This window comes from Anser anser (genome assembly GCF_964211835.1).
Source record: "Anser anser genome assembly, chromosome: 12".
In the NCBI taxonomy this organism is placed as follows: Eukaryota; Metazoa; Chordata; class Aves; order Anseriformes; family Anatidae; genus Anser; species Anser anser.
Genome location: NC_139733.1, coordinates 10345358 through 11337936, shown reverse-complemented (window position 1 = coordinate 11337936; position 992579 = coordinate 10345358). Strand labels below are relative to the sequence as shown.

Here is a 992579-nt window from a genome sequence, read left to right as displayed (position 1 = left end):
CAGTGTTGTACTTTGACCAATTTCAAGTAGAATAAACTTAATGCTATAGTGTACGCACAGCATAAACTTTTACATAACAAGTGGATCACAGTTATCAAAAAAATCTGCTTTTAAGTGCTTGGATAGAATTTTTTAAAACATGACATTGTAATCCTGCTATAAGAAAATGCTTTTGTATGATATTTCATATCATCTTTCTAAAAATGTCTTATTTAGATAAAGTGTCACAATTGTATTTTTATGAAAATGTGTATTTTAATACTGTTATGGTTTGTATACAATTATTCATGACCAAAAGTTTAATGTATCTATTATGTTACTTAAACTACTTCACTTTAGCATTACTTTCTAACTTGGAATTTCTTTTGCACACCATGATGAATATAATTTCTAATGTAGAAATTAATAAGTGGCCATTCTTATACTAAATTTAACTTGGAGCACTGTGTAGTTTCTTGGAACCGTATAAGCTGGTAACAACTGATAAATATTATTACATGACTGCAAATATGTATTTTTGTAAAAGAAAATAAACTTTTTTTTTTTTGGAAGTTATGTGTCTTAGATGCAGGGTGTGACTTTTTCCTTTTTTTCCTCTCAGCTCTTAGAGAGAGACCTCTGCTTAGTCTGACTTTGTGAAGCTGTATGGTGTAGGTGACCAGAAATACATGATACAATGGAGTGTTGCTGTAGTTTGATCATGCATCATGGTTATGGTGTGATAGAGTCCGCAGATCCTTAAGAATCCAAATAGCAGGGACTGATTCCAAGCAACATTTATCCATTCTTCAGTTTCCTGTACACAGCTGATGGGCCCTGGAGAAACATGGCAGTGGGAAGCAGGTTCCAAGCGAAGTTCAATTCGCCTTTCTTTAATGGAGATGGCATTAGGTTAAATGCCTGAACTGGATGTTTAAACAGAATTATTTGAACCTTGCTCAAAAGAAAGGCAAAAGGGAAAGTTGTACTGGGTTGTTTGCCATCTTTGTCAGTGCTCTGTAATGCTTTTTGTAAGGGTGGTTCAGAAGGCCCTTAAGCTAGAGCTGCAAACCCTGGCCAGAGGTGGTCAGGATGGTGGGAGCAGCCCTGTCCTGCTCCCTGCAGCTTTCTGGTTGCCCCTTGCTCTTCCACCTGCCCCTTTCACCAGAGGGCTCAGAACCCAGGGCCAGGCTTGAAAATAAACACAGTTCTACACAGACTAAAGAAACCTTTGTCTGGGGATTGGAGATTTTCCTTTTCACGTCATACCCTCCAAAAAGGAGCACGTTGCAACTAAAACGTGGCTTGTTTCGGTTTTCATTCCTGCGTTTGTGTGCTGCCTCCTTCCTGCTGGGGCAGCCGCACACATGCCGTTAGTGCCAGCATCACCCTTGTTTACGTTCCTTCTGCGCCTTCCGGCTCCAGTCAGAGAAACAACGTCAGGAAAAGTCCTGCTGCAATCAGCGCTCCTGGGGCTGGGGGTTTGGGGTTTTGTTGTTTTTCACTTTTTTGTTTTTTACTGCGTGTTCTGTTCATTACTGGGACATTTTTGGGGTCTCGCTGGGGCTGTTTTACCCCCAAAACCACCCTCTCCCATGTTCTGAGCAGCCCTTTGACCCTGCTGGCTGTGCCAGCGAGGCTGGGGGCGAGGTGGGCGAGCCCCAGGGGCCGGTGGGCGAGCCGGGGCCGCGCGTGGTGCAAGGCCTGGGCCTCCGCGCGCCCCGCGGACTACATTTCCCGGCATGCCGCGCTCCGGGGGGCAGCCGGAAGCAGCGGCGAGGCGGGAGCGAAGCCCTTCGCCTACATCCCCCGGCACGCACCAGCGGCGGCGCTGAGAGGCGAGCGAAGCGCGGAGCGGCCGCGGCGCCTGCTGGGAAGCGTAGTCCCCGCCGCCGTTGGGCGTTCGGGCAGGGCGGCGGGCGGGGATGTGGCGAGCGTGACGTGATTTTGTCCGCGTTGGAGCCGGGGCGGCCGTGGCGAGCGTGACGTGGCACAGAGCGAGCGAGGGAGCGACGAGGCTCCGGGCACCGAGCAGCCGCCGCCGCCCGCCCCGTATAAATCGGCGCCGCCCGCCCGCCGCCAGCTGTCCCCGGAGCTGGGCCGCGCTCCCCTCCCGCTGCCGCCGCCGCCATGGGCCTCACCATCTCCTCGCTCTTCTCCCGCCTCTTCGGCAAGAAGCAGATGCGCATCCTCATGGGTAAGGGCCCGCCGGGCCTCGCGTCCTGCCCGCCGCTGGGCCTGGTGTCCTCCTCCTCCTCCTCCTCCTCCTCCTCCTCCTCCTCCTCCTCCTTCCCTCACGGCTGGGCCGGGCGCCTCCCTCCCGCTCTCCTCAGGGTCGTTGGGGAGCGAAGGGTGGGGATGGGGGTGGCGGAGGGGCTGCCCTTCCTTCTCCTCATCCTTGTTCTCCTCACCCGTCCTCGCCCTCTCCTGCCGGCCCCCAGACAGCTGTTTGAACCCCGAGGTTCGCCCCTCAGGGCTGGGGAGTCCTGGGGTTCGCCCCTCGCCCCCGCCATGGCCGATGTTCTGGCAGCCGAGGTCTCGGCGCCGCTGCCTTGCGAAAGGAGGCCCTGGCAGAGCATCTGCGCGCTGGGATTCCTCCCGCTCGGCGCACGAGACCGTAAAACCCCCTAGGTTGGCTTTTTTAATGCTTAATTATTTTTACTGCCTGGCCGTAATTATTTACTTCGAGTTGGATTATGGTTCTTTGGGAGCAGATCGTGCAGCAGCTGAAGCCAGGGGCTGTTGAAGATTCCCACTGTAAGGTTGCAGTTCAAAAGGTCAAAGCGAGCACACACTGCCTGCCTTCACCATTTCCTCCTCCGCTCCAACTCTTCCCTTCCTTCCTCCACCCCGCCGAGCTTTATGCACAACCGGATCTTAACCCCCCATTTTTTTTTCTCACATTCTTTTACCAAAGCGACTGGAACTTGACTCGTAGTTGACTGAAGTAGCTTGTCCTAAGAAATTTTATGAATTGTTCTGTTTGACGTAGCCAGCAATAGGACTGGGTCCTGACTATGAAACTTCTTGGCACACTTGCTCAGCCTTAATGCTGCACTGCAGACACCAAATGCACCTTTTTTAAATGATACTTTTTCATGCTCTGCATACATTTTGTGATGACGAAGTTCTTTGTTACACGCGCAGTAATTTTTATTGTAAATTCTGTGCTTGAGATGAGAGACTCTCATCCATTTCAAAATAACCTGAGTAATTTTTGTGTTTTGAGACAACACAGGGCATCTGTTAATTTCAAGGAAGTGATTTGACTGTCTGCCTAGCAGTCGGACTCTTCATATGACTCTAAATGAGTGATGCGAAATCTTCAAATGAGCTCGACTGTAACATGAGATGGTGTCAATGATGCTTGTAGCTCTTTTGCATTCTGCAAAATAATGAAAACAGGCACGCAATGCCAGACAAATCAAAAGAACTTGCCAGGGCATTAGTTTCTTCACTGGTAATTAGCTCAAATGAGGTTAGATATGGGTTAGGGAGTCGTGCTTTCTACTAGTTGGTTCAACTGCATCAGTTTCTTCTGACTATGATTTCAGCGCTTTTACCCTCTTCAAATATAGGGCAGGGCGAGAACAGGAGAGTGCTCCATGTTTGTTATGCAGCATGAGAGGGAAAAACGTTTCCTATATCATGATGAGGGTGTAGTGGAGTTCCTAAACTGGGTGTTTAGAAGAAGAATATGTTCTGTGAATTGCATAATTTGCTTATACCTGGCGAAGAAGCTCTATGTAGCATTGTACATTGTATATTGGCACTTTGAGGAGAGATGTCTGAACAGTGAGACTGAATTAAACTTTTCCTCAGAGGTGGTAACTTTAGACTTACGATTTGAAAATGAGCTCAGCAAGGTTGGGCAGTTAATATTTTTGCATGTAGTGTACTGGTGAAGTAACTGCATGGGGTAAGATGTTCATGAAGAAATATTTAGGGGGGAAATATCATAGGAGTGAGTTGGTAGTGAACAGATGACTCATTTATAATTCATACTTCCCTTTCACAGCTTTCTTTTGTTTCTGTGAAATTGAAGTTAAGTAGAATTAATCTAGTTCTTAAAACAGACCCGATGTTACTGAGTTCTGCAGAATTCGAGTACATATAATTGGGTATTTTGAGGGCACCTGAAGCTTTCATTGCCAACAGCAAACAGCACGTTATCTTTCATAGTCTCAAGCTACATTTGTAGTGAAAGGTGGCTGGTATGTCATTACGGAGCTTTCTTTTCAAGTGCACTTGAGTAATAAGGTATATTTCAGAAATATTAAGTTAACTTGCTTTTGAAGAAAGGAATGTAAAATAATTCCTGGATCTACTTTATAAATGGAAGTGACGTAAGAGAAGAGAAAAGAAATAACAAAAGGGAAGGATCAAATGACTTAATGTTAGACAAGGCAACCGGGGCATTACAGCGGAGAAACCAAGTCCTGATCCTTCATGTACATGTCTGTAAAACTTTACTCGTACTTCTCATGCTTAAAAAGGAACAGTACTCGTTGTGCGCCTTTCAGTGCCATAATTCAGCCTCCTATCTTCTGGTGTAGTTGTGTGAATGTTAACCAAGATAATAGCTACTCAGAAGCTTCAAATACAAAGGTAATTGTTAAATAAATTTTTTAAAAAAAGGCCAGATTCTTTGGGGAACGTTATCGTGGAGGACACAACTATTTAGCAGTTTTTGTTGTGTTTTTTTTTTTAAACTACCGTCCACTTGCATGCTGTTGGCTTTCTTCATGCATGTGTTTTCTTGAAACTGTGTTGAGAATTGCCCCTTTGGGGCCTCCAGAGAGTTACCACTTGAAACTAAGCCTGAAAGAGGACTAGTATGTAAAGGATTAATAAAGACAAGTGTTGAGAGAACTGGTACCAAGGTAAAAGAAAAGTGAAGGAGTAACCATCTCTAATGAATTGGGCTATGTTAATTTTGTGTATCTTTAAGCTGTTGTTTGTCACAAGGTAGACTTCTTTAATTAGTTAAATCCAGTGGAAGCTCCCCCCATCCCCTCCTCTGATCAAAGTAGGAAGCTGGGGATTGTTGGAGGGATGTGGTGTGGTGGAGTTGCTGTTCCCACAGACAAGCAAACTCTACACTGGAGATGTAGAAGCGTGATGGACAGACTATAAATAAAACGTCCTGAAGAGAAGTAAAGGACCTACAACTACCCTTGTTTTAACAGCAGCTGGAAGCGCTGTAGGTGTTTTTTCTCTAGCTAGAGGAAGAGGATGTTTGACTTAAATTGTTTCAAGTGCAAGTCTGAGCTTCCCATTTGTACTTGAATTGTAATCTCAGTGCTTTGTGCTGTAACTGTTGGCTGTAATACCCTACATCGAGATTCTTACACTTACACCTTGTCCTCTTGGTGATGGGTAGTCACAGTGGGAGCAGAGCGGACATCTAGAGTTGGAAATTTATATTATTTGAGGGTTTAAGACTTAAATTGAGGTTACTCTCAAGATCAAAACCTGAACTTTATGATACGGAAGTAACTCATAGATTTACATTTAGTGTTACAGAGTAAACATAAATGTGTTTATTCTTGGAAAACACATGATCCAGCAAGTAGTGTAAACTGCTGGACTCCTAAAAGCAATAGATACACTTCCTAGTGGCTCTAAAAATTAAATGTGACTTGGTGCTCTGACCCCTTTTGTCCTTAAAAAAAGGGGTAAATCAGCAAACTGGTGTATGAACAGAGGCTATGCTGCTGGTAGCTATTGATTATTTAAAATTCAGGTTTGTAATTTGACTCAAAGTGGCAGTTTCTGCAGACGGGGTCATGGTGATTTGCAGAAACTCTTTCCCTCTGTTAAAAGCTGCTGTCTCAACAGTGGAGTCAGAAGAAGAAAACATCTTTCCATAACTCAGCCTGCCTCCGTGCAAAGTCCAACGGCTTAATTAAAATTGTGGATAAGAGTGGGTTTAAGCAAAGGCTCTGGGCTTTGTGCTCACATAGCTAACGTGGCCTGCCAATGCCATCGAGGCAGCAGTAGGTTCTGGAGCAAGAGCAGGGTGGGTAGCTGTGGCAGTCATTTCTGAAGGTCAGACAACTTCAAGTCCTTGACTAATTTCTAACTGTTTTTTTTTTGTTGTTGTTGATTGGGGAGAGTTTGTGAGTATGTGTAGCTTTAATTTGGTGGTTCACGTCAAATTCACTTACTGGAAAACTTTTATATATGATGCATGTACACCATGTGCTTTCTTGTAGATATCTAGGCATCCTAGAAACATTTGCTTGAGGATGACCTACATAATAATATTGGGTTTCAAGCACTGAGCTATTAAAACATTGTTTTTCAGCTTAGATGGAGTGTATGAGGGTTTCAGAGTTTGCTTAAAGGGTTTTTAAGGCTACCTGGCACTTTACTGATACAGGGGAAAATGCTAATGCTTACAAGTTTCATGACTTGTTCCTGTGAAACTGCACTCTGTTTTTTGTTCTTGTGCGTTTGGTTCTAGACCAATGCTGAGACAGTGACTTTAAGTAAGACTTTAAGGCTTTTAAGGTTAATTTGAGCATTTGGGGAGTCTATTCGTCCTCAAAGAGCTTTGTTCATGATCGTAGGTTTTTTTTTCCCCTTTTACTCCATTATATTAGTAATTAGAACAACGTTTGTATTTATTTTTTTTACACAATGACAATACCAAAGAAACTGCATTCACATGTATGATCCTGTTCGTGGTATTGAAATAAAGGACGTTTAGGTTTTGTAAATAGTTTCCTGTAACAGCAGTTTCTGTCTTGAGAAGGAGGCAGCTTTTTAAGAGTTGGGTTTCGTTCTGAATAAGTAGGGTATTTTCAATTCCATGTTATTGCAATGCCAAGGAAACGGTTGTATTATTAGCAGTCAAGTCATCAAGCACTCAAAGCTTATGTATGGCAGCCACCAAGTAGGAAATTAATGGAGAACACTTAGCAGTGTTATCAAGCAAGGATGACAGTTGGTTTCTGCTACAAGTATTATTTAATTCTTCTATGTGGGTTTTATTTTTGCTTGGGCAAAAATTTTGAATTGCACAAATAGACATCTTATTCAAGCTGTTGCTTGCTGAGTGCTTAGAACCTACTTTTTATTTAGGTGTTTGTGATCAGCATTGGATTATAACATAAATAATTGTATTTTGAGTTGCTCTTGCAAGCTCTGAAATGTCTAACACTAAGCGGTTGCACAAACAACTTTAGGAAACTACAGTGTGTGCCTACAATCTCAGTGATGTTTCTCAAAAAAACATCTTCAAGGCTCCAGTTTCCTTTTTTTAAGGATCGTGTTTTTACCCTAGAACTTGCCTTTTTAAACAGCAAGCTTAATTTTAGTTGTAGCACCAGAAGAGCAAATTCCAGTGCAGCAGGCCTTCTATAAGGATCAAAAGTGGAGAGTCTCCTAAAGAAAGCATCCTTGGGGGTCTCAATGAGTAGAAGTGATGTCACGGAGAGAATTACAGCCCTTATGGTCTACATGGAGGGAGGGCAGGATTTACATAACATGCTTGTGGTTTTGTTACTGCAAAAGAAATATCTTAGTGAAGGAACAAGGGGCTGCAGTGAGGGAGAGTAGCAGTTGTGTGATCAGTTAGAAGTGACATTCTGCTTGTAGAATGTTTCCAGGCACTTAAGACCATCCTGACTTACAGAGAAGAAACTTTCAAAGAGAATGAGAAAACTTAAGTAGCACAAACATGAGGGAAGATGACTAGAAGCTTCTGCGTCTGTAGGTTGTGGTTGAAAATGTGTTACTGAGCTTGTTTTCTTTGCTGCCTGTGTTCTGTCTCAGTGCTGGGTAGAGAAGGTGGGGCAAAGCATACAGTACTATATCAACAGTGACTTAAAGTATTTAAACAGTTGTATCCTCTTGGGGTGGAAAAAAAGAAAGCTAATACTCTATGTTTAAAATGGCCTACCTTTGAAATTAAGAGGTTGTAGTTCGTATTGTGAACTAAACCAAATTTTCTGTTTCTTTTAGTTGGTTTGGATGCTGCTGGTAAGACAACCATCCTTTATAAGCTGAAGCTAGGAGAAATTGTCACCACAATCCCCACTATTGGTAAGATAACCAATTCTCATGGTTTTTAACCAGTTCTTGTCTTCATTCTCATTACTCTGTATTTCTGTTGTGGAGGTGGGTTGCTGAAGCGTGTAGAAATTTGCTGTCCTTGCTGTTAGTGAAGGAATTAAGACAAACGTGGGCTTTTCAGAATAATCTGTAAGATCTGGTAATGCCGTGGCAGAGTAACTGTCCTACTGTGTCCCACCAAATATGCACCCAAACTGGAATCCGGTGTCTGACAGTGGCCAGCAGCAAGTGCTCAGGAGTATGGGAACCAACGAGGTATCAGTACTTAGCCCAAACACCATGAGCTCCCAGCAGGTTGTGGCTGAAAGACTCTGAACTAAAAGTGGTGAACTTGGGTGTGAGTAATTTTCTTTTTTTCCTTCAGTCTGTTTTTGCTTTGATCTCCTAAAAGATAAAATGGCTTAACAGGAATAAATTGCTAGAAGTAAAACTTGAAGTTGCTGTCCTTAACATGATTAGAATTACATTTTAGCAATAGCATTAACTACTTGACTCTTTGTTTCAGGTTTTAATGTGGAAACAGTAGAATACAAAAACATTTGTTTCACGGTTTGGGATGTTGGTGGTCAAGATAAAATTAGACCTCTTTGGAGGCATTATTTCCAAAACACACAGGTAAGAGTTTTAAGACAACAGTAGTTAATGACCTGTTCTGTAAAGACTCATTGTTCTGTACTCTACATACTCCATGTTCTGTAGAATAAATATGGGAAGTTGTCTTCTGTTCCTTCCTGTCAGAAGGGTTCCTCATTATCTTCCTCAAGTTGTGAGGATACCCAGATTTTATTCTAGTGGAAGCTAGGTTGTTACCGTGAAGGCTTCAGGTCTTAGTCATGAGCGTAGTCTGGCAAGGATGAAGCCCTTAGAATCTGTCAGTATTCAGTAATATGTTAGCTTATGAAATCTTGCTGTTTTTTTTTTTTGGCTTGTTTTTTTTTTTCCAAATTACCAGTTCCCAATCTAGCGTATAAACTGACATTTCTGGGTTACATTTTTTTTTTTATTTAAAAGATGTAGCTTAATTTTGCAGTTGCTACTCATTGTGTAGTTGTTCAGACAGGTATCTTGCATTCCTTGAACAATTTTTTTTGTCAAATTTGCTTCCATAAGAGGGGGGACATTCACAATATTCCATAAGAGTTCTTTAATTTTTAAAATGATATTGCATGTTTGCATTTTACAGTGGTTTTTCAAAACTGCTTAACTTCTTGCAGGGCCTCATTTTTGTGGTGGATAGCAATGACAGAGAGAGAATCCAGGAAGCAGCGGAAGAGCTGCAGAAAATGGTAAATGTTGATACCTTCCTTTTTTTTTTATGTATCAGATTCCTGAACAGATTTTTTTTTAAGTTGAGGGAGTTTGTAGAGTGCATATTGTATGCACCGGCTAGTGCTAGATTAAGTAGTGCATTGAGTTGTAGTTACGACTCCATGGAGAGCTTTAGCTCAAGAACTACCAATGTGTCAAAACCTTTCTTTCATTTGCTAGAACATTAAGAGAAATGCAGCAGATGGAAGAACAGTTTTAGTAAAAGAGAGTTTTGTGGCAATGTCTTAATAAATTTAAATGCCTAATGAAAGAATATTTCATTACCTTTGGAAATTAAGTTGGTACCAGATAAATTTCACTATGGACTTGCTAGTGACTTCAGGAGCAAGAATTAAAAAAACCTATGCTTTAAACAGTATTTAGATTTCTTTAGTGCTTGTTGACGTACTTAACTGAGATAATTCAATAATGTGGCCATTTTTTTTCCTGTTAGCTTCAAGAGGATGAGCTGCGAGATGCAGTGCTGCTTCTGTTTGCAAACAAACAAGATCTGCCAAATGCCATGGCAATCAGTGAAATGACAGATAAACTAGGTCTTCAGTCCCTGCGCAGCAGAACTGTAAGTGCTGAACTTGCCTGGTTGCTAACTCTAGCTTCCCTTATTATATATCATAAAAATAATTTCTCTTTAAAGGAAAGGGAAGTTTCTACCTCTTTTTGTAGAATACCAGATATACTCATCTTTCAACTCTGTGGATATTGCTTAAGGTTTTCCTTCAAAATAGGTGATTTAGAAGTATAATCCAATTTGTACAGCTGTTGCAGGTGCTTCATCTCTTACCTCTTTCTGGAAAAATAGAAATACTCCAGGCTGTTACTGAACTGTAGCTGTCAATGTTTGACAGAGTGTGGTGGGCTTTCCTGTTGTCCCAGTACTAGCTATTCTTGGGGAGAAAATGCATTCAGCATTCTTACCTCTACAAAGATGGGAGGAAATTAAGTAGCTCCGGAGCCATTAGATTCCATCTATGCAAGCCGTAGAGATCATATGGTTGTTTCACATAAACTGTCTATTTTTAGGTAATACTCGATCTCTTTGTTGACACACCAAGATTATAATTTAAGATGTCTTAGAGGTCCATTAAATTAGATAATTCCACGCCCATTTCTTGGCAAGCTGTCTTGGAAAACCAAGAAGCTATCTTTCTGCATAGAAGACAAATGCAAATTCTGAATTATTTTTTTTCTTGATGCACTAAACGGTGTTCTGGCATTTGGTAGGCCAACACTGAGCTTTTGGATGATGTCTAAACCCTACCTATCTTGCATATATTTTTCAAAACTTAGAAAATACCCTCTGCTCAATATTGATTCTATGGTGCAAAATGATGCTTAAAGAATGCTCTTTGAGCATTGATCTGAGCGTCACATACAGTGATATTTTAAATACTAGCAAAATGCAAACTAAGTTTACTCTTTTTGTCTGTTTTCTGTGTTAACAGTGGTATGTCCAAGCTACCTGTGCTACGCAAGGAACTGGTCTGTATGAGGGACTTGACTGGCTGTCAAATGAACTCTCAAAACGCTAACTCAAACTGGATGACTCTTTCACCAGGGACATGTTTGATATAAGTGGTCTAGGCTTGTTACAACAAAATTAGTTTGCATCTTGGTTATTACAGTATCTGGAACTGATATTTGGGCAGGATATTAAAGCGTTTCAACTTATTTTGTTGCCAATTATTGTTTACCGAGCTACATGTTGCAAAGGTAGCAATATGCTTGGGTAAAAATCTCCTTAACTTGGAAAAAGTGTATCTTCTGATTTTATTCCCCTTGTTAGTCTAAATGCCTGAATATAGTTATTGTGACATCTTTGAGATCTGTTTTGAATACTTTTTTTGAGCCCCGATAAATTAATGTTTTAATTTTTTTCTCCCTGCTACTTTTAGTTTACTGATGCCCTGTTTCATTCCTCAGACAGTCTGCTGATTTAAAAATGTAGCATTCTGTATGTATTTATTTCTATCCCTTGCCAAGAAGAATTCCTAATATTGCTTGTTCCCGCCAAGAAAATGCTCTAAAACACTATTCAAATCTACTGCACTGAGGAACATTTTTATTAATCTTTAGGTTCTATTAGCCCAACTTGCCTTTGTGTGAATTGGATTCGATGGGTAGAATAGTTCTGTGCTGGTTGCGAAGAGCTCATGTTGAGGTTGTTTTTAATATTCAGCAGATTGTCTTCCTTTATATTGTATCTTTTTTTATGTTGCATGTTGCTTTTTGGTATCAGCCTGACTATTTTTGCCCAGTGTATAATAGTTCTGCTGAAGTTTTACTGTTTGTTGGTGAACATATCTTCATAAAGAAATTTTGGAAAATTCATCAAACTCAATGGATTAGTTTATTCATAACCCACTTGGAATTATTCCTAATAAAATGATAAAATGTATAGTTCTGTGTATGCTCTTCTTGATTCCTGAAATAGTTGAACTGCAAGTTGTCGCTTAATCATTTTCTATAAACTAATTTTTCCTGCAGCTTGAATGTGAACATAAATCTCATTTTCACTTGTTTGGAGCTATATAGATGGGGACACAAAGTGGGCAACAAAGTTGTATACAGTGCAGTAGAGTAGTTGTCGTAAAGACATATGATTCTGTAAGTGTCTTTTGAAGTTGTAAATCTAAAATTCTTTTTAAGATGTCCAGATATGAAAATACTAACAGTTACAAAAATGGTAATAAAACAAGTACGAACTGCCTGAAAAGCATGCATGTCTGTTTCGTAGTTGTTTCTACCTTTAAAAACAACCTGGGGGCTAGCAGGAGAATCACAAATTCTGTTGGTGGCTAGCTAGAAAGCTAACTCAAACGCTTATACAGGGCTTTAACCAATACTATGTTTATGGTGATGGTCACCCCCAAAAATAAGGCCTATGTAACTGCTACTTGCGTGCTTTCATACTTCTGTCCCCCCTCATCCCTACCATGGTTCCAAAATATTTAAATTAACATGTTTTTTAGAATGTTTTTCTCTTGTTCTGTCTGCTGTACAGATGCAAACATGGCTCAATCTTGCATATTGATTATATGTCTTTAGGAACCCAAAGCATGATTTCACTGCAGATTTAGCTCACGCTCTTCTCTTATTTTCAGACCAGGTCTTGCTATTTTGCTACAAGAAATCCCAGTGACAAGGTCTGATAAACTCAAGCAAGTTTAGATTAAGAGCAGCTCCCAAGGCAGGCTCTGCTGTAGCTGAGACTGAAGTTTCTAGGAAGTAGTGTTACTGCAAACACACATAACTGGAGGAAATTCCAGAGCTCTTGAAACGAGTCATTGACTCTCCTCAGTATGTAACAGAAACCCAGGGGATAGTTAAGGTGAGTAAGGTTTTGCTTGCACCTTTAATGGGTTGCTGATTACATATTAACCTGAGTGGATACATCTGCTCTTTGGATCAGCAGCTGTTAATACCCGTATTTCTTGTAAGGCAGTTGCTTGGAATAAACCTTGAAAGGAACACCTTGCTCAAAAGAGCTGGTTGGTCTGTAATGTGGGATGTATTGTTAGTCCCGGGGGGGTAAAATGAAATGATTATTGTGACACATTAAATGCCATCTCCTCTTCCAAGGCAGACATTAGACTAAAAACACGGCAGGTACATGGAAAAAAGATGACTTTTCTTGAAAGAAACATTATTTTCTGTACAGATAGATGACTGCATTGTTTTAATTCTTTAAAATACTTTTGAGTAATTAAATGTGGTAGCAACTACACTTCTGAGTTACGGCATGTGAGTAGCAGTTAATATTGCAAAGGGTCACCATGTCTGGCATTTGTACCAGTAGGTTGTAATTCTGCTATAAAAGGAGTGATTTACAAAATCAGTCAAAGTAGTAAAGATCTTCAGCCTCAGTTAAAAGTGCAGGGAGGTCTGCACGAGGTGTGAGTGAAAACTACAGCTTACACTGGAAGGCAGGAGCCAATGAGAGAAGAAATGTCTGCCTCCTGAGATAGCAGATAGAGCATATGCTGGAGCAGTGCTCTCCTGAGTTTATTGCATCCTATATCAGAGAAGGGAAAACAGAAGGCAAAATGAGATGTTCCTTTTTCCTTTAACTGGCTAGAAAGGTGTAGTAATGAACGTACTTGAAAAATGCTAAAAGAATACTGCCCGATTTCTTTATGTTTTATGTGGAGGATATGGAGAATTCCAATTGCTGGAACCATAGTTGAGTTCGGGGTTATGAAATAAAATGGCAACAAGCTTTATAGGGCTCCTATTAATGTGGGATCTAGAGCTGCTTAGGGAAGAATTAATTGCTAGGCAAGATATGGGTAGCTGTATAGGGTGAACTAAAATGAGATCTAAAAGCACCTTGTGTAGTTGTGTAGAGTGGGAAGTATAGTAGGAAGTATGATGCGTAACTTCACAAGAGGTAAAAACAGGCTGGGAGCATGGGAGGTGTGGGTAAGTGATGTATCTAAGGCTTGCTCCTTCCACCATTCCACTTGTCCCTTACCTCCCAGGAAGAAAATCAGAATTCTTTTGTTTTTCCTTACCTAAACCCCGGTGCTGTGTTCTCACTCCAGAAATGCCTGCCTAATGCCTGACACATTGCTGCTATTGGCAGTCAGCCCGGGCTGCTGCATTTTACTAATTAAACCAGGGATACTTGTGCTGGAGAACAGCCAGCGCTAACTTGTGGGGCTCTATTTCTTCCCAAAGATATTAAGGGATTAAATGCCATGTGCAAGGACCATCTACTGGGCCATGCTTTCCCTTATCAGTTGCTTCCTCCAGATGCCAGCTGTTCTGTGCTCTTCCTCTCCCTAGTCTGCAAGGAGGCAAAAGAAGCAACCCAAATTACCATTATGGGGATTAAGAAGGACCTGCTGCTTCTTGGAAGGGAGACACACTATCAGGCAAGTCTGTTCTCTGTGCAGCTCCATCTTGTGGTACTATGGAGAAATTAAAGTGGTTTTTTTCAATGTTTTAGATACAGTAACACGGTTGTAATGGACAGGTATTAAAAAGGAGGAAAAGCATGCTTGTTCTCAATTTCTAAGGGGAGCTTAGCCTATGTAAGCAATACAACTTCACATCCAAGCTTACAATTGCAATAAGGGATCTTAACATGGCTGAGAGGTTTCTCTTTAACTTGCCATATGCTTGTGAACATTAGGTCTTCAGCTGTAAGCTTTCCCTCATTTACTAAATCAGTATTCTTTGACCAGGTATGAGGTTTCCAGTCTCCATTCTGTGCACAAAACTTTCTCCTTATTTCTGTATCTTGAAGTTCCGTTATAAACCATGGATGTTTTTTACTATCAGCTCTGTAGTGTACAAGAGGACAGATACCACCACCAAATAGTATGCAAAGCTGAATTTCACTTCCCTTTTCAATTAATTAGCAGAGACCAGTAACTGACCAAGGACCAATCCAAAGTACTTAGGGTCTGATTTTACAGGTTGGGTACTGTCCTTCACTCTGTATTGCAATGATAATGTCATTTGTTGTCATACTTTGCGTTCTGCTTCCACTTTAATCATTCAAAGGCCTTTGGCTACCATTTGGCTTGGTTAAAATGCTAATTAGCAAAAACTGACATCTGAAGGTTTTACATATAAGCTTACCAAAGCTCTTTACTGTAAATGAGAGCACTTTCAATGATGTTGAAATGATGCTGAAGCAGGTACTGCCTTGATGACTTATTCCCACTTCCAAGCCTGAATCTTGTTTTTAGGGCACAAGATGCTTATGGTGAACCAACTCAGGAAAATGACCCAGTGAAATGTTAATTAAGAAAAGACCTGGATTTTAGCTGGATCATTTCCGTATTTTAGTCTGGTATGCATAAGCAGGAACAAATAGCCAGAACTCAGAGGTGGTGGAGTAGGATCAGGTAAAAGAGGTTGGGATGAGAGGGAAAATAGAAAATGACTGCTTACATTGCTTGAAAAATGAACAAAAAAACCCCCCACATATTACTGGAACAGTCCTTTTGTCAGTTCCTGTTTACCTTTGTGGAAAAAGTTACCTCTCCCTGCAACTGAAGCCAGTTACAAGCACCCTTTGTGACTACAGGGGCACAAGTTTCAGCTCCTGTTTATTTGAAGGTAATCCTTACTTGATTTTTTTTCCTATATAGTAGGAAAGGGTTCAGAGATCCGCTTTGTCTGCAATTCCTTAACCCTCTCCTTTTAACTTTTTAGATCCCTTTCTAGCCTCTCTTAAGAAAGCATTTCTCATGCCCTCTGTGAGGGTATTTCACTAAGGTCTCCTGCTATTAAAGGTGGCTTTATGAGCTACAGAATGAGGGATAGCATCAACTCAATCTGGAAAGGCTCTGGACAAGTGGTACACTCAAGGGATAGTATGTATGTCAAGGCAAGTTATCATACTATGCTTGCTCTTACACCAGCTCAGTGTCAGAGCCAGCTGCATCTATCCAGCTGCTTTTTCTCAGAAATAGCACAGCTACAGTCTTTCTACAAGGAGGAAGCACCCAGTTCTGCAGCACACCTACAAGGCAAAAGCACACGCTCTCATGAACCCTTATAAGGTTAGATTATGATGTTTCTCAAGGCTACCAGCTATCCAAGCAGGACTAAGTTACCTCCTGGCTTTTTCCAGAGACTTTAAAAACTGAATAGCAATTTCACCATTAGCATGGAAGGCAGAGTTTTGAAGTATTGTAAGCACAGAACTAAGGACAGCATTGGATTTTAGCTCTACTTCCTAGAGAGTTACCCAGCCCACAAAGTTCTGAATTACCTTTTTTATTCTCTTCCTTAGCATTTTTCTTCTGTTTAAGCACAGATTCTGTTAAATCTTTTTACTTGCTATTGTAAGTTTTCAGTCTGCAGATACGTTACAGTTCTGCTTGTTTCTTTTGCTTCTTAGAATATAGAGAACTTTTTTTTCAGTAGCACTTTAGGACATCTTTTGCCATGAGAGATACCAGTAACTAGAAAGAAGTCAAATGAGAACAGTGACAAACAATTGAAAAGGGAACTTTATTCAACATCTAGTGGAGGTGTTTTTAAATGGTGTTTTGTTTCATATAAACTAATTATGCAAGGAAATAATAGTTAATGATTCATACCCCTCCAACACCTTCAGTGATGGTATGGATAAAATACATTTCCCAACATCCAAATTATCTCCTACACAACAGGGAATTCAGGTCTAGGCAGGAAAAAAATACAGAAAAAAACTATTCAAAATATTTTTAATAGAACCTTATGAAGGTTTTCAATCACTTTTTTTTTTAATTTAGGCATAGATAACATAGCACCTTAATTATTCTGCCCCTTCCCGTGCTTGAAGACAGGTTGTTAGACTGAAAAAGTTCCCTCCCACCAAGTCAGCTGCCTTAAACTTAAATATTTCTTATATTCCTAATGACAATAGACAACAGAAGAAACATGTGGATGCAGCCTATATATGGAATCCAGTTTTAACAGGTGCTGAAATTACCCTCATTACCCATACTAGGTGGGCAAAGTGCTTCCAAATGAATGATGATATTCAATTTAACACAGTTGTTGACTGAACAAGACCTTCTTTTCAGAAAGTAGCCAATACATCCATCATGCTGCTTGCTAAAAAACTAGGCACAAGACAATTTCTGAATTTATTTTAAAAGTTTTGTCTTCAACAGTGATCACCATAAGATTGAACTAACTGAAGTAATTTTTTTTCAAGTTCTGTATTTGGTTCTGAATTAAACAGGGTTCAGTTTGTACACTTACTAAATTCATATAGCTTTTTTAACAAAGTTTTTAATCTTTAAAAACCTATAAAAAGGCAAATGATAATCCAATTTTCAAAACTCCCCATCTTAAATATTTTCCTATTAGCATATAAAAAAGGGAAAAATTATCATGCAAATATTCTGAACAGTGAGTTAATGTTTGGTAGAACCATTAAACACATTTTTCAGTAGTTCTAACTTTCCTTTTAGTAGCATACAAGCCAGGGCACAACCTCAGTTTCCCAAAGGTAAACGAATGATTGAAAACCCCAAAAAGCACCATAGAAGAACTGATCTATTTCCACTTTAGGTCACATATTAGTGCTATATGATCAGAAGGATGTGAAACACTTGGCAAAGCCTGATGGGTTGTTACTTCTTCATGACTTGGCAACGGAATGACCTGTTCAACCTCTAGAGCAGTTTTGTCAATGAAAATGTAGTCCAGACATCCATGAAACCCACCAACATAGTTTGTGTAAGCAGGTTCTCCACAAGCGCTTTGCAGTTTGAAAGGATGGGTTAAAGGCATATTGCACCTTTCTTCTTCCCCATTAGAGACCCAGTCTTCATGATCTTCAGCAATGCCACCGCTGCTGATAAAACTGTAAGTTCCAGATGATGGCGTGCTGTTAAAGTCTCCACAGAATATGACAGGTATACTGGGATGCAAGTCACATGCTACATGCTTGAGGTGAGACAGGGCTACAGCGATCTGGATGAGACGGATGTTCCCACCTGAGAATGTAAGAACGTATTGCTTAAATTACTTCATAGTAGCTCTGGAAGAGTTTTCAAAAGTTGTTAATTTAGACATACGTCACGCATGGCTCTAAAACGGTAATCTTGCTTTAAATTCCCTGTGCACTTTATTTTAGAATAGTTTTCATACATAAAGACGCCTTTATTCGCGACTACAAAATTTTGCAGAAGCAGACAATGTTTAACTTCAAATTCACAAATCTAAGTACTACAAACCTTAGACATCCATATCACAGGAGTTTTACAATACTTGGAAACCATCCTAGTTCTGTTCCTTTTAGGAACAGTATTAAGATAAAACTAATTTAAAGAAGGAGAGCCTTTTCTGAAAGCTTCTCTAGGCAAACCTGGTTCCCTTTCAGGTACAAAAGGACTGGGGAGCCATGAGCACACACAGGGCTGTATTTTATAGTCTGTGCTTCAGGCAAATTGTGCATAGCATGACTGACTTTCAGCTGTATTCTACCAACTTCCTGGCAAGCTAGAACAATCTCACTATATGGAAGATAATAAATCTAATAGCCTGGCTTGGTTTTATCTATATAAGGAATTGAGCAGGAAATCTCACAAGATCTTTCCACAAGAAAAGGTAATAGCTGAAAAAAAATAAGGTTAAATCAATTCTCCCCAGGAAGGAGAATGCAGTCATCCCATATACAGGAATGCAGGAAAGTTACCTTTTGGATGCCAGTACAAATGGGTGTTAGCTACACAAATCTTCTTGGAAGGATCAGTTGCAGACTGAAGAACAGAAACCTTTAAGAAAAAGAAATCTTTGATAAATTTTCAATAAAGGCACTAGACATTTTTTTTTTTAAAAGTGCATTAGTTAGCTTATGCCTTGATGCCATTCCAGACAACAGAATCTAAGACTTATAAACCAATGAATGGTACGGCTCTTAAATTGAGTCTGTTTATCCTCTATGTAAAGTGTAGATATCAGCCACTTATATTGTCAGTATTACCACTACAGAATTCCACTGACATCAGATATTTGACAGATTTTCTCTTGTTTTTAAGTTTCTGGTTCGAATGGACTGAAGGAAAAAATATGGCCAAGATTTTTTCATATTATGTTGCTAATACCGTACCATTCTTGGTTATTTTACTTTCTCTTCCCCTACCCCGACAACAGCTTTAGCAAGCAAACAGCAGCACTGTACTGTTGCCGAATTAAACTTAAATTTGAGATGATTTCAGTTATCAAGGAAAGTTTGTTATTCCTACCCACACCATAGAAAACTTGTAGCAATAAGCATTTCTGAAATTTCAGACACAGACCTAGCAGGCAGCCCTTCTGCCATCCACAAGCTCACAAATCCATCCAACTTTATTTCTCTACCCCCTGTCACTTTGTAAAGTGGCACCATTAAAGCAAGCTAAAATAACTTAATCTCACAACTGGCAAGATTAAGTTCTGTGAAATGTGTTATGACATGAGAGTAAATAAGTGGTGAACAACCAGGCAGCAAATGCCACAAACCAGCAATCAACACCAAGCCCAGATTGATCCTCAAACAGCTGATTTCATCTTCAAGCACAGTAAGCTTGCATTTTTTCCAAATTTTATGTTGTTCCATATATCAAGTCCAATTGTCAACATTTCCTTCACGTTAAGTTGCTCATTTGCCCTACTTGTTATTGTTACCCTAGCTGGTGGGGAACATCCCCCTGTTCTGTCATTGTTTCACATTCCTAGTGCTTTGTCTCCCTTCCTCCTGCAGCTGGGCACTCAAACACACCTGGCTCAGCTGCCAGGGTACAGCAGGAAGGGGAAGGAGGGAGCAGGCATATAAAAGCTGATACCTGCAGCACGGATGATCTCTGCAGCACCTTCTCCCGCACCGCAGGGTATTCAGCCAGCTTATCACACAGCTCCTTGTGCAGCGGGTCCGAGAGCAGGGCTTCACTGAACGCTATGTCGTGCTGGCTGAGCAGGCTAAACTTGTCCCTGCGATAGAAAGTGGCCAGGCCCTCGTGCTGTTTCTCCTTAATCTTGAAGAGCCCTTCGAGTCCGAACGCATCCAGAGCCGGAGCCAGGCTGTCCACGAAGACGGACTTGTCCACTTCTTGCAAGCAGATGAGGTCGGCGCTGTAGCCCGCCAGCTCCTTCTTGAGCAGGTTCTGCCGGTAGTCGATCTCCAGCGCGTACGGGGCGCAGTACGGGTACAGCACGGTGCGGGAAAACTCCGTCTGGGCATAGGTGTCGGCAAGGATGTTGTAGGAGACGGTGCGGACGGAGCCGTGGCCGCACACCTTCCTGGTGTACAGGTGCCGCGAGTCGAAGGTGCAGGCGCCGGGGCCGGCCTCCACGGGGCCGCTGCTCTCCACCTCGCAGGGCTGCCCATAGCGCCGCTCCCCGTCGCCGGGCGTGCAGCGCAGCTTCAGCCGCAGCCCCACGAGCGCGTTGCAGGGCGTGAAGACCCGCTCGGTGCCCGCCGCCTCCTCCACCCAGGCCGCGTCTCCTCCACCGTCTTCCCCGTCCGCGGGCCGCCGCTGGCGGTACCAGCGGAAGACGCAGTGCCTCGGGGCGGCGAACTCGGCGCTCACCTTGGGGCACACGGGGAAGCCGGCCAGCAGCGAGCGGGGCAGCCGCAGCTCGGTGACGGCGGGCGGGTTGCGCTCCACGCGGTACCGCGCCTCGCCCACATGCAGCACGGCGCCGTCCTGCCACGCCGCCGCGTTCGGCACCTCCTCGGCCACTGCCAGCCCGTCACGGGAGAAAAGCCGCACGGCCGGCACCGCCGCCGCCTCCCCCCCGGCCGCCGCCGCCGCCTCCTCCCCGGGCTCGGCCCGCGCCTTCTTGCTCTTCTTGGCCGCCTTGGCTCGGCCCTTGGCGGCGGTGGCGGCGAGGCGGGCCAGCGCCCGGCCCAGCGGCTCCGCCTGGTCGCGCTGCATGTGCCTGGTGCTGCCGTCGGGCAGCACGAGCCGCAGGCTCAGCTTGGGCTCTGCCGGCACGCAGCGCACCACGGCCCGCTCCATGCCCGCGGGGACGGGGCCCGGGGCCGGGCCGCCCGCGCGGAGCCGGCCGAGAGCGGCGCGCAGCCGCTGCCACATGGAGACGGCGCCGCCCGCCCGCTTCCGGCCGGAAGTGACGCCACACGCACAGCCTCGTGGCGGCGGGGCGGGGCGCACAACCGCCGCGGCTCGTGCCCGAGCGGGGGGGCGGGGCCTGGGGGAGGCAGGCGCGGCTGCGCTGAGGCGGGAGGCTGGGACGGGGCGGTGACGTCACGGCCCCCCCGACGCCTGCTTCCCCCCCTCAGGGGGCTGGGGGGTGCGGTCCCGCCCGTCCCGCGGGGCTCCCTGAGGGCGTCACCTGCCCCTGTGCCACGGGTTTGGGGCTTGTGTGCCGCTCAGAAACGGTTATGGAAGCTGAAATGAAATCGTCCTTGTGAGAAACACTCTGTAGCCAATAACATAGGCTCAGGCGAGGATCTCAGTGAAGTAGCAATTTTATTCGCGATTGCAACGGCGGGCGTCCCACAAGCAGGAGCGCGCCTACTAGTTCCATAACACAGTTTATATATATATATATTTTTTTTTCTCGACGACCGGGACCCTCCCCTGTTTCCCCATTGACTGGGTAATCCAGGTTCACAATCTATCCGGTGCTTCACAGACAATACGTGGCTTTCAGTTACCGGCCTGTTATAGGTCAAATTTGACTTTTTTACTCTTTGAGGTGGTAATGTTTCTTACACCGTGATTTCCGCCTAATTGCCCTAAGGATTGTGGTTGTCTGCATTTTACAAGGTCGTCTGTTAACCTTTCTTATCGCTGCAAGCGTATCTCAATACCACATTCCTTCCCTCCACACAGTGCAACTGCGCAAAAACATTTCTATTCCCACAGTCCTGGGCTGCCAACGTCCGTTATAAAGGCGCTCGGCTCTGTCGAAAATGGCTCTCGAGCTGCTGCCCCCACGGCCTCAGCCCCCACACCACACACAGCCCCCGCCGGGCGCGGCTCGCTGTGGAGGCGGCGAGCCGAGATGGCGCCGCTGAGGGAAGGCGGCCGGGCGGCCCCCGCGGGGCGGTGACCAACGGTGGCGGCCCCGGGCCCCGCCTCGCCCCGCCCGGCAGCGCCGCCCGCTCGGCTCCCGGCAACCAGGGCGCTATCCCGACCGGCAGCCGTTGTGCCCGGCAGCCCCGGGGAGGTGAGGGCGGCGGGGACCGGGGGTCCTACGGGGAGGCTGGGGCTGGGCTGGGCTGGGCTGGGCTGGGGCTGCTGTTCCCCCTCTTTCTCAACAGGGCTGTGTCCGGTCCTGCTGGGCCGGGGGAGCTGACAGGAGGAGCCCCTCGGCTCTCCCCAGCCCAACTGTGTTTCTTTTGCCGGGCCCTTACTCGTCCCTCTCCCCGTCCCCGTTTTAATTCACTTTTAGGACGTAGCACTAATGTAGGAGGCGGCTCTGGCTTTCTGTTCCCCGGCGGGAACCTGAGGAAACGCACTGTCGAGTTTGGGCATCGTGTTTCCAGGGGAACCCTGCCGTGAGGCTGTGGGGATTGCCGTGCTTGGCTGCACGCAACACTGAAGCCCTTGCAGAAAGACATTCTTTTAGTGCACCTGAATCCAGTCATACATCAGTGTTTTTTCTATTTTCCAGTCCTTATACGAGGAGATTAACAAATTTTGTTTGCTAAATGTCTGTAACCGTGGTGGTTACTATTCTTTCCTCACCTCCTTTTCCTTGCTACACATCTTCATCCGGCCCCCTGACCAAGATTCCTACTTCAAATCCTTATCGGTCTCCACTCTCTTGTTGCACAGCCCAACTACTTCGCAAAACTGTGATCGCAAACCAAAACTCCTGTCTGTCTCTCAGACACACCACTTAGTTTGAATCCCATATCCACCCGCCCAAATTACAGCCCCCTGTGAAACCAACCGTAAATTGAATGGTAATTCACTCTGCACACACAAGCCAGGACTTAACCACATTCCTTCAACCACGTTAACACCTCACTTTTCTCTTGTTTTAGTAATCTCACTTTAGTCTTTGCTAACTCACGCTGAAGTTGCTTCTTACCTATTTGGGCCCCATATTCAGTAACATTGTTTGAGGCCACAGAACAGGAACTGTGAGACTGAGCTGTTTTGGTGCAGTCTGCCCAGGGCTGCGGGTTGATAGACTCATTTGCTGGTATCTTCTGTGCTTTGTACAGATGGTGGGTTAGCACCTGAAGAATTTTGTAACAGAACTTGACTCTTATGCAATGTACAAATCTTGAGTTAATGAAATGTACCATCATTTTCTACGATTGCAGACTTTGTATGTACCTTCTGTTGAACTTTGCAATTTTAGCATGTACTGTATTTTTCTGTTTTCTGAAACATAAATTTTCATATCTAAATTGTAGATATCCTTGTGGCTACCACATTTTGTGTCTTATGTAAATTCAATTTAATATATGCACCTGTTAAGTTGCTTTCTGGATATGAATAATTGTATTCTCATATTGCCTTTTTGTTATGGCTTTAGATGCTACACTCAGGTGGAGCACCTTCCAATAAAAAGACTTTGAGAACTTTGTTTCTTCCTACGGTTTTACCTTCAACAGTCACATCAGATATGTCACCATTACAGAATAAGCTACTGACATACCGAAGAAGCAAAGAACAGCAAGAGATGCTTAATCAATTACTGTGAGTTTCATGCAATTCAAGAAATGCTGAAGTTCAAATGAAAGAAACATCACAGTCTAGACATCAGGGAAATAATAATGGTGTTTGTTAATTTTAGTAGAAGAGCATTTGTTTGTTGGAATCTCTGATTGTTTTTATTTTACAGCACCTAAAATCCGATTGAGGTGTGTTTGTTGGGGCTAGTCGTGAGGAAAAAAATAACCTTCCAGTTTTGAACATTGTTTATGACAGGCTGCGAAAAACAATTCAAAGAGAATCAAAATCTGGATCACTTGTTTTCTTTTGTATGAGTGATCCAAATATGGGTCTCCTTCTAAAAGGCTTCTTTGTCACTAACCTTAGTGGATTTGCTCCTGAAGTTAGCGATCTGTGTTACTTGCGGAGGAGCACAGCTGCCAGGATGATAGGTAAATTTTTTTTAGAGGGCTGATTATTTCATATAATTTTCTGACTAGTGTATACTCAAGATTTAAAAGTGTACCTTTTTAAGTATACATGTACAATGTGAAACCAAATAGTATTTTAAACAGAAATATGCAAATATTATTATGCGAAATCTTTTAGTAGTGTGATTAAAGAGCCAAAAGTGTTCCTGGAGAGTATTTCCATACTGTATGTACTCCTGAATTCATTTTGCCCAGTTCAGTTCATTTGCATGGATAGAGGAGTTGCAATCTTAATTTCCTTGGTCTGATAAATTAAAGAGCCTGCAAGAAGGATCCACCTTGCTGAAAGTGAATAAGAAGTATATTTTTGCATGTGTATCTGCTCAGTAAGTTAACTGTACTGTTGCTCTGTTTCTAGCAGGGGGTTCTTGTAAGTATAATAGATCAGTAGGACTTTGCATCTTTTTGGCTTTTTCATGAAGTGTTAATATACGCGTATACTTGGAACTGGCAGTCTTACTTCTATTTGGGAGTTTTTTAGCTGAGTTATATTGAGGTGAAGCTGGAATACTCTTTGTAAGATATGCACAGGCTATATCCCAGAAGGATGGACTGAAATATTTTAATGCATAAGGTCATGCCAACGTTAACCTTTAAAGTTTTCTGATAGTTATTTAGCAATTTATAACCAGAGGCAGTAAAAAAGAACTAGGAGTTCTATTCTGTACATTATTTCTTGTTTCATAATACAGTTGGGCAAGATCTGTTGTAGTTTGTTGAGGAAAAGTACGATCCCAGCAGGAGCACTGGGCAATTGGTGAGACTGATCAAGATGTATATATAGAAATACATACGTATGTGTATATTGATTGTGATTAAGATAAATGTGGCTCTTTCTGTAAGAGAAGACAGAATATGCAAAAAGAGCCTCACTTTTTAGTGATCAGACAGTTGGCAAACATGAAAAAACAGGTTAGATCAATTAAAATAACTGCATTATTTTTAATATAGTATTTGTATTTTTTCTGAACTTCTGACTGTACATTTTACTTTAGAATTGATCGAGCTTTAAAAGTCTATTCTGAATCCATGGAAGAAAAATATCACAGAGTTCCTGCACCCCCTATCCCAGAACTACCTGCCACTGTGAGTGTGTATTTCTTCAGCATTATTGCCAATTTTATGCTTTGTTATTGGGCATTTATGCTCTTACTTCTCAGTATTTACTTGAAGATACTTCTTATCTCAGTTCTTAGTAATTCATAAATAGATTTATATGCACAAGTAGTCCTATTGAAATTGATACCTGTATATATACAGTTAAGTCTTTACTTAGGAATCATACCTGTTAAATTTAAAAATCAACATTTATATTTCTGACTTTTTTTTGTGTATATGTTCTTAATACATTAGGATTTTTTGTTCTTTTTTATACAGATGAACAGTGAGCAAAAACAACGACGAGTGAGTTAAATTCTTTCTTCTGCTTTTTTAAAGTGGAATAATAAATTATATCTATTCAGAAGAGTTGAGTATGTTGTGTGGAATTCGTATCTGTTAAACAGAAAAAAACTTTGCAATAGCCTTGTAGGGGGAAAAATGCAATCGAAGGCAAAAATGGGAATCCTTTCTTGTGATCCAGAAGGAAAGAGTTTTCTGTTACAGAAAGCATGTGTATGTCCAGCAGTAATTAAAGTTTTGATCTAAAATTTACTTAAGGTCATTACATAGAAAATATCCTATGAGGCTTCAGAGTTTTTTTCAGTTGAGGTCATAGATCATACTTTAGCCTTTACAAAAAGTAGTCTTTGACATTGTTCATTTGATTTCAACAAGGAATAAAGATGTGCGAATATTGGTATAATTTTTAAAATTGAATTGTGTATAGTTTTAAAAATAATTTATCTCTGAAAGCCACTTTCAACTTAAATTAACATTGAAATACTTGTGTTAAGTAACCTAAGGGAGCTTCTGTTTTTTTTTGGTCGATGTTAGGTAAACTCATTTTGAAGACAATATATATACCGTTTTATAACAAATGCATCACTCAAAAGCATAGATACCTATTTGTTTGGCAAAACAAAACCAAAAAAACACACCTATTTGTGCATACTCTTTGCTAGATGAATGTTTGTCCAAAGAACAGTAGTATGAACTTGGAACTCTTTTATTATCAGTCGGGAACTTCTTCAGAGAAACAAGGAAAATACTAAAAAGGTGCAATACTTCGTACTTGAGTACTAAGACAGGGAGACCGTTTTATCAGCTTGTGAGTAGCTTTTAGTGCACTACTGAGTGAATACTTAAAAGATTTGATTATGTCTCCCACCCATAGGTATAAAAAATGACAAATAAAAAGGAACTTCATTGTGAAACCTAATGTAAAAAAATATTTACACAGCCCATTATTAGACCTCTGATAATACTGTCCTTTCAGACCAACTATCTCTTTATGAAGAAGTGTGTGCAAAGTAACCCGGTGGTTCCCATTCAGCAGCAATGTCTAAAGTCTGTGCTTGCGCTGGTGCCACAGTCACTCATGGAAGGCAAAGACAGAGAGCTGTTAGTTGAAAAGCTTTTAGGGCAGATAATAAAGGACTTTGAAAAGAGCATGAAAAGATGTGTGGGTAAGTACCACAAGCTCCACAGTATTAATATTACTGTATGTGTGTGTATGTGTATATGTGTGTGTGTATATAATATGTAACAGCTTATAATGTGATATGTTATCTATGATAATAATATATATAGCACATGTGTATTATATGTACACACGCATATATATTATATAGATATTATAAGCTGTTACATATTCTCCCACAGAAAATATTTTTCTAGATTGTTCTTTCAGTGAGGCATGACTTCTGCAATTAGCCATTCATTTCTTTCATTTGGACTAGTAAAAAGTTATATAATCCTATCTTAACCAGTCTCAAGCTATGGCTCCGGCAAAGGCAGCTGTAGATTTCACACTCACGTCCGTATTTCATTAAGCCTTTAACCTTTTTATATAATTTGGTGCATGAATGTATGGCTGTTTTCTACTAAAGACAGTAGAATCTTTCTATGTACTAGTCATCCTTTATTTTTTTTTGCAGCTTTAAGAATAGCAGTTTTTTTAAGCTGTTCGTCCACAAGTACATGCATAATTTTTCTGATGCTGCTTTCTCTCATGAATAAGATCCCAATGAAAATTTGCAAAGATAATTAACTATTTTAGAAATTACTCACAACTCATCTGAAATTTTAAACTTTTAAAAGAGATTCATAAACTTGAATTTTGAAAGTGGATTCCCTTGAATTCATGTCTTAACATCTTTATTTACATCTTTAATATCTGAAAACTAAAATTTAGCCATTTTTTGTCAATATTTTAGTGAAGGGTTGATCTTTTTTAAAACACCAATTAAAAAGATCAACAATTTAAACTGTGACCAACTTTATAATGTCATCAGTGGGATAATTATAGTATCCCACTATATTTATATGTAAAAAAAATGCCATTAATACCTGATTATTTAAATACTAGTTTATCTAGTGAATAAGGGACAGAGTGGCTGGAAGTTAGCCACCTGATTCTGTATGGGTATTTTCAAAAGCTGTGATTTTGAGCTACCTTTGGGAGAATGATTTTTTGCAGACTTGGATGTACAGTTACCTTTCCATCCCATTACGTGTGTAGGCCAACATGGAGAATGACAGAGGAAGTACAGTGCCTATTGAACATGCTCATACATTTATTGATTTTTACTTTTTTTCTTCGTAGTGCGAAGTGTTCTTATTAAGCCAGATGTAAAAGGGCTTGAATACGAAGAGGAGGCACCTTTGCCTTTATCACCTTTGTGAGTGGATTAAATTAGCAAATTACCCATAGGCAAAACACTCGGTTGCGTGTGAGAAATTCTAATTGAGCTGCATGAACAGAGTTATGGTATAATATTAATCCTGGAGACCCTTAATGAGGTGTTTTTTTCTGTTCATAGTGGATTTTATATCTGAAGTTCAGAATTACAAAGTTGACAATGTTTTAATGCTTTTGCTACAGTTACACTGAGTAGAACCAATGAGTGCAAATGAGACTTCCAGCCCTGAGAGCCTAGATACTAAAGTTGCTTCTGGAATGAAGTGTGTCCAGGCAGGACACTTTACCCACAGGCAGCAACATCATGCAGTAGGTTAACATGCTGAAACTGCATCCAGTGCCAAGGTTTCATTTGGCCTTGGTGCTATGGGGTGAAACCTTGAGACCAAATGCAAAGTAGAAGAGGAATTGAGGTAGACAGAATATAATTATCTGAATTGTACAATTTCTGGAACATTAGAACATCTGCCACCTAAACGTTGATGATAAATACTTCCTGTTAGCAGTTTATTGAAGTTTGAAGTTTACATTGATAGAGCTTCTGGAGGAGCAGGTGATTTGAAAATACTCTGGAGTATAAAATCATGGATGATTAGACAGATTATGGCTTCCACAGCATTATACTGAGGATGTATGTATGGCACTTAAGTAAATGTTTGTTTTCATGAATAAGGTTTTTGATACTTTTGTTTATCTGTAAGAATGTTTTACTCGAGTATTACTTGAACTCCACTTGTGTTTGTTTGTTTGTTTGTTTATTCAGGGGCCTAAATTTTTCTAGACCATGGCATAACAGTTTTATCCACGCAAAAAATCGGATCCTTTCTAACTTGCATATTCTTCACCCCACAATGAAAACTTTACTGGATTTTGGTTATTCAGCATTTTCTACCTTTCTTATAGCGGATTTTTCAAGTTTCAGGTAAAGTCTGTTTTGGTGAATTATTAACCGATAGATTTTTGAAGCTGGTAAACAAAAGAGTTTGTGCATTTCTATTACTTACTGTGTTTTGGGGCTTTTTTCTATAATAAATTTGTTCAATCTGTCATTTAAAGTTCTTTGAGCAGGTTACTTTGTGCTCATAGAATCATAGTGTTGTGTTGTCACAACTTTGTGTTGTCACACATTTAATTTAACTTTTCTTCTAAGCATAAATATTTTACTTGCCCTTAAATTTCTGGTAATATCAGCTGTTTCGGTTGATGTTTTATCTGTAATTCTGTTAAGGTCCACTCATTATTTAGTTAATGTCAATGCCATGATCTCCATGAAACTCTGGTTTAAGTGGATCATATTTCTTATTCTTACTATTTTTCATCAGTTATTGAATTTTATTTTTAATCTTGGAACTTCATTGTCTTTACCTCATTTTTTTTCTGGTAACTGTTCTTCATTTTCTAAGGTTTGAGGTATTGTTTTTTTTCTTTTAAGACTGCAGAAGTGGTACTTAGGTTCCCACTCTGCTTACTGCTAAGAAAGAATGTGTTTCTAATACAGTATAACATTAGTATTGCTTCACTCCTTTTTTTTTTACTATTTTCTGTATACAGTAGGCTGCAATTTTCTTTTGTAGATTGAAGGGGCCAATTGACTGTGAATCTTTAAAGACCGATGTCTCTTTATGCTGTTCAAAAGCAGAAGAGAAGATACTGAATACATGGTATCAAAGAGTTATCAGCCTCTTCGCTCAGAAGGAGGCATTGAATAGTATAAACTTAGATCAGGTTGACTCTTTTTACAACTGTGTGGCTACGCTCATGATTAATCAGGTAAATATGCTTCCTCCTTGTGATTAACTTCATGTGAAGTGTAGGGGGGTTTTGAGTTTACCGAAAATTAACAGTCCTTTAACATCAAGTTAACTTGAAGCATCTGTTGTTTACATTGTTCTGTTTATGAATATAATAATCAGTGGGAATATCTAAGTTCAGCATTTCAAGAAGGCAGACATTTTTAGGATCAAACCTTTATTTACTCTGTAGAAAAATAAAGGAAAATATTCTAATCAAATTATTGTCATATTAAAAAAAACACAGCACATCAAAAACCAAACAGAAAAAACAAACACCAAAAAAACCACCACCGCATTTAGAGGAAAATGCATTCCATTTATTTCATTTATATTTAAGGCACATATTACTAATAGACTTACTTTTGTAGCAAGAATAGATGCATGGACTTTACTGAAGTGTTTGTGTACATGTTTATTAGTTTGCGCTCTTAAAGGGTTGAGACTAATACCCACTGAAGTCATCAGAAAGATTCATACTACTTCAGCTATCTATGAATCAGGCCAAAAGTACTACAACGAATGGAAAACCTGATTTACTGAATGAAGGGAAGGTGGGATGGGGCTCCCTGTTCTTTCAACTAGTAATAGGAGATATGTTTTATGATCTAGCTGAAAGAATTCTTGAGAAGAAATGTTGAAGCATTTGTGAAACTTTTTGATCCTGAAGACAGAAGTCGTCTGCCTTTATTTAAGATGGAACTGATTCTTGATGAAAAAAAAATGGAATTTTATCCAAGCTTCCAAGACCTGGAAGAAGCAATTCTGTTTATAGTGAATCGTATAGGACAGACTCTCCAGGTATGCTTTTATCTTTATTTAAATATGTAAGTGCTAAGCAGCTCAGCATGTGTAGATATTAGTAATTTAGGATGACGACTATGATGGTAATGAGAAGCAGAATGCATCTCCTGATAATTATTTTCCCTGAGGATTCTGCAGGTCTTATAATGAATCGTGATGCTCAGCAGAACTCTAGGCTCTGAAACTCATTTTGCTATTCCTTGTTCATGAAAAATTGGCACATTTGCTACTGGTTGTTTTAGTCTGCTGTTTTAAACTGCAAAACTGTGTATATGTCCACAAATGAATAGTCGGTCTGTTCATTGAATAGAAATCAGTCTGAAAACTTAACCAGGAAGGAAAGCTAGCTAGAAGATAACCTTTTATATATTTTTTTTTCTTTTGTATGTTTAGAAAACCTGGAGGTGCTTTAAATACAAATAGACACACTTAACAATTTATTTATGTATTTTTTAAGGCATGTCTTTTTAACACTGAAAATCAAGTAGTTTTGCAGTGTATACTGTGAACTAATATTTTGCATAGAAATATCTCTAACACCTTATTTATGTGTGATGATTTACCATAAACTTGCATTAATAATTAAGATCCACAAAGAAAAACAAAGAAAATCAGAGTTGATATGCCTTGCTTAAAAAAAAAAAAAAAGGCACCAAACAACTAGTATATACAATACCTAAGGATTTATATTATAGGAACCAATCTGTGACGCAGGGAAGGCAAGCCTTTTCTAGTGGCTTTTAAGTGTATCCCTGCAAACTGAGTATTGGCCTTTAATCATATGTGATAGCACTTTCAGAAAAGTGTTTTGGATTTAGTTGTGTTATTTTGCATGTAGGACAGAATTCCAATTTATGTAAGATTGGATAATGTAGTTAATTTTTGTCCATCTTACATGTTTCTTGTTAAGCTTCTTGAATCTGGAGGAGTTGTTCTAGGTCCGTGTCACGTGCCTGGCCTTAATTGTGATTAGGGTCTCATACTTTTCTGATATAGTGTCTTCTGGAGATTGCATTTTACTTTTAAAATAAATGTATCCCTGTATTGCTTTTATATTTAAATTAAATAATCAGAAGTTGCACTTCTATTAGAATGTCCAAACAGTACATTCTTGGCTAGCGGGAGACACTACTTGTCTGGACACTGAGCTTCCTACTCACGTCATATCATGGGCCGCATCTACACTGAAAAGCTCTATCAAAGGCAACTTAGAAGGTCCAAAGGAATATTTTGAAAACTATGGTGAGTGATAAAAGAGTATGTTTAAATAATGGCTGTGTTACTTTGAAATAAGTAACTTACTGTACAGTGTGTTATAAAATGTGTATTTCTCAAATTGCAGTTGAAAAGTATGGCTGGCTTGTGGATGGAACTGCACAGGCACGTGTAGAAAGATTTGAAGCAGAACAACACAGTTTTGGTGAATACACTGCTGTAAGTTTTTATTTCTACATTTTGTAAGTAATATTTACTGTATGTATAGCAGTAATAAAAAGGGATCAGAGAATAACAGGTATTCAGCCTTTAGCTAAAAGTCATGTTGACTGCCTCCAAATGTACAAAATAAGCTTTTTCTTTCTGTAGAAGTGTATGTGGTAAATAGAAAAAATGAGTATTTATTTTCTCGGATGTGTAATACTTTTTCATTTAGCCAACTATTTAAATAACAGCCCTGCAATGTAAAATCTAATGTTCTTTTGAAGTTCATAGATGAATTCTTCACCCTCGAGAAGGAAATCTTGAGTTTACCAGAGATGGCTTATTTTCCAATGATCTGTTTGAATTGTGAGGATTTAAAGCAAGGTTTGGCTAGTAGTGCAAACACCTTTGCAAAAATGTTGATGGACAAAATAGTTGCAAATTACAGAGAGGAAAATGAAAAGTAAGTAGAATTTTCTGTTTGTGAACGTTATGTGTGCTAAATCCATAGTGGAAATATTTAGAAGAAATGCAAAAATACCATACTCTTTTTAATGAAGGCTCTTGGCTAAGTAAAAATTTCATGGAAGTTGCTCCAGCTGATGCATTTTTTCCTCTGCTCTAGGCTTAAAAACTAGTACAGGAAATTATTATTAAGCTTGGATAATGGGAGAGCTAAAAGATCAAAGGGCTTCATTACTACTACGGCTTTTTAAGTGTGAAATACAGTAGTACAGCACTGTCAAAGACTGGATGGATTCTTGTATTACATGATAGATACCTCTAGGCTTTCATAGATAATGCTAGATAGTAATACTAATGGATTCTAATGGTTAACTTGCAGGTATAGATTAGATCATTAGTGAAGTCATATTAAATTGTTCAGTTAAAATGGACAAATTATAGTCCTGTTTTACAGTGATTCCATATTAGCAGAATGAAAGAATATGTACTAGGGATGTGTTTGAGTGTGTGCTAATGATACTGTGCTTAAGTTACTTAAGTACTTTACATACTTATGAAAAATAATTGAAGCATTTGTTGCAAAAGAATACCCCAAATTCAAACAAACCTATTATTGTAAGTTAATAAATAGTATTTTGCTAGGCTTACTTGTTCATATTCTCTATTTAATTTCATATATTTAATTTCATAAAGTAATGGAGCTGTACAGGGGTAATACTTAAAAGACAGTGATTTGAACTTTAGTTCTATTCAAGCTGAACTAAAATCTTAAAAAGTTTTTTAAAATCTTTAAGTCTTTAAAATCTTTAAAAAGCCAAACTAAAATATTAAAAAATTGATAATTTATGTAAAAATTAATTTATAGGATATGTAGAGAATTTGAAACAATTAAAGAACGTGCATTAAAAGTTCCTGAGACCACAGAGGAAATGATGGAAACAATAGCTTACATAAAGGAGGTCAAAACCAAAGGTGTTCAGGACCTCTTGCTAAGGATCAAGGTAAATGACTATTCTTTCATTCTTATTTTTTACCAAACGTGCTGGTGTATACAAATACAGAATTCATTCTGGAGTGCAGAGAATTTAGTCTAGTCTTATTGCGTGTATTAATAAACTGTACCCTCAGTGTTGCTTCATATTAAAGTGGAAAGTTCTGCTCATTCTTTGACATATGCCTTTCTTTGAGAAACAACCTAGGCTTGTGATTCCGCATTCCCATGTGTTCTGCACATCAGTGAGGAAATGCAGCTTTTGATAAAATAAAGCAGACTGAAAGGCATTCAGGTTATTGGTTGTGCCTAGAAAGCTATTTCAGGGCTGCTTAAAAAATCTATTTCTGTAAAAGCAAAGATAATTTTAAAATTATTACTTTAAAAGTAAAGATAATTTTATGTATAATAAATCATGGCTTTGAACACACAAGAAGCAATTTGCTATTTGAGCAGAACATAAATGATGATACGTTAGCACTAGTACCACATGTGTGCTTGGAGAACAAACCTGGAAAATCGTGTAAGGTGTGTGTCAGCCAAAAACATTATTGGATAAGAACCTCTGTGCTTTATTATACATGAGGATGATGTGCATCAGATTTTCTGGTTTGGTAATACGGCTTTAAGGATAACATATTTATGTTGCATAATGTTATAAAATGATATCTGAAGATTTCACACTTATATTAAGTGGTCACAGAAGTCATATTTAGAGAAAGAAGTTCATGAAGGGGGCAGGGATTTGAGTAACTTTTTACATATTTTGAATGTTCATATTCAATTGCCTGACATAGCTCTAAATTCTGAGAAGTCCATGAAATGTAGATTCCTATTGCATCATTGTAGATCATTTTTTTCCTACCTTGTGTCTTAAATAGGCCTATGATACATAAAGTTCTGTGATATGTCTATTATAGGAGTGCTGTTGGCAAATGAATTACTTCTTAGATGTTTTTTTATTTGCTCCTGAAGACATTGCACTGAATGCAACAGTTCTTCTATGGCCAAAGAAGATTGACCCTATTTTTGATGAACATGATAATGTAAGGGTATTTTCTTTGTTTATGGTATATTTTGACTTGTTAGATTTTTCACTTTTCTTGAGCTATTTATTTTTTCAGCAGCTAGATATATCTGTACATATAACATGAACCTTACTCATTTTGAAGAGCTTAAATAATGCATTTCCAGGTTTTTATATCAAAAGAGGGCTTTTTGGAGTAATTTAAAAATGCAGAAAATTGTCATTGCAGCTTAAAACACTCAACAAATCCTAATATCTTAATTTGTTTGTGCTCAATACTACGTAATTCATAGGAATGTAAAAAATTACTACAATGCAATTGACTGTTACTGAAAATATAACTGCCAGCCCTTAATAACATTTGTTAGTAATGAACGGTAGGAATTGTGTTACTTAGGTAGCTATCACTAATAGAAAATACACGACATCTACAGTTACAAAGAGAACATTAGATTATTAGATTACTTTTTTTTTCTTTTTTTTTTTTCTTCCTCTGGTCTACATTTGTCTTGCTAGCATTCTTTCTCTCTGGCTAAGATATAGTAAGTCAAGCCTTTTGGTGTTCTTTTTTCTCTATGTAGTAATTGTGTAGAATTTGTCCTTGGATTTATTAATGACTTTTAGAAATGGCATTTAACATTTTTTATAAAAATAGCAATACCTTTTAAATATCACAGTTGAGGATTTCTCTTCCGCTATGTTTGATTTCCATACTACAGAATATGTCCAAGGATATTGAATATATCTCTAACTTAAAATATACCCAGACAGTGAGATTGTCTGATAACATGCAAACAAAATATTTTACATTAATGTAACACCCCCCCCCCCCCCAAATGAGTGGAATTAATTTTATACTTGTACACAGAGAATTCATGACGCTTGTTCAAATTATTTTAATGAAAATGTTGCTACAGAGTGTATCTGACTTATTAATGGGAGTCCCTCAGAAGTGTATCTCTCGGTAGCTGACTATCTGGCAACTTGCATTATGCTAGAACTTAAGGAAAAGAATATTTTTACAACAGATCTTCACGAGTCTGCAAGTTTGAATTTTATACTGCTATAAGTCCATTCCTCATAGAATCCCAGCATCATAGAACGGACCCTTAAAATTCATCTAGCCCAACCTCCCTGCTGAATGGGATCTTTCACTAGATCAGGTTGCTGAAAATCCTGTCCAAACCAACTGTGAACATTTCCAGTCATTGGGTACCCACAACTTTTCTGTGCAACCTGTTGAGGTGTCTCACCACCTTCATTGCGGAAAATTTTGTCCTTATATCCAATCTAAATCTACCCTCTTTCAGTTTAAAACTGCTGCCAATCATACTGTAATGCAGTTGAAAAGGACTGGTTCCCCTGGAGAAGTTCTGTTTGTCCTTCACAATTTTTGTGTGGCGGTAGTATTCTTGTCTTAGCAGATCTCCTTTGCAGAGATTGATTTCTTAGTTGATACCTTAAAAGTAACCCACTTTTGTGCAGATCCTGTGCTTTAGAGTTTTCTTGTGTTCTATAATTTCTGCCTTTTATAGCAGTAGATACATGTGGGATAGCATTGGCCTTCAACAACTGTAGATGTCTCCTTTTTTGGCAATAAAGCATTGAATCCTAAAGATGAGAATCTCTTTATTCTTTGCTGTAATACATCTGGTCTTTATGGTGTCAACATTTACCCTGTGCTGTAGCAATTGGAGCTTCCCTATCTTTTTCTGAAGGAGTCCTTCATGCAATTCTAAGTGCTATGATTGTTGAGGTACGGGTTCCACATTACCATACAGAGGCTGCACACACTTAAATGGGACATACAGGAAGCAACTCATCAAGAAATGTGTTTATTTTAAGGGTAATAACTTATCTGTATCATTTATTTCCTGCCTGTGCTAAATATTTAATTTAGACAGCACTGTGTATGTTAATTATTGTGGGGATTTACAACCGCTTCTGCATTGCTTTTTACTATAAAAACAATTACCTGTTTTGTAGATGATTGAAGAGTCCAAAAGTAAAGGAGAACAAGAATTAATACAGAAGTCTGAGAAACTGATGGTGGAATTAGAAAAGCTGACACATTCTGTAACAGAATTTGAAGAATACTCAGAACTGGACTGCATGCAACAGGTATGACCAGCATTTAGCGTGAAATGGATAGAAATGTTCTGTATGTTTAAAACACAGGGGTCCTGGAAGGAATTTAGAATTAAGTAATCAATTCTGTTAGCAAATGTGAACTACAAAGTGTATTACCCTCTTGCCACAATGTCAAAACTCATTAAAAGCTCTACCCCCACCTGTCTGTTTTCTTGGGCTATACTGGTAATAACATTTGACTCAAATGAAAGTTTACTATAAAATTGTGCTTAAATTAGCTGATAGGTTCCTTCCCCTTGGGAGGAAGCTGCAGGCTGCCATGAGGCCTCCCCTCAGCCTGCTCTGCTCTGGGCTGAACAAACCAAATATGCCAGGAGCAGAATCCAGCATTTGTTCTTAAATTTCATATGTCTGGTGATTGCCCAGCACTCTATCAAGATTTCTCTGCAAGGCCTCTCTACCCCTGGGGGAGTCAACAGACAAAAATACGAAGACTTACTATGTTTTGATGCTTTATTTTGATAGCTGTTCAGAGTATAGCTTAGTTATTTCTCAAGACATTCAATTATTTGATTTCAGTATGTAGCTGACCTGAGAGCATTACAGAAACGCATACAAGAGGCAGATGAAACAGTAGCTCATATTAATAAAGAAGAGACTCTGTTCAAGTGGAAATTGAGTGACTTCCCACTCCTCAGCAACTTAAAAGTTGATATTGAACCATATCAGAAACTCTTCCAACTTATACTGAAATGGCAGCAAACACAGAAGAGGTATTTCAATATTATATACTTGAGGGTAAATGAGGGAGAGTGGACAAAATACTCATGCTATTTTTGTTCGTGTCAGATATAGAACATGCCATTTGTTTTCTTGTAAGCTTTTATCAGTTGCTAGAAATCCAAGTTTAATGGTACTATAGTTTATATATTAGGGTTGTTGTTTTTAATTCAGTTAGAAAACATCTGTGGTTTTTTTTTAAATGCAATACAAATAAGTGTATTTCATATTGGATTCTAACTGTATTGGTCACACTGGTAAGTCTATAAATAAGACATGTTCTGCTAAAGAAATGTATTGGAACAAAAAACATGGTTAGGTATGAGCCATTTTGTATGCCAGAAGAGGAAGAAGTTTAATTAGGAAGGTCACAGTCTGCATGTAATGAAAACCATAATTTATCTAATGTCCTTCCAAAGTGCCATGTAGATGTGCTCAGATGATTATGTTGCTCTCCAGTGGTTAGATATTACGACAAAAATTGTAATATGACTCTAAATTAAGTGAGATTTCTTACCAGTTCTTGCATTCTTTCAATAAAACTAAACAGTATTAATCTTTTTTGAGAGCAGGACAGAAATACACAGAAGAGCATGATCAAGCCACCCTTAGTAGTGCGTTAGAATTTTGTGTAAAATGATGGTAACTGGAAACAAGAGCTTTACTCTCATGTAAATAACTATTAAATTAATCTGACTCATTTGTGTTGCAAAACAAAATGTTAAATGTTTGTGGAGTACGTTTTCTATTCTGTTTTTTAACTTGGTTTTTTTCTCAGATGGATGGATGGTGCCTTTTTGGAACTAAATGGGGAAAGCATGGAGGCTGAGGTTGATGATTTTTCTCGAGAGATATACAAAATGTCAAAACTCTTCCAACAAAAACAGAAGAAAATTCAGCAGGAGTTGAAAAAGACATCACAACACAGAACTGTAGAAGAGAAGAAAGGAGAAGAAATAAAGGCAAATCCAACTCTTACAATGTGTTCTTCAGTTCTTGAGCAGATTAAAGACTTTAAGGTAAAAATAAAATGGCGAGGGTCATTAATATTTAATGCTAAGGGACAAATCCTAAATTAATTACTCAGTATGGGTAAATGCTGCAGTGTCAGAGTTTTCCTCTTTAAGTTAGGATATTGATGTTTCATACAAGTAAAACTCATTTAGAACTACTAACTCTTCTAGTAAGTTGGATGGTGCACCAGGGCCAAATTTCTTCTGATCTCACACAAATGTTCAGAGACGCAGGAGGGCAAAACCTTTCCTCTTCCATTCCGTCCAGCAGGGCCTCAAAAGGAAGGCCAGATACCAGAAAGCTACTGCTTGTTTGAGTAATAGTTATGGCTATGCAATTTTTTTTAAGAATGTCTGTTAAACTTGCATTGATTAGACCCTAGATGAACTAGTGTACAAGGATTTACTCTTTTGCTACTCTGTGTTTGTGGACATCTAAATCTAGTCACGGGAAACTAAAGAAAAATGCTTGAACCTAAGCACCCTGAAGTATCCTCTGTAAGTTATTTCTTCTTCCTATTGTGATAGAGAGAGCCAGAGCTCCGAATCACCATGCCTATATTGTACTGTCACATTTATTTTAATAGGATTGTAGATTTTTTAGCAGTTTTAGGGATGTGGACAGTTAAAGAGTGAATGCATACAGGGGAAAAGTGTTTTGGGGATTCAGGGAAACATTTAAGAATGTAGTTAAGAATTTTGACCTGGGACCATGTATTATATTAAGTAGAAGTCTGATTTAACATAACATAGTTGAAATTTTGTTCCTTTTCACTTTCTTGCCAAGACCTTTGCTTCATAGTATTATATTTCTTCTCCAGTAATTTAATGCAATTATTTAGGAATGGAATGGATATGTCTGCACTTTTCAGAAAAGACTTTTCATGTCATCAGCTACTGCAACAGAATTTTAAATGCAAAACAAGGATGAGAAAAAAGTTGAGAAATAATGCACATTGCAATGTTTATGTTATAAATGTTTTTTCCTCAATTAGGAGAATATTCCCACTGTGAATGTCTTTTGTAACCCTGGCATGCGAACTCGGCATTGGCAGCAGATGTCAAATATAGTAGGATATGATTTAACACCAGACTCTGGAACTACCCTGAGAAAAGTTTTAAAGCAGAATCTAGCCCCTTATTTGGAAGAATTTGAAGCTATAAGTGTGGGTGCGAGTAAGGTAAGCATGGAGATTTGATAGTGACAAATATAATGTCAGGTCACTTTGTGCTGGCTTTTATGACCTGCTAGACTTTTTGCCTTTGCTCTTATATTAAAGAGATTTGGTGAGACTTTGGCCCATTAAAAGATATCTGTGAGTGTGTAAACATTTTTCTTTCACGTTACGTTCTTTGTATTTCCTGAGGGTACTGCTTTCTATGCACTAGAAAGTGAATTACTAAGAAAAACATTAAAAATAACTTATGCTGTTAGATCAAAATAGTTTATTCAGCTCAGTAAGATTATGTACTGAATTAATCAACCTGAAAAAAATAATAAAGTAAGTAGAATAAATTATTTTCTTTTCATATGGTAGGAATTTTCCTTAGAAAAAGCAATGCATGCCATGATGGAAACCTGGGATTCGATTTCCTTCAATATGACTGTGTATCGTGAAACTGGTGTTCACATTCTGTCTGCAGTGGATGAGATTCAAGCCATTCTCGATGATCAGATTGTGAAAACTCAGACAATGAGGGGATCGCCTTTCATTAAACCATTTGACAAAGAAATCAGAGTATGATGAGAAAAACATACTTTTTTTTCCATTTTGATTTGCCTAATAACTGTAATGCAAGAGTAAGCCAACAGTGTTACAATATTATTATTTGATGTTAGTGAAATGCATTATTGTTTCTTCAGCAAGATTCTTTGGAGTTCATTTAAGTCCTTCCTACATTATTTCTCAGTGTTGCAGTTCCCTCTACATCTCAAGTTTTGGTTCCTCTCTTTTGCCATTCAGATACAAGTGCAACCAAAAAAACTTTGGTTCACATACTTTGAAAACTGCTGTTTCATTTATGGTCTTTAACTTTGCTTCTTAATATCTTCAAAGTAAGATTTCATTATTGTTCAAATAATCGACATTTAGTGATGTAGTCCTTGAGTTTTGGAATCAAATTTTGAACTATAGTGTTTACTTTTGGGCAGGGAAACTTTTGGAGGGCTGGGAAAATTTTTCTTTTTTTTTTTTTTTTTTTTACATCAGGCCTCAGAACAATGATGGGATCAATTTACAGCTGCTTGTCTATTTGCAGAGATAGAGTAGTCTTTGTGGTGCTAATGCTTTGTCTGCTGTCAGGAGAGAAGGTGGTCAATTTGCTATGCAGTTACCCTCTCTAATTCCTTCTATTTGTTTAGAAACAGGTGATTCAGGCAGGGCCAGTTAACATGTAATAATCCTGTAAAGGGTACTTATCCTTTACAGACAGCCTCTTCCAGAGTCATCAGCTATTGTCTACTTTTGAGACAGGATACTGGTCTGGCTGGATTGGTCCTCTGATCTAGTGATCTTTCTGGTATGCTTGTCCCTACTATAATTCAGCTGCAAACCAAGAGCTCCTTGCTGTGGGAGATGGAATATAATTTGTCACTGGTAACCTCCAGGGTGTTACTGAACCAGTAAGTTATTAAAAGATCGTAACACTGAAGTGATAACTGCATTTTGGGAAATTCATTTCCAGATATATTAAATTTCTGAACTCCTTTGGCCATCTATATAAGTGAAAGAACCTAAATACTCCTAAATATTTTTCCATTATTTTGCAGACTGCTAGACAGTTTTGTTTAATTTCCTTCTTGGGAACTAGAGCATCACAGTGTCCTCTTTTCCTCTAATTATTCTCTTTAATACTATTTGCGTGGAAATATCCATGTAACATTCTTTAAATATTTATTAAGGAATGGGAAAATCGCCTAATTCAAATTCAGGAGATAATTGATGAATGGCTGAAAGTGCAAGCACAATGGCTTTATTTGGAACCCATTTTTTCTTCTGAGGATATCATGCAACAGATGCCAGAAGAGGGGCGTCTCTTTCAGACTGTTGATAAAAACTGGAAGGATATTATGAAATATTGTGCCAAAGACCCAAAGGTAAGGAAGAAAGACTGTATTAAAAAGAAACAGTAGTTTCTCTGTTTCTTTTTGGCATTGTTTTTGTTTATAGAATATACGATGATCAGCTACGTTAGCTGCCTAGGCTTTCTAGGAATAAAACAATGTTGTACCTTAGTTGAGCAACTTTTGCTGTGCAAAGTATCTTATTTATAACTTACAGTTTGCATGTGTTTGTTATTACAGGTTCTTGTTGCTACTTCCTTGCTAGGGTTGTTGGGGAAGCTTCAGAACTGTAATGAGCTTCTTGACAAAATCATGAAAGGGCTTAATGCTTATCTTGAGAAAAAGCGTCTCTTCTTTCCCCGGTACGATGTGCTTAGGCTATTTCAAAAACAAAAGTTTTGAACATTTATATTGTTGTTCAGTAAGGTCGGCCTTTAAAGTAGCTTGATAATTCAGTTAGCTTCCTTTCTTTTTTTTTACGTTTTTTTTTTTACTCTTTTTTTTTTTTGTTCTCAATCTTTTTCTAGCTTCTTTTTCTTGTCTAACGATGAAATGTTGGAGATCCTATCAGAGACTAAAGATCCTCTCCGAGTTCAGCCTCACTTGAAGAAGTGTTTTGAAGGCATTGCTAAGCTACATTTCCTTCCCAATCTGGATATTAAAGCAATGTATAGTTCCGAAGGAGAATGTGTTGAACTGATTTCAAAGATTTCTACTACTGAAGCTCGAGGTGCAGTGGAGAAGTGGTTAATTCAAGTAGAAGATATTATGCTGAAGAGTGTACATGATGTTATTGCTAAGTCAAGAATGGTATGGATTTTGTAGTATGTTTTTTGTAATAATTTAATAACAATGGCACAAAGAGAAATAGACCTTTATTTTAAGGATGTCTCTTGGCTTCCTAAAATTCTTACTGATCACAAGTGTTCATATAGATGAAGTTAAGGCACCAGGAACGAGTTAACATGACTTGCATTTATAGTGAGTTAAGTAAGAGTTTACTTTGAATAAGAATTAAGTTGTTTTCCTGTAACAGTGGATTTAATCTTTTTTCTTTTTTTTTTAAAGATTCACAGCAATACGGTGTTTCTAGGATATATAATTTGAAGTTAATGAATTATTTAGCATTTTTTATTTAACTAGAAGTTAGAAATAAATAAAACATTTACAATATGCTTGCTCCCTCCTAAAAGAAAATCATTTACCGGAGTATTTATATAATATGGAAAGAGAAGTACATGAATCTTAAAAATTATTTGATAACAAATTGCAAATCTAAAGGGAAGAAGGCATTTAAAAGATAATTTGGACTTGGAAAAAAAGAATAGATTGTTTTCAGCAAAGAATGTTAATAGGATCACAATATATGCTTCTGTATTATAAAAATACAAAATACAAAATACAAAATACAAAAATACAAAAAAAACATAGAATGGTTTGATTTGGATGAGACCTTAAAGATCATCTAGTCACAAGCCCCCTGCTGTCAGCAGGGACACCTCCCACCAAACCAGGTTGCCCAAAGTCCCATCTAACCTGGCCTTGAACAATTCCAGAGATGGGGCATCCACAACTTTCCTGGGCAGTCTGTTCCTGCACCTCAGGACCCCCATAGTAAAGCATTTTTTCCTTATATTTAATCTAAATCTACAGTCTTTTACTTTAAAGCCATTACCCCTTGTCTGTTGTTACACTCCCCGCTGAAGAGTCCCTCTTCAGTTTTCTTGTAGGCCCACTTTCAAGTACTGGTAGGCCACTAAGGTCTCCCAGGAGCCTTCATTTGTCCAAGGTGAACAACACCAACTCCATCAGCCTTCTTCATAGGAGAGAAGCTCCAGCCATCTGATCATCCTCGTGGCCCTCCTCTGGACTCACCCTAACAGGTCCACATCCTTCCTGTGCTGGGGGCTGCAGAGCTGAATGCAGGGCTCCAGGTGGGGTCTCATGAGAGTGGAGCAGAGGGGGAGAATGACCTCCTTCAACCCGCTAGCTGCACTTCTTTTGATGCAGGCCAGGATACAGCTGGCTTTCTGGGCTGCAGGTGCACATTGCCAGCTCTTGTTGAGCTTTTCATCCAGCAATACCCCATTATTTAAGTATGCACTGACACTGTATTGGTACACTGTATTTATCTCTTTCAGGCATATCTAGAGACAGAGAGAAAAAGTTGGGTTCTGGAGTGGCCTGGACAAGTAGTTTTGTGTGTGTCTCAAATGTTCTGGACAAGTGAGGTACATGAAGTTCTTTGCAATGGACCAGAGGTACTATGTAATGCATATTTTATTTTATTTTTAAATTTTTATTCATTTTTCATTTCAGCTGATGTATTTTGCCTAGTTAAATCTTCTCTTTCTACAATCAAAATTAAATTTGATAAAACATCAGCATATGAGTTTGATATGCATGAATATCTGTAAAGTGATTTATACCTTTGATTCAGGTACTTGAATACTCTTGTTTAGAGCAAGCCTGGATTAAAATGTAGTTTTGGAACATACATGAAAAACTGTGATTGAGAGAAAAGTTGATGCAAAAAAAAAAAAAAAAGATGATGTATGAATATATAGGTTTAATAAGCAATCTCCATTAAGGTATTTAGTTACTGTGAAGAAGTCTGGAACACTTGAAGCTGTCATATACTCAGTTTCATAATTACCTTTGTTTTTCCCAGGGGTTAAAGGATTACTATAATACACTTCAGCTTCAACTTAGTGATATCGTAGAACTGGTAAGAGGAAAACTTTCAAAGCAAACAAGGACTACACTGGGTGCCTTGGTTACTATTGATGTTCATGCTAGAGATGTCGTCATGGAAATGATTCGAAGTGGTACTTCTCTTTTAAAAATATTTTTCTTTCTGTGTGTCTTTAATTCCATAATGCTGAATTAATCAAAAATAGCTAACCAATCTGATTTTGCTGCATAAAACACCACGGTTTTAAGACGTGAGCATCAAATGTATGTGAGTATTTGGATGCGAACAGAAACAGTAATAATTTCAAAGTTGTTTTAAATTTAAATCTAATAGAAAATCCAGTTATCTAAAACTTCTTTTACTTTTAATTATGCATTTATCAGGTGTACAGAGTGAAACAGACTTTCAGTGGCTTGCACAACTACGGTATTACTGGGAATCTGAGAACGTTCGTGTCTGCATCATTAATTGCAATGTAAAATATGCTTATGAATACCTTGGAAACTCACCACGCCTTGTCATTACTCCTCTAACAGACAGGTGTTATCGCACCTTGGTATGATCTCAACAATAAGTGGTACTAAATACCATATTTGCTGTAGTATGTTATTTTTTGCATTGTTCATTATAGCCATACTTTTAGGGCTTTCAGTTGTTGTGAGACTGCTATTTCTGTAAAAGGCAATTTTCAAAGATCATAATTTCTATAGATTATTGAAAATGAAATTGAGCTACAGTAGCAAATCTGGACAGCCCATCAACATGACTTAAATTTTAGTGGATTGTTTTGTTGTGAATGTGATTTTTAAAATATGTACAGAAAAACTTCCCTGTTTAGGTTTCGTCGCTTTCTAGGTTACGAGAACACGAAATCCATTTCTTATGCCCTGTAGTTGTTAAATGAAATGGAGAAGGAACCACTTGTGATCATAGCTTTCCTAAGGCTAGTAGGAGTTTAGCAACTTTTTAGTCTCCCTGCTCCTGCTAGAGGTGTTTATCTTTGTACTGTTCTATCATCAACTAACCTGACAATGGAAAATTACCATGCATACCAAAATGATATACTGTGAGGAGTACAAATGCAACAGAGGGGGACAGGGTAGGAAAGAAAAAGAAAAAAGGAAAAAGTATATTAAAGTAGAAGTGGAGGTAGAAAAGAGTAAACTAATTGCTTGAAGTCTGGTGTGAAAGATGTATCTAAACAAGACCTGAAAGACTGGATTCAATAAAGTTCGAGTAACTAATCATGGTCATGATCATAATGTATAAAACTAAATTCTCTTTTAGGGAAAATTCATTTCTCTTGTCTCTATTTCTAAGCCATAAGTAAATTTCAGATTATTTTTAGATTTGCATAATATATAAATGTACTTTTTCTTTTAGTTTCATACAGTCATTTTATTTATCTAATGCAATTTAAAGTAAGACTTTCATTCAGAATAATTTCATATGAATGAAGTACTAATAATTTCCATAAACTATTTCTGTTCCTTAGATTGGAGCTTTTTATTTAAATCTTGGTGGGGCCCCAGAGGGTCCAGCAGGAACAGGTAAAACAGAGACCACCAAAGATTTAGCTAAAGCTTTGGCTGTGCAGTGTGTTGTCTTCAACTGTTCTGATGGCCTCGATTACCTGGCAATGGGAAAGGTAAATAGAATTAAATGTTAGGCTTTGTATTTTATTTATTAGGATGAAAAACTGTAGGGTGCCCACTTTGCAGGGACACTTGAATAAATGAGGCTTGCTACCCTTGGACACAATATAATGGTCCCTACATATGTTAAATTTTCTATGCATCATGAAATCCTGTAAGTCACTAATTAAAACACAAAAAGAAACAAGTTTGCCAGAACAGAATCTTGTGATTTAGCTTTCTTTAAAACAAAGACTTTGTCATTATATCACTGACTTTTGCTCTAAACAGGCTTAGATATTATCAAAATTGTATCTTTCATATAATTAAACTTCCAACATGATACTCTTAGTTTCTTTAGAATCCTTGAAAATTGTGTTAGAGATGTTATTGCTGTCTTTCTTAATTTAACAGTTTTTCAAGGGATTGGCTTCGTCAGGTGCATGGGCATGTTTTGATGAATTCAATCGCATTGAACTGGAAGTATTGTCTGTTGTGGCACAGCAGATTCTTTGCATCCAGAGAGCCATACAGATAAAGCTAGAAAAGTTTGTTTTTGAAGGAACTGAACTGAAGCTTAACCCCAACTGTTTTGTAGCTATCACTATGAACCCAGGTTATGCAGGACGTTCTGAACTTCCAGATAATCTGAAGGTAAAATTGTAAAATATATGCGTTTGCTTAAAAAAAATATTTTAAAAATAGTAATAAAAAATACGTATTTCTGGTATTATTTCAGGTTTACTTCATATTTTACCACACACTTGTTTTGTGATTTACACATACCAAATCTCTTTTTTCCTAACTACTTCTGTTATTTCTGAAAGAATTTAAACCTTTTTTTTTTTTTTTCCTCTTGTGTCTATTTCTGTTTTTCATGCTTATTTTTCCAGGCCAAAGACTTCAATACCGTAACAAGTAAACTGGCAAGTGTCAGACTGTTATTAGATTGTATGATTTGGATGATAACTTTGTTAAGTTGGAAGGATATGTTGGAAGAATGCTTTAAGAAAAGTATTTTTACATAGCATTTATTGTAGGCTTGCTTAAAAGAAGTTCTGGTGAACTACACTTCATACATATAATGAGTTTGCTTAGATTACATGGTTAAATAAAAACTAAGGGATTATTTTTGTGACTAGATTAGCTGTTTCATTGAGGAGGTTTGGCTTTAACAAAGTAATTTGGAGCCTTTTGGAAGCAGTGCTACAGTGTACTGTTCCTTAACACTCAGGGTAGGGCAGAGTAGGTGCTATACTATACATGTCAATTTAAAGCAGACTTAATATGGTATGAAAATATGTCAAGCACTGATTACCTCAGGAAAGGAAGTGCATTCTCTCATGCTATCTACATCACTTACTGCTGTGTTGGATGCGTCAGTGTTAAGCGGCAAACGGCACTTCTGAGGCAGTGTTGAGGGGAAATAGCTGCAGAGTGTCTTTCCTGCATTGACGTGTACATGGAGATGGATCTTGATGGTGTTGTGTTTACATTAGCTTCCTAGCAAGTCATAAACTGTCTCTGCATAAATTAGCAGTTTTTCTATTTGATTGGCTCCCAGTGTTCTGCACACTACTGCTTTCCAGTGTGACAGTGTAAATGATCCACAGCTTATCTACATAATCATATTAAGTAGTACTTCAGTAGAAAGTAGAAATGCTGTGGTGGGATGATCCATTACCCACAAAAATTATCTAAAGATATTTCTTTGGGTATGTGTTTCAGGTTCTTTTCCGAACAGTAGCCATGATGGTTCCTAACTATGCTCTGATAGCAGAAATTTCTCTGTATTCATATGGATTTCTGAATGCAAAGTCACTGTCGGTGAAGATAGTAATGACCTACAGGCTTTGCTCAGAACAGCTTTCCTCTCAGTATCACTATGACTACGGTATGCGAGCAGTTAAAGCTGTTTTGGTGGCTGCTGGGAATCTAAAATTGAAATTTCCGAAGCAAGATGAAGATGTATTGGTGAGTTCAAGGAATAATTCATGAGGAATTTTACTGGTGCATGCAGTTCTGAGTTCTGAGGGTATTTCCACCACATCTTCACTGTCATGTCACTGCTCCACTTTATTTAGGTTCCCTATTTGTGAAACAAAGATTGTCTTTTTTTATTTTTTATTAACATCTGTTAAGTACATGCTGCACTTTCCAGTGCTCTTCTGCTGATTGCACAGTTGTGTTTAACTGCTTATCAAAGGCACCATATAATTAATAATCTTTATTACATATTGTTTTAATTTCTGAACAGTTTATTCTTTGTTTCTAATGAGAACAATAAGCTGTGTAATTGTTTTCTCTAGCTTCTTAGATCAATTAAGGACGTGAACGAGCCCAAATTTTTGTCGTGTGATATACCTCTGTTCATGGGTATAACTAGTGATCTATTTCCTGGAATCAAACTTCCTGATGCAGACTACAATGTAAGTATATTTGTAACTTTTTGTTGGTAAAAATTATCAGTTTTGCTTGTTTATCTTGTAACCAAGTGTAATTAATACAGTAATCTGTGAGTTGTTGTGAGATATGGAAAATTGTGAATGTTTGCAATGAAACTTTGTACCACAGAAAATTCTTGGATCTGTTGTGAGTTTAATTCACATCTGAGTTCCCTTATGTCCAGAAGGGCTGTGTAAAAGCATCTTACAAATCAGAAACTGATCTGCAAATTTACCGGATTTCAGAGTCTGGCTGATTTCCATCCTAATTTTGGATGTAATTGATCCTAATTGTTGGATATATTTCAGTGAGATTAAGCTTTGTGCTTGCATTTTCTTTTGCTTATAACAACAAATAAAGCACAGTTCCTTTGTAGGAGGATCACTGGGAAAAAGATAAAGATGGTGGAAAAAACAGAATGGATTCACTTTTAAAAATTTTCCAGTAAATACTAGACTCCTGTCAAAAGTGTAGTATACTGATGCACAGTGTTGGTTTGCTGCTGCTGATATGCCTTTCCTGCAGGATAAAATTTGTAGTTAACTCCTGTTCTAGCATAGGAAGTACAGAAGTGATTTTTTTTGCAGGGATGTTTGCTGTATTCTGATTAGTAGTATTTCAGTTATTAATTAATGTGAAACCCTTGACAATGATCATAAACTGTTCTACTGTAGTCCAAGAGATGAATTTAATTGATATGGTGCAATGAATATTTACTTGTAATTTTACTAATGAATAAAATTAATAAATATACTTAATCTGGAATTATACATTTATAATTTGTAAACACGAGAACAGGGTTTTAAAAGTGGGAGGGGAGGAAAAGAAAAGAAAAACTTGTAGCAAATGATAAGACTGATTTGTTTTGATTTTAGGATTTTCTGGAATGTGCAAGTGAATGTTGTATTCGACATAATGTCCAACCTGTAAAAGCTTTCATAGAGAAAATGATACAGACGTATGAAATGATGATTGTTAGACATGGGTAAGATTCCCATTGCTGTTTCACAAGCTGTATTTGTTGTCATTTGGGTTTATACCGTGGTTGTCTATATCACATATAAAAGGTTTTAATGGTGGCAAAATGTTTGTGTTGAAACAGTTGGTTACCAATACTACTTTAACGTGTACCAAAATTCTTGTGAATCTAGTGTCCAGATTTTGGCCTGGATAGAGCCAATTTTCTTCATAGTGGCTGGCATGGTGCTGTGTTTTGGATTTAGCATGAGAATAATGCTGGTAACACACCGATGTTACAGTCATTGCAGAGCAGTGCTTATACTGAGTCAAGGACTTTGCAGCTTCTCATACCACTGGCTAGTGGGCAGGCTGGGGGTGCACAAGGAGCTGGAAAGGGACAACCAGGGCAGCTGGCCCAGCCTGGCCAAAGGGATATTCTTTGCCATGTGGCATTGTGCTGAGCAATGGAACTGGGGGCACTTGGCCAGGGGGGCTGCCATTGCTCGGAGATTGACTGGCCATCAGTCAGCTGTAGTGAGCAATGGTGTTGTGTGTTGGTTATCAGATCTCTGCTGTTGTGTTCCTAGGGGGTGGGTGGGGGTGATGTGTGTGTGTGTGCGTGTTGTAAAAATCAGGCAGATACACAATATAGGCTTGCAAGTTCATGTATGATTTTGAATGCAACACCTTTAAAAAGTTATTTTCTAGGTATATGGGCCAGATCTACCAAAATATTTAAGCATATGGATGATGATGTTGGCCTTCATGTGGTCTGTAAGAGTAAAAATTGCAAGGCATCTATTAATAGCTTTTTTTTTTTTCTTTCCTCCTTTTTTTTTTCTTCCATCTAACAGCTTTATGCTGGTAGGGGAACCATTTTCTGGGAAGACCAAAGTTCTACATGTGTTGGCGGATACGCTGTCTCTTATGAAAGAGCGTAGTTATGGTGAAGAAGAAAGAGTAATTTTTAGGACTGTGAATCCAAAATCAATCACTATGGGTCAGCTTTTTGGGCAGTTTGATTTGGTATCTCATGAGGTAATGCATGTTTTTAAAATAGTGTGTAGCAATTGCCTGTCTTTATCTGTTTCTTCCTGTCACATGCTGTGGCTTTCATGGCGATTGTATGAATGTACTTTTTAAACTGCATTTTAACTTTAGGTTAACTCATGGTGTTATTGCACAGCTGTTTTCAGGCCAGGAAAGGCTTCTGCTTTTTTAAGTCCCGCTTCCAAACAGTGTTTCTTCATTCTCTGGAATCCAGTGTTTGTAGGGTTGTATTGTTAATAACATTACTGGTTCGTTGGTTTTAAGAATCAATAAACAAACATAACAGTATGGGTTCTTTCTTTTTTTTTTAACTTTTCCCATATATGTGAGACCTCCTTGATCCTTGATAGTAAACAGTTGAATTTGTGGTTTTATCACTTTAAACGCACATGAGAACACTATTTTAATTAGTGTTGTTCTAACTCATACTTAGATGGCTGGTTTCAAATTAGTGTTGAAAATAATGCAGCAGTAAGTGTGTATGAAGTTATGTAGGTTTTAATATGCAAAAGAAGCAATGCCATTCTGAGAGGCATTGTCCTAATATAGCTCTATCCATGCTAGGGAGACATACCAAACTTAACTGGATTCATTTCTCTGTCAGTTCTGAACTAGTGTAATCAAAGTAGTGCCAAAACTATCTGGAAAAACTTACAAACTCATCAGTTCCCCACTGTAAAACTTAGGTTTGGAGAAAAAAGGATATAGAAAAGTGAATATGAAATACTGAAACTTAGGATGAGTCTGGGAAGAAGCCAATGCAAGCCAGATAAAAAAACACTTCTAACTTTCTGTGAAATGAATTCCCTGTCTTCTGTTTATTTTAACAAAATGGATTTTTAAAGGCGAAAGATCACCGTCTGTTTTTAAATTTGCTGATGTTGCATGGCCCTTTGTGAAACTGCAAAGCTGTACTCTGCTCTCTGCAGAGCAAGAGAATAGTTAAAGAGAAGAAAAATGAAAAGGAATAGTTTACTTTTTTCAGTTCAATTAAAAAAGCCTTTGACAAATACTTACTAATAGGATTACTGGTAGTTTAAATTGAAATATGTATACTATGTCTTTTTACCTTTCCTTCCTACATTCTCCCCTTCTAGTGGACGGATGGTATAGTTGCTAATACTTTCAGAGAATTTGCATTATCTGAGACTCCTGAACGCAAGTGGGTTATCTTTGATGGCCCAATTGATACTCTGTGGATAGAAAGCATGAACACCGTTCTGGATGACAACAAAAAGGTATCAGTGTAAATAAACACCTAAATGATATATGACATTTTGAAAGTATTCTTCTACCTATAAAAACACAAAAGCAAACAGACAAACTTGGCATTTCAAATGCAAGGTGGCTTTGGGAATAAGTCATTACGTTTTGTGTTTGGTTTTTGTTGTTTTCTTTTTTCTTTATTGGAATCATAATCATAGTATCAACCTGTAAGATGTTTAATGTATAGTAATCCCTTAATATAAGATGTTCTTAATGAAAATGAATAATTCAATTTTAAATTAAAAAAAAATTAAATTACAATTAATGTAAAGTCCACAGTTTCAAAAGTTGTCACTAATTGTAAGTGCTTAAATTTCTGCAATCCCAACTGAAAACAAAAAAGGTTGCATTTTCAATATTAAATTCTGAAGTTAAAGTTGTAACCATACAACTTCTAAAAATGGGCCTTAGGAATTTGCAAGTGTATATAAAAATTACAGACAACATTTTGCATTTGAATTTTGGATAATTTGTGAAAATACTCAATTTGAACTATTGTTCTTATAAGCAGGAAAGGTGGATCTCCAACTGGAATGCTTCGTTATTAGCAACAAGAGTAGCAGATATCCTTTCTGCTTGCTGCCTTTCTTTATCCTGTCATATATAGGGTTGATAGTTATTGGTAATGAACCTACTGGTGGGATAATGTGGAGTAATATGGTGTAAGTGAAGAATTTAGGTATTTCTTGTAAACTACTGGTTATTGCTCCAAATTATTAAACATTTTATGTGGTTGGCATTGCTTCTGATTAAACTTGGATTTGCTAATTTTCATGTATATCTCCAGTGTGATAGGAAGGGTAATTGACAACTGCATGTTTTCTTTTTTTGTAATCTTCCTTTTTTTCTTAATTGAAGCTTTGTTTGATGAGTGGAGAAATCATCCAAATGTCCCTTCAGATGAGTCTAATTTTTGAAACAATGGACCTTTCCCAGGCATCTGTAAGTTCTGTATTTAATGGAAATATAAAACTAAGTTCAATAAATTAAATATATAATAAAGCGAGTTTACTGTTCTTCCCTAGCCTGCTACAGTCAGTCGCTGTGGCATGATTTATTTGGAGCCTTCACAACTGGGCTGGACACCACTTGTTACCTCTTGGTTAAGTAAACTGCCTGAACCTCTTAACCTAAAAGTACATCAAGATCTTCTGCAGGGACTTTTTGATTGGTTAATACCACCAGCATTACAACTCCGTCAGAAACAGTGCAAGGTATTGTTTGTAATTTTTTCCTGCAGTAGTTAGGTATCCACCTGCATTCTTGTTACTTGGGTAGTGAGAGCTGTTCTCTTTTGATGAGGATAATTACAGTGTCTATGCAGCAGCCACCCATTATTTTGGGAAGTGCAACCCTTGTGTCCGGTGTGAAAAGTTGGAAAGAGAACATTAGGTAAGATGTGTTGTAAGTTCATCATAGTTTCCACCTTGTTCTTTTCAAAAATAAATTAATCATTCAAAGTACTGAGTGGAAAGTCACCCCTTTTTGCATTTTTGGTGATGGTTTTCTGTGTGTTGTGTTTTTTTTTTTTTTTCTCTTTTATTTTCCTTTAAAGATGTTGTTTTGAATAGAGAAAGCACTTTTTTAAGTTTTAGGGAAATGTACGTGTAGTTTTTTTTGCAAACTATGCATTTTTTAGTGCATGCTTTTTAGTGCATGGGCTTTTGCTTGTTCATTGTTGTAGTTGTTTCTGTGTGTTTTCTTTTTATTTTAAGATGTAAGAATAGGAGGTCCCATGGTAGCTCTGAACATGGTTAACAACCTATATGTTGTGACATTTCAAAGGTAGAGAGAAGTAAATGATCTTTTGAATGAAAATCAGTGAAAATCTTGCCTTCGAGTATTTGTTCTGAATTAGCTAATCGTTTAATTACTTCAGTATTTTGACTCCAAAATGTAAGCTAACTTAACTCGTAATGTATAATACCCCTCCTTTTGCATCTCTTAGGAACTGGTACCTACAAGCAATAGCAGTATTGTAGTAGCTCTTACACGGCTTTTTGAAATGTTGATTTGTCAACATGTACAAGAAGATCCCACCAACAAAAACATCCATGTGTGGATTATGGTTGGTTTTGTGTGTTTTTTGTTTGCTTGTTTTTTAATCATGCTGTAAAATGTGTATGTATCTGTTTCTGCATATGCCTGTTTTCAAAACTAATTGGACTAACAAAAACAATTTAGTTTAGGAGTAAAAGATATGAGAAACAACTTTGCTTCTTTGTTGTTCCCTTCCCACAAACTTTGGAAGTACCCAGGTGTGACAGCAGCAATGCAAGTAACAAATGTGATTAGATATTTTACTGTTTTTCCAGTTATCTGAGATAACTACTGTTACCAATTGACTTGTTTGAGCAAAATTTCCTTGGGACAAGTTTTCTCTAGAAGTTATAGTAGGTGGACCCTCTGTCTAACCCTGTTTGGTGGTTCTTAAGATAGATGGGGAAAAAAACAAACACCAGAATGTAGGAACCTGTATTTAAAATTGAATTTGAAAATTCCTAGATTCTGGTTTGCAATTAGAGAATCCATGAGACCACAACTGAGCTATTCTCAGGCTCTGTCATGTGACATAATAATTTACTCCATGGCCTCTATTTTTTTTTCTCAAGTTGGTTTTAGTTTGCTCTGTCATTACTCAGATTTCTAGATTTCTTTAGACCAAGTTTATTCAAGGGCAACCTGTAACACCTTTATGCTTAAATACTTTTCAGAATTATGTTTGTTAATGAGACTATACAGTGTTCAGATTATGTCATCTTTTTAGACAGTTGCTCATCTTTTTGCCTTTGCAGGGTTGCTTTGCTTTTGCCACAATCTGGTCCATTGGTGGAACTTGTGATGGTGATAGCAGAATTATTTTTGATAGTTTCTTGAGGGAAATTTTGGCTGGAAAATCTGGAAGAAATCCTGTACCAAAGGTAGTGGGAAAATGGGAATGTCCCTTTGAAGAGAAAGGCTTGGTCTATGACTACGTGTTTGAGGTAAGATTGCTTGCTTCTGTCTTGATTGTAGTAAATTTTTACAGTCTGAAAGGAAGGAAAATAGAGGTAGATGTATATTTTAACTTTACAAAGATTGTTGGATGTTGTAAAGTGTTGGTGTTGAATCAAATCCTATAGTGCGTATTTCATTTATTATTATTTTTAAAATACTAATATGCTGACCAATTTGTTTTTTCAGACAATACCTAGCTGTGCACATCAGTTATGGTCCCTTTTTAGATAAAGCTAAGCTGACAGGGTCAAGTCTGGTTTTGCATAGAAGGAAAGATGGCTACTTTCTATAAAGATGGATATTGTGTCTGTGGGCAACTTGTTTATGTTACAGTTGTGTTTATCGTATCCATTGGAAATGTTAGATTCTACTTGCTGTTTTAAAGTTAGGCATATGTTCTTCTTTTTTTTTTTGTCTGGTTGCTTTTTGTTTTGTTTTGTTTTTTCTTTTCCTAACCAAAAGCCTTAATTTTACCTCTGTATTTTTTCCTAGCTGAAAGGCAGAGGATGTTGGGTTCATTGGAATGGATTTATTAAAAATATTAATTACAGTGATAAAAACTTGAAGATTCAAGATATTATAGTCCCAACTATGGATACAGTCAGATATACCTATTTGATGGAACTATTCATTGCCCATGGAAAGTCAGTAACTTCAATACAAATCTCAGAACTATTTGTCATATGTAGAAACATCTTTTACTCTTTCCATTGACTTCATGTTTTTTATCAAGCCCTCAAAGTTTGTTTGGCATGTTAAAAATAGGCATTTATTATGAAGAATACAATTTGTTGCCTTAAAGTCTAGGTTTGTTTTGTTTTGTTTCAATGAAGTCCTGTTATAATTCTGCTTTAGTGTGTTCATTCTGTGTCTTTCTGATGATTCAGTTACAACAACAGCTTGAGGAATTTTTGTACTCTTTCTTCTTTAGTACTGAAATATATATTTTTTCTTTGATATGTCCTAAGTTAAAATCAATTATATTATATATATGTGTGTGTATAAATATATTATTATATATTATTATACAAAAGAAGGAAATGTAACAATTTCAGGTTGAATTTCAAGGCTGAAAGTTTTATGAAGTTTAAATTACTGAAAGACCTATCAGGATAAATTTAAGTTCCACATAAGTCCATATATACTCCAAAGCCAGTAGAATGAGAGAATGAGAAATGTCTCTTTCTCCACCTCTGATCCCTTTGTCAATTACAAAGAGGTTATGTGAATGAGTATTTTAAAACATTATAGCTTCTTTTTTTAAGGCTTTTAATATTTTTAGAGATAGGAAAACTTAGAGCCTTTGTCTTCTAGTTGTGATTAATTTGTAGTTGTTTAGATTTCTGTGGTCTATGCTTTCTTTTCTTTCTTTCTTTCTTGGTGAAGACCACTGCTTTTAGTGGGACCAACAGGTACTGGGAAATCTGTATATGTCAAGGACAAGTTAATGAACAACTTGGAAAAGGAGCGCTATTTTCCCTTCTTCATTAATTTTTCAGCTCGAACCAGTGCCAATCAGACTCAGGTTGGTAGAACAGACAATTAGTGCTTCAAAAAGATGATCTATATGAATATTTAATCAGTGTTCTGAATATTCCTGTCTGCATTGTAGAACATTATTATGGCCAGGCTGGACAAGAGGCGTAAAGGAGTCTTTGGCCCTCCAATGGGAAAAAAGTGCATTATTTTTGTAGATGATATGAATATGCCTGCTTTGGAGAAGTATGGTGCACAGCCTCCTATAGAACTTTTAAGACAGTTCTTTGACCATGGAATTTGGTAATTATTTGAAATAAAAGTGAAAAGTTCAAGTTGCTGCCTTTGGTGATATTATTATTCGCTTGAATTTTCTTTTTAAAACTTTCTTAAAATACTTTGTAAATTTTATGATAGCTTTGGTTTGTATGAAAAACATATTATTTAAAGTTGAAGCAACTTTTATGTTGCTCTTTAAGTGATTTTTCGATTTAGGAAATTGATAATCAGGTTTTTTTTTGTGCATTGGCTATTGCTGAAATTCAGTATTTTTACATATAAATAAAATCCTTCTTTTACACTTTAATTTTTCTGTGTCAGCATTTATCTTTGTTTTTATTTTTTTCAGTGTTCTTTGTTACTTTCCATTCTCTTCCTCCCCCTCACAGTGAATTGGCAGACCTATTTTTTAGAATGCAATTATATGTAACTTTTGATTTTACTCAATACATTGTTTTTTACTGATATCCAAGATTCTCTTGGTCATTAGAATATTTTTAATTAACTTTTTTTTTTTTAATAACATTGAAATCAGATCTGGTAGTAGGCATGAAGAGAAACAAGCTGTATCTCTTCCTAGCTTTTGAGATTTTTTGGTTCAGCTTTGATTGGAAGATTGAACCAGGTGGTCTCCTGGGGTCGCTTCCAGCCTGAATTACTCTGTGTTTCCAGGCATTTCTTGAATACTGTTACTTTTGTGATTCCAGGCACTGCTCAAATGTCTGATACTCTTGTATAGAGAGAATATATATTTTGCCACACTACAGTTTTAAATATTTGTTTCAAAATTTCAGATCAGGTTTTATTTAACCCTTATTAAACAAATAATCTTTCTTTCAGGCCAGCTTGATGTGTTAAGATGATCTGGGGCATAATTAGTTACAAGACTAGTTTGGGGTTTTATTGTTTTTTGGCTTTAATTGTTATATTTTTATATGTATGTACATATGTTATGCACACAGAGCATTCTGTAGTATGGGTGCATTTAACCTTTAACAAATGTGTTATATCTTTCTCTAACTAAATGTCACATTACAATTTATTTTGAAGGTACGATTTAAAGGATACATCCAAAATTACACTCGTTGATATACAGTTACTTGCTGCTATGGGGCCTCCAGGTGGTGGGAGGAATCCTGTTACTCCTCGATTTTTGCGACACTTCAACATTTGCACTATTAATTCTTTTAGTGATGAAACAATGGTCCGCATCTTCTCTACTGTAGTAGTTTTCTACCTACGGGCTCAGGAATTTCCTCCTGAGTTCTTCTCAATTGGAAATCAAATTGTCACTGCCACTTTAGAGGTAAGAGGAGAGTACTTTAATGGAAGTTTCCTTTAGTTTGTTTAGTAAAATTCCACTAGCTCTATAATAACTTAATTGGTGAAATAGAGATTTTATATATTTTGTTCCTTGTTGTTTTTAACATACAGCCTCATATGCTGTGATAAAATTGTCTTAGCTTTATGGCTGCAGTAACTTTCTTATTCTAGGAAAAGTCTTTTTGAATGTATGTTAATAAGGGCTTCATGGTACCTATCCACATACATCAAGTAGGTCAGACTGCAGTCTCTTTGAGGTTAGACAGGCACAAGAAGCTATTTCATGCAAAGGCAAAATGAAAATAGCAGTTGCAACACTCCCCAGATCCTTCTTTGAGAGACTAAGATTGAAGAAATCATGCTCTCCACTTCTGTGGAGACTCTTCCAACTTCCATGTTGCAGATTTTGGCAAGTATCATATTTGCAAGGTACCACGTGCAAAAAAGGAATGGCAATTGGTGACATCTTTGCAAAGAAGCATCAAGTTGAAGACAACGTCTTACACATACATATAGCTTTAACAGCTTATGTAGCCCAAACTAGTAGCAATGTTAACAAATCTAATGCCTACCATTAAGTATTCAAAATTGAAATGCATCAGGTAGCTCATATTTGACCGGTGAGGAATTCTGACAAAAAATCCGATAAGCTCCAAAGGCAAAATCAAGTGGCTCAAGTTTCACAGGGGACATGAGTTTGGAATTATAGCAAGTGACTTTCTCTTCTGCAGCAGAACTGAGGCCTTTCTTACATGTACACACTAGTTCTGCTTATACCCAAGGCTGTATTCAAGACAGAATCCACCTTGTTCCAAGGCCTTATAGAGCTGATATTTTGGAACTCCTGTCAGATAAGACATTCAAAGTGTGAATGATGAGGCTGACTGAATATTGCCACTGGAAATCTCTTTGTGCTTTCAGTTATCCTTCTAAAAAAAAGGAAGAAATTTGCAAGAAAGTTTTGCTTCTTTGGGCAGAAAATAATAGTAGCAGCCCAGTACAGTTATTACATACAGCTGTTTGAGTGCATTTGACTATATATGCTATTTAAACTGTTCACTGCTGTCAGGATAGAGAATCTATTCTAGCATGGATTTACATCCAAGTAAGTAGTATCTTCTGACTCCTAGGATTAAAGTGTAATGGAAGAACTAGGCTTTGGATATGAGATAACAGGTGAAATAAGTGTGTAGACAGTACCATGGATATAGTATGACTGTTAAACTTTTGTTTTAGCATTTTGTTTTGTTTTGTTTTGCAAGTTTAATGTTTGATAATTTTCTTCACATAAGTACACAGAGACAGCTCAAAAGTGTCCTCTGCTGGCATTCCCTTAACATGTTACATATGTTAAATGTAATGTCAAATGACATTATTTCCATCATACAACATAAGCTATTGACAACTGATGCATTCAAAATTACAGTAAAACATCATCAAAAATATTTTCTTAATCTGACCATTGATCATTTTTGTGGGTTTTCTTTTTATTTTTGAGTAATTTGTAGGTATACAAACAAAGAGATTCAAACACCTGAAAACTGGGAAATTAGCATTAAATAACTGATTACTTATCCCATTTGGAAATTTAGATTAATATTGCATATATGTTCCAGAACTTCATGAGAAGAATCCGATATATTCACAGGACTTTGAGATCTTTAGATATTATTAGGAAATATAAATGTTTTCCTTAGAAAAATACAATTTTGGAAGAAAGATGTTTTAAAATATTTATTATAAGAATAATTATAATAATTATAATTATAATAATACAGTCAGTGTTAATGTCTTGTCAATTTTTGCTCATTTTTTTTTTTATTGCCTTTAGGTGTATAAGAAAGCTATCAAAAATCTTTTGCCCACACCAGCCAAATCTCATTATACATTCAACTTGCGTGACTTTTCACGTGTTATCCACGGCTGTTTGCTCATTAAGAGAAATTCAGTTGAAAGCAAACACATAATGATTCGTTTGTTTGTACATGAGGTATTTCGTGTCTTCTATGACCGTCTAGTGGAAGACGATGATAGAGCATGGTTGTTCAATTTAGTTAAAGATATTGTCAAAGAACATTTCAAAGAAGCATTTGATTCAGTTTTTGCACATCTGAGGCAGAAAAACACCCCTGTGAGTATCTCATTTAAGCGGTTGCAAAATCATTGTTTTTGTTAAAAATTTAGGACTAGAAAATTTCTCTATCACAAGTGTGACTTTGGATTATGTATGCTTGAAAATTAGAGTTGAATTTGGCAAAATGACTTTGAAAAAAACGAGTGAAAATGTTTGGAACGTGTTTGACTGTCATATATAAACTTCTTTTTCAAAATAACATTTAATTTAAAATGTAACTTCCAGAGACCTGATTTACTGAGAAAAAAGACATTCCCTTTTTAAATCTAGCCCATGTTTGAATTATCATGTGGTAAGCTGCGTTCTGTAATTGTAACGACATTTTAATATTTTGAATGTTGTATAAGTCATGTCATATTCCTTGACCCCCCCCGCCCCCCCCCCCCCCCCCCCCCCCAATTCTTTGCTGTATAGAAGAAATAACTTGGTGGTCGTAGTTGCCCATTTCATATGTTGAAATTTGTGAAACATACATCTTACAAATTTGGTATAATCTGGCAGTTACTATCATGAGACTATAAATGGCTAATCAAGACAATTATGTTCAAGAACAAATTTTTTTAAAAGAATATTGTTTAATCTGGGAAATACAGAATTTTGAGGTGGTTGTTGTTTGTGAGTTAAAATATTTCAGAGTGCTTATTTTGCTCTCTTGAGTATTTGTCTAAATTCTCCTTTCTTTCCTAAAATTCCTACTGAGAAATATTATTATTAAACACTACTTCATAATTTGTTGTATATATACAATAGGTGACAGAAGAAAACATGAGAAGTTTGTTTTTTGGTGACTACATGAATCCAGAACTTGAGGGAGATGAAAGACTTTATGTTGAAATTCCAAACGTTCAGCTGTTCGGTGATGTTGTAGAGCAGTGTCTGGATGAATATAATCAAACGCACAAAACAGGAATGAACCTTGTGGTTTTCAGGTGTGTACACTCTGTATTATTGTAATACAAAGAGCTCTGACCAGTAGTTGCTAATTCAGCGTATCCAATTTTGCAGGCTGTGTTTTTTGTTTCGTCCCTTTTATGTGTTCCTGGTATTCCACTTTTTTGGATGGAAATGAACTAATTTTTCTGTTACGGCTCTGCATTTTTCTATCAGAGAGTAAATAATGAGAAGTTTTTTTTTTTTTTTTTTCCTGAGAGACTCTTTGAATGTATTCTTCAGCTGTTACAGAAGCCTTGTGCACCAAATCTGGTGGGTGCTTGACTTCTGCTGGGCTTCTGTTACCAGTGAAGATTGATGTCAGTTTAGCCTGCAGCCACCTCCCTGTTGGTAGAGGTTACTGTCCCGTCATAATTGCCAGTGTAATTTGACCTGTAGATGATCTGTGAAGATGACTAGTTCGTTTACACACAGTTTATTTAGTCTAGGTCATTTTGACAATCTGGATTTGTAAGTACTTGTATATACAACTGTACTGGGAGTGTGAAGAGCTGACAGCCTCAGATTGAAGGCTTCTTCCTGAGCATAGAAGCAATAACCCAGTTACCTCACAGAAGGGCAGCCAGGAGGAAGGAGAAACATGTATGACTTTAGCCTTAGAGATACATCTAGAGATTATCCCTCTCATGGATAACATCCTCATTTGACTACATTATTTTTCTAATCAATCAAAATGAACAAGACTTCTTTGAAGTGCTTTAACTATTTTTAAGACATATTCCAAAATAAACCATGGTTGTGTTTCCACAGTAGGCAGGGCTCTCAGTGATGTGCAGATACTGCTTTCTGAAGATGTTGTTCCCTTCTCTATTTCACATATAAATTATAAAACATTTGGTTTTGATTTTATTTTATCGTGGTGTATATAACTCCCTTTCTCACCCTCCATGTGCCTTCAGAAATTTGTTTTGGAGATGGCACTTCTGTACATTTTTAATGGGTTTATTGGTGCACAGATGTATATATATTTCTGCCATTCTGGTAATCAACACATTTCAAATTTAGGTATGTGTTGGAACATTTGTCTCGTATAAGCCGTATACTGAAGCAGTCAGGGGGTAATGCTTTGTTGGTTGGAATGGGAGGAAGTGGACGTCAATCTTTGACTCGTCTAGCAGCATTTATGTCAAAAATGTGCGTTTTTCAACCAGAGATTTCAAAAACCTATGGCACAAATGAGTGGAGAGAAGACCTGAAAGTGAGTATTAATAACCTGTTTGCATTTTGACTTGATTTTGAGAAAGGATGTTTCAGACTATACAATATTTTAACTGTCTTGCATTTTTAGAGGCTGCTGAAGAACGCAGGTGTAAAGGGCTTGAAAACTGTATTCATAATCACAGACGCACAAATTAAAGAAGAAAGTTTTTTAGAAGACATTGACAGTGTCCTCAACACTGGGGAGGTACCCAATCTTTTTGCAGCAGATGAAAAACAAGAAATTATAGAGGTATCTTTATAAATTCTCTTATTCTCTGTCATTTCCCATTTAAGCTATTTTATCAGTTCAGTATGAAGTATGCCTTAATTCAAAGTCGCTTTTGGATATATGCATTCAATTTTGTGAGTTTTTTTGAGATTTTTAGATAAATCAGCTAGTTATTAGTAAGCTGGAATAGCTTATGCCTACTACATGCTTTAATTCTAACCTCACACTCTGTTCACAAACCCCTTAAGATGTGCACATAGGGAACGTTGTTCACAAATACGTTAATATGCTGGAGCCATAGTTATTTTTTGCATTATATTGTGCAGAAGAAGAATGTACCTCATAATGTTTTCATTGATCCATTCAGGACAAAGATGTATTTTGAGAAAAAGACAGCCTGTCTTTGTCAGTAGACTCTTGTAGTCTAGGGCACTGTTTGACAGCATTTCATAGTCTTGACACATCTGATCAGAGAGAAGCTGGGAGAGGGTGCTCCATGAAATCAGGCTTAGAAGTAAAGATGCAGTGTACTTGGGCAATTAATAAATAAACAAATATAACTTAAATCATGCTTGGAATTTTCAAAATAGCAATCACTGGTTGGGGGAGGTAGGGGCATCAATCTCTGTATATCTCAAGTTGCATACATAATGTGTCCCTTTTACAATTTTACAGTTTGTACAAACATACCCAATTCGTGTATGCTAGCACTTGGTAGCTACCTGTAATATGCCAGCTGGGACAAAGTTACTTGTTACTCATTTAAATCTGCTTCATCAAAATATTTCCACTTTATTGCTACTAATCTGATTTTTGTCATTTATTTTAATTGCAGGGTTATATAAAGCATACATGTTCTTGTGGTGGAATAAGTTGAGTTGTAGGGAGTTACAGTAAGGCCTAAGTGTTTCATGGATTGTTAATTGAGGATAATACTTTCATGAAGTAGTCTTTTTTTTAGAATATGTTTGAAACTTGAATATTCCTCTCCAGTTAGGTAAATACAGCATATTTTAGTGTAATATTAATATTGAAAATGTTCTCAGTAAGTTAATGTCTTGAAGTGTTGTTTAGGGAACTTATATAGCACTTAAATGTAGATGAGAACAACATGTGTTCTTGTGTAATGGGAGTACTAATTTGCCTCATCTGTTCATATATCCTAAATCTGTTTGAGTGACTGAAGATGGGTTGTAATTAAGTCTAATTTTATTTGTTCATCACCTGAAGACTTTGGCCCTTTATTTCATGAGGGAGCTAATTTAAATTTTTGATTTTCAAAATGTGTTTTAGCCATCTGTCTTATCCTAACGTGTCTTGTCTATCTGGCAGTTGGAATCTATTTTTTTTCCAATTTTTGTTCTGATGTATTCTCAGTTGTTCAGCGCAACAGGTGATCTTTTCTAGAATTATTTGTTAGTGTCACAGATTTACAGTAAATGTAGTATTTACTCATGTTTACATACTCATAAATATTTACAATATTTATTCATTTACTTATTCTCAACTAGTACTTAGTATTCATTTTTTCTTTCTAGTTTATTCTACTTATTTCATTTATCAATTAAAAAAATATTTCATGGTGTTACTATCATTAACAGGATTGTTAAAGGACTTCAGAAGTACTTAATGAGAAATTATATAACAGCTTTTACCCTATGTATCATTCCCAAGGGTGTTCGTACACTAGCTCAGGCTGGCAATAAACATGAAGAACTCAGTCCCTTGGCCTTATTTGCATTTTTTGTGAACTGCTGCAAAGAAAATCTCCATATCGTGGTAGCATTCAGCCCAATTGGAGATGCTTTCCGCAATCGCCTGAGACAGTTTCCCTCACTCATCAACTGCTGTACTATTGATTGGTTCCAGGTATGTGAAAATATTTATGTTTGTGTTTTTTTTTTTTTGTCAATAAACTATGTCAGTTTTTTAACCATGTCTGTGTTTTCATGATATAGAATTACTCTTTTTCAAAATTTTGAAATAGCATAGACAGTTTTGGTAATATTTTGGGAGCTCTTTGGTGTGTAGTCTCAGTATTTCTTGAACTAAAGAAATTCATGTTTTGTTGCTACAAATTTTACACTTCTACAGGAGTGAGTAGTCTCAGTTTGGTGATGGTAATTTGTCATTTTTTTCATAATATATATGTTTTAAAGGACTAGAGAAAACATTTCAGTGTGATTGCACAATGGTCGTAATTTCTGCTGTCTGTTAAGCAAATACAAGTCCTGTTGGAATACTGTAAGTAAATCTTTTATATCAGAATAAAACCTGGAAAACTACTGATCCTTGCTAAAAAGAAAAGTTATTCTCAGTTAAAGTGCAGTTAACTTTATAGGTTGGCTTGGTGCTGAAGTCAATTGATTCATCTACCAAAGGATGACATAGATGCAGAAATGTTTGGATAGCGTGACAATATGCAGCTTTTAACTAGAAGATCATCCAGGAGTCACCAGAACAGATTGCATGGGTAGTGACCTTGCTGCCTGATGTAACTCTCATATCAGTTCATCGTTCCTGAGACCTAGTTGGGACTAGTGTGTCTCATACTGGTATTTCAAATGGTGAAAAATCTCTTTAAATTATGAAGACTGCTAACAGCTAAATTTTACACATTCTTCTCTCCTCATTTCTCCATCAGCCATGGCCCGAAGATGCCCTTCAGCGTGTGGCAAATAAGTTCTTAGAAACACTTGAGCTCACAGACAGTGAGCGTCAGGAGGTTGTGCCCATCTGTCAATACTTTCATACTTCAGTTTTATCACTTTCCTCAAGGTCAGTCTGTTTCTTTTAAAAACAACACATTAATTTCTAGAAATATTAAGAAGAAAAAGATTATGCTAATGAAAGGAGTAAAATGAACATCAGAGAACTCAAAAATTGATTTGTAAGGGGCAAGGAACAAGATAGGTGGCTGAGTTTCATTGCTACTCATTTCTGTCTTATAAATTAATGTATAAGCTTTGTCTGCCTAAAATATATAAAATTGTGGAAACCATTTACTTCTGTTAATTGACAAATAGTTCACTGCATACCTTTTCTACCAATAGTTAAGCCAATAACAATAATAATAACAACAACAATTAAAGGTATTCTTTATTTCTAATAGGTTTTTTCAAAGCCTCAAACGCCATAATTATGTTACTCCCACTTCTTATCTTGAACTTATTGCTGCCTTTCGGAAACTTCTGACTGAGAAACGAGACTCTGTAATGACAGCCAAGAAGAAATACGTGAATGGACTAGATAAACTAGCTTTTGCTGAATCACAGGTGATTTGGGACGGAAGTGGAACTGAAAATACAGAGTGGTTGGCAGAAGCAGGTCTTTTGCTAGAGAGATAAGTCAAAAGCACTACTTCAGATCTTTAAGTATGTGGAGGTTTAGAAATGGATTAAAATCCTTAAAATGGGGAGCAGCCTTAATTTTCTGGTTCCAAATCTGGTTAAAATTAAGAAATGATTTGCATTCTAGTTTGGGTCTGTGTGAACAAAATATTTATTGTTTAAAAAATATATTTTCTAATAATGAGGGGCAGTACATTTCAGCAAATATAAAAGTGACCCATACAGGTTTTTTATGATATATTATTTTTCTGTTATACCTAATAATTTGTGTGATTAATTTCAAACAAATTATCTCAAGATTCTGGTCAATCTTAAACAGTAAAAATACAATAAATTTGTTTTGCCTTTTTTTCCTGCATTCATAGCTGTCATGTTAGAGTCCAAAGGCCTCTAAGCATGCATTTCTAAGCAGTATGTGAACAGAGCTTCCCTTCCTAAATAGTTATGTGAATGTACTAAAAATGAATGTACTTCGTAAAATTAGTGATTGTACACGAGATAAAAATAAGTCTCTGAAGTGTTTTGATTTGAAAACAAATGTTTTTTTTTCTTCCACCAGTAAATTAGTCATTGGATAAAATCTGGGTTCTAAATAAATTGTTGGAAATTATATTTTGCAATTCAGAATCATGGTTAATTCTTTTGCATATGTATAGGTTGGTGAGATGAAACAAGAGCTAGTTCAGCTGCAGCCCAAACTGGAAGAGGCTAAATTGGATAATGCAAACATGATGAAGGTAGAGTTGCATAAAACATTGTATTTTTAACACAGGCATGTGCATATATATATATATATATGTGGTATCCATAATTTCACCTTCATAGTAATTAGTTTTGAATGAGGAATCTAATCATACAATGCAGTTCTGTGTCTCAGCTGACTGTTGACAGATTCTAAAGAATATGCCTACATATGGTTACCGATATGTATCTTTTAGAAAATAAGAGCTGAGTTCGTGTTTTTGAGCTTCTTGTTTACTGCGGTTAGCAGTACGGTAAAATTTGCCGCTGTTTGTGCTTATATCCTTTGAACTGGAAGAAAATTTTACTTTTTATCTAAAATACATATACAGTCAAATGAATATACATTCCTTGCCTAAGCTCCGTGCTAAAGGATGTTAGAGAAACATTCACGCTAATAGGGGTTAGACTGGGTTTCTCGCAATTATTCACAAACATTGTAGTTTTTCAGCATACAAAATAAATAAGGTAAGTATTGCATGGTTTGTCTTTGCGTGCACAGGGATTATACAGTTGATATTTAAAAGGATCCTAAAAAGGAGTAACTTCATAAAAATTTATTGGGATTTGGGAACAGTCTCTTAAGTGTATTTGAAAACTCTAACTTGAGAAAAGACACTTATCTAGTAAGTTACTGTTGCATCACAAAAAAGCGAAATTTGAGTAACATTTCTGTGCACCTGCTTCTGGTGCTTGTAAGTGTTTTTACAGATACAGTGGTATGTCTTCTACCTACTCTAAGAAACTGAGGTTTCAGCTCCACCACTACCAGCGAACAGCATCTAAGAAAAATAAATACCACTTCTGCAGAACTGAAGAGGGAGTACTTGGTTGAAATGTTGACTTGTCCCTGAACATAAAATAAATTTCTGTAGTCAGTATTACAAACTGAAGCTATGAAAACTCACTGTAAAAGCTAGTCATTTTTGAATTACAGCCTTATGCACAAACTTGTTTTCTTTCATGAACTTCGAACATACTTTAGCTTTTATTGATGGTAATCTGATTACATGCAGTGTACCTACTGTTAAAGATCCATAACAATGCTGCAAGATCCATAACAATGCTAAGAAATACATTATTCCATTAAGGTAAATTGAAAATACATGAAAATATTGAAATACTGAAAAATAAAGAGAGAATATCAAATTATTCCATAACTGCTAACCTAGGTAATCTCAATTTGTTTCATCATTCAATAGGAAGCTCACCCATATCTTTTTCTTTAGACTATAGAAATAGAATCTGCAGAAGTAGAACAAAAAAGAAAAATTGTAAAAGTAGATGAAGAAATTGCAACAGAAAAAGCTGAAGAAGCTCAGGCTTTGAAAAATGAGTGTGAAAGTGATCTGGCAGAGGCGATCCCAGCACTGGAGGCTGCACTTAATGCTCTTGACACTTTAAAGGCAAGCTAATCTAAACTTCAACAGTCAGGAGAGTTACTTAATATGATGATACTCTTTCATTTATTTGGGAAAGCATGCACTGAAATGAAAGGATATTAAAAAGTACTAAATTTCCTGGGCTTTGGCGAAAGAGATATAATACCTGTTAACGGTTGTGGTTCAGTAGATGTTCATTCCAATGTACTCAGATTACAGGAGGGGGGTGGGTAGGGGAGGGAAGAGAGGGGTTGTGCATTAAAAATTTTTTTTGTTCCTTTGCAAGAAAGTCCACCTCTGGGGAAAATACCCAAAACCTGAAGTTATCAACAGTGGTATCAGCTGAATTTTCTCTTTCAGCTAAGTTAAAGTTGACCACCAATGTGTAAGAAGGCCTATGTTTGTGGCTAAGAATTATCTGGATCTTTAAGTGCTCTTTATCATGACTTTGTCATGACTTAGACATGATCTGAAAGCAGTATTTTTTACAAAGTCCTGCAGGACTTGCTTTGTAGGAGTTACAAAGTATATGAGATGTATATTAGATGATGCTTATGAAAGCATATAAAAGAATTCTGACCTAGACTTTTAAAAATATAATTTTAGTTAATCATTAGTTTACAGTTACCAGTATTTCTTTCATTTTTATTACCTCTGCATAGGATAATGTTTTTTTTTAATTGTCTTGCTAATGCTGTATCATCCCTTCTAAAAGTCCTTAAAGTCCTTTATAATTATGTTCATTGGCAATGGTGCTATAATTTCCTTTTTTTTTTTTTCTGTTCATTTATCTTAGTGGTGAGAAAAGCATAACATCATTTTTTTTAATGTGATTTTTATTTTAGCCTTCTGATATATCAATTGTCAAATCAATGAAAAATCCTCCGTCTGGTGTCAAACTTGTCATGGCTGCTGTCTGTGTCATTAAAGACATAAAACCTGAAAGAATTCCAGATCCTTCGGGGACTGGAGGCAAGGTAATATGACAGACTTTGAGTTTCAAATAAAAGTGTAATTCATGTTCTTTGTCACAACACAGAGCACTTGTTCAATAAGTAAAATAACCTGACGTCCAGTAAAGTAAGAAAGTATTTACAGCCTCCATTCATTATTTTGCTGAAAACTATGCTTCAGACATCTTAAGTGTCCAACTTACATAATTTGGAATTCTGAAACATGCAAAAGAGAACTCATGTAATTTGCTTAACTCATATATAGGTAAAGAGATAATAAATAATTCTTCCTTGAGTCACTGCCTGGTTTTTAGATATGGTTGGGGGAAAATATTTGATATGATAGACTTCATTCCTGTGTCAATGAGATACAAGATCATCAGTATTAAATATACATGAGCTAATTAGAAAAGGTTTCTCTTTTTTGTGTGTGTTTGTTTTAAAGTTTGAAAAGTTATTTCCTGCTTTCTTTTGTAGATTTTAGATTACTGGGGTCCAAGCAAGAAGCTGCTTGGTGACATGAATTTCTTAAAGGATTTGAAAGAGTATGACAAGGACAATATTCCGGTATGGTTTTTGTTTAAATTTTCAGTAGTTTTTGCCATGTATATGTTTTCTTCCAGGGGGAAAAAATTAGAAAATATTATATTAGTGGCCACATTTGGCCCGAATTTGTCAACTTATTATGACCAACAATGTTTACAAGATTACAAGGCATCTTTATAGGATGAATATTGTCATGGCAAATGAGTTAAATTTTCTCAGGGTGACCCTTGTAAGTGGCATTTCAGAAGGATTTAAAATTCCCTTTGGGAGTTTCTAAGGCTTCTATTTTGCCTATTTTCTATTTGAATGAAATGTCCTTCTGTGCACAAATTTTTCTAACTTTGCAATTTATAAGTACTATCTCATAAAAAAAGACATAAAAATAACACAAACTGTCATCTGTCTTACCCAAAAATGGCCATAATTAGGTGCCTTGAAAAGAATAGTGTGTACGATACTTTCACCAAATATTTTTCCACCCTCCCACAAATTAAATGAAGGATGCCCTAAGTTAGGTAGTTTCTGTGTTTAGTAGCTTTTGGTGGATCACTCTTCTTTAACTTCTCTAGTCCCCTTAAGATCATACCCGCTTTCAATAGCCACAAGATCTTTTCACAAAGCACTCCAGAAGTCTATTTTAAGTGATATGAAAAGCTGTGTTGTTTCTTCTGAAGCTTGGTCCTCTTAGGCACATTTCATGTATTTTGTTTTGGTTTTATTTTTAATTATTTATTTATTATTTATTTTGTAAAGACAGTGGACTTATGATCCCTGTCCAACCTTTCCATGCCTTTTTTTTTCAAGATAGTTTTTCTCAGTCAATTATTCCAGTATTATAATGTTTTCATTTTTTAAAATAACTGTCTACATTGGTTCTTTTTATAATGGTTTTTTCTAATTGTGTAATTTTGATTTTTTCAGCATGCATCCAATGGGCAATATTTTTTTACATATACTAGAAGATACACAATAAACCAGGAAGTGTACTAGCTACATAACTTTAAATTATGACCTTCTCCCCTAAAGATCATACTGTTCAAGAGTGTGATTCTTGCAATTTTCCAAGTTCAGTAGAGATTGAACTTGCTTTGCCCTTTAGAAAGCTGGTCCCAAAAAGTAGGCACAAGCAATGTAATTCATTCAGATCTTATGTTAGTAGATACACATTCTTATAATCAATCCCAATAGCTGTGTCAAGAAATGATAGCAAATAATGAAATTAGCATGTTTTGCATCAAGGGACAGTGTAAATTATGGCTTCTATATGACTGTTATGCTCTTAACACTTAAGTAACTGCCAAATGGAAGATAGACTAATTGTGTGATTATGAAGGATAAGGATAGGATTAGGATGAAAACATGAAGGACTGCAAAGAGTGACAGGGAAATTTAAGGAAACAAATGAGAAGTGGTTTCTACAACAATTAATAAATGCTGAGCAGTTCTTTACTATTTCGGTGTATAGAGAAATGGCAACCAGTGTCAGCAGCAAGCCTTTGCCATATGAAAACTTTAATGACCTGTAATGCATTCATTATCCAGGCAGCTGTCATGCAGAAGATTCGGGCTGAATACCTGACTAATCCAGAGTTTGATCCACCAAAGGTGGCTAAAGCTTCCTCAGCAGCAGAAGGTTTGTGTAAGTGGATAATGGCAATGGAGGTATATGACAGGGTTGCAAAGGTAAGTTTTTGATCCTAATCCCACAGTGATTATTAAATTTTTCCTTTGCTTGGTATCTTTACCTTAAGCATTGTTATTAAATAATAAATATACAAAATGTGCATTTGTGTATTGTTTGCAATTGAATAGGTGGTTGCACCCAAGAAAGATCGTTTGAGAGAGGCACAGCAATCCTTAGCAGAGACACTGGAACTTTTGAATCAGAAGAGAGATGAACTTGCAGCAGTTGAAAATCGTTTGGCTGCTTTGGAACGAACCTTTACTGAGAAAACTGAGGAAAAGGCTCGTTTAGAATTCCAGGTTGATCTGTGTGCTAAAAAACTAGAACGAGCAGAGAAGTTGATTGGAGGCCTTGGTGGAGAGAAATCAAGGTCAGATTAAAGTTCAAATGTCAGATATAGTATCTATTGTAGAAACATTAGTTTCTACATCAGTTCCCTAAGCCTTTAATGCTGTATCTCTGTCTGAAGGCTATATAGTTTGGGATTGTAACTGTTTGGGCCCTTGAAAGATCCTTAATTATTTGTAATATAAAAATGCAGGCAGCAGCATTGGGAGAATTGTAGAGAAAGTCTTCAAAATGTGAAGAAACAACAATGTAATATATAGAACAACATCTCTCTAGAGATACAGATATAACATGTACATACATATATGATATAAGAACAACAAAAAGGTTGATGTTTGTCATCAATGCCATAAATGTGGAGGTTTCAGCACCATTTTATTCTTTAACTTCTGCTTGTCATAGATGGAATAATGCTGCAAATGATCTTCAAGACGCATATGATAATTTGACAGGAGATGTTCTGATATCAGCTGGTGTGATAGCTTATCTGGGAGCATTTACTGCTGGATTTCGACAAGAATGTACGAAAGATTGGAGCAAGCTGTGCAAGGTTAGAACATTATCTTATTTTTTTAATAGTGGTTTGTTGTTGTTTTTTAGACTACTGCAAAAGGCTTCTTAATGTGGGCCTAAACCTAAAATCCCTTTTAATTTGTTTATTACTAGCCTAATAAAACTCATTAAAATAAGTGAGATAAATTCTGCTAATCCAATATTCTGTAAATTTAGGCTTCACTGAATCAGTGAATTTACTTCAGACTTAAAGTAGCATATCTGAAATTGAGAGCACATCATTGACTTTGTGAGGCCTGATTATTATTTAAATATAATCTCAGAATTTTCTCTCGTTTGCCTTTAAATGGAAGAATTAACTTTAAAATCTCTTTAAAAAACTCTTAAAAGGAAATGCACTTTGCCTGTCTGAATTGAAGGCATTTAATAAAAGATGTAAAGAAACATGTAATAAAGGTTCATTTTTTTTCTTTCTTTCTTTGTTTCTTTCTATTTTTCTTTTCTTGCAGGAGAAAAATATCCCTTGTTCTGATAATTTCTCTTTGAGTAATACTCTTGGTGACCCAATAAAAATAAGAGCCTGGAATATTGCTGGTTTACCAACTGATGTCTTTTCTGTAGACAATGGGGTCATTGTTGAGAATTCAAGACGTTGGTAGGTGACAAAAAGGTTTAATTTTCTAATCCAAACAAAAACAAGATTTCACTTAAACACACACACACGAACAAACAAAACAAACAAAACAAAACCTTAAACATCTAGAGACACTTTAGCCTCTGTAAATACAATGTACCAGAAAGCAGAACTGGAAACCTTTTATCCTGGTCCTGTGAATTTAATAAATTTGAGAGGTATTAGACTAGAGGAATTTTAATATGTAGTTACTGGAAGCTTTCTGGAGGTACAGTGCTCCTGCAGGGGTGTGTTACTGGAAGTAACTGGAAGCTTTCAGGAGGTGCAGTGATGTGAAAGCTCCCATTAACTATCTACAAATTGTCTGCACTCAGCTGGAACATAAGATTATAAAACTTCCTAGTAATGTTCCTGTGATCTGTGTTATCTTAAGAGTCTTAACTATAGATTCAGATTTGGATTACAGTGTGTAATTCCATTCTTTGAATGTTACTGAAATTCTCTGAAGGGTGCAGTAAGAGGAGATGTTTTATGTTGTTCATTCTTGACTTCTATTAAAATACATAAATATGGATAAAATCAGCAAGAGTAAAGGGGAACAAATTTTGTTCAACAAAATTAAAATAGTCATCTTGCCCTGCCCTTCTTACAATTCCAACCTTATACCAACTAACACACTAACGTCTCAGATTCAAATTGCAACTGATTGTTGATTTTTTTTTTTTAGGTGCAAAGATATGTGAGAGAGAACTCAAAACTATCAGAATTTGTAAACATAAATTTAATTTAAAAATACAGATAAATAAATGGTAATAAATGGTGGTAATTCTAGTGGAGGGACAGAACAAGATTTTCATAGAATTCTGCATTCAGGTGTATTTTATGAAAAAAGTTGTGAACGTTTTTTGCACCCCTTAAAACTATTTTTGCTATTACTTTTCAAGTTGTGATAAAACACTTGTACCTCCGTTTGTCAATGAAGTTTTAAAATAACTGAAATCAAGATTTTATCACTTTTCCCTTGACAACCTGACACAGAAGCATTTTAAGATAGTTTTCTCAGTTCTTGCAGAAATTTCAAGCTGTCTTGTATATTCTAGGCCATTAATGATTGATCCTCAAGGTCAAGCAAATAAATGGATCAAGAATCTTGAGAAAGAAAACCGCCTGAATGTTATCAAGGTCAGTGACGCAGATTATATGAGAACCCTGGAGAACTGCATTCAGTTTGGAACTCCACTTCTGCTGGAAAATGTTGGGGAAGAACTAGACCCATCACTTGAACCTCTACTACTTAAACAGACTTTTAAGCAAGGTACATCAAAATTAATTTTGAACCATGGATTACATTACTGTTCGTCTTTTAGTCTATGATGTTGTCTGGTTTACTTCCTGGTTTACTGCTACCTCCACAGTTTTCTTGTGCTTCTCTGAAACTTGCTGAGTACCTGTGACTTTGGTTTTCAACTTTTATTTCTCTTTTATCTGGAAAAAGACGGAAAATGCAGACAAACACAAGTATGTGTTCCGCCCTTCTGAAATAAAAAGGGGAAACGTTGAAACACTGTTCACTGGAGTTTATTTCAGAGAGATAATTGAAGGAAAGGGTAGTCCCTAAGAATTCGGTGTTTGAGAGTAATTTCACTGTTCTCAATTACCATCTCTGGTATTGTATATGTACATTGAAAATACAGTAGAAATTGGATTGAATCAGTTTGAAAATTTCACTCAATGTGAAAATTTTGCAGAGTATCAGATTTATTTATTTGTTTTTACTTTTCAGAAAATTGACATTGAAAAGAAATTTGCTTTTAATTCATCATAGAAATAATGTTTTTTCCTTAAGCAATTGACATAAAGTTTTTCTTAATGTTTCTGATCTTAACTTTAGGAGGCATGGATTGTATCAGGCTTGGTGAGATCATTATTGAGTATTCCAGTGATTTCAAGTTTTTTATTACCACAAAACTGAGAAATCCACATTATTTGCCTGAACTTGCTACAAAAGTTTCTTTACTCAATTTTATGATAACACCAGAGGGACTTGAAGACCAATTGCTAGGTATTGTTGTAGCGAAAGAGAGGTAAGTGTCTCTGTATGGCAAACGGCCATTTAAAATATTTTATGGCATAATTCCAAGGAATCACAGAATCACAGAATTGAAGGGGTTGGAAGGGAGCTCGAAAGATCATCGGGTCCAACCCCCCTGGCAAAACAGGTTCTTTAGAGCAGGCTGCCCAGGTAGGCATCCAGACGGGCCTTGAATATCTCCAGGGAAGGAGACTCCACAACCTCTCTGGGCAGCCTGTTCCAGTGCTCCGTCACCCTCACCGTGAAGATCTTTCTCATGTTCGTGCGGAACTTCTTGTGCTCCATCTTGTGGCCATTGCCTCTTGTCCTGTCCCCACAAACCACTGAAAAGAGGTTGGCCAAATCCCTCTGTCTCCCACACCTCAGGTATTTATACACATTGATGAGATCAAAATGGAAACGAGAGGTGAATTTATTGTAAAGCATAATGAACGTTACGTGTTGTAAGTGTTGCTCAGTAACAGCTTAAAAAAAATTTTTGGTTTTCTAAGTTGTCCTATACAAAGTTTACTAGGACTTCACTGAAATGCAAGTAGATTATGTCACGTTTACTGTGAGGTAAGTGTCAACAGGATAATCAAAATAGCAGATGTAAAATCATTGTGTGTTTTTTTTTTTAATGGCAGTTTTCTCCTGCAATATTCCTTGATTGTTTAAATAATATTAACATAGTTTTCTATGTTTAAATCATTACTGTGTTTTTGCAAGTCAATTAAGCTGCCAGACATAGGTGCTGAATTATAGGACTTACTTTTAATTTCTTACGAAATAAATACAGAGTACCTCTGAAACTTAATACAGGTCTTATCTGAACCTTCACAGAGACATAAAGTAGTTTCTGGGTCATACAGAACTGTCTATGCAATTGGGCTAAATTCTATTTGCTAAAAAAGTGCTTCCAGGAGTAAACTTACTCCGCATATCACACTTTTTTTTCAGACACCAGAAATATAATAAAGTAAAACTTGGATGTGCCGACATTTGTAAAGTGCTAAGATGTTAAAACTCAGTAATTCATTTCCAAATACTGAACTGAAGTTATGCAAAGAAATCTGTACTCTGTTATAAATATATGCTCAACAGTAGCAACCCGTTTAAACTGATGAGAATACTCACAAATATTTATGGTGGGAACAGAGAGTTGTCTTCATGGGCTTCCTTTATAGTCAGTGGAAGATGAGAATTGACTGTGTTTGCTATATGTGTTTTTCTTCATCAGACCAGAATTAGAAGAGGAAAGAAATATTCTCATCCTTCAGTCTGCAGCCAATAAAAAGAATCTAAAAGAAATCGAGAGGAAAATTTTAGAAACCTTACAGTCATCTGAAGGGAATATTCTGGAAGATGAGAGTGCTATTGAGATCTTGGATTCTGCTAAAATAATGGCTAACGAAATCACAAAAAAACAGCAGGTAAGGAATAATAATGTTTTTTCCTTAATAATATGTAGAAATTAAATGTAAAAATGTAACTAGCAAAAGAACTGTGGATTAGATGCAAGGAGGAAATTCTGTGCTTGTGAAATATGAAGAAATAAAGTTTGGACTATTCTAGAATCTCCACAGGTTGTTTATTCAGTCTCCAATTTACAAACGTCTTGAAGAATACATATCTATCTAAAGGACTGAATAAAAAGTGGCAAATCCTGAAGTTAAGGTAATATGTTAAGCTAGAGGAAGGGCCTAATTTTAAAAACAGAAAGAAAATTCAGACAGATTAATAATCTGGGTGACTAATACAGGTATGCAAGCCTAGATTCTTTTGTTATATATAATGCATAAAGTACCATCTGAAGTCAATGAGAGCCAAGTAATAAGAGAATAAAGATGTTTTTAAAATTAATATAGACTCAACAGAAATCAGAATTTCTTTAAACTGATGTTGTCCATTTGTTAATGCCTGTTAAGGGTAATCTTAGAATATATCTAACGGTTTAATTCTGAAAAACCTTTTTATATTCAAAGTATTATTTTGTATAAAGCTGATTTATACTAGAATAAATAGAGCTTAAATACATGAGCAGTCTGAAATTGCCCATATTTTTTAATATTGCAGAGATAAAGATTGATACAGTTGCTGCTAAATGATGCATCAGAACTGTTGTGCTGTGTTTGTCCTTTGTTTTGACTACTGCATCCTGCAGTATAGATAAATAGATTAGGCACTACTGCGTTAAAGTGCTTATTTTACTAGTGTAGGCATCACCTGTTGTGATTGTGCATTTTGGAACATTAAAATTGTCTTACTGTGGTGTTAGAAAGTGCTGTGTAGAAATAATTTAATGATGTTATTAGATAGGAACATTGTTGTTCCAAAGAGAATATTGAAAGATTGTCTTTGGGAAAAAAACTTGAAATTACTATTGATATGTAGGTTGCAGAGAAAACGGAACTTAAAATAGCTGAATCTCGAGAAGGCTATCGACCAATTGCAAAGCATTCATCGGTGCTGTTCTTCAGTATTGCAGACCTGGCAAACATAGATCCCATGTATCAATACTCCCTTAGCTGGTTTGTTAATCTCTTCATCAACTCTATTCATGATAGGTAAATACAGTATTTGTGGTGTAAAATAAGATGTTTTCATTCTCTTCTGAACAGTTCCCTCTGTTTTTAAACCATTTACCTCTCAGCCCTCTTTAAATGTAGGCTTTTGAAACAAAATATAATTTGTTAGTAAAATAAATGTTCTTTTTAGTCACTGTTTGAGCAAATCATGAACTGTAAGCATGCACTGGAGACTAATACTTAAGTATTTTTAAGAATGTTGCTTATAGAAAGGGTGTTCACTATGAACACTACAAGAGTGCTGCCACCTAACTCCAGCAAATCAGTTCATTATTTTGCTTGGAACTCTCAACAGAGCTGTAAAGCATTGAGTATAATTGAATTTGGGGGGAAATGGGCATCTAAGTCTCTTGTGGAGCATGCAGGCTTAATATGATTCATCCACAAAGTTAGATTTAGATTCTTAACTGATTTGCTTAAGTTATTAAATCTGAAGTCTCACCTTATCATTTGTTTCTTTTTAGTAACAAATCCAAAATTTTGGAGAAGCGACTTCGATACCTAACCGATCACTTTACATACAATTTGTACTGCAATGTATGTCGGTCACTGTTTGAAAAGGACAAACTACTCTTTTCCTTTTTACTCTGCTGTAATCTTCTCATGTAAGCTCATTTTTCTGAAGTTTTTAATAATAGAAACTAATGATTTTCTTATTGGGGAAAAAGTCAAGAATATCTGGGGGTTTTAATACTCATAATATGTATAGGTGAAAGATATAGGTACATGTATCACTACTATAGCCTTTGGGCACATTATGGAAAAAATGTTTGTGTTCATCTTTAAACCAATGGCTTTGTCACTGATACATCTTTTAAAGAAAATACATCCCTTTAAAGAAAATGGATAGTGCTACGTAGTATCAAAAGCTATTGCTATTACTTAAGACCAAGTTTATAAATAGAAGTCTGACACTATTGTGCCATTCTAGCAACTTCTAGGCTTTTGTCTTTTTTTTTTCCATTTTCCCTCGTCCTCCTCTTATACCCTTTTGCATCCATCATGAGATCTCAGTTGTAGTCTTCTCTCTTCTACTGTCTTATTATTTGTCTTCCTGTGTTTTTTTTTTTTTTTGTAATTTTCTGCTAATACATTCTGAAGGGAAAGATAAATTCAAAATTGCATGGTCATGACTATAATGCGCATATCTATTTAATAGCAGTGTGTACACACCTGTTTATGGACCATTCTTCCTGGCACAATTTGTTGCTTTATTGTGTTCCCAGAATCTATTTTTTCTATTAAGCCTTTAAAAATTAGGAATAATAGCACTTTTTAAAAACAAATATATAGATATATACTTTTAAATCTTGAAACTGTTACTGTAGTTGTTATCAGTCATTGTTTACCGTACAGTTTATTGATTGTCTAGAATACTGTGATCTGATCTCAGCTTTTACTGCAGTAGAAGTATTGCTAAATGGTAGTGAAGTATAATTCATTAAAACAACTCTTTGTTATATAAAATTATATCTCAATAACAGAATATTATTCAGTTCTTTTTTTTTTTTTTTTTCCCCTGCCTGGAATATAGGGCTAAAAATGAAATTGAACGTCAAGAGTTTATGTTCTTACTGACTGGTGGTGTGGGTCTCAAGAATAAATACAAGAATCCAGATCCGTCTTGGCTACCAGATAAGAGCTGGGATGAATTATGTCGTGCAAGTGAAATCCCAGCTTTGAAAGGACTGAGGTATAGTAAAATGATATGAATTATCCATAATTGTTTTTGACCAAATTACGCATAACATGCTGAAAAGAAATGTTCTAAAGTGGAGTTTTTCCTGAAATACAAGAAGCCAAAAATTCATGCCATCATCTCACACCTATGATTCTTTCAAGTACCACACAATGCTGTATAGAAGAGGAAGCAGAGCTTACTGTCAACTCAGAACCTTTCAGGTGAAGTCTTGTATTTCTGAAACAGCATGCTGGGAAAAGAGCTTCATTCAGCTGTTGGATTATTTTCTGATATAGATGTATTTTTGATAAACATCAAAATACACTCCAGGTATTTGCAGTAATTGTAAGCACTTTTTCCTCTAGGAATAATGTGACTGAGAATATAGGCGAATGGCAAAAAATTTATGACAGCAAAGAGCCACAAAGCTTTCCATTACCAGAACAATGGAATAACACATTAAATGAATTACAAAAGATGATAATTCTTCGGTGCTTAAGGCCAGACAAGGTAAAATGATACATTATCATGTGTTTCTAGACTGTTGCAGGTCTTGTACCATAGTTTGCAATAGTTGTTAAAAGAAAATATGAAGAACAGATTGGTTATTAAGTAAATAAATGCTATTCTTATTTTTCAATAAAACAGTGAAAACACCAGAAGCATCATCTGAGATATTCTGTTTGATGTGATTTTAATGCATTTTTCAGAGTATACTAATCGTTACAGTTTTCTTCAAGTGCTCATTCGTGTTCAGTCTGTTCTTTGATGCACCCCATATACATAAGACGGGGACATGTTAACAAGAAGAAATGCAGTGTCCAGTACCCTGTACTTTCATACTAAAGGTTAAATGTGAATAGAGAGATGAAATGTGTTGAACAGCCAAATAGAACTTTTAACACATTCTTCTTTATTTCACTTAGCAAATTGTATTGTGTGCTGTTTAGGAACAACCAATGTTAGGATTTAAAGTACATATTGCAACTGCTTATTAGTGAACATTAGTGTAATTATTTGTAATTAATTCTAAGGGGGAAACATGCTGGTCCTTCACACTAGGCCTCAATTAAAGTTTTAATGCGATTCAGTATTGCTCATATGAGTTATTTTACCTTTTATTTACTAAAAACATTTTTATCACCTGTGGGGGAAAAAGAAAAAAAAAAGAAAAGAAAGGGAGGGGGTGACAACATGAGCTGAAACCTATGCTTCTGAAGCATTCAGCAAAACTACTCTCACATCTGTGCAAACTAGAGAGGTCTCTCTAGGTGTTTTGCTGAGGAATTTAACTGAGTTAGGGTACAGTGTACTTTGAAGATGCTGTGAAATAATCATTTATGTTTGGTTTCAGTTAATAGTCTGTATTTACTTCACCAGATTGGTCCAGCTATAACAACGTTTGTAACAGATAAACTGGGGAAGAAATTTGTAGAGCCACCACCTTTTGATCTAACAAAAAGTTACTTAGATTCAAATTCTACAATCCCTCTAATATTTGTGCTATCTCCAGGAGCAGATCCCATGTCCAGTAAGTATATACACAAAGAGAAAATGAAAGCCAAGAACAATTTTTCAAATTAGAGACCTGCGCTTCCTCTTCAATACACAGTGGGGATTATTTTGCCCTTAGCACAAGTAGATTTGGGTGCATTATATCAGACTGATACAATCATGTGCTCCCTAAAAAGGACAATGGTATTTAATACTGAATAATTACATTCTACACCAAAGCTATACCTTCTTGTTTTATGTACATTTTTAAAAATAGTAATTAACGATTTTTCATTTTTTTATAACTTCTTTTTAATGAAGAAATGCTGAAATCGTATGCTTTCTGTTCAAGGCCTTCTGAAATTTGCAAATGACAAAGAAATGGTTGGAAATAAGTTTCAGTCCATCTCATTAGGACAAGGACAAGGACCTATTGCTATGAAAATGATTCAAGAAGGAATGGAAGAAGGAACCTGGGTTTGTTTACAAAATTGTCATTTAGCTGTCTCCTGGATGCCGGTACTGGAGAAAATATGTGAAGAGTTTAGCAGTGAAAAATGTCATCCAGCCTTCAGACTTTGGCTTACTAGTTACCCGTCCCCAAAGGTACATGTATTGACAAACAGTATTTATTTATTCATAGAAGGGTAAAGCTGGTGAAATTTTAACCAAAATTTTCATATCCCTGAAGGAACTAATAATGTGGAATTCCTCTAAAATGATTAGAGGCTGTTGAAAAGATAATTTAATCAAGAAAGGTCATTTGAAAATTAGTTCTAAAAATAACAATAGCAATCTTCTTTTTTAATACTTTGATATTGTGATGTGTGATATTTTGTATAGTAGTGAATGGAACTGCATATTGCCAGCATGTGTAATTAAGGAGTTTTTTTGTTCTTTGTGAGGTTTTCTTTCACATAAATTGAAAAAATTAATTTCGCAGCATACATTTTACCTGTAAGGTATTGAATACCAACAAAACTCTTTAAAATACAGGTTTGTAGTTTACAGCACGGTCTTAGCTTTCTTTATCTTTGAGTACTTTTTTAAGCTGTTGATGTTTAAAATGTGATCTCTTACAGATAACTGATAATATAACAAACACAATACAATAATATATTGTTATAATAATATAACGTATATTCCATACTTTCTGAGTGCAGTTTTGCTATTTTTTTAATTTCTAGTTCCCAGTAACTATTCTGCAAAACGGAGTAAAGATGACAAATGAACCTCCTACTGGTCTCCGGTTAAACCTACTTCAGTCATTTCTTTCTGATCCTATTTCTGATCCTGCATTCTTCTCCGGATGCCCTGAAAAGGAGCTGGTAATTTTCTCATCTCTTTGTCTCTTGACGGTTTGTTTGTTTGTGTGTGGTGGTGGTGTTTTTGTTGTTGGCTGTCTTTGTTTTGATCCACAAATACACTGATTTCTGTCCAATGAATATCATAAGCTGAAGTGATTGTGAGTTTAGGTTTTAGAATGATTAAAATGATGAGCTGAGAATTGCTATACTGGGTAATTTCATGTGGCAATAGCTAGAATGTTTTCTTTGGCTTTATTAAATTACACAAAACTAAAATGTTACATGTACATATTACACAGTTTGCATAAATTTTGAACATTCATTAGTAGATGATACCTGTCCAAGTTGCGTAACTGAGGGGCAGAACTCAGCCGTAATGAACAGAAGCACATGCAAAGCCAAACTTCCTTTTGAAAGTATAAAATTAGGATAATATAAGCATTATCACTATTGAGATGGTAAGGGTAAGCACTCAAATCCTTTTCTTGCTCACAGGGACTAGTACTGCAGCGCCCATATCTCTTCCTGATAAGTAAGGAGCCCCTTAGGTAATCATCACCTGTGAAGGAAGTGAAAAAATAGTGGGATTAGTCAGCAAAGAATATTGTAATCATTATATACAGCTGTGAGTGGTTGCAACTAAGGGTTTACATTTAACAGTACAACTTTATTTTATATGTTTGTCTATTGAGGCTTAAAATTAAATATCTGATATTTGAATTCTTACGAAGTCAGCACCCCTCTACATGGAAAAAGAGATAAAAAAAACTTTAACGTTTTCATTGATCACATGGACAGTGGGTTTGAATGTCCTCTCTGCAAGTCTCCAGATGACATCTAGCTGGGTGGTGCAGATGACACTTTAGAGGGAAGGGATGCCATCCAGACGGACCTTGACAGGTTTGAGAGATGGACACATGCAAAGCTCATGCAGTTCAACAAAGCCAAGTGCAAGGTGCTGCACCAGGGTCAGCAATCCCCAACATCACCAGACTGGGTGATGGATAGATTGAGAGCAGCCTTGTAGTTAAAGACATGAGGTTCTTATGATTGAGAAGCTCAATATGAGCCAGCAATGTGTATTATCAGCCCAGAAAGCCAACTGTGTCCTGGGCTGCGTCAAAAGAAACATGGCAAGCAGGTGAAGGGAGGTGATTCTCCTCTACTTTGCCCCCTCATGAGACATCACCTGGAGTACTGCATCCAGATCTGGGGCCTCCAGCACAAGAGAGATGTGGACCTATTAGAGTGGGTCCAGAGGAGGGACACAAAAATGATCCAGAGAGCTGGGACAGTTCTCCTGTGAAGAGAGGCTGAGAGAGCTGGGAGTTGTTTAGCCTAAAGAAGCTTTGTGGAGACCTTCAAGTACATAAAGGGGGACTACAGGGAAGATGGGGATACTCTTTATCAGGGTGTGTAGTGACAGGACATGGGGAAATGGTTTTAAAATGAAAGCGAGTAGATTTAACTTAGATATAAGGAAGAAATTATTTACTATGAGGATGGTTAGATGCTGCAACAGGTTGCCCAGAGAGGCTCTGGATGCCCCCCTCCCTGGAGGTGTTCAAGGACAGGTTGGATGGGACCTGGAGCAACTGGTCTACTGGAATGTGTCCCTGCCCATGGCAGGGGTATTGGAACTAGAGGATATTTAAAAGTCCCTTCCAACTCAAACCATTCTGTGATATTTATGATAACAGCACACCTAAGTGTGTTTGCATACGTGGCAAATGTGTGCATATCTATTCCCAAGTCAAATAATCACAATGTACTTCATAGTTGCCTGTATTTGCACACTAGACAGAGAGTGGTAATCAAATGGTGTGTTCTTGGTATAAATTCCTGAATAGCATGAACATGTAAGTCAGTTAATGATACTTTTTTGTTTTGTTTTGTTTTTCTTGAAGGTATGGGAGAAACTGCTCTTTGGAGTCTGTTTTTTCCATGCTCTGGTTCAGGAGAGAAGAAAATTTGGGCCTCTTGGTTGGAATATACCCTATGGGTTTAATGAATCAGACTTGAGGATTAGTATCAGACAGCTGCAGGTAAAATCATCTATCACTGCTTGTATTTAATCTCTGATCTTATGAACCATAGGAAAGAGCCTGATAGTCAGAAAGGAGCATCCACTTCAGTTATATCAAATGTTCACAGAATTTTAATCAGACTTCCATGACTTCACTTCAGCCACAAAGGCAAGGAATGTCAATCATATTATAAATATTTTCAGAATGACAAATGAAATAAAATTGTTCTGCATGAGATTTTGGTGCATACGGACTTCTGGCGTATAATAAGTATATATGAGTACAATAAATTTTTAATTGTCATATATAAGAGCTCACTGTCCTATAAGTAACACCATGTTAGTAACAGTCACCTGTTGTGGTGGCTTTTGTGATTAGCAAAAGGAACTTTGTTTTTATATATATAACGTTAATTAAACAGAGTCCCAGACTGTTCTTGTCCCCTAAAACAAAGTACTATACGCTTCTTGGCCTTGAGTCTTCTGCAGGCCCGTTAATAAATCAAAATCAGGACAGCTAAAACTGAAGTCAAGGTTGAGCTGTTAAAGTTATCAAGCAGTTAATTAAAGAGATCAGAAGGTTCTGGAGGTTGGAAGAAAAATTCTGTGAAACACACATTTCTACATGCACAAGAAAGAGAAGTGTCCTTCTAGAAAGTTTAGGTTGAAGAAACTATCCATTTGTAAATAATTCAAGAATTATTTATTAATTTTGGTGTTCATGAGAGGTTTTTACTACTAAGCCCTGTTAATTTTAAACAGTAATTTTACCTGGGAGGGGTGTTGGGGGGTAGGGGGTGGGGGTGTCAGAACTTTGGAAATTCTAACACTTAAGTGGGGAGAAAACTGTAAGTGGCAGTTTTGCATGCACTACAGCTTCCAGGCCTTCACTTTGTAGGTCAGACTGTTGCTCTGCAGATATTTCAGATATTCTCTCTTGTGTTTCAGTTATTCATAAATGAATATAGCCATGTTCCGTTTGAAGCTGTATCTTACCTGACTGGTGAGTGCAATTATGGAGGTCGTGTGACAGATGACTGGGACAGACGCTTACTGCTGACGATGCTGGATGACTTTTATAATCCTGAAATAATTGAAAATCCTCGTTACACTTTTTCTCCCAGTGGAATCTTTTATGCTCCACCAAAAGGCACCTATGAGGACTACATTGAATTTATTAAGGTAAAAAGTAGCACTGTCATAATGAAGATGGGCTAAGAACACATCCCTTAAAAGCTTCACTGCATTAAAAAAAATAGGTTTGCAGCATGTTTAACTGGGTGCTTGGCTTCTTGCCTAACATCCTTGTAAGATCCTTGCTATGGTCTAGTATGTGTTTCTGCGGGGGAGAGGGACTCAATAAAGTAGATAGGAGGATGTAGCACAGATAATCAAGAATTCCTTAGAAATGGCTTTCTGTGTGTAAGTTGATGGCTCTATCACCAGTAATATTGTCTATAAATACCCATCATTGAGGTCCTTATCCACTTTCTGTTGAAGTCAGTAGTAGTTTTTCACTCAGCTTCTTAAACAAGTCTTGGATTTAATTCTCAGTCCATTGCTTTATCTCATGCAAATGTTTACTGTATTTTGTCCTAGAGTCTTCCCTTTAGTCAGGAACCAGAGGTATTTGGTTTGCATGAAAATGTGGATATTTCGAAAGATCTTCAGCAAATTAAGATCCTCTTTGAATCTCTGCTTTTAACACAAGGAGGAGACATTCAGGGAACTTCTTCTGTAGGTGGTGACAGCACTCTTTATGAAATTGCAGATGATATTCTCAGCAAGGTATTGTAGTATACCAATGACTCCAATTTATCTTTTTACAAAGCAGAAATTCTTTAGACAGAATTTTCAGTGTAAAATTGATTTCATATTGGAGGAAAAATCTACTGGAAGGAATTAAGTGCAATATGAAAGTAAGAAATTGTGTGGCTGTATTTCATTTGATACTATTTTTACAAAGTAGACAGGAGATAGGACAGAGAAAACAGCAAATGAAGTTTGAAAGAATACTTGTTTCATTCATGTGAACAAGTTTAAAATTAAAGAAAATGGAAATGTATTTATAGTTTTTCATGGTAAGGAAAAATCTTGGTGGTTTTTAAAAGATAAATATAACTTAATTGCTTTTGTTTGGATTATGCTACTACAGTATCGATTAGATACTCATGAGCAAGTTTAACGGTGTCTAATTACTCTGCAGTTTTTCATATCTGCATGCTTTTAGTATAACTCCAATTTATAACGATATGTGGAATGATTTCTAAATATGTTGACATTTACAGCTTCCAAATGATTTTGACATTGAAAGTTGCCTGACTAAATATCCTGTGAGATATGAAGAAAGTATGAACACTGTGTTGGTGCAAGAAATGGAAAGATTTAACAAGTAAGAGAGTTCTATTTTATTAAGTGTAAAAGTGTAACCCAAACCACTCCATTAACAGAGGATGTTTTTCTGCCACTCATATACTGTAAACACTGGAAATTCAGAGTGTAGGATAGATTTTGGGAAAAATGATCTAGTGGCAAAATGAACTGAAAGAGAAAAAATGCATGATAGAAGACGGGAGTCTTAAGAGTCTAAGTAGCATTTTAAAAGAATGTGAACAATATTTTTATGTTTTTTATTTTTTTAAAACTACTTTTTCAATGTATTTCATTATATTTTACTTTCTTCCTTCACATTTCTGGCCTGCAGGGCAAAGGGGTAAGAAACTGTAATATACACACAGTTTATTTCCTTTGTAGCTGGAAGTATGTCTGCTTATTTCTATATTATCTCATATGCTTTTGTTTTTAAATTCTTACTTTTTTTTCCCCTTTCCTGATGCCTTTCTTGCTATAATTCTCTTTAACGTTTTTTTTTTTTTTCCTGGGATTACATATCTCTATCCATTTTTATTTTTGTCTTTGGGTCCTTAGTCTCTCTCTTGTTTTGTTTTCCTAGTTTTCTTTCTTATCTTTACCTGCTCCTCCATTCTTTCTTTCTTATTTTTCTCTGTTCTACTTTTTCTTTATTTCTCTGTTCATCTCTTCTACTTCAGTTTCTCCCAAAATTTTAATAATACTCTGTGGCCTTAATTCTCCAAGTTTTCCTTTGTTTCAGACCTTACCCACCCTTATTTTATAATTTAAACTTTTTCCTTCATCTAGTATACAGTGTATATACATTTGGAGTTCCAAATTTATCTTCTTACCATACAGTATAGGTTATATTAAAGATTAAAAAAAGAATGTATTAGACTCTTTGTAGTCTCAAATAACTTTTGTAACTTTAAATACGTGTCTTTAAAGAAGTAATTACAGTTATATACCAGTCATACAAGTTCCGTAGATCATTCCATAGTCCGTTTTTTTTTTTTCAGTGAGGATTTAGTATCTTACAAATCATAATTCTGTATCTTACAAATCATAATTCTGTGTTATTTTTTAATTCTAGTTTAATACGAACTATTCGTATTACGCTAATTAACCTGAAGAAAGCCATTAAAGGATTGGTTGTTATGGATGCAGAATTGGAGGCTCTGTGTGGCAGTCTACTTATTGGAAAAGTTCCTGAGAATTGGGCTAAGCATTCATATCCTAGTCTAAAACCATTAGGGAGCTATATTCTAGATTTTCTGGAAAGGCTGAAATTTTTACAGGTAAAGTACAAGAGGCAGTACTACTAATTATTTAATCTACTTTTTTTCATATAACTTGCCATTTATGTTAAAGGAATATTGGGAAAGAAGTGATAGAGTTTGCTAGATTTTCTAAATCCAATTATGTAGAAAGTGATCAAAGAACATAGAATTTGTCTCTTTCTTATTATTGAATGTATCATATTCCTCTTTCCAGGATTGGTATGAATTAGGGAAGCCCACAGTTTTTTGGCTGTCAGGATTCTATTTTACTCAAGCGTTTTTAACTGGAGCTATGCAAAACTATGCTAGGAAGCACAGAATCCCTATTGACCTTCTGGGATATGAATTTCAGGTACAGATAAATTATAAGCATGTATTTTATTAATCTGGGTCCTGATGTCACAGTGAGATGCACTAAGTAAATCCTGACTGAAATGTTCATTTTGCAATTGTCACGCTGCAATTGAAGACATACATTTAATTCTGTGATAAGGTAGGCACATTTCTGTAAAATAAATTTTGAAAGTAGTTCTCTCATTGGACCTGGGCCTTCACTCAGAGGAAAAAAACAGCCTACACAGTGTGTATTTGTCTGTGTGATTAAAGCCTTATTTTAAAACCTACAGTAAGGGCAACTAACAAACCACAGAAAGCTTCTGTCTTTATGGTTTTGTAAAAAAGTAGTACCCAAAAGAAGGTACTACATTATTCTGATTTTGGATTGATTTTCTGAAAATTGGCAGTAGGTATAATACCCGAAAAAGCAAACACCTATGAAAGTTTATTAACATGGATCACTTATTTCTTGTAGGTTATTCCTCAGGATACTGCTGATACTGCACCAGCAGATGGTGTTTATATACACGGATTATTTTTAGATGGAGCTCGCTGGGACAGGACAAAGTCAGTAACAAATTATTTTAGTGCAGTTCTAGAAAGCTTTCTTAAGTCCTCAAACAAGATTTACGTATTTTAAGTGTTACTTTTCATACTACTACAATAACACACTTGAAAATATATTCATTCTTCTCATGGTCTCAAGAAAATAAAACAGTGACTCTTTTAAATATTATTGTGCTGGAAGTGTTGGGATGTGCTAATCTGCATTAAAATACAAATCCTTCAAAAAATCGTCTGGCAGCATGAGCTGCAGAAGGATTTCAAGCAGATGCTCCAAATTTTTTTAAAATAAGCAATAATTGGTATCTAGCCTGAGTCATCTTAAGACTGTGAGACTGTTGCGACTGTAGCACTTTCTTTGCTTTTCTTACAAGTTCTTCAAGTAAATGTTATATTGCCAGACAGAAGTGTTTTATATATAAAAATACTTTTTCATGCATGGAAAATGGAAAACAAACATCAAAAAAGAGCACTAAAATGTTGTTCTTTCTCTCACCCTTGGCTTGGTTTAATACCAAGCCACAAATAATGACTTCGTTGCTTTCTCTCACCAGGGGAATGTTAGCTGAGCAGCATCCCAAATTGCTCTTTGATATAATGCCAATCATCTGGATAAAGCCAAGTGAGTATAATTACCTTGAAGTATGTGCTATTTGACAAGATATTTGAACGAGTTCCTTTGTTACAGAAGACCAATGCTCATACCCTCACCAAAGCACCCAAATGTGCAGTTGACCTTTGACTTTTACATAAAAGATTGAATGAGTCAAGCTGGCAACCACAGTCTCATCTCATCTGAGCAATAGACCTGTCCCCCTCTCCACAGGTGTTTGCAATTATTAATTTGAAAAATGGATTATTTAGATTTACCTGATCTGTTTCTCAATCAAAAGGTAATTTTGGTAGGAAAAGCACATGGTGTTTGAATTCCTGGCTTACTCAACTTGAGGAGAACTTAGAATTGACTTACAGAGACTTACTGTTTTATTTCGCATGATTTAGCAAGGTTTGCTCAGATTATTTTTATCTGCTCCTAGTTTTCTGTGATGCCAATAAAATATTTTCTATGACTCTTTTCCTTGATTAGGAACAGTAAATAGGTGATTTTCATTTATTTGCTTAAGCAAGACTTTATATTGCAGTTGTTGCAACTTAGATGTTTACATCTAATATGCAGTCACACAAAGTTTCCACTTTTTCTGTCTGTGCCTTCTTTTCGCATTGGCTGAATCTGCTCTCAGAATTGCACAATTTTAAACACTGTGCAAGTTGCATGTGAACAGTCTGGTTATAAGAGGATTGTTGAATCTCCAGTGATTTGAATTGCAGTTAGGCTCTGTGGCTGCTGGACTATAATTCTTAGGGAGATTCTAAAAGCTTCGTCTAAATGTTAACCCTAACATGAAAGCAGAATGCAAAATGCTTTAATTATGCAACTATTCAGATTTTAATGTGTTTTTGAATTATTACAAAGTTTGTAGAATTGCAGAAAAGCATAAATTCCTGAAAACAAATTGTAATTAAACTAGTTTTCTGGCTTTTTTTAAAGGAGGAAAAAAAAAAAAGATATTGTGTTGCTCACAAAGCAATATTGCTATTTTTATTTAGCTTTAAAGATGTTACTGTAAGTACTTAATGTTTAGATTAGTACTTAATGTGGAGGTTATATTCCTATCAATAAATCTGCTGTACGTAGTATCTTGGTTTCTTTTGTTTTTTTAAAGCTGCAAAATCGGATATAAAGAAATCTAACGCGTATGTTTGCCCTCTCTACAAGACAAGTGAGCGTAAAGGAGTCTTATCTACTACTGGACACTCCACTAACTTTGTCATTGCTCTGACGCTTAACACGGATAAACCAGTCCAACACTGGATCAAGCGAGGTGTTGCATTGCTCTGCCAGCTGGACGACTAACTTTGAACAGTTCAGATACAAATGTCAAAAGATACCTTTCTTTTTGTTTGCTTACAGAGGTGGAGCATGCTGTATAACAGAAAGTTACAGATTTATTTTTTTTTAATTTTAAAAGAGGGCATGTGTTTTCTGATCCTCAGTATTTTGCCTTAAAAAAGTATGTGTTATTAGCACCTTTACAATCTGTAAAAGGTACGGTTATGCTTTTAGCCTTTGGAAACATTATTAATGTGTAAACATAAATTTTATGCATTACTAAAATATCACTAAATACATCTTAACTGAAAGTAAAGCATCTGCACTTTCTGTGAGAAACATTACAGTTAATGAACTTGAAGCATTAAGAGTGCTTAATTGTGTGAGTGGAAACCCAATAGATAGTAAGTTTGGGGATTTCAGTCTTGTGTTATATATAGCCTATGTTCTGTTCTGCAATAATGAAGACTGCAGTATGAGAAATTTTTAAACTATCTGTACTAGGCACTACCAAGTCTCTTCCTTGCTCAGCAAATTCATCTTTCCAGCATTTAATTTGGATTTTTTTTATTTTATTTTTTTTACTTTTCCAAACAGTTTCCATTAAGCAGAAACGATCAGAACCTCCCTTATGACTGCCTGCCATAAAATGTTATTTCTGCTTCTTTGTTGCTCCAGAGAGGCAGTCCAGTTTCAATTCCTTCAATTCCTTTTGTTTTCTTAAAAAAATAGTAATAATTAGTCAAGCATTCTACCTTAGCTCTCCTCTACTAAAGAACTATTTCCACCTTGCATGCAGACACAGCTATCATCATTTCTTTGTGAGAATCCCTCCACAAAATACAGTGAGTGAATTAGGCACAGAAAAGTCTCACTCCAGCCTACCTTCACTGTTATAATTAGACAACTTTGTTTTTCATTTCATTGCTTACTGTGTGTTACACATAGAAGAGGTTTGGGATGTTTCTTTTTGAAAAACTTTTCCCTCTACAGACTCTATACTGTCTTTTGTTTGCTGTTCTATTTCTATTAATATTTATATGTAAATTGTGATTAGGCAATCAGAGGTGCATAGTAATTTTAATAGGGTCATCTCTTTATTTTGTCTGATAGTTTATACTTACTTTTATTGGTTGTATTGTTTTCTTTATGTGTCGCCTTATCCATTTTTAAACAAGCTCCTGCCAGTATCTGTAGTTAACTCTTGTGAAGTACTAATATTTTTTTTCTCTCCGTAAGGTAATACTTACCACTTGCAGTTCTCAGCTTCTCATTCCAAAAACTTAAACAAGAGTATTTGGTAAATAAACAGAACTTCACATTCCTTCTTTTGCTGTACCATTTGTCAGATCAGATTATGAAATGTAGCTAACCTGTATGAAAGAAACATGGAGAAAGTCCCAGAGTATCTTATGATAGGTTATTTATAGTGAGCTATTAACGGACACAAACTCTACTGAGATCATTTTCTAGCCTGCAAATATTGCTTTCAACTTAATAATCACTTCTTCAAAGTGTGAAGCCTTCCACAAGGTGAGGAAAAACTGCTTTTTCTCAATTCCTAGGAAAATTAGTACTTTTTAAAAAAGTGTTTATGTACACATTGTGCTACTATAGGTATAATTGAATGCTAATAGATACTTATATGTATGTTTTCTTACTAAATTTCTCTTTCTTGATACATATGCAATTACAGAGCAAGGCCTTGCAATCACACATTAGGGGGATCGCATAACAAATGAAACGACGCAGGATTGCTATGAGTTACTGCTGCTCAACTTTAAGACATTTCTAGGATTATTCCAAGTGTTGTATTGACATTTCTTCATTTTGCTGTGCTTATTCATTTTCTCATTTATTTATTTGTCTTCAGTTTTATTTGTTCATTTTATTTTATTTTGCCCTGTATTTTTAGTGTTTTGTTTTGTTTTCAGGTCAACTCTCTTGAAAGACAGAAGTGCAAGTTTTGATGAGGTAAAATGGATGAAAGGTTTGAGTCTAACAGAACATCTTTGATTTTAATCTATAGTAAATAATTAATATACAAAGGAATAGGGCTACAGATTATGCATATAAAAAGTGTACATCTACACACATAATATTTAATGATCGATTTGAGTGTAAAGATTTTCTAATTTTTTTTTATTTGAACATTTAGACTTGAATAGTATAAATTGGATTTCTGTGCTACATTGTTTGTATTATAATCTTAAAAGATTCCTAAAAACATTCTTAATTGAATCCTTTCAATTTGGTAAACATTTTCTTTTTCTTTTCTTTTAACTGTGGTGATGTTCTTAAGCTTTTTATTATTATTATTAACTCCATTGTGATTACACCAGTGTTTTCTGATTTCTGCATATATTTGAATTTATATTGTTGCAATATTTTTATATATATCCCTTACAACTGTTAGGCAAGTACAAGTATGCATTAACAAAGAATGCACACTTGTAGGTTTCTCTCTGCCAAATGGCTGCAGGTGATGTACATAAGGTGGCAGGTTTGGTCTTTTTTCAGCCATGGAGTATGATGTTGTTTCAGTTGAAAGACTGAAGTACATGATGTTAGCACAAATTTGCAGTATTTTTTCTGACTACAAGATAGGGCTCCAATGATATCTTTGTTGAAACACATTGAGCAAAAGGTATTAGTAACAAATCTCGTATCTTTCAGCTACTTTTCACTACCAGGCCCTCTGTGAACAAAATGAAAAAACATCCCAAATTTTGTTGCAGATCTGCTTTCCTATTAAGGAAGCATCAGAGCATGTTTGTGGTATTTGAGTGTCTGAAAGATTTAAGGGGGGAGGACTATTTAAACTATCTGGAAATCGTATTTTACTTATTTTTATTCTTTCTAGTAGTAATGCCAGATGAAGTACCAATTCTGTATGTTCAGCCTGTGGAATAGAGATAAAATCTGGAACATACTATTGGACTAGAAGACCTTTATTCTGTTCTAGAGTAGAACAGCTCTCTTTGCAGTGTTCCAGACTAAATACCTGGGAGAAGATGATAGCTTGAGAAGGAGAAGTTCCGATTCATTTATTTTAGGCTATGCTTTGTTTCTCTTGATAGTTAAAAAAAACAATTGCTGTTTCTATTACTGCAGACATTACCTGAAGACTTAACATCTGTGTCCAATTAAAAAGCAGTGTTTTCCTACAAAAAGGTGATCCAAGTTGTGCTGATTGGCCATGTATAATGCTGTATATATATCTGATGATAATTCTGATGATGAAATCCCTACCCAGCAAGCTATTCAGGAAAGCTTACAAGATATGCATAAAAATGAAACAAGTGCCAATGCAACAGAGGATGAAAGGTAAGGTGTTATTAGTTCTGTTTTGGGTGTTTTATTGGCATTATTATATGTCTGGCCTTGTGTCATGGATACTAGAAACCACCTGTAGCTTGCTTGTTCTGAGTTCTCCCTGGAAAAGTACGTGTGTTTCCTCAAAAATATGGAATGTATGAAGCTGTCAGGTGATGTTTTATCTAATATCTAGATGAGTACAAGGCTTCACTGAGGTAGATTAGGATGTGATACAAGACATAGGTTGGTGTGGTCTTTGGGTGGAAACCCAATATTTCTAGTGGCACAGGCAGACCAACAAAAATGCATTTTAATGTGTTAAAGTCTGACAAAACCTACATAACTCAAAGAAATCTAACGTGGTCTAGTCTTGAGTATGTAAGTTAAGGTATAATTATATACTGAACTTCTCATTAATTATAGCACTTTATTTTTATTGTGTTTATGCAGTTTCCAGTTTGTTGCCAGTAAAGAACATGGAATGATAATTGCAGCAATTCGGACAGTTAAGTACAAATACACTGCACTAAGCCTATACCCTAGGAATCACTTTGGTTCTGCATTGTTGAGCAATGCCTACATTTTATGTATTTGATCAGCTGATTTAAGTGCAGTTTTTCATGTAAACAACCGCTAGATTAAAAATTGCTTTCTCAAAATCATTTTTTTATTCTTGATACACTTGGATAAATAGCACTCAATATATTAGTTGCGTTAATTTTGTTTTATGATGAGTAATCAAATGTGTGTCTCTCTCAAAATATCACAGGCCAAGAAGAGGTCCTGAAGAAGCTGGTGAGGCACACTTCTGCTTTTGAGGAGGCAGATCAGCAAGGCTGGCTTCCCGTGCATGAAGCTGCATCACAGCTAAATATGAACATCCTTGAAATAACGTTCAAAGGTATGGAGTCCTCCTGGTTTTCCACTAAAAAGCATTACAAAGGCAGGGCTGTTGAAGAATTCAGCTTCAGATGTGTTCTGCTTTTCTGTATTTCAGCCTCCCGTGCCATTACGTGGGAACAGACCACACTTAAAGGGGAAACACCTCTCTTGGTGGCAGTAAGAAATTGCTTTGTAGACCATGTCCGCTTTCTCCTGTTCAATGGCTGCAATCCCAATGTTAAGAATGAAGAGGGAGATTCTCCTTTAGTTGTAGGTGAATATCTTGTTTGGGGGTGGAGAGATGAGGGAATGAAGTGAGATTATAGTTAAATGTTTTAGGTTGCAATTTGACTTCTTTGACTTGTGCAGTATCTAAAATATTTTGCTGTAAGGAGCAAAAAATGTTAATCTCAGTATTTAATGTGTTTGTTTGTTTTTCTTAAAAGATCTAAGGCTTTAAATGAGCTTACATTCCAAGTTAGGAACTGTCACTACAAGGTTCTTAGCATTATTTATTAAAGTATTGTCCTTATTGGTCTATTGAAGCGTGGGAAGCACAGAGCTAGGAGAAACTGATCTAGTGCAAGGAGCTCCAGGTGACCTATTTTCTGTCTATCAGTTGCAACAAATTTGAGGTTCAGGTTGAACACGCATCTTTTTCCTTAAAGAATCAAATAATTTTCTTCATAAAGTACTGGAGTGTCTTCCTCTGCTTTCCTTGGCATCACTTATGTAGTTGTGCCAGATAACCAAGTCCCCCTGCTTCTTCATACTATCACTGTTCTTCATGTCTGCGGGCATAAAACGTTCACATTCTCTACTTCCTGGTATCACTTTTGTTGTATCAATTCCTGTTTCTCAAACAAACAAACCACCAGAGTAATTGGTTTTGATTTTCAAAAGTAGTAGCAAAGCAGCCTGATTTACCAGCACTACGTTGACCATAAAGCAGTTCAGGCACTGCTGGAATTAATCCACATATAAGTGATGAGGTGAGCCAGGCCAAAATTCTTGATTCACTTCTGTTTGAATTTTTTAAATCTAAGGAGAAAGTCCTATAGCTCATACCACTCTCCATGTGGATGCCATTTTAATTTAGTCATGTACAAGTACTATAAGCCTTGATTTGTAAAGAACCAGTCCTAGTATTTTGCCAAGATGATTTTCAGAACACTTCTATGTACAATGTCTCCTCTGATTTGGACTACTGTGCTATTGTTATTGCTGAGTTCTAGCCAATAAAAGGAAGGTCTGTTCTCATTATCTGAGTTCTGAAGGAGCTCTGTAAGTTTATGGAACAAACCTGTAAGTTTTTCCCTATTAGAAGGGTGGCTTTTTTCAAAACAATAGTCAAAGAAAGAGGAAAAATCCTATGAACCATCTGTAGGACTCTCTGTTCATTCTTTTGAAATGACTAAAGCTTCTGTTCAGGGCTACCCATTTAGAAAAGATGCAGAATATTCCTAGATACTTTTAAGTGCACTATATTAAAGTACATCATCCCCCAAGAAGGGGATGTATGAGATTTACCTAAAGCAGCCACACAGGTTACAGATGATGGAACGTCACGGGTTACAGTGTGCTGTCAATGCTATTTCAGGTAGCTGTGGCACTCTATTCAGTCCTGCACAGCCAGGAAGATCAAAGAGAGGAGAGGAAGGTGTTGCCTATAAATTCCATTTTCTGGAGCCAACGCAAATCACTCTTAAAAGCTCCTTACTGTCTTGACAGATGAGGCTTATTAAGATGAGAAGGTATATGGCACAGTCATTGTAAACTTTTTTGTATTATGGTAACTGCCTATGAAATTTAACTATAGCAGGCCGGCTTCTGACTAGAGTAAGCCCATGTATATGAACTCCATCTAGTGGCAGGAAACCTTGCATTCTGTTACAAGAGCAAACACAACAGATGAGTAGAGAGAGGAAAAGAGATTACCGTAAAATTATTCCTTTGTATAGTTTTTTTATCCTGAAAACGAAGAACAAACGTGGTGAAAACTTAAACCTTTCAGTGTAGCTTGGCATTTCTTGCAGTATAAATAGTGACATTGCTTCTTGTATAAATAGCAGTGTGGGAACAGTTTGAGCATTCCTGGGCTGCCACCTACCAGAAGCCATGCTGCACGGAACAGTGTGGGCTAACAGTCTGGCTAATGTTTTTTTTTGTTTGTTTGTTTTTATTTTATTTTATTTTATTTTTTTATTATTATCTTACAGCAATTAAATACAATTCATATGAGATTGCCACCTTGTTGATAAATTCTGGTGCAAAAGTGAATTTGCAGTGTGTCCACAAGAGGACTGCTTTGCATGAAGCAGCCAGACTAGGCAGAAAGGATCTGGTGAAGCTTCTGCTTCGTTCTGGAGCAGATCCTGACCCTCGCAGCGGATATGGGCTCACACCTCTTGCACTGGCTGCACAAGCTGGACACACAGAAATCATGGAACTCTTATTGCAAAAAGGTGAGACTTGATTATACAGGATGTTACAGGAAATGAAGGCTCAGGGCAGAGGAATCTTGCCAATGTCGTAAATATCTGAGGGGAGGTTGTAAAGAAGACAGACCCAGCTTCTTCTCTGTGGTGCCTATTAAGGGCAGGAGGCAATGGACACAAATTGAAACCTAGGAAGTGCTTGGAAATCCTTAAAGCCAAGCATGGACCTGGACCGTCTGCTGTAGCTGACACGGTTTGAGCGCAGGGTTGGACCGGACAGTCTCCAGAGGTCTTTTCCAACCTCAGCTGAACAGTGGACCTGTTTTAAAATGCAGTAGATTCATTTAGTAACATATAGGTTCACTGTTGTTCCAGTGAGTAGAAATTGTAAGCTACACGTTATATGAAATGTTTAAAGTCCAAATGGAACAAAATGAATCCTCTTTCACTTACAGAAGTGAAAGGAAATAAAAGGATTGTTATGTTATTGATTATACAGTCTGTGATGATAACAGAAACAAATATACAATAAATATTTTGAGAGATTACTTTTCTACAGCCAACTATAGTCAGCAGTGAGTGCTTTGCAAAACTGATACATTGCAGGAGAGTTTTGTTTGCATTTTTGGGTGATTACTAAATTATGTCTTACATTATTTGAAACTTTTAAATCCCAAATCACATGGATTGAGGTATGCCCGGAGAATTCTTAGTATCTAAATTTCATGATGTAAGACATCTATATATATTACCTCTAAAATAGTTATCCTAGTTACACACATTTTATTGGTCTTTGCAAAGCTCTGTGATTGGATTATAACCAGTTGTTGTAAGACATGCCTTTAGAGTTATCAGCAAAAGTAACTTTCATTACTAAAGCAAGTAAAATGCTATCTGTGCCCCAGGGATTGTTGTGATTTAGTTAAGGTCTGAAAAAGACTACACCTTTTGTAATATTCAAGCCATACATTAATGTCTTAGTGAGTAGTTGTAATTTTTATTTAATATGCAATATTGTTTTCTCAGGTAGACAGCTAACCTGAGGGAAGGCCTGACAGACTTTTGTGGTGGGAAGTTATATGTGATGCTCAGCAGCACTGGACTAGATTGTATGACCTGTTTCGATACTGGATTCTCTGACATTTCCTGTTATATCTGTTAGGCCTTTGTAAAGGAGAGCTGAAATTCATTGTGTGTAAGCCAAAAAAAAATTATTTTTATGAATAAGAACTAAACCTCTTGCTTGCGTAATGCTCTCCTATCAGGTCTTATTGTGTTATAGAGTTCAAAGTAATTTGGACCTTCCTGTTTCCAGATTACATAATCACTTTTAAAATCAAGGATCCAGCATAAAAGCTTATGACATGGTTTTATGTGGTGAAGACTAGAATTCGCAATATCTTGTCACTGGAGGAGAAGGGTTGGAGATACTAATTATTGCTGAAAATTTACAGTGAATACGGTGAACATCCTTGATGCTTCTTTTCAGGTGCTGATGTTCTTTCACAGGCAATGGACTGTTCGTCTGTATTATTTGAAGCAGCAGGAGGAGGAAATCCTGATTCCCTGAGCCTTTTGCTAGAATACGGGGCTGATGCCAATGTACCAAAGCACTCAGGTCATTTGCCAATCCACAGAGCTGCATATAGAGGACACTTTCTGTAAGTTAATATACTTAAAAACCAACTAAAAATGACATCAAAAATATCACTTTTGCGAATTCTGCCATATTCAAAGCAGGTGGTGAATCTGTAGTTTTGTTGAAAAAAATTCTAGCCAAGTAAATAGGAGTTTTCTGTGTCTGAACGTAAGAGACCAATCAGGATAAAAGCTTCACCATTTTAGGATGAACATACTCTCTTTGGATAAATCTCATCTCCATCCTATCATAGGAACAGAAACATACTAAATACTTTAATAGTTTGAGGAGATATGGATTATCCCTATTTTAAAGACATGAAAGTCAGTGGAAGATAGTGATGTTAAAATCGCAACCAATAAGTAAAAAACAACTCTTTGATACTGGGAATGTTCCATGGTGCTTAAGAATCTAAGGATTTTTAATTCCTCTATTAATACATATATTTAAACTATTTTTAAATATCATGTATTAATTTAAACATTATGTTGTACTATGTAGGTATTAATATTAGAATATATTGTATTAATTCCTTGATTCCTATAGATTAAACAACAACACGTTGCTCTCAACATTCACAGAAAGCTTTTTTTTGAGATGGAACAACTATTCCTCTAGCAAGGACGGGGCTGTCCATGAATAATAGTATACAATTTTATGAGAAGCTGGTGTAAAGTCATAGTATCCATTGCTGGCTAACTATTTAATTCTTAGCAATTAAAGTTAATGCAGAGGTATAGCATGCCATGGTACTGATTTCTTAATTAAGACATTGAATACCGTCAGGATAAATTTTGAAGCCCAGCAACACAAAAATTCAAAGATTGATGTAGGTGAGCCAGTGTGCTTCAGATTCCAAGAGTCTCTCTCTTTTTTTTTATCTTCTTCAGTGCCTTAAAGAATTTAGTTCCAGTTACTAATTTTGATGCCATTAAAGAAAGTGGAATAAGTCCGATTCACTCAGCAGCAGCAGGAGCTCATCCTCAGTGCCTTGAGTTTCTTCTCAAATCTGGGTTTGATGCCAATTTTATGTTGGATCAAAGAATTCGCAAAGGCTACGATGACCGCCGGAAATCAGCGTTATACTTTGCTGTTTCAAATGGGGATATCTGTTCAACACAGCTGCTGCTGAATGCTGGAGCCTTGCCAAACCAAGATCCCATCAACTGTCTGCAAATAGCCTTGAGAATGGGCAACTATGAGTTGATGAATCTACTGCTCCGACATGGGGCTAATGTCAATTACTTCTGCAGAGTGAATACAACGCATTTCCCATCAGCTCTACAGTATGCTTTGAAAGATGAAGTCATGTTGAGAATGCTGATGAACTATGGCTACGATGTGCACAGCTGCTTTGATTGCCCTCAGGGAAACACTTCCCATTCACAGTACGTGACTGATGGATGGACTTCTACTGTTATCAAAGACACAATGGTAAGTGTATAAGGTGGCTTCGTATGTTGGTGGTTTACTGCCAGTATCCTTCATACAACTGTGTGAAAACGTACTAATGAATGTGATCTGTCTGAAAAGGAAATGTTGGAACAGTAAGACAGTTTACACATAAAGTTTTCAAAATTAGATAGTTTGCTGTCATGAATGAGGCTTCATGGCAACATCTATCATAAACAATGTTATAGAACTGTGAAAATACAGCTAATGATATGCTGTTGATAAGTACAGAATTTGCTCTCCAGGGCAGTCTTGTCCATGCTGTGAAAGCAGGGACTTGCATGGTGGCTCGCTGGGTTGTCTTGTATCACATCACTAATAGTGGAAGCCTGTTGTAGGAACCCCCTTAATCTGGCATGATAAACACTGAGCAAAAATTAACAAACCTGGATTGACCTAAGCAGGTTCCTAGAGACACCCATCAGAGTTACTGTATTTTTTTGTAAAGTCCATTTGAATGTAATAAATCTTTATTTAACCTGAAGATCATAAAATCATAGAATACCCCGAGCTGAAAGGGACCCACAAGGGTCATTTAGTCCAGCTCCTGGGTCCCTAAAGCACCACCAAAAATCAGGCCATGTGTCTGAGAGCATTGTCACTTTGTCAACTCCGGCAGGCTTGGGGCCATGCCCTGGGGAGCTTGTTCCAGTGCCCGACCACCCTTTTCCTGATACCCAGCCTGAATCCATCCTCCGTTGCACCTCAAACTCTTTCCTCAGGTCCTATCTCAGGTCACCAGGGTCCTATCCTCAGGTCCTATCTCTGGTCACCAGGGAGAAGAGATCAGTGCCTGCCCCTCCACTCCCAAGATAAAGGGGTGCAGCATGCACCAGGCTGGAAGGTCCCTCTTCAGCATGTTGGGACATAGGTGTCCTCCAGCACTGTCCATAAGTTTAAATTCCCAACTGAGGGTTTGGCGTTTCTCTTAGGGAATGGTAGTACTTCTGTTTAATCACTTAGTGATGCAGCTGTTTAAGTTCATTTTTGGGTATAGTACAGAATAAGTCTCTCAGATTTTCAGACTGTACTAGTGAGGCTTAACACAAGCTGTGACAACCTCTAAAGCTCCTCTAACAGACTGAACACTTGCTCTTCCTAGCGTTCTGCTTAAGTTAAATAATTGTTCTTGTCCTGCAGAGGAGGAAGTCATTTACAGGAGTATTGAACGTTTTCTCATTAAACGTTTTTTTTCCCTCAGTTCTGTGAAGTGATAACCTTGTCATGGCTGAAGCATCTTTCTGGGAAAGTGGTGAGAGTAATGTTAGATTATGTTGATCACGTTAACATCTGCTGGAAGCTAGAAGCAGTTCTTAAAGAACAGGAACTCTGGGCAGACATCAATTCAATTTTAAGTAAGTATCTGATATTTAGATGTGAAATGACACGCAAGTTGTTCTGGGATTGGGACCTTTGTTGTTGGCGTTATTTTTATTTATTCTTGACCCTTGTTAGGCCAAAGTTATGTTTTGACAATAAGGTATCTCTGCAACAAAACTCAGTCTGTGTAGCATTTAAATTAAGTCTCTTTCAGAAGTCTGACAGACTGCACAGTTCATGTGGAGTACTGGGGAACTTCAATTACAAGGTAGACAACACAATCCTCTTCAAGGGGAGAAAAGCTCTTCCCCCATCTCAAGATGATGGAATAACTAATAAATTACTGTCTTTAACTAAGTGATTGGAATTCCAGTCTAGATTAACTCTGTCCTTTTCATTTGTACACAGATTAAAAAGCAGTAAGTAAAAATTCTACTTTTAGTAGCTTCTTCAGGTTGAAAGAGAAAATTGAACAACTATTTGGGGTTAAAGTATGTTTGCTTGACTTAGACTACTTCTACTCCATTACCATACATTTAGCTAACTTGACAGAAACACAGTCTGTTGCTTTAGCTGACAGTACTTGTAAATATAACTGAGAAAGGCATGGGCTGAGGTAAAAATGCTAGACCCTGACAGGTCCGGTCATCCAGGGACAGTCACGTTGATTTTATCCATCAATTCACAGAAAGAACATATGGCGAAATCTGGAGCAAAGTTTTTGAAAGGTGTAGGCAAATAATTGCACAGAAATGAATAAATAACTTATCAATCTCACCTTCCTATTTCTAGCAAATCCTCGCTCTCTAAAGCACCTTTGTCGGCTGAAGATACGGGAATGCATGGGTCGGTTGCGTCTCCGTTGTCCTGTCTTCATGACCTTCCTTCCACTGCCAAACTGCCTGAAAGACTACATACTATACAAGGAGTATGATCTTTATGGACAGAAGAACTTCCTGGGAACCTCCAACCTCAACTGCACTTAATTATTAGCTCTATAATTTGGAGGGAATGTTGAAGTGGATAAGACTACCTTATGCATCTCTTTTTTCTTTGGGGATTTTTATCTCATTTGTATATTAAGGAATATGAAGCTTCAGCATTTCCCCCCCTTACCCCTGAAGAAAATGGGGACAATCTCAAACTGTAAGTATTGGTGATCCCATTCTATATGAATATGGTGGAATATAAAATATCTGAAAGTTATGGCCATACTGCTTTAAATGCTTAGCGTGAAAATTTAAAGAACTGTTAAAATCACAGGTAGGGCTGTAAACCTTGCATTATTGCTAGGTTAAAGGCTGTCATAACATGTAATGCTACCTCCAACTGCAAGGTTAAACTCAGGGTTTGGTTGAAAGCCATGAAGTTAACTAAAACCAGGAAGGGACATAATTGTTTTTAAATCTTGTACCTTCCCTTCTCTTGCCACGAAGTAGAGGTTTTATTTATGAAGACCTACAGCAAAGTTCTAGAAAGCAGCATAAGTAGATTTCTTTTTTTTTCACCCAGTTACATGATCCCACTTCCTAAGCGTTAAACTGGGATTAACAGCTACAGATGCCTGCTTATTATAGCAGCTAGCGTGAAACACCAGTGTTTCAACAAGGCAACAGTACTTCTGAAACAGGTTAGTTCTGCATCTCAGTCTCAGGTATTGACATGTCTCATCCACTATGTATTGGATTGCTCTCTCTAGAACTAGCTTCCTTTCACAGTGCTGTCCCAAGCCATGCTTGCATTTTTTTTGGAGTTGCTCCTGAAACAGTTGCAGCTTAAGCTTTGGAAGCATTTACCTGAGAGCAATCACCACTGTTGTCTTAAGAAAGTCTTACATGATGCACACAGACAAGGCAAAAAAGCCTTGGAGACTGACTGACTTGCAAGAAATTTTATAAAACAGAGCAAAGGAAAGAATACAAAATATCAGCTCTTGCTGTTAGACTAGATGTTATCTCAGTTAAACTCAGTAAGCAGAGGCAGATTTTCGTTCTCTTTCTGAATTCTGAAATAATAAAAGACTATATAACAAAACTTCCTCCAGTGGCTTCTCCTACATTCTGTGCAACTGTAATTCATCGGAATTCACCTTAAACATATGCACAGTCAGTTTTGTTTCTTTATATCAATGTACATCAATTACATCTTTATAAATGGTTTAGCAGTATTAGGTTTTTTTAGCTGTGGGTTCACATCCATATAAAGATGAAATTTGACTGGATTGTAGAAGGGAAATATTTCTGAACTCTTAAACATTAGTGACTGTTAGATAGTAAGTAAATTGTCTTGATATAGTTTGAAACCTAAAAAGATTAAGGAAATAATAGACTATCAAATCTACGTTAGCTAATATAACACACTTGTTACCAGTTCTCTGTGGCTAAGTTGCGTATGACCGTTAACTTGTCCTCTAGTTTAGACTTCAAGAAATATATTCCTGGCCATAGAGGGAGTGCTAGGTATTATCTGTAATGCAATAAAATGTATTTTCATAGTTTGCCCATGCTTCTTATGTGTTTTGATATTCATGACGTTATATACATAAAGAACGTAGGTAGCTTGAAACAACTGACAGCAAGACTTGCATGGTCTACATAGTGTAATAAACTTAATATCCCTTACCCAAGGGGAAAAAAACAGCAGTAACCATTAGGCTGGAATTAGCAACATAACTTAGTCCTAAAAAAACACTGCTGACCTATGCAACATCCTTTCAAAATTGTGTACTTGAAAAAATAGTTTCTGAAATAATACCAGGTTCACATGAAGCAAACTACAGCTTCAGCTGAAAGTGCCTGGAAGTTCAGTCCCTAACTAAAAAGTAACAGGAAATATTAATCAGGAGAAATAAATTATGGGAACAGAAACCAATCGGTAATTTACTTACAATAATAGGCAGTGAAATTCTACCCCAGTAGCTTCCAGGAGAACTTGAGGTGTTTATGTTAAAAATTGTACTTTCAAGGTAAATATTAAGCATTTTATGTTTTTTAATTAACAAAAATATTTTTTAATGAATTAGTTCTGTTCTACTTTAATGTCCTGATCTTCCTTGACTTGCCATTTGCTCCTGTAGCTTGTGTCACTCTCCTGGATGTATTTCTATATTTTTACTCATTTTATACCAGCAAAAGTCTCCTAAACAAGCAAAAAACCCTGATTTCATTCACGTTATCTCGTTGTTTTTGTTAAGCACTGCTCTCCTCATTAATTTCTCTTCTTTTCAGTGGTTATGAGAGAAGAATCATCCACTGCAAGTGAAATGCAATTCACTCCTACACTGTTTTAGAAAACTAGATTTAATGGCAATAGATGGGAAAGCCTGAGCTAAAAATGAAGTAATTCCAGTCATAAATAGTGGAATCTGAAAAATTCCTTAAGTTATTTCATGTCTCATCTTTTTCTCCTGATTTCCTCCTCATAGTTACATGCTTAAATCTAAGACATTAATGGTAGGGGTCAAGAAAAAATATATCCATTCTCTGTCAGCAGTGCTTTCTGGTGGGATTGCTCATCTATTATCCGTTTTCCCCGTGGAGCGGTGGCTATTGCAGCTAATCTTACTCTGACAGCTCGGTGACTAGCTTCTAGAAACTGGATACCACTAATCACATTCTTCCTGAGCTGTTTCACACTTACTTTGTCTTCAGCATGTACTTAAGGAAGACACAATAACCTTGAGCTATGTTGGCATGTTATTTGATTGACAGAAAGCAGAAATAGTGCAAAAAACAAAGACCATAAGAGAAAGAAACACAAACTAGATCAGTTTCCAGAAACTGACTGCCATGCAACTATTTGTAAGTCTGTATTTAGGCACAAAAAGGAGAAAAAAGATGCATTTGCTGCCTTTCTGTACTTTTTTTCCGAAAGAATAAAAACAGTCTCTTACAGATGAGATGAGAATACAAGACTATAAATAAAATAAAAATGCCATTTAAGGTGGTTTTTTTTTTTTAAAAAAAAAAAAAAGCCTCAGATTTGTATGGTCCATGTGACAGTGTGCTGGCCAAATCTGGCCACAGACTGATGCCATTGGGCCTGACTGGGCAACACCAAAAGCAGGTACTTCTGCAACTGGCTACACTGGGGATGAAACATGCTGGAACTGGAGCTGCTAACTACCTCAGTAAGAGAGCCTCAAGTCTCTTTGTTGCTCAGCCTCCCACGCCACCTCCTCTTTCAAGGCAGGAATATTGTGACCACTTCCATGGCTGCTCAGTCCCTTCTATATGCTATGGGGCCTGTGGCATCACAGGAGCTGCTCTAGCTCCTGTTGCAGTAGCAGCCCCAGCGCAGCAGACTTACTCCTGCAGCAGGCACTGCTCCCTTCTCTCTTCTGCAACAGGAGTCAGATGCAGTTAAGTTTCTGCATAGAACTTTTCATCTCCAGCAGAAAGAGCAGGAGGAGATTGCCGTTATTAGCCACAACTCCTGTGTGCGAGGAGAGTTAAGGATAGCGTTCCCTCTGTGCACCTACAGATGTCTAGCAGAGAGGTCCTGAGCTTCCTCCCTTACTTACTTTATCAGTGCCAACTGACTCTAGCTCTGAAGGACTGGGCCATCACCAGCTGATGGGAAATATTCTGAAAATTGCTTCCATTCCTGAACACCAGAAACACCCTGCAATAAACTGTAAAACAGTCATAACTTATAATACAACTTGGAATATAAGTATTTTCTTTTCTTTTTACATTTCCTATTACTTTCAGGCCCCTAGTAGAGAGACAACTGTTTCATTGGAGTTTAGTACTTACAGTAATTAGTGCAAAAATAAATATTTCTTCTTTCTTCAGACAAGTTTTCTCTTCTGGATCAAAAGATGAATGCACATTTAGTATTATACAAAATAAATATTACACAGGGTATGGACCATGGAGTTCACACTTACGAGGTGTAAACAGACATTACTTTGAAAAACACGTTATGGGATTTGACTCTAGGATGTAGACTAGCATAGTCTTTTACTTCTGTTTGCAAAATACAGCTCCATAAAAAGGCTTTAAAAGCCTTAGCTCATTTTCAGTAAACGTAGTGTACTGGTAGCAAGGCATTTATAGATTCAGAAGATTTTTCAAATGATAAAATTCAAGATGTTCCTGCAACGCTAAGCATGTTTTTTTTATAAGAAAGTGAACTCAAAGGCTTACAGTTTTTTATCACATATAGTGGGGAAAACCAAGAACATGGCACTTGTGCTACAAGAATACATACATTATTCTTACTGTTTGATAAGGAATGTTTTATACATTACTCACGCAGCGAAGTGCAACTGCATCTTTTCAGCTCTTATATAGGTCTGACAAAGTATTTTTTTCTCTCCTGTTCAAAGAAGCCTTCCAGTATTATATTCAAAAAAAAAAAAAAGAAAAAAATCAAGACATGCAATACGAAACAAAAAGTATGATCTTTCTGTTTAGAACTATTGCACATCTCATTGATATTAATAGGGATTTTTCTTTCTAAGAACAGCTATGTGCAACAAGTTATGTAAAGCTTAGCACTGCCTTATTTGGACATCCACTTTTGTTTCCAACAATGTGTTCTGCATACTTGTGTAAAGAACAAATTTCACCATACTGTTTAAGATTAGTGAGAGTTTAAGTCTTGTTTCAAAAGCAGTCAATTACGTAGGCAGGTAAAAGGGAAAAAATATAAGAGTTTTTCCATACTGCAGAGAATTTTTTGAGAAAACAATTTTGTAATAAACATGGTAGCATCACCATGCTTTATCTGGCATACAAAAGAGAAATTATACTGACATGAAAGTGGAAATCACTTAATTGATAAAGAAAAATCAAGGCATATAAGGGTCTACACATCATGAAGTCTTTTATACAACAGACCCTCCACTTACATTTCACTACTTGTAGAACTTAAATCCATGATTCCCATTTTAATTAAGTAGGCAACCTTAGGTTTCAGATTCTCTCTTCTTCTTTCCATCTTCTCCTAAATTGCTGTCTTCTGACTGGCTTCTTCTAAGGACAACAAACTGTCCTTCTCCCCCACTTGGGTTTGATCTGCTGGAAGCAGCTATCAATCGGCTTTGCTCCTCTAAGTCCTAATTTGAGAAGAGGGGGGAGCAAAGGGGAAGAAATCAGCAAAATAATACTCATTTTAAAGTTGTCTAAAGTGGAAACAGGATACCATTATTCTGATTTGTAAACTGTCTTTTAATATTTTCAATGGACAAGCTTTGTAGAGACGGAGTTAAAAGAACAAGCAGGAAACGAAAATATTTTTGTTTCAGTAGCTGGCATTATTAGAACAGCTAATGCATTTAACACATCTGTAGCAGCAACCCATAAAAAAAAGCAGGTCAGAACAAAGAGCTTGGCCTACAGCCTGCAGCCCCTTCCTCACTATGTAGCAAACGAACAGCCTCGGTACATGGCAGATGGTTACTTGCCACAAAAGGGGCAGTTCATGCACGTGACAACAGAGTTTTTATTTTGGGCCTGTGATAGTCTTTCAAGCACTGCTCCTGAGTGCACCTATAAAGGTGTTCTGTGGTTTATCTCCTCAGAAGAGCTCTTTTTAAAAATGACTGTGAAATTGTACAAAATCTGCACAGGAAATACTTTCAACAATTAACTTCATTCCACAATGTTCTGTGAATTTGTACTAAAGACTGTGAGACTGTAGCTGGAAGTAAAAAACTAGAAAATAAAGATAGTAAGTAGGAAAAAAAAAGCATTAAGAAATAACGTACCTTTTTGATTTGTTTTTGTTTACTTAATTCTTTTTGTTGTTTATCTTTGACTCTCTCTATTTCTTTTGCCTTTTCTGATGCTTTTCGATCCTGAAGGGTAAAAATGTAAACAAAAGTAAGGGACAACAGTCCGATGTGTTTGATACAGTACTGATTTATATAAGTTTGTTCAAAACCATTAAACACTTAATTAGTCTTCTTTTAATGAACAGGTATGTTTGGTAAAGGTATTAAGAAGTCATCTTGAATATTGTTCCAAAGTAAACATGGCTCAAAGTCTTTTTATCTCGGGTTTAAGTTCAATAAAACAAATCCCTTCGAGTACTCTACAGCAGCATTCACTGCATCTAGAAGCATCTTGCAGAATATATTCTATTACACATACTAAATATACCATCTCCATTCCATTCATGAGGGTACCTTCCCCTAAAAAAGATTCTTACCAGTTCTTCATGAAAAGCTATCTGTTTAGCCAGTCCAACGGAGTCACAAATCTAAATACAAATCAGATTTGAAATAATCTGTAAAAATCTAATAAAAAATGCCTTTAAAAATACACCATATTGTCATGTCAGATATGACAGTATATTAAAACATTTTGTGGTACTATCAGGTTAACTCTTTTTCAGTACATAAACAAAATACTTAGCCAGCTTGAATGGACTGGATCTAACATCTTGGAATCCATGTCAGGTTCCAAACCGATACAAATATAACTATCACCAATACCTTTTCCCCTTCGTTATTTGATTCAAATATATAGCAGACAGAAGTTTTTCAGTTGTCAACTCTCCCTCCTGAAGTTTTAAGCACAAATGCAAAGAGGCGCTTGTTCTCCTGGTACGTAGCATACAAGACTACGTTGGGCAAAGGAAACTGCCAGAAAGGATCAAATATGGAGATATTAAAACCGGTTTCAGATACTTTCTATATGAAGTTTCACTGTACTGCACATTACTTTGTTATCAAAAACATGCAACCACACCAGAGAAATTTACAATCTGACTGGACATGCAACTGCCAAACAAAAAAATAAGTTAGAAGGGAAAGATTAAATGATTTAAACGAGAGAGGAGGGAATTAACATTTGCCATGAGATTCAGTCATCTTTCTAAATGCAAACAAGCATTTTATTTATTTTTATTTTTAAAAAACAGACACATATACAAATTGCATTTTTGACTAAACTTTCAGTATTTGGTGCACTTCTCTAAAACTTTAACTGCAAATAGTTCAGCTCACCTGAACTATATAAGCAAGAAAACAAAGAAGAAAAAAAATAATAAAAATCCATATAGCCTTATTATTTTGTCACAATAAAAATACTTTGCATTCTCAGTTCCTAAAAGAAGTCAGACTAGACATTTCAAATAATTTTTTTAAAACTTAGCAAAGGATAAGTTTTTAAATTCTGAAGGTCCCTATTGCAAGTGTTATAAACTGACAGGATAAGAGTTCTTCCTAAACTTAACTGCACACATTTAGAATACTAGACATTCGCTCCGTTGCTTTATCTCACCTTTAATAGCTCCCAGCTTTGGGGCACTGTTGAACTTAGTGTCACAAAGGTAAAGAAAGAAAAGGGGAAAAAAAAAACACAGCTTGAAATATTAGAAAGGTTTCGTACGCTTAGGATTTCTTTTTATGGAAATGATAATTTAGAGTTCCTGACAAGTTGAGCATCTTTAAAAGACCCAAAGAAGTTAAATGACAGACCTGAAACTGTGCAGAAACAAAGGGCAGAGAGGGGAGGAAGAGTTTCGAAATACGAAAAATAAAGATTGCTAATACTGAAGAATCAAGTTTGCCACATTTCATATGCTATGAAGAATTCCACCTTTTTTTCATGTATATTTATTGCAAAAAATTAAATAAACAACCAAAAAACATACAACACTAAACATAATTATGGATTAAAAACAACACACAAAAACAAACACCAACCAAAACCTGTTGGACTTCTGAACTTACTTAACTCCAATGTTAATGATACTTCTCTACCACACATATATTTCAAAACAAACACATTATTAAAATAGAATATTCTTATTTTCTTAAGATTTTACCCTATCAAATCACAGGAAAAAGTGTTTCAAAAACCTATTTCTCCTATTAAGATCACTCCACTTAAACCTGATTTTCTAGTGTTTTTCTGTTTATGTTTAGATGTTTGCATCTGTCTCCCAGTTTTCATGAAAATTTTTGTGGAAATTTCATGCTGTCAGTGATTTTTGCTAACATTTCATAATATTTTCAAAGTAAGAGAAATATGTTGCTGGGTATTTATCTCAAAATGTAAAGTTACTTACTCGTAGTCTTGTAACTTGTGTCTGTGGATTGATTAACCTAAAAATTGTTTTTAAGAACAAATCAGAAAGTAAATTTTATCAAAGTGAATGAAGATTACAAGTAAACATCAGTAGCAGTCAGAAGCAAACTTACTTTAAGCAGTCACAAGTGACTAATAAATGTGATTCTGTCATCCGGAAAATGTTATGGATAGCTCGAGCTGCTAGTATTTAACGCATTGATTCATAAACAACGTCTGGGCTTTCATCAGACTTCACCACCATAGAGCCAAGAAATCTTACAATAAACAACTGATAAAGAATTGAATCTAAGAGAAACAGAAGTAATGAGTAAGTGATCTCCACTTTGGGTCTTCTATTCAAAACTACTTCTTCCAAGACCAAAGATGGACTGCAGTCAGGAAAACTCCAGGCTTCCAATAACTTGAGAAGAGTTTTCTTGTACTTATGAATTACAGGTACAATTACTAAACAGCAAGTCACATATCTTTTCATTTGGTTTCATGAGTACAAAAGATGCAATACAGTGATTAAACAAAACAGGACTTTCAGACAGTCTGATTTAACTTGTCTAATAATACATTGCGAGTGTAATATAACTAAGCACTCTAAAACTGTTGTTAAATAAGAAGGTACAGATGAAAACACAAAATTAATTTGTAAATTCTATTATTCACTCTGTATTTAAGTTTTGTTTTTTGTTTTTGTTTTGTTTTGTTTTTTAACCTTCTGTTTCAGATTTTGAGCCTCCAGATTCACCAAAAGAATTTGTGCATCTATTAAAAAATGAAAACATTAAACCAGGAGTCAGATTACAAGAACCACTAATGAATAATGTTGCAGTCTCATGCTGCATCAAATAAGATCAAGATGTAATGATTTCACAATTTATAATCTGGAGGAATAATGTATTATAAATCATAAGAGCAAGCAATTTAATTTGAAGAAAGACATAAATTGCTATATTTGAGGGCTCAAATTATGGGCAAAGTACCAGGTATTACTGTCTTATTGCTACCACAGACAATTTGACTCACACGGTATTTCTTATACTCGAATTAAGCCCAAGTCAAAGCTTTGTTAATATTTGAAAAGGTACAGCTTTAGGCAATGAAATATAGAATTCAGGAATTACAGCCTAAAACTAGTACTTTCATTATTCCATAGGAGCACCACATCTCTCATCACTGTCTCAAGCTGTTGAATTACTTACTGAAAAAAGTCACTGGTTTTATTTCAAATGCAGCTTTCTGAAAACATCACTGGGGTTTTACTCCTAGAGAGTCAAGAGAAATGTGTCTGTTTCTGGCTCTCAAAGACAGAAGTGCTATCATTAACAACAAAAAGTGAAAATACTCTAGGCTTCCAAGTCTACATTTTCAGTAACACTATAGCAATGCTGAAAAGAATACAGGGAATGGGAAATTAGTTAAAACTTCTTAACCCTTTCTCCTTGGCTAACTGGCAGCTCAAAAACTCTTGTCAAGGGTTTGTAAACTTTGAATTAGGTTTTAATAGGGGAGTAATGAAGCTATCGCCTCTCAACGGTTAACATTCTAAAAGCAAATTTTGGAACGAAGAGAAAAATTATGTCTACATGACAGAAATCTTAACTAAGAGATGTCCAGTTTAATAAAATTGTTCTAGATTGAACTCTGAAGTCAAGATTGCATTGCTACAATGCTTAAATAACATGGACTCAATAAAGAATCCTCCCAGTGGATGTTGACCTCTGTAAATATACTGCAGACAAATTCGTTCTATTAGCATCTTTTATCACTTAGATTCTTCTGGACATTTAAGACTAGATGGGAACAGTAAATGCAAAATCTCACAGGATCTCACAAAAAAATTAAAAAAAAAGATTAAATATATGTCATCAGTATCAGAAAGTAAGGAAAGCCTTTTTTTTAAAAAAAATAGTTATAAAGTTGCAGTGTTTGGTACAGATGGCAACACTATTCTTTACTGATCGTGTATGGTTAATTGAAAATACTGAGCACAACTCTGAATCATTTTTGCTATGAAAAATATGATTTTTTTAGAATAACTGATGACTTTAATTTAGCTCCAATATTAAGCTTTCCAATTCCTGAAATACAGTTCAAGATTGATTTTAAATCAGTATGTTCCCACGGGTCTAGTTAGCCAACTGATTATCCCCTCTAATACCAAACAACAACAACAAAAATGTCAAAAAAATGTTAAATGTATACCATTTTAACTCTTATGTATCTGTGGTACAACTGAAAGTTATTTATCTAGAGGACAGGGGAATACAACACACATTACTGTGACTAGAGTCACATCAATTAGTTTTCAGCCATTTTTCTTTTTCTACAAGAGCAACTGAATCTGCAGAAGTTTTCTCAACGTCTGAATTCTGTACGTACAGTTCCAGAAATGCAGTGCAGATTGACAGGGTTTTATTATTATTTTTGAATGGGAAGGTTTAAAAAAATTATAAAAACAGGAAAAAGGGTTTTTATTTTTGGGATGAGCTCTTAGACAATTTTAACTTGTCTGTATGTCAGATTACTCTAGAAGCCTAGATCATTTTCACTCACCTTTCAGGTTAAGAAGAGTGTCATCGTATGCCATCATCACCTGGAAGCAGGGCTACCAGATTTCTCTTGAATTTTCAAGAGGAAATAACCCAAGCTGCTGGGTAAGCAAGCAATAGGAAAGGAAAATACTTTGTTAAACCAAATGATTAAAATAAATCAATAAATAAATCATTAGCTGATAAAGTAAGAAGAGCTGCCGCAAAGTAGAAAATAACATTCTGAATCTAATGTATTTAAATAAGCCACATTTTACAACCAAATTTAACCAAAAAATACTTGTTTTGCTTTCCTGGTCACTGTAAATTTTTTGACAAGAGAGTAGGGACAGAGGCAATATGTGTGTTGGAGCTGCTGCCTAAACATATATTTTTTTTAATTAATATTTATTTGGGGATTTTTTTTTTTCCTTCTCTCTACATTTTCTACCTGCCTGCCTGCCCTGAAGATTTTGCTTGACCAGGCAGATCTTCACTAACTGGAGATATTATGTCAAATTGTATAGGAGTGTCAGGGGCAACAAATGAATCCAAGGGAAGTGCAGATAAAGTTGCTGATTCAGATCCCAGTGACCCTGTGCTGCTAGTACGAGCTGCAGTAGGATGAGATTGCCTGAAACAAAACAAAAAATGAACATGAAGATGTGTTAATTTCAGGTTGGTTGATAATAAATTCAACTATATGGAGGACGAATACAGTATTCCAAAACAAAACCTAAGAAACTGAACAGAATTAGGATATAGTAAATACAACGGAGTCTACCTTCCAAACAAATCTGAAAACTTTATAGTTACTACTTGCATTAATAATGCCATCAGATGGTCTTAACACATATGAAATATACTACAATCTGAGGTCTGCTTCCAGGAGTTGTACACATTAAGAAAAATCTCTTCAATACATAGAACAAACAAGCCAGATGTGATAAAACTAACAAAACTGTCCATGCTCAGCTGGAAGTCTGAATTATTTGTAACATTATTGGATGCTAAACAATGATAAAAAGATGAATTCAGGACACGTTCCTCTAGCCTATGAAAGCATTAGTTCTGAACATTTTTGCAATTTTTTTTTTTTTTTTTTTTTTACTGGAGCTTTATCCAGGATTCTTTTTATATAAGTGTTCTTCAAATGATCCATAGTTCAGCAACTTACACAATTGGACGCATGATCTCGTGCCTCTGCTGAAAGGAAGGGGATGGAGTAACAGCTTCTAAAGCTGACTGATTTACACGTGCAGCAATTTCCTGCAATAGAGAGGTGGGAAAAACTAACTGAAAACATTGCCCTCACAGCACATTTTCAGATTTTAGTTTTACATGCAATTGACAGAAGTTATAAACTGTCCCCTTTCAGTAACATAGTTGTAGTATTTTCTTTAACTTGTAACATTTCCTGCTATTGCACTTGCATTATAATACTATATATGTTAGTAAAAGCCAGCAGTAAAATTGTGATGGTAAGTCTGACAAAATAAGCAAACGTAGCCATGCAGAAAAAATAAAAATCTCACTTGAGTCACGTTGTCTTTAACTACTAACTAACAAAACATGGAGATTCAAAAGTCTGCACTTGAAATTAGGGAACATTTATAGGTTTCTGAAAAACCAAGACATGAATGACTATCAAGTAAGCACCATGTAACAATGTTATTTCATCAAATAATGGACCTTGTACAGCTGAAGAATTCCACTTTAATCTTTCATTAAATCACTAATTCTGAAGTATTAGTATTTAATATTGATGGCTTCACTTCATAGGGTAAAGCCAGTGGAAGAAATCACTGGGTAAAGAGGATTTTAGAGAGGGAAAATATCTGTATCTGTCCAGATATTTGTCATGTTAATTTGCAACAAAGTATCATATATACAATACAACTAAAAGGTCTTGGAGCTGTCAAAATGTTATAGCAAACAAAAGCCATACCATTTTAATGCTTTCTACATAAGCATTCAGATGAATGAAACAACGGAAGTATGCTTTCATTAATTCATGAAGCACCATCAACCCATACAATGACAAGCTTCAGATTAGGCATGTAGGAAGTACTCAGCTTAATCCCATGCTACCCAATTAGGTCCAGTTAATCCCTTTTTAATTTTCTGTACACCTATATCTGAAGAGATTACTGATGCTAACAATTTTAGTGAAGTTACCTCAGGGTTTTCGCTTAGATATATCTGTTTAGATATGTTGTTTATTGTGCATAGCCACTGAAAAAGAGAGGGAAAAGGAAAAAAAGAGAAAACATTAATTTTTTCATAACTTTTTCAAGAAACTTGATTAAATACCTGAGTTGACTAGTTTCATCTTTGTCACTTCCTTTGTAATTTCAGGAAGCCAAACCAGTATTCTGCACACACAGTTTGCCATTAAATTCACTGCTATCTGCATACTGGACCTTACAACATCAGATTTTACTTATAGAATTGTTTCAGTCACACTGAAGACCAAAACAAAAACAAGCTTAAATCATGATTCTATAGAATGCAATTAAAAAAAAAAAAAGTATTGTTCCTGCTCCAGCAGGGGGATTGAACTAGGTGATATTTCAAGGTCCCTTCCAATCCCTAATTTTCTGTGTAATTCTGCGTCTGTGTGTGTATTCTCTGAACTCCATTATTTACTGACTGCAAATTACATTGTTTCCTCCAAATACTATAAAAATTCCATCTGCTCTTGCACCTCTAAGCTAAAACCTCTTTTCTCACTGTACTATGAAAAACCCTTTGTTCCTGCTCCTTGGTTTTCAATTTTTGGATTATAACTCCAAATTTTCAACTAACTGGATTATATATATGCATGCTAGCACCGCTGTTCCACTGAACCAGAGCAGCTTGTTTTTAGGCTTGTCACCTGAGCTATCTAAAAGCACAGAAGCTACAGCCCAGGAAATCACAATTCTGAGCTACTGAGGCTGACTACAAGCTCCCTTCGTATGGTGGGCCTTCCGAGGGTAAATGTTTCACTTAGGCTATACAACTTCAAGAGAACAAACGGACCAAGGCCAACCTGACACAGCCCAGTTAAATACCTTAGAAATAGCATCAAAGGTTTACATCAATGTACCATTAAAGATCTCAGAGGAATGTGAATCGAGGCTGAAAGTACCATATTTTCTGTATTTCCTTATTCTGTATTCGCAAGCAGTCTTGAAAGCAGCCCAAAAGCAAATTATGCCCCACTTCTTGATTCAACTATCATTTATTAAGTATGTTTCCCTAACTGTGCATCGGGGGGCACAAAACAGTTTTTCCTCACTTTTCAGCTGCTTGTATCATTCATTACCTGTGTCCTAACCTTTATTTTCCTTTATTTTCCATTCCTGACAAGCAGGGTTGTTTTTTTTATGTGGGCTTTTCTTTGTGGGCTTTTTATTATTCTGTAGTACTGAAAACAAATTGACAATAATCAGAACAAGATTTTTTTTCCTCCAGTATTTAAACACAGTAATATTTTGTCAGACCCCCTGAAACTTATTATTATTACGGATAGCAAGTTCACTATTTATTACCTAAAACATATAAAACGTGCTCTCCAATTTTTCTTACTAATTTATTCCCCTCTGTGCTACAGAAAATCACTGGACTCCATGCGAACCTCCTGTAAGCTTACCTCTTCATAGTCTTTTTTACTCTCTGCCTGTAAGATTGAAGACCCGAAAGAGGAGAATGAAAAAGAAAGTTTTGTCTACTTAAAATGCCTCAATTCCATTTAGACAGGAAACCCCATTTTCATGTTCGTACATTGCACAACAAATTAATAAAGTCTGAAGATTCTGCATACATGCTGAGCACAGTCAACATTTAATGAGTAAAAAGTCTCATGTTTTCAATTCAATTGAAAATGAACAAAATTCTTTTCCCATATAATAAGCACTCACATAATGTAGTCAAACCTTTTTATGTATTTTCTACCACATTCACACAGCTACAGCAATTGTGAGTACACTATTACTTAGCAGATAGATAACAGTAATGTAAGAATACTTACTTTTTACCATCAAAAGATGTTATCTGAAAACAGTAATGTCTGTCTTCGCAGTCCACAGCCATTACTGAGCAATTGTCTATATCCATGACAAGTCCTCCAGCTACATCACCTCTTGCTTGGCTCATCAAATTTCCATCTTGAGTGAAGGAAAACTGTCTCCCCCAAATGGAAGATACCAGCCCTTTCTTACTAAAACACGAAAGGAAATCCTTACTTAGTAGGTTAGGAGTTCAGCTGATCTGTATAAATTAGAAAAAATAAATAAAAATTTCATGAGCAAGCCATCTGGGCACTTCAGAAAAAAAAATATTCCTCATGCTTTAAGTTAACTTTACAGCTAAATTATTCTGTTTCCATCAGTTGCTTTTTTTATTCTGTATCCACTGCTGGGCAAAGTATACATAGATTTGCTTTCTTAGATTATATGAAACTTAATTCAGAATAAAAAGGCATAAATTACTTAGTTTTCATTATCAGTTCTTACAGTGTTGCTTAATAAAATACGCATATTCAACTGATACACATTATCAACATCATTTCTAAGACCTCTGAACCCTACGCAGCCTTACGTTGTTAAAAAGACTAAGTGTTGGAGAACTTTGTGTTAAGCACTAGAAAAGACATGTAATGCAAGATACCTCAATTTTCCAAGTATTTTGTATCATTCAGTAAGATTCCCAAAATTTTGCTTTGAGCATTTTTTAAAAAAAAAAAATTTAATTTTTCTTCCAGAAGGAAGGAAAGGAACCCAAAACAAAAAGTCACTAACACTTGTGGTTTAGCCTTCCTTTTTGGTCAGATGCTCCTTCAATATTAAGTGCTGCAATGGGTCTTTATGGATCACTTTATGGATCGATCGACTATAACACTATCTTGCAATTAACGTTTTTGAGGCGAGAAGAAAAATAGGATGAAACGTTGTATACTGATATGCTGTTTCAGCATCTTAGAGGGAAAAGGTATGGAATTAAGTTGGCCCCTGACTGAGCCTTCGGTGTTGGCATTAGAGAAGTACAGGCTAGAGAAAGATAAAAGAAGTGTTAAAAGGGTTGTCGAAGGTGTTAAAGGTGTGGCATGTAGTATCTGACAGAGCTGTTTGAAGTTGAATGAGCAGGGAAAGAGGATGTAGGAATGTTAGTAGTTCTGCCTCAACTGCTGGTTATAAAAATGAAGCTGGGGAAGGAGGGAAAAGAGGTGGAACTTATGGTGGATACGGGTGCAACATATTCAGTTTTAAATAAAGCATTAGTACCAGTGGGGAATGATTACGTTGTAGTGAAGGGGGCAACTGGCCAATCTGAAATAGCACATTTCTGCAAATCATTGAAATATAAATATGGGAAACAGTGGGGTATTCACAAGTTCCTATACACGCCCAACTCTCTAAAGTCACTCTTAGGGGGAGAGTGCCTAGGGGCCCTAAAAATGAGGGTTTGTACTTTCAAATAAGGTTTGAACTCCAAAAAGGAGGATTTGCACCTTAAGATAAGTCTGTGGACCCTAAAAATAAGGCTTTGGGCCCCCAAAATGAGACCATGGGCCCAAAAACATGGGGGTTTAGGTGATAAAAAGAAGGCTTTGTATCCCAAATTGAGGTTCTGGTCCCTGAAAATGGGGGTTTGGACTGTCAAAAAGGGGGCTGGACACTTGAAGTAAAGCTTTGGGCCCTAAAAATGGGGTGTTGGAGCTCTAAGAATTATTTTTTGAACATGAAATTGAGGTTTTCAGCCCTAAAAATGAGGCTTGGGACACTAAAAAAGGGGTGTTTGGATTTTTTAAGGAGACTTTGGGGTTGGAACCTAAAATGAGGCTTTTAACTCTAAAAATCAGGCTCAGTGTCGTTTCCGTTATCTCCAGCAATTGGGAACGGGCCCGAGCAGTCACAAGGTGGCGACTGCGGCCCACGTCTTCATCCTCTGCCTTACCACCACATCCCACAAACTCAGCCTTCCCTCTTGTAATTTCCTCCTCTTCTGCGATAGCAGGCGTGGATATTTACCACGGAAGGCATCAGACCGAGACTAGGTCTTGAGTTTCAGACAATAAAGATCTCACATCACCCGATTGCATTGTCCTCCCTCAGTGAGCTTCTGGCTGAAGGGGGCTGTCCACGAGGCTGTTAATCCTACAAATGCTGAAATGAGCACATGTCCCATGGTGTCTGTAGTGCAATGGAGGTGGAACAGCTGAACATGTAATCCATCAAGGCCACTCAAAACCCATCATTGGAGAAATTTAGGAATACAGCTTTCATAGAAATCAAATCCTTCTGCTTTTCTTGAAGCTAAAGAGCCTTTCTCCCCCACTATTATATCTGTGTTATGTGTATATAACTGGAAGCATTTTCTAGGGAAACGTGCTTGGATGATTAGCAGTAATGCCCATGGGAGCCTACAGTAAGCAAAGTCCTCCTGTGGGCACTGAGACATGCAGGTGCTGTATGAATAGATAAATGGAAGCAATGCCATTTTCAGATCATTGCCTCCAATAAGTAGGCCCAAACCCCTTTTAAGGCCTCTTTGCCTTGGGTGGAAATCTAAGATGTGCTAAGAAACCGAAGCATGAGGTTGCAAAGGAAAGTGGGCATAAGATTTTCTTCCTGGGCTGACTTCCCATTTGGCATGTGTTAAAAATCAAGCATGGTCTTTGTTGCAGTATACAGTGGCTCAGAGAAGCACTGAAGCCTACTCCCACATACCCAATTTCTGACTCTTCTGCAGCCCCTCCACCTCTGACATGTACCTGAGACAAGGCTCTGGCAGTTCGCAGTCCACATGTGGTAGACAGAATCAGGACAGAGCTGCAGCTGCTCCTGAAAGGAACAGCTTTTGGGCTTGTTGGTTACATGAGGAAGCCAGGGGTGTAAATACAAGGGATAGAAACAAGTTCCAGACCTTTTCCAATTCCACTTTCCTTTCTCACCATTATATGGTAATTCCCTGGGGGTAGTTTGTGTGACCATGAATCAGGATGAGACCAGAAGCCCCAGGATCTGCTACCTCTATCACAATGACCAAGAGCCCTATGCTGGCAGCACAGTTTATGAGTGGCTGTGTACAAGGCAACAGGCAACCACGTTGGGTTGAAATTACAGCTAACCTTTGACTTCGAGCCCAGTTCAGAAAGCACTGAACTTCTTCCTAGAGTGGGTCTAAGTTTAGCAACTAAGCTGAATGTTTACCTTCAGTATTGCAAACCCCACTTTTCACGTGTCCTATTAATACTTAAAATACTGAACACACCAGTCTCTGCTCATACTTTTGCATCATTAAGAATATGCCAACTGGGGGATAGTGCTAGGCTTTAGACAGCCACGGTGAAACCATTTTTTTAATGCAAAAGCTGAGGTTCTCAGTGAGATCAGTGATGGGGAGAAATATTTGCAGCGTAAAGAAGAGGCACAAAGAGAAATGGAGTTGGTCAAGGCAATGCATGCTATCTAAGGTGGAACCAGCAACTGCTCCCAGGTCACCCAGTCACTAGCAGCACTCTCAGAGCAAGGTCATCCTGTCTTCCTGACCACAGTATGGGTCTTCCATGGCTGTTTTGTGTCCCATGCCAATACACCTTGAAGATGGACACAGGGGCTCAAGCAACCAACTCTGCAATACTTTGGAGGGTGTCAGCCCAACCAGCTGGGATGGGACAGACGCACTGTAATTGCCACTTTCCATCCAGAGATCACAGCAGAGATTTAAGCAACCTAAGCAGGCAGCTACTAGGAACCAAAAATCACAGGTAAAGATCAATGTAGTTAAGACTTGCTGTCCATACCTCCCTCATTGCTGTTGTGAAAGGAGGCAGCTCCAGACAGCTTTGACACCCCAGAAGAGATTAGGTCTACCAAGGTGGGAAGCTCACCTGATGACAGTGATGGTCCCATTGCTTCCATGGGTAGATATTGCTTGTGATTTTCTCTCCTCCTTATGACTTCATCCTCACATCTGTGCCAAACCCATTTGTTCATAGGCCATAGTTGTGTTTTTTTGTTGTTTGTTTGGTTTTTTTCCCCTCCCACCTGCCTTTCTGATTACCTTCCTTTCTTAGGGAATTAAGAAAAATGACAGTAGGACAAAACCTTTACCTCAGGTAAATCTCTCACTGTCCCACATGCAAATTTGCTCAAGCAAACTGGGAGAGATTTGGCCTGTGAAGGTTAAATGGGGGAAGGAGAGGGGAGCAGGCTCTGTCTGTATCAGAACTGATCTTTGCTGCTGGGTTACAACTAGACAATGAAGCAAAAGCCAGCAGAGTTTGAAGAGGAAGCTCAGCCAAAGGTCACTAGGCTGTCCTTAGAAGCTTGTTATCAGAACCTTGAAAACAGGGAGGAAGGTCATATGAGTTGACTGTAGCAATAACCAGAAAAGGTTGACAGAGTTTGGGGAGCTTATCATGCTTATTCATCTAGCTCAAATGGTGAGGGAAGGGTGACAAGGGGACAGAGACATACTGACACAGGGATACAGCTAACCCTGGAATGCCAGGGGAATACACTGTCACTTTTTGTGTGAAGGTCTCGGTGCTTTCGGTCAGTTGTTCAAGAGACGTAGAGGGAAGGGAGTTCAGACATGCCTGTTTCCAGAACTGGCCTAAAGGGGCAGAAAGATTCAGGAGTGAGAAATCCTGGCAAGCTGAATCTGGGCAGAACCTCCTCGACATCTTTCTGGTCACCTGTGAAGTTGTCCCTGACCACTTGCACTGTTTCTAGCATCATAAGGCACTGTAAGACCTTCAAATCTGTTGCATGAATGTAGATCAAAACCACCTTAAAAATATTTCCTAATATAGGTGACCCCAGATATGGAGCTGCTCCTTCTGGATACACACACCTCTTTTGTCCATAGGTTTCCCCCTTCTGTGGCATGAATAAGAACTTTCTTCTCTACATTACAGGCTAGCCCCAAACACTGGCTCCAGAGGCATTAGTTTTATTTAAATTTAGGTGCTTGCTAAGCAAACGGAGTCTCTCTGCTGATGTCACTGACCAAGTACATGCAGCTGCTTTCAGTCCCTGAACTTTGTTGTTTCCCACAGGGGTGAACAGAGTTCAGACTTGGCTGAGCTCCCGAATGCATGAACCCAGACAGCATGGAGATCAGTACCAGGCAAGCGTGTGCTGCGTGCACAGGAATGTAGCAGAGACCTCTGGGGCAAAGAGTTCCCTGCTCACAGGGCCATCACTGAAGAGACCCTGATGGTGGAACAGGACTGGTCAGAGTGGGTAATGCTGCACCATCCAGCACCACCTGAGTCCTCAGCATGCAGATTAACAGAGGGTAGGAGGAGGTCGAGCTTTCCAGAGAAGCTCCTGTTGGGAGCACCGAGTTTGATCAGGTGAGCACAAGTCTGCTCCTTGCTGTAGAACCTTTATGCACCAGTGGTCTTGCACCTCCAGAGGACCCAGGGATGCCGTTTGGTCTCCTTTCTGCACCATTTCTGCACACCATAGACGGAAACAGTTCAACACAACCAGGGGAGACCGCAGAACAAAACAAAGCATCTGTTACATTTGCTGCCTTTACATACTGAAAGGAAAGATTCAACAGAACATCTATTAGCAGGAGGTCAGGGCAGCCCTGTCTCAAATGAGCATTAACTCTGTAGCATCCTCCTAACCATCTCCCCTGCAGCTTCTTTCCCCTCTCTTAGCACTACCATAACAACACATGCTTGTGCTGGGATGTGTTGCCATCACCACTAAAGGGAAAGTAGGAGCATTAAAGTCACAGCAATATAAGAACAGTGTTTTTCCTTTGACGTTCATGTTGTATTTGCACAGTGGACCCCCTTCCCTGACAACCAAGCTACAGCAATAAGAAAGGTGGCACAAGCAACAGAAAGCATTATTTTCATATAGTTGTTGGCCAGCTTGTGATCCACTGGAGAAACATCTTAAAAGCCTTGGCTGCATTTTTTTTTTTTTTAAACCAAGCAAAATTCTTCCACCTCTAAAAACACTGCAGGACTGCACACTAATTTCTAGTCTCCCCATCACTGATTATATTTGTGCTGCCGGAGAAGCCTAAGAGCTAGTGGAAGATCAACATCTCCCCCTCTGAGCTGCAGATCGTCTTTTAGAGGAGCCCAGCACCCCGGGGGGGGGCAAGCTGTGACTGACATGCCATGTAGCGACCGCCGTCACAGCCACCAGTCACTGTCCAACCCTGGCAGTTTCCCGCATGCTGCAGGCACGCGGCACCAGGATGAAGCTCCAACCTTTCAGAGCGCTCCCACCTTTCAGAGCACTTTCTCCTGGGGACTGGCTGTGTTGTGACCTTCACGCTTTGACTTCTCCAGGCTCAGAGGAGTTTAACCAGAAAGAATATGTTTGGCCTTATATTGGACAAGAAGGGGAAGGGGGTGCATAAGGAATCTTGCCCCAGAATACCCTCCCTGGGTTTGAAGAGCTGGCAGCAGCTCCTGCTGAGCCAGCTTTATGTCTTTGACACAGGCTATTTTGGCCCAATGCTGATAAAATTCTTTCAGGCCAGAATCTAAAGACCTGTGAACAAGGACTCCCCATATGCCCCAAGATCTGCAGCTGAAAAAGCTCCCCAGTAACAAACTAACCTTGCAAAAGGGCTGCAAACCCTTCCAATGAGCGAGGAGAGAAGGTTCCCATGTAGAAACACATCACAGCAAGCATTTGTGTATTATAAACCCTCTTCGTGTCAGCAGGAGTGATGCAGAGAAGCAGCCTGTCCTGAGCACCAGCTTGGAAACAGTGCTAAAATCAGACTTGCCACTATCATGCCAGAAAATGAAGAGCTTGGCAACAGAGGGAGATTCACCAGCAGCAGCACAAATATTTCCCATACAGAATGCTTTATTTCTACACCTGAGTCCTTCAAAACCCACTGGACTGCACTGCAATAGAGCTTTAATAGTGTGATGAGTACTGGGAAATGAGAGGAGCAGAGAGCTTCAATTGATTTCAATCTCCAATGCACAACGATTCAACCAACAAGCCCATTCCTTACATGTTCAAACCCTTGAAAAGGGTCTGTATTGAACTTTTGGCTTTCACTACACATCCAGAAACTCCTCAGCAATTTAAGTTTGCTGCAAGGTTGAAGTTCCCCGAGTGTTTACACAAGCCAAGGAACAGTAAGCAACGTGCAGTAGCTGCCAGCAGGACAAAGCCTTCAGGGTGGAGCACCAGGACCCAGAGATTGCAGCCACCTCTCCTAACTCTGCCTTCAGGAACTGACTCGTTCCTTTTTCTCCTGGGAAAGCAGAGATGGGAAAACAGGAGCTGGTTGTCACAGGAAGATGGAGAAGTCAAAGAGAAGTGCTGTAACTATCTTCAGTTTGAGACGTGCTGCTTTGTCATCCTAAGGTGCAGGAGAAGTCACCGCCCCCTGCAGCACCTCAGAGCAATTTCCTTTCCACTACAAGTCAAGCAGCCCTGCATCTCTTGGTCAGGTTCCCTCCTTCTTGGAGGGCAGACACATTCCTTTGCCGCTGCCTCTCAGCTCAATGTCAGGTCTGCAATGCGCCTGGTAGATAAAGCAAGCCCTATCAAGACCAAGTGCGTTCTTGTCTATCACTGTACCTTGATCCGTTGTACCAGATCTTTTTTTTTTTATCAGCTCCTGGAGCTGTGGGAAGCAGCTGCAACTCATGATCTGTGGGAGGAAGGGACAGCACATCAAGCATCTCAAAAATAGAGCAGAAAGATTAGACAGGCTAGACTCAAACTAAGTGAGGCAGACAAAGCCCATAACCCCTGCCAGTAGGGCAAGCAATGCGAACAGTGGATGCCTATATCTAAAGAAGAGATTTTTTCCCCCAGTCACAGCAGAGGAATGTGTTTTAAGTAGCTGCCTCTTGGCCTTTTGTTTTGTTTACTCCTCCAAAGACAAACACAAGTGTGATGCCATATCCCGCATTACTGAAGTGCAGAAGGAAGTAGCTGGGAAGGAAGGGCGGATCACAGTGACAAAATCCAGGCCAGCCTAAAGGCAGACAAGTACAAACACTCCTGCTTAGCCTGCTAAATAAGTAGATATTTATCTACACAGCCTGCTACCACTGCCTGTGGATTTTTTCCAAATGGAAAATATGTGCTGGGCTTTGGGATGCTCCAAGCAGCCAGGAGAACACAGGGAGTTCAACTCAACTGCTCCTCAGGTTTGCTTGGTTTCTTTAATGAGCATGCCAGCACAGAAGGACCAGACCTCAGCTAACCTGAGCAGGCTTCACAGCCTCCAACATGACTGCGTTCCTATTTACACCAGTTCAAGAGCTACGTGGCCGCTGCCTGTTTTTCACGCTCAAAGTAACTTTGAATCTGCGCAAGTACAAGCAGAAGAGCAAAATGAGGAAGTGACCCACAGAAACTTGTCCCATATGAGGCATTTCCATGGAGAAGCAACGCAGGAATGGTGCTGCCTGCCCGGGGTACTGGTTCAAAGTGGGTGCTTCATTCACAGAAGACTGTACCTATGCCAAGTGTGGGTAGTGTCTGAATACTATTATAAATAATTATAGATAAGGTGCCAGGGAGTTGTTTCCAATTCCTGCTGTTTTTATTGCACACCCTTCTGTATTTTGTAGTCTCCTGAAGATCACCAGTGTCTGATTTCAGGGTGTAGGAGAACTTCGTGCTAAGAACATCCAGCCTTTTGTTTTCATAGTTATGCAGAATGGTCCTTGTCACAAACCCAAGTACACCATAAAGGATCACAACCAGAAGGCAGAGGGAAAGGACCCAACTTGAACCACCCTTCAAATAATCAGAGAGATTAAGTCAACTTCTTGAACAATTAGGCTTGGCAGCATTTAGTTCTGTCAAATTACTCCAAGGGTATTTTTCTAGTAAGCAAACATTTATTAGAAAGTGCAGATGTACAGTAAGCACAAGGAGGGTTACACAATTTTATCGTCAACTGTCCTGACCTTCAGGGAAAAAACTCTCCAGCAAAGCACAGTTGCCATAAATACTTACACTATGACAAAAGATGTCTGAAATGCAAGCTATTGACTGCATACTTAGCCAGAAGGAAACCTTATACCTTTCAAACTGTGAGCTGTAAAGACCAGCAAGCTTTATCACAGTGTGATACACTGGCCTAGAGTTTAGAGGGCAGGAAAACTGCAGCTGACATTTAGCACACAATAATTTATTGAAGGAAGTACTTTTTCAGATGATACAGGACTAACTTCTTGCCAAGTTCTAGAGCCAACCCAAGCAAGTTCATAAAAGGGTTAGGCAGATCAACAGGGAACTGGCTCACCAGCACTCTCAGGTCTTGGGCTGTATCAGGGGATTGCCACAAGTATAGTGCACACCAGCAGGACATCTTTTAGCGTCTGATGGATGAGCCTTTGGTGTGACTCATTTGTTGCCTACACTGAGCTGAGAAACAAGACGTGACACTGCGCTTCTTACCAAGTGTTTGAAGCTCAGTTTTGTTTGCACAAAGTAAAGCGTCCTCACCTGGAGCAGTGGGATTTTGCACACTTGTTTCTCAAGGTGTCTCATGCATTTAGTTCTTCCTTCTGTCTCTTGTGAGCCTGAGCAGAAGAAAAGCCACTGTCTCCGACAAGAGCAGACACCTCTGCACTGGGCCTGCTCTGCTTCTTGTTTGTGAAGTATTACAACACACGGTGCAAACAAACAGTCCAACCTTGGAAGAAACAGACATCTTATACAAATCCCATGCATGGGATTAGTCATGCTAATGTTGCAATCAGTGATATCATGGGTAAAAACAACCCAAGGAAGAAGAGTTTGAAAAACTTACGTCACTGATTACTTGAATTATAAACAAAGATTTCCAACTGTCTTGTGCGAGCCCGACAAGCAGTTGTACCTACCTTTTGTCTGCCATCTTAGCTCAGGACTGCACTGGGGCAGAACCTCTGCCCCACCTCTGGAGTGGGCTGCCTTACTATCGCAATTGCGACCAAACAGCAAAAGCATGATTTTACTGCTTTATATATGTTTATTCAACAGTTATAGGTACAATTCTTTGCTGTCGTAAAGATATACCCTCATCTCACCTTCAGATGAGGTAATTATAAGGTAGAATTCCTGGTGCAAACCACACTGTAAGATCTTACATGGGTAAAGAACTTTTTTTCAGGGTGGTGTGGCACCAACACAGACCTCGAGCAGAGTTGCTGCTATGCCAGTAATATTACCACTCATTGCTTGCTCTGGGTTTAGAGCATGGAGAAGAGTCTTAAACAAAATTCACTGGTAACCTCATTAAATTCTTTCAAGTTAAACATATCTTTTATTCATCCCTCCCCTTCCCAAGAAAATACAGCTGTACAGCTGTGATGCTCTTACAGCTTTTAATTTAATCTTTTTATGCAGTAGAGGAGGTGGAAAGATGTGTGTTCAAATACAGAAAGAAAATCAAAAGATTTACATAGCAAAAGCAACTATGGAGAGTCAGGTCATTGGACTACAGCTGTACGTCAGGTGGATAAACAGATATTGGACTGATTTTCTTAGGAGTAACCAGTCACACGGACTGTGCAACTGCTCTGTCTCTGCTCTGCAAACACAGCCTGCTATCCAAACACCCGTATAAGTACTGGCGTTAGCCTGTATTCCTCTCTTTTGCATGCATTTGTCTATAAAAAGTGACTCACAACTGACGGGGCTAAGAGAAACCCAGGGCAGAGGTTATAACACAGGTGAAGTCATCACCTCCTCATTTGTCTGACAATACCACCACGTGTAATGGGACTGACTGCAGCAGGGTAACTCCTGAGAAGAAGCAGCCCTGGGTACCAAGAGCAAATCCTCCTGGCCCATGCTTGCCACGAGGAGCGCCTTGCCTGGGACAGAGTTGGGACAGAGTCCCAGCTCGGTTGTGTTTGGTACGGCCAGCCACAGAATCGCATGCCCTGCAGGACATCCTGCGGAGGTGGACATCCACATTGTATCCTCACCCAAAACACCTCTTCTTCCCCCCCACCCCTGTGTATGCCATCCCACCCTCCAGACAGCCATGCTGAATTAGCATGGAGCAAATGAAAAAGAAAAACAAAATCAAAAAACAAAGCTGCATCTCTTACTGTAGAAAATACTACGTAGAAATTAACCTTTCCCTGCCTTACGTTACTGGCAGATAGTTGCAGTCAATCCAGAAACTTTTCAGCTCACTTGGTTTCTAATTTGGAGGATGGTGGCTCCTCTGCCATGCAAGGAGCTCCATCAACAGCAGGAGTAAAGAATCCTAGTCCCTGATGGATTTGCTATTTGGGTAACTAGTTTTTGTATGTTTTTTGTTGTTGTTGTTGTTGTTTGTTTGTTTTTCCTCATGGCTGTGATGGTTCAAATCTGCTACAGCCTCTTTCATGGTCAGGGTACCGTAAGGACTCTATCCTCTAGCTATGCAGTTTTGGAGATCTCTTAGAGACCTTTAAAAGCTTCACTGCTCTTTGAGCTTTTCAAACTGCAACATTGCCACTGCATTCAAAGCTGCTCGCAGGCAGTCAGCACAGCCACAGCACAACCATGCCATCACAAATTTCAGAATAAAACAGCTGCCAAAAGAAGCCAGTAGAGAATCATACAGTAGCCAGCAAAAATCCTTTCACTTGCAATAGAATTGCAATGCCAAAGCTGAAAAGGCATCACATCAGAAAATCCTTGCTTGTATCTCACCTCCTCAATTTCCAGAGATGCAGCCTGAATCTCCAAACCAAACAGCTTGAGCAGTCTTGATCTAGCTACCAGCTCTTTAGCTCTGAAAACCTAGACAGTAGCAAAGCTCTTCGGTCCAGATCCAGAGCCTTGTTCTTCTCTTGTGAACACCAGCCAGTCACAACTGCCTAGCATGAAACGTCCTGTCACAAGAGGAGAGTTGGTCCTTTATGCTTTCAGCCCGTCACCCTGCAGGACTAACTGGTACCATCGGAGAAGCAAGTTGCATGTAAATGGATGGCTGATTCACGCTGGGACACTGGTCTATTTTCCTGTCCCCATACATAATGTCACCCAGCACAGAGAGCTGTGGAGCTGCGTTAGCCTCTCTGCACCCTCAGGACTCTTCTGCCCTGGGCCGTTCCTCTATGAAGGTGGTGGGCTGAAAGATGTTTTTATGAAACATGCTTTTTGCGATGCTTATAAAGCCGGGCCACCCCAAAGTTATCATTTCAGGCAGAGAGACCACATCATCAGCCAACTTGAGCCTATCCATTGGGGTTCTGGGACATGTCCAATGCTGGACCTGGTGTTATGGCATTACCACCACCTCTATTTTTAGTACCACATGGAGAGTACAAGAAGCCTCCACCCAACAGCACACAGCACCCTTCCATACACATCAGAGGTCAGTGTCAGGATGTCAGAGGGAACAGGGGCACAGAAATCAGCACAGAACACCACCCAGGCAAGAAGTGGTATAACAGGGGACCAAATCCATGAGTCCCAGGCCCACACAAGCCATGCCACAAAGGACAGTGAAGAATTTGAGCCTGGGATTCACCTAGAGCCATCTGAGGGCACATTTGACTGATATAAATCAAGGTTTTTAGTCCCTGCTGAACTGTTTTCCTCTAGCATAGATCAAAGTGGTGATTTTTAGGTGGTGACAAAGGAGGTGTAGCTGCAAGCTGTGTACGAGCCCCTCCCTGCTTTAAGATGCAGCGTTCCAAACAAACAAACAAACCTTGCACAGATTTGTCCTCAGATTTCATCCTTACCTACTCCCAGTTATTTTAGTTAATTATGCCCCACAGCACAGCCCGTTCTGGACTAAGCAGACTAACAAGCATTTATTTACATCCCTAAAGAAAGCAGCAGCACCAAGTACCAAAGCCTCTGATAACAGCCTGCAAGTGGGTCTCCTGCACAGGCACAAACATATTTCACTTTCCCTGCATGGTCTCACTCCAAGCTGCTGTGGCTGCACTGGGCTGAGCTCACAGAGAAGTCAGTGGCCAACAAGGGGCTGCCATCCTTATGGGTTTGTCTGGTTTTAATTAAGCCATGTCATTCTTCTTGAGGTAGGCTTGGTGGGGAAGGTGGCCTGCTTGCTTTCTTTGAAGAACAAAGCTTGTGAAAGAGGAACAAAGAAGAACAAAGTCTTGTGAACAAAACAAAGTCTTTGAAGAACAAAGTCTTGTGAACAAGCGAGCAGTGCACGGTCACTACAGTTTGGCAACACATGGGGCTACAGTAACCGTTAAACTGTTATCCTGTGGTTTGGGTGAAAACCTGCATTAAAAAACATCACAACTTATCTTGATATGAACTAACTGAAGATGAGCAAATAAGCGATATGCTCTTGCAACAGAGAGCTGCACAGAGCCCCGGGCTATGCAGAGTATTGCCAGCTCCTCCATCACAAGAAGCTGAGTCCAAGGGCCACCTAGCCTTGTCCCTTATCCTGAGCAGCACCAGATGCTTCCCGAGGACATGCAAGAACCCCAGCCTGCTTGCACAGATCTCAACCTGCCCTCCAACACCTTGGGACTGGTTTACGTCTGGACCATAGAACCCATTAACCCATTGGGAAAGCATCACCATTCATTACAGCACCAGATTGCCTCACTTCGCACTCAAGAACCCGAGTTAAGACACTCCATCTCATTGCATTTATGGCCTCACCAACTTGTGGACACAATGGGACAGACATAAGTAAGCTCAGTTAATCAATGGTTAAAATGATTTATTTCACAGCCGAACCATCCAATTTTGTGGAAACAAGCCCCAAACAGGCTGAAGATGTTGGAACAGGAGGTTCTCCCCAGCTGCCATACAATACATACCATCCCTGGGTAGTTACTTGTTGCCATCAATTGTGCTAGAAGCATCACTGAACCCACTGACACAGAGGATTTGAAGCTTGATTTAAAATAAAAACAGAAGGAGGAAAAAAAAATAAGGCAGCCTTGACAAGATCTGCTTGACTCACCCTGGCTGCGGTATTTAATGTTGTTGGAGAATTGCTCCATGCAGGGAGTGATTCAGAATAAGCTCAATGAGGAAAAGCTTGTGACGAGGGAGGCTCATCTGCCTTCCTTCAGAGCAGCTGCCTGGCTGCCGAGGACAGATGCTCTTGGCACGTTTATGGAGATGGCTCATATATAGTAAGTGAGCAACGCATTCAATAACCACACATTTATGAGACAGTTTCTAATCAAATCCTTCCTCCAAGCAAAGATAAGAGCTATCCTCCATGTTTTCAGCGTGAGTACATGACAGCTCCAGCTGTCCGCATTGTGCACAGCCACTGCATTGCGCAAGGATCCACCAGGCTGACGTGACAATCCCAGCTCCAGGGCACCGATCACTGCCTAACTGCGAAGATCTTGTGCTAGGAACTTATCCTAATTCTGCTTCTCGAGTAAGACGTCCCAGCTGTCTTTGGTCCACCAGCAGATCACACGTCAGTGCCCTGAGCTGGGACACGCACTTGCTTTCTGCTTTCCTGATGTTCTGCTCCACGAGGGCATGCGAAGCACAGGAAATGTCTTCTTACTGTGGGTGAAAGACTATCATTCTGTTGAAGCTGTCGTTGCTCTACTGCTTCCTACATTGACTTCTCTACACTACTGTGGTGTGATGAGACAAGGACTGCCTACCCTTGGGTGAGACAGCTACAAGCAACAGGAGCAGTCCTCGAGACTTTCTCCTAGAGCCACAGCTGCCTGCCTGAGCCAAGGGGAAGCATGCTGCATGTTAGTTGAGTCTGCTCAGATAGTGGGAGGAAGTGTGATTCACCTTGCAGATGAACAAGTACATTGGTGCCGTCCTTAAAGGAGTTGAAAATAGGAGGAGGAGGTTTCTTCACTGCTTCGCATTGCCAGGTTGGTGTCTCAGGAGTCAGAGAAAACCCTTCATGGTCTGGGTAAGGATCAACAAGGCAGAGGAACTGAGGTCTGGGGAGAGATCTTCATGAGCTAGAGACCACAAAAATCAAGATGCTGAAGAGGAAGGACAGTCCAGTCAGACAAACGAGTGCATTTTATCTAGATATCACAGCGGATGCCAGTACAAAATGAGGTGTAACGGCTGCAGGAGATAGCACATGTGAAAGAAAGCAGCTTCACAAGAAGCCATGTTCTGGGAAAAGATCAGCTGGACCTTCAAGGTCTGTGCCAGGAGCCTCCTGCAGCTGGAGAGGCTTCAAACACTCAGGCTTTGCAGGGGTGGACGCGGTGAGATATGGCTGTGATGGAGACCCAGTGAAGGACCTGGCCAACACCAAGGCAGAGGGGGCAGAGCCTTCTGCTCACCGCACACCCACCACACACCCACGCTCCTCTTCACCTCCTTTCTGATTACTAGTGAGGCCTTTTAGTGGTTTCAGGCTCTATCAAGGATGTCTGTCTCAAACACATCACATTCCTACACATTTTGAAGGAAAGGAGAAATCCCTCAGTGAGCAAGTAGAACGGGGAGGCACATCGGTGCTCCTGCACAGGAAAGGGCTGCAGCTGCCTGCCTACCTGCCTGACCAGCAAACACACCTCCCCTAGGAAGAAGTAGCCAGGGCGCAGGCTGTCTCCAGCTGATATTTGGGGGATTAGTGAAGGAAAAGAGGATAGCGAGGGGTAGTAAGAGTTATTGCATCACAGGTTAGCATGAGTGAAGTTGGACTTCACCAAACCTCCTCCCAGCCACACAGCAATTTGTCCCTTGCCTAGGTTCCAGGTCCCCCTAAGGGCTTTCTCTCTTCTCAGTGAGCATCACAAAGTGTCAGCTAAGCTGCAGGCAAAGCGGAGCAGTCCCAGACTAAAAGCATTGGCACAACGCAGAGAGGAATTTTGGTCCAGGTCCCAGTTTTACTATTGGCATCCAGAGGCATCTGCTTATTCCATGTCCCCTTTTTATAGTGGGACTGTCCCGTCTCCCAGCAGGGACTGCTCCCCCCGCACACATGGCAGAAGTCTCTGCTGTACAGACACACGACTGGCAGGACGGGCCTCCTAATTACTGAAACCAAGCTCAAGGAAGTCATTAAAGGACAAAAATCCCAGACCGCTGGACTCAAGTCCCTGTTGTCTGCCTTAATGCACTGTTCATTCGTCCCAGGGGACACTGGATCCTGGGGAGTCTGCCTGCTTTCAGGGTATCACACATCCCTCCAGCTGCAGTTTTCCTCCTCCATCATCCTAAGCAGAACAGGTGGAGAGGGGAGAGGCCAGGCTGCCTGCCACCACAACTCTCTGTGCTTTTGCAGAAAGAACTGCTCAGTGGAGGAGCCCTGCTGGATTTCTCCTACTTCTGAGATTGTTTTTTCCTTTCAGCTGATGATGACCTACATAATAAGCAGGTCACTGGAACATAAGAGATTTTTTCCGAGGCAGAGGAGAAAAGCCAAACACAATTCCCCCGCTGTGCGTGCTTCCAAGGACAAAGCAAAACGCTGCTTCCCAGGGGTCCCATTCAGCTCAAGAGCCATCTCTTCCCATCTGAAATCAGTGGGAGCTGCTGGGATCCCACTGTGGAGACCACCAGACCCTGCTCAAAACAACAGGCTAGTGAAGGACCATCTCCATGGGGGGGGGACGAGGAGAGTCTTGGGAACATGAGCCATCCTCACGTGGGCAGCAAATGCACCACGTGCAGCCCCTGTGCACATGGCTGCGAGCCCATGCAGTGGCCTTACTGCTCGAGATTCAACCCGCTGTGCAAGGCAAACTCATCGAACAAGCAGCAAAGGGAGGGAAGGAGAGAGCAGGAAGATGTGGAGGGGACAGGTCGCCGTAATGGTCCTCGTGGTGCAACCCATCCCCAGCTGGAGGAAGCTCTCGTGGAAGTAAACCACAGGAACACAGGACTGAATCATTCCCAGATGGAACAGTGCCTTGGCTGAAATTCTGGCAGGCAACAAACAGTATTAGAGGAGCCTGAACTTAATTTGCTTCTCATTCTCTAGTCATTTCTGCTCCTTTGCAAAAAGCATTCCTAAAGGTTTGCTGCAGTAAAGTGTAAACTGGAAATGAGAAGGAATTGCGTAGCCTTGAGGAAGGAAGACCCTAGAATATCCCTTCAGCACGGTTTAAGGCTTGGTAGCACAGAACCAGACCATCCCAAGCCATTGTCTTCAGCACTGCTCTCCCTAATCTTGCAGCTGATCTCTCCCCACTTTCAGCCCCCCCAAACAGGAGACAACACTGCAAGATGTAGGCCAGCATCCCTAATCTCACCCCCCCGAGCTGGTGCACTGCTGGCAGGAAGCTTGCAGCTCCCTACCCCACAGTCAGGGGAGATTATCTGTTACAGAAATGGGTGCAACACGATCCCACCTGGGGCTCAGCAACGGTCCCAGAAGGACAGAGCAAGCGGGTAACCAGAGCAGAGAAGGGTTAGAAGCTCTCTCAGCCTGACGGCTCCCGGAGCTTCGGTAACAGTAACACCAGCTTGGTAACTAGGTCACAGTTATGATCCTTAATTAATCCTGAAGAGCCCCCATCTGCCATGGGGAAGATGACAGATAAGTTAGCTCATTAAGCCCACAAACAGGCCAGGGGGAACGTCATACCCTAGCCTAACCCCCGGAGGCATGGGGACAAAATCCTGTTTGGCAGCAGCGACTGCTTTGCCCAGCCTGCGCTCAGCCAGCAGACGCACCAGGCTCTCCCTATTCCCCCTGAGGAAAGGGAGGCAGCCTCTTCACCAACCACCACACAAACCACACTGATATAAGCCATGAAACAGGAGAGAGCTTGGACCAAAACCAGCCTGGGGGCAGGCAGCGATTGGCTCCAACAAAGGAGCCTTACCAAGTCCCGAGCCCCGGGTCCCTGTGCTGCGCTTACTCCATCACCCCACTCTTCTCCCCACACCTCTGGGTGCTGTGCACCCCCCGGAGCCCATCTGCCTGTGGGGTGGCTGTGCACATAGCTACAGGTGGCTGATACCTGGCAGAACTGCCCAGGTGCCTGTGATCTGTCCTGCCTCCAGAGCCTGTGTTTGGCATCCACACATGATTAATATTAACGTCTTGATCTGCTTAAATCCCCTCCTTCACAAGCAGATAAGCTCAGATAATGCTGATTGAGTTTTCAAGTCCCACTTCTCACACCTGGGCAATGAAAAAGCAGCCACCATCAGCAAAACATAACAGGGCTTCTGAGGACTCAGCCCAGAGCAGGAGTATTAAAAACAATGTTTTCAAAGAAGCAATGGGTGACTAATAAGCCGTAAACTAGCAAAAGGTGTTAGATGGGGGCAGCTTAGTACTGAAGCCATGTCTCCAGAGACCCTTATTAAGGCATCACTTGTGCTCACTACCACCCTCAAAGGCACTGCGTGCAGCACCATGCACATCTGACAGCACACCAGGGATCAGATGTAACTGCATATGATTAAACCAGAACACATAGCAGGTAGAAAAGTTGCCAAGTAAACATAAAACAGTATTTCTACCCAAAGAAACTTTACGTAGCAGAGCAACTGAGCTCCAGCCATATGTACCATCCCTGTACACACACATTGTTCCCTCTGATCCAAGTGCAGCTTGCTGAGGGACCACACTGCTAAGGGGTCGATCCGTGAAAACAAGGTCACTGTCACATTGGGTCACTAGACCAAGAGCTAGTGCAAGGACCTTAGGAAGGTTGCACTGAAATCACTTCTTCCAATTATAAAGCACACTTAGAGAGCAGTTCTAGTTTATTTCCTCTTGCAATTGGAGTTTTAAGTCTCATCATTCTTCATGGCAAATATATCTTAACAGGGAGGTTGCTATGAAGGAGACACGCAGTTTTGGGAACCACACCGAAGCAAACATATGAAAGGTTATCACCTTTCTGAGGCAGTCATACAGAGAGCACAAGTAGTGTGGAGCAAGCTGCAATCCCAAAGGCTCACAAGAAAACTGAGAGCTCACCCCCTTTGCTCACCTGCAGGTGAGCAGCACACTCCTTTGGCATGCCCAGCACCAACCTCTGGTCAAAGTGCAACTCCAAGCATTAGGCCAGCCCTGAGGACCTTCTGGATACCAACACACAAGGATCTGGAGGGCTGGCACATCTTTGCATGTTAGAACTGTGGGCTCCTGTTTCATGACTGAAGCCACAGCTGCTCCACTCCCAAATGCCCCACTTTTCACTACAGGTTCTCATTCCTGCTGCAGGTCAGACAGGGTGAACACCAGCTTCATATCTTACAGCCTGGCCTGGTAAAGGTGTGTTGACAACTGCCTAAGCTACCCCAAGCAACACCTCTCCCCACCATCCCCACCGGACACCCCAGTTCTTCACCTGAGATCTGCTGCAGCAGGAGGTCAGGCAGCTGCTGACTTGGTGGGTAGAGAACACAACTGCCTCCACCAAGGTATCATCACCACACAAAATGCAGCTCACAAGGAAAATCCCTACCCCATACCACCCCAGTAAGAATTAAATAGTGAATGGCCTGGGAAAAACTTGGTAATCACCTCCCTACTTGTTAAACAATGAACTTCAGCTGTGCTGCATTTGTAGACTTCAACATGTGAACCAATAGAAGAGAACAGATTTCAGTTGGTGGGGTCCTACAAAGATCATTGAGTCCAACTGTCAGACTGCTTTGAGGCTGACCCGAAGTTAAAACATCATTAAGAACATTATCCAAATGCCTCTTAAGCACTGACAGGCACGGGGCACCAACCACCTCTCTAGGAAGCCTGCTCCAGTGTCTGACCACTTTCATGGTAAAGAATTTTTTTCTGAAGTCCAGGCTGAACCTCCCTGGCACAGCTGTGAGCCATTCCTGTGCATCCTGTCACTAGATACCAGGGAGAAGAGACCATCACCTTTGTCTCCACTTCCCCTCCTCAGGAAGCTGTGGAGAGCAGTGGGGTCACTCCTCAACCTCCTTGTCTCCAAGCTCAACGAACCCGGTGTCCAAGGCCTACCAGCCTTCTAACCAGCTTTGTTGCCCTCCTCTGGATGCATTCAAGTATCTTACCATCCTTTAAACTGTGGAGCCTGGAATTGCACACAATATTTCAAGTGAGGCTGCAAAAGTAATGCAAAATTGTCATCGGGGCTTTTGGGGAAAGCGTTCAGACACTGCTTAAGCCCTAGCGTCCCAGCACTATCATTGTGCAGTGGAGTTAGTCTGAAAACTTGCTGGTGGTGCTGTTGGCTGGAGAGAGCCAGTTACCCCTCACCCCAAACTTCTTCTCTGGGTAGGGGCATCAGCCCTCCCCACCACATTCTCTCACGGCTTGCTACTTTCTCCCTGTTTGAGCCAGGAGATAAACTTGGACCAATCAATCAGCCTTTATCAGTGCTGAGGGGGCTGTCTCAGGAGAGATATCCTGTACTAACATTGATCTTAAAAATAAATAAACAAACACATTATGAAATATCGCACTGGAAACAAGATGCTGCATTTTAAGAATGTAAACTCTGAATTGCTTTTTTAAGTTAAACTTTGAAGCACAGACTTGCCAAGACTAGAGGTCAAGTTTGGAAATACTTCAAAAAAAACCATCACAGCTACACTCCAGTTCACCTAGAAGCTCATGGGGCGGCTGCAGGAATCTTTGGGCAAAGTGCTGTAACCTGCAAGAGACTCTTCTCTCTGAAGAGAACAGATTTTCTAACGTATATTAAAGTTCCCTAGGGTAAACAAAGCTCTATATATAACCACAGCACAAAGGTCGATCAAATGATCCGTCACTAATGCTAAGCCAGCAACACACAGCAACTCTCCACCCTCCCTTGGTTTGATCCTGCATTCAATTCAACATGAGAAACTGGGCATGGAAGTGAAGAAAATTACTTAACCCTGTGTTTTGATTTTCAACATTTCAGTCTTAATTGCATATCTGATCCCTTTTAACTTCTTTGTTTTACAGTCTTTGCATTTCCATCTCTTTCTAGGACGTTTCCTAGAATCAGCTTTTATCTTCCTTGGCAAGGGCTGGGGCAATGCACAGTTATAAGAGAAACCAAGTGAACTTCACCCCATTAGGTGGAGAAATTCCTGAAAGACATTGGAGGCTCCAGGTTATTTACCATGTCCCCTGGAGATACAAGAACAACACAATAAACCTTTTCCAGCCATTACCACCACCCCAGGCCAATACCTGACAAGACTCAGCACACCAAGTCAGAGACTTCAAAAGTTTGTTCCTCTAGGCCACCTAATGTCATAGATCTAAGCTGAAATGGCGTTCAAATCTGCTGCAAAAACATCAAGTCAAATAACCCGCATGCAGAAGAAGCTGCCAGCTGGGTCACAGTACCCCAGGAAACTCCCATCCCCAGCTCTCCTGGCTGATCTTCACTTGTATTCCTCCTGGTACTGCCTCTGCTGTTTGGCAGGCAGATTGGCCCAGGAGCGTTGAAAATAGAGCCCAGAGCTTTGCGTGACTTAGGTTGTTTGTGAGACAGTGCAAACAGAGAATTTGCCAGCTTTTTGAAGAGTTCAGTACAAAGTCAAATGAGGAATGAAAGCCTGCTGTACTCCAGTAACCCAAATACATGGTAGAGTTTTTCTGGTCTGCAGCTCACATTTTGGAGTTATAATATACTAATTTCCTTCCTTGATATTCAGCACTGGCTCCTTCTCATCTATTGCTGACGCTCTTATCATTTTAATAACTTATTGATGTCCTCTAACCTTATCTGTAATCTTTAGAACATGGGGAGGAAAAATAAGTCTTGCACCTCAAAGGTTAAGCAACAAGAGCTATTGCAAAACAGCAGAGAAGCCTCATGGGCAGCAGGAACCAACACACTGGGAGATGAAAAGATTTGCAGAGGAAGGGGCTGGACACCAAGCTCATCGTTCCAGATTTCTGCAGGCTAGGGCATTACACAGACTTTTCTCCCACTCATAGGAGTGGGTTTGGCCCTGTGATGTTTTGTGCTCCCATATTTTTTGATTTCTGGAACATGTCCACTTAGTGAGGCATCCTTCCACTCTCCTGCTTCGCCACTTTCTATCACCCTTTGGATTCTTTCTTTCAAGAAGCTAATTCAAATTAATTATACAACTATAACAACTTATACTACTAACAATTAAATATAACAACTAATTTTGTAATTATAAAGTTTTCCTGGCCATTGATGGAAACAATAAAAGATCGAAACTGCTTTACACTTCCCTTGGTTTATTGCTTGCTTTCTCTAAGACAGTTCTTCAGACAATTTCAAGACAAGCAATATCCAACACTGGATAAGAGGAAAAGTCACGCAGATAACGGAAGAGTCCTGTTGCCTCAGTGTGTGCTCGTTCATGGGACAACCCACACTCAGGAAGTCATGGGTTGGGTCTAGTCAGGAGGGGGTTTTCCTCACTTTCTCACGTCATCAGCAGGTGTCCTGTTCTGCTGTGCTTCTACTCTTTACTTCACTGAAATGTTGATTCTTGCAGAAGAAATTAAAATACCAGATGCATAAGAAAAGATTAGACTTTTGCTGAAACAAACCTCAATAACTGGCCTTGCTGGTAGGTGAGAGAGGAGCAAACAAGAGAGTGAGGGCAAATGTGAGGCAAAGCTCACAGCAGATGGAAAGAGCTGCATACGACTTCCTGCTGCGTACTGCACAAAGCTAGACAAACTTGAGGATGCAAGATAAAAACAAGACTCTCAGATTTCCAAATCTGAAGCAACTTGAGGGAAGTCAAGGAGATATTCTGGAATCAAGATAAATCAGCTGGGCTCTAAATTGCAGCAGCCCCCATGAGGGAGTGGTGCCCTGCAGCAGAAGGGCAGGGTACCTGTAAGAGGGAGGCATCAGCTTCTGCTGTCCCAGCTGAGTGTGAGTCATGCCCCTGTAATGGGACTTTACCAAGTGAATGAACCCCTCCACATTCACGGGAACTATCTGGGGCCTGGCAAACGGGCAAAAATGCCCTGACCCCACACCCTGTGAGGACTCACAGGCCGATCGTCAATTTTAAATGACATCCAGCACACCGGAGAGAAAAACAACTTGGTGCTTGTTTGCATGAGATGGGGTAAGAAGCTTGCCTCACCTGTGCCTATAAAGCAGGGGTGCTGCTCAGTCACTCGGCAGATCATGGTTGCCTCAGCATTTAATAGCTCCTCCAGACAGATTGAATTATCTGGTGATCACAGGGTCCTAGAGAGAAATGAGATTTCCTCTTCCGTCATGTGAGAAAGACATGGAGGGCACTGGATTCAAATGAGGAAAATCTGCTAAAGAAATTCAGCATGGGAGGAATTGTTACTATGCTACTCTTGCAACTCTAAAGTTTTGCCTTAAAAGGTAAAGTAAGTTCTAAGAAATGCTGGTCTCAGCACTGGAGATGAAAATTCTCAGATCTAAGCCTGGAATTTGAGTCTGGATTAAATCCAGATGTCAAGTTCATATCCACTCCCTTAGAAGATTCAGCTCTCAATATAGACAGTGGCTTGTGCGTGGGGAGGGAGAATTGTTTTTCTGTCTTGCCCTCTTGTGACACTGACTGGGTGGGAAAAAATAAGGAATGTGTGCATCTGAGTTGAGAAGTGGGCAAAATGTTGCTAATGTTACATGCTTTCATTTGGACAAGCTGGGTATAGAGGGGCTTTGACTCTTGCTTTTCTCATGAAGTACCTAAATGCTCCCTTAAAAGCATTAAATCCATTAAAATTCCAAGAAAGGAGCTAGCTGCTGACAGATGTGAGACTGGGTGAAGGTTACACACCTGTGCATCACATTTTGCTTCCAGGAATACTTGGAAAACTTAACCAAGAGATGAGGAATGGGAAGGAAGTACTGAACGTACCTTCCACCTGAGCCTCCCTGATAAACCAGTAGCATGAAAAGAGACCATTTTCCACAGCAACTGTTCATGGACAACTGCAGAAAACCCCTGTGGTAGGGGATTTTTTTTTTTTTCCATTTAAATTTCAATATAGGAAACACTTTCTATGGCTTCTCATCCATCTCCCAAATTGCTGGAATTTAACCTTTTTTTTCCCCTCTTGCAACTTATTTAGCAAAGAAATGGACAAATCATCAGAATGGAATGGGTTTAAAAAAAGATAAAATCAGCAGAGACTCTCGGGGTGGCTGAGCCCTTCCCCTGACCTACACCACAGATCCATCTTCCTCTGCTGAAGCCAGCTGGTACGCAGCATCTCAGGGACTCTTCCCAGAAGGCTGCTCTGAAACATGCTTACAGCTAGGAACTACCCAGCTTCCAACCCAAACTTTTTGAAGGTCACTTGAGTAAGTTTGTTCTCACACCAGCGCTATCCCTTCAGCTTAAATAATTTTCCTGCTCTATGACATGCTGCTCCATCCCTTCAGAGGCAGCCGTTCCATCTCCCCTGTCTGCCATACCTGCCAGCTCCCCCTGAGCGGGCTACATAGGCCCACTCTCTCACAGGATGGGCTCCCTGTTCTCCAGTCAGCCAAAATGGTGTTGCCCGTTTTGTGGCTCCTCTTTATTGGAGTATGGCAAAGGGTGTTTGTGTGGCAGTCCAAGCTAGTTTCTCCTTAGCCCTGTGGGATTACAGTAACATGTTGCAGCAATAAAATACCATTTAACTAATCCACTGAAACCCTAAGAAATTCTAGTTAATGGCAGCTTTATTAGTATTTCCTTTACTTCCAACATATAAACTCTGGCAATACTCGGGGATTGTTCAGAAGACACCCTTTTCCCCTGATTTTCCCCCGTTTTGTTGGTCCCAGAGCTCACAACCTTCTCTGTGCGCTGACAACGACATGTTCCTTCGGCAACTCTCCAAGATCAGGGTCAAGTTAATGGCATTCCATTGCTGTTTAGCTCAGTGCAACTCCTGTCACGTACAAGGTTAAATAAATTCACCAAACCAAGCTCTAAAGAAGTGTTATTATGGCATCTGATTAATAGTGCAGATTGCAGGGAAGTCTGATAGGAAAGCTGAGAGCTCTGTTTCACTTGGAGATCTCTGTATTGTAGCCAAGGTCACTGTCTCAGCTTCCAACCTTGAATCAAGTTTGAGTAAAAAGCAGATGTTCTTCAGGCTTCCTACTTGACGTGTACACTTCTGAATACAAAACCAGAAGTTTCTGAATTCCAGCAACAGAACAGACTAATTTACTTCATCTCTCAACCTTGCAACATGCTAAGGTGCTGCTATTAAGATAATCAGGATAAAGAAGCATTATCAGATTTTTGTGGGATTGAACCTGCTGTGGCAGGTGTCCACAAGCGATGAGCTCTGCGCTCTGCTGCAGTCCTCTGCCAGCGTACTTGCACAACGCCTCTCTGGTGCATCTTACAATGAAACAAGTATTCCCTCTGCCCCTCCTAAGTCAAGCATCATAGTCACTGAGTATGGGAGGAGTGGGAGGAGAAAGAAAAATACCGTCAACATTCTGTAAATTAAGCTTATGTGACTTGATTTCCATTGTTAAAACCAAAATTAATCCATTGCACAGAAATAACCCCTTAGGTTCAGAGACATTAACTCTGCTCTAGGAACACTCACCAGATATCTGCACTGTAGAATTTTGTGATGTTTCCTCATTTTTAAAAATAACCGATGTGATTCAAAGATTCAGGGTAGGGAGACAGATGTTGATGGTTGAACATTGAAGAATGGTAATCTGAAACACAGATTAGGTATATTTAAATTTGAAGTGCTTAACTATTGTATCTTGCAAAATGCAAATAGCTAAGGCATGTAACACTAACTGAAAGCCAGTGACAAAAAGAGAGCACTCTCCATGAGCAAGCTAGACTAATAAATTGAAGCCTATTCCTTGTGTTACCAGGTGACCAAGACTCCTGTTAACACAACCACTATACAGGCTGAGGTCAAATGCCATAGCTTTAGTTCAATCATTTATTTACAGAGCAAAATAAAACTGTTTTATGTTTTATTTATTTATTTATTTATTTTAGTTTAATGATGGTCACTGATGAAAGAAAGCTTATTGCTTAATAGTGACTTCTGCATTATGTTGTTGGAATAATGAGTTAAGATCAAGACTTCTTGACTTCTTAAGTCTTCATCAAGACTTATTAAACAATGCCATAGATTCCTAATAAGCAACAAGCAAACTGTGCTTAAAAAATCATTCAGCCCTATTAAAGCCCAAATCCCATGCCTCTGCCTTGTAAAGTCTTCTACTTCCTTAGGGCTGCATGAAGAGGGCAGAATTCTGTCCTCTTTCCAGAGTTTAGCAACGTGCTGAAGTTGACAGCAAGCCTGTTATTGAACAGCATTTGTGAAGCTTGCCTTCCTCTGGATCTACTTCCTTAGATCATGTTTACATATTGTGACCAGCACCCTCCAAGCAAGTCAGTAACAAAGGGAGGAGGGCCAGGCAAATATCCTGCTAATCTTCCCCCTGCCTTCCTACACAGGAGCTGTCTAAAGCTTGATCTGCGGCATGTAAATACTGACCAGTGCTTCCTGTGTGCCTTTTGTACCCAAACGTCAGTTCAACAGCGAGTTCTATGTCAGTTTTGTATTTCCCCCATCACCGTACTATGAGTGCCTTCTAGCAGCTATGTGACTTGTGAGATACTTGTCAAGTAAAAGTGAGCTTTAGAAGCCCTCCTCAAACCTCTGTACCTGTTACAAAAAGTACATTACCTCAAAGGGCCCTAGGGCCGGCTCCTTCCTGGGTAAGAGGTATGTGAGGCTGGGCCTGGCAGCACTCTGCCCGAATCCTGTCTTCTGTAAAATCATTATTTCGCAAGATGGGGGAGAGGGAAATGCATCATCTTCCTTCTCTGTTCCTTCCACACTTCAGAAGTTAGCATATCCCTTACGGGAATTAGCACTATGGCAGCTTGGATAGCCAGATTTATCAGGGGAGGTCCTTTTATCACTACCCGCTTGTAAATATTCTAAAAAAAAAAGAGAGAAACTTCACCGTTCACTGCAAACCAGAGGATGCAAGATTCTACTTCGCTTTGCCGCTGCCATTTTCACGAGGGTATTATTAACCTCCAAACCCTGACCGTTGGCACCGCGCCTCAAAAACGAGGCAGCCTGAGCACCTCCGCCAGCGGAACGGCGAGGGCCGGGGTCCTGCCGCCACCGGTGAGACCCCCGGCTGCTCGAGGGCTCTGCGGGGCAGGGGGGACAGGCGCCAGGGGACACCGGAGGCGCTGGGTTTCCGCCAAGGGCGCCCGAGCACCAGGCACAAGCCCAGAAGCTGGGCTTTCTTCTTTACGGAAAGGGTTGTGAGGCACTGGAATGGGCTGCCCAGGGCCGTGGTTCAGTCACCATCCCTGGAGGTCTTTAAGAGACGTTTAGATGTAGAGCTCAGTGATACGGTTCAGTGGAGGACTTGTTAGTGTTAGGTCAGAGGCTGGACTCGGTGGTCTTGGAGGTCTGTTCCAACCTAGATGATTCTGTGATTCTGGGGTTCTAGAATTCTGTGAAGCGCTGTCGCTGCCCACTCACGGCCCCCTCACGGTCCCGCCCCGCCGAGCTCCCTCAGGCCCCGCCCCCACCCCTCAGGACGCCCCGCCCCACGCGCTCCCGCGCCTGCGCCCTTAGGGGCTTGGCGGCGGGTTGGCCGCAGCGCGCCTGCGCGGCGCCGGGCGGGGCTATATAAGGGGCAGCGGCTGTGCCCGCGAGCGGGCGGTGTGCCGGGTGTGCGGCCGGGGCGTCACTTCCGGGCTGCCAGCTGAGGCGACGAGGAAGCTGAGGCGATGGAGGCGGTGGTGCGGCGCTGCCCGTTCCTGGCCCGCGTCTCGCAGGCCTTCCTGCAGAAGGCCGGGCCCTCGCTGCTGCTCTACGCCCAGCACTGCCCCAAGATGATGGAGGCGGCACCCCCGGCCGCCGCCCGAGGCCTAGCCGGCTCCGCCGCCCGCGGGCAGCAGGCGGGGGAGACCCCCGCGGCCCAGCCGGGTGAGTAGGAGCCCCCCCGCGCCAGGGGCAGGCGGCCCCTCCGGGGGCCGCGATCGGGCCCTGCGGCCGCGGAGAGGCCGAGCTGCCCTTGAACGGCAGCTGTGGCACGTCGCGGGAGAAGCTTCTGGAAGGGCCGGCTTTCTCGATAAGGGTTGCTTAATGCCCCGGGCGCCCGCGGTGATTAAACGCGGGTGCTGTCAGCCCGTCTCGGAGATCAGGGACGGGCAGCTCTGGCGTGGTGACGGCGAGGCCGTCGGCCTCCCTCATGCCCGAGCGGCTTGTCGTTGGACTTGGTACCGCCCCTTGGGGCGCTCCTGCCCTGGCACTAAGGACAAAGAGCTGAGGCAGTGAAGGGGTGGCAGGAAACAACTGAAGCCTTCGAAATAAAAATCTGCTCTTTTGGGATGAAGGAGAGGTTTTTATCCTGAGAAGGGTACTTTGCTGCATCAGGGATCTTAAATCAGGTGCCCGTTGGGTGTTCATACTTGTATAAATAAGATGTGAGCACTCGGTTAAATAATTCTTAGTGGCTTGTGCTAAATTATTTGCTAGAATAGTGGATAGGAAAGCTCAAGTCACTATTAAGATGATGAAACTGAAGTGCTTTCATTTCTGTGCCTTCCTCAGAGGGCAAAAATGCCAAAGATGTGGCCCAGCAGAGTACAGATGGATCCCAGCCACCTGCTGGCCACCCGCCTGCTGCTGCTGGCCATAGCTCTGCTATGAAATGCCCGTTCCTGGCAGCTCAGATGAGCCACAAGAACAGCAATGTATTCTGCAAAGCCAGCATTGAACTTCAAGAGGATGTGAAGGAAATGCAGGCGGACAGGAAAGGTATGTATTGTGTGTGCCAAAGTGTTGGCTCCTTCCTAGAACCTTTGGTGCTCGACTTTCCTCTGTTGTGTGCCAAGTCTGACAGTTGCTGCTTACCCTGTGTGGGTAGGGTTATGGTAAATTGCAGTAAAAACTTGTTGAGGAATGCACGTGTTAATGGCATACCTGCAGAGTTGTGCGGTGATTGCCCTCAGTAATCTTGATGCAGGAATTCTTTAGACCATATTTTGATGCCTTGGTTCTAAACGTGTGAATCAAGCTGTTTGTGCACCCAAAGCAGGTGCTTGGGATTGAAGAGAGCCTTACCAGGGTGCTGGTATAAATCAGGGTGGTATATCCAGAGACGGAAGAAACACTGTCGGGGTATTACACAAATAGCAGAATGAATCCAAGCTGGAAAGCAAGCAAGCAACTAACTGGTTTTTGGTGTATGGAACTACTGGGTGTTACAGGCTGGCTTGCAGTCTGATGTAGAAGGGCTGTCCTTCAAAGGAAGGAACTTTTCACCAATATTTGTAAAACCTTGCTGTCTGTCTCAGAGAGGAAGCCTGTCTTCTTTTTATTTCTTAGCAGAACAAAGTACTAGAATGGAAAGAAAGCTGCCAACCTTAATTCTGCCTTCAGTTACCGATGTACTGATTTTCAGATGAGTGCTGTAGCTCTATAGGGTGGGTTTTTGAGTCATGCTGAATCAATTGTGTTATAAGGTAACTACATCAAATGTTGTCATTGATTAGAAAGATTTTCCTTTTGTCTCATACAATGCAAAGTTAGAAGCAGATGCAGTAGCTGATCCCAGCAGGAGTCTTTAGATTCAGGTATGTGCTTTCTAAAGAATGAAGAGTTAAGCTACTTAAAGTGTTGCAGTGTTGAACTCAACTCAGAAACCTCTATTTGAAACTGATTAGCTTGACATAATTCATTGACGTCTGTAGGTAAAGAATTTGCCGATGTAACAACTACTTCCACAGTGAGGAACACTGAGACAGAGGGAGAAGAGCAGAGTGGCTTGCTCAAGAGGTTTAACGATATTATGCTGAAGCAAAGACCTGAGAGTGTGTCTCATCTGCTTCAGGATAACTTGCCAAAATGTAAGATAATATAGCAAAACCCTCACAGACCTGATCCCTTGTGATTTTTTTTCCTGTGTGCTGAAGTCTGTCTCATTTCAGCCGTATCCACCTTCCAGTATGATCAGTTCTTTGAGAGAAAGATAGATGAAAAGAAGAAAGATCATACCTATCGAGTATTCAAAACAGTGAACCGAAAGGCACAGATCTTTCCCATGGCAGATGACTACTCTGATTCTCTGATCACCAAGAAGGAGGTGTCCGTCTGGTGCAGCAACGATTATCTGGGCATGAGTCGTCATCCCCGTGTGTGTGGAGCAGTTATGTGAGTAGTGCCGTATTAAGGGTCATTCACAAGCCTAGGGTGCTCTGCAGAAGCTTTTGTAGGAAGACGTCTGAAGAACTGACCTCTGCGCTATGCTACGTAACCTGCTTCTAGTGTTGTTATAATCAAGTTCCTCTTGAGTTAGAGTAGATAAATTTCTACTGCTGTAGAACCAAATAGTATTTACTTGCCAGTCCATGACCTCACTTGATTTTTTTCCTCAAACTTCTAAATACTACTGGACAAACTGGATGGTACATTGTAGCTGTACTGATTCCTTAGCTTATTGAACCCCTGAGTTGTGCTGTTTGCTCAAGACCTTAAAACTAACAGCAGCTTTTGACAGCTAGTTCCACTTTAAGACAATATTGATTAGGTACTAGAATGTCTTGAGCAATGATCCTGTGGTGCTCAGTAACACTGTCTTTCTCTGGGACCTTTGTAGGGATACTCTGAAACAGCATGGTGCTGGAGCAGGAGGCACAAGAAATATTTCGGGAACAAGCAAATTTCATGTTGATTTGGAGAAAGAACTAGCTGATCTTCATGGAAAAGATGCAGCACTGCTGTTCTCCTCCTGTTTTGTAGCCAATGATTCCACCCTCTTCACTCTAGCTAAAATGCTGCCAGGTGAGATCTCAAAGTGCATCTTGTATTTACCACAAAAACAAACTTGCACTGAGCAGTTGGGAGTATGTTTTGCAAATGGCCACCCAAAGTGTGTGTGTGGGGGGGATTCATCCTACTCAACCAGAAGAGTATATTTTGTTTAAATGCTATAAATTGTGTGCAGATCGTGCGAGTCATAGTTGTAGCCTACTGAGACTGAATAGGCTGCTATGAACTGCAGAAGGAATTGAGCAAAAGCACTGGGTCTCTTACTTTCACTTAAATTCTACCTGAAAATGAGGCAGCAGGGATGTAGTAACCTTACACCTGAGGGTGTGAACTTGTCTCTCTCTGATGTAGTTCAGGACAGGTTTGCTTTAACTCCAGAAGTTGTTACATAAAGTGTTAAGGACTTGGAAGAACCCTTCTGCACTTCTGTAGGCTCAAATTTCTATTGGTTTAGACACAAAGTAAGCCTTAAATATTATTTTTGCCTTATGATTTTTAACTTTTTCCTCTGGCCAAGAGAACTTTCTAGAACTTTCTCTTGCTGCTTGAGCGCTTAACCGTGTGTGAAATGATGCTGGGAATTAGCCAGTGCTTTCTGTACTTGACTTGTAACTGGGTTGTTCCCTCAGGCTGTGAGATCTACTCTGATTCTGGAAACCATGCCTCCATGATCCAGGGGATTCGGAACAGCAGGGTACCGAAACACATATTTCGCCATAATGATGTCAGTCATCTTCGAGAACTATTGAAGAAGTCTGATCCATCTACCCCTAAAATTGTTGCATTTGAAACTGTGCACTCAATGGATGGTAAGGTGGCATAAACTCCTCTCTCCTTCCAGTGCAGTCAGCGCTCAAATCATCTGTGTTTTGGGTCTAAAAGTAGATTTGTTATCTAAACCCTTACAGCATTTTAGCGCAATGTTTATCCAAGTTGAATACAGGGAATCCTAAGCTGCCTACTGGTGCTTTGGTCTGTAGGTGCTGTCTGCCCTCTGGAAGAGCTGTGTGATGTGGCCCACGAACACGGAGCAATCACTTTTGTGGACGAAGTGCATGCTGTGGGGCTGTATGGAGCTCGAGGTGGCGGTATCGGAGACCGGGATGGAATCATGCACAAGATGGACATCATCTCTGGAACGCTTGGTATGCGTGGCCTGGTGGTTTCACAGCAGCTTATGTATTCTAAGGCAGTAAAGCTTCTGAGCAGCCAAATTAAGTGGGTTAGCTCAAAATCAGTCTATTGAAATGAACTTGCTAAGGATTTATGGGGGGGTAGTGTTTTTCAGAAAGCCCAAAGGATTTAAGTATGTACTGCATTTTGGAAAGTATTTAAGCTACTTACCTTGCCTTACTAATCAGCAAAGGCAGCATTATTGCTTTAACAAGCTAGCAAAAAAAAATCCTTTTTGTAGCATATTGTACAAGTCCTGAGGAAATTCAGGTGAGAAGGATAGTAAGGTAGTACTCTATACTTAGTAGTACTTGGTTCTTTTATATGAAATGGAGTGCTCCTAATCCAGAAACCTGAGATGGGGAGTTACATAAAAAGACTTGGCAAGAACGGAAGCAACTGCTATTATCAAAGTAGAATGCAGGCTTGGGTGTAAGTTTACTGCTGCAAATTGGAAAGGTTTTTCTAAACAGCTTCCCAAACATACAACTTACCAGGAAAGCTAATGTCTCAAACTCTTACTGACTTGTTACAGCCTAATACAAATAGAATTCCTCACCAGACACCATGTTTTTATTTGTTGCTCTGTTCTGGTACCTGAGCATTCCCCCCTTGTTTGGAAAAGAGGGACTTGTATTCACCACAGTAACAACGTGTGCTCCTTAGGAGTGTAGACTATTTCTAGCATCTCTGGAACAGATTACTTTAAATCTGTTGAGAGACTTAGTGTTGATCTTCTAGGGTCACTACAGAAGTCTGTGCTTGATGATTGTACTTAAAAGTTCTTTCCCAAAATCAGAATTTGAATGTTTGAGATGATCTTGAGCTGTGCTTGCTGTGTAATAACTGTCCCAATTGTTACTGGGACAGGTTTTAAAAACAAAGCTGCAACATGTGCTGAGTAAATACAAGATTGGGGGGGGGCTGGAACTGTTGCCTGCTGTGTACTTAATGTTGTCAAAATAACTCAATCCTTATAAGTGAAAATGAAGTAAGGCTGTAATACTTCAAGCTGTTCTAATGGGTGGAAGGAATAAGTTGGGATGATTTTACTTTTCTATTTTCTTAGGCAAAGCATTTGGTTGTGTAGGAGGATACATCTCCAGTACAAGTTCCCTGATAGACACTGTTCGTTCATATGCTGCTGGCTTTATCTTCACAACATCCCTGCCACCCATGCTCTTAGCTGGTGCCCTAGAATCTGTCCGAACTCTGAAGAGTGCAGAGGGGCAAGTGCTGAGGCGCCAGCACCAACGCAATGTGAAGCTTATGAGACAAATGCTGATGGATGCAGGGCTTCCTGTGGTGCACTGCCCAAGTCACATCATTCCAGTAAGGGTGAGTACTAGGATATCTCTGACACAGGACCACGGTGCCTGTTTTCATGGCTATGATCACATTGTTTCCAGGTATTAATAAACATTCACAAAGTTCAAACCTGCCATAGTGTTCAGCAGTGATGTGCTAGGAGTCTGGCTTACCTTCCTTGTCTGAATAAGGCTGTGATTAAGCAGACTTCTGCCTGATAAAAATGTTGTAAAGCACAATGGTAGTGTACAAAACCCACCATCTAACAGTATAGAGAAATCAAAGATAGTGGTAATAAGCCAGTAAAAAGAAGAGTTCAGGTATTAACAGTTACCTGCTTAGGCCTGGAGGGCACTAGAGTAAAAGCTTTTAGTCTGTCTGATGCATGTTCTGTTTAGTGGGCACAAGGAAGCCTAGTCGTGCTTGACTCATGTGGCTGGCAAAGTTGGGCTGACAACTCTGCTACCTTACATGTTTTTGTTAATCTTAAAACTTTATGATTTTGAATTTCAGGTTGCAGATGCTGCTAAAAATACAGAGATCTGTGACAGGCTAATGAGCCAACACAGCATCTATGTCCAAGCAATCAACTACCCCACAGTCCCCCGTGGAGAAGAGCTGCTACGTATTGCCCCTACACCTCACCATACCCCTCAGATGATGAGTTATTTTCTTGGTGAGTGGTGCAGTGGAAACTCTGGGCTGTCTATGCGCTCTCAATATTAAAGACTAGGAAATAGTTCAAATTTAAATTGTATTAGCTGGACAATGTCTTTCCACTGCTGCAGCATACATAGCACACTTCTGTACTTAACTGGCTTTGAGCATGACCTGTGAAAGCCAGCATGCTGTGACCTAGAATAGTGTGCAAGCCCAGTGCAGTCCTACATACAGCTGGTTCCATCCCAGCCATTTCTGGGGATCTGTTTGCATTGTCCAAACCAATCTTTACTTGTTAGGAGGGGGAGGGGTGTCCATAGAAATCTGCTGTGCTCAGCTGAGCTTTTAATCTGTCTTAAACACTGATCTTTATGGGGGAAGCAGTTACTCTTGTATCCTGTCAGAAGAGGTAGTGTGAGCATACCTTTTTAAGGTGAAGGCTTTACTGCAGTCCAGTCACGTTGTGTCAGACAATTCCTATAGCTTCCTTTGCTAGGAGAATAGGTATGCTGATGCTTCTGTTGTGCTGCTTCTCTAAAGTGATTTGATGTTATATGACTTGAACTTTTCTGTTTATAACAGAAAAACTGCTGGCTACATGGAAGGATGTTGGTCTGGAGCTGAAACCACACTCATCAGCTGAATGTAACTTCTGTAGAAGACCCCTACATTTTGAAGTGATGAGTGAACGGGAAAGATCTTACTTCAGTGGAATGAGCAAACTAGTATCTGTCAGTGCATGAAAGTAATGGTGTTAATCTTACTCTCATCTAGTTCTAGTACCCAGTCAGTAGCATTTTTAAATTGCTTATAAGCATTTTAATCATAGTTAAAGCACTAAGCTCTGAAAATAAATTTCTAGAGCCACTGTTTAGTTGTATTTTTATTTTTCATATTCAGCTTCCATAAGGTGAATTGTCAGTGGTTAAAAGGACATCCCTGGAATAAAGTGATCTACACTGACCTTCATCTGAAGTACTGCCTTCTCAATGAGTGTAAACCAGAACTTTCAGTAGCACTTCCTTGTGTAGTGTGAGGTATGAGTTTATCTATTAAAAGAAGGCTTACAGGTACTTAAAGCTCCTCAGGAACTTATACCTTAAATTTGTTGAGACTATGTCTAGGCTCCCCTCTGCTTCTCCATTCTTTCACATGGATTTTGTGGGCATCTAGCCCTGTGGTACACTCCATGTACATCCTAATTCTATCTGGGAGTGGGTGTAAAGCATTATGCCTTATCCCTGGGCTGTTATTTTTTTAGTCAGTCCCAGGGCATCTTACATGTTGGGAGGTGCTAACCCGTATCAGTACAAACAAAGGTTAGGATAGTGCTATACAGAAGCTGAGATGGGATGTTCTTAACCACTCATGAGCTACAGAAGGGTGCAACATTCACAACAGTTCTGGCACCACATGGGTGCTACTCCCCCAGGGCCCTGAGGGAGCTGAACAGCCTGTGCCATGTGGGCAGGGAAGCAGGTCTAGTGTTCGCCAAGGCAGCTACAGTCAGCAAGCAGAAATCAGCTGTCAGGTGTTGATAGCCCAAGAACTAATGCAGTTTAGGTTTTAGGTGCTTAGGTTTTGCAGTAAGCCAAGTCTCTAGAGGTTGCCCCTGAGCTGTAGTCAGAACTTTAAAGCTAGCAGATGTGTTGATGTATGCACAGAAACTTAGTATATTCTTACTTAAGATACGCTGCAGTATGAGCAGGAGAGCACTTAGAAGGGGTTCTGCTAGCAGCCCTCTGCTGCTTTACTCTTGGTTAGCTGTGTGCAGGATAGTCTCACACAGGTGCTCCCACCTGAGTGCTCAGCAGAGTCCTTTTTTGTACCTGAGAAGCATTCTGTTGTTTCAAGAGGAAAATTGCCAATGGGATTTAATAAGTGGTATTTTGTGACTGCTTGACACAGTTCTTTTTTTCTTTAAAAAAAAGTCAGGGTGTAATGCCCTAGGAAGGGAGGGCCTATATACCATGATATGGATGGGAGGTGCAAGGTTGCTTGTGGTTGCCCAAGTTCACTCCAGTTGCGTGTTCTTTCATGTGCGCTCCACGCTAACCTTCAGTGGAAAATCTGCTTATCAGTGAGCACTTCCTAATAATTCAGGTCTTTGAGAGAAGTAGCTTGTAATAGAATATCAATGCAGCTTTTGCAACCTCTGACAATTTGCATGTCAATTAGGCAACAGGCCTACGTAATGCTTTCATGAATAGCAAGTGCATACTTTAATCAGGGAGAAGTAGTTCCAAGTATGTATGTAGCAATATGGGTGAATATATGTATTGAGAGGACACTATTGTCATGAAGTCTAGAGCAGAGCACAACACTACTTTTTTCATGCAGTGGTGTGTCCTTTAACTGCTACAGGCACGTTTTCACAAGTTACTGCACAACTCTTGCTTTCAGGAGGTAACAAGTCCCCCTGGCACTGGCTGTTGCTGTTATTATTGCTGTCAATATTGCAGTAATATTACTGTAATATTACAAAGCCACTTTTGGGAGTTAGACTGTAGTCAATCTGCAGACATCACCTCCACCCATTGGCAATCACCAGTACTTTCAGTATGTACTGAAGGACACTGTTTTTCCTGAAAGAATTCCTTTCAAAAGACTCAGCTTCCTAAGTCAATGAGTTCCATTTAAAAAGTCACTTGCAAGCCAGGCAAGTGCCTACTGCCTCCGCCTGGCACAGTGTCGCACAGAAGGGCAGGAACTACCTGACCTCAGGCACTAGGATTAATACGGCAATTTAGGTCTATTGCTAAACAAGGCAGTTGATAAAGTAGCTTGCTAAAACCCACCCCCAGATTATGGTGTATGCAAGCAGTTTCTTTGCTACTCCCAAGGGATTAGCTTTCACTTGCTGTGACATTAACCTGATCTTACTAAGGCATGTTCCAGAGCTACTTGAAGGAAAATGTAGTGCCCCACCCTGGTTTCCTTGCATTGCAACAAGCAGCTTGTGGCTAAGGCTTCGTGAATGTGCAGCTCCATTGCACATCTCTTCTCATTAGATACTAAGTTGTATTAGTAACTTGAGACATAGCTATAAAGCTGCAGGTCCTTCAAGATCCTCATCATCCTTTGCTTGATGAGTGTCCTAATGCCATAATGCACCTTTGATGACGTTTGGAGTGTAAGCAATCCATATGTGGATGGGGACATGTTAACTAATCTATAGCCACAAGCCAAAAGTATAAGGTTACTTGCATTTCTAGTTTCTTCACTGATAGCATTCAAACTTGGACCAACACATTTTGTATACCAGCTAATAGAGCCGATTTTTTTTTCTTCTAGTTCTCATAGCAGGTTCTCCACACTCCTTCATGGTGCAGGGGAGAAGAAATAAGACAGAGAGGGCTCCAGCTATCAGAAATCTCAAACACAATTCCAAATTAGTTGCAGGTGAGAGCAGAATCCCAAGGTTCAAAACTAGCATTGTTTGCAGTGGCAGGAGCACAATGAGCATCACCACGTGGTAGTCCGTCCCTCTGCACCCATTCACATCCCATGTGATAACTTATCTTCCAGTGCTGGTAAGCAAGGGTGTGAAGGTAGAAGCAGAGCGCAGTAAGAGACTGGCAGAGATGTTCGTCACAACTGCGAAAAGTGACAGAGCCAATGGCACACAGGATATATTTCCTCCATTGAAAAGGACAAAGAATGAATAAACAAACACATATTGTTTCCCAGCAAACAAAGCTTGAATGGTGGGTTGCATAACTACTGATGGTTACATAAGCACTAGTTTGGCTTCTGGAAAATAACTGGTAAAAGATGTTTAAAGTTGGGGACAAATAGTCCATAGCACTGACAGAGTAAGCAAGCAAGAACGCAGCTGTACAGACTGTTAAGATTTGTCTGGGAACCCATAGGGGCAAATAATTCATCCAGCTGAGTGTTGCATAGCCTTAATCTCATATCCTCTATTTCTCAACCTATTTACGTAACAGAGAAACTCCAGGCAGTGCAATGCAGTAAAAGCATCCTGAACGCAAACAAAAGCACCCACCACTGGGGCTGTGGTCAGGCCAGCAGGCCCTGACATCCTCTGCCGCCTCCACCCAATGATGTGATGGCCTTCTAGGCCTGGAGGTAGTCCCTCTGGTGGGGAGGAGGAGATACTCGGTGCAGACCTAATGCCACAGCCCCCTCCAAGGCAAGCCACAAGCCTGCCTGGTCAGCGCAGCTGGTCCTGAGCTGCTGTCACGAGACACAAGCACCACGGGGCAGAGTCCCCACAGGGATTTCCGGCCATGCCATTGTCCTTGTGTCACTGCTGGTGGTCATTTGTGCTGCTGGATGCTGCTTGGGGGCCACCTGAGCAGGAGCAGCCCTTGCCTGGGCATCGAGGCATCCTAGAAAGGAATAATAATAATAATAATAATAATTAATAATAATAATAATAATAATAATAATAATAATAATAATAATAAATAATAGCATTATTAATGCTGCCAGATCCACACCTCTGTCATATCTCTGCTGCCCTGCAGACACATATTTTGGGGCACATCTCTTGCTGTGGTGAACAAGGTGGTGAAGAAGTCTTCTCTCCCGGCACAGACGGGCCCACAAAGATCTGAGCGGGTGCTCCTGAGGGCCTGACCAGCCCACGTCGCCTGTATTCACATGGGCAGCTCTCAGCTACATGTCGGTAAGGGGTCGGTCCTGGGTCCAGTGCTGTTTAATATCTTCATCAATGATATAGACAGTGGGATTGAGTGCACCCTCAGCAAGTTTGCAGATGACACCAAGCTGAGAGGTACAGCTGATACGCCAGAAGGAAGGGATGCCATCCAAAGGGACCTGGACAAGCTGGAGAAGTGGGCCTGTGAGAACCTACTGAGGTTCAACAAGTCCAAGTGTAAGGTGCTGAACCTGGGCTGGGGCAATCCCAGACAGGAGGACAGACTGGGAGAAGAGCTCATTGAGAGCAGCCCTGCAGAGAAGGACTTGGGGGCTCTGGTGGATGAGAAGCTCGACATGAGCCAGCAGTGCGCGCTTGCAGCCCAGAAATCCAACCGTGTCCTGGGCTGTGTCAAAAGCAGTGGCCAGCAGGGGAGGGAGGTGATTGTCCCCCTCTGCTCTGCCCTCATGAGGCCCCACCTGGAGTGCGGCATCCAGGTCTGGGGCCCCCAGCACAAGAAGGCAAGAAGGATATGGACCTGTTAGAGTGGGTCCAGAGGAGGGCCATGAAGATGCTCAGAAGGCTGGATCAGCTCTCCTATGAAGAAAGGCTGAGAGAGCTGGGGATGTTCAGCCTGCAGAAGAGAAGGCTCTGGGGTGATCTCACTGCAACCTTTCAGTACTTAAAGGGTTCTTATAAAAAGGATGGAGAGAGACTCTTTACTCATGTAGATAATGATAGGACAAGGGGGAATGGTTTTAAACTGAAAGAGGGGAGATTTAGGTTAGAGGTTAGGAGGAAATTCTTCACTCAAGAGGGTGGTGAGGCACTGGCACAGGCTGCCCAGACAGGTTGTGGATGCCCCATCCCTGGAGGTGTTCAAGGCCAGGTTGGATGGGGCTTTGAGCAACCTGATCTAGTGGGTGGTGTCCCTGCCCATGGCGGGGGGGGTTGGAACTGGGTGATCTTTAAGGTCCCTTCCAACCTGAGCCATTCTGAGTTTCTATGAGAGCCGGAGCAGGGTGAGGCGGTGGCACAGTACACCCCAGCTGGGTGCAGAGGGGCAGCAGTCCGGTTTGCGGGTGCTTGAGCTGAGCCAGGGAATTGCTGTGTGTGGAGCTGGGACTGGCTTTTTAACCCGGTTTCCAAACAAAACTGATCACATGCAATAATTGGTGCTCTGCCTGCTCTTTATCCAACTCCTCTCCTGCCCCCGTAACTCTTCAGCACCCTGTTTCAACCCAAACTGGCAGAGGGTGAGTTTCTGATGCTCTTGAATCCTGCCAGCCCTCCTCCCCGCCATACACCAGGGTGGCAAACCTGCTCTGGGCGCAGGATTCATGACCAGGGCACAGGATGCAGCAAGCACCCAGAGCAGAGCCAACCGACTGGAGACACACTGTCATTATTTGGATTACCCAGAAATGCACCGGGAAGTCAAGAGGACAGCTTACTACATATGAAAATGAGAACTGCAGACTATATGAAAAGGAAAAAGTGCACAGTTCTGACCGGGGCTGGGGGTGAGGACCTGGCCCAGGATGCAGGCAGACCGTCTTCCCAACCGATCTCGGCTCAGCATCCCCTGGCCTGATCCAGCATTAAAATGTTGCTGGGTGCAAAAGGACTGCCCCTGCCCCAGCTTACAGCATAAAAGCCCCTTAGGGATGGTTGCACCCATGAAGCAGAGCGAGGGAAAGCAGGGCTGAGCACCACAGGCGGCTGCAGGGGAGTGCAGGGGGTGACGGTTGCTCGCTCAGGGCTGGCAGCACCTGAGCAATTCCCTCTGCAGAGGGACAGGAGAGGACCAAGGGGACGAGACCGCCGAGCCGGAGCCATCAGAGGAGCTTCATTTCCTGATATAAGGGCAAATCTGGGGACTCCGGCAGCCCCCAAAGAGTGGCAGGGCAGCAGACTGTTTTAAAAATACTTTATTCTTTAGAAAATACAGCGTTCAGTACAGTATGCTCTGCTCCCCCCAGCCTTCACACCCCACCTTGCCAGGGCACCCTGGCTCCTGCAGCCAGCACCCCAACATGGTCAAGGCAATGTCGGCACATTCACCGGCGAGCAGGGAAGGGCGGGGGGCACAGCCCCGGTGTTTCCAGTGCCTGGAGAGTGCAGGGGGGGAAGGCAGGCAGCTCTTGAGACCTCACTAGTACCCAGCAGCAAGGCACGCTCCCCCTACAAAATCCCCTCATGAAGCCAAAGCTGCAGCACCAACCTCGGCCCTTGGTGGCCAGGGACGTGCACCGTGCCCTAACCCAGCCCTGAACGGGAGAGGGGACAGCCCGCAGGCTGGGCAGAGCTGCTGAGGGACATGCCAGGGCTGCCAGCCTTCCCCACACCAGGATTTGGGGTAGCCCACAGAATTTTTAAGACAGGCTCAGGGCTTTATCCCATCTCCCACCCTGTTTCCTTGCAATTGTCCGTCCATCCCCTCCATCCCACAGGTGCCAGGACCAGAAGTTTCTCCCAGGAATGACAAAACTGAGGATCAGGGCAGAGTCAGGCCAGCCCCAGCCCCTGCTGCTGGCTTGCGATCACACCACAAACACCAAGACCCCCCCCCCCATGCCAGTAAAACACAGGGAGGCGGATGAAGCAAACGGGGGAGGCTGAAGAACAAGGAGACGGTGCAGGTTGCAGGGATGCCATGGAACCAGTGCCGGCCCCCATCCTTAACCCAGCCTGGGCAGCGGGGTCAGGGCTGAGTCCGGGCTGTAACAGCTCCCTCCAAGGGAAAAGAATGTAGTTGGGTGAGGTCAAAAAGGGATCCAAACTGCCAAAAGGCAGAGTAACCCTGTTCCAGGGTCAAGCTGACCTCAAGTCTCACGGAAGACCTTCCACCTTACCCTTTTCCACCTAAAGAGAGCGATCAGAGGGGGAAGAAGAGCCGGGTGCTGTCCTTCCTCCTCCCCTGCCCACCATCTGCATGCATGGCTGTGAAAAACAGGCTTTAAAATCTGCCTCTCTCTGTCCTGCCAGCACCGAGGACCAAGCTCAGACCTGAGGGGCTTCACAGCCACCCCGGCATGGGAGGCACTGGAGCAGGGCTCAAGAGCAGCACAGGGGGGCTGAGTGGGGCAGCTTCCTTTGCGGGAGCCCCCAAGGCAGCCACAAGCAGCATCAAGAGCAGGGCAGCTGGAAAACAAAAGCTGCTGCTTGGTTTCCAGTGCTCTGGCCACAAGGGCTGCTCCGTATGACATCAGGGAAGGAGAGGGGAAGGGAAGAGACATCTGCACTGCCTGAACTTCAAATTCCGATAAAATACAGGCTGGCTCTCATAAGAGACAAACTCTCCTGCCAGACGCTGAGGCCACAGCAGCAATGCCCACCCTGGAGGCATGGGGGCTTGGCTGCAGCCTGGCAGGGCCTGGATTACCGCAGGACTTGCATAGCAGGACTGCGCGCACAGATGTGGTGAGCAAAGTCTGTAGGAAGGGGGAGCAGGGAAAGAAGCATTTCATGTTTTCAGCTATCAAGTCAATGCCAGATGTCATCTCCTTCCTTTGCATAGAGCAGCTTGCAGGTGAGTGAGTCCTTCACTTGGTGCAGGTAAACCAGGGGAAAGCAAGAGCAGCAGCTGTGATCCCAGGTGGGACCAGAGCAGGCTGGGGACGTGGTCCCTGCTGCTCCTATCCTCCTCCAGCTGCCCCAAGGCTTGTGCAAGGACAGGGGGAAAGCAACACAAACACCTAGAACCTGCCCCCTCCCCACCACTCTACCCGTGAGTGAAACAGCCCGTCCTGATGCTCGAAAAGGAATGAGAAAGGAAAAAGGGGATGAGGGGGAAGGCTGAGATGGAGGGAAAGATCTCCAGGTCAGCAGAAAGGCCTGGAAGCGGAGAGGTGGAAGCCGGGAAATGCCATAGGGATGCTGTCCGTTCACTGCCCGGTCCTGCCCCATCCAGATCTAACTGTCTTCGCCATTCTCTCCCGGGCCTTTGATCAGCCGCTTCTGTCCCCGTTTCCCCACGGGCCCCTTGGGCTTGGCGAAGGCCTGCTTGAAGGCGTGCTGCTTGGGGTGCACCTCGTCATAGAGGAACTCGGCCGTCAGCTCAGCTCCATCATCGATCTCAATCTGCACACGGCAACAGAGCGTTAGTGGCTCCCGAGCTCTCCCCACCATCTCAGTTACCCAGGCTGGAAAAGGCCTTGAAGGTCACCAGGTCCAGCCACTGGCTGAGCTACCAAGTCCCTTGAAGTCCCCTGGTGCCATGCCCACATGTCTCTTGAATACCTCCTGGGATGGGGACTCCACCACCACCCTGGGCAGCCCGTTCCAGTGCTCCATCACCCTCTCCTCTCATCCCCTGCCTTGAGGGCACCAAAAGGCTGCTCCCCTCAGGGCCACACAAAATCCTCTCTGAGTTCGTTGATAGGTCTGGGCACAAAGGGCAGGAGTGAAGGGGGCCTCCACCTGCACTGAGAAGCGCCACGGCCCTGCGAGAGAAAGTGTTTGGGTCATCTCACTCTCCCAAACCTCTTGGGCCAGGGAAATCCATCCTCTCCCACTGGGTAAGGGCCTCAGACCACAGATACTGGGACACCTCTTGGGGCTGGGTTGCACAGGTCAGCGCAGGACTGTTCCCCTTTTTCTCCAGCCCTTTGTCCAGGCCACTTTGAAACAACTCTAGCGACACTCGAGGCTTCCCAGACTTGAAAGAGGCCCCAGTCAAAGCCACGGGTAATGCTGCCACCTGGACATGCCTGTGATTTGGCCGCAGCATGTTCCCCTGCACATGCCCTGCACAGGTTCCGCAGTCACCTCCGGGTGGCTCGGACTTACCTTCTTTGCTATCTCCAGACAAAACTCTTGCTCCACAGTGTCAAGCAACCGGCTCTTGCAGCTGGAGTAGAGCATGCGTTCCTTGATGCTGCACTTGTACCCAGGCATGGAGTAGATAAACACTGCAAGAGAGAGGAGGGGGGCTCACAGCGCTGCCCAGGCTCACAGCCAAGGAGCAGCCAGATCTTCCAGCCCACGGAGTCCCAGACCACCCAGGTAAAGAAGCCAAGCCCTCCCACTGACCAGAGGCCCTGCCCAGTCAGCCCTCCCCAAACCTTTCCTGGCTTACTGTGCAACACAACAGGCGCCACGCCACCTGCAGAAACCCTCTCCAGCATCTCCCTGATGCATTGTGCTCAGACTCCTGCACCGTGAGCTCACCACGTTGTCCAGGCCCCAAAAGGCTTGCTAACACCCATCATGGGGGGACAGCAAGTGCGAACCCACTCAAGATCCCCCCGTACCACCCACGTCAGAGACGCGGGCAGGGCAGGGACCAGTGCAGCCTGAAGGAGGAGCAGGGCAGCCGTGACTCACCGACAGACTCCAGGTAGTCTCCCTCATGTGAGTGCTTGTACAGGAAGAAATGGTAGCGAGCTGAGTCCTGGGGGATCCGCTTGGGCAGGTCAGCTATCTCTGTGGGGCTTGTGTGCACCAGGTCAATGGTCTCCCGCTCCAGATCCAGCTTCTGGTTGATAAAAGGGGATGGGGAGCAAGATGCTGCGGCGAGGAGTGCTCAGAGTGGGTAGGAGGAGATGCAGCAGGGACTTACCAGCTGGATGTAGTTGATTTTCTTCTGCTTTAGTGCCTGGATAGCCTGCTGCGCGTCCAGCTGCAGGGGGAAGGCCAGGCCCTGCAGGGTCTGGTGCTTGCTCTCCACGCTGATCTCTGTCTTCACCTGGGGACAGAAACAACCCTGCGTGTCAGGGCAGAGATGGGCTGGGTGGCACAGGCCACTGGTGCATGCCAGGTGAGCCCAGACATCTGCGTCTGCCCCACGGTGTAGCAGCGGCCCTGTGCTTGCCTCTGCTGGGGCCATGGAGGTGCAGGCACAGAGTACAACAAAAACCTGCCCGCGCTGGGGCTGGGAGCATCCCTACCCTCCCACGGAAGGGATCCTGGGGGCAGGACTGCCCTGCCAACCTGTGGTGCCTGCCCCAGAGCTGCCTGAAAATACACCGGCTTGACTGGGAGCAGACGAGACCACGCAAAGCTCCCAGGCAGCGGTGACACTTGGGACCCAGCACACCGCGAACGCAGCACTACCATTTAGGTGGTTAGCCAGCCTCAGGGCTGCGGTGCTTCTCAGAGCGTGGAAATCACCTGGAGCCTGCCCCACGCACTCCGGAGACCCCCAGCTCTGCCCTCTCCCCCTGCCCCATTACTCCTAGCAAAGAGCACCTCGACCAGCCCCCAGCATCACCGGGGGCTCCCAGCACGAGGCTGTGTGCAGCGAATTCCCAGCAGGGGACGGGGAGGGGTGCCGTAACCAACCCCACGGCACGTTCACCTCATCCTTTCCAGCTGCAACGTGCGCGTGAGAAGGGCAGGGAGCCCTGAAATCACAGCGTTCGGCTTTGGGCGTCCTGAGCTACCCGCGCTGGGATTAATGGTTGCAGGCGGGTGCCCCCTGCTCCCACCAGAGCGGGGATTTAGAAACCCGCAGCTCAGACAGGTCCCGGTTTCACGCCAAACCCTGACGAGCAGAGGCTGCAGCCCTGCTTTGCGAACCCCCTTTCCAGAAGGCCAAACCCTCTGCAGAGAGGAAGAGACGCGGAGCGGTTGCATCACCCCAGGCACCTCCACCCTGAACAGAGCTGCCACGGCCGGGCGATGCGGTCCCGCGGGAGGGAGCGGGGAGCAAGACAGGCGGCAGGCACGGCGTACCTCCTCGGGGCCGGGGTACTCTACCAGCGATGGGCAGCAGCAACAGCCCCCTACCATCTGCCACAGAATACAGGGAGACGGAGTCACACCGACGGCAGAGGAGCTCTTCCCGCCCAGCCCGCACAGCTCCAGGCGGGCAACTTGCCCCACAGGCGAGTGGCCCGGCAAGCGCTGACCCGGACGCTCGGCAGTGGGTGGGGGTTGGTTTCATTTGGGAGCAGGTCAGGGGATTTTGTGCAAAGATGGAAAAAGGCTTTTTTTTTTTTTTGATGGAGATAAGGAAGAAAAAAATATCAAAACATGCCAAGACAAATTCAGAAGACAGCAAGAGTCTCAAGTACAGCTCGGAGACAGCCAGGGAAGTTTGGCACGTGAGCAGCTCGTGCCTGAGGTCTGGCTTGCACCAGACAGTGCTCAGGGCACGTGCAAGAGCTGCACTTGTCGGTGCAGGGCTCCCCACACTGGCTCCTTCCCCCAGCGTTGCAGGGTTGCTGCTCACCAAGCTGTCTCAGCAGCCCCGGCAGGACCAGAGCTCTGGGAAGGTGGTGCCGGGTGCTTGGGTGCATGCTGAGCCCACCCGACCCAGGTAGGCACCCATCACCGTCTTGAAGTATCAGAAAAAAAAAAACCAAGAGTGATACGATCCCCGCTTCTAGCCCGGTTCAACACAGACCTTTGTCACCAGGTCCCTTGGGGATGGTTTTGGGAGCCTGGCGGCAATCCCATGGGAGCGAGCGAGGGGCTCGGCTCACCGGGACGGAGGGAGGAGAGGGTAGAGGGAGCGGGGCATGCAGGAGAACAGCGCCGGGCGTGGGGCGGCCGGGCAGCGAGCAGGCAGAGCAGCCTACCACCTCCGTGCTCGAGTCCTGGGAGCAGGAGCCCTGCGAGCGTGGGGAGAGGAGACACCGTCAACAGCACCCCACGCGGGGACAGGCCAGGGGTCTCGTTCGAAACGAGAAGGGGGAAAGGAACATGCTGGGAGGGTGGAGGCCTACCATGTCTCTGCTTGCAGCCAGGGAAGGCAGGTCCTGGGTGCGGGCATGGAGAGCGACAAAAACGACACAGCAGACATCAGCACCGGGGAGGGATGGAAGGGAGAATCCCCTAGCACGGCGTCCCCAGCCCTCGCTGCTAGGCCCACTCGCACCCAGCATCCGCAGGGACATCTCCACCCCTGCCCTACCTCCTGCCCAGCCCGGGCGGCCCCAGGTGGTCCCAGCTCAGGACGTGGAGACGAAGGAGTTACAGGAGCAGATCTGGGGCTGTCGCCCCCCACGCAGCGTGCTGAGTGAGAGTCCAGTGAATAGGAGCACACCAAAGGTCTGGGAGAAAAATTGCCCAAGCTCCTTTCCAAGCTAAGCGCCTCAGAGGATAAGCAGGGCGGTACCTGGGTGTAAGCACACAGCTCTTGGGGTATAATTATTCAAGGGTGAGGTGAGGGCAAGCAGGAGGTCTGGTTGGCCCCCGAGCTCTGCTTTCTCCAGCCCTGAGGACACCACGGGCATCAGCAAGGGACCAAAGGCAGGGCAAGCACACAGGCTCACCCTGTCCTACCCTGCAGAGATGCATGGCACATGGGATTTACCACTGCCAACACCTCCAGACCTTCATGTTTCTCCCTGATAAATGCCTTGGAAATTAAACGAGGCTGGGAGGAGGAGCAGGACTGAAGAGTGAATGCTTCAACACTAAGCATGCTCAAGTCAGAAAACCCCAAGGGACGGAGGGTTGTCCCAGAAACGTTAACTCTGCCACATGCCCTCGCCCCCAACAAGGGCTGCTGTCTGCGTGCTCATCAGCACTCGATAAACCTGGCTCCTGGAAGCCTCTGCATGCCTCTAGAAAGACTTCCACGTGTGGGTATTAAAATACCTCAATCTCAATTCAAAAGCCACAGGCTGCTGACAGCTTCCCGCTCAGGAAGGATGCATTTTGTGACTGTTTAAAAATAAACAAACCCAAAGCAAACGGCACACTTCTGAGACCTCCCGCCATACTTCACCCGGCGACCGAGGAGGAGGATAGCTTCACAACAGCACCTCTTTCTGTGCAGTTTTCAAACCACAGGAGCAGCCCGCATCGCAGGTGAAAGCTCACAGGGCATCTTGCTTTACAGAAGGCTGTGCAGCTTCCTGCGAGGGACAAACCCTACTTGCAGAGGTGCATTCCGGTTCGATTCCTTCCTCTCCTGGCGTACCAGGCTGCTGAGCTGGCACTGAAGCCGCTGTCATGCAGCCGCCACCTCCACCCTCCTGCTTTGCTGCTGCCTTTTGCCTCCCACTGCCGTTTGCGGGATCCCAGAGAGCTGCAGGGAGCCCAGAAACACGGGCACCTTTGGGGTGAAAACTGCAAAAGTGGCCGGCACCTCGGGCAGGCGCGCGTCAGGAGGATTAGAGACCAGTGATGAAAGATGCACCAACAGCGGCAACTCCAGGCAAGGGGGAATGACATGCACAGCAAAGCACTTGCAAGCAGGTGGCTTTTAAAGAAACAGTGTCCCTTGTGTCACTTCCAAAACCCTGATCGATTTGTCAGACTCAGGGGTACGTGCAGGGTCCTGAACCGCTAGCAGTGAGATGGCCAGAAACGCAGAACTGCTGAGGCTAGAGAGCTTGCTGCCTTCCAGATCACTGCCAGTCTGGGCTGTTCGCTCACAGGTGTAGTTTTCTCCTCCCAAATGAGGGAGCTGCCCGTGTTTCAGCTGCAGAGGGCACAGAGCTCTCTGTCCCCCCGCCACGGTACGTTTGGGTGGTGGGGGGACAGCAAGGGAAGGGAGGAAAGCAGGCTCCGGAGCGCCGTCGTGCTGCAGAGTAAATGCAAGCCAGCAGCACGGCGCTCGCACTGCACACGTGGTCGCCGCAGCCCCCCATCCAGGGGCCCTCGTGCAGCAGCAGGATTGGGGTTTTGCACAGAGACAGCCTGCTGTCACCCTGCTTCGGGAGCACTGCACGTGCCCACGCAGGGCACCACGGAACGGGACGCCGCAGGCTGAAAGCTGCTCGCAGAGCCCCTCCCCTGCATCGCCCTGCTCCAGGAACTGGCTGTAAATTGAAATTATTGCAGAGTTGTGAGTTCTCTGCCACCCTGGGGAAGTGAGCGTGGCACCGGGCCACGGAGCAGTAGCTCCCAGGAACTCCTGCCTGGGGCAAGGGGACAAGCAGGGGCAGCACCAACACACGGACTCTTCAGCAACCTGAGCATCCAGGTGCTTCGCACCCTTAAATTCACGGGCAAAATATTGATTTTCCCTCTCTTTCTAGACGCAGATGCCCACTCCCTGCGGTACAGGCTTACACAGGGGACAGCGTTCCTTTAAAATGAAACCCAACCAAGCAAAACTTCAGCAGCTCATCCACTCAGGAGCCACTTCTTGCAATCATGAGGGTGGGAAGCAGAGCAAAGCAGATCAATCACAAAAAAAAAAAAGGCACCGTGAGCAACACTTACCTGGGCCACTTTACCCTGCAAGACACAGCCAAGAAAAAGCACTTAATCCTACAATATCGGCAAGCTGGGAAGCTGGCACAAGTGTGACTGCAGAAGCCCAAAGGAGACACGAAACAAACAGCAGAGTCCAGAGCCGCTATCTCAAGGCACCAGCACCTCTCTCTTCTTCAAACATGGGAAGCACCTTGGATCCTCCGGCGCAAATCCTGCCCATCCCCTCCAGGATGGGAGCTGGGACAACTCCACCGAGCCCCATGTGGTGGGGTCTCCCAAAAGCCGCTCATCTCGTCTGCCACAGCACCACACCAGCAGCTGTGGCTGTCACGCCACAGGACAACGAACCCCACTGTTCTCCAGGCTTACAGGGAAAGGAGGTTTTAGACATCACCCAAGAAAGAAGGATGCGGTTCTTGCCCTTCGGTGCAAAAAGAGGGCCAGAACCTGGTTAGGCCCTTCCCAGTTTGTAAGGGAAAGCATGAGTGGGGAGGGGAGGACTGGCAACAGCACTGCACTGGGGGAGGCACTGGTCACAGATCTGCTCGGGCAGGTGGGAACCTCCCACCTTGTCCTTGCCACTCCCAACCAGACTGCTGGGCTCCGCGTCTCCCAGGCCTGTCCCGATCCACCTGCAAGCTCCAAAAGGCCCAGCACAGGAGGAAGAGAGGCATGCTCTTTCCACGACATCCAAATGAAATTCTGCTCCCCCAAAACACAGCTTCCATGTGGCCTTCCCACCCCACGAACGGTCTCAGCGCTCCCACAGCACCACGAAGAGGTTGGCACGGGTGCCCCACAGCGCTGGCTGGGAGACCAACGCGGTGTTACAGATGTGCCTGGCCCCCACCCTGCCCTGTGCCGCTTCCACACCTCCTTCCAGCACAAAAAAAAACACACAAAAATGTAGGTTAAGACCTCTGCCCTTTGGGCAGCGTCCCTCGTACTTACAGCCCCAGAGGAAGAATATGGGCAGGTACACCTCTGCAGCCAAAAGATGAGCCAGAATTCTTCCTGATTTCCCCCCAAATTCACATTCAACTCCGGGTTTTGCCCCAATACCTGAAGACTAGATAACACTGCCTGCTTTCAGCCTCAAACTGTCTTCTAATTGCCAATTACAGCAAGCAAAGCAGATATCTGAGCTTGTGTCCTAGTGAGGAAAAAGTCTGTAAATTCCTCTTTACACCATCAAATTGAGCACGAGACCACACAGACACTTGGTCCACCTCGGCAAGTTCAGGCACGGGCTAAAGAGCATAGGTGTGAGAAAGCTTTGTAAGAACGAGCCACCTTTGTAGCCCCAAGCTCAGCCCAGACACGCTCACCCCTGGGCCCCCAGGAAGCCCACGCCGCGGAGCGGGGCCGGGAGGACGCGCACCTCGTTGATGCGGATCTGCTGGAGCTCCTGTTCGGCTGCAGTCAGCGGGGCGGGCGCAGAGCAGGAGGAGACGTGCTTCTGGTAGCCGCTCAGGGACACGTCCTCCTGCAGGCAGACAGACGGGAAGGAAAGCGTCAGGGGTGGTCACTGCCATGCAGCGGGCAGGGCAGCGCTGGACGCGACCCCAGTCCCGATGGCGTGTCAGAGCTCCCGAACTGGTCTCTGGCATTCTCCTTGCTGAGGTGTAAGGTCAGTCTGAGTTACGCTCTCCGACACCTCCCTGCAAATCCCACCTTTGATTTAAGCTCTGCCTGTTCGGGCCACCCCACCCCGCTCTGGATGCCTGCAGCACACCTGCGACCTTCGCTGCAGCAGCGTGGCCTCTCTGGGCGATGAGCGAAGCTTATGAGCACAAAAGCAAGAAGGAAAGAGGGAGATCGCAGCCTGAGTGCAGCAGAGAGGGGATGTGAAGCAGGGTGGCAGCAGCTGGAGATGCTCAATGGTTCCCATCAGTACCAGTGCAGGTACCCTAAGACCTAGAAAAGGTCTGATGCCTCAGAGGCCCTTAAAATGTAGTTCCCTTTGCACAAAGCCTATGAAAATAGGAGGAGAACCTCCCACCAACTGCTGCCAGACAGAGAAGTGCAGTCACATTGCTGCAACTGCTCTGGCTCCACAACAGCCTTCTGCTGGAGTGACGCTGCTGCTGCGTGCCACTTCTTTTCTCTTTAAACATAAACGTCTGGACCTCTCTAGAGCCTTCCTCCCACCTCTTTCACAATCACAGCCAACCCCGCCACCTCTGCAGCCTCTCCATGCCTGAACAGCCAACCCCTTGTCACACAAAGTGGCAGCAAACTACCAGGAGACCAAAGCAGCAGGGGCAAAACCTCAGTGCTGCCCTCCCCAAATGCCAGCACCCCACGTCCCACCTGACTTCAGCACTGAGTTTTGGGCAGGCTCCTGAAGCTCAGCTTTTATTAACCCAACAGGCTTGAGGGGGGAGTGTGACTTTGCAGGAACCACGTCTGTACCTTTACTGTTCCAAACATCTCGTCCTTTATGTGCCCCCCTCCAAACTCCTTCTTCACCGTTGCTCTGGTTGCGGCATACAGCATCTTCAGCCTGACCTGCGCAAGGAGGGAGACAGCAAACACGGTCAGAGGGAGGTGGTGGGACTGGAGAGCACCACCTTCACCCAAGAGGCACCCGATGTTCTCCGTTTCCCCCCTGCCCATCGATGGCTGCAGCACTGCCTTCCCAAAGTTTAGCCTACCTGGTTACAATCTCAGCACGCCACCGCTTCCGTTTGCAACTAAAACCACATCTGATGTTGTCACTTGCTACTCGACCCATCCCCGGGAGCTGGCTTGCTCCAGGAACTCTGTGGCACGACAAGGAACAACGTCACCTCCGTGCTTGTTGTTTCACGTTCGTTAACCATGGGCTGTTCTGGTTACCCACACACACACAAAACCAGAACTGATGCAGAGAACCCAGGTTCTCCCTTGGAGCAGAAACCCCTCAGTAGCTACTTGCACCACAGAAAACTGTACTACAAACCACCTGGAAACAACCGCCTGGTTTCTACCTAAGCCTCATTTCTAACTGCAGCATCTCCAGCTCCAGGGGATTGCTCCAAGCACAGAGTGGGCACAGGGCCACCAGGAAAACCTATCAGCTCTATTTCTGTGACTGCGCATGTATGCACACACATGCCGCAGCCCTGATAAGCTCTGGCCGCAATCCACAGCCCGCTGGTTTATTCTGTACTTTGCTGTCTTATCACAGAGCTCTGGAACATCCGTCACAACGTTCTTCGTGGCACCTGAGTGAAGGTGCAAATACTGCTGGAGTCCCTTAAAAGCAGACGGACACCCTGTCAAAGGGTGTTGTGTGCTTCAGCCAGCGCTTCTACGAGGAACAAAGCTCCTGAGGACATACTGGACACATTGCCCTGGAACACAGCTGGAAAATCCCACCCGTGAACCAACAACCAGTGATGAACTATGAGACAACGGTACTGAGGGGTTTGGTTTTGTTGCTGCTGGGCTGACATAAGGGAACACACATTTCGAATGAAAACTTCCTGCTGACAAAGAAAAACGCTGATTCCATCCACCAGCACTTCTCCTGCAAAACCCTGCTCAGGGGAGAACATTTGCAAGCGCTCCCCAGTTCCTCTGCAACGAGCCCCTCCATGTTTTGTCGAATACCCACCCGATGACAGTGGCTGTCAACGCAGCAGGACAATTTTATGCTTGCTGGAAGCCCATTAGGGAGATGTGCTCAGCAAAACAGCGTTTTCCAAACAATAAACCATACTTCTGAAATACCCTACACTAGCATCAAATGCAACTTTGTCCTTTTTGCACCGTCTCTCCGATGCTGCCTTAAGGTTTCACCTTCCTGACAAGGGTAAAACAAGCAACCTCTCTCTCATGGTAGCTTCCAGACCGTGAGATGCCCTAGGGACACCGCCGCACGCTGCAGAAACACCAACAACAGCCCAAGAGCCAGCAGGTGTCGTTGCTGCCCTACAGTCCTGCACCTCGGAGGGAAGCGGCCATCCACGGCCCATTTAAGGGTGGTTTTTGGGACAGCCCAGTTCCAAGGCACAGCCAAGAGCTTGGGCTGGGGAGGCGAGGGCCCGGAGGTGGGCCATGAGCTCCGGCACATCAGGTCTCGTGTCGAGGACTTGGTGCCAGGGCCTGCCCCACAAGCCAGCCCTTCCTAGTGGTGCTTTTGGCCAGGGCGGAGGCGTCCCCTTCCCGCCAGGGCGCCTACAGCTCCCCGGGCCCAGCTGCATCGTCACGCAGCGCCGCAAGGACAAGGAGGCGATCCTGCACACACTGCTGTCTTAAGAAATACTCCCGTCCCCAAAAGCAATCTGCGTGGTCTCTACTTCTCTTCAGCTGAGGCGCAGCGATGGAGGGCGCGAATGTTCCTCCTCAGGCTCAGCGCAAAGTCGGCTGCCTTGGCTCACACCTCCTTCACTCCTCAGCCCCAGCCGTGCCTTTGCTGCCCTCTGCTCCCAGACAAGTCAGTGCCACAAATCCTCGCGCACAGGTGACCAGAGAGCGAAGCTTACCGGGGAGTTGTCAGGGGACCAGGAGATGAAGAGCCACTCGTAGCCCTGGGCATTCTGGCTGTCCAGGCGATATAACACATAGCACGGCTGCTGCTCATCCAACAAGGGCAGCACGAAGGCATCGTAGTCCATGTCCCAGCGCCGGGACAGCTCTTTGTGCGCTCCCAGAACGAGCTGCTCTGGAAGGAGAAGGAAGAAAAGACAGCGTTATGCAAAGGCCAGGCTTAGCTCACCTCCAGGGCTGCAGAACGGCTCGGCCAGGGCTCGCCGCGACTCCAGCGCTGAGAACGACCCCGTTCTGCGGAGAACCAGATCAAGGTGTTGGAGCATGCACACGTGTACATTCCTCCTCTGTCTTCAGCTGGGCTTGGTGAGGACCTCACAAGGAACCACGTCAGGGCAGATTTTGAGTGCTGAGAAAAATAAAAATGCCCATAGCAAAAGCCAAGCAAGCCGGGAAGATGAGCCAAAGCTGAGCCAAAGTTGCTCTTACCAGAGGCCCTGTAACCTAAGATGTGTCAAAACCCCTGCTCTGGGGGAAAAGGAGCTTGGGGTCCCCACTGTGCCCCCCTGCAGCAGGCTGTGCTGCCAGGACAGCCCAAGTCTCTGGAAGTGACCTACATATTTCACGCACATGGTAGCATCTCAAGTGTCCGGAGAGTATTTTTTCCCTGCTACGCAAGCATCGATGGGGCTGGAAGCAGCAAACGAGAGGACAGCAAGCTGGACAGTGCGGTGCTGGGACTTAAACATCAGCGCAGGCATCATAAAACAAACACACAAAGAAACATCTGAGAGAATCAAAGCAGAGAATAAAGGGTTTGCCACTCCAGGCCTGGGGTAACTTACTCCCACCCTGCAGTACCGTCAGCCAGGGGTGCTTCCCTCCAGGCAGCAGTTTCCCCCCCTCCCTCCAAAACACCGCCCTGTACAGCTGTGATGATTTGAGGGCCAGGTGCTACAGGCAAGGGCCTTCAGGGGTGTAATGACAAGAACAAACACCAGTGCAACTCAAAACACTCGCAGCAGATGTGGTCCCACCACCTCGGAGCCAACTCCTCCACCAAGACAGCTTTCCCAGGAGGGAGCCAGCTTCTGTCTGCTCCCTCCAAAGCCCACTCACAAGAGCTCTGATAAGGCAGGAACAGCACGTTTCTGCGTGCCTGAAGCGCAGCAGTGAGGTTTCGCACTCATCGTGGGTCTGCTCCTGGGTTGCAGGGCACCCTAAACCCGAGAGCTGTTTTTAGCAAATGTTCCCCCATCCAATTTGCAGGAAAGAAAAGAGGCCTCGAGCTGCAGGACAGTTAGCAGCTTGCCTAGAGCTGCTCTGCCAGCGCTGCTCCACAGAGTTGCCATCCCCAGCCTGCACTTTTCAGCACAGAAAAGGGTACTGAAAATACTTTATCTTCAACAAAACCACCTGTTTGGAGAAAGCAAGGACAAAAAAGCATAAAAACCTCAATGTACCCTTAAAAACCACAAAGCAGACATGCAAAAGGACATGGCTTTTTGCAAAGCCCCAAGACCTAGGCTCCCAGAGACCACAATAAATTTCACCTGGCCAAACCTACTGGCAGCTCCTAACTACTCCCATCTGCTAGGTGTCCCAGCATCTTATGCACGAGGCAGTCAGGCCCAATAAATTCACTGCAGGTGAATTGGGCTGCGTTTGAGCCAGACCCAGCAGGGTCCTCAAGAGCCAGCAGCATCCAGGTGTTCCTTAGGCAGAAAATGCCCAAAATGCCATACCAGTGCCAGCATCGGCACCCACCTCCAGCCCTGCAAAGTGGAGCTGAATAGCTGCAAGGATTGTCTTAGTCGGCAGATTCTGGGAAACACGGAACTTATTTAGAAATTAAAAAAAAAAAAAAAAGAACAGAAGTGTGTTTGCACTTGTGACTTCTCTCTGCAGAGCCAGCAGGACTTCCTGAATTGCATCACCTCTCCTCAAAGCCGGCGTGGGCAGGAGCTCTGAGCAGCCACGAGCAGCGAGTGATGGAGAGCTGCGAGCGCCTCTGTTACTGCTGAAGAAGGGGAGAGTTGTGGATCAAATCCCAAGTGCCCACCATCCCCAGAGAGCACCCTCCACAGGACCATCTGCAGCATCGCCCTTTTCAGCCTCCCTCGTTTGCTCTGCGACTTATTCTGCTTCCTCCCACTGACTCCCTGCAGCTCAGCTTGATCCCTTCAGGGCAAATTTTCCTCCCTAGCCCCTGCAGCAAAGGCAAACACTGCAGCAGCCTCCCACGGCTGGCGTTCCCATTAGCTTGGAAAGCGTCAGAAAAGGGAAACTAAAAGCTGCAGCGCTTCACCAAACCGTCACTGGTAGTGATGGAGACTGTTGCCACCTCTTTCTGCAGCACCCTGGGAGCACTGCTGACCCTCAAGAGGTGCCCAGCACCCAGCTGTACGCAGGCAGCTTTGCTCTGAAATGCCCGTGCAAAGCATCGGTCCCCACGGGGACATCACAGGAGACAGGCAGCCGCAAGACTACCGCACAGCGCCACTTTTGTGCAAAGAACCAGAAACCTGCTGGGGCAGGACCCAGCAAAGCATGTCAAGAAACCCATGGACACCGCGGAGTGACTAGAGCAGATTTCCCCCATCATTTAAAAATGTTTTGGACCACAAGTCACTCTCAGGCCAGGAAAACATTGCTGAGCCTCGGCATGGAGCTGAGCTCACAGCGACGGCCCGAGATGACGCTAAGGAAGCGTCACTGCTCTGCAGGTGTTCGGCACGTCCAGCTTGCACGGCCGTCGGGTCCTCGCTCAGGTCTCTCTGCACCCACTCCTGACGCACCGAAGCGCCCCAAATCCCCTGCAGCCCTGCCCTGCAGGGCAGAGGGTCCTCTGCACCCACGAGCAGAGCAGGAGGCTCCTCTTGCAGCGAGGTTACAGAGCGGAGCGGTGGCACGGAGGGGCTAAGCGACTCGTCCCAAGGGTCCCCGAGCCAGGCTGGTGGGGCCACCGCTGACTTGCCCCCAGCAGACCGAGCCCCTCGGGCACAGAGGTACTCCCAGCTCTCCTGCTCACCGCCAGGCAAGGCTGGCGTACAAGGCAGCTGCTGACAATGACACATCACGCAGATAAATATAGCCCATTCAGCCAGAGCAGGGCTGGTGGGACGTGGTTTCCATTGATGGTAAAAAGTCGTCCTTGCTGCTGTCGTCAGCCACAACCCAAAGCCAACAGCACGAGGCCTCGCACTCTAACTACAGGCTGGGCTTCTGTGATTTATCCTAACAGGACCCTGGTTCACGCTTTTTAAAAGCAAATGGTGACAAGAGAGCAAAATTATTGAAGATGCTCCTGGCTCCCATCGATGAAGCAGACGTAGCAACCCAGCACGCAGGGAAGGAGTAATCGTGCTGAGGACAGAGCCAACACCGGCGAACTCTGCGGTGGCACTGCCGCCATGTCCCCCGTGCTCCAAGCCCAGGCCACATCCCTCTCCCAGGAGGGGCTCTTCACCTCCCAGACCCTCTGAGGGCTGCTCCCCGAGCACCATCCAGCTCCAGGCTGAAGCACAAATTGCACATCTGCAGTCAGTGGGGTCTTGCTTGTTTTACTCCAGCTCCTAACATTCAGCCAGACACAGAGAGCTGGACACGGGCGTGGGACATCCCCCAGCGCAGTGCTGAGGCACCAGAAGAAGGCAGGGTACGGACGTGAAGTCGGCTGCTGAGCTCCAGACTGGCTGATGCCACCTTGGGCCTGATGGCCCAGCCGTGACCAGTGACAGCAGCTCAGCAGGGCAGTAACCTCGTGCGTTCACCGCGACACAAGGCATCCATATGTAATCGCACCAGGCTGAGGCTACAGAAAACCTACACCGTGGAGGTTCCCTGCTGGGATGCTAAATCAGTGCACTGTTCCACTTGCTTATTTGATCAATATTGAGGCCAAAGTCACCTTTTGCCGGGCCACAGCCTGCAAACGGCTACACGCAGCACAGCGGCGGCAGAACAGAGCAGACACTGGAACTGGGGGCACTGAAGAGCCCCCGCAGCTGTTCTAAAGAGCTGCAGAGAGCCTGCAAACAGGGCCAAGCGCAGCCTCCTGCCCACTTCTGCTTGCACCTGGGGCAAGGCATCTGCTTGCCTGGTTCGGGATGCCACATCCAAGTAGGACAGACAGCCGTGGGACAGGCTGCACATCGCTCCTGAACGTCCTTGGACCCTCTCCCTCACTGCAAGGGGCATGGGCTGCTCCACTGCTCTGGGAGGCTGCCACCCCCTTCTCCTGTGTTTGTGCCAGCACAGCAGCCTCTCGCTGGGCTCCCCAAAACAACACGCCTCACTCAAAGCTGCCCAGCACCCAGCACCGCCTCCCTTTAGCAAGAGAAGGCACCAGCATTGAGAAGAGCTGGTCCAAAGTCAGCGGAAAGCAAAGGCACTGCTTTTCCCAAGCTACGGTAGCACAGCAAAGCCGCTCTGGCAGAGGCTCTAAGGCTGTTGCTGCCAAGAGCTCGCTCACCAGCTCACATGAATTTTATGCTTGTATTTCACCCCAACCCCGCAGCAGTCTGCTGTGTGCCAGGAAGCCCCGGCAGGATTTTGTACGGTGTTTCCAGAAACGCAAGCTCTTCTTTGGCACGTTTGACCACGGTGACAAAGAGGAAAGAAAGGAGGAGAGGCGAACTACAGAGCTGGTATAGGGTGAATCAAAGCACTTAAAAATGGGGCTTACCGTCCTCAATGATGACCTTGATGAGCCGAACCGAACCATTTCGGGCTCTGGCAAAAAAGTCCCTTAACTCCGTGGTGGCTGAAAGAACCAGAAACATTGTGATCAGATTTAACAGGCAAAGCAGGCGCTGCTTGTTGATGGGCTGTGGGGACAGGCAACTTGGCAGGAGAGAAATTGAAAATAATAAAAAATTAAAAAAAAAAATCACTGGTGCCAAAAGAGTTTTAATAAAAATAATACTACAAAATCCAAACAGCTGGCCTCATCAGTGGAAGTAAAGTGCTGCGTCTCCCTGAGGCTTCAGAGTTAAATAGCAGCTGGGAGCACATGTGATCCAGATAACTTGATACTTGGCCTGGGTGAACATAATCACCCAAATTTAGATGATGGCTTGGCCAGTGCAGGCGGGCAGAGCTCAAGTGACAAGTTTATTAACTTTACAGAGCTGCGAGGTTTGCATACAGGGTGGCTGGAAGATGTCACAACAGGCAGAGCTCTGACGTCCGGGGCTCACGATGCGCAGCGGGGATGCTGCTGAGCTCTGACGCCACGCACCAGGATGGGTCCAAACCAGAGACACCAGTTTGAAATCCTCCAGCAGGTAAAGAACCTCAGGGCGCTCCCCGCTTGCAAACCTGCAGCGGCAGGCGATGGCACCCTGCAAATTTTGCTCCGGAGCCTGCAGGGCTTTGGTTACAAGGCTGTTGGAAAACTCGGTGTGGAGCCACACTCCTCCATATCCCCCTTGACCGCTGGGAACAGACAACTTCGTTGTCCCATCAGAAGGGACCATCAGGCTCTGGCAGTAGACAGATACCTAAGTGACAGCCCACAGTTGGCATTACTCAACCTGGAGGCACCACAGGCACACATCTCCCCACCCCACCAGGGATATTCTACCTGCAGGCCCTCGGGCAAAGGCAACGCCAAAGAGATGCAGCTTGGAGAGGGAAGCCCCAGGGGACAGAGCATCTCTCTGCCCCAGAGAGCGGGAGGTCTGCAGGGATCCTGCCTGGAGAGCTGGGACCGACAGGGTTTGAACCTCACCTGGAACCCAGGCTAAGGCAGTCAGTGGCTGCCTGTCACCAGGAGGCTCACAAGGGCAGCACGTGGAAGTGCAAACAGTACTCATTTTCTGCGCTTCTTACCTGCCTCTGTTGGCAGCGCCCAAATTTGCCTTGCTGCCCGACAGCCTCAGGCTCCCTGAGGACCCCTGGAGCCACTCACTCATTTCAGCCCCCATCAGGCTCCCACGTGCAACCCAGACTCTGCATTTCTCTCCAGCCGGGTCCCTGCTCGCTCCTCCCACCCATGCACCCCATGTAACAGACCCTTTCATGCTGGTGCACATCTTCTTCCCCAGCCTTGCTCTGTGCGCACCCATTTTAAAGGAACGGGTACCCAGTCAGGGTGTTGATTCCAGGGGAACCTGGCTGGAAGATCCCATTCCTGTGACTTAAAAGCTGCAGAGAGCTCCAGCACTCAATAGAAATACCGCAGAAACCAGCAATGCAAAAGTAAGAGATGCTTCTCGCCAGGCAGACACCCCACTTAGGCTGCACCAGGACCCATGCTTGGACCCAGCAGCAGCACCGAAAGGGGATATCCCACGGAGCCCCATGCCTTGTGTGGGCCACCAGCAGGGTGGCTGGTGCAGACTGGTTTTCCCCCCTCCCGTGTGACAAATCTGAGCTGCATCTGCTTCACCAGCTCAAGAACCGTCCCGGTCAGAGATCTTGAGGTTCTCCCTTCCCTTCTTCTGCGCAGAGAAAAGGCACGAATGGAACCAGCTCCCAGGCTGGTGTTCTGCAAACAGCAGAGGTCACAAAGAAACCCAGAGATTACACCCAAGCAGGACGATTTTAGAAAAACCACCCTTTCTTTCCCCCCTGTCAGCATCAAGGCACGCAGCTCCCCCAGTTTGCAGCACGCCTGCTCAGACCTTTCTCTTCTCCCAGCAGCAGCTCGCCGCTCAGCCCGCTCCCACCAGTACCACCCAAGGCGGCTCGGTTATTTTTAGCCCTTTCCCTGTTGAGACAGGCTGTTTCCTTCCGGCAGCATCTGCGGTTGTTGCAAATACAAGAGGTTTCTCCCAGGGCGGAAGAGGAGGAGAAAAAGAGATGTTCATACGCCCAGGAAACGTAGCACAAGAGCCAAAAGGTCCTAATAAGCAGTAAGCTTCACTCACGGCACTGCCAAAACAGGGAATAACAACGTTGGCCTTGGATATTCCTACAGCATCAGCTGCTGAGAAGAGAGACAAAAGCCCTGCGGTGCTAACAGGCTTGCAAATCCCTGCAGATGGACCCACCCTTTCTAGAGACCAAGGGCGTGCAGGGCTCGGGAAAGCCAGGAGACTGGGCAAGTGTACGCCTCCTGCACCTGGAAATGGTGGGACTGGCCAAAACCATCGGACTGACAGACCAGGCACTGGCACTTTCTGCACAGACAGAAGGATTTAAGCAGGTACAGAAAAGCATGCACGCTTCCTGAGGACCCTGCTGCCCAACGAGAAGCACTGCAAGGTCTGCCAAGAGGAGGAGCACTTTCCAGAGAAGACAGCATCAGAACCTTCAAAAAAAAAAAAATAGATTTCTGTTCTTTAATTCTGCTGAAAAAAAAGTAATTTTCATTAAATAAAAAAAGTCACTGGGGTGTCTTTGGCATTCCCTTCTGTCTCTTGCAACACAGAGCAAAACCCAGGGAAGAGGAAAAGGAACAAGCTAGCTGTGAAGGCTTTCGGCATGAACTCAGCCACTGTTTCATTACAGCATGATTATGACTTAATTGGCACAGCAGACTTGATGAGACAGCTTGCGTGCCTGAAATATTAATATTAAAGTCCACATCCTGCTCTGGAAGAAAAGCAGGGCGAAGGGAAGAGGCCTTACCCTGGAGATGGAGGTGAGCAGCACCTTTGCCCCAAGGTGTGGGGTGACACAGAGAGCAGGGGAGTCTCTCGGATGCAATTCGAGGGCTGAAAACCCTGCATGTAATCAAACAAGAGCATCTGCAAGGCATCTGGAGCCACAGGAGGTCAGAGGGGCAGGAGGTGGGTGAGTATGGAGGCAAGCCAAGAAAAGATCCTTACTGTGGGCAGTTCCTCAGGGAAATCAGTTTGTGCTCACACCTCTGCACCTTCCCCATTCGGGATGGGAAGAGGCCACTCAGGGTAAATCACAAGAACTGGCTTTACTCCTGACGCTTCCCTATCAGCATTTGACAACAAGACAAGGTGGGAGAGGAGGAGAGGAAGGAGAAGCTGGGCACACACCAGCACACCCGACGTCAGCCAGGATCTGCACCAATCCCCGCAGTGACGCGGCTGCTGGGGCGAGCCGACGGCGTGCAGGCAGCGAGCCTGGCTGATACCCACGGCAAAGAGGGCATGACCATGGGGAACGGTGGTTTAGAGAGCGCTCAGGTGAGGCAGGTGCTTTCCAGCTGGCTGGAGCTCGTGAGCTGCACAGATTGCAGAGCTGCAAGTCAGGGAAGGGAGGAGCAATGGAGCTGAGATGGGGCAGGCTACACACGTCTCCTGCCTTAGAAGGGGAGGGCGGGGAAGGGGCAAGCAAACTCACCCGCTTAGCAGGGGTTCCTGGAAAACCCCGGAACAACCCATCAGTCCCGAAACAAACACACGCTGGGCTGCAGCCAGCAGGGATCCCTTGAGGACAACTTGCATCACACCAACCTAACTTCTTCCAGCAGAGCCACCAGCCTGCAGGCCAGGCAAAAGCAGGGCGCTTCGAGGATCGCAGCTTGCTATGTGTCTTGAAGTTTCAAAAGCTGTGGTGTTGGTGAACCCCTACAGCACCAGCACAAAACCGTGCCGATAACTCGCTCTGAAAGTTACTAAAGGCTGGATCAAGCAAGAACTCCTGGGGATCTGTTGTGGGTCCGGTTACAGTCCACACTTCCATGATCAGCTCTGGCAACTGTAATAGCGTTTTCTGCAGATGAAAGTTGGGAAGCTAGAGGAGGTGCAAGTGTGCACTGGAAGACAAGGAGAATTCCCCGTACTCTCAGCAGATTGGAGAAACAGGCTGGAAAAAAAGAAATAGGATGAAACTCAATAGGAAGCAAAATACCACAGTAGGAGAGCAACCTGCACAGACGGAGGGTCCAGCCACTCCGGAGAAGAGAGGGTTACGCTGGGTTGCAAGCCAGACACAGGTTAATTGCTTCATGTCACTGCAGGCAAAGTCATTCGCCAAGGCACAAACAAGAGCATGGCTCTCAAGCTCAGCCGTGTTATTTGGTGCTGACAAGGCTTCGGGCTCAGCAGGAACAACGCATCCAGGCTCGGCATCATGCAAGGAGAAAGGCACAGGCACACCGCGAGTGCCCAACAGATGGCAGCTGTGGGAGCGCAGAGTGCAGGGCAAGCCTGAAGGAACCAGGGTTGGTCAGCTCCGAGAGAAGAAAAACAGTGAGCAGCAAATTGTACCAGGTTTTCAACCCGAACAGCCACACGATCTGAGGTCCCACCTCAGCACTTGGGAAGTCTCGTAAGGATGGTGACCAAACCATGATGCCTCCATCCCTGCCCAGCCTGAAAGACCTCCAGAAACTGGCCAGGGATGCTGCTGCTTTGAGGCAGGGCAGGCTCAGTGGCATCTGAAGAAACCTTCTGGTCTTTCTCCAACAAAGCCCTGCCGTGGACCCTCCTCACGGAGAGCCCACTTTGACCAGGAGCCCCGCAGAAGGCTAAGCGTGGTGCGAGTGCCCGCGCCTCCCCCTGCACCTCCCACCACACGGGACAATACATCAGGCCTCGTGTTTCGGTGAGCCCAGAAACTGCCTCCGGCCAGCCCGAGCCATGCAACGCCTCCCCTCTCCCACCCGTCTGCGGATGAGCTGCCCACATTGCATTCACGACGTGCTGAAACATTCAGCTGCCAGCACAACGTGCTGGACGTGCGCAGTGGCCACGTTGTTGGGCCTGCTCGGCAAACACGCCTCTCGCAGCCTGACTGGGCTGCTCGTCTCTGGTACGGGGCCTGTCCCCCGGAGATTTTAGTGCGGGGCCTGATGTCTTTCATCAGCTGAAAATGCTGAGAGGCTGGGCACCACCCCAAGCCGGGCCCAAAGTCGATCCTTTCCAACGTTTACAGCCCCAAACAGCTTATCTGAGAAGAGCTGGGCTGTAACAAGGCCCAAGGCGCGGCACGCCACCGCTCTGCTCCCTCTCCCCGGGATCACCGGCAGCCCGAACCATGAGGGACAGGCACCGCTGAGTGATGCCGGCCGGCCTCCCCCCGCGGACGTGATGGCGTTAGAAGAGCCGCTGCCTGCACAGCACCTGGGGGAGCCCCGGGGGACCGGACCCGCCAGGGATGGAGGTGACGGAGCTCGATGCTCACCCCAAAGCTCTGCACGCTTCAGCCCTCCCGCTCGCCCCCCGTCTGCACGACAGCTCAGTGCTCCCGGATCAATAATACATGCTCCCTGAAACAGATGCCTCTCTGAATATGTCGAGTCCCCTTCGTCCTCCTGACAGGAAACCCGAGCCTCTGGCCATCAATCTTTCATCCTCCAGACATAATCCTCAAGTTGAAGCAACTCCAAGCAGCTGCTTCCCTTTCAGTGCCGCAGCCCCTCCAGCCAGGGGCACAGCACCCGCAGTTCCCCGCGTGGCACGGAGGCCAGCCCCATGGAAGTGCACGACGGCCACAGGCACAGGATTGCTGCTGCTGCTGCTAAAATGGCTCCTGTTCAGTCCATTCCAGCCTAACTCCATCGTGCACCACCTGCTCACCCTGCTTGCTACTGAGCGCTTTCACACTGATAGGCTTGGCTGGCTGGCTGAAGCACTAAGAGGATTTTATTTCTCACCATAAAATATATATATATATCTACCTATCCTTGCAGGTACTCTTTTATCTGGGAAAAAAAAAAAAAAGCTACAGACATCAGAAGAAAATAGAATGAAAGGGCAAAACATTCTGAGCAAGAGAGGACACAACGGAAGCTTGTTCCAATTTTCCATGATGCTGGGCTCTGCTCCACAGAAGGATTTCGTGCGGATGAGTCCTGGCCATATCGCAAATCCTGTCTGGGGACGTCCAGCCACTTGCTCACTCCCGTGAAGCCATTCGCCTCTCAGCACCTAATTTTCCATGCGTGTCCCTGGGAAGCCATCTTCTCTCCACTCCAGCATCTCCGAGTTTCCGATCAGAGCCAGGCCTCCCCCTCCCCACCCTGGGGTCAGCAATACCCATTTGGCAGCCGCCGAGAGCAAAGCATGCTGCTGCCTCACCCCCGGAATCGCCTTGCTGGTCCCTGCTCCTCTTCTCTCCCAGTCTCCCAAGAGCAAAGGCACAACTGGGAGCACTGGAGCAGGTGTCAGGAGCCTGGTAGTGATCTCGTTGCATTTAGAGACTCCTGACACACACTTTCCAAGGGACTTCCTCTTCTCCACAGCTTTCAGGGGCATTAATTATTTACACATCCTCAAAATTACAGCTTGAATGGAACTTCTGCAGGGGTGAGAGCTTCCCTCTGCGCTTTCTGAGCCATGGGGGCATTTGCTCCACGTTTAGCATATGCCTAGGGCATTCGTCTGGCCTTTGCTGCGAAGCGCAGTGAGGCCAGGAGCTGGGGCATTGCTGATTGTCACCCGCCTGGCATGCCACCTGCCGTCACCCCAAGCAATGGGGCAGCCTTCAGACCCAATAATGCAGGTGCTCAGCCCAGAAAAAGCAGCTGCTGCTGCCAAGTGGGGACCTGCTCCCCAAAGACATCTTTGCAGCAGGTCAACGGCCTCTCCTCCGTGTGGAGGCCAGAAACGGGGACATTTCCCTTCCTGTACCTCAGTGGAAGCCTTATCACCCCGGCTCCTCCCTGCCTCCCGCAGAGCAGACCTACAACCACATCTGCTGCAAGTCCGGATCCAGCTTCTGGCACAGGGCAAGCACAGCATAACGTCAGAACCAAGATAACGGGAACCACCTAGCCAAACCCATCACTGCAACGTTTTCCTTCCCGGCACACACCAGCCCTACATTCGCACCAGTGACCTTCCCATCAAGGACCACGCACCCCTCCTCTCCATCCGCTGAAGGTACAGTGGGATGCACCTGGTTAGTGAGTTACCTCCCATCCCCAAAGCCACCATCAAAGTCAGGCAGCCCAGCACAGCCAGGAGGACAAAGGGACCAAGGAAGCAGTAGGAGGAGTCGTCTTCTTCCTTCTTGGGCTTTCTTCTCACTGAAGAGCCAGGAAGCTCTTGCAGGTGGTCTTTGCACCTCCGAGCAGACGCAGCAGCTCCTGCAGGGCCACTGCCCCCCCAGGGCCGCGTGGCCAGGCAGAGGGACCTGCTGGGGATGGGCAGGGGACAGCCCAGGAGCCACACCATCGCCACCCCCTGCCAGGTGCGGTGTTGCAGGGTCTGCTCACAGCTTCAGGCAGGCCGGGAGGGGACACGGCCAGGGAAGGTCCAGCTCTCTGAGCTCAGCGTATTTAGGAAACAAAGCAGGATAGGAGATACGCCTATGCTCCCCGTTTGCTCTCCAGTTTCACAATTACCTCCCCCCCACACACAGAAGCAGGTGGTAGACACCACACGTGGGCATGGGAAGGTCATCCCCACGCTCCTACAGCCCCACATCTTGTCCCTCCCCAAGCAGAGCAGGAACCAAACTCTATTTTTTTTTTGGTTGACGGAACACAGGCATTTGCAGTCTCCCACAGAAACTACAAAACTGATTTTTTTTTCTTTTCAGATGAAAAAAAAAAAATCACCCCGAAGTAACTTTTTCTCTCTGGATGGAGGTTAAGAAAGAGCACCCAGAGGTAACCAAAAAACAGTGGGTAACTTCCCACCCATGCCAAAGCCTTGGTTCAGCACCTCCTTATTACAGCACAACAGCCAGTCCTGCCAGGACAGAGAGTGCTGTCCCCATCTATCACAGCTCCGGGCAGAAGAGACAGCAAAACTACCCAGTAAATCCTCGTAGTAGCTAAAAAGCAGGTTTCCAGCCACAAAAAACCCTCAGCAACCCTTGCCAGCTTCCTAATGCCCGCAATAATATGCTACAACTTTTAGTTAGCCCCGAAGCGGTCAGGCAGTCGGAGGGGATAATCTCCGAAGGTCCCTGCCAGCTGAGCTGCTGTTCTATGGCATCTCCCCAGCCGGGCAGTCTCCGTGGCAGCCCGGTTTTCTCATCAGCACCTTTGAGAGAGGTGCCACAGATACCTCAAAAATTAGCCTTTAAGGCAGAGGCAAGAGGCTGAGCCCTGACGAACACCCCAAACTCTTCACCCTCGTGTTCCTGCAACCCGAGCAGGCGCCGCTATCGCCTCCCTCTTCCCAGGACCAAATATCTTTTCCCAAAAAGTCGGCACACACAAAGCAGTGATGCTCCTCCCTCCCCACGTCCCGTGGCGTGCCTGCTTCTTGCTGCCAGCTGTGCAGGGAAAAGGAGGTCACTCGAGTTTCTGAGGCATTCAGGCCCGGCCCTCCCCTGTGCCACTTACACCAAATTCTTGCTTTTGAGCTACCACTGAAAGCTGGGCTCACAGATGGAGCTGGGTCGATTATCCACAACGTCTTCCTCAGGTGCCCGCTGGATGCTCTGACGCTGGAGGCATCCAGAATGCAGCAAACAAAGCTTTTATTCCTACGGAGCAACTGGGGGCAGACTGATGGCACCGACGTTAGCCATAAGCTGAGGACAGGAGGAAACCTCATGCCCACCTCCGCCTGTTGCTGGGGGTGCCCCACAGCTCCACCTGCCCCATGGCTACAGCTCCTGCACCACCTCCAGCCCCCCGGGCTGACTGGGGCGTGCCATCCTAGTTCCCCCGGATGGCAGATGCCTTTCTGTAAATGGGAGAGGGGAAAAATAAAAACAAAAACAAGCAATGCATACCCCAAAAAATTCATAACGAGGCCTGTGAAACTGGGAAGAGCTGGAAAATCCCTCCTCCTTGGCAAACAACAGAGCTCAGATGCTCAGCAGAGGAGAAGAAAGCAGCAGTGGGATTGCTAGTTCTCATCTGAGAGTGAGTCAGCTTGCTGCCAAGGGAAGGAGTTAATTCGACCGCTGTGCCAGGGCAGGGAAGACCAAAAGACACCCAGACCATTTGTGGGGTTCCCCGATGTGCCGACTGCCTCTGACCCAGCTCTGCATCGCAGGCGCTCGCCCAGCAGCTTCAGGCAGCAAGAAAACTGCTTTGCCTGGAGGACAGGGCGCACAGCACAGGCAGCGAGCGGCTTCGGAGAGCCATCGGCCCTTTTGTCCAAGGCAAAGAGAATGGACAAAGAGGCAGAACGAAGGGGAACACCGCAGAAAGCGCTGGACGGCTGCCTGCATCACCACTGCTTGTTTCTGCTGATGTTGATCCCAGAGCAGCACGCCAGTTCGGTTATCGGAGGTGAGCAAAATTGCCTCAGAGACCTGCACACCCAGGAAGACATCAAAGATGCCGCAGGACTGAGACCACCCAAAGCAAGCTGCTCTCTCCAAAACCCCGAACGAGCAGGGAAGTTTTAAGTCCGTCCGTTTCCTCCCCAAGGAGGGAACACGGTACAGGGGGGCACCCCCCCACACCCAGCCCAGATGCTGAGGCAGAGCCTGTGGAGCCGTCCAGGCCCATCTCACCCTGCACAGGCTGCGGCTCCCGGTGGGGAGCACCAGTCCCTTCCCCTTTCCACCAGAAAGCTGCTGACAGTGCACCTTACGAACTACAGACAACAATGATCCGAACCGATAATCCCGGCAGGGTTTTCCAAGCACCGCGCTGCAGGAATGGGATGCGGCCACCTTGCTGCCCCCCCTGCCCGAGGCTGGCAAATGTTGGCGCTCCCCGAGAGCAGCTCAGCAGCTTCGCAGGGCCGGCACCTCTCTTCCAGCTCTGTTTCAAGCCCCAGGGCACCCATAGGGCCCGCCAGGGTGGGTGGCATCAGTGAGCGGCCACGGGGCCGAGCAGCAGGGGCACGGGGCAAGCAACAAGCCTCACCCACACCAAGCCCCAGCGGAGAGCTCTGGGTGCACCAAGAGCTCGGCTGGATGCTGGGGTCCACCCCGCTGATTTATTTCTGGTTTTATTTTTACAATAGAGTGAATGTTTAAGCAGATCCTGGACTTCGACATCTCAGCTTAAACTAGAGGCAATGAGTCTGGACCCAACCGTTGTCAGCTACCAGCACTCCCAGGCAAAGCAGGAGAAGCGCCTCAGCACCACCCCTAGCACCTCAGTGGATGCTCCAAGAGCATCTGAAGGGGAAGGATGCTCCCGACTGTCCTCAAGCGAAGGCAACGTGCACAAGGAGAGAGAGAGGTGGTGCTGTGAAGGAACAGCAGCCGTAAATTCACCATGCTTGCAGACAGACATTTGCCACGAGGAAGGGCGCCGCGATGCCCACGCACGCCTCTGCCCGTTCTCCTGCCGGGAGCAGCGGCGCTAAGTTCACACCCGACCTGGCACAGCTCGGGCCGGCACCTCTCACATCTCTGCTCGCATATTGATTCACTCCCATCAATTATGCAGCACCCCTGGTCCTGATGAACGCTGCCAAGCGAGCCGGCAGGCGGAGAGCAGGGGGGAAATGCCACGATGACGCGCACCGTCACGTCCAGCTGCACTCACAGATCCGCGAACTGCCATCGCTGCCTCTTGGAGCCCCTCCCCAGTTATTTATTTTCTTTTTTTTTTTTACAGAAATCGGCCTTCTCCATCCGACGTAAAAGTTTCAGAGACACCTCTTTGCCGTGCTTTCCTTCCCTTTGTTTGAACGCGCTCCTCCCGCGCTGAGGTGGGAGAGACGCGGGCGATGGCACGGCAGGACGCTGTCCCCCTCATGCTCCCCCCCTTCCCTTCGGCAGCTGGTTTTGGCTGTCCCGGCCCCTCACAACGGGGAGCACCCTCGGGGCCAGGCTTTGCGGGGCCGAGCGGCCGGGGGGGAAGCGGGCCTGCCCTGCTCGCGGAGCTGCCACAGCAGGAGGCGGCTTCGCGCCCGAGCCCAGCTGCCTTACGGCCTCTTTTTTCACCGAGCGGCAGCCAGACAAAAGGATGCGCGAAGCCACCGCCGCCGGCAGCGCCTGCGGATCGGCCGAGCTCCCCCAGCCGCCTCCCCGCAGGGCCGGGCTGCGTGAGCCGCCCCCGGGCCCCCCCCCCATCATCCCCGGGCGGCGGAACCCGCCCGCGGCTCCGGGCAGCTCCGCGCGGTGATGCCGGCACCGGCCTCCCGCGGGGGGCGGACCCCGGCCGCCGGGGCCCGGGGCCGGAACGGGCCCGCGATGCTCGGGGGGCGGCCCCCGGGGGCTCCCGCCCGGGGCTCGGCGGAGCCGCTCCGCGGTGCGGCCCGGGGAGGGGGTGGGAAGGGGGGCGGCCCCGGAGCGGCCCGCAGCGGACCCCGCTGAGGGGGCGGCGGCCCCCGGGGAGCCGGCGGCCCCGCTTACCGTGGATGCCGGTCTGGTGAGTCATGGCTCCGAGCCGCTCCGCTCCGCTCCGCCGCGTCCCGGGCAGGAAACGGCTCCGCAGGCAGCGCCTCCCGCTTCCGGAGCCGGAGCCGGAGCCGGGCGGGGCCGCTGCCCGCACCGCCCCCCCCGGGAGGAGCCGGCCCGGGGCGGCCGGGGGCTCGGGGCGGGGCTCGGAGGCCTGCGGCAGCGCTGTGTGTCCCTGCCCGCCGCGGGGAGGGGACAGCCCCCCCCCTTCAAAACCAGCCCCCCCCCCCCCAAACCATCAGCCCCCCCGAAAACAGCAGCCCCCCCCAAAACCCAGCAGCCCCCCCCAAACCAGCAGCTCCCCCCCAAACCAGCAGCCCCCCCCAAACCAGCAGCTCACCCCCCAAACCCAGCAGCCCCCCTCCGAAGCCCCATCTCTGTACACGGTGGCGTGCCCGGCGTCTGAAATGCAGCGCGTAGGTGCGGAGCTCGGTGACACGGTTTAATGGTGGGCTTGGCAGCGCTAAGCGAAAGGTTGGACCGGATGATCTTCAGAGGCCTTTCCAACCTACGTGATTCCGTGAAATGCCAACTGAAATGATTCTGTGCTTCTGTGAAATGCCACAGCTTCCCTCTTCAGGAGCCCTGAGCCTGCGGTGGCAGAACCTGCAAAGCCCTGCCCAGGAGCTTGCACTGCTGTGATGTGGAGCCCGCCTGCACGAACCCGTCCCCATCGCTGCCAACGTGCCACACCACGCAGGTGGCGTTTGCCACCAAGGATCCTGTAGCAAGGCCAGAAATAAAAATGGGGTTTGACCACGGTGGCTTTTCGATGTATCTGCAGGCACCATCTCCTCCCCGCCCACAGAGCACGCAGGATCGGGTGCTTGTGTTGTGCTCGCCGAGAGCTGCCCAGGGAGCACGCAGCCGGGCTGCGTGGGACTCACCGACATCACTGACTCAGCTGCAGCTTCCAGCAGCTTCCTTCTCCTACACGTGCCAGTGACATCCGTGATCGAAGCACTGCTGCCACAGCTTGGCAAGCTCACGATGCTGACTGTCTTTGCCAGAGCAACCCCCAAGCGTGGGCCAGGCTGCGCTTCCCTCAGGCTCACTCTGGAGAGGAGAGGGGCTTTGAGGCAGAGCCACCAGCCTGCGCCGGGGCCGCTCATCGCCCCATGGGACCCGAGGACATCGGCACACGGTGGTATGCAAAACAAAGGGCAAAGGGGCACCGCCACTTCCTCAGCCTTCATTTGGGCCTGCACACATAACCTCAGTGCAGAGGGAAAGTTACCAGCAAGTGCCTAGCGCCACCCACCTGGGAGAGGTCTGACTCAAACACAGATGGCTTTTTTTTTTTTTTTGCTGGGGACTCAGTTTGGACCCTGCAGACAGCTTCTGGTTTTGCCAGCAGAGGCTTTCACTTCCTGCAGCAGCACAGGGCTGGAGAGGGAAGAGACCAGGGATGGGTTTTCAAGCCAAACAGGAACAAGAGTGCTCTCTAGGCCAGTTTTGCCATTCCCTCTCTGGCCTTACCCACCCTAGACAATGTTTTAGGGGGGCTCTGGGGCCGCTTGTTCACATCTCCAGTGCCTTTGTGCATCCTTTCCACCAGCCCCACCAACATGTCTGTGGGCTTTCAGTTCTGTTTCAGTTCTGTCTTTCGGTGAGCTTCTCTGCAGAACCCATGAGGGCTCCGTGACTGTGGTGCGTGGTCCCCAGCCCACCTTCGGAGGCCCAGACGCTGTTCTGAAGGCCTCTGGTCGGTCGCCGAGCTGAAACTGGACCTGGGGAGCAAGTAGCATGAGACAAGGGGCCGTGTAAGCGATCCAGCACGGAGGAGCTGGGAACCTGAGACCCGCTCACCTCCGAGATGTGCTGACCCGCAGCAGGCTGCTGCTTTGCGCGCCCAGCAGCTGCGGTGGCACACCGAGCGCACGACAGGGTCGCTGCCAAGCCCCTCTCCCGGCTGCCGGGGCTGCCTCTCCCTCGCCTTCCTGTGCTCTCCTCAAGTCTCTGGCCGTGCAGGAGGAAAATCGTGGGGACCCCGCGCTAGCCCACCCCCGGGCGCTTTGGGCAGCGCTGCTCGGGGCTCCGTCTCTGCCACCCCGCGGCTCCAGCCCTGGAGTCCCCAGCTCCGAGGAGAGGCGACGCGGCTGTGGCGAGGAGCCGGCCGGCAGTTACCCCGCTTCGGCCCGGAGTTGGGAGCCTGCCCCGCGGCCGCCATCCCGGCTCGCCCCTTCCCTCCCTCCCGCGGCGGAGGCAGGGCCAGGGGGCGGGCCGGGGCCGGGCACGGGAGGGAGGCGCCGCAGGCCGGGCCAGGCCGCGCCGGGCCCCGGCGCCCCCATGTCCGCCGAGTGGCTGCGGTGGGTGCGGCGGGGCGGCCCCGCGGAGCGGCCCGGAGGCAGCCAGGAGCCGGGGCCGCGGCCCCCGCCCGCCGCTCCGTGCTACCGCCGGCCCAAGTTCCTGCGCGGCGGCGGCGGCGGCGAGGAGAGCCCGCGGGGCGGGCGGGGCGGGCGGGCCGTGCGGGGCACCGGGCCCGAGCGGCCCCTGCCCTGGGGCTCGGGCTACGCCGAGTGAGTGCGGCCGCTGCCGGGGAACGGGGCCCCGTGGGGGGAGGGTGGGGGGGGTGCGGGGCCGGCTGTGCGGCGCTGGGGGGCTCCCAGGTCTGCGGGTGGCGCGGGGGCCCCGCGGGTCTCTGCGGGATGGGGGGCGCGGTGTGCCCAGGGGAGCGGGGCTGTGGGGGCAGCCTGGGCACGGCCGGGAGCCCCCCCCCGCTGTGCCTTGTGCTCTGCCGGCCGTGCTGCGGTGAGGGGAGGCCCTCGGCCTGGATGGCCCCGCAACTTTTCGGGGATCCGAAAGCAGGATCCCGGCTGCTGCTGCTGCTGCTGCTTCCGTGAGGAGAGGGGCACAGGCCGGGCGGGTTGGCCCCGGGGTGCGTGCACCCACCCCCAGCCGATTGCCCGGGCACAGCGGGGCGCAGGCAGCTCCTCCTTGCCCCTGCTCCTTCTCCCCGTCTGTGGCCGCCCGCCGCAGCGCTCGTACCCCGCACTTGGTGGCTGGGGCAGCCCCAAAAGCAGCGCTGGGGCAGCAGCGGATCAGCTCAGGCGTCTCGTCTCCTAACCCAGCCCTGTGATTTTACTGCTGGGACATCGCCTGTCTGCTGTTCCGCGCTCCTGGAGCAGCGAGCAAAGAAAACCCTCCCTTGTCAGGGGAAGGGATTTCTGACCGTTGAGTACGAGTCACTGCGGCGTGCCTGAGAGCCAGGCTGCCAGCGCTGCCTGGAGCAGGTGGTGGGGAGCAGCCTCCTGGGGCAAGCAGCACCAGAGAGCTGTCCCCTGGCTCCTAGCAGAGTGCCGTAAAAGCAAAGGGCAAAGCAGAATATCAGAAATCCCTGGTTTTGCCTCGTTTATGGGCAGAGGCGCGTTGTGGTAGGCCCACGGTGTGACGTGGTGGCGGTGGGGTTGCGATGTGCAGAGCGATGAGCTGTGCAAGGAGACAAGGTGTTCACCCAGGGACCAACATCAGCAAGGCTAGGACACTGCCAGCAGGTGTGCAGCTCCCTGTGTCACCAGCACAGCCCAGCTGCCTTGGCTGCCAACAAGGGCTGACAGAGGCAGGAGTGCTTCCAAACCACTTCTGCCCCATAACTCACGGTGTCCCTGGCGGAGGCGTTTCTCACCGTTGTAAAGGATCCGATGTTTATGTTGTTACCAGCAAAGAGATCCTTGAGTTTGAAAAGGGAGCAGCGAGCTTGGAGCTGGAAGGAAGGAGCAGGGGATCATTCCCACGCGCACCTGTTGGATGGGCAGTGCTTCGTGCCTAATCTGGAGTGTTTGAACCTGCAGGGTTATCAATGCCGAGAAGTCGGAGTTCAATGAGGACCAGGCAACATGCTGCCAGATCTCCATCCGCAGGAGGGAGCTGGGCCTGGAAGAGGACAAGGAGTGGCTGATCCTGTGCTCCACACAGGTATGGCCCATGGTCAGGCTGTGTTAACCCTGCTGCCAGCCCTGCCTTGAATCCAGGGGCCCAGGTATAGAAAATACAGAATTATGGAATGGTAGAATGGTTTGGGTTGGAATGGGCCTTTAAGGATCATCCAAATCCAACGCCCTGCCACAGGCACAACACCTCACACCAGCCCCATCCAGCCTGGCCTTGAACACCTCCAGGGATGGGGCATCCACAGCTTCTCTGGGCAGCCTGTGCCAGTGCCTCACCACCCTCATGGGAAAGAATTTCTTCCTGGTGTCTAATCTAAACCTACCCTCTTTTAGCTGAAAGATGTTACTCCTTGTCCTCTCATTATATTCCCTGATAAAGAGACCCTTCCCAGCTTTCCTGTAGGCCCCCTTTAGGTACTGGAAGGACAATGTAGTTGCCCCATCAGTCCTGCACACCCCCAGGCTGAAACCCTTTCTTGGATGTGTTTAAGGGAGCCGTGACTGGCCAGCAAAGGCACAGCTCTGCCCATATATACAATTTCTATTTCCTTGACCTGTGTCTTGCAGCGTTTGTGGTTGTCCTAGCCCTTTACTATGTTCCCTAAGCTTTTTTTTTACTTGTACTTGCTCTGCTTCCAAAGACTGCATGTTAGTCATCATCACTTGGGCACAACAGATGCTCTCACCTTATAAAGACTGGGAACAGTGCTGCCTTTTCTCCTGTAAACAGAAATTCTCCAAATGCGGAGGAGGAATAGCATGTGAGGGTGCGCAGTGATGCCTCTGGAAGCTCAGAGCTGAGCTGGCAGGTCTGATGGAGCAGCACATCCGTCAGCGTGGTCATCATATGAGTTTGAGCTGTGCAGGGGATTCACCAGTGGTCGGGAAGGGTGGCTGGGATGGAAGAGCCAGGCAGAACACATTCAGCGCATCCCGGCTGTGCGCCCACTGTCCATATGGCCTCTCTCCACCTCTCTTCCCCCCGTCTTCACTCTTTTCGTTGCAGTTTTTGACTGGTTACTACTGGGCACTCTTTGACGGCCATGGTGGCCCAGCAGCTGCCATCATTGCCTCCAACTATTTGCATTACTGCATCAAGCAGAAGCTGGAGGAGGTTGCGGGGGCCATCACAGAGGCCCATCCCCCCATGCACATGAGCGGACGCTGCGTTTGCGACAGTGACCCCCAGTTCGTGGAGGAGAAGCACATTCGTGTGGAAGACATGGTGGTGGGAGCCTTGGAGAATGCCTTCCAGGAATGCGTGAGTCCTCCGTTCCTGCTGACACAGGTGGACAAGTCTGTCCCTCCTCCCTGCCCCACGTGGGCTCCCTCGTTCTCAGCTCTCTCCTTAGGAAGTGCCTGGGCGCTGGTCACCCAGGTGCTTTAGCCTGCCACATGGACAAGGCTTGGCTGAGGGTGCCCAAATTAGTTCTGCAGCCTGTCCTTAGCATCTAGTCCAGTAGCAACAGCTTCATTGGCTGCACTGAAGCAATGCTGTCTTCGGCCTTGCTGATTTTCTGCTGACCATTTTCCATCAGTTTTGGCTCTAGATTTCTGCTAGGAGGCACAAGGCAGATGCAGAAAACAACACCCCAGTTCATGTCATTCTGAACTTGTTTAAACCAACAGGATGAAGTCATTGGCCAGGAGATGGAAGCCACTGGCCAGACAGGAGGCTGCACTGCTCTGGCTGCTCTTTATCTCCAGGGAAAACTGTATGTGGCTAATGCTGGGGACAGCAGGTGAGCAACAAGAAAAGGGAGAAGTTGCTTGGGACCCAGAGCTGGGAGATGAGCAGGGTTTCCAGCACCTTACATAATCCTACAAAAGGTGAACGTGCAGCCCCTCTGGCCGCAGCATGGCTGCCTGCCTGCTACAGGAGCTGTTGGGTAGATGGACGGATGGATGCTCTCATGTCTTTAGATGGGCTTTAAGATTTCAAAGGACTAATGCTGCCTGGCCATGGGGCAGTGCTGAGGCCTTAGTGCAGCAGTAAGCTCATCCAGGCAGGAGTTAAAAAGTGGGAGGTGATTTCAAAGCATCTTAAAGAGCTTCCTCATCTGTCCTTGGCTGCCTTTCCTCTGAGGTGTGCCATTGTTAAACCAGGCAGGCTCAATTCTCTGCTGTGACAGCAGAGTTGCAACTGAGTCACTTGAAATACACAAGCATTTTTAAACATTCCTAGGTGCGTAGCTGTTCTCTGGGATTGCTCTGCTGTGAGTTGTGCTGCTCCCACAGCTGGCTGACCCTGGTGCCTTCCTCAGTAAGGGGAGGTCAACAGAGATGGGGCTGCAGCGATGCTTATATGGCAGGGGACAGATCAGCTCTTTACCTCTTCCTCTTGTAGGGCCATTCTTGTTCTGAAGGACACCGTCGTGCCCATGAGCTGCGAGTTCACACCCGAGACAGAGAGGCAGCGACTCCAGCACTTAGTGAGTGACTCCTTTCACACATCAGACAACCAAGTTTGGTCCAGGAGAGCTTGTGACAAGGGCATCACTTGCTTCCTTAAGGACTGTAAGCACTGTGGGGCCAGAATGTCATTTGACACCTGCCATGGAGGGCTGTGAACAAGATTCAACTAACAGCATTTAGTATTGGAGAGGCTAACGTCCAGCTTGTCCCCTTGTTTTCCTGGTTTTGTTCCCATTCTGCAGGCAGGGGTGCCAGTCCCAAGGCAGGAGCAGAGCACGGGCTTGGTGCTCATCTCTGCTGAAGCGAAGCCTGTCTATCCTCGTGCCTTTGTTCCCTCCTCCAGGCTTTTCTCTTCCCCAAACTCCTGGATGGAGAGTTCACGCGCTTTGAGTTTCCACGGAGGTTGAAGGGAGATGACGTGGGTCAGAAAGTCCTGTACCGGGATTACTTCATGGAGGGCTGGTGAGTCCTTTCTGTGTGAGGACAGGGCAGTGGCGCAGGGCAGCTTTACCTGCTAGTAGCAATGGGAAGGTGAAGGGGAAAGGGAGTGTCTGAATGCAGCAGCAGGGAATGTGAGAGCAGTGGGTGTAAAACCGTGTTATCTAAGTAAAGGATGCTGCAAGCAGCCTCCCAGCAGCAGCTCTGCCCTGCCTGAAAGACTGGGACCAGTGGAGGGAGGTTAAGGAACTTCTGTGAGAGATGGTCCTGGGCTCTTACAACCTCAGGCAGCGAGCCCCAGCTTGGTGCAGGTACAAGGAAAGGAAGGGGAGAGGGAGGAACAGTTGGGCATTCAGCAAAGGGTCATTCTTTACTGCATCTGCTTCAACAAGTCACCTTATCCCTTCTTCAGTCAGCTCCCTGTGCATGGGCACACCACGAGGGTTGAACCGCAGTTGAAATGCTCAGACTGAGTTGTACCACCAAATGGACAAATCTAAATCAACACTCACTCCTCTGTTCTAGGGGATACAAGCTGGTGGAGAAAGCTGACCTCAAGTATCCTCTTGTCCATGGTCATGGGAAGCAGGTAGGTCAATGCTTTACACGCTGGGAGGGCAGAGACAAGTCTGCTGGGCGTTCTCAGAGCATCCCAATCACTCACATTCATGCTCTGAGGCTCTCCAGCATGGCACAGACACGCAGCTCTGCACAGCGCTGACACAGCAGCTTCCATTGCAACAAACTGCCTGTGAGCAAGTGCAGAGCAGGAGGAGGTGTGTACCAGATCCTCCAGAGCCAAGAGGTTTCATCCTCCTCCAAAACACCTTCTAGTGGAGTGGATGGCAGCCCCGATCTGGCCTGGCCTTTCCTCCTCTCCATTTGCACACAAGAAACCATTCCAGCTCTCATTTCCTGTTGCTGTCAAAAGATCCCAACTCAGATGTTAACCTCCAGCTCTAACCAGTGCCTTTCCCAGAGGAGCAGCTGAGGAAAGGAGTCTGGAGAGGGAAGGAGGCGGGGAGAAGCAATGACTGCACACAGCCAGTGCTTGCCCTACCACCACCAGTGGTGCAACCCACGTGCTGGCCCTTTGCAAAGATTCGGTGCAGAACCTCCTTTGCGAAAACGAAGGACCATTTATTTCAAGGCAGCCTAATTCTCTTCCTTGCCATCTCAAATCAAAAACAGATACCACCATGGGCTTCCCAAGGTCTGGAGTACACACCACTGACTCCGGAGCACACCACGGGCCATCACCGTGAGCTACTACCATGAGCGGCCATCCATGTGCTGGCTGTCCATCTCCATGCTCACATTAGGGCATCACTTCTAATCACTCCTCCATCTCTGAAGATTCCAGGGGCGGCTCTGGGTGATATTTGGATAAAGGTTCTAAAGGCAGTGCATAAATCATTCAGGACAAACCGTGCATCTGCCTTTAAAGGTGACACGTTCTTATATTTGCTTTCTTTGGGGCCAGGCTCGCTTGCTGGGGACTCTGGCTGTCTCTCGAGGTTTAGGGGATCATCAACTCAAAGTCATCGACACCAACATTGAAGTGAAACCTTTTCTCTCCTGCATTCCTAAGGTTAGTCACGGCATGTGGGAGTTGCAGGGTGGTGGTGGAATTATGCCGCTCCTCCTCTCTAGCACCCACGTTTTGGAGACCAGGCAGGTCTCAGCCACGTCCTTTTTCCATCTTCCTTCTCTCCGCATACTGCCCAGAGAATCCCCAAGGCAGAATAATCTAGAGGCACAGCAGCAAGGGGACATAAAACATTGAAAGCATCCTGATTCCACTGTAAGTCCTCTCAGGGGAAGTCATCTTCCTTACCCCTCCTGTACGTTGCAGCAATTGAAGTTACTGTCAGCGTCCTGACCAGAACAGAATACACTCACCTGCTAGAGGAGGTTTTAGAGGAGGTATACACTCACCTACTTGGAGGAGTTTTGCAGTCTGTGATTACCCTCACACAGGGAAGCCAAAGAATCACAGAGCTGTTTGATGCTTCCCAAAGCCAGGTGCAGTGTGGGAAACATGACAACCCTTGGTAAATACCTGGAGTTTTCACACGTGAGAAAATCCTCTGATTTACTCCTGTGCTTTCCAGGTGAACATATTTGACTTCGCTCTGCATGACATTAAAGAAAACGATGTCCTCATCATGGCAACTGACGGCCTTTGGGACATTTTGTGCAACAAAGAGGTGGCCCACATGACCAGGAGCTTCCTTGCAGAAAACAGGACAGATCCCCACAGGTAACAACAGTCTTGCCATCATTTCTGTTTCCAAAGAACCTGTCTGGACCAGCAGGCTGAGATCACTTGGCTTCTAGGTCAGCTCCAGCATGACCAAGCGCTCTTTTCTGTGACTCTGAAAGGACTGGACACCAGTCTTTCCCAATCCTAAAGAAGCAGCGACAAAGCTGGTGTCTTAAGAAATCTAGTAACGCAAAGCCCCCTCTCAGTGTTGTTCTTGAGAGGCAGCGTTGTGTTAGACCAAAACTCACTTCTCTTTCTACACACAGATTTTCAGAACTGGCCAAGTGCTTGGTATACAGGGCAAGAGGAAAGAAGATAGGCCACCAGTGGATGCTGGATGATAGCCGTGAGGCATCCTACGATGACATCTCTGTATTTGTCATCCCACTGCACAACAGGGATGAGGACTGTTAGCATGATGTGCAGCATCTTGGTGCTCCCCTACTGCGGCACCGTTCAGCATCAATGCAAGACTGAGGGATTTCTGCTGTGCACGCACACTCTTCCAGTAAAACCACCTGATACAGAACCTGAAATGCACAGCCAGCCTTTACGCAGAGGATCAACACGAACATGAACTTCTTATAAACATGCACAAGAAGAACAGCTGACAACAAGTCATTCCTCGTACTCCCTTTTTTTTTTTGTTGTGCCAATAACAAATGGCCAAAGTGGCCACACAAGCCAAAGAGCAATATTTAAGGTCTTTGCAGGACAATGAGCCTCAAATCCACATTTCTAGTGGTTCTAGTGGCCTGTCCTCTTTTTTAATATTAAAGAATGAGGATCAACTAAGATCCAACCAGTCTTGAGTGCTGGATTTTAATCAGACTTGAACTGAGTTTTGTAAAACTGGATGTATAAGCTACGAGTGTCCCTCATGTCCATTTGCTGCAACACAAGATCAACAAAAAAACTAGAAGCTGTTGCTAGGACAGCATTACATACAGCAGCGGCCCAGACCTCTACCAGCTGAGAAAGTTGCCATTTATAGGCAGTATCACCTCAAAACAGAAGATGTTATCGGATGGAGCTACACATCAGTGCACAGAAGCTTCCCCTGCAAGGGTAGATGCCTTACTTATTTAAGAGCATGTGCGTAATGTGCTACGTACCCAGCGTACAGATCTCTATTGAAATTTTAGTCCAGAACACTCACTAACACTTTAGAGGTCATTTCCACCACTGACAGCGAGGCTGGTTTCGTAGCAGTAGTGCTGATGAGGACTGTTTAAATACAGCAGCTGATTTCTTAGAAGAGCTCCAAGCAAGATAGAACTGGTCAAATTTGTCTGGAGTGCTGAACCGCAAGTGCTATGCTCATTACAACAGCAGACAAGCCCAAATGAGCTGTGCCTTAAACTTTTATGATATGCTCTTAACCTGTTCAGTAGCCAGGTGAATTCAGGTCTGGACAAGCTTCCCATCTCCCCAAGTCCTCACTTTGTTTTCATTATTCCTTGCACAAGTTGCAGTGTTCCCGAGTGAAGTGGACAAACCCACACATCTTTGTTAAGTGCTTGAGTTCCGTAAGGATGAAAGACCTAATAAAAGAAAGTTTTCCTATCTTCTTCCAGCTTTGTTCCTGTTCAGTTTTACGCAGACCTGACATGAAAGAAAAATGGCCGTAGAAAACCACAGGGGAGCTTTTGCTTCAGAGTTGTCTTTTGCCCCTAACCTATTTGTTGCTAGAAGTATTCCCCAAGCAGTACCACCCCAAAAGGCTTGGTGTCAGATTATTTCTTGCAGTACAAGGCCTGGACCCAGGAAGGAGGCAGCCTTCTAAGGTATCTCCTCATGGTTTAAGCAAGCAGTATAAAAAACAAAAAAAAAAACAAAAAAAAAAAACCTCTCCAGCTTCACTTTCTCCCATCCTCTTGAGTTTAACCGGAAAGTAACACATGGGATTTTATCTAGGTTAACTCAGTGCTGCCATCCCCTGTACGGAGCTTGACTGTAATGATCCAAGTCTCCTGTTACACCAACTCAGCAAGCTATTTCCCCACCTTCCTACTGAGAGAGGGCTCTGCTCATATCCAGATCAGTCTCCTGTGAACACTCCTCTACCTAGAGCACTGTACCTCAACAAGACTGCTTCCCTATCCCAATACATTTCTAGGCAAGGAAGTCCTCTTAAGGTTATATAGGCATAGCTTTAGAGCCTCACAGTTTGCACTACACAGCTTCTGACTTTCCAAAGTAAATGAGATTTTTAAAATAGATTTCTCCCGATCCCCTCTATGAAACCAGCAAGTCGTATCACACCAGACAAAGGCAGAATTTACAGCACTCAGCAATCTGTCTACAAAATATTTATTGGTAACAGCCACAATATTGAATTTTCCACATATGTAATATTTCGTGACAAAGAATAATTTGACTTCATGTATTTACACTCATCTGCAGATACCACCTAGCAGTAAAATTTACAATACCAGCTCAAAACCAAAGAGACCAGCTTCTTCTCAACAGGAGACTCTTAAAGTGCAAATATAGTCAGAAGCAGCACTGGGAAAGATACACTGCTGCTTCCAAATTTGTTCACTCAAGTGCTTCCATGTCCTCCAGAGCAGTAGCTGGGACATTAACCAAGGATGTGGGAGCCTCAAGAAGTCAGAAAGACTAACAGCCTCCTACAGCCCAAGCAGATGAGCTCAGCCAACATCACTCATTCAGGGGTGGGCTGTTGAGTCTCGGTTCCCCCTCATTTTTATTTCATCCCCAAAACCAGAGGGCTCCTCTTAAAGATCTCAGATTTGGGTGGTGGGGCACAGAATGCTGTTTCCTGCTTGGCTTTACAGAAGTGCAGACACCGCTATATTCAGGAGCGCTGTTTTTAATGAGGTATGTTTCTCATTAGCTGGGTGCCAGGAAGAGCATGGGAGGTACAGTCCTGATACTTTCAGAGAAGCATGTAGAAGCTGGAAGCCAAAACCTTTATTCGCCTAGTCTAGAAACGCACAATACTGAAGTTTCTTGACAATCCTTGGCACACTTCCCTCTTTTAAAGGCAAACGGAAAACACTCACTGCTACATCGACCAATAAAGATGTCTTTACCACTGTGTAGGTGGCAGCAGGCCTCTGGAAAGCATTGTTTTAACTTTGAACTGAGCATTAGTGCAGTGTTGTGCACAAACCTGTGAATTTATCATCACTCCAGAATGCCGCTGATATTCTTAATGTGTATGTCCTTCTAGATTGGTCCTTTGGTCCTCTTTTTAAAACATTTCATGCTGCAATGCACACAAAGTTTACAACACTGCAAGCAGAAGAGAACTGAACGTTTCTTAAACAAGCACTCAAACCACATCAGCAAAGAACATTTTTAGAATAACAGACTTCCAAATGCTTCCCTGTCAAAAATAACAAGAAAAAACATTTGGGGGGTATCCATTCACTTCTTCAGGCATCAGACTTTAAAACCCTGAAAGACCATTTGCTACTGAAAGTCAAACTGTTAAAATGCACTACAAATCCCAAATAGCTGCATGTTACAAACCACTGCAAAATACGGCTGCTTACAGGAACACTGACAATGGTAAAATAGCACCAAGCAGCCTGAAGTGCAACAACACTGAGCTTAAGAGGTGGCTGTGGAAACTTTGTCAACCGTGAGGACTGAGATACCCTTCTCCCCGGGCATTTATAGGTGCTGGTGGGACAGTACATGCTGGGAAAAGGGATGCTGGTGTGGCAGCATGAATCTCTCATCTGCAACTCTAACAGCCCAATAGCTTGGTGAGATCACAACTACTGTTCCGTTGTTCCCTTCAGTCCTCCACCCTGGGGGAAGGACACGCTCACATCACAGGTGATGCCATTAGAAATGGCTCTAAATATGTGCAAGAGCATTAGGGTAGGCAAGCCAGAGCCTAAGCAGAAACCAACCACAGCATTGATTCAAACATCAGGTTTATCAGGCTGCCTCGTGCACAGCAGTCTTTCTGACAACTGTCACAGGCAGATACTGCAGCTGGGTGCGCACTGCTGCTTTAAAGGAACCAGCAGTGGAGAACGCTCGTTCCAAATCCCCAGCTCTTAGCACAGCACATTTCCACTTGACAAGGGCTAAAAAAAAGAAAAAAAAAGGGGGGGGGCAAGGAAAAGCAAAACAGAAGCTGTTCTATAAGCCAATTTACTTGCGGAGAGAGACATGTTCTGAATTATATACAGGGCCCCACAGTCGAGATGAACATTGGTGTAATATGGAAGACACAGACAACTGACCTAAGGCAAAATGCTCGAGCACTGTTTTCCAGTACGGACTGAAGCTTGAGAGCACAGAGAACATGCCCATTATTGTTTGCCACCTTGCCAGCATTTTGCATTTGGGAGAGGGTATGTACGTGTGACAGTGAGGGAAAGAATGGACTTTCCAAGCTGTGACCCAGTATATAAAACCAAGCACACCGAGAAAGGTAAGAATACAATGAATAATGAATTGCTGAGCCTGTCATGGCCTACCGTTGGATGCATCTGATCAGCAGTGTTTCAGGAGAAAGAACCTGGAACCAGGCCTGAAGACTGGCTTGCCAACATTTCTGTACCGTTTGCCATCGAGCCCCTCTGGGACAGGAGAGCGCGTCCCTCCCATCTCCCTTGGTGCAGGGCCACAGCAGAGCGAAGCCACCATGACCGTGTTAGATTTCTTTTAAATGCAACTCCATCTAACAAAGGAGGCATCACTCTTTCGGGGCTGAAAACCTGCAAACCCTGTTAACAAGATGCATAATGGACTAACCGCACGCTGTTGGCGTCAAAGGGATACAGGTCTAAGCCCAGTTCGGGCTTAATTTAATGGAGCTTATTTACAAACCAGGAGGGGAAAATTGCATTGGTAGGTAGGTAAGGTAAACAGCCTAGACACCCCACAATACTGGCCCACATCAAGTTCTTTAATATCTAAAAGTAAAAAAATATGGCCCATTCCCACTGCCCTCCCCCCCATATTATTTACAAGTAAGATCAGCCAAGATGATACATAAGGAAGATACACAGGCAGACTGTGCTTTCAGTCTCAGTTTGGTTTCTCCATCTTCCTGCTGACAGACTCCTTTATTGCTTGGGACACTGACCAGACCTCATCAGTACTGTGTGCGCCCTTTGGGATGCTGGCACAGCGAACAGCAGGGAGGCTTCTTCAAGCTCTGGCAGTGGAAAAAAACTGCACGGTTTGTTGCACGCTAAAATCGCCAAAAAAGGATGATAGGATGTATGATGTAAATTTACAGTCACCCACTCTCAGCATGTGTTCAACGGCAGGAGACTTCAACATCTGCTATTTGAGTTGAAAATTGTCAGTGTTCACATTTGGCACAGAAGTAACTTTCCATCTGTGGATTGCAGTGAAACAGAGATCCCAGATGTAAAAAACGTGCACTTATGGGAAGTAACTGCACAATCCACCTCGGAACATCAATTGCCTTGTGCACTTACAGAAGAACAAACAATTACAGCTTAAAAACTGCCACAAGCATTTTGTAAATATAGCAGTCTCCATTGCTCTCAGAAATAATACTGTGCCGGTTCCAACTTCAGCTGAAGCCTGCTGGGCATGGACTGGAAGGTAAGAAAGCATTGCATGGTACTTCCGAGCACACTAGGAGGTCAAGTGGAGGAGTCCTTGGAAAGGAATGCAGCCAATAATGTAAGACATACGGAAACATACATAGGAATGGGAGCACAGTCTAGGAGATGTAGGCAATTCCAATACTATTCTTGCAAGAATATGCTGCTGTTAGCAGTATGGAAAGTCATCTGACAGTAGCCGCAGTGTAGGAATTAGTCATCAATAGTTGGCAACCAAAAGGCCTATAAAAGAGGAAAGAAAGAACATCTTTTACAGAGCAGAATATAAATCTCTTACAGAACAAGGCAGGAGGTGCTCACTGCTCCCCTCCACAAGTGCTCAGGCAGAAACTAGTGGAGAGGCACTAACATCCTCCCAGGGCTTTAAATCCTTTCTTATACTGGTTAGGTTTGCATTGCACATTCTCCAGAGCAAGCCAGTCTTTTGCAGAATGAAAATACCAGCTATGTACAGCAACCTAAACACTCACACTTCTGCTGGCACATCCGTTCACTGCCCCATCTTCATGCCCCTGTTTTCTTGCCAGTATCTGGTGTGCTGCCCCATGTACCTACCCACCGGGTAAGGTGCAACCAAGGCATGACAGAGGCCTGGCTGTCACCAAAAGCCCAAGGTAATGCCCACCAGCGGCACAGAACTTTGAGATTCCTTTGCAAAACGGTCAGCACATCATCAAACTAGGAGGAACTTACCATATTTGAACATGCACTAGCAAAAGTCATGAATTTGGGGTTGAACTGCAGACAGGTTATAGGACCTGTGTGTTTCCCATCCAGCACAGCCACTTTCATCCCGCTTTCCCCGTTCCATACATGGATCTTTCCATCCTCTGATCCTACAGAGAGGAATGGAAAAACAAGATGCACAAGATATATTGGAGAGGCCAGAAGAGAAAGTAAAGTTCATAATCTGTCAGCAAACCATAGAACAAGCAGAGCTCCTCTTCATAGCTTAACTTTCCAAATTCTCAAAAGCATCGCTACAGCAATTACAAAATATCACTGGAGTTCACACACCTGTATTCAAACATAAGGTTTGTATCTTTGCACCATGGAGACCCAACACAGTGCAACACTTCCTGGCCTGCATAAGAAGCAGTGTGGCCAGCAGGTCTAGGGAAGTGATTGTGCCCCTGTACTCGGCTCTGGTGAGGCCGCACCTCGAGTACTGTGTTCAGTTTTGGGCCCCTCGCTACAGGAAGGACATGGACGTGCTCGGGCGAGTCCAGAGAAGGGCGACCAAGCTGGTGAGGGGTCTGAAGAACAAGTCTTACGAGGAGCGGCTGAGGGAGCTGGGCTTGTTCAGCCTGGAGAAGAGGAGGCTCAGGGGCAACCTTATCGCTCTCTACAGTTACCTTAAAGGAGGCTGTAAAGAGGTGGGGGTTGGTCTGTTCTCCTACGTGCCTGGTGACAGGACGAGGGGGAATGGGCGAAAGTTGCGACAGGGGAGTTTTAGGTTGGATGTTAGGAAGTACTTCTTTACCGAAAGGGTTATTAAGCATTGGAATGGGCTGCCCAGGGAGGTGGTGGAGTCACCATCCCTGGAGGTCTTTAAAAGACGTTTAGATGTAGAGCTTAGCAATATGGTTTAGTGGAGTACTTAGTGTTAGGTCGGAGGTTGGACTCTATGATCTTGAGGTCTCTTCCAACCTAGAAATCTGTGATACTGTGAACACTATTCTGGCAAAGACATTAACAGCCACAGTCACTCATTTGAAAACGAGAGCTGATACCAACCAAGTAAGGAGGAAAGACCCTTGTCAACTTGCACTGACATATGAGAGGACAAAATCTGTGTGTAAGAATCACTGTTCATACAAGTTCTCAGTTCAGGCACAGAACTAAATAAATATTTCATTAGGTAGGCACAGAATCAACTCAAAGGCTTTCCATTGAAGCTTTCAGTGCGCTATGCCAAATACCAGAAGTTCAATGCAGACACGGACTCCCAAAATTACAACAATAAGGTAGGTTTTTTCACTTTAAAATGTCATTTTACAAACATCACTATTTTCAGGATGAACTCTGAAGCTTGGTGCTTAACATTTTTGCAGTTTAGCTTTGTTTCACTATTTTAAATAGTATTCCCAATAAAATGCATGGAATTTTCTTATGCTTCTGTATTTACACATGTGGCCTTTCAGGTAGGAAAGATTAAGGAGCACAAGTTACAACTTATCTGTTCAAGTTTTAAATACGGTTAAGAATTTTGGAACTTCTTCCACCGGAATTTTCATTTGCAAGGCCACAGTAGGAAGATAAGTTTATCCAATAAAGTGCCCCCCATAAACAGACGAAACATCAGGTTGAAGAAAGTAAGAACAATCTCTTCTTCTCCACAGTGAGGAAGTTCTCAGCCAGAACAAAGTAAAGTTTTGCCAAGACATATACAGGCTCGTGTAAATTTCATTCTCAAAGAGTAAACTACTAATGAAACAGAATATTCCTGCCAAACTAAAGGGGGCTTACAGCTACATTGTGTTATTTAAATACTTTGTTTCCCAACAAAGACACAATTGGAGACCTGAAAAAACAGACAATTTAAGAGCACTTAAATTTCTTCAAAGAAGTGTCTTACCTATCATGATGAACTGGGAGTCTGGTGTGAATGACGCTTCCAGTGTGACAGCCTTACTATTGTTGTATCCCTATGGCACAAAACGGGAGAATATGTGGTAGAGCGTTCAGTAAACTCACAACCAAAGGGCAAAACCCCCTCTATGATACTGCAGAGCTCCGCATGCAGGTGGGCTGGAAGGCTACAACTGCTTTCTGTCATAACGTGCCTAAATTTATTTGCCCTCACTGATGAGAAACCAGAAACCTGCACAGAGGTACAGCACCAGCATTTAAGGGGGAAATAAAGCTTCAAAGAATGACTAACAATCAAAATAAATTAGAAGACCAGCCAGCTGGCAAACATCTGCCTTTCGTACCTGTACAGGAGACTGAGACAGAGCCCAGAAGCTGTCAAAAAAAAATCCTACTTATTTATCATTTGTGTTCATCTCATCCCAAACCAGCACCTAATGCTGAATTCCAAGCAGGTAACACATCAACATGCTCACCCCAAACGTATGCAGGACAGCTCCTTTAAAGGCATCAATCAGTCGAATGAAGCCTCCGTTAGTTGATATAAGGATGAGTTTGCCATCGTTACTGAACTTCAGGCCTGTCCACTCACACGTTCGGTCATACTGCATCTTAAACGTAGCAAACGGCCCCTTCAAAGAAAAAAGGAGAAATATGATGCATTACTGCTAACAAGAATCCGCTTTTAACCTTAGCTCAGAAAGAAACGATGTGAAATGAAAAAAGAAAAGAACAATGACAAAGCCTGAACCTGTTGGAACAGGTTAGAGGTAGTGGATATGAACTTTAACATTGGGTTCAAGAGTGGATTTCAGGAACTGGTGACGTCTCTGTCTACTAGACATGCACCAACCAAAAACTCTCTAGGTGCTAAGTAGAGGCACCCCAGATAGTGAGTTGGAACAAACAAAACGAGTCTCTGAGCACTGAGTTTGTTACTTCTTGCAAGCTGAAAAGTGTAGGAAATGAAGTTAGAGTAGCTCACCTTGTCAAAAGAACGGAGATCATAAAGCTTCACCATTTCAGAATTGACTCCAGCAGCAAAAATCAAGCCTTCTGGGTCAAAAGAACACACAGGTTTCCCCTGGAGATGCATTAAACCCTACAAAACAGAGGAACTCAAGTTAGTTTGCTGAACTGATATTTGCATTTCTACCAGCACCCTTGGAGAGCCCACTGTGAGCAGGACAGCAGCCTACAGGCGGAATGACTGAATTTCAATTATGAATATTGAGGTTTTATGAAGTTTCAAAGTCAGCTTCTCAAAAGCAACATGACTATTTCATATCATCACACAGAGCTTCCAGTTTGCTGCAATGACAAAGATTACCTTGGAACAAATCAAGATCTCATTAGAACTGTCATTCACTCAAAAAGTATATTGGGGGGGGGGGGGGGGGATGTTGTGGCTGTATCAGCAATCATATCAGGCAGTTCCACAAAACACTGCAGCTGGAATCGATAGCGATGTGCTACCAATTATGGTTGTGAAGAAGGAGGGAAAAAAAAAAGGTTTTGGAATTTTGGAAGCAAGTTGAAACAGCTCTGGTAAACACCACTGCTGAACTTTCCATGCCAGCTTAATGAACACTCATACTCTGGAAGCTATCAGACCTTACCTATTTTTATGGCTTACTTTTAGTGAGAATTTTTCCTTAATTGACATTAGAAAAGACCTGAGATATATGATTTATGTATATATGTGTATGTATATACACATATATATATACACATATATATATACACACATATATACATATATATATACACACAGCCCTGATGAGAAAGACCTGGGGGTGTCCTTCCAATGGAAAGGACCCGTCCAACCCAAATTATTTTATGATTTTCTGTAAATTGACTGGCAGGCCTATGCGTTAGCCAAATGTTTTTATGCCACTGTTGATTAAAGTGAACAATACACTTAAGAAGTTTCTGCATTTCTGGAACACCGTTCCTCAGCAGCATTTACTACTTCTCTATTTTCTAATTTAGGTCAGTTTCTCCCTGACATCTCTGAAGGCTAGGCAGTAAGCTAGCCAATGCTCAGGACCCTCAAAATCGGGACATCCTTGAGGTTTCACGATCATGTTTCAAGCCACTGTGGCTGCCATCTGATGGGCAAATGGAATATTACAAGTAACGCCTCCTCAACCCATTTCCCAACCTCTGCTGGATGCAGCTTCTAGTTACAAGCCTTGGTTTTGCTATTCTTAAAACTTCAAACATTAGTGTAAATCACAGAGCTGCCACCAAATTTACAACCTAGGCATCTGTTGCAACTTCAAGACTGAGATCCATTCCAAAGCAAACTTACACGTTCACATTAAAGGCACACTCCCACAGACAGGCAAAATTAAAATCTCTAGTTAGAAAGAGGTTATTTTTAGGGCCACTAAAACAATTTTGTGAGAAACGTAACCTTTATTTCCTTTTGCACTTACAGCTACAACACCTGAAATCAGTAACTAGCCCTCTTATGGGTGGTCTCAGTGAGATGAGCATACAGTGCTACGGTATGACCTATAGGGAACTGACAAACAGCTCAGCACCACTGAAAGGTGGAGATTTACTGCCAGTCTTATTTTCTTGCCACCTGCTGCCAGCTTGGATTTTTTTTCACCATGTGCAAACATACATCCATTTTGCATCCTTCTAACTGAAAACACAGCACACAAAGTATGCACATTAATTTGATATCGTACCTGGCAATTTGGAGAGCGGAGATCCCAAAGGCGAATAGTTTTATCAAGGGATCCAGAAATAAAAGTATCATCCACTGGAGACATTGAAAGGGCAACCACTCTGCAACACAGAAGATAACATGCCTCAAAGACAGAGGAAAGGAGTTAATGGAGCAACACAACCCACCAGCTGTGTACAAGCCTGTAATTGCCATGAACGGTTCTACAAAGCAAAAACCAGAGTGAATTGAGCGCCACACAATTCAAGCTCATCACAGGCATTATTTCAATTTCTCCTGTACTGTCCCCAAGCCACATCTTACCTTTTGGTATGCCCCGGGAAATACCGGATGTATTTGTTGTCATGCAGCGAGAGGTATCGGATTGTATCTGAAACCATAAACAAACCATAAGCTTTATTACACCATGAGCCTAACCTTATCTAAAAAGCTGTCACACGGTAAACTTGCTCTCCACAGCAACAGCAGTTTTGCCACAGTGAGTAAGTCTGGTCATTTGATTTCAAGTCAGACCTCAAGCAAACAAGTTTCCAAGGCAGAAGAGGAAGCCAAGCACCAGGAAGGATACTTCCCACAGCCTGAAGTCCTATTACATCTTAAAGACAAACCTTCATGTGATTTTTACACGTCAATTTCAAAGTTGTTCAAATTAAAGCACCAGTAGGTTTTATTCCCTCATTCTCACAAAATCAGGACATTCTAAGTTGCTAACATTTTTATTTTTTGCTTTACAGGATGAATATTGCTGTTTTACCTACATACCTAACCATCAAGTAAGCCTCCAACTGAACAGTAAGCTTAAGAAATATGTGAATTTATCCAGAGAGAAGAAAATATAAACTTCAAAGCCAGGACAAGATCGTTTCAAAAATTAAATGAGAGCAGCACTATTTCTCAATTGATGACTTTATTCTGAATAAAGACTAACATACTAAGAGTAGCCCAGAATTTTGGAAGACATTGTTGAGACTTTTGTCCAAGATTCAAATAAATCCTTGTAAGAGAAAGCAATCTGATGACATATCAGAGCACAGAGGTAATTTTTTTAAACCTTTCTATGCAGATGCATTTGAGCAGTGAAACATGAGGAGTGAAAAGCTAAACATCTGACATCCGAAGGCAGCTTTCAGAAGGAAGGACTAACAGCATCAAAATCATTTCTAACGCTAGTTAAAGGAAACTAGTTTAAGCTACTGCTGGATGGAAAAGATTGGCATGATGCACCTGCTCCATACAGTGCTGAGAGACGCCACACTGCTGTAACAAGAGGCTCCAAGGAAACCGAAGGAAAAGGACATTTTTACTTTTGACTCAGGAGAACAAGAGTCAACAGGATGCAATATGCAAGGAGCATTTTAACACTCGGGCTACGGTGTTTGGGTTTCTTTTTTTTTTTTTGAAAGGATCATTTTGCAAAATGTGGTCTCTGAAGAAGTTACCATTTTTGCCTGAAACTTCACATCAGAGATCAGAGTTCCAAACCATCCTCCAGCATTTGACAATATGACTGATCAAGCAGGAAAGATAACGCTGGTGACACACTGTTCTAAAAGCCTCTATGTGACCTTGGGTGGCTATCCAAAACACAAATCCCTAAGATCAGTGTCACATTCCGCCATGACAAGAACCAACCTGCTTCAAGCACGCTGTTAAAGCACATCTGTACTTCCTCCCACGAGACCCATCGTTACCTGATTTCCAAAGTACCCATGCAGAATTCTTGGCAAAAGAGGAAGCCCTTGGGAACTGCAATCGCGTGATCCATTTTGTTGCCAGCGCTCTGTCCCAGGCAAGGCAGTGGCCTGTACAGTTATCTCCTGTACCGGGTGGTATCATAGACCCTCAAACTGTACAAACTACTACCTCAGCCTGGAATCAGGCAAGAGGAACTTGATTCGAAGGTCTTGAGGAAATCTTCAGAAATAAATGGATTGGTAGCAATTCCAACGTGCAGAAAATGCTTGGGAGCAAGCGGCAGCAGTCCTACACATTCCTCAGTTTATTTATCGAACTTCCCATAAGTGCAGGAAGGGCTACCACATACTTTGCCTGTATTAGAGGCTACAGAGTGTCTGGAATCCTACAGAACACACTTTTGTTTTTATTACACTTAGATATACTTACACATTCTACCTTTTTATTTCATTCTAATTCAGTATTTATCATAATGTTTTAATTCAGGATCAACACATTTTAAGTTTTGGTTCCTCAAAGACTTAGCAATGCTTATAAACAAAAGCTTCAAATGCAAAATAGCATTAAAAACTGTTGATTCCATTGTTAATCATTAATTAATTGCAAATTAAAATAACAGCCAAGTCAGAATTGCTACATAATGACGTAATACCATAATAAAAAACAGTAAGCAGGCTGTGAAAAGGCAAGTGTTTCCAGTCACACGCCTAATCATTAAATCCAATTCTATTGGTAACTTCCTTGTTCCTACAGTTTCAGGCCCAGCTTGCTCTAGTTTAACTCAACTTCCTAACTCTTGACTTTCATCTGCTCCAGATTCATACTCCTTTGGCAACTTAGCACACGTACACACACACACACACAACCAGTATCTCCACCTCCGCATAGGCAAAAACCGAACTACTATTCCAGAAATTGAGTTTACAAATACAATGTTAGAAACAATTTATGAAGTGCTGTGCTAAGACACTTGGTCACCGAAGAACAGTTAGATACCAACAGTGAGACAGAATTTGAAGAACCAATTGACCCTAGCTGGTTCTAGCCGTGGGAAGAAGCATTGCCTTATAGAAGGATTAACGATCTATTTATACATGTCCTTTTATTTGAAAGTCAAATTAAACTCGATTCCTTACATTAACAGAGTCTGTCACGAGGCTCTATAAAGCCGCTCGATGTCGCTGAGTTAAAGAATGTAGCCACCACGGACAGTGACTGTGGGAAATGTAAGGTGGAAACCAGTGCTTTGTCTATGCCTATCACAAAAAAAGCAGTGAGCTTCGCTTCTGTTCAGTAGCCCCATCTCGGAAGAGCTCTACTACCTCCTCCAGGCTTGTCTGGTGATTTGCAGAGTTACCTGATTTTCCTGCCCTCCGTGCTGCAGAAGGGCAGAAGAACCATTCCCTTTCTTTGCAGCTGACTTGCCAGTGTACCAGGCAGGGCTATAGCACCTAGCCCACCTTTTGGCCTCATTCTCCTTCTTTGGCATTTCACAGGAGGAAGAAAGTAAGGCACACAAGCTGACTGACTACACTGGTAGCAAAGTGAATTTTGAATTTTTATTTTTCTCAGCTCCCCAGAGTCAGGAACTGATTTTTACCTCATTAACCATGCCTAAACACTTTGATGCTGCAGCAATATAACTCATGGCAGTATGCTTGAGGGACTTTCAGTGAGGTGTGCATTAGAGTTGAACATTAAATCCCATCTCAGACAGCATGCTCATCACTTAAAAGTTGCTCTAAGGTTTTTCCAGCTCTTCAGTGCTGTTTATCTAGGCTTGTAATTTCAAGTGTACAGAGATTAAAAATGCTGACCTACAGTGGATCACTTACCATCTATTTTGTTGGAGCTGTACACGACAGTGTTGGCTGCGTGCGTGTATCTGATGAGGTCCACCCCATACTTCTTACTGTACAACGTTCTCTTTGGTCTGTCAGAAGAAAGCAGAAATAATTGTACCCACTGCAACAAAAAGCTCAAACCGAAACTGCTCACACTGACAGTGCCCGTTTTCATTACCATATTACAGGATTGTTTCAAGAAGTCAGATGTTTTTATACAAAGAGAAGCATTTGTATTTCATTGTCAAACAAGTACCTTGGTACTTTCTCCAAGACCATCCCTAGACTTGAGTTCCCCATGACGCTCATGAAATTCACTTATTAGTCTCCTTCAAAAATTCCCCCCCAATGTCTACTATAAAGAGTTGGAACAGCTACCTTAAGAAGCCCTTAATGTCAAGCAGCACTGCTTCATCAGTACATTGCCCTTCAAAATCTCTAGTCCATTTGCTGCGTATTTTAGATTCAGAATTTGTCTTTTCATTCTATGCTAGCTGAAAACCTAGAACAAAGTGTCTCATTCATACTAGGACTTCTTGGTATTAACACAAATATATAGCAGTGGTATAAAAAAAGCACTGGTAACAGAGTAGCTCTCAAACTGCTGGAGAATTGTACTCAAATCCTATCTTAATTAGAGCACAAAACTCAAGTGTAACATTACATGACAGAATTAGAGACATTCTAGAGAAAAAAGACATAAATAACTGTGTTTTTAAAGGTCCAGTATGCAAGTGATGTACTGCAGTAAAAAATTTAAACTGCAAAGTAAACGTAGAAGCAGCAGTTTAGTAAGTGTATCTTTCAGGAGTGGCAGCACTGAAATGTGGTGCGAGGTCTCCACTGTGCTCCTTCCTCTTTCTTTCTCAGCTAAGGCAGCACAGTGATTCCCAAGCTGGGCAGTGAGCCATCACGGGTACTGATCAGCATTAGAAACAGTAATTCCCGGAAGAGATTGTATTTTGAATCCAGAAATTGGTAACTCTCATTATTACCCAGGCCCATAAAACGTTTTACTAATGCAAACAGAAGATGACAGCACGGGAATGGAATTGAGCAACAGGAGCAGTTTAAACCAATACTACTGCCAAAGAAGAGTTCACCAGACTACCCCCTCAGACAAGGGATTGCTAAAATGCTCAGCCATTTCCTTGTTTCCATCAGCCCCAAACTGACACACCCAAACAAGAGGAGGAGTCAGAGACTTGTCCTGTCAGAACTAAAACAGACATCAATTCTTAAAGACTGATTCTTAAACAGCAGAAGCCATTGGGCTTTACTTCAAACGTGCTTGCTACGGACAAGTTTCCATCAACTGAAAGCCAATACAGCACGGTTAAGTAAAAACCCTACACCACCTGTACCACTTGCACCCAATCCCAACAGATTCTTCCTCAGTTTCTTCCAGTATATCACTGTTTCAAAAGCGTCGCAGATGCAAACACGGTACAAATTTAGAACTGTACATACATAGTGTACTTTAAAATACGAAATTTGAATTTGGACAGTGAAATTCTGTAATTTTATGCCTGACATACTTCCCTATACTGTTTCTGTAGCTATGTCAGTTATGCTGTTGACCAATTTTGTTAGTGAAAAAACCATACCAAGACTCAGGTCTATTCCGGCTTTCCCTTATCAATGAAAAGTTTAAAGCTTAGAAGCTCTATTCAGAATAGAAAAGCAGATTATCGGAAGACCTGCTACAAACAAAAATAACTACCAGCAGCAGCACAGCACCCAGGGAACACCTGAAGGAGCGCGGCGACAGGAGCTGGCAGGAGGGAAGGCGCAGGCGCGCTCTGGCAGAGAACAGAGAGCACGCACAGGGCAGCACTGATTCACTGGAGCGCACCTTTTGAGACAAACTTTGGGATTCCGTGTCAGTACCCAGAGCGCCAGGTACGAGGCCTCTGGGCTACACAACGGTCTAACCAGAAGAAAAAAAACCAGGGGAGTGCCATGGAAAGCAAGCACTAAAACCACCTTGGTAACTCCTGCTTTATAGGAGGCTGAGCTCTGCTAGCTCTGACAGCTCCAACTAGTTGAATTTGCAAGTTTCTCCACACTAGTTAAAATACTGTAGTAAAGAATACCCACACATACACAAGTGTGCTCTGAATGTGAGAAATGCCATGGTTATACGTAGCTGCTTTTGTCTCCCTACTTTTTTTAAACTGAGAGGAAAAATCCTTTAAAAGCCTGAGAATACAAAATGTTAACTCCAAGAGCCAAAGTCAAGCAAGCAAAGAATATGCACAGAGATAAAGACTAACAGATAGACAAAAGCCCCAATTTGCCAAAAAAGGAGGAAAATACTTCTATGTTTTAGGAAAGGTGAAGTTTTCATGTAAAATGATACAAGCAAAAACACGTCACTCCCCATATAAGACTGCCTGTTCCCAATTTACTTTTTAAAAATAAAACCAAGAAAACTAAATTTTACTTAAAAAAAATCACTATCAGTGACCATAACCCAAGTTTAAGGTCAATCTATCCAGCCCACTTAAAGACCAAGCAACATCCCCAAAGTGAAGTACTTTAGGAGATTACAAATTTGCTATAAAGAATAGACGAAGCAGGCAAGGTTTGTAATATCATCCATACCTTGGTTTTTGTCACTCCTACAGCTACTGCTGGTAAAACCATCACCCAAAAGCAGGCTCCCTGAACACCCAGCAAACACCACAGCCATGTAGGAACACAGCTCCAGCACCTCTCGATTTGTACACAACTGATACTTACCAGAATACAAACTAAACCTTAGCTGAACCACCGTTACATCATTCCGGGTTACAGATTCACAGCCATGAGCCTCCTGGTCGAGTCTCAAGGACCACTCACTGCACATCCCCACACAATTCCATTCCGAAACTTTCCAGCATTCATTCTTAAGCCCTCACGGATGCAGCTAAGCCTCTTGGTTATGCTTTTGAGGCAGCCTATTACAGCGGTATTTCTTGATGCAGAACAGGTTAAAAAAGAACCACCGCTTAGTTGTTTACACGCTTTGAAATACAAGTGGAATCTCACGTCCAGAATTATTAGGTGTTCATGAAGAAGCAGCACACCGTTTTCGAGCTTGTCTATGCTCTGACTAGACATGACAAGAGAATCTGTCTTTCAAGGAGATGATCTTGTCCTGTCGGCTCTTTGCTACACATCGCTGTTCAAACTGTCCCAACACATTCAGAAACCGAAGTTCACTTCTGTGGGCTTGCTTATGCTGACAACACGATTCTCATATTGGTATGGCTTATGCCTGAATGGCAAAACAAAGCAAACCAGCATACCTGTACTACAACTAAACACAGCTGCATTTTTAATTCAACCAACAGAACTCTTCGTAACAAGGTGGGAGGACTTGTCACTTTTACATGGGAAAAAGTTTTAACTCTCGGACCATTTGCTTAAGCAGGGTATGGCATACCAAAACCCAGCACACAGGAAGCTTGAGTTCCATGGCCTTGAAATGCTCGCTTAAGATAAAGAAAAAAGAAATCTGCAGGCCTAAAAATGTCAACTGCTCACAGCAACGATCATCCACAGACTCAACTTTTCACTGGGAAAGCGTGCCCTGCATCCCTAGGTACCTCTCAAAATCGCTTACATGTTGAAGTCAATTGACAGTACAGCAATTTTCAAATTAATTTTATAACCACTAGAGAAACACAACCTGAAACCTGAGTTACCTTGATGGAACGCGTCTGCCCTGTCCCCCTGCAGTAGAAAGCCATTATCTTCTACATTTAACTTAATTAAAGCAAACCCTCTCACTGTAAAGCATATTTCATTATTAGATGGAGATGAAAGCACCAAATGCCTCCCAACCCATCAAACTATTCTTTACAAGTTTGAAAGGGAAAAAGCAATCAATAGTATCTACATTAGCATCACTCAAACCTTCTACTGTTGTATATAATTAGGATCTAGAACACAATCCATGGCAGAAACCATCCATACAACATTACCTACTCTTACAAAAATGAAAATGAATTCATTTCAAAAAGAAGTTCACTGTATCAGATTGGGAACAGCAACAAGTTTCAATTGAAGAGCAAGCAAACTAAACAGAAGTATAAAACAACTGTCAAAAGCGGTCTGTATACTTAAGAGAATATGCAGGACGTAATATTTCAAACACATTAAGCCTTGGTCTGCTGGAAAAAAGCAGGAGGGTTAGGAGTACCTGGCTAACTAGAAAACACATTACACTGACACATCTACCACCTGGTACTCCCAGTCACTTCTTTTTCTCCCCCGCCTTATTACCCTGTCCTTTTCACTCTCTCCTACAGTACACACACTTGTTTTCCTTTCACTTTCTGCATGGATATGATGCTGCCTAGTCTGATTTTACCCCCACCCACCCAAAAAATCACCTGTGAATTAAGTCTCTAAGACAAGCAGCACATTAAAATTTAAACAAAATGTACAAGAATTTAAAGAAGCCAAGTGTGTATTTGTACCAGTGAGAAAATGCAATCTCTAGTCTTAGCTTTTCTTTGCATCATCCCCAACGTTTCATTGCTATTGCACGGTACATCAAAAAAGCAGCTCAGGATCTAGGTCCTCTTTAGCTTCCAATCCTCAACTCCAGGATCAGCACCATTCTCTGCTACAGCTTTTACTGAAAACCAGCATCGAAACCATGCCAATTACTTTTTTTTTTTTTTAGAGCTTGAAATTATCCAAACACTGAGTTTTTAATGGAATAATGACATCATTTGGATCCATTTGCTTCAACTCTTACAGAATGTAAATGTCTTTTGCTTACTTTCCAAAACATAAACCACCAATTCATACTATTGTTTGTCTCATTTTTATGTTTTTATCTTCTGAACAGCAGCACCATGTCTCAATGGCTGTACAAATTTCTGGAGTTTTATCTATAACTCAGGACAACCATCTCATGAAAGAAAGAAAGAAAACTGGGTAATTCTGTTCAAGGAGAAACAAGCACATCTTAGTTCATCAGCATGAAGTAGTATCAGTAAATAAACATCTTAGTTCATTAAATTGATATTGAATAGTGTTTGGGGATGTATATTTCAAGTGTCCTTTACAGATAAAAATACAACTACCAAAAGACATTCAGAGCACAGAAGACCACCTTTACGCACAACAGTCCCAGGTGCCACTTGGGAACTAGGCTTTACCGAAAATACCATCAAGCTTTTCTAAGTTATAGTGAACACACATTGCACCTTCTCAACCTTTCAGTTTGCTTACCTAACAGTTGAATGAAGCTGATCAAACCAAAGCATCCATACGCTGCTCACAGTAACTGCTACTATTTTAATGAGCGAGACTTAGGGCTGGAGAAGCCTGAGAATTCAGTTTGCATCCTTGTAACGATCTCTAGGCCTGGAAACGCGACTGGATTCAAACCCCCTCAACTTCAGCACTATTTAGTTCTCGCTACAGTGAACTCTCTATCACACTTGGGAAATTACCAGCTCCAGCCTAATTACCAGCACCAACCTAGCGGAGATAACGAGCAGAGACACCCACCAGACTGCAGCGCTCCCACCTCCGCACCCCACTTCACCCCTTTATCCAAAGCCTCCCATGGCATATCGCCGCCCTGCTGCTTCCCAGCCTCAACTAAAAGAGAGGGAGGAAGAAGCGGGGGGCGGCAGCCCAGCAGCCCGCGGACAGCCCCGGAGCCCTGAGGGCCTCGCCCCCGGCGGGGCCGGGCTCCCTCACTCACTTGCCCTCCTGGCAGTCGTAGAGCACGATGGAGTCGTCGTCGCTGCTGGAGATGACGGTCTCGCCGTTGGGGCTGAAGTCGAAGCAGTTGATCTTGTCGGAATTCTCGCGGAAGACCTTGGCCACGCGGAAGCTCCGCAGCACGTTGTCCGTCAGCTTCATCGCGCCGAGGGCGGCGGCGCTAAGGGGAGCCGGGCGGGGCCGGGCCGGGCCGGGCCGGGCCCGGCGGTGCGGCGGGGAGGAACGGTGGGCCGGGCCGGGCCGTGCCCTGCCGGGCCGTGCCGCGCCAGGCCAGGCGGCGCCCCGCGGCTGTGCTGTGCTGGGCCGGGCCGGGCCGGGCCGCTTCAGGCGGCGGCGAGGCGGCTCCCCCTCATTGTGTCCGCCATCTTGCTGCAACGCCTGAGGGAGGGGCGGCGCGCGGGGCACCCTGGGGGAGAACGGCGGGGCGCGCGCACAGCCCGCTGGGATTGAGAAGGGCACCGGGGTGTGCGTGTGGGGGGTGGCGGGCGGCCATTTTGAGAGTGGCGGGCGGGACGCGGCTGTCAGCCGGCGGGGGCCCCCTCACGGCCCCCTCACAGCTCCCTCACGGCCCCCTCACGGCCCCCTCGCGGCCCCCTCACGGCCCCTCCGGGCGCTCCGCAAACGTGAGGCGAAGCTCACGGCGCGGGGCTCGAGTGTGCGTGTGTGTGCGGGGGGGAAATCAGCGGAGAAGTGGGGTTTGGGGGGCTCAGAGAGGCGCGGGGCGGTTTTCCTCAGGGGTCCTGGCCCTAAGGGGGTCGGGGTTGGTGTGGGCTGAGGGCGCCGTGCCTTGGCGTGGGGGGCGCCTCCTGGATTCCCCTCCGAGAGCAGTTTCTCTTCTTTACATCCCCGCTGTAGACCCGTCGTTGAAACGTGATAGATTTCGCTTTTAAAATTTTATCTTCAGTTTTATTATTACGCTTTAATTTCTTGGTATTTTTAATTCTGCCACAAACTGGCCTTCGCAGCAATACAAGTGCTGTGGCACCATGGTCTTATGAGTGACAAACACAAAAACCTCTACGAAAGACAGCCTGGGCTTTGAGGTAGGTGTTCTGGTACAGGTACCTTGGGGTTGTTTTTTATCCGTTATAGATCTTGCTACCAGGTTCTGTTCATGTTTTTATACTTCTCATGCCTTAAAGAGTTATTCCTGGGGTGAGAATCTCCAACCACCGCGAAGATTTCCAGCACCCTGGTATTTTAGAAGAAAACCAGGTCATTTGTTGTTTCAGTCCCCAAGAAACTTAGACTCAAACCACAACAAACAAACAAACAAAAAGAACAAACAACAAGAACGAAAAAAACAGCGCCAAAGCCCCAGTCACTTCATAAATGGTAACTGCATTTTCCTTCCGTAGTCTCCAGAACAGTTTGCTTTAGGATAATATTGCCCTCTTGTGGACAAAGAACAGTAAGTCTGGGACCTGTTGTCAGAGGGCTGTTCGCATGTCATTCAAACACGTTCAATTATTTTCCGTGCATATGTGATTTAGTCAGTGAAATAAAAGTCTTTTCTGAGATAACTGGCTCTTACCGTTTGTTTCCTACAGCTCACCATTACAGGTTTTGACATCTAGCCTGGTTCACCCCCTCATATTGCGATCTGATTGGCCTGTCAGAATGATTCACTGAGCTTTATTCTGGAGTGGACGCGAGATTTTAACACGGGAGCTTAGGGAGACCCAACAGAAGACACATTCATTACTTCAGAGGGTCTCGGGGTCAGCTACTCCATTACAGGTCAGTTTGAAACCTACGATCGATTTTAATGTAATGAAAGATTTTAGAGAAGTTCAGAACAGCATGCCTCTTGCACACTGTAAATTGCATGATGAAAGCCTGGATTATCTCATGTGGGCCCAGAAGATGACTCACCAATACCATCATAAGACAATTTACTTCAAAACACCTACAATACTTAGCCAAGTTTTAGAGTTGTATAACACCGTGGGTTGTTGATTTGATATTTTGTCACTCCCTTTTTATTCTTTCTTCTGCCTTTTTCCCCAATCATTGGAGCTTAGTTTGTCAGTTTATACGGAGCTGGAATTTATCTGGCAGGATAATTGGATCTCCTAGCAAAATGTCACATTAGGTAGGAAGTATGGATGATGCCCTTGCAAAACTAGTTAATAGAAAAAAGGCTTAATTGCTGCTTGAGTAATATTGATCAAATGCAGTCATTCTACCTATGCATTTCTATATTAGGTACCACTGTAACCTGCACAATACAAACAGTCCCACGCTTGCATTTGCTCAGATGAGTGGATGTTAATTTCCTAGAGATGTTTCTGGAAACAGTGCTACTCAGGTGAATAAATTTTTGTTGGCCTCTGCTGGGAGTGATGATTCTCAGTGGGTGACAGCTATGACTGAAGGCCTGTGTAGAGAACTTGTGTCCCACAATTTGGCATCTCTTTATGGGCTCTTGAAGCTAAACGTGATGCTCTGGGGTCCTTGCTGTTATCTCTGAGATTATCTTCTGAGATTGTATGTAATCTCAGAAGTGCTGGTGGAAGGGACCTCTGGAGCTGCCTGCTCCACCCTCCAGCTCAGTGCCAGACAATCACCAATGCAAGGCTGGCTTGACCATGGCTTTGTCTAGCCAAATCCTGAAAGACTCCTAGCTCAGAGACCACAGCTCCTCTGGGCAGCCTGATCCAGAGCTGCGCTATGGTCACTATAAAGAATATTTTGCTCACAACCAGCGTGAACATCCTGAGTCGCAAATTGTGGCCATTTAATACTTCCTGCCACTGCCAGGAAGGTTTCATCTCTGCTGTCTTCATAACTACCTTTCAGGTAGTTGTAGCTGCTGTCGGGTTGCTTCTAAGCTGGTTCTCAGCCTGCCCTGATACACAGAGATCCTGCCCCAGCAGCAGAACCTCATACTTCTTGTTGAGCATCATGAGGTTTCTGTTGGCCCTGACCTAAAGTTTATCATCATGGTGCCTCTGGAAGGTGTTTCCACTATTCAGTATGTCAGCGCTTTCCCTAAATTAGAGTCAGCCACAACGTTACTGAAGAGGCACTCTTCGGTAACTGTGCCTCCAGCTAACTAATTAATTGTAGTTTTATATATATAAAAAAAATATATATACACATATATAATACATAGAATATATAATTAATTCTAATTACTAAATACTTAGTGCCCTCAGGTTAGTAATGAAGCAATGGGGCGACACAAACCCCAATAGAGACCCAGGTCTTCCCTGTTCATTACCGGCCCTCATCTGGACAGAGAATCACTGATGTCTGCGCTCTGAGCCCAGTGGCCAAGCTGTTTTTCAGCCAGCATAACAGGTTGTTTACCCAGCCCAAACTTCTTCAGCTTGCTAATGAGTGTGGTGTCAAAAGCCTCACTGAAGTCAAGGTAGATCACATCTGCTGCTTTCCACTTTCCCCATAGCCTGTCGTCTCAGCCTAGAGGGCAGCTGTAATTGTCATCCTGACTGATTAATATTCCTGGCTCTTTCTCCTCATGTTACTTCCACCTAAGGAGCTCATAATTTTTTGCTGTTAATCCCAAAGGCTGTGACCTTGTATTTTGCAGTACTGAATTTTGACCCTTTTCGATCATTTCAGTCCTCAAGGCTAGCAACTTTTTTTCTTCTCTAGAATACTATGATCCTTCCCCATGTTTTAAATGGCTCTCAACCATGATTGCGAGTTGACTCAGAATAGGGAGTTTGAGAAATTGCAGCATGAAAGGAAGTAGACTTGGCATGGACTTGGCTTCAGGGCAGGACTGTTCTGCATTGAGCTACAGAAGGATTTTTTTAGTGAAAAATTTTTCTTCCATACAATCCCCAGTGCAAGGGAGAAACATTTCCAAAAGGTATGCAGGGAGTGAAGGGAGTGTGACCTAGAAAAACTAGTACGATGCATATGTCAAATACAGTTAATTTTTTTACTAATGATACTGATCTATATGTATAAAATGCTGAACAGAACACTTACTTCTCTGTGTTTGGCCTTAGGCTACATTCCTCATCAAAGGCAAAGAAACCCTGTTGACACTTTTCCTGGTGAGTAAATCAGTCATAAGAGCACCATATTTCTTTTCCAAGAAACATACAGAAAAATGTACATTGGAAATCAGGACTCCTGGGTTTTTCCCCAGAGCTCAGCATATTCTTGAAACGAAGGTGCTCAGATTCCTTCTTACTTTCTCCCCTGCCTGCCTAGCAAACTTCCTGTGCAGCTGTCTGGTCTCATTGCACTTCTTCTGTCCACCATCTTCCTCTTTCCCAGTGAATCCTGAAGGAGCACCATGGTGAGTAGGGGCAAAAGGACTCTACACCCCATCCCTGCACACCTACTTGTGTACTGGACTCTTTGTAGCAGACCGGTGAGCAGCTGGTCCATCCTAGACATGTTCCCTTTTACAAAGTGTGAAGGAGGCAGCACGGTAATTTTATGCAAATCCATGTGCAGATTAAAAAATTAATCAAATTCTGAAATTTTCATTTAAAGAGATTAGTCTTGAAAAATCCCCCATCTAATCCTCCCCAAATAGTCACTTGGAACAAACCTTCACTGCTTTGTTTTCCTCCTGGGTTCAGTGCATCTCCTAGAAAATTGTCTTGTGATGCTTTTGGGACCATCTGGAACAGCAAGTTTGAGTTTGAGCAGGGCTCAGCAGGCAAATTAAATTTGATATATCAAATGATAGAGAAGATGTGTCAGTAAGTGGGGACATGGGAGTTGAACGCAGTGAAGTCTGTGCACGCAGTACACTGCGCTGTACTTCACAGGTAAACTCCCACGGTAGTGCATGAAAAATGGAAGCAGTAAGCCTCGGTGAGTCTAACGGTAATTTACATACCAAGAGGCCAGAAGAAAGTCATGTAGCAAGTAAAACGAGTAGCAAGAGACACAGTTAAAACTTGCTGTATCTGGTAGTTTGCTACAGTAACAAAGATGTAATCTGTCTTTTACAGCTTGAGCTCAAAATTATCCTCAAGCAATTGGGGTTTGATCTAGTGCCATCTCAGATTTTTTTCCGATCCCCTCAGGGCTTTTGGAGTCAACTCGGTACGCGGTGGGCCAACCACCAATCATTGCCACACTAAAGGAAAACCATGGAAGTCCTGATGACATTAGAAATAAACTACCTTAGAACACTGAAGATCTCAATTAAATCATATGTCCCAGAGCGTTAATGTACAGCATCCTCACATCTTGCAGCATGTGAAACTGGGGATGTGTGGCTGAATCAGCCTGCAGCAAGCCCAATTGCCCCAGCTTTAAGAAAACCCCAAGCCTGTGACGCAAACCCTTAAACAAACCTCTGACCATAGCGCCCAGAATAATTCAGCTCTGCTCAGTGATGGCAGACTAGTCCCTAGAAGGGAATATTTTCCCACTTTTCAAATACCTGCCATGGAGTCTGGCACTGGCTCATTTTTCTCACTGCATAGGCAGCTCGTTTGTGAACTCTTTTCCTCCCCAGTGTGACTCCAAGCTTATGGCTTAGACTGTTCCCCTCTGTGCCCATGCTTTTGGTCTCATGCCACCATCCCGTTTACCTGGCAGCTTGCCACGTGTCTGCCCCTGGTGCTGGATTGTTTCTGTCTCCTTCTGACTTTGGCTCCTAGCCTGCAGAATTGCTTTAATTAAAAAGTTAATGAAAGGTAATGCAAACGAGTGTTTTGCCTGTGTTTTATCACAGTCCAGCTCCTCTCCCAGAGAAGGTGAAAATGAGGAGCTAGGGTTTTGCTGCTTTTTGTGGTAAGAGTTACCAGTGGAAGTTTCTGCAGTCTTAGGAGGAGTCCTATGAAGAAAAAGCTTATCATGGTAGTGCATGCAAACAAGTGTGTTGATGGTGAACATTATTCACCAATGAAAGCTGAGGAAGTTTTCATTTAGAGGGGATTGATCTAAGCCCCTTCCAGTCTGCCAGCTCGCTTTGTAACAGGTAATTCTCAACATCATTTTCCTCCTAAGATTAGTGCAAACTTCTGGAAAACTTCCTAAAAGTCTTTCTAAATATACCACAATCCCAAAAATGTCCCATGCAGGGACAAAGCGAAGGCAAAACCTCAGCCCCGCTAGTGCCCATAGCGTGACCGTATATACAGAGAGAAGAGGGCTAGTGCATCCCTATGTGATTTCCCTGAGAAACTGGGAAATGGAGGTTACTACATGAAGCAACGTAGGTCATATCATAAGCCCCTTTTTCCAGCCCAGGTTCCTCCCAGCCAGCAGTGGGAAGGGGAGTAGCAGCAGTAACTGGCAGTTACAGCATTTCTATACCCTCCATCTATGGAGGTAATCTGAGAGCTGCCATTTAGATTATTTTTCTTTCCTATGCTGTCTCTCCCCGGGTGTGGGGTGATATTCGGTTCTCTTGATCTTGTTAAAAAAAGCCCTGGTAAAATGAGTAGGAGTTTTTATTTTTTTAATATCTACACTGGATTTCATAGCTCTGATTTATAGCTGTTCCCTGATGACATTTAGTACCTGGTGCCTGAGACTATAAATAAATTACATAAAAATGGATTTGTGACATCATTAGTAGCACCCCCATTCCAAGGGGAGCCTCCAGTGAGCCTGTGTGTCTAATCAGAGCTGACAGGGAGCAGAATTACACACGGAGACCTCCAAAGCTGATGGGTTTGTGCCAAATTCAGCCCTCCATTGCATTGGTGTAAGGTTGGATAACCCCTGAATGCAAGGAGATTTGCACCGGATTTATTCTGCTTTTACACCTGTGCACTGAGGTCGGTCTCAGTGACGGTGTGCCTTAAAATCTTCCGAAGCAATGGAAGGACATGCACTGACTTCAGCAGAATCTGGATCAGACCTTGATGGTTAAATTATAATCTGAGTTCAGAGTGCAGAAAACAGATTACATGCCTGCTATTGTAGTGAAATGCTTTCCAGACCAGAGCAAGCATTAGCAGTATGCACACAAGTACCAGATGAATTAAGCTGGCATTTATTTTTTCATCTCCAGTAGGAGAGGATTGCTTTTAAACGACTCACGCCTGCTGTGTCATGTCTGGAGCTGGAGCTGAGAGGAGCCGCCGGGAGGGTGCATGTGACAGGATCCGCAGTTGCAGGTCTGGTTGTACTCAATTCCCCTGGTCTTCAGGGTCAGTCATGCACAGAAACATCAAGGCAGAGACAGAGCCTGTTAAAAGCTTTGGGGGTTTATTTTCTTAAACTTGCCTGTCTCTATTTAGGCCTTTTTTTCTATCCTTCTCTGTAAACCCTGTATCACAACTCGGACGAGGCGACCTGGAGCATGATGCACCTCTTGTTTTGTAACACCTTTCTCTGATTGCACTATGCTGCCTGCCAGGTGAATTAGAGACCTCCTGGGAAAGGAGATGCCAATCTCGGTTCCTGAGAGGTGCATGGTTCACTTCACTGGTATTAGCACAGTTACTCAGGCCCTCATTGTGAGATGGCTGAGGCTCAGTGGTTTAAAGTGCTTACAGCACCAGCTGCCATGAGATTTAGGAACCTAATAACAAAGTGGTCAGTACACCTTCTCTTTCCCATCTCTTCTCATGATTGAAGAGACAGTCTGGAGCGGTATCTAAGGGGAGCTTAGATAGGTAGCTTATCTGCCCTGGGTTTTACCTTTAAAATATGTTTCTCCTAAGCATAGAATCTTTTTTTCTTTTTTCTCCAGCAAACCTATGATTCACCACACTATGGTTTTGCCTGCGAGTCCTTTGTCCAACGGATTTCAGAGTGTGCCCAAGTTTCATTGCCTGAGAAGGTGCTTGGGTGGAGTTTTTCACAGAGCCTTTGGGTCTGTCCTCTGTCTTTGCAGCAAAGGCTGATTTAGACCCAGAGGAGCTGTTGGAAAGCTTGTTGGCTTAATGATTAACACCTGTCAGTGCTAGGGGAGCATTAGGACAAAGAGACCTCTGAACTTGTGTGTTCTTACAGAAGAGGAGCCAGACGCTGGCCTTGTACTGAAACACATCCTTTTAGTAGAGAGAGAATTAACTGGCAGGTAATTTGAATGGTTCTGTGATTAAGCGTGTTGCAAGGGCTGCCTCAGCCTCCTGGCACCCTTCCCTAATTGCCTGCACCATAATTGCCATGAGCTAGAGAGATGCAGATCGCAAGGGTCTTTGGTTCTGAGAAACCAGCAACGAGCTTGCTGCCAGTTAATGGAGGGAAGAAGTGCTGTGAGGGAACAGACACGTGCACGCTGGCAGTGGCCGCCTTTCCTCTGTCTGGGTGAGCGTTTGCCCTTGAGCAGTTGAGATTCTTCAGTCCATGCTCATATCTGCTGCATGTAATTCTGATACTTAGTGGAGACTAGCTCAAATGGACTTTCACAGCCCCAGCTGGGAACTTTGCCTGGATCCAAAGTCCTACTTGATCTCTAAATATGACTTTAATGCATAATGAGAGGACTGAAAAATAAAGGAGAATGAAGCCCTGTGTTAATTTGCTGTTTGGTGGGGAAACCTCATTACTGGTCTTTCTGTGGCCACCAGCAGCAAGGGATCAGGCAGCCAACAAGCACGTTGTTTTTGGTTCTGATTCTCCCAAGTCTGTACGTGGTACTGTGGGGGAAAACGGGGCAATGCACAGCCATAGAATGAGGTCAGCATTTGGCTAGCACATGGAAGGGAGTTTATGTAGTGAAAAGCTGTTCCACTCGGATGCCCTGCTCTCTCCGGGACAGAGAGCAGCTTCCATGGTTTGGAAAAGTGTCAGACACGGAGCAAATTGAAATGATGGCTTGCCAGTGGCAAATTTACAATGACAGAGAAGCTGTCTGGCAGGGCTCACCTTCCCTGTGGGAGGCGATGAGATTGCAGGGGAACCACAAGCTGACAGGTAGTTTGAATGTGACACTGTCCTTCTGTCCCTCCCGCCTGGGGAGAGGTTGGAAAATGCAGCTGATAGAGCACCGTAATCTTAGGAGGAAACAGGAGCTAGTGTTCCAAGGGTCACGATTTGGCTTCCTTGCTCTCCCTGTAACAGCCCTGTCTCTTTTCCTAGTGAACAAAGTGCCTTCCCTTGCAGGCTGGAGGGTGCTGTCTGCCTGAGCTCCTGAGGCCTCGTCGGCGTCGGCAAAGTGTGTGCAAGCCCACCCCGCTGAGCAGCTCAGCCCGGCCACCCTAGGAAGCATGTCCCTTCGCGAGCACGCGCTGTCCCTCTTCCGCAGTGCGGTGGGCACCGTCCGGCCGGCTCCAATGCTGAAGCGGGCTGTGAAGCTCCAGGGAGATGCGTGCCCTCAGCTGGTAGTGAAGGGCCGGGCCTTTCCAGTGAAGAGGAACCTGTACTTGGTGGGTTTTGGCAAGGCTGTGCTGGGGATGGCAGCAGCAGCAGAAGAGATCCTGGGGGACCACCTCATTCGGGGGATCGTCAGTGTGCCACTAGGCATCCAGGAGAGCCTGCAGCGAGCGGGAATGCAGTAAGGGAGCCTATGACTGGGCAGTTTGGGTGGGGGTAAACTGCCAGGTTTGTCCTCTGGGGGATGTTGCTGTGAACCCTCTGAATCCTTTCCATCTGCCCTTGCTCTGTTGCCCGCCCTGTCCACCACGCCCTGACCTTCAACCTCCATTGCTCCATCATGTCCCAGTGGCACCAATGACAGTCTTTTGCACTGACTGCGCTGCCTCCCCAGCCCTGGGAAGAGATGCACAGCAAAGGCCACCTCCCTGTCCTGGTCACTTGCCGTTTCCCTCTGGTGCACCAGGCCTGTCTCCCTGCCGGGCGACAGCCTGGCTGCCTGTGTGGGTGCTCGTGTCAGCGGTGTGATTGCCTTCCTTACCCCTCCAGGGAGATGCTGCTGAAGCCGCACAGCAGAATCCAGGTCATCGAAGGTGCGAAGAACAACCTCCCTGACCCAGAGGCTCTGAGGGGAGCAGGTGCCATTCAGGAGCTGGCTGAGGGCCTGACAGCAGACGACCTGCTCCTTGTGCTCATCTCAGGTGGGGATCCCAGGGAATGGGCCCTGCTGAAGGCCCCTGTTGCTGCTGTAGTCCCTCCAGATGCATGCGCGCATGCGGCTGTGCAGCAGGGGACTGCTGTGCTGTGCCGGCCTTTGCAGTGATTTTTCCTCTCCCTTCTCCCCCAGACTTTTCTCCAGGAACGCAGCAGGGGAGAGCAGGGGGCTGCCAGCTGCTGCAGTGGATGCGCTGCCTCCCAGCACTGGGGAGAGGCTGAGCTGTGCAGGCTGGGCCCACTGCTGTGAGACTGTGGCACACAGCTTCTCAGCTGCCCTCACCTTCTGGCAAGGGTGGCACTTTCTTCCTGCCCCCTCCTTACGGCTGCAGGTGCAGGCTTGGGAGAATCAGTGCTCAGTTGATTCACAAGCTCTGAATTTTTGTAGGGATGTGAGTCTGTAAGCTGAAGTTTGGGACTAGCCTCCCTAGGGCTTTGCTGTTTCCCCGGACTCTTACTGTGGCCAGTGGAAATGAAGCCCCTGAGGGAGCCGCACACCTCGCAGGGGCAGCCCTGACCACATCCAGGGAAACGCTCCCAGGCCTGGAGCATTGGGTCAGGCTGTCCCCAGACCGGGAACTGTGTGGGGCAGCACATTGCCACAGCCTGAGCTCAGCTGGGTGGATCGGGGCAAAAGCAAGCAGCAGCTTGGAGCAGCTCTGTTGAAACCCCTTGGTCTCTGCTTGGTAATTTTCACCATTTGCTCTGTGGATGCTGGAGCACGATCTAGCGCAGGGAGCGCAGTGCCGCCAGGCAAACACCCAAGTGGCTGGCATCTAGCTGTGCTTGCTGGGGATTCCCTTGGGTTTCCTCCTGTCCTCTGGCTACCGGCATCTCCAAGAGCCTCCTCAGCCCTTCAGGGAGCCTGCACAGGATCTACCCGTGGCTGCAGCTCCCTGTGCACGTGCACTCCCACACAGCAGCCGGTCCCCAACTGCTCCTGCCTCTCAGCTAGATCCCTGGCTATTGACTGAAACACAGGCATTTGCATTTGTTTTTCTTGCTCATCATGTTTTATTGATGCTGATTTGTCTCAAACCTCTGAGCAGGTTTTGCCTTTTGACGGTAGCTTTCAGTTGTACTTTTGTGCATGTTCACTCTGTTCAGATCTTGCTCTTTTCTATTCTGTATTTTCCATCCATTTCACTTCTCCGTTCTAGTCTTTTTTCTTGCCTTCTTTTCTGCATTTCCAATGCCCACTTGTATCAGTTCACTGTCAGAATTCCCATCGATAAGACTGTCACCCTGGGTGTGCTTTATCTTGTTATTCTGTCCCTTTTCTTTCCTCCCAGGCCTAGATGAGTGCAGTTTCAGGGGTAGTTTCTTATCTTGCTGCAGCCATAGCTGGTGTTTTTATAAACCGTCTTGAATAAATGGAACCAGTAAAGCAGGCAGCGTCTCCGTGTGCTTAATGCTGAGCACCGTGTGAGTCCTGAAGCCTGTGGTCCCCACTCACCCATGCAAGTAGCCCTTGAAAATCAGCGTGGCAACCCACTAGTAGTCTGATGTAGTGGGGATAGTAATTACTGGCCCTTCTCTGCATTCCCCACCACGCTGCAGATGTGCGGTACCATGTTCCAGTGAGGTTTTTGCTGCCCATGTGAAGTGTAGCTGACTGCAGACAGTGCAAGGCTGCCATGATTCACTCCTGTTGGTGAAAAAGCCTTCATTTTCCAGAGGTGCTGGCATAGTTCCCCAACCAGCTTTGCCTTCCCGCCACTGACTGCTAAGGGAAATGGAAAGGTTGCTGCTGCTTAGGTGTTGGGCAGCCCAGCTTTACTCGTGTCCTGATGGAAAACGTGCTCAATCCCCACTACCTCTTCCGCATTCTAGGGGGTGGTTCAGCCCTCCTGCCTGCTCCCATCCCTCCCATCCTCCTCGAAGAGAAAGAGAAACTGACAAAGATGCTGGCTTCCAGAGGAGCTGCCATACAGGAGCTGAACACTGTCCGGAAGACTCTGTCCTTGCTGAAGGGTGGAGGGCTGGCCCGGCTCGCATATCCCGCACAGGTAACAGGGATAAGCCTCTGCTTGTGCAGAGATCACCCGTCCGCCTTCAAACAGTGGTTTAAGCAAGTCCCAGGGCTTTTTTCCTCACTGAGTGAACAACATACGTGTGTTATTTTGGAACTGTGCCTCAGATTTCACTGAGGATCCAAACTCTCAGGGAGATGGGTGTAAGGAGGGGAATTCAGACCTGGCCATCCCATCACAGCACTCAGCAGTCCCCAGCCCTCCCCCAGCAGCAGTTTATGATGTGCTGGTGCATTGCTGTGCTGACTCCCACAGCGTTTTCAGGCCAGCTCTGACCCTTAGCTCACCCAGGGGCTGTTTTCAGTGTGCGCCATCACTGGCACGTAGGCTCAGCCTGCACTAGGTTATCAGCCTAAGAGCCGGCTGTTTTCTAACATGATGGTCCAGCATCAAAAGACACTGTAGGTCTTTGCGTTCAAGGAGGGCAAGGTGACTCTCACGGGACTATAAACAAAAATGGGCCAAGATCTGCCTGTTTGTAGCTGCTTTGAGATGGGGATAGCACAAGTGTAACTCAGAGCAGCACTTATGCCACGACTCTGGCGTGGTCACCTGCCTCTGCCTTCCACAATAATCCTCTGGTATTGCTCCTGGTAGGTGGTGAGCCTCATCCTTTCTGACGTGATTGGCGACCCTCTGGACATCATAGCGAGCGGGCCCACCGCTGCCAGCTCCCACAGTGTCCAGGACTGCCTTCAGATACTGGCCAAATACAACCTGCTGCACAGCCTGCCCAAGTCAGTGGAAACGGTCCTCTCCACCTCTCCCACCACGCGCACTGCTCCAGAAGACTACTCCCACGTTTGCAACGTCATCATCGGATCAAACACGCTGGCTTTGGATGAGGCCAAACGCCAGGCTGAGGGCCTGGGCTATGTGGCCCTGATTCTGAGCGCAGCAGTCTGCGGGGACATCGGCCACGTTGCTGCGCTGTACTGCCAGCTGATCCGGCTGCTCTGCCTGGGCTTTGCTGGCCTCGGAGAAGGGCCTCTGGGCAACGAGGTGAGGGGGAATCTTCTGCAGCTGGCAGCAGAGCTGGATATCCCGGGCTTGAACCTGGCTGAGTTTCTGCAGGCCCTCCGAGGATTAGGGCCTGAAAAACCAGTCTGCATCCTTGCTGGCGGAGAAACCACGGTTCAGCTTCAAGGAACCGGGAAGGGAGGAAGGAACCAGGAGCTGGCCCTGCGAGTGGGGCTGGGGCTGCACAGGGCACAGGGCGCTGAGGCCAGCAGCCCCCTGGGGAGGTGCGAGATCATCTTCCTCAGCGGGGGGACAGACGGGCAGGACGGGCCGACAGGAGCGGCAGGGGCCTTCTGCAGCCCGCAGCTGGTGGACGAGGCGTTCCAGGAAGGCCTCGATGCGGAGGCCTTCCTCAGCAACAACGACTCCTATACCTTCTTCAGCCACTTCCAACGTGGGCGTCACCTCCTGGTGACAGGCTTGACAGGCACCAATGTCATGGATATCCAGGCTGTTTTAATTAGACCCACAGACAGATCGTAAGAGCTCCCTCTGCAGATATTCAGATGCATTTAATTAGGACCAGGGGTAAATGAGACAATAAGCACTGCAGACAAAACTACTAAAATTAGGGCTAGCTGTCAAGGGTGCTAATATCTTTGATAGAAAGATTCCACTAATTAATCACGAGTGGATGGCCACAGCAAATGCACTGGGAACCGTCAAGCAGTTGTAATTGGGATCTGAGAAAGGTAAGCAGTCACATTGTGGACATGGAGGTTGCAGTTAGCACTTCTGCTCAGAGCCACTGCTACTGTGACAGCTTCATAGAACAAAATAGAATGGCCTGCGTTGAAAAGGGCCTTAAAGATCATCTAGTTTCAACCCCCCCTGCTCCAGGCAGGGTTGCCAACCACTAGAGCAGGCTGCCCAGAGCCTCATCCAGCCTGGCCTTGAATGCCTCCAGGGATGGGGCATCCACAGCCTCTCTGGGCAACCTGTGCCAGTGCCTCACCACCCTCTTGAGTGCTGAGTGAAAAACTTCCTCCTAATATCTAACCTAAATCTCCCGTCGTAGTTTAAAACCATTCCCCCTTGTCCTATCACTATTAACACATGTAAACAGGCATTCCCCCTCCTGTTTATACGCTCCCTTCAAGTACTGGAAGGCTGCAATGAGGTCTCCACAGAGCCTTCTCTTCTCCAAGCTAAACAAGCCCAGTTCCCTCAACCTTTCTTCATAGGAGAGGTGCTCCAGCCCTCTGATCATCTTAGTGGCCCTCCTCTGGACCTGTGCTGGGGGCCCCAGGCCTGCATGCAATATTCCAGGTGGGGTCTCACAAGAGCATAGTAGAGGGGGACAGTCACCTCCCTCTCCCTGCTGGCCACCCCTTTTTTAATGCAGCCCAGGACGCAGTTGCCCTTCCGGGCTGCAAGTGCGCACTGCTGGCTCACGTCCAGCTTCTCGTCCAGCAGGACCCCCAAGTCCTTCTGCGCAGGGCTGCTCTCGAGTTCTTCTTCACCCTATCTATATAAATACTTGGGATTGCCCCAGCCCAAGTGCAACACCTTGCACTTGGCCTTGTTGAACCTCATTAGATTCTCACGAGCCCACTTCTCCAGCCTGTCCAGGTCCCTTTGGATGGCATTCCTTCCCTCTGTTGTATCAACTGCACCACTCAACTTGGTGTCATCTTGGTGTCACTCGATTCCATCGTCTATGTCATTGATAAAGATGTTGAAGAGCACCGGTCCTAAGACTGACCCCTGAGGGACACCACTTGTGTTTTTTGTTTTGTTTTTTTCTGGAATACAAAATTTATTTCAAGCTTGTAAAAGACTTCAACATTGCAAATTCTGTTTCAAAACACAAACTGTACACAGATATTTTCCATAACATTCAGGATAAAGATCATTGATATCAGATCTCCCCAGATATACCATTTCAGCTGAGAAGCATCAAGCAATCACACACAGATTTTTACCCTCTTCTCCAAAATACAATAGACTCACATCTGCCTTGCCATATATTAATGTATTAATGCAACCCCAACATTTAGTACAGGGTGAAAGGGCCAGAAATAGAACCAGCAATTAAATCATCAGCTCTCTTTCCAGCCCGACATTGTTCTCTGCACACGTGCCAACTGCTGGGCTGTGCTACTATTGCCTGCAAGTGCCATGAAAAGCTTCAAGTGTTTGGAAATGCCTCCACACGGGCGGCAGGCCATCCTGCAGGAACTTCCTGCAGCGCTGGCATGGAGCCTGGAACAGCTTTATGTAACTTCTTAACCAGGTCATGAAAGACCTGACTACCACATCGGGCATCCAAGGCAGCTGGCAGGGCAATAGAGCAGTGGTCGCATGATCCATCACCTTCTGAAAAACCTGGTAGTTGGATTTGGACCATATGTCAAGCTTGCCATCTTCGGTATAGACATTTTCATTGAAGCCTTTTACTGTTGTCGGGTCAATGAAGAGGCTCCGCATCACCACTATCGCTTTTAGCACTTTTCCTAGGGTAACTAGAAACATTGGTCCCGTTTGGCTGGGATAGCTGGATAGTCCTTTCAGGGAACATCCTATCAATGCGGCTGATCACATCATCGACACATTGAGGAGGCGAGATGAGAGTTGTTGCCTGGGCTTTTGGTCTGCGTTTTGCAGATACTCCCACCTGGTTGGCCGACCGTCTCAAAGACTGCTGACTCAAAAGGCCAGCTGCTAGCCCTGCATGGTACTGCAACTTATTTGACCGCTTGTAGGCTTGAAGAAGTTTGTTGTAAAGAGGTCTTTTGTCCTGAACAGGCTCTAGGCTCAACAGTCCACTGCTGTGCAAGGGACAGTTCTTGGACAGTTCACCAACTAGACTGCTCAGACACTCCAGCTCACCCAGGTCATGGCTGACGGAGTGCAGGCTCTCCTGGAAGGCGGCCACGAAGCCCTTCTCGCATCCCTCCAGTGTCTCCTTGTTCCGCATGCCATCCTTCAGGCAGTCAAAGACCCTTTTCATGCTGGAGCGCAGCGCCTGGATGGCGGCAATAGCCTGGGAGGCCTCCAGGTTCACGCCAGGGCTCAGCACCCCGTCTGACATCTTCGCCCAGGCCCAGCTGGCCTCCCTCCGCTCCGGAGCATGGCGAGGTTATGGTTAAAAGACATGAAGAAAGCGAGACCATGGCTTGGCTGCTGGGGAGAGCTCCCACTGTGGCTTTTGCAACCCCCGCTGATCCCAGGAGAGCTTCCGTGCCAGCAGTGTGTATGTTAAGAGCTTTCATGGTGATGTTTTCCAACCGGCCGGAAAACAGTCATGCATCCAGCCTGAGCCAGTGACCTTTCTTCTGTGCTGAGGCAGAAGTCGCTGTCACTCTGATTAACTCCGCTAATTCTGCAGAACAAAAGGCAAGGAAACCTTCACACTCAGCTCTCCTGACCCATGCTGCTGAGCTGATCAAAGGGCAAAGCTGCTGGAGCCTTGCTTTGACAGGGAGCTGCTCCACCACGCATAGGAGAATGCCGTGGTTATCACAGTTTCACCACTGACTGCTGCGCAATGCATGGGAGAGCAGAGATGAGATGGCTTTCCCAGGACATGGAGCCCACGGTAGAGCTGAATTTTAGAAGGGCTCTGCCTGTAGCGACAGGCATGGTGATGGTTTTGGCTAGCTATTCAAAGGACTTCAGCTCAGCAGCCAGTATGACCCAACACGTTCAAGTCCTTTTGAAAAACCTGCCTATTTGTCACAGAGCCTAAGTGGAAGCTGAGCTCCTTTGAAAATCCAGCCCTAATTTAATAGGACACGCTTGACTCAGACTCTTCCCAGACAGACAAGCCTACTGCATGTGGCTGATCTAATCTCGTGACATAAATACACTGTCCTGCCAACGCTGCGAGTAGTGGTGTCACTGAACAGCTGCTATACAGCAGCACTGAGCCGCTCAGAGATGGATGGGAGGGTGGATTTCTGAGAAGGATGTGACACCTCCTGCTTTGTTTTTTTAAGCCAATGTCTAACAAGTAGGGGTATCAGCAGGACTGCCATGGGAGCCAGCCCCTTCCCCTCGGTATCAGTGCCAGGCTGGCTGCTGGACTGACCGGGCCACAGCCAGAGCCGGGATCAGTCCCTGCTCACAGCCCAGGGGAAGTGGCAAGGCACAAGCCTGGAGATTTCAAAACCTGGGTCTTTCCCCTGGTATTTAAACACATCCCCACATCTCCTTTGTGCTCTGAGTCTGAAGGTCTTCTGTAACATGCCCGAACTTGCTCGTGCTGGCAGACGGCTTTGAGGTCTGCTGCAAGAGACCTGCCAACCACTGCAAGGCTGGCCGTGCCGCTGTAACGCTGGGTGACGATGGCGGGGGAGAAGCCGCTTCGTGTTGTGAGTTTTCTCCAGAGGTTGCCAGTGGGCTTCAGAACATTTGGCTTTTGCTGTGTGCCCGGCATGCCAGCACCGCAGGGGCACTGACACGAGTAGCTTTACAGCCAAAAAGTGGTCTGGGGCCAGATTAACTGGCTGAAGCTGGCCCTGCAGTGCTGCTAATGCTTCCTGTCAAATTCTGCTCCACTGCAGTCCCGAGTGGCTCCAGCTCCAGCTCTTCCCAGCACAGAAGTGCCACGGGTCTGGTGTGCCAGCTTGGGCAGACCACCACGGACCCTGCGTACCCCTGTGCTCTGCCTGCAGCCTTCCACATCACCGAGCACCGTGCTAGTCCTTGGAGCTGCTGCTTGTGCTGAGCTGCACTCAAGTTCAGAAGACCTTGGGTGAGCGCTCGCTGGCTTTCCCTGGGAAATGCCTGTGCTGTTAACACCGCGCGTACCCTGAGCAGTGTCCTTGCTTTCTAAACAGTGGCTTTTCACTAATGATTAAAAAGAGTTTGCAGCGGTGGGGAGAGAAGGCTGATAAAAGGTTTGTTGAAAGGATGGAACTGTTTGAAGTGCATTTCACATCTACATTCACTTGGCCTCCATATACGGTTTTATTCTTGTTCCTTCTCTTCTAATGAGGAGATAACAGGACAGGGGGAGGTTGACCAAGGACACCCAGGTTACAGAGACATTCTTCATCTTCTGATGTTTCTACCTGGAGACATTGAAGCTTTTTTTTCTGACTGATTGCTTGAGTGGGCCATATCCATCTGTCCAGGGAGGAAGGAGCTCTGCAAGACGTAACTCTCTTCAGCGTGTGCATCCCTTACAGACAAGGCATCGTTTTACTCCTCTAGAGGATGGTGAGCACAGAATCGCACATTAATGCTGCCACCCTGACTAGTATTTCCTTTGCTGACAGAAGACCCCACGCACAAGGCAGCCTAAATTTGGGCTGCACTGGTCAGGGCTTGCAAAGATTTGTTAGTTAGCAGGTGCGTCCGAAGATAGAGAGCACCACTTACCTGCCGAGTACCGCTTTGTCTCTGGGCTGTTGCAGCCTGTCAGGAGCAGTGACTTTGCAGGTGGGGACCTGGGGCTGTACCTGCCCTGGATGGGACACCAGCGTCACTCGAGCCTGCCTTGGTAAAGGAAGAAGCCAAGGGGGGGACTGTGGTTGCAGTGAGGGATTCCACCATGAGAGCCGTGCTGGGGCCAGCTCCTCACCATCCTGGCTCCGGGGTGCACGTGCCTAAGGAGACAAGCCACAGAGTGCAAGGACACCAAGAGCTGCTTCGTTTTGATGCTCCCAGTCCCTGCTCTTTTCACCTGAAAAGCAAATCTCTTCTATGCCAGCCTCTGGGCAGGAAGAGGGGGCCAACAGCTCCCTGCTCTCATCCCCACGCGGGAGGCATGGGGACAGCTGTCGGAAAAAGCACAGGCAAGGGAGAGAGCAAAGCTGGGGCATACGCGTTCAGGGTGGGCTTGCTCTCCAAAGTGGGCTGCTCGTAGCCAAACGGCGCTAATGGCCAGGAGAAGTAACTGTGTTATTAACAGTGCAAGCTTTTGGCAGTAAATTAAAAATCTTGGCTGCTGCCCTTGGCTCTGCTCTTGCCTCTTAGGAGACATTAATATCACAGCTCCCCAGCATTCCCATTATCACTTCATTAAGGATCCAATAATGATAAATGTGGATGGTTTTATTTTGTGCAGAGCCTGATTAATGGCTAATATTTCACTAGGTGTTAATGGGGCCCTTCCTTTATGAAGTGATCGGAAGGGGTCTGCCTTTAATCTCCTCCACAAGCTGGGTAATTTCCACTATTTTCGCTAATGTGACAGATTTAATGCAAACCTTTAAAGAGCAGTGGCAGCCTCTTGAGAAACTTTGAAGAGCGTTGCATTTGGGGCAGCCCTCACTGCTGCAGCCGTTCCCCAGCTTCTTCCTCCTCCTTTCCCTCCACCTCCTGCATCCTCGGTGACGAAGCACAACCACGTCAGAAAGCCACTGGCGACCCCGGGAACCCCGGGTGCAGGGCGGAGCTCAGGCTGGCTTTGGTTGGTTCCTCCAAGGTTGGCTCCCGCGGTGCACGGGCTGCTCTCCGCTGTAGGACCCCAGCGTATTGCACGGCTTCAATCCCTATATGAAGCGGGATGTATAATCACATAGGAATAAAAAGCCATACAAGACAGTGAGGTGCTGCGCGCCGGCAGGGCGACAGGCCGTTCCCTCTGCAGCTGGTGGCCGGGATCAACCCAGGGAGCCCCTGGCCCTGTCGTGGGGAGGCAGAGGAGCCCTGTGTTAAACAGAAGAGAGGTGGCATTGCAGTCAGGCGGGGGACAGCAGCTGGAGGGGGGGTCCTGCAGAGCATTGGTGCTTGCTCCCAGCTCTCCCAGCTAACAGGGGCCCCATCCCTGCATGACTTCCCCCTTGGAGCTGGGACAAGCATCACCGTCTTGTCCCAGAGCGTCACCATCCTGGGTCTGCTTGCACCACGGCTGTCCCTGGGCTTTTCCAGCTCCGAGCATCCACCCATTGCAAACGCGGGGTGGGGAGAAGAAGGGGGTTCGCGTGCAACCAGCCCCCTCCAAGCGGAGCACCGCTGCTCATCCCTCTGCTGTCTGAAGATGAGCGAGCAATTTCCAGTCCCACGGGCGGAGCGAGCCGTTCCAGGGAGCTGTCAGCGCCCGGCGCACGCTACTGTCAGAGCGCAAATCCCCTGGCAGCCCATTAGGAGCAGCTCCAGGCTGCCTGCAGGAGCTCTTGACAGGAGGCCAGACAGCGGCGCGAACAAACACAGCTTCTCCACTAAGAAGGTGGACGTGGGTGGAATGAAACCAGGGATCACTTCCCCCGGTCGCGGCCGTTTGATGGATGCTCAAGGAGTGGCTGCTGCGGGCAGGACCAGAGCGAGCCCTGGGGGCACCGCGGTGCCGGCTCCCCGAGACCACGGAAACCCGTCCAAGCAATGCCGGGGAGAAGCGCTAAGGCCAAGTGGGGGCAGCAGAAAGGATTTGTGTCTCCTTTCTTCCTGCCTCTCCCTAGGAACTGCTCACATCCCAGCATCGATTCGGGCATCCGCAGGAGGGGAGACCTGGGGCTAAAAGCACGGGGTGGCAGCAGAAGAGAGTGGGCTGCGAGCGCAGCCTCGTGCAAGGGCAAAGCTCCTTTTAGCCAGAAAAGCAAATGAACCCTCAGCTTCTAAAACCTCTTTTTCTTCTCCCGCCTGATGGGTATAGCATCTGACCTGGCGCTGCTGTGCAAAGCACCGGGAAGCACCAACACTCAAAAGCACCCTCAGAAACCTTCCTCCGTCTCGGGGCTGGGGTCTCTCCCAAGGCCAGGAGCAGCTCAGCGGGTCGGGTGCTGCAGCAGCCGGTCTGACCGTGCTGCCGGAGCGCACGGGGCGCGCGGTGGGTGCTGCTGGGCCCTCGATCGCTTCTTCAACACCTCCGAACAAAGTCAGCAAGGAAGGGGTTGTTGTGTGATGAATTGTAAGGAAAGATGCAGGCGTGAATCACTGTACCCAGGTTGGGTAAGAACACCGATGGTGCTGTGTTTGGGAGTAATTACTCTCCACGAGCATGTGAATCATTAGGTATAATTGCCCTAATAAATAAAAGTGAGATAACTTCAGTCTCTAGCCTAATCTGTAAGAGCAGCGCAAGTTACTGTCAGGGTGAGCCTGATAAAAGAAAACCAGGAGAGGGAAAACGGAAAGAGCTGAGCTTCAAAACCTGGGTGCACCATGGAATCGTCCCGCACCCACTGCGGCAGCAACGCCTAACGGGGCCTGGCCGGTGCGTGCCCGCTGGGGGTCGGCAGCAGAGGAGTTTCTGGACCTGGATCAGGCGCGGCTGAGCCACGGCCGTCCTGCCAGTGCCAGCGCCCACCGAGGACTGGAGCCGGGGCACAACTTCTCCAGGCAGAAGTTTTCCCCGCTGCAAAAAAGCAATTGAATCGTACAATCGTTCAGGTTGGAGAAGACCTCTAAGATCATCCAGTCCAACCTTGAACCTAGTACTGAAGTCCCCACTACACCGCACTACTGAATTCTACATCTGCACGTTTCTCAAACACCTCCGGGGATGGTGACAATTGAGTTAAAAAGGCCTGTATTTGGGGGTGGCAGTGGGGTTACTCAAACAAAACCATTTCACTTCTCCCCTGGGGAATGCTGGAATGAAAAAGAAAAACCCACCCCACTCTAAGATGACATTTTGAAACGAAGCAGAAATTTTCTTCTCCACTTAAAATGTCATCACAGACTTTTGCTTAAAAAAAGAAGCCTTCTCAGAGTGACATTTTAAGGGGAAATGTTGACTTAAAACCAGAAAGAAACCCCCCAAACCACGCAATGAAACATTTTAAGCTGCAATGAGCCTACTTGCAGGGAAATCAATATTTTTGCAGAAAAAAAAAAGAAGAATATCTCAAGGAAATACAGATCCTTAGTGGATTGAATTTCCCACGGGACAAAACCAGCCTCGCTCTGCCCAGCCCTGAGGAAGCAATACTTCTCTGTGTTCAGCCCACAAGGAGAAGGATGAAGCAGCAGCATCTCCCTTCCCGGGCAAGCAATTTTTCCCCAAATTCCTGCCTGGCAGAGGGAGACAACCTGGTGCCCGTGTGTCACCAATCGCACCAGATCCTGCCGTCATCAAGCAGGGTCTTGCTGCATCCCCAGCCCTGCCAAACCCAGCTCCAGCTCTGCCCAGAGATGCTCCAGGAGACCCAAGTGGACCGAGCAGAGCCATGCCGTGCCGCCCCTTCTGCTGGGGGAGGTCTGGCCAGCAGCAATCCGCGCTTCAGCTCTCCCCGTGCCGCAGTTATCGCTGCCTGGCTTGTGGTTTTTTAATAACCTGTAATATGAGAAGCCCGCCCTGGGGAGCGGAGGGATTATTGTCAAATACCACCTCCCATTTGCTGGGCTTCGAGGGGCTTTAGCCACGTAGAAAGGCGTGGGATTAGCCGGCAGTGGGGAGAGGGACCCAAATCGCCAGGCTGGGGCTGGCTGGGACCGCAGCGAAACCTCGCAGACAGCAAGGATCCTCCCAAGGAGAGTGCTGGGTGGAGAGGGCTGCAGAATCCTAATTAGATTTTCAAAATTAATGAATTGGCACCAAAACAAACAAAACAGAAACAGCGGCTGGTGCGGCTCCTGCCGCCACCTCCCGGTCCCAGGGGAGCAAGCACAAGGGGGCTCGGTAGCACAGGCCCCCAGGGTGGTAACAGATGGGGACGTGGGGACCCCAGGGGACACAAGCCACCCTGCCAGGGAGAGGAGTCCCACGCGCTGCACAGACACACAAGATCACAGCCGCAGCGGGGAGGACACAGCGCCTTCAGGACCCTGGCAGCCCCACGGTGCCCACCCAGGGGAGCGGGGATGCCGCCTGCCTCAACCCCACGGGCTCCAGGCTCCGCTGCCATCCCGCGCCCCACAGCTGATGCTGGGGCTTGCACCAGGACACCACGGAGGCCAGTTGCAGCGCCCATCCTGCTGGCTTGGACATCTAAAAGCCGGTAGCTGGAGACACGAGGCATCCTAATAACCTCTCACAGCAAGCATCCATGCCCCTGGCTGTATTTCACGGCTCCGGGGCAGCCAGCAGCCAAGCCAGCTGCGAGAGGGCGCAAAGCATCTCCCAAGGGACTGCAGGGGCAAGGCCGGGCTGGGCTTGAAACACGGCTCTGCCATCTCCCTATTCATCGGGGCCCCACATCCCACAGGGATGCCCTGCAATATTAATTAGCACTATTATTTATTAAATGCTGTTGGTCTCCCAGGCCCCAGGGAGAGCAGGTGACTGACAGCTCTTTTCTTCCCTCTGGGGCTAAAGGCTGCTAAGGGGGAGGGCAAAGGCAGCTTCAGGGTGGAGGCTCATCCTCCTGAAGAGGCCAAGGCACATGGCAGTGGTGGCTGGGCTGTTCCTGGCTCTCCTTGCCCATCCCAGGGTTCTCCCGCTGCTTTCCTCGGCTGCTGTTGAAAGAGGGACCCAGACCCTGTTTTAAGAAGGTCCCATCTGTGCCACCACCTGACACCCGCACTGGGAGCCTGGGGTGCTGGCAGCCCACAGGATACCCCACGGACCTGGCACCGTGGCTCAGTGGCCTTCCAGACGTCCCCCCAGTGCCTTGGGAGCATCCCCTGACGTGCCAGCGAGCCTGGACAGTGGCTGCGCGACCCAGCTGCGGCCCCACAGCTAGCAGGGAGCACCCCGAAGCACAGAAGCCCTGGTCTGGTAGGGGCCATGGGGGACGGTGCCCTGCTGAATCCCCTCTGAGCTCAGCATAATGCAGAAAACAAGCAGCGAGGGCATTTTTGCCCCAAAGCATGGGCTCCTTGAACCCATCTCACCTGCCTTTGCTCCAGCCTGGAGAGATACGCGGGGCTTGTCCCCGCCCTAAGCTCACTGAGACCCGCCTGCAGGACCCTACCCTGAAGACTCCATCCCAACCCTCCCCCGGCTGCTTTAACCTCCCAGAAACCCTCCTGGAAAGGCAGGAATCGCCGTGTGCTGTGTACAGCCACCAGAAGTTGATTAAGCCCTAATTAATTGCATTAAGGTCAGCCAATGTACTCTGCTAAGGAAGAAAGCCAATAATTAAACTCCACGTGGGGCATGCCTCTGCCATCAGCTCCGCAGGCTGCAGGAACAGCGCCGGGCTCAGCAGGGGCACGGCCAGCGCCGCTCGCCATCACGTGCCGGTGGGAATCGGGAAATAATTAAGTGCCACACATAAAACTATCAGCACTTCACCAGCCTCTTGACAAAACCCACCCCGCGGCCCTGCTGGGGCCAGCAGCCAAGCGCCAAAGGGATGGACAGGCGGACGCGCGGACGGACGGACGGACAGAGGATGCAAGCAACGCAGCAGACGGCCACCCTGGGTCTTCCACCTTCCCGGAGGCCTCGAGCCCAGCGAAGCTCCGTCTTTTTCCTCCCCGCACTGGGCGAAGCGTGCTGGCAGCTGCTTGGTGCCCCCGGCGCCACCCGGGATGGCGCGAGGCGGAGGGACCGCAGCGGCTCCAGCTGCTCGCGGGGCAGCACCAGGTTGTTCCTCGCTGCTCCGCACCCCGGGCAGGTGAAGATGCTGCAGGGAGCCCAAGCCCTGAGCTGAAACCTCGCCCGGCCTCGGACCTCCCGCGGGGGGAGCAGGGAGCATCCGTCCTCCCCGCCAGCTGGGGACGGGGCCATGGGGCAGCGCCAGGGGAGGGACGGGGTCCTGCTGCTTCTGGGGAGCAAGGGGGCACCGGGGGCTCTGCCCATCCCATCCCTTCCCAGGAGCGAGCTCATTTAAGGCTTTTCTTTGCTCCTGGCTGAAAAAATAAAGGCCAAAGTAATCTGCCTGCCTGTCCCTCTTTGTCTCAGGGATAATAGCAGCCAGTGCTGCGTGCAGCCCCCCAGGGCTTTGCAGATTGCAGCTCTCAGAGATGCGTGGACAAAACCGAGAGGTGCCGAGAGGTGCCGGAGCAGGACGGTAGAGACGCCACAAGGTCGCCCGTGCCCTGCCCAATTGTCCCCTCCCTCCGGTGCTGGTCCAGGCGATGGGATGGCACCAGGCAGGTGACGGGGACCCGGCGGGTGCTGGGCCACGCAGCCAGGCACTCACGGGCCTGGGATTTCCAGTTCCAGGGCCTGACCCTCGGCTGAGGGCAGAGCTATGAATATTTCAGGGAGGTCTTAGCTTTAAAATTTACACTCCGCTGATTCTGATAATTACCCTTCTGATCCGGTGGGGAAATGGAGACAAAACCATGTAACCCAGCGCAGTAACCACGACAGTCGGAGCTGTCACTCTCATCCTTACAGTGACTTGTTTGCAAACCACCTACAGACCCAAAATTACCGGCTGGAGACACGCATGAATCATTTCATATGATTCTGCAGCTGAACCTTGAATAATTCGAAGGGTCAAAACAGGGAAGAAAAATCACAGAAACCATTCCCTCATTTCCCATTAGTTTCATCTGATGGGTGCTGTTTTGGCCCCAACAACTGAGATCTACTCAGGAATTTCTCCCAACTAATCACGCCTCAGATAGCAGGAAAACAAAAACAAAAAAAAAAAAAAAAGGAGGTGGGGAGGAAACTCTCCTGCATCCCCCTCTGCGTTGGAGAGGTGGCTGCCCCACGGTGATGGAGAGGGCAGAGGCTGGGTGCTTCGTGTCACGGAGCAGACCCAAGGAAGACGACGGATGCTTCTGCATCCCTCTCTCTGGCTCACCTCCTCCTTCCCCATCGCACGCTGGCAGCCAAGTCCCCAGACGTCCCCGCCAGCACACGGCCTCAGTGTGGTGAGCTCGAGGCTTGGTGATGGGCTCCACCTCCCACCCGTCCCCAACTCATCGCTCCTCCAGACACAGCCCGCGGCACCGCTGCTGACACCGGAGCTGCTGGCTTGTCCCCTGCGCCTGCCAGCCCAGCGAAACCTCCAACAACACGGGGCGCTGCTCAGAGCCCCCCGCAAGCCAGCGCCTGAGGTGCCAGCCCCCACCTGGGATCACGGGGCTCAAGGTGGCAGCGGGAACGCGCCAGGGTGGCTGGGCTGGGCTGGCCTGGCGCTGCTGGTGTGTTTGCAGCAAAACGAGGATTTTTGCAGCTCAGCTCGCAGAGTTGCACTGAACGAGTACCCAAGACACACTGCGGGGTGGCTGTCCCCTCCTGCTGCGCTGCGGTCACCCAAGCCCCATGGAGCAGGGTTTCGGTGGGCTCAGGTGTGCTCTGCCCTGTTGTTTTGGGGGGGCTGGTGGGGGTTGGTTGAGACCATCAGGTTCCCACAGCCACAATGGAAGCCTTGAAAAAAAACTTCCTGGGGAGAGACATCGGTGCGTGTGCTTTGCAGACGTAGGCACAAAGCCCCGCGTGCCCCGCCAGGCCCCCACCACGTCCCCGTGGAGTGCCACGGCCACCCAGAGCTACCTCGTTTTGCGCCTTTTGGAGCCAGCCCTGAGATAGAGGAGAAAGCGGAGGGAGCAGAGCAGGGATGGAAACACCAGACAATGAAACTGCAGCGACCCCGAGCTCCTCCAGCAGAAGCTCAGTGTCCATGCTTGTGTCTTCCATGAGCGTTTTGGGATGACCGTGCCAAGCCCGGTGTCACCGCATCCCCTGAGGGACCCCTGGCGCTGGCAGCCCCATCCCGCTGCCACTCACAGCATCCTGTTGAAACCCTAGCACCGGGACGGAGATAACGACAGAACTACTCCTGGCGATAAACAAGGGGCCAGATTCTGCTGTTGGCATCCGGCGGGTGACACCTGAGATGATGACACGAAACCGAGCACCTCCCCAAGAGCTGGCCGAGGCCACAAAGCAGCCCCTGTGCAGGGACGCAGGCAGCGGCGGCACCAGGCCAGCTCTGTCCTTTTTCACCTGGGGATGCGCTAATCCCACTGAAAGCAAAGGTGGCTTTGGGAAACGGGATCCCCTCCCAGGGACACAACGCCGTATCGAAGACGCACAGAAATGGGAAACAAATACAAGACTGACTCCCTCCCCGTTCCAGCCAGGCAGACAAAGGCAAACCTGGGCACACATGAAAGGCGACGCTCGCCCCAAGCCCCGCGGGACCACCAGTGCTGGGGGGAGCGGCCCCACACACAGCCCTGGTGGGGACACAGTGCTGGGAGAGCAGCCCAGCCCTGGGAAGCAGCGGCGTGGAGCTACCTGTGCAGTGCCTGGCGCCGTGCAGCCCCGAACTGCGGGGACCCCAGCGCTGCCTTTTCCCCCGCTGTCCCTAGGAGGTGACAGGGATTTATTGGGGCGAGTGGCAGCTGGCCCCAGCACTGGGGACTGAGGCTGCCTCCCGTGCCAGCCCGGGCAGCATCGCTCTCCGGAGGCTCTGCCAGGGCCAACTTTACAAGGGAAGCTTTTTTTTTTTTTTTCCCCAGCTGAAACAAAGACGAAGGCTCGAGCAAGCGAGAGCACGGATGAGAAAACAGGCGGCGGGGTGGGGGGGGAGGTGGAAAAAAAATAATAAAAAAAAAACACAACCCACAGATCCTGAGACAGGAGAGAAAGGGAAAAAAAAAAAGAAACCGGAGGCTGCAGAGGTAGACGCGGAGATGGGAGGGAAGGGAAGGCAGCCGGGAGCGGAGCGGGCAGCGCCTCTGTGTCACGCGTGGCACAGCCCCGGCTGCCGCCGGCCCCTGGAAGGCTGCGGGGGGGTCCCGTGCCCCACAGGCAGCGCCCGGTGGGGACGGGGAGAAGGGGGCGCGGGGCAGAAGGAGAAGGGGCGCAGCGGGATGCCTGTGTCACCGCTGACAAGGGAGAGACCCCTGGGGACGGGGGGAGCGCCCGCGCCCCCGGGGCCCTGCCCGGCCCCCCCCCCGCTTGCCGCCGGGCTCCCGGCGCCCCGAGCCCGCCCCGGCCGCGTCCCACCGGGGCACCGAGACGTCGCTGTCACCCGGCGGCGTCCCGGGAGCTCCGGTTCCGCCTCCCGGCTGGCGACCCGGAGCCGTTTCTCCCCGACCACCCTCAGCACCGCCAAGGCCGGGGAAGGAGCCGCTGACCCCCGAGCTCCGGCCCCGGGATGCTGCGGGGAAGGCGGCCGCAGGGAGACGGGGGCCGGGGGGGGCACCCCCGAGACCCCCGGGCAGGCAGCGCTCAGCCCGGGGGGGGGTCTGATCCCCGACCCCCGCCGCTGGGGACCCCCGGCAGCCCCCCCCCGGCAGCCGAGCGCAGCGCGGAGCCGCCCGGGGCTTATTTCGGGGCTCCCCCCCGGGCAAGGGCAGGAGCCGGTCCCGCTCCCCGCCTTCGTCCTGCACCCGCCGGGCCGGGCCGGGCCGGGCCGCACCCTGCGCGCCTCCTCCCCGCCCCGCTGCCGCAGCGGAGCCCCCGCCGGTGCCGGTGCCGGTCCCGGCCCTACCTGCGCGGCGCCTCCGCCGGCCCCGTCTGCCGCCGCCGCCGCCGCCGAGCCGCGCTGCCGCGGGGGTGGGCGGGGAGGGGAGGGGACGGGGGGAGGACGGGGGGGGGGAGGACGAGCGCCCCCTCCCCGCCCCCGGCCCGGCCCCGCGCCCCCCGCCCCCCGGCCCGCCCCGGCCCGGGCACCCAGCCGCTGCTCCCGCTCCCACGGGAGAGCCCCGGGGGCGCCCACGCGTGTCCCTCTCGCCGCCGCCGCTTCGCCTTTCCCTGCGGCTCCGGGCTGGGCCTTCGCGGGGAGGGGGCTCGGGGGGCTCCGCGGCTTCCCCTTCGCCCGCGTCGGTCCCAAAAAGCGCGTGGGGGGTGGGGGGCGGCTGGACTCGGAGCGGGGCTTCGGTCGCTTGCCGACAGCCGGGGGCAAATGTGGGGCGAAAGCCCGGGGGGCCCCAGCCCGAGCATCCCCCCGGGCCCGGGGTCCCACCGCTAACGAAGCTGTTAATGAACGAACGGGCCAGAGGCACCTGTTAGCACGACGTGCCCGGCTTGGCATCACCGAGATATGCCCACTCCTGAAGGCGAAAGGCGTTTGCATGCCAGGACGGGTGCTTAGTGCAGGCAAATCCTTCCCACCCTGCACACCCCGAGCGCAGCCCTGCGAAGGAAGAAGCACCAGATTAGCTGGGTTTCCCAGAAGAAAAGCCCCAAAAGGGGCAGCCAGCTGGGCACAGGGGGGACTTGGCCACTGTGCTGCACGTCTCCTTACAAAGGGCTCAGCTCTGCCCCTATGCAAGAGGGATTTTCAGGCTGATGCGGCAACAAAGGCACTTAAGCTGGCCAGGTAAGAGGCTTTCGAGGTTAGCTGGCCATTCCCACAGCACAGGCTTTTCTTTTTTTCCCCTCTTTTTTAAGGGGAATTATTTTTTGTAATCCGTGTTGCTGCCGGCTGGGCGCTGGAGCAGAAGTAAGCAGGTAACCGGTGCTTTCATCCCCGAGCTGGCTTCCCACCGCGGCCGGGCTCCAGACACAGGCTGGGAACAGCAAAGGCAGCCGCAAAGGCAGCCAGAGTGGCAGGAGGCTTGTGGCAGCTGGGAATCGCTTTTTTTCTTTATTTCTTTATTTTTTTTTATTTTTTGGTAAGTGCTGGCAGCAGGAAGCTACCTGGGGATTAACAGCTTTCGCCCCAAACGCCTGCTGCACAGGCGAGTTCCCTGCCGAAGGCTGAAGCCGTCTCACCCCGATGGGGACACTCGAAGAAGCCGAGTCCAGCTGGGTGGCAGCTGCATCCCTTTGCCCCCACTGGAAGCACCCCTGGGTGGCTCGGGGTGCTGGCACCCAACGGGACACGGCGCTGGGGGGCTGGAGGAGGGTGCTCACAAGATTTGCAGCTCCGGTTCGTGTGCTTGGCAGCCCCCCCGCATTGAGTAGTCTCCCCTTGCCTGGCAGAGACGGGGGGATGGAGCTGAGCTGGGGGGGGGGACGCAACTTGGGCCCCCGGCAGAGCTCATCCTCCTCCTACAACCCCTGGAAGGTCCCCGGGCAGAGGGGAGGTGAGGGAGAAATCCTCTTCCTCTCTCCTCCTCCCTGCTTGGCCGGCATCCGCTGCTGCACCGAGATTAAAACAATCTCACCGTTATTTGTTTCATATTTAATAACCAATTGAGCAGCAGATCTCCCAGCAAGCCCCTGCTATCAATCAAACCCGCACAAAGTCCCCCTCCGAGCCCCTGTTTCCAAGAAGAAAGAAAACAAAATTGGACTAATTTATTATTCATTTGTTCATTAAGCCTGCATTAACCAGATATATTATAAAGGAAAACAGGATTTTGATCGGCGAACTCTCTGCTCATGAATATCCATCAGGAGTGGGCCAGTGCGGGACCGGGCCGGCACCAGTTCCTCCGTGGGGATCATCCCTCGCTCCCAGGTGGGGACGAGCAGGGCCCAGGATGCTGTCCAAGCGGGAGGGAAAAACGCTGGGATGCCGAGCAACTTGCCCAGCTTTAAGCCCCCGGTGAGGCACAGCGGCGGCAAGCACCCACGTGGCCACCAGGAGCTGTGTCCTGGCCCCACGGGGCTGCGGGTGCCAGCCTGGGAGGATCGGGCACCCATGGTGACACCGGCACGGGCAGCACACCCAGCCGGACCTGTATCTGCACATATGGTGCAGCCGCACCAAAAAATAGGTTGGTTTAAAAAATGCATCACTTTGAAGTTATGTAAATGCAAAGCAGCGGCAAGCAGAGCACACTGGCAAAAAGGTTCCCTCTTTTTTTTTTTTTTTTCTTTTTTTCTCTCCCCTCTTTGCCAGCTTCCTCCGGTTAAAATTGGGTTGCAATTCATTAATAAAGGAACAGTTGTATTGAATAAGCTCCCATGCTTAAATCAGGACAGAGAGGCGTAATTAACCCAGCTCCGGTCTGATGTGATGGGAGAGGAAAATGCGCCTCTGTTTTGGGCCCTTCTCTTAAAAGCCCGGCGCGTTCTCCCGGCCTCCTGGGAACTGAATCGAGCTTCTTATTTAAAAATGAAGCTTGCAGCCTGGCGGAGCAGGTTCATGTATATATATAAAAGCTGTCACGATGATATTTTATTCATACCCCTCTCCCCTTCCCTCTGCTTGGAAAATCCAGGAGCAGCCAGCAGGCAGCATGGAGAGAGAGAAAGCAAGAATCCCCTTTTAAAAATAAATTACACATGCAAGTCACATTAGTTGGAGCCACAGGATGAGCCAGATTCGCAAGGCGGGCAGGCGAGCGGCACCGCTGGCGCTGAGCATTTGTGCCAGCCCCAACCGGGCTCTGCGGTCTCCCGTTGTCCCCTGCCTGAGGCCAGGGGACGTGGCAGCTGGGGTGGCCACAATGTCCCCATCCCCTCCCCGAGCATGACAACGGAGCGGGACCGGAGCAGCGTTGGGCTGAGACCTCCCCGGGAGACATCCGCTGGCGCAGGGGGAATAAACAGCCAGGAGGATCCCTGGGTGTGGGGTGGGGAGGGGGCTGACCCCTCACTGCTGCTTATGGGGGTGGCTTTGCCACCTGTCCCCGCTGCGGCTTGTCTCGGTGAGCGCGGTGCCGTCCAGCCACTGCCAGGATGCTCAGCATCGGCGCGACGCTGTGCATGTTGATGCGGCATCCCTGCGGCTCGCCGGAGCCCTTCCCGTCTGTGCCCCCCTTCCTCTACCGCCGCTTCCTCACCTGTTTTAAAACTAGAAAGGCAAAATTAAAAGGCAAAGCGCGTTTTGGTCGCGGCAGGGAAAAGCTGCCCACGCAGCCTGTGCCGCTCCCCAGGCAGGCTCTGACCCACTGGCCGCATCCTGCCCCTCGCTGCCTTTCCACATACTCCCCAAAGCATTGTTTAGCTCATTATTTACTTAATTAACCTATCAGAATAATGAACATGGCTCTATTTGACCCCAATATCAGGATGGGACTGGCCACAGCTGCAGCAGCGTCACCACTGCCCCGGCCAGTGCAAGTGGAGGAGCCGTGACGGCCCTGGTGGCACTGGGAGCAGCACGGGGCTGAGAGCCTGGGGGGTGTGGCACAGCCGTGCCATGCAGGGGCACCCACCTGAGGGGGATGTGCACCCCTGCACAGGGATGAGCAGGAGCTGCCCTGCAGCCACCTTCCCTGCCCTGCACCCGGAACACTTCGGGGGTGGATTGCAAGGAGAAAACCTTCCAGGAATTCACACTCCTTTTTAATTCCCCACGATCATTGAGCATCCCAACACGTCCCCAGTGCACACGGTGCTGGCCAGCCACCTCCTGCCTGTCCTCTGTCATCCCGCATCACCACCCCAGCCACCGGGGACCTCCTTGGATACCTTCCCCGTGCTGCCCCTGCATCCCGCACCCCTTCCCCGCAGGGATTCGGTGGCTGCAAAAAAAAAAAGGTTGTTTGTTTCTTTTTGGGGAAGACTGTTCTCCATGCGCTCCTTGTATTTAGTGATTATTATGAGTTGTTTTGCTGTCAGTGAAAGCCTGCAATTATGTGCTTGCTCTCTTTTTTCCTGCCTGTCACCGCTTTTCCCCATAAATGCGTTGCCCACAATTTCAGCGCTTTGCATTGCAATGTGGGGCTGCCCTAGCTTGGTGCTGGTCTGGTGGAGGCGTGGGGGCTGGTGCATGCTCAGCAACGACCCGGCTTTTTCTTCGACAAAAAAGGCTACAGAAGTGGGAGAATAAAACGCATTTATGATCAGGAAAGAAAAATCCTAAAACTTCCATCTGAAAAGGCAGGTTAACGTGGTGACCTTGCTGGAGCCAGCTCCACAAAGCTGGCTTTCACTTTTGGTCCATGAGCACTGCTATGGGGAAAAAAAAAAAAAACAACTATTGTTTTCATTAAAATCCTTGGGCTAAATCTCCCCATTTTGAGATGAGCTGCCATTTGGTCAAAAAAAAAAAAAAAAAAAAGGCAGCTGATTGCTAAAACCACGCTTAATGCATTGCCTCTGCCTAGGACTTCGCGCCACCCATGCTGTAAATCCCTGTGTGGGATGTCCCCAGACAGAGCCGCTGTCCCTGCAGGACGTGGGGACACCACAGATGGAGCAGCCCTGGCTCTGCCAGACCTCGCTTTCCTGCTCTCCCTGGAGAGACCCCCAGCGCTCAGAGGCTCGCTGCAGCCCACCTCCCCGTCTCTGGCTGCTCATCCAGCGCGGCTAATTTTAACCAGAGCTGCCCTTCCCCTGACATCCGTCTCCCTGTGGCATTGAAATTAAACGTAGGCTGTAATTTGGCATTTGAGAAGCGAAAGGGATGGTGGCCCTAAGGGAAAAGCTAACAGCTTGGCTGTTTGTGTTAAATAGCTGTCTGCAAGCTTCAAACCGCGGCGTGCACGGGAGCCGGCCGCCGGGCGGGCTGCCAGGAGCTGCGCTGCTTCCCCAGCCCGGCTGCCTCGCAGCAGGGTGCTGGGCAGGGGTCCGGACCCTGCATCTGCTTTTCTGCACCTTCCACAGCTTCTGCTCCCAGCTCCGGAGAGGGCTGGCTGTGGGGATGGAGCCATGGCTTCAAAGCAGGAGCCCCCCAGGGGGGCTCCGCAACCCGGCACGGGGCAGCGCAGCCCGGCGGGTATGGCCCTGTTGCACCTCGCATGGTGCATAGAGGGGAGCCCAGCAGGTACACCTCTGGTCCCTGTTCACCTTGCGGGGACAGCCCTACAGGGTCACCCCCCATCGCACATCACCCACTCGTGTGCTGGCTGAGGAGGGACAAGCCTGGGGACACCGCACACAAGTGCCCCGGGTGGCACCGGCCCTTGCGCCAAGCCAGGGACGGCAGCAGGTGGCTGTGAAGGCTGAAGCTGCAGTGCAAAAGCAAAGCCAGGGCAGGGACAAGCCGCCACCAAGGGAGCAGCTTCCACCGTCCTGCGTGGGTCCCCGCTCCCGACACCAGCAGCCCCACGTGCAAATGCTGCTTGCGACAGGAGGCAGGAGCTCGGCAGCTCCAGCCCCGGCTCTCCTCTAAATAAAACTTTGCTTCGGTCAGACAAAATGTTTTCCTTGGCCTTGGCCTGCAACAAAAAATAATTCGAATTTCAAGCTTTCTTCTTTAAATCAAATAGATGTTGTTAATAAAAGGCAGACTTTGAAATAGTCATTTCCATGCCTGCTTTGGGGCTAGTTTGCTTTAAACCGGTGAGATTTGCCAAGCCAGTGTGAATTTGCCTGGGTTTGCACTCCTCCCAGCCCTTTGTACGACTCGGCTCCATCCTCCCCTTTGTTTAGCATTTTAATTATTTTAATTACCTTGTTTGCCAGCTTATCGCGGCGCTCAAACCCATCTGCGTGCGCACACGCAGACACCCAGACTTTTATCTGCAGCCCTCTGCCAGTGCTATTTGCATTTTTTGCTCCGGCGTTTGGTGGAGGAAAGGAGAAATTAGCATTTTCTCCCCTCACCAACAATACCTCGTCTTGCAGGGTCGCTTTATTCTTCCCAGAAGAATGGGGCTAATTTATCTTTCTTCCCCCCCCCCCCCCCCCCCATATCCATTTCAAATGAGGGATTAGAAAATAAACACAAAGCCCGGACTGGGGGATGCTGCGCCCTGCCCTGGGGCTTTCCCTCCAGGGGACGCCGGAGGAGAGCGTGGTCCCAGCCCCGGGAGCACCCGGCAGGGCTCCACGCACGAGATGTCACTGGAAGCATCCGTGTCAGCTCCGCTCCACACACAGTCCCGCTTTCTCTCACTGCGGCAAAATCAAAATACAATAAAATAATAAAGTAACAGGGATGGCTTGGGGAACGGCTGGAAGCATCACCGGGAGGTCCGCGCCTCGTGGTGGCTTCGGCTCTGTGCTCTGCTGGCTGCAGGCAGCCTCCGGCTCCTGGTGCTCCCTCATCCTCAAGGACAGCCGGGTGACGGTGCCACCTGCTGAAAAGCCACCTTGGCCCAGTAAAGCCCCGAGGACAAGTGCCCCCGTGCCCCCATGCCCAAGGCACTGGTGCCACCGACACTGCAACACTCAGGGCTTGCTGTCTGGGCTCAGTCACCCAGAGGGCATGGGGGCAGAACGACAGGGTGGGACAGGGCACCCCAGGGACAGGACCCTTGTCCGGTGCCCCCCAGGAACATGAGTGTCCCTCTGCCAGCCCTCCCTGCTCAACACCATCACCTCCACCTGGGCACGCTGTCACACCCGTGGCATGCTTCAACGAGTGTGCTCCTGAGCCATGCCACTGGGGAGAACAGAGGGAATTCAATTCCAGATAAGGACAAATCCCCCCAAAGCTGCCTTTCAATGAGCCCAACCTGGGCTTCTCCTGCAGCTGGTGAAATCCTTTAACACCCAGAAAAGGCAAATTTCATCATCCAGAGCCACCTAAACCCGCTGAAGGGACACGGAGGTGTCCATCGGGGCAGGCTGGAGAGAGGCAGGCAGGGAAGCGCTGCCTCTCCCAGGTACGGCCCGCTTCTCTGAGCTGTGGGCAGCGAGAACTGGAAGAGGAAGAAGTTAGAAATAAAACCCCTGTTAAAAGAGCATTGATACAGGGACATCGTCCCGCCGAACAGATAGTACGAGCATTCCTCCCTGGGCACAAAGCCAGCTTGTCCTCAGCTGGCACCAGGAATGCTACGAGAGCTCTGGGGGCAGCAGGGCTCAGAGCCCCAAAACGGGAGCACTCAAAGTGCTGGGAGGAAGGCGCTGCCCTGGCAGGGTGCTGCAGCCACCGGCATTGGGTGCTGAGGAGGCCACGGGGCCAGCTCCGGGACCACAGCCTCCTCCCAGCCCGCCACTGGCTGTCGTGTCCTCCTGCTCCCCACCTGGCTCACTGCCTCTTTCACTCCCCCAAAACCCAGGGAGGGGACGGAAGGCCAGGAACCACAGGCGTGGAGGGGCAGGGTGGAGAAGACCAACAGGGACGAGAAGTACAACGTCCCCGTGTTCCCCAGGGCTGACTATCCAGCAGGAGAAACCTTTGCCAGATCCCAAGGAGCACAAAACCCCAGCCAAGCCCTACATCGCCATTTCCATCCTCTCTGCCCCCTCCTCTTGCCCCCCGTACCCCACATTCAGCCTCAGCAGGGAGGCTGGGGAAGCCGTGGTCCCTGCCACCCCCGTGAGCCAGGCTGGTGCTCGCTGGGCACCCCGCACGCGGCAGCCCCACTCCCCAGGATCAGGATGGATGATGTAGCACCCTGCCAGAACGGAGGAAACCAGGCAAAACCTCTCCATCCATCAGGACCCCCACTTTCTGCCAAGCACATTAGGGGATAATTAAGTAAAAATAGGCCTTCCGACCAGTGTAGCTCATTAAGGGCTAATTAAGTTAATTAGTGCCAGGTGTGGATTGCAGCGCTTGTGTGCGTGGCTGTTGTTTTCTGTAATTGCATTTGCTCAGCAGCTTCCTCTGCCAGGCTGGAGTGCGGCCAGCAGGGAAGGTGTTGGGTGCCCACGAGCTAACGAGCACCTAACAGCAGCACCCAAAGGTGGCCAATTAACCCTTCCCTCCCCGCAGCCCCCAGTGTAGGTCGCCCACCCCAAAGCCAAGGCTTGGCTGGGGGGCAGCCCTGCTGGCGTGGTTCCACCTGCGTGCACGGGAGGGATGAGGACACTTTTCACGTCACCAGAAGCAGTGGACAGCAGGTCACCGGGATCTGTGGAGGCATTTGAAGGGAGATACGGGCAGGGAAGAAGCAGTGGAGGCAGCTGAGCGCGCCGCTCGTGTTGGTGCCAGCAAAAGAAAGAGGGAAGGCAGGAGGAGGGGGAAGGAGGGAGAGAAGAAAGCAGGAGACAGCGAGAAGAGGCTCTGATCACTGCTCCCAACACCAGGGAGCAATTAGAGCTGCTCCGCCTGTGCCCGCAGAGATGCTGCAGGGATGAAGATGTGACAAAGAGCAGGCAATTTTTCGCGGAGGTCATCCTTGCTAATGAACGGAGAGCATCCCTTGCCACACGCTCCAGCTCCTTCCAGTATCTGGGCGCTTTGCGTCCTCCCCCATGCGCAGCAGCCCCACTCAGCCCTGAGCCTGCAGAGAGGCAAGACTCAGAAATAACCCCATGAAATATGGCCCGGGAGGGGATGCTCGGGCATCTGCTTTTGGCAGCGTGCCCCAGCCCCACCACGAATCGGTGCCAGCGAGGCAGGAGCTGTGCAGAACCCATCCGTAACCGATGCCGAGGAGCATCGCAGCGTCCCCCCAGGGGGCTGTCTGTATGTTCAGGCTGGTGCAAAGTCGCTGCTGCCTCCACTGCCCTGCCAAGGAGGAAGGGGAAAAGGGGGCTGGAGGGGAGGCAGGTCAGGAGCATCCCCGCCGCTACCTTGCTGTGCGGAGATAATTGCCTGCGGGTGACAGCTGAGGTCAGGCATGAGCGGTCTGTCCCCGTTTCCAGCCTCCCCACAGCCCTCCCCAGCGCTGCTGAAGGCTGCTGTAGGCTGGGGTGGAAACAGGGCAAGAGCAGCCCCGAGGAACCCTGCACGGGGAGGATGCGGAGCGGGGCGCACCCAGGGTGGTGGGGCCTGGGGTGGGTGCACCCCTGGGCTCAGCAGCGGAGCAGGTGCCTGGGCAGGGGCTCTCTGGGTGAAAAGCCTGGTCTGGCTAGTCCAGAGGTGCCGGAGCAGGTGCTGGCATGGGGCACGGGGAACAGGGCATTTTGCAAGGCTCCATCCACCTCCAAATCCTTCCCTTGTTTGACCCCAGCATACCCATTCTGTAGGAGGGTTGGGAAAAAATAACGGCTAAAGCAGACAGTGTGCTGACTGAACAGGGCATCTTTGCTCTAAAGTGCAAGCTAAAGCTGCTGAGCACCAACAGGCCCAACAAAACCCTCTTCATTACTGGGGTTGAGCGACAATTTCCCTGATATCCCCAAGCGCGCGTTGCCTCTGGGCACATGGGGCCCGGGCATCCATCCTTTGCACCCCCCTGCCTTCAGCCCACCTGCAGCCTCATCAAATGACCCGACACAGGCTCCCACAGTGGTCTGTACCCCTGGAGACAGATGGGGAGGGATGGAGGAGGAGGTGGGTAGAAAGCTGCAACCCCTGGAGCTTCTGGAGAGCCCCCAGAAGCAGGGGTAGGGCAGGCGAGGGAGCCAGCATCTTGCGCTGAGCATCTCCTACCGTGGAGCCTGGTGCAGATGCTGGCAGGATTGTTGCAGCTGCTATCTGGGCTCCCTGTCTCGTCCCTCTCCCCTTCTCCTTTTGCATAATGGATAGGCTGTGAGTAATGGGAAATGGCAGGCCAGCCGCGTTCACTGGCAGCCCCTTAATGAAGAATATGGAAATCTCATCAGTCCAATCAGGCCAGCAAATGAAACCGCTTTCCCCCGCCGATGTGAGCAGAAGGCTAACGACCCGCGCTTGCCGGCTCCATCCCTCTCCTAGGAAGCCCCCCCCTTCCCCTTCCCCTGGTGACAACCAAGCTGTGAACTTAATCTTTATTGCAAGCAGAGCCCCATCTCTTCTTCCTTGCTGCCCTTTTGCAGAGCCTGTGCCACTTCCTGAGCCTTCGTCCTGCTCCTTCGCTTTCCTCCCATGGTGGGCTTTAGCCGGGCTCCGTGGGCTGTGTCTTCCTCTGCAGGCACACCTGCAATGAGCTGCAGCAGAGGGAAGCCACTGTTTCCTCCCTTGTCCATCACCGGCACCATTTGCCTTCGCTCTGTAGCCCCGAGCCCGGTGTGGAGAGGACAGGTCCACCTGCGCTTACCTGCTACACCTCCAGGCAGGGCTTCTGCCCATGCCATCCGTGCAGCGATGCCTCCTCTTTTGGGGCATCTTTCAAGAAACCGTGTGCTTCTGTCATGCGGGGGCCATCCAGCAAGGAGCTGGAAACAGCACCTGTCCCCTCCAGCCACGCTCCCCTTTGGTGTCATCTGCAAACCTGGAGACATGGCTTTTGTCTCCTCCTCAAAATTAGGGGTTCTGTGCTCTCTTGGTCCTGAGCAGCCTGGAAATGCCTCCAGATCCCATCTGGTGGCTTTTGCAGTTGCTCTGGGCTTCTGAGCTGCTGCCTCCGTGCAGGCAGTTTCACACACAGAACTGCGAAATGGTGTCCTTCAACATGCCCACCATGCGGGTCTGCTAAAGGCTCTCCTTCAGTGTGCTCATCATGGTGCTTCAGTAGTTCGGCTTCTGTATCTTGGGTGGAAGTTTACCTGAGGATACCTGCCCCTGTTAGTAGTGGGACATGAGCCATAGCCAGTACCGGGATCTCAGTTCATCCCGGGACGTGCAGAAGGATGCGGCTTTGGATAAGGACCTGGGACATCCAGGCTCAGCTCTGCCTCAAACTCCTTGCACACACCATTGCCCCAAAATCCACACCAAGACTTCGCAGCTGGACTTTCTGGGTCCAAAACAGGGGTGGATATAGGTGTCTACAATGCACCTTGCATAAGCAGGTCCTCACCTCCATGGCAGTATCTTCACTCTGTTGCAGTGCTTCAGGTAGGGGAGTGCCCACAGACCAGCAGCTTGGTGCGCTTCATCTGCCTGCTCCATGGGCAAAGGTGGGAGCTGGCAGAAGAAGAGCCTCTTGCTGGTTTAGGGGAATGTTTAATTGCTGGCTTTCACAGCCAGTGCAGGGCTCCTAAACTGATGATGTGCTTCAGCTGTGAACTTGCCCAGAAGCACTGAGGTGGGTAAGTGTTTTAATAAAATCCACCCAGGGCATTTATCTCCACATAAATATATACATAGTGTACGCTCTTTGTACAGCAGAGGATGCTAGCTCGAGGCTGGAGGAAACCATTTGTTTCCGTGAGTTATAAGATCATATCTGCAAACACCCCTAACAAGCAAAGATCGGCGCGGCGGCGGAGCTGGAGCTGGTCCCCAGCACAAGCTGTTTGCATACAGCAGTAATGATGCAAACGGGCTGCTGTTCAACATGCTGATCAACATAAAACCGTCGAAATTAAAGGCTGAGGAGACACAGGAGCATGGCCATAAACATTTATTGCAGCTCTCTGTGTATCATCAGCTGCTGATTTTGAGGCAATGGAAGTGTGCAGCTGAAATAATGGGGTTTATCAGAGGCTGTGATGAACCGTTCTTGATGGATGGTCGTAGAAGCGAAGCAACGTGTCATCTCCAGCACAAGACTGTTCTTAAAATAAAGTGAGAAGGGAGGATTTGTTGCCTTTATTAACACTAATCTCTTATGATTTTGGAGTCCACGCAAGCAGTCAGGACCCGGCTGCTGCTGAATGAGAAAGGCAGCTTGAAGATGGTGTGCTGGAATATCCCAGGGGAATGGAAATAAAAGTTGTGGTCGCTAAACTCCAAGTGTGTCATCTGCTGGAAAGTTGACACCGCTTCTGCTTCGTCTCGATGCGTTTTTCATTTGTTTGATCTCCTATACATTTTTATCTCCTTTCTTCAGACAGAAAAGCAAACTTAGAAATTTATTCAGCTATTTTCTTTTTTCTTCCTTACTGTGGGGAGACAACCCAAGTTCACTAATAGCGATAGTGAAAATTTGCCTATAGACCTGACGCCCTTATGTATCACGTCACCCACTGCAACAAGGATGCACACCTGGGGGGGGGGGAAGCTGCTGTGCCCCCTGCCCCGCAAGCAGCATTTCTGCCCAACAGGCTGAGGCAGAGACACCTGCACTTGGAGTGCAGAGCCGCTGTTATAAAGTCATCTCCTGTCAGCTCGGAGCACCCTGTAACGCTGATAGAAAACCATTTAATAGATATTTTTCTTACATCGATCTGAAAATCGAGGATATGGATTGTTTTATAAAAGGGAACTTCTGATAAAATCTCTCTCTCTGCTAGAGGTGATCCCAAGGAAATATTTTTGTGCCAAAGTCTCTGACTTACAGATCATCCAGGGGTTTTCTGTACCTTATATTTGAAACCAGAGACAACCCAATGGACTTCATCGGAGTTGCAGATGGCTTAGCTCTGGCTGCTTTTAACATCTTCAGCAAGCCACATGAAGAACTGTCTTGTACCCCGCACCTGCTCCTGTTTTGGAGACTCCTGGGCATGGTGGATGCAGAAGGGCTGCCGGTGGAGAAGCTGGCCATAGCTTGTCCTCCAGAGGGGGATCAGCATCCCAGATAATGCCTTGTCAGAACTCTATGGCACAGAAAAACTTGAGCCAAAGCAAGAAGCAATGCCATGACATCCCTGTCCCAGCTCCACGTGTCAACCTGAGACATCCCTGACACCCCATGATTTAGCGCAATATTGATACCACACTGGTTTTCTTACTACTCCCTCGACACCAGCCTCTCTGATAAAACCAGCCTGCCCATGTGCCTCTACTGTATCTCATTTTTCTCGTTCAAATGGGTTGCAGAAGGGACTTGATTTTGTTTCCACCAACACAAAGCTGAAAAAAAAACAAGGCTACATCAGTAGGGGATGTGGGCGGTTGGAGAAAAATGGGTTTCCTGCTGCTTTGTATGTCCTACAGCCTATTAACCGGTACTCTGTTTCAACTGCTGCTTGTTTTGCCTGACAGGTTAAGCCCGTGTTGGCTTGATGAGACATCAGTGGAAGAGCTTTTGTTCCAGCCTGCCATGATTTCCACTCCCAAAATTCAGAAGTTCAGCATTTAGCCGCTGTTGAAGACAGCTTTTCCTTTGAAGACAGTCATCACTTGATGTCACCGCACCACATCTCCCTCACTGAGACCTCATGCAGACCCTGCTGAAGGCTGCCGCAGGCTACGGAGAAAGGAAATCAGTTTCTTCAAGACAAGGGTGGATGCAGTGAGCGATGGAGGCAGTGTGGCGGTACAGGGGCATCAAACCAGAGTTTTGCTGCCTGTGTGACGCTTTGGGCATTTGGATCCCTGCTGCCCCAGTCCCTGCAGCACGCCTTCCTCACTGGGACATCGCCACTTCGCAGACCTCTCTCGGAAACGAAGCTGCTAATCCCACCTCTTCACGAAGGATTCTTTGAGGAGTAATCCATGAGATAGCTAAAAGGGCTGAGGTCTGGAGAGGGTCTGATCCATAATGCTGTGACAGTCTTGCCTTGATGATGTAGGTCCCAAGAGCAGCCGCCACTTGGCATCCTTTCCCTGGGGATGTAACCTGGGGCTGGAAGATCTGGGAGCAAACTCCCCTTTGACGTTTTGAGGAACATGATTGAGCAAATTTCAACTAGTCACTGTCAGTGAAGAACACCTCTTGTGATTTCTGCTGGTTCTGCTGGTTTAGAAGCCTGGAGCTGAACTCATCACATCGGCTCTCCCTAGCATCAGGAGAGAGAGGGTCTGCCACACAAGGCAAGTCTCCCCCTGTTCAAACACATGTCCTGGGGGGAGATACATTTCCCTTTCTCAGCAGCCCCTTTCTAAGAGAAAGTCTGAGATCGGGTGGCCTATGTTTCTAAAGAGCAGTCCCTTCTCTTGGTTCCTAACACTACCGTGGGATGCTTGGACAAGCATCTGTCAAGTCACAGGTGCCATCCCAATCCCACAGGTGGGAGCTGGCTAGAAATCTTGGCTCCACACCAGCACCTTCAGCATCTGCTCGAGTTTGGAAAGGTCTCCGGAGAGCAGAGCTACGGTGGAGGTTTGCGGGGCAGCAGCCCAGCACACACCCCTGCATTACGTGATGTCCTAGGGGAGAGAAACATTTGCCATAGCTAAACTGTGGAAAGACGACGAGGTGGAAAAAGGACATCTGTGCTCTACCTCCTGCTCACTGAACGAGAGTTTCTAGACTTGCTTTTAAAGGAAGACACTCTGCCATGACTAGCAAAACTTCAGCCTGCCCAGCCAAGCCAGCTGGACAGCCATGTATCATCCAGGTCTCTATCGCAGTACATGGAGGAGGGAAGCTTTTGGGGCATCACTTTGAGAAGCCGGTGCAAGATGTTGCCAAAAATTTCTGGGTTTCTGGTGTCATTCTGGAGCCCTGCTCTTTACACATTTCCAGCCAGCTGTCCCCAGACATCAGAAGGAGCCTGAATCACTGGGGACCCTCCCTGCTTAGGTGTGTGGAGGAAAAGGGAAGCTGGCATCTTTCTCTACATTATTATCCTGGCCAGTGCTGCTTCTGGGCTGCAGAGAAGTTTGGAGAGCCACTTGCTTGATGACACACTATGCCAGTTTCCCCTGTGTCTCAAAACCTTCCCTACCATAATACCTTGTTGCCTTCTCTTTTGTGCCTTAAGAATTGCTGCCTCAGCCCTTGCTTTTCCTCCTGAACTGCTCATGCCTCCCCCAGCCCTACAAGAGCCCTGTGCCATCAGCGATGGCCTCTCCGAAATTCACTCCCCATTCCTTCTCATCCACTCCTCACTTCTTAGTAGAGATCCAGACACCTGAAGCTGCTTCCTCTAACCTGCCCTGAGCTCTTCTTCAGGGATGGAAACCTGAGAAACATGGACACTAGCGCTCCTAGGAGTTCAAGAAAAGGGACCTTTTCAGCATGGCTTCAATCTCAGGGGTTGCTCAGAAGCCATTTGTCAGCACTTGAGTTCCCATGATGGAATTTGCAGCTCTGGCAACCTTTTGAAAGGGGGCCAGCACTTGGAAACTAAATCCTTGGGTAACCTGATTATGTCTGTGGACATACTCCGTTTGACTGTGACCCAGGAGGGCTCACCTTAATAGCAGCTTTCGGAAAGAGTTTGCCAAGAGTGGACTAAGGGAAAGGCTGCAGCGTGTTTCTGTTTGCATTGACACATTTGCCCCATTATTCATGGCTGGTGTGTGTTTTGTTTCCACTTGGTTCCCAGCATACTTTATAGATGGGTTTTCATGCCTTCAAGGCAAACAGCATTGAAATGGTGCCAGCACAACAGTTCTTTGCCAAGAGCCAATTGTGCTTGCCCTGGGCTTTGGTTTTCTTTGGCTATAGTCCCAGGAGAAGGTGTCTGTGGTCCTCCCTTGTCTGTGCTGCCTCTCCTCTCCCCTGCCTTGCTCACTAATTAATTTTTGAATCCATTGGCTGTTTGGGGGTTTTTGGTTTTGTTTTATGTTTGTTTGTTGTTGGTTTTGTTTTGTTTTTTATTAGATGTGATGGAAAAGCAGGAGTCCCAAAGATGTGTGCTATGAACACAGGTGTCTGAGTCTTTTTTCTCCATTTTCCTTCAGTGCCAGCTGAAGGGCAAGGCTGTGACATTGGAGCTTCCCTCTCATTAGACACCAGCTAACGCAGCTGGGAGAGAACGACACCAAGCAGACCTGTTCGGGGGTGAAGGAAAGCTGCCACCAGCACCCCTCAGAAGCCATAACGTGCCCAGTGGCTGCTGTGAGTTGCAGACCCTCTGCCGCCACCAGGAAGCTGGAGAGAGGAGCCCCGGGATGGTGCCCAGCCCCATAGGACTGCTCCACAGGTCCTTGACCAGTCAGATGATGGTGACCTGGGCCCTGCTTTCTGTTCATCTCAGCAGAACTGGAGAAACCCCGCTCACACCTCACTCACCAGGGCTCTCTGCAAGAGGAATCGCCTCCATCTCTCTGCTTAGAACACAAAAAAATGGAACAGGGGGTGGATGGGAACATTGGAAATGCCACCAACAGGTCTTCAAAGTCTTTTACCCAACCCCAGTCCTTGTTTGCCTTCTCCTAAGACTTTACAAGGCCTGGAGGACAGGAAGAGAGCCGTGCTGAGGGTTTCAACTCCTCTGAAATGAGCTACACTGACCAGCCCATGTCTGCTAAAAAGTTTCTCTGGGGGCTTTTTGCTGCTGCTGGAGCTGCTCAGCAGCACAGGGGGACAAGACAAAGGGTTTGCCTTTGCCCTCTGTAAAGGCACAACTCACGGCACCCGTGTGGCTCCTCTCCCGGGCCGGGAGGGTGCTGCAGCTCTGCTGGTGCCTGGCAGAAGAAAAGCAAACTGTCTGCCGTCGGCATTTGATGGAAGGCTTTCCACAAACACAAGCTAATGGGAATTCCTCAGCGGTGTCCCTGGGAGCTTCAATATTGGATCTGGGGGCAGCCTTTTGTCCTCTCAGCAGGCAGCTGGACCCAATGGGCTTAACCCTTCACAGCCTACGCTGCAGCAGGGTCTCGCTGCAGACAGGGGTCCTGCCCCTGCCTTGGCCCATCCTCACGTCGTGGCGGCTGCTGCCCCAGCCCCAGAGCAAAGCGCTGCTGCTCCTGCAAACCCTTCGCTTTGCTGGCGAGGAGCCGAGAGCATCCCACAGTGTAGTGTGGGCAGGCGCATGGGGCAGCTGGAGGGTTCTGCCTGTGCCCGAGGAGAGCAGCTGGAAGCACGAGTGGGCAAGGGGGGAAGCGACAAAAAGAGAAATAAGGAAACAAAAGGAGCTTTTTTTGGGGGGTGGGGGATGTTTGCATGAGGGAGGGCAGGAATTTCTTTTCTTTGCCCGAAAGTCTGAAGTGCTTTCTTCAGTGCCTCCGTCGCTGCATGGGGCCCCGGTCAATAACATTCCTCGCTCGGCCTGCGGAAGGAGACGGGCCAAGCACGGCGCGACTGAATGAAATTCCTCTCACCTCACCCCGTAAACATCCCAAGAGCCTGGCCCCATTACGGCTGGGTACAAAAGTCCGGGTCCGAGGCCCAACAAAAGGATGGGGAAGAAAGTGCTGGTTGCCACGGCAACGCTGTCCAGGCCGCCTGGTTTTATCAGCAAGGGGCCCGGGTTTTCTGCCTGAGTTGCAGGAATCCGAGGCAATTTATTTCCACTGCAAGACGGAGGCTTTGGAGAGAGGGCAAGGGAGACTGCAGTTCCGCACAGGCCTTGGGCTGGGAGGCCTGGTGCCGGCACTCTGTGGAGAACCAGGCCCCGCAGTGCCGGCGACACCCCAGGGAGCAAAGCGACCACCCAAAGCCGCTCCTGCAAAGGTTACAGCATGGCAGCCCCTCCACGGGGCTCCGTCCCACCTTCCTGCCCCACGACATGCACTCGCCCCAGCCTGCTCTGCAATGCATGGAGCCCACCCGTCCCCCTCCGTCTACACATGCCCAATGCACCCCTTTGTCCCTGCTCCCAGAGCCCCGGTGGGTTCAATTGAATGGGGAAAGTCTGATTCTTTAGTAGCCTGAGAGCAAGGGTTTGGGAATTTAATCAGCATATGCTTTATTATTTTACTTCCAAATAAACTCCGGTGAGTTCCAGTTCCAGCATGGTCTCTACTGCTCAGAGAGCATCCAAGTGGCTTCTGATCAACCTGGATTGTGGTGGGAACATCTGTCACCCAACACCCATGGGCCAGAAGAAGAGGGAATACTTACTGCCCTTGCGTATCATTTAGCTAAGCTAATGTAAAGTATTAAAGCTCCCTCAACCCCAGCTGATGGCTGGATTTGGGGTGAGATGGCTTTGTGTTGACATGAGGAGTTCAGCTGCAGGACCTCCCATTCTAACTGGATCCATGTCCACCCCTACCACTTCTGGTGACAAGAGAAATGATGTGCTAAAGGCCTGGAAGCAGTAGGGATAACATCGCAAGCCGTGCTGAGATAAATCTTACAAAGGGTATTAGACAGAAGAAAAGATTGTTCAGGCGTCACCATGGGGAATTCAAAATAGTATGTGTATTGGGCATCAAAGATGCTTGGGACATGACCCCCAACCAGCCTGCAGGAGACAATAGTGCTGGTTGCAGGGTCAATATGCAAGATAGAGAATGACAGTATAAAGACAGAACAGTATAACAAAATGACAGACAAAAGTCAGATATTTGGATGTGCTGAGGTCAGCATAAGCTTGCAGATTCCAAGCAAAAGTGTCAGACTGCAGGTTTGGTGGCAAGGTTTTCAGAGGCAGAAGCTGTCATGGAAGAGGAAGAACCAAACTGAAGATTGTAAATGTAATTCCACATTTTTATTTTTTTTTTCACTTTTTGGGGGATGGAGGGGTTGTAGGATGGGTCGGGAGCATGCAAAGCTTTACAGCAAAACTTGCAGACCAAAATGATTAAGCAGCTAGAGGAAAACTAGATAAACCCTAGCTAGGCATGCCACAGATAGCGTTCAACTGAGACAGCCTGCTCACCTCTCGTAACTGATTCTTTTATCCAGAAAAATTTCTAGACAAATGCAGCAAACTGTGCTCTGTGCAGTAAGAGGGAAATTACTAGCTAAGCTGAAGATGATGTAAGAAATAGAAGACAACTACAGAAGACATACCTCGGGAAGGAGGGGGTAGTGGGCTAGACAGAGTTCACCACTGGAGTCTCTCTAGAATCGATCCTGGGATAGATCTTGTTTATTCTCTTCATGAATGATGTTGTCATCAGCAGTGGAGGTGCTTAGGCTAAGCTGGCTGATGACGCCAAAGAGGGAGGCACTTTGAATGCAGAGGATAAGGGGAGATCTGGCAGAAAGCAGCAGACAACCCTGAGCAGGAGAAGCAAGAAAAAAAGTTGAAATTCAAGAGCATGAAATGCAAGACTAGTCCCAGGGCTTTTTGTGATAGACAGGGAGTGTGTCAGCTGGACATGCCAGAGGAGGAGGTGAATTTCATTGCAGCAGTCACAGGTAATTATCAACCACCAATGAGCTAAAGACACAAAAAGGCAAAAGATGCCCTAGGGGCCTGGGATATTTCCAGTGGAAGCAGAAAATTATTAATAACACGTAAAAAGTACTGACAAGACCTCATCTAGACAAGGGTATAAGTCCTGGGCAGGTAGGCTGAATTCACACCAAGAAGCTGTGCAGAAAATCCTTCTGGGATGGTGAAGAGGCTGGAGATGTCATTTCACACCTGGCCTTATGAAACAAAGGCTGCAGGGAGTTTACGTCTCCATAGGCTTGCTAGTCAGGGTGGTAAAAGAACCCACGGGAGGAAGAAAAGCTCTATAAAGTGATGGGTGATGCTGGCACATGAATAAGAAAGATGCAAGCAGTCCATAAAAAATTGGATAGTGTTTGGGAGGCAGGTCCTGACCAGGGGAGCAAGGATGCTCAGGAGCAGCCCTTCACTAGACTAGGGGAAGTGAAGAATTCTTGGATAAGTTAGAAAAGACTTCACTCTGCAATTGCCTGAAACATCTGAGCAAAGACCTTGATGACACCAAAGACCCTGTGCCCCCAGTGTCTCTAGCCCACCCGAAGGACATCTCTGTCCTTACATTCCCCTGGGCACTCTGTAGGGTCTCCTTTGCAGTGTCTGCCTGCGCCCTGCTCTGTCTCCCACACCGCATGCTTGCCTGGAAACTGATCCCCACTTCAGCTTTACAGAGGAAAAAAGAAAAGGAAAGCCAGCAGACTGGGCCTTTTGTACTGCAAAGCAGATTAGGGGCCTCCCAGGGACCTGCAGCTTGTGCTCAGTGGAAGGGAGGGCTGGGAGGGCAGGAGGGAGGGGAGGCTCTGCTCTCAGCCCTGCCTTCACTCTGCTCCTTGCAAACTCTTAAACTCTTTTCTGTCCAACTTCCTTCCTTTTTTTTTTTCTTTTTTTTTTCCCTGCTTGTCACTATGGATCAGCATCTCGGGCATGAAGATCCTTCCAGTTCCTGTAGCGCATTTAACTCCTGAAACGTGTGTCATGTTCCCCCGCTCCCATCCTGAATAAGGAAAGCATTCACCCAAACAAAAGCCAAATCCCTCTCCTAGGGGCAATCAGGAAAAGGGGTCCCCGTAGTAGTCTCTAGTCTGATGACAAAAGGTTTCCTGGACTATAGACAAGAAGGCCAATGCTGCCTGGGATTATAGAAGCAGCTGTGGGCAGCAGGGATTAGCCACCACCTGTGTGATGAACGCGACATGGCTCTGGTCCTGGGGCCAGGAGGCCACATGCCAGATGCTTGGTGCTACCTGTCTGCCCAGGCTTGACTCCACAGTTACCTTCTGTATTTTTGAATGATTGATACCTCCTTGTTATAGCTTGTAGGAAAGAATCTGGCACTGGTGAGTGAGGCAGAGTGATGCATGTGTAGGATGCCAGCACTCACACATCTTGTTGCACTCAGGCACAGGGCTGCTTCTAGGACAGCAACTTGGTTTAACACCTCCTTATGTGCTGGCTTGGGCTTCGTTTTCCAGGTGCCTGCCATAGGGTGGCCAGCTTTGAGAAAGACGGAGCACCCCCAGCATAACCCTCTTTAAGTGCACCCCAAAATCTCTTCCCTTAACCCTCTTGGACTCAAGTTTTCTCATTTGTAAAACAGCCATAGTACAGACCTATCCTCTAGCAAGGGAGTTGCAAAGCCAAAATCATTAACAGTTTTGAAGCATTCAGCTATTATAGTGAGCTTGGTTGAAAAGATCTTTAGGAGACTAATAATTTTACCTCCTTAGAAGAGATTGAATAATGTGCAGTGAGTCCTGCCTGAGGCTTCGTGCACTGAACAATGAGGTGGAAACAAAGTATTGTGAGAATTTTTGTTCACTGTGCAATGCTCGTCCTGTGAGCAGGATGAACTGGGGTCCTCTAAAAAATGGCTCGATTGTGTAATTAACATTAAAATTAAAAATCAGTGCATTTAAAAAAAAAAAACTGTGAAAATGACTTTGACCTTGTATTTCTCATGCTGCAAACAGCTTGGTCTTTGAGCATTTTGCATGTGTATGCTTTGTTCAATAATAGTCAAACTTTATAACCTATACGACTCTTTTTGCCTAAGATTTTAGGATTTTGGCTGAATTTGGGTATATTTCACAAGTGTAGCAAGAACTGGGATGAATGAGAACTTCTCTTTGAATGTTAAAAAAACACCTTGTGATTGAACACCTGCACTGGTTGCCTGGGAAGGTTGTGGGGTCTCCATCCTTGGAGATACTCAAAACCTGATGAGACACAGTCCTGGTCAGTCTGCTCAAGCTGACTCTGTTTTGAGCCAGGCAGTTGGACTAGATGGTTTCCAAAGGTTCCTGCTAGCCTCAACTTTTCTATGATTTCTAAATAGTTGTAGGTGGTAGAGTAAATATATACATATACTTCCCCCAAACTCAGGTAGATGCTCTACAGAGAAAACTCACTGAAAAAAATTGAAGTTGGGGAAAGTTATAAGCAACTGAAAAATTGGCCTTCTATTGGGAAATGCTGAGCAGTCCCAACTGATACTTCTGAGCCTGCTGAAATGGGATCATCTCTTCTGTTTTAGTTATTTTCTGCAAACTCGAAGGCTATGTTAGGTGTTTGGAGATGCAACCTGCTGCGATAAGATAAGCACAGCAACAGAAGCTTGAATTTTGTTGGGAGATGTGAACAAGCTAGCTTTTCCAATCCTATTTCAGAATATTTTAATCAGGTTTCTTCATCGTATTGGACCGGACCCCAAAACTGACCTCTTGTAGCACTACTTCTGCTGGTGGCCATGTGTGGCTGCTTGGAGCAGAGATGGTGTGTCATCCTTCCCCAGGCTCCTGACAAGCAGGTTTGGAGAAGACGGTTTAGCCTTTAACCTTCAGGCGCTTAGGTTGGCCCTGGGAATTGACCATCCCGAGGTAATGGCACTGAGCCCTTGTGAGCCGAGTTCAGGGTGGCATCCTGATACCCACAGCGTATGAAAAGCCTCTTCCCTTTCCTTCTTCCATTCAGTGGACAGAAAAAGAGAGTGCTGGTGGCAGACCCTGAATTATGGCACTTGTGGCTTTTTCCTGTCACTGACAATAGCAAGGGGCATCATTAGTTTCCAAGCAACTGGTTTAGTGGCTTTCCAAAGGCCTTTTGCACTGGGGTTTCTCTCTGAGGGCCCTGTTTTCTTTCCCTCCCTTTCAAAACATTATGCTTTCAGCCAAATCCAGATCCCACTCTTCTGCTTGCAGGTTTTTTTGCTGTTCCTTGGCTTTGATTTTCAGACCCTCATAGGTGTCTTTTTTTCCAATAACAGCTAATATGGGCTCTCTTCATGGATGTCCCAAAAGGGATTAGATCTGCAGAGGTAGCAACATGAAGTGAGGATGGCAGAGATTACAAAACTGAGCTGGTGAGGTTGGCAGAAGAAGACACAGTGGTAAGGCATAGTCCCACATAAAGGCTTGTAAGCTTGGTGCTTCTCATAGCCTGGAGTAGTCAGACTGGAGGAGAAAGACAATGAACTGGACGGAACTGGGATCAGCACACAGCTTTGGTGAGACTTCATACCTACCAATTCTAGAAAGCCACTTGAAAGAAATTTGGCTGAACTCAGCATAGTCCTCATCTTGGGTCACAGTGACATCACAGCAGGGAAAGAGACACCGATGATGATGCTAAATGCCATAGCATATTCCCTGCTAAAATCAGGGTTATCTCACTGATGAGCCTGGGGCTTCTGAAGAAGAATAAAACTAAAATACCGGTCTTTACCATGTAAACCTGAATAAAGCTGGGTATTTCTAGGGATGAGGGAAATGAAATTCTCCAGACTGCATTGTTTAAGTGGTCCCCAGCATTCCGCTGGCCCTAAAACACACAGAAATGTATGTGCGCATCTTTCAGCCAGACTTTTCAGAACCAGAATGATGAGTATTTTGTTCCTGGAGCTATACTTTTCTTTGTCTTTACGATGTGAAATTCCAGAAGAGAAGGAGAGCTTACAGGCTTCAAGGAGCAGTAAGGAGCAGCAGCTCCCTAAAGGAAAGCCAGACAAGAGCCAAAGGTGACCCCATTACAGGCAGTGCCCTCACAATCAGGGCACTGTCCTACAGCACCTGAACCTGGCAGGCAGAAGCAATGGAAATACCTTAAACCCTACAAAACCCAAGAGGCAGATGCTGCACGTGCCACTAATAACTGCTAATAACCCCCTGAATTTTTCCTGACGCCCTCTTGTGTATCATGTGCATCTGGGAAATGGGGGGAAATAGAGCTGGGAATCAGAGAGCTCGGGTCAACCCCAGAGACACAGCAAACATACTAGATGTGCCCAACATGAAACAGGATCTAATGAGGAAAAGAAGAGGGAAGGTGGAGGGGGATCCATTATTCATAAAGGCAATAGTAGTACAACACAGTCTCCATAGACCGATGTGGCACTGGATAAGGTTACTGCAGAGACATGGGTTGGTAATAGCATGCCAGACTGGATACAGAAAGCAGAGAGGTGCTGAGCCCTTCCCTTCCCTTCCCTTCCCTTCCCTTCCCTTCCCTTCCCTTCCCTTCCCTTCCCTTCCCTTCCCTTCCCTTCCCTTCCCTTCCCTTCCCTTCCCTTCCCTTCCCTTCCCTTCCCTTCCCTTCCCTTCCCTTCCCTTCCCTTCCCTTCCCTTCCCTTCCCTTCCCTTCCCTTCCCTTCCCATCAGATAACACTCTGGGGTATATGACAGAAGAAATAAGCTCCCTTGGAAAGCTCTGCTCTTGGTCCTCTGGGGAAGATTTGGGAAATCAGAAGCACACACAGCACAGGAAAAGGGAGAAACAGCTCCCCAGAGAGGAGTGAGGCAGAGGATGTCATGGTAGCAAGGAAGCAAAGGAAGCATGAGCATGAATCAGACCTTAGAGGTCAGCCTCAGAGCATGGGGTCCAAGAGCTTTGGTGCAGGCTTGATGGGTGTATTGGAGCTTCCTGTGTTGCTGTGAGTGTTGTCTGCTCCCCTTCTCTGTCTCTCACCAAGGGTGATCCCGATTTTATCAGGAAATCTATCAGGGCTTGGCACTTGTCTCCAATTACAGCATGTATTTGCTATGGCTTTGCCACTTCTCACAGAACAATGATTTCTATCACATCTCCTGGACTTGCTGCTTTCTCTCTTTTCTCCCCTTGCCACCTGTCTCCTGCTCGGAAGGCTGGTGGCCAGACATTTCTGACACCAGGACGAGTGAGCAGGCATCTGTGTCATGCTGACCGTGACACCACGCAGGAGATATCCCAGCCAGTGTCCTCAGGAATTAAACATCTTGTCTGGCTGGGCAGGAGCCTGAGCTCTGGCTTTGGAGCACTCAGCTCACAAGCATCCTTGGAGTATGCTGGAGTGTTTGCTGCAGAGAGGGCAGCGGGTGGCTAGTGGCAAGGTGGAGGTTAAAGGGAGAGGGAGCAATTTCCAGAGAAAGGGCCGTAGTGTTCGCAGCTCTTGTTTCCCTTGGATGCGTCACCTGCAGTGGTTTCTAAACCAGTGCTACTTAAATCGTGTATGATTAGCTAGACTTAGCTCCTATTTCAGGTTGTGAATGGCAGCTATTATCTGCACTGCAGCGGATGCTAGAGCTCAGTCAGGTCTGCGGGGCAGCTTCCTAGGCACTTGGCGGGGTAGATACAAGGCGGTCATTGAGTAGAACACATGATGAGCTATTTTGTCCAAGGGGTATGGTGCTGCTAACCTGTTGGGCCTATTTGATGTGTAAGGGAGAGGAAATGGGGGAGAGGATTATCTATTAATGAACATAATTAGATGTTGAATGTAAATATGGACTACAGACTATCATCCAGGGGAAAAATCCACCCCTAACTACAATGCTTTTGTTCTGCCTTCAACAGAATCAGACCTTAAAACCTGGGGCTGGTAGAAAATGAAATATTTCCTACCTCAGGCAGCTTGTGTAAGGCAGAAATGTGTGCGGGCACGCAAAGATGATCTCCCTACTTAACAGGTGAGGAGGCAGCAACAGATGCAAGCTTGTGCTAGCAAGGTGGTGGCCTCGGGACTCTAACACATCCCTAGAGGATGCTTGGATGCGGTAAAGAAATGATTTTACAGTGCAGGCTGTACCCTCGTGCTTGGTGTGACTGGCTACTCACTCCACACTGCACACTGAAAGAACATCCCCTGGCTTTGTGGAAGAGGCATTTGAAAAGAAGGAACAGAGATGGTCCCAGAGAACTGCATGTTTCTTCTACAGCCTTGCCCTCAAACTCAGAGCTGGACACCAGCTCAGATGCCAACACACGGGCCTGGGTACCAGTAGCTGTCCTTGCCACAGGCTCACTCTGGCTCTCACCTTGGCCTCCTGCAATTCTAGCCATGTTGTCTGTTCCCAATACAACGGGACCGCTCCTGTCTGACGATTGGGGTTGATACCTGGAGTGAGTTCCCCAGTAGTTTCACCTGCTTGGTAGATGCTCTGCTCATTCCCCAAACTCCTTAGAGTGGTTACAAACTGCAGACCTGCCCCTCAGCTCTTACGCAGCTGAGAAAACTCTGCAGGATCAGGCCCTGCTGGTGCTGCAGGGGGTGCTGATGCCCAATCCGTGCATGCCATTGTCAGGCTGTTCCTGGAGGGGTGCGTGGCTTGAGCACACTTCTTGGATCACGTCCCAGCTACAGCATCCAGGCTGCCAAGCACTGCAGCCAGAAACACTTACCTCTCACCTGGAATAGGCTGCGTGATATATTTAGAAACCCACTTTTTTCATTGTTTTTAATTACATTCAGCTTTTCTGATAGTCCTGCTGGTGGTCGGCCACACAGTTTTTAGAAAATGCCACCCAGCAGCGTGTGGGCCCTGTGTCTGCCTGTGAGCCAGGTCCCATCTGGCTGTAATTACTAGCTTCACATCAGCAGAAGAATGTAATATTTAAACACAAATGTTCGATGTTTGCATAGAAAACCTTGGGATAGAAAGCTCTTGATGATCAGCCTGCAGGAGAGAAGGTGGGGCTGCTGCAGGTGAGCCTTGAGGTGTATCAGTAGAGTTATAACAAGACTTTGGGGGGCACAAAGAATCATAGAATCATAAAATATCCCGAGTTGAATATCATCGAGTCCAACTCCTGGCCCCACACAGGTCTACCCAAAAATTCAGACCATATGACTAAGAGCACAGTCCAAATGCTTCTTAAACTCTGACAGGCTTGGTGCAGTGACTATGTCCTTGGGAAGCCTGTTCCAGTGCACAACAACCCTCTCGGTGAAGAACCTCTTCCTGATATCCAGCTGAACCTCCCCTGTCGCAGCTTGACGCCATTCCCTCGGGTCCTATCACTGGTCGCTAAACGGAAGAGATCGGTGCCAGCCCCTCCACTCCCCCTCGTGAGGAAGCTGTAGGCCGCGATGAGGTCTCCCCTCAGCCTCCTCTTTTCCAGGCTGAACAGGCCAAATGACCTCAGCCGCTCCTAGCATGTCTTCCCCCTTCACCATCTTTGTAGCCCTCTGCTGGACACTCTCCAACAGTTTCACGTCCTTTTTGTACTGTGTCACCCAGAACTGCACACAGTGCTCGAGGTGAGGCCACACAGTGCAGAGCAGAGAGGGACAAACACTTCCCTCGACCAACTAGCAATGCCGTGCTTGGTGCGCCCCAGGATACGGTTGGCTACATGGATACATGGAGAGAGAAGGAAGCCCAACGCTGAGGCCAGGCCCTCTGTGCCTCGCTGCAGGCAGAAGTTCCCCACAACCTTGCAACTGTCACTTCTTGCTTGGACAGAGAGAAGCTGCAGGCAGAGAAGCTCTGACTTTAGGCCCACAGAGCTGTGCAGCACCAGGCAGCCGACCCTGGCAGGGGTTTCACGGGCCTTGTTACCCGGGATTGCTTCCTGGCACTGAGGATGAGCTCCCAGGCCATGGCTGGCTGACCACCATCCCCTCTGCTGGCCTTTGGTGCCATGCCCACTTTAGATGGATCTGTCCCTACTGGGAAAGACATACTCAAAGGCACATTGAAGACTTGCAGCAGGGCTCCTCCTCCAGTCCTTTTCTTGTCCCTGTGGACAAGACATTGATTTCTGGTTGGAAGTGCCTTGCTGTGTGCAGATACAGGTGGGGCCATTCAGCGTTTGGGCTTTCCAGTACTGCTGATGCCTTCAGAGGTGCAAGGAGTTCCTCCAGTGCCCAGCTCTGAGTCCCGAGCAGCAAGTCAGATAGCTGCCCAGCTGCCCTGCAAGGCGTGGGATGGAGAAGAGGAACCCTAGAGACATGATTCAGTGAGGTGTTGCAAGGAAGAAAAGAAGTCTTAGGAAACTGGTGTGGACAAGGTCTGTTTGCTCTGAGTGGTCCCTTCTTCCATCCTTCTGGTGACTTGAGCTCCACTAAGCAGAGAGACCTGTGCCAAAGATGTGGTCTGACCTGTGGAGGACAAAATGCTTTCGTTCTCCAAATGCTTAACTCCACTGGCTGAAAAAAGGTCAGAGGGTGGGAGAGAGCAAACCAGAGAGAAATGGGACCTACTCATCCAAAGCAATCCCGTCTCCTCCAATTCAGTAGGTGTGAGGTGGTCATCCAGATTCTTAAGCTGCTAGAAGAGCTACCGAAATCATCACAGGCTTCTTGCCCAGAGCAGTAGCCATCAGGATGATCATAACATCATAACATCTGGGGGACCTTGGCTGCTCAGTCCCCAGAGAAGAGTGCAGGCTCTGACATGTTTCTTGAGTACCCAAGCTCAAAGAAATACAGAAGATGTATTACAATGGCCCCTAAAATGCAACGTTGAGAGTACAGTGGGTGTTAGCTACTACAGGGCAGACCTTGCCTCTCCCAGAGAAACTGGCTGATGGTGAGCCCCATCGCACCCAAGGGATCTTCCTCCACTTGCAGGGCTCAGTCTGATCACTCTTGTGTATGAGGCTTTGCCTCACTGCCTGATGATCCTTTGGAGAAGGATCCATTGATGAGCCTTTGGAGAAAGTAAAAAACGAGGCACTGGGCTGACAAATAAGAAAACAGCTTCATCCATTCCCAGGCAACTCTGGGAGGTCACAGAGATATGTGTGCTGTCTGCAGCATCCTCCTTTTCACATTAAGGTCCAAGGACTACGTGGCACACCCAGCTGAATGACAGCCCTGAAGCTGCTGCTGGTCTGTGTTCCACCTCTTGTAGGGTCAATGGAACCCTGCATCATTTGCTTTCCCAGTGGGTGTTTCCCCATTATCTCCCCTCTTTTATTTTTTTTTAACACACCTTGAGATGGCTTTCATTCATGATGCCACCGTGTGGCTGGTGGCTGTTTCTTCCTGGGCTTTTCCTTGTCATTTTATACCAGCAGGAGATGAGGTTAGAGCAGATGCAGGCTACCAAAAGCTTCCTCACTGTCTCAGGGGGGTTCAGGGCCTTTTTTCTGCAGCTTGTGCACCCAAGGCAAGCAGCCTTACTGTCGTCATTGCCTCTGAGAAGCATTGCTCATCTCGGCAAACTTTAAAGCCGCATCCTGACAGACCAAAATAAATCAATCAATAAATAAATCGTCCGTCTCGTCTACTGGATTCTGCAGTTTATTTCCTCGGTGCTGATGAAAAATAGTTGGATGCTTAGTAGCTTCATGAGACTAATTATGATAAACGGTCCCATCGCTGCTAATATCCGGCCATTAATTCCCAGATGGAGCTGCAGAAAATGTCAGGAATGGAAATGTCAGCTCTCTAAAAGGACCTGGCAGGTATTGAAGTGGGGACTGGAGCGTCAGCAGAGGAGGCAGCAGGGGGAGAGACAGGAATTAGCCAGATGACGATACACATTTGGAAGTTTTACTTTTTCTGACTTGATCACCCAGTTTCTGCCAGTTACATCTCTCGCAAGCAGTGCCATGACCATGGCTCCCTTCAAATTATCGAGCTGTCTTCACTGAGGCAAAAGACCTGGTGCCTACTAGGTGGATGACACTTCCTTTGGGGAGAGGGAGCTCAACCTTATGCTTCAGGAATTTCTTTCCCGTGGAGCTCCCAGAAACGTCATTTCTGGTAGTGCTGGCAAGAGTGACCAGCAGCAGCACTGACCTGAGTGCCCCATAGCACGTGGCGGTGCTGCGGAAGCAGACACCTGGTTCTGATAACAATGGCAGGTTGCTTTGGCCATCACATGAGGGTGACGTGCGACTTGCCAAGGCTGAGCCCAGTGGGACACACTTCCAGATGCCAGACACTGTAATGTCAACTCTTTTGTCTCCTTTCTCCTCCCAAGGTGGCAGTGGCCGTTGCTGGACTCAGACATCACCCAGACATGGCTTCTCTGCAGGTTGCTGTACAGGACAGGCACACCAGTAAGACCCATTACACCCAGTGCAGGCCAGGGAGGCTACTTGCAACAAAAGGTCAAGCTCATCTTCCATTTTCCTATCAGTTTCATGTTTGCATTCACATTCATATTTGTGTTATTGCAATAATCACAGTTGCATACAAAAACAAACAAAACAAAACAAAAAACAGACAGAAAACAGCAAAAACACTTGTTTTTTTGCTTTCTACCAATAGTTTTTAATGGTTTCCCTCTGTGTTAGACACAACTCTTTATATTCACGACTAAGCAGGAAGGCACTTTAAGAATAGATGCACCAGCCACACAGATGATGTGAATGCCCAGATATTGATGATGCTGTTACTAACGGCAAGAAATCAGGCTGACACTTCAGTGCAATAAATCAGCCAACAAACAAATGTCAGGAAGATATGTTTTGAAGTCATTCTAAATCCCAAAATGTAGGGTTGTCCTCCTGTGTGGAAAGCCACCACTCTAACACATTGGCATGCTCAAGCCTCTGTTTCTGTTCTTGTTAGACTCATTCTAAGACCTGGTACAAAGAAATACATCTATTTTAATAGAGCCCATCTATTTTATTCAGCCCATTGGCTCAGGCCTTGCTTTGTACAGCTTTTGCAATATTATTGTTCAGATGAGCTATTCCAGCTTTTGGCACACATTTTCAAGTAGAAAAAATCCAAGCAGGTTGGGGATTCCTTGATAAAATGCCAGTTGGTTGAAATAAAGTTTTTGTTTGTTTTGTTTTTGTAGAAATTCATTAGTTTGAGCAATGCCGTTTGTCAGCAGAGGATGGAATTTTCACCTCAAACTAAATGATTTGGACACTTACCTGTTGGGTAACATTGAGCCTGATCAGTCTGGTCCAGAACACAGAGCTGAAGTGAGGTTCCCCACACCCTGCACTGAACACCCAAACCACAGCCCTCCTGGTGGGGAGCCAAGACGCCTCTACTTCTCTCATGAAAATCTTGATGTTCCTCAAGAGGCTTCAGGGAAAAATGACCTTCAGGTCATTTCCCCCAGTCTTATTTTTTTAAAAAAGGGTGTTTCCCTGACCTCCCTGAATGCACAAAGTTAATAGGCTGAGGACCTCGGTCCCTGTATGTCATCTGGGAAAGCCGGAGTTGTAAGACTGCTAGTATCTCTTCAGAAGTGGCTTGCAGTTCTTTTGGGATGGTTTTCACTGGAGGCGGGTGATACATTTCCTAGAAGAGAGCAGTTCTATCTATAGTTTCCTGAGTGTTGTGTTTTGCATGCTTGAAGGTTGTTTGTATTTCTGAGATTTCTGCAGAGTGCCAGGAAATGTCACCTCTCAGGCTACATTCCCAGCACAGACTGGCCATATTGGCTTCCTCGTGAGGCAGAACCTGCTACTCTCACCTTGGATGACTTGTGTCCCAGCTGCCAACAGCCTCCTCTCCTCAGCAAGAGCTGCTGACACCTGCTTTGCTGCTCCTGGGGGCCAGGAGTTAGGCCGAGGGCTTGATTTTGATGCTTTCTCCAAGGAAGATGGAGAAGTGCCAGGACCATGTCTGCTGGGGTGGGGGGCCATGGTGCTCCAAGTCCCCCGTGAACATCCTGACGGATGGCCTGCCCAGGTATCCCCTCAGGCTGCATGAAACCTGGCTGCTCACCTGGCTGGGGCTTCTGAGGTATTAAGGGTCTAGCTGCAGGGGATTTGGGAGCCAGAGGGTGGGATCCTCAGGAAAATCTCTGATACCAAGATCCCAATAAAAGTACATGTACGTTCTCCTCAGAAATATCTCCCAGCTCGATGGTGGCTGACAGGATTTTTCTATTTGTGGCCATATAGAGAAGATGGCAGCATTGTATTAGAGATGGTTCTGGCCAATTCAGCCAAGAAAAGCCTACTGCAAGCTTTGCTGCCCATGTCTGCTGAGAGCTCATCATCTGAGGCTTTCTGAGCTCCATCACCACCACTCCCTGCTGCTCAGGTGTGGCCCTGGCAACCCTCACTACCATCTTCCTGCTTCTGGCCAGCCCCATGCTTTCTGCGCACCTTCCACAGATAAGCAACCAACGCCTGCAAAATCCTCTCTGAAGCCTTCTGGCTGGGCTGGTGGTGGGATCCTGACTGTGAGAGAATGTGCCCTGGAGAGACACTTTGCTGACGCATGGTGGTGGAGATGAGGGAGAAAACTAACCAACACAAATATCAAAGTCTCATTCATTGTTTGAGATTAAGGGTAAAATTAGAGTTTGAAAGCACAGAATTCACAGCTGGCTGGTATGAACTGCTACACCAGTCCCAGCCTTTGTGAATTCAAGGTAACCATCTGCCCTGTGTTGAGAAAGCTGTGACAAGTAGTAGGAATATAAAGGTGAATCTGTCTTGATGTTGCTTTCCCAGAAACAAATTGCATTTTCAGGAGAAAGGCATCAGGAAACATGAAGCCAGACCTCATCCTGACTCTCCCTGCTTTGTGACTTCCTTGTGGGTTTGCATTTTGGGGGTTGATCTGAGCAGATTCTGTCAAATGTACCGTTAGCGTTGTCAACATGTGGTGTTTTACTCTAGATTAATGCTGTCTCTTGTGTGTGGGAACACACGTAGGTGTGGAGACAGAGAAATCTAGGGCCTTATTCTCCAGTGGCCTTGCGTTTAGAGGATCATTTACACCTTCAGCAAAATGCGTGTGGGGTGGGTATGGAAACACTGCTAAATCTGAAGGTGCTCACCACCCACGTTGGAGAGGTGCAAGTGATGAAACAACTCACGCATCATCTCTGAGGTCCACAGAAGCTGGGCATTTTGGTATTTTATTATTCCTCCTATAACTAGAGGAAGGCCATTCCCTGTAAGAGTGTACTTGTATGTGATACTCTGTTCTGGTGTTTTCTGAGCTGGTTTGGGGATAGATGCTTCAGAGCTAAAGGGGTGAAAGTTGAGGGGAGGAAAAGTGCCTATAACAGCTCTTGGACAATATAAAGCAGAGGAGCCAGGCTTTTCAGACAGAGAAGAGAAACAAGGTCTTGTAAATAGAGCCTCACTGATCAAGCTAGTCCGGTAGAAACTCAGGAACCTGCCCTTGGAGAACCGTTTTCTTGGGATCTCATCACCACCTGTAACTACTGGCAGACCTGTGGTCTGGAAAGAGCACATGGCAGAAAAGGAGCAGGAAGAACTGTCAGAAGGAAGACAGAGCTAAACGTTTTGTGCCAGCCCAGCTGGGGACAGTATCTAAGCTCAGGCTGAGACAAGGAGAAACCATAAAGATGTTCAGCAACACTATAGCTGGCTATGCCAAATGCCAGCCACTACCACTTTGGATCTGCTGGTGGAAATGGGACATGGTATTGGCACACCCTGCTGCACCCATGGGGAATGAGTTTCTTGGGAACCAGAAGGCCCTTTTGAAGGCAGATCAGGAAATGAAACAACCATTACTCAGGACACTGATGTGGAGCATGATCGATTGCACACCTGTCTAGTTTCTGTTCTGGCTTGGTAGGTTTTTGAAGGCCCAACCAATTGAAACTGTTCAGTTTTCATCTCCTGGCTTGCCGAAGCATTTTGTATCAAACTTTGAAAGCCTGGTCAAAAATGAAGCACAGCTAACCAGAGGGACAGGAAGACCTGCTGTGAATTCAAACCCACTGCAAGAGGCACAAGGCTAGTGTGAAAATACCGGGCATTTTCCCATGCAAAGCGCGATGGAGCTCCATCTTTGTATCCTCTGGGCCAAGAGGCACAATCTGTGATACCACCCCTGGGATCTCCAGGAAGAACCATAATTACGTTAAACTTAATCAAGGCAAGCCAGCATGTGCTCCTTTCTTAAATAAAGCAACGAGGCCATCAGTGTAATCGAGAACCTACTCCTGGGGGTTTCCTAAGCAAATTCGGGGATGACAGAAGTGCTTCCCTCCTAAACTCCAAGACCTGACAGGGTGAGGAGACGGTGCTCATTGCCTGGGCTCTGCTGCCTCCTGGTGGCACAGCCCCTTGCCCCGCTGCCATACAGCCAGGACACGGGCCTGATCCTCTGTCCCCCTGGACAGGACACACAACATCTCCAGGGCTACCCGGGAAGCCCTGATGAACTATCCCCACCTGGCCGTGCTTTTGAGTACATAGCCCCAAAGCAGTTGTCCATCCAAACCTGTTCATCTCCCTGGCGCTGCATGAGGATGCGAGCAGGGTGAGCTCCTTCCTCCTGCAGCCCCTCGTCTTGCTGGGTGTCTGCCCAGCTGGTGGTCATTATGTTCTCCAGGGACACATCCCATAGGGTTATTCAACCGTCCCAGGTGGCATGACCCAGAAGATGTGATGGCTTAGGATGTTCACGGGTACATAAACTCATCTGTAAATAACCCCAGGGGCTGGCAGCCCTGGAAGGCAGAGGCTGGTGATAGCTTGGTGGTGGCGGCCTCTGCTAGTGGTTCTGTGGTGGCTCTGTGGCAACGGTGGCTCTGTCACAGCCCTATGGCAGCTCTGTGGTGACCCCACGGTGGCAGTGGCAGCTCTGTTGTGGCAGTGGTGGCTCTGTGGCTGTGAAGGTGGCCCTGTAATGGTGGTGCCTTTGTGGCAGCTCAGTGATGACAATGGTGGCTCTGAGGTGGCTTGAAGTCAATGATTGCTCCCCTTTGGTGCTAGTGGCACCTCTGTAGTGGCTTTTTGGTGGCAGTGGTTCTTTGGTAGCAGCGGGGACTCAGAGGTGACTCTGTGGTAGCCCTATGGTGGTGGCGGGCACTCTGTGGGGGCAGCTCTGAGGTGACCCTATGGCAGCACCAGTGGCCGTGTGGCACTGGCTGGGGGGGGGGGGGACTCTGCGGTGACTCCGGCGGCAGCGGTGAACCTGTGGCGGCGGCTCTGCGGTGCCAGCTCGAGCGGTGCCCCCGGGGCCCCTGTGGCGGCGGAGGGGGCTCTGTGGCGGCCCTGCGGTGCCGGGGGCAGCCCGGGGAGGGGTGGGGCAGCGCGGCCGTTGGCAGCAACGGCCGCACGGGGCCGCCACACGGACGAGCCCAAGCGCCCGCGGCGGATTCCGCCCCCCGGCAGGGACCGTTGGCGCCCGGCCCCTCCGTTGAGGACGAGACCGGCGGCGGGCGGCCCGGTGCGTACCGGCCGCCGGGCAAGCCCCGAGCCCGGGCTGCGGCCGGGGGAGGCGGGGAAGGAGCGGGTAGGGCAGCGGAGGGCGAGAAAGGGATCGGGACGGTGAGAGCGTCCCCCGGGCGGTTTCCAAGGCGCTGCGGACGCCGCCCGGGTTGGCTTCCTCCGCCAGGCGCTTGGCGTTCCCCCAGCCGCCTGCGCTGGTGCCGAGGCCCGGGGGCTGCCCCCCGCCCGGCTCCGGGGGGCTCGGAGCGAACCGGCCGTTGTGGGGGGCTCGGCTGAGGCCTTGCGGGGTGCCCCGCCGCGCCCAGGGGAACAGGCTGGTGCGAAACTCCGAATTCCTTTCAGCTCCCTTTTTAAAGCAGAAGGAGGGTTGGGGCAAGGGGTGGCGTTGAAAGAGGTTTGTTGAGAGCTCGTCGACTCGCCTGAGCTCAGAGTGTGGGGCTTAAATTAGAGCAAAAAAGAGTTTCTGCACGGCGATGTCTGATGGTGTCGTAGCTGGGGTTCTGGCTAGCAAGAGATAAATAGATTTCAGATTAATGACTGTTAGGTTTCGATCTACAGCTTTGCTTAGGGGGTAGCTTATTTTTAAGTACTCTTCTGTTGCGATTTTTAGGCCGGTTTGAATGTTATTTGAAAGAAAAGAGGCTTTCTTAGAGCATTTTGTTGAAGCTTTGCATCAAAGAATAGAAGTAGAGGCAACAGATCAAAAGTTCTTACCAGACATTGAAAAAGACACATGGGAGTTTTTCTTCTCAGATATGTAAAGCCTGGATTTACTGAGAAATTGTAATTACAGTTTTGCCACGATGACACACAGACGCTGTAGCTAATGTTGTGTCAGCAGTGCCATTAGAATATGCTCTCATTTTGAGTAGCTCAATTTAGCCCAAAACAGCGCACCTGGTATATCTAGGAAACACGCTTTTCAGGTGTGAGAGACCCTGACTGAGCAGCTGGGGAAACGTGCGTTTTGGCAGGAAAAAGGTTTTCAAAGCTTCTTGTGGCTAAAGCTGGGAGGACTTGAGGCCAGGCGGGTGTTTGCCATTGCAGGGAGGTGCTCCTGGATGCCGGGGATGAGGGGGTTTTGGTGTCTGCGGAGGATCTGCTTTCAAGCAGAAACCTTCAAAGCTCTCCACATCTCATCGCTTTGCAGTGAGCTTGCTTGCTCAGCTTTGAACCTCGCCTTGTCAGCGGGCAGCTCTGGCCCTTGTGGGCTGAGGGAAGTGCTCCAAGTGGGAGGGCAGAGAAAGCTGCAGAGGTGGCGGGCGACTGGAGTGTGACACCAACAGGGCTCAAGCCAGGTTTGCTGCTTTTCCAGCATCTCTCCGACAACAAAGAAATCTTCAAGTGCCGGCTGTTTCACACTGTCTGAGGTTGCTGTAGCAGATCTGGCTGAAATCTCAGGCAGCCAACAGACTCGACAATCCACGCCAAGTCCTCCTGCCCATGGATGGGAGCTCGGGGTCACCACAGGATGGAGATTTGGGAGGACATCTCCGGAGCCTGGGTGCTGTTCTTTCTGGGGGAGCTAGAGGCTGGGGAAGAGCACATTGCTCCACAGTAAACCCCTTGGCACAGCATCTAGGTTGAGCGAAAGAGATGGGGTCTCTCTTTTTCTTAAACCAGCGTGGAGCCCGTTCCTGGGAGCTGGGTGGGAGCACCAAGCCACGTGCTGGGAAACCTCCTTGGTGGTGGTGGGCTGGCTGGAGAGCAGCATTCCCTTTGTGTTCAGCAGTTCTCCATCTCTGTCAGCTGTAGCATGCTCAGACAAGCTGTTTCACTCATCTGTCTGACAGTAAAACATTGGAGGCCTGGTTTTGTTCTTTAGTTTGGGTGGTATGTGTCAGTTTTGTGTCAGCAGTTACAAACACCGGGCCCTCTCTCGGTGCATCTGCAAGAGCATGACAGGTGTTTTCAAGCTGGACACCGACTAGGGGTTTGATTAACTGTGAGAAAAGGGCTCAGCAGGGACTGCACAGAGGTGTGAGTGAGTACCTAGGGAGCAAAGCAGTGAAGAGGTAGCCCTGCTGTGGGCAGGCTTAGTGCATGCTTTCTCTGTCTTGGGTGCTTGGCCATAGCTTGCAGCAGCCTGGCTGTGGGTTCTGGGCAGATATTGCCAGACCTGCTAAAAGGAGCATGGGCTAAAGGTTTGGATGAACCTTGCCTCTTGGAGATAGCTTTTTTGAATTGGTTGGGCTATGGATTCTGGTCCTAAAAGGTAAAAGCACAGTGAGTCACACTGCTACCTCCGCCCCTCTCCCAGGAGGGATGCTCAGGTGATGAGGCAGGAGAGCCGCAGCAGGGCTCGTTCCGCATTGCTGCTGTTCTCTGTGCCGGTGCAGCCGGCAAGGAGTCCAGCAGCGATTCATCAGGAATCCTTGGATCTTGGCTGATACCAATCAATCCTGCTGGGCTGCTAAAATAGATGTGGCCAGAGCATAAAATAGCTAATAAAAACAAAATCCTCCATGGAAAATTCATTCTTCAAGGTATGAGGTTCCAGTTGCCATGCCAAAGAGAAGCTGAGAGAAGGATTTGAGATTTTTCTAGCTTGAAGGAGGGGAGAGAGTATTATTGATCTCATCTCCCAAGCCTCTGCAATCTGTTCGTTCACTCCGTGTCACTTAAAGGATTCGCATCATGGTAACCTTGATTTATTATCCGATTTCTTTTTTGATTCAGCCTCTCAAAATTGTGCACTGGCGTGAACCTACAGTAATAAACCCACACAGTCATTCCCTCTTATCTCAGGCGTGCATGTAATGCTTTCTCTGCTATGTGTACCTGATTCATTCTTGCAGACAGACAGCAAGGTGAATTTTAGAAAAAAAATCTGATCCAGAGTGTAGGCTGGGCACAGTTTTCACTCTGTCGAAGAGCAGAGCAGAGGGCATGGCAGGAAGGGGCAGCGTGTCGTCACCTCACAGTCAGAGTGGGACCAGACAGGTACACACCAGCAGTGGCCTACAGGAGCAGGTGAGATCTTTCTAAGGATTAGCTGCAGCGAGCCAAATGACTCCCACTCAGCATCCTGCTGCGGCGGCTTGGCCTCTAGAAGCAAGCGAGGCAGGTGCGTGAGTCTTAGGAAGGGTGCAGGATGCAAATGTACTCACGTAGGGCTAGGTGAGGACTCCGGGTCTAGCCCTGAGCAGGAAGTGATGAATAAGCCATATCATGGTCAGAATAGCATCGAGAGACTCTGCAGAGGGCTTTGACTCATAATTTATAGGAATAAGCTATGCGGCTATGTGTGCATGGTTCTGTCAGCACATGTGTGTACAGGCTGGAGGGGTTTGTGTTACTTTAGCTGTACTAATTAGTGACACCAGTCATCTCTGTGTTTAGGCAAGCCTAAAATCAAGGGTTGCATTATCATCATGCCAAAAGTCCGAGGGCTGCTCTTAATTAGTTTCTCTCAGTGCATGAAGGTTTTTATAAAATACAGCCATGCAGCTGTGATACTTGCCTGGACTTGCAGCTCCTGAAGTGGAAGAATAGGAATTATTTGTGAGCTGAGATCACCAGCAAAATTATCCCCTGCAGGAGGATAGGGAGGGGAGCTTCTGGCTATATTTTAATATTCGTCAGGCAATACTTAAACATCTCTCCTGAATTATTTAAATGAAAGAGTCAGACCTCACATTGGAGTCGCTGTGTTGGTATCTAGGCTGTAGCCTACTCCCACTGGAGTCAAGTGTGACAAGGTTTTTAAGGGGGTTTGGTACAGCAAAAGTAGCACTTCTGTTGTAGTCCCAGTTTACTCAAATCCTCCTGGCAGCCTTCTGCTTGTTGCCACAGATCCGGGAAGCCCCTGCTGCTTCAGGAGAGCAGCTTTTCATGTGCATACTGTTGGCTTTTCCCTCCAGAACCCATGTGGAATAATAGAATGTTCTCTTTCCCCAGGGTTAGTGAGCCAGCCAGCCAGCCATGTGAGACCAATGCCCCCCAGGTCTTGAAGGCAGCACTTGGTACCAAAGCAGGGGGCTGAACCTTCCTTGTTACCCACTCATCTTCTTAGCAAGCCAACGATATCCAGCACAGTGGGGGGGGTGTGGAGGAGTGCCAAGGATGGTGTTTAACAGGCTCGATGTCTTTTTGCAGTAGCAAGCCCAGGGTTGCATCGCAGCATTGTTCTCCTTGGAAGATGGATAAAGCAACAAAGGATTTGATGAAATCTCTGGGTAGTAGACCCAAACTTCCCTGTACCAGTGATGAGGCTTCATGCTTGGACAGCAGCCCAAGAATGAATTTGTTGCTTCCCGATAGCTGCAACAAGAAGGCAAAAAAATACTCAGCCTTTAGACAAAAGACTTACTCTGATGTCATCACTCCAGGAGCCTCCAGCATCTCAGGGGTAAGTGCAAAGAGCAATTCTTTTTCTACCACTGACCTTAAATGGAAAAAAGTGTACCTATGGTGCACCTGGTGTGGAGAAATACAACTTTCATTCCAGGTCCTAGCCCTTCACTTTGTTCAGAGGCTTTTGTGCAGGGCCTTGACCCTTACAAAGTAAAGCCATAAGGCTCTTCCTGATCACAGATGTGCTGCTCTCCTCAGTGGCCGGTGCCATCTCGGTCCTCACGGTGCTGCTGGGTTTAGGATACCAGCGCAGCAGGGCAGACCAGACAGAAGATATCTGGAAGTAAAACCCTGTTGACTGCCTGCCTCATCAGTCCACATTTTAAGTTGACTTCAGGCTGCACTTTGATGACAAATCCCCTGCTTCTCTGTCTGTTGGACTGAGGTTCCCAGGGTCGTGTGCCTCTCTGAGCCTTTTCTGACTTATTAACAGTCTCATTTGTCCCTAAAGCTCTGGTAAAGTGAGTTTTATTGTCTCACCATCTCTTCAGACACCTAAGCCCACCCTCCCACTGTGCTATAACTGTGCTCTGTTATCTCTGACACTTCCGTCACTGTATTTCAGGATGTTTCTGCTGCCCCTCGTATGTACCATGCTTTAGTAAAACAGGCGGACCTCGAACAGCACACCCCTAAAGGTAAATATACTGAGAGGAAAGGTGACGTGGCAAGAAGCAGAGCCATGAGCCTTATGGGTGCTTGTACTGAGTGTGCCAGGAACGAGGCTGATCATTATAGGTTAGTGCACTGCTTTCATTCTCCCCTCTCAGCCAGGAAAGGTGCTGAGCTGCCTGAACGTCCCATAAAAATGAGTTTCATGTAGAGGTAGAGCAATGTTGTCTGTGTGGGTGGTAAAACCATGCTCCCTTTTCTCCTGGATGTAGCTACCCCCAAGGTTCTGGGTGGCGTGCATTGCTGTCCATGGGAGTTTGGTCCCAAAATCCCATGTGGAGTTTGGCATATGGCATTCAGCAGTGCCATATGCCGGGAGAGTGCTGAGTTTACGTGCGTTGTCGTTGGGTGTGGAGCTGGCAGTGCCCCTTCCCTGGTTATGCAGAGCAGTGAAATGGGACCTGCCCTCTAAAACCATATTGGGGATCTGGGTACTGTAGCCAAAATCATCATCCTCTCTCATTTATTCGTTCTGCATCCAAGTGCGCCCCCGAGTGCCTTGTTCTCTCTTTGATGCAAGGGATCATTGTGCATACTGAGCTGCTGGTCCCACCTGCGTACGAGAGCTTCTTGTCTCATGGATGCTCAAATACAGGCACAGAGCATAGCTGAAAAGTCTGCTGGCACTCTCCCTGCCCCTACAGCATTCCTGGGGGTATGGATCATAGGCTGGCAGCGAGTGGGGAGAAAGTGTGCATTAGAGAGGATTTTAGTCTTAGAGAGATGGTAACTATATATACACCACTTTCCTGTGCTTAGAAGTGACATTTATTTTCATGAGTGAGGACAAATGATTGCATCCTCAAGTGAATCTTGACAAGACAGACTCATCCCTAACAAGTGCAGACAGATCTCTATTTATGATCTGCTGCTTCTTCAAGGGGGAAGAAGCTATCAGGCTGGAAATGTAAATGCAAATGAAACACTGAGTATTGACATAAATAGTTGATGGTGCACAAAGTGCCATAATGGATGGTGCGGTGGATTTTGCAACAATGGAGTGACAAAATCGCAACAGCTGTGCTCCCTGACAACAAATACAAATCAGGGCCATTCTGCAAAGACCCCAGGCGAGAGATGTGCATGAGGCTAAAGGAGCAGTAGTAAACCCTCTGCATTTTAGGGATTCCTCAAAATTATCATAAGCTTGTATATTGATATGGACAGTGCAAATGTTTAGGATCCTGTTTATTCCATGTGAGGAGTCCTTCCTAAGAGAGGAGAATAGAGGGAGGAGTCAGCTGTCTTCTTGAGTCCCTAAGCAGGCAGTGTACAGCTACAAGGGTGCTGTCGGGGTCCGCTTAAGAAAGGCAAACAAATGACCTTATTAGAGGACCCTCTCAGGGTCAGGAAATGTCTGTTTTCAGCGCTGTTGGCTGCTCTACGCCATTACCTTGAATTCAAGGGGTCTCAGCCCTGATGCAGACAGAAGCACGTGTTGCAGGGTGAAGGACTGGGACCAAAGCTTGACTTCCACAATACACACTTAAGAACCAGAACCTTAAGTTTCTCCTTGGTCAAGTGTGAAAGTTCATCAGATGAAAAGCTCTCACTCCACCAAAATCTATTTTTTGGCTCAGCGTTCAGCTCTGTCTAGGGAATAGTGCTTTTTAAAGCTTGCATGCAATTACTTAATTTAGGTTAAGCTTCAAATTCCCAGTTTGCTGCTGTTCTATTATTTGCAGCTTGTTTAGCTATACAAACAGTTTGGTTTATTTATGGAGTAAATGACATGGTTTAATTTCAGCCAATTCTTGGAAATGCATGCTTTTTGCTTAGTCCACATTTCCATTGAGAACATTTGGCTGAGTTGTGAGATTGTTAGCTCTTTAACCCATTTTTTTCTCACACCACTGCTGATGTGAGTAGGAGGTTTGCTTGAGCAAGCTACAACTGAACCTTGCTCTCAGAGCAACCTGGCAAAACAGGGGAATCCCACCCTTTTCTGAGACTGAGGGAAGCCATGCACTAGAGACAGAACCTTGCCCACAGTCACGTAGAAAGTCTGTAGCAAAGCTGGGAACGGAACTCCTCCAAGCCAGGTCAGTGCCCTGCATGCTAATAAGGCTCATTAGAGTCAGTCTCAGGCTTCTTCTGTGCCATCATTTTAATAGTGAAAAAACGTAATGACATCTTGCATTGGGCAAAAAGATCTTCCATCTCCGAGGCATTAAAGTTTGTTTCCCCTTTGCCTGTTTGATTTCTCTCTCACGAATCTAGTGAAGCAACTTCTGCAGATAACCCGGTAGATAGCACAGTGCTCCTGTGTGTGTGGATATAAAGTGGAGTGATGTCTGGTGATTTCAGATATTTACTTCTCTTTGTCTCTTAGTCACAACCTTCAAGATGCCTGAGGACTTTGAAAGTGTCCTGGATGCGCAAGTGACTGGACCAACCACTAAGAACCTCATCAAGTCAGATTTCCCAGTAGAGTCATTTAAGCCCAAAGTGCAGATTGCCTTCCAAAGGCTTCCAGGGCAGTGCCCTCAGAGGATTGAAGCAGAGAGGTATGTAAGCAGATAGTGGCTAAAGACTTCATCATGGAATGGGCTCAGCAGGTTAAGGTGTTGATTCCTGCTTTTATGAGCTGGCATATAAAAAATCCCTAGGAAAATACTGTCTTGTAAGGCAGTGGTGTCCAAAAGGCAGTGTGTGGACCCCAGAGGGTGTACAAGACAATCCACTGAGGAGCAGTAAGAGAATATTTTTGTACCATTAATAAATAAAATTAAAAAATTAAAATGGTGTTTATTTAATCTTTCTCATCCCTTTTTAATTTATATTTTTGTTTGTTTTGTAATGTATGTAATAGTACATGTATATAATTTGTAAATAAATAGACATGTATGGGCTAGTGTTAAAAACTTTTTACTGATAGAGGTGCATGATCAGAAAGTTTGGAGACTACTGCTGTATGGGTTTTGTATCACTTCTGAGTGCTCAGACTGCACTGGTAACTTAGAATTAGACTTAAATAATCATCTTTGCGATAAAAAAGCTTCTCAGTTCCTGGTTCTTCCTGGCCCCAGTGCTCCTTGCAGTTCTCCTGCTGCTTGTCCCTGTCCTGCCAGTTGAGCCAATTGAATTGTGGGTGTGGGAGTTCTTGACATCAATGAGGCAATCCACATTTAAGGGAAAAAAAAAAAAAAACCACCCACCAACTAGTAAGTCATCTTGAAGAAGAAAGCAAGCCTTGCTGCTGGAAAAATTATGTAGAACAACCCTGGTAGGATCCACAAAGAGTGGAACACGTGTGCACTAGGTCCCTGAGAGTGCTCTGTGATCCAGCAGTTCTCTGCCATTGTGAGGCTGATCCCCACAGCAGTTGCTTTGGACTGAAACCAGATGCTTTTCCGCATTGGCTCAGCTTGGTGTACACAGCTAACTGTGGCAGTTATTGTTGGCAACGGCAGTAGGCTGGCAATGGAGCCTCCTGCAACCCTGCTCTCAGTGTGTCAGCTTGTCAGATTTTAAAGCTCTGATGACCTCTTATGCCTTCTGGTAAGCCCGCAACATCCCGGTGCAAGGATGTGCAGAGTTATAGGTATGGGAGCCCTTCTAGGTGCTTTAAATGGTTATTTCTCCTATCCAATTCAAAACAGGAGAAGACGACTATATCTCAGCTTCGATATTGCTCAGCTCTTGGCCAGTGAGGGGATAGACTCCAATCAGCTGATGCCAAGGCACCATGATTCTGAAAATATGCCAACTATTGAGGAGAAAAAAGATCCTGTCTTTCCTACCTACCTCCCGCTAAAGGTAAGAAAACACATTTAGCACTTGTGGTCTCATTGCTTATACCACAGGATGTTTCTGAGAATCACAGGACGCTTAGCTGTCACTGATATGACAAGGAATAAAGCAATGCTTTGGAGCACCGGGCCCTGACGGATATCTACATGATGGTGAGCATCTTCCACAGGGCATCCTTAACTTCCATTAGATCCTCATTGAGGATGTTCCACATTGTCATGTGTGTGTTCAAATAAAAGGTATTGTTTCATGTTTCCTTCTGGATGCAATAGTCAACAGTATTTTTGTATGGAACCTCTCCAGGTGGTGGCCTCTCCCTTGGAGAGGACTAGAGGTGCAGATATTGCTCTTTGGGAGAAGACTGTTGATCAAAGATCAGCACAGCTTTTGTGCCTTAACTGTTTTTACTTTTTGTAGCCTGATTAGGAACTGCAAACTTCTACAATTTCCTCACGAGGGGGAACAGAGGGGCAGGCACTGATCTATTCTCTGGTGACAGTGATACGACCCGAGGGAATGACATGAAACTGCATCAGGGCAAGTTCAGCTTGGATATTAGGAAAGGGTTCTTCACTGAGAAAGTGGTGGGACCCTAGAACAGGCTCCCCAAGGTAGTAGTCATGACAGCAAGCCTGTTGGTGTTCAAGAAGTGTTTGGACAACACTCCGACATATGGTTTGATTTTTGGGTGGTCTTGTGTGGAGCCAGGAGTTGGACTCAGTGATCCTTGTGGGTCCCTTCCAACTCAAGATGTTCTGTGTTTTACTTCTTCTTTCATTAAATTTTGTACCAGGTATTTTCTTCTTTCTGAAACAAGACTTAATTTCACTCATGCCCTGGCTTTTTAGATATTTGACAATGAAGAGTATGACTGTCGAACACCAGAAGAGTGGATCTCACTAGGACTGGAGCCAGGATGTCATGATAGAAAGCCAGTGCCTGGAAAAGCGCTTTTACCTACAGATGACATGCTGGGACATGGTAAAGCTTGAATGAGTTACTGTTCAAGTGAGGCAGTGCTAACAATTATGGGCCCATTTCACAGAAGGGAACGTAGATTCTGATGAATGCAGCTCTGAACAGCAGAAAAGCAGTAGCTCATTCTGACTAGGTTAAAGCAGAGCAAGAGACCAAGGATCTCGATGACTGTCAGTCCTGCCCTAGACTGACTGTTTGCACATTTTATAAATAGGATTTTTAACTTTCTACCTCTGATTTTTACCTTCCTGTTTCTGTGCCTGGAATTCAGTACAGTCAAAATTTTGCTTTATTGATAGGTAGGCTGAAGTTAGCTTGAACATATTATGTTCTGCCTGGATTTCAGGAAAGATCAGAAGTCAAGTGTAGTTTGCAGTGAAAATCCAAGGGGTAAATCTGGGGTATATTAAATGACGTGAATGTATGTTGTTTTCTTGTCACCCAGAGCCTTCCCAATGAGAAGACATTACTAGGTACACCTATAGTGGAGTCCAGTTGTGACTGCAGCTCCTATCAACACATATGCACTAGCTTTAGAAGCATAGGAGCTGGCACGAGTACTGACTGCAGCTCTGGAGTAACCTCCGGAAGCTTGGCTGGCTGCAAAACCAAAATGTCTAAAAGCTAAGCTGTGTAAATTCTTGGGCAGCCAGCATGTGATGACTGATTTCTGCTTGCTGTTTGTGTGCAGCTGCCCTGGGGAATACTACACCTGATCACAACCCAGAGGAGGGAAATGGAGGGCTCTGGTGTTGCAAACAATTGGCAATGCTGAACAGTGAGACCTGAGTTTGTTATTTAGCTGATCACAGCAGAAATGAGATTGACAGACTGAAGCTAGTAAATGGATTTGACTGTAGCCGTACCACTCTTATCAGAAAAGTGCTTGCTATAGCCCTCTGGAAAAGGGCTAAAAATCCCCTAACCCGTTAGTTAGAAAAACTAACCATGTTTTAATCCTTGATTCTTCTCTCAGAGGACCCCAAAAGCCAGAAGTTAATTTACAAGTGGATTGATGTCGGTGTTCTGGATTATGACAAGGAGACAAAGCTTTACTTGGTCCATAAGACAGATGAAAATGGGATGGTGCGTGATGAAGAAGGGAGACCCATCCTCAATGGAGGAAAAACTCCAGAAGGTGTGTTTCAAGTAAGGCTTTTGGGGATCTGGCATATATTCAGAAAGCCAGTCCACTACCCACACTAGTCCTAAGCAAAGATGGGAGGGATGTTAAGAAGTCATTTAATCCTCTCCCTGATACCACTTTTGACATGTCTGTTTAACCTGTCCTGAAAAACTTCCAGATGAGAGAAGTCCATGCCTCATTTTGACAACCTATTTGAGGGCTTCCCTGCGGAGATGCCTTTGCTTTTTCTGTCTCTTATCTTTCCTGCCTTTGTGACAACTTAAATATCGGTCTTTCTGGACCAATGTCATTTTGAAGGGGTTGTGGACAGATTAAAATGAACTTGCACCTTTTGAAAGGCTTGGAGATACTGCTAATTCCGTGCTCCTTGCTTCTTTCTTTCCTCAGAATTGGTCCCTCATTTTGATCTCCATTAAGCCAATGCAGTTACATTGTCCATCAAATGTTGTCAGCACCACAAGCCATTCTGAGTTTTGTGTTCCCTGTAGACTTTTGTAAACTTCACTTTCATTTCCCAGGAAGAGCCCCACTGCTGTCGTGTCAGTACTGGGTGCCACGAGTTTGCTTGCTATTTCTGGCTGAAGATCCTCGAGTGTTTGCACAGCGGGTAGTTTCTGCCAACAACTTGCGTAAAAAGACACAGGCACTGATGCTCTATCACCTGTATGTGGACTGCATGCCCACAGACGGGCTAAATAGCATCAGCGAGAAGAGCCTGGGGAAAATGAAGCTGTGGGCTCTGCATACTCCCAAACTGAAGAAGGAGAAGAGGTAAAATATCGAGTACATGTCCTGTGTCTCAGCCTTCAGCCCATTACTGTTGTAAGGCTTCACAGGGATACAAAGTGGGTGGCAGTTGAGGCAGATCCTGAACAGCCAACTCATAGCCTCATTTGGTTTCCAGCATGTGCACATCTCTTGCCCAGAATGTCATCAGAAGTAGGTAGGATGGGAGGCCCAGTGACTGTGCAGGATGGAGTAATCTGGGTGAAGGAGATAGACTTCACGTGCAGATCCACTGAGCCGTGCTTACACATGCAGTTAAGTGGCCTTCAACAGCAGAAAGTTGGACAGAAATGGCCTGGTTGACCTTGCTGTCTCCCTGTGCTTCCAGTGCACAGATCAGTCATTTTTGAATTATTTGCAGACCAACTGCCTCCAGAGAGTTGGCTGTTTTTTTCTGGTGACAATTCTACTTGTTAACAGCTCCAAAAAGCAAATCAAAAGATCTGCACAGGGTGAAGCAAACAGAACGTGAGATCTCCACCTGGATATAGTCGAGTGTCTCTCTGAGATGCAGTTCATGTCAGGAAGGCGTTTTAAGAGTTCCTGGGTTGATGAATCATGAGCCATTAGTGGTTTTGCTGAGAATCAGCCATGACTGATTGCCCTGCTCAGGAAGGTGTTAGGGTCCATACAGTCCGCAAGCCTAAACAGAAGTGTAGGAGAGTAATTGGTCTCTGTGAACAGAAATATAGGCACAAAGAAAAGTACTATGTGTGCCTGAAGTGAAAGATGATGATGATTTCCTAGGGTAAGCAGAGCAGGTGTTCAGCACTTATACACATGTTCTGGCTAAGGAAGCTAACATCAAGAGGTGTTCAGCAGGAGGCAGTTGGGAAGATGCTCCAGATAGCCCTGCTTCTCCGGAATTGCCAGCTGGCTTCCTCAGCTCTTTGTTATTAACCCTCCCCTCTGTAATGCTTCTCTGTTTGCATGCCCCCAGTAGAGATTTTGCTTGGATATGAAAAGACATTTGAGAAGACTGCAGTCCTACTTCTAGGTTCCCATTTACCTCCATCATTAAATGTCGAGTTGATAGCTTTGATGGCTGTTCTGTTTTCTGCACAGCTGTGCTAATACATTTAGCAGTAAGTGAGCTTCTGGGTTAGCAGATCCAGGAGTGAGTGAAGGATACATCTTTCATTAAAGCTACAGACACACTTCTGCTTAGACATAGTGGGTTATCATTGTTCCCGTGTCTTGTAACAGAGTGTTAGACTGTATGGGCTGTCTGGAGAAAGAAGTGAGATTAGACTATGAGCGCACCATGAACAGGATCATCTTTGACAAAGTCGTCACTTCCGAACCTCAGACGTTTTCTTACGTCACCCTGCCAGACAAAGAGGAGAATAAAGTACCAGAGAAAGGTATGGGATGCAGCGGAATAGTTTGAAATTGGTGTGCTTATAGGACGTCTGTCTATGATAGGTTTTATACTTTATTACAGAAACTCTCAGGTTCACAATGATGATTAGGGCTCATAAGAGACAGCAGGAAGAGATGATATGAGACTTTTGAGTATGCTTGCTCTTTTTTAGAGTGTATTTGCATGTTCATGTTATCTCAGTATAACACATTACCATCCGTCAGCTAAGCTGCAGTAAGTCTGCACCTTTAATGGCACCAAATGCATGGCAGTATAATTAACTGTCTTTCACTCTGCACTATGCTAGGGCTGGCTGCCTTCTATTTGCTGTGCTCAGCTGTGGCATACTTCAGGTGTGAAAGAAGTCAGGCTCTTTTATGCCCTCACACTGGAGGGAAATGATCACAGTAAAAGGGATGAGGGGAGGGGTACTTTGTGCACTAAAATCTTCCAAAAATTGGAACACCTTGAGGTGGTTCAGAAGTAGCTTGAGATGATCCAGCTGTGTTCTGAAGCCTCAATGAGAAGATTCCACAAGTCCTATGTTCTTTGTCTTGGAAACTTCATGAGCCAAAACCTCAGGAATGTCAGGGACCAACAGTCCCTCAGCTCCTAATGGGAGGCTGCAGAATGTCTCTGCTGCAGGGCAGACACTCTTTCATTCAGCCGTGTGATGAAACTGCTTTCATGATAAGGCTCATGCACTGGAGAAGAGTCCTTTTCACAAGCCCTACCCTTAAAAGGAGCTGTACTCTTCCTCTGTAACAGAAATTGAGTTGCTGTTGCAAGTAATAATGTGTTCTTTTGTTTGGTGCCAGGGCTCACCTGCATCCCAGACTACCCTTTTGGCAAACAACAAGCAGACTTCAATTTTGTCTCACTCCTGACCAAGCCAGAAGTTATCCTTGTCCTTGCACAGGTTCATGAGGAGTGCAACAAGGCAGCTACCATGTCTCTGTTTAATTCAACCTTAGCCAAGCATGTCAGCTTGGAGGAGTTTGAAGAGATCCAGATCCAGACCTTCACCCAGGTGAGGGAAGCCGCAGGCCCCCTAGTCAGCCTCAGCCAGTGCTGTCCATGCTCTTAGTTCTGTGTTGAACAAACAGCCACACAGGGCTACACAGCCCCTCCTCTTCCCTCCTCATCTTCTGCAGATTACAGTCCTGGCTGGCACTTACAGGTTTCTAGTTTGTTTTTTTTTCCCCTATCCCTTCTGCTGCAAGGCACAAGATTCTTCCTGAAGCACTCGTGGGGGTAATGCTTTTCTACGCTCTGTTCTTTATGTACTTAATTAGATTACTCTGCTTGCACTGTCAATAGACAGACTAGGACAAAAAATTGCAACTCTGTACTAACTCTCACCAGAAGATTTTTGTGCTCTCTAAATGAGGACAGCACTTTGCACACTGGGTATGGCCATGCAGAGTAGCTACACATCTTACCAAGGGTTATGCAGTAAGTCAGTGGCAGAGGGCATGTGCCAGTCCTTCCCAGTCCCATGCTGTTTCAGCTAGGCAGTGCTGTCGTCCACTCGGTGACTGAGAGTGTGTTATCGTACACAAGCAGCAGCTGCCTGTGGAGCAAAAGTGACACTTGGTGGTATTTTAATAAATTAAAACACTGCAGGTTGCTGCTGCCCTTGGTTGCTTCCCCTCTTTCTCCTCACTTGTCAAGAGAAGACAACGTTATGTCCTTTACTTGCTCATCATACTGTCTACACAACTTTTTATAAGGGACCCTGACACAGGCAGCTCCAGGGATACTGTTCTATAGAAAAGAGAACAAAAAGGAAAGACTATGTATAAAAAGAAAGAATAGAGCACTCCTGCTTTTTCATATCAGGCTTTATTTTGTAGGTCTTTTGTCAGTGAAGATGTATAGCAGGTCTTCAGTGCCACAAGTGTATGTATGGATTTGTGAGTTACAGTACTAAACAGTTACTTTTCACAGAGAAAAGTCCAGCAGACACAGCAAACCTGGCCATACTGTTTTCCTGTCAGCCCTCGGAGGATTACACAGCTTGCTTTGTTTATTTGCCCTAGGTTCAGACATTTCTCAAGGATACTTGGATCAATACTCTAAAGACTGCAGTAAAGAGCAGCCTGAGAAATGCAGGCAAAGGCTGGTACAACCTGGAACAGAGCAATTGGGATATCTACCAGATGTCCAAACTACATAAGCTGATGAAGCGCATCAAATTCATCATGCAGGACTCTGTGCGCAGTCTGGTCCAGAAATCACTGGTCAGCTTCACTCAGCTTTTTCTGGATGCTTGCCATAGTGTCCTGAATTGCTCAGAGGACATGGAATGGGGAGATGACCTCATCAATAGTTCCTACAGGTAAGGAAGGGAGAGAAAAGAAGGTCAAAGGGTGGAAATAGCATAAAAGTGCCATTGTCTTTCAAATTACTGTTTTGCAAGCAAGTTTTGAGCTGTATGGGAGCTTTAAGCTGGGCTGTTTTCCCCAGCCCTCCATCTGACTGAGACCATCTGTGAGACCAACACATAGCTTGCTGCTCTGTTAGTACAGCTTTCAAGTTGCTGATTTAATGATGTGAGGCACCCCAACAGAAGCAAGGTCTGCTACCTTTACATCCTGTTCTAAAGATTAACCCCTTCCAGCATCCTGGAAGGAGCGAGTAATTACTGCTAACTTCTTTTTGGAGCCCAGGAAGAAGAACACCAGGAAGCATTATGGGCGCTAATTCCCCTCGTTCTTGGGTTAAAGCCCAGGATTAGGATCTGTCCTGGGATCTCTAAGGAATACCAAATTCAGGCTGTCATTGTGCCTAGGTTTTTTTTTCCCCCTGGAGTATTGATTTAAGGATTTCTGTCCTTTGTGGTATTAAAAAACAAAGGCTTAAAAATTGAAAACAGGAGGAAAAGAAAAAAACCTGCCACTCACATGAGGCTCTTACTAGAGACCTTGTAATCAGTGGAAGTCTACACTGACTTCAGCTGATCCTGAGCTGTGCTGCTGACGTGAGATTGGGAGATACTCGATATAATTTCCGGAAGGCATTTTAGAGTATATTGGAGATGCTGAATGTGGTTCTTCTGTAAAGCTGCTCCAATTCTCAACATAAGGTTATGTCTTTTGGGGATCTCGGTCATGATTGCCACTTCCTTCTTAGGCAGATGAGAGGTCTCAGTGTTTTTACAAAACGCTGCATTCTGAAGTTACCCGTACCTTCATCTGTATGGATCAGTCCTCCTTTCCTCTGCTTTCATCTGCTATGCAGTAGGCAATTTTAGTATCAACACCACTGCGATATAGTTGTGTGCTGTTTTCTCAAAAAACATCTCTGTTCTTCCTCGTCTCTTCCCACTGCAGGCCTCAAAGGAATCCAATCTTTGTAATAGACCTTGTCCTAGATGACGGTGGTGTTCATTTCAGTCCCTCTCTGGAGAGCTTTGAGGAGTCCCTCCTTTCTCTGTTTGACAAGGGAATACTGGTGACTCACACTGTCCCACAGCTGGAGAAGGTAACTATTCTGCATCAGCTGTGATCCAGCTGTGCACATCTCCCCAGCGCATTGCAGCTTGGTGTAAACACCCACAAGCTTGTACTGAGGGAGAGAGCTGCAGAAGTAGGTAGCTAGGAATCCAGTTTAGTTAATTCGGGCACAGTGCTGTGCTAATGCAGCTCTGTTCTAACAGTGTTTCTTTGTGCACTGCATCTCTGTAACTATTCTGCATGGTTCCTATCTCTTCTTTGGGTGCTGCAGGTTCTGTGGAGCCGTGTCCTAAGTAGCCCGGTTGTCCAGAGCGCATGGCAGCTAATAAAAATAGATTCATAAAGGAAATAGCACCTTTTCCAGTGCCATTAGCGTAGTACAGATCTCTTCTGCATATGCATCCTTCTCCCTGTTATTTTGAAAGACCCGTCTCCCTAGATCTTCCTTCTTTGGGGAATAGCTTAAAACTGATAAAACAATTCCTGACACAACTAAGGATGGTCTGCATGACTTCCAAAAGAAGCTGCCTCTCCTGTCGGGGCCACAGCTAGCTCTGCTAGTCCTGAAAGACCTCTCTTCTTCCTCTTCCTCTTCCAGTATGTGATAGAGAACATACTCATCACGGGCACACCTTTGCTAGACTCAGTGGGCTTGCATGAACCAGAAGTGGAAGAACTACGTGAGACTCTGTGGTCTGCCATTCAAAAGACACTGATCCTTCTCCAAGCCTATGCCAGGAAATACAAGAAGTTCCTAGAGCTCAATAACAATGATATCCAGTACTTGCTAAAGTAAGTGGTGTCTCACAGGGGTGCCTCTGACACAAACACGAGACTTTTTTGAAAGCTTTTGAGGGGATGTGTGTGAGAATGTGGGACCTGATTTGAGCCCCCAAATGTGTGTGACATGTCTCAGATGTTCATATGTTAGATCAGACATCCATCAGAGGCAGCCTTCTGCCATGGGCAGTGGTCCGTGCTTTCAAAGGAAATTGATGGCGGCAGAGAGAATTTCTTTGTACCTCTGACAGCAGTCACATTCCTGACATGTTTGTAAGTGTAATTGGAGATATTAATGGCCCTAAAAATGACTCATCCTGTTTGAAAATCTAATCAGCATACTTGACTCTGACTTCAAATAGTGTCTGTTCAGGCTGATAGCATTCTGTAGAAAGTAATGTTTTCTTTTGTTTCAGCCTCGTTGTTTTCACTGCCAAAACTCCTCTTCACACCTGTGCTGTCCTTTACCCTCCAGTTACTTTAATGGTCTTTTTCTGGTGCCTTTTGTTTTTTCCAGTCAGTCCAAACCGTTGAACTGAAGCCGTTTTTTCTTTTGTTATTACAACTACAGAAATTTACAAATCCCATCTAACAAGTTTGTGTCTTCTCAGAAAACGTTGCTTCCTAATCTTGCCCTGTTTACACCAGTGCTTTCATTTTGTCTCTCCCTTTCCTCTTGCCTTGATACCTCTCTTATCATTCTTCCACTCCCTTTCTACAGTTAAATTATTTTTTGCATGTTTTCCTATCATCACACCTGTTGTGCTCTAAAATCCATTGCAGAGTTGAATCTGTCCCTTCCCTTTCTCCCCAGTAACATTATCCAGCTACAAACCAATTTGATGTCTTGTATGTGTGCCTTCTGTAACTGGGGGCCTGTCTACCTTGCTACGTGTGCGTGGCTGTAACGCAGGTAGGCACAGGCAGCCTGGCTTCCTCTGCTTGGAGGTGGAAGCTGTAGCAGTGAAGACAGTACTGCAGAGCCTTCTGAGCAGGCTGGTCACCCATCAGTGGACTTACCTCTGCTAACATGGTGGACTTTACACCAAAGCCCATGAGACGTCTTTGCTAGCGCTCATGTACTTTACTATGATATTAAAAACACCCCTCACGTCCTATGTGGACAAATCTACAGCTGTAAGGTCTAGAAGGAGTTGACTGCCTTTCAGTCTGCATTTGCAAAAGTTGCATGCATTCAAACAGATGTATGTTTTAATAACTGTGAACACACACATCATTCATTTCATGTGTTGATCATTTAGGTGGACATGTCTGGACATCCTTCAAGCAGCAGGGATGTTCAAATAATTTTAAGGTCTATTTTACCTTTTTTTGTTGATGTTTTTACTTACAGAGACTACCAAGAGCAATGTCCATCTGCTCAGGATGTAATGACCATAGTAAACACACACTTGTCTGAAATGGAGAATTTGGACAACTCTCTGCCTACTTCTATTGTCATTGGTCCCTTCCATGTCAGCGTGGAAGGTGTTAAGCAAAATTTGTCCAAAAAATACAAAGCACTTGCCACTTCCATGTTGGACTTACTGGCTAAAAATCTCCATTTGCAGGTGGAGAATGTAAGTTACCTTGTTCCATATTGCCTGTCAGTGTCCTGTCTTGTCGTGCTTTTGAAGTCAGTGTGTTTGTGGGATGGCCAAGAGACAACAACTGAGGCTTAGTTATTGAGAACATTCTAAACGTTGCATTGGAGTTATTAGTTAAAAAAATGACAAGAAGGGTGATGTGCAGACTGTTGAATATATTATGTGCCTGAAAAAAAATCTGTTGAGATGCAAGTTGTCAATACCCTACCGTCTTATAAAAAAAAAAGTATCTGTGGATTGAAAAGATCTGTCTGCTAGACAGCTGGCAAATCCTTTTCATTGCTCTGAAGATAACTGAAATACAGACAGTTGCATCTTTCAGAGGTTTGTCTAAATCTGTTTTCATCATCATTTCAAACACATACCTGCCATTCCTCTTCCTCTTTTTTTTTTTTTTCCCCCAACCTCTTTTCACTCGACCTCAGATGAGGTGGGTAGAGCAAGACTGTGGAAAGAAAAAGAACGGCACTGTACTCATAACTGTAGACCACCTTCAGAGTGGGAAGTGGGTGGATCATGACACATTTTACAGTTTGACCATTAGTGATTAATGACTTGATTTTTAAAAGGTGTTGCTTACCTCAGTTTTGGTTGGCTCAAGTGGGGGGTTATGAGCTCAGTACCGTAACAACCTTTGCCATTGCTTATTTATGGAAAAGATCAGTCCTCAGACTGATGAAGCTTGGTAGCCCCATGCTGAAGCTGCAGACCTGTAGGGGTGCTCTTTTCTTTGCTGTGTCCTGTTGCAGATCTGTGATGCATACAAAGCCGTCAGCTTGAAGATGCATGAGAAACCAAACAGTATTGAGGAGCTGGCAGAGCTGCGGGAGTGGATGAAGGGAGTCCCTGAGCAGCTGGCTGTGCAGAAGGTAGGGCAAACTCTCCTCATGGGCAGGGTACACCCAGGGGAGTAAGGAGAAAACTTATCGGTGCGATGTATGGGGTCTCAGAAGCATAACTCCACTCTTTTTGCGAATATGTCAATGTATGCAAGACCGTAAGATTCCTAGTTATTAGATTTATATTTTTAAATATATAACATTAATGTAAATAGCTACATCAACAAACCTAAAATAGCAGTTTAAAATGTTGCCCCCTGCAGGGGTGTTGGAACTAGATGATCTTTGAGGTCCCTTCCAACCCAGGCCATTCTATTCTATCTCTGTTCCCAGAGAGTGGTGGTCAATGCCTCTATGTCCAGATGGAGGCCGGTGATGAGCGGTGTCCCTCAGGGGTCTGTCTTGGGACCAGTGCTTTTCAATATCCTCATCAATGACATAAATGATGGGATCGGGTGCACCCTCAGCAAGTTTGCAGGTGACACCAAGCTGAGTGGTGCAGTCGATACACCAGAAGGAAGGGATGCCATCCAAAGGGACCTGGACAAGCTGGAGAAGTGGGCCCACGTGAACCAAATGAGGTTCAACAAGTCCAAGTGCAAGGTGCTGCACCTGGGCTGGGGCAATCCCAGGCATTAGTATGAACTGGGAAAAGAACTCATTGAGAGCAGCCCTGCAGAGAAGGACTTGGGGGTTCTGGTGTATGAGAAGCTCGACACAAGCCAGCCGTGCACATTTGCAGCCCATAAGGCCAACCGTATCCTGGGCTGTGTCAATAGAGGGGTGGCCAGCAGGTGCAGGGAGGTGATTGACCCCCTTTGCTCTGCCCTCGTGAGGCCCCACTTGGAGTGCTGTGTCCATGTCTGGAACCCCCAGCACAAGAAAGATGTCAACCTGTTAGAACGGGTCCAGAGGAGGGCCACAAAGATGCTCAGAGGGCTGGAGCACCTCTCCTATGAAGAAAGGCTGAGAGAGCTGGGGGTGTTCAGCCTGGAGAAGAGAAGGCTCCGTGGAGACCTCGTTGTGGCCTTTTAATACTTAAATGGTTCTTATAAAAAGGATGGAGAGGGACTCTTTACTTGTGTAGATAATGATAGGACAAGGGGGAATGGTTTTAAACTGAAAGAGGGGAGATTTAGATTGGATGTTAGGAGGAAATTCTTCACTTAGAGAATGGTGAGGCACTGGAACAGGCTGCCCAGAGAGGTTGGGGATGCCCCATTCCTGGAGGTGTCAAGGCCAGGCTGGATGGGGCCTTGGCAACCTGATCTAGTGGGTGGCATCCCTGCCTATGGCAGTGGGGTTGGAACTAGATGATCTTTAAAGTCCCTTCCAACCCGAGCCATTCTGTGATTCTATGAAGGGCTTATATATGCTTTCTGCTACCTTCATGACGCGTTCTGCATTTGTTTATCGAAAATCTGTCTTCTAAAAATGTAATGCTGTTTTCAAGAAAATGTATCTGCTACCAAATGTTTGTTTTGCTGTTAACTAATTTCTTCTAGTAGGACATCTTGGTGGTGAGTTACCTCAAAGCAATTTGTGATGGTAGTCTCCTTCCAGTTGAACACACGAGGAACAAAGGCACCAATCTATAAACTGACTTGTCCATGCAAAATGAGAAACCTGGAGGATAACACTCAATTTCTGTCCAGCACAATTTTTTTCGTTTATATAGAACAGAGGGTGATACGATGACTTGATCATTAGCAGAACAAGGGCTTGGAAATCCATTCTCACTGTTTACACAGCAGAGAAGCAGCCTTACATCACATTAAGCTCATGTGACTAAGGCCCTTCAAAGGTGCCTCATGAAAATGAGGTATAAGCCAGAGTTGGAATCAGTCTGGTCTGAAGGTGCCTATTTTTTGTCTCTTTCTCTCACCACGTGCAGGAACTGATTCGTGAAGTCATGGAAGATTACAAGGTCCTGGAGGAATTCCTTTACAATCTCACCGAAGAAGATTTCAGTCAAAAGTGAGCACAAATCATTCCTCCCACTGTTAAAGTGGGACACTTTGCAGCAATTACCACTCTCAGTGCTTCAGGGTCTATGTGTCTATCAAGAGCTCCAGCAGAACTTTTAAGTGCCTCTCAGCTGTATGATCACTGAATTCTTAAAATGAAGCTTATAGAGAAGCGTGGATTCATGCTGCCTTCAGGCCTGGGGCAAGGCAAACTAGTAGCTATTAACCTATTTAACATGTTAAGCCTCTTTTCTCTTTTGTTTATTTTTGTTTGTTTGTTTTTTTGGAGGCCTTTGCAAGATCTCAAACTACATGGTTTAGTGTGTGTCTGAAACTGAACGGACACTTCCAAGGTCTTGGTAGAAACACTCCCAGTACTTGCTGAGGAATAAGAAGGAATATAAACCTGTATCATTGTTACTGTATTTCTTCTCTGTGCAGTCTCCTCTTAATTTTTACCTTGACAATGTTATTTAGATTGGGACTTGACTATGCCCCAGGAGCAGAGTCAGCTCACACACACAGTTACAGAGCTTCTAAAGTCAGCTCAGCCCTGCAAACTGCTCTCATATGTTATGGACATGGTCCATTATGTCTACAACTTCAGTGAGTCTTTGCAGCATGCTTCTGAAACTAGAATGATGGGGTGGACAGTGGGGGAAAAATAAAGAAAGAAACCCACAGAAACCACAGGAAAGCGGCTCAGCTCTAGGACAGCTTAGCACAGATGTAGCTGTGTGCCCACTGGCACGTGCAGAACTAGCAGATCACTGCATTCCCAGGTGCTTGGAAGGGGTATGACCTTGAACATAATGCTGCAAAGCTTTTATTTGGCATTGTACACAAACTAACAAGTCCAAATGGAATAACAGTAGGCAGTGGCTGAGCAAGAACCAAGAAACATGCCTTAAAATGAGCAGCCACATTGTGCAGCCTTTCCTGTATCTGCATCACACCCCAGGGCACTCTGCATTTTATCTGGGTTATCCTGGCCACTGATTTCCTTACTTAATAGGAGGCTGGCTTTTTCAGGAGCCCTGAAAAGCCACAAATCAAGACTGTCACTCCATTTTTTCAAGTTCCTTGTGAATACAGTCAAAGAAAGACATTCCCACTGGATGCCTACTGTTATTTTGCCATGTCCTAGCTTTTCAGCAACATATTTGATTTGTTCCTTTTGAAAAGGCCCTCCACCTCTCCTGAGACCACTCCAATTCAATAGTCTAGTCACAAGGACTGCATACCAACAAGAAAAGCTGGAAGAAAATGCTTTGTTGAAACCACATGTGTTTCTGTTGTTGTAAAGCCTCCTTGTTTGGTGGGAGCTGGGGAGTTGGTTTTCTCATTCTTTTAAGCATTCGAAACATATGCTCAAAAAGTCTCTCTTTCTGTCATTATATCATGTGAGTACAGGTGGACTGCAAGTTACTGGCCCCTGAAAATAACTATGCAAGCTGAGTCCATTCGTCTCCAGCACATGAAGGATGAAGACAAATTTCGCAAAATCCAGGTCATGAATCACAGCAGCTTTCAAGAGAAACTGGAGGAGATGCAGGTATTAAGCCTCTGACAATAAACTGTCCAGAGAAGAGGGCCTGGAAGGTCTTATGGTCATCCAGGGAAACTTTCAGGTGTCAGTTTAGTGTTTTTAGGTTAATATATTGTTGGACCAAAAATTATCCAGTATTTCCTGCAGTACTCTGCAGGAAACACTGACTTTTCACCAGGAAGATGTTCAGCAAGATACAATATTCTGATTCTTGGTGCTCGGGCACCACATGCTCCTCCTCTCTTGCTTACTCAGTTCTCTGCAGAGCATCTTCCTTGATGTGCTGCCGTCAAGGGGGGAAATACAGCATCCAGTCAGGGAACTCACTTTGTGTGGAAGACCCTGAAATAATATCAGAGTTTTGGAAAAATCTTACCTTTGAGTATAATAAAGAACACACCAGGAAGCTGAGATTCCCAGAGGCAGCCCTCAGGTTCGGAGCCATACCTCATGACTGTGTTTTTTTCTTCCAGCTGACTGTAGGTGGATTTTCCGTTCAGGTGGACATTAACCAAGCTCACAGTTTGGCTAACGAAGCAAGGCAGGTCAGGAAGGAGTTGAAGGAGCTTCAGAATTTGGCAGTTCTCTACAACAACAGGGAAAGAATATTTGGGATGAAAGTTACTAATGTAAGTGTCAGATCCTTATACCTACAGAATGCTAACTATTGTTGGGCCTTCGAAGTGATAAGTAGAGCAAATAATGAGTCACAGTTCCTCAGGGAGGAATCCTTCATGCTATTTTGTTTTTTCTGACACTGACTAGGGAGGCTCCATAGACCTGTAGAGTGACCATGCTGTTCCATCACTCCACTGTTGTGGAGCTTGTCCCAGATGAATGTTCATGGGCCTGATACTGCCCCTTCTGTGAGAGACTCTGGGTGTCCATGCACAGATTCGAGTGATTTTAATGAGGAAGAATTAGATAGGGAAGGTCTTGATGCAACAGTTAACATGCATCAATTTCTGTCAGGCTGTTACTGCAGTTGTGTAGACGTGAATGACAATGTGCAAAGCAGTGTGTAGTTCACTGGATGGGCTCAGATGGTAGCCTCTCTCCATGTTCTCTCTCCTAAGGCAACAGTTTATATAGTTGCAAAGACTCATTTTGCTTGTAGCTGTTCAGATGCCAGCGAATCATTGTCACCCACATGTGACCCGGTCTGGCTGCAGAGTAGGAGCAGAGTTTACATGATCCTTTTCTACCCCTCTGTCTGTGGTTACTTCTTCGCTGTACGGACCCAAATTTCAGTATGTTCAATATGATGTGCAGCATGTGCTTTTTCTGAGTGTGTATAGACTGCCTATCAAAATGTTGTCATTCGCAACAGAGCATTTGTAAAGGCAAGGGGAGAGAGTGCTTTTCATGCCATACATGTGCTGCAGGCACAGCTCCACTGGATGCATTTTTGCCTGAATGCAGTTCCTTGGAATCTACGTTGTGACCCCGGTAGAAAACAGTCTCATACATACTCTTGAAAGTACAATTTTCTCATTAATTACTTGAGATTCAAAAAAGATCTGTGCCCTTTATAGCCTTTTGGCATGCTTATTTTTTTCTCTCTTTCCAAAGTACAGTAAACTATCTGGGATGGTTAAGGAGTTCCAGCCATACTGTGATCTCTGGACTACAGTGTCAGACTGGATGCGCTGGTATGGGAGCTGGATGAATGATCCTCTCATTGAAATTGAGGCTGAACAGCTAGAAAAGAATGTCAATGACTCTCTTAAGACAATGCAGAGATGCGTGAAGCAGTTCAAGGACTCACCAGGTAGCTACACAGTCTGGGGAAAGGATGTTGGTGCATATTGGCATATTGATGTGAGGGATGTCACAGAATGCTCAGAACAGGGAATATGAGGCTGTCATATGGATGTGTTGTGTATATTAGAGCCAGCTGAGAAACTGCTAACAAGATTGTTTTCCAGGAAAAAAAAAAAAGTGAAAGTATAATGATTCACATCAAGATATGTTTGCTGCATAAAGTACTAGTTTGGCATGGAAACAACCAGGCTGCAAATTCCCAGGACAGCACTGAGATAAAAGCCATCCTCTTACTTTGAAGTTTATTCTAATTCATACAAATTATTAAATATTATCCAGATTACTCACAGAGAATTATTATATAGCCTAGTGGCAAGTGACCGGAGATGTGTAGATTTAAACCCTTACTCAGGTCAGGCAGCAAAGGAACTTGAATCTGAGTGCTGTTCCCTTGGCCAATCTTATTTTCTTCATTGGCCAACTAATTTAGTGGAAAGCCAGAAAAGATCTCATTAAAAAAAATTACGAAGTCTGGAAATTACCTGTGCAATGTAATAACTGTTTTCTTTCTGCCCAAACGTGTATGAATTTTAGGTGATGCAATTCATGTGAAGATCTTTTTTTTTTAATCATGGCTCCTAGTAAAACTGGAATTAAGCCTTCAGTCATAGCTTAACTTCCCATTCCATGTTTCTCTGAGATGCATTGGTCATTTAGAGATAATTCTAAAATTTTCTGCCAGATGGCTTAGATTGAAATATATTTTGCAGTGGGAGATTTTTGATTCATCCTTTTTAACTCAAACTCTCTCTTAAACAATGCTGTGAATCAGCCCCAATGGAGGAGGTGATGAGTGGATGCATGAGTAACTATGAATCATTATGGTAAACAGAAATACTAAGAATACCTGCTCGTATTCATTGCAATATTCCCTAGCACCTGGTATAATGTGTGTTTTGGCCTTCAGACTCCTTGACTTTGCATACCACCCAGCAGGGAGTGTGAGGTGCTCACATTGTTGCTGTGACTCTGCAGTGCAGCTACTCAGTGTGTAATCAAAAAGAGGCACGTGCTGTAGTCATGTCTCAGAAAGGAAGTCTCATGGTGAGCTCTAGGCTAAGGCATACTTCTTCTTAGCATGGACTTGCCTGTAACAGATTTGAGGCTAATAGGCAGGTCCACTTCTGGGAGCGGGCTTGTATCCTTGGTTAGTAGCAGCATTGAGAGAGCCTTTGTGTCCTCATTGCTTGAAGCCTGCATTTTCCATTGCTCTCTCTCCTGCTGCTTACCCCTATACTCCGTATCTACAAGCACACCAGGCTTTAGACAACAACTTTTAGGAAGTTTCTTAAGACAACTTCCTCACGTGCTATTGTCGTTGATGTTTTTCTGTTTCTCTCCCTGAAAGCATGCCAGGTTGTAGCAATGGAATTCCGAGACAAGATTGAAGAATTCAGATTATATATCCCCTTAATTCAAGGGCTTCACAATCCTGGCATGAGAAAACGGCACTGGGAAATGCTGTCAGAAGCTATTAACATTGATATCAAGCTAGAACCCGATCTGACACTTCGTCGCTGCTTGGATATGAACCTGCTGGACCATATCGAGAGCATTACCAAAGTAGCTGAGATAGCTGGCAAGGAATATGCCATCGAGAATGTGAGGAGGAGAGAGTGACTTGTTTCTTTGGTTGTCTTCAGAGATATTTCTGTTGGATTTCTGCTGAGCTGTTGAGCAGGCAGTCATTGCCTTGGGTAGTGTTCGTGTTCTCTCAGAGCATTATGCACATTCTGCATCACAAATGAGAAGTCTGCTGCCCTTAGAGATGGGAGCAGTGACCACCCAATTGAATTCACACACTAGAATAAGTTATTTTTGCCTTGCATGGAATCTACAGTTACAGCATAACAGCATTGTCTGATGGTTATGCTAGTCTACTGGTTGGTTCCCACACCTCAGTGTGTGATCAGTAACTGTTTAAATTGAAATAATTTGATTGTCTGCATTCTCCCAGTCAAAAGTCATGTCAGGAAAATTAGCTGTTTCTGGAAATCAAGGTGATAAATCCTTTATCACAGTAAATATGTGCATGGAGGACTTGGTGGCTCTGGAGATTCATAGGCTAGATAGTCTTTCAGCTTCAGTTCATACATTCTGATGTGACCTAAGATGGTCTTGATCGAAAGTCATTACTGTCTGGCAGCTTTTGTTCTCTGAAATCTCAGATGAGTTCCAAGTAGAGAGCAACCCCTTTCACAAAGCTATCATTACAGTAATCATTACTTGGAACTACACTGGCATCCTCTGTGCATCCAGTAGATGTCTGAAAGGGAAACTACCCTTTCTCCCCTCAAGGTGTTCCTTTCAGGACAGTGTTGAGGTGTTGAGTCCGTGGGCAATGCTGAGGAAACATGCTGTTGCTCAGTGTGTGATGCATTAAATACATAGCCACAGTTTTCAGTGGAATCCGAGAGAAAAAGTCTGCCTGCTAGAGAGGCACATTAAGAGAGATGTGGAAGGTGGGATAACCACTGCACAGGTTGTATTTGAAAATTAAATTACTCATCCCTCTGTTCCAGGTACTCAACAAGATGGAGAATGAATGGAGCTCTGTTTCATTTACTGTGTCACTTTACAAAGACACAGGCACTTTTATCCTGAAAAACACTGATGAGGCTTCTCAGCTCCTAGATGATCATATTGTCATGATTCAGAGCATGTCCTTCTCACCATTCAAGAAAGCTTTTGAGGATAGGATGAACACATGGGAAAACAAGCTGAAGATGACACAGGTATTAGTTTCCCCACACACGCATGGAGCAGGCAGGCATCTGGTCTGTGCTTTAATGTGGACACTGTGAGTGGACAACTGTCAAGAGGATAGTCTCTGTGGAGGAAGAGGGTCTGTTAAAGCCCTCTGACTCTAGTACAGGAGTTAATCTCACCGCCTTACTCTGCAATTAAAAGTGATGTAATTTCAGGCCTTTGCTACCTTTGACAACACCTTTTAGTGTTGTCGTACTGGCATCTCTAACAACATTACACTTAGTGGACCTTACAGATTCTTTACAGGCACTATGGTAATCGTGTCAAGCTGAAGGCTGAATGCCATTCACATCGGTGTGGGAAAACACGTGGAAGACTGCTGTTCAGAACAGGATCTGGCAGACTGTGCCAGCACTTCCACATCAGACCTGAGCCTGAGTGCTCAACACCCAGGAAGACACCACCTGCAGAATAGCACTTTGCTGCAGGAGAAAAATTCCTGTACAAGTATCTTACTGGATAACTCTCTGTAAATGCCATGTAAATGTACAGCAGCATTGTTACCTGTTATTCATCACTGCCTTATTCTGTTCATTGGTGCTTACCATCTGGGTGTGCTGGGGCCATAGGCTTCTAGAGTGCTGGTCATGTCTCATAAGGATGCAGAAATGCTACTCTAAGCCCTAAAGCAGAAAGTGATATGGGGAAATTCAGCTATTTACTGTGTCGTTTTGACTGAGATATTTTATGTGTTTTCACCCTGCATTCTTACTCCTCCTTTTGATTGCATTCATTCCTGTCACTAAAGACCCATGAAGCCTCTTCTGGGAACTGGCTTATTGGGTTAGCTGATGGGGTATGGCAAACACAGTTGTCTGCATTACAAGAAAAAACAGTCTTGCTAGGTTGAGTGACTGCCTATGCACAGGGAATGGTAGGGGACAGCTGCCTGTAAGCAAGGCTGCTTTCCTCTGGCAGTCTGAAACGCAGTCAAACACACTGCTTTGCAGCGTTGGGCAGGTTCCCTATACCTTCCAGTCTCCCGTGGCTGAAAATGTAAGACGAGGTTGTTCTTCCAGCCTAATTTTTGCTCTTATGAATGCCTGATAAACAGGATTTTCTCTCTGATGTGTAACTTAAATGTCTAGCTTTTCATTCATTTTCTTGATTCAGAGTGTTACTTGAAAATCTAATCATGGATTATTCTGTAGGCAAGGTTGGGGCTGGTTTATGTGAGACAGGAGAGAGGATATGGCAGAACTGCAGAGTATGGGGAATTTTATTTGTCATTCTTCTCCCCACATAAAGCTCTTTTCATAAAATAAAATACCATCTCACTTTACAGAAGTGGTATCTTCTGTAAAATACAGAAACAGTAGCCACAGAAATTTGACCTAGCACCACAAAGTCCCTTTGAGCTTTAGTATTGGCTTATACATAGGTCTAAGCTGCCTCCATTAAACTTGTCAATGTTGATTCTGATGCTTACTGACAACAGTCAGTAGAAGGGATGTTTGCATTATTGCATTGCTGATTTTTTGGGAAGGAACTTCCAGCTCCTGGCTCTGCAAGTAGATTTTAAAATTGTGGAAGCTCTAAGCACAGCATTACTTCTTTTTTGTTCTGTTTATTTATATATTTAACCCATTCTTGTGCACAGTTTTGATTGATTTAGTCAAACAGGTTCACAGAGTGGTGTCATGTACTCTTCTCCCTTCCCACTAGGATGTCCTAGAGGAATGGCTGAAATGCCAGTGCTCTTGGCTCTACTTGGAGCCCATCTTTAGGTCAGAAGACATCAAAAGACAGCTCCCAGTGGAAAGTGAGCGCTACCATGCCATGGATATGGACTGGAGGATCATCATGAAGAATGCTAATGAAAATCCTGAGGTGTGTACCTTGATGAAAACTAATGCAAGTATCCCAAATTCCTCAGACGTGTACTCACATGAGGGTTGCCTATGAGTCTTTGCTTTTGTAGTGGTCTGGGCATGAACAGCAGGGTATAAACTGTGAGACCTTGCCCCAGGTGGTGTGCTGTGTTTCTTCTCTTGGAACATGGCCTTTCCTTCTGGTGTTGAAGCTCACATCTCTGTGATGCTTTGCACCAGTCTCTCCACCCCCTCTGAGTTCTCCCCAGCATGCAGAGTCCCTTCCTCCAACAACTCTTGTAACCAGCTTAAATCCTAACCATAAGATATCTCCTTTGATTCCTCCTGAGGTCTGACTCTGTAAAACTATTTAGAGATGTTGCTTGGCTCTTCTGTTGCCCATGTCTGCTTTCTGTGTCCTGGTAAAAGTGCTCTGCACTCATTTTTTTCTCCAGTTACCACTTCCCAGGACTACTACATCACCACTCGTCTTCCATATTATCATCAAGGCTTTTGACACTGTCTCCCATGGCATCCCCATAGGCAAGCTCAGGAAGTGTGGGGATAGATGAGTGGGCAGTGAGGTGGATTGAGAACTGGCTGGATGGCAGAGCTCAGAGGGTTGCGCTCAGCAGCACAGGGTCTAATTGGAGGCCTGTAGCTAGCTGTGTCCCCCAGGGGTCAGTACTGGGTGCAGTCTCATTCATCTTATCTGTCAACGACCCGGATGAGGGAACAGAGTGCACTCTCCACGAGCTTGCTGATGACATAAAGCTGGGAGGAGTGGCTGATACCCCCGAGGGCTGTGCTGCCATTCAGAGGGACCTGGACAGGCTGGAGCATTGGGCAGTGCAGAACCTCGTAAAGTTCAACAAAGGCAAGTGCAGGGTCCCGCACCTAGGGCGGAATAACCCCGTGCACCAGCGCAGGCTGGGGGCTGACCTGCTGGAGAACAGCTCTGCAGAGTAGGACCTGGGAGTCCTGGTGGACAGCAGGCTGACCAGGAGCCAGCAACGTGGCCTTGTGGCCAAGAAGGCCATCGGGATCCTGGGGTGCCTTAGGAAGTGTGGCCAGCAGGTCAAGGGAGGTGATCCTGCCCCTCTGCTCAGCCCTGGTGAGGCCCCACGTGGAGTGGTGTGTCCAGGTCTGGGCTCCCCAGGACAAGAGGGACATGGAGCTGCTGGAGCGAGGCCAGCGGAGGGCTATGAAGATGCTGAGAGAGGGCAGGGGCACCTCTCCTATGAAAGGCTGAGAGAGCTGGCCCTGTTTAGCTTGGAGGAGAGAAGACAGAGGGGTCTTAAAAATGTGTACAAATACCTGAAAGGAGGGTGTCAAACAGATGGGGCCAGACGCTTTTCAGTGGTGGCCAGTGACAAGACAAGAGGCAACGGGCACAAACTGGGCCCTTCTTTACTGTGAGGCTGACAGAGTGCTGGAGCAGGTTGCCCAGAGAGGCTGTGGGGTTTCCCTCTCTGGAGATACTCAAAACCCGCCTGGATGCCATCCTGTGCAAAGTGCCATAGGTGACCCTGCATTTCAGGGGGTTGGACTAGGTGACCTCCAGAGGTCCCTTCCTACCTCAGCCATTCTGTGATTAAAATTATCTCCATTGCCTTATCTCCCACATGCTCACAATACTGATGCTTCCTATGTTCTCTGCTCTGTTTATAGGTGATGTCTTTGTGCCCTGATCCTGCACTACTAGAAAACCTGCAAAAATGTAACAAACTACTAGAACTTGTACAGAAAAGGCTGAGTGAATACCTGGAGACCAAGAGAGGTGCTTTTCCCAGGTAACCTCAAAGTTCAGTGCGCTGTATCATACTTCCTGGTTCAGAAATTATGAAAGGAGAGGCTCATTCTAGTTAACTCTGCCAAGAAAGAGCACAGCAAAACAAGTGTATGCTTATGATACTGTCAGAAGACTGCAAACATCAGTAAAGCCTGTACCTTTCAATGCTGCCATCTGATGGGGAGAAAACAGGCAGACACAAATGTTCTAAGGGCTGTCCAGTAGCGTCTCGCACATCTGTGTGTTTTGGTCATCATTCGTCTAGAAAGGATTAAGTGGAGTAAAATGAAAACCTCCATTTAACTCTCTTACCTCTGAAGGAATACTACTTTTCTTTGAAAGCTCCTTTTCACGGGAGTAACTGACTTCTGCAGATGAAGAAATCTGTCTCTGCCGAGAGATAGATGGCTGTACCATGGCTGCTACTCTCCTGCACAAACACAGAGATCAGTGAGCAGTCACAAACATGGGACTTGTTCCTCATCTTCTGAGGACTCAGTCCCTGATGCCACAGTAAAGTGAGCCTCCCTTCACCCCTCACTTTTTGTTTCCAGGTTCTACTTCCTTTCAGATGATGAGCTGCTGGAAATACTGTCTCAGACAAAGGACCCCACTGCTGTACAACCTCACCTCCGCAAATGCTTTGAGAACATTGCACAGGTAGGCAAAGCAAGCACCTTAGAGGTTTGGCCCACCTTTGGGAAGCTGATATCATGGGAACTGAGAGGCATTCTGAGATCTGGAGGAGAGTTCATGCTCTGCTCTGTGGAAATGGAAAACCTGTAACTGTATGTAGGCATTGCAAGATGCAGGCTCAGCCATCAGGAAAACACAATAACTTGATTTTTAGAGACAGCTTCTCTTTTCCATGTGGGATAAAAGAGTTGAGTTGATTCTGCCCCTTTCTAAACAACGTTAAGAAAGGAGGTAGGATATAAAAGACTCCCAGTCTGCAAAGCAGAATAAAACACTTCCAGCATGTCCATGGAAGCAGAGCAGTGCCCCACAGTTAACTGGCTACCCTGGAGTGGGATTCAAGCAACTTCACTTTAGACATTTCAGAGCCAGACATGTGCCTATGAACTGGATACCCTCAATTTTCTTTTCGACCTTCTGTTTCCTTTAGTGAGGGGAAAAATAGGCATCTGCAAAGGGCAGCTTACTAGAAGTCTCAGATAACCATCTTAGGAGGAGAGGACACTCCCTCTGGAGATGCCTGTCTGTCCCACCATGGAGGCTAAGAGAAATACAATCATCAAAAGGTTTGGGTTGGGAGGGACTTTTAAAGATTGTCAAGTCCAGCCACACTGCCATGGGTAGGGACGCTAGATCAGGTTGTCCAATAGCCCAATTGATAAATAGCTCAGACTTAGCTGTGCTTACAGACAGCTGGTTAGGGTGGAATCCCACACTTGCTAGCAGCGTCAGGAGGGAGTAAATGAGCCTGAACTGAACTAAGTTTCTTCTTTCATCCTGACTTAGGAGCTGGGGTTAACCCTGCTATTTTCCTCTTTATTATTTCTAACTGACTTCAAACTCCATGGCTAGACACAGCTCATACCACCACCAATATTCAGACATGAAAACCAATCTCCTAGTCATTAGCTTGGGAAAATAGAAAGGAAATTGAACTGGAAATCTGGTGCAAAGTCATTGGAATAAATAAGGGAACTTCCAATGATTTGCTGGGGCACTGGAGAAGCTGTTAAAATTTTACTCTTAAAACCAAGCACTCTGACCTCAAGGGAAATGATCTGAATCTACAGAATTGAACAGGAATCAAGGGTTTGAATCCCAGACAGGCACTGAATTTTTTTTTTCCCACATATAATTTGATATGCTTCACTCAAGTTAAGCCTGCGATGTGAATCACTTATCATACAATCATCCTCCACTTTTTTGAAGAGGTCATTTTGCACATCTGTGACATGTTTTATTATTATTATTACTATTGACAACCAAATTTATAGCAAGCATGCAGTGCTACAAACTGGCTGTCCCTCAGTGGCAGGAAGGCAGGGGCAGAAAGGAAACTCGCCATTCGTGTCTCCTGTTGTGCTTCCTTCATTAGCTGCAGTTCCAGGAGGACCTACAGATCACACACATGTACTCTGCTGAAGGAGAAGAGGTGAAGCTGTTTGCTCCCATCTATCCCACTGACAGTGTGGAGGACTGGCTGCTGGAAGTGGAGAAATCCATGAAGGCCAGTATACGGGACAACATCGAAAGATCAATTGGTGTTTATCCAGAGGTAAGAGTTTTATCAGAGACTGGCCAGTCTCTGGTGTCTTGGTTCCAGGCTTGCCACAGAGATCACCAGTGATGGAGCTGATGAATCCGTGATATTCTACTAGTTTTAAAATACAGCCTTTAATCTAGTTCTGTGTGGATCAAGTGCAGAATGCACAGTTCAGCAAACGGTTAATGCTCCAGAGAATGCAAACCACTGATTCAACAACCATGGAATACTTTCCAGTGTCATAGAACAGCCCTATATGAATCCATTTCTATTCGTCTCTCCAGGCAGCTTCTTTCTTATAAGGATCTACCCTCTTATGTCTTCTCCTTCAGCTCTCATGTCGCACACACTGTGCTAGGGGCCATCAAAGGCAACAGTCAGTGTACACAGGGGATGCATCTTGGTTCTAGTTTCTGCATAAAAGCTATACTGGTGGAAAATCTAAGTTTTGTTTGGATCTAGGGAGATACAAACAGACAAACAAACAAAAAAAGCCTTAAAAAAAAGCCTTCAGATATTTTCCATTACGGTTTTCTACTCAGTCCAAAAATTTGAAACTAGAGAAGTTAGAACAGGCCAGAGGAGGGAAAACATGTTTTTGGCTCACACAGATGTCTGCTCTTTACCTGCTGCTGGCCACTTGCAACTGGTTACTAATCTACAAGTGGCAAGGCAGAGAGAATGGGGTACCGAGCGTCCAGGGAGTTCATGCCTGGAGAAGATTCCCTCATAGCAACTAGCAGGAAAAAAAAAAGTCTCTTAAACAAGTTCAGTTCTTATTTGTTAATGATGTATCTCAGAGCAGGAAAACTTAGAAATTAAAAAATCATTCTTATCGCTATTTTTCACTTGTTTTTAAGATGTCACGTACTACATGGGTCTTGCAATGGCCTGGCCAAGTGACCATTGCTGGCTGTCAGATTTTCTGGACAAAGGAAGTGTCTGAAGCTCTGGAAGCTGGAGATTTGTCCAGCAGGCTTTTCCCACAGCTGACTACTCAGGTAGGAAGATGAACATAAAGGTAAGATTTTGTCAGAAGGGGATTTGTCAATCATCAGATAGCTTATAAATACAGGCAGGACAATACTATAGGAGAAGTCATCTGATGTCCTATACCTCCAGTTTCCAATGATTGTGCTTTTGTTGTCATAACCCAAACCACCGCACATATGTTACCTGAAATTTGCTCCCAAAACCCGGTCAGTTCCATGCATGTCACAACAGTGGATTTTTTGGAGATGCAATCCCGCGTAGCACAGCTTAAAAATCGGTAATTAGCTCTCATCATTTTAATTGTTAGGATATTTGTCATCATAAACCTCAAATAATGTACAGGATTGATAATATCAGTAGGTGAAGACAGAAGGAGGGTGAAACATAACATATCCAGAGTCACCCAAGAAGTCAAAAGTGGTGGTGGGGGGGGGGGGGGGGTGCAGGAAGAACAGGACTGAAGTTGGATCTACAGTGATGGACAGTAGAAATCAAAATGTAATTACATCCTTCTTACCTATTCCATGCATCTAATCAGGCCTAAGACCTGGGAGAAATGGGCTTCTGGGCTTCATGGTGCCTGCAACTTTTCATGTGAGTATGGTAAGGGTGTAGACAAAAGTCTACCGTACCCTGTGGTGCATCAGGCACAGCATTGATAGCCAGTCGAGGGAAGTGACTGTCCTGTTTGACTCTGCACTTGTGTGGCTTCAGCTCGAGCACTGTGTGCGGTTTTGAGTGCCACAATATAAGAAGGTCATAAAACTATTAGGGAGTGTCTAAACTCAGGATATTCTATGATTCTACAAAAAAATAGCTCTGAGACAACCCTGAGCAGTATTTGCTTGCTGACCAGTCATTCCTGTCTCTGACAAGAGAGAGGCAGAAGTTACCTGGACACAGCTTGTGATCTGGACTTAATGGGCCGTAAGGTTGATTGCATTGTGTTAGTACAGCCTGGGTCTTTGGGATATGGAGTGCTCCAGAGTGCTTTCCTTTCCTTATCCAGCTGGGTGATTTGGTTGCCGTGGTCCGTGGAAAGCTGTCTAAGATGCAGCGAGCAGTGTTGTCAGCTCTCATTGTGATTGAGGTCCATGCCAAGGATGTTGCAGCAAAGCTGATTGAGGAGAATGTGACAAGCGTGAATGATTTCGAGTGGATCTCCCAGCTCAGGTAGAGAACTTAGCTGTGGAACCTCACCTGGCCTCCCTGGCCAGTCTTCGTTTTCCTTACCCATCAGCCGTGTCCATGACAAATGGAAATGAGTTTGCACAATCTGTAAGCAGTATTCCTGAGGCACCTCTAACATCCCAGGAGGATGTCAGTTCTAAGGCATCTGAGACAGGTTTGGTGACATCCGCTTTGGCAATACAGACTATGCCATACTATGGTATCTTAAATGCCTCACTGAAAAGGGAGGCCCAGGTAGGAGTCCAGTGCTTGATATAACACCTAATTTCAGGTCCTGTGAGAACTCCTGGGCATCCCATTGTGTTACCTTATCCTTTCTTTTCACTAGAGGCAAATTCCATGGCATGCAGGTCTCCAAATCCGTGGTCTGTAGTCCTATGAGCTCATGTATTGTCTGCCAGAAAGTTTTTATCTTTCCGATGTCATGTTCACTCATCATTAGATACTACTGGACGAGGGGGGACCTGTACATCAGAGCAGTCAACGCTGAATTTATGTATGGCTATGAGTATCTGGGGAACAGTGGCCGTCTGGTTATCACACCCCTCACTGACAGGTAAGGAATTTTTTTTCTGGGTGGTAAATGTACCTTTTTTTTTTTTCCTGGATGAACAAGCCTCATCAGGGGTTAAACTAAGGATCTGAGCATGCCAGGCTTACTTCTTTATGTATGTAAATAGAAACCATTTGTACAGTGAAGGCTTACTTGAGATGAGGGTGTAGAAACATCCTTGCATGAGTCCTACTGTGCTCCTAGTGATCAGTGCTCACCCTGATTTGCTTACTTTCTCCTGATTTTCAGTGTAGTGCTCTGACTTGTGTAAAATGCCTTCCTGATAGCTAAGGAGCTCTTCTGCAAACCACTGTACAAGGTATCTAATACTCTGGAATATGCAGTGGTAATAATAGTTACACCCTTTTTTAACTGTCCTTTTTCTAGAGAGTAAATTTACAGCAGTGGCAGAAGGATTTATCCATGCAGGCCCTTATGAATACTAATCAAGGTCGCATAGCTAACTCCTTTGCAAAGTGCTGCATATATAAGCAGTTCTGCAGAATAATAAATGGGGGATTTCTGCTTGTCTCCAGATGGATAGATCATGTCTCCTTTACTGAAACCAGCAGTAGGAATGCTTCTCATTAGCTGGTCTCATATTTGTTGTAGGTGTTACCTGACACTTACAGGAGCTCTGCATCTGAAATTTGGAGGAGCACCTGCAGGACCAGCAGGAACAGGCAAAACAGAAACAACAAAAGACCTGGGGAAAGCACTAGCAATCCAAACCGTAGTGTTCAACTGCTCTGACCAGCTTGACTTTATGGCAATGGGAAAGTTTTTCAAGGGACTAGCCAGGTACGGTGAAATACTGTGTGTCATTATCAAGGAGCAAGTAGGATACGGGGATGCTGGCCACCAGGTGGAATATTTTTTATCCACCAGGTGGATATTTTTTATAACAGCCCAGAAGAACAAGCAAAGCCCTACTTAGAGAGTTGCTGTGTTCCAGAATGAGCAAAGTTATAAAGCTTCTGCCAAAATAGTAAGACAGTTGAGCCAATTAAAAAAAAAAAAAGGATAAAAAGAGATCCTGTTAATTTAAAGCAAAATTAAAATGCCTTGCACCATCCACTGTTTGACACCTGTAAAAATGTTTTCAGCTCTGACTTTTGTTTTAATATTGTGCACGTTGGACTGAGATGCAGCCCACAAGCTGCTTAATCTTAAGAAGGAGAGTCTGCAGAGTGTATCCAAAATTGAGTAGCCAAGAGAGACTGTTTTAAGCTCTGAGGAATCCTCTCAGAGATACTTCCCTCTTCTCTACATATCAAACAGAGCTGGTCCAATTAGTCTGTTGCATGCTGGTGAATCTGAATTAGTTACTCCAGCCGATACTGATGCTCCTTTCTCAGATGTTTTCTTTGTAAGTAATTTCACTTCTTTCTTAAACCATGCCCTGTGGGAAGATCACCTTTCTCATATACATGCTTCCAGCTTTATACATACTTTTCCAGGCTTTACAAAATGGATTTGACCTGGGATACATAGCCAGGGTGATGAGCTATGATGAGCTATGACCAGTACACTGTGATTGTATCTGCTACACTTACATTTCAGGTACAAAATAGGACTTCACCATTACGCTTCTTTCAAGCCCAAATTTGTGCCAGGCTGTAGGGTCAGACATTGCCATGATCTTGCAAGTACCATGCACCTTTTAGTTCATCACATGACCTGGGACGCATAGTCAGGGTGAGAGGCTATGTCCCCTTCTACTATACCAGTGTACTGTGAGTGTGGAAGGGTGGGTTTGTTTCTTGTTCCTCATTATGTGGATTTATAATTTCTAGACCTAGACGAACCTGCAACTGTGAGTTTGCTCCTGTTTGATGTTCCTGACTTCCCTCATTTTTCTTTCCTTGCCCAGCTCTGGTGCATGGGCTTGCTTTGATGAGTTCAACCGCATTGATATTGAGGTGCTGTCTGTGGTGGCTCAGCAGATCACAACTATTCAGAAAGCCCAACAGCAGAGGGTAAGTAACATGGGGTATGCAAAGGCAGATAAAAAGTCATCTCCACTTGAGCTAGTCTAGGTAAGTCCTTGTCTTTGCACGCATCTTCACAGAGGACCAGATTCACTGTCCAAGTGCAGCTCAGACATACTTGAGCTCAGAGAGGCGTGAGTAATGCCCTAGCTGTGGTGCATCGTATCAGGTTATTACATATTCGGCATCCTGGGTGGGTTTTGTAACTTCACCTTAGTCTGTGCTACCACAGTTGCCCACGTTCTGTCTCAGCTTGAGCTACAGTGCCAGCAGACTTCAGTGTGGGAGACACTCTTTGAAAAAGACCCAATGAGCTGATACAAATTGAAGATGTGATATAAGGCAGCCACTGTTTTACTGTGAGTTGCTTGGTACCACATATATCTAAATGTGTTATTCAAGCTCTAGTGGATTCACAAAACTCAATGTGTGCAGAAAAATGCATTCTCATGTGCACACAGTTGCAATGCAAAGTAAATTGTTGGCTTTACATGGAGACTCAGCTCAGCCAGTCTGACAGCCAGCCTCTGCTTTGCTCCCCTGGAGACTCAGAGAGGTTAAGACCTGAATCTCCTTGACTTTGGCTTGAAATTAGAAACCTGCTGTCTGTGAATTCTTCTGCATTGCTTTATCACCCATCTGAAATTACTGCTTACATGGATTTAAAAAGGATTTAGGTTTCTCTTTGCCCTTCCTGCCACAAATTAATTCACGTCCAAACTCTCCTGCAGAAAGAATGAAAAGATGTTTGCCTGTTTACAACTGGAGGAACAGAAGTCTGTTCAAGAGCCAAAAAAATAAAAAATAGTGTCGTATCAATAAATCTTCAATGAGCCCAGTTTCTTAAGCAGGAAAAAATACTGCTGGTAATACCGTATTCCTGTAGTGGCACTAGATTTGAATCTAGTCTGCAGTGTCTGTAACTGCACACTACAATTGTGTACAGCTGTGTGTGTCTGTGCTTCATAATTTAACTACTGAAAGCCATCGTCTTCCTTTTGGAAGATCCTACTACTTTTCTGCAAATCAGTCTTTGAGAATGATCACATTTTTCATTTTCTAGGTAGATCGTTTCATGTTTGAAGGCATGGAGATCCCACTAGTCCCATCCTGTGCAGTCTTCATCACAATGAACCCAGGGTATGCTGGACGCACTGAATTACCTGATAACCTCAAGGTAAGGAGAGCAGACTGCACAGACAGAAAGAAGAGGGACGATACAGGTGCTGGATGCTATTCAGTCCACCAGTGTGTCCATGGCAAGGATTAGGAAATAATGTTTTTAGAAGGTTTCTAGGATCACATTCAGTTTGGAATCACATCCATAAGCAAATGGCAGTCCTCATATTTCAGTCTGCAGGGATGCTGACCTAGTGGGTGTCAAGCACACTCATGCTATGTCCTCTACGCAGTCTGTGATGGAAACTCAGCCTTTTCAGCTTGCTAGGAAAAAAAAAAAGAAAAAATAAATAAAAAACAGTGGTTTTATCTTGTGTTGGAACTGTACATTTCAGGCTCTCTTCCGCCCAGTGGCTATGATGGTCCCAGATTACTCCATGATTGCTGAGATCTCTCTATATTCATTTGGGTTTAATGAAGCCAAAGTCCTCGCAAAGAAGATCACTACAACGTTCAAACTATTGTCAGAGCAGCTCAGTACCCAGGTAGATGCCTTAATATCCGTGAATATGTTTTTATGAATATGTGATGCTTTCTCAGCCTAGGCACAAAGTACCTGGATAGTTCTCTTGGTGCTTTGTGATAGTGTATCACAAAAAGTTCAATAACCAGTCTTCATCCACCTTCCACCTTTTAAACTCTTGTTTCCCATTCTGTGGCTGGACTTGTATTCACCTTATAGTCCTAGCTAGGATTACAGTGGCAGAACAGTTGTGCCAAGCAGCCCTGCCTACTTCTCCCTCCATTTAAGGGTTTTTTTGTCATTCGGTTGTTCTTATCTTCCTCATCCAGAGTCTGTACAGCTGAGGACTAGTTAGTTGTTTGAAGGATCCAGGAAGACTTGAATGGAAGATTGGTTGTTCTGAAGGCATAATTCTTCTTTTCTTACCTGCTAACTGACTACATGCATAGGTTCTCCCTTTAGGGGATGCTTATGTATTTGATGACTGTTTCCTCTGTGCCTTTTCCAGGACCACTATGACTTTGGAATGAGAGCTGTAAAGACTGTCATCTCAACAGCTGGCAACCTGAAAAGAGAGAATCCTACCATGGATGAGGTAGGTGTGCTTGTACTTCACACTGTCAGAGACTTACACAGCTTTTTCTGCAGCCACGGAGAGAGGAAGGATCTTTGAAATTACAAATTCTTAAATCTTTGCAGGATCTGATCTGCCTGCGGGCTATCAGGGATGCCAACATACCCAAATTTCTGCAGGATGACCTCAAGCTCTTCAATGGTATTGTCTCAGATTTATTTCCCAAGATCAAAGAAAAGCCTGTTGATTATGGCATCCTGGAAGAAGCCATTCGCAAAGCCTGCATCGAAAAGAATCTAAAGGATGCTGACGGTGAGGGGAAAGGCTCCCTACAAGTCCTCTCCCTGGGTCTGTGCTTTTAGTCCAGTGCTGTGCCCTAGGAAACAGATGGATACTCCCAGACTCAGTCTACATCATCTTCCTCTACAGGTTTTGTGACTAAGTGCATCCAGCTGTATGAAACCACTGTGGTTCGTCATGGCCTTATGTTAGTGGGGCCCACAGGCTCTGGGAAGACAAAGGTATGGTTGAGACACTGCACTGGCCCCAGCAAACTGTCACCTATGTAGCGATGCAGAGGATTTACCTTCACAGAAGACTCACGTCAGCATTTCTAGCTTCTCTCAGATAGAACCCAGGGGACAGAGGTGTTTTTGTGGTGCCTTTTAATATTGAGTTGTAGCCATGGGGAAGTATATGAGTAGCTTGCTCTTTAAAACTGGGAGACAAAGGTGAGGCTTATTGGCACTGCTGTGGACTTCTACGGCTGAGACATACTTTGAGCTTCAACATCTGCAGTCAGCATCATGTGACATCTCAAGATACTTCAGGCTTTCTGCAGGAGATCTAACTTCCTCCCCCTGCGTCTGGAAACCTGCATTTCTGTGCATACAGCTAGGCATCTCCTTGCTATAACATTATCTTTCACTATGTTTCCTTTCTCACTGCCCTTGAAATACAGTTGCTGTGAGAGCACATGGCCTTGTTGTTATGGAGCCATAGCAATTAATTCTCTTGTTCTCCTGCTTTTGCAGAGTTATGAAGTCCTGGCAGCTGCAATGACATCACTGCAAGGTCAGCCTGCAGCCAGTGGTGGGAATTACGAAGCAGTCAGCTACTTTGTACTGAATCCCAAATCCATCACCATGGGCCAGCTTTATGGAGAGTTCAACTTGTTAACGCATGAGTGGTAAAGTACAAAACTTCCTTCAAGTCTGGAAACTCTTATCTTCTTTTCTTGAGAGTCTTCTCTTCAAGGCTGAGAACTCTTTAGGATAGTGGCATAAAATCAAAAGCAGTCAAGTTCTTATCCCTCACCAAGCTACAGTAGCCAGTCATGACAATTGAAGCTGACATCTTTTGTTGTGCACTTGGCCTGGCTGCCAACACATGCCCAGACAGTACAGCAGCTCAGTTGGCAGTATTAATGTAACATTGGCATAACAAGGAATAATTCAATTGCTTTGAAGCAAATTCCTCTGCTGTGAGACAAGACAGCTTAAAAACTTACTTTGCTTCTGAAGAAAAGTGACCTGTGTGTGGCACGCTTGGATTGTTCTGTATAAGTATGCCGGGGATAGCTTTCATGCATAAAGGGGCATTTCGTTCCCAATGTCAAGGCTCCTGTTTGTTTGTCTGGTTTGGAAGCAACAACCAAGAGCCCAGCTGTATTCCTGATAGCCAGGTCCTACTGGTTGAGTTTCCACTTGTGACCTGAGGTGTGAGAACCAGTGTGAAACTCCTTATGGTCCTGTCACCCATTGCTTGCTTATGGACAAATGATAGAGTGTGTTCCATAAAAACAGGGAAACTAAACGAGTAAGAAACCAAGTGCCTCTAGGAAAAGTGCAAGTAAGTAAACACTACTGATGATGAGAACAGAGCTTCCAAGCCTGGGCTCTGGTGTATCTTTACTGAAGGATGTTTTATAGGATATTCCAATTAAGCTCGATAGTTTGTTTGATGTGACTCTACCCAAGGGCAGCGTACAGACATATCAACATGACAAAAAAAATATGGCAGCCACATAAAATGCATTTATAGACATAAACCCATCTGTTTTAATCAGCTGAGCTTTAGAACAGAATGTTTTCCCTTGATCTCAGTAAAATACCCTGGACTTCACAATCACTGTATAAATAAAAAATAATTCTTTAACAATGGGAGTGGAGTTTAGGACCTTAGCAGAAATTGCACTCCAGCTTCCATGTACAGATTAAGTTCTTGCTGTCAACAGACAGCTTTCTTTGTGTCTGCTCTCTTGTTCATTAGCTCCAGCACCACCTGGATTCAGATACAGCTGAAGATGGGGAACTTCAGTTATAAAGAGGGTAGAGTCAGGCTCCTTAGCATTGATTCGTCCTCCTAACCTATAGTTACCCAACTGAAAAATCATTAGCAGAGTAGCTGTCCTGAGTCTTCCTTTAACATTTGGTGGTGAAAAAGAGGCACCTGTAGAGAGCAGGTAAATTGCCTATGACATGTACTTGATACTTGTGAGGCCTCTTCACTATTCACTGATGACAGAGATGTTAAAAGGAAACTTGACATTTTATAGTTAGATGACATGAAGTCCAGCTCCTGATGGCCAAAGATAGTCATAGTGCCACAGACTGGGCTGTGAGTCTCAGTACAAGAAAGACTGAGGTGGACCTTTATACAACTCATCAGCAGGTGAGGAACATGAACTAAGGTAAGATTCTGGCTCTGTTGCTTTTTGTGGTGGAAGCTTTGCCATGGATTTCAGCAAAAAGAGACTGATCCAAGCCCTGCTTTCCTCCCATCTTTCAGGACAGATGGGATCCTTTCCTCACTCATTCGGCGGGGAGCCATGGCTGCTGATGCTCGTAAGAAGTGGTACATGTTTGACGGGCCGGTTGATGCTCTGTGGATTGAGAACATGAACACAGTACTGGATGACAATAAGAAGTTGTGTCTCAGTTCAGGGGAAATCATCAAGATGACAGAGGTAACTCATTCCTCTCCCTTTTGCTGCCTGTTGTCTGTCTTACTTGCCTTTTACTTTCCACTCAATGCACATGATGGACTTGTTCAGAAACCGATGTCTCAGTAGTATCCCTGTGCTGGCCAGACCTCTGCAGTGCTGCACAAACTGCTCAAAGGGGGGTCCTGCAACAACAAGAGAGACTGCAGCTGCACCAAGTTATGCTGAGAGATCCTTGCTTTCTTCTTTTTTGGAATTTACAGAGCATGACCATGATGTTTGAAGTCCAGGATTTGGCTGTTGCTTCCCCTGCCACAGTCTCCCGCTGTGGCATGGTTTACCTGGAACCCAGCATCTTGGGGCTGGAGCCCTTCACTGAGTGCTGGCTGCAAAAAATCCCAGGTGTCATGCAGCCTTTCTCACAGCAGTTGGCATCCCTCTTCAGGAGATTCCTCAAGGTAAGCTGCCATGCTGTTCCAGACCTTCTATGGATGTTTTATTTTTAAACTGCCTTCTGGATAAAATCATCCTTGATGCAGCTCTATTTCTTACAGTGGAGTTACTCCAGGGAGAAAGTTATGAGAACAAGTTTTGATATTTCTACTCTGCTCCTGAGCCACTGGTTTAATGAATAACCCAGAGCTGCAAAAGAAAAGTCCTGAAAGGAGAAAACCACTTAGGGCAGTGATGGCAAAAGATGTGTATCACTATTGCATAGACTCAAAAGACAGACCCAAAGGCTTCTTGCACTTAAGACTGAACCAAGTGGTTTGACGTAATTCTCTGCAGTTAAAAGAGTGGTACTTGAGACACAGGGAGAAATGGCAGCATTCTCAGTTGTACCCTCCCTGCTAAATGTAGCCTGCAGGGAGGCAAGGAGAAACCAGAACCCTAGAAGGTAGAAGTCAAATGCATTGGATGGTAACACTGAACTGTTCCCGCCTCTTCTTACAGGAAGCCATTGGCTTTGTCCGGAGATTTGTGAAGGAGATAATTGCCTCAACAGATGGTAACCTCACAAGAAGCCTCCTCATGCTGTTGGAATGTTTGTTTCAGCCTTTCATTCCTGTTGAGGTAAGGTTTTGCTGCTATTGCATGTGTGCGCCTGTAGCTCTTAAGGGCAGTAAGTCGTGCAGTGCTAATCACTGGAATACAAGGTGTTGGTGAAGAAAGGTTACCCTATAGCACATCTACATGGCAGAAGGCAATACCGCATCTTGCAGAGAGCAGGTAAGCTTGAAAGGATTACGCTTTACCCATTGAAAAAGCAGAAGATAAGCTCCAGGCCTATCAGGCTGGAGAAAAGAGGTTCACATTTATTTACAGCAGAGGGAATTGGAGAGTGAGTGGAAAGCAGAGATCAGAGCTGTGCAGCAAAACACTTCAGACTGCAGGTTCTTTGAGAGATAATGTTGAGGAAGGCTGGAAAGCTTTCAAATTAAAAACAAAAAACTAAATTCTTCTCCCAACTCGTGTTGAGAGACCTTAGTTCAGCAAACAGAGTGTCTTAAGTACACAAATGAAATAGCACATTTTAATCCTCGGAATATTTTTTAAAGGCCTGTAAAATTGGCTAGAAAGAGCTACACGTATTCTGAGTAGAATTACAAGCACATTGAAAAGTGCCTGATGTTTGTTCACATTAACCCTGCTTGAGAATTTTACTTCTGCTGTCCTCTATTTCCCAGGGCATTAGGAAGATTCCCCAGGAGAAGGCAGCTCGTATCAGAGAGCTGATTGAGCCCTGGTTTATATTTGCCTTGATCTGGAGCGTGGGTGCTACTGGGGATTCCCAAGGCCGTGTGGCCTTCAGCATGTGGCTGAGGGAGAAGATGGCAAAAGAAAAGGTGAGTAAAAGGAAAGCAGATACTTTCTCATTATAGAGGAAGTGGTAATGAGGAGTGGGAGTGAGAGCTTCTTGAATAGCTGGAAAATGTGCATGGGCTTCTTTTTGGGATCTGGCATACAAGATCTTCTTCAAAAATTCAAAGGACCCTTGAGCTGGGAGCTCTAGGAGAGAGAGCTGACCCCCCTGGCCTGGGCAGCATTCCATTACTAAATTCTTGCAGTAATGTAGATCCTCCTGTGAATTCAGATGAGTGGCAGCTACGTTCACCATAGTTTTATTCCCACAGATCCAGTTACTTTTCCCAGAAGAAGGACTGGTTTATGACTATAAACTGAATGATGCTGGACTTAACAATGCTGAAGATGATCTGGATGAGGATGTCATTAGGGAGGTAAAATATTTCACTTCCAACTCTAAGCTGGGAAATTTGAGGGAGGGACCTGTAAATAACACAGTCCTGCAGGATGTGACAGAATCTTCTCATCAAGGGCAAATAAAAAAAGCCTATAGGAACCCAGTGATAATATTTCAAGTGAAATCAAGCCTTTCATTAAAGGAAGAAGACAGCTTCTTGCCCTGAGGGTTGCGAAGCATATCTTTCAAACCTTAACCAAGTGCTGGTCAAATCAGACCTGTGTGCTTCTGCCAATGCTCAGGAAAGTGAGAGGGCTCTACAAGTGTGGCTGCCACAGGGAAAAGCCCAGATGGAAAGGTTTGTCTGCATTAAAAAGCAGGGCACGACGACAGAAGAGCTGGGTACAGCAGTCTGGAGGAGGAGCAGGGCAGAAAAATATGCCATCCTTTCCACAGCAGATAGCAGAGCAGCAGGGCATGCAAGGCCCAGCTGACTGACAGTCACCAGTCCCTGGGCTGGAAGTAAAAAACAAGAGGGAAAATGCTCTGATTTCAGAAAGGGGAGGCAAAGCAGGGAGACCTACGTGAGTGTAAAATACTTAGCAAAGTTGCCAAGGCTGTCTCAGTGTCTGTGGGGAAGCCATGTGGGGTGCTCAGGAATACGTTTTTTCTGTCACCGTTCTCTAGCATATCCCTGACAAAACCTCTGTTTCACATGTATAGTGGCCTGTGAGACATCAGCCTGTGACTTGATTCTAGTGCAAGTCATCCATGTCCTGTAAAATACAAAACCTCAGTGTGCCTCTGAGTGCAACAGCACCAACTATGAAGACAGGATCCCAGCAAAGCCTTCTTTGCCCTTCTGCCACGGGGGCACTTACAGCATAGGTCAGCTTAGGACAGACTTCCACTTCTTGCGAATATCACAAATGCTCTGTCTCCCTTTGATCCCAGTTTTCAGAAGGAAGGGCAAGTGTGTTGCTGTTGGGGCTCTTAGGCTACCTCCCTCCCAAAGGAAGCAAGTCAAGTGCTTACAGCTTTGCTGTACAAAAAGGTGTAGGTGTCTAGACAGAGGGACTGAGAACCTGATGTCTTAGTCAGAATCTGAGCTACTACACAAGGAGCTGTGACGGGAAAACACAGCAGAAATACTATTTTCCTATTCCCATAGCAGAATGATGCAGCTGCCCCCTCTAAATGTACCTCTACTTTCAGGTGTGCTGGGAGAAGTGGCTGGACCCCACAGCAGAGTTCACCATGGTTCCTGAAACCAACTTTGCTGACATTATTGTGCCCACAGTGAACACAGTCCGAATGGCCCAACTGCTGGGTCTGTTGCTCATCAACTGTAAGCCGGTATGTGCCCACCCTTGTCTCTGATTTTGGATTCAATGTTTTTCTCTTCAAGTGGGGCATGTTTTCTTCTTCCAGTGCAATCAGAACCTGACAGCTACCTGACACTTTTAGATAATTTCCCACTCTCATGGATTTGCATTTCTCTGCTCAAGAGCTGTGCCTAAGCAACAAGAATTCTCCATTCAGACCCCAGGCACCATGCTGAAGCTCCAAAGGAATATTAACTTTCACAAGTTCAGTTAAAATGCAGCAACTTCTAGATCCCCTCCCAAACAGGGTGATGGCCCCATCACCACCTCTCTTTACCTGTTTCCTGCTATTGCATTTCATACCTCTCTGCTTGGATTCCTTCCATGCCAAGAGATCTGTTAACTCGAACAGCTGTCCTTACTGAAGAAGTGAGCCTTCTGTCTTCTCTGCTCCTTTGAAAGCCTAAGGGGGCAGGAACCAGCAAGTACTGCTGATACTTTCCTCTAGCAAGTACTGCTGATTGTTCTTCTAGGTTCTCTGCATTGGTCCCACTGGCACAGGGAAGACTCTCACAATTACAGACAAACTATTGAAGAACTTACCTCTCAAATACGTCACCCATTTCCTGATGTTTTCTGCACGCACCTCTGCCAACCAAACCCAGGATCTCATTGATAGCAAACTGGATAAGAGGCAAGTTTCCTTTCAGTGTTTGCAAAGGTGGCATCCCTGAGCTCAGTATTTCCATCAGCTTGATCATTTAGTTTCATCCTGAGACCTGAAGGGGCTCCAATCACATAGATCTGTGGATAAGAAACAGGACAAACAGCAAAGCTGAGCTGGGTTTGAGAGATCCAGTAATAACCTGGTACACTGTCAAGAATGTGAGAAGGGTAAGTGAGGGTCTGTAAAAATTGTTCCAATCCTAGTTATTCCAGAAATACAACATTTCATGACACAAGTGTTTGCAAAACCCACTGTGGGACCTTTATAGAAACTAATGAAGGGAGAATATTGGCTACTGATCCCTAGTCCCACCTCCACCCTCCCCCCATGGTTAGCAGCTTCCCTTTTCCTTTTCAAACCAGCCAGCCGTGGTTTGAAATTTCCAACATGTTCATGGCCTTGAGCCCATGCTTTCTCTTTGTTCCCATTGCCACTGTGCATAAGTAGACAAAATTGTACCCATGTGATTGCAAAGAAGCCCATGTCTCAGACATTGCTGTAGATCTTTTTCATGCAAAGGCCCATATATAAAGGCGTGTGTAGAGCGTAAGTGTAAAGACAACTGAAACTGCTGACCCAGGAAGCATCTAGAGGAAAAGCTGCTTTTTGGGACAAGTTAGGAGTGCTTTCGCAATAGGAGCTGTCCTGTGTCCTTACGCATCTTTTTGTCCTTACAGGCGGAAGGGTGTGTTTGGGCCTCCAGTTGGGCGGTACTTCATATTTTTCATTGATGATTTGAACATGCCCATGCCAGAGGCGTACGGTGCTCAGCCACCCATCGAGCTGCTGCGGCAGTGGTTGGACCACCAGGGCTGGTACGACAGGAAACAAATCGGTACGACACAGATCTTTGCCCAGTACTCCTGGCAAGAGTTGGCCTGTTGATATAGATACACATACTTTCTGGGGAGATCTGTGGCGAGGGTTTTTGGCTCAGCATTCATTCCTGCTTTTATACTCCTCAAGGTACTTTTAAGAAGCTGGTAGATATTAATTTTGTCTGTGCCATGGGACCTCCTGGAGGGGGAAGGAATGCTGTTACTCCACGCCTCACACGTCATTTCAATTACCTCTCCTTCACGGAGATGGAGGACAGCAGCAAGAAGACAATCTTCTCCACCATCCTTGGCAGCTGGATGGGTAAGCCTCCTCCTCGTTATCTCAAGTCAGCCCAATGGTAATGGATGTAGAAAGGGGAGAAACTAATATTTGTGATCTAATCAAAGGGTTAGAAGCTGGAACTTGCATTAGTTATTTGAAGATGCTTTTGAAAAACTGGTGTTTGAGCCTTGGCAGAGAACTCATACACTAGTCTCTGGGCCAAACTAGCCAACTTCAACTTTGACTCTAAGAATTTCATAAGATATTCCATAGCCTGTGCCTTCCAGAGAGAGTTGTGTTTGTGATAGATGATGCAGATATTCTTCACCTCCACAAGTAAAGCAGAGAACTCGTGTTCTGTCTTGGTTTCCTATCTGGACTCCTAGGAGAAAGAAGTTACAGAGATCCAGTGTGTAAGAGCAGAAAGACACAAGAGAGACTGAACAGGCTGGTGGGCACAGCATGGCGCAGTTTACCTGTGCTTTCGGCAGGCAGACACTTCCCCAGACAACAGCTTTCTGCAGAAGCTAAGCCTTCTGTTACTTCCCATCTGTTGCAGCCTGTGGACAGCTGAGAAGGGAGGATCTGAGCATGGTGCTACAGCCACACAGAAAAAAAGGGTTCATCTGAAGTGAAATGTATACCTCTTATATTTGACAGGGTGGGAATTTAGGATCATCTTTGCAAATGTGTCCTCCTCTGCAAATCTGCCAGTAGGAAGGAGTGAGAATAGTGGGCTATGGGAAGACAAAGCCAAGCTTTCTGAGTGCTTGCAGTATTCACAAGTGCCAGTACCTGGCTATGAGCTCAGGAACACACTGGAGTGTCTAGCTTCACTTTAAAAGAAAATTAAAGAATTTTGGAAATAATGCAAAAAAGCGTGAAGTGCTAGAGTGTCACAGGGCTCCCCTTCCACAGGAGTTTTGGTAATGAACTTGATTAGAATTGAGAAATTTATTGTGTGCTCTGAAACTGGCAGCTATGTTTAAATCTTGCCACTATCACATAAGAAGTCATCCCTTAGCCATTCCTCAGAGACTTTGCATTTGCTGAGCTCAGTGAATTGCCAGGTGGTTTAGCTAAAAGGACACCTAGCTTAAAAGTATCTGAGACTACACTGGCGGAGTACGAAGAGGGAGAAGGAAAACCTGAGTGTTTCAGGTAGCACCATTACCTGCATGGCAGCATCTCCTTTCTCCATGGGGTGCACAGACTCTTAACACTGCAGAATTGTTGTGATGCATTCTTCCCTCCTCAGGTCTGATTCCGATTTGGTTGGGAAACTCATTGGCAAGTTCTCCACTGCAAAGAGCTGAGACTTTGTCAGGGCCCCACACAGTCTCCATATAGGAAGTCAGGGGGGAAAAAGTGCAGTTCTGGTCAAATCCTAGCAACAAATCCTCTGCCACTTGGTGCCATCTGTCTGCACTGCTAGGACCTTCTTGTCTCAGAGTTGCCACCTTGACATCCTTTCTACCTTCCTGTGTCTCTGCAGCTGGAGCACCTGCAGTCAAAGACTTGAATGAGCCCTTGGTTGATGCCACTATCTGTGTGTATTCGACCATCACATCCCAGCTGCTGCCCACACCAGCCAAGTCACATTACACCTTTAACCTGAGGGACCTCTCCAAGGTGTTCCAGGGCATGCTCATGGCTGAGTCCAGCAATATCGAGGTCAGTCCTCTCAGCAGCACAGTCGTGCTTCTCGGGAAGAACAGGAATGTTTCAGTCCAAACTCAGTTTCCTGTTGAAACTGTATTTTTGTACTGTTCAATGAATTTAGTGATGTTCCCTTTGGTTATATCGCCTAGTACTGGCAGTACACAGACCACCCCAAGCCTTCCTTGGTGTGTTATCTGTCAGGTGCGTGGCCATGGGGAGTCAGTGCCACCCAGCCTAGCCATTCATTCCTGCAGGGCTGGACAGAGCCGTAGGGGACCAGATGGGACCATGCAGGGACAGAGGTTTTGTCCTGCAAAACCAGCTTACACCAATGGAGGCTTCTGTCCCTTCAGTTCTCCTGTGGACCTTGCTCTGTAGGTCCAGCTTAGCCTGTAGGTGTTGATTTATCACAGAAAGTACTTGGGGATCTTGTTCTGTGCCACACCTGAATAGAAGAAGGATTTTTCCAGAAAATACGAGAACTCGTGAAAACAGTAAAAAATTAAGTCATACTGAAGGAAGGATTAGGACAAACACGAGACTTAAATTTCTCAAAGAAACCCTGGCAGATGGACTAATAGGGTATTAACTGCAGCTATAATGAGCTTTCTGCAGAGCAGCTGTTTTGACAAGAGTTGCTTTTGAGAAGGGAATGCAGCTTCTTCTGCACAGTTCTTCTCCACTCCAGCTGCTTTCTAGTAGGAGTGGGGCTGTCCATGTGCCTGGCAGGAACCAACCTTCCTGACAGAGAGGCCTTTAACACTTCTCTGCTTCTCTCATGAGGGTGTTTTGCTGGGATTTCCTACCAGGACAAATCACACCTGCTGCGACTGTGGTACCATGAGAGCTGTCGGGTCTTCTCTGATCGCCTGGTCACTAAAGAGGACCAGACCTGGTTTGATAACCTGATGAAAAGCATGATGGAGGAACTAGGCACCACTTTTGAGGAGGTTGTCCCTTCCCAGCCAGTTCTGTTTGGCGACTTCATGGAACGAGACGCCCATATCAGACTGTACAAAGAAATCAACAGCCAGGAAAAGGTAACGATCCTAAGAAATCATGACAGTATGAATTATGTTCACATCTTCCAAGTCTTCTGCAAACAAAAAGAAAAAAATTAATAACCATAGGGTTGCTAGAACTGAAGGTCTCTGGAATCATACATCGTCCCAAAGCTCTCCTGTGAAATCCTACCCCAGACATGGCTAGTGGTTGCATTTGGTACAGATGGGAATTTGAGGTGGAACAAGCTGTCTCTGCATTGCCTTCCTGGAGGCAGTCTGCTATGCAAAGTCTCCCAAATAAGCCCTACTCAGGAACAAAAAGTGAAATTTGCTGGAAAGAAATGGCACATTACCCCCAACAATTCTACATTTACCATTAAAGCCTTCACAATTGACCTTTGCAACTAATTAATGTTATTGCTGGATTCCCTGTTGGAGAAGATACTGTGAATAGTTTGGTAGTGGTAATTAAGCAAAGGCAATGAGTAGTGTTTTGCGCTCATTATCAGAAACAGATGATTATCCTGTCATCTCCCCTCTTGTGATAGCTGTGTGACAAGGACCGATAATTAACTGAGCTTTCTAATCATTTTTGCAAAGGTTGTAGGCCTGTCCCCCAGTGAGGTGAGCCCAGCTGAGACAGCCAGACTTCCCAAGCTGCTGCACAGTCCCCTGATGTACAAAGGACTTGGTCACCTAGGCAGGGACCTCAGTGCTGTATCAATTCTGGCTGATGTTGCTTGCCCAGGTTTACAGCGAGAGTGCTGAAGGAGTATGACCAAATCCTGGATATCTTTGTCTCATCAGCTCTGCCCTGAGACTGCTGTTACAGAGAGCCCTGGAAAAATCAGGGGGCACTGGTTATATGGTTATCCTGTGCAATGGCTGGACCACAAGAGGAGTGCACTTCTCAACCTTGCTGGCCATAGACAATTATTCTTCCAGCACCTGCCCTTTTATTGCCCTGACCGCAGGACCTGCAGCAGGAGGCAGCTATAGAGCCAGGAAGCCCTCCCAGATGCAGACCCTGGAACAGTACAGGTCAGGCAGCCACAAGCTGCTTTAATTTGAACCGTGCCTTGCTGCTTTTCCAGGTAAACAGCATCATCAGGAACAGCAAACTGTAGTCACTTAGCCTGAGTTTAAGGTCTCCATTCAGCAGTTGCTGCCACCACCACCAGCTAAATTCAGCCTGGTCCCATAGCAGTTCCTGTAGGAACACGGAGTGAACACAGCCGTCACCTCCCTACAGGTAGCTCCCAAGCAGCAGCTGACAGAGGCAGCTGCTCCCAGGTCCCCCTGAGCACCAGGCTCTGTCCTCCCAGAGGGCTGGTTGTGCTTACACACAATTACAGTCACACCTCCCCACCACTGATTGCTTTTATCTGTTGGCCATAAGTGTCTGTTTCTGCCTGCAGCTGAAGATTGTGATTGAGGATTACCTGGAAGAGTACAATCAAACCCACACCACAGAGCTGAGGCTGGAGCTTTTCATGGATGCAGTGCAGCACATCTGCCGAATCAGCCGGATCCTGCGGCAGGCCCCAGGGAATGCTCTTCTCCTGGGTGTTGGGGGGAGTGGGAGGCAGTCTCTCACCAGGCTGGCATCTCACATGTAAGTGATGGGCTCCATTCACATAAAGTGGAGCAGCTCCATCGGGGCTGCCTCCAGAGATTCTCTTTTCCTGCCCTTTCTGCTACTGTTTGCACATTTTTGAGGTTGCTGACTCTTCAGATACAACAGTCAAGAGCTAGGGCTCAGTTAACACGCACATCTACACCAGAAAAATTAGACTTTTGCTTGCTGGTAGTTCAGTTACTGTTGTGTGCATGCAGCAAATTAGCAAATACAATGCAGTCCACATCAACTCAAAGGCCTGTGTAGCATAGTTCTGGGAGAGATGGGGGGGCTCCTTCCTTGGAGCCAGGCAGCAGGAAGACAAAGACAGGAGCTCCTAGTGACAAATGATCAAGTGACACTGACAGCCTGGCAAGTGGCATCTGTGAATATTGGGAGCCAGGGAACTGGGCTGGGGAAGAAAGTTCTTCCAGTCCTGAATATAGGATGTGAACACAGAAAACACAGCCATGGTGCCCTGGCACACCGTCCTCCAAGTGCTACATCACAAAAAAAAAAAAAAAGTGGTGAATTGCTCTCTTTTACTGTGAGGCTCTGTGTAAGGGTTTGCAGTTGGACATGTACAGTGTGATGCTGTTAGCTAATGAAGTTATATTTCAGCTTCCTATCTAGCTCAGGTATTGCTACTGTGAGTAAAACATATTTTTGGATGGGTAGCTAGAGATGTTCAAGGACAGATGTGTGCTTAGCACTCTGTAGGAAAACAACATGGTTGGGTCTTCTCCTCTGTGTCCATGATATGCTCAGGGTTGACAAAAGAGGAGACTTCCACTGGATGTAACTTCTCTTTCCTTTAGGGCAGATTATGAGTGTTTCCAGATAGAATTGTCCAAAAATTACGACATGACTGAATGGCGAGATGACATGAAGAAGATCATGATGAAAGCAGGCCTTGAAAGTCTACCCAAAACCTTCCTATTTGTAGACACACAGGTATGGGAGTGTTAGCATGATTGATTCCTTCTCATGAGGAGTCAGGAATATACCTCCAAGTTCAAGAAATGCCCCTGAAGAGGGTTGAGGAGCTTGATCCAGGATAACATTGGCTTGTTACTGTAAAGTGTCGCTTCCTAATGACTAAGGCAACTTCTGGAGTTCATGGTTATGCTCCCAATAGGCTTTTATACTGTCTTCATTATCATAGGAACCAGGTTGCTTCTGGCAGTGCCCTAAGCAGTGAGATAAGCATCTGTCAAATGCTTGTTCACTCATCCTTTTCCCTGCAGGGAGAAGCATATGTGGGCGAAGGTTGGGGGGGGCATTGGAGGGTACATTTAGACAAGTAGATGGATGCTGTGTATGACTGATTTAGTAAAGACAGAGAGGCAAGTGTATCTCTGGAGGGGGAATCATCCCACAGACTTGACACGTCCCTACAATTACTCTGCCTCCTGTACCGATGAGCTTTATCCTAATGGCAAAGCATTCTGCTGTGCTGGAGGAACAAAGACCTAGAGCACACGGTCAACTGGGGCCTGCTTAGAGTCACTATGACGAGGCAGGGAGCTAGACCCTGAATGCTATTTATCTGTAAAAAAACAGTGAATGAGCAGAAGGAGTACTTGTTCCCAGACACCCCACCCCTGAAATGGCTGAACATGGCTGTTCAATTGTAAATCCTGGCCGTGAGACAGAGCATGCTTTACTGGAGCTCAGTGACCACAGAAATTATTTCTTCTAGCAGAGGCTGAGGTCTGTATTTATCCACAAGTAATCTACATGGCATGTGGAAACCTGACTCTCTGATGACTTAGGAAACTGCTTTTTTTCTCTTCCTCCCCCTCTCGTCTACTTAGATTAAAAATGAATCCTTCCTTGAAGATATCAACAACCTGCTCAACTCAGGTGACGTTCCCAACATTTACAGCCCTGACGATCAAGAACAGATCATGACAGCTATGAAGCCTGTTGTGCGAGAACTAGGGCAGCAGCCCACCAAGGCCAACTTGATGGCTGCATACACAGGACGGGTTCGCAGCAATATCCACATGGTTCTGTGCATGAGGTATAGCTCAAGGGTTAAATATAAGCTTCCTCCTTCCTTCATGTGCCATTGAGGTGCTTGCTACAAAAATACCTTGCTTAAATTTGGGGTCCAGTTGCACTGTGTTTAATCATGAATGCAGTGTGTAGTCCATGAGCAGTTTACCTGCTTGCCTGCAGAAAAGCTGCATGAAAATACAGGGTGGTCTCAGCACATGTACATGTAGAAGAATCAGGGCCATTATTTTGGTCTGGTGATGTGATCTCTATAGTCCATCTCTTGATATGGACTTCAAATCTTGTTTTATTTCTTACCTCCTGCATATTCTCCCTAGGCAGGGACCTAGAAAACATCACCCCACCACCATCTTAATCATTCCAGAATATAACCAGGACTTCCAAGAAGTTATCTGTGGATGGTAGACATGGTGGAATACTGCCTAAACTTCCATTCCCTATTTCCCTCCCTCCCTCCCCAGGTATACCCCCTTCCTTCTTATGCTGTAAGACATCAGGATTGCTCTAGGGAAGTAGGAAATCTACTTTATCTTTTTATCTATAGGTAGTTATAACATTTTTTTTGGCATGTCTTTCCACCCAGCCCTATTGGAGAAGTCTTCCGTGCACGCTTGAGACAGTTCCCCTCTCTCGTGAACTGCTGTACCATTGACTGGTTTAATGAGTGGCCTGCTGAAGCTCTGCAGTGTGTTGCCTCCTCCTTCTTGCAGCAGATTCCACATCTTGGTGCCAGCACTGAAGTTGTTAATGGGATGGTAGGTGCTACACTCAACACACAGAGCACAACTGTATGCTCATGTGCCACCTCTCCATATGTACGCAGATGGGCAACAGCTGCAAGACACGTGCAGAAAAGTCCTCTGCTCTAGTAGTAGTAATGTTTCCTAATTGCTTCATTCAAATCCAGACTCAGTTAGCTTTTGGATGCCTTGAAATGGCCATGTTCATTTCTTACCTGCTGTGTGTCATTGAAGCCCACGTGCACATACTAGCTCTGCTGTGAATGTGTACATAAGCTCTTTGTAATCCTAGCCCTGGGCTCTCTATGGGCACCTCATAGGCCTGCGTAATGTGCAGTTCTGGATAAGATTGTTTATTTCCTTTCTCCTTGTAGATTCAAATGTGTGTAGAAATTCATCAGAGTGTAGCAAGGAAGTGTCAAGTGTACCTGGCGGAGCTGGCCAGACACAATTACGTCACTCCCAAGAGCTACCTTGATTTCCTCAGCATCTTCAGTTCCCTGATTGGAAAGAAGAAACAGGAGCTGAGGACAGCCAGGAAGAAGATGAGAAGTGGCCTGGACAAGGTTTGTCCCTCACAACCACTGCTCTGAGCAGTGATTTTAAAGCTGCAGAGATGCAGTGAGATGCCTCCCACAGAGCACCCACCAGGGCAGCACAGACCTTCCCTGGGGCTCTCACTCTGTTCTGCTCCTGCAGCTCCAGCAGACAGCAGAGGATGTAGCGAGGATGCAGGAGGAGCTGGAGTCCGCCCGCCCTCTCCTGGCACAGGCAGCCAAGGACATGCTGGCAACTATGGAACAGCTGCAGGTACTGCTGCTGGGCAGCCCTGCAATTTACACATCTGACTGCTCAGATTTGCACAGCACACAGGGAGGCCTTGCAGGGATTGCATAAAGTTCTGCTTGATCTGAAAGCGTAAGGGCCCCAGATTAGTACAGCAGGTATTTGTGCAGAACAGCACTACCAGGGAGAATAGCCTCCTGCTGAGGACCCTGCCCTGCTGTTGGTGGGTACCAGTCACAACCTCCCAGCCTGCTAGCAGAAGCAATGGTTCATGTGCCCCTGTATGAAACCACAGCCTAGTGGAGCAGGAAACCAAACTACCAGCTCCTTTTCCTGGTTTAGCTCTTCACAGACACAGACTACTATTAACTCAGTCCCGAGGTGGCCTGAGCAGCTCTAAAACCAGACTGCTGCCCATGCAAGATCTCCTTTCTGTGCATCCCAACATCAGGGAGCTGATCCAGCTACAGCCTGCTCCTGCCAGCCCAAAGCTCAGAGACCATCACACAGCCACTCATATCACTGCAGAAAAGGGAACTGTCCTCTGTGGGCTCTCAATTATCTTCCCTCCTCGTGTTCCTCCCTTCCCTGCCTGTCTCCCACTGTAGAATGGCCAGATTGAGACACAAACACCATACAACTCTGTGGGGGGGGCAACACACAAGTCTTCACTTCCTCATCTCTCACACTTCCTAGAGGTGGTCTGATCCACTCACAGAATAAGGTTTGGCTATATTCCACATCCCCTCTGCACCTCCTGGTAGTGCTTTAATCCTTAGGGGCAGGCAGAAGTGATAGTTACAGAGACAAAAGCCTCAGCACATCTTCCTGTTCCTCCATATCCCTATGCACTTGCTGTCACATCCATTCCCTATGCTAACATGAAAAATGGGTAGAGCAGATAATTCCTGCAGGGCTAACACTGTTCCAGGGCAGGCAGAGCTGGAACTTATGGATCATCTCTACAATCTCCTGCTGGAGATTGGAGCAGCTAGGCCTCAGCATGTGCCTGCTGGAAGAAAACACATGACCTGACAGGACAGCTGTGATTCTTACCTAGCAATGCAGAGCACCAAATAGGTGCTGTCTCCAGCCATGCTTCTGAGGTTGTCTTTGCTGCTGCAGGTAGACACAGCTGTGGCCGAAGAGACAAGAAATGCTGTGCAGGCTGAGGAGATGAAGGCCAAAGAAAAAGCCCAGAAAGCCCAAGCCATTGCAGACGATGCTCAGAAGGACCTGGCTGAAGCCCTCCCAGCCCTAGATGCTGCTCTGGCCAGCCTGAGGAAGCTAAACAAAAATGATGTTACAGAGGTAACTGACTGGGGGGGGGGGCGGGGGGAGAGGTGCTTGTGTTCATGGAGGACATCTCTGAGGTGCATCAAGGCTGGCAAGGCACTGCACATAGCTTGCTCTTGCTGTAGCTGATCTCAACAGTACTTTGCAGCAGTTCCTCCCTCTTCTATAAGCTTGCAGTATCCACAGCCTTTTTCAGCATCTCCATCCTTTCCCTTGGGCTTGTGCAGTGGGCTGCTTGTCCATCTACACATCCTCCACCAGCCACCTCTTTTTCACTTCCCTGTCTTACAGAGAAAGTCATATTGTAGTCAGTTGCAGGGCTGTCCTTGTCCATGGGGGTAAGTGGCAGGCCATGCTATGATGTGGCCCTGAGTGTTGACTGCATGGCATGGATATAGATCTAGCAGCACACTGAGCCAGCAAGCTCTTTAGAATGGGGATCCACCACCAGAAAAGAGAAAGAGGCAAGGGCCAGGGGACTGACTTCAAGGAAATCTGGCTTGAAATAGGATGGTCAGAGAAAAGAAGGTGGTCCTGAGTCTGCAGTGGGAAGTGGCAAAGTCCATACCCATAGCTTAGAGAAACCTCAACAACTGTCAGCTGCAAATACAGTGATCAGCAAGGAATGGTGCTGGTAGATATAAGGTATGAGTTTTCACTGCATAGGGTATGACAGCTATGAAGGAGAACAACAGGCTTATTGCTCTGCAACTGTGAATAACAGACTTTTATTCCCCACAAAACATGCACAATTTTTCCCCATGAAGGTTGGGAAAGACACAGTGTCAGTCCACTTCCCCCCCAGCACCAATCCTCTTACAGAGCTGGTGTGGAAAGTCTCATAACTATTCAGAGCTTCCAATACCAACTCACAAGATGCTTCAGTTTCTTACACATCAAACCCACCCATTGGTTTCAGGAAAATTCAAGGATTAAGCCCCACGCTTATCTTAAGCCTAGCTGCTGCACCACGACCTGCCACTAAAGCCAGGACCACCAGGGATCTCTCCCAGTCCAAGATTTTTGGCTCAGCCCAACCAGAAGAGAACACCACCTCTACAGCAAGGAGAAAGCACCACTTTGGCCTACTCCTTTGTGTTGGGCAGCTCCATCAGCAGCCTCTTGGAGGAAGCCAACGCTTCCTTCTCCAGCTCCTCCACCACCTCTCTCAGCCGATCCTCACTGCAGAAAAAATAAATGTAGAGGTTGCGCTCTACCTGCAGGATAGGGTTCTGCAGAGATCTGCGCTTGACCTTCAAGTCACTCAGGAGGTCTGTCAACTTCTGGTAGAGCGTGTCCTGCATAGCAATCAGTTGGTGCGTCAGTTCAGTGGTCTCCTGAGGGGCAGAACGCAAATGCATCTGAATGCACAGAAGGGATTTCTTCCCAACCTTGGAACATCTCAGTCCACCAGAAACAAACTACCTGCCTGATCCTCACCTCCACCTATATCCAGGTCAAGGCCTCTCTGAACAGATGTGGCTTACTGGGCCACCTTGTCACCTTAGTCTCTATAGTTAAGAGCCCATGCAATGACAATCACTCTTGACCAGCTCAGCCACTGCCTCACTGTGTAGCTTTCTGTACAAGGCAAGGATCAGGCCATCCTCTTCCCCTTTAGTAGGGTGAGATGCAGTAAGTACCCACCCACGTGGGCCCAGAAGGATGGCACAGCCAGCTGTGACTTGCAGCCCTGTGCCATCCTGGAAGAACAGAAGGCAACCAGAGGTCCTCGCTTACCGGAGAGCAAAGCTGCAGCTGGTTGGAGTTGTTGTACAGCAGCCGGTAGAGCTTCTCTGTGGCAGACTCCAGGGCAGGGAGCTGGGGCATAGGAGCTGCCAGCTGTATTTCCAGTGCCCTCCGATCCTTGACCAACTGGGAACTGCAAGCTGCTATGGCCTCATAGCTGCAGGAGAGCTGCTCATCCCGATCTTGCCCCACCAGCACGTCCCAGAGCCTGCAGGAGGGGACAGCCAGCCAGAGGTGTGAGCATCTGCCAGCACTGAGGAAAAACAGGGCTCAGGGGGATGGTGTGCTATGGGAGTAGGATGCCAGTGGTCATGACATGACAGTGAGAGGACAGCCACTCCCTATGAGCAGCCCATGATCTGAGGATTTGGAAAGAGCACCATAGAGGACAATTGCCAAGCTGACTCAAGAGCTGAGCTTTTATAGTCGGGGACTCCTTGCTGGCAGACACCAACAGCAGGTACTGCAGAGCAGTGCAGGAAGGACCGGGAATCCGCTATCAGGGCAGGGCATCCAACTGCAGAAAGCATTTGCATTGCCAGAGGAGTTCCAAGCAGCTTCTGCTTCCCACTGGCACATCTCATTCATCCTCTTCATGCCTGAAGATGTGCCTCTACATTTCATCCTAGGAAAACTTTTCTCCATACTCCTTCCCTTCTTCAAGCCTGTGTTTTACTGCATCACCCTAAGACAGCCAGGAAGAAATGGATACCATCTCCTGGGGAATTTCATACCACCAAGAAGTCGGAGTGGTCTGCATTGGTAGCGGAGCACTACCTGGTAGCTTGTATCAAGCCAGATGCCCTCCCTGTTCCCATGCCACCTCCTCCATGTGGAGTTTGTTCCCCATGCACGCACATATCCAGGTCCTTACCGCATGGTGGTGAGGTCTTTGGGCTCTGTCTGTGTGCGTGCACAACCCTTCACAGAGGAGTCGGCCTCTTTGAAATAGTTGTGATACTCCTGCAGCTTGGTCTGGGCATCCTTCAGGAGAGTTTCCATCTCTCTCAGCCAAGCAGCCTTCTGGTCCAGTTCCTTTCTCTCCTGCTTCAGCTGGAGCCCCAACAGATCCAGGCGGCTGTGCTGGCTCGCCAGCCACGCCGCTGCCTCCTCCTGCCTCTGGGCAATGTCCTGCAGGCGAGCGGTTTCCAGGCTGAGCTGTGCCTGCAGGACGGGCAGGAGAAAGAGGCAGGCTGCTGCCTTCAGCAGGGGCAGCAGCTGCTGGGCATGGGTGTGCGCAATGTCACAGCGCAGGGCACAAAGCTGCTCCTGGAGCATGGGGGTATGGCTCTGGAGCTGGGCCTCCACTGCACGCTGTGTGAGGGAAGATGAGGGAGAGCAGTGTCAGGGCACGCTGCTAACGCTGCCTAGCCCAGCCGCAGACTCCACACACCTGCAGTGCTCCAGCATCTGGTGGGAGGACTGCTGCGGCACAGTCACACCGCGCCACAACGAGCGTGGTTGGGAAGGAGCACTGACCCTACCTTGTTCTCCTTGATAGCTTTCAGAGTCTTCTGGGCCCACTGCAGCGCAGCACTGTGGCCTTCCACTTTGGCTGTCATGGTTATAACCTCCCTCTGGGCACAGATATATGCGTTCTCCATTTGTTTCAGCTCCTTCCAGTAACTGCATTGGTTCCCTGATAGCTCATCTACATTGGTCCTGAGGCTTTTCACCACCCTTGTTTGCTTGGTGTCTGTTCTCTCTGGGGCTTTTTGGCTGCCACCTCTCTTCTCCGCATCCCCCATACTCAGCATCTCACTCCCACTGCTCCCCTCTGCTAGCAGTTCTGCCCTTGAGCCTTGGACTATTATTTCTTGGCTTTCTTCTGCTGCCACCTGCTGTGTCTCTGCACACTCTGGACAAAGAGCTACTTGTCTCCCTTCCAGTATTTCCCAGGCTAAGTCCATCTCTGTCCAAGCCTCCAGCCTTTCCTGCAGACTGCTCTCTCTCTGCACATCTGCCCCCTGAGCATCGGGAGCGTGGGCAGTCCGTGGCAGGACCTGCTGGAAGAACTGCTCAAACACATCTGCCGACAGTTGTTCCAGCTCGATGTAAGAACTGAGGTCCATCTCGTACAGCATCGCTGGTGACCGGTCTTTGTCCACTTCCCTGTGCCAGTTCACCAGCTGCTTTGCAACCTCGCTGATCTGGTTCAGAACAGCACTGGCTTGGAAAACCTCCACTTCCAGGTCCGCTTGAGCCTTCCTCAAGGCCCGCTTCACCACCTTCTCCTCCTTCTGCAAATAGCTCAGCTCCTGCTGCAGACCGGCTGCCCAAACCTGCAGCTTGTTGTGCCGCCAGAGCTGACGCGCACGATAGTCCTTCAGCTCCTGGACCTCCCGCTCCAGGGCCTCTAGAGAGGGTCCCTCAGCCTCTGGTATCACGCGTGGGAGCCGTGGGACCCGGTGACACTTCTGCAATGCCTGCTCAAGTTCATCACCTTCCAGGATGGGCTTGCCTGCAGCCACCAGCGCATCGTAGGCCTGCACCTCAGCTGGGCTCAGCACGTTCTCCTCACCCACTGTTTTGCAGAACCACTCAAGGAACTGCTCTGTCTCAGGGCAGTCAAAGAGCCAGTCAAAGTCACTCTCACAAAGGGTTTCTGCCCGAGGGTAGACCAGCTGAAGGGTTTTCACAAACTGTGCTCCTCTGTTGACTGTGTCCAAGAAGGTCTGGGTGCGTCTCTGGCCGAACATGGCAAGGTGGCCAACACTAGAAGGGACAAAGCTGGAGTTATTCTTCCCACATCCGTCTCAAAGGTTCTCTAGCAGCACTCCTACCAGTCTGATTGAGGAAAGACTCCATCAGTCTCTCCACAACTGCTGCAGACCACAGGGCGCAGGCCCTGCAGCATTTCCAGGGTGGGATACAAGACAAACAAGAGCCCTCAGAGCAAGGGAGAAAGCCTGCCCATGCCCTGTGTCTGTACTGCCCCCTTCCCAGGGCTGTACAGCTCTGGCTTCTTTATTAAGACACCTACATCCTGTAAATACCCATCACAGAGCACTAGGACAGGCTTTTTCAGCTTACTCACATTTTTCTCCATGCTCTTTGTGATAATCAGCTCTTTCTTCTGATACTACCTCTCCTGCCTGCCTGTGTGCTGCATCCTCTAGGTGTCCTTCCTCTGGTCCGGAGGAGGTTGAGCACCCCATCTCACTGAGGACCAGGCCAACCCATTCTCTTTGTTTGGATTTAAGGTACGAGCAATGCAGCGGCCTCCCCTTGGTGTGAAAATGGTGATTGAAGCAGTGTGCATCATGAAAGAAATCAAGCCCAAAAAAGTGGCAGGAGAAAAACTGGGCTCCAAGGTGGATGATTACTGGGAGCCAGGCAGGGCCCTTCTTCAGGACCCTGGGAAGTTCTTGGATAGCCTGTTTAAGTATGATAAGGTAAGTGGTGACAGAGGGAATCTGTGACTAGGGATCAGGTATTGCCTTACACAGCTCCTCCTCACAACAGTGAAGCCTAAAGCTCCTTCCAGGCAACACCCTTCAGCAGCACTGGGGATGTGTTTGGCCTGGAAGTCCTCATGACAGCTGACTGCTCTTCATGAATTTGGGCAGTGGGACCCAGACACACAGGTCCTCCCCTTCTCTCCCTCTGCTCTTTCTGCTTGGAGGAGCTGGATAGAAATCCTGACATGGGATGGGAAGGGATTTACCCAACCCTACAGCAGTGTCTCCCAGGCCTCAGCACACAGCAGTGTGATTCTCACTCCAGCGTGATGCCTAAACCACCCTGACAGGTCCTGGACCAGACTGCAGTCACTGTGAGAAGCCTTTTCTGACCTCCCTCAGTCAGATCTCCGGCACCCTCATCTCCAGTCTCCTTTGTCTCCCACCGTTCCTCACAGGACAACGTTGCAGACACCGTGATCAGGGCCATCCAGCCATACATCGACAGTAAGGAGTTTCAGCCAGCCGCCATCGCCAAAGTCTCCAAAGCTTGCACCTCCATCTGCCAGTGGGTGCGTGCCATGCACAAGTACCACTTTGTGGCCAAGGTCGTGGAGCCCAAGCGGGTAAGAGGCAACATGGCTGGGTTGCTCTTGGTGTTAGGGAATGCAGGACTAGCAGTCCCCTCCTGCAGGCAGTGCTGAGAGTTACCAGCTGTGTTGTACAAGTCAGGGCTTACACTCAGATCAAGCCCTGGCAAAGCCACCAGGCCCAAAAGCCCATTAGCTTAACGAATTCAGCTTAGGACACACTGAAACAGAGTTAATCCTGTGCTTCCAGAGTCATTCCCACATTGCACTTGTGCTTCAGTCTTAATTCTCTCCAAGCCGAGTGTTTTCTGTGTTATTTTGGGGCAAGCAGAGGAACCTTTCCTTCTGTTCAACAGTGGGCCACATCCTGAACTTGTGTAGGCTCACACAGGCTGCTGTTTTTTTTGGAGCTATACAGAAAAGTCTTCCTCACACCTGTCTTTATTTCTGGGCTTGCAGAACCTGACATTAGAGTTCAGCAGGTCAACCTTTTGTGTACAGGGAAGGATCTCAGTTCCAGCTAGTGCCCTTATGGGGGAAAAAAAAAAATTCTTCCCCAAACCAGCTTCTGCTCTAAGATCTCTGGCTTTCCGGGGAAGAGCCTGGCCACATGCTCAGCATATCCACTGTCTGCTTGTGTATCTCCTCAGCGAGCCTGGCGGGAGGCAGAAGAGGACCTGCGTGCCACTCAGCAGGTCCTTGAGGCAGCTAAGGAACGCCTGAGGGATGTTGAAAGTGGTATTGCCGTGCTGCAAGCCAAGTACAAGAGTTGCATAGCCAAGAAGGAAGAGCTGGAGATGAAGTGTGAGCAATGTCAGCAGAGACTGGACCGTGCTGATACGGTAGGGGACACAACCAGGTTCTTCCTGCTTATATGAGACAGCAGGATTTCAGGCCGAGGAGCACAGTGCTGAAAATCCCTGTGCCTGCCACTTCCAACAGCCTGCGGGTCATGGCAATACTAGGTTGGAGCTGGTTGGCCAGATCTCAGCAGCACATTAGGGTTGGTGAAGCTAAGCTTCCCCATGCCACAGCTTTCTTAGCTAGCAGCGGGGCTCCGGGGACAGCCAAGAGCATCCCAGTACACCCAGGACAAAGTGCTTAAAGCTGGGGACAGAATTTAGGATATGCAGGCACCTCTGGTCCCTAAAGTCACCTGCAGTATTACCCAGAGATTAGCAGGTCCAGGACAGAGCAGCTCTCACCCGTGTAACTTATCCCACAGCTTATAAACAACCTGGCCGATGAAAAGGTGCGCTGGCAGGACACCGTCGAGAACCTGGATTACAAGATCAACAACATTGCTGGGGACGTGCTGGTCGCGGCTGGCTTTGTTGCCTACCTGGGCCCCTTCACAGTAAGTGTGCAGTGCTTCCTGCGAGGGGCTCAGTAGCCACTCTGCTTTCCTGGCCAGATGGGCTGCAGGTCACGTTCTGTCAGCTCTTAACCCCAAAGCAGGGTGCAACCTGGTGCACTTCCCAGCCCCTCTGGTAACCTCGTTGCACAGGATGTCTGCTAGCACATCCTCACTGTGTGCTCTGAGCAAGGTCAAAGCTGTAGCACCATAATCCCTTCAAGCAGGGCACACGGAATAGGGCAAAAGGATGCAATATCCCTCCTGGATCTCTCCATTCGTGCTGGAGGCTACACAGAATCACACTTGAACAGAAACAGGAGAATGAAATGCACACAATATAATAGCTGCTACAAAAAGAACAGCTCTGATTGTGCTTCTTGTGGCAGGGACACTACCGCATAGCGCTGTGCAAGGAGTGGCTAAGCCAGCTCTCAGAAAACAACATTCCTCACACCAAGGAACCAAACCTGATCAGCACACTTGGAGACCCCGTGGAAATCCGCTCCTGGCAGGTAAATTGCAGAAAAGACAAACACCCCAGACTGAAGATGCAGGGGATAGGTCTGCCTCAAGCAAAGGCTAAAACACTCAGCGTGCAATTCACTGGGAGCTACTGTACCAGAGGAGAGACTCCAAACCAAACAGCTCAACAATTGCTGCCAGGGCTCCTTGTACAACGAGCAGGAGAGGACCAACAGCATCCAGGGCAGCAGCAGCAGCTCTGGGGGCATCACACACCTCAGTGCACTGGGTTTATGCTTTATGTAGTGCGCCATTAGAGCAAAGCCCTGGCCATAGCATGCCTATGCCTAACTCCACAAGCATGGCTCTGTCCCGTGGCTCAGCCCCTTTTCAGGCAGAACTGCATCTCTGCAGTACCAGCATCCCACCATCATCCCCCACCCAGCCACAAGCACTAGCACACAGGCACCAGGGTAGTAAGAGCTTCTCAGGATAGGCCCTATTACGTATCACAGCTACCATCCTGGATGACTAAACAGAGCCCAAATGCTTGGAACTCCCTGAATCTGGGCCCAAGAATCAATCCAACATACTCACAGCAGGCACACACATTAAAGGGAGAACAGGCCACTTAGCATCTGAAACGTTAGATGAGTTGTACCACATTTCAAAGCATTCCCAGCAAACAGACTTTTCTTCCCAAACAGATTGCTGGCTTACCCAATGACACCCTGTCTGTGGAGAACGGGGTAATAACCCAATTCTCCCAGCGCTGGACTCACTACATAGATCCCCAAGGACAAGCAAACAAGTGGATCAAGAACCTGGTAAGAGCTGTGGGGCAGAAAGCCAAGCCTGCAGAACTGGAGAAGCAGCTTTCTGCTAGGAGCTGTGCAGAGCAGCCTCAGGTCTTGTGCTGCAGAGCTGCCAGAACCCCCACTACTGCCCCAGCCTGGCCCTTCCAATACCAGGCAGGGACTGCATTCATCCCAGCTGAATTTCCCTGCTTGGGGAAATCAGCACAGGGAAGCAGGCTTGGGCTTTTGTAAGCAAGTGAGGCCTCTGATTCTGGGAACCTTACACTCTTCATCATTACCCTAAAACAGAACAATACTAGCATGACCCATAACAGCCTTTAAAGCCTCTAGGACAGAGGGCTCAGGGTGATATTACCCAACTCACGAGCACAATAGCTGCTGCCAGACCGCTGGGAACACAGGCCACTGCCTCTTCTCTCCCTCCAGAGGGCGACCCACTGCCCTTTTAAAGGGCTACGAGGAAGACTGACAGCTGCTCCCGTTGTGCTCCCCCATGGGCTTTTTCCCACCCACCTGCTCTCACTTTGCAGACAGATGAAGCGGGAGTTGCCAGTACAGGGCTCTGCAGAGGCAGAGCTGCCTGAAGGAGTCTTTCCTGAGCGCCCTCCCCCCCGCCATTTCTGCTGCCCAGCTGGGCTGTGTGTAGTGTCTGGTGATGCCTTGTGAGTGGGCTAAACTTGCCAAAATAGCAAAAAAACTAGCTGAGCAAGAAGATGTATAATTTCTGCTGCTTTGGGGAGTTAAATCTGCCCAGCAAGAGGTGTACAGCGCATGTGAAGGGTGGGCAAGGCGCATCAGAAATGGGATTAGATGCCCTTGGTTGACTGAGCGTTAGCCTGCACACCTGAGCAAACATCCCATCAGCGAACATGCTGCAGGCCTGGCCTCAAAGTTAGGACCCAGGTGTGCCATTCCCCCCATACACCCTTCATCTCCTCAGCATGGTGGGAACGGAGCCCTTAGCAGAACACCTGCACAGCACCGTGCTCTTCTCCATCCCTGCCTGCTCCTGCTGCTTTTCAGGAGAAGGTGAACAGCCTGGAGGTGGCCAAGCTGAGCGACCGGGACTTTCTCTGCAGTCTGGAAAAAGCCATTACTTTTGGGAAGCCTTTCCTGCTGGAGAACGTCGGCGAGGAGCTGGATCCAGCCCTCGAGCCCGTCTTGCTGAAACAGGTTCTTTATCTTGCGGTGGTGAGGGGTGACTGTGGTGGCCAGGCTGGAAGGGGGCTTCCTGCCCTGGGTGCAATGGGACTCGGCGGGTTTGCAGGTCTCCCTGGGCAGGCAGCTTTCACCTGAGTGCTCCCTCTTCAGTGCTCATATGTCTTGGCCAGGGCTCCGATGCGTTGGCAGCTTCCCTCACACCCCAGTCTCCTGCCAGCAGGCATTTTTTCTGTGCCTGGCAGTCAGGGCCATGAAATGTGGAATATAGGTTCAGGCGTTCGGGTCTTCCAGGCACCTTTGAGCTCCTCTGCCCATCTCTTAAGGCTCTCTCCTCACCACAGAGCCCAGGACACAATGAGGTGCCTTCCCTCACAAGAGGTAGGTGTCCCAGCCCTTCTGCCTTTGTCTCTCTGACACAGACCTACAAACAGCAAGGCAACACAGTGCTGAAGCTGGGGGATACGGTGATCCCTTACCATGAGGATTTCAAGCTGTACATCACCACCAACCTGCCAAACCCTCATTACAGTCCCGAAGTTTCCACAAAGCTCACCCTCATCAACTTCACCCTCTCGCCCAGGTACGTGCTTACTCCTGTAGCTGCTCAGCCTCATTCCTCACTGTCCTCAAGCCTTTGGGCTTGTTGTCCCTACCCTCGTCCCTGTGGCTTTTGGTGCAGTGGCTTGGAAGACCAGCTGCTGGGACAAGTGGTGGCTGAGGAGCGGCCTGACTTAGAAGAGGCTCGAAACCAGCTGATTGTTAGCAATGCTGAGATGCATCAGGAGCTGAAGGAGATAGAAGACCAGATCCTGTATCGGCTCAGCTCTTCTGAAGGAAACCCTGTAGATGACTTGGAGCTCATCAAAGTGCTGGAAGCATCCAAGCTCAAGGCAGGGGAGATCCAGGTAGGAGATAGGGGTGCTCTTCCCCTGCAGCTGCACATCGCCTGCCAGCACTGCACAAACCGTGATGTCTCCTGTGTCCCTCAGGCCAAGATGAAGGTGGCAGAGCAGACAGAGAAGGACATCAATGCCACACGCTTGCAGTACGCACCTGTCGCTGTCCGCACACAGATCCTCTACTTCTGTGTCTCAGACCTGTCCAATGTGGACCCCATGTACCAGTACTCACTGGAGTGGTTCCTCAACATCTTCCTCATGGGGATCAGTAACTCCAAGAGAGCAGGTGCCTGCCTGAAACGTCATCTCCTTCATTACACCATGTTCCTGGCCTAGAAGTTAGGGCCCTAAAGAGTAAAGGCAAACGTGCCCACTTGCCTCGGCTTTCGGCATGGCTCAGAGCTGCCCGTGGTTGTGTCCGCACAGCAGGGTAGTTGTGGGCTCAGCCTGCCCTCCACTCGCTTCCCCACTACTCTGCTGCCACGGCTGACCAGGCTGGAGAGGTGTTAGTGCCACTCACAAGCTGCGTGCCATCCTGGCATGGTGTGGTTCTGCTTCTCAGGGAGCTGCCTCCACGCACAGGTTCTGGCTGCTGCTGTCAGGCTGCAGGAGCCCTCCCCTGCCTGGTCGTGCATGCTAGGCAAGGGGGTATCGTGGTGGCTGGGCCCCTTTAGCCTGCCGTGGTGCAGTGACTCTCTCCCGGTGCTGGGGCAGCGCTTTCTTCCATGCCAGCTCTCTCCTGAGCAAGAGCAGAGGCAAGCACCTCTTCATCCACCTGCAGAAAACACCCCTTTGGGGGCTGCTTTCTCCAGGTATGACACCTGTCCCGAGCCCTTCCTCTGCCATGCAGTGATCACACACCCACACCAGGAAACCTCTGGCACATCTGGATGGCACGCTGAATCTTACAGCCTTTCTCAGGGGTTTCTGTGCCAAGTCTGTGTTTGAGGGCAACATCTCTTCTTCCTAGGCAGAGAGTGGCTGTGTCCCTGTGACCGGGCACTGACAGCACCCTTGCACTGACAGTGCACCCTCTGCTTCACCCACCACCTTTGTCTGCTTGCTGCCTTTTTTCCAGATACCGTGAAGGAGCGAATCACAAACATCAACAACTACATCACCTTCAGTCTGTACAGCAACGTGTGCCGTAGCCTCTTTGAGAAGCACAAGCTCATGTTTGCCTTCCTGCTTTGTGCGCGGATCCTGATGAATGACGGGCAGATTGATACGGTGAGCAAGTCACCCCAGTCCTTGAATATGATCCCTGCGGGGCAGCTCAAGCCCAGGTGGTCAGCTCCCTCGCTTAGCATGCTGGCATGGAAAAGGACCCTTGTTCCCTGGGGCTGGGCATGGATGCGACAGGCTGGTGGGCAAACCTAGGGCTTTTCTGTTCATTCAAGAGCTCAAACCTTTCCCTGTGCCTATATGCAGGCTGCCTAGCCTGAACCACTGCAGCTTCTGCCAGTCTGCTGCTAAAGTTAGTGAGTTCAGAAGGGGCAGGCAGGGATTCGAGGCTGCAGCACCACAGAGGAAAGCTAACAGCGACTGAATGGCAACACTGATCTCACCAGACCCTCTGGTTCACTTACGCCTCCACACACTCCCCTGGCCGGAGAGGCGGCCAGAAAGTTGCTACAGAATGTTTCTGAAACGTGGCGTGAACCCACATGCTCCGGGTCCAGGCAGGTAAGCTGCAATCCCTGACCTGTTCCCAGGAGGAGTGGCGGTACCTGCTGTCAGGGGGAGCCATAAAGGAGATGCGGGAGAACCCAGCTCCAGACTGGCTGTGTGAGCGAGCGTGGGGAGACATCCTGGCCTTGAGCAACCTGAAGAACTTCTCTGGCTTTGCAGATGACTTTGCAGCTAATCTTCAAGCGTTCAGGGCCATTTTTGACAGCCCTGAGCCTCACAGGCAAGTATCGCGTGCTTTGTTGATCTTGCTGTACTGCACCTGGCATGTAATGGCATCCCTGGGAGAGCACGAGGAGCTGATCCAGCCAGCTCCACTCATAGTGCCACACAAGGGAGAAGACGAGGCATTGTCTTGTCTCCTTAAGGGTAGAGCTTGCCTGTGCAGGCCTGGCTGGGGTTTGGGTTTCTGGCCCTGTTGCTTGCCCACGGCAGAGCCCAGAAGCAGCTGTGGCTCTGGTTTGGCCACTGACGGTTTCAAAGCTATGGACAACAACCTCAGCCAACTGGCTGGATGGTCCTTGAGCCTCCTGAAACCCCGTGGCTTCTTGCAGGTAGCTTGGGTGCTTCTTGAGAAGCTGCAGGATCTGACGCATTCCCCCCCAAAAAATACATCTAATTGCTTTGCAGAGAGCCCCTGCCCCAGAAGTGGGATGCTGGGCTTGATGCCTTCCAGAGGCTGCTGGTTCTGCGGTGTCTGCGGGGAGATAAGATCACCAATGCCATGCAGGACTTCGTGGCGCTGAACCTGGATCAAACCTTCATTGAGCCGCAGGTACCAGCCAGAAGGAAGCAATGTTGGGGCCAGGAGGAGAGCAGGAGGCCTCAAGCTGGCTGCAAAGTGGCCGTCAGCATTTCCCAGTTGCAGTGAAGCTGCTCGTGCCTCTCTCCAGACATAGAGTTAGGGCTGCACCAACAGAGCCCCCAAAGCTGGAGAATACTTCTGTCTGAGAGGAAGGATATCCTGCCTCTTGTCCACAAGTTAAACTGCGCTGGGAGAGAGCAGTTAGTGCAGGTGTACAAGAGTTTAAACAGCAAATGGGAAAGTAGTCACTGCCCTGCCCGTAACCCTGCCCAAAGGAGAGCTGTACCAGGCCCTTATTGAACGTGCTCCTGGCCTCAGCCCCCAGGACCACGCTGGGGACACAGAGAGGAGCTGGGGGTCGGGCTGGGGGAGGCAGTGCTGCGCGTGGTGCCACAACGCAGCCATGGCGCTCGCTCCCACTACAGTCCCTGCGCTACAACAAGCTGTCTGTGTTGCAGACCACCGACCTCTCCGTCGTGTTCAGGGAGTCCAGCGCCACCACCCCGCTCGTGTTTGTGCTGTCCCCAGGCACTGACCCAGCTGCCGACCTTTACAAGTTTGCTGAAGAGATGAAGTTCTCCAAAAAGCTCTCTGCCATTTCTCTGGGCCAAGGCCAGGTAAACTGCTGGTGCTGACCCGGGGCAGGACTGTCCTGCTAGCACCCCTGTGATCTCACCTGGCTCCAAGGAGGCCAAACGCTCTTGCAGGACAGTGACAGCATCCTCCTGCCCTGGGGCCCTCACTGTCCAATATTCTGCTAGCTGGAGGAGCCAATTCATCAGGGAGGGCTGCAGCTCTTCCCCTGATAGAGCCCTCCAACTTCCTGAATCCATCCCGAATTCTTCCATTGCACCCTCCCACACCACGGCCCACAGACTCGGTGAGCTGTGAAGGGCCCTTGCTGCACCCTCAGCAGGTGGTGGTGGTTCACTTTCACCCCAGGGACAAAGCCAGGCTATCGATCTGGAAAGGGGTCCTGCCACCCAGCGGCATTCTCCCTGTCCAGCTCAGCAGGATGCAGCCTGATGGGCTGGGGCCTGATCTCCTCTCATCTGCCCCCTCAGGGCCCCCGTGCTGAAGCCATGATGCAGAGCGCCATGGAGCAGGGCAACTGGGTCTTCTTCCAGAATTGCCACCTGGCCCCCAGCTGGATGCCTTCACTGGAGAGACTCATCGAAGGCATTAACCCCAACAAGGTGACGCCCACCCCCTGGCTGAGGAAAACCTTTGTTCCCACCCCACACAACAGGGTGGCTCTGCTGCCCAGCAAGCAGGTTGCTGTGCCCCCCTCGGATCTCCTCCTCCAGCTGCATTGCTTTGCAAGCAGCCCTGTTCCTCCTGCTCTGCGAACCAAAGGAAACCACCTCACCTGGTGGCCACTGGAGCAGGGGGATGTGACATTTGCATCTCCCCTCTCACAGAGGACTGCAGCTTTGCCACTGCTGTAGCCATTTGCTGAGGTTTCCAGTCTTTGGGCCCTTTGGTGTCACACTCAGCCTTGGGGTTCCAGCAACTGGAGGCTTCCATTGAGCTGTTTTACCCGGCAGCTTCCCCTCTGAGAGGGAGACTGGAGCACCAGGAGGAGCCCAGACCTAGTTCCAGCCCACCCACAAGTTCCCCAACAAACCAGGGCATCGGTGCAGGGAGCACTCACTGCCTTCTGACCCTCTAGGTGCAGCAGGACTTCCGCCTCTGGCTCACCAGTCTGCCGAGCAACCGCTTCCCTGTGTCCATCCTCCAGAACAGCTCCAAGGTGACCATTGAGCCCCCCCGTGGGGTCAAGGCCAACCTGCTCAAGTCATACAGTAGTTTCAGCGATGACTTCTTGAATTCCTGCTCCAAGGTAAGGAAGGCCCAGGTTCTGCTTCCCAGTCTGTGCCTGCTCCTATGCACGTACTCCCCCAGCCGTTGCTTTTCTTTGGGTACAGATCTTCTCTCCTAGAGCTCTCACATGCCAGAAGAGGGCTGGTGGCAGCTCTCATAAGCCTACACCTACTCCGTGAGGAACCAATTAGAAGTTTCAATATGAGAAAGAGAAGCAACAGTATTGTGGAGACCTGGTGAAGACACTTGCAAATTTGTTTAAGCAAGGGAGCAGGCCCATAACCTTCCCTAGTGCAGCAGCTTGTCTGAGGTTTCTACCTCTCTGGGCTCCACGCTGAGTTGGCGCATGTCATTTTCTCCCTGCCACCAGGTCCCAGCAGGAGCCTACCTCATCCAACAACATCTCCTCCCAAGCTGAGCACCTCTTCTCCCTGCTTCTCTTCCCACAGGTCACAGAGTTTAAATCCTTGTTGCTGTCACTTTGCTTCTTCCACGGGAACATGCTGGAGAGGAGGAAGTTTGGGCCTCTGGGATTCAACATCCCCTATGAGTTCACAGATGGAGACCTCCGCATCTGCATCAGCCAACTAGAGATGTTCCTGAGTGAATACACAGACATCCCGTACAAGGTGGGTGTGTGAGCTGGCCCCTCCTGGGCAGAGAGCAGGCTCACGAAGCGTGCACGGGACGGACAGCCGTTGTGGGGTCCCTCACAGGTTCTGAAGTACACGGCTGGGGAGATCAACTACGGCGGCCGCGTGACTGATGACTGGGACAGGCGTTGCATCATGAATATTTTGGAAGACTTCTACAAGCCGGAGGTTCTAATTCCGGAGTTTGCTTATTCTGAGTCTGGGATCTACAAACAGATCAATACTTCCTCAGACCTCAATGTAAGTACTTGAGTAACGGTACGCAGCTTCATAAATCTGGGCGGGGATGTCACCGGAGTACAGTGGGGTTGTACTTTTCCCTGAAACCCACAGCTTTTCCATTTCCCTGGGGGAATATAAGTTTGTAAGAAACTGGGGATCATCAGCGTTTTTCGGGAAGCTGCATCTGATTTAAGCAACAGGAAGAAAATCTTGTCCATGTGCACAGGAGGAAGTTGTAGCTATTGCCAGAATTCCCCATCTGAAGGCAGTTAGTTATACTCTGAACCACTTTGATGTCACATACCTAAAGTGCCTGAAGAGCTTTGTGCAGAGGCCACTACAGGAGGCTCACTGCCAAGCTGTCCACTCTTGTAGAATATATTTGTTTTGACACAAGTGTGATTTAATTCCCCAGTCAAACCATGAACTAGGGCTATAGCTTTTGTTCAGCCACTACAGCTGGCTCAAAGGAGCTGCAACTCCCTCAGCGTCCCCTTCTGCATCAGCCGCTGCCCCTGATTCAAAGCTGGGAGTTACATTTCCTGGCTGAACAGGAGACAAGGAGCTGTGTAAAAGTCAGAATCTCAAGCCCTAAGACAAGGAGTAGCTTCCACCTGCGCCTGCAGGTTTGCGGTCTGCTGGGTTTAAGCTCATCAAGCAGCCCTGGTTTTAGTTGTTTCTTTCTGACCAGGCCCATGGCAGCCCTAAAGGGTACCACAGCTCCGCGGCTCCCAGACCTGCCGTCTGCCTCACAGCCCTTGTGGCTTCCTCTCCAGGGGTACCTACAGTACATCAGAAGCCTGCCGCTCAACGATAGCCCGGAGCTCTTTGGTTTACATGAGAACGCCAACATCACCTTTGCTCAGAAGGAGACCTTTGCCCTGCTGGGGGCCATAATGCAGCTGCAACCCAAGATGTTGACGCTGCGCGGCCGCAGCAGGGAGGAGGTGGGTGCCCCCTTCCCATCCATGCGGTGCCGTGAGCGGCACACACAGGAACACCGGCTCTCCACGGGAGCAACGCCAGCGCCACGCTACCTTCCAGCCAACGGCACTGCCATCCAGGTGGTGGTTCTCTCCCTTCCCAGCGGCTGCGGCCGGCAGGATACTCACCTGCTTGCTGCTTGCTTTCCAGCTCGTGGAGGAGACCTCAAGGGACATCCTGGCAAAGCTGCCTGCCCCCATGGACTTGCAGGAGGTGATCCGCAAATACCCACTGCTTTATGAGGAGTCCATGAACACGGTGCTGGTGCAGGAGGTGATCAGGTAACCCCTTGTGGGGTCCTGTCCTGGGCCAGCAATCTGCTGGGCCCTTGGGGAATGGCAGGGATGTGCGCGCCCCTGCTTCCACCCCCGCTCCCTTCCCCAAGGAACTTTATTACTGAGCGTGGCAGGGAGGTGGCAGCAATGGTAATGACTCTGCTGTCCCAGACAGAGCCTTCAGCTGCTCCCTGTTGTGCAGGGGCTGATCCGTGTCTCTATCTGCTACTGGCAGCAGTCCAGGGCTTGGGGAGGGAGGCAGTTACAAGGACCCCATCCAAGAGGATGGAAGACGGAGGTTACATGGGGCTTCGCTCATCGTACAGCGAGCCAGACCCTCTGGGCAGACATGGTGATGAAGCCCTGTACCGGGTCACTCTGATCCCTCTGCAGAAATACCAGCTTTTTCTCTGTAGGTACAACGGTCTCCTGGAGGTGATTGCACAGACACTGAAGGATTTGCTGAAAGCTCTCAAGGGCCTGGTTGTGATGTCTTCTCAGCTAGAGCTGATGGCCAACAGCTTGTACAACAACGCCGTCCCTGCGATGTGGAACACCAAGGTACAGCCCAGCTGCCCAGGGGAGCTCACCCGACCCAGGGGTGAGCTGGACAAATTCCACAGCTGGGCTGTGCTGTCTCACACAGCACAGACTCCTGCCCCTGGGGCTTGCAGATGTCCCCTGCCTCATGCAGGAGGTTCTCAGCCCTAGGCTGGATGAATCCCTGGGCTCTGGGCAGCTGTCAGCAACTCAGGCACGAGGTTTAGGGTATCCTTGTATGAATTCACCACCTTCCCCTGTTGGTCCCCCACAGGCCTACCCGTCACTGAAGCCCTTGGCATCCTGGGTGAACGACTTGGTGCAGCGGATTGAATTCCTGAAGAAATGGATCAACCACGGGATCCCCTCCGTGTTCTGGATCAGCGGGTTCTTCTTCCCGCAGGCTTTCCTCACAGGGACACTGCAGAACTTCGCCAGGAAGTCTGTTATCTCCATCGACACTATCTCATTTAGCTTCAAGGTAAGTGAGGCAGCCAGATTTTTTGCTGGATTGCTTCGGAATTTGCTGATTGATAGAACAAAGCAGCACACAGGCATAGCTCTAGCCCCAACCTGCTCAAAAGTGGAGCCAGTTGCTGCACGTGGAGCCCATCATCCGCGATGTGCTCAGATACATACACCACCACCACCAGACACCTTCACGAGGCAACCAGAGACCTCTCCATCTCTCCAGACCTGCTCGCATTTCTCTCCGCAGGCTTTTCCTCAGACTGCTGGAAAACCCAGCCAGCACCTCCGAGAGCTGGGGCAGGCTCCCCTTTGGTAGCGCTGACTTAGCCAAGAGCAGCGTAAGGGGTTTCACGGGAGGTCCTGGGGGCTGAGCCTCCACGGCTGTGCCTTGCTCACAGCCCTGGGCCCACTCTCCACCGCAGGTCATGAAGGAGTCAGCAAGCGAGCTCTCGCGCCCTCCCGCCGAAGGCTGCTACATCCACGGCTTGTTTCTCGAAGGTGCCCGCTGGGACCCCTCTGCATTTCAGTTGGCGGAGTCCCGTCCCAAGGAGCTGTACACCGAGATGGCGGTCATCTGGCTGCTTCCTGTCCCCAGTCGCAAGCCTCCAGCCAACGGCATCTACCTGTGCCCCATTTATAAGACGCTCACTCGTGCAGGTAGGTGCCGTGAAGCCAGGCCTCCAAAAACCAAGGAGACCATAGAACTAGCTAGGAAAGGCAGCCCAGGAGAGGCTTCAGGAGCTCTTCCGCCTCCTGCTGTGCACTGGCATTGGAGCAAGGAAAAAACTGGATTGTGCCTGCTCTGGTTGTGGAGAGTGTAGCCAGGCACCCTACTGACACAGCTGGCCCCAAGCCCTCACCCTAAAATACTCAGCCTGCCACCTTGCACCGGGATGGGACATGGGGGTCACTTGTACAGGACTGCTGCAGCTGCCCCGGCAGCCGGGCTGCAGTATCTCCCTCCCTCCTTTGCTTCCCCCCATCACAGGAACACTGTCGACCACAGGCCACTCCACCAACTACGTGATCGCTGTGGAGCTCCCCACAGACAAGCCGCAGCAGCACTGGATCAAACGGGGCACAGCCTTGATCTGCTCCCTGGACTTCTAGCAGGGGAACCTGCGCGGGCAGGGTAAGCAGCAGGGGCAGGCGCTGACAGGTAACAACCACTGCCCCTCCTCCTGAGCTGCTCCTCGTACCCTTCACTACACCTGAGAAGCTCAGCTCCACCAGCAGCACGTTCACTTGTTGCTGCAATCCCCACAATTGCACCAAGTTTTTTAGCGCCACAGAAGAGCTGCCAGTTTGTCAAAAATACAGCGCTGGACCCAGCGCTAGTACCCACAGGCGCATGCAGGTGCCTCACCCTTCCCTCACGCCCCACTCCCTTGGATGGCTGTTACAGGATAGCTTTATTCCTTCAGACAGATCCATTATGTACAGCACTTGGTATTAGACACAGCAAGAAGTAGAAGGATTTTCTTTCCTTCAACAAATAATAAAAAAAAAAAGACAGTTTCATTCCACAGTGAAGATCTGTACAAGTTTTCACGTTTGGCAAATTCAGTCCTCCTGTGTCTGTTCCCCTTGTCCCCATCTCAGCTGCTCCTGCCTTCACCTCAGGGGAGAGGCACCAACCTCTGGCTTCCGAGATTTCTGCCAGGCTGCTGAGGATGGGGGAGAAAGCCATGTGCAGGAGCGCTGACAGGGCGGGTAGGCAGGCTGTGCCAGTGTGCTGCAGTACGAACCAGGGCGCTGCCCACACCAGCAAGCTCCTGGGTAGCAAGCAGTGAGCGGCTTGGGCAGGAGCAGCAGCTTTGGGCTCCCCTCAGTTTCTGCCTGCCACTGAAGCTTTGTGCCTTGGGTATTTCGCTGTCACCTCTTCCACGCTGAAAGGCTCCGTCAAGGGCACCAAGCAACTCCAGATCCAGCTTCCACCCCAGCACCAAGCCCCACAGCACCAAGGCCAACCTGGGACAAGGTCTGGAGCAACCCTGTGTGACCCAAAGGCACGGGCCAGGGCCACAGAGCTGGCCCCTAGGAGAGCAGCTGTGGAAGCAGGGCCCGCCAGCACCCCCACTGGACTGGGGACAAGGCCCCACGCCAGGGCTGAGCCCACCCACGGGGGCAATGCCCAAGGGGGAGCCTGGCTGTGTGGGCAGGTGGCACTGCCACCCCTGGAGCATCAGCCCGCTCGGGGAACCGAGCAGCACGGAGCTGTGTTCATGCAGGCCAGCCGTGCTGGAGAAGAGCTCTGTCCAGGAGCCACCTTGCTCAGCAACAGCCAAAGTGTGGATCAGAACCAGAAAATAGATTTTGTAAAGGGAGGGAGAGGAACAGAAAACAGACGTGACTGTCTTGGGGAAGCACAGAGCTGAAGGCCTGCACACACAGGAGCATGCAAGCCACAGCCAGCTGCGGCCAGCACAGCCTCACACCAGCATCGCCGGTGTCCCCACACCGGGCCCACCACTACCAGGTGGGCTCTTCCCCTCCTGCCGCAGTCCTCAGCCACGGCACGCAGACACAGGCCCAGGGCGTCTGCACCTGGCCACGGCCCAGTCCGGCAGCTCAGGCTCGCCTGCTGCTGCAGGGTCCCTCCTTGAGACAAGGCGTTTCTGCCTTTCACAACTCAGGCTCAGAAGAAAACCCAATTTCTGTTTGTCCCGAGGCTCCACCTCAGCCAAGGGCTTCTCAATGGGGTCCGTCTTCCTCGGGCAAAGGGTAAGATACATCCAAGCGCCACTGCCCAAAGCCCCAAGGGCCAGTTCCTCACAGTCTTGACCCCAAGGCTACTGACGCTTGGCTTTATATGGACGGGAGCGTTTCCGGCGGTCGGGCTTCCTCTGCTTGTGGAGACGGCCGATGCTGACTCCCTGCCGCCTGCGGACGGAGATGTTCTGCTCCACAAGACTTGCCAGCATGCCTGCAGGGACAGAGGCAGCAAAGGTGCTGTAACGAAGTGCTGCAGACAGCCACCACGCGCTGGAGAGGGTGCTGGGTGCTGGTATTGCTGACACCAGAGCACAGCGCTCTCTCTCACCCAAAGCCCATGGAGCTCCCTGCAGCTCAGTGCCGAGAGGTCCCAGGCTGAACCTGAACCCAACGCTCTGTTTCCACATCTCACCTTCCTGGGCCAGCATGGAGATGAAGGTACAGATGAACTCATCGTAGTTGTGGGTTCTCCTCTGGTCATCAATCTACAAATAGAATGCAAGTTCATACGTAATTACAGACGGGGCAGGGAGAAAGGAGAGCTCACGGGGCCAAGAACCGGTGCAGTACCTGGCCCATCCCCAGGCTGAGGGGAACAGAGCAGGAAGGGTCTCAGCCCCCAGCCCAGCACACAAGAAGGCACAGGAGGAACCCTGCCAGGCCTCCAGGCACAGAGGTGCCCACCCTTCCTCCTCGCAGTGCTGATGCTCAGCAGTGTCCCAGCTGCAGAGCTCCTCCGCCCTCCTCCAGCCCAGGCTGCCCAGGGGCCTCAATCTGCCCCAGCAGGAGTGCTCCCGTACCTGGCTGCTTGGTAACGGGAAAGAGACCTCAGATGCTCCCATCGCTCTTCTCAGCTGAACCACCCTCCCTCCACTTTGACATAAGCTTGACCACAGATGGAAGCCTTCAGGGAGCTAAATCAGCAACACAAGTGATGCAGCAACAAACACACCTTGAATTTCTTCCTCTTCTCCACCTCTTCCTTCAGGCAGGCCTCGTAGTTTGCAATCTCTGCCTCCACACACTTCAGCAGCGCCAGCAGCTCCTGACAGGATCAAGCAGAGCAAACGTGAGCAGACGGACCCCGTGCCTGCCAGCACACAGCCCTAGAGCTGTAGGGGTGAGCTGGGGGTGTTCCTCTCTGTGCTAGGATTCATCAAAACAAAAAAACACTTGCCAGAGGGGAGAAAAAAAATTTTTAAAAATGCATTTCATTATAGGGAACATCTGAGTCAGGATAATCAATCAGCTGGTGCTAAGGCTAGCCATGGGTGAGCTGTTATTCACAGGCGTATTCTGCCTGAGCCCAGCCCTGGTTCTTTTCACTAACACAGCTTGAGGATTTCCCTTCTGAGTAAAACAGAAGACGTTTCCAGGCAGCTATCCTGCAGGGAGACCTCCGTGTGCTCGTGCTGCCCAAGCCTGGTCCTGTTGCTGGCTAGGGGGCAGAGACGGGCGATAAAGTTACAGCAGGCTGGGAGCTGGGGTGCCAAGGGACCTGGGCAGGGTCTCAGCAGGGTCCCAAAGTAGAGCACAGAGAACATCTCAACTGCAGGAAGCAGCGGCTCTACCCACTGCCAACACGGGCGTCCCAAGACGATACAAGGCACAAAACCTGCACTGCCCTGTGCCTCAAGGCACAGCTGCGGCCGCACGTGAGCGGGACGCCGTGCACGCGTGGTTCGGTCACTGCCAGTGCTGCTGCGTCTCTGGGCGAGCACAGGGGGCTCCATGTTCCTAGGGCTGTCGCAGCACAAAACTCACCTTGGGAGAATACTTTTCCCCCCCAGGGTGATCACTGGTCCTGCCAAGTCCCACCTTCTCTTTGCTGTCACTGGCCTCACTGCCCTCCTTCTCCTCCAGTTTGATGGCAACCTGGGCCTCTTCACCGGGTTTGATGGACGAGGGGGAGCTTTTCCCCCCATCTGCGCGCAGGGGAAAAGCGTTAGGAGCCACAGCGAAGGACACAGCCCCATCACCCCAGGGCACCCCCCAGGGACAGCGGGCACCTACCTGCAACAGCCAGCGGGCAAAACACGCCGTCCTCCGTGAGGTGCAGCAGCCCAGAGCTGATGATGGGCCCCAGGTCCCTGACGGCCCGGTTGTAGCGCATGCAGTCGATGCGCAGCAGACCGTCCTCCTCGCCGAAGAGGACCTTGGAGATGTGGGAGGTGACGGGGCTGGAGGGGCGGGTGGGGTTGGCCGAGCGGATGGGAGAGCGCAGCGGGGAGTTGAAGGCGCTGCCGATCTCGGAGGCGGTGTCTGTGCTCTCGTTGCTGGGGGTGGGAGAGGGCTGGGAGTGAGTGACAACCGCCACGGCAGCTCCGCCACTGCTCGTCTTGATGGACAGGGGGATGGAGAGATCCTTCTGCGACTCTTTCAGCTTCTCGGCCAGGACGTTGATGGTGTTCGGCTGCAGGACAGAGAGCTGGCCATCCGCAGCCCCTGCTGCATGCTCTTGCTTTACTTGCCCTTTCCTTTTGTACCTGCCCAGGGATGCAGAAGGGAAGGTGAAGCTGGGGGGAAGGAGCTGGGGGGCCCAGCTGCGGCAGCACAGGCACTGCCAGCCCCGCACTCAGCACCTGAGGCCATGTCCTAGGACGAAGCGAGGCCTGGAACATTTCTAGCTTGCTCTCCTTGCCACCACCATCTCTGGCAGCAGCCCACCCCACCAAGCTGCTCAGCTGCAGGTACCCCTACAGAGGGGTGAAAAAATGAAGCCCCCCAAGCAGAGCACACCACATTTCCTCAACCTCCAGGCACCCTGATGCGCAGCTGACACCCTCTGCCCAAAAAGCACGGCAATTTATCGGCCATGAAGTGACCTTCCCCAGATCGAGCTCCACCACCCACACGGCAACCAGAAAAGCCCTAGGAGAAAGGAAAGAAAAGCTGGGCAGGCTATGAAGGAGCCCCCCAGTGCTGGCCCATTCACTTTGTCTGGGAATGTTTGGAGCAGGGGGGAAGCAGAGGAGCCCCAGATACACAGTTACTCAGGGCAGCCAAAATTCAGAGTTGATTATGAAGAGCAACAGAAGGGTTTCACAAAATCCAAGGAGTGAACAGTAAAATGCCAGGCAAACTAAAAAACAGTCCGAATTGCACACGTTACAGTCAGACTGTAACATACTGCAACATAGCTAATTGTGCTCAGGAAAGAGATCTGGAAGTCACTGCAGGCAGTCCTGCGAAGGTCAGCACCCCTCAGAGCCAGGCACAAAGATAAGCCTCCCTCTGTCCTCTGCCTCAGCTCGAGCCGTTACCTGATGGCCGAGTTGGTGTTACGAACTTCCTCTTCCTCATCATCGTCATAGTCATCTTCATCATCTGAGTACTGCTGGTGCTGTCGGACTGGGACCCGGCTGCGACCCACTCCTGCCGCAAGGTCTTCCTCCTCCTGCAAAATACCATCACTGACAGCCTGCCGACGGCTGGGCGAGGAGGAAGAGCCCCGCGGACAGGAACTCTTGTGTATGCTTGCTCGGCTGGAAATCGCTGCCCCTGTGCCCCTGAGGAACAGCTGCCCCCCGTGCAACTGCTCTGGCCACAAGCTTGTCCGCAGTACTTCAGGACCTGGACACGCGGTGTCAGCAGCCAGGAGACACCTGAGCTCACAGTTTGGGTCCATTTAAGCACTACTGGCTTGCATATACCCAGGTCAGCAGCAAAAAAGGGAGCTGGGCTCTGTCCTTTGCCACCCCACACCCCTCAACCCAGATCCCCCAGTCCTCCAACAGCAGCTCCTGGATGTGGTTCCCATGGGAAGCTCCTTCCTCTGCACTTCGCTCACGCAGACTTCATGCTCAAGCCAACTGTTTGTCCCTGCCCAGCCCCCTTCACGCCAAAACCGCTGTTCCCCCGCAACGCAGTGATTCACACCAACTAAGCGACCCACGTTAAAGCCAACCTCTTTTGTCGGGTCATTTTTTACCCTCCGCCCTTCCAGCCTGAGCAGCACGAGGGCAGGCACGCTGCGAGGCAGGGAAAGGGCCGGGACCTGCTCAGCAGCAATCCCCTGGAGGTGGGGGACTCGAAGTGGAAGGCCAGCAGCACCCTTGACTGGAGCCTGGAGCTCCAACCCACCTGCATGGGGGATTTGGCGTAGTTGTGATTATCCAGGAAGGCTGGCAACCTCTGCATGATGGGGTTGGGGTTTGCTGGAGGCGCCCCGTTGATGGTGCTTGCTGACGTCTTCACCACTGGCTTGGATCGGGTGGGTGGGCTCTGTGTGGCCGCGGGGTGGCCCTGGCTCGTGGGCTCATCAGTGCTGTCTGCAACACAAGCACCGCGCAGCCTCTCACATCCACTGCTGGTTACTCAGTGTCCTCTGCCACCCCTCTCCTGTCCCACGTAGCAGAAGAGCTCGTATGCTCCACCAGACGATCAGCAGAGCATCACAGCCACTTCCCATTCCGCTTCCAGCCATCACAAGTGTCCCCAAACTTAAGCCCTCCCCCCTTTTCAAGCTCCCTTTCCCTCCAACACTCCTCCCAGGCACTCAGGCATCTACAGCAGACCTGGTCAGCCACATCCCAGCGCACTGCACACGGAGCTGGGGCCAGAGAAAAAAGACACAAACGAAGCCAACCACAGAAGTTTCTCAAGCTCCAGGTCAGCCAGACCATCACCAGCCTGTGCCCAGATGTGCTCGCTTCACAGCAGGCCACGCTGGCTTGCAACACCCCTGGCACGGGGACCTACCTGGATGGGTGCTCTCTGGAGTCACGGTCTTGCTGCTGGCTGGCTTCGCCTCTTCGGTAGGCTGAGATTCCTGAGACTTCTGGGTCTGGATCAGCTCAGGCTGAGTGACTCGGATAAGCTTGAAGGCAAAAGATAGACCAGAAGTGAGCACCGGACCAGGGCGACCCGAACCACACTGCTCCCACTAGGGCATCACCAAAGGAGAATTTGCGAGGGCAAGCCAACCTCTGAGCACCCGCGCACACGATCAACCACCAACTTTATGGATAACCTCCCAGGTGAGCGGCAAAAGGGCAAGCAGCAACAAGGATATCTCCTCTTCCCAGAGGAGGTCTCACAGAGAGAAAAAAACAAACAAAAAAGAACCATGCAGGGTGCCTACAGCACAGCGAGATCCCCCGATAGCAGAGCCTGTTACCATCTGAACCGTGCACTCCCTCGGGACCTGGGCTCTCCTACCTGCTGCAGGGCCTCCAGCACAGTCTGGCGGTTCATCTTCAGGATGTGAAGCTTGGACTCGTACTTCATCCTCCGATCGGGCACTACTGCCATCAGGTTGAACCGGATGTCGTGGTACGGCTCCCTGCAGGGAGTCAGGGCACACATCACGCTTACTGACCCCCGCGGTACTCCGCTAGCTCCCGGCCTCCAACAAGACCGTGCCCCTGACCACCACCCTCTGAACCTGGCTGTTCAGCCAGGCTTCAAACCACCTCGCTGCCCGCTCATCTAAAACCATAATGCATCGTCTTCTCTACGAGAATCTCCTGGGAGACAGATCAAAAGCCTTGCTGAAGTCAAGGCAGAGAATATCCACGTCTCTTCCCTCATCCACAAGCTTCCCTCATCCACAAGCCAGTCACCTCATCACAGGAGGATACCTGGTAGGTCAGGCACAGCTGCCCTGTGGCGTACTCCACGCTGACTACCTCTGATCCCCTTCCTGTCATTCACGTGGCTGGAAGTGGTTTCCAGGATGAGCTGTTCCATCACAGTTCCAGGCACCCAGGTAAGGCTGACTGGCCTGCAGGTCCCTGGGCCCTCCCTCTGACCTTCTTGAAGGCAGAAGTGACGTTTGCTTTCCCCCAGTCCCCAAATCTCTCCCCCAGCTGCCGAGATCAGTACCTGCCCTCCAGCAGACACTGGGAGGGCTGAAGTCCCCCATGAGGACCAAGGCCTGGGAACATGAGGCTACCTCTGGCTGTCTGGGGAAGGCCTCATCCACTTGTCTTCCTGGTTAGGCAGCCCACAGCTGACACCCGCTGCGATGCCACCCATACCCACCTCCTCTCTAATCCTGTCCCTCGAGCTCTCAGCTGGCTCGTGACCCACCCCCAGGCAGAGCTCCCTGCACTCCAACTGCTCCCCCGCTCCCCTCGTCGTTTCTGCCTGTCCCGCTGAGCCCGTCTCTCTCCTCCGCAGCACTCCGGTCACGCAAGCCGCCCCACCACACCTCCATGATCCCAACAAGCCCGCAGCCCTGCAGCACAGATCTCTAATTCCTCGTGTTTCCTCCCCACGCTGCAGGCAGCAGCGTTCAGATTTCTGCCCACGTCAGGAGGCCCGGCCCAGGACCCGCGGCCCCATTCTCTCTCCCACGGACTTCAGCAAACAGGGACCTGACGCGGCCACTCCTGTCCTGCACGGCGCTTCGCAGGGACTGCGCCGCACAGAGCGCGGCTCCTCTGCATGCTCCAGAGCAGGGGCAGAGAAAGGGAACAGGCAGTGCACCCGCACCCCTCCCAAGCAACGTTCTCCCCCCCACAACTCAGAGACCAGCAGAAATGAGCCAGGGGCAGCGGAGGTGAGCCAGAGCCCGCAGCAGGGCCGGGACCTTACCCTGCAGTGGCCAGGCCGATGCGCTCCATGATCACTCTCCTGGCTTTGTCTGTCCATTCTTCATCATCAGCCCACGGCCCTGGAGTAAGGCAGAGCGAGAATTAGCAGCGCAGGCCAAGGCTCCTGCTTCAGACTCGGCAACAGGCAGGGACCCTGCCATTCCCACCGGGCAGTCTCACGGCTCCCTTGCAGGGAACAAGAGACCCAGTCGAGAAGGGGGCCAGGGGCCGGAAGGACCAACCTCGCTGCCAGCACCACGCAGCCCATACGTGGAACACCCTGCCTCCGTCTGCCGAACGGAAACCGTTAGTTACCTGCAGGGCTGCGAGGTGGATTTTGAACCCTATCGAACGCAAGGAATTCACAGGCTCTGCACTCACAAAGTCCAAGGAAATCCCAGCTCTGGAGCTTAGCCCTCACCTGGCACTGGATCTGCTGCTGTCCTTAAGAAACCCAAGCAGGTTTCTCTAAGTGGGTGCCTTACAAAAGGGCCTGAGAAACAGAAGCAAAGCCCTAGCAGGGATAAGTGTCTGAAAGACAGAAGGGAGCAGTCAGATTGCAAGAGGAGCGACCCAAGCAGTGCTGCTGGGATCTGTTGGGGACCTCAGGCCTCAGCATGCAGCAGTGATTTGGCACAGGGGTGGGCAAGGAGGGGACAGGTTCTGCTCGTGACGCCACATCGCAGAGCTGCAGAAGGACCTCACGGCCCTGAGCAACTGCGGAGGAAAACGGCACGGCTGGAAAACAGCAATGCGATGCACTTGGAAATAATTGTTTTCTACACACAGACTCCGACACAGAGGCTCCAAAAGGAGCTATCAAAACTCAGGACAAACCTGGGAGCCGCTGGAATGATTCTCCACAGAGCCCAGCTAACGCTCACTGACATCGAAAAACAACGCAAACGCGGGCAAGCCAGGGTGTCCCTTCAACAAGCGGTGGCAGGCAGGTTCTTACCGTGGTCGATGGGATAGACCTTCAGCCCGTCCAGCTCGAACAGCCGTCCCTTGATGGGGACGTAGCTGACAAAGTGAAAAGCCTCCATGGTTCGCACAGCGCTGATGCCGTTCTGCTTCTCCGGCAGGTGCCGCGGCTCTGGTCTGCGAGGGCGAGAGAGGCAGGAAGTCAGCGGGGAGCCCGCTCCCGCGGAACCGAGCTGCGAGAGGCATCCCCGCTCACCTGGCATGGCTGTTGTGGGCCTTGGCCAGCTCGGGGGCGTTGCCGATGGCATAGCCTTTACTCTGCAGCGAAGAGCAGGAGAGGGAAACAACGGAGAAGCGGTAAGAAAATAATAAAATACTCCACCCACCAGCTCCCCGCTCCCTCCGTCCACACACAGGGCTTTAAGAACAGCCTCCAGCAGCTCGTAACCGTGCTCTGCTGAGTTACACGGTAAAGACCCGTGATGAGAGGAACATGCGACTGCCAAGGAGACGTGAGGGGGATTACAGCTGCGGAGAGCACAGACTTCGAGCTAGGTCTGAAGGCAGGCGTGCATCTGAGCACAGACTTGGAGCGCGTCTGGGCTAGGGAACGACACAGCAGAAGACGCTCCCTGCCTCCCAGTGACCAGCGCGTGGAGGGAAGGTCCAGGAGAGGAGGCGATGCTCAGGCAGCCACGAAGGGCTGCGGAGAAGCCAGCTCGCCAAAGCACGGTCCTGAGGGGAGCAGGAGAGGGCCGCGGCAGCGCACAGCCCTGCACACCTCTGCCCCTACCTCAGGGCTGAATCCTTTGGTGAAATCCTTCATGCGACTCAGCGTGGGGCCCAGGTCGACATTGTTGCAGTTCAGGAGGACGCTCAGCAGGGCATGGGTGGCACAGGAATTGGGGATCAGCTGGGAGGGCGACACAAGGACCTCTCAACGGCAGGAACAGCGCAACTGTTTGACGACCCCCCCATCACCAATAACCAAAGCAAAGCAGCGACGCGAGAACCGCTCGTAGAACAGCGACCTGAGGGACAGCTGGTCTCTCGGGCGGGCAGAGGAGATCGGCCTCCTTCAGCAGGCCCCACCGTGCCCCTGTGGGCACCTGCTGGCAGCGCGGGCCCCAGGCGGGCTCTCAGCCCTCCCTGGGTCCCTCCAACCTGCGGCTCAGGGCAGAGACTCCCGGGAAGAAGACGCAGCCCCCAGGAACGGTGAAAGCAGCGCAGCCGCTCGGTGCTGCGCCGCCTCCTCCCGAGCACCCAGCGGGGTCTCTGCAGCACTCCAAGCCCTGCAGAGGCGCTGCGCTGCCACCGAGACCGCTCAGCCGCTCCCCGGAGCTCTGAAGGCGCCCCCAAATCCCCAGCGCCAGGCTGGCGTCTCCTCCTTCCCCACCCGCAGCTCCTTCTGCCTCACCACCCAGGGGAGATCGCTGCCCCCAGCCTACCTGGTGAGCAAAGAACATGTTATTAACGATGTCATCGTCGATCACCGACGTCTCATCCACCAGGGTAGAGACCTTGCGGCGCGACCGGCGCTCCTCGATCCACTTGAACAGGAAGATGAAGCCGTACACAGGGCTGCGGGGAGGAGTCGGCGACTGCACCGCGCTGGGCAGAGCACGCCGGTGGGGCTGCTCCGCCCGGAGCCGCGGCCGTCGCCTCACACGGCAGAGAGGCAGGGAAAGCAGAACCACCAGCCACGTCTCGCTGGGAGCGACCATCCCGTTACCCAGGGCACCCCCCTGAACTGATGCTCTGGACAACGGCAAGCTCGAAAAGTTTTCAGGTTTGACGGCTCTTATGAGGCTCACGACGGAGAAATAGGAGGAGAGACCCGCCTCTGGGCACTCGCTGCCTTCCAGAACAGTGCCTGGCCACCAAACAATCCCTTCTTTTATAACTACCTGGTACTCCTTTTCAAAAGGAGATCGGCCTGAAGCTTTTAAGAAACTCACGAAGCCATTTCAAAGCACCGAGACGGGGAGAAATCCCCCACTCCGGGCACGCAGGCTTGACACCGGACCTCTCCCCGGGGCAGAGGGGTTAATCCCCACACGAGGTCTGGCTCTGTGCATTTCTGTGCCTGGGGCCAGCCTGCCATCACAGCCTGCAGCGCCGGCCGGGTTCCCACAAGAGCACGAGCCCGCCCGCCCCAACGCTCCTGGCTCCTCGCTGTCAGCGCCGACCTCTGGGACTGACGGCCTCGCACGCGCCCTTCCCAGCGCCTGGTGAGGAGCTCCCAGGCCCACGGACACGTTTTGCTTAACAAAGCCCCCGCCGTCGAGCCTGTGACTTACCCCTGGCACTTGCTCTGCAGATCGTAAATCTCCTCAACCTGCACCCCCTTGACCCCTGGAAACAAAGGGCAGAAGCTGGTACCGAGGCTACCAAGAAAGGGCGAGAGGCAGCATCAAGCACGAAGCCAGCTTCCCAGGGGGGCGCCTTGGACTCACCAAAATCTTCGACCAGGAGCGTGAAGAGACCTGGAAAAGGACAAAACCCAAAGGTTACTTCTGGCCAAAAAACACCACGCAGAGCGCGGAGGGGGCCACCACCAGCCCAGGGAGGGCACGCGCGGTCCCAGGCCCCGGCGCAGCCAGAGGAGCGGCCCGAGGGCCAAAAGACTCATCGGCTTCTTCCTCTCTCTCCTGGGGTGCGCATCCACCCCCAGCGACTGCAACACCCCCACCACAGAGGGGCTGGCGGGCGACACGGGGACGAGGGGAGGACGACCAGGCACCAGCGACCGAGCAGGAGCCTCCACCGCAGTGCCACAGCGAAGGCGCTCGGCCCGGCTCCCAGGCACTTCCCCCTGCACGCGGGGTGAGCGAGCTCGGGACTGGAATAACAAACCCGCGTCCTGAAACGGGCTGCTGAAAGCCGGCAGTAAGGATTCAAGTGTGAGACACCGCCGTATGCGCGGAGGATTTAAGGAACCTGATGTAAGCGGCTTAACAGAGAAGGGAGGACCCTGGGGCCTTCACCACCAAAGCTAAAAGTCACTAAAGCAGGGAGAAAGTTCCTGAGAGCAAAAACACCTCCGGTAATTTAGCTGAAGGACTCGCACTCGCATTCAGGAGCTATGAGATGAAACTTGAAGTATTTTCAGCGGGAGGTAGCGCGCTACTGAAACAACACGCCTCAAAGCGGTGACACCTCCTCCCCCTGCAAAGCTTTTGGGCCCGGCCCCGGCGCCTGCCTGCAGCAAACCCAACGGGACGGAGCCAGGAAGCTGCAGCACGGACCCCGGCAGCCGGCTCGGGTCTGATCTGCCGGCACCGCCGGGCGTCCGCACCCGAAACTCGGGGAGCAGGGCTCAGCCGCGGGGCAGAAACAGCCGGCGTGCAGCTCGCTGTAAGGAGCCGGTGCTGATGCCGCGTGGGGAGGATTCCCTCGCAAGAAAACAGCCTCCCCTGCCACGTGCCAGGGTCCTGCTTTTGGCATCACGCGATGAAGAAGATGGGAACGATGTGGGCTATCGCTAAGCATCAGTAAACGGGTAAAGAACAGGAAAACTTCGGCTGACAGGAGACCTACAGCACGCAGAACCCTCTGCTGAGCGCAGCCAAGGCGAACGCCGTGCAGGTAGCCTGGTTTCGTCACCTACGAGCTCAGCAATCCACGCAGAGCTCCCCACTGCACCCTCCCGTAGGATCGGCTCGCACCCAGCCGCAGCAGCCTGAAGGCCCCGGAGCGACGCCCAGCTCAGATCCCAGCTCACGGATCCGATGCCGGCACCACACCGGCGGCCACTCGGCCACAGCGGGAAGGGGCAGAGACACACACACGCACCGTGCCCGGCTCCTCGGCACCTTCCCTGGGGAGGCGGCGCTCTCCCCCTGCCTGCCCGCAGCCACACACGCGGGGTGCAGGAGCCACCTCGCAAGCCCCGGACACCTGCGAGGCTGGGGGCAGCCCCCGGCTGCAAGCAGGAGGCACCAGGCCCCCCCAGCTCACACGAGTCGCCCGCTCCCCTCTTTGGGGCTGTTTCGCGGAGCACCGGAAAGCCCCGGCGGCGTCCCACACTCCACGGCCGCGCCCCGCAGAGCCCCCCCCGGGGCTCGGAGCCCCCCGAGGCGCCCTGACAGCGCCCAGGCCCTGCCTCCCGCCTCCCCCCCCCCAGCCCCACTGTGCCTCCCCCACCCCACGGCCTCCCCCTGAGCCGATCGGGGCCTGGCGGTGCTTCCACCCCCAAACAGCCCCCACACCCCCCTCACAGCCCCCACACACCCCTCACACACACACAGCCCCTCACAGCCCCCCCTCACAGCCCCCACTCCCCTCACAGCCCCCTCACAGCCCCCTCACAGCCCCCTCACAGCCCCCCCAGCCCCCTCAACCCCCCCCTCAGAGCCCCCCCACCCCTCGCAGCCCGCCCCCCAGCCCCTCCCCCACTCCCCTCACGGCCCCCCCCCAGCCCCTCCCACCCCTCACAGCCCCCCCCAGCCCCCCGCTCCCCTCACCGGGGTCGCTCTCGAGCTCCAGCCAGCCCTTATTCATCTTCCCGCGGCCCGGCCCGCGCCGCCATGTCCCGTCCGGCCCCGCCGCCGCCGCCCGGCCCCGCTCCGGGCCCCTCCGGCCCCGCGCGTCAGCGCCGCGCGCCGCTGCGTGACGTCACCGCGCCGCCGCCGCCGGGCTCGGGAGGCGGTGCCACAGAAGCCCGGGGTGGGGGGGGGCGGCCGCGGGCGGCCCGGGCAGCGGCGGAGCCCGGCGCTTCCCCCGCCTCCCCCCTCTCCTCCCCGGCCTCTCGGGGCTTTCGTGCGGCGGAGCCGGGGCCGGGCACCGCGGCGCCGGGCCCTGCGGCCCGGCCCGGGGCGGGGCTGCGGCCTACGGTGTGGGCCTAGGCCTCGGCGCTGCCCGCTGGGGCAGCGTGGGGCGGGGACCCCGGGGCAGCCCCTCACGGACGCTCCGGGGAAATCGGCCCCACGCAGGTCTGAGTCCCGCAGCTCAGCCCCACAGGTGGCTCAGCCCCACACAGGGCTCAGCCCCACGCAGGTCTGAGTCCCACAGCTCAGCCCCACGCAGGTCTGAGTCCCACAGCTCAGCCCCACGCAGGTCTGAGTCCCACAGCTCAGCCCCGCACAGGTCTGAGTCCCACAGCTCAGCCCCACGCAGATCTGAGTCCCGCAGCTCAGCCCCACGGCTCAGCCCCACACACGGCTCAGCCCCGCAGTTCAGCCCCACAGCCACACGTGGGGCAGGGCAGCGCACCCGGGGACTTTGCCCCCACCAAAGGCTCCGCACACAGCCGTTGTGCTGCGGCACCAGAGCTCTTGAGGGAGGAGCGATGATATCACCCAGCCCGGGCTTTGTGCGAGCTATTTTGGGGTTTAATTATTATTATTTTCTTTCCCCTTCCTCTGCCTTCGAACAATGCCGGGCCCGGCGGGGCCGCGGTTCACACCATTGTGTGGGACCGTGCTGCCTGGGGAAAGGGGAGATCCTTATCAGCCCGGCTGCCGGAGCTCACAGCAGGCGAGTGCCTCACCCACGGCGGCCTGCAGCACCCACATCATGGCAGAGTTCTGCAGGGCACCTGCGTTTCGGGGAGGCCCTGGGGCTCAGCAGCCACCCCTCACATCCCACCGCCCCCTCTGCCTGTGCCCCCTGCCGTCCTGGCGCAGTTATGCCCTGGCTGCGGGACCTTACCCCAAGCCTCTCCCATGTTTACCCAGGGATGGATCTAACGTGCCCACAGCCGTTTGCCACCCTCCCTGACCCTGCCCAGCCCCAAAACGGTCTGCGGTTTCCCCCGGGGGCAAGATGAGGTTGAAGGAGGGCTGGGGATGAGCCTGCGATCCCTTTCCAGGAACGGGAGCAGCAGCGCTGGCCCCATGCCTGCCCTGGTTCTGCTTTTCCCCTTTCATACAAAGGCCGCTCTGCTTCCCAGCACAGAGGCTGGGCTCGGGCCAGGGGCTGTGCCGTGAGAGCCCCTGTCCCACGCTGCACCCGCCACAGCGTGGCCCCAGCTCCCCCGTCCAGCCGATGGGGCTCGGTTTTTACCCGCGAGAGCAAGTGTCTTTCCCAGGCTCCGGGCCGGCGGTGTGGAAAGAGCCTGGAGCGTCGCCCCACAGGTGAAGAGGGGGCTGGCACTGTGCTCGGCCCATTTATTTGCAGAGAAATTCAGCAAGCTCCCCAGGGTCACTGCCACCCCACCAACCGTGGCTCCATACCCACCCAAGGTGACCGGTGGCACCTGGCAAGAGCGAGGGGCCCAGTGCCATGGCATCTCCCCCCCACACCCCCCCTTTTGGAGGTGGCCCTGCAGCCCCTGAGGTGACAGGGGCCTGCCCAGGAGCCAGCCCTGGGGATGGAAGGACTTCGTGCAGCCGCAAGCCCGCTAGAGGACGGGTCCCCTGCTCTAAGTGGCCGCGGCTTGCCGGGGCACGCGGATCCTCTCGCCCTGGGGCTTGGCTGTGCGCGCCTTCTTGCCCGCATCCAAGCCGGCCAGGGCGTGCTTGCCCTTGGCCAGCTTGCCCTTGCGGTGGCCACACCAGAGGCGCAGGCACTGCTCCTCCACCCGCTGCCGGTCAGCCGAGCTGACGAGGTGGAGGATGTCCTTGAACCAGGCTTTGGGCGCTGGCACCGCCAGCCGGGGCTCAGGGCAGGGCAGGCGCTCATCCTCGCGCTGCCGGGGGGAGGCACGGGCCAGCTGCTCGCCCCTGAGCACCTGCAGGGACGTCCTGGCCACCGTCTGCGTGAAGCCGTGCTCCAGCGTCTTGCAGTAGTAGACCCCGGCGTCGCGGCTGTGCAGCTGGCGGAAGAGCAGCCCTCGCTCCGTCTGCAGGACCCGCTCGTCCGTCTTCACCTGGTGGCCACGGCCGTGAGGTTGGGTCCTTGGCAGGGGCAGGGGGAAGGGGAAGGGCAGGCGCTGGGGGCCTCACCTCGTCCCGCTGCTCGTCCGGGGGTCTCTGCACGAACCACTGCACGCTGGCCTGCGGGGAGCGGGGCACGCACTCCAGGAAGGTGCTGTTGTGCTCCATGCCGTACAGCACCTTCTCTTCAACGTGCTCAAAATCATCCACTGGGGCAGAGACAGGGGCGTGCACGTGGTGGGGACAGAGCCAAACCACCGTGCACCCCACCACCTCCGCAGGACGGGGGGTTGTGGCTTAAGTGCCCGTCTCCCACCAGCAACAGAGCTCCCCAGGGTCCCCCAGCTTCTCCTGGGGGGAACCGCTGGCTGTGGCAATCAGGGTGCCCCCAGCCCGTCTATGATGCCCCCAAGCCCCTCTGGGTGCCCCCAGCCCAACCGTGACGTCCCCAAGCCCTGCTGCGCACCAGCTGCTCGTGCTGGGACGCCTTGGGGCACGTTGGATGAGGGGCGCTTCACCCCAGCGTGTCCCCCCCCCAGGCCTCTCACCAGTCAGGTTCTGGTCCAGACACTGGTACACGGGGCTGGTGTGGCGCACGTAGCGGCGCTTGCCCGAGGGCACGTAGCGGGTGCAGGCGGTGCCGTCCCAGGCGCAGTACGGGTCCCTGGCCAGGCAGCACTCGGCGCAGGCGGTGCCGTAGCTCTCGCACCGGTGCAGCCGCACCTGGGCCACCCCCAGGCTGGCGCCCACGTAGAGCGTTTGCTGGAGGGCAGCAGCGACACGGTGATGCCGGCGGCAGCTCCCTCGTGGCCGGCTGACACCCGGCCCCTCCCAGCCACCCACCCTCGCCCCCCAGCCCCGGGAGAAATGTACTCACGCGCTTGACAGAAATCTCCATCTGGGTGATCGGCACAGGCGCCTGCAGGGGAGGGATGCAGGCATGAGGCCGGACCGAGCCTCTCCCCAGGGAGCCCTGCGCATGTGGGGTCTCTGGGGCTTTGGGGGACACCAGGAGATTTGGGGGGGAGGGGAGAAAATGCTGTGCATCCCCCCCTTCTGGCTGCTGGAGCCTGGAGGGGGTGGGCACCTCTGCCACCCCGGGGAAGGGGAGGACAGGAACCCGCAGCTGCCCTGTCCCAAGGCCTCCCGGTGCCCAGCAGCACGGTGACATCCCTCCAGCCGAGCTCTCTATCCCCGCGTGCATCCCCCACCTGCACCCACCATGCCCACCCCACCGCTCCCTTCCCTCGCAGCAAAATTCACCTTAAAAACCTGCAGCTCCTCCAGGACGATGTCCTCGGTCACGGCCGAGTTTTGCTTCTGCAGGACCACCACCTTCAGCACCGAGCCCGCATCTGCCAGGAGGGGGACAGAGGCGCGACCTCCTGCCGTCGCGGGCAACCCCAGCGCCATCGCCCTGCGTGCCGCCCGCCCTGCCCGCCCCGCTCACCCGTCCCCAGGAAGAGGACGTCGTGCTGCCCGTCCTCAGCGTCCACGCGGTCCGCCACGAGCTGGCGCAGGCGGTGCTGCAGGTCGGTCTTCACCAGCAGCGGCCGGCGGTGCCGCGGGCGCACGGGCTTGTGCATGAGGGGGTGAGCGCGGGCGAAGTGCAGCACTTCGTCGGGGAAGTCCTTGGTGGTGCCGTACGGCCGCCGGGGCTGGTTGGTGGTCTTGCTGGGACACTGCGGGGACAGGAGGGACCCCGCTCGCCCAGCCCGACCTGGTGAGAACTGTTTGGGTTTCTCCCCAAAATAGGGATCCATCGTCTCCACCTCGGGCATCCCGGGGCAGATCTCGTAGGGACCCCATCGGGGTGGATCCCACAGGGACCCCATCGGGGCAGATCCCGTAGGGACCCCATCGGGGCAGGGGGGCTCGGCCCCATCGCCCCCTCCCTGGAGGAGGGGATCAGCCCCCCAGGGACCGCTCACCACGCCTGGGCGGGGGTAGGGCACGCGGCCCTCGTAGGCTGCCCACTGGTGGAGGGGGCTCTCCCGGTGGGCGAAGGGCCCGTTGAAGACCTCGCGGACGTCGGCCATGCGGTAGACGCAGACAGCAGAGCCCCGAAAGACGTGGCTGAAAGGGGACGGCAAAGGGGGCTCAGACCCAGGCACGTCGGTGGAGCTCTGCCGGCTCTGCCGGGAGCGACCACGCAAGCTGCCGTGCCCGCAGCGACGTGGCGATGGGCAGGCCAGGGCTGGGTGTCCCCAGGGGCTGGGGCTGAGCCACCCACCTGACGGTGCTGAAGAGGGCGTAGATCTCCGGGCTCTTCCCATCCCTTGTCCTCAGCAAAAAGACATCCTCTGGGGAGGAGAAACCCAAGCCCTGGAATTCGCTGGTGGCCCAAGAGCCTCCCAGAGCCACCAAACGAGGGAGCAGCACCGGCAGGGTCCCTGGGGTGCTCCCCACCCCTTACCCAGCTCGTCAAAGTGGGTGTCGATGCCGCCGGGGCCAGGGACAGAACACACCAGGCGGGCTTTGTTGAAGGTGCTCCACTTGTTGACCAGCACTCTTTGGCCTCCAGCATCATTCTGCAGGGACAGGGAGCGTCAGGGCCACCGCTACGACTGAGCAGACAGCCCCTCGGCAGCCCCCTAGGTGGGGAGCACCCGCCAGCCTTCTGCGCCACCTTCCGCATACAGCCACCACTACAAAAACCCATCCCAGGACTTCCGTCCCCAAAAACGGGCGCCGAGCAGGCACAGGGGTGAGCTGGGGACCGCTGTCACATCCCCATCCCCTGCGGTGTTCGTGGCGGTGCCGCTGGCGTCTCACCACGCAGACCCGTGCCACCCGGCTGACGACGGCATGCTCCTTGCCATCTGCCTCCACCACCTTCTCCGTGAAGAAGAAATAGGCCTTGTCGTTGTCCCGGTCGTCGTTGTCCGGGATCAGGTAGGCCGCCACGAATTTGGGGTCTACGAGAGAGCTAGGAGCATCAGATGGGGAGAAGGGGCACGGCTGCCGCCTCCAGACCGCGCGGGACAGCGGGGAACGGGCGAGGAAGGCCCGGCGTGAGGGCTTCCCCCCTGTGCCCCCCAGGCTGTGCCGTGGGGCCGGGGCGCCGTTACCGTTGAGCAGGCGCTGGTCCACCTCGGTGCGCAGGGCGGAGCGCGTCCCCGTGCTGCGGAAGATGCCGGGGTCTCGGCCGAGGAAGTCCGCGGTGAGGCCGGCGTAGAGCTCCCCACCTGGCAGAGACACCCTGAGAGCCCCCGGCCACCCCCAGCTGGTGGCACGGGGACCGGCCCCGGTCCCTGCGCCCAGCACCCCGAGGTCCCCGGGGACGGCAACCCACCGATGACTGTGCTGGCGAACGCGCCGTCGGGCTCGTGCGGGCACCTGCCCCGGCCGCTCTCCACGGTGGCGGGATCCAGGCTGAAGGCATGCTGGGGTCGGGGACAGCGCGGCTGTGACGGGGACATGCTGGGGGGCCCACCTGGGGCTCACGCCGGTCCCTGCCCGGCTCGCAGGCTCCCCAGCGTGCCTAAAGGGACCTGGAGCTGGGGCCTGTGCCTTTGGGGATAGCTGATGCCCACCGGCAGGAGCCGGGTTTGCCAGCTGCTCCACAAGGACGCGCGGCAGCTGGAGGGGCCCGCGAGCCTGCCTGGCACCGTTGTGCCCCCCCCCAGGCTGCGGGGGGTGACGGGAGCACCCTGCCCTCCCAGCCCAGCCGGCATGGTCCACATGCTGTGACTCAAGCTGGGGACTGGGAGAGGAGGAAACGCCACCCACGCTGCTGCCACCAAGGGGACACAATGGCCAGAGAGGTGGGGAAGGGCAAGGGCAACACGGGGCCGGTTCCTGGCCGGGGCAAATACCAGGTCCAGCATCCCCACGCAGCCTAAAACCCCCGGAAAGGAGGAGGATGGGGACAAGCAGGCTGAGGACGCCGCCCCGAGCCAGGTCCCTACCTCGCCGCGGTGCCCCACGTAGACGAAGGCGCAGACGGGGTGGAAGGCGCCCGTCCCGCAGGCCAGCAGGTGGGTCCGGTTGTAGGGGTGCAGCAGGCGGATGTAGTTGGCGCAGTCGGTCTGGGGAGAGGGCCGCGAAGGGGAAGGCTTGCAGGGACCTGCTGCATCGCCCCCCCCAGCGACACAGGGCCTCCGAGCTCTGCCTTCACCCGCAGGTGCCAGAGGGCAGCTCACGCCTCCGGCTGGGCTGGCCGGGGGTGGGCTCTGCCAACCGAAGCCCCCCGGCTCATCGCAGAGGGACCGGGCTTTTCGCTGGTCCTTCCCCCATCGCGTTCCTGCTTGCACTGGGTGAAGGGGAGGAAACAAAGGGAGGAAACACAGGAGACAGAGCCGGAGCCCCACGGCCGCCCTCAGCTGCCTCCGGACACAGGGCAACCCCTGTCGCTGCCGCCCGGGATGGTCCCTTCCTCTGGGGACCGGCAGCTATGACTTCCCTGGGGACACCTTCCCAGCCGTCGTGGGGGCCCAGCGATGAGGAATTCACCCTCCACACCGCGGCCGTATCCCCTGCGCCCCCCAAAGAGCTCACCCCAGTACCCACCGTCCTCTTCCAAACCAGCTCGTGTCATGGGCCAGGCTACAGGGCTGACCGATGGACAGGGGAGGCAAGGTGGGATGGTCCCCATCGAGTTTGTCCTTCTGCTCGGCTGCTTGCCCAGCCCTGCCCGCCCTCCTCTGTGGTCCCCTGCGCAGGGCGTGAGGCCCCCGTCTGCTGGGAGCCCCGCCACTGAGCTGCCCCAGGGGTCCCCGGCCTCCCCGCTGTTTATTTTCCCTTTGCAAAGAGCCTCTGAAATGGTGAGTTAAAAAAAATACATGTAAGGAAAAAAAGAGTCGAGGCTCTCCCAGCTTGGATCTGTCAGAGCTTGGAAAATAAACATGCTGGGAGTGATTTGTCTGGGCTGGGGGAGCCTCGGGGCTCTGGCCGGCTCCCCCCTGCCTTACTCCTGTTTCACGTCAGGGCAGGGGGGACGCAAAGTAATTGCAAAGAGGGGAATGAGGTCACCGAACCGGATCGAGCTGCAGATTTCCCATCGCTGGGGGATGGCCGGGATGGCCAGCTCTCCCTCCAGCACGGCGCACCCCCCTCCGTAAGCTCCCTGCTGAGACCACGCACAGCTCAGCGCACGGGTACTCCGCCACACGGGGATGCAGAGAAGCTCCCGGACCGGGGCTTGGGACCCCCTGAGCTCAGGTTTCCAAGCCCGGCTGCTCCTGCCTGCGTGGGGCATCCACACTGGGGCTGCCCTGGCCGCAGAGATGGGACGTGCAGAGCCCAGTGCCAGCATCATACACCGCCAGGCCCGGTCACCAGCTCCCTGCCTCAGTTTCCCCCGGGCACGCCGTAGCCCCGTGGTGCCACATCCCGTCCTAGCAGTAACCAGCTCCAGGGTGGGGTACAAGGGGACCCCCTCAGCTCAGGGGCGTGGGGCGAGACTCACCCCTGGGTCCTTCCCCTTCCGAAAACACTCCTCCGTCTGCCCGGGCAGGGGCGGCCAGTAGATCTGGAACACAAAGCGCCTTTTGGGGCAGGTGGAGGGGACGGCAGGCGCGGACCCCTTGTGAAGCCACATCCCCAGGCTGCCGGGACGCTGCTCAGCACCCAGGAGCTGCGGGTGGCCTGCACCTCCCCGGCTGCCACCCACAGCTAACTGCCAGCTACTTGCCCTCCGACCGCCACTGTTGGGTGCGGGATGCAGCTCACCTCCTTGGTGTCGGTGCTGGCCCTGTCCAGGCGCAGAGAGTAGAGCGCGTCCTTGCCCCCAACGAAGAGCCGGTCCCGGTACTCGTCCAGGTAGAGCGAGCGGAAGCCCAGGAAGCCTCGGTGGCCAAAGAAAAGGACGGAGCGGTTCGTGCTCAGCAGCTCTGTCGGGCAAGGAAGGCAGCATCAGCAGGAGCCACCCCGGCCCCAAAAGCCCCCAGGGTCCTGGCTGGTGTCACCAGCGCTCCCGCCCCCGGGAAGGAGCCCCCTGCTCTGCGGGGGGCTGCAGCAGCCAGGGCACAGGAGGATGCTGGAGCAAAGGGGCATCGTGGCGTGGAAGAACAGAGAGGGCCAACGCAGCGTATGGCGGAGGTGTCCCAGGGCGTGGGACAGCTGGGCTCGCTTGCAAAGCCCGGGAGGGTGGTGGGAGCGCTCACAGCGGGGGCGTGCAACGGGTTGCTCCCCACCATGGCATGGGGCCGGTGCTCGGGGTGAAGGCACCGGCATGGGGACACCGCATCCCGGGGGAGGACATTGCCACTCGGCCCAGAGCAACCAGCTCCGGGCTCCCCAAGCGGGTCCGTGCCTGAATCCCATGGGATGCCAAGACAACAGGAAATGACTTTGGGGGTGACAGAATGGGGAAGTGGAGGCTTGCCAAAGCTCAGCACCATGGCACCCCCCAGCTGGGAGGGAGAGGGCAAGGGGAGGTGGTTCAGCTTCACCAGGCCCCAAAACCGCGGCGCCGACCCCGGGCCAGGCCTCGGAGACTGCCGAGCGGAGGAGGAGGAGGAGGACAAAGAGCCATTGACGGGCACGGCTGTCCCCAGACGCACCGCACCCTCTGCAGCCTGCCCTGGGGGAGCCTGCAGCTGCTGCAGTCCCTGTCCCCAGCCGGGGTGTCCCCCCCCATGGCTCGGATCTGTCCCCACGAGCAGAGGAGGCACTGGGAGCACTCAGCTTGAACGCCATCAGCCCGGGATACCCGGTGGCCCCAGCCCCATCTCTCCGGGTCATTCGGCCCCCAAGCACCCCCCCAGCACACACTGTGCGTGCCAGCATCTCTGCTCCTCCTGCTTCCCTGGGCCCAGCCCGGGAAAACACCGTCGTCTCCTTCTATTCTTGCCCAGCAATAATATTTTCCCAGCTCAGAATAACATTGGCAAAGCCGTCAGGCTGCTTATATTGTTTCAAGCAAGGTTTTCCCTTCTCCCCAGCCCCAGCAAATTTCTCCTGCGCCTCGTGTTATGCTGGCGCCGGGCACCTTCCCCTCCAAAAAAGCATCACCCTGCCATGCCCTGTCCTTTCCCCAGCATGGGGGACCCCGAGGAGCCCCTCCCCGGCTTTGCCAGCACCACCATGGCAGGACGGGAGCCCCTCGAGGGGACGGCAGGGAGCTCGGGGCTGCGACGTGCTGGGATGTGCAGCAGAGACCTGCCCTTCTCCACGCTCGGTCCCGCTGCTGGAAGCCAACGCGGAAGGAAAAGGGTGACTTAGAGCAGCAGCAGGGTGAGCTGGGGACACGGCCACCGCCACCCCAGCAATGCCACCGGAGGAGGTGACATCCCGGCACCCCCCGGCTGCGGAGCACGGAGACTTCCCCTCTTTCCACCTCAAAAGCCGCTCCTGCGAACGGAGCCAAGCGCACCCCGGGCTGACGAACTAAGTGAAAGCAGCTTCGGTTTTGCCCAGTTTTCGTTTCTGAGGCTGTTCAGAGGCTCCTAATGGTTTTAATTGAAATGTTCGTTTGTTTCGTGGGAAATCTCAGCTTCTGCTTCCAATTTGGAAGAGGAACAGAGCAATCAACTTAAGAAGGAAAAATAAGAAATAAAAAAAGCTTCAAAAGGTTGCTCGTTCCCCTGGGGAGCCCGCCTGTCCCCAGGAGCTCTCACAGGACGGACTTCGTGCCGGAGCCCATCAGGCACCGAAGCAGCACCCAAACCCCACAGCCCAGCTCTGCTGGGGGCCCTGAAACCTCCCCGTGCTGCTGCCAACCCCAGCCCAAAGCCACAGGACCCCGCCGTGGGCACCTGTCGCCTCCTGGGGCGAGGAGCCCCCTCTGTGCCTCAGTTTCCCCCTTCCTACCCGGGGGGTGGCTGCAAGAAGGAGCCGGGACGCAGCCAGCCTCCACCCCAGGGCTCCGCTCCCACCCCGGTGCTTGGCCGGGGGGCCCGCAGCAGCTTTCCCTCGGCACAGGGCTGCGTTGGGCAGCTCCTGGGGCTCTGCAGGAGCTGGGCTTCCCCGGCCCCTTCCCTTCCCCGGCCGTTATGCAAGGGTCGTTATTTTTCTCTTTTTAGAGGCTCCTCGCTTTGATGCGCCCCGGGCGCTCCAGCCCCCTGCCCGGGTGCCGAGCCGGGCTCCAACCTGCCCGGGGGTTAAGCCGGGGGCTTCATGAGGCAGGGGCAGGACCGCGGGGAGGGTTTGAATTAAAACCAGGCAGGCGCAGCGCCCGCTTGGCACCCAGGGCTGCCGGCAGCAGAGCACCCGGGGGGCGCCCACGCCGCGCTCCCAGGGCAGCCCCCGCTCGCCCCGTGCCTCAGTTTCCCCACTCCCCCGAAACGCCCCCCTTGGTTCCCCCCATCCGCGGAGCCCGCACGGCGAGGTGCGATCCCCCACACCCCCCCCGGCCCCCAAAAGCCCCCTTCCCCCCCCCCCCCCTTCTCCCCGGTCCGCTGCGGGTGCCCCCGGCCCGGCTCACCGCGGTGGGACAGGCGGAGCCGGGGCAGGCTGCGCCCCGCGGCCAGCAGCGAGCCCCACAGCCAGCAAAGCGCCGCCGCCGCCGCCCGCATCCTCCTCCCGGGGCCGCAGCTCCCGGGGCCGCCGCTTTTATGGGGCCGCGCTCCGCCCCGGCCCGCCCCGGCCCCGGCCCCGGCCCCGGCCCCGGGAGCTCCCCCCCCCAGCCCCGGGAGCTGGCGCTGGGGGCGCCCCGGAGGCCGCATCCCTCGGGGAACGGGTGCGCGGGGGGGGGCTGGCGGCCGATGTCCCCGCTGCTTCAGCCCCCCCCCGCCAAGTGTCGCCTGGCACCGGCTGTGCGGCGGGGAGCAGCAGCTGCCCAGCCCCGGGGTCCCCTCCTCGGTTCCCCCCACGTCGAGGACACGGAGCAAGGAGGGGGAAGGCGGGTGTGCCCCCCCGGCTTGTCCCCACGAGGGACAGCGAGGACGGTGCTCCCGTCCCCAAGCACGGCTGGTCCCACACCAGCTGGGGACACGAGGGGAGCGGGGCACGGGAGGGGACCTCGGGGGCTCAGTCCCCACCGCCTGCCCCCGGGCCGGGCACCCCGAGCCCTCTGCCATGCCCCCAACTCTTCGCACCCAGCAGCAGGCGGGAACCCCGCGGCGCGTGCAGAGCTCTGCAGCGCAGCCAGCCCCAGCTTGCCCAAAACCGCCCCGATTCAGCTCGGTGAGCCCCTGGCCTGGCTCCCCGGGGGAAGGCACAGCAAGCAGCTGGAGCAAACGTAGCACCTTTGGTGCTGGGGCACAGCACGGGGCGGGGATGGGAGCAAGAGGCAGATCCGAGCCCCGAGGCACCTCTGGCAGATACGGGCGGAGGCTCCTGCCCAGGCTCGCCCATCGCTCCATGCCCCGAGGGTCCTGGGGAGCCACCCTGGGAAGATCCCGTAGGAAGGGAGCAGGATTAACCTCAGCACCGCCAGCTGCTCCTGCCCCCCGCCCCGGTGCCCCAGGCCGAGCCGGATCCTGCCCGGGCAGGCTCCTGCCAGCGCAGCCCCTTCCCCCTCCCCAGCCCGATGAACCCAGGTGAAGCAGGGGAAGATAAAAATCCTCCGTGCCCGGCCTCTCCGAGGTGCTGGAGTTGCCCCTGGACAGACGGACAGACCCCCCTGCTCCTGGCCTTGCTTACCAAGGAGATTTATTGAGTGAATCTGTGTGGTGGGGACAGGGAGGCACCAGCTGGGTGGCACGGCCCCAGCACCCCTGACAGCGGGCAGGGAAGCAGGACGAGCCGTGGGCACGCAGCCCAGGGCTCACGCAAGCCCCAGTGGCTGTGGTGGCACGGGGCAGGAGGCGCCTGGGGCTGCGCTGACACGTGGGCAAGGGGACACGGTCCTCAGCGTGGCGCCTAGGAATGGCCAGACCCAGCCTTGGAGGGCACAAGCCAGGACACGTGTCACCATCAGGCCAGCCCTTTGCACAGCCACAGTAGAGGGACACTTAAGAGAGGTGGCACGATGCCTGCAGGCTCCCTGGTGCGCTGACCGGCATCTTCTGCTCCCCCCGGTCCCGTCCCTGTCCCCTCCTAAAGGCTTAGCCCTCGGCGGGCAGCGGGGGCACAGAGGCCAGGGCGGGCAGGAGGTGGGCGTAGATGTCAATGCCCCGCAGGAAGACGTCTTCGTTGAGGAACTCGTTGTGGTCATGCAGCAACACCGGGGTGCGGTTCATAGGCGAGAAGCCGATGGCCGGGTGTCCTGCCTGGGGACAGGAGAGCGGGGTGAGAATGGGGCTGGGACAAGCACCAGGGACACGCGGGGAGGCTGGCATCAGCACTCACTGCTCGGATGTAGCGGCTGTCAGTGGCAGCTGGGAAGATCTCAAGCTTGAGCTGCAGCTTCCTATAAAGCGAGACGCGGTGTCAGCACGGCACGGGGGCAGCCGGGTCCCACAAAAACAAGCCAGAAAGGTCCCTAAGCCATGAGCCCTGCGGGACACTCAATCCTCTCCTTTCCAGGGGAAATGGGGTGCGGCGAGATGCTGGCGTAGCAAAGGGCACTCTCTCCCAACCCTGCCGTGACGCCAGAGGACCCCCCCGCCCTGGGGACCAGAGGATGTCCCCCAGGTGCCCGCCGTCTCTCTCTTCCTGGCGGCACTACTCACAGGTCCCTGCAGACCCCACTGAAGGCCTTCCACCACGGGTCAGACTCCTCGGTGGAGGTGATGTGCTGGTCCATGCATTTCTGAGCGATGGAGAGAAGGGGTGAGCACGCTGCAAGGGGGGGACGGGCACAGTGTGCTGAGCCCTTTATCCCTGAGCCCTCACCTGGTGAAACTCATAAGTGACACCATCCCCAGCCGCCTGGCACCAGCCGGCCACCTGCTTCTCAAAGGCCTGCAGCAGACAGCAAAGGAGCGGTGTGAGTGGGGGCACCCCCAGCCCCAGCCCCCCCCGGCAGGGCCAGCATCGTGCCCACCTTGAGGTCCACGGTGGGTGGGATGCGGATGTCGAAGCCGGCGGCCATCTCGGAGGGCACCACGTTGAAGGAGACGCCCCCCTCCAGCATGGTCAGGTTGAGCGAGGTGACGTCCCCCAGGGTCAGTCTCGTGTCAGATTTGAGCCTCGGGGACACAGGGGAGAGTCACCCTCCGTCCCTGGAGGAGGAGTGAAAGTGCACCCTGCCACCACCCCCACACAGGTAAACCGAGGCAAGGGGACACGGCGCTGGATCTGAGCCTCCCTTCAGGTCCCCGAGACGCCAAGAGAGGGCAGGGCCCCTCCAAGGACCGAAGCAAAGCTGATGCCACCCCGTGGCCACGTCCTACCTCTGTTTCTCGCTCTCCCTGAAGGCCAGGAAGGAGGTGATCACTTTGTGCTGGGGAGGCAAACACAGGGGTTAAGCGCCCCCGGGACCAGCTGGGCAGGGGGCACCATGCCCCAGCCGGCCCTCCAGCCCTGCAGGAGCCCCACTCGCCCATCCCCAGCCCCAAGAGCAGCTCCCAAGCACAGGCCAGGTGCCCATCCCAAGAGGGACCCTGAAAGGTGCTCCCACCCCTGGGTCCCCCGCAGGGCACGCCGCTGTCCCCGCTCACTTACCATCTTCTCGGCCGCCGTGTTGCTGATGAAGCGGGACCCGTGCCCGGGGCTGCCCGTGCACTTCACCTTGATCCCTGCCGCCACGGGGGACGAGGGAGAGGCGTTGAGCAGAAGCCCAGGGTGTACCCGGCATCCCGATGCCGAAGCACCCAGCAGAGCAAGGGACAGGACGGTGGGTACGTGATTACTCACACCAAGGGCTCTTTTCACCGTAGAAGACGCTGAAGATGTCGGACGGACTGGCCAAGCCTGTGGTGGGCACAGAAAGGTGTCAGAGGGGCACAGACACGGCCCTGGTGCAGGAGGCTGGCACTGCGGGCGTCACTGGCTGGGGCGCCCCAGTAGGACCCCAGAGGCCGTACTGGGTGCCCCTGCCTTGGGGGTGATGCCAATGTGCAGGGGGTGCCAGACGAGAAAAGATCCCCTGGGGGTCCCACGCCAACCCTGCCGCCACTCACCCTCATCCAGGGCAAAGCCCACGTTGAGCGCTTTGAACTCCGGGCGCTGCACGAACATCTCCATGCCCTTGTGTCCGCCCACCTCCTCATCTGCAGGGAGAAGCCTGGTGGGGATAAATGCGTCCCCCAGCCCAGCACCCCTGGGCCCTCCTTCCCCACCAGCCTGGCTGCCACCAGCTGTCCTCAGAGCTGGGCACCCCCTCAGCCCTGAGCTAGGAGAATCCAAAATCCGAGCAGGGAGGCAGAAGTCCCCCATGCCAGACTGTGAGGAGCTACAAAGTGTCACCCGGCTGCCGGCCCACCCTGTCCCCTCGACAGGGCGCTCCCTGGGGACTTACCAGGCACGAAGGTCAGGTGGATGGTGCGGGCAAAGCACTTTCCCTCTGCCTTCAGCCTTCGGATGGCCTCGAGGTACCTGTGGGGAGGGGGTGGTGTAAGGGTGCTTGGGTGCAAGGAGAGGGGCTGGCGTCCCCTGGGCCACCCCAGCCAGGTGGCACCCGCATGCTGCTCCGTCTCAGCACCAAGGGAAGGCAGCATCCTCTCCCGCCCTGCTCCGAGGCCGCGTCCAGCCAGCACCGAGCCCTCCACTCACTGGATGGAGATGCACTTCATGTCCTGGGCACCCCGGGCGTAGATGTTGCCTTGCGAATCCTTAACGGCCTCGAGGGGCGGGTAGGTCCAGTGCTCCTGCAGGGAACAACGGCCATGACCTCCTGCCGCGCGCCTTCTCCGCTGTGCCCAGCCTGCCCCGTACCCGTACCTCGAAAACCGGCACGACATCGGTGTGAGAGTTGAGCAGGATAGAGCGCAGGCGGGGGTTCGTGCCCAGCCAGGTGAGGACCAGCACCACACGGCCCTGGCACACCTGCAAGCAAAGGCAGGATGTCATTAGGGTGCGGACAGGGGCACCCGGTGGGTTGGGGCACACTTGTCCCCTCACCAGAGCCCCTTGGCTGCGGCCGTGAGCGGCCACAAGCTCCTGGCTGCAATTCAGATAGAGTTGAGGGGAGGCTCCCAGCCCCTCTGCGTCCCCTGTGCCAGCCAGGCATGAGGGACATCTTCAGCCAACATCGCCCTGCCCGGTCCCCGGCTAATCATAGCACAGCCGGCCATAAAGGTCAGCGGGGACCGGCAGAAATACAGGCTGCAAGAGGAGCTTAAGGAAGCACTCGGGTCAGCAGAGGATTAGGAGCAGCAGGGAAGTCACCTCCTGCCCATCTCCTGGGTGGTGAGGAGGGGACAGCCCCACGGCCGGGCTGGGATGGGACAGGCACAGCGGCAGCAGGGCCGGTGCTGCCTCGCTCACCTCCACTTTCTGGCTGGCCAAGCCCAGGTCGGTGCCGACGCGCTCCAAAAACTGGATGGCCGCATCTGGGGATGACAAAAAGATGAAGGGAGCGAGTTCAGGACAAAGCAAGGGTGGCAGTGCCCTGCGTAAGGCAAAGTCCAGCGGGGGAGCCCGTCGCCTGCAGGTGCCTGAGACAAACATCTTGACGCACTTTTGTGGGAGGCTGGAAATACTAACAGGAGAGAGAGGTACGTAGGGGTAACGCAAACGTTTGTCCCGGAGCCAGGGCAGCATGGAAAGAGGAGGCTGGGCCATGGGTCTGCCACGCCACAGGAGGAAGAAAATCCCTGCAAGGGCCCCAAACCGCAGGCACCAGCAGAGATAAGGCGCAGCTGCATTCCCCTACACCTGGATCATGACAGGCCTGGCCCAAGGAACCAGGCAGGTGGGTCCAAAGGCCAGTCCAAAGCCTGGTGGAAGGGAAGGAGCCGTGCCGCCAGCCCTGCCGCCCGCATTGCCCCCCTGTCCCACCCGTCCCCTCCTCACCATAGTCAGGCTTGGGGTGGACGGTGTCAATCCGCAGGTACTCCCGGAATAGCGTCACCGAGGGGTCCTCCGAGGCCCCCGCACTCTTCCCTGGCTTCCCGGGTGCCATTCCTGGGCTGCAGAGCTCTGGGGGAAGAGCAAAGGGGGTGGTTAATCACCCACCACCCCCTCCAAAGTCCGCTGTCGTTAAAAGCGTGGGGCAAAGTTCGCCCCGGCGTGCAAGAAATGCCCCCGGGAAGGAAAGGGGCTGGGGGTGCGGGGAAAGCACGGGTGGCCCAGGGCGTGCGGGTGTCTGCGGGGGGCTACAGGAGGGGTGCGGGGCGGCCGGGGGGGGGGGTGCACACGGGGTGCGGGGGGTACACAGGGGAGCGGGAGCACAGGGGGACACCGCAGGTGTGCGGAGCGGGGGGGCTGCAAGGCGGGGCTGCGCTCAAAGGGGACGAGGCTGCGGAGGGGGGGCGGGGGGGGTGCAAGGGGGCACGGGCAGGGAGCGGGGGGGGAACGGACCCCGGCAGCACGGCGGGGAGCGGGGGCACCGCGCTCGGGGCGGCGAGGCCGGGGGGTCCCGCGATGGGGGCGCGGCGTGGGGACAAGGGCAGAGGGGCACGGGCACGGAGCCGCCGCTCGCTGCCGGCCCCCGGCCCCCCGTTGCACCGGGCCCTACCTCCGCGCCGCCGCCGCCGCCGCCGGGCTTCCGCCCGGCCCCGCTCCGCCCCCCCCCGGGCCGGCCCCGCTCCGCCTCCCCCCCCCCCGGGCCGGGAGCCCGGTGCCCGCCGCTCAGCCCGAAGAAGCGCTCGGGGAGGCGAGCGGAGCCCGGAGCAGATCGGTTTATTGGCCTCGCGTGTCGCCCCCAGATGTGCCGTCCCCCCTCCAGGCGACGTTCTCGGCCCCCTTGGGGGCACCCCAAAAGACAACGGCCGCGTCCCATCCCGTCTCCGTCCCGTCCCGTCCCCATCGCCCCAAGACACGGCGCTCAGAGCCACGGTGCCGGGGAAGGGGACACCGGGGGGACCTGCCCAGGTCAGCGGGCAGCCCCCTGGGAATGCCCCGTGGCTGCGAAACGTCTCTCAAAATCCGGCAAAGCGACGTGGAACCTCTGGATCCCTCTGGCAGGTGCTGCTGCAGAGCGGGTGCTGTTCGGAGAAGCCCCCCCGCAGCTCCCTGCTGTCTCTCAGGGCCGGGCGCGCTGCCACCCAGCATGGTACGGGGACAAACGGCCCAGCTGTGTGACAAAGCAGGGCGCCACCACCCCGCCATCCTCCGCTCCGTGGGGACATCGCTCACTGCAGCTGGCCGAGGAAGCCCAGCAGCGCCCGGTGGAAGTCCCCCGGCTTGTCCAGGTAGCAGGCATGGCCAGCGCCAGGCAGCACGACCACACGGTGCCTGGGGAGGTGCCGGAGGCTCTGCAGGGCCTGGTGGCCCAGGCCGGTGTCACGGTCACCGTACAGGATCAGGGTGGGCGTCTGAAGAAGAGGGGAGAGAGACGGGACGTCAGGGAGGGAGATGCCAATCCCTACCCGTCGCCTCAGGAGGCTGCAGGCCTCCGGAAAGCTGAGGGAGGGCAGAGCCCAGCGCCCCCCGAGCCGGGGGCACAGCTCCCCATCTCCACCCAGCGCACCCCCATCCTCCGCGACCTCAGCCACCTCACCTGGACCTGCTGGTACTGCCCCACGGCATAGTCCCGGGTGCCCACGGGCGCAATGGGCACGAAGCCCGCCAGGCGGTCCCCGCGCAGCAGGAGGAAGGGCAGGGCAAAGCGGCCGCTCATGGACGGGCTGACGAGGACGGGCCTCCGCAGGCCCAGCTCCTCCAGGATGCGCTCCAGGAAGGCCACCCGGCCCTGCTGCGTGGCCACCGTCCCCGTGGGGGGCGAGTCCCCATAGCCTGGCGTGGGCAAAGGGTGCAAGGTTGGCGTCAAGGCTGGGGAGCCCCTGAGGCTCAGCTGGGCAAAAACGGGCACCAGCGCGAGCCCCAGAAGCGCCAGGCAGTGTCACACAGGGTCTGTGTGGCCGGGCGGGTGACACCCCGCGGGGACGGCCCAGCCCTAGCTCCCTAAAGAGCTCCAGAGCCCGCTCACGGCCCGTGATGAGCGCAGCCCTGCGGTCCTACCGGGCAGATCTATTGCGACCGCACGGTGCCCTTCTCCGGCGAGCAGCGCCAGCGTCCCCAAGGCCTCCCAGGTGGCGGAGGTGAAGGCCTGGCCGTGCAGGAACAGGACGTCCGGCCTGCGGCAGGGGACAGACGCGGGCAGGGGGCTCAGCACGGGGCCGTGCCCGCAGCACCGGGCGGCCGCCAGCCCCCGGGGCACGGGGCTCCAGCCCGCGGGCGCGACCCACCTGCCGGGGCCGGGGGCGCGGGGCCCGGCTGCCTCCCGGTAGGCGACGGCGGGGTCGGCCCCAGCCGCCGTCCCCCTCCGCACCGTGCTGTTGGCCGGGGCGCCGCGGCCCGGGGCCGGGGGAAGGCGGCGGGCGGCGGGCAGCAGCAGGACGAGGGCGCAGGCGAGCAGCGCCCCGAGGGCCAGCAGCGCCGGGCGGCTGCGGCTCATGGCAGCGCTGCGGGGAGAGCCCCCCCGCTCCTCCGCGCCCCCGGTCCTCGCCGCCCCAGGCCCCGCCTGGAGGGGCGGTGGAGGCGCAGACAGGCCCGGCCCCCCCGCACCCCCGGTCCCCCCCTTGGTGCCAGCCCGCGGGCTGCCCCCGCCCGGCCCGGAGGGAGTGGATGGGGCCCGGAGGGAGCGGATGGGGCCCGGAGGGCGGCTCGGCTCGGCTCGGCTCGGCTCGGCTCGGCTCGGCTCGGCTCGGCTCGGCTCGGCTGGGCTGGGCTGGGCTGGGCTCGGCTCGGCTCCGCTCGGCTCGGCTCGGCTCGGCTCGGCTCCGCTCGGCTCGGCTCGGCTCGGCTCGGCTGAGCTCGGCTCGGCTCGGCTCGGCTCGGCTCGGCTCGGCTCGGCTCGGCTGGGCTGGGCTGGGCTGGGCTCGGCTCGGCTCGGCTCGGCTGAGCTCGGCTGGGCTCGGCTCGGCTCCGCTCGGCTCCGCTCGGCTGGGCTCGGCTCCGCTCGGGTAGCGCTCGGCGGCGCTCGTCTCTCCCCGGCGGCCCCGCCCGGCCCCGCCGCTCTCCGCCCCCGCCGCCCTTTGGCCCCGGGGCCTGTCCCGGCGGAGCGGGGCACGGAGGGAGGCGAAGGAGCGGGGGGACGGGACAGCGGGGAGCCGAACCCTGCCGCCGAGCCCCCGGGCCCCCCGGCATGGCCGCCCCGCAGCTCACCGAGGGCACCGTGGCCGCGGCGGGGCAGAGCCTCTTCTACCGGCAGGCCCAACCGGGCGGGCGGGCGCCGCGGCTGAGCGTGCTGCTGCTGCACGGCATCCGCTTCTCCTCCGACACCTGGCTCCAGCTGCAGACGCTGGCCGTGCTGGCTGACGCCGGCCACCGAGCCGTGGCCATCGACCTGCCCGGTAAGGCGCGGGCGGCGCCGAGCACCGGCAGGCGGAGGCCGCTTGTGCCGGTGCCCGGTGGCGGGCCCCGAGCCGCCGCTGCCGCCCGTTGTCCCGTGGGCGACGTGTGGCACGGGCCCTTGGGTGACGTCCCCTCTTTTGTCCCGCACCGCAGGGCTGGGGCGCTCCAAGGACGCCGTGGCCCCCGCGCCTGTGGGGCAGCCGGTGCCAGGGGATTTCCTGAAGGCCGTCGTGGAGGCGCTGAGCCTCGGCCCGGCCGTGGTGGTCAGCCCCTCGCTCAGCGGCATGTACTCCTTGCCCTTCCTCTTCCAGCACGGGCACCTGGTGAAAGCCTACGTGCCCGTGGCACCCATCTGCACCGACAAGTTCCCGGTGGAGCAGTACGCCCAGATCAAAGTAAGGGCGATGGGGGGCACGAGGAGGGGGGCGGGAGCACATCCCCTTTCCATCCTGGGCCAGGAGCATCCCCCTCCCCGTCCCCATCTCCCGTCTCCCGGGGGACAGAGATCGGAGATGCTTGTGCCGTCCACACGATGCTTTGGTGGGCACGGAGGAGAGCGAGCATCTCCCTGCCTCATCCTCAGTGTGTTCCCTTCTGCAGACGCCCACGCTGATCGTGTACGGGGACCAGGACGTGGAGCTGGGCCAGGCCAGCCTGAACAACCTGCGGCACCTCCCTGAGCACCAGGTGCTGGTGCTGCAGGGCGCCGGGCACGCCTGCTACCTGGACAAGCCCGAGGAGTGGCACCGCGGGCTCCTGGCCTTCCTACAGCAGCTGGAGTGAGCGGGACGGGGCACGGGGCCAGCGGGGGAGCCTGGCACCACCCCCCCCACCGGGACCAAATAAAGCCGCGAGCTTTCCTGCTGCCCTCCTGCTTCATTCTCCCCGGTTCCCCCCTCGCCTTCCACTGTCCTCCATGGCCACCGTGTTACGCACATCAGGTGACAGCCACCGAGGAGGGCCAGGACATCCGGGTGTTTGGCCACAGGGCATTGCTCCCGTGTCCCGGCCTCCTCCGCCTCCTCCCTCTCCTCCTCTTCCTCTTCCCACCCCTCTGGCCGCGCACCCACACCCAGGGTAATCTGAAGGGGCTTAAAAGGTGACTGCCAGCCCTGGCTGTCCCCTGCCCACGGCGGCAGCAGGGTGTTCAAGCACCCAGGGGATTTATTGCCGTGAACAGATGGAGGGGCGGGGAGGCCAGACAGACGCCTGGCCGGACAGACGGAGGGACAAACCGTGCCCACCACCTGCCTTTCCCCCCTTGGAGCTGCCGAGCCGGCCGCTCGGGGTGCAGATGGGGCCAGCAGCGGGGTGCCAAGCACCCCTGCTCCCCATACTCCCCCTCCAAGCCTGCCTGGGCTTTAGCCGCTTACGCCAGGGCCCAGGAGGATTTAGTGGGGCCGCAGGGGCGGGGGGGTGACACCGGCAGGGTGGCAGCGTGCGGCCGCCCGCGCTGGGGACACCTGCTTGGGGGCGCGGGGCGGGGGGCAGGAGCCTCCTAGCATCCTGCTGCCCTCGGTGGGTCCGGCGTGGTGTTGGCGGGGGGGTCCTCACCACATCCCTCTCCCGCCGTCCAGACGGGCTCCAGGGCGCTCCCAGCAGCACCCCTGGGTGCCGGAGGGCCCTCGGGTGCCGGCCGCCATCCGCGGCCCTGCCCGCCCGGTGCCCTTGAGCCCTTTGAGCCCTGCCAGCTGATCGGCTTCCAGGAAACAAAATGCAATTACAAAGAGGGGCGATGTGCGAGCCAAGGGGGGGGGGGTAGGGGGGGGCAGGAATGTCCCCAGCGGTGGCAGATGGCCTTACCCAGGGTGCATTGTTCCTCCCAGTGTCTCTTATCCGCTGTAATAGGATCCCGGAGGGAGGGATGTGGGAGAGGGGAAGAGCGAGGGGGGCCCCAGCGGGCCGGGGTGGGGGCCGGGGCTGCCAGGCTGGCCCGAGCCCGTCAAGCGGCTCATTGTCCCTGCCCCGGGTGTCGCTCGGCGGCACCGGCAGCGATGTGGCACTGAGCGGGGCCGGCGGCGGCACCGGGCGCACGGAAAGGTACCGGACGGGCGGCACCCGGGGGGGCGGGGGGGATACGTTTCCTTCTGGGAAATGGGGGCGGGGGGGGGATGCCCGCCCTGTCGTGTCCACCCCCCCTCGCCACCACCTCCTCCTGCCCCCCTCGGGGCTGCCAGCTCCGACGCCGCGCAGGGGACGGGGACAGGGACAGGGACAGGGACGGGGACAGGGACAGGGACAGGGACAGGGAGGCGCCCATCGGCACCCAGCCCCCGGCCCCGCCGCTCCCTCCCCCCGGCGGGCGGGGGGACACGGACACTCCCCCCCCCCCCCCCCCCCCCGCGTCCCCTCTTTTGTCCCCGCTGCCGCTCACCCAGGGGCACAGAGACGCCCCCCCCCAAAAAAAAAAATCCCGTTTCCCCGATGTGCCGTGGTCGGCGGGGAGCCCTGGCAGAGCCCCCGAAATAGCCGTGCCCCCCCCCCCAATCCCGTCCCGTCCCCCCCCCCCCGGGCCCGGCCCCGACACGGGTGCTTTGTTTCCCAGCCCGCTTGGCATCGCCGCCGGCAGCCAGCCGGGGCCGCCCACCCGCGGCCGGACACGCGGCGATTGTCCTCCGCTGCTGTCCCCTCCCCTGCTGTCCCCTCCCCTGCTGGCACCGCGGGGACGAGCCGCCCCCGGGCCCCCCGGGGTGCTGCTGGGGGGGGGCGCGGGGGGGGCCGCGGGGCCGCGGCGGCCTCGGTTTCCCCTGGGCAGGGTGGGCGTGCGAAGCCGGACCCCCTCCCGCAGCCCGCTCCCCGCAGGCAGCCGGCCCCTGCCTCAGTTTCTCCTCTTCTATGGGGGGGGGGGAAGAGCAGAGTCTGGGTCTCCCCCCCCTCACCCCCCCCCGGCTATGGGCAGGAGCCAGAGCAGGGCTGGTCCCCCCCCGCCCGGGGGTCCACGGCGCACCAGGCCACCCCTCTGCATCCCCGGTGCTGGCAGCTGGGTGTGGTGGCGGGGGGGGAATGTACCCCGGCCACGTCCCCGGCTGCCCCCCCCAAGAAGATTCCCCCCCCCCCCGTGTCCCCCAGGCCATGGCATCGCCGGACGGACTGAGCGGCGCGGAGGGTGGCCCCGAGGAGCCGGAGCTCAGCATCACCCTGACCCTGCGCATGCTCATGCACGGCAAGGTAACTGCTGGAGGGGGGGGCCGTGCTGGAGCGCCCACCCCCCGGGGATGAGCGTCTCCAGGAGGATTCCTTGCCCCCATCCTAAGCCCGGGCTCTCCTCGCCCCTGCCAGCTCTGCCCCGGTGTCACCGGCCGCGTGTCCCCGGGGCCGGGCTGGGGCGCTGCCCACTAACGGGGCTGCCCTGGCCTCTGCTCCCGCAGGAGATCGGCAGCATCATCGGCAAGGTAAGAGCTGGGGGGCCCCGGGCTCTGCTGGCCCTGGGGGCTCCTGGCCCTGACCACCGGCCCTGTTCCTCTCCCCGCAGAAAGGAGAGACGGTTAAGAGGATACGAGAGCAGGTAAGGGCGTACCGGGCGGCTGCGGGGTCCTCTGTCCCGGTGCCTCCCACCGTCTGGCAGGGTCCCTGCCCAGCCCGGGCACCCCAGGCTGGACGCACGGGGTGGTGGGATGGGGAGAGCCCGGGGGCACGGGGAAAGGAAAAGCCGGAGGGGGGCAGCATCAAGGATGAAGCCCCTGGTGAGCTCTCTGCCAGGGGGGAGGTCAAGCCCAAGGGCCTGCAACGTGCTGCCCCCCGCCCCGTGCTGGCCGAGCACAAGGCCCCCCTGACAGGGCGCGCCACCATCCCCAGAGCAGCGCACGCATCACTATCTCGGAGGGGTCCTGCCCCGAGCGCATCACCACCATCACCGGCTCCACCGATGCCGTCTTCCGTGCCGTCTCCATGATCGCCTTCAAGCTGGAGGAGGTGGGCAGCCCCCCCCTTCCCCAGCAAGGTGCCGGGATCGCCCCCCCCCCCCTCCAATGCCTGGGGGTCCAATGCCACGCGTGTCCGTCCCCCCCCCTCCTCGCCTCCGCAGGACCTGGGAGCAGGGAGCGCCGAGGGGGCCGCGGCGGGCAGAGCGCCGGTGACGCTGCGCCTCGTCATCCCCGCCAGCCAGTGCGGCTCGCTCATCGGCAAGGCCGGAGCGAAGATCAGAGAGATCCGGGAGGTGAGGCTGGGGAGGCCAGGCCCCGGGGGGAGGCCCCGTCGCCCGCCCCACGGCTCGGGTGCCACCGCGCTCCCCGAGGAGTGATGCAGGAGCCAGAGCATCACCCCACGGGCCCCACAAAGGTCCCGGGAGGGGCTGGGGGGAGAGCGAGAGGCATCGCAGCCCCCCCCCCCCCCCCCAGCAGCCCCCTTTGCCTCCCCAGAGCACGGGGGCTCAGGTGCAGGTGGCTGGCGACCTCCTGCCCAACTCCACTGAGCGCGCTGTCACCGTCTCGGGGGTGCCGGACACCATCATCCAGTGCGTGAGGCAGATCTGCGCCGTCATCCTGGAGGTAGCCGCCCAGCCCCGGGCACGGCAGCCCGCGGGAGCACCCCTGCCCAGCCTGCCGGCGGTGTGGGAGGCCGTAGGTGCTGGGGGGGGACACACGTACCCGACCCCATCTCATCCCCTCCACCTCCTTCCCTCCCTTTCCAGTCGCCTCCGAAGGGGGCCACCATCCCCTACCACCCCGGGCTCTCCCTGGGCACCATCCTGCTCTCTGCCAACCAGGTAAGGGGCTCGGGGTGGGGGGGCCCAGCCTCTGCCGGCAAGGGGTAGCTCTGGTGGGCTCGGGGCTTGGGGGCGGGGGTCTCCTTGCTGTCCCCTGTCTGTGCGGGCAGGGGTCCCCCCGTGGCCCCCAGCTGACACCCATCGTCCCCCCCAGGGTTTCTCCATGCAGGGGCAGTACGGTGGGGTCTCTCCAGCAGAGGTGAGTCTTTCCCACCCCCTGGCGCACGGGGTGCAGCCCTGTCCCCGTCCCCCGTGCTGGGGTACAGGTGGGACCCTGGGGGATGTCCCCGTGGGCACGAGGTGTGTGCCAGCCCCCAGCTGGAACAGGCTGTGTGCTTACACGGGTGCCAGAGCCCGGCCTGGGGGATAAGGGGGCTCTGCCATCACCCCTGCCCTCCTGACGCCTCTGTCTCCTCGCAATGCCCGGGCAGGTCACGAAGCTGCAGCAGCTGTCGGGGCACACGGTGCCCTTCACGTCCCTGGGCCACCCACCCTCCATGGTGCCAGGTGAGCTCCCCTTGGGGCTGGGCACTGGGGGGCTATGCCACTTCTGACCTACTCCTGGCCCTGGCAATGGCAAGGGGGTCCCCATCCCTTGTGCCCTCCCCAGTCCCATCTCCTTGGTATGCCCTCCCCACCCCAAGACCCCTTTTTTTGGTTTCCTGGGGTGCCCATGCTGCCCCGAGCCCTCCAGCCTCATGGCAGGAGACCAGTGCCCACATCCCATCCTCCCCACGGCCCCTCCCAACGGCTCCTTCAGGTCTGTCCCCACGGCCAGCATGGGGTTGGGGGGCACGGGGCTGCTGGAGACCCCCCCCTAACACTTCCACCTCTCCCTCCAGGCCTGGACTCCAGCTCGCAGAGCAGCTCCCAGGAGTTCCTGGTGCCCAACGATGTACGTGTGGGTCCTGGGACCAGCGCGGGGGGGGGCGGCGGCATGGCTTGCACCCACCCGTGCCCCCTCCGCAGCCCCTGGGAGCTCCCTGCTCCAGCAGAGCGCGGCCTCGCAACGTCCCGATTTTCCCCCGGGACGCCCGGCCCCGCTCAGCCTGGTTCTGCCCCCCCCCCCCAGCTGATCGGCTGCATCATCGGCCGGCACGGCAGCAAGATCAGCGAGATCCGGCAGATGTCGGGCGCCCACATCAAGATCGGGAACCAGACCGAGGGCTCCAGTGAGCGGCACGTCACCATCACCGGGTCCCCCGTCAGCATCACCCTGGCTCAGTACCTCATCACCGCCTGGTAAGCTCCCCACCCCCCAAAAAGCAGCGGGGGGGGGGGGGGGGATGCTGGCTGCAAGAGTGGCACCTCCCAGCACCGCAGCTTTTGGGGACCCCCCACACGTGAAGGCGGGCATCTTGAGGTCCTGAGACAATAGGGCAGGGCCCCGGACCCCGCAGGGTCTCAGCCCCCCTGCCCCAGCGGGGTGCCCAGGATGCGCCGCAGGGACCCGTGCCTGAAGGGATGGGGCGTGGGGTCTACATGCCCTACAGCGGGCAGGTGACCCCCCCCCCTTTGTCACCGTGACCCTCACCACCCTATCCCTCCCTCTTGCCCCCCCCCCCAGCTTAGAGACGGCCAAATCTACCTCCCAGGTGCCACCCGGCCCTGGCTCCGTGGACCTCGGCGTGGGCTTCTCCCAGCCGCTCGCCCCGGGCTCCGGCGCAGCCCTGCCTGCCGTGGCTGCCGCCCCGCCGGCCCTGCTGGGCACCCCCTACGCCCTCTCCCTCTCCAACTTCATCGGCCTGAAGCCGGTCTCCTTCCTGGCACTGTCCCCGTCCTCCGTGGCGGGTGCCAACGGCGGCACCGCCACCTACACGACCAAGATCTCGGCGGCCAACGGCACCAAGAAAGCTGACCGGCAGAAGTTCTCCCCCTATTGAGCCCCTCCGCGGGTGGAAAAGGGGGGGGTCCTGGGGCCACCCCGTGCCGAGGACACCCCCTGCCCGCCACCCTGTCCCCCAGCCCCTGCCAGGCACCCACCCCAGCGTCCCATGCCCAGGGGATGGCGCTCCCGGGGTCGATGCCTGCTGGAGCAAAGGGTTTGCTCTGATGCGCGTCCTGGCAGCACTGTGCCCCCTCTTCCCCCCCCCCCCCAAGCTTTCCTACATGTCCCCTGGTATTGGTGGGGGGCTGTCCCCATCAGGGGGGCCACCCTCCCAGTGCCAGGTGTCCCTTGTCCCGTGTCCCTCGCCCTCCTGCCCATGCCCCTGCCCACAATGCTGCCCCTCTCCTGCCATCCCTGGCCCCGTGGGCTGCACCTGAAGGCCAGATCCTGCTGATGAGGGGCTGCCTGGGCTCTCTGGGGTCCCCCATCCCCCGGCTGTGGTGGGGGGGCCCTCCCCTGGCTGCCCTGTGGCTGTCGCCTCCCTCCCAGCAACCCCCTCCGAGAGCCTGCTGGCTTGGAAATGCTGTATATATAAGTCTATATTTTTCCTCCTTTGTAACTTATCAATGGTTTAATAAAAAGATAAAATTTACGGGTGAAAAAAAAAAAATTTCCATCCCCCGGGGGGAGACACCCCCAGTTCTGGGGGTGACTCCAGAGGAGTGGCGGTGGCCCTGTGGCCAGGGGTGCTGGCCCTTGGTCTCAAGCTCTCTGAAAGTCTTCCCAGAGCCCCCTCCCTGCCGTGGGCAGCTTCCCCCCAGTTAGTACGGGGGCAGGGGGGTCTCCCCTTCTGGGTGGCAGTGTGTCCCCCCAGCGTCCCCTCAGTGTCCCTGACTCCTTTCTTTCAAGAGAGGAGGTGCTGGGGGCCTGATCCCCTGCCCCAAGGGAGGGTTCCCGAGCTGCCGCCCAGAGCGCTGGTGTTACTGGTGTTAGTGGTGTTAGCTGGGCCGGGGAAGGGTGCAGGGGGGCCCGCTCCTTCCCTGCTGCGAGCACCCTGGCAGGGGTCCCACGGGACAATGGGGGGTCCGTGTGGGAGCCCCTCAGCTTCCCGCGTCCCACATCCACGCAGCTGGGCCGTGCTGGCGGCTCCCAGCGTGCAGAAGGGAGATGAAGGCTCACGAAATCTGGTGTGGAAACTTTCCTCCACCACGCAAGCTCAGAGGGGAGGCAAAACCTGGCCAAAGACCCCCCCCAGGTCCAAGGGGCTGGGTCCCAGAGGGCTGATCAGTCCCTGCCCGGCGTGGTGGGACAGGGCTCCCTGCTCCTCAGCCGCTCTCCTCAGGAACTTGCCCTGGGATGGGGAAGCCCACCTTGCTCTGGTCCAGCCTGTTCCTGGGGCTGGGGCCGATGCAGCTGGAGCGGGTTTCCAGCGTGCACGTTGCTCGCTGGAGGAACTGCAGGAAGTTTTCCTGGACGGAGGCCTCCGAGACGGACAAACACAGCTCCTGGCCCAGGGGCCGGTTGAGGCAGCTGCGCCAGAGCCGGGCCAGCTCCTCCCGGATCTGGCGGTTCAGCAGCCCGTAGAAGAAGGGGTTGATGGCGAAGGAGGAGTAGGCGATCCAGGTGACCGTCATCTCCCCGTGCCCACCGCCCACCGCGCCAGCGGTGACGGAGGAGTGCAGGTGGAAAGCGAAGAAGGGCAGCCAGCAGCACAAGAACTGTCCCACGATGAGGACCAAGGTGAGGATGGCCTTGTGGCCTCCCAAAAAGCGCTCGGGCAACAGCCTGGGCAGCGGCAGGTTCCTGGCGGTGACGATGGTCACTTGGCTGGCAGCGGAGCCGGAGCGGTGCCCTGGGACAGCCGCCTGTGCCGGCATGGGCGCGTGCTGCAGGGACGCCAGCCGAGCCACTCGGTACACGCTGCAGTAGACAGCAAAGATGATGATGGTGGGCAAGACGAAGCAGACGATGCTGAAGATGATCACAAACGCCTTCTTGTGGGCCCCGGGGCTCCAGTAGACTGTGCACCGGCTTGCACTGGTGGCCCCGTTGTCTTGAGGCCAGCCCACCAACGCTAAGACAGTGATGAGAACGGACTTGACCCAAATGAAGATGACGCCGGCCACTGCCAGCCTGATGGTCATCTTGACCTCGTACCGCATGGGGTGGACGATGTAGTAGTACCGCTCCACGCTGATGATGGAGATGGTGAGGATGGAGGCGCTGATGAAGCAGACGTTCAGGAATATCAAGGCCTGGCACTCGGCAATGCTATAGATGACCCTGTCGAAGCAGGAGGAGCTGGAGATGATCCCCAGGGGCATGAGGAAAATGGCAGAGAGGAGGTCAACCGCGCAGAGATGGCAGACGAAGATGAACTTCCTGAGAAGGGGGGTTTTGAGGATGACGACCATCACCACTACGTTGGCCACCAAGGCGGTGATGGTGAGCAGCACCATGCAGAGGAGGCCGACAACCTCCTGCGCGGCGGATTGCTCTGGGATGGGGGGCGCCTCGAGGCCGTCTGTGGTGTTGGGCCCCACCCGGCTCGCCATGCCACCCGAGGACTAAGCCAGCAGCTCTGGTGCCCATGTCACAGGGACAATTCTCCTGCCTCCCGCGGAGGGAAGCCCCACTGCAGCCATGGCCACTGTCTTCTCGTGAGCAGGCCCCTTGCCTGTTGGGGAGGGGAGAGGGGTGTGAAGGAGAAGGAGCAGAACAAGGAAGAGCCGTGGAGAAACCCATGGAGGGTCTCCAGAACGCCCTGGAGATGCTGGAGCAGGGAGAGGTGCCCGGGGAGGTGGCAGCAAAGGGCTGGCACTGCCGGGACCCGCTGGCACCCCGGCCGGCCTGACGGCCACCCTGTCCCCCTGCCCACCAGGGGCAAAGCAAACCCCACGTGCCCCATCCCCGCAACCCCCGCTCTGGGTCCCCCTCCTTGCGGCCGGGGGTCCCTGGGTGGCGGCGTGGGACCCACGCACCTCTGCTCCTCGGGAGATGGGTGACGCTCCCCTCGCCGCCGGGCCGCTCCTCCTCGCCGGCGCTGCTCCCACGGCGGGACTGGGGCTCCCGGAGGCCACGTCCCCCCCCGGTCCCCCCTTCCCCGCGGCTGTCACCCGTTAGTCATCGTGTTTGCCTGCCGCGGATGGCACCGGCTGTCACACCCGGGCTCTGCCTGCCCGCTGGCAGCAGCGGTCCCACGGGGAGAGCTGCTGGGTCCTAGCAGCCGGCGGGTGCCGGGGCAGGGGGGACCCAAGGGTCCCCAGCCCGTGGGGCCCTTCCCTCAGCAAAGTGCACAGCAAAGGGTGGGAGGGCGGCACGCCGAGGAGGGGGACCGGAGGGTGTCCCCCGCGCAGGGGGATGTCACTTGGGCATCGGGGTGGGACAGCCAGGTGTCTCCGTGGGGACATGGGGACATGTTCCTGGGGGGACTCAGGGTACGGAGAGGGGCTTGGTGGGGCCAGCGTGGCTGGCACTGCACCAAAGGGAGGGCAGGCGCTGCTGACATGGGGACAGGCTCCTCCACGCGTGGGCAATGCAGAGGGACAGCAGCATGTCACCTTTGTCCGCATCCCCTCTGCAGCCCTGACACCACGGTGGTGGGCACCAGCCCGGCTACAGTGGCGAGGGCGATCCGCTTGGCCAAGCCATCGGATTTCACCTCAAGTCTGCCGACACCGGTGGCTGCGACAGGCTGTGGCCCTCCCGGAGCCACCCATGCTGCGGGGTGACACCAGCCAGGGTGCCCTACTCTGCCCCCTCCGCACCCGGCAGGAAAGCAAGGCACCGCTGGGCACGGGGCACGGCAGATTTATTGATGTCCAGAGCAGGCTGGGCCCCTCCGTCCCTCACCCCGGTGGAATGACCGGAGAGCCCAGAGCGCTGCGCTCCAGGCTTGTGGCACCGCCGCTGCCGGAGGGGGATGCGAGGAGCCCAGGCGCCCTCAGAAGCGGAGCTGAACGAGGTAGCGGATCCGGCACTGGCTCTCCTGATAGATGAGGTACTCGCTCTGGCTGAAGGAGGACTCCTTGTAGGCGGGCATGGGGATGGGCTTGCCCTGGCACACCAGCACCTCCTTCCCATCCAGCAGCACCTCCTCATCCTGCGCGGGGTCTGGGCGAGAAGACCCCGCACCGCGTCAGCCCCGAGACCCGGCCTGTCCGCCCCATGCCCCCAGCCCCTCGTGCCCCAGTCTCACCCGGCTCGGTGCGGCCACAGGCCAGGACGCTGTCGTAGCCGGCGGGCGGCTGGCGCAGCGTGGGGTCGTCGCAGGTGATGCGGTACGGCTTGCCCAGGGCCACCTCCGTCAGGAACATGATGCCCACCCTCTGGGCTGTGCAGCCCACTGCCACCAGAGGAGGGAAGGGATGGGAAAGGGGTGATGGAGCCAGCACCAGCAGTCCCACCCAGCTGTTGCCCAGCACGGAAGGGGCTCAGCCCAGTGGGTGGCACGGGAATCTGGGCTTGCACCAACCCCACGGGCATCCCCATCGGCCTGGCGTGCTCACCGTAGCAGGCAGACTTGCTGTTCTCGGAGGCGAAGTAGATGCCCCTGCCCACGCGCCCACCTGAGTGGGGCATGATGCGCAGCCCGTTCTTGAGGATGGCCGCGATCACCGCCACGTTGGTGCCGTGCCAAAGCAGGCGCCGATGCTCCAGGTGGTCGTGGGCCTTGAAGGACTTGTTCTGGAGAGATGTGGAGCTAAGGGCTGGCCAGGGGACATGGGGCTGCCCCAGCTCAAGACCCCCCCGGACCAGAGATGCCTCCTGCAGACCAAGCCCAGACCTAGGGGCACAGCCGGGCTTTCCCCAGGTGGGGACAAGCAGCTCCTTCTTCTCACCTCCCCCTCTCGGGCCACCACCCAGATGTTGAGGATGCGGGCCTTGTTCCCTGTCTGCACCACGTAGTTTTGGATCACCTGCCGGGAAGGGAGGCAGGGACGCGGTGTCACCGCAGGCAGCCATCCAGCCGTGTCCCTGCCACGTCGCCGAGGAGGTGGCACTCGGAGGGCTGTGCGCAGCCGGGCTCCCCGCAGTGCCCGTGGTCCCTGCGTGCCCGTGGGGACCTTTGCACCTGGTGCTCCCAGGAGGCCGGGTCCAGCAGGGAGAGCTGGCAGCAGAGCAGGGCGTAATCCTGGTCCAGGGGGTGGGCAACCTCCTCCTCCTCTTCCTCCGCCTTCTGCGCCTGCAGACTCTGTGCCACCTCGATGTCAGCCAGCACCTGGCAGGGACCGAGAAGGGACACCGTCACGGGGGACCAGGGACCCTGCCATGGCACCGCCTCCCTGCCCCACGGGGACGGATGCCAGTCGCCACTGGCCGGACAGCATCTCACCAGCAGCATGTCCTTCTTGGCACGCAGCAGGTCGGGGGAGTCGATGGGGGGCGGCCGTGCCCGCCTGAAGTTGTGGGGGACGATGGTGTAGAAGCGGGAGGAGAGTTCCTCCAGGCGGGCGGCCCGGGGGGGCTGCTCCCGCAGCGCCGCCTCCAGCTCCTCCAGCGCCTCGAAGCCCCGCGTGATCTGCTGCTGGCTCAGCTTCCCCAGCGGCATCTTCTTCACGTCTGGACAGGGGCAGAGGGGATGTCGTCACCCCCTTTTCCACACCAAGCACCCCCCAGCCCTGCTCCTCCCTCGGTGCTCTTCCCAGCATCGCTGTGGTCCCGGCTGCCCAAGGGGACGCTCTGAAGACCACCAGCATCTCCGCCGCAACCAGCAGGGTCCCTCCCCGCCCCCCCGGCACCTCCTACCAATATTCATGGTCTTCATGGCGTCCCGGAACATGTCACTGCTGAAGATGAGGGCCACCAGATCCTGCGTGGCTTTGTCCAAGGTGCAGGGCAGCACACGCCGCTTGGAGACCTTCTCCCCGGCCACGCCATCTGCCTGCGGGTGCAGCCCCCAGCTTCGCTGAGCTGCGAGAGGCTGTGGGCAGGCTCTGCCCGCTTGCCGTGACCAACACCACCAGATGCCTACGGTGCTCCAGAGAGAGGCATGCCCCCTCCCACCCCATCTCAACCCATCATCCCAAATCTCTGCTTGTGGGCTGCTTCAGCTCTCACTCACAGAATTACAGAATATCCCGAGTTGGAAGGGACCCACAAGGATCATCGAGTCCAACTGCTGGCACCACACAGGTCTACCCAAAAACGCAGACCATATGACTAAGAGCACAGTCCAAACACTTCTTAAACCCCGACAGGCTTGGTGCCGTGACTACGTCCCTGGGGAGCCTGTTCCAGTGCACAACAACCCTCTCGGTGAAGAACCACTGCCCTCGGGCGATGCCCTGGCTGCCTGCTCACCCTGACGGTGACCTCCAGCTCCTGCCCGGCCCCCGGCTGCACCTCGATGAGCGTGTACTTCCCCGGCTGGGCCACGAAGCTCTCCCGTGCTGCCCAGCTGTTCTTGGTCTTCTCTCGGAACTTCTTCTCAAAGTCCTTCTTGGCAGCTTCCAGAGAGGCGAAGGGCGTAAGCCTGGACTGGCCCACCTCCCCCTGGAGCAGACATGGCGTCAGGGGCACTGAGCATGAACCGCGGGTGCCTGACATCCTTGCTGAGCTGTCACATAGCCTGGGGACATGTCCTTGATGCCCCCACCCCCAAGGAGGGCTTGTGGCAAAGCCACTCGCTCTCTCATTTCGGGACGGGGAAGGTGGGATGGGGAAGCAGGCAGGGAGCACCTGGTTCTCCCCAGCCGCCTGGGGGACCCTGGGCACGGCTCCCCTTGCGGGGACGGCCGCAGGAGGATGGGCTCACCACGCGTCCCCAGCGGCTCCAGGTGCTGTAGGCGCCGCCGTGCTCGATCAGCTGGATGATGTAGAACTTGTTGTTGTTGGCGCTGATGTTGGTCTGGTTCAGGGTGCAGTCATAGTCCTCGTAGACCTACAGCAGGCAGCAGGCTTGGGGCTGCAACCAGGGTGGCATCTGGGGGGCAGAGGGCACTCTGCGGAGCTGGGGATGGGGGAGGGTCTGCAAGGGGACTCGGGGCTGCCCCCGTGCCAGCAGGGCAGCGGCCGCCTCCCTGCCCCTCGCACCCCCTCCCCAGCTCCAACACGCACCGGGTGCCCCCACCCCACACTCACCTGTGCTCCCATCCCCGCTCCCAGGGGGCACAGCCCATCGATGGTGGCTGGGGGCTTCTCCTTGGGGGCCGTCTTCAGGGCAGCCAGCGTGGAGCTCCAGGCATCCTCCTCCTCCTCCTCCCTCCCCTTTGCTTTCTTGCCCCCACCTGGGGGCTGTGGAGCGGGGGGAGCTCGGCGCTTGGGGCCCATGGGCGAGCTGCCCCCGTGGGGCTTCAGCCTCCGAGCAGGAGCCTGTGGGGCGTGAGGGATAACGAGTGCCCTTCTGGGAAAGTCTAGCTGGGCTGTGCCTTGCCTGCCCTACGTCTACAGCCGGGGAGCCCGGCCAGGCAGGAGGAGGGGACTGCAGGGCTCCCCTCAAGCTGCTGGGGCTGGGGGCCGAGCCCCACGGCACCCCCCTGCCCCGGGGATCCCGGATTCCCCAGGCAGGAGGCGCGGGGCGGCTCGCTGAGGGGAACCACGGCTGCTGGCGCCGCAAACTGAGCTGGGCGAGGGAGAGAGTTTGCTGGAGCGGCAGGGAAAGCCCAAGGAGCCCTGCCCAGCCCCTCGCCTAGAGGGGGCACCGGGGTCCCCAACAAGAGGAGCGTGCCCCAGAGGGTCCCCGAGCCCTGTGCCCGCAGGAAAGCAAGCTCTGCCCTCCCTCCCCCGAAATGCCTCCCCCCAAATCGCAGCGCGGCGCCCTGCAGGGCGAGGTGCTGGGGCTCGGGGGGGCTCGGACAGCCCCTCGCCACCTGTGCCGGCCTCTCCCCTCCTCGCAGTGGGTGCTGGGGGCAGCAAGGGGAGCGAGGGGAGGGGAACGGTGCAGGGGGCAGCCCTCGCCAAAATTTCTCACTCCCCCCAAAAAAGCAGGCAGCAGCCAAGGACAAGCGGAATCAGCAGGCAGGCCAGCACGCCTCCGGGCAGCAGTCCCCTCGGTGCCGTTCAGAAAACAGCCTCCAAGGAACCAAAACCCGTGCTTGTGCCGAAGCTGTGTGTTGCAGGTGGAGTCTCCTTTCTCTTCAGTACCTCGGGAGGCGAGAAATGACCGCAGGAACACTTCCCAGCTGGTTTCTGTCAGTCGGCAGCCCGGCTCCCCAGGGGACAGGCGGCAAAACAGTGTCACCGCGCCTGCCCAGAGCATCCTGGAGGCCCCGCTGGCTGCTGGCAGCTGGTCTCGGGTTTGAAGACTGTTCAGAGACAGCAACAGGCGACAGCCTGACGTGCCGCGCGGACTTCTAACATCTGCAAAACGCGGTGCTGTCCTTCCTGCCAAGGTGACGCAGGGGACAGCGCCGCTTGGGTGGCTTTGGAGCTCCCCAGCTCACAACAGCCGAAGCCCACACCAGCAAGGGGACGGCCCCAGGTCCTCCCCGGGGCAGCGCATGACAGAGAGGGCGATTTGTTTCCAAGGCCCAACCTTACCAAGGCAGGTACCCCCCAAAAGGTCTGCAGCCCACGTTGGATAAGAAGCCAGGAGCAGCAGGAGGGGACCAAGAGCACTGACTCTGACCTGACCTGCCTCACAGAAGGGACGGGGAAGGACCTGTTTGGAGAGGGGGGTGGTGGTGGTGGCGGTCTGAAGCTGAGCCTGGGGAAGGGGGAGGAAAGCTCCTTCCCCTAGTGCTTGCTTTACGTTGTCTTCTTTGTTCCTCGACACCTGAATCAGTAAGTTACAGTTTGTGTTTACTGACTGTAAATCAGATAAATTCCCTGAGTGAGAGCTGTTCTTCCTGCAACTTATATTCTGCTCTGATTCGCCTCGGTCCCCCCTCTGGAGCCGGGGCGCATCCTGCTCGTGCTCCAGCTCTGCTCGCATTCACGCGCAGGGGGCTTTTTACCAACACAGCTGGTGGATGAGGCTGTGCTGCTATAACGAGGTGTCAGAAGACCCCGTCATGGAGCATAGCCATGCTGACCCAAGGAGCAAGAAGCGCTGCTTACCAGGTGAGTGCTCCCCAGCTGTATGCCCGTTGCCTTAGCTGGAAGCACAGACCCAGCGTGCAGAGCCGCACACCTTTACCTGCCTGGGGAAAGCAGGGGTTTCATCTTGTTTCCCAGAAATCCGACATGAAGGAGGAGGACCTGGATTTCCCCCTTGTTTCCCTCCCCAGGAGCTGCCGCAGAAGGAAGGTACCCGTGGTTTCTGGCTCCCTTCCTGGGGAGCAGCGCCAAAGGAGATGGCGCAGGGCACCGCACCGGGCGTGTTTTGCTTTTGCAAGTAAAAAACTGAAGCGAGGCACAACAAAGAACATGTGGCATTTGGTTTATTCACTGTGGGGCTCATTGCAGCCCTGCTCGAAGCTCTCGCAAGGACTCTCAGCCTCCTGCTGCCCTGTCCCCAGCCCGTCCCAGTCCTCCTGCACTGGGAGGAGCTCACTGCTGGATCTACAGGGGGACAGCCATCTTCTGGGGTGGAGGGAACGGTTCCAGGGCTCCAGAGGGCTCAGCAGCAGCTGTTATTGCATTGCACAACATGAAAAGGACAGCGCAGGCCACCAGCTGCGCTGGGGATGAACCTGGCAGAGGGACATCCTGCACTACAACTCCCGGCGTGCCCCGCGGCGGGCGGCTGCCGTTGCGCTTGCGCGGCGCCTGGAAACTTCCAGGCGGCGGGCGCGGTGCCCCCTGGGTAGAAGACGGCCAGTCGCCTCGGCGCCATTTTGTGGCGAGGGAGCGAGGGGGTGCGCGCGTGTGTGCTGGGCGCCCCGTGGTGGCGGTTAACGCCGTGCGGGGGCTTTGCGGATCGTGGCCGGCGCCATGGGCTCGGACAAGCGGTGAGTGCTGGGGGAAGGGTGCGGGGGGCGCGGGGAGGGTGGGGGGCGGTGCGGTGCCGAGGTGGGGGGGGTGCTGCGGGAGCGGGCTCTGAGCCCGGCCCTGTGCCCCCCGCAGCGTGAGCAGGACGGAGCGGAGCGGCCGCTACGGCTCCATCGTGGAGAGGGAGGATCGCGACGAGCGCGAGTCCCGGAGCCGGCGCAGGGACTCCGACTACAAGCGGTCCAGCGAGGAGCGTCGCGGCGATCGCTACGATGATTACCGCGACTACGATAGTCGGGACTACGATAGCCGAGACTATGACAGCCGTGATAGCCGAGACTGCCGCGACTACGACAGCCGCGACTACGATAGTCGCGACAGCCGGGACTGCAGAGACTACGATAGTCGCGACAGCAGGGACTGCAGGGACTACGATAGCCGAGACTGCAGAGACTACGACAGCCGCGACAGCCGCGACTACGATTGCCGGGACTACGACAGCCGAGATTGCCGAGACTACGATAGTCGCGACAGCCGAGACTACGATAGCCGGGACTATGACAGAGACTACGATAGCCGCGACTACGATAGTCCTGAGGTGAGCGGGGCGGGGGAGCGGGGCTGGGACGGGGCCGCCCCTGCTGTGGACGGCCCTGGTCTCGGCGGCCCCGCGGCAGCACGGGGGCGTGGGCCGAGGGGGCCCCGGGGCACAGCCGGGTTTGTGTCCCCGGGACTTGGTGGGGGAAGCACGAGAGCCTGGGGTCGAGCTTGGGGTTTGCGTCTGAGGCTGGGAAGGAAAGGTGGTTGTGTGTGGAAGCGGTGTCTCGTTTTAGCGGTGCGGTATTGGCGTGCTGTTGGAAAGCACAGCGGTTAATTCTGGGCGCTGGTTTCTCAGAGGGAGCGGGAGCGCAGGAACAGTGATAAATCAGAAGATGGATACCACTCTGATGGTGACTATGGAGAGCACGACTACAGGAACGACATTAACGATGAGAAAGAAAGCAAGACCATCATGTTGCGTGGCCTTCCCATCACGGTTACAGAGAATGATGTAAGTAGCCAGCAAGGGGCTTCTCTCTTCTTGCTCACGGGGAAGTCTGCGGCTTTGTATCAGCACGTCTGTGTGGTTGCTGCTGCCATTTTGTTAAAAGCTGCATCATGGTGGCTCCCTTTTAAACGTATTGGTAGCGCTTCCATTTTGAATCCTGAAAGGATTCAAACTGTCGCTGTTAAGTAACAGGTCATTTGAATGTTAAGCTGTTAATTTTAAACAGAACTGTCTCTGAATAGTCTATTTTCATGCACGTTTGGATGCTTCCCCTAAAATTTCATTGATTTTATGTTGTGTTCTTTTTCGCTTTTTCCGTTTAGTATATGGGAGATGCATATAGACATTCCCCCCCCCCCCCCCCCCCCCCGTAGAGTGAGGGGAGGGGGGCAGTTGGAGAGGCGTTTTAGTTTTATTTTTGGTGTTATTATTGAAGCTAGAAGTTGTAAGCAGATGCAGAGCTCCTCAGCTAAGCACAGCCCTGCACAAAACTGCTTTGTGTGGGTACAGCTGTGGAAGTCATAAAATGGCTGCTGCGGAGCTGACGGAGGAAGTAGGAAAGAGCTTGGTATGTGGTCATCTAACTTTGATAGAAGGACCTTGAAGGTGATCAGCTTTGCATTTGTGTTTTTTTTTCCTCCCTCGGTGGAATATTTTTGTTACCGAGATACAAGCTGCTATCTGAAGGGGAAAAAACCTGTAAAAGCTAAGCTGTATCATTTTTTTTCAGGCAGACTCCCCTTCTGACTCTATCTTCGTGCATCAGTTGCTAACATAGAGAATCCTTTTGCACCGCTTGTGCAGTGGACTTTTTTTTTGCCTTTTTTTGGATTATTTATTTTTCTGCTAATATAAATACTCTTTTTTTAATCGCTGTGTACTTTTATGGCTAAGGGCTGGATAAAGCATAGGCTTCTGCGTCAAAGTGATGGAACCCTGTCAGGCATTATGTGAAACACCTTAAAACAATTTTTGTTGCTGAAGTATTAATGCTGTAGTTTTACAGTTGTGGAAATAACTGCATTATAATTTGTGGGAAAGTTGAACGTAACTTTAATTCTGAACTCATCTTTAGATAATGCTTCTTAGAACTGCTGTCTTCTTTCCACTGAAGTTAGTGTCTTATTGGTGCTTCTGATTGTAGTTGTGCACATTTTCCAGCTTTTTCTACTTTTTTCATGAAAAGCTACTTAAATTTAAGATCCTAGGTCAGTTCCACCTAGCACATGAACAGGCATCTTTAGATCGGTTTTGAGTCCTGTCTGCTGAACAGCATTGTTGTATGTAATGTAGTTTGAGCTCTCTAAGAGCTACTGAAAAATCTCGCTTTGTCATCATCTTTTACGTTTAAAAAAAGTTAATGTTTCTTTTTACTGCTACTTCTCCACAATAATTTATCTAGCTTGTGACACAACTTAAGCAGCTTTGTTGTGGCTGAGGACCTGATGTCCCTTTAGCATGGTGTTTGACAATAAATCATAAATCTAGCTTATTTTCTGAAAAGCACAAGGAAAACAGTTGGAGGACTTGGAGGACAACAACCATAGTTTAAGACTTAATACATGTATCATGGAGCCTTGTAGTACTGCGTTCCTGTTTACCTCTTCTAGGTGTTGGATGTATTTACATGTGCAGGGAGAGGGATGCTAATGGTGTTCTTTATAAAAACTTTGGAACGAGCACAGTATCTGCCAGATTTTTGTACAAATAGCCTTGCGATACAAGATCATAGTGATTCAGATTTTGGATGATTCTGTGGGCTAAGTGAGGGTGGCCATTATTTTAGTGTCGCAAAGGACTACGTGGGTTCTCTGATGCTCGCCGGTATCCTGCTAAGTTTTCCTTAAAGGTTTTCCTTTTATCTAAGATGGTGTATAGACTTCCATGTTTGTGTTCTCCTTGCACGTACTGTAAGCGAGGTTGCTTCTGTATCTGTTAGCTGTCTGCCAAGATCTGAAACCTTAACTGTTTAAAAATCTCACGCAGATTCGGGAGCTTATTGAGTCCTTTGAAGGTCCTCAGCCTGCAGACGTGAGGCTGATGAAAAGAAAGACAGGTGAGAGCTCTTATCCAATTTTTGACATCACCTTCCTCTTCCCCAGCCCAAAAGAGTATCCAGAATAATCCCCAAACTGCAAGCACGTGCAATCAATAAAAAAAAAAAAAGGTTTGCCATGGCTAAGGAATGTGGCTTTTTGGAAGACTTTAGATAGCTGGTCATCATGTTAAAAAGAAGTCTGTCTACAGGGGTTTTTGTTAACAGGTATTGGTAAGTAATATTAGTATAAACCTGTTTAGTAGTATGTAGTCTGTTGCATGGTTACCTGTAAACATCAATTCAAATCGAGTGAAATGTAGCCAGTTGTGGGAGCTTGGTTCCTTGCCATGGCAAAATAACAAGCAGATCCCAGCAGTTGACGTCGCATTTGTAAAGCTGCTTTGTCGTGAAGTAATGAAGCAGTTGGAGAGAGATTCACCTGTTTTAAAGGAACTGACTAACACAAGTATCCCGTCTATATCTGAATGCTGTCTCTAGGTGTAAGCCGTGGTTTCGCCTTCGTGGAGTTTTATCACTTTCAAGATGCTACCAGCTGGATGGAAGCCAATCAGGTTGCTTCACTCACCAAGTCTAGATATTCCTGAAAATGGAAAAAGTCTGTACAGTTTAAAAAAAAAAAAGGAAAAAATAAAGGTGGACGGAGTGGTTTGTTCCATAACAGTGATTTAAAAGAATAAAAGCTTTGTATATATTAAAATTTATAACAGGTAATGTTAGGAGAGAAAATCAGCTATTTTGAGCACTCCCTCATAAAACGTGCAGTTGTACTAAATTACAGGGTGCCAATTTAATTGGCTCTTCAACATACAGCACGTAGTCTGTAGAAAAGTCTAACCTATTTCCACCTGGTATTTCCTTTGTTGCCAGAAACGGCACCAGATACCACAATCATTGCATTACATTGGTAGTAACCCTGAGTAAAGTTCAGAAAAAATGTGGCAGTTCATCAGAATGGTGTGTTCCTGGAGTTAAAGGAAGAGAAATGGCTCTTCTAGAGGGAAAAAAGCATGATTATTCCAAATAAATCCAATAGAAACTGAGTTCTCTTAAAAGTTATTCTGTGTATTTTGGCTTTTCTGGAGTATGACTTGATAAGGAGCCAAAATGCAAAGTCCTCTAGTTTTCTTTCCAGTGGGGTTTTCCTGTTGCACCATAAATATGTTTAGATTTGCTCATTTTGGGGTCTTCATAATCTGTTTTAACAACAGATCTTAAATGTGCTCTTGAAGTGAGCGAAGTTTGAGACACTTTTTTACATCTGAATATGTGCTGTGAAAGTCTTTGGGCAGCACGAGGAATGGAATTGGGCTGTGTTGGTTTCACACATAAAGGAGTGGCCTTGTTACAGCTTTGCAGGCAGTTAGTTCCTGCCGATGGAAGCTGCTGTGTGCCCTGTGCTGGAATGGCCTTCCCATGTCTTGTACCACGGGTAACTTCCCATGGTGTGGCTCAAGTTCTGTTCTCTGATGTGCTGCTTGGTTGGGTGGGTGCAGCGGAAAGACTCAGGAAATTAATGCTGAGCATGTTTTCAGAAACAAGATAATTTTAATATATACAAAGCTGTATTGATGCATAATTTATTGAAGCAAATATTCAAATTCACTCCAGTAACCCAGCCACCCTAGTAGTAGGGAAAACATAGAATCTCCCCAGCAGCCCGGTTGCTGACTGTTAGATGAAAGAATGATGTATTGCAGCTGTGCCAGCAGCTTTGTTTCTATGTGTGCATATCCAGTGAGTGCTGGGCCCTCCAACCCTCCCTCCTGCCGGTAGGAGAAATGGCTTTGCCCTCTTTAGTTGTGCAGAATGTGAGAGCCTTATTCATGCTACATGCTAGACCTATCTGTCAGACCCTGTTACAAGAAAAGCCACTGGTCCTGACGCTCCTGTGTTACCTCTGCAATAAGCCAGCCTGTCATAAAAATAGTTCCTGTTTTAAAATGTCTGGGGGTTGGCCTCTAATGCACGTTTCCTCAGACACTTGCACCTGTTTGAAATATTTTGATGTCCGTGCACTGAAAGGGCATTCTGCATACCCACACTTGGCAAAGTGTGAGGCTGAGAGCTGAGACTTCTAAAATAAATCTAAATTCCTAATTCCTGTAAAGTGAGAGGATAAGCTGAAAGCATTATGAACTTTTCCTACCCCTGGAGAAGCTTCACTCTAGTTACCCATTTTGGAGAGTTCCTGCCTGAATGAAGAACACAAACCTCTTGTGCAGGCTTCCAATTGAACTGATGCTTTTGTCAAAGGAAACCACTCTGAGTTACATTTCAGTTGATGGCACTTGTAATCCAGCCTCCGGGAACTCTAACCAGGGTCCCTTTGGGAGGAATTACTGTATTTGCAAAGGGACACTTCTGAAGAAAGTGCTTGGAAAAGTAATCCAAATGTGGTTGTTTAAAGGTCTGGGGAATTTGGAGTAGGGGAAGAAGTGAAGCAGTCACCTAACGACATGTTTAAAAAGTCGCTCAATACTATACCAGAAGTGAATAGAAACGGGGCAAAGAGACTCCTAAAAATGTGTCAGTCCTGAACACAGCAGGTTAGGACTTTGTCTCCTTCGAGACACTTCCTGGTTCCATATCAGCGTTTAGTGTTTGGCAACTTTTTCAACACTCCCTGATTCCGTTTATCTTTGCTCCACATCCCATTCTCTTACTGCCCTCGTCCTCCTCTCTGCAGGATTGGATGGGCAGGGTGTAGGTGGCGGTGGTTGTCCTCCACATCCTCCCCATATGTTGTCCATTTAATTCAGGAGCACTGATTCCTCCGAAGGGTGCTCTGCCATGGGAAAATGAACATGTGTGCCTTGATCCAGGAATAATTGAAACCACTTTTTTTGCAGAAAAAGCTCGTGATTCAAGGGAAGCAGATCGCGATGCACTACAGCAATCCCAGGCCTAAATTTGAGGACTGGCTCTGCAACAAGGTACAGCGCGTGTTTTTATTAGTTTTTCTTTGCTTCAGTTCCTTTCACCAGCTCAGTGATTTGAACAAAGCGATGCTTATCCTGCTGGTCCCTGCAATTACAGAGGAATACTAAAACGTGAATGAAAAGGTTTTGTAAACCTGATAGCAAAAAATAGATGGAGTGATGGCGGTGTTTAACCAGATGACATGTGGGTCTTGGGCCACAAGCTGAGGCTTGGGGCTAAGTGGTGTACTTGCCATCTGCAGCGGATCACAGGCTGTACCAGGGAAGCTGTGCGGTGTTCCCGTTAATGGGTGATTGATCCAGAGCATATCTTCCGAGAGTATACTTACTGTTCACACCTGGGCTGGTAGAACAGCTGTCATCCAGAGGGAATTCTCCTGAGTCTGCCGCCTCTACTTAGAAAATCAATACTACTTCAGCCGTAGTTTGACCTTCAGCTCCTGCTGGTGGCTGTGTGCATATTCTAGGACAGAAACAAGAACACGGTCATCTTTGCTTTAAACAAAGATCAGGCAGTGAATTGTACTAGAACAGGAAGTCACTGGGTGAATTCTCTATTCCCAGGGTGACTGCTGGTCTAGTGTAGAACTGGGGGTCTGCTCCTACTGCTGTGCTCTATTTGTTTGACCCCCTCTAAATGGAGATACGTACAGCAAGATGAAAACCAGGCTGTTTAGTTGTGCTTCAACTGTGTAAACATAATTCGTTTTCTAGCCTGTGCTTTGGTTTAATGTCATGCTCTTTACTGCATCTGGGATTGTAAGTTGACCATGCAGTTAAAGTAGCTAAGCAATTCAGGATATTTTTACTGACTTGAACAAAGAAAGGTAACTGGGGTGTTCTGAAAAGCAGCTGTGATACAGATGAGGACAGGTTTTGCTGTTCTTGATTGCTCTAGGAGGTTCAGCTTTGTTGTTGTACTTGGTTTGAATGTCTAGCAAATGTCACCGTTGCTGCAAATTAACTAAATTCTTACTAGACCTTCTCTTGTTTCTCATAGTGCTGCCTTTACAACTTCAGAAGGAGGCTAAAATGCTTCCGCTGTGGAGCGGACAAATTTGGTAAGTTGCGTTCGTCTCTGTGGAGATTGTGTTTGAATTTGGAGGAGACTGCAGGTCCTAGGCTGTCCTGTGGAATGATGTGTTTGAGCAATTGAGCAATGTCATGACTAAAATTTTTCTTTTTCCGTTGAAGATTCAGAACAGGAGGTACCACCTGGAGCAGCAGAAGCCGTTCAGTCTGTGGATTATTACTGTGATAGTAAGTTATCTCTGGTTTACTGTGTGAAGTGCCATGTGAAAGCATGCACAGAAGTCCTTGTCGTACCTCAGACTGCCCTTTGGAACCCACGTTGAACTCTCCTAAGTGCGCGGTGCTCACAACTGTTAGGTTGTTCCTGATTTGTAGGCAGGAATGTGCAAATGTTGGCAAGTGCTTCTGCTCGGGAAGTTCTTTCCTTTCTTTGGAAGGGTATTGACACCCCTCCCGTCTTCCCAGTGAAGCAGGTTCTTCCCGCAAACCCCGCAAACACTGTTCTCTTGACATGGAAACACATTTGTGTCCAAAACTGCTGGGTTTTCTTTTTTTTTTTTCTCTGAAGACGTTGAAGTACTCTGGAAAGCCTTTATGTGCACACCTAATGTCTTACTTTCTTTTTTCCTCAGCCATCATTCTCCGAAACATTGCTCCTCACACAGTAGTGGAATCCATCATGACTGCCTTGTCTCCGTATGCCTCTCTGGCAGTCAATAATATTCGTCTTATCAAAGACAAGCAGACTCAGCAAAATAGAGGCTTTGCATTTGTGCAGCTGTCTTCTGCCATGGTGAGGGCCTTGCTGGTGTATTGGAGAGAGACAGCTTGTTGATGTGCTTCTGTAGCTGAAGCAGTTAGAGCTTTTGTGCTGTGGACTGCCCTAGTTCCCTGAGGGTTAATAGATCATTAGACAGCGAATGTGTCAAAGCCTTTCATCGTTAGCTGCTGCTCGGAAGAAAGGTGGGGGGATGTTGTGAACCCATGGGAAACGTCTTCCGTAGCAGAGTGCTGTTCTGGATTGAAGGCTAGCTTCATATTTGGGTCACAAATAATGGTCTGGGGTCACTTCTGGATCAGAAAAAATAGCTGGAGCATACAGTGTATGAGGAAGTGCATAGAATTGGGCTGCTTCTGCCTTGCGAAGGTGAAGGAGGGGGGGGGATCTTGCTGCTCTCTGCAGCATCCAGAGGGAGGGGATAGGGAAAGCGGAGTAGGCAGCAGGCATGGGAAATTGGAGTGAGGTACAAGGAAAATGTCTTCACTAGGTGGGAAGTTGACATGGGCCCCAGAGGGGTGCCGGAACCTCCATTGCTGGAGATGTTCAAATTGATGAGCAACGTGGTCTGTTCGGACTTGCTTTCAGCAGAGTTGAACAGTTTGATACTGGATGAAAGTGGGTAGCTGATCTGATTCTGCTGGCCTGCCTTTGGAGTAACTTGGGGCAAACAAATAGCTGCTTTATAAAGCTAAGATTTTTAGATGTTGAATAGTCAGTGAAACTCATACTGTCTGTGCGTGGGCAGTAGTCGGTCCCGTTGTACTCGGAGCGTGTACAGTATGAGAGGAGGTGGAGGTGTTTTTACAGCTTTAACTGGTTTTGGTGATGTATTTGTGAAAAGGTGAAGCTCTGGGAACTTCTGAATCCTCCTTGATAACCTGCCTTTCATAATAATGAGTGTTTCTCGTTGTAGGATGCTTCTCAACTGTTGCAGATTTTACAAAGTCTTCAGCCACCATTAAAAATTGATGGCAAAACAATTGGTGTTGACTTTGCAAAGAGTGCCAGAAAGTGAGTTGTGGTAGCAGTTGATTTCTCCTCCCCCACCTCCATATTCTTTATATTAAAGATCCGTAGTTGTCACTGTGGCTTTTGCTAAGATTACTGTCACTCCAGAGTTTTTCTTCCCTTAAGTGTTTCGTGTTGCATGGTCCTTGTCCTCATTGTGAGAAGAGTAGACAGTAAGAAACGCCGCTCTTCTATTTCCAGTCTGCTGAAGCTGCCGTTGTAACTGCTTGCTTACACAGCACGGTGGTTTCACTGGAAAGTTAGTGACTGCTTATTGACTGCACAACAACGAGCCTGAAGTGCCCTTACCTGCCAAGCAGTTCTTTGGCTCATTCATTACAGTCGGCATGTTTAAGAACTGCAAAGAAATCCACACATAAGGGCAGACCCTACCTCCTCATGTAGTAGCCATGCTAGAAAAAAACGGTGCTTACTCAGGTGCATGATCTTTGTGGTTTCAGAGACTTGCTTCTCCCCGATGGTAACAGGGTCAGCGCCTTCTCTGTGGCAAGTACAGCCATTGCTGCAGCGCAGTGGTCGTCCACTCAGGTATGGTTTGGAGACTGTTGTTCACAGTACTGTTTTCCTTAAAAATGAAAGTTGAGATCTGCTGGGATAGTTAGGCTGGAGCCTAACCAGTGTTGAAATTCTTAAATGCAATAACTCTTACCTTCACTGATTTAAAAATAATAATAACAACCTGCTTGAATTTTAGCCGCAGACTGGAGAAGGCAGCACCCTTGATTACAGCTACCTCCAGTCAGGACAGGATGGCTACACGCAGTACGCTCAGGTTAGCGGTGGCCGTTGCGCTGTAACCGGTAGGTTGTTACAATTTGGGCATCTGCTCACCCTGTGTTGTCACTCATTTTCCTTTGCAGTACTCCCAGGATTATCAGCAGTACTACCAAAATCAAGGAGGCGTGTTGGACACGGATTCGGCTACCATATCAGGTAGTGCTTCCAACATGCGGGAGGCGCTGTTGGTGGTGATGATTTGCAAGAGTGGTGTTTTATCTTAAGTTTCGTGTTAGTTACCTGTGTAAAGGGAGATTGCCTCATACTGTTTGTCAGGATGTGTGAATGAGTGCGTGTCACTAGAGGAGCATTGCCTGTTTGCTGAAGTGAGACCTCTAGTCTGTGGGATGAGAGTACAGTGTCTGTATCAGGCTATTGACAGAAAGCCTTGAACTCATGAGAACTGTGTAAACAGCTCTAGACAGATTCTCAGCACTGGCAACTGTTGGAGGCCAGGAATCACTGGCTTGGAGAGCAAAACTTCCTCCCGAAAAGGAAACTATTCCTTGTCTGGGTAGAAAATGCCCACTGTGTATCTGTCTCCTTTTGAATGTTTATTGCCTTGTTTGGCTGCTGGAGCTGGAATTGGGAGCTGAAATTGTAAACAGAGTAATTTTAGCCCTAGGATGAAGTACTGTTTTACAAATGATTTGGCTTATCCACTACTGCTCTCTATGTTGGCAGGAGCTCCAGTCACTACCACCACAGCTGCAGTTGTGTCCCAGAGTCCTCAGTTATATAATCAACAGACAAACTCACCTGACTCTCCGGTAATTACAGCACTCCTCGCTTTCAGTGCCAGGGCAATGCTTGCGTGGGATATCTGACTTAGCTGTGGCCTCTGCTCGTTTCAGTGGGTGTGGGTACAGCAGAGCTGTTAAGTGTCCACGGGTGAAGTTAGTCACAGCGCTTGTGTTTATAACAGTGTCATCTGCCGTTTCTTTTCTGTGATAGTTCTGTTCTTTGTTAAAGGCGAGTACTAAGTGTACTGACGAAGAAGAGCTAGCTCTCGTGTGCGTAGTGTGGGTTGCTTATGCCTTGGCTCACTGTCCCTGTTCTTTTGAACTTCAGTGACAGATTTTTCTCATCGAGGTTACTTCTGTTCTTTTTTTTTCCAGACACAAGCAGCACCAGCTACCACCAGCACTCAGGCACAAACGGCTGCCCCAACTGGTGTAGTCCCTGGAACCAAGTATGGTAAGTTGTGAGGAATTTGCTGGCGGGGGCAGGTGTCTCCCTGTCAGTCTCTCCCCTGTCTGTCAGGAGAGAGACTTTGCTTTGGCTGAGTGTTCCACCACTGCAAGGCCGTGGTGAAGCTGTCCCCGGAGAGCTTCTGCACGGATTGTACGAGTGCTTTGCGGACATGTCTGCCCTCGTAGCTGCTGCTAATCTCAGGTGCTGATCTGAATTGAACTGGAATGACTGTGTCCCCCGCTGTGTCTTTTGCAGCTGTCCCTGACACATCTACCTACCAATATGATGAATCTTCAGGATATTATTATGATCCTGTAACAGGGCTCTACTATGATCCTAACTCCCAGGTAAACACAAATTCTAACCACCTGTCTTAGCTGGTGATGTCTGTTAGCTTGGTATTTGTTACCGAATGAGTGAAACCGATACTCTGAGGGGAACAAAATACCTGTTGTAGCAGATAACTGTCAGCAGGGGCTGTGACTTCACTTCCCTCTGGTTATAGTGCTTAATTCTTCTCTCCTCAATTTTTCTCCCGGTTTGGCCTGGGGAGGGTTATCACTTGTCACAGATACTGTCAGTGAGCTGTTCTGTTGTGAAGCATCCAGCGAAGTGCACCTACCTCTGGGTTTTGGTGGGTCCACTCTTAGGAGAGGCGATAAAGTTCTCCATCATGCTGTTGTGCACAACGTTTGTGTTTGGGGACAGAGGTTTCAGTCACTCTGTGCCTTTTGACTCCTCCGAAGGCCTGGGATGCTCTGGAAAGCTCCTCATTTGATGCATTAGTCTGAATCAAACAGCTTTCTTGGGTTCTCTCTTGGACACTCAGGTTTTATGAAGTGTGTAACTTTTGATTCTTTCTGTCTTTGTCAGTATTACTACAATGCCTTAACCCAGCAATATCTGTACTGGGATGGCGAAAAGGAGACCTACATGCCTGCCGCAGAAGGTATCACGTATCAGCAAACAGCGACCACAGCCACCACCAAAGAAGTGAAGGAGAAGAAAGAGAAGCCTAAGAGTAAAACAGCTCAACAGGTAAAAGATGAAATAGGATCATAACTGGGCTGACATCTTCTGTGGAGTGAGATTATACTCTGCCTTCTTGGTGACAAAGGCAATCCTAGTTATTTGGTGAATGCATACCAGCAGGTTGCAGGCATTGTGCAGGGCTGAAGGGAGGCGGAGTTGGCAAAGACTTCAGTGCAGAAATAACTACTGCATAAGAGAAATGCGTACAAAATCATGCCAGGAGCAGTGGGAGTATAACTGAGCTGTTGCTTAGAGTGGGTTGATAGAAGGGTTCATAGGGTGAAACAGGCAAACTGCAGTGTTTTTGAATGCTGTGTCCAGGGAAACAGCTGCACTACGTTCAGTGTAAAAAATAGTGGGTTGCTGTTTTCTGGAATGTGTATGCAAGTGGAACGATCGAGTCAGTGTGGTAGGAGACGGGTATCCGTGAAGGGAGCTGTCTGAGAAACCACTCTGCGCCTATTTCAGATCGCTAAAGACATGGAGCGCTGGGCAAAGAGTTTGAACAAGCAGAAGGAGAACTTCAAGAACAGTTTCCAGCCACTGAGCACCAGGGAGGAGGAACGGAAAGAATCAGCGGCTGCAGATGCAGGCTTTGCCCTCTTTGAGAAAAAGGTAAGGGAGGTGAGAAGTGTGTGGCAGAGCGCGATATGGCAGAGCTTAGTGCTCATTGTGTTCTTGTCTCATCTAGGGTGCTCTGTCTGAGAGACAGCAGATCTTGCCAGAGGTGATGAAGAATGGTGAAGATGAAAATCCGTTGAAGGTGAGCGTGAGATAGCAGGTGGATTGCTTTGTGGCTGAAAGCGGTGGGATTCCTGTGTTCACAAAGATGATGGGCACGTGTAAAACACTCTTCAGAGGGGGACTGGCAGATGCCTGCTTTCCAGCCTGGATTTCCGTAGCATCCTCTGTAGAAGGCCGTGGTTGTTACAGTGATTCCATGCAAGTGCAGTAGGCTGGGAGGCTGAGAGATGCTGGGAGAGGTTGTGATTTCCTCTAGCCTCAAAGGCTCAGTTGACATTCTGAGGTTTCCAAAACCTCTGTATTCAGACTACTGTTTGGCTAGCGGGAGCAAGGCTTGCAGCCACTGTAACTAGTGGTTCTTCTGAGCTGCATTTCATCCTTTAGCATCCAGAAAGTGACGTCTCTCCTGCACAACAAACACATGTAACAGCCTTTGTGTTATCTTTCTGGACTCTTCTTAACTGTGATGACACTGTTGCACTCACCTTAATGCTATCCTTCTTTTCCAGCGTGGTCTTGTGGCTGCCTACAGTGGCGACAGCGATAATGATGAGGACTTACTGGAAAGAATGGAGAACGAGGAAGAGAAGCTGACTGACTGGAAGAAAATGGCTTGTCTGCTGTGTAGAAGGCAGTTCCCAAACAAAGATGCGCTGATTAGGCACCAGCAGCTGTCTGACTTGCACAAGGTGAGTCCGGTGCTGTCAGGAAGGTAGTTGGCTGCTGTGATTCCTTGTAAACCAAGTGATGCTGCATGTTGCTGTTCGGAATACGTTTTGTCTTGCTGCAAAAAATAATTGCAGGTGGATCGCTTTTCTCCTCGAAGTCAGCTACTTAAAAAGAGCTGCTGCGCAGCCTGCTTGCTGAGGTGTTCTGCATCTCACCTTGTTAATGTGAATCTCTTCTTGTTGCAGCAAAACATGGATATCTATAGGAGATCAAAGCTTTCAGAGCAGGAACTTGAAGCCTTGGAGCTGCGTGAGAGAGAGGTCAGTGTTGAAATGAACAGATGAGTGGCTAATGGAAAAGGGCTTGCACAGATAATGCTGAGCTCTCCTTATCCTGACTTGATGCTAATGAGATAAGCCTTGTAAGCCAACCCCTTCTTGGGTCGAGGTTCAAAGCTGTCCTGTTAAGTGGAGGGAGGTGTCTCCTATAGCACAGCTACTGCTTATCAGGAAGGGGCCTTCCCCTCCAGCTCAGGGGAGGTGTAGCAGTGCTGGGGCCGGTGACCTTGCAGTGGCAGTGATACAGCTGAGGGTGCAGGCGTGGGGAGCTGCTCCCCTTCTGCTTTCTGGTGGTGGTGGTCAGGCTGTGCGCTGGCGGGCTGCAGTGCTCAGCTTTCTGTAAGAGCGGGCATCGAGTGTACTTCTGTAGCTCAGAGGTGAGCTGTGTATCTTCAGTATAAATATTTAGTATTGATATAAATACTAATACTGAATATAAGTACACATGTGTAAATACTAAATATAAGCAACTTCAAACCATTGCTAAATCTGGTTACGTCATTACAGATGAAATACAGAGACAGAGCAGCTGAGAGGCGGGAGAAGTACGGCATTCCAGAGCCCCCTGAGCCAAAGCGCAAGAAGGTTTATGATGCTGGCACAGTGTATGTATCTGCAAGCTCCTCGGTGATTTGCATCAACTTCTGACAAGCAGCGTCATTAATTGATCTTTTCTTTCTGCAGTAATTATGAGCAGCCCACCAAAGATGGCCTTGACAACAGTAATATTGGCAACAAGATGCTCCAGGCCATGGGCTGGAGGGAAGGTTCAGGCTTGGGAAGAAAATGTCAGGGCATTACTGCACCGATTGAGGTAAGTAGAGATGGATGTTTGCTCAGCTGGGTTTGGTGCCTTTTTATATTGAGAAGCACTCGCTGTTGAGATCCCTGGAAGACACCGTGCTGCCACTGCCTCTTTGTCCCATCTGGTGGTGAAGCTGCCCCCTGTGTGGTGGGCAGGGCAAGTGTCTTCCTCTTGGGCAGCATCCTCGGTGGGGTGGGGAAGGCCTATTCGCTTGTAGGTCCCTCTCTGGGTTGCGCTGCTAGGAACTATGTTCCTGTGCAGTTTCCCTTAAGCTGCTGGGGTGGGGTGAGAGTGGTGTTAAGGCTACAAACGTGGGATTTCTTCCCCAGCGTCCAGTCCGGTCTGGTGTTGGTCTGTAACGAGATGCATCACGCTGGCTTGATGGAGCATTTCCCTCACCGCTCTGGAGAGCGGATTGTGTGTGGGAGGGCAGGCGGTTAGCCTCTCACCCCAGAGCTGACGCTCGTCTGTTCCCTTGCAGGCCCAGGTGCGGATGAGAGGAGCCGGCCTGGGAGCGAAGGGCAGCTCGTACGGCGTCTCTACTGCGGATTCGTACAAAGATGCGGTGCGGAAAGCCATGTTTGCTCGCTTCACAGAGATGGAGTAGTGTGCTCTGGCTCCTCGGTCAACAGTAAACTTGTTAGCCAGAACTGACTGTTAAACTCTGTAGCCTTGGTGGCCTGGCTGTATTCTGGTTATGGGTTAGAGCTGACCATTTCATTCCCTTGGACTTTTTCCCTCTCAGCATGTTACACTTCCATGAGCAGATCGTCCAAGCTGCCCCAACTTCATGCTGGAGAGCTCCTTGCTAGACCAAAGGGGATGCTGATCTTTATACGGTCGTGTATATAGTGTAATGTATTTTGTGTTTGGAGCGTGTTGTCTGGATGCTGCTCCTGCCCTCCAGAGCAGGGCTGGGATGTGGTAGCTGTGGTTTCACACCGTCTCTGCTCTCCTTTTGTTGTATTGTCTGTCTGTTTTTTTGAGAACTTCCCTGTACATTTTGTATGATACATCTTTGTATAGACTTTTTGAAGACTTGGATTCTAGGTGCCAGTTTGGCTCATTTCCAAATGAAATACATCCAAAAGTGCTTCTCTTCCTGTTTCTCGGTGGGTGAATGAAGAATAAGCTGCCAACGCTGTTCGTCCTTTCTCTGATTCTGCTTCTTTCTTCATGAGGCTTCGTCCTGGGTTCTCCCTGCAGCACTCTGCCTCCTTCCTTTCACCCCTACCCTGTGCTGCACCTTGCCCCCGGTGTCTGCACAGCTCCAGCACGGAGGCTGGCAGGCGGCACCCCTTCTCTCTGCACCCCTTCTCTCTCCAGGCAGGCCCAAGCCCCAGCTCCCCTTGCTCTGGGGCCGGGGGCAGAGCCCCCCCCTGTGCTCATGCAGCTCGCTCCGGGGCTGCCCTCCAGCTGTCCCTGTGAGGGGAGCCTTGCCCCGAGGCAGGGCCAGGGGAGGGCAGGCCGTGCTACTGCTGCGTGTGAACCCCTGCGGCCAGCGCAGGGTTTCTGTCCTTCAGCCTTGCCTGGGGCTTGTTGGGCCGTGGGGGTGGAGCTGCTCGAGGCTGGGTAACCACAAAACTCCTCTCCTCTGACAGAGGTTATTACTTCCTACAGCTGCTTAGTTATCAACAGCTCTACCAGGTCTCCTCCCCTTCCCCCGGTGCTCGCGTTTTAGCCTCCTGAGCCCACTCGCCTGTCACCCGTGTGTCTGCTGTGGCCACAACGAGCGAAGAAAGGTGGGCTCAGCCCTGCCCCGTGCTTTTGGTGGTGGAGGAGCAGCTTCTTCCCCATGACCTGTGGCTTCACAGCGGTGACTGAATCCTGCATGGTGTGGCTCCACGTCCCTCTCTGGGCACTGCGGCACTTGGTGGCTGCTGCCTCGTTTTTGGGGTACGGGTGGCTGCCTGTTGGCCGTGGCTGGAAACCCGCTGGGTGCTGCTGGGGTTGGGCTGTGCCAACGGGGCCGTGCCACCAGGTGGCAGGCGTGGCCCAGCCCTCGTGCCCCGGGGATGGGAGATGGCACCGGGCTGGGCCCCTCGTCCTGCCTCGTCCTCTCCAGGCCTGCGTGGGAAGGGACAGGGCGCAAGGTCCCCCGGCGCCTTTGTCACCCACAGGAGGGGTGGTGCCAGCCTCAGGGTTCACCAGCCCTGGGGCTTCTCCCCCATCTGCCAAGGAAGCCAGGTGGGTAGAAACAGCCCCAGAGGGCCAGCTGCGTGCCTCAGTTTCCCTGTGTGGCCTGGTGCAGCCTTTCCCCTTCCTGCGTGTCCCAGCCGGCAGCCTTGCAAAGTGCTTTGCTCTGGGCTCTCAGGGGGAGGAGTTGTTTCCCGGCGTGTGTGCTTGTGGATCAATGAAGCACATCGCTGCAGCTCAGCGCCTTCCCTGCCCGTCCATCCCGAGCCAGAGCCTTGCTGCAGCTGGGCAGATCCAGGCCGCAGAGCCTGAAGGCGCAGAGGTCACCCTAACCCAGCACAGGCTGTGCTGCCGTGTGCCTCAGTGCCTCGATTTCTCTTTCCAGATAGGGCACCCCCATAGAGGGGCTTTGGGAAGCCCTCACCGCCCCCCACTGGGCCGACCGTACCGCAGAACCCACCGCCGTGATGCTCAATGCTAAAGCACTGCCTGAGGCTAGCCGGGGAAACCGAGGCACGGGACTTTGGCTGCGGGGTGAGCAGATCCTGGCACCAGCCGTCCTCTGGTCGGTGACGTGCTGGGCAGTGACACGCTGGGCGACTGCAGCAGGGACCCAGCGAGGTCCCGACCCCACTGCAAGAGGACAGCCGCTCGTGGCAGCATCCCTGAGCTGCCGTGGCAGGGGCAGAGCCCGTGTCCCCTCGCCCCGTCGGGAGGGGACAAGCTGCCGCAGGGGGCAGGCCAGCGTGCGGCCCCAACAGGACACGGGGCTGCCAGCGCCTGCCGGTGCCCGCAGCTCCAATTTAGGCAGTGAAATGTGGCTGTGCGTGAGTGAATGCGCTGTGGCCCACTGCCTTCGGGGGGACCTGGTGTCCCTGCTTCCCTGGGGACCCATCTCTGGGAGGAAAGAAGCCACGTGGGCTGGTGGGCGCGGTGGGAGCAGGCTTAGGGACGTGCCTGGCACCACGTGCCCCATCCCAGGGGCCAGGCTGCTGCCCTGCGCTTGGGCCTTGTTTTGCAGCCTGTCGTTGTTTTTGGCCATCCTCTGTCATTCTTCCCGTGCCGAGGCGGCCGGGTCCCCAGGGCTTTCCCTGGGCTCCGGAGCCGTTCTCAAACACCCTCATCCGTGGGGCAGAAAGAGATGTGGTGCTGGCTTAACGGGTCCCTGAAGGGCATCCCTGGTGGGGCAGGCCCCTGGAGGAGAGGGAAGCCCTCATGGCCCTTGTGGCCCCTTGGCCTGATCCTGACCCGTGTCGCTGCCAGCTGGGGCTGCGCTGGTTTGCTCAACCCAGGCCCAGGGGGTCTTATCCCTGCTCCCCCTGCTGCATGGGGGGACGTACAGGAGCTGGGAATGCAGAGAGAGAAATTCCCTTGGGAGAAAGGGATAAATCTGCACCCCCCCCCCTTGCGGTGCAAGTGGGGCAGCTCTGGGAGATGCCAGGGAACATCTCCCTCCTTGGGGACCTCGTCCCTAAATGTCCAACTGAGGCAGCATGCGACAAGGAAGGCCTTGATTACGCAGTGCCACCAGCCCTTCCTGCCCCTGCACCACCCAGGAGCTCCCGCTGGGCTCTTGCCTCTGCCTCCTGCTGAGCTCACCCTCCCTGGGAAGCCAGCAGGGTCCGGCCGTGAGCTGCTGCGCCCCGCTCGCGGTCCCCTGTGTGTGACGGGGACCTGGGCCCACGTGGGAGGGCTCGAGGGGGGTGCTGAGAGGAGGGGCAACAGGGCGGTGGGGAAAGATTCGGGGCCACGTCTGCATGGGCAGGGCTGCGCTGGTGCGGGGATCGTGTCCCCGTCCCTCCCCGCCTCGCTCTCCCTATTGCCGAGCAGCGGCCTCTGTAGAGGAAGAGGAAGAGGAAGGGCTGCCACGGCCTTGGGCTCAACCAGGCTGCAGCTCCTTCCAGCGCTACACACGCACAGTTAAAGGTCACTCTCGTCTTGTTTTTAAGGTTTATGATTTTTTCTGGCTGGCATTCAGAATTACTAACGTTAACGCTCCTGAGCCTGATGTGCCCCGGCTTTCCAGGAGGCCTTCTCGCGCCGCGAGCTTTGGCGCGCTAATTGAGGCGAGGAAAGCGGCCAAGTGGCTCGCGCAGGCAGCCTCTCCCTGCAGCGCTCATCAATCACCGGCACCGCAGACCTGGGGCGCAGCTCGGCGTGCGGCGGGGACGGGCAGCGCCGCTCGGCCCGCGCCTCGTCCCTGGATCCCCGGGGGGTTTGTGCCCAGCACCCTGAGATGAGGGGCGGGGGGGCTGGGGCTGCGCTCGGAGCTCTCGGGCTGCACGCGTGTGCTCGGGCACCTATGTGTGCACTTGTGCCCCTGTGCACGCGTGCACACGTGCGTGCGGATGCCAGCACCGCACGTGAGCATCCTTGCCCCCCTCCGAGGGCTGTGGGGGGTGGCGCAGGGTTCCCCTCCGTCACCTTTCACCGCTGCAGGGAGTTTAAACACAGCTGTGTCCCCCCTCCTCCTGCTAAACGTGGCTGAAGCGGTGTTGGGTTACACCGGAGCGGTTTTCCCTTCTCTGTGTCAATATTTTTCGCCCAAATGCCCCGCAGCCGCCCCTGCTTCAGCCCCAGCGGAGGGGCTCAGCTGCAGTGATCCCGGCCTCACGGGGAAGGGGTGCGGGCTGCAGGCACGGAGGGGTTTGGGAAGGGGAATGGGAGCCAGGCACTCGGCAGAGGGCCGGGGAAAGTTCCCCAGGGCTGTGGTCATGCTGTGCTGCAGCCCCGGGGTCTCCCCACAGCTTTCCCCGTGCCTCGGTTTCCCCACCTGGGGCTGGCAGCAGCAAGGCGGTGGCGTGCCGCTCTGACCGAGAGGCTCGGGAATCGCCTGCTTTGGGTTCCCCCGCTCAGGCAGAAAAAAAGATGGTTTTAATCGACTTGCCATGTGCAGCAATGTGGATGCAATTTCCCGCCCAGGGGGTGGAGCGGGGGGCTCCGGTGTTGCTTGAAGAAACTGAAAGCAGATGGGTGCTGGGATCCGGGGCCCTGCTGGCCTCGGGGCTCACCCGTCCCGGGCTCCACCTAGCACCGGGCTCCGCTGGGGGAGATGCTCCGGGATCCGGAGGCCAAACAAGCGGTGTCCCCGGTGGAGAGCTCCAGCCAGAATCCCACTGCAGTGAACGGGAGCACCCGGAGCGCTCCTGCTCCTCCCCACAGAGCTCTCCTCTCGAGGAAAGTGCCCCATCCTTTCTTCTCCCCGGCTCCCCGCCAGCCCTCGCCTGCCAGGCACGCGGGCTGCGGGGCTGAGCCCCTCGGCTGGAGGGCAGCAGGGTAAGGGGCGAGGAAAACGGTGGGGCCCCGCACTCGGGGTGCCCACGGGCACTTCTCCGCCAAACCCAGCGCAGCACGAGCCCCTCGGTGGGGCCGGGGGCTGGCAGGGGGGACCCGGGGCGAGCGATTGACAGGCGAGGAAAGCGACAGCAGAGAGGGGCGGCGGTGCCGTGCCGGGGTCCCGTGGCTGGATGCGAATGCGCAGCCGGGCCCTCTGCCAGGCGCGGGTGTGGGGAGCGACTTGGATGGGAGACGGCTCCGTGTCAGGAACGTTTTCACAGGGATTTGTCACCACCTACAAACGTTTTCCCCCCACCCCCCCCCCTTTAACAGCAAACAGGGCTGAGGGGTGCACGCGCGGGCGTGTGGGCAGGCGGCGCAGGGGAAGCAGCGGCTGGGTCTCGCTCCGGTTCCTGGGAGGAACGACTGGGGGCTCGTTCCCCTCCTGGCGCGGGGGGAGAACCGCTCCTGCAGCTCGGCTCGTGCAGCGAAAAGCCAGGCGAGGCTTTGGGCGTGGGGAACAGGGCGCCCCAAAACAGCCTGGGCTGCTAACCCCCACACACACCCCTGGACGGGGGGGGCAGCTCTGCCCCTGCTGCCTGGGCTCCCCATGGGGAGCGGCTGCGCTGGGAGCGCCTCCGGCATCATTAGCGCTCCTCTAGCCGGCACGGCGGTTCGAGCCCATTTGAAGTGCACTTGAAAAGGGTGGATTTGATGGGAGGAATGTGACGGGTTTTTGTTCTCTGCCTCTCGAGCCCCCCGGTTGAAGATGTGCGTAATGAAGAGCTGTGACTTTCACTCGGGTTATTTTGGGATGGACTACTTTTTTTTCCGAGCTGGTGGAAGACCATCAAAGCAGCGCTTTGAAAAATGTCCCAGTGTATAAATAACTCTGCTGAGAGCATAATAACGCGGGCTCCCGCGTGCGGCGCGCGGAGACGAGGCAGACGGCATCTGCCGCACCACGTTGCATTATAAAAAGGAATTATTCATCCCTTCCTCTAATTAACCAGAAACCGCGAACTTGGCTTGGGGAGACTGCAGAGGGTACCCCCCGAGGCCGGCTGGGGGCACGTCCTTGTCTCCCCGTTAGCCTGCAGACCCCGAGACCGACATCTGCTGGGGCTCGCGGCTCTCGCTTGGGGCCAAACGCGTGGGGCATCCTGCAGCAGGATGAGACCTTTGTGGGGACCCTTCCCGCAGACCGACTTTGGGGTGCAGGCCACGGATAAGCGGCGCCTGGGGATGGTTTTGGGGAGCCATGGGGTGGGTGGGCGCAGCGAGGAGGCAGCTCAATGCCGCGGCGCTGAGACTGGTGCCAGGCCCGGGGGGGGGGGGGGCATGGGATCGCCCCGGGGGGAAGCCCGCTGCAGCCCCCGCCCCACGGCTGTGCCCTGGCAAGGACGTGCAGCCAGGACCTCCCGGCAGGGAGACTAATTTTAGGCGCGCTCCGGAGGGGCTATTTTGGACCCTTTGCCTCTGCGTGAGTCACCTGCTATTTTTCTGCTCCACTGGGGCTATTTCCGTGGCCAAGTGATTTACGTGCGCTCAGACAATGCTGCCCATGGTCATCTGGGGGCTGTGAGCCAAAAGCATCACCCGGACCCCCCCACCCCCCGCCCCGAGCAGGGGCTCCCCGTGCCAGCCGGCTGTCGCGTGTTCCCCGTGGGCCTGGGTGGCCAAACCAGCATGGGCTGGGGGCACCTGGGGCGCATCGCACCTCCCTGCCACCTCCTGGGACCACTGCACGCCTCGGTTCGGAGCCCCGCGGTCCTCCCGAGCCCTTCCCGAGGGCTGGAGGTGGTGGTGGGGCGGCCGGGCGGCGAGGGTGGGCATGCCGCCCTCCACCCGCTCCCTCCCCAAAACCCGCTGCCTTGGAGCCCTCGAGGCAAAACCTGGGTGTTTCAGGGTTGTCACAGCAACGTGATGCACCTTTCCGGTTGCCACGGCAACCCGGGGAGAAGTTTTTAAAATTCAGGCAAGGTAATTTCTCCTCACCGCTGCGATTTCGTTATCGCTCGGCTTGCCGCTCCCGGGGGACGCGGCGTCCTGCCTCGCTCCTCCGCCGGCAAGGTGGGATCTCAGAGATAACGAGCGCCGGCAGCAGCCGAGCTGGGGATGGCGGGGGCTGAGAGGGGGGAGCAGGGTGCCCCGGTGCTGGGCCCGGCTTCGGCAACGTGTGCTGGTACCTAACGAGCAGCGGGGGGGCTGCTCGCGCACCCCGGGCTCGAGGGGAGCTGGGGGGGGGGGCAGAAGGACGAGGGGACGCGGGCAGATGTGGACGGACGGGTGCCTGGTGGGTGGAGGGACGAGGAGAGTATGGGGTGGTGGGCCCCGTGTGACCCCTGGGGGTCGCCTCGGCAGGAGGTTGGGTTGCTGCCCCCTCCTTTCTCCCCACAGAGAGCCCGCGGCGTGCCTTCGTCCCCGGGGCCCCGGGGGACGCTCTGCAGTTCCCCCTCCTGCTCTCCTGGACCCCACGGCCAGGAGCCAGAGGTAGGTCTTGGACTGGCCACGGCGGTACCCGCACCCCGGTATCGGGGGTCCCCCCTGGTGCTTTGGGGGCGTCACAGCGTGGTCCCTGGGGAGGGGCTGGGGGGAGAGCGGGCACAGGTGCAGAGCTGCCTCTCCTCCTGCCCACACCGCCCAGCGGGGCACGGCTGCTGGGGAGCACGTGGCCCCAGCCCATATGTTGTTTATTGGGAAGAACTAACAAACTTAATTAGAAATGTGCCTGCGATTAGGTTATCGACTCGTTAAACGCACTGGTCCCCCCGATGGGAGCCAGCAGCTCCCGAACGAGCCCGTCGTCCCCCACCAGGCGGCTGCGGCACTGGCTGGGGACGTGGGCTCCAGGAGGGTTTTGTGCTGCGCTCGCCAGAGCCAAGCGGGGAGAGGAGGCAGCGGTGGGAGGTGAGCCACGGCTGGACAGGCCACGGCCATGGGAGGGATGAGGCACAGGGTAAACCCTGTGGAGCTTGCTTCCAGCAACACACAGCAGGATACCAAAGGACCGTGCCCCACCATTAGGTTTCAGAGTGAACGCTTACTTGTAAGGATGGAAGAAATCGTCCCCCAGCCTCATGATGCCCATAGCAATGGACAATTTCCTGAGAGGGTCCACAGGCGCTTTGAGGGGGGAGCAGCCCACTTTGCTCCACTTTGCCCCCAGGACCAGGACATGTCCTGCTGCAGGGGAAGGGCCAGGTGACCTTGTCGGTGGGGTGGAGGATGCATTGTGAATCTCATTGCACTGAGTGCTTGCTGCCATCTTCCTCGGGCGTCTCCTGCCGCTGCTGGATCTCCTCCTGCTTCCTCCTGGCCCTGGAAGGACCCAGCCCACTGGGGGTCCTGGAGGTGGTGGGCAGAGGGCCCGTGCACCACCGATGTCCCCAGGAGCAGCTCTGCCACCGCCACCCCGGTGTCCAGGAGAAATGACAATGACAACGACAGTGCTCACTGGGAGACGTTATTCCAGCCAAATTCGCACAGCGGGGCCCCGACCTCCATCCTGCCCCCCGACAAAGGCCGCTCCTGGGTCTCCTGGGACTGGCAGCTCCGGGCGAGGGCTGCAGCGTGCGTGGGGGATGCGCCGCCAGCCGCCCCCCTGGGATCCCGGCTGTCACCACCCCCCGCGGGGGCTGCTGTCAGCCTGGGGGGACAGGCAGGCAGCCTCTCGCTGCCGGTACCTGCTGCAGCGCTTTCCTTAATGATGAGTTCAGCTCGCCTGTCCCCCCAATTAACTCCGCCGCTCCAGCTCGTCAGGCTGCACTCCCGGAGCAGTGCCTCGGCGAAGGGCTGCGCACGCCGCTCAGCACAGCCGCACGGGCACAGCAGCGGGCCCGGCGTTTTCCCCCGCAGCCACCGCCGGTCATTACGGAGCCGACGGGCGTCTGGAAGTTTGGAGGGAACGCGTCCGGGGCGCGTGGCGCTGGGAGCAGGGTGCAGGGCGCTGCTCCTGCGCCCGTCGCTGCCCCGGGGCCGGCAGGCAGCGCGGCCACGTCGCGCACATCGAGCTGCCCGCCTGCCTCCTGGCCTCCGTCCGGGAGGGCAGCAGGTGACGGGAAAGCGAGACCCGGCCTGGACGGAGATGAAAGGCGGCCTCGCAGCTGCGGACACCCGACGCCACCTGCCCCGGCGCGCGGGCGGGCCGGCAGCCGGGATGTCCTTGTCCCCACGCGCTGCGCCCCGGCGGTGCCGTGCCAGCAGCTCCCTGCCCGCCGGGGAGCCCCCTGCTCCCCACGCCGCGGCGCAGAGCCCCCGGGGCCTCCTTCCAGAGAGAGGACAGGGCCCGGCTGTCCGTCCCAGCCGCCCGCCCGCCCCATGCCAGCAGATCCCCCGCACCCTCACCCACCCGAGGGTGCTCACCCCCCACAGCGGGCTCACTCGCATGCCGTGCCACCGACCCTCCCCAGTCCCTAAGACCACCAGCCCAGGGAATTTGCTTGTTTTTCCCAGCCTGTTGTCCCTCCCAGGTCGTGCCCACCCATCTCTTGTGCTGCTAGCGTGGTACCCAGCCAGCTGTCCGTCCGTCCGCCTGTCCGTCCGCCCCCAGCAGTGCACACCCCCCTGCCTCCCTCCAGCCAAGCCAGAGGACGCCTGGGGCACGCTTGGGGGGCAGAGGGGCTCTGGGACACGGCCACTGGCCCTGCTGTCACCTGGAAGGGGTGACAAAACTTGTGCAAGCATCCCTGCCCGGTGCCTCCTGGGGCCCCCACACGTTTTTCAAGGCTGGAAGGGGGGAAATAGCTGCCTGTCACCAACCGCCCTGTCGCCTCACCACCTCCCTCCCAGGGCGCCAATAAATACCCTGCCCCACACCTGCGTGGTTATTAGCCTCCTCTCGCCCCGGGGAAGTTGTTCCTACTGTTTCCTTCCTGCCTCCGAGCCAGGTTTGCTTCCAAAACAGGTGTTTCCCCAGGGATGCTGCAGGCACCCCCGCTGCGGTATCCCAGGCCAATGTCTCCCGGCCTGCCCTCAGCCCCGGGGGAGCTGCAAGAAGGTGCTCGGTCTCTGGGGGAAGAGCCTCGGCTGGTTATTAACTGCCCCCCGAGGAGTTCTCCCACCTCGAGTCTCTGCAAAACTCACGTTGGTGGTGGGGAAAAAAATAAAATAAGCCAGCACCGGGGCTTGTGACCTTCCCGCAAACCCGGCCAAGGCTTTGTGAGCCGGGAACGCGGTAGTGCCGTTCCTAGCAGGGTGTGTTTGCATTCGCGGTGCTGGAGGCAGCTCTGCCTCCCCAGCACGTTTGCAGCAGCAGCAGCAGGGCTCAGGTGAGCGCTTCCTCCCCGTTTCATCTCCCCGCCTGCTGTGGCTGTCTCCCGCTCCCGCAGCCTCTCCCGGCACGGCTCGCCCCGGGCTGTTTTTCTCCTCCATCAGTTGCTGCGGCACAGCCGACACCGGGCACACGCCGCAGTGCTCCCGGGGCTCGGGGCTGCCAGCCCCCCGCCTGCTTCCTCGGCCGCTTGCCCCCCAGCCCGGCCGCCCGCAGCTCTGCGTGACCCACCGCGGCCTGGCCCGTCGCCCCCCGTGGCCCCAAGGGATTTATTTCCCCTCGGTGCTGGGCAGCGGCGGGGTGGATCGGGGCCAGCCCCCGGCCCCACACAGGGGGTGGGAAGGGGTCGAGGTGCGGCGGCCCCCCCCCCCCCCCAGCCCACCCCCTCCCTGGTGGGTTTCATCTTTTTAGCTGACAAAGACGGGGCTGGGGAGGTGGGGGGGGGGGGAGAGGAAAGAGAGAGAAAAGAGGAACAAAGAGGGAAAAGGCTCCTTTTCACTGGGGTTTGAAAATGGAAATTACCCTGCGGAGGAGGCGACAGGGGCTGGGGGCTTTCAAAGCATCCCCCCTGCCCTGCAAGGCAGGCAGGGAGCTCCCGGCCGCTGTCCTCGGGGGGCTCGGAAGCGCCGGAGGTGGCCGGGCAGGGACGGCCGGGCAGGGCGAGCGGCTTCCCCGGGGCGCCGCACGGGACCCTCCGCTGGGGCCCGGGGCGAGGGGGGGGGGGGCTGCAGGGGCGCTGGGTCGGCGGCCAGCGGGGGCCAGATCCTGCGCAGCCCCCGCGCCGGTTGCCACGGCGACCCGCCTCTGCCGGAGCATCGCCTCCACGGGGATTTGGTGCGCGGCCGGGGAAGGGGAGGTGGGAGGGGAGGGCACGAAGCTGGGGGGGAGCCAGGGGATGGGGAGCCAGGGGATGGGGAGCCAGGAGGGCCCCCCCCCCCATGTCCCCGTCGGAGGTGCTGTGCACGGCTCTGCGCCGAGCCCGCGCGTCCTTTCCCCACCTCGGAAGGATGCTACGGGCGGCGGGCCGTGGTGGCAGTGTCCTACCCACGTGCAGGGGAAGGGGGGGAGGCAGGCAGCCCTGGCGAGCAGTCCTGGGGGGCGGCCGCTGAGTCCCACAGCCCGGATTCAGGACCGAGAACTCCCCCGGAGGTGGGCACCGAGGGGTCCTGGTGGCAGCAGCTGGCAGAGGGCACCGCTGGCGCCATGCCTCGGCCTCTGCAAAATCTTGTGGACAACGCCGAGTGCCAGCACAGGTTTGGGGTCGGGTGGCCGTCCCTGAGCACATCCCCAGCACCACCGTTTGCTGCTGCTTTTTCCTCCCCATGCTCTCATCCAGCTCCTGGCCAAACTTCTCTTCGTGGACCCACGTGCACGGAGGTGTCCCAGTTTCTTTCAGCCCTTGAGCTGTTCCTGCTGCCACTCGCGTGTCCTCTCCAGCTCCTCGGCGCCCGCCGATGCCCACGGCTGTGCCACTGACCCACTTACATGGCACTTCGGTGTCTCAGAGCTGCTGCATCCCCAAAAGCTGGCCAGCGCGTCTGGGCAATGCGCTGCTTTCTCCACGGAAGGGAGCCCGGAAAGGACCCTGTGGCTACAGGGATGGACACACCTGGCCCAAACTGCAGCTGGGGTGTCCCGCCCGTGTCCCCAGCCTGGGAAGGGCTCCAGCTGTGCCCCAAGCCAGGCAGCTCGCTGCCCACCTTGCCAGGATCAGCTGCTGCCCCTGAAGGAGGCTATCGATCCGCCCGGAGCGTCTCCATTACCCGCTCTTTGAACATGCTCAGCTCCCAAGCTGGGCTCAGCATCGATCTGCTGGGGGAAGAGCTGCTGCCTTTCATGCTCTTGCTGCCTCCAGTTCCTGGAAAAGCTCAGCTGGGCCGTCCTCTCGCTGCTCCCCCGAGCTTCTCCTCCTCACGCTGCACCAGCGAGCAGCCACGGCAGCGCCTGGCCCCGCAGGAGATGCCGCAGAGCCCGGCACCGTCACAAGCACTTGGAGCAGAAGCCACGAGGCTGTGCCCAGCAGTGGGAGTGAAGGGAGCTGAACCCCTCCTCTCCTGCCTCCGTTTCCTCATGGGCCAAGCGAGACCTGCTGGGGGCATCCCCACCCGTGGGGCTACTGAGTGGGAGCCGTGGCCCCATATTCCTGGGTCCCTGCGCGTGGTGGGACAGGCTTCTTGCTCTCCGCCAGGGCCGATGGCTCCCGGGCCATCTTGGTGGCTCCCAGGCCCCCTGGGGACACCCTCCCCGCGCAGCCCCCCGCCGCCTTTCCCAGCTCATCACCCCGCGAGGCAGAGGAGATGACATCCTTGCCCCTGCCAAGACAAACACGGCGCCGTCCAAACACGCAGGGCTTGGCAAGCCCCGCGCCTTGGCCATCCATCACGGCAGCCCGGTGGGGTGCACGGGGCAGCCTTCCCCTGGCACCGCCACGGGTCTTGGTGGGGCTCAGCACCCCGGCTCTGCAGAGCGAAGGATGGGTGCTCTCTGCTTCTCTCCCCACCCGGGGCCTTGCCCATCCTTGGGATGCCAGGGGGCGATGCTTTGGTCCCCAGCCCCTTGGTGTGCAGAGGGGACCCCGGGAGGAACAGCTCGGCTGCTGGCTTGTCCCCAGGCAGAAAGTTGGCCAGAGCCACCTCCAGGCTCTTACAATAATAAAACCCCATTTAAGAAAGCGTTTGACACCCTTGCTGTAGAGGCAAAGGCCCAGATATCCCAAACATGCGGGGGGGTGGGGTCACGGGGGAGTCCAGCAAGGAACCAGCCCTGGGCTCCATCCCGCCTTCGTCAAATCCTCCTTTGTCATCCCCACCTCTGCATCAGGGCTGTGGCATCGGGGGGAGCCTCGTGCCTTTGTCACCTCCTCTCAGAGGGACCGGGGAGGACAGGGAGGTGATGGGGATGGGGATGAGGACCGTAACGGGGATGGGGACAGGGACAGGGCGGTGGGACGGTGGTGGGTGCCCACCTGGGGCCCGTGGGCAGGGGTCGAGGCGCTGACACCAGGCTCCCAGGGCCCGGGGGAGGCCGTCCCCCCCTTCCCGTTGGGAGGGATGGGGGGATCAGCCGCCCAACGGGGGGACACGGTGACCCGTGGCGAGGCTCGGAGGTGTCATGGAGAGACCGGGGGGGGACCAATGAACCTCGGCACTGAACGAGGACAGGAAGCCCCAGGCCTGAAGTGGAGCAGGGAAGCTGCGGGAAGGCTGATTTACAGCACCGGGGACCTGGGAGAGGCTGGGCCCCTTAATGGCTCAGTCCCGGGTTAATGATACACCGCAGCTTGGCGGTCAGCCCCATCCCACGATGTGGGGCTGGGCTGGGCCGGGGGCACCCAGCTCCTTTGCAGGTCCTGGGCACCCCCCACGGGCACCCAGAGCCCCCGGGGCTGGGGAGGAAGTGTGGGGGGGGTGGAGCCGGGTGCAGCCGGCGGCAGCGGCTGCCCCAGTTTCTTCCTCTGCCAAATGTGGGTCACCACCTCCGGAGCGGTGACGGGGGGACACGGGGGGCACGGGGGCTCCTGCCCGGTGCTTGGTGGCAGCCCGACGTCCCGGCAAGGAGAGGAGGGGAGCGGGGGAAACCAGGGCAGGCTTTGTTCAGCCCCGGCCTCCAGGGACGGGGGGCTCCCGGGGGGGCGGGGGGGAGACGCCAGCTCCTCTTCCGACTTGTTTCAGCCCGGGGGAGCTCCCGCAGGGCGGGTTTCGTGCCGTGTATTTGCGCTGCTGCTGGGAGGCACCGGGCGCGCACCCTCACGCCCGCAGCAACCGGCCGGCGGTGAGGAGCCGGTGACAAAACTCCCGGTTTTTAAGGCAAACCAAAGGAAAAAAGCACCGGGGGATGGCTGGGCACGGGGAGGGGAGCAGAGCAGAGCGAGGCGCTGCAGGCCCGGGGGGGGTGCTCGGGCGGCCCTGCCTCGCCAAACCCCTGCCCCACAAAGCGGGGTTCGGGGCCTTTTGGGGCCGGCCCCGGGGGGGGCTGTGCAGGGCTCCGGCCCCCTGCTCGGGCCGGGGGCTCTCCGGGGAGCCCGGGCGGGGGTCGCAGCGGCAGCGGTACCGCGGGGGGAAGGAGCCCGGCCGCCGGCCTGCCCGGCCGCTCTTTGTCGGGGTTGGTTTCGGAGCCGGAGCCCCGCCGCTCGCTGCCGCCGCCTCGGCGCCTCTCCCGCTGCGCCCGGGGAGCCCCCGGCACCCCGAGGCCCTGCAGACAAAGGAGGTGGCGGTGGCGCTGGGGGCGGGGGGCGGGCGGCGCGGTCCCGGTCCTTCCCTTCCCAGCGACGGCTCCCGGAGGCGGCGGCCGCCGCCGGCCTCCCCCCCCCCAACCCCCCCCCCGGCCTCGCCCGGCGCGGAGGCTCCGGAGCGGGGCAACAAAAGGCAGGAGCCGGAGGTGAGCGGGGGCGGGGCTCGAACCCGCGGCCCCGGCGGGCGGGCGGGGCGGGGCCGGGGCGGGGCCGGGGGGCGGGGCTATGCAAACGAGCCCGCGGAGCCCCATGGCGAGCGCACGGGCTGCGGCGCCCACTCGGAGCCGGGCCGCCGCCGCCGCCGCCCGCGCAGCCCCCGGCCCGCCCCGCCGCGGGTTCGAGTCCCGCCCGCGCCGCCCCGCCCCGCCGCCGCCGCCGCCGCCGCTCCATGGGCCGGGGACGCGGCGGTAGTTGCGGCCGCGACATGGCGGGGGGCCGCGGGTGCCCGGCGCGGCGCTGAGCCCCGCCGTCGCCCTCCCCCGCCGCCCGAGGTAAGCGCGGGGGGGGAATCGGGGAGGTGGGGGGGGGGGGGGCTGCCTCCGGTGCCGCCGCCGCAACGGGGCCGCGGCCGGGGGCTGCCGCCCCCCAGCAGGAAACTTTCCGCCGCCCGCAACTCGCCCGCGACGTCCCGGGCTGGGGGCGCGGGGCCGCGCGTGTCGCCGTGCCCACGCGTGTCCCCCGGCCCGGCACCCCGCTGCCGGGCGGCTCCGGGGGTGTCCCGCTGCCCTCCCCCCGTCCCCCCCCCGCCGCGAGCATCCCCGGGGCGCGAGCGGGGCCGCGGGGCCGCTGCTCTCCGTCCCGCCCCGGGCCGGGATCAGGGGGCACACGGCGAGAGCGAGGGACGCGCAGAGCCGGCGGCGGCACCGCGCGGGAGGCGGGTGGGTGGCGGGCACCCACTCGCGGAGGGGGCGGACACGAGTGGGGCGGCCGCGGGACCTTCCCCCCCCCCCCCCCCCCATCCATACGGGGCCGGGGAGAGCAGCGAGGAATGCCCGGGGCTGGGGGCTGAGCTCCCCGGGGAGGGCCCGGCTGCTTGGAGGGCCCGCGCCGGGGTGAAAGGCGGCGCAAAGTTGTGCAAAGTTATTCCTCGGGTCTGCAGCGATTTTTCCTTTCTTCCTTTTTTTTTTTTTCTTTTCTTTTTTTTTCTTTTTAAGCCTTTTATTTTTTTATTTCCCCCCCCCCCCCCTCCTTCCCGCTGCCTCCTCGGCGGAGACACGCGGGGGGATCGCTCCCCTCCGGCGGCTTTTCCTCCCCGCCCGCTCCCTGCCGCCCGCCCCGGCTGCCTGCGAGCGGCCGAGCCCCGGGGGGCTGCGTCCCGGGCGCGCTCCCGTCCCCGCCGTGCCCCGCGCCGTGCCCGGGGCGCGCAGCCCACAATGAGCCGGGCGGCGGGGCCGGGGGCCGCTGGCGGGCAGGAATGCGGCCCCCCCCCCCCCCCCTCCCGGCGCCGGAGTTTCCAGTTTCCCCGGAGCGCAGATGACCCTGGAGGTGAAGGTTTCCCGGCCGAGGTGCGCTGGCCGGAGCCGTTTCCCCCGCTGCCCCCTCGGGATCGGCCTCCTCTCGCCCAGCCTCGGCGCCCCCGGCCCTCCCCAGGCTCCCCCTTCGCCGCCGTCCCCTTCCTCCCCTCCTCGCCGTGCGCTCTCTCCTCTCCCCTCCTCTCCCTCTTTTCCTTTGTTTGCCATCTCGCTCCCTGTCTCTGACGCGTACGCAGCTCCATCCAAGTGCAAGAGTGGGATTTGCCAGAATTATTTCCGAAAAGCTGCCCGGGGAGGGGGGGGGGGTTGGGGGGCGGCTGCTGGGGAGGGGGGCTCTTTAACTGCAACCAACTGTGGGTTTAGCTGGCGGAGGAGCGGGGGGTCCCCGCCTGCCCCGGCTGCAGGGGGCACCGCGGTGATGGCCAGGGCAGAGCCTGGGAACGGGCGGGCGGCGGGGGCCTGGCCGGGGCCCGAATGCCAGCACAATGGAGCGGAGCTGGGTGTGCGCGCGGGGAGACGAGCAAATCTAAATATTTACCGGCTCCAAAGGCAATAGTGAGAAAAATATGGAGCCCTGGGGAGAGGCAGCTCCTCGCCGCGCAGCCCGGCCGCCTCTCGCGCATCCCCTCCGTCCCTGGCCACCGGCGCTGCAGCCGCTGCCCTCGCCCCGTGCGGGGCAGGAGCCCGGGGGTACCACCGCCTCGCGTCGGGGACTGGGTCCCCGTCCCTCTCCCGGCGTGACTCTCGCTCTGGGGCAGCCATGCTCGGGGGCCGGTGGCCGTCCGCCCGCCCGTCCAGCCTGCCCGGCCCCAGGTGGGTCTGCGATGTCGCAGCCCTGCAGGACACATCCCCAGGGGACAGGCAGCGCTCTCCCCACGCCACCAAGAGACCCCAGGCACTCCCAGGTGGCCGAGCCCCCGCCCCAGATGTGGGACTTCCCGCCAGATGCCTCCAAAATCCTAAAGCCAGGCTCCGGAGTGCGCGGGGACGATGCTTGGTCACCCTGGTCACCTCAGGAGGGGGACGCACGCCGGGGGCACGGTCCCCAGGCTCTGGGGACATCGTGAGCAGCGTGCTGAGCCGGGTGCGTGTGTGGCTTGCTGGAGGCAGCTTGGCGGACTCTGCTCCGTGCCGGAGCCCCAGGGAGTCCAGCTGCCTGGCACACAGGCAGGGCTTTTTTTTTTTTTCCTCTTTTATTTATGAAAAAAAAATCTTTTTTTTTTTTTCTTTTTTGGTGTGTGTGTTCGTTCTCAGAATAATGAAGTCCAGATTTCCCTCATGTTGGAAAGATTTGATCCCGGCTCTGCTCGCTGCGCCTTTGCTTGGGGCTGGGAGGAGATGGGGGGGCAGGAGGGATGGGGATGGGACCCCCAGGGGGCGGGGGGGTGCGGGGGGGGGGGGATGCTCCTCACCTGGGCGAAGCGGGAGCGTGCCGCAGTGCTCGCCGCTGCGCTCGCCTCGCCCTGCAGCTTGGCGTTGTGCCCGCAGCTGGGGGTGAGCCAGCCCCCCCATTTCTGCCCCCTCCCAGGCTGCAGAGTGGGGCTTGGCTGCCACCTGCCCCCCCCCCCTCGCCCTCAGGGGCCCTTCCTACATGACGAGATGTGCGGACGGGCGATGAGCGCGGTGGGGGGACGTTGGGCTTGCTTCCCCCTCCGTGGGGAGGGTGCCCCCTGCTCGCTGCCGGTGGGGTCGGGCTGGGTGGGCACTGCGGGGTCTCTGCCTTCTCCCTCCAGGCTCGTGCTGCAGCTCTGGGAGGGGACCTCTGCGAGGATGGGGACGCCGGCATGCCGGCTTTGTCTACCTGACACCGCTCCGTCCTACGGCATCCTGAACTGACGTCCACCCTCCTGTGCCTTCTCCGGCAGGCGCGCCCCCCCCGGACAGCCCCGTGCCCTGGGACCCCGGCGTGCGCACACCATGCCTGTGGTCAGCGTCCTCCTGTGGGCCACCCTGCTGACTCTGGGCTGGCGGGCCGCCCACGCCAAGGACTACGTGCCTGCCACCCCCAGGGTGCAGCTCTCCTTCAAAGGTAAGAGCAGCAGGCGGGGGGGTGGGGGGGGGGCAAGGGGAGGGTGGGAGGTGACCCCCGCAGCCCTTTACGGGGCCACCGTTCTCTGGGCATCTCCTTGCTGGGAAATCCCACTGGGATCCGCGTCCCTGTGGGGTTCCTGTGCCGTCCCCCCCCCAGCACATGGCTGGGTGTCCCCCTCCATCTGGAGGGGCTCCGTGGCTGGGCGGGGGGAGCCCCAGCGTGGAGCACGGTGGCTGGCGGGGCCAGACAGCAGCTTGACGCCGACCCCAAGCTGGTATTAACGCCTGGAGCTGGCAGGGAGCCGGGGGGATTGGGGGGGGGGAAGGGGTTAACCCTTCGGTACCAGGGGGCGTAGGTGCTTCCTGACTCACCCTGGGGGGGGCGGTGGGATGGATCCAGTTTCATGCTCCCAGCCTGTGCTGGGAGAGGTGATGGACGGAGCGGGGCTGGGGGCCGGGGTGCCCGCACCCTCCTCCCTGCGTCCCGGGGGGGCTGCGAAGCACGTTGTCCCCACCGCTCTTCGTCTCTTCAGACTCTGCACCCCGGGGACCCCCCCAGAACGGGCTCTCCCGGTCAGGGCTTGGGTGTGAGCCCGGCTCTCCCCATGCTGCAGTCCGGGGGAGTTACGGGCTCCGCTGGCTGCTTACAGGGTGCTGGGGGGCTGCAGCCGCTGCCTTGCAGCCCCCCCGCCTGCTGGGGCCGGCAGAGCCCCCCCCCCGGGGGTTGCAGAGCGAAGCAGCGGAGGGCACCAGCCGCAACCCCCGGCGGGTCAGGGCGGGCTGCTGGAGGTGAAGGTTGGCCTCGGCACGAAAATCTGTGGTATGAAGAGGCCGGGGACAAGCCCGGGCGAGAGGCAAGGGAGCGATTCCTGCCCGGAGCGGGGCTGGCTGCTGCTTGTGCGGCTGAGCCGGGTCCCGCAGGCACCCCGCGACCCGGCAGGGCCGCCTGGAAGAGACCGCGGGAGGGGTTTTGGCCGCTGCCAGGGCAAGGCTGGGGCGTTCGGAGGCCGTGCTGCTGTTTGCCACCTGCAGACGCGTCCTTACCCCCCCGGCGCAGGGACATCCTCGTGTCCCCCCCGGGCTGCAGGTAGGTCAGGGGCGTTGGGGTGCCCCAGCTGGCAGAAGGGAGCGGGGGTGCTTTGAGGCAGGGGTCCACGTCCTCGCCCCACTCTGTCCCGCAGGAAGGCTCCCGGGGAAGCCGGGGACGTGCTCCTGCTGCCTGGCACGGTGCGCGTTAACGCCTGTCGCTGCTATGCAGCCACCTGGCAAGCCCCAGGCAGCCAAATTAATCCCGAATAAGCACGGCTTGGGCCGGGTATGCCGTGGGATTGGGTCCTTCACGCGCACGTCCAGCCCCGGCCCGCTACCTGTGGGGTCTCAGAGACATGTCACCCGTCCCTTCCCAAGCCCCGCTCCTGCAGCAGCTCCAGCGGAGGAGAACGGGCCTCAGGCAGGGCTGGGGCCGCTGCTGGGATGGGGACAGGGACAGGGACGGGGACGGGGACGGGGACGTGCCCCCAGGGACAGCCCTGGGAAGGGGACAGGGCCGAGGCGGGCTCGGGTGCCACCGCCGCCCGCAGCATCCTTCTGGCCGGAGCTGCCCGTCGGAGGCCGGAGCATTGCTGCCGGGGCTGGATGTGGTCCTGCGGAGTGCTGGGGGGGCTGGCGGCACCCCCGTGTGTCCCCCCCCGCCCCTCCGGCCTCAGACGCGCTGCCTGGAGCCCGGCCAGCGCCGGGAGCATCTCCGGGTTTGTTTGCCTCGCTTGTTATCGCTCGCTCGGGGAGGAAGTGGCGTTCGTCGCAGCTCCCGGGGGCCTGCGTCATCCTCTACTAAATTGTGCTCGTAGTGCTTAGGGGAAAGGGAAAAAAAAAAAAAAACAAAAAACAAGGAAAGGCTGCGGTGTCAAGGGGCTGTTGCCTGCGTCCCTCGCCCTGGGGTGGGACCGGTGGGGACCCTGCGGCTCCGCTGCCCGTCCTCCCTGTCAAGGCTTTCCTGTGCCGGCGTCCCCGCGGCCGCGGTGGCCGGGCAGGAAGGTGGCCAGCATGGAAAGAACAGCGCGGTCCCGTGCTTCCCTGGAAGAGGGAGAGGCCGCGGAGCGGCTCTGTTTTGCCAACAGCTCTTCCCGGCTCTCTGCTCCATGCTGGCCAGAAATAGGGTGGATATTTTTAATCATCTTCTTGCTAGTAATTTCCCCCTCTCCCGGGCGCATCCTGCTGCCCCCCTCTCCTCCGGTTTCCTCCGGGCCGGGTGGGCTCGGGCACCGAGGACGTCAGCTCCCCGGGCTGGGCTTTCCCAGGAGGTGATGGGGAGAGGATGCGGGAGGTGGCGGTGATTCAGCGGCGGCGGTGCGGGGAGGAAGGCACAGCGCCGCGGGGCGCCTGTGGGGTCAGGGCCCCGGGCTGGGCTTCAAAAGGGAGCCGCTGTCCCCGGCGGTCACGGCTGTCACCTCTGGGAACCGTCCCAGCCGGCGGGGTCACCGTCCCACCCGGGCAGCGGGAAGGGCTGGGTGGGCAGCAGGGCGGGTTCCGCTCCTTCCCACCTATTTCCCCCATCTGAGTGGGGGGAAAAAAAAATAATAAATCACTTTAAATGAAAAATTATAATAATAAAAAAAAAGCACGTCCCGGAGCGGGACCGCGCTGCCGCCCGCTCCCTGCCTCAGTTTCCCTGCCCGGGTCCTGGGACGCCGCGTGCCCGCCGGGGGGCTGCCGGTGGCAGATGGCTGGAGGGGGGCCGGGGGCCGGGGCCGCCCAGGCGCCCGCCTAAGCTGCTGCAGCTGTGGGACGCGCGTGATGCCGGCGGCTTCAAATAAACACGGCCAGATGGGGGGGACGCGCGGGCAGGGACAAGGACAGCCAGCTCCGGGGACGCACCAGGCTCCCGCAGCGCCCTGTCCCCTCGCCCACTGCCTCCTCCCTCTGATATTTTGCCCTTCCACCGATTTTTTTTTTTTTTTTTCCCCCAAAAGCAGCGGCGGTGAACGGTCCTGAATTTGATACCGCTGGAAGAAGGGGAAGGATCCAACCGCCTTGAAAAATGTGGCAGGATCCGCCGCCGGCCCCCTACCTGGAGCAATCTGAGCTGCTTCCTTCCCCGCCGCCTTTTTGGCGGGCAGCAAATTGCCTGGAAAAACGCGCGGCGCTCCCGCGCAGCGCCGGGGCCGGCTGCTCCCGGGGCCGGGGGAACCAAGGTTTCCCAAAACCACAGAGCAGCGAAGGCGGTGCGTGGCGGCGGCTCTCGCCGAGTAGGTTTCCAGGGGTCATTTTTCAGTTAGGCTTTCCAAAACCCCGCTCCCTCTTGGCTGGGGATGAATCAGCGTTTTGGCTGACAAAAAAAAAAAAAGCTTTTTTTTTTTGCCTTTTTTTTTTTTTTTTTTTTTTGGACCGTGCCCAAATCTGGAGCTGGCCGCTTTGATGCGGGGCTTGACCGGGTGCCGCGGCACCTGTCACGGGGAGGACCGGGACCCGTCCCCAGGGGGCTGCGAGCGGCTCACGGGCACAGCGAGCAGCGCTGGCAGCCGCCGTGCTCGGTGGCGCGGGAGCCGGAGCCATTTCATCTCCGAGCCCCCGTCGGGCTCCTTCGGCTCCCTACCACCTGTGAGTCGGTTAAATGGGAAAAGAGCTTGGCTCGGGGCCACGGAAACTCTCTTATTACATGTAATTAGCTTAATTACATCATAAATAACCCATCAAGGGGTAGCGAAGTGATGCTCAAACAAATAAGCAATTCCGCTTTCATAAGGCAACCCACCCGGCTCTTTGATCAGCCCCAATAACAACAAATGGGGACAAATCCAGACCCACCCTGGTCCCCTGGTCCCTGTCCCAGCCTGGTTTGGGCCCTCCACCCTCCCCGGAAGGCAGCACCCGCAAAGCAGCCTGCAAAAATTTGGGGAAATTGGAGAAACCTCCCCAAAACGTGGGGAGCAGGCAGGGCGAAAGGCTCTGGGCAGGTCCGTGGGAAGCGGCTGTGCCCCCGGCTGCCGGCATCGCGCTGCGTCGGCCCCGATCCCGGCACGGCCCCGCACTGATCCCTGCCCCGCTGGGGCTGCTCTGCCTGTCCCCAGCTGTCTCCGCGCCCCGGGGACCGGTGCAGGCATCGCAGCGCAGCCGAGCGGCTCTGTCGGCACGTGAATTAAATTCATTCCCCCAGATTAGAATAAAGAAAAGGGCTCCCAAAAGGCACCGTCATCTCTGCTGCCAGGAGCGGGCAGAGCGGTTATTGAATATAAACACGGCGTGTAATTTACATGCTAATTATGTTGAATGCACTACAAGCCCGTAATTAGAAACTAATTAGGTGAGATCGGGTGTAATTGGTTTCGCAGGCGCAGCGGATGGGCTGATGGAGCACCTGGGGAGGTGGCCGCCCTGTCCCTAATGGGATTAACCCTTTGCACCAGCCCCCCACCCCCGGGGTGTGCCCAGTTCTGCTTTTTAGGGACCTGCAAAACCTCACCTGTGCTTCAGGGACCACGACCACGGCGCACGGGGGTCCGTGCCACCCCACTGCTGTCCCCTCGGAGCTGGGGACAGCTCCTTCCTCCCGGCTGGGACAAGGGCACGCGCCTGGCCGCGTGGGCGGCAGCCGCTAGGTGCGAGGAAGAGCTGTAAATATGGGACAAAACCGAGGGGAATTGGGCTTTACGGAGCGTGTGATGGGGCTGTGCTGCTCCCGCCTTCTCCTCACCGCTCAGCGGGCCGGCTCCCGGGCTGCTGGCGTCTCCTGTGGCCACTGGTGGGCCGGGGTCGTTAAATCTCATGCTCCCAGCCACGTAACGGCGATGGAGAGGTGACACCAAGGTGACACCACGAGGCCCGTGTGGCAAGAAAGGGCTGGGGCGCTGAGCAGCCCGCCCTGCGGTGCCGCGCCAGGGGGCTTGGTCCCCCCGTCCCCAGGGAGGCCACCTGTGCGGGTAACGGGCAGCTGGGGGGGGCTCGCCCCCAGGCGGGGGCCTGCAGGCAATTAAAAGGGGATTAAGCTCAGGGCCAGGCGGGAGCGGGGTGTGCTCATCAGGTGTGTCTGCTAACGAGCTGGCTCCTCCGGATCCCTGCCAGCTGGGGGCCGGGGGGCCCCGGGAGCGGGAGGTCGGAGGCCGCGGGGGGGTTCACCCCCCTGCCCATCAGCGGCAGAGCGAGGGGCCGCGCGTGCCCTTGGTGTCACGGGGCTGTGGGCAGCACTGCAGGGGTGCAGCCCCCCCCGCCGTGATCGCTGGGGCGTGGGGGTGCCGCCTCCCGTGGTGCTGTTTCCCAGAGCAGGATGGGGCCGCGTCACGTCACCCCCCCATCCCCGACGGGCATCCCCAGGGGTGGGCGAGCACCCCTGCCCGGAGGCTCCCCCTCCCCAAGCAGAGGATCAGGGGAGATCCCCCCCCCACGTCCCGGAGGTGCTGGGATGGGAGGGGACCGCTGGGACGCGGCCGGCGCCCCGCGGGACTCGGGAGCAGAAGGTCGGGGAGGTCTCAGGCGCTCGGCATCCTGGCCAGGAGCGGCCGCCGGCCGCTGGCTCCGTGCCCGGCCGTGCCTGGAAGCCAGCTCGCTCCTTCCCGGAGCAGACCCAGCGCTGCGTGCGTGCCTGCCCTGCGGGGAGGGGAGGCCAGGGGGCTGCCCCCAGCCCCACAGGGCCACCCGCAGCACCCATCACACGCCAACCGGGTCTGGCGTCTGCTGGAGTTGGCTTCCGACGGATGCTGGTGGCGTGCCCTCGGGGCGGCACCTCCCGAAGGAGCAGCACCCGGCACAGGCGGCATCCCCGGGAGGGTAGCGGCAGAGCCACCCCAGCCCCTTGTGCTCTGCGGGCGCTGGGGGATGCCTGGCACTGGGGATGGGGGCAGGGAGGTGGGGGGGGGGCAGGGGAACAGCATTCCTCCTTCTGCCCCCCCCCCCCCCCAAGTCTCGCCGGTGCCCTGCCCCTGCCGCGTGGTCCTTGGCACCGTCCCACATCATCTGCAGCACTTCTGCCTTCCATCTGGCTGCCTCGCTGCACTTGTGAATATTCATGACCCTCATTATCCTCTTTCACTCGTTTCTCCCACACTCAGGCTAAAAATAACTCCCAAAGGGGGGCGCGGGGTGGGGGGGGATCCGTCCCCCCCCCACACACACCCGGCAGTCGTCTCTTTTGGGTCCCTGCTCCCCTGTCCTAGGGGTTGGGACGTGGGGACACTTCAACAGGGGACTGGAGCAGGGGGACAGTGCTGATGCCAGAGATTTCAGGAGCCGCAGGCTCCTGGCTGGGACAACCAGCCCCCTTCGTGCCCCGTCTCAGTGGGCATCCCCATTCTGCTGCTGGGGGCTGGCCCTCGGCGCTGCCCCGTGTCCTGGCCACCCTTGGCCGTCCCAGCTCGCCCCCGTCCCAGCTCACCCCCGTGCCAGCCGGTGTCCCCAGCCGGGCCGGCAGGGCTGGATGCTCCGCGGCGCTGGGGCCGGGTGCTGACACCGGCAGGGTGCTGACGTGCTGCCCCGCGCCCTGCAGAGCTGAAGGCCACCGGCACCGCGCACTTCTTCAACTTCCTGCTCAACTCCAGCGACTACCGCATCCTGCTGAAGGACGAGGACCATGACCGCATGTACGTGGGCAGCAAGGACTACGTCCTCTCACTGGACCTGCACGACATCAACCGCGAGCCCCTCATTGTAAGCTGCCGCCGCTCGGGACGGAGGGCTGGGGGCCCGGCGGGGACGTGGGGCTGGGTGTCCCGAGGGTCCTGCGTGGTGGTGCTGGGGCTGGGAGGGGACAGGGCAGGCCGGCAGCCCTGCACTCCCCATCTCCTGTGTTTCTGCAGATCCACTGGCCTGCCCCCCCGCAGAGGATTGAGGAGTGCATCCTGTCCGGCAAGAACAGCAACGTAAGTGTGACCAGCGCCCGCCGAGCTGCCCCTGCTGCTCCCACCCTGTCTCCGGAGCTGGTGTCCTGCTCCGAGGCCCTGCTTGGATCACTGGTGGCTTTCGAGTCCCTGTGTTGTTGGTGACTCCAGCCGTCCCCGGGGCTTTCGTGTCCACCGTGAGCCCCCTTCTGGTAGCGGCAGAGGGGTTGGTGGCCACCACGCTGAGGGGAATTCGTGCCATCATGTTCTCCCTTGGAAAAGGCATCCCCAGGGTCCGCTGTGCCTTGGGTGTGCTGGGACGGGGGCGGCACTCGGAGGTGTCGCCGTGTCCTGCCATCCCTTCTGTGCCAGCCAGGCACGTCCAGGGGAGCCTTCGTGGGCGAGCAGGAGGCACAGCTCCCCACGTGGCTTCATCCCCCTGGCAGAGCTGTGCCCCCAGGTGTGCCAGAGCCACGGCCCATGCCAACCCATGACCCGTGCCAGCTCGTGCCCAGCACCAGCACGTGTTGTGTGCCAGCCCATGCCCAGTGCCACTTTGCGTGGCTGCCACCCCATCCTCTTCTTCCCAGGGGGAGTGTGGTAACTTCATCCGCCTGATCCAGCCCTGGAACCGGACCCACCTCTACGTGTGCGGCACTGGCGCCTACAACCCCATCTGCGCCTTCATCAACCGCGGGCGCAAAGCGCAGGTGAGGGGCGGGAGGGACGGGGGCTGCGGCTGGTCCTGCTGCCGGGCAGGTCCCGGGGGCCAGCACCAGGGGGCTTGGGGGGCAGCGACACGCTGAGCGCCGGTGGGGCGATGCTGAGCGTGGCCGAGCCACCTCTGCAGACCGAGGACTCGTCTTCACACCTGGATCGGCTGGACCCGGCGCGGGCTCCGCTCCGACGTGCCCTCCTGCCCCGCCGCGAGGGATGTGCTGGCTCACGGGGACCCCGTGGCACAGATGGAGAAGACGCCTGACTCCATGCCAGCGTTGGCATTTTGCAAGGAGGAGCGTGGTGGCCCGGTGCCACGGGTGAGCAGGGACAGCGGTGGCATGCGCCGTGGGACCCTCGGCTGCCAGCAAGGGAGAACAACGTCACCTTGCCCCGATGACCGTGGAGTAACCCAAGAGGGTGGTGTCGGAGCCCCGCTGGGTTGGACGTGCAGTGGAAGAAGCAGTTCCAGGGTGACCGCTGTGGCACACTGCAAGGGTGGCCGGGGGGCTCTGCTTGCCGCGGGGGCAGCCCCAGCTCTGCATCACCCCCAGCCCCCGGCCGCGTCCTCGTCTTGTCCACGTGGAGCAGGTCGGGCTCGGCGAGCCGAGCCGAGGGAGGCGTGTGGTGCCAGACAAGGATGGGGGCTGCCCCAGTGCCCCCCAGGACTGGTGCAGGGAGAGGCTGACGTGGCTTAAACCACCCCGGACTGCGACCGTCGGTGACATTTCATGGGTGCTGCAGCACTCGAGGACGACCAGGGATGCCCACGCAGTCGAGGACAGCACCATAGCCCTGGGGACAAGGCTGCTGCTGTCCCCTCCAGCTGCGTGCAGAGCCAGTGAAGAGCACTGTGCCATGGGGACAGGGGTTGCCAGAGCCGTCCCGCAGCCCCCAGCCCGGGGGGACCCTCTCCAACCCCCCGGCGCTAACTCTCTGCCCTGCTCCTTTTCCCCAGGGGTTTCCGCCGAGCCAGCCCGTCCCTCCGGGAGGCCGGGAAAGCAGAGCCGCCGACGGCCCCCGCAGCCCAAGACCGGCAGAAAGCAAGGTGGGAACGGGTCTGGGAGCCCGCCGCAGCTGTGCCCACCTCTCCCCGGGCGCACCGGAGCCGCGGGCTCCTTCTCCTTCCCACCAGCAGCTCCCGGGTTGGGGGTCTGTCACCGTGCACCCCCCGCCCCGCTGCCTCCCCTCCTCTCTGCAAAGCATTCTCCGGCAACGGCCCGGCATCTCCCCCCTCCTGCTCTCACTAACTCCTTCCCCCTCGCACGCGTCCCAGCAGGGGACACTGTCAGGGATGGCAGTCCTCCCCCCGCCTCCACTGCCGGCTTTTCCCGTCTCTGGGCTCGCTGTGTCCCTCCAAATCCGATTGTCCACAGAGGCAGGGGACTCGGGACGGCCATGTGCAGGAGGTGTTTTGGTAGGGTCTGCAAAAGTGTCGCTGAGCAGCTGCCTTGCCAGCATCCATCTGCTTTGCCCTGCCTGGGGAGAGGGCCTCGTTCCACCAGAGTGGGCGGCAGGCTCGGGGAGGTGGTGGTGTCCCCAGCTTCTCCTGGGGACAGCCAGCATCCAGCCTGCCCTGACAGTGTCCCCCCCCCCTTGGACTAACATGGGTCAGCGCATGGGCGTGGGGCCCCCAGCCTGGGTCCTCCCTGTCCCTGTCCCTGCCCCATCCTGCCCACGCGTCCCTCTGCCCCGTCTCCTCCTCTCCAAAGGGAACATCCCTGTCAGCTCGGGGGGGGACAGCCTGATGTTCTCAGCCACCAGCATCGCGGCAGCTGCAGGCACCTCCTGCCCCGTGCCGGGGGCTTGAACCACTTCTCCCCCATTGCCCGTGGGGGACACAGCAGTGCTCAGCACACACCTGCGAGGGCTCGCAGCCTGCTGGCGGGGAGGGTGACGTGGCACCACGAGGGCTTGTCCCCAGAGAGGTCTTGGTGCCGGTGCCAGGCAGGGTAAGGAGGTGACCTAGATGTGGTGCAGCGATGGGGCTGGAGGAAGCGGGGCCGTCCCAGCAGGCCCATGCCCACCTCTGGGTGCTGGGCTGGGTGCCCTGGCTGCCCCCGGGTGCCAGGAGGAGCTGGCGAGAGGACGTCTTGCAGAGGGAGAAGATGGGAGAGGAAGAACCTCCCACGGCTGGTGTCCCTGCGGCGAGCATCCCTGCAGCAAGTGTGCTCATGTAGAGCATCCTCATGGCTGGTGTCCTCATGGCTAGCGCCCCTGTGGTAGCATCCCCATGGCTAATGTCCCCATGGCTAGCATCCCTATGGCTAACGTTCCCATGGCTAATGTCCCCATGGCTGGTGTCCCCATAGCTAGCATCCTCATGGCTAGCGTCTCCCGGGCTAGCATTCCCATGGCTAATATCCCCGTGGCTAGCATCTCCACGGCTAGCATCCCCATGGCTAGTGCTCCCATGGCCAACATCCCCATGGCCACTATCCCCATGGCTAGCATTCCCATGGCTAGTGTCCCCATGGCCAGTATCCCCCTGGCTAGCATCCTCACAGCCAGTATCCCCACAGCCAGTATCCCCATGGCTAGTGTCCCCATGGCTAGTGTCCCCATGGCTAGTGTCCCTGTGGCTAGTGTCCCTATGGCTAGTGTCCCCGTGGGTAGTGTCCCTGTGGGTAGCACCCCTCTGGCGAGTGTCCCTGGCCTGGCCTGCCCTTCCCAGAGCCCAGGTGCTCTGCAGTGACCCTCTTGTCACCCCCAGCCCCTCCTGCCGTGCAGGGACCGTACCACCCGAGGCACGGCCATGCTGGGTTGCCCGGTGGGTGCTGGCTTGGTGCTGCTTCGCCCTGTCCTCAGAGCTGTGTTCTGGGGACACTCAGGGTGTCCTGGCCGGCAGGGCAGGAGTCTGCGTGGTCTGCGGGAGGCAGGCTGTGTTTCGCCCTGGCACGGGGGTGTGGTGGCCTGGGGAGGGCAGCGGTGACAGCGGAGAGAGCGGCTCCTGGCAGCGTGGGGTGGCTGGCCCCAAAGCTCGTGGTAGATGCTGGTGGAAGATGGGTCCTTGCCAGGACACGTGCTGAGTTCCTTGCCAGGTCTGGCAGCCAAGCTGTGCCTGCAGCCAAGCCCTGCCCACCAGTGGCTGGAGTCAGCGCGATGCCAGTGGTCCCAGCAGCCCCGCGATGGCCGGGCCACCCTCGTGCCAGAGGGCCACGAAGCGGCTCTAGGGAGCGCCCCGCGTTCATCCTGTCCAAGACGAGCGGTGACAGACCCGCGCGGCGGAGGGCACAGAGCAGCATCCAGCAACACCTGCGGAGCACTTCCCGGAGACCTCGGCTTCTCAGGAGTCCTACAGACACCGCTGTGGTCCCGTCACGTTCATCTTCAGCGGGCAGCGTTGGTGGCCGCTGTGCTCCACCCCGAGGAGACTTCTGCTTCGGAAGGTGCCACGGGGACAGAGGGGGAAAATGTCACAAGCTCCTTGTTCTGCTTCCTTCCCCAGGATTATATCTTCTACCTGGAGCCGGACAAGCTGGAGTCGGGCAAAGGGAAGTGTTCCTATGACCCCAAGGTGGACACCGTCTCTGCATTAATAAGTGAGTCCTGTGGCTCCCCAGGGCCCGTGGATGGGCAGAGGGAGCACTCCCTGCGTGGCCCCGAGAAGCTGGGCTCCGGCTCCTGCCACCCTGGCCGCGAGTGGTGGCACTGGGCACCTGGCTGGCTCCAGTCCTGCAGACTGGGGGTTCCTTGCAGACCAGTCACATCCTCCAGTGCTCTCCGGGATGCGTTTCTTGGTGGCCTGGTGACTCCTGGCCAGGGCTGGATGGAGCCTGGGGGCAGTGGGAGAAGGTGGGTGGACAGGGGTGTCTGGGGGCTGGCTGACCTCTGCCCCCCCCGTCTGCAGATGAAGAGCTCTATGCCGGCGTATACATTGATTTCATGGGCACCGACGCAGCCATCTTCCGCACCATGGGCAAGCAGACGGCCATGAGGACGGACCAGTACAATTCACGCTGGCTCAATGGTTGGTAGGGGGTGGCATTGGCCCAGGTTCCTCAGGGACCCCATGGCTCCAGCCTTAGAGATGCGATGGAGTGTGTCACACTGCGTCCCTCTCCCCGCGCAGAGACGGTAGCCAGTGTGGGCAGGTGCATGCGTGGTGGTGCGGGACAGGCGATGGATGCGTGCAGGCATGGGGGACAGATGGGTAGGGGATGGACGGATGGATGCCAGGTGAATGGATGGACAGATGCGTGGGTGGGTGGATAGGTGGGCAGATGGATGATGGGTGGGTGGCTGATGGACGGCTGGGCGGGTGAATGAGTGGATGGATGGGTGGGTGGGTGGATGAGTGATGGATGGGTGGGTGGTTGGATGATGGATGGGTGGGTGATGGATGGATGGGTGGATGGATGGATGGGGGATGGCTCGTTGGGTGGATGGATGGATGTGGGATGGCTCGATGGATGGATGGATGGATGGATGGATAGATGGAAATCTAGGGCAGATGGATAGAGGGGTACCTGCCTGGGGCATGGTGACAGATATGCCTGGGGCTTTGCAGTGTGGTGGGAGTATCCAGCAGGGCTGTCTCTGTTGGAGCCTGTGCGGGGGTTTCCGCAGGGCTGAGCTTTCAACCGTGTCGCCTGCAGTCAGTGACCCCAAGCGCTCCTCCTGCCCCCGTGGAGCACCCCCGGCCCCAGGGCAGCAGCTGAGTAAACAGAGCAGAGCAGATGGGATGGTCCTGCTGGGCCTGGGAGCTGCCGGGGCAGGGATCGAAGAGGGGGAGCTGTCAGCACCGGCGGGGCACGGGCTGATGGATGGCAAGGAGAGGCTTCCCACCATCCAGCGTGGACCCCCCAGCCGATGACCGCTGGAGAGACCTGGCAGGTCTCCCCATGCCACCACGCCTGTGGCTCTGCAGGAGCGGGGGGCTGAGGGTGCCCCCAGGCTGACGGCACTGCCCTGTGCCCTTGCAGACCCAGCCTTCATCCGTGCCCAGCTCATCCCCGACAGCAGCGAGAGGAACGACGACAAACTCTACTTCTTCTTCCGCGAGAAGTCCGCTGATGCCCCGATGAGCCCGGGGGTCTATTCCCGCATCGGGCGCATCTGCCTGGTGCGTGCGGCGGGGCAGCAGTGGCACGGGCAGGGTGCCGGTGCCGAGCCGCGCCGGGCTGAGCATCGTCCCTGTGCCGCAGAACGACGATGGGGGCCACTGCTGCCTGGTGAACAAGTGGAGCACCTTCTTGAAGGCCCGTCTCGTCTGCTCAGTGCCGGGACCCGATGGGATTGAGACGCACTTTGATGAGCTCCGTGAGCACGTGGGCGCTGTGGGAGGGGGCTGGGTCACCCTGGTGGTCGTTCTGCACCGCTGGAGGCTTTCAGGGCAGCCTGGGGAGGGGACACGGTGCCCCTTCTCTTTGGGAGGTCTGGGAGTCCCGTTGCTGGTCCTGGCTGGGAGAGGAGCGAGGCACTGCTCCCGCACCGTCCTCCCTCTCACCCAGCACCACGGCAAGGGGTCCCTGCCCATCCCCTGGTGGTGACACACTCTTCCTTCTGTCCCAAGAGGACGTCTTCATCCAGCAGACACAGGACACCAAGAACCCCGTTATCTACGCCGTCTTCTCCGCATCGGGGTGAGCACAGTGCCCTTGTGGCATGGCGGTCCCTGGGGCTAGGGGGCTCCTGCCGAGGTGGGTGGGGGTCCTGGGGATGCTGAGGTGGGCACGGGGTGAGGGGGGGTCAGCCTGGAGGTGGCCGCAGGTCCATGAGGCCATGCCACTCCTCCTGCCAGGTCAGTGTTCAAGGGCTCAGCCGTCTGCGTCTACTCCATGGCCGACATCCGCATGGTGTTCAATGGGCCCTTCGCGCACAAGGAGGGCCCCAACTACCAGTGGATGCCCTACACGGGCAAGATGCCCTACCCCAGGCCAGGCACTGTAAGTACCCCGGGCACACGTGGGCACGGCACCCGGTGCCTCCTCCTGTCCCAGGGCAGCTGGGACCCCACCGCTGCATTCCGCCTGCCCGCAGTGCCCCGGGGGGACCTTCACGCCCTCCATGAAGTCAACCAAGGACTACCCCGACGAGGTGATCAACTTCATGCGCGCGCACCCGCTGATGTACCACGCCGTGTACCCGACCCACCGCCAGCCGCTGGTCGTGCGCACCAACGTCAACTACCGCTTCACCACCATCGCTGTCGACCAGGTGGACGCGGCAGACGGGCGCTATGAGGTGCTTTTCCTGGGCACAGGTACCCACGCCGCACACCGCAGAGAACGCAGCATGCTCCAGCGCGGCCTTGGAGGGCACGGGCACCGCAAGGGCTGGCCAGAGTGCGGGGCCCTCTGCTGGCACCCCCGTGGGAGCAGGGCGAGGGGCTGAGAGCCCTGTGCCGTGCGCCCCGTGAGCGTCAGGGCCCATCCCCTGCCCTGGTGTCCATTCTAGGACACCACCATCTGTCCCGGTCCCTCTCTTGTCCCACTGCCCATCTTAGGACACCGCCATCCGTCCTGGTCCCTCCCCTGTCCCACTGCTCGTCCTGGGGTTGCTGCAATCCAGCTTTGCCCTTCCCCTGCCCCGGTGCCCACCCCAGGACACCACCATCCAGCTTGGTCCCTCCCACCTCCCAGACCCAGCTCTCCAGCCCCATTCCCCATGCTGGGGGCACCATCATCCAGCTTGGTGCTTCCCCTTCCATATTGCCCATCCTAGGGCCACCGTGCTCTATCCCGGTCCTTCCCCTGACCCAGTGTCCATCCCCAGCAGCTGTCCCCCTGCCCTGAGCAGTGGCAGCCCCTCGCTGGGAACAGTGACTCGAGTGGCACACTACACCCATGGCAGCAGAAGGAGGCAGATGAAGATGTGCTTGGAGGGCGGGGGGTCCTTCCCTACATCCCTGGCCCCATCAGGGACCCCCTTCTAGGAGGGGAGGGCGCGGGTGCCCTGCCGGTGGCACTGAGCATCCAGGCACCCTGGTGTCTTGCAGATCGGGGCACAGTGCAGAAAGTCATTGTGCTGCCCCGGGACGACATGGAGACGGAGGAGCTGATGCTGGAGGAGATTGAGGTGTTCAAGGTAAGGGCTGGCTCGTCCTGCTCCTGCCGCTGAGTATCCCCAGCCCAGCCGTGCCCCATTCCACCCCTTGCCTGCAGCTGGCACCAACCAGTCCCTTGGGCAGCTCAGGGGGACCTGCTGGCCCCTCGTCCTCCCCAGCTGCCCAGGGCGGGTCTGGGGTGCCCACCCTGGGCACCCGGCATCAGGCCGGGCCCCTCCCATGTCCCTTGCTCCTGCCCCAATCTAGGTGCCGGCACCCATCAAGACGATGACCATCTCCTCCAAGAGGGTGAGTGGAGCACATGGCTGGGGACCAGCACTGGCTGCAGCACTGCCTGTTGTCACCATCCCATGGCAGCGGCCTTCAGGGAGGCCTGCAAGTGGCCCCAGGGCGAGCTGGCGCCGGGTGGCTCCAGGCTGAGCTGTCTCCACTGCTCCCAGCACTGGGAGGCCGCAGCTAACTGGTGCTGGTCCCTCATGGCTGGAGACAAGGCCACGCGGCCAGAGAACATCTTACCCTGTCCTCTCTGTCCCCCCAACAGCAACAGCTTTACGTGTCCTCGGCCGTAGGAGTGACCCACCTGGCCCTGCACCGGTGCGACGTGTACGGAGAAGCCTGCGCTGACTGCTGCCTGGCGCGGGACCCCTACTGTGCCTGGGACGGCAAGGCCTGCAGCCGCTACTCGGCATCCTCCAAGAGGTGGGAGTCTGGGGGGGGCGTGGGCACGGGGGTCCCCAGGAGGTTCCCCAGGTCACCTCCTGCCTCCCTGCAGGCGGAGCAGGCGGCAGGACATCCGACATGGCAACCCCATGCGCCAGTGCCGGGGCTACAACTCCAATGGTGAGGGGCATGGGGCGCAGCCCCACGGGGTGGGGGGCACGGGGCAGGCAGATGGGGGGCAGTCCCTGGGAGGGCATGGGGGTAGGAGGCAGGGGAATGCAGGCAATGGCCAGATAGCGGGTGTCCTCGAGGGAGGATGGATGTATTGTGGAGGGATGTATTGGGAAAAGGTGAGCATGGATGGATGGAGGGAGGGAAGGATGGAAGGAGGGAGGGAGGGAGGGATGGGTGGAATACATTGAGGAAGAAGGTGAGCACAGACGGATGGACAAGTGGATAGATGAATGACTAGAAATGCTGGAGATTGAAGATGGATGGATGGATGGATGGATGGATGGATGGATGGACGGACGGACGGACGGATGGAGGAATACATTGGGGAAGAAGGTGAGCACAGATGGATGGACAAGTGGATAGATGAATGACTAGTAACGTTGGAGATTGAAGATGGATGGATGGATGGATGGATGAATGGATGGATGGATAGATGGACGGACGGACAGACAGATGGATACACTGGGGAGAAGGAAGAACATAGGTGGATGGATGGACACTTCAGAAGAGGATGACCGTGGGTGGGTGCATGGATGCACTAACAGGGGCTGGGTGGGCGGGCAGGAGGCAGACCCCTGGCTGGTGCTGCCCAGGGCAGAGCTATACGTGCAGGAGGGAGGTGGGGCGTGGGGATGTGCGTGAGCAGACTGCCATGCTGTGCCCTGCCACCGCAGCCAACAAGAACGCGGTGGAGGCCGTGCAGTACGGGGTGGAGGGCAGCACCGCCTTCCTCGAGTGCCAGCCACGCTCGCCGCAGGCCACCGTCAAGTGGCTGCTGCAGAAGGACAACAGCGACCGGCGGAAAGAGGTAGGAGCCGGGTGCCGCGGGCTGGGCCCGGCAGCACCACGGCAGCCGGCTGAGCTCCCCTCGTCCCCCCGCAGCTGCGCACCGAGGGTGGCCGGGTGCTGCGGACGGAGCAGGGCTTGCTGCTGCGCGCCCTGCAGCTCTCCGACAGCGGCCTCTACTCCTGCACCGCCACCGAGAACAACTTCAAGCACACGGTGACCAGGGTGCAGCTCCGCGTCCTGGCCGCCCGTGCTGTCCACGCCGTCCTGCTCCAAGCCGAGGTGCCCCCCGCCGGGCTGCCGGGAGCCCCCACGCCACGCTACCAGGACCTGCTGCAGCTCCTCAGCCGCCCTGAGCTGGGACTCCTCGACCAGTACTGCCAGGGCTACTGGCGGCCCCCGGCCCCCGGCCCCCCCGAGCCACTGGCTGCCCTCAAAGCCAAGGAGCTGCAGGACCAGAAGAAGCCACGGAGCCGCCGGAATCACCCGCCAGAGACCTGCGGGCACACATGAACCCCTCGCCAGGGACTTTGCTAGCACAGTGGTCTATTTTCCCCCCTTTTAATATTAAAAATATCTATAAATAAATAAATATATATAAATATATATATATATATACACACACACATGCAGGCAGACACGCATGCATGCGCCCCGGCCCCCCCGCTGACAGCGGTATTTATTTGCAGGTCGTACATAGCCACTCGGTGACACGAGCATCACCTCCCAGCACCGGGCAGAGCGGAGGACCCTGGGGGGGGGGGGGGGGGGCGCATCCTGCATCCTTCCTCCCTGCCCCCCCAAGCCCCATGGGGTCCAGGATCCCGGCTTGCACCGCCGAGGGCTGGGTGCCAGGGCCTGGTTCGCGAGGGGGTGATGCCCTTGGGGGGGTACAGTGGGGGACGAGCCAGGGGCAGGGGGGACGAGCCAGGGGCAGGGGAGAGGTGGCACTGGACAAACTCAGCCTGTCCCTGGCCTCAGTGCCTCAGTTTCCCCACTTTCCCAGTTTCTCCAGTTATTTGGCACCAGGCTGGGCAAGGCGGCTGCGGGCACGGGGACGTGGACTCGGCCCCCTCTGGGGACAGGACCCGTGCCATGGCGGGGGCACATCCAGGAGGGGTGAGGCAGGGCTGCGGTGGGACGGACTCCGGCACCCATGGGTGCTGCAGCACCCTGCCCATTGCTTGGCGTTGTAAATAGTTGTAGGTGAGGAGTGTGGGGATGGCCACAAGCATCGTTTCACCCCCCCCCCCACACCCCCCCGCAGCCTGGAGCACGCCCAAATAAATGCTGGCTTTGGGATGGATGCGGGCGCCTGCGTGTGCTCTGTTGGGGACAGGGAGCAGGCGGCTGGGGGTGTCAGCACTGTGGGGTGGGGAGCGGGGGGGGGGGTTGAGGAGGGGGACAGGGAGGGGACCAGGGCACCGCGTGGTAGGGGGTCGTACTGGGAGCACAGGGGTGCGGGGGGGAGGCAGCAGTACTGGGTGGTACTGGGGGGCACTCGGGGTTGGTATTGGGGGAAGGACCGGGGCTCTGGGTTTTGGTACTGGGATCCAGTACTGGGTGGTACTGGGAGCGTGGCGGTGGTGGTGGGTGTTAATGGGCAGTACGGACGGCACTCTGGCTGGTGCTGGGGGCAGTGGGTGTGGTGCTGGGTTGGACTGGGCAGTTCTGGGCCATACTAGGGAAGCGCTGGGCTGTACAGGGCTGTACGGGGCTGTGTTGGGCTGTATTGGGCTGCATGGAGCTATACAGGGCTGTACGGGGCTGTGCTGCCGTGTGCTGGGCTGTATGGGGCTGTATGGGGGCTGTATGGGGCTTTATGGGGGCTGTACGGGGCTGTACAGGGCTGTGCTGGGCTGTATGGGGCTGTGTTGGGCTGTGCTGGGCTGTGCTGGGCTGTGCTGGGCTGTATGGGGCTGTGCTGGGCTGTATGGGGCTGTGTTGGGCTGTATGGGGCTGTGCTGGGCTGTACTGGGCTGTGCTGGGCTGTATGGGGCTGTGCTGGGCTGTATGGGGCTGTGCTGGGCTGTGCTGGGCTGTATGGGGCTGTGCTGGGCTGTATGGGGCTGTGCTGGGCTGTGCTGGGCTGTATGGGGCTGTGTTGGGCTGTATGGGGCTGTGTTGGGCTGTGCTGGGCTGTATGGGGCTGTGTTGGGCTGTATGGGGCTGTACTGGGCTGTGCTGGGCTGTATGGGGCTGTGTTGGGCTGTATGGGGCTGTACTGGGCTGTGCTGGGCTGTATGGGGCTGTGTTGGGCTGTGCTGGGCTGTATGGGGCTGTGTTGGGCTGTATGGGGCTGTGTTGGGCTGTGCTGGGCTGTATGGGGCTGTGTTGGGCTGTATGGGGCTGTACTGGGCTGTGCTGGGCTGTATGGGGCTGTGTTGGGCTGTGCTGGGCTGTATGGGGCTGTGTTGGGCTGTATGGAGCTGTACTGGGCTGTACTGGGCTGTATGGGGCTGTACCGGGCTGTACGGGGCCGTACTGGGCTGTGCTGGGTCCTTCCGCCCCCTGGCGGCCAGAATCGGCTCTGCAGGAGCCCAAGGATCGGCGTCGGCGGGGCGGGGGGGACACAGCGGGGACAGCGCGGGGTGGGGGGGGGACACGGGGCTGGGGGGCACGGGGCTGGGGGGCACGGGACTGGGGGGCACGGGGCTGGGGGGCACGGGGCTGGGGGACACGGGGCTGGGGGGCACGGGGCACAGGGTACTGCTGGGGACGGGGGGAGGGGGACACATCGAGCTCACTGGGGTGTCCCTGGGGGTACTGGGGGGCACTGGGGTTTCCCCTTAGGATACTGGGGGATGTTACTATGGGGGGGGGGAATGGGGGCGTCCCCGGTGGTGCGGGATGGGGCCCTGTGGACACCGAGAGGGGCAGGGAGGGGTGTCACTGGGCCTGCTGGGGGGCACTCGGAGTGCAACAGGGGAACACTGGGAACACAGCTTGGGGGGAGTTGGAAAGGGACACGGGTGGGGTGACCTGGGTGGGTGCTGGGAACATCGGGGGGGGCACTCGGATGGCTCGTGAGGGAGCCTGGGGAGGGAGGGCAGGACCTCCCTGAGCCTGGGGACAACAGGGACATCCCCACCACGGGGCCCCCACATCCACGGGGCTGGCCTGGGGGCAGCAAGACACCGTCCCCATGCCCACGGAGGGGACAGCTGGGTGCCCCCCCCCCTCCCCGTGGCAGAAGCGCTGACGCTGGGAGCCAGGGGATTGCTGAGCTCAGCCCGGGGCAGATTTGGGGGCTTTATCCGGGGCCTGGCTTAAGCCGAGCTCCTTGTCCCCGTCCTTGGCCCACTTGGGGCGGCGGCGGCGGCGGCAGTCGGGCGGTGGGCGAGCGCTGGAGGCGTCGGGGGGCTGGCGCACGCTGCCCGTCCTGGTGCTGACCTCCACCGAGCGGGCGAGCCGGCGGGCGGCGGAGGCGAGGATGGGCGCCGGGGCCAGCGCCGAGGAGAAGCACTCGCGCGAGCTGGAGAAGAAGCTGAAGGAGGACGCTGAGAAGGATGCCAGGACCGTCAAGCTGCTGCTGCTGGGTAGGCGGGCACGGCCTCGCGGTGGGTTGGGGGGTGAGGGTTGGGGGGGGGTGCCCAGACCTCCACCCAGCACTCCTCAGAGCCCCACACCCCAAAACCCGCTCCCCATCGCCCCGCTCACACACAATCGGCCAGCCCCAGCTGTGCCCGCGCTCCCCAGCACCCCAAAGCCCCTCAGCCACCCACCCGCCCGTCCCATCTGTCCCATCCGTCCATCCACTCCTGCCCCCCCCCCCCCCCAGCCTGCCCCGCAGCCCACCCAACAGCCACCGTTTCAGGCGCCCCTGAACCCAACAGCCCACCCCAACAGCCCCAAGCTCCCCAGCACCCCTTAAACTCACCCAGCCCACCCTACAAACTGCCCTCTACCCCCACCCCAAGCACCCCACACACATTCCTGGGCATCCCCAAACCCACCCCAGCCCCCCGCTGCTCCGAGGCACCTTCAAGTCCCTCCCAGCCACGGCTCCAGCTCCGGGGTCTCCCCCTGTGCCCCCCCAGCACTGCGGGTCCCTCCCGGTCCCCCCGCTGGTGCTCAGTGCTCCCACGGGTGTTGTCTCTCCCCATGTCCAGGCCCAGGGTGTTCCCCCCTCCTGCCACACCGTGCCCCCAACCCCAACCCCGGTCCCCCCAGAATGTCCCTAGCTGAGCCCCCCACGGCTCCCATCGCCCCGTCCCGGGGGCTGCAGCATCACTACAACCCTGGTGCCCTCCCAGACCCCACCGTGACCCCCTCCCCACCCGGGGGCTGCAGGATGCTTTCCTGTGCACGCAGCACCCCCCCCCCGAAAGGCGACCACCGCTGCGACCACCGCTGTGACCCTGCTTTGTCTCCACAGGGGCAGGGGAGTCGGGGAAGAGCACCATTGTCAAGCAGATGAAGTAAGTGTTGGGGGGCTGGTGCGGGGGCTGCCCATGGGTCCCCCCCACCTCTTGGTGCCCAGCTCAGCCCCACGCCCCCGTCCCGGCCAGGATCATCCACCAGGATGGCTACTCGCTGGAGGAATGCTTGGAGTTCATCGCCATCATCTACAGCAACACGCTCCAGTCCATGCTGGCCATCGTGCGGGCCATGACCACCCTCAACATCCAGTACGGCGACTCGGCCCGCCAGGTGAGGGGCACTCAGCGCAGGGCACAGGGACCCCCCCGCACCGAGCCCCCCCGGCCCTGCTGAGTCCCTGTCCCGCGCAGGATGATGCCCGCAAGCTGCTGCACCTCTCGGACACCATCGAGGAGGGCACCATGCCCAAGGAGATGTCAGACATCATTGGGCGGCTCTGGAAGGATGCGGGCATCCAAGCCTGCTTCGACCGTGCCTCCGAGTACCAGCTCAACGACTCGGCTGGATAGTATGTGCTGGGGGGCGGGGGGCACCCGTGGGTGCCGGGGCGCAGACCCTGGTGGGAGATGTCTGATGCCCACGGTGTGCCTGGGCAGCTACCTGTCGGACCTGGAGCGCCTGGTGACCCCCGGCTACGTCCCCACGGAGCAGGACGTGCTGCGCTCCCGCGTCAAAACCACCGGCATCATCGAGACCCAGTTCTCCTTCAAGGACCTCAACTTCAGGTAGGGGCTGACCCCCCCTGTGGGGCTCCAGCATGGTGGTGGTCATGGGGTGGGGGAGTGCTGAGCCCTCCTCGTCCTGCCCAGGATGTTCGACGTGGGCGGCCAGCGCTCGGAGCGCAAGAAGTGGATCCACTGCTTCGAGGGGGTGACCTGCATCATCTTCATCGCGGCCCTCAGCGCCTACGACATGGTCCTGGTGGAGGACGACGAAGTGGTGAGTGGCTGTGCTGGGGGTGATGGGGGGGCTGGCAGGGCTGCCGTGGGGCTAATGGGGCCGTGTCCCTCCACAGAACCGCATGCACGAGAGCCTGCACCTCTTCAACAGCATCTGCAACCACCGCTACTTCGCCACCACCTCCATCGTCCTTTTCCTGAACAAGAAGGACGTCTTCCTGGAGAAGATCAAGAAGGCCCATCTCAGCATCTGCTTCCCCGACTATGACGGTGAGGCGGCCGTGGCTCCTCCGCCGGGTGCAGGCAGCGAGGGGGGTGGTGAAGCTTTGGGTGCCAGCACCCTTTGAGGGGCACCCACCAGGTGTCCCCAGCACCCCACGCGAGCTGCGCCCGCCCCAGGGCCTGCCTCCCGCAGGCTGGGCCGGGGGGGTACTGGGAAGGGGTGGGGGGGGGACACTCGGCCCTGCCTGCCACCAGGTCCCAACACCTACGACGATGCCGGCAACTACATCAAGCTGCAGTTCCTGGAGCTGAACATGCGGCGGGACGTGAAGGAGATCTACTCGCACATGACCTGTGCCACCGATACCGAGAACGTCAAGTTCGTCTTCGACGCCGTCACCGACATCATCATCAAGGAGAACCTCAAGGATTGCGGGCTCTTCTGAGCCCCAGCCCCCACCAACCCCCTCCCACACCCCCACCCCGCTGGTGCCCCTAACCCCCCTCTGCCACCGCCTCTGCTCGTCCCCAGATGCCGGCAATGTGACCTGCGCAGCTCCAGAGCCCCCCCGGGCCTGGGCCACAGCCCTGCCCCCTCCCCGAGGCCACCCCCCGTCTGCAAGCACCATGGGTGACACTGGGGGTTGGGGTCCTTGGGGGGGGCACTAGGTGCCCAGGGTGATGGATCTCCTTGGGGACCGCAGGTCACCGGATGCCCCTGGAGCCACGTCCCCAAAGTGCTGCGGACCCCTGGGTGCCATTGTCCCACCGCAGGGCGCCTGCAGCACCGTGGCAGCACCCCCCCAGCAAAGCGGCAGCCAGCGCTGCTGGGGGACCCCCGACCACGTGGGGACAACCTGGGGGGCTCCAGGTCCGTAGTTCCCACCCCCAGGGGCCCCCTCCTGCATCTCTGCCCCCCCCCCCCTTCAGCCCCCCAGTCCCTCCCCAGGGAGGAGGAAAGCAGCCACATCAAGGGAGGGGGGGGTATTCTTTTTTTTTTTTTTTTCTTTCTACATTTTATTATTTCAAACCACGTGAACAATTCGGTAAAACATCCCGTGGGAAAAGCGGGGCCTGGCTCCGGGGGGGGGGAACGGGGCGGGGACAGAGCTGGGGGGAAGAGAGGGGGGCCGCTCTGTACAGCAGGGTCTCCCCCGCCAGCGCAGCTAGACCTATGCACTAGGCTCTATTAGAGAGGGGCTGGGGGGGCGGCCGCCCTCTCCCCCTGGCCCAGCGCCGGACAAGGGGGGGGGGGGGGGGCACGCAGCCCCCCCGTGCGCCGGAGGGGCCCCCCCACAAGGCACACGGTTTCGGCATTACCTGCACCAAGACGACGCGACCACTTAGCACTTGACGCTTTTAAATAGTTTCTTAAAAAGGTTTCTTTAAAAAGCAACGTAAACCAAGCTTCGTGTGTGTGTCTGTGTGTGTGTGTTGGTGTTTGTCGGTGTGTGGGTTGGGTTTTTTTTGTGTGTGTGGTTTTTTTTTTTGTTTTTTTTTTTTTTGTCTTTTCTGTTTTTTAAAAGGAATGTTATCAGTCGTGGTTCCCTGGGGGGGGGGGGTCCCCTCACCGGCCCCTGCGGTGGTGGGAGCCCCGCAGCACCCCACGAGCACGACTTTTTGGATGTAAACGGTGCAGAAGTGATTTCCTGGAACCCAATAAAAAAGGGGCTGGGGTGATGGCGACCGGTTAGCAACCACGAGGGAAAAGCCCCTGCCCCTGGCCCCACTGGTGGGGGGGGGGGGGCACGGGGGGAGGACGGAGGGACCGGCGGCTGCGGGGGACGGTGGGGACGGCCCCAGGCTGGGCGCCACGGGCAGCGCGCTCCCACCCCACTGCCACAGTCGTCACCAAAACGTCTCTTTAGGGGGTCGGGGCCGGGGGGGGGATGAAACCAAAGAGGAGAAGCAGAAGTCGCTGGGCAGCGTGCTCCTTCCTTCGTCGGTACGGCCTGAGGGAGAGAGAGACCCGTGAGCAGGACCGGGGCTGGGGACTGGGGTTGGGGGGGGGGGACACGGGACGCAGGGCTGAGGGCAATGCTCCTCCTGTCCCTGCCAGCACCCACCTCGCCACCCTCAGAAGAGCCCGCAGTCCTTCAGGTTGTTTTTGATGATGACATCAGTGACGGCGTCAAAGACAAACTGCACATTTTTGGTGTCGGTAGCGCAGGTGAAGTGCGTGTAGATCTCCTTGGTGTCCTTCCGCTTGTTCAGGTCCTCAAACTTGCTCTGGATGTAGCCGGCTGCCTCGTCATACTTGTTGGCACCTGGAGAGGGGAAAGTGAGGCTGGGGATGCCCCACGGCACCACACAGCAGCGGCAGAGCCACCATCACGCAGACCCACCTGGGCTAACCCCAAACCCACCCATCCCCACTGCACCCCACACGCCACCAAACCCCACGCTGCCAGGGGCCACTGCGTTGCTCCCCAGGGCCCATGGCATGATGGCCACATCAGGACCCCACCCACACGCACTGCGGGGACACTCCTCCAGCCCTACGGATTCACTGCACAGAGCCCCAAAGGCTTCTTGGGCAGGGACCACCGCCGCCGAGCCCACCGCCAGCCTCCCCTAGCAGAGGAGGCCCCAGCGCAGCCGCTGCTGCCTGCTCCGTACCGCTGTACTCAGGGAAGCAGATGGTCAGGGGGCTGTGCACGATCTTCTCCTCAAAGAGATCCTTCTTGTTGAGGAAGAGGATGATGGACGTGTCCGTGAACCACTTGTTGTTGCAGATGCTGTCGAACAGCTTCATGCTCTCGTGCATCCGGTTCTGGCAGGGGACAGCACCATGTGAGGCAGGGGCGCGCACCGCACCACCTCCCTTCCACTTGGCCACTAGGCTGGGCTGGGACACTCGTGGCCACCAGAGCAGAGCACGGGGTCCAGCATTGCATGGTGGGCTCCTGGAGAGGGCACCCCAAAGCTGGACCATCCCAAACCTGGACCTCAGCCCCCCTCACTTACCATCTCCTCGTCTTCAGCCAGCACCAGGTCATAGGCGCTGAGGGCCACGCAGAAGATGATGGCCGTAACCCCCTCGAAGCAGTGGATCCACTTCTTGCGCTCTGAGCGCTGGCCGCCCACGTCGAACATCCTGCGGAGCAGGGGCAGCGTGGGCAGGCAGCACTCCCGGGCCCCGCCAGCACCCCCAGCCCTGCCTCAGTTTCCCCAGCAGACCCAGGAGAAGGTGTCCATCAAAGCGTTGCCCCTATTTCCCAGCCAGCGCCGCTCCCCCTGGCAAACAGGGGCAGGATCGGGCTGCCCGTGCCTGGAGGCATCACAGCCGTGTTCCCACCTCCAGGAGACGACCTCGCAGACCCGCTCCAGAGTGGGTGCTGCTGGGTTTGGGCTAGAGCTGGGGACGTACCTATGGGATGACGGACGGGATGAAGTGCACCATGTGCCTCTCCCACTCTGGGCACCAGAGGATGCCCTGGCTCCATGGAGCAGAGCCTGGTGGCAGCGCTGCGTCCTCCACAGACAGATTTTTCTGACTGCTCGGCTGCTGGAGGGGTTCCATCCCTGTTGTGTGTCCCCCCCCCCCCCCCCACCCAGGGACCCTAGACCCATTCTGCCCGTCTCTGCTGGCTCCTCCAAGCCCTGCAGCGGTGTGGAACAGCCACTGCGTAGCCTTGGTTGAGGCGGGCGTTTCGGCAGATGTGCTCCCATCCCAATCCCAGAGCAACCCCAACATCACCACCACCAGAAGCTCAGCACCAGCCCTGCACACCAGCAAGGCTGGGGCATGCTGGCCCCAGCACCCAAACAGGATTCAGCCCTCTGAGGCCAGGGGAGGAGGACTTGTGTCTGAGGAAGGGCTGGGCGTACTTGAAATGGAGGTCCTTGAAGGTGAAGTGGGTCTCCACGATGCCGGTGGTCTTCACCCTGGTCCGCAGCACATCCTGCTGGGTGGGGATGTAGTCGGCCCGGGCTATCCTCTCCAGGTCATTCAGGTAGCTGGGGAGGGAGCAGAAGGGCGCTGTGTAAGCCGGGTGGTGGGGCAGGGGACATCCCGCATGCTGGGGGACATCCCGGGGGTGGCACCAGGCACCCCCATGGCGCCTGCGCCAACCAGGCTGGGCAACGCTGAGCCCCCGGCACAGAGACACCCCCCACCCATACCCCGGAGACCCCCTGCAGGCTGGGAACACGGGGACAGGGCCGTGCAGCCCCCCGGGGAGCCGCCAGCCCCACCTGATGACGCAGCAATGGGGACACAGGGGACACACGGAGACGAGGCCGCGGCACCGGGGCCCGCGCAGCCTTAACGCTTCCCCGGCTCACGGCGGGGGGGGGGGGGGAACGGAAAGAGGAAAGTATTCATCGCCACGGCAACGGGCCACAGCGCCAGCGGAAACAATTTCTGGCGCCGTGCCATTTATAGTCAAAAAAAAAAAAAAGAAAAAACAAACACAAAGGGCCTCATCCCCGGAGGAAACGGGCACAGGCCTCGGCTCCCGGCAGGGACGTCCCCGCTCCCCGCCGGAGCGGCCGCCAGCTTTAATCGCTCCGGCTCAAGTTAATTGGGTTACGATAAGCAGGCTTCCCCTCGGCAAATTCGGCCCCCCGTAATCTGGGGAGAGCCGCACCGAGCTCACAGGCACCACGGCCGCGGTGGGCGCGGGGCCCCTGCCGCGGGGCCGTCCTCACGCGCTGCTGCGGGGCCGGGGGGCGCTGGGGTGGGTGCGGGCAGCACGGTGCAGGCACAGCCGGAGCCAGGCCGCACCTCCCCGGCGCGCTCGAAAAACAGCCGGAAACGCACCCGGCCTCCGGCTGACACAAAAACAGGAAACGAGCGCTGGGGAGGCAGGGCCGTGGCGGTGGCTGTGGCGGTGCTCGGACCCGGCGCCCAGCCTGCCGCCACCTCCGCGCCCCGCAGCTGCGGCGTCCCCAGCCCCGCGGTGTCCCCAGCCCCGCGGCACCGCGCGGCGCAGCGCCCGGTGCCCTGCTGCAGGCGTCGCCCCCGGCCCACCGGGTAAAGGCCGAGACCGCAGCTCACTAGCGCGAGCTGGAGAAGCCTCTTAATTAACCCTAGTCCGACACTCGTAACACACTGGATGCGGCACGAACGCTGTTAGGACGATCTCGTTCGGAAGACACGCGTGCATGAATTGCAGGCCTGAGCATCCCCGGAGCTGCAGGGACGGCGGGGAGGCTCTGGCCTGGCGCCTCTGCCAGAGGGACCGAACGCGGCGGGTGCCTGCGACTGAGCATGGGGCCGCCACCGCATCTCCTCCAGCACCGGCTCCGGCGGTCGGCTCTCAGACATCGTTTCTGCCGGTGATCCCAGCGCAGAAGAGCAATCATGCTTTAGGCAGCTTAACTTATTTATTAAATCTCTTTAGGGATAAATTGAACCAGATGCAGTCAATTTACCTATCTAAGCACGAGTTTGCCAGCTAATACGCTAGCATAATGCCAATTTTTTCCCACATGAACTCATTTGAAAAAAAAAAAAAAACAAACCAAAGAAGCTGTCTTGTGCATCCCACTCAGAACAAGCATCCCCACATTTCTTTGGGGTTTTTCCCTGCGTGGTTACTCGCTCCCCATGCAGACAAGCAGCCGTGGGGGCAAAGCGACCAGGAGGAACCCCTGGTCGCCGAATGGCAGAGCCATCTCGCCAGGCTCTCCCCTTCCCATTTAAGGGACCATAGCAAGGGGGGAAAAGCAAAAAAACAAAACAAAAAAACAGAAAACCTCTACCCAGAAAGAAATTCAGCACTAACCATCTCTTTGCAAGGTGAACCAGCACTGGAAGCAGCACCCGCGCAAAGAAACCCTGCGCCCAGCATGGAGCGGGATGAGGGGCCCGAGCCTGGAAAGGAGGGTCCCGGCTGGGGAGCGGGGACACTGCAGGGACCTGGCGTGAGTACGTGACAGGGGGGCACAGCCCCAACCCTGCTCCTAAACCCCACCGAAAGAGGAAGAGAAGGAAGAAGGGTACTCACTAGGCAGCAGAGTCATTCAGCTGGTATTCGCGGGAGCGGTTAAAGCAGGCCTGGACCCCGTGGTCAGCCCACAGCCTCCGGATCACGTTGGCAAGGTCCTCGGGCATGATGCCCTGCTCTTCCGCGGCGCAGGAGAGCGCAAAGAGCTGGCGAGCATCGTCCTGCAGGAGAACAGGGTCAGGCGTCAGCCCCACCACCCTCCGCAAGCCCTGGGGACACTGCCCCACGCCAAGGCTGCCCATCGCAGACACGTGCAGGAAAAATACACAAGATTGGCAAAAATCACCTCTCCCAACCCAGAAAGCCCGTGGCGTTCCCCTTTCCTCCCACTGTTCATGCTTCGGGTCCCCCCACCCTATCCTCAGGGCCAGGAGGTCACAGCCCAGGGGACAGCAGAGCTTGGGAAGGGCCACCCTGAGCCCAGGTCCAGTGCTGGCAGCTTCTGCTCCCCAGAGGGACTGGGGCACACATGGGGGCACGCACCGCTCTGGAGGAATCCCCGAAGTCAATCTGCAGGTTCCCCATGGCCTTGATGATGGCCATGATGGACTGGATTGTGTTGCTGTAGACCACGGCTTTGTACTGCCGGCACTCCTCCTCCGAGTAGCCATCTTCGTGGATGATCCTGGGGGCAGGGGACAGGGTCAGGCTCTGCCCTGAGCGTGGTGCCAGCAGCCGGGGGCTTCCCACAGCCTCTTCAAGCCTGGGAAGCTGCTCCAGCTCCGGCATCGCCTCAGATAGACACCGAGGACACGCTCAGTGCCGCAGTACCACAGCGGCCAGCACCACTTCAGGGGCTGGCACCACCAGCTCGGAGCTTTTCCCGTACTGGGGACAGGACACGGGGCAACACGGTGCTGCGGGAGGGGACAGCGCTCCCCCCAGCCTCCCCACCTGCGCTAGGCAGGAGGATGAACCCAGTGGCACCCACAGTGCCCCACCAGGGACGGGGACGTTCCCGGCTGCCCCGCTCCTCCCCGCCAGGTATTGGTTTTCACAGTGGCGCTCTGCGGCCGGCAGAGCCACAGGCACCTGAGCTCACCGCCTCCTCTAACTGCACGCCGATGAAATATTCAAAGGACAGCTGGCTGGATAACAACCCCCCTGGCACTAGCCTGGCGGCAGGGGCGCTGGGGACATTGGGGACAACAGTAACCAGTCCTTGGGGTACTGGGAGGGACGGGGCAGGCCTGCGGACTACTCACTTCATCTGTTTGACGATGGTGCTCTTCCCAGACTCGCCGGCACCTGCAGAGGAAGGGGACAGACAAACGGACGAGCTGTGAGCTGCAGCCTGAAGCCAGGGATCCCCCTGCCACCGCGGATACCCCACCACACGCTGGGACCCCGGCTGTCCCGCAGCTGAGGCGGCACTACAACAGCAGGAGAGCAGGGCCGGGGGCACAGAACCCAGCACAGGGCCACTCCGTGACACCCAGGGTCATCTGCATGGCTGGGGAAAACCCAGGCTGGTCTGGCGTTGGCCGGGGATGTGTCACCCTCGGTGGCAGCTCCGCCACCGCCCCGAGAAGAGGGGACGTGCAGCTCCCGCCAGGCTGTCCCTCCCCGGGCCGGGAGGGCGGAAGGAGTGAAGTCATCCTGGCTGCAGAAAGGGGAAGCTGAAAGGGGAAGCTCGAAGGGACGCTGCCCATCCCTTGTCCCTTCTCTGGGCTGGGACAACCGCCCGGAGCGATCCCCCAGCGCGGAGGCTTTGAGCAGCACCGCTGGGGGATGCCAACGGCAGAGCTGGGTGGGATGCAAGCCCCGGGGTCCTCCGGTGCGAGGTCCCAGCAGCACGGCAGCTGGGGCAGCCTCTTCCAGCCCTCCCTGGGGATCCCCCAGCCTGGGCCACGCTTCAGGCCTGGCCCCAGCCCCCCGCCACATGGGCTGCTCGCACCCCGGGCACTGCTGGAAGGTCCCGGTGGCCGCAGAGCCGCCCTTAAAGAGGGCCCCAAGCAGCCAACAGCAGGGCTGCTCTGCCGCTGGCCACAGAGGGGGAAGAGAGATTACAGAGGAGCTCAAAAAATGGAGATTATGCTAAAATTAACCTGCAAAAGCACAGCTCGTGGTTGCGGCTGAGACGCAGCAGCAGGGAGCAAGGCAGTGGCGGCTCGAGGGGCACGGGCAGACGTCACCTTCTTCACGGGTGACAGCCGTGTGCCCTTGTGGAGAGCAGCGTGGCCCCACACAGCCCAGGTACGACGAGGCCACACAGGGGTTATACGCTTGCCGCAGCACTGGGAGCCCGCTGCCTGCTTCAGCTGCTCCGCTCTTGCGAAAACGCGGCAGCGCCGCACTTGTGGCTGCGAGCGCAGCATGGCAGGAGCCCAGCGCCCCTCCGTAGCCACCGCTGTCCCCTCCCGCCCTGGACAGCCAGCGTCACGCCGTGCCCGTCCGCCTACCTTCAGGACCACGCACCCCGATCCCCCTGCAACGCTCGCTCACAACAAAAAGCACGATGCTTTTCTTGGCGCTTGCCCCAGGTGTCCCCTATCGCATCTCCCGCCCTGCCGCTGCTCTCCCCCATCCAAGTCCCTGAAGCCACCGTCCTTCTTAACCCTAACTGCTGTCCCCAAAGCCGAGTGCCAGCAGCGAGGGTCACACCCCGGTACCTGCCGGGCAGAGCATCCCTCTATCTCCAGCCCGTGCCGCAGGGCCACAAGGCAGCAGCACCCCGCACCCAAGGCAGGACCCAGCACGCATCTGCAGCATCTTTCTTTGGTTACGGGGCTCCGCAGATGACACGTGTTTCTCATTTGGCCCAAAATACACAATTTGGCTGGAACCTCGCAGGCTTGACCCGACGGAAATAAAACTGTACTTGGTTTGGAGAGGCGGATCGGGTTTCTTTCTTTCTTTCCACCCAGAGCTTCCCCCGTCTCTGAAGGCCGTCTCCTTTGGAAAAGGATCCCCGCAGCCAGCCGCGCCACGCGGAAAATCCCTGCTCAGACGGGCTGGCTGCAGGGCCACGGCGCAGGGCAGGTCCCCACGCAGGGACAGCGCCCGGCCCCAGGGGACCCCAGGCCATGCAAGCGCCCCACGCACGGAGAAGGGTCCTGGGAGCTACGTCAGTGCCGGTCCCATGCGGGGACACCGTGACAGCAGGAGCTGGCCTAGGGCATCAAGCATCATCCCCACGGACCCCGAGCATCCCCAAAGCCCACTGTTGCAGCCCGTAGAGTTGTCCCTGTGGCGGGGGCTGCGCAGCCAGCCCGCTCCCTGCCAGCACATCGCTGCTCTCCTCTCCCCACGGCCTCGAGGGCCCCACAACTGCTCCCCAGACGTGACCCTTGCCTGCAGCAGGGCCCGCGGCAGGAGGAGCGCAGGGAGGGACGGAGCCCGGCCGCGAGCGCACGCATGCAGAGCCGGTTTTCAAACCGAGCGTTGAGTCTGAGTCACGTTAGCTGCGGGGAAGGCATTTTTTCCTTTCGTAATCTGTATTTAGCAGGAGCACTTTAGTACCTCATTAACTCTGACAGCCTAATCCCAGCCTGAGCAGTGCCTCCAGAGGTGGGGGTGCCAGCGTTGGGCAGGACGGGGCTCCCGCGCCCCACGGCACCCAGACCTGGGCACCGCTCGGCACGGGCAGAGCCCTCGGACACGTGTGGCAGCACCCAGCAGGACATTGGGATTACCACAATGAGTCTCCCCCTCCAATTTCCCTTCCAAATCACCTCCTTTCCCTAATGAACCTGTAATTGCTTGGGGAGCTGCACTCGGTGTGACCGGGTGCTGCTGCCAGCGTGCAGACAGCAGCTGGGACGGGGACACCGGGCAGTCGTCACACGATGCTGGGCAGGTATGGGGAGCCAAACCGTCCCCTCGCAACCCCACACGGACGGCACAAGGGCTCAGGGCACCCCTGGAAGCTGCTGCCGAGCAGCCCAGCCTTGGGGCTGGGCTGGGAGCTCCCCCCTGTCCACAGCTCCAGGCCCCCGAGGAAGGTACCGGCCACCGGCTGCCAGCCCCAACACAACCAGCGGGCAGGGGGCCAGGCAGCGCACGCGCTTCCAGAGAGGGGCGGCTTCCTCGCGGCGAGGAAGGATGCTCCTGCCCGGCCCAAACGGCCTGCCCGGTGCCCCCATACTGCCATCACTGGCTGCATCCCCCCTGGTGCACTCCAGAGGGTCCCAAGCCTGCGTGCTGCCTAAGGGCCCCAGGGACGGAGGCGTGATGCTGCCACCCGCACCCTGTCACAGCTGGGTCTGGCCCGGATCACGGCCGCTGGGACATGACCGCGCTCATTCCCAGACCGTCCTACAAAAATAGGAGGAGAGCGCGCGCTCTTGGGCTGCTTTTCCCTGTTGAAAATAATCTTTTAAAATTTTAAAAGTAAGCAAGCAGATGGCCAGCTCCAAAACACAACCTCGCAGCCGAGGAGAAACTTGTTCAGCTGCGGATCCAGCTTCTTTTCAGAGAGCCCCAGAGCCCACTCCTGGGGACCCCGGCACCACCGGGAGCAGGGCTGGAAAACATCCCCAGCCCTGGGCAGCCACCAGGGTGCACCCCTCGGGCAGGCGAGGGACAGGGGCAGCAGGGACTGGTCCCTCAGACTGGCCACTGAATGGGATTTTCAAAGCTCTTCATTAAAAGCATAGTCACCATGGGTGGGAGAAAAAGACTTAAAAAAAAAAAAAAAAAAGATTCCCCTCGACATTTTCCTTGCTATCTAAAATAGATGGAAAATTGCTTTAAAAATAATTGCATGTAAAAAAAAAAAAAAAAGCCACAGCAACGCCGAGTGTTTTTCCAAGCGGCCATCTGACTGCTGCACAGAGCTGGCCACTCTCCAGGAGGGCCCTGCCAGCCCCAGGGGAGCCGGGTGGGTGCTGCCACCCGGGGGTCCCCACGTGCCCCCCACACATGTGCCGCGAGGGGAGAGGGGACAGCACCGTGCCGGGGCTGCCTGCACAGAGCTCGGAGCAGAGGGTGGAGGGGACAGCACCCCCTGTGCCCCCATCGCACCCCAGCGTGCCCCCCCCAGCCCGTCCCAGGGGGCCAAGCACCAGAGCTTGACTTTGAAGGCGCTGAATCGGGGCTCAAAAGGGGTGCAGGGCGACTTGGGGGCACCTGGACACGCAGCATGGGCTGGACCGCAGCTGCATCCAGCCACGCCATCCACTTCCAGGCAGCCGATGGAGACGCGACTCAGCCTGTGGCTTTCTGGCAAAAAGTGCTGAAAGCACACCAAAAAAAAAATCCTCTGCGGGAAGGATGTTCGGAGCAAGCAGGGGAGGAGTGTCTGGGCCAGGAACGGCTTTTCTGAACACCCCCCTGCCACCGACAAGGGACGCTGACGTTTACAAGCCGGACAGAACTATTCCTGTGCCTTTTTTCCAGGAACTAAGAAACTTTCCTTCTTGCTTTCTGCCTCTGAAATCCCAGAACAGCAACTCTCTCCCACCATCCCACCGGCACCTTCACGCTCTTGCCCCCAGGGCCGCGGTGGCACCGGGTCCTTTGTGCCCCTGCAGGGACGTGGGGCAGCAAGTTGTCCTGCCCCGGACGGGGTCAGGGCCACCAGCACCCACCCCTGGGTGCTGCACGGGGAGGTTTCTGTAACCTGCAGCAGGTTTGCACGCCCATGTCACCAACACATCCGCAGACGTGGGCAAGCACCAAGGCCAAGGCTGGGTGCCCGGGGCGCACCCAGCACCCATGGGGGCACCGCTCAGACCCGCTGGGCGCTCCCCAGCCTGCCCCCACCCCACAGCCGGGTGCCCCCCGATCGCTGCCCCCAGGTCGCGGAGCGGTGCGGGTTGGAGCAGCGGGCACTGCCCCGGGGTGCTCGCAGCCCCATCGGGCCCAGCCGCCTCCCCCTGCCTGCGCACACCGCGACGAGCGGCGCAGGGCGGGGAGGAAGGAAAAGCAGCGAGGCAGGAGCAGGCGCTGCAGGGCCGGCTGCCCGCAGGCACGCGAGCCAGCGGCAGCCCCGTGAGCACCGGGGAAACGCCGCCGCCGAAAGTCGCAGCTGGTCCCTCCCTTCCTCTATTTTTGTGCAAGCAGAAGAAGTAGCTGAGCCCGGGTGCCGCAGCCACCTCCCCGGCGAGGCCCGGCTGGGGAGCAAACCCGGGGCCTGGCACCGCCGTCACCCAGCCCGGGACGGAGCCGCCGTCACCCCGAGGGACGGCATCACCTCGACAGCACCCCGAAGCCACACGCAGCACCCCTGCCAGCTCGCCGCAGGCCTCCGAGTGAGAGCCGGCGCTAGGGAGCACCCAGCTCCCAGCGGGGAGGGCACAGGGCAGGGCTTTGGTTTGCCAGCGGCGCCTGTGGGGGCTTCCCACGAAACCCGGGCGAGAGGCACGGATCACCTCCGTGCTACAGCCTGAGAGCTGGCAGCCAAGAAATCCCTCTTCCTTCTTAATCCTAAGCAGGCAGGAAATGGTTTAGGGACTGTTCGCTCGGGGTACCGCTTGTCCACCGCCAGCAACACGTCGGAACGGGCGGCAGGAGCACCGAGGACCACGCGCGTCTTCCCCACCAAACCCCAAACCAAACCCCGCTGAGTTTGAGGGGTGGGTCGAGGGGGGGGGGGGGGGGTCTCCCTCTTAACTGTATTTCTCCTGCTGTCTGCAAGCCCTGCCCTCAGTGACAGGCCCCGACGCGCACACGGGTCTGCTTCACCAAACTAACACAAAAATAGGCGGAGAATGAAAAAGCCATCAGGGAGGAAGGGGCCGGTGGCCCCGCACGCCCAGCGCCGCTTTTGGCAGCAGCGAGGATTCGGCAGCACCGAGGGTTTCACTTCTGCCTCGCGCCAGGCAGAACGAGCCAGGAACACGAAGCCTGTGCTGGGGGGGGGGCAGAGGCTCACACCCTGCGTTGCAGAGGCCGGGTGGAGGCAGCGCGAAGCCCGCCCGCGGAGGAGGACGCGGCGGTTGAGGAGCCGCCAGGCGGCAACTGAGGGGCTTTGATTTGCGGGCGCAGCGCTGGGAGCCCCGCCAGCACGCACAGAAGCCGCGGTGTCTGCTGGCGGCGGCGGGCAGCTCCCGTCGCCCTCCCCATCCGGGGGGGGCTCTCAGCTCCTCCTGCGCAGCACCCGGGACCCTGCGGCAGGTGCCACCCCGGTGGGCTCCGGAGCGTTTTCCAGGCGCATGGTTCAGAAATGGTCAATAACAGCGGAGGGCTTCAGCACTGTTTATACTTGAACAGCTGCTAGGCGGAAAATAATAATAATAATAATAATAATAATAATAATAATAATAATAATAATAATAATAATGAGTGGTTTCACTCTGTTTTTGGCTTTGGAAACCCACTGAGATCAGAAAACCGGACTGGCCCCGTAACTGCCCTCCTCCTCAGCTCCACTTCAGGGCCAGCGCAGTGCCCAGCCCCGGGGAGTGCTGTGGGCACCCGGCGCTGCCCCGCGTGCCCTCGGCCGCCCCGCGCTGCCCCGGCCAGCCAGCAGCGAGCAGGGAGCGCCGCTCCCGCATCGCCCACCCCACGCCAGGAGCACGCCGCCGCCAAGCACCCGGCTGCCCTCCGCAGCCACGCGGGGTGCCCCGGGCCCGCCCGAGCACCGCCGCTCTCCCCTGGGAGGAGATAACGGGGGGCCACGTCGGGCACCGCCGCGACGCGACGGAGGCACCACGTGTCCGCCCTGCAACACCCGCGGGGTTTCGCTCCGCCAGCGCCTTCCCCTCCCCGGAAACGAGCGGGGCTGGGGCTGCCCGTGCCTCCTGCCGGCTCGCACAGAGCGGGGGCAGCCCCCGGCCCCCAGCCCAACCCCCCCAAGTCCCGGAGCCGTCCCCGGGCAGCAGCGAGCCGGGAGCCGCGGCCCCGCGGGAAGGGGCGCGCGGGGCTAAGCATCGCGGCGATGAAGCGCCGGCCTTGCGGCGGTACCTCCGGACATCTCGGGGCAGGCGGCGGCTGCACAAATAAGCGGCTGCCTGATTTCACCATGACTTCCTGCTGCTCTCGGCTTCCTCTCTCCAAGAGGGCGACGAGAAGACGGCGGCCGCTGGCAAGAGGCAGCCGGAGGGAGGCGGGGGGGGGGGGGGGGTTTCTCCTCCAGGCTCGACCCGTGCCCGGGGCTGGGGGGGTCCCCGGGGGAGAGAAGCCGGGCGGCAGCCCCGAAAGCGAGCGAACGACGTGCGGGCGAGGCGGGGAGAGGGCCCCACGCAGCATCCCCGGCGCACCGGTCCCGTTAGGGGAGCGGCCCCGCGGGGGGCTCGGGGGGAGGAAGGGGGTGCGCGGGGGGGGGTCCCGGCGCCCCGCACCGAGCCGGGGGGGGGATTGGGGGTGCCCGGGATGGGCGCCGCTGGGGGGGTGGGGGCAGCACGGCGGGGGGAGGGGGGCGGGGGGCAGCGCCCCCTTTGCGGGGGGGGGTCCCAGGAGATGGGGGGGGTGGAAGCGCAGGGCGGCTGCGGGCCGGCCCCCAAAAGAGGGAAGGGGGTGGGGAGTCACGGGGAAGGGCGGGGGCACAGCCGGGGGATGCCCGGGGCTGGGGGGGGGGGAGGAAGGAAGGGGGGGGGGAAGTACCGGGGGGCGATACCGGGGATGGGGGGGGGGGGCGGCGGCCAGCGGGGGGGTGCCCCGGGGTACCGGGATGGGGAGGGGGGGGGGGGTGATGCCGGCGGGGGCGGCGCACGGGGGGGAGTGGGGGGGGGGGTGATGCCCGTCGGGGGGCGCCGCTCACCCAGCAGCAGCAGCTTCACCTCCCGCGCCGCCTTCTCGCCGTCCTCCCGCAGGTTGCGGTCGATCATGCGGGAGCGCTCGGCGGCCGCCTTGTCCTCGGCGCTGACGGTGCAGCCCATGGCGGCGGCGCCTCCGCTCCGCGCTCCGCCGGCTCTGCCCTGCCCTGCGCGGCGCGGGCGGGGCCGGGCGGGGCGGGGCCGGGGGGCGGGGCCTGGAGGGAAGGGGGCGGGGCCTGGGGGAAGGGGCGGGGCCAGATGGAAGGGGCGGGGCCAGATGGAAGGGGCGGGGCCTGGAGGGAAGGGGCGGGGCTGGATGGAAGGGGCGGGGCCTGGAGGGAAGGGGGCGGGGCCACGGGAAGGGGGCGGGGCCACGGGCGCGGGAAGGGGCGGGAGTGGGAGGGTGCGGAGCGGGGCCGTGGGGTGCGGGGTGCGGGGTGGGGGCCGTGGGGTGCGGGGTGAGGGATGCGGGTAGTGGGGCCGTGGGGTGCGGGGCCGTGGGGCGCCCAGCCCAGCCGTGCCCGGGGCCGTCGGACACCCGTGGGTTGCTCCCCAGCGTGCCCCATGCCAGGCTTCATGGGGCCATCCCGCGCCCAAGGAAGGAGCTGCGTGGGGCCCACGCAGCGCAGAGGGGCTCGGGGCGATGCTGTGCCCTGGGACAGGTGTGCGTCGGGCCGCGGCGCGCTCCAGCACGGTCGTGCATCGCACCACCCTTCATGTGCGCACAAGTGGAGGTGCACGGTGCTGTGGTGTGCCCCAGGACAGCTGTGTAAAGGGCCCCGGTGTGCCCCAGGACGTTGCTCGTTGTTCCGTAGTGTGCCCCGGCACAGCCGTGCAGGGGGCCACAAAGTGTCCGTGACGGATGTGTGCAGGCCGCGATGTGCCTCAGGACACGGGGGGTGTCACGGGGTGCCCCTTAGCAGGTGTGCAGGGGGCCATGGTGTGCCCTAGAACAGACGTGCATGTGGCAATGGTGTTCCCTGGGACAGCGATGCACGGGGCCGTGAGGTGCCCCCGGACAAACAAACGCAGCGCTGTGGGGTGCACAGGACAGAGGTGTGGGGGGAAATCGCTTCCCCAGGAGAGACATGCAGTGGGCTACCGTGCTCCTGAGGACAGGCCATGTATGGCTCAGGACAGAGGTGCACAGGATCGCGGTCGCATGGGCATTTTGTGCCCAGGACCGATGTGACTTGAGGCGCGATTTGCCCCAGGACCTTGTGCATCGATCCGTGTTTTGCACCTGGACAGATGTGCAATGCACCATGGTGTGCCAGGGACAGATGTGCACGTGGCTACAGTGTGCCTGGGACAGCTGTGCTCGGGGACATCGCGTTCCCCAGTACGGATGTGCGCTGTGCCTTGTTGTGCCCCAGAACAGACACGCACGGGGCATGGTGTGTCCTTGGCGGATGTGCAGGGGGCATGGAGTGACCTGGGGCCTCCTGCCCTGGCCCCAGCTTGGCTCTTGCCATGTCCCATGGGTGCTCTGCATGGGGCCAGTCTTTGCCCTGGGGGTGCCATGTCCTCATGGTGCCATGCGCTATGCTGCTTGGCCCAGGGGTGCTATGCAATGTGTGGGAGCAGAATGCGTGCAAAGGTGCTCAGCCTTTGGGTGCTGTCCCTGTTTAGGAACTCTCCCCCAGGCCCTGCAGACGCTACTGAGGACTGTGTATCCTGTGACGTCCCTGCAGCTCCCTTGGGAGATGCGATGTGGGGCCAGCCTGCATCCCAAAGGGGGGGGGAGCTGGGGGTGTGGGGCAGGAGGCAGCGCCTGGGCGCTGCATTTTAGGCCACCTGGGGGCTGGGGTGCTTTGGGCACAGCGAGGTGGGGACGGCCCTGGGGCCAGCAGTGCGTGTCCCCGTGTCCCAAGGCAGCCTTCACAGTGGACCGGGTGGCACTGGGTGGCAACATCGAGCTTGGGGACCTGCTGTTCCCGTCACGGGCCGTGGGGCTCAGCACCTGGGGACCCATGTGCCACACAGCCGGATGGCCACTGCTGCTCAGGGCCCCGCGTGGCTCGGGACGGGAGGTCACACTCCTGACGTGCCACTGCCAGTGCCCCCAGCTTGCGGGGAGCACTGGTGCCAGGCTGAGCTCTCCCCACGGGGACCCTCATTTCCCAGAACCAAGGACCCACAAGATTAGCCCCCCCGTTGTCGCTGGGGGGAAGACGTGTCCCCACACACATCGCGCAGGGGTCTGCCCCCCCCCCCCCCCCCGGCCACCCTGCGGCACCCCCGTGGCTCCCAGCTGCAGCCACCGGTGAGGTTGTTTGGTGCCAGGGATCCGGATTTGCTTCCAGTTGTCATCGAGGGCTTTCCTAGGGGACTGTTCCGGGAAAACAGCCTCCCGCGTGGGAGGTCCCACGCTGTGCCAGCCCCAAGGGCTGCCAGGACCCGCGCCTCCCGTGGGAGGGGGGCCCACGGGGCAGCCGCGGGGAGGGGGCCGGGTGCTGGCACCGCGGGGCTGAGGGGTCCCCGCGGCGTCCCGAGGGCAGCCGGGGATCGCCCGCGCCGTGCTGCAGCCCCACGGCCCGCGTGGGCGGGGCGGCAGCGCCCCACGGCGCCCGCGGAGCTCCGCGCATGAGCCCGGCCGGCCGCGGCCGTCGGCGTGGGCGCAGCGCCGCCGTGCGCCCGTGGAGCCTGGCGCTGTCCCCGCTGTCCCCACGGCCCCACTGTCCCCCTGTCCCTGTTGTCCCCATGTCCCCACGGCCCCGCTGTCCCCGTGTCCCGCTGTCCTCGTGTCCCCACGGCCCCGCTGTCCCCGTGTCCCCCCGTGCGCGCCCCCGCAGCCGGCAGCTCCCCTCCCGCCGCAGCCACCCCGGCACGTCTCACACCTTCTTTTACTCTTTATTGTTACTCGCACGGGTTTCCTCGGTCGCACTCCTCCAGCACAGCGCTAACCCCCGCTTATAATTTAAAAGCGCCGTCCCCGGGCAGCCCGGCACGCTGGGCACGGGCAGGGGTGCTGGGGCTGGTGCCCTGCCAGCCACCCCGATCCCGTACACGGCCCAGAGCTACCGAGAGCCACGCAACGCGTTAAAAAAGATCTACTCTTATATACAGTATTTATAAAAAGCATCCCAGCCTCCACCACCCCCGTAAAAAAATACGTCTCTTATTTACTTGGCGAGCCCCCAGCCTCACTCTCTGCCCACCTACGTCCCCACTGCCCACCGTGGAGGGAGCCATCCCCGCACCTCGGCATGGCTGGGCGATCCCAATGGCATGGACGGACAGACAGACGGACGGATGGGCCCGTGGCAGGAGAAGGGCGCGGGCTGGGCGGTGCCCATCACCCTGGCATCAGGGGATGCGTGCAGGAGAGCAGCTCTAAAGTTTCCCCCCACCCACCGAGCCGTCCCCAAGCCACGCTGCTCCGTGCACCCCGGCCAGCACCCCGGGGGGGCTCAGGGTGCTCGCACTGCCCCGGGGCGCAGCAAAATGGCCCCAGCGTGGCGGCTACCGGTGGCCAAACCGCAGCACCTACAGACGCCAGCGGCAGCCACCCCCGGTGTGTGTCACCTTCCCAAAGTGACAGGGACAGTCCCTGGGTACCTGGGCTGACAGGAGCCAGCCATCCCCCGGCGAGCTCAGGAGCTGGGCACCGCCAGCCACGGCGTGCCGGGTGCCACGGGGGGCGAAGGGGAGCTGGCTCTCAGGGGACGGGGACAGCAGGGGACAGGGCGGGTGGCTCGGGCACTGCCAAGGGCTGGCCACCAGCCCCGCAGACACTGCCGTCAGGGCTCTGGTGCCAGCGGAGGACAAGAGGCTGCCCACGAGCCGGGCTGGCCCCCGACCCCTCCGTCCCCTGGTGAGGTAGGGAAGCGCTGTTCTCCCCGTTTCACAGATGGGGAAACTGAGGCGCAGAGCAGGGAGGTGCGGGCACGGGCTGGGGTCCCCTATGCTGGCCGTGTCTCGTGCGCCCCCCCCCCCCAGCCAAGGGCAAGGGCAGGAGGCGAAGGTGGGGGCCCCGGGGGGGTCCTGGCAGGGTTGGGGGGGTCAGGGTGGGCAGCCAGGGTGGCTAGTGGCTGCCGCCACTCCTGCCCCCCCCCGTGGCCCAGTCGATGATGATGAAGCTCAGGCTCATGATCATGAAGAGCACCCCGAGGAGAGCGAAGCAGGCTGCCTGCAAGGGGACAGAGCAGAGGATGGGGGCTGCCCACGACCACCCACCGCCCCAGGCAGAGCCAGGAAGGGGGCCAGGGGGCCCCCACCCCAGTGAAGACTCAGGAGACCTCAGCCACGTCTCCTCCGTCCTCATGCCCCTGGTGTCACCCTGCAGGGGACGGCAGCTTGGCACATCCCTGAGGCGCAAGGGCTGACCCTGTCCCCATACTCGTCCTCCCCCAGCACCACCCAGGAGTGGGGGCCCAGGGCTTACCAGGATTTTGGGGGTGGAGCGCAGGGGCTCCTTGTCCTTGGGCATGATGCGGATGTAAAAGATGGCCGGGAAGATGAAGATGAGGCAGGGGGCAGAGGTGGCACCTGCGGCAGACGGCGATGGAGCGGGCAGGGTGAGCCCTGCAGCCCTGGCCAGGTCCTGCCCTGCCCTGGGGAGCAGCCCGGGGTGACAGGGACGGGGCTGGGGGCTGCTGGCGGGGGGTACGTGGGCGGGCCGGGTGCCAGCGCTGCTGCTCACCGATCATGCCAAAGATGCCAAGGATGGAGGGGGCAAAAATGACCAGGAGGTTGATGAAGGTCAGCAGGACCACAGCGATGGCGACGTGGCGGATCCAGCTGAAGTTCTTGCCATGGAATAGCATCTGCTGGATGGCCCGGCGCACCTGGGGATGGGCACAGGGAGGGGAGGTCACGCTCCATCCGTGGAGCCAGGGGTCACCCCATCCCATCCCCTCCCATATGCTTCCTTCCCATATGCACCCATCCCATACATTCCCAAACCATACGCTGCCATCCCATCCCATCTCATCTGCTCCCATCCCATCCCACCCACCCCATTCCATTCCATCCATTCCCACCCCATCCCATCCCCATCCCATCCCATCCCCTCCTGTCCCATCCCATCAATCCATCCCATCCCCATCCCACCCCACCCCCATCCCATCCCGTCAATCCATCCAGTCCCCATCCCGTTCCCATCCCATCCCGTCCCCAACCCCATCCTGTCCCCAACCCCATCCCATCTGCTCCCCTCCCCTCCCCTTCCCTCCCTTCCCATCCCACCCACCCCATCCCACTCCATCCACTCCCATCCCATCCTGTCCCCTCCCATCCCATCAATCCATCCCAACCCCATCCCATCCCCTCCCATCAATCCATCCCATCCCATCCCCATCCCATCCTGTCCCCTCCCGTCCCATCAATCCATCCCATTCCCATCCCATCCCCTCCCATCTCGTCCCCTCCCATCCCAACCCATCCCCATCCCATCCCGTCCCCTCCCATCAATCCATCCCCTCCCCTCCCCTCCCATCCCCATCCCATCTGCTCCCAAACCATCCCGTCCCATCCTGTCCAGTCCCATCCCACCCCATCCCATCCCCATCCTCTCCCCTCCCACCTTGTCCCGTCCCATCCCCTCCCACCCCCACAGTCCCACTGCTGCCCAGCCCTGTCCCCGCATCCCCCCACTCCCTGTCCCCATCGCTGCCTCAGTTTCTCCTCGCAGCGCTTGGAGCTGAGGCCGGAGGTTGGCCGTGGGGGCAGCCCTGCGTCCCCAAGGGGCCCCTCACCGGGAAGAGGACGATGGGGACGGTGAGCGTGACGGCCGTCAGCACGGCCACCCGCACGCAGAGGATCAGCACGTCGAAGGGGTCCACCCTGCTGTAGGTGTGCAGCAGCTCCGACTCCACGCGCCCTGGGGGCACCACGGACGCGGGGTCAGCGCCGGCACCACCGTGACGTCCGGCCCAGGGACACCCCCGGGGCGTCACGGCACCGCCGTCCCCGGCCTGCCCGGGGCTCACCGTAGAACGTGAGGTAGCCAAAGAGGGCGGCCAGGAAGTACATGAGGTACATGACGGCGATGGAGATGTTGGAGATGCACTGCATCTTCTTCTTGGAGGGGCTGCGGGAGGTGGGTGTCAGCGCAGCCCCCCGGGGGCAGCAGGCACCCCCCCGGGCACCCCGCCCGCCCCGCCCGCACTCACTCCTTCAGCTCCGTGTAGATGGGCAGCACCTCGGGGTGGCACACGAAGGCGAAGGCCATGATGGGGATGGTGTAGGCCGTCTGCGAGGCGGGGGGCGGGGAGGCTGAGTGCAGGGCACGGGCAGCGTGCCCCGGGCCGGGCGCCCCCCGCCGCAGCCCCCGAAGCCCTACCTGGGAGTTGAGGGTGAAGAAGCTGGGGGTGCAGGCGCCCGGCTCGGGGGGCTGCAGGCCCGCGGAGCCGTCCCAGTGCCCGCTGCCGCTGGCTGCCGTGTAGTTGAGGCCGCCCGTGCCGTTCCCCCCTTGCTCGGGGAGAGGGCAGGGGATATGAAACTTCTTGTAGATGACCTGGGAGGGTTGGGGGAGGAGGGGAGGGGGGCACCATGTCAACTGCCCGGGCTTGCATAAACAAAACCAGGCAAAAACGGGGTGGCGGGGCCCAGCCGCCGGAGGGGTGCTCGGTGCCGCGTGGCGGAGCGACGTCCCCTGCTCACCGAGATGAGGAAGAAGACCATGCAGCTGAGGGAGAAGCCGCTGGCGTAGCCGAGGTAGCCTGGGGGGACAGGAGAGCAGTGGTGGGCACAGGGCCACCCCCAGCCCCCCGTCCCCCCCCCGGCCCCCACTTACCCAGCTGCTTCATGAGGGCCAGGGGCAGGATGATGGTGACGGAGACCAGGATCACCAGGTAGTTCCCGTTCAGGTACCAGTCCCTGGAAGCAGAGGCTGCTCACAGCCCCGCTCAGCTGGGGAACAAGCCTCACCTGATGCGGGGGGGGGGACATGAGCTTCGGGGGACCTGTCTGCCTTCTGGGGGGGGCCCTGAGCTGGCAGCACCAGGGACCCCTGGACTGACATCCCTGGACCTTTGACCTGGTGTCCCCAGGGATGTTGGCATCCCTTGAGGCCATGGAGACTTCTGTGCTGGCGTCCCTGGGGACACTTGAGATGGCACCTCCGGGGATCACTGAGGCTGGCATCCATGGAGACCTCTGCATCAGCACGGGGACCCCAAAGTTGGGTTCTCTGGACCCCATGGCTGGTGTCCTCAGGGATGCTGGTGTCCTCAGGGATGCTGGTGTCCCCGGGGATGCTCGCATCCCCTGAGGCCACAGAGACCTCTGTGCTGACGTCGAGACCGCAGTCCTGGCACCCCCAGGGCTCCCCGGGTCTCCTTGGGGACCCTCGAGCTGGCATCCCCCGGGAGGAGGAACAGGTGGGCTGATCCCACTGGGGGGCGAGGAGCGGGGATTGGAAGTTCAACCCGGTCTAATCCCACCCAGGGGCTTATTCAGCGCTGACAGCGATCAAAAATAGCAGTGGCTTAACGCCACTAAATCCCGCCAGGGGCTGCACAGCTGGAGAGGAATCCAGGGCGCCTGCCGGGCGGGGACGCAGGGGGGACGCGGCTGGAGCCGCAGCGGGGTCGGGGACACTCACGCGGTCTTCTCCTCCAGGTTGAGGAAGGTCTGGATGACGAGGGGCACCTCGGACTTGACGATGTACAGGTAGCTGGACATAGCTGTGGGGCAGAGCGAGGACAGCGTGGTGGGGGCTGCCTGGTGCCCCCTGTCCCCGTGCCCCCACCCCGCAGAGGGCCCCCCGCTGCCCCGTCCTCACCTCCGATGTTCTGCAGCGTTATGGCGATGGCCGCAGCCAGCTTGCCCGGTGTGCCGAAGGCTCGGTAGCCCAACTGCTCGTAGGCACGGATGCCTGTGGGGAGAGGGGATGCGGTGAGGGCTGAGGGGGGACCCGGGCACAGCCCCGCCGGCTGCTGGGGTCCCGGCGCTCACCCACGATGCCCGAAGACTTCAGCAGGAGGTGGATGGAGTAGCTGGAGAGCAGGGCCACGGCCGTCAGGAGGAAGCTGCGGGGGGACAGCATGGTCAACAAGCCGGCCCCCCCGGCACCAGCGCTGGCCACCGTGCCTCTGGTGACACCAGTCCTCCCATCACCCGAACCCAGGGACCCCCTGGGTGCCCGGCACCACTCACAGGAAGAGGACGATGCCGGTGTTGGCCATGGCGTACGCCAGCCCCAGGATGCCGCTGCCCATGATGGCGTTGCTCAGGTTGAAGACGGACATCCCAAACGACGTCTTGCCTTCAAACTGCGCACACGAGACACGAGGGGGGACGGTCACACGGGCGGGATGCTGCCGGGGGGGTCTAGGGGGGGGCCCGTGCCGCCACTCACGTCGGTGAAGTGCGTCTGCTTCTTCTCAGCGCCGTGGGGCAGGAACTCCTCCATCTCCGCGCTGCGCTGGTTCTCGTCAAACCTGGGCGCCGGAGGGAGGAGCGGGGGAAGCGGGAGGCCAAGCAGAGACGGGGACGCCACGGCCCCCCCAGCAGCGCCAGGGCATGGGGGCCAGGGCTGGGGCCGGGGCAGCTCCCCCCCACCCCTGAGCCCCCTGTGCACCCCAAGTGCTCTGAGCCCCACGAGAGACCCAAGCCCCCAACGTGCCCTGAGCCCCACCAGCCCCCTAACAGCACCGAGCGTCCTGAGCCCCCCCAAGTCCCACAAGCAGCCCCAAGTACCCCAAAAGCCCCAAGTCCCCAGAGCCCCGAGTCCCCTCGAGCTCCCTGCACGCCCAGTGCGCCAAGCCCCCAATCTCCCTGAGCCCCCAGGACCCCCAGAGCCCCCAGCCCCAAGCAGGGCCAGGCCGCGGGCACCCAGGAGCGGATGGGGGTGCCCAGCCCCGGCCGAGGAAGCCGCCTGTCCCCAGAGCCCTACCTGTCACCCGCCAGCGAGGGGAGGGCGGTGGTGCTGAGCGCGGCCGCGTGCTTCCCGTTGGGCACCAGCTCCACCATCTCTGCCTGCACGGGCAGCTCCGGGGCCTCCATGGCAGGCGGCAGGGATGTGGCCGCGGGGCTCCTCGAGGCTGGGCGCGACGCGGGGTCTGGCTCCGGGTGGGAGCTGCAGGGCCTGGCGGCGGGGTCCCCGCGGGGGCCACGTCAGCAGGGCGGCGAGGCGGCACCAGCACGGGTGGCTGGGCAGGGACAGGCACCCCGGCGCATCCCCGTGGTGACTGGGACCTCCCGGCTCAGGTGGCCCAGCCTCCCCAGCAGGGCTTGGCTCCCAGCCTCAGTTTCCCCTCCCAGCACCGGTGGTTCGGGGGAGGCGGCGTGGGACGGGGCAGGGAGCTCGGGGACCCCCAGCTGCCACCACTGCCGGGCGCTGCGGCAGGGGGGCTCAGGGGCACGTCAGGGCTGGCAAGCGGAGCAGGAAAGCGCGGGGCTGTGAGACGAGTCCTTGGCAGGGGATGGCGGCCGGGCTGCCGAGCGGGGACGCCTTGGCAAGCGGCACAAAGCCGCCTCTGTGCAAGCCCAGCCCTCCCCGCCCCGCTGGGAAACGGCACAGGGCCGCTTTCTGGGGCAGGCTGGCAGCCGGGGCACGGCCCCGCTGCCCCACACCGTCCCCTGCCACCACCACCGGCACCCCCCGCTGTCCCTGCCACCCAAGGGTTTCCGTGCCGGAGCCCCACCGGGACGGGAGGTGTCACCGGCCCCGGGGGATGCAGCGCAGTCCCAGCCCCGGGAGGATGCAGCGGCTCCATCAGCCCGGGGCTGCAGGTCCCCACGGGGAGCGGGGGCTGCAGCCGTCCCTGCGGTCCTGACTTGCGGTCCAAGTCCTGTGGGACTTGGGGTCCCACGGTGGCCCTGGGGACCAGGTGGCTCTCTCTGTGGCTCTGCCCACTGCTGAGACCCCGGGATGGGGGGGGGGCTAGCGGGGATAGCAGCCCCGCTGGCTGCACTGGGGAAGGTCTCCAGCACCCCTGAGCCCCCACGGCTCTCGCCCTGTTCCCACTGCCAGGGGGATGAGAAGCCCTGGCAGGGTCACCCCAGGCCACGCGGTGGCTCACAGCAACAGGCAGCCCTCAGGGGGTCGGCGAGGCTAAGCCGTGGGGTGGGGGCACACGTCCGCCCTCCTCCCCCCCCCCCCCTTTTGTGGCACCTGCCCACGTGGAGAAACTGAGGCACAGTGGGGGCCACGTCCTCCAGCCCCAGACCGGCAAGGCCGAGCCATGCGGGGGAAGAGAGTGAACCGCAGGCGGCCGCTGGGCGATGATTTATCCCCTCCACTGGGCCTCAGCTTGGGCCGCATCCAGGCACGGACGGGGCTGCCAGCACGTCCCAGCGCTGCCGTTAGCTCCGCGCCTTCCCACCGCCACGGACACGTCCCTCGCTGGTGCCGGTGCCAGGCCGCGAGGTCCCCAAGCCCCCCGCTCTCCCCTCCGCAGCCCCCTCCTCCTGCAGGGGCCACGGCTGCAACCCGGGGAACGCCAGCCTCCCCCAGCACCTCCCGGCACGGCCAGGCGACGGCCGGGCTTGTTTCTTATGCGGTGAGCGTTGCGCCCGGCTTCCTCCCGCCGGCAGAGCTGGCACGGCCCCGCCAGCGCTCGCTGCCACCTCGGCGGCCAGACCGGCCTTTGGTCCCTGCCCGGTGGCACCAGGGGAAGGGGCGAGGGACCCGTGACGCTTCGGTCGTGCCCCTCGTGGGTGTTATTTGCTTTGCGATAAGGTTCTGCAGAACAGCAAATAAACGGCGCAACGGATGTCCCCGGGGTGGCCCCCAGGTCGGGGACTCGCACAGCTCCCCGCAGCGGGGCGGTGGGCGCCTCGGTGGCGCAGTGCCCTGTCTGGGGACCGGTGGCAGGGGGAGGACTGAGCAGAGCGCACAGGGCTGCCACCCGCAGTGCCACCAAACCCCCTGGGCTCAGCTGTCGCTTGCCTAGGGGCCGTTCCCGGTGCCGCTGAGCTCGAAGACACGGTACTGACACTGCCAGCCAGCCCGCTCACGTCCCAGTGACGCGTGCTGGGCCCCAAGCGCAGGGGTGCCCCGAGCCACCAAAGCCCTGCGCGGATGCAGGCACTGCCCCAGGCAGGGATGCAGTGCCCAGACCCCATCCCGGCTAATCCGCCCCACTTGGGGCGGGGGATGCGGCACTGGCGGCTGTAATCCGGCTTTAGCGCCGAGCCCGACGCAGCTGCCGGCCTGCACGCGGGCAGCCAGGCGTTGCGCCTCGCGGGCTGGGGGCTACGCAGCCCTCCTTGTGCCTGCCGGCCCCGAAGGCATCGCAGCACAGCTCCTGGCTCGGGGAGGCGGCGGCAGTGGGGCGAGGGCACGGCCACCAGTCCCGCCAGCCCCCCGGGGCCAGGAGCAGAGCCCCCCCCAGGCGCCGCAGCCGGGCCTCCCTCCCGCAGCCCGGCACAAGGCAGACCTGTGTTTTTCCCCTGACCTGCCTTCCTAAATTTAGCACCCAGCCCTGCTTTTAGCTGCGTGCTGCGCTCCCACCTCCCGACTACGCAAGTACGGCCTCGCCCAGGGCCGCAGGCTGGCGCCGGGACAGCAGGGTGAGGTGAGACCCTCCCCAGACAGCCCTGCTGGAGACCCTCACCAGAGAGCTCTGGTGGAGACCACCGTGAGCCCCGGGGCTCAGCACGGCAGAACGTCACCGCTGGCAGCTGGGGACAGGGTGCGCAAATGCCACATCCCCCGGCAGCCCCATGCCAGCAGCCCCAGGTCCCTTCTCCCAGCCAGCAAAGCCCCCGTGTCTGTGCCAAGTGACAGGCTCGCTGCTGTCACCAGCCCCAGCGCCGTCCCGCAGCGGTGGATGTGCCGGGGTCGGGGACACCGTGAGCAGGGGGAGGCAAAGCCAAACATTGCCACACATCACCCACCCTCTGGCAGGCAACGGGGAAACCGAGGCACAGCGTGGGGGCACAGCGCAAGGATGCCAAGCCCGTGATGGGGCTGGTGTCACCTGGATAGGACGGCGCCACCGCAGGGATTCAATGGGCAGAAAACACCTGAAAACACTATTTTAGCTTTTCTCTCGCGCCTTTCTCCTGGGAAGCGAGATGTCTCTCAGGAGCTCACTCCCTAAAGCACACGTGCCTTTGCGGGACGCCACCAGGAGCTCAGCACCCAAATTGTGGGCTGTGATCTGGGGGGGACCCAGCTGGCCCCAGCCCTGCGTCAGCAGCCCCGTGGCGGTGGGGGATGCGGGGGCGGCCAGGACCCACGCAGCGAGAAGGGCAGGGGCAGGGGCCTCTGTTTTCTCAGCCAGAGGAACCCGTGGGATCCCAGTCCTCCCCCCAGTACCCCCATGCCAAGGAAAACAGCCTCTGCCGGGGCCCGTTTGTTTGCCGTGGCCGCGGCCCCAGCGTGCGAGTGCAGCTGCAGCCCGGCCAGGCGCTGCGGGGACCTTTGCACCTCGGCCAGGCTCCCCGTGGGGGCAGCACCCCGATGCCCCCCCCCCCCCCTGGACTGCCCAAGAATCCCTGCCGGACCCCGGCCGCTGGCGGCTGGGTGGGGGGGTACAGGCAGCGCCGCAGGGAGCGCCACGCTGTGCCCGCGGTGACAGCCGGGGGTTACGGCGCGCTGCCGGACCGGCCGATGCAACCGCTCTGCTTGGGCCTGATCCAGATGCCAGTGGAAAATTCCCGTCTCCTCCCCCTGCCCAGGCGCAGCACCCAGGGACCCCCCCTGACCCCCCCGAGCCGGGGCTGTCCTGCGGCCCTGCGGCGGACACGGTGCTAGCGGCATCCACCACCACGCGGTGCCTCAGTTTCCCCCGGCTGGTTTCTCCCCGGCCGGCGCAAGACGCCCGGGAACGCCGTGAGCCTCCCGCCTGGCTGCGCTGCCCTAAAAATACCCGGCCCTGGCGGCACGGCACGCACGGCCCCGCCGCCCGGGAGCCCCTGTGACGCCCTGACACCCGATCCCGCTACGGCACTTTCCAGCTGTAACAAACATATGCGGCTGCCACAGCTGATTAAAAATTAAAGTGGAAAAACGGGGAGCTCGGGGGTGGCTGTTATCGGCAAAGCCAGGGGCAACACTTGTGGGGTGGCTGCGCGGCCCCCCCCCCCCCGGCAGCGTGGTGCCACGGAGGGCGGTGAGCGTTAGGCTTCAGCTCCGGCAAGGCAGGCTCTGCCTTTTTATGAGCATTCGCAGGATTTTTTTATACGTTGTGGGAGGGTTTCAGCAGCTGGAGAGGGAAGAGGAAGGCAACGGCAAAGCAAACAGCCCCTGCGCTCCGGCTCTGCCACCTGCAAGCTGCCGTGGCGTGGGGCGGCGTGGGGCGGCGTGGGGCGGCGTGGGGCGGCGTGGGGCGGCGTGGGGCGGCGTGGGGCGGCGTGGGGCGGCGTGGGGCGCGCTCCTGCCAGCAGCTCGGGGCAAGACTGAGCGGCTCCGTCCTCCTCCAGCAGAACAGCTGGCGGCGAGAGCGGGGCTCGGAGCAAGTTTGGAAGTTAGGGGAGGAGAAGGTGAGCGGGCGCCGGGGGCTACGTGCGCCGGCGCTGGGGCGAACTGACGCGGCGGGGGGCACGGGGGGGGGGGGGGGGGGCGAGGTGGGGGGCGACCCGCTGCAGCCTTCGACCCCAGCAAAGGCCGGGAGAAAGCAGGGGAGAGCGTGGGGCCGCGGGTCCCGCGGGACCTACCTGCCCGTCCCCTCAGTGCCGCCTCGCTGCCAGCCCAGCCACCGGCGCCGGGTGTGCACCGAGCCGCCGGCAGATTACCGAGCCTCCTCCGGCCCTAATCCCGACGGAGCGGGGATTAAACGGGAGCGCAGGCCCGCCCCCCGTGCCACGGCTCCCAATCTCTGCGCAGCCGGGGCAGAGTCAGTGCGAAGCGCTGGGGAGGCCGGTGGCGAGGGGGAGGCGCACGCACAGCCGGCCCCGCCGGCCCCGCCGCCACCGGGCACGGCCACGGCCACCCGCGGCCCCCGCAGCGGCCAGCGCCGACGGCTGGGGCTGGCTCAGCCGCCCCGACCCCACCCCAAGGCCCGAGAGCGGCGAGAGGCTGGGCACTGGCTTCTCTCCCGAGGGGGAACAGGGCACGTTTTCAGCCCTCTGCCCCTCAGGGGGGCAGCCGGTGCCTCCGCCGTGGGGATAAAAGGGGCAGGGCGGGACCCTCCAAGCTTTCCAACCTGCGCTGAAGCTGCCTTTTCCACTCAAAATAGTGGGGTTTGACCCCCAAAAGAGCCCCAAAGGGGATTTCTTCTTTTTTTTTTTTCTCTCTGAGGAGCATTCCGCGTGCTGCAGGGATGCCCAGGGAGCCTGGTTGCCAGCCTGCCGCTGTCCCTGGCACGCCGGGGGGCCTGAGTGCCGCATGAGGCACAGCCCCCCGCTTGCCCACACTGGGGCATGCTGAGCCCCGCTGGTTCCCACGGGGTTTTTCTTAGGGGGAAAATCTGCTGGATCCACGCTGCGGTGACGGGGGACTCCATGAATGTTTCTCCCCTTGCAGAACAGCCCGGTGTCGTTGTACCCAATGGGCTGGCTACTCTGGGGGTTTTCTCCTTAAACACCTTGTGGCTTGCAGCAGCAGCAGCGAGGCACCTTGCTACCCCCCCAAAAAACATGCCCCCCGGCCCCACACTCTCCTAGGATGCTGTATTTATGTTACATATATACATGATGTACATAAACCCGGATGGGGCAGATTTACATATACAGCTACATATACATACAGCAGGTTACATATACACGTATATACATGATGTACATAAACCCTGATGGAGCGGATCGGGCGGGCTCCTCCGGCTGGCGGTGAGCATCGGGGTCCGGCCATGGGGAGGAGAACGTGCCCGGCCCCAGCGCAGCGGGCGGCAGCAGCGCCGGCTTGCCTGGGCGCACTGGGGCAGCTGCTAAATACCGCACCAACAGCCACGGCTGGTTCTGCCCCCTGCTCCCGCGCCTGTTACCACCGCTCTCGTTCGGCTGGAGACATCCATTAACTAATTTCTAATAACAGCATCATGCGTAAGTGCTGAACCAGCGCTGGCCGGCGTGCCGGGGCGAGGCGGCCAGGTTCGGCGCCGGGGGGGTCAGGGCACCCAGAGCCGTGCTCCATCCGCTTAACCCTCCCCACCCCGGCGAGGGCGGGCACCCGCCGGCCACGTGGCACCGCGCTCCCCGGGGATGGGCGGCAGCGCACAGCCTTGTCCGGGGCTTGTAAACGGCAGCCGCGAGCAGCCGCCCAGAGCGCAAACACAGCCCCAGCAGCCAGCACCCGCGGGCTGCGCTCAGTGGCAGGACAGGGACGGGGACGAGGACAGGGATGGGGATGGGGAGAGGGACGGGGATGGGGAGAGGTCTTGCTCCTCTGCAACCCAGTGACTTAGAAACACCGCCGGTGATTCTTGGTCCCCAAATCCTCCTTCTCCTTTTGTTACAAAATGAAGGAGTGCCCTACTGTGCCATCCCCTCCCTTGTCTCCTGACACACAGCATGCTTCTCCCCCTCCCCTCCTTTTCGGCTGGGCAGATGAACACAAACCGTGCACACAAACCCAGACGGAGCTTTGTGGAAAATCGGAGCAGGCAGTAGGAAGAAGAGGGAGAAAAGCCACCAAGCCCCAGGACTGGAGCACTCCCCAAGGCTCCCCGCGCCCAGCTCCCCTCTGTCTGCCCTGTGCCACCCGCAGCCACTGCCTCGTGCAGCTACAGCCATGCGCGTCCCCTGGCTCAGCCAGCCCACGAAAGCCACGGCCCTGGGAGCCAGCCCTGCCTGGCGCTGGATGAAGGCGGCCGGAACGGGGACCTGGGTGGATCTGAGCATCCTCAGCCATGAAGGACGGGCGCAGGGCGCCGGGGGCTGGCCGGGTGCACGCTGAGGGTCACGCTCGGCTTCCTTGCCGAACAACCTTCCTGGGGCCAAGATCGGTGATCCCAGGAGCACATGGCTGAGGTGACGGCTTTAGCCGTGGCCCTAGCAGCTCTCCCAAGCGCTGCCACACGGCCTCTCGAGCAAGAAGCCTCCAGGCACTCGTCCTTGCTGGGGACAAAGCCAGTGGGTGCCTCTGGTCCCTGGTGCCAGGCATCACCGGCCGCCCCACTGGTAGGACAGGCACGGCTCCCCGGCCTCCCCCTCGCCTCGGTGGCCGCCACCACCATGCACACGCTGTCCTGCGGCTGGGCACAACAACAACAAGGAATAATTGGTTAATGTGATTTCAAAACATGATTTGCAATTATAACTCGCCAGAGAGCATTCAATGGCCCCACACACCGGGAGAGTGTTTTTCTCCTTCGTTTGTTCCTGGAAACTCTAAACCAATTAACTTTACAGAAGCCAGGAGCAGAACGCGGCTCCCCGGACCTGGCAGGGTGGGTTTATCGCTGCTCAATCACCTGCCCCCTCAGTGCGTCCTGCGGCGCTGCAACGAGGGACACCGGGACAAGGGGACGGGGCAGTGGCCACCCGGTCCAGGCCGCCGCGTGCCAGCTCCGCTGGGATGCACCGCTCGGGGGACGCCCGAGTCCCAGGAGGGGGGGGGACGAGCAGCGTGCCTGGGCTTGGGCAGCACCCCTCCCGCACCCCTGTCCCGCGGGAGGTCTGCCACCCTGCCCCAGGCAGCCCTGCCACTGCTCCTGGTGCCCCGAGGACGCTCGGGGAATTCCTGGTGAAGCTGCCCCGGTTCTGTGCCCAGCCCCGCTCCGCCCGGCCGGGGGGGTCCCTGCCCGCCCCCGCGGGACACCCGTGCCCGCAGGTGTCCCCAAGCGCAGCTGGGTCGGGCACGGGACACGAGGCCCTGGGGACGCCAGGTTAATGTTTAGTGGGGCGGGGGGGGGGGGGGGTGGGGATGTGCGGGGCAGGGGGGGATGCGTGGGGCAGCCGTGGGGTGCGCATCGCCCCCTCCCTCCCGTGGGCTGCCGGGGGGGGGGGGCCGCCCGCTCCCCCCCTGCCTGCCGTTGGCCGCGGGCACCGGCCTTGACCCGCGCCTCCGGCCGGCCCCGCGGCCCCCCCCGCGGCCGAGCAAAGAGGGGGACGGCGGCCGGCAGTGCCCGCGGGGCCGGGGGCGGTGGGCAGGGGGTAAGGGGACCGCGGGAAGCGGGGACGCTCCGGGGACGCGCCGGGGGCAGCGCGGCTCGCAGCCGTGCCGGGGCCCCGGGCAGGGGCCGCGCCCCCCGCCCCCCGCCCCCGCCGCCTCCCGGTGGGGCCCGGGTGCCCCCTGGTGGCCGCCGCGGGGCCGGGGCCGGGGCCGGGCTCCCCGCAGCCGGGGGCTCCCCCCGGGCCCGCCCGTGGCTCTCTCGCCCCGGCCCCGCCCCGGCGCTGCGCAGCGGGGAAGGGTCGCCCCCGTGTGCCGGAGGGGGCCCCGCGTGGCAGCGGGGCACGGGGCTGGCCGGGGGCCAGCAGGGCTGCGGGGCCCGGCGCCGTTCGTCCCGGCGAAGCCTCTCCCGGCCCGCGCCTCCGGCCTGCCCGGGTCCCCCCGGACCGCAGCAGCAGCCTCCGGGGCCTCCGCCGCTCCTCCCAGCCCCGCCGCCCTCCGCGGCCCCGCTGCGAGCAGCGCTCTGCTCCGCGGCCTGCGTGGCAGTGACGGGGCGAGGCGGCGCTGGACGCGGCACTGCCGCCGCCGCTGCCCGTCTCCCTCCCCCGTGGGTGCCTGGGATGGCTCTCGTGTCCACCCGTGGGGTGGCCCACGGCCTTCGCCCTACAGATGCTCCGTGGCCACCCAAGCGGTCCCGCGCCCTCAGCCGGGGGTGCCAGGGGCCTGGGGTCACCGAGATGCTCGGGGGCTGCCGGGACACAGGCCGTGACATTTCCCGGCCGCTGCGGTCAAGGGACCGGGGCCAGCCTGGCCGCCAGGACCGGGTGCTCCCGTGCCCCCCGGGGTCCCGATGGACGTCTCCGGGTGGGGAGGACACAGCGCCCTTTGTTGCTGCCGGTCCCGACGGCAGGGACCAGGCTCCGCGTCCCTCCCTCCACCCCCGCCCTCGGGACTGGCACCCGTCAGCGATTTGGGGTTTAAAGAGCGGGCGGCAGCCACTGCCCCAGCCCAAAGCATCCCGGGCGAGGAGGCGGAGGTGAGACAACGGCTGTGGGGCTGCGCCGGGGGCCAGGGAGGCTGGGGGGCAGGCTCTGCAAGCACTGCAGTTTCGGGGGGCTTCAGAGCACCCCTGGGTGCTGGCTTGGGGACAGAGGCTCAGCCCCACACCGGGGCAAGCCCAAGCAGCAGTGGGGCACCGGGCCGGGACAAGGCCCCGTTGTGCCGCTGCGGCCACCACAGTGCCCATCAATGGCTGCTTTATGCGCGGTGGCCGCCCGGCCCAGCCGTCCCCGCCGCAGTGGCGCTGTGCGAGGCCACGGGGAGCCACCAGGTCCCGCAGGGACAGGGTGGCCGCGGCTGGGCTTGGGGTGGGGGACGAGCGAGCAGGTAGTGAGGGGCTGACATTAGCGTGGGGCTGCGGGAGTGGGCAAAGGGCCTGTGCGTTTCCCCGGCTGTGTGGGGGCTCGGTGGGTCGGGACCCAAACTTCTTTCCTCTGTGCCTTGAGGGGGGAGGGGACACTGGCACCACCCGCCCCAGGGCTCACCGTAGCCCCCACAGAGGGACAGCTCGGTGGTGATGCCCCAAAGCCCCGTGGGCCCTGCTCGGCCCAGCACAGAGGGGGCTGTTATGGGGGGATTAGCTGGCGCGGCCGGGGCTGCCACCTAATCCCGGCAGGAATGCGCGGGGGCCTTGCTTGTTCCATTGGCTCTGGGGTGAGGGACAGCGCCGGGGGCTCCATCCCAACCCTGGCACAGCCCCCCACGCGCTGCGGGGGCAGATGGCCACGTCTGCATCCCGGTGCCAGGTAAAGCTCACACCAAGGTGCCCGGTGCCAGCCAGGGCATGGGAGCCGGCTTTGGGATGGTGGGGGAAGGGGGTGGAGAGATGGCAGCTGGGGGTGCCACCTGCCCTTGCTGTGTGCCAGATGAGCTCCAAACCCACCGCTGTTGTGCCATCACAAGGCATTAGGGGGTTTGGGGTGCCCAGCGCTGGGGTGCAGGTGGGTGACAGGAGGCCTCTCCTGCCTCCGTGTGCTCCCCCTGGCCAAGAAGCGGTGCCACAGGGACAGCAGCACGGCCACCTGGCTGCCCCACTGCACAAAGCCCATCTTTTGCTCCTGTCCCCACCATGGCCTCCCCATGCCATGGCTGAGGACCTGGGGCGGGGGGCTCTGGATGGGTGTCCCCACGGGCAGGGGGGGACTACAGCTGGGGCTGGCATGTCCCCACGCTGACGGCAAGGCCGACGGTGGCCGTCCGGGGAGGCCCCCCTGCGCTGCACAGACAAAGCCCATTGCTGGGGTCTGGCTGGGAACAGGAGACAAAACGCGGGCTGAAAAGCAGCGTGGTGGAAAATTGATGAGTTCCCTGCTTTGCTAGGGATGGGGAGGAGCGGGGGGGTGAGGCCGCACGGCTCCCTGGGACACGCCAGGCCGTGGGGACGGTCTCCCTGGCCCACAGCACCGGCCCTGGGGAAGCCTCAGCTCTGGCACAGCCCCACAGACAAAATCTGTGCGATCCTGGCCGTCTCTCAGGGCACGCATGGGGCTGGCTCCCAGCTTTGCCCCCTGGCAGAGCCAGCACCCTGTCCCCAGGGGTCCTCACAGCATCACCAGGCGCCCTTCCAGGGTCACTTGGGACACGGGACCGTGCTCATCCTGGAACTGGAGGAGGCCTGTCCCGTGTCCTCCTGGGCTGTCTGGGAGTCCCGCTCCTTGTCACCCCGCCACAGGGAGCTGCTGTGGAGCAGGGGGGGCTGGTGGCAACGTGGCGCACCCCCCCCCCCCCCCGCAACTGCCCGGCCCTGGCAGCTCCGGCGCTGTTTTTCCGGGATGGAGCCACGGCCCTTGTGACGCCTGATGGCTTCTGCAGGCGGAGCCGCTGCTGGCAGGGCCCTGCAGCGCTCCGGGGCTCAGGCCGTGCTGGCACTGGCCGCCCTCGGGCCACCTCGCCACGTCCCCGCCGGGCCTCATGGTGCTGGGAGCCATCCCGGCCCCCGGGGAGGGGTGACATCCCCCCCGCCATTGCTCCCTGTGTCCCGTCCCACTCCCGGCTGGGAGCAGGGACGGTGGGGGGCACTGGGCCCCGCGTCCCCGCTGCCATGGCCAGCCCTAGGACACCGTGCGGCAGGCAGGAGGTGATGGCAGGGCCAGCAGGCACAGGCCCCCCCACGGCGCTTTCCCTTGGCTGGAGCCACCCTCTGCCCAGCCCGAAGTCCCGCGGCGCCTCACGGCCCGGGCAAAGTCTTGCGGACAAGCAAAGCCCTCTGCACCCGTCCAGGCCGGGGGGACGAGGCAGGGGGTGGCCCCCAAGGGCAGCCCAGTCCCCATGTCCCTCCCCGGCCCCCCTTGCCGGCCGAGGCGCGCGTGGACCCGCTGCCGGCACCTCTCAGCACTTGCTATTCTTGGCAGCGCTGGCTGGAAAATGGGAGGCAGCGGAGGAATTTTGTTTGCTGCAGCCTGGGCCCGGGCCAGACATCTGGGCTGCAGCTGAGCGGGGCCCCCCCCCGGGTCCCGGCCCCCCCCCAAGCCCTCACGCCCGCAGCTGCCCCCGTGGGTGCGCTGAGCGTGGCGGTGCTCAGCTCTCACCTGGGGGCGGGGGCGCCGCGGGGTGGGGGCACCGCAGGTGACACCGCGGGCCACACGGGCGGGTGCCACCGGCCACGGCGCGGCGTGTGGCTACGTGCGTGCCAGCGGCGCTGGCGTGGCGTGTGCGTGTGCGTGTGCGACGGGCGTGCCGGGGAGCACCGGGGCCCTGCTGCTGCGGGCAGAGGCGTGTGCCGGGGGGTGCCCGGGGGGGGGTGCACGGCGTGCGCCTCTGCGAGCGTGCACGCGCAGGTGCGTGTGCAGGTGCTTGCAGGTGCCCGCGTGTTTGCGCGTGTCTGCACGTGTTAGCACGTGCGTGCCCCCCCCCACCCCCGCCCCCCTTCCGCCCTCCGGGCCGGGCCGGGCCGTTCCGGGCCGCCCCCCGCCCCGCCCCGCCCCGCCGGGGCCGCCCCGCCGCCCTCCGGGTCGGGGCGGGGCCGTGCGGGACCGGGCCGAGCCGCGCCGAGCCCCAGGTGGGTGCCGCCGCCCGGGCGGGACGGGACCGGACCGGGAGTGGGGGGGGGGGCGGGGGGTCAAGGGCCGCGCCGCCGACTCGCGCAGCCTCCGCCGGGACGGCGGCAGCGGGGCCGAGCCGGGCCGGGCCGGGCCCGGAGGGAGCAGCCCCGGTGGGGCCCCGCGGGCCGGTGCCGGTGCCGGGCCGTGCCACCTGCTCGGCCCCGCAGCCAGGCGGAGCCCCCCCCCGGGAAGGGCAGAGGCGGCCGCAGCGGTGGGGAAACTGAGGTACGGGAGGGGGACGCGGTTGTCGCCGCCTTGGTGCTCGCCCCGTCCCCGCGGGGCAGCGCGGAGCCCTCCCGGGGCGGCTCTGTGCTGCCGGGGCGGCTGCCTCAGTTTCCCCAGGGTCAGGGCAGGGCGAGGGCTCGCGGAGCCCGTTACGTTTGGGGTCGGACTCGGCGGGGCTTCCAAATGCGGGGAGCGACGGGCAGCCGGCCAGCACCCCCCCCACCTGCGCACCCCAACCGGCACCCGGCAAGGGGGTCCCCTCAGCCAGCCCCCCGCGCTGTGCAGGGCTCGCCGTATGGCGATGCCCAGGGCACCCTCGCCCTCGCCGTGTCCCCGCGCTGGCCAAACCAGAGGGGTCCGGCCGGGGGCACCGCTGCCAGCCATGCATGGGGCGGGGGGGAGCCCCCCGGGGGCCAACGGGGAGGGGGCTGTAACCCGAGCTGACGTCCCCTCCTCTGCCTCCAGCCGAGGGGCTGCGAGCCAGGCACCAGCCATGAGCAGCCCGCTGCTCCTGCTGCTGCTCCTGCTGCTGCTCCTGCTGCGCGGCCCGGCCGCCGGGCGCCCCCCGCCCGCCACCGCTACCCCCCGCCTCAGGCTGGCCTTCCCGGGTGAGTGCGGGCAACCGGCGGGGTGGGCCGGGCGACGGGACGCACCGCAGCCACCGAGCAGGGACGGTGCAGGTGCAACGGGGGAGCGTGGGGACGCTGGGCCCACCGGGGGACCCTGTGTCGCGGCCCCCTGGCTCCCGGCACCGGGGTGCCGGGTCGGGGCGTCACCCCGGTGCCCCCAGCCGTGGGTACGGGGTCCCAGTGAGCGGCCATCACAAAGAGCCGTTTGTTCCTGCCGCGAGGGATTAGCTCCGCGGGGCAGAGAAAAGGCCCTTTCTCCCCGCCGCCCGCTGTGCCGAGATGGATGGTGGGCCGCTGCGGGGGCGGCGGAGCTGGGAAAGCCGGTGGGACGGGTCTGGGGGATGGGACCGGGCGGCGGGGGGCCGCAGCCCCTGCCCAGGCACCTCGGAGACGCGGCCGCACCGTGGGGCTGGGGCTGGGCTCTCGGCCCTGCCCTGGGCTTGCCTGCACCTGGGTTGGGTGTTGGGGCGCCCGGGGGGTTGGGGCACCCCACTGCCTCCAGGCGCGTTGGCTGCGGCAGCTCACGGGACCCAGCACTGAGCTCCGCCGCAGCCCCCGTGCTCTGGCAGAGGGGCTGATGTGGGGGCAGCTGCGGGTCCCCCAGGACCCCCACGTCCTCTGTGGGACGGGATGGGAGCACGCCTGGGGGGCCCCTGGGTGCCCTCCAGCGCAGGGGCTGCAGCGGGCAGGGCTGAGCAGGGTGGCCTGGCTCCGCAGAGCTGCGGGCCCGCCACGGGCTGCGCCTCTTCCAGCTGGAGCGCTCGTGCTGCTACGAGGCCCTGCTGCTGGACGAGGAGCGCGGCCGCCTCTTCGTGGGCGCCAAGAACCACCTGGTGTCGCTGAGCCTGGACAACATCAGCCAGCGGGACAGGAAGGTAACGGGGCCGGGAGGGTGGAGCAGGGTGGAGGCGGCCTCCTGTGATGTGCCACGGGTTTGGTGGCCCTCGTCTGGGTCCTGGGAGCTGCTACCATTCCCCTCCCACCTGCAGATCTACTGGCCTGCACCGGTGGAGTGGAGGGAAGAGTGCAACTGGGCTGGCAAGGACATCACCGTGAGTGCAGGATGGGGCGGGCAGGGTGCTGGTTGAGGTGCCGGTGAAGCGGGGGCCTCAGAGCCGCCCCTGTCCCCCCAGGCTGAGTGCATGAACTTCGTGAAGATCCTGCACGCCTACAACCGGACCCACCTGTATGCCTGTGGCACCGGCGCCTTCCACCCCACCTGTGCCTTCGTGGAGGTCGGCCAGCACACGGAGGTGAGCTGCAGTGCGGCACGGCATGGCATGGCACGGCATGGCCCCGGCTGCCGGCGCTGACCCCATTCCCCCAGGACCATGTCTTCAAGCTGGACCCACGGCACGCTGAGGACGGCAAGGGAAAGAGCCCCTATGACCCCCGGCACACGGCCGCCTCTGTTCTCGTGGGTAGGAGGGGAGCGAGGGAGGAGCTGGGGCTGTTGCAGCGGTCGGCGGGAGCGGGCTCCCAGTGACACTGCCCTTGGTGCCTGCCAGGTGAGGAGCTCTACTCCGGGGTGGCCACCGATTTGATGGGGCGCGACTTTACCATCTTCCGCAGCCTGGGTCCGCGCCCGTCCGTCCGTACTGAGCAGCACGACTCCCGCTGGCTCAACGGTCAGTACAGGGCACAGGGGGCGGGAGGGCTTGGGCACCCCGCTGCAGCATTGCTGCGGGATGCAGCCGTCCGGGCGACAAGCTCACCGGGCTCCGCTGCACCCGTCCTTTCCTACTGTGGGGCCTGACGGGGTGGGAGCGCTGCCCACAGCGCTCCGGGGGTCCCTGTGCCTACCAGGTGCCTGCAGGCTCTGGATGTGGCACCTCTCTGCCCCCAGAGCCCAAGTTCGTGGACGTTTTTTGGGTGCCTGAGAGCGAGAACCCTGACGACGACAAAATCTACTTCTTCTTCCGCGAGACGGCGGTGGAGCGGCAGCAGGGGCTGGGCAAGACCAGCTTCACCCGCATCGGCCAGATCTGCAGGGTGGGTGCAGGCAGCCGCGGCGGGGCAGTGGTGCCCGGGGTGCGGGCGCCGCCGCTCACCCACCGGCTGCCCCTCGCCCGGCAGAACGACGTGGGCGGGCAGAGGAGCCTGGTGAACAAGTGGACGACGTTCCTGAAGGCCCGGCTGGTCTGTGCCGTGCCGGGCGCCGACGGTGCTGACACATACTTCGACGAGCTCCGTGAGTACTCGCCAGGGTGGCCAGCAGGTAGGCCCCGTTGCGCCCTGCAGGGCCAGGGTGGCCACGCTGACGCTGTCCCTTCCTCCTGCCTGCCCACAGGTGACGTCTTCCTGCTGCAGACAAGGGACAAGCGCAACCCTTTGGTCTATGCGGTCTTCTCCACCTCCAGGTAAAGCTGATCTCCCCCCCCCATGTGTCCCAGGCGTGCTCACCCCTCACATCGCCCTGTCTCTCTCGCCAGCTCCGTCTTCCAGGGCTCGGCTGTCTGTGTCTACACCATGGCTGACATCCGCCGGGCTTTCCTGGGGCCCTTTGCGCACAAGGAGGGCCCCAACTACCAGTGGGTGCCGTACCAGGCTCGTGTGCCGTACCCCCGCCCAGGCATGGTACGTGGCAGGGCGGGTGGCACCCAGTCTGCCCCGGGGGGGGGGGGCGCTGGATGTGGGGAGTGGGACCCCGCTCACCCAGCGCTGCCTCCTGCAGTGCCCCAGCAAAACCTTCGGCACCTTCAGCTCCACCAAGGACTTCCCAGATGAGGTGATCCAGTTTGCCCGGCACCACCCGCTCATGTACAACCCGGTGCTGCCCCACGGCCAGCGGCCCCTCTTCCTGCAAGCCGGCGTGCCCTACACCTTCACCCGCATTGCCGTTGACCGCGTCTCTGCCGCCGATGGCCACTACGACGTCCTCTTCATTGGCACAGGCACGTGCTGCCCTGGGCCAAGGGGTGAGAGCTGCGGCTGCGGGGCCATGCCTGGGACCTCCGCCTCACCACCCTCCCCACAGATGTCGGCACCGTGCTGAAGGTGGTCTCAGTGCCCCAGGAGAGGTGGCACGGCATGGAGGAGCTGCTGCTGGAGGAGCTGCAGGTCTTCCAGGTGAGGGGCAGCCGCCTGCCCTCCCCCATCGCTGGGGGTGCCTGCTCGGGGCTCCCCACCCCCAGTGAGCCCCCAGCTCTCCACAACACCCACCCTTGCTCTCCTGGCAGGATGCGTCCCCCATCATCAGCCTGCAACTCTCCTCCAAGCGGGTAAGGGGAGCAGGCAAGGGGGCTGAGACGCTGCCAGCCCCGTGGGGAGGGTCCCTGTGTCCCCCAGTGGGGGTGCTGAGCCCCCCTCTCCCTGCAGCAACAGCTCTATGCCGGCTCGACCACGGCAGTGGCCCAGCTGCCTCTGCACCGCTGCGGTGCCTACGGCAAAGCCTGCGCCGAGTGCTGCCTGGCCAGGGACCCGTACTGTGCCTGGGACGGCACCGCCTGCACCCGCTACGTGCCCAGCACCAAAAGGTAGGCACCGCCAGGGGCACCTGCCCAAAACCAGGGCAAGGCACAGGCCCTGCCGCCGCAGGTCCCCATTTCCCTCTGTTCCCGCAGGCGTTCCCGCCGGCAGGACGTCCGCAATGGGGACCCCAACCTGCTCTGCTCTGAAGGTGAGGGGGGGACCGGTGGGGCACGGCGGCCCTGCCGGGCTGGGGGTTGACATGAGGCCTCGTCCCGCAGAGCCACGGCGGGGCCGCGTGCCCCAGAGGCAGCTCTACGCAGTGGAGGGTAGCAGCACCTTCCTGGAGTGCGTGCCCAGGTCCCTGCAAGCCCGCGTGCTCTGGACCTACCAGCACAGCCCCGATGCTCCCCAGCGAGAGGTAGGTGCTGGGGTTTGGGGGGTCTCCCTACGTCCCCCCCCCCCCCATGCCTTGACCTCCTGCTGGTGCCGCAGGTGCAGCCGGACGAGCGGGTGGTTTGGACGGAGCGGGGGCTGCTCCTGCGCAGCGTCCAGCGCTCCGACGCTGGCCTCTACCTGTGCCGCGCCACCGAGCACGGCTTTACCCAGCCCCTGCTGCGCCTAGCGCTGGAGGTGATCGCCGCCAGCCGGGCGGCAGGGCCGCTGTCCCCGGGCGCCCCCGCGCCCTCCCGCACGCTCTGGTACCGGGACTTCCTCCAGCTGCTGGAGCGGCCGGAGGCGGCCTGCGAGGGGCCGAGGGGCGGCTCGCGGTCCCCCCGCACCCAGGCCGGGCCCCCCGCGCGGCCCGGAGAGGAGCCGCGGGCCGCCCGCCGCCGCCGCACCTGGGGAGGGCCACGGGGCCCCCGCAGCGCTTCCCCCTGGTGACACCGGGCCCGGGCACCGGGCGCTGCCTAGGAGCGGGGACCGGGCCTGGCTCTGCCGCTGCCGCGTGGTGAGAGGGGCCCGCAGTGGCCGTGGGGGGGCTCCCAGCCGGGCGCGGGCCCCGCTCTATTTATTAACAGCTGGTAGCAGCGGACGCGCACCTGGCCGAGGCGGCCCCAGTATGGGAAGGGGGCCGTGGGGGCAGCCGCACTGCAGGGTCGGAGGGGGGGGCCCGGGCGATGCAGGCAGGGGGCAGGTGGGAGTCCCCCCCCTCTTGTACTAATTGAGCTCAATAAAGCAGAGGAGTCAGCACAGGGGCCCCGTGAGCGTGCCCCCTGTGTGTGTGTCGTGTCCTCATCCCCCCAGGCGCTCCTGGGATCTAGCAGCCCCAGGCACCTATGGCACCAGGGCTCTTCCCCCCACCCTATTTTCACTTCCACAGAATTAAAACCAAAGTGCGGCAGTTTCCACCCCCCCCCCCCGCCCCCGCCCCAGGGAGATGAACTCGTGCCCAACACCTGTCCCCTCCCTTGCAGTGACACTGACACCAGCCCTGACTCTGGGCACCACTGTCACCCCCCCGCTCCTTGTCCCGTCCCCCCTTTCCAAAGCACCGGCAGCACAAGGGTCTTTCAAAGGTTTTATTTCCAGGGAGAAATAAAAGGGGATGGGATGGGATAGGGGGGGTCCAGCAAAGTGGGCTGGTGCCTGGGGGTGCTTAGGAGGGCTGGCAGCAAGGGTGTTGGGGCCCTACTCCCCCCCGTAGCTGCAGAAGCAGGAAGATAGTGCTCTTGGGCTGGACGTTATAGTGCTCCAGCGTATGGTGGTTCTCCAGGTTCTTGGAGTCGTAGGTCAGGCGCTGCTGCTGCACGGGGATACCCTGGCGGGTGTTGATCTTTGTCTTCAGTTGCAAGACGGTGTCTGTGGGCTGCACAGTGTACGTCATCGTCTGGTTCTTGATGTCCTTCACAAAGATGTCCATCTGCCGGGGCTGGGTTTGCAGCAGCACCAGCGTGGTGTCATAGTAGATGCCGTAGGAGGCCAGGCTGTTGTTGTCCTGCAGGATCAGGGGGGTCCCGGCCGGCTGCTGGGACAGGCGCTGCTGGTAGCGGGAGATTCTCCATTCCCGCTCGATCATTTCCTTCATCTGCCAGATGGTGGTGCTGGGGCTGACGGTGGTGTGCAGCCTGGCGCCCTGCAGCCCCTTCACCTCCACCGTCATGGGCTTGGCCGGCTGCAGGAGAGACTGCGGGTGAGCGGCAGCAGCAGGGCTGGGGGCCGCGGGGCCGGTGGGTGTGGGCAGCCCTACCTGCACGTTCCAGGGGTTGACGCCGGTGAGGCAGGGCAGGGAAGCGCAACACCGGGCGGCTTCCTCGGCCACCAGGTCCCACTTCCTGTCCTGGCCCAGGATGCCGGTGGGGTCGGCGGGATCCAGGATGATGGGGCTGTGAATGCAGACGGGGCATCGCTGTCAGGCTGGCGCGGGGAGCCCGGCACAGAACTGGGGCTGGGAGCAGCGTGACAGGCCAGGGGTGTGGGTCCTTACCGGGGCTTCCGCAGCAGCTGCTTCAGGTGGGTGCCAATCTGCTCATGCTGCAGCGAGTAGTACTTCTCCCAGTAGACGCAGATGTCCCGGTACCGGCAGAGCAGCTTCAGCACTGTGCAGAAGCCCTCTGCCAGGCTGAAGGCTTCCTTGCTGCCTGTGCCCTGCTCCCACGCATAGATGGTCAGCAGCTCCAGGGCGTATTTGGGGGGCAGGTCTGCACGGGGGTACTGTGGCTTCAGCATCTGGGGGGAGACAGAGGTGGGGAGCCAGCAGGTAGGGGGGTCCCTGGCAGGGGGTGGGGGCTGTGTGGGCACGGTGGGGCTGGGCAGTCCCTCACCTGCTTGTACCAGTGCTTGACCAGGCGCAGCAGGTCCTTCAGCTTGGCGGGGCAGCGCTTCACAAACTTCTTCTGCAGCTCAGTGAAGCAGGTGGAGAATTCCCCGGGGCTGCTGTGCGCCTTCAGCAGTTCGACATAGACCTGTGGGTCCGGCGGGCCATCCTCTGTCACCTGCCCTGTGGGGAGAAAGGGACCTTGACCCCTGTCCCGCACCATGCCCCCTGCCTGCCCCATCCCATCCCAGTCCCTACCCAGGGCATCGTAGGTGGGCAGGATGTCGACGTCAATGGACTCGGTGTTGGAGAAGAGCGTGAGGCTGAGGGAGCGGCCCTTGTAGTGGGGCGGGCTGATGCTGACAGAGAACGACAGGCTCTGCATGCACTCAAGGAGCCGCTTCTCGATGAGGAGACGGATCTTGGGGTGCTCCTGCCGCTGGTCCAGGTAGCTGGAGAAGCAGCTGAGGAAGAGCACCACGTCGGCGTCCGAGTTGTTGCGCAGGGCCGTGCCCTTGCCCGCCGAGCCGCCCTGCGGGAGGGGAGGACAGCGGCCGCTCAGCCCCCGGCCCCAGCCCCGGCACGGGCAGGATGGGGTCCCGGGGCGGGGGGGGGGCAGCTCGCACCTTGACCGTCTTGAAGACGCGGATTTTGTCCTCGAAGCTTCCATCCTCGAAGCACTGCTCCTTGAGGAAGTCGCAGATCTGCCGCACCGTATTCTTCACCGCCAGCGTGAAGGCCGTGCTGGGCTGCAGGGTGCTGGCCACCCAGCCGTCCAGCTGCTTGGCGGGCACGTCCCGCAGCTCCATCGCGGCTCCCGCAGCTCAGCGCCGCTGCCCGCTCGCCGCGGCTTTAAACCCTCCCGCCCGGCCCCCCCCCTCCCCCGGGTCGTCCCCCCCCGCCCCCGGCGGCACCGCCCCCGGTTAAGGTGGCTCTGATTCCCTCCCCCCCCCCCCCCCCCCCCCCCCGTTCTCCCCCTGCTGAGCGTCCCCCGGGGGGGCGGCGGGGCCGGGGGGCGCTGAGCGGGGCCGGTGGCGCCGGGGCCGGGCGGCCCGGGCGGAGCGGGTGGCACCGGGGGTGCCGGAGCCCCCCTCCCCCGGCCCCGCGCTGCCTTAACCGCAGCCGCCGCCGGTTTCGGTCTCGGCTCCGTTCCGCTTTCGGTTTCCGTCTCTGACGGCGGCAGCGGCGCGGCTGGAAACGAAACTGCGGGGGGACCCCGCCCCCGGTGCGGGGAAAAACGGGGAGGGGGAAACCGAAACTGGGGACGGGGTCAGGGACAGGGACAGGGCTGGGCGGGGATGGGACAGCGGGGGAAGCAGGGCTGGGATGGGGACAGGCACACGGATGGGACGTGGAGGGAGATGAGGATGGGATGAGAATAGGGCTGGAGCTGGGACAAGTATGGGCACAGATGGGACAGGGATGGGGACAGGAATAGGATGGAGCTGGGGCAGGGACGGAGACTGAAATAGGGCAGGGATGGGACACCGAAGGAGATGGAGATGGGATGAGGATAGGGTCAGATCTGGGGCAGAGGATCATAGGATCACAGAATCATTAAATTTGGAAAACACCTCTGTAAGGAATAGTCCAGCAATTCGTGCCACTAAGGGGTGTGAAGGGTTAACATTGAGGCCTGGGTTTAGGCGAGAAAAGAACAAAGGGATTTCTTCGGAGAAAAACTGCTGACTTTGCACGGATGTGCAGTAACTTCTGATAGCCGGCCAAGAGACCACTAGATAAGGAGGAAGAATAAGAGCCTTCCTGTCTCCCTGTCTCCCTGGACCACTAGATAAGGAGGAAAATATGAGCCTCCCTGTCTCCCTGTTCGAGCGGCCCCTGAGAAAGTAACAGAGACTGATAAGCAGGCGACATCGGATTCGGGAAACCAATTATAATAACCTTGCCTCTTTTAGAAGTAGTAATAAATATGTATTAGCCTAGGAGTATAAAAAAGTAGATGCCTTACGTAACGGGTGTGCGTCCCGGTGGAGCAGAGACTCCCGGCGCACCCAGCGCTGTTTGCTTGCCTCTATTCGTTTAATAAATTGTAAACTCTGATTGTAATCCTATTTGGGACTCAGTCATTTATAACAATTGGGGGCTCGTCCGGGATGGTCTTGGTTCCTGAATTCTGACTTGATCTAGGAGGGGCGCCCCCACCATTTGGTGGCTCCTGTTCGAGTCAGGTCGGGGCTAACACCATCCTGAACCTGAATAAGGGCAAGCAAAGATTTAGATTTTTTTATGAGCTCCCTTTGCCGGCTGCAGCACTATATTTTGCCCGTAATTCTGCGCGCGAAGATCCGAACGAAGACGACGGAGTCGTAAGTATTTAATGTGTATACCGTTCGGTTGGGTGGGATTCGGTTGCCTGTGTGTGTGAGAGTGTGACTGAGACGGAACGTAGTTCCGAAGCGATTGTGGAGGTCTTCTAACCGCGGTTCCAATCTCCCGCGAGGGACTTGGCCGGTGAAGGACCGAAGCGATTCCTATAGGATTCGTGGGTGGGTGATAGGTCCTAAACCCCCTGCAAGACACTCTCACTAAGGCAACCAAGGGCTGTAGGAATTGCCACAGTAAAATTCCTAGATGGGTCAGATTAAATCGAAGACCCGGGACCAGAGAAAAGGGAGCAAATTACCAGACATACCACCAGAAAGTCCATTAGGGATAATGATTAGAAATTGGAACGATAGGGGCCCCAGAAAAGGAAAAAGCAAAGTAAAAATGATTCAGTATTGTATGATAGAATGGCCAAAGGAGCCTTTAAGACCACATGTCTTTTGGCCTATTTTCGGATCTTTTGAAGACTGGGTTTGCCAGGCTTTAAATCTACATGTTAACTCAAAGGAACCTTTTAGCCAGGAGGAAAGTGATTATGCAGGATTATGGATCAGGATCTCACGTCCTTTTCCAGCCTCAATATTTACACTAAAAGCAGACGAGAAGTTTGACGAAGAAGAGAACAAAAAAATAAAAAATAAAAAAAAAAGGAAAAAGAAAAAGATGATGAATGGGAGTCATTGGATAACCTACCACCTCTATATCCTAACAATCCACCCCCGGTGGTGCATCTTGTAATCCTGTTTTGTTCTTAAATGTTTTGACTGTGTCAAGGAGGAAGGTGGGAGCATTATCTAAGTAACAGTTTAGAAGTTTGGGTATATTCGCGGTGGTGTTCGGTCAGTTTCCCAAGTATCGGGGGAGGGGGGCTGACTGATTATCAAAGTGGTAGAACGGAGAGTCACTTCTTTGGTGGTTCGGGCCTGAGCCCTGGGAATTTGGTAAAAAGGGGGAGAGCGAATTTATTTAGGCCTCAATACCTTTTTAAACCCCCATCTTGACGGATACACAGGAGTGATTCCTTGTTTTGTGTAGGCTTACTAACAAAGTGCATGAGAAAAATTACCATTTGGCTTGAAATTCGGTCTTATTGAAATGTAAATTTTGTGAAAAAGGTGTTATTGTTTGTCTAGAAGACAGAAGGCTGAGTGCTTCAGGTGTTTTTCCGAAGTCCTGCGGATTTATGATTGGAATGGGGCTCATTAATAATCTGAAATAGTGAAGTTTGTATGTGGAAAGAAGAGTTTAATCCCAGAGAATTGGGACATTTGGGAAGAAGATTAGGAAAAGATAGTAAAAACCTGCAATAAAAAGGTTTGCGTGGAAATTGAAACAAGGGACAGTAAGTAATATAAATAAATAAAAGGGAATGGGAAATCAAGGAAAAGGGGAAAATCCAAAACAAAGACGTCCTAAAAAAAAAAAAAAAAAAAAAAAAAAAAAAAAAAAAAGCCTCCTTGGGTGCATATTGGCACATTGGAAGGATATTGTTAGAAATGGGGGCACAGAAAGCAAGAGGACTTTCACTAAGTATTGCAATCAATGGTGGCCACTATATAAACTAAATGGCCACTTTATGGATCAATCGACTATAACAGTGTCTTGCAATTAATGTTTTTGAGGAGAGAAGGAAAATAGGATGAAATGTTGTATAGTGATATGTTGTTTCAGCATGTTGCAGGGAAAAGGTTTGGAATTAAGTTGGCCCCTGACTGAGCATTTGGTGTTGGCATTAGAAAAGTACGGGCTGGAGAAAGATAAAGGAAGTGTTAAAAGGGTTGTTGAAGGTGTTAAAGGTTGTGTGGCATGTAGTATTTAACAGAGCTGTTTGAAGTTGAATGAGCAGGGGAAGAGGATGTAGGAATGTTAATAGTTCCGTCTCAACCCGAGGCTGAGATCTCTAAATCGCGGGTGTGAGCCCTCTGGGGCAGGGGGACCGTGATGGGTCCGAGAGAGTTGTCGTGGAAACAGAAAAGCAGCTAACTTTTGAAACAACCTGAGTTCCTGTGTGAGCTCAGATTGCCAATGGGACCGCTCAGGGAACTTTCAACGATTGCATTCCCCTGACCGACCCCCTCACTGAGACCCTAATCACCCCGGAAATTATGTAAATACTAAAATCTGGTTAAATTGGCTATTGGGAATTGAGAATCTGTTCCAACAAGGTCCAAAAGAAACCCCTATGGAATTTATGGAATTTTTGAATTTCTGAACCAACTTTGAAATGCAATGAAAAAAAAAAAAAAAATGGACCTGGCTTAAAAAAAAAAAAAAAAAAAAAAAAAAAAAAGAGAGAGAGGCAACTGGCTAACCTCTTTCCAGGGCAATCAGCCCCTGATATCAGAAAGAAATTGTCTTAGGCTGCAGGACAAACTTACAACAGTCAGGAATGATGGGGACCTGGGGCATCTACCCTAGCAGGTCCACTAGTTGAAATAAAGCTAGGAAACGAAGACAGGCTTGAATTTTTTGTTGGTTATGGGAGCTTCTTTCTCTGTGTTAATTAGGCTGTAAATGTAATAGGAGCAACATATTCAGTGTTAAATAGTTTAAAAGGACGATTAGGAACTAAGACAACTACAATAATTGGAGCCACAGGGAAAGAGGAAGAACGGTCATTCTTACGACCCCTTGATTTGCGTTTTGGGGGTGAGGAACTAACCCATAAATTTTAGTATGTACCAGAATGCCCGATGCCACTCTTGGGACGGGATCTATTAGCCAAATTAGATGCAACAATAACCTTTGAGGATGGAGAATTAATAATGAAGGTACCTGAGTCCAAAGTAGGCCAAATCCTAATGATCAAAGATAAACCCTTTGTTAATATTCCAAGAGAAGTAGAAAATGCAGTTATAGCAACAGTACGGGAAACAGATGTACCAGGGAAGTCGAAACTGGCACAACTGGTAAAGGTGGAATTAAAGGAAGGAGCCAAACCTGTTTGAATCAAACAATATCCACTTAAGATAGAAGCTAGGCACGGGAATAGTGAAAATTATTGACAAATTTCTCAAATATCAGATTCTGGAAGAATGTAAATCGGAATACAATACTCCAATTTTTCCAGTAAAGAAGCCGAATGGCGAGTATAGATCTGTACAAGATCTTAGAGCAGTAAATGAAATAACAAAGGATATTCACCCGGTAGTAGCTAATCCTTACACATTGTTAACATCTGTGAAAGAGAAATATAAATGGTTTACCGTGATAGATTTAAAGGATGCCTTCTTTTGCATACCTTTTGATAAAGATAGTAGAAAATTATTTGCCTTCAAATGGGAAAACGTATTGAAGTTTTTGGACCACATATGGTAACAACCGTTTTGGAACAAAGGGGGGGGGCACTGGTTATCACCCAGCCGGATGATGAAATATCAGGCAATCCTAACTGAACAAGATGACATAACCTTGAAAACGACTAACCTGTTATATCCAGCAGTATTTCTAGGAACCGTTCCAGAAGAAGGACCGTTGGAACACAATTGTGTGGAAATAATCGAACATACGCCAGCCACAAAGATTTGAAGGATGTACCCCTTGAAAGGTATTCAGTGGGAATACCACACTCCGTGGCACCCACAAAGCTCAGGGAAAGTAGAAAGGATGAATCAAACAATAAAACAACAATTGGCTAAGTTAATGATCGAGACACAGCTGCCCTGGACGAAATGCTTACCATTGGCACTTTTAAACATAAGAACTAAACCACACAGTGAGACTGGATTATCATCATATGAAATGTCATATGGTATGCCTTATTCTCAAGGGATGCCCCTAGGGAACAATGTAGTTGAGGATCATAGTATCCAGAAATACATAATTACCATTGGAAGGAGATTACAGGAGATAAGATAAATTGGGATGATGACTCAGACACCACCTTTAGGATTTGCTATTCATAAAATACAACCAGGAGACAAGGTCTTAATAAAAACCTGGAGAGAAGAATCATTGAACCCCCGATGGGAGGGACTGTACCTTGTTTTACTTACTACTGAAACAGCTGTGAGAACAGCAAGAAGGGGTTGGACCCACGCATCCAGAATAAAAGGACCAATAACTACCGAAGCCTGGAGGGTTGAGTCCACTCCTGGGGAACTGAAACTGAGACTAAAGAGGAACTGATATCCCAGCAATGAGGTTCTGCATGAATTAAGGGCACTGGATAAAGAGGACAAGGCTGAAGGGAGGAAAGGGAGAAGGCAAGACCGGGGTAGGACCCTCCACTGCGGCGTGTATGGTCTACCGAGGGAGGCAACCCCTATGGGTATTGACCGCCGAGTGAGAGTGCCTCGACCGGACTTCTCCTACACCAAGATCAGTTTGTCCTGAGAAAAATAACATGAGAACCTTTTAAACCCATAATAAAATTGTGATTAGTTTTTCCAGGAGCTGGATCACCCTGAAGGGCTGAATGGTAACACAAGCTCTGAAAGCGGGCCCAACCCCATGATTGAAGGCGCTTCCCACACTCTCAAGATTGGACGGCGAAAAAGGCTTATAATATGACAGGTCGCCAAAGAGAACTGAATTGTGACTGTAAGTGGAAACCCAACGTGGGAGCTTGGAAGCGTGCATATACGAGTACAAACGGGGCAGACATTGTAACAGGACCACTCGGTAACAAGGACACTCTGTATTATCACGCCCCAAAGGGTAAAGATGGATGGGATGGTCATTTTCCAAACGGGACGTGGGCCCTAAAGGGACATTATTGGGTGTGTGGCAAACATGCTTACAAGAGGCTACCTGGAAACTGGTCGGGAATATGCTATGGGGGGTACATAAGACCCTTGTTCTTTTTATTGTCACAAACACAAGGAAATCATTTAGGAATAAGATTATATGATGACCTGAACAGAGTAAAACGATCTATTGATACTTCCTTATCCGGGGATAGTGCCCAAAAATGGGGAAAGGATGAATGACCTCCTGAAAGAATCATACAGCATTATGGGCCAGCCACCTGGAACTCAAATGAGTTGATATCAGGAGCCCGAGAACCTATTTATAATTTGAACCGAATAATTAGGTTGCAAGCTATCCTCGAAGTTGTAACAAATCAAACAGCGACAGCCTTGGATCTTTTGGCTGACCAATCCACTCAAATGAGAAATGCTATATTCCAACATAGAATGGTCTTAGACTATTTACTAGCAGAAGAAGGGGGAGTATGTGGAAAACTGAACGATTCTAATCGTTGTCTACAGATTGATGATAATGGAAAAGTGGTCAAGCAGATAACAAAGGAAATTAGAAAGCTAGCCCACGTCCCAGTACAAACTTGGAAGGGTATGGATTGGGATTTCTTTTCATGGTTGCCTGGTGAACCATGGGTTAAAAGGATGCTATTTTTATTTTTATGTGGTGTAATGACATTATTGTTTATACCTTTTATGATACCTTGCTTTACGTTGTTGATACGGCGGATAATAAATAGCACCCAATTTGTGATGACTTTGGGAGAGAAAAGGTGATGTGTCGATAATGATGCTTAAGAAATGGACACCCCGAGAACTGACTGATGAAATCCAACTGCTACTAACAAAGGTTGAAGAAGAGACACGAATTGATGATATTAAAAAAAAAAAAAAAAAGGGAGGAATTGTAAGGAATAGTCCAGCAATTCGTGCCACTAAGGGGTGTGAAGGGTTAACATTGAGGCCTGGGTTTAGGCGAGAAAAGAACAAAGGGATTTCTTCGGAGAAAAACTGCTGACTTTGCACGGATGTGCAGTAACTTCTGATAGCCGGCCAAGAGACCACTAGATAAGGAGGAAGAATAAGAGCCTTCCTGTCTCCCTGTCTCCCTGGACCACTAGATAAGGAGGAAAATATGAGCCTCCCTGTCTCCCTGTTCGAGCGGCCCCTGAGAAAGTAACAGAGACTGATAAGCAGGCGACATCGGATTCGGGAAACCAATTATAATAACCTTGCCTCTTTTAGAAGTAGTAATAAATATGTATTAGCCTAGGAGTATAAAAAAGTAGATGCCTTACGTAACGGGTGTGCGTCCCGGTGGAGCAGAGACTCCCGGCGCACCCAGCGCTGTTTGCTTGCCTCTATTCGTTTAATAAATTGTAAACTCTGATTGTAATCCTATTTGGGACTCAGTCATTTATAACACCTCCGAGATCATCTGGTGCAACTGTCCGGGATCTGGGGACAGCTGGGGACAAGTGTGGGCACAGACGGGGCAGGGATGGGGACAGGAATAGGATGGAGATGGGGCAGGGATGGAGACCGATAATAGGGCAGGGGCGGGACATGGAGGGAGACGAGGGTGGGACGAGAATAGGGTCGGACCTGGGGACAGGGATGGGCACAGGTGGGACAGGGATGGGGACAGGAATAGGATGGAGCTGGGGCAGGGACGGGATGGAGAAGGGGACAGATACGGGTCAGGGATGGGCACAGGGGTGGGACGGGGCCGGTGAGCGGGGGGCCGGGGCTGGAGGGGGGCCGGGGTCCTGGGGGCACCGAGCGGGCCGGGCCGGGGCGGCACAGGGACACTGGGGGGGGGGGGGCGGTGCACGCCGGGAGTTGTAGTACGCGGCGGGCCGCGCGAGGAGCGCATGCGCAGTTGAGGGGGCTGCCCCGGGGGCGGGCGGGGCCTCAGGGCTCGGTGCCGGCGGCGGGAGGGCCACGTGACGGCCATGCCGCGATCGCGCCGCGCCGCGCGCCGTGAGTGGGGCCGGGGCCGGGGCCGGGCCGGGGGCGGGGGGGGGCGGCCGCGGGCGGGCGGGCGGCGGCGCTGGCGCCCCTCCGGTGCCGCTCACCCGGTGCCGCCCAGGGGCCGCGGCGGCCGCCAGGGCCGGCGGGGAGGAGGCGGCCGGGGAGGCGCTGAGCCAGCGCGGCGGCGGCGGCAGCGAGGGGCCTGGCCCGGCGGAGGACGAGGAGGAGGAGGAGGAGGATGAGGAGCGGAGGCTGGCGGAGCTCCTGGGAGGCCTCCAGGCCGGCAGGTGAGGGCTCGCCGCCCCGGGCCGCGGGTGCCGCCCGCCGGGTGCCGGCCCCCCGCCACGGCCCCGCTCTCCCCGCAGCGCCCGGACGCGGCGGGCGGCCCTGCAGGGCCTGCGGCGGGCCCTCGCCGCCCGGAGCCTCGCCGCCTTCCTGCTGGAGCGGCGCCTGACGCTGGCCGACGGCCTGGAGAGGAGCCTGAGGAGAGGTCCGGCCGCGGGGCGCGGGGCCGGGGGCTGGCGGGGCCGGGGCCGGGCCCTGAGCGGGGTCTGTCTGCGCCCGCAGGTACGGGCGAGGAGCAGGCGCTGGCGGGCTCCGTCCTCGCCCTCCTCTGCCTCCAGGTGGGCCCCGGCCCGCAGGGGGAGGAGGTGTTTCGCAGCACGAAGCCGCTACTCGTCAGCGTCCTGACCGACGGCGCGGCCGGCCTCCCGGCCCGGCAGAGCGTAAGCCCGGCGCCTCCGGCAGCACCGGCTCGGAGACGGCCGGGACCCCCGCGGTGGCAGAAGGGTGGCGGGGACGGTGCCGCACCGGCCTCCTCTGACCGCCCCTTCCCCGCATCTCTCGCCAGTGCGCCACGGCCCTGGGCGTCTGCTGCTACGTCGCTGCGGCCGACCCCGAGGTAACGGCGCTGGGGCTGCCCCGTGGCCTGGCCCCTGTGCCAGCAGGGCGCTGGGCTGTCACTGCGTCCCCTGCCCCGCACGGAGGCGGGTGGGGTGGGAAGCTGCACCGCCAAGCTGGGGTGTCCTGAGTGGACGAGCCCCTCGTGCCCCGGGGGATCCTGGATACCTGGTGGGACCAGCCCTGGGCTCTGCTGCGCCCACCTGGCATGTGGACCTGTCCTGGTGTCAGCTGGGGTCCGACGAGTGGCTTTCCCCTCTCCAGGACCTGTTCTCATGTCTGTCCTGCTTGGAGGGCATCTTCAGTGACCCCAGTGCAGACGAGGGTGGCTCGGGGCTGACCCAGCACGGACCCCTCCACTGCAGCGCTCTCCAGGCCTGGTCCCTGCTGCTCACCATCTGCCCCCCGTCCCACATCAGGAGCCTCCTGGACAGGTGGGTGAGCAGGGACGGGCGGCCCGGGCACCATCACGAGGCGTGGAGCCACCCGGTCCCCGGCCGCTGAGCAGGGTGCACGATGAGCCTCGGGTGCGCTGACCCTCCGCTGTGCCTTCTCATCGCAGCCTCTGGCTGAAGCTGCCCCCGCTGCTGTCCAGCAATAGCGTCGCTCTGCGTATTGTGGCCGGGGAGACCATCGCGCTGGTCTTTGAGCTGGCCCAGGAGATGGAGGTGCGGTGGGGTGCTGCGCAGAGGCAAGCAGCTGGAGTGGGAGCGGGGGTTGCGGCTGGCACCGCCAGCATGCGCCCCGAGTCCTGGCGATGGCAGCGGGGCCGTGTCCCTCCCAAAGCCCCCTTCTTTGGTAGGAGGGCTTGTGCCACTGAGACACAGAGTTCCTGCGGGCCCAGCTCAAAGTCTTGGCTACTGAGAACAGCAAGCACCGAGCCAAGACAGAGCGGCGGAAGCAGCGCTCCGTCTTCCGAGATGTCCTGCGCTTCATCGAGGTACTGCCCCCAGCACCGCCTGGTTCCCCACGCCCTGCTCAGAGCCAGGACAGTCGTGGCTGATGCCCGGGTTGTGGCTGATGCCCCTCTGCCCGCTCAGAGCGGGGAGCACCCAGAGGAGACCATCCGCTTTGGCCTGGAGTGCCTGTACCTGGACAGCTGGGCACGCCAGCGGACGTACCAAGCCTTCAGAGAGGTTCTGGGCTCTGGCATCTGCCACCACCTCCAGGTAGGGGCTGGCAGCCTCATCAGGGGCACGGGGACAGCACTGGCAGGGGCTGACGGCCTCTCCTCCCGCAGAATAACGAGCTGCTACGGGAGATCTTCAGCCTTGGGCCTCCCGTGGTGCTGGACGCAGCTGCTCTGAAGGCCAGCAAGGTCTCCCGCTTGGAGAAGGTGGGTGCCGGGTGCTGGGCGCCGCTGCTCAAATTTGTGCCCCCAGGGCCCTGGGTGAGTGCTGGTAGGGGTGGCCCGCGGGCACCTCTGACCTCTTCTTCCTCCCCTCTCCTCACAGCACCTCTACAACTCGGCTGCCTCCAAAGCCCGCACCAAAGCCCGGAGCCGGGTGCGGGACAAACGTGCGGATGTGTTGTGATGGCAGAGCAGGGCAGCGTCCCGGCCCTCAGGACTGCAGACCCAGCACTGTGAGGGGCCAGCGCCCCAGCCCTCGGGCTTTTATACGTGTACAGCAGAGTATTTAATGCCTGGAGCCGCCCCACAGGGGGCTGCCCCTTCTTTTATTTTTTTAACCAAAGAAAGGATAAAAGGAGAGCCGAGGCGGGGAGCTAGTGATGTGCTGCTGCGTGCCTCCTCTGTGTCAGGGCCAGCGGACCGCTGCGGCCCCTTGTCGTGCCAGATGCTTCACGTGGCATAGTCCTCTTGCGGAACACAAGTGCTGGGTGGGTGGCACAGGGGCCCCAGTGCTGCCTGTGCCTCCCGGGGTCGGGCTGGCGCCGCTCCCCAGGCACTGCTGCAGCTGGGCTGGGGCTGTGCCTGCTGGCAGCACCGGCCACCCCGGGAATGTGGTTGCGGTGGTGATTTTCTAAGACTTGATTAGAGGAGGTAATTAACAGGAGGGTGCCTTCTGCCTCGTGGAGGAAGGGCCGGGGCAGGTGCCCGTCCTTGCAGGCCCTTCCCTTTCTCCGACAGCGCACGGCAGGGGCAGGCTGGCCCCTGTGTGCCCTGGGGGTGACGCCGCCAGGGAGGAGCGGGACGGGGCGATAAATGCTGGGGCTCCTCCTCCTCTGCTGGGGCGGCTCAGCGGCGCTCGGCGCTGGCGTTGAGGTGAGCCCAGAGCTGCCTGCTGGCAGCTCGCAGCTGACGCATGGCGTCCTCCTGGCTCTCCAGCCACTGGGCCAGCGCCTGCACCGACTGGCTCTGCAGCACTGCAGGGGAGGACAGGGGATGCTGGGGACGGGCCACCAGCCGTCCCCGAGCCCCCGGCGCCGTGTGGCACCGTATCCACCTCCCCCTGCCCTGCCTGGTCCCACGTACCGCTCAGGTAGATGGCCATCGTGGCCAGGACCAGGCTGGCCAGTGCCAGGAGGCCCAGGAGGGCGAGGAAGAGGGGGCGGCCGGGGCAAGGGCAGGTGGTGGTAGCCGGCACGGGGCGCAGCGTGGGCAGGTGTGGGGGGCTGTGGGGCAGGCAGTGCAGCCGGGCGGCGGATGGAGCTGGGCCGTTCCCTGCAGCGGTGGGGAGAAGAGCAGGGTCAGTGCCTGGCCCCGCTCCCCCCAGGCAGCAGTGCCCTGGTGTCCGCTGCCCCGCTCTCACCTTCGGTGCCCTTGTGCCCAGCCGAGGCCCAGTGCAGGTCGCTGATGGACTCCACGGGGCGCAGGCTGATGGCTCCGGGATCAGCCCCCTCGGGGTCAGCAGGCTCTGACGGTGCAGCGCCCTCCGCCCTGCCCGCGCCGTCTGCCAGGAGCAGAGAAAGGGGTGAACGCAGCCTGGGCACCCCTGTGGGGACCAGAGGCCCCCACCTGCCCATGTCCCCTCCTGGTGGTGATGCTGACTGGTGCCAACCCAGTGCTCTCTTGGCATGGAGCTGCCGCAGACGGGACAGGGCCAGGCGAGCTGGCTGTCCCCTCAGCCTCCGCACGCTGTCATCGGAGCAGTAAGTGGGAGCCTGGTGGCCACGGTCCCAGAGCCTGTTAGTGGGGCTGGCAGCCGCCCAGGGCCAGGAATGTGCTCCTGCCCCCTCCGGCTCCCTGTGGGCACAGGCAGCCCCGTGCCAGGCTGCCGCCAGGGCTGGCTGTCCCTGCAGGCACTGTGCCCGAGCGCTCGGGTGCTGCTTGGGGATGCACAGCTGGAGGTGTGGGGACGGGGACTTGGTGCCCCACGCTGCAGTGGCGTGTCCCCCGGAGGATGGCGAGGGGGCCTGGGGAGCACGCAGGGTTCCAGCTGGGTCCACGCTGTCCCAGGAAGCAGTTGGGGATGAGGGAAGGGGGATTTTATAGATATTTGTGTGGTTTGGGGCAGGGGGCAGGGCTGGTGGGCTGTGCCTGTGGCCAAGCACGGTAGGGTAGCCCCGTGCCCGCTCCTGGGGTCAGCGGTGGCTGTGGGGGCCTCCAGCAGCACTGGTGCATGGCAGGGCCGTGCCCTCTGGGGCTGGGTGCTCCCGGCCGCCCCCAAGGCACCCTGCAGGCACTGTGGGTCCCTGCCCTTTGCTGCAGGCCGCCCCTGGGAACCCAGCGCCCCCACGCCTGCAGCTGGCTGGGTGCTGTGCCAGCTGCTGCCCCCGCAGCCCCCCGCGCCCCTCCTGCCCTTCCCTGGGCTGGCATCCCTGCCCGCAGCCCCGCGGTGCGGGGACAGCTTGGCTGCTGCCTCCAACCCGCGCGGTTCCCCCCGGGTGCCAGTGTCCCCACCAGCCCCTCGCCTGTCCCCAGCCTACCTTCTGCAGCCTCCCTGGGCATGGCTCCCCTGCCCCGCTCCCCTGGGCAGCGAGGCGGTCTGGGGCCCCCAGGAGCCGGGCGCTGGGCTCCTGGTGCGCCAACTGCTCTGCTTAAAATAGGACAGGATGAAATGTGTTTGGGGGGATAAAAATAGCCCTGGGGAGGGGGGCCTGGCGGCTGCATCAAGGCCGCCGGCAGTGCGGAGCCAGCACGGCAGAGGGAAAACCGGCTCCCCCCCCCCCCGTGCTCCCTTTCCCCCAGGGCGTAGCTGGGATAGGGAAACTGAGGCAGAGGCGGGTCCCTGCTCAGCCCCAGTGGGGGCTCTGCCCCATGGCGCACCCGGCCTGGGGGCACCAAGGACCCCCTCCAGCTTTGCCCACGAGGACCATGCCAGCTGCACTGCGCCAATTTATTTAAATTAACGAGACCGTAGGACACACCAGGCTGCTCGAGCTGGGGCGGTCCCTGGTCACCAGCCCCAGAGGCCGCGCGGCAGGCAGGCGTCGGGGGGCTGGAGGCCGTCGTGCCTGTAGAGGCTGTGGGCGCGGGTGGGCGCTGGGCAGGCGGCAGGGTCGGGCCGCTCTTGCTGGGCACAGCCCCGGCCGGCCCAGCCGCGGTAGCAGTGGCAGCGGAAGGGCAGCCACGGGCTCGCACCGAGGTGCAGGAGGCTGCCCAGGTCCCGGGGCTGCCGACGCACGCAGCGCCCGTGGCCGTGGCACTGCTCGAGGCTGCACGCCTGCGCTGCCGCCGTCACGTTGGCCACGTAGGGACCCAGGGTGGACACGAGGTAGCGGCGTAGGCTGGCACAGCTCTCCTGAGGGGGGGAGGCTGCCGTGAGGACCAGCCCTGTGGGGCAGCCTGGGGTCCCTGCAGCCTCCCCCTCCCCTCCCGAGCCTGTCCCGCTCCCAAGCTGCTTCCTGAGCCGGTTCCAGCCCATGGCGGGGCAGCGAGCAGCCATACTCACCGCCGAGCGGGAGTAAGACATGTCCCCCCACAGCACGACTCCAGCTGCCCCCAGGGCTGCGCTCTCCCCGATCGTGTGCTCCAGATCGGCCTGCAAGGGCGGGCAGAGATGTGGCTGTGGGGGGGACGCACGTGCCCCAGCACTGAGCGGTGCCCCCGGCCCTCCCCAGCCCTTACCGGCTCCAGGAAGCGGGGCGACCGGCGGTAGGAGAGCCGTGAGTAGGCGACCACGGGCAGGCGGCCGGCGGCCCCGCGGGCGGCCATGCGCAGGGCCTCGCGCAGCCGGTGGTGCACGTAGCGGCGGCGCAGGGCGGGCGGCAGCGGCAGCGGCAGGTAGATGCTGGGGTAGAGGGCGGCCGAGGCGGCCCAGAGCCAGCCCAGCTGGTTGTTGCGCCGCGCCTCAGCCGGCCTGCAGCGCCCGGTGTAGTTGGCCACCTTGGCCCAGTTGCCGTTGAAGCAGTCGGGGAAGTGGTAGAAGCCCCAAAGACCCCCCGGGCACAGGCTCCTGCCCAGCAGCAGCGTCTGCTCCATGAGGGCCTGCGCCGCCCGCTCGAACGCCCGCCGGGCCAGCCGGGGCCCCCGGTGCCGTTCGCGCGCCCACTCCTCCGAGGCCACCCGGTAGATGCGCTTGGCCCCCCAGTTCTGGGCCCAGAGGGGCCTCCACTCCTCCCAGTCCACCACGGCCAGGCCCCTGAAAGCGGGCTGGAGGCGCAGGCGGATGTCGTCCGCCACCCGGGCGAGATGGGCGCGGAGGGGCACCTGCTGGGGAATGCCCCCGTTGTGGGCGACGCCCCCAGGGGAGATGTAGGGGTAGAGCCCAAACTTGTTCTTGTAGAAGATGGTGATGTTCTGGCCGGCGAAGTGGCCGCCCCGGTTCTCCACGATGCCGTAGTCGGCAAGGGGCAGCCCCACGCCGAAGCGGTGCTGGCAGCGGCCTGTGGGGATGTTCCAGACCACGGCGAAGGGCTGCCCGCCCGCCAGGGGTGCGGGCGCTGGGCCCTTCCCGCCTGCTGCCCCCAGTGCCAGCCAGACCCACAGCGCCAGCACTGGCCCCATGCCCATGGGGCGCTGCCTGTGGGGAGAGAGCAGCGGGGTAGGCAGCATGCACAGCTGCACCACTGCCCACCCAAAAATCCCACTTCCCCTCTCCCGTCTCCCGTTCCATCCCTCCCGCGGTACGGCTCTGCCAGCCACGGAGCCCAGGGCCTGCCCGGCACGCCTGCCCCCTGCCTCAATTCCCCTCCTGGCTTCCAGCCCTGCTGCAAGCAGGAGCACTGCGACCACCTCATCCCCATTTGATGGGGTGCTGAGCCTGGCACCCCTCTGGGGGCTGTGCCCCACAGGAGCCCCCAGCCCGGGCAGGGCATTGCATGCTCCCACCCTGTGCCCGTAGCAGGGTTCAGGCCGACAGCCGGGGATTAGGTGGCTGAGCAACCTCGGGGCCACATCCACTTTGCTGCCCGTGCTCCAGGGCCTCCTATCACAGAGAGCTCCAGCCCCCTCACGGGGTCTGTACTGGGGGGACACGACCCCCACGGGCACAGCCCTTGCCCCCCGCTCCCTGCTCTGCACACAGGCTGGCACCACTCAAGCCAGCGCACACCCCGCTTTCCCCAGGGACAGGGACAGGCGAGCGGGATGGAGGCCAGCCCCAGCGACCCCACGGCGAGCCCCCTGGGCAGCGGTGGCACTGGTGGCACTGGGCAGCGCTCACCGGCCCCAGCATGCTGTGCTGCAGCGCCCCGAGCTCGGACTGGGCGCGAGGACCCCCCCATCCCCACCCCAGGGGCAGACGGGGGTCCGGAGGCAGCCCGTAAGAACAGCAGCCAGGCAGCACAGGGGGCAGCTGCCTCCGCCCGCGCTTGCTTTTTAATCACCGGCTTTCGCCCCCCCGCCCTCAGATGTCCTTCTTCATCCAGAAGACGGGCAGCCCCCTGGCGTCGCGGTGCGGGGTCTCCAGGAGGCTCTGCCCACAGCTCTCGGCCTGGCCTCCCCCTGCCCGGGCCGGGGGCGGCAGAGGGGGTGGCGGGGGCGCAGCAGGAGGGGGCAGAGGGGGCCGGGGGGCAGGGGGCCCCCCCGGGGCGGCTGCGGCGGGGCTGGCAGGGGCGGCGAACGCCCGCAGCACCTCGGCGGGCATGGCGGGGCTGAGGAAGGGCACGCTCTGCACCGGCTCGGCCAGGGCGAAGCCCAGGCGGGCGTAGAAGTGCTGCTTGTCGTGGGTGCTGAGGTGCAGGCGGCGGAAGCCGCGGGCGCGGGCGTAGCGCTCGGCGGCCTCCATCAGCTGCCGCCCGTAGCCGGCGCCCCGCAGCGCCCGGGCCACCACCACGCTCTCCACGAAGAGGCCGTGGGGCTGGCCGGCCACCCGGGACAGCCGGACGTGCCCCACCAGCCGGCAGGGACCCCCCGGCGCGGCGGGGGGCTCGGCGGGGCCCGGGGTCCGCAGCAGCACCAGGCAGGTGGGGAAGGCGTCCGAGGAGCGCTGCAGCGCGTGGAGCCGCAGCGCCCGGCTCTTGCCCCACTCCTCGGCCAGCAGCTCGGCGCAGGCCTCCAGCAGCTCCGGCCGCCGGTGCAGGGGGACGAGGCTGAGCTCCTCCGGCACCGAGCCCATTCTTCGCACTGCCGGGACAGCGACCGGGGGCAGCTCAGCGCCCGCCACGGAGGGGGGGGGGCTCGGTGGCATCGGCGCTGCAAGCCAGCGTTGCCCCACGTCGCGCCAGCCCCGGTGCCCGAGCCGTGCCCAGCCGAGCCGTGCCGAGCCGAGCCGTGCCGAGCCGAGCCGTGCCCAGGACAGAGGAGCGGGTCCCGGCAGCCGCCCCCCCTTGCGCAGGCGAAGCCGCAGGCAAGAGGAACCGCGGTGCCAACCGACCGGCCGGGTTGCACAAGCCGCCCTTGGCGGGGCGGGGGGTGGCGGGGGTGCAGCAGCGCCGCTCCCCGCCGCCCCCCGGCCACCGCACGGCCCGGCCCGGCCCGGCCCGGCCCGGCCGGGAGCGCCCCGCGGTGCCCGCCCCCCCCGGGGAGCCGCCGGCCCGCCTCGCTCCCTCCGCCGCCCGGCGAGCCCCTGCCGAGCCCCCCCGCGGCACCTTCCCGCCGCCCCCCGCCTCCGCTGCGTGGTCCCGGGGCGGGGAGGAGCCGCCCCCCCCAGCCCCCCCCCCCCCCCCCCGCCGCTCACCCGCCGCCGCCGCCGCCGCCGGCCCCGCGCCCTCGGTTCCCGCGCGGCTCCGGCCCGGGGACCCCGCCCCCGGCCCCGCCCCCCGGCCCAGGCCCCGCCCCCCGGCCCCGCCACCACAGCGCCCCCTGGCGGCCGGAGCGCGCAGTGACGTCAGCGCGGGGCGGGCTGAGGCGCCCGAAATGGCCGCCGGGCCGGGGGGGGGGGGTAGGGGGTCAGAGCTGTGGAGCCTTAGCGCCTGAAGCCTTCTTCCAGGGTCCAAACACCCATTTGTAAAGCTTAAAGAATCATTTTAGCATCCAGCCCCCTTGTTTGAGAACTCAAAGCCCCATTTTGGGGGTTCAAACCGTCATTTTAAGGTCCAAACGATCAATTTTAGCGCATAAGCCACCTTTTCAGGATCCAAGGCATCATTTTAATAGCCCAAAGCCTTAGTTTGAGGCAAAAAAACTAATCTTTAGGGCCCAGGGCCTCCATTTGGGATACAACGCCTTAGGGTTAGTGTTTAATGTTATGTTTAGCTTTAATGTTAGGGCTGTGGTTAAGGTTAGGGTTAGTGTTACGGTTAGGGGTTATGGATGGGCTTGTTGGTAATAGAAGATGAAATATACAATATTGCTTAATATGTGTTACATTTGAGATGTACTGTTCCGGGGCTTCGCTTGGAAGATACAAAATATATGTGCAAGAATAGCATGAGAGAACGCACCGATTCATGATGAGGAGTAAGAAGGAGGACTAAAAGAATGCCCAATTTGCAAGACATCTAGATAACTGGGGCCTCTCGGACCCCGGGAACTGGATCAAACCAACCTTGCGGTTTGGTATGAGACAAAGGGCTCAGAAAGCATGCGTAAGAAGAAAAGGTTAAAAAGTTCAATTCGGATGAAGAGATCTTACTTCATCCCGACGACCACCCGGACGACCACCAGAGAGTAATACGCAAGCGCAGAAGGACTGATAAGATAATTAGCATACGAAGCGGGGCTAGGCGGAGCTAGGAAATGAATATGCATAGATGTGAAACCTAATGCATATGTAATATTTTAGGAGATAAAAGAGAGCTGAGTGAACAAATCGGACGAAGTTAGATTTGGGCAGGCATGCCCTAACTTCCGGCGCCTAATAAAGCACCTTCATATAATCACTTTGTGGATTATGTGTCTTCATGAATGCTAACAGGTTTATGGTTAAGGTTAGGGCTTGCTGTTAGGGTTTAGCATTAGAGTTACAGTAAGGGTTAGGATTAGGGTTAGGGGACTGAATTAGGCTTAGATTTAGACTTGGGATGTAAGATTAGGGGAAAGGATTAGGGTTAATGCTTCGGTTAGGGTCTAGGGTTAGGATTAGAGTTACATTTAGTGTTACAATTAGGTTTAAGGGAGCGGGTTAGGGTTATGGTTAGGGTTAGCTTTAAGGTTAGGTTAAGGATCGAAATTTAGTTTTCCAGTTAAGGTTAGGGGTTAGGTTTAGGGTTATGGTTTAGTTTATTTTTAAGGTTAGGATTAAGGGTTAAGTTTGGTGGTTAGCTGTTATGGTTAGGGGTATCCACAATCATTAGGATTAGGGTTATATTTATGGCTTTGTTTAGCTTTAGGGTAAGGCATTAGGTTTTGTGCTTAGGTTTAGGTTTAGGGTCATGGATGGGGTTTAGGGTTAGGGTTAATGTCACTAGGGTTAGGGTTGGCTTTTAGTGTTAGGTTTAGCTTTAGGGTCGGGGGGTTAGGTTTAATGGATAGGTGTTAGGGTTAGGGTTATCCATGAGGGCTAGTGCTTTGCGTTAGGGTTTGAGGTTAGGGTTAGGCTTGGGGTTAGTGGTCATAAAGCTGTTTCCTTTCAATTTTGGTGACCACAGATGGAAAATCATTGCTCCCGCAGTCATGGTCCTCCAGCTCTGAGGACTGGGCAGCCCAAAATCTGTTGTTCCTATTAAAAATGAGGCAAAAAAGCAAATGGAGCACAGACAATTCCCTCTCTTCACCACAGATAGATTCAGCAAAGGCCAGGCCTGGCAAGGAAGCCACAGACAGACTGGAGAGAGCCCAAGGAAGGGCCACAAAGATGCTGAAGGCACCAGAGTCTCTCTCCTGGGAGGAGAGGCTGGGAGAGCTGGGAAGAGCATCCTCAGCACAGGCATCCTGCACAGCCCAGCTGCCTTTGGGTGTGCATTGCTGAGAATCCCACCTGGGTGCTGCGGGAGATCACTGTGACATGGAGGGTAGAGCAGCTGCTTCTGCCTTGTCTTTGGGGGCTGAAATACAAATACTGGAGCCTGGGATTGCACTGGTGGTGAAATCACAGCACGGGCCCCAGGCCTGGCTGTCTGCAGCAGTCAGGGCAAATGCTGCTGAGCAGCACCTGGTGCGTTTCACTTACGGAGCCATAGCTGCTCGGACACAAGAGCCAAGGAGTAAATAAAACTGTATTTTATTGTCACAGGTGATGAGAGCAGAGTGTGATCTCCAGTTGCCTCTAGAGGCTGATGCCCAGGGGAAGGCTGCAGTGCTAGGTGTAAACGTGGACTATCAGCAGGCCGAGCAGAGTCACAGCACTGCTGAGTGCTGTATTTTGAAGGACGGGAATGGTGGTGGTGATCAATGAGGATGTACTGGATGGGGGGGACCTGAGCATGATGTAAATTGTATGGAATAAGGGGTGCAGATTTATTTTTTTTTCCTGGAACAGAGTTAATTTTCTTCATAACAGCTTGAATAGTGCTACATTTGGGTTTTGTGATGAGAACGGTGTTGATGCCACAGCGATGGTTTAGTTGTTGCTGAGCAGTGCTTACACAGACGCGGCCTTTTCCCTTTCCCAAAGCACCCTGCCAGCAAGTAGACTGGTGGTGCTCTGAGGCCTCTGAGCCCTCACAATATAGACCCAAGTCTTCCAAACTGAGCTTTGGACTGAAAAACTGAGCTTCAGACCCTGAAACAAGGCTTTGAGCTCTGGAAATGGGGCTTTGAGCCTTTAGCATTAGGTCTTGGACTAAAAAGGACTATTTTGACCCTGAAATGAGGTTTTGTTTCCTTCAGCTGAGGCTTTGAGCCCTCAAAGAGGCTTTGAATTCTCAAAATGAAGGTTTGGACTGAAAAATGAAGCTTTACGCCCTGAAGTGACGCTTAATGCCTCTATTTTGAGGAATGAAAGCTTTATTTTGAGGGCTCAAACCCCCATTTAGAGGGCCCAAAGCCTCCGTTTGGGGCCCAAAGCCTCCTTTCTCACTTCAAGGTACTTTCTCCATTTTAAGAGCCCAAAGCTTCACTTTATGGTCCTCAAGCGTCTGTAGGGGCCAAACTCTGAGCTTTGGGTCTATAGAATCATTCTTATGGTCGATACGTTCAGGGCACAAGCGCCTTTTTTAGGCCCCCATCTCATTTTTGGGCCCAAAGTCTCCTTTTAGGGCCTAAGGCGGAGGGAACGGCGCCTGAGACCCGGGGAGCGCAGGCTGCCGGGGAGTCCGTTCCGGGCCTACATCGCCCAGCATGCCACGGGGCAGTGCGCGCGCGCACTGTTGCCGGGGTGGGGCGCTCTGGGCGCCGTGCTGAAGGACTACATTTCCCAGCGTGCCTCGGGGCCCCGCGCACACCCGCTGCCTCTGGAAGCCAGGCAAGGCCTGGTCTTGAGAGCCCATATCGTTGTTTTACGACCCACGACCTCACTATGGCCAGTGGCCTCGATTTAAAGCCCGAGGTGTAATTTTAGGGTTTAAAACTTAGTATGAAGAGTTCAAAACCTCCTTTTTGTTAACCAAACAATCCTTGCTAGTGTCCAAAGTCAAGTTGTTTGGGCCTAAACCCTCCCATTCACAGTCCCAATCCTTCTTTAAGTGTTCAAACACCCATTTTGAGGGTACAAAGCCTCATTCATAGAACCCAAAGTCTGATTTTAGGGTGAAAATACTCGTTTTGTAAGCTTTAAACCTCATGTTGAGGATTGAAATGGGAGGTCAGCTCAACCACCATTTTGAGGGTTCAAACTCCCATTTTGAGGTCTCAACCCCCCATTTGAAGGACCCAAAGCCTCATATGAGTCACCCAAAGCCTCATTTCAGAGTCTAAAGGCTCCTTTCTCAATTTAAACCCCCCATTTTGAGGGCCCAAAGCCTCATTTCCCTATCAAAAACCCAGTTTTGAGAACTTTAAGTCTGATTTTCAGGACATGGAATTTTGTTTCATGGTTCAATACCTCCTTTTCCAGTTCAAAACCCCTATTTCGTGGGCAGAAAGACTCATTTATCTGTTGAAAACCCCATTTTGAGAACTTAAAGCCTCATTTTTGTGACAGAGTTTTGTTTCATGATTCAAAACCTCCTTTTTCAGTCCAAACCCCCAATTAGAGGGCCCAAAGGCTCATTTTAGGTTCTAAAGCTTCATTTCAGGGCTCAAAGCTCACTTTTTCACTCCAAACCATCGTTTATAGAGCATAAACTCCAGTTCTGGGGGTCTTAAGCCTCCCTTTTCATTCCACCATATCCATTTGGGGGGAGCGAAAGCCTCATTTCAGAGTTTAAGTGCTTCTTTCTCTCTCTCCCTCCTTCCTTCCCTCCCTCCCTTTCTTTCTTTTCTCTTTTCTTTCTTTTCTTTCTTTTCTTTCTTTCTTTTTCAGGGCCCAAACCTTATTTTTCAGTCCAAGCTCTCATTTTGAGGGCTTATACCCCAATTTGGAGGTTCCAAAGCCTCATTTCAGGAACCAAATCCTCCTTCTTCAGGCCAGTCTCCCATTTTGAGGGCTCAACCCCCCATTTTCATAATCTAAAGCCATGTTTTCAGAGTTCAAAGACTCATTTCAGTCAAAAGATTCCCTTTTCAGTCTAACCCCCCATTCTGAGTGCAAAAAGCATCATTTTAGGACCCAAAGCCTCATTTCAGGGTTCAAAGCCTCCTTTTTTAGTTCAAACCTTCATTTATAGAGCTTAAATCCCCATTCTGATGGCCCAAATCTTCATTTCATGATCCTTGGGGGTGTAGAAAGCCCTAGAGAGGACATAGAGATTATTGAGGGGCTCTAGACAGACAGCACTGGTGGCACTGGGAAGCTCTAGATAGCACTGATGGGCACTTGAAGTGTACTAGGAGGCTCTAGACATCACTGGTGTGTCACTGGGAGTATATTTAAAAGGAGTTACTGGGGACCCCCAGTAACCTTTCATTGCCCCCCAACTACTGCCTGAGCCCCCAGGATGCTCCCAGTGCTGGGATAATGGGAGTTACACTGCTAGATCTGGAGATGTTGCTCTAATAGAAGCACTAAATATTCATCTCCTGTATGGCAGATAACTGCAGCGTGTTGGTAAAACTTCGTGCAACTGCAGCAGTCCCATGGAGATTCATCTTTCAGTAGGTTCTCTCATCCACTGCTGCTCCCCTTGCTCGTGGGCAGTACTCTGTAGTCCAAGAGAATGTAACGCTCGCTAGCAGCAGCTAGGAGAGGACTGTGTATCACCAGCAACTCCTCAGGGAGGTAGCGTAGCTTGATGGATTTGTCTGCTACGAAACCGGCTGGGAATGGTCCCTAGCCAGCACACTGAGAGAAGCTGGTACAGAGGTGATTCAAAATGTCTATGGTGAAATCTTGTCTTTATCTCAGTCACCGTCATCCCTCATATTTCATGGACTCAGGGATCTTGCTGCCATGATCCAAAGAAAGAAGAATGTAAACCTCAGTACACACAGCCATAACTCTGCTTTATGTGAATAAGGAAATAGCATCCTGGCCTCAAAAGTGGTTAAACATGCCTCCCTTTTCCCTCCTGGCTCACAGCTTTGTGTCTATTTTGCTAAAATCTCTTGTGAGTTGTGCTGTGCCAACAGCCTGTAAAGCCATAAGTGTATCTAATCACTTCATCCTATCCTTTTAACTTGTCATTGGGCTAAAGCAGTGTTTCCATCCAAGACTGCACATAAGATTACTGTCCAAGCACTGTATTAATTGTAGTATTGGATTACAACGAGCATACAAACATTACATTAAGCACAAACATACATCGGGCTTGAATTGTAAAATAAGGTAGTAAAGGGAAAATTCTTGTCAGTGCTATGAAAGGAGTCGTGCTGGTGGTCTGATAGGCCCAACAGTTCTGAAGGATCTTTTCCTCTGAATAAGACTTTAAGCAGAAAGAATACAGAGGGGGAAGAAAATTTAAAAAATAATAATAAATTGTCTATTCTTCTCAGTGGGGAATGCCAAAGCTATTCCTCCAAAATACCCCTGCTTCATAATTCCTTGCATTTTACCACAGTTTAGCAATCCTATTACAGCAGGTACACCTCACAGATGGCAATGTGGCCTGCAGTAAGGTGCCACTTCTTAGGTGATGACAGTGTTCCTGAGAGCCAGGTTTGAGTGGTGCCCTGCAAACTATGTTTGACTATGACTCGCTATGTTGTGGCAGGTTTATTAGCAGGCTGTGAATGATGCACACCAACAGCCCATTTTACTGCTGAGCATTTGCGTGTTTACATGCTGGAGTGTATCGTTCACTGCCTGCTCAGATACTCAGCTCCAGAAGCAGAGAACATGTTTGGATATTTTTCTGCTTAGCATCTGCCAGTTCTGGCTTTAGAATAAGGATAAGGATCTGCATCCCAGAGGAATAGATGGCTATATAAAATCCCTTCGCTCATATAAATGGAACTAAATGCTCAAAACGAAGCTCCCCAAAGAGCAAAGCCCATGAGTATGTCTCTGCAATTGCTAACACAATACAGAGTGCCCTGTGAGGCAGTGGCATTTTTCTCCTTTGTGGGTTGGCACCTGGTTGAATTCCTACAAATTTACCTCTTTTCCCTCCCCCTTCCACCCCAAGTGCATCTTCAAGCACTTCTGTTTTGTTCATGCAAATAAATGTATGAAGTTTTGTTCTTGCTGTATACCCTCCCTGTGGGCTAGGATTTTGAAGCAGCTGGAGGAGAGACAAGACAGCATTGTCTGTGCAAGGTGGGTGCGGGGGAGAGGAAGAGGGAGAGGAAGAGCCCTGGGGCCAGGGTCGCCATCCTGGCCTGGAATTTTGAGTTCAGCAGCAGAACTGGCACCTTATGAAGTCACCCAAGATCCTTTGGGTTGGTGGCTGTTAACGTCCTGCACCAGGCCTGCCTGTGTCTCCAAGGTAGGTGGGCTTGGTGGTGCTCAGTGCTTCAGTAAGCTGCCCTGAGACATCCCTGTCCTGCTGGCAGCATTTCTGGGGCCACGGAGTCAGGGCAGCATGAAGAGAGGTATTGGCAGAGGAATTTAGTCCTTTTGGCTGAAAAACACAAACTGCTTCATGGGAGAGGGAAACTTAAGGCAAGTGTCTTGGGTAAGTCACAGAACAAGGTCCTGCAGCCTGTCCCTCTTTGTAGCTTTACATTACCTCCCTTCAGCTGATAATTTTTTGGACTTTAAAGTCTGTTAAATACTCTCTGCTGCTAGGGCAGCTTCAGGGCTTCTTTATATGTGTGATTGAATTTAGGTGTGAGTTGAGTGATCGGTGGTCCAGGTCCAAACGTATCAGTAGCAGTTGCAGTGGTGCCGAGGCCGTGTGGCTGCTGGGAGCTGATAGCTGGTAGAGCTCTGAGAGCTGCAAACACGACCACTGTGAAACTACAGATTAGGGTTACCACATATTGCAGAACATCACAAACATTCCATCACTAAGACCCTCGGTGATAAAACAACTAATGAATATTAACAACATTAACATGCATCTACAGTGCCTGTATGTGCTGTAGCCCATCTTCACCGATTTGCTTATTGTTTCTGCATGCATCAAAACTATCACATACAGACACCTCACCCAGTTACCTCTTGTAGAGAGGTCATGGAGAAAAGAGGGCAGATATAGAACCTGCACTTAAGGCTTGATAATCTCTCTTTAGAGGAGAACAAACAAACAAACAAAAAGCTCTCCCTCCTCTTAAAAGGATAGTTGTCTTAAAAACATCCTTTTCCCTGGTTTTCTTTAGTCTTTGCTAGTCAGCTGCTGTTGTTACGATTAATCCCAAAGATCCCTATTGCTGCAATGTATCAGGAGGAATTCGTTTATATTCCCAGTGTGTGTCTTGCAGGCATCTCATGGTATTCTGTGTATAATCTTTTCTTCCTTCTTTCAGTATGAAGAGTGTTCTTTGCTGATTGAGTGACTGCTTCCTACAGTAACAAAAGAGATAAAAAAGAAAAACTCTTGTAAAACCACAAAAACGAGCAAGGGATTTCATACGGTGCCTGAAATGAACATTTAATTCATTCTCAGTTGGAGTTTACTCAGACAACTACATATGCTATTGCCTTAATGCCACTTTCTTCATATTTACTATCCCTTTCTTTATGTTCTCCCTTTCATATCTTGTGCACATGGTTTATCTTTGCACTTCCACTCTCCGAATGTTTTTTTCCTCACTGCTGGATCACGGGTGCATATAGTCATCTCTTTGGGCAATATAGAGCCCGCACAACACAGGGCACAGCAACAACCCCACCTTACAGTGATTTGGGGGAGAGGAGAGGTCTGAATATCTGCCTGAAGCTGCTAGATGACCATGAGAATCTGTGGATAAAGCTCTCAGCAAGACTCTGCCCGGTGCCGGGTCCCATGCGGCGTTACGACAACACGGTTGGGATTGTGGCAGCGCATGACCCCTTACTTCCCCCAACAGTGGTCAGTCTGTATTATTTAACTTTCCTGTAGGCTCCTAGCTTGGGAACACAGGTGTGCTGCCATTCAGATGCTTAACTAGGCAGTTATGTGCTCATGGCATCAGACTGTCAGGATGGATTTGGCACTGGCCTGTTCGGAAGAAAGCTGTTTGCCTGCTCATTGCTCATTAGTATCAGTGCTGATGAACAATATTTTGCATTTCTGTGTTCACAGATACAGACCTGTTTTCTCTGGGCTAAATTCTCAGCCAAACCATTGCTCAGGTGGAAGCTGACTGGTGAGCTTGTGTCTGCATTGCTGAAACCATATAAACACTCTGAGAGCCTGAGGTGCCTGATGGCAAGTCCTGAGGACCCTGCGAGCACCCAGGAGAGCTAGCAGAGCTGGCCATGTCCTCGGTGATTTCGGCAGTGAACTGCTTCTACTGGCCTACAGTAGCACAGCAATGCACAATGGTAGCTGGGCTTCTGCCAAAACGTAGATCTCTCCCCAGCTCCTCCTCATAAATACCTTGGGTTTAGCTTGTGTTGCTGTGTTAGCTCCAGCTCAAAGAAAATTCTCTATCTGGGAAGCAGAGAAGCTTGATCTGCTGCAAGAAACTTCTCTTTGCTTAGCCTCCTCTGCTAGAGAGAAAACCCAAATGCTTGCTCTCAGCACACAGGTGCAGGCTCAGCTCTCAAAAGAGGCAGTATTTGCATCCCCTAGAACAGCTTCCAGCTCTGCTGCCCCCTGTATTTCTTCTTCGCACTCCGCGTATGAGCTGGGCTCCCCTGCCTTGCCTCCTGTCGCTTGGAAATGGCAAAGGAGACCAGGCAGAACTTGAATGAATGGACAAATTTTGTACGCACTTTTACATTTTATTTCTCCACCCTGTTGTTGGACGTTTTTGCTCAATGTGTGTGCGCACGAGTGTCTTTTTCTAAGCACGTCAGGCCAAGTTAATTGCTTGTTAATTTGTGTTTTGGGTTGTTTTGCTCTCTTTCCCATCTTCCCAAGACGCTGGTCTGGTGTGATGATGCCGGTGTGCCACCTAGTGACTGGACTCTTGTCGTCTTCTCTACAAGTCTGCAACTCCTGTTGCACAACATCTAGCACGGACATTTGGGCCCCATTTGCCCATGTCACCTGCACTGCAGGCAACCTGTGGCAATGTCTGCAACCCCTCCGCTGTGCTCAGTCTGTCCTGGCAGAGAAGTCCCTCTGCACTGCTTTTCTCTACTCGACCTCACTTTCTGTCTCTTTTCTCTCATCCTTGTTCATATAGGCAAGGAACAGGGGCAGACCATTTGCTGATGATGTTTTGCTTGCCAGCTTGCAGATATTCATGGCCATAATCTAATCCTTCAACCAATATATTTTGCATGTAAAAATGTAGCATTAGTATATAGATAGCAAACAAGTGCTCCTGGAGAGTTTGGACAGTGTGTAAAGCCCCTGGGGCACGAGGGATATTTTTGCAGATGCAGACTGCGGCAGCTCTGCATCACCCCTCATAAAACAACCCCTGAACTATCCAGGGAGATAAAGGCTGGCAGAGTGATAGATGGTACCAAGGCTGGAGCTGAGGCTTCCTGGGAGAGCTTTGTGTCTGCTGCTCACTCACCATGGGCCCACGGGCACTGCAGGTGAGTGCCAGGGTGCAAGGGAGGAGAGCACTCTCCAGCAGAGCACATCATGGTTGAACTGACCTCCACTGCACTCCTGGAAAATGTCCTCCATTTGCTGGTGCAGGTCCCCAGACGTCTGACCTCCCGCCTGATTCACGTAGTCCCCTGCCTGGGGCATGGGAGTTGCAGAGAAACACCCTGGTTTACGAGCATCTTCGCAGGGCAGGTCCAAACCCTCTCAGCAGTTTGGTTCCTGGCACTGTGCTCGTCTCCACATGCTGCCAGGGAATGAACTGGGTGCTGTGTGCAGTTGCAGCAGCAGTGTGATACACACAAGTGCTGAGAAAGGTCTGAACTCTGTTACTGGTGTTACTACTCACCTGCCGTGAGCCACGAAGCAAAATTACCCTGTAGAGGTTGGTGATGGCTGTTGGCTGCTAAGTCAGTAACTACTTAACAGCAGCGTTGACTGCTAAGTCAGTAACTATTCTCTCAGCTATGCTATAGCAGAAACTGAATTGCAAGTAGAAACACGTTAATGAGCAAACTGACTCCCACAAGCAGGTAACTGCAATTAATAAAGGTGAAGTGCAGGAAGTCAATAAATTTAGTCAGTATAGATCTGTGTTGGAGGTCAAGGTGGGCGATTAACTCTCCTGAAAGCCTTGTCTTTTGCTTGTTGAGCAGCCACAGGTTGGGAGTCTCTCCAAATGTTATAACCTTCCTGATCACAAAGCTGGTTCTCACCCTCGGAATAAAGGTCTGAGCAGGCAGGAAGGTGAAGCTGCCGCCTGGAGGCTCGGGCTGGGGCTCTCTGCCAGCAGCTGGGAGCGGGTGAGGCATCTCAGCCACACGTTTCTGCCCTTAGCTGCACTTGAGGTGTGCTGTGAGCTCTGGCAACACGGCTTGTGTCTTTCTGGCTTCTCTTGCCAGTGTTGTTCCTCCTCTGATTCAGCAATCAGCCCTCAAGTCTAGAAGCTTATTACAACCTGGCGAGGTGGTTTTATCCTCTGCTTACACGTTGCTGATCTTCTCGCAGTATCGTGAGGTGGTCTGAAGTATGACAGTGATGGAGAGATGAGAAGCAATTGTTTTGTCCAAGGAAGTTCGAGCTTTGGTTCAGCCTCTAGTTGTTGTGGCCATCAGCTGATGGTTCTATGGGAGCACGTTATCCGTCCGCCTGGGGAGCCCTTGCGGGGCCGCAAACTACAACTCCCAGCCTCCTCCGCGGCGCCGCTGCTGGCGGGGCGCACGCGCGGAGGCCCTCACGCCGCGCGAACTCCGTTTCCCGTGAGGCCTCCGCGCGAGGCCTCGGCGTCTCCCTCGCCCTCCCTCCCCCCCCCCGCTCCCCGCGCCGCCGCCGTGACGCGCCCCGCGCGGTGACGCGCAAAGCGTGTGCCCGCCACAGCAGTCGCGGCCGCCGCGGGGTGCGCGGGGCCGAGCGCAGGGGCCGGGGGCAGCGGCGGCGGCGGCGGCGACCCGGGGGGCGTCGGGCAGGTAGGGGGCGGCGGCGGCGGGGCGGACGGGGCCGGGCCGGGCCAAACGGGGCCGGGCCGGGCCGGGCCAAGTGGAGCCGGGCCGGGCCAAACGGGGCCGGCCTGGCCTGTGGCCGCGGCCTCCGGGCCGGGCCGGGCCGGGCCGGGCCAGGAGGGGGTGCCTGACGGAATGAGGGGGAGTGGGGGGGAGGGGGCTCGGCTCGGCGCGGTGCCTCCTGCCCGCACGGCCCGGTATGGCCCGGCCCGGCCCGGCCCCTTGGCCCCCAGCGCCGCGGGCCGGGCCCTCGCGTCCCCCCCCGGCCGTCGTGCCGGGCGGCGGGCAGCAGGGGGCGGCTCCTGAGCCTCGTGCCTGCCCCGGCACATCGGGCACGGCCTGCTGTGAGGGCGGAGGGCCGGCACGGCCCGGGGCTTGGTGGCTTTCCCTGGCCTCGGAGGTGTTGTAGCCCTAAAGGCTCTTGCACCGGTGCGCGTTCTCTGGAGAAACGTTGAGAGCAGCGTGAGGGCTGTGTCCTGTGATAGCAGCCAGCCGGGAGCTCGCCGGGTGTTAAAGGGGGAGGCTGAACAAATGGGGACTTCCCCCAGAGCTTCCCTCAGGTGCAGTAAGGAAACGGGACTTCTGTTCCTCATAGGTGGGGAAGATTGGGGTGGATTGGGGCCGGTTCCCTTCCGCGGATTGGGGCCGGTTCCCTTCCGCGAGTGAACTTGAGCGTTGACAGCTCAGTACGCTTCAGCCTTAACTTTGGCATGGTTGTTTCAGACTCAACAAGTTGAGGCAAATAGCTGACTTGCACCTCATCTGTTTAAAGAATAACTGTAATTAGTAGAAGAGAATTTTTTTTTTTGAAGAATTCTTCGCGTTAAAGAACAAACACAGACAGAACATACAGATTTGCTGATTCGCTTGCTGTGCGTTTAATTAGGTTCCTATTGCTGAGTTCGTAATTTTCCCATATGGGGTTATATTGATTACATTAGATTTCCCATCTATATTGTTTCCTTCACTGTACTTCAACTTGTATTTAGATAGCATATGGAACTTGATTATTTAAGCTACGTCAAACTATAGTTATTAGAATTTGAGTTGGCTTTATATGTGCGGGTGTACAAATCCTCTTGTAATTTTTGTCTACACATAAACTCAAATGTGCACTCGTTCGGCGAAGATGATTAAAATTGATTTTTTTTTCCTAAGTTAGTGTTCTTGGTTTTGCTATGTGACTCTTATTTGACTCTTATTTTCCATTTAAATCAAGACATGGATTTTCAGCTTGTTTCCCAAGTAACCAAGTTGTTTGTAGACTTTCAGACTTAACAAATAAATCTATTGTCACCTAAGAAGTTGGACACTTAAAAATGCTTATCCGTACTGAAGTCTGTTCAGAACCTTATAACCCTTTTCATGAGCACGACACGATCAATAAGTGAATGACAGGTGGTGTTCCTGTGGTCAGCGTGAGGAACAAAAGGGTGAAGCTGAACTGCTTGATCCGTACCGAGCCCTTATCGAGGTCTGCGGTCAGAGGCCGCTGGGAGCCGTATTCCTGAGTTGTGTAGAGGTGTCTGATCAAGGTGTCCGAGGCTTCACGTCAGTGCTTCTGAGCCTCAGTAACACTTTATCCTTTTTTCTCTTTTCTGTCAAGCTTTTACATCTTCATTCAGAAGAGTTAAATGTTCCCAAAAACGCTGCTGTGATACTGGAATGCTAACTAGTGTTTGGCATTAAAGCAGCGCCGCGTGCTGCTCTGTGCGCTGACAGAGGTGTGTGGATTTTCAGTGGAAGTGTTCACAGTGAGTCACTGCCAAGGTTGTAAATGTTTGTCCTTTGTCCAAGTCAAATCCCTTGAGTAACTTCTTGGTTTTGTTTGTACCAGTTCTATTGGATCTAAATATGATGTTTTGTCAGTAGTAGTTTTAGGAAAAATAAAACATCCCAACCACTGGCTTATTGGATAATGTAATTGAAATTTGTAGTAGAGTGTGATTTTTCAAAACTTTTTTTTTTTTTTTTTTTTAAATCCTGGATTTGAGTCCGTCCCTGTTCTCCTAGTTCCTGGAAAGCAGTTTAAGGTTGCGTGAGTTCAGCAGCTTGTCCAGGGGAAGCAGAACTCCCCAGCAGGCCGTCCTGGCCAGCAGGCTGGGGACATCTGTGACATTTAGCGGTCAGTTCGTACCATTGGTGGTCTTGTCCTTTCTGCAGGGTTCTTCACTTTGGTTTAAGATGGCATTCTTGAAAGAAGTGAGCGCAGCAGGAGTCGCTTTGATTCTTGTATCTCAAAAGGCATTTACCTGCCATAATATTCCACCCGTATATATTTTACAGCTCCCGTGGAATTGGGTGCTCCTGAGGTAGGTTTCTGTCGTTGCCGCTCTTTGCAGCGCCACTTGGAGAAGTCAGATCTGTTTGGGTACGCCGGGAGGGGTAAAGCCTTGGGAAGAGGTGAGGTGCCTGGGAGAGGCACCTCCTTCCGCTGCCGCGTGCCCGTGTGGAGGGCGGCAGGTCTGTGCTTCAGCTTTATTGCAGGGAACGGCTGTGTATCAACACGGGCTGTCTGGACACAGGGTGTGCTTTAAGTGAGGCGATGCTGCGGGCTGCAGGGATACCCAGCGTCGTCCCGTCCTGTCGCGTGGCTGCGGTAGCACCGTGTGTCCCAGGGGGCAAGGCGAGCATTTCCCCGATCTTCCTGGCTGGAGCTTCGGTCACCTGTTGCTGGTATTGCTAAAGCAGAGCTTCTCGCTTTCTAGCTGGAGCAATTAAGAGTTGTTAGGGGGAGTAAGCTGTTCTGCAGGTTGCAGAAGAGCCTGTACCGGCCTTATGCAAGCTCTGGGGGTCACAGGGCGTCTTTCTCTGCATGCCTCGGGTATAGAATGAAGGTGGAGATGCCTGGAGTGGTTGAATGCAGTTACCGGTACAGCGCTTGCGTTCTGAAACTCAGATGTTTTTTCTGTGATACTTCAAAGCTGAGAAATGCTGCTGGCAAGTGTTGTTGCGTTGATGAAAAAAGGTACGGACCTTCCTGAGCTGGGAATAGCTTCCCTTGTCGGAGGCGTTGCGTTGTCTGTGTGTGCACGGTCTCAGCATGTTTTGTTGCCTGCATTCAGGGACTGCTTTTGCCAGGGCAACTTATGCATGCGCATCAAATTTCCCAGTCTAATTCTATGGTGAACAAATAGTGAATTCTCTAGATAAGATTGTAATGACTTATCACTCAGAAAACATCACCTTTCTTTATGAGTAGGTGTTTTTTTTGTTTTGTTAGCATACGCTCATTTTAAGTAGTACTTATTAAAGCGGTGTACTTCGGACTCTGTCTTACCGTTGCGGGGTTATTCTCATAGTCTTTGGGTTGATGATTTTGGCACAGTTTGTGCCCATTTTGACTCCAGCTGGGTGGCCTTCCCTTGGAGGCTCACACGAGCTGAGCAGCTGCGGTACGTTCCTGCGGAAGCACCTGTGGGACGGGAGGCAGAGCCGCAGGGAGCTCGCCTGTTCCCTGGGTGAGCAGAGGCTGTCAGCGAATTAGAGGTATCCAGCTCTCAGTTGATCGTGGGGAGCCCTTTCAGAATGAACCTGCTGCAGTTGTGCATGTAACTATGAACTGTGGCTGTCTCTTCTTTGGCTGATTCCTGAATACATATTTCAGGGGTTTATGCATATGTGACTGCCCCAAAAATGGCCTATCTGTATTTAACGAGGTTTTAGAAAGTTCCTTCTCTGCATCAGTTGTGACGAATGGATATTTAATCTTGCAACAGATAGATGTTGGCCATGTTACAGCTAATGAAATGCTTGAATGCTTAAGGGCATGGCATTGTTTTGAGACAGATTGTGTTCTAGTTTGATCTGTTGATGTGTCAGTGATAAAAAAAAAAAATCTACTAGAAGAAAAGTTGACACCTGGAAATTTAGCGGCTTAAACAGAACCCAGAGTGAGAGCTCCCTTCGTGAGATGGTGCCTTCGCAAGTCACTTGGTGCTTTCACTGCTGTCCAGAGGGTGCTGGCCTGCGGGCCACATAACCTGCAGTCACGGCACCAACCATAACTTGCTGGCCTAGCTTTGCTGTTTCATGAATAAATCTCAAGCACGAGCACGGGCCTAACTCAGGCCTCCCCGTGGAGGTAGGGTTGATCAGCTTCAGCACTGGGCGCGTGGTGAGGCGTGCGTGCTTCCCTCGTGGTCAGGGTTGGTGTGCACCAGTTAAGACTTGTGTTCAGTGTGCACGCATTCTTTATTCTTCAGGCAAAGCACCAAAAGGAAACTTCCAGCTTTTCAGGTGAAGTTCAGCGCTTTTTTGGCACTTAGTCTTCTCTTCCTCACTCCTTGTTGCTGAATATTTACTTGCCTCTTCCAAGTGGCTTTTAATCTTTGATTTAGATTATTTCAGCGAATGTAGTAAAATTGTGTGGGATTTCTTGCTCATCTTCCTGCTTATTTTGTTGTTGTTTCTTCTGCCGCCTTAGGCTAAGCCATGACTTCAGGATCTGGTCATGTGGACTCCAAGGCTGAGCTCACTACTTTGCTGGAGCAATGGGAGAAAGAACACGGCAGTGGGCAAGACATGGTCCCTATTCTCACCAGGTGAGTTCCATTACGTAAATTCCTAAATCTGAATATCAGAAGTTACTGGAGAGCAGCTTTTACCATGTTTTTACTTGAAGTTTTTACATACCCGATAAACTGTTGGTAATTAACTTTCTTTGGCCAGTAAGTTGAACTATGACTTCAGTATTTAATTTTACATATGATTTTGTTAAGAATTTGATATTGCAAAGATCTTACACAGTCTGCTTCTAAAACATGAATTTAGTTCTCTGAGTTAATAAAAGTCTGGGGAATCATTAAATGGATGAAATAACTTCAGTATGTGCACCTGCAACTTGTGAAATGTTGATCGAAACAAATCTACAAGAATGTTGTTTCTTCCGAGCGGTGGTATGGGGTTTGCGATGGAGCTGACATTGGTCAGTTTATGTGAGAGAGACCGGTAACACCATTCGTTAGAAGGCAACTTCTGCTACCAGAGGAACACTCAAAATGTCAGTTGTATTTGTAGTTTCCCAAGCCAGACCTCTCTGGGATAAACTGATAACATCCTTACTACAACTGGAGATCCACAGAAGTTCCACCCAACTCCTCCTCACCGCTCTGCCCTCAGAGCTGTAGCCTGCCTAGTCCCCGCAGCAGGACTTCCTGTGCTTACTGGCCCGTGGGGAATGATCCAGGTTTCGGTACCGCACTGCTCTGCGGTGTTGGGATGGACATTTTAGTGCACAGATCCTGGGCTGGCGTTGGATGGAAATAGCAGAAATCTGCTGGAGCTTCTTTGCACAGATCTATGTCGTTCCTCACCTTGTGGTCATATCTTGTTCTTTTTACTGTATTTTAAAAATAGCAGCACGGAAGAGGAAGATGAGCAGCAAAAAGATGATCCTAAACACTGTGTAGGTCTCCTAAAAATCAAGACACATTTCGGTGTTTCTTTGTGTATTGCTATCTGATTTATGTCTTGAAGGAAACATATGTGACACATCCAGGCTTTTTGTTGCAGGCATGAGCACCAGAAACTTAATATATTCTAAGAAATATGAATTCAGCATGTATTTTCTTCCATTGATAGCGGTCTGGCACTCCTTACTCCCTCAGCTCCTTGAGTTCCCTACATTATTTATGCCCAAACAAATCTGATAGTTCTCCTTTGGTTCTTCAGGGTTTACGTGCAGCAGGCAGAGTGACTATGGATGGTAAGAGCTGGGGTATTTTGGCTTTAGTGGAGGTAACGCAGATTTGTTTAAGGTAGATCACAAGGGGATTGCAGTGCTTCAGGTGTCAGTGGAAGCTGTCTGTCTGTTTGGAGTCCTGGGTTTTAGATATGGCATATGTTTAAAAAGAATTTGCTGGAAGAGGTGCTAGGGATCCTCCCCAGCTGGAACTGACGTTAGCTGGTGTCTGGAGGCACAGCGGTGTTCTTGCATGTTGGTTTAGACTTACGGCAGAGGAAGCTGTGGTCGTGCTTGTTGGTGAGTGACTTTTTTCTACTTCCTTCTGAACTAGTTAGAAGAAAAACTTCCCTGTGTGGACGGGGGCCTGTTCAAATGTGATTCTGAGGCAGCATATGTGAGAGTGCAGCAGTGTGTGTTTGGACAGGAACAGGAGCACTGTGGGTCATAGGCCACAGGTGAATTGTTGCTTCTAAATAAGCTAGTTTTCTGGATTAACAAACTCGTGTGTCAATCAAAGAAATTGCTTGGGAAGCAGTGTCAGCAAACAGCAGGTTTTTCAACAAAATAAAGATACTTCTCAAAAAATTGTGAATTGAAACAATCCTGCAAGAGCCATGGTTCGTAGGGTGGGCACAAGTCATGTTGAACTGTACTGGAGAGTCCTGGGGGTTGGATCCTTCCCAGCATCCCAAGAGCCCCTTACATAAAGGGACTGACTCAGCAGCTCAACATCGTATGTTCTGGCTTCACTTCCACAACCCAAGTTTGGGACGTAGTGTGCTACAGTCTGGGATTGTGGAGCATCTTTTGTTGTTTGTAGCCTGTTGTAAAGGCACAGGTTGGTCGTTGGTGCCAAATGATGGCGCAGAGCAGCATTAGGGCTCTTTATGTTGTGCCATTTACATCAGCAGGAGTGTTGCAAAGTTTGTGTACTTCTGTCTACCACTGCCCCTTCTTTCTTCACCCCCAAGTTGAGCCTTATGTTTGTGGCAAGTGAAGATGAGGATCTGACAGTTTTCAAAGACTATCTGCGAAGACGGTTGTAAAGGGTTTGGCAAAAAATTGAAAAAGCCAAAAGCAGGAGCGAAGACCACTTACTGCCTGCAGAACCTAGATCTTGTCTGCAGGTTCAAGTGGGTAGAGAGCCAATATTTTATCAAGTGAATAAGGGAAATCTTGAAACCTGAGTGAAAGCCCAGTGTTTTTGTGAATTGTTTTTTGTTAAAGCCCTGTGTGTCAAGTGCCTCTTTTTAAGAGGTGGGAATGAGCTTTGTTGGTTTGTCAGTCCTGGAATGATAGGAGAGTTGAATAAGCTGTTGATCTAGACAGATTCATCCAAGTCACTTTACAGTTACTCTTTGTGTGCTAGAAAGGTATTATATGTGAGCTTAATCTTACTTGTTTTCTCTTTGAAAGTCAATTTAAAAGAGGCAGTGCTTTATTTTGATCAAATGATTGTGCCTAATTGTCTCAACAAACAAACACCCTGTAATCAGTGATTCGTGTGCCTGTTCTGTCTAGGCTGTGATAATGTTGTCATCCCTGGAACCGCTCAGCAGCTTCAGCTGGCACGCTGCTTGGCTGCCTACCTAAACAGGACGGACTGATGAGAATGTTAAGCTCACTTTCTGTGCTGCTTGTCAGTCCTTTCTGGCACACGTTCAGCATGCTGATTATCGCCTGAAAAGACCTAACAAATCTAGGATTCGGGTTCCCGACTCCCAGCTGTCTGTCAGCAGGTACCCCTCAAGCTATTAGTTCCCATGGAAAAAAAAAGAGGAGCTGGAAGCGGAGTATTTAAGTAACCAGCTTTTGCCAGAAATCCGTGAGAGCTCGAGCTGTGCCACCTGTTAGCAAGGGATGCAATTTGCATCTCTTCACATTCAGGCTTACTGAAAGTAAATATTAGAACCACACAGGATAAACAGTTTGAAAGTTAATTGTTGTATCAGAGACAAGCAAGGAAGTTCTGTGCTCATCCCCAATAAGCTAATTTGGTGTTCCTGCAGTCTGCGCAGGCTTTGTAACATCTTCTGGCAAGTCAGTGTAGTTCACAGAGGCGTGGATTTGAGTGTGTTTTTGTCTCCAATTGATCCTGGCATCACAAGATATTTTTCTGGAAAGTAACAAGAATGAAACAGAAGTCAGTGGCCTTCTGTAAGTGAGATCCCCTGTGAAAGATGAATATTTTTCCAGGGATTGCTGCAGTATTCCAGTAATTTTCTGTCCTCTATTAAAAAAAAACAAAAACAAAAACAACACTGTCTTTAGGTCACTAGCCTGGAGGTGCTAAGACCTTGATGTAAGGTCTCACCTCTGTGCAGCCTGTGAGTTCTGCACCCATCTTTAGACCTCAGCGGAGGGGAGGGAATCAGGTTCTATATTGAGGAAATCAGACTAATTTGCTCATGTTTTTTGAATGCTGCTCTTTATTTCACCTCAAACTGCTTGTATTTCTGCTTTAACACTTCTTGGAGAAAGATGGTAGAGGACTGTGGGATTATTGCTTTACTATTAGATAATCTCCCTCTTCTTGATTTTGCTTAAATAAGGAAATGAATTACTTTTTATTGCTCATTCTAAGTGAATTGGAGCATGGGATTCTGGTAGACAGGACCATTTAATGTATTTTGAAGGTCTATGAATAGGAAACTGGATGAGTTTCTCCTTGCACTATCCTTAGTGGTAACTGACATGCCAAAAGATTGAGCTTGTAGCTGAAGGGGTAAGCTTAACAGAGATTACATAATACTACATTAAATATTTTATTATTACACATTTCTATTAAAAATTAATAGATACGAATGGCAACATAAGTAGTTCAAGTGGGTGCCTCTACGCAGTCCAAATAGGAAAGAGGACTGAATCACCCGTTCAGGAGTTACCCTACTGCAAGAGAGGGACCGTGATGGTGAGAAGTTCTACTTGGGCCCCTTAGTTCTTGTAGCTCTTCACAGTAAGTGTTGTAGAACATCAGTGTGACTCTGACATGGGTAAATAAAAGATACTGGTTCCTCCAGAGCATCATGCTTGTGCATCACTGGGATGTTGACATTGGTTCAGCATGTTTTGGAGGGTTGGTGAAGAATAAAATACTAGAGGCAAGTCTCTTTTTCTCACCCTTCTGAGTGGACAGTGAAATCCCCTGGTAACACCAAACGCCATTCAAATGGAAGTTGATGAGCTGTTTGAAAACACTTTGACAAAGAGGCTAACATGAGGATCTGTGTGCTGGAACAAGACAGAGCGGATTAGGTTCATTGCATGTTGTTCCTTCTGTAGGATGTCCGAGCTGATTGAGAAGGAGACTGAAGAGTACCGCAAAGGGGATCCAGACCCATTTGATGACCGACACCCGGGTAAGACATTCTGAACGGTTTTGGCAGCACTAGCACAGTATCAGCTGGTACCTAGTTATTTGTATTTAAAAGTAAGCAAAATCTAGCTTGAATGTGTCTACTGCTGATCAAGGTCTGATAACTGCTTCTTCACTGAGTCTGTTCTGTAGTGCTGATAGCTGGCATCTTTTGATGTTTGCTGCAATATTTTGGGACCCTGGGTAGAGTTTTGGAAGGGTATTTCAGGGGTTAACTTATGAAATAAGGGTACAGTTGTGTTAGCAAGTTGTAGTTAGTTTGATGTACTGGGTGTGAGATAGAGAGGACTGTCTCAGATTAGCTTGAATTTGTTGTTCAATAAGCGCTTTGCAGTAGTTTCATGTAGCTTCTGATGCTTTTTATGTTGTTACCCTTAATTTGTGGGTTGTCTTTTGGGGTTGTGTGTGTGTGACTTATTAGCATGTTACTGAGACAGTTTGATGTTTGTATCTTCACTGTCTATAAAACTAACAATGCAACACTGTTGGACCACTTCGATGTGTTGTGCTTTGACCAGTAGACGTTTTGAGGAGGTAATGCCTACAATAAAAAATGTTAACTTGGTTAATAATTTATGACTTCTTCTATCATTTTCTTTCTGAGAAAGGTCCTGCTGACTAGAATATTCCACAATCAGTTTGAAGACAGTAGTTTAGTAATGATCTCGAAGTCCCAAAGCAGATAGATAAGTCTTTTCCTGCTTCTTCTACAGGTCGAGCAGACCCTGAGTGCATGTTAGGTCACTTACTAAGGATACTTTTCAAGAATGATGATTTCATGAATGCGGTAGGTTTGCTCTGAGAACTGCCTCTGCCAGGTGTTCTCGACACCTTATGTTTTTTGTTTACTTTGTGCTAGTTGATGTCAGTATTTGTGCCTGTTTAATATTAATTTTACTGGTGGTGGGACTATTTCTTCCATAGCAGTGGCTTTTAAAGTGTGTTTAAACACAACTTGCTTGCTACTGTTGAAGTGACCCAAGGAAACGGGAGTTCATGAGCTGTTCAGGAGTACCGAAATGTGCATAGTAACAATTGAATTAGTTCTTCTCAAGGTTTATCAATCTCTTTAAAGAAAGTTTTAAAAGCATAATTAATTTGTGTAATGCAAAGTAATACCACTAATTCCAGTGCCTTGTCTCCAAACACTTGGAAATGCTGGACTGCCTGTAAGAGCAGCTTATATCAGCTCTAGGGGGCTCAGGCAGAGGATTTAGAGGCAAGTCTGTCTTTCCTCTTGTGCTGCTATATTCTAATGTGAGTTAATAGCTAGAACTTCTGTTGCCCTCACCTCAGTGCAAGCACCTGTATCAGTACTGGTTTCTGTAAGGGTTCTGCCAGGTTGCTTGCATGTAGCCTTCTGCCTTAAACTGTGAGTGATAAGCAAACATAGATGTCATTAAAGATGTGTATTTTTGATATTTTTAATTTTTAATTTTTTTTCAGCTATTAGCTTTGCATATTTACACTGTTATTGAACTATAACTTTTTTAGGCATTAGTCTTTACAAATCACTTCAAGATAGGTATTTAGTCAGTGAACAGCAGATTAGAGGGGAATTCTGTTTGTCAGGGGAATTATTTCAACTTTGGAAGCACTGAAGAGACCAGGTTAACGGGTTAGTCATTTGTAGATTCAGGGCTTACATACTGGCACTTCTTACTCTATCATTTTGCTGATGTGGGAGTTTGCAAGGACTTCACTGCACTGGTTTTGGTCAGTTGAATTTCAAACCAATGCTCTTCCTGGTCTTCTCTAGCTAGTGAATGCTTATGTGATGACAAGCAGAGAACCTCCGTTAAACACTGCTGCCTGTCGGCTTCTTCTGGATATCATGCCAGGACTGGAAACTGCTGTCGTCTTTCAGGAAAAGGTATTGTTTACACTGATGCTTGGTTTATAAACTCGGTGTATTATGTACTCCAACAGTTCCTCCCACAGGAGAAACCAGTAAAAAGGAACATTGAAATCCTATCTCTGAGAGACAATCTGTTTAGCCTTAGTAATGGGTTGGGGCTTTTTGATGACGGCTTGTTCAGCTGATCAGATCTTGGGTATTCCGCAGCTTGTAAGTTCAAATAGGACTGGTTAAAACAGCAGATTAATGTTATGGGAAGTCTTGTACTTTGAATTGTTTTGTAGGCCTATGAATGGAGCAGGCTATATAGAATGTTAAGACCTGCTGGTAGGACTCTCGCCAGGTAATTCAGAACTACAGCAGAGCAATAGCATTATTCGAGCTAAATGATAAACAAGTCATACTTTAACTAAGCAGTCTAAAATCCACATGCTTCATGGGGATTATCTGGAATTGCAATGGACAGCTGAATCAGACTTCTGTATGTTGGCAAGTGTGGTTTTTGAAGGAATGCACAAGGAGTTGAAAGTGAAGAGGAAGTAGATTTCACTCCTGAGCCCCGTTTTCTTCATCTGTAAAACTAGCATAGTATTTTTCTGAAGTTTGAAAATCAGATAATGCTTTATATCAAAGTTCCAAATGAGTTTCTTTGCTATTAGAAATACGAATGTGAACTCTAAGACACAGTAAAAGGAAGGAATAATGAGCTCCCTTTCTGAAGGAGTGAATTTAATTTAATGTGGTCTTTGTGGTCTGCCCAAAGGCTAAGGCTTTGAGACTTTGAGGCAAAAAAAGTTAAAATAATAGATTCCTTATTTGTGGAGAATATAGTTTTTTCTTGAGACACAAACCGTGTAAACTGAAATTAAATTTTAAAGTTAAGTTTCGCACTTAGGGGCTTTTCTTTTCACTAGAGAATATATAGTTCTATTCTGCTTTTTTGGGTTCCTGTATGTAGGAGGCTTTAGGTCAGATAACAAATCACTATTTGAAGAGTGTATTATTCTGGTCATAAAGAGGCCCTCTAGCGGCCAATGGCTTTCACATCTCATTGATTTTTTTGTTAATGACATAAGAGCAATTTAATAATAATGCAATTTTAATCAAATATAGAACAGGCAACTCTTTCAAAATCTGTACGCTGATAGGTCTCATTGAAATTTGTGTCTATTCATTATTTTTAAACATTTATTGTATTGTACCCACGGCCCAGATTTATGCTCAACACTTCATTAGCGTGACATGAATCTTATGATATGATGTTTCAAAATCAGATAGTAATTTGGAGGAAAACATGTTTCATTCTAACACATAGTCTTTTAATTGCCTGTTTTAACTTTAATTAACACTCACTCAGCCTTGTTAAGAAAAATTGTGTGGTAGACTGTGTTCAAACACTGAGTTTCGCTGTTAAAAATATAAACAATATTTAACATGATTTTCATATATATGGATTGTTATAATTGCATGCATTCCTTTCTTCTCCAACCGTTACGGGTTTATGACTGAGGATTTTTTTTTTTTTGGTGAGTAGTAATGTAAAGAGTTCCTCTGGCACCAGGTAGCTTGCTTGTTTAAGTGACTTTTCAATTTGGCTCTAGTAAGCTGTTAAAGAAATGGAAGAAATTTAGCAAAATTCTGTTTTACTGGGTGAAAATTCAACACTGCTTCTTTGAGATCTACTAAATTGCTGGAGTTCTATATTAGCGAACCTTACAGGAGCTGTGGGTTTGTTTTTTCACTAATCCTGATTCTAAATATCTAATACCTGGAAATAATTCTATGCATCTTAAAATGTTTTTTTTTTGCTTCCAAGTATTTTAAAATTTTGATTCGTGACGTAATTGGTAGGAAATCTAGCTTGGTCATTACGTGGGATAGGGAGAATTACCAACAGGTGCTTACACTGGGACCAAAGGAGGAAAAATGAAGTGTAATTGTTGGAATTGCTTTCTTATTTTCTTCGTTATAGGAAGGCATAGTTGAAAATCTCTTTAAGTGGGCACGAGAGGCTGATCAGCCACTAAGGACCTACGCAACAGGGCTATTAGGAGGAGCTATGGAAAACCAGGATATTGCTGCGAATTACAGGGATGAAAATTCACAATTGGTAATGATATCTCGATGCATGTTTTCCTTTAGAGAACAGATACCTCTTTTTCTTTGAGAGTGTACGTGGTGGAGCTCACGTTTAGAAATTAATGTATGATTTTGTGGTGGTTATACTAATATCTGTAAGAGTCAGTAGCTCATGCTTTCCATCCTTTCCTGACCTTGAATTTGCTGAGGAAACTTTGCATCCGTAACGATTGCATATGGTGGCTTATATATGGAGCAGAGACATTGAAATGAAAGGTAAATCAACATAGGGACGACTTAATGTGAAATTTTATTATAATTAGACGTTTTTATTCTAAGTCCTTCACCAGTATGATGTTTATCAGCAATTGAGATGACTTTCAGAAGAAGGTAGGCTAAGCAAATTTGGCTCTCAGGACAGTGCACAGCATGTCATTTACAGTGTGTCAAACCATAGGCTAATTCTTCTAATTCTTGCACAGTTAAGGCCTTTGGAGCAGAAGTGAGCCTTTAGCTTTTGTAGACCTGCAATTTTTCAAAGCTGCAGCTTCACAAGGAAACATTGCCCTTATCCCAGGCTACATGGAGATGATGGAAGAATGTTGCAAGATGGTGTGTGGTTCTTCTAGCACCATGATAGCTCATCTGCTCTTAATGGCTTTCAGGTCCTTTCTTTCTCCTTTGGGAAAGTGGGTGATGATTTATTAGAGTAAAAATAATTGGGATTGTCTTAGGCACTTTGAAATCATTATTTCTCTGGGCAAACACGCGTTTCAGCATGCCTGGTATTCTATGAAGTAGAGTTGTTTATATGGTAACAGCAAAAATATGGCCAATGCGGGTTGTATGATCGAGGCAGGAATTGTGTTGTCATGCACGCTTCTTTTGTGAAACAGGTAGCTTTGGTGCTTCGACGGCTGCGAGAGCTACAGGTTACTGAAATGACTACAAAACAAGAAAACAAGCGTCCCAGTCCTCGGAAAGTGCCGTCAGATCCTCTGCTGCCTCTAGATGAAGAGGCTGTGGATATGGATTATGGGGAGATGGCAGTAGATGGAGAGCAAGAAGAAGTGGCTGGGGATATGGAGATCTCCTTTCATCTTGATTCAAGTCACAAGACCAGTAGCAGAGTCAACTCTGCTACAAAGCTAGACGATGGGGGACTGAGAAAAAGCAAATCAGGGAAACAGCACGAAAGAGACGGCTTCCGGAAGGCCAAGCAAAAGCTGGGCTTCTCCGCTTCAGAACCAGAGCGGATGTTTGTTGAACTGTCCAACAGCAGCTGGTCAGAAATGTCCCCGTGGGTGATTGGCACTAACTATACACTTTACCCTTTGACCCCCGCCATAGAGCAGAGGCTAATTCTTCAATACCTGACTCCCTTAGGGGAGTACCAAGAGGTGAGCATATGAAGGTGGGAGGACTGTGCGTGAATTCTCCTGACAAAACTATTGGTGGTATTCTGGGGAAAAGTTTTGAGGACTACTTGTTGATATTTCCTGGTGTGGTTAAGATCCTTTCCTGAGCTGTTGTTGATTTCTCAAGTTGATGAGGTCATTAATTTAAATACTACCTAGCAGGTAATACTCAAAGCTGAACTTAGCAGGTGTGTGGTCTGGTAATTAGAGCATGGCACTGGGAGTTTTATTCCTGGCTTCTGTTAACTTGTAGGGATTGTTTACATGATACAGGATAAGTCGCTTTGTTTGAAATGCATACCTTTTTTTCTGATTACTCTGGGGAAGTTAATAGACTCTAGCATTAAAAATCTGAGGAAACAGTGGGCTTTTGAAATTCTTTCTGAAATGGCTTGTATAACCTCTGCGGTATTTCTCATTAGAAATAGCAGTGCCTGTGCTATGTAGATGCTTTTGAGAGCTGTTGTTACTTGGACAACATAGTTGGGCCATGTAAGATTTACCAGAGTATTTCCTTTTCCCATTTTTTTAAAATCATAAGCCTCAATTAAGCGTAAGTCTGCAGACCACCTTTATCTCCCTTTAATCATTTTTAGGTGGTTTAACTTAATTTGAGATGCAACAAAGCGATGCGGTTTGGCTTGCCGTATACGTTGTGTGTGTGCACGTGTGCCGTGCTTCTGTGAGAACTAAAGAACCCGTTATCCCCCTGATAGCTTGCATGCTGACTGGATCACTTCATGCGCCAGCGGTAATAGGATGTAAAAATAGGAATTAATACCATAAACCTGTTACACAAAGAATTGTGCAAAGGGTTTTGGTTTGTTGCCCTGCTCTCCTGTTTTTTCTGTTCAGTTGTTGGGTAGTTGTCTTTGCACAGATGGAAAGTGGAACCTATCGCCAGGGTGGTATCTGTGTGGACTTGCCATAGCCGCACTTGAAGGAGTGTCTTAAGATTTCCGTGTGGCAGCTGTCATGCACCTTGCTGCAGTCAGCAGATGTATTACAAGAGGTCTGTTAACCTTTATTGCTTCCTATGGATGGAGCTGGTTACCACTGACCTCTCATAACAGGTATCTGCCAGTAGGGGATAACTGGGGGTTTGAGAGAGTTAAACAAAAACAAAACAGACCTTGAATTTCCTATGAAACATTCAGCTAGCATCTCGATGTTACTTTTCTCAGCTACTACCCATCTTTATGCAACTGGGATCAAGGGAGCTGATGATGTACTACATTGACTTGAAGCGAACCAATGATGTGCTGCTCACTTTTGAAGCCCTTAAGGTAAATTACATTCATAGCACCAAAAAAAAGCGTGCTGTCAACACTGGAAAAGCATTGAGTATGTCTGTTGCATGCATGAAAGACAAATGCTCACCTCCTTTAGGCCTGTGTATATCGTGGGGTTCTCTGGCTTTGACTTTGGCTTTGACTCAACTGCATTGGGTATTTGTTTTTATAACTCGAGTGTTTGTTTTTTTTAAAGGGGGAGGGATGTTAGTAAAAATATATTGTTTGTGGGGGAAGCACCGTTAATTTCCTCTGCCATTTGTGTAACTGAAGATGGTAAAAATTCCTTTTTCGATCGAGTGCTTGTGTTACTGCTGCCCTTAGATGGCATTCCTGAGTTGTTACGTTGCCTGTCCTCACACGGGACGTTTGTCAGGGGTAAGAAGCATAAGCATCTTATTCCCGGAAGCTCCTGCATGACATCTCTGAGCTTAATGTTTGTAATACAGATTGCTCGCACAAGATTATTGCAGGTTATTGCCCCAACATAAGAAAAAATAAAAAATAACCCTCTTCAATCCAAACCTGCAATGCAGCAGCACAAGTTATTGGTTTCTGCTTACTCAGATTTTACTGTTTTACTCTTTCACAGTAACTCCTCTGCCTCTGGTATTGCCTCCAGTGTCATCTTTCTCTACCTTTCATTGTCACTTGTCTGCAAATTTATTTCCAAGCAGAAGTGTTCCTACAAAAGGTGTAGGTTTCCTCAACTTGGGGTGCAGTTTACAATGGTTCTTATTTCCTCCTAAGGTGTTGATAATACAGAGAAGTAAAGTGTAGTAACCTTCAGTCGGCTGCAGACTTCAGTTTTAACAGTAGCCTTTAACTTCGATTTTGCAAAATTCTCCTTGCCAGCAGTATGGTATATACAAAGCATGAATGCAGACTTGAATATTTCATAGTAGGATAAAAAGTGAGATCATATAGAAAGAATAGGAAGACTTAGTGGCCCATCGTATAATTTCTGAGTTGCTCTGCTTTTCTTGTATTTCTTTTGCAAGATCTGTAAAACTAAGTGATAACTGCCTTCTTTGCTTTCTTTCTTTGTTTATTTCTTGATTATGTTATGAGTAAATAATTCATACGAGGAGCATCTAGTAACATTCCTTATCTGTAATTGATAATGTGCCAAACATGACACGTGGACTTTAAGGTCAAATTTGTTTTTGTCCAAGAAGCTTTTGTAATTCTGTGTACTGAAGAGGGAACTCTTCAGACCAAAAAAGAGGAGTCATTGCTTTTGTAACTGCCAACTCAAGTTCACTGAATGAGTAGCAGTTCAGAAAGTAAATAAAAGCTCTGTATCCTAAAAGGATTGGATTTTTATCTTTTAATCCCTATGTCTGCAGTATCATTCTCCTCTCTGTGCCTGCCATAACATTCATATAGCCACGTAGTGAACTGAATAAGGAACAATACGGATTAGAGCTCAGTAGCTCACTTCCCCCCACCCACCACCCTGCCAATTACTTTTTAGACCAGTTCAGCATTTATTTAGTTACTTCTTTAATGAATGATAATGCTGGTGCAAGGGAAGGGGCAGAAGTAGAGTGAGGAAGAAGGAAAAGACTTGGACAGCATAGGTTTGTGATGGATTAGACTCCACTAGAAAGGAAGAACTATATTTAGTGACCAGAGTTCATACAAACCCATACCCCAAATTTGCAACAGATGATTAGTTGAGGTGAAAGGGTTATTTACTAGTTTCTGTTAGGTCGGCTGATGATCTCAGCACTGTGCAGCCTCTTCAATTCCTGTCTATAGAGTAGAAATTCATATCTTGGCTTCCTTTAAATTGCACCCTGACAAAAAAAAAGTCAGTCTCTTCAGTCATTAGTCAAGCAAAACAACTGATTAAACTCATGATATTTGTAATAGGGGTACATAATTACTTTATAAACCATATAAAGAGAGTTATACATGGGCAACATATTACATTCTGCAGTTATATATAATGGGAGGAGGGCATAAGCACGCCATGCTTTGTCCACCTTGTTTTTTCTGCAGTCTGCTTTTCTACAGAGGGAATGCAGAATTAATGATGGTTTGAAAAATTCCATTCTAATCTGCTTTGATCTTTCTTTAGCATTTGGCATCATTGCTGCTGCACAACAAGTTTGCGACGGAGTTTGTTGCTCATGGAGGAGTGCAAAAGTTGCTGGAGATTCCTCGTCCTTCCATGGCAGCCACAGGAGTCTCCATGTGCTTATATTATTTGTCTTACAACCAAGATGCCATGGAAAGGGTAAGGCATTCTTTTAATATAGCTGCAGTGATTTCAGTTGTTTTGATGGACTTAGTCTTCCTACCTGTGTTCAGACAGTGAATAAGTATCTCCTAGGCTAAAAAGCAAATTTGTATAAAAGATTCTGGTATGTACAGAGGCAATGGAAAGTGCATAGGTAATTGTGTATTTGAGAGTGTTTTGTTGTAAGAACATGAGTTTCCATTCCCAGGGAATATAACTGAAGACCTCTGTCTTGTTAGCGTTGTCTCAATACTTCCATTCACTCTTTTCACCCTGTTCTCTTTCCCTCCAAAAAAGGAAGAACTCCCCTTCCTCATTTGTCTTTCCCTTTCCACCTGTTCCAATGGGCTCCTATACTTGGATTGTTTTTCCATCCACAGTCCAAGTGTGGATAGCTTCAATGTGACACGGTGTCTCAGTCAGATTCCGGACAGCAGTGCGATTTCTTTGGTAGAGTTGGCATGCAGCAGAAGACTAACACAGGTCTGGTCTGCATTATGCAGGGAATCAAGTTAAATGACATCTGTGGCCTGGGCTTATAAATGTTAAAACAGCTGATAATGAAGGCAAGTTCCTCACCTCATATTTTTACTTGGGGGAGAGAAAAAAAACATAAAAGGCTCTTCCTGTAAGTTCATTAGTGTTCCTCCAGCAAGGATCTTTTCAGACAGGTTGGTAAGGCAGTCCTCCCTTAAGGTTCAGTTTTCCAGGTGCTTTAAATGGTGATTCTGTTTCCTTTTTTCATACTGGCAGCAACACTTGTTTACTGAGCCAGGTCTAGGAATTGATCCAGTTTATTCTGTAGTTGTGGCCATGCCGAGGGGAGGTGGGCGAAGATGAACTTCCAGCTTGTAAGCATTAATGGGAGGATCTTGCTCTAAGATTCATTCAAAGCAATTGCAAAGATGTACCCTTAAGCCTCCTAAACCTACTTTAGGAGTAATGGCTTTTGATTCACAGCCTTTCCTTAAGATTGTCTGTGTCTCTTGTTTTTCTAATTCAGTTGAAAGTGGAAGCAGTTAAAGTAGTAATTTCATGTTTCTGCATACTCTGAGTTACTGATGCTGTCTGAATGTTTTGATTTGACTGGCAGTGGTTGTTGAAGGGCCTACCTGTAGGGATTCTGCTGACATTTGTGTTCTGCAGACATGTATGAGTGAGCTCAAAAACCTCTCAGTAATCACAGTTGACAGGGCAGTCTCTGGGCTTGTAGTGCATCTCCTTTATGAAGGCAGGAAAGGTGAAATGGGCATAATGTCCCCCCATTTCTGCACGTGTCAGAAAGATGGACCCTGGCCATATGACCTGCTTTGGTGTTTCTCATGAGAAAACTCTCTACGTTCTTTTTTTCTGTTTGCACTTGCCGTTTGCATGGTATTTCAAAGCAAAACCAAAAGCCCTGGCAGGGTGCTGCATGGGGGTTCCTTCTGCTTGACATCCTCAGGCCGGGTCATAAGGCCACGTAGCTGTTTGTAGTGATGTTTGTAGTGATGCTACCACACGTTATCCCCAATATCTGCAGATACCTGGTAGAGCAGATGTGTGTCCGTTCCAGGCATCTGGATTTCAGGGGCATCCAGTTTCAGGTGGCAGTCCCTTGCCACTTGGTCTATGCCAAGCCTCAGTATGAGTGTCTAACACCAGCAGAGACAAGACCAAACAATCTGCTAACTGGGCATAAAAGCAGCTGGTGCCAATACTTCAGCTCCCTCCACAATCGCTGTCGGCACTGACCGTGCCAGGGAGTTCCATGTTCCTCATTGTTAGGAGCTAACAAATGTATGTGAAAGTGCAGCTCTGAGCACGTAGTCTGCACATCTCAGAGGCAGAGCTGGTCTCTTCCTCTTCTCAGACAACTTGTCTGTTTCCAGAGAAAGTAAAGCTTTAGACTTGCATTTGATGATCCCTGCTGTTCTTCTAGACTTTGATGCTACCAAAGTTTGCTCGAACTTAACATAGCGTATGATGCTGTTAGATTTGAAGTATTTTTGTTTCTTCTCTAAAAGTTTCTCTTCCTTCTCTGGCTCTAGTGAAGCATTCTGTTTAGATGCTTTGAAACGATATGCAGAGGGACTCTGAAATTACACTGTATGAAGACTGCTGTATTTACTGTTTAGGTCTGGGAACAGACCTACATTGCATCATCATGATCTTTACTAGTCTCACTGAGACCTTCTTTTGCTGGTCTGGAAATGGGGCTTTTATTTCATGTCCCAGCTATCAGTTACTTCCAGCTAGACTGGGGACATTTGTCTCATCGCTTTGCCTCTCAAACTGTCATTCGTCTCAGACTAATTCTCTCCAACAATCTGTTTGAAGTCCTTCTCAATAATGTTTTTGTTTGTTTGTTTTTTGTTTATAGGTGTGCATGCACCCCCATAACGTGCTCTCAGATGTGGTGAACTACACCTTATGGCTAATGGAGTGCTCCCACGCCTCAGGCTGCTGCCATGCTACCATGTTCTTCTCCATTTGCTTTTCATTCCGTGCTGTCCTGGAGCTCTTTGACAGGCATGATGGACTTCGTCGTCTTGTTAACCTGGTAAGGCTAGTGGTCTTACGTGCTGAGTGGGGTTTTAGTGTCAGGTTTTGCACCTGCTACAGCTAATTAATTGTGGAGAGTTCTGTGGGTTTTTTTATTTTATTTTTTATTTTTTCATTGTCAGTTCCCAAGAGATGGGAGAGGTGGGGTGAGTTTTCCGAGTAACAGACGTGAGGATTCTTTTTATTGTTAATAACAAGATCACTGTCCAGAGGCTGATTGCCCTCTGGGAGCTTTTTGGTACAACTCCTGGGTTAAGCAGCACTCACTCAAACAGCAGGGGCTTAGTGGTGATTCAGATCTTTCTCTGCCTTCCACATGTATGTGTGGTATTGTCGTGCACCCTTTTGGATGCAGATACATCCAGCCTTGCTCCAGGAGAGATACAGCTGTATTTGTGCTGTGCTGTGGTACTCATGGTGCCTCATGAGCACAAATTATACTATTTCTGTACAAAAAGCGGTACCTCTGCGTGCTGTGCAGTCACGGTAGCCTGGGTTGGTATTAGCTCAGGGACTTCGCCACAAGCACGTTTTGTGTTGTGTTACACAATGCCTAATGGTGCCTCTAGATTTTTACTCATGTAACTGCTGGATTTCTTCATAGATAGCGAAGGAGGAGGAATGGTTCTTTTTAGACTTAATTATTATCCAAGCAAATAGCTGACTGAACAGAAGGGCTTTCATCAGCTCTCTGAGTGTGTGTGTTTGTGTATCTTTTGTGGCAGAGAGCTTGGGTTTGGTACAATTACAGCTGAGAATTGTAGGTGCTATTTTTCTGGAGTGTGGGCTGATGAACCTTTTTCTTCTTTCTCTTTCCACCCGACTTCTTTCTGAAGATAAGTACTCTTGAAATCTTAAACCTGGAAGACCAGGGAGCTCTGTTGAGTGATGATGAGATCTTTGCCAGTCGCCAGACTGGGAAACATACCTGCATGGCCTTGCGTCGATACTTTGAGGCTCACCTTGCTATCAAGCTTGAACAGGTGAAGCAGTCACTCCAGCGCACTGAAGGTGGCATTCTGGTACATCCACAGCCCCCCTACAAGGTGAGCAGCATGTTGCAACCTTTTAACGTGGACAAAATCTGTATAGAGAAGTGGATAATACTGAAAAACTTGGGAATTAATTTGGTAGTGACAAATAAAATGTCTTTTGGACACCATGGTCTTTTAGGAACGACCTGGGAGGTACTGGGTTGTCTGTGACTTTGTTTTTCAATCTTTTCCCTGAAAAATTATTTATTTATTTTAAACTGAATTTTATGGCTGCTTGTTCTGATGGAGTACATTCATTTGTGGTTTCTGGTTTCAATCGCGATGGTTTTCCAGAAGAGCTGAAATGAGAAAACATGGTTTTTGGCTTCTGCAAAAATCACTTATATTTTCAGTAATTAAAAAAACGTGTTTAAGCTGTTGATGTTTTGATTAGAAGAGTATTTTCAAGTTGAAAGGCAAACTTGTTTGGAATTTACTTTTGTCTTCATTATCTCTTGTAGTCCAAACTTAAAAACTGTAAATGAGTGTTTTTTCAGCCTTTTTAATACTTTAGCATAAATTTCTTTTGAATTATGGTCTAGTAGCTTAAAAACAGATTAATAACAGAATTAAAAACAGAAAATTAATTAATAACAGAATTAAAAATAGAATTTTAGTGTAACTTATATTGGTCTAAGCTTTCTAGGACTGCAGAGAAACTTAAAGGGTATTAAAGGGTATTGTTCTTAAGCTTATTGCATATTATCATGGCAATTGCTGGTTTTTTTTTTGTATTTGGAGAATAAAACAAAGTAAATAATAAATGTGCAAGAAACAGTGATAGCTTCAGCTTAGGTGTGGATGCTGTTTTCAGTTAAATCCCAGCAGTGAAGGGTTTGATGTGCAAGTTTGTAACCCTTGTGATACCTTTCTAATGCTTCCAACTCCTTCCTTGGCAGGCCTGTTCCTATACTCATGAGCAGATTGTAGAGATGATGGAGTTCCTGATTGAGTATGGTCCTGCACAGCTCTACTGGGAGCCAGCAGAGGTTTTTCTCAAGTTGTCTTGCGTCCAGCTCATGCTTCAGCTCATTTCAATAGCATGCAACTGGAAGACATACTATGCAAGGTAAGCTGCTTGCTGTAGTATTTTATTTATTTAGTGCAGTAAACTGTGATTTTTGGGCAGGACGGCCATTAACTTTCTAAACTTCCTTTTTTTCTTAAAACATCTAAGGCAGGCACCTAGTGGGTAGTAGGGGCCTGTGCTTTGGTTACACAGCACTTATGGAAGTTAACACTGGAGACAGCAGGACTAAAATCTTGAGGTAGAGGGCGGATGAGAATTCTGAAGAACCAAAATGGCTCAGGCCTTTGATTTCTGACAATTCAGCATCATAGTAGAGCTTAGTCACAATTCTGTGCTACCTTTCTTTGTTATTTGTTTACCTTTTTATTAGAAACTAGAAAACCTTTTAAGAGGGTGAAATCAGGCTGTATTTTCCTTCTGGAGAATCAGGAGAATGTCTGTTTGGATGTAGTAAATTTAGCTGACTCGAGAGGATGTTGTCTATCACCTTTGTTCATTCACTGGTACTTGAAATTTACTGATTAGGTGCAACTGTGCAAAGGAGTTGTGAATACACAAGCCAGCATTTGAGAGAGGGGAAAAAAGTCTGTAGGTGAACTCAAGCAAAGCACAGTAATGGTGTCCCTAGATGATAACACCACTGGCTCTTAAACACAGCGTGTTTGTAGAGAGGCTTACCTTGAGATACTACTTAGTTTCTCCTGTCCTAGCCACAGACGTGCTCTGGGGGCACCGTGATATTGTGCTGTTTCTGTGGCACATCCTTCCCCGTCTCAATCCAAACCCAACAATTTGCAGCATCCTTACTCTTACAAAAGAAAGGGAACTGCACCAGGCTCTGATAGGTAAGGATACCATTAGGATTCTGTCCCCAGTATAGAGAGAGAATGGGTGCAAAATTCCAGCCTCTGCTTATCCTGATCAGCATCTGCTCCCAGGAGTGAAAGCGTAGTCCTCTCTAGAGACACTCTCGCTGGTGAGTCACGGTCTGCTATGGCTAGTTGTCATCAGCTTATTCTTGTCACCAGGGCTCCCTCCTCCTTATTTCTGCTGCACACAGGAGCTCCTTGCCTAGCTTAACTTGAAAGCCTTTGAAATCTGTTTTGCTTGTGTGCTCCCCGCCTCCCTCTGTCTCTCAGGTTGCATTCTCCTGGGTAGTGTCTCTTCTCCTGTTTCTTATTCTCTGCATCTGTTTCCTAATTGCTGTCTGGGTTAACTCCTGCCTCTCCTTACAAACCTTGTCCCCTTTTCTTGTGTTGTTCTGCTCTTCCACCTCTTGTTCAACAGTTCTCTTCATTTTCCACACACCTGTCTCTCTCTTAATCTGGTGCCTAAGTTGATGCCTTATTCCCTGTCACGATTGTCTGTTTTACTGCTAAAGTTTCCCTTTGTTTCAGAAAAAACTTCCTTTCTACTTGATTGGCAACAAACTGTTTTAGAGAGGAACGTTTTCTGACTGAGATACAGAGTTAGGTTAGACTGAGAAACTTAATTTAGAATGCTTTTGTTTTTTTAAGTGTTAGGAATCTTATTCCTGTAAATTCAAAATGACAGTGCTTTTAGGAGCCTGTGGGCAGGGTGGGATGCATGGTGGCAAACTGCAGGAGACAGTGTGCATAGTTACAGTATGTGAGCACTGCCTTCTGTGAGGACCAGCCCTTTAAGAGAGGAACACCCTACCATCAGAAGGCATTATCAAAAACATGAGATGTGACCAGTTTTGTTTGTTGGACTAGGGTAGAATGAATACTGTTTTATGCTGTTGAAACAACTCTCGTTATACCTCTAAGAAGTTCTTTTTGTTACTGACTTTCAGGAATGACACGGTACGCTATGCTTTGGATGTACTAGCCATCCTGACGGTGGTTCCTAAAATCCAGCTGCAGCTGGCAGAACCTGTGGATGTGTTAGATGAGGCTGGATCTACTGTTTCCACTGTGGGTAAGCTGAATATGGTCCTGATGACTTACTCTTATCAGTTGGCCTCTGCTATGTGTTTTCTTCAGCTGTTGCTCATCTACAGTGAGACAAGGGTTAAAATAAATCGTGTATTCAGAGTTATTGTTAGGGATGCAAATAAATGGGAGAGCAGACTGTGGTTAGAATTGTCATGATTAGCACTGTGGTTGCATTACAAATTTGAAGGCACTGTCTTTGACTCATGCTTGTATTCAAGAGCTCATTAAATACAGATGCAAGAAAATTTGCTTTTGTAATGGGACTATAAGGTTCCCTCAGCTTCCTAGAAATGTAGGACTCCTGAGGATATTGCATTTGGGAATAATGTGAGAAGAACAACTATTGCTATATATTTGTTTGAGTTATGCTCTAATTGGCTACCTTCAGATTCAGTACATGAATGAATGAGATGAGATTTTTTTTGGACAAAATAGCTTTTTTTTTTTTTTGAGAGTGAGTTTGAGCTTCTGAAGTGGACATGAAACCTTAATTTCATTTGGAACTCTGTCTGGAGGGGAAAAAAGATACCAAGTTTCATTTTTGCTTGACTCATTTAGGAAGCAGTGATGCAATTTCCTCCCTCCCCCCCTTCATAACAAGGTTATGAAGGTTTCATCCCCTCCATTTCCACTTTGATATTTATACAAGAGAGCTGCTTCCTGTGATCAGAAGTTAGAGGCATGCCTCTGCATCATCTCTATGCCAGGTATCTTAAAGATTGCAATCCTGGGTCATGCCTGATCTCTGAAAGATTGGCTGCCTACTCACTGATGAGGTGGAAGAGCATCGGTGTAGAAAAACGTTTTGTCAGGGAGGCAGAGGAATGTGTCTTATGCTAGTTTAAAAAAATGAACTTCAAAAATTCCCGTAACAAAGAGGAATTACGTATTTCTCCTGGATGTCTGGAAGACTCCCTTACTTGTCTGATTAAACTATGTGAGATGCACTTGGAGTATTAAAGAAATTATTTCTTTCCCTCACTAGGTATTAGTATCATCCTTGGAGTTGCCGAGGGTGAATTTTTCATCCACGATGCCGAGATTCAGAAATCAGCCCTTCAGATCATCATCAATTGTGTATGTGGCCCAGACAACCGGATCTCCAGTATTGGCAAATTCATCTCCGGAACTCCTCGGCGAAAGCTTCCTCAGGCCCCCAAGAGCAGTGAGCACACATTAGCTAAGATGTGGAATGTGGTACAGTCCAACAATGGCATCAAAGTGCTGCTGTCATTGCTGTCTATAAAGATGCCGATCACAGACGCAGATCAGATCCGAGCGTTAGCCTGCAAAGCCTTGGTGGGGCTCTCACGCAGCAGTACTGTCCGGCAGATTATCAGCAAGCTCCCCCTCTTCAGCAGCTGTCAAATTCAGCAGCTGATGAAAGAGCCGGTGCTTCAGGACAAGCGCAGCGAGCATGTGAAGTTCTGCAAATATGCTGCTGAGCTGATAGAGCGTGTCTCGGGGAAGCCCTTGCTGATTGGCACAGATGTCTCCCTGGCTCGGTTGCAGAAAGCGGATGTGGTGGCCCAGTCAAGGATCACGTTTCCTGAGAAGGAGCTGCTGCTCCTGATTCGGAACCATCTCATCTCTAAGGGCCTAGGAGAAACTGCATCTGTCCTTACTAAAGAGGCTGACCTACCCATGACTGCAGCATCTCATTCATCTGCCTTCACCCCTGTTGCGGCTGCTGCCTCTCCTGTGGCCCTGCCTCGCACTCCTCGCATAGCTAATGGCATCTCAGCCCGGTTGAGTAGCCACACTTCCGTAGGTTCCCCAGCCACCTCTGTCCATGCTCAGGCAAGGCCGTCTGCATCCCAAGGTCCACTTGCCCTTCCAGGCCCTTCTTATGCCAGCAACTCTCCTCTGATTGGCAGGATTAGCTTTGTCAGGGAGAGACCATCTCCCTGCAACGGCAGAAAAATCAGAGTGTTGCGACAAAAATCGGACCATGGCGCCTACAGCCAGAGCCCAGCTATCAAAAAGCAGCTGGACAGACACCTTCCTTCCCCACCCACGCTGGACAGTATAATCACAGAGTACCTTAGGGAGCAGCATGCCCGCTGCAAGAACCCTGTTGCCACCTGTCCCCCTTTCTCTCTCTTTACTCCCCACCAGTGTCCTGAGCCAAAACAGAGGCGCCAAGCGCCAACTAACTTTACCTCACGGCTGACCCGCAGGGCAGCCTTTCCGAAGTACGGAGGGGTGGATGGTGGCTGCTTTGATAGACACCTTATATTTAGCAGGTAAGGAAGAAAAACGTTTCTTGCTCCCTCTCAGGGTGTGCCCTGTGCCAAAAAACCTTGCCTGGATTCAGGCTACGGTGTCCCACAGTGGAGTCTCCTTGGACAGACAAGTGTTTTAATTCAACAGTGGCAATTGGGGAGCTTTGAAAAGCAATTCCAGAAGTTGTTCTGTTTCTCGTGTCCTTAGTACTGACCCTTAGCACATAAAGTACACTCTATTTTCAGTGTCATGTTAATTCATTGGCAGCATTGGCTAATGAAGCTCATACTTCTGTTCTCCTCTGGAAGGTAAGTATGTAATGCCAGCTTTAAAAGAGAGTGTAGCATAGCCTTGAGGTTGGTTTGCTGACAGCTCCAGGCCTACCGACAGATGGAGGACAGCGGAATGCATATTTTTCATCGTGCAGCTTAATTTTCAGCACAGCAAGTTGCTAGCCTTTTTATGTGGCCTTTCTTTGCTGAGGTTAAATTGGAAGATGGTACTAAGTTTACAAAAAATAATTTTCCAGATGACAGCATTTTCAGGTTTTCCATCAATCCAGCTTTGAAGATGGACTCCAAGTGCTTCAACTTAATGATGTGCTACAATAGAAGTACCTAATCATGCAAGACAAACCCTGAAATGTTGTAGACACTGCTGTCACATACTCACTTGAGCAGTAGCCTTATAATTGATACTTGGCTTGTCTGAGATGAAAGCTACAACTTTTTACCTGTGTGATCTTTAAGGACTGGTTTTAATGTTGTCACACAGTAGTTCAGTTTTGCTTTACTGCTCTCTTTTGGGTGACCCTTTTTTTCTACCTTCTCTAGGTTCCGTCCAATTTCTGTGTTCCGGGAAGCAAATGAGGATGAGAGTGGCTTTACCTGTTGCGCGTTTTCTGCACGGGAACGATTCTTAATGTTGGGTACTTGCACAGGGCAGTTGAAACTCTACAATGTATTTAGTGGACAGGAAGAGGCTAGTTACAACTGCCATAACTCTGCTATCACGCACCTTGAGCCATCCAGGGTAAGTAATCAAAGACCTGTGCTGAGTTTTAGAAGTTCTCATAGACTAAAGCCTGGTATATTTTGGGTCTGTCTGGCTATGTAAATCTAAAGTGCACCTACTGGCTGGCCTCTAATGCCTGTCGTGAAAGTACTTGTAGCAGTTATGTACTGCCTTTCTGAGTTCTGTGTAGTTTTTTCTTCCCAAAATAATAGAGAAGATGCAGGGGCTGTGTGCTTTCATAAATAATGAATGTGTGTGTCTGTAAGTGGTAAAATGCTTAAAGTGACTACATTTAAGAGAGATGTGAGATATAATACTAGAGTTTATATAACAATTATTTGTTGGAGAAAAGTCTTGTGGGAGATGATTCTAGGAAGAAACCAGAAGGTAACCCATTTACAAGCAGAATAAACTCCACTCACAGTGCATCAAAGTTCAGGCAGGGGTTATCCTGCTTTTATCTGCTATTAACATCATAGATCGTTCCATTGTTACGTTTTTATTCATCTGTACAGCATAAAGAGCCCTTGGCATAACATCAAATACTGAGACAACCTCATAGAAGTAGTTTATCAAGCACAAGACCTGTAGTAGTTCCTAAATTAATTTTGTAAGCCTAAATTTAAGTGTACAGGTAAAATAACCTGTTTTCCCTGGCATTTGTTCCTTCCTCCTCCTCCTCTCCCATCTGGAAATACAGGATGGATCTTTATTGCTGACATCTGCTACGTGGAGCCAACCTCTGTCTGCGTTGTGGGGAATGAAGTCTGTCTTTGATATGAAGTAGGTGTACTCTGATCTGTGGGGGTATATTGCAGTTAGAAGAAACATTCAACATATGCAGAATTCCTAAGAACAAACTGAAGGAAAGGACAGCACAGCTCCCACAATGTCTGTGATGAAAAAATAAAATATGCTCCTTTTCTTGTTTAGTATCTTCCCTGTTTTATTGAGTACAGACACCATAGCAAAATTCTACCTACCAAAAGTGCTATTTGATGCAAGATAGATGAGTAAAATCACTGTTGTTCCTGAAGAGAAATATGTTTGTAGTTTTATTCTCATGTTAGTAAACTACCTTGACAATCCTTTTGTAGGTAGTTACAGAATTTTATAATATGTTGATTTGCATGCTGAAGTTTTTAGACCTGGATATCCCAAAGGAAGCTATGTCAAATTGAGTTCAGTATTTACAAATGTTTTTTCTCATCAAAAGTGGGCAGGAGGTTCTTGCCTTTAAAAAAGCTTTGTTTGTCACTTATCTTGGTTATAAGCAACAGTTTTGCTGTGACCTGTGTAGGTCAGCTAGAGAGTGTTCTCCATGATAAAGTTTAACATGCCATTTCATGTACATGTGTTTGAATGTTCATGTAGCCATTTATAGGTCACCCCTACAAGTAGTGTTATATTTATGGCAGACCCTGTTGCAGTAGTAATTTGGTTACAAGTCTAATAACTTGCTTCTTGTGGTTTTTAACTGGTCTATTGTAAAGGCTGTGTGTCTGAGATAGATACTTCCCTACAAATGCCAGTGGAGCACGGTAGCACGCCATGGTCAATGGTGAAGGGAAGTCTTTTCTAGACTTCAGTTTTCAGCGTTGTTGGAACCTCTGCTGGAGGTGCCGTTTAGTTCACACAGGCGGCTTGAATCTGCAGTTCCTTGACTTCCTTACTGACTCTATCTACAGGCATTCCTTCCCTGATGACCACTACGTGGAGTTCAGCAAGCACTCTCAGGATAGGGTCATTGGCACAAAAGGAGACATCGCCCATGTAAGTTCCATTAAAAGTCATGGCTGTGAAACTGTGACAAGAATATAATTATTCACAGAATGTTTACTAACGGATCGGGGTGCTATGATGCACAGAGTGTAACGGGTGAGCAAAGAGGCTTTAGAGAAAAAGCTTTGGAAGTATCAAATAACACTTCTCGGTGTGTTTAAGGGTATAAACTTGACCATTCCAAATCATCTGTAGCACAAAAAATGTGCAGTGTGTTGCTTCTCTGGTTATACTGGGCAACAGAAATCTGCTTTCTCTTCATTTAAGAGAAGTTATGCCAGACTCCTTTTTTTTTTACCCTGAAGTTGACTCCTTTGCCTGATTTTTCATTAATAGTAATAAAAATAAATAAATAAATAAATAATCTAGCAGTAGCTCAATCAACAGCCGTGGAAAATGGTTTACTAAGTGTCCTTATTCTTCTTTCCCCCGGTAAACTACAGCTTACTTATGGGTGTTGCAAGTTTAATTTTACCAATCTAATTTCATAGAATACTGCAGTATTTTGTATGAATACCTGCAAAATTGACAGACGCAGGCTTCAGAGTGATTCTGCTCCTCAGTGCTAATTTGCATTCATTAGAGGCACTGTCTTTTGAAAAAGTATTTGCATAAATATACTGTCATGAAACATGAAATCATAAGTAATTTGAATAAGTTATTTATTGCTCTTGATTTTTGGAAGTATTTTGCATTTGAGCAAACCATGCATTCCTGCCCAGTTTTTTTAACTTTATCTGGAAGTCAGATCTGTTTGTGCATTGTGTTTGTCTGATAAGCAGATTGCTTTCCAATATTGAAGAATTTTTTCTTCTTCTCTGAGTTTGAAAGAGGGCTGGGCTCTTCAGGGTGTTACAGATCAAATTTATCTGAGATGGTCATAAACCCTTTGTACTTGGTAAAGCCTTTTTTATTTTCCAAGTCGTCTTTAAAGCTTTTTACGGTTTACTGGGGCAAAGCATAGAAAGTTGTCCTTCAGTGTAAATACCAGAAATATTAACTCCTTTTCTGTAGATATGGCTATGACCCCTTCCCCCCCCTCTCCCCCCACAGACCCTTGTGCTTTGGGGTTTTGAGATATTTTTATAATACCATCTGCTCTGAAAGCAGTTGAATTTCTGAAACAGGCTCTGGCTAAGTGGTACCTTTTGTCTGCAGCTTTCTGCCCCACTTTTTGTAATGGGGTTAATTTCTTTGGAACTAATCCTGATCATGTTAAATATATTGGCAAGCCTGCAGTAAGTTAAATACTGGCCAAATCATGTTGTGAGACTTGGGGTACCAGCTGTGAAGAACTATTAGAGTAGCAGAGGAAGTGTTATCTTCATAATGCTCTTGCTTGAAATGATAAAGCAAAATGGGGCTGGGGGGGATTCTGGAAACAATCTATAATATGGGATGTTCTTAGGCACAGGTACATTACAAATTGTGACTAATCTTTCTTTTTCTTTTTAATCTAAAAGATCTATGATATTCAGACTGGCAACAAGCTATTGACTCTGTTTAACCCAGATCTTGCCAACAACTACAAGAAGAACTGTGCCACGTTTAACCCCACAGATGACCTTGTCCTAAATGATGGTGTCCTCTGGGATGTCAGATCAGCACAAGCCATCCACAAGTTTGATAAATTCAACATGACCATCAGTGGTGTTTTCCATCCCAATGGGCTAGAGGTCATAGTCAACACAGAAATTGTATCCTTTGGCCAGGGTGGTAACATGTGCTGAGAGGTCAAGAATTTGCATTGAAAACCAAGTAGCTGTTTGAAGTTGTATAAATGGTCTGCTGTGTTACAAATTATGAACAGTAACAATAGCTTTTGTCTTTGAATGGAGTAAGTGGGGACTGTCAGACAACTGGCTAATTTAAATCTAGACTGCCTCTGCATCTGATTTTGGCCTAGTGGAAATACTTGAGAGATTTTTTTTTTTCCTAATGCACATGGTGGTATCTCTGCTCTCTTCCACACCCTTACCAAGATCTACCATGAAGCTACTGCAGTAACATCTGATAAGTGGGAATTACATTTTGAGTAACAGCTCTTTGGGTTTGAATATGTTGAAGAGATCATGGTGCTAGAATCTGAGACTGTCATATTTGCAAGAGGGTGGGAATGATGTTTCTTGAAAGCAATTAATCAGTTGTTCAGCACTGTGTTGAAACTGAAACAGAAACTTTCAATAGTCTGTTGCTCCTTAGCCTGGATTTCTTCAGTGGGACCTCCGAACTTTCCACTTGTTACACACAGTACCTGCACTGGATCAGTGTCGTGTGGTCTTCAACTACACTGGTACAGTTATGTATGGAGGTAAGATTTCTCAGTCTTAATTGCTCTTCTTGGACATGTCTGGGTGGTGATAAGTAGGTATTTGTTCAGTGAAATTGGAAGCTTCAAAATCTGTCTAGCTGCAGGCCTTTCTGGCATATGTGAACTGGATTTCCACCCCCTCCCCTCCAGGAGTTTATGCTATATGTATTGCTGACAAAGACAATTTTTCTCTAACATCAGCAATATCAAAACTCATTTGTGAGATTAAAAATCAACCTTTTGAGAAAGAAAATGTGTATAACAGTAGACCTGATGATGCTTGAGAAAGTAATTTTATCCTCAATGTTTAAGCTTCAGTGATCACCACTAGTAATAAAGGCAGCTCTAGAAGAGTAGATATTAAATGGGTCTTGCCAAGCTATTAAATATGAAGAAAATTCATGTCAAGAGTTTGATTTGATCTTAAGTTCATTAAAGGTAGCGACAAGTGGAAGGTGGGTTGGTAGAATAATCTTTCCTTGTATCAGCTATGTTGCAGGCAGATGATGAAGATGACCTTTTGGAGGAGAGAATGAGAAGTCCCTTTGGCTCTTCTTTCAGGACATTCAATGCAACCGATTATAAACCTATAGGTAAGAGTAAAAGAGGAGCAAATAGCCTGGTCTGGAGGTTTGAAGTTTTATTGAAAGTTCTTAGTAACACTTACTTCTTCCTCCCCTCTGCATATGTGACAAAACAATTTTTGCTATGATCTGTTCTGATCAAAACATGAATGTTGGGTTTAATGCTGAAATAGGTTCAAGTATCATCTGTTCACTGTGTGAACTCCGTTACTTGCTACCATTCAGCAGTTCTGGCTTTATTTTCCTTTCTTTTTTCCAAGCAGGACATAATCTGAGGTAGTAGGTCATTTGGCCAAGATGTCATTGCCTGTAATTTCAGGAAGGATTTTTTTTTTATTTTCATCTTATTTTCCTTTTGCTTCCAGCGTTTCCCCATGCTGGTAGTCCAAAATGTCAGTTTGGCCTTGAGCTTGCAGAGCTTCTGCAGCTATGCTAATGACTGCTATAGACATAAATGTGGCTTTTGCTGTTGAAAGGAGGTACAGCTCGTAACTCAGTCCTCTGGTTGCCACCTGTCTTCGAAGATTATCTGTTATTTACTGTGCTTAGGGAAGTCAGTACATCTATTACCAAGGGAGGAGGCACTGTGGAGACCAGATTAAGAAATTACCTTTTTTTTTAGTCTCCAGCACTTCTGTTCTTTATTACAGGTTGAGTTGTTACAAATGTCCATTTCACTCAGATAGTTATCTGCTTTTAGATATATATGATTAGATCTTGTCTTCTAGCAAGCATTAAGTAATATGCAATTAATCACTGAGTTCATTTTATGATGTTTTCCAGCTACCATAGATGTAAAGAGGAATATCTTTGATTTGTGCACAGACAGCAAAGACTGCTATCTGGCTGTCATTGAGGTAAAGGAGCTAACTGTGATCTGTGTGCCATGCTTTTTCCCTTCTTTTTAAAACCTTTGGAACTGATGATGCTGGAATTCCTACTGTTAAATTTGCATCCTAAGTGGTGGTGCTGTTTTGATGGTGTTAAAGGTGCTGTTCAATTCATTTGTCCATCCACAATTTACGCTTAAAAGCTATCTTTTTCTGCCTCTGATTCCTTGAACTTCCAAACATGTACACGTCTCTTCTTCAAACGCTTCCCACTTTAAAATCACTGTGCAGTGGCTTTGCTGCTCAGAAACACAGAAATGCATTTTTTGCTATTTATATGAATAATTTCCTATTAAAATTTGCACTACATCAAATACCTGGAAAATGCTGTCTACCTTGGACTTCCCATGGAGCTTTTCTGTGGATCTCTTTCTTTTTCTTTCTCACTTATTTTCCTAGCAAAATCCCAGAAGCTAAGAACTTGAAGCAGAAATCACTAAGTGAAACTTTTTGTTTGTTGGGGGGGAGGAGAAGTCACATTCAACTAATGGATCCAGTTCTTTGCTCTTTAATATGTTGTCAGTACTCAGTTTCCTGAACTGGCTATATACATGTGGCCAATGGGGTCATCAGACTGCTGTCTTCTGTGACTCTTTGTTTGGCAGTTTTTAGTCTTCTCTCAAGGCATACAGTTCAGTGATACAGTAGGGAGGCACATATGAAAAGAAGTGTTGTGCGGTTAGGTGAGGACTAACCCACAGTGTGTTCAGAATCCAATAAGGGTTTTATTAAGTCTATGTGTAAGAGCACAACTCATGGATGACAGAAGCAGAAAGTAGATATTTACGACAGTCCTTAGCTAGTCCTTGAAAATGAAAAGACTGTCTTTTAGTGCTAATCGTATAGCTGCTAGTAAATGGGAGGGAAGGATTTTAGTCGTGTTTCTGTAGTTGAAGTCAGATATAGCATTGAATATGCATGCAAAACTGAATGCCTGGGACCAACTGTGTGGGCGTTTCCCCTTCAGAATCAAGGGAGCATGGATACCATGAACATGGATACAGTTTGCAGACTGTATGAAGTGGGCCGGCAGCGTTTGGCAGAAGATGAAGAGGATGAAGAAGAAGATCAGGTGAGAAGCATGGCATTAACCTGCTTGCTTAAGAGTAGCTGCTATGCAAATATGTGAGGCCACAGGTGGTCAGTTATGACCCATAAGCTACAAATGCCTCGTTTGGTCCCATCTATTGTGAAGCAGATCACTTTACTTTCAGTTTAAACTAAGACTATCAGTACTGGACCTGTGTGTACAGTAACTTTGTGCACTACAAACTGATGTGGTAACTTATAGTTTATTAATTTCCAAAAGTGTTTTAATCTTGATCAGAAACTTTGCTGTTTGTTCTTTTTGTTTTTAAAATATTCTGACACGCAGTAGTGACAATAATGTTTGAGGTTTTCCTTTTTTCAGTTTAAGTATGCCCAAGTCTTGTAGTTGGGCCTAACATCTCACCAGTTTCCAGTGAGACACAGCATGTGACCAATGCAATGAAACTGCACAGTTTTTCTACACAGCAGAATGTCTTAGAAATTCTAAAGAAAGTAGTAGGTTTGCATTGGGATGTGATGGTTTTCCTTCTCAAATCAGCCATATGAACTCTGACAACCTGACAAAAGAGCTAAGAACTGCACTAAGTGCTCCTCAGGGTGCAGCTGGTGGAATACAGAACAGCACAGAATACTTATTACAATACAATGAGAATTAAGGATAAATTTGTAGCTTTTTGGGGATCGGGTGCTTTTTGAACAGGCAAAGGCTTTATGCTTCAATTTCTCGAAGACTTTAAATCCGTTATTCTCTGCTCTTTGTTGTCTGCGTTCTAGTAAATTGCCAAGGCAGTTGACTCTGGCGCAGACATTCTGAAGCGGAGTGGGGAATTGTGGCATGCAAGGGGTTTCCTGCATTTGAGGCAGCTGAGGGAGGCAGTGGAACTCAGTGGATGGGGGAAAGGAAGGCTGTAGATGTGATCTACCTAGACTTCAGTAAGGCTGTTGACACCATTTCACACAGCGTTCTCCTGGAGAAGCTGGCTGCTCAAGGTTTGGATGGGTTTGTGCTTTGTTGGGATAAAAACTGGCTGGGTGGCCAGATCCAAAGAGTTGTGGTGAATGAAGCTAAACACAGTTGGAGGCCAGTCGCTAGTGGGCACCCCCAGGGCTCAGTACCGGGGCTGGTTCTCTTCAACGTCTTCATCAATGATCTGGACGAGGGGATTGAGTGCTCCCTCAGTAAGTTCACAGATGACACCAAGTTAGGTGCATGTGTTGATCTGCTCGAGGTAGGAGGGCTCTGCAGAAGGATCTGGATAGGCTGGACCAATGGGCTGAGGTCAACTGTATGAAGTTCAACAAGGCCAAGTGCCGGGTTCTGCACCTGGGGCATAACAACCCCAAGTAGCACTACAGGCCGGGGACAGAGTGGCTGAAAAGCTGCCCGGAGGAAAGGGCCTTGGGGGTATTGGTCGATAGCCTGCTGAATATGAGTCAGCAGTGTGCTCAGGTGGCCAAGAAGGCCAACAGCATCCTGGCTTGTATCAGAAATAGCATGGCCAGCAGGACCAGGGAGGTGATTGTCCCTCTGTACTCGGCTCTGGTGAGGCCGCGTCTTGAATACTGTGTTCAGTTTTGAGCCCCTCACTACAAGAAGGACATTGAGGACTGGAGCGCATCCAGGGCAATGAAGCTGGTGAGGGATCCGGAGAACGAGTCCTGTGAGGAGCAGCTGGGGGAACTAGGGTTGTTTCGCTTGGAGCAAAGAAGGCTCAGGGGAGACCTTATTGTGCCCTACAATTGCCTTAAAGGACAAAAAAATTCCTTACTGAAAGGGTTGTGAAGTATTGGAACAGGCTGCTCGGGGAAGTGGTTGAGTCACCATCCATGGAGGTCTTCAAGAAATGTGTAGATGCGGAGTTTAGTGACATGGTTTAATGATGGGCTTGGCAATGCTAGGTGAAAGGTTGGACCAGATGATCTTAGAGGTCTTTTCCAATCTGAATGATTCTGTGATTCTATATATTTGCATTTCCCATGAGAAAGCTGACTTTGCCTTTTCTCCAACGAATGCCAGAAGGTAATATTTTGGTATTTTTCACAATGTGTGGAAAGATGGATTTCTGATAACCCTTTTCGTCTTGTTGCTATGTTAAAACTTTCACTTTATAGTTCAGAACACTGGACAGCAGATCCATGGAAAGTAATTTCCTTTGCATGTAGCTGTTCCTGTTACAATTTCACTATAATTCTTAAGATAAAATAGTAGTTTGGTTTTATATACGTGGTTTTCCCTCCTGTCCTCTGTGCAAGGATGCAACTGAAATCTTGGAATTGTCAGTCACTGTTTCTGTCCCTAGACTGGTTGGATTCAGTTCAGGAACTTTTAGGTTGGGTGAAGAGTAGGATTCCTTGTGAAACAGTGAAGGGTGTTTGTGGGGGGGGAATAACTGTTCTTTCCAAAGTGTTTCTACTTTTCAGCCATCCAGTGCTCGCCTCAGATAGGCGTTAGTTTCCATTTTTGTCTCTGCTTCCACTGTTCTTCTCTTATGTTCAGTTTCAGTGAGCATATGCACATTTTCTTTATAAAAATCCTTGTAGTAGAAATTGATGTTGAATTGTACAATGATTAACTAGCAGCTATTGAGACACCGGGTTGTGATGTCACTGGTAGGTGTTGACTGAAGTGGAGATGTGTATTTGTGGCAGAGGACACAGTCTGAATGCTGCTGGTTCCAGGCTGTAACACAAGGTACCAAGCAAAGATCTATTGGATAGATTGATCTTTGATCTATCTATCGTCCATCAAATGTGACTGGGGAGGCTTCCTACAAAAAGAGGTGGCCCCAGACGTAATTTAAGCATGCCAAAAGCTTTTCAGGAAAGCTTATGGAGTATTCAAGCAAAGCTGCCTCTGGGATCAGTTGGCAAGCTAAGAAGAGTAACTAGAGGACTGCACATAATTGCTGCTTTTTATGGTCTTCATTTCTGAAGTGTATGGATGTTTCCTAGACAGGAACTGTCTTTTAGGAATGGTTGCAATCTAGTTTCTTTAATAAGAGTTCTGACTTTAATATTACACTTATGAATCCAAATTCCATTCAGTCTATTTTAGCAACATAAACTGAAAACCTTGCACTCTGTCATGTAGCTGTTCATTGCTGTTCCTCCAGATTTGTTCTAGTCCATCTGATACAGGCTTACAAAATACATCTTTTGTCTCCATAGAGACGTCCTGCATTGAGCTAGAATGAGTAGAAAACTTCCAGAATTAAGACAGTATCTCTCTGGGTCCCTTGCTTGTTAAGGTCAACCAGGGTAATTTGTTTCCTGATGAAAAAGACCTTTATCTGTATACATACACTCACACAGATGTAGGTGTAATGTACTTTCCTGATCAATTTCTGCGACTTAGGCTTTGAAAAATTGGAATGAACTTTCAAACTTGTTGGGACTTGTCACAGATATTATAAAACACCGGGCTAAAAGATGCTTTCTGAGCTTTTTCATTAAAATGGTGGAGGGGAAATTCATTTGAATCAACATTAATTATGGTACCTCTCTGGTCAAGATTTTCAGAGTAGATATTGATCTATTTGGCCTCTGTATCCTAACACTTTATGCAGGTATATTTTTGTGTATGACCTATGTGTGTTCATAAGTACATTTTTTTGCCTGTACAGAAGCAGTAAGTGTGCAAGTAGAAGCAGGCTTGCTTGGGCAAGCCCTGTTTAGAAGTCACATGATACAGAAGAAAGTCACTTTAAAAATTGGGTTTGAGGAAAGTTAGCCATAAGAACTGTGGAGAAAAATACCTGCCTGACATTTTGACAAGGGTCAGATAATAGGTCTGTAATATAGGTATGTGACAATTTTTTGAAAAGCAAAAGCTGAGTCCTTAAAAATAGGCCAGATATTTGTAGGCCGCACATCCCTGCTGCCTTTCAATTCATTCTCCTACTTCAGTTAAGAAACAAAACAACTACATTACTCCCCCTTTCTCAAGTTAACCTTGTAAAATCAACTGATCTGTTACATAAACTACTCACTAATTAAATGATCAGGTTGATTTGGCTGGCTTGTGTATGGTACTGTTGTGCTAAATCCTTTTGCTTTTGTTTGAAATACTTGAGAAGAACAGCACTGTTGCTGGGCTCTTCCTTTGCTGTTACACCAGCCTTTCATACTAGATCTCTAGAAAGCTGCATCTCGAGTTGTGGCCAGTAATCCACTATTGTCAGGATTTGTTAATCAAAACAAATTCTGAATGGATACTGATGCTCTGTGGTCCATACCAACTGTAGTAACTGAAGGAAAGTGAAGAGGTGACATGCTCAGCAAGAGGTGATAGGTAAGCTTTTTTTGGCTGGATATTATACACGGCAGAAAGGCTAGTATTTTATAGCAGAGAACCTTAATTTCGGCTTTTTATGCATTATTTCACTGTTGGCTGAGTATCTAAAGGGGTCCGACAGTGACCGATGGTCTCACTTGCAAGTATTTGCATGTTCCGCTGTGGGGAAATAGGCTGAGTTCCCCATTATTCAGGCTGCAGCAAGACCCTCCTCCTCATGCATTTGCCCCTATTCTGATTGACTCTGAGAGACTTCACAAAAACAAGATGGGTATTCGAGCTACTCATACCAATGCTGGGCCATCTTTTGGTTGTTAGTTTGCTTAATTCTTCAGTTCCCTTTCTTGGCTGATTGGTCTGTCTGGTGTAGTTAGGCAGACCAAGAATTGATGCAAAGAAAAGTGAACGTACTGATCTGACGTAGAAGTGGTGCGTGGCAGTTGCTGTGGGCAAGAAAAGGAGACCTCAGAAATATTAAACAATCAGAAAAGCTAACAAAAGTGAACTGGACTGGCTGACCACAGAGTGGAGGCAAAACTGGGAAAATGAAGTCTGGATAACAATCATCTTCTGAGTTAGTTAAAGGATTTTTAGTGTCTGTATTTTTACCTCTTTTAGTTTTTCTTTTCCGTATTAGTTCTTTAAGACCTCTTTTTTTTTCTCTCTGTAGTACATGATATGGATGATGTTACACCTGTGAGGCTCAAGTATTCGCAGTTATTCTTGTGTTTAGATAGATTTATGGCTTCAGCAGCAGATTGCGATTGCCACACTTAGCTGTCCCTGTCCTATAAAGTGTGTTCTGCTTCTTTTGCCAGAACTGAAGAACTTAATAATCCTGCACTGCTTCTGGGCTATCTAAGTGGTGATGGTAGGTGTGTAATTCATCTTTTTACATTGGTTTGGAAAATTCTGGGTGATATGAAATGAAAGCTTTGGAGTTAAGGCAGTAAGTACTCACTAGAGAATTGTCATTCTCACATATGCTTTAGCCAGGATGGAGAGTGGTTTTCTTTGTGTGTTCTTTGTGATCCCAGTTTTGACTTTTATTTTTGGAATCTACCTGCCTATCTGCCTGCAACAGCAATTCCACTGGATTTTTATTGCTGTTGTTTTGATATGGGCATGTTTTCATGCAGGTATTTGCTGGGAAGGGGATGGGTCACTTTAATCCATTTGGCAGCTTGTGCCAAATCACCACCTTGATTTGATGGTTCTCAGCAACTGCTGAATGGTGACTTGCATATTCCTCAAAGCAGACGGTGACTCTGGAGTGAGATTTATTATCATCAGATGCATATGGTCATGTTACAATGAAAACATTTCATTGGCAAAACAAAGTAGTGGTCAAAGAGTCCCAGCTGAACAGGCCAATCCAACAGAGGCCCAGTTACTTCGAAGGTTTTGTGCATCTGTGTCATGGATACTTTTTCATTCATAACAGGTGAGTAATTATTGTTAGACAGGCTAAACTCACTTACACAGACTAAGAGAATAACTGGGTTTTATTTCTTCACTCCATTTTTTGTCTCTGACATGCCACATCCTGTATTAAATCTGCACATACTTAACTTCTGCATAGAAGCCTGTGGTGAGATTCCTTGCTTGTTACATATGGCAACTCCTGTACGTTCCCAGGCTTCTGTGTTTTTAGTACTTTGACCTCCATAAATGGCTGTGAAGAAATTCTGATGCTGGAGTAGCCAAGAAGCTAAAAGGAGGTGCAGCCTTTTAATGTGAAGGAGAGGTGTACTTAGAATGAATTTAATGGAATGGTAATAGAAAGTGGGTTAGGGCTTGCTAGCCGAGGGGAGGGAGGGGGACTAGGTAATTCAGAAGGTAAAATTCCTTGAATACTTGACCCCCTAGAAGGACTGTCGGCTATATTTTAAGCTTTTTCTACTGTGCATTGTTCAGGGAGTGTTAAGAAGTAGGTAGGGGAGGAAACTGGATAGAGGACCCTGAAGTGATTGAAAAACAGACATTGTCACTCCTGAGAGTTGCATAGCAAAGGATCAGAAAGTACTAATGTGCTACATGGTGGTTTGGAAACAGAACAATTGTCAGAAGATGTGACAAGGGGGTCATCTGTGGAGAAAGATAAATTATAAGAAGAAGAAGAGATTTATTCCTCTGGAGTGAAAAATACTCTTCAGTGAATTTGTATTGGAACAAGAATTGTATGTTCTTTTTATGAAGGCAAAGCCCCTTCCTGTGCTGGAAAAGAGATAGTAATTTAAGTAATACTGTTATTTTGGAAGAAGTCAGATTACTAAAAATGAGTTTGCTTTTCTCAAGGGGGAAGAGGATGAAAGAGAGGGTAAAGTATTTGCTTTTGCAGGAGACCACCTACTAGTTTAAATTCAATACATTAGTGTGACTCTGGGAAACATTTTTTTTAAAACGAAAGTTTATAGAAGCATATGTTTACTGCCACACAATTACACTTACAGAGCTATGAATAGCCAGAAGTGAATTAAATATGAGCTGAAAGATTTGAAAATGTGGTGGAAGTTTCAGTGATATTTGATTAACCATTTTGCAAGTAGAGGAAATGGTAACCTCTCAAATGAAACTAAAAATAGAGTAATATATTAGGATTCAAACTGACAGTTGCAATGGGAAGTGTGTTTTCAGAGGAAGGGACTGTTGCTGGAAAGTGTCTGCAGGGGAGAGGTGTTGACTTGGAATTGATGACAGGAGGTGAGGATGGGGCTGGGGAAGGAGCAGCCAGGAGCTGATGACAGCTGAACACTTCATATAGCAGTAGCAAAGGAAACTCAGCGGAGAACAGTTAACACAAGGACTTGTTTTGGACTGAAATCAACCCCTGGTGAGGAAGAAAAAAGTGAGCTGAGGTCTCAAATTCTGTTCATCTGATCATAGAAAATTTTGAATTCTGGAAATGTAAGAAAACACTATGAAAGGTCTTAAGACTGCTTGTAAAGTAAGCTGCTACAATTTATATTTCTGTTGTATCTCTTTCCACTCTGAATACGAAATGAGCAAAGTTTGAAAATTGTACGAAAAACGTGATGGGAACTTAGACTACGTGTGTACCATGTCCTCTATGTTTTGTTTAAAATCTGTTTTGGTAAGATATGTATTGAATAGAAAAGAATTCTGTTACTTGTTGGAAGCTTTCTTCTAATGCAGTTGAGTTTGCAGAAGGTCACTTCAGTTCAGGGACATGTGGAGAAGCACACTGTGGACTCAGTGGTGTACAAGCTTAATAAATTAGATCTGACTGAAAGGTGTCTGGTGGACCAATGTTCCTGAGATGCTGGAGACCTACAGGATCATACAGAATCTGTGCATATTATCTCAGGGAAGAGGAAATTGGGCTCAACCATAGTTGACATCTGAGATCAGTTTTCAGTGCGTTGCAGTTGGTATATGGTATTGTCCTGTCTAATGAGTAGAAATAGCTTCTCCCAATTCATCAGTAATACAGAAAACACACAAGTAGATCAATACATAGAGGGAATTGTCTATGTTTTAGAAAAGAAACTCTTGGGAAATTCAGAAAATCTAATTTTCTTAGTATTCTGTGCTTCTGTAGGTGATGATTTATTCTTTTTAATCATCCTCTGGCAAAGCTTCTTCCCTGGAAGCTGCAGTAAGGAGAGTATTGAACAGCTTCGGGAGAACTTGGAAGCTTTTCTGTTGGGTGTTGTTTACTTGGGAAAGTTTGCTGATCCCATTCTAGTTGTGCCACAATCTGTTGTCCACATATACAAAATATAATCTGGAATAAGGTTATTTCTGCTCCTTTGGCTAGGAGACTTGCAACCTTAGCTTGAGATGTAGCTGCAGTGCCAAAATATGTTGTAAATTCTGCCTAGTGAAAAAATATTTTGCATCAGAGTTTAAGTGAAGGATGGAGGTTTTCCTGAGGCTTTGCATGTTGTGTTGAGAGAGATGAACACCAGTGAATGTGTTAAGTATCAATAACCTGTACTACCCAACAAGACAACTTCAGTGAATTTTGTATGTGCAAAATAAATGGGTGAAGGAGAACAGTAAGAAAGCCTATGATGATGATGAAAGCCTGTGTGAAGGGCAAGTGAAGTTGCATGCAAATCTGAATGATATCCAAGAACAATATGGAAGTAAGTATATAAAGCTTGAACCAGAGCAAAAGGTATTTACTAAGCTGTGAACAGGAGGTAAATACTGACAACATGAATTAGGTGAAGCATTTCTTGCTATAGCACTGCCACCCCCACGTATGCCATTCCTTAATGGGATGGTGTTTAGTTTTTTCCTGTGTAGCTATAAACAATAAATCATTTGAGCTGAATCTATTGTGCTTTCTGAATATTTATTTAAGATTGGCAAAGGGTAGTAGAGTTAAGTTACTGGTAATTTGCTTGGAGATGATCTTGAGATAATCTTTTACTAAGTAACTAACTGTTCTGATTCTGTAAGCTAGATGTCCAGCTTTTCTTATATTCCATCTCTGTAAATCTGCAGGTGCATTCAAAAGCTGACGTGAATCACTTGCCGTCTTAATCATCCTTGAAGTAGTTCCAGGGGCATGGACTGTGTTGAGAAGTGATTTATTTGTTACTGTGTAAGTGAATTAGTGGGTTTTGGTAAGTTAGCGAGTGTTGAGAGATGTCTCTAAGACACAAGTCACAACTGAATCAAGTTGTCCCATGCTGCAGTCTTGCACTAGAAGAACTGATAGTTCTTGCATAATTTATACTTGCATAAAGTGTGTAACTGATAGTACTACACATAACTGAGATATTTACTTAAGACTTTGAGTTGAACAGAGTTTTGTATAGATGACCTTTTTTCAACTTAAGCTTGCCTTTATTTTTTTTTTCAAATTAAATTGTTAGTTCAGTCAATTTTGAGGTTAAACTGGGGCCCATCCCTTTAGAGACATTCTACTTATATCTGTGGATAGCTGTTCTGTACTAAAGTTGAACCATTCCTCTTTATCATCCCCTTATTTTTTGTTGTTCTTGTGTTCGCCTTACACTGTCAGTTTTGTCTGTGTTTATTGCCTTATTTTTGCAATCTTTTTGTGGGGTGAACTCATCACTGCAAGTATTTATGTAGAGAAGTAGAGCCAGGTAGCCATTTTGTGTATGAAATAAGGTGGGTGCTTACTAGATTATCATTCCTTTACTATAATTGCTACGCTGTGTTCTTGAAGAGCAGAAAGAGTTGGCTGTCCAGGTGTACGGATACTGTAATGACTTCTGCACTGCAGCTTTTGTGTGGTGACATTTCTATACGCCGGGGATGCAGAAGAGTAACACCGGTACAGTATTGTGAAGACAACACTGAAAAATATTAGTATTTGTATTCACTAGTTTATATTTTACATAATATATATAATATATAGTTTTATATACAATATATATTCATATATAGATTAATACATATCTATAGAATGTATAAGAATGGATTTGAGCCTTGTTAGTGATCAGTGAGTGCTGTAGTTTAAATTGTTCCACATCTTGCATCTAACTATCAAAGTAGTGTGAGAAAAATCTCAATAATTTTCTTCAGACAGGACCTTCTGTGAAGCTATTTTATTCTCAATTGCAGTGGGCGGCGTCCTGCAAGCAGGAGCGCCCAGTAAGTTTATCCTAACCTTATATCCCCTATTACCTGACACCTGATTTCTCCCGTTTCCTCACTGGCTGAGTACAACAGGTTCACAACCTACTTGATGCACTTCTATACCCTACATGTACAATTTTACTTGATCAACCGTTAATTCCTCCTTTTCCTTTTTTTCCTTCTTCTCTTGTGACTAGAGGGCCCGTGATTTTTGTTCTTACTAATTTTGCACTGCTCATCCTGTTTTTCTTAGCTATCTTCCTTATTCTGGGACGGTGGGACCTTCCCCTTATCTGTTTAACATACTCTCCACTGCTGTGCTGCACAATCACTTTTGAATATGTGAGGTTATTGGAATTTTCCACTGCAAAAACACCTATTGCAAAAACACAACTTTGTTTCTCAGAAAGGTAGAGCTCCCTTAAGTTAGTTTGGGAATCTACAAGCAATTAATGTATCAGAATTACTGTAACTAAAATGGGCAGCAGTGCTGGACTCTGAAGGATATCTGCAGGCATCTAGAGGAGTTAACGATGGCTAAAACAATTCCTTGAGGGGTTGTGGTTGGTTTTTTAGTGATCTGGAGTTTGCTGATCCTTGGGTACCATGTACCAGTTTGCTTATCTTCACTGTGGAATACAGGTGTGTGCGTGTTTGGCAGATGTGCATGCTGATTCTGCCTTCTGGCAGCACCTGTGCCATTGCCCAAAGCTCTTGGGAAGTCCCGATGAGTTAGGAGCTTGCTTTGCAGGTTTTTCCTTCACAAATCTAGATGTGGTTTGGAATAAGCGTTCTGCCTGTCCTCCTTGTGACACTGCGCAAGGATTTTTTTTCACAGATCTTAATTAGTACGCCTGTGGTTGTCGGTGAAGATGACATGCCTTTTTTTATCTGTATTTGGATCCCTTGTGTGAGACAGTTGTGTTATCTGATGAGGATATAGCCTAAATATTGCTTAATAGGCTGGGTGTCATTTACAGATGATGGTGTGAGGCAGTAGCAAGTGGAGGCTTTCTCAGCTGTGTGTCCCACAGCTTGGGTTGGGGTGCACAAACTCAGTGTACTTTCCCGAGAAACATCTTGGCACGTGCGTGTAAGCCTTGTGCTCCGGGCTGGAGCATCGCAGTGTGTCTGCAGAGTTCTGTGCCTGTAGGTCGTTCAGAAATTAATGCAGAATTAACTTACCTGGTACTTAGCAGAAGCACCGCAGTTTCCTGGTTCCTGTTTGTGTTCTTTGAAACACGACAAGGTATGGGTTTCTCAGGGACAGCACTCCTCTTGAACTGTGATCTGTGTCGTTCAGCTCAGCAATAATCTGCAGGGTGCACGTTAGGTACACAGCTCTGTCTGTCACATGCACACCTGACTTCTTGTAGCATGGCTTTCACGTTATTTTCTGGTTCTGATTTACCAAGGACAGGTATAATCGTGATCTCATGTTACCGTTCTTAGGTGGTTTTTAAAGGAGTGGTTGACTGATTTTAATCATGTGCTTCAAATTGAATAATTTAAAGTGGAAAGGAGGAAGCATTGATTTCAGTTCTCTAGTCTTCTGTTTCTATTTGTATTTTCACAGAGGATTTTTCCTCACTGATTAGCGTGATCCTTCAAAGTTAATTTGCAGCTAAATGCACCCTTTCCGTGTAATTCTCCAGCTAAACGAAATCTTCAGCTTCATACAAATGCCATTTCATCCTGCATTTGAAGGATAGTATTGCTGTGCATGTCTTGCCTTAAGCTTGAATGGCAATGTTAATAAAACAGGTTTTCAATTTGTTATCGATGCATTAAATGTGAAACAATCAAATTGTTATTTTGATATTTTCACTTAAGTTGTGGGATAGATTTAGGAAAAAATGCTTTCAGAAATCCAGCAGGTGTGGAAACAAAGCAGGTACCTAGCTCATTTCAGAATCCTTTAGGTTTCCACTATGTGGACTTTAAGTGAATCTCGTAGACTGTATGCTTTTTTTCCTAATGTCTATGGTAGTGTCTCTATCTCCAGACACTGTAAAACTTGGCTTTGTCTTTTCCAAGCTTTTAAAAATGAATTGGTCTCCTCTTTTCCGGCTTCAGGGTTGTTTAGAGACTGAAAAAGGAAAATAAACTCCCCTGCCTTTTCAGTTTTCAATCAGTATTTCAATTCTGAATAGAGTAATAAAGTTTAAGACAGTGGTCTCTCTGCAGACACTGCATAGAGCAAAAGCAGAAGTTATTAAGGTGATAGCTTTTATGCTCGATTCAATGTATTTCATTGGGAAGGAGGAAAATTGTACTTAATATGGCACTGCAGTTTAAAACGGCAAGTAAGATGGTTCCCACTCCTGGTGCGCGTACAATTCAAAAAGCAACGTCCTTTTATTTGAGAACTCATTGACTCAAAGTGAAATTTGCAGTTGCTAAAAATAAGCATAACACACGTTATTAGAATTTCATATTTAACATAAACTCTTTCAGAAAGAAAACTGTGTGGAGCAAACTGATGTTGTTCTGTAATCTCTAGTTTAAATAATGCACACTTCAGGTCCAAAGTGAAGGGACAGTAGAACTTGCCCAGGCTTTTTGCATGCCTTGTTTCTTTTGCCTGTGACAGATGTTGCATGTGTGGGGGTGTTTTTTCTTTTTTTTTATAGCACTAGCTGAAGAAAAAGTAGGCTGGGTGGTGTGTGTGAAAGTACCTTTTTTTTGCCTTATGGATCTGGAAATTCAGTAGTTAAAACACAATGTGAATGGGGTGAGCTGGAAGACCAAACTAACCCTTGCAGTGGATTGTTAAATATCAATCTTAACTGCTTCAGAAGTACATAAAAATGTGTTCCCTTCCCCAACCAAAGGGGCAAGTAAGACTGAATGACTTAAGAGCTGCCTTCTTGCCCTATGAGTGCGTTCTGTTAAAGAAAAGGGCTGTGACTCTGGGGAGATGCACAGGTCTCTGCAACCCTTTGTCTGAGTCTTGGGGACTTACTGCGGCTTGGCTTGGCCTGTGCTGCCGCTTCTGGCCTCGTTTGTCCGGAAAGATGATAGGATTGTAACAGCTTCTTCTTACTCGGCTTTATCTGCTAGACCTGGATTTCTGGGTTTGATCTGTACAATGAGAAATTAAGTTGCTTTACTGAATGCAAATTCTTACGATTTGGTAGTAGGAAAAAGAAAGATCGTGATCCACAGATAAATGCCAAAGATGAGGCTACCAAGCTGCTTTAAGCAGGTGTATCATCCTCAGCTGAGTGATTCAGGAGTTGGTATAGGCTGATATTCTCTTTAGCTACATTTACCATGGCTGGTATTGGAGAGGAGCCTGAACCGGTGGTATCTCTGTTGCACCAGCCTTTTGCAGGTGAAACTCTGCAGGCCCACAAATGATCCAGCACATGCTGTGCTGTGTAATTGTGGAGGGAAAGCGTTTATATGTAGTAACGGGTCATGTCTGGATGTGGGGAGAAGTGGAAGCTATAGGTGTGTTTTCTTCAATTATTCTTACTCCATTTTGCATTTGTTTTGATGTCCACTGTGGACTATTTCTCTGTCTTTGTAGGAGGAAGAAGAGCAAGAGGAAGAAGATGATGATGAAGATGATGATGATACAGATGACCTTGATGAGTTGGACACAGACCAGCTGCTGGAGGCTGAGCTGGAGGAGGATGAGAACAATGAGAATGCTGGTGAGGACGGAGAAAATGACTTTTCTCCCTCTGATGATGAAGAGCTTGCCAACCTCCTGGAAGAAGGTGATGAGGGTGAAGATGAAGACTCTGATGCTGATGAGGAAGTTGAGCTGATTCTTGGAGATAGTAAGTGTGTACGGAGCTTGGTGACCAAAGGTGGCCTTATCCTCTGTTTGATGTCATGACAAATATGCAACACCTGACTGAATTGACCTAGTTGACTTTCTCCCTCGATAGTATGAAAGGCACAGTTCATCATGCTTGTTCAGCTATGGCCTGTCTTAGTAATCTGACAGTAAAAATAGTTCTTATCTGAGAGAACAATTGTGAGTTCTGGAAAGGAAGGCGTCTCCTTTCTTCAAGTGCTCCCAGGTACATGTGTGAGATCAGGCCAGGAAACTCCATGTGAAGAAGCCTTGTCTGATTGTTGCCCATCCTGCCCTTTAAGGAGACACTGGTTGTACTGTTGCTTCACCTGTCTCCTCTGCCTTGCTTGTACCTGTAAGGACAGAGAAACCTTTTTGCTCCTTGGCACTGTTCTTTCTCTTTTGCAATTGCTTAAAGTGCAAAGTCAACAGGGCATTTCTGGCTTTGCTTCCTTTTTTTTAAACTATTTTGTTGCTAACGTAACTTTGAGATACAATTGAAATTGTTCTTTTTTTTTTCTGGCATTCCATTGATATAGAGGCTTGAAAAGTTAATAAAGTGTGTGTATAGGAAAGAAAGGTCTGAACTGTATCTAGCAATTCAGTTTGGAAAAAGGCTTCACAAGAAAGAGAAGGTGAGTAAGGTAGCGTCAGGCTTGGGATTTGTGCCTTCAGATTCTGTTCAATTTTTGTATTATTATTTTTAGCAAGATTTTTAAGTATGTGCGGCCAAGCCACTTAGATCTTTTTAACTTCCAAGCTGTGAAATGGGGATGATATAGTTGTCTTAACTTAAGAGGCTGATAAGTAATTACTGTGTGAGTTGGTTGAAGCCCCGCAGTGATAGGGGATTCACATTAGAGCTAAAGGTGGGAATTGGTCTTCTCTGCCAAAGCGCTGGAGGACTAAGTGTGCCAGGCCTCTATTTTGGCACTAATGTGGCTGGCACTCATTCATGTCCCCCTTTTCCGTTACAGTGCAGCTTAGTCCTCTGACTTCTCTAAGGGCGTGACTACATCAGCTTGATACATTTTTTTTTTGTGGGGTCAGTTCTTTTGAAGGTGGTAGGTATACTATGCAGGACCTTGTTGGACACTTATGTAGCTCAAATTCACGAACAGGGTATTGCGCTTGTGCATTTTGGGGTTGCACGTAACTTTTGCCTGACGTTGCCTCACGACATTCCTGACAGCTCCACTTGTGTTTTGTCAGAGGGTGCAGGGCTCGACACTATTGAAAGAGCACCCAGCGTGCTACATCTCGAATTGCCCAGAATGGCAGTTCGGGCCAGTAATTCCAATAGCTATTCCTGTAACAAGACTGGGTGCTACCTGACAGTTGTTCCGAGTGTGCTCTGCGGAGCACTGCACGTTATGAAATGGCCACACCTGCATGCTGTTCATAGGTAGAGCCACTTGATCAGAGTTTGGGATCTGTTACTGCAGTAGAGCTGCAGCCAGCCCATACTGTGGTTGTGGGTTGCTTACAAGCGTCTTTGGGAACTTCAGGCAGGGAGAGCAGCTGTGCCAGGCTGGATGTGTGGTCCTTGCACAGCATGTGATGAGTGGGCTTCTGTGGCTGCTTCTTTGTGGCTTCAACTTTGGCTTGCTTTTGTTTCTCGTGTAGCGAGAGCAGTTAAAATCTCCCTCTCCTTTGCTTATGCTGTGGTCCTGAGCTAAAAGTGGCAAGGGCAATGATGACCAAGACACAGTTGCCAAGTACAGATAGGCTTGGTGATGAATTTAGAATGCTTTCTACTGCCAGCCTTTGCTCTACTTCGGTTGAACCTACATAACATACAGTGGGTGTGTTTTAAAACAAATTAATTCAAAAAACAGTTGAAGCAGAGAAGTGAGTGGCTTCATTTCCTCATGCTTTAGAAGAGATTTTTTCCTGTTCAGGAATAATCCATGGAGAAATTTTTAAGTATGAATTTGTCTTTCTCCTCCTTTGTCACCACTTTGGGGCAGGCAGACCTGTTTATCCTGTCCAAAGCAGTTTGTGTGCTGTGCACGTCTCCCAAGAGCTTGTTCTGGGCCAGTGGGGTGTCTTTTCTGAATGCAGGTGGGGACGTACGATGGAAGAAAACTGTGAAATTCTCACCTGTGTCCAGGAGAGGAATAACCTGGGAATGTGCTGAATTCCAGTATCTGTGACAATGCCTTTCAGCACCTCCTGGTGCCTTGCAGCAGCATGGCTGACTTGTTTCCTCAGTTCTCCTTCTGTAATCTGAAGTGGCAGTTTCCAGGCGTGTCTATAAGCTTCTCCCAAGCATTTTGTTGCAATCAGGTTTACTTATAGACACAGAGCTCAAAACTGTCAGGTTATGTGGTGGACTGGAGCATAAGGAGCTAGGAAATCCCCTTTCAAAGCTTTCCTCTGGTGTTAGGGAAGAACTTTTTCAGCTGCTTTTTTCCAGAGCTCGTGGATTATCTCCCTTGTACTTCTTTCCCTCTTACTGCATGCGTGTAGCTGCTGCAGCACCGACTGGTGTTTACCAACTCCCCTTGCGTTGCTGTAGCTGCTCAGGGAGCGCTGAGGACCCCTCAGTTTGGGCTCAGTGCGATGGCAGGTGAGACTGGAGCTGGTCCCAGCGGAAAGGCAGACAGAGGTACGAGGAGGAGCGTTCCCAAGCTGCTGCTGCGGTGGCGGTTTCCTGCCCTGCCGCTTAACAGTACAGGCTCCTGGACGGTCTTGTACCTTCCCTGAAGCTTCTTCAAGCATTTCATCAGCAATTGCTCCTCCACTGCTTGTTCCTTACGGAGAGAATCCCACACTCCTGAATGGGTCTGGCTCCAGTAGTTGGGTCTGTCAGAGACCTTGTGCATGCAGGTGAATTGAGGCCAGAGGTCACCCGGTGTCCAAGGCATTTTAAAGCAGAAGGACAGGCCTACCAGAGGACTTCACGGGAAGCCTGGGGGAGAAGGGCTGTGCAGCAGTCAGCTGTCTCTACGGATTGCCAGTGTGGTGTGGGATAACCGTATCTTCAACTCACTTTGGCATTCCATTTTTCTCTTTATCTTAGAGGTGTCTTCAGGGAGGAGGGTTGGGGGAAAGGGTTTGTGCCCTTTGCTGCTTGTCTGTGATTTTTTTTTCCTAAGGAAAGCATCTGAGAAGGGGTGAACCTTCCAGAAGGTCTGGCTTACCTTAACAGGCATTTTAGAGTTCCACTATAACTGAGATGGCTAAGAGGAAGTCTCGGTGTTTTTCTTTTAAAACTATTTTTAACACCTAGTTAACTGCAGCATCCAATGAATTCACGTAAGAAAAAGAACCATCGTCATCTCCAAGGTAAGGCAGGAGGCCTTTCTGCCAGAGCTGCTACCGCTTCCCTCTTGTACAACTGAGGGAGGAGAGATTTTCTAAGTTAAAAAGCGTGTGTGTGTGTGACTGCTTCTGGCAAATCCTTTCGTGTCCTCATTCGGTACCACAGAGAGGAAAACCAGCGAAGGCACAGTTTTCAGCAGTAGGCTGCAGGTCACTGTTAATAAGTGCCATGTAGTTAAGTTAATTTATGGTAACCTTTGGGGTTACTGAAGGAAGGTGCTAGTCTTGAGTGTACGGATTACTTCCCCCTCAGCGGGGAGGTCTCGTGCTGTGCTGTGCTGAGGGGAGTGTCCTTTTCACGCTGATAAAGTCTGGGTCCAACCTGCTGCCTCATGAGTTAGCCCTGTGTACATGACACGAGGCCATGTTCCACTGCATCAGTTTGGTGGAACTGTCCAGCTTGCTTTGAAATAGCAGCTGTGAGAAATGACTGCAGATACGTCCAGCTCCCAGCACAGAGAGCTGCTGCACTCAGATGTACACCGTAAGTTGTGCGGGCAGCTCATGTACAGGTCCCTTCCTGCTGGCATCCTTCTCTCTGTCTTGTCATGGGAAAATACTGCCAGCTAATGCTGCACCTGTGAGAGCTGCTCTTGACCCTCTGCTCTAACAGGGAGAACACAGCTCTGGTGCAGATTTGCTAACTGCTTTTGATTGATTTGAAATGCACGAATGGTGCTAGCTGCCTTCCTTATTGCAGAGGAGTTTCTGGTCCCAAGCAGGTGATGGCCATCTCCTTCTATGACTGCATTGCCTTGCTTAGCCACCCTGACAGCCGTGTTTGTGCACCCACCAAGCCTAACCTACGTGTCTCCTTTTCAGCTGACAGCTCAGATAACTCTGACTTGGAGGACGACATAATCTTGACTCTGAACGAGTGAGGAGCGGCTGCCAGGCGGGGGTGTTGGCAGGAGGAGACGCTCCCTTCCCAGCAGAAGACTGGAGACCAAATTGGAAACCGATTCTGAGCACCCCGACCCTTTTCCTCCTGGGAAAACCTGAGGAACTCCAGCCCATCCGCTGTGTTGGTTTGAGTCAGTTTGAGGCTCGGGACTAAGTCCGAGGCTCTACAATAAAGAGACCTGGGGTTAGGCCTCTTTTCTCTCTGCCTTTTTTTTTATTTTTTATTTTAGGCTGAGATGACTCTCCTCTTCAAGGAAACTTCTGAAGATATTTCACAATATATTTTCTTTGTATAAAGTTCTTTCCTAAAGAACAGAAATAGTTTTATATAAAACCAAAAAAAAAAAAAAAGGCAGGTGTTCTAGTAAAGAGGGGATGAACTTTGTATTCCTGTAGTACCTTGTTACCATGGGGTAGGTTTGGGGGAGAAAAATTGTTTAAAATTAAAAAAGAGGCATTTTTATGCAACTACAAAATGAAATAAGAGGATCATGGTTTCTAAAATGGTTGAGGAGTGAGAATATCTTTATTTTAAATATGATTTATTTTTTAAAGAAAACACAACAGGTGTTAGCCACCTGCTAGTGTGCCATGTGTTTCAGATGCATATGTCCCCCAGGGAAGAGCCCTGGGGGTGTTTGGTAGGTGAATGTGCAGGCTGCTTAGAGTGGAGATTCTCACTGTGACACCAGCTGTAGTGGGAGGCTGAAAGCCTGGCGTGGCCTAATTGGAGCCTGGTATTCCTGGGGACATGGGAATCTGGGGTTAAAGTTGGAGCCCTCTTTCTCCCCTCTGCCCTTTGTGGTTCAAGTTTTTTAATCTTTTTTTTTTTCTTTCCCTTTTTGCCCTCTGTGTGGAAACTGCAAATTGAAGGCCTTTTTCTTTAATGTAAAGTGTATTTATTAAAAAATTAAATAAAAGGACATTGCTTTTTGAATTGTATACACACCAGGAGTGGGAAGTCCTGTCTCTGTCTATGGCTGTGAGCTGTAGCCGTGCATTCCTCTGCCACCCCTGCAGAAGCAGCGCTCTGCGTACCAGGAGAGCAGCTAGGTGTAGCTCCTGGCTCAGCTGCAATAAGGAAAGGCAAAGTAAACAAAGGGTGAGATTTCAGAGGGTGCAGGCTCCACCTGCTGCTCCAGTCCACAGCAACTCCTGGACCTGCAAGACATTTCACAGCCTGTGGGTTCAAATCTGCCTTCTCGGTTTGCCTGCCAGCCTTGAATTTTCCACGGGGGTGCAGGCACCACGGTACTGCCTCGTCACTGCTTTGTGGGAGCAGGAAGGGGCTGCTGGTGCCACGCTGTGATTTTGTTTAAAGGTGCACCAGGACATCCACGCTGCGGTTCAGCTGCAGGAAGGGCAGTGAGCTGCAGGGAACTCCTACCGCCTTCCTGGTGTGTTTCAGAAGGCAGGAGCGGCTCTGGGACTCCGTTCACATGTGGTTTGGCATTATGTAGATTGCCTTGTGGCTATACTGGCAGAAGGCAAATGAGGTGCTCCTGTCTGTACACGACAACAGGCCCTGCCCTTCAAAGGGGGGAAAATATTGCAGTTGAATGTGAGTTCAGTGTGTGGCACACAACTGCAGAGCTTGGTTCTGTGAGTCAGAGCTCAGAGGTAAGTGTGCTCATCACTTGCTCGGACGAGGCTGCTAAAAGCATTCTTTATTCCCAGGTGTTCAGTTAACATCCACTCAACTTCTTACCCTTTCTCTATTTTGGCCACTTTCAGCATAGAGCTTGAGGCAGAACAGGGAGCTGGAGGCTTCTCACTCCTTGCCACTACATCAAGTTTTCTACCAAGGAACTGTGCTCATTTCAACTAAGGCTCAGCATTTCATTGCTCGAAGAGGAAGAACTTTCTTTTTGACCAAGAGAAGGGATAGCGTTTCTTCGTTCCAGCAGTACTTCTACAACCAGTACTTATCCAGGGCTGCTTGTTAATAATTAAAAAGAAAGGCTTCTTCTGCAACTTATAATGGATAATTGTACCCTACAGAGTCGATAAAGATGAACAAGTTGCGATTACTACAGCATTTAAGACCAGCAACTGGAGCAGCATTCTGATTAAATAGGGAATTGAAAAGTGGATATGCCATCCAGCAGCTGCGGAAGCCAGCCTCTGCCTTATCAAAACACATCTTGTGCAACTTTACCTTAAAAAATGTGCTGCTCTGGAGGAGAGGAAAAAATAATAATGTGTGTACTCTACTACTAATAATGGAGGAGAGATATGGTGCCAGATGTCCATATCGTGTTCTGGTGTTATACTGCAGCTATAATCAGCTGCATCTGTTGTTGCTGCGGGCCGGGCTATCTCAGAGAAATTTGCTGACTAGTTTTATGAGACAAACAAAACGTCTAGCAGGGAGAGCTTGTATTTACAAATTTGACTTGAAACTGGGGCACTGTAAGTACGTGTGCGACCCTTCCCTCCCACAGCTATCATTCTTGACCAGATCCAAAGGGAGCGGGTTTGGGACCAGTGCAACTGCAGCAGTGGAGGCAGGACCCGGCTCCTGCAGCCTGCACGTCAGCCATGCAGCCCCTCTGAAGCAGCCCCTGCGCCTGCTAGGGGCAGATGCTCAGTCTTTCTCTGCTCGTGCTGTGTAGTGGTGCGAGCCCAACATGCGGCTGCTGGGGAGTTCCTGGTTTGGGGCGGGGGGAGTGATTTTAGAGGCTGGGAGCAAAATGGGCATTGGGAATGGAGGCATAGCAGGGATTTTCTTCATGTTAGGCTGTAATGCTGCAGGTAGCTGGGGTGTAGGGGAAGTCTTGGTGCTTCTAAAAGGGCTTCTTTCCCCAGCATCGTAATTGCATCTATTTAAAAGCACGGTGTTCAGAGAAGGTCCTGTAACAGTCCTGGATACACACAGCATGTTGTCAGTCGCCGGCAGGGCCAACACCTCCGTTGTGGTGCCGTGTGGTCTTTCTGCTGTACAGCCACTGCAGCTGGTGGCTTGGTGGGGCTGGAAGGGGCATTTCAGTGTGCTGCCAGCTGCCTGAAACACACACCGACGGCTGCAGCAGAGCAGAGCCTCTGCACAGAGGCTGCTGCAGCCCTCCCATGAGGTGGGCAGAGGGGAGGCTGAGCCCCAGCCTGGCCCTCTTCCTACCGACCTGGCCCAGGGGCTGCTCACCCTGCTTCCTGTGCTCCAGCGCAGGGCTCTAGGGCTGCACCCGCGGCTCCGTGGCCATCGTGCTGGAGGCAAGCGTGGTGGGGCAACAAGCTAAGGCTGGGCCGTGTTTCTTTTCTAGCAAATAAAGACAGTCAACAACCACTGTTTGGAGAGGTGATGTAAGCCAGGATAGCTACAGATTAATTTTTTTAAGATGTACTTAATTCTAAACACTGATGCTAGAGAGTGGGTGCTGTTGCTCTCCTTTTGTGTTTTTCCTCATGTGCTCTAACTTTACACCTGTTTGTGTGTAGGAGGCAGAGGTGTTGCTCATGCACTTGTGCTCACATCAGTTGGCCACATCACTGGAAACAGAAGGCCTGCCATTGACAACAACTCGCCCAACCCAAAGCAGGACAATTTTTGTATCCTTAAAAAAAGAAAAGCTGTATTACTGTTTAATTGTCTCAAAAAGGAAGGAGGAGAGTGGGTATTTCTAGTGGTTCCCTGGCTTTGTTGTTAGGTAGTTGAAGCTTTTGTCATTTAGGGACTCCTTTTTCTTCCCACCCCTCACACCGGGCCCACCCCCAGCACAAGCTGCGGGGCCCTGCCAGCCAGAAGCCGCTGTGGCAGCCGTCACCACGCACGCTGCCGCCGACTGCGTGGACACCACCACCACGGAGGATCCTCGCTGACAAAAAGCTCTGATCACGCTGACTCTGGCCATCAGGGGTGTTTAATAGCACTGGGTTTCAGATCACACTCAGCGGTTACAGTCGGTGACTCTTGGCACTGGCCGCATTACAACAGCACCGGGGACTCGGTCATAAGGCTAAAAGTCAGCGGCCCTGTGACCGGGTAAAGGCAGGCCGGGCCCGGCCGCGGTGGGCACCCAGTGGCGCAGCGCAGCGCTGCTGGGGACACGGCTTGGCTGCTGGGACAGCAGCACTGCCCCGCCGCTGCCAGCGCCCCCAGCACGCGCCGTGCACCCCACAGGCCTTGTCCCTGCACTCGGGCCTCAGGACAGCAGCGAGTTTTCTGGGGTGCCTCAGCAAGTGGAATATCCCCTCATGAACAAGCTAACTCGTCAGATTTACATCTAGCATGATCACAGTAGTAGATGTTAAAAAAAAACAAAACACACAAAACCAACCATACTTGATATCAATACATTAAATTAAGCAACAGCTCATACATCATCACTTGATGATGTCCCTACTGTGAAACTGCAGGGTTAAAAAAAAAAATAAATTAAAAAAAAAAAGAATAGAAGCATCGTTAGGCTGAGTTATGCTCCCTGCTATATAGGTTTTTGCCACCAATCATACCTGAGAACAGTTTTAAAAGGGCCTTTGGCAGCTGTCAGCAAGTGAGGCTGCTCAGTCTCACACACACACAGAGGTGCAAAAGCCTCTGGGTCTCCCAGGCTTCTGCTCACTCACTTACCACCAAAAACCACAACAAAGAAACCCTGCAAGTTTAAAGAAACCTTTTTTTTTTAAATAAAGTAGTTTTTAATTCCACACACTTCTGTAAACATCCTAAAAAGAAAAAATAAAAAAAAAATCTATAGACATTGTTTCAAAATACTAAAAAAAAATTATCCCCAGTGTGGATTGTAACTCAAGTTTAAAATAGCTACCACATCCTTAAGTTACTGCAAAAATCAGAGCTGCAGGTGTCCTGGCTTTGCTCCTGAATAACGGTCCCATACCATAGCTGGGCAGGGTGAAGCAGCCAGCCCAGCTTCAACGCCCAGCTTTGCTCTGCAGGTTTCCTGCAGCCACAGACAGGTGCTGCTTGTGGTAACGCTCCGTGTTTTCTGACAGCCAGACATTTTTCTTTTTGTAAGCTTGCAACCAAGTTTTAACTTTAGCAAAAAAAAAAAAAAAAAAAAAAAAAAAATTTACCTTTCAATAAAGGATTTCAGATAGTGCAACATGATTGACTATGCAAAAGGGCACATATAATTCACAAAAAAACCTTCACGCCCTTTATTTGCTTGTCTACATCTAACAGAAGCCCAACAGGGTTCATTGACCTTTTTTTTTTTTTTTTTTTCCCTTTTTCTCCTGCTTGATTTTTTTTTTTTTTTCCTTTTAAGAAAACCAGGAAACCTCATTTTTTTTTTTCTTTTTTGTTCTTGTTGTTTTGCCCAAGAACTTCTGACCGAGCCACGTATCGGCTGCTTTCGAACCTCACAGAACCGAATACAGAGTTGACTCCTTAGCAGCAAACTTTTTGCCAAAGTATCAACTATAATTTTTTGTTGCGTATTAAAAAACATTTCTGTTCTTAGTCAGGATTTGCTTCCTTGGTAGCTGGCTTCCCGGGAAGCTTCAATCCACAAATAGAGAATCAACAGGAGTGCTTCAAGACTTAAATTTGTGAAATAAAAAGCAAACAGAGCAAAAAAAAAATTAGCAGGACCAGTCTTTCGGTCTCTCATCCATCGCAAAGAGGACTCCCCTTCCCCTCCCACCTTGCAGGACACACAGACTGAGGAGGGGCAGGAGGCTGGCGGCTGCGGCCGGCACCTTCCAGCTCCTGATGGCACAGGGGGCGGCCCTTTCCAGGGCCATAAAAACTAGGATACTGCACAAGTTTAGAAATCCATCAGTGAACAAGGCTTTACTGACAACTTTTCATACAGTTAAAAAATAAAAATACAGAACAACAGCGGACAGTGTCACATATTAAAAACGAATAAAATGGGCTCTATTTAAATGGTATTAAAATTAATTAGAAACTAAAAATCTTACCACTTTGGTCGAGGTGTTTTGAGCCTCCACCAAAATGATCGGCCTTAAAAACAACGGGGCTGTGTGACACACAAAGAAAACATGGAATTTGAAAAGACAGTGTGGGCTAGGCAGTGTCTTTGACTATAACTATCACCATATGTTCTTCTTCTAACTTTCCCAATGTCCTTAGTGCTGACTGGAGGTACTGCTGAGAGAATTCACAAGGAGGGAACGCGTAAAGCATGCCTGTGCTGTCTCTGCCCTTCGCCCCTCCCACGGGCAGGCTGATAACCCCAGCAGCCTGCTTCTGTTTCAAGTAGGAGACCAGATTCCTGAGAAGCCGTCGCTGCAAGCCAGGCTCTACAACAGGGAAGGTCCCCTCAGCCCCTGCGCCTCCCGGGGCGGACTGGGTCGCCAGGAGCACAGCGTAGCCGTTGGGGCTGCCTTGTTTGATGCGGCGAGTGACTTCATCCAGCTTGGGCTGGTCGAGCCGAAGTCTCTGAGCGATTTTGAGCTGCGTTAACTTCCCGCCGGACGAATGGTCTTTAAGGAGTCCGTTGATGACGCCGAGGTCTCCCTCCAGGATGTGCATAGAGGTGGGGAAGCAGCTGTTTTTTAGCACAAGAAGCCCATTCCAAGCAAGCTGCAGTGTCTGAGCATACTCCGATAAATTCTTTAACTTTTTGGTCTCTGATTTTGGCTCCTCGTGAGTTTTTGATTCCGATTCGCCAGTTCGATGATTGCGTTCGCTGTCCCTTTTTTTAGGCTGCGGAGCATCGGATGCCTCACGATGGGGCTTCTCCTCAGTCGCGTGACGATTGTTCTGAAGGGAGTTACTCTGCTCTTTCTCAGCTCCGGATTCTGTAGTGTGATTCTCTTTGCGAGCCCTGTCTGGGCTGCGGTCTAAAGCTGGCCCACTGGCCTTTGTCCTGCTTCTGTCCTCGTAAGGCGAGTGAGTAGTCCTCCCGCGGTCACTGGAAAGGCTCCGGCGTTTCCGCCTCTCTTCCCACGGTTTGGGCACCGTGCGATCGCCATCGCCGCCCCAGCGCTCTCCGCTCCGGCTACGCACCGATCGGCTGTAGCTTTCCAAGTTGTTTCTGCGTTCAGCGTTTTTGGCAGGGCTGGCCCACTCTGCCTCTGCAAAGCTCCTGTCTCTGTCCGAGTACAGGAGGTGTGGAGGAGTCCTATCTCGCACCCGCAAGTCTTGCTCTAGGCTTCGGTGTCTGCTGTACCCATCAGTGAGCAGTTCATAGTGCACGGGGAGAGGCGCGGGCTGGTACTGCTGTGGGTATCTCGTCTCTTCTGCTTTGGCAAAATCCACTCGAAGTCTCCTCTCCGGTCCACCCAGAGGAAAGCCCCTCATCTGCGCGCAGGCAGCCTGGGCAGCATCCAAGCTTTCGTACTGGATATAGGCAAAACTGTCTCCCTTCACATAGTCAATAGTCCTGATGCTGCCGAAGCGGTCGAACTCCCTCGCCAGGGCAGCCAAGGAAGTACTCGGACCGAGACCACCCACCCACAGCCTGGTAGTAGGGTTGGCTTTACCATAGCCAATTTTGATAGGGTTCCTGCCGACAACGCGGCCCGACATCGCGACCTTGGCCCGGTGCGCCATGTCTAAGTTTTGGAACTTGAGGAAAGCGTAAGCCCCGCCCTGGCCCCTGGCAGGGCGCTTGATCACCACTTCTTCGATGATGCCGTACTTCTCGAAGGCGCGCCTCAGCTCCACCTCCGAGACGTTGTGGTCCAGGTTGCCGATGAAGAGGTTGCGGGTGGCTCTCTGATCGTCCTCCGGCATCAGGTCTTCCTCCGCCACGATGGGGTAACTGTAGGGCCGGCCGCGCTCGTCGTACAGCCCGTAGTAATCCAGGGCCCTCTCCCGCTCCCGGGAGAGCCCGATGGCGGCGGCTTCCAAAGCGAAGGCGGCTGCCGCGGCGTGAGCGTGCCTCGGCCGCGGTTCCCGCAGCAGGGGGCTGGTGACAGGAGACAGCGACCTCTGTTTGTACTGGTAGGTGCTGTGGATGGGCGGCAGGTACCCCAGGGGCTCCGGAGAGGGCGCGGGGGGCGGCGTGCGGCTCCTGCGGCCCCCGCGCAGGTACACCGGCTCCACCTTGAGGGGCCGATCGTAGAGGAGCAGCTGCCGGGCCCGGGCGTGCCGGCGGGCGTCGCGGGCGTCCCCGGGGTGTCGGAAGTTGACGTAGGCGACGCGGCCGAGCTCGGGCGTGTGGGAGAGCTTGACGCTGATGTCCCCGGCGCCCCCCCCCGCGAAGCGCTGGAAGAGGCGGAACAGGCCGTCCTCCAGCAGCTGGTCGGGCAGGGCCGCGCTCAGCCCGCTCACCAGCAGCGTCTTGTACTCGCAGGACCCGGGCGGCTCCCCGGCCAGGCCCGCCGAGCCCCCCAGCGGCGCCAGCAGCAGCGAGGGCGCGGCGCCCGGCGGCGGCCCGGCCAGCAGCAGCGAGGGGGCCACCACGGCGCCCGGCAGCGCCTTGGCCTTGGGCACGCCGAGCGCCCGGGACGACGACGACGACGACGACGCCGAGGCCGAGGGGGCGGCCTGGCTGCCGCCGCCGCGGGCGCCCGAGGCCGAGCCGCTCCCCGCCGGGCGGTGGTTGGAGTCGCCGCCGCCGCCGCCCCCGGCGCGCTCATCGCCGCGGTGGCTGCGGGAGCCGGAGCCGGAGCCGCCGCCGCCTCCTCCGCCGCCGCCGCCGCCGCCGCCGCCGCCGGGCGTGGGCTTGTCCCGGCTGCTGCGGGAGGCGCCCGAGCTGCGGTGCGGGCCGCGCCGGCTGCTGCTCTCGCGCTCGCGCTCGCGGGGCCGCTTGGCGGCGGCGGCGCGGCCTCCCCCGGCCCCCGGCGGGCTGGAGTCCCGCTCGCCGCCCCGCTTCATGGCGCCGGGGCCCGCGGCTCAGGAGACGCCTCCGGCGGCCGCCGCCATCTTGGACAAAAGGGAACGAAGGCGGCTCCGGCCGCCGCGCCGCGCGGGCCCCGCGTCATCACCCCGCGCCCCGCCGCATGGCGCCGGCACCAGCGCGACGGCGCCGCGCAGCGACGCGCGCGGGAACGCCCCCGCCGGCGGGCGGCCAATCGGGAGCGGCGGCGGCGGCGCGCGCGCGGGAACTCCCCCCCCCCCCCCCGCTTGCCGGGCCGGGCGGGCGCGCGCGGGAGGGAAGGCGGGAGGGAGCGGTGCGAGGGAGGGGCGGGGCTCCGCAATGACGTCACACGGCAGGCGGGAAACCGTCGGCAGTTTAATGAGCGTCCCGTACAGCGCGCGCCGCCCCCCGCCGCCGGGCCCCGCCCCGCCCTCCGCCAGGCCCCGCCCCCCGGCGCCTCAGAGGTCGGCGCGGGCGCCGTGCGCGCGCGGCGCGTACTTGGGCATCAGTTCGTGGATGCGGCGGATGAAGTCGCCCTTCTCGGCGCAGCCCTTGCACGCCTCGCCCCACTCGTCCAGGATCCGCCGCAGCTCCTTGACGCGCAGCTTGCGCAGGTCGGCGGTGCTCAGGTCGATGTGCTGGTCTGCGGGCAGAGCACAGCGGCGCACACGGCTCAGCGGCCCCGGGGGGACGCGGCGGGGCCGGGCAGGGCGAGCAGCCGGGGCCGCTCCGCAGGGCTCGCCCAAGAGCCGCGGCCCCGCGCCCCCCCCCCGGCGCGCTGCCCGACCTGCCCCATCCCAAGGAGACGCCGAGCGCGGCGCTGCCGGTGCCTGCCTCGGGCAGGTGAGTGGCTGTGCAGCAGCCAGGAAGGGTCAGCGGCCAGCAGTCCCAGCTGAGCGCCTCCACAAAGCTTCCTGGGGCACTGCGGAGAGCCCCCCGGGGCGTGCAGCTCACCAGGATTTTACAGAATTTCAGACCGGGTGAGCGCTTTTAGCATGCTGTTTTACCCCAAACGTCCCAATGCCCCAGAAAGGCACGGGCAGTTTCCCTTGCGCTGGCAACTCACCGTATTTTAGTTCACAGATCTGACTGTCTTTCTTCTTAAGTTTCTCACAGATCTTTTCCACGGGGATGTGATGACTCATGGGCTTTGACACCTCATTAATGATTTTGGTGGCTGCATCGCTTGTGGCCCCAACATAATAGCACTAGAGGGAAGAAAAGAATGAGGTGGAGATGCATGGAGAAATGCTTCTAAAAGGAGGGTTTTCTATCCGTCTTCTCTCCCTGCACAGTTACGCAGCTAGATGCTTACAGTGACAGAACTTTCCAAGCGACTGCTATACAAGGGCAAAAGAAAGCCTATCTCTGAGCCAAGGGAACTGAGCAGGCACTTCCCGTCACGCTGCTTCACAGCTGTCAAGGCTGGTTGTCTTGTGTCTCAAGTTTTTAAAAACTTGAATTGAGTTAATGAAGTCTTCTTCATTCAAGGAGAAAGACGCTCTGAAGCATTTCCCCTCCGCATTTCTCATGGTGTCCCTCTGCCGTTCTCTTCTTAGGAGAGTTCAGGGCCTTTTTCTTGGGGCTCTTCATTCAGGGATTGTCATCTGTTTTTACTTAAGGCAATTTGGTTTTCCTTTATTTAGTTTTCAGCTAAACAGCTGAAGAGTGCAAGTATTTTAACAGTTTATATTACACTCCAAATACAGTTTGGCAGGAAAGTTCTACAGCAACTAAAAGCTTTGTAATCCCCAGCGCTTCAGTAACAAGGAGTAATAAGGTCAGCCAGTAAGATGTCTGTTGACAGATACATACATATACATTTCAAGTGAAGCGGTCGTACTCCTCGTCTCCTCTTACAACAACAAGAAAGAACAGAGGAGACCAATTGCAGCCACAGAGCTAGGCAGAACACCCCCCTGGGAGGGGCACACCACACTAACAAAGAAGCACTGGTTTCCTCTCATTTGCCAAGTGTTCTACAGTTTATTTCCTCCAGAGGCAAATACTGTTGACTACTACTTACCAGCCGGTTCTCTTTGCCTTTTGCCTCTTTGCAGGATTTCAAGAGCTCCTTTTCAATACTGGCGGGTGTGAACTCAACACCGTTGTCCTTTAGGCTCTGGTAGAACCTTCCCAGGAACGTAACGCACACTGGAAGGGAAGATGGATGGAGTTATCTGCCTCTGCAGTGCAGCTTTCAGAAGGCACTTGTAGGGAAAGAGAATAAGGGATGCGGAGAACAGAACTTTTAGAAGCTGTGTTAGCAATCAGTGACTTCGTAGGTGTTCCAGCAGGTCTTTCACAGCACAGGTCAATCAGCACTATGCCCTGATATTTCTGGTGGAAACCATGGGAGTGCCCGGTGGCTTTTGTACACTGCATTGAATGAGCAGCAGCGTTCAGCTGTGGGGGGCACAACACAAGACAGTGCCCGAGGAAAAAACATAAACTTAAATTTATGTCTTATTCTTGCTGCTTTGGAAAGCAACTTGTCAGACAAAAGTTGAAAAACAACCATCTACATGATCCCACTCCAGCCTGTACAGTCTCTAGTAACATGATATCACTGATCACTCAGTTGTTCTTGTTCCCAGGTGAATTATTTCCAAGAGAAAACGCTACCCATTGTACGCACTCGGCATGTTTCTCCTCTCATTTCCCACAACTTTCTGCATCAGTTTCAAACAGGGCAGTGTTAAAGGTAACGAAACTCCCACGAGTGCCTCAGCGGCTGAGAGGACAGACCCAAGCCCCTGCCTGCGGGAAGCGCACACGCAGCGTAGTTGTTGCACCGTCCCTGTGGCAGCGGCCGGGCAGCTCACGCTCCTGGCAGAGCACAGCACAGCCGCGTGCAGCAGGGCAGGGACACGGCTGCGGGTACTGCAGCCAGTGGGGTGACTGCCTGGGAGACCCAGCAACTTGCGGCGCTTCGGCTTTCACCCGCGCGGCTGCTCGCACAGCTCGCCTGCCAACAGCGGCACCGCCGGGACCGGGAGCTCGGCGGCTCCACCAGTTCCTGCGGCAGGACCTGTGGACTCCCAGAGCTTCCAGGTGTGAGGCTGGTGCCAGGTACGGCCTGTCCCTAAGTGCTGCGTCCTGTGTAATTTGGCTTTCCCAACGGGAAGGGACAGGCAAGTGTCACGAGCTTGTGTTCAGCTCCCAACACAAGCGGTGGCACAGAAAACCGTAAATGCAGGAAATCAAATACAAACTTACTCTCGTCACATTAAAGCTGGCAGCGATTACGAGCTGGACCTTTTGGGAAAATATTTTCTGTACGCACACAACAGCATCATTTACCTCACATCAGTCTGTCTCCAGCCACAGACACACACTGATGGCCCCTGTGCGCTGGTTGGAAGTGAAAACCTTCGGAAAGAATAGAGACGCTGCAGGCGGCGGTACCGGTGAGTTCCTTACGGCCGAACCCCGCTGCCGGCCCGGCCCGGGGCAGCGGCCAGGAGCCTCCTCGCTCTGCGCTCCCCCCGCGCCCCGCCGGGCCCCGGCACCCCGCAGCCTCCCCTCGCCCCGCCCGGGAGCCCCGCGCCCGGGCCGTGGCCGCGCAGCTCGGGCTCCGGCCGCCCCCCGCTGCCCGCTGAGGGGCCGCTCCCGGCGGCCGGCCCGGCCCCGCCGCGGGGCTGCGCCGCGTCCCGGCGGGCGGCTCCGCTCCGCTCTCCTCGCCCGGCCGGGCGGGGCCCCGGGGCCGCCCCCCCTCCGGCCCGGCCCCACTCACCCTCGCACTCCCCGTCGCGCAGGGCCCGGCCGCCGGCCGGCAGCAGCAGCAGCAGGGCCAGCGCCGCCCAGAGCCCGTGGGCCGCCCGCATCCCGCCGCGCTCCGCGCCCGCCGCACCGGCACCGGCACCGCCGCCCCCGCGCCGCGGCCCGCTCCACCCGCTGCCTCCCCCATTGGCCCGCTCCCCGCCCGGCTTCCACGCCGCCTCCTCCCATTGGCCGGCCCGCGGCCTCCACGGGAGAGTTGGCGGCCGCTGATTGGGGGAGGCGGCGGGACGGGGAGTTTCTCCGCCTCCCTCGGCCGCCATTTTTGTTAAGGGAAAGGCGTCCGCGTGGACCCCGCCGCGGCTGGCTGCGAGCGCCATCTTGTAGCGGGGCAGGGCCTCACACCCGGGGCGGGGCGGGGCGGAAGCGGCCTCGGGGCGCGGCCAGGTTGGAGGGCAGCTGTGGGGTGCAGGCGGCCCTGAGGGACTCTTCTTGCTGCCAGGGGCCCGCAGCGCTTCGGCCTCGGCGTGGGGAGAGCTCCTGGCTGTGCCCAGGCACCCAGGGGCTGTAGGGCTTGGGGGGAGGAGGATGCTGCGGGCTGTGGTAAATGCATTTTGAGTTCCTCCATGCTATTGCAGTCACTGCATGCATGGCTTGTTCTCAAAGCCATCACAACAAGGTGCTAGGAACTGCCCTGAACAAATAGAGTCTGTCGTTTACACCATTTTGAAGTTGTAGGGAGGAATGCGCACCCCTCGATTGTTATATCGCAGGGCTGTATGTTTAACTGCGTGTCCAAGGATGCTGTTTTGTCAAAGGAGACAATGTCGTGTAGCCCCATGCTAATGAAGCCAGGAATGGAAGAATGGGGGCTTGCTTAATCACACTAAAAATAGATGTTGTTGAGTGTCTTTGCTTATTACTGTGCAAATTAACCAAAACGAGTCTGGGGGCCCTTCACAAAGACTGGTTCCTGACAAATATGGGAACCTGTCTCAAAAACCAGCTGAGACCGACCTTGTGGTTTGGACAAGAACCGAGGAGCAGCTGAGTCTGTACAAAGGCAGGGGGTCAACCTGTGGTGATGAAGCGTTATCAACCTTCATCCCCACGACCCCCTGACAACCACCACCAGAAGGCACTGCGCAAGCGCAGACAGGAGGAGTTTATAGAAATGACTTCTTGGAGCTAATTTTAATACAAAGCAGGGATAGGTTATGCATATGTATAGGCGTATTGGGAAACTTCAAGCATATGTAACTCTTTACTGCATATAACCAGGGCAAGTTGCTGCGTTGGGGTGCGCATGCCTTTGGGAGCTATCCTGCATGCGCCTGGCGCCAAAAGAAACCACATACCTACTTTATAACTCATTTGCTTTGAGTTGTAGCGTTCTTCCACGAATCACTAACAGGTACCCTGGTGGGTGCGACACTCACCTCAGCGGGTGGGGATGAGGAGCGACCTTGTTCAGCAAAGGTCACCTGGCAGGTGAGTAGAAATAAGGACGGAAACTATATCTGCAGGAGGATACTCAATTAATTCCCTCATTGGAATAAAGAGGGATCTGCAGGAATGAGGAGGGAGGTGAGATGTTCCTGGATGTGAGAATTTGGGATAGATAAAATGTGGGTGGCGTTTTACATTGTGATTACTGAGACACAAAGCCTGTAGGAGCCAGTGATTAGGATTTCTGTCCCTATTCTAAATTGTCCTGTTATATTGGTTAAACAGCAAGTATTAACTCTCTTTTGGGGAAGCTGCTAGTGCTGTCCATGAGGGCTGCCATGCCCCCCAGGGTGCTGAGAGGGGCAGAGGGGTTGTGTTTGTTCCTCACGCTCACAGTGGTGTTGGGCTGTGGGTTTGTTCATTGTTTTAGCTAAGCCCAATAGCACTGAGGAAGTGAGCCCTGGGAGACAGGCGAAGTACTGTGCCAGTGAACGATGACCGAATTAAAGCTGGAGCACATGGCTAAGCGAGGAGTAAAACCTTGGGTGACTTCTGGTCAGCTCTAAAAGCTTATGGAGCTGGTTACGATGGCAGCCCAGAGTGCCACGATTATGGATGGGTAGTGCAGGTGGTTTGCTAGGAATTCAGTGCCGCATGTGACCAAGTTCTGCAGGCCCTGGGTGTTTCATGGTGAAAGCTAGGCATAGGTATCTGGTCACGTATGAGTGAGGGGAAGGGAGGGTAGTTTGAAGAATACCTAAACAAAACATTCCCTTTCAATTTTGCATGTGGAAAAGGATGATGGTTAGAGAGTGAACCATTATGGAGATGCAGATGTTGATTCCAGCATTTACATGGTTTACTTGTTTTCCACGTTGATAACCGCCAAAGTTGGGATTGAGGTTGTTTCTAGCCAAGCAATTCCTACTTAATTTAATAAATATTTGCCTTGGGGAAGGGAAAAAAAGAATGGGAACCGCATATCTCCAAACCTTAGGTTTTTGTGCTGAGCATGCCTGCAAGGTATGGTTTTGGTGGGCTAATAGTATGAAGGGAAAGTGTGAGCAGGGTAGGGCTACCAGGGGATCTGGTTTATGATCAGCTCTCCGACAGGAGTTTGATAGGAGGTTACAGTTATGGCAAGGGCAGCATCCTGTGCTTGTGGTGAGGCTGAGGGGACAATGAAATGCGGTGTTTGCTAAGGGTGGAGGTGAAACCAGGTTACATTTTGATGAAAATGTAGCACAGAACTGCCCTGACTGACTTGAGTAGGAGACATAGTGGAAACACTAATGTGAATTTGATTTTACTTTGTGTCAGGTGGATAGAGAAGCCTGTGAAAAGGAAAAAACAGCACATCAATTCTCTCATGATAGTAAAGACAAAAGCTGTAGACCTTTTGAAAGTGGGCTATAATTTGTGTGTATATGTGTATATATATATGTGTGTACATATATATATAATTGTACAAATATCATTCCAAACACTGTCCAGTGAAGCATTTGCTAGTACAGTGCATGCTAATGCAGCTACAGAAATATATAGAAAAATAAAACAAAGAGCTTGCTGTATGCCTGTAGCTCATTAGCCACACTGGAATGGGCTAATGAGATTGCCCTGACTTTAAGGCTAGTATGACTACCAATATGTACAGTAAATAAAACTGTGCATGTATGTCCATACCAATGGTAAATATGTGAATGAAGTCTATGAATTCATAAACGGTTCTTTTAATCTATGTGGTAGGCTGCAGCATGGAAGCTAGTTTCAAATCACAGTAAAAAGTGGTGGCAGAAGAAGCCAAGTAATTGTTGGTATAGAATATGCTGCTTTCCTGCTAGATCAAGGAAGACAGTATTCAGCATATGCTCATCTAACGAGACCGTGGTTCCTGAGGTAAGCACAGGGGGTGAGAGGAGGACAGTGGTGAATAAGCAGGTGGCGTGGATAAAGGTGGTGGTGGGACAGCACGGGGCTTACATTAATGGCTGCAGGATAACGGTAATTTGAAGGAGTTAGCGAGAGCCTCAGGGCTGCTGATGCTCCCGCTTCAGCGTAAGGGAGTCCATTGCCTGCCGCATGTGGGACTCTGCACCAGCTAAGCTGCCAGCTAGTGGGAGACAGGTTGTGCAGTGCCTGCTTGTTCAGCTCCACGAAAACCAGGAATAGGAAAAAAAAAAAAGTTGAGAATACTCTGAAGCATGCTATTTACACAAAACTATGCTGTGTCTGGGGCTTCAGTTGTGAGAGGTGGAAGACAGCAGCTGAACTCTGCAGGTTACGGAGCTGTTGCACAGATCCGGTGCAACGGTGCAGGCGGGGATGGTCGCATCGCAGACTGGGCACCCCCTAATGGTTGGCACGGTGTCAGTGAAGAAGCTGGGATTTAAGACAACTTTCTGCTGAGCAATAAAGTTCAGCTGCCTGAAGTTCAGTGATGGGTACCTTTTTTTTTTTTTTTTAAAGCCTCTAGGAATAGAGGTGTATTTGCACAGAGGTGGCTGAATCTTTATGGGCTAGGTTATCATATTTTCTAGAGGTTTACTTATCAATTTCACAAGAAAATTCATACTGTGCTACACAGGTCATATATGGAAACTGCTGAAGCTCTGACTTAGCTAGGGCGAAGTATTTGGCTAGGGTATTTAGATTTCAATCTGACTGTTGTGGCTTAGTTTAAATAAGGTATTTGGCTTGCATCGAAACAGTTGTTCTTTTGGCTTTAATGGCAATGAGATTTAACTTGTTTAAAGCTGAGGGCTTCACCTGTCTTTTTGTACCAAATATTCATTTCCTATGCTCCAGTAGCAGATTTTTTAGCTGAATTAAAAAACAAACAAACAAAAACCAGACTTGGTAAGTTGGGCTAAGAAGAGATCTCAAAGGGAGTGCTTTATACAGACACTTTTCAGGTGTCAGCTGAACACTTTTGCCATGTTACCTGTACTTTCAAGTACAACTCATTGTATTTTTATGTGATTCATGGGGTATGTAGTTAATGAAGAAGTGGGGTGCAGATGGCAGTCAATGTACACCCCAGTTCCAGTTTAAATTACACTTTTATTATATTTTACTGCTAAATGGCTTTTGGGATGAGTTTTAAATATTTTTTTTTGTTGCATTGTCAAGACAGGATGGGAGAAATGGGTTATTTTTTCTGTCTCCTGGGCCTTGACCTGATTTATTAGTTCTAATGGAAGAAGATGGGCATCTTCGAGATTAACTCTCATGTAGTAATGACTATAAATTTTAGTTTCTACATCTTATTCTTTCAAATCCGTTCTGTTAAAATGATTGGTATTTAAATATTTAAAATTGAGAAACAAAATTGCTGCCAAAACGTCTTGCTATTGCATAAAAATGTGAACTAGGCTGCCACTCAGTGCATCCCAACCCAAGCAGTGAGGTACCTCTCAAGGAACTGATTCAGCTGGCGTGTGGAAGTACTCCCACAAAACTCTTAAAGCTTCTGCCATACAAGGAGGTGCCTTGGGCTGCTGCAGGGGGTAGCGGTGCTGCCCCTCTCTGACAGCCGCCTGTCTTGTGGTGACCAGCTAGAGAAGCCTGAGGATAACCCTGTCAGGAGGACAGCAATGAATGTACAGCTGTACCATTTTAATATCAGGTATTAATCTTTAATTCCACATCACAGCAGTCGAGTGAATGGGTAAGGGAAAGAAACCCAAAACAAACAGCAGATATTTACATCTAAAATTCACACCACTTATTTGTTGGTTCTGGAAACATGCTATCACAATATATACAATGAAGTACCTTTAAGACACTTGTACAAATTATTTTTTCCTTTTAAATTTGATTTCCGTTATAGATAAGATAGCTGTTTTGATTTTATTTTAAACATGGATACACAAAAGAGAAGTGGTTAGAGGTTTTTGCCTTTTTTAAATAAGCACAGAATGCCAGAGGTTAAAAACACATTTACAGGGCAGAATACCAGTCAGACATCACAATCTATACATTTTTTGCTCAATTTCCTGTACAAATACACAGCATTCAAATGGGGGTATTTACAAAGAAGCATGATTAGAGGAAATTTCAAATATCACATAATTTGTTTCCCAAAGGCTCTTGCTCTCTCCAGCCTCCCCCAGTTTTGTCTGATTCTCCCACAGAAGGGATATGCAAGCATCCCTTACCTAAGAAATGGTTAAGTAAGCTAAAAAGGAAATGAAGTAAAGGACGGAAAAGAATCTTAATTTTGGACATTGCAAGAAAACCAACCCAGTCATTGAAAAAAAAGGGTGGGATTAAGAAAATTTTTTCTAATTGCTTTTCTTCTATTACTGTAGTTTCTTCTCATTTTTGTTTCATATGGGGCCAGCAGGTACACTCACGATGGAGAGATTTGCAGCAGAATTCCGCCAATTTTTTGAGGAATGCACATGCTATTTTGTTATGCAAAGAAAACCCGAGGAAGGCAAGTACATATTAAATTTAAATCAGAGTTAGGTATAGCATGAACGGGTCCTGTTCAAAGCATCCCGTCACTGTGGTTTATACAAAGAATCTTCAAATCCTGTTAGACAAGTGCAACAACTGCTGTTGCTTCCACCTGCTCCAGGCCTGAGTTTGCTGTTGGAGTTGTACTATGCTATCAGCCACCCCACCCTCCAGAGAAGTATTAGTTCCATGAATTATTAGTTCCAGCATTCACAAAATCTCAATAGGAGTCTATCTTCTGCACCCTTTAAGTTAAGCACTGAAAAGGGAGACAGAATATGTGGTAGATATCAGAACAGTAACAGAACCTTAACTTCAGAGAGGCTCATATTTAGTAAATTCAGTAATTCCGTCCTTTTTTTGTGTGGACCTGACATAATTTAGGTATTTGTATACAACATCTGATTGATCTTCAAACTCTTACAAATATGTAATTATGTCAGATACCCAAAAGGGACTCAACTACTGTTGTAGTCTCTCTAATCAGAGCAAGGTGACACATCGTAATATATTGATTAGAGTTCCAGGTGGCAGGTTTTCCAGCTGACTGGGACTTAGTCCCATGTTAATTGCATTCTTGCTTTTGCAAATTTTTATTTTCAAGACCTGCTGTTTTTTTTTCTTTTTTTTTTTTTCCAATGAGGAAATTCAGTAAATCAGTACCTTTACTACTTTCAACCCTCCCGCCAGAAAAAAAATAAAACAAAACAAGAAACAGGGGCAGGGGAGATGGAATCGAATACTTGGTTCTCTTAAAAATTTCTCTTGAGGAATCTCAGTCAAATTGGAGGATAACACACTGAAAATATTACACTAATTTCTAAGGAATTACCTTGACTTACCTTCACTGAAAACATAATTGAGTTGAATGTTCACACCTGTGTTCTATACCAGAGACCCAGCTTGGTTCATTACCAGTTAGAATGGCCCTACCATTGGAAAACTTGTTCCTGCTAGAGATGAAATGTCCACTGTAGGTCAGGTTTTAATATAATTCTCTTCTTAACTGTGAAGGTCATAAGGAGCCTGTGTTAGTAACAAAATAGAGGAAGCACGAGAGACTTTGTTCCAGGCCACACAGGCCATTTAAGAAACAAATCCATAATTTATTACTTTTGCATGGGCTAGAGCTTGAGAAAGAAAACGAATACATCCTCTTACAATCCCCTTCGTATGACAGCTGACAGAGCCCAGATTTCATACTGACCATCTTTAGGAGTTCAGAAGCAATGTACTCTGCCCAGTCGCTGTATTTAGAGGTAGTGCTAAAGGTGACCTGTAAAAGACTTAGATCCTTTTTTGCTTCTTTACACTGTTTGTAGCATGAGAAACTAAGTGGCTAGGGCAAGAACTGGATATAACAGTTGATGCTATTCCTGTTTCTGACACTAATTTATGTGGTGGAGGTAAGTCTTCTATTTGAATGTGCTTCAGATTTTTCAGTGGTAACTTACCATCGTCTGAAATGTGCTTTGCAATCTGCAGGTGGAAATGGTTATAAGGAAGGCTAAAATGTGCATAGTAGCAGAAAGAAGCATTGCTTATCTAAAAACATTAAATATTTGATGCTTTCTTTAGATTGAAAGTTTCTTGAAAAATATGAAAATAGGAATAAAAGATTTCTTATAGTTCTTTTTGAAGAACAGATCTTGGCTCTGTTACCACAGAACTTTTTCCTGGCTTGTCTTGTACTGAATTAAGAAAATACTGATTAAAAGGCTTGTTTTGTATACATAGACTTGTACTGTCGCCACCTCTGCATAGTTCCATTTCTTGGTTTTTCTTTTTTTTTCCTTTTTTTTTTCTCCACCAAAATTGCAAAAAACTAAACTTGCACTAAATTCTTCATCCCTTTCTGGAGCCTGACAATAAATAAATAAATAAATAAAGGGGTAGGGGGAGGCAGGGCATAGGGGGAAAGCTGTTTTACTGCATGGGGAGAAAAGAAACCTTCTAGAAGAGAGGAGAAGCTCCTAAGCTTCTTATACATTCTAAAGAAGCAAAAGAGGAAACAAATGTTTCTTCTTTACAGGTTGCCTTTAAGATTCCTGACTCTAGGGTGCACACTAAACACTGGGCTTTTCTTGCATCTTAGTGTTTTCTGTCTGCTGTGAGAGATGGAGCTGCTGCACACCAGCTGCAGTGAGATTTAGAGGGACTGAGGACAGCGTGGTATTGGGAAATGAATCTCGTGAATCTCAGCTCCTGGGTGATGGAAGGTGGTGAGAACGGTGATGTTCAGCCCTGAGGCAAGGATTGTTGGACATGATGCATTTAAGCCACCTTTTCTTTACTGGTGAGTCGCCAACCAGCTGTGGCATGAGAAACTTTTTTTTTTTTTAAAACCAGAATAGAAATGCTGGTGTCAACAGCCTGCCCGAAGTCGGGCATGGGAAAAGCCTACAATCAGTCGCAGCTCCAATGGCTACTAACCTCCCCTCATCCTGTAGCACTGATGAATAGCATATGGTTCCAATGAGAAAGCAGGTTGGTTTAGCCAGTGAAAGCAAAATTTAAGAAATCAAACAGTACATAAAAAACAAAGGAGGCAGAGTTTGTTGGAAATGATATCTTGGAAATCAGCGCATCAGCACTGGTTAGATTGCCTCAGCACCCATGAACCAATGCAGGGAGATCACTGCACAGATATGTACAATCCTGCTCTCAAAAGAGCCAATTTCTTCTTAGAATTGCCATCTTTTTCACTGCCTGCAGCTCATGCACCTTCCAGACTGACAGTTCATAAAATCCCTGATTTCAGCAATGAGCTTTCACTTCTGTACAGCAACAAAATATGTCCCTAGTGCAACTGCTTCTACTCACGTGGGTCTCAGAACTAGGAGGAAAGCAGTTTCAAAATCAACTTGCCAAATTTCCCCCTTCTTCTTCCCCTGCCGCTTAAAATTGTATTCTTCAGCTTCTGCAGGTCTCTATGGCTTGTGTGCCATGTGGTGCGGTTAAGAAACTGCAGAAGGAATAACCATCCACTGCACCAAAAGTTAAAAAACATAACGGAAAGGTGTAAAAAGAAATTAAAAAGGAAAGCAGCAACCTCCCATGCTGGCCCAATTGCTTGTGTGGGCTCCAGCCATAAACCTGCGGCAGTAGAAAGGCGGCTTGCTGTTCTGAGTCCTCATCTCTCTGCTTTCTGCTCAGACCTGGACTGATGACGCAAGCTGCTCACCAGGAGTTGTCCCTACTGCTCACTGATGCCATGCTCCCATGCTACCCTGGCCTGCTCTTCCTTCCCGCCGCTCACTGGCTGGGACACTTTACGATGCAATGGGCGGTGTTTGTCATCATCTTCAATTATCATTCCCTCCTCGTTCTCCATGTTTGGCAGCCGGGAGTGGTACGGTTTGGGGGGTAGAGCGGGAGGGTCCATGGTGTCCTGAGGAATGACTCCTGATGGAGCGGAGTGGCTTCGGCATGGCTGGGATTTGAGCGACTCAAGGACATCAGGCTCAGAGAGACTGTACCTGACAGGGAGGTAGGGTGTCTCTAGGTCTTCATCAGTGTTCCAGGCCTGGCTGGGGACAGAATCCATGGTGTCTGTGCGAGGAGGTGGTTCAGAAGAATGTCCAAAATTACTCTCGCTCAAGGAAGAGACACCACTGCTGGCACTGCCGGATAAAGTGGAGTTGCTTCCATCTAGACCAGACTGCGGACTGGTGGGTGATGCAGGGATAGGATGAAGAGGGGACTGTTTAGAGAAAAACAAAAACCACGTTAAAATTGATGAGGGAGGCAACACTGCAGCTTGTTGCACATTTCAGCTTTTGACAGCGATGTGAACAACAATGCAGTTCCGTTTGTATTCAAAACGTTAATTATTAATGGTTTGTATGTGCACTTCCTTTGTAATGCACTTCTGCATTACTCTCTTCTCTCCTGCAACTTTTTTTTTTTTTTTTTTTTACCTTGCGCAATGTTCGTGCAGGTAGTGCCGGAGGAGCATCACTGAGCTGGTGATGGAAGGCATCAAAGTGCAGCGCGTAGTGTCCTGGAATGAGACATGGATCAGAAATACAGACTTGTGCAGCCTCAACTGCCATGAAAGAGTTGGGGTTTTAGATGCTCTGGTGCCAGGTAACAGCTCCAAACGCTGATAACTCCACTCCAGCCTAGGCTTCCTTTCTGACAGATACCGTGGAGTGCATCTGTCACATCACAAAATGCTAATGAGAAGTTTAGTGCAGTGATAGATTTCCACCCAACCCTGTTATCAAGGATCTCATGGCAAGGCAACAGGCTCATAAACAATGAATGTTTGAAGGTTTATTTAATAGCTTTGTAACTGTAAGTTATTGCTGAAGATAGCCATTGGCAAGAAGCCAGGCCAAACCCCCAGCGCGCACACACACCTAATTCTAGTCCATACAAGCCCACATCTTACTGTAAGGATTGTAAAAATTTGAAGTGTTGTCCAGCACTAACCTAGCAGACCAGGAAAGACTTTGGCTTGTTTCTGGTTGTTTCCATAGGGAAAAACAAAAGGCTGTGGTCAGCTTTCAGGTGGCCTAGATTTATCTGGCGTGACTGCACCAATTATGCAGCAGACCTATTGGGCTTTTCCTTACCATGGGGCAGGCTTCGGGGAGGTACTGGTGGGGCCAAGATGCTCCCAACGTGGGCAGACAGGAATGGCAGGGCCTCTCTTGTTCCGCTGTCTAGGCTCCAGCTACTGGGCGCTGCTGGCACAGCTGAAGGATTGAAACAGATTTAACTTGGGTAATGTAACAGGGAGGTCTTGGGGCCAGAAGGATTGGCTTTCTGGTGTGCTCTTCAGTAGTAAAAAGGGGACAGATTCTAGAAACTTGGTGTATGGTAGGATTGAAGGCAAACAAAGGCATCATCTAATCTACAGTGTGTTAAGTTTACAGGGTACTTTGTTAAAGAAGTGACAGTTAGGTGATCACAGTGTTTGTTAGTCTGCCCATCTCCCCTTCACTGATGCCCCCCCCGGCCCATTTCTAGCAAACGTGAAGAGCAGTAGAACTCCTAAGGTGTTCTTTTTTTTTTTTTTTCCCAAGCCATTGAGTAAGTAAAAATGACACCTCAGTGACAGAACAGCAGCTAGCTCTCAGTTGTGAGCTCTTCTGCCTGGCGGCAAATGATTACAGAGCAGGAGGGAACGTGTGTCCTGAAACAGGATGGCCTGTAGCTGTATTACAGTGGCTAAGCAAAGACTGAATCTGTGGACACCTCAATCGGTTACAGAAGAAATCAAGACTTCACAGGTCCAATTTACTAAGCAACAGAGCTGATCAAAAATGTGATCACCAAATACTTAAAAACAGCTGTTTGGACTCCTTGTATTACAAGGTCAGCTGACGAGATCAAGCCTTTGTTAATCAGAAAAGTTAGAGGCAAGCGTAGTCCCAAGCTACTTCGGGGATTCCCACTCTGTGTGCTTCTTGACGGGGTGCACTGGGCACAAACCTACGGACAACAGCAAGAAGGCTTTCCTCACGACAGACGTCCAGTATGGTATGTGTGACTTTTTCTCATCAAAATAATAGTTGCTTCTAACAATGAGAATTTTTCAGGATCTCAAGAATTTTGTTGACGAAGATTATTAAAACGCATCTTCCTCTCTTCCAAACACACTGAAAGACTCTATTTATTCTGAGGAGATGGAAATGCAATAATTTTATGTTTATTTATAAACGATTGAGTTTCTTCAGATTTGCCAAAGAAAAAAGGGAAAAAAAGTGATTCCTTGAGTCTACCAAAGAAAACTGAGATTAAAGATAGCTTTTGCCACTGTTAAGTTTTGGAACATGAAAAATGGAAGCCTGGAGAAACAAACATGGAGTTTGACATACGAAGAAAATTTCTCTGTAATTAAAATGCCTGCAACCATTTTTTGGTGTGTTTCTTTTCTAAAATGACTTTGAAGAGTTTCTTCAGTATTTTTGTTTTCTTCGCTTCCGAACACAGGCTGCCCAAGACTTAAAATTCCCTAAGGTAAAAAAGATCAGAAAGTAACAGCCTCATAAGACAGAAAAAAAACAATAAAAGATAAAAGAAAATGTTGTTTTTGAAGGGAGACTCTCAAACTGAGAAAGGTGTACAAGTGAGATACCAAGAATCTTGACAGAGAACAAGTTCAAACCAAGGGATATATCTCAACACAGGTGAGCTGGCTTCAGATGAGCTTCTTGAGCACCCCTGCTCATGCTGTATGCATGCCAGAGTGCTCTAATTTGCAGTTGGTGTCAAAAGGCTAAAATGGAGAGGGACAAGAAATGTAATGATACCAGCATCAAGTGAAAAGGACAGAACAATACCTGGCTTTCTTGGCCTGTAGAATGACTGCTTTTTGTTTAACACTGAGATGCAGCAGAAGACTGAAGAACAGAACATGGTACCCCAACGTGTAAGCCGTTTATACTGTCTCATTCCCTCATTCACTGCCTTTTGAGTGTAAGTGCTGGAAATCATCCTCGGGTCAGACAATTTTGGAGCATGGCTGCTGCCTGTTAAAACCAGTGCTTAATCCAAAATGCTTCAGGAAGAAACCTACCCAGGGAGCTCCAGTGCTCTGTCCTAGCCCAGCTCTCTCTTCTCAACAGTCTTCAGTGGCTCAGTAGCCAAGTTCAATTAGCAGGGAAGCTGAACATGAACCATTCTGCTCTTGGTGACTGATGTCACCCTGTTGTCAGTGAGAATTACTGAGCAGTGCTTCTGTCACGGCAAGGAAGGGGGTGGAAAAATTCATGGGGCATGACTGTTAGCAAAAAACAAGGCATCCTCACTAACAAAGAACAATGAAGGCTCAAGGACTGCAAAACTGCTTGTCACTGTGCTTGTGCTACCAACCTGGCTGAAGAGCTGGGGTTCCCGTAACACCATCCCCTAAAAACAGTTACTGAATGTCATCTGCCTTTCACGGCTCCTCTGGAGGGAGTTTGGTCTTGGATCCCCTTCTCTTTGTGCTACATACTATGCTGTTGTATAAAGACTGGCTACAAATACAGATTCAAGAATTATTTCTTAACTGGCAATACATCATATATGTGCCTTTTCCAGTTCCTTCTCTTGTCCAATATGAAAAAGTTACCATGTCTGTCATGTTCATTTCAAATGCAGCATGGCTAAGCCAGAGCTCTTAATTCCTCATTCCCTAGTCTTAACTGTTGTCACCATTTATTATCGTCAAAGTCCTTTATTTAGAACTGTACGTTGGGTTTTGGTTTCCATCTCAACTGTTCTGTAAGGCTGCCACATTGTTAAAGTAGTGGATTCTGACTTATTAGAAATTCTATTAAAAAATCTGGATTTTTTTTCCCAAAGATACAGTTTAGTTCAGGCATAGCTGACAAAACAAGAATACTGACAGATGTCTGATGGAGTACGTTATGCACGTCAGCCTAGAGGACTGCAGTGGTCTTTCCTGGCCTTAAAAATGTTTGACTTTAAGACACTGTTTGCCTAGCCTATGACCATTACCCGCTTATGGCAGCACCCTTGTTTCAGATTTCAGCTCATGAATTTTTGTCCACTTTTCTGTTTTTTCAGAATGCTGCTCCTCAGATCATTTTTTGAGCCCATCGCTTTGTCCATGGCACCCTTTCACAAACTTCTCCCTTTCCGTTACATCAAACAAGCTCCTTCTCTTCTTTCATTTTTTTTTTTTCCTCCTCCCTGCTTGGCTATTTATCATCCTTTGCTAGCTACTGACAGACTCATTTCCCACCTATTTGCAGATCTGTCATGCCAGCCACCAGGATCATCTGGGAAATTTTCACATAAGCCTCCGATTTTTCCCATGCTGCATCTTACCTTATAGTCACTTCGCTGTTTCTCTTTAAACCCTTCCTTAAAAATTTCTTACTAAAAACCAGTGACTCGCTTGTACTTTTTCAAAGCAGTGAGTTAAGCTTACATCCCTAATGATAAACTTAAGTATAAAACTACCTCAGAGAGAGATTACAAGAAATGTTACTATTTTGAAGAATAAGCGCACATTAAAAAAAGAAAAAGATTTATACTATCCAAAGATAAGCAACAGTATACCTCATAATTTTTTGAAAATGGTCCCGATCTTCTTTTAGATATCTTCTCATTTGCTTGCTTGGGGATTTTGCTTGATAAAGGCTGCAGGATTTGTTTCGATAACAAAATGCTAAACTCAAGAAAGCTTTCTGAAATAGAGAGCTTTGTGTAACTCCTTCTGTGAATGATCTAAAGTGACTGTAGGTTGGCAGAAGGCCAAGTTAATTAAACTGTTAATAAACTGTCAGAGAATGTGCTCTGCCAAGAAATGTAGAAGCCCATTCAGTCAGTACTTGCTGTAACATGACCAGAGTAATAATATTTTAGAAAGCATGCATGTTACCTAGGAAAAAGAGTACCTTTCTCAGCCACAGACAGGTTGGGATCACTGCAAGGTTTGCATGGCCCAATCATTTGCTGGATCAAGGCGCGCTGGAAATTTGGAGGCTAAGGGAGAAGAAAGCACAGAAAAAAGCATAAAAACCAAAACCAGCATAAGATGGTGCACCTGTGTATTTCTGTTCACACTTTTTAGGCAAGGAAGGTTATTTAATTAAAAAGAATCATGGAAATATTAGACTGTGTCTACATTAGCAAGTACTGCAGTGCAATAGCAGTGGATCTCCGAGTGTAACAGTGGCGAGGACAAAATATTCAACCTGCCTGTGTTCTCTGGAGGAAATTTTCTGAAGCTTACCTGTTGCTTTGGTTTTATTTGAAAGAATTGAGTTCACATGCTGAGACAGTACTCTGCTGTGAACTGAAGTACAGTAAGTGGGCATGATTAGCAGATTCCCTTCAAAAGTGCATGCCAGCGCTGAATTAAAATGCTCATATGTAAGCATGCTATGAATTTAGCAATTTGTCCAGAGAAAGCAGTAGAAACAGGCCTAGACTGGAGACCCTGTATCAGTATATTATTTCAGCCTCTTGTGTATTTTGTTACCTCTGGAAGTCACCATAGAACTATTTAAAATGTACTTTGAGGCTAGACTGCAGGATGGAAACATGAGTAAATTAATGGTATGACTGCTTGCAACACACCAAAAGAAAAAAGAGGACAAAGCTGAGAAGTAAATACAGCTTTAACAGTCATTACAGTTTGTATCACTTGACTACCAAAGTGGGTGGCTCTCGTGGGTGATTAATACGAAAAGTTCCATGTTACTTCTTGGACCACTTTGAAAAGGATCCTAAGTTGTGCTTTCTAAAGGTGAGAAGGGAAGCTTTAAAGTGGACAAAACAGTAAAAATGAAAGTCACCGTTTCAGGCGGTTGAACTAACATAAAAGAAATTAGATCTGCTACCTGTCCATTTTCCATGATAGCCGTGGGATACATGGCACTGCTAGGTCGGTCCCGGTGGGTTGGCAGCAACATCATCAGCTCCCGAGTGTGGCGGTACTTATCTGGTAGAGAGGGAGAGCCTGTAAACAAGTGAGAATAATCACGTACACATGACAAACAACAGCCATGTCTCCGCATGCCCAGTGATCTACTTCTCCTTCGCAATTTGTTCACATGATGATCTTACAGGACTCAAGAAAACACGGTGCTGAGCCCACTAAGCAGCTGTTGGTGGGGTGCATGGCACAAGATGAAATAAGAACTGGCATGTTACATACAATTAAGGACATACCGTGTAAGGTGTGTAAGATGTACTTGTCCCTAGTTGTGTGCTGCAAAGAGCTTTCTCTTAAGAAAAAAGTGGCAATCAGCTGTGGCTGTGCTTTGCAGTGTCTAATGCTCTTTTACCCCATAAAGTTTTGTAGAGGTATACAAATGCCATAGAATTTTATACTTTAGGATTGAATGTGGCAGAAAGGGATAAAAGCTTGAGCTACTTTGTTCCTCAGTTCTGGCAGACAGAGACTGAGGTATTGCCATGTAGTTGGTGATACCATTGTTAGCTTCCTCTTTATTAAGACAAAACAAAGAATAATAATAAGCAGAACTTTCTATAAACGTGGGTGGCATTTTCCTTACAATTCCTCTGGTTGAGGTGCTATTAGTGTTGGTATACTGAGCCATTATACGATAACAGGATGTTTACCAATGCTTAGAGTTATATCAGAGGAATATGTCTGACTTTGTAGACTTATCAGTTATCTGAATATTTATCATTTAAGGTATAAGGATATTTCATGTAGGTATCTTCCTGGAGTATGTGATTCATGTCCTTCAAGATGAGTGCCACACAACAATATATATTCTGATATGCAACAGCTGACTATGGATTTGCTAGAAGAATGATTTCAATTAGTGACTTCCTGAAGTCCAATACTACTGATAGACACATCCCTTGGGATGCACAATATTAGGCAGGAACTGATGATCTGAAGCTGCTAGAGTGAGCTTTAATTTGCACTGATTATTTCATTGTGTCACGGACACGCACTTAACAGATGGCAGCACACAGCGCATTACAGAGCCATGCCGGCTTTTGGGGAATACATGCCCCCTTTTGCAAACTTTCCACAACCACACACATTACCTTAACAGCACTCCAACATATGAGCAAAGGCATTGGTGCTGGTTAATGCAGCTCTTACCCCAGCAAAAGCAAACATGCAATTTTTGGGACTGATTCAGCACACAGTGGAAGGAACAATGTGTCCAGCAGAATGCAGGATAACCTCCCACAATTGCAACGATTCCATCAGGGGTGGAAGATCCCAGATTAATCTACGTCCCCACCCTGACATGAACAGCTGCAGAGTATCTGCATTCTAGTTCCGAACTCATTTTGTCCCCAGACATAAAACAGAAACATAATTACACAACATTATTTGCTCTTACGTACAACGTCAGCTTGGAAAACACAGTGGTATGCTTTATGCTGAGTCTCTTTTACTCACACGTCACAAATAGTCCTCTTTCTACGTAACAAATGTAAATGTGCCAAACTTCTAGGTGTGCCCAGAACTGCATCACAGCACAACCTATATGGTAAGCTTTTCCATTTTATTTATCTTACCATCCTTGTTCTTTTTTTTTTTTTTTTGTCCAAGATGCAAACCACTAGCTTCCACCAGACTGTGTATTGCATGATCTGAAAAATCCTGCATGTGCTAAATCTGGTGGCAGAGCCTAGTTTACACAACAGCTCTGCTGTTTGGTGCCTTAAATTGGTAAATAACTATAACTACAAAGATTGTTGCAGATTATGCCAAATATCCAGTCTGCTAACAAAATTAAGCACGGATACATCCAAATTGGGTGCCGTAACAGGAGTGTCTATAACTGAAGCATTTATTAATAAGTTGGACAAAGAGAACACAATCACCAAGGCTCTCATCAGGGACTGGCAACATGTAAAAAACAAATTAAAACTTTTAAAAAGTTTTCAGAACAGCCAGAGCAGCCATATAAAATGCTGCAGCTTGTACCAGGGTTTGTTGTTCTCAGCATGTAGCTGGGTACACTGGATGTGTGTAGCACTGTATATACTGTTAGTGAGAAAGGAAATCCTATGCTGAAGGCAGAGGTATTTTTTCTTTTTTTTTTAATTTTGAAAATATTAATCCACTTGTAACAAGTATTAGTTTTAAGGAGCGAATCTGAAAATTAACATAGTTAAACTCCAAACTCAATGCATCTTTTTCTTCCCAATCCATCATTTTCTTTACTGTTATGAAAACAGTTTGCTCCTGCACCAAACTGTAACTTTCTGGGTTTCAGAAGGAAGTTTTTATGCAAGTATATGGGTTGTTGCACAGTGCTAAGGCAGGCTCTGGGACTCATTTTCTGCCCCTGAAGAAGGGGAATGTGTTGAGGAAGCAGTAGGGATGCCTTAAGAGGTCAGCCATGAAGTGCCAACTGGGAGTTTCTTTGAGAGTGGAAGAGTCCCAGATACATTGTCAATGAAATCATGGGAAAAAGAACCCTAACCCACTCATAGCTCTTTCCAGGTCTTTTTGCATTACGGTATCTGTTTAAGGAACACTGGTTTACATAATCTTTTAACTCGAGTAGGGTTAGAGCAGTGCCTCACATGAGTCACCTCAAATGAAGCCAGAACAAACATGCTGCTTTCTTAATAGGAAAGAAGCTACTCAAGGGTCAAGTGAAAACTGAAAGATGGACACTCATTAATCTGAAAAACAGACTAGTAATACCCTTCTCTACTGTTAGCATAGAATTAAAGAGTTCTTACTGTGTTCTGATTACACTCCTATTTAAGACTTTGCTCTAAGTTGTATAGATTGTAACTGCAGTATAAGGCTTACTGCTTTTATCTGCTGTTCAGTGTTATGATCACATCAGCATCAATACTACCCTTCATGAGTATCTTACACAAAATGTTGGATTAATGGCTTTATTATTTTCCTTAGACAAACCAAATAATTTGCTTTTGTTGTTGTTTTAAACGTCAATGAAAGGGCCACGTCTGGAAGTGGAGAATTAGAAATAAGATTTAACTTCCTGCTGGACTGTTAATGCAAATGGCCATGGCTTATTTTGGTTGCTAATGGAACTAATCTATGTCAACAAGATCCCTGTCTCCTCAGAGCAGCACTAATAGCTGAGGTCCAGAAAGGACTCTGCAGTCAAACAGAGAACAGGTGTCAAAGAATCCTGATAACAGGATTTTTTTTTTTTTAACCTCTACATTAATATCTGAACCAATGAAAAACATTTAAACATCTGAGAAAAAAACAGAAATCTTAGAAAACTGTGCTCAGCTTAAAGTCACAGGTGACAACGATGCTAAGTTGGTAAATTTAGGTGGCCTGTATGAAATGAATTGTTGGCCTTTGTGTACTTCCTGTCTGGAAAGTGGATAGCTGTAGCATCGCGACTATTGCAGCTTTGTTGGCAGTCTCAGCAGAAAGGTCACGGACTGGATGGGTCATGGAGACTGAACTATCCTCTCACCTCTAGAGGTGGTCCCTCCAGGACAGAGATGAGGCACATTGGTGGGGGCAGCGTGGGGAAGCTTGCATGGCTGCCGCCCATGCTGTATCTGTTCTGTGGATAAATAGAGGGCTTCAGCCTCCAGTGGTGTCAATCCAGCACCTTTCACCAGCACTAAATTAAAAAGAATATAAATAAATACCAAAAAAAAAAAAAAAAAAGAAAAAAAGGAATAGAGGTGCATTGGCAGAGCTGCACATGTAATGTTTGTGAAGTACCTTGCTCAGGCCAGCGACACTGGCCTCTCATTTTCACAAGCAGCAAATTCACCCAATTCAAAAGGAAAACAAAAGGAAAAATCACCAAGGAGCAAATCAAAGTTGTATTATCACAGAGGAGCTTAGCATAGGGTTTTTCGTCATTACGAACAACTCCATTCCAAACAGCAGTGTTGTAATAACTGGGGTAGTGACTTGCACACTGTGAAACAGAGAGGATCTGGGACTTTACTAGAAATAAAATCCCATAGTAAGTGGGCAGTGTCTGGATGCTATGCTCACCTAACTTGAAAGTGAACAAAGCAGAGAAGAAATGTATTATCAAAGGCTATCAACACATTAGTAAGGGTAAAGAGTAAAATTAATATACATTGAAGTATTTTTCAATATCATTATTTCTCTTATTGTTTCCTCATTAGCAGCCATTTACAGCACTCAACTCTGGGAGGTGCTGTTGACTCAACCATCAGCACCATGCCCTTCGTAGCATTCATTGCTTTAGTTTCTAAGCAACAGCAAAGAATACAGTTAAGAGGGAAGCTGGTGCTGCTGTGAAGTCATCAACCTCAGAAAGACTGGCACAGCCTGCCACTGCGAGCACTGGCTTTTTAAAGTGACAAATATCCTGAAATGCCATGAACACCAAACCCCTTTAGATCCCCCCTAAGATTCAGGCCTCTGATGCCAGCTGAGGCACACCCATTTAAGGGTGTCTTCCTGGCGTGATGGCCCTGTACTCAGTTCCATCTTCCCCTTTCTGTTATGCCACTTTCATCTTGTTACTTTACTATTTGAGATGTCATTACTTTCCTTCCAGCTCATGGTAATTAGTGAAGCTCTATGCCTTTGTTTGAAGACATCCACTTCTCACCTTCCTATTCCATCGGATCCTTCAAATAAATCACTTTGATAACATCTATGTCATAACAACAACCAGTCAATTAAGATTTTACTGCAAGATTGAACAAAAAAGCCCCAAGCTGGCCTGAGAGAAAAGGGAGGATTTTCCTTGTTAACGAGCAATAGAAACCTCCCCTGCTCTGTACTCTCTGTCCATAAAGAAGCATACAGTTCCCCTGTATGGGAAAAAGGGGTAAGATTTAAGTAATAGCCTCCATCTCTGACTGTATCCTGGATACCTTCTTCATACGCCTGTGAAAAGAGGTGTAGAAATTTTTGAACCTGCAACTGAGAATCCAAAATGAGATAAAACAAACTTGAATAGAAGTTATCAAAGTCAGGAGATTACACAGAATACTTTTGCTACAGCTGTGAGGCTTGGGAAGAAAATGATTAGCTATATCAAGACCAGCTACCACAACAGCAAAGGCAATATAAGCATACCTAGAGTCTCATTTTATATTTTTCCTTTCTTCAAGCATTTCTCAGCAGGAAAATCCTTCTTTGTCTCTATTTATATCTTTCAGTGTTCACTGTATACATATGCTTCTGTATACACAAATTTCTGCTTAACTGCAGTTCTTTTTTATGCCATAATTTCATTAAGTGCCTAAAATGAAAATGTTGCATGTCTTCATGATCTCTCTCTTTGAAGTACTGTACCAAAGAATATTCTTCTTTTCCTCTAGACTGCCTGTCACAACTTCATAGCAGAACAACAGAAACTATTATGAAATTCAGCTGTCTGAAACCAGCATGTATCAGAAATACACTCCAAATACTGCTGAAAAAAAAAGATTAAATAAATTTTTGAAAAAAACCAAAATGTTTAAATCATTTTTGATGAGGCAAGCTCCAAAAAAGAAACAGTGGTCTATTTCAGTACAGGTTGTATTTCAACCAATATGATAAGGAAGCTGAAAGACTTAGGGGGTATACCTGCAGTTCCAGTTAACCCTTCATTTGGGTCCATCCATTCTTACCTCGTGCACTGGAAGGGGCAGAGTTAATCATCTGGGATGGTGCCGAGTGGGTAGAACTCAGGCTTGAGGTGGAAGGGCTGGCCTGGGACAAGGATAAAACAGACACGTTGGTGACTGAGCCTTGGTACCTGGAGTTAGGGTAAACAAGCTGCAGGAGGCAGAGAAGAGAACTGAGTGGATCAGATTTTTACCTATCTCAGGTTCCCCAGTGTGACCTCTGTCTAGGAAATAGCTTCAGTGCAGGCCACTATTAATCTGCACTCAAGACTTGGGGACTCATCTCAGCCTCTCACAAACAAGAACAATAATGCATGTGTGTTGAACAGGTCAGATAATAACATGCTGACTAAAATCTCACTTTTTGAAAGCAATACTATGATCTTGGACAGCAACTTTCACTGTATGAATACAGAAGATTTCTTCCCAAAGTAAACCCGGATGAATTACTCTGTCGTCTTTCTTGAACAACCTCAGATTCTCACTACTCGGTTCTTCACAAAAATCTCACTGGACAGAACCAAGCGTGTGGATAGGTACATTGCACTCTTAAGTGTAACGCTCCAAGCATGCTCAGTGCCATCTCTAACAATTGCTTCTGGGTGCGCTGGAGCCGTACCTGCATGTGGTACATATCCTCAGCAGTCTCCCCCACAGAACTGTCTGTCAGGATAACCAGGTTTCCTGTTTCGCTGGAGGTGTGTGATGACAGAGAGGATGACGAGTGTCGGACTGAACCAAGCATGTTCAGTGGGCTAGAACGAAAACAGAGAAAGAACAGGGGCATTATTATTTTTTAATTTGCATTTTAATTTCTGAAGTCTGATTTTTTTCCAGGTTGGTTAAATACCTGCTTTAGGTCATCTCTACATGTCAAACACTTTTGAAAGTATCAGGCCAAATAAAAGCTTAAACAAATCCATAAATGTGAGTAAATATGAAAGAAATGGAAATAAGATTATACTTAATATCACAGTGTGTAGGGTGTTGAATTTCAGAATCCAAGGCCAGGTTAACATGTCAGGATACATATCAGCTGTTCAGAACATTCTGAAACCACTCTCATTCTTAATACCCAAGTAAGATGAGTGGGAGCAGCTTAATAAAACATTCCAAAGGAAGCCAAGCACAAGAGACAGGCCAAAATGCAGTTTTTCTTACTGCATTGTTGGGCTTCTGCATTGCAGTTAAAGTCAACTTTCTAGCTGACAGTAAATTAACACAGTCCAACTGGTGTGCAGTCTGCACTCTAATCTTCCTCAGATTCTTTTTTTGTCAGTGTGAATCACATCCACAAATACATACTTTGTACACTATAGAATCTCCCCATTTTACCCTAAGAACTAAAAAAAAAAGGCTTTACAAAGTGATGAATTTTGAGAAAAAGAATTATATCACCCAGATACCTAATGTCAGTTGCCAAGACACTAAAGTAGTACAAGAGCTACTCAATTGTAATTTTAAAAAGGGAACCATGGATCCTGTAACTCAGGACCAAGTTTACACAGCTCTTTATGCCAGGCTAAACTATGTAGACCCACCAAGGGAAATAAACATTGAAGAGCCATTGAAATTTCATAATCTGAGTGACATTCTTTTCACTGTTTCTCAGGCTGGCATGGATACGTACATTTTCAAATAAGCAGTTTTGGCTGGATATAAAAACTCTGTTTTGACCTGAAAAATCCCAATTTTTGTCCTCAGTCAGTTTTTATAGGTGGTTCTTCTGTTTGAATAAACATCCATGTTTTCAGCTATTTCTCTGAATGCTGAGCTATTTTCTGGTATTCTGATCAAACCACCCTTGGCAGCCTCTTATATTTGGGTTCTGATTTGATTAAAACTCTAAAAACAATTACGCAAACATTTTTGGAGTCTTAAAAATGGGCACATATTGAGTTCAGTTTCTAAACCAAGCAATACGATTTTCCTTTCATGGTAGATAATATTTATTTGCCATTTGCATAACAGAAGTATGAGAAGTTGGAACCTCCAAAGTCAGATTGAATCTGGAGAGCTGAGAAGAATCTGAGTGGCAGATGTATAAGAAAAGAGATGAAGTAACATCTGGAGGTATTTAGGATATGCTGCAAACTGGATTTCTCAACATTTTGATTCCATCCTCAAACTTTAATAATTAGCTTTGAACTAAAATAAAGGATGCTTATACCAAAACTGACCCTCCTCCTCCTCCAGTACTATTAACTGCATCTTTGACCCTCGAATCTTAATTCAACAGTGTGCAGAGATCTTTGATATTTCAGCAGAAGAAAACAGGGTACCTGTGTCGATGCAACAGCTTGATGCTCTCTGGGCTCATTGGTCCGTGTGAAACGAGAACATTGCCGCGTGGTGTACTAGTGCCAGAACAGGCTGGACTCAGCTTATCCAAGCCAGGTAACTCCTGCACATGAGACACAGAGTCTTTTAATTACTATAGACATTTTAGCTAAATTAGTCGTGAGAAAATTACAATGTTTTCTTCTCAGAAAAAATCTGATCTGTTTCCACGTTCTCTGTAATCATCTACAGTTACCTGTGTTTCCACAGGATAAAGAGCTTCAGCGTTTTATATCCCTATTCTCTATTTCTAACAATACTTTCCAGCCACCATTTCAGGAATTTTGGAGAAAAAGAGAGGTACTGTGTTGTTCAAATTGCAGCCATCTCCATTTTTTTCTGAAAAGAAACTTGAACTCAAAAATACAGATCTTATCTAAATTCTAAAGAAAGGCAATGAACACAGGCTGGACACAGGCTATAACCTGTATGGATCTCATCTGCTGAAAGAGAAAGGCTGTATTAAAATAATTGTGGTGCTGCTATTTCTGGTCATCCTTGCATAGTATTCACTCCTAAGAGCGGAGGTAAAACCCTTCAAGGTAGAAGCTTTTAGAAAATACTTGCTTCAGTTGGAAAGTAAACTGCTAACACATTTCAGGTAATTCTTTTACATTATATGGAAAGGTGCCCTTTGGTTTCGTTGTGATATTGTTCAAGAAAGTGATAAGAATTACACTTGAACAGGAAGAGGAGAATGCACTGCAATTTCTGAGACCCATCTGGCAAAGATGTCTCAAGTATAGCTGTCACAGAATACTAATGTACAGCAGGGCACAAACGGATGGAAAGGTACCTTTCCTAGAGGGTGATACTTGTATTTCTGGTATATAACAGGTGGTGTGAGCCATGCTCTGAAGGCAGTTCTGTTGACGATATAGGAAATGCAAACCTATAATATTGCGTGACTAAATCAAAGTTGGAAGCCTGAAGTAACCAACAGGAATTTATGTTGCTGTCTATATAAAAACACTTCTGGAGGGCCTAGTCCATGTCATGCTAGTCAAACTATGACAGCTGTAAGAGCTGAACATCTAACGTGCTTTGTTAATCTTTCTTCTTCTGTTTTATATTATTTTACGACAAGCCTGAAAATTGAACTTTACAATTGTTCTGTGATATTAAATGAAGATCAGCTTACATGGTACAAACTGGATCGCATCATCTGGAACTGGTCTATCAGTTTCTTATGCAGAGGGCGCATTTCTGGGTGTACAAATTTCTCATGGACTGCCAGACCCACTCCTAAAACATGTACCTGTTAAGAAGAAAACAAGATGACAAAACTACATAAATCAGGTTTAAGAGATAGAATTGAAGCCTGTCCCTCAGGTCCGTCACTGTGTAAGGGAGTACTGTAAAATATACCACCGTTCTGTACAAGACTGCTGATAATCAAGTAAGCCTAAGAGACCTGGCAAGTTTATATTACTTCAACAAATACTTCAAGTGTGAGATGAGTACATTATGTCACGTTGGATTACGTTTATTAGAGACAACTGTAAAAAAATTACCAGATTGATTGTGTCTCCAGCAGTTAACAGCACTGAGTCCTCATACAGATAATTCATTGTGACCAAGAAAATTCCTTCCCAACAGTGTCAGAAAAGGGGTCAAAGTTGCCAACAGAGATTTCAAAACAAAGGAGGTTCTGATAACTGAGCTGAACAGTAAGTGTTCAGCAGTGTTCACTCCTTCTATTGCTCATTATTTATTTATAAAGGTCACATTTTCAAAGGTCAAACATACAATATTAGTAATTGAAAGAGTTTATATAAGTTCTCAGATGAAAGAAAATAGTAATGATCGCAGGCTTAAGATACATGTAATTCCCTACATGATCCAAACTCAGTGCAAACAATAGCTAATTAATTTTCAAACATCCTCTTGAGGATTGAGGGGAGATAAGTATTATCTTCATTTTACAAATGGGAAATCTGAAATGCAGTTAAGCGATTTGTTGACAAAGCAGGCCTAGTAGCTCTGTAAAGACTTGGCCACATTGTTTAATGGGGTGTATTTTGCCAAACCTTCCATTAACAGGGATGTCATTTTCTGATTTCACTCCCATCAAAGCATCCAGCAAGCTTTATCTACCAAGATGTTTCACAGAGACACTAAAGAAAAACAGAACTGTAGATAGTATAAATAGACATTAAGTTTTCCCATGTAGCTCTGCCAGTTTAATCTCAACCCTGACCTGTCCTGACTCTGATTATCTTTGAAATATACTAGGAAGACATAATTCAAAATGCCAAAAATGAACATCAGGCCTGAAACGTGACAAGATGTCTAGTAGATAATAAATGGAGACAACAAAATTCATGTTATGCTAGCAGAGCTTCACCTAACATTACATAAAATGAATGGCTTGTTCATAAACTCCTGGGCCATCTCCCCTCCTTTTTGTTTAAATGTACTTTAAATCTCCTGTACTGAAATTCTTTGCTTCTGAATGAATCAGTTGGATCTGGTGTGTTTAAACTGACTGCTGATGAATCCAGACACCAATGTTCTTTTGTGTCTGAAAAGCAGTACCTGTTCTTGCATGAGTTCCTTGAGCTGTGTGATCTTCTCTGCATCTGCAGGGTGCTTTGTGATATAATCTTTATCAAAAAAGGCCTGTAGGAAAAAGAAAAAAAAAAAGCTTTCTGCTTATTGGGAGATACTCATCATAACTTGTCTTCAAAAGATGAGAGGAAAAGGTCCAGAAATCTTAAGAGAACTAAATATATTAAGCTAACAGCAGCAGCTCAATTTTATCACTTTTAGCACTCTAGGATCCAGGTAAAGCTACAGTATGAGTGTTATCAACCTACATGATTCTGTTGCTCATTTAAAGAAAACAGTGTAAAATAGCATAAGACAGTCCTCAGCCCTGAAGGATCATGAATCTGATCGTATTTACTTATGTGACAATGATGAACAATACCACTAAACCTTTTATCATCCAGGGATTTGAATTTTGTATCGTTTCCTTCAAAAAAAAATCCTTAAATTAAGCGAGTAAAGTGGTAACTAAGCTAAAGGAAGAAGAGCATTCTCTGCATGGTTTGCAGGGAAGACATGTCCCAGACCCCTGGACTGCTGCTGCCATTTCTCAGTATCTCAACCTAGACTTACCTTTTGCAATGTGGAGTTTAAGTAACAGCTTGCCAAAGAGCATAACAGATAACATACCAGCTAACATCATGTAACTTTAGGGTCTCAGTGAGTCTGAAATTAGGCTAGCAAAGACAATGGTTGAGTAGCATGAATTAGCAGCTTTTCCTGATTACAGGTCCAAACAGTCTCAATTACCATGAATTCCACTGCCTCTGCTGCAAAATGGACTTATAATGTAAGCAGAGTAATAAAATAAATAAATTCTGATACATTCCTATACCTGCCAGGTCAGGGCCTCCAGGTAAGCCAAGATTTATTCTTAAGAAACCCCACTGTCAACCGTACCTACGTGGTATCCCAATTCTACATTTGGATCCTCTTGTTGACAAATGGCTATGCAAGTGCTGATGCAGAATAACCAAGCAGGGGGTTTTAACCTTATATTTAGAAAACGTCCATGAAAATTTCTTATCTTATTAAACGATACTTTCTTTGAAACAACAATGGAAATAAAATTGAAAAATGTCGATACTATATTCAGAAGTAGAGCCCCACCTACCTCCTGGTATCGTGCAATCCCTCCATTCACAGCTGCATCAATCACTCCATTCAAACACATGCTGAGAAGATTAATGTTACCATGCATTTGTTTATGCTGGTACTGGCTTATCAGTGTTCTCAGCTCCTGGTTTTTGTTCTCAACCACTTGAATGGCATTTTCCAAAGGACTTACTTCAACCTCAAAAGGCAATAAAACACACTTTAATTCCATGGACACTTCATTGTGATTTATTACCTTCCTTATAAAGAAATGATACACTAAGATGGTTCAGTGATCTCTCTTAGTTTTTACTGCTAGAAAATTAGCTACATTAACAAACTTTATTGTCAGTAACGCTGTATTTCAGGTCACTGAGTTGTGATAACTTCTTTTTGCAAACTAACATTACGGTAACAATGCAATTATTCTATCTTTCTGGCACTTTCTGCATTATGCTGTCATGTTCCCTCACCTAATTCCCCTGGTTACATTCAGCAGTTATTTAGACTAAGTGGTGGAAAAACGACATACTTAATTGCTGTAAACCTTATCATTTTAAACTGCAAGATTTCAGACAGAAGTTAAGTTGCCTATCCCATGTCCTTAGTAAGTCATCATTTCAAACCTCAACTGTAGGAACTATAAATGTTACCAGTTCTCTTCTCTCCACTTCAAACCAACGAGAAATCCCAGGCAAACTGTGAGTCAAGGTCAGAGTGGTACGTTCAATCCACAGGCTCTGCAAAGAATAATTGAGGATGTGAGGTACACAGTGAACCACAATCGCATCATCTATACTCTTACTACAGGTGCTAAGGGGGTAAAGGTCAGGGAAGAATATATTAACCTCCTCCTAAGCAGTAACATACTTTGAAGAATGTCATACTGAATGTCATTTAAATTCCTCCCTCCCCCCCCCCCCAAATAAAAATCAGTGTGCTCTATAGCAATACATTCAACATCTCTGTTCATCTCTGTTAATTTCCAGAGGTTGAGGTTGGCTACCAGTTCTGTCATGGGAACAGAGAAGATCTTGTGAATATCTATGGCAGTAAGAAAAAAAATCCAAACAAAAAACCCATCCTTGCTTCAAAATGCATTTCTCCTGGCACTAAAATGACTTATCTTTAAAGTGGACAACATTTTAATCAGATCAGATGCGTAGCCACCAACAGCCACTTGCTGTTTGTGTTATAGTATCTTTGGCCATCATATCAGGATTACTTGAAAGGCTCTATTAGTATAGAATAACACAAGAGTAGTTGCCTTGAAGAGACTGACACTTAAAATACAGCTTGCTGACTACTTGTACCTTAAATTCATTCTCCTTGTCCTTTGGGCCTTTGTGGAAAGGCCTATCATAGCGGAATTTCCGGATATTGTTGACTCTGTAGAAGCTCTTTATGCGATCAGGGACACGGTCCATCTGTAGCACATCTATATTGTCTGGGATGGGAGTGACTGCATAGATCTGTAAATCTGCAAATTGTGTAGTCAAAGAAAGCCATGGGACATAAAACAGGAAAAGCTCTCTCTACTATGGAAAGGAACAGGATTGTGAATTCAGAAAGTAACACTCCCTTTTGTTTTCCAACACCCTTCTTTTGCAAGTGAAACAAGAGCACACTAGACTAGAGCTACTAGGACAGTCTACGGAGTGGTACTTTACAGCCAGATTAAACAGAAAAAGATACCTGAGGATGCAGAGAGTACATACTAAGACATTCAAAAATATCAGGTTGGACAAAACAGTTAGTTCCTATTAGTTTTAATTAGAGCTAGGTGCTTCATTGCTGCAGGCACTTCAGTAAATCTTTGTGTCTCTATGTATTTAGGAAACTATCTAGTATTTACCTTTGATAAATTTTGCCTTAGATACTTCAACTTTGTCTGCAAACAGTTGTTATCTGATGTTTATCAGTTTAGTTAAACAGGTGTAACCTTGGTATTACAGGCAAGGTCCCTCATAGGTTTGATTACACTCACAACATACACATACAAACAAACCCTCTGTCTATGAAAGTATCAATGTTACATAGCAAAGAAGAGTGGAAAGCACATTAAGGAAAATCTAGTGGTAAATGCTAATCAGTTTCAGAAGATTTCACTTACTGACAGTGTTCTTATGGCTAAAATCCTATAGTATCCTTGCTGGTGCCACACAAGCCAAATGGCAGTGTTCTTATAAGTAAAATCTCCAAAGTCTCTGCAGACCCATTCATTGTTATGTGGTTCCGTCCTTAAATATACACAGATAGCATTGCATTGGTTGAAACAAACTGCAGTACTGATCGCCAATGAGAAGTAGTAAATTCAGAGCCTTAGTTAGAAAAGAGTTCAAGTAGTTTAAAAGAAAAGTAGGCTATGAGAAAAAAGCTGAAGTGAAAAACACAATGGAAAAATAACACTTTTAAATTACTAACTGTTCCCAACAAATGTTCTCCAAGAGAAGGCATCAGACCGTATGATTAATGAAGTAAAATGTCCATTATGGCAATGCCATTGGTAAAGGGAAAGGCCTGGATGTGATCAAGCACTCTCTTACACATTGAACGCGACCCGCAGTACTCCCTGAATAAAAGGCAACAAATCTCTCCAACGCTATGTTCTGCAGTGTCTGCTATAGACAGGTGTATGGTTTTGTCTGTATCCAGCTCTACCCAAGACAGTTATGAACTGCGATATCCACGATGATGACTTTTCAATACTTTCCTCACTGTGCTCTACCTAACCATAGCTTGCCCTTTTCTCTGAAAGGATACACTGGGCATCGCACTGTAATATAGAGTCGTCTGGGTGGTTGGGATGCTGCATTGCAATGGCTTGTGGAAACTCACTCAGCATCCTCTGCTGGAAGGCTTCCAGCCTCTCATAGTCGTGGCCCCGACACACATATTCTTTATTCTGCAAGAAGGACAATCATAAAATAGTCTCTCTAAAAGTTAGGTTAAATTCTATTGTTTTTTTATCTCACTTTGAATTTTACTGCTTCAAAAAGCAAGGTATGTGACAAAGTCAATACACTAACGTGAGAGTAAAAAGTACTGGTAACACAGCTCGTGTATTTTACTCCTCTCTTTTTCATTACAAAGTATTTCATCAACTGATAAGTAGAACGTTCCACTGATCTCTAACAGAAAGGTACCTCTGCTCCCTACACATGTAGCATTCAGTCCTATGGTTTTGTCTGATTTGCTTTTCAGGTAACTGAACAGGGACTATTATTTAATTGGACTATACTGAAACATAGCAAGCAATACTTCAGACTAAGTCACCAGCTTGGCTGTTCTGCACCGGGAAAGCTGCCATCAAATGCAATCTCCATGAGCTGGATAAAAATTCTGAGGATCTCACAGGACAGAGGGAGCTAAATGTTTATCAATTTACCAGTTAGAAAGGAGTCATAACAAACATCATAAAAATCATTGTTTAATCGTTGCTGTATTGTCATACCCATACAATCCACTTCTGATCATGTCGATCATCCTCAGGAACGCTCCTTGTCTATAGTGGAATAATATGGAAAAGCCTTACCAAGAATTCTGAGTGGCCACTTAGCCCTAAAAGCAATCTCCTCTTGATAAACAAAATTTCCCTTCTGCCAGTGATGGAAAGCTTGCATTTAAATATGCCTCTTGAGGCATTAAACCATTTGCTCAGAGTTCTTGGATGCTTTTGAAACATCTTGAACTCTGAACAGCAAGATACAGGATCTCTATAATCCTCAGTGTCATAAAGATTGTATTCCACTGTCTGAACTATATTGCCACAAAATACAATTTTGATTGGTGTTAATGTTGCCTGATGCAAGACCTATCAAAGCAGGCAAAACTCTGATTCTAGTAGTTTTAACTCTTATACACATTACAATAGCTATAAGTACAGGGTGATTTTTCACGAAAAGAAAAGAAAAGAAAAGAAAAGAAAAGAAAAGAGAAAAGAAAAGAAAAGAGAAAAGAAAAGAAAAGAAAAGAAAAGAAAAGAAAAGAAAAGAAAAGAAAAGAAAAGAAAAGAAAAGAAAAGAAAAGAAAAGAAAAGAAAAGAAAAGAAAAGAAAAGAAAAGAAAAGAAAAGAAAAGAAAAGAAAAGAAAAGAAAAGAAAAGAAAAGAAAAGAAAAGAAAAGAAAAGAAAAAGAAAAGAAAAAGAAAAGAAAAAAGAAAAGAAAAAAGAAAAGAAAAAAGAAAAGAAAAACGGCAAACAAGAATAGTTCCCCCCATTCTATTTCTTGCATTTAAGCAGCTGCAGGATATGCAATGATTTTTTGCTAACTGCTTTGCAAAAGGGTTCCAGCAGAGCAGGAGCAAAATGAAAGAGAAAGCAGCAAAACCCAATCATAAAATATAGTTAAGGAGTGCAGTGTCTTTGGCTTTGCATTTCATCTTTCTGGAACAGACCGCGTGTTCCATCTGTGACATGTGTCACTTTGTATGAACCAGTCACAGAAGCCAATGAACTGGGAGAAAACCTGCGTGATGAATCTTGACGGTTCAGTCTATAATGTCCAAACTGCAGCTATTATTAAATTTGGAGTGAGTCCATAGTTGAAGGTGAATCTCTTCATGACACTGCATATTCTGCTTTTGATTGCAGCAATTGAGAAAACGGTAAGCCTATAAATAAAGTTATTATGATTCTAAAAATAATGCCCTGAAAACACTTCAGGGCTGAATTTAATAGACTCTTCAGACAGATGCCAACACAAGATCTCAGAATGTAGCTTGTCAGGCCTTACTTGAACTTCTGGTAGGTGAAGACAAGAACAGTTTTAATTTATGTAGGAAGGCTAGAAAGAGATGCAGAATTCATGGCAACATGAGCAATGACTTTTCTAGACAAAAGGTCTACAAAATCAAAGATGTAGAAGTAAGTGGTTATTTTGTGTTACGCTATACATCAATAGAAGACTAAATGAGAGAAATGCATGAAGTTATTTGATCACTTTAAATCACTCCTGTATCCATTTAAAAATTTTAAATCCATGTAAGTCTTTTTCTTCTCTAGAATGGCTGCTATGAATCTCTTTACGGTGTGATCCATGCAGATGTGACTGCTAATGGGTTTAGTCTGTGCTTTGCAATGTGTAGGCTGTATGGATCATTAGAGAGAGAAAGGAGGAGGGTGACTTCTAATGAGATTGCTACATTAGTAATCTGCTATAAGAAGTACTGCTACCAAATATAATTGCAGAACTAACAAGGATTATAATTATGTATGTTCATGTCTGCTGTTACTGTCTCCAGCCAAGTACCCATACCGATACACCATTTCAGAAAAGTGCTGTGCACTGAAAACTTGTGCAGTGTTAAATGCATAGGCCAATCAGTTCAAGACAAAACTGGGGGATCCATAATAAAAGATAGCTAGAGTCACTGATATTACTTCAGACGTAGGAACATTTATACGCTGTAATGACTTTGTTGTCATTTATGTTTGGAAACATCTGTCGTTAGAGATTAAAAAAGAAATTGTTTTCTCTGGAGATCTTCATAAAAGAGGAGCTTCATATGCAACACTTGCTTTTCCTCAGATTCCTTTGCACACACTTCTTTGAAGTGTTGGTTCAGGATCCTGAATTATGGCACTGTTCAGCTTTACCTTTGAGTTACACAACACTGCCCTTTATCCGCTGACACTTCCACCTTCATTTCCAACTTGCCTTCACTTCCCCTGGGCGTCCATTAAAGTAATATAATTAAACACCAATGTTTAAATCTTGGTTAAAAAAAAATAGAGGGAAATTTAAGAGTGCAACTTTCAAAACATGTACCTTATGAAATAAAAATGGTACACGCTTTTGCTTTTTATAACTTCTTACTGTGTGACTCAAGAGCGGTGCCATCTCTTGTCAAACCATTTCTTCAAAGAGAACACAAAACATGCAGCTCCAGTCCTTGAAAGCATGCTTCAGGTTAGCTAGTCCTGTCAAGCTAGATGGCATCCACCATCAATCTTCAGGCAGTTTTTACAGAAGTTGTCAGATTATATTCCTTCCTTGCTCTGAACCAGCAAGGAGGAGTTGTATGAACAAATACCCATTTTACATTTTATTCCTCATTAGGAAGGGAAAGTAATTTCACTTTTAAAATGGATTTCAGACCCAACTGATCCTGTATACACCAAAGACAAGAAGATCAAAGAGAGGATGTGTTCCGAGAAGCTAATAGGCTTTTTGCTTAACCTAGGAAAATTTTACTTGTAGATAGCAGAAGAGTATCATTAGTCTGGTATTAGAATCACTCTGTCACGTGAGATTTTTTTAAAGCATGATAATTTGAGATGATGAAAATTTGTTGAGTAACGACCCAACATTGCTGTGATAGAGCATTTTGCTTAATATAGAGGCAATTTTTGCTGATCTCCAGATTGTCAAAAATACGCATAGGCATGAGTCAAATTTCTGATGTCTGTTCCTAAGAATGCTCCCAATGAACCACATCCTTCGGTTCTGACAGAAAGCTATTTCTACTTGCACAGGTGTAAAATATAAACTGAACAGCAGATGTCCTATCTCCACAGCTGAAATTCAAAGCCTTAAATGCTACTCTGAGCCCGATCACTTTGCCATATTTTGTATAACTCTGGCTTACCCGCAGGAAAAATGGGAATTTTCGACCATAAAAACCAACTCTGAAAAATTCAGGTTCCAAGCGCTGCTGTTCCATGATATTATCATAATAGGTAGCTTCCATTTTCTGTGAATGAAAAAGTTAGTTGCTATCAGACTCTTAAAACTGCACTTAAAACATTAGAATCTAAAGTTACATTAAAATATTACATTATTCTTTTGCACACATTTTTAATGAAGAGTGAAATTATTTTAAAGATTAAAATTATTAATTAATCAGTCTACATGGTGGAGCAGACTATATCATCACCATGCTCATTTTACATTTTGGGAGGTATTATGAAAATTTTTCTGTTGTACCTCAAATTAAACAGGTCTTGCATGTAATTCTCTTTGCACTACAGAATTAATGGCAAAGCTGAGATTAAGATATCTGTTTGCCTGGCTCCCAGTGTCCTTTTCTACCTGTATTCTCAACAGCTTTCTACAGCTCAAAATCTATACTGCCGTCTGAAAAATTTTATCAGTTCAATGGGGTTTGCTTTAATTGAGTTGAGGAGCATGAAACAGTATAAAACAAAATTAAATCTTCTACAGCTCTGTATACCAGCATGTTTAACATGGAAGAAAAGGGCGGGGGGGGGGGGGGGGGGGAGGGTTGAAAAAAGGACTTTATTTACAATTACTTGTTCCATAGCAGTGTGCTGGCATTTCCATCAAGAGTGGGATTTCAAGACCCCTTGCCAAATTGAATCTCTGAAATGCTCATAAGAGTTTCTCTATAGCAAAAACATAGCTTTTTAAAGAGAAGCATCACTTTAACATCATTGCTTCCACTGCAGGGAACCCTAACAGTAGCTTTGACTTTGAACACTGCACCAAGCTTTTGTTCTTGGTTCCCACACACGTTATCTCCTTTTGTAAAATGGAGAATGTCCCAGAGTTGTTGTGGGAAGAAAAAAGAAATGGGCTGAATGATGTGAACGGCACAGAGAAAAACTTAGAGTGGGGAGAAATTCAAGTCATTTCAGGTCAACACAGATTTAGGGGTCTCGAACAGAAAATGTATGCATTGAGCATAAACAAAGAGCTGAGATGCTCCTCACCTGCCAGTTGATTAAATCCAATTAATAAAGAGGCAGAAAGAATAGCTAATTTACTGATGTTTTAGGAATCCCTTGGTGCACTACTAGACTAAGACTTGTTAATAGGTTTGTCTGCTCATCACTCATGATCAGTTTAGCAAAGGATGTTTTATGCAAAAATAAACATAAACAGGCAAAACCCAAGATCCTCTGCATGTGTTTTCCATATACTCATGAGAGTTACAGTTGGCAGACCTAGAATTACTTCAGTAGGCCTACAATATCATTGGAATGAATCAGTGGCAAAGGAGTCTTTTTTTTTCTTTTTTTCCAATTGAGAATTTTCTGACAGGAGAGACAAAACTTCCTAGACAATGGAAGAGATTCTGCAAGGAGAGGAACTGCTGCTACTTACCCGAATCCAGCTGAGGCTCTGGTAGTCATAGAGGCTTTCGTACTGTATGGCCAGCTCTCTGCACAGCGGGATACCAAACTCCCAGCTCTGCAAAACCAAAGCAAATCACGCTCACAGTGACTGGCATGTTATCACCAACTCAGCTGAGAGGAATACAGAAACTTGTTTTAGGCAATTCATTAGCTATGAAATGCCAGGGATTAGATACGAAAATGCAATGTGATGAAACAGTTTCCATTAAATATCAGATTGATTCCTTCTTCAAGATGGTAACAGAGGCACATATTCCATTGAAATTACACGCAGGCACTGCTTTTACTGACAGTTTACTCATGAGACTGGGAACTTCTCTGGAGAAATATAACTAACAAATTTTCTTCCTGTTAAATCCCCCCCAAGTATCTCCTCTGCTTTCTGCACTAGAACTCCCTGAAGCAAAGACTCTTGTCATCTAGGGCATAGCTCCGCGGCAAAGTGCTCCCCTTCCCAGAGGTGCTACTTCCTACTGAAAGCATAAAACCATCAAGCGGTAGGAAACACTCAAATGCAGAGACAGAACATTCTCAGAACTGAGCTGCATTATTGCACTCAGTATCTATATTCAGAACCAAAAGCAAAACCCACTTCTTTAACTTACAGTCTGCATACACCAAATCTTTTCAAGCACATCATATTCATGGCCCTCAAGGATAAGGAAGAAGGAGATTGCGTTTGGGCATGCCCACACAGAGAGGAAGCTTCCCTTGTTACCTGTTAGCTTTTTAGAGTGTTCATTTTATACACCCTTGAACTGAAATCTCTCCCATCATCTTGCACCTGCACAGACTGGAAGTGCTTTGGGGGAGTGATGGTTTCTTACCATAGTTATGTAAAGGATCTGGAACACAAAGGTCTCAGCTGAGGTTTGGTTAGATTAATTTTTATGCACTATTGGGTTAACTTGCCTTTTTATTTTTTAAGCTTGGACTGTATTACAATGAAAACAAAATTGATGTCAGTTATACTGTCCTCATCAGTATTAAAAAGCATAATATTGTACATTGTTGGTAACAGTAATTAACAGTAGTGATGTAAAATATTAGCACTTTATATGGAAATAGCTTTTCTGGTTCCATGTACCTTCACTTAAAGAAGAGAACCTCTGCATCATTTGAGTTAATGTAGTAGGCACTTTGCCATGCTTCCCTTTATACACATGCATTCAGTGTCTGTTCTCTCATCCTTAATACCAAAGTTTTTTTTTGTCCTCTGAACAGCAAAAACATTATCAACTTTAAGAATTTCTTTATTAAAAGAGAGGATAATTTGAAAAACTAAGTAGGAAAAAATAACATTCCTACATCTCTTTAGCTTCTCTTTATTATAAAAAACTTACATAAGAACTTGCTGAGTAAAAGATTCCTTCAGGATCTTTTTTGATATTCTTATAGTAGTAGTTTGGGGTGATGGGAAGCCTGAGATTTATTTAGATAATTACAATACGTGCAACTGAAAGACCAGTTACTGAACAACTCAGATTATTACTTGGAATTTTGTGATCTCAAATTAACAGGATTTTTGCTGTGGGCTGTCAAAGTCCATGACACACAAATAGATACATTGAATTTTGATCATTGCCCAATTAAGTGTTTATATTTGCAAGCACAACTAGCACTGCATGCCTTTTTTTTTTTTTAAGATTTCAATAGAGTTTACAGTATCAGTACATAGACTTCTGGTGATCTGTATTTACCTGAAAGAACGGAAAAGAAAATTCTCTTCTAGAACACCTGGCTAGGAATAAATGGCTTTTGTTACACTGGACAGAAGCAGAGTCTCACTTCCAAATGTGATGCTGTGGCTAAAGCATTACATAATTCTGCAATCTGTCTTCTGGATGGAACCAGAAAGCTGGCTATCTTCCCTTACAGTGATCCTAAAGGTGTAACCTTTTTATGCTCCTTTTCTGATGTGAATTAAATTAACAATATGTAACCACATCTCATTTCTCTTTATTTAGACAAGCTCTTTCACATGTACTCTGATACTATTTCTGTCATCCTAGCTCAGGCTCTCTCTCTTCCTTTCAATCAGATTTCAACACAGAGAAATTGTACCATGCCAGCTGAATACTCCGATGATAAAGATGTGATATGTAAGTGGAAGAAACACAATATACAGGTAGCTTCTTAGAAAAGAGAGTTCATAGATATTTGAAAATAAAGCAGAACGAATGGATATGAGTCATAGGGATCCTCCTTTTATAAAATTGGTAATGTTAATGAGTACTATCTTCACAATGTAGAAATTGAATATACAGTTCTGTGTGCTAAGTGTTACTTTCCTCTAAAGTATCATTCTTCCCCCTCTCAAATAATTTCCTAATGTCTCCACTGTTAATTTCATTCATTACTGCTTTCCCTTTTGCTGATGTCTGATCTGTTTGTATGCTGTATATTATATCCTTCACTTGTAAAGCTCATTCATCTGAGTTTTATTTCAACCTTCTCCTATGACACCAGCAACTCTCAGCTGAGTGCTGTTGACGGCACACAGGAAGCAGATAGACAATCAACATCTATGAATGGGAGCCTTTATTTACTCACATCCCAACGTGCAGATTTCTTTTGGAAGTGTGATTCAAATGAGTGTGCACAAGAGAAATTAGTTCAAACGTTGTGTAGAAAGAACACAATGTAAAAATGAACTGCTTTGGAAATGTAGCACTGGGTCTCTCGCAGCACTTGGCTGAATACATGCTGTGATGCTGTGAAGGGAGCTGGTCAGAATTCTTAGTTAATAAAAATTAGCAGTGAACTGGGCAGGAAAGAGTTGTGCAGTTCTCAAGACGTTGCTGTCCAGAAACAGGATCGGTCAGGTTCAAATTGTTCCATTCCGTCTCCTTTAGCTAGGAGACCTTGAGTCTTAACAGACAAAATCAATCATAAAAAAAATTAAAGTTACGCACTTGCACATGCTACCTGCTGAGCCATAAACCGATTCAAAGCATAGCAAGACAGCAGTAGAAAGGAGTATGCAGAGTGAAGGGTAAAAGGGTTTTGGAAAGCTTTCTTCCTTCCCAGCACAGGGCTGCTTCTGAGAACGGGACTTAGACAATCCTGCACTCCCTTGCAGTGCCGCAGCTGCTCTCTGCACTCCACCAGCATGCCCTTTATGTCAGACTCACAGGACAGCCGTATGGCCTTAGCTTTCCCCCCTTACCATGGTGAGGTTTTACCATGAACAAATGCAGGACTTTTACACCTCCTTCATGCTGCTCTGACCCCCCCTTAATGGGAAATGCCAGGAGCAGCATGAGAAACTTAAGTCTAGATATGCAAGAGAACACAGAACAACAAATCCCTTTCTTCAGGACCCAGGGAGGTCCTGCTTCACCTCAGGGGAGCACAGAAAAACAGCCTGTCAGAAACAAGTTGAGGGAAACAAGCTTCTTCTATTCCCTGAGCTGTTCTCAGTTACACAGCCACAGAAAAAGTGGCAGAAAGCAGCAGGAAGATTCGGCTTCTCAGCATCTTTCACCTCCAGAGCTCGAGTGACATACAGCTTAAGTGGATTATTCAGTCATTCAGCTAACATTTAAAATAAAGGAGGATTAAAACACACAGCCAAGTAACTCCAGAAACACCCCGTGGGAAAAAAAACCTTAAGAGGTTAACACTCCATAATCTGCGAGGAGATTAATAGCAAAATTACAACCATTAACTTTTTACTCACCCTCAGTGTTTATGTGGATGGCCTGTTTGTCAAAAACACAGGCTCAATTTATGTACATAGTCTCTATGTTACGTTTGTCTAGTCAGACAGTACAGTACTGCAATATTTGCACAAGTGAGTAATTTAAATTTAAGTGCAGTCTAAAAAGCCCTGAAAATTTCTGAAACTAAACAGAGAACCACATGCAGTATTATTTCAAAAGACCTAGAAAAGATTCCTAGATAATGAATCGCTTCCTCATAAACCGGCCACTCCTTCTTACAAACAGCAATCTGACTTCTTTTTGCAGGCTCGGCAGAGAATGGCTCTGCCATAAGCATCTTTCTTTTATCAGGGCCAGGAAAAAATATCTGGAATGTCAACCCCACATGACTGGAATCACATTTGTATTTAATTTCATTGTCATTGCTATCAGAGGGAAAACCAGCCCTGAGGTGCACATACAGATGTTATCTTCTAATAATATAAGCTATACGAATTTTTCTAAAGAACAACACCATGATACAAGGGACTAACACCTACCTCTGCAGTGATTTAAAAAATTATTCACTGTAGGAAAAGCATAACAAATATGTGGAATTAAAATGTATTGATTTTTTTCTTGTGCAATGGATGGAACTCCACTTTAAGTGAAAGCCACTTCAAAACACCAGTGATACTGAAAAGGCTTAAAACTTTTTTAATAAGGGACTCCTAGAAAGTATTGCCTGCCATTTACTTCTGAAGTTAGAAACAGAAGTCCTTAAGTGAGAAGCAAGTCATAAAACAATGATTTGCATAGACAATGCTTTTTTTTTTTTTTTTTTTAAATTAAGCAATTGGCATTTATCAAGCTCTCTGTCATGTCAGGTGATCCAAAGTTTTTACAGGTATAAAAACATTCCAGCCTTTTTCCCGTTGACCTACATAAACTAGTTCCAAATGATATGTATAATGAAATATCCATATCCATTTTCTCATCTGTTTTTTGGTCTAGAGAGCCAAGGCGCAATTTGTCAAGTTACTAAACCTTTTTATATAAATTTACTTCCAGACTACTGAACCAAGATGATAGCCTTGCAAGCTCTAAGTCAGGAAAAGGGAAGGAAGCTGCTGGAAGAGAGAAGAAGTTGGCATACCTTCCCTTTGTTGAAGTAATGGATAATCTTACGGCACAGACCTTCCTTACGTTGCCACTCTGACTGAGATGGATAATGCAGGAACTCTCTCAGAGGTCTGTCCTCCCACTGAAGCAACTCACAGTACAAAAGCAAAGTAAATGCAGCCTCTGTTGGAAACGCAATCATTGAACACTGAATCAATGACAACAAATAACTCAGCAAATAGGCTAAAAGGTCACAGGCTGCTTCTAAAACAGTCTGGAAGTTCTGATGTACGATTTGAGAAAAAATTCTGAAGCATTAGATTAACATTAAATTATTCAATTACTTAAAATAGCAGCACATAGCTGTTTCCGATAAACCTGACTCTTAGGTACAAATCTGTCAAGTTCCTTTCTACTAGATACTTGATTTAAATGCACAGTCAGATACTCAGGTGTTTAACTAGATTTGGAGTCTGCAGTTGTAAACAGAGCTTGGATAACGAAGAACTAGAGTCATGCCCTCTAAGTATTACAATGCAAGGAAATTTGGCAAATGGTAGTATGATGGTGGGTTCGTGATTTCAATCTTCCCCTAATTTTGATTCCACTGTTGTGATTTTTCAATCAACTGTCCTTGCAGAACACTGTAATGTAAAATTCAAGGTGCAACAGAACAGTTGCGTGGGCAGAGACATGCCCACGCATCTTCGTGTGATGGAGTGAGGTAGACCTCAGCTTCTAATCGTTCCGACTGCTGTAACTACAGGAAAAGAATCACAGAATGGCTAAGGTAGGAAGGGACCTCTGGAGGTCACCTAGTCCAACCCCCCTGAAATGCAGGGTCACCTATGGCACGTTGCATAGGATGGCATCCAGGTGCGTTTTGAGTATCTCCAGAGAGGGAAACCCCACAGCCTCTCTGGGCAACCTGCTCCAGCACTCTGTCACCTTCACAGCAAAGAAGGGGTCTCAGTTTGTGCCTGTTGCCTCTTGTCTTGTCACTGGGCACCACTGAAAAGCGTCTGGCCCCATCCTCTTGACATCATCCCTTCAGGTATTTGCACACATTGATAAGATCCCCTCTCTGTCTTCTCTCCTCCAAGCTAAACAGGGCCAGCTCCCTCAGCCTTTCATAGGAGAGGTGCCCCTGCCCTCTCTCAGCATCTTCGTAGCCCTCCGCTGGCCTCGCTCCAGCAGCTCCATGTCCCTCTTGTCCTGGGGAGCCCAGACCTGGACACACCACTCCAGGTGGGGCCTCACCAGGGCTGAGCAGAGGGGCAGGATCACCTCCCTCGACCTGCTGGCCACACTTCCTAAGGCACCCCAGGATCCCGATGGCCTTCTTGGCCACAAGGCCACGTTGCTGGCTCCTGGTCAGCCTGCTGTCCACCAGGACTCCCAGGTCCTACTCTGCAGAGCTGTTCTCCAGCAGGTCAGCCCCCAGCCTGCGCTGGTGCACGGGGTTATTCCGCCCTAGGTGCGGGACCCTGCACTTGCCTTTGTTGAACTTTACGAGGTTCTGCACTGCCCAATGCTCCAGCCTGTCCAGGTCCCTCTGAATGGCAGCACAGCCCTCGGGGGTATCAGCCACTCCTCCCAGCTTTGTGTCATCAGCAAGCTCGTGGAGAGTGCACTCTGTTCCCTCATCCGGGTCGTTGACGGATAAGTTGAATGAGACTGCACCCAGTACTGACCCCTGGGGGACACCGCTAGCTACAGGCCTCCAATTAGACCCTGTGCTGCTGAGCGCAACCCTCTGAGCTCTGCCATCCAGCCAGTTCTCAATCCACCTCACTGCCCACTCATCTATCCCCACACTTCCTGAGCTTGCCTATGGGAAGACATGGGTCTTGGGAGACAGTGTCAAAAGCCTTACTGAAATCAAGGTAGACAACATCCACTGCTCTTCCCTCATCCACCCAGCTAGTCATCCTATCATAGAAGACCATCAGATTAGTCTAGCATGATTTCCCCTTGGTGAGCCCATGCTGACTACTCCTGATCACCTTCTTCTCCATGTGCTTGGAGATGGCCTCCAGGATGAGTGATTCCATCACCTTTCCAGGGATGGAGGTGAGGCTGAGTGGTCTGTAGTTTCCTGGGTCCTCCTTCTTGCCCTTTTTCAAGACTGGGGTGACGTGGGCTTTCTTCCAGTCCTCAGGCACCTCTCCTGTTCTCCATGACCTTTCAGAGATGATGCAGAGTGGCCTAGCAATAACATCTGCCAGTTCCCTCAGTACTCATGGATGCATTCCATCTGGGCCCAAGGATTTGTGGGTGTCAAGTTTGCCTAAGAGATCTCTGACCTGATCCTCTCTGACCAAGGGAAAGTCCTCCTGTCTCCAGTCTTCCTCCCTTGTCTCTAGGGTCAGAGATTCCTGAGGGCTGGTCTTAACAGTAAACTGATCCATAACAGAAGTTTTTGAAACAAATTCAAGAGATGTTAGAGAATAACATCAGAAGAGTCAAAAACTTTCACTAGGATTTCAAACAGACCCTGTATGATGTCTTACTAACCTGTATAGTTCTCAGCCTGTAAGTGCATGTCACACAGCTTGTGGATATAGCGGATGTACATCTCTTCCTTGTTAATTTCCGACTTATAGAAATTCTGTAAAAGAGAGAGTTTTTATTTTCATTGAGAATTTTCCTTCATTCAAGACAATCAGTAGCATCTGTGTATGTATATAGGTACTGGAAAGAGAATACATTATTAGTGTAAAGTGAAAAGACTAATTATTTTCACATTCACACTGATTTAACCCACTAACTTTTTCATGTAGTGATTTTTTTTCAAAATGAGGGTACAGTCAAACACTGGAAGAAAAGGTGAGAGAGGTTGTGGGACCTCTGTCACAGAGATATTCAGAACTCAGCTGGACAAGGCCCTGAGAAGCCCAGCTTAAAGTTGGAGAGCCCAGCCTAAAGGCAGGAAGTTAGACCACAGACCTCCAGGGATCCTCCCAACCCATCATTTTCTGTCATGGCAGTGCTCAGATTCTGAACCTACAATTGCTGACACAGATTCCTACCCAACCTTCCCCATTCCAGCTTCAATTACATTGCACAGTATCACAGAGATAAACATAAGGAAAAAATCTTTACCATAAGGTTAACAGTGCAGCCAATTTTCTTGTTTTCTGTTTCATCGCCTTTCATACAATCCCTAAGAAAGCAGAGTAATGTTGAAACATACACCTGCAAAATTTCCTTTTAAAATACATTTGAAGCTATCTTAACCTCCAGAGTTTCCTTGGATCACAAAAAACAGTGAACCATATACTTTATTTTATAAAGTTGTTCTAAGAAAAAAATTCCATAATATGGCCTAAACGATATACAAACTGCCTTAATGGCATCTGAGAACAAGCACCTGAAGTGACCACTGCTCTGAACAAATACCAGATGGCAGTAGTCAAACATCTTCATAACTAAAAAGCTACCATAAAAGTGAAAAGTTATTTACCCAGATGTAATTGTTTAGTGGTTCCCTAGTCAAAGGACTAGGGTTCAGAAATTCAGGTATCTAATGTAGTGTTGGCATCCTGAAAGACACAACCTGACTGATTTAGACTAGATTACTGATTTTTTCACAGGTAAGATAAATTTTTTTATAAAAATTGCAAATTTATAATAATTTTGATGTAAGAAGCACAAAAGAAAAAGGCTTCAGAAATTACCAATTTTGACTTGAGAAAGTCACATTCATTTGTGAAGGCGAGACAAAATTTTTAAAGCAGTGACACCACAAACTTTCCTGAGAACTACACTGTCAGCTAGTTGGCATCTGGGCTCCACAACATGTCAAAACTGATTAGCAGAGCTCTTCACTTCATAGCTCTCTATGTGATTTGCAGAACTATCACAGCAGCTGACACACTTTATCTGGGTATTTCCAAATTTTCATACAGTTCCCTATCCTGCTCTGCTCAGGGAATGAAATATTCTGCTGCATATTGAGTATCAGTTAAAAACTGGTATCTGTTCCTGAAATTAAGCATGAAAATGAGTATCTGTTCATCCAAGTTGCGCTGATAGCAAATTCCGTTAAAAAAATCAGCTCCCTTGCATTCTCTTTAAATGTCTCTCAGATATTTGGTCTTTCTTAGTAGTTGTATGGCAGTTGTCAAGAAAAAAAACAACACAGGAGATTGGATCAAACTGTTCAGGACAACAAAAAGAACAAACTAAAAAACACAGAAAAGGATTTGGGATTGCTGAACACCCAACCTAGTCACAGGCTTTCACCTATAATGAGCAGCAGAAAAACAAAAAAAATGATTTGAACTCTTGTCAGTAGGCTAAAGATAGAAATATACGGGGCAGTTCTATATAGTTTCTAATTGCCTCCTGTTCCATAAAAATAACTCTGAGTGTGCGCACACACAAACTAGAAAGTAAAATATGTTTTTGTAACTAAATCAAAGCTCACAATAGTCCTGCAAGCTTTAGTCTAAATCCAAACAGAGGATATGTAGTTTGTAGTGGAGTCTTGCACACAAGTCACCAGCTGACAAGTCAGGCTTTCCTCAGATGAAGTTTTCTAACCCTGCCTACTTAGATGAGGCGTTCAGCATGTGTCAAAGACCTTGGTTCAGCAAGCCATTTAGAATCATTCTTACATTTACCATGTATATTGCTTAATTAGGGAAGATCACTTCAAAGCTAAAAGGAATAAATCATTTAGCAACCTGAATAAACCTGAGTCTTTGTAGTTTTTTGGGAATGAGCATACAAGAATAAGAATTAGGGCTCTGGAGCTGTGAACTTTGGATTTCTACTCAGAATCCGGCAGCAGTGAGGTAGGCTTGCAGACGTAATACCTGCCATCAGAGAAACATGCAGCTTGATAAACAATAAAAACATTCCCTGTACAAAAGAAATTTGATAATAAAACTTCTAATACATATACTCAGAACATATTACTGTTGTTGCCAGATACCTATAGTCAAGCAGACGCTCCATGAGGCGAGTAACTGATGTAACAAAAGAGATTCCAGTCTCCCGCCATGTTTCCTGCTCAATCTTCTCCAGCAAACTGTTCAGAGATGAAAAGAGCAGATAAGGCATCCGGGGAAACAGTGTAGTGCATGCAGACAGCTGCAGACGACTTCGTTTCTCCCTCATGAGACAAGTACACAGAATTACTATCTTACCTGGGATAAGGCCCAAAGAGCTGGGTTCTACTCCAGGCAGCATGAAGCAAAGACAAGGAAATTACAGAATTGACAGGAAAAGGAAAATTATCCTCACATTGCCATATAAAATATATAAAAGATAGCAATGTTCATGGCAACAGTTGATTCCCACATTATTATCTGTAGCTTAAATACTACTAACAGCAATCACAAGTTGGAAGGGAGTCTAAACGTAATGCAAATTCCTCTTCGTACATCCTCACATTAATTTTGGTCTCTAATCAGCAACCAACTAACCTTGCATCACAATTTATTAAACTGTAAATAAATGAAAGCGATATTTTTCTGATCAGCAAGCTAAACAATACAGGCAGCACATCACTGAGATGACTGAGAAGAAAGAGAAAAGGCTAGAGTAAGAACACTGAAAATCACATTAAAAAATGAGAAAAGAAAGCAAATTTACATGCTAGTTTCCTGAAACTGATCTCTGGTCAAAGAACTTGCCACTTACACACTGACAAAGAAATACTGTTAGGTGTCTTACATGTCCTCACAACAGGCAAACTCTTTTATACTGAAATAATTTCCAGCCAAGGGACCCAATTCACACTTCACCAGTACAGCTGAGACAACAGAAGTCAGGGCCAACTGTTTATTTCACGGTGCATTTATTAAGTTTGTGAGAAAAGAGATGAGATTTTCCAATTCTGTGGAATTGTTTCCTCAAAGCTGACAGTATTCTCAGAAAAGACAGTACAAGTATAAACTAAAAGGTTGCTGGACTTCAAGATCAAGGTTATTTTTCTTGGCTACATATGCAGTCATTATCATCTACAAATAAGTGAAACTATGGTCCCTGAATTCTTAACATTTCAGCTATTAAGTACCTTCTTCTGGAGCTAATGAAAAGTTGAACATTCTTCTTGCCAGGTGAATAAAAATAAAAAGATATTTTATTTCTTTTAAAAAAAAAAAAACACAAACAAACATGAAATATATTTATCTGCAGACATGAAGTGCCAGACTTCTCGAGGCTGAATATGCAGAAATCAAAACGGAATAGATTTACATGCTTTCTAAGGATGAGCATACAGGATGGGCTGGCTTATTTATCTTGACAATGAATGAATGTGTAAATGTAAACTGAGAAATACAAAGATTTCTGCCTTAAACTGCCTCCATACAATTGGGGGCCACTTAAAATTGTCTGGAACATAGAATCAAAGAATTATCTAGGTTGGAAAAGGCCTTCAAGATCACCAAGTCCAACCATCAACCTGGCCTGCAAAGCCCCATCACTAAACTATGTCCCTGGTGCCACATTCACATCTCCTAAATACCTTCTGGGATGGGGACTCCACCGCTGCCCTGGGCAGCCTGTTCCAGTGCTTGATCACCCTCTCTGTGAAGATATTCTCCCTAATATCCGATCTAAATCTCCCCTGGTGCAATTTGAGACCATTTCCTCACATTCTACCAGTTGTTTACTTGAGAAAAGAGACCAGCACCTTCCTTGCTGCTCCTTTCAGGTAGCTGTTGAGAGCAATGAGGTCTCCCCTCAGCCTCCTTTTCTCAAGACTAAACAATCCCCATTCCCTCAGCTGCTCCTCCTATGTCATTTCCTTGTCCCTTCACCAGCTTCATTGTTCTTCTCTACACATGCTCTAGCAACTCAATATCCTTCTTATAGTGAGAGGCCCAAAACTGAACACAGTACTCGAGGTGTGGGCTCACCAGTGCTGACTACGGGGAGAACAATCATTTTTCTGGTCCGGCTGGCCACACTATTTCCGATGCAGGTTCCTTTCTTCAATGGCAAGGACTTAAGTACTTTTCTGGTCCCCACTGCAGTGGTACTAGTGTGCCTCATGTATTTATTTCTCAAGTATTTATCCTCATAACACTCTAGGAATCTCCTAGACTGTTTCCACTCTTAAGTTTATCCTTATGAGTACTGCGTATTTGGTGTGAAAGGGAGTGGAAACACTGTCATGACAGACTCTGGAGGAATAAACTTACAACTGTTGAATCAACTCAATGACCTTCAAAAATTGTAAGCAGCAAAGGAAAACGCTGAGGAAAACCTCTTGCTCTAACAAGGCCTGACTCGCTAGACTTTCTCTAAACCATCCCAAGGCCCTGATTTCGCATATTGCTAAGGTAAAAAAAAAAAGAAAGGCACCGGTTTCTTTAGCAGATCAATTTTTTATAGGAGGACGTTAATGACTTACCTATGCAGCCTTATATTAGATTTCACAGAACAAAAACAAGGAAAAATTAAATTTTTATATTCTTTTCAGAATTAGAGTGACACATTTCTGTTTTCCTGACAGCCATGTCATGAAAACCTGCCAGAAAACCTTCTACTGCTTTCTTTGAAGATCAGCCCTGAAGCTGCTACTGCAGCACAGGTCACTACTTAGACTCCTTTAGTGACCCCACAGAATGCAGAGCAAGCAGAAATGAGCATAGCTTACAGTAGGCTGAAGAGTTCTCTGTAGTTCTCATCACCTTTTCCTTCAGATACCAGGCTGTCCAGCTTATCAATCAACTCAGCTTCCACCTGGATGAAGAAGTGACTGGTTACAAATTAGCTGTTCATGCAGAAGACAAGAGTACCAAACACAAGGAGGACTGAAAGAATATTGTCCTGCAGGCTGCCCCACCTTCTTTGTGTGAGTGATTTATTTCTCTGTATCTCAGTTAAATGGAAACACTTTTCTTATTTTTTTCAATGAAATAGCAGGGCTAAAATTAAATTATCCATTTGCTTATCAGAGTCTAAACGAACATCCCAGGGGAGATAATGTTGATTCTTCACAGCAATTTTTGATATTTATTCTCTCAACAAATAAATCACTCTGAACACACTTTCTGTGAAAAATATATCCTGTACCATAAATTGAATATCCATGCAGAGAAGCCAGTTTATGGCATGATCACCACTAGCCTGCTGTGATGGTTCTGCTGGTACCTAACTGATTTCCAACCATCCAGACATAATTGCATTGGAATGTAATTTGTTCATTAAACTCTTTTATCAAGCTTCTCTATGCTTATATGATGCATTTTCTTTTCACACTTATATAAAGGAACAGAACGGTATCATTATGTTGCCCTTCCCTTAGAAAGGTCATGAATATGCATTCATTTCTCCCCTTGTCTAATACGTCCTATTGTCAAGTTTGAGATCAGATATTCCAATAAAATTGGTTCAAGTGCAGAAATCATTGTATCCAATATTAAAGAAAAAAATTGTGTGCTCTTCAAAGTCTTGTAAAAAACATACTTCAACACTAATGAATACAGGTTTCTAAAGGTTGAAATGGCTTGTAGAATTATCACTTGTTTTTATTCAAAGATTAGCATAGTTTGAGTTTCTCAGTTTTTCAGCTGCCAAACCGCAAAGTAAGTAAAGATGAGAAGGAAGAATAAATCACCCAGTGACACACAAATGGAATTGGCACTCTTGCTAGTGAAATCATTAAAGGGAGACTTGATTTAGTCCATGAATCAGACTGCATTGTTCTCTAGTATTGCTGAAAAATTACCATGTTAAAACAAGCTACTGGAAAAAAAAAAAAGCATGAAAGTGAATTTCCAGGATTTTTGTATTTTCTAACAACAAATTTAGTATTCAAAAAGACAACAGAATTCAAAACTAAAAAAACCAAACCCATCTCTCAGTCTGTAAGCTACAACAATTTGACAGAATTCTGCAAAGCATCTGTCCAGCTGTCTAACATTACACTGGACAAAAAATTAACTTCTTGGTTCCAGCTGCTTATGCTAGTAAGGTTTAATGCATCTTGTACTATTTAACTATACATTTCGTTCTCACTGATCTAGATGAACCTTCTATCTTTAGTCTTACAAAATTACGATACATGCTTCAGTGTGAGAATTAGCTCCATGGGTAAATTAAGAAAGATTTTTATGGCTGAAGCTTACAACATATGAACAAGTATAAAAATTATATGATGATTATGAGAAGTTCATCTGTCATGTAGAAAGTATAAATAGATCCAGAAACTAGAAGATGACTGTAGGTACTTCTAACTGTAAATGCCAGAGCAGAAACTGTTCTATTGTTATGCTAATATAGCACCTAAAGCAAAAAGACTACCGTGATCAAATGCCACCATAATAATAGTAATAGTAGTAGTAGTAATAATAATAATAGCAGTCAAAGGAGTTGAAGCAAGGAGGAAAGAAACCATAAGCCCTTGGTAATACTCTTCCACACAGCCTTTGATATATCAGGTTATGGGAAAGGTCTGTTATTCTCCTGGAATGATTAGAACTGACATTTAATGTGGTTAATAATCACGTGAATTATGGTAATTTAAACAAAAGGTCCAATCATTAAGTATTTCTGGAAACGGTTTGTGTTGTTTAACTGTACACTAGCATTGCCTCCTTCAGCGTACCTATCTGTAGATACTTGCCCTCACTATTGTCCCAAACACAATGACAATGAAGCAATGTCCTCTAAGGATCCATTCCAAACCTACACTTCGTTATTACTACTTTGAACTTTTAGGATCTGTTTTATGCGGTGGAAAATTCAAGCAATTCTCTGACCATGACTGAGCAACAAAATGAGGACTCCTCTGCCTGTTCTGCAATCATAGCTCACGGCAGGTGGGAACTACGAAACTGTTGTTGGACATAAGCATTCAGGAGAGATGCTGCAATTTCTCCAAGAATATGCAAGTCACAAAGCCTGTTTCAAAGCATGGCATAATTATTTAGTTATACAATACTGCCTTCTGGCTAGAAATTTGCCAGAGAAGCCAAGACCACTATTTTCACAAATATTGGCTAAATCTTGAAGTCTCCATTTTTGGTTCCCAGTCTTACCCACTTAGTGACTGACTAATGATCTACATGGAAACCAATGAGAGCAGTGAGAGCCCAGGACCAAAGAAATTATTTTCTCTTTCTCATCTCTGATGTGACGAGCACGTTTCTATTCTATATTTTCACAGGAAATGTAGCCAGCTCTAAAGTGCACTGCCTAAATAATCCCGGGAGTCCTGTAATCTTTTGTGAACGATGCTTCAAATTTTCTGGTTTTATACATCTGCATGACATCTTCCTCACCATCAGAAAAAATGGTTCAACAGATACAAACTCCTTGCTTCCAGCTGGGTATTGCAAGACAGACAGAGCAAGAAAAAGAACACTGAAGATGCCTGGGAAGCTACTTCACCTGTTTGAAGTTGCCATTCTTTCTCTGCTCCCAGTCCATCATGTCATGGAAGATAGGGATCATGATATTTCGGACTTCTGGTTGTGGAACAAGCGTAACACCAAGAAAGGGGCCAATCATTCCCGGAATAAAGTGAATCTTATGTTCACCTGTACAACACAAAGCAATTGTGATTAAATAAAAGCATTTGTTATTTGTCACTGAGAAGGAAGGGAGCCTCTGCAATAATGACAATAATAGGCCCAATGCAAAGTAATAGGCATGAACATGAAGAAAGCAAGTACATTCTTTTCCTAAAAGGACTGAAACAACACCTTGCTTTACACCATTTCCTGCAGTCTGCATTTTTAATTTCAATGCCAAAGCCTTCAGCAAAAACTGTCATTGCATTTCATTTGTAATGGAATTCAAACCATTAAAGACAAACAAACTAAAACATACTAACCAGGGGGAAAAGAGGACAGATACTTTTAATTTATGAAAGAAAGTATTGGAAAGGGTTGGTGAGAACAACTATGTTTAGTAGAACATACCTAGATTTTAAATAACTAGAGAGCTCTTTGTCCTCAGTGCTATAGAAGTCACAATTTCATTGCTGACCTTGACTTAGGACAAAATAGCATTGATTCTCAGCAACAGCAACTCAAGGCATTTACTAACAACCTCTTCTGTGGCCTGCTTACTTTGCAGCTGCAGAGAATAAATCGGAATAGCCATATTCGGAACAAGGCTCAGTGATAAATACTTTTATCTGTATATGTATATAATAGACTTCTTTCTTCATATTTAAAGTTTTCTAATATATTTTTCCAGTTATTTGATTTCTGTTATATTAGAGAGCTTTCTATTCCCCACACAGATACTTCAAGACTGTGATCGAGTCTGCCTGTACCTTCTTAGCTGTGCAAGACAGCTCAGGCTTATTTAGTCTTTTTGATTAAGGTTTTTTTCTTTTTTACTTCTGTAGCCATCTTCCTAATTGTCTTCTGAACTCTGTTGAACTTGTCTTTGGTTTTTATAAGCTGCAGGGCCAGACTAACTGTTCTAAAATCAAGTGCACCTATGAAAAAACTGCAGCAGTAATATGGTCCTCCTTCTCTTACTTAAGATTTTTATATATTTTCTCAAAGATCATGTTACTGTTTTTACTCATGGCATTTTACAGGTAGTTCCCATTCAGCTGATTATCAGCACGATACATTTGTAGTTTCTTTTCTTGAATAGCAGTCCTACATACGTTTCTACATATAAAATGTTTGTATTTGGCTTTTTGAATATATTACTTGCTTGCAGCCACATTATCAAGTTACTCAATTTCATTTGCATCATTCCTTTGCTCTTCTAATGATTTAACTGTTCTCAGAACCTTGAATAATCTGTGATTGCTATAAACATTTTTTTTAATTTTCCTCTAGAATACTATATGCTTCCTTTGTCCTCAAATGTTTCCATAGGTATTCATTTTTGATCCCTGACCGAGACAGGATACTGGCCTAGCTGGATTTGCTCTCATCTAGTACAGAAGTTATTTGGCTGTTTTATTAATAAAATCCTGAACTACCTAAACCCAAGACTGCTGCAGAACACTTCTCAAAGCACAAGCCCTAGGTGAAAATTCTCCATTTACCTTTTGAGACTTGTAGCAAGATTCCCCATTGTGTAATATGCTTAGTTTCTTTATCAAAATATATAAGAAAAGGTCACATAAATTATAGAAGTTGAAATTCTATGTTCTGTTTTGGGTATTTTTAAGCAGTAGTGTAGAATTTGTTACTATATGCATACTAAATGCCTGAAGAAGACAAAAAAGAAGCTTTACCACTGTCACATTTGAGAAGAAAGCATTCAGATTGGTAGGAACACATTACTTCAAATGAAGTAGAGACTATGATGCCACAGGATATTTTTGGTAGGAGAAGAGAAGTGCTTCCTTGTTTTACAACTAAGAGAAATGTAAAGTAATACATGATACTAAAATAAATTAAAAAAATCTAACTGAAATCTGGGGTTACTTTGGCTTTGGTTGTTAAGACAGAAAAGGAAGAGTCATACCCAGGTTCTGCCACATGCTGAAGAGCTCATATGCCATCATCACTCTCATATCACCATATCTGTAAGAGAGGAGATAGACAACTGCCTAATGGAAAAAACACCAGCAAAGGCGGTGACGTTTAAAAAAAATAAGGAATAAAATAGAATAAGAATAGAATTGGAATAGAAGGAAGGGAGCTACATGGATCAGCAAGTCGAACTGCCTGACCACTTCAGGGCTAACCAACAGTTATAGCGTATTGTTAAGGGCATTATTCAAACGCCTCCAACACTTACAGACAGACGGAATCAACCTCTCCAGGAAGCCTGTTCCATTGAATTCACATTTAAATCAACATAAGAATATGAAAAAAATTATCACTGAGCACTGTATTAGGAGATTTATTTATTTCCCAAGCACTTCTACATCCCAAGTTCCATCATAAATCACAGGGACTTATGATAGAAAAAGAAGCCTCATTTTTTCAGGTGGCAGAAAAGACTGGGAAGCCAACAAAAAGTCTTCTTACTTATCTAGAATCTTCTTTCTCTTAGCTGGTGTGGCATTTTCTAGTTGCAGACTTGGCTGGTTTATGAACAACACTGCCAGGCTGAAATAGGAGTTCCACACCTGTAACACAGAAAGGAAGTTTTATAACATTACACTCCAATGAGTAAGTTTTAAATTAGTGTAGGAGGACATATGTTCCTTTGTATGTAGAATCAGACTTTCCTTTTTGTAATAAAGATGTAACAATCAATATGCCTCTTGACTCGAGATACTAAACTCTTAAGGACACCAAGGGTTAAAAACTGATAGGAAAAGATATTAAAGAAGGCAATCTAAGGAACCTGCTTTGGCAGGGGGGTTGGACCCGATGATCTTCTGAGGTCCCTTCCAACCCCTTCAATTCTGTGATTCAATGTCACTAAGCTTTACTCTTAGCACCGAAGTTTAAAAATGACTAAACTTGACTACTTCACAAAAGTTTAAATTGTTCTCTTTTTCTAGGCTAAACAGATTTTATCCCTCAAAACAACAACAACAAAACAACAACAACAACAAAAAACCAAAACACAAAACAGAGATTACATTATATTATGAACGAGAGCTTTATAATTTAGTCTGTTTTTTGAAAGAAATGAGGCTTATGCATTAAGGCTGTGTGTGCGCATGTGCAAAGAAAGGTACACATCTGGCTGCTTTTCCTTAGGAACACTGAGCTTGTGACCGCTTTCAAGCACATCAGACATAGGGAAAACACTCTAAGATACTGTGTTCCTCCAAGTTTTAAGTCAACAACCAAAGAGAGAGGCCTCTGGGAGAGGAAGATTATGAACACCCTGACTTCAGGAAAAGCACTGTTTGAGTTCGTATTTTATTAGGCCTGACAACAGGCTTCATTACCTCCACTGCTTATGTAGGCATTTGTTTCCTTTACAAAGGCCTCCATTTACTAGGTTTGAGCATTCTGTTCTACTTCCCTCAATCCACAGCAGATTCAAATTCCTCTCCTTCATCGGTTACAACATCTTTCCTCATAGATAATCGAATGCTGCAAGTATAATCATTAATATAGCTCTTGTGCCTGTGGTACTACTAGTTTAAACACGTTGTAATATTTTCTCAGTATCAATCCTTACTTTAAAATCGAAGTCTGTTTCTGTGAAATTCTTGTGCAGTGCGGAAGACAGGTACTGAACTGTTGTAACTATGATACTGCAGTCAAAAAAGAAAAAAAGAAAAGAGAAAATATTTGAATCTGGAGTATAAATCATACCACAGTGGTTTGTGGTGCAGATTTTACTATACATACAGACAGGCATTCTTCGTTTTTACTGCTAGATTTGCATAGAAGTCACTTATTCTCTGTGTTTCAATCAACAGCTTGTATTAAGTAATATAAAATTAAGAATCTTTATCATTATTGTAATTTGGGGGATTTATATAGAAGCTTTTATAATTCTATTTTGTATGTATCGTTTATACAAATGACATCTATTTTGTATGGCTGAGCTATATTACCTACAGTGAAATGAAAGAATACACCCATCTTTCTCCTACTTTAACAGAAATATTTTTTCCAAAGAGGAGCAACTCAAAAAGCTTGAACTGTTTTAATTCTTGGCTATATTATGGTCCTTTATCTGGCACATGCTTCAACTCAATATATTTGTGAGTATTTTTCCAATTCTCCCCGCCCCCCCAGGCTCCCTTCACCCCCTTTTTGAAGGTGGCTAAATACACTTCAAGGAAAAGCAATCAAGCCATGTGATAAATTCAGGAATTAATAAATAGCATGTAGGATAAGGCTACAATAGCATTAAAAAATCCAGCATCTCTCTCATTCACATGCAAGCAATACTTTCAGTAACACTGCTAAATATATGTATCTTAGCCTAAGAGTTTATAACAAAATAGTACCAAAGGGAACTAGGTAACTTAGAGCATCTGAGGTAACTACTCTTTTATGTAGATTCTTATTTTCTTACAGAACTTCATTTAATTTGAGAGCTTGAAATACTGAAATCCACTTCCTTGACTTCTCATTAACTCTGTGAACACGCAGAGCATACAGCTCAGCAGCTGGCCAGCCTGTCTTCCTGTAATGGGAACCCTTCCAGTTCTCAGCCAGTGCTAATTCTATAGCTAGTTTATCTAATGAAACAAGAAACTAGTAAATAATTCAAGCCACCATTTGTTCATCATGCTGCTACCACTCCAAACAGTGTAGTACTTAACTCAACAGAAACAAAATTAGATAAAATTAAGCATTAAAATGGCCAATGACAACATTATTGAGAAATAACTATTTGTAATGTATTTGGTAAGCTTGCTGGGGTCTGACCCTCCTTTTCTAACTTTGAGTCCTTCTTCTCTGTAGGTTAAGGAGTGTTGTTTATGGGAAAAGACAGACATTTAAAGTAGTCATTTACGGAGAAAGGGAGACGAGAAGCCTGACTTAATAGCAACTTATTGTGGGTACCTGCTCCCTGCCATGTGTTATGAGATCTGCTGTGCCACTCTTACCCTCAGTGCAGCTACTTCAGCTTTGAGGTTAGACCTATAATTCCTGACACCTGTGCATACTGGTAGAGTATAAGAAACAGAATGGTAACAGAAATCCAAATTTGATATGGATTGTTAAAACAAATGAAGAATTAGGATGAGTACTGCAGAGTTCCTGCCTTGATCACCAAATTTCAGTCATATCAAACACTGCAGCACAGGTTTAAGTGTCCAGCTGAGGAGAAAAAATTGGATATAGAATGTTAAAAGTTTATACCTGCTTCTCTACTTACTTGCTGGTGAGCAACCTCATCACCATCCAGTCTCGAGGAAAGACACTCATTTTCATCAGGTTCCGAAATACACAAAAAATCTTCAGGAGGAACTCCTATTGCAAGGAAAAAAAAAAGAAAAGAAAAAAAGCATTAGCAGCTGAAGATTAATTTGTGTTCCTGATTACAAGCACGTCTTAAGCTAAGAGTGCGCTCCCCTTGAGCTTTGTGTCACCAGGACATTCATCTGAAAATATGATAACAACAAATACTTGGATATTCAATTTTGTTTGCATCTAATATGTACTGACTGGGTTGAAGCTGTCTTTTAAATCTTCTACAGTGAGATGAAAAACTTCCTTATGTGCATAATGTATATGACTTCCCATCCAGAGTTCCGGTGTCAATTTGCAGCTATTTTCAAACAGGTTGGAATCACAGCTATTTATTTGGTTTATGCATTCAAATAATGACAGCATCTGTCCAAATTTCTTTGCACTTATGTCACAAATTTGGCAAAAAGCACACACACAAACTCGGTAGAACTCCTACGTGTCCTTTTTAAAATAGCAACATAAAACCTCATTTCTGACAGACAGCAGAAAAGCTCTCTCAAACATATTCCACTGAACATTTGCTTTCCAAAAATTTCCCAAACCTGAAAACATTTCTGATTTTTGACTACCTGCACCTCTACATCTATGAGGAACAGTGAGGATGAAAGTTGACTAGTCAGCATTGCAAATTATGATTTGTTGTTTCACTTTTCTTCTACACAAAATTAAGACAGCATAGAAAGTTGTAGTACTAGATTTATTCAAAACTGTTCTACCTTTGTGCCTTAATTCTGATGGGCTGGGGGGAAAATAAGTATCTTGGTGTAACTTAGCCAAGAGTAAAGGATCAGAAGCTCCTTGACTTTTGGCCTCATTTTGGCCTAAATGTAATATAGGTAAGCGAACATAGTGCTTTCCTATTCAAGAAAAGGTACTGGAAATATTATTACAGCAATATTTAAAGGAATAGGTAATGTATTTTATTAGATCAACCGATAGACCGATAGTTGGAAAAACGTTGGGGATAATATCTTCAGCTTCTGTCATACTGCTGAACACATCCTTAGATTGTCAGAGATACAACTGTATTCATTCTTATGAGCATATAGATAAATTTTACTTTAACAACACATTCTTCACTGTTATGAAATACAAACTATAGTTTAGATAGCTTTTAAAAATATTTATTGAGAATGAATATGAGTTCCAAATCATGAGTTCCAAAATGAGTTCCAAACCAAATCATTTTCCTAGAAGCTACTGTCTGAAAGGTATTAATCTCAAGTAACTATCAATCTGAGATGCACTGAACCCTGCAACCTACAGGTGAGAATTCCATCATCCCAAATTTACTTCCCCAATTTATTCAGCCTCCCTGCTCATGCATGAAACACCTAGAAGCCAAATGCCTATTCAGACTTCTCCGTCTCATTTGTTAAGGCAACTTAAGTTCCTGCCACATTACACTCTTCTCATTGTCCCTATTTTATCAAGTGTCATACTAATCAAAAGCATGTTACATAAAATCTTGTCTTTATTTACAAAATTATTTTGCATCTTTAATAGACTGTTGTCTGAGATACTCCTCTTTCTTATGAAAGCTGAGATAAAAAGTCAGTTTCTGCTGTTTTGAGATGTGCCATTTCAAAATGACAGTGACAAAAAAAAAAGCCAACAGAGAGGTCTGTTGGTCCCTTACCAGCCATCGTCTGTTCACGGATAGCCATAATTCAAGTTAACGTTCGCAAATTTAGGAGGGTTCGGCAAGAGAATTAGTAAGATTACTGCTTACCCAAGAAAGATTTCATCTGCTAGAGATATTTGTATCCCAAAAAAGGCTTTAAACACTCCTCTGGCATAAAATGAATTTCAACACTCTTTGTAAGCAAACGTTAACGTGTATTTCACATCTGGTAATATATTATAGTACAACTGACTACATTCATGGGATTAAAAAACTTGCTCCTCTAAGTTCTATATTGTACAACAATGATAAGCTTCTATGGCTGATAATACCCATCTTTGGTTTTTATTTGCTCTTGTTTATCAAGATAGTTCAGTGTCAATTATTAAATGCTTTTATAACGTAGCATCTATTACCATAAGAAGGAAAGAAAGGTCTATAAAAGTAGAGTGCCAATGAATGGGAACAATTAGCAGAGCAAGTAATGCTGGAGGGATTCCCCTCTTCTCTCTCATTTGGAATGAAGGACCCTACACACAAGATGTTCTGTTGTACCTTTAGTTCATCCTTGCTTTGGAAGTTGTCCAGTAAGTGCTGGAAATGAGTGTCTGACATCTGACGGAGCAAAGATAAAAGACAGGACACATATTCTCCCTGTTGACAAGATAAGAAATTATTTAGTTCAGACAATCTGAAATTTCATAAATATAAAACTCAACCTAGGGTAAGGTATAAAGGGAGGGGTCTGAAATGGCCCCAATGCCTATGAGAGGAAAGCTGACATGCACAGAAATTAAAAATACTGCATTAACAGTTAACAGTTCTTGAATTACTGTTAATATACAGGAATACACCTTTTACAGGCTCTCCCACAGATGCCATTTTTAAAAGACTTAGCAAGTGTTGTAGTCTAAACAAAAATACTTTGTAATTACTATTACAGACATTAACGAATCTCCCTCCAAGCATGCGATTTTTGACAGTCACCTTCTCAGTTACTTTATACTCAATATACTATGCTAACAAAGGTGGGACTGCTGCTCATGCAGACATACCAGGAATATTTTAAACTAATTGGCTGATATACTGAAAACAGTATAGCGATAACAGCATGGGATCAGTATGGGCTACGAAAGGTGTCTGGAATCTTGTAAATATTTGGCTGATTAGCGTTCACCAAATTACATGCCGTCATAGCTACAATATTAACAGTATTCCATTAAGATACTCTGAATATAGCTTGGGTAAGCCTACATGAGCTACAATTACATTTCTGGCCTGCAAAGCATATGCACCCTAACCAGTTACCACAGTATCCCAAAATGTTTTCCAAAGATGGGCTCCCCCACTCTACATATCTGAAAGTAAAGCACAGAGAAGTTAAGCAATTTGTCCAAGATAATAAGCATGGCGGTGGCAAGAAGGTAAGGAGTATGTCTTTTGTCTGCCAATCTTTTGCAAAACATACAAACTACTTTCTAATCAGTATCTAAGAAGATCACACACATCACTGTGCTGTAAAATACACATTCAGGAACAGATTATGAGGGGTTTTTATAACTGTGACTTTCCCTTCCATTTTTATTTTTTAAAATTGGCTCAAGCACCAACCCAGAAGCTTTGACATATGTTGTTCCAATAAACTTCATAGGGATGAACTTCACTGGGAAAAATAGTGTGCTCTTGTATGTGAGGTTGCATGTGATAAATAATGGTAAGTCAAATGGCCGAAGTAAAAGGAAGCTGAGATGTTACTGGACATTTTAAGAACTATGAAATGCCTTGTTCTTTATTAGGATTCTACCATTTATTAGTTCCTTTGAGCTAACATAGAAAGATACCATCTTTTCATTTATGTGAAAAGTGTACCTTAGTGTACACTTATCCCCCCAGCATCTCTGAGGTTTCAGCCTTTTGATAAAAAAAAAAAAAAGGCAAGTCTATAAAAAAAAGGATGTCCTGGACAACACTGTAACATAATACATAGTGCAAAAGCTGCATTAGAGACTCTCCTAAGCAAAAATAGACCAGAATAGGATAGTATAGAAAGGGTAATGAATACAGAAGATGAAAGCAGATCAGTAATTCTGTTCCTTTTCTCTTGTTGCACTAAGGAAAAAATTTCTTCCCATAGGCTTAAGCTGTCAGCCTAGACGAAATGGTGGCTTTTCCCTCTTCTCCCACCAAGCTCAACAGCTCACTTGACTTAGGTTCTGCTAATTTCTTTTTCAAAAGCACGTTGTGTTTCATTTGCATGAAATAATCAGTGAACCTGAACAGAAGATCTCCAGGGTGTTAAGGGACTTGTCCATTGGAAATTGTGTTCTCAAACATTGGAATCAGAGCCTGATGCTCATATTGCCCTTGGCAGTTCCTATTTAGGGGTGAAGCCCTAGGCAGCTACCCAGTTAGCATGTCTCAAGTTCTAAACGCTAATTCTTAATCACGGCTGCAAAGGAAAACAAGAAAATAACCTGGAAATCCACAAAAGCTTCTTTTAGCCCTACTGTTTCCTGCAGACCTCACTACCACACAGAGGAAGGAATGGATCTGTGGCTTATTAAGGAAAAGAGACAAAGCCCTGGGCATTCATGCAGGAGAGATGATAATGAGGTGCAGGTGGTGGTGAGGGACTGAACCAAAGGTTAAAGAAGCAGGAAATAGAAACTGATTGTTAGTTACTAACAGTGATTTCTGCTGTGCACTGCGGGCAACGCTGCCCTCTTACCGCCTCCTGAGACTGCGATTTACTCATGATTGTAAGCAGAGTTTGTAAAAGCACATCCAGGAGGCTTTCCACCATCATCTCAACCTCCTCCACGACATCTCCCTCCTACAGTAAGTGGTGAGCAAACAGACAGTTAGAAACTGGAGAAAATGGCATTGGCAGAGAATTCTGTTCAGTCAGCCATACCACAATCACTCATTTTGGTAGAAGCCTCTATAATGGAGGTTCAAAGAAGTACAATCAAATTCATCACGGATACCAGATACTGTTATGATGCCAGTTTGTGTTACCTCCTCCCTCTCTGATAGAAACATTCAGGGTCTCAGCCGTAAGGTAAAACTATAATCAAAGGCCTGCATACACTCTAGAATAAAATGGGATCAAAATATGTTCAATAGCCTTTACTCTATGACAGCATTAATTTAGCTTATTACCACGGTACCTTTCATTTCATTCCCTTCACACAAAGCCTTAATTTGTTATTGAGAAAGCTCATTGGTATGATTTATAGTTAGCATTATGAGCTTCCTCCTTTAGAGTCAGGTGGGGAAACTTCACCACCCTGTTTGTGAGCATCGTTTTAAATGATCAAGTTACCATTTGGATCAGAGTTTTATGATCATCGAAGCTGGGTATTTAAACTCAGCAGCAATTTCTAATTTGTATGTGTGATTTCATTGATTGGATAATTTCAGAGTATTCATTTAACATGAATCATAAAGTGCTAGTTACTGTCTCTTGCAGAACTACCAGTCCTAGAGCTGTGTAGGGTTCTGAGCTCCATTGACATCTAAGTTCTGGGCTTGGATGAAGAAAATTAAACAGTGTCAAACCTGGTATATGCATATCCTTTTTCCCCTCCTAACAGCAAGAACACTGTGTAACCAGAATGCTCTGAGTCACACATACAAAAGCAGACCCTCATTTCAGATGTTCTCCTGCTGACAGAAAATTAGCAGAATTTCATTTTTAAAAGGATCTTTGAAAAACCTGTATTAACCTATAGAAGTCCCTCAGCCATCATTTTACTGAGTCAGTGATGGAATTAAGAAGTGAAGCAGCAGATTACCAAAGAGCTGGTCTTGATTATGGAGAAAATACTACTAAGAATCCCAGAGCAGATGAGTAGCTCCTTCTGCTGTCGTAGGTGAAGGTGAATGTGGTGAAGAACCACAGGTAGCAGGATACGCCGGGACTCTGAAAGAAGGAAAATAATATCACAGTTCTTCTGAAAGAAACCTGAATTTCAACCATCCCCATCAGCAGCCTTTTCGTATCCAAATTAGCCTATTGATAAACAGCATATTTGATTAATTGGTGCAAATTCTACTATCGCAGTACAACACACTTCCAAGAACTATACATAATGAATTAACAGTACATCTAGTTTCAGAAGTTCATAAATGAAGTATACATGATGTTTTCAATATTGATTCAGCTTGGAAATAACAGTTGTGAACTGATACTTGCTGATGTTGATTTCATTTTCAGCTCTGTTGTCACAGCTAATAGGGCTCCTCCAATATATGCCTCTTGGAAACTGGCTAATTCTTCTTATTTAGCTGGCTTACAAACCTTAACCTTATTAAAGGAGGAAGAGCAGGGAGCAGCTCCAGAAGACAGTAGCCAAAACAGGAAAAAAGGAGGAAAAAGAGTGGGACGTCAGGAAGCTGACTGATAGGAGAGATGGAAGGAAAACAAGTCATCACCATACAGGAGACAAGAAAAAGAATATATCTGCTTTTAATTACACAGCCAGAAGAGTAGGCAGGGTTGGCAGGCAAAAGACGACCTTGGCAACTGGATTCATTTTCCTAGGGGCAAATAACATGTGAGAGATTGTTGACCTGGGAATTCAGTACAGAGTGCACTAACTTCTGTTCCTCACTACAGGGAAGATAAACCCTATGGTACTTTTTACCTTCCTCTATTATCTTCATAACTTCTTTTGTTTGGACCTTTACATATGAAAGACTCTGTCTTTAACCCTTATTCATTCAATGCATCTTAAACAATTACTAATATGTGGAGCTATACAAGTATTGTCATGTAAAGATTAAATATAGTTTTTTTAAACAAATGTGTTGAGTTTCTGATGCAATTGTCTCCCTGTTTCTTTCTCAGACAATAAGCTTGCTGGAAAGTAGGTTAATCCTCCTATCCATGTCTTTGAAACTACAGTAATAAGCAATAGAGAAGTAGTATAAAGTATCAAGTGAGATTTGGCAGTTTTAATAATTGCCTTGATTTGTTAACATAATTTTATCAGCCTTTAGTAGCTACAATTTATCCATGATGAATTTATTAACATTTTCTAACACAGGGAAACTTACATATATTCACTGTGTGTGTGTTGTAACAACAATGCCACCTAGATAGATAATTACCAAGATTATTTATTTAAGCTTGCAATAAAGCAACTGCAAAATAAATGTAATGTGTTCTTATTCTTAGTTAACAGCAAAACTTAGACTCATACCACAGTCTTACCTGAGAAAGAGAACAGGCGGCTGTCAACAGTGCGCGCAATGGATTGTAGCTTAACAACATCCATTGATTGCCCAATGTGCACTGTACTGGGCATGCTGCCCAGAGTACCCCTCACAAACTCTGCTACTTCCTGCACAGTGAACATCTGCAACAGCTCATCAAAGATAGCAGGGAAGGAGTTCAGCAAAGCAGCCTGTAAAAACCAAATGAAGAATGTGAAAACTTTGAATTCTGTAACTGCAACTAAAGGCAGTGAAATAGAAACAACAGTAAAACTGAATTAAGGGTCTGGAAAAAGCTCCTACATAGTGCACTATGGCTAGCATTAATGTTTTGCAATACCTAAAGTTTGTAGAGACCAAATCACAAGATGCATACAAAAATCAAGCATTGTTGCAATACTAAGTCATATATATGGTAAGTTGAGCACAGTTTCTGTAGACCTGCAAAAGGCTGTATTTTAGGACATGGTTTATAAAACAGAAAAAATAAGGTACAGAAGGACAGAAAATAGCCCGTTTGCATCAATTTACTTTTTTCAATAACTGTAAAAATGGCTTCTGATAATAGAATTCAGTACTGATTTTTTTGTACTGAGGAACTGCATAAGAGAGAACTCTAAAAAATATTCCCAATAACATGTTGACAGACCCTTAACCATAGCATAATTGTCATGTGATATTACATTCACTCTGCAACAGGGATAGGGTGCAATTTCATGTGAAAGAAGCATCACATCATGCAAGTAAGTGTGCACGTGACTCTTGCAATAGTGGATATTTCCAGTAACCTGGAGCCATCCAGTCAGCTGGAGTGCAGAAACAATATCACCACAACACAAATCAAACCCTTCATCTTTTGTTTCACACTTCAGTTAATTTCTTCATAACTATAAAATTCCATGCATCTCCTATTCTCAAGTTCCACGGACTTGGTGTCATACCTAACAACTGCCACTCACCTCCAAAGCTTTAAAATCCTTCTCTTCCTTTACATCCTACCCAAGCTCTATCCCTATCTCCTTCCTTACAACTACTTAAACTCCCTGATGGTTGCTTTCTTGAGCTGTTGTACTGTTTTTTACAAAATCATAGAATTATCTAGGTTGGAGAAGACCTTCAAGATCACCAAGTCCAACCATCAACCTGACCTACTGAGTCCCATCACTAAACCATGTCCCTTAGTGCCATGTCTACATGCCTCCTAAATACCTCCAGGGATGGGGACTCCACCACTGCCCTGTGCAGCCCATTCCAGTGCTTGATCACCCTCTCTGTAAAAAAATTCCTCCTAAACAGAGCATTTTGATTCAGCTTTCTTACTTTCACCTATCTCATCCACAGTGTCACCACTGGGCACGCTTCTCACCGTTTTCCCCTCACTTGTCTGAAGCTGTCCATACAAACCACACTGCCTTCCTGTAGTTCACATTTAGTCAACTTGGTTGCAGATTTCTGTTTAGCTTAGCCCTACCCAAGACCTACCATTTTACTTCTGTGAGGAAAAAGTGATCTTGCAGAACAGATTTGTTTTCTCACTCCTTAAACATTACTGTACATTTCCCATTCTGGTTGTAACACTTGGAATGCCTCTCCTAATCCCATACAATATATGGCTTCCTTCTTTGCCAAGTCTTTCCTCTAAGTATCTTTTTCTTCAAACAACTGTGGTATCTATTTAATAGTCTTTCAGCAAAATATAAGTTATTTTTATAACTAACTTAGCAAACACTGAAGAGCTCATTAAATTATTCTGAATATAAATTTACCTCTTTCTTCTTCGTGCTTGTTATCTCTCTCAACATCTTGTCTTGTTACAATCAATTCAGATTACACAAAAACCCACATAGCCTCCTGGGTGTTGTCACCTATTTGTTGCTACATACATACAATGTACTAACAAAATAAACAAATATGAATCATTTAAATAGTTCATGGTACTATTGGAAGGCTATAACAGCTGCAAATCCATTCATCATCTTTATCTTTGAGATAATGCAAGTGAAATTACAATACTGGCCCAACAAATCCTCACAGTTTTCCTAAACTTATTTCTATTACTATGAGGCAGGAGGATTTCTATGGTGATTTAGGACATCCAGTAGCAATCTAAGGATATGCATGGGAACTTTTCAGGAAGCTCTGGAGCCATCTTGAGGCACAGTTATATTGTTTTATCAGTTCCTTGAAAGGTCCTTTTCTGTACAACACCCAAAAATATTCTGGAGCATTACTCTTGTCAAACTAATTGCCTGGAAGTAAGGACATAAACAGTTTTCATCTCATTGCTGAAAAGAACTGTACCAAGATCTTTTTAATAGCCTGGATAAGAGGACAAGTGTGAAGAAAATTATGTTTACTAAGGCCTCAAGCATTTCTGTAGATATTTAAGAGTTGTCCAGCTTTCTGGAACTAGTACACAATTTCCTTGGTCTGCCTGAACAATTTGATTTATGTAATCAGTACTCTATTTTCAAAGTGCTGATGCCCTAAATTGTTCCATTAATGACAGAAACATTCCACATTTCCTAGTTTTAAAGTACCAGCTACTTAAACATTAAATTCCAGTTTATATGGAGGAAAAAATGGATTGGGGTAGGGGAAAAGGATTCACTGGGAACATCCATGATGAAATACTTGTGCAGTTTTGGGGATCATTACTTACAGAATTAAATGACGGCCTTGAAGTACCACCACATTTTTGTGGGGCACATGTCCCAGCTCCGCTCACCTGACCTCCAGGCTGAGAGGCCTATGGGGCAATTGGGATCAAGGGGCAAGATAGTGGCACGGGGGAAACAAAACAGTAAACTTTTCAAAGGTTAAACAAGGACAGGCTTCCCAAATTACAAGTCTAGAGCAAAGATAGCAAGAAAGACCACAGTGAAAGAAAAAAAAAGACAGAAAAAGGGAAAATAACCCCTTCCTCAAATCTAGTCTCTCTCTGTGCCGGTGATCACCAGAAATAAAAACCAAACAAACCCTAAACATCCTGCATTCACAAAATGCTGTTCCCACTCACTGTCACTTTGCCTGAAAGAATCTGTGCTCTGACTTCTCATGTTTTTGTCATTTTATTATACCAACTAATGGGTGATTAAATAAAAGATTAGAGAAGCTCTTCTCAAATCTTTCAGAGCACCTTCTTAAGAAAGAGATCACACTGCTGGCAGCTTCCCTAACCTCTGGAGTTGTTCTGTTTTGTTGTGACATTCACAGTAACTGCTGCTTTGTCAAATTACAGTAGGTGTTCAAAACGTCTGTAAATAGTAATTACAAATAACCTTCATATTACCAGGATGTTCTACGTGGTCCATCTTTGAGATTCTCTGAGCTGAGGCATACACATAATATTTGATATTACTATTAAAAATTTTGAACACAGGAGTATGTAATTTAGTACAGTGATCTCTCAAATATGAATCAAAACACTGCAACATTCTTACTCACTTTGAGTAGTACCTGAAGGGCACATGATGTCTCAGTGAAGGCATCTGGGCCATATTCAAAATAATGTATTAGATGTGAGCATAGGTATCACAATATGCTTGCAGTCAGACTGCATATCATTCTAACTAATTTTAGACTGCTGGAATTAAGTTTTTCTGATTGTGAGCACATCAGCTGAACTTCTCTACAGCGATGTCTCTACAACCTTGATTACTGACTTGACCTACTACAATTAAAGATTTAAAATTTCTTTAGGATAACTCTAAGACATACAAGAGACTTGGCAATACAGTTTACTTTTGTGAGGAGCAGAAACTGTATTCCTGTGTGACTACTCATTTTTCTCTTGAGACTCCACAGTTCGGTTCACCTGGATCTGAAGTGGTGCTCTCTTATAAGACTGACTATGTTGTTTTTCAATATCATCAGCTTGTTAAAGGAAGAAAACACTACTAACCTGCACTTAACTGGTACATGCCCATATACTACCTGTGCAGAAAATAGCTGTCTTCTGGTTTGCCAGTTAAAGTACAGAAAATAGCAAACCTGTGTGAAGATGAGAGTCTCAGAGCTCCTGCTGTCCAAGCTGAGCACAAATCTGATGGACTGGAAAAGCTCTTGGATGCTGGTGCGGAACTGTTCCTCCTCCATTCCGCAAGTAGCTCTGGAGTAAAGGATCCGAGATTGGACAATGAACTTGAAAAGATATTCCAAGGCCTTAGGGAGCAGGAAAGGAAGGAAATTAAGATAGAGAGAAAGAAAAATAAAGGAACTTTAAAGAGAACCAGGAAAGATTTTAGGTGCATAATTAATAACAAAATTCTTCAGCTTTAGAAAAGAGAAAGAAAAACAGGTTTTGTAAGTTACATAATTCAGTTAAGGAAGAGCTACTCATAGGCAAGCATTCCTTCCCAACCTATAACCTTTGCTACTGGTGTGTTCCACTAGCAAAAAAGAACAAGTATGTATTTAATTCAAGTAGATATATTCAATTTACATAATCTGAGAAAAATCTTGGTAAAGATACGAGATTTATAGTTTTCTCATGATGTGGCATGACAACTGTGTCTGAAGAACCTATTTGCCTGTTTTCTTTCAAATTTTACCTTTAATTACTTGAGTTTGCTAATCTGGATTAAGGTAAGTGGACTGTCAGTGAAATGGAAGAAGTGTTACCTGGAAAAAGAAGTATGTACTTTTCAGTATTAACCCAACAGCAAGGTCTGCCTTTATTTCTGGCAGCTACAGGTACAAATAGAAGTAAATATAGATGCAGAAATAAAAGACAAGGGTGACTTGTGAAGTCCTCTGGCAGCCCACAAAAATAACAAGCAGCAGTTGTGCTACAGTAAGTGGGTATCCTTTTAATTGCAGCTGGAATAAGTTAAGGAGTCTTTCTTTTATCGTCACACATGAAACTTGGAGAGCACACAGTAGAGGGAGAATCATCTGCACAGAAGACGGCATTTAACACTGTTATACATGTGACAGACACTGCAGTCTAAAGGGCTGGCAAAGTGCATCTGTAGTAGAAAGAAATTTGCTCTATGACATGTCTCGATTAAGTCTGAATTCACAACCTAAACATCTTCAACTAAAATTTTTTAACTGGCATTATTTAGTACTCCATTTATTTGGCAGCCACGTCAAGTAAGAAAGAGATCTTTTTCGATGCAGCCTTTAACAAGCTTGCCAATCTATCAAAAGTCCTCAGAGATGCTATGATGGCAGATTTAATATTCCACACAGGAAGAATGCCTTTTTCATCATTTGGTGCACACAAGTGTCAACACTGAAATGTATTAAACATCAGTGACAGTTAGACTTCACTCCTTTCCTTAGTGCTCAATGTAATATACCATTAAGACATGATATATAGGCTGATATCCTTATGATATCACGTGCTTAGGATGATAGCACAGGAAACAAACAGGCTGGAGTTCCAGTAATCAGAGTTTATGCAGAAACATTAGTACTATTACACTGTATTGACTAAAAAGTATTCTTGTCTGCATTTTTGTTCAAACCTGAAACTAATTCTAACAACAAAGTTTGCCCTCATTTAATTTTTGCATCCATACAATAGTTCTCTTTGAACCACCACACTATAACGTACAAATATGCACTGTTATGTTCTAAGCTTTACAATGCTACAGATTTAAGGACAGAGAACGTTAATGTTGAAATTCCTTGTGAACCCATCACAGATTTCAAAATCCCACTGATAATTACAGCTTTTTTTTTTTTTTTTTTTTTTTTGAATGACAGCAACCTTGGTAACCTGGCAGTACACTGTTATCCTTCCCTAGTAAAACATCTTCCTGTTTAGCTTCTTTACACCAAACGACTTTACTGGGTAATAGCACCTTGTATTTCTGGATAGTTGCCAGACAAAGGTCAGTTGGTTCACAACAGCCCACTCTTTAAGGTAAGCACCTCTGCTGCTAATGCCGAATACAGCAAGTCAAGCGCTGTCAAGTTTTACCAGCTTGATATAGGCAACCCAAACTCTTACATGAAATCTCATGGCTTTAACATGAAGATTATGTTTTACAGTGAATCAGAGGATTTATGTCTGAGAATCTGTAATTCTCTGTTGGAAGCGGAATGACAGGCTTTCAGCAACACTATGTCCTTAGCACAGACACCAAACTGCTGCCTAGAATGAAAGACAATAAACTGAAGAGTTCACTGTGTTCACAGACACGTGGCTGAGATGATAAAAACACAAACCAAGCTCTGTTAGCACAAACCAGCACATGGAATAACTTTGCATCTTACTACTAACAAAATCACAGACATGACACATATAGACCCTTAAAGATGTAGAAGTGCACTGAAAAGAAACAAGCCCTCTATTAAATCAGGATGATATAAAAACGGAGATGCTAAAGGAAGATCAGTAATAAATTAAAATAACTTTCTTAAAAAATGCAGTCACACAACAGGTAAACACACATCAATCACTTGTGACCAGCAGCCTGAGGACTCAAGAATAACTGAAATAGACAAATAGCATCATAACCTCACTTAAACTCAACCAAATAATCTCTAACTTTTACCAGTGATACTCCAGGAGAGAAAAGAAATGGAGAAAGAAATGTGCTTATAGCTAACACATCTCAAAGACCTTCCACTTACTAAGGAGTAACCTTCCTTTCTTCTCAGTGACTGTCCATGTGCATGTTCACTCTGTGAATACAGGAGCAGCACAGCTCAACTTGCACAGATTACCTGGTGCTCGGCTGCAATGTCCCAGGACAACTAAAACCGAAGACCACTCTGACAAATGCAGCATCAGTTAGAAGGTTCTAGGATGACATAGGTGAAACAATGGATAAATTTCTGCAGGTCTAGTGGATAAATATATTCTTTAGAGACACCACAAGTATCACTTGAGCCTTCAGGAACTACACTCAGACAATATTTGATGGTTTTACCGCAGCATATTCATACATCCAGTGGACAGTCTTGGGGACAGTACAGTTGCACACCTGGACTCATCTATAGATATGAAGTGTCTGTTCAATTTGAACAAAAGGAAAAAGAAAAAACTGTATTTGATGTTCAGAGTATGAACAGATGAATCAATCTTGTACAGATCTGCTTTAGGAAAAAGCGTAGTTTAATTTTCTGACTCAAGAAACCTAAAAGTTACTTCAGAAAATAAACTGGAGTTACGTAGAACAGGTAACCTTATCATATGCACAGTATATATAAAGAGGATTATTAGTTCTGGAAGTCTGAAGCTCTTTCACCATGCTAACCAAAGTGAATAAAAGTAATCTTCAAAAAACACCTTCATAAAAATACAAGGAAATAAATATGTAGACAAAAGTCTCAAAGGACAACCCCAAACAAGACACCAACATCCAGGCAAAATCCCAGTGAGAAACTAGAATATCAGCTGAAGTTTTGGTTTTGTTGGCCTTTAAGCAATCTCAGTGGAGCTTGTGAGAAAAACATGAACACAAGAACATCCTTCTTATGAGTAAACAAGAGGATGTTTGCAAGCTGCTTCTGCACCATAATAAAATACAGGCAGTAGTCTATACGACCATCTACTTCACCATTCAAGAGCAGCTAGCAAACTCCTTCCTGCTACTGGCAATGTTTTCTGCCACCAGAGAACAGCATACTTGCTTCAAGTGCAAGAAGCTGGTACTCTGCATTAGTGAGATAAAAAAAAAAGTGTAGAGATTCAAGTGAAGGTACCAATTTGAGTCTTGTGAGAGCAGATAAGAGACCTAAGGCAAAGTTTAAGGTATCAACAATAAAAGAAGGAACAAGTCCCACAAACGGACTGATCAGGGTTTATATATATTTATAACAATTATAGTTACCTCAGCAATTTTTAGTATTCTTAGAAAAAGAGACTGTAGAAAATGTAAATCACCAATGAGATAATTATTTCTGAATGAGGGAATTAAGAATAAGTCCGGAGACAGATTGGTCTTAAAAGCAACAGACTGGCATTTCTTTTTGAAATTCAGGGTGAAGAAAACAATTTGGAGGAGTCCCCAGTCTCAAAAGGCAGGCTGAGAATATAATTTCATATCTCTCATCTTCCTGGCTAGTATGGCTCAGAAAATACGTGTTTTCAAGAAATCACCTGGGAAGTATAACATTGCTTCAGTCTTTTCCAAAGACAGACCTTTTTCTTATCACTAATTCATTTAAAGCCAAACAACAATGGTATGTTTCAGCTCCAGAACACTAATGGGACTTCCTGAGGAAAAAAAAAAAAAGAAGTCTTGCTTTTTTAGTGGGTTCCTCAATTTAGGCAAAGACCACCTGTGATTATACTACCAGAAGATGTCTGATGTTGAAAGAGCACCTCCTGGAGATATTTCACTAGTTTTGCCATGACTAGTAGGGAAAGTACAACTGTCCGTGGAGCTAATCCATTGAGACATTGTTACAGAACTCCCCATGTAGGCACAGGCAGTGGTATCTGGATGCAGCTTTCATGGAGTTTGTTATGGGCCATAAACAAGGAACAAGACACTCTCTGTTCTGGCAAAGCTAGAGAAGTCCTTGCATTACTGTTCCTCAAGGTTTCACAGAAGTTTCTGAGAAAAAGTCTTGAGGGGGGGAAGCCAGTTTAGAAATAGTCTAGAAATGCCAAAGTCTGAATCAGAATGCTATGAGATATCTGCATATGTCCCACAAATGTATATGGGGAGTCAAGAGCCAAAAAAGAGACTGCAGAGATACCGCAAAACCTGCTTTAGGGTACTACATTTAACAGCTAACTGAGGGGAAAACAAAGAGAAAGCTATCCTGTTCCATGAGTTGAAGAGCTGCTAATGCAAGGAGCATAGTGAAGACACCGAAGACCACAGAAATTCCCAGCAACAAAACATACTACAAGTAATGACAAACTGGCAGTGATAATGGTTTTGGTACAAACTTGTTCCAAATGCCTGAAATAAAATTTAGAAAGAAAGGGCATTGATCACTTGGCTATAGTGGGAGAAGATGAATATCTTCATTTGGGCCTCAAAGATAGACTTGGAAAGGCAACTGCATACTTTAAGATACAACAGCAGCTTCAATGGTAGAGGTTAGGTCTGCAGAATCTCTGGTTGTGATTGTAATTCCTGTGCTTGGAAAGACTTGGGCTGTCAGATCTTCAAACTGACCCTGCTCACTTATGGGGCTGCTACTGTCTAGGCAAACACCTGAGATTCCCAGTAAGCAAAGAGCTGCCTTGGAATCCTTGAAATAATTTACTTTGTATTCTAACGGTATGTTGAATAACTGAGCTTCTGAAAGACACCCTAACATTCACAGTCGCAATTGCTGAAGAGAACTACTATGAGGTTCAAGACATGCTCACCACATAGGAACAATATCATACATCTGTATCTGCTGCATTGCATAACACACTGATAAGTAGTTTGGGGGGACAGGGGGAGGAGAAGGAAGAACATCCTAGCAGCCAGTCCGTTTAGGGATCTGCCTCTCACCTCACAATTTTAATAGGTTTATTTGTAATCCAAAAAAAATGAAAGATAAGGGTGGAAACTAACAGAATGAGAAATTTGAGAGTTCCAACAGAATTTCTTGAGAAGACATCTTTGGCCCCTGAATCTGTAAAGTATTGCAATACAGTAGTTTCTAAATACATGAATACCTACAAAAGACAAAGTAAACACTGGTATAGCACCCTTGTAATAGCAGTGATGCCAGATCATTCCAATGAAACAATCAATTATTCTCAAAAAATAAAAATGACTTCCTCAAAAATATTGACTGAATTAGACCAAAGGAGGCAATATAAAGTACAAAAATATCACAAGAAGGAAGAAAAAGAAATGAAAATCTGAAATATATGCCAAGACCCAAGCATAAAGACATTCACAAGAAACAACCTCTAACTTTCCCATGTGGTCATCAGAAGAAGTTATAGGAATAGCTTATGTGTGTGGTGCACTTCAGCTGTGATATGCTTCACCTATTTGTACTGACATGAAAAAGAGAAAAAGAAAGTGCAAATCTCTGCCACTGCTGCTAGTTTTAAAAATGCCCAGACTCACATGTTTGGACATAAACCTGCTCACAGTAAGAAGGTACAGATGGACAATCACTCAAAGAAAAACCTCTTCCTAAAATTTTTGAATCATGTATTCATATAGTTAACAAAGTATCTTTTTTACAATTACATATAGTAAAACTAATACACTGTTTATTCTCTTGATTCTCTGTAATTAGCACCAAAAATATTCCCTATGTTTCACATAGTAATAGAATGCTGTGCATTCCTGCAAGATCATACTCTCATCACAGAACCATGATTCAGGTCTTGTGCAGTAACTGGTAGAATTTCCATCCAGTTAAAGGCTCATTTATCTGCTTCTTAAAACACTCCAGAACTTCAACCAGTGAAAAAACGAAACTGTGGGCACAGCCAGAAATAAAAAGCTTATCTTTGATCCACAGCACCTCTGTCTAATACATTTGAAATAACTGTTTCTTGAAGTACAAGGCGGAGACCACATATGTATGACTGGTGCGTATATATTCCACGTAAGTTCCACTTAAGTCCTACGTAAGGCTTTAAAAGGAGTTAAGACAACACAGTTCTTCCATTTTATTTTTGCTTAAGAGCGAATCTCCCTCTAACATTAAAATTTTGGCAAAAAAAAAAATAAATTGGTTTAGCACTTAAGAAATCAGTGCCAGACTACCCTCGATTTTATATGCAGCTTCCCCAACTCTTTTGGAGTCACAGATGGAACAGACACACAAATTCTTCTATTAAATACATACTCTCATTGCTTCCTGGATGTGATCTTGACGTACAAGCTCAGCTGAACGGTCCATGTACCACTTCAAACATCGGATCAGTTCTCTGAAAATAACAAACAGTGAAAAGTCAGCACCATTTTTAAATTAGTCAGGCAGCAAATATTTTGGTTTCAGGGGGAAATCTATAAAAGAAATTCTCATTTTAGTCCATTCCAAAGATCAGCTATAGCTGTCCTCCTGATTGAATTTACACAACATATACATTTATTTAAATTTCAAAACCAGAAAATAATTTCTTCTCTGTAATTGACTTAGACCATGAGATACACTAAGGGAACATTAAAAAGATGTTATTAAAAAGAGCTATATTGCTTGCCTTTATCAAAGCTAAAATCAAAACATTTTTATTTTCTGTCAAGAAATTTCAGATTTCCTCTAAGCAAGCAGTCTTTAGAAACTAAGATCACAAAGAAAATGTGTTCATATATTTTCCTAAGCGCACAGTACCATTTGGACTAGTTTAAAGAATTTTGTTGAAAACATTTATTTCAGGCATCGAACTACAAAAATAGTTTGATCATTAACACAAGGCAGAACATGTTTTCAGCCTCTGAACATGACTATGCCTTCTAGTGTTGAACAGTACCTGCAGTTCTTTGCCTGCCATTGACAAAGTATTTTTGATACTTTTTAAAAAATTATACTAAAACGTCAATTCAGTAAAACAATCCAAGCCAATTATAAGCTGTTTCTAAGAGTTTATTGTGACCAAAGATAGAATATTCTCAAATGTACAAAATAAATGGTCCAAAAGGGAGTAAAAACAAATGCTGACTGGTAACTGTTACTGCTTTCCAAATCCGTCTTGTTGTCTGATAGAAAACACAGAAAAGTATACTAGAAAATAAGGCAGAATCTCCGAAGTTACAGTGAAAATTAAGTTTCTGATCTACTGAAATTATACATTTACTCTAATAAAATGGAACACCATCATCTTATGTGAACACCTGTCTACTATGGAAGAGGAAATTACAATTAGTTCTCCAAGCTTTCCTATTTTTCACGCCTTTTCCATGCATCCTATATCTTAGTATCCTTCTTGGACAAGAAACGTATGTGCTCTTGTAGCTCATTAGTACAGATTGATAATGAGGTGTTGCTGTGTGACAGTATCTCTTCATTTAAAAAAGGATGAAAATAGAATTTGCCAGTGCAGAAAGGCAAGATAAAAATTCAAAGTCTGCTCATTCATAGCAACAGGTGACATTGAGCAGCTTTGCTCTGAAACAGTGCTGGAAAAATATTCGTCTGGATAGTTCTATTTTTAAAAACCACTAACATAAGCGTTATGATTCAGATGGTGACATCATTTAAAGGCTTCTAATACCATCTCCTGAAGAGATGGATAAACAAAACCTACTTGTAAGCCAGTGCTCCTGCAAAGTGCTTCTGAATGTAAGTGTCCATCACAGGTCGAAAATGAAAATACTTGCTGTCTCGCAGTAGATTTATGATGAACACCTGTACGAGATGAAAAAGTGAACCCACACTGAAAGTAATTGCACAGTCACTAGTGTTCTATAAACAATTTGTACAAGCTAAGGAACAAAGAGATATATTAGTTTCTTTAAACAGTCAATACTTGCGTTACTAGATGTTATTGCTTGCTTCTCCCAAGTGATAGCAAATACTTCTCTTCTCCTATCTCCAGCTGATGCTATCCTTACCCTCCTCACCCAGGATTATTTTAGATTAACTAACGCTGGATTCAGCTGAATATTTCGTATTTAATTGAAGCATGTTACAATAGTAACATGCTAATAAGAAAATTAATCACTGACCATAAGATAAAGAAAAGTAACAATTCAGCAGCTTACCAAAGACTGAAAGACCAACAAGCCATACTTTTCTGTGTTGTCATCCAAAACTACAAACAACGTGTCAAGAATATCTTGTAGGAACTAAAACGACATTAATAAACAAAAAGTTTCAAATTCAGTTGTATTCAGAAGAAGGACTTTTTCCCCTGCTTGAATTATGTCATACGTGTTGATATCTTTGTAAATCACTTTCCAAGAACAAACCATTTCAGGTTCACCCATGAGAAATGACAGATTTTGTTTTCTTTAATTAAGAATTTTTTTCTTTACAAGGAATATTTCTAAATGAAAATGATAGAAAAAGAAAGAAGAAATATATACTGCACTTAAATACAACTGTGTGTTCCTTTCATTGTGTCTGAGCTGACCAGAAGTGCTGCCTGAGTGGCAAAACAACTTACTTTCATTCTTATATCATTAGTGCATCAGATACTGTTCTTTATCAAATTTACGACCTGGAAGCACATTAAATAGTGCTCCAAATTATGTTTAGTATTGAAAATTTGTGTTATGAATGAAGTAGGGCCTTTATAACAAGCATTAACTGATCTGAGCTACGTATGGCCAATTGTTTCTCTCATCCATAACACCGAAAGCTGTTAATTCAGTGATTTCTTTCCAGAATTCTTTCCAGAAGGCGCAGTCCTCAGGAAGGATGACTGTGAAGAGGGATGTTGAAGATGAAGTCAACTGCTGCTTCTGTCATCATGATTTTGTAATCTATTGTAAATAGATTATGAGGTGGAAAACCTCATAATTTATATTAAAAAACTCAAATTACCTCAATTTATAAAGTCTCTGAAAGGATAAAATTTCTTTTTGCTGAATTACTACATGCTGTCCTTAATATCCCAATGCCACATGGCAGTCAATTTAGGAAGGGAATCAATTGGTTTTCCCCTTGTAATAATTTAATACATATCTTTTAATGATTTTCTCTATAAAAACAAACACTTGTACTGTCCTGCAAACAAAATGTACAGAACGTGATGTTCTTGAAGAATTTCAAGATACACAGGGTATCTTCCTTGTGTTATTGTTACAAGTGTTATCCTGAAAATTAAAATTTACATATGGCAACATTCAAATGAGCTACAACAAAGTGGCTTTTACCATAAACTCCTAATCAAGTGATGGGATTTCTATTTGGTTTCTTTTGTTGTTTGCCACTACAAATTATCTCCTTTTATTTCTAGAACTATAAAAACATATTATAGGGAAAGTTCTTAGAACACCTAAAATTATCTGATGGACTGCTGTAGTGGGACTCCCCCCACTCTTTGAGATGATAAAGTTTGGGTCACACATAGGATTACCACGGACAGCAACAATGACTATGAAACAGGGTGAACTTGGCAGATAGGAGATAGTTTACTGATAGGTTAGACACTTCAGAGAGAAATTGGTGCTCCAGGCAAGAGTTCCATTTCACAATGCCGGGACAGGAAAGTACATTTGCAAGATGATTCAGTTTTATATTAAAAAAATACCAATTCATACACTCTGAGACTTCCCAGTATGAATCCAAGTACATGAAGAGGTAACACTCAGAATTGCACTGCAGATCTGAATTAGCTTGTTAACACAGATACATTCAAAGATTGTTATTTTGTGTAGTACCTTAACAATTTCCTCGCCACTGACATGTCTCAGTCTTCCTAGGATATCCATCACACGGTCTGGGTAAGCTTTCCATTTCAGTAGGGCAAGCAAATCCACTGCAGAACAGAGAGAGACAAAGAGCTAGAATCCATACACAGAGCAAAGAAGGGCAACCCCAGACCCAACTGAGATTCATTACATAACAGTTCTGCTCTTGTAGTTCATGTATCTTGGAAGAACTAAAAATAAAAACAAAGAAAGCAAGGAGGAAAACAAGCAGTAAGTCCTATGCTACTAACAAAGAAACAAATGGAAGAATGGTAAAGTTTAAAAAAAAGATAAAATATTGCAGCCTTCCCTGTGGTGACTTGACACTAAGTTGCAAACAATTCATTTTTGTCTTCCTATGCCTAAGAACATTACTGTACTTGGTAACCCTGCAAAAGCCTAACGAAACAAACTTTGGATTGTGTAAAAGTGCTAGCATTAGATTTTTTGTTCTTTAATCATTTAATTAAAATTGCCTTTATTTTAACATATTACGTCTTGCACTTATAGAAATGCCTGCCATGTCTCTGCCCTTTGTCAATAACCCTATTTCCTCAAAAAAATGTTTCTGCTTATTTCAATAGTGTTAGTTAAAAAAAATAAATCACAGAATTGTAGCAAAGCAGTATTTTAGTAAAATAAACAGAGAGACCACAAGAATACACATCTGCCCTGTTGCCATAATGCCTGCTGCCTTAGGCAATTTGGAAGGATCAGCTACTTACCATTCTGGGTCAATTTGGTAGAAGAAAGCTGTGTGGAGACTGAAAAGGTCTCTTTGGTGCTGCGCTGGAAAATGAGACTGGAAGGGATGTTGGGGCAGCCATTGTAGTCCTCTTTGCAGCAAGGCAACCCAAGGTAGAGTGCGTGATTATTAAATGTGCTATTCTCATCACACTGCAGATACAGGAAAGGAAATGCAATTTTACCTGGTTTATTTATTTCATTCCACACACACATACTGATAGCAATTGCCTAACGGTACTTCTACTGATCTTCTGGGTGCATAAAAACAATCCTAAGAAAAAGCTGTGCTTAACACCTTCAGGGCCTGTATATACACAAAAGAGACCCAGCTTTAGAAAGCGTGGTCTCCTAACAACTGACTCTTTAGAACTTTTAGAATCTTCCAAGTGTACAATTTAGTGTTGCTGTCTCAAAATCATTTCTGAGGAAATAAATCTAGGTAAATCAGCAGGAAGAAAGAAACAAAAAGAAAACAAAACCAAAAAAAAACACACCACAAACCCCACACTAAAAAACCATCCCAAAATCTCTTGCTACAGCATCGTTGAATTGCAGCATTGTAACATGATACACATGAAGTTTCTGGGCATTACAGCATAATTTCCTAATAAAAACATACAGAGTAATGCCATAAGCTGGTGAAGCTACTGAATGCTCATTAAAATTAGTATGCTTGAATTCAAAATAGACAGGATTAACAGATGATAAATCATCATTACCTCAGGAGAAAAGGTGAGCTGCCCCTATAATAGAAGGATGTATCGATACCCAGTTACATGAGTTGGAATTTATAAAACGTTGAACCTACTTTTAATCTGTTCCTCACATTCTTCTAATGTGGGAAAAAAAAACACACAACAAAACACGATAATGCAGTGATAGTTACTTATTCAAACTAAAGTAGAGATCAGTAGGTAAAAAGGCTGCAGAGAAGATATGGTACCTTATAAACATAAAGTTCATGGATATCATCTGATAAGGTAGTGCCATCATCTCTCATCAATGGAGTGAATGCAAAACCAAAGAGCTTCTTTTCTCCCTTGTCTTTTGCTGTAGCAGGAGATAGAAATAAGGAGTCATATTTGTACATTCTCTGTTCACAAGGTTATTCACTAAATTCTCTGCATTCCTAACAAAAAACATACAGGTTACTTAAGAATCAACATATAACGTACTACCATGTCTAATTTTATGCAAGTCATCAACAAGCCTCAAAACAAGTAATAGAATAACAGAATGGTTTGGGTAGGAATGGACTTCTGAAGATCATCTAGTTCCAATCCCCCTGCCAAATACAAATATGCTGATCATAGTAAAATATAAAGTGAACATGCTGTAAACAAAACATTCTATAGGAAAACACAGCAAAAGAATAGCAGGGACAGATAACTACAAAATGCCTTGGCCTGCACTGAATTCTCACAATGTTTTGAATATGCTGTTTAACAAATGTAGCAAAAGGCTAACTAGTAGTGCACCTTTATGGTATTTTAAGTTAGCACCCTTCTCCTGCTCTCCACAGAGTAACAGCCTCATCTAAGTATAAACTGACAATGGAAAGACCTCAGCCTTTTTACATTTCTTTTGGTTATGTTCTGCACTCACTGGAGCAATGTCTGAACTCAAACCGGAGGTGAGACCCACGAAACCTGTCTATGGGGATGGGCAACTTGATGATTTCCCCCCATCGAGGGCTGTTATTGTGGTAAAGAACAAAAGAGTGGTATGCACTTCTGCTTGGCTCTCCTGAGCCCAGGCTGATGCAGTCCTGGAACAAAAGAACACAATTTAAGATTAAAAAGACATCACATCACTACAGATGAGTCATTTTATTACATGGTGACAACCTTCACATAATTCATATATTCCTGTAGACATAAAGGAAGAGTCAGAAGCAGAAACTCAAACACAATGAAAACTGAAATTTTTGAAGAGATTTTAAAACCATGCTTTGGGTCAAAAGAAAAGGTAGAACACCTATGATAATGGATGAATTACAGTATCTCATTATTTAAGCTCAATTATTATTTAAGCTGTTTTCTATCAAGAACTGGACTGATACAATAAACACACATCCAAATAAACACATGTCCAAAAAAGGACCTAACAGGATCATCAAAAGTAATATTAGACATCTCTGGAAGTATCATTTGATGATTCCTCCTTCAGTATCTCAGTTCAAAATTGTACCTGACCTTTACAAGGTCTTAAAAACTTTGGTCTTTCAAAACGATAATCACCCAGCGCCTCACCAAGTAACCCAGAAAATTCTGATTGATTTTTTTTCATTAGTAGCAAGTAAAGAGTTTGTTAAATAGTTACTACCTGAAAATATCATAGTATCTAAATTTCTGCTTTTATACCTAAAAAGCTCAGGGATCTTGTCAAAATACAGATGAAGAGAAAAATGAATTCATTTTATTTTGGAAGTGTGGAAATCCTCCGTCACCACACAAGAGAAGGAAGTTAACAGAAATATGAAGTCCTGAAATAAAGACACTAAAAGGTCCCTTGTAATGAAGACATGGAACTTGAGGCACATTTTCTTTTATGAGCCCTGAACTATACTCCAGTCCTAGCACTTAAAAAGTAATCCAAAAGATCTGACATCTTATAAAACCATGCAGAAAAAAGACAGGTTAGAGATTCTTCACTTTTAATATCTCTCGGAATAATGAATCCAGGAAGAAACAGAAGCCAAGCAGGACCAAAACAATGCATGCAATATAAATCCTGACATGAAAACACTCCACATGGAACAGAGTCATGACAAGACAAACTACAGGTCATTTCCCCAAGGCATCTCTAAATTCTATTCCAAGAAACACTGTCAATGTTGATTTGATTTGGTCTTTTTCATGTGTAAGCAAGGGACTATCATATCAAGTCATATATATCCCATTAACCAGATCCAGTTAGTTCAGTCAGTGCTAATATTCTTTTGACTTTCAGAAAGCTAAGATATTTGTGAAGGAGCCCAAAAAGAAAGAAAAATTCACTGTCATTCTGGAATTCAATGCAAGAACAGTCTCTCTGGACAGAGATTCATTGTATGCTACAGCATACCCACAAAACTCAGTCCTCTTGAGTTTTTGTAACCGTATGGTATTTGCCACAATACAGGCATAAAGGCGTTTTTTGTTTTGTTTTGTTTTTAAATACAGCAACAACCACTGAACTATTGCACATATTAACAGGCTGGCGTGAGAGCAGTGGTGGCAGCAGTGCCAATGCCTGCAATCTCCTTCTAATACTTCTGGATAAATGTAACTTGCTGGGCTTAATGCAACCTTTCCAAAAGCTCATTCTGCATTAGGTTCCTAAGAGAAAGTAAAACGGTATTTCTTTTAAAATGTACAGGAAAAACTGAAATTTTAATCAGCTTTTTTTCTGCTGTCTCAAAAATCAACCTGTCTTAGCAGGCAAACGCTCAGTCTCTGAATGCTGTTTCAGGCTATGAACATTAAATAAAAGAACTGGTGAAATCTTTTTCGTTGTTGTTAACTGTTCTGTGTCTATGCATTTATACTGCTATCTATAGTCTGAGGAGAGAGGATTGTTTAATCTTCAACTCTGAATTGTGAAGTGATGTGCAAAATACAGACAGGATACTAGTCTCTGTACACCTAGTCACCAGGTGACCCAAATATGTAGGTGAATTAGAGGGCACGGGCAAGTAAGGGAGGCTAAACTAGAAAAAGGATCAGGTAATAATTTTTATCATTTAAGGTATGTTCTGCAACGAATAAGATTCTTGCTACCACAACAGAAAGAAGAATAAGTGAGAAATGTGTCATTTTATTTTATTTTTATTTTTCAGACTATATTGAAAGATACTAGTATTTGGCTAAAACCATTTTGAAAAGAAAATGCTCATTTTCCTTTTGAACAGCAATGCATTCTGCATACAATTCCCACTGCTTTCAACAGGAGTATTTCTGGACCAAGATATACTCAACAGCAATACGGGTTTGAGACAGAATATTCTTATTAACGCTTAGTATGGTTCTGCTAAAGTCTTTGCAAAGCCGTAATTCAGATTAGGATTGTGCTGCTGGTCAGGAAAAGTTTAGTTTTTACCTTACTATCAGATGAAAATGTGGCAGTTCCCCACCATAGTGTGTAACTCAGCACACACTTTCGTATTTGGCAGTGTCTGCTTTAGAAATGCCATAGGTCAGGAACAGTAAATGGTGTTTCAACCAAGAACAGTAGTGCTTTGGGGTCAATGATAAAACTTTCGGTGTGTTGCCCATGCTATTGTTAAGCCTGAATTGGAGATTTTTAATTAGCTTCTCTACTATGCTAGCAATTGAAAGTTACTAAATTAACCTTATAATTAGAAAAAGGAAATGGAAAGATCCTTCATTTCCAATAGCTACACTTGACTGTGAATGCAACCCCAGGTCATGCAAGGGATCATTCAGAGGACAGGCAACCCAAACAAAGCAATTCACATCATCGGTACTGCACAAGCCCTACCCAACATACACCTTATTCTTTGCATTTATACAGAAAAATGTAAATTAGACTCCTCTTGTTGCAGCATTAGTATTTTCTTTTAGATTATGCTGAATGACTGAAATGAAAGTTCCCCACCTAGCAGTCTCTTTACAGCTGCTTCTTTTCCTTCCAGTTAGGAGTACAGTTATATTCTGTCTTTGAGCGAAATCGGCTTCCCTCCTAGTGGAAAATGGCAGATTCTAACACACTGCTCTAGCTGTCCGTACTGGAGATTACATAAACCAGATGTCTGCAGTGAAAAATAAGCCATCTAGGGTTTAAAACTAAATTTTTAATATAAAAGGTGAAAAAATACCCATATATTGGAATACTAAAATAACTGAGACTAATAAAGCTGTGTTAAGTTTTAGATATCTGTCAATATACAGACTTCTCAAATTTCATTGCGCAGGTACAACTGTTAGAAATGATGGAGGTCTATGCTCTCAAGGCTTTTCACCTGAAGCACAGGGAAGATCTAGAGGATGACCTTTGCCTGTATTCAACAGCTAAAATCTGCATTCTGAAAGTTGAGATAAACTGGAAATCTACTTCTTACAGAGCTGAATTCTTATAAGTTTCAAGGCATTTCTACAGACTCGGAACAGCCATATACACTTAATGGATTCAATCGTCTTCTACAATGACATTATCACTGAATGGTAAGATAACCCACCAAGTTAAAATTAATTCCAGATGGCTGTCTCATTTGCTTTACCTTTGGTAGATGAATTTGCAGAATTTCTGCATCAAGTAGAAAGTATATCAGTGATAAAAAAGATAAGACATGATTAGTTTCCAAACTCATTTCTAAGTAGCTGTTTCCTTCTCATATGTGCATATTATTTTTCCTTCAAATTGCCATTTCAAGCTTTAAACTAATGTCTCTATATTCAGTTAAACTGATGCTTGGTTTCATAAGTAACTTTTTCTTTCTATTCTGCAATAAAAGAGAACAGAGATGTAACCTAAGCAGTGAGAAGGACTTCACATTAAAGGGAGAGTTCAGCTTTTATTGTCCTTTATAGCCCTTTAACTTGTTTTTCAGTAGATATGCCAGCATGTATCTTTAAGAACTTCCTACACAGAAAAATTATAATGATTCCATGTTTGAAATGCAATCTGAGGCATCGTTAGACTTCATGAACCAAAGATCTCCCTAACATAAACCCTAGTATGTTTATTGCTTTGACTGCAACTACATTGAGGAACGATAACAAAAATTGGTACAAAGGTTTTATTTTAAATATGTGATTTGAATTTAAAAATCACAGAAGATCCTTCATGTGTAAAGTCTCTCTTTCACAACGAATATATTCACATTAATTTTTTAATTTGGATTGACTACCTTTTCCTGTTTTTTGCGAGCTTGCACCAAGCCTGACCCCCAGTCTCAGGTACAGCCCTGAAGTACTGTTGTAGTAATGACAGGCAAGAGTAAGAACAAAGTAACTTGAGACTGACCATGCCAGCTGAAAACTGAAGTAGTTATGACTGATAATGTCTAGAAATTATATGACTTTCATACTGAACCATTAGCCACAGTTAGATGATGGTAGCTAATTATGCCCTGTGTTAGGATTTGAAGATGCTGATACTGCACTTTGAAGGGTAAAGACCTACACTGGTCTTTGGCAGATGATACAGCAATGATTAAAAATACACGTCACTCAATTTGAAATGCATGCCTAAAGCAATTAAACAGAAAAGGATTGTGATCTTCCAGCAACAGCTTTGAGCAGAAGACAGTTCCTTACAAGAGACGCACTTAATTTTTAATCAAATCATAAGCAATAGTAGTAACAAAGGAAACTTCCTCTTTCAACTCAAAAAAAGATTGTGGCAATGAGTATGACACACAAGCACTTTGGTTTTTAGACTGTTCTATTAGAATAGCTACAAAGACCATTCTACTGCATTGGAGGTTTAAAAAAGGCATAGGACAAGTTATGATTAATGCATTAACAGCCATTTCTCCATTCCTGATAGATGTTTATGTCAAAAATACTATGTTTATTTTTCTATTTTTAATCTCTCCGATCCAAACAAAGCTGACTTAACTACCTTGTTCTTTTCATTAATACTACAAGTAAGAACAGAGGAAGAAAGAAAAACATTGAACATCACCATCCACAGCTGGAATGGAGTCATTCCAGGGTGAAAGACAAGATCTTGGAAATAAGGCTACTTATTTTTCAAAACTACTCTCAAAACCATAACTCCAAGAAGTCAGACTTAAAACAGTCTCTCTCGTAATCATATTTCCTCATGTTGTATGATACACTATTTCATACTCCAATTTTCTTTTTACTCCAGCCACTGACATCACATTTTGAAATTATACAAGTTTTTCAGTTTATAAATTTTTCTCCAAATCTCCTATTCCCATATGGTGCAATGCTCCGAATTCTTTCAAATTTATAAATGACCACTTCCTTCATTGTAATAGTTTAAAACCTTAACCAAAACCAAAAATAGTAAGAACTAATCTTAATTTAGAATTTCCCTGGCATCAGAGACAACAAACCAAGGCAACACGTGTACAGAGCAAGCAGATGGCACTTGAAGCTCAAATAGGAAACAAGCACTTACCTTCAAGATTTCTCCATCCGCATACAGAACATACATGGTCACTTCAATGTTCTTCTGCACACTCTTCCCACCTCTTTCAAAGTCTCCCTTTTCTAATGTCAGGTATAAGTCATTGCGTATATCACCTACAGCAAAAGACAGAGGCACGTGCTTAAATTCACTATGGATGACTCAATGCCTATGTGAAACTTATTTTGATTCTGCAAACCATTTTCTGTGTTCTGCAAGACTATGACTGATGCCCAAATCATTCCAAGCAGCAAGTTAATTGTTAATAAAGATGAACATTTTAACATCAATGCATAAAATCAGACTGTTGTTAGTAATGCCTTTATTAAGTGTGAACTCAGAATAAATACTTGCTTTATTGTTTGTGAGCAGAGAGGGGAAAAAACCACTATGAGTTTGCCTAGTTATCTGACTTGCAAGTATCAGGCTTCCTATTTCCAAGATGCTTTAAAATGAATGAGTATTTTTGCGGTGATCAGCAGAAAATTAAGTTCATTTAGCTATTCTTATTTTCTATATATTGAAATTTTCTTTTTATCAAAATGACAAGTAAAAGCAGCCTTCTTGGAAACTCGGTTGTAATTCAGTTGAGATGGATCGAGCAATTATTAAATTATTTCTCTGCCAGATTTCTGTCTAGCGCCTTGTATTCATATGCATGAATGTATGAAAGTGGACAGTATGGATAACTGCCGATTTCTCAGTACCTCATTTTCAAGAGCTTTCAGAACAAATGACTATATTTGGAAACAAATGCTGGCATCTCTCACAGGTCTATATTATCCTGCATTTAAGGAATTCTAGTTCAATTATTGTTTTAAGAATCTGGTTTAGGAAGTGCTGCTTTCACAACTACTGGAGTCAATTTTAAAACGTGCACCAAAAGGATAGCAGGTAGCATATATTTCTCCTTAAGATTTAGTTATTGTTACCATTTCATGATGGTTCACTTATCACTTTTTATTGCCACAAAGAGAAATGTACTAAAGGGCAATGCAAAAAAAAAATACAAAAAAAAAATTAAACCCTTTCAAGGCAAGTATTTTGTTAAGCAGCCTCAAGAGAATAAATAATGAAGTAATGGAATGGTTATCTAGCAAAGCAGAGACTCCTCCAATGTCTGATTTCTTCAACCTCAGTACTTGGAGAAGCTGATGCAGTTAAATCCGTTTATTAATCAGAAGCACAATGAAATAAGCAGCATATGCTTTCGGCAGCAAGGGATATCCTTTTGTGTCTGTCAAAGATGTGCTTCAAATTTTTCTTGAAGTCTATAACCCCACAGAATTTGTTCCTTATTCTACTGTGGGGACAAACAATGGAAGCTTTCAGTCTTGGCTTTACTGTCATTTTTATTTCTGGAGATAAGTACAACTTTTTAAGCATGGAAAATACGACCCTGTAGCTGACATGCAGTGCTTTCTGCTAGGAATTCTTTATGAATGGGAATCTGTATGCAAAATGTCCTTCTTTTTCCGTCAACGTTGGATTTCACTGTGAATTCACACAGAGCTGACTACTTGAAATGCCTCACAGCTAGAGGTATGAAAAAGCTGTGGTTCATTAACGGGAAAAAGATGACAGCAAGAGGCTCATGACAGCCTTTAAATATTTGATCTGGTTTTTTTCCCTTCAAAGAATAGCCATCAAATGCAACAGTCCGCAGAGAAAATTATCTGTGCATTTTTCTTGCTTTTCAAAATACAGATAAGCTACCTATATGTTGACTACAGGAATATCAAGGAAATATAAAAGTCCTAGTAAAAGACAGTTTAAGTCAGGGCTTTTGTTTCGAAACTCCTCTTGCTTAACAGACTCCAGGCCTTTTTTCATAGCAGTGTGCACAATGAGGAAAGAATTCAATTTATATGCTATAATTCTTAATAGAAATTAATTGTACTCACTACAATTAGCATTTTGGATATTCCTATTTATAACCTCTTCTCTGGAAGACAGTCTGGCTACACAAAGTCCAACGTCAGATTGCAAATCATTTTCCAGCCTAAATTAAACGCAGCATTTGAAGCATCTTATCTTCCATTAAGCTTAACAGGAGGGATATTACCTCACTAATTGAAAAAAATGCCTGTGGGGTGGGGGCAGAAGAACTAAGATAACAGTGGATTTGCATCAAAATGAAGGAAAAAGAGCGAAAAGTACTTGAGTGAAATGTAATGGTGCATCTTCTTTTATAAAAATAGTTTATAGAACCTTAAAAAAAAACAGAGAAGGCCATTATGCATAGCAAAAAATAGGAAAGTAAATGTATCTATATACTGGGTTCTATGTACAGACAAAAAGCAGTTGACTCTCAGGTACTTAGCCCATCAGTTTCTTGAAGACCTAGAGTGAAAACAACAAACTCAAACACTTCACTTTGATAGTGTGTAACAATGAAAATAATCTTCCTATAAAGAATGATCTCCTTTTTCTAGCACGTTAAAACCACACCTCTTGCTGAGACCTTGCAAGCCGTTTTTTTCCTCTGACAGCTACTGTCAAGAAGAGTTTTTTTTTTTTTTTTAGCTCAGATGCACTAAAGGGCTGCTCAGAAAATAGAGCAAATGCTTGAACACAGTGCAGTTTATTAAAATTTTTGAGTATGCAAATTGCAAGGCTAGAGGCAACATTCTGCACAACAGCGTCCAAGCACACGAACAAATAGCACTGTGCAGCTTGTCTGTGACCAACCAGAAAGTGTGAGCAGCAAAATCAAGTGATCCTTGTCAGCTTTACCACCAAATGACAGCTACATACTCATGTCAAAAATCTTGGCTGATAGAGCTTTTCCCTTACTTAATTCCATCTTAAAAAGGAAAAGAGATAGATGAAGAACTTGTTTAACAAAGCAGACAATTCATACCCTTTGTGTGGCAAACTACTGTAACAAGCAGTCCTGGCTCTGAAGGGACAATAACGCTTCTCTTGCGTTTTGAGAGAAATACCAGTGTGGTGCAGCAGGCGGATCATGCAAGCCCATCGCATCTTCACAAGGAGCACAGTGCAGATTATAAAACTGGGTTAGCTTTGGCCTCCTTTCATTAGGACAAGAGAAAAAAGTGCTAGAAGGCTAGTGGGCCAAAAGTACTTAGAGATTACAACCTGCAGCTGACATTTTACACAAGCAGTTCCTGAGATTCATTCTTTATGAAACATCTGGAGATATAACACTTCTTATAATAGAAAAAGAATTATTTTGTGATGTATACAGCTCTTCACTTAACCTCACTTTTTTTTTTTTGGCTTTTTTGGTCAAATATACAAATTTACTTTAAACTACAAAGTCATAATTTATATTGTTGGGCGTTTTGTTTATAATGAAGTGAAATCCTATCACCTAAAACTATTTTAATGGTAATGGGGAAAAAAAGTGGAAAACAATATGCGAAAGTCACGTATTGATTTTGTGTTTACAATATAAAGAAATGCCCTGGAAGACTTCCAAATACTTATTTTAAGGACTTAGTAACATTAAATAGTCCAGTGGACAATAATTGACTAGTATGTATTAGAATAAGTAGTTTGTACACTGGTAAGACTTGCAGGCTTTCCACCACAAAACTAGCCAATTATTTGAACTGCAAAGTATTAACAATTTACAGAAACAGTCTGGATTTAATCTAACTTTTTTTTATTTTTTTTTAAAAGGAATCCTAAGTTTTTGTACACTGACAGGAATGGTCCCTGTGCTGAAAAAAGGTTACACCAGAAGTTGATACTGGCAAACAGACCTCAAACATCTTAATTCTAGCAAATTCGGTTTTTAAGAGGTCCAACGCTGAGAGTCTTCTCAGCTCTCTAACATCACTGGGGTTAGAGTCTTTTTGAAAATACTGGCATTTTACTGAAGAATGCCAACTCTTAGAGAGCAAATGGGCAAGAAATGGTTTCTGAAGAAAAAAAATATCACACATTTATATCCTATAAATGAACATCTTCACAACACCCTCAGTCAGCATCACCTTGCTGACTTCAGTGCAGTTGCAGCGACGTAAGCCCAAGGGTTTCTGCCTCTGTAAGATAGGGGCCTGTGACTAAGTAAAATCTTTGAAACAAACTAAAGCACAGAATACTGATATAGCTCTTTACAAGGGTAACTGCTCTTCTTTCTGGGCAAGAGTATCAACTGTTCCCTGGCTGGACAGCTCTGTTCTGCAGTAGCCGTGAGGCCACTGCACCAGAGCACGGTGCCAGGAATTGGCATCTGACCTCGGCAGCCCGTTACACCCTCATGCTAAGTAATAACTTCCTCCAAATTACGACCAGGCAACTACTTCTGAAGTGCTGGAATTTCAACACAAACAAGGTTAACAGAAGGGGCCCGCAATCAGCTTTGTGATCATGTTGCTTTTTGAAAAACAAAATGAAAAAAAAAAGAAAAATTAACAAAGTGTACTGTCTGGGAAGTGTCTCAAATGCCTCCTGGCTGACTGCTGACTGCTCTCAGTCATTTCTGAAAACTTTTAAGAGTGCCAGGCCTCATGCTGCACGATGTTCCCTTCCTTGAACAATGAAGTCATCTTGACATTGGTGTAAAAATCTACTGAAGTGCGTGCTGAATTACTGCTCGCCTGCTAAAACGAAGAGGCCTGATAGTCAGATAGTCTCTTGGAATCCCTTTAGATCCATTTCAACAGTTTATTTCTCTGACCTTTTGTGAGTCACTAAGTTTTTTTCAAAGCCTATATTCTTGAAATAGTTATGGCATGCAACTATTCACCATCACTGGGAGTAATATTGCATCAGGAAGGGGAAACAGTTTTTATCTACTGCTTACATACCGAATTAATTTTTTTTCCGCTTCTATAAAAAGAACATCACACAAGTTTAACTCCGTGCGATCCTCTAGTTTTTGGTGAACAAAATGCTCAAAGTGCTTCAATTCTTGTAATTAAAGAACGAGGAAAAGGAACAAGCAATACTTACTAGATTATTTGCTATCCATTGTTGGACTTCTATGCATGCAAAAGAATTAATACAATGCTCTTTTTAAATTCAATGATTTGCCCAAAAAAGTTTCCTGCCAGTAGATTTAGGTTGAATTTTTAATATATTTTGTCTTATCTCCTCCAGCTTAGAATTTTTATTTGCTTTCTGAAAGTTTATTAATGACAAAAACATTTTTTATTCTCCTTGTAAACATTTTTTATCAATAATTATCACATAATTGTATCTTTTAGACTCATCAATTTTGTCGCCTTGAAGATTCTGAAAATATCTGATGAATCCTGCCACGTCCAATTCTTAATGTATTTTTATTTTTGCCATGACGGTGATCTCTGAAAGAACAGATGCTGAGATATTTCTCACCTTTGCTGCTGGTTCATAAGCCATATCTACTAAATTGGTCTGAAACGCTGTGGTATGAAAAGAGACTGGTAAGACAAATCTATGTCCCTCTGTTACCAAAGTTTCTCTATAATGTTATGATTTATTACCTTTACCAATCCCCAACATTCCATGAAAGATATGAAAATGGAAAAAAGCAAGCAATAAGCAGACATTACACAGAAAAGCAGAAACTTACACCCAACTATCTTCATCTCTGCATCAGAAAGAAAGGGGAGAGAATAAAAGGAAAAGAAAGAGAGAGAAGCCGGGAAATTAAGACAAGGAAAGAGAAAAAAAAAAGAGAAAGAAACATCACTTACAAGTAGAAGATGAAGCATGCACTTTTCATCAGAGGATCAAAGTAAAAGACAGAATACTTATCAGCACATGGGGAAGGGAAGGGATGTCCTTTGGGGAACTGACAAACGCCATGCCTATGCAATAGATTTCTGATCAGCAAGTTCTGTATACAAATAAGTTGCAATCCAAAAGGCAAGCAGCACATGCCTCATTGCTTTTATCTCTGGGGAAAGGTAAAATTGTCAGGATCAGATGGACGCTCTTAAACCCAATAGCAATTTAGAAAGAAAAACAAACAAAAAAGCAACAAAAACCCACCACCTCTTCGTGAGGCTGGTTTGACTGAATCCCTTCCAATTCGGACAAAAAAACATAGAATTCTTCATGATGCTCTTCTCAGGTCACAATACAATAGGAAACAAAGAACATTTTATGCTTTGAAATGAAGACAGGCACGGTTATTTTAGAGGATATTTACATTTTCCTGCATAACCATGCAAGGTATAAGCACATGAAGACTAGTTTAACTTTATTCCTTAATGATGACCACTAGTGTTGGTCTTAACTGAGTGAGGGAAAAGTGCACCTGATATAGGAACTAGGGCTACTAGGTAGGGTAGAAATTGTAGTAGGGTAGAATTGTGTGGTAATACACAGCTACAGAATTTTAATGGTTAATCTGTCTATGCTTGAAATGAATTCCTGTTAAAAAAGAAAATGAAGATGTTAAAACCTATGACCAAGAAGATTCATTTGAAATGTTAGAGCTATTTGCTTTTTTAAATATAGATTTCTTGATTCAGCAGAATGATCACTGCATATTTTAACAATACTAGATGACATAGCCTTTATCAATTAATTCATCAAAATATTTTTAAAAATCACACTGTCTCAGAAAAGCAGCATCCACTTGCAAAATACAAGCCACGAACTTTCCGTGTTCTCAGAGGGGAAACCCTGTCTTTCATGAGAAAGAAACAGTTCTGAAGCAAAGCGAGGAAAAGGTAGATTGACAAAGACAATTAAAGAAGCAAGCATGGTTGAGAACTGCTAAAAGTACTTGACAGATTTTTTTGTTTGTTTTGTAAACGACATCTTTCCTAATTCCAGACAATACTAGTACAGCCAGTCTGATTCTGGTTGTAATAACATAGGTGCAAAGTACATTGATGGCCACTCCTTATTGATGTAGCTTTGCTAATCCACCTGAAAAAGATAACTTACTCTATCCAAATGCTCTGTCCTAGCCATAATGTAAACTCAAACCACAGTTTGATCTAATGCTTCTTAAAAAAAAAAAAGAAAGCAACAGACAAATATCTGCTGTCACCTGAATACTGTCAAGCGTTTTCATTTCCAAAAAACCCTCACAATTAGAATGAACAACGTTCACTGCATTAGTGCAGTTGCATTACATTTTGATCCTCCTAATTTTTCAGGTGAAGAATATACAGGATAATGAAAATTTCTGTTCAGAGCACCATTCATGACTATTTCTTTCTTTGCATCTCATCTCTACTCTGGCAACTTCCTAATATATCACTGTAGTGAAAGTCCATTCACACTTCCATGGCTGCATTTGCTTACTCACCTGGTACTCAAGGACATTTACAAACTGCTTTTCTCCACAAATTTGAGCCTTTTTTATTTTTGAATAGAAATGCCTACAGCTTGGCAGCTAAACGTTATATATGCAGACCTCTTGTGCCTCCCTTGGAATGGAGGAGAATTTCTTGGTGTTCACCACCTTTAGAGGGGTTGTAAGCATTTAACAGTAGAATGGTGGTCCTTTCACATATTCATTGTATCAATCAATAACTTCAGCAGATCAATATATCTCTATATTAACCCAATTCCAAATATATTATCATCTTAAAATCCCTGTTTTCTCCAGTAATTGTGGTTCCCACAAAAAAGGACATTAGTTAGCAACAGCGACTTAGAATATCTTTTGAGGATGACAAGTTGAAAAACTCGTATTCCTTGAAAACTTGGCTGACCAGAGCAGGGAAGATCACTACTGTACATGTACAGTGAGCCTTATGATGGGAGCACTGCAGACATATGCCGTGGAATCTGGTTTTAATTTAGTTAAATGTCCAAGATCTCAAGGCTGAATATGACAAAGATTGTAACAATATATCTCTGATTTGGTAGACATCCTTTGCATTGAGGCAGTTTTCTCTAGAGTTCTTAACTAGAGAAAGTAAGTTTGGAAATTTGAATTAGCTGCAGTGAATAAAGAATCTTTAAAGCTTAGGGTAGGAACACCTTTTGGCTGAAAACTGCTAACCTGCTTATCCAACCCCTGGACAAAAGCATCGCTCAAAACAGCGAAAGCACAGGGAAGACAGTCTCACTACACCAGGTTGCATAAACAGGCCAGGACCCAGAAAATGACAAATTATGAGGGGGAACACTGAGGTCACAAAGCTATTCTTTAAGCTTGCTAAAATTCAGTGGTCTGAAGGTCTTGAGGGACAGTTTTACACATGCAGAAGCGTAGAATAAACCAATTCTTTCAGGATAATCTGTTCAGTTACACAGGCATGTAAATGTTATTTTTGATGTTGACTTTTCTAGCTGTGATCTAGTTTTTCTAGTTGACGTATCTAGCTGTGATCTCAATTACAGCAGATCAACATGCAGGAGCTATGTCTGCATATCAACATGTGATATTTAATCTTTTCTGTATTTGATTGCTTTTGGTTAAGACTGAAACTGCTATAAGGTCACAAAAAACTAAAATTTGTAATTGGCCACAGTATTGAACTTACACTGCTTTAAGGTTATTTCAATACACTGAGCCATAAATTATACTAGCTGTTAAAGTTACAAACTAGGTGTTAAAGCCTACAAACAGATAAAGCATTCCTTCAGCAGGGACAGGAAAGACAAGAAAGGTGTAGGACCAACAGATATGTTTATCCCATCCAAACTCCCTGTGTAAGCCATGCTGTCTAGTGTTAAAATCCTGTGCTCCTGTGGTTTTCAAGTGCATTAGTAAATAAAACACATACTGTTCCAAACCCTTTTATTTTAGTTTCTAGAAATTCTTCCAACTTACTCCCTACTTTTATTGTGCTTCCTGAAGAGCCTCCATAATGAGGCTACAACAACTGCTTTTGATACTGATGTGTCACTGCAGTCTTTCCAGTAATAAAATCTGATACATTTCCCATTATGCTTTCATAAAATTTCCTGTGTCTGGAAAGTCATCTTTGGTCTTGGTTATAATGCAAGGCAATGATGTAGTATTTCAAATGCTATACACGCAACATAATTAGTAAGCCCATTTCCTACTACACTGTAAAAATCAAGGCTGTTTAATGCCTGTTTTTATATCTATTGGTTGTATGACTGGCTAGATTCCAGTTTCCTCCCTAAATGAACTCTTGGCTACACTGGGGCTACCTCTGCTTGTGCCAAAAAGACAACCATCTCAAGCTGCTGCTCCAGAATTAAGGAGCAAACTGAGTACAGCAACGCTTCAGCCAAGGCAGCTCTTGCAGGGACTAGGTGCCCTGTAAGACCAACTGGAAAATCAGACCAGATTTGCAGCCTCATGTACTGTCAACCAATGCAAAAGGATCATATTAACTCCAAAAACCCATGTGGCAAAGTGGAAACTCTTCTGCCAGGCTTTCGATTATCATGAAGAAGAAAATTCATGCATTTTAAGATAAACATCTCTGTGCTTAGCCTACATGAGGGATATCAAACTTCGGGAAAAAATAGGGCGAACTTTCAAGATCAACTCCTCTACATGTGAATTTAACATCATCTATTAATAGTGTGCCCATCAATTAAAATGTTTTAGCATGCCTCCCTGAATCTGGAATTGGCATTTAGTGATAAGCAAGACAACTCTTCTGTTTTCAACCTTGTTTGAGTGAAGCACCCGTCCCAGTGACACTTGTTTAGGGGAATTTGAGAAAAATACGATCAATATTTTAAGATTAGAGCTTTTATGTTTACCTGGCATTATGACATCAGGAAAGCCCAGCTTCCTGGTAACAGAAACCCCTCTGTTAAAGATCATGGGGTTTTCCCTTCGAACCTGCTCCATGTCACCACGAAGAAGCTGAAGAGATATTATAAGTCCTGAAAAAAAACAATAGATATTAATTTTTTCAGATCGAAGAATTAGATGTCTCAACATATAAGGTGTGCAGGTAAAATATTGTTTTGCCCCATGGTTAATTTAATACAAATACACAAATAACAGAATTCTTTTTTCCCTTGGAGTCATTCAGAAGTGAAATGGAAGAAACAAATCTGCTTTAAGGTTAAGTCAGGAGCATAACATATACAACTACAATGTTTTAAAAATCAGAATACTTAATTTCAAAAAGATATCACAAGTTAAAATACTTAGCATTATTTCCATTCATTGTATATAGTGCATTACTACACATGCATGAACACCACCTCTATCTGAAACTTCACATCATATAATCCTGTAGGACATCCCAAAAGTGGCTTTAACAGCGCTTAATACCATTCAAGAAAACTCAAATTTTATCTGTTCTACTTGATTCTTTACCTACTTCATACAAGAACGCTGATTTTAATGAAATTCAGTACCTCAACATGTCTCACAGAACCAACAGGTCAAACTATCAGAAAACTAGAGTAGGAAATGCTCAGCAGCTAGCTCTTCCAATGTGACCCTTTGTTTGGTATATCAACTGAATAGCTCGACTAGGAGTAATTACATAGTTAATCACAGTCCAATTGCTTTCTTAAGTTGCTTTTAATTTATAGTATACTACGTCCCTAAAAGAAGGATAATGTACTGGTGAAGTTAGAAAACAAAGCATTAAGATACCAGAAAATGCCAACAGTAAGACCAACCATCCAGGCTTAGTCTCATCTACTGAGCAAGAATTACCAACCTCACAAAGCAACATGAACTACATTCACAGTCTTTTTTCCACAACCTTTATTTCATTTGACGAATGACAGTCAGTCAATAGTTCTTTCTGTCCTCTCTGCTCACTGAATGGAACACCACATACCAAACACTGCCTTCTGTCCATAATCTTGCCCAAAGTTCTGAAGCTCTGCTATTTCCTAAGCTCAATATTGTTTGGCTTTGCAAACAACATTTAGTCATTTTGTTAGACAAGTTTTTAGGGAAATGAAACCAGTAATATTCAGTCCACACCCAACACCTCCAGTAATTAACAAATAGTACCAGAATTATTCTATTACCTATATAAAACAGACTTGTAATAGAACTTGTAATGCAATTTTCCAGCATGATATTGACAGACAATACTTCTGTGATGCCCCCCCACACTTTACACTCCAACAAACTTCTGCGTAGCTGCTTCTTCTCCCCAGGAGGTTTGTCATCTACTGTCCACTCCTCTTCTCCTATCCAGCCTAGCCTCTCATTTTTTTCTATTACCTGCAGTAGATCTGAAAGACTAATCTTATGCAAGGGCTGGAGAGGTAGGGGGAGAAACAACCAGGGAGCTTTTCTCATCACAAATGTGATTTGAGCATTTTCTCATTGTAAGAACTGGTTTGAGAGGTCCAAATTGCATTACTTATGCTAAAATCATGTCAGCCTGTAAAATTATCCTCCACATTAGGGCAATATTGCTGCTGTTTCAAGCTTCTGCTCCAGAGATGTACTAGATCTTAGTGATCTTAGTAATTTAAATAATTATTTTAAAAAGTTGAACACAAGAGTAAAAATCTATTTCCCCTTCTTTCTGCACTTCAGAAAAGCTCATGCCCGAAAAAAAAAAAAAAAAAAGGAAAAGTTTTAGGCAGACATCTGGCAGTGGAAATACATGCAAACAGTTCAAGTTTTCCAAGTTTTTAACAATTCAGAACAATGCTTTAATAATAACTGGTAGATGACCTTAACTGTAGTAATGAGGAAGAGCATGGAAGGAGACCAGCTTTGGATACAATAATTTCCAAACTTCAAAACTGTTTTATTTGCTTATTGTTTATTTGCTTAATATCTTCTGTGGGACTGTGAACTGCATATTATGCTACAATAACTGAATATGCAAACAGGTGAAATTAAGACAATACTAATATTTGGACATCAGTATGCCTTTCTGAATCATACACTCCCTTAATAATTGATGCAAAGCTACCTGCAACTAAGCAGAAGGGTTTATTTGCCGGTTTCATTTGGAATGGAATAGCAATGACATACCTAAATTAGCAAACTACAAGAATCATTAAATGAGGTAGCAAGGTAAGAAAAAAGAAAGATTTACTTTACATATTTATTTGTCATTCGCCAGGAAAATAAAAATTAATTTGAAAGGTGGCAAAAACTCTGCCAGGAAAGTTACTCTCCTCACCTATTTAATGGAACATTTAGTATTAAAACTATCACAGAAAGACTTCTTGATAATTAACCTGTAGGTATGAAAGCACCATTTATTTTGTGTCAGTCAGAATTTTCTGGACAGTCAGACAAGACTAAGGTCTTAGACTAACTTAACATCTGGTTTTACTTCTCTTGACAAGGTCACATAGTATCCTCAGGAGAGCCACCTGGTCTAGTGTGGGGTGTCTCTGCCCATGGTGGGGGGGTTGGAATTAGATGATCTTTAAGGTCGCTTCCAACTCAAACCATTCTATGAATCTATGAGAGCAAGTGTTACATATGTCTGATACCTGGAAGTTTTGAGGGAATCACAGGAAGAAAGGATGATCCCTGTTTTACTCAGGGAAATTCCAATGAGTACATTTAAATCCTTTACCTCCTGTGTAGCCAAGTCTGGTCACAGTAATGTGAGTCAGTGTCACAAAGAAACATTTAAAGGAGTTCTGTCAGTGCTGATAGCCGCTGATGTTGTATCCTCCAATAGGCTAACAGTTTTCACAGGCACAGATATACATAGATATACAGTACATGTAATAGCCCATAAACTAATACTATAGCAAACCCCTTAGCTCTCTCCACCACTAAGATCTCTGAGATAAAATTACACTACAGATATAGAGGTGAAGGAAATTTAGCACACTGAATTCACATTATTATTACTGTCAACTGTATCTGAAAAGTGAAGATATCGAGTAGGTTTTTTAATTCCTGGTTAAATTGGCAAAGACAATACAGTTTACATCTGTAAACTGAAGACAATTGAATTTTACCAAAATTACACTTAAATCATCACAAGTAAGTAGAAAAATTCAGCTATGCATAATTTCACAACTCACTGAATTACTCTACTGTAATTAATTAGCAGTCTCCTAAAGGAAACCTTTAGCCGTACTTATGACAAAAGCATACAAGTAAATATTTACCATAGTTTGAGCTGGGTGCTGTGTATTTGGTGCTGGACTTGCGAATAATATTTTCATGGATCTGACACCATTCATTTTCATTGTTACACCTAAAATAAAAGAACACTATTTCAAGTTAAAGAACACTATTTCAAGTTAAAGAACAGTAATTCAAGTTAAAGAACACTAATTCAAGTTAAAAGCTTTCTGGTAAACCATCTTATGATGAGAAAGTCAGCATTGTTGTAGAAATAACATGAAAGCTTTTGTGGGGTTTTGATGAATGAGAAAAACTCTTTTAAATAAAAGTGGAAGGAAACAAAACATTCCCATATAATTATCTCCTTTTTATGGACACTTTGGAGCCTGTGGTGACTTTTCTATCATTAAAGCAATTGCTTCACTCTTCATAATATGAAAAAAATGAGGAAAGATTTAGACATCTTTAGCTGAATTCTCTGTACATAGAAAATTAATTTCAAGCTGAAAGTAACTTGCCATATATGCATATATATATATATTTTTTAAGCACAAAAAGAAGTTGGATTCAAGAAATAAAAAGTGGAATTTTTGAAGATTAAATAAAAATTTGATATTTAAATATCTCAGACATTGACACCGTGTCTTTTGCTTACCTACATACTTTATAGAATGCCTTAAAAACGATGTAGCCCCCAAACTGTAGGAAAAGGATATGTACACTTCTGTTTGTATTTTACCTTGTGAAATACGTTTTCACAATTGTGTTTCACAATTGTTTACTCATCTATATGCAACTTTAATAAGCATTTGTAAATACTATTTCCATTTTCAGTTACACCTTTAAGTCCTTGATACAGTCCTTGATACAAATTACAATATAACTATCTGTCAACAGATCTGTCATATTTCCATTCAATATTTTTTCAGCAGGAAAAATTCAATTGCTAATATTAGTTTCAATAATACACTGCAATTTGGTGCGGATTATAACCTTGTTCTAACAATATTCATGCAAAATAGCTGGCTGCACTGTACTTGATCAAGCAATCAAATCCAAAACAGCTGGATGTACATCTACCAAATCCACCACTTAATGCCAGAGTCTATAAACAAACTTGTTCTAAATATCTCCTAATTCTGTCTTTCCTGATAGGCCATGCAATTAAAGGCTTATCTTTTTTGAACAGAAAGGAAGAGAGGAATAACAGCAGGTGGGGAAACTGTGACAATCTCAGCAGAGGAAACACAGCACCCTGATCCCACTCCTCCCACAGCTGCCGTAGGAGGATGTTCAGCACATTGTCCACCCAGATAAGTCAATCAGAAAGGCGCTCTGGATTGCTTTAAAGACTGAAATAGGTTACTGCCTTTGGGGATATGGGACTCATCATGGGATGCAGGGGAAGAGCATATTGGGATTGTTCAAGACATGAATTGCAGGGAAACAGTGGGTCAAGGGGATAAAAAGGCTCAGTCATATATAATCAGGCTGCTGTCATGATGTTTAAGATACATTCACAACTATATTTTGTTGAATATCTACTATATTTTGTAAATATCAATATGTTGTGTAAACATCCTTTTAACTAGTATTTTCTTACGTGTTTCTACTGTCTTTTGGGAGAAGACATTATTTGGCAGTTAGTCTGGATCTAGAACCTTGCGCTCAGTTTGGCGCTCCCTAACACAAAAAAGGTCTTTCTCCTATGTGAGCACGTGTTGTACGAGAAGAGGCTGAGGAAACTGGGATTTTTCAGCCTGAAGAAGACAAGGCCAGAGGGAGAACAGTAACAGCAGCTTTCTAATACCTACTAAAAGTTATTAAGACTACAGAGCCAGCCAGGTTCTTCTTGGTGGGATGCTGTAAAGCAACAGGCATAAACACAAGTAACAAAAGTTCAGACTGGATATCGGGAAAGGCTTTTCCAAGAGGATAGTCAAGCATTATTGGAACAGGTTGCCCGGAGAGGCTACGTACTCTTCATCCTTAGGGGTTATGCAGAAGTGACTGGATAAAGCAACGTGATCTGCTCTCAGCAACCTTTTCTGGTCTTACAGCTGGCTCTGCTCTGAGCAAGAGCTCAGATTAGAGAGGTCCCTCTCAACTGGAATGACAACTCTTATTTATCTAAACATTAAAGTCGAATGGCTGTATTTGTACTAGCAATGTGTAAAGCTGTATAACCAATCTGCCAGGCTTGAACAGAATCATAGCGGGAAAAAAGTGCCATCGGTGCTATAGCTTGTTACCGCATAATGAAGAGAGAAACTATAAATGTTATAAAGTACTTGATACTAGTGTAAGCACAGCTGTAATGACAATTTTACAAGTATAACAATCTGATTGAAAAACAAAAATGGAATCTCTACCACAAACAGTTCTATTGCTTAAAAAAAAAGGTGATCATGTCTAATTGCCTTTTAGATTCAATCATTGCTCAGATTATCTAAAGCACAAATGAAAGATTTAAAGTTCCCTACAAAGTCAGCAATTTTTAACTTAGCAACAATAGTGATTCTTATTTCTCCTGAAACGCTAACGAATTAAACAATTAAATTTCTTTCATGTTGACTTTTACCTTAAAACAAACAGAAAAACACCAAAAAAACCCAAACCAGGTTATAGACTTTCAGCTCCTAAAAATAAAGGAGCCTTGAGAGAGAAGTCATTTTGTAAAACTTGTTCCAAGCATATTAATATTTTTTTCCCTCTATTGTTTCCCTCTATATTTTCCCCCAAGAGTAATTTTGGCAAAACTAGGCTATTTTTTGGCAAAAATTAGGCTATGACACGTACCAGCTACTACAAAGCCAATAGGGATTTTTTGGCTCCTGCATTATGGAATTGAAAATCAGTCTGGCAAAAGGAATTAAGACTACCTAGAAGAACCGGTAGCCAGCTAGTAATTTTCTTCAGTATTACAAAACCAGGTACTGTCAAGAATAATGAGAGAATCCCTGCAGCCTGTTACGGTACATTTACCAATACCCCCATCAAATGTTGATTATTATAAATACAAAAGAAATAAACAACTTGGAATAAATTAAGCATGATGTTCAAATCGTAATAAATGAAAAATGGAGAAAAAAAACCACTTCAAAATAGAGTTACTTCCTCCCAGCATGCTATCTAAAACTATTTGCTTAACTTAAAATGCTGATCAGGTTGTATTCCTCTATTACAAGGTGAGGACAGACGGGGGCTATCCCATGTGAAATCTTAGCTCTACCTATCCCAGCACCCCTCCTTTCACTGCGCTGGCTTTAAGGTATCAGACATCTCAGCTGGCCGTCAGAACATAGGAAGATGAAGAAAAGCTTCCCACAGTGGCACAGGAGATACTGGTTAGGCAGGGTGCCCTTGCCTGGCTGCTTTCTGCAGTCCATTCCCCTCAGGTTTTTGGGTTAGGGATGTTAGAGTGTACATCCCTGACTATTCCTATTCCTCCATTTATAGACTTGCTGTTGCTAAACTTGTTTAACCCACTCTGAACCTGCTAATTCTGCCTGCCTCCACAGCATCCTGTGGTAGTAAAATCCAGATCACTACCTGCTTCCTAAAGAAGTACTTTATTCCATCTCTTTTTATGTGATCTCCTCCTGATTTCATTGATTGCTCCTAGCTCGTGTACTCTTGTATTCAGTGAGCAACAGTTTACCATCCTCCACAAATTTGTAAGACTCAGTTGCATCCCTTCCCGCTACCCTTTTCCTCCTCTTCAAACTAAAGCTCCCCACCTTTTCAGTCTCATGAAGAAACTACCCTAGGCCATGGAAAATTTGAGTCACTCTTCTCCATATCTTCTGTAATTCCTATACCCTTCTGGGAGGGGAGGCCAGATGTTCGCACAGAGCCCATGATATGGGAGCACTTCGGTAGCCTTTCAGAACATAACAGTATGGCAAATTGATTACATTTGCACTCCCCAAAACAATCTCTCAAAATCAAAACAAAACAGGGCTAAGACATTAATGGACCATACAAAAAAGCTTTCAATTATTGTGCTGTTCTATGCGAACTCAGAACTTGAACCAATATTCAGCTTACTCATCAGGAAAAAATTATCTTCACATTCTTTACTCCTCTTCTCTTGCCAAGACATTTGAAATAATTTTTCCTATTGCAAATAATATTTTCCTTAAAGTAAAAATTAAAACAACAGGACAAATTTTATTCCATCCGTCACCATCACAGATGAGACTACAGAAAACTTCTAAACTTTGATAACTTTTCAGTTGCTGTACCAGCCACCGGAGTGCAAGTTAAAATAGATTTCAGCCTCCAATGACTTATGTCTGTAAATTAAGCTGGAACAAAGTTGTCCCAAAATCAATGGAGTGTAAATATAGCTTAAAGCCAGTTTTGTACCAACTACTGACGTAAGCTGCACTTTACATCCTGAACACAAAGAATATTCTCCCAAGGTTGAAATGCTGGCCTGAAAACACTCACCAGTAATGCATTTTATTGTGTTTTGTTATCATTTTACTTGTCTAAATACCAAATATATTACCAAATGTATTTCTAGTTTCATTAAGAATTTCCTCCTAAGCCATCCATTACCTCTTCAGGTTGGCTGGTTCTACAATAAATTCACCATTTGGAATGTTTGCCATACTACATCATACCCTGATGTCAAACAGATGGGGACAGAAATGCAATGTCCAGCTGGGCAAACAGCAACAACTGAATTTCAAAAGGGAAAGGCATTCAGGCAATACTCTACATTAAGAGGAAAGAATTTTAAGACCTCGTGCTGGAGAAGGAAGGAAATACACAAAGGATTGAGAAAAAATAGGGTAAAATAAAATTGAAAAAGATAATGTGACAGAGAAATATATGAAGATTCTAGGGAAATTGAAAAATCAACACAAAGAATAAGGTGCAGTAAGCAAAAAACTGCACTAAAGATAAAAATTCATATAAAAGTATGAAATCAATTTTTCCAAGAAAAAAAAAAACATGGATTGAGATTTTAGTTTCCATCTCACTTTTAAATGTATATTATTAAAAAGAACTATAAAAGTAAACCTTCATGCTTTTACATAATGAGCTTATATTTAGAGCTGTGGTACTATATCCTCTTAGTAAGATTATAACATGACTGCAGGATTAACCAACAGGAGAATCTGGATTGTGAGCAGAAAGACTTTTTCAGACATAAATCTTTAACAATAGTAAAACAGACTGGTGAAGTAAATTGATTTTTTGTAAGTGTTCTCTCTTGTGGATCCAGCAATAGTCTCAATTGAAATGCCACATATTTGTTTCATCGTCTGTTAGGTTTTCAGTGTCTCAACTTTTTTCCAGCTTCTCCCAATAAAAAGGCTTTTCTGGATATAAGCTTTAGCCAGATAGTGCAAAAAGAATGCTTCTTATTGCTCGTTTAAAAATACAAACACACTTCCCTCCTTATTTCATCTTTATGATGTTTTTGGCTTGGCCTGAGGCATTTTAACAATAATAAGAGTAAGAGCAGCAGGTAGGAAAATTAGTTCAGTGTTGCTTAAGCATTCGTGTACAACTTCAAATTTACAAAACAAAAATGCTATTTCAATATTTGTCTACAAAGCAAGAAAAGTTAGCTTAACCAAATGAATGTGCAAAGAGAAGATGTAAGCGGATAGACCTGTGAAAATATTCTGTCATGGAAGATCAACAGCTATTAAAGCTGCAAAAGGGATAAACTGGCACCCCTTAGACGCATCAATATATTTTCCCTTCTGAGGATTTATGTTGCAAGTTTACAGAGAACACTCCAATCAGCAGTGCCATTAGAGAATGATGTACGACACTCAAGCAAAAGATAATGGTGATAAAAATTAAAAGTGTCTGATTATAGAGTTGAATACTGTTATGTGCTCTACATCCTCTCTGAGAAGACAATAATGGCTGTGTGTGGATGTTAAAAACAAAGAGTTTTGGGAAGCAGAAGCAAAGAACAACAGATGGTATAAACCTACTTAAGCATTTAGGCAGATACAGCTGGTATTTTGGATGGTCTGCAGGGAATCCATATTAACAGCACACTTCAGATTAGGAGAAAGAAAAGGGAAGCTCTCTATCCTGTGTTTTTTTCTTGATAATAGTACTGGAACTTTGGATTGCTCAAAGTGGCTGCATGAATTGATGATTTGTCACTGACAAATGGACAAATCCAGTATTTTAGAGGTTTTTCTCTTATTTTTCAGTGAAAAAGAAACTAAAGATGCATTAAAAAGGCATCAAAACAGAAATTATATTCAGAATGTTCCATTACTGTAAACATTCAAAATGTAGCAGTTGCAATATATTAGCATATCTCTACAAAGCCAACATTATCAAATATCATAACCAAAGACCACTGGTTTGAGATAAGCTAAAAATGAATGGTTACAAAATGCCAAGATTATTGGCTCCACATGACACCCTGGTCTCCAAACTGGAGAGAGATGGATTTGATGGGTGGACCATTCACTGGATAAGGAGTTGACTTGAAGGTGGCACCCAGAGAGTGGTGGTCAATGGCTCTGTGTTCAGGTGGAGGCTGGTGATGAGTGGTGTCCCTCAGGGGTCTGTCCTGGGACTGGTACTGTTTAATACCCTTATCAACAACATGGAAGTGGGATTGAGTGCACTCTCAGCATGTTTGCAGCTGACACCAAGCTGAGTGGTGTGGTTGGTACACCAGAAGGAAGGGATGACATCCAAAGGGACCGGGATAAGCTTGAGAATTGGGCCCGCGTGAACCTACTGAGGTTCAGCAAGTCCAAGTGTAAGGTGCTGAACCTGGGCCAGGGCAATCCCAGACAGGAGGACAGACTGGGAGAGGAGCTCATTGAGAGCAGCCCTGCAGAGAAGGACTTGGGGGTTCTGGTGGATGAGAAGCTCGACATGAGCCAGCAGTGCGCGCTTGCAGCCCAGAAGGCCAACCGCGTCCTGGGCTGTGTCAAAAGCAGTGGCCAGCAGGGGAGGGAGGTGATTGTCCCCCTCTGCTCTGCCCTCATGAGGCCCCACCTGGAGTGCTGCATCCAGGTCTGGAGCCCCCAGCACAAGAAGGATGTGGGGCTGTTAGAGCGGGTCCAGAGGAGGGCCACGAAGATGCTCAGAGGGCTGAATCAGCTCTCCTATGAAGAAAGGCTGAGAGAGCTGGGGATGTTCAGCCTGGAGAAGAGGAGCCTCTGGGGTGATCTCACTGCAACCTTTCAGGACTTGAAGGAGACTGAAAAAAAGGATGGGGAGCAACTCTTTGCTCAATCGGAAATGACAGGACAAGGGGGAATGGTTTTAAACTAAAAGAGGGGAGATTTAGATTAGAGGTTAGGAGGAAATTCTTCACTCAGAGGGTGGTGAGGCACTGGCACAGGTTGCCCAGAGAGGTTGTGGATGCCCCATCCCTGGAGGTGTCAAGGTCAGGTTGGACGAGGCCCTGAGCAACCTGATCTAGTGGGTGGCATCCCTGAGTATGGCAGGGGGGTTGGAACTAGATGATCTTTGAGGTCCCTTCCAACCCGAGCCATTCTATGTCTTTTAACTAAAAGAGGGTAGGTTTAGATTAGATATTAGGAAGAAATTCTTTACTTTGAGGGTGGTGAGGCACTGACACAGGCTGCCCAGAGAAGCTGTGGCTGCCCCATCCCTGGCAGTGCCCAAGGCCAGGCTGGATGGGGCTTTGGGCAACCTGGGCTGGTGGAAGGTGTTGCTGCCCATGGCAGGGGGGTTGAAACTAGATGGTCTTTGAGGTCCTTTCCAATCCAAACCATTCTATGAATCTTGCTACAGTTTTCATAACTGTTGGCAAAACAAGAATGGAAGAGCTGACTGAGAGACTTTTCTTTGGACATCCAGATTTCTAACATATTAAAAAATATCCAGGAATCTTTCACTGAACAGTGAAAGCATTTTATTCATGTATAATTTCACTTGACTGGCAGATTTTCTGCTGCTGAATGCACTTCTCACGGAATAACAAAGTTCAATAACCCCCCCAAATTATCTTATTATTCAGATGGTGGCCACAGACCACAGAGTAATGTCAGCTGTATCTCAGCCCATCTGCAAAGCAGATCTTGCCAGTATTTATCTTCACTGACAAGAGATTTAAATGTTCCCTGCAGTTCGTCTGTGCTCTCTTTATTACTATTGTGAGACCACATTTCATAATAATAATTGGCAGTTTAAAGTTCAAAATCACAAATAAACTGAAGATAGATTCTTGCTCTGAACATTCTGACTTGTTTTGAATTTTTTGGTCACACGCTGTTGACTTCAGTTGTTTTCTAGTTCTTTTGTTGGTCATCATGACTGATAAAAAATTGAAGACGGTGCATGAGTAACTAATCCCTTCCTCAAGCTCAATACAGCATATTTCTATGTTTTTGAGCTTAACAGGTTTTAAATAAGGCACATTAATAAAAGTGCAGCTTTGCATGCCACACACATTTGGGCAATATTCAATAATTTCTAAAGCATTTCACATACCTGAAACATCTGTAATAATATTCATTACTTTGTATGAGCATCTGAAATAATAAATGCAGAGAAACCAGTGCCAACAGCACTAATTCAACTTGTCAGGAGGATGAAACACCAAATGAAGCTTATAGCACATTCAGCATCTTATCACTAACATATACAGAAGGAAAAGAATTAGGAAAAACACTCTAAGAGTTACTCACGTGTAAACTTTGAGAACAAAATCCTTCTCTTCTTTTATTTCAGAGATTGACTGAAGTACATCCATGATGCTTAACACTGCACAGCCATAGGGGCGGCGATAGTGTAAATGTGGGGGCCCTTTTTTTGAATCATTTAGCAACATGCGACCTAAAATTAACAGAAATTTAATAGTTAAACACTCAAATGCAGCCATTCCATCAACTGTGTTCTATTATCCTTCTGAGTACATATACATACAGTAAATTACAACTAAACTAAAGCCTTCCCTATACTCGTAACTCCTTTTTCTTCTTACACTGTTTCAAATTCAGAGGTCCACTTGAACCTAGCCGACCCACTGGGCTACTTCAAATTAAGGTGTATGAGCTTGTTTAGCTAACAGAACACTAAAGAGCAAAGTGAACAGTGCCGTGTCTGGCCATCTTTGATTTGCCCCATGACGCATATCTGCAACCAGCTTGGTTGACTATAAACCATCTCTTGAATGAGCCAAGAATGTGTCTTGTGCTCACCTCTCTGCATCCATACAGTGATCCACTGTAGTTCTTCCATTTTAATCCACTATTTACACATATTTTCACTTTATACAATTGTTTAAAGGGAATGTATTGAATATATAGTCATTTATCACATTTGTCTTGGAGCATATAAAGGAGAATGCTGAGATACGAAGCTGTGCAATGACTAACTTCCTATTGGTAAAGTAGTTTTCTAACAGTCAAAAATGTCAAGACCGGAAAAAATCACTTTGATCATCTAAACCAACCTGTAACATCACACATAATTTGTCCACCACATCTTGCATCAGCGTTAAGAACTTGAACTTGAACTACAGCACATCTTTAATTAGTTCTACAAGCTTCATTTGATATAGAGCTCAGGTAATACAGAGTAATTACAACTTTCAGACATTTCACAACACAGTGAAGACATAATGAAAATTGGATCCTCCTAACACATCTGTGACTTTGAAGGCTATTATTGTCATTCACAGGAAAATGCAGCAAAACTATGGTTTCATTAAGCCATTTAGACCTTCTGCATTCAGAAAAGATATCCGCGGCTGGTAATGGATACTAGTAATGTTTAGGGTTGAATACCATTGAACTATAAACACTACTTCACCATTTTTCAGTTAACTGAAAACCTGGGAAACACGAAAGACACGCATTACTCAGCTGTTTAGAATACGCAACAGAGGTAAACATTTACTTGTTTTTTTCTCTGTGGAAGTATACACATTCATAATTCAGCACCATTTAACTCCCTATTACTGACTAATTATATCCTTATTAACTGGAGAGATTTTTTCTATCCAGTACTTCCCATCTAAAAGAGATTCTAGCAATTTAATTCACATACCAGAAACTACACAGTCACTTCATTTAAGCATCCTGCTGGGCTAATAAATTCACGTAGCTGTCCGTGAACTACTTCAAGCACCGTGTTACACCACATAAGATACATTGCAAATGAAACTTCAATCTTAAAGGCTTTCCATTCTTGTTACTATAATTTTCAAGAAGAAAAGATGAAGCCCTGTGTCACCTTGAGTAGTCATAGAAACCCACTCTAGAAATGGGAACTAGATAAAATGATTTAGCAAGGAAGGACTTTGAGTTGACCCTACACAAGGAAGAAAGTATTATACATCCACATCTCTCCTTGGGGTAGGTCTCTGTTAGCACCCAAGGGAAACCAGAAAGAAGCAGCGTATGTTGCTAGATGTTGGGCTGCAAGACTGATAGGCTTCCAGCAGGCAGATACTACTCCAAATGTTCCTTTTTGGTGTCAGCTGGTAGAAAGAACAACTTACAGGTATGACAGTTTCCCTTATGTTTTACAGGCACCTGCCTAAACTTGAACGTGGTTCTTGGAAGCACTGCAGACTGCAACAGCAGAAAACATATCTTTTATATATATATATATATATTTTTTTTTTTTTTCTAACAGCCTCTGACTTACTAGTTATAAATGGCCAGGTACGCTGATGTCCTGCATCATAAACTAGCTATTTATCATCAACAGAAAGACCTCATATGGAATTTTGGAACATTAAACAAAAAGCCTTCTTTAGTTCCCTACTCTACCCCCCATTTGTGGTGTTTAGCCAAGTATTTTGTTTCAGACTGAGAAAAAAACATCATTGTTAAAGAATCATCAGTAACTTTTTAACACTTGGCTACAGATGGTCTGAATATTAATCTGAGCAGATAGGCATGGCCTATAACTGAGATTTCTAACTTGTTAAATCATAATGGCAGGTCAGTTAAATAAATGCTTTTAATACTTTAAAAACACAGTTAATTATATAAATATTTCAAGTAATATATCATACTGTACCTATTCGAATTACATGGGCAACTATGTACAAATCTCTCTTCATGTCCTTGCTGCTGAGATCCTAAAAGATTGGAAAAAACTGAAACATTAAAATAAAGAACACATTGCACTTCCAAAATAAGTCTGCAAGACTCCCACAAGCAATAGTGAGGATTACAAAGTATACTCTGCATTCATTTAGCTCTTCCATCTTTAAGTAACAGGAAGTTATTTCTAATTTACTAATTAAAAAAAAAACAACAACAAAAAAACACAACAAAGCATAAAAGGACTCTACTTGGTTGGCATTTTCTCTAAAAGACAAAGAAATGAAAAGAGTCAGACTCCACTGACAAGTAATGCCATATCAAAATCCTAGCAAGCATTTAAAACATTAATTTAATCCCTGATTTGAAGATGTTACTACACTGCTATAACAACATAACTTTAAATGTCTGATTTACCTCAGCTGCAACCATTCTGGCCTCCCTCATCCCATGCCCTATCTACAAGTCCCAGACCTGTCCCAAATCTTGTTCCTTTGCTTCTGCTTTCCTTCTTTGGCTTTTAATTCCTCACCACAGAGTCTCCACCTCACATGATGGCTATAGAAAAAAAATTACATCATGACTGTCAGAACTTAAATAAACCTTCAAGTGCTTTTTGAACCTATCTCCCTTTTATGAGTGCATAGATGCAATTCCTCCAAACAATCAGAAGTCTGAAGATGATAAAAAATGGGAGACTCAGGGACATGGTTTATTTGAAGACTTTTCAATGTGCAGCCTTAATCCTGTTTTGTATGGCATACTTTTGTTACATTATGAAAGCAGCAAGGCAGCACCTCAACCATGCACAGAACCTACAGGCTGTGCACCCATACAAGCTGAGGGGTGCCAAGGCAAGCTAATTCATAGTTCCCCATCTTAGACATCCAAAAGCAGGGGAGCCTGCATGCAAACTTATGTCCCCTTCTAACCGACAAACTGTGCCCCAGGATTATTTGGGGGTGTGGTAGTCAGCAAGGGCCACATTTGTGCTAAAAACATTTTAAGAGTTTATGTAGCACAGGTGATTGCTCTTAAATTTAGTAGGTTAAGAACAGTGACAGGGGATTGGAATAACTAAGAAATAACCTCAGTTTTAAGATGTGGTTATTGGCTTAGAAAAATACAAGACCTTAAGATCTCCCCAAAGTTATTTTAGGGCAAGCAACTATACGCATATATGAAAACCCTGAAAATGTCATGTCACAGAATAGCAGGTCCAAACTTTTAAAAAACAAGCTTGAAGAAAACCCAGTAAGTGGGAAAAGGAGAAACCACAGAAGAGTGAAAGGTTAGCTGAAGATGAAGACAAGAAAAAAAGAAGAAAGCATTATTGGCATTGGCAAATCTTTCCAAATAAAGAAAATAAATCAAGAAGATAGTCAGAGTTCTTGTCAGTAATTCATTAATGCAGCACTTTGCACTCCCATGTTAGAAGCTATCTCAACTGCAATTCCCTTTACGATTTGTGTTTGTTTCTGAAAACATTATAGGGAACAAATTCTATGACATTCTCCCCCATGCTTTTTTTTTGCATTAAAATCCAACAAAAATTTCTTCCTAAAAACATTAGCACTGTTCAACACATTTTCCTTGTTACTAACTCCAAGACAAGATTTCAAAAAGATACTGTGCGCTGTGAGAATCTTCACTGGTATTTCAGATTCTGATGCAAAAAGGCTCCTTGTGCTCTACAGCAACAGCTGCTGCCTCTCTGCTCTACTAAACGCTATCATCTTATTGTTATGTACTGACTTATGCCATATAGCCTCCAGATCCTCCCCAAACATAACGGGCATTGCTCCAGACATTTCTGAGGAAAAATCAACTGTCAACAGGAATCTCAAATTGATTAAAATACTCTGCCTAAGCTGGTGGGAGAGTGAGTGAAGCATGTGCACATGTGAAAGAGAAAGATCCGAAAAAAGGTTCAAAGCTCAGTTTTTGTTGTTCATTTCGCTCCTTCCCTTATGTTGAAGCAATGGTCATCATCTCACTTCATTTTAAAACAAAATGTACTTTATTTATATGACTTTAAAAACAACTTGATCTGATAACTATTTCTGTGCTCACATTTTTTTTCTTTTCAGTTGAATACTGATACCCATTCCAGTCCTAACAGTTAATTCTAAAGCGTTCAGGTGCGTGGGCAGAACACCACTGGTGGATTCAGCTATGCACAAACACTGTCCTTCTAATACTGCATTTTTTGGAAAGCAGAATGCAAAAATCAACTGGAAAAATCTCAGTAGCATTCAAATAAAGTCTTGTATTTTTCTTTTCAAAAACCAGAGTTGTATTAGAACCACTGTAAAATGAAACCATACTCTTTTCGAAAAAAAATTAAAATGTGGACATCAAAGTTCCATCATTCTTATTTTGAACCAATTTAGTGAATTAAAAATGTTATTTTGCTGGACACTAAAGCATCAACTTTAGTTCACACACCAAATTTCTTTCCCATGTGACTGGAGAAACCGAATCTCAGTGATGGAGATTATGATGGCAATGCACATAAACACTGAACTTCAGGTTATAGTGCCGTTCCTATAGATAGCACAATAAAATCTGAGCACAGGGACTATGCATAAAGAAAACTTATTCTAAGGAGACGTTTCAGCCCCCTTCAAATAGCATTATATTGTTAAATTACAGTGGGCAAGTAATAAGTTCACGGTTGTGTCTTCTTACTCCATTTGAAAGGAGCACTATATGTCTCTGGGCAGTATATGCAACGAGTTGCAAATACGCTGTTTGGTACACTTACTAGCTAACAGACCATGTCTCTCTGAAGCCAAAGAATTAAGCTATATAAATCTTCCTCAGTGTTTTCTCTTCAAGTCTTATTTTGCTGCTTCAAGAAGACAACGTACTTTCTAGGCTTTCTTTGCCACCTAACATACCAGCGTAGCATACAGTAGGCTTTATCTTGTATGTCTTGGAGAAATTGAAGCTCTGTGATAAGAAGGGATTTGACATAGCTTTAATCTCAGCAGTGCCTCGCAACACAACTCAAAAACAAAAAACCATGGAGGTGGTAGTTAATACTCTAGATAGTAAAAAATTTTTTTGTGATTTTTCTGTGAAAATATCTGTGATTTGACAGGGGGATTTTTATTATGAGATTACCAGTTTTAATTAACAGCAATTAAGAGAACTATTTTTTCAAAGGGCAGCTGTCAAAATATCAGAAAATGGTAGGGCATGCACATATTGATGGCTTCGCACATTAGATGCTTTTCAATTTCACAAAGAAAATACTCTATCACAGTCAAAATACAAAAAAAAAAAAGTGGGCCCAGATGGCCTTGTATTTGTATTCCATTTTTTTTCCTTTACATTAATGGCTTTTTACAAATGGAAGAATTCTTACTGTGACATGGACCAAACAATCCAAAAACGCCACCCCTGAGAGAAAATCTTTAAATAATTATTTTGCACAAGATCCATGCACACAACTTAGGACCCAGAAAAGGAAAAGCTACGTTTATTGTTTGCTTTTATGCAATATAAATAAATTTAATTCCACAACCGTGGTCTTGGCACTGCATCCATAAGGGGTTTATTTCCCATATCCTGCTGTCATTTTAAAATGACACTGCTTGATAAACAAGATAATTTCACAGTAATTCTAACTGCATGGCTTTTTAAAAAATCACCAATATGAAAAGCTTTCCATATCAGGTATGGGAAAGAACTAGTTGATGACGATTAGTTCTTTCCAATGCTGGGGTCTATAAAGACTTACTTGTACGTTAAAAACAAAGAAGCAAGAAAAAAAAACAAAACAGCCAAAAACAGTGGCATCAAGGATACTTGACTGCAATTAATAAAAGAGAGATTTAAATAGTTATACCAAATTCAGTTATCACAGAGAGTAAGGTATTTAACAAAAAAAAATAAAAGAAAAAGAAAACCGATTCAGCATAGTTACGTTTTAATGCTTCCAAAGTGCGAATAGCCTGAACTTCAGTTGAGTAAGCTTGAATCTTCAGAGGAAGCAGTTTCTCACCTCTGGTGTGATATGACAACAGATCCAAAACCTAAGTACTTTTGAAAACTTACACAAAGATATGGCTGAACACCTAGAAACAGAGGTAGCAGGAAAAGACAGGGATACGTTGTATTACCTAAGATATATAGGGCTTCTTCCCTCTGGGAAGGATGAGAGTTTTGGAACAACTCTGAGGGCTGGCAAAGATGAGTGGGAAATAATTATGTTGATTTAAATACAAGATTAACACAATCTTGGAACAAAGCTGCATTGAAATCACAGCACTACCTTATTTTGGAAGCATCCAGAAGACCTCAAGCTCCCTCTTCTTTTTAAGTAATATAAATTGACTACAAAATTATCTTGGGTGTCAAATGGTAAAACAAGCGTACAGAGAAATGCTCAAGGGAATCTCAATAAGGTTTATAATAACCAGCACTAACATTCCAGAAGGAAGATTTTTCCCTCTGATGAGCCAATATTCACCGTGACACAATCTGTCTTGTCTTTCCTAAAATTGCATGCTTTCAAAAGGCAGAACAATTCAGCAACCAGGGCAGGTAGTGAGAATGCATGTAGCACAGAAACTGTAGCATAAGAGACTGGAAAATGCTAAAAGCAGCAGGAAGAAGACATACTGGGCCTCTTGGGTTCTGAAAAGAGAAGTTGCCTGGAGGAGACGTGCAATCTGATACAGTCCAAGAGACCTCGGGAAAGACTGAAATGGAGCCTGGAAGCAAAGACACACCACACAAAAACACGACAGACGGGTGAACACTAAAATCCTTTGTATTAATGCTCAGTCATTTTGAAACCTTCTGTATTGGCTTTTTAGGTCTGATGACAGAAAAGTTGGCTTTTGAGCTCAAAGGCATTTTGGGATGCTCAGAACAGGTGAAAAGTCTGTCTCCTTCAAAGCTCTGACTCAATGCTCCAGTGAGTAAGAAATGTACTTAGCAAGAAGTCCTAGCCAACATGGAACCATCGTTAGGAGCAATGAATGCATCTTGCCTGATCTTGCATTTCACAACATGAATCAACGTTCTCAGTGAAAGTAAATAAACGGCTGATAAGGGAAAGGTGTCTCGCAGTGATCCTCAAAAGACATTGTGCTAGTCATCCAGTATTGCTTTTGATAATAGTCAGAATTGGGATTACCCCTGAAGTACAAATACGTTGCAGGATAGATATGTCTTCTTATTTTTGACTGCATCTCTGTGTCTACTTAGTGTCAGTATTAAGTATTCTGGAATACACAAAGCTACAGACCCAAATCATTAATATAATGTCCACAATTTTATTAGGGCTCATATGTAGGGGAAGCGATCTGTACAGAACTTCCTTGCTGTTATTAACAAAGGACATGCAGCCAGGATCTGCACAGAGTAGACCAGAAAGCTGCCCCTGAATTTCTGCATAGCTATAACTGTTGCATGAGATTAAAAGAAAATTTCAGCACTAACAGATTAAGATGGAACCACGACAGACAGAAAACTATTATCTGTTGCCCTGGTACACACTTTGGACTGTTCTTTTAATATATTGACGAAAAACTGCATCAGAAATGAGCATATTTTTCACAGATAATTTTCTCAATTATCATAATTCACATTATGTAGAAGATACGATCTCCCAGACAAGAGAGCAATAGGCAGCAAGTCTATGTGCATCTGAGAAGTGACACTGAAGCATCTTTGGTATTTTTGTACAGTTAAATAGAAAGGTAGCTTGGGAGTGATCTCTCTAGTATCTGTCCTTGGGATCAGAGCAGCATATCTGCAATAGAGGCTGGCCCCATTTGTACTACACAACAAGTCTCTTCCAGAACTGTTATGCCCCTAGGCCATATCACATTATCGTTATTCTTTGTGTTTTTTGAAATCATGCAGACTGTTTTGCAGGTCACCAGAGCAACATTTCCACAGTATGAAACAGGACAGTTGTTGCACAGCCTTAAGTAGAGTACCATCAGCACAGATGGTGAAGTTTGATGATGAAAATCATTTTAAGAATGTTGAACCTCAGAGGCCAGAAAATACCAAACTTGATAGAAACCAGTCCATGCTGTCTCTTGGGAGTAATACTTAGAGCAGTTCTTAACCCTACACTCAAAACTTTTTCCATGATCCAGACATCAATGCTAAAGCTTGCTTCCTGGACATATTTCTCTCAGAAAAGACAGACATTTTTCAAGTTACTGACAGCAGCGTCATCAGTGCCCAGTGCAAAACAAAGACACTGTTAACCTCTGCTGACATTTAATCGGCCAGTAGCACTTCACTGATTGTGCCAGAAGTACTAATATTGATGTCAGCATCACTGTTTGTACTATTTTTGGAAATGCCTGCATCTCTTCTGTCCAGATAGAGGTAGAATTGAGCATCCTTACTCCTGGCTAGATATACACTGTTCCTTAAGAGGAGAAATTTGGATATTTTCTTAAAGGAGAAAAGGGAATGGTGCTGAGAACCATGTCTATTTCAGTGTCCAGCCCTGCCTGACCATGGAGGGTTTCACTGCCAGGACTACAGTTTATACCAAAGTTGTCTTCCATCTTCTTTCTTCATCAGAGGCAACCATGCTTTTCCCAAATAGCTTCTAGCATGTGCACCAGCTAAAGGTGAATCATGAAGGAAGGTGTTTATCACAGTTGGGTTGTGAAATATAGTTACAGTTATTCTGTGATGAGCTGTACTTTCAGTATCTCTAGATTTCCATATTCTTTCTGAGAAGTGACTAACAAAAGTGGTCTGACACATGCTTCTGAGGCAACTTTTAACAGAACTTAACACCACTGTAGAATGAATATTAAAGCCTGAGTGTTTTGAAACTACTATCCTGGTAGTAGTCTGTCTTGGTAGTAGTTTCAAAAACTACTAACACAAAACAAGAAGGCAGTTAGGTGACAGGTAAGTCTGAAGAATAGAAAGGAAGTAAATCTTAGCTGGCTATTTCACTCCCAACTGAGGTATAATCTGATAGGAGCCACAGCTGAATATTGCATATCCCGTTTTGCTGGCACAGATGGTTAAAGAGTGCTGGTACAGTTGGACGTATCTGCTTTGAATCAGCCTGGAATAGCTATCTGTGCAAGACCTACTGTAGAAACTAAGGAAGTCATTGCATTTCCTTCAGTAAAACCAACTCTCTGTACCCCACCTTGGCTGCTGCTTTCACAGCATGTCCTGGATTCTCCATTCCATCATATGCACTATGCTGTTGACTTGGGAGGCTCCTGCTGTACCATGTACCTGGGGCTGCTAAATGGACTCTCAAATGGGCCAAGACAGTTTGGAGAATTTTCTCTGTGTATGCATGTGTGTGTTGTACTTGTTTTTCTAACTTCAGCTTTGGCAAAAGTGCCTTGCTTTACATTCAGGCCAAACTAGTTTGTGCCCTGTTAATTAATGTATAATACATGAAATGAAAATATACAAAATTTCAAACTATAAGCAAGAACAAATGCAGTTAAAAGGAAACACTTCAGAACACTTGCTTAGTCATATAAATAATTTAGAAGTATTTCTATTTTCTTCTGTTAACATTTAGTTATAACTATAACAAAACTTAGAAACAGCATCCACTTCTACTCAATATACTGGAAAGAAAAATTATGTTTTTCCTCTCAGGGTGACCACAGTCACACTACTATAAAGGGAAGAAGAAAGGGAACAGATACGTACCGTGAAAAGTGCACACATTCGATCTATCTTCTCTGGATTCCTGGGGCCTCCGTTCTTGTTTAACCTCACCATAAACCTCTCACTACAAAGCAAACAATATTAAAAAAATGAGTTTCTTACATACATTTTAACAAAAATACAGCTGGATACATTTTTAAAAAACGATGCACTAGTAATTTTTTTAATTCCCAAAGCACATGAAACGACAGTCATTGATCTACACAAAATTACATGGAATACCCCAGAAGATTTCAAATCAAGTACTCTGATGTGAAAACATCAGGTTGATGTATATTCATGATGCAGTAACATTACAATAATGTGAATATATGAAGCACAGGATTTGAACACATTACAAGTACTTCAGGCAAGGCCAAAACACACTTGTTGAGGCATGTAATGCCTTTGGGAAAACTAATTTCATTAAAATTCACTTAGAACTAAAAGTAACAAGAGTACCAACTGATCAATCTCCAACCACGTATACTATTTCTAGAAGTAATATACTAATTCAAACACATTGTGATAAAACTGATTGGAACTGCTCATCAAACCAATTAAACTACTTTTACGAGCAAGAACAGTGTGTAAATGAAAACTGCAAAATAAATAACCCTTACTGTGAATGGCAGGCCGTGGACATTAATATTATTCTTAGGTAAAACAGAGAATTTACATTTACATATAGATTAAATGAGTAAGAATAATTATTCATGAATGTATGACAATACACTAAGTATTGACCAGAATTTTCTTCCTACAGATTCATCATACAAGTAAAGCAAGAACACACTACTAAAACTTCTAGGAACTCTTCCCTTATATTACAGATCCTTTCAATCTTTTCCAGTACAATTGTATCAACCCCAGTAACCTTTATTTGAATAAACACATTTTCCAGCGTGGTATCCACTGTTGGCCTGAAAAATATGAAAACAGAGCATGCACTACTTCCTTTGGTAGCTTGCTCCAAAAGACAATCCCTCCTGTCAAGATACATGGGTTATCATCAGTCTGGCAATGTCTCGTTTCAGTGTTCAGCCACTTTTGTTACACTTTCTTTTGTACATTAAAGAGACATTTAGAGAAGGTATTTTCTTACGGTATACTGATATCAATCGTTAATTACATAATGTAATCAACCAACTCTCTAAACACATAAGCAATTCAACACTATTAAGGAACTCATTTTCAAGTGCTAGAATCATTCTATAGAACTTACCCAGTGCAATTTTTCAACATTTCATGAACAGTTCTAACAATGGGCAACAGTCTAGTCCTAGTATCACCCACGTCAGACAAATACACCTGTATTTCACACGAGTAATTCCCTATTACTCCTTGCTCTGTAATTTATCAAGCTTCACATATTAGCCTTTTTAACACAGCATTAAACCATGACTTCATTTGGAGCAACCTGTCCATCATAAATACTGGTATATCTTTGAATTGCTACTTTTGTAGGAATGGTGCTTAATGCTTTAAGCATGGCTCACACATCTCGGTTTACATCTTCGCATGTTTATTTGCTTAGGTTTATCTTGCTAAGCAATCCAGATCATACTCTCCAGCTGTTTCATTCTGTTACTTACTGTTACTCTGAACTCTATGTAACCCACAACTTCTTTCAGCAATAATTTCAATTCATTTGCAGCAGATGCTCAAACTCTGAGACTGCTAACATACCCTGATGAAATCCACAAGACACAGACATTTGATGATTCCTTACCCACAACAACTTTCTGAGATGTCATTTAGTAAGTTAATGTTTTAGCAAATGCTTTAGTGTATAATATAATCTTTTAATAAGAATTTTACGATGTATTAAGTGCAGTGCAGAATTACATATTCAGCACATTACAGTAACAGTTACATTACAGTAACAATATTACATCTTCATATTTACCTCTATCTACCAAACACATAATCACAAAAAATGAAGTCAGAACTTTTTAAAGATGTGATTGTTTTCAAGAAAAATGCATTAATTATATTCCTAACCTTTATCTGTTAACTCAGTTTTGCACCCATTATTTTGCTGGTATCTGATTCAGGCTGGGGAAGGCACAGCAGCAGGCGATTCGCACAGCATGGCCCAAGCAGCTGCTTCTCCCAGCTGCCTGCCTCAGGCCGCTGCTGTCCCTGGGAAGGGCCCCACGAAAAGGACCTGCAGCACCACCCCAACAATTACACCGCAGAACTCCAACCCCTCATATGAACTGAGGCCAGCGTCAGGTTCCCAGCACCTACAGCTGCTGGCGCTCAGCACCCCTGCTGCAAGGGATTTCCAACGAGCAGTGGCCAGGACAGTTACGGTGACACCCACAGGTAGACTCCAGTTCACACAGGGAAAATAACAGAATACAGCACTTCATACCATCAATTTCTAACCAGGAATCATGCTTTACATCACTAAAAACAGGTAGTAATTTCAAGAGATATTAACTCATAGCCATGTTCCTTCCAATAAGGAATAAGCATCAATAATTCCAATGGTCTGAAAACCACTGCTTAGGGAGACTTTAATTTCAACAAATTCACTTAATCCTTAAATCAGTTTAATTGTACAATCTTTCATCTAGTAAGATTAAGAGGCAACATTAATTTAATTGCTATTAAAATTGCAGTTTATAAGAGACATCTTTTCATGAAGAAAAGCAAAATTCCTTAAAAAAACAACCAACAGTCATGACCTTCAGAGATACAAAAGTTACTTTCATAAAATAAACATCACTCCTCTTTAAAACTGAACTTGAAACAACGATAATTGACAGTAGTTTATTTGTTAAATCTAATCCTGTCACTTTCTACTTATACACTGAAAAACAATTACTATGCATTATGCATGTTAACCATGTCCCATTTTAAGGGTAAGGGAATGAAATGGATCGATATTACACGAACAAGATCTCTAGCAAACTCTTCTTCCACTTAGGCTGCTAAGAACATAATCCAGCCCTCAGCCAGGGACACATGAGATGAACACAAAGCTTAGGTTGGAAACGAGGAGACATTTCTTCTCAGAAAGAGCAGTCAGGCATTGGAACGGGTTGCCCAGGGAAGTGGTGGAGTCACCGTCCCAGGGGTGTTCAAGGAAAGGCTGGATGTGGTGCTTGGAGACATGGTTTAGTGGGTGACAGTGGTGGTAGGGGGGTGGTTGGACCAGATGATCTTGGAGGTCTTTTCCAACCTTAATGATTCTGTGATTCTAACACGCAACCTAGCACGTGGAAGAAACAAGCCAATGGTCAGACTACCAGCTGAAGATTATGAGCAACAAAAATTATATCTGCAGGGGAAAATGTGTTCACTGGTGAAGATGTCCATCCAAAATCAAAGTGTAAATCAGGGCTTGCTCACTCATATTTGACTGCAAATCCCTGGAAGTTCTTATATCCTATACCTGCTCTGCATGAGGGCACACTCAGAATACCTTCACATCACTGCAGCAGTCACAGCAAGGCTGGTTGTCTTGATTAAAAGAATGACTGAATTTTGAAGGGAAACCAAACCGCTAGCAGAGCACCAAGCACTCCTGTGACATGAAGAATTATTTAGGGAAAGGGAAAATGGCAATTTGAAAAAGTACTGTCGACTGAGAGTACTTTCAAATTCTGGGATAAAAATACTAAAAATGCATACTACTGTCCAATATTATAGAAGTAGAAGAGGCTGATTCACAAATAAAGGTTAAATGAGTTTACGTCTAAAAGAGACAAACTGTAACAACAGCCCTCCATACTGACGGTCCACCTTAGCCTACTAGCCTGTAATGTCCAGTAGTGGATAATTAGGGAAAGAATAGCAGAATAAAGTAAGCATACAGTAGTACACAGTTTACACCAAAAAATAATGATCTTCAAGAAATAATGCCATAACAGTTCTTTCACTTTCATTCATCTAAGTAATAAAGTTGCTTATCACATTTTAAACCTCCAGTGTGTTTTATATTTTTTAACTTCCAACACAGGTTTTCTTTGAAAAAATATTTCAGCACTAATAAGCATTTCATCTTTGTAACTGAAGTTGAATACAATACTGTATGCCACAGCACCCTTTGCAGGCTGTCCCTCTGACAATGGCAAAGTAAGGGACTGACAAGTCTTTGAGCTGGGATAGTCTATTTATACCCGATTCATTACCAGAAGTTGTATTGCTTAGTCTGCTTTCAAAACACTGGAAGAGATATTCTGAAGGCTTATTTAATAGCCTATTGCAAGGTTTTCTCTATTAACAAATGGAAATCTTTTAAAATTTGCCTTTTTTGTTGTTACAGCTATAGAGAACAGCCTGGTTCCTGTACCCATATTCCAGTGCCTTTAACACACGAAGCTGCCATCTTTTCCACCTTCCTTTTCATCAGCCTTCCCCTGATTCCAGCACTATGCCAGTAACAACCTTCAAATTCCTTCCTTTAATTTCCAGTCCTCCCCGAAGTCCACTTGAGCTCACGTCACTAAATAATTAATGGAGAATAAATGATTATGGGGACCTTGAGGCAAACACAGCACTTGAGAACTGTGGAACATGAAGAGGTGTTAGGTCAGATCCCACTGCAGGACAGGGCGAATGAAAAGACAACAAGTGGTGCTAATAGGCAATCTTAAAAGTCTAAGCTTCCTCAAATTATTCCACCTCTCCTTGCAGGTCATTCCTCCCAAACCTGCATTTTTGTTTCTCAACTGCAGAATTTCTCTGATCTTTGGTATGACTCTTCAAGAGTAGTTTACAGAAACTAGTTAAAATATTCCACTAAGGTCTTACTAATGCTGATAAAGTTGTTAGGAAATGCTGGAATGGACTTGAACCTTTGACAATATGACACTGTTGACCCATATCTGCAGCTAGTCAGATGCCCCCCATTTTACAGCTGTAAGTATACTTCTACATCAACAGAAACCAGAAAGAATAACCCTGTTTTTAAAGATTTGAATATTCATAGAATCATAGAACGGCCTGGGTTGAAAAGGATCTTAAAGATCATCTAGTTTCAACCCCCCCTGCTCCGGGCAGGGTTGCCAACCACTAGAGCAGGCTGCCCAGAGCCTCATCCAGCCTGGCCTTGAATGCCTCCAGGGATGGGGCATCCACAACCTCTCTGGGCAACCTGTGCCAGTGCCTCTCCACCCTCTTGAATGCTGAGTGAAAAACTTCCTCCTAATATCTAACCTAAATCTCCCATCGTAGTTTAAAACCATTCCCCCTTGTCCTATCACTATTAACACATATAAACAGGCGTTCCCCCTCCTGTTTATACGCTCCCTTCAAGTACTGGAAGGCCGCAATGAGGTCTCCCCAGAGCCTTCTCTTCTCCAAGCTAAACAAGCCCAGTTCCCTCAACCTTTCTTCATAGGAGAGGTGCTCCAGCCTCTGATCATCTTAGTGGCCCTCCTCTGGACCTGTTCCAAGAGTTCCACATCCTTCTTGTGCTGGGGGCCCCAGGCCTGCATGCAATATTCCAGGTGGGGTCTCACAAGAGCAGAGTAGAGGGGGACAATCACCTCCCTCTCCCTGCTGGCCACCCCTTTTTTAATGCAGCCCAGGACGCAGTTGCCCTTCCGGGCTGCAAGCGCGCACTGCTGGCTCACGTCCAGCTTCTCATCCAGCAGGACCCCCAAGTCCTTCTGCGCAGGGCTGCTCTCGAGTTCTTCTTCACCCCGTCTATATAAATACCTGGGACTGCCCCAGCCCAAGTGCAACACCTTGCACTTGGCCTTGTTTAACCTCCTTAGGTTCTCACAGGCCCACTTCTCCAGCCTGTCCAGGTCCCTTTGGATGGCATTCCTTCCCTCTATTGTATCAACTGCACCACTCAGCTTGGTGTCACCTGCAAACTTGCTGAGGGTGCACTCAGCTCCGTCATCTCTGTCATTGATAAAGATGTTGAAGAGCACCAGTCCCAAGACCGACCCCTGAGGGACACCACTTGTGACCAGCCTCCACCCAGACATAGAACTGTTGACCACAATATTCACTGCCTTCAGCTGTAATTGTAGCTCCTTCTTTAGACAAAGGTAAGGTGTACACATTTAGACTCAGGAAACCTAGCAGGAATTCAATCGATTCAGTTCTTATTTTAGGATCTGCTTCCTTTCAAAGAGTTCCATCCTCAGCTTGTCTATTCCTCAAGGTTATCTTCTGCATAAAGACAAGAGTATGCACAGGCAACACTAAAGTCCAGGTTAGTAAGACAAAAATGCCAAATCTAAGTAAACTGGATATTGAAATAATTGCCCTATAATTGTAGGCATTAAACATTTTTATTATAATTGGATATGCTCTACTTGCTTAAAGAAAAAGGATACATACAACTCTCTTCAAATATTCAAATACATCATAAGGAAAATGTAAAAAACCCACAGCAGTTACAATTGCTGAAGTGTGGGGAGATTCTGAGTGTTTGATGCAGTCTACTATCAAATAAACCTCACTTTAATCTGTTCTGAAAATATATCAAAACCAGTTCTTTCCTGCATCAAATCAGAAATAAGAAATTCACCAAAACGTAGGAAAGCATTAAAGCTTTTGCCTTGCTGGATTCAGACCTAAGAAGACCCACACCAGTAGCAGTATCTTAAACAACAGCTTATTTATTCATCTTGTTCGTATGTGCTACTAGCAATCTTCAATTACTTTAACTTCAAGATCTCCTTCTGTGCTAACTCACATTGTAGTGAAACTACCTCTTGTACAGCAGTAAGTCAGGCTTTACAATCACTGGCTTGATTAGTAATTGCTAAAGCTATTCAAACACAAGAAACATTGCTCTGATAAGCAAAGTCAAATAGCTTCTTGTTCTTTAACTCAAAAGGAAGAAAAGTGAAAGAAGTATAGTGTCTCACTTCTTGGCTTCCTTTGACTGTGTGAAAAGCTGGACCATACTGAACTGACATCTGTTTCTGCAAAAAGGAAGGAAGCAGCCAGTGGTTTGGGACATTACATGTTCAGCATGAAGGACGGGGCAAATAGGGACAACAGTTACTGTTGGGTGAGCAGCAACAGCATTATGCCCGTAGGGAGTTTCTGCCATTGAGGCCTTTTCTTTTTCTTTTTTTTTTTTTTTACAACATGCTAAGATGACAACAAAAGGTCTGGCAAAGAGCTTGAGACGGATTAGTGAGCTCCTTCGTATCAACTCATTGACAAGTTTAATTAGTGTGCGATTGTGAAGGCAAAAATCCTGGCCATGAATTTACAAATCCAGGTACGGCATTAAGAGATGCATAGTGCCCGAGTAGAGAGAATGCAGATCAATTTTCTGTTTGAATTGGAAACCAATGATAAAGAACAAGGATTAAAAAAAAATCTTAAGAACGTACAAGAGATTGGTTTTCTGAGGCACAGACAGTGACGCATTAGGGCATCAATCCCCTTAAGCAGAAACCTCACATCTTGTACCTTTCCCTTGTCTTAAATAATGGTTCTGCAGCTGTTTCTCCCAGAAACAAATGCCTCCTTCACTCTTTCCAATCTAGTATGTCAATAAAAAGGGAAATGTACAGATCTGTTCGCTCAATTTTCTTTTTTTTTTTTGTTTTGTTTTCCTTCCCTCAGTGGTTTTTATTTCCAGAAAACAACTGGAAGACCACTGAAAACCCCCAACATTTTTACAAGCTCTTCAGATCTTCTCAAAAGCTGTATTTAACTAGGTTTTCAGAACCTAGTGTTTGATCTCTCGCTTCTATGGATAAAGGTAATTGTTTAAAATACATATTGGTCCCATGACTTATGTTCCAGCTCATAAAGAGAAGGATCATATGGCAGAAAAGTTCATGTAATCACTGATAGCCCTTGAATCTTCTTCCAGCACCTCCCTAAGTTTCTTTCTCATTCTTCTACTACCATGCAATCTCTACCTGCATATAAAATAAAAATTCAGGAACAAAATCTGACAATGCTGTCGCAACAGCTAGCAGAACTAAGCTACATACAAAGAGCTGCCTAACCAGCAAAATTCACCCCCTTTCTTCACACTTAGTACTACCAGTGAAGAAATGGTTAAGATCATGATGCTATTCTCACCCAGAAAGTCTTCTAGTCTCATTTTTAATGAATACTGATATATATTAGTGTAGCCTGACAATAACTCTAGAAAAAAAAAGAGTTGTCAAATGAATATCATAAGCATTTTAAGATGTTACGTATAAACACCATTTTTTATGCCAGATAAAAACCCAAGAATCACCTCTGTGTACTGCAAGCCGAGGTTAATGGCTAGATACCATCATTTATTCTTTTGATAAATTGCTAACAGTAACTGAACTCACAGCATGAGGTCGCAGCTCAGGTACAAAGACCTCTGGATGAGCTAGTTGTTTGCTAAGATAACAGAAAGCTTGCCAACACTTGCCTTCAAAATATTGCAGCCTTGCTGTGCCCACCATACTTTGGGTAGTTTAATTCATCAATGCAATGAAATGCTGCATTCTTCCTATCGCTGTGTGTACAAACAAGGACAATATGTTGACCAAGCAAATGGAATTGTATTAGGAACTGCTGATATATATCAGCATATATATATATATATATATCAGCATATAATATATGTTCTTTAAGCTGCTGCCAATATACGTTTTTAAAGCTGCTTACCAAAAAATGTGCTTATTTCAAAGCATTTTTAAGGTAGCAGAGAGATACCATGAAAAAGATTCCTGGTTTTGAAAAAGAAAAAAAAAAATAAAAATTGAACTACAGTCCCTAAACCACAAGCCAATATTTGCATGAATTAACTTGGGAAACTGTTCTCTGTACCAAAGAGGAAGCACACTCAGCACAGGAGAGGTTACTTAAAGCCCTGACACAGCAGCATTAGCTAGTATTTTAGGGAGGTAATTTTAATTGTCCAGGTATTTATCTGGTGGCAGAGAGAAAACCATGGCTGTATTGCCCTGGCTTCCCATCCTGCAATCTAGTTAGCAATAGCACCAGGGGGCTTATCAGATCTGGTTGCACAACTTTGCATAAGATTAGGGAAAACACAGAATTTTATTTTCATTCCCTTTGCTACATTCCTCAAAATCTTTCTCATGTTTGTCAGTGCAGTACTACAGTACTACACTGTGATCAAAGCAGGTCATTATAGGACAACATCGTACACTGACACTTTTGAGAACACCCTTTAGAAACCTTTTGAAAAGGAAACAAGTCTCCCATCAGGACTTCTGAACTTTTATTTCAACCAGATTGCCTCATATTCATGAAGAAAGCACGTGTGTATTGACATTTCAGTCACTTCCCATTGTCATAAATACAGGATTAATTTTTCTCTTGAAACATGATTTAAGCATCAGAAGATTTCTTATGACACCTATGTAAGTATGTAAAGAAATGGAAGAGTAAAGCAATACATAATCAAGAAACATGTCATTTTGCTTCCTCATAAGAAGCTGAAGTCCGTTTTGAACACTGCTTTGTAAGAAGATCACATACTTTTAATGTAAAGCTTCCTGTTTGTGAAAGTATTTCAGAACGCATCTACATGTTGCTGTTGTACTTTAAAAGGCACAACTCTTGAGATGATTAAGCAATTTGTTTGCAGGCCATTTAGGAGCATACTCTATAAAAAGCTTTTCAAGTTTATTTTCTGTTAATGGTGTTAGCCTTTCAGAGTAGCTAATTTTTGCTCATCTCTTGGAAAAAATCTACGTCCTTACAGCTGCTGTGAGGCTGACCTAATAATAAAATCTCCCAGTGTGCCACAGAACGAGTCTCCAGTTCTCAGTTTAAGCGTGAGAGCAAGTCAAAGCATATGTACAGAAAGGTTCTGTGTCTCTGTGAGGAACTCAATTCTCACACCAGAAACTTTTCCTTTGAGAGTGTGTTCAGACCCCATGGCACAGAAGCATCTGAGCAGTCCAACATCGATAGGGGTCACTCTTGAATACCTGAGACAGAACCATCACCTCTGCTGAACTTTGTTTGCAAATCGCACAGTGATTCATGAACTATTTAAAATCTTCCTTTTTTCAGGCAAGTACTGATTATTTTTTTTTTTTTTGGTCATCAGCTGCCTTATCCAGATGACCTGCAATAACCCCACTTTCAAAAACAAGTGAAGAAAAGTACACTGCATTGGTTTACGGAATGTATTTTATAAAGACATCTTAGAGAAAAGAACACCAAATTTGTGAGGGAAATGAATCTGGCTCTGACAAAACAGCTCCAAGCAACGCAGTTTGCTTCCCGGCAAATTCAGACTTAATGCTCATGAATTATTAAGTTACCTTGTTGGCTGGAAGCCACGAGGGAGGATTACAGAGCTTACAGTAAGACTGTTACTGCAAACACTGGGTTTCCATAGAAACAGAAATTAGTTAAAATAACTACCTGTCATTTCTCTCAACCATATTCAAGGAAAAACAACCAAAATGTTAAAAGCGTTATTAAAGCTTGCAGGAGAAACGTGGCTAAGCACCAATTACGGTCTTGGGCTCCCATGCATCTGCCACAGAAGCATTTGACACTGTCATTAGTTTTTTTTTTGTTGTTGTTATTTACATCATGAAAGGTAGATATTTGTGTTCCTGAAAGGAACCCTCTCTATTAGCTAGAAGTTTCTATTTCTAAAAAAAGAGAAGTTAGTCATACAGTGTGATTTCTTAGTCCCTGCCGGTGATCCTGATGTTTAACTCCTGAAAAGCAAGGCAGATCAACCCTGACAGGCGGTAGGTGTGCAACACATAACTGTAGGGAAGGCTGCTAAGTTTGGGTTACAAGTATTTTATGGAACATTTCATCACTGCCTATAACCTGGGAAAGCTTATTTGTCAGAAACGGGTCTGAGGTCTAATACAGCGATTGGCTCTCTTAATTCTTGCTCTGCAAACTTCACAACCTTGTTACCTGGCTTTGCATGTGGCAACTTCAGGCAGAGGAAAAGAACTGGACTTTGCCAGTAAAGGTTTCAACAGAGAGCTGAGGCATCCAAGAGCAGTGATCACGACACCGTGGCTTCCTACAGACCAAGCTGCTTACAGTATTTGCTTTCTTTGAGATGCAGAATTTACCTCAACATTTTAGCAATGTGCACCGTTACCATCTGAGACAGCACAATCTTTCTAGTGGTATGTATTCATGGTCTGTTTTTGTTCTTTCTGAGCAGGAACAGGGAAGAAAAACAAAATAGGAAAAATCAGTTGCAGGTATTTAAAAAAAACTATTAAAAATAAAATGAATCACACTTGAAGAAAAATCTGTATCCTTGCCCCGATATGTGCAATCTGATCCCCAAAAGTGAAAGGCTTTCTTTTGGGAAGCATGGCAGTGGTGGGGAGATTTGAGATATAATGGTAAAAGATCCTCATTTATGATGAATTCATATTAGAAATTATATAGGATAGAGTGAACATCTCTAATAAAACCACTTATCTCTCTAACTTTCATACACCAATTCAGACAATAATTGTTTCTTTAAAATATACAATATTAACAGGAAAAGGGATAAATAGGAAAACTAAGCAAATGCAAATTAGTGAGAGATGTCTAGGGAATAAAAGTCAGCTGGAGCAAGTGGTAATGAAAATGGAAAGAAATTATTCCTCCGTTGCCTTTTTTTTTTCCTAGGAGTTGCATATTATGCCAGAGAGACTCTTCCCCTACCACCAATGCGTCTGCAGTAGACTTCAGAGACCCACGTATTTTTCACATTAACTAGAATGACCAGAACAACGGCCATTGCTGTAGGTAGCAATATTCTTTACTGTTTATTTGATAATCTTTAAATTCACTTTGAGCAGAACCAAAAACTGGTATCCTTGTTACTACTATTGCTATGGATTATCTATTTCATGGAAGCCAGAAAAATATTTTCCTCGAAACACTGAAAACACAATAAACTGAAGTACAGGAAATACTAGTGGAGGATTAGCTATTCCAGCAAATGAAATAACCAGAAGAGGTAACAATAAGAAATAGGACTTTTTTTCATGACTAAGCTGAAGAAAAAGCTCATTAGCTGGTAAGCCTAATCCCTAGATAAATTCTCTGAATATTAAGGAAATAATTCAGAATGATACAAAATTATTTTTCCCAGTAGACAAATAACTATAGTGACAGTGAATTAGATAACATTTCCATTTTAAAATAACTATGAGAAGGCTGCTATTCAAACTTAACAAATGGGAAGTTTAGTATGCGATTACACAATAAAAGTATAATTTTCTGTTTCCTAACATAGGAACTGACAACAGTGGAATATGGTAACATTTTAAATGCAGTTAACAGGGGACATACATGCACATTGCTTCAGCACTCCCAGATCTGTTGCCTTAACAGAGAAGCAATGTAGAAGGCGGCATCTTAGGGTCAGTTCCAGACTCTGTCCTATTCTTCCCGTCTATGTCTCCAGCCCTCTGCTGCTCTGAGCTGCTGAGCTCCCCTCCACACAAGCAGCATCTGATTTCTAGGATGTGTACAGTTCCTACATCTGTGTTTAGGAGCGTATAGAGTCATGCCGTACAGGTGTTCTCCCGTTAACATGCTGATCCCACCTAACAGAGCTCTGACAGGACTCAAGCCCCTACTCAGGTCGAACTTGTGGAAAATCTGCTATCACTGTTCACAAGTCTGCTTAAAGTTTAAAATGAAAGTTCCAGACAATGACAATTGTCTATGATAGGAAGCATTAAAAGAATATTATTCAAGAAGAAACATGTAAATGCAAGGTACTTTTAGCTCTGATGTTCTTGCTAAGATTTTGGTGCAGCTGATGTGTATTCCTATTGACAGTTTACAAGTTTACACAGCCCCAGTGCCCCTGAGGAAGGTGGGCAGAGGGTGCTCCCAGCACCGGGGCAGCAGGCCCATGGTGGAGCAGGCTGACCCCTGCAGCCCCTGGGCACCATGCGGAGCAGATCCCCACGCCGCGGCCCGTGGAGGAACCCACGCAGGAGCAGGAGGCCCAGGGGTCGACGGACAGATTCCGCGGTGCGGGCCCACATCGAGCGGTGCTCGAAGAGCTGCGGGCTGTGGGCAGCCCACGCAGGACCGGCTCGGGAAGGGACCCCACGTGGAGCAGGGCAGGCGGTGAGCGTGAAGGAGCGGCGGGGACGAAGCGCTGGGGACTGAGCGCAGCCCCGCTCCCTGCTGCTGGTGGGAGGCAGCAGAGGGAGGTGGTTTTGGTTGGCTTTCAGTTCTCACTGCTCTCATCTGGTAATGTAATGTACTGCCTATTACTAATCTCCCTCTGCTGAGTCTGTTTTGCCCGTGACAGTAACTGGTGAGCGACCTCCCTGTCCTTATCTCAACCCATGAGCTTTTTCATCCCATTTTCTCCCCCTGTTCTGTTGAAGAGGGAGAGCGGGAGCACGGCGTGGTGGAGTTCAGCTAGCTGCCGGTGTGAAACACCACAGATAAAGAGGGAGAAAGACTCTCATCAAATTTGTAAAGGTTACTTTCAGCAACTTTGTATAAATTTGCACTCTGACATACGAATTAGGGATACTGTGTCTGAGGAAACTCCTACTACTGAAAAAATCAGAGAATCCCCTCTCGGTGATGAATCTCTTCCTGATGTCCAGCCTGAACCTCCCCTGCTGCAGCTTGACTCCATATTGACTCGGAATTGATTCCTCAAAAAGTTCTTTATTTCTACATCTGTAATCTTTCAAAGTGGTGAATTTTATTCTTCTCTACCTAAACACCATCAGAATTTCTTTTTAGAGCATAAAAAACAGTATGGTGGATTCTATCAATTCAATTACACCTATGAGAAGGTAATGGCAGCTTAGAGACACTAAAACAGGAGAAGACTACAGAAGTCAGTAGCTTGAGAACACTCTTCCTTTTCTAGCCCCCAAATTGGCCAAATCATTTTTACACCTTTAGTATCTTAATCTCTTATGTATTTTTCTGCTAACTTTTATCACGTAAAGTAACTTGGTTGAAAGCTGCCTCAACTTCATGAGGGAAATCACTGTTTACACTCCTGTTGCAGTTACAGCTCATACATGACTGCAGAGCAACATTAGTAACAACGCCGACACTTAACATTATTTGATACAGCCTTGACAAAAGGGTGAGATGATTTCATTTCAGTTACATGACATTGGAAATACCGAAATCCAACTATCATGATATAAATTAATGGCAAATTTTTGAACATATCACACTTCTTAGAACTTTGTCAGTGGCATTAAATTCTTAAGACAGAAGATGTGAGACAGACTTTACTATTCACATTCTCGCCAACATCCACCCACAAATTGACAACATTTACATGAAACTCATCTCTCCATATCACCTACAGCATCAGGAACAAAGCTGTGTTCTCTCTCATTTTGCCTATTGCGAACACAAAAACAGATGCTTTAACACAGAAATAGAGGTTTTGAAATTATGGAATTCCTACCACTTTATTGAAAATTGGCTGCTCAGTGAAAGATACACTTCTGCATTTTAAGTGTTTTAAAATCCCGTGAGACTCGGTTTCTTCACATTTCTGTATGTGTTTCACTTAGCCATCTGCTAAGAAAGAATGGGTTACAATTTTATCCTTCAGTGGGAAGCGAAAGAATATGAAAGGGCATCTCAAAAAGGCACAATGAGAAGCTTTATAAAGACCTAGATGTCACCCTCATTAATACCTCCACATACGCAGAGGTAAGAATCAAAGAAATGAGAAAAGAACGAGAGTATGAAGCTGTTTCATGGACTTCAACAGACTTTCTCTCTAATGCATCTAACTAATAAATGCTGGCTTGCCTCAGAAAACCTACAAGCATTTATAAATTAACCACTGAACAATAATGTCTTGTTTCTGAGCTGCTGCATGCTTTTCCATCTGATAGGCCCTGTGTCTTGTCATCTGAGGCAGAGAGGAATAGTGTGACATTCGGAATTCTAAGGTAGAACCTTTGGAGAAAAATACGTCTTTCCTTAACTGCAATCTCCGGTCAAGATCAGTTTCTACCATGATGCTGCTAAGAAACTAACAGCTGATTACTACTAACGTAGAAAAGATTTCTAACGTTAATTTTAAGAGGAGATAGGATCACCATAATGCTTAAAACTTGTCTACTATATACCATTTACATTAAAATATATCTTTGGATTTATTTTAAGGAGGATGAAGGAGGGTCAGAGGAAGATGTCTGCCCTATAAAAATGTATACTTTGTTATTCCTTTTTTGTATCCCCTATCTTCTGATGTTTCTTCGTACAAGCATTTGCTGTCTCTTTCCTTACATTAGATTGCAAATGTTCTATGCTTATGATTCACATCAGGACATCAACTTATTGTGAAAAGGTATGACGTGTACTCTGGTATTACTCAGTACTTGAGCACAAAATTTTAGGCATCTTATGTTACAGCAAGCATCTCTCAGTAGGTAATCATACGCCGTCCCCACACCTGGAAGTCTGAACACACTGTATCCAGTCAGGTCTACATTTATCACCTAAGTAATGAGAAAAGATATGATAATAACATAGTATGTGCTCGTTGTAGAAAGTTATATGGTATAATGTCATTTAGGTGAAGCCTAAAGGCACAACTTAGTATAAAGTAAAAGAAAAAAAGTGAAAAATGCTAATCAGTCCAAGTTAATAACGACCCAAATTATTGTTACACGATAGCTTTGCCTTTCCTACATTCATCTCTCCTTGCAGTGCTTCACACTCCCCCAAATTAGTCTCATGAATGATTATGATTCCATTGCTCTTTTTCTTTCCCCCTTTGAACGACAAGTACTTTCCCTTCCAAATCAAATTATTTTAAACAATAACAGGAGAAAGAAATTCTACTAATTCCATCTGGATGTTTCTCCTGTACAGAGAACAAAGAGGAAGAGTCAACATTTGAAGAAAAAAATTAACTAAATTATTGACAGATAGACACCTGCAAAAGGGAAATGAAAGGAATACTTTGAGAGAAGCAAGATATAGGGCACAAATTTGCATGCATGGGAACCAGCCATACCTTTCAAGGTCATTAATTCTGCAACATTTTTCCTCTCATTTCATTCTGCTGTAAGGTAAATGGGTCATTAATATATACATTTATATAAACCTTTTAAACCTGATTATCACCAATGATCTCTTGAAATTTCTGGTATATTCAGAGACTTAAGAGTCCACATCGGGAACTACTTAAGCAGAAGGATTACACGGTCCTGCATTTGAATCATAGAATCAGAGAATGGTTTGGGTTGGAAGGGACCCCAAAGCCCACCCAGCCCCAACCCCCTGCCACAGGCAGGGACACCTCCCACCAGCCCAGGCTGCCTCCAGCCCCATCCAGCCTGGCCTTGGGCACTGCCAGGGATGGGGCAGCTACAGCTCCTCTGGGCAGCCTGGGCCAGGGCCTCACTGCCCTCACAGTAAAGAATTTCTTCCTGACATCTAATCTAAATCCATCTTCTTCTGGATGGAAGCCATTACCCCTAGTCCTATCACCACACTCCCTGACAAAGAGTCCCTCTCCAGCTTCCCTGTAGCCCCTTTTAGGCACTGGAAGGCCACAGTGAGATCTCCCCGGGACCTTCTCTTCCCCAGGCTGAACAACCCCAGCTCCCTTGGCCTGCCTCCATAGGAGAGGTGCTCCAGCCACTTGATCATCTTAGTGGCCTCCTCTGGATTCGTTCTAATGCATCCCTGTTCTTTTTGTGCTGGGGGCCTCAGAGCTGAACGCAGGGCTCCAGGTGGGGTCTCACGAGAGCAGAGCAGAGGGGGAGAATCCCCTCCCTCGCCCTGCTGCCCACACTGCTGTTGGTGCAGCCCAGGGTACAGGTGGCTTTCTGGGCTGCAAGCACACATTGATGCTCATCTGTAAGAGGGGTCATAAGGAGGACCTGGGGAACTACAGGCCTGTCACCCTGACCTCAGTGCCAGGAAAGGTGATGGAACATCTTGAATGCAATCGCGCTGCATATGGGAGACAACTGGGGAATCAGGCCCATTCAGCATGGGTTCATGAAAGGCAAGTCCTGCCTGACTATCCTCATCTCCTTCTTTGACTGGGTGAGCCACCTGGTGGATGAGGGAAAGGCTGTTGACATAGTCTACCTACACTTCAGCAAGGCCTTTGACATGGTCTGCCACAGCATTCTCCTGGAGAAGCTGGCAGCCCGTGGCTTGGACAGGTACACGCTTTGCTGGGTTAAAAACTGGCTGCACGGCCGGGCTCAGAGAGTGGTGGTGAACAGAGTGAAATCCAGCTGGTGACCGGTCACCAGTGGTGTTCCCCAGGGGTTGGTGTTGGGGCCTGTCCTCTTTAATATCTTTATTAATGATTTGGATGAGGGAATTGAGTGCACCCTCAGTAAACTTGCAGACAACACCAAGCTGGGGGGAAGTGTCGCTCTGCCGCAGCATAGGAAGGCCCTGCAGAGGGACCTGGACAGGATGGGTCGATGGGCAGAGGGCAATGGGATGAGGTTCAACAAGGCCAAGTGCCGGGTCCTGCACTTTGGCCACAACAACCCCATGCAGTGCTACAGGCTGGGGGCAGAGTGGCTGGAAAGCTGTGCAGAGGAAAAGGATCTGGGGGTGCTGGTTGATGCTCGCCTGGACATGAGCCGGCAGTGTGCCCAGGGGGCCAAGAAGGCCAACGGCATCCTGGTTTGTGCCAGGAATAGTGCAGCCAGCAGGGCCAGGGAGGTGATTGTCCCCCTCTACTCTGCTCTGGTGAGGCTGCACCTCGAGTGCTGTGTTCAGCTTTGGGCCCCTCACTACAAGGAGGACATTGAGGCCCTGGAACGTGTCCAGAGAAGGGCTACGAAGCTGGTGAAGGGCCTGGGACACAAGTCCTATGGGGAGCGGCTGAGGGCACTGGGAGTGTTTAGTCTGGAGAAGAGGAGGCTCAGGGGAGACCTTATTGCTCTCTACAACTGCCTGAAAGGAAGGTGTGGGGAGCTGGGGGTCGGCCTCTTCTCACAGGTAACTAGTGATAGGACTAGAGGGAATGGCCTCAAGTTGTGCCAGGGGAGGTTCAGGTTGGAAATGAGGAGACATTTCTTCTCAGAAAGAGTGGTCAGGCATTGGGACGGGTTGCCCAGGGAGGTGTTGGAGTCACTGTCCCTGGGGGTGTTCAAGGAAAGGTTGGACGCAGTGCCTGGGGACATGGTTTAGTGGGTGACATTGGTAGTAGGGGGATGGTTGGACCAGATGATCCTGGAGGTCTTTTCCAACCTTAATGATTCTATGATTGCCAGCTCATGGTAAGCTTCTCATCAGCAGGCACGTTTGTTTCTCTGCTTCACCATAGAAAGTTAACACTCTCCCTCAGCTCTGATAGCTTTCATAAATTCCTTCAAAGCCACCTCAACACTACAAAACTGTCAGACAAAATCCTGTTGAAACATACATAACACAAGATCTATGTGATACACATACAAGTATCCTCACATGAGAAATTGAGAGTAGCCCTTACCATCACAGAACAACCATTTTCTTCCCAGTTTTATACCCTTTCACCCTGAGTTGTTCTTATCTTTACTTGGACAGGTCCCACAAAAAATACATCAATTACATTATATATTTTTTGTAACTTTTATTTTATAAGCATCATTCCAATTGTATTTCATTTGAACATACACCTATCCTGTTTTAGTTTCTCTATAGCAGTGAACAAAATCCAAGGCAGTTAGTAGCTAGAAAATAATTAAATGGATCAGTGAAAATGGTGTTTTCTTTTAAATGTTATTTTATCCTTCTTATTTGTTGGAGAACCACAATTAGTAGTGCAAACTCAATTTTCTTGGATAGACATACAGACAGGCTTCCAGTTCAGCCAAAGATATCTGAATCTAAACTGTTAAACTTCAGAAGTGTTCTTGTATATCAGCTCTAGTAACAACAGAGGCTTTGAGGACATCTTGCTTCAGGATTCAGAGCATCCTAAGGATTCTTCACAGGAAATAACTGTGCCGGATGAATGATCACCCTAAGCTTGTCTTATGTGATGAAACAGGGAGTTGGATATGTTGAAAATTCCTTAGTGACTGTTTGAGTGTAGACATACCACTACCATATTGCATATGACACAAAACTTTCCTGTCAGTGGAAGATGCATCTGCCTCTCGATTCCCCCCACTTGCACGTTCTCTGCACAAAAACTTCTATTCCACTCTGTACATCCTACTGCCACAGTACTCTGTTTTTAAATATTGGTCACACTTTTGGGTGATACAAGTTTAGATTCTGGTCACAAGCAATCAGCTTTACCTAGATAGATTTATGGATAAATTTATGGATAAAATAAAACAGACATCTAGATTTTGGAGAGAAGTTATAATAATACAAACCCACAGAATGCACAGCAAAGATCATACTAAGTATCCACTGTGGCTTTGCCAACATCTGAGCTAGCTTCTAGCTTTCTTTGGGTAAACTGGAATCTTCTCCCTTTGCTAAAGATAATTGCTGTCTCTTTTTACCTCTTCTCTGCTCTCTCCCTCCAGGGAAAACACCAAAAAGTAACTTTTTTTTTTTTCCCCTGTTGTATCCTTTCTTTTTGCTAGCTTTCAGCTTAGGTAAGCTTTCCTTCCATGTTTCCCAGGGCACTACAAGATAGTGTTCAGAAGATTGTATTACTGTTCTTCCCATCACTGCTGGTTTCTCATGTAGCATTTCCAGAGTACATTTTCTCTAGCTTGAAACTATTCTGGCTTACAGTTAATATTTCTCAGAGTATAACTATCAATCAGATAATAAGATGTGCTGGGAGCATCGTAATGAGAAACACTACAATAGCACACGCAAAAAGAAAGCAGTTCTTAAACTGAGCAACATCTACCTATCCATACATACTGTCTTTGTTCTATGTTGTCACTTCTGGGAAACCTGGTTATACATGAATTGAAGAAAGATGCAATATTCTGGAGAATTGCTACGGAGTTCTTCTGTTTCTTTGCTTCCAAAACCAAAAATAATATCACAAAAACATCACAAAAAGAGCTACATAGATTTTTGATCTAGACAGAATAGAATAGTAAGTGTTAATAATGAGTCATATAAGCAGGAAGGAGAAAATATAACGTGCACTATGGTGCTCAGTGAAGAGGACATGATCTTGTAAATGAAAAGTAGGCTATAAGGCAGGTGTCACAAGAGCAATAAATTACTGTTGAGTTCTGCACAATGTACGCCAAAGAAGGTGCTTTCAATGTCTTTCTTCATGAACATATTAAAAAAACACCAATGACAAAAAAATCTTAGTTTCATTACCATGCCTTTGATAATGTTCTTAGCTGCCAATCTTCACTGTAAATTTTAATCTAAAAATACAGTCAATCTTTGCTACTACTTTAATTGTTTAAACTGGAAATATTCATTATCTAAAAGAGGCACCATTCATAGCTGCCCTTTCTTCATGCCACATCATATACTTAAACCATTATTTCTGAAAGAGGTGTGCTAGGCAGAAATAATCCCACCTCAGTTTAAAGGAGCTCCAGACTAGCTCTAGTTCACTGACCCATCTGCAGGGATGAGAAACGAGATAGGATACCTACTCCTACAAAAACCAAAGAATCAGAGTAACTTCCCTCAGTTTGCTGGCTACAATCTGCAAGGGCCTGCTACTGACCACATTCAACTTGTCCATCAGGGCCATGTTTGCCTTCATTTTCCATTTACTGCCAATATACCCACAGAAGCCATGTGTGCATGCATATCTTTCTCTCCTTCTTCACCTTTGTTGGGATTTAACCCCAGCAGGCAGTTAAGCACCACGTAGTTGCTCACTCCCTCCCCATTGGGATGGGGGAAGAGAATCGGAAGGGCAAGTGTTAGAAAACTCACGGGCTGAGATAAAGACCATTTAATATTTAAAAAAAAAGAAGCAGAAAATATGCTAGAAACTTCGACTGTTTTAAGATGTAGCCAGAATGAAAATTGTTTAAAGATAAACCTTATAAAGAAAAAAAATCATTCTGAAATATAGGTACCCTTTCTTACACTTAATGGATTCTTCAAGTTTATTTTCAGCAAAATTTCTATCATGTTTTTAAATGCGTAATTTTTGAAGTTATGCATAATTTTGTGCATTTTTAATAAAAAAGACCTGTAGTAAAGATAGCTAAGCCTCACTACTTTAAAATAAGCTATTATTTAGTTTATTGTTAATAAACTAGTTTTTTTTTTCCATCCATCAATATACTGCTGCACCAAAACCTGCTGTTTTTTTTTTTTTTTTTTAAAAAAAACACAACAGAACTTATTAAATCCATCCTCCCAACACAGATAACATTGGGTAAGTTTTTCCACCAGTTTTCCACTTTCACAGTAGTTTCATCAATCCTATATCTCCCTGTTTTACCATATTAAGTCTAATGCTTCTTTTTTGTTGAGGTGAGCTCCCGTGTAATTGAGTAAAATTAGTGTGTTCTGATGTGACTTCTGCTTGACAAATCTATGTTGACTTTTACTTTTCTTCTTATGAGCTTCTAAGTGGTAATAACTAGTTTATTTGTTCCAGAACTTTTTGCATTTGTCATCTGATTGCACTTGACCTTTTGAGGGAGATGGAGGCAAAACAGCTATTATATACTCCACCTATCTTGATAACATCTGCTGATAGCTTAATGTCCCCTTTAATCTGTTATTTCTTGATTTAAAAAAAAACAAACCTTTTTGCAACAAAAGCGTTATGGACTTATTCTTCATTGCTACTGAGGTCCCTTGCTGATTGCATTTTTCTACAACTTTGTCTTTTTCCATCCCCATTTGTACAGTTTCATCAGTTTCTTTTTTCATACTTCCTACCGGACTATGTCAAAGAACACACAATACAGACTTTCTGTTTTTGCCATATATTTCATCTTTCCTTTACAATGGAATAATTTTCTTGTGCTCTTTGTATTGTCTTAAGGAAGTGACAACTCTCAAATTTCTTTCCTCTGTACCATTTTTAAAAAAATATTTATCAACACCTGCCTTATTGAATTTCACCATCTTCATGTTAACATTTTCTTTCTTTTCTAGTTATTATAAGCTATCATTTCACGGTCATTCATTCCAAGGTAATTCAAACAATGAGTTGTACTTCCCGTTGGTTGTAATCAAAACTATCTGAAGTTTCTCATTTCCCTTGAAATTCAACATGACAAACAAGCTGAAGTATTAAAGTTTTGGACTAAAGTTTTGTTGCTTTTCTAATGTATTTGTATGTAAAAATACAAAATAACTTTTGCAATAAAATTTCCCAAAGACTTTAAAACATACAAATAGACTTTTGCCCCTTTTGGTCTAAGCCATTATCTAATGCTCAAATCGACAAGTTGTTTCTGGTATGGACTGAAACAAGTTATTGAGGCAGATGTTTATTAATCCAGTTCTATATACTCACAAGTATTTGTTTTTATAATTTGTCACAGTAAAATCTTTTTCAAAAATCTCTAAGTCTTACACCCCTGATAGCAGCATTGTTCTCGATATCTGTATTTCCCCACCATTGTCTTTTGTCTGCTTCTTTTTAGAAAGCACATATCACTAGCTGTACAATACCATACTTGTATTCAGAAGCAGAAAATACATCTCAAATTGTATTTCAACTCTAGCTCCAGTCTTCTGATTGCTAATCCATAACTGGTGCATACTATTACTTCAGCTACTGAAAAACAGTGGAATGTTTAAATTTTTCTTCAGTTAACCTGACTTGAAAATAACTATTGCAACCAACAGGATCAATGAGGTTGTAAACTACTGTGTCCAAAGCAATAACACTGAAAGCCAGTCAATCTCCAGCATAAAAGGAGAAAAAGCTTGGACAAGAAATTCATCAAGATCAAAACCATTTAAGAAAAGTCAATTTGTTCATTTCACTTAGAATGCAGAATGTAGCTTTTCTTTTCTTTTCTTTTTTTTTAAAAAAAAACAAACACGCCTTAATGTACTATTTCCTGAGGCACACAAAAGAGGAAAGAGACTTCATCTTCCAAAGCAGATATAAGCACATCATTCTAAATTTGTAGCAGTGTCTTTGTTTTCTACTTTTAAGTTTCTTCTCTAAAATAGAGCCTAGCCTCATTACACACTTCTTCACCACCCCTCTTTGGGACATAAGACAATATAAAAATAATGGTTTTACTACAGCAGCTCATTGATGCATAATATGAAGAGCTAAGTAATAACAACTGCTTGCACATCAAAGCATTATTATATATATTTAAATCTGCCTGAATCCCTTTGCACCTTTTCTCATTGTAACTATTACTTTCTTTTTATCACTGGCAAAAACCCTCAAGATTTTCCCACTCTATGTTAACATACCAAGCAAAGTGCAGTCCAAGACTTAATCTTTTGAAGCTGTTTCTGAGGCCTTCCACCGTCACGGCAGCAGTTTGTCCCTTCCTCTCTTCTGCAGCTTTCCTCATCTAAATAATTTGATATTTTACTGCTTTTTGATATAGGTTTTTGTTTTGTTTTCATTTGCCATTTTCATCTTTCCCTCTCAACAATATTTTCTGTTAATTCTCTCATAGAAGAATCATAGGCATATACTCCTACCTATATAAAAACAAGCATTTCTCAGGTACTGGGGGTGAAATAAGCATGATGTAGCATCATAGTAGACATTCTTGCCACATTCTACAAAACCATATTTAAGTTGCCAAACTAAATGGTGACAGATGTAATCAAGTCACTAGAGCTTTCTAATATATAACACTTTTTAGAGGGTTGTATTCTGAAAAGCTACAAATCCACTACCTTTCTACTCTGAGCTTCCTTGGACGGAATGATGTTCTTCACAAGAAAGGAAGGAATGTTCTAGGGGTTCTTTCCTCAGCTTGGGACAAATCTAATCTCATTTGATGAAATATATAGGACGGTTTTGACTACAGTACCAGAAGTCATCAATGTCAATTGTCAGGACATGCTTTCATCAAAGCTCAAAAAAACCCCACAAACAAGCTATGATCACTTCATTTCTGAGACAATATATATGCTGCAGTACTCTTCTATATGTTCTGATGTTTTCAGAACACACATTTACAAAGGAAAAATGCAGCACATTTCATATTTGCTGACATTAGTATCAGTACCCTCAAGGTATTTAGCAGCACAGTTGTCTAGCCTACACATAAGGATGAATACAAATTTCCCAATTTATGTTGCTAGTAAGAGTGATGGAAATATGCGATATAGTAACATGCCTGTAAAGCAAGGACTGGATGAAAGCTCAAGAGCTTCAATTCAGCACACAAACACACAGCAGTCTTCCTTCCAAAAGTGATACGGTATGACCCTGCAATTATTGGTATTTCTTAAACACCATCCCTAAAAATGTAGCTACTAAACACTAAGACCTTCAGTAATATGCAGAGACCAAGTCAGAAACCTAAATAAAACTCAACTATTCTGTACCTTCAATACTTTGGTTATATGTAAGCAACAAATTCTATACACAATGATCAGCATTATTGATATTCTCATGTATGCATTGCAGGACTGTCAGCTTCTGATTTAATGTTGTCCTTTCAGTTGTGTCACAAGAATAGCTCACATGCTTTTCTCCAATAATCATGTGCTTTGCTCACAATTTTTTTTTCCTATAAAGCATTTTAATTACATGATGAAGTCCTACCTGATCTGCTTGCCTTCTCGAACATCATACAAAGAAAAAAAGACATCTGTGTCTTCTCCAATTGTATTATAGGTGAAGCTCTTTAGACTGAGGAAGAAGTGATGAGGCACTGGCATACGACAAGCTTCTCCATGACGCTGACGAATTGTATCCACCTGATTAAAAACAATGAAAGTGATTTTACTTTGTCACAAATAAAGGAGATATGAATGACTTAATTTCAACTTAAACTTTGCTTTCCTTTCTCCATCAAGTAAAAGCTTAATTTCAAATACATCCCATCTTGGACCAGGAGAGGTTTATGTTGGGTATCAGGAGAAATTTCTTTACTGACAGGGTTGTATGGCATTGGAATCTGCTGCCCAGGAAAATGGTTGCGTCACCATCCCTGGAGGTCTTCAAGAAGCATATAGATGTAGAACTTGGTAGTATGGTTTAGTGGTGGAATTTAGTACTAGATTAAAGGTTGGAGTAGGTGATCTTAGAGCTCTTTTCCAACCTGAAGGAGTCAATGATTCTATGACAAATGACAAGGTTTTTCTTCCTCTTTTTTTCCCCCACTTTTAATTTGAACAGCTGAGAAGCCATGAAATCAAGTAAAAAACGTACTGTTTATAAAATTGAAGTGTATTTTTTTCAAGTAAACCAAATCAACCCTGCTTCTCAAGTATTGTCTTGACTTTGGTACGACAAATGAGCTCTAGTAAGACAGTGTTATGGTAATTCTTGATGATGTCCTTTTTCAGTAGATGGACTTCTACTCAATTTTTTAAGAATAACTTTTATGTTATTTCTTTTTAGCAGCTGTAATTCATTTATGGTTATCATTTAGAACAAGGCCTTAGAGGCTAATAGCCCTGCAGATATAACAAAAAAATCTCATTGTTAGTAGATATTGGTTGATAACATGAGCAACCAGTAAAGTCAAATAGCAGAAAGCTTTTTATTTTTGACTCAGTATATCAAGACATATTTACAACAGTGAAAACTGGGGTGGAGAAAAAGGAGTATTAACTAGAAATAATTATTTTTTATTTCTGGTACCACTTTATCGATTGTATGCTGATTTTAATAAATGGGTTGCATGAATAACCTAAGTTCACTGGGCTAGTCTCCTCTGAATGTGCTAGATAGGTAGATGCTAACAAAGAAAATCTTAATATTTTCATACTTTCCACCCAAATCTGTACTAGCTTTCACAATACAGCTTAAAATGAATTTTGTTCTGGATTTTGAATTAAATCCAAGTAAATCCTCATCCTTTAAAGACTGGTACCTGTGGAAGCACAGTTCTCTAGTAAAGATTAGACCCAGATTCCAAGACCAATAAAGGATTACATTACTACAGAAAGGATACGTGAAATAAAAGCCTCCTAAGCTATGTGTTAGCAGGTAGAAAGACGACTCACGTGGGCAGACAGAGGCTTGCGATCTCAACTGAGAACTTTTTCTATTCAGAACACTCAGAACTGAGGAAAAGAGGCCTACGCGGAAGTCGAAGAAGGAGCTTAAGTTAATTATTCTGGAGGATCTTTTGATGAACTTGGGTAGTGACTTAACCAATAATCACCATCCTACCTTTATATACAGATACATTATCAAAGACTTAAAGAGAACAAAGCTTCTTATATAGGTGGTGTTTACCTGTGACGTGCTCTGCTGGACACTGTGTCTACTTGACAAATGCTGTGGAGATACAGAAGAGTAAAATTTAAGCCTTTTTGAGAGTAAGAAATATTTACATCTGTGTAGCATTAAACTGTATTTTAAAAATATGATCATTCAAGCTTATTACCAACTCTTCACTGTCTTTTTTCCCTCCACAATGTATCATTACTCACAAGACCACTAGGTTTCCTAGTGGCTTTCAATTAAGCCATTTGTTAGACTAATAGATTTTACAGGTGATATTTACCTTAGTTTTGATTACAAATGGCTGCACGAGCTAGACAGAACTTCCAACATTCTAAAAGCATTTTTTTTTAAGAAGTCCATCACCATATACTCCATAGTTTATGTATTCTCCTTCTAAATAAGGGGATACCTAAGTCCTCAACCATCAGTATGCTGGTGCATGAAAAGCTGCATTTGTTTAAAAACAAAAACAACTGACATCTAGACAGAAAGATGATTAAAAAACCACACGTTTGCTCAGATCTGGAAATGAGATCCTGATATATAGTTAAAAACATTTCTACAATTTCAGCTGTCCAACACCTATACGGAAGCGTCAGTATAGAGAGCTACATCTCCAGTGGAACTCAGAGGATGATCCTGTATTTAAAGCCCTTCATACTTGTCCTGGTTTCAGCTAGGATAGAGTTAATTTTCCTCCTAGTAGCTGGTAGGGTGATATGTTTTGGATTAGGATGGGAAGAGTGTTGATAACACACTGATATTTTAATTGTTGCAGAGCAGCGATATTTATTTTAAGGGCCAAGCAATATTTGTAACTGAAATAAGTCAAGGACTTTTCAGCTTCTTGCTCTGTCCTGCCAGCGAGCAGGCTGGGGGTGCAGCAGGAGCTGGGAGGGGACAGACCCAGGACAGCTGACCCAAACTGGCCAAAGGGGTATTCCATACCATCTGACGTCATGCTGAACAATATACAGGGGTGGCTGGCCTGGGTGGGGGGGCCAGCTGCTCGGGGATAGGCTAGGCATCAGTCAGCGGGTGGTGAGCAATTGCATTGTGCATCACTTGTTTCGTACACATTATTAGTAGTAGTACTATTATCATCATCATCATTATTATTATTATTATTTTCTGTCTTAATAAACTGTCTCTATCTCAACCCACAGGCTTCATTTTCCTATTTCTCTCCCCCATTCCAGAGGGGGAGGGGGGAGGGTGAGCGAATGGCTGTGTGGTGGCTTAGCTGCCGGCCGGGTTAAACCACAACAATACTAAAAGGAAATGTTATAATCAGAAAATGGACTGCAAGTCTTACTGAACCCATTTAATCTCCAAATGGAGCTTTAAACACTAATCCAAATTAAAAAGGTTTCTGAGCGCTTTAAAAAGCGCATCATTAGTGATTCCGCCATGCCTGCCCATGCATATTCATCTTAACATTAACATTAACTGAAATATTAACACTACCACACATTAATACATATTCCTTTCATTCTCCGCTATCTCTATTACATGCCCAACATCTTATTCTGGAAAAAGATACACGCTATCTAGTAGGAGCTGCATGATCTGTTGATAACCTCATAGCTTTAAGAGAAGAAAGTAAAAGATATTCCACAACATGTATTCATCAACACTTTTTCCAAACTGTTCCCCACAGAAGAAAAATATAATTTGCTATCACAAAAGATTATCTCCATAATGAGATTAAATCAAGACGATGGAAAGTTAAATGGCCTATTTTGACTTCTGTTTACATGCACAGTTGTAAAAACGCCCTCTTTCACACTGCCAACAGAAGAAACAATCTCTAGCTCCATTGCCTGTCTCTCTACTGCAGCATCTTCAGAATGTTAAAGCCCTCTTAGATTAGCTGGCTGGGTTGCCTATTTAATCTTTGTCACCTGTGACCATTCAGAAGCACTTGGCATAGAAAAGATCAGTTACTTAAACTGCTCAAGGTATCCTGGTTTCTGTACGATTACTACACAGCCGCTTAGTTTCACGTACCCTTTCCCAAAGTGCATGCGTTGGAAGCCAGTTCTGGGCACATGAAACAGAAGGTGACTGAAAACAGCCAACAAGGATTTGTCAAAGTTAAATCATGCTTGATCAACCTAATTGCTTTCTGTGGTAAAATGACTAGATCTCTGGATGATAGAAGACTAGTGGATGATGTCTACCTTAACCTTAGCAAGGCCTTCAATACAGCCTTCTGCAGCATCCTTGTACCCAAGTTGTGAAGTTACACCTGGCTGGTCTAAGCGTATCAGTAAAAACAAAAACCAACACATTTGGATTGTCAGGAGTCCATCTTAAGACCTACCTGATCTAATAAATTCACAGATGACACTAGACTGAGGGAAGTAATCAATGTATTCAAGGAGGCTACCTTTGTTCAGAGGGACCTAGGCAATCCAGAGGAATTAGCTAATAGGAACCTCATGAAATTCAGCAAGGACAAATGCAAAGTCTTGCACCTGGACAGACTAATAGTTCTGTGGTATAGGCTGGGAATTGACTGGCAGGGTTCTGTTTAACAGCAAGCTTAATGTAAGTTGGAAGAGCACTCGGGCAGCAAGCAAGATTCATCCCCCATCCCCCCCCCCCCCCCCCATTTAACCAAATTATTGACAACCATTCTTCACTTTTTATTTTTTCCAATGGGGTTTTACTAATTAGCTTTGTGCTTACTTTACAGAAATTTCATCTAGAACTAAAGATCTTAGGAGAATTTCAATTAAAACCAAAGATTTTTCTATATGAAAATCTAACAGTGGCATCAGCTGCTCTTCCTCTACCCACTGGATTTCTGTTCTGGAAATACATTGGAACATCTTAACATTGCTTATTCTGAACAAGTTCACATTTACTATTACTTACCTCCTTGTTGGAAATAGTTGGGATTTTTTGATTTCGTTCCACTTATCTACCAAAATACTGGTTTTCTATTGTTGTGCTTCCTCCTTCCTTCCCTAATGATTCTTGAAAAGTAAATCCCATCACAACCATGTCAGCCTCAAACTGCTTTCTAACTTCATAACCAACTTCTTAAGAGCTGGCTTAGAATCAAACATATACAAACCTGTCCTCTGCTTCACTGAATAAACAAAGAAATCACTGAGAGGTTTTAGGAACTTCCTCCAGTCTGTGTTCGGTTAGCTTCCTTTTCTAGTAAAGACCTGAGCAACTGAAGCCTCTATTTTCAAGTTTTACAACTACTCACTTTTACCAAACTCATTTTCAGAGTAAAGCATAACCAATTATGATGTGATGGCAGCATATTAATTTTGAACTTGTCTTTTTAATTAGGAACTCTGGTAATTTTTTTTTTAAGATAGTTGAGAGAAATCGTTAAACCTATCAGTAACACAGCCAGTAGTTGTGCTTTTCATGCAACTCCTAAATTCTCCCTGAACACATGTACACAAATCAATACATCTATAGAAAAGCAAAACATACTTAATGGCCAGGTTTGAACATTTCTGATTCTTCAAAATACCTCCAGACATTTGTCTTGTAACTCCTTTTACTAAAAAGTACTGTCCAAGGGTTACTGACGTTCTGCTGGACTTGTGTTGCTTAATGAATGACAGCTTCAATCTACTGGCAAATCCAGCACTGAGCTTTGGGGCAGAATTCTGACACCGTATTATCTCACCATTTCAAAAGTACTGTAAATTAAAAAATGAAAGTAAGAAAAAAGGTTTTTGGTTGTATTAGTTAAAATCACAAATATCGTCATAAGTAATGAATGATTTGGTTTCTTTCAAGAATAAAGACAATTTCTGACTGCTTGTCCTGAAGCCACTAACATTTGGCTTCATAATGATTAATCTGGAGAAGCTGGATATACAAGGCCTCAGAACACAACAGTTCTGACAAAGAGATGAAGAGTACGACCCTCACACAGTAGTCACAAATACGTATAGCAAAGTAAAATGGGAGTTAAAAAAGAAGCACAAAATTTTTAAATTGAAAATTTTACCAGGGGAAGTAATGCTGAGCCTAATGACTCTGTATAAAATGCTTCAATTTCTTCTCACAGATGGGAAAGCCTAGGGTTACTTCATCTATTTTTCTGCTAATATGAGACTATTTTCTATGGTACATTTAACATTCTACAATTCTGCAAATATGGAAAAGTAATTGGGCTCTCATGACTATTCCCACAAGATTATTCTGAAATGTAAAACCTCATTGCTGATTTGATAATCCATTAAGTATTTTGCTGGGAGTACAGAGAATTCTCTCTATGGGTTAAAAAAAATCTTAAATCGCTACAAAATTTAAGTTAGGCAAATACTAAGTTCTCAGATGTTTTGGTTCCTGAAATTGCCTTCTATGTACTAGATGTGATTAGACAGCACTGTCTTCCTGAATCTACAAACTAAAGCAATAGTGAAGTGTGAACCAACTAATGGTCATGCTCTAAATATCAGCACAGATCTGAGCAGAAAACTGCCATGGACATTTTGTTCAGGACTAAGATGTAGATGCAATCAGACAACTCTGACAATTAAACATTTGCTATTTGCTGTACTACAAGTATTCAGAATAAAAACAAAAACAACACAACATCTTCAGAAAGAAGCACAGAGTAAGAAAGTAATCCCATTAGCAACTTAACTTGTATTCTTTGAGTCATTACCAATTTAATTTTGTACTGATAGTTATTTCTGTACTCTATGTGAAGGAAAATTCTCCTGTAATAGCACCAAACCCTCCTCAGTCTATGGCAAATCAGGAACAAACTTATAAATCAGTACTGTAGAGTGCTGTACTTTGTTGTCGTTGTTTTGTTTTCTCTTACGTAGCACAATTTTTATTTCTTTCCATGAAAACCGTTGTAATATGGTATAAATAATACAAAACAACATTTCTACTAAAATGCAACAGATATGGTTTCTAAAGGACACTGCCACGCAACACAGATGGCCTTAATGTTCAAGAATTAGTTCTGCTTTATGTAACTTATTCAAGTCTCCTTCCATCTTCTGTGAGCTCAAAAATCTTTGAAACGGGGCCAAGATGTTTATTATTTATGCACATCCTAGAAGCAGATTTTTCTTTTTATCCACATCTGCAGACTCTCCTGAAAGAATCAGATAGTGGCTCATGGACTTTCTAGACTCACGCAACTTCTGATGAACTGCAGGCTCAGGAAGTTTTAATCAACGAAAGTAGGTTGACTAACACTAGATCTTACAGTAAGGAACATTTTTATCTCTACCAGCAAGTTAATAACTGTTGTTTGAATTAACAATCATGTAACCCAACAGCAGCCTGTTAAAACTTCTTCATTGTATGTCAATAAAACTTGCAGGGTAATTTGCCTGGTTCATGGCACTTTCAAATGAACAGACATCTGCAAGCTATTACGACAGTTCTACTACGAAGCTTCCTTCTATTTCCCACCGGACAGAATTCAACAGTATAAATGGAAAAGGCAGGTATTATATGGCAAATGGCAGATTATCTTGTATAATGTCTACAAAATACATGTGGGAAGCAGAGGTCTAGAAAATCTGACCTTTGAAGGAAAATAAAAATAAATGGAGTTGTCTTGCCTGAGGAAGAGAAGACCAAATGGGACAACAGTATTCAAGTACATAAAGTGTGGTGCAAACAGGCAGGGAGTAATCTTTCACTGTGGACACAACAGGAAGATGTGAAGCTTATACTTCAACAACAACAAAAGTATGTATTTTCTTTTCACTATTAATAAAATTACCAAATTGCAAAGACTGCCTGTAGTAGACTGTGGATTCTCAGTCACAGGAGATTTTTAGAAACAGAAGAAATTGTCACAACTGACAGAGACTGTTGATCCTGACATTATGTGGAAGAATGGACTGGATGACCTTTTAAGATTTTCCAGACCTATTTTTCTTAAATTATATGAATAGTGAAAAAATATTATTGCTACTTCATTTAATGCTAATACATTGATTTTAGCAACAAAGATCAAAGTTTAAAATTATTTCCATTATCTGTCTGATGGATATGTCTTTTTATGACTTCTTTTGCTACTTCTGAAAAAATATATTTAAGGAAAAAAAAGTAGAAAGAAACAACATTCAAAGTTAGTTTCTCTATTTTTCATACCAGGTTATTTTGTAAATTGCATTTAAATTGTATATAGCATGCCACTTCCAAAACAAAGTTGGTTCATTCTTCCTAAAACGCACTCAGGGTACTTGAGACACTGACTATCCTCATGGTAAGGGTGTAGATGAAAAACATGGAAAAAAAGCCTAAGGAAAGCTTACCACGCTATTGTAATCAAGACATAATATGTAAGACAAAAGAGTTTTTTCCTCTTCTTTCCCTCCCAAAGTGAAAATTCACAGGAATCTCTAATGGATTTCTTACCATTTTATAAAGATCTGAAACACTGATCTGATCTGAATCCACAACCTCAAAGTCCTTCCGAGGAACTAAATCTAGGCCCAAATGTCTGCAAAAGAGAAGGAAGGAACAATGGTAAGTATAATGCATTAGCGTCCACAATCACCTGCTACATATACTTACTCAAGGACAAGGAGACAAATATTGAATTGTGTTTGAATCTTTTTGCAATTGTTAATGAATAAACAGAAGCTGTCTAAATAAAAGTAAATGTAAATAAATCGAAAGACACTGAATTTGTTCCTTGTTGTTCACTGACTTCAGTGAAGCTATAGCAAGTAGTGTTACATGAGGATTTTGGCCAGTATGTTCATGCAGTATCCAGAACCTGTTAATTTTATACATGGAGATGTAGTAGGCAAGTGAAGTTAGTACTCTGATTTCTGCTGCAGTAATTAGGTAGGTTTCTTCGATACGTAATGAAAAAAAGTTCAATCAGTGACCCTATTCAAATGTGCAAATACATCCTTTGCTTTGGGAAGTTGCTTTGAATGAAAATCCTGGTGCTCATGCAACTAAACCCCCAACTTTATCAACATAGAAACATGATACATAAACATTCTTATAAATTCTTGAGCAATAGCTAGAAAAATACCAAAAGGAATTTTAATTGGTATTTGTAGTGCACACAATATTTGCACACTTCTGATTAGTCCAAACTAAAATAGGATTTCAGCTTAGATCAAATATATAAATACATTAACTATTAAAAAAAGGTCTACTAGTGCAAAAAGGATGGCTGGTTAAGAAATTCTTTTTTGCTCTATAGTTGCTCAGGCTCTGAGGCATAAAACACTCAGGTACAATAAAAAGCTATTCTAATTACACACATTAGGAGTAAAATTAAAGAAACACACAAATGAACCATTTCCCCCCTTTCATTCTTACATAACTTTGATATTTAATTTACACGTATTTTATATGAAATTTCTTAATAATCTAAAAAAAAATAAAAAAAATCAGAAGAGGTGCCCTTATGGACACTACCCTTTCACTTCTGTCACAAACTAGACAACTACAGCAAAATCCAATTTAATTTTATATTTAGAGAAACATTCTGCACTGCATTGTTCCTGATGGCAAATGAAAACTTTTATTTGAAAAACCTCTCAGGTACCACAGAATAGTTGTACGGTGCAATAAACAGAAGCCTCCAGGCAATGCAGCATCTCTTTCTGAGCAATTAACTTAAAATAACAGCAAGTAAGAGCCAGTAGTTTGTATGAACCCTTGATGCCTTTGTTGACCACTGCGCTTTTAATCATTTCCCTTAAGTTCCCAAGTCCCTATTTTTATTTTTAAAAAACTCTACTTAATCAGGCTTTAATTATGTCCCCAAACCATCATCTCTCAAAAAACACAGTTCAACCCATGTCCACTTACTGGCAAAGAGTTAGGCAGTACTATAATTGCCATTCAAATATTGTACAGACAAATGGGAATTTCTGTATTCTTAGTTCTTTAACAAAAACAATTACATTTTCAGTGGAAAAGAGAACATTTTTCCTTCTTCAATTCAATTTTCATGCCAAATAGAAATTTCTAAACTCTAGGGCTAAATTGTGAAAGTGATAATTTTATACCTTTCACACACTTTGTTTTAAGCCTAGACCAGTAGCAGAAAACTGCATCTGTAAAGCTGAAAATTACTTTCTGTTTACCAAATGAAAAAGATTAAATTGAGAACGCATTAAGTAATCCTCAACTGCAGCTGCCATTGGAGTCTACGTATAGGAAGTCCAAAAATGTAACAGAAATGGTTACAGGTCAAAATAGTAGTATGCAGAAGATCCACTTCAAAGTGTTTCAAATTAAAGCTAATGCTCATCGTATTCATTTACAGAAGCTTTCCTGAGTCTGAATATCTAAAACACCTTTAAAAGAGTATACCACTCACGTGTGTGTACACACATGCACACATTTAAAGTATATGAAGTAATTTCTCAACATATGGATGATGACAAATTCCTAATAAAGTTATCAAACACACAGAACGCTGCATTACAGTTCTTATGCAGTTACAAAGCAGTGTCAGAAATTTACAGGATAAAATTGCCACATCTAATCATAGCCTGATATTGTTCTGGTCTCATAATTTCAACTCTCTAGAGAACTAAGGTCAAACTGCTTGGACTCATTACCCAACACATGACAAAGGTATTATCTTCTACTTAATAATGTTCAACACAACTGCACCAGCATCCCCGTGAAACTTATCTGATGCCCTATTTTTAGTTAAACCCTTTAACACCATGGATTTCCAGCCAGAAGATTCTCGTTCTCTAATACTATGTTAATCCTGTGCAGTACCTCCTCCCAGCAGATAAAGGTATTTTTTCCTTTACTACTAATACTGTCTAAGTTGAAGTTCAGGTTTACGCATTTTATTTGTATCATTTTTTTTTATTTTTTATTTTTTGTCCACAGAGGACTGACAATGTTTGCAATGACAATGACAGTTAGTGGCCCACTTTCACCCTCTATTATCAAGTACTTGGGAATACAAGACTACCAGCTGCCAAGAATTTTTTCTGCAAAACACAGCATGCATAAAAACTAGATAATGTGCTATTTTGTCTATTTGACAGTTCCTCTCTCCACAACATTTCTTTTACAAGCAAATTCTTCTGCTTTTTTTTTATTCTGCCTTAACACTCTATTGACTTTAACAAATATTTCCCAAGTACACCTACAAAAAATTCCCAAGCCTGTCAACTATCTCTTGGTACCATATGTCTAGGACAAGTCCTGCTGACATGCAGATATTACTTCTCTTCCATGCAGCAATCTTTAAAACTTAAGATTTAATTTTACTTTCTCTGGGAGAAAATAAATAAATAAATATACCACCTGAATAAATCTCCTGGTACTTTTCTCTCAAGTAATGCCAAGACAAACTGATAGAGAAAAATGCTACCTGATGTAAGACTGAATGAACTAAACGTAAGACTGAAAGGGATGAACACACAACTCCACTTCAGGTTGACTGTGTTTCTACAAAAAATCACCTTGGTTTTAATGGCAGTTTCAAAGAATGATCTTAATTTATAATGCTTTCATATATTATAAATATGAATACTAGATGATTTTGAATTCATAAAACCACAAGTCCTAGCAAATGTTCCTTCAAGATCCTTGCAGAAATGACTGTCATTTCACTGAAATACATTTTTAGGAGTCACATCCAGTCTTGAAGAAAAGATTGGGAGAATTTATCTCTTTCTGAGAGTGTTCAAGATCTACTCCCCTTTGCTCCAAAAGATTTGCATTGTACCCTGACTCTGGCTTTAATTTTGCAGCCACAAATTTTCATTGTATCCCTTCTCTGACTATGGCAAGGCCTCATTTAATATCATTCATACTTCTCTTATGCAAATTTATAAAGGGGGTGAATGGTAATGATTCCAGCAGCTATTCACATAAACTACATGCAGACTTTAAACACAACTTTGATGGAAATACAATAGAAACATTAACAGAAAACGAAATACATGAAAAACATGTTTGTAAAAATTGAACTGTACTAATACAACTTGATACTTTGATAGAATTATTTTGTACATAAACTGCAAGACTCTAAGTTTTGAAGAAATTAGTAAAGAATTGATGTAATGTTACACAGGAAATTATTTTTAAAATGAAGTTGATGAGTAGTAGTAGAAAGTAAGCAATCTTAGTAAGGAACTGATTAACAGAAATGACAGCAAATACTTCTGACCATGGAAGCATCAGGCTACAGAGTGAGGGTATTAAGGTTTTCCTCCATGGCTGACATCCAAGAGAGTTCCAGAGGAAAAAAACAAACAAACAAAAAACATATTCAGAAGAAATGAGAGCTATTATTTCTGCAACCTTCTTAAAGGCATTTCATTATGGTTGTTTACATTGTTCACTCCTACTTTGATCATCTTCAGTGCAACAACAACAATTACTATAATACATGACAACTACAATAGTAAGAATTTATTTAAATCTCACAGAGATTTCAAGATATTGTGACCTCGTGTATACATTCAATACATACCTTCAGATACATTTTACAAATTTTAAGCTAATTGTTGCAACGCTAATTGGGAAGTCATTTTTTTTTTTTAATATGAAGAAAACTATAACAAGGTGGCAATCAAACTCCAAAAACAAGTTTCTAAGGATGCAAACACTGAAACTCAGGACTTTTTGAGAGCTTTCAGACTATGGATTACTTCAATGGATCATAGTATTCCCTCTAAAGTGCTTCAAATTTTAGTGTCAAGTAGGTACTAACACTGCAACTGCCACTGGCTTGCCCATGACATTTTTGAGGTAAAAGACAACCCATAGAATTAAAAGTGTTTCATTTTACTAATGATGTAAAAAATATATATATTCAATCTTTTTTTTTTCTGGTTTTCTTCTTAATCATTCATTTGTAACTTTTGGCTACCTATGGATCTTTCAGTGCAAAATTTATGGCAGCTTATCGTTATATTTGGAAGATTTCTTTCAGTGCAATGACTTCAATAACATTTCACGTAAGAAAGAATAACCTTTGGCTAAAAAGTAACACAAGCCTACCAACTCATCTTGCTTATGTCTTATCTGTCCAAAAGTTTTGGTGGCTCCTCCTTCCCTACTCTGTTTCTGAGCCTTAACATGGAGTATCCCAGATTTGTAGGGAAGCAAGTATTTTTGCTCAGTATAAAAGTGAAAGTGACTGTGGTCAGACGCTTGGATGCTTTCTGTTAATCTCCTGACAGGTATTATATTAATCTGAAAGAATAAATCCTGAAGACAATTTTAAATGACCTCTGATTTTTAAGTTGAATTACTTTGAAGAATCTTCATCTGCCTTTTTGATAAATAAAGCATTCACACACTGCTGCAATTAATTTTGTGCACTGGAGCAGAAGCAGAGCATTCCCATTTCAAACAGAAGCTCTGTGAGGCAAATTCCTTTATTTTTGATGTATGTCTCTAGAATGACAAAGATTTTTGTTAGGAAATAAGTTTAATTCTGATTTGGAACAGGTGCATTCAAACAGTGCTGGGGCACATAGCAGATATGCAAATCAGAGTATCAACAGTCCTCTCTTGTGAATTCTAGAGCACATCTGCAGGTAGCCTTTCCTATCGGAGATGTCGTTTCACAAGTTCTAAAGCACTAAGCATTAGTAAAAGTTGAAAAACTCAACCATTTAAAAAAAAAGGAATACTTCAAAGTCAAGTTTTGATTTCACTTGTAACTTGACTTAAATTGAGATGAACTGCAGATTTCAGCTTTATAACATGATCACTGCAGACTTCCAGCTATATATTTCATATAAATAGTTTCCTGATATACAAATTTTTCCTTGTTATTTATAGACTACAGGAAATTTCTAATAGCATTTCAGACTTCAATAGGTCAATGTCCATACAAATTATTTCAGAGTGAAATGTGTTTTTTTTTTTTTTTAACGTATTTGTAATGTTCTGTATAAAATCTAGCAAGATATGCAGGCAAACAATACTGTATGAGACTTTAACTGCACAAAAATACAAACAAAGATGCTCAAAACTGAAAGTCTAAAAATACTAAGATGCTGATCTGAAGGTATTCTTTTAAATGTGAAATACAAAAAGCTCTATTGCAGTAATACCAGCCACTGCATGAATACACAAGTAACCTAACCATGGATAACTAGCAGAGATAATAAAGCATCATAAAAAAGATTAATCCAGTATCATACTTTTGTAACGAGGAGAAAAAAAATGTGTAAGCAACAAAAAAATAAAATTGTTACAGTTTGTAGAAATTAGTATTGCATTATAAGAATGACTAGCAACAATACAAAAGGTTAGCAGCAATAATTTTAAATTATATCCCTACATTCTTAATAGACCAAACTACAGAGCAAACGTTCTTAATATTTTAGGCTAAACATACAAAATTAAACAAAGAAGAAATTCCCCATGGAGTTATGAAAACAGCCCAAAGGAGTTCTCCCACAAAAAACTACACGCACACACAAAACAACAACAACAAACACCCACCCTGTAACTACTAATCCGGGGCATATATTTTTTCTTTGATTTCTGCCAACTCCCACAAGAACACACGAGATGACTACCAGAACCACTGCCAGGTTATTTAAAGGAAAACAATACTAGCTCAAAAAAAACAGAAAAGAAAACCTCCAAACTGGTGGAGACAAATGTGAATTTCATGTTTGTATCACTCCATCCCAAATAATGCAATGCATTAATGATCAAGGTCGAGATAAAAATAGCTTTACCCTAAATGATACGTGCTACATAGTACATATGCACATCTAAGTAACTTGGTTGGGGAATGTCTTCCATTAAATTATACCACCTTAAGCAATTACATACCTACTCAAACTGCATGTATTTAAGTTTCTCAGTTAATATTAATGCATATTAGTAATGGCTTTTTTCATTTATTTGCAAATCTCAAATATGAAAGAAGAATTTTGTCATTACTATGTGAACATGCATATGAAAACCATTGTTTTCAACAGATTAAGAAATGTGGTCATGAATTTCATGATAAAACTGAGGGGAGATACAAGAAAGTGATATTGCAGAAAGACTGCCCAAACTCCCATTTAAATATTGCGTAGTGTACGGAGATAGTTAAATATCTTTTCAGTCGTATGCCTTTTTATGTAATTCCTTTATTGAGACCCTCTTCTGTTTCAGAATCCATCTCTGATATTACGTACCTTTTTCTTTAGGGAGAATAATACCGGTTCTTACATAGTAAGGAGCACTTTTTTTCCCCTAAATAAGCATTCTGAGCAAATGAATTTAATCATGAATATATTTATATTTATTGATTTAACTGATGCTTTTCCACAGTTGTCATGCATTAGATTTTTTATACTTTTAATGTAATTTGAATTTCATGATTTTACATTTAGTGTATTGAAAAAAAAACTTTCTATAGTCACCAAGTTGAGCAGCTTATTCTCTTCATTGCTGTCCACTCTCCTCATTTTTTATTCTTACAATTTTTTTGCTACTTGCTGTTACTAATTTAAATACACTCTTTGAGAAAAAATGTTTTATGTAACTTTGAGAAAAAAGTGTTTTACATAATATTCAAACATGGTTTCTTAGATCCCACTTATTCTGGTGGGAATGACAATGGAAGGTCATGATCTATAAGACCAAGCTGCAGAACAATGACTTGATGACATCTATTAGCTAATGTCCTTCAGAGCTCTCTTTCCATGGGGGAGATATGAAATGTAGGGTAGGGGCTAGCTAAAGTTTCATGACTGTGTTTAAGTATATCTCTTGGAGGAAGACCTGAAGTAGGTGACTAAGGAATGAAGTCACTAAAGAGGTATGTTAGTGACAAATATTTGCCTTTCTTCCTCAGCTTTGGAGTTACAGAACTGCCTCCTGCCCCACCCTGTATTTTAACTAGCACTAATCCTACTCCTGGATGAAAAACAGTGGCTGTATGCCTGAGGGTGATACTTTGTTTGAAAAGGTCATATGCATATCAAGCAAAACTTACCTGTCTGATACACTTTATGTAAGAACAAATACAATTCTGCTGAAGGGCTAGTTTTTGTTTAATGGTAGCTTATTATCATTTCACCTTCTATCTGAATTGCAGTTTTCATTGACTCTTCAAAAACATTCTCCACAAAATCACAGTGAAATTGACCAAGCAGTCTAAACATTTGAGAAATGTCATCAATAGCCAAATACATAGATTATATCAAAAATCTACATTATCACAGCCTCAGTTCCAGTGTCGTTGTTACCAGTGAGATTCTATAGTAATTGCACCAACCATTAAAATACTTCAATAAAAAAATGTGGTCTTTTTTTTTTTTTCCTATCTATGAACACATCTTCCCAGGCATAACAATCACCTCACTGAAACAAATAAAGTAAATTTACCTGAACCTTTTAAAAGTGCAGCCTTAGAGAGAATCTACTAATAAGCATATTGGTCATTTGATAGTAGTAGTAGTAGACCTCTGCAGTAAACTCACTGTAAAAAGTTGGCTTCCAAATAAGCAAATGTTCTACCTATTTACAAATATTACTGAAAATATTATTATTTTTTTAAATAAAAGCTATTTAAAGTAATTAGAACAAACAGTACCCAGCTGGTACCTGTACTTACTCATTGCCCCAGTCCAGCCTCACTGTGAGGTGTCTCTTGACCTCTCGCACCTGATCCTGTGTCAAGTGACCTGACAGCAGCTGTCTACGTAGGTCAATGAGTTCATTCATCACATGGCGCAGTTTGTAGAAAAGATCTACCTTATGTTTCTGTAAAGGCATATTTTTGGGAGGGGAAGAGAAAGAATGAGAAAGGAAAAAAAGAAAGAAAATGAAAGAAAAAGATTAAATTTGGAAGGAGAAAAATGGGAAAGGGGGGAAGAAGAATGGGGGAGAAGAAACCGGGAAGACAGGGAGGAGACAAGACAGGGATAGAAAGATTTATCAGTTTGGAAAGAGAAAGAGCAAGAGGGGGAGCGAGGGCAGAGAGCAAGGAACAGAGGAAAGAGAAAGAGAGAGATTAATAAGTTACCAATTTTTCATTTAATTACCCTAGAGGAACATTAATCCAGTTTGTACAAGCTTTAAAATATTTATATCAAAAAGCAGAGTTAAGTGATGCTATTTAAAATGAATAGCTTTTCATTGCTAAATTTTGAGCTCAATCTGCTAAGAAGTCCATTTTCTGATAGACCCTAATGTCACAGCTAAAATGATTCATTATGTGCAGCAGGGATCACTTATTCCAACTACACAATAAATTCAAAGTTTTAGCCTTAAAGTAACAGAGAGGGGAAAATAGACTGCATTAAGTCAGAAGCTAATGTAGTGCTCTGAACAGTTAACAATGTTTTATCACTTTGGAAAAGTACTTTTAATATTTTAAATATTCTACTTAACTGAAAATTACACGGGTATCTATGATAGGAGGTGGTGGTGAAATGAATATTAATTATCTGCACTCTGAAAGGGACTAGAACAATAATAAAATCTACCTGCAAAACTACTTTCAAGGAGAAAAGTTTTATAACGTAAAAAAAAATTAAAACCACACCCACTACCAGCAAAAATATTCAAAGCAACTAACCCTGCAATCATTGCCAACAGAAGCAGCATTCCTCCAACATGTGGAAAAAAACAGAATTGGAAATGTTTGTTCTCCCCTGCAGGAAATAACTACATGGGAAGAACCCCCCAGAAGGCAACTCTGAAGCTAACAAAGACTGCTTACAAGCACCCATAAGATAAAGAAGGGTATCCAAGCTACTCCTGTATCTTCCAGAATTCTTTTTGTGTGTGTGTGTGTCAAGAAGGCTTTTGTCTACACGGCCATACTGCATAAAATGGCCCCTGTGTAATAAATGAAGATCCTAAGGAGACAAAGAAAAGGAATAAAAAGATGATCACTACTGTGGTTGAATGCTATTTTTTGTATGCATGTTTTTGAAACAACTAAGCTCCATTCCTACCTGTATGCAAAGCTTGAAGCCTAAGAAAGCTTAAAACCTGGGGAAAACACGGACCACAAGGATTGAAACTGACACTTCGCAGGCTAGCACTGTCTCAATTGCATTTCTGATTGTAAATGAGTGTTTCATAAAAGCTCTCTAAATGAAGATAAATTCAGTTTTTCACTACTAGATCTGACAGATGAACATCCACTAAGAAAAATTTGTTTTTCTATTACAATATATTATTAGAAAAAATGTTTTTTCGTATATCTTACCAAAGACAAATCTTGCCAAAGACAAATAACAAGAAAAAAATTTCCATCTACCTGAGTTTGTTTTCCTGCAAGAATACTAGACTTGCATGAGTTACAGAAACAAAATTTCAATGCATTCAATTTTGATCAGGAGTTCAGGAGTTTATTAATTTGTTTGAACCTGATTAAACATCTGTTTTGATGAAGCAGGTTGAGCACAGACAGGATCATCTGGTGTTCTTAATCAATTTTGAGATTAAAAGATGCACAATCTTTCAACTATGCATCAACACTGGTTCTGGTCCATCTGAAAAAAAAGTGAAATACAGACGCCAGACCCAACAGAGAGGCATCTACTTCCAGAGCTGAAAATATGAAAATATTCTAAGAAGATAGTCACGCATAGCTGATAAATGTAAATTTACTAGAATTGTGTTCAGGTTTTCTCACTAAATGTGGTGCAAAGTAAATCAAACCCAAGCTGAAGACAGTAGGTATAGAACATAAAACCAGACATTTCCTATTTACGTGAACAAAAAAGTTGCAACTTTTTCTGACACAAGACGAAAACAATGTAGTTCAGGTCTATCAAACCAGCAGATGAGCTACATACCGTCAATATACTGTCAATAAAACACTTGGCAATGAAGTAATCATGAGAATCAGTTCCAAAATCATCACATTCAGACTTCCTAAATAAACATACTGAGATGAAAAAGCTGAACCCTCACTCTTGTAATGATGGTTAAAAAAGCCAGTGAAGCTGTAGCTGGGATCTCAGGCAAACGGATATAAGGTGAATTGCAGATTCAAGACCCACAGAAGTGAAAGGAAGTACTTTCCTGAGAGAAAGGAGAGCTACAACAGAGTTGAATGTGGCTTAATTCCAGATTTGCAGATAGTAAAGACTTTGATGCAGTCAAAAAACAAAAAAAACCAACAGTTTATCATGCCCTCCTTCATACCACAAGAACCTAGTGATTAATAATCTTCATTTGGAGCCAGACACAGCTGGGTCTGGCTGGTTCTGGAGCCGCCTGCTTCTGCTCACAGAGGCCTGCAGCCCTGCTCCCAGTGCCTGGGCACGCAAGCACAGCTCCTTTATTTATTTTATTTTTAAATAACAGGTGGCAACATAAAATAAGCCCCTACTGACACACACACTGCAGGCATCTTCTCTCTGCCCCATAAGGATTCCAAAATCAGAAGCCAGCAGATAAAACTGCTTCATTCTTCAGTACAACCACCTCATTGTTTCATGCCTGCAGTGGCTTTGAAGTACTAACACTGCCTTTGTCACTTCTCTCTAAATAAATACCACATACCATGAAAATATATAAAATACTGGTGTAGTATATTCATGGAATCACAGAATGGGTTGGAAGGGACCCCAAAGCCCAACCACTCCCCTGCCCCCAGCCCGGCCTTGGGCACTGCCAGGGATGGGGCAGCCACAGCTTCTCTGGGCAGCCTGGGCCTCACTGCCCTCAGCGTAAAGAATTTCTTCCTGATGTCTAATCTAAATCCACCTTCTTTTGGTTGGAAGCCATTACCCCCTGTCTTATCACCACAACCCTGACAGAAGAGTCCCTCCCCAGCCTCCCTGCAGCGCCCGTCAGGCAATGGAAGGCCGCTGTGAGGTCTCACTGGGGCCTTCTCTTCTCCAGGCTGAACAGCCCCAACTCTCTCACAGCCTCTCTTTGTGGCCAGATGACCTATTTATAGTAACTTTGTTATCACGACTTCATTTAACACTACCCTAAAGAAGTTAGAACTCTAAGAGCCATCCCTTAAGACATCTCCTATAAAATTGCCTTGGGCTCTAACAGGGGAGAAGGTCACAAAAATTGTTTTTGTTCTAAGAGCAAGAATAGATGTTTCCCAGGCTCCTTCTTATGGATTCCAGTATCTTAGATATTAAAGCCTGGAAGCATCATGAGCACATGAAAGCAAACAGTAAACCTCAAAATAATACAAAATACATGCCTTTCCAGTTTTGTCTGGATTTTTTAATTAAGCAAATTATTTCATATTAAAGCTCTTGTGCTACAGATTTGTGCTGCATTTACAGTTTAATCTTATACAAAGTCTTTAATGTTATTACCATGCAAACCTTAAAACACTACAAACTTTACAAGAAACAGTTTAATAGAACTATCACAATATTTGCAAATATCATACAACAACTCTTAAGACTTCTTGTCCAAAACAAATAATTTGTTTCAAATCATTCACATTAGTATCAAACAATTACAAGGATGTATTTTACTTCAGATACTGTTCTTCTAGAGGATTACAGAAGGATAAGAACTGTCAGAATTTGACAGAGGCGTTTGACTCGGTGTCTAAAACCTCTTTTTTTTAAAGCTTGTATTTCTAGTATAAAGCAGACAAAGTTGTTGCTGATTAGAGGATATTTGGCCTTGATATACGTTTATCCAAACTGCACCATGAAACTTGGCCTGTCACATGTTTCTGTGAGGAGTATGAAACTATTTAATGACTATATATTTAAGGTTTGGGGGTTTGGGATTTTTTTTTTTTTGACATTTTATGTGAACAGAGGAAGACTGTCTCCTATTTCAAGACACTGCAGCACAAGGAAACAAATATACAAAAGATAAGGGGGAATAAAATAGATCATCAAAATACAGCGTACCTTATTTATACAAACACCAATTATCCCAGCTACCTCTCTGCTTAGTAATTATTAGTTGTCTCATTCAGAGAGATGACAGATGAGGTGCCTCTTGCTGAATAAAGTTCAGACTTCACAGGTTAACACAAACAGGATATCTCAGGTATGAAGTAAAACTTATGTGGATAATACAATTATTATGCAGTTATCAAGCCTGGCACCCACAGGAAAGCAAAGGAATTTGAGAACATAGTTTACGTGAATATTAAAAAGGAGAGCTGTGAAGATGGTGCAGGCCAATACCAACATGCAGTGGAAAAAAAAGACAAGCACAAACTTAGCTAGGCCAGCTGTGTCCCTAAAATATTCTAGTTTTATTTCTGAGGAGCAGAGTGAAAGATTCCCCAAATTCTAAATAAAAATATTTTAGACAAGAATAGCCCTAGCCAGAATCACTGAAAATTTTTTAAACACCAAATCCTAAAAATTTGGCAAACATGATGAGGAAGCTGTTCGAAACATGTTGAGAACACAGATATTTTTGACAAGTCAATTATTTTAAAAATGTGCAGTTCTGTGAGGACTACAACATCTATCTTCCACAGATCAGTTGCTTGTGGCTGGCAGGTTTTGGTGTCTTAACAAAAATTGTAGGAACTTTGTTTCTGCTATAAATTTAGCTGAAGTCGGGCAACAAAGCCTAGTGTTATGAAGGAGAAATCCTGGCAGACAACATGAACAAAAACTTCCCTGTGGGAATCTAGGTTAGATTTCCATTATAATACAGGACATGAATGATACTGTCTGGATTTCTGTTACTGAAAGTAAAAAACCCTGGATGGGAATGTCTCCACATGATTCTACAATACAACCAAACTTGACATAGTTTTATAGAAAAAAATATCCATACTTCTAGAGAGGAAGGTAAACAAAAGTGACAGAAGGCATAGTTCCAAACTGAATGCACAAAATCTAATAAGGAACGGCAAGAAACAAGTATTAAGAAACGGTAAACAACACGGAACGATAAACAGATGAGGTGAGGATCTAAAGACAGGGCAGAAACATTTTTGTGTTTCTTCCTCTATTCCCACCACAGACATACGGAATTCTCCAAGACCAGAATCTAGCTACTAGACTAGACAGACTTTTGTCACGTTTCCATACAACCAGTCTTACAGTTTTATGTAAAAGTAACTCTAGGTTAGAAGATAAAGACAGAGCTATTAATGAATAAAGGAGAGAGATACAGAGTCTTCTCTAATTTTAGGCTCTTTACAAGCATAACAAAACCACCTGGAAAATTTTGAAAATTATTGACTCAAGCCCACATATTTAAGTATGACTCGTGATGAATTAAATGGCCATACATATAAATGTGTGCCTAAACATTGAGTCCTGTTTTATTGTAGAACTAAAACATACCTTAAAAACCATTAAAAATACAGAAAATTAATAATAAGCAAAAATAAACTAACCTATAACTTCTCCCCATTAAAACTACCAAGTACTTTTCTAAAGGGTTGCATGGAGCCATCCTGGAGTTTTCACAAGAGTCTGTGGTTGAGCTGATGCTTCCTAAATGGCATATGACTAAACATTCAACAAACAACATTAATTTTCTCAAACAAGAAACAGATTGAGAAAGGAGGGCACCTCAGGATAGAAGAATGAAAATAAACCAGAACAGAAGTTCTCTATTAGTTAATAAGGATGCATTAACATGAATCACATTTATTCTCTCCTATGAATATTCATAGCCCCTAGCTTCAAACATAAATTTTCCCTAAGATAAATCTGGTTTAAATTGATTCTCAATTCTATTCACTATTAGAGGGAATTTCAATTTACAATGTGTATTAAAGCTGAGTAAATTAGAGTGACAGAAAAGGACCATTTCACATTGTTATTAGTAAATTCTTCACAGACTCTTTTGCCAATGAAAGTATCTAGAGTTGCTTAAAATACTGACACATTACCAATAGAGAACTTGAACAGTAAATAAGAATGATAGAACACCAATAAAGAAAACAAAAGTAGGGCAAAATAACAGAACAAAGCCTTTACAGGGTAAGCAGGCAAGCTTTTCCTTATGTTAAATGACAGTATCTGAATCATCATATACCATGCTTAACTAGTACAGTAACTTTTTTTTTTCTGGATATATTCTGCTTCTTTCTTGCAAAAATCCTTGAGCTAAGAGCTGTTAGATTTATTGGACTTGCATCACTAACTCAGTGAAAATGTTCCTTGCCACTCTCGGAAACAATGCAAGCAAAAATGACAGGATCACTGACTTTCTCTGAGTTACTAATATATTCTCAAAAGAATGAAGCCCATGATATGAAGCCTTAAGTTATACAGAAGCTGATTTTATATGGGCACCCTCAGACTTGCAGTCCGTATTCAAACTATTCACAAACCATTATTTGGACTATTTCTCTGAAAATCTGAAATGTACTAGAAATTTAATTTTTGAAGAACTTGTGCTAGCTTTCTCCTCTACTCCATCTCAAGTTTAGAGCTCTCCACAGAATACTATGAAGAAAGTTGTATTCATGAGTGGTTGTCGCTTTTCTTCAAGAACCGAAGTTTTAGTGTTGTTTTTTCTTTAAACTATTTTTTCATATCATGTCACAGATCTTAAATGTCTAACCTAAAGATGCAACTCAGAACATGTTTTTGTGGATTGCAATGCAGTAGGGTACAAGGAAAATGATGTATCTCAATTTCCTTTATGAATAACTTTTCCATTTTCATATTCAGTTATGTTGCATTTTTAAGTAACACCAAAACACAAATTGTTGTACATGCACTTAAGACATGTATCTTAAACTGCTCTGTCTTTCCCTTACTTACACCTTTATACACCTGAGTTATCTAATACAGCAACTTGAAACGAGTAACAGATGACAACGTCTAACAGCCACAAACTTTTAAACAGGTCTGGCAAGGCTTTAGTGTCTGACTTCATGCTAGTAGTATTTATATTCTCGTGTTACTTTCAGGCTCTACCATCACCACTGAGACACACAAGTTGGCCTGAATAAGACAGGTATTCTAGGTGGAAATTAGTGTTAATTCTTTGATTAACAGAAAAAATAGGATGCAAACAAGGGAGATTTTGCTGAAATTTGATTGAAGTTCCTAATTCTTTAGGATTAGCAGCAACATTAACCTCTCTTTATAGTGTCATAATAGACTTTTTGCAAAGCTTGAGGAAATGGAATTGAAGGGGATAATTATTCAGACCAACTTAGAGATTTAATTCTTCATTCAGCATTTCTAATGCTGTAAAACCAGTGGCATTAATAACATTTCCTTCCTTTTCAATCCCTATCATGTTTATAGAACAGTTCCAAATTCTCTGCATATTATTTAATTTTTCATTTTCAAATGTAAGAACATAAAATTTATTTTTCCTTCAGAGGAAAAAATATGCATGCAAGGTTTTTGCTGTTTAATCAGGGATGGTATCTTGGCTTTTAGTTTCTTGGTGTCTCCACATTTCCCTCCCCCCCCTTCTTTGAACGCCTTCACCATGTCACATAGCTGGTGAAAAGACGTAACACAAAGACAATGCAGTACACTTTGCTTTAACATATTCGTTTAGAAGCATTACCAAATAAAAGAAATACAGCCTTCTAAATGCTGTTACAAAGAGGAAAGAGCCCAAGAACACATACTGCTATGTAAAAGAGGCTTCCTTTTTCCCAAAATGCAGTCTCAAATCTCTCTCTGAATAAGATCAGCGCAAAACTGAAATATGAGCAGAGCTCAAGAGAGAGGTCTATAAACTGACTACAGAAAAATAAGTCTCTGGCGTACATACAGCTGACTTACACAGCAGAGAGTTCTACCATTCCTCTGGGAGACGTATAAACACCTTCCATGGTGAGTATTCACAGGTTACATTTTCAAGACTTCCTCTGAACTTAAGAGCATGACAATTTTCCTTTATTACATGAAAAATAAATTATTGTGATTGCAAGACCGTAGAGGCTGGGGGTGTGAGAACAACTAGAAGCATCATGAGACTCGTGACAGCATCTCCAAATTGGACAATACTGAAAATGCCTGTGGCAAGCAGGTTGCCAGTCATGCTCAACACCACTCCCTCCGCAAGAGGAAGAACCAAAGTGATGCTTTTGACAACTACCGAAGGTTGAAACCTTCCCATTCCCAACTAGCCCTTCCTTGCCTGTTAGTATGAGGTCCCTGCAATGAAGGACACCTCATACTTACACTGCAGTTGTGGTTTAATAACCAGAACCAGAATTGGTATCAAGTGTGCCCTGCTCACATCATCACCTTCCATTTTCTGTGCAGGCTTGAAGACTTGTGTCCACTGTTTACATGAAAAATCATGGTCATAATGGTATTTTATATCTCAAAACATAATTGCTGAATAATGTGGTCTTCCACAGGGAGGACTGATTATTCTGATCCACAGCAAATGCATTTTCCTCCCCTCCTCTACTGACCAGGAAGTTCTGGTGCAGCAGAGCTTGGAGCATTGGTATATCTGGCTGAAAAAGGACAGCCTGCTGCTGCTGCCATCTCTGTTATAGTCAATCAAAATGCTTCCTGCTGGAACTACTGTCTTTCACTGCCAAAAGAAGCCATTTATCCTCTGATGTATTAGAAAACGGGAAGCTGTATGACCTCCATTTGAAAAAGATTTAAATCTGAAGGATTTGAGGGAGGCCCTGCACTCAGTACTAGCAGGTAGTATTTACCTGCCAGAGAAGTAGTAAGTGAAAACATTTTACTGTGAAAGAAGCTAAACCGTATTGAATAGATGTGGAAGCCTCTGTATTTTGTATTTTACGTAGGCTTTTTACTCTATATTCATTTTTTTTTAAATAGAGAATAGGCAATTTAAAGAAGAATATCATGGGGGACGGTGTCAAATGCTTTGCACAAGTCCAGGTAGATGATGTCAGTTGCTCTTCCCCTATCCACCAGTGCTGTAACCCCATTGTAGAAGGTCACCAGATCTGTCAGGCATGATCTGCCCTTAGTGAAGCCATGTTGGCTGTCACCAGTCACCTCCTTATTTCCAACGGGTCTCAGCAGAGTTTCCAGGAGGATCTGCTCCATGATCTTGCCAGGCACACAGGTGAGACTGACTGGCCTGTAGTTCTACAGGTCTTCCTTTTTTCCCTTTCTAAAACAGGGATTATGTTTCCCCTCTTCCAGTCACTGGGAACTTCACCAGACTGCCACAGCTTCTTAAATGTGACGGAGAGAGGCTTAGCAACTACATCTGCCAGTTCCCTCAGGACTTGCAGATGTATCTCATCACGTCCCATAGACTTGTGCACCTTCAGGTTCTTTAGATGGTTGATTATTAACAAATAATTAACACATTCACACTAATCAACAACAGTCATATTGTCTAAATTACAACTTATACGATAAATAACTATCAAGAAATTCAAATCAGTTACATTATATAACAAATGCTGTCAGATAAATATTTTCCCCTTAACAGTACTTTACACTAGTGTGCCAAAGTTGAAAAATCCCCCAAACACTTCCATTGCATTTTACTTAAGCATCTGCTCTTTCCATGCTATTTACATATTTAAGAGGATACTTCACATCCAGGGGTGTTCAAGCATATAAGCTGACATATTAATACTTTTTCCAGCTTCCCTCACACAGTGAGGCACAGCACCCAAAAATAATATTCTATGCACACATGTGGAGTAGTCTGGAAGCAGTACTACTACTTTGGACCTGACAAACATGGCAGTAAGAGAAAAAAATTCCAAATAAATTAGCGGGCCTGTAGAACTGAGGCTATATATGTAAACTGAAATGTCGCTAATGAATCTTTGTCTCTTGTTAGGATGCTTATGCAACTCATGACATGCAAGTTCATTATGTTAGAGAAGATTGTGCCAAAATCCTTTTTTTTTTTTTTAAAGTAAAAACGTTTTGTAAGGGATACCTCAAATGTTAAGAAAAAACAGCAAACCACACGCTATTATTCCAATAAAATACACAAGTTATTTGCAGAACAGTTTGATCAGTGGTCTTTGTAATTAATGATCCCGGGCAGGATGCCACCATTTGTCCTACAACATTTCTATGAATCCCTAAAGAAAATGACTGAATGTATCCCAACAGATTTCCAACTACATACTTCTCACACAAGTTAAAAAAAATGCAGACATTTCAATATTGTTCAACTACAAAAACATTTCAGCTATGTTTTCCATAGACAGGTTCCACTTAGCTTCATTCCTCCAAAACAGACAATTTCAACTCAGAGGAGCAATCCCAGGTAAAAAAAGACGCATTAGTTTCTTGTGTCTTAGTCTGTGATAGCATCTGTCACATCTGTTTTTGATTTTAGTCACAAAAATCTGTTTCAGAGTCAGCAAACAACATGAAAATTCCCTTTTTATCAGATGTTTATTCTGCAATTAACTACTTAGAAATAAAATTAACATTAACTCCCATATTTCCACATAAGCATTAAGTGCAGCTACATTCACATTTCACATGTAGCATTTATTCTTGTGCAGTTAAAAGCAGTGAAGACAATACAAAGCATCTTTTATAGGCTGAATAGACTAAACCCGCCAGATTTACCTGATACATTAAAAAAAATCAAGATGAACTAAATATTACAAATTTACATTTCTGTCATTGTAGGACAACTGAATCAATGCTACTGATAAAATCGCAACTGATTTACACACTTTAGAAAGATTAATCCTAATCTTTTCTTTAAGGAGAGATGAAAAAGAGCAAGATGAACTGCCAGAAAGTCACCCTGAATTGTGAGAAAGTTCTAGTAGTGAACCATAACTGAAGAACTTCCAGAATTAGAAACCACAGTCCAGAAGATGAAAACAGTTTACAGCACTTTTTTACTTAGCACACACTAAAAGCAGTGTGGCAATGACATTGATACTGATACCCTGAACCACACAGGTGGTGTTGGCTGTGCTTGGTGCAGGGCACCTTTGTGTTTTAGGGAAGATGCTTCAGTACAGCTAACAGCAAACAGAAATGTGCTGTATGATCAACTCTCATTCTCTGGGACAAGATGGTCTGTATTTCAGAACACTCAGAAATATTGTTAAAAAAGTCTGAGCTGTTAAAGTAAAACCTATATAAACAATTAATTTTTCATCCTTGACAGTAAATGCAGCAGCACATATGGCCTCAGGAAGAGTTGGTAATCAATCCATTGATTAAAATGCAAGACAATAAGCTCCTTCACCCTGCAAAAGAACGTATGAAACAGACGAGCTGTACACTCTGGCAGCGAGCTGATAGCCACCTCATAATACAGCAGCAATAAAAACAAATTATTATTTAGTAGTAAAACAAGAAGTGGGGAAAAAAAAGCAGAATGCAGCAAGTACCATGTAAATTATAAACAGAACCTCTTCCCATATACTTGCTTTTACTAATTCTTTACAATGTTCAAGCTTTTGGTAAATAAAAGATTAAAATAGTTAAAAGATGAGAGGCAGAGCTGCACAGAAAAAGGTAAGATAAAACAGGTAAAGCTCCCAAAGGTAAAGAATTCTAAACCTCTTCAAATTGAAAACGTTTATACCAGGTATGTGACAGTAACTCCGCAAATATTTGTAATGGACTTGTGGTTGGCAGCTGCTAAAACTCCAGATTTTAATACAAAGATTCTAATATTGTCAGAACATAATACTGTCAGAACAAAAACATGTTTTTTTCACTTGGGAATCTAATTATTATAAAAAGCAAATACCAAAGCATTCCTGTTGGTGTTGAATATTTATACTTTTTCCCACCTATTTTAAATAGGGTGACCTTCTGATGTGTTTTCACCAGTACTGAAAATGAAACAGGATACTCCATAGACCAAAAGGCGTAAGAAAGGAAAGGGAAAAGGAAAGAAAAAAAATATTATGCAGCTTTATGTATGTTAAAAATTCCAGTGAATAAGTAAGCATTATATCAGCATTATTTCTTGACTGAAACACAGCATACCTGGTAAAGCAGTATCCTCAAGTATGCTACTGACCCTTGACTGCTGATTCAGTATGGACTCAAAAGCCAAAGAACTAGCTGTTAATTCACCCTCATACCCCTGTTCACCATCCAAGTGGCTTCCTGGCAATCACCCACTCAAAGATATCCAAACTACCTGCTGTTTTCTACAGTGTTTGAAACATGAGTAAGCCAAGAAACATATTGAATGTCAGTCTTTTCCACAAATTACATATAAATAAGCAGTCAGCCTTAACAAGCAGATAAGAGTCAAAAACTACAAAGAAGGCCTTTAAAGGCATACAAGAATCAACATAGCACCATCTCCCTTCTCTTCACTACAGAAAGACTCCTAAAAAACTACCAGACTTTTGCATACAATTCTGTTGCCTAAAAAAAATCATAAACATCAGTGCAGTATACCCACTTCTTAATATTTCTTTTCATATTTTAGTAATGCTGTTTTTTCATCACAGCTGGTCCTGACTAAACAGATTTAAAGATTCATCTATTTCAAGACTATAAAGGATTATTGTGATTATCTAGTCTGACTTCCTGCAGGGCACATGCCATAGAAACTCACTCACAGATTGCTGCAACATACTTCCTGTGTGATAATGCAGCTACAGATCATTTAAAATGCAATTCAGTCTTGTTTTAAAGATACCAGTAATAAAGAAGTAACTGCTTTCCATAACTAACTTAGCCTCATTGGTAATTATCCTAATTATTAAGAGGTGGCTTTTTTTTCTACTCTCAATTTGCATGGCTTCAGTTTGTAAATACTGAACTTTGTGCCTTTTTTTTTTGACAAAACTAACAGATTGTGGCATATATTTGACAGATTGCCTCTGTTAACAATGATCTGGGTCATCGATCACTGATCGAAGGGAAGTGGTTCAGTCACCATCCCTGGAGGTCTTTAAAAGATGTTTAGATGTAGCGCTTAGTGATATGGTTTAGTGGAGGACTTGCTAGTGTTAGGTCAGAGGTTGGACTCGGTGATTTTGGAGGTCTCTTCCAACCTAGATGATTCTGTGATCTACCCGAAACCCTCCTTCCACATACCTATTTGTCAGTCATAAATAGGCTAAATCCTCACTGGACTTCTGCAGTTCAAGGAAATAAATCTACAAATTAATTTCTTCACACTACTCGATACAGGTCAGGCTTCTGCTGGAATATTATTCTCAGCTCTATTTTCTCCCCCACCCCACCCCACCCCTTCTCTCTTTGTCTCTTAAACACTGAGAAAGTGTGGATAAATGGGTGATTCTTTAAAGCAATGAGAACATCCAGAGTATAGCAGATACACTGGGTTTGATGTTTGGCTGCCTAGTCTAGAAAAAACAAGATTTAGGAAAACAATTTAAGTCAAAAACTTGCATGGAACAGGAATGGAGTCATTTCTTCTTGTCCAAAACAGAGTGAGAAATAACAAGCATCAAGTCAGGAAGACTAAGCACAAGCTTCAGAATAAGTCTTTAACAGTATGGGCCAAAAAATACTGGGCTTTGAGAGGTTGCACAATATCCTTAAAGAAAAAAACAAAACAGGCAAGACAAGCACATGTTGGAAAAGCCACAGTTAGAAATTAACATGTCACAAAGGGGTTAGATGAACCAGGCAACCTTAAGGCCCTCTCTACATACCCTCCCTCTACTTCTGAGGCTCCCCTTCCTGTCAGCCCTTTCCTTGCAGCAAGTAATGCATCTGTTCTGAAAAGGACACAGCAGAACCAGTAGCTGTTACTCAATCACATTATTTATTCCATACAAAGAGATTTTCAATTATTCTCCTCTTTTGCCCCCCAAGATGGCTCCCTGACTATAAGGGCAAGACTTATTACCCTCTTAGCTATCAAAATCAAGAAAAAGGCTGACATTCAATGGGTTAGTCATAATAATGTTTCATCATATTAAGTGTCATTGCACCTCAGGACACAAACACCATCTGTAGGTCCTTTCTATATTTGGATGTATTAGAATAAATGCTGTTTAAATGAGCCAAGTATCTGATGGAAACTATACAATTTCTGAACTAATCATTATTTAAATTTCCACTTTTGCATCATCAGCAAATTTATGAAACTGCACCTTTTTTTCCTCATTTCTATTATGAGCCTATTGAATAACACTGAGACAAGAATTGCAAGTCCTATTACAAGCCGCACCTCTGAATAACCCTATTTTCATCTACTTTGTTATCAAATCAACCATTTAAAAACCATTTAGTAAGTGCTATATTTAATTCTGTACTGTTAATTTCTTTAATCGTAGTGCCAAGGGAGGATTAGCTAATGCCTGCAGAAGCCTACATTTACTGTTAACTCTGTCAGTGCAACCTGTAATTGCACTTAAGGATGTACATGGTATAGGGTTCTGATAAATCAGTGACAATTTCTGAAGAGAAGGCTAACACTAGAAAACAGGGAACCTTGGCTATAAAGTTTTAAGATTTGCCGTCACGGAAAGATAGTTGTCCTGGGACAGCCAGGACATAGCTGGAGAACACCTACTACAAGGGATGTTGGTGAGATATGGACTGAACAAATGGACTGTAAGGTGAGTGGGATGTTGACTGGACTGCCAGGCTCAAAGGGTGGATGAACATCAGCAGCACATCAGCCAACTTGTGACTGGTTCCTAACAGCATCCCTTGGTGTATTAACATCTTTATTAACGATCTGCATACTGGAATAGAGCACACCCTCAGTCACTTAACAGATGACACTACACTTGGTGGCAGAGGGATGACAGAGCTGCTGTTCAGAGGAGCTTCCTGGCCAGGCTTCCTTGTCTAGCTGGAAAAACAAAACAGAAATAACCTCACAGAGTTCTCCCAAGGCAAATGCAAAGTTCTCATCATCTGGATGCAACGAGGACAGAGAACAACTGTACAGAAGACAACCTGGTGATCCTGGTGAAGAAGCTGAACAGAAGCCAGTAGTGCTGCCCTTGCTGCAGAAAGCAACCACATTATTATACATACTGGGCTGTATTAGCAAGAGGGTAACTAGCAGGTCAGGGGAGGCAATTTTTCCCAGTTATTCAGCATTTGAGGCACCTGGAGTATTTATTTGTAACTGCCTAATTGGAAGATTGAGAAAAAAGGGATCCAGATTCTTCTCAGAGATGCACCACAATAGGAATAAAGGCATCACACACTGGAACTTCCTACTAGATAAAAGGAAAACATTTTTAACTTGTAGGTGTGATTCGTGGAAGAACTCTACAACTCAAAGCGAATGAGTTATAAAGTAGGCATGTGGTTTATTTTGGCACCGGGTGCATGCAGGATAGCTCCCAAAGGCACACGCACCTTAACGTGGCAACTTGCCCTGGTTATATGCAGTAAAAAGTTACATATGCTTGAAGTTTCCCAATACACCTATAGGTACGCATAACCTATCCCCACTTTGTATTAAAATTAGCTCCAAGAAGTCATTTCCATAAACTCCTCTCATCTGCACCTGTGCAGTGCCATCTGGTGGTGGTCATCCGGGGGTCATGGGGATGAAGTCCAACTCCTCTTCATCACCACAGGTTGACCCCCTGCCTTTGTACAGACTCAGCTGCTCCTTGGCCCTTGTCCAAACCACAGGGTCTGTCTCAGCTGGTTTTTGAGACAGGTTCCCTATTTTTGTCAGGAAACATCTTCTGTGAGGGGCCCCGAGACTCCTTGTTTCGGTTAATTTGCACAGTAGTAAGCAAAGACACTCAGCAATATCTATTTTAATGCAATTAAACAAGACCCCATTCTTTCATTCCTGGCTTTAATAATTACAATTGTTTTATTTAGAAATCATTAATACAATTAAGCAAGCCCCCATTCTTCTATCCCTGGCTTCAAGTGGTCAACATGTAGAACAGGCTGCTGTCCAGAGAGGTTGAGGCATCTCCACAAACACACAGAAGTCCAAGGGACAAGTCCCTCAGCAACCTGCTCCAATAGGACCTGTTTTGAGGAGGAAGTTGTACTTGTAACCCCCAGAAGTTTCCTCTAATCTGCATGATTCTATGATTCTGTGCTTGTACAACTTAAGAAACACAGAAGTAAAACTGTGAGCCATGAGACAATCCTTTGCCTCGTTCTGTCCAATTTTTCAGACCAAACAGTCATAAGTAATAAGCACAACAATAACCAAGTTCCACAACAGAAGCGATAACCTATAACATCTCTTATTGGACTGCTACCAATACTATAAAAACTCCTTTTACTAGTAACCACTGATCTGTTACACTAAAGTGTACCATTGAGTACAGCCAGCTTAATCCTTCAGAAATACACGTCGCTAAGAAAATCAAGTAGTCTCAACTGACAGTAGACCTGATTGTCTGATCCTGTTGCCTTCTTTCCATGCACTGTGACTGGCGCTTGTACAGCCATGCAGGCAGCCACATCAAGAATCTAATCTGCCAGAAAAACGGCAACAGGATTCAAGATGGTTAGCATTCAGCCAGATAATTCCCCAATTCCCACTGCACAGCCACACAGACGCTAGTGTGCACAAGGGCAATAAGCTTAGTACATTATGAAGCCTGGTTTCTCATAGTTTATTTCTGTCTCAATCACCTTCTGCTTCACAATATGGCTGAAATAACACTGCAGTCCCTCCTATGGCAGAAGCAATAAAATTGCATTTCTTCCCTCTACACAGCCACTCCTTTTCAAGAAAATAGTATTTCTGTTTGACTGAGTTAAAACTGGTAAAGAAATTCAACGTACTGGGGCAAAGAGGTAGAAGAAAGATGGCAAAGGGACTGTCTGGAGCATCCAAAGGGCCAGACACACCCATCAGAAGGCCCTGGCCAGCCCACCTCGGGGGCCTCTAAAGGAAGATGACTCATAAGTATAGCTTTCTCTTTTCCTCTAATAAAATGGGAAAACTGTCAGAAATAGTTCTTCAATGCACAATAATGGTCTCAAAGAAAAAAAGCAACTGTATCAAACATAGCATCATCTTGTAAGAATACACTGAGATAGTACCATTATTTGCATCAAAAAGTCGCACACAGTATGTGTTTCAGTTTATTGTCTGTATGTACAACAGTTCTAGGTTGTGTTGTCATTGTATGTGGTTGTGTGTGTGCATGCCTGTGCAATGCTTGTGAGCTACCCAGTTATGCATTTTCTGGGTTTGCCTTATACAGAACCTGGAGAATAGAGCAGAAACAAAGAACCAAGGTATTAAAAATTATATCTTAAAGAGGGTATGGCTTTTCTAGAATAAATAAAGCCAACAATTAGAAAATACTCACTTTAGATTGCTTCATGCAGTGGATTTTAATTTTTGAAGAAAATGTGCCCCACTTCTGTCCTTCCTCTTTCTGCAATCATTTTAATACTAGTATTCTCTACTTTAACACTGCAATGTTACTGGTTTCAACAGAAATATCAAATCACAATTATGTTATTTCTAGACTACTATGCGGGTAATAGAATAACTCTTAAATGCTGTCTAGAATACTTGCATTTCTAACACTTCTTCTAATGCAGATTTATGTGATGACAGCCAACAGTACTACAGTGAGAGCTGACATGCCTGCAATTATTGTCAGATCTGAGACAGCAAACTCATTGCAGCTACTTCAGAGTATGACACCAAAACTCAACAAAAAGCCTAACTGGTTTATTAAAATCTTCTTTCTGACTCCAAACTTGTCAGCAACACTGCTAGTTCCCCTAAAACAAACTGCCATTCTGTTTATACTCTGTAATACTAGCTCAGACAAAAGTTGACAGAAAACCTCTCTGGCTTGTATCTTAGCACTGGATTGGTTGCAATGTTCTCCTCTTTTGAGAGGCAAAGCAATATCCCCATTTCACTATCTTTAAGGTCCTCTTAAAGTAATAAAAATAATAAATGCTAAAATGCTCTGTATGTCACTTTCTGCCAGATGAGTGAATCTTCCTGAGATTTTTTTTTAATTGCATGAAAAATGAATTTATTCTGTTATTCTACTTGTTCCCTTCTATAACAGCTAGACTTAGAATTAAAAAAAAAAAGTAGTTAGGAAAGTAAAAAGTACACAAAAAAATTAGGTAATAGGAGAAAACATATTAAAGTTTCATCAAAATAAAGACTAGTAAATGCATCAGTGAAACTGGCTGGGAAAGTAACTGATAGAGAACCAGGGAAAGGGAGATGAAGAGTTGATAAGAAGCTCAGATGGAGAGCCTGAGAAAGGATGTGGCAAATGACAAACGATGGAAGAAATGGGGTTGCTTAGCTCCCTGTACATAAGTTCAAATAAAAGTTTCCCAATCCTTAGTGATTTCTTAGAGATTTTTTTATTATTATTATCTGAAATCAATGTTTATCATGAGTTCTGAGGGTTGGTATTCAGAGTCCAGTGCTGTACTATGTGGCAAATCAGTTCTGAATTGGCACAAGTCTTTTTGAGCAGGGCGGAGTTTCATGTCTTCAAAAGCATTGTATGCCTAAGTAATAAATACCTTCCTAATTAGGTTAGTCTTCTTTTTCCACATATTTTGGAAATATTAAAAGATATACTATGTCTACATAAGATCCAGCACACAGACCAACAAGGTCCAAGATCGAAAGTTTGTAAACCTCTGCTAGTGCTATTTCCTAGTTTCCCAGAAAATAAGTTAACTTTCTCTTAGTATATGAGCAAGTACTATACCACATTTTAGAAATTAATTAAGCCATGTTTAAGTAGAAGGATTTTAAGCACATCCTTTTAATAAGAAATCCACAAGTCCATTTGACAGTATTAGTAAAACCACTTAAAATCACTACATACTCACTAGGCAATATTTTTGTCGGCAGAGAACCTGCAGAGTTTATCTCACTGTGAAAGCTAACTAGCCCTGTGCACTTCAAATTCAATTTGAGCTATTCAGGTCAAGACAAATTCTGAGAACAAAAGTGTTACTACCTTATTCCTTAAAAATGATAACTCAGTATTTCTTCAGTATGCACTCCGGCTAAGACTACAAGGTCATATATAAAACAAAAAGACCTTATTAATTATTATCCCAAGTTCTGATGATATATTATGAAAAATGAAGGAGCAGAAACAGATGGATTTCTACAACAAAGTCATGGCCTTCAACCCATTACTGGCCTACCTTCACTCAAAAACATATCAAATGCTAACAGTAAGAGAAGGTATGGAAAAGTAATAGCACAAGGAGCACTACTAGGATTTTATCTGTTGAATTAGAAAACACATGCAATATGTGCACCTGCATACAATAAACTGAGCTTAAATTATCCCATAGAAGAAACCTGCAAGCATTACTCTTAAATCAAAGACTTGCAGTAATATAGTAATTATACACCTGTATCTCTGATTACCAAAAATGTAGCCATTCTATTAAAAGGTATTAACCATCAGATTAAACGAAATAGAAGCTTGAACTCCCCCTTATCATTGCCAACTGCAGTGCTGGACGGTGCAGCAAAGCACAGTGCGGGAGCAGGTAACTGGGGACCAGGAGACAACCTGCCTGCTTCAGCAGCAGTGCCAGCTCACATCAGCTTGAAAAGTCTAAAGAGATATTAAAAAGCAGTCCCCACTTCCTCCTGAAAGGACGCGGTCTCAGCTTCATTTCTGAATGTCTGCTCTTGCACAGACTACAGAGCAAACATTCACAAATTCCCCCTCCCCTCTAAGGACATACCTAAAGAATAACCATGTGAACTGAAATCTGCCCCATCAACTGTGATTTAATCTAGATTAAACAGCTGTGGAACGGCAAAGTATATAAAAGACAGTGTTACCTCCCCTGCTACCTAAATGTACCTAAATGTAAAATGACAGTAACGAACTCGGGACTCAGCATCTTCCTAACATATGAAGTGCTTCCAGCTCAGGGACACTGCAGAATTCACACATAGCTCAGCAAAGCACAGCAGAAAGAGAATTAATATAGTTATATTAGGCCTAGAAAACCTCATGGGAAGTCACACGTGCATGCAGTTTTCAATGCTGAGGGTAGGACTCGGTGCAAAAGAATGGACTTCAGATACCACTTCGAAAAAAATATATTTCTTTGGAGCCAAAGCTATTACCTCTCCCTCCCACCCAGAACAGGGGTTCCTAAATTTACTGCGTCACTGCACTGCTTGCAGTACGGCACAGAAGCCGCCCTCAGCCACACGGGTGCAGGAGGAAGCGCTTGGCCAAGCCCCTCAGCACTTGCCGTGCCCTTTGGACCTGTCAGCAGCAGCAACACGTGTTGGAGCCAAAGGAAGACTTGAGACCACATCGACTGGAAGCCACCGATACAAAAAGGCACGCTTATATCACTGGGTATTAAGAAAATTATATAATCCTACACTTGATTTATGTTTCCATTATTTCAGCAACAGTTTTCTTGATTTATGTTTCTATTATTTCAGCAACATTTTTTCTGTAGCATGTACTGTATCTCATCTAAACGCATCGGCTCTGAAGGTATTAGTAACAGTGAATACTGACACTAAAAAGGAATGGGTATTTGTTTCCTAAATTATAGAGGTGCCCTAAATTCATTTTTAGAATTAACTTCTCATATCATCTGATGGGTTTTTGTTCCAGGGGTAAATGTATAGTCATAGAATCTTTGCTCTCACTGTAAAAATAGTGATAGCAACTAAAAACTGAAATCAAACTTGGCAGTGTTTTCCTAATATTTAATTAATAATTATGACAAAAATCAAAGCTGTTATCTATAACCAAATCAGCTAGGGCAAGGCTCTCCTCCTAAATTCAAAAAGAAAGAAAAAGTATATGAAGATAAACACCAGAAATTTGAGAAGCTACTTTACAGTTTGCATATAGAAACTTCTCCTACTTTCTCTATATGCTTTTTATTTAAGCAACCTTTGTGTGTAAAACAGAGTATCATAACTTCTATTAAACAATGAAACTTGAGGAAAGAGGCAGAAGAGTTTCTGAAAGAACTCATTTCTCCAATGGCCATGAATCACTGTTAGCTCAAAACAAAGACATAACCAATTTAAAGAAGCATGTAAGTGTAAATTTGGTTTCTGAAGGTAGAATTTGTATTTCTTCCCTTTTTTTTTTCATTCCATCATTCACAAAAATAGATGTTATGAGAAAATCACTCAGGAGAAAATCAAGCACTAAAGAAAATGAGGAGAAACATTAACTGAAATTAGTCCACACTCCTGCACGTATGTTTTACAACAATTTTTTAATTGCATGACCACATGCAGAACCCCTTTTTATTTTTACCAATTAAAGATCAGACATTCAGACTTTCTTTATCCCCTGTGACTCAACATATGGTTCCTAGTGTTTAGCTTACTACAAACTATTCAAACTTTACCATAAAGGCAGACATTCCCCATTCTGAAGGGTTCTACATAACATTCAGCATCCAAGGGCTTCAAACCTACAACAGTTTTGTCAAAATACACGAGACTAGAGATATCATCTTGGTTTTGCAGAGAGATTTCAGTACAAAAAGTATCCACTAATTTTGTGTGACTAGCTTGGGATATCTTCTATAATATGTTAACAAAAGAAAGGAGGGAGCACTGCATTTTCTTCATTTTAAGAGCATTGCTCCCCCTTTCTGGAAGTCTTTGTCACACTCTTTATTCACTGGAGAACAGCTGGAACAAACGAGGGAAGAAGGGGGGTTGCAGCCTCATTACCACACACCATATGGCAACTGACCACAAAGCTAGAGGTCTCACCATACACCTTAAAGAAAATGCACATTAAACTGAGAACTGTGGCATTCCCCTGGTTCTTGAATGCTTGCCTTTGAAAGCCTACTTACACTTTGAAAACAGGTTTTGTTTTTTTCCCAGTTATCTCTACAGCATATCCACAATCATGTGGCTAGAAGTTAAAGAGAGAAGGAAAATGTCCTTAATAATTATATTAAATATTTTAATTTCACCGTAATACCTTACACAAAAGGTAGTATCTAGCCATTTGCCAAGCTTACCATGGAGTTTTTAAATAAAGATGACTTTTTTTCCCCTTTTGTTTAGGAGGACGCAATAATCAGCAATCACTTCCTGCCCAGCCAAATGCAACAGGGCAGAGAGTAATCAAACCTGGCAAGCCAAGCGCTAGCTGTTCACTGCTGCGGCGACACTGTTCTGTCTGCAGCCACAAGGCTTTCAGTATGGCTGTGCATGTGCTAATTCTCATAATCCTGGTTTAATGGGTGGAAGGTGTGGAAAACTTTGTTACCTACTCCCCTTAGAAAACATATGTATGTTTTTATTATAAAAATATGAAAATAACTATTATTAATTACAACTAATACATATTAGTTACCTTCTCCTAAGTCTTAAGGATAGAAACAACAGAAAGTAACAAATCAGGCTAAGAGTGAAATATGCTTCTTGATACCACATGGACAGTGCCATACAGGCTGCCAAAAGGACAGATGTTCTTTGCTTTTCTATTAAAAAAATATCTGTCTTCTGTAGGATGAAATCCAACAAACTGTCTTTTTAGTTCCAATAAATACCCACTAGGGATGCTCAGTCTTTTTTTCTTCTAAGCTGTAAGCACGCAGGCAAGCTCGCTCGCTCAAAATAGCCAGATTGCTAGTTTGCCCTACCTATGTTTCCCCCCCCTTCTCACATTTTCCATTCTTTAAAAAGAAAACAAAAACAAAACTGCCGCAGTTCTTCAAAATATGTCTTTGGAAGCCCCACTGTTTCAAATGCAATTTCTGACGTAACACCATATTGGGAACAATCTAGATGAGCGTCTCCATTTGTTGATGAGGAAACCCTCAAATTCCTGTTTGGAATTTTGGACTGAACCCTTCTTTCCCTGGTCTTAGCTAGATCAAGCATTCAGTTCATTTTCTGTACAAAAGAAATGGCTTGAAAGCATCTGCAAGTCAGCCACTGCTTTCCCATCAGTAATTTTTCTTCTGTTCAGAGCTGATGTTAAACCAGCATTCAATAAACTCAAAGTCCCTCTTTTAATATGTCCATTGCACTTTGTGTGGATACTGTAACACTGTTTGCAACGTATGGCAGACTGCACATTGTTCTAAAAGGAAAGGCTCTGTTAACTACAAGCTAACTAGTATTTCAAAAATTGAAAACGAATCTCAAAACAAAGAAAACTTGCTGTGAATTTCAGTATTCGGAAGGTATCTACTTATTCTCTTCTATTTACCAAAATAAAAGAGCATATTACAATCTCCCATATCAATGACCAAATAAAATTTCCTTTACAAAGCAAGAGATTTTAACGCCCAGCATACAACATGTCAGAGTAAGACCTGTCAAGGACACCAGAAGGTGACATATTTGTCTTTATTTTTAAAATCTATTAAAATCTATTTATCTCCATGATAACTCACAACATGTATTTCTCCCATACAGAACACACTAAGTATTCATCTGACTGTAAAACGGTCAGCTTTTTGTTATTACCATCACTTTAAATAATTTAATACTTAATTTAATTAAAATAATTAATTTAAATACATAAGAACTGGCTTGTTGATCCCACTCACCTTACATGATATCATGAATCTCTTCTATGTGGAAGAATAAGAAAGGTGACATGTACTGCATATACTGATATTATATTGTTCTTTAAATTACAAACTATCCATATACTCCTTGGTCTTCAATGGCAAATTACTTTCAATCCAATTATTGTATTTCTTCAAATTTTTATGATCTAAGACTTGCTTACAAACTCATTTTATTCTCCTCAAAATTATGCCTGATCTAATTCCTCACAGATCCTAGACTTCCACAAGTCACTACAAAGGGCTGACTGCATTAAATTTCTTAAAAATATGGAATCCAAAGAGAGCAATTATAGGAATCCTTTATAATCTTAAAACATGAAGCCTTTAAATTGAACTTCAAGTTCATGCTAAAAAGGGGAGATGTACTGAAGCTGACTGCATTTTATGGCAGTGACCTAATATATATCAAGTTTAGATTCCTCATGAGGACTGTTCCACTGAAGTAGTGTAGAATTCATGACATTCACTGAAGACCTCCAAAAACCCATGCATAATACATTTAAGTAAATGCAGTTGTCAATTGAACAATACAGAAGAAGGACTCCACCTGACTTCCCAAAGACAGCATATCTAAGCTGCATAAAAGCCTATGGTTCAGGGTACAAAAACTTCTAACTGCTTAACATAATGAGTAGAAACAGTGACAGAAAACACACTGACACTTCTTTATCTCTGGCTTCCACTTCCATGACCAAACATAACAAATGATAAAAATATCCACCTTACATATACAGCACTGAAGTGTTCATCATGCTCCAAATCATTCTGCGCATACCCTTCACAATCCAATCAAGAAAAATGTTCAAGTATTTTCCAGTAATCAAATGACAAATCAGCTAAAAGCCTTTGATTAGGTTGCTAAGCAATCAGATGTTTTCTCAGTGCACTGTTCCCTTTGAGAAATCGAAGAAGTAGACGCTACCAAAAGTGGAAATAATTATTCTTTGTTTCCTTTGTGTTTGGTGCAGCACTGAAGACTATCAACTGTGACTGACTCAAACTCATATCCAAGATCCTGGCCACTCCATGAAGACCCACCCTTCACTGTAACCAGGGAAAGATTAAAAAAAATTCCAAAAATACTGCTGAATATCAGAACCTATGATGACTGAGTCTATTAGCATCAAGCTGGGCCAGGCAAGCTCTTAAGGCTTTCTACATGTCTCTTTCACTGTGCTTGAACAGTCACACTACAGGATTTTCCTATCTGCAGGTAACCTCGAAAATGACTCAAAAAGAAAAGGCAACCACATACATACGTGCAAGACTGTCTCTGTACATACATCTCGAAGTACAAATACTTGACCTTTCCTAGAGTTTGCTTGCACAGAACTACATGTATGAAATATGCTTAACATTATCTTTCCATCCTGGACATTCAGAGGAGACCTTCTAAAGTAGAATTCAGACACCACGTGTCTCTTCTAGATAATACCACACATTTTTTGGTCTACAATGTTTAGGAAATGGCATCAGCACTGATTTATCAGTTTATGATTTTATCAGTTTTGAAGTAAAAGCCATATCACTATGCAAAAATGTCTCAAAATATTTCAATATAAAATCAAACTGCACTAGTGATTCAGTAAAGGACATTTGTTTTCAAAGATGAGCTTTGAACTAACGCTCCTACACAGTTGCCAGGGCCATCTTAAAACACCTAGATCAGGTTCAATTGCACCAAGTCCTTTTACCCAGTCTCTTTTACCAGATAGGAACCTCAGAAGACTTAAAAATAGTCAACACAAATCGTGTTTCAGACTCGGCAAAAAAAACACAAACACAACAAAACCTCCCTCTATTCCCAATAGCAGTAGATCTTATTCCTAAAACTAAACCAGAAGTCATTTCACACTCTTCCCCCTGCTCCCCTTCTGCTTAAAAGTAGGGAATTACATTTATTGATCCAACCAAATTCTAAATTGGGCAGTTACATTTGGTCTCTCTACAGTCATCTGCAATTTCAACAGAAATAGTCCCCACATCACATCTTAAACTCTGAGGATTTTTTTTTTTTACTGTTAAAATAGCTACTATGCTCCACCTGTGAGTTTCAGTGATCTCTTTAGCTGACTTAACAACTCACAGGAGTCTTGTTTGACCTAATTAACTAAAGCTGACAGAGAACTTGCACATCCTTTATTTAGAAGTGGTACAAAAATAACAAATCTTATCAACACCTACAGGAAAAGAGAAAGTTATTCACCTTATTGCTATTATTCTTCTGTTTCTATGGAAGTCATACACCGAGCTAGGCAACTACACAACAGCTACACACACGCATTTCACCATAACAAATGCAGTTCTGCATTTTTATACACATCTGTGCTTGCAGAAGTCTCTCCTAAAGGTTCGTTCTTGCTTTTCTGCCCTGTGTTTGACTCTTTGGAGTAGTCACAAGAACAAGCTCATCTGCCCACATTGGTACCAACACTAATTATATTTTTCTTTCCTCTCCCACTCCATATTAAGTGCAGTATCAGGGAAGAGAATCTCTGACATCTTTTCTTTGTAAGCCTTTGTAATACTAAGAAAGGACAAGTAGAACCTTCTTTTAAATTTCTTAGGCTTGCCACAAAATGAAACAGGTATCTTGTCCAAATTCATCTTAAAGAGCACTTGAATGTTCATTTGAATGCCAGGCGAAAGAATAACACAAGATAAAAATACAAGATCATACACTTCGTATGTGTACACACACATGTACACACAGGCACATGCTCACATGTATGTACACACCTCATCAGCTATGGTTATCAGAAACTCTACCCATATTGTGAGCAACTTAGTATACAGTGCTTACACAGTACAAGTTTTAAACCTCAGTTCCTGTGAACTACCTCCCAAAAAAATTCACACAATGGCAGTAAAAGTAGGAAAATCCAAAGTAAGTAGGTTAAATAGAATAGTGACCTTTTTGACAGAAAGTAGCTACTAAAGCTGTTTGTGCTCATCGTAGAAGCCTGCACACAGGCAGCTCAGAACAAAGAGAATTGCTTTATTTTGCCATACCACGACACTATATTTATCTGCACACAGACTACGTATTCAAACAAAAAAATGTACTTTTTTAAATCCCTGAAATATAAAAGCCTTTACTCCTTCAGAAATATTAAATGTTCAAGATTTTTGGAATGGGCACACAATTTTTAACTAGGTTATCATTACTGCTACAAAAACTCAATATAAGTAACAACAACCTTGAATAAATTCTCATGTTTTTGACACCAGGATTGTTTGTATCCCTATCCACTTCCACCTAGAGAGATACCTCCTACGTTTTCAGAAATCCTTATTGCTTTCTTAGTATTTGAAGTGATATGTTCTGAGTAGCTGGATGCTGATACTATAACTTGACATACAGTAAATCAGAGAACATCATGTAACATCTTACTTCAAATTAATTTTAAGCACAACCTTTCCTTTCAGAACTCATTGCCCATAAATGCCTTTTTCTCCACAGTCGCAGCTTCTAGTTCTATTTACTTTCATGATGATTGAAAAATTTGTAAGAATCTCACAACACTGTGTAGTACGGTGAACTTAGGCTCATCTTCCCAGTATACAGACATACAAACTAAAAATACTTCCATGGCTCTCATAAAGCTATTCGAGCTTCCCCACTCAGTTTCTTCCTGGTGACAGCATGAACTTTGGTCACAGAGAGCTGAGGGGGACTTCCAACACTTTACTTGACCCGATTTTCTACAACAGTGTCTCAAACCTGAGTTTGCTTTGCCCTTGCATTCCCTAGTATTCTCCTCCTCTCTCCAATTTCTTCCAGTTGAGTTTTGTCCTAAAACACCACACCCCTGTTCAGGAAGTATTTTAATTGCTCCAGGCTTCCTAGATAGCATATTCCAGTACCCAATGTTTAATTGAGAGGCACATAGAAACCTTACAATGCATCCCAACTATATCACTAGAAGCAGATCCCTGGAATTTTTAATTGAAACAAACTTGGTCTTTGAAACCAAAATCCAATGAAGAAATTCGTCAAAAAGCATGAGATGAACACGTCAGTCTATTCAGAGATATTAAGAGATGTTGTACGTTTTGTTTGGCAGTTGTCTATTATGTATTGCACTGTAAAAGTGCCTATTGTTACCATTTATAAGCACTGACCTCCTGAAAATATCTGCAGTAACAACTAACATTTTAACTTTAACTATAGTATGGTACTTTTCTACAAAGCTGACTAGGCTCAGTAGCATGATGAATAATTTTAATTAGATTTCTTAGATGATTCATTTTACAGATTGGGATTAATAAAAATTTTTGCTGGTGCTGACCCAACAGCAAGCATTTCTGTTTAGTCTCTTAACACATTTTAAGATGTGACCTTCCAGTATAGCTTCTAGCCTGAACACCAATTACAAAATCCTGATCCCAGTTCTGCCACATCCATTTGTGCACCCATCTACACTTCCTCCGGCTGAAGACTGATGTCTTGTGACTGGGACGAACTTCTGTTACCCACCTAACAATAGCATAGATTGTTCCTTCATGTCAAAATAGCTATAGTTCCACATCAGTAGTGTTGAACATAAGAAATTATTCTTTAAATTGTGAAGGTGGTCAAACACTTACAGCATTGCCCAGAGAAGTTGTCAAGTCTCCGTTCGAGGTGCCCAAAACATGACTAGACCCAATCCTGAGCAACTGGCTCTACCTGACTCTACTTCAACAGGCAGTTGGGACTGGATGATCTCAAGATGCCTTCCAACCTAAATGATTCTGTAATTGTTTCTGTATTATAATTTTATTTTTATTTTTGTATGATTTCAGGAAAAAAAAGCTTTTTTCCACTCCGAAGCTTTGCCAACTGGTTTTTAAACAGATGCCTACTTCCAAAGTCACACAAAAACAGTAAATTCTTTCCCCTGTTATTTAAGAATACAATAATGTTGTGAGCAATGTTATAAGTATAATGAGCTAGAATAGAAAGCAGTCCCAGAAATAAAATCATTAACTGAAAGTTTATAGCTACAGCTTTCTTTCTCCCTCCCCTCAAGAATTAGTTTTAGTGATCAAAAAGAAATAGATTAGTAGAAAGGAAGTTCAACCCATTTGTAAGTAAAACAATTCCCTTTTCTCAAATTCAATACTACTGTCAGTATACTACTGTTGCCTTCTTCATAAGACACCAGGGAGAGAAAAGAATCTATCTTACACAAAGAAAACAGAAAAGATCACTTTATTCACATACACCAGAGAGGTAAGTATTTGGAATGGAAAAAACAAGTAGTACTAGGTTAAGAGAAATATTAAAAGATTGTATATACCATGTGCCATCATAGAAGAGGTTAGAAGAAGTGGGAGTAACAAAAAGAAAGCTAATTTCATAATAGACTCGATTGCTTTTTGAAGGGAATCTTTTTGAAGGGAGTAAGGAACATGGCTTGCTGTGTTACAGATACACTAGACTCATTTAATTGATCTTTTCTGGTTGCATTTCCTAGATAGCTAAATACTGGCATTTCAGGTTTAGATAAGGAAGCTAAACTCTACATAGAGGTATTTCTGTAAGGTAAGTGAAAAAAGGAAACTCATGCCTGTATCACCTACAGTTCTTGACCCTAATCCTACAGTTATGGCTTAAAATTACTAAGAAAAAATATAAATAAATAGAACAGGAAAAAAATACTTTCAAACGTGCAATTTTCTTATTTGCTGTTCCATAGGACTTGGCCATAAAAAAAAGTATAATATGAATAAAAATGAAAGCAAAGAAAATGTCACCACATTATGTGGTAGCAACTGAAAATTATATAAAATAGATGAGGATAATATTTGAATGTTCATTTTTAACAGAGGAAGGAACAATACTGTGGAAAGTCTTTTGTCTGACCTCTTCTTTCAAACCCCAGATGCTAAAACAAATGCAGACTGCACTGAGTAATTCTTTGAAGGGACTCAAACCTTTAATTTTGTGTTCCTAAACACACATCCTATTTCTTACTTAATTAAGAACACGTTAAAACCTATATTTTAAACTATGAAGCTTTCAGATCTGAAGGCAAGATTTCAAAAACTGCTGAAGTTTCCAGCACAGCCCATTTGAAGTTCATATCACCAGTGATTCCACAATTAGGCACTCCCCCCCCTACACCAGACAAAATGAATTTAACAACTCTTATTTTATGATTTTTTCCTATTGGACTGGAATGCATGCAATGCATCTCTTCTGCTTGAAAAACAGCGTACAATGAGAAGGGTACTGTTCTTACCACATACAGCTGTTTCCAGAGCACAGCCCATTCCTGTAGTGTTGCTGTGACTTCAGTCACAACAGAATCTTCAAGTGGAACAACTGTTTCATATTGCCTAGACAAGAGGGAAAATATTAGTAAAGGTAGCAGTCATTTGCAAAATGCTGAAACTTGATCTTTTTTTGATCTCTGAACATAAAGGAAAATATTTTAAGAGGAACATTTTGTCTGTTGTAACACTGAAGCAACTCCCGTATCATATTAACTCTTCCTCCACTATATTCAACAAGAATGTGCTTAATTGAAGAATTTTCTAGTTACGTGTTCAATATTTAAATTATTCCAATTAAGGTCAATGAAAACACTTTTTGTGATTACAGCATGTTACGTTATTTTGCCTGTAAACGGGGTCCTTCAGTTTGTGTTCCTTCCATCTAAACCAGTCCAATCCATTTTTCACCTCCAATATGTTGTCCAATATAATCAATTACCTGAAAGATCTTCCATCTTTGAACCCTTCCTATCCAGAAGACTTTTCAATATTGGACAGGAAACCTGAGTAGGCTATCCTCTAATCAAAAGAATAGAACTTGTCCTTTTGTGTGTGGTCAAGGTCTTCCTTTCCAATTAAAGAAGTATAGTGTGCTGTCTTCTATCATTACACTAAGATGCAAGAATGTGGTAACTAATGTATGCATTGTAACACATTATACTATCTGAGTCATGAGTGCCCTGACTTGCCATTTATTTTGAATGGCATTACAGAAAAACGTGAAACACTGTAAAAATAAGGTCTATTTCAAGCTTCTGATCTTTCAGCAATTTTTAAAAGAGGGAGCATTAAAAATAAAAAATATTTCTGAAGCACATCTTGTTGGAAGAATTTTCCATAGCTCCTAGCATATTGCCACTGAAAAACACTGGCTCACAAGGTGTTTTGGGACAGGTTGTGTCAAGTAAGAGTCTCTGCAGCACATCCAGCAACACAGGTGAAAGACACACAGCCCTTCCTCTTTAGCAGTACAGCCATGCACATAGCTATTTTGAAATTCGTCAGAAGGGAAGCTACAAACTCCCCACTCCATAAACAATTTAGACTATTTCTTCTACCCCCTGTGCAGAGCTAAATGAATGCTAACACGTAAACATGAGAACAATGAGATGTACTTAATTCTGAAAGGTTGTGGGTTGTTTGGTGGTATGTATTTTTTTTTGAGAACATCATTAAAAATAGTATGATAGCATTATAGTACTTCTCTTTTGAAAATTTTACTACTAATCATTGTGCCTCATTAGCTAAGGCCAAATGCAATGTGGAGGGAGGAGGATGAAGCAGACAGCTGGATCAAGTTGTGCCTAAGGAGGTTTAAATTGGATACAAGAAAGAATTTGTTCACAGAGAGTGCAATCAAGCATTGGTACAGGCTGCTTAGGGCAGTGGCAGAGCCCCCATCCCTGGAGGTATTTAAGAAATGTGTGGACATGGCATAAGGTATGTAGTTTAGCAATGGGACTCAGTATATCAGGCTGACAGTTGGACTTGGTGATCTTGAAGGTCTTTTCCAACTTAGAGTCACAAAGTAATTTAGGTTAAGGTACTCTTGGAGTAGAAAAGTTATCAAGAAAAAGCTTCAATTTTTCGTTTCCAAGCTACCAAAAAGACAAATTCACATCAACAACATAAGTAAATCTCATGTTAAGATCTAAAATATACATACATTAGAAACATCACTATCTTAAAAACCTGGCATGGCCATATTAGGTATACATTGAACTCATTAAAGCTAGGACTGGAAAGCACCAATTCATACGTACCAGGATAGTAACACAAATCACAACTTTTTCTATTATTATGCCAATGACCTTACCATTCCCACTGAAACACTGACTGTGCCCTATTATACTACTACACTTTTTTTCCTTCTTCAAATTTGGCCACAATGAAAGACTAGTAAATCTGAATTCATGTTTTAATACATCTCCACAGAATATGCTTGTGATCTCAAGTATGATACTACGAACACGAAGAGCTCACTACTTATTTAGCTCATATTCAAAGATCATTTCAATGGTCAAACAAAGGTTCTGCATTTAGTATACACCACCAAAAGTTTGATTGATACTAACATTAAAAAGATGCCACAACCACTTCTAGCTGAAAATTCAGTTCTTTTCAGATCTTTGAAAATGCTATTAAAGGGAATGGATTCAAAATAGCTCAGCATTCCTTTAGGAAACCATACAAAACTAAAGGACAAAAACATACTTCAGCTAATATGGGAAAAAAATATTAAAACCAAAGGACAAAGTTCTTCTAAAGATTATTTTTGCAAATGGATTTACAAACTCTTGGCATCGTTGAAAGATAAACCTTTTTGGAAGATTAGCCTTCAATAGTATGGCTGGATTTAAAATGAATGCCTACCAGGACTATACTTAACCATTTCAATAAAATGCTTTGCATTCCCATAACTATAACTTCCTCCATATTACACCTACATATTAATGACACTGCATTGCATTTTTGACCCAAATACAAGAACAGTATATACCATGCTTTATTATTTGGCAAGTGTTTATACTGGCACTTTGAATATATTCTTAAATACAGATGCAGAATTTCTTTTACCAAAACATGACAGTGACCATGAGCTCTGATTTGGAACTGTATTATGTTCTGTTGTATCAATTGGTATACTAATCTTAGATAGATACTTCAAAAAAATTACATTAATTATCCTAGTAAGTATCCAAATATCCTGAAGAGGTTGCCCTTTAAAAATTCTGAACTAACATTAAGTACTAATAACCATAAATTGCAGGAAAGTATTCTTCCCCCTAAGGAGAGTACATGTTAGGAATAGTCATTCTACACAAAAGATAGATTTGATTACACCCCAAAGTGAAGAAGCATCAATACTACAGCTGCCTTTACAAACTTCACTCAGTCATTTGAGACTAATCACACAATTTAAGATTATTAGAAGTCAAATATTTTTCTACAGGCACTTCATTAAATGACATTTAATGCTTTTTATATCCCACATTTCATCGGCCACCTTGGATCACTAATGAAATACTGCGCTTCTAAATCTCCCCACAGTTGTCCTAATCTAGGAAATGCAGGTAAAAGCATCCATAACCATGCAGGATATTGATTTGAGGAGCCTCAGTTAATCTCAGGAAACTTTGCAGGTTATAGAGCCTACATACAGTAAAGTCTGATGTTATGTTGCCATCAGCATTGCCATTCACATTAACTAAATTAAACCTAATAAGCCTTCCTGTTACAGCAAAGGTAAAAGATTTTCAGCAGAGTGTACTTCAGTCATTCGTTGGGGTGAGGTGTGGGGGTTAGATGCTTTTGAAGTTTCCAATTAACATGGTTACCTTGTCAGCTATATTTTGTTGAAAATCTGTTGAGAAGTGAGATCTGCTGCCTACATGCCAGTGCCCCCATAGCAAACAACAGAATATAGAATTCTGCCACTGAGGAGCAGTAAGAAATGAAAAACATAAATGGAATTCTTTAAAACATGTGCATTTCAGATGATACCTCTGAAGTCAAGATTTTATGAGTGAAAGTGAACAGGAGTAAATAAAACTGGTTCTTGTAACGTTAAAGAACATAAAGAAAACCAGTCATTTTATAACAGAGCTCTACAGGATAACATTTAAATTTCAAAACTTAGTAAACACAAAAACTAAAATAAACTAAAACCATTCCGTAAGTTTTAATAACTATTTCTTAGATTCCCTTCTAAACAAGAAAAATTATAGTTTAAGGAAAAACACTTACCCTCTGTTACTGACAATTGCCTTTTTCAAGTGAATATAGTTTGCAGGAAAAATCCCCTGTAAGAGAGAAAAGCCTGTAAATTAGAAAAGTACACTTGCAGTTTTTAGCATTTATATTCTATTCCACAACATATAATTGCCAATATACCATATTAAAACCCATCTATTACTGTGTCAAAGACACTACCACAGTCAAAAGTCAACATTCAAATTGGACACGATTATTCTAATCCATTTTAGGACAGGACAGCACTCTGAGTCAAACCTCCATCTTCAAGAGACCAGTTTCTTCAGAACGAAGTTTTGCAAGTCTATTCAATAAAAACATAATAAAAAGACTTATACAAAGCACTTTTCATTCACAAAATCTCCTAAAATGTTCAGAAACACTGTTCTCTAGGAAATATGCTCTGGTATAAAAATAATAGGTAAGCCAACTATGACCAAATGAAAAGGTGCCATTCTAATCCTACCCAGCTGCCTTGGAATGGACAAGATTGAGAGAAAAGACCTATGCTTAAAAAAATTTCTTCCTGCTGCAAAGACTGTGTGAGAACAATAATCTGCTAATAGGTGATAAGCAAGTAGTCAAAAGATGTGACAAGTGGGATGAGTTCTGAGAAGCACACAGCTTGCAGTTAGCAGAAAGGCATGAGTACCAGTACTACCTACCAAGGACATTTACTGGAGAGATGTAAGCTAGCCAGCACAGCTAGCAAAATACCTATTGGGCATTTCACAGCATGGCATCAGCATGATTCCAGAGCATGCCTACCTGCCAGCATGCTGCATTACATTAAACGACAACAACGTAGGCTTAAAAACAAAAACAAAAACCAAAGAGCCCACCATCGAATTTGTGTCTAGCTCCCATACCAGTCTTTCATTGAAGAACATACTGCATTATTTGCATAGCCTGGGGCTATCTTTTTCCCTTCTTTCCTCCCTCTTTCCCCACAAAGAACTGTCTGAACCCATCCAGGGCAGCTCTGGGTATTTGCCTTTTGCTGTTCCCATGACAGCTGGATTCTAACCTTGCCTGTGCCAGCCAGTTCTTGTGAGATGAGACATGGAGAAAAGTAATTTAACCGAAGTTTTCATTGCATTCCATTATCTCTGTAAAAATGACAGCCCCAAATGCTCAGATCAACCTCAGCCTGTAAGAATGGTAAATCTACATCTTCAGTGGGGAATACAAGATCAGCATTGTTAATCTGCAGGTGAAAAACAGCAGACGGACTCAGAAGAATTTCAGTAATCAAGCTTGAGCTTTAAATTTTTACCGCTTTAAAACCTGTATAAAAGGAAGAAAAATTTTCAGGATGGTGAGGGTTTTGAAACGAATACTAAGTAAAGCTTATTCAAAATGCTAAGAAAAATTCCTTCCTTTGGACAGGCAAGACTGACACTGCAGAAGGAGAAGGGATGAACAAAGGAATGACTTCATCAGGAAAAAAAGTAACCGTTCATGCTTTCAGCCATATGAATATCTAGAAAAGGAAAAAAACGCTAATTCAGTTTCTTGTTTGGTTCACTTCCAATACTTAATGTCTCTATCAGTGATCCTGTGCTAGTTACCTAAGAAACCAAGGAAGGTTTGAAGGGCTCTCTTATCAAAACTGAACACATACTCAAGCATAAGTGTACCAACGCACACAAAATAAGTATAGGCTGTTCCGTTAAGAGAGGATTACGCTTCTGCAAACATAATGCTGGTAACATCAGGAAAACAGTGATCTGTTACACATGAGAATCCGATACTCTTTTCTTTTTAAATACAAGCTATATTTATAACAAAAGACAATGAAATGATGTTTACATAGGAGAAACTATTTACATGTTTGGATACATACATTTACATAAATATACATGCATTCGTATCAGAACAGTTGAAAAAGCTGAAAAAGTTAAAAAAGAGCAAAACAGAGTATCACTGGAAAAACAACCAAATGCGTTGGTTAAGCTGTAAAAGTCTAAAACAAACTTTCTCAGACTTTTTCCAAAATTGTTTTAGAATAATAAAATTTTAAATGTGTTCTTAAAAAATCCTGAATTAAGGAGTGCAAGCGCATCACCATTCTACTGTTTTCTTGGGAGCAGTAGAGAGAGGCTCAAACTGGATAAAATTCTGATTTTTTGGGGGTGACAAGTATTGATCTCAATTTAGAAAATAAATCTAATCCTGCCACATGAAGAAAGTGGCAGGATTAGATTTAATTAAAATCCTGAGCACAGGGAAAACTAAGAGTTTACAGGGGTTGCAAGAGCAAAGTAGTAAATCTAACTTAAAAAAAATTGTTCACACTTACCTTTACATTGGGCTTCTTAATGGAAACACCTCTGTACCAGCCTAAAATCAGACAAAACACGCTACATTAAATTCTGGTATTGTTGGCTTTACATAGAAGCAAGCTGACTGAAAACTGTGCAATCACTGAGATCATCTCAAAAACCCACTGTGCCTCACATGTCAAATTTTTTCAACTTTTTTTTCCTGCTCTGCAACAATGATAAGCAATCAAGAACTTGGAATAGTCCTATTTATTCCCACCAGGAGTAAAAGCAGCTTAATATACACTTTGTCGCTTTACTCACAGTCATAAGTCAGTTAGAAAGATGTGTTCAGCGCTCATGCAGTGAACATTTTTCTTACACGCTGATACAGGAGTCTCTTCCTAGTGTTTATCTGAACCAAAAAAATCCAGGCTGCCCAAACCTGTCCCTTAAAAGACAGGAAGAGCTATTATACATTTCTAACTTTGTTTAAACAATGATAAATCCTTTGCATATGTCTGGTCTTATGTATACCTGTGAGACCACAGAAAAGACTTCAGGATTTAATTTCACAAATCCAATTACTAATTCTTGCATCCCCCATCAGATAACAGAACCAGATAGGACAATATATCAGAAGTAAAAGCTACAAAGGCTGCAAGTCAAACAGAAGAACCCAATTATTTCTATTTTGCACAAGTGAAATTAATGTCACTCCATGCAAGACAACGATTCACCTGATAAAAAAGTGCTGAAAACACCACCTAGTTTAACCACAGAAAAGGAGCACACTCAAGTTGTCACGGTGGGTGAGCAGCTCTTCCACTTCATAAGACACAAAACTGCCTCATATCATCATTAAAAATCTACTGCTCTCCTCAGATTTGGGTCTGATGCTTCAGCCCCAGCACCCGAGGCCAGACCTGAAGACCTGAGGCCAGGCTCCCGTGCGGTGTTCCGAAGGAGCGTGCCAGGACGCTGGCTGGGAGGAGGCCTGCGCAGCCCCAGCCATCAGGAGCCTCTGGCCAGTTCGGTAAACGGGGGGTGGCAAGCGGCAAGCACAACCGCCTGTAGGCTGCTCTCCTACCGTGGCCCAGCGCTCAGACAGGCAACAGCCAACATGTGATACAACTCAGCGACTACACATAATCCAAATCTATGGGCCATAAAAATTCCTCCAAGTAGTTTTCCCAGCAACTTCCTAGTTTTATTTTTTTCTGTATAGGACAGATATAATTTAATATCTGTAGCATGTAGAAGAGCACTAGGAGAACCGGTCAGCGATTTGCTATGGAGAATAGAGAAGAAAAGAAAGTAACTGTGTATTTTGTCTACCTCAGAAAAGGCACTATTTTTGGCTGAGTTATGACATGACTCATTTAGAGACTCAGCGAGCCTTGATTTTATTTTCAGGACAGCCTCCTAGTCTTGACTTCTTTTTGTAAAGAAACTTGAATCCATATAAAAGAAAACTGATGAATTCAAGGCATTCATAAATCCTAGTATGAAAAAAAAGCATCCCTATTATACAAATTCCTTATGTAAATAGGATATAATGCCAAAATTTCCCCATGGCATTGTTTACATTGCAAAATAAAATTGTTTTCAATTTATTTCTTAGTTGGTCAAACTTCATGGCAATCACATCAATATAAGCATATAACCACAAACAGTACATGAACATCCTGCTACTCCAGCAAGACTGGTTTGAAAGTGATGGTGCTGTACATGAATCCTTTCAGAATAAATTTCTCACAATAACCAGCATCAGCCAAGAAGACTGCATGTAAAAGCAACATTTTGGGATAGTACTTGAAAGGCAGAGTGTTTATTTCTGCCAAGGGGAGATGGTACATCCTCACCACACAATCTGCCTCAGCGGCTCAGACAATACATTCGTACTTTATAATCTGAATTTTCCCTGCCGCTATTTGAATCCAGAATTATTATTATTATTGAGAACATGGAAATATTTTGTTGACTTCCCTTTTGTAGGTACTTTTATACATTTGAAAACCTGCACATTTCCCTTCAATCTTGGAGATCAGGCTCTCCAGATCTTGGCTGTCCTTTCTTTTTTCTTTCTCAGTGCAGTACAGTATTTTTAGAATCACCCTTCTCTGTTTTAAGTTTCCTCCACCTCCTCACAAGCAAGATGCAGTAGATGGAAGAGCTCACCAGTACTTCAAAGCACTAACTTGTAGGATATAATTCCTTATTTGCTTACAATGAACACCACTGAAACCTCATTCTGTATCTCAAAGTCAAAGCAATAAGAAAAGGTACATTGCTTTTTTATTTTTAAATAGATGTAGAAAATTGCATCTGCATTACGTTATTGACTACAATGAACTAAACCTGTATTCTTAAAATTAGTCTTAAATACATTCATAGTGATCTAACCAGATCTTTTAAAGAATATTTATTTTAGAGGATTAATCATGACAGCCATCGAATCCAGGGAGCTGCTTCAGTTATTTGTGATCACTATGTGCACTACACAGTTAGACCTCAGTGCTAACGTTTTTAGATATTACCATACTACAGCCAAGTGCTACTACTTTAGAATTATGTCGTTCATTCTCTAGTGATACATTTCCTTTAAAGGCTACTGACTTAAATGAAATGGTGAGAAAGATTTTAAAATTCAGAAACAGAAGAACTTGTCTATGAAGTGACATGAATATTGTGAATAAGTTAATATTAATCAACAATTGTGAGCATCTACAATTTGAACAGATTAACTTTCCAGTAATTACTATGAATTAGTAAGAATTTGAGGACAGATGAAGTTAATGCATAAGACCAAATTTAGAACACCAACATCCTCTACAAACGGACTGCTTCACATACATGATGCTCCCCATTTTCTTTTCCAACAGCAAAGAATATTCTCAATCTGCTCGACCTAGTGGATAGCCTAGAGGAAGGCAGGTAGATAACTGTTTTACAAAAATGAATCCCTGTACTGGATGTGCTGGGATGGAGCTAACATTCTTCACAGCAGCCTGTATGGTGCCGTGTTGTGGATCGGTGGCTAAGCCAGTGCTGATAGCAGAGCAATGTTTTGGCTCCTGCATAACAGCATGTGAACAACATTGAGGCTGTCTGTCTCCCCACTCTGCTGCACCCAGCAAGTAGGCTCGGGCTGGGCAAGAAGGTGGCAGGGGACACAGCTGGGACAGCTGATCTGAACCAGCCCATGGGATACTCATACTATATGACATGATTTCCTATAAGGACACCAAAAATCAGTCTATTAGAAGCACCATTCTAAACAGCATCCTATACAGGATAGGAAGGGGAACACCAAGTATATCACAAGCAAGTCTGACTAATTTCAGGTTTATATCATAGTCAAAAGTAAATAAAATGATGAAGAATGGACAGAAATACCTTCAGTGATACAGATAGTGCTGCAAGCATAGTTTTTTATTTAAATGATCACACAGGAAGATTGCACAGAATGAGCCTACTGTTACCTGAGCACGGTAACAATTGAGGAAAGTACTGTTGCATCTGCTTGGAGAAGCTAGGGATAAATGCAGCCTTTTGGACTTAATACAGTGCCGATGTGTATTTATAGGGAAGTGTCACAACAAGGCTGTCTAATGGATAGATTTTGATGAGCGGTGATGTAAAACAATTTTTGTTTTACTTATTTACAAAATTGATAGCGTGATGGACATAACACCTCAGTAAAACAAATTGTTGCAGTAGGAATTGCATACACTTTCTTAACCTAACTGATCTGGACACCTCATGGTTTTCATTTTCAGTATGCGTAATACAAAGTTTAATCCAAGTACTGAAGAAAATTGAATGAATCATATCCATACTAGTGTATTCTGGACAAGTTGCTGTATCTTAAAACGCTATTCCAACTATGCTTTCCCATGAACTCTACTACACCTGACAGCACAATGTAGTGTAGATAAACTAAGCAGAGTGACTGAACTAACCGACCATAAAGCCTAATCATTGTGTTTTTAAGGAGGAAGATCTAAATCCAGGGTAAAGATCATTTACAACTTGTTTTCCTCAATACTACCTGACAATATTTGATACAAGCCAAGAAAATCGAAAAGTAGGCTGATCTATAGCTCTGTGCCCTGTATAACCTACACAGGAAAATAATCCCTCAGAGACTTGCAGGAAGAATTATTTCCAGGATAATAGTACTGGAGAAAAACAAAAACAAAAGCACACAATTATGCCTGTTCCCACTGAACATTAAGATGACCACTTGCTCAAAACTTTTTTTGCAAAATGCATTGTCTATACATGTATTCACATAGTAAGATACTTGCAGACCAGTAATAAAAGCTAAAGAAAAAAATAGTAGCAGTATTCTTATCAGTATATTGCAAGAATGTGTCCCTACCCTTTTCTTTGTCTATGGGGCTTTTTCAGCTCCAAGAATTACTAGGCTTCCTGACTAGCTCCTCTGAATCCTGGAATTCAGAAAGTTCTCTGAAAGAGGCAGGACAGATAAACGCATTGTAAACATATATACTAGCATCACATGTTATTTACTTAAGTTACTTAAAGGTGGATTTGTTGTGTGTGCATTTTTTTGTTTGTTTGTTTTTAAATTTCCTCCTACAACAACTTGTGCATATGGAAATTCACAGTGTGGGAAACTTGAAGCCTTATTCCAGAAACCTGCATACTCGTTGATAAGGACTGAAAAAACACTCCTTCCAGAGATGTATCACTCAGGACTGCATTACTGCTGAAACTATCTAAATTGCAAAAGAAGCTCTGAAGCAGACCTGCATATCTCAGTCTCATAATCTGAGAGATTAGAAGAGCTACCAATGTTTTTTGATCTTTCCCTTTGAAAGAACCTTGAACAAAACACAATATTCTTTCCAAAAGCCACCTCATAACCCTTTCCAAATTTCCAGTTAAACAACAGGAAATCTGTCACATGGAAAAAGCCAATCCCCTTTTGAGTACTCAATAGCAGAAAAACAAGGCAAATTAATTGGAAGATATTTATCTATTTTCCAGAAAAATTAAAGCTCTAATATTAAAGTTGAGTAAAGAAACACCAAGACTGTAGGGGAAAAAACTCCATAGATAACATCATGACAAAGAGAATTCTGGAAATAAATTATGTAAGTATTCATGGAAAATTGTGAACTTAAACTTGTACAGAAAGATCTGCTAGTAGAATCTGCCACAAGAACACAAATCTTCATTGTCCTGCAAAAACAATGCCACAAAAAGTCAGGTTTTAATAATTAACAAAGACCACCATTTGCCAGAGTTTCAAGTTGTCCCCATTGCAGGCACAATTCTGAGGTTCAAATTCCATTGAGAAAATGACATTTCCCCAGTGGAAAGCATTTCATGAAGTGGCCAGGGACAGGACTGACATTAAAATGCCTCCAGGCTGGGTGCAGGGCAGGACTAGTCACTGAGTTTAACAGAACTAAGAAAGAACATGTCTTTCTAAAGGACAGCCTAACGACTCAGGCAAAAGAGGCTGAAATAAGAGAAGATTTTAATTCGCATCAAAACCAAAATCCTTGACAATAATCCACATACGGCCTCCTCACTGCACTCAGGAAATCTGTCCTAGTCTCAAGGCTATCCAACAAGAGAGGTCATCAGAGTGGAAGAACTCAAGTATGTAGTAGCATCTGAGAGCAGGGACAGGGTCCTGAATCTCCAGAACAGCAGAGACAGCAATCAAAACTGCCTGAAACCCCTTTGGGGCTAACCGTGAATGTAAAAAGCTGAGGTTTCTCACAAGACAGCTCTGAGCAGACAAGCACACGTGAAATGCTATCTTTTATTTTCATACATCAAGCCCTCCCTGATTTTACAATTAAGGATGTATCCAGAACAGAAAGACTAGCACTTCTGAGCTTTGCTTTGGAGAAATCAAGACTTAACATCCCTCAGTCCGAAAAGAACCAAGTTTTTCTAAAATGATTAGAACGCCTTGGAAACTAATAAGCTAGCTCAAAACCCAGAATAACAACCCTGAACATTACACAAACAAGCATCCAGGACATCTTGGTCTGCTGATGGAAAGCAGCAGCATACTGTACTGCTGAGATCCACAGATTTACTATATTGAAAGCACAGGGATACGTAACACAAGCTCCTGCTCTGAAAGCCAGCTCTCCAGGCAAAGCCTATGTTCCAATACTTGCTGCAGCCTCATGTTCTCCAGCCAGCAGAATAAAGAACAATTTCATGGATACGTCACAAATTGACAATTTTTCCAGTAGTGAATTCCCAGCTACAGTTAAAACATTACCATGTGAAGTCTAACTAGAAATTTGATAATCACGTTTTGCATTATTAAGCTCCTCTCTTAAAGCTTTGTATTTTTTGGCCAAAATTTAAATTTCATGACTCCAGATCTTATGCATACAATGAAAACAAACCTAAATTTAAATTGTAGGGCTGACCGGTTGTGGGGATTTATTAAGTCAGGAAGCAGACCTTTATTCCACTAATTATACAGCTTCAAAAAGACTGATACATACTGGACAGTACCTTTTATCTATCATATAGATAACAGATACATATGTGGTTGGCGATCACCAACCACATGAAGTTTAACAAAAGCAAGTGCCGGGTCCTGCACCTGGGACAGGGCAACCCTGGCTATACGTACAGACTGGGCAACGAGATGCTGGAGAGCAGCCCCGCAGAGAGGGATCTGGGGGTTGTGGTTGACAGCAAGCTGAATGTGAGCCAGCAGTGTGCCCTGGCAGCCAGGAGGGCCAGCCGTACCCTGGGGTGCATCAAGCACGGCATCGCCAGTCGGTCGAGGGAAGTGTTTGTCCCGCTCTGCGCGGCCTCACCTCGAGCACTGTGTGCAGTTCTGGGCACCACAGTACAAAAAGGACATTAAACTGTTGGAGAGTGTCCAGAGGAGGGCGACAAAGATGGTGAAGGGCCTAGAGGGGAAGATGTATGAGGAGTGGCTGAGGGCACTGGGCCTGTTCAGCCTGGAGAAGAGGAGGCTGAGGGGAGACCTCACCGAGGCCTACAGCTTCCTCGCAATGGGGAGTGGAGGGGCAGGGGACCTATTCTCTGTTATCACCAGTGATAGGACTCACGGGAACAGTGTTAAGCTGAGGCAGGGGAAGTTTAGGCTGGACATCAGGAAGAGGTTCTTCACTGAGAGGGTGGTTGCACACTGGAACAGGCTCTCCAGTGAAGTAAGTCACTGCACCGAGCCTGTCTGAATGTAAGAAGAGATTGGACTGTGCACTTAGTCACACAGTCTAAACTTCTGGGTAGACCTGTGCGGTGCCAGGAGTTGGACTTGATGATCCTTATGGGTCCCCTCTAACTCAGGGCATTCTATGATTCTATATTTGTCTCTGTTGAGGTGCCATGTCAAGGAAAAAAAATGCTTTCTGAAACTCTTCAAAACACCAATTTTAGGATAAAAAACTAGAAGCTTTAATTAAAGTCTTCCAAAGCAGAGATGTCGTGACGCCAAGCAGAATTCACCCTCAAGCTTAAACAAGGCAAAACGAGGGTCTCACGTTGCAATTGCTACAATATAAAGGTACGAAAGAGTAACCGGGATAGAGCACCCAGCCCAGCTGTTAACCAGAGGGTGCCAAGGGACACAACAAAGTAAAGTCAGACCCAATAACAGCCTTCTACTCCCTTACCTCTACTTAAAGCTCCATCAGAAGGGTGCCCTGCTCATCAGTGGTTCTGAGCATTCTTCAAAGGGAGACTGGATTTTTAAATATGAGGAAATCAGATGTAAAAGGCAGCAGCAATCACGTTATAAACAACTTGGTCTCCAAACAGAGCTTGGGCCAAGAAGCAGTTTCTCTGAGGCACTACATTTGCCTAGGCCAAGTTTCCTTCACTACCTTAATTTTGTCAAGAAAAGCAAACTTTCACAACAATTGTTCTGAGAAACTACTAAAAACCATAGAGGGCAAGAAGCGATTCTCAGGACAAAAATCTGCAAAAACGAAGTGTGCTGCACACCAGTAGTTAGTTATACCTGTCTCCCTTAGGAACAGCTTTATTTACCATCCTAGTGACCAGGTCAAAATTAAGAGTGAAACCAAAATTTCAAATTCTGAAAAATATTTTAAAATTAAAATAGAACCCCAGGGGTTTCTGTAACTAAAACGTGCAGCTCTGCTACTCTGACAATCTTCAGTGTTTTACAACTTTTTTCAAATACTTCAATCCCAACATGTCTGTTATTTAAGTGGCAGAATAATTTATTTAGTCACTAGGCTTCTGTGTTTAAGAAAAAAATGTTTCATTAAGTACAACTTTCAGCTACGAGGCCACTATCACAGACAACATTATGACTTTCTGCAGCTAACTATAAACCAAACAAAAATTTCAAGCATGATCTTGCACCCTGCATCTTTAACCCCAAATTAGGAATTTATTGAAAAAAGACCTGAATTCTTTTATGAAAATTGTACCAAAGTATTTTATTATGAGCAACTATCTTATAGAATACTATTTAATTACTTTTATTTAATTATTACATTTCACAATCATTTTTTTCAAACTGCTCAATAGCTAATACCAAAGCCAAGTAGGGAATTTCAACCTTTGAACTGTATTTAGTTTTTATTCCAACACGCATACCTAATTAAATTAGGTATAATTATATATATAATCTTATACATCTATTAGGTTATATATTTTATAGATATGTATACACACACAGACACCTTAGCTATTCATTCTGAATTTTACGCTGATAAGACTTTGCAGTGCTGTGCGTAACCCTCACATCTGAAGGAAAGCTATCTTTTGCACATGTTGGTCAACGAATAATTGTTTTTACCATGTAATCTGCACATAAGCTGCTTGCAGGGTATCTTTGTGTGCAGCTAACAGTATTCAAAGCGACCCAGAAGAGGGATGGCAACAATGCTTAGCAAAAGCTGTCTGACACTGCAACCACCACTCAATGCCAAGACCACTCTGTTCTGAGCCTGGTGCTCCCAGCAGCGCCAGGACAGGATGAGCAGCAGATGAATGCCAGCCCAGGCTGCCAACACCACGTCAGGGAGCAGCCTGATGCCAGCAGAACCACAGGAAGATGCTAATAATGCAGTCAGAGATGCCACCACAAAAGCAGAAGATGTAGAACGGTACCTTAGCATTTTATCTTGGCCTTAGTCAAATAGAGAGCCACTCAGAAGCCACCCCTGCTCTCCAAAAGGCTAGTTCGAATAGCCAGGCAAAATTTTCCACAGCAGCTGCAGGGGTCCAAGCTACTTCAGTTCCCCAGGCACACTCCACAAAATGCAAACAGCAAAAAGGGGTATCTCACTGGAGACATGATGGCACACCAGTAGCACCACTTCTCAAGCAGAGTTCTTCAAAATTAAGAAAAGCTAATTACAAGCTATCTCTGCTCTTAATTGTCCCAGATACTGGAAAGCCTTCATTTGACCATGCTGTCCACGGAAACTATGTGTATTACGCTTATTAAGAACACAACTACTAATATACACAAAAATTAAACCATGCAACTAAATATTTGTGTGGATACCAGAATTCACGTGGGTAAGATAACATTCTTTTAATTGGTACATCAGGCATCACCTTCCATTTCTTTTTTTCAGTGAATATATAGGAAACTCAAAGTAATAATTAAAGTTAAGTTAAGCCACTTAAGTTCAAGCGTTTATAATCTAAAGAAAACTGCTTCCTACCAACAAAAATAAATGGACAAAACTCTCTTTGTAAGTTTACTTAGAATGCCACTCACAGCTACTGTCAGTGGCAGGGCAATAGCCACTGTGACACAAAGAGAGGGCGTTCTTAATTGTGCGGTCCTCATGCACCTCAAACAACGAACGTACTCATGCCTTGTCACTTGAGACTAGAAAGCTCTGCCTTTCAGCGTCTGTAGGTGGCACACTGTTGCCATACCCTTTCACCTTCCCAGTGCATGGCAAGTACAGCACAGACCACCACTGTTTCAGTTCTCTCTCAGTGACATGATCATAAATGGAATGACTCAAAGAGGATCAGAGAGAGGAAAGTTGTGGAGACAAGCCTATAGCATTGCATAGGGTTGTTGTGGCCAAAGTGCAGGACCTGGCACTTGGCCTTGTTGAACCTCATCCCATTGCCCTCTGCCCATCGACCCATCCTGTCCAGGTCCCTCTGCAGGGCCTTCCTACCCTCCGGCAGATCGACACTTCCCCCAGCTTGGTGTCGTCTGCAAACTTACTGAGAGTACGCTCGATTCCCTCATCCAAATCATTAATAAAGATATTAAAGAGGATGAGCCCCAGCACCGACCCCTGAAGAACACCACTGGTGTCCGGTCACCAGCTGGATTTCACTCCATTCACCACTAGATATCTAGAGGAGTTTAGTTTTTATAATAACATCTGGAACTGCATAAAATCAATCTTTTTTTTTTTTTTCTAAATATGTGAAGTCCACACTAAAGGCATCTCAAACAAAATGACAGGATAGGGGTCTTAAAAAAACACAGGCAAGCAAAAAAAATCACTGGCACAAATGTCTTCCACCCAGGACTCTGTCCAAGGGCCTCCTTTTTCAACAACTTGAAGATTGACACAAACTTCCTTTGAGGAATTGCCCTCAAAACTACTAGCAAAGGGAATACACAGAGACCAGTTATTGTAACATTGTAAAGAGACAGACTGGATTAACCTTTTGCTTTCTTGTGAACAAGCTGCTCCTTTGTTATTGTGCCTTTATTTCCTAGAGTTCTGAAAGTTTCCCAGATTACTGGAAATGGTTTGAAAAATATTATGACCACTTTCAACAATATATACTGTTTTCCCTTAGAGTTGCATTATCCTCATCAAGTAATTTTTCCTCAGCTTGCACCATGTACTAATTCACAATACCTTGTAAAAAATGACAATCAACATAATCAATATCCAGCGTTTGAATAAATCCTAGCCCATTACACCACACTTAAAAAAACCAAACCAACAAGCACGTTATCAATTCCTGTGTATAACAACACATCAATTGTTTATAGCATGCTTCTCCATGGATTAAACATCACCACTGAGCCGCAAGACTCTAATTCAAATTTTTATGTGTGCAAGTGAGGAAGCCATTACTATTCTGGAAAATTGCATACATTAGGTTACTTTTTCATTAAAGAGTTAAGTCAGCAGGTAAACAAACAAAATGCCTGAATATAAGACAAGAGCAAAAGAGAGTTCCAGACATGACAGAAGAAAAGCAGTCTTCTGACATGCATGCAAAAGGTTTATGTAGCAACTTTAACACTGGAGATGAAAAAGGAAAGTAAACTGAACAAACACAAAAACAAACCTACAACACTGTGGAATGTAAACTTGGAATTCAAATTTGTGGATCTGTGTTTTGAGTTTGTTTTTTAACACTTCAGGATTAAGGTTACATTATTCAAACTCAGAATTTAGTGAAACATTCTGATACTGTATCTCGTCAACCTATTTCTCAATAAATGTTTTACACCATTTGCTTACTCTGAACGTTGAGATAAAAATTCTCCTTTTAAATGCAACAACTTCAATCAAACTAGTCACATGAATAAAAGAGGATTGCGCAATTTATTCAGACATCTCCAGCCATGTAAGAAGGAACTGTATTTATAACATTTACAATAGCATTTTCCTTTAGATATAAAAGAACATAGGAAGGTAACTGCAAAGCAATTCTCCCTAAACATTTTTTTCCTCCAGCATTGTTCGCAAATTCTTTGTCACTCTGCTTCATAACTAGTATCTTTCATGTGTTCAGATATTTCTAAGTAATAAACACAGATATAGTCAATTGAAATATATAACACTGAGAAAATACAGTTAAAGAAACAAGGATTCTACACTTAACATGCTGAAAATTTATTACAAGACCCAATTACAATAAAACAATCATGTCAGGGTTCAAGATTTTCTGGACAGATGGTTAACTTAAAACACACTGACCCCCTATCAGACTGGATTAGTGCCAAAAGCACTCAGCCTTTCCTACAGAAAGTGGGTCAGATTAGATTTTTTTTATCCAAGTGCTTTGATGCATCATGATTTCCAAGCAATTTATTAAAATCTGCCGTATTAAAATATTTTTGTATTCTTATATAGAAAATAGGATTCCCACTTGAACATCACACTTACCTTCACATTTCTCTAGGATCTGGACAGTTTCACCTAGTTCCAGGACTAAGCCTTGCGGTACAACTCCACGGAAGCTGCATATCACTAGAGGGTGGGGAAAAAAGAAAGAGAGACATGTGAGGGATGAACCTGTGTGTGAATTTTTCTTCTAAGCATAGCACTTTAGCTCATTCCCTACACAAAAATAGCTATTACACAGCTGCCCAGAAAACCTGTCAGCCAACTCTCCTCATCAGATATCTTTATTTTGGCCTTTATCACAAGTTAAGCTCAGCAGTAGCATAAAAGCTGTGCTTTTTAAAAGACTTTTGAATTAAGCAAGGCTCATAATGACTTTAATCACCAACCCCAGATTCATACTGGATACAAAGATTTCCTTGTGTCAGAATTCCTTCTCTGCTACATCAATAGAACAGGCAGTCCTGACTACTGGCATTGACTTCCTTTTGTTTTCTTTGAAATCACTTTCCTTCAAGTTGAAGCCATCTCAGGTACCATCTGTGCAGCTAATACACTACAAAAATCCTATATTAACGTACATTATGTTTAACTAGATACATGTGGGACTACATAGGAATCTGTAGTTTTCAGAAGCACTGAACAACTATCGTATTATACATCTGAAATATTTTTCAAGGTATCAGTAGTTTTCATTAACTGGGGAGAATATGAACCTAATATTTCAGAAAATACAAAAATCAACTAAGAATTACTAAACAAACTATGCAAAACAAATATGGTATTGTATAAAGATACATTCTTTGACCACAATTATCAAAATGCAATAAGGTCATGGGCATTACCAGAACAATGACATACCAAAAGAAAGGATGAATTGCAAATAAGGTTTCTTCCCCAGACTCCCCAAGCCCCATATGCCTGTTCAGCAGCATTTAAAATCTCACACAGGCACAGATTTAATTCAATCATCTGAGCACCTTGTTCTGAGTAAACGCATGCTCAGACACATGGCACTCACTGCGTGTCACGCAAAGGCACAACAGAGTACCACAAGTGGAATTCCAAGAGCTGGAATAGTGACCTCCAGTGGGCAATGTCCCTTTCCCAATTTAAGAGAACACTCCCCTTAAAATAGCTCAAAATATGGTTGAGATGTTTCGATGGGATGGAGCTACGTTTCATCTCCTCCCTGAATGCCTTTTTGTGTCAAAGCCACTGATCTCTTACGACTGAAGTTGCTTTGTGCAGAACTTACAAGGGAAGTTTTGCACAAAGAAGTTCAAGCTCGAGGAAGAAGAACACCAGGAAAAGAACCAAGACCAACTTCTGCACCATTTACCACAAGGTATGTTTCTTGACCCTTCGATTGCAAAAAAAAAAAAAGTATAAAAAAACATCTCTACCAAAGATCAAATGCATACAAGATGTCATAAAGGGAAAGATCAAGAAAAAAAAATCAAACTACATGAAGCAGGCATCAGCCACACAAATGAAAGTAATGAGAAAAAAATTTGAATCAAAATCTGAAAACATCCAATGTTTGCTCTGAGAGTCAGTGCACTGTTTAATTAAAAAGGAAAAAAGTAGGGATTCCATCAAACCTCTCAGCTCATACAGCCCAACAGAAGACAGCACTGGTTAAACGAGGTTTGAAATTCTTGTTTACTTAAGAGACAGGAGAAACACAGCAACTGGCTCCAGACTGGAGTAAGACAGACAGCATAATCCAAGGAAAACACTGAGCTTGTCAGCATACTGGATTCATTCTTCACCCATGAAGAATTCATAAATATGATTTTCAATCAAAGAAAAACCACTTAACACTTCTCCCAAAGTGCAGAAACATTGGCAGTTGCCAAATGTTTTACTGGCAGGCCATAATCAAACCTCCAGTGCTGCTCCTCACCCCTCCAGTGATTTAGGTAACAGTGTCCTTTAAATCCAGATTTCTTTTTCCCCCTAATAAGGCATTTACCCAAACAGGAAGGTACAAACTTCTTTTGAACTGTTGTCCAAAATACAGTCCTATATTCAAACAACATTACTCTTTCATTCAGACTACCCAAAATAATAAAAAATTCTAGCATATGTAGAGAATGCTGTAAAATCCTGGGTGAAAAGCTACTATTGAAAAACCCCCAAAATGGAGAAATATTAATACAGTAACAACATGTATTCATGTAAGAGTAATTCTAGACACAGGAGGATTACGAATTTATTATGTATGTAAAAATATTAAATGCCATGTCCCAGCCACTTTCAACTTCTCTGCACATGCCAAGATCATCAAGACACAGGGACACACAGGCTGTGGGACACATCACAATTAGTGCCTGAAGACAAAGAACCATCTAAGCTGCAGGCAGGTTAATGACTGACTGGTCTCACTCAGGTGAGTTCAACAAATACCTGAAGCTGGAAAGTGTTGCTGCAGGTTAACACCACACTAGAAGTTCTGAACTGGGGAACAACTGCTGGCTTCCTATAATGATTATTTCCTATACAAAAACCATTGAATTAAGGATGTAGCCAGGGAAGAATTGGATGTGATGCAAAGCCTAGTTCCTTGGTCATCACATACCTGCCTATTTCGTAGCAATAAAGAGCAAGCTTGCAAGGACCACTAACAGAACAGTACTAGGAAAATAGAGTACTGAGTCTTTCAACTGCTCATATAGTCAATTTCAAAAACAAGGACAGGAATAATGACTTAAATATATTTAAGCCTATAAGAAATAATTCTAATAGATCTGTTAGTTTATAGAAGCAAACTGTCCATTTATAAAAGGCTTTTGCTGATCACACAAGGAAAATCTCAGAAGGGCTCTGTTGCATCAGTATGTCACCAGCTCTTTATAATTCACAGTACTCAGTCATGAGATGGTCAAAGATCTTTTCTTAGGTCTACCTGAGTAAAAAAAAAAATAAAGTCACAGAACAGAAAAGAATTGACTCCATCAGCTGTAGATACAATCTAGATGACCATCTCAATTAGAAAGTTCTCAAACAAAAACAACATCTACCTCCTGTTCCTCATTCTTAATAGAGCAGTATGAAATTAACTGCTTCACCAATAGATTTGTGCATTATGCAAGTTTGCTGTGTTTGATGATTTTAATAATCATTAATTTTAAAAAGGACATGTGAATAGCAAAACATTTTCAGAATAACAGAAGCCAAATCTCAAGGGTAGGAGACTTTTTAGCCACGCTAAACTATACAAAAGTCAGGAAAAGCCGAAGAATTCAAATAAACTGACCGAGTCCACCATAGTACATCAAGCCATATCTTGTTAAAACTATTTCACATATCCCAAAATTTTACAGTTTTTTGACTTCAGACATGTTAAGACACCTACTGATTGTGACAGAATCCCAGAGCTCTGCAGCTGTTTTATAGCCTGATGTATGACTCCAAAGGTTACTGCCAAAGTTATGGATGGTGCTCCTTTATTAAGCTAAAAATGCAGTATGAAATCTTATTTACGAAGTCACTTCTAAGTACAGTTCTTCTCTGCAGAATTACTTCAGAAGTACGAACACAAATGTGTATGGGAAATACAGAATAATTTAACCATTCTAGAGAAAATCATTTACAGACAGGACTCCAGTATCTGACTTCTGCTGTTCCCACAAAGACATTCTTTGTAGTACCACAAACATCTATCTACACAGCCCATCCCTCAGTAAGTCTCCATCTTTTCTTTCAAGAGTGGTCTCCTCAGTCCCCAGAATAGAGTAGTGCATCATCACATCAGCCACACAGCAAAGGTTCTGCCCACCAGTTAACAGATCTGAACAATCCCTCTCAGATTCCAAGACAGACATGCAGATTTTCAGAGACTAAACCCCCTCGCCAGCCAGCCTTATAAAGGATGTCAGAATGTCATCCCTCCCCAAGCTTAATGTCAGCCAGCAGTTAAATCCAACATCCTGCCAAAGAGGACAGCTTTGAAGAATCACCATGCACAGGAACTATCTACAGGGCAGAGGTTCTTCAGCTGTACTACTTGAACCGTATTGAAGTGGGCCATGGCAAAACAAACGCCTTCCTCTGCAATTTTTCAGTAAGGAAGGCACAAACTCATTCACACAGGCACTCACTCTCCAGCTGTGAGAGACAGCATGAAGGGACTGGGGATATAACAGATGGGACTGGAGTAATAGTTCGGAAATCCAAAGATCAAGCAGGAGAGGACAGCCTCAGAAGCGCTTCCCTTGCCTAAGGACATGCCCTGCCACGGTGTAAGCAGCTGCATTACAACTCTCCAGCAATAAGAGAAACTGTCTTGAAAGGACAGAATTGAAGGGTGTGCAGCTACACACAGCATTTTAAGAAAGAGCCACTGGTTTTGCATGGCTTGCTGATTCCTCATATATTAGATAAGTAAAGGAGCTGCTTGCCATATGGACAAAGACCCAATCAATACAAGCTACTGGGATTTTTCTAAAGAAAAGCTAAAGAACAGCCCCTGTCAAGAGCTCTTGCAGAAGCTGAGCTTGGCTGTGATAAAGGGGGAAGACATTTGCACAGATCAATAACTAGCACAGAGGTAGGAAACGGAAGAAAAGTCAGTTCTCTTCATGAAGACAGACTGGCCAGCAAGCTCTAAAGGGATCCACGTTGGAGCCTATTCTTTATAAGGTATTTCTAAGGGATCCAGGAAGGCCAGCATATAGCCAAGTGAGAAAGTCTGTGATGCTACTAAGGGCACCGATGAGCTTCAGAAGGACCTGACAGCCACGTGCAGAACTGGCAGATGTACGCCACTCAGTTTGCCTACAGGGCGGTGATTTCACAAAGGCCAACAGCCCTAACAACCTCACATGCACACCGACGTCCTCTCACCTTGCTACGACAGGAAAGACATGAGAGAAGATGCACCAAACACTGCACAGGGACCTTTGTATGATGAATTATTAGCCAGGATAGGATGCTTCCACCAGTAAGACTGAGAGCTGAAAGGCATGCAGGAAGTGTAACTGGTAGGCTGCATGGAGAAGGTGAACAGGGAGCGACTGCCACTCACTCCTGCCAGGACCAAAAGCACACTCAGACTGCAGAGCTGCATTCATTTTGCTGTGCCACAGTTTAAAATAGGTCTTTCACTTTGTAATTGCTTCTAATCCAATTTCTGTGTCCCAGCTTCCCCACCCAGTCTCACCTGAATCTCAGTGCTTCCAGAGATGTGTTTTTTCTCAATGGATTATATCAGTTACACCGTAACAGTAGTAAGAGAAATGCTCTACGTTTTCACATGAATAGTGGGAAAAGCTAAAAGGAAAACAGGTAAGTGCCAGAGAACCATACAGCACGATACCTCCACATGAAATGTCAGGCAGAAGCTAGTCTACTTGCCCCCCACACCACTTTCCTTAGTATATAAATCAACCTACTTTGCAGCACTACGAACTTGGCACATGTATGCACCTTCTGCATATATTATTCTCCAACCTATTTCCACACATTTCAGTAAAGCCTACAGAAATATTTTGATGTTGCATAATAAACTATTTACAATAAAAAATATCAGTTCAGCCCACAATAAGTCATTTGTTTTACTTCATAAGGGAACATAGCCCTTTCCCTCTCCAAATTCCCTGATACACGAGTGAAAATTAGAAGTCCTTATATAAATAAGAGCTGAGAAACAAAATTGGTTCAAGAGTTTTCCATGTTTTCATTCCTTCTCCAAGTCTAAATTATGACTTTCTGACCATAAAGTTGGGATTTTAATTATTTTTTTTTGGCTTTGCTTTATTTCTCATGTTTTCTCTTCCACAACAGAAACCATATATGCTAGAGCATATCCAATATACTAAAACATTTTTGCTTCTCTTCAAAGCTTGGCCTCACCAACATCTTAGGGTAATGAACTCTATGGGTTAACTTTGGGGAAAAAAATAACATCACAGTATCAGTTGTGACCATGCTTTTTGTTTGTTTCATTGGGTCATTTTTATTTGCGTAACCTGACAAAAAAGAAACAGAAGGTTCCTGCACTCCTTCCATTGTAACAATCGCCATTTTGCAAACTTCCAACATATCTGTGTTTATTCATTGCTCCAAAAGACAAGTCTTCCTGGGCTGTGCGATGGTTCATCCCAGTTCTCTATTCATTATTATCAGTCTGACCAAAGTTCTGGTGACTTCTAATACTTTTAGAAGACACCAACAGAATGTAGAGGTGTTTGAGGTTGAAGCATGCCTTTAATTGTTGTATCTGGTTTGTACTACAGTCAATGTGCAGTTACTCAGGCTACGCATGAATTATGCCCCCAAGCATACCTTCAGTCAAATAATTTCAAAAGCAATGAGGAAGATAATGCATAGGAGAAGCACAGCTGTAGTTGTGCAGCTCTACACCCAAATCAATTATCTCCATACCCTACCAATTTATAATCAAACCATGCAGATACTGTATTGGATTCTATGCTACAAATGCCAAAGTTATGATTTTTTTCTGATGGTGTAATTTATGTTTTATAATACATAACCATATTTAAATTCACATCTCTATCACACCAGCTAAGAATTTGGCATTTATATTTACTTTGAGTAAATGCATATCATAAACACGAATTTCACAGCCCCTGTAAAGGAGTATAAAGCATTTAATTCTACAACAAATTTGCCATGGTCCATAAAGGGTTTTTATTTGCTTGCTTATTTTGCCAATGTCATAGTAAACTTTGTTTGCCTGAAGCATTTTTCATTTCTTTTTTAATTTAAAACTGTTAAGAGTGGGTCACTCTGAAAACTACTAATTACATGAGCAGAAGTATACTGGTAAAAACTGCTATCTGAACTCCGCACTCATCTTTCTAACTTTACAGTGTATTTCCAAATCTGGGAAAGATCGCTAAACAAAGTGATACTCTAAGTGATATTTACCCACCAGTGAAGATCTCTTCCTACCCCAGTTCTAACACAGTGAATTCCAACCATTTCTTAAGTAGTTTTATATGCAAGACTGTAGTTTAAATTTTAACTTCCCATTTGACCACTGCCAGTTATCACTATTACTGGGTAACATGGAGTACAAGTCAATCTCTGAGACTGCCCGTAAGATTGATTGGCCTTGAAGAAAATGATATAATTACTCCAGACTGGTAACTTAAAGTTTACAGAGAGGATATATCTTTCCCTAAAGAGCTTTTCCATATTAGATGTTTTTAATAGATGGATTCATATCAAACAGTTATAAGCTAGTTTTAACAGCTGAATAAGATGAACTCGATTTTGCTCCCTGTAGTACCTAGACAATGATAATGACCCCATGTAACTTAAGAGTTGCTGTATTAGGCAAGAGCAAAGATGGCTCTAAATACAATCCCTTTTCCTTAGTAGAGGCTAAAATAAGTAGGTGAAGGAAAGGTATTAGAATAGGGCAGGGATGTAGCTTTCCATAACTTGAGCCATCTCTGCATTGGGACTTCCTGAACCAGAGGCTACCAGCATTAATTTTTATGTATGTATTAAATAAAACGCTCCATACTTTTTCCTCTACAGCCCCACTCAATGTTTTTACACCCCACCAACCCGAAACAGCTGTATTCTCCCAGAACTTTTACTTCACTTAGGCATCATACAGAAAGCACTGTTATTTGTTCAGCTCCTGCATCACCAATGCCCTCTGGCTTGTATTAAAATAGAGTGAACTATCAATTTCTGTTCTTCCTCTCCATACCATTTATGGTTTTAGGATCCTCGAGGCTACCTTTCCTTAGTAATTCATTTTCCAAGAAGGGTGACAGATTCTTTGCACTTGCACATGGCAAACAGGGAAAAATCCCTATAAACCACAGCAACATGACTGCACAAGAAAATTAACCTAAGAGTCAAGATGTAGCTTTACCTGGTTGTGAGGCAATTGCATTAAACAACCACCCCTACAGGCAGAAAGAATTAATACTTCCCAAACCACCTTCCAGTCTGAGTCTCAGAACCCACAACCCTTTTTGCTGCAAGAAGCAGTACTTCTCGCAAACAGATAATCACAGGCCTGGTCATTTAAAAGAATAAAAAACAGTTTACAAAGAAAAAAAGGCCTTCACATTTTTATCACAAAATTAAATGCCGATATGATTCTTTTGTGTGTGGAACCACCTGATTAAGCCTGGCAGCTTCAGAGACTGCACCATCAGACCCTGATGATATTTGACAAGGGAACAGAAGCACAAGGAAATTAAAATGAAAACATTTTCATTTTGTTCTACAAATACCTAGAAGAGTATTTTCACCTTCACTCTATACCCTCCTAGTACTTACATGATTAATTGTCAGTGAAGGTTTCAATTATTTGACAGGAATGAATTTGAGACAGGCAAATTTATTTGCAAGTTCAGGCCCCAGCCAGCATGCATGCTTACAAAGAAAACAGGAAACAAAATACTTCCAAACCACTGTGTTTAAGCAAACAGGTAATATAAAGAATTCGGGTACAAAGGAAAGGACCCATCCAGTTACAACCTAAAGAACACCTACCCAAGTAAAACACCACAATGTTTTTGCAGGAAGGGGTATACTCATCAAAAATCCCCATACACACAGTGCAGAACAGGGCTCTAATCCGATTGGAATTGCCAGGCACTAATGTAATACGCAAAAAAGATTATCAAAAGCTGATTAAAAGCCATCCAAACATTACAACCGAAGAGGAGGGATTAAACAAAAGACATGAAGACATGAAGAAGAGGGCTAAAGAATTTTTTGACCTTATTAACGGTCTACACAAACTTTTAGGGAAAACCTCGAGGAAGAAAAATATGCTGCAGAGTTGAAAGCAATCTGTTCCACGTAAGGCTTTGAGTATTTCCAAAATTACACTACAATTAAGTGCCGGTATTCCAGGCAGGCCAGGGAGCACTGGCAGTTGCTAGGCAGCATCTGCTCCTGTCAGAGCTGCCGCCTGCTTTGGGCGGCGCAGAACCTGGGCCAGGGACACCGCCACCAACCATCGGGCTGCTGCAAGGCAGCTCGCTGCCATCACACGGCATCTGCACGGCGCTCAGAGTGCTGCCTAGCAACACCGCCTCTTCCTACTGACTCATACCAGCACTATGAAAATATTCGTGTAAAAAAGGAAACAGATGCCTGAGAAGAAAGGTGATCATTCACTAGCAAAGTGAATTATTGCTAGCATCTTTCCCCCGCCCTTCAGGATAAAAATAGAGGTTAGGCTCGAAAATCATGAGCTGTTTAAAATAGTTTTGCACATCCTGGTGACAAGAGGTAGGATGGGCAAAAAAAAAAATATAGACCAGAAGCCCACAGCACTGTCCGCTTTCTTACCTATATTAAGGAACTGACTTTGAGCTTCTAACTTGGCAGGCACCAACACCGGTCGCCCATTCCCTTCCTGTACTTCTATTCCCAATGCTCTGGGGGCACTGAAGTCCCTCATCCCTGCATCATTCCCTCTGCAGGGGAGGAAAATGCAGCAGCTTCTTTTTCCGCCCTTTAATTAGGGACAAAGGCTGCTTCACACCTCACCTGCACAGAGGAGAAACACCCCACCTGCAGCACGCCGCTCACCATGTTCCTCACAGCAAGCACGGGCCACCCAAGGCCGCACCACAATGGTGAATGCCAGGAAGCAAAGTAAGGCACCAGTCGGGTTCTGACCATCCTGGAGGATGGAGATTGCACCACCTCCCCAGGCAGCCTGCCCCAGTGCTTCAGCACACTGGCTGTGAAAATTAGCATCCTGTACAGTAACTGACGACCAGGCTCCTTCTGCCTCCACTGGTCAACTCCGAGGAGCGTCAGGCTCTGCCCTGCCGGTGGCTTCCTACGAAGCAGCTGCCCACGAACCAGCCCCTGCTGGCCCCCGCTTCCACACGCCGCAGCACCGCAGACCTTGCTGCAGCTCATCAGCCTGCCTGCTCCGAGGGGGGAGCCTCACCACCTCGGCTGCCCAAGGACACAGTCAGCTGCGCAGCGAGCTACGAGAGCACCACCAAGTTACCTGCACCAAAGCCGCAGGTGTGCTGCTATGCTTTATATCCTACTCCATTTTACATTGACCACAACTTCTGGTCCTGATGTCTAACTGCTAAGTTCGTAAGGCGAATATACCTTGGCATTTAAGATTGATTTGCACATTTCCCATCTGAAGGAGGATGGGAAGAAGATGGCAGACTTATAAAAGCATATTTAGCTCCTGCATCCTAGCTGAAAACTATTGTATCCTATACTGTCTGCCACATAAGAACTTTTTGTGGAGATCTGAAGACAGCTTTTGCAAGACTGCCAAGAAACCTTTCAAACCCCACACGAGAACTTTGACCTTTTTGGTCAACCATTTGCTACTAACCTTCTAGGAAATGAAGTATTTACCTGACATAAGTGGAGACGCTGTTCTTACGAGATCTACAGAATTGTTCCCTCTTCTAATCTTGACTTAAGCAAACACATTAATTAATGTTATAAACATCATTTGACACATTATCAAAATCCTCTTTTTCTCTTACTGCATCCTTCACCCAGGCTGAAATAATTTGCATTTTTAACAACAACAAGAAAGAGAATATTGTCTTGGGCAAGCAACCTGAAGCACAGTCACTCCAGCACCAAAAAACACAAGAATCCAAGACCAGAAGTCACAGTTTCAGGCATTGCTATGACAAAGAAAGTTAGAGAAAGAGCCCTATTCTCTACTTCCACATCCCCAGAGATAAAAGAAAAAAAAGCCATTTCTGCAAGACCCTTTGCTTCAAAAGCAATCTTCCTTGGGGGAAAACCCTTGGACCACAAAGAACCAAATACACTGCAGAAGGGAGGGAAAAAACAAACAAAAACACAGCATAGCAGTTTTTTTGTTTTCTTTTGTTTTTAAATAGTTCTGATTAAATCAGCGTATTCAGAAAGGCTGAAAGGGAACATCAGACAGGCCAAGCAGCGAGCTGCAAATGCCAGGGGCGTGCCGGGGCAGTGAGGAGCTACTGACAGCAGGAGCACAAGTGTGGTCAGCGAGCAGCAGAGCCAGGCCTTCCTGCAGCCCGCACCCAGGAGCCCTCGCAGCAGCACGGCCGATCAGTGCAACCTCTCCTCCATGGGAAAGGGGCATGCAAGGAACTCACTTAGGCACGGGGGGCAGGTAACTGGGAGCGTGCAGCTCCATTTTATGCAGCACGTAACAGCAGACGTCAGGGGAAAGTTATCACTTTCAAGAAGGTTGATCCTGCATTCAGTGAAGCTACATTGCTGCCTCTTTGGTTTGCCAAAAATTGAGTTGCCAGTCACTCAGCTCAAGACCATTTACAGACCATGAAAAACCACCACATCTAAGTTCAAACCGCAAACTATTTTTAGCATAATCCACATATTTTTGGCTTATTAATCCCACACTGGCTGACACTTTCTTACTTGTACCTACACTCTCTCCATGCACATAATGTAGTCATACACACAAAAACGAGAAAACATGCGCTTTGGTGAAGTGGGCAACTTTATGCAGACATTTCACAGGCATCATCCTCTGCAAAGGCAGAGCACAGGTGAAGCAAACATCTCCTCCTGCCCTCCCGGGCTCACACCCAGCTACTGGAATCACCCGTATCCATTCCCCACAGGAACTATCCAGTGCTGCCTAAGATACTCCACTGGGAAAGATTTCCTGCTGCCTTTCTGACTTGATAGGGTGGACCACAGACCCCAGCAAGACGAAGGACTGCATGCAACCCAATACCCAAACAGGCCCATAAGAAGATGTATATTGCTCTCAGCCAGCTTCGGGTCAATCAACAGTTCCGCTGGCTCTCCCTGACATGTATGCAAGGCTTCATTTTTTGGGGCAAGAAGACAGAAAGGGTAGGTGCACTAGATCTACAGCTGGCACAAACATCTCATTCTTAAGCATATTTAGAGGGAAGAGAGAGTCCCCTGCTGCCCAAACGCTCAGAAACAAGAGATTTCTATAAGAGGAAGCCATCTGCCAAAGCACACTGCACTACACTCTAGCATGCTGGGTAACTCCCAGACTTGTATTAAAAATTAAGAAAATTAAAATCATTCACCACTCCCTAGTGCCACACTGTTTGCACGGAGGCTTCCTTACATTGTAACACCTAGACAAACCCTTAGTTACATTTCAGAGAGCAACTGGTACCAGCTTACCACTGAAAGCAGAATGACCTGCTCCCAATCACCAGCAGTTAGCCAGCACCACCTGCCATACACCTTTCTTAAGGCTTAATACCCAGAAAGAGTCAAGAGAAGAAAATGAAGGGAGGTGCTGAAGCAGAGGCCCATCCCCAGCAGTGAGTACCCACCTCACAACTCCGCTGCAAAGCACTTGGCCTGCTCAGGCCCACCGTTACCCTCAGTCCTCACTGGAGACTCTTTGTTCAAAAAGAACACTACGATACGTGTGACAGGAAGGAACCAGCTACAAAAAGCTTAAGGGAGGCTTCCAGGATCTCAGAAGAGATCAGCAAGTTGATTTTGACTCCCGAACACCTGAACGGAGGTTTGATTTTTAACATCAGTCACTTGAATGAAATATTTCATCTCTCTGCCTTGAGGTTCAGTGAGCTTACATTTTGAAACAGAACAAGGAGTAATATGTAGTGATATTAAGGCTGATTCATAACAAAACCAATCAGTGGAAAGACTGTTGTCAGTTACAACCGGCTTTCAACCAAGATCCTACTGTATGCTTCCTTTAGCCTCTTCCACAGTGAGTACCACAGCTGAGGAAGGAACACAGACTTCACCAACTCCAAAAATTATCTAGGATTTCTACCTGAAGCACGAGAAGAAGCTGCACCAGAATCTGTAACTGCTGAATAATCTTTCAGACTTTCAATTCTTTGGTTAGTGTTTTCACATCCACATCTGAAAAGATCTCCCATTTGATCCATGACACGCATATGACTACTGATTACATTAATTGTTGGAGACCATCAGGCATTTACAGCTCTTTCACACAAGAACTGTGTTCCAAATCACTGCTTAACACATTAATCAGACAAGCTGCTGTACGTACATCTCACTGTGCTCATGATGACAAGGAAAGGAAATCTACCCCATGCTCAATGATCCCCTTTCTGCAGGCTTTTAAATGGCACCCAATATGTAGTACAGTCTTTTCTAGATCATGAGTTCCGGTAATAGTTCTCACATGTTTCCCTGATGCTTGTCCTGGACTCTGGGTTTTTACAGAAGTACGGAATTACTCTAAAGCAAGGCTCTGCAAGAAAGCGAGACTCAAGTTCAGCTGAGCTATGCCACTAGCTACAAAAAGGAAAGAAGGAAAGAACTAACAAACCATACCACTGCAAGCCATGACCTGCACCAGCATCCGAGTCCCTCACTAACTTCCAATGCTGCCTTCTCTTTTTGAAGAACTGAAACTACCTTCTACTCTTCCCCGCTAACTTCACTCTGAAGAATCTCCCCTCCTGTCCTACAGGCTTGACAGTGAATTTAAACCCAAAGCATACAAATAAGAAACATCAAGCATGCACCTGAATTTTCTAAGAAGTAGGAGCATTCAAGGCACACTAGCATATACTTTTCTTTTTAACCTCAACTGGTACCTGCCGCAGCAAAAGCACACAAAAGACCTTGTTCCTTGAATAAGGACGAAAAGCCCAGTTTTCTACAAACGGGTACTTATGTTCCCATCCCCTCCTTTTCACAAATAATCCCATGACAAACCCAGAGCAGTGCCACCAGACCTTCAGTCTCTCCGCCCCCAGTCCTGCTCCAAGCACTCCTGCCCACGCAGCACCCTCCCGGTCCCTGCTGTGCTCACACCAACAGCTCTCCCTCCACCTTCTCCAGCAAGCGAACAACAAAGTTGGATCAGGAAGAGTCCTCACAAAACTCGGATATCCATTCTTTTCAGCAAGTCAGCAGCTGTTTATCTGCAGGTCTATCCACACAACACCAACTAACTCCTTCTTCCCCAGCCAGACAGCAATTTTCATAACATTTGTAGGAAATGTATGCCTCAAGCTGCCAATTCTCATCATAAGATGATGCACGTCACTGGTGAAGAGGTGTTGTTACGTGAGGACAGAAAGCCTGTACACAAAGATTTTCACCCTCAGGAAGTCAGCCTAAATACAAAACCCATTTCGTGTTGTGGTTGGAACCAGAGAGGAAACACTGCCATCCCCATCCCATTGGCAACCAGGAGAAGTCCTAAAGTCCTAGCTGAATACATCACACGGCTTAACAGGGACTAAGCGGAGAAGCACTCTCAAAACCACCAAACACCCCAAGTTAAAACCCACACTGCAATACTACCACTTCTGACTCTAAGATCACACCTACATCCATACAAACCACACCGTAAAAGGCCAACATAAACAGCTGATTCCTTGCCCTTGCATGTCATTTGAGAACTGTTTTTCAATTTCATTCCTCCTGTATTTAGAAGTTTTTGGCCAATTTCTACTGTAATTGTGGACAACTAATACTTAGATCTCAAACTAGCAATAGATTAATTCTTATCTAGACCCACAGGCCAGCTTTTCATGAGAGTAATCACGTTGTCATTATCATTTGGTCACTCTTCTCTAGAATAAAGGAGTCAAGACACATCAGCCTCCTCGCAGAGAAGTATATTCAATCCCCAGGTCACCTCAGTAACAGGAACGCAGCCGTACACTAGACTGCAGCTGAATCATTCGCTGCTGTGCTAAACTCTGCCTGAAAGTCTCTACTGCATGTAGAGACCATACTGGAAGTCTCTACTCTGATGCACCTTCGGAGTTGCGCTTTTCCACAGGCATTTCAAGGTGTGATTCATTCCTCGTTCAGCCAAATAACACCTATATATTTCCTTCATGACCCCTGGCTAATGAATTCTTTTGTTCATTCTCAAGAGTAAAAACATGTTCTTCTGGGCAAAATATTCATTGGAACTAAAAATTACTCCCATCCACTGATCACCTCGTTTTCCTGACAAATCAGGAAGTCCCCAGGTATTAGTAGCATCCCCCCCAAACCCTCTTACACAGAAGGTTTGAGTACATCCCTCTGTATAGCTTCAGTCCCAAGACAGATCACTGAAGCACATCCTTAGTCACCTCCCACCTGCTGCCAAGCTATTACAGTTTCTGGCAATAAGGTAAGAGAGACGATGAAGTGTAATATACATCCCGCAACACAGAACCCAGTTGCAATGGCTGACGTGGCTTCCCAGGTTATCGAAGATGGAGTTTTTCCTACTTTGGTGGAGGTTTATTTTTTTCTCCATCTCTCTGAAACTTTTCATTTTAAACTTGTAATAAACTGCTCCAGTGATGCAGAGAAGCTGCAGTGTTCATCAGCTCAAAGCACTCCTTCATTTAGTAACTGCCTTCTACGTGATGATGTGAAAGCCAGCAGTATGTTATAAGCTGTGCTCAGGGAAGACAGACCTTTTCTAAGTCTTGCAGTCCTGCTTTCCCATACATCACTGTGAAGCGCAGAGCGTGCAAACCAACATTCAGCAGCAGGAAACAGAAAGGAAGATAGTGATCGAAAAGCAGAAGCTGCAGTACAGAACTGTAACTAGGACATTGAGACGCTCCATCCTTTTGTGGAAGCAGCAAGGGAAGCATTAGTTTTGTGCATGTGTGCTTACAGATTTACTTTTCATTCTTATCAATTAAGTGGTGAAAATAAACATATAAAATTTGTTTTAAATAACCAATGAACAGCTTCTAACCCACTAACTCTGAATAGAGTAACAGGTGCTGTTTATGAAGGCAGGTTTTCCTCCACCCTTGTGATTTAACACATATATACTTAATGTAGTCAGCCATATAAAGTAGAGGATTAACTACATACATTTATTTTTTTCTTGAGAATCACCTAAACGTGCTCCCTGCACTAAAATAAATCGGCAGAAATTGACAGCCTAATTAATTACATAATCAGCTCATAAGCATTTGACAAATTTTAATTAGCAGTTATTTACTAAAAAGATCTTTCACCTTCTCAGCTTTTTCTTTTAATTCATTCTCATTATTTAATGCTTGCTTTAGAAGCCTAATATAACTAATCACATCGCTTCAATAAATATTTTCATTCAGACAGAGACTGCTTTAAAAGTATTAAAACACTAGAGGGCTAGAGTTTGTTATCTTCAATAATCCATTTGGAAGTCTTACTGGCAGCTTTTACAGCAGGCCATCCTCAGCAATGCCCATGAAAGAACTGCCTGCCTTCCAACAGCAAGTCCAGAGTTTTGAAAGCACAGTTAGGAGAAGAGGCACTGAATATAAGTACTTGCAAATGGAATTGAAGGGAATTATTCACAGCCAATTGCACATCGTAGCTGAGAAGGACAAGCAAGGAAGAACTTCAGTGCTGTTAGAGTTTTACATGTATTTATTTTAAACATCCCAAACAACCTTTCAATATCTTTCTTGCAAAAGTATACAGGGGCCTGCAGTAGAGTTGGGCAATACAGTACAGAACTTTAAGCACCAAAAACTTCTTTTACTTGCAGCTGGACAGGCAAGGAGAACTTCAAACCTGTGAAAAAGCCACCGATGTTCACATCAGTAAATTTAACATGTTCTCATGCAGCCCAGGTAGCTGTAAAGGGCGCATGTACAAGGGTGCCAGCAAGCATGTGAGAAATGTCTTTTTACAGTCTTTGAAAGCAGAGTACAAAACCCTTCCACAGCAACTTGTTGTGAGGGGAAATGTGGAATCTTTCGGGGGGGGGGGGGGGGGGGGGGGGGAGTATATAAAGGCTCATCTCTGACCCAGGCTATGTGATCTGTGTCCTAACCTCCAATTTGCCTTCAACAAAGCCAACTGCATCTGAATTAACTCCTTTGTATCACCACTTTGCTCTGACAAATAGAGGTGAGCAGGCAGCAGGGCCTGGCTCTCCAGAGATACCTGAGTATCCCACCAGTAATCTGTTCATGGTATTGTGATGCTTGCAGAAATCTGATTTTTTTTCCCACCCAATTTCTGTCAATAGAGAAATAACATCCATTGTCCTAATCCAAAGGCAATGCAAAAACTTCTCATAGTTTAAGGAGCATGCAGAAAATACACAGGGTTTCTTTGGATAGACAGCAATAAAAACAAAAACAATTCATAAAACCCAAACATAAACTCCTAGCAGCAACTCATACCAAGAAATTTCTTTTTACATGCATTATTTTGCTTGTGAAACCAGGGTAACTTGCATCAGAAAAAAAATCTATATATATAGATTTTTTTTTGGTAGTGCATCTCCTAACAATAAAACTTTATCAATACCATTATACCTTCCATAGCCTAGTTTCTCCAAAATGCACGAAAACAACCAGTCTCAAGTTCTGGTGCTTCTCTCACCACCTGTAGTAACTAAGCTCTAGACACAAGCAGCATTTTTTGCTTACTCTCCCTCTCTGGAGGACTAACCACCAATTTCAATTATAGGAAGAGCAATTAACACAACCCAACAATAAAAACAGTAACAACAACAAACACGCACCCTTGTCTAGACAGCACCAAAGTTCACAAAGAGTCACCTAGCATGTCAGACCTACCTATACATGTGTTGCCTGAAACAACAACAAAGAAATCTCAGCAATATTCCTAGAACTACAGAACGAACAAAAACAAATGCTTACTTCAGGGAACATTCTATTCTAGATGCCTCTTCGAGGCTGGTTTACAACCTTAATTGAGATTTCCTCTTTATCCCCTCATGCATCTCCCTTAACAAAATTAGTCCACCTGCTTTTCAGTTAAGGCAGCATACGTATTTTCTTATTTGAGGACAGCGGCCAAGCAGCACATAAAACTCTGAATATCAAACCCTGTGGCACTGGTATTTCACAGCAAAGAAAAGTGACCACATCAATAGAACACAGGAAAACCAACAGGACTTGAAAAAACAATTATTTTCTGCAGCATATGTTACAATAACACCAGCAAGTTTAGTACTGGGACAACAGAGGTGGTTTTGTTTTTTGTTTTGTTAGGTTTTTTTTTAAACCAAGAGTAAAGGTATGAACAAGGCTGGGATACTTTGTATTCTCTAAACATCCACACAACATGTAACCAAACTTGTTACTTTTACATATTCTCAGTGTTTGTCCCATACCTATGGTTTCACATCTAAAACACTAAACTTGATTGCATTTTTTTTTATTTAAACAAAAGTTCATTCCTTAATTCTATTATTTATTATGAAGATGTATGGGACGTATTTAGCAAAGCATTTGTTGCACTAGGTGAAAAACTAGCAAAAAGCATTCTGATACATTTTGTTGCTCACTGACACATTCAGAATTTGTTATAAGCATTGTTGCGCTCCGGCTCTTAATTGCATACAAGTCAACCTGCAAAATCCCACTTTACCATACAAGTTAACAGATCTTCGTAACAAGTCGGATTATATATTTTAAAAATATTTGCAGAAAGGGATTATCACCACCCACTGTGGAACTTATGTAACTATACGTACACCTGATAACTGTAACTTTAACGAAGCATTTAGCTAAGTAGCCAGGACAGGCGCTACCTACTTTTATTATTATACCGTGAACATCGCATCAACGGTTTATTTGAAACATTCAACCAAAATAAAAAGGAAGCTAAGGAAAGACCGTGCCTTCCTTCGATGATGCACAACATTCCTGCACTTACCAAAAATTGCTCGGTACGCTCTGTAGCCCTGACGTTTACCAAACAAAAAAGGGAGAAGCCATCGGGGGCGAGCTCTGGAAGCAGGGCACGCGCTCGGGGGCGGCGAGGCGCGGCTCCCACCCACGGCCGGCAGCGGCCCCGCGCTGCGCCGCAGGACCCCGCCGGCCGCTCCCGCCCCCCGCAGCAGGTGCATCGCCGACGCCCCCTAATGACACCGCGCCGGAGCCGTTCCCGTGCTCCAAACTCCACATAAACAAGCTCGCCACAAAGCGCGGATTAAGACGGAGGGGGGAGGTAGGGGAAAAAAAAAAAAAAAAGGCAAAAAAAAAAAAGCATCGCGCGCTTAAGTCGATGAGGGGCTGAGCGCCGCGGGCGCGGCCGGGCCGCGCAGCCCGCTCCTGTCAGCCGCCGCCGGGGAGAGCCCCGAGGCCGAGCGCCGGGGCGAGCCGAGCACGGCCGGGGGCGACCCCCGCGGGGCGGCGGCCGGGGCCCGGCGGCGGGGGCGAGTGGCCGGGCCGAGGGGCGGCAGCACCTACCCACGCCGTATTTCTCCTCCTCGGTCGGGCTCCACATGCTGCTGCTGCTGCTGTTGCGGCGGCGGCCGGCCGCGGATCCCCTGGGCAGAGCGAAGCGGACGAGCGCCGCTCATGGAGCGGGGGCGGCTTCGGCTTCTCCTCCTCCCCCCTCAGCGGGGGCGCTGCTCCGCGGCCGCCGCACCGGCAGCCCCCGCCTGGGCTCCCCGCACCCTTGAGGGTCCCGGCAGGGCGAGAGCTGAGGGGATGGGGGGAAGGAGGGGGAACGAGAGGAGGTCGCCCCCTCCCACTGCCCGTCCGTCCCGCCCGCAGGGGCGACGGCCGCGGCTCCCCTCAGCGCCCGGGCTGTGGCGGGACGCCCGGTGGCCCTCCCGGCGCGGCCCTGCCGACGCGGCGGCCCCGCGGAGCCCCCAGCCCCGGCCGCCCCCAGCCGCCGCCGCTCCCGTCACGGCCGCCGAAGGACTCGCGCTGCCGCGCCCCCCCCACCGCCTCAGCGGAGCCCGGCGCGCATGCGCGGCTCGCACCGCCTCCTCCCCCCCCCCGCCCCCCTCCCCTCCCCCTCCCGCGCGGCCGCACGAGGAGCGCGCGGGCGCGAGGCGCGGGGGCGGCAGCCCATGGCCCGGCTCCCCCCCCCCCCCGCCCCACAGCACAGGGCGGGAAACGGCTGCTGGGGAGCGGCCGAGGTCCTGTCAGCGCTCGGGGGCTGCGACACCGGAGGGGGCACCGGGCTAAAAAGGGAATGGGCTCTCTGGGAGGCGAAAATTCACGCGCCCCTCGGGAGACCAGCGTGTGTACGACACCGACTTATTTTACATTACGCGTTATTAATTTCCAAAGCTTCTAAGCACCTGGCAAAATGCGGACAGGTGGCGCAACAATCGGTTATCTTTCCACTGAGCCCGAATTTGAATTCCTCACGACACAGTGAAAGCTGAGGTGCGTAATCCCAAACTTTAACTGGAATTGTGGTCTCTGCAAATCCCCCAGCATGTTAGCAATTTTTCTCCAGTCAGAGCCTTCCCAAAGCAGGAAGAAACAACGCTCTCTCTACAGCATTTTCAGAAACCTTTGTAAATTGCTTGATGTAAAGTTTTAGGATTACATCAAACTTTTTAATAATATAACTTCAGATGTACCCAACACTTTTTATAGAATATCTGTTCCATCATTATGTAATAAAACAGAATGAAAGTCATCTATTTGCACTACAGAACTTAGGTTGCTGTGGAAACCTTCATTATTTATTTTTTTAACGTGTGCAACTTACTTTTCAACACTGAAGATGGCCAGCTTTCTGTTTAGGTTTTTGTTTGGTTTGGAGCTGTTGGATTTTCCTGTGCAGAGTACAAACAGAAAGCGGCCAATAAGTACGCGTGTTTTACATTATTGATGTAGAAACCCCAACTTATTCAATCACATTTTAATTCAGATTCATAGTTAAGCATATATATTTACAATAGCTTCATTACTTCCCTTCCTGAGGCACTCCCACAGCATGCAGAAATAGCTTTCCAAAGGGACAAAAACTGACATTGAGTTGCATCTGTTGGAGATAGGCTGCTGCTGGTATTTAGAACCTCAGATGTATGTTTTTTCAGTAATAAATACCTGTTCGTCTCTTGCTAGTACTTTGGGAGCAGAAAACCTCTGTAATGACGTTCAGTTAATTCTTCAAGCTCTGTTTCCTCATTCCCCAGCACTTCATGGATACTTCTTGCTGCCAATTGACGAGCAGCGAAGCAGATCCCTTTCCTGCTTAAGAAAAATTAAAGAACAAAGCAGAATTTTCTTCAAAATACAACCACGTCCAAGCTCATGCTTCTCATTAAAGTAAGTATGGAATGAAGGTGGACTTGGAAAGAGAAGGAGCGAACCTCCAAAGGTTTAATGAACTTGAGGACACAGAAATCTACAAAATAGCTGAAAGAACAGGACCTGCAACAAACTAAAACATTTTGCTTCAGAACAACTGTGATTTTTATTTCCACATCATGGACATACAAACAATAGCATTAGCAGGTAGAGTTACACCGATGATAGATTACTTGTATGTGAAATATAGTGTTACTACTTATGTCTTTCCAACACTTTTCTGCACTGCTGCTGGTGATACCTATTTTTGAACAGTTACTAGAGGGGTGCATGACCTGCTTAAGAAAACAAAACAAAACAAAAAACACAAAACAGTACATCTAACTGTAGTGTTAGTGGGATGCAAGTTTGCATAACATAAAGCTACCAAATATATTTACACCTGTTCCTCTGATTCGCATTCACCAGCTTAATGAGTCTCCTACCACCTCTACATACATACTGATTGCTTTGGTAAATATTCTTAGCCAAAGCGTAGCATAAAACAAACACCTCATCCTGTAAGCAGGCAGCGGCACTAATCTCCCAGGCAGCAAATAGGTATTCCGGATCATCCATATGCAGAAGAGACAGACCAACGCAAACAGCAGCTATTGTGCAGGGCTGCAAAACAACCATTTCTTCCCACTTTTACCTCTCAACACAGCTGACTACTGTTCACACTGTTCTGTAAAGCACAGAAAAGTATAATAGTATTGTGCAAAGGCAAGCAAGAAATTTAGAGGGTTACATGTCCAAATTTTGTCGTTCTGGAGCTGTTTTTAAATTTTCCTTACTAAGTGGAGTGAAAATTTCAAAACCACCACTGCAGAACTGAAATCCAATGCCTGCTTCATTAGATTATTTAGATGTTTTGAAGGTTTTGTTAAGAAGTTTTTAAAATTAACTTCATCAATTAAAGTAAATTTGAAAATTTGCTGCATATGCCAGAGCTCCTACAAGAAGAACTTCTTCCACTGGACATCATGGATCCCAAACGCTTTTCAGAGAAAAGGAGCTTTCCCTTACAGAAAGTCACAGGGAAAAAAAAAATGTTAATTATTTTGCATAACTCTGATAAAAGTTACTTAACGACTACTGTGCATGTACAGGAGCTGTTGTGTCAGAAATGTGGTGAATTGCTCATGGTTAAGTTACCACAAATGCAATTGCCCTTAACCAAGCAGAACACACGTTAACGTTCAATACAGTATTAATTAAAGTACATCTTATATCATACTATCTTGCTATAATATAGATGTGATCTGAAAGACAGCTGGCTAGGGAATGGAGAGATTTGACACAGTTTCTTTCTCTTAAATAGATCAAGGGAACTGTACAATCCTTTCAAACGCTCTACAAGGGACAATGGAAGGTCAGAGTGCAGAAAGCAGGGATTCTCATACCTCCCTGCAAGCAAATTCTTCCCAGTTATCTCAGCCTTACAGTATTGTGGAACATAACACCTCCTGCCCTCCCTTTCAGGTAAGAGCATCCCTATACTTTACCCTTTCTCCCCATTCTCAGAGCTATAGATGCTGGTACTCCTACTTCCATTATTACTGCAAATCTGTTTTACAAACACAGCCCGGATCTCCTGCTATCAGAGAAAAATCAGCGATGACTTTTAACCTCGCTCTAACAGTCAGCTTATTTGCTTACATTACTTCCTTTTCCACACTTACACTTCCAACTTTGCATGCTTGTTTCTTTTATAGTTCATATTCTCCCCCTGTTCATAAGATGGTTTAAGCCATTAAACAACTTGGCTTTCCTATAAAATTACAAATTGCAAGGAGAAGCAAAAGGATCTGAAGCAAATACACTCTATCATCATCTCCCACAACCTCGCAGGTCCTTTTGAAGCACAAAGCATTTCTCCTTTGTCCCTCAAAATAAGGATTCACAGATCTCAATAACTGAGCTGTTCTTGTTTTGATGAAGTAATCATGAAACTTTTAAGTGGGAGGTCTCAGCTCTCGATGTATGGATCCAAATTATGTTATTTTTCCTATAGCCCAAGGCCATCTCACAGACTTTTTCCTTAGGAAGAAAGGACTAAACTGCCACAGTGGGAATCTAAAGGTAGCAAATGGACAACAGTATTTTCCTTTAGAGCACTAGCCATTGCAGTGTTTGTGCTCCACAACCTCATTCACCCAAACACGCTTTCATCAGTATAATTTCTGATTATTGCTCAGGATTAGGGAAGATTTTAAAGACCATTATCTTTAGATTTATTTTTTTTTTTTAATTCAGAACAAGCTCTTTATTAGTAGCCTTCTCTCCTCCCACACCTCAACATTTCTCAGAGCGGCAGGCAAGGAAAGCCAACCCCTACGCGCCAGGCAGCATTTTCAGCTAGCACTTATGACTCTATCATGTGTTCATTATTGAATGCCTGAAATGGGAGCCTATGATTGAAAGCAACCAAAACACATCTAACCTTATCATGTGCGACACAGGAAATGTATTTTTCAGGTAATCCTAGGAACTTCTCAGTGACTATAGTTCAATCTTTCCATTCCTTTAGCACCAAAATTTTTCTTTGATGAAAAGTGGAAGTCAGCATAAAATATTCCAGTACTTCCTGTATTTTTTGGTCTAATCTTCAAAGCAAGGGAAAGCTAAAGTCATCCTGGGACAAGGAGAGGGGGGAAAGAGGTACTTTCAAATATCTCCAGAACATCAGACATTTGGAGTTAAGTCTCACCTTCAAAAAAAACACAACCAAAAAAAACCAACAAACACACCCACAAAGAAACAAAAAAATCCACAATGACCAACTAAGAGCAAAGAACACAACTTGCAGTTACAAGTATGCTAACTTACTTTTACTCTATTTGTAACATTGCTTGAAAACCAATTTTAAAATCAGGAAAGAGCAGAACTTGCATAAGAACAAATACGGATCAAATTTTTATGCCAACATCAAACAATTTGTAAGTTTATATGTTGTTTGCCTAGAAGGTGTCCAAATTAAGGCAGATAATTATTTTAATTTATTTTCAGCAGAAAAGTAGAGAATGGACTGACTAATGTGTTAATACAAATAGCGTTCATCAAGTATAATTACTAAAAATTCAGTGCAGGTGGTAATTTTGTAGTCAGCTGGACCTTTATTTGTTATCACCTCAGTGTCATAACAGCTCATGCTGAACAAACATTTTCCTGATACTAAAGCAGAATACTTTGTTCTTCAATTTGTAAAAAGGGAAATATTCATTTGAATCTTCATGTTTCATAAATACTCAAGAAATTTAAGAAAAACACTATTGCAGCCTCATTCTCACTTATCCCTAATATCCTCACTACAGCAAATTACCTAGTAAAAGAGAGAGAAATTATAAAATGTTAATTAGCATTGTTGTGACAAATTGGTACCTTTTCCTATTAATTTCTTCTAATGTTCAGGATACAAGAAGCCCTTCCAAAGTAACAATTAGCTCCTGTCATTTTTTTAAAAGAGACTTCAGAAATTATTTGTGAACTCTTCTTGTGAACATGATTTTTTTTTTTGTCTTTTTGGTGGTGGTGGTGGTCTTTCATTTCTGATCTTAGGTATCATATATTTATTTATTGCCTTGAAAGATTTGATTCTAAGAAATCTATACTACTGAGAGAAAACATCTGAGAACTGGTTGCATCACTCCTGGAAATGCAACAGGGCCGCCGTTTCAGAGGCTGCCTTAAGTGTTTTTAACTGTCACTTAACCAATCCCTAGCCAAATCTCTTCAAGGGAATGCAGAGTAATTTATTACTGTTTGTTTTGTTTGTTTGTTTGTTTGTTTTTTCCTCCAGTGCTCTGTCTCATGTTATTGCTTTGTTTCAAGGACAACTGAGCCTTGGTTTGTAGGGAAGAAAACAACCTAACGTACCTCCGGGGTTAGGGGCTGAAGGCTCACAGCTTGCTCTCCCTCCCTGGCACACGCTGTCGATCTGTAAAACAGACAGGGAGCGGGTTGATTTGCCTTTGAACCGTCTGACAGGCCAGGGCAGGAAGACCCGCGGCCGGGCTGCCCTCCGCCAGGCCCCGCGGCCCTACCGGCGCCCTGGACGCCCCCGCCTGCGGCGCGGCGCGGGGCCCGCCGGGCAGCGGCCATTTTGTGGGCCCGGCGCCCCTGGCGCTCTCCGTGGTGCTGCCGCGGGCGGGAAGCGATCGTGGCCGGGAAGCGATTGCGGCCCGCAGCGCGCCGCCGCCTGTTAGGGTCGCTGCCACCGGGCGGGACACGGCCTCCTGCCCCTGCTCCGCGGCCCGGCGTCAGTCGGCCCCAAATCCCGTTCCTCCGCGTCCTCATGAGGAAAGCAGTAGCTGGCCGTGCTGGTCGCCACGCGAGCTGGAGGACCAGCGGGCTGCGTTACTTCTGGCCACCAGCCTTTGACCTGTACAGAGAATATGTTCTTGCCTGGAACTAAAACTATCATCAACAAAAGGAAATTAGCATCAACAATAGGAAAAACGTGAGTCTGGAAGAACTGAGATGAATAATTTGAAGTCCTGATGAACCTATGTTCATCTCATTTTTACTTTGCAGATGGCTGGTGCATACAGCTTAGCCGGGGGCATGCTATTCCAGTTCAACTACTGAGAAGCGCGATGACTGGTATAAACAGTCATGGCAAGGTGCTCAATACCCAAGAAGCAGTGTTTACCATTTTCCTTCTATTGTACTGTCCATATTAATTACATATTTATTTATAAAACATGATAACCATCCTCTATGTTTGTCTGATTTTTTTTAACCAAAATACAGTATTGAATATATGTATATTCAAAATAAATACATAATGCCTTTTGATATTTAATAATTATATAATTAATATTTAAAAGATTATCTTTTTGTTGTTGCTAAATTGAAACAATTAAAATATGGATAGTTCAATAGATAGCTAAATCAAGTTTCTAATTGCTAGTGTCATGTGCCCAGAGGGAGATTTTCTACCTAAAAAGTAGATAATGGTTAAGTCTTTATACGAACTTCAGATTCCAAAAAGAATTCGAAATGTAATCCCTATGAAAGACATTAGAATATTCTAATCTTTAAAAGAAAAAGAGAGAGAGATCTTCTACTTGCGTTCTCAGCATTCCACTTCAGTCTTTTATAGATCAAACCTTTGGAGCCTGGTCTCACTCATGCCAAAACTATAACTACATCCAAAGACACTAAGCTGTGTCGCTTAGGTTAACTGGGAACAAAACAAAACAAAACAAGCTGACAGAAACATATTTTAGGAGCTTTGACCAGTGTAATGGAACCAAGATCATCTTGAGCAGAATAAGAGAATGTAGGAACATTTTGTTACTTGACACAGCAGAACAATTAGTCAAGAACAACAATTACCAAAACTGGCACGTCTCTGAGTGAAAAGGATTAAGTTACCATAAATCCATCCAGTCTGCTTACATCCAGCTCTGAAAGTGAATCAACACAAAGTGACCAGCAGCTGATTCATCTAAACAACAAAAGCATGGACACCTCGTCAGCTATCACCACAAAGAAGTAATCAATAATCACATAAACACAATCTAATGCCTTAATGTAGTACAGTTAAACTGGCAAGGAACTCTTTAATATACCCAACAATCTTCTACTCAGAAATAGATGACATCCATTTGTCCCCTCAAGGATATTGAATATTCACTTTTCTTTAGTGCTGTTCTTTACACTCTAGCAATCAGAAAATTTCTGACAGTTGTTCACCAAGCAAAAGGGCACAGATTCACGTCCTGTCTCCCCCCAAATGCTCAGTGAACATCCCTGGTGTAAACTCACACAGTAAAGACTTAGCCTAGAGCTCCTCAAGATGCTATCTATCTGTAGCAGACATGCAAACAGCAGCTCAGTCTATATGAGAGGTATTTTCCTGATAAACAGACAGAAATGTCCTATCATGGAGTGACTGATTGAGCCATTAGGAGAAAAAGCCCAGATTAAGCAGATCATCTCCACATGGAGAAAAACAAACAAACAAACAAACAAAAAACGTTTAAGATTGTACAGGTGCTAATTAAAGACAGAGAATATGTTTCTCACCTCCTGTAAGGCTATGCAATAAAATTTTAATTCTTTGTGTTGCCATCAACATACTAAATAACTAGCATTATAGCATCCGTTAACATAATTGTCTGTCAGAAGTAGAAGCGCACAGTTCTTCAAGAAAGCTCTCATTGATATATTCCATCTGAAGGCAGGCCATCAAAAGAGGAAGGTATACCCGTATTGTAAAGTTTTCAGTGATAGGCACAAAAATCTCAAAAACTGAAAGAATAATAAGGTAGGAAGAAACCTGCTATGACCCAGGTAGTGTTTCAGCCACAAACGTTTTAAGCGTAAAGGCAGCATCCATATTAAACCCATTCATTCGCTTAAAGCCAACATAAGATGTAGAAAAGACTTTGTAAAAGTTATTTTTACAGTCACATTTTTTTTCCTGCAAAGCATGGTACACAGCAGGGGACAGACTCAGTTAGAAGATTTATTTTTCATTTATGATTTATAAATTATCCACCATATTGTCACATTTCCATCAGGTTTTGGATTGGCTATGGACATTGCTACCTTCCTACACGGGATAAACAAACTCATATATTTGTTTAGTAGCACTAAATCCAGCAACCAATATAAATATTCAACATGCCTGTCAACCAAAGTGCAAACATACACTGCAAACAGATTGCTTGACTACCTGAACCTGTTAGGATTATGAAGTTAAGATTCAGGCAATTTTTATTAACTCCTTTATTTTTTCCCTATTGGGAATGGAGAAGGATCTACACGAATTTAGATCACACAGAATCACACAGAATTTTCTAGGTTGGAAGAGACCTCCAAGATCACCCAGTCCAACCTCCTACCTAATACTAACAAGTCCTCCACTAAACCATATCACTAAGCTCAACACCTAAACGTCTCTTAAAGACCTCCAGGGATGGTGACTCAGCCACTTCCCTGGGCAGCCTATTCCAATGCCTAACAACCCTTTCAGTAAAGAAGTTCTTCCTAACATCCAACCTAAACCTCCCCTGGCACAACTTTCGCCCATTCCCCCTCGTCCTGTCACCCAGCACGTGGGAGAATAGACCAACCCCCACCTCGCTACAGCCTCCTTTAAGGTACCTGTAGAGAGCGATGAGGTCGCCCCTGAGACTCCTCTTCTCCAGGCTGAACAATCCCAGCTCCCTCAGCTGCTCCTGATTCAGCATGCACTGCTACAAATGTGTTACTGTTCAGAATTAGAAGACTGCAAATTTTGGTATAATTCATACATTTTCCTCTTAATATGATTTTTTTTCTTTTGGTGTCTGATGCATCTCTCCTTCCCTGCTGAAATTTCAAAATACTGTTTGTTTTGTTCTCAAAATGCTCGACTGTATTATCTCGAATTGACCTGTGACGGCTGTTTCTTGTCACACTCTAGACAGGACGCGTTCAGCAGAGATTTAACATTTCAAGCCACTGAGCTAATGGCAGGATTCCTAGCAGACAGGTAATCTTCTGCTAATACTAATTCTATTGCAACCTGGTAAAATCTGTTTTTCACCCATTAAAAAAAAAAAAAAAGTACTATACCTTACTAGTTAGTTTGGAATTTGTACTAACTGTTGCAGTTTGCAAAGTGCTCATTCTATCATAAGTAATGAAGGGAGTATAAGTGTCTTTTATTAGACCAACTCACATAACTTTGAGGAAAGGAACAGAAACATTTTTGGGTGCACAAGTCACTGAAGAAATAATGTTATTGAAATTTCTATTGGTGCCTATAAACGGGCAAGAAAAATTTATTACCTACATAAAACATGTTATGGTTGGAATTATGAAATATTGTGCATTCCTAAAGAATAAAATATAAACATTACAACTAATAAAAGAGAATAAATGAAAAGGAATATATATCAATATGATGCAAGTGAAGTATTTTACTGTTGTGGGTGAGATTGCTGTCTGAATGACTAATAATTAACCTGTATATCCACTGTGTAGTTTAAAAGAATCTGAGGAAAACATCTAAGGATAACAATAATGAAAAGTGATAAAAATGAATTGCAGAAAAACTGCAGGAAATACTGATATACTAGCATTATGAAACAAGGGCATGGTAGATTAAAGAAATGTGGGTAGCACAGACAAAATAATTTCTGAGTCAAAATATTTTGGGGGTATGATAAGCAAACAATGAGTTTGCTCAAGATTTTCAAGAGAATTCTAGAATTGGATTTGATTAAAAAAATAATAATTCTATGGCTTCTAGAAACTGTATCAGCATAGGACCTAACTTTCCAGACAGAGATGAGAAAATAAATGTTCCTGTCAGCGGTAGCATTCATAACCTCATTAGTTTGAGCATTGCCAGACTTCTTTACCAAATGTTTCTTAAATTCACATAAAATGATACTGTTGTGAATGTGATTTGGATTAGCAAGAAGGACATTATAAAAGAGTTGATCAAATAACCTTGGAGTGAAGGAACTAAGATGATGCAATTCAAATGAAATGGTAAACAAACATTGGACTCAATCTTGATTTTAAAAGAAGAATCTGAGTAACTATGGTAACTGTATATTGAAAATAATTGGTCTGAAAAACTTACAAACTTAAATAAATTCTAGACCTTCATGTTCAATGTGAAAGCAATAGATTAGTATTGCTAAAATTCGAACACCAAGCAAAAACACTTCAGTAAAAACAGGCTCCAAATGAATAAGCACCCCAAACAAAGCCAACAGGGCAAATGAAAAACCAAACAGGGCTTTAGGAAGGGATGAAGTCAGAAGAGAGAGGTAAAAATTATGAGTATAAAATGTGAAAGGAGAAAGTGAGAGCTTCCAGAAATTAATTTGAACTAAGTCATGGAAAGGACAACAAAATAACAACAATAATAATGATAAAAAGTCAGTTATTTGTTTTAAAAAAGCAAAAAGTGGAGAGACATTGCAGTGAGGGTAATCTAGAACATCACTCTTTTAATTTTCAGTAAGGTTGAGGGGCAGGTTCATGTGCTGAATGGTAAATCAATACCAGCCATTTGGTGAAATGTGAAAAGAAACCCATGTCAGAGGCAAAGGTCAGAGGGTCCAACACAATCTAGTTGAGAACCTTGCAGTATAAATATCCACATTCCAGAATATCTTGACACCTTAGTGTTCTGTTCTGAAATCAGAAATTTGTAAAATATTTAATCATTTGATCCCGGTCCTAAAATGAGACAGATTCATTTAAGAAGGCAGAAGAGGTGATCGAAGCAACTATTTACCTAGTAGTCAAAAATATGTAGCATAAGAAGTTCTCAAATGTTTTTGAATGCAATGCTGAAGAAAAAGAGGCAGTGTAACAAAACATAAGCTCTATTTAAATATAAAATTACTTTTCTAGATAAAACTATATTTAGGATAATCTACAGGTAACCTACCCAGGATTCAGTGAGACTAAACAGTACACAAGGAAGCAAAGAAAGATCTTAGTAAGGGAGCTGAGTACTTTACAGATGCCAATGGGGCCAGAGTCTTCAGGTGTTCTGAGATAATATTTTCACATAGTATTTACTTAACAGCATTTGCAGAACCAAAAATAAACTAACAGGAAAAAAAACAAACAAACAAACCAACCAAAAAAAAAAAAAAAACAAAAAACACAACAACCAGAAACTGTATTAATATTAACTGACTGAGATACAATGTCACAGTGGAAGATCAGAGTATCCTGGGAAGAAATGGATAATTTTAATAACAGAGTAATCAGTATGGCATAAATGCTAATAGTACAAATTAGAAAATGATGCTCTCAGAAATTACAACTCTGCTGTAAGCTTAAGATTCATTGGTTGAAAATGACTGAGGAGGGAAAAAGTCTGTGTGTGGTTGATCACAGGATGGCTAACTGCCTGATTTGTAGTGCAACCACACAGAAAAAAAGCAAGCATGATACAAGGATGAAACAAGATATTTTCATTGAAAACAGACCACTTAGCTAAGCATCGGTAAAACTTACGTGCAAAAACTTTGGAGAACTTTACGTAATTATATCATCCATGTTCCAGCAAGATTCATACAAGTACAAAGAAAGGCTATTAGAACAGGTAGGGAAATGGAACATTATTACATGAGAAGACATGAAAAGAAGAAACTTTGCTTGCCTTGCTTAGAAAAAGAGAGGACAGAGTCACTGTTAGGAGATCATTCCAAGTCCAATGGTCATTAGAAAGACCTTGCCATACAGTAAAAAGGTTTATTTTGTATCAGATTGTTATTGTGGTAAAATAAATATTTTATTTAGAGCCTTCCTCCCCCCTTCCCTCCCCCCACCCCTTTAAAAAAAAAAATTAAGTAAATTCATTGTCACTGTTTTCTTTTAGAGGGAGGGAAATTACTCCATGATGGAACCATAAAAGAGGTATCAACCTACTTGACTTTTTCCTGCTGTAGCAAGATATATGTTAGATCCAGGAGCCAAAACAAGCACCCAGAATGTACATTAAGCAGTTTGTATGGGAGCCTACTCGTTCTTCCCAAGCACAGAACATGTCTAATGCAAAGAATATCCTTGTACAGACAGTTCAGCAGGAATTTAGCACAATATTAGAAAAAAAATAATGAAACCAATATAACATCTACCGATCATAGCCAAGAGCAGTTGGGAACTCTACAAAACATTCCAAATATTATACTAGAAATGATCCTATAAAACTACAACAAACTACAAGACAGATGTACATAGTAAGTTAGCTTGCTGACAACAAAGAAAGTCAGACAGGATTTGGTTGAGCTACCTGGATTTAAGAAGTCACATTCTAATAGTTTATTCTAAATACATATTTATATGAATTGCAGCCTAGGAAATACTTGATTTGCAGACCAACCAAAGCCACATAATTTCCTCAAGGAAGCTATAAAATACTGATGAATCCTATGCAAGGAACTTTGCACTCTGAAGCTACAAGACATCTGATATACTTCCAGAAGTGGCTTTCACTAATTCAGATCCTTACAATCCACAGATGCCTAATTTCTCTAGGACTATTTGCGGAAATATTAAAAAAAAGAAAAAGTTTTCTATTTACAGTGAATATGAATCATGGGAAGCTTCCCACTTAAGGTCATATAAATGTGTTAGCTAAAATGCTTTGGGGACAGAAGTATTATAATATTGAAAAACATAATGGTAATTGGCATTCCTAAAATACCATTATTTTGCATCCTGGGCATTACAGACCTATTAAAGATTAATACAATACTGTGAAGATTTTATTACTGCTACTAGCAGTAGCTCAGTCCAGACAGCTTGAACGAAGCAATCAGACCATAATCAGCGATATAACTAACGATAACAAACGTCATCCTCTTACAAGTCTCAGTGAGAGCAACATGGAGCTTGGATGGATTCAAATGAAAGAGGAAACAATTATTTCTATCTGATTTGCATGAATCTAATCTAACCACATAATTTTGCATCCTGGTCATATTGTAACATACTGTGCCAACTACTGATATCTACCTTACTCCAAAAAGAAATCAGAAAGGTTCAAGAAAAAAAATAATAAAAGAATAATCTGAGTTCTGAAAAATAAATCTTCTGAGTACAGAGATTTAGAGAGATCAATCTTGTTAGTTTTATCAAAGAGAAGGGTAAGATATGACTTGATCAGAGTCTATAAGCATATATACAAGGACTTTTCTGATAGCTCTTTAAATCTAGCAGACAAAGGGATTCCAAGATCAAAAGACTCAGTGATGATGACCTATTAAGACTGGAATGGGTGCAGATATTTAATCATGGGAGTAAATTGGTACAATTTACCAGAGGATGTAAAAAATTCTTCATTGCTTCAGTTTTTAACTCTAGGTTGGCTATCACCTGAAGAAACATTCATTAACTCAACCAGGAAGGACAATCTTGATGCAATTCTCAGGTGAAATTCTTAAACTCCAGTCTTTCAGGAGTAGGTTATTGGTACCATTCTCTATATAACAAAATATTAATTAGGTGACCCTAACACAAATTTATATTTGATACTCAAAATGAAAATATATTTATATGAATATAACATAACATCATAGACTCATCACAGAATAATAGAGTATCCCAGGTTGGAAGGGACCCACAAGGCTCATCCAGTCCAGCTCCTGGCTCCACACAGGACCACCAAAAATCAGACCCTGTGTCTGAGAGCATTGTCCAAATGCTCCTTGAACAGGCTCAGTGCCGTACCCACTGCCCTGGGCAGCCTGTCCCAGGGCCCGACCACCTCTGGGTGCAGAACCTTTCCCTCACACCCAGCCTGACCCTCCCCTGTCCCAGCTCCATGCCGTTCCCTCGGGTCCTGTCGCCGTCCCCAGAGAGCAGAGCTCAGCGCCTGCCCCTCTGCTCCTCAGGAGGAAGCTGTAGGCCTTTCTACAGTAAATGACACAGGTTAACGTCTTACTTTGAAGTTACATCGCTGGATGTGGTATTTTGTTTTTAATTATGCATGTTTTATGGGAACAAAAATTAAAATTAAAAATATTTTTGTATCTTTTCCCATGCAAAATTTCATCTGTGCATGAGTCAAGGAAGAGAAGCCTCATTATAAATTGACTGAACAGTCTCAAGATAAAAAAAGATCACCACAAAACATGGCTTATTTGGAATTTTCACAGCCAGGAAAAAAATGTTTTAGCTGTTAAGATCCCATGATTTTTCTTATTTTTGTAGTTCAAAAACTTCCTTCCAGGCTTAATAAACCAAAAGATGCTACATATATGAAAACTCTCACTGGCATGTTGACAGACTGTGCTTGGTCTCAGTGGGCAATACCGCCTACATTTGGTATTAAAGAAAAAACTACAGGTTTACCTGCTCATTTTTAAAATGCAGCTGTCTGAATCTGCTCAGAGATTTGGAATGGTTGAATAAATCCTGGAAATGATGGCTTAGTGAGCAGGGTGTCAGTGAGATGGTAAATACTGACCAGTGAAATTCATGGATATTACCAGTTTTCAAAATTCACAGCCCTAATGATATCTACTTAAGCATTACATACATTTGTATTTTATCTGGCTGTTCATGTGCTTGCTCTTTCCTCTCTGCCTATCATGAGTCCTCAGTCTGGGTTTCTCCACTTGAAAAGGCTTTGCTTTTTCTGCTCCAGGTTTAGCATAGGTCTGGAAAGGAGGACCTAGTTCTACCTCCAGAGAAAGAGATGGGGTCTTTGTCCCTCCTTGTCCTACCTCCATCACACAACAAAGTGGAGATCAGCATGATCCCACGTATCTCTTCTTCCTAGTTCTGGGTTCTAATGAAATGCTGGCAGGGCTGGAAGGTGAGGCTGGTGCGGCCTCGCAGGCCGTGGCATGCGGCGTGCCATCACGCTGCCATCTCCCCGGCACAACAGAGCGCTGGGCAGGGGAGGCACCCAACGACACCCAGTTCAAGATTCACTCCCAAGCAAATGGATTAGACTGCAGAACAATCCAACTTGCTTCTGCTGCGGCCTTCACACTCATGTTCTCTTTGCTAAGTAGTTTCACCAGTCTCCTCAAGCTTCTCTGTGTTTAGGGAAAAGGAGAAAGACTTCTTAATACCGTCTAATCTCTGTCGGCTTTTCTAACCTTTTACTGCTTTTGAATGATAGAATTCTTGAATCAGTTCTCAAGTGGTTAAGACTCAGATGGGTAGACAGACTACACGCTAGAAGGCAGACGATGAATTTCCAATAAAATAATGACTTTGTGCACACTTTCCAATAAAAAATGACTCTGTGATGCTAAAAGCAGTCACAGCATTTTCCCATGGCATACTGGTTCCTGTTGCTGAAGGGATATTCAAAAGCAGACTGAGGGGAGCTGTGTGACCACTCCCCAGGAAAACGCATGGAAAATGAGCAGTCTTTTTTAATTCATCTCACTGTTGCCCTTCTGCAATATTCCAGGCATGTTTCAACTTGCTGTGCACAACATTCAGATTATGCTTTTCTTTTTTGAAGATTCTTTGAGTTAGCTGAGGCACTAACTGTTTTATGGCTTTTCTTCCAGATTAGGTTGAACCTATCACAGTATTATCAGGTCAGCAGCCTTTACCAATTACTTACAGTGCTAAACATTTGCTGCAGCAAAAGCCTCAATTAAAGTGCTAATGGAAAAGGCATCATCTCAGTAATTTAGAACACAAAGTTCACTTTTGTGTGAGACTTTTCAATACACAATTCCATGAACTCAGCTGCCTGTGGAAGAGAACTGCTTGCTTGAATTACCACAGTGGAGTTAGATGAAAAGCTCAGATGCAGATGATCAAATCGAGACAGCCGAATCTTGCATTTTCTTTCAGTACTTACATGGAGTAAGGTAGCTAAGATTTGTAGGGAAGAAGCAGGCTTGGAAAGTAGGTATGGCTGCAATGTACTCCATCCTTCCTCAGGGGTCTTTCCAGTTGATTGTGAGTCTCCTGTTAGCTGTAGCTAGACAGACACTGTTACTTAGGCACACACTAAGAAGTCAGACTGTAAACTGCTTTTCAGCTTCTTCTGTCGGTGGTCTGCACACCGCACTCTTGGGATCAAGGTAATTAATCTAACACAGTTAAGAGAACTGTGCCTGCTCAACGGCTTTAATGGAAACAGCCAGCAAGTTTTTCAGTTACCTGAGCTCAAAACAGGAAGAGACATTTTTCTGAGAAGAGAGTAACGAGTAGAGAGTTATTTACTTCTCTGATCCCACTTCTCCACTCCCAGTGAACTTCCCCCTACTGGGCCAAGCAAGAGCCTCCTCAGACCAGAGCACCACTTTTACACATATCGTGTGCATACCTTCACCTCCTTGTTCCTGCACCATAAAATGAGGTGGGAGAACATATGCACAGCTGAACGGTTAATGCTGACAAACCAGTGTCCACTATATATATATCACTTGGGATAAGCGCTGGTATGGGCCCAGGAATTAATGTTCTCTAGCTGCTTAATGGACATTCATGGGTGTTCATGGAGTGCATATTCTAGCTTAGTTTTAACCAGAAGCAATCCATGTTCTGCGCTCTGATACCACTCAGTGATATCAGGCAAACTGCAGTAAATGGTAATGATTGAAAGATTTACTTCAAACTTGTAAAGGAAGATGTACTCTATGGTAAAAACCACATCTCAAGCTTTAAAATAAATTGTTTCTAATGGTAGACACTGAGATAATAATAAAAAATAAATAAAAAGCATGGAATTAGAGTAAAACATGAACTGTCTCCAGCTTTCTAGATTTAGTGTACAGAATTAGGCTTTGCTTTGAGGGCAACTCAGGGGATACTAAACAACTGACAAGAGCCTTAATATAGAACAATATTTTCACTGCAGTGAGGGGTATGGTAGGAAAGCCTGCACTGTTGGGAAGAGAGAACACATCCCCTGTGCTCCGGGCCACGATCACGATGTTGCTTCTCTGTAATCCTTGGGTGCCAGAGCCACAGAGCGTGGCACAGGCAGAATGCGATTCAGCTGCCCTAGGAGCGGATCTAACAATGAGTAGGGCATTTATCACAGAAAACAGAATGGTAAAATAGAAATTTACAATTAGTTCCAAATCAAGTTAGAGATAAAAATATCAAGCTAATTGGCTTGCCAGGCAATACTGAGTGGGAGGACCCTACAGGATCTGTGGAGCCTTGGTTTCCTGTGACTCTGCTGCTTGACAGAGTAAAGCTGGTTTATATGAAAAACAGTGTTCAAGAACCTCATAGGAAGGAACAGATACAAAGAGATTCCTCCAAGAAAAAAAAATAAATAAATAAATCACAGCTTTACAACTACAAGGACAATCACTCACATGGCTAAAAGGTGCATTTTGTTTAAGAATGCTTGTTTTTGTTTCCAGACAGCTAGTAATGGGAGGAATTTCAGAATAAAGCTCCTCTGAGAAGGTAATTTTCAGAGGTTGTGGTTCTCTTCTCTCAAATTTAGTCCTTCTGTGAAAGCTGATGTTAAAAAGTATACGTATATCTCAAATACTGAACTTGTGTAACTACACTTCAAAATAGGTGCACATGTATGTGCTTGACTAACAAAATGACCTGATATCTCAAGAGCTTTAAAGATGCCACGTTTTCATAATTCAATCTTAGAATTTCTTTCAAAGGCATTTTCTATTTTTCTCATTATTCCAATTCTAGCTTTACCATTGCTTAAGATCCATGTTGGCAAGACATCCCAACTGAGTTTTTCAGAAATACCACTTCATTTCTGAGACATCTAGAGCCTAGATACATATTTCAAAGGGATTCCTCGTCCCCAACTTTGAGAGAACTTGAGAAAATAAAATCTGAGAATTTTTTGAGACAGACTGTATGGCTCAGCACCAGCAACTACAGCCAAGTTTTCCAAAATACTCTGCTGAATATCCACAATGCTGAATGCTTAGATAAATGAGCATTTGTAGTGCTTGCAGAGCAAACGAGCTTCTCAGAAAAACTAGTCTGTGACTAAATAAAACTGATCGAATCAGTGAAGTCTATTTGGATTTGAGACCTATCTGCTCTGTTACCTGAGGCTGCTGTAAGAATTAATTTAATTAAATGGCAATGGTAGTGTATAAATGGGATGTGAATCACATTTTGGGGAGTATCAAAATGGGAACCTGAATAATTACAGTTTGCATGGAGATGGGTAGAAAATGTAAATTATACAAATTTAGATACAACACTGAGTTCATGATGGTTAAAAAAGTTTTAGAGGTTAAAAAGAATTTTTAAGGTGCAACTTTAATTAATGCCTAAATCTCATTTACAGTCACAGGAATTGCATGAACACACAGCTCTTTAAATATTTTGTCTTTAACTTGGCTGTTGAATAAGCATAAATGTAGCTGAAATATTTTCAAATACGCTAAGTATATGGTGTATACCTCAGCTCCCTTTGGTTCTCAACAGACAGAAGATGAATTGCTGTTGTAGGTACCGTGGACACACACAGGCACGGAAACAGTTCCTATACCAAAGAAATTACAATCTAAACGTATTCAGACATAAAGCTAGAGACAGTGCTATGTAAACAAAAATATAGTGGTGGAAAGTACCCCATCAATTCCGTAGTATTTAAGGATTCACTTAGGGCATTATATGGAATACATATATATGTTCCACAGTAGTTGATACTGCCACCCAGGGCAAAATGATACTCCGGAGCTATAAGGAGAATCAGTGTGATGACAGAGGGACACCAGGAAAGGACAGGATGCAAGAGATGGAGAGCTTCAATATGTCAAAAAGCCTCACTACAGCTCAGGAACAGAGAGGGTGAGAAGGGGGCAAAAAGAGCAGTTATCAGGTAAACCTGAGCCAAAAAGAATAAGGAATAAAACATGAGATTCCACTGAAAGCTTGTGACAGGAGTCCCCACGCTGTCCCAGTGAGCCAGAGCAACTCATCTCCAATGTGTATTGCATATGGGGAAAAATATCTATGGCTTCATCAACTGGTATTACCGCTTCAACTTGCACAAGCCTGGAGTCCAGTGATAGGCACACACACACAATTTTCGCTGTTTCAGAAGTAAAATGAACAATGTTTCTGGAAAAGATATTTCAGCACTAGAACTAGAGAACATTAAAATTTCACATCACTATTTAGGAAAAAAAAAAAGATTGAAACAAAGCACTCATTCCATCCTTTAAATATGAGCATGAGGCACAATTGTACAACTTCCCTTCTTTTTTTTCTCCTTAATAGCTGTGGTCAGAAGCTTCACTGTATTGTGCATGTTTAGACCATGACCAATTGCTCTTTTGAACAGCCAGCTACCATGTGATTCAAACTCCAAATGTAAGATTAACATGCTGCTGCAATAAAAGGAAAAGCAAAACATGTCATTAGTGGCCTTTCACTGATTTAATTTAATCAATTTGCAGCTTCAGAAGAAATGAATATAATCCCAGGGACATTGCCAAAAAGGCTGAGCTATGTACAGCATTTGGAAACAAAAGTCCATCATCTTCCCCGGCGATGTACTAATGCTTTGATTCCCAGGATTAAAACTCACTAAATTTTCCTAGGTAACCACACTCTGCATGCATCAGGTTTATTTGTTAACACTTAGTAAAAATCACTGATGGCTTTTTCTCTACATTTAGAAACTCCTCGAAAGCTATAATCACTTCAGCCACTTTGCATTAGGATTGCACTGTTCCCTGTGTTCAGTTTAAGTCCTAAGAGATGGGTCCTTCTCACTGGGACATGCAAATCTCACAAACTCCAGCACAGAAACAGCAACATGGCTCGCAGGTCTGTTTCTGAAAGGGTTCATCTGCAGGCCCTGGAGTGGCAGCTGTACCACCAGCAAGTGAGAACAAGCAGCTCAGTGTCTCCTGGTACATGAAGTCAGAGTGATTTAAGAGACAGAGCCCAAAGCCAGTTGCTGAAGACTGGCAGCACCAGCGTTAACTGTCAGATACTCTCGTTTACAAACAGGGGCTACACAAACTTCAGAACAGTGCTGTTTCCAAGAGGCACAGTGCAGCACAGGAGAGCCTTTGATGTACATGCAGGAAAGGTTTTGATCCAAAAAATTTCCCAACAGTCTTGGTTTGAAAACAGCCGTGGTATGTAAGCAAGGACCCAAGGTCTTCAACCCTGAAAAATGTCAAAGATATAACTGTGTAGGTTCTTTCTGTTCTTTCCTCATACCATTGTTTTCTTGAGAAAGAAAAGAAATCTCAAAACCAGCATCCTTTTGCATGCATTTGACTGGTGTACAAATCTTCCGATGAATATATTTTTTAAAATTTCACTACATGCACATTTTCAATGAAAAAAAAAACACCATTCAGAGGCATAAATAAAATAGAAAAAGCATCCATAATTTCCCTCCTTTTGAAAAAAAAAAAAAAAGCTGCTTTGCTATTATTTCCCAGTGAGCTTTTTTGAACCACCATGGCAGAGGCCCTTCTACAGGATACTTTCCCTTAACCAAGTAAGTTGTTATTCACAGATATTGATTCTCTTGCTGTGAGAGATTCCTTTAATATGGAAGAGATCATTTCCACATGGAAATATATAAAAAATAACATAACTGCATTTCTGAACCAGATTTCTCCAGCATACCCAATTCTCATTCTCCGAGTCATCTACACATTTCCTGCTCATCAGTTTCCTTCAGACAGCAGCAATACATACATTTTTGGTGTTAATTAGTTTAGGTCCACCCATATAATTATGAGCCTAATACATTCAGTAGATAAATTGTCTTTTATCAGACTACAGTATCTTCAAAGCTGTACTTTATCTGCATATTCTACAATACAAGACAACAGTCTCATTACATTGAGTCTGAAATTAAATTAACTTTCTTTGGTCTAAGGTAGGTTTTCTTGGTTGCTGTTTTAATCTAAGAATTCCAGGACAAAAACGGCCAAATTTCTCTTGCTTTACAGAAGTTTTAAAGACTCACTGGATCTTTTGAGGAAAGAAGGGAAGAGGGAAAAAGATAATAACTTTTTACTTGGGCAGATAATATTAGGTTGGTTTTAAATGGTTTTAAACTAAAAGAGGGGAGATTTAGATTAGTTGTAAGGAATAAATTCTTCACTCAGAGGGCGGTGAGGCCCTGGCCCAGGCTGCCCAGAGGAGCTGTAGCTGCCCCATCCCTGGCAGTGCCCAAGGCCAGGCTGGATGGGGCTGGGGGCAGCCTGGGCTGGTGGGAGGTGTCCCTGCCTGTGGCAGGGGTTGGGGCTGGGTGGGCTTTGGGGTCCCTTCCAACCCAAACCATTCTCTGATTCTCAGACTTCATGTGACAATGCTCTGTTTCATTGCAGAACTGAAATGATTGAAAGAAATAACAAAAATGGAAGATCAAAATTTTAGAATTCTTAGAAAAGTACATAATTGATTTATTCAATATTCATTTACTCAAAAAACTTTTCCAACAGAAAAGTTTTTCCATGTGGAAGCCACATACGGAAAATAACTGATCCATATTGAACAACGGCTGTAACTTATGTCTTTCACCAGATATTACTGTTTTTTTTCCCCTCAAAATAATATTCCTTCTCTTGCCATTTTTGTGTAATGAAAAAAACAGTTTTGTATAGAAACCTGCCTGTTCATTAAGGCAATTTAAATATAGATAAAATCTTGTAGCTGGTACTATAATCTTCTAAGAACAGCCACCTGCCTACACTGAAATCCTCCTGTAGACCATACCTGCTAACATTCTCAATCATTTGGCCAGCTTCAGTATCTTATACAAAAATTAAAATAAAACAAAAATATGACCAGCATCACCCCCTAGCACTCCTGGCCCCAAATCCAAGTGCTGTGCTTTCTCATATTCTTACAAGCGGCCCACTTTGGCTCAGGCAGCCAGCAGGTTTACATGGCTGCATACATTCTCAAGAGATGATGAAACACAGATCATGCTGAAACCGTATTCCCACTGAAGTCTTGTTATGTTACCTTATAATGATGGATTGGAAAGTTAAAAACAGGATTATTCAACTAACATGAGAATTTGCAATGACAGAAACATAACATTAACTTTCCTGTTAAGGAAAAATCTGGGACTTCGATCAGCATAAGAACAGAAGGAGAAGAGGCAGTCTTCTAGCACAGATAAAACAAAATGGTGCCAGCAGCGTGTCTTCAGACACAAACATGACTGAAGTAGATGACGACAGCTTGGTAGCCAGAACTGTGAAAGATATTACACACAATCTTACCCTGGTAATATGGAAAAAAATCAGGGTTTCTAATCCTCTCCAACAGAAAACCTTTGTATATAAAATTCAAATGGAAACATGAAATGATAATCAGGGAAATGCTATGCAGTTTAGAGTATCACAAATACAGCAGGAATAAGAAGATAGATAAAGCCACTGCTCAAAGAGCTACAAGAGCTTAAAGATTCACCAGAACATGACAAAAGGACTGCAGAGAAAATATCAGCACTTGTTCCTCCCTTTCAGCACTGAGCTGCCTTTTTAGATTCAGTGCTGCCCTAGCATCCAACTTCATAGTAAATGGTAAACCAAGCAAGTTCAAAACTGCAAAGGCACATCATCCAATCAACCATAAAGCTATCACGATCTGGACTCATAATCAGAGAGGCAGAAAAAGCTATTGTGACTGCTGAAATAAGTAAATGAGAATCTACTGCAAACAATTCCAAGAAATGCGGATATTTCTGCGTAACAAAACCAAGACACCTGGGCCTGTGCCCTAGAAAAGATCTGAAAGAGTATGGCGCACAGATACGGCTCCAATTCTGCAGCTGTTTTCAGATTTTTTTTTAAACAGAAAAGAACAGAAGATCTTTATGACACTAGTCAAAGGCTTACTCTGAAACTGCTTAAAGCACTGGCACAGACATTTTTGAAACATGTACTACTGGAGAGAGATGCTTGCATATCACCATATGGATTTGTAGGATATATATATATATTTTGCTGTTGACTTGTAAATGACAATAAATTAGAGTATGCTTAATCACTTTCAGTTACAGTTTCTGTACTGAAAAATAAGTTTTAAGTTTGTCTTTAGCTGAAGAGATGGATAGCTTTGGTTGTAAAATTCTGCCCAAAACTTTTAAATGAAATCTTGAGAAGAATGTTTAGGGATATGTTTGTTTGCTTTAGATGCATGCAGTTTTCTGCAATTATTTGTTTGGAGATTATATATATTTTTTTCCTAGCAGATAAGAATCTTCATATATAGCTACCCTTAAGGTTTCATCACTTTTTGATACAGTCAACATGGTCACACTGAGTCTGTACTTCCAGGCATCTGAGAGCAGAGAATGAAAATGTTCTTGTTCTTGCAGAAAAAAAGAGAAAGCAGAAAATTCAGGGGAGAGAGAGAGAGGATCCTATATACCATTCAAAAGCACTACATTTTTAGACAAGAATTACCCGCTATAAGGTAGCAATCTCTTTCACTCAAACCTCTTATGCTCTAGCCTCAAGGAATAGCTTTTTATTCAGAAACAAATCCAGAATTTCTCTTAGCAAAGCAAACAGCTAGAAACCAAGGAGGCTCTCCCTTTACACCTTTTTCTAACCAGAAAAAGGGAGGAGAAACACAAAGCAATATCCCTTCCCCTAGATGGCTGTTGAATCATGTGATAGGCAGCCAGATCTTCATTTTTATGTTTTGTCCTCTCACATTTGAATTCAGCAAGAACATCATATGGCACCAGGATCAATATTGCTGATGTATTTGCATCTCCTAAAAAGCAACATATTTTCCACAGTTTTTATTTCAAATGTGACTGACTTATAGTTACTCCTGTAAATTATCATCATTCTAATAGCAGCAGCCCTGGCAATGGACTGTTGCTGCAGAAGCTCTGGGATATTATATACTATTTCACTCTGATAGCTGAAAAAATCCATTTAGACTTTTATGCTGAGCGGTGCAATACTAACACAAGGAGATATTTAAACAGTACAACAAAAAACTTCAGTTGTCACTTTCAAAGGCGTTAACAGATTCTAAAATATTTCCTTCTAGAACTCGATGAGGATTCTGCTATAAAGGTGCAAAGCAGAACTCATACTATTCCCTAAAGCTGTCCTGACACGTGATATCATGAGACTCGTTTTCCAGTTAGTTATAATTTTGCAAAGGTTTATTCATTTCACCTGAGCATTTTCATGTCGAATGTCACTCTCAGAGTAAGTTGACTTCCTTACAGACAAATGGCTTGGCTGGTTGTAACAACAAAGCTCAAGTAGGGAGAATACACTATAATGTAAAAATAAGTTTTGGCAACTTTTGAAAAATTAACTGAAACAATTTTCATCAAACTTTCACTGCTAAGCAATGTCTATGCTGCTTTTGAATTTCACATTCCATGTCCATCCACTTTCTAACTTATCTGATCTGGGAAGCTTTCAGAAGAAAGACCCCACAGGCTTCCCTCGGCTTAAAAGATAACGATGAGCACCTTGGTGTACATTTAGAAAGTAATCTCAAGAGAACTGGAGACGAAAAGAGAGAACCAGCCTCTGCTGGGCTACAAAGGAATAGCTAAAATCCCTGTTAGTTTGAGAAGAATGTGGAGGCTACCGAGCAAAAGTAAAGGAATGGTCTTATAGTCAAAATGTCTCTAAACTGGAGTGGTAATAATTTTTGATGCACAAAAAGTTTGCATAAAACAGAAGTCAACAGACTGGTCACTCATGTCATTCCAGTAAATTGTATGCAAAGAAATTACCTCTTTATTACACTTTTTTGCAAATATATTTTTGTTTCATTTGGGTAGAATAAATGGATTTCATGCTGGAAGAAGCTTTTTCTGTTTTCTCCCTATCTTAAGAAAAATCAAACAAAATCAGCCCTGTTGGTATTCTTTATGCTTTCCTGATATTATTATTGTACCTTCTTCACACTAAAATTTAAGTCTAAGTTCAAGCTGGGGAAGAGAGCAGAAAGCAGTACCTCCTCTGGAGTCTCGTCTGAGGACGGGGAGTCCCAGCCCACTGCCAGACAGGGCTGGAAGGAGCGGGCTGGAGGCAGGTGGAAGCTGGGACATCACAAGCTGGGACAAGAAAGTTGGATCTGCCCAGTTACAGCCAGTGCAGAGCTGAGGTCAGCGGGATGGAGGAAGCCTCAGCCGAGAACAAGCCCTGCACCTCCCTGCCCACGGCAGAGCCAGGGTAAGCTGGGGTGAGCTGGGAGGGGTTGAAGAGAAATCTCTGCAGGAAGACGAAATTTTCAGGTAAAGCAGTCTGCTTCTTAATCAGTGAAAACAGACCACTTTCCCAGGCCAGCAACGATCTCAGATGTATTTGCAAGAAGGGAAGAACTGCTATTGAAAAGGCCTCTAGGTATTTGTATTTTAAACTCTTAGAGACAGAATATAAGGACAGTGGATCGTGCAGCTAGAAGCCAACATTTCCTTAATATTTAAGAGGATCTTTGATGTCACGTCACACCCACATAACGGCCTTCACACATGCTAGAAGGGTTACATATAATCATGTGAAACAAAGGGAGAAATTTCACTATTGTGGCCTCTTCCCTGCTGCTGTATACACTTTATTCTGAAAATAGCACGTAGCTGACTGGCAGCACTTGCCAGCACAGCTGAATTAGTCAGAAAAGCTGCCAGGGAGGTGGGAAATCTCCAAGTCCCTTTGCTCGCTCCAGGGCTTGTTCCATTGTGGCACAATTACAAATACACAACTGCAGGATCTGCTGTGCTGCTGCTTCTGCTGCAGCTGCCTGAAAACAACAGTTCAGGGTCTATTTCCTTTACGAATTTTACCCAGCACTCCAATTAACGCTGATAGAAACAGCATGCATACTGAAAGAAGCACAGACTTGTTTTTCTCCCAGGTAAAACATTTTCATTCAGGTGGCCCGTGCTTGAAGATAGAATATGTTCTTCAAGTGTGCAAATCACAGACTCGCTGTAGATGTCTGATTCTTTGAAGTCACTGCTCCTCTTCACTGTAATTCTTCAGTGATAGCAATCATTTTATTACTGCATAATAGATAATTAATCTATTTTATAATAAACAGACTAAATCTTAAATCTCTACCAAAATATTCACAGAAAGGGTAGTTATAGCCCTATTATCTTGCCTGCATTCCTCTCAGTTCCCACAAAGAAAGCAATGTCAGGCCCATCAGTGATCCCCAGCAAGAAATCCAAAGTTCAGGAATCAAGCAATGGAAAAAGATTCAGTGGATGAGAACCACAAGGTTTGATTTAAGTTAGCCCTCTGAAACTTCACACACTCAGTCTCTTTTTAATTTTTTTTTCATAATATTTTCTACATAAATTTTGCATAAAATGTAAAACAGTTTGTGCATTAAGATAAGTTCCCAGTTTTTTTATTTAGCAAAGAGTCTTGGGGAACTGCTTACAAGAGAGGAAGGGAGAGCACACTGAAATCTACCATGACAAGAACATCTGCATGGAAAAAATATTCTGATTAGATTATTAGATAATTCTAAGACATTACGGTTACTGCCTGTGGTATACAAGACACTACTCCAGGTAAAATGCTGGCAGTGTAACATGACCAGCAGAAACCAATCACGTATCTGGAATAAAATCTATTCCGATTCACCTCTAGGATTTTGCTCACAGAGAACTGGACTGGACAGACAGTCCATTATACCTGGGCTCCAGCAGATCTTGAAGTTACAAGCATTCTTCCCGAAGCAAAAGGCATCTACAAAAAAAAAAGAAAAGAAAAAAAAAAGTTTCATGGGGGCAAAATGCATCCAGAGTGACCCAACCATTTTGGAGGCTGCATGTATTCCTTTCTTCTCTTCACATGCCACGCGAATGGAGAAGGGGAAACACCTGAGTCACTGCCTAATCAGACATGAGAGCACACGTGCTTTACTATACCTAAACTAACTAAGCCTCCGCTGCCTGCTTTCAGCTAACAAAAGCAGTATAACAAAAGTTAAAAACCCCGGTTGCCATAACAATTCAAATCAGCTCTTAACCATCAGGGTTAAGAGCTTCCCTTTGAGGAGGTTTAATAACCGAACAAACACACAAGCTGAGGCACTTGTACCTAGCGCCCATCTGTAGCTAAATCACTGAACTTCACCAGCCAGAGCAGCTGATGGGGTACCCAGGTTGAAAGAACCTCGCCCCTCACATCCTCTCCACAGTTGACAGTGCAAGTCTTATTTAATAAAGACTAGAAAATTGTAATGTCAGCTTCACATTTTGCCTTCACTACCAGTGTACTAATTTGTATATACACTAATCTGAATTATTTCATTGGTTCAGACTTAGTTCAATTAGTTTAGTTACCTCATCTTCATCTTTAAGTAACCTAATTTCTTTTTATTCTGTTTTCAACAAAATCTATCAAAAGATCTCAAAACATTATGTTTGCTAGATTTTATGATGGGCTATGAACACCTTGGTATTGGTAACTTCAAATAAGAAATGCCTAAGGCACTTGGCTTTGCCACCTATTTAAAAATTATTTACATCCAAGGAAACTTAGGACTTATAAAAGAGAAACGGTACAGCAATCTGCATCTTTGTAAAACAGTCATGTTTTACATGTTTACATGATATTGTTTCACAAGAAACCATGAAGGAAATGTAAAAGAGACCAGCATAAGAACTGTAAGATGGTTTAAAAAAATGTCTGAAAACCTGACAGAAGGCTGTACTGACTGGGAAAATGCTGTACATGAAGATGATCACTACTGGTGTTCCTCAACTTTGCATTTGGGAGCATTCTTATTTAGTATTTTAATTAATAATGTTGGTACAAAAAGTAGGAGAGCACTCGTGGGAGTTTCTGATGATATAAGGGAGGTACAATCAGCACATGTAAAGGCTAAGTTTTACAAAGGAGTTTTACTCCTGGATGAACTTTTTTAAGAGAATAATCAACATAGATGAAAATTCAACAATACACAGCTACTATTAATAAAAAAATAAAAATACCGTAAACCTTGGCTTACCTTTCCCCTTATAGAGGGAAAAAAACTTGATTCTCTTTATTAGTAGATCTGAGGCTGGTCCCAGGTCACCTCTGTAAAACACGGTCATAAAGACAGAAGTGCAATGCTAGGACTTGCAGAGAAAGGTCAAGAGGAGGTAGAGAAGTATCGATATCCCTGGGTAAGTTGCCTCCTTTAGAACTCTGGTCGTGTGTTTCTGTGATTAATAATTTCCTGCTCCAGTAACGGTTTGAGGAACTACTATAAAGATACGAAGAATAGAAAGCCTATCTTATGCAAGACAAATAGAAAGATTGGCTTGTTTAGCTTACCTAAAAAAAAAAAAAAGCTAGGAAAAGAACGATTATTTTAAGCACTTTAGGGCATCAAAAACTCAGACAAGTGAGCAGGAAAGGAGAAAACAATGATCCAGGCTAAACAACATCCGCATCAAGAATGAGTAGACGAAAACTGGATGTAGTAAGATGTAGTAAGGCTCCAAGAGGAGCCTTAGGAACAACTTACATTTCTGAGACTAAGCCTAATCCATGTACCCAACGGGTTTATATTGATATGATTGCTTATGATGGAAATGGCTTCAGCTCTGAGCCAGGAGGTCCCTCTTCTCTATTTCCTTGGAGGTTTAACAGGGAGTGGATTTCCTCAGGGCTAGCACAGTATCAGAGCATGTTATCAGGCAGGAGACAATGTGCTGCTTCAAATCTGATGACACATAGCAGGAATTTTAATTGTACACTGGGATTTTAGAAGACTACCAAACTCCTTTGAAAACTAAGGCTGCAGTTTTAAAAACAGATTTGAGAGAAGTTTGTCAGAAGTGAAGTATTTCAAAATAACTGACTACTCAGAATCTTACAAATTTTATCACAAGATATTTTTAATACCAGGTAGTTGGTAAGTCCAGTGAGGATTTTCTGGCATTTAGTTTTTTCCTCAGAAAATGGTTAGCAAGGTTGCAATCAAACTTATTGAATCCACTTACAGCTTTATCAAACACAGTATTGGTCATGATGTCTTCCTAATTGAAGACACGGAGCTGATAAACATCAGTTCACCTTGCAGGCATTTGCATTTGAACTAGGAATTAATATTTCATTCGGCAAAACCTCTGTGGTTCTTCAGATAAGAGCTATATAAAATGTGATCTGTCATCTCATTAATATATCTTGAAATGGGGTGTAAAAAGGAGGTTATATGCCACTTGTATTTTCCCTGTGTATTGAGTCATCTTTCTGCATTTCAGTGTCAAGGGACTTACAAGGTTACAACTCCTCAGTAATTTGATTTAAAGTTGACTTTTCACAGTAACTGGAAGAAAAATAAATGATGTACATCTTCTGAAATAAAAAAAAATAATTATGAAAGGAAATTATACTTGTTAAATTCTAGTTGTCACAGAAGTCTACTCAGAGAAGCTGCAGAGAGTAAACAAACCATTTTGCTGTACAACCCTCAGCAAGCTACATTAAAAACAAAAACCCAAAGCTACTCTTGGTATCTGTAGCTTAGGAACTTCTCTGGTGTTTTATACTCACATGCATTCAGACGAGAAAACAATCTCCAGGGGAGATAAAGGAGTCAGTTGATTACCAATGTCATTACAAAGATAAAACCACACTTTTGAGCTTGAAAAATATCATTTCAAGTGGGGATTTCAGAAAAAAAATATAAATGCAGTTTCCTACTAGGCACAGTTTACTTGTTCTAAGTTCAGAGCTTCCTAAGCATTAAAATAATATAATTGCCTTTCTCTGTTTCAATAAAAACAGAGAAACAAATACATACACACACAAAACCAAACTCCATTCAAATATTAAGTTATGGAAACATAATCAATAGGCATTTTTGGCCTGTTTTCCCATCAGAAAAATGCACCATGAAAACCAATTTTGCTTGAAACAATATTCTTATCTGTCTTTTCCTTTTGTTCCACCTGCAACCTGTTGGCTGATTTGAGGAGTCATCTAAATCCTATAGCTTCAGAAAATAGGCAGTTAGAGGGGAACACGCTGGTGTACATATCTTCTTACCAACAGCAGAGCAAGTCTTGACAAACAGATAAGCACCACAATGAAAAGAAAAACCATGTTTTGAACTTGCAGCATATAGATACTGTGGTCACGCAAGCAAGACGTGAATGCATAGGAAAACAACATTTTTATTAGTACCAGTGCGTAGAGAACTGCTTCTCTTATGCATTAGTAAAATTTTTCAGTAAAACATTATATATTTATAAAAATATTTTTATAAAAAGTTTTCAGTAAAATATTATATATATATGTAATTGAAAAACCACAGTGACATACTTCAGGCATTTGTGTGGTATATAATGCAGCCACAATTTAATTCCTGCAGAAATAATTTACTGATTTTATTCTACCAACAGGAGGGATGCTAATAAAAGTCCCCAGCAGACTGGAGCCAGTGAAGGCTGAAGAAGTTTTTCATAAATCACATCCATCTCAGGTCTGACACACCCCCTTACAAATATGCTTTTCAAACCTGAGACATCAAGATTCAGCCTGTATTTGCACCACACAATGTCACACAGGCTGATAACTGAGCTAGTGCTAGAACTGGAAACAATTAGCTGTGTCAGTCAAGGGTCACATGAGTGCTAATTAGCTTTACTGGTGGAAAACTGGTTAGGTATATTACGCAATATAGAATGCAGAAGATATCGACAGCCCTGGGAACAGAAATAGAAACCTTGGATGGATGGCCACACTGTTACTCTATAAAACTTTTTCTCCCTTTTATTCATTCTTTGCAGACCCCTAGATCATAACCTTTTTCCTTGCTACTGGCAAATCTCTAATCGTATGGGCGCTTTCCTGGCAAATGAACAGCAAAGGCTTGAAGTTCATGCAGCCCAGAAGAGACAAAGAGCCTAGATCTACCTCTTCCACGGAAAGAAAGAAAAGGTTTCTTTCCTTCTACCTGCCCCCAAGAATCCCTTGAAGCTAATCTGCCTGTGTATGTATGTTTCTCTGTTAACTCAGGGCAGCAAAACAGGGTCCCAGGGTCTAGTTAAACCAGCTGCAACCGAGAAATGGGAAAAGCTGCTGTTTGTAGTGATCAGGAATCCAGCACGCTTTGGGTACACCTCAGCTACTTACTGGATATTGCCCTATTTCTCCCTGGGCACGCACATGCTTTCAACGTACTGCTTAGTGTGCAGTTTGCTAAAATATATTACAATGGAAATACAACTCTTAGTTAAATTAAGGCCTGCAGTAGTCAAGTAACTTTTCTTCTAGTGAGGCCCTTAAAAGTAATTTTTATACTCTGGAAATCACCAGATGACAACTCAATAACTGCACTCGAGACAGAAACCATGGTCTTTCTCTTCTCTCAGACTGGGTAACTGGGAACTGAAAATTTCCTTCCTCCTAAAAGCGTACCCTCCCTTTATCATTACCATTAATTTTAATAGGGAATTGGGAATATTTAATAGGGAATTAATAGGAATAGGGAGTATTTAATAGGCAAGAGGGTTTATTTTTTATTTTTATTTTTTTGCTGCTGGACTGACTTCCACAGAAAGCTTGAAGTGGCTTTCTGTGAAAGGATATCATATCCTTCACAGTGTGCTCTGAACAGAAGGTTGAGTGTAAATCACATCTATACATTTACTATCAAATATATTTTTTTTTTCTTAAAAGCCATTCTGTGAAAAACAGTATAAACACAAACAAGACAGGTGCTTGTTCCACTCAGCCATTTTTTCTGATGGTTATTTGTATACACCCCTCCCAGTGTTTCCACCAAGGCTACCTCATGGCAAGCTGCACTCTAAAAGAACCGGACTTGGTTCTGGTGCTCTGCCCTGTTAGCAGATCCCAGACTTTCCATTCTCCACACTTCTTAATTGCAATTCATTTTTGAAATCATCCCCCTGGCCTCGGTTGACTGAGAGTGGAGACCTATCAGTTCTAGCTGAGTTAACTCCACATTCATACACCATTTTTCATATTTTTGGTCTTACAGTAAGAGAGACAGAATACAAGACAATAGCTTTTTCTTGCCTTATGTATCACAGAGTTTGGACCTTAAAATGTATTTAAAAGTTTTCTCTCCCTTCTCTGGAATGGAACTCTCTCTGCTTATACAGAGAAGAAACACAGATAAAACAGATGAACAAAGTTCAACCACACTTGAGATTTTCACTCCTACTATGCTATTTAACTGTTAGGTAGCTTATACTGTTTTCCAGGAACTACTTGGGAGGGACTGCATTTCATCAGGAACCTCTGTTTTAGATTTGTGAACCTGTGACACATGAATAAAGGAATTCTGAATACCTCAAAACCTTACTTCTCCTGATATGACTTATAAAGCTCTTTGGGTTTCAAGAGAAAATTACCCCAGAGGGGACCTCTATAGACATAATCCTAATTTCTTACATGAAAGAATAGATGAGCAGATACCAGCATCACCAGCTGATTTCAGAAGGAAATAGAATCATTAACTTAGTGCACAGTGAGCAGAAAAAGGGGGGAAGATTTGTTGCTGGACATGACTGAATTCTAGGTGACAGTGCCGTCTAATCAGGTTTTTAGTCCTCAGGATCCTGCTTCCGAGTCCTTCACAGCAGGCACAGGAAAAATGGCAGTTTTGCAGGATCTGAGTCGATTGTAACCATACAAGAACATCTGCGGGAAATGTCCCCATCTAAGGGTAATGTTCTCATTAAGAAAAGCTTCTGGAAAGGTTCATCAGCTAGTTAAGAATTGTGGCTGTGTCTAGCTCAAGCATATTTTCCAACACTTTTCACAGAATACTGTCACTGCCACAAAGCTACCTTGTTCTGTGCTGAGTCAGCATTTCCAGAACAAGCTTGGGTTTGGCACATAAAGCCATGTAGTAGAGGCCCTGGTCAGAGGAGCTGCTTTTTGAAAGAATGCAGAGGGAATTTATGCAGGCAGGAAAGAGACAACAACACAGGTCAGAAAAATAAAGATGAGAAGGCAGGAAAGAAAAATGCAAGCCACACCTGAATCACAAAATGGAAGGTTAGAAATAGATTTCTAGTCCTGGTCTGCACAACAAACCTCCCCTGAGGCAATCATTTAATTCTTCCAATTTCATTTTTCTCACTGGTGTACAACTTGCCTAATAGGAACTCTATGAACAACTTACTGTTCCTCAAAATACACTAAAGCTACAAAGTACTTATTAATAAAGATGAGACTGCGATATACCGAAGGAGGACAGAAAAGAGCAAGAGAAGAGAAATTTAAAAGAATAATTAGAATAATGTGGAAAAGATTTTCAGATGACTGGAGCTATGGTGCAGCAATAAAAGAAAAGCCAACTAAAATAGATTCAATAAAATGTGACAGCAAAATCCTCCCAGCCAAAACTGCCCACCAGAAATGACCAAGAAGAGGTTTGTAGGTAACCCATGTGCAACCTTTTGGTCTTTATTACTCATAATAAACGGTAACTTTCCTAACCCTAATTTATTTTCAAGAACGGCAGATTAATATGAGGGGAAGACTATCAGAATTCACTATCTGAATTTTCCAGATAATAATCTCTGCTTGTGTTAAATTATCACTGGAAGAGGAGCAGAAAAGGAATCACAATCATTTGCTTTTAACCCTGTTGGCAGGGAGTATATAGAAAGCTAACAGATAGGTGCTAGAATACTGTATCTTCATAACATCTGTTTTTTCTTTGCAAATAAATCCAGTCAAATAAAAAAGTAACCTTATTTATTTCACCCTACAGTGTTATCTGCATATAGAATTATTCAAGATAAGGCGAAAATTATTGGTTGTCTATCTAGCAAGTTAAATCAGATTAAAATACTGTATTTTAAGCAGAACTGTTCCTACACACATTTATTTCAGGGGAATTTAATTCACTTTGAGAGTGAATTAAGCTAAAAGAACAAGACTTGCTGAACTCAGTGACAGTCTCCAGATGAAGCTATGCTTTGTCTTATGATTACTTTTCAAATTTGCCTAGGCCTTAAAAGTCACCTTCCTTTGCCTAACGCTGCGCACACAACGCTCACTTGCTGAGGCCACTTACAGGGCTGTTTATTCAGTTCCTGCCAACCCCTATATAGGTGCGGCATGTATTAAAGTCCTCAGGTTTAAAATGTATACATATATGTGTATACATACATATACACACACAGTTTCCTGTATTTTACCATGAAAAATACAATCTAAAATCCATACTCCTAAATTCAAATTTAAATTAAAGTTAAAAGGAAAACAGCAAATATTTTACATTGTAACTTCCTCTGATGTTGTGAGGTAAGAGATGTTGAAAGGAACAGTACTGCCCATGTTAAAGAAAAAAAACCTGAAATCTATGGAAAACAACAAAAAAGATACACCGCCATTTCCCAAGTCAATGTCTGTTGCCAACAGGGGCATAGTATTCCTCAGCCCAACACAAAGGTCTGCCACGTTATATCTGTGACATCTTGCAGGTGCTGTGATGTTTTATACTCAGCTGGTCACCACTGCATTGCCTGGAAAACAGAACCCCAGTCTGTTCTCAGGCCAGGGAAGAAAAGCTGTTCTGATCAGATCCAACAGCAGAGGCGTGACAGACTTGGATGTTTTCAATGGTGGCATAAGAACTAACTTTCAAATATGACTTTCAGCAGTAATTTTACCCCCAAATCAAGCGAAAAATAACAGCCAAAAAAAAAAAAAAGATAAAACACAATAAACAAAATCATGAAAAAGTAATTTTGAGCTTGAATACAACTGTACTCTAGAAAATATCAATGCATTAAGAATGAATCAAAAGCAAGTGAACGACGTACAACATAGCCATTAGTCTTTACAAAGAGCAAGGAATTGCTACCAGTCACCACCACTGACCGTGGGCCTGGCAGCATCGTGCTCACACCTGTGCCAGTGCCCCTAGTCTCCCTCCACCTCTTACAATCACATGACTTGTCCATTAGCTGGGGAATGTGCACGTGGCTGTCCATATATATATATATATATATCTGCATCCATCTATACCTTTTTATGTGCGCACAAACACTCTCTCTCTCTTGTAATGCCAGCCTGCCGCTCAGAAGGGCTGCGCGTGATGACCGGATTAGCCATGCTCTGTACAACTTTCCACGGATGATCCCTGAAGTGTTTGCTGTTGTCATGGTCCCAAGGTATACATTCATCAGAACTTTAACTTATTTGGTTTATGGTGTATACCTTTGAAATGTATTACATACAGATACTACCCCCTGAACGAAAGACACCTTTTGCAAACAACAGTTTCAAATTAATTCAACCCCCCCATACACCTTTTTTTTCCCCTAATAGCTGCAGAAGTAGGACAAGGTAGCACCGTCAATCTCTTTCTTTTAAGATTTATTTCTGAGAGCATTTTTCTTCCTTCACATAGCCATGAAACTTTGGGACCCTGCAGCAGAGCATAATTTATTCTAAAAATAAGTAGGCTTCACAAAATAAACGAAACCACGTAAGAACACCCATGGTGAGCTCTGAGTACATTACAAAAAGCACAAAGGGACCACGTGGAACACAGCAGCCCTAGAGTATTCTGGGCACATTTTTATCCTTACTAAGCAGATAAAAGATGACTCTCAGTTTTTAAATCTCTAAAGGATGAAAAGAAATTCATCTTGGATTAGGGTGAACACCATGTATGAAGAGACAGACAACAGATTTCTCTATGAAAGTCTTTTTTCTCATGAAATTATTCTGGTTGTTCTGTGGGTTCTTGTTAACTTTCCTGATTCACAACTGCTTTAAACACTTGCATTATTAACCTGTGGGATCAGTAAGAAGGAATTTACAACTTCCCCTTCGGCAAGGAAAAAAAAAGGACCTACTAACATACACATAGAGGCTTTATGGGTTTTATATTTATTTATTTATTTACTCGGGTTAGGGGAGCATCCTCCTATGGGTAAAGCATGAAGAATTACCGGATCAATCTTTAAGTACCATACAAGATAATGCAGACACTATACCAGATAATAAAGTGAACATAGAACTGCTAATCTAAAAGCTAATCATATAACTTACTTTTAAAATGGAACTGGACTGCAAACTCCATGTATATCTTTGCCTGTGAATAAGAGGAAAATGTTATTTAGAATATATGTGCATTCCCTGAAGTGCAAGATGGAAGTGCCCAAACCTACTGTTCCTGCAGCTGTGACCTCACTACAAGGTGACATGGTTTAAATGCCAATGTAAAGAGCTCATGATGCAGGCCCTGCCTCATTGATGTCATGACCACAGGTTGAATGTGGAGTTCAGACTGTCATCTGACATCGAGAATGATTGTTTAAGGGTATTGAAAAATCTCATTTAGGGCTGATGCAGACAGAAGGAAGCTATACAGTGGCTCTGTTTTATAGCTAAGCAAAGGACTTCCCTCAGAAGCTGCCAAGTCTGCTCCTTTTACAAGTACTAAATTCATATGGATTAAATTATTTTTATTTTCAATACAGGAAAGATGTTCCTGGACTTTCATGTTACAAGGAACTGATTAAACCCTTTGGATGGCAGCATATGTGATAGCACAGCACGCAAAGGCCAATTTAAAAACAGCCAAAGAACTCCAAGAAAAAAAACTCCATTGAAAAGATCCCTAATCCCAGAACGTTTATCAGTGTAGTTTTAATTTCACAACTAGACATGGCAGAGAATAAGTAAGCATCTACATATCATCATTTTCATCTATCGTGAAAAGATTTCAGAGCCCGGAAGTAGGATTCTTTTTATTTTTTTCCTTTTCAAGAGTAGTATGTATGGTTACTAGGTAATGAAGAGTACAAAATTCAACTACTTATAGAGGAGCTGCTGTACAAAGAATTTGAGAACAGTGATGACCTTGGAAAAACCACGTTGGCTAGTTTTAACTGCTAAGGGATGACTGCCTTTTGCTCACCTCCATGCAGAAATCTCACTGAACTTCAAGGGAAAGCAAACTTGCAAATATCCCATGTGTGATCCCACTGCACTTCTTCCCTTTTTTGCATCTTGGTTTAAATCCATAGGGACAGAGGACAGATTGAAGACAAGTCTGCCTTGCTAAGATTGCATACAGAATAATTTCTTCAGCTACCAGTCCAGACCAGTGTTTGCTAGTGTCTTCTCTAACGTAAAACAAAAAGGACTAAAAAGGTTAAAAAAATATTCCTGGAAAGGAAAAAAAAAAAAATGCTGAGCATTGCTACAGTTCTGGTAGATTGCTTCCTCTGTAGCTAGAAAAGTTCTGTTAGAGAGAGTCCAGAGGAGGTCATGCGGAGGACCAGAGGGCTGAAGCCCTATGAAGACAGGCTGAGGGAGCTGGGGCTGTTCAGCCTGGAGAAGAGAAGGCTACAGGGAGACCTCACAGCGGCCTTCCAGTGCCTGAAGGGGGCTGCAGGAAAGCTGGGCAGGCACTCTTTGGCAGGGGTGTGGTGATAGGACAAGGGGTAATGGCTTCCAACCAAAAGAAGGTGGATTTAAATTAGACATCAGGAAGAAATTCCTTACTGTGAGGGCGGTGAGGCCCAGGCCCAGGCTGCCCAGAGGAGCTGTGGCTGCCCCATCCCTGGCAGTGCCCAAGGCCAGGCTGGATGGGGCTGGGGGCAGCCTGGGCTGGTGGGAGGTGTCCCTGCCCGTGGCAGGGGTTGGGGCTGGGTGGGCTTTGGGGTCCCTTCCAACCCAAACCATTCTGTGATTCTGTATTACCGTTCTTTCCTACATGTCAGATACCTAGGACACAGTGTTTGATTTCTCAAAGCAAAAGGCTAGCTTCTGATTAGCAGAAAATTCTGATGAACAATTAAGTCAAATGTTTCACAAATAAAAATATATATATTTTTCTCATATGCAAGGAGGGGGACACCTAGAGGACCATCTTATGCCCCTGTGACTATCTTTGAAGCAACGGTTAATCACACTATTAAATTTCAGTTACTGAACATTCATTTGTGTCAAAATACGTTTTTGTTTGTTTGTTTGTTTTTGTAATTTACTGTCAGCTTAAAGTTTATGGTGAAGGCCTAACTTCAAATAAAATCAAATGAAAGGGAGAAGTGATCTGAATCAGTGCTCTGAATTCACCTACCTGTACCCCCCTGTCCCAAGAGCACCCAACCCACACACCTCTTTTTGCTCTAACACTCTGAGTAGGCTCAGATAATATTTCAGACTGTTATTATTAAAGAACCTTATTCCTTCGGCTGTATTGTTATCACACCATTACAGTTAGCATTTCCCAGTCAGCGTGGTCAGGAGGAGGACAAGAAAAGAAGCAGGCTTTCACATTAGCCTTGGTATCCCAACCACAGCTAATCGGCTCAGGTATATTATCATCTTAGATGATCCCATTTGCAAAGCTCTAGTATCATGGTCTTTGGATCCCTCAAGTTTCCTTCCTTTTGTTTCTTTCTATTCATTAAAAATTACTCATCCAAAATTTTACTTTCATTAATTTAAGAAAGCCAGCCCTTCTTATCTTCTCTGCAAAACTTTGTTATTTGCTCACCCCTTCAGTCTTTTAGCCTAAAGGGAACAACAAAATGGCGTGGTGAGGAAAATACTTCAGTCCTGCCCTGACAAGAGAGCAAGTGCAGACAGACTTGAAAAGCCTTAGTGCAGCAACAGGCTCCTTCACAGCTCTGTGTAGGAACTGCAAAGTAAACAGGGAATTAAAGAGCATTTTCCTCTTATCTCAAAACAGTAAGTGATACCAGCTGCTCCTCTTTGCAAAAGCAGTGAATGAATTTCCATTTCTGATGGTCTTCAGGGTTGTCAGCCACACTCTTGCTCCTTGGAGAAGTAGGTGACACTATTTTGTTGCACAGAGAGATGAGAGGTTTGACCTTAGTCTGTTTGGATATAAACCTTAACTGCTCAGTTTGACATTGGTTTATATAAACCATATTTTTTGTCTCCCGTACTGACCTAAATCCTGCAAGGTTTGGTTTACAAACATGCCAGGGGGAAACTGGTTTTGCCCTTGCCCTACATTTCCCTTTCTCTTCCTAGTTTAACATCTCTAATATATTTCCTTTTTTACCCTTATTATAAAAACCACTTTTTCAAGTAAAATATTTTAATCGTTTGCTGGAATTTATAAGCTTGGTGTGTGTGTGTGTCATATAACACTGTTTAAAAGGTCATCATTGAATTAATTTAATTCTACTAAATAATTTGTTTTTCAAAAACATCTAAAATGTTACTGCTTTGATTAATGTTTATAAGACTATTTTTTAAATAAAAATTCAGGCTGACAAAGAAAACTTTCATTGCTGCAGTTCACCATTTATAAAATAAAGAAAAAGTCACTCACCTCTTCTGACATTCATTTTCATTCCACTGGCTTTTGTTCCCATCAGACTATTCCCTCTGCACACCTGCTCTCTATCTCCATTTGCCTGATTAATTATCCTCAATTCTTCTCTCCAGGCTTTGACAACCTCCTCTTCCTTCTCCAGCTTCATACTATTTTTTGTGCGTGTGGTTTGTGTGCCTTAAATCTCCACCCTAGATATACTGTCTCCTCTCAAAATGAAACATAACACAGAAACCACCAATGAACAGCCTTACATAAAGTAACAATAAATAGCAGAACATCTTGGCTATATACCAATTTTGGAGAATTTATAAATTAAGCAGTTGTGAGACTAGGAGCTGGCTGCTGGGTTTAGGTTTCCATGTGATGTGTAGTCCCATGGACAAACAGCCATCATAATCAAAGAGATCTTTAAGACTGTATTATACATACTATCTCCTTTTAGATAATGCAGTTAGAAACAATCATTGTTTCAAAATCTAATACAAAGGCGAAGCAGTATTTTCTGTATCTGGAAGGTACACATAGGTGCTTCTCACTTTATTTCTTTTTTACATATCAGAGCTGCCTGGTGGTGTATGCTATAATTAATTCTTACCAGAATTTCCATAATTACTATTCTTCTCTTGCCCTGCTTTCAGTTTGTTCAATCTTGCTGAAAAATCCTGCTGTTAAACAAAAATATACCTGTGCTTCATCATTCACGTAGCATTTATTATGGAAAGTTTTATTAGTCAATTTTTATTAGTAAACAGTTCCAAAGCAGATGCATAATCTTCACAAAGATGGGTCTGAGTGTTTCTTGGGAAGTGTAAGAGATGGTGCACCACTGAAAGTGCATCTGTGATACCTAGTTTTGTTTTCAGTTTCCTTCTCTGCCCAAAAGTCATGTAACCTTTCAAAGTCTTTCAGTTCTATACTCTAAAAGGTCAACAAACTCTTGAGCATTTTTGAAATCAGAGCAGTCTCACTATTCTATCTTCAGTTTTACGTAGGACTGACATGGGTTTGAGCGTGAGTCTGGAATCAGTATTTTAGAAACTGCACAGAGAGTATGTTTGGCAGCGCACAGAGCCAGAACTGTAACAGGTGTTACTCACCTGTGTGAGACACACCATTGGTCCTCTTTGTCAAAGAGGGGTAGAAGGGAAGGTAGGAAAATACTTATCAGTAACTTTACACAGAGTCATTCATAAGCAGTAGCATAGTCTTATGATGTTCTCACCAGCAATCATTTTCTTTCGCACACATCTAAGCCAACCTGCACTTACAAGATGCCAATTTGATTCTTTTGCCCAGCTGGTTTTGGCTATCTTTATAACTGATCCATCATTTACATGTAATAGAGAGAATCAAGTCATATACAGAGGTGTGGGGAGATGTGGGTGTCCTGACAAAGATCTGGCCTCACACGTCCCACCTCCAGGTTGTTTGTTTTTTTTTTTTTTCTTTTCCCCGAGGCATGTTATTACTGTCTATGAGTCATTTCATTAATCTGGAGAGAAGGCTAGAAAACAAGTGAATAAACACCCTGCTTCACAACCTTCTGTCTGCACTGTTTACTTCTTTGCTAATGAATGAACAGCTAAAAAACAGAATTATCCTAACTGGGGACATTCAAAGGGACATTATCTCCTCTTTGTCAGTAGCTGCTGCCTGGGTCTGCCAGTAATTACACTACATAGTCAGAAGGTAATCTCAGAATGTTCACTTCCAATAACAGTGTAAAGATGACAAAGTCCAGGAAAGCAGTGGGAAGGAAAATATAGGCTCTTAGTCAAAAAAGAGAGCACAGGAGTCTTTTACATGACTACAGCTTTTCTACAAAAAATGATTTAAAAAAGCAATGTGAGAAACACCAGACACCTCTGATGCCAGACACAGGACCCTGTCTCCAACAGTGCAAGGTCAGAACTCTTCCATGCACCGTGCTAGAACTCAGCACAGGCTCCGAGTTTTGCAGTTCACTTTGCGCATGGATAGGGCTCTTCATTTATCACAAATAAGGCAGGCAAGCGTCCGAAACGTCCTACTCCCCCTTTATAAATTTTACAGCTGTCAGAGTGATCCTATCTCTGGTGACACGAATAAAGATAGAAGATGAAGGACTAAATGAGAAACAAATTACTGTAGCCTCAGTTTTGCCCTCCAGTGCAGGAAATACAGGAATTCAAGGTCTAACTTCTGCCATCATGGAAGCCTGGGCTTATCCTCCCTTGCAGCCCTAGAGTTGCTAAGTCTGGCACTGCTGCAGGAGCAGACATAGATGAACGGATGCTCAGTGCTGCCCTTACTTTGTCCCACCTCCTTTTGGATTCACATTTCTTGCCTCCCATGAATGCATATAAGGAGTTACACCTTAGGACTATTATTTGAAACACCGTAAGATATTTAATAAATCCCTGTCAACTTTCAAGGATAGAAATATTGCACAGTTTCTTCATAAACAGTATTTAGTGCCTACAGAAAGCATTCTAAATAACATTCAGGTTACTATGAACAATTTAAAAAAAAAAGCATGACAGCAAGTCTGCTTGTGCACTTTACATACATTTTCCCCTTTGTCGTTACATACACTCAGATTTTGGAATTTAGTCTAGCATTTATACTTCTGCATTTCAGCGCATAGTTGAACACGCTCCTCTCTGATCTCTTTTCAAAGAGAATCTATTAATTTCTATATCAAGGAGGGCTGATGTTCATCTCTTGAGCTGAACATACAGTCCAGCAGAAAAATAAATTAATCATTTGGCCATTATTTGATGACTTCTTTTCCGCTTCCATCATACAACAGGACAGCAGCTTGTATGTATCTCTATCACGTGAGATATTTTTGCAATGACTGTTCAGATATGAGATTTTCTCTGCCAACTGTCACACAAATGGAGGTGACTGCCTAAAATATGGCCAAACACTTGTTAGAGAGACTGACGTGTACATCCCTGTGTCTCTCTAGATGAGACCATGTTATCCATGCTGTCTGGGACGGACAGAAAGACTGGACATCATTGGTCTCTGGCATTGCCACAACATACTGGCTTGTGTTGCCTTGGCTCCTTGATCCTTACAAAGATGGGCAGACAGCTCCCGGGGCTGGTCCAAGCCCTCAAAGCAAACATGCTGGCATCTCTGTGGCTGGCAGTATTGCAGATCAAGAGTTAATATTTCACAGGGCTCTTCAATAACTTGTGACACACAAATCACCACAACGCTAGGGTTCAGCAAATAAAATAGGTTTAGAGAGTTAGGGAAGGGCTATCTCAATAGAACTCAGTTTTAGTCTTATAAACCTAATTGAATCAAGAACCACAGGAACAAACACAAGCTTGCTCCAGAATCCCAGTTGAAACTGGTCAGCCAAGTGCTAAGCACCCCTCCACCACAGTCTGTTTTCCCCCTCATTTGCCACACAGTGCAGAGGACGTGTTGGGAGGGCTGTCAGTAACCCTGGCTGGAGGAGCATGTTCACACATCCAGACGCTGCGAGTGCAAGAGGTCCAGCCCTCAGGGCAGACATACCGCTGGCTCCTACTCCCCATTAATACTACAGGACAGGTTCTCATTGTGTGCTAATACCTTCTTTCCTACAACACGTGTACTAGGACTGGTTCACTCTCAGGGAGAGGATGATGGGACATGCTTTGCCAGGCAGCTTCTCACAAAACTGAAATTTCCTACAGCACTGAAGTACAGGTACTGAGCCACACATACAGACAGACAACTAATTCTCTGTCCTTTTAGATGACCTTCCATGCCTCATTTACATGTGTAGAATATCACAGGCAGTTCCAGCCAGAGCTCTCCCCGCTGCTCCTCTCCTCATCTTTGGATGAAGCAATGTCCAGTGGCAGATGGGAAAGGGATGACGGGGACATGAAACTGGGCTGCATTTACTGGCAGTGAGAACCTTACTTCAACAATGCTGCAGGATGGAAAAAAGAAGTGAACCTGACAATGAAAGTTCAGACTGAATTTTTAGGGGCTTTGCACCAGAGTATCTCTCTACATATGTAAATATATATATTTGATTTGTACTTCTACATTGAAATCATTTGGGGCACAATACTTGAAATACTTTCATGTGCATTTAACTTTAGGACATACAACTTCAAAGATGTAAGCATACAAAATCAACCTTGACATGGAATTCTGTGACATACAAACAGAAGACTAGTATGTCTTAAAAAAAAAATCACTTTGGCAGAACAGTATTTGTGATTAATAGAAATTTGAATTAAATTTCTTCTTTCATGTATGCAGTAGTTAATTCTAATAAAGCAAGCTCAAGGTCTTCAGTTGCCTGGACAGGACTAATTAGATTTGTCCACATTATTACTTCAACATATTCAATCATACATAACCACAAATATCAACTTTCTTTTTAAGCTTTCAGTGCAAATAATTTTCTCAAATTGCGAACAAAATCTACCCCAAAGGGAAACAAACAGTTTCAGGAATCCTACAAAGAAAACTTTCAGGCTTAAAAAAAATGCTTTAAAATTAAATTGCATAGTACAAAAACAAACAAATGAACAAAACAAAAACCAACCAACCGAACAAAAAACCCACCCCCACCATCTAAGTTTCATATAGAAATGAAACGACTCTCTCTATTAGACTGAAGTTATGTGAAGAAGGTTTGAGCAGGTGTGTGTGTGACTAGACATACTATGAAAGCAAGCAATATTAACAAACTAAAGTCATCTCTTAATATTACTGAGATCCTGTTAGCCAGGCATATAATTGACATAACTTGAGATGAAATGGCCTCAAGTGATGCCTTATGACATGGAGTCATGTACTGTTGGAGTTAATGATTGCTAACCAGAAAGCTGTTCCAGGATCCTTGAGGAACAGCTTAGAAACTGACTCTGTGCAAGAATGACAAATTAATTGAGAAAACATTTGATAGCTCTACCTAGTGCCAGCTAAGGTTAGAGCTAGATGCAGAGAATCTATTACAAAACAAGGAGGCAGCCGTAGCTGAGTCACTTTAAATCAGGAAATTCAATTCCTTCCTACTCCTCAGATTTTAAATATCCTATAGCAAAAAGCTCTATAGGATTTTTTTTAAATGTATAGAGAAGAAACCAAAATACCGCAGTCAAGTCTCTCTAAAGGAAGTACCCATGACTTCCAAAATGCATAAAATATATCCAACAAAATTAAGAAGAATAAAATCAAGGGATTTAAAATGAAGATAACTCATTTTACTCTTTGTTAACATTTTACTCTTTGTGGCTAAATGAAGTATTCCACACAAAGACTTAAAAGTCAGGAGGAGGAAATAAGTATTTCTGCTTAAAGTGGCTACTTCTCAGTGAGATAATGTATAACCAACACCAAGAGATTTAAGAATAATGGTTCTGTGACCCAGGACACTAGAATGGTGCTTTACAGAGCTGACTGAAAAAGTTTAAATCCCATGGGAAATGGGATTTGAAATTAACAGAATTTCCTATGAAATTAAAATGTTTACTCTGAATAAAGCTGAGGTTAAAACATCCTGTACAGGAGCTGAAAAGGCTGCTGGCACTACTTGCACTCTGACATTCACTACAGCACTGTGGGTGTGAGAAACAATGATGGAAGGAGCACATCAACCTCTGCAGGAATTCTCAGCAAGGGGAATGTGGCAGAGCTGCATGCCACACCATGATGGAAGGGAATTCTACGACCCTGAAGGAAGACCAGCATCCTTTTGGGTTACCTCTAAAGTAGGCACCCATAAATGTTGTAGAGTGTACCCACAGCCCACTCGCAAACTGGAAGAAAAAGTACTCAGTTTGAGTTGGGGTCATTTCTTTGGTGAAGTCTTCTATTATCTTCCAACAGAGGGATGCTTTTCCCACTACTATCCAGTTCTTGGGACTTTGCTCCTTGCCATTTTACATACAATGTAGATTCTTATTTCCTGCTAGGTAATGGGATTCCTTCAAAATCTTCCAATACTTTACAGTACTACAAAAAGTTCACAAGTAAGAGAAGAGGTGGTAGAACTGTACTTGAGCCAAAAAGGAAAAAAACCACTGCATCATGCAACCTGTTAGCCTTCAGACAACTATTTAGAATTTTTACTCAAGACAAAAGCCAAACACACAGTGATAGAGTGAAAGACAGAAATACACAAATCTCTGAAAGCAAAAAAAGAAAGCTTACCTCACACTGACATGCTTTCTGCAAGCAGAAAAGGCACTCACTCAGGCAACTTTGGGAGAGCAGAACTTAATCTGCAAAGCATGTTCCTTCAGTTATTAGTTGCTCTTAAAGGAGAGCCATTTATTTGGTATACTAACAGCATTTGCCCAAAAGTCTCACTCATAAACATCAAACCAAGCCTTGCTTTGAACTACCTCAATAAATAAACAAATAAATAAATAAACTGTATTGTATATTGATATTTTTCTGAAATTTCTAACTGTTTCTGAATTCAGGAATTGCTCTGGGTTGGAGCAACAGCTACTATCCTAACTAGAATTTCCTTGATCATTACTTAAGCAGTAGCATTTTTATTTTAAAAACCTCAGTCCTCCTCCCCCACCAGTATTTCTCTTCTAACACATTCCATTCTAATTTTAGTCTTTTGAGAAGTTTCTTTTCCAGATCAACCCACTCTTTTTCACATTTAAATAATTTTCAGTTTTTCAAAAGAGCTCAGCTTTAGCAGGTGTTTCAGTAGCTAAGCAATAAGAAATGTCTCTTGAGAATATCTTCCATGTTTCCCAAATAGATTAGCCTGGAAATTTCAGGAGAACAATATTGGGCAAAATATCCATTCCATTTAACTCCAAAACCAGATTAAAATTCCTAATGAACTCCTGATGAAAAAAGCAAAAAGACATCCCCCAAAAGAAGCACTCATGCTCCCTGTTAACAAATAAAGGTGTGATATGAAACAGTTCTAACACTAGCAATACCAGTAATTAACTTGAATGCAATATAATTCAAAAGAAACAAGTTTTGAAGTTTAAAATGGAAGAAAATTATAAAATTTCTTTTTGATTTATTCAGCTTCAGTGCAGTCCCAGGATCAATAATGCTAAAGGGTTTGCAACCATAGACCAAATAAGTACATTCCAGTGGCTAAAGGCAAAAAAAATACAGCACTATACTAGTAATTTTGGGCCTGTAGACTCACACAGCTAAAACATGCTTATTATCAGATCTTGAAGTTGAACTGAAGCAAGATCAAGATACCTGTATACTACCTTCAAGAGCAACCCCTCCTCAGACTAAAGACAGTCTGGCCCTCTGTATCACTTCCAGCTATTTGAAAGATGCATTTTTACACTTTTGATTCTTGGAAGCTAAAAATGCTGCAGCGCATTTCAGCAATTGCTTCTCTGCAGTCTCAAGCAGTACAGAGAAACCCACTGACAATGATGCCTCTGTGCCTTTACGCAGTAAGAGCAGACCTATGAGATCTTAGCACCTGAATTTTGAAAGAAAGTTAATGCTAGGCATCACTTACAGATTTATCAATATAGGTGTTCATCTGCAGTCACGGGGTTATTTTTGCTGAGCTTCCACGTTTCCCTAGAGTACAGAAACATCCTCCTCCTCCAGTGGTAAACCAGGTTCTAATAAAAAGTTGAATCTATCCTGTTATGTCAGTATAGAAGTAGCACCTGCAGTAAAAAAATCAGTTGGAGTATTATACATCAGTAGACATTTTCTATCTTATTCTTCAACATAACTTATCATTCCCATTACTACTCCCTTTACCTTAAATTCATCTAACCACCCAGACCAAAATAATTCCTATTTTAAAGCTGTACTTAATACTCAAAAAGACTTTCTTTAACCAGTGCAAAGAATTCAGGGAAATGTTTCTTCAGCAAATGTTATTATCTAGGATTGCTTTAGTCCCAATTTTCAAGATGTGAGATGTGTTTAAGTATGTACCTAAAGTAAACTTGTCAGCTTGCAAGATTTTTTATAAAATACTGTTTTCTTTGAGGTTTAGAGTATGTATTATCTATCTTCCAAGTCTGCTTCTGACTAGGCTCTCTAGCAGAGAATAAACTATGTTCATTCCCAACTATGCCAACTCTGCTACTAGGAGCAGCCAGGTGAAGAGGGGAAATACTAGAACCTACAAAAAAAAAAAAAAAGAGAATCCTGACATTTTCACACACGCACACAGAAGCTCACCTCAAAACATGTACTTCTGGCAGAAACGACTTCCCCCACATATACATTAATTCCCTGTCCACCTGCACTTTCTTTTTCCCTGTGGTTTGTTAGTGAGCATGAAAGGGTGCTGGTGAATGAGCTGGGGTGTGGGGGTCTGTCCCCAAGGACACGTTTTCCTCCATTAAGTACAGAAAACGTCCCATGGCTGGGTTCAACCTCTGGCTGAGCACGCAAATACATCAAAGCAGCCAGACATCACTTAACAGCCCTTAAACACAGGTTTAAAGTTTTACGTGTACTTATGATTACATTTAAATATTTAAAAGCCTCGGTTCTCTCCTCCTCACTAAATCTTCCTTTTTCTCAAAAGCTCTTTTGTCTAAACATGGACCAAACAAAGTCTGAATTGAAAAGAGGACAGGAAATTAGATCAAACTGGGTACGTAGCATTCTCATTATCCCTCCCGTCAGACAAGTCAGAAGCGGTTACATAATTGGGCCTCTAGACTCTAGGCAATGAAGTGTTAAGAGAGAAAAGCAATCCCAGGACAACATGCTGGGCTTGGGCAAATAGAAAACATAAAAGTAGGCCAAGAGCTTACCCTTAATGTTAGCTTTTAATTGTACCATGTCAAAAAAGGTTCATCATATGGCACATGTGGCCAAAAAGGTTAGAAAGCGTGTAGTAAAAGAAACGGAAGAGGGAATAATTTTATCCGTGCTCTCGCATGCACTTGTGCACACATCAGAGAAAGCATGCTTGTGAGCGAGCGAGAAGACGTGTGTGTGAGAGGAGTACAGTGCGCGGAAGTACAGGAGGCAGCGGCCCGTAAGCAATTACTATGAAAAGGATTGGGGGTGGGGAATCTGTGCACGTCCCTTTTTCAGCTTCTGCTGTAAAAAAATAAATAGACCTTTTAATCCGCGTTTTCCTTGAAGCCCGCTCTATTGACCATTCATTTCTCTCCCTTCCCAGCTCTTTACCTCCTCTATATGGCTGATGAATATGCAAATGAATAATCAGTTTTATAATAGCCTATCCTTTCTAAAAACAGGCCATAAATTCGGACCCCAAGCAGGACGCTCTAAAGAGACTATTATACTACATGGCTGGGGGAAGAGACAAGCCCCAAATACCACCACGAGCACACCAGAGCTCTTTATAACGTGTGTGAATGCAGACAGAAGAAGGGCTCCTCAGAGCAGAGCCGCAGCCAGAAAGGGGAATCTCCTCACGGGATCACGGCACGCCTGCCAGGAGCTCTCCGGTGCCCCAGAGCCCGGCATCCCGCCGCCGTTCTCGGGGGGCTCCGGGGGAGGCCCGGGGCCGTGCCGCGGGGTAGGCCGGGGGCAGGCCGCGGGTAGGCCGGGGGCAGGCCGGGGGCAGCAGGTGGCGCCGCGGAGCCGGGCCCGCTCCTCAGCGTGCCTGGGTCGCGCTCGTGTGTTGTCGGCCAGAGCGGGTCCCTGGCACGTTGTCGCCGAGTTCTGTCGACTAGGACATGGTTAAAGCACGGCGGGAGCTTTACAGAAGGCAGCTGTGCCACCAGCGGGTTTTGCTGTGGGACAGCAGTGAGGGCTCCACATGTCGCACGTCAGCTGCCTCCCGGCTCCCAAGAAGTTTCTTCTGCAAAGCGAGCCCAAATGCAGTACAATACTTGCACACACTTTCATGGTCAGCATTTTGAGGCCCTCCTCAGGTTCCCCTGGGCTTTACAGTACTCCTGGATGTTGTCACTGCAGGGCAGAATGCAAGAACTATTAGTCCCAATTTAATGAGACGGTAGAGTCCTGCTGTACAGGGAGTGACAGCTGAAGGTGCTGTGCCCAAGCCCATCAGTCCCTCACTCCAGCTTCTGTGTGATAAAGTTTGGAATCCCACAGGAACTAATCAGGCCCTAATGTGCTTTACAGTCCCCCATGGAAAACTGTTCAGGAACAGACATATGTCTTCAAGCTGTAGATAAGCAAGAAGGCACCGGCAGGAAGCAGAGAGCTCAAGCTTTGGGCAAAATGGGAAAGAAAACTTGGGTTACAACAATTTCAATACCACTCTGCCAAGGCAGCCAGAACCCAACTGCATTTTACACAGATTGCCCTACTAACCATGACAGAAGGCACCAGTATCACCCTGATGGGGCACAGAGATGGTGAGGCAGACATGCAGACGAGGCAGACGTTGCACCCTCTAAAATTTGGATAAAGGGTCAGAGATTTGGATCTGACTCTAAACTCTGCTGTTGAATTCTGGGCACATCACAGCTCTCTGTTGCATTATCATTCACAGGAGTTGAATAATATTTGCCTAACTCTTAGGAGTAATATGATAAAAAAAATCAATACATACAGGACATGCTATAATCATGAAGATACCTAGATAAACATCAAATAATTTTAAAATACATCTTTGCAGGGATTAAAATTTAGAAAAACCCTTGGAATAATTAAAAAACATGCTTAAAGTTAGGTAGCCTCTGAAAGTAGACATCATTGAACATTTTCCTTCTCCCCTTTCCCATCACCTTAAACACAGACAAACCTCGCAATGCAATATGAACTCTGCAACATCAAGAAAATCAGGGTTGACAAGAGGAAGGAATGTTGGAACACGGTTTATTAAAATCAGTTTATAAAACCCTAGGACCAGTTAACAAAGAATAGAGTACTCATCCAATGCTTTGAAGATGGGAACAGGGCTCTCCAGAAAAGGTCTGAACCCTCGAGCATGTATTTGTTGGAGGTAACAAGATTTATGTGACAGTCAGATCTGAAGTTTCAGATCCTCTCTGGAGCCTTGTTTTCCCTCGTCTTTTAAGCTGCTTCTTAAGTTTATTAACACAACAGCACTGTGTATGCCTACCACAAAGTAGTTTTTGCTTGTGTCACTGGAAGCACATAATTTTCATTCTAAACTTTGTTAATACTTTCACAAACATTTGCTTTACCTCAACTTAAAATATATATATATATATATAATACAGTGGGAGAAAATACTTTGATTACAAAGTAAAACAAATTAGCAAACCAAGGCTAAAATATCATAAAACAAGAATTAGAATAGGGGAAAAAAAAAAGTGGATATCCTTATAGGTAGTTTCCCTTAGGTGGTGGAAATCTTTGGATCCAGAAACACTGTCAAAACACCACAGATAAAGTTGCAACCTTTCCCTCCTTGCTCCCAAGAAACAAACCAACCCCAACACCCCAAAATCTGATATGATCAGCAAGTCTCAGGCACAGGATCTTGAGGTAATTACCAGAAGGGATGCTGGCAGACAGTGGAGTCCACAGAAAACATGCACTTGCTGTTTCTTCCTGAATTTCAGAAGTCTCTCTTCTAGAGCTGTCTCTCATATATAATTGCATGTCCAGTTGTACAACCTAGACGTTGTAGATCCAAGAGGAGCAGCAATATTCTCTGCAGGATACTTTTGACTAATTAAATCCTAATTAAAACTCTTTGCATGAAGTACTGTTTAAATTAAGAACATTACAAGAGCGGAATCTGACAGTGGCATAGACATAACATAATGGCTATGTTTATAAAATGAACATGTTTTTAAATGAGAAACCATGACAAAGCCAAATCTTCACATAGGACTACATGAAGGACTTTGTGAAAATGGAAATGTATGGATGTTTTTTCCTAAAACAGGAATAACTGTTTACTGCTTAGGTGATATTCTGTAACCACAGGAGGTAAGTTTGGAAACACTGACTATTCTTACCTATTCTAGGATGGAAACACTGGCCACATGCATCCAAAGTAGACCTGTACCTGCACTACTCATATAAAGAGCAGTGACATTTGCCTCCTTTTTCAGTACTCACGTTTGAACTCCTAAAACACTCCAAGCAGAACACTTGACATTTTTATATTCCCTAGCTTAAAATGGTAGCAGAAGTCACTCTTCTACATGGCTATCAAAGCCTCAGTGCGGTAGTATGTATACTGTGACTGTTTCCTGTTCTCTCCACTCCTCCAACACACTTAAAGCCAAAACAAAACCCGATAACATTTCTGGTATTGCTACACCTTCCCTAGTGATATGCAACTGAATCATGTCATAAATTAGCCTTTAAAAGCAAAGCCCTGATTCAAGTTACAAAAATGCAATCTTGCCCTCTGCTCCCTCTTTGCAGGATAACTCCTTTGCAGTCTATGTGCATTCATGGTACTCAGTCAACTGAGTTTATTGTACACATTTTAAATAGTTCCTTTTAATGCTTTTACCCTCCACCCCCAGGTCCTTGGCTTCTCTTCTCATTGATTATTGCACCCTGGGGCTGCAGAAGAGGTGCTTGCCTGCTTCTGCTTCTTACGGCGTTTGTTCAGAAGGCGGTTGTTGGATGTTTTCAAGTCTTTAATTTTCACCTGATCATAGTCCACTCTCATGGTAGCCAAAGCACTGGTCATCTCCTCCTGGAAACCAAGCAATTAATTTATTGAACACCCCAAGGCAGAGAGAGCGCAGCCATCCCCCACTAGTGCTAGGTGATTAATGTACAGAAAGGAACCCTCTGTTATGCTACAGCCAGGAATAGTTGAGCCCTTTCTGCTGCAGTGGACTATGACTAAAGGCTTCGTTCGACTCAGGGATTCATTCAGGAGGAACTATTCACAGCGTTTCACATGTGGGCAACACAGGACCACACTCCTCTGGCCCGATTTCCACCATGTTCTTGTGCCCAGCATTTCTTACTGTCTGGCTCTAGGCCTTCACCAGCTGTTAAATCTGGGCTTGTTGTAACAGAGTGAGAGCACTGCTTTCCTTGCTCTGTTACCAAACTAGGTTAGCAGGAAGTAGAATAAAGAGTCCACACAAAGTTATTTAAAAGTGTGCACTTCAAATTCACATACTTCCTTAGTTTGAATTAGCATTTAAGTTCAGACAAATCTTAAACTTTTTAATAAGGCTGTGAGCGAACATCTGCTTAGGCCAATGAATGCCTATACATTTAGTTCAGGAAAGGAAAAAAGATTAAATATTATGGGAATGCTAGTGGCCCAAGGGAATACCGCTGGGACCTGTACAACGCACAAACATAAGAAGTTCTCCGAAACATGGAAATGAAGAAGGCTAAGTGAAAATAGATATTTGATTCCTTTGACTTGGAAGGTGCATGTTGCCTAGGTCCTGTGAAGTTTTATCTTAATATAGTTTAACAGCTGAGACTGCACATTGGCAATTTAAATAAAATGAGTGATCAGTAGAATACCTTAAAGGAATGTTGCAATTATCAAAATGCCAAGGATTGTAAGTGCAGAAAGTTCAGATTTAATTGTGAAAAAATATGCCAACCTGATAAAGGCCAGGAGGAAAGAGTTAAGGCTTGCAAACAACTTTTAGTCTGCCCTATAGTTTCACTTTGCAGGAAGCATTCAACTGTCATCAATACAAAGAGTAGGTGAGGCACTTGGTTAGATTAAGGGAAAGACAGATACATTTTTTCTTTTTTTTCCTCCTCCTTACTAAAACTGTCACAAGACAAGGCTAAGGTTATTTAATGTTGTTTTATAATACAAGAACAGAGTAGAAAAACAGAATGCAGCTCACCTCCCTCTCCATCCTGTCACCCTTAATTTTCAACATATCCTTTACTTCACCATAACAAACTCCAAACTCCCTCAACACTGTCCGTTCTCCTCTGTGCTACATACAGAGGATCAGCAGGTAGCATCATCCATACCTTTGATCATAAACATTTTGTTTGTTGATACTTTACACAGCTGTAAGGCTGTCAGATGAAGCTCAGATAGCGTTCTTTTTTAAACAGTTATCATATATACTACTGTTTTAACCAGGACTGTTTAAGCTTCCCTTGCTTAACATGGTTGTTTTCAAAACTGCCATAATCTCCATGGACATAAGCATCCACAAAGAAAAGAGCCCATCTAATCTCTTATGATTGACTTCAAGAAATCTGAACTACAGTTGACTCACTTTAACTTCATCCCAGTGGTCTTTATCCTCTTGCAGGACCCGTGCGGTATGGAGAGGAGTTGGTGGCACTGCCATTGATCTCTGAGAAAAGGGAAAAATACCAAAAGTAGTGTTCTGAAACATCAACTTTGGAAAGTGACTGTTTGCTCTTCTATGTGTATGGAGGGCATAAAGCTTTATCTACCATCCTTCAGTGGCCCCCATTATTCATGCTTCCTATAACTCCATAAGCCAGTACATAAAAGCTGTCCTATGTGAGGTAGAGAAGGAATACAGTCCCCATACAACAGTATCTTTAAAGAACAAAAGGAGAGAGAAATCAATGCTGAATTTACTTCACTCTGCTCCCTTCCAGTCCAACCAATAACCCTGGGTTGGATAATTTTTTTTATGCACGCTTTAGATTTTTAACAATTGTCATTTCACTGTTCGTTAATCATTGTTTCAAAGTGGTTATTTTGACCTTTTTCTTCTAGGAATTTGCAGTAGGATAAATTTTCTTGGAAATATGTTAACTGAGATTACCAGTTCATCAGATCATAAATGTGCCCAGAAGAAGAAAGCGTACTATTTTTCAGAGTAAAGACTGATTCAGTATTCTGGCACAGTTCAGAAGACGGGAGTGCATTGCTCAAGACGCTCTTCGACATAAAATTGAGATCTATGTTCACCTGACATGAAAGATTGGTAGACATTTTAAATTAGAATAAGGTACAATTTCTAAAGCACAGTTCCCTAGCTAAATTCAGCAAGAAATGTATTTCTTGCCAGTCCATAAGCCAAACCATAATTTCATTCCGAAAGTCTATATTCCTTATGTTTTCTATCCAAACTTCTTGTCTACTGCTGTGGCATCCTATACTGGAGGTAGCTGTGTGCCAGCAGAGTCTAAGGAAATCCCTGTATATGTCACTGTAACAAACAGTACTTTGGAAGCAGTGCTTATACTTCACTAAGCTAACAGCACCACTGTACCAAGTTCTGCAACAGTTACAGATGGAGAAGCAGAACTCATGACTCCTGCCTCCTCTGGAAAAGTACCCCAGCGTTATCAGGTACAGGTGGGAAGAGGGAAATGGAAAGGTAGCAGACTAGCTTTTGTGGTGTCCCTGAGCAGGTGCTGAAGGTACCCTACTAGCTGCTGTCAGCTACTTCTTATTGAATAAACGGTAGCTACAAGCTAACTAGAGGATTATGTTCTTCACCGGAACTGACACTTTTTGCGTAAGCTACAATATTATAAACAATAAAGGACACATATTTTGCACAGGCCTCAAATAAAAGGAAAAAAAAAAGAGAGAAACACAAAGACTCTCCTCTTCTTCTTGTGAGAGGCATCTCCCTACTCATGTTCCTACTTAGGGTTATAGCAAAAGAAAAGGAAGAACACAGACATTAGCTGTATTGGTCTTTCCCTCTCTGTCCCTCTGCCTCATGGGAACAATAGGTTCAGCAGAAAAAATGCTAATCCGCTGCTCGTAGTGCATTCTTCCAGGAATGATATTCTAGCACAGCTCTTAGGTGCAGCAGTCTATAGACCTTGTCTTTAATCTCCACCTCATTAATTGGTTATATGAATATTTCAAGTAACATGTGTTGCTGTAGGTGGTAGCTTCCTTAGATATGAGGCACTCATTCTGTGAAATTCATTGCCTGCTGACTTCTGGAACACCTCCTTTTCTTTGGTCTTCAAACACTTAAGCTGCAGGTATTTACTCTGAACAGTGATTACATTTTTATTCAGTTAAAAAAAATACACTTAGGAACATTGCCTAGGTTCTGTTCCAGTTTTACAGACTCTTAGTAACCTTAATTTCTCAGCTTCCCCTACTCTAAATGAAGACATCTAACTCCTTCATCAGGATGTTTTAAAGCTATGTTACCGTATGATTCTAGGGGCTTTCAGATCTTCAAGCAGGCATTATAGAAATGCTGACTATTAGTCATGCCTCTGTTTCTGCCCCTTCTTCTGAGAAACAGCATAGAAAAAAGCACAGAGAAAGCATTATGGGAGAATAGAGCATTCTACAGTACAAGCGATTTTGTTCCTGGCCAATGATGTTTTGGGCAGTAAGAAACAACACAGGTCCTCTTTTCAGGCACAAATGTGAGAAGTATAAGCTATTATTTTGAGTGAAACCTAGAGCAGAGATGATATTCTGAAACTCAGCCTGGTAACACATAGGATTCTTGTCTCTTCTTTGAAATATAGCATTACGAACTGGTCCTCACCCTCCAACCCCCACTTTATTTATTTGTTTATTTATTTAGAAGGAAAAGTAAACTCAGCCAAGTTGCAGAATGAAACCTGAACTGGGACTGTTAATAGCTCTGTGTACCACCTTATCTGGTAATCTCTTACAGGGCACTAAGCCGAAACCCTTGCTCCTCCCCCAGGCGCTTCCAAACTCTGCCAAGCATGAGAATTCCCACTAAGCATAGGACTGTGTTCACCCTAACACAGCTATGTACAATGGTGCCTGAGACCACTAATAATAGCTCTCTTTAAATCCTGCACTGATGAGGTAAGTACAGTTTATTTTTATATATTTTAAATGGAGTAACACATGCATGTGCTTCAGACAACAGCAACTGCCTGCTTTCAGAAGATATAGCTATATTCTGCTTAAAAGGATGCTACTGTGGGTGTCTCTCTTTGCTTGTCCTCTGGTAACACCAAGAAAAATTGTGGTTCTACAGGCAAACGCCCCTCTGTGAAGGGCACAGTAGGTTAATTAAGTTATTAGCTGTAATCATCATCTTTCTCTTGATGTACTACGTGGAGCTACACAGTAAGTTCTGCATGCAGGAATTCATCTTGCTCCCTTGTAAAAAGCTATATGAAACTCACGTTAATCCAAGGGTGATTCATAAACTGAGAAACTGTCATCCTCTCTGTTGGGTCAGTCTTCAGTAAGTGGCGAATCAGTTGTTTGGCTGAAAAACAGGACCAACATAGTGTGTTGTAGTCTACTACTGTGCTCCCCCAAATCCTTGAGAACACAAAGACCTGCTGAATGAAGAAAGATAATTTTGTGGAACTCAGAACACCTAACTATCGCTGCTCCCAAGTTAAGAAGCCATGTATAGTGTGGGAGATTATTATGCTTGAAGAGGCAGAACATGAAAACATCCAAAACAAAAAAGGCAAGAGGGAAAGATAAAGGATTGGAGATTCTACTCCAATCTACTATGCTCTCTACTTCACAAACCCAACTGTTCTGAGAGCAAGAAATTGAGAAAAAGGGAAACACAGGAGCAGAAAGCTACCTGTCTAAAAGATGACAACAAGCCTAGCTGAATGAATGCATGAGTTGATGCTTTGAGGAGTGATAGGAGACAAAACCTAGTACAGGGCATGAAAACAAAGGCAATAAATTCTGACAACTGAGAGGCCACTAAAAGGACAAAAAAGTCAAAGAAATGGATTACATAAACAGGCTTTGCAGCAGCTTTCTGTGAACATGGCATTGACCAAAGTGAGAGGTACTAAGTAACTGAGATGAGAGATGATCAGAGTTTGAACGTGAGTTTCAGTAATGTGAACGGACAGGAAACACCACACCCAAGGGACATTATTCAGAAAGACTTAAAACATAACTTCCTAAGGAAAACATAGAAAAATTTTGAGTAAGTTCTTTTAGCAACACTGAATGACAGATGAAATGTTTCTAAGGAGCTGCAACGGATACAAGTTGAGACTTTAGTTTGATGGAGGCCACAAAGGAGGTGTACAGTAAAGATTACCTGGAGTCTAAAATCTACGAGGTAAACAAACAAATGAAAAAAGAAAAAAAAAGAGGAAACCATGAACAGGGTCCATTAAGATGATTAGATGATTACAGGAAGCTAGTGGGAAATTCAGAGATAGTCTCCATAGATGATGCAATGAAGAAACGATCAGAAAAGGGAAACCATGACAGAACAGTAGGGAGGAGTAGGAGGGCAAGAAGAGGCAGATTGCTGACACTGTCTGATCAGCCTAAAAGAACGCCCAAAAGCTAGCTAACCTTAGTAGGTTCAAAGGTAGAGGGCATCTATCTTCACTCAGGCAAGCATATGGAAACCCTACACATTTTCAAAGTGAATGTTCTCTGATCAAGCTCCCCTAGGATTCTAATAGCTGCTGTAAAATACAAACAAGTCTAAAGACTGACACATTATTAAGCCAGACACCCATAACTAAAACATTTTTCTTACTAATGTGAAGTAGTTTGCGCTGTATACACAGCCATGGGATCCAATGAGGGGTTACAATACCACAGATTACAGTGTTATCCAAGGATAATTTGTTATTGCTTTAGCAGCAGACCGTAACAGGATGTTAAAAGTAGCAACATAAAGAGCTTGTTAGAAAGAAGATGTGCTCACAGACTGCTGACCCTTCTCTCTAAGATGATGTGCAGATGAGACTTAAGGGTTATGAGACTGTCAAAATAACAGGGAATCAAACCATCCACTTTCAGGACACTGGTTTGAGCCCATCCAGGTCACAGCTGAGCAGCAGCAGCTTTTGGTCAATGACTTACACAGAACAAATTGTTGACCTTGATTTAAGTGGTGGCTGGCAAGTTTCCTTATCACAAAAAGCTAGCATGAAAAGTTGCCACCCTTACTGGCTGTATCACCAAGCAGGGCAAAGACTGAATGAGTTCTTAAAAGAGTTTGCCTTTCTTCCAACTCAGCTTGCATTGCAGTCTCCTTTCTCATGATTAAATACTTTTGTTTCTTGAGGGTTTAATCCGGGCTTTCACTAGCACTTTCTGGAATTTGAAAGAAAGTTTTCAGTAATCATTTACTTTCTATAGCACTTCGGTTGCTGGCTAGTATCTGAGTTCCCATTCCTTCTCTGTATCACCTTACAATAAAAAAAAAATGTAAAAAATAGAAATAAACATCAAATCAGGTTTTAAAAATAGTCTTATGTAAACACTCCTTCACTGTACAACACCATGCACATATTCATCAGAAGCACTGAGCATTGGTACCTTCTTCTGATACTTCAGCCCATTCTGGATTGGGAAACCCATACTGCCCCATCCGAATTCTTCTCTTCATCCCTGGAGAAATAGCTTGTCCAGTGTTTGAGTAGAATGGAGGGAAGCCACACAGGCTGTAAGAATGGACAAAATAAGTCTTACAACTAGAAAAAACCTTTCATCTCTTAAGAAGTCCCATGAAAGCTTATATACTTCTGAAGGTTGCATGATCCTAATGATTAATTACTTTTAAGTGCAGATTTAATAAATTTGTCCTTTTCCTGTTGATCTGGACTCTTTTCAAATACTTACAGAATATACGTTATGACACCCAGAGACCACATGTCACATGATTTGTCATACTTCTCAGGACCAAGGACTTCTGGAGCTGAAGAAGAAAGAAAAAACAGAAATTCACAGAGAAACAGATATTTCCTCTCATTTTCATCACCTTATAAGTAGCAGCACACTTCAATAACAAATATGGGAAGCATTAACAAAGCAAAACAAAACAAAAAATACACCACGACTCACTGCAGGAACTGTGTAGGTATTTTCTGTGTGGTATATTCTCTGTAGCTTTAAAGAGGAGGAATGGAGCTGGCAAAATGCCCTATACTCTTCACCTTAGTGTCTCTCTGCTCAGGAGAGTACTAAGATTGCAGAAAAGCAGAAGGAGCTATAGCTAAATGTGTACAGGGAGACACAGCACTAAAAGAGGCCTCAACATATGTTCTAGAAAGCAGAACAGAAAGGACCTACTTGAGCTGTGATAAAATTTTGAACAGTACCTAGGTGGAGTGTCTTTGGCTTTCCTAACGACAGAGCACTGTATTTTTCTTTGGCCTCCAGAGCACTGTATTTTTCATTAAGTAACAAAATTTTACAGAGATACATTTAGAGGGGATATTCAATGGGACATGTGATCTGGCAGGGAGCTTGATTTTGTAAGGAAAATGACTCTATAAACAAATGAGCAATCCTGCTGGTTTAAAGAAAAAGGTGTTGAGAAGGGAAATATCAGCCTGTTTATGTACAAATATAAAGGCAGAAAAACATATATGCGAAAATTCTTTAATATTTCATCACTAATCCCAGTTTAAGAAAACAGAGAAGAAAGCATCAGGAAAAAATATTGCTATCATAGGTTTCTGCTAACAAATGAGTAACAGTATCTTTCATCACAAAAAAAAAAATGTAACACCTACATGGACCAAGGGGAAAGAAAATTAAGCCCTTTTTCCTCCAAAGAAATTCCAAGCACAGACTGCCTTGGTCATACCATATGGTGAATGACTATTAACTCAAAGACTGAAAAGGACACACTTTAAAATGAGTGCACAGAGGACAGTCTAATGTGGCATTCATTACACAGCGCTCTGTCACTGGACAAAATGCAGGCAAAAATTCAGCTGTGATAAGTCACTTTCGTCTTTTATTATTAATTCCTCCATTTGCCATCTTTAAGAAGCCTTGCAGCTGAGAAAATACTCTCCTTGGTTTTTTTATTGCATTAGTTAAGGTATGGGAAGTTTTGCAAAGAAACACCCAAATAATTATGAAGCTGAGTTCAAATTGTGGCTTTTATTGCATCATCCAGAGGAAACATCAGGTTTGCTTTGGTGTAATCAGAAGCAACATGGTCTCTCTCCTCGATCCTCATTGGCATTCTCTGTTAAGGCTGTTTCCTCTGCAACCAAGGAAGAAAGCAGGAGGACTGGACTGGAACCAGACTAGGTTTTGGATTGGGGTAGATCTCATTTTAAATTCTGCAGGCTCCCTCTTTGCATTGCATCCACAAGAGAGGATTTGCCATCCATTCCTACAGCCCACGGACTCACTACAACGGGAGGGATAAGAAACACAGAAGAAATGCATCTTGGATAACTCACCCACATAGTAAGGAGTGTAACAAGGGGTCTGCAGCGCATTTTGTACAGTGGTTTCTTTGGCAAAGCCGAAGTCAGTGAGTTTGAGTACAGTATCCTTCTCTTTAGATGTGTAAAGCAAGTTTTCAGGCTGAAAGACCACCGGGAAAAAAGGATAAGGAGAGCAATGAAGAGAAGTCTTTAACAAGATGTACGGTCAAACCATTCCCGCTTGCCTGGATCACCACCAGCATCTCAGTCCTCTCTCATGGCCCATCACACCACACAGAAAGTTCCCTCCCAACAGGTAAGCATCTTTACTCAGACCAGGGATCAACATCCTTCTCTGCATGGTATTTGTGAGAGTACATGGCAAGACTCCCATCAGATCCAATGGGCATCAAGTCTGGGTTCCTAAACCTCTCTCTAGTTCACTGCACTTCCTAGGATTGTTCCATCTGACCAGCACCATTTGACCTGATGGTACTCTGTAAAGCCTTCAGGTAGCTGAAGTGGACAAGAGAAGTCATCAAACTCTCTATGAGCAACTGACACCACTCCATCAAAACTGACACAGTCTTACCCTGATCCCCCCCCCCTCTGCCTCCTGAAACCTGAGTTAATTCCAGTCTTCAAAGAATCACAGAATCATCTAGGTTGAAAGAGACCTCCAAGACCACCGAGTCCAGCCTCTGACCTAACACTAACAAGTCCTCCACTAAACCATGTCACTAAGCTCTAAATGTCTTTTAAAGATCTCCAGGGATGGTGACTCAACCACTTCCCTGGGCAGCCCATTCCAATGCCTAACAACCCTCTCAGTAAAGAAGTTCTTCCTAACATCCAACCTAAACCTCCCCTGGCACAACTTTAGCCCATTCCCCCTCGTCCTGTCACCGGGCATGTGGGAGAACAGACCAACCCCCACCTCTCTACAGCCTCCTTTAAGGTACCTGTAGAGAGCAATGAGGTCGCCCCTGAGCCTCCTCTTCTCTAGGCTGAACAACCCCAGCTCCCTCAGCCGCTCCTCATAAGACTTGTTCTCCAGACCCCTCACCAGCTTCGTCACCCTTCTCTGGACTCTCTTGAGCACCTCGATGTCCTTCTTGTAGCGAGGGGCCCAAAACTGAACACAGTACTCGAGGTGCGGCCTCACCAGAGCTGAGTACAGGGGGACAATCACTTCCCTAGACCTGCTGGCCACACTGTTTCTGATACAAGCCAAGATGCTGTTGGCCTTCTTGGCCACCTGAGCACACTGCTGGCTCATATTCAGCCGACTATCAACCAATACTCCCAGGTCCTTCTCTGCCAGGCAGCTTTCCAACCACTCATCTCCCAGCCTGTAGTGCTACTTGGGGTTGTTGTGCCCCAGGTGCAGGACCTGGCACTTGGCCTTGTTGAACTTCATACAGCTGGCCTCAGCCCATCGCTCCAGCCTATCCAGATCCTCCTGTAGAGCCTTCCTACCCTCGAGCAGATTGACACACACACCTAACTTGGTGTCATCTGCAAACTTACTGCGGGTGCACTCGATCCCCTCATCCAGATCATCGATAAAGATATTAAAGAGAACTGGCCTTAGTACTGAGCCCTGGGGGACTCCACTAGTGACTGGCCTCCAACTGGATTTAACTCCATTCACCACGACTCTTTGGGCCCAGCTACCCAGCCAGCTTCTAACCCAACGAAGCGTGTGCCAGTCCAAGCCAAGAACAGCCAGTTTCTTGAGGAGAATGCTGTGGGAAACGCTGTCAATAGCCTTACTCAAGTCAAGGCTGTAGACCACATCCACAGCCTTTCCCTCATTCACTAAGAGCATCACTTTGTCATAGGAGATCAGGTTTGTCAAGCAGGACCTGCCTTTCATAAACCCATGCTGACTGGGCCTGATCGCCTGCTTGCCCTGCAAGTGCCGCGTGATGACACTCAAGATAATCTGCTCCATGAGCTTCCCTGGCACTGAGGTCAAACTAACAGGCCTGTAGTTTCCCAGGTCTACTTTCCGCCCTTCTTGTAGATGGGTGTCACATTGCCCCACATTCCTTCACAAAGGCTCTTCAGAAACAGAATTTGCCCAGAGAAGGTACAAGTTCTCGTGCACAGCATGGGCAACAGGACATTCCCAGAATCTGCAAGTGATTGGACTTGTTTTCCAGTTTCTCAGTCATAAGGAATCTACGCACTATTTGATGCTAGTATTTAGGGACATCTAGAAGAAGGAAGGGATTGAAAGAAAATAGAATCGAGTACCTATTGAATAATTTGTACCATTTTTAAGTTAGTTCGCTGAGCATAGTTTGTAGGGAGCACTTGGGGCTAAGCAATTCATTTTCTGTGCTGTTTATAGGCAATGGCACATAGCTCCACAAAAGCGAACAGATTTGTTTTGTCTCTCAGCTGTTAAGCCATTCTCCAGTTCCTACCTCAGGACCAGCCCCAGCCCCCGAACATACCCCTCAGTGACACCAACCAGTGTCAGTTCTCCCTCCAGCTAAATACACAGAAGCATCCACAGAAACTTCATACACTCAAAGTTGTGGAATCAAGCAGGTGCCTCAGCGCATCACTACGTGGCCTGCTCTTTAGCACACTGCATCTCACACTGCCCTATTGCTGTGCTAGGAAGTCCTTGGTGCAGCTATCTTGTCTTTGCTTATGCTGTGTGCTTTACAGAATACAAACAAAATACAATACTACAAACCCCGTCAAAACTCTACAAGATTTGGGTACAGGCTTTATTGAGTAAAACACACTGTTCCACATGGCAATAACTGAGAACTTCCTATTTTTCCAAATACTTACAAACACTGTTAGCATGGGCTGGATACAAGGAATTAAATTATTCCTCCCATATTTGCAGTTTCTCTTGTTTCTGAAGCACCCCCCAACCACCTTATTTTTTTTTTTTTAAGGCAAATATGGTTCTGAAAACAAGTAATAACTGATAAAGACTGTAGGTAGAGGTATAGTACCTACTGTAAGTTTACTTCAGGCAGTGTTATTTTCTTGTTAATTAACTGGATTCCAAGTTGGTAGTACCCGTTCAGTTAGCCATCTGACTATCACCTCGATTCTTCTGCATTCTCTACGCAACTGGGAGGCATTAGCACACATGAATATTTTGACCTTGGACTAGATGTGAGCTAGTTGTGCACAAATCCCTTCTCACACACTGGCAGAGGAATAGGAACACTTTGATCATCTGATTGCACTCCTAGTTCTATTTAAACCACAACTATCCGTTTATTTTTCTGCTTTACACTCTTTTCTCCTTGACCACACACCTTCAGGCCTCACCTTGACGTCTCTATGGGCAATGTTCATTGAATGAAGATACTGGATGGCTGTTCCGATGTCTCTCATTATTTCAGAAGCCTCTATAAATACAATTTTAGAGAAAGGTCACATTAACATTCCCACTGTAACTCAGGGACATGCTTGGGAATGCTTATGACTTACAAACAGCTTGCTGGAATATAGGGCTAGCGTCAAGACTAGAAAATCTAAAATTAGCCCTAACAGCTGTGTTTTGGTTTTGCGGGCAACCATACCCCCCAATTCCCTGGCTGCTCAGCCCTCCTCCTGAGCATGCACAGCAATTGAACAGTTGAGACTTCTGCTTTTTATGAGCTTATAAATTTGTGCTTTAATTTGCTCACCAGAAAAGCAGCAAGAGCAGAGCAGGTATGCAAGCAACGTGCAAGACTGTGGAGAAAGGACTCCCAGCCAGGACATATCTCCAGTAGTCCAGTACATGACCTTGGTTATCTTAGACAGAAGCTTAACTTTCAGCTTCTAGTTCAGGAGTAATGGGACAGCTTTTGTAAAGACAGAGCAACGTAACAACATGGTAATTTTAGGACAGGTCACATCTTGTTCCTCATTGTCTTTAGAAGTTTTTGCTCAGAAGAAACAAAGTCAACAGTTCTATTCTAAAAAGCCTAGACTGCCTGCTATAAAACAAGATGTTTCCAAAATTTAACATATACCCCAGTGGTAAATTCTTGGTGGTGGTGAGCTGCCTTGCAAGAGCAGTACTCGAGATCTGGACGAATGCAGGTACACAGGGAGAGGTTTCAGAGCAGGGAGGAGGTTACATTCCCATTGTAGCAAGTGAGCATTGTATTACATCTTCACTAACGGGGAAACAAATAGCAACTTTAACCTGCTGCTCTTTTCTGCATAGGTGAGAACCTCAGCTGCAGTAGAAGAGAGAAATTGTTGTACTGTAACCTGGAATTGAGATTGAAATTATGCAATCTTAGGCAAGAACAATCAGAAAAGCAGAAACACTCATCTCCTTCACAGAAAGCCTTGCACAACCTCCTCCTTCCTGGCCCAGGCCAAGAACCATGGCTCCTAATGGAGAGTTGTGGCAGGTATATGAAGGGCCAGCAGAGATGAAGAATCACGTGGAACAGGGCTCATTTATCTCAAGAATGAATAAAAGTGTATTTCTATTTTAACATTCCCAAATGGTTTCTGAATAAGTATGGAGAATGTTATACAATGGTATTTAATGCATGTTTTTAGCATAGCAGAATCACTAAGGACAATTGAAAGTTTTCTCTCTGGAATCTTTTGTTTTAGGGAGAAACAAATAAAGCACCTGAAAATGTTCATTCTCCTACACGATTCTCATACCACTTAAAGGATTCATCTCTGGCTAGGAAACACAGGATCAAGAAAAGTCCTGCCTCTATACCAGACTTAGAAAACAAAGTAATTTACAAGCTCAGGTATAAATTTTTCCTCTTCAAATCATTTTGTCAGGACGCTAATTACATACACTAATGTTTTCCCTCTTGAGCAGAAATAACCTCCTCTGTTGTGAATGGGCAAGGAGAACGACAGTCAAGCACACCTGTGGTACTCTGCAAATAATAAATAGCAATGACAATAAAAATGGCAAGACTATTCTATTACAAGCTCTGTCACTGACTCATAGCAGGTCTTTAAGCATGCACATAGTCCCTATTATAGATGAGCAGGCTTGTTTACCGTGTGGCTAATAACACTTCCTTTCAAGTAGTACTTTAAAACCCTTGAGTAAGAAATGTTTCATCAAACGTGATTTGCTCATTATATTCATCCCCTCACAGTATAGCTGTGCACAGGGACATTACTTGAGGGACAGCCAGAAGAAAAATCACAGTAGGAGCTGAGCTGATGTTGTGGTCTGGCAGGAGACCAGGAACAAGAGTAATAAAGGCTGTGGTGGTTCATAAATGAAGAAGCTGAGCAGATTTGCACAAGGAATTTTCCTCTAACCTTCCACATCATGCCTAAACTTGGCACAGTCAGCTAATTCCTCATTCACAGGAACCTTTAAAAGTAATTGTTTACTACAGAGTTGGATACAGAGTTAAAAAGCATAAACAAACCTATAAAAAAATGAAACCAATGAAAAATTCCTGTAAGAGAGAGCTAAGCAAGGGGACAAAGAAAAGGAGAAGCGATCTGTCAAACTTTAATTTTAAACTTGTGATTTTTCACCTCTCTCGGTGAAAGCTTGATCTCCTCTCTCCTGGATCCTGCTAAACAGCTCTCCTCCCTCCATGCTGAAACAAAGAACACACACACAAAAACAAGAAAACAACTTACATGAGCAAGAAAGACCAAATTAACACCTGACTGTGCATCTGTGAACCATGGTAGGAATGGATTAGAAAAGATTACAGACCGCCTCCTATGCCAATGCTTCCTAAACATCACACTTGTTTGAATCAATGCACAAAACCATTGTGATACGGAATAAGTAGAAAACAAAACAAAACCAAGGAGTTTTGATGCTTTCAATTTAATGCACACTGACATAAGGAACATGACACCCACAGTTGGGAAATCAGATACACTGGCACAGGGAGGCTGACAGTAACCTTGTTTTGTGTAAGGGTTGAAGATGAGAAAAAAGAAAGGAGGAAGCAAAGATACCAATAATGATTATTCATTCATCTCCAGTGAAGACTCTAGTTGTGGTTACAGATCATGGAGAGAGTAGGAAAAGTTGTAGTCAAAACAGTAGCAAAAACAATCCTGTTAGATCATAGGAGTTGCATCTGAAGTCCAATCACAAAGTGCATCATATTTGCAGAGACGTATCTTTCAAGACTGTATTAATTGCTCAGCCTTCCTCAGGATATTTGCAAAGGAGTACAAGTAAAATTTATATTATGTTTAAGGTTCCTCGTTCTTCCATTATACAAGTTGACTGGAGCAGCTATACATTTACCTATGAGTTCTATAAAGACAACGAAAGGTTTGCTGTGCAAACTAAACTTGTGCTGCTGAGGAAGCTCTCTTCATTCTAATGTAAGCCAACATATTCTCCCTACTCCCTCCATCCCCTCAAAGAGCAATGCTTGGTGGGGGGCTGCTGCTGGTCCATACCATTCCATGACAATGAGGAGGCATCTCTTTCCATGGTGTATGTTCTCATAAACATCCAGGATGTGGACAATATGGGGACACCCTGAGGCCCGCCAGTGATATTCTACTTCCTGACGAGCTTTTGGGTTGTCATACAGGAGCTGTAAAGAAATAGGAAAAAGCAATGTCATCACTTTGCATCATTTGGCTTTAATTTGGTACCTACATGCAACTAGCCTTCGAGTTTAAAGATGACAACAAGTGCTATACTGGGCGCATTCTCCAGCCAAAGGATGCCAATCCATCACAGGACTTTTACCAGCTCTGAACTGCCCCACTTCCTAGACTGAAGAATACAGAAGCAACAACTGGTCACTTGAAGCTGGACGGACCTTGAGTGGCAGCGAGGAGAGATTTTGAAGCTGAGATGGATATAGACCCATCTCATCTGTCTCTGGACGCAGAACTGCAGGTTTTTGCTACTCGTTTGCAGTATTTGCTCTGCAGTCAGATGGAGAAAAAGGTGTTGTGTAAAGGGAACTCCGGCAAGGAAAGCAGAAACCTTGTGCAGCCAGGTGGAGATGGAGCAGAGCGGAGCTGGAGCCTCCCGCTTTCTGGATGAAACGGGGACTTGTTCAGCAAGTAGGAAAAAATGAGTGTACCTTAACTGTAAAAAAGAAAGGAAAGTTCAGGAGGGAGGCAGAGCCTCCTTCCCATACCTTTGGTTTATAGACCACAAGGTCCACAAGAACATGAAACTAAGTATCCTGTGAAAATCTCATCTCCCTTTTGGAGGGAAAAAAAATGTGCTGGGAGAAGATGCAGTCTCAGGACACAACCACTCAGTTCAAGAAAAAATTGCCCTAAGCTAGGGAACGTAATCCTGTCTTCAATTCAGGATTAATTCCTGTGTGGAGCAAAAGTGATTTCCTCTTTATGACCAGTTTTCTTATGCTCAGTTGCCCTCAGTTGCCTCCCAGCTTTTGCCTTAAGGATGCCTTTCAGGACATCTCCTTTCAGTGGACCAAGGACAATTAAGCACACCTATGCATGCCTAAGGGTTAAAGCCCTAGCAGGTAATAGCATTGAGAGGCTGCATGAGATCTTCCACAGAAAAGCATCTCTGGTCCTCTCACTCAGTTCTCTCTGCTAAGGGCAATTACCCTCCCACCTGCGCCCCAGGTGCTAGGAGAAGGGTCTTCTAGGTGTGATGCAAATCCTTAAAGTTCAGTGAGATTCAAAACAATAAGAACTTTCATGCTAATTCTGAATGTGCTTCTTAAGTACTACGCAAATTACTCAACACATCAGGGTCAGAACGAGACCTTTGACTATGTAGGTGAGTGACCTCTCTCTGTCACATGTAAGGCCAGTTTATTTTAAAGGTGTTAATCTCTAGAAGAGAGAGAAGAGCTCATCTTTCCTGAGCCTGGAACCTCATACACAAGGAACGTGTCCCTTCCCATTTGAAGAACTGTGCTGCATCAGACTCTGCAGCCGAGCTTTTGTGCAGTGGCAGCACATCACTGAATCATGGCTTTTCTTCTCTGCCCATTCCCAGTCTCGTCTCTCTAGACACCCATAACACCTGGTGAGAGCTCTTTACTGCACATTTATATGGATCCTACACAATACGGCTGTGATCTGAGTTTGGTACTTCATACATAATCGTAATGAAGGAGCAGCAACGAAACGATGCCATATAAAGCATCATCAAAAGCATTGAAAAAGAAATAAAAAACAAGGGAAGAGCAATCACCTCTGATCTATTCACCTTAGAAAAGGACTACAACTGTGCAGGAACTGTTTTCAAACAGGCAAATAAAACCAGCCACTTCTGCACTATTAGGCTTTAGCCTGGAGCTCTTCTCACTCGTGCTTGCTGTCAGGTCCCAGTCAAAACACAACCTCATGATAATTGCTGAAAACAAGTATTAACACGTAACCTGTCATTAGGGACCTATGAATCAGCCCAGGAAAATGAGATTGCTTCTCCATCCAATTGCCATGTTTCCCAAGGCTCAAATTGTGTCACAGGCATCTCTTTGAATATAGGGAAAAGCAAGATTTAAAGGTCAGAGGAAGGAAGTCACAAACTGTAGTTTCTGTATTGACTCCAACTGAGGCAATTTGCATCACTGGGAAAAAAAGCTTATACTTCTTCGCTGCTTCCGCAAAGCAGACACAGCAGCACAGCAGGGAAGGCCTGCGACCCCTCACGAAATGCTGGGGAAGCGCTGGGAGACCGCTGGACAGAACGTGAGAGGCTTCTCCTCTCTTCCAGGCTGGGAACAGGATAAGAGCTGCTCTGCTGGGCATCCTTTTTTGTGCTTTTGGGAAATACAGAGCAGCTGCGGGAGGCACCAAGCTGCCTGAGCATGGTGGGCAGGAAGCCTCAGCACCACGACTGCCCTGGGGTCCCCTCAGCTCCGCTCTGCAGGCACGGTGGCCCCAGCACGATGCCCGATTTTCAGCACTGCAAGGAGCTCTCGCGGAGTTCAGTGTCCTCACAGCCAGCCTACTTCTTCCACAGCTGTGTTGTCCACCCAGAGCACAACCCTTGGAGATCACTCACCATCTGCCTCTTCCTTCCTCCCCCAGCCTGGCGATGGCCTCATTTCCAACACAAGTAACTTCCTAAAAAAAAGAGGTGGCTCCAATTTGGACAAAGAGCCCATTAGCAAGTCCAAGAGCACTTGCTTTACTTCTTTCAGCCAGCAGCCCATTCAGCAGCTTTTCCTTCACAGCCACTGTGTTCTAGTTCAGTAGGACTGTCTATCAGCATTTTCCTCTCTGCCCTTCTGAGTTTGGGCTGCTGCCTAGAGGTCTCTTCAAAAGTTCATTAAATTACATGTGCAACAATAAAGCCTAAACACCCTCGGGATTAACCAGGCTATTCAGAAAAGCATTACGGGGCTTACTGCTTGGATATTACTGGATTAGTGTCACTTCTGAGCAGAACACTGCAAAAATCTCACTTTTCCCGTGCTATTAATTAGACATAACCATTACCTTTACTAATGTTAACTGTGTTATAAGCTTTGTACCTGTGCTTGCACAGTGTGCAGAGATGTTTTCATGTCTGTACTGAGTGCTTATGAAAATTATTTCACTTAATTCTCAGTGTTTGAAGAGCTTTTACAAAGCATTTTGATACATAAGCACACTGCAGCTTCTTTCCTCCAACTCTACAAGCAAGTTTCCTATGCTCCGTAGTGCCAAGCTCGAATGTACTCATGTCAAGATGACACCTGGAGAAGCAGAGAAAGGGAAATGCAAAAATGAAGAGCAGATCCTAAGAAAAGTGATACGAACCAAGCGACATCTGATGTATCAATCAACCACTAACCTTTGAATTTCTCCTTCTGAGCCTTAAAAATAAATTAAATCTTACATCTAAAATTGGAAACCATAAGCTATACCTTTTCTGAAGTCTCAGAGTTGCAGACGATCTCTAAAATGAAAGCCAGGCAGGGTTAAAGGCACCAATTTCTACTAAATTTAGATGATGATTTAGAAAGTCTGGAATTCTAGCCCTATGCTAGCATAATTGTAAATATACACACTGCCATCTTCCTGAGACCACACCGAGACCACTCTGTGCTCCTAGGGCTGTGACAGCTTTGATAAGGCTGTGACCAGGTCCCCTGATAAGCTACAATAGTGCAGAGGTAATCATCAACAAACCCAGAGCTTCAGAAAGTTTTCCAGCCCTGCTGGTTCATGCCATGGTTGGAGCAAAGAGCAGCTTTACAGAGCAGTACCAGCTCTAGGAGCCTCCAGTCGTCCTCCTAAGTTCCCAGGCAGTTCCTCTGAGTCACAGCTTGTCACGACGGGCTGTGGGCAGGATGATGAACCAACCTAATTCCAAATCAAGGCAAACCCCCCAGACATGCCCCATCTCCCGGATTTTTCATCCAGTGCACAGCAGCTTCTGCATAACAGAGTGGGGATGCCCAAGTCCACGGACAGGCAGCACAGCTTGGAGCTGGAGCTACACAGCAGAGAACTGGTTCTGCTGGAGCTCGGCATTACTGACCCGCTATCTGAAAGAAGCAGATGAAGCAAATATTAAAATTTCTTCACCAGGAGATCACCAAAACCATGGGCTGATGGAAGGCAAGGGAGAACGAGAGCTCTAGAGGGAACTTGTCCAGGAAAATCCAGTAAGAGAAGGGAAGAGTCCCGTGGTGTGCTCCGCCTGTCTGTGGGGACCAGCAGGGACTGGTGGGCACTCCGGGATGCCCTGCCAAGCCAGGACCTGACAGTGGGGATTCCTCAACCCGTGAGGTTGCACCTACAAAACAAAATCACTTTTGAACCACAGCTTGGAAGGCCAGCCCTGTGTAATTTTTCCCTGTGTGGAATTTCTTGACTGGGGGAGGAAAGGAAAAAAAAAAAAGAGACTGAAAAGTGGCACAATATCTTCTAATTGCTTTTACATTGATTTGGTGTTGTGGGAGCAAGGAAGGATAGCAGGAACCCTCATACCTTAATAGCCTGATCTACACAGGAAACAGCCTTCTAAGGACTCCCGAGAGCAGCAAGTGATTTTCTGGACACTGCAACTGTACCAGCAGAGAGAGAAGATATCCATGGGCACCTGCATGAAACAGGCCGAGGACAGGAAGCAACGACATATTGGTGACTTTCTCTTACATACGCACTAGCAGATTAGACAGAAATGTTACTATTACACCTGCTCTCTGTTTCCTACACGGGGGACTAAGACCCTTACATATATCTTCTTATTTATTTTAAATTTCAGCAATTTCTCCTGGTTCCAAACAGTTGTGGTGCTTGAATTAAACCACACATGCACCACACATTCCGTGTTTAAGCAGCATCTTTTACTCACTTGCAACAATTCCAGAATCTGAACTCCTTCAAAAGATAATCTGTTTTATAATCTCCACTCTGCTTTTCTCACAGAAAGGAATTATTAACATTATATGTTATATATTATATATATATAATTCTATATTAATATGATATAATATTAACATTATTAACAGGAATGGGACGAGAAGAAACTTCCAGCCCTTGGGGTCCTCAAGAGGGAATAGGGATATGTAGGTATTTAAATAAAGCTGTATTTTTCTAGCTGGGTGAAGAAAGTTTCTGCTCAGGCATGAATGTCTAACTTCTTTTACTTTCTTTCCTCTTTGCATGTAGCTGTTATAAAAAATGCTGAATCCTACAAATAAGCCCTGGAATTTAAATTCACACTGATGCACAGAAGCTACACCATTTGCTGCAGAGCAGCTCTTCCAGTCATTCTTTATTCAAGAGGGGTTGATGGCAAAAGGAGGCTTGGATAATGTTTCTTTCATCTCTTCCCACCCCTATGCTATGAATTAAAAAAAAAAAAGCTTTCACTATGGCTTTGGACGTTTTGTCTTTTATTACGTCCTGATTTTTTGCATTACATCTATTAATTCAATGTTAATCTTTACATGTTTTCAGATCTCTCTGTAAGGGATAAAGCCATCCTTTGTGTTAGAATGCAGAAGGAATTGAAATTATCTAGTTTTTCTCCTCTACGCATCAGCACTGCCAGTCAGTCAAGCTGCAGCGAGGAGCTTGTGTCTGTTTGCAATGGCAGCCCAGCAAGCAGGGAAATGCACAAATGCAAATCTCAAAGAAAGCAATGATTTCTTTCCTTAAGATAAAAAATGCCTAACACATTTCTGCTAGAATTATTTGGTGCTGAAGCATCGGTCTGCAGACAAGGAATAAAACCAGGGAAGTCAAAGGTAGCGGGTCATCACCGAACCTTTGTGCTTTTATTTCAAATCCAGTTTAGGCTATGGGAAATTACATCTGCTTGGAGGCTTCACTGAAACTGTCACCCTGCTTCAGCAGAGCTGTCCAAGGGCTGCGCAGCTGCCATGAAGTGGCATCCCCTCGGTGCTTGGGGAGGCAGTCAGGCGCAGGGGTGGCTTTCCCTGGCTCAGGGCAGAGCAGGGCCAGGCAGGGCAATTTCGCACCAGGGGTGATGTGACCGTGGCATCTCATCTTTCCACTCAGCCTAGTGAGGACCAGGGGTTTGGTGCCACTGCTGAGGGTCCCTTCTCTGCCCACCTCCTCTCCAACCCTCCAGGCTCTACTTGGCGTATCCTTTGCAACAGCTCTTTGGTGTCTTGCCAGCACGAGCGAGAACGGAGGGGACAGAGGGCTGCCTGCGTGCACTGCCAGAGTCACGCTCTGAAGCCGGCCTCCTGCTGACACGCAATGCTGCAAGTTTCTTCAACATGCATTTTAAGAGGAAATTAGGAGGGAAGGGTAGGATGTACAAAAATAAAAAGCACAAGGTAACAGAGAGGTTTGCTCTTTTGTAAGAGCTCGCACACTGGACACGCAGCAAACAGGCAGAAGAATTCAGCTCTCGCAGCACTCCTGCTCCTCCGTCCCCAGAGAGCACAGGCTGTATAAATATTAGTTTGCTCCAAGCCTCTCTCCTGCAGTGAATCAACTAGGTCTCTCAGAAAACAACTTCGGTGTGGTTTTGAATTTTATTTATTGCAGCGGTATTCAAATCACAACCAGGCACTCAGTAATATGGCTCAACAACCTGAGGTAAATACATGAGACATACCACTCTTAATTCTCTAATTACATATGCACCCAGCTATTCACTCTGCAAAGGTCAACTGCCTTTTTTCATAAACATTCGTGGGGATGTGGCAAACACAACTGAAATGGCAAAGCAGTGGGCCAGGTTACATTTCAAAGGTATCTTTGTGCACATGTGAGGTTAGCGTAAAAGGCAGGCACATAAAATTGCGTATCACTTGACAACATTCTTTCATTAAGAAAACAAGCCAAAAATGCCCATCAAGAAAAGCCACTGCTCAGACAAATAATCTGATAATATCAAATTCATCTATTTGAACTGCAGTGCCCGAAGTATGCAGCTGTACATTCATACTGTAGGGTACATAGATTTAAATAAAAAGCATGCTATGTGTTTTCCTACAACCATAGGACTACTTTGCATTTTAATATTGCACTTGCTCTGCAGTGTGGATAGAAACATAATTCTTACTGGCACCTTAAGATTCTGGTTACTCTCAGCTGTGACAGGCTACAAACCAGCTACATGGGGCTTCTCCATTATTCAAAATACCACAACTGTATTTTTCAAGAAAAATAAATCACCAATTACTACTAACATGCTGTTACCAGACAAGACCGGGACGCTCAGCTTGACGTGACGGCGTTGCTCTGCCTATAGCACACCCAGGTCACCAGCACAGTGCCAAATTTTCCAGAGCCTCATATCGCATGAACACCTACCACATTTGGGGATTGTGATTAAAAGGAGATGTGTAGCTCTACCATCACTTTTACTCTTCCTAAATTTCTGAGTTAAAGAAAAGGAAATAAAAATCCCTCCTGAAAATGATGACACTTTTCACTTTATAGTTCCACTCGAGTGCCTGGTATAAGGTTTGCCTCTGGAGGGAAAAAGAACTAAAAAAATAAAAATAAAAAAGCCCTCAACAAGAGCTTCATTTCATTCCTGCCAGCTACGAGTGTGTCAATTGTGATAACAAGGATTCAGGTGGCTTGGCCTTGGTAATTCATATATCTCAGTCCTTGGCTGGTCATGAGTAATACAGCCTGTGCATGCATGAAACTTCGCTGTTTAAGAAAACTCCAGCTAGACAAAATGCCATGGCATCTCCTCAGAAGTGCAGGTGATCATAAGCCCTTGGAAATTTCCCTCTGCTTTGACTTAAACTACTCACAGAACATTTAAACAAATTCAAGACTATAATCTTGATCTACTGGATGTCTAATACCTCCACTCTCTGAGACATGCACTGTGGCCAGCAGTTTTGCTGCCCTACCACAGAGAGGGGCCTACCTGAGCCCAAGGCAGGTTGCCACAAGAACGGTGGCCATCTCAAAACTCACCCACTTCCTTTTCAAGCGCCAGTTTTATTTCCTCAGCTTTGCCTTTCTCCTGAGCAGTGACTGTAATACAGCAATACTTCCAAAAACATACTGGCACTTTGCACAACCATGCAGGACATGGCAGAAGGCGCAGTCCAAACAACAACAAAAGTTCAGAGAAGATCGAGGTCTGATGTTTCCTTTCTTAGTCTTCCCGCTAATAAATGGTATCAAAATTAACACAGAAGTGATAATACTGAACAAGACAGAAGCAGGAATTAGCAATGTGTTTAATCTCATTAAGCATGGATAACAGTAGCTCCAAGAGGAGCTCGTGCTGCCCCTCAGCCTTTTCCCACTTCTTGCACGTGTGGCTACGGTCACGGAGATTAACTCCCAGGAGCTCCCAGGAAGGACCTGACATCCTCTCCCCACACACAGAGGCTCTTTGAGGCGTGCGCTGGGTTCATGCTGTGGACACTTTCTATGTGTCTGACTTTTCACCTCGCAGTGCACCCAGCCCCTTCTAACTTCACACCTTCATGACTTCCCCGCTCTCAGCTGCAGGGGTCTCTTCTCCAGCCCCACCGTCTGGCAGAGAAATCCCAACGAACCTCCTGCCCTCCCATACTGCTGCCTGCACACCCTAACGCCCTTTGGGCCAACTTCCCCTCCCCTTCACGTGAATTTAGAGCTGTCACCCGTGTAAAGCTTGGCAAAGCGCCATCCCAGGCCAGTTCTTTCATACCTTGCTGCTCTTCCTCTTCTTTTACATTTCCTTTCTCTACACCCACACCTGTGCTTTGTCACATCACCTGTCAGGCCAAGCAGTGTCGCTCTTTTGTCGCACCTCCTATCTTAAGTATTTCTAAACCACCCTACATCAACACAAGAACCCAGAAATAAATGAGGAGCTCTTAAATCTTCCTTTTCCCATTCCACAGGGTTCATCCACTACTTTCAAGCGTTACCCCAAGGGGACACTTGCTATGCCCCAGACATCGGTAGCACTGGCAGTAACCACCTCACATCCCTCACGGATGAGATACTGAGATTTCATCCGGTTCTTGGGAACCCAACTGGAATGGCTCCAGCCTGAGTAATGCCAAATGCTTACTCCTGAAAGCCATCCCCTGCGGGGACTTGACTTCAAAAATAAAGCTCTAAAACCTTCAGCAAGGACATCAGTAAGACTTCTCTACTGCTTCAAATTGCTGCTGTATATGTTTTCACGCTCACATTTGTGCAAGCTATGCTGTTGGCATTTTCAAGCAAAGATCTATATCTGTTTCTAAGTCATAACTCAGTGGGTAGCTCAGAGGCTGATGGTTTAAATGTGCATCAGGCAAGAAGATCCCTGGAACTGCTTATTGTGTAGAGCAAAGATATGACAGAGTGGTGTGACTGACTGGAAACAAAACTGGCAGTATTCAGAAGGGGCTAGAAATGCAAAGGAAGCCATTAAGAGAAAGAGTAAAGTAAATTCCTCTCCAAAGAATTCTTATGCTTATTTTGTCTGAACATATATTCTAAAGCCAAGCGAACTATTAAATAGGAAGGAAATAAACTGGGGGAAGGGGGAATTCAACAGATGGAGTCAACATAAGCAAGTACCGGCGCAGTAAAACTGCTATTTATGTTGCAGTTCCTTGATTCATTTTGCTCAGTGCGCTAGCACAGCCATCCAGGGTCACTGCTCTGCTAGCGCAGTGCCTGATCCCAGCCCCCCAGCTCCCGCTGAGCCCCCCAGCACCTGGAGCAGCTGATGCTGTAGCACATGGGCTGTTGGGGAACGCGTGCTTCTTGGAGCACAATGGGGGGGGACCAGCTGATACACACCTAACAGTCCTTCCCCAGAAGGTGTCTTCTCCAGAAACCTTCAAGAACTCCACGTGAGCTGCCCCTCGCCCCCTTCACAGAATCATTCAAGTTGGAAAAGACCTCCAGGATCATCTGGTCCAACCATCACCCTACTACCAATGTCACCCACTAAACCACGGCCCCAAGCACCACATCCAACCTTTCCTTAAACACCCTCAGGGACGGTGACTCCACCACCTCCCTGGGCAACCCATCCCAATGCCTGACGACTCTTTCTGAGAAGAAATGTCTCCTCATCTCCAACCTGAACCTCTCCTGACTCAACTTGAGGCCATTCCCTCTAGTCCTATCACTAGTTACCTGAGAGAAGAGGCCGACCCCCAGCTCCCCACACCTTCCTTTCAGGTAGTTGTAGAGAGCAATAAGGTCTCCCCTGAGCCTCCTCTTCTCCAGACTAAACACTCCCAGTGCCCTCAGCCGCTCCCCATAGGACTTGTGTCCCAGGCCCTTCACCAGCTTCGTAGCCCTTCTCTGGACACGCTCCAGGGCCTCGATGTCCTCCTTGTAGCGAGGGGCCCAAAGCTGAACACAGCACTCGAGGTGCGGCCTCACCAGAGCAGAGCAGAGGGGGACGATCACCTCCCTGGTGTGCTGGCTGCACTATTCCTGACACAAACCAGGATGCCGTTGGCCTTCTTGGCCACCTGGGCACACTGCCGGCTCGTGTTCAGGTGAGTGTTGACCAACAGGGATCCTTTGGATCCTTTTCCTCTGCACAGCTTTCCAGCCACTCTGCTCCCAGCCTGTAGCACCGCATGGGGTTGTTGTGGCCAAAGTGCAGGACCCGGCACTTGGCCTTGTTGAACCTCATCCCATTGCCCTCTGCCCATCGACCCATCCTGTCCAGGTCCCTCTGCAGGGCCTTCCTACGCTGCGGCAGATCAACACTTCCCCCAGCTTGGTGTTGCCTGCTAACTTACTGAGGGTGCACTCAATTCCCTCAAACTGAGTTTCCCTAGCAGAACCCCCCCAAGCCACGGCTGGATGTGGCCCTCCTGACCCCGAACCCGCCCAGCGGTTCACCAGCCCTGCAGGCCCCCGCACTGCCCGGTCAAGCAGCAACCCCCGGGGTGCGCCTTCGGCAGCCAGCACGCCTGCAGGCCCCCGGCGAGTCCCTGCTCCCAGCCTCCCTGGGCACACAGTCTTTATCTCCCTTGAGCTCCAGGCAGCAGGAGTTTTGGTTTGGTGGTTTTGCTGCCCATTTTATTTCTATTTCTAGCCAACTTTTAGCTCTATACCAGGATGTGTGAGTGGCAGGAGAAGAGGTCTCCAGCCCTAAAAATCCACAATCCGCTTCTTTTTCAGATGCTAGAGGAAAACTGCTCCATATCCCCTGTACTCAGATGATAGGAAAGCAGTCAGACACTACAAAGGTAGAAAAGAACAGCTTAAATGGAGAGGTTTTTTTTTCCTGTGTTTTTTTTTTTTTTTCCCCAAACCGATAGAATTTCCTTTATATTTCTGAATAGATTTCCTCTCCTCTCCTGGGTAGTGCTGGCTGCCTCATGACTATACATGCAAGAGGCAGAGGTGACTACACATGCAAGAGGCAGAGGAGAAGGACCCCAACAATATTTGGAAATTTAAGGTTTTGATGCCTCCGATAAAGCGCCATCACACTGCATGGGGCTCAGAAAACTTGAGATTTAGCAAAAGCACTGCTGAACAAAAATCACTGCAGGAACTTCAATCCTTTCCACCTTTCCAAGCTGGAAGGCATATCCCTTTCCTTCTTGTACAATGCTGTCCTTTCCCTCCTCTCCCTGCAACAGTAGCTGCTCTGGGTGCACTGCAATGCTGGCTCATTTCCATAAGCCAGTATGCCTGGAAGAGACAAATTTGGCCTTCAGGGAGGGGTGGGGAGGGGGGGGAGAAAGCTGGGGCTATGGAGAAAAGGGACTTGGAAGATCTTCCTGGCTTAAAGTCACCTGCCTGATTCCAGCCAGCATTAGTAGCATGGAAGCAGCTGCCTGCTGAAAGCGTTAATGACTTTCGAGGCGATGATTCCACAGAAGCAATGTGCCATCCGGTATCATTCTCCTAGACATGACGCAGCAGGGAACCAGGGAAACATACCCGCACTAAAGCCGTGTTAACAGCAAAACAGATTGTCTGAGCAATGCGGCTGCTGGTCTCTGACCGAACACTTCACAGCAGGCAGCAGCATGGGGAGAAGGCACTCGGGCATGATGCTCTTCCCATCCGTCGGGAAGACAGTTCCCCAAATGGAGACAGCAAGGGTATGAGAAATCTGCAGATTTTGGACATCAGACAACACTCCAGAAAACCTGGAGCATACCTGCCTACTGTGCAGGATTTTGTCTAAGACCTGTCAGGTGCTGGCAATTTCAACTTTCATGTGTTAATCCTCCTCCGAAACGCTCGGGTATTTATTCACTTTCAGCCACACACCACTCTTCCAAGCAGTGGCACCACTGAATGCCTTTAGAAACCAACTCTTGGTTTGTCTTCACCATTTGATGTGTCATGAGATGAAGAGGTGGGATTATTTTTCCAAGGTTACTGCCACGTTTGTGACTAAGGGGAATTACAGGGGCTCCTTACAACCATCAAAATACCATCTCTGAAGAGCAACCCAGCATCCCTCCCGCTGCAAGCTCCTTGGGTTCTGCTCTGCTTTGGGTGACAGAAGATCTGGTGAAAGAATGTCAAGAAAGTGATACATGGTTCTGATCACACAACTATGCAGCACGAGCTCAACCAGGTCCAACGCAATAACGTTCAAAACACTTCTTAATACTAAATGATAGTATCCACCACTGCAGAATCAGGAGGCATTTATCAAACCAGGAGCTTTGAAGTTTAGTGCATTATGAAGTCTCAGTTTCTTCTTAGCGGCTGACTATTCTAAACCAAGAAGCTGTGACTTTGAACATGGAGATGGGGGTGCATTGCCAGAATTCATAATTACCCATCGCTAGCTGCATCTCTGGCTGCAAAATTAGAACTATTTTAGTCAAAACTATAAGTCTCCATGGAAGATATACGACAGATTGGTAGAAAAGCCTCCATAGGTCCTGGACAGAACTGCTGTTCAGGAAGAGCCCCTGCCTTTACGAATCAGATACCAACAGGTGATTTATCTACCAAGCCTAGGTGCAGACATCCACTTTCAGATTCTTGCTCTGCCTGAATTAAACTGGGGTCTCTCACTTCACTGCCTGAGTCCTTGCAGCTGCTACAGACAGGGTTCTTGGCTTGTCCACAGTGTGCAGAGCTCCTCTCAGTTTCTACTACTAAAGCACGAGTTAGCAAAGCAGGGACAGAGCCCCGAGTCTCTCAGACCCCAGCTGAGTGTGGGAAGCAAGCACTGTCTGGTCTGGGATGGGCATGGCTACTCTCCTCAGAAGGAGCTTTAAAAGTCCCCAGGCATTTCTAAATGTTGGGAATATAAATGCTCGTATTTGATAAAGTTTTCATGCAAAATTCCATTTGCTGTTCAGCTCCATGGGAGATACTTCTAAAAACAGTTACCACAAAAGAAAGGAAAAGGTGGACTTTAGCCAGAAAACTTCCTCAGGGGTGCACACAGTCATTACACAACAGGGTGAGTGGGGGTCAGAAGAGAGCTTGAGAAAACAAGACACCCCAAAGACAAGTTTCATGAACGCTGGGATTACTGGCAAGCCGCACACCAGGAACCCTCATAGGGTCCCTGGGGAACGCCACGTGACAGCTGCACTTCCTTTCTAAAACATGAGAGCACTACCGGAAAATATTATTGCCCATTTCCCAAAGGACTGCTACATAAATACTGTGCCTGTTTGGTTCATTTACCCCTGTGAGCTTTAGGTGAGGAGACCGCAAGAACCTGGGGCTCAGAGTATGAAAGTGGAGCCCTTTCATAACTCTCCAACACGCTTACTGAGGCAAGTTCTAATAAAGGGGTTTTCAGCCTCTGCAACAGAAAGAAAAATTCTCTTGCCTTTTGAGAAAGATGGAATTAGGCTTGGCTGCAGCAACATGACTGAAGTCTGTATGTTTCCTCAAATAAGTAAGTGCGTATTTTTCATGACCCCAATTCTGCCTACACCACAATGGTACCAAAAAATAAAAAAGCAAGCAGCCTTATCAATGGGTTCAGTATAGTTAAAGAGATCCACGCTCACCCACCTTACAAGTCTGACTAAACGTTATGGAGCATACAGGTTCATATTTGAATTAAGCAACTATTTATGGAAGATAAACTAAACCAAATCCAATCCAAGAGTGTGCATCAAATGAAACGAACAACAGAGCCACAAATCCCCCGTTGTTTTGTAATACATGCAAGAGCTTTGTTCTCTAGTAGATAAACCCACCCAGTCGGCTTAGATACTTTGCAGAAGGTATCAAAAGCAACAAATACCTGTCAGAAGCCAAAGGGAGAAACGCATTTAAATCCCAGGATCCAGCAGGGCTCTCTGGCACTTTGAAGAAGAACTTTAAAGGTTCATTCTGCACAGACACCGCATCATTTAAAGACCACAGATTTCTAGATGACAAATAGTCTATAGCTGTGTAGATTCCTGCAGTAGTCCTCAGCCCAGATTTCATCTAGGCCACAGAGGATAACATCATCTCCTTTGACTAGGTAAGCCTTTAAAAAAAAACCAAAAAAACAACCACCCAAAACCAACATGGTCCAACAAAAAGCTCCCTGGGCATTACCACCCAGTCAATAGCTACATTCCTTTTCCTATCTTTGCCAATCTCTATGCTATTAGCCTGTAAATACTGCTATCACAGATTTCCTTATTATCAAGAACCTATTGTACTTAGTGTACACTTAGTATTTGTTGCACCTTTAGCTCAGACATCCTGTCTCTAAGTAATTATTAGTTGGGTAAATTTAGCACAGAAGCTCACCGTGGCAGTCCTACCAACATGACAGAAAGCAGACCCCACACACAGTCCTGCCTCTGCCCTCCCTTCATCCCAGCCCGTGGCGGGCCTGACGCTGCACAGCCCAGCCCGCCTCTCCCGCAAGGCCCTAATATGGGCTCCTTTCACTGTTCGGACCATGCGAGTTCAAGATTTTTCCGACACATTAATATTCGTTTACATAGCTAAGCTGTCAAAACCATGCCACTGAAAATCAAAAGGGAACACCCAGCCTATATAGCGTATATTTTCACCGGGATGACCTGCAGCATTACACGCACCCAGGGGCTCCTGTAACAAACCGCAGGCAGTGCCACAACCCGAAGTTCTGATGCAGTACAGAAAATGAGGAAACTTCTGCAAAACAAAGTGAAGAAAAGGGAATGAAAGCTGAATCCACCACTTTGCACATTCCCGACCAAAAATTAGCAGTAAGGCAGCAGAGGCGCAGCTTGCAGCTTTCACTGAAAAGGCTTCAGTGAATGGTGAAGCTTTATTGGAAGTGATTGATAGCAGAAGTAAAAATAACCTTACCACCAATTAAATCTCTGAGAAGTAGTTATTGAGAGCTGTTGTATGACACAGGCTTCACATGTTGCATGGACTGCAAGTGACCCGCAACTTAAGGCCCTGGGAAATGCCTGACAGATCACACCACGGATTTTTCTGGCTGAATAATTTACATACATTGCCTATATGAAGTGTTGCAGCACAGTTAAGAGGTTAGGCTCTCACCATTAAGAGAATGGACTCGGGGATCTCAGATCCTCTCCTAGGTCTGGCACAGACTTCTTTTGGGACTAAACCCTCTCTGGATGTCATTTTCCTCATGTTTTACTGTGGCATGGTGCTTTCAGCACAAATTGTTTGAAAAGCTCTAACACAGAGATGACAAGAGGCTCTAATAAATGCTGATAAAATCCGTGCATACAGCATAACTTAGTAATTTCATCATTCTATTGTTTCTCTAAATTGTCTTCTCTTTGAACCATTTAATACCTCATCAATAAAATTGTAATAAACAAAATGTTGCAGATAGACTAGTGGTTCTTTTTCATCTTGTTCTCGCTATCAACAGACCTCTGTAATACTTAAAAACAAAATATGATTTAAATTGTCATTTTAGACATTTTAACATTAATGAATTCTAGGATTAAGGCTGCTTGAGTAAGTTTAATATTGCTTCCTTCGCACGTATGCATTAAATGCCTTATTAATATACACTATTCCTCCCTCCTCAACTTTATCCTTACAACATGCAGAGTACAACCTGAACCCGATCGGGATGCAAGTCAGGATCAAAGACTGATGGGGACTGCTATCTGTAGCCTCTCTAACCTCCTCTGCATTTTACATAGAAACTGGAAGGTGCAATATAAGAGAGGCAGGAGCTCGGAAAGAGAAAGGTCTTGTGGTTACCACAGCTGAATGCTACTCTTGAAATATGTATTCTGCTCCTGTCCCTTTCTGAAGTCTCACACAATGCTCAGAAAGTCATCCGAGCCAAACAGGTAGTCACTAACTGCCAGCACCTTGTTTCTAACCAGCCTGAGTTGCAGTCTCATTTGCAAAAGCATCGGGAACTCCCAGCTGCAGCAGAGCTCGGCTCGAGCTGAGGTACAACCTGCTACTAAGTACTCTGAGGAGCAGAAAAGAAAAAAACCTGCCCCCAAAACAAGCTATCCTCAACCCATATACTTCAAACAATGCTCCCAGAAATCAGCGCCTACTTTTGCTCTTATAAGTCCATCCCATCCCTCTACTCACCACATGTGAACAAGGCACAATACAAACTTACCTTGAAGCCGTGTTGTGAAAATAGCAGTGGTCCAGGCATTGCACTGAAAACACCACAAAGTATAACCAGGGGGAAATGAAAATATCTGTTTTCAGAGTAGGTCTTGAACAACCTGAAGTGAAAAAGCCTTGGCCATATGCTGGACAAGGATGACAAAACCAGCTATTGAAGCCAAATATTTAGCAATCCAATCATTTTGTCTCTGCGTTGAAAAAGGCTGAAGTGGGGTAGAAAACACCACACACAAGAAGGTCAGCATGGACAGCACAGATCCTGACATTACATTTGAGTGCTCTGTTTCCCACCCCCGAACTGCTACTTTAGGAAGGAGTTCAAGTGTATGTGGAAGCAACTGCCTAGTGGTTTGGATTTGTTTGTTTTCCACCAGCGAACCAATCCTGAAAATACCAAACCCTTTTATGTATCTTCACTTTGCTATCCCCCATGACCTACCCACAGGGCTAAAGCCCACGTATCTGCTGCAAGACCTCTGCCAGTTAGCTAGAACGGCAGTGAGTGACAATGACGTAGCATATAAAGCCAGGGATAAACAAGGCATAAAGCATTTTATGCCAGTGACTTTCCCAGCTACTCGGTGACGGGACAGAAGCCATGGGACATGGAGGTTCTGGGTCGCAGTCCTGCCTGCAGGGGTGAGCACTGTGCCAGGTGGCCTCCTAGTGATCTCCTGCAAAACCCAGTCCCCTGCTGGTCCCGTCTCTGCCTCTGCTTCAATCCCACTGTCCTCTCCTACCAAGCCTCACTGCCTGAAGGACCTCTTCTGGCACCCAGCCTCTTCCCACTTCGCTCCCCATCCCACACTTACTTACTTCTCCCACCTCTGCACCCAGCCTGTCCTGGAGTCAGCCATCGCAACTGAACACATCCCGATTCACCATTCGAGATGTAGGATTTGGCTGAACTTGGAACAATTAAAGGTGACAGGGCAAGACAGTCCTAGACGAAAATTCATCCCTCGATAAACCTCAAATCCAAATAACATGCAGATTGCTACAAATGTAATTTGTATTTTATGTAGGCAATTTTTTTTTCTAGTCTTATTATTGGAAATGGTTGAACAATTTCTGCCAAAACATCTCCTGCAAAACTATTTCTGCACAGGAAATTTGAACCTTCGAGCCTGGCAGAGTATCATGATGAGAGAGAGAGAGCACGTAGATCAAGGCCATCTCACCAGGAAGCTGAGCTAGGAGCCCTGCCTACAGAGGCGTGCTTCGTCCAGCCCAATTCTGCGTCTTTCCAGAGGCACAGCATAATCCCCTGGTAAGGGCGCTCACAGCACTGACCTGACCAGATCATCATTCTTCCTGAGTTATGTGTGTTTTTTTTTTTCCCTTTTTACACAAGATTTATGACATTAGTCACAGTCCTGATGTCTTTGCTGAGATAAACCCTTCTCTTGACTTAACAGATATTTTGCCTGAGCAAGGACATTGACTTTGTTGGTTATTTTTGCCTCATTCTACAATTAACTCTGATACCGCCTGAGAAGCTAATGACATCAGGAAAGTAATCGGTATTTTATCTGAGATCCCTTTTCCTGATGCTGTCCTCAAATCATATATATTTAGCTTTCATCATCACTCACCCTTGCAAACACTAATTATCCAGAACGCTCTACTCTTGGAACAATTCAGATAGCTGATGTTTTCCTGTCTTCCTTGATCCGTGGTATCTCCGTCACTCAATGCTGAAAGTCGCAGGGTGCAGATGGTACTCGCATCCACACGTTAAGCAGTTGCAACACCAGCACTATTCAGTAGCGAATCAGATGAACCCTAATGCACCAAATATAACTGAGGGTGTCCAAGTGCAGCTGCACAGAAAGTTCTTTAACTTTTGATATGCTGCTGTGCTGCCATTAATTAATCCCCCAGAGGAGTAACCCTGTACCCAAGTATCAGTCTGCATCGTTCTCAGTATTTTATTTCTGCCCGTTTCTCCCACCTTCTCGAGAGCTACATCTTCTTCCTTTTGATTGCGTAGCAACATATTTACTACTTTACTCTGTTACTATTCTGTATCTTTTGCTTGTACTTGAAAATCATTAACAAAAACAAAGGAATCAAAGCAGTGACACAACCTCCAGCATATTTTACTTTACCATTTGCTTTAACTTTATTATTTGCTTTGTTCAAATTCCTCATTTTTCTAGGTACACTGGGCGTAGTATAGATGAAAATGCTTGACGAAAAAACTTTCCCACTCAATAATCAAAACTAGGCATTATCTGTATTTCATCATTATATCACACAACTTTGTTCCACTATATTGCTTTTTAAAAACTATATATAATTTTCTATCATTCCAGTTTTGGTTTGTATTAATTAAATAGACAAATCAATAATTCTTAGACTCATTTATCTGATTGCTCTCCTCTTTCAGCAATGGTTATTATCTCTGTGTCTTTCAATTCTGGTACATTTAGTTGTTTTTATTTTCCTCAGCTCCACTGGGCAATGCTAGATCATTTGCATGCCTTATTTCTTTGTTGTACAAAGTCTATGGATAAGTAATCTGCTGCCTCCTAGTCTTCTGTTTCAAACTAACAATAAAATGGGTGAAGTGAGAAGACATTTATTTCACGCTTCTTTACTTTTGGGGCAATTAACAACAAATTACAATTTAAATAAACCTAGTCAAGCTAAAGATGTCTGAGAAGATTCCACGTGAGGCTTGTTATAATACCTGTGTCTTGCTGCAGGAGACCCCAGATTAACAGCAGCGAGAAAGGGAAGCAGGCTGATGCACAACGCATACAAGCAGCTCCTGGAGCAGCCAAGCCTCCTGGAAGGCAGTGCTAACAGTTGGCTCATGTTTTCAATCAGCTAGCTACAGGCATCATATAAATTGGTACTGCTAGCGCAGAACGAAGTGCTGTAACATCAGGTTATAGGATACTGCAGCTTTTGATACCTGTATTTAATTTCAGGGTAGAGCCCCCATGCTAAGAGCTGGGGCCGGTCACATCCTTACCACCTGTGGGGACAGAGCTCAAGCTTACCTGCTCCCACCTCGTACCTTGCTCACGTCACCAGAGGAGCCACCTGGAGGTGGTAAGGGAGATGCTGTCCCAGAGATCTGATTATGCCTTAAGGAAAAAATCAGATTAATGGAGAGCATACACACTGAAATAACAGATACAGAACTCCCAGAGGATCCTCTTGTTCCTGTGCACTCAGTCTGTCCCTCGGAGGGAGTCGTGCTGGGGCGGTGATTGCGCGCTGTATCCCCGAGCAGCTCTGTAGGTGGGCAGCAATGCACACACGTACCTGCAGTGCAGCCCGGGAGGCGGTGGGCACAGGACTCCCTTTCCCAACGCCCTCCAAGCCTGCAAATTGCATGTCAAAGTACTTCAGCCAAAGAGCAGAAGTACTGGGCAAAGCTGCCTCGCAGCTCCTCCAAGTTTCTCATCGGAGCACTTAAATCAAACAAAACAACTAGGGAAACTTCGGTATATTCTGCTGAGTAAAAGCCTCACACATCCGATTTTTTCTCCTCACACACTTGGCAAATTTAAGATGTAAGCTATAAATCTTTGTGGATATAAATGTCAGAATTGGAACGTATGCTTCATGGGTCTGATGTTAAATTGCAGAAACCCGGGTTACTGTGGGGTGACCATAAGCCCAAATGCAGAACAGTTATGCTGAATCTCAGAAGAAGCGTGCCACCTATTTCGGGAATTTTTCCTACATCCTTGATTTATATTATGCACATGAGCCTGATGACTTCCTGGAAATGGCAATGCTTACTGACTTCTATTTTCATAGCCAGTGAGAAAATAGATATAAGGCCAAAGCTGAATTCCTAATTCAAGCCAAACTCCAACAGATTTTTCAGGAAAAAGGCAGAAAGGAATCTAATGTTTTTGAGTTACTTATCCTACCAGTTTGACTTTGCTGTGTATTTGTGGTTACTAACTATCCTCTAGTGGGCTACACTTCCCATTAATTAATGTTTATTTGTCCCATTTTTTATAAATTTGGACTCTTGTGATCACACAAATATATAGTCAAACATGCAAAAAAGGGCAGAATAACATTTTATTTTGTGTCTGCAAGCTCTATGATTTCAGAAAAAAAGGAGACATGCAAATCAAATACCAGAGCCTACATTTCTATATAACTAATGTAAAACAAACAAACAAAAAAACCAAGAATCTTTAAAAACCAACTAATTGAAGAGCTTATCAACTGTAAGGAGAAAGCAGGGTACAGAGATGATATGGATACCAGATACCTGGCCTCAGGAGAAGTTCAATTGCAAACATTTGTTCTTTTTTGAAAACATTTTTACTTCTTCCTTCAATGTAGGTCTTATTAAATGAAAAATAGATACTGAAAACCTCAAATTTAGTGGTTTGGAAAAAAATCAACAGCAAATTTAATCATACTTCACAAAATGAGTTTCTATTTATTGAATAATAAATGGATCTTAGAGAAAAAAAAGGGAAAAATTGCAAAGAGGGATGTCTCACAGATTAATAAAAATTATATGAAGGGAATGTAATGAAATAGAAGTTTTGGGGTAGTAGGGAAAATTGACATTTACTGACATTTAGCAGTTAAAATGTAATCCTTCCAGAAAATGAACAGCAGAAAAAACGGGGGTGGCAGGGAAGGGAATCAACTTCTGCCCTGATTACACAGAAAAAAAAAAACAACCTTAAAAAGCATGGAATGAACCGAATGGAAGAACAAAGCCATGGTTATCCGTGGATGAAGTTCTCCCAGGCATGGAGAGGGATGACAGAGGTCCCAAGAATACGGATTTTGGCCCTCCCAGACACATCCCCTACAAAACAAGCAGTCAGCTACCAGCCATCCATGGTGATCAGTCCTACTGAACTAGAAGAGAGATCATTGTGCCTAATGTCTCAGAAGCAATATTTAGCAACCGATACACAATAATACAAAGCTCAGAATCTGCATGGGATTTTTATTATTATTATTATTTACCAAAAAGTTTTATGAATTAAACCATTTTTAAAAGCAAAGAGAAAAAGAAAATCCCCACAGGTTTGGTAGCAGGGATGCCAGACGCCCTGGGCAGATGCATGCTGAAATGTGAAACATCAGCACCGATTTCTGCGTGATCATGCAGCAAAACGTACGCAGTTGACTACAGTGCGAAAGTATAAGGTAGCAAGATGAAAAACGTGCAGATTTAAATTGTGGTGTGAAAGCATGAATTAATTTTATTCAAAAATAAGAGTTAACTTTAATCAAGACAAGTGTTATCTGAAGGCTTGAACAATACAGCCAGTCTCAGCAGGGTCACCCCATCAGAAAAGTCATGCCTCCTTTGCATTGCTTCGAGTTAAGCAGTTGAAATAGAAGGAGCTCTACTCTGTTAAACTCTTTTGTACAACTGACGTACTAGGGAGCTTTGAAAGATATCATCCTTCAGAGAAAATGAGGAACCTTTGGGTAATAAGAAGTAGCCATAAAACAGAACCTTAATTCACATTAATAATATATTAGCAGTGCTCGTCTCAACCAAAGAAAATAAGCAAACAACGCTCTTGTGCACATAATGAAGGGAGTAATGACATGCAGTTGTCTACTGGTAATCCTCTGCACAGTAGGGAACCAAGTTAAAACAGAACACATTACTGTTATTCATTTTTTAATATAAAACAGTGCAATATTCCTCTGTGATGTAGTTGGGGTGCCATGCACATGTAAGAAGTTAGAGACTAGCAGTGACATTAACAACTCCCCTGTCCCCAGCTGAGGCTATCCCTATTCTATCTTGCTCAAATGCAGGCCACTAGATCAGTTTCAGAAGAGAGAAATGACCCTTTTGGACTAAGCATGTCAGAGCATCCTTAAGAAACAGAGCTGAAGAAATCACACTTTGGAACACGCATGACTTGCGTTAGAAAATGGTTGTTCAACACACACTACAAAGTCACAGTGCGCTGAATGGGCTCAAATGTTCAAGTTTAAAATGCCTGCATTAACAGAAAAATAGAACACAAACCTGTTCACAACCTTGAATGCTTGTGATAGATGGGAAAGATGATGTGAAGAACTCCAGCATCATGGGTGTTTTCCCATCCTCTGCTCTGAGGACGGCCACACGGCCTAGTCTCACACTGCCTCTACCTGCGCTCCAAGCCCAAAGCAATCTCTTACTCCCAAATTGCTCTCCTGTGAAACACGCTCCTTTGCTTGTGTGATGCAGGCAAAATCCTGCTTTAGTTTGTAAATGGAGCAGTCCTACATGGTTATTAGCTCATACTGCCAAAGTCAAGACTGCCATAGATGCCAACTACCAGTTTGGAATATTTTGATTTAACAAAAAATTATTATTGCTGTGTTGGACCAACACTTTGAGAACTTTCTCCAGATTTCCCCTGTGAGACTTGGCTTTTGTGCACAAACATACAACACTGCAATCATTCACCCTCCCTCACACCTCCACAACAGTGATTCAGACAGCAGAGAGGTGGGAAAGACTCAGAATTAATTGCTCTTGTATGAAGCCTTTTATCAATAATGCATATTGCTGTTTTCTCCTCCTCCCTACTGCATTAAGAGGTTAGTTTTTGCAGATCTTGAGTGCAATGCCCCATTTTTCAACGGTAACAGGCATACGGCCCCAGCTCAAGTCAAGGCAGTCACACTCACCTGCCAAAATAGAGGCGTGCCTGGCAATCAGGGTTTCTGAAGTGTGACTGGAACTAAAAGCCACTCTCACACTCCCTCCACCTTCGAGAGGCCTTTAATCACAGCATCTCAGCATCAGGAAAAAGCTATTACAGAGCTGAGGGACTGGAGGAAAATTCCACTTGATGCCAATCAACCAGAACTGAAACTGCTTCTAAATTAATTGACCTTTCCTCATCTACCACTCTCACTTTATCAGTCTGTTTCCCTGTACTCTGGTGCTGGAAATCCTGTGAGAAGTCACTTTGTTGGGTTCCAGACAAAGACAGTCACCTGGAAACCCACCCAACTAATCCTGATAGGCCTCGTAAAATACCTAATTCCAGTAGACAAGGCACTAGAAGCTGAACAAAATCTAAAGTTTTTACCCTTTGTAGGAATGACTTGTGCACAACAAACTCCACCACAGAGCCAGTTACTTGGTAAGGAAAGGAACAGAAATAAAGAACAAGAATACAACCAGCTACAAAAAGCAGGTTGCGCTTCTATTCTAAATTGCAGCAACAATGCTTAGTCTTTAAAAGCCATTAATAGGAACCCAAAATTTGAATTGAAACCATATCAGCATTTGGATACATGCTTTCATCATGTATTTGAGCCTGTTTAAAGCATTAACTTCCAATTTCTTTGAAGTTTCAGCTTCTGGTTAAATGGAACGAACTGTCTTCAGCAGTTGCTTTTTACTGTAATTTCTCTTAAAGGTGAAAACAAGCAGCAGAAAATGCCTGAAAAAAAGTTCCAGCAGCATTACATTGTTTGCATTTCCACGGGCCAACACATCGATAGAAGCGTTCTCCTGCCCTGACCTTCACAAGAGGAAAAAAAAAAGATTTGAATATGAATAGGCATTGTGAAAAATGTATTGCACTGTGCATTTACACCCTAGTTTAGACAAGAACAACTTGTCCAGGAAGACACACCCTACATGAAACTATTATGCAAGTGAATGGCATTATTCAGAGCTGAGGCCAAATCTCCACCTCCCTCTCCTTGGACAGGAGGACACCGTACACCTACAGCAGCTACGCACTTAGCCCGAGACGAGCAGCAAGATGCCTTCTGAAGCTCAGAGCTTCATTACTTATCTGATGGTTTTGTAATTACAAGTTGTAGCAGGAGGATCTAGAAGACCATGGCTGGATTTGTACAGTGTATTGACACTATGGGTTTCTTCTTCTTCCCGTTTGCAATGCTCAGAGAAGCACTGTTTTCTCTCAAATTCTTCACAGTGCCACTGTCACTCAGTTCCTGGGGCAATGAATTTCCCAGATAACTATGTATGAGAAAACACCTTCAAACAACGCGATTTCTCAAGGGCAACAGAAACACTTAGTTGCCATCCTAAGGGGATGGCTGCCTTGGAAGACCATGAGTCCTTTCACTGGAGCAGCTTTTCCTTTGGTTTCACATTACTGGGCAAGGTAAAAGGACAGACCATTCTTCACGTTCATCATTCATAAGCAGACATTAAATGTAAGCCAAAAAGACCAGTGCACTACTCTCCCCACAAACGTACCGCTGCAGGTTTTGCGTGTACGTGAGCGCTCTTTTGTTCACAGAAAAGCTCTTTAAAATCAGACGACAGAGCAGCGCCCTTCAGGAGGGAGGGCCTGAAAGAACAGGAAGCCTCCAAGCGTCAAGCAACCGCCAAACCCCGTCCCGTGCCCAGGCGTCAAACTTTGCCCGTAAATCGGTTGGAAGGGGAAGAGCAGAACAAAACGAAGGGCTTTTCCTCCTCACAAAGACGACGGAGACGTGCCGCAGCGTGGCTGCAGCAAGGGCCTGCACGGCAGCAGCGAGGCCGGGAACGCGGGGCCTCCCCGCCTGCCTCATAGTGCAGCGGGGACATCCCTGGCGAGACAGCCCCGTTGCTGAGGAAACCAGGCTGATTTTCACAAAGCCACGCTGACTGAAAGCGACAGTGGGAATGGGAGGAGAGCCCCGAGGGGAATTCACCCACAGCAGCCAAAAAATACAATTTTGGTTAAAAATCAAGCGAGGGAAGGGTGCTTATTGCTCATCCTTGGAACAAGAAGGACGCTGTGGTGGCTACAGCAGTACCCAGCAGTGGGTCCTGTGGCACTGCAAGGGGGATTTTAAGGTCCCTGCATCCCCGAAACACACAGTCGGTTTGATCCGAAGCAGGCCACAGGCCTTCGCTGGTCCTACGCAGAACGCAGGTGCGCGAGGCAGCTGCTCCCCATCCAGATTTTAACTGCTCTCCCTTGAGAACAAAACCAAAACCCAAATCCAACCCCCAGCAAAATAGAAACCGACTGCGGTTACAAATCACTACTCCGGTGCTTTCATAAGGGCTGACGGCTGATTCACACCTAGGCAAACTACTCGCCCCAGCCAAAATTTCCCCACACAAGAAAGTTCAGTGGATGTAGAGCATGAGTCACTCTATACCCTGCCACTTCCAAAGAGTTTATGTATTTTAGAAATGCTGTTCAAACAAACAAACAAACAAACAAACAAACGAGTTTTTCTGAGCCCTCCCCTTACAATTGGCTTAATCAATCTGTCCTCAACCCCAGCTGCCTCAGGCCCTGGGGGCTGCCTGAGGGCTTTGCTTGGAAGGCCAGTGTACTTGAGAGGACTCGAGACAAAATCATCCTGGGAAAAAGCCCATGGAGAAGAGCCAGAGCTTGAACTGGCAAGATTTAAGATCTGTGAGCTGTGCAACTTTAATAAGATTGGCTCCTTGGCCCAAACTTCTGAAATAGCTCGCAGAGATAGTACAGTTGGAGTGGTTTGGTTTGTCTCTTTTTTATATTCAGCAAACCAACATTTCTGGTGGGAAAATTAATTTCAATATTTATTTTTCCTGTTAAAATAGGTCACGGAAGCTTCTGTGCAAAATGCCGTATACTGTAAGGATTCAGGAACTAGGAGGCCACACGTAATTTACATGCTGAGCAAGAATTCTCTCCCCTTTCACGCCTGGGGTATTAAAATGCTGGAGCACTATAGCTTAATCTCATTTAGGGAGCTTTGAATCATCTTAGATACTTAGGCAGTCTGTGTAAAATACCCCAATCCACACAATTTCTACGCTCTCATCCAGACAGACCCCACCAGCAGAGCACTCCGGTGATGACCGACAGTTCTCACGGCCTCGCACGTAGTGACCGGAGCCCCCTGCCCATCTCTACCGCCGGCCGCATCTCTGCCGCGCTCCTTCCGTGAACACCACCATGTCTTCTCAAGGTACAAGAGCCACAAAGCACACAGGTCGGACAACTCCACCTTACCCAAAGAAAGGAGGACAGCTACACAGCCAGCTACACTGTTGCTATCTGAATATTACAGGCGATCCTTAAATCTGGCATTCTAAAGAGATATTTGACACGGAAAATTCCACAACAAGGAAACCTATGCACATCATCTGAGAAATGGGAACTTTTTCAGGGTCGAGTAAATAGTAACTACAAAAGCATTTGGGGATGCAACATGGTATATATAATTATGTAAATAAATAAAATGTTTTATTTTTTAAGCTGCCGTATACAGTGAATTGATTAGCACAAAAGAGTCTTCATGTGCACAGGATTCACCTAATAAGTTTCTTAGTTTCACATTGGCTCTTGCTCCCAATGACAGTGGCAGCCTCCTTCATGCTTCCCGTGAATTTAACACAGCATGAAGATAATCTCTTTTTTTTTCCAGTTTAACCGGCAGCAGGCTACCATGACAAGTCACTTATTTGCAGACAAGACTGCTCTTATACAGGGTGCATATGGACAAAAATGCACTAAGGAAAAAAAAATGAAGATGCGCGTGAACCATGATACTCAGGTGTAGCCTTGATTCTTCTGAAATTATAGAAGATGTTATCAGTTTTTTCCAGTCTGAGCATCTTTCTCCACGGTATTACCGTAAGTAAATGAGGCAGAAGTCACTTGACTAGTAGATGAACTTTAAAATTCTTCCTTATCATTCCCTTGCAACTAAAGCTAATTTGCAAAATCCAGTTATCTGGAAGGAGAGTCCCAGCTAGCATGAATCAGCAAGGTTTTCCTTTAGTCAAATGGAACATGAGGATTTAGACTCTACAGGGAGGAGGGAGAGAAAAAAGAAGGGTCTCCTAGTCTAAAGAGGATGTCAGCCGATAAGCTGCATCTGACCCATACACGCACAGTCCGCCTTTAAGCACGTTCCTCAAGGTTGAAGTAAGACGCAAACCTATAACACTTTGAGATCTTTAAGTCTGGGCAAAGACAGGGGAGCACACCTTGATCTGCCAGAGCTTTGCTGCTACACAAGTCAGGGTACAACTTGTGCCAGCTTGCTAGTCAACTGGAAGAGAACACAGTAGGTGCAAAGCTGCAGCTACACAGTATGTTTTGTGAGATGATTTAAGGGTTTTATAGCATTTACCTTTCTGTTTGCACTTTATGAACTGCTATTGAACCTAGTAGGTATTCACTACACATTGTTTTATTATTTCAGACCAAGAATATCTTATTTTTTATTTTTAATTTCTTGTTATATTTCAAATAAGGAGAAAGACCAGTCAAGAATATCAGATCATCAAAGTAAATTGATGAAGTCCACCTTTTTTTAATTAACTAGTCCAACTCATGCTCTGAAAAGTGCCATTCTGGCCCAAATACGTACAAAGTGCTGAAAGACTCAGGTCTTGAATGACTCACTGGTTTAAAAACAATTCTTGTAGCAGCAGAAATGACCCACTTTTTAATCGACTGGATGTTATTTTAGGTATTTTGTGCATGTTTACGTAATCCCTACCAAGATTGGCACTGAAGGATAAAATTCAAGGACCAGTCTCATGCTATCCATATTTTAGGTACTCCTCCATACACTGGGGGCTGCCATTTGACTGGAACTTTTCTGAACTCATGTTCATTTTACACTGTTTCTGGCTTTGATCTACCAACACATAGCTCCTGGAGTTTATTACTCATACTTAGCTGTGTTACTGACACTGAATTTACTGTAGCATGAGATAAACCAGTATAAATAGGCTGCAGGAAACGTGGTAGGTAAGAGGGAACTACAGAATATTTCACTTAAAGTACTAATTTCCTCCTGAAACACACAGTCACTCCAGTAAAGCAAGAGCTCCTTCATCCTGCACAAAACCTAACCAACAATTATACTTGGTTCCCCTGAATTCCCACCACAGCTGTAGCTTAGCACAACATTATTCTTCCTTGCTCTGAAATGTCGAAACGTTTCATTCCTGATCTGGCATAATTTTCTTCTCTTCTAAAAATGCAATCTATAGCATCCAAGATGCTTGTTAACATTTCCTGTTCTACAATCATCAGCCTAAAATAACCTTCACTTTCTCTATATGCATTGCCTGTAGTGTATTTTAAAAGTACCAGCCCTCTAGATAACTTACAAAAGAGATCATTTGACTGTACAGTCTCCTGCTTGTGAGCAACCCTGATCTGACTTCAGGGTATACTAACTGAAAACAGACTATCCAGTGATTAGCTTATGTGATGTAGTGTTATTTAACTTAATCAGAAACATGAAAATTGAGTGAGAGGCAAAAACACAGCTCACAAGACTAAATGAAATTAAGGACTATCTTTCTCCTCAGTGATTCCACTCTGGAAAGCAGAACCACATTCTCTATGTAGTCCTATGTGTGGTTTCCAAGATCCATTACAGGTAATGATTTCTTGCAAAATTTCTCTATTACCTGCTTCCTCCTGAGTACAAAGTTATGCTAATACTCTTGTGGATTACAGTAGAGACTCCTACTCTATTATTATCATTTATATCATTCACCAAAAGTACCTTAAAGCTAAAAGAAAAGGAGCCTGTTCATTTTAGTGTTTGCTTTTTGCTTTGTTTAATGACTGGGCTTCACCTGTTTGTCTTCAAATCAGCAAATCACGTACCCATTGTTAGCATTTAGCAGCACAGGACATTTTCCATGAGGCAGGTCATTGCTTAGCTCACTATTTGTTCTAGAGGATAAGACCTGTGAACTAGCAGGTCCATTCATATGTACTCCACCTTAGTCTGAAAGTCTCAGAACGACTGGAAGACAGACACGGTATATGGCATGTGTACACTGTGCTTAGGGAAGAAGCAACTTCTGTAACTACTTTACCGTTATTCATGTGAGTTTTCATATCAAAAGTATCAAACTGCTCATAAAACAATGCACTTTGTTTTCCTGAAGTTGCAAAGATCTTTGTTTTGCTGCTATGTCTGAACTGACCTTCCTTTTCTTCTCCTGGAAAGAAGCAACATCTTTTTACCGAAGCTGAAGAGTATGCCAACATGTAACACTTCTTACATCCTGAAACATCCTGAAAACCGCAGAAGCAGAAAAATGCCAACAACCCAGCAAAAGAATGGTCTCTAGCTCCTATTTCTTGATCCCACCTTTCTGAGCTCTTTCTACCATCTTTCGCAAAAATAAGGTAGGTACATTGAAACATTATTTTGACAGCAATTAGCAGGAATTTGTACAAATAAAGAAAAAGCGAGGGAAAAGAACAAAGAGCTGGATTTTTTTTCCATGGGAAGACAAGGCCCAGGAGCCCACATTTACCCTCACAGGTAGTCAGCTATTCCAGTTTCCTCTCCCTAAAGAGGGAGGAGTGGGGAAAAACAGCACAGAACACCCAGGCTGATGACAGTGGTAAAGCAGCAGGGGTTACATTTTAGCCCCCAAAGGTAAAGTGAACAGAAGAGGGCAGGCTGGCAAAGAAAAGATAAAAATAGAAGTGACTTGACTTCACTTGACTGCTATTTCTGGATCAAATACAGAAAGAGATACGAGTTTTTCTATTTGCAAGGAAGAGATGGACCAAAACACAGTCGCCTTCTGGAAGGCCAGTCCTGCAGACCAGTTTTGTTTATGCTTCTACCCTTCTAAATCCCAGTGTTCTCCCTATTTGCAAACAGTGCTATTCAGCCAAAATGTCATTATGTGTCTGAGTAAACAGATTAGGTTTTCCGTAGCAGGACAGCAATGTGTGTGGCATTTCAATCTAACAGAAACAAAGCTGACAACACATTTTTAAAGCGTGTAGCAAATCATAATGCCAAGCAGAGTAAGCTAAGCCACGTAATGCTTTAGGAAAATAACCAAAACCCCGCAGCATCTCTGGGAGGACGTCTTGTGTTTTACCACTCTAAAACGATTAGTGAAATCCTAACTAGTTCCAATTACAGACACAGACTAAAGAAGACAGCAGGACCTCCCAGTTACAGCATGTAGACCTCGACTGAAACATGGCTCTGGAGATGAACGTCTCTGCCTATTTGAGCCCTTTCCTCTTGAGTGTCTCAGTTAAAATTCCTTCCATTGAGTAATTTCTATGCAGATCCTGGCTGTGATGGCTTTGTTCCCATACAAAAAAAAACACAACCAAACAAAAAAAAACTGCAGGCAGAAAGCAGTGCCATCTGCCAAATCAGAAGCTTCTTTAATGGACAAGTTTGTTGTGCAGGGGAACAGACTATCACACTTCATCTTCAGCAGCAGGAGTGATGTTCTTCTTTTCCTGGGAGCAGGTTACAGGGAGCACATTCACACTTGAAGTATCTGTCCACAAATATACACAGATATCAATGGATACTGCACAAGCAAACCTCCAAGAAAAAAAAATATCCATCTAGCAGCCCTTAGTTTTTTTCTGGTCAGCTTGCAAATCAATCTTTACATTTCTCTTTACCTGTCAGACCAGGGTTTTCTTTTGTGACAGCTTCAACAGCCTCCACTTTCTATTCCTGCAAGTAAATGATAACCCAGCCGTCGCACCTAAGAAGTGTGAGCGATTGCAAGGCTGAAACACCAAGGCCCTATTGTCCCTACACAGAGCTGTGCACTGCAGTTGTCTCCGAACAGATTTTTTTCCAAAGTTTCCGTTGGTTTTTTTCATGATGATTTGCTCTGAAGTTCCAGCTGGAGCAGGGTCAGGACTTGCATGGCCCAGTTCAGGTTTCACAAGAAACAACGGCAAACTTCTCTGAATATTTTCATCCTTGCAAATATCTTCAGGGCTAGGAAAAAGACCTTTCTATTCTTGCCAATTAACCAAGCACAGTTTTTATCCTTCCTTGTTGGGTAATCTTCTCATTAGACCATCTTTGGAGAGAATAGCAGATTCTCTCTGGGCTGCTGGCAATTTTGCTTAATTGCATATTTAACTTTTTATTCAGCACTTAAACTCATAACAATGAGAAATACATGCACACAAGCAGCAAAGTATTATCTGCCATTTAAGCTCCCTAGAGCTCTCATAAACATCTTCATATTTCTGTCCATTTTGGAAGACAAGAGCACACATTCCACATCTGGGGGAATGACACACATACTTAACACAATTTCAGTGATATATTAACCATCACTGACAAAACTCCAGTTTGGCAACGGCAAACTTCAGTCTTCAATATATTTTAAAAGTTCTGAAAAAAATTGGCCTAGTCACTCAATGCTAAACAGAAGCTGATGTTAGAGGATCTACTACAGGTTCCTCCTCCCCATCAGGCAGAGGACATTCTGTCATGGCACAGCAACTTTAGTTCTCCTCTCCCACTCCACAGCTCTCAGCACTGAATTAAAACATTTTACAGATGGTAGTATCCAAAGGAATGTATTTCCCCTTGGAAATCTCCCCTCTGGAGAGCTACAAAATTTGTTCCGGAGCACACCTGATGCCACTGGATTGTGCTCTCGAATGACAACTATTTTAAAATGCTTCCATAAAACCTCTGAAGTGTGAATGGTATATAATATGTCCCCAGCACCTGAGGGAATGAGCCGTGCTGGAGATGGTTTATAGTGATTTGGACAATGACCAGACATGCAAAGATCCTAACGAAGTCCAGCACACACGGTCCACGTGGCAGAAGTTTGTACAGACTGCCCAAGCATCACACGCCAGCGCGCTGGCAGTGATGAATTGAAGAGATGGGATGGGACCGACGGTGGATGTTGTGTCCAGCCAGCCTCAGCAATATGAAGAAAACCTCTCTGCCCCACTACGGGTCTGCATCTCGGTTGTGGAGAAATTGCCCCGACAGGTCCAGCACCTTGAAGAACGTATGCCTTCCTCCTCACCCAGACGGAGCAGTATCTCATCCGTTAAGAGTCAGCATTTTCCTGCTCGAGGCAGAGAGTACCAGGGACGCACAGCGCATGGCACCCTGTGGTTTTATCTGCATGACCTTGGCGAAGACATGAGGAAGTGGGATGGTGAAACCTACCTTGACCCTAGCAGCTCAGGTACGTGAACTGCAAGGAAACACAGCAGCCAAAAGGAGTTCTCCTAGGAAAACTGCTGCTATGATTTCTGCTAGAACTTCAATACAAACTGGAGTCAAAGGCAGCCAAGTGCTATTGACATCACTAATGCATTTTTCTCCACCCCTTTGGCAGCAGACTGCAGGCCAGTTTGCTCTCACTTGGAGGGGCCTCCAGTCCACCTGGAGTCGACTGCCCCAGGGATGGAAACACCGCCCTGCCATTTGCCATGGACTGATCCAGACAGGGAAGCGTTCCCAAACACCTGCAAAATGTCAGTGACATCATCGTGTGGAGCAACAGAGCAGAAGGTTTTTGAGAAAGGGCTATTCCGTACTCTGTGATGTCACGCTCAGCAATAAAAGGTGGGAAAGGGGAAGGAGGGGGGGGGCTCTCATTAGGAAGACGTCTGTCCTCCCACACAACTGCCATGCGTATTGAGGCCCTGCTTCCCGGGATGTGGCCAAACATTGCTTGTTGATGGGAAGTAGAGGACTCTTTTCTCTCTCTCTCTGTGCATCCATGCAGCCTTTGCTTGTTTTTTTTCACCCTCTTCCTTTTCCCTTTAATTAACGTATCCTTATCTCAACTCATGAGCCTTTTTTTTTTTCTTTCCAGCATACTTTCTTCTCTTCCTCTTCTTCTGAGGAGGGGAAGTGAGAGAGCGGTTGTGGTGGAATTCAGCTGCCCAGCAAGGTAAAATCACCACAATAGTGAACCTGCTAAACTCTTCAGAAACAGCAGAACAGTTTCCATATTAACTTGAAGGAATACTATCCTTCCATCACAGTATGCTAAGTATGGAAATCAATGTTGATAGCCCTTCAAGTTAACTCACTTGTCCATGAATATTTTAGCAGAAGGATCTGATTAACGGATCACACTTCAGAGCAGCAAAACCCAACGCTCCCCTGGGCAGGTGTGAAACCCCAGTGCTTCCCAGGCTGTTTGCCAAAACTTCCAGTTTCCCTGATGATAAACCTTTGTGAGTCAGCTACACGTAGATAATACACAAACAGTGATAAAGAAAATGAGAGTGCTGGAAACATGTACGTTAATCAGCATGCTACTGTATTATAACCTTTTCTATTTCACCTATTAAAATTATTTTTAATATACAAAGCTACCAGGTATTTCCAGCCTCCTGCATCAGGGTGCAAGAAATCTACTGGGCATGGCAATTCTAGCTCGATAAAGGGAAGACCACATCCAGACCCCGGCAGGCCTTCTGGCTGCCCAGTAACAGATTTGTCCTGCTGGCAGCAAATGCAGAGCATGAGGTTTATGAAGCAGAAGGGTACCCAAAAGTCTTCTAAATATCCTAATTAATCACATCAACTTCAGCAAGAACTCTGTAACATTTCTTAAGGCATTCTCATGACAATTACTTCAACTGCTTTTCAGTCCTGCCATACTGAACCAAGCTAGTTCTCATTTGGGTTAGGTTTAAAAAAAAATATTATTTTTCATTTTTATCATGCGGTCTAAAATCATCAAGGAAATCTTCAGGTTAAAAGCTGCAGAGCGAAAGGCAGGCAAGCTTAATGTTCTCTAATTAGTGGCTACTGGTCCGTTTATTGAAGTTATGCATATCATCATAAATTCCTTCTCATTTTCAGTTAACAGCTAAACTTACTTGCCAATACTGGTGTTGTGTGTGTTTTCCCAGGTAATAAATACCCTTCTGGAATCAGATCACAAAGAAAAAGAGGAGAGTAACAGAGTAAACTGGAAATGCCCCTTAAAAAGCCAAAGGAGATCCTCCTTCCAAAGTTGAATATTTGTGAGTCTGCCTCTACCAGCTTTGCATCTACAATTAATAGTGCCCTTCAAAACAACTTCAAAGGGAGAAAAGCCTGAAGACCAACGGACATTTAAATACTTCCCAGTTCAGACCTATTTCATTGCACAAGATCCAAAACAGTTTCATTCCCAAGTATTGCATAACATATTCCTTCAAAATCTAGCAAGCTTTCTCACAGAACAGAAACTCATGCAGAATTTTCTGGAAAAGACTCAGGTTTGGGCCACTATGCTGTAAGCAATACAAACGTCTCCATGTACTGGAGTTCTTCTTTGTGCAGCCCTCTTTGTGAAATGTGAGGAGCAGAACAAGTAGCTTTTCTGGGGCTTTAAAAGCGAACCCTGGCCTCCAAAACATAAACAAGGGAAAGAAAAAAAAAAAAGAGCCTACATACCTTCAAAGCACATTTCTGCCCTGTCTCCTTGTTGAAACACTCCAGTACTTTGCCATTGATTCCTAACCCTAACACCCGTTTGGAGAGTTTGTAGTCATCCGTAACTGCATGTTTTTTTATCTCTAGTTTGACATGGGCTGCTCCCCCAGGCAAGGATTTCACGATGCTCTTGCTCTCCACGTGGCTCTCTGGCTGGGATTCCTGTTCACCTTCATTTTGTTCCATATCAGGGAAGAGTCTGAGGCTACCGAGATGCCCAGCAGATACCCTGTGGGTTATCCTCTGCAGAGTCCCTCCTGGTGATCAAACCCAATGCTTCAAATAGTCCATTTGCTCGCCATTTAGCCCTGAATAAAAACGTAAATGAGCATTACTATTAGCAACGGATGCGAATTAACTGTGTGCCACCTAACCGCTTTCTTTCCTAGCAAGGTGAGCAAGCACCCAGGAGACCAAAGGCGGAGGGAGGGAGGGAAGGAGGGAGGGAGGTTCCCCTCAGGACGCACACTTGCCCCAGCTGTGCAGCCCAGCTGTCCCACGCACACAGCCGTCGGCCCGCACTACAACTTTCTGCTTTTATTGCCTCGGACCGAAGTCTGTGCGGCAGCACGACGAGACGGCGGCCTCTGCCCCGAGCAGCTTGCAGAAGCACGCTGACAACCTGCCGCCCCTCCGCGCCGTGCCGACACCCGCACGGCGGCCCCAGCGCCCGAGGCCGTGCGGGAGCCACGAGCAGGGCCGCGGGGCCGCCTCACCCCGCGGGGGGCCGCCGGGCCCCGGCCCCTCAGCAGCGCGGCCCCCGGGGGCGCCGGGCCCTCGTCCCCCCGGGCCGGGCCGGGCCGGGCCGGAGCCTTCAGCCCCGCGCCGAGGGGAGGTGGAGGAGGAGGGCAGGATGGCGCTGAGGGGTAGCGAGGCGCAGGGGGCTTGGGCTGTGCCGGGGGGGCTCGGAGGTCGTTACCTGCCCGTGGCGGCGCGGCGCGGCCCCAGCCGAGGCTTCCCGGTGCGGACTCCCGGAGGGCGGCGTCTGCCTGCGCCCGCCCCGGGCAGGTGCGCGCCGCCTCCCCGCGCCCTGGGGCCGCTGAGGGGAGCCTGGCCCCGGGGGTGAGCCCCGGGGGGCCGCGGGAGGCGGCGGTCTGCTCGGCCGCCGCCTCGTCCCCGGGGCGCGCTGGGGGGAGCCTGCGGCCGGTCCCCGGGGAGGGCGAGGGGCAGGGGGGTGCTTAGCGGCGGGGAGACCCTGAGGCACCGGCCGCGGTCCTCGAGTGCCGGGGGCAGCGGGGGCGAAGCGCCCGAGGCTGCCCGCGGGCGAGGCGCGGTGCGAAGGCCTCCTCCCCGGGAGGAGCAGGTTGAAGAAAAGAAATAATAAATGAAACAGAAGAAAAGGGCTGGGAGAGGCGCGGCTGCCTTCCCGGCTGCGGCCTTGTGCCGCAGCGCGCCCGTGCGGCCGCCCCGGGCAGGGAGCGGCCCCGCGGGCAGCCCCGGGGGGCGGCCGGGCCCCGGGACGCGGAGAGGCCGGTGCCCGCGGCAGCCGCCGGCCGTGGCCGTCGCGGTGCGGCTGCGAACCGCTGCGGTGCTGCTGCACGCGACGATGAGTCAGCGGAACGGAGCCGTGCCGCCGGAAAGCGCCCAAAGTTCGCCTGCTTTGCGAGTTAAAAAATACATCTGCCGTTTTACGTAACAACACGGCCTCCGGAGGTCTTGCAGTCAGGGAAATCATTAAAAGCGCTAATGAGCGCTTTCTCCAAGGGATAAAACGTGGCGCGGCCGAACGGGATGCGGGACGCAGGCCGCCGCGGGATGCGCCACCACCGCCCTCCGGCCTCGGCCTTCCCTCCAGGCCTGCGGCCGAGCTGAGCTGCTGCAGGGCCTGGTGCCCCGTCCAGCTCACCTCTTCTGGGCTGGTTAGCCCCAGGGGACCGCGGCCATTTCCAGCCTCACCTCCCAGGGTTTGGCTTCCAGCCTTCTCAGGCTTTGCACCACCTCCAGCAGTGGCAGTCTCAGAGACGCGTGCGTAACTGTAAGCTGGCAGGCTGGAAGCCCTCAGTTAACACCGTGCCGTAGTCTGCAGCTTGCTCCTACTTGCCTTCCCACAGCTTCTGCCTCTACTGTTTATTTGTCCTGGGTGGTGATTTCCTTCTCTTTGCAATAGATAGCTACAGTCCTCCCCCCAGTGCACAGGCACTGGGGGCCAGACCCTTCAGAAAACACATCAGTCTCTCAGCTCTCTCAGTTTATAAATTCAGGAATATTCTCACTCACACTGATTTGTTACTCCCATTCACGGCCCACTTCTTATCCTTCCATGCAACTCCTACAGGGTCTATGGCTGACCAAAGCAAGCAGTCATTACAGTGGCTAGCGCGTTAAAGCCAGGGAAAACATTAGACATGGGAAACTGCCAAAAATCTAAACAGATGTCTACTGAAGGAGTTGCTATTTTTTCACAGTGTCTGCAGCTAAGAATTTCATGAAGAAATTATGACTCCTCCTAACTATTTCAAGAATGAGCTACTCCAAAATAAGATTTGCATGGAAAGAGAGGAGGAAAGATGAGAGGATAAGGCAGGGTTCTTCTGGTTGCAGTTAGCTGGTTCTACACATCTGTTAGGAAGCCTTCTGAGAAGGTTCCTCAGAAGAGTTCAACTGGTAGTATATGAAACAGTTTGCATATCACTGCCTGAAGTGATTCATTCTTGAAAGCTATGCTTATCTGGGTTCAGTACTCGATACTGTCTATATGTGCTTTTAGCAAAGTTCACCATTCTGCCAGCAACCAGTAATAAGCTTAAACATGGCAAAGACCTTAAAAATCCCGTGTGAATCATGGTTAATAAGGCCTTACACAAACCCTCTGCTAATTTCACCCTCCATAAACTTTGAAAAAGCCTTTGCAGCACAGCCCAAGTATCAAATAGCCTTGCAGTAGACAGGGATGACCACAGCTGAGGCAGAAAAAGCAAATATATCCCCTTGTTCTTTGTGTTCATTCTTCTATCTTGGATAGGTTGTCCAAGCACAAAGTGTATCTCTATTCCAAAGCAAAGGCAAAACACAAACACCAAACACAAAAATCTGGCCACGTGGGGCAGTCCAAAGGCAGTCTCTTTTAGGTGCTCCTCCAGCGAGAGGTCTCTGCCGTAGTGACCTGGTGTGGTGTCTCGGCGCGACTGCCTCTGCAAATCCCTGTGGGAGCACCCACCTGGAAGCTCCTGCACTTGTAAATCCCGGCCTTTGCAACCCACACACAGTTTGCAGAGAGCCGGGAACATTCATTTGTGCAATATCCTCCTCTTAAGCTGCTTAAGGTTTTATAATTTCTCCAACAAGCTCTTAGGGAGGAACAAGCATGCTGAGGCCAGGCACACATCCTGGAGCTAACAAGTGGGTTAACCGTTTAACCCCGACACCTCTGACAACGTAAAGGCAGCAGGCAAGTGCAGCGCGGTCATCTTGGCGGCACTTGTCCGCCCGTCTGGCTCTGGGAGCATTTCGCACAGCGTTTGCTTTCAAATGTCAGGCTTAGATCTCGCTGGGAATTACATTTCACATGATCAAAAACTTACACTGCGGATCCTGCAGCTCCTCTTTGTGCTCATGGCAGGTCGAGCCGCGTTACAATGCTTTGGAGATGCTGACAGAGGAAACGCTGACAGGCCCGCTGCAGCTTATTGTGCCGGGGGACATTTTTCATTCAGAAAGAAGTTTTTATTTATTTATTGATGTTTGCTTTTTGAAGTTTTTTAAAAAAACAGTACTATTACATGATAAGAGCCCAGTACAGCAAAAGTTCTTTCATCCTCACAAAAATCCCTAAAACTGTAAATTAAATATTAATCCTGTTTTAACCCAAAATCCCCAACAGCAACAACACAAAACAACTTATTTCCAGAGATAATTTAGTAGCTCAGCTTCTGCTTACCCCACACTAGAAGAGTAGTTTGTAAGAGAAAATAACCAAACAGTAAAGCCTCAATCTTGCAATAAGCAGTGGGGCAGCAGCCCCATGTCTCTAAGCTAATATGTTAACCCTGTGAAGCTTAGTATTTCAGCCAGCATGCGGTTTGGATATGCCATTCCTGTATCAATTTTATCACGTCTTGACTATCACAGATACCTTGTCTACACAAATAGAGTACTATTGTTTAAATATGGAAGGTTAATTTTGGCTGTCTCACTGGGTAGTTTTCACCGCCCTTTTCCTGTGCTGTAGCAATTCAATAACAGCAGTATCTGGGATCAAAGCCATTTCAGACTGTCAAATATCTCATTTCTTAACAAAAAATAAATAAAAAAATCTCAGTTTGCTGTCACTTGGAGAGCTAGGAAATCTGAGGTCATCAAATCTTCTTTGGGAGATGTCATGTTTTGGAAGAACGATACTTGTCTGAATGCTAGAGTTATCTGAGTTTATTTAGAGACAAAAGTGATTTGTATGGGGGCTAGTCCTTTGATAGCAATGTCTCGTGGAGATCAATATCAACGGCAATAAAGAAAATGCCACCATCAACTGAAAATATAGTGACTTGTTTTTTTCTGAAACACTGCCTCCCCGGAGTAACAGCTGTATTTTTTTTCCTGGTGTTATGAAAAATCCACTCTCTGGGATGCATTATATAGATGTCACCAAAGAGAAAACACTCTGTATTGTCAGGTTGAAGTGAGGACACAGCTTTGCCTGATTGGGAGGTTGCAGCAACCTTATTAAATTTCTCAGGATGTTCTTCAAAAACTGCTGTGTCTGTGATATTAAAAGAAGGAAAGGAAAGCTCTATAGAACAATATTGCGATATGTGGGAGAAGAAAAGAAGCTTCTATATGATCTTTAGTTTAGTCTGTCACGTACACAGTGCTCTGGAACAGAGACTATATACATGTTTTTTCCCCCCATCCTTCAGTTTTGTTCTGGCAGTGTCTACGGCAGACTTATTGAAAAGAAGAAGAAGAAATATAAGACCAATAACAATAACAAACCAGAAACTGAAATAATTGCTATTACCCATACAATTAGAAAAACCCATCAGTCTGGCTCCTTTCTCTCTGCTGCTGAGAAAAGACCAGGCTTACAGAGCTGTTTCATAGGCAGTGACGTTAACCTGATGCTTTGTGACCAGTAAACTAGAACAACTCTTTATTCTCAACACGCTTTGTCATCACCTGAGCTTATAATACGGTTTCTAAGCAAAATTGCAAACTCTAGCTATGAACCAGCTGCTAGCGAAGGAAAAGGACGTCTCAAGACGTCAAGGCATATGCAGGACAAAGAGGTGATCCGCGACAGCCAGCACGGCTTCACCAAGGGCAAATCGTGCCTGACCAGTCTGGTGGCCTTCTGTGATGGAGTGACTGCATCAGTTGACAAGGGAAGACCAACCAATGTCATCTGCCTGGACTTCTGCTATGCCTTTGGCATGGTCCCACATGACATCCTGGCCTCCAAATTGGAGAGAGATGGATTTGGTGGGTGGACCATTCAGTGGATAAGGAGTTGGCTTGAAGGTGGCACCCAGAGAGTGGTGGTCAATGGCTCTGTGTTCAGGTGGAGGCTGGTGATGAGTGGTGTCCCTCAGGGGTCTGTCCTGGGACTGGTACTGTTTAATACCCTTATCAACAGCATGGACAGTGGGATTGAGTGCACCCTCAGCAAGGTTGCAGATGACACTAAGCTGAGTGGTGTGGCTGATACACCAGAAGGAAGGGATGCCATCCAAAGGGATCTGGACAAGCTTGAGAATTCGGCCCGCGTGAACCTACTGAGGTTCAACAAGTCCAAGTGTAAGGTGCTGAACCTGGGCCAGGGCAATCCCAGACAGGAGGACAGACTGGGAGAAGAGCTCATTGAGAACAGCCCTGCAGAGAAGGACTTGGGGGCTCTGGTGGATGAGAAGCTCGACATGAGCCAGCAGTGCGCGCTTGCAGCCCAGAAGGTCAACCGTGTCCTGGGCTGTGTCAAAAGGAGTGGCCAGCAGGGGAGGGAGGTGATTGTCCCCCTCTGCTCTGCCCTCATGAGGCCCCACCTGGAGTGCTGCATCCAGGTCTGGAGCCCCCAGCACAAGAAGGCAAGAAGGATATGGACCTGTTAGAGTGGGTCCAGAGGAGGGCCACGAAGATGCTCAGAAGGCTGGATCAGCTCTCCTATGAAGAAAGGCTGAGAGAGCTGGGGATGTTCAGCCTGCAGAAGAGAAGGCTCCGGGGTGATCTCACTGCAACCTTTCAGTACTTAAAGGGTTCTTATAAAAAGGATGGAGAGAGACTCTTTACTCATGTAGATAACGATAGGACAAGGGGGAATGGTTTTAAACTGAAAGAGGGGAGATTTAGGTTAGAGGTTAGGAGGAAATTCTTCACTCAAGAGGGTGGTGAGGCACTGGCACAGGCTGCCCAGACAGGTTGTGGATGCCCCATCCCTGGAGGTGTTCAAGGCCAGGTTGGACGAGACCTTGATCAACTTGATCTAGTGGGTGGCATCCCTGCCTTTGGCAGGGGGGCTGGAACAATCTTTGAGGTCCCTCCCAACCCAAGCCATTCTATGATTCTGTGAAGACCACCAGTCTCACACAATCTGCAGGATGTGTCCTAATACCTGCCTTAGTTCCTCAAGGAACTTCCTCCCTGTCAGCACACATATCCCTCAGCAGAGGGATATTTCTAGAGAAATATAGAAGAGGGTAGGACAGTTTATTTTATAATCCTGGAATCACACACTTTCTTACAGATAACTTGTCTTGGTCGGTGAGAAGGTTTTGGGAGGCTCCATCCCTGCTCCTCCACTAAGGGTTGCTGTCTGGGGATCTCTAGAGCAGCAGCAGCACTCAGACACAGCTTATCTACGGAGGGAGATAGAGATGCCAGTTGGACAATTCTATTTCTGCAGAGAGATTTAAAAAAAGAAGAAAATATTTTTTTTCTTTTTTCTCTTTTTTCCTAGAAGTATCATAAATCTAAAACATCATAAATCTTCAAATCTGTCTACAGAAGACTTCATTTTCTGCTGCAGTGGAGCATAAGCAATGAATATCTCTTTCACTGAAGGGGGTCCTCAACTAAGGGGTATAACGGCATTGTCTGACAGCCCTGGGGTGGCCACCCAGATCACTCAGGAATGCAATTTTTTTTTGCAGAGCCACAGCATTTGATACAAGCAGAGAAGTTCCTAACAAATGCCATACTGCAAATCTTTTCTAGGTCACTGCATGCCAGCAAGCCTAGGGACAACAAATGTGGTGAGCTGCTTACGGTAGCACCAAGGCATTTCCTTGTAACCCAGAATGCGGTCCGCTGCTGTCCTGCACATTCTGTGTCTGCACGTCCCATACCCACGGCACGGCTCGCCCACCACCTGGAGCACCTCATTGCTCCACACTGGCTTGGGAAATCCAAAGCACGATAGCAAGCTCATCACCCTCTTGTGTGCTGCTGATTAAAGAAAAATTGGTGGGCCCTACTCAGATTGTGAGATGGTCCATTTAAATGGGGAATTTATAATGGGGTTTATTATTGCTATTTACTCGCTCACGTGCTGTTTACCTTACAATGCAGGTAAGCAAGGGACAGAGATGGCCTTACGGACAGAGGGGCAAATTTCTTTCCGTCTCTCATGTACAAGTTTATAATGAGAGGTAAATCTAGTCCCCAGACACACAGACCTCGCTCTAGAATTATGATTTTGGGTGTAATTTTCATTTACACCAATTCTGCAAGGTTATGGAAATGTCCAACACCTGATGGAGCGGCACTGACCGCAGCGAAGAGGGGACTCTGGCCGCCTGTCTTCTGCAGCAGGGTTGATCAGTAGATGGTGCTGTTGTGCTGGGAACGTTCCGAGGGGACTAACTGTGGTTCACCATTTCTGGACTTTTTTTGCCTCCGTGACTTTGCTGTGAGCTTTCCTTGAAACATTTGATAACCAAGTTCTAACACCCGACAATATTGCTTGTAACTGCTTTTGCCATGTCCTCACTCCTCAGATCTGAAACCTTGGGAGCCACTTACATCAGGATAAACTGGGCGTAAGCAACTCATTTGTTGGAATGGCAACGATTTCTATTCCCTATGCACAGGTAGCCAGCTGCAGAAGCCCAGGGCACCGGCAAGGCCTGCACACTGTCCTGCCTCCCACCTCAGGCATTCCCACGACACGTAGAACAGCGCTGAGAGGCAAAGTTCTCACGCAGAGCGCTGAAAAGAGGCAGAGTGCTGAAGTGCTGCTGAGTACTAACTTCTAGGTGGTCAGTAATATTGATTTTGTAGGTAAAACAGCCCAGGCATTAGCTAGAACCATTTTTTGAGGTAAGCCCCTAAAATGTTTCCAGTTAAGATGAAAGCTCCTTTCATTAATTCTCATACACATTAGCTGCTTTTTTTTTTTAATGGTCATCCTTCAGGGCCCTGTGGAACTCATCAAAAGAGCAGCACAGCTTCAGGGCCCACAGGCTCAAAACAAGCAGAAGGCAACGGCCAGGGCAGCCACACGTCTGAGCACCTTTGCTGGGCGAACGCCCGTGTTGCTTCCACGGAGCAGCGCCGGGGCCGCCACGCGAGGCTGTGCCATGCTCCCAGCACGAGGCTTGTCGCAGGCCGCAGTTGGGTGTGAGGCAGCACGTGCAGGCACGCGTCCCCTGGCAGCCCTCACCCGCTGACCGCCGTGCGCAGACAGGCGAGGACGGCCTCCGGCCCGCCGTCCCCTCGCTCCCCCGTGGCTTTACACGTGCCCCGGTGCAGGGTGAGCTGCAGCCTGCGGCGGGAGCAGAAGCGAATTGGCCGAGGGGTACCTGCCTGTCGGCACCCCTCTGGGTGCCCTCACCCCTCCGGGTGCCCTCACCCCTCCGCGAGCAGCTCCCTGCTGCCACAGTGCCCATCACGGACGAAGGGCAGGAGTGAAAGGCTGCCAGGGGCCGATGCCCACCCAGGACAAGGCCCCTCTCCCCGCAGCCCCGCGCAGCTGGGGCCCAGCGGCACCACGGCTGCTACCCCCGGCACGTCCCTTCGCACCACCAGCAGGCGAAGACCTGGCCAGTCGTGGCAGGGAAGCAAGGACCGGGTTTGTGTGTAAAACCAACACCTTCAATAACCCCCAATGCGCTATTTCCACCCCATTTTGCCCGGCCAGCCTCTGCGAGCTCTGCACGGCCCGGGGGGCGGCTGTCTCCCGGCTGCCTTTCCGCGGTTGCCGATTTTCTCGCGGGTTTCGCCGGGCCCAAACCCGGCCCCGCGGGGGGCCCGGAGCGCCCCAGGCCGCCCCCTGCCGCGGGAGCCCCCGGCGGGAGGACGGGGAGGAGGCGGCGGCGGCGGCGAGGCCCGGCCCGCCCGAGGCCGCCGGTGCCCGAAGCCGCCCAGGCGCTGCCGCGGCCCCGCGCATGCGGCGGGCGGGGGCGGCGGCGGCGGCGGCGCCCATTGGCAGCGCCCGGCGCGGCGGCCCCGCGTTCCTGGAAAGTTCTTGGAAATGGATCAAAGGCGTTTCCGCGAACACGCGCCCGGCCCGGCCCGGCCCAACACGGCCCGGCCCAGCCCGGCACGGCTCGGCCCAGATCGGCTCGGCTCAGCCCGGCCCCGCTCCTCTCTCCCCGCTCCGCTCCGCGCCCCCCAGCCGCGGCCCCGGCGCTGCCAGCAGCGCGCCCGCTCCGGACGCGGCTATTTATACCTGCCGGGGTGGGCTGGTGGTTTGGTTTTTGTTTTTTTTCCCCCCCCCCCCTTTTTTTTTTTTTCGCGTGGCTGATATCGGAAGAGTGATGTGAATACAATGCGATTCCAGGAATCCCTCACTTCCTGGAACAGATTAAAAGGGGCAAACAAAAGATTACTTAGTAGGTTTTTTTTTTCTTTTTTTTTTTTTCTCAGAGCTTCATTACTTCTGGAGTCCGTGAAAAAGCAGGCTGCTGCTCTCCCGGCTCTCCTCTCCCATGCGTTCGGGGAGAGGCTATTTATTCATACCTATTTATTATTACTTCAGAGCGCTCTGAATATTATTATTTTTTTTTTCCTAAAAGACTGCTTTGAAGGAAGATCAGGTCCTCTCCAGCCAGACGTAGTCTCCCTTTTCTCTGGTTATTTTTAAAACTTTGCCGTTGCCGGTTTCTGGAAAGCGGCACGACAACGCGCTCCTTCCCAGCGCCCCGCCGAGTCCCCCGCCAACCCACCGCGGGGCTGAAGCAGGGCCGGGACGCGCCGGCTGCCTCCTCCTGGGAAGCCCGGAGCCGAGGCTGGAACGAGCTTGGTCCGTCTGGGAAGCAAAGCAAAAGGAGCCAAGGAGGACGAGAAGGAAGAGGAGAAAGCGTTTGCCACCTTCCTGAAGACTTAATGCTTTTCCCTTGGTCCAGGAGTGACATGATCCTCTGTGTTCAGGGGTAAGATGCCTTGCAGCCTTCTTTTAAAAGCTGTGGTGGGATCCTTGTAGGATTCGTAGGTTCCCCGGGGTGGTTTTTCAGCTAGTGTGAGTTGCTGTGTGTGACATTACGATGGGATGGGAACGACTTAGGCTGGCCGAGCACTAAGTTCTGTGTGGGTCCTGTCTGTCTGCCTTGTAGGTTCCGTGGCCAAAATCATGCGGCCACGAAGTATTCCTGATTTCTGTGCTTTCTGTTGCTGAGAAGTTACTCGGTATTCACAGTCTTTTGGGGAGTCAAAATCAGTAAAACCCCGTGTGCTGTCTGGTGCGGCGTGTGCAGCACCCGCGGGGATGCAGACCCAGACCGTAGGGGTTCTCTGACGCCCTGTGGAAACGAGCCGCTCCCGGGGAGAGCCGGCCCCGGAGTTCAGACCTCCACGTCTGCTTCTAAGTAAATATTTCTGCTGAACACACGGTTTCCTTTTTCTATTGCTTTTCTGTGTGGTGTTAAATGTATGTGCATACATACAGACTTCCCCACACGCAGCACACTGGCAAAATGAAAGCCAGAGGAGGCACATACAGTTACATCACAGAAATGTTTGTTCAGTAAAATAGGAAGCAGCAAAGCCCCTTCTCCGGTACCGGGCTCCGGTAGCAGTGTGTCGGCCCTTCAGTGTCTGTACGATCCACTCGGCTCACGGTCACCAGCCCGCGTGAATACCTGGGCTGCAGGAGTCACCCTGCGCTTTCACGCACGCTGTGTGCTTGGGAAGTGCCGGCGTTTGCCTCGGTCTGAGCCGAAATGCCAGGGCTGCCCACCGCTCCTGCCCGCAGCGGATTTTCCTCAGAGGCACCGCATTTGCCTTGTCCGCTCTAAATGACTAAAGCACGGGGACTTTTCTGCCACTTTCCCCCCAAATCTGTTCCGTAGACCAACAGAGCTCATGCTTACCAATACTTTCCTACTACTCGAGTGGGTTTTCCTTTGCTCATTTTTGCTCTCATTTTCAGTGTGCTGCTGCAGTTCCTACAGCCACGGCAATGGAAATTCATTTTTCAGCTTATGCTTTGTGAAACCCTTATCTGAAGCTTCCCTCCAGGGTTAATGTGCTGGAGCTACTGCTTCCCATCTCCTACCAAGAGCATGTTACGTAGCCAGATGTGTAGATGGCTGTCTCTTAATATCTTCTTTGTGACCATTTATTGCTCCGTTTTCACTGCCCTACAGGATTTCACATATTCCAGACTCCATACTCTCCCTCCTAGTCAGACCAAGCTCCCATGGGAGTTTTGGGACGTGGCTCACAGAAAGCAGAGCAGCTCTCCTCACTTTTTCTTGTACTATTTGTACTGTGCTACACAGGACTTATCAGCAAAGTAATTGCAAAGCTAACACTAAATGGTATCAGACGTATCTATTCTCTTGAACTTTCTTGGCTTTCCAAGGCTTTTTGAAACACTAATTGCCAAAGCACTGGAAGTTCATTTGCTCTTTCTCTCGAGACTCCACACAGCCTACCAGCCAGACCTGCCAAATCTTTTACGTTTGTTTTCCTCCTCATCGCAGCTGTTGTACTAACAATTCACACTGATCTTGCATGTGTCTCTCCTCTACTTTCTTTCTTACGAGTGCTATTTATGTTCAAATACTTACTCTGTCCCTAGTAAAGGGCTGATTTTTTCATGTCAGCATACCTTTTTCAACACGTCCTTATGCCAGCAAACTCTTCTTGTCCCTTTTGCAAATGTGCTTTCATTCCGACTGTACCCCTCTCCATAAACGCCGTAGTCAGCCATTACTCCCTGATCCCTCTGCCCTCCCTTTCCTGTGCTTGGAGCTGCTCTGCTAGCTCACAGCAGCGGCTCTTTTTTCTTCAGACTACTTTGAGTCACTTAAGACACCCACACCTCCTGGTCTGGGTGAATGTTTTATACCTCCTGCGTTCCACCAAGCTCCTTTGTGATTCCTTTTGTAGGGGGGGACAGGGGCAGAAGGCAGGCGCGTGGAAGGAAAATAGGAGCATTAGCATGGTCCTTCCCTGGCTGCGGTGGAAAAATCTCCTCTGGGATTGCCCGGGGCTGGGGCTCCTTCAGCTTCAGGTAGCAGAGAGCATAGGGAAGCCTCGTCTCCTCACACACATGGGTCCTACTTCAGAGGGATGACCAGTGGCTCTGGAAAAGAAACCTACTGGAAAATTCACGCAGCCGATGTGTCTTTTGGACACAGACTGGAATTAACGGCTTTCTGCAATGAAACTGGGGTGTATTTCCCCACGTAGCCTTGCTACCTCTCCTGTTCCGTCCCAGTCACCTAGCCAACTCCTAATCGCCTCTCCAAAGTAGGTATATAGAAAGACAAAAAAAAAGAGCAGTTCCATGCCTGGAACAAGAAAAGCTTTCTTTGTGTGGGAAATCGTTTCCCAGTGGGTAGGCCAGAAAAACTTTCCAGGCGAAACTAAGTGAAGAGAGCTTTGGAATCTGGCCTGCGGTACGCAGGTTTGGGGGAGAGAGCGGGCAGTGAGGGCTGCGGGACGGGCTCTGCCCAACGCCTGGCACAGTCGTGGGCAGCTCTGTGAACGGGCGGCGCAAGAGCACGCCTGCGAGATGCTTCCCTGCCGGCAGCCCAGCGTGCCCACCGCGCGGCACCGCGCCGGCTCTCACCGTGGGCTCGGTGAGAATCTCCCTCCCTGCTCCAAGCAGGGAAACGGAGAACTGGGAATCTCCTTTCCCCAGGAGCGCAGGTAACATTTGTGAAGACCATCACATTAAGAGGGAGACACCTAAGTGTCTTTAAAAATGCAACCCTCGTCACCCACAAACGCAGCTCAGGTGAGACTTAACAGAGAGCTCAGGTTTCCCAGCAGCTGGTGCCAGGTACAAGTGTGTATTCAGATCCACCCTGCTGCCAAAGCGACTGAAAACGTGGTCCTGGTGGCCAAGGGTGCCTGGTGAAGATAAGGGACAGCAATCACATTTGGCTTCCTACCCATAAATAGAAATTAATACATGAGGATTAAATGCCATGCAGAAGCAGTAGATACCCTGCTTCTGGAACGTGGTTTGACACATGGCAAAAAGGAAGAATGTTCTTTTATAAGTACCAGCAGAGTAGTGGGGTTTTGCCAGGTATTACATGGGCAAGAGTGTCGCTCCTTGTAGATTCATTTTTACCACTGGTTTACAGAAGCCTTACTCCAAACCTACATGGTTTTATTAGAAACACAGGCTCACGGAGCTGACTGGCTCTCACTCTCAAATCATCATGAAATCGTTTTCAGGCTCTATCCAGCCTACTTTTCTCCCAAACCCCTTCTGGTTCCCAGTCCCATCTCTGGGACTTGGCAGTTTGAGGGGGTGCGGTGCAGCTATGATCAGGTGAAGATCAGTTTACAGCACTTCTGCGTAGGTACCTAAAGTGTATCTGTTTATATAAAGCACAGAGGAGGAGAAGAGGGGAAGGGAAAAGCTTACAACTTTGGAATCTCCTTCCCTCCTCTGCAGCCATGTGGGTGGAGGTGGCTGCCGCCTCTGTAGCCCCCACTGGTTCCTGTGGTGCTGGGGCAGCCTCACGCTGAGGACTGTGTTGCATTTCCCTGGAAACTCATCCATCTTTTGTTCTGAGTGTCTGAAAGAATGCCTTAAGCAAGTGAGAGCATGGGGGATGTAACACAGGACATGCAGCAGAACAGGGCACAAGAAGGCAAAGAGCTGAAAGGAGAAGACAGAGTCTCATGCTTTTGCTCGGGAGCTTGCCTGGGCACGGAGACCTCTGGGGCACCCACCCCTGCCCCCGGAGCTCTGCCTTGCTGCAGAGGAGCGCCCGGCACCCACCAGGGCTCCAGGGGCACAAAGCCACTGCCTGCTGTTAGCTACGCTAACGCTTGGCGAGTGCTGCTCGTAGCAGCCCGGCTGTGGCAGAACCTCCTGCTGCTGTAATCCTGCAGGGATCACGGTCGTGCTGAGATCTCCTTTGTGCCCTTGAATGCCAGGTCTGTGAGTGCAGAGGCTTGGTGAGGACAAGTATTCCCGTTATTCTGCTACCAGATCAGCTCACCCTTAGTTCTAAAAGGCACATTTAAGATCGGGTCAACCTTCAGTAGAAAGCGGGTAGGACAAAACCCAGGCTGTTCCCACTTCTGCTTCTAATTATAGTACAGTAAATGACTAATAAACCCAGTGACAGAAAAAGAAATGCTCCAACTTCATAATGATGTAAGCGGAGCTGGAATGCTGCTATGAACCTCATTGCCTCTGAAACTACATGCTAAAAGGCAACATCTAAACCATCAGATTTCAAATCAACCTAAATTGCAAGATAGGCCACCTTTTCCACGGTGAAAGAAGCCAGCATCTCTCCTTTCTTAGGGCTCTTCTTCAGCTGTGTCATTCTCCCCCTTGCCAGTCTCAGTTTGACTCCTAATGGTGCTGAAGGTCTGTTTGTAGAACATAACCCGCTGTCACACAACGTAGCACGCTCTGAGCAGTCATCGCAACCTCTTTCAAGGCAAGGAAAAATAGCACAGTATGCCCTTCGTTTCAGACCTCATCCTTTGCTGGCGGAGGAGAAGATCAGGCGACTGTCACTCAGGGGCATTGCGGTGGATCTGCCGGAGCAGATCATGCAGCCTCTCCCAGTTACGGCCTTCCAGGAGGAGTCTGCGCCTGCCTTTGCAGCACCGGTTCCAGACAACAGCCCACCTCAGGCACGAGACCCTGAAGAAGACCTTCTCTGCATTGCGAAAACCTTCTCCTATCTGCGAGAATCTGGTAAGGGCCAGCTCACAAAGCCGTGGGGATAGAGGGGAGCAGGGAGCAGGGAGCCAGCTCCGCGGTCGGAGCTCCAAGAGGGATCTCCTGGTCCCACTCAGATAGGAGCTGGGTCTTGTCACGGGCACAGCTGCCAGTTGTGGGTGCAGCAAGAGTATTTTCATTCTCTGCACACTCAGCACTTGTCTCATGAGGTAATTTATTACTAGCTTAAGCAAAATCTTTGTCTTTTTTAACTGGATCCGGAGAAAGAATGGAGAAGCCCCTCTTTCTCTGTAAACTCCCGTAGCTGCAAAAGCACTCACCCCCCACCTAAGCCCCAGCGCGGGTGGGAAACCCTTGGCACTCGACACTGCCATCTTTCCTGATGGTCTTATGAAGTCTGCACCTGGTTACTTTCCAGGCCCTGAACTTAGTAGGCTTCAAGGCTTTCCTAAATGCACCGCCCGTCCTTCGATACGTTCTTTCCCTAACAAGTTCTTTGTGGGATGCTTTTCCAGGTTGGTACTGGGGATCCATCACAGCCAGTGAGGCCAAGCAGCATCTCCAAAAGATGCCGGAGGGCACCTTCCTGGTGCGGGACAGCACCCACCCCAGCTACCTGTTCACACTCTCTGTCAAGACAAACCGAGGTCCCACCAACGTGCGCATCGAGTACACTGACAGCAAGTTCCGGCTGGACTCAAACTACTTGTCCAAACCTCGTATCCTGGCCTTCCCAGACGTGGTCAGTCTCATCCAGCATTACGTCATGTCCTGCACAACGGAAAGCAAGACCGAGGCTCCCTACCCGCCTCCGTCTCCTCTACCTCCCATGCAGAAAGAGATGGCAGCAGCAGCAGTACACTTGAAACTCATCCGGCCGCTGGGCCGCAAAGACACCATCCCCAGCCTGCAGCACCTGTGCCGGCTACGGATTAACAAGTCCACGGCCGCAGTGGACCAGCTCCCTCTGCCCAGGCGGATGGGGGACTATTTGAAGCAATACCCTTTCCAGCTCTGAAGCATGGCCACTGCGTCTCAGGCACGACAGACAGGAACAGAAATGAGAGAACTCTGACGTGTCCTTGTCCCACTACCGCGCGGCATCGAGTGGGCATGGCAAAGAGCTGATGATCAGCAGAGACTGCATCCATCTTTCCTCTCCCCTTCTCTCTACATCCATTCCAGCACCAGGGAGGAGTTGGTTGTTTCAGTGAACAATGGGACACAATCCAAGCTCTGAACCTCAGGCCGCGCAGACAGCGGCTGTGAGAAAGTGCTGTAGGCATGTGCACACTACTTGAATTTCAGAGTTGCTGTGACCCCAGAGATGTTAACCTTGTTATTTTCGCTATTTATTTCCATGGCAGTTTCTCTCCTCATGGTATTTTAAAAGCACCTTTTACTTTATTGTTTTTTTTCTTTTGTTTTGTTTCTTTTTCTTTTGTGGAATTAGAGATAGATTGAAGGTTCCCAGACAACTGGCAGCCAAAAATCTGTGGGAATTTGGATTTGGATTTACATCCAAACAGTACATGTTTGAGCCTGCCTTGTAACAGGTCACCGGAGTCCACATCCAAGCTCCCGCAGACTTGTTGGCTATGCGGGATTCAGATGATTGCATCTAGACCCACCTCTACATTGTAAAAAATATTTTCTTTCTTTCTTAGCTACAGGGGGCTGGGTATCGTAACCTCAAAGCACATCAGTAGCAGCTTGTGTACCTCCCAAAGATGCATGCTGGGTCATAGTTCGGGGAGGGGAGGCTTCTTGGAGGAAGCCTTTCCTCCCTGAGGACTCGAAGCAGAGATTCTGGGTGCTGAGCTTGGGCCAGGGAGCATTCATTCCATTTTTCCATCCTCTCCATCTCAAAAGGAAGTTTGTGACAAAACATTTAGAAACAAGTAATCAGAAAGCCAACTTTTTATTTGCAGGCAGAAGGATTTGGTTTCAGAGCACTCTGCATTTGGCTCATGTCCCTGATACTGCCCTTGCCTCGTGAGACATGGGGCAAGAACAGTGTCTCTTTGACCAGGGGTTCAGAGACAGCTCTGCTGAGCTGCACCGGTGACACACAGCTTCAGGATATTTATTTATTTATTTCCGGGAGGAGAACAAGTTACACGCACCTCAGCAGAAAGAGCTGTCCTTCCTCTCTGCGAACACAATGCCAGACTGCCAGTTGCTCTGCTTCTGCCAGCATTATTCACAAGCCATGTGGCTTCAATCAGAGCGATGTTCTAGCACACACTGGAAACCACAGTTTAACTTCTCTCTCTGCCAAGGTCCAGACCTCTCTTCTCCCTTTCTCAGACTTGCATGTTTGTTATCTTTAAACAGATTTTTTTTTTTTTGCTCTGGGTTTAATTCTCATACCCCATCCTTTTCACACCCCTGCAAATGAAGCACAATGGCTCTCCCTTGCTCTTTTATGGATAGGAGGGACAAAGAGCAGATGGGACCTGCTCCAAAACAAGCACAGAGAGGTTGCCCCTTCTCCTTCATTTGCATGATCCTATTACCTCCCCAGCCTGCAGGAGCCAGTCCATGTCACTGAGTGAGAGTAAAGAGGGAACAGACAAGACTAGAGAAATTATCCTTTGGTTTATTTTGCTCCCAAGACCCCATGCCTTTGTGAGGCATGAACTGATTGAAGGATTCCTCGTTCATCCCTCCATGGGACTCTCTCTCTAAGGCTCTGTAACTCAGAGGAGACAAATCCCAGCTGTACCTGAGGACTGAGAGAGGAGGTGAGGAACGATGGGACAGTGACCCAGGGGACAAGCTCAAACGGTGGGTGGAGTTCCTTCCACCCTAAGTCAAAGCTGTCCAAAGGAACAAGATGGCCTGATGTGCTTAGTCAGTGTCCTTTTTCCACCCCCTTTCCTCCCATTTATACAAGTTTGTGCTCTTGCAAGCTTTGTTTTTGATACTTCGATGATTGACAGCGTGTGATGTCAGGTTTGCTTTTTATTGTATCCTTCCCCCTTGCCCCATATGGCAGCAACCATGAGAACGCACTGAACGAGAACTTAAAAGGCAAAACAAAACATTTTTTTAAAATAATATATAACATAAACCACTGAAAAGGCTTCCTTTTATCCAAACACCTCTATCTGCCTGAGGACACTGGGAACAAGGAAACCACCGCTCTTCAAGGAGCAGCAGTGATCTCAGGAAGCCCGCATGGCTTGGCCACAGCCTTGGTACCTGCAGCATGTTACAACTCAGTTTGAGAATTGTACAGCAGGAAAGGGCAAGTAGTTCAGCTCTATCAAACTTCCCTCTTACTTGATCTTTCCTCTGCTGGGGGTAATGAGGAAATCAAGCTTGCAGGTTTGACCTTGTTGCCCCAGGAGAGTCCGGCCAGGATGGCAGAAGCACGTGAAGAGAATGAATGCCTGGTTAATCCACCAGCAGGACAGTGCAGGGGCTAAGCTGAAGGCTGTAAGCTCATCTGGGCAGGGACCACCTCTGTTGTATGTTTGTACCGCATCTAGCACAATAGGGTTCTCTAGGTGCTACTGCAATACAAAGAATAAACAATACAGTTACTCCAAAAAGTCAGTTTCTTCTATCTTGAGACAGTTTGTTAAAAAATCATTTGACTTGGATTTTAAATAAACATTTTAAATATATTTTAAAGCCAATCGATGTAAAAGTCTTTGGTAAAATCCTGATGGATGAATTCACTTGCTAGTCACAAAAATCCTCCCCAAGAAGACTGGGCAAAATCTTGACCATTTTTTTCCAAACAAAACACAAAAACCCTCATAAGAAAGAAAAGCCCTTCAGATACTGGGAGAGTTAACACCAAAATCAACAGCAGTGTGGGCCTCGTTTCTACTGCACACAGACGAGCAGTGGCGGACCCCGAGTCCCAAGTTACCAAGGGACGAAGGAACATTTTTTAAAGATGTACAAAAACACAGGAACGCTTTTTGTATTGCTTCTGTGTGCCATAGAAAACCATTACAATCTAGGGGAAAGGAGATGGAACGTAACTGGAAGTTTGGCAATTTGTTTACAGCAGGCTTGACGTTGGCCCCAAAGAAAAATTCTGCTCATGGTCGTGTTGAAAGAGGAGTTCAGCAAGCGCAGACCATGCTTTGGATGGGAGACTCATGGCATCAGCTTTTTGCCCACGTTCTGGGCAAAAGTTTGGCCATGTTTTGGCCACGCTGGGCCTCGGTCTCTCCCTGTGGGCAGGGACTGGGGAGCTGGATCTGCCCTGCGGTGGCCCAGGGGCACAGAGGCCACCCCACCTGCCTGGCACTGCCAGACGGAGGATGTGTGCTGAGGGAACCCCGCTGCCAGCCCGTGCCCCACACTTGCCCCTCCGCACTCCTTGCCCAGGAGAGATGCCCATGCCACAACCCCCCCGCCTGCCAGGGGCAAGGCACGGCGTGCTCTCAGCCAGTGCAAACAATAAAACGTGCTCAGGAAAAAAAAGAAAATCGCACTTAGCCCCTCTCCATCATTCTCCCTTTCTGAATGCACCGGTTTCAAAGTTCAAGCTATTGCTTTAACGTATTCCCGATGCACGTGCTGTCCCTCCCGGGCTGGTTGTGGGGCTGGCCTCATCAGCAACCATTGTTTCCAGACCCTCATCATTGCATACCGACCAGGAAATGCTGGCAAACGGAATATCCTGCTTGGGTTTAAGTCATTAAACAAAACCAATCATGTCCCTCTTGCTTTTACGGGAAATGTGGAAAGTGAGGTAGAGGGGGGAGAAAAAAAATGAAGTGGAAAAACGAAAACAAAAGGAACGAAAAGCTGCACCCCCCTTTTAAAGGGAACTTGGAAAACCCCAGAAACCACTGAAAAGAAAGATGCAGCATTGCTGATACATTATTAAGTAATTTATTAGTTTCTTAGCTGGGCTAAACTACATATATGAAACCCTAGCTACATCTATGAACCCCTGCTGCTCCCTTTCCACAGGTTCAAGGAAGAAATGATGGGCATGAGTCAAGCCCATACAGAACAGCAATCACATATGGTTTTACTGCATCGGCTGTTATCTTAACAACTCCCACTCCTGCATCTTCAGCACATTTTGTTAAAGCAAACAGGTTCATTTTCTGAGAACTCCTGTGCCAAACCTCCGTGCAGACTGAACTGATTTTTACTGTCGAGTTGCACACCTCTGGAAATAGGGACATTCGTGGAAATGCAGACTGACCTTTATAGTCACTGAAGTACGGCCGCGACACCTCTCCCAGCAGCGCCTGCATGGTGTGCTCAGCCCCTGCAGGACAGTTTGGTTGAATTCTCTCTTGTTTTGCAGTTTCTGACTACAGATAGGCACGGGGATGTGGAGCCCTCACTGAGAGCCTGAAAAGCAGACTGATAGGGCAGGGAATAGAAATCCCAGTCCATGACTGAAACCATGCTACCATGGCTCGCTGCCAGAGCAGCAAAACCCTGCAGTTCGTCAGGCACATATGGTAACGTTTTCTGTCTTAAATAATCAGCTTTCTGAATCAGCAACACATGCAAGGGAAAAATAACCCGCTCACATGCACATGTTCCTAGCCTCTCAAATGTACTGAAATCCCGTTCCCCTCCTGAGATCCTCTCAAGAGCACGACTTCCCTTTATACGGGCCAGGTGAACCAGCAGAAAACCGAAGTGAATCAGCAGTGTAATTCGTTCTCTTACGACAGACATGGTCAGGTGCTTTAAACCAGTCAAACTAATACAAGGCACTTCCAGTCCAAATTCCATTGTCAGTCTCGTCTGTTATCTACGAAATTACAAGAATTAGAATCAAAATTAACTGGACAATGTATGTACGGCTCTTCCGCTCTCACCAATCATTTTCTCATGTTCAAATCCGTCAAAAGCCACTTAGTCACTGTCCTCTTCTGTCTCTCCCAAACAGCTGCTGAAACGCTTGCAATCCTTGTGGAAATGCACTGTCCTCATCCCCACCCCTACGGCCATCAGCATCTGAGGGTCTGCAGCACGGGGTACAGCACTCGCTGGTAAAGGTGAGCCGGAGCAACTCTGGATGCCAGGCAACATCTTCCAGCTCACTCAGTCCTAGCAGTATCTTCACAACACAGACGTCTCATTTTCAGTGAACCCCTCCCATCATCCATATGAAAATGAAAGAAAAAAATCACAAGACTAGGCAGCTCCATATGAAATAAACTAGCCAAAGGTCAAAAGGAGACATTACTTCAAGAGATCTGCCCTGTCCTTGGGCAGAAATATTCATCCTTTTGGCATTTTGTGTTTGCAGCAACCTAGTATTGAATTTCTAAGAGGGAGTACTGGAGAACCCGGTCCTACCAGCCTTGCCTAACGGCATGACAACAAGGAGAGGGCTGTGCAGTCATTAACTGCATTGATAATGCATTGAGACTCAGACTCGTTTCCTTTGAGACATGTCAATTTTCTGCCCACACCCAGTCCTGCCTATATATATATATACTTTAATAAGCACGTGTGCCAGAGTGTGAGGGAGCAGGAATGCATGGAGGCTAATACTGTTTCATGTGAACCCCATTTCGATCTCCCACTTAGCTTGCTGTGAAGCACAGCGATCGCGTGGCTTGTGCTATGCGCTGTGCCAGCAAATAAGGAGAGTGGCCTTTGGGAGCAGGCGTAATGCTGCAACATCAATCAGACATCCATCGTCACCTCTGCTATACATCAAAAAACAAGCTTGAAGAAAAATGACAAACTGGGCCAAGGAATAAAATTAGCTTAGAGGCTTTCACTAGTGGCATCACGTAGATTGATGAGTGCATACAAACATGCTGTTCTGAATTTTAGCAAGAATTAGGTTTTTGTTTATTTCTTTGAAAAAATATTATATTGTTTGGAGGAGGTTATTGGCAGGCAAAATATACACCTGACGGAAGAAAAATCATTCTAACAGTTTCACCATTAGCCTGGGCAATAAACTTCAAAAGGAAACTATGAAGAAGGTTCCTATAAGGAAACCATGGTTTGGATTTTGCATAATAACTTAACAGTTCATGTAATAATTTGGAGGGCTTTCTGATTAGGCAAGAGAAAGGAATACAACAAAACCTCAGAACTTCAGCTAACATTCATTAAAGATGAAGATGAGACTTGACGAAAAAGGAAATTTTACTGCAAACTACTGGTGGCCTAGTCCTCACAATTTCCTTTTAATCACACAGTGTTGGTCACAGCTGGAGAAGGGCTGCTGGGCTCCAGGTCAGCTCCACATGGAGCTGGTCCTTGCATCCCTATGCAATCACCATCTCAGCAGTTTAAGCACAGAAAAGACCAGCTACCAGAGAAAGCAGCCTGCCCCAGCAGAGTAAAGGATGCAGTCAGAATTGCTTCCAGTCCGACAGACCTTTCTAGGTTTGCAGAAAAGGGTTTTCCTTTTGGGATCAGGAACTACTCTCACCCTTTTTGCTCCTCTTTCTCAGCCCTTACTGGCAAGTTTTTTTCCTGAAGTGACATTACTTCCTAACTGTGGTATAACTGCACGTTGCAGCAGCTCAAATTTGAGTTGCAAACATGAATATGATGGCAGTTGTAAAAATGGTTATTTAAGAGAGCACTTTTACCTATAGAGGAAAGGGATTTGCTTTATTGTACCCCATGCAACTACAGTAACAATGAAAACTTCAAATAATACTGACTACTGCAGCATTAGAATGTCCGAACATATAATCAGAGACTTGGTATTTCTGAAAAACTTCTGATATAAATATGCCAGATGGAAGGACAAAGATGAGCTGGTCAACCAAAAATCGGTGGCGGAGCTCAGCCAGGACTTGAGTTTCTTGGACTCCAGCCTGGCAGCCTGCGTAACTCCATCATGTGATTGCCTTGATCTGGAAGGTACTGCAGCTTTCCTGATTGCAGCTGTTAGAGCAGCACTGCTCGTACTGACACAGCCCTGCCTGTGAAACCTGCAAAACAAAACGGGCTAAATCCAGGTTCACTTCCCATTGAGTGTGATGGGAGTTCATTTACCTCAGGGCTGAATTTGATCCATTTAATATTCCAGGCTTTACAAGCAAGGATTTTATCCTTGGTGTAATTCTGACATGAATTTGGCATTAGAAGAAAGTATTGTACAGAAAACTAAAACGCTGAAGTGCAGCTTGTCATACAAGAAAAGCCTTCCTTCACACACCGCCCCACCAGTATAAATCCCAGCCTGGGCATTTCTTCATTGAAAGCAGAAAGCAAGCTCATTATACAAATAAATTGCGGCTTCTCCTGAATTCACCTCCAACTACAACTACACCGCTCGGTACATTTGCAATGCCAGTTTGGGATGTAACCATCGGTCCATGGAAAAACAGGCAAATCCTGACTGATCTCAGGAAATTTATTTCACAGGGGCTAACACCGAGCTTTCAGTGATGACAGCTCCTAAAAACAACAGCTCTGGGTTATGTTTGTGACAAAGAGACATCAAGACACAGTGCTAAGCTCCAGGGGTGCCCGTGCCCATGCCATGCCATGCCACCCCACGCAACCCCACCCCACCCCACCCCATCATTTCTTGCTGTTTGCTCTTTACAGGCGCACTCATCGTGAGCCAGCAAAGAAAAGATTTAATAGCTGATCAGAAAGACTGCATATGCTTTAATGTCAGGACTTTCTCTTCCTCAGAACAGCAATATGGTTTGAAATCTAGTTTACAGAAGGCAGAGCTGTGTTTATACTTGTCAGAGTTACCCAACTTGGCAACAACTCCTCTCATCATGCAAATGTCATAGCAGTCATTGCCAAACACTCCAGAGGCAGAGTTCAAAACACTACCTCCAAGCCTGTAAATATGAAGAAACATGTTATACAGTGCACATGCTATGTGTTTGCACTTGTCTGAAATGGTTAAGTAGTCATAAAAGGCACTTTAAGATTAAAATGTCATTCTGAAAAAGCCTAAAACATTACTTAACATTATTTCCAGGGAACTTTGTTGAAAATCTCTGCAACGTTTTGAAAATGCCTCCTCCACTTCTAAGCCTTTGGTTTTGGAATACTACTTAAATTCTTCTAAGACACTTTGGAATTCACCCTTCTTTAATTCCTTTCGCCCCAACCCTGTGCTATGAAACCATCTTGGCTGAGAGGTGCTGGGCAACATTTTGGGAAAAACTTGTGCCACGTAGCCCCGCAGAACTGCTGGGTCAGCTTGGGGCTGAGCAGACCGCATATGGGGCCAATATGGGGCCTCTGTCTGGCTCATTCCTTTCCTAGAATACAGGCTGAAGGCTTCCCTGTACATGCAGAACCTTTTCCTGCTGATCAAATTCTCAGGAGCGAGGAACGGGGTTGCTGTGACCTGCCAGGCTGCTGACTCAGGGGGATGCACAAACAGCTGTTCCAAGCAAGAGCATGCAAATGTCGTAACACCTCAGCGCTCCGGATACTGAAAGCTAGCAGGGAGGAAGAGTTTGGTCATTAAGTTAGTGGGGAAACGCTTTGCTGCAGGAGTCATTGATTCTGGTACAAAGCGAATAGCTGCATTTTTCACTTCCCAGCTAGACCACATAGATGACACAAACCGGACTGTCTCGCCACCTCTCACACTGCCTGTTACTCAGTTCTGCTCACCTCTCTTCATCCTCACCATTTTCTGTCTGAGCTCCTGGTGCACCTGCAGGCTGCCCGTAACCCGCAGCTCGGCTCTGGGCTCGGGCAGGCGTGTGCCCGTGCTCTGCCAGGCAGCACTGCAGGCAGGGACGCCAGCTCCGTGCAGTCCCTCCTGCTCGGGGCAGCAGGGGAAGGCTGTTCTTTGCCATGTCCCTCAGCTCGCTACTGCCTGCCTGTACAGCACAGCCTGTCTTACGTGGTAAGGCGAGCATGTAGTACACAGAACAGTGCAAATCTGGCATGCAGCTGAAAACAAAACAGCTCACATTAGTGTCACAAGTCCCTTGCATGGCACGGAGTTGTGTAGCCAGTGAAAATGTCACATGCTGGCTTCTGTTCGTTTCTGAACGTTGAATATATTAGCAGATTTTGACAGAAAAAATGCCTTGAACATCATGTTGGCATGACTTCTTCACACAAACAATAATCGTGGTTTCAAAGGGAGGGTCCGTCACAACTACTGGGAGGGGAAATACGCCTTTCAATTTCGGATGGGAAGAGAGGTGACTTCAGAGGGAGATGGCCCACTATAACAGACAACCCCTGCCCCACGTTATTAATCCAGACCTACTTGAGTAATAAACAATAAAAATAAATACATTATCTTGCTTATGCTTCTTACCCCATTGGCAGGAGGCAACGAGCAGGCATTCTGAATGTTAAATGTGTAGTTTATTTGTATTTTCCTTTTGTCCTGTTATCCCTCTAATGATCACCTCCTCTGTCACAGTTCTTCAGGCATTAGCTGATGGAAGAGCAACACTCCTGTCAACGAGCTCCTCAAGCCAAAGACAATCGGTTTCCTGTGAGCCAAAACATTATCTTCTTGTACTTGGGGCAAGGAAAAGAGGTACCTGTCAAAGAGGCTGTTTCTTAATTCTCTCTTCCCACTCCCACAGCAGCAGCAACTAGCATCCCTCTTCTGCCTATTACTTAGGTGGACCTAAAACCCCAAAGGCTTACAGTAAATAATATACATCCTACAGTGAGCTCTATACCCAGCATCATTAATTCTTCCAGGAGCAGAAGCTGAAAGCTCTCAAAACTCTCTCTGAAGTTACTGACAAAACAAATTATTTAATGAAAAGTGTTACACGACATTGATTGATTCTAGGTAGCCAGCTATCTCATGTGATGACCCAACAAATACGAGATGATGTAGCCAGCTGAGGTCAACACTCCTCATAGGGTTTACCTTGACCAACCACAGATATAAATATGTCCAGTGCCTTGCTGTTCCAGTATGTTTGCTTTCTAAGGTGGGCACCTCAAAAGACAATATCTCAGGAAAACAAAGTATAAAGGAATTGATTTATTTTACACTTGCCCTCAAGCACTACTATGGCTGATATAATCACTACAGCAGTGTTGTTTTGGATGGAGTTGCTTATTAAAGCCTGCAGAAGAAGCACTCCAAATTATGCCAGGAAACACTGATTTTTTCACATACCTTTTGCCTTGTAGAGATGGTATTTTGACACAAAGAGAGTTGGAGTTAAATGAGATTTATATGTTGTGGCATAAACCAGAGGAAAAGGGGAATAAAACAGGCCCTTTACCATCTCAGTCACTAAGGCATTCAAGCCAGTTGGAACCATTGCCAAAGAAAGAGCCCAGCTCTTTATAGAAGGCACCCCAAAATCACGTGTCCATGGGGGTGGGGGTGACAGAACCCCAGCGATCATGTACTGTTCACGTAGGCTCATCTTCCATGCCCAGTTTCTGAACCTTAGGATCAGTATGTATGCTGAGGTGTTGGCAGGGATCTCTTCTGTCCTGGCTCAGTTAACAACCAACAAGAAACGTGTTTTGAAGCCTTTCTCCACAGACACAAACTTCTTAGCTTGCTCTCTACTCTAAAAAGAATGGTGGCTGTGTTACTCTAACAGCAACAAAGAAAAGCATAGGGGTACAGGCATACTAGCAAACCTGCACATAGTCAAAGCAATAAAGTCAGAAGAGCAAAATGAAAAGACATCAGCAATCTGCACAGAAAACTCTCTGGATTAAAAATAAAATGAAATTTGATTATTGACATTATGAATTCTAGCAACTTGTTTTTTTTTTTTACAGCTGTAGAGCAGCTGCAGTTTCTCTCAGCTGAACAATGTGCACCTCCAGGGAACAGAACGAAAATGGGCAAATAAGAAACATTTCCTCCTTTGTTCTTCTGGGGCAGTGCGATGTCAGGGCTCTGCGTGTCCTCTCTGCAGCTGCCTCAAGCATCCTGCGGGGAAACAGAAACCAAAAGGCTGAGGACGCAAGGACTGAATGTGCATCTCCTCTGTGGTACTTGACAGAAGTGTCTGGATGAGCTGCATTTTCGTGTCATTCCTTCTTTCTGCTCCCAGTACTGGTGATCTGCTTCCACATCATCAGAAAATATCTGAGTGATACAGAACTAACAGTGGCAACCAGCCTGACCTCGAGACACACAAAGGGAGCTACAAAACTCAGCAGCTGAGGACAGAGTGGGACTATTAAAGTCACTTCAAAACCTACACAGTTACCAAGTAACAATCTAACATTTGCTTTAAAATGACAGCTCTCCCTGCAGAAAGTAGGTCATTTCTTCAGCATCAAATTCAAAACAGACAGACCATAGCTGTGTTCATTTAAACCAGTTACTCTGGTTATCAGGCAGCTCCCACTGCTATCTTAAGCTAAAAGTAATCCTCTGCACTTTATCCAAAACCCTGTGAGACAGAGGATGTGCTCTGATCTCCTTTGCTCCCAGGGACGATGCAGGGCTATGTTGGCACTCCAGGTCCGGTCAGTGGATTTCATGCCACGGCACGGGGTGAAGGGTGCCCACGGGTGGCCTGGGGAGGACGGTGTGGGTCAGGCATCCCCCCTTCCTCCCTGCAGCAGGAGCTCGGACCAAAAGCCTCAGCTGGAAGCCTCCTGCAGAGCCCCAGCCTCACTTCTGGCCGGGAGCGTCCTTTACGAGCAGTGGGCAAAACGCCCGTCGTCAAAATGAATGCGGCTCTACCCAAGCCTGAAGGGTCTCCTACGGTGCAGTTTATAAACAACCTCAAAAACAGTTCTGGAGAAACCAGCACACAAAGGGGCTGGTGTCCGGCGCCGCCGCGGTGAGGACAAACCGACGCAAGTGACCTCAGCGTGGGGAAAGGCAGGCCCAAAGCCATTCTGTACAAAGGCGACGTGCTGGTGCCCGCTGCGGCGCAGCCGCAGACCCAGGCGCGAAGGGCTTGCCGGCGGCCCGAGCTCCTCTCTGCCCAGCGTGGCCAGGAAGGGACAAGTCCACCAGCGCGGCAGGGCAATAAGAGAGCACGCGAGTGGCTCAGCTCAATCTTTTCTCTTGTCCCTGGGGGAATCCCCATGCAGAGGAAAAAAACACGTCGCTAAGCCTGGCTTTACAAGCTCAGGAAGCAAAGCCGTCTCTTGGGCTCGTAACCACACGAGGTCTTCCCTTGCTCCTTTCCCTCTCAGCTGAAAAGTGCTCAGGAGAGACCTCTTGTCTGCTGGCCGCACCCCGCGTTTTCGTTCCCTGCCATGCGGGTTCGCAGCCCGCAGCGCGTGCAGTGAATCACAACTGCTCTTTGGGAACTCGGCCGGGTGCAGCAGGTGCGGCGAAACATTAAAATACCCAAGCACGTCTGACTCCTCTCATCTGCTAATGAGCTTTTCATGGAAAGTTGGATTCTGTTACTATTAACACCTTAGCTACACCCTTCTTAGGGCAAACACGTATTCCACCCTGTGTTTGGTCAACAGAAAATGACTAAGATGATTTGTTTGGAAAGAAACCAGCTACAAAAGAGCATTTCCCTCCTGCTGTCTTCATACAACATATCTGATTAGTTTCACTTCCCTGAGCTGTTAAATGTCAAGTACCTTTGTTATGTGTATACTTTTTTGGAGTCTCCAGAGCTTGTTGCAGCAGACCAAAGGAGCTTGGGAGGAGAATGTTTTAATTGTGCTCAACCTGCTCCACTTAAAAAAGTATTTTTTTTCCTCCTTTGAAAGGTGCAGTAATATTTTGTAACTGAGGTTCTGTATTTTGGACTTGGTCTTCCTCTTGTTTTCTTTCCAGGGCAATAGCTTGGCATGCATAGAGTCTGGCAGCTCCTGCAGGAGCGCAGCAGAACCCTGCCAGACCACCCCAGGTCCCTCATGGTTCTGGTCTCGGTTTCAGGCATGGGGCAATTAACTTATTTCAGCGAGTCACTATGTTACATAAAACTGACTGTGAGCTGCAGAGGACTGGTGCTGCACAGCAGTCACAGCCTCTGTGGAAGATACGGACAGCAGCGAGCACACCATAAATCCACGCGCTGCCTTAGGGCGCAGGCTTCTTGATACAGACCCGCTCCCGAGCTCCAGGGGGCTGAAGCTGTAGGCTCCAAGAGTTTGCTGCCTTCCTGCTGCCCTGCACGTGGCGACCATGACCTGCTCTCATGCAAAGCACGTGCACATGTTTCCCTGTACAGTGGTTTCAGTTTGAGAGCGCTGAATCAGGAGCGCCTTCCCCTGCTTGCTCACATCCTGGGCTGCACACCCAGAGGAAACTCTTCTTTGCACTCAGGAGGAGCAAGCAAGCTAGGGTGGAAAGAAACTTCTAGATCTTTCATTTCCACTGCTGTTTTATTTCCAGATTGTAACATAGGCAGATCTTTCATTGAATGTTAATTCCTTTAGGCCCCTACTGTAAGGACTGCAGACGTATGTTCCCTTCTTCCCTGAATGCCCTTAAACACTGGGCTGAAGACATTCGGTTCAGACAAAAGAAGATACAGGCTTGAAGCAGCTCTGCAAATACCAGAGTGTTTGCAGGATAACAATGATCCAGAAAGATAATAATGGGCCCTGTCACCAGATCAGCACAAGTTGAGGAACAGACCAAATCGCAGCTATGAAATCTGCAATTCAAGGTTTGTTTCCTTAAAAGCAGGGAGGCAAGTACACTACAAGTAAAGTAGTGAAAGAATACATTATACAAATGGGAGTGTGATGTAGAAATAAAAATCTATTATGTAAGGCGTGGATAAGTCCTCTGCTGAGCATTTGGGCCTCCAGAAATAACACGGATGTTGACAGCACCTGCAGGGTGCCCTGTGGCACACAAGAGAAGCGCAGGATGGCATGGTGCCCTCACCAAGCACGATGCCGCAGAAGCATGAAGACCCTACTGCTGAATGATGTGGTCAAAGCTGTGTGCAGCGCTCTCTCTCCCTCCATGTCTCAGTGAGGCTGCAGAAAGGAAAGGAACTGAGCTCTTAAAACCATCCAGTCTCAGTCAGCCCTCCCCCAGACTGTCGGTTTCTGCGGAAAGCCCATTGCTCCCTGGGGTCATTTTTATTGCACTTCAGCTCTTCCAGGAACTCAGACATGCTGACAGCAGTCCCTCCTCTGCCAGGCACCCAATCAGAGTGCCGAGGGAGGTTTTTCTAAGGAAGCTAATTGAACATGTTTTATTAAAGGAAAAGAAAAATGGAAAACAAAAACAAAAACAAAAAAACACCTTTGCTCTATGGGCAAATTCTGTGAAACACAGAAAACCCAGGGGGAAGATGCTAGGCACAGGATCAGCTGGAAATGTTGTTCAGGGAGCCAGACGACGCTGCTGATGAAATTTCCCTGGTGTCTGGAAAGGACATCAAGAGCCACGCCTGCACCTCACGCCTTGTCAGCCCTTGCCGTGGGTTGTGGATCAAGGCCTGCAGAAGCAGCAGGACGGCAGTTTTACTCACTTTTCATTGTGAGCTGCAGGGCAAAAAATGACTCAGAATTCACCACGTGACAGGAATCGCTCTCCACTACGCACACCCATTAGCAGTGATTAGCACTCTATGGCAGTAGATGTAAAGCCACGGACGCACGGAGAACATGTGCAACTCACAGAGCAACCCCTCTTCCTGCTGCACCAAGGTTCTGAAATGGAGCCCCGGGGTTTACAAGGTCACAGAGCGCTGCAAGGTTGGGAGAGTTACACTTTGGTTACCTAGAAAGCCTGAGGTACACAAGATGATCCCTCCAATATTCCCACTCCCACCTAATCAGGGGAGGAGGTGGAAGCACGGCAATATCTACGAAGGCAGCAGAGCACGCTTGGGAAGGCACTCACCCAGGCTCCAGCGCTGGCCAGGATCTTGCAAGCTCAGGAGGATGGGGTCCAGCAGAGAGCTGCGCTGCTTCCAGGCCGGCAGTGCTATGGCCGTGTACAGAATGGACACAGACCGGCTCTGGCTTCAGCATCTCTGCAGTGTGACCTGTCACTGCCTGTGAACGTTTCTCTGGATGTCGGGAAGAACAGAGATCGCTCACTGCTGTACGTCCCGCTTACGTAAAGATGGAGCAGCGGGAAGCAAGCTTTGAAACCTCATACACGCCGTAACTCTGAAAGCGATGGCAAGATACATAGAAGAACAGTGACATACCACAGTTATTTACAGCGATTGGCTTTCTACAGGGTTTTCATCTGAGGTTTTCTAAAGGCTTTATGAAAATGTGCCAAATTCAGCATGGGTGTTAATTTTATCACGGCTAACTTATCCTTAATCTACATTTTGATGCACAAGTCACTAGGGGATATATAGGAGTTACTTCATACATCTCCATGCAATTCATTATTAAGCAGCACCTCCAAACTGCAGTTTGGAACTGGGAGTAAGGAAGTGTTCACAGGTAATTTAGGGAAATGAAAGGGATTATCCATGAACGTAGGCCAGACAGGATGCAAACACAGTTGCACACATTTTTACAATCTACTGCCTTGGGCTCTTTGCCTCTAAGTGCATCTCCCTCTCCCATCTGAACAGATGATCTCTGATCCTGTGCAACGTGAAGCAGGCACAACTTGAAAGGCCAACAATCATTAAGTCAAGAGATGGATGGGGTTGAGATCTCCAATGTCTCCCTGATACCTTCTATTTATGGGAGTAAATTCACATTCAAGTGGGTTTAACTACTGGTTCGCAAATTCTATCGAATTCTTCCAGCAGTCACAGCTAGAAAAAAAAGCCAAATATTTCTGAGCAGGAATCACTACAGACAGCCCAGTGCAGATGTGTCTGCTCTCTCTGGGAAGACCTAGGAGCAGGGAAGCAGAGCACGGTACAGATAGAATCACAGAATCACTGGGATTGGAAAAGACCTCCAAGATCATCTGGTCCAACCATCACCCTACCACCAGTGTCACCCACTAAACCATGTCCCCAAGCACCACCTCCAACCTTTCCTTAAACACCCCCAGGGACCTCCCTGGGCAACCCGTCCCACTGCCTGACCACTCTTTCTGAGAAGAAATGTCTCCTCATCTCCAACCTGAACCTCCCCTGGCACAGCTTGAGGCCATTCCCTCTAGTCCTATCACCTGTGAGAAGAGGCCGACCCCCAGCTCCCCACACCTTCCTTTCTGGAAGCTGCAGAGAGCAATAAGGTCTCCCCTGAGCCTCCTCTTCTCCAGACTAAACACTCCCAGTACCCTCAGCCGCTCCCCATAGGACTTGTGTCCCAGGCCCTTCACCAGCTTCGTAGCCCTTCTCTGGACACGCTCCAGGGCCTCGATGTCCTCCTTGTAGTGAGGGGCCCAAAGCTGAACACAGCACTCCAGGTGTGGCCTCACCAGAGCAGAGTAGAGGGGGACAATCACCTCCCTGGCCCTGCTGGCTGCACTATTCCTGACACAAACCAGGATGCCGTTGGCCTTCTTGGCCACCTGGGCACACTGCCGCCTCATGTCCAGGTGAGCATCAACCAGCACCCCCAGATCCTTTTCCTCTGCACAGCTTTCCAGCCACTCTGCCCCCAGCCTGTAGCACCGCATGGGGTTGTTGTGGCCAAAGTGCAGGACCCGGCACTTGGCCTTGTTGAACCTCATCCCATTGCCCTCTGCCCATCGACCCATCCTGTCCAGGTCCCTCTGCAGGGCCTTCCTACCCTGCGGCAGATCGACACTTCCCCCCAGCTTGGTGTTGTCTGCTAACTTACTGAGGGTGTACTCGATTCCCTCATCCAAATCATCAATAAAGATATTAAAGAGGACAGGCCCCAACACCGACCCCTGGAGAACACCACTAGTGACCGGTCACCAGCTGGATTTCACTCTGTTCACCACCACTCTCTGAGCCCGGCCGTCCAGCCAGTTTTTAACCCAGCAAAGCGTGTACCTGTCCAAGTTATGGGATGCCATCTTCTCTGGAAGAATGCTGTGGGGAGACCATGTCAAAGGCCTTGCTGAAGTGTAGGTAGACTACATCAACAGGCTTTCCCTCCTCCACCAGGCAGGTGACCCGGTCATAGCAGATCCCGCAGCTGCAAGGGCTGCAGGCGACACCACAGCGCTGGGTAGGCTCTCAGCTCCGGTCTGTGTGCAGCGTAGCTGCCGGTCGTTGGAGCACCACGAGGCCCTCCTGCTGCTTGCATCCTGCACTTCCAGCTGTGCCAACGCAGGTTGGACCTCCCCACTGTGATTCACTGTTTTCACGGATGGTTTGCACAGCCGTCGAGCTGCTCAAACTTCCCCTTCAGACTGAGAAGCACCAATAAGGACAACTGCTAACGCTTTACTCTAGGATGTTGCGTTGCTCCTAAAACTCCCACCTGTCTGCATTCCCTCCAACCTCCTCCCAGATAGTCTCATACAGCAGGAGAACTAACAAATGAGAAGGCAAACAAATAGGGAGAGAGGTGCAGGAGGGAATAACTACATTGGCACAAGACCATGTTGCAACCATATGGTGCTGTGAATGCCTTCAGAAGCTTCCCATCCGCTGCTGAGCGAGAAATCTGCACAAGCTTTCCCTAAGCCCCACCTGAGAGCCAGATTGGAAGGAAAAGCCTCTTCTAATGATACTGCTAATTTCAGATCGGAGAGATGTTTCCTATGGCTAAAGAAACGGGGATCCTCATGCCTTCTGCACTGTTCTTAGGTCACTGCAAAGAGACAGGCACGGGTTTAAACATTATGCTGCAAGTATTCCCATTTCTTTCCAGCAGCTCCAAGCTCCCCGCTGCACCAGCGCCTGCTGTCTGCCTGCAGGTTGCATGGAGTCCAGCAAGCAGGATTTTCCACTGCAACTCTAGGCATGACAACACGGCACAGAGAACACCCAGAAGGAGGAAGGGTAAAAGCTGCTGTACACTAGGAGCCGAAAGAGCATGTGGCATAATTCAGTTAGCCAAAGTGCCATGGATAGCCAGTCCAAGTTGCAGAGGATGCAGCCATGCTCAGTTTCTCAATCCCCGGAATTGCTTATCACTTGCAAAGGACCTTGCAAGTGCTCAAGCAGGAAATAACTATGCATTTAACATCTGGAAGAGGGTTTTTTTCATTAACAGGATAAAGGAAGTATTACAGCAAAATGTGTGTGTGTCTAGGGAGGGGTAGGATCCATTTAATTTAGGATACCAGTTTCCCATAAGAAAAGCAAGCTCATCATTTCCCTGCACCTTCAGGTTAGGTAACAAATTCATAGCAAGTTAACTCATTGATAGTTTCTCTGAGGGACCATAGCACAGGTTGTTTGAAAGCTGCCAGCCAGAAAAGTTAAATCTTGTTTCATCTCTGGGAGATGCACATAGTAAATAAGTTGTGTGCAAATTTTCTTAAAAGGAAAGTAAATAGTAAACCACCCAGGTTGGATGAGGCCCTGGACAACCTGATCTAGCGTGTGGCTAGATCACACAGTGGCAGTGGGTTGGACCTAGATGATCTTTAAGGTCCCTTTCAACCCAAGCCATTCTATGATTCTATGAAATGTAACAATGGGTTGACCAAGAATCCCTCAAACAAAAAGTGAATTGTTCTACCTCTCTACTGCTTATCTGCAACAGCAACAAGAAGCATTCAGTTTTTTAAAACAACACCACTTGTACCTTGGAGGTAACATCTAAAATCTGGGTTCTAGCCACATAAGCAGCAGCAGCTGACATTGCATTTAACTAATAATGTAATAATGTCATGTGGCACCTGCACCTATTTGTGCCAGTGAGAGTAATAGAAAGAGAGAAACAATAAAGATAAATATACATTTACTTGGTATGGAATTTATTGGCTTCCCTCAGCTCCATCCTGTCTCTTTGCTGTAGCAAAGCAACAAGTCACAAAATCAAGGAGTCCAGTGTTATCTTAAACACATGCCTGCATCCAAACGGAGACTATTTGGTGAAGGAGGGAGAAATGGAGTCATGAAAGAAAAGGCTACTTACTCTGTTCTAGCTATGTTCAGGCACAGTGAGGGCACCCTAAAAGGCCAGGGAATAACTCCGTTAAAGCAGGGTATCTACAGATGACCCAAATATGCTGCTCCCCCCATCCCTCGAGGCTTACCACTGGAAGTAAACCAAAAAGAAACAGAACCTGCTAGGAGAGAAAGGAAGGTTCCAGGTGAAGAGTCTACAGGCAGTCTTTGAAAGATGGCTGCTAAGTGTGTGCACTCTCATTTCCAGCAGAGCCTCCATCAACCATGCACCAGCAGAGACTCAGGAGACTGTAAAGAAGCTGTGACAAGAAATCCCTCTCTGCTGAGCACTCATCCTTCTGGTATACAAGCACAAGAGGGAGGAATCAGCGCACACAGGATGAGCTGACGGAGGATGGACTGTGGAGGGCTTGAATTCAGGACTTCAGATGCTTCAGGTGAGAAAGAAGTGTGCAGGACCCCCTCCATGCCACGGGCAGGAAGGATGCTCTAAGGATGCTCTCGGTGCAGTCGGTTGTGCCAGGAGGTTCCTGGGTCCCGGTTTGGCCGCCGCCACACAGCCGCATCGCGCCCTCCTCTCGCGTGCCCCCGATGGCGGGGAGCTCTGTCGTGTCTTCCCAGAGCACATAAAGTTATTAGAGGGAGATTATCCTGGCACGGCACTGCAGCCCTTTTGTTAGCTTTCTAGGAAAGAGCTAAGCCTTTTGATCTCCTACCAAAAACTAAACAGCAAATTAAATGGTAATAAAACCTTAATAAAGAGCTACTCTTATGCATTTTAATTAGTTGTTCATAGAAACCAAATACATCTCATAGACAAAGAAAATGAAAGCCAGTAAGTAAGTTGCTATGGCTTTGATGGAAGAGCTACTTCAGCAGCATAATCCTGTGAATCTATTAAGGTTTTTAAGCGAGGAGCAAGAACAGCTGCCTCCCCCGCTGCTCCTGAAAACAAGCAAGTGCTCCTTCCCAAACCAAGGGCATACCCGAGCTGAAAAGATTTTGTTATCTGCCATTTTATGGAATTTTCTCCACAGTGGAAAAAATACACAGGAAAAAACAAACAACGGAAAAGAGGAAGGTACAAAAGCAGTATCGCAAAATCTCATCAAACCGAGAAGCAGAATCACAGTAAGTACATGGGGAAAAAAAGAGGTTTGGGTGCTGATACTTTAGAAAGGCATTAAATGTGAAAGCAAAGAAACAACCTGCTATTACATACAGGGAAAAGCCGATGGCCTTCAAGGAACAACCCCAGAAGACGACACGCTGGCTGGAGCACAACGTGCCAGAGCTGTATCAGCTCAAGTCAAAAAAAGGGCCAGGAAACTCAGGGTCAGAGTTTGAACAGAGTTTACAGGACTTTTCAGAATAGGACTAGACTCGAAGTAATGTGCAGAATGATAACATCCCAATAAAATTCACGGCACTGGTGATGTCAAGGCCTAAGGGACCCATCTGGGCTGGCCCAGGAGGAGGGCAGGAAATGGGACCGCCTGCCTGCCTCCCTGCTTCGAACACGCCGAGCCGTATACCTCCTCTTCCAGGAAAGCCACCCCTCCGCGCGTGCCATACGCAAAAATAGAAAAAGCAGGCACTATCTGCAGCCTGCAACATTGCTACAGTGACTTCTAAAAGTATCTTGGAAGCCAATATCCAGTTTCAAAATTTCCTCCCCTCAAACCTCTGCTAATTGGATGCCAAGCCAGAGCAACTCGGTAACCGCATGGCAAAGACGTGCTAAAATAGGCCAGCGCTGTGAGAAATTCACTCCTCCCAGGCTGCCAGCAGTGGTTGGAATAATTTTATCTCGTAAATGGGTAGCAAAAATAACATTAATTTGTCAGTGTCACGCTGAGCATTTTCCTTGCAGGGCTTGGGAGAAAAGTTCCCGTCGGCTCCTGCTTTGGGAGGAGAGACCACGGAGCACGTCTGAACCCGGGACGGGCAACGACTGACGGGAGCAACGGCACCAGGCAGCAGAAAGTGTGGGACAGCAGCACGAGCCAGGCTCAACCTTGATTTATGGCTCCTCGTTTCATTTATTCAAGGTCATGTGGTTGTGGGAGGTTACGGGGTCTTGAAATCGCCGTCTGAGCTGCTGGCACCCTCTCCCACTCCGCCAAGGAGACGATGACTGATGGCGGGAAATTTTGACCTTTTAACTCCATATCCCTTTTTTAAATTCCTGTGGTCACCACTGGTATCTCCTGTGTAGCAAATTCTTTCTCTTGCTCCCCCAAGAAGCCAAACAACATACTGTAGTACAGTTCAGAGCGGGGCATAAATCTTCAGGCCCTTCTGCCTCTGGTAATCTTCCCAGCCCCATGGCGTGACTCCAAACTTTTGCCCCCTGCCGCTGGGGAGCCCCAGGACACTGGACGAGCTCTTTTGCCATCCTTGGAATGGCAGCGAGAATTCCCTGAAGCGTCCCGCGGGGCCCGGGGCCGCGCTTCCCAGAACTGGCGGCTGCTGACTCGGCTCGAGCTCTTCCTAGAACCGCCGGGCCTCCGCTCGCTCGGCGGGGCCGGGAGGCAGAGGAGGGGGAGGAAGGAGGACGGCAGGGAAGAGGCCGCGTTGTGCAGACCCATCAGCACTCCTGACGTTCTGCTTTCATTTTTCACGTGAATCCCAGAAGGATTTATTTTTACCTTATTTTTAACCGCTGGAGAGCACGGGAATGTGGGGGTGAGCCCAGCTGCAGCCCGCTTGCACGGACAGCTGACGGCAGCAGCTCCCCTGACCGGCGCTGCCTCCCGGCTCCTCGGCTTTCTGTCCAGAAATCCTGGCTCCCAGACTGGAGATCGATTCTGTGAGGGGTGGCAGCAATGCCTGGGGATCACATCGAAACTCCCTTCCAAGCTTCAGCACGCATTGTACCAGGAACACCAGTGGAAATCCCACTCAGAGGGAGGTTTGCCATAAGACTGAGGTCTAAACCAGGCTGAGCCTAATGCCGGCAGCTGACCGGGAGCGAGCTCCGTTACCAGCTCCCCGCGCAGCGGCTGTATGAAGGCTGCGTGCTTGTGCCACTGTGTCACCACGCTTGTGGCAGTGTGCTCCTTTCCACATCATGGCTTTCTTGAGCATCCACAGGCAACCAGCCTGCCTCCTAATTCCACTCAAAGCAGCTGCACGTACATCCCACCACACACCTAGCTACCAAATTTACTTCTAGGGAACAGACATCCATAGCGTGAGCCTAGCCTGTCTGGGACCAAATTCTGTTCTCAGCGAATCCCATGCAATTTCTCCTGCTTCAGGAAAACCGTGCCAAGGTGATGGAGAAAGAACATGGCCCGCAGTCCAGCTTCTCACCAGCACAGCATTTGGCTGTAGACAGGATTTTAAGAAGGAAGCTCCCAGAGTACCTGACTGAAAAATAACAGCCAGAAAGCATGGCCCACGGTGGATGAAAATTGGGAGTTGAAAGAAAGCAAACAAACTAAATGGGTTTCCCTGCTCCGACAGCACACGTTTTTCCTTCACTCTTGTGCACTGCGAGGAAAGGTGATGATCTTGCTCCGTTTACAGAGTTTTTCCTGGCCTGTCCCCAAAGTCACTATACAGTGTGTTTATTTGGTTTTCATAAGGTCAAAGAAGCATATTTGGGTAGCAGAGAAAGTTTACTATGGACTTTCACCTTTGTGATCTTAAACCAAGTATGGCAGTAGTAATGAAAAATATTTACTGGCATTTAAATACATTCAAAGGGGCTCTTGGAGAAGAGAAGGCTTTCAGCGTCACTCCACATCCTTCTCAACAGCTTTTTAAAATGTATGTATTTATTAAATGCAGCAGAAAAAAGCAGCAGCTATTAAGATCTGGACATTACGATGTTCCCAGCACACACTGCTGTTCCTCCTGAGCCCCTGACGAGTCAGGCACGTCCAGGGAGTTACTCCCGCTGATCTCTGCAGAAGAATTCCAGTAACGATTACAATTTTACAGACAACTTACCTGGGGCTACTCATGGGCTGCTTTAAATAGCCAGGCAGAAGCTGCAGTAAGCAAGTCATGTGCAATGCTGCCTTTTCCATGGGAGCCAAAAAAAACTGCTGGCATGGCTTATCAGCTTAGTTTATCTGGAAACCTCAACATGCTGGAACTTTGTGTACTACACACCCTGTGCCACGGTCTGTAAAAACAGGCCATCAAGCATGCACACTATCCAAAAGGCAGTCTGTCCTACGCTCCATATCCCTGAACTCCACGGTCTGTTTGGTGGCAGTCCCTTCTCTGTTTGTAGTGGCCAGGGAAACAGAAATGAAGAGGACTGGGAGCATTACGCTGGCCCACAGCTAGGTCGCACTTTTCCAGTAGGAATAACCGCAAAGCACATTCTCCCACCCCACCCAAGTGGAGAGTGACCGGCAAAAATCCATGCTCCTGAGACATCTGAGGAGGTCAGAACACGCCAGGGAGGGGGGGACACGAGCTGATGCCGACATCCCCCCAGCACTGTCTCTGGACAAACCTGCGCTGGCTTTGACCCAGAAGGGTGACGACTACAGTGACCACGCTGCAGCACACCACCCGACTGCCCTCAGGTTCAAGCTCCTTCCTGACAAACGAAGGGAAGAAGAGAGATGACAAAATACAGACTGACGTCACCAGAGGCATCATCAAGCCGTCTTACATCACTGGTTCTCTAGCTGCAGTCCTCAGAAGTTTGGGGTTTCCAAGGATTACTGCTGAGACCCATGGAAGATGACTAATTAGAGGAAACATACTGTCAGGAGGACTTTTCTAATGGCAAGTTCTGAGTTATGTGAAAGTGGTGACAACCACTTCCCTAGGTGATGAGTTGCAAACAGTTTCTCTGGGCCTTTGCATGCCTTGGGTGGGGGCTGACAGGTGATGCTCTTCCTCCTCCCACCTACATACCAAGTTATATTCACTCCTTCCTAATTTAGCTCCTCTTGTTAAGTTCCAAACAACTTCCTTGAATAATCATTTCTAAAACTGAGAGTACAATACGACAGATCCTAAACTCTCCCTCGAAGCTGATACATGGAAAGTTGAATCATGTGCTTAACCCCCTCAGACTGCACCGAAATTATGCAAGCAGAAATCCCCTTCTGAGTGGCAGGAGAGCATCACCCCAGCTGTGCAAAGCTTTAAGGACATCCCAGCTCTACTGTGACGAACCTGGTAGAAACCTACCTGTTACATAGTAATGTATAACCTATGAGATACAAATATATTTATAATAGCCATAGAGCTCCATAGAAAATATCTTAAATCTGCAATTTAAGTTGCAGTTGCCGTATCTTCAACAATTCAGTTACAGACACTACAGATAAATCAACTCTCATTTAGGCAAAATGGTTTAGGTGGTTTTACTGACATGAGAGAAGACAGATGCATGAAGTATTCCAGGAAAACCATTTTTTCCCTCCACTTAGAAAACGTGATGGTTTTCATCCTCACCCTTCACTCCTGCTTGCCTAGCAGAAGCAACAAAGTTTTGAGTCCCAGAAGCAAAATTTAAGAAAAACAAAACCGATGTGATTCCACCCTCCAGGATGCAAAACTGCACAAACCAGCACAAAACCCTTCCTTCACGTACCGACCTCTTAACACATAACGGGCCATCACTGCTGCTAACTTGCACGTGCAGCCATACTCAGGTCTGGGAAATGGTTGTCCTTAATTCCTTCTCCACTGTCATTTGCTCTTGCCTATGACATGACCACAGAGCTTCCACCACGAGCTCTCATGTTTTCTCAGGGAACAGCTGATGAGCTGAACAAGGATGTTCCTTCCTTACTTCTTTGTCCTAGCTACACTGCTTCTGCCACCAACAAGGCCTAATAGCACAAACTATAAAGAATACCAAATTCTCAAGATGGTGATTAAACTCGCTTGTTTTTGCTACAGCATCGGACACCTGCCTCTCAACACCATGCCCCGCGTGATGGAGGTGTTAGAGAGGATGCATTTAGGGAGAGAAGCAGAGATCTGCGATAGGCTTTAGGAACGACTCCTTGGATTCCCGAAAAGCTGGTGAAAAGTTTACCCCCAGCACTAAGGATGGAGCTGCTCACATCCTGACCAGCCCTGCCAAGGACAGTGAGGTGTTGCGAATATTCATCGAGGTCAAAGTAACCCAGGCTGTACTGCAGGCCGGGCAGTTGTCAAAAAAAGTCCTGCACATTTGCATGCAACGTAGCGTGCAGAGAGGAGTAAGCAGTCAGACCTCACCTGGTGCCATGGAAATACGGTAAAATAGAGAACAAAATGTAAAAAACATACCAATTCACATACTTTTGTTGCTTTCTATTCTTCTGTTTTATTCAGGCCATATTCCACTCTCATCTTCTTCTTTCACAATTGCTGTTTTCGCCCTTTTCGCTCCCTGCATTGTTTGCAGCAGCACTTTCTTTCTTTCTTTAAGAAAGTAGCTCCTCAGTAGGTATCTAGACTTCACAGACGCCCTCAGCTTTCCACTTCTTTTATCACACATCCCCTCCCTATCTTACCCATTTTCCACAGAGGACTTCCAATGCCCTTTATTTTCCCCAATTCTTTGTCCTCGCCTTCTGGCCACAACATAAATGCACAAACACTTTCTAAATTTAGAACAGACACTGCAAATGTGATCAGTCACTTGCCTTACTTTATAACTCTCTGTGATTAAATATATATATATATATATATATATATATATATATAAAATTGTAACAACAACAACAAAACAAACATTTTTTTTCCTCCATTCCTTCTTTATTTCTTTGGGGTTCTCTACACTTGACCATGGAGCCAACTGAAAATCTCTCCAGACAGACACAGCCCATTTCTCAGTTAACTCCTTCAGGCACTACTAAGGCCACTGCTGCATATTTCCAGCAAAGCACTCATGTCACTGCCTCACCTCTCAGGGCTTAATTCTGCACACAGCACCACCAACTACTTCTGCCCCACTAGCAGAAAATGCAAAGCCTTTTCCCACAGAGCTCATTTTCCTACGGGGTTTTGATTGCCAGGATTTGCCTTTATCAATACTTAGAAATTCTCCACTGTCTGTCTTCGTCCTCCAGCTACATCTATCATGGCAGGGCAGCCACACGATTTATCACACCAATTCTCCTCCACTATAGCAATCTACAGCTCACCAGTGGGGTTTCTATGACCAAGACTCGGGCAGAAAACCCTGAAAGCCTGAGCCAAGTGAATTGCATCAATACTCAGTGATGACAGTGTGCCAGTGCTAATTACTTCACTGCCAATCAGTTTATCAGAAACACCCAGTTGTGTGCTCATCTTTCAAGTCCCCTCCTCTGTCTCCAAGTGCCCCACCTTGCCTTTCTCCGCTGCCGAAACATCTGGGTGGCCGTTTCTCTTCTCGCAGTGTAGCCTAAGGAGGTGATTACAGCTCTAGGTGACATGAGCCACAATTAAAACACAGTGGAAAAAAGAGCAAGAAACCATGGTATAAGCTAAAGCATAAAGATGTGTTAGGGCCAGCCTGGAGCATCTTTGTTGCTCAACATGGAAACGTTGAGCTAGTGCCTATCTGGAACAGCAGAAGGCAGCTGGAACAGCACAGCATTGGAGTGCCGCATTTGTTCTCCTCCCTTTCCCAGGAAGGCTGGAGGAATTAAACTAGGTCCAAGAACTCTTTCTTCTCAGTTAACACTCATCTGCCACCAGCTTTTGGCTGGTCCCTCCCATCCTCTTCCCCACGGCCACTTCAGCCAGCCTCTTCTAGGAAATCAGACAAGACAAGAGCAGAATCACTCATTTGCCAGCCACCCGATCACGCAGCAGGGGCAAGAGATTGTAAGAGGAAACGCATTTTTAAAGGAGAAGTTTTTACTGCTTCTCGGGATCTGGCTTCTGTGTAGACTGACACACAAAGAAACTCTTACAACATGCACACAGTGAGGAATTCAGATTAGGGAAGTACAGAGAGAAGCGGAAACAGCTCTGAACCAAGCCTGAAAACCTGCAGATCCTCAAGCGCATGTCATAAGATGAGAGCAACAGGCTCATACTAGGAGCTAGAGTTCAAAAAAAAACAAAACACACCACCACCCTTGAGGAGCTGCTGAACTCTGTTTAAACTTTTTATTTGATGTAGATAATCTCCACAATTTTAATGCTTGACTTTTGAGGTGAGAGTGGGGAGTGAATGACTGCCAACATAGCAAAGTCACTCGTGTCTCAAAAGGGAGCGTCTGGAGTAACTGACCCTGAACAGAAAAAATGAAGTCAAGCATTTTAAAAGGGTGAATTTATCTAAAAAATATCAAAACCAAGAAGAGCTATAAGCTCTACTCTCATGCCGTTAATACTACTATGCCTCTTAGATCTATTTTCAATCCTTCTCATTCATTTCATAGGACTACATAAAAAGGGTGGCAATGCACTTTCATGATCTTAAATCTCAGAAGTGATGAGAGCTGGTGCAAAAGCCACAAGTCTACCTGTCTGAGTAGCAGTAGCGCTTGGTGCAGTGTTGGGAACGCTTATATGCACGTCGATCCCTGCTGCCAACTTAAAGAACAAACGATCTGGGATTAAAACTCATTGGACTGAGACAAACTTGCATTTGATTTACTGAGTGAAGCTTTCCAATCCTGGTCATGACATTCCCTTCGTCTCCTCCTGGTTCATACGCAGCCAAATACATCTGCACCTGAGGGGGCCTTTGCCATCCTCTGCAGAAGATTCCCGAGCTCCCCAAGGCTGCACAGGGTACATCGCTGCTGTGCAGAGTCACTGTACAGGGGGACAAATATCCACTGACCTGAGCTGCAAAGCTAGGAAAGATGAATAAAACGTAAAAAGACAGGACAGTTTACTAAAGGTTTAGTTCATGACTCAACAATCTGTAAAGTTTGCCCAAGAAAGGCTGGCAACCTGAAACTGATATAAAAATAGTGTCTTTTTTTTTTTTTTTTAAACAAAACAGGAGCCAATCAAAACCATGTAACAAATCCACTGAACTTCAGGTTGTTACTGTGCTGCATTGCAACATCCTGAAACTTCCCAGAACAAAGCTTTTGCCTGCAGGACAGAGCCATTTACGCAAAGCAGAGATATCTGCTGCTGCTAGCAGCGAGCTCTGCATGCGTACACACAGCTGCGGAGATCATTCCTCAGCAGGCAGGAGAGATGTGTACTCAAACAGCTACATGTGTGTGCAGGCACATACAATCATGGCAAACTGCATTTGTTTATTGAATTGTACCAGCAAAACCTTTCCTACGAGAAAGTCGTGGTCACAAAATTGTCAAAGCAAAGAAACAAAACAACTGCGCAACACAGCCCTTTGGGGATGAGGGTTTGGAGGACGGGGAGTCTGCAGGTTAGATTTTTCCTGGGCTCTGATGACTTCATGGTGGAGACAGGTGAAGTGAAACCTGACTCGGGTAACTTTAGCCAGAGAGAGATAGAAATAAACAATATTATTCCTGGAAAGAAGGGGTAGTAGCTGTCCCTCTGCCAAAGTGCACTCCAGTCCAGAGCCTATTAGCAGCGGATTCCTTCCTGCGCTCCACCTCCCAGTGTCAGGGCAACGGTCCCAGGTCTTGACGTCAGCGCTGCCTTTTGTTTGCTGCAGACTTTCCCCTTCTGCAGGGTGAGCAGGCTGAGGCACGGAAGTGGCTCGGCAGAGAGCTCCGCTCTGCCCAGGTCTGCCAGCTCTCCACAAGCCTCCAAGGACAGTCCGCTCCCCGCATTACCGATTCCAACCTTTTCCAGTGGAAAGAAAATTGAGTTCATTACGTCTAAATTGTTTTACGTCTAAATTGTCCTCTTGCTAACCTCTCCTTTGACTTGTACCATGCTTTATCTTTTGTGGTTTTATCTTGCATTATTTAGATTACAAGATCTGCCAAGCAAGGACTCTTTCCATATGCATGTGACAAGACTATAAATCTACTTCTTTAACTATCAGATGTATTTGGAGAAAATCCTCACAGAGACGGGGGGACAGTCTTCTGGAGCTCCAGAATAGTGCTCAGGGATATCTGAGGGGGAAGGAAGAACGAGGCCAGGTGTTACCAAGAAACCTCTCTGAACCTGCGACAGCTACAGCCAAACTGGCGGTCTTCCCGAGCTAGCAGAGGAGCCTCTGTCAACCGGTCACGATGACTTGGGCACCCACAAGCCGTTCCTCGCCCTATGCAGCCACTTGTCCCAAAACACGAGCTACCCCATGGCAGAACAGGGAGAGAGGGGCTTGCAGCTGAGCAGGTGCTGCTAGGTCAGGCTTCTCCTGCTGAAGAGGCCCTTTAAGATGCAGCTGGAGCAGTCACTGTAAGATTGTGCCACCCCTAATATAAATTCAACACTCTGTTACACCCCATAGCTTCTTTGTTTAAAGGCTGAATATTGTAGGTAAATAAATACGAGTCAAGAAGAAATGGAAAAACACAGTCACATAATACGCACAAAAACAGGCCCGGTAATCAGCTGCCACGTGTTTCCGAGAGGAGATGCCAGCCTTCTCACATGTTCAGAGTTAAGATCTGACCACATTCATAATCCCTCCTTTTGACAGCACCAAACCTGACCCTTGCTGGGATGTTCCCCAAGGGGCCCCCCTCCTATTCCCTTGCTGCCGAGACTCCCGAACCCATCCCAACTGGAGCCCAAGGCGCTGACCCCTCCAAAGGCAGGTGGGCTTCAGGCCCTCATTTTTCTCCTGAAAGCTCAAAGCTGGGGACCTTTCCTATCTTTCCTGCTTGTAAGATTCTCAAACTAGTACTTAACTTCGTAATTTTTGCATGAGTGCTGCTGCTGGCTTTCTGTATCTGTAACCAAGTGAAGAATGGGGCTGTTACGTGCTGGGTAAGGCACAGGGCCATCACCGGCATTCCTAGGCTCTTAGCAGCTAACAAAAACAGCAGCATATGCTTCTGCTAGTGAGAAAAAAAGAAAGTCTTGTCCATCATCTCTCCTGTCAGAATGACAGAAAACTATGTGCTCAACCTAGGCCAAGGTGCTTCATTCCTAATAAAGGGTGAATTTGTGAGGAAGGGAACGCAAGCTGCCTGCATCTCAGCAGATCCTGGTCATCCTGTGCCATCCTACTGGCCTGCACAGAAAGCCAAACTTCCCAGAGGACCAGCCCACGTCCAGTCCCCCAGGACACCGCATCCACTACCTAAACCTTCCTTCAACGCCACAGGAAGGTGGGAGGAAGAGGCCCCAGCGGCGCCTCACACGGCCCGCTCCTGTCCTCCAGCACAGGAACCCTGTGTCACCTCTTTTAATCTCCTTCCAGAGGAGCCACACTCAACAAAACGGAAAGGCCTGCTCGAGCTGACAGGTCAGTACGATGACTTGATATTGCTGACTGAAAAGCACCCGCGGGCGGTGTCTGGGGGCAGCCGGGCAGTCCGCCAGCTGCCACAGGCTGATCGAGGGCTCTGCGTGAGGGAGCGCGGCACCAAACCAGGCCGACTTTCTATCAGCGTGCCCTGGGAACGCACACTGCCAGGCGGGTCACCGGGGAGATAAACAGCACTTTGCGAGGCCTCACGCAGATCCTTTCTCTAATATAAAGGCTTGACAAAATTGAGCCTTGGGGATGACTAGCAACCTGAACTTAATTTATGTCGCACGACGTTCTCTAAAACCAGGCTGTGATGCATAGAGAAAGAATATTTCCAGGTACTGGAGAGACAGCTATTCCTGTAACTCAGCACTGCCCTCCCACTCCACCGAGGCAGGCGAGTGAGCGGCACGAGGCTTACCCGGAGCGCTCTGAACCCATGAGTCAGGTCTCCAGAAATCGATAGACCGAAAGGTTGGTAGTAAGGGTGTCAGGGTGGAACGGATGCATGTGGCTAGTTATTGGCCTTCAGACTGCTGAGCCAGCAGAAAAATCACACTTTCCAGGCTCTTCCCTGTCACTACAAGGACCGAGAATCTTCTTTTCTGAAAAAGAAAAGAAAATTCGAGATTCTTATCTCATCAAGAGAGAAAATTATGAAGCCAGGGGTTTAAAGAAAAACAGGAAGAGCCTGCAGTGAGGCAGAAACGGTTCTCTAGACCATGGCCACCACCTGAAAGACCTGCTTGTAGCAGCCCCCAAGGCAAGATGCGTGCTGTCCCGGTGTGCCCTCTCCTGACTCCCCCCGTGCAACCCGTACTCGGGCGGTGCAGGAGCCAGCTGCCAGGCGCACAGGGGTCACCGCTTGTCTGCGCTGCACTTGCAGACGTACGGCGGGGTATTTCCGAGCTCGAAAACACAAAGTGGCCACATAGCTGAAAACGTTCAGCTACATCCTGGTGGTCTCAGCGAGCCACACAACGCTCTTAGCGCCTCCCCAGCACTGAGCAGCGAGCGGCTCTGTTGTGTGCTGCTGCTGGAAGCGCTGGTGTCAGCCCCAGGCGGAACGGGCGGCATGCAGCAGGTGCTACCAGCACGCGGTGCTTGGAGGCCGGGGCTGCCTCAACTTCTCTGTCTGTCATACTTTTTTGTTTGTGATGTTGGTGCAGAGAAGTAAGGAAACAGAAGTCCAGGGAGGAAGTGAGTCAGGAAACCTGTACCTCAGCACAGGGGGAAGTGTGACTCAGAGCGCACGGTGCTCGCCGCTCCCCGCTGCCCTGGAGGAGGTGATAAGATTGTGTAATCCCCAAGACAGCTTGCTGCACATCCTAATTCTGCTGATCCTCCCAGGGGAGGGGTGCCTCTGCTGAGTACTGTACATTAGCTGATTTCTTAGAATAAACTGTGACAGCTCCCCGTGAGCTCATCGCGTGGGAGGGGGATGCTGGGCTCCCTGCCCGAGCTGACAGAATGAGGAGCTACACAAAGCACCGAATTTATCAGGAGTGCAGCAAAGACCTGGCAGAAACCTCTCTTTAATCTATTTGTTCTTCTTTCAGAGAGAGAGCATAGGGACCTAAGTGCTTGAAAACCATAGAGGAACTAGCTAAAAAGCAGAGGGAAGGATTTCAGAAAAAGAAAATTTGGGAAGGAAGAGGAGGACAAAGGTAGTGGCAACAGGAGGGGAAGAGACGGTCTGTGTGGTCAGGCAGGCTGGCGAGGGGCAGCCAGGGGGAGAGGCAAATGAGATACCAGGGGGAACAGAGCCCAAACTGGGGGTCAAGCAAGGGAAGCCTGAAAGAGGAACAAGGAGGGCAGAGAGAGGATGGAGAAAAGATCACAGGGAGAGTCACTCAGGAGTGATGAGGAAGGTATATTGAAAACAAAACGTTGCTGGGCCTGAGAGAATAAGGAAAGATGTGCAGTACTGCACTGAGGGAAAGAGGCAGACACCCACTGCATTCTCGGCACCCACCAGAACCACATTTCACCTTTTGGGGTCTCTGGTCATTGGTGTAAGGGCCCTTCCTGAGAAACAACCAGACCCTAAAGCAGACAGGTGGAACACCACCAAATTGCCCTTTCTGAACCATACGGGATTGTTTCCTTACCACAAGCACAGCCAGAAGCAGTGTCAGTGCTCACATTATCTCCCATCGGGCAGTCAGGCAGCGCTCAGCACTTTGCCTGTGTTTGTACAGCACCCGGTGCAACAGCACCTCGGGACGCTTCTGGAAATTTCTACTGCACAAACAAAGCGTGCATGCCAGCTGAACTTCCAAACTGCCACCCTCTACTCCCCACAGATGGAACCATGCCTACATAGTTGCTTTTGCAAGCAAACTTCAGCTGCTGCAGGTGAGCTGAGAAAAGGCGCTCGCTGTCCCAGCCCGGGCAGGGCTGGAGGGCATACGCACCAGGAACACTCACGGGCTTTCACAAACACTATCACAGGGTCAGGAAAGGTCCTGTCCCACCTCACCAATGTCAAAACCCACAAAACAATAAAGAGCAAGGCACAAGGGGAAGTGAAGGCTTGTTTATATAGAAAACTCACTCTGAAGTATTGTTTTCAGGAGGGACTGCTCTGCTCTTCCCAGGAAAGCTTCACTCTTGGACACAGAGGGTCCGTTCATCTGAAGAAGATCTAAATTGTATTTCAAGCACTGTTTTGGAGTCCTAAGCACACACAATATGGCACTCAAAATACCGTAACACTGTTCAACTGCAAATCCGTCACGCTATTTGAGTCAGGAGCCAGAAGTGATCACAGCACCAGTTTCAGAGATTTTTACCCCCAACTGAGGGGCAGTGAAGATGCTGGCTGAGACTCAGAAGACCTAAAGCCTACTTCCACTTCTGTCCCAACCTGCTGTCTATCCTGGGGACAAACCACTGCGTGCCCTTGGGCTCTGGGTCCCTTTTCTCCCTTTTTCTGCCTCACTGGTATCAAATGCAAGCTTTCTGGGCGGGCGCTGCTGGACAGTACACGTCTGCAACGTTAAATGCATCCCAGACCGCAAAATGCTAAATGGTTCTGTAATGGAAATAATAATGAGTACTTTAAGTTTCATGGCTGGTTTTCTAGGACAAATGTCACAGCTCATATGACCTAATGTCCCAGGGCTACTGGGCCTGGGGAGAAAAGCTGCGCGTTGGAACTGTGTGCCGGTGAGCAGGCAACTTGATACTTCTGGTAACAAGAGAGAAACATTTTCATCATAAAACCCAAATCAAGGGAAATAATAACTCCTGTGAAATCTCAAGGCTGCTGGGAAACCAATTTGCTGGAAAGCTTTGCCAGATTTTGTGACTGTTACCACGGGCTCAATGAGACCATGTACTGCACCTCCTTATTTTACTGTGATCAGTCTGTTACTCAGAAAGAGGACAATGATATTGTGTTCCTGTAGCTGTTTATCTGTAAGGCCACAGTGTGAGGGCAGAAACTATCGGTATCACACTTTCTAATCACGAGTTAGTTATTCTGCCCCCTGCAAACACTCTCCCATCTTAGGGCATGGAACAGGGATGAGGCTCTGTCCAGCAGGGCTTTTGTGACATTCTGCAAGCCTGACTCAGCTGCTGACACCTCCCCACCCACACAGGATGCCTGCACTCTTTTGCAGCGACTCTGGTTTTCCCTTTGAACCTGTGCTAATAGGAAAGCATCAGGTGGAAGGGTCTATTTTTTCTGGTTACTGTTTTTCAAGATGCTGCCTGGCCTAGATCAATTCCAAGAATTGAGGCAGTCAAACAAAGAAACTTTTACAGGCTCATCAGCAGCACGAACATCACTGCTCCGGCAACTTCCCACGCTGTAGCAAGAATCTGCACAAACCAGAACGAGACCACACGCAACAGAAGGGCTGCTCAGCGCCGGCAGAGAACCGCCAGCAGCAGCACCTTCAGCACCTCTGCACACAGCAGAGGCGGCGGGCAGCCCCCGGCACCCCCGTTACGCTTCCCCAGAAAACACGCTCGACTCAGAAAACCTCCCCGCCACTGTTCATCCAGGCACCCCAGCAAACCGCAGCACTTCCACGGCGGTGGTGGGGGAAGGCAGGAGATGGGGTTGTTCACTCAGCTCCCTCCCCAGAGGCCACGCTCTTGGGCAGGACTCGCACACTGCAGCCTCTCCTCTGCTGGACATGAAGCCTGGAACATGAACAGCAGTAAACTCCTTCAGGAACAGGACAGGGCAAAGCACAGGCTTGTAAGATCCCAGTGCTTCAGCCCTTCTTTCTCCATCGTCTGTGCCCAGAGGATCAGCCACTTCCATGAACAAAACATCTCATCAAGTCAGCTCATTACATGCAGCTACCAGCAGCAGCTTACAAACAGTGAATCTGACATCCCAGGTTACCCGAAGCCCCTCTCATTCCCTACTCCTTTGTGTGTGGCTTTGTCTTCTTTCCTGGATGAAGGCACTGAGGAGCTGAAATCAGGAGCCAGACCTCCTCAGAGCTGGACTGAGAAATGAACCTCACCAGTATCAACCTGATGACCTGTGTCAAGTGGAAATTTAGGGCAGTTTTAGGCACAGAGGGAAAGGAAGGCATTTTCTTCCTCTCCTGAATAAGGAAAGCAAAAAACATTGCAGCAGAAGAGCCTCTGAACTGCTCTTTGGCTAACTGCATCCATAGCAATAACAATAGAAATACCTACACCTCTTTATTCTGGTCACCTTAAGCTGTTTTCTGGGTCCCATCAGAGTCATCACAGCCATCAAACTTGGATAAATTTGGCACTGGAGCCATGGCCGTGACAGTCACAGCTGTGAAGTAACAGCTTTGAGTCAGCCTGAAGAAAGAAGCAAATGAGCCAGCATCACCCAGTAGTAGTTTGTGTTCCCAAAGAGCCCTCTGCCTGGGGGCCCCACAGGCATTGACAAACCCCACAGTACCACTGCAATCCCACACGACACAGAGGGGAAACTGAGGCACAGAGAACAGTGCTTGTCCTCAACCATGCAGCAAGAAACAGAAGCCAAATTGCAAGATTATAAACTAAAAGCTCCTCCTCCCTACCCACAACACAAATGCAGACCCCAAGTAAGTGATTTCATTTAACTTAATGGAATTTGCCCTGTGGCACACGGAGTCTTTATGTGCTGCTAGAAGCATGTTATCAAATATGTTGTGCACCAGTACACAGCGCTGTGCTGTAGTTACCCTCTTGTGGTACACCTTGACCAGGATGATTCGGGGGAGTCTGGTTGGGAAGCTCTTTGCCCTCTAAAAGGCACTTCCCGAACTGAAGCAGGGCCTGGGGAGGAGCTGGCCACTGGAGCAGCCTGGCCGGCTAACAGCTGCTGTGGCTTCAGCTCTGCGAGGCGAGATTAAAGAAACTGAAGGTGGTCCTAGCATAAATCTATTGGACCTGGGTTACACCTGGGGTACACCTCGCAGATGATGTGACAGTATTTCAGACTGGCTTCCAAGCACCTGACTCCAATGAATGAAGACAGCCTCTGTTCCTTTCCAAAAGATCGCAGCATAGCCTCCTCTGGTGCAGCGAGGGTTAATTCAGGCGAGCAAACAAGAGGGATGAAGATCAGCTCATCTTTTCCATTCAGGCAGATCCTGCCACAGAAAATGCTGGTTTCTCGATGCTCGGTGTCTCAGTGACTTCCAGGAACAGTGAGCTAAACTCAGCTGCTCTTCCCAGCACCAGCTGAGGGGGCGGCAGGGGATGGAACACAGCCCTGTTCTTGGAAGGCAGGAAAAAATAAGGCTCTGGCAGAGCTCTGCAAGCTCGCCTCTCTCCCCCTCCCCTCCCCAGAAGCCTCTTTCAGCATCTCTAATTCCTCAGGGTACAGCTGGGTTGGTTTTTCCTTTTATCAAATAAGCGTAAGAGCAACGCACGAAAACTGCAGGCAGTATTCAAGCAGAGAGAGGTTAAATAAATGAAATAAATAAATGATAAGCTCATCTCCACGAGCTCCGATGTGCCCCACCATTTTAGTGCGTGACCTACTGTACTTCCTAACATTTTTGTTAGATAAACACAGAAAGCTACAGAACCATCCAATCCACGGAAACTATTTTTGGCTACTGTATCTTCATGCAATGTGAATTCCAAGGGATGATTGGATATTTGGACCTCTCCCAGCCTGGCTGACTGTGAAGGGAGCAGACAGTAATCTCATTGCTATTCTTCTGTGGAAACAAACATCTTTTAGAGATGACAAGTATCTGGCTTGTAGGTGCAGTACTCTGAATGAGATTCAGGGAACTAGAGCAGTCACCAGCTGCGAGGAATGTGAGGATAGCCTCAAGGCACACAAAAAAGGAAAACAGGAATCAGACCGAGTCGGCTTCACAGTTGCCCGCAAGCTGCCCTTGAAATACAAGGCCCTGAGCAGGGAAAAGAGGGAGCAAGCCTCTTGCAAAGTCTGCAGTCAGCACCTCAGCTGGGTGAGAATCTGCACCATCTTTTACCCAGATTTAAGTCAGGCCATGCTGGAAACTCAGCATGCCGGCACCCAGCACCTTGCCCCTAGCAGCCGTGAGCCAGCTCCCCTGCTGGGCAGCGTGGCCAGCGGGCCACCACTGGCCCGGCTGAACGAGTGGTCACCCCAGGACAGGGCCATGGCACGCTGCCACCAAGGCGTTGCAGGAGAAGCTGTTCCTTGAGATATGCAGTAGCTGTGCAGCAGATAAAATCTCTGTCTCCAGTGCAATCAGTCTCTCACCTATTACAAGCATTTTGTGCACTTCAAATGCTGTGGTTTGCTGTTCTGTTTTTTTTTTAGTTTTTTTTTTTTTTTTAGTTTTTTAACCTGATGAACAGAAGGAAAATGCAAACCTGCATGGCTCCACAGGACTCTGAAGTTCCCTGCACGTGCTCAGAAGACAAGCAGACTTATCTTTACCTTCCATAAGCTTCAGGGCTATTAAAGGAACAGGGAACAGCACAGCAAGCAATGCAGAGTCTGCAGCAAACTACAAGTCTGGTTTACAGGTTGTCGAACACCTTCCACTTGCTGGTTTCTAGGTTCTCCGACACCAGCTAAGGGACTTAAGCACCCTGCTGTCCCTTCAGGATTTCTAAACTCCTCCAACATGCCATGCCATTTATCTTTGCTACCCTCAGTTGGGAACATGAAGTGAAAAGTTGGGCACCAGGCTCAATTTTAGCTGTACAAAAGCTGCTACTTGCCCATAAATCAACGTAGATGTGCTGATTTACACTGTGTGAGAAATTGGTTCATTAGCTCTAATTAAACAGAGGCCCAAGCCACACAATTTAAATTTGAACAGTGTTTTTGAACACCCTGTTCAGCCCAGGAACTGGGATTTGCTTGGTGCTTTCCTATATTTAGCATACAGTAATGTAACTGAAGCAACAAAATTAGACTCGCAAATAGACTGGTTTCTCAGTACTTAATCAAGGACCTTTTCCCAGAACTGCCGAGGGCTGAAATTAAAAGAAAGGAATGTGTGGTAATCAGCCCCATGGAGACAGAAGGAAACCACCATGAGTTTTAAGTCCAAACATACATTTTGGCCAGCTGAATGTACCGTTGTTTAAATTAAATGTGGCTTCAGAGTGACCCAGCCCGGGATTGCACAAAACTCTTCAGAAGGCACAGCCTGTGCACAAGGAATTACCGAGCAGATGCAACTCTGATGGTCAATAATTCGCCGTACTCAGCCCCCATCCGTAACAGATGTAGAAAATGATAGGTCTGAAGTACCCCTGCAATAATGCTGACCTGTTTCTGTCCATGGCTCTGGTGACCAGCAATAGGTATAAAGAGTCTGAAAGACAAATCCAGCATACAAACTGCAAAATGCACAAAATGGGCAACGATCAGAGTGTGGCAGCACCAAGCAACAAAGCAAAGAAAGGAGGCAGGAGCCTGCAGCTCTGCTCTTGTTCAAATTCACTTTAATAGGTCTGACAAGATAAACTAGAAGGCTCCCTTTTCCGTCCTTTCCTTAATCTACTTTTTTACTGGGAGGCTGAATAGAAGAATTAAAAAAAGTTCTGTCACTGATTTTCATACTATTAGGATAAACCCCTCTCCTCAGTCTAGCCTAAGAATTGCCAGAGGAGTAAGACAAAGAAAATATTCTCTAGGCAGTAATATAGCCAGACATTTAAGAAGTGTTGAAATACTTCAGAAACTGTCAGAGCTTGCAGCTGATGCTGAATGAAAGCAAGCTTCGTTTTTATGCATTTCTACAACACCAGCACCAAAAGCCTCACAGTGTCGGTTAGGACTTGCACAGACACTGATGAAGTGCTAAGTCAGAAGAAGGTACATATACTTCGGAGCTGCATCTTCTAGCTTTGGCAATCCCCTTGAAGAGCCCAGTTGTGCCTCCCCATCGCTTCTGCTCGCACCATGCAGCGAGCGAATGGAGCAGCGTGCCACACGCAGAGCACGCCCCTAGAAACATTGTCCGAACAGCTTCTGCCAAAAAGTCTTCAGGTTGGGTTTACTTCCCTCAGGCAGAAGCTACTGACTCCTCCTGGCATTTTTTTCCTACATAATGTGGGATCTCTGCTGGAGCTGGACAGATGAGGTAAAAAGGCTGAGAATCCCCCTGCACTGGTTTCATGTACTGCATTCTCCTGCCAGTGTGGGAGGCAGGATGTGAACGCAGGGCAGGGAAGCAGAGAAAATAAGGGAAGAAGTAGGATATGGGAACCACACAGCACTAACATAAATCAGGCACTGTGACTTCGGTTTACCCAGAGGCAAGACAGCTGAGAAGGAAGGGCCCAGTTTGCTCCCCTCCCTGCAGTAGAAAAGCTGCCTGGGCTCTGAAGCTGAATCTGGAAATCACTCCCGCTGAGCTCCAGCTATTGAGAATTGATTATGCAAAGCCACATCAGGGAAAGCATGCCCTGTATGGGGCAGATCTTTCTCAATGCAGTTCTACAAAACATTATAACATAATTAAGCTGCCGTTAATATTGATAACTCCATTTTGAATTCTATTTCTAGTTCCATTTCCTCCATTAATCTAATAATTAATACTGCTTTCACATCCTTATTAAAGATATCAGCGTGACAGCAGAAAAAAAAAATCAGGCTGAGAATCTTATTCGTAGTGACTAGTGACTAACATCAAGTGCAAACTGCAAAGAGCTCCAGAGTGCAAAAACCTCCAAGTTAACCTAACAACCCCAAAGCCTCTCTGAGATTCACAGATATGAGCATTTCCTAGAAGAATAATGAGAAGAAATCATTTACTCTTAGATTACAAAACACTCACTGGAGACATAAGTGCATTTGAAAAACACACATCAAATGCAATTCAAGGAAACACACTCCTGGCTCCTACATTTTTAAGAAAAGCCAAGCTGCCTTCCTACAAGGTAATATTCATGAACAAGAAGTGGAATTACCACTTCTGCCGCTGTGGTGAACCCATTCACACTAAGGACAGCAGAGCTGCAGTGGAGGGCACAGGAGAAGCTGTGAGGCACAGCTGGTGGGGAGCTGGGGGACTGCACAGGCCTGTGGATGATAAATATCTTCTATCACACAATTAAACACAGAATCAGTGTGCGAACTAATTTAATGCCTCGCCCTTGGCCCTGCCTTTCCTTCCTCCCCAAAGGCATGCTGCTCCTCCCAGCAGGCTTCTTACCGTGGCGTGCTTTTGCAGCGAGGGGTCCAAGGCACCGCTCTAAGTGGCGCTCAGGTGTTGTTCCTGTGTCTTTGTTTCCTTAGGCAACACCTCACACTTTTATGCTCCCTTGTATTATGCCAGAACAATTTGGGCTTTTGCATTTCATCCAGGCCTCGAACCCTTAGCTGGCGAGCCCCTGTTAGTGCCCCAGTGGAGGCAGAGCCAGCACGCAGACCTTCCTGTAGTTAATCTTGCAAACCTTCTTACTTGGAGCGGGTGCAAAGGTGGGAGACTTCCCTCAGCTCACAGGCACGCCGCCTGTGGAGCATCCAAGCCCTGCAGCTGGACAGTGTCAGGGCAAGCACAAAAGCTCAACGTTGAGCGTACCTTTTCTTTAGCAGGGAGGCTTGATGCTACGCAGCCTCCACACTCCCTTCCTAGCCTGTCAAAAGGGGGATTACCACGTCAGCATTGGCATCACCATTCAGAACATTTTCAAAGGAAACAATTCCTAAGTACGCAGGAGTTCAAGTCACTGCTGGACAGAATATCCAAGTAAACCAGTGAGCTCCCACCTTCCCTTGACTGTTAATCCAAAGCTGATATTGCTCTGGGGGGTGACGGCTCCAAGCCTCAGCAAGCTCCCTTCCCTCTCAACCAGCACCACTTTCTGGCCTTTTTGGACCCAGAGCCTTTTTCCAGACTCAGCGGCTGCAAGCCAGCTGTTCCTAAAGAAGCAGAAGTGTTGCTCTGTCCTGGAAGAGTCACGAGATGCCTTAAACACAGCAGGTACACTAAGGGATCCTCTCCCCCAGAGCTGGTCCGTTACCCCACAGAGAAGTAGGGAGCCAGGGAGGAAGCCCTTCACTCCAAACTCTCTACACCATGGCTTTGCTCCAGTCATCCACTTTCCCTTTTGGCATATTGAAACCCCAGCGTCCTACATCTCCCCAGTATTAAAAATTACCACCTGCAAACCACCTATGCTCTTAGCACGTCTGCCAGGCTTTTGCCTGCAAGTTATCTGAACCTGCACTTTCTAAAATGCTTGTTCCTTATCAGTGTTTTATAATATTTTTTCCTTGTGGCCTAATAATTTAGAAATTAATCCTTCTGTGATTCAAGTATATTATTCTGCTGTCATCCAAACACAGATCAGAAATACTTACTAAATGCTTCTACTTAATTTTCATCCTCATTAACAATTGCACCATTTCAATTTCAAAGAGGCATTATACAATTTTCTGTTTCAAGCAGATTGTTTAAATTCTTTATTGTCCTTGAAGATAGCAGCCAAGGATAATTTTACATTTCCCTTTTTATTTCCAGTTTTCTACCCTTCATTTCTAATTTATATTAACTGCTACCCATTCTCCCTCCCCTTCCATGCCGCTTTTACTTTTTTGCTCCTAATGCTGTCTTCACCACTGAACAACGACCAGCTTTTATGCAGACGCCTCTTTCCCGAGGGCACAATCACAGTTTTTCCATATAATGCACTGTTCTTAAAGAAAGTCTAAATCTAGCATTCCTATAAAGCTCTCTCTGAATTCCAATCAAAAAGTCCTTTAACTTTAGATAAATTGTGTGTTATATTACTAGTTGGAAGAGTCTTCTTTTTGTTTAGATTTTCTATAACAAAGGTCACGGTTATGCAGATACAACAACTACCAATCCAGCTCTGAAATCCTTCACTCCCAGATGTGCTGGGTCTGTACAAACGCTACTCTGATTTCTTGAAAGCCACACAAGTCCTTCCACTCTGAAAGGCTGCACCTGCTGATCCCAGGTTCAATAGTTTGTTTTGGCTGTTGCTGTTTTTAACTAAAGAACTAAGTGGAAAATAAGCCCATGTTTAGTGACACTGCAGTCTGACTCTATCAAAACCACGGATGCAGAGAGGTAAGACTTTCCTTCGATGTTTTAATTCACCACACTAACTACAGTATTATGTGTAGCCGAAGATAAAGCACCCAGTCCCCTCTGCACATGGTTCACCTAGATATGCGGGGTGGAAGCTGAGTGTGTTCACTCAATGCACAGAGTGCATCCTGCTGTACGTATGCCCTGCCGTCATTTTCTGTTCGCTTCAGGTTCTTTTGGGATGTCGTTTGTAGCCTCAAGTTATCAGGACATTACTTTTCTCCAGTTTGGTTGCCTTCATTATCAAAGGTAAGCTTAAAAAGAGAAAAAAGAAAATTGGGAAGAATATTCCACTACTCTACCTTTGGAAGCAAGAATGCCAGGCATATTACCCCATGAGTAGCTTCCTGAAGAGCAAATGAGGATTACTTTAGCACAATGACACCTGAGATCCTGTGGTATTTTGAAGCTGCAGGTGTTTTTTCTTCTGAGGAGCCTGCTTTGCAATGGTTTTTCACTCATATATTGTCCTCAGACCTTGCCACCTGTGCACCAGAGGCTGTTAAGAGATCAGACATCTAATATCTATGATTCTATATCTGGAAAGACCAGGTCTTGCCCTGGCACAAGAGAGATGGACTTTCCTGCTTTATTTCCTGTAATTCTTTCATACTTTACTAAATGCATTTGCTTTTCTACATTTTCTGAAGATATTTAAATGCCCTCACTGAAATCATCTTTAACTGGGTTGAACACAAGCAAACTGAAAAAGCTCTTATGACCTTTGCATCAAAGTCTGTTTGCTATTTTTATTTCAGTTCTAGGCTGGAGTCAGCTCACCTGTATAGTCCTAACCAAGCTGTTAAAGAACAAAATGGCTCTAGAAAATCAGAAAAGGGCCATCAGCATGACTTATCTTGAAGATTTTTCACTCACCTCTGTCTTTTCCACACACAAATGACATTTCACCCAAACCAGGACTGTTTCAATACTTCAACAATTAATTTCATTCATTACTAACTCAACGCAATTTATGAGGGATATGTTTCTGGCACTCAGTGGTTAGTGTCTCTCAGCAATGGCCTAGCCTCCTAAATTAATCCAGTCTGAAAGGGTCTGTGTAAAACCCTCAGTGCTTTTTATTATTATTATTATTAGAGAACATCTCTCAGCTGGATCCAGCTGTTGCAAGGAAAGAAGTACTCTCCCAAAGTACAGAGATCTCAGTAAGTTTATGAGCACATGTGCCTAGTGGTTCCTAAACAGTGCTACTGCAGTCACTGAAAGATGAACTACCCGGGCCCCAATGCAAATGTCTCTACGAGCACTGCTAAAGCTGTTGGAGATGGGCTTTACTAAATGCAAGCTGAAGTGCCCGTCTTGACTCAGGACAGGGAGCATGGGTCCCGCTGGGGAAGGCTACGGTAGCTTGAGGGCTATGGCAGTATATGACCAGAAGGTGCACAGAGGAGAGTAGAGACCATTTTCCTACAGGTGTGAGACAGCACATTGCTAGTGACCGCTGCCTCGTCGTCTGCCCTTGACTCCAGCAATGATAACGACGGCTGCTGCTTATACGCGTGGCTGCTATTGCTGCTGCCTGTGCGTTACAGCAACACGAGTCTGGGAACCCCTGGCACAGGTTATAGCCACAGGCTGAATTCCTCTTTGATACCACTTAAGCCAACATGAGTTCTGAGAAAATGTTGCCACATGTTCTCTCCATGACGCACTGCTGAACAAGCAGCTCTTATTTTGTGTTGCCTCCAGTTTAAAAGTGATTTCAGTGTATGGCCCCATACTCAGTGCTTTGCTGCAGGGTGACTTGGAGCTGGATGAATGTGGCAATACCAGTGCCCATGAAGAAAGCTATATGCTCTTCTAGCTGTATATGAAATAATAGTACTCAGGACTGTTCCTAGCTATTGGAAGCTTTCCGTTACAAACACCATGAGGAATGCTTATGTCATTTGGGTCTCTCTTAACCTCTCTTACCTGAGATAAAACAAGTAACCCTGTGCCAAAGCCTTAAAAAACGCAACACCCCCCAAATCTGAGGCTGTGATGACAGCCTGGGTTTAGCAATCAACCACCGCTTAAAGTCAGGTTAGCCAGCTGACACGTTACTTATGACAGATCCTTACTTGCTGTGCTGTTCCTCTGAAAGACTCAAGAGGCTGTTTTCACCACTGGTCCAACCCACCACAAAATCACAAAGCATGTTGCCTTTTCCATCACCTGCCAAGAATTAGTTATAGATCACAGCCATCTCCAGGAATGAAACACTACGGACATTCTGGAATCCTGTGCAATTGCCTGGATTAATAAAAACAGTCTGTGCAGAACTTTTTTCTAGATCCCTGACACTTCAAACAGGAGAAAGGCAACTGGCTTCAGTGCCATGTTAGGCTCCCTTCATTGTGTTGGGCTTCGCAGTTCGTGAGCAGTCACTGAGGAGGTGGTGTGAACATGCTTGCCATAAGGGAACGCCTCTTTGAGAAAATCCAAGAGCTTTTGCCCTTCCTTCTGCAGCATGTCTTGTTCTCTTCTGAGAAACTGGGTCTGAAAAACTTCGAGATGTGCTGCAGTCTCCTACTTACCCAAGCTTTTAGGAAGGAGAAGTCAGGGAAAAAAAAGAGCCATTTATGAGAAAAGGTGGGTTTTGTGGGAACTTACTGAGCCACAGCACACAGCCTTTAGGAGACGTGACTATTTCTGCTCTAGCTGTACTTTTAGCTTTCCGCACAGACAGTAACAGTCCTTTCCTCCCTTAAAATTACTTAACGTTAACTGAATTAGTCTCAACTTGAAACATCTAACTTCCAAGAAGAGGAAGTCTCTTTAAGGAGTATTCACTAACTAATCCTGAGAAGTTAGGCTAAAGCCAGAAGGCCCATTTCTTCAGCTCGTCACACAGCAATCCATCCTGTCCACATGGAGCTCTGCAGCCTTGTGAGCTGCAGCTTCTTAACTTTTGTTCGTGACCTATTTATGCCACTGTTTACAAGCTACCCAAGACTGCCTGGCTATTACAGCTTAAATGTATAAACTGCATCCTCAAGTGAACTTTACACTTTCATTTTGGAAATTTACACATGCACACAGAATTTTTTAAATTTTGAGAAACAAAGAGGGGAAACAGATTCACTAAATGTAAATTGATTCTTTTCTCAGGAAAACAACAACAACCAACCAACCAAACAGAAAAGCAGTAATAATCCCAGCCAATCACATATGTATGCTTTTAAAACTCTTTTCAGCTTTCAGTTGGACTTTTTTAACTACTTGTTGGTTGTGTTTGCATGGCTGAAGAGCCAGCAGTTAGCAACAACTGCTGTTCAACTGAAATTATACTATAGTACCAGTATTTTGTGGGTTTTGTGACACTTTGCTGCTGCCTCAAGTTGTCCTGTGCACAGAAATAGTGCTTTGAACGGAACAGCTGCATTTTATCCACAACTCTTTACTTCATTGTCATAACAACAGGAAAAAACTCTGAGGGATGCGTGCTCACTAAACCAGTTATAAAAAACACACACAGAACAAAGCAAGAGACATCAGCCAAAGTCAACTCCTCTGGCACGCAGGGTAAGGGAATGGGAGAGCCTTGGGCATCTCTACCCTCCTGCCCTGTGTGACATCCCCTTATTTTTATGGCACTCCTAGGAGTCCCCTTCCAGCACAACCCAACTCAGAGGGCAGCAGGTGGGGCAGGAGCTGCGAACCCCCTGCACCACATTCGGAACAGTCTCTGCAACCTCCACCAGCCAGAGCTCGCCCCAAGCCTTGTTTCATCGGGTTAGTACCCCAAGGTAACCCTAGGCCTGCTGGGCCCATCAGAATAGAAAAGACATTAAAGAGGCATTCTCACTCCATCACGGCAGGTTTTATGCTGCTATCACGCTGTTATCTGTGCCTATTTCAAGGCCCAGGTTGCACAGAGATCTCCAAGCACGGAAGTGACTTACCCTGAGTGAAGTTCACAGCCCATAGATAATTCTGCCCAGGCCTGCACATCACTTTGGCTCCATTCACACCACTGAAACTGTTTTAAAGAAAGCAAAAAAAAATAGGTGATCTCACTCTTCAGGAATGTCTTCTTTCAGAGAAAAAACAAACAAACAAAACACTTTTTTTTTTTTTTTTTTTTTTTACATTTTCTAATTCTTCACAAGACTAATGAGCAGAAGAGCAATCTGACTAGCACTCGTGTTAGTGCCCAGCCTGCTCTGCTGGAAGACCCAGCGTTTCTCAGGTGCCTAGGCTTACATTCTGTCTCCACCAAATTCCTTCTGCTGTCCCTTCAAGGATCAAATGCAAAGGGCTTGATCTACTTCTCCTGTTAGTCAAAAAATAATAATAAAATAAATACATTATAAATAAATAAATAAATAAATAAATATTTAACCCCCTTTTGACTCCGTTCTCCATAGCAGCTGCACACATTTGTAGCAGCTCTTTGCTCACTGCCTGCTTCTGTGTTTCTGTAGAGCTCATAAAGCCTCCTGAGCAGTGGGTATGGAGGACTTGCATTGCAATTTGCTGTGTGATCTGGTAATGGCCACTGCCCCACTCCGAAAGCCAGGACACTCTCCTTGCTTCTTCCTTGAGGAGGAAGCAGTGAAGCCTTGCTCCTGGGCGAGGCAGCAGCTCCCAGCCTTGCAGGACCTCAGGAGGAACCACGAACTGTTGCCACCGACAGCGAGAACCTTGCTGATGAGGCGTGAAGAAGGAAGCACACCGCTTTTGGAACCAGCACCCCCAGCTTTCACTTCCCTCTCATTCTGGCCCTAACCAAATCCTAAGAGGACAAACTGTACTTGGCACCTTCCCAGGCACGGTGAGGAGCAGCCTCCCCCTGCTCGGAGCCGTGGCTGCCGCTGGCTGGCACGCAGACAGGCTGTGCTGCTATCGGGCAGGTACAGTCAGTGCCTTCTGGTCCGTGGCGCCGCTACAAGCCGGGCATTTCTGGCTACCACAAGGCTTCTGTCCGCAGCACGGCTTCCTGAGCCAGCAGAGGGTCTCTGCTGTCCGCTCTCGTGGGGGCTGATCAAGTTCAAAAAAAAGACATTGAGAGGTTTCCCCATTCTTACGGCTCCTGTAAGCCTCGCTGTGCAGGACTGCTGGGGCGCTTTGCTTTTCCTCACTCCCCTCTTTCATGCACACCCTGCAGACGTGCCTGATGGTGGAACAGAGCCTCGGGAAACCGCCGCGACGCCAGGCCCACCGACTGCCCAGCTACGGACACCTCTGGGGAAACATGAGCACGGGGCAGGCGCTGGCACACGCTGACACAATGACAGGAGTAGCTCGGCCACGGCTGGATCACTCACCGGGAGCAGCTTCACTCCTGGGCACCCGAGCACGAATGCCGCTGAACACGACGCAGCCTGCAGCACAGAGAGGCCTTTTCCTTGAAAACAAATGTGATGCGAAGTCCTCTCGGTTTTACATCACAGCCCATCTTTCAGGCAACACAATTAAACCACCGCCAAACCAAGCAAGGACTGCGTTCGTGAGTGATGCTGAGTCACAGCACTGCTCACTTAGCACAAGAATGAGTCTGCCCAGGTTTACGGGGCTGCAATATTTAATTTGAACTAAGCAGCTCAGAGGTCCTCATTTCATCACAGCTGTCTGAGATAGATGGGTAGTCCCAGGTTTCAAGCACTAAACAAAACATACTTGTCTCTTAAAACCCAGCGATGTTGTTCAAAGAAACGAAACGGCTGTTTATGTCGCCACTCCACCACCATAGCAGTAAAATCAATAATGTTGCCATACAATCCTTGTTTACTTTCTTCTGCAGCCACTTTTCCTTTCCCAAAGCTGTCAGAACGCCCATTTTCATGCCCCGCTGTAAAGCAAACCACTGTGATCCTTGTACAATTTGTTGTTATTTATAAAGCCGTACTTGAGCACATTATTACTTTTATACACTCTCCCTCCTTTTCTGTATCTCTTATTGTGTCAGGAAGAATAAAAAGCTCATCTCAGCTATCTAATAAACATAAATGCCCACTGCAAGCCTGAACCAGGCTGAGGAACAGGTATTACATGCAGATAAGCAGAGTGCTGAATGGTCTAAGCAGCAACAGCCATGTCACAGTTAGCACAATGCATAACGCAGCGTTCAAGCTACAAATCAGAAATAATATACAATCCCGGTTAAAAAAAAAAAGAACATTACTGTGAAGAATGGCCTTTTTAGTCAAATCAAATGTTTGCAATTTGTGAAAAATAATTTTCTCCCCCAGCATTTTTAGGGACTATGGTTATTTTTCCCATTTCTTACGCTTTTGTATGCCTTTTGTGCTGATACAGTTGGGAAACCAATGATTTCACACATTTTAGCTTAACAGAGGTGGAAACATTATGAAAGGGAATATATTCGCATTTCAGAGAACTCTGCAATTAACTGCAACACCGATATGAATATTAAGCACAACTCTCCACTTCTGCCTTCCTTGCTTGCCTGGGAACAAACAGTGCTAGAATTCGGAATGAATCGATGCGCAGCTACTACAGCCCATTTTTTCAGCACGCGTCACAGCCTCATCATTACCGTCATGCTGATCAGAACTGATCAATTGGCTTCGTTCTTGTGTCACAGGGCCTCTCTGCTACTCTGCCAGTGAGGAAAGGAGGCCAAACAGACAAAACAGTAATTCATGCCCACATTGAGACACCTTCACTCTGCCGGGCGTGTGAAGAAGCACTGCTGCAGAGAGAGCAGTGCCCAAGCTGTTCTGCCTGCTCTCAGGAGGGGACGAGCCCCTGAGTCACTGCTGCCTGGTTCTGAGGGACACCCACACGAAGCAGCACAGCACTCGGCAGCCCTCGCTGGCCAGGGAGGAGGTCACTTGTCACAGGTGTCCCCCAGTCACTGACCCAGCCATTTAAATGCTCCACAGAGCTCATCCATCCCCAACACGGAGCAGGCTCGGCGCAAAGCAGTGGCAGAACCCAACGGACACTTCAGAAATAGAATACTTCCAAATAACTCGGTCATTGGTTTTGTTGTCGCTTCAGAGAATGAAAATAAACAAACCCCAAACTACGTGACACTCCTAAACCTATGCCAGAATATGCTAGAATGTAAATACAGCTCTTGGAGATCCTTGTGCTAGTGTCACTGAAAAGCCCACGGACAGGATGCGAGCAGCTGACTTCAAATAAGATGCCTGTCAGCAGAGAGAGGAGGTTGGAGACAAGCACCCACGTGAGCCAGTATGATCAGAGCAGGTGAGCCTCCAAATCACCCCTCTTTGCAGAGATTTTATTACAGTTGGGCAAGCAACAGGCCAGTCATGAGTCACCTGCCATGAGACACACTGCCATTAACTCCTCCCAGCAGCATCAGCATTTCAGGTGGAAAGTTACAGCCGTGTTGTAGACCAAGGTTGTGTAAGAGGTCGTTCTGTGTGCTGCCTTTCAAATGCTTCCAGCAGGTGTCAATTCGAATGGCACAAGCATGGTGAAGCTCTAAGGACTTCAGAAAAGTAGTCAAAATATGCCTTACGTGGGCTGCACAACAAACGTGTCTCATGCTCCAGCAACAGCAACCCCGAGCAGTGAAACGAAGGGCGAACATCTCACCACCTGCAGGTTCAGCATTGCTCCTCCTGGTCAACAGCAGCACACGAGAATCTGACCGGACGGGACAGCCAGCACTGAGGGCAGCGCAGCTCCCGACACGTACAGGTTTCTCTCAGGGCATTGCAGGATGTTAGTTAGCTTCCTCACTCTTCTAGAGATTTCCTGGCACTACTGTCTTGAACACAGACTTCTGCTTCACGCCAGCATTCTGTCCTCCTGTTCCCAGCCTCATCAGCTGCATTTCAATCTAACCTTTGGGCAGCAGACTGTATACAATGCAGACTGCCTTGCATTTCAATGTTAATCACAGAATGCTCTGGGGTGGAAGAGACCCTAAAGCCCATCTAATCCCAGCCCCTGCCATGGACAGGGACCCCTCCCAGCAGCCCAGGCTGCTCCCAGCCCCATCCAGCCTGGCCTTGGGCACTGCCAGTGGTGGGGCAGCCACAGCTCCTCTGGGCAAAATGGTAAACAGAAGTGGCACTGTCCGTAATCCTAGCTAGAGAAGTGGACATTCAAAATTAAATCTACTTCAGTAACTGGATTATACTTCTTGGCTAATCACTGAGTGAGTTCCATATGGTCTCCTACACAGACTGTAGAAGACAGTATCAAGAGAGGGAAAGATGGGGCTAGACCCCACTTCCTGCAGACCACCTTCTTCATTTTATTGATCTATTCTCTAATACCATCTGCCTAACTGATCTGTTGCATCCTTACGATGAGACTGCAACCACTGATGGAGTATTTCTGAGCATGGGAGGCCTTCCACAGCCAAACAGCAAAGATTTGCCCCCTCAAACACTTCTAGACAAAGCAGTGCAGCAGCATCGTATTTTGCACCCACTACAATTGACTTGGTTCAAGAACAGGCCCGCATCCCTTGAATCTGAACCAAGCTACAGGGATGTACCAAGTTCTGTCCTGCCACGCTCCCCGTCTGCTGTACAGAAGGGTATTTATAAATTTCCCGTAGCTCGCTTGTCCTTCAAGGAAGGCCGCAAGGTCCAGTCCATCAGGTGCTGGAATCCTGTGAGGCAGGAGCGGCACCGGGCTCCTCATGCCTCACGGGTGATGGCAGAGCTCCTTTTAGTCCTTAACCTTTTAGGTTAACGGCAGCAGGAAACCGTCTCAGTGTAAGTGAACATGCCGCACCAGGACGAAGAAGAACCCCAGCTGCCAAGCTAATTGTAGAGACGGGAACGGGTGCTAGGAGGTTAGGACAGGAGATGGCACGTCTTCTATATTAGCGTTGTTCCAATGTCCTCAGTGAGTCACAAGCAGGGAATCTTACTTCTCAGGTAAAGATCTTCCATTATTTAGTGCAGGGATTTTATCCTTTTAATGGAAAAATCTTGACAACCATGAATAGGAGCATTCACGTCACAGGGAAATTCTAGCTAGGTTTTTCGATACCTCTTGTGCAACACATTCCAAACTCAACCAGTTTCTTCAATCTGAATTTATGCGCACGTTCTGTGGGATTCACATCCTCCACCCTTTGTTACCTATTGCCAGCCTGAAACTAATGCAATGAGAGCTGAACAGGTTCAGAAGCCACCTCTCTATAATGACCCTCAGACCTGGCACAGATAAGTGGAAAGAATGAAATCACCTTGAGGGACGTGCTGAGTGTGACAAGACAAGTATAACCACACTTGTGTGTGGAAAAAGCACTCCTGATTAGAAAAAGCACCTGACGTTTCTTACAATCCAGCTATCTCTGCTAACTAGTGAGTATTGTTCAACTTTATTTTCTTATTGGAGAAGTTCGGCTGCATTGCTCCATGGATGTCTGCTTTTCCATCTGATTGCGCGTGGGGTTTGACACCTACTGTTTGGCTGTACAACTCCCACGTCCGTGGGGCAGCCCTTGGTTGGGCAACTCAAAATAAAGACGATTTTGCAGCTAACTTGCACAGGCAGCAGATAGGAAACAGGGCTGTGACACAGGGTAAAATGACACAGCCAATGACACAAATGACACTTTCCAAACGTTTCCACTATTTTAAGGCATCGCCATTCTGGAATGATCACAACAGACAGATTAGCAATATGATTTACAGGAATACACACACACTTGGACCCACAGTTTAAGCTCAAACATTTTGCAAAAGAGTTTAAAAACTGAGCATGCAGTCAGGGCAAAACCTCACAAGCTTACAACTACAAAATTTTCAGAATTCTTTCAGTCCTCTTTTATGTACAATGTAATGACATACATTGCACTGGTTTGGAGTAATAGTGACAAAAAAGGAAGGCAAATGAGACTTGAGCCCTTTCCATTATTGCTGTTTTCCTGGAACTAATATAATACAGAATAGCTCCTCAATGTGCAAACATTTCTTACATTAACTAATAGATTTAGAAAGAAAAGGAATTAAAGCAGTACAACGGTTATCAAACACCTTATTTGGTTTCAATTAAGTTGTAAGGGAAAGAAGAGGAAGAATGGAGTGGCAGGGGAAGGAAGGAAAACAAAAGGGTAAAGAGTTGTTTTCACTCTCCCCTATACAGACAATTCCCTGTCAAATTGACTGAGAGAGTATAAGAGAATTTGTGGAAGTTCTTAGAAGAAGAGGGATTCATCTTAGTTATGTTTTCTTGAAGCTTTCATGTTCTCAATGAGCAGCATTTGTTGTATTAATCTCTTCTATTCACCTAAAGAAAAGATTGTGAGCTACTCAGCATGTAGGTAGACTTCTTCCAGATGTCTCCCTAATGCTCAAGCAAACATTCTCAGACAGCTTAGAAGAAAGATATTCTCGTTGTAGCTGAACAGGCATTGTTTAGACAACAAACAGTACAAAAATTTTGTCTTTACAGAATAAGGAGTGTCTAACTCCATTTGCAGATATTACAGAAAAAAGAAGAGAAAGAAAATCCCTGTTTCGTGCAGACTACAGATTTAGGTCTCACAGGATCCAACTACAGCTTTTAATTTCTGGAAACCAGGCAAACTCACAGACTTCTCACAATGGTGTGTGGAATATTTAACAACCCAGCTACCTGAATAGTTGAGCAAGACAATGTTGTTGAAATTATTCCATTTAAAAATTCAGATTGTTTACAATTGACAATCTCCAGCTGATAATTCTTTGCTTATTGTGCCAATTCTTCAGTAACTTTTTTCTGATCGTTGAATGTGGTTTTCTGTTTTTGTAATACTGGAAAATGGTGCTGTGAACAGTAAGGGTAAGATTGCTCCCATTTCTAGACAGGATATGTTCAAATACAGTCTTGAGCAACTTTTCGTCCTTCATTTCTAGTAGAGAACACCAGAATTCAGTCCTGTCTCTCTTGACTTGTCAGGTCAAATGGGGAGGAACATCCCTCACAGCAACTGCGGGTCATATGTCCCTGAGGCCTGCCTTCAATCACACCATTTCTGTGCACCAAAAGAAGAATATTAAAAACAAGATAACAAATCAGCACATGCCCAGGACAGTAAACTTCACCATAAGCAAGGTCAAGTGGTCCAAAAACACTGAAACCGAGTAAGCTAAGAGCTCAAGGCTCTGCAGAAGGACTACAGGTGTCAAGTTGGGTGGCAGAGAACTAGAACCTTTACCAACTGTTAGGTCACACTGGCGTCAGTCCCTCATGATTTCCCTTCTCCCTACCAAAATTCCCTGCTGGTCCTATGACCACTTGAAAATGCAAGGACCATATGCTTTAATGAGCTGGAGGCAAGAGAGACCAGCCACATCATCAGATACGAGCCTGTTCTGGGAAATGGAATTATATTCATCATAGCCCTGCAATGCATTGACTCCATCCATTAATGGCAACTTTCCAATGCTCCGCTTAGTTTTACTGCCAAGCCAGGATCATGCTCGGGAACAAGAAAATAAAGTCTATTAGTAAGAGAAAAATGCTACACGAAAGCAAACTCAGCAGAGCTACACCATGGATACTGTGGCAAATTTGAAAGGAGAAACATTATTATTTTTTTTCAGATAGGCAATAGTGCTCCTCCAGCTTTCTCCCATCACTCTGATGCTATCCAGATCTGCAGCCAGAAGGAATGGGAATTAAGTTGTCTCTTTGTCCTGAATGCTCATGTCTCAGTAAGAGCTGAAAAAGACGTTTACTCTGCATGCTCTACCACCCCTTCTTTCACTCATCTTTCTGTACAGAAACATCTAATTATTGCTTTCTTCTTGCATTCTTTATCCCAATTCTAAACAGTTGTTGTTTCTAGAAATATATTTCTGTATACCACCACTAAGAGTGGAAGTTTCTGGTTTCGTTGGTTGGTTTTTGGCTTCCTACTACTTGCATTTTCTTCTCATTCTCTAACCTGAAAACTTCAGCTTGTCCTATAGGTGAGCATTCCTCAGTTCCAACCCAGGGGAATGAAATAGCTTTGAAAATACTTTCAGGAAATGACCTCATTTTCTCTTAGCCCAAACATTTCCCCACACTTCCAAGCAAAACCCAACAAGAAGGGTTGCAAAAGGATCCTAGCATCTCCTCTGAGAAAGGCAGCTCTACAGAGCTTCCTTCTAAAATTTCATGCCAAAAGGCTATCTTGGGAAACTTCCAACAAAATTGGACGCAGTCTCGAAATATGTCCTAAAACATATCCTAATATTTTATGAAAGGCAATACACATAGATACAGGATATAAGAAATAATGGACACAGAGACAAAGCTACCTTGCTACAGCCAATGTAGATCTGTGCCAGAATGGAGCAGAAAATGGCAGCAGCTGGGAACTGGGAAGGGAAGTTTCAAACAGAGTCCTACTGTGCACGCTTGGGTTCTAAACGGTGCTGTCAAAAGGCTCTACCCTTAGTCAATTTGGTGAAGTCTTTACTTGAACACTATGATACTGCCAAAGCCGGCTATCTGCATAGCTCAGCTATCCTGAAGCTCCCCTTGCCCTGCAGCTGACTTAGAAGTTAGCTGTCAGCTCGTAATTACAGCTGTGACTGCTGGTTCCGCCTTCTGCTGCAGCCTGCACTCCTGCCTAGACAGCTGCTGGGTCAGGCTGCCTATAGCATCAACACACATAAAAAAGAAGGAGACCACGTCAGAGATTTAATTTACTCTCCCTTTGCTCCTGCAGGCCCCCTTAAAAAGCTCCTTTGGTCTCCATTTTTTCCTTTTGAGAGACTGCTCCAGAATCTCACTCCTCTAGCGGCTGAAAATCTAATTTCCAGACTAAGTTTATTAATAGCAAATTTGTACCAATTTGTCCTTGTGCCAGCATTGATCTTTATTATAAAGACCTTTTCTTCCCCTCTAGTATTTACTTTGCAATGAAGTGTTTACGGAGATACATCACATTCCTCTCTCAGTCTTTGTTTTGCTAGGCAAAACAAACTGATCTCTTTCAGTTTTCTCTCATCTGCTAAGCTTTCTGTCCCTTACTCATCCTCCAAGCCCTGTTCTGCACCTGCTCCTGTGCAAGTGTTTTTTTCTGACAGAATCGTACACAGTGTTCCTGGCACTCCTGCATCTTGGTTTTAAACCTCCCTGTTTGTACCAGGACTGTCTCCTTGAAACTATCCTACGATCGGCCCTGACACTTCTCCACCACATGGTTCCTACTGCTGTCAGCGTTCCCTGCTGCCCCGGCAGCTCCCTAGCACTCGTCTCATTCCCTCCTCCTACGTGCTAGCACCACGCTGGCCGAGGCCACGTGCGGCCCCAGCTTACTGCCAGCACTTGGCCCCAGTTTCCCTGCACCTCCACAGGGCTCTGCCACGCGCTGCAGGTACCCGTCAGCTGCTCTGCTCCCTGGCTTTGAAAGCATCACGCTCTCACAGAAGATTGCCCTGGTCCCGTTCCTCCTTGGCCTCCTTCCCTTGTTGGTAGGCTTCTCTGGTCACCACTGACTGTCTGGCTTTCAGCCCCGCATCTTCTGTGGGTCAGCCAGCAGTGACAGAAGGACACAGCCACCCTCAGGCCCCCCCCGTCCTACTCAGAAGTACACAGCCCTTAACTAGCCCCTACAAGCTCCAAAATGCAGCTGAATCACCCTTTTAAAATGGCCAGATATACCCACTGAGCCTCCCCCTGCTGCCACAAACAACAGGAACATCCTTTTTTATTTTTATTTTTAAACAACATGGGCCAATTCTCCTCAGGCTTCCCTGCTAATGAATCACCAGTTCCCTGCTCATAGGCAAAATTCTTGCTGACTTCATTACGCTGGGGTTTCCCTGTACCTTCTAGTGCCATACACTGAGCTGTGATGCCTCCTGGACTGCAGCCTTTTTGCCTGGACTTTCAAAGACCTGCTTTCAGCATAAACCCGGACACATCAAAAATGGCACACAGAATACAGATGGAGAACAGGCAAAGGCATTTTCATTCTTGCATAAAGAATCAATTTGGACATAGCTAAACCCAGATCTTCGCTTAGGGAACAAAGAATTCCTCCGTTCTCCAACCCTCAATCTAGTTCTGTGAACTGGTGCAAGTGGGGACATCTGTTGTCTTGTGGAAATACAATTCAGATGAGCACATCCATGGGAACTTGGCCAGTGCTATTTCAGTGGCATGGTTCCAGACGGTGCCCCCATACCCTGCCTTCACTCACGCGCTGCTCCCAGATCTTTGCAGTAGTAACAGCCGTTAGGCTGCACAGCATAAACCAGCTCACAAAATCGGCCTGTTCTACACTAACTAGAGAACTTAGACTCCTCTTCCATCCCTACATTCACAACAAAGCTGTCAGCATTTTTACTTCTGACTTCTGGACAGCTTAGCCTTCCCTGATGTGTATGGGTTTCTTACCACTGGTACCAAGAAGAAAAATACCAAGTCTTTAAATCGGTGCAGTGGGGTGAACATGGCAGCTACATCTTACCAAAGGCAGACTAGTTTTGGCAGCATACTGCTAACTGTCTCATGCTTCTCTGCTGGAATACTTTACATCTCAAAACCACTGAGTTTTGGGTTGTGGGGGGTTGTGTATGGGCTGCCATGAACAATGATTGCATTGCCACTGCAGTCCTTTGCCATGCCACAGCCCAGACCTGCTCTTCCACCCTGGATGCTATTCTTAAACCAAATATGTGCTTAAAACAAACAAGCAA

General features: G+C 46.9%; 37 protein-coding genes, 6 long non-coding RNA genes and 1 pseudogene across 116 annotated transcripts; 20 read left to right on the top strand and 24 right to left on the bottom strand.

The window, feature by feature from the left end:
- Positions 1-1805: 1805 nt before the first annotated feature.
- On the top strand, positions 1806-12103 carry ARF4 (ARF GTPase 4). Its single transcript, XM_083795326.1, has 6 exons — positions 1806-2176; positions 7951-8031; positions 8567-8676; positions 9276-9347; positions 9824-9949; positions 10833-12103. Exons 1-6 carry the CDS (start codon positions 2110-2112, stop codon positions 10917-10919), a joined length of 543 nt encoding a protein of 180 aa, XP_083651452.1. The 5' UTR covers positions 1806-2109; the 3' UTR covers positions 10920-12103.
- A 4237-nt stretch (positions 12104-16340) lies between these two features.
- On the bottom strand, positions 16341-20992 carry PDE12 (phosphodiesterase 12). Its single transcript, XM_083795302.1, has 3 exons — positions 19668-20992; positions 18539-18617; positions 16341-17837 (listed from the first exon to the last, which is right to left on the bottom strand). The coding sequence occupies exons 1-3, from the start codon at positions 20916-20918 to the stop codon at positions 17395-17397; spliced, it is 1773 nt and encodes a 590-aa protein (XP_083651428.1). The 5' UTR covers positions 20919-20992; the 3' UTR covers positions 16341-17394.
- Positions 20993-21132: 140 nt separating this feature from the next.
- Positions 21133-89600, top strand: DNAH12 (dynein axonemal heavy chain 12; the record flags this gene model as incomplete). 3 transcript variants are annotated; one of them, XM_083795236.1, is made up of 75 exons in its annotated part: positions 21941-22017; positions 22243-22759; positions 23341-23504; positions 24946-25036; positions 25328-25354; positions 26328-26517; positions 27657-27732; positions 28516-28674; positions 29327-29522; positions 30155-30343; positions 31438-31588; positions 31689-31780; positions 32050-32228; positions 33096-33231; positions 34142-34267; positions 36235-36369; positions 36919-37112; positions 37898-38138; positions 39128-39313; positions 39671-39871; positions 41035-41229; positions 41437-41558; positions 41724-42006; positions 43338-43457; positions 43868-44024; positions 44275-44447; positions 45387-45539; positions 45940-46179; positions 47254-47499; positions 47835-47954; positions 48846-48955; positions 49785-49968; positions 51078-51218; positions 52105-52188; positions 52272-52460; positions 53195-53314; positions 54042-54230; positions 54736-54887; positions 55630-55768; positions 55856-56022; positions 57049-57304; positions 59153-59452; positions 60206-60384; positions 61412-61604; positions 61695-61856; positions 63510-63704; positions 64480-64613; positions 64948-65110; positions 65842-65922; positions 67156-67332; positions 68154-68285; positions 68739-68828; positions 70350-70490; positions 70620-70861; positions 71242-71389; positions 71862-72007; positions 73087-73301; positions 73878-74070; positions 75298-75490; positions 76452-76624; positions 77110-77250; positions 78180-78338; positions 78692-78836; positions 79707-79857; positions 80173-80426; positions 81008-81148; positions 83035-83172; positions 84102-84335; positions 84753-84941; positions 85442-85545; positions 86599-86803; positions 87000-87137; positions 87597-87688; positions 88240-88307; positions 89410-89600. In XM_083795236.1, the coding sequence occupies exons 2-75, from the start codon at positions 22757-22759 to the stop codon at positions 89598-89600; spliced, it is 11883 nt and encodes a 3960-aa protein (XP_083651362.1). In that variant the 5' UTR covers positions 21941-22017; positions 22243-22756. The 3 variants fall into 3 exon arrangements, with proteins under 3 accessions (XP_083651363.1, XP_083651362.1, XP_083651364.1); XM_083795237.1 differs by lacking the exon at positions 22243-22759 and having other exon boundaries at positions 21133-22017; XM_083795238.1 differs by lacking the exons at positions 21941-22017; positions 22243-22759; positions 23341-23504; ... (2 more) ...; positions 26328-26517; positions 27657-27732 and adding an exon at positions 27763-28383.
- On the top strand, positions 88288-105961 carry ASB14 (ankyrin repeat and SOCS box containing 14). Of its 6 annotated transcripts, none has more exons than XM_083795300.1 (12): positions 88321-88691; positions 91511-91550; positions 92691-92750; positions 92833-92903; positions 93345-93400; positions 93664-93795; positions 93892-94050; positions 95996-96241; positions 97704-97875; positions 98744-99287; positions 100507-100660; positions 101418-103237. In XM_083795300.1, exons 4-12 carry the CDS (start codon positions 92860-92862, stop codon positions 101609-101611), a joined length of 1701 nt encoding a protein of 566 aa, XP_083651426.1. In that variant the 5' UTR covers positions 88321-88691; positions 91511-91550; positions 92691-92750; positions 92833-92859; the 3' UTR covers positions 101612-103237. The 6 variants fall into 6 exon arrangements, 5 of the variants coding, with proteins under 5 accessions (XP_083651424.1, XP_083651426.1, XP_083651423.1 ...); XM_083795299.1 differs by lacking the exon at positions 88321-88691 and adding an exon at positions 91018-91109; XM_083795298.1 differs by lacking the exon at positions 88321-88691 and adding an exon at positions 88288-88307 and having other exon boundaries at positions 92691-92903.
- Positions 105962-105967: 6 nt separating this feature from the next.
- LOC310880058 (DCC-interacting protein 13-alpha-like) lies at positions 105968-139238 on the bottom strand (annotated as a pseudogene). The gene is made up of 12 exons (XR_014589239.1): positions 139104-139238; positions 116207-116445; positions 114370-114426; positions 113369-113460; positions 112647-112825; positions 112217-112310; positions 109783-109957; positions 109650-109686; positions 108070-108216; positions 107784-107834; positions 107341-107430; positions 105968-106689 (listed from the first exon to the last, which is right to left on the bottom strand). The product of XR_014589239.1 is annotated as a DCC-interacting protein 13-alpha-like (transcript).
- Positions 139239-143620: 4382 nt separating this feature from the next.
- On the top strand, positions 143621-150900 carry ALAS1 (5'-aminolevulinate synthase 1). The gene is made up of 10 exons (XM_083795296.1): positions 143621-143937; positions 144565-144771; positions 145707-145862; positions 145944-146166; positions 146612-146796; positions 147414-147593; positions 147765-147929; positions 149027-149295; positions 149779-149941; positions 150508-150900. Exons 1-10 carry the CDS (start codon positions 143739-143741, stop codon positions 150666-150668), a joined length of 1908 nt encoding a protein of 635 aa, XP_083651422.1. The 5' UTR covers positions 143621-143738; the 3' UTR covers positions 150669-150900.
- Positions 150507-185399, bottom strand: TWF2 (twinfilin actin binding protein 2). Of its 3 annotated transcripts, none has more exons than XM_083795322.1 (10): positions 185243-185399; positions 173835-173912; positions 169144-169322; positions 167087-167182; positions 166053-166157; positions 160116-160241; positions 159881-160031; positions 159344-159465; positions 154392-158635; positions 150507-154280 (listed from the first exon to the last, which is right to left on the bottom strand). In XM_083795322.1, the coding sequence occupies exons 1-9, from the start codon at positions 185265-185267 to the stop codon at positions 158468-158470; spliced, it is 1050 nt and encodes a 349-aa protein (XP_083651448.1). In that variant the 5' UTR covers positions 185268-185399; the 3' UTR covers positions 150507-154280; positions 154392-158467. The 3 variants fall into 3 exon arrangements, with proteins under 3 accessions (XP_083651448.1, XP_083651447.1, XP_083651446.1); XM_083795321.1 differs by lacking the exon at positions 185243-185399 and adding an exon at positions 177416-177866; XM_083795320.1 differs by lacking the exon at positions 173835-173912 and having other exon boundaries at positions 185243-185363.
- A 2118-nt stretch (positions 185400-187517) lies between these two features.
- Positions 187518-195867, top strand: PPM1M (protein phosphatase, Mg2+/Mn2+ dependent 1M). Its single transcript, XM_083795314.1, has 10 exons — positions 187518-187806; positions 189079-189202; positions 190184-190438; positions 190807-190919; positions 191525-191609; positions 191936-192054; positions 192556-192619; positions 193514-193621; positions 194145-194293; positions 194563-195867. The coding sequence occupies exons 1-10, from the start codon at positions 187577-187579 to the stop codon at positions 194708-194710; spliced, it is 1395 nt and encodes a 464-aa protein (XP_083651440.1). The 5' UTR covers positions 187518-187576; the 3' UTR covers positions 194711-195867.
- A 726-nt stretch (positions 195868-196593) lies between these two features.
- Positions 196594-214821, bottom strand: WDR82 (WD repeat domain 82). The gene is made up of 10 exons (XM_083795323.1): positions 214667-214821; positions 214433-214612; positions 208711-208808; positions 205484-205550; positions 205182-205281; positions 203465-203581; positions 202956-203111; positions 202466-202535; positions 200581-200723; positions 196594-200109 (listed from the first exon to the last, which is right to left on the bottom strand). Exons 2-10 carry the CDS (start codon positions 214591-214593, stop codon positions 200080-200082), a joined length of 942 nt encoding a protein of 313 aa, XP_083651449.1. The 5' UTR covers positions 214594-214612; positions 214667-214821; the 3' UTR covers positions 196594-200079.
- Positions 214822-214965: 144 nt separating this feature from the next.
- On the top strand, positions 214966-229207 carry GLYCTK (glycerate kinase). Of its 11 annotated transcripts, none has more exons than XM_083795308.1 (9): positions 214966-215075; positions 215418-215495; positions 216003-216192; positions 218436-218483; positions 221417-221522; positions 223459-223849; positions 224218-224369; positions 226216-226391; positions 227013-229207. In XM_083795308.1, exons 6-9 carry the CDS (start codon positions 223563-223565, stop codon positions 227916-227918), a joined length of 1521 nt encoding a protein of 506 aa, XP_083651434.1. In that variant the 5' UTR covers positions 214966-215075; positions 215418-215495; positions 216003-216192; positions 218436-218483; positions 221417-221522; positions 223459-223562; the 3' UTR covers positions 227919-229207. The 11 variants fall into 11 exon arrangements, with proteins under 11 accessions (XP_083651434.1, XP_083651436.1, XP_083651435.1 ...); XM_083795310.1 differs by having other exon boundaries at positions 215595-216192; XM_083795309.1 differs by having other exon boundaries at positions 214979-215113.
- Positions 229208-229360: 153 nt separating this feature from the next.
- On the bottom strand, positions 229361-242069 carry LOC310880056 (mediator of RNA polymerase II transcription subunit 27-like). Its single transcript, XM_083795324.1, is given in 3 exon segments — positions 229361-229911; positions 229913-232990; positions 233594-242069. Coding segments are annotated over 2 exon segments (930 nt in total). The 5' UTR covers positions 230470-232990; positions 233594-242069; the 3' UTR covers positions 229361-229538.
- Positions 242070-276120: 34051 nt separating this feature from the next.
- DNAH1 (dynein axonemal heavy chain 1) lies at positions 276121-354385 on the top strand. Of its 12 annotated transcripts, none has more exons than XM_083795806.1 (78): positions 276121-276847; positions 280948-281200; positions 281771-281843; positions 284210-284384; positions 285480-285636; positions 286479-286611; positions 287585-287746; positions 288274-288526; positions 289748-289905; positions 290723-290934; positions 291947-292245; positions 293240-293390; positions 293961-294154; positions 295497-295722; positions 296499-296618; positions 298483-298565; positions 299969-300110; positions 300578-300733; positions 301677-301875; positions 303277-303530; positions 304451-304663; positions 306363-306527; positions 308180-308301; positions 308855-308960; positions 310372-310551; positions 311400-311540; positions 312542-312705; positions 313166-313279; positions 313889-314077; positions 315150-315255; positions 316331-316444; positions 316782-316931; positions 317418-317504; positions 317609-317795; positions 317913-318004; positions 318518-318672; positions 320274-320451; positions 320691-320885; positions 321382-321501; positions 322116-322274; positions 322563-322667; positions 323846-323986; positions 324489-324649; positions 325360-325517; positions 325649-325822; positions 327279-327457; positions 328255-328485; positions 329868-330064; positions 330886-331021; positions 331885-332093; positions 332673-332844; positions 333204-333395; positions 333529-333639; positions 334741-334926; positions 339864-340055; positions 340520-340687; positions 341302-341493; positions 341877-342008; positions 342395-342520; positions 343178-343297; positions 344312-344461; positions 344869-345029; positions 345129-345354; positions 345439-345634; positions 346427-346578; positions 347064-347260; positions 347668-347812; positions 348301-348459; positions 348907-349038; positions 349515-349685; positions 350116-350295; positions 350383-350559; positions 351318-351488; positions 351676-351806; positions 352217-352361; positions 352615-352821; positions 353310-353468; positions 353800-354385. In XM_083795806.1, exons 2-78 carry the CDS (start codon positions 280991-280993, stop codon positions 353836-353838), a joined length of 12474 nt encoding a protein of 4157 aa, XP_083651932.1. In that variant the 5' UTR covers positions 276121-276847; positions 280948-280990; the 3' UTR covers positions 353839-354385. The 12 variants fall into 12 exon arrangements, with proteins under 12 accessions (XP_083651932.1, XP_083651941.1, XP_083651937.1 ...); XM_083795815.1 differs by having other exon boundaries at positions 353234-353468; XM_083795811.1 differs by lacking the exon at positions 353800-354385 and having other exon boundaries at positions 280951-281200; positions 353234-353786.
- On the bottom strand, positions 292112-327265 carry LOC310880275. The gene is made up of 7 exons (XR_014571578.1): positions 326260-327265; positions 326112-326165; positions 324559-324759; positions 324319-324418; positions 308613-308730; positions 300481-300690; positions 292112-292239 (listed from the first exon to the last, which is right to left on the bottom strand). It is a non-coding gene; the product is annotated as an uncharacterized lncRNA (long non-coding RNA).
- On the bottom strand, positions 335317-351731 carry LOC310880274 (HAUS augmin-like complex subunit 3). Of its 5 annotated transcripts, none has more exons than XM_083795824.1 (6): positions 343644-344367; positions 341820-341930; positions 338145-339375; positions 337535-337974; positions 336652-336868; positions 335317-336248 (listed from the first exon to the last, which is right to left on the bottom strand). In XM_083795824.1, the coding sequence occupies exons 3-6, from the start codon at positions 339357-339359 to the stop codon at positions 335997-335999; spliced, it is 2124 nt and encodes a 707-aa protein (XP_083651950.1). In that variant the 5' UTR covers positions 339360-339375; positions 341820-341930; positions 343644-344367; the 3' UTR covers positions 335317-335996. The 5 variants fall into 5 exon arrangements, with proteins under 5 accessions (XP_083651950.1, XP_083651951.1, XP_083651952.1 ...); XM_083795825.1 differs by having other exon boundaries at positions 343653-344367; XM_083795826.1 differs by lacking the exons at positions 341820-341930; positions 343644-344367 and adding an exon at positions 351654-351731.
- BAP1 (BRCA1 associated deubiquitinase 1) lies at positions 354205-367603 on the bottom strand. Of its 2 annotated transcripts, none has more exons than XM_083795820.1 (17): positions 367456-367603; positions 365446-365475; positions 365290-365344; positions 364438-364570; positions 363783-363902; positions 363246-363307; positions 363024-363166; positions 362067-362145; positions 360687-360810; positions 360228-360345; positions 359610-359797; positions 358790-358923; positions 357540-358012; positions 357291-357451; positions 356479-356571; positions 355939-356011; positions 354205-355737 (listed from the first exon to the last, which is right to left on the bottom strand). In XM_083795820.1, the coding sequence occupies exons 1-17, from the start codon at positions 367490-367492 to the stop codon at positions 355604-355606; spliced, it is 2157 nt and encodes a 718-aa protein (XP_083651946.1). In that variant the 5' UTR covers positions 367493-367603; the 3' UTR covers positions 354205-355603. The 2 variants fall into 2 exon arrangements, with proteins under 2 accessions (XP_083651946.1, XP_083651947.1); XM_083795821.1 differs by having other exon boundaries at positions 357345-357451; positions 367456-367596.
- Positions 367604-369069: 1466 nt separating this feature from the next.
- Positions 369070-378311, bottom strand: SEMA3G (semaphorin 3G). 3 transcript variants are annotated; one of them, XM_083795817.1, is made up of 16 exons: positions 378176-378311; positions 375481-375641; positions 375218-375280; positions 373719-373838; positions 373103-373214; positions 372879-372995; positions 372583-372725; positions 372224-372338; positions 372041-372110; positions 371739-371883; positions 371258-371489; positions 371071-371162; positions 370685-370726; positions 370356-370569; positions 369877-370016; positions 369070-369800 (listed from the first exon to the last, which is right to left on the bottom strand). In XM_083795817.1, the coding sequence occupies exons 1-16, from the start codon at positions 378264-378266 to the stop codon at positions 369354-369356; spliced, it is 2304 nt and encodes a 767-aa protein (XP_083651943.1). In that variant the 5' UTR covers positions 378267-378311; the 3' UTR covers positions 369070-369353. The 3 variants fall into 3 exon arrangements, with proteins under 3 accessions (XP_083651943.1, XP_083651944.1, XP_083651945.1); XM_083795818.1 differs by having other exon boundaries at positions 372592-372725; XM_083795819.1 differs by having other exon boundaries at positions 373103-373193.
- Positions 378312-379327: 1016 nt separating this feature from the next.
- LOC310880267 (aminoacylase-1-like) lies at positions 379328-384333 on the bottom strand. Of its 2 annotated transcripts, none has more exons than XM_083795800.1 (15): positions 384197-384333; positions 383533-383658; positions 383005-383069; positions 382459-382563; positions 382291-382385; positions 382037-382113; positions 381699-381788; positions 381433-381489; positions 381241-381314; positions 380970-381019; positions 380621-380765; positions 380470-380538; positions 380307-380386; positions 379984-380044; positions 379328-379904 (listed from the first exon to the last, which is right to left on the bottom strand). In XM_083795800.1, the coding sequence occupies exons 2-15, from the start codon at positions 383639-383641 to the stop codon at positions 379740-379742; spliced, it is 1242 nt and encodes a 413-aa protein (XP_083651926.1). In that variant the 5' UTR covers positions 383642-383658; positions 384197-384333; the 3' UTR covers positions 379328-379739. The 2 variants fall into 2 exon arrangements, with proteins under 2 accessions (XP_083651926.1, XP_083651927.1); XM_083795801.1 differs by lacking the exon at positions 384197-384333 and adding an exon at positions 384040-384189.
- Positions 384334-384344: 11 nt separating this feature from the next.
- Positions 384345-386378, bottom strand: ABHD14A (abhydrolase domain containing 14A). The gene is made up of 4 exons (XM_083795803.1): positions 385869-386378; positions 385642-385757; positions 385181-385416; positions 384345-384995 (listed from the first exon to the last, which is right to left on the bottom strand). Exons 1-4 carry the CDS (start codon positions 386075-386077, stop codon positions 384813-384815), a joined length of 744 nt encoding a protein of 247 aa, XP_083651929.1. The 5' UTR covers positions 386078-386378; the 3' UTR covers positions 384345-384812.
- A 224-nt stretch (positions 386379-386602) lies between these two features.
- On the top strand, positions 386603-387844 carry LOC310880270 (putative protein-lysine deacylase ABHD14B). Its single transcript, XM_083795804.1, has 3 exons — positions 386603-386975; positions 387130-387371; positions 387577-387844. The coding sequence occupies exons 1-3, from the start codon at positions 386768-386770 to the stop codon at positions 387757-387759; spliced, it is 633 nt and encodes a 210-aa protein (XP_083651930.1). The 5' UTR covers positions 386603-386767; the 3' UTR covers positions 387760-387844.
- Positions 387845-388790: 946 nt separating this feature from the next.
- Positions 388791-394180, top strand: PCBP4 (poly(rC) binding protein 4). 3 transcript variants are annotated; one of them, XM_083795797.1, is made up of 13 exons: positions 388791-389016; positions 390046-390144; positions 390345-390368; positions 390449-390481; positions 390772-390888; positions 391001-391132; positions 391335-391463; positions 391607-391681; positions 391836-391880; positions 392113-392188; positions 392524-392576; positions 392754-392923; positions 393249-394180. In XM_083795797.1, exons 2-13 carry the CDS (start codon positions 390049-390051, stop codon positions 393562-393564), a joined length of 1266 nt encoding a protein of 421 aa, XP_083651923.1. In that variant the 5' UTR covers positions 388791-389016; positions 390046-390048; the 3' UTR covers positions 393565-394180. The 3 variants fall into 3 exon arrangements, with proteins under 3 accessions (XP_083651923.1, XP_083651924.1, XP_083651925.1); XM_083795798.1 differs by having other exon boundaries at positions 390256-390368; XM_083795799.1 differs by lacking the exons at positions 390345-390368; positions 390449-390481 and having other exon boundaries at positions 390046-390166; positions 390753-390888.
- On the bottom strand, positions 394110-396628 carry LOC310880268 (putative G-protein coupled receptor). The gene is made up of 2 exons (XM_083795802.1): positions 396491-396628; positions 394110-396186 (listed from the first exon to the last, which is right to left on the bottom strand). The coding sequence occupies exon 2, from the start codon at positions 396062-396064 to the stop codon at positions 394835-394837; it is 1230 nt and encodes a 409-aa protein (XP_083651928.1). The 5' UTR covers positions 396065-396186; positions 396491-396628; the 3' UTR covers positions 394110-394834.
- Positions 396629-397452: 824 nt separating this feature from the next.
- On the bottom strand, positions 397453-402852 carry PARP3 (poly(ADP-ribose) polymerase family member 3; the record flags this gene model as incomplete). Its single annotated transcript, XM_083795796.1, has 11 exons — positions 397453-397622; positions 397708-397854; positions 398018-398195; positions 398351-398428; positions 398584-398730; positions 398845-399071; positions 399258-399393; positions 399813-400004; positions 400267-400392; positions 400593-400823; positions 402589-402852. The coding sequence occupies 11 exons, from the start codon at positions 402850-402852 to the stop codon at positions 397453-397455; spliced, it is 1896 nt and encodes a 631-aa protein (XP_083651922.1).
- A 349-nt stretch (positions 402853-403201) lies between these two features.
- RBM5 (RNA binding motif protein 5) lies at positions 403202-418868 on the top strand. The gene is made up of 24 exons (XM_083795795.1): positions 403202-403342; positions 403458-403920; positions 404218-404373; positions 406357-406426; positions 406907-406980; positions 409279-409362; positions 410369-410429; positions 410563-410628; positions 411033-411193; positions 412095-412192; positions 412651-412738; positions 412905-412982; positions 413071-413143; positions 413672-413757; positions 414106-414184; positions 414437-414528; positions 415055-415219; positions 415682-415828; positions 415905-415976; positions 416467-416646; positions 416872-416946; positions 417472-417569; positions 417649-417778; positions 418251-418868. Exons 1-24 carry the CDS (start codon positions 403326-403328, stop codon positions 418374-418376), a joined length of 2739 nt encoding a protein of 912 aa, XP_083651921.1. The 5' UTR covers positions 403202-403325; the 3' UTR covers positions 418377-418868.
- A 14127-nt stretch (positions 418869-432995) lies between these two features.
- Positions 432996-453005, top strand: LOC310880262 (semaphorin-3F-like). Of its 2 annotated transcripts, XM_083795793.1 has the most exons (19): positions 433036-433175; positions 436022-436185; positions 442663-442823; positions 442973-443035; positions 443584-443703; positions 444669-444758; positions 447159-447252; positions 447561-447680; positions 448636-448775; positions 448858-448972; positions 449226-449295; positions 449454-449598; positions 449693-449915; positions 450651-450739; positions 450966-451007; positions 451261-451418; positions 451492-451559; positions 452288-452421; positions 452496-453005. In XM_083795793.1, exons 2-19 carry the CDS (start codon positions 436074-436076, stop codon positions 452910-452912), a joined length of 2361 nt encoding a protein of 786 aa, XP_083651919.1. In that variant the 5' UTR covers positions 433036-433175; positions 436022-436073; the 3' UTR covers positions 452913-453005. The 2 variants fall into 2 exon arrangements, with proteins under 2 accessions (XP_083651920.1, XP_083651919.1); XM_083795794.1 differs by lacking the exon at positions 444669-444758 and having other exon boundaries at positions 432996-433175.
- A 2219-nt stretch (positions 453006-455224) lies between these two features.
- Positions 455225-459465, top strand: GNAT1 (G protein subunit alpha transducin 1). Its single transcript, XM_083795792.1, has 8 exons — positions 455225-455938; positions 456778-456820; positions 456911-457052; positions 457133-457290; positions 457379-457507; positions 457592-457721; positions 457798-457951; positions 458159-459465. Exons 1-8 carry the CDS (start codon positions 455833-455835, stop codon positions 458347-458349), a joined length of 1053 nt encoding a protein of 350 aa, XP_083651918.1. The 5' UTR covers positions 455225-455832; the 3' UTR covers positions 458350-459465.
- Positions 458894-472686, bottom strand: GNAI2 (G protein subunit alpha i2). The gene is made up of 9 exons (XM_083795791.1): positions 472502-472686; positions 465063-465105; positions 464341-464482; positions 463858-464018; positions 461735-461863; positions 460871-461000; positions 460523-460676; positions 459970-460170; positions 458894-459855 (listed from the first exon to the last, which is right to left on the bottom strand). The coding sequence occupies exons 1-8, from the start codon at positions 472617-472619 to the stop codon at positions 459980-459982; spliced, it is 1068 nt and encodes a 355-aa protein (XP_083651917.1). The 5' UTR covers positions 472620-472686; the 3' UTR covers positions 458894-459855; positions 459970-459979.
- Positions 472687-475333: 2647 nt separating this feature from the next.
- SLC38A3 (solute carrier family 38 member 3) lies at positions 475334-486390 on the bottom strand. Its single transcript, XM_083795790.1, has 16 exons — positions 486051-486390; positions 481339-481530; positions 480802-480883; positions 480600-480715; positions 480399-480472; positions 480226-480318; positions 480046-480127; positions 479236-479318; positions 479103-479161; positions 478783-478956; positions 478613-478692; positions 478430-478530; positions 478196-478320; positions 477142-477286; positions 476884-476987; positions 475334-476628 (listed from the first exon to the last, which is right to left on the bottom strand). The coding sequence occupies exons 2-16, from the start codon at positions 481446-481448 to the stop codon at positions 476524-476526; spliced, it is 1533 nt and encodes a 510-aa protein (XP_083651916.1). The 5' UTR covers positions 481449-481530; positions 486051-486390; the 3' UTR covers positions 475334-476523.
- A 3562-nt stretch (positions 486391-489952) lies between these two features.
- Positions 489953-498942, top strand: LOC310880256 (semaphorin-3B-like). 3 transcript variants are annotated; one of them, XM_083795786.1, is made up of 18 exons: positions 489953-490417; positions 494172-494314; positions 495053-495210; positions 495325-495387; positions 495469-495588; positions 495663-495756; positions 495844-495963; positions 496182-496327; positions 496412-496526; positions 496626-496695; positions 496768-496912; positions 497010-497229; positions 497313-497404; positions 497515-497556; positions 497654-497811; positions 497899-497954; positions 498025-498164; positions 498239-498942. In XM_083795786.1, the coding sequence occupies exons 1-18, from the start codon at positions 490002-490004 to the stop codon at positions 498626-498628; spliced, it is 2688 nt and encodes an 895-aa protein (XP_083651912.1). In that variant the 5' UTR covers positions 489953-490001; the 3' UTR covers positions 498629-498942. The 3 variants fall into 3 exon arrangements, with proteins under 3 accessions (XP_083651912.1, XP_083651913.1, XP_083651914.1); XM_083795787.1 differs by lacking the exon at positions 489953-490417 and adding an exon at positions 493297-493438; XM_083795788.1 differs by lacking the exon at positions 489953-490417 and adding an exon at positions 493606-493706.
- Positions 498943-499251: 309 nt separating this feature from the next.
- On the bottom strand, positions 499252-501352 carry OASL (2'-5'-oligoadenylate synthetase like). The gene is made up of 6 exons (XM_083795789.1): positions 501128-501352; positions 500760-501033; positions 500509-500684; positions 500172-500413; positions 499935-500070; positions 499252-499859 (listed from the first exon to the last, which is right to left on the bottom strand). Exons 1-6 carry the CDS (start codon positions 501308-501310, stop codon positions 499344-499346), a joined length of 1527 nt encoding a protein of 508 aa, XP_083651915.1. The 5' UTR covers positions 501311-501352; the 3' UTR covers positions 499252-499343.
- Positions 501353-502068: 716 nt separating this feature from the next.
- LOC310880252 lies at positions 502069-508951 on the top strand. The gene is made up of 2 exons (XR_014571571.1): positions 502069-502828; positions 506287-508951. It is a non-coding gene; the product is annotated as an uncharacterized lncRNA (long non-coding RNA).
- Positions 508952-509455: 504 nt separating this feature from the next.
- LOC310880237 (interferon-related developmental regulator 2-like) lies at positions 509456-512148 on the top strand. 5 transcript variants are annotated; one of them, XM_083795760.1, is made up of 10 exons: positions 509456-509533; positions 509643-509811; positions 509890-510014; positions 510092-510249; positions 510375-510425; positions 510689-510858; positions 510987-511364; positions 511465-511593; positions 511665-511760; positions 511879-512148. In XM_083795760.1, the coding sequence occupies exons 1-9, from the start codon at positions 509506-509508 to the stop codon at positions 511729-511731; spliced, it is 1275 nt and encodes a 424-aa protein (XP_083651886.1). In that variant the 5' UTR covers positions 509456-509505; the 3' UTR covers positions 511732-511760; positions 511879-512148. The 5 variants fall into 5 exon arrangements, with proteins under 5 accessions (XP_083651886.1, XP_083651884.1, XP_083651885.1 ...); XM_083795758.1 differs by having other exon boundaries at positions 509459-509533; positions 510987-511593; XM_083795759.1 differs by lacking the exon at positions 510092-510249 and having other exon boundaries at positions 509460-509533; positions 509890-510091; positions 510987-511593.
- On the bottom strand, positions 512060-518464 carry LOC310880236 (hyaluronidase-3-like). 5 transcript variants are annotated; one of them, XM_083795755.1, is made up of 7 exons: positions 518386-518464; positions 515394-516288; positions 515218-515307; positions 514253-514359; positions 513136-513773; positions 512859-513047; positions 512060-512749 (listed from the first exon to the last, which is right to left on the bottom strand). In XM_083795755.1, exons 2-7 carry the CDS (start codon positions 516276-516278, stop codon positions 512622-512624), a joined length of 2037 nt encoding a protein of 678 aa, XP_083651881.1. In that variant the 5' UTR covers positions 516279-516288; positions 518386-518464; the 3' UTR covers positions 512060-512621. The 5 variants fall into 5 exon arrangements, with proteins under 5 accessions (XP_083651881.1, XP_083651879.1, XP_083651882.1 ...); XM_083795753.1 differs by having other exon boundaries at positions 512060-513047; XM_083795756.1 differs by lacking the exon at positions 518386-518464 and having other exon boundaries at positions 513136-513276; positions 515394-516909.
- NAA80 (N-alpha-acetyltransferase 80, NatH catalytic subunit) lies at positions 517050-518225 on the bottom strand. Its single transcript, XM_083795771.1, has one exon. The coding sequence runs from the start codon at positions 517894-517896 to the stop codon at positions 517114-517116; it is 783 nt and encodes a 260-aa protein (XP_083651897.1). The 5' UTR covers positions 517897-518225; the 3' UTR covers positions 517050-517113.
- An 11500-nt stretch (positions 518465-529964) lies between the features above and the next one.
- DCAF1 (DDB1 and CUL4 associated factor 1) lies at positions 529965-583372 on the top strand. Its single transcript, XM_083795751.1, has 24 exons — positions 529965-530121; positions 534581-534698; positions 539123-539199; positions 539930-540003; positions 540976-541089; positions 543047-543184; positions 544050-544553; positions 545756-545857; positions 547950-548108; positions 550474-550653; positions 551492-551701; positions 552589-552758; positions 554536-554660; positions 555663-556923; positions 557737-557935; positions 558618-558700; positions 559606-559690; positions 561163-561396; positions 561917-562010; positions 562499-562603; positions 563378-563451; positions 564452-564556; positions 577947-578202; positions 582372-583372. The coding sequence occupies exons 2-24, from the start codon at positions 534589-534591 to the stop codon at positions 582428-582430; spliced, it is 4518 nt and encodes a 1505-aa protein (XP_083651877.1). The 5' UTR covers positions 529965-530121; positions 534581-534588; the 3' UTR covers positions 582431-583372.
- LOC310880250 lies at positions 564563-574347 on the top strand. The gene is made up of 2 exons (XR_014571569.1): positions 564563-569699; positions 570088-574347. It is a non-coding gene; the product is annotated as an uncharacterized lncRNA (long non-coding RNA).
- Positions 583373-588264: 4892 nt separating the features above from the next.
- RBM15B (RNA binding motif protein 15B) lies at positions 588265-591314 on the bottom strand. The gene has a single exon (XM_083795752.1). It carries the CDS (start codon positions 591199-591201, stop codon positions 588442-588444), a length of 2760 nt encoding a protein of 919 aa, XP_083651878.1. The 5' UTR covers positions 591202-591314; the 3' UTR covers positions 588265-588441.
- A 234-nt stretch (positions 591315-591548) lies between these two features.
- On the bottom strand, positions 591549-595299 carry MANF (mesencephalic astrocyte derived neurotrophic factor). Its single transcript, XM_083795770.1, has 4 exons — positions 594921-595299; positions 593211-593338; positions 592251-592392; positions 591549-591827 (listed from the first exon to the last, which is right to left on the bottom strand). The coding sequence occupies exons 1-4, from the start codon at positions 595282-595284 to the stop codon at positions 591643-591645; spliced, it is 819 nt and encodes a 272-aa protein (XP_083651896.1). The 5' UTR covers positions 595285-595299; the 3' UTR covers positions 591549-591642.
- A 25-nt stretch (positions 595300-595324) lies between these two features.
- LOC310880249 lies at positions 595325-645027 on the top strand. Its single transcript, XR_014571568.1, has 3 exons — positions 595325-596395; positions 631954-632014; positions 642343-645027. It is a non-coding gene; the product is annotated as an uncharacterized lncRNA (long non-coding RNA).
- Positions 596406-603360, top strand: LOC310880254. Its single transcript, XR_014571573.1, has 2 exons — positions 596406-598249; positions 602910-603360. It is a non-coding gene; the product is annotated as an uncharacterized lncRNA (long non-coding RNA).
- Positions 599967-824765, bottom strand: DOCK3 (dedicator of cytokinesis 3). 20 transcript variants are annotated; one of them, XM_083795736.1, is made up of 57 exons: positions 824626-824765; positions 820504-820647; positions 820163-820229; positions 799802-799885; positions 787709-787749; positions 785401-785456; positions 781620-781716; positions 751671-751819; positions 743507-743591; positions 737141-737182; positions 735497-735651; positions 710974-711055; positions 703271-703331; positions 700927-701074; positions 692308-692396; positions 688999-689124; positions 679381-679505; positions 673891-674053; positions 673229-673335; positions 672264-672435; positions 671509-671606; positions 669886-669969; positions 669429-669529; positions 668030-668111; positions 661301-661471; positions 657306-657498; positions 655885-656012; positions 654774-654920; positions 652643-652741; positions 650369-650463; positions 648710-648785; positions 647596-647696; positions 647087-647145; positions 645035-645183; positions 642297-642382; positions 639835-639861; positions 639621-639716; positions 637784-637844; positions 637196-637289; positions 634713-634861; positions 629881-629967; positions 628403-628507; positions 624578-624719; positions 623128-623294; positions 622468-622554; positions 621834-622013; positions 620708-620791; positions 619311-619427; positions 618112-618233; positions 616449-616584; positions 615833-615914; positions 613693-613845; positions 610123-610241; positions 609175-609262; positions 605395-605517; positions 604735-604817; positions 599967-604517 (listed from the first exon to the last, which is right to left on the bottom strand). In XM_083795736.1, coding segments are annotated over exons 3-57 (6261 nt in total). In that variant the 5' UTR covers positions 820164-820229; positions 820504-820647; positions 824626-824765; the 3' UTR covers positions 599967-604010. The 20 variants fall into 20 exon arrangements, with proteins under 20 accessions (XP_083651862.1, XP_083651858.1, XP_083651857.1 ...); XM_083795732.1 differs by lacking the exons at positions 820163-820229; positions 820504-820647; positions 824626-824765 and adding an exon at positions 818899-819380; XM_083795731.1 differs by lacking the exons at positions 820163-820229; positions 820504-820647; positions 824626-824765 and adding an exon at positions 818363-818629.
- Positions 824766-837069: 12304 nt separating this feature from the next.
- LOC310880248 (uncharacterized protein) lies at positions 837070-869041 on the bottom strand. The gene is made up of 5 exons (XM_083795785.1): positions 865907-869041; positions 858433-861646; positions 855168-855210; positions 845766-845870; positions 837070-839322 (listed from the first exon to the last, which is right to left on the bottom strand). The coding sequence occupies exons 2-5, from the start codon at positions 858442-858444 to the stop codon at positions 839081-839083; spliced, it is 402 nt and encodes a 133-aa protein (XP_083651911.1). The 5' UTR covers positions 858445-861646; positions 865907-869041; the 3' UTR covers positions 837070-839080.
- A 123-nt stretch (positions 869042-869164) lies between these two features.
- On the bottom strand, positions 869165-921716 carry MAPKAPK3 (MAPK activated protein kinase 3). 3 transcript variants are annotated; one of them, XM_083795763.1, is made up of 11 exons: positions 921296-921716; positions 920338-920684; positions 885754-885893; positions 884860-884924; positions 882661-882740; positions 879385-879511; positions 877805-877880; positions 877502-877626; positions 875365-875450; positions 872514-872594; positions 869165-870991 (listed from the first exon to the last, which is right to left on the bottom strand). In XM_083795763.1, the coding sequence occupies exons 2-11, from the start codon at positions 920560-920562 to the stop codon at positions 870833-870835; spliced, it is 1164 nt and encodes a 387-aa protein (XP_083651889.1). In that variant the 5' UTR covers positions 920563-920684; positions 921296-921716; the 3' UTR covers positions 869165-870832. The 3 variants fall into 3 exon arrangements, with proteins under 3 accessions (XP_083651889.1, XP_083651890.1, XP_083651891.1); XM_083795764.1 differs by lacking the exon at positions 921296-921716 and adding an exon at positions 888780-888983 and having other exon boundaries at positions 920338-920459; XM_083795765.1 differs by lacking the exons at positions 920338-920684; positions 921296-921716 and adding an exon at positions 888308-888726.
- Positions 921717-927235: 5519 nt separating this feature from the next.
- CISH (cytokine inducible SH2 containing protein) lies at positions 927236-939057 on the top strand. Its single transcript, XM_083795772.1, has 3 exons — positions 927236-930674; positions 935199-935425; positions 935926-939057. Exons 1-3 carry the CDS (start codon positions 930628-930630, stop codon positions 936426-936428), a joined length of 777 nt encoding a protein of 258 aa, XP_083651898.1. The 5' UTR covers positions 927236-930627; the 3' UTR covers positions 936429-939057.
- Positions 939058-963974: 24917 nt separating this feature from the next.
- LOC310880251 lies at positions 963975-982209 on the bottom strand. Its single transcript, XR_014571570.1, has 3 exons — positions 982198-982209; positions 981897-981973; positions 963975-967077 (listed from the first exon to the last, which is right to left on the bottom strand). It is a non-coding gene; the product is annotated as an uncharacterized lncRNA (long non-coding RNA).
- Between the last annotated feature and the right edge of the window lie 10370 nt (positions 982210-992579).

Bases quoted from the DNA above. Each gene is read 5' to 3' on its own strand.
- ARF4 (XM_083795326.1), top strand. From the start codon at position 2,110: ATGGGCCTCACCATCTCCTCGCTCTTCTCCCGCCTCTTCGGCAAGAAG. The intron at 8,677-9,275 runs GTAAGAGTTTTA...AACTTCTTGCAG, and splicing joins ATTATTTCCAAAACACACAG to GGCCTCATTTTTGTGGTGGA. The intron at 9,950-10,832 runs GTAAGTGCTGAA...CTGTGTTAACAG, and splicing joins AGTCCCTGCGCAGCAGAACT to TGGTATGTCCAAGCTACCTG.
- PDE12 (XM_083795302.1), bottom strand. From the start codon at position 20,918: ATGTGGCAGCGGCTGCGCGCCGCTCTCGGCCGGCTCCGCGCGGGCGGC. The intron at 18,618-19,667 runs GTATCAGCTTTT...TTTTTCTTAAAG, and splicing joins AGAGATCATCCGTGCTGCAG to GTTTCTGTTCTTCAGTCTGC. The intron at 17,838-18,538 runs GTAACTTTCCTG...TTACATTCTCAG, and splicing joins TTTGTACTGGCATCCAAAAG to GTGGGAACATCCGTCTCATC.
- ASB14 (XM_083795298.1), top strand. From the start codon at position 92,776: ATGTATAATGCTGTATATATATCTGATGATAATTCTGATGATGAAATC. The intron at 92,904-93,344 runs GTAAGGTGTTAT...GTGTTTATGCAG, and splicing joins AATGCAACAGAGGATGAAAG to TTTCCAGTTTGTTGCCAGTA. The intron at 94,051-95,995 runs GTGAATATCTTG...ATTATCTTACAG, and splicing joins AGATTCTCCTTTAGTTGTAG to CAATTAAATACAATTCATAT.
- ALAS1 (XM_083795296.1), top strand. From the start codon at position 143,739: ATGGAGGCGGTGGTGCGGCGCTGCCCGTTCCTGGCCCGCGTCTCGCAG. The intron at 149,296-149,778 runs GTGAGTACTAGG...TTTGAATTTCAG, and splicing joins GTCACATCATTCCAGTAAGG to GTTGCAGATGCTGCTAAAAA. The intron at 149,942-150,507 runs GTGAGTGGTGCA...TGTTTATAACAG, and splicing joins GATGATGAGTTATTTTCTTG to AAAAACTGCTGGCTACATGG.
- TWF2 (XM_083795322.1), bottom strand. From the start codon at position 185,267: ATGACTCACCAGACCGGCATCCACG. The intron at 167,183-169,143 runs GTAAGCTTCGCT...CTCCTTGCGCAG, and splicing joins GGTCCCCTGACAACTCCCCG to GTCAGGCTGAAGATGCTGTA. The intron at 159,466-159,880 runs GTGAGTCACGGC...TCTCTCTTGCAG, and splicing joins AGACTACCTGGAGTCTGTCG to TGTTTATCTACTCCATGCCT.
- PPM1M (XM_083795314.1), top strand. From the start codon at position 187,577: ATGTCCGCCGAGTGGCTGCGGTGGGTGCGGCGGGGCGGCCCCGCGGAG. The intron at 187,807-189,078 runs GTGAGTGCGGCC...TTGAACCTGCAG, and splicing joins TGGGGCTCGGGCTACGCCGA to GGTTATCAATGCCGAGAAGT. The intron at 192,055-192,555 runs GTGAGTCCTTTC...CCTCTGTTCTAG, and splicing joins GATTACTTCATGGAGGGCTG to GGGATACAAGCTGGTGGAGA.
- WDR82 (XM_083795323.1), bottom strand. From the start codon at position 214,593: ATGAAGCTGACGGACAACGTGCTGCGGAGCTTCCGCGTGGCCAAGGTC. The intron at 203,582-205,181 runs GTACGATATCAA...TCTGTTTTGTAG, and splicing joins TCCGCTCTCCAAATTGCCAG to GGTTTAATGCATCTCCAGGG. The intron at 200,110-200,580 runs GTAAGTTCCTCC...CCTCTTTTATAG, and splicing joins CTAGTGCATGTTCAAATATG to GCCTTTTGGTTGCCAACTAT.
- GLYCTK (XM_083795308.1), top strand. From the start codon at position 223,563: ATGTCCCTTCGCGAGCACGCGCTGTCCCTCTTCCGCAGTGCGGTGGGC. The intron at 223,850-224,217 runs GTAAGGGAGCCT...TTACCCCTCCAG, and splicing joins CTGCAGCGAGCGGGAATGCA to GGAGATGCTGCTGAAGCCGC. The intron at 224,370-226,215 runs GTGGGGATCCCA...TCCGCATTCTAG, and splicing joins GCTCCTTGTGCTCATCTCAG to GGGGTGGTTCAGCCCTCCTG.
- DNAH1 (XM_083795811.1), top strand. From the start codon at position 280,991: ATGGATAAAGCAACAAAGGATTTGATGAAATCTCTGGGTAGTAGACCC. The intron at 281,844-284,209 runs GTAAATATACTG...TTTGTCTCTTAG, and splicing joins CGAACAGCACACCCCTAAAG to TCACAACCTTCAAGATGCCT. The intron at 322,275-322,562 runs GTGAGTAAAAGG...TTATTCCCACAG, and splicing joins AGAAGATGGCAAAAGAAAAG to ATCCAGTTACTTTTCCCAGA.
- LOC310880274 (XM_083795826.1), bottom strand. From the start codon at position 339,359: ATGTTCGGCCAGAGACGCACCCAGACCTTCTTGGACACAGTCAACAGA. The intron at 337,975-338,144 runs GTAGGGTCAGTG...TCCCTCACACAG, and splicing joins AAGCTATCAAGGAGAACAAG to CGTGCAGTGGAGGCCCAGCT. The intron at 336,249-336,651 runs GTAAGCGAGGAC...TCTGCCCCTCAG, and splicing joins AGCTGCAGCTTTGCTCTCCG to GAGACCACTGAACTGACGCA.
- BAP1 (XM_083795820.1), bottom strand. From the start codon at position 367,492: ATGAATAAGGGCTGGCTGGAGCTCGAGAGCGACCCCG. The intron at 356,572-357,290 runs GTGAGTTTTGTG...TGATCCTGTCAG, and splicing joins GGGAAAAGTATTCTCCCAAG to GAGCTGCTGGCGCTGCTGAA. The intron at 356,012-356,478 runs GTGTGTTTGTTG...TTCTATTTGTAG, and splicing joins AGAAGAGGAAGAAATTCAAG to ATTGATGACCAGAGGAGAAC.
- SEMA3G (XM_083795817.1), bottom strand. From the start codon at position 378,266: ATGCGGGCGGCGGCGGCGGCGCTTTGCTGGCTGTGGGGCTCGCTGCTG. The intron at 372,339-372,582 runs GTGAGACGCCAG...CTGTCCCTGCAG, and splicing joins GGGTGGCACGGGTCTGCGTG to AATGATGCTGGAGGCCAAAG. The intron at 369,801-369,876 runs GTGAGGCCCCCA...CGTGGCCACCAG, and splicing joins CGGACGAGCAGCGGGACGAG to GTGAAGACGGACGAGCGGGT.
- LOC310880267 (XM_083795800.1), bottom strand. From the start codon at position 383,641: ATGGCACCCGGGAAGCCAGGGAAGAGTGCGGGGGCCTCGGAGGACCCC. The intron at 381,315-381,432 runs GTGAGTAATCAC...CCGTGGCGGCAG, and splicing joins CGGTGAAAAGAGCCCTTGGT to GGATCAAGGTGAAGTGCACG. The intron at 380,045-380,306 runs GTGAGTAGTGCC...CTCGCTTTATAG, and splicing joins AGTGGGGTCTGCAGGGACCT to GAAGCTGCAGCTCAAGCTTG.
- ABHD14A (XM_083795803.1), bottom strand. From the start codon at position 386,077: ATGAGCCGCAGCCGCCCGGCGCTGCTGGCCCTCGGGGCGCTGCTCGCC. The intron at 385,758-385,868 runs GTGGGTCGCGCC...CCCCTGCCGCAG, and splicing joins CGCGCCCCCGGCCCCGGCAG to GCCGGACGTCCTGTTCCTGC. The intron at 384,996-385,180 runs GTGAGGTGGCTG...CCTCTTCTTCAG, and splicing joins GGCAGTACCAGCAGGTCCAG to ACGCCCACCCTGATCCTGTA.
- LOC310880270 (XM_083795804.1), top strand. From the start codon at position 386,768: ATGGCCGCCCCGCAGCTCACCGAGGGCACCGTGGCCGCGGCGGGGCAG. The intron at 386,976-387,129 runs GTAAGGCGCGGG...CCCGCACCGCAG, and splicing joins CGTGGCCATCGACCTGCCCG to GGCTGGGGCGCTCCAAGGAC. The intron at 387,372-387,576 runs GTAAGGGCGATG...TCCCTTCTGCAG, and splicing joins AGCAGTACGCCCAGATCAAA to ACGCCCACGCTGATCGTGTA.
- PCBP4 (XM_083795797.1), top strand. From the start codon at position 390,049: ATGGCATCGCCGGACGGACTGAGCGGCGCGGAGGGTGGCCCCGAGGAG. The intron at 392,577-392,753 runs GTACGTGTGGGT...CCCCCCCCCCAG, and splicing joins AGTTCCTGGTGCCCAACGAT to CTGATCGGCTGCATCATCGG. The intron at 392,924-393,248 runs GTAAGCTCCCCA...CCCCCCCCCCAG, and splicing joins CAGTACCTCATCACCGCCTG to CTTAGAGACGGCCAAATCTA.
- LOC310880268 (XM_083795802.1), bottom strand. From the start codon at position 396,064: ATGGCGAGCCGGGTGGGGCCCAACACCACAGACGGCCTCGAGGCGCCC.
- RBM5 (XM_083795795.1), top strand. The intron at 415,829-415,904 runs GTAAGGGAGGTG...TGTCTCATCTAG, and splicing joins TTGCCCTCTTTGAGAAAAAG to GGTGCTCTGTCTGAGAGACA. The intron at 416,947-417,471 runs GTCAGTGTTGAA...ACGTCATTACAG, and splicing joins TGGAGCTGCGTGAGAGAGAG to ATGAAATACAGAGACAGAGC.
- LOC310880262 (XM_083795793.1), top strand. From the start codon at position 436,074: ATGCCTGTGGTCAGCGTCCTCCTGTGGGCCACCCTGCTGACTCTGGGC. The intron at 442,824-442,972 runs GTAAGCTGCCGC...GTGTTTCTGCAG, and splicing joins TCAACCGCGAGCCCCTCATT to ATCCACTGGCCTGCCCCCCC. The intron at 443,036-443,583 runs GTAAGTGTGACC...TCTTCTTCCCAG, and splicing joins TGTCCGGCAAGAACAGCAAC to GGGGAGTGTGGTAACTTCAT.
- GNAT1 (XM_083795792.1), top strand. From the start codon at position 455,833: ATGGGCGCCGGGGCCAGCGCCGAGGAGAAGCACTCGCGCGAGCTGGAG. The intron at 456,821-456,910 runs GTAAGTGTTGGG...CGTCCCGGCCAG, and splicing joins ACCATTGTCAAGCAGATGAA to GATCATCCACCAGGATGGCT. The intron at 457,291-457,378 runs GTATGTGCTGGG...GTGCCTGGGCAG, and splicing joins CTCAACGACTCGGCTGGATA to CTACCTGTCGGACCTGGAGC.
- GNAI2 (XM_083795791.1), bottom strand. From the start codon at position 472,619: ATGGGCTGCACCGTCAGCGCCGAGGACAAGGCGGCCGCCGAGCGCTCC. The intron at 464,019-464,340 runs GTGCGTGCCCCC...GTTCTCCTGCAG, and splicing joins TCGGGGATTCCTCCAGAGCG to GACGATGCTCGCCAGCTCTT. The intron at 460,171-460,522 runs GTACGGAGCAGG...TCCCCTCTCCAG, and splicing joins CTGCTTCCCTGAGTACAGCG to GTGCCAACAAGTATGACGAG.
- SLC38A3 (XM_083795790.1), bottom strand. From the start codon at position 481,448: ATGGAGGCCCCGGAGCTGCCCGTGCAGGCAGAGATGGTGGAGCTGGTG. The intron at 480,473-480,599 runs GTGAGTGGTGCC...GTCCCCCCGCAG, and splicing joins ACCGGCATCGTCCTCTTCCT to CTTCCTCCTGACGGCCGTGG. The intron at 477,287-478,195 runs GTGAGGGGCCCC...GCCCATCCCCAG, and splicing joins TCCCCATCGTCCTCTTCCCG to GTGCGCCGGGCCATCCAGCA.
- LOC310880256 (XM_083795786.1), top strand. From the start codon at position 490,002: ATGGCTCTCGTGTCCACCCGTGGGGTGGCCCACGGCCTTCGCCCTACA. The intron at 497,557-497,653 runs GTAAGGGGAGCA...CTCTCCCTGCAG, and splicing joins TGCAACTCTCCTCCAAGCGG to CAACAGCTCTATGCCGGCTC. The intron at 497,812-497,898 runs GTAGGCACCGCC...CTGTTCCCGCAG, and splicing joins TACGTGCCCAGCACCAAAAG to GCGTTCCCGCCGGCAGGACG.
- OASL (XM_083795789.1), bottom strand. From the start codon at position 501,310: ATGGAGCTGCGGGACGTGCCCGCCAAGCAGCTGGACGGCTGGGTGGCC. The intron at 500,685-500,759 runs GTAGGGACTGGG...TTCTCCCCACAG, and splicing joins GCCCACCTACGATGCCCTGG to GGCAGGTGACAGAGGATGGC. The intron at 500,414-500,508 runs GTGAGGGACTGC...GTCTCCCCCCAG, and splicing joins TCAAGCACTGGTACAAGCAG to ATGCTGAAGCCACAGTACCC.
- LOC310880237 (XM_083795758.1), top strand. From the start codon at position 509,506: ATGCCGCGATCGCGCCGCGCCGCGCGCC. The intron at 510,250-510,374 runs GTAAGCCCGGCG...ATCTCTCGCCAG, and splicing joins GCCTCCCGGCCCGGCAGAGC to TGCGCCACGGCCCTGGGCGT. The intron at 511,761-511,878 runs GTGGGTGCCGGG...CTCTCCTCACAG, and splicing joins AGGTCTCCCGCTTGGAGAAG to CACCTCTACAACTCGGCTGC.
- LOC310880236 (XM_083795753.1), bottom strand. From the start codon at position 516,278: ATGGGCATGGGGCCAGTGCTGGCGCTGTGGGTCTGGCTGGCACTGGGG. The intron at 515,308-515,393 runs GTAAGGGCTGGG...CCGCCCTTGCAG, and splicing joins CGCCCCGCTTCCTGGAGCCG to GCCGATCTGGAGCACACGAT. The intron at 513,774-514,252 runs GTAGGCTGGGGA...TTCCTGGGACAG, and splicing joins GCCCAGGGAGGCTGCAGAAG to CGTGGACCCAGCTGGAACCC.
- NAA80 (XM_083795771.1), bottom strand. From the start codon at position 517,896: ATGCCACCGAGCCCCCCCCCCTCCGTGGCGGGCGCTGAGCTGCCCCCG.
- DCAF1 (XM_083795751.1), top strand. From the start codon at position 534,589: ATGACTTCAGGATCTGGTCATGTGGACTCCAAGGCTGAGCTCACTACT. The intron at 541,090-543,046 runs GTATTGTTTACA...TCTTCGTTATAG, and splicing joins CTGTCGTCTTTCAGGAAAAG to GAAGGCATAGTTGAAAATCT. The intron at 559,691-561,162 runs GTAAGTTCCATT...TTAATCTAAAAG, and splicing joins CAAAAGGAGACATCGCCCAT to ATCTATGATATTCAGACTGG.
- RBM15B (XM_083795752.1), bottom strand. From the start codon at position 591,201: ATGAAGCGGGGCGGCGAGCGGGACTCCAGCCCGCCGGGGGCCGGGGGA.
- MANF (XM_083795770.1), bottom strand. From the start codon at position 595,284: ATGGCGCTCGCAGCCAGCCGCGGCGGGGTCCACGCGGACGCCTTTCCC. The intron at 592,393-593,210 runs GTAAGTAGTAGT...TCTTCCCTCTAG, and splicing joins AAGGCAAAGAGAACCGGCTG to TGCTATTATGTTGGGGCCAC. The intron at 591,828-592,250 runs GTGAGTTGCCAG...CTCTGCCCGCAG, and splicing joins GATCTGTGAACTAAAATACG to ACCAGCACATCGACCTGAGC.
- DOCK3 (XM_083795731.1), bottom strand. From the start codon at position 818,555: ATGCACCTGCTGCGGGGGGCGGGAGCGGCCGGCGGGGTCCTGCGGCGC. The intron at 624,720-628,402 runs GTAAGCCAGAGT...TCCTTCTTGCAG, and splicing joins AATTCCCATTTTTCCTGCGG to AATAAAGAATATGTGTGTCG. The intron at 613,846-615,832 runs GTAAGAATGGAT...TTTTTAATTTAG, and splicing joins TGCCCCTTCCAGTGCACGAG to TGCTGGTGAAAGGTGCTGGA.
- LOC310880248 (XM_083795785.1), bottom strand. The intron at 845,871-855,167 runs GTAAGTTATATG...TTTTTTTTGTAG, and splicing joins AGTCCAGTTCCATTTTAAAA to ATGCCTTTTGCTTCGGGAAG. The intron at 839,323-845,765 runs GTGAATCGGAAT...GACATTTTTCAG, and splicing joins CTGTGAGCAAAATCCTAGAG to GGTTGAAGACCTTGGGTCCT.
- MAPKAPK3 (XM_083795763.1), bottom strand. From the start codon at position 920,562: ATGGAACAAAATGAAGGTGAACAGGAATCCCAGCCAGAGAGCCACGTG. The intron at 872,595-875,364 runs GTGAGTTTCATA...CCCTTTTCTCAG, and splicing joins TGAATCACCCTTGGATTAAC to AGATCAATGGCAGTGCCACC. The intron at 870,992-872,513 runs GTGAGTCAACTG...CTTGGTTTCCAG, and splicing joins ACCACTGGGATGAAGTTAAA to GAGGAGATGACCAGTGCTTT.
- CISH (XM_083795772.1), top strand. From the start codon at position 930,628: ATGCTTTTCCCTTGGTCCAGGAGTGACATGATCCTCTGTGTTCAGGG. The intron at 930,675-935,198 runs GTAAGATGCCTT...CCTTCGTTTCAG, and splicing joins ATGATCCTCTGTGTTCAGGG to ACCTCATCCTTTGCTGGCGG. The intron at 935,426-935,925 runs GTAAGGGCCAGC...ATGCTTTTCCAG, and splicing joins CTCCTATCTGCGAGAATCTG to GTTGGTACTGGGGATCCATC.